A 1,087,926-nucleotide genomic window follows, 5' to 3' on the forward strand; every position below is an offset into this window, starting at 1 on the left:
TGTACATCTGGGGAAAGGCTGGGAGGACAATCCTAGTCTCTATCTAGGATGGGATCCTCTTAGTTTAATTTTCCCATTGTGTTTCCTTGTACATCTGGGGAAAGGCTGAGAGGACAATCTTAGTCTCTATCTAGGGTGGGATCCTCTTGGCTTCCTCATTATGTTCCTTTTGAAAAGAAACATTTCCCATCTGAGTTTGGCTCTGATGTTGCATCTTTGCATAACTGAAATCTCAACCAAACTTGAGATGATTTTATTTGAAGGATAATAGCCCATACGTATCTACTCTTTTTGTCCTTTGTTTTGGCTAACATTGTTGCTAGTTCTGTTTCCTTTAGGCTTAAGCACCCTGCACTTTCCGGTGACTGCCTAAGCACGTAGCATTCTTGGAATTCCTGCCAGCTCGTTAAAGAACTGACCTCTGGAATGGGACTTTTTGGGGCAGGGCCATCTCTACATCCAATTTCAGCAAGAAGAAGCTATGGAAAATGAGACCTTCACCCCTTACCCCAAGATTTTGAGCCCCAATCGTTCAAGGGGGGTGGGAATGATGATAGTGTTCTGTTTACTTATTTTGTGTTATCCTTGCTATGTTGTTTTATTGTTATGATATTATTGATCCTATGTAATGGATACAAGGATCTAGGGGTGGACATTTGAATTATTAATAATTATTTTGGGGATGATTGATTGAAGAGATTATCTTGCTGGGACCTAGGGGTGGATCACATTTGAATTGTAAACCAATGTTTAGGAATGTCACTAAATGATATGTTTTGCTTTATTATGAATGATATGTTTTAGTTTCCTTTGTAATTGGATCACAATGTATGTTCTAGGATACATGGCTGATTAGATTATGTGTCCTATAACAAGGGGTGGAGTGTGTTGGCAACCAAAAATGGGCTCCTTAGCACTTAGTCAACAAGTGCCCTTGACTAGTTTGGCTTTTTCCCCTGAACTGAATGCTGTTTGTATGTTGGACTGGAGTAAGCTTGTCGGCCCCTTCACCTTGCTTCCCTTGCTTAAGCTGATGGAAAGAACCTGTGCTTTCCTGGTCAACCCCGTCACCTTGCTTAAGCTGATTGAAAGAACCTGTGCTTTCCTGGTCAACCCCTTCACCTTGCTTAAGCAGATTGAAAGAACCTGTGCTTTCCCCGGCATACCTTACACCCCCGCAGAAGCCGGATGGTTAAAAACAGCTTCCGTTGGAGCCAGAGGCTGCTATAGCTACAGCCACAGCCAAAGCTGAAGCAGGAGCTGCCAGTAGCAGAGCTGACCTATGGGAGGAAGCTGAACAAGGACTTGAAGCAAGTGGGTAATCTTTTTACCATAGAGGGGGAAGCATGATTTTGTTTTACACCATCATGCTTCTCTGTAGCCTCCTGGTTACTCTTGTAAGGCGTACTTATTGGGCCTGGAAGCTTTTGATCAATATGTCAAAATGGGGATGCTGGTTCATGGGTTAGTTACTGTGGAGCCTAAATATATGCTTTGATTCTTCTGCCTCCTACTTTGAGAGTTTCTTATATCTGGCGGTTCCGAACCTTTCAGACATATATATGATCCTCTTTGAGATTATAAACTCTGCCCTCCTAATACATGCCCTGAAGGACAGCCCTGAGATACTACATGCTGCTTACATGAAGAGAAAAGATTAAGCATTTATTAATCACCTACGATATGCTAGGCACTGATTAATGTGCTTTTATTTTTATATAAATGTCATTTGATCCTCACAACCACTGTGGGAGGTAGGTGCTGCTATTATCCCCGTTTTGTAGTTTTAGAGATTGAACCAAACAGAGGTTAATCTAGGTGACTGGATAGTAAGTGTCTAAGGTCAAATTCGAACTCGGGTTGTCCTGAATCCAGGCCCAGCACTCTATCTGATGTGCCACCAACTGCCTATAAAGTGACCCCTCAATGGTTGATAGACCTTTGAGCTCAGGATACCATGTAAGGTGGAGAAACTTTGAAGGAGGGAAAGGAGGAGTCTGAGAGAGATGGGGGGAATAGAGGCTGAGATTGCTGTAAAGAGTTGGGGAAATCCAGCCTCCATCAGGTCTCTTGATTCCCAGTTCCTGCACCTCCCCTCCTCCCTCAGATGCTGATGAAAGTAGATTTACCAAGGGAGATAATTCTCTCTTTGATAGAGCTGAAATTTTACCTAACTCGCCTGTCTCCGAGTCCATTTGCTCTGGTCTATTCCATCATCCAGCTCTAATTTGTGTAACTTCCCTGATGTCTATTTATTGTTTCTTGGATAAATGATTTTGCTTGTCATCTGAGATTGTCTTTTGTGTGGTGGGTGGCAGCTAAATTGGTCATGAGTAAGCTGTTATTCTCCTCTTTAGAGTGACCATGAAAGTCATTTTTATCCTGAATCTCTATAAAAGCACCACACCCTTAGACTACAAATATCTGACATGTGGTAGCTAGCTATAGTTCTAGCTCAATACCCCTCTTGTACATAAAAGGGCAAAGTAAAATTTGCCCAGCTACAAGTGTCCTGGATCCTGCTTCCCTCTTCCCCAGCAGACTATTGATAGTTCAGTCATGGCGCTTCTCCTCCTCTACACAAGGAGGAAATCATAGTCTCCCTTGGAGACAGTAGGCTAGATCCCGGGTCATTTCTATCTAAGTATATCCCTGCAAGAATGACAAACTAGGGTCCCTGTGGACTAGCATTTAAACTATTACAGAAACCAATCTATTTTATACTTAAACTGTCCACTCCTAAATTATTAACTTCTTGAGGGCAGAGACTTCACCTTAATCATATTTTTATCCTCCACAATGCCTAGCACAATCCTTTCCCACCATCTGCCTCCCATTCCTCCTAGTCACATGCTGCTAAGGAAAACTCTAAACTGCTGAGTGGGCCCACTGCAAAATTATGGTACATCATCTTAACATGGCTCCCACTGCAGCAACTCAATCCTTCTCCAGTGCACTCACCACCATGGCTATTCTAAACCTCTTTGTCCCTCTTGGAACATGCCATCACACTCCCTCTCCCTACCCTTTTAGTCACGGACCCAGACTCATACTTCAACCAAAAATTGGGTTCATTTGTTCACTCTCCTTCTTCTCTTCTCATTTCACATCACTCAATCTTCCACCATTCTCTTCTTCTTGGTTCCTGTCTCTGATGAAGAGGCAGCTCCCCTCCTTGTCAAGCATACCCCTTCTCATGATCCCCTCTCCTACTGCCTTCTCCAACACTTCTCCCACTGTTGCCCTTCAGCTGCATCTGACTCTTTGTGACCCCTTTTGGGGGTTTTCTTAGCAAAGATGCTGGAGTGATTTGCCATTTCCTTCTCCAGCTCATTTTACAGGTGAGGAAACTGAAGCAATTAAATGATTTGCTTAGGGTAACTTGATGAGGCTGGATTTGAACTCAGCTTTTCCTGACTCCAGGTCCAGTGCTCCATCTACTGCACCACCTGGTTTCCTTACTATCATCCTTACTTTCTATCTAATCTTTACTCTCTCCCAAAACATTCCTCACTTCATTTGACCATCCACTCTAGAAATTCTCTGGATTTTTCCTGCCTTTCTTGACTTCCTTGAGATAACCGTCTATATTAGGCATCCTCATTTTCTCTCCTCTCCCTTCAAAGCCCTTCACCACTGTGTCCTTCCCACCTCTCCAGGTTTCTTACACTTTACTTCCCTGACCACACTCTACAATCCAGCAGTGCTTGCCTTCTTGCTATCTCTCCAATACTTCTTCACCAGGTACCTCCACATCTGGAATGCTTCACCTCCCCACATCTGCCTCTTGGCTTCCCTGGATTCCATCAAAATCCAACTCAAATCCCACCTTCCAAAAGAGACCTTTTCCAATAGCTCTGCTGCTAGTACCTTCCCTCTAGATTACCCTTCATTTATTCTGCATGTAGATGGTGCAGTGGGAAGCTAGGTGGTAAGTGCATAAAGCTCTGGCCTCGAGTCAGGAAGACTTGAGTTCAAATCCAGCCTCAGATACTTATGAGCTATATTACCCTGGGCAAGTCACTTAACTTCTGTTTGCCTCAGCTTCCTTACTTGTATCATCAGTGCTTAGTACAGTGACTAACATATTGTAAGAACTTAATAAATGCTTGTTGATTGACTGATACTAATATTTGCTGAATGCATATGTAACTCTTGGCTGAAAGGGCCGATTTGTATGGGGTTCTCTCCTGATTACTCATAAATGAATACAAAAGAATGGTTTTTCTCAAATTATTGCTCTACCTGAAAGCCATGATCAAAAAAAGAGCCTAGATATCATCTTTCAAGAAATTATCAAGGAGAACTGCCCTGATATTCTAGAGTCAGAGAGTAAAATAGAAATTGAAAGAATCCACCAACTGCCTCCTGAAAAAAATCCTAAAAAGAAAACTCCTAGGAATATTGTCGCCAAATTCCAGAGCTCCCAGATCAAGGAGAAAATACTGTAAGCAGCCAGAAAGAAACAATTTGAGTGTTGTGGAAACATAATCAGAATAATACAAGATCTAGCAGCTTCTACATTAAGGAATCGAAGTGCTTGGAATATGATATTCTGGAGGTCAATGGAGCTAGGATTAAAACCAAGAATCACCTACCCAGCAAAACTGAGTATCATGCTCCAAGGCAAAATATGGATTTTCAACAAAATAGAGGACTTTCAAGCTTTCTCAGTGAAAAGACCAGAGCTGAATAGAAAATTTGACTTTCAAACACAAGAATCAAGAGAAGTATGAAAAGGTAATCAAGAAAGAGAAATCATAAGGGACTTACTAAAGTTGAACTGTTTTGTTTACATTCCTACATGGGAAGATGATGTGTATAATTCATGAAGGTAGCTGAAGGGAATATACTTACATACATACATATATATATATATAATATATATATATACATATATATGTATATATATAGACAGAGGGCACAGGGCGAGTTGAATATGAAGGGATGATATCTAAAAAAATCAAATTAAGGGATGAGAGAGGAATATATTGAGAGAGTGAGAAAGGGAGAGGTAGAATGGGGTAAATTATCTCACATAAAAGTGGCAAGAAAAAGCAGTTCTGTTGGGAGGGAAGAGGGGGCAAGTGAGGGTGAATGAGTGAATCTTGCTCTCCTCAGATTTGACCTGAGGGGGGAATAATATACACACTCAACTGGGTATCTTATCCCACAGGAAAGAAGGAGGAAGGATAAAAAGGGGGGATGATAGAAGGGAGGGAAGATGGGGGGAGGAGGTAATCAAAAACAAACCCTTTCGAAAAGGGACAGGGTCAAGGGAGAAAATTCAATAAAGGGGGATAGTATAGGAAGGAGCAAAATATAGTTAGTCTTTCACAACATGAATATTGTGGAAGGGTTTTACATAATGATAGACATGTGGCCTATGTTGAATTGCTTGACTTCTTAGGGAGGGTGGGTGGGGAGGGAAGAGGGGAAAGAATTTGGAACTCAAAGTTTTAAAAGCAGATGTTCAAAAAAAAAGTTTTTGCATGCAACTAGGAAATAAGCTATATGGGCAATGGGGCATAAAAATTTATCTTGCCCTACAAAAAGTAAGGGAAAAGGGGATGGGGAGGAGTGGGGTGACAGAAGGGAAGGTTGACTGAGGAAAGGGGCAATCAGAATATATGTCATCTTGGAGTAGGGGGGGAGGGTAGAAATGGGGAAAAATTTTCTAATTCAAACTCCTGTGAAAATTAATGCTGAAAACAAAAAAAATATTAAAAAAATAATGATTAAAGAATGACAAAGAGCAGGGAATGAATGGGATGCCTGCTTTAAGTATTCGTGGAAGATGGATTAGACTTTTTTGAGTGACCCAGAGGGCAAAACTAGCACCATTAGGTACAAATTGGAAAGAAACAAATCTCATCTTGAGTAAGGCTAAGAAAAACTAAAAGCCAAACCCAAAAAAATCCTTCCTAAAAATTAAAACTATCAAAAAATGGAATGGATTGTTTTTGTAGAAAACGAGATCCCTATTACTGAAGGTCTGCAATCAGAAGTTGAATGAAGATTATAAGGGTTATTGTGGACAGAATTTCTGTTTAGGTCTGAGTAGAACTAAGTGATTTCTGAGATTCCTTCTAACCCTGAAGTTCTATAATTCTATGATATATTTTTCAAAGATGATAGAGTTTTTATAAAAACCTGTTTTTAAGGAAAAAAAATTCCTGTTCAATTTCTGTCTTGAACAGCAGAGAAGACAACTTAGCTGCAAAGGGTAGAACTAACAGTGAATAGGGGAATTGAAGGCTGAGATATACAAACAGATCATAGGAATGAGTTTAAATTTCTTTTTTTTTTTTTGGAGAAGGTAAGGCAAGGCAATTGGGGTTAAGTGACTTGCCCAAGGTCACACAGCTAGTAAGTGTCAAGTGTCTGAGGCCAAATTTGAACTCAGGTCTTCCTGACTCCAGGGCCAGTGCTCTATTCACTGCACTACCTAGCTGCCCCTGAGTTTAAATTTCTAAGCTCAGATTAATTACATATATTTTAGAGGACTGGAATAACTTTAAAATGTTATTATATAACCATTCTCAGTACTTGTTAAAGAATTTTGAAGAAAGGGAAAGGTCCTGAAGACGAGATGGGCAAATTTCTCAATTTTGTTTTGTTTGGAAACATTTGAAAAAAATACTGATCTCTAAGAACATCTGACAAATGTCTATTTGTTTGAATTATTCCCAATGGATGGAGAAACTTTGATGACATTGTCGTCATATTATCCACTACCTACTACAGACTACCTAGGCCAAAGGAGGAAAGAGTTGAAATGTTCAGGAAGCAGATCACAAAATCTGATTAAGAGAGCTTTAAACCCCAAAGTAAGAATAAAGGAGATAACTGCACACCCAAAACTGCCAAGTCAGATAACACAGAAAGCAGTACAGAAAGGGAATAGCAAGAGAGAGCAATTCACAGGAAAAAGGAGAAAAGAACCAGTAAGAATATTCATAGTCCCAGATGTCTACACACAAATAGAGAAAGTATGGATAATAAACAGTGAACTAGATATCCTCATATAATTCTACCACATTGAGGCTTGGTGGAATTGGACTCATGCTTAGAACATGGTTATAAAATCCTATACTTTATTCAAATAACCACACTATAACCACAGAATAATCACACTAACATTTTTTGAAGTCTAGGAATGAAAAACCTTCATCATCATCATCATCATCATCTTTATCATCTAGTTTAGATCCCCAAAATTCTTGCCCACTTTTAACAAATTAATGTTAGTGAAGCCTTTTTTTAAAAATTGTTGTCACTTCTAGGTATATGCCTCACTGCATTCCAGAAATGAACCTTCCCTTTTTGAAAAAGAAAAACAGTTAATCTGTTTTTTTCAACACTCAACAACAACTAACTTAGAGGTGAAGTCTTACAGTGTTATGCATCATTCTTCCCTTGTGGCATCCTCTGATGTGTGAAACCATTATCGGTTTTTCGATTGCTCAGAGTTGAATTACTTTTTAAAAAATAAACTTTTCTTTATATCTTTTTATATCATCTACATTTCTCATTATATCCTTGCTCCTTCCCAGAGAGCCATCCCTTTGGATTTTTTTTAAAGAGAAAGAAAGAAAATCTTTAAAAACTAACCAACATTTTAAAAAAATCTTGTTATATGTAGTATTCTACATGCTGCCTCTGCAAGAAAGAGGGGGAGATGTCTTACCTCATATGTCTTTGTTGGAGACATTTTGGTCATAAATTTATAATGATCATTTTTTATTGTTTTGTTGTTCTTTTCATTTACATTGTGGTAGCCATTGTATATTACTTTCCTAGATGTGCTTATTTCATTCTACATCCATTCATATAAACCTTCCTATGTTTTTTTCTGAATTCTTCATTCCCATAATTTCTTACCACATAGTAGTATTTGCATTTATAATGGGACAATTAGTTCAATCCTTAGAAGATAGCGATGTGCTCTGCCTAGTACCAACCCACGTGAAGGCAGGGTAACCCTTTTTTCAGACAGGAATGATCTCTTTCCTCACTTCAGAGTAAACCCAGATATCCCGTGTTTCCTGTTGTCTTATGATGTGGTGATGAAAAGACTTTTAATTGGTTGCTTTAATGGAACTGTTACAAAAGACTCAAATTAATAGAAGAATTCTTTCTTTCTTTGTGGCTTTCAAGCAAGGAAGAAAAAAAGCTATTGTGGGTCTTGGACCCTCTTACTTAGTGTTCATGTGGCTCTGAATGCATGGTAAAGTTTCTGTCTCTGCTGTATTTACTCTTTTCAGATTTTAGATGAATGAGTATCAGAGTTGTAATGAACCAAATAATTACTTTGTGAGATTAAAAAGTTGGTACAGCAACCAGAGGTCCAACAACCAGAGTCCATAGCAGAATCTGCCAGTAGTTACAGCTAAATCTAACAAAAAGTCAATCATGATGAAAGATTTGCTTCACTCAGCCCAAGTATGTATTGACTCGACAGCCAATGTACCATGTTTTGCGAACAAAGGTGCAACTCATCCTTTGGCTACTCTACAATCCAAGTGAACTTGGTTGGGGGAATCTTGGTAGTCACACTCTAAGTTTGAATCTACTCTTGCCATGGATCAAGGTGGTAGAAGAGAGTGGCACCTGATTTCAGAGTTGTCATTTCATCTTTAGTCCTTACTATATCTTCCCATAATTGATGTTAATTAGTTAATTGACAAAGCAACTGGTCAAAATGATATTGGGGCAGTAATCATTGGTAATTGATATGGAGGGAGGGAATACACAAAATGGGGGCTTATGAGTAATAGCAGTAGAAAGACACTCCACAACCCCTAAGGGATACACTTAGAACTCTGAGGGTAACAGAAGTATTAGCCATTTTCTAAGGATGCTACCTGTCAATGAAATACGGGTTAGCTATGTCTATATTTACAGATATAATTACATTAAAAGTTATTTTTGTTTTATATGCTATATGTTATTAGCAGTTTTTTTGTATGTTGAACTAGGATTGAATGTGTTGTATAAACATTGCTTGACTATGATGAATATATTTTCAAAAATACTTTGCTGTCTCTGTTAATATTTTATATAGCTCTTATTCATCAATATTAGGGGAAATTGCTTTCTTTCCTTTTAGTGTTACCTTCAATAGATATTAAAATCAACACTACATTAACTTCATAAAAAGGTACTAGATAAGTATTATATTTATTAGTATTATATAGTAACATAAAAGTATTATATTTATTAGTAATTTATGTATTGTAGATCATAGGATCATAGATTTAAAGCTAAAAAGTACCTTTACCCCTTATCTTATGAATGAAAAACGTTAAAGTAGAGAGAGGCATTTGCCTAAATAGTATCAGCTGTGGTGATTAGCCTAAATAGTAACCACTGTGGCTAGAGGGACACTTAGGTATCTACTGTTCAACACTCTGCCTCAATATAGGATGGATCTGTGATTTCACTTCTTCCATTCTTGCAGATCCCAACTGATCTATTCTGTCTTGGCTTATGCAACTCTTTCTAACAGATTCCCAGAAATCCTTCTGAGAGGGTCCACCCAACTGGGTGTGGAGGCCTTTTTCTAGATCTAAATACTATTTAGAAAAAAAATCCGTAATGGTTCTCAGAGGTCATCTGTAGGGTAGATAAGCTGGTATATAAACTGGATTGTCTTTGTAAGGCATGCTCTAAAATTGGCTATAATATATTTACTCTGGCATCATGACAAATAATGTTAAAATGATCTGATGGCTAACTGGCAAATTCCAAATGTAGCAGCGGTGTTCTCTTGATGAGAGTCCATCCTTCTGACTTCAGCACAACACAACTCATTGGGGACTACTCAAGAATTTTCTGTGTCATTCCAACAAAGTACATATTCTTCAGCAAGTGACTAAAGCTCCATGCTCCATGAAAGGTATCCCACTCCAACAAATTTGGTTGTTGGTTGTTTTTTTTTTTCTGATCACTCCTGAAATGCAAAATCAGGGTTTTATTTATGGAGAGTCTTCATTTATGGAGGTCTCTCTTGCCCCTGTCCACTTATGTATACTTTGTTGATACTCAGAAGCTACAGAAATTTAAACTCAATTCTCTGGAGGGAAAGACGATGTATCATCAGGGTCCATCCAAGAATCCATGTGAACTTAGGAAAGGAGGGAACCATTTGGTCCCAGAGATGGTTATACCTTGAAATGAGAGCAGAGTGATGAGAATTGCTCAGCCAAAGTACAAGTTTAAGAGCTGACAGCAGTGGAGTTACCCTGGCAAAGTGACGGAGGAGTTCCTGGACAAATGAAGCAATTCTGGGCTTAAATGTCTTGGATACTGGGAAGGAGTTTATGATCACTCCTGCGGCCCTGGGCCAAACCTCCTGAAGAAAGGAGTAATTATTAGAAAACTCCAAGTTTTGGGACCTAGCAAGGAAGAAACAGAGCTACAGTGTGAAGAAATAAACTAAGATATTTACCTTCAATAGTACTGAGTTAGGTGAACTATGAAGGTCTGGAGAAAGGGGCTAACTCTCTAATCGCCCCAAGTATGAGAAAAAAAATATTACCAGTCTGTAGAACTCATCTTCCTGTGTTCAAACCCAGCTGCAGGCACTTACTAGCTGTGTGACCCTGGATAAGTCACTTAGCCCTGTTTGCCTCAGTTTCTTCATCTGTAAAATGAGCTGGAGAAGGAACTGACAAACCACTTCAGTAACTTTTCCAAGAAAACCCCAAATGGGGTCACAAAGAGTCTGAAACAATTGAACAACAAAGGCTCAAATATAAGTCTTTTCTTTTTCACATTTGTGGCCAAGTTAAGTAAAGCTTGTCCTATAGCTAACATATTGTTAGCTAGAATGCTTGTGTGGCAGGTGAGGATTCCTTTACTAATTCTATAGAGAGCTAGATATGAACTACTTGCTGATAGTATCAGAAGTAATCCAGGATGGGGGAAATATGAGCCAAATTCTACTGTTCCTGAGAGAAATCAGGGGTGGTGGTCACATGGGCAGGTTTTTCGTACCCTCCCAAACTGAGCCCTGTTTGTGTAAACTGAGAGCTATGGTTTGGGGCCACAAGTCACCAAAAAAAAAATTTAAGTGTTCTTGACTGTATTTGTACGAATGTGTATGTTTACAGTCTACAGTTATCACCAGTTTGTGAACAATGGCTTCAAGATATTTGTGGAGGCTCATGGCGTTGCCCCTCTTCTAGTAGAATCCCCTTCTAGTGAGCTGGGAGAATGTAGATGAATGGTAGGCCCCAAGTGTCACATTTCACTGCTAAGCCTTGCAGTGAAAAATGGACTGAACTGAACATAACCCATCATGCAGCCTTGATCCACACCATTAGTCACAGGAAATGGATAGGAGAAGATGCCATCAGCATGAACTCAACCACACATCCTATCACGAAACAGTCTCAGGACATTGGTCAGTGTCTCAGAGAAAACAGGAGCTGACCGGATCTAGAAATGCTGAAAATCTTAAATGCACCATGAAGCAATGTAACTCTAGTGTTCAGGAAAGTTCTTATGAGGTCCAATGGGCATTAAATTTCATGTCAAGTCAAAAGTTCATGTAACCGTTGTGGGCTGCGTGTAAGTCCTTCCAATGAAAAAGAGAAATGATACTTCCTTTTGCCTAAGAACACCATAGATCTCCAGATGGGCCTGGGGCAAAGCATAAGGAATAAAATATAGTCTCCGTCCTTCTGTAGCTTCAACATTAAATTGAGGACACAGCGCCCCGTGTAGGGGGGTTAAAAGGACTCAACAAATGCATCGGAACTCATTGAATTGTTGTAACTAGGGTGTAGCAGAGTGTGTTAGCAGAGATCCCTGACTTAAGAGTCAAGACCCTGACATTGACCAATCATATGACTTTGGGCAACTCAGTTTACCTTTCTGGGTCTCACCTTTCTCTTCTGCAAAATGAGAGCATTAAACTAGCTAAAGACAAGACAATGACAAAGACAAAAGTCTCTTCTTTAATTCTGTGAAGTGAAGGGAGCAAGTATTGATGAAGCACCTCTACAATGTGCCAGGTTCTGTATTAGACACTTTACAGACATGATCTCACTTGATCCTCCCAACAACCCAGCTTCCCATAACTAGTAAGTGTCTGTGGATGGATTTGAAGTCAGGTCTTCCTGTCTCCATGCCCAGCACTTTATCCACTGCGCCACCTTTTTAAAAAATAGATTTTCAAGTGAATATTTGCTGGGTGATATAGAAGGGCTAAATCCTGATGGTCTGCTCTGAGGTGGGGGGGGGCAGGGAGGGATTGAGAGGGGATGGAGGAAAGAGAGAGATGGAATATTAATTGAACATTATGAAATGAATTAATATTGGGTCCAGCCAAAGAATGAGACTGAAAAGGCTGAGGTGTCAAAACAAAGATTGGTCAAGGGAGGTGGGAAGTTACCCCTAAAACAGTATTTAGGATTCCGGGTGTGTTGAATCCTGGGGGATGTTGCTCAGTCGTAGAGAATATAAACAAAAGAAACATCAAAAGAGCCCAGGGCTGGAGGTCCAGATTTGTCAGGAAGGAATCCATGAAGTGAATCGAGGCAGGCAGTCACAGCTTGCCAAATCGACAGCATCTGTAGGTAGGAAGGAAAACAATCTATGGGGATTTGAAGGGCATGGAGAGAATAACTGTTGAAAACATCTTTTCTTAGCTCAGAAGGCCCCATTCTTCCTAAGCAAAGGAAGAACCCAAAATAGAACCCAAAGCAAAAATGTTTTTTTGCTTCTCTTCCTAGTTAAACATTTGTAAGGACTCAAGTCAATATGGGAACTAATTATTGTTTCCTTAGTATTCAGAAGCAGCACTTCTTTGGGCCCAATGTTAATTAATTTCATAATGTTTAATTAATATTTCATCAGCTGTCTCTCCTCCTTCCTCTCCCCTGCCCCAGCCCCCACACACACCTCAGAGCAGCCCATCAGGATTTAGCCCTTTCATATCACCCCCGCAAATGTTTCACTTGAAAATCTTTCTTTAAAATGTTTCTATTCATAAAACCTTGTAGTTTTGTCTCATGGCTCAAAAAATGAGAAATGAATAATCAACTCCAGTCTCATTCATCTACCAGAGCATTACCAGGGTCAAAAACGAAAGTGTAGAAAAGAACACTTTCACAGACTAACTCTCAAACCTTTTCCATGTAGAGCTCTTATCTTCTACCACTTTCCTGAGGCTGCTCCTCTCTACTCCCTGAAACAAATACTACTCCAAGTCCTTAGAAAGAAGCTGTGAAAGAAATTAGGGTCAGCTACAGGGGAGCTCTCCCATGGAGGGAACATAGAAGATCAGAGAAAGAGGAGAAGGGACAGCAGAGCATGAAATTTAGCTTATAAAAGGATATCAGTTAATGTCAGAGACTGTTGAGAGGAGAGTAGAAGGGAGAGTGAGGGGATGGCTATTGGGGAAGCAAAATTTACTTGAGTCTTTATTGCCACCAGTTCTTTCTAATCACCCATAGTAATAGCATCCTGACTCAATTAGGTTCGGAATGTAAAATCATAGCATACCAGAGCTAGAAGGAACCTGGAAGAATCAGATAAGCCAGTCCCTTTATTTTATAGATAAACTGATGCCCAGATGCTGCAAGCATCTTTTCCCCTCTCTTGGTCTAATTTCTTCACTTAACATACCTGGATTTAAATAAAGCAGCCAACAAATCCTCCCACAGTATCTGGCACATAGTAAGTGCTTAATAAATGCATTTTACGTTTTCCTTCCTTCCTTTTTTTCCTTCCTTCCTTTCCCATGCACTTCTTTTTCTTTCTTTCTCTTTTCTTTCTTTCTTCTTTCTTTCTTTCTTTCTTCTTTCTTTCTTTCTTCTTTCTTTCTTTCTTTCTTTCTTTCTTTCTGTCTTCCTTTCTCTCTCTCTCTCTCTCTCTCTCTCTCTCTCTTTCTCTCTTCCTCCCTCCCTCCCTTCCTTCCTTCCTTCCTTCTATCCTTCCTTCCTTCCTTCCTTCCTTTCTTCCTTCCTTCCTTCCATCCTTCCTTCTTTCCTTCCTTCCTTCTTTCCTTCCTTCCTTCCTTTCTGTCTGTCTGTCTATCCTTGTGAACAAGACAAATGTGGGCTAAATGTCAGATGCTTAAGGGATTAAGGTAATCCTGGAAGGATACCTCCAGTGATTTGCCTTTGGCCGTTTGCTGTTCAATATATTAATCAATGTCTCAGATGAAGGCATAGATTTCATGCTTAAGAATTGTAAATATGACATAAAACCAATGGTATGCTGGAGCTGGCTTGTACTGGCTCACAAGTACCTTGTTAAATTTTCAATAGGAACATTTATACCTCAGAAATTGGCAAATGTTATAAATCAGGGATTGATTTATTGTTTTGCTGATTATCTAGACTTAAGAAAGTGATGGAGAAAATGTTAATAATGCATAAGAATCTTAAAAGTTTGTCATGTGTACACTCCCTTCCCCCCACCCCCACTCCCTGAGACATTTACTAGCAAATCCCTGCATAAAGCTGAGTGGAATAGTGCACAGATCCCAAAAGATCTAGACAGGCTAGAATAATAGGTCAAATCTAAAAAGATAAAATTTATTTGTTGCAAATGTAAAATTCCACATGGGTTCAAAAAGTCAGCTGCATAAATATTGGATAAAAGAACTCAACTGTATTACTTTGTGTGAAAAAGATCTGTGAGTTTGAGCAGCCTCTAACCTACTACAAGTCAACATTATAATATGGCAGACACAAATGCTAACTCAATCTTTAGGCTTCATTAAAGAGAGACAGAATCTTAAACAAGGAAGGTGACGGTCCCACTGTTCTTTAACTTGGTCAGGCCACATATGGAATATTGCATACAATTCTAGGAACCACGTTTTAGGAGGACATTAATAACCTGGAGAGAATCCTAAGCATGGTTATCAGCATAACAAAAAGCCTTAAGATCATATCACATGAGATCTGTTTAAGGAAACTAGGGGTGTTAAGTTTGGAGAAGGGAAGACTGAAGGGAGAAATGTTTGCCTTCTTAGATATTTGAAGATCTTTCTCATAGAAGAGGGAATACACTTGTATTTCTCCATCCCAGAGGACTGAACTTGAAGCAGTAGGAATTGCTGGGAAGTAATGAAAGGCCAATTTAGGCTTAATGAAAGGGAAAAAAAATCCTCACAATAAGAGCTCTCCAAAAGTGGAATGGTCTGCTTTGTAAGACAGTGGTCCGCCCCTCACTGGAAGTCTTAAAACGGAGGCTATACTTCCTGATTATATCATAGAAGACAGTCTTGTTCATTTATGGTTTGGATGCAGTAGCCTCTGAAATCCCTTTGAACTCTGGGATTCTGTGATCTCCTTAGCTTGTGTCACTGTTTTGATTATTTTCAAGACTAGGATATATACTTAATTCACTAGGTCTTCGAGAAGGGATTTTTTGTGTTTTGGTATGTGAGAAAATTCCTTCCCTCTCTACTACTAGATAAGTCTACAGAACGTATGACTGTACTGAGTGAGTTGAACTAAAAGAAATAGTTTGAGAAAAACAACAACAAAACCCAAATGAAGACAGTTTTAAAATTCAAGAAATATTAGTTTGACCTTAAGTGCAAAGGTGAAAAGGAAGAGGGCTTCCTGAAGCCAACCTCTAATGTGATTTCCTTTCTGGAGGAGACACAATTAAGATCGTATATCAAGTCAACTCCTGGATTTGCATGTGAAAGGATCTGATAATGGATGCAGCAGTCTGTTTGAAAGGCAAATTATAAGGAAATGCATCTTCCTTCTGTCATCAAGACACTACTTCAGACTTTTCAGTATTAATTTTGTAGGCTGGAAAGCCCTTGTTGCTGTTAATTATATCTGGTCAAAGCAGGAGCCAGTAGAGCTGGGTTAGTAATAAAATAGGATGTTCTGAGAAATCTTGCATAATACATCACCCGCCTGTAAGTAATGTGAAAGGGGAGATTCTTAATTATCTGTACCAGAGATTCCATTCAGTGAAGGAACAGGAGAAAATCCAGGAACAATGCTGTCTTGTAAGTCTCGAAACAGTTCAGTGTTCAAGGAATAGGGCAAACATTTAAAAGCCACATCCTTTTATCTTTTCCCCTCCTCCAGTCCCCACAGGGGGGGACTGATTCAGCCACATGTTACACTGGCTTTGCATTGCTTCTTCTGATCTCTGCAGTACCTGAGACTGACTGGATCCTGGACGTACATATTGGTCCTGGCTTTCCTTGTAGCTGTTGTATCCAATCAGACTCATTGGGACCTTTGGTGCTCTAGTGTGCATGTGTGTGTGTGTGTGCACACACGCACACAGGCACACAAATACCTGGTACAATACATTTTTTCAATAGTTTGGGAAAAGGAGAAATAGATTTGGAGCTTGTTGTGTTTGTTCTTCGTTTTCAAAGAGGACCATGGCATCAGGGAAATGATGACATGACTTGCAGCTGACTTTGATGTGAGTGAGGGAGGGCTGTGCAAGGTCACCAGCCTCACTTTCTCCTCCAGAGACATCTGGGTCTAGTGACCAGATATTCATCAAGATGACTGGAGATGACCCAGGATGGAAGGAGAGACCCTGGCCCTTTTACTTAAAGTGAGGTAATGCCCATTCAGTGAATAGGTGTCTTTAAGACCTGAGTCAAAGGATTAGAAATAGTTAGAAATAATCAGAAAAAAAGAAAAAAAATCAGGCTGGGAGGAGAAGACCCTTAGGGTTGCTGTTCCAAAGAAAAACAGTTATCATTAAGTGGAGTTTGGGCAGGGACCTATTGTGGTCCAGTCTATGAGCTTCAGAGTAAACTGGGTTTAAGGTTTTGTAAAAGAAAAAAAGAGAGAGAGAGAGAGAGAGAGAGAGAGAGAGAGAGAGAGAGAGAGAGAAGAAGAAGAAGGAAGGAAGGAAGGAAGAGAGAAAGACAGAAAGAAAGAAAGACAGAAAGAAAGAAAGACAGACAGACAGAAAGAAAGAAAGAAAGGAAGGAAGGAAGGAAGGAAGGAAAAAAGGAAGAATGAAAGGAAGGAAGGAAAGAAAGAAAGACAGAAAGAAAAGAAGAAAGGAAGAAAGAATGAAAGAAAGAGAAAGGAAGGAAGAAAGAGAGAAAAAAAGAAAGAAGGAAAGAAAAGAAGAAAGGAAGAAAGAATGAAAGAAAGAAAGAAAGGAAGGAAGGAAGAGAGAGAGAAAGACAGAAAGAAAGAAAGAAACAAAGAAAGAAAGAAGGAAAGAAAGAAAGAAAAGAATGAAAGAGAAAGGAGAAAGGAAGGAGGGAAGGAAGGAAGAATGAAAGGAAGGAAGGAAGGAAAGAAAGAAACAAAGAAAGAAGGAAAGAAAGGAAGGAAGGAAGGAAGGAAGGAAGAAAGAAAGAAAGAAAGAAAGAAAGAAAGAAAGGAAGGAAGGAAGAGAGAGAGAAAGAGAGAAAGAGAAAGAAAGAAAGAAAAAGAAAGAAAAAGAAAGGAAGAAAGAATTAAAGAAAGAGAAAGAAAGAAAGAAAGAAAGAAAGAAAGAAAGAAGGAAAGAAAGAAAAGAAATCTAGACAGTAAACCCCAAGTTAAATGGGCAGTCTCTGGCCATCAAAATTTACCTTCCTTTGGAGAGGAGAAGGAGAGGGAGAGGGAGAAATGAGCTGAGTTACAAAACTATCTGGGTCCCCATTCAGGCAGCTTGGTCTACTCACAGGTTGTATTTGTCCTTCACTTTTGAAGACGACCATGGCATCAAGGAAATGATGACATGACTTGCAGTTGACTTTGATTTGAGTGAGGGAGGGCTGTGCAAAGTCACCAGCCTCACTTTCTCCTCCAGAGCCATCTTCGTCCAGTGGCCAGATAGGAGCATGTTGATGTTGGCTAATCCAGGCTCTGTGCTCAAGATGCACCTTTTGAGGATCATCAGTCTCCTAAATGCATCTTGGCTTTCCTCTGGAAGACTCAAGTTCAGTCAGAAAACTTAAATCTCACAGCCTACCTGATCAGCCTCTTTCTGGAATGCACAGAAGTAGGGAAAATGTGTAAACCTGCTGGGCCTGCTTTAAGCCTCCAGATGCTGAATTCTGAGGTGTAAATTTAGGTTGATCTCATTTGAATTCAGCATCACTAGGTTTTCTTTCATTTAATCTAGGTAGCTAGGTGGTGCAGTGATCAGAGCACTGGACCTGGACTCAGGAAGAGCTGAGTTCAAACCCTGTCTCAGACACTTATTGAATAAGTGACCCTGGACAAGTCACAGAACCTCTGTTTGCCTCAGTTTCTTCATCTGTAACATGGAGATAATAATAGCACTTACCGCCCAGGGTTGTTGTGAGGCTCAAAGGAGTTAACATATGTAAAGTACTTTGCAAACCTTAAGTGCTATTTTATAAATTAATAATTAATTAATGCCAGCTTAGGTTTAAATTAATGTTATATATCATGGCCTTATATTGGGGTATAAGGGGTGAATGTCTAGGCAGTGTACTGGGTCAGAAGACAGAGATTAAAATCTTACCTCAAAGCTTACTACCTGTGTGACCTTGGATATACTGCTTTACTTCCCCCATCCTCAGTTTCCTTATCTTTAAAAGAAGTGTATGGGGTGTTCAGGGAGGACTAGCACTTCTAGTGTGAGGACTTATTGACCCCTTTTTGGGACTGCTCATCCACCCTTGGTGTCCACCTTTCACCCAACTCTCCCCTGTAGCTCCAACAAACTGTAGTATGCTCAGCTGCCACACTCCAGTAAAACTATCTGGGCAGGTGGGCCAAACAGTGTGGGGGTAACCAACAAGCCTCAAACCCATCATTGAGTGAGTGGGGTGTCTACCCCAAGCATGTGAAGATGTCCCCCAGAGGAATGGGCAGATAAGAACAATTTGTTCCAATGTCCATGAAGGTGGCTGAAGCAGGTACTGCAGAGCACTTAGAGCTTGGTTGGACATCAAAGAGGCCAAGGTCATCCACTGCATTCTGTGCTATCAGCAGTCATCTTTAATTTTATTGCCTCAGGATGATGACTTTGTACAACTTATTCACACACAAGTCAATACAACACCCCAAGGTGTCACTGGTCCTCTCTGAAAACAAAAAGAAGAAAGAGAAGTTAAGCAATAAGGAATAAGATAATCACTGTGGAAAGGAGTGATCCAGACCTTGCCTTCCATCAATATTATGCAGACTGTTACATCCAGAGGAAAGGATCAAGCACACCCAAGTGCTTTCTATTGGGGGGGGGGAGGGGAAGAGGGAGGAACATAAATACTCAACCTGGCCATAGAATTACACAGAAATCTGGAAAAGATGTAGGTCCAACCAGGAAGAGGAGGTATTTAGACTGTTTATGTACTTAGGGGCAAGTCTTTGCTGGTTTGTTTGTGTTTGTTTCTGTCAGGTTAAGTTGAGCTCCTTCTATATTTGAAGCATTTTTTGGCCCAAAAATTCTATTTTCCCACTAAGGGTTCTTTAGCTTTTCTATAGAGGCCTGATCATGAGCCACATCTTGATTCTTCCAGGGGAAACCCTGGGTTGGGGCATGACCCAGAGAGTGTTTGGGAGAAGTTCCTGTAGCTGAACCTGGCTTGTGTAAAGCCAGCACTTAGCGAATCTGGCCCACAGCTTGTAGCACGCCAAGGCCCAGACTCAAAGTGCTGGACATAAGATAATGTGTCCACATGGGAGGCAAAAATAACCCCCACTAAAGGAGTCAAGTGATTAGACATCATATTTGCTGATGGCTCCCCTATAGAATAGTGCTACACTAGTAAAATTCTATTGAAATTGTCCTCTCCAAAGTTACAATGATCTCTTAATTCCGTCCTAGATCCAGAGGTCCTTCTTGACCTCTAGACAGTCTACATACTAGCTGTGGGACCCTGAGAAAGTCTTTACATTCTGTTTACCTCAGTTTCCCTATCAGTAAAATGGGGATAATAATAACACCTACCTCCCAGGGTCATTGTAAGGATTAAATGAGATAGTATTTGTAAAGTGCTTAGTACAATGCCTGGTACATAGAAGGCACTTAACAAATGCTCCCTTCCTTCCTCCTCTCCTCTACTACCTTGATCTCTTTCTCCACGGATAATCTTTTCTCTAGGTTTTCATGGCATTGCTCTCTTCTGGTTCTCCTGTCTGATAGCCCCTTTCCAGTCTCCTTTGCTGGTCCTTCATCCATGTCATGCCCACTAAATGAGGCTGTTCCCCAAGGTTCTTTCTCATGTCCTCTTCTCTTCTCCCACTATATGATTTTGCTTGGTAACTTCATCAGTTCCCATGATTATTTCTATGCAGATGATTCCAAGGCCTAGTCTCCCTTCTCTCCTGTACATAGCTTGTTTGTACACAGTTGTTTTCATATTGTTTCTCCCATTAGGATGGAAGCTCCTTAAGGGCGGAGACTGTCTTTTGCTTTTCTTTGTAACCCCAGTGCTTAGCATAGTGCCAGCCACATAGTAGGTGCTTAATATTTATTAACGTTCATTGTTCATTCATTATACTGATATTCAACTCATTAATAATGTTCATTGTAGTCAATAATGTTCAATCATTATTAATGTTCATTGACTGACTTTCTGAGCTCCAAATTTGAGTACCCCAACTACCTTTTGAATATCTTGAACTGGATGTCCCAATGGCATCTCAAACTCAGCACGTTCAGAACAGAATTCATTATCTTTCCCTCCAAACCCAGCCCTCCTCCAAACTTCTGTTGAAGGCCCCACACTTCTCCCATTCACCGGCAATCTTGAAATCATCATCTTCCTCCCTCTCTCTCACTCTACATGTACAGCCTGCCACTGAAGCTTGTTTTCTACTCTTACTACATTTCTCATATGCTCCTTCTCTTCACTCAAAGTTATCACTTCTTGCCTAGACTATTGCAATAGACTTCTTTTTCTTTTGAAGGGGGGAAGGCAAGACAATTGGGGTTAAGTGACTTGCCCAAAGTCACACAGCTAAGAAGTATGTCAAGTATCTGAGGCCACATTTGAACTCAGGTTCTCCTGACTCGAGGACCAGTGCTCTATTTACTGTGCCACCTAGCTGCCCTCTAGACTTCTTTTTAAAAAAACATTTCTCTCAATTATATATAAAAGCAATTCTTACATTCATTTAAAAAAATTTTTAAGTTCCAAATTCTCTTTTCCTCTTCGACCCCTCCCTGAGATGGTAAGCAACTTGATATAAACTATACCCATGCAGTCATTGCAATAAACTTCTAACCAGTCTCCCTGCTTCAAGGTTCTCCTTACTCTAATCCAGCCTTCGGCCACCTGCTAAGTGATCTTTATACACTATAAATATAAAGCATAAAATGTCTGATCCCATTGGCCATTGAATGAATGAACCCAACAAACTCCCTGTTACATCCAGAATCAAATACAGACTCCTTTGTTTGGCATCGAAAGCATTTGATAACCCATATGCATCCTATCATTCCAGTCTTCATATACTTTACTTCACACCCTACATCGTCTCTGGTCCAGCAAGACAGGTGCATTTGCAGTTCCTCAAGCATGAAAATCTATCTTCCATCTTCATTCCTTTGCATTAACTGTCTTCTATGCCAGGATGCTCTAACCCCTCACTGTTATTTCTTCATTTTTCTGACTTCCTCTGAGATTCAACTCAAGTCCCATCTACTCTAGGAGGCCTTCCCCATTCCCTCTAGCTGCTGATGCCTTCCCCTCTCAGAGCTCCTTCCATCTACTCCATATACACTGAATGTATCTAATTAGTTGTTTTCATAGCCCTCATTAGAGAATAAGATCCTTGCGGGGTGGAGCAGCTAGGAGGCACAGTGGATAGAAATCAGGAAGAATCATCTTCATTAGTTCACATCCAGTTTCAGACACTTATTGTCTGTATGACCCTGGGCAAGTCACTTAAACCTCTTTACCTCAGTTTCCTCATCTGTAAAATGAGCTGGAGAAGGAAATGGTGAACTACTTCGGTATCTTTGCCATGAAAATCCCAAATGGGGTCACAAAGTCAGACTCGACTGAAAAGACTCAGTAAGATCCTTGTGAGAAGGGATTTTGTTTTTGCCTTTCTTTGTGTCACCTCCCTAGCAGTGACTGACACCCAATGAATACTCAATAAAAGCTTGTTGATTTGATTACACCCATCCTAGTGTTTCTCTTGAACTCCAGACCAACATTGCCAGTTGCTTATTAAACATCTTAAACTGGCTATCCTATAAGTGCCTCAAACTCATCATGTTCATAGCAGACTCATTATCTCCCACTCTTCAAACTCCCTAAACCCAGCCCTCTTCTTGACTTCTCTATATCTGTCAAAGGCATCACTAGCCTTTCAGTCCATCATGTTAAAAACCTTAATATTATCTTGGATTCCTTCCTTTCTCTCATCTCTCATATCAATATTGGTTACCAGATCTTCTCAGTTCTTTTTTTTTTCTATTTTATTTATTTATTTATCTATTTATTTATTTGCTCATTTATTTATTTTTTAATATTTTTAGTTTTCAGCATTGACTTTCACAAGACTTTGAATTACAAATTTTCTCCCCATTTCTACCCTCCCCCCACTCCAAGATGGCATATATTCTGATTGCCCTGTTCCCCAGTCAGCCCTCCCTTCTGTCACCCCACTCCCTCCCATCCCTTTTTCCCTTACTTTCTTGTAGGGCAAGATAGATTTCTATGCCCCATTGCCTGTATATTTTATTTCCTAGTTGCATACAAAAACTTATTTTTTGAACATCTGCTTTTAAAATTTGAGTTCCAAATTCTCTCCCCTCTTCCCTTCCCACCCACCCTCCCTAAGAAGGCAAGTAATTCAACATAGGTCACACATGTATCATTATGTAAAACCCTTCCACAATATTCATGTTGTGAAAGACTAACTATATTTTGCTCCTTCCTATCCTATCCCCCTTTGCTCAATTTTCTCCCTTGATACTGTCCCTTTTCAAAAGTGTTTGCTTCTGATTACCTCCTCCCCCTATCTGCCCTCCCTTCTATTGTCCCCCCTTTTTTATTCTCTTCCTCCTTCTTTCCTGTGGGGTAAGATACCCAATTCAGTGTGTATGTTATTCCCTCCTCAAGTCAAATCCGATGACAGCAAGATTCACTCATTCCCCGTCACCTGCCCCCTCTTCCCTTCCTACAGAACTGCTTTTTCTTGCCACTTTTATGTGGGATAATTTATTCCATTCTGTCTCTGCCTTTCTCCCTCTCTCAATATATTCCTCTCTCATCCTTAATTTGATTTTTTTTAGATATCATCCCTTCGTATTCAACTCACCCTATGCCATCTGTGTGTGTGAGTGTGTATGTATGTATGTATACATGTATGTATATTCCCTTCAGCTATCCCAATACTGAGGTCTCATGAATTATACACATCATCTTTCCATGTAGGAATGTAAACAAAACATTTCAACTTTAGTAAGTCCCTTATGATTTCTCTTTCTTGTTTACCTTCTCATTCTTCTCTTGATTCTTGTGTTTGAAAGTCAAATCTTCTATTCATCTCTGGTCTTTTCACTGAGAAATCTTGAAAGTCCTCTATTTTATTGAAAATCCATATTTTGTCTTGGAGCGTGATACTCAGTTTTGCTGGGTAGGTGATTCTTGGTTTTAATCCTAGCTCCATTGACCTCTGGAATATCATATTCCAAGCCCTTTGATCCCTTAATGTAGAAGTTGCTAGATCTTGTATTATTCTGATTGTGTTTCCACAATACTCAAATTGTTTCTTTCTGGCTGCTTGCAGTATTTTCTCCTTGATCTGGGAGCTCTGGAATTTGGTGACAATATTCCTGGGATTCTTTTTTTTGGGATCTTTTTCAGGAAAAAATCTGTGGATTTTTTAAATTTCTATTTTACCCTCTGGCTCTAGAATATCAGGGCAGTTCTCCTTGATAATTTCTTGAAAGATGATATCTAGGATCTTTTTTGATCATGGCTTTCAGGTAGTCCAATAATTTTTAAATTATCTCTCCTGGATCTATTTTCCAGCTCAGTGGTTTTTCCAATGATATATTTCACATTGTCTTCCATTTTTTCATTCCTTTGGTTATGTTTTATAATATCTTGATTTCTTATAAAGTCACTAGCTTCCACTTGCTCCAATCAAATTTTTAAGGTAGTATTTTCTTCAGTGGTCTTTTGGACCTCCTTTTCTATTTGGCTAATTCTGCCTTTCAAGGCATTCTTCTCCTCATTGGCTTTTTGGAGCTCTTTTGCCATTTGAGTTAGTCTATTTTTAAGGTGTTGTTTTCTTCAGTATATTTTTCAGTATTTTTTGGGTCTCCTTTAGCAAGTCATTGACTTGTTTTTCATGGTTTTCTCGCATCACTCTCATTTCTCTTCCCAATTTTTCCTCTACTTCTCTAATTTGCTTTTCCAAATCCTTTTTGAGATCTTCTATGGCCTGAGACCAGTTCATGTTTTTCTTGGAGGCTTTTGATGTAGGCTCTTTGACTTTGTTGACTTCTTCTGGCTGTATGTTTTGGTCTTCTTTGTCACCAAAGAAAGATTCCAAAGTCTGGGTCTGAATCTGAGACCGTTTTCGCTGCCTGTTCATGTTCCCAGACAACTACTTAACCCTTGAGTTTTTCGTGGGTGTTTGACTGCTTGTAGAGTAGAGAGTACTTTGTCCCAAGCTTGAGGGGCTGCACCATTGTTTTCAGAGCTTTTTCTACACAGCAAGCTCTGCCACACCCATGCTCCTCCTTCCCCAAGAACTGCCAATCTGGACAGTGGCTCAGATATAAGCAGGCTCTGCACTCCTGCTCTGATGTTCCACTTAGTTCCTCCCATCAGGTGGGCCTGGGGCTGGAAGCAACTGCAGCTGTAGTTCTGTAGCTACATCACCTCTGCAGCCCCCAGGGCAGTGGCCAAACTGCAAACTCCTTTCACTCTGTCCCCGCAGTTTTTTCCCACTAACCTTCTCTGTTGTCTTTGGTGTTTGTGGGTTGAGAAGTCTGGTAACTGCCACAGCTCACTGATTCAGGGTGCTAGGGCCTGTTCATCCCGGCTCCCAGTCTGGTTGGTCTGGGTGTGGCCCACGCTTGGCTCTGCTCTGCTCCATTCCCAGTTCCATGTGATAGACCCTTCCCAGCGACCATCCAGGCCGTCTTGGGCTGGAGCCCTGCTTCCCTTTGCTATTTCTTGGGTTCTACAGTTCAGAATTTGTTCAGAGCCATTTTTATAGGTATTTGGAGGGTCCTGGGGGAGAGCTTTAGGCACGTCCCTGCTTTCCAGCCACCATGTTGCCAGATCTTCTCAGTTCTAAGTGCACATCTTTCATATCCATCCTCTTTGCCTACATGGTCACTAGCTTATTTCAGGGCCTGAGCATCTCTCACCCAAACTCTTCCAATATCCTGTCAATTAGTCTCCCTGCCTAAAGATTTTTCTCCTCTTCAATCTACCCTCCATATAGCTGCCTAAATGGTATTTCTGAAGCACAAGTGTGACCATGTTCTACCCCTATTCATATGCTCCAATGGCTCCTAGTTGCTTCTGGGATCAAATAGAACTACCTCAATTCGGCATTTAAAGCCTTTTGTGATCTGGCCTCAACCTACATTTCCAGCCACCTTATACATACCCTTCTGCCCTCTATAGTCTACTCACACTGGCCACTTTGTTGCTCCTCATGCATGAGATTCCACTTCTAGTCTCCATGGCTTTTTAATGGCCATCTTCCACACCCAGAATGTACTTCTTCTCTTTGGTCTCCTAGAATCTTTGTTACTTTCAAAACTCAGTTCAAGAAGTACCTTCTACATGACGCCTTTCCTGATCTCTATCCCTCCCTCGGCTGTGGTTTGCTGTCTCCTGCCCCACCAAATTGCCTTCTATTGCTTGGATAAACAGGGAGGGAGGGAGGGAAGAAAAGAACAAGCCTTTATTAAACATCTGTTATGTCCCAGGTATAGTGGTTAAGGAACTTGCCCAGGGTCACAGAGCTAGTTAGTATCTGACGGAGGATTTGAATTCATCTTCCTGATCCAGTCCTGACATTCTTTCCATTGTACCATCTAACTGCCTTCAGAGTTAGGAAAACCTGTGTTCAAGTTCAAGTTCAAGACATATTGACTGTATAACCTTGGGCAAGTTATTGACTTAACATATCAGTACTCCACTCAGATCTCTAAAACTAAGATGTGGAGAAGGTACCAACCCAGAGTGGCAGGGGGAGTTTCCTCACATGGGAGTTCCCTATGCCAATGGAATCTGTGTCCAGTCCTTTCCCTGCATTTCGTCCATACTTTCACATGGATGTGTTGTCTCTCCCAACAACGTGTAAGCTTCCCCAAGGCAAGAACTGTTTCATATGTTTCTTTGCATCCCTATCAGCGAGCACACAAGCTGGAACATAATAGATTCTTAATAAGTGCCTGTTGATTGATGGATTGATATTTTTATATGACATGTTGACTGCTTGGGATTGGAATCCTTTTGTTTTGACAAGCGCAGATGTGCCTTCCACATGGGTTCGGAGTTGAAAAATGAACTTGAACTTCTCACGTAAGTATCACAAGAGGGGGAGAGGGGGGGATGTAGTGTGTTGGAGAGGACCAAACAATACACAAAGGCTTAAATGAGCCTCCTGGGCCTGGTATGCTGAGCACTAGAACAGAGCAGGGGCTTCATGCATTACCGAGCTAATGATGGGTTAATCTTAAGAACGCAATCGAAGCACAAACAAAGAGGAAATGGATAGCATAAGATTTCCTGAAATGAGGCAAGAGAGGATTAAAATGAAATATGAAGAGGAGATGGGGGTGAAATGTGGTTAGGGTTTGATGAACTCAAGGCTTGTGATGGTTTTTTTTTTTGACCCCTGAACCTGCTAGAATCTGTAGTCTGAATCCCTGTTTGAACCTGGAAGAGAGAGCTAAGAGAAATGAATGGGAGGTCACAGGGTTAAAGGATCATAGGATCATAAACTTAGGGCCTCAGAGGCCATCTAATCCAATCCTTTAATTTTACAGATGAAGAAACTGAGGCCCAGGAAGGTAAAGGCACTTGTCTAAGATCTCTCATGTAATAAGAATCAGAAGCAAATCCAAAGAAGCAAGTTCTTTGACCCTTGAGGCAATGGCACTGCTGAGAAGCAGATAATAGACTCAACAATACAGGAAAATGTCCTAGGAATGAAGTCTGTCCAAAAACAGAATGGGTCATCTTAGGAGGTAGTAAGTTCTCTATTGCTGGAGGTCATTCATGGGAGACTGAACGAGTGTTTGTTAGGGATGGTGTGGGTAGGGGGAAGTGGAGAAGACGTTCCTGTTAGGGTGTGTATTTATTCGCCAAAATGGTTTCTGAGGACACTTTCAATTTAGAAATTCTGGGATTCTAGGTATGCTACCACAGTGCTGAGAGGGAACAAACATTTCTCTATAGAGGAGAGAACTTGAAGGAATATAGCTGCTTAATTAAAGAGGGCATTTCCCTGAAGAAAGCTGCTGTTTCCTGAGAATGCCATCGCTGTGTGCAAGTGAAGGTGACTGGTATATCCTTAGATGTTCAGCTGAGTCATGTCATTTTACAAGCTGAACTGAAATGGCCAGTGACAAGTCTAGGTTGCTTACTGTTGGGAGTGGGAGGATGGCGACAAGAAGGGGGAACAAAATAAAACACAATAAAATTAAAAAAAAAACAGTAACAGAATGAAGCGGCAAGAGCCCCTGCTGTTTAATCTAAGTACCCAAATAGAATAGATGATTGGAAGGATTCTTCTTGGCATCCTATTTTGTTACATGCCTAGGTTTGTTTACTAAAATAAAGGTTCTTTTTTTAAATGACCAGCAATTCAATTCGAATCACAACATACTTACTCTTACAACCAACAAAAAACATCATATTTCTGTACTGAAGTGCCAACTGAAAGGGTAATTATCAGCTACACACATGCTGATTCTTATCACATCAAGCACAGTTAGATTTCAACAGTTTCTGTCCAGCTTGGGCTTTCTCTTGTTGTGTGTCATAGAAGAGACACAGGGGTAGGTAGCTCTGGCCTTTGAATAGCTTTCTGATTCAGAGTTGTCAGAAAGCCAGTGTCTTCATCTGGAAAACACCTGGCCTGGCCACTGCAGATTGATCTCAGCCCAATGCTACCAATTCAAACCAGTTAATTATAAGGCCATGTGCAGTAGAGTACATAGTGTTGGATCTGGAATTGGAAAAACCTGGGTTCAAATTCAGCTTCAGCAGCTTAATAGGTAAGTGATCACACACAAAACACTAAACCCCTTAGAACCCCAGCTTCTACATCTGTAAAATAGAGATAATGATACAGTTATTCCTTCCACATCAAGGGGATGAGGGACATGGCAACCCTACAATCTGGAAAATCTGAGTAAACTTTTTTGGCCCTCCATTTGTACCAGAGAAGAAGTCTGATTTTTTTCTTTTGCTTTTATGGGGTGTTTACTGTATCTTATTGTAAAATTTGGATTTAAGTATTTGGTCATAGGCTCTGTGTCCTCTACACCTTCTGCAAAACTCCCCCAAAATTCCCATTTCATTTCTTCTACTCACCAGAGATATATTGAAACCCCAATGGGGAAAGTCAAGATGTAGAAAGGATAACTATATTTGCACAACTTATTTCTCAGGGTCATTTTGACGTAAATCTTTTGTAAAACTTAAAGTTACATAAATGAGAGTTATCATCAAAATGAATTCATTAAGTGGTTTCTATGCTAAATTCTAGAGACATGAAGATGAAAGCAAATAGAAGGCAAATTCTTTGAAGGTAAGAACTTTTTTTTGATTCTGTTGTAAAGATGAGGATTTCTATTCCCCACCACCCCCCAATTAATATAATCACAGAAGGAAAGAGACATCTTTATTGAATCAATTAGTCAAAAGTAAACTAGGTGTGAATAAGTTCTTAACCAATCTGAAAGGATCATAGGAACTTTGGGCCATTGGATGAGAGCAAACGATGCTGCACATAAAATATCTTATGTTTGATTGAAAGAACTAAAAACATCTCTGGGCCTAAGTATAACAACACAAGCCAAGGTTCAGGTGATTTGCCTGCCCTAACCCCAATCAATACCTTCTGAAGAGTCTTTCTGAGACTAAAGATAAACACATCTCACATTCCAGTTCCATATGCAGGCCAGTTGAGTGGTGTTGAATCTGTAATGAAGGACTCCTGAGAGGGAATGAGAGGAGGTGCAGAAAATTTCTTTCTCCCTTTCTCTCTCTTTCTCTCTCTCTCTCTCTCTCTCTCTCTCTCTCTCTCTCTATGTCTCTGTCTGTCTGTCTTTGTCTCTGGTTTGTCTCTCTGTCTCTCCCTATTTCTGTTTCTCTGTCTCTCCCTATCTGTGTGTGTGTGTGTGTGTCTGTCTGTCTGTCTGTCTGTCTGTCTTTCTCTGTCTCTGGTTTGTCTCTCTGTATCTCTCTCCCCCATCTCTGTTTCCCTCTGTGTCTCTGTCTGTCTGTTTCTCTGTCTCTCTGTCCCTATCTCTCTCTGTGTCTCTGTCTCTCTTCCTCTCTCTCTCTGTTTGTCTGTCTGTCTCTCCCTATCTCTATCTCTATTTCTTCCTCTAGTTTGTCTCTGTTTCTCCCTCTCTCTCCCTGTCTTTCTTTCCCTATCTCTGTCTCTGTCTCTCTCTGTGTCTCTGTCTGTCTCTCTATCCCTGTCTCTCTCCATGTCTCTGTCTCTGTCTCTGCCTCTCTCTGTCTCCATCTCTCTCTATCTCTGTCTCTTTCTCTTCCCCTTCTCTCTCTCTCTCTCCCTCTCCCCTTAACTCTCCCCCCACCTCTCCCACCACTTACATACACCAGGTAATATCCTTGTGAACTTTGAGAGGTCTGGAGTTTCAGTAGCAGTGTTTCCAGAGCAACAATAGCTGGTGGCAGGGCAGTAACCACATCAAGTGATGATATATATACACACCCCAGACAAACTAGACAGACACACGGAGAAATGGCAGCTTCAGGGTCTACAAAGACTCTGACCTAAGAGCCCAGCTGAGTTATACCTAAGGTTGACATTATGAGAACTCCACAAAGGAAAGAAAAGACTTCTGGTAGCCAAAAGTTGAGACTTTACCCTTTGGCTATGCTGCTAAGTTATAAGCCCTTTCTCCTCAGGGATCTTGTGTTTTTTACGGGAGAGTAACACTCCCAATTGGGGCAGCTCCATGGCCCAGTGGATAGAGTGCCAGGCCTGGAGTCAGGAGGACCTGAGTTTGAATCTAGCCTCAGACACTTACTAGCTCTGTGACCCTGGGCAAGTCACTTAACACTTTTTTTGCCTCAGTTTCCTCATCTATAAAATGAACTGGAGAAAGAAGTGGCAAACCACTCCAGTATCTTTGCCAAGAAAACCCCAAGTGGGGTTATGAAGAGTCAGATACAACTGAACAACAACACCACACTCCCATCTCTGTAAGAACTTTTCTTGGCATGCCTACTTAATAAATACTCCTTTCTAAAAAGCTCATTAAATCTGAATGATTAATGGAGAGCACACTGTTCATGAATGACAGTACTAGTAACCCCAGCAACCTGCAGGGTTACCCCTAGAACTCTGAGTAGTGGTAGTCAGTTGCCCTTTGGGGAGGACCCAACCTGTTACTTCCAGTGGGACTTGAGGAAGTAGCCCTAGAGGCAGTGCTACCTTCCCATTAGATTACAAATCATAGATTTAGAGCTAGGAGGGACCAAAGAAGTCGTCTTGTCCAAATTTTGCATTTTATAGATGAATAAACATTGCACCAAAGAGCAAAGTAAATGTATTCAAAATTACAGAAGCATTGACATACTCAAGATATGAACCCAAATCTTCAGACTACAAAACCAGAACTCTTTCTATGGTATGTTGAACCCCCTATTACTTAGCACAAAGCTTTACACAAATTTCATTGCTCTTTGCTGTTCAGCTGTTTCAGTTATATGTCACTCTTTGCGATCCTCTTTGGGCTTTTCTTGGAAGAGATACTAGAGTGGTTTGCCATTTCCTTCTCTAGCTCACTTTACAGATGAGGAAACCAAGGCAAAGAGGTTTAAGTGACTTTCTCTCCCCTGAACTTCTCTTTTTGAGTTACCAGATTTGAGGTCAGATTTGTACTCAGGTATTCCTGACTCCAGGCCTGGGGCTCTATCCACGCGACTGCCCTTACACAAATTAGGTACGTATTAAATGTTTGTTAAATTGATAATGGATCTAGAGCTGGAAAGTACCTTAAAGTCCATTAAATCCAACTTCCATTTGGGGAAACTGAGGAACAGGGAAGTTAGATGATTTGCCCAGAGTCACACAGCTAGTAATTCTCTGAGGCAAGTTTTGAACACAGTTCCTCTTGACTCCAAGTCTAATACCCTAAGAGATATTGTCTGTCTTAATTGAATTAAATTAAAACTTCTTAATTTTCACCAACATGTGATAGTCACTGGTTCAGATTAGCGATGCTTCACATTTATTACAGTACAGGTGAAATGAGGACACGGGTCTTTGCTGCAGTAGAAGAAATGCCAGAGGCTGTTGCCAGCTTTACTCCTATTTTTCCCTTGTAGGACCCTCTTGAGGCTTATCTGAACCTCAAGGTGATTTTCACCTAGTTACTGACTAGGCATGGGTTGGGTGAGGGAGGATTGTAGGACGTGGAGATTGAAGAGGTTGGAAAGGTTATTGGAGAGGAGCGTAAAAAGTCAAAAAGACTTTGCAGAAGACACTGACCAGGCATCCCCACTATACCCTGAGGCAGAGAAGACGTTGATGCAATTCATTTACCCTAACACATCTGGGAGTGAAAGTTAGGATCAGAATTGCTTTTCAGGAAGGCAATTATAAAAATCTCAACTGCAGCCCAAGGGGGCGGAGCCAAGATGGCGGCTGGAAAGCAGGAGCTTGCTTAAGTAACCCCCCCTCCCAGTCCCTCCAAACACCTATAAAAAATGTTTATGAACAAATTCTAGAACTGCAAAACCCACGAAATAGCAGAGGGAAGCCGGGCTCCAGCCCAGGACAGCCTGGATGGTCGCTGGGTAAGGGGTAAGGTCTATCGCACTGTGCTGGAAGAGGAGTGGAGCAGAGCCCATCGTGGGCCACACCAGGACCAATCAGACCATGAGCAGGCGGAAAAGGCTTAGTGCCCTGAATCAGTGAGCTGTGGCAGTTGCCAGACTTCTCAACCCACAAACGCCAAAGACAACAGAGAAGGTTAGTGGGAAAAGCTGGGACAGAGTGAAAGGAGTTCGCAATCAGCCATCACCTCGGGGGAGGCAAACGTGGTGTAGTTCTGAGGCTGCTTCCAGAGCTAAAGCTGCAGTTGCTTCCAGCCCCAGGCCCACCTGGTAGGAGGAATTAAGCAGCAGATTAGAGCAGGAGTGCAAAGCCTACTTTGCCCTGCCTGGATCTGGGCCACAATCCTGGTTGGTGGTTCTTGGGGGAGAAGGAGCACTGGCTTGGCAGAGATTGCTGTGTAGAAGTGGCTCCGAAAACAGCAGCACATCCCCTCAAGCTTGGGACAAAGTACTCTCTACTCTACAAGCAGTCATACCCTGATGAAAAACTCAAGGGTCAAGTAGTTGGCTGGGAACATGGCCAGGCAGTGAAAACGGTCTCAGATTGAGATTCAGAATCAGACTCAGACTTTGGAATCTTTCTGTGGTGACAAAGAAGACCAAAACATACAGCTGGAAGAAGTCAACAAAGTCAAAGAGCCTACATCAAAAACCTCCAAGAAAAACATGAATTGGTTTCAGGCCATAGAAGAGCTCAAAAAGGATTTGGAAAAGCAAGTAAGAGAAGAAGAGGAAAATTTGGAAGAGAAATGAGAGTGATGCAGGAAAACCATGAAAAACAAGTCAATGACTTGCTAAAGGAGACCCAAAAAAATAACACCTTAAAAAATAGACTAACTCAAATGGCAAAAGAGCTCCAAAAAGCCAATGAGGAGAAGAATGCCTTGAAAGGCAGAATTAGCCAAATGGAAAAGGAGGTCCAGGAGACCACTGAAGAAAATATTACCTTAAAAATTAGACTGGAGCAAGTGGAAGCTACTGACTTTATGAGAAGTCAAGATATTATAAAACAGAACCAAAAGAATGAAAAAAATGGAAGACAATGTGAAATATCTCATTGGAAAAACTATCGAGCTAGAAAATAGATCCAGGAGAGATAATTTAAAAATTGTTGGACTACCTGAAAGCCATGATCAAAAAAAGATCCTAGATATCATCTTTCAAGAAATTATCAAGGAAAACTGCCCTGATATTCTAGAGCCAGAGGGTAAAATAGAAATTGAAAGAATCCACACATTGCCTCCTGAAAAAGATCCCAAAAAGAAGACTCCTAGGAATATTGTTGTCAAATTCCAGAGCTCCCAGATCAAGGGCCAGAAAGATGCAATTTGAGTATTGTGGAAACACAATCGGGATAAGACAAGATCTAGCAGCTTCTACATTAAGGGATCGAAGCGCTTGCAATATGATATTCCAGAGGTCAAAGGAGCTAGGATTAAAACCAAGAATCACCTACCAAGCAAAACTGAGCATCATGCTCCAAGGCAAAATATGGATTTTCAATAAAATAGAGGACTTCCAAACTTTGTCAATGAAAAGACCAGAGCTGAATAGAAAAATTTGGCTTTCAAACACAAGAATCAAGAGAAGCATGAAAAGGTAAACAAGAAATGGAAATCATAAGGGACTTACTAAAGTTGAACTGTTTTGTTTATATTCCTACTTTCAAAGATGATGTGTATGATTCATGAGACCTCAGTATTAGGGTAGCTGAAGGAAATATATGTGTATATATATTGAGTACACATGTGTGTGTACATATATGTATATATACATATATACACATATATGTGTGTATATATATACATATATATATATATAGGCAGAGGGCACAGGGTGAGTTGAATATGAAGGGATGATATCTAAAAAAATAAAATCAAATTAAGGGATGAGAGAGGAATATATTGAGAGAGTGAAAAAGGGAGAGATAGAATGGGGTAATTACCTCACATAAAAGTGGCAAATAAAAGTAGTTCTGTAGGAAGGGAAGAGGGGGTAGGTGACGGGGAATGAGTGAATCTTGCTGTCATCGGATTTGACTTGAGGAGGGAATAACATACACACTGAATTGGGTATCTTACCCCACAGGAAAGAAGGAGGAAGAGAATAAAAAAGGGGGGACAATAGAAGGGAGGGCAGATAGGGGGAGGAGGCAATCAAAAGCAAACACTTTCAAAAAGGGACAGGGTCAAGGGAGAAAATTGAATAAAGGGGGACTGGATAGGAGAGAGCAAATTATAGTTAGTCTTTCACAACATGAATATTGTGGAAGGGTTTTACATAATGATACATGTGTGACCTATGTTGAATTACTTGCCTTCTTAGGGAGGATGGGTGAGGAGGGAAGAGGGGAGAGAATTTGGAACTCAAAATTTTGAAAGCAGATGTTCAAAAAAAAGTTGTTTTTGTATGCAACTGGGAAATAAGATATACAGGCAATGGGGCATAGAAATTTATCTTGCCCTACAAGAAAGTAAGGAAAAAGGGGATGGTGGCAGAGTCGGGTGACAGAAGGGAGGGCTGACTGGGGAACAGGGCAATCAGAATATATGCCATCTTGGAGTGGGGGGAGGGTAGAAATGGGGAGAAAATTTGTAATTCAACTGCAGCCCACACCTTTTTGTCCAGCCAGATGGGTGGGGAGTAAGCTTGACTAACAATAAAATTCAAAATATATAGACTAGCCCCAAGGTATATTGACCCAGGAAGTCTCCTAAATAAGCAATGACATCCTCCCAAAGAAGGGGCGGCAATAGAAACAGTACACTAGCAATAGCAACAGGACAGCAGAGCTTTGAAACTTCCTCATAGCAGGTTGCGGGGAGTAGCAGTGAGGAAGAAACCCCTGGATCGCACTGAGGGATATTGGGAAAGGAGCAAGCCTGGCACTGTGAGTCCTTCAAATAGCATAAGTCCAGAAGGGAAGAGAGACCTGCTAGAGAGGAAGATTTCTCAACTCTCTGGAAGCCAAAATTCCTTCCCTGCTTGAGAAGGTGGGAGTGGGGGGTCTTTAACTCCAGGGTTGGACAACAAGTAAAGAGCCCTGTATAGGTTCCTGGAGGAAGTGATGCTCACTATAAAGGTAGGGTGTTGGGTTGTTTTGGGAGATTTTTTTTTTACTCCTTAATAATCTTGGGTTTGAGGGTTGCATTTTCTTTTTAGGTTGGGGGTACTTCAACATCAGGATGGCTCTCTAAATCTAGAGTGGTTCTCTAGGTCCCTGGGGCAGCTCTAACTCAATGGAAGAGAAAGTTTTCTTGGCTGTCTATGGGCTCAGGCATGAGTCCTTTTTGTATTTACTGATGTGTGTAACAGATTTGTTTTATTCCATTCCTTGTGAGCTTGGCACTGGCAAAAAAAGATTAAAGACACCTGCACCATTGCTAGAAAAATAAGCCAGATTATCTGTTTCCAGGGGAAATCCTGGATGGAAACATTGACAAAAAATTGTCACTTAGTAAGAAGCTTCCCAAACTGCACCCAGTTCACATGAGCACAGAATTTCAACTTGGAGCCCCAGGTAAAAAAGCAGAGATTTAAAATGATAGCCACATCTGGCAACTGAGAAATAGAAATAGATTTCTAAACTGTTACTGGAAAATATTTTACAGGCAGAATTGTCTAGTGGGTAAAAAGCCAGTTCTAAAGTCAGTAAGCAGTAGGTTTAAGCCCCACTTGTGACAAGTTGTGACCCTGGACAAATTACTTAACCTTTTTCAGCCTGCTTCCTGATCTTCAAAATGGAGATAGTAATAGACCCTATCACACAGGATGGTTGTGAGGATCCAATGAGACAACACATGAAAAGCATTTTGCAAATTCTGAAGAGCTACATTAATGATAGTGGTTATTTTAATTTTATTTAAAAGGCAAAGAAGGGGATAGTAAACATTTTGAATATTTGAATCCTCAACTATATACTTAGAAAGGTATCACGTCATGGTGGCTAGAAAGCCAAGCTTGGAGGTAACAAAATCCTCCTTTCTACACATACTGTCTTTGAGAACCCTCTGCAAATCCTCTAGGTGCCCCAGACAATTCCATGAGGCTATGCAACAGACCTGGTGGCCACCCACATTCATGGAGGGAGTTTCATTATCCAAAGTTCCCTCCACCAGTAAAATAACAGGTCTAGTCCCGAACCATTACTATTCTTTTTCATTTAATTTTATTTTTCTTCAATTAACGAGCATTTTTCTTTTCCCTTCCACCTCTTCCCTGCACCTTATTGGGGGAAAAAGAAAAAGAAAACCCTTGTAACAGAAATACACAGTCAAGCAAGAGAAATTCCCACATTGGCAAGGTCTTAAAATGAATGTCTCATTCTGCATTCTCTACATCAAGAATGGGTAGAATATTTCTTCAACAGTCCTGGGAAATCATAATTGGTCGTTGCAAAGAGATCAAAGAAAGAGAAAAAGGACCCATATTATATATTTACACATATATCTATAACAGCTCTTTTCGTGAAGGCAAAGAACTGGAAACTAAGGGATGGATGATCAGTCAAGGAATGGCTGAACAAATTATGGATATGGATATGTTTGTAATAGAATACCATTATGCTGTAAGAAATGATGAAGGGGATAGCTTCAGAAAAGTCTGGGAAGACTTATATGAACTGATTCAGAGTAAAGGGAGTCGAACCAGGAGAACAAATTATAATGTAACAACAATTTTGTAAAAATGAACTATTTAAGCCTTAGAATCTTTGATCAATGCAATAATCCATCTCCTTCAGAGAGCCTGTCTTCCTGCATGGTCAGCTCTCTGGGACATGCTCCAAATTCTCTGTCAAGGATGAAGTGGCAAATTATTGAGTTAGATCCAGTCCCATTACACTACAATATTCCACTGTCATGATTTCCATTAAAATGAATATGCTGGTTATTAAACCATTTTTGCACTTTATTGAAACAGATGATATTAGGAATAGCTCATTAAGTGTTCAGTCTTCTTTTCATCTTCAAAGCCAGGCAGAGTGGGAGACTGGAAGGAGCACTGGACTTGGGGTTTTGGGATCTTGGTCCAAAACCTGGTTTTACTACTTGCTCCCTCTATGGCCTTAGGTATGCTACTTAATCTCTTTTGACCACAGTCTCCCTATCTGTAAAATGAGGAGCTTGGATTAGATGACCTCCACAATCCCTTTCAGCTCTAAATAAACCTGTAATCCTGCCAAAAGGCCAGGTTGCAGTATTTTCATGGTCTGAAAATGAGTACACTCTTAGAAAAACACAATTCTTTGTTTTCAAGAAAGGAAAATTTTTTAGGGGAAAAATGTGGTGGCTTCTTGAATGTTAAGTAGCTTTTCTAAAACTATTTTAATGAAGAACTGAGAGGGAATCTTCAGAGGAAAATGGGGAGGGGGACTGGAAACATTCCTCTTCAAAATGTTAGATACATAAGCTTATAAGCTAAGTGGAAAACCAGCCACAAGCAAGACCTATTTGGGACTTTTACCAAACTCCCCACTTAAAAAAATTCCAAGGAATTGTGTTGAACTTTAGTTGGCCCTTAGGTTGATGAATCATTGCTACAGCAACCCCCAGATTAATGCATCTGAAATACAACAGGTTCTTCAGCTCTCCATACAAATACCAAGCAGTGCCCATATTCATTATCAGTTTCTCACATTAAATTATCACCCTGGAGATCACCATTGCAACAAAACCTTCCTTCTTTATTAGTGCCCTGACTTAGATTACTGTAACTCCCTTCACTTAGGCCATGAGTCTTCCTCATAATTAACCTTTCTTTTCATAACTTAATGGATCTCATAAGTAAGCAGAATCTTAGACATGCAGCCAAGCCAGCAATTCATCCCTAGGGCTTCCTTTCATGGATGTACCAAAGCATTTTTTAAAGGACTCTTGAAAAACAAACAAGCAAACCTTTTTTAATGATACAATAGCAGGTAGTGAGTTGCTTGGACTACTGATGGGAAAATGCCTTTATTATTTTGTTGATGGTCCCATTAGACCTGAGTTTGATTTTTTTCTTTTTAAGTAAAAGTCAAGTTCATCTTCGTTCAAGTGAATTCTGTAGATTGCAAACAGTCCTTTTTCTGCATCCCCAGGGGGAATCTGGCCTTGAGTTACTTGAAGTTGACCTATCAGCAAACAGCTCCCTCCTTGAAGATGCTGGCATTTCCTGAATGTCCTCAAACTTACCTTATTTTGTTCTTCCTAGCATGACTTTTTAAAGTATAAAGCGCTATATTTCCCTAAGTCCCTGATGTGAAAGACGAGTCTTTGAGCAAACCATAAACAGAAATGAGGAAGAAAGGGAAAGAGAGTGGTCTCATTTGAGCCATCTTAGTGACAGTGAATAAAACAGAGATCTCCTCCAAAGTCATGGGTGAACCAGTCATGGGTGAACCTACTGTACCTACCTGGACATTTCTGGAAGTTTTTCTTTTCTAGTTGGGGACTACTCATAGCCTTGTTCTCATGCTTTCCACGTGGTTTCTTTCCTCTACTCTTTCATACATCAGTGGCTTTCACTCAGTCCTTCCTTTCATCCCATGCTGTCCACCATCTTGGCCTCTAAATCTGCTGACTAAGTCAGCACTATTAAATCTTGTTCTTCCATGGATTGAATGATAATACATGGGAGAAGTAGGAAGCTAGAGCATGGGAAAAGTACCATGTGGGTGGACATGAAGAATGATTGGGATGGGTGTTAGATGCAAACAGAGAAATCCTTTCATTACAAGTAACACAGTGCTGTAGAAAACATGTTAATGTGACAGATTCGAGTTTTAAAATTGGGTTTGGGTAAAATCCCTTGGGTGCCATACTTCCACCTATACTTTCTGGAATAGGGGTGGGGTGGAAAGAGTAGCAAGCTCCTATTCATGTAGATACTTCTTTAACATAGAGCTAAAACCTTAGCATCCTACTGCTAAGAGGTGATGTGCCTAACTTTGGCTGTTCTCTTTCTGGATAGGGACCAAAAAGAAGTTGGGAGGAGCTCATCATTGAAAAGGGGAAGCCATGCAAGAATGATTTAATCAGAGTGTCTTCAACTCTAGATCCCATGTTATCTTCCTATATCCATGACCCTACACAATGGGGTATGCCCTGCCTTGAGTACCCTCGGTTGAGGTCATGGGTACTGATAATAAAGCTGTACTCACTGTAATACCCCTACTTTCTCCAGACCTTTCCTTCCAATTCATTTCAATTCAATTCAATTCATAGGATCATAGTCAAGGAACTAGAAGGGACTTTTGATTATCTAGTTTAACCATATCATTTTTTTTTCAGACGAGGAACTGAGATCCGGAGAGTTTAAGTGACTTGCCCATGTTTTACAGTTTTAAGTGAAAGATCTAGGATTTCAATTCAACAAATATTTATTAAATGCCTATTATATTTGGAGCACTACATGTCAAGGGACTTACATTCTACCTCTTTTCTATGTATGGAACCTGATGAAACCAACAAGGCCTTGAAATCTGGTTGTGAAATACACATATACACATACATGCATATAGAGTACATCATTATCACTTAGTTAAAACAGTGATAAGAAATCCCCAGATTAATCAGCTTTTAAGATATATAGGTCAGCAGCAGTTAAAAAGATGCAAATTAAAGCAATTCTGACACTCTACTTCATACCCATCAGATTAGCAAAGGATAACAACAACAAAAAGACAGATGTTGGAAGGGCTGTTGAAACAGAGGCTCATTAACGCACCTTTGGGGGACCATGCTAACTGGGTACTATGCCATCCTGTTTGTGAATGGGTATAATCATTCTGGAAAGCAACTGGAATTATACACAAAAAGTCACTAAACAGTAACCTAGAACAAAGTTAACAAACAGAGGCCGGGACTGTGATGAAATACTATTGTCCTGTAGGAAATGAGGAAATAAATGATTTAGAAAAGACAGGGAAGACTTATGTGAACTGATGCACAGTGAAAAGAGCAGAGAAAAGAACAATTTATACTGTAACATCAATATTATAAAAATGAACAACTTTAAAGACTTTCATAAAGTGATAATGAATGAAACAAGTAGAACCAAGAGAACAACATATATAATAATGACAACACCATGAAGATAGCTTTGAAAGCTGTAAGAGCTATGGTGAATACAACGATGATCCATGATTCGAAAGGACAAATAATGGAGCCTGCTACTCACCTCCTGACAGAAAGGAGATGGATTCAGCATGCAGAATGAGACATATATTTTTTGAAGAAGACCAAAGGGGGAAATTTGTTTTGCTTGACTATCCATATTTGTTACAAATAATTTTTTTTTCTTTTTTCTTTTCTCAATGAGGGGTGGAAATGGGAGGGAGAGAAAATAGATTTTTGTTAATTAAAAGAATAAAATTTTAATAAAGACATATAAGTAGTCTTCATGGAGGGTTGACTCCCCAAGGGGCATCTTACACAGAGGGAGTAGGGGCAGAAAGAGAAAAGGGGCTAGTTTACCAAATCAAAATTAAGAAACACTTTTTACAAGGAAGTTCTCCCACTTGGAGCAGCCCCCAAACCCACAAGTTGGTCAACAAAGCAATCACAGGATGGCAGCTTATAGAGATTTTCCTAATGCTTCGAAACATCTATGGAAATTACTCTGGAAGAGTGACTTCATGAGCTTTAAATGTGTTTGTAAAAGGATCAATTCCAGCCCCTACCCACCCACCTCCATGCTGTTAAAGAGCATTCATTAAAATGCAATAACAACATGTTTATACAATTGTTTGCTCCTCGGACTCTTTAGGGAGCATTGCCAACTCTTTATTGGGAATTTAAACGTGCATAGCAAGCAGAGAAAGAAGGACGAATACATCATCTCCTAGAACAAAGGTAACAAATAGAAGCTGGGAATGTGTTTCTGGTAGGATAAACACATATAAAACCTTCACTGACCCTTAGAATGCATGGAACACTCAACAGGCTGTTTATGCAAAGGGAAGTCGCTTTGAAGAATTTCAGAGAAAACCAGTAGATCTGTTTGTCAAGTCACAAATCTGAAAGGCACAGATCAAGAACATCAAAAAATATTTATCTGAGCTTCTCAAAGTGTTGGTGAAATCACTAATCTGCCAGACAGAGACATTTCCCATAGATGTGAGGGCTGTGGGTTTTTATCTGTTTCAGGGTGGTGGGTGCCATCTGATCCATTGAGTGGTTCTTCCTGTATACCAGGCAAGTACTGAAGGAATACAAACACATACCAAAGAGCAAGGAAAGAGGACTTATCCTTTATGATTTTTTTTGGTGGGGGAAAAAACAATGGAACATATCTATAATTACTTCCTGAGCACTTATAATCAATCACCACTTGAACTGAAAGCTCGTAGATGAAGCTCCCACTCCACACTTTTTTAAGTGGAAACATTAAATCTGGGGAAGCATAAAGAGAGCCAGGTAGTGCTCAGCAGAGAGCACGATTTCAATTAATTTTTTTTTCCTTTTTTGAAAGTCACTTGGCCACTGACATTTTTTTTTCAAAAAACTTTAAGAGTTTGTAGGTTTCTTTTTCTTTCTTTGGCAGACTTGAAAATTAGATTAGCAGGTCCTTGACTTGTAGTGTTGGGCTTCTTTTTACTACTGGTCCCTTCATTATCAAGCCTCCTGTATTTGAAAGAAAAGGAAGAACTGGAAGAGATCCCAGATTTTACTTACATAACACTTTTTTTCTGAGAGGCTTCAAAGAATGACCTTCCAAGGATAGTTTATATGATGCCCCTCTAAAAGCCTGGGGAATAAATGTCAGTTATCTACATGCTATAACTGGGGAAAATGAAGAACTGTCTAAGATAATATGCAACATGGCAGATAAGTATAGGACTGCAGGGCTTGGATGTATTAGATGACTCAGTGGCACCTGGAACCTCAAAATTAGAATTGTAGATGAGGATGGTCTTTAGAACTGAGACTTCTTTTTCTCACTTGTCTGTGCTGGCCCACCACAATCTTCACTCAAATTAGCAAATCAGGGGTTCCCAAGTAGGGATGACCACACTGCTGTTACTCACTTTCAGGATCTCTAGGGTCCTACCCTAGTGGGTAGAATATACTTCTACTATTTATAACTGGAACTTCTGGTCACTCATCATTATTTTAACCATTTCACAAATCATTCAGGATGATACCATTACCTGTCAACCAGGAGCATTTTAAAACAAAGCAAAGCAAGAATCATTAAAATATAACATTATACCCATAAGCCTAGGATATAATCTCCCTCCAATGGACCCAGTGTCCATGTGGGAGAGTGAATACAAACTAACAAAACTGTGGTAGGGAGATACACAAGTAGTGAACACATGCCCATGGCAAATCACAACTCAGGACTTCAGGCTTTGGTGTCCACTGTTCCTTCAGGAACATCATGGGCGACAGTTAACTAAAGGGCATAGCTGGTCCTCTCTGTCCTCTTGTTTCAGCCTTGGATCACTCCCGTCATTCTTTGCTTTCGCTCCTATGCCCATGTGGCTGAATGAAAATGGAGAAAATCACACAACCATTCTGAACTGGGTCCACTACAACTGTACGTTCTACAACCTCAACTGGGCCCTCACTGCTGCAAGGCAATCCTACTATACCTGCCCTATTCTCACTATCCCACTTTCCAGAGCAGCTCTTTCAAATCTTTTCATCTCTCCTCGAACCCCCCACTCTCTCAGCTTAGAACTTTGCCTCATATTTTACAGAACCAATTGATGTTATTCACTATGAAATCCCTCTCATGCCTTCTTCATCTCTCATCACTCAGATGATTTCTTCTACTATCTCCTCTTTCACCTCTGTCTCCAGTGATGAAATGGCCTTACCCTTTACCAAAGCTAACTCTTCCACTTGTTCAAGCAATCCTATTCCATCTTTTCCCACTTTTCCCACTTATTTTCAATTTTTCCCTGTCTGCTGGCTTATTCCCTATTACCTAAAAATATGCCCATGCCTCCCCTCACCTGAAAAAAAGCCCTCTCACTTGATCCATCCATCCCAGCTATCATCCAATATCTCTTTTGCCCTTTGTAGCTAAAGTCTTCCAAAAGGCTGTCTACAACAGGTGCCTCCATTTTCTCTCCTCTCATCCTCTTTTTAACCCCTTACAATCTGACTTCTGACCTCATCCTTCCACTAAAACTGCTCTCTCCAAAGTTACTAATGACTTCTTGGTTTCCAAATCCATCAGCCTTTTCTCACTTCTTTTTCTCCTTGATCTCCCTGCATGTAGCCTTTGATGCTGTCAATCACACTCTCTTCCTTGATGCTCTTCTTCCTAGGTTTTCAAGATATCTCTCTCTTCTGGTTTTCCTCCTACCTATCTGACTGTTCCTCCTCTGTCTCCTTTGTTATATCCTCTTCAAATATTCCTCTGGGTTTTGTCCTGGGCCCTCTTCTCTTCTCCCTCTATAGTACTTCACATGGTGATTTCATCAACTCCCAATGAATTTAATGCCCCCTCTATGCTGATTATCAAATCTATCTGTCCTTCCCCAAACTCTCTGCAAACCCTCCACTCTTGCATGTCCATCACTCTTTCAGATATCTTGAACTGGATGTCCAGTAGACATCTTAAATGCACCATCTCCCAAACAGAATTGACTCCAGGAACAAATACAAAATGCTCTGTTTAGCCTTCAAAGCCCTTCACAACCTAACCCCCTCCTAGCTGTCCAGTCTTCTTGTACCTTACTCTCCTACACATGCTCTTTGATCCAGCAGTCTCCTGGCTAGTCCATGAATAAGATGCTCTATTTCTTGGCTCTGAGCATTTTCTCTGGCTGTCCTCTATGCCCGGAATGCTCTTCCTCCTCTATTCCACCTAGTGACACCCTGCCCCCAGCTTCCTTTAAGTTCTGGCTAAAATCCCATCTTTTACTAGGAGCCTTCCTCAACACTTTTTAAGTCTAGTTCCTTTCCTCTGTTAATTATATCCTATTTACCCTCTATACAGCTTGCTTTGTATACATTTGTTTGCATCTTGTCTCCCCCATTAGACTGTAAGCTCCTTGAGGGTAGGAAATCTATTTTGCCTTGGTATTCCCAATGCTTACCATAGTGTCCAGCACATAGTTGGTGCTCAATAAATGTGTGTTTACTTATTGCTGGGCAGGGTCACTTCCTTATTGGTTTCTACATGCCATTAATATCCTGGACTGCTGGGGTACTATTAAGATCTTTTAGACAAAACAGTTTTCCTAAGCCTTGGATCTTCAGAGCTTTTCTCGGTCAGCTACTTTGCTTGGTCTAATATCTTTCATCCGAAAGCAGTTCTCATAAGCCTGGGATCCACAGAGCTCTCCCAGCAGGCTCCCTCACCTGGGTTCTGAGGGGTTTCCACTTTTCAAGCAGTAGATGGCAGTGCAGAGAAAGGTAAAGGTAGATTTGTTTTTGTCCTATCAGTTCTAACCAGCAGCAACCTCCTTCCAGGTAGCAGTGACTGAGCTGAGATTTTGCTGTCACTCAGCTCTGAGGTTACTTCTTGGACCCAGTTCTGAGGACTCTGAGGTCCGATCTTCAACAACACTGCTGTTCTAAAGGCAAGATCTCTCATAGGCTCATCTCTATCTTTTTTTTTAAATAAATTTTAATTGGTATCTTTGGTTTTTATATCACCTAAATTCCTCCTTGTATTCTTCCTCTTCCTTCTCCCAGAGAGGCATCCCAAATAATAAAGAACATTTTTAAACAAAAAGAGGAAGAAGAGGAAAAAAATAAAACATTCAGGAAAACAAGTCAATTCATCAACCAATTCTGAAAATACATGCAATGTTTCACACCTGTAGAGCACAGTGGGCAGGGCAGGGGGGGAGGTGTCAGGAAAGGAGGTATTTTTTCATATTTCTTCCTAGTATCATTTTTGTTCTTATTAATTTTGGAACATTTTGCTCTGGTGATTATTTTTTCTATTTATATTGTAGTCATTGTATAAATTGTTTTCTTGGCTCTGTTTTTTCACTCAGCATCAGCTCATGTAAATCTTTCTATACTTCTCTATATTCAAGTCAAAGCACATTTATTAAGCACCTCCTGTGTGCACTGTACTAAACATGGGGGATACAAAGAAAGGCAAAAAATAGTCCTTGCCCTCAAGGAGGGAGACAACATGTAAACAACTATATACCAACAAGGCTAAATGGGAGATAATTTCAGAGGGAAGGCACTAAAATTAAGGAGAACGGGGAAATGCTCCTTGTGAAATTTTAGACGAGACTTAAAGGAAGCCAGGAGGTAGAGTTGAAGAGAAAAAGTATGCTAGGAATAGGGAACATCCAAGAGATGAAATTTTTCAAGGATCAGCCAGGTCAGAGTTACTGGACCGAACAGTATGTGGTGGGGAGATACTTATCATCATATTAATAAATTTTAAAAGCCTAATAATATTTTATTACATTCACACACAGTTTATCTATTCCCCTATCAATGGGTATCTACTTTGTTTCCATTTCTTTTCTACTACCAAAAGTGCTGCTATAACTATTTTGACATAAGGGGATTTTCTTCATATCAATGACCACTTTGGCTATATGCCTAGTACTGGAATCTTTGGATCAAAGAGCCCAGACACTATAGTCACATTATTTTCATAATTCCAAATCAACTTCCAAAATGCTTTATTAATTAACAGCTCGACCAACAATGAACTAGTGTACCTATCTTCCCATGACCCCTTTAGCAACATTGACTATTCCCATTTTTTGGTATCTTTGCCAGTTTTCTGGGTAGGGGGTGAAAGCTCTGAGTTATTTCAACTTGCCTTTCTCTTATTATTGAGTTGGAGCATTCTTTCATATGGTTGTTAATTGTTTGCAATTATTCTTTTGAGAACTGTTTGTATCTATTGACTGCTATCTATTCAGGAATGGCCTTTGATCTTACATATTCCTACATCTGTTAGTTATCAATATATCCTGGATACTAAATTCTTATTTGAGAAATTGCCTCTGTCACTTGTGGTTAAGAACACATCTCTTACCAATAGCTGTGAAAGGTATATGATCTGCTTTTCTTCTAATTTTTTAATAGTATGATTTTAAGTCAAGTTACATATCTATTTATTGTGGAATATGGTATAAGATGTTGGTCTAAGCCTAATTTTACGCTGCTTTCCAGGTGTCCCAGTAGATCTTATCAAACTAGGAGTCCTTTCCTAAATGATGTATGTTTTGGGGTTTATCAAACTCCGTTTTTGAGTTCCACTATTTCTGATTCTCTCTTTCTAGAATATTCCATTTGTCTACTACAATTTTTAAACCAATATCAAATGGCTTTGAAAATTACTGCTGTATAATATGGTTTGAGGTCTGGAAATTCTATTCTGCCTTCATTCTTGTTCAGTCATTTTTTAGTCATGTTGTGACCACATTTGGAGTTTTCTTGGCAGAGATACTGGAGTGATCTGCCATTTCCTTCTTTAGCTCTTTTTATAGATGAAGAAAACTGAAGCAAACAGGGTTAAGTGTCTTGCCTAGGACCACATAGCTAGTAAGTGTCTGAGATCAGATTTGAACTCAGGAAGATGAATCTTCCTGACTCCAGGCCTAGCACTCTATCTGTTCCACCACCTAGCTGCCTTTTCCCCCTTCCTTCTTACTTTTTAAAATTGTCTCTCTTGAAATTCTAGTCTTTTTTGTTTTTCCAAATAAATTTTATTGAGTTCTATAAAGTATCTTTTGATAATCTGATTGAGGTGGCATCAAAGTATTCTTTGATAGTCTGATATGAAAACCATAAATTATTTTTTGGTATTATTGTCATTTTTATTGTATTGGCATGGCCAATGAGCATGGAACATTCCTCTAGTTATTTAGGTTCATTTTTTATTTCTTTTTTTATTTCTTTAAGAAGTACTTCGTAACTTTGTTTATACAAGGATTTTTTGTGCTTTTCTACAATAATCCCCAACTATTTTATTCATTTTATAGTTATTTCAAATGTGATAAGCTTTGAACCTTTCTTCTAATTTCATTATTTCTGTCAATGGAACCCAAATTTACCCAGTCTCCCCTTCCCAAAACTCTGGTATTATTTCTAACTCTTCTATAACTTATCTTACATTTACAAAATCTGTTGATTCTGCCTCGGTAACATCTTGCACATTCGTCCTTCTCCTTTTAGTCCCATCGCAACCACTTAAGCACAGACCTCTCATCCACCTCCTAGAGTCAGTCAGTCAGTCAATAAGTTTTTATTAAGCACGTATGTACTGGACTCTGTGCTAGGCACTAGAAATACAAAAAAAGGCAAAAACACTGGACTATGGGATGGGATTTTATACATATAAAATAATGTACAATAACACATATCTATAATATATAATAAATAATACATTACATAGCCTATACAGTATACTATCATATTATATATAATACCTACATAATATACAATAATATTTAACATAGTAATATATTAAATCTTATTTGATCCTTAGAATAACCTTGTGAGGTAGGTGTATATTACTACTCTCCCCATTTTTGCAGATAAAGAAACTATATCGAGATAGAGATATGTATACATCACCATATTTGTATCTATCTATAACATTTTATCTAGTCCTCACAATACAACCTCTCTCTATTTCTCCTTCTTTCTCTCTTCCCTCAATATACGTAGAGATACATATGTGTATATGTTTGTGTATATATACATACATGTATACACATACCTATGTGTGTGTATTTGTGTATATAGATGCAGATGTGGATAGATGGGTAGATGCAGAATTTTAATTCCCAATGAATTACTTAAAATTCAGGGGGCATGAGTGAGAACTACATCCCACAAAATGGGGAGTGCAGATTACACACACATGTACATATGTACAAAGAGAGGGAGCACTTTGAAAACCTTAAAGGGTTATATAAATACTAGCTCTCATTAGTATAATCTATTAATTATCTAACTAACATCTGTTCCAGGTCCCACTGACCAGACCCTTGACGTCATGATGCAGGTATATTGTACCTTGATATGTCCCAGGCAGAGTTTTCCTATCTAAGTATCCACTGTGCTATTTTCAGTAGCCACATATAGGCTGGCAGCTCTGACCCACGGATACCCAGGGAAGTAAGAGAGAGAGAGAAGGAGAGGGAGATGAAGGTCCCATATCTAATGAGCAAAGAAATTTCCGGCTGACACACTGTCTCTGTCTCTTCCTACTCCCTATTTTGTGGGATGTGGTTTTCACTCCCACCCCACCCCCACATTTTAAATACCCTATTGGGAATAAAAATTCAGCGTCTGGCCCATCACATTTCAAGCTTGAGAAAATTCTTTCAGCTGTCCCCACCTCACCATCAATTGCAGTCCTAGGAGTGCACATATCCAAGTGAAAACCAAAGAATGTGAAAGAAAATTCTCTCTAGGTGTGTTTGAAACATGAAGTGTGTGTGCGTGTATGTGTGTGTGTGTATTATTCCCCATTAGCAAATTCAGGGCAGAGAATGTGTTGTTTGTTCATTTTTGACTCCCTACTTTGCTTTTGATGGTTACCTGAAATGACAGAGTAAGTCGCTTAATAGATGTTTGTTGAATTGAATTGTGTAACCAAGACAAATAGAACATGGTCCCTCACCTCACAGCACTTCTTGTCTAGCAAGAGGGACCCTTTAGGTATTCATTCTGTCCTTCCCTGGTGTCCCAGGAGGCTGACTAGATTGCACAACATTGATGATCGAAAGCACATTCATAGCCCTTAGCCATGGAGACCCAGAAGGGAGACAGGCTAAACATGTTAATCATTCTGTGGAATTCTGTGGAAACCAGTGTTAAGAAAGGAGTATAGCTCCTTAAATCTAACAGACTATTTATTTCCATGTAAGCTGTTGTGATTTCTTTGGGTACATCTCTGAGATCAGAGGCCTGAAGTTATACCTATCAATATATAATAGTGTGCAAATAATTCAGAACAAGCAGTTTTGATATGGTTTCATTTTGTGGCAGCAACAGTCATGCATGTGTGTTTCTATTGACACTAGGCTGATTCAAGATATCTGATCTCAATCAGATGAAACCAGATTAAACTGGTTAGTTTTGTGCCAGATGAGGGCTGAATTTTGAGCCATACACACATATTGTCTCTCTCTCTCTTTCTCTCTCTCTCTCTCTCTCTCTCTCTCTCTCTCTCTCTCTCTCTCTCTCTCTCTCCTATTTTTAATTCTATGGTTTTATTATTCCAAGGAAACATATAAAAGTCATAGCTACTAATATGCACACTTTGATGACTGTTAGAGATATTTGTGGCAGCTGGTAGTGGGGAAAGTTGAGCATTTGAAGGATCATTCCAACCCTCAGTGAAATAGGATCCACTATACTAAAGCACAAAGGAAAATTCAGTTAAAAACAAAAGAAAAGATTCCAAGAACTGTCAACCAACACTGCAGATCAGCCCAATTAATCCTGAGAGAATAAGCAAAGACCTTCACAAAGACATAGCAGCTGGAGTAGTTGTAATTGATTGTTCTACAGTGTGGTATAGGCTATTTGAAGTTGAAAGGAAGGAAGGGAGGAAAGAAGGGAAGAAGGAAGTGAGGAAGGGAAGGAGGAAGGGAGGGAGGGAGGGAGGAAGGAAGGAAGGAAGAAGGAAGGAAATAAGCTTGTTTATTTCTGGCACTGTGCTACAAATATTGCATTTAATCCTTACGACAATCCTGAGAGGTAAGTGCCATTATTATCCCATTTCACATTTGAGGAAAGTAAGGCAAATAGAGGTTAAATGATTTATCTAAGGTTTCATGGCTAGTTGTATCTGAGGTAAGATTAGAACTCAGGTCATCTTCACTCCAGGCCTAGTACTCTATTCAATGCACCACATAGCTGCAGTTGTTTCTAATTTAAACAGCTGCTAACTATTGCTGTAAAGAATAAACACTTGTAAGGGCAAGACAATACAAAGACTGGAGTACTAAAGATTGTAAAAGGGTAGTTTTTATTGATAAAACTCACTTTTTCAATCAATATTATATCAAAACCATTGTCAGAAGAAATCCAGATCAGCCTGCAAGATATAGGCATCTTGATGAGACTCAAACATTCACTCCAAAAGTACTTTGGGGATTTTTTTTTACTTCAGTAGGTTTGAAAGTCTTGTCTCCATTGAAGGAAGGAGAAACTCTAATAAATATATTGTTATACCTAGAAGAAAAATTATCAAAAATTGTAGAAATTTACAAAAGGAGATAGAATATTAAAACATGCCACACCTCACAAAAGGTTAAGAAATTTCTCCCAGAGATGGAGATAATCATGTTTCAGTGGTCTAGGAGCTCAGTTGAAAACCTATAGGTTGTCATCAAGGCAAGACTTGGAAAAATTAACTCTTTATCTAAGATACACTTTTCATATACAATTTGATAAATGTTGTTTTATAACTCAGAATTAAAGAATTTGTGTCAAAAATCTTGTGAATGCAATTCCAAATCACATAAAAGAAAAGATTATAGCAAAAGGTCATATTGCATATTAAAGGTATTTTTAAGATTTTAAAAATTCTATTTATCATATGTAGTGTTAATTATTTTACTTTGTCCTAAGTAATTCTCACAACCCTGTAAACCCTTGCTGAGTATTTGCTTGTATTTAGTAGTAAAGGAATTGAGAATTTCTCTCCCGCATTGACTCAATCTCTCTGAATCTTGACTTTGCACTTGGACCAGTGGGTGCCAGGACTAAAATATGATGATATATGCTTAAATATACGATAACTAAATAATACCTACATAATAACTATGCAGCAAAAGGAAATCTTATGAGAATGAAAGGGGTACAAATTTTCAAGTAAGGGCCAAGGAAGAAGAGATCATTTCTTTTCATGGACTGATTCCCCATTCAAGTCGACCTCATCCTTCAGCAATCTGTTGAATAGAGTCAATTTAGCTGATGCTAAATTTTGGATCTCAGTTGCCCCAGCTGCTAAGAATATATGAGGTCAGGAATTGGGTCACTACCAAAGAAGCTAGAGCAGCAAACTGATCTAAAAGGAACCAGTTAAAAGATTCAAGAGTAATTTACAGGGGATTCAGAGAATCACAAAATGTCCAAGCTGGGATGGGTCTCAGAGATCCCTGCTTCTACAGATGAGGAAGTTGAGTCCAAGGTCACAAAATTCATATACTTTTTGCCATATTAACGTTGTTGTTTTTGTGCTGGCTCTTTCATGAGGTCAGTTTCTCCTTGCCAATACTGGCAGCCAGATGCCGCCCACTCCATTTTTTCTCCTGCCAGGTTCATTTTGCTGCAGGATGGCCAAGAAAGGTAGACAAGTTCCTACAAACCCCAACAAGGTGTTTTCCCACCAGGGGAGGGATATCCAAAAAGTCACATAAAGCATCAAACATTTTGTAAACCACAGCTTGAAAAAAGAGTAAAAGAGGGCTTTGAAGAAGCTTCCCAAGGAAGAATTTACATTGGTGGGGAGAGAGTCCTGTAGTTTTTAAGACTTCACAGGATTCTTCCTATATTTAATGGGCTTCAAAGGATCTCAAAGGTCATACATACAGTATACACCCTCATTTTACACACAAGGAAGTTGGGGTCCAAAGGGAAGAAATGAGTTGCCCAAAGTCATGCAGCTCTTCGTTTATTTGATAAGTATTGATTGAGTAGTTACTATGTGCATATCACTATGCTAGATTTTCCAAGACAAAAAAACAGTCTTTGCCCTATAGGAGTTTACATTTTACTGTTGTTGCTCAGTCACATCTGACTCCTGGTGACCCCATTTCGGGTTTTCTTAACAGAGGTCCTAGAATGCTTTGCCATTCCTTCTCTAGGTCATTTTACAGATGAGGAAACTGAGGCAAACAAGGTGAAGTGACTTGTCCAGGGTCACATAGCTAGTAAGCGTCTTAGGCCAGATTTGAACTCAGGTCTTCCTGATTCTGGGCCCGCAGTGCTCTATCCACTGCATCACCTAACTACTCTTTACATTTAGAACTGGAAAGAACCTCAGAGGCTCTCTAGTCCAACACTCTCATTTTAGAGCTGAGGAAACAGCTGAGGAAGACAAAGACAGTCATAAAGAGCATACACTTTTGGCCACACTCATTTTATCATTGTTATGCTGGCTCTTTCATGAAGTCATTTTCTTGTGACTTGCCAACAGGGAGTAAGGGGCAGAACAGTGATTTTGAACCCAGGTACTGACTCCAAATCTAGTACAGGCATACCTTAGAGATCTTGCAGGTTCAGTTCCAGACCACTGCAATGAGTATCTCAGTAAAGCTAGTCACACACATTTTTTTAGTTTCCCAGTACATGTAAAGTTGTATTCATACTATACTGTAGTTTATTAAGTGTACTAGTAGGATTACATCTAAAAATGCATATACCTTAATTTAAAAATACTTTATTGTAAAAAAAAATGCTAACCATCATCTGAACCTTCAGCAAGCTGCAGTCTTTTTGCTGATGGAGGGTCTTGCCTTGATGTTGATGGCTGCTGACTGATCAGGGTGGTGGTTGCTGTAGGTTGGGCTGCCCGTGGCAATTTCTTCAAATAGGACAGCAATGAAGTTTGTCACATTGATTGACTCTTCCTTTTACTTGAACACTTAGAGACCATTGCTGCTGTTCAGTCTTTTCAACTGTGTCAGACTCTTTGTAACCCCGTTTGGGGTTTATTTGGCAAAAATACTGAAGTGGTTTGCCATTTCCTTTTCCAGCTCATTTTACAGATGAGGAAACTGAGGCAAGCAGGGTTAAGTGGTCATATAGCTAGTAAGTGTCTGAGGTAGGATTTGAACTTGGGTCTTCCTGACTCCAAGGCCAGTGCTCTATTCACTGTGCCACCTAGCTGCCCCTGTAGGATTATTAATTGGCCCGATTTCAATATTGTTGTGTCTCAGTGGACGGTGGACAATAGACAAGGAGGTACAAGGAGAAGCAGCAAGAACGCACGACATTTATCAATTAAGTTTGCTGTATTATATGGGCATGGTTTGTGGTGCCCCGAAACAATAAAAATAGTAACATCAAAGATCACTGATCACTATAATAGATGTAATAATAATGAAAAAGTCTGAAATATAATGAGAGTTACCAAAATGTGACACAGAGACAAAACGCGAGCACTTGATGTTAGAAAAATAGGTAAGACTTGTTGTCCTGCACAAGGTTGCCATAAACCTTCAATTTGTTAAAAAAACAAAAAAACAAAAAAAATCCAACCCTATCACAGAAGCTCAATACGCCAGTATTCTTTTCACCGTACTTTTGATCTGCTTCACAGCACCGTAGATTTAAAGCTAGGAGAGACCTTGAGGTCATCAAGTCTAGTCTCCTCAATTAATAGACAAGGAAACCGAGGCAGAGAGCAGGTCATAGAGCTAGAAAAGTGTTGAAGTGGGATCTGGACCTAGGTGTTCCTGACTATAAGCTTAGTGCCCCGTCTGCTACATTTGGTAGTATGACACAAAGGAATGAGTACTGGCTCAGGAGTCAGAGGACCTGGGTTCAAATCATACCTCCCATGTTCAGAACTTGTGTGGCCTTGAGCAAGCCACTTAATCTCTAACTTCTTTCTCCGTCAAGTGATGGAGTTGGGCTAGGTGAGCCCTGAGGTTCCCTCCAGTTCTAATCTATGATCCTATAGTCTCTGGTACTGGTAATTAAGAGAAAGAGGATAATTTGTCTCGAATTATCTAAATTACTGCTTTGTTCTCTCTCACTGCTATAGATGGATAAGACACTCACTAAGAGCATGCAGTTGAGATTTGATGACAAAGACACTGTAGTTCCATTATAACCTATGTCTGCCTTAACTTGGAAAATAAGATATTTATTAAGCACCTATTATGTGCACCCACTACATGTAATTTTCCTATACCTAGCATAGCATATAGGAGGTGCTTAATCAATGTGTTGAACTGAATTAAATTTCAGGGCATTATGTTGGGCTCTAGAGCCTAGCAAGAGAGAATAACATGTTTTTTTTTCTTTCTTCAGGTTTCAGATCTCTCCATACTTCCTCTAAAGCTGAAAAAGTAAATAAACCCAATCCATTCTGGGCTATGATCAGGCCCACAGGCATCTGGGGCTGTGTGGTTGGGTGGCAGATTGGGTACACCTGGAATGCCCTCTAACGATCAGATTCCCTCAAGAATGTTTTTTTGTACTTGACAATCCATGCTCCAAACATTTATGTGTTTATTTTTAAAGGGTCATGGCTGCTGACAGACTACAACATTTGGGGGGGAAAGGTCTTCTTTGCCTAGAGTCAATTGACCGGAAGAGATCAAAGGCCCTATGGAATGATCTGGATCCAGCAGTTTCACTTTGTGTACAGAACTGCTGTTAACCATTAGCCTCAGCCCTCTCTTTGGTTTAACTAAAAATCATTTGGTGGTCCTTTGAAAAGGAGAGACAGAGAAGGCTTCAGGAACAGGCAGTGTCTGCTCCAAAAACAGTCTCATGTTTCTCGGTTCAAGGGAGAATTGAGTAGCGTGCATCATTAATTCCTATGCAGCAAACATTCTTCACTCCGAGTGGCAATTAGCAGTAACATTTCTATCTCATGTTGCCGTGATGAGATTTTTATGCTAATCATCACATAACAGTAAATTAATCATTTGGGCACGGTTCAAGAGGATGTATATTTCATGAGGCAGATATAGATATCAAGATCAGTTTGGTATTTACTCAAGGTAAATGGGAAGCATCACAAATTATGATGAGAGAGGCCAACAAAGAGACCACGTGAGGGAGGAAGGAACATGTGCATTGTAGATGTGCCTGTAAGAATGCTACAAGTGCTCTTGGGGTCAATTAGTGTAATCATTGGAAGGAAGGTAAATTCCCAGGGGATCCTAAACTGAAAAATCATTCACAGGCTCAGCCCTAGCCCTCAAAACCACATCTTGACAATGTCAAGGGTAAAACCAGCAATTTCCCACGTTTCCCTTTAATCATTTTCCTTTCCCCGCTACAAAATTTACCCTTGTCACATTTATATAATATTTAATTGGAATTCTCAACTTGCACTTAAGTCCACATGGCCGAATGAAACAGAAATGGGACTCGTCCCAAAAGCTAAACTAGAAAGCTTTTAAGTTCTCAGGAAATGGGACGCCCACTCAAACGCAGCTTTGCTCCCCAGCAGATAAGCAGGCTCCCATGCATCAGTTTATGGAAAACAGGATGGTGGTCGTGATATACGCACAAAGCCCTGACTTACTCCCACAATGTGCGACATGCCTGTGGAGGGTTTGGTCCTGAGTGGTCGACCAGGGAGTGGGGGCAGAGTAATTGAGGGCAGGGAAGGGCGGGGAATGATGAGGCTTGCCTTTCTTTTCTCAGACCTTTCCTTTGTTCTTTCCCAATCTTATATACTCACATCCACATAAATCTCATACTCCTACTTACTCTCCCTTCCCCACACCCACCAAAACACACTTGCGCTTCTATTACACAATGTCCTTTCTCCAGCCCCACCCTCCTCATTTCCTGTGGGACCTAGTAATGAAGCTCCAGTGACAGGCCAGGGCAGGAAATGGACCATTTCTGTCACCACCTCTTCCAACCCTCACATCATCCTTTCTTTCTCTTTTTTCAGAACTATTGCAACAGCCTCCTAATTGGTATTCTTTCATCAAGGGTCTCCCTTTTCCAAGCCATCTTCCTTACAGCTACCAAAATCATACCCTTTTTTTTGGAGGGGGGAAGGCAGGGCAATTGGGGTTAGGTGAGTTGCCCAAGGTCACACAGCTAGTAAGTAAACATGTCAAGTGTCTGAGGTAGGATTTGAATGTAGGTCCTCCTGACTTCAGAGCCGGTACTCTACTCACTGCGCCACCTAGGTTCCCCCAAAATGATACTCTTAAAGCACGATTCTGACTATGTTACTCACCTGCTCAGTAAGCTCTGATGATTCCCTATTACTTGGAAGGTCAAAGGCATACTGCTGTGTCTGGCATCTAAAACCCCATCCTGATTTCCAGGCTTATTGCACATTTGTCTCTTTCATGAGCACTATGGTCCAGCCAAATTGGACACTCGCTGTTTCATACACATGTTGTTCCATCTTCTATCTTTGTACTTTTGCAAAGGCATGATGTCCCCAAGGTCTGAAATATAGTCCCTTTTCATTTCTGCCTCTTGTAAAACTTAGTTTCCTTCAAAGCTCAGTTCAAGGGCTCCAACCTACATACGGCCTTTTCTGATTTCTCCCAGTCGTTAGCATCTTCCAAGTTTACATCTCACCAAATCTACTCAATCCAGAGTTACTAATGATCTCTTAATCGCCAAATCCAATGGCCTTTTCTAAATCCTCGTTCTCCTTGACCTTGCTAGCCTTGGGCACTTTTGATCACTCCTTCCTCATTGTTACTCCTCTCTAGGTTTTCAGGACACCAGTCTCTCCTAGTTTTCCTTTTACCTGACTGCTCCTTTTCCATCTCCTTTGCTGGATTATCCTCCAGACCACTTGTCAATCCAGAGGTATCCCTCAAGGTTCTGCCCTGGCCTTCTTCTTTTCTCCCCCTATATTACTACTTCACTTGGGGATGTCATCAGCTCCCATGGCTTTAATTACCATGTCTATGCTGACCTCCCTGCTGACCTCCAATCTCACATCACCAGCTGCCTTTCAGACATCTCTAACTGGATGTCTAGTAGATATCTTAAATTTAAAATGTCCAAATTCCTACCTTCCTTATTTCTAAAGAGGGCAACATCATCCTTCCAGTCCCTCAGACTTGAAACCTAGGGGTCAATCGGTATTCCTCACTATCTCTTACCCCCCAAATCCAAGCTGTTGTCAAAGAGTGTTAATTTCACCTCAGTAACATCTCTAAATACACCCCCTTCTCTCCTTTGACACTCCCACCTCCTTTGGTAGTACAAGACCTCATCATTTCACCCTTGGATTATTGTAATAGCCTGCTGGTAGATCTCCCCCACACCAATACATCCTCTGTTCAGCTTCTAAAATGATTTTCCTAAAGCTCAGGTCTGATAATGTCTCCCTTTACTCAATAAACTCCAGTGGCATCCTATTGCCTTCAGGATCAAATAGAAAGTACTCTTTTGGGCATTCAAAACCCTTCAGAAACTAGTATATTCCTACCTTTCCATTCTTCTTACATCTTACTCCCCACCAAATATTCTTCAATCCACTGACAGTGGCCTCCTAATTATTCTACAAACAAGACATGTAAAAGAACTTTATGCTCCAGTAATTTTCTCTAGCTGTCCCCCATGCCTGGAATGTTCTTCTTCCTCCACTCTGCCTCCTGACCTTCCTGGCTTCCTTTAAAATTTGGTTTTGACTTGGGCATTTGACACAGGCTGTATACACTTGTCTAAAGTAGCTTTTTCTTTTTTCTTTTTTCTTTCTTCCCTCTCTTTGGCAATCAGAGTTTTGCTTTAATACTTTTCTTACTTTTTATTTGGTTCTTACTCAAAGGATTTTTTGTTAATCTCATATTCTATTTCCTTTTTAAGTGACACATAATTTCCCCTATTTGGCTTCTGTTTTAGGCTGACACAGTCATACTCATCCCTACTTTGCAGTTGTTAGATAGGATTCCTTAATACTTATGTGATTGCCATCAGACTTTCTGTGAAAGTTTGGGGGCTCTGTGTGTGTGTGTGTGTGTGTGTGTGTGTGTGTGTGTGTGTATGTGTGTGTACATAGGTACTATGTGTGTCACTGAAATTGCATGGAGTGAGGATTACTTGTAATTAAATTATCTATAAAAGAAACTACTTTATCCATAGAATCCAGCTTTGGGATTGTATTTTTCTTATTTTTTAAAGTACAAAAACCATTGAGAAAGATTGCAGGCATCCCTTGGGGTCTTATGTCAGGTTCTTCTTCCTGATGTACCCCTATCCCCTAGGGCTTCCAGGGTCCAAGAAGGGGTAAATGCTCCCTTTCCTTTCTCTTCCCCTTGCCCCGATGGCTCCCTGAGGAGAAGGCTTCTACCCATGCATCATTTTCCCTTCCCCTGGCCTGCTCTTGCTTCTCTAGAATATCAAGGCCTCTGATGGAGCTTTTAGAGAAGGGGTAGAAGTTCAAGTATTGGATTATACCAGGTTTCCTTACCTCCCATTAACTCTCTTCCTTCCTTCTCCTCCTCCAAAAAAAGAAAAAAAACCCATAACAAATCCAGAGCAGCCAGCCAAATCTCCAGACAAATCTGCAGCCAGCCAGAGGAACCTTGGGTCTCCTTTGGCTTTGGGGAAACTCCTCGTTCCTTTTTCCTTCCCTCTTCTGATTACAAGGATGGGTTTGGTTTGGTTGGATTTTCCCTTCAGAAGCAAGTTTAGACTGGGGATGGGGGTTGAGTATCTGTGTGTAGTGTGTACCTAGTGTGTTTAATATTAGTCTCTTGGTGTGGTGGGAGAGGGTGTTGGCCCAAGAGTACCATGTCAGGGGTGGGGAACATGCAGCCTTAAGGCCACATGTAAGGATTTGTTTTGTAAAATTTGAATTTAGTCAAAAGGCCACACCTGAGGACCTAGAAGGACACAGATTCCCCACCTGTGTTTGAGGTCTCATTCCTTGTTCCGTCCTCGCCTGGGTCAGAGGAGCTGGCCAGCAGTGTTATGCACGTAGCAGCATTGATGTAATTAGTAAATACGAAGAGTCTTCCTATCCCATTCCCCTACCTTAACAATTTGTATGTTTGGGCTCCAAGTTAAACGTAACAGTGACAAACCTGTCATATAATCTTGTTGTTCCCTGCTCTTGTACTCATCATGTTGCAAACAACGACTGTTCTCTTGATCTGATGATTTCCTCTTTTCCTTTAAGCATTTTCTCCAATTAGCTGCCAGAAACACTTCCCTGGAATAAGAGCTGTCATCTCCCTTTTCTCCTTGAATCATCCGAGTTGATGAGGGGAGGTTGTCAAGATACTCTGTGCCCAGGGAGCTTGGAAGGTGAAGCTATTTCCTTAAAGGTCTTCATTGACTTCATGACATGACAGAAAAACCATTGGTTGTGGAATTCTCACTTTCTAACCTAGAGAAATAGGCGCTATCAACAGGGGATGAAGCAAAATGCTAGATGCTACAGATCTTTAACTGTCTTAATTTGTTTGTATCTCCTAGTATTAAACAACGGGCTGTAGATTACTTGGTTCTCAATGAACTTCAATCACTTTAAAGGAAAAAAAATGCTTGTAACAAAAAAAAGAAAAAAGAAAAAAAAGTCAAGTATGGTATTCTGTACTGACCCTCTTCTGTGATGGGTAATGCATTTGACTGTTTGGGATTTTTTGTTTTTAAAAATGTAGCTCTTGACTTTTGCCAAGAAAAAAAAAGAACAATAAAGAAAAATAAATATTATTCCAGTGCAAAAATAATTAACTAGCTTAACAACTAAAATTCTACCTTTCATAGGAAGCGTTCTCCTCTTAATTCTAGTGTATTCCCTTTGTTAATTTTTTCCTATTTATTTTGTGAATGGCTTGCTTTATGTATATATATGTATATGTATATTTGTTTGCATTTGTTCTTGTCCATTAAACTGTAAGCTCCTTGAGGGCAGCAACTGTCTTTTGCCTCTTTTTGTATCACCCAGTGCTTAGCATAGTGCTTGGCACATAGTAGGCACTTAGTAAATGTTTATTGATTGATTGTTGTTGGGGAAGGGGGTGTTGTGAGCAAGCATTAAGACAGTATGGTACCATATACAACTCATATGTCATAAGTGGGGAGACTGCCCCCTCCTTATCGTACTTCATACTGTCCCCTCAGGATACATTTGGTAGTTTGTAGCTTTTTCCCCTTTCTAGACTGTCCTTGATACTCATTGATTGAGTCAACAAATAGGCAAAGCATGATGCCTGGGTCAAAATACACTGTGCACTATCCCCTCCAAGTCTTTTACTCCCCTTAATCCGCCTAATTTTTATACAAGGACCTCCAACATCTTATAGACCAATATACTCTACACACCAAAGAAAAGACCAATAGTCTCATTTTCTACAAGTGAGGAAACTGAGATCCAGGCAGTTTGCTCAAGATGGTAAGGATCTCAGGTGAAATTTGATCCCAGGTCTTCCTGCTGCTACCTTGTAAAACATACTATTGGAGGCTACTGGTTCCTCCAAACATCGGACTTTTATCCATTTGTTGATATAATTCATGCCATGTTTGTTGCATATTCTTATTAGGGCAATGCCTATTAGTCAGCTGAGGTTATAGGCCTTGACGAACAGGAGAGTGGGGAGTCAGAGATTTGACTGGATGGGATTCCCTGATTGGTCAAGTCAAATATTTGAATGTTACAAAGACAATGGCAACAGAATGTGTGTGATAAGTACCCAACATGTTGTAAACCTGTTTATATACCTAAGATGTTTACCAACAAATCAAAAACAGAGAGCACATCAGCTAAGAGGCCAGAGCTAGGATAGTATTCTGGGGACCTGAATCTAAAATAGAGCTATTTATTTCTTGAAAACATAAACACTGAGATCAAAGAAGCAGAAAGATCCAAGTTCAGCATTAGCATTCACTAAAGGGAGTCAGATTACAGGGACAGGATGTGAAATGGCAATCATAAAATTAGATGAATTGGAATGCCAGAGCAGGCCCTTCAGCCATCACAGAAATAAGCCAAGAACCACCACCCAAAGTCCAAGCTATTCCATGAAGATCAAGTGAACACATCAGTAGTGGTGGGGTTTGGTATTGTAGAAAGTTTAGAGGGTTGCATGGGCCCCATTCTTTGCTGTTAGGAATTGTAAGAGAACCATGACTGAGTACAGGTGTACGTTTAAGGAGAAAAGAAGGTGGAATGATTTTTTAAAATTTCCTTGGTTTCTTCCTGTCTTATATGATTATAGATTTACAGCTGGAGGGTACCGTAGAGGCCGTCTTGTTCAATCAGCTCATTTTACAGATGAGAAAACTGAAGTGACTTGCCCAAGATCATAAGATGGTAAATAACACGGGTGGGATTTGGAACTCTGGCACCAAACTTAGTGTTTTCCTCTGCAGTTTTGGTATAGTTATGAAAATCAGAGCAATGATGCTTCCCTAAAAGGTGCTTCCAGGCTCTAAATGAATTCCGTGTTTGGCTACATAAGGGGAATGAGGTGGTAAAAATTATAGTTTACAAAGCAATGAAATTGGTAGTTTACAAAGCAGGAAGAAATAGCTGAAAGAGAATGAAACCCCAATGACTATAGCTGTGTTATGGGAAGGTTACAAGCTGTACCTGGCTTCCCAGTTGACTGGATTATATCATAGCTAATAATTGAGACCTTAGAGTTATGTCATCAGCTTCTCCCATTCTTGGTAATGTTCTGCTTGACAATGGAAACCTTCAAGCTATTTGAATAGGGATGAGGGCAGTAGAAGAGCCAGCCCCTAGCTACTACAAGTATAGTACTGTTCTCTGAATTGGTAATGGAATAAAGGGTGGGGTGGGGAAGGTGGGAAGGGTGAGTGAGGGGCAGGGGGGCGGGGGTGCGGTTTGATGCACAGCTTCTAACCTAGCCATAAAGTGGAATTCTCTTGATCTGGCAATTTAGTCACCTAAGTTGCCTAAGAGTCATGTGGAATGGACAGAGGACCTCTCCGGCTTCCTTTAAGTCTCAACTAAAATCCCATCTTCTACAGGAAGCCTTCCTCAAACCTTTTTAATCTCAATATCTTCTTTCTATTAATTCTTTCCTATTTATCCTGTACATAGTTTGCTTTGTATATATTTGCGTGTTATCTCCCCCATTCGATTGTAAGCTCCTTGAGGGCAAGAACTATCTTTTGCCTCCTTTTCTATCCCCAGCACTTAACATAGTTCCTGTGGCACAGTAGATGCTTAATAAATGCTTGTTTATTGATTGACTTTCACTTGACAGATTCGAACTCCCTTTGTTCCAAACTGACTCCTAGTGGATGAAGCATGCAGTGTAGATAGACATTGTCATCCTTGGAGGTGGAGCTGAGGACACACATGGGAAACAATGTGTGACTTGTTTGATGGGAAGTAGTATGCAAGGCTCCTCCTCCTCTTCCTCCTCCTCCTCCTCCTCTTCCTCCTCCTTCTACTACTCTATGACTACTACTACTACTTCTCCTTCTTCTCCTTCTCCTCTTCTTCTTCCTCCTCCTCCTCTTCCTCCTTCTTCTTCTTCTTTTACTACTACTACTACTACTATGACTACAACTTTTACTACTACTACTACTCCTTTTTCTTCTCCTTCTCCTCTTCTTCCTCCTCCTCCTTCTTCATCTCCTTCTCCTTCTTTTCCTTTTCCTCTTCCTCCTCCTCCTCCTCTTCCTCCTCCTCCTCCTCTTCCTCCTTCTTCTTCTTCTTTTACTACTACTACTACTACTATGACTACAACTTTTACTACTACTACTACTCCTTTTTCTTCTCCTTCTCCTCTTCTTCCTCCTCCTCCTTCTTCTTCATCTCCTTCTCCTTCTTTTCCTTTTCCTCTTCCTCCTCCTCCTCCTCTTCCTCCTCCTCCTCCTCTTCCTCCTCCTCCTCCTCTTCCTCCTCCTCCTCCTCTTCCTCCTCCTCCTCCTCTTCCTCCTCCTCCTCCTCTTCCTCTTCCTCCTCTTTTTTCTCCTTCTCCTCCTCCTCCCTTTTCTTCCTTCTCCAACTCCTCCTTCTTTCTTTTCTCTCTGTCTGTCTGTGTTTCTGACCCTTCTTTTCTCTTTTCTGTAGACATGCAACCAGAGGAGGTGCTTTTAAACACTACTGCTACCTCCAAACCTAACTTCTCTTCCTCAATTTGCCCTCATTTTCCTATAACACTTGTTTCACTAGACTCTCCTAGAGACTACAAATACTGTTACACCTCTTTTAGAGGCTTAATGGAATTTTGAAGAAGCAGCAACTTTAACGGTCAGTTTGGGGAGACTATTGACAGTAATGGCTAGAGAGGTGCTGGAGAAATGGTTTTCCGTCATGGCTAGAGAAGAGCTGAAGAAGAGAGAAAGATGATAGGCTTTCTTTCAGTTCTTGCTGAACCTGTTTTAACTTTTGTCTTGTGAAGAGAACGAAGAAAGTTCCGGTGAAGAGATTTGGCTATCGTGAATGTCCTAAATGGTGTGGGACTGTGTCCTCAGAAATGAAGAGGAGTCATCTGTCATTACAAAGGCTCTGAGGTGACTCTGTGATCATTCTCACAGTTAAAATGTAAATAATGATGTATCTGTTTTTGGTTTTATATTTATTAAATTTCGTTTCAGCAACTTTAAGATTTATTTAATCCTAGGAGATTAAGGGATTTAATATAGAGAGAAGTATGAGCAACTACTATGGGTAAAGGAGGATTCTCCAGCTTATTAATTAAATAATTTTTGATGATCTGGTGGGACTTCTGGCATTAGTTGAAGAATTAAGAAGTGGGAAATGTGTTTTAGTTAATGAAGAAGTATACAAACATACCTATGGGTCACCCTAGAGCACAGGATTAAACATGATTAAACATGAAACTGAGTCAAGTAGCAGGCTATACAAATATGGATGACTGAGACTATTTGCTGTGCTTCCTTTCTTCCTGGTTGGATAGCGGAGCAAAGACTTGGCCCTGATCTCCTCATGTCCTTCCCTTTTTTTCACCTTCTTGGTGCTAAGAGTTGGATAGTCCATGCTATGCATGACTAAGCAGCCCCCTGGGCTTAGGATAGTTATCAATTATTCTCTCTTATAATAGTCTCTATAAAAATAATTGTGTATATCATGTTTCCGGGATTGTTGAGGATTCTATCTTTATTATGTAGAAGTCATTACTGATAGATTTCTAAATTGTTGAGCTGACAAAAATCTTCTGATGGCCCATGCAGTTGGTAGTTCAGCCTCTACTCGATTAATATGTTCATTACTGGGCTAAGAATTCTCCCAGACTACCTCTGCTGATGAGCCAAATTAAATACTCTCTAAAGCAAAGTTAATTGATCATTTTGCAAGGTCTCTCCATAGTAGCAAGAAGGCCAAGGCCAAAAGAGCCCAGTAGTTCTGGGACCATAATAGATTCAAGGGTCCGACTAGCCAATAGCTAATGAAAGTGAGGTGGTTTCTTCCTTCTCCCCTAATTGTACTAATATTCACTAATTGTAAAGGCTGTGGTACTGGGCTGGGCTGCAGGAAGCCTGGATTCTAGCGGCTGCTTTGCCATGACCTTGCTGTCCTGACCCCCCTACCCCGCCTTATTTTCATTATCTATAGCATAGGGCTAATAGACTTAGAAATAGAAGTAACCTTTGAAGCCACCTGGTCCAAATCTCCCTATTTTATAGATGAGAAAACTAATTCCTAAAGTGGTCAAATGGCTTCCCCAGGTCATATTTCTCCAAACTAAGCAGCAGAGCTAAGATCTGAACCTAGCCCCTCTGCCTCCAAATCCCATTCTTTTCCAACTGTGATGGAGAAAGAGATGGTTTGAGCCATAAGACTTCTGAGATCTGTTTCATCTTTAACATGGAACTTTTGAGAAAGGCAGCACAGTCTATTGAGAAGTAGTATGGATCTAGAACCAGGAAGAGCTGGGTTAAAATTCCACCTCTGATTCTTCTGGCTGTGTAGCCCTGGACAAGACACTCAGCCTCTCTGGGTCTAGGTTTCCTCATCTATAAAATAGTACCTGTAGTATCTACCTCACAGGATTGTTGGGCAGATTGAATAAGATAATGTGCATTGAAATGTTTTGCCTACTTCAAAGTGGAATATAAATTATGTCAGCTCTCATCATCATTAGGATCATTATTATAATTAGACACCTTCAGAGTTGTGGTATGTTCTTTGGAATTTCCTAGTCATACCACATCTTTATCTTTTGAAAATAAACAGGATTTTTGGAAACACCCGAAAGTCATTCAGAGCAGAGTTTTGTTTTTAAGATGGGTTTTTAGGTTAGAAAATAATTTTGATTAAAAAAAGGCATGGTTATGCAATAGGGGATGGAGTGGGGAGGGGACTGGCCAGTGAGGGCCCTGTCCTTAGAGCACATACAACAACAACCACACCACTACTAGTAATAGCCAACATTTGTATAATGCTACTATGCGCCAGGCACTTTACACATGCACTAAATATCTTATAAATATTTCATTGGATCCTCACAACACTGGGAAGTAGGTGCTATTCTTATCTACATTTTGTAGTTGAAGAAACCAAGGCAAACAGAGGTTAAGTGACTTAGACAAGGTCATATAGCTAGAAAATATCCGGAGCTAGGTTTGAATTCAGGTTTTTCTGACTCCAGGTCTGGTACTCTGACTATTACACCATCTAGCTATATTATATATATGTATATATATATATATATATATACACACATATATACACATATACATATATATCTCTGTCTCTGCATATGTATATATGTCTGTATGTCTGTATGTGTGCATATGTGTGTATATATATATGTATATATATAAAGAGAGAGATAGAGATATAGTTAGCTAGCTAGCTAGATATACACACATATGTATATATATATATACATGCATATGAATATATAAGATCAGAGGAATATTTTGAAATTATACATATAAATATGTGTATATGTGTATATCTGTATGTATATAAATTTTGCAAGATTCCTCCAAGTTTCAAAATGTCAGCAGCTAGGTGGCACATTATACACACATGCATACACAGCTCTCCTTGTTGTACATCCATACGAAGGCATGGTTATTATGCTTTTGGAAAAAACTTGATGGAGGTCCCTATCCCTCCCCAATATGTGCCAATATTCTCTGATTGTTTCCTGTGCATTTAGTGTATGGGCACGAAAAGCCTTTTAATTGACTATTGAACTGAAACTGTGAATACAAAAAACTCCAACAAATGATCTCTCTCTCTGTCTCTATCTCTCTTCCTTCCCTTCTCCCTTTATCTCTCTCTCTCTTTCTCTCTGTCTCTCTCTCTCTTTCTCCCTCTTTCCCTCCCCTCTCCCTTCCTCTCTCACTGTGACTTTCTTCTTCTTTCTCTCTCCCTCTCTGACTGTCTCTTCCTTCCTCTCTCCTTTTGCATCTTCTCTCCTTTCCTCTCCTCTCTCCTCTTCTCTCTCTCCCTCTTCTTTCCTCTGCCTCCCCCACCCCACCCCCCACCCACCCTGCTTACTGTGGCAAGTGAAGCAATAACTGGGATGGGTCTCTGGATGGGGCAAAAGTCAAAAGCAAAGTAGGTATTGCTACTGTTGCCTTAATATCTCCATCTGGGGCTGTGTGGGCATGAACACATGTGGCAACTGCTCCTTTTGTTTCTTGATCTTAGATGAATGAGTATTGTAGATGGGATGATTCAGATGGTATCTTTGTGAGCTTTGAAATGTATATCAGACTGGATCTCTGTCAGTAGCCACAGCAGCCATGCCTGATGAAAAGAAAGCCCTAAAGAGTAACTCCTTTGACCTAGCCAAGCAGTGAACCAATCCAGTAACCATTTAGGGAGATGGGAGATGGTAACTGGGAAAATGATACTGGAAGGGGGAAACATACTTTGTAGGGGTTCACAAGCAATAGCATTAGAAAACCTTAAACCCTCACCATTACCCCTAAAATCCTCAGGAGGAGATAGAGAAACCACACTCTGGGAGAATTGATCTGCCATTATGAGTTGGGGTCGGAAGAATAAGCCCTGGCGTTCTGTGACGTAATGAAGCTGGTTTTTCTGTGGTGCTTTTAAGCCAGTTCTCCTAGGCATAGAGTCAGAAAAGACTAGGAGTATATCCTGCTTTAGATGCTAGTTTTGTGACCTCAGATAAATTACAGGGCATTTCTAAATTCTGGACACACAGGCAAAAATGCATATTTTCGAGAAATGAAATGAATGAAATTTTCAACAACATTTTATTTAATTGGAATATTAACAAATAACATCTTCAATATGATTTCCATCCTTTGTGATGCAAAGGTTGATGCGCTTTGCAAGATTCACGTGAACCCGATGCAATAACTCCACATTTCCTATGTGTTCAGACTTTAGGAACACCCTGTATTTATCTGATTCTGATCCTCAGTTTCCTCATCTGTAAAATGGAGATCACGTCTGTTGTATTTACTTGAGAACATCAACTGATGCCGATCAACTGAGATGATGAACTAAAACACTTTGTGAACTATAAGGCATGTAAATGTCAACCATTTTTAGTACAATTCCCAGAGAAGAATTCCAAAATATTTTGAGCAACACAGCATTACTAGAACAAATGTAGAGCCCCCCGAGCTGACAAGGCTGGGAGGAGATATTTAAAAGGATGTATGTAAAAGTCCTTGTACAACTGCTTTAAAAAACCAGTCTCTAGTATCATTTTATACAGAGCCAAATTATCCACTTTGACTCTTCTTCAAAGTCCATATAGTAGGAAATTTTACTCAAATGGGTGACAGTGATACTTTCTAATCCCCGTTTCCCCCAAATCCCTAGCTGCCTTCTTAAGCACAGGTGGTCATCTTGCTATTTTAGTGATTGAAGGATATTATCGGTTCTTTCCTTCAGCAAATTTCAGACATGGGGAAGTCCATCCTTGGCCCCCAAATTCTTCTTTTTTGTATAGTTCCCCTGTTCTCTTTTTATCCCCTTTCCTCATTCTTTCCATCCACATCCTTCAAAGCATAGTTTTTTCATACTGTCCCTTAGCTAGCTATATGCTTCTGCCGTGACCCATACAATTCAGTCCTCCCTGGGCTGTATTCCAAATTCTCTCTCTTTCCTCCTACCTCATCACAAAACTCTTCTTCTTAATGACCAACTCTCAGCTCTGAAAAGAAAGTGCTCTGAGAAGAGCTGGGCCTGGAGTCAGGAAAAGGTGTTCAAATCCAACCTCAGACACTTACTAGTTATATGAACGTGGGCAATTCTCTTGACCTGTCTGCTTCAGTTTCTTCATCTGTGAAACAGGGATAAGCAATAGTAGCTACCTCCAGGATTGTTGTGAGGATCAAATGAAATAATATTTGCAAAAAGCACTTAGCACAGTGCCTGGCACATAGTAGTCACTTAAATGTTTGTTGATTGATTGGTTGATTTTGTGAAAAGGCAGAGTGCAGTAGAGATAAAAAAAAAAGTCCATTTTGGTCAAGGAGGATGGAGTGAGCAATGGCATAGAAATGACAAAGAGAAGAAGACAGGGCATGGTGAGTAGTCCATCTCAGTTGGAATGCAGTGTGTAACAGGCAATAATGTAAGATAAGACTGGAAAAGTAGGGAGACAAGGAGCTGATGCTTTGGTTGACATTGTGGAACCACTAGAAAGGTTTTGAACAGAAGACCAAGGTGTTCTGAAGAATAATCTGGCAATAGTGTGAACGGTGGATATGTGTATGTGTGTGTGTATGGGGGGGCGGGGAAGCTGGAGGAGAAAGACCAACTGGAAAGTTATTACAGTAATCTAGGTAAGAGGTGATAAAAATAGGAAAGGAGATATAGTAGGTAAGTTAAAAAATGAGGAGATTGAGAAACATGGGGTGTTTAATGCAGTCTTTAAGCTACCGAAGCCTAAATGATTATTATTAAATTATTAATATGATTTTTGTGAATAAAATATTTAATTTTATTGATTTAGATAGGTAAATAAACTTAAGCCTTAGTAGCTTAAACTGCATTGACATTTGGAGTACCCCATATTTCAGAGGTAGAATTGATAGTAATGAGCAAGCAATTGGATATGATAAAGTGAGAAAACAGGGAAAATTAAAATGTGACTCCCAGAGGTATTTACATTTTAAAAGTAAATAATAGCTTAACCCAAAGGGACTGATGGCAAAATTTCAGATATTGGCAAGCAGGTGACGAATACAATTTTGAGGTATTTGAGCTTCCCCTAGAGCCCCTCAAATCTCAGTTTTTTGAGTATGTTTTATTCTAACCCCAGTTATTGGTAAGCCATTTGAAACCAAGTCAGATCTCCCTATTCTTCAGGATAGACAGGCACTAGTTCTATTTTTAATTTTTTTTTCAGTTTTTAACATTCACTTTTATAAGATTTTGAGTTTCAATTTTTTTCCTCCCTCCTTTCTCTCTCCCCTCGCCAAGACAGCATGCAATCTGATATAGGCTATACATGTGCAATCATATTAAACATATTTCCACATTAATCATGCTGTCAAGGAAGAATCAGAACAAATGGGAAAAACCACAAGAAAGAAAAAAAACAAACAAAAGAAGAGAAAATAGCATGCTTCTATCTGCTTCAGACTGTATAGCTCTTTCTCTGAATGTGGACAGCATTTTCCATCATGAGTCTTTTGGAATTGTCTTAGATCATTGTATTGCTCAGAAGAGCTAAGTCTATCAAAGTCAGTCATCATACCATGTTGTTGTCACTGTGTACTGTTCTCCTGGTTCTGCTTGGTTCACTCTACATCAGTTCATGTAAGTCTTTCCAGGTTTTTCTGAAGTCCAGCTGCTCATTATTTCTTAAGGCATAATAGTATATATATATAATAGGCATATATATTTTGGCAACTAGAGAAAGATCTGATAAGGGCTAGAGCTGCTGCTGGGGGTGGATATATCTATAATAACAAATGACAGAAGGAAGGCATAACTAACAAATCATTTTATTTCTCTTTTGTCTTCCAAGGAGAATAATCTTCAGATTGGGTGGAAGAACATAAGAATAGTCAACACAAAATTGAAACCGAAGATAAAGATGGCAAAGGCAAAAAAGTACCAAATTCATCAAACCTAAGGTCATGAAAGAACTTAAAGGTGTGTTTGATTAACCACTGCTCATAATCTTTGAAAAATGATGGAAAGCATAATATGTGTCTCAGGATTCAAGGGGATGAATATTGTGACAATTTTTAAAGACAATGGAAAAGGGTGAATTTTCAAAACTCTGAGACAGTGAGTCAAGCATATAAGAAGGAAGGAAACAAGCTTTTGTTGAGCCCCTACTATGTGTTTGTTGTTTCCGAGTCATTTTCAATCATGTTGGACTCTTTGGAACCCCATTTAGGGTTTTCTTGGCAAAGATACTGGAGTGACTTGCCATTTCCTTCTCTTATCCGTTTTATAGACGAGAAAACTGAGACAAATAGTTAAGTGACTTGCCCAGGGTCACAGAGCTAGTAAGCATCTGGGGCTGGATAAGTCTTCCCAATTCCAGCCCAGTGATCTATCCTCTGTACTACCTAGCTGGCCTACCATGTGCTAGGCAGTTTACAAATTTGATCTCATTTGATTTTCACAATAACCCTGTGAGATAGGTGCTATTATTATCTCCATGTTACAGTTGAGGAAACTGAGATAAACAGAGATTAAGTGACTTGCCCAGGGTCATACACCTGGTGAGTGTGCGAAGAAGGATTTGAACTCAGATCTTCCTAAATCCAGGCCCAGTCTTGTATCTACTGCATCACCTAGCCACCTTTAGAAAGGAAAATAATTACTAGGAACTAGCATGGGTTTATCAAGATCTGGCGCCATCTTTTATCAGAGGTTCTGCCTGCCAGCAACCAATTTATTGGTGCCTTCTGACCCACCTAAAATTACTTTACATTTATGTTGTACACAGACTTGGTATTTCCTACTTTGTTTCCATGTTGTAGCCCTTAGGAGAGTCAAAGCTACTGGAAGCCAAAGACTTTCATGTTTGCCTTTGAGTCCCCTGCACATAGCTGGAGCTTAATAAAAGTTTGTTGAATTGAATTGAGTTCCCTTTGGTGAATGGGTTCCTAGACTTCCTGTATTCATGACTTCCTGTATTCAGAGACTTCCTGTAAGCATGGTATGCACAGACTTCAAAAAAATATCTGAAAATGTCTTTCACTCCATTACTGTGGACAAAACAGCGTGGCGAGCGAGATGAAAGTAAGTTATGTGGATTTGGAACTGTGCTACGGTGCAGGGGAGTCTCAGTGAAAAGTGTGTGCCCATGGAGACAGAGCTTCACCCTTTATTGCTGCTCACAAGGGGAGGACAGCAGCTGCTAACTGAGACAGTCTTAGTGGGTGACCTCCATGCCCCTAGTAGGTAAGCACATGGGGGTGGAGTGGGGGAGGTTTGGTGATCCAGAGCTGCGGGAAGAAGGACAGAAGTGTCCATGCCCCAGTCAAAGGCCTAAAGTACATATACATTTATATATAGTTGACATAAAGAGCCAGTATGATACCACTGGAAACTACTCTTTTATCCATAGGACTAATAAAGTGAAAATATCCTCTAAATTACCTAATAAGGAGGGAGGAATGAGGAGCAGGGAAGTAGGACTGAGGAATAGGGAAGTAAGGAATTTAACCCTAATGGTACCATCTGAGAAAGATGCTGAAAAGGTTAACACTCATTCTCTGGGTTTGTTAGCTTTTGCATACTTGCATCCTAGGGCTGGGGAGTCACACTAATCAGACTGGTTTTTACCAGTTCCCCCATCCAAATTTATTCCCTCTAGGTCTATGTCTTTTGGCAAGCCAGGGTAGGGGTTTGGGCTCATCCTTCTACTAGGGCTAATCTTCTGCAAGAAGTGCAAGGGTGGTTGCCAGGGCTTTCTCCTAAAGTGTAGTGGGCACATACTAAAGGATCTGGGAATTCTTGAGGCACCAAGGTAACCACTCCCAGGATTGCTATTCAGGCACCTACACTCCGGTAAAGAAACACAAGGCAGAAGAGGCAGCCAGAAGCCCAGGCTGAGCCCCTGTACTGGCTGTCCCATGGGAACAGTCACCTTGATACATGGGCTGGGGAAAGGCAGCAGTCCCCTTTCCCACTCCACCAGGGAAAGGTTCAAATAATCCTCACGTGACAGAAGGCAGAAAAAGAGAGTGATACAGAGAGGAAGTCGCTTCTTTTTAAGGTCTCTCAAGTCAGTACCTCTTTCTGGTCAGTGGTCAATAAAGGGATTGCTTGGTCATCTTAAAGGTCAGACCCTTCAATGATGAGCCATGCATGTCTCAAAGGCTGTTAGGGGAGCTTTGCATACATTCCATGGGATGAAACCCCTTCTCTATACACAATTAATTTCTGGGGTGAGGGTGAGCACCTGTGCCTTCAAGATAAGCTCCTTGGAGAGGTAGAAATGATATTTAAGCTGGGCATTGAAGGAAGCTAAGGACTCTATGAAGCACAGGGAGGGAGGATTGCATTCCAGGCATTGGAGAGAGTCTCTCCAGAGTCACAGAATCACATGTACAAGGAACAGCATACAGGCCAGTTTGTTTGGAACACAGAGTGCATGAAGGAGATTAGTGTGCAATTAGCCTGGGACTGGATTGTGAAGGACTTTAAAAGCCAAATAAAGGGGAGTCTGTAATTGACCCTAGAAGCAAGAGTTTTTTGAGGAGGGGAGGGTCAAGATCAGACCCATGCTGTAGGAGTATCTCTTTGGCAGCTGTGTCCAGGGATTAGCTTTATTCTGTTTGGCCTAAGGTAGCAGAGTTAGGAACAGAGGGAAAGCTTGAGAGAGGCAGATTGAGGATTCCTATCAGGGAAGGGAATAAGCATTTATTAAGCACCTACTATGTACTTTACAAATATTATCTCATTTGATCCTTACAACAACCTCACAATTAAAACTAGCCCAAAGAAGATGGGTGCCTCCAGAGGTAAGAGGTTCCCCTTTCCTAGAAGTGGTTAAGCAAAAGCTGGATGACCCCATATTGGGGAGATTGAAGAGAAGATTTTTGTTTAAGAATAAGTTGGGCTAGATGCCATCTGAGATCCCTTAAAATTCTTGAGAGTCATAATTCTGTGACTCTTTTCAGTGTGGCTCATTGTGAGTAGGGAGTTGTGTTATTCTTTGTACTTATAATCCCAGTGCTGAGCACAGTGCCTGGTACATGATAGCTATTTAATAAAGGCTTGTTAATTAATTGATTGATTTGTTGCTACACTGAGATTCTCAGGAGTGATTTCAAACGTGGATTCTAATTTTAATTTCTTGGAAGTCAGGCAGGAAGAGTTGCCTATCACTAGATTAAATTTTATTTTTTGAAGGTGAGCGTGTCTTGAATGTGTTCTTGCAATTAAAGCATATCTGATAGCATCAGAATTGTGCAGTGCCCTCCTTCCTTCTCCACTTAATCCTAAAACACAAAACAGAATCCCGCTGAAAAAACATACAATGCACATTATTCTTGCAAATAGAACAGATTTATTCAAGTATTTACTCTCATCAAGGAAACAATTTTCTTTATAACTGTAAGAAAAAGCTACACTTGAAAAAAAAAATAAAACTCTGGCAATAAAAGATTTTAGTATCCCTACTAAAATGGGACAATTAATTAGGAAAGGGTTGAGAAACATTCTGCCAGAAGGTAAAAGTGTGCTTTGAAGTCAAGGAAGAAAAACCAAATCAACCTATTGGGCAGAAAAGAGGCCTCTTGTCATTGTAGAATACTGGATTCTGGAAAGAGTGTGCCTTCTTCCTTTTTTCTTTTGATTACCTGGGCAACATCTCCTCTAGGTCAGCAATAACATAGGAGACAACAGCCCAAACGGCTGCTGAGTAATTCATCTGCATGGGATCCAATGCTGTCATAGTATCTCCATGGGAATGATGGAAAAAGAAATACCGCCTTATGTCATCTAGTAGATTGGCACCTAGGGAGAAAATGAGAGGAATTCTTAGTAGAGTCTGATTGCATTTGCATGAAGACATGGGTAAAATTCTCTTCTTTGCACATGGAAGAGAGAATCAGCAACGTCTTCTCCTAGGCATGGGCAGAAGAGAAACTTCCTATACCTCAGCACTAGTTTGCATCACTCTTTCACTACAACTCTTCCCTAGGTCAAGGGTTCTTAATTTGTGTGTGTGTGTGTGTGTGTGTGTGTGTGTGTGTGTATGTGTGTGTGATGGACCCCTCTGGCAATCTGGTGAAGCCTATGGACTCCTTCCAGGAGGTTGGACTAGATGACTTCCTGGTTTCCTTCCTGCTTCAGATCTATGATCCGAATGGATGTCACAGGAGCTACTTTCTACCTCAATCCTGACTCACCTGTCCTTCTGGGCCTGGAATGTACCTAGAAGGTGGCTGTAGGAAGAGGTATAAACCTTCATCACCACTTTGCCAAGGGCTGGTTATTCACTTTGGAATTAGGAAAGCAAACCATGAGTAGCCTATACCCTCTAGCAACCCCTCCTTACTTCCCCCTTCCTTTGCCTCCTCTACAGCTGGAAGCACCATCAAGAATCTATTCCTCATTAGCAAGCTTTTTCCTTTCACTCATTCAGGTTCAGCTCGGAGTGCAATTATGGTGTCACACACTGTAAACCAATGAGGCAAAAAGCAGAAAAAGTTACTCAACCATGAAACACTGTCAATTAACTGTTCAGGTGCTTGTCTGCAGGCCCAGAGAACAGTGTACAGTTACCCCTTCCACATCAGGGGGGTCAGGGGCATGGTGCCCCATGATCTGGAAAATCAGCATAAAATTTTTTGGCCCTCCCTTCATACAGGAGAAAATGTCTGAACTATTATGGTATTAAAAGATAAAATATTTTGATATTATACAATGCCATACAAATATTTTATGCATTACTGAGCTTCTAAACTTCTTCTGTGTCTTTTGCTGGCATGTCATCTGCAGCTTTTGCAAAGGTCCCCAAAAATTCCCATTTCATTTCTTACGCTGACCTGCGATGGGCAAAGTCATGATGTAGAAAGGATAACTACACGTTAAGCTGACGGTACCTGTCTGAGTCCTCATTTGAGTTTAGAAGGCATTTTATTCTTTTATTTGTGAACCTGTAAATAGTGGTTTTGGTTCGGTAGCTAGGAAAGGCAGGAACAAATGCCACCCATCACTTAAGAGCACAATACTGTGAAAAGGTGGCTGGGTATGGAATCGTAGACCTGGGTCAGTAAGTCAAACCAACAAGCATTTATTAAGTGCTTACTATGTGCTAAGCATACAAAGACAGGTGAAAACAGTCCCTGCCTTCAAGAAGCTTACATTCTAACAGGGGAGACTACGTTCAGTACACATAAGACAGGTACAGTGTAAAGAGAAGGCAATCTCAGAAGGAAGGCAATTTTAGTCCCAGCTCAGGCACTATGTCACCTTCAGTAAGTGTCTTAGCCACTACGACCCTTAGGTTCTTCATCACTAAGATGGAGAAAATAACGTTTCTGCCCACCTCATGGGGTTATCGTGAAGATCAGCTGAAGCAATGTACATCATTAAGAGGGCTTTATAAGTTTAAACCCACATTTATTAGGCACCTACTGTGTGAAAATGTAGACGACAGCTTGGTATAGCGAATAGAGTACTAGCTTTGTTGGGCAGACCTGGTTTCAAGTCCCACCACCAGACATATAATGGGCGGTGTGACCCTAAATACCTCACAAGCTCATTCTCAGAGCCCCTAGCAGTTTAAGGTTATAAATTGCGGGGCAGGTGCTAATTTCTAAAAGTATGAGTTCCATACGCCAGCAAACTCACAAGTCCCAATCCAAGTCACCTTCCTAGTCCTCAGAAATGCAAGAACTATAGAAGACACTGGAAATATACCAACATTACCAAAACAGTCCCTGCCCTCAAGGACCTTAAATTTTATTGGAATAGAAGTTGCAAGATGCTCTCCAAATGTACAGCAAAATCTCTGAGGGAAAGGGCTTTCGCTTGCAGGTTCCCATCTCCAGGTCTTAGCTCAGTGTCTTGTTGATTGATTAATTGGTTCTCCTCCTCTTCCTTCTCCAATTCAAAACACATTAAGTAACTACGCTATGCTGGATATTATGCTAGGTAGAGATACCAACAGAACACAAAGTCCTTTCTCTTACTTATTATAAACGACGACGATAATATTGGGATGGGGAATAGATCAAGGTTAACAAACATCCAGAAGCTTGTGTAACTATAAGGGTGGAGGTCAATGGCCAATGAGAGGGAAGGAAGTCCTAGAGAAGAGTGTTATGGGGAAGGATTAGCCAATGGGGGTGGAGGTGGGGCAATCATTTGAGTACTGAGACCATATTAACCAATCTCCCTGTCTTCTATAATTTAACTTCAGCTTCCAATAAACAAACTTAAGTGAATCTGGTTCTGACAGAAATGAAATTTCTAACCACATGCCCTCCCTCAAAGTCATATGCAGAGAAAGAGCAATCATGTTTTCTGACAGAAAGGCAGTTTCCATGTTGAAACAGAAGGTCATCAGAAACAAAATGGTGGGGGGAACTCTGTAAATCTGACCGTATCACATTTTCTTAGAAATTACTGACAGAGTCCGGCAATGAGAGGAATCCCTGGAATGAAGGGTGTATAGTCCCCTCCTAGAGAAAGAGGGGCAGCTATCTACCCGTATTTCATCTCTTCGGTATCATCTACTGTCCGCAATTCCCCCAGCTATCACTCATTTCTCCAGGTCCTCAAATTTGTATAGCCCCTGTGCTGACCCCTTGCCCTTGCCCTCATGCTTAGTGTAATAGCAACTTGTGTACATTTCTTATCCCTCCATTATATTATAAGCACCTCAAGGGGAAAGGACTATTGTCATTTTTCATTTTTCTATCTCTAGCACCTAGTACATTGTCTTACAAACAACATCTCTTTAATTAATGTTTGCTGAATTTAATAGAACTCAGTTTCCAGTCTTGAACATTCTTCTGGAAAGGTCATGTTAATCAGCTGTCCTATAGTTCTGCATCCCATCTCTGGGATTTTTAGACCAAAATACCCATCCTTGGCTACCACTCCCCTATATACTTTTATGTTGTATCCCCTTATGAATGAAAGCTTTTGTATTTGTATCCCCAGAGATTAGAATAGAACCTGACACATAGTAAGCACTTAAAATGCTTATTCATTCATTCATTTCCTTTATCTCCCAGAATGAAAGAGGCTGACCGCCTATTGTACAGCAGTCTTGTGACTTCTTAGACCTGTGGATTATAAAAAAGATGCATACTTTTTCAATGCTTCTGAGATGTTAGAAACTGCTTATAAAACTAAATGACCGAACAAAAAAAAAAAAGCATGGCATCAGGCCTCACCAGCAAAAGCCCCAATAGCCGCAGCTGAGACTGAACTAAGATTAACTCCCTTAAAATGTTTTTCTCTAAAATTTTAAGAAGACATTTCATCCTCATTGCTTACTGTTCTCAAAGACTAGTAGAGAGGGAGAGCCAATATTTCAATTTCTTAGAGCATCTGAGATTGCAGAGGAAGGGGTTAGAGGTAATGTCAGGTACCCCAGGGGATACAAATCACACCACATTTTGACAGGGAAGTGAACTCTAAGCAGAGAACCATGAAATGTGTTTCAGAAATAGTAACATGGACAGAATGATTCTGATGTGAAGGCCTCCTCTTCTAGTAGTAACTTACAGTATCTCTATCAGAATACGCTTCTCCATCATGATTATATCTTGAGTACGTTTTATTTCTAGGTTTACTCTGAGGTTGCGGACAGCTCATTGCCTTTAGGATTTGAACCATGGGGGCAGAGGGATATTGTTTGATGTGGTGGTGGGGGTGGGGGTAGTGGGTTGTTCTGTACATCACAGGACACATGATCAGTGTTTAACAAATGCTAAACAATGCGGACAGCAGATCATAAATATGTCAGTATTTTACTATTTCAAGGAACCTTTGATTTCAGTGGTAGAAGGATTCCCTTCAATGATGCAGATTACAATCTTTCTACATTCTCTAAATTTGTTATTTATTTGTAGTCAAAGAAGTTCATCACCTGGTGGCCATACTTCTGACGGTAAGCTTCTCTGAACTTAGACAAGCTGGTCCCCATACGAGAGACATACAGTCACTAGCTGTAACAACAATGCTGCTTGCAGCTGCTGTGGGGGTGTAAGACCAATAACACCAGCACACAGGAAGGCTGTTAGCACAAGTTCTTTGATCTGCTTTTCTAAAGGAAAGCAGCTTTAAAGGGGTCAACAATCTTACTTTAATCAAACATATATATATGGCATTCACTTAGTTCAGGGGAAAAGTCAGCACCCTGATCTGCAGAGAAAATACAAACAGAAATTACATAAACAGACAAATAAAGACCAACAGACAGGGCTTCTAATTGTCTGACCATAGCAATATATACATAATTACCAGAGAGAGAGAAGCATCAACATCTGGGTTTTTCAAAGCTGGGGAGCTATCCAGAGTCTCATCTGGCTACATCACATGAACACTCTTCCCATGAGTGAGCCCCAAAGCAAAATGCTAACCTCTGAGTATATGTGTGTGTGTGTGTGTGTGTGTGTATACATATATATATATATATATTATGGATATATATATATATATATATACATATATATATATATATGTATGTATGTATACTTCTTCAGAGTCAGAGGGCATCACAACCCTCTTGACCCAGGCTCATGTGACTCAAACTCATGGGACTTAGGCTTCCATGTAACTTAAGCAGGTCACATGGGCCTATTAATGGATGGGAAAGATCCTCCCATTAAGCAAAAATACATTAACAACACACTAGCCAGCAGGGCAAGCAGCACAGATAGTCTTCAAATCAATTTTGTAATTCATGATATGAAAAGAATACAAGATGTAAGAAAAATAAATTCCCCTCCCTTCCTCTCCCCTCCTCTGAATGAAGGGAAATTAGTCAATATAGAGGCAGCAGATGTAAGAGCGCATGTGTGAAATCTCTGTTCCCTTTACATCTCAGGGCCCTGGGACAGAGCCCTAGTCTCTCCGCCATAGGTTGGGTTTCCCAGGATCTTCCAGCTTGGTGGGAGTTTGGCAGAGCTTGTATTTTCCTAGCCTAACTTTTGAAAACTTCAGATTATTTCCATGTCATGATGAAGCACTGGAGTAGAATTCTAGGGGAAGCTATAGATAGATAGATAGATAGATCTACATAGACATGTCTATCAATCCATCCATCTCTCTCTCTCTCTCTCTCTCTCTCTCTAGGCAAACAGACAGACATGTATGGAGACGGATAGATATAAATACAAACAGAACATTTGCTAAATATTTACTTGTGACAGGCATTGTTTAAGAGCTGGGGATAAAAAGCAATAAAACAAAGTGGTTTCTAATAGGGGAAAAGAATACATAAAGAAGGTGGGAGAGGGAGGAGAACCGGTGGAAGATGATTATGTTTTCACAGATAATATATTACAAGTTATTACAAATAACAAAGTTGTTATAGTGGAAAGGAAGAGTTCAGCCAGGAAGCCTATTATGTATGAGAATTCCTGGACTCTAGGTTTTGGATTTTTTTTTTCAATCAATCAACATTTACTAAAAGCCTACTATGTGCCAGTTGCAGGGGATACAAAATAAAAAATGAAACAATCTTTGCCTGCATGGAGCTTATATTCTATCGGAGGAGACAACATGTACATAACAAATATACACAAGGTAAAATTTTTGGGAAGGCACTGGAAGTTGAGGGGAAGGTGGAAATCAGGAGAAGTGCCTTCTAAATCTTCTTAAGAAGTCAAACACACACACACACACACACACACACACACACACACACACACACAAGTCTCCCCGTGCCCCTTTTCATCAGAGGCAACATTTTCTGGCAGTATAACTGAGTGATAACTGCTTAAATTATGTGATATTAAAAAAATACAATGTCCACTGCTATTGTTTCTGTTCACAAGAGATTCCAGTGAAATATTATGGCAGGGTTACTAGATTTCAGGTTAATTCCAAATATCTGCTAATTCCTGAAAAGATCAATGAGCAAATGAAGCATTGCAGAAAGAGTTGAGAGCTAGGAAGCAGGAGAGCTGGATTCCAATCTTGCCTTTGACATTAATTTGTTGTGTGGCCTTGAGCAAATTACCTGTCCTCTTCAGGCCTCAATTTGTACCTCTGTAAAATGTTAGGTTTTCAACATCTAAAATGGAGGTTAGACTACATGAACACCAAGGTCCCTTCTACCTGTAAAATTCTATGACTCTCTCTTAATCGCTCAATCCCTTTTGATGTAATTAACTTATTTCACTGTAAGCAAACAGTGATTAATTTTTATAGAAGTTTTCTGAAAAGATATTTCAAAGCTTTTGAAAGTTAAAAATACAAACCCGCTATTTTGGTGCATGCATTAACTTCTGAAAAGACAGCATTAAGATGCACTTACAGCTGTGGAAAATCCATTTCTCTTTTCTAAACAGATCTTTATCAGTCTGGGGACATAATTTAATTGCATGGAATGTATAACAGACATTCTCCTAATCATAATAATTATGGGCTTATAGAACACTGTTATGTCCTTAATTTAGTTCTCCAAAGAAAACTTACTCTTCCTAGAATTCATAAAATGCTAAAAATACATTTAAAATGTAATTAAAAATTACTGTGTCTTTCAGCAACTTTATCGAGTGAGAAAACTTTGTTGCCAAAACAATTAGCAAATCAATTGATGGAATTTGCAGATGTTTAATTTCCCTTTTCAAGGGAGGCACTTTTATGATGCCTGTGCTCTGTCTCATGAAGGCTGAGATTTAGCATCAACTAATTAATAGCTTCCCAACCAAGAACCCCCCACCTGAGAAAACAATTTGCACATGGCATTTCTGAACTCACACCAGGAAACCACTGTCCACGTAAGAAAAAAAAAAAGAAACATGGATCACAACTGTCCAAGAAAAGAATTAAGATTTGTTTCTAAAATAACATGTTTCTGATATTAATGCATGATATAGCATCCTGGCACACTGGATTTGGAGTTGGGGAACCTAGGTTCACAATTCACATCTGTTACTTACACATTGTATATGGCAGTACCCTTCCCTTAGGCAAGTCACAACCTCTTTGGGCTTTAGTTTTCTAATCCGTATGTTGCACCAACGCTGTGCTACTCAAAAGATGGCAGATGTTACCTTCAGATTCAATGGGTACTCTGTGGGTACCTATTTCTACAAATGGGAGCTCATGAGACTCTCCCCTCACAAATAAATTTACCTTTAATAGTTAGCCAATAGCATTTGTATAGTGCTTTAAGGTTTGGGAGTGAGACAGAGACAGAGAGGGAGACAGAGAGGCAGAAAGAAAGAGAGAGGGAGGGAGGGAGGGGGAGAGAGAGAGAGAAAGAGAGAGAGAGAGAGAGAGAGAGAGAGAGAGAGAGAGAGAAATAGAGACAGAGAGACAAACAGAGACAGAGACAGAGAGGTAGAAAGAAAGAGAGAGGGAGGGAGAGAGAGGGAGGGGAGAGAGAGTGGGGGGAGAGGGAGAGGCAAAGGGAGAGAGAGAGGGAGAGGGAGAGGGAGAGGGAGAGGGAGAGAGAGAGAGAGAGAGAGAGAGAGAGAGAGAGAGAGAGAGAGAGAGAGGGAGAGAGAGGAGGGGGGGAGAGGGAGAGGGAGAGAGAATTTTATTCAATCATTACAACAACCCTGGAAAGTAAGTGCTATTATTATCCTCATTTTATGAATGAAGAAATTGAAGCTAAGAGAAGGGACTTGCCCAGGGTCACACAGCTAGTTAAATATTTGAGGCAAGATTAGTACCCAGATATTCCTGACTTCATGTCCAGGTCTCTATCCACTATACCAGCTAGCTGCCTCTTTAGGGTAGGAGACAATAATTCTTCCCTTTTGCTCTTTTTCCTCCTTCTGCTTCTCCTCCCTGCCCTTATTCCCTTCTCCTTCTATCTCCATCTCTGCCTCTCACACCTCCATACATTCTGGTGACAGGCAGAAACAGAAAGCAGACAGGTCAGAAGTATTAGCTCAAAAAGTTGTAATGCTCTGGACATCTCTGACAAAGCAGAGGTAGATAAAACACCAGGACACCAGAATTACCTAATTATTTGAAAACAACTCAAAGATGAAATGGTGGAATTGTTCACCAAAATCCATTGGCTGCTGTTGAATAGCCAAGGTGCTGGAGGGCTGTGTGTACATCCATCTGTCTGGGTGGTAGATGGAAGGCTGGGCTTGCTGTCAGGAACACTTGTGTTCAAATCCAGGTAAGACTGTCTGACCCGGGGCAAGTCACTTCATCTTTCAAAAGTAGTTCCCTTCTCTATAAAATGGGACAATGATAGTTATCTACCCTAGAGGGTTCCTGTGAAGAACGAACACTTTGACAACTTTACAATGCTATATTATCATGCTTGCTGCTGCTGCGAAGGGCCCCTGAGGATGTTTTGGAAACTAATGACCAGTAAGTCTGATATTCCTATGGATGTGCTGGTGGAAATGCAGAGCTAAGGGAAGGATCACAGGGCACTGAAACAAAGGGCATTCTCTTAGGAGAAGGACAGCATGGTTTCTGTAAGCAGGCAATGTGGTACAATGGATAGAGCCCCAGATGGTTAGGGAAGGGAAGACTGAGGAGCGACCAGACAGTTGTCTTTAGAGTCACATTGGAAGTCATTGGATTCTGTTTGGAACTAGAGGGGAAGACTATATGAGCTGTTGTTGGAAGATGTGAATAGGTAAACTGACGTTTGATGTTAAGGAAAATACCCTAGTAATCAGAGCTAGCCCAAACTGGAGTGCGCTGGTTAAGGAGACAGTGATTCCTCATTTGTTGGCGTGATCCCTACTCTCAAGACGTTTAGTGAGAATATTTGTCACCATAAACATTATACAATCCTAAAATATTTGTTGTTGTTAAGTCATTTTTGGGTTGTGTCCGACTCTCCATGACCCCATTTGGGGTTTTCTTGGCAAAGATAGTGGTTTGCCATTTCTATCTCCAGCTCATTTCATAGATGAGGAAACTGAGGCAAACAGTTTTAAGTGACTTGCTCACAGTTACAGAGCTAGTAAGTGTGTGAAGTTGGATTTGAACTCAAGATGGATGTATACATCTGCAGCAAAAATGGTTATGGTACGAGAAACACATGCCATAATTTTTTTTTTTGTAAATATGTGAAATTTTTGGACAAATGGGTAGCAGATATGAGGATGTAATTTTTTGCAAATATAAACCGCGAACTGATGAAAGGCAGTACTTGTTATAATATACATATTTTGTCACCCCTGGTAGCAAAGAAAAAAAGTCTTCTCAGGGCTCCAGGCAACCCTCTGAGACTCTAAGTTACAGAGAAGGTGCTGATCTCATTGGAAGAGGGAGTTTTCTCCCATGGGAATTCCCTAGACCAATGAAATCACATTCTTAGCTTATCCTAACTCCACAGAATGGTCTGCCACACCTAAGATACAAAATGAACTCCTTTCAAAGACTTTTGGTTAAACACAGTAACAGAACTGAGAAAACTGAAGTTGCCTTCTAGCTACAAAAATCCTCCTAAATCCAGAAAATCCTTTACTATTTAGGCATTAACTTGGCTTTTCCTTCTCTTCAACAAGGTTTCTTGAATGCCAAAACTCATTAAAAATTAATTTAAAATAATGATGTGACTATTTCTCAGGGATATGATATGTTAAAGGCATTACTATGTAGTCCAAAGACTACTATTGCACAGGGAGTAAGGACCCCCACATTCTAGCTGCTGCTCAGCTAATTCTGTGTGCTCTAGGCCAAGTCACTTAATTTCTATAGAACTCAAGTTTCGCCATCTATAAAATGAAAGAGGGTGGTCTAGATGATCTCAAAGGCCCCTTTCTCATCTGAAGCTGAGTGATTCCAAGGCTATGTAAATATTTGGCTTGACAAAACACTACTTGAACTCTTTTCCAAATATGCTTCTGAGGAAGGATCCAAGATAGGGAAGGGTAGCATGACACCTATCCCAAAACCAATACGGAACCACTAAAGTCGGATGCTGAAAATGGCCAACATGATGGAGGCCTGTGGTGATATTTTCCCTAAAGCCTCCAGGTTTATTTGTAAAAAGAGCTTTTCCTTTTTACTGGTCACCTGGTGGTTCCCCATCTTGGAAGCTCAAATAAAATAGGTGATTTTAGCTGAAAAGGATACAGGTTTTAGGAACCCAAATAAAACCTACATGGGAAACTAATAAAATGTCTTAAAAATTATATTCAGCAAGGGAATCAACTTGTTAAGAATGTAAGCTCTGTGAATTCCCAAACAAAGGGAAGTAAGTCTGAAAGAACCGATTTGTGAAATGAATATGCTTTCCAGTGCTCTAAACACATTTCACTAAAAGCAAAATGTCCATTAGAGCAATATCCATTAGCTGGCTATGCCCCGTGAAAAGACTTTGGCACCCGGCAATTCATGTAAAGTGTGTATATTATATAGCAACCCATATTTAGCTTGGGATGTAGAGGTTTTGCTATAGAGACTGAATTGTGTCATGAAAAGAACAGTGGACCCAAGAGAACTGGGTTCTAGTCCTGGCTTAGCCACAAACTAAGTGGGAAACCTCAGGCAGCTCAATTAGTTGTGCACCCCAAGTCCAAAGCCATCACTTTTCTCATTTTGTGAAATGAGGGGGTTAAGTGGACAATCTCCAAGGATCTCCAATGCAGAGCTGTAATGGACCATGGAGGTCACCTCATCTAATTTCATTATTTAACAGACAAAGAAACTGAGGCTTGAACAGGATAAATGACTTGCCCAAGATTACACATAATAAGTAGCAAAGGCTGGATTTGAACTCAGATTTTGTTTTTGTTTTTGTTGTTCAGTTGTTTCAGTCATATCCAACTCTTTGTGACCCCACTTGAGGTTTTCTTGGCAAAGACGCTTGAGTCGTTCGCCATTTCCTTCTCCAGCTCATTTTATAGATGAAGAAACTGAGGCAAACAGGGGTAAGTGACTTGCCCAGGGTCACAAAACTAGTAAGTATCTGAAGCTGGAACTGAACTCAGGAAGATAAATCTTCCTGACTTGATTGCAAATCCAGCATTCTGTACCGTCCCATGCTGCTTCTAGAGCTAAGGTTCTAATACTCTACCAACGACAACACAGATTGATCTTGGTTAAAACAATCTTCAAGGCAATCTGTGTGATGACAAAACAATAATCATTTCCATTACCCCATAGAAATAAAATGCTATTCTATTTAATTCAACAGACATTTATCAAGCCCTTAGTATGTGCAAGACACTATAGAGGCATTAGGGATATGAAGACACACATGAAACAGATCCTGCTCCCCAAAAGCATATGTTCTATGGGGAGATACAAGTATATATACAAATATACACATGTATATAAGTACACATACATAATATATGTGTGTGTATATAAAAATATATATATCTCTGTTTATATACATTTACATAGATACACACATGAATGTATAGGTATGCGAAGTATACAACATACATATATAAATATAGCATATTACATATAGCATGTTTATGTGCATGTATATACACATACACACATGTATAAGTCTATTATATATATATGAATACACATATACATACATAACACACAGCCATATACACAGAAACACACACATATACATATAATACATACATATATAATAAAATGTATTTGTAGGACAAGTCCATGCAAAAATATATAGCACAATACATTGTAATTTCAAGATGGAAGGAGAACTAATACCTGGTGGCCAGGGAAAATCAGGTAACAACTCTCATAGCAGGTGACTTGAGCTATGATTTGAAGGAAGGTAGGAATTCTAGGAAGAAGAAGTGGGAGAAGGGAGTGCATTCCAGACTTTGGAAAGCACCAGATACAGGGGTGGGGAACCTGTGGCCTCCAGGGTACAGGTTTGGATTCAGTCAAAGGGCTGCACTTGAGGACCTAGAAGGACATGTGTGGCCTTGAGGCCACAGGTTCCCCACCCCTGCAACTAGAGCAAAGGCGTAAATGTAAGGAGAAGGGATATCATGTGTTGGGAAGCTTCATTGGAGGAGAGAGGGTAGGAAAGAGATCAATAGGAAATAAAATCAAAAAGGAAGATGGGAACCATAATGTAGAGGGCTTTAGATGCTTGGCCAAGGAATTTGTATTTCATCCTAGAAGAAACAGGAAAACATTGATGATTTTTCAGTGGGGTTGGTGATCATCAGATTTGTGTTTGGCAGCTGTGGGGAAGCTGGATTGTAGAAGGGAAAGACTGGAGGCAAGGGAGACCATTTAGGAAGTTCTTGTAAAATAATCCAGGTCAAAGGTGGTAAAGGCCTGAACTAGGGTAGAGGCATTGTGAGTGCAGATAAGGGGACAGATCTAAGAGATGGTATGGAGGCAGTATTGATGAGACTTGACAACTCATCAGACATGTGGGATGAAGGTGAGGGAAGAGTCGGGAATGATTCTAAGGCTGTGAACTTGGTTGAGCAGCAAGAATGACGGTGGGGTCCATAATTTAATTTTAAATTTAAATTAATTTTAAATTTAAATTAAATTTTATTTATTATTATTATTATTAAATTTAATTTAAATTTAAGCTTGATATAAAGGAAAAAATCTTAGAACAGTTCATTAGTGGAAATGGTTCTTAAGAAAAAGGACAGAAACAAGTATTTATCAATCACCTACTATGTAACATGCTCTGTTCTATGCACTTTACAAACATTATCTCACTCAATCCTCACAAAAACCCTGAGTGGTAGGTACTATTATTATTATTCGTATTTCACAGATGAAGAAACTGAGGCAGACGGTGGTTAAGTAACTTGCCCAGGGTCACACAGCTAGTAAGTGTTTGAAGCTAGATTTGAACTCAGGTCGTCTTAACTCCAGGCCCAATGCTCTGTCCTCAATACTGCCAGTTGCCTGAACTGGGACATTTCCTTTCCCCGGAAGTTTTTAATCAGAAGCTGAATGACCACTCATTGGGCAGGTTAGCACACAGATGTCTTTGGTGTATGGATCAACTGGCCGGCTGCTCAACTTTTCTAATTCTATGATTCTTGTGAGTCTTCTCTGGAGAGACAAAGTGCAATTTACCCATTTCCTCTCTGTATTCTTCAAAAACAAGGCTCTAATATTGTAGGAGTAACAAGACCATTTGCTTTCCCATCTTGTATGCCCCTTAATATTACAATTTTGGGGGGTGGGTGGGAGAGGAGAGTGGCCAAAGAATGGGGGAAGAAGCCTGCGCAAGGCCCTGCCACAGCTTCCAGAGCAGAGTTTATAAATAACACTGGATTCCTGCTGTTTTAACTCCAGAATCATTTTTTTTTTCTCACAAAGCTTTAGAATTCATGACAAAAGATAAAGGGAAGGCCTGAGGTCCTTCACTGGCTAATTAAACCATAAGAAGACCATATCATCTAGGATAGGGAATATCTAGCGTGAAGTATTTCTTGTTTAATTTCCTACATTTGAGTAATAATCTTACGGCTGCTGTAAATAGGCTAAATGACTGCTCAGAGTTATCGCAGCCACTCTGACAATATATTAACCTTTCACTCATTGCTGCAGAGCTGCTGGAGCAGCTGGGGATTTTTTTTTTCCAAACTAGACTTGCATAAAATTGTGTGAAATTGGGTCTTGGGGAAAGGAGTTCCACTCTGCAGAACAAAGGTTGGCTGGAATCGAAAATAACACATCCCCAACTGCTTCCAACTGTAGAGAAACAGATGAAGCTTAAACACTGCAGGGCCTCCAGGGCTCTCATTTCTCCAAACCACCCTGACCCCCCTGCTTTGACATGAGTGTGCGTTTGATTCTGAAGGCTAGTGCATCCTGCAGTATGATACTGGCCAGAGGAAAGGCACACAAGGTTTACCTTGGTTTATTCCAAGCCTGTCGTCTCTGGAGGATCACCTATGCAAATGCAGTTAACAGAATAGGCAGGCAACAAGAAGAGCCTCTCTAGATATAAGCTAGGGATGTCCATATGGATTGTCTCAATGTAGAGAAGTAGCTTTTGGGTGGTATGGAGAGATATGATCTGAAGTCTGGCCTGCCTCTGTAGATAGGAGAAAGACCAAAGGCCTTGACTTACTTGACAGTACTCTAGCTGGCGTGGCCCAGGAGGAGTCATGCTCTTGTTTCCAGTCTCTAAAAGGAGTACCAGGCTAGAATGATATCTGTCTGCCGCAAGTATCTGCAGTCTAGGAATATGGAGCAGTGAGGTGGCACAGTGGATAGAGTGCTGGGCCTCATCTTCCTGAGTTCAAATCTGGCCTCAGACACTTTCTAGCTATGTGACCCTGGGCAAGTCACTTAACCCTATTTGTCTTAGTTTCTTCAACTGTAAAATGAGCTGGAGAAGAAAATAGCAAACCACCCCAGTATCTCTGCCAAGAAAACCCCAAATGGAGTCACAAAGAATTAGACATGACTGAAATGACTGAACAACAACAACTTGGGGTATGAATATGAGTTCAGAAGGAAAGCTACTTCTCTGGTCAGTCTTAAGGGGTAGGGTAACCCTTAGTTTATATTCACAATTAAAATGGTTATACAGAAGACCATCACAAATAGTAAACAGTAAGTAAACTCATTTATCCAAGCAAACAGAAACAGAGAAGTAATGCAGATTAAAATATACCAGAAAATATGCAAGAGTGAATGAGCTCTTCAGTGAAAGGTGAGATAAACATCTCAGTGCCAAACAAGACAGAAAGCAAGCTTGCACCCAAGGGAAGTCTTCTCTCAAGCTCTGGAAATTCAACATGTTTGTGTCCTGGCTTCCCCTACATTTCTGTAGCTCCGAAGAGATGTTGGCGCTTTTCTCTTGCAATCATCTTCCCCAACATTCTCCAGTGGTCTCAAGACAGTCCCTTCACACCTTATGCCAAAAACGCAGCATCTCACTCAGGTCCTCCCTGCCAACTAGGAGTCCCATCTCCCTCTGCTGTGCTGCATGCAGTACATTTCTGCAAAACCATCCCAGGCTTGATTGGTAGCTCATCATATAGATAAAAGGAGGTTTGGAGCTATCTTCAGACCATAAGTTTCTTGAGGACAGGAGCCAGTGGCTTTAATATTGCAGTCGGTTCCCTTGGTAACTTGTAGAAGAGCACCCAGAACGTTGATATGAACAGGCTGAAGTGGGTAGCCCTGATTCTTCTGAATGAGAACACCTATTTTATGTGTACCATTTTGCATTTCATACAATGAGTTGTTTAATTTTACATATATGCCTGGTTTATTCCCTAAATTCAACTTGGAGCTCCCTGAGGGCAGAAGCTGGATTTTCTCTATATTGCCGTAAATCCCCTTCCTCAAAACACTGTCTGTCCTACAGTACCTTATAGTAGACTGCCTGGCATACTTCCCTGCATAGGCTGAAGAGAAGAGTTCTCATCCCTCCAAATGGAAATTTTTGTATTTTTGTATCATTTGATCATTGAATTTTTGTACCTTTTTATCTTTTCATATATCACACGATGTCTTATGTTTAACTTTATGAATGTGCCTGGCTTGTTCTATGAACTAGACTGTAAGCTTCCTGAAGGCAGAGAAATCACCTCCTTCTTCACTAACTGCCTGAAATTATGCACAGAGCAGTAGCTTGAACAGTATGTGTTCTATATAATTAAATCACACCAAAGAGTTATGCAAAAAGGCCTGGTAAAGTAAGGAATAGCCTGAATTCATTTGCCTCCTATCTTCTGTTTATTTAGAATTCGGTCTTCATTCAAGGCAAACAATGTATGCATATCCAGAAGTTATAAGTATAGTATTAATTATAGTATTGGGGTGAAAAGACAAGTCAATCAACTGCCTTCAACCAAATCTCCCCTAAATCTATCACATCTGCTCATTTCTCTATAGAGAATTTCCTTTAGATCTAGCTATTATCTTCTCCTATTTACATTTCATTTCCCTCTATCTCCCGTCCTTTTTTATGACCTCCTTGGAGGAAAAAGAGTTTCTCTCATTGCCATTCCCCTTCCCCATTGAAAAGATGACAACCTTGTGAATTTTCAAAAGTTGAAAGATCTGGAATTCTCATTGTCATTGGTAGCAGCATGCGCTTTGGGAGCTGAGATATACACCCAGAACAAACTAGATACATAGAGGAAAGGTAGCCCAAGGGAGCATATTGGATTTGGGGTGGAGACAAGTATCAGTTATAGACTCTTATAAAGGTGCTGATATCAGAGCCCAGCTGAGAGCAAAACCAACAAGGAACTTCATGGGGACTCAAAGAAAAGAGAAAAGGATTCCTAATAATCCAGAACTGGGAGTTACCCCTTGTAATAACAATGCTACTTGCCTCTACTGTGGATGTGTAAGACCAATAACACCAGCACACAGGAGGGCCGGTAGCACAGGTTCTTTGATCTGCTTTTCTAAGGAAAGAAACTTTGAGGGGTTAACAATCTTACTTTAATTAAACATACATATACTACTCAGTTCAGGGGGAAAAGTCAGCACCCTAAACTTCAGAGCAAATACAAACAGAAATTACAGAGACAATATAAACAGATCAACATTTCTGTCTAACCAAATCACAATAAATAGTTACCAGAGAAGCACCAACATCTGGGTTTTCAAAGCCAAGTTGCTGCTTCAGTGGCTTACCCAGAGTCTCATCACCAACACCCTCTCAATGAGTGTGCCCCCAAAGACAAAATGCCCACCTCAGAGCTCTTATACCCTGTTCAGGGCCCTGAGGGCTCACAGCCTACTTAGCAAAAAAGTGTGGGGCTTTGGGCCTTATACCTAGTTAGTGAAAGGGTGTGGGCCTGCCTCTAATCAGGCTTCCCTTTGTTGGACCCACCTGAGGCCTATTCAATGGGCAGGAAAGATCTTTCACTTACAGATCAGCCTTACACCCCTTTGCCACATGTGCTCACTATACGTACTCATATACCTTACTACTTCCAAATTTTCAATCTGAACCCATGTTCACTGGAGACCTTGTGTTTACAAGGTGAGAGTACACACCCAGAGTTCTTTTTTCAAACTGTCTTTGTTATACCTCCTTAGTAAATACCTTTTCTAAGAGCTATTTATTAATAGGATTATTAATTATTAACTGTTGTGGTGTTGTTGTGTTTGTCTTTCATTTTTGAAGAGGACCATGACATCGGGAAAATGATGACATGACTTGCAGTTGACTTTGACTTGAGTGAGGGAGGGCTGTGCAAGGTCACTAGCCTTACTTTCTCCTCCAGTAGTCTAGCAGTGCGGGCTTATGAATGATAGTACTAGAAAAATCTAATGATCCTTAAGGTTACTCCTAGAATCCTCAAGGAGAATCATAGTCCTTGTCCTCTGAGGATCCCACTCTCCATTGGGAGTGGGAGTGTCTTGAATGAAGACATCCATAGCCTATTTGTCAAAATTTTAGAATACACAAAAGTAGATGGGATAGGTAACCTAAGAATGACAGAATCGGGATCCAAAAGGATATGGAAAGGAAAGGCTAACATAATGGTGTGAATCAAATAACATAGAACTTTATGGAAATAAGAATCAAGTCCTGCACTGGGCGGGGGGTGGGGGGTGCAAAACATTAACCTCTAAAATCACAAAATGCAGGTGGCATGGCTAGATAGAAGTTTGTCTGAAAAGATCTGGGGCATTTAGTGGTCTCTGCTTAATATGAGTAAAGAGAGTGATGAAAGATTCCCCAAAACGAATGTGACCATAGGCAACACTGAGAGAGTCCAGAACATAAGATATATCGTGCTATTGTCCTCTTCCCCAGAATATTGTGTGCAATTCTGAGTACTACACTTTCAGAAGGACTTTGATGAGATGGAGCATCCAGAGAAGGATGACTCCAATGGTGAAGGGGCTGTGGAATATGCCATATGAAAATCAGCTGAAAGAACTAAGGATGCTTAGCCTGGAGAAGAGGAGACTTGGGGTAGGGATGGGATGGCAGGGACAGCATAACCATCTTGGAATATTTGAATGGTTGTCATGTGGAAAAGGAATTATATTTGTTCTGATCATAGAGGGATAGGAAGGATAGAATGGTGATTGCCAAGAGGTACATTTATATTTCAAATAAGGAAAAATTTCTTAACTGTTTCAGCTGTCGAAAAATGGAATAGGTTGCCCAGGAATACAACAGTTTTCCTACCACTGAGGATTTCAAAGGCTGGTTTATGTGCCAACCACTTGTTTGGGATATTGCAAAAGGGAGGCCTAGATAGCTTCTGAGGTCCCCTCCAACCCCAAGATTCTTTAATTCTTAATATTTCCTTTCCCCTCATGGTCTGGCAAAACCAGAGTCTGCTAACTGTTGGGAGAAGAAGGGAAGGGTCCCAACAGTTTAAGCAAATATTTATTATTCTATTTATATGCCCTGCAGCCTGAGTATTGGGCATACTTATGAAAATCAAATAAGGATTAATATATTTTACATAAACAAACATGGATTTGTTCTGCAAACCAACCCATGCAGCAAGACTGATTTCCTTTCTCCTTTTCTGCTGAGCAGCACTGGTACAGGTGTTGAAAGTGTACCTCCATCATTGCTATTGTATAAAAATGGCCTGCTGCCAGGCCACCCCCAGCAGGGACGTTGGACCAAGCTCCAGTTCCTGTCTGGTAAATGTTTAATGACAGCCTTTGGAGGATAAAGGGATAAAGATGCAATTAAAACCTGCACTTCTGGACAGATACTGTGATCAGATTAGACTTTTGTGCATTATTTCAGTTTTTGATGTAGTAACATTTTGTCATCTTCAGTACAGTATCCCTGATCTAAATAATCCCCCACTGATGTACATGAGGGAACTCATATCAAAGAATAATGGCATCTAAATCATCATTTCTGACTCATCTAACAATTTCTACCAGTGAATAACAAAACTTCGGCTTTAATTAGCCTTTTCCTGAGAGAAAAAAAAACACCAAAGCTTTTCTATTTATTTTCCTATTTGTCTAATCAGATTTCTCTGAGGAAAAAGGAGATAGGGATGTGGGGGTATATGCCTCTTTTACAGATGGAGAAAATGAGACTCAATGAGCTTGGAACCTTCCTACCTTCCCCCAAGACTATACAGTCACAGTGACAGAGCTGGCCCCAGTAGAATCTGTCTTGTGATGAAAAAGCCTGTGTGTTCTTTGTCTTAGATCATGGAAAGTGCTGAAATCCTTGCTTGCTGCAAAGCCAAAACAGCCTCCCCACAGACATGAGAAAAGTCAAAGAAACTCAGAGGATTTTAGAGATGAGTGGGGCCTTGGAAATCACCTAGTTCGACCCCGTTGTTTTACAGACAAGGAAACTGAGACCTAGAAAGGTAGAGTAACTTGTCCAAGGTCAAACAGCCAATTAAGTGGCAGACTTGGGACCTGAATTCAAATCCTCCTGAGTCAGAGGTCAGAGGTCAGTGCTCTTGACGGTGCCTTGGCAGAATGAAGGGGGAATGGGGGTGGAGGAGGGTGGGGGCAAGCCAAGCATGAGGCAAGGGGCAGAATGAAACAAGTGCAGGTGGAGAGGTTGGCTGGGGATCAGGGGGCAGGCACAAGTGGGGTCTAAGTCTTTCTCATCTATTTTCATGTCTTCACTGGGTCTTTATTGAATGTCTATGATACACACCCACACCCACACACACAGACACACACAGGAAAGCTTTAATGTGTGTATGTTTTTAGACAAGTCCATTTAAGCCAAAGTATTACTATTCCCCAGCAGAAATTATTAGATGAATCAGAAATCATGATTTATATGACAGTATTCATGGGTGACTGTACGAGCATTGGTCTGGGGTCGTAGATCATGCTGGTCCAGTGCCCACACCATGTATGAATTATGGAAGCTCCTTGAGGGCAGGGACTATTTCACTTTTTCCTTTGTATGCCCAGTGTCTAGCACAGAGTTGCTTAATAAGTGCTTATTAATTGGTTGGTTGATAGCCCAAGTCTATAAAATATAAGGTCATTTTTTAGGGCAAGTAGAAGGAGGGAAAGAAGGAAGGAAGGAAGGAAGGAAGAAAGGAAGGAAGGAAGGAAGGAAGGAAAGAGAGAGGAAGAAGGAAGGAAGGGACGGAGGGAGGGAGGGAGGAAGGAAGGCAGGAAGGGATGGAGGGAGGAAGGAAGGAAGGAAAGGAATGTTGATATAGTACCTTTTATGTGCCAGGCACTGTGCAAAGTGCTTTACAAATATTTTCTTATTTGATCATCACAACAACCCTGGGGGGTAGGTGCTATAATGATCTGCAAAATTCAGTTGAGGAAATTGAGGCAGAGAGAAGTTAAGTGAGTTCCCTCGGATCATACACAACCAGTAAGTGCCTAAAATCATATTTGAACTCAGGTCTTCTTCATGACTCTGAGACTAATACTGCAACCACTTTGCAACTTAGTGGCCTCTAGGTATTAGAAGCTGGGGGATGGGGGGAGGAAATCAGGAAGAGCTTCATGTAGGGGATGGTTTCAGGGGTAAACTTTAAATGAAATTGAGAATTCTAAGAGGCAGAGGTAGGAGAAAGTATATACCAGGGGCAGCCTGAGCATGAAGGGAAGTCATGTAAAATAAAGCTGGAAAGGTAGCTGGAGTCAGATTTTAAAGTGTCTAACGATGTCAGGCAAAGACATTTTTGTTGTTTTCCCTAGGTAACAGGAAGCCATTGAAGGTATGTGAGCAGGAGAGTGACATATATTTTGGCAGCTGTCTGCCAGATGGATTTGAGATGACGTAAAGTAAAGGGAGATCTTCCCAGCAATTGGTGATGAAGTCTTGAAGGAAGTTGAGGACAGGGAGTATACAAGTAGGGATAAATATAGATATAGATATATAGATATAGATATGGAGACACACAAGATGTATATATATATATGTACATATATATATACATATATACAAGTATATATAAACGTGTGTGCGTGCGTGTATACAATATGAGAGATCCTGGGAAGGTGGAATTGTTAGGAACTTGGTGAATTCAGTTTGCTACATGTTGGGTCTGAGGTGCTGGCTGATATCTGGGTGGAAATGTCCAGAGATAAAGGAGGAGATCAATCAATGAATAAAGAAACTACAAAGTTTGGAAAGGCTCATTACCAGAAGCCTGGCTACCAGGTGATCAATACTGTGGCTACAGCAGCCTATGAAGATCATTGCCTAAAGCACAGTGCAGGAAGATGGAGATGGAAGGAGGGAGGTACACTATAATCTGTACCAGTAGAGATGAATTCCAAAACTGAAGTTAGGTGGGAGATCTGAGTGTATATTATATAAAGAAGAGTATAGTTAATTCCATAGATAACAATAGGTACCTGAATGCTTACCCATGGCTGGCTCAAAATTGATAGCTTTAACTTTACTGCTAGAGATCACAAACTATTGGTCTATACAAAGATAAAGTCATAAAGAAGAAAGAGAGCTTGACTTGGAGTCAAAAGACCTAGATTCAAAACCTGGCTTTAATATTTATTAGCAGTGTGACCACGCAAAAATCACCTAATTTCTTTTGAGTATAAAGTACCTCATCTGTAAAATGGGCATAATTCTTACACTACCTTTCTTACAGGGTTGTTAGGAAGAATGCATCTTGTCAACCTTAAACCATAATACAAATGGGAATTTAACTAGAGAAGCCATGGACCAAATCAAGATCCAGAGTCAGCACTTTCTCCCTGGGTCTTCCATTCTTCCCAACCTGTCTTGACTTATCACAATGTTCCCTGCTCTCCAAACCCTCTTTTTTTTTTGAGGCAATAAGGGTCAAGTGACTTGCCTAGGGTCACACAGCTAGTAAGTGTCTGAGGCTGGATTTGAACTCATGTCCTCCTGACTCCAAGGCTCCATGTGCTCTATCAAACCCATTCCTCTTCCAAACTTCCCTATTTCTGTGGAGGGTGCCCTTCAGGTTTTTCAGTTTCACAACTTCAGCATCATCCTTGACTCCTCAGTCTTCCTCATCCCCGCATTAATTCAGTTGCCAACTCTTGTTTTATGGCCTTTCACATCCAGCTACTTCTCCCTGCTCACACACCCGCCATCCTGGTTCAGACCCTCAACACCTCTCACCTAGATGACTGCACAACTCCTACCCAGTTTCCCTGCCTCAGATTTCTCCCTCCCCAATCCATCATCCACACAGCTGCCAGCGTGATTTTTCCTAAAGCACAGGTTTGACTAGGTCCCTCCCCCATTCCAAACTCCAAATGGCTCCCTATTGCCTCTGCTTACACCCTTTTCTGCCTGACATTTAACGCTTTTCACAACACAGCTCTAACCTACATTTCCAGGTTTATTGCATATTCTTCTCTTTCATGCACTCTATATGCTAGCCAGATCTGCTAGCTTGCTGTTCTTCCCACGTACAGTCTATGTATGTCCTGTGCAGCTTCCCCATCAATGTTTGGAACAAATGTCTTCTTCATCTTTGCCTATTGAAACCCTTACCTTATGAGTACTATCTCCTACCTTCTTCAAGAGGCCTTTCCAAATTTCCTCACTAGCTCTCTGTTTCCCCCCACCCCCGCCATTTACCTCTAAATGCAGGTAAACATCTTATATTTACTCATATGTGAATATGTTGCATGTAAGTTCCTTGAGGACAAACATAATTTCACTTCTCTTTGTATCCCAAGAGCCGACACAGAAGTGGGGAACCCATGTCCTCTAGGGCACATGTGACATTCTAGGTCCCTGGGTGTGGTTTTTTGGCTGAATCCAAGTTTTACAGAACAAATCCTTTTATTAAGGGGATTTGTTCTGTGACATTTGGATTCAGACAAAGGGCCACACTTGAAGACCTAGAGGACCACATGTGGCCTTGAGGCCACAGGTTCCCCAATCCTGGTAGCACAATGCCTACCAGATAATACTCCTTTAAATTCTTACTGGTCTATGACCCAGGTTAAGGAAGTAAGGAACCTTCCAAAGGCTGAAGGAGTTAAGGAACCTTCTGGTGGATTCCAAAGGCAGGCACTACTGACTCACCCTGGCCTATGGTACATTAAAGTAAATATTGAGACTATTAAAACAGGCCAGCGGTGGAACGGTTGCTAACACAGACAGACTCAGGAATCAGAAGGGACTAAAAAACTTGGCAAGAACCACTGCAAAGAGCTTTTAGGCTTTCCCTATAGAAACCCTCATCACCATGAATCTCATTCTCATTTTTGGGTTTCAGCTGAGGATCATTTATTTAATATATTCTACTTTAAAAAAATCAGTTTAAACATGCATCAGTAGATTCTGTTTCCACTGCAAACTGGCCAGACCTAGTAATGAGTCCAACAAGCTCCTATTTCAGTATGGATTAGCATATATAGGGGACATTCCCCCACACTGTCAGATTGTCCTAAGAAACCCAGAGCCAATACATTAATTAGTCACACATCAAACTCCCCATTTCTTCCCCTTAGCCATTACTAGCCAGTAATTCTTGTTGTGTGGATAGCCTTTTTCACTTTACTTCCATAATTCTTCATATTACTTAAGCCCCTTTCAGCCAACTATTTATATTATGTTACCTGGCATCTTTCTTTCCTTCTGTTTCTTCCATGAATTATTTTCCTTCTCCCAGCATTTCTCTTCTGTGTTTTCTCTTCCCTCACCCATTTTTCTTTGCTGTCTTCCTTTTTTCTTCCTCTGGAGTGCCCTAGTCATGATCTAATTCCTCTTCAGTTTTTTCATTGTTTGTTTCTTTATTACCCAGAGTATATATTCAATACAGGCTTTTTTTAAGATAAGTTTTTTTAAAAAATTATATTCATTCCTCAATATATCCCTTCACCTGAACTCCCTACCCATGGAATTTTCCCTTATAACAAAAATTAAGAAAGAAAATGGGGAAAAATCAACCTGCACATTGACCATGTCTGATAGTATATACACCATCAAGATACTTAAAAAAAGATTATCAACAAACTACATTATTCAGAATTCTTCTTCAAGGACCCATGATCTTAGGTCACAGGACCATAGATTTAGAATAGAAGGGATAATACAAGATCATCAATTTAACCCCTTAAATTTGTTTATTTTTAATTGAATCTTTAAAAAATTATCAAGCATTTTGGGGGAGGAGCCTTGTAACAAACATTCATAGTCGAGTAAAACAAATTCTCACATTTGCCATGTCCAAAAATGTGTGCCTCATTTTGTGCAGTTACCCTGTAACCTCTCTGTCTAGAGCGACGTGGCTTTCTTCAGCACTGGTCCTCTGGAACCATGGTTGGTCACTGTGTTGATCAGAGTTGTTTAAGTCTTTCAAAATTATTCATTTTTACAATGATATTGTTACAGTATAAATTGTTCTCCTGGTTCTGCTTGCTTTACTCCACATCAGGGAATCCTTTCCTTTTAAAAAGGAGTAAACAGAAGCCCAAGCAGGTTAAGTGCTATGTGTAAGGCTGCCCATATAGCAAGCAGAGATCCGGGATTCAAAGCTGGGTCCTCTGACTCTGAATCCAATACCCTCTCCACTCTGCCACTGAGGGTTTTCCTATAGTGCAAGGGAAAAAATGGCTAGTTGGTGGCCAGCATTCCAGTGATGAGATGTGAGTAAAAATAAATTCAAAGCTAAAAAGTCAATGTCAAGGAATTTTTAAAAGCTGATTTTTAAAGTGCATTATGTTGTAGCACAGGGCAGCTAGGTGGCACAGTGGATAGAGTGCCAGGCCCAAAGTCTGGCAGACTCATCTTCCTCAAATCCAGCTCCAGACACTTACTAGATGTATGACCTTGGGCAAGTCACTTGACCCTATTTGCTTCTGTTTCCTCATCTGTAAAAAGAGCTGGAAAAGGAAATAGCAAACCCCTCCAGCATTTCTGCCAAGAAAACCCCAAATGAAGTCACAGGACTTAACAACAACAACAAAGTGTTACAGCATCAGGAAGGAATCATAAGGGAATCAGCATTTGCTTAGCAGTAATTCTCAATAACCCAGTTTTGTGCCTCTGTGTTTATGCCAGCGAGACAAGAACCATGACTGGTTCAAAGTCTGACTACATATGGGCATGCAGATAGACAGACAGACAAATAGAACACATATTACACATACACACACACACACACACACACACACAGAGTCAGTAAATCCATCCAATCAGGCCAGATGTAAACCAGAAAACTTTCCTTTCCGTTGTGCTGTGAAGCCTGCCAAAGTCAGGGACCAGCCAATGATCTGAGGAGGATAAAACCCTCAAGTTTTCTGAGAACAGTTTGTAAACCAACTGTTCCCATGGAGTTTGGTTCCAGAAGCCTGATCACCTGAGCCAGAGAGCCAGAGTCCCACTGGGTGACTGGGCTTTACGCCTAATGGGCTGAGGAATTCAAGATACAGGCTCCAGATCCCAAACCCACTGCTACCAACATACATAATACATACATATATAATACATATATGCATATATGTGTGTGCATATATATGCATACATGTATATGTAAAAAAGATGTAGAACTTTCAGGTTTGTAAAATCTTAACATGTATCATCTCATTTGACACCCATTTTGCAGAGAGGAAACTGAGGCTGGGAGAGGTTACATGACTTGTCCAGGCTATGTGACACAGTTAGTAAATGTCTGAGGCAGGATTTGAACTCAGGTCTTCCCAGCACCAAATCTAGAACTCTATTTACTGTACTGTCTAGCTGCGTGATATTAGAATGTTAGAACAGTCAGGTAAACCCACAGTCCCACTGATTCTGAGGCAAGTTGCAAACATTTACTAATCATACATTGCATGTCAGGCACTATGCTAAACACTAGGAATACAAAGAAAAGCAGTGACCCTCCCTCTTCCTCTTCTGTCCCCCTCTCCTCAGCAAAGCCAGTCCCCTCTCTCAAAGAGCTCACAGCCTAATGGAGCTGTGAGCAGGGCTCAGGACTGCTCCTGCCAATAGAATTCTAGGATTCCAAAAGGCAGAGAAGGTACCAATAATTATCTCAGTAAGAACAGATAGATTTCTGTCATGCACTGTATATTCAAGGCCATGGGCTTGCGTGGAATTAGAAAACGCACCCAGGGTGTCTTTAGAGCAGTTGGTCTCTTTTAGTGAGAATAACACTAATAGGCTCTTCTTGAAGCAATAAGAAGGCGCATTGCATCTCCTAGCCCCAACTTTCTGCCTCAGGAAATTTCACTTTGGTTGAAAACCTTAAGAGAGAAGGATAGGAAAAGGGGGGAGGAAGACATAAATGTGGTAGTGGTGGTGGGGGGAACAAACTTCTCCAGGAAGAAATCCAATTAGGAAATTGCACACTGTACTTCTCAAAATGGAAATGGTAAAGCCATTAAATGCCCATTAACCAAATCTAGAAAAAAACAAGATGGGGGAGAGGAGACAGACAGAAGGAGGAGACAAGAGGAGTCAGCTACATTTCCCAAAGACAGGATGGGGACCATTGAGAATGCAATCCAAGTTGTTGCTGTACAGCGTCATACAGATGCATAACAGCTGGTGGTGAGTCTTGACAATGAGGAAACTTCCCAGTAGTGAACCATGATGCTGGGGCTGATGCTCTGTGGTTTTATGCCCGATGTGAAATTTCACACAGGTCCACTCTTGAAGAAAAGAGCTTTGTCCTAGGCAGAACCTGGTGACACAAGGGGACCTCAAGGTGCTTACAATTTAAATGGGTGGATAATTGGAGAAAATATCTATATGCATATCTATATAACATAGATACCCATATCCACATATAGATATCAATGTACAGGGAGATAACTATCTATAAATAATAACGTAAGTGCACAAGAGAAGCTAGGCAGAGGGACTTGAGACATCCAAGAAGGCTGGGAGTGGGGGAGAGGAGGCAGAATTATAGCTAATAGCTAGCATTTTTACTATGCTTTAAGGTGTGCAAAGAAATTTACACACACTATCTCACTTGAACCTCACAACAACCCAGTGTTGGAAGTGTTACTATTAGTCTCATTTTATATATCCTGCCTAGGTTACAGGTAACTTATAGAAAGATGAGGAATCTGAGGCTGAGAGGCACAGGACTTCCCTAGGGTCAGGTAGTGAATAAGCATCTGAGCCAAGATTCGAACTCAGGGCTTTCTGACTTCAAATCCAGCACTCTATCCATCACACCAAACCACGTCCTGTGGTGATTACAGAAGGCTTCATAGCAGCAGTGGGATGTGAACTATGCCTTGAAGGAAGAAAAGATTTCAGCATATTGTCTGGGAATGGATTCTCCTTTTCTAGTACAGACACATTTATATAACGAAATCCCCAGGCCCCTTCATTAATTGACTAATCTGTTAGCATATTAATACACAGGAGGTAGAATTATGGCAGACTCAAGTTAATTCCCAAATTTGTAGCAAAGGGAAAGTAAATAGCATCCTTACTTGATTGTTTTCTAGGTCTCTTCAGCTTCAACTCTTCAGAGGTTTGTTAAGTGACTAATGTTTGCTGGACACTGTGCTAGGAACTGGTAATGAATGTATTAAATAAGACAAAGTCCCCAATAGCACTCTTTGAGACAGCAAAGAATTGGAAACAAAGTGGGTGTTCAAAGATTGGAGAACAAATGAAAAATATACAGCATGTGAATGTAATGTAATATCATCATACTATAAAGACATGATGAATCTTGGCCCTCTTCAAAAGGTCCAACTGTGATGCCTCTTCATAGAGTGGACGTGACCCTGAGTTCAGGAGTGCTATGCCAACATAATATTAGATATGGGAATTTCTACCATGCTGGAGAAGTTCTGAATATGGCTTTTCTGAAGTCTCGCCTAGTTAAGTACAGAAAGGCTCACCATCAGAAAGCCCACCAGGTGATGAATTCTTTAGTTCACAGTTCCCCATGAAACAAAGGAAAATACAAAATGCAATACAAAATGACTATCTCTCATCTATCCATCAACGTCATTCAAGATTCCTTGAAAGGTACAGTAATCAAGTCAATGCTCTGATCATATTCAGCAAGGCGAAGCATATAATGGGGAAGATACATGTTCAATAAAGGTGCTTGTCTCTGGGATGGAGAAGAACTAGAATTCAAATTGAAAAGAGATAACGCTGTGGATGGTGGGGCTCTCCACATGCTCCTGTTTGTATATAACAATGCCCTGGTTACATCAAGCTCTGGAACATTACAGAGACCCATGGAAGAGATCTGGAATTACTCAAAGACTTTGGACTTATCATCCACACAGAGAAGACCAAGTGGATGATGAACAGCTATTACCCAGATTACAACATGTATATATATGACTGGACAGACTCTCAAGCCTTGTCTATCAATATGTTTGTATGAGATGGACAGTGTACTCACTGTGTACAGTGAGATGGACACAGAATTGAACAAAAAGAGGAAGGCAAGGTGGAGTGATTCCAAGCTTCCCATAAAAACAAAGGCCTATCTTTTTAATACCAGCATTCTACAGGTATTCCTATGTATCAGTGAGAAATGGAACATAACAATGTCTGAAGAATTAAAAATGAGTGTCACAGAGAGAGAAATGGAGAGGTACAGGATAAACATGAGGAGGCTAAGACATATAACCAACTAGGAATTTTGAAGTAGACTAGGAATAAGAGATGCCATTGAAGAAATGTATGACAGAAAGAGAAGGTGGGTTGTTCATGCAGCAAGGGTGAGGGATGGTAGGTGGACAGCCAGAGTGTTCTTCTGTTACCTTCACAATGTCAGAGGAAAGTGAAGAAGGCCTCCGGCACCTTATGGGGACCGTTAGCAGTGAAATTTAGGGAAGATGAGGACAAGGTTCACACAGCAATGGAAGGAAGAGATGGGTCGTGATCTGAATCATGGGAGGGAACTTTCAAATTGACAAGATCATTGACCTATTTGAGTATCTGAGTAGGAGAAATGATGAGTTCAAAGATGGAGAGAATGTAAAATAAGCAAAACTCAGAGAATAGTGGGCACGACAATCACCACTAAAGATCACCCAAAGTAGTGCCGTCAAATTCAAATAGAAACAGAGACCAGGATATCATGTAGAAGGATCCCTTCGGGCTCCATCTTGAGTTAGAATTTGGAAGTGTTGTGGGCTGTGTATCGGACGCCTCTGTCTTAAAGGAAGCTAGACTCTGAGTAAATGGAAAACCAAGGAAAGGCCCAGAAAACAAACAATGAAACGTTTGTCCCTCTGCACGGAAGAGCGACTAGCAGGATATAATAATAATGGTAATAGTAACTAGCATTACATGGTCCTTTAAAGTCAGACTGTCACTGTTTTGGAAAGAAGGAAGGAAACATTTATTATGCATCTGCTGTGTGCTAGGGACTATGCTAGATGCTTTACCACTATTAATTAATCATTGCAACAACCCTGTAGTATAGGTACTGTTACTGTTATCCCCATTTTATGGTTGAAGAAATTCAGGCAGGCAGAGGTCAAATGACTTGACCAAGAACACATAGCTAGTATCCAAAGTCACATTCAAAGTCAGGTCTTCCTGACCACAGGGCAGCTAGGTAGTACAACTCCAGGCTGGGCCTGGAGTTAGGAAGACCTGAGTTCAAATTTGACCTCAGATGCTTACTAGCTATATGACACTGGGCAAGTCACTTAACCCTGTTTACCTCAGTTTCCTCATCCGTAAAATGAGATGGAGAAGGAAACTCTATTATCTTTGCCAAGAAAACTCCAAAAGGAATCACAAATAGTTGGACATGAATGAAAATGATTAAACAACAACAAACTTCCTGATTCTAGGCCCAGACCCTTATCTACTGAGGTCAACTGTGTGTCTTTTGTTGAATTCTTTTTTTCTTATAGGTTTAAAGGAGAGTTGCCTCTCTATTATGCTGTGGCAATGACAAAATACACCATTAAGCATTTTTTAAATGTACCTATGATCACACACACACACACACACACACACACAAGAGAAATAGGGCATGGTCCTTGCTCTTACTGAGCATATCTCATCAGATGTATAATCTTGCTGTTTCTATCACCATGTCTCTTCCATACAGCTCCCCCTCTCTAGTCAGACGGTCAGCCCCTAGTTCAGACTCTTCTTCCCGAATTTTTGCAATAACCTCCTCTTGGGTTTCTCAGACTCCAATCCCTGCTCACTCCAATCAATTCTCCACACAGCCTCAAGGCGATTTTCCTACAGCGCAGTTCTAGCCAGATCACCCCCTCTCCCTACTCAGCAAACACCAACCACCTCCTACTGTCTCTAGAATCAAAGCTCAAATCCTCTGTTTGGCATTTAAAGCTCTTCACAATCTGGACTGAAGTAAGGATCCCCCCCTTTCCCTGTTGTAATTTGCTCTAGTTACAGAAATGCAAGCAATAGCAATAAGATACATTAAAAGCACAAAGACAAAGAGGAAACAAAACTATTCCTATTGGCTTCCAACATGATGGTTGACGTATAACATCTTGGGAAACTAGTAGAGAAACTGAGATAATTATTAGTTTCACCAAAGTTTCAGGCTATAAAATAAACCTTCAAAAACATCAGTATCTCTTGTTTTACATGATTACACATGTATAACCTATATCCGATTGCTTATCGTCTCAGGAAAGGGAAAGAGAAGGGAAGGAGGGAGATTAGACATAGAATTTGGAACTCAAAACGTTAAAAAGTGTTTAAAAATTGTTTTAACGTATAATTGGGGGGAAATAACATATATATATATATTTTAAAAAATTGGTATTCCTATGTAATGAACAGAATTCAGGAACTAACAACAGAAAGGGGAGTGCCATCCGATATAAAGACAAAAAGTACAAAGTATTTTGGAGTCAGTTTAGGAAAGCATACTCACTACAGAGAAAGCTTCAGAGAGTTTGTGGCAGCCCAGTTGGGGTAGCCTTGAGTTCTGTCACATTTTCCTCTGTGCCTGTTCTGTGTGGCCCTGATTGCTGGTTCTCTGAGAAACTGGAGAGCTCAAAGACTCACAAGATAACAGAATCCCAGATTTAGAGCCAGAAGGGACCTTACCATTTTTTATTGTCAGGGACGAATGTGTTTCTTTGGGAGTCCATCTCCAATGTACATAATGGAAGACAATGTAGAAAAGAAAAAATGTTGTTCTCCACATAACTTCTTAAGAAAATAATCATTTACCAAAGGGTGCCTATGATGATGTCCTTTCTCGTGATGGAGAAGAAACATTTATGGGGTTGTTTTGTTTCCTGGGAGGGAAGGGCAAGAATAGCTGTTTTCCCCCCAGTCAAGATGTATATAGAATTTGAACAGAACAGAGAGAGGCAAATGAGTGAAGGTTCCTATATTTCATTCTCGAGGTGAAGCAGTCCTGATCTGGCTACAAAAAGCAGTGTTCTTCTACTCAGTGTCTTTTTTAAATTATCTGTTTCTAGTTTTATTTATTTTATTCCTAATTTATGGAATAAAATAAGCATTTCTATAACAGAATGATAAAAACAAAGACGATTGTACAAGAAACTACAAGTCTATTACATACAGCTTGTTATTCCTTTTAAATATATAATAAAGTTATGTAAATTTCTTTTTTCTCCCCCCCCCACTTCCCCAGATGGCTATCATTAGACACAAATATGTGTATGTGTATGTAAAATCATTCTCTATCAGTTCTTCTATTTATCAGTGCCCCTTAATAAAACCCAGATGTCTGAATGCTTTACCATGTGTTCTCAAACATGAGTTCTGGAATGACTAGTGATTAATAAAATAAGATCAGAAGGATTTTATTATTGGAAGAGGGCAGCAAGTGGTAGAGGGGTAAGGGGAGCTGTGCTAATCAGAGGTGAAATAGTTCATTGTGAGCAGGTGAGAAGACAGAGGTCTCTCCAATAGCCAGCCTAGTTGGGTATGCTGCAGGTAAAGCACATATGGAATTTTTAAAGAAGAGACTGATCATTTGGTTCAGCACTGGGAGGTCCTCTGTCACCCCAGGATCCCCTTAGTCATCTAAGTAACCTCTGGAGGCTTTACTGTTTGGTTCCACTATTCTGGAGAAGTTCAATTAGAGAAAGATTAGAGAGATTAAATTCTGATCTCTCAGTAGATCAAAATTTTCAAAGGGTGATAAAACTGGCTTGGTCTCCCAGGAACCCTTCCAAATCCCAGGAGTCAGCCTATTTGTTGAACTGAGACCCCCCTCATTCCAAGAACTGGCTTGCCCCCTGGGTGTCCAGAGTCAGCCTGGGCTCTGGGAGTGGACTACCCATTGTGAATCCTGCCAGTTCTGTGCAGAGCCCAAGTAGCTTCAGAGGCTTCTAAGCTACAGGAGAAGTTCACGTACCTGGAATAACGTGAATAAAATACCTACAGGTAAGATCAATTCTTCATTTTAGCCAGCTCCCCAAAGCTGCAAATAGCCTTTTTCTTTTCAAGTTGGAGGAGAAATCCAATAGTTTGTATCACTTGCCACAATGAATCTGATAAAAAGCCTTTCCTGAAGGCTATAACAAATGGCAATGTGAGCCTTTATGTTAACTCTGCAATATTGTAATACACAGCTGGACCATTCAGACTGTATTGATCTTGGACAGTTGCTGCCTTGTCATGTGTCTCAGCACAGCATCCCGCTAGCTTCACTGCTGCCTTTATCCCTCATTAGATGCTAGCCCTCACAGGGAGGGATCTGGAGGGGGGAGTGGGTGGTTGGGAGGCGACCTCAACTGCTGTAATGCAGGGCTAGCACTTGGCCATGATTAATATTTGAAAGTTTTATTCCTCCCAATTCAGAGAGATTCTCTCCTTCCTCAAATTTCTCACGCAACTCTGATCCCTATAATGAGCTTAACCCTAGTCTAACTCGTATGCGATTTACTCCTGTAGACAACTCTTTCCTTTTATGAGACTGTCCTGAGGGACTATGTTGTTTTTCATTTTTGTAGTAATACATGGTCATGTTTAAAATAAAAATTTAGCTCAAGTACTGCTCCTTCCACGAAGTCTTTGGGGATTTCCCCAGTTATTAGCCCCACTCTCTCTCTCTTCAAATTACTTTGCTTTGCCTCAACTGTGTACACATTGTATCTCTCAGTAGAATGTAAATTCTTTGAAGATGGTGACCTCTTCATTTTTGTTTTTGTATCCAGTGAACACTGCCTTCCATGCTGTTCTTTCCACAAGATACTCCATCTCCTGATGCTCCCCCTCCTCATCTCCATCTCCTGGTTTCCTTCAGATCTCAGTGGAAATACCACCTTCTGCAAGAAGCCTTACTCAGTCCTCTTTAATCTTAATAGTTCCCCTGTTGCTTATTTCTAATTTGCCCTGTATATATTTTGTTTGTACATAGCTGTTTGTATGTTGTTACCCACCATTAGATTATAAGCTCTTTGAGAGCAGGGACTGTTTTTGCTTTCCTTTATACTCCCAACACTTAGTATGTGTGATGCCTGGAGAATAGCAGGTACTTAATATATGCTTGCAGACTTGAATTAGCAAATATTTGTTAAAGAGGATTGCTTATTGTGCCATCTTTGACTCTTCAGTATCTGTTATCTGCTAAATCCACACGTTTGCCAAGTGTTGGCCATTCAACCTTAGCCATTACCTGTTGCATCTGGTCCTTTCCTCTGGGATAGTCACCATGCTAATTCAGACCTTCACTAGCCCCACTTGAATTGAATCATATATGAAAAGCACAGTTTCTTCTAAGAAACTTTTAAAAAGTTCGCAAATGTGTATTACTTCATTAATCCTAATAACAGCCCAATGAAAAGGGGGGAAATTGGGACATTATTTCTATGATGCTTTGTTTTTACAAACAAGAAGTAATATAAGAGAAAGAGTTCTTGTCTAGGAGTCACAGCATCGCAGAGTGATTTCAGAGTTGGAAAGGACCTTGGCAGCTATCCCACCCAACTTGTACCTGAAAAATAATTCCTTCTATAGCATAACCCCAAAGTAGGCATTCAACCTCAACTAATCAATAGGCATTTATTAAATGCCTATTACATGCCAGGCACTGTGCTGGGGACATAAAGAGTAAAACAAGTTCCTACCCTCAGAGGAGCCTGTTTAAACAGCTCTAGGGAGAGGAAACTCCATTAAATCCCCAAACAGTCCATTACAACTCTGGAAAGTTCTTTTGTTTGGAGAATTTAAACTCTTCCTGGATTAGATCTCTGACTCCGATGCTAACTTTCCAGGTCACTTTAGGCAAGTCATTTCACATGTCTAGGACTCAGTTTCCTTGTCTTTAAAATGAGTGTACTAAATGATCTCTGATTTCTTTTTCTACTCTAATAGCCTATGACCACCCTAACGGATAAAGGAATCACAGCAAAAATAAGTAATACTCTTACAGACTTTAAGGTTTGCAAAGTACCTTAATAATACTATGTCATTTGGTCCTTACAATTATGGGTGGGGGGGAGAGGTAGGTAATATTACGGGGGGGGCCGAGGGGGGAGGTATCATTATTATTCCCATGTTGTGTGGTTGTGTTTATCCTTCGTTCTCCAAGAGTACCATGACATCAGAGAGACGAGGACATGACTTGCAATTGACTTCTATCTGCATGAGGGAGGGCTGTGCAAAGTTACCAGCCTCACTTTCTCCTCCAGAGCCATCTGGATCCAGTGGTTAGATATCAGTCAGGACTGGAGACGGCCCAGGATGCAGTGGGAGACTGACTACTATGGGCCCTTTTAGGTTAAGGTCTTTCCAGGTTCTCACTTTGAGTGAGGTAATGCCCATTTAGTGAATAGGCCTCTTTAAGAAGTGAGTCAAAGGATGGCCCCTTTAATAAAAAAAAAATCAAACTAGGAAGGGAAGAATCTCTGGGTTGTTGGCCAAAAAGGTAAGGAAGCTGAGGCTGAGGGAGTTAAAATGAATTGCCTAGAGTTACAAAATCTGTAAATATTTGAGGCTGTATTTGAATTCAGACCTTTATGATTCTAAGTCAAATAGTTTATTCACTACACCACCAACTGGATTGCTCATTCTTACCTTTGACCAGGTGGCCTTAAACTTTTTGGTCCATGGCTCCTAATTTTGGGCCCCTTGACATCCACCTCTTTCCTACTTTCAGAGAGAATATCTGCTCTGTTCTTACTAGACAGATGCATGTTCTGTAAGTGGCCACAGTGTCTGGCTCAGAGACTATTTGATTGTACAAATACAAACACTCATACATATCTATTAAGGAAACAGATGAAACCTCTTGCAAAGACTCCAAACCACCCAATCTCTCTGACAATGTCATCAACTCAATTCATTGGCAGCTGTCATCGGCATTCAGAGCAGACACTCTCCAGAGCAATTGCCTTACAAAAGGTTATTATGGTGACTCTCCAATGTAATGCGGCATCCTAAAAACGAGGAAGATGAGGGCACATCGACAGCACTCATTGATGAAAAGACAGAGGCCACATAACATGATGCTTTATGCACCTGCCTCCTGGAAATCACACAGAATTACCAAACAGCTTTGCCAACTTATATGATTTGGGCAGTATGGAAGTATAGGAGATGAGACTGGCTGGAGAACACTGCGCTGCATCTGCAGTATTCAGCTGGAGATAAACTCTCAGCTCTGTCTTGGGACATAGTCAAGGACTGTCAATTCTATTTTCTTTTTCTAAGTCTGATTTTTGAAATGCGTAAACAACCTTCACCATTCATAAGATTCTAAGATTGTAGATTTAGAGTGGGGAGGGGTCGTTGCATTCGGCACTATCATTTTATAGATGATGAAACTGAAGCACAAAAGGTCTAGTGACTTGCCCACGGTCATACGTCTAGTGTAGGATGTAGGATTTGAACTAGGTCATCTTGAGTCCAAGACCAGGGCCCCATCATTACACCATGCCACCCTATTAGAATACAAAAAGTGTGCCCCCTCCAAAAAAATTGTAGCATTTAAAGATTAATTGGTCAATATTCTCTCTCTGTTCTCTGATCTGCTTTTTAGAGTCACAGGAATAGTAGCTAACTCTTTCATCAGGGCTTTAGAAAGGATTTCCAAAGGCCATTAACACCAGAAATCATTTATCACATGAAACACTAGCCCATCTGAAAGATGGGGAGGAAAGAAAAAGAATGTTGAATTAAATTTTCTATAGAGAGTAAATGTATGAAGGGATGGAAGGAAAAAGCTTAAACTCCAGAAACTTGTCTTAACTCTTCTGAATTGACATAAAATCAATCTCATAAGTTCAGAGTTAGAAGAGATCTTAGAAAATAATAGTAACAACTAGCAATTACATAGTGCTTTAAGGTTTATAAAATACTTTATAAATATCACCTTGTTTGATTCTTATAACAAATTTGGTAGAGAGATGCTATTATCATCTTCATTTTACACAGGAGGAAATTGAAGCAGATAGAATTTAAGTGACTTGCCCAGGGTCACACAGCTAATTAAGTGTATGAGGCTGGATTTGAACTCAGGTCTTCTTGACTCTGGGTCTAGCACCATATTTACTGTGCTCTCTAGCCAGCTACCCTTTTTACTTGACAGATGAGGAAATGAAGGACTTCTTGGGTTTAGCTTCTCAAACCCTCATTTCCTAAGAGATATTACTCTTAAGTAGCTAGGTGATGCAATGGATAGAGCTCTGGGCCCAAAGGTAGGAAGACCTGAGTTCAAATCCAGCTCTAGACATCTACCAGCTATAAGATCTGAGCAAACCACTTAACCTTTGTTTGTCCCTGGTATCCTCAACTATAAAATCTGGATAATACAAGCATCTACCTCCAGGTTTTTGTGAGAATCAAATGAGATAATATTTGTAAAGCATTTAGCCCAGTGCTTCCTTTCCCCTTACACTCAACATTCAAAGTTGAATGAACCATGTGCAATTGTCAGCAACCAGTTGTTTTCATAGTTAGCTTAGTGGAAAGAAAACTGAATTTGAATTCAGATAACTAGACAGAGCAGTTAGTCATTCATGGGTTCAATGTCAAGTGTGAAGAAAGTCTTTAGTGGAGGCCTACAGGGATCTGTATCTGGCCCTATGCTATTCTTATCAATGTCTTAGGGGCAGAGATAACATACCCATCACATTTGTAAAGGACACAAATCCAGGAGAGACAGCTAACACATTGAATGACAATAGGGACCCCAAAAGGTCTTGGCAGGCTAGCACTTTGGGGTGAATCCAATACTATGAGATTTGAAAAGGAGAAGCACCAAGTCTTATATTTGGGTTCAAAAACCAGACTCCAGATGTGTAAATACATGATATCAGAGGAATATCTAGTTTTATTTAGAAGATCTGGGTGTTTTATGGGTTGCAAGCTCCATTTGAGTCAACGGGGTGATATGAGAAACACAAAACGCTGTGAACTTCGGCTATATTAGGAGAGGCATAACTTCCAGTAATGAAGAAGTGATCACTGCACTGTGCTTTTCCCTGGATCATATCTGGAAGACTGTGTACTGTCCTGGGTCTCACATATCAGGAAGGTCGTTGATAAGCTGGAGACCATTTAGAAGAGAGTAACCAGGATGGTGAAAGGCCTTGAGATAAAGCCACACAAAGATCAGCTGAAGGACCTGGGGATATGTTGTCCAGAGAAAAGAATATTGGGGAGGCAGGGGAGATAGGGGAAGGGAATAAAACAGCTATGTTCATATGTGAAGAGCTGTCATGGAAAAAAGGGATCAGACTTGTCTCAGAATTAAGACCAATGGGTAGAAATTGCAAAAAAAACTGAGCATGATGTAAGTAAAAACTTCTAACAGTTAATGAGAATGCTACCCACTCCCACCCCCAAACACACACATACAGAATGGGTGGGGGCTGCCTTGGTGTGAGTCTTCCTTGTTGCAGGTCTTCAAACTAAGGCTGGATCCCTTGTCAGGCATGATAAGGAAGGGATCCTTATTAGGATGTAGATTGTACTAGATGGCCACTGGAATTCCTCCTTATTTTGTAATTAATTTATCTAGAGATCACTTCTCCGGTAGTCTTAGCCATCAGAAACTGAGCAGATATAACTATTAGCACAATGATCAATAATGGGAGGGATGGGGTCCCTGGGCAGCCCCAAATAGTTATTTTTTTTAAAATAATCAACCTGTCTTCTCTCTTTTAATGATTTCCTGTCTGTCTGCATATTGCTTACATCTTTGTTTGCTTCTTGTTTCCCCGCATGAGATTTTGAGCTCCTTGACAGCAGGGACTGGTTTTTGTCTCTTTTGTCTAGAGCTTCATACAATGCTTATTCATTGATTATGTCTGGCCTGAGGGAACTTAGGTTTCCTCTTTCTGTGTCTCCTTTTCTCATTTGTAAAATGAGGGGAACAGAATACAATTTTGTAAGGTGGCTGCTACTCCTGAGCCTTTCATTTCATTGCCAGCTTCACTATCCTCCTCATCTTCAAAATTAAGATGTTATGTAATGGGTACTCAAAAGAGGTCCCCTTCTTGGAATCCTTGATTCCCTTCAAAACTTAGCTCAAGGGTCACCTTCTACATGAAGTCTTTCCTCATCCCTCCCACCTCCCCACTGCTAGAGCCCTTCCTCCCCAAACGACCTTATATTCACTTTTCCATATAGCCTAAATATACCTAAATATGCACATGTCATCTCCCACATTAGAATGTAAGCTCCTTGAGGACAGGGACAATTTCACTCTTGTTTTTGTATCTCCAGTATTTAGCATAGGACATGGCACATACACTTAATAAATGCCAACTGGTTGGTTGGTTGACTGAAGAACACTCAGAAAACAAAATACCTAAACTTTAAAAGCAGATTCCTTAAATAATTTATATAAATAGAAATAATATTTAATTTTAATTAATAAGTTAATATTATTATATAATATTATGATCAGTAACTAATTGTTAAACATATAAATGTAAATATTAAATTATTTACTTTTATAAAATCATCCTTCTCTTTAGAAAAGTATTCACCATCAGGTTCTGTTAAATAGAATGACATTAACATACTTCAAAAATTAACTTTCAGGACATTTTCTTTACACAGTTCTATAGAGACATGTTTCATAAAGTACACAAGGCCATCTCTAGTTGTCCTGACCTACATCTGGCCACTGGACCCAAATGGCTCCAGAGGAGAAAGTGAGGCTAATGACTTTGCACAGCCCTCTCTCACTTAAATCCAATTCACTTACATGTCATGGCTTCACCTTCCTGATGTCATGTTCCTCTCCAAGAACAAAGGACAAACAACAATAAAACATAAGACAATGTGCAACTTTGACAGTTCATTAATGCTTAGTTGTTGGGAGGTTTTGTAAAGGATTATAACTTATTTCAAATGATCCTTACAACCCATCCTTAGAGATCAGTAAAGCACCTGCTATTATTTCCACTTAATGGATTAGGAAAATGAGGCTCAGACAACAGGTAAGGTAACTTAGCCAAGTTTACACAATTAGTAAGAGGAAAATCTGAGATTATAACTAAAGTCTTTTGATTCCAAGTCTGCAATATTCTTTCTTATATGCTATACTGCCTTTATCTTCTAATGAAGTCCCAATAGAAAATGGAAAGGCATTCTGTTTATTGTCAGCGCACTTTGGAAGGAAATAAAACCTCTATAGCCATGAAGTATATTGTAAGATCATAGTATAATAAACCTAGAAATGTAAAGGATGAGAGAGGCCATCTAGTCCATCTCTCTCATTTTACAAATGAGGAAAATGAGACCCAGGGAGGTTGTGGAGAGCCCAAGGTTATACAGACAGTAAGCCTCAGAGGTAGGTTTTGAATCTATGCTCTCTGACTTCAGAAATTCTTCAGAAACTCAGTTCATATTAAAATGCTACAGAATTGAGGCATGTTGGCATTTAGTGAAAAGATCCATAAACTAAAAAATCAGAAGAGGTGAGTCCAAATCCTGGTTCTGCCACTTGGTAGCTGTATGACTATAGGCAGGTAATTTAATGTTTCTGAGCTTTAGTTGCCTCCTCTGTAAAGTAGGAATGCATTCCTATCCTAAGAGTTCCTTATGTAACTCAGATTTATTGTGGGGAGAGGTCTTTTAAAACTAATTTTTAAAGTCTAACACATATGAATGTTATTATTCTTATCATTCTTTCAGTAGCAGTATGAATTTTCCTGATCTAAACTTGCTGATCACTGGAACCTTAAATTACACCACAAAATTTATTTCAGGCAATGTAAAGAACTCCAGAACCTTGTCCATATGTGGCATGAAACCCTTATTTAATCTATTTGGATAAGAAGTCAGCATGTCACATTGGGAAGAACATGGAACCTGGAGTCATGGGACTTGAGCTCAAATCCTGACTGCTACTTATTACCTACTTGACCCTGTGCAAGTCAGTTGACCTTTATGGACCCCAGTTTCTTCATCTGCAATATAAGGGGATTGGAAGAAATGACCTCTAAGGCTCTGGATCTAGGTTCTAATAATCTGATCTGAAATTTTCATTTCTTCTTTAATAATGTTTAATAAATAACTACCAAGTCTTGAATTATACTGCAAGGCAGACTTTGAGAATTTGGCTGAAAAGAAGTTTAGACCTGTTTTTGTCAAGTACTTTAAAGATGAGGAATATTATTCATGGCAGAAATCCTTAACAACAATAAATCTTTGTCTAATGTGCCTTGACAACACAGGTACCGTTGGGTATTATTCTAGGCAAGTTCCTTTACTGACTCATTGAATGGATCTTACCTCCCACATAATAACTTTGTAGAACTAAACTGCACATTTCAATTTACAGCAGTGGGACAAATTTTACTTTGAAATATCACTTCAAATATACAGTTAGAAATCCAAAATATTTTCTCACTTACTGAGTTTTGAAATTATTCACTAAACAAACACTGAATTTCTGCCTTTCCAATTGCTCCTTCCCACCCTCTGAACAGAAACACACAAAATCTCAAAAGTTGGAAGGGACTTAAGAAATCATCTACACCAACTTGTATCTTGACAGAAATTCTTTTTCACATCATTCTCAGATAAATGGTCATGCAATCTATGCTTGAAGACCTCCTGTTGCCTTCTGAAGCACCCCATCTCATTTGGGTCAGCTAGTACCCAAATTTAAGGGAGAGAAAGGTTAGTGACTTTGTGTCACTATGCTCTATTGCTGTAACACTCACTCCATAGCACATAGTTCCATTTTGGGTACCACATTTTGGGAATGATAGGGATAAGTCTGATGATAACCAGGATGGTAAAGGACCTCATGATCACACCATATGAAGTTCAGATGAAAGCATGGGGGATATTTAGCCTAGAAAAGAGGTAAAGAGTAATTAGACTTGTTCTATTTGGCTCTAGAACATAGAACTAGAAACTAACTCCTAGTTCTATATGAGTCGTAAGAACAGATGTTGCAAAGGCTTGACATCAGGTAAAGGTTCCTAATAATTAGAACTATCCAAAGGGGGAAAAGGCTTCCTCATAGGTTCTAGGAGTCTTTTCACACTCCAAGTAAAGAGTGGAGAGCCACTTGTCAGACATGTGGTAGAGGGTATTCTTGTTCAGACGGGTGCTGGACTCAATAGATTCTGAGGTTTCTCCCAACTCTGAGATCCATGACCTGAAACCTACCTCTCTGAAAAGACCAATTTTTGCATTTGGTATAGCTCAATTGCCAAGAAGAATGAGTTTGATTCCCCTTCCCTTTAAGTATCTTTAGATGCTTAAAGCCTGCTATTGTTTTTCAGGATAAAATCTTTAGGCTAAGAAGTCCCCATTTCCTCCACTGGTTCCTAATGTGGCATGATCTCTAGTTTTCTAAATATCTTGATATCCCTCTAATGGGTAAGGTTCCATTACTTAAGGTCCATTTTAAAATGGGATGCCTAGAATTTGTTGTTTGTCTTTCGTTCTTGAAGAGGACCAATGACATCAGAGGGTAATGTCTTGACTTGCAAGTGAATTGGCTTTAAGTGAGGTAGGGCTGTGCAAAGTCATCAGTCTCACTCTCTCTTCCAGAGCCATTGGAGTCTAGTACCAAGACGCTGGTTAGGCTAACTGGAGATGACCCAGGATGCAGTGGGAGACCTTGGCCTTTTTAAGCTAAGGTCGTTTCTAGGTCTCAGTTTGTCTGAGGCAATACCCATTCAGTAGTTAAAGGCTAAGTCAGAACTTAAGTTTGATAGGGAAGTACCTAAATGGGCAAGTGTAAACTAAGGGTTACCTTGAGGCTTACAAGTTCCCATAATGCCAGAAAATATTCTTCATTTTGTTTGCCTGGGAAAGACCGTGGGTTCACCACATCCTACATTCTTCTCCAGGGAGTAATTCTATCATCCATAATTCTATCATCTTTAAGGTGCCTATCAGCTCTAAATCCTGAAATCCATTTCTGGCTCCTGGCATTTTCACTGGCTGCTCCTCCTGCCTGGAACATCTTTCTCCTCTAGTTCAACTAATGACTTCCCTGACTTCCTTTAAGTCTTAACTAAAATCCCACCTTCTACAGGAAGCTTTCCCTAAATCCTCTTAATCCCAATGCTTTCCTTATTTTAATTATGTCCTTGATGTTCATTCATTTCAGTCATGTCCATTTCCTTGGGACCTTATTTGGGATTTTCTTGGCAAATATACTGGAGTGGTTTATAATTTCCTTCTCCAGATTATTTGTCAGATGAGGAAACTGAAGCAAACAAGGTCAAGTGACTTGCCCAGAGTCACACAGCTAGGAATTGTCTGAGGCCAGATTTGAACATAGGAAGATGAGTCTTCTTGACTCCAGGCTGGGCACTCTATCCACCATGTCATTTAGCTGCCCTAATTCTAGGGCTTTCCTTCTTTTATTTTCCATTTACCCTGTATTTAGCTTGCATTGAATACATATTTTTTTATGTTATCTCTCCCATTAGATTGTACGCTCCTTGAGGGCAGGGGCTGTTTTTGCCTTTTTTTTTTTTGGATCCCCAGCATTTAGCACAGTACATGGTACAGAGTAGGCACTTAATAAATGTTCACTGAATGAATGAATGAATGTTATCAGAGAATCATAAGTCTAGAGTTAGGCAGCTATGTGACATAGTGGACAAATTCAGAAAGTACTGAGATCAAATCCTGCCTCAGACACTTAGCCATATGACCTTGGGCAAGTCACTTAATACTTCTCAGCCTCAGTTTCCTCATCTACAAAATGAGGATAATAATAGCACCTACCTGTTGCTCTGAGGAAAAAATGAGATGATATATAGACAGTATTTTACAAACCTTAAAGTGCTAGATAAGTAGTAGCTATAAAATATTATAATTCCCACAATAATAATTATTATTATAAGAACAACAGCAGTCACATTTAATATTATTATTAACCTACAAGGGACCTCAGAGGCCCTTTGGGTCAATTACCACAATTGTGAATGTTACGATTGCAGTTATCGACCTAGAAGAGATTTCAGAGGCCATCTAGCCCATCCCAACGTTTTACAGGTGAAGAAACTGAGGCCCCAGAGAGGGATGTGACATGCTGAAGGTTATAGTACTATAGGATCATACATCGAGAACTGAACTGTTTACTAAAGGTCATTTATTCCAAGCACTAATTTTAGAGATGAGGAAACCTAACCTTAGAGAAGTTAAGTGATTTGTCCAAGGCCACACACCTAGTAATCATTAGGAGGCTTAAATGGATTGTAATTAGGTTTCAAGTTCCTTAAGGGCAGAGTCTATCTTCTGTCTTTTTTTTTTTGTATTCCCACATAGCAGGCACTTAATAAATGTTTACAGTGATTACAGTCTAGTGACCAGGCTACACAAGAAAATCCATTAAGATGACAGATAATCCTAGTATTCCTTGATTCCCCAGAAGAGAAGATATGTGGAAGTAGAATATGGAACTTTTAGATGTCATTCGCAAAGAAACTCTGAGAAGGTTTATGAGGAGAAATAGGTTTGCTTTGCTTAGAGAAAGGGGGGCTTCATGCACGTTCTACAATAGATGAAAACCGTCCATTTCAAAGACACATGCTAGAAAAGTCCCATTGCCCTTGAAAATAAGATTTTAAAAGAAGTTGTGAATTTTTGAGATCACTGTTTTTCATATATTTTTTTATTTTCCTTAGGGAAAACAGGGCTGAATTTTTAACAACATTTCAAGGGAGGCAAAAGGTTAGCTGAGGAGGTGCCATTTGGTCCAGCAAAGCAGATTGTGAGAAATGTGATTATGACTAAAATTAACAAGGGTGTAGTCTGAAAAGTGAAAAGAAAATTCAGCCCCTCCTAAAGTGGATGTAAAGTGATGTGGGAGGGAGGGTTAGGACAATTGCCAGAGTACAAATCTTGGGAAATCTGGCAACTTGAACTTTCTCATTTACTTTCTGTGTTAAATTAAACTTATATTTGAAGGCCTGAGGGGGATCTGATCTCACATATTGTTCTCTGATCACACACATATACACTAACATTTCAAAATTAATCTTTGTGCACAGATGAAGCCAAGGGGGCAGAGTCTAGGAGAAGAGCCGAAGTTCTAAACCCAACAGAAAAACAAAACAAACCAACAAAAACCTGAAGTTCATCAGGCAGACTTGTGAACAATGGAAACCCAGTCCTCTATACCAAAAGACTATTTGAGATTTTTATGTTATTTTAATGTTATTAATATGTTATTATTATGTTATATTATATTAATATATGTTATTATTTTTATGCTTACTAGCACTCTGGTAAAGTCTATGAACTTCTGAGAATAAAATTTTTAAACTTATCAAACAAAACACATAGGATTATCAAAGAAACTAATTACATTGAAATGCATGTATGATAAAATTGTTTTTCTAAAAGTTCATGGACCCCATTTTAAGAACCTTTGCTACAGAGGATCAAGTGTAGTATTTATTTGACACTGTTTGAATAGGTAACCTCAAAGAGCTCTAGCCAGCCCTCTACACTACTGAGAATTTAAATTACTACTGGCTATGGTTGTGGTCCTTCATTCTCAAAGAGGATCAAAATGACATCATTACATTGGGCTCAAGGTGCAGTGTGTCCAACTATGGCTGATCAGACCAACGTGAGCTCAGAAGGCTTTTCCACAGGTCAGGCACAAATAGTCCCTATGAACATTTGGAGGAGAGATGTCTCTAAATTTGCTCTTCTCACTAATAAAAAGTGAAAGAGGAGGATTGGCCACTAGGGAGTTGATTCCCATAAAGAATTTTAAGTTTCTTCCAACGAGTCCAAGTCACCAGGCCCAGACAAACTAGATCCACTGGTACTGAAAGAATTGGCAGTTACGATGGCTGAGACCCTGTCAGTAATATCTGAAAGGTCACGAAAATGGAAGAGGTGCCATAAGATTGGATTAGGGCAAACACCCCAACTTTCAAAAAAAGAGCAGAGACCAGAGCTTCTAAACTACAAACCAGGGAGCCTAAATTTGGTTCTTAGGAATATTCTAGAATGAATCATTACTGATTGATGATTACTAAGAGCCAATTGGCTTCATAAAGAAAAGGTCATGCCAAACTAACCTCATTTCCTTCACTGACATGGCTACTAAAATGGGAGATGGAGGAAAGGCTACAGATTTAATTTATCTAGAATTTTAGCAAGGCTTTCGAAAAAGTTATTTCATGTTTATCTTGCTAAAAAGCTAGACAGATGTGAACTAGGTGATAAAACAATTAAAAGGATTCAGAACTGGTTGGATGGCCAGACTCAAAGACTAACCATTAATGTTTAAATATCAACATACTTGGAGATCTTTAGTAAGAGTACATACCAGGGTTCTGAGCTTTACTCTACGCTCTAACATTTTTATCAGTGGCTTGGATAAAATCATCCAGTGTGAAGATGACCTTCAGCACAAGGGTATGGCTAATAAAATGCAGGGCAGAGTCTGGAACCAAGAAGATAATGGCAGACTGGTGCATTGAGTTCAGTCTAGCAAGATAAATGTCAATAGGGATAAATGTAAAGTTTTACACTTAGGCACACACACACACACACACACACACACACACACACACATCAACTTCACAAGTGAAAATGCTTAGACAGAAGTTTTAATGAACTGCAATGAGTCAGCAGGGTGATGTGGCAATGAGAAAATAGGCACACTGGTCCACTGCTAGGACTATAGCCCTTAGAGATGAAAGAAAGAGGAATAGGACCCATTTGTACAAATATATTTATCTCAGTTCTTTGTGGTTCAGTGAATTCACAACTCTAGTCAATACAATGCCCAACTATGATTCAAGAAGAGGTGATGAAGAATGCTACTTACCTCCTGCCAAGTAGGTGATGGACTAAACGTGCACAGATGAAATAAAAGAAAGAAAGCGTGAAAGTCTTTATATCCAGTGCAAGAAGATATTGAGAAACTCATTGAGCAGGCTATTAGGTGTTGAGAAAGGTGGATAGTTAAATAACCTGATAGGTACAATCTCTAAGTTATCCACTAATCTTCCATCTAAGGAATTTCCTTAGATCCTTCTCTTCCTGTTTCTTCCACCAGTGTGCTTTATCTTTAATGAGCTACCAGCTCTGACCCCTGTTTCCTCTGCTCAAGTTTTCAAAGTGACATGGAGGTGACTTTGGGCTTTTAAAAGCTATATCAACCAGCCTAGCACATTTTCTGGTAATCCTTTGAAGCTGAAAGGCTTTAAGCATGAGCCTGGCAATAAGTCTGTTATCCATAGGTTAGCTTAACTGATTATCAACTCAAGAAAATGGGCCAGTAGGTGACAAATTGTTTTGAATGCCATAATTTATGTGATTGTCTGCTAAGGAAGGGAAGGGCTGCAATCTGCACTGGTGAAGGAGATACTCAGGGGGCTGAAATCAGATTCATTTGATGTACTAAAGGTTAATCCTGAAGTCTTTTGTTGACTTTTCTTTGTTTGTTGATCATTAATAGTTGCATTTATTTAAATATAATATAATTGAGGGTATGTGTTTTGAGAGTTCTGAGAGCCTATGTAGCCAGCGTTAGCACGAAAAAAGCCTTTCTAGGTATGTTCAATTTCTTGGAAATTAAGCTTATATAGAAGCTGGGTCCTGTAGGAAGCATTGGGCTAGGGAAACATGACATAGCCCATGAGGATCAAATGAGACAATAATTGTAAAGCATTTAGCACAAGTGCCTGACATACAGCAAGTAGCCTGGGATCAGTGAAAGTGTTTTGTGATTTTCTAACTGCTATCCAGTCTACTCTCCTATTCAATTCTTGACCCAGTTCAAAGCTCATCTGCAGCATCTGCCCAACATACAGTCATTGTAGAATATGCTAATATGCTGCCCCATCCACGGAAATGCTTCCCTGTGACTTTTTCAATGAATCTTCCTTTCAAATTTTCTAGTTACAGTGAATCAGTTTTGAGAACTTCCTCCCCCTCCATTTATAATCCTTCTCCTGCTCTTACATGAGTTTTTGCATAATAGTGGGGCACCCACACACTGAATCATTAATGGAAATGGTTCTATGGCTATACCCTTTTTTTTAATCCAGTACATTTCAAGCTAGCTTAGCAGCTGTTTTCTATTTCCAGTGAGTCATATGTATTTTTGGTGACCTTTCAGGTTCTGAGTGTGGGAACCATAAGGATCCCAAGGACAGGGAGTGAGGGTTTTAGGAATATGGCATGGATCTTGGCATCTCAATACCTAAAAATAATTTGAGACAGGATGCGGGTGATGTTGATAGTCAGGGGGAAGGTTTTCTGAGTGCTCGGGAATAAAATGTTAAGGAAATGTTACCTTTCTTGGTGTTTTGTATCTGGGCACCAGGATATAGTGGAAAGGGCACTGGACTTGGGGCCGGAAGACCTGGGTTTAGGCCAAGACTAATAATGATGATAATCATCATTATTATTTTTATTATTGATGTAACTATTCTCATGCAGATCTTGGTTTAGTTCCACAAACGGTGCCTCATCCTTTGTCATAGCATTGTTATTAAATAAGTAGGAAGAAAAGCTGATTATCTCTATGTACATACTGGGAAACTGAGTCATAGTTACACTACATGACTTGTAAAATGTTATCCATATAATCAACAATGGAGCTGGTGACATAACCCAGGTTGAATGACTCCTAATCTGGATCACTTTCCCAGGATCAATTGGATGAAGTTATATTTCCCCTAAATTTGACTTTATTAATACCTATAAGCTATCTTTGCTCCAAAAGTGCTTTAAATCCTGACCTAGGCAACGTCAACATTAAAGAAGTGGAACTTCCAGTTTACTAGTGAAATATGATACTAATAAAATAAAATATTAATAAAAAAGCATCAGAATTAGGTGATTGTACCATGGTTAAACAAGTGATTCAATGAAAGACTGAACAATTATTAATGCATCTTTATCAGACTAGGCACTGATATTTTGATGGATTTGTCATTTCATTGGTGTGGATACTTTCTTAATGGAGGCAAATTACAGTAATGATTGTTGATATTGTTGAGTTGTTTTCTGTTGTGTCCAACTCTTCGTGACCTCATTTGGGGTTTTCTCGGCAAAGACATTGGAGTGGTTTGCCATTTCCTTCTCCAGCTCATTTTATAGATGAGAAAACTGAGGAAAATAGGGTTAAGTGACTTGCCCAGGGTCACACAGCTAGTGTCTGAAGCCAGATTTGAATTCAGGAAGATGAGTTTTCCTGACTTCAATCCCGGCACTCTATCCACTGAGTCACCTAGCGATAATGCTACTAATTATAATAAAAGCCATTTACATTTATTCAGCACTTTATGGTTTGCAAAGTGCTTTACAGACCTCATTTGGTCCTTTTAGCCATTCTCTGAAGTGGGTTCTATCTATTATTATCTCTATTAATTCAGATGAAGACATTGAGACTCAGAAACTTGGGCTGGGCCACATAGCCAGAGTGTGAGATGGGGTCTGAAATGAGGTCTTCCCAAGCTCATATTTGGTGTACCTTTTTTATTATACCACGCTGATTCCCAGATGATAACACCTCCCTTCTCTTGCTTCTTGCACCTATCCATTTATACATTCTTTTTTGTTTCATCTCTAGTTGTCTTGATGTTCTTCAGATATATTTATTTCATGCAATAACTTGAGATTTATTTTCTTAGCCATTCTCTTATTCTAATTTAATCAAATTATTACTTTGGAGGCAGCTAGGTGGTGCAGCAGATAGAGTACTGGGCTTGGAATTAGGGAGACTCATCTTCATCAGTTCAAATCTTGCCTCAGACACTTAATAGTTGTGTGACCCTGGGGAAGTCATTTAACCCTGTCTGCCTTAGTTCTTCATCTGTAGAAATGAGCTGGAGTAGGAAATAACAAATCACTCTAGTTTCTTTGCCAAGAAAATCCCAAATGGGGTCACAGAGAGTGGGACATGACTGAAAATGGATGAACAACAATACCTTTAACCCACGTGTGGACCAAACAAGTTAAACTTGACCTCAAAAAAGCTACAAACTAATCTAATAAGTTAAAATATCTATTTTACCTCCAGGTAAGCAGTTATGGAGCATAAAGAAACTGGATCCTACTTGGTGAAGTCTTTCACTGAGTAACAATGGCAATACACACAGAGTAGAAGAAAGAAAGTAACAGAGTCTCTGGGAAAGCTATTAGCCACAACAGCATTTAGATCTCAATTGCTCTAATTTTCACCATTGAAACTAATAAGGCTATTCAGCAATGGTGGCACAGTTAATCATTCTTAATGCAGCTACATACTTTAGTTCTGAAAAGGAAAAATCCAGGTGGTATTCAGTCTAATACTGGTGACAGATCCCTGAACGGTCTGCTTTGGGACTTCCATGAAATATATAGAACCAGACAGTGTGTGTTAAATGAAATCAATGAGCCTTTTAGATTTCCCCAACCAAAGGGTAACCTTGAACATAGATAATTAAATGTGTTACATAGGAAGCACATAAAAAGCAAATTCTAAAAATCAAAGAAGAAAAAAAATACCCAATATTAAGTCACTACCACATGGACAATTAGTTTAGACAATATGAACTATACCTATAGAAGGAAATCTGTATATAGTGTTCATCATCTTCATTCTTTGCTTAACTTTGTTCAATTTATTTCCTTAGCTTTATTTAATAGATGGAAAGTGCTTTATTGGGTTCTTGAGATGAATTAAATGGTTTTTATACAATCTTTTGTTTTTACATCACCTAGGTTTTCCTTTGCATCTCTTCCTCTTCCCAACTTCCCAAGAATCAACTCTTATAACAAGTTTTTTTCCTCTTTTTTTTGAGGGGGGAGGGCAGGGCAATTGGGGTTAAGTGACTTGCCCAAGGTCACACAGCTAGTAAGTGTATCACGTGTCTGAGGCCGGATTTGAAGTCAGGTCCTCCTGACTCCAGACCTGGTGCTCTACTCACTGAGCGATCTAGCTGTCCCCAACAAGTTTTTTAAGAAAGAAAAAGAGGGGGAAAAATCAGTAAAACCCATATGCACATTGAAAAACCTGACATGAAGTAGAATGATTCACACTTCTGATCCTTGACCTCTGCAAAGAAGAGGACAGACGTGTCTTCCCATATCTCTTCTCTGGAGCCAAGCTTGTTTTTTATGATTTCACAACGCTGTTTCTACCATTTTGTGGTCATTCTTTCCAACTACGTTGCTGTATTTGCATGTGTCATTTTCCTGGTTATGATTACTTCACTTGGTATCAGTTCATGTAAATATTATCTGTATTTATCGTGGTCTCCATTTCTTGCAGCAAAGCACATTACATTCCTGCACCACAGTCAGCTTAGTCATTTCCCAATCTTTGATCATCTCTTTTGTTTCTAGCTCTTTGAAATCACAAAAAAGTGCTAGTATAAATATTTTGGTAAATACTGAGCCTTTCTTTTGACCAATAACCATCTTGGGGTATACACCTAACAGTGTAATCTCTGGGTCAAAGAGTATGGACATTTTAGTCACTTTTACTCATATAATTCCTTATTGTTTTCCAGAATAGTTATGCCAATTCACAGCTTAATGAATTAATTATAAAAAAAGCACATATTTCCCCAATAGGAATTCACATTCTAAAGAAATAAGGTGATCAGACCTTTTTCTTTCTTTCTTCGAAATGACAGTTAAAATAACAATAATCATTATCATTATAATAATGATAGCTAGCATTTATATAGTGCTTTAAAGTTTGCAACCTGTTTTACAAACATTACTTCACTTTACTTTCACAACCCTGGGAGGTAGACACTATTATTATTTTCATTTTACAAGTAAGGAAACTGAGGCAAATCGGTTAAGTGATTTGCCTGTGGTCTCAAAGTTAGTAGATTTCTGAGATCAGATTTAAATTCCAAGTCCAGCACTCTATCTGCTGTACTATCTACAGAGTTGTATGCAGGAATGGTGCTAGGGTCCCAGAAGAATTATGGGGCAGTTGTATTCTGATTGTAGGGGAGGAACCCATCTCTTTTCTTTTATATCAATGCCATTAGCACCCTGATCTATCAGTAATACCTAATAGCTCAAGAAATCAACTCTAGTCCAGACAACACAACTTTTATGGGCTGGCCACGCTGTTTGAAAGGCAAACATATGCTTGCCTAAAACACTATTTTACAGAGAACTCATGCAAGGAAGTTGCTCACATGGAGGCCAGAAGAAGCAATACAAGGACACTCTCAATTTATCTCTGAAGAATTTTGGAACTGATTGCGTGACATGGGAGATGCTAGCAAAGGACTACCCAGTATGGCGGGCCTACATCAAAGAAGGTGCCGTGCCCTATGAGCAAAGCAGGATTGCAGTAGCTCAAAAGAAATGTGAGATGTACAAATTTAGAGACATCTCCACTCCAAATGTTCATATGGACTGTTTGTGCCCAATCTGTGGTAGAGCCTTTGGAACTCAGATTGGTCTGATCAGCCACAGTTGGACACCCTGTACCTCTAACATAGTGATGTCAAGAACCAAGGACAGCCACCAACCAATCTAATAAGCTAATCATAATATGATAAAATAACCACAGCCAAACTTTATAGAGTGCCTTATGAAAAGTACTTTATGTATTTTATCTCATTTGACAATTTTAATTATTATGCCATCACTAACTTTTTGACCTCATGCCAACTGATAGCCCAGTTAGACAATATTGGGAGATGCTGGATACATGATTCTTTTCCTCCCCTGCTCTGCTGATAGAACATAAGAAGAAGGGTCTAGGCAGAAGTTCGAGGGAACAGGGCAATGAGCATTAATTAAGCCTTTACTATGTGCCAACCTCCATGCTAAGCACTAGAGATACAAATACAGACAAAAAGAAGGGTAGTCTTTGCCATAATGGGACATACATAATAATGCACAAGAGGCAGATGAAAGACAGGGTGAGTTAAGAGAGGGGTTGTTGAAGTTACCCAGTGTGAGGATAGTGTGAAGTCTGGAAAGTCAGAAGCACAGCTGGTAGGGGAATGAAGGCTGGCCAGCCCTTTCTCAAAATGTAAGCACCAGGAGAAATTTCCCAGTGAAGGAAGGGGGCTCGCATGGCAGAAGATGTAAAATATTTATTGCTCCAAAACCACAATTCTCAGATTAGAGCTTAGTGTCTCTTGTGTTAATGATTAAGTAATGAGAATAGGGAGAGAAGTTCCAGCCAGGGCCTGGACATCACACATTAACAACAACAACCATAATAGCTGGTATTTATCTGGCACCTACTGTATGCCAGGCACTGTGAGAAGTGCTTAACAAATATCTCATTTGATACTCACTAAAACCCTGGGAGGTAGGCGCTATTATTACCCCCATTTTATCAGTGAGGAAACTGAGGCCAAGTGATTTGCCCAAGCTCACATGGCTAGCAAGAATCTAAGGGAGATTTGTACTCACGTCTTCCTAACTCCAGGTCCAGTGTTCTATCCATCGCACCACCTTACCTGCCTGGAAATGGGAGTTTCCCCAAATGCTTCAGAGTGGTTATGGCTCTGATGTGTAACACACAATAATCGCAATTCAAAATCATTTGACAGCAATGTTTTCAATTCAATTTAGCAAACATTCGTTGCATCCCGACTATGTGGTAGGCATCATTAGGTATGCAGAATACAAAGACAAAATGAAATAATCCCTCAGCTGAAAGAGTTTACATTTTCTTCCAAACCTCTCTTTTTAAATTTTTCTTCCAAAGGCACCAATATCTTTCCATTTCCCAGGTTCATAATTTTGGTGTTATCCCAGAGTTCTCACTCCTCCTTACTCCATATATCTAATAGCTGCCAATTCTTGCTGTTTCTATCTACACAGCATCTCTGGCATCCCACCCTTTCCATTCACTCACACAACTACCAATTGAGTTTGGGCCCTCATCACCTCTTCTAGACTACTACAGCAGCTTCCTAATTGCTCTCCCTTTCTCAAATCTCTCACCACTCCAGTCCATCCTACACACTGTTGCCAAAGTAATTTTCCTTAATTGGAGATCTGACCATGTGACCCCTTCAACATTGGTGGCTTCCTATTGCCTCTAAGATAAAATATAAACTCCTCTGTTTAGCATTTAAAGTCCTTCACAACTTGGCCCCAACCTTTCTTACTGGATATTATTCCTCCTTCCATGCTGATACAGTCAAACTAGCTTTTTCTCTGTTCCTCACACCTGATGCTTCATTCTCTGTCTCTGTCCTTTTGTACTGGCTGTTCTGCCTGCTTGGAATGAATTCTTCCTCCACCTCTACCTCAAAGAATCTCTCCCTTTAAGACACATCTCAAGTACCTGATTCCTCCAACTGCTAATGCCCTCCCTGCCAAGTCACCTTTTACTTAACTATTTTGTTTATATTTGTATTTATTTACTTTATATTAATGCTATATATATATATTTATTACATATATACATGTATACAGAACTTATATGTACATGTTTAAGTTTCTTGAGAGTAAGGATTGTTTCATTCTTTGTACTTGCATCCCTTGTGCAAGAATCTGGAACATAGTAGGCACTTAATGAATGCCTACTGATTCATTGGGAAACACTGTATATATACATGCATAGATGCCTACATATATGTATTATATAAATATTTAATTTGAGGGGCACATGGGTGGACCCATGATTTAGAGGAAACTCTGATGAAGGAACTCCTATCAATTCAGACCGGCAATTTTTTGTACCTGAGAGATTAAGAGAACCATCCAAGATCACATAGCCAGTATGGATTAGAGGCCAGTAGGTTGAGATCAAAACCAGTTCTTGATTCCAAAGTCAACACTCCATCTACTATGCTACATTACCTTTCATATAACAGATATACTAAGCAAATTTTAGATTGGGGTGAAAGCACTAAAAATGGGGGAAATAGTGGAGGACGTCCTGGAGGAGGTGGTGCCTGAGATGTGCTTGGAAGGAAAGTAGGACTCTATAATGAAGAAATGAGGAGGGAGGGCATTTCAGACATGGATAGTGAGCACAAAGGCAGGAGATGATCAGTTCCATAAGGTGAATAGCAAATAGGCCAGTCTAGCAGGAATATAGAGATGACGATGATGATGATGATGATGATGATGATGATGATGATGATGATGGTGGTGGTGGTCGTGGTCATGGTGGTGATGGTGATGGTGATGGTGATGGTGGTGATAGCCACCAGTACTTACACAGCACTTAAAGGTCTACAAAACATTTTACAAATATCTCATTTGATCCTCACAACAAATCTGGGGAGGTAGTTGCTATTTTTCCCATTTCACAGATAAGGAGATGAGGCAGAGACCAAAAGACTTGCCCAATGTCACACAGTAAGTGTCAGTTCTTCCTGACTCCAAGTCCAGTGGTCTATCCACACCTCCCAGCTGCTTGTAGTATATGAGGGAAAATACTATGAAAATAATTTGGAGACCTTCATTGGGATAAGATTGTGAATGGATTTAAATGCCAACAAAGAAGTGTGTATTTTAACATATAGGCATTAAGAAGCACTCTTGAACACTTCTGACGTGATTAGAACTGTGCTTCAGAAAAGTCAGTTTTGTAGCTGTATGGGTGATGGATTGGAGAGAGGAGAGCCTAGAAACAAGGAAATCAATCAGGAAGCTATTTCCATAATTCAGAAGGAAGGGGACAGATACAAGAGACGTTGAATCAATGACTTAGCGACTGATTAAAAATGAAGTGGGCAGGTGAGGGAGAGCAAAGTCAAGGGTGATACTGAGATACTGAACCTAAATGACTAGAAAAATAGTGCTGCTCTCTACAGAAACGGACAAGTTAGGAAGAAAGGTCTGTTTGAGACTGGGATAATGAGTTATACCTTGGACATGTTTTGTTTGCTGTATCTCTGGGACATCTAGGTGGAGAGATACAGCAGGTAGTTAAGTTATTGGTGCTCGATTATAGCTAAAGATAGAGATGAGGTCTTGATATGTAGATTTTGGAATAATCTGCAAAGAAATTGAACTACAAAAGCTTATGAGATTTCCATGAGAAAGAAAGAAAGAAAAGAACCCAAATCAGATCACTGTGGTGATCTCACCTTATATGGGGGTACAACATAGATGATAATGGTGATCCAGCAAAGAGGACTTACAAAGACTTCTCAGAAAAGTCGAAAGGTGAGTTCAGTCATGACAACTTAGAGAAAAGAGAGTTTCTAGGAAAAAGAAGAGGTAGACGGAGTCAAAAGGCACAGAGAGGTCAAAAAGGATGAGAAAGGATACTGGATTTAGTAATTATGAGATCTTTGATACCTTTAAGGAGACCAGTTTCCGATGAGTGATGGGGTTAGGAGCCATATTACAAGGGCTTGAGAAATGAATAGAAGGTGAGGGAATGGAGATAATTAATATAGACAGTTTTCCCATGGATTTGGCAGTAAAGGAAGAAGAGATATAGGTCAAGAAGTATCAAGTAAAAGTTTTGGATAAGCACGTGGGCTATCTGGGCATGTTTGTAGGTAGCAGAGCAGAAACTAATGGAAAAGTGAGAGATTGAAGATCTAATAGTTAAGTGGATAAACAGGTCAAGTTCATGGAAGAAACAAAAGGGAGTGATCAAAGGCGCAGGTAGAACACTTAGCCTCAGAAAGGCCTCAGAGGATGGAGGAACGGAGGAGAGAAGTGAGGATGCTCTTGAAAGAAACTGAGATACAGAACTAGGGAGAATGAACTCCTGAAAGGGACAGCTTCCATTTTATTGTCAAAGTGTGATGTGAGATCCCTTGCTTACAAGGAAGTAGGAGGGAGTGGTGGAGGTGGCTTGAAGAAAAAAGAGGTTTGGAACAGGTATGGTGGGATATGTGACAGGGAGTTAATGAGGAAAGGGTGAAATAATTGTGCAGAATTGAGGGCCCAGGTGACATCAGATAACAAAGAAGTGTAGTGCACCCAGTCAGCACAGCTACATGACTTTGTTTAATAGTGTTACCCCATGAGTAGGAACAGAGGAGATGGACGAGGAAATCATGTACGACTTAAGTTTGGGAAGGAAAATAGAGAGAGATTCCAGGGTAGAGGGCAGTGTAAAATTAAATTGGTTAGCAATAATGTCAAGATTTCAAAGGGAGCAAAGTAAGGACAGAGCAGAGAGTTATAGAGTGATAGGAGGCTTTAATGAAGGTGAAGAATAGGCTCAGGAAAGGTGAGGCACAAGGGAAGGAGGAGCTTCTCAGTTTTGATATAATAAATTAAACTTCAAATTATAAGGATCAAAAATGCACTGTAATTCATAAGAACTTAAATGCCACTAGGAATCTCTTAATGTATGACATGATATAAGGAATAAGTGGTTCCAAATACATCCTTTTTTTTTGCTTTAATTGGGCACTGAGAAATAGGCATCTATCTTTAATCAAGTATTGGATGCGAAGAGGAAATATCGGAGCTGGCAACAACCATTTGAGAAAAAACCTTGCAAATTAAGCTTTCAGAATTCACATGGAGAAATCCCAGCTGATGTCAGTTCTCAGATGTAATGACAGCATTTTGCATTTGTGATTCTGAGGATTAGGGTAAGGGTAATGAATGCACAAAGTTGGCTAATTTAGCTTAACTTCAGTCCCCAAAATTGATGCCACTGGATTCCTAATGGGGAAGCATTTTGATTTGAAATTCTGGTTTGGGTCTCTTCATTTACTATTCAAGAAGCAATGTCAATTAACATTTTTTAAACCCTCAAAAGATTGCTTAAAGGAAGCAAAAGAGCAGTATTATGGTTAAAGATTTTCCAAGGCAATATTGCTTGTTATTCAGAGGTGAAGAATCCACTTAAGCATCAGATACCATCAGTATGATGTGGTCTGGACACATGAGACTTGGGGACAAGTTAAGTTCCTTATTTCCATTAGGGATTCTACAGGACAATTCCTTTCCTGCTGTCCCATGTAATTTGCAGCTATTATCATAGATATTAGACATGGAAAAGACTTGGCAGGTCACCTAATTCCCTGGCCCTTTGTACAAAGCTGTCTCTGTTGAATATTTATGAGAGCATTCATTAGCAAGACTCTCTAAATATAAGTATAATGCGGTAGCCATCACTTGGTACCACAGCATCAAAAGGAATAAAACACAAGGATAAGTAGGGGAATAATCAATACCAATAGTAATAGTAATGATATAGATGGGGTAGACAGCTGGCACAGTGGATAGAGTACCAGACCTGGAGTCAGGAAGACCCATCTTCTTCAGTTCAAATCTGGCCTCAGACACTTGCTAGCTGTGTGATCCTGGGCAAGTCACTTAACCTTGTTTGCCTCAGTTTCCTCCTCTGTAAAGCGAGCCGGACAAGGAAATGGCAAACCACTCTGGTATCTTTGCCAAGAAAACCCCAAGTGGGGTCATGAATAGTCAGACACAACCGAAAAACAACGTAACCACAAGAATGCCATTGATACACGATGGAAGGAATCAAAAACCAAGTGGAAATAGGACACGGTTCACATCCTCCACGTTGTTCTGTCTGGACACAAATATTTTCAGTGAGCCTTCAGCAGATGAGCTCACATCCTACCCTTTTTTTACATCCTACCCCAACTAGAAAAGATAAATAATTTGATTCACCTGTATAACAGTCTGCAGAATACTTAATCTGGAAAAGTAATAGCAGGATACAGATTTGTTCCAGAACTGTTTTCTATCCAAAAACTTCTTTTGAAAAAGATGAGAATGAGCTGAAAATAGCTGAGATGGAGAAAGGCAGCATGGAGTAGTGACTGGAGAGCAGGTTTCATGATCAATGGCACCCAGATTCAAGTCCTGACATTCTGTCACATATAGCTGTATGATGCTGGGCAAGTCATTTAACCTATGAGCACCCCAGATAGCTTTCTAAGACCAAGTTGCAGAGTCTGGAGGTAGCTTGGTGGCACAATGGAGAGAGTGCTGGGCCCAGAGCCAGGAGCTCCTGAGTTCAAATCCAGCCTCAGACACTAACTAGCTTTGTAACCCTGAGCAAGTCACTTAATCTCTTTCTGCCTCAGTTTCCTCAACCATAAAATGGGGTTAATAACAGCACCTAACAGTACCTTTCCCCCGAGGTGGTTGTGAGGATCAAATAAAATATTTGTAAAGCACTCAACCCACTGCTTGACACCTAGAAGGCTATAAATACTTCCTTCTAGGTACCAACCTGCATTAATAGAGGGAGTTTCCTCGTTGGGAGTTCCCTTATACCAATGAGATTAGGTGTCTGTCCAAAACAACTGAACACATATTTTACATAGCATTTCAAAACTGACAAAATGTTTTCTTCACAACTTGTGCTAGGGAGTGTAAATGTTTTTCATCCACATTTTATAGCTAAGGAAACTGAAACACAAAGAAATTAAAAGGCTTGCACAAGGACACATGGTTACTAAATGGCAGTGCCAGACCTCAGACCTTGGTCTGTATGCAGACAAATCATCTTCTGGACAGGCCCAGGGATGAGCTGAAAGATGGAACAACTTTAGATTTACCATAGAAACTTGAGAATACTCTTCTGCTGTGTGTGTGGTCAGCCCCAAGGGCTCCAGAGTTTTCCTGACAATCATGTCTTCTGTTTTTAATGAAATGTCAAAGTAGCCATATGCCAGGTATAGCACGTTGATCAAAAAATCAAAACAATGAGATTTTAAAGTAGATTTAATTAATGCTGACAGCACATACTTAATGAATATTAAACAAAAATCCATGCAGCATTTCACTTGGCATCCAAGTCCATTTTACTTGGCAGCAGGGCACAGTGGAAAAGACCACCGGACTCCAGAAGGTATAGCATTCCCATAGGCATTGGTAGCAGTGCTCTAGAACCAGAAATGATTTATGTAACATCTGCATCAGGAGAAACTAGACCCCCAGAAGCAGCAGTTGCTGTTGTTGTTGTTCGTCCTTCATTCTCGAAGAAGACCAATGACATCAGAAGGGTGATGTCTTGACGTGCATGTGAATTGGATTTAAGTGAGGCAGAGCTGTGCAAAGTTATCAGCTTCATTCTCTCCTCCAGAGGCATCAGAATCCAGTGGCAAGACAAAAGTCAAGATGACCAACAATGGCCCAGCCCAGAGCAGCTGGTGGCCCAGTGGTTGGAACGCTTGGCCTCGAGTCAGAAAGATCAGAGTTCAGTTTGGTCTCAGACTCAGTAAAGCTCTGTAATTCTTGGCAAGTCATTTGCCTCAGTTTCCACATCTGTAAAATGGGGATTAATAATAGTCCCTACTTTGCAGGGTTGCTTCAAGGATCAAATAAGATGATATTTATAAAAAGTGCTTAGCAGAGCACCTTGTCCATAGGCACTATCTCAGTGCTTATTCCCTTTCTTCCCTCCTCTTCCTCAAAAAAGGCAGAAACACTGGAATCAGAAGATCTGGGTGGGAATCCTGACTTTGCTACTCACAAGCCATGGGGCAAGCTATTTAATCTCTCTGAGTCTCAGTTTCCTCATTTGTAAGGTGGTGATAATTTATTCAGAGCCTTGAGCTGTAATTTTTGCACCTCAGGCAAGTGTGAGAAGATGGGAAGGAAGCTCACTTGTGGTATGGCTGTTGGGAGGAAGACACATGCCTTAGGATACCATATACAGTTTGTCATACCTGAAGAAATGGTTGCTGCTTGGGAAACAGGATAGACTGGGCTGTGGGTGCAGGTACCGAGAAAAACAAAACATAACCCAAGATCAGGCAGTCATGATGTCATATGGGGAGGAGCTTATGTGGCAACCAGTAGGAGGAGGTTTTCTCAAGAACAGGACTGTCTACACTCTCTAAATTTCTGGGCAAATCCCCAAACTTCCCACCCTAGTTATGGATTTGATGATACTTATAAGTCCCCAACTCATAGGACTGTTGTGAAGAAAGACCATTTTACACACTCTAAAGCACCACATAAGGTGAATTATGATTATTTCTTAAAATGATAATGGAATTTAGTACATTTAAACTGTCTACAAAGCACAAAGTGAAGGGAATATCTGGCATTTTTTGAGTTTTTAGTATTTGGGGGCTAAATCTCCAACACCTGCTCACATCGGTGGGCTTGGTCCACAGCATGGGTGGGGAACCTGCAATCTCGAGGCTATATGCGGCCTTCTAGGTCCTTGGGTGTGGCTTGAGTCCAAGTTTTACAGAACAAATCCTTTTATTAAGGGGATGTGTTCTGTGAAGTTTGGATTCAGTCAAAGAGGACTTTGAGGATCTAGAGGGCCACATGTAGCCTGGAGGCCGCAGGTTCCCCACCCCTGGTCCAGAGGATAGCTGACTGCTTCTCTCTCCCAGATGATATAGAGAGGTTGAAGGTGCTAAGATCAGCAAACACTGAGTGTTGCTGGTGGTTCCTAGTGTTGTTTCCCATGAGCTCCCACTGGTGTGCTTCCCATGCTTATTAGCCAGTCTTAATTAGAAAGGCTATTTACTAAGCAAGTATAGCAAGGAAAGTTATTATAGAAACATCTCCCCAAACCATGGTCACACTCTTCCCTTGCATATACCAGGTCTCTGAGAAGAGTGGGCTCATATCCCTTGACCATTTATCAACTGAGGAATAGAAGTATGCATAGGATAATTTCACATATTTTTATACATACATATATACACACATACATACTTATATACACACACGCATATCCTATTTCTGTCTAATGGTAGCCTTCTCTAGGGAAGGAGGGAAGGAAAAAAAGAAAGGAAAAAAAAATTTACATGATAACTTTACTATATATTTAAAAGGAATAGCAAGTTGTAAATAATAGATTTGCAGTTTCATGCGCAGATTTTTTTATTATACTGTGTTATGGAAATGCTTGCTTTATTTCATAATTTAAAAATGAAACAAATAAGTGTAAAAAAATTAAAATTAAAAAAAAGAAACCAACAAAGAAGAGTGGGCTCAAATTTAGAAAGTAAATGTGTCCAAAGAGTAAAGTAACAGTTTCAGATTACTTGAAGTCTTTTTCTCCTTTCATGGGATCTTCATGAAGTTCGCAATAGGTGCAGCTGAGCACTGAGAATTAGTGCCTATGTACAGTCCTGAAGTTGTCTTTCCTCAATACATCTAATTTACTCTCTTTGTATCCCCCACTTCCTAAAGTATATGTTGCCATGACGATTGCTATGTCTACAGGAACTCCAGATCTTCTAATCTTTTGAAGCTCACACTATTATCACATGGTCAATTGGGGAGGGAGAGAAACTGGCTCCCTCTTCCCGGGGTAACCCCTCTCAGGAGTCTCTCACCAGTGTATTGAACCAAGCTGGAGTGTGTCATTCTAAACTGCCCTGTTATACAGAGGCCTAGGGTATGCCTGATTCTTTTTGCTAATCATTAGGTATTTCCAATGTGGCATTATCTGCTTTTATCTAATGACCCCAAACTTCCACAAATCTTTCAAATTGATTATGGACCTATTCATATATAGTTTACTTTTGATGGATTCAGTTGAGGTATCTAGGTCTTCTGTGATTATATCACTTGGGGAGAGGGTATTTGCAATTTATTAGATTAATTTAGATAGCTCATGAAGATGGCTTATGCCCCAAATGTTTGTGCTATGTCATTCTGGTTGAGTGTGCCATAATTGATTGTCATGACCCTAAACTCCCAATGCTTATTTTCAGTAGATAAGGATTTTTAGGGGCAAAGTCCAATTATTTTGCAAGTAAGACTGCACAGTTCTAAATGTAATCTCAACTTCAAAATCTTTCTAACGTACTAAACAGCACAGCTAGCTTTTTCAAGTGCCAAGCAATTAAAACTGCTCTGTTAGCATACTCCTTGAGTTTAATAGCTCCAAAGCTATGCAAAAATTGATGTGGGTGGGGAGGCATACTTCTGCATCTCCTTCCCTCCAGCAGGATGAGGTGAGCCCTCAGTGGCTCAGAAGACTAATAATTCAACAGCCTGCCTTTTGCTGAATTCCTAAGGTTGCTCAAGATGTTTCTTTTTAGCAAACACTGAAGAATCTGCACTTCACTTACCACACCATGGCATCAATCCATTGAAATATTCAGGATAATTAAGCATTATAGCACCTGATTCTTTAAAATGAAGCAACATCATTAACCACCAAGAATGAAACCATCATTGGCTCCAGCCTCCATTTTCATCACAGTCCTTTCCATTACCTGAAATGTAGTTCTCTCCCCCCTTCTCCCTCATTTATAATTCAGGCTGTTATTCAGAGGTCCTCACACTTGGGCATTTCCAAATATCTAGGGAGTTATGATCAGACAAACACATTATCCAGTGATCTGACTTAATGTAGATGTAGTCTCACTTTCTCCATGAATAGCTATTTCCTTAGTAAAGTGGCACATATATATAACATATATATACATATATATACACACACACATATACATATATATCTCCCCATTTAGGTCATGAAGAGTGAATGATACAGTATTCATGAAAAAGATGACACACCTTTCAGTGGTTTGAAGTACTTTGAGGGAAAAGGCGACATTCTTTCTTCAATATCTGACCCAAACTCTCCTCCAGACTGAAGTAACACCATATGGAAAACTAGTGGTTTAACACCCAGTACAGAAAACATTTAACATCACGTTGTTAAAAAATAATAATAAAACAGGCAAAACCCTAGAGAACCCAAGAAATAAGCTAATAGGAAAAGAATGAATTAAAAAAGGAAACCAGACCCATAGAAAGAAGCTTTGTGTATGGGTAAAATGCAATAGACTCTTTATTCGTTTTCTAACATAAGCTGGCTCTCCTTTGGTGCATACAAAAATTAATAAGGGTGAGAGAAGGCAAAAAAATGTTCCTTTATAAGGCATATAAACACATTCTTGGGCAAAATTAAACTCTTTGGTTCCAGGACAGTAAAAAGCACATGCTTTGTACAAAGTCCCTGAGGGTTCGTCAAACAGAGGCACAGAGAAGCATATGCCATGGAGTGATTGGCATTGACTGCTCCTCTGTAATCTTCAACAGATGTGGCATGCCAATTGATGGGGGAAAACAGCTTCTAGTTAGCAGTCATTGCTTTCTGGTGATGGATATGACCAAAGTCTTTGATAAATGTAGTACTGATGGGCAAGGCACACTGTTTAATCGTGCTAAGCTGTCTGATTCATCTTTTGATTAAGTTTATCAAGAGATCCAACAACTGAGAAACAGGAAGAAAAAAAAAAACATTTCCCCCCCTGGGGCTTCCAAGAAGAAAATGGGAAAAGGAATTGAAACAGAGAAGTATTCTAGCATGGGATAAATGTTACTATTTGCTGCATAAATTACATAACCGATGAAAGTAAGTGAAGTCCCATCAGCAGAAGAGGAAATGAAATTGGCACTAGGGTCAGAGGCGGGGAGAAAAAAGCTTATTTCTTCAACCTCAGGATATTCTAATAATCAAAACATTTCTCTTTTTAGAGATGTTGACTTGTCAGTCTTTTGAGCTACTTTATACCCAGTGCTGAACATTCCATTCCAGTGTGATAGATGTTATTTCCTGATTCTTACCTAACAGTGATCACACACATTTCTTTGTCTTTATTGTTACAAAGTGCTTTACATCTTATTGGATCTTCACACCAGTCCTATGAGATAATAGTAGGGTGGGTATTTTTATTCCCAGGTTACAGATGACAGAAACAATCTCATCGAGGTGGGATAATTTATCCAAGGTCACATATCTGGTAAGTCAAAGAGCCAGGACCACAATGCCTTCTGATGGTGCCCACTACTTTGCTCTCCCTCCCACATGTGAAGATACCACAGTCAGGCTTATTCAATTTGTAGATGACAAGGAAGTTATATTGGATCAGTTTGGAGTTAGGATTCAAAAGATCTTGAACTTCTAGAAAAATGAGGTGAATCTAATAAGATAGAATTAAATAGGAATATGTGCAAAAGTCTATAATCAAGTTCAGAAATTCAATTTTACAAATATAGGATGAGGAAGGCAAAAATGGGGGAGGAAGGGGGAAAACCATTTACTAAGCACCTACCATATGCCAGGGTAATATGAGCAGCTAGGTGGGGCAGTGGATAGGGTGCTGAACCTGGCATCAGGAAGACTCATCTTTCTAAGTTCAAATCCAGTCATAGATTTACTAGCTGTGTGACCCTGGGCAAGTCACTTGATGCTGTTTGCCTCAGTTTCCTCATCTATAAAATGAGCTGGAGGAGGAAATGGCAAAACACTACAATATCTTTGCCAAGGAAACCTCAAATGGAGTCATGAAGAGTTGGACATGACTGAAATGACTGAGCAACAACAACTATATGCCAGGCACTGTGCTAAACAATAATAATAATATAATATAATATAATAAAATATAACATAACATTATATATATATATATATATATATATATATATATATATATATATATATATATATATATATATATATATATAGCATGCTTGCTATGTGCTGGACACTATACTAAGTGCTTTAAAATTATTATTTCATTTGATTGTCATAACAACCCCAGGAGGTCAGTGTTATTATGATCTCCATTTTACAGTTTAGAAAACTGAGCCAGTCAGTTAAGAGATTTACACAAGGTTGCACAATTAGTAATTGTCTGAGGCTGGATTTGAACTCAGGTCTTCCTGACTCCAGACTCATAGCTCTATCCACTGTGCTACTCTGGAGCTTCTAAAGAGCTTCAAGTTCAATATGAATCAAAGAGCATTATACCAGCCCCCAAAACCAATTTTGTCTAGAGTATATTAAGACAAGCATAGTGTCCAGAAAAAGGTAGGGCGTCACTCCACTGGACCTTGTGCTAATCATACTACAGCCAAAACCTAGAATATGGGTCTCTTTTCTAAGTGTTACATGGAAGGGGGGGCAAGGCAATTGGGATTAAGTGATTTGCCCAGGGTCACACAGCTAATAAGTGTTGTGTCTGAGGCTGGATTTGAACGCAGGTCCTCCTGACTCCAGGGCCGGTGCTCTATCTAATGCGCCACCTAGCTGCCCCTTACATTTTAAGAAGCACACATAGAAAAGGGTGGCCAGGGTGCCAGGAAGATGGCTGACCATGCTTTAGGAAGATCCACTGAAGGAACTAGGGTTATTCCAGCGGGTAAATGCACTTCCCCCTTGCCCTGCCTCTACATCTGAGAATTCTTAGCTTCCTTCAAAGTGCAATTCAGGTGCCACTCCCCACAGAAAGCATTTTCTGACCTCTCATCTTGTTAGTTTTCTCCCCATTTCAAACTTATTTTGTCTATATTTTGTGTAAATGTTGGATTCTCCCATTATCACTCACCACCAACCTCAATGGAGAATATAATCCTCTTGAGGGCAGGAAGTGATTCATGTCTGTCTTTGTATCCCTTGCACTCCTAACACAGTACTTGACATATACTAGGTGCTTAATAAATGTTGAAATGTGTGAAAGTTGTTGTTCAGTTGTATCCAACTCTTCATGACTTCATGGACCATACTGTTCATGGGGTTTTCTTGGCAAAGATACTGGAGTGACTTGCCATTTTCTTCTCCAATGGATTAAAGCAAACAGAGGCTAAGTGACTTACCCAAGGGTTACACAGCTAGTGTCTGAGGGCAGATTTGAACTCAGTGATGTGTAGCAGCCATTCACATGCCCAGTCACCACTTAACACAGGGCTTGTCACACAGTAAGCACTTAAATGTTTATTGAAGTGAATTGAGTTGAACAAAAATTTAAAGGTACCATGATAGTTATTTACAAGTATGTGCCTGGCCATCATGAAGAAGAGGGATTAGGTTTACTCTTTTTAGCCTCGGAGAGCAGAATTAAGAACAAGGTATGGAAGCTGCAGAAAGGCCGATTTCAGTTTAATGTTAAGGAAACAGCGCCTAACAATTAGTGCTATTCTAAAGGGGAATGCACTACAAGAAAGAGTGGTTTTCCTCTCACTGGCAGTCTGTAAGCAGAGACTGTGGAATCACTTGTCAGGGATGTTACACTGGAGAGACTTAGTCAGGAACACATCGGGCTAGGTTGCCTCACTGGGCCTCTAATTCTGAGATTCTGTGATTTTGTGATGCTAATACTCTGAGAGACCTCACTAACAGCAGCCTACCCATGTTCTTTTGGGCATTCTTTTCTAGGAAATGAACTTCTCTTGGCTTGATTCTGTATTCTATATTGATGACTCTAGCTTTGGACCCTTCACCTGGTATCTGATCTTCAGTTGTGTTCAACTCAGTTCTTTTCAACTTGCTTTACCCTTCTGATTTCCAACCATGATATGTGTGCTCTAGAATAGATATTATCTGTGGTGTGATGGAAAGAGTGCTGTACTTAGGAATCAAGACCTGCATTCAAATCTTCCCTCAACTACTTCCTAGCTGCATGATTCTTGGCAAACGACTTAATCTCCTAAGGCTTCCATTTTCTCTTCTAGAAAATGAGCATAATAACACCTACGGGGTTGTTACGGAAATCAGTTGACTATTATTGTTGGTGTTATGATTCTGTAATAATTATTATTATATAATTATATGTGCCTCATGGTTCCATTCCCCATTCTGGCTGTTGGGTCTGGGTGTCTGGCAGTCAGCTTAAAGCATAGCTAGTGTAAAGGATTTCACAAGAAGATTCCAAAGCATCCCATGGTAACATCTATTCCGCAGCCCTCAATGTCTGGAGATTTTTCTTTTCCCTGGCAACTAACCTAAATCTTTCTCATGGTCACTTCTTCTGCTCTGTTATCAGAGTACAGAAAAAGGCAAGGAATGCGAAATTTGGAATTCGTAAGGAAACTGACACATTGATAAGCTTTGTGACTGTGGGCAAGCCAAATGCTTTCTCTGACCCTCAGTTTCCTCATCTATAAAATGAACATAATACCACTTGTTCTCCCTCCCTCACTGAGCTGCTGTGAGGAAGGTGATTTATGAACCTTAAAGGGTCCAAGTAATATGAGTTATAAAACATGTGATTTTATGAGGTCAAAGTAGTGAAATATATACATGATACACATCCTCCTTTTTCTTCCCCTGGTGTTTCTGTCACCAAATGTAATAGTTGACAGTGTGATTTAATAAAAAAGCATGGAAAGCACCTTTTATAAAATCAATAAACTACACTATTTTATATGAAAGAAGAATTTATTCTTGTCCTACTAATATTTGACTTATTTTTCCCCTTTCCTTTCCTGATATTGCTGCCATATGATATATACCACTAATACATTGAGCTAAAATGGGTCATTTCCCACAGAAGAAAGCAATGTACAGTAGAAAAATCACTATGGTTAGAATCAGAAGAACTAGGTTCCATTCTCACCTCCGCCACTTACTATCTGTGGGACCTTGGACAAGTCACTTAACCTCTGTTGGTCTTAGTATCCCGATTTGTAAATGAGAGAGTTGGACAGCTTCTAAGAACCTTATTTGTTCTAAATATATGAGCTGTGTTGCTTTGGGCAAGGTATTTCACATCTCTGGAGCTCAGTTTCTTCATCTGTAAAATGAGACAGTTGGACTAGATATCTCTGAAGTTTATTGTACCTTCTTTATCTATGATCCTTTCAAATGAATAAGAAACATGAGAGAATTTAGCAAATGCAAGATGCTCTTTGAATTCTTTTCAGAGAAACCCCATGATAGATAGTCTCAAGTTCAATCATTCCGCAAATATCTATAATACTGATACCATTTTTCCTCATTTCCTAGGAAATCTTACATGGGCACTTGCCCTGTCTGAGAATGATGGAGAGGAGCTAGTAAGGATGAAAAGAAACAGCATGGAATCCTGGGGAGAAGGCTAACCTTGGAACCAGAAAGACCTAACTTAGAGTCTTGCCTCTGACATATATTAGCCACATGACCATGCATAATTTATTTAACTTCTCAGGACCCCTGATGACTTTCTAAAACTATAAATTACAGTAAGCTTTTGTATCCTCACTTTGGATCAGCGAGGAGAGTTTTCACATCATCAAACCACACCTTTGAACTAAAAAAAAAGGGAGGAGCATCTTCAAAGTCTTTTCCAACTCTGAGATTGTGATTCAAAGGGATATTTGTCATCTCAAATGATTAATAGTTCAGTTGTATGTTGCTTTAAGGTTTGCAATGCACTTACTTACATTATCTTATTTGATGCTCAAAACAAGCCAGTGAGGTAGATTCTATTGTCACCCCACCTTTTGCAAAGGAGAAAGCATGTTCAGAGAGTTGGCTCAGGGTCATGCAGCTAGGAAGTGTCCGAGGTCGATTTGAACCCAGGTCTTCATTGAATCAAACTTTAACGTTCTAATCACTCTACTATTTTCCTCTTAAATATACTTTTGAGGAAGACAAATATATGTGTGAAGATTGTATTTGGATGAGCAAAGGGACTAAGTGCTTTAGATTCAAGTGACGGTCTGATCTCTTAATTACCTCTTAGACCTTACCACCTTACACCAGCAAATAATGTCTAATCAGTCCCCAGATCAGATTCAATGTCAGCCATTACATATATTAGGTCAGATTTTACTAACTAAAACAATTGTTTCAGAAGCATTTCTCTCCAAAAGGAAGCAAGTGCTTTAATAATTAGTTAAAAATACTTGCCTCAGGCTGATCCGAGCACTGAGCTGGTCTTCATTAGCAAAGCAAAATAAATAGCTTAAGTAATTTTTTTCTGGACAATTGATGTTAAAACGCAAAGTTTGGGGCAATGACCCGGGTATCTGGGACAAAAGCTTAAGGAAGTGTCTACCTCATTGGGTTGTATATAAATGTATATAAAGCATTTTATAAATCTTAAAGCACTATATAAATGTTAACTCTTATTATTTTGGAGGAAGGAACTTGGGGGGGCAGTGATGGGAAAAGGTTGAATTACCTGGAAAATTGTTTTCATGCCAAACAATCGAGCAGTTAAGACAAATAATTAAAAATCTTTCAGGTACACGAAACATGGATGTTGTAAAGACATATCTAGTAAGCTTTTCTTTTGAGAAACATTTGGATCACTAAACAATAGACAAGACTTTAAAGATCATTGTGGTCCAATCCCTTCTATTTTATAGATGATGAGACTGAGGTCCAAAGAGGTTGAATGATTTACCCAAAGCCACACAAGCAGAAAGTGGCAGAGCCAGGATTTAAACCCACATTCTTTCACTCCAAATCCAAGATTCTTTTCATGTTTCTTCAGGATGGTCCTAAGTGTAGATGGCAGCCAATGTCCCTATGTAGTTGTCAATAAATCTCTTTGCTACCAGTAGACCACCCTAGACATTCATTACAAGATGAAATAAAAAAATGTGGAAAATATTGCATAATTAGCTAATATAATACTAAAATAATATTACATGATTAACTTGTGAATTATTTTACTTCACATGAGAGTGAAGGATAGGAGAGAATGACAACAAAATGCATAATCCGGTTCTGTTAAATTCAACATGTCCACTCATACTCCAAAGACACAACAACACCATCAATAGATTTAATGAAACTCAATAATACTTGTTTTATTTCTTGTGAGAGGACAGATGGTCAAGACAGTAGAAAATCTAGTTCCAAAACAGCAGGACAGAAGATCTATTTTAGCTTTTAAATAAAACATTAAATTCTTTTAAACTTTGTAATCTCACTGAGCTTTTATAAAAATTATGATGAAGAAATTTTTCATTCACAGGACCAAAGATTCCGATGTGGTAGGTAAACAGAAAGATATGTCCCAAAGGGTATTTTGGGGGTGCTAAGGTTGAGATGAATTATCAGTACTGAGAAAACTTTCCCTGTAGAAAGCAGTCTATCCCCAATTTTCCTTTGGTAGATCCTATACTTTGCTCCTGTCACATGCTACTTTTTTAAAAATAATAATTTATTTTAGTTTTCAACATTCACTTCCATAAGATTTTGAGTTTCAAATTTGCTCTCCCTTCTTACCCTCCACCCTTCCCCAAGACAGCATGCAATCTGACATAGACTCTACTTTTGCATTCATATTAAACATATTTTCACATTAGTCTTGATGTAAAGAAGAATTAAAACTAATGGGAGGAACCATGAGAAAGAAGAAAGAAAATAAAACAACAAAAGAAAAGAAGAGCAAACAGTATGCTCCCATCTGCATTCAGATTCCGAAGTTCTTTCTCTAGATGTGGACAGCATTTCCTATTGTGAGTCTTTAGAGTTGTCTTAAATCCTTGCATTGCTGAAAAGAGCTAAGTCTATAAAAGTCAGTCATTGCACAGTGTGGTTGTTTGTTTGCTTTTGTTGTTTGTTTTTTGGCAGGGCAATTGGGGTGAAGTGACTTGCCCAAGGTCACACAGCTAGTACACATGTCAAGTGTCTGAGGCCAGATTTGAACTCAGATCCTCCTGACTCCAGGACCGGTGCTCTACTCACTGCACCACCTAGCTGCCCCTACAGTGTGGTTGTTACTGTGTACAATGTTGTGCTGGTTCTGCTCATTTCACTCAGCATCAGTTCATATAAGTCTTTCCAGGTTTGTCTGAAGTCCACTTGCTCATCATTTCTTATAGCATAATAGTATTCCATTACATTCATATACCACAACTTGTTCAGCCATTCCCCAACTGATGGACATCCCCTCAGTTTCCACTATAAATACTTTTGTACACGTGGGTCTTTTTCCTGTCTTTATGATCTCTTTGGGTTACAGACCTAGAAGTGGTATGGCTGCATCAAACGGTATGCATAGTTTTATAGCCCATTGGGCCTAGTTTCAAACTGTTCTCCAGAATGGTTGGATCAGTTCACCTCTCCACCAACAATGCATTAGTGTTCCAATTTTCCCACATCTTCTCCAGCATTTGTAATTTTCCTGTTTTTTCATGTTAGCCAATCTGATAGGTGTGATGTGTTACATGCTACTTTGATCCATACTTATTTCTTCATATTTTCTATCACCTATTAGATTGTAGACTCCTTGAGAGAAGAGACTTTGTCATTTTTTCCTATCTTTAATCTCCTAGCACAAAGAAGTTGCTTAATCATAGTTTGTTAAATTGAACTGTCCTTGTGCCTTGTTAGCATACAATCAGTCTTCATGGCAAAAAGTCATTATTCAGTACCAACTCACTCATCCCAAAATCCCTTGCTCTGTGTGATGTTTTCCATATTGCTTCCATAATTCCATAATTATTAAGTAAATCAAATTGCTAAGCATATCTTAGTAAAGTATTTAAGTGAAATTGATGAAATGTCAAAACATTCTAATGCATGTTTGAATCAAAGGAGATTCAACAAGCTGTTCTATTAAGTTCAATTAGTTCCCTCATCACTGTAAATAATCAATCAACAAGCATTTATCAAGCAACTACTATGTACCAGGCACTACGCTGGGTGCTAGAGACACAAAGGCAAAAAGGAAAAAAGTCCCTGGCCTCAACCAATTTATGTTCTATCAGAGAAAACAACATGTACACATATATGGGAAGTAGATACACAATATAGAAACAAAATAAACAAAGGGTAAATTAAAAAAAGTAGTTTGAGGGAGTGGGGAAAGACTCTAGCAACTGAGGAAATCAAGAACTCAATACTGATGCAAGGTGAAGAGGATATTCCTTACAGGGAAATGCTTCGTGGAAAGAATATAATCAAAAAAAGAAAACATGGACATGACTGACTAAAACCAGTTTGTGTGACCCATCAGGAGGAAAAGATACTGAAAAAAGAAAAATCCAGATAGACTTATTTTATATAAGTGCATGTATGTTACATACGTGTTATATACACGTACATATGTTCCCACATTAATAAAATATGTTTACACAACAAGCATTCATCTGTTGAAATAGGTTAATTCCATTAGAACCCTCCTCTAAACCACAATGCAAAGCACTGTGGGAACATCTGCAAAATGCAAATCACAAGATAAATGAGGCACAATTAGCAAAGCACAGAAAACTAAGATGTTTAGAAAGGAACTGCTAGTTCCAAACAATATTTAAGAGATGAATTATTAACAACTATGAACACACACTATTGTCCTTTATCACAAACAACTAAAATAGGGTTCAATTAATTTCAATTGGATAAACGTTTTACAAATGTCTCCTACAGGCAGAGCATCTTGCTTGGCACTAGAGATACATCAGGCACAGCATGATGACCTTCCTCCTTGGATCTCACAAAGCACTCGATCTTTCATCTTGTTAAAGCATTGATCATGGATTATGGTATGTTATTGTGACTATATATATTGTATGTGTCTTAACTCCCATACTAGGCTATAAGCTTGAGGAAGAGAGGAATTGCATTTTATCTACATTTTGCATTCCCCCATACGTAGTGTTATAAGTTCAGTGAGGGAAAGATTACTTCTAGCTGAGGGCTAGCTTCATGGAGGACTTGAGACCTAATTGGGAAATTAAAAGTAGGGAAGGATTTCAATAGGCACAAATGGTGGATGGAAATTGCATCTTGAAAGATAGTATTCTGATAGTCCAAATTGGAGGTGGAAGGGCATTTTAGGCAATGGAGGACCAAGTGAAAGACATGAACAGCAAAAGTGTAAAACATATTCATAAACATCAAGTAGTCCTGCTTAGCCAGAGAACTGTCTACACATTGTAGTCCTACCTCTGCAAAGAGAACCAGTGACATCACAGGATGATGTCTTTACTTGCATGTGAATTGGATTTAACTAAGGCAGAGTTGCACAAAGTTGTCAGCCTCACTGTCTCCTCCACAGTCATTGGAGTCCAGTGGCAAAGATAAGATGACTGGGGATGGCCTGGGATGCAGTGGATAACCTTAGCATTTTCAATGCCTGACCAAGCTCTATTTGCTCTACAACGCCTCTTTCAGCCACCTTCATGACCACTGGAACAAGTTGTTTTCATCTGCCCATTCCATTATACAGAAGTATTCACATGTTTGAGGTAGACACCCTCCTAATTCACTGACAAGTTTCAGGCCTATTGGTTACCCTCAGCCTTTTTTAGCCCGTTTGCCAAAATGGTTTACAAGGGTATGGCCACTACAACTTCTTGGAGCCACAGGTGACAGTTTATATTGAAAGAGACCATGTCTTCATCATTTCTAGGCATTCTTTGTAGCACCAATACAACGCAATGAGTTTAGTAAACATTCAGCAAACACTCATTGAATGACAGCTGCAAAATGAAAGGAGTATTATAGTATTGGCCATGTGTCTTGATCCCCAAAGTCATGGTGGTTTGTTGTTGTTCAGTCATTCAGTTGTGTCCAACCTTCATGACCCTGTGGACCCACTGTCTTGGCAAACATCCTGGAGCAGTTTGCCATTTCCTTCTCCAGTGGATCACCTTTTGTCAGAACCCTCCCCTGTGACCTGTCCGTCTTGAGTAACCAACCCTGAACAGCATAGCTCGTACTGCTATTGAGCTATGCAAGCCCATCCATCATGACAAGGTAGTGGTTACTGGGTACCTTATGCTCCTATGCATCAGTGAGCCCATCTGATCAGTGAAGGAATCCACTATGCTCCCATTTGACTCAGTCAAGCCTGTCAGATCATGGCTTCATATACAATCCCTTTCTATAGATTTTTCTCTAAACATCAAAGCAATGACATGATTGCACAGTCTATACCAACTTTGTGATATGCATATTATACGCTGGCCCCTCTACATTCTTATTGGGCTTGCATGACTGCAAGTTAAGCTCCTTTATATTGGAGTATCAAGGATGTTATGAATTACATGTAACATGATTTGACTCTGGCCCCATTCTCTGGAGGATGAGATCAGTCACATTTTAATCATGCCTTCCTCCTCAGGATTCTCCAGCACCCTGAAGGATTTGGGGAGTCTCTTTTCTCTGTCATTGGCTCAAGACCCTATTGAATGTGTTCCCCCCATTTTAGGAGTCCACTGACTAGCACCCCAGTTCCATTTAGCCAATTAATATCAGATTAGCCTTTACAAAGGGATATTTACTTCAAAAATAACAGCAAAAACACATTCCCTCAAAACTTTGGGAGCATAATTCACCCTCATCCCTACATAGCTATGACCCCAGTTGTAGGATCCCAGGTGGGAATGGAGTGGAGAGGGGGCTTAGGTACACAATTTACCTCAGTTCCTACACAGAACTGGTATAACTAAGTTCAAGTTCAAGAACTGGTATCTTCAAGTTCAAGTAACCCCACTGGGCTACTATACCCAAACCCATGATCTTCATGGGTATTACTGCTAGGTTGGCTGCAACATCCAGCCTAGACTTTTGGACTCCCAGATCCTCATGACTTATGACTCCCTGTAACTATAACATTAAAGAATGAAGAAAAAGGCTACCCTAGACCCATTCTTAGAGCTTTCTGGCTTAAGGTTGGGGTGAGGGAGGCAGGAAAGAGGCTGCCCTCATTTCATCGCAGGGTGTTACTCACTAGCAATCCTTTACCCCCAGACATTAATGTAGCCATTGGTGTCAGCACATTTTAAAGATGCCAACATTTCTGGCAAAGGAAAAAAGACTGCTCTAACCAGATGGCAGATCAACAGAATGTCTACATATGCTCTAGACTTCTAGTCTTTCAGAACAGGTCTCTGGTGTCTTCCATGTGGGCGACAGCATCTTAGGTAGACTAAGTATGTGCCAAACCCCCATTACAAATATACTCTTTATTTCAGCCATAAGCAATGAAGGTAACTGAAGATTCACAGAGGGCATAGCTCAGGTTTAAGATAATCCTTTCACACTAAGGACTCATGGAACACAATAAGACTACAGGTTAAGGATGATAACCTCAGAAGTCAAGGCATAGGACTTATCCACATGAGTGATAAGGGAAAAGACTGCCATCTTTCCTACCAGCTTCCTGAAAGGTCTGTTGGCATGGAAATTGTAGGAACATAATCAGAGTCAGCTTTTTATGCTCCAGGGTTCCCTTGCAATGCCGTTATGTTTGGCCTACAGTTATAGTATGCCTGAGGCACTATACAGAGGCACTCAGTGTAATTTGAAGTAAATTATTTTTTAACTGGAAGAAAGATATAGCAGACTTGCCTAGTAGAAAAAGATTACACCTCCCAAGATGCCTTGCCACAGAGCACGTATGTTTATTGGATGAGAACAAAGGCCCCATTTTCCCTGAGGATGTATGTGCATAGGACATTTATGGATGGTAGGTGGAATCTGAAGGAAGATGAAGAAGTAAGAGAGGTCTCTGCCAGTTTTGTCACCACAAGGAGGGAGAGATAAATGAAGGAAAGAGAGATATCAGCAATCAGGAGAATGATGAGCAAAACCAAGCAAGGAGCTTTACAGAGAACAGAATGAAAGAGATGGGTTGTAGGTACTGGCAGGAGCAATTTTTTAAACAGGAATGCCAAACCTATTTACATTGAAGGCACTAAACTCTAACTCTGTTTGAAGAAAAAAAATATGCCTTCCCCATTATAGCTATAAACCTTTGAAGGGGGTCTTTTCCCAAGCTACTCTGGGGAGAAGGAAGATGAGATTTCACTTGTTTGGAAATGTGCTGTAATATAGTTTTATGTCACCATTCATTCATTAAAATTAATTTATATCCTGATTAAGTGTTTTACTAAAGCTGTTTCCTGGATCTATTAAATAAATACATAGACCTGAATTAAATTTAGCAATTGTGAGGGGCATGAGGAAGGTATAGAAGTAAATTAGCAACGTAAACCTCAACAATTTGAACTTGAATCTGTGAGGGTCCTAAGAAGGTTGTACCATAGGCTAAACCATTTTGGATACATATAGTATATCACAGCAGTTAGCCTTGGTGGTCTCAACTCTTCCAGGTAGTTACATACCACAGAAATTGTGGTAGGTAGGGTAAGTGTAGGAAAAGAACAACAAATGTAAATGGGAACTACAGTTCTCACAAAAGGGCATGTTCTGTGTAAATGAACAGACTACATTATGACAAAACTTCATGGTGGGCATTGTAGGGTCCTGCCTAAACCAAGAGTTTGCTGCCTTCCAAGTGGTAACCTTATTATGTAGGATTGCCCGGTTTGCAGAGGAATGCTATTGCTGCAGTTATGCAGCCCTGAAAATGCTTGCTAGGTTGAGGGGCAGGGTAAGATTTAGGGGGTAAGAGACTTGCAGTATGGCAAGAAATTCTGTCACTGTAAGTGGCAAGCCATTTGTTTTGGAGCCAGACAACACTGTCAGGTCTGCCTAAGGCTGAACCAACATGTGTGAGTGATTAGGGAAACATCCAGGCAATGAAGTGTAATCTTTGCCTGGGGATAGAAGAGACTAGATCTGAACTGGAGGAAAAGAAGCATAAACCAAGAAGCCTGGTCAGGCTGGCATCAGGGAGTCTGTGCTATGCCCAAATTCAAGATGCTAAGGCATGCAAAAAAGCTAAGATATAGGACAGGATAACTAGAACTAGACCAGGAGGCAAAATGCAGACACGATCACAATGTTGATCGCTTTTCTGGTTCAGTGTGTCTACCTCAAAGCTTACTCAATTTGATAGCACCCACTGGCATTCTCCCCTCCTCCTACAAAGGGTTATGGTCCACCCTCATTCCATCTAACTTTAGCCTCATGAAATTGTCCATTTGATATCATTCATCTAAGCTTCTCCCTCACTTGCTTTTTTCAGGACAGATAGCCTCAGTTTACTTTTTACTCACAAAGTACTTTTCAACACTTCAAGTCATTCCTGTGGCTATTTTGCTATGATCCTCTTAGCTAGCTCATTGAAAAAAATAATTAGAAATTAGAGTGGTGATTCTTGTAAGAATCTGGCTAGTACTGAGTAGAATGGGATTTTTTTGAGTTTCTGCTTCTCATCGCTTAATAGTCAAATAGATCCATGATCTTATTGATACTAGAATTCCCTACAATGACGTTAACTGCAACCTATCCAGGACTGCTCATACTGTGTGACTTTTATCCGTGCCCTTCCATAAATTCCCCATAGGGGGTTCATTGCTGGTCACCTTCTTCCTTTTCTCTATACATTGAGAGGAGTGGAACATTTTGGTTTTCTGTCATCCTTTCATTCTTGCCAAGTGACCTTTTCCTCTTAAACAATTCCTTGATAACACCTGTTAGTCCTGTTCTTCAAAGCTCTTTGGTTACATACTGTGGCCAGCTCATACCCACTGGATAACTCTCTATTAGCTGCCCTCTGTGTCATGCTAATTTTTCATTCTTCAGAGGCAATAGTATTCCATCTCACTGCCACGCAGTAACTCCAGTAGATTGCAATAGTAGCAAGATGGGCCTTTGCTTTCACAGAAAGCTTGGGGTCAGTAGTTTTCCAATTTCCTTAAGGTAATTTAGTCTGTCTTCCTCCTCCTGCTTAACTCTGAGTCTAATTCATTGTCAATCTTCACTATCATATAAATATATATGCATATATATACGTGTGTGTGTATGTATTATACATGCATGTGTGTGTGTGTGATATAGAAAGAGAAGCTCACATAGAGATAAGGAATGATGAATGAGCTCTTTAGGGTGCTTCCCCAATGCATGTTGAAATGCGGACAACAGACATCCTTCATCAGTTTGGTTTTTCCAGGATGGATATATAGGACAAACTCCATTGAATAATTACACATCTCATGCCTCCCCAATGTCATCAGCAAACAGTAGCATCTGGAAGACTTCACTACCGATGAATAATCCCTATTTGACCTGACTCCACATTGGATCTCTTCTATAATGGGGTGAATGCCTTTGGCAAGCATATGTTTCCCTGTTTTATGTCTTATCTGACATTTATTATTAGAGGGTCACTGAAAGGGTTATTTCTGTTGTTATGTCTTCTAAGGAATCTTAAATAATTTTGATGTATAGATGAGAGGCACCTTGCTGTTCAAAGAGCCTGTAAGGTAGTGTTTTGTTCTAACGCATCAAGCATTTTTTTCACAATCAACCAACAATAAGCATAATGGAATCATATCTTCCACATCTTTGGATAATTGTAAAATGGCAAAGATGAGGTCTATAGTTGAATATCACATGCAAAAGCCTTCTTGTTCTTTAATAATTCTAATAACTGAATTTGCCCTTGATTTGTATAAAGATGACTTTCATAAAGATTTTGCATAGATAGGAAATTAGTCACATAGGTCAGTAGTTATTCAAATTCTCTTGGTAGCTTTTTTTGTACTAATAAAATCTAAGATTTTTTTCTATGCCCTTGGTAACTTCTTCTCCTTTACCTTGTACATTAGTGCTTCAAAGACCTTACAATTGTATTGCTGCCAGCATGGATCTCCACTATATATACATAATCCAATCCAGCTGCTTTTAGGTCTTAGGGTTTTTTTACTGCCATTTCTATACCTCAGGGATTGTGATATTCCAGTAGCCTCTCTCCCTCTGTGATCTGTGTCCTGATCTTATCACCTGACTGAATTTTTTTCTCTCTTCAAGGACACCAGTGCTAAAGCTTTTCATTTTTTTCAGTCTTCGTCTTTCTTGACCTCTCTGCAATGTTTGACTTTGCAGACCATCTATTTCTGCCTACTCTCTTCCTGGGTTTTTGTGTCAGTGATCTCTCCTGATTCTTCTCTTACCTGTCTGGTCATTCCTGTGTCCTTTGGTGGATTACCATCTATGTGTAGATGTATCCTAAGGTTCTCTTCCCTTTCCTTCTTCCTTCCCTTCCATTTTCTCTCCTCTCCTCTTCTATTTTCTCCTTTCTTTTCCTCTCTACAGTCTTTTTATTGGCGATCTCTTCAATTCCCAAGGACTGAATTACCATTTTCATGCAGATGACTCCCAAATCCATCTATCAAGCCTTTGTCTTTCTCCTTACCTCCAAGGCCTACATCTACAACTGACTTCTGAACAATTCCACTTGGATATCCTATAGACATCTCTAACTCAACATGACCAAAATAGAAATCATCTTTTCCCCAAAACACTCTTCTTGCTAACATTCCTACTTGTTTTGGAGGCAACCACCATCTTCCATGGTATTCCAGTTTTCAATCTTGGTGTTATTCTAGATTCTTCCCTCTTCCTCACTCTCCACATTGAATCAGTTGCCAAGTCTTGTCAGTCTTATCTCTACATCTCTTGCAACGGTCCTCTTCTCTCTATTCACATAGCTATTTCACTAGTTCATATTTCTGCTAACTTGGACTATTGCAAAAGAAAAAACCTCTTAATTGGTCTCTGTCTCTAATCTCTCCCTTCACCAACCTATCTTCTACCAGCTACAAAAATGACATGCCTAAAGCACAGACCTAACCATATCATTCTACTATATGATAAGCTTTAGTGGCTGTCCAGTGCCTCTAGGGTAAAAAACTCTTCAGTTTAGTAGAGATTTAAAGTCCTTTATAATTTACTTCTAATCCACCTTGCCAGACTTAGTGGATAATATTTCTAACTGTACGCTTTATGCTCCAGCCAAACTGGTCTATCTTTTTTTGTCTCTTTTATACAACGTTCCATATCCCACTTCCATGCCTCTTCATAGACTGTCTCTGATGCTTTTTGCCCTCATTTTTGACTCTTGGAACCCCTAGCTCCAGTCACAAGGCTCAGCTCAAGAGGCTATCTCCTACCTAAGGCTTTTCTCAATGACAATCGCTGCTCCCAAAATACTTTGTATATAAATTGAATATATTTTGTATTAATGTATACTTATTTATGTACTTTGCCTCTAGTAGAATGTAAGCTCCTTAATGGCAGGAACTATCTTCATTTTTGTCTTTGTAACTTAGTATCAGCACACATACCTATTTAACACATGTCTTTTGAATTGAATTGAAAAGTTCTCAGTCCACAGTTTGATAATACTTTGCTTCACTGCTGGATAGTTCCTTTGCCTTGACAAAAGACCATTCAAGGAAAGGGTCTGATTTTAAGAAAAAAAAGTTGGGTGAATAACTCTTCAAATGGCAGTTTAGTAAATATGCTTACATGGGTAATGATGCTTATATTTTAGCCATCAGAGGACATTAGGTCTCCAAGGGGAAAGAGCACCCAACTGGTACATTTTAATTTTCCATTTGAGACTAACTGCTGCTCTTCCTCTTTTTCTCAAATTTCCAGTTCTTGAAATTTTCAATGAGGAATAAGAATCACAACCAAAGCAGCTTCATCTTAACTTCTAGGAATAGTAAAAAATTGGAAATACTCGATACTAGATTCAAAAGAACTAAGGGGAAAACAGCAATCATCCAGTTCCTATCATAAGACTCACAAGGAAACTAAAGAGAATTCCAGGAAATATTTATTGCTTTAAATGAACCACTGACTACAATAGCCTTCCTCATCTAGAGAAAGAGAGGGGAATGGGAGATGAAAAAATGAGTTATTTAGAACATACTCCTTTCTTCTAGACACAAATAACTCTGGTAGAGAGATGAACTAAAATCTTCCATACCAGTGGAAATGAAGAAATGTATCCCTTAAGACACTTAAAAGTAATTTGAATAACACAAAATATGATTTCATTAGTCCAGAACCCCCAATCATACTTTCATGGGAGCAGAGGGCTTCTGGTACCCATGATGCTCCACAAATCTAAGTTTCATTAAAGTAGAAAAAAAATCAAAGTCGACAATTTAGCAAGACTAACCAACAGGTGAGCAATGGCAATCTATCACTACTGAATGGATGTGGCTTTATGCAAGCTCTATATATGAAAAAAACCCCAATGATAGGACTACATCTTAACTACCCAGCTTAGTGAGAAAGATAGAATCATGGAAATGCACATTCTGCAGATGATCTCCAAGAGCAGCAGGTACCAGCACAAACACTGAGCCATTAGATGAGGGTTCTAGCCTCAGACCAATGATTATTTCTAGGAACTTCGATTATCATTTAACTTCTCTATAAAATGAGAGGATATGATTAAATAGGATGTCCAAGTTGGCTTCCAGGTCTAAAATTCTATGAACCTAGCTAATTTTGGCCATTATTGTCACTCCTCCCCTCCCCCAACTCTCCTATATTTCACCAAAATTTTGCCCAAAGCTATAGATACCAAATGAATTGATTTGGATTTTTGCTTATGCTTAGTAAATGATTGTTCAATGATTCATCCACCTTAAGAAACTTTCAGCTAAAGAACTAGGATTTCAGAAAAATAATTCTTCAGCATAATTTAAATGGCACTGGCCTTGCCTCCAGACACTAAGTTGATGACTGACTGCTGAAGAACCAATGATAATTGATCAGAGTACCTGATAAAAATTCAGTGAAGGCAGGGATTCCATCTGACTCTTCTTCATTTCTTCTACAGCAATAAATACAACAAGAATAAAGCCTGTAATAGACCCTTCATAGATATTTACTGAATGTCACTGAAAAACAGTAATTAAAGACACTGACCATTTAACTTCCCTGATCAAGAAGTTCCCCATTCCCCCCTTCGGCCAAATATAAACTTCTTTGGCATATAATACCCCTCACAATCTGACTCTAGACTATCCTTCTAGTATGATTACCCATTACTCTCCCTCATGTATTCTAGCTTTAGCCAACCTGGCCTAATTGTTTTCCCCTATACCTGACATCTCATTTCCTACCTTCATGCCTTTGCAAAGGCCATTCACCATTGCCCAATGCCTAAAACATTCTCCTTTTTTATCTCTACATCTTTGAAACCCTGGTTCCCTTCTAGGTTCAGATCAAGCGCCAATTCCTTCAAGAGGCCTTTCCTAATTCTCCCAATTGTGTGTCCCATTTTTGAAATAACATTGTACTTATTTTGTCTATGTTCTCTATTGATTTATGCACAAAACTGTTCTATCCCTCCAGGAAAGTGTCAGGTCCTTGAGATGAGAGACCATCTCACATCTCATTTGTATCCATTGTACCTAGTAGAGTTCCTGGCATAGAGCGCCTGCCAAATAGATGCTTCTTGACTGACTCATACCCTGGGATGCTTTGAGATGTCTGCTCTAAATAATATACTTACTAGGGCTATGAACAGGACTGTTCCTTTAAGGCAATCTCTAAGTTTGGTTAACACATACATACAGAGAGAATGAAAAGAATTTGGGTCCTGTATTTTTTTAAGATAGCTTATCTATTTTTAGTTGTGAAAGATTATTTTAAGCCTTAAAGCCAAAAGTATGATTGTAATCTACAGTGTCACAAGCAGAATCTGAGCCATTAATCCCCACTTTCTCCCCTGCAAAAAAACTTAAACCCATAGTACTCTGCTGGTGAAATCTACTTTACAAATTAAAAATAGCTGGGTTGTTTGCATATGTAAAAAAGGGAGGGAGTGGTTATTTGATCTTGTAGTTATGAAATCTTTGTAATATAGAAATGTTTTTCAAAACATTGATAGAACATAAGCTCCTTTAGGGCAGGGGCTGATATGGTGAAATTTTTATCTTTGTATCTCTAAGGCCTTTCACAGTATATATAATAGGGATGGGAAGGAGAAGAGCACAAGAATTTATTAAGCACCTATCATGCACCAGCACTATGCTAAATACTTTACAGATATCATCTCATTTGATGCTCACAACAGCCCTGGGAGGTAGATGCTATTATTATCCCCCTTTAAGATTGAGGCAGACAGAGATTAAGAGACTTGTCCAGGGTCTCATAGCTAGTATATCTGAGGCAGAATTTGAACCCAGATCTTTTTTAATCCAGGCCCAGCACTCTTATCCACTGGGTCAGCTAGCTGCAGAATGTTTTCCAAAGCAACAACAGAATGTAAGCTCCTTGAGGGCAGGGGCTGCTATGCGTCCTTTTCTTTGTATCTCTCTTGCCTCTCACAGTACTGTCCATAGTCACTTAATTGAATGTTTGTAGAATTGAATTGAAACAAGATTTCAAAATCAAAAAACTATTAAAAGTAGAGCCTAAGCTTCTGGAGGGCAGGCTAGTATGAGGTTGCCTGTCCCCCTCCATCCCCTTTCCTTTAGAGACAGGACCTGGAAACAAGTTCAGTTAAGAAAAGTTGGAGAAGCTGCAGCATGAGACTCAATCTGATCTCTCAGCTGTTACCGTTACTTGATACTATGTTGTCACATGAAGGATGTGAGAATACTATAGCAACCGAGGCTGTTTGCTGAGCGAGGCAAACTTCTACGAACAACCTTCATGCCATGATGATGACACAGCGGTAGGAAAGGCATCTTCTACCCTCTCTTGCATCTTCTTGAGGGTAGAAGGGAGTTCATGTTACAGGAAGTTTTCTTCTGTACTAATCTACTTGATTTCTACATGGGCACTGGTGTAAGAAAGACAGGTGAGTGAGACCCAATGCCAAAAAGGCTCCCGGGCACCGGTCTCGATCCCTGCCTTCCAATTCTGTGGCCAAGCATTCCTTCCCAGCTTGGCCAAGGGTTTAAAGTGTAAAATCATGACCATACAATATTTCACAAATTTATCTCAATTGGCTCATGTACCCTCATTTCTCATTAAGATTCTTAACTCATACATTTAGAGCTAGTAGAGACCTTAGAGACCATTTGGTCCAACGACCCTTATTTTACAGATGATAATAAATAATAATGATGAATAATGGTAATAATTAACATTTATGTAGCACTTGCAGTGCGCCAGGTACTATTCTAAGTGCTTTACAATTATTATCTCATTTATTCCTTGCAACAATCCTGGGAGCTAGGTGCTATATTATCCCCATTTTACAGATGAGGAAACTGATACCGACAGAGATTAAATGACTTGCTCCTAGTTACAAAAACTGTAGGTCGCACAGTAGATAGAGTGCTGGATCTGGAGTCTGGAAAACCTGAGTTCAAATACCACCTCAGAGACCTTGAGCAAGTCACTTAACTTTTTGTGTCTCAGTTTCCTCATCTATAAAATGGGAATGCTGATAGCACTTACCTCCAAAGGTTGTTTCAAGGATCAAATGAGATATTTTTAAAGCTCTTAGCACAGTTCCTGGCACATGGTAAACACTATATAAAAACTATTACTAATACTAGTATTGGTGTCAGATGCCAGACTTGAACCCAGGCCTTCCTGGTAGCACTCCATCAACTATACCACTTGACTCAAAAAGAAAATAAAACAAAACTAAGAAATCCTCCAGGATCAAATGTGAAATACTCTTGTTTGGCTTGTTAAAGCTTTTTGTAACCCAGACCCTTCCTACACTTACAGTTTCCTGACATCTTACCTCCTTTCTACGTAATCTGTCATACATGACATTGAACAGCTTTCTTTTTCCGACACATGATACTTCATTACCTGACTCTGTCTTTTTACAAGCTTCCTCCCATAGCTGGAATGGTCTCCCTCCTTACTTCCACCGCTTGGCTTTCCTAGCCTCTTTTAAGTTTCAATTCAAATTCTACCTTCTGCAAGACAGTCTCAGTCACCCCACTGCCTCGAAATGCTACTGATTCTCTCTGAAAATTATATTGTATACACTAAGATTTATATTGTTACATTGAGATTTACATTTACACTGTATATATATTGTATGTTGTCTCCCCCATTAAAATGTGAGCTCATTGAAGACAGGAATCATGTTTTTCCCTTTCTTTGCATGCTTGGCTCTTCACTGAGCTCAGAAGTTTAGAACCCCAAGAGAATGGTGGGGCCATGTGGGATCTAGATTATGGAAGGTATTTTGGTTCAGCAGATTTCCCTGGATACTCCTCAAATCACAATGTTCAGGTAGCTAACTACACTATCAGTAAGTAGAGTCACCTCTGCCATTTCCATCTGGTCATACTGGAACACAACTTTAGAATTTCCAAAGTTGCGATTGTATAGTTCGCTTCATTTCACTTCAATTCAATACTCCTATTGTCCAAGTCAAACAGTCTTACCAGGTACTCCAGCTTGGATCCAGTAGTTAATGTCAGTTCCATCTCCATCCTCAAAGACTTGGGTGACATTTATGGGTTTTAGCAGGTTCATAACCTCCTTTATAATAGCCCGGGCTTTATCACTTCCAGTGAATGTTAGACCTGTGGGCATGAAATTGCCCATGTCAGACTCCATTACCAGGTCGAAGTTAGAGATGTTGACCTAAACACAAGAGGGAAAGCAGTTTAGTTCACATTCATTCACTTCTTCAATTTTCTCTTGGGAATGTGCGACAACTACACAAATTCCTTACTCATTTGTTCCCATGATGAGAAATACTTTGGCTTAGAAGGTTTAAGTATCTCAGGGTCACACAGTAAATAGAGCAGGGCAGTCTGTAGTCTGGAAACATTAGCATATGCTTACTCCACACAATTAAACATTAATGAGGTACCTATGGCAATTGGTTTTGTAGTTACGAATAACAAAAAAGAAATATCATCTTTTCTTCAAGGAGCTTTCTACTGCCCAGCTTAAAAGTCTATTTGGGGAGGGGTGGAGCCAAGATGATGGCTGGAAAGCAGGGACTAGAATAAGCTCCCCACCGAGTCCCTCCAAAAACCTATAAAAATGGCTCTGAACCAATTCTAGAACTGCAGAACCCACAAAACAGCAGAGGGAAGCAGGGCTCCAGCCCAGGACAGCCTGGATGGTCTCTGGGTGAGGTCTATCCCACACGGAGCAGGGAGCTGGGAGCTGGGAGCGGAGCGGAGCAGAGCCCAGCGTGAGCAGCGCGGACCAACCAGACTAGGAGCCGGGCAGAGCGCGCCCTAGCACCCTGAATCAGTGAGCTGCGGCAGTTACCAGACTTCTCAACTCACAAACACCAAAGACAGTGGAGAAGGTTAGTGGGGAAAGCTGAGGGGAGTGGAAGGAGTTCTCAGTTTGGCCACTGCCCCCGGGGCAGCGGAAGTGGGGCAGCTACAGATGCAGTTGCTTCCGGCCCCAGGCCCACCTGGTGGGAGGAATTAAGTGGCAGATCAGAGCAGGAGTGCACAGCCTGCTGGAGATCTAAGCCCAGTCTGGGTTGGGGGTTCTTGGGGAAGGAGGAGTGCTGGTGTGGCAGAGCTGGTGCATCCCCCCCAAATGTGGAACACAGAACTCTTTAGTCTACAAGCAGTCATACCCCGCTGAAAAACTCAAGGGCAAAGTTAGTTGGTTGGGAATATGGGCAGGCAGCGAAAACACACCCAGATTCAGTCTCAGACTTTGGATTCTTTCTTTGGTGACAAAGAAGACCAAAACATACAACCTAAAGAAGTCAACAAAGTGTAAGAGCCTACACCAAAAGCCTCCAAGAAAAACATGAACTGGTCCCAGGCCATGGAAGAGCTCAAAAAGGATTTGGAAAAGCAAGTTAGAGAAGTAGAGGAAAAATTGGGAAGAGAAATGAGAAGGATGTGAGAAAACCATGAAAAACAAGTCAATGACTTGCTAAAGGAGATCCAAAAAAATACTGAAAAATACACTGAAGAAAACAACACCTTAAAAAATAGACTAACTCAAATGGCAAAAGAGCTCCAAAAAGCCAATGAGGAGAAGAATGCCTTGAAAGGCAGAATTAGCCAAATGGAAAAGGAGGTCCAAAAGACCACTGAAGAAAATACTACCTTAAAAATTAGATTGGAGCAAATGTAAGTGACTTTATGAGAAATCAAGATATTATAAAACAGAACCAAAGGAATGAAAAAAATGGAAGACAATGTGAAATATCTCATTGGAAAAACCACTGACCTGGAAAATAGATCCAGGAGAGATAATTTAAAAATTATTGGACTACCTGAAAGCCAAGATCAAAAAAAGAGCCTAGATATCATCTTTCAAGAAATTATCAAGGAGAACTGCCCTCATATTCTAGAGCCACAGGGAAAAAGAGAAATTGAAAGAATCCATCGATCGCCTCCTCAAATAGATCCCAAAAAGAAATCTCCTAGGAATATTGTCGCCAAATTCCAGAGCTCCCAGATCAAGGAGAAAATATTGCAAGCAGCCAGAAAGAAACAATTTGAGTATTGCGGAAACACAATCAGAATAACACAAGATCTAGCAGCTTCTACATTAAGAGATCGAAGGGCTTGGAATACGATATTCCAGAGGTCAATGGAGCTAGGATTAAAACCAAGAATCACCTACCCAGCAAAACTGAGTATCATGCTCCAAGGCAAAATATGGACTTTCAATAAAATAGAAGACTTTCAAGCTTTCTCAGTGAAAAGACCAGAGCTGAATAGAAAATTTGACTTTCAAACACAAGAATCAAGAGAAGCATGAAAAGGTAATCAAGAAAAAGAACAAGAAAAAGAAATCCCAATGGATTTACTAAAGTTGAACTGTTTTGTTTACATCCCTACATGGAAAGATGACGTGTATGATTCATGAGACCTCAGTATTAGGGTAGCTGAAGGGAATATGCATATATATGTTTATGTATACATAGATATATATACATATATAAATGAATGTGTATGTGTATATATATATATATATACACATATATATATATATGTATATATATATATATATGGAGAGAGAGAGAGAGAGAGAGCGAGAGAGAGCGAGCACAGGGTGAGTTGAAGATGAAGGGAAAATATCTAAAAGAAATAAAATCAAATTATGGGATTTGAGAGGAATATATTGACAGAGGGAGATAGGGAGAGATAAAATGGGGTAGATTATCTCACATTAAGGTAGCAAGAGGAAGCAGTTCTTTGGGAGGAGGGGAGAGGGCAGGTGAGGGGGGAATGAGTGAATCTTGCTCTCACCAAATTTGGCCTGAGGAGGGAATACCATACATACTCAATTGGGTATCTTACCCCACAGGAAAGAAGAGGGAAGAAGATAAAAAAAGGGGGGGAGATGATGGAGGGGAGGGCAGATGGGGGTGGAGGTAATCAAAAACAAACTCTTTGGAAAGGGGATAGGGTCAAGGGAGAAAATTCAATAAAGGGGGATGGGTTGGGAAGGAGCAAAATATAGTTAGTCTTTCACAACATGAGTATCGTGGAAGGGTTATACATAATGATACGCATGTGGCCTATGTTGAATTGCTTGACTTCTTAGGGAAGGTGGGTGGGAAGGGAAGAGGGGAGAGAATTTGGAACTCAAAGTTTTAAAAATAGATGTTCAAAAACAAAAAAAAAAGTTTTTGCATGCAACTAGAAAATAAGATACACAGGCAATGGGGCGTAGAAATTTATCTTGCCCTACAAGAAAGTAAGGGAAAAGGGGATGGGAGGGGAGTAGGGTGACAGAAGGGAGGGCTGACTGGGGAACAGGGCAACTAGAATATATGCCATCTTGGAGTGGGGGGGGGTAGAAATGGGGAGAAAATTTGTAATTCAAACTCTTGTGAAAATCAATGCTGAAAACTAAATATGTTAAATAAATAAATTTAATGTAAAAAATAAAAAAAGTCTATTTGGGAAGATAATTAATGAAGAGCACAAAGCACTGTTTAAAAGAAAAATTGTCATGAAAATGTGTATTCTCCATGACATGTCTAACATTTAAATTGGGCTTTACTGTTTGCAAAGCACTTTTTTTATGTTCTATTTCATGTGAGCCTGACAACAATCCTATAAAGTGGGTACTACAAGTATTAGCATCCACATTTACAGATAAAAAAAGTGAAGCTGAGAGAGATAAAGTGATTTGCTTAGGGTCCTGTAGGTAATAAATGTCACACAACAACGGAAATTGAATTCTGGTTCTTCTTTACCCCAACATTCTATAAACCCACATCTTCCTGTTTCTAATTCTAGCATTCTATCAAATGAGATAATATACAATGTGTTTTTGCAAACCTTAATTATGCCACTCTATCTGGTGGAAAAAAGCACAGGCTTGGAATCAAAGGACCTAGATGCAAATCTACTACTTCATATCTCTGTGACCAGGAGCAAGTTCCTCTTCTCTGAGCCTGAGTTTTCTCATGAGCAAAATGAGAGAGGTGTACCTAGATTACAGAACGTTACCTCCCAGCTCTGAACCGTGTGACTCAAGGAACCTATTTGTTCTAAAGATCGCAGTTCTCATGCTTCCATTTCTCATGGATTGGGAAGTAAAAGATGTGTTCCATGGGATGCTTTCTTCATGGATCTGTCTAAGCTGGATATTCAGCCCCATTCAAAGCCTGGGATCTTATAAGTGTGACAGGTTGGCTTTGAGTTTCTGGTTTTGTTGTTCTCTCTGTTAGATCCCCAGAGTAGGAGGTAATAGTTCAAGGCCTCAAATGCTAGTCTCCCTGGCGTAAAGCTGCAGAGCCCCATTCCCAAGTGACTGAGCCTGAGCAGCCCATGTAGAAACTCTTTCTAAATAAAGTTAGCTGAGGAAGCACAGTGATGAGGAGGTAGCCTCTGCATTCGGTGGGAGAGCTTAAAATACAAGATACTCGCAGCAGGTTACAGAGCTCGAAGGCACCCAAGCCTTAAACTTGCTTGGCTTTTAAAATCCCACAAGTTTAAAGCCATTTCACACTGGTAAGTCCATATGTTTGGCAGAATCCATCTGCTTCTTCGTGTTATTTGCTCCGACTGCTATCATCTCAAGATACATTAAGGTCTGTAATAGTATTCTTATCTTATTATAACGATAATTATTGAGCAAATAACAAACATTAAATTAATAAGAGACAAGTAGCAATGGATTCAGGGTAAGAGAATCTGAGTTTGAATCCTGGTTCTATTTGTGTGACTTTGGCCAAGTCATTTAAACCTCTCTGGGATTCATTTTTTTCATCTTCAAAAGGAAGAAGGTAAACTAGATGACCTCCAGGCCACTTTCAATTCCAAATCTAACATTCTATGGTCCTAAATAATGCTTACTCTGAATTATATAGGTAAATGGATTTTAGGTCACTACCAAGAAGAATTTTCTTAAAATTAGAGTTATTCAATAGGAAATGGCTTCTCTGTAAGGCAGTGAGGTCCCTGTCCAAGCACAGGCTGGATGACTACTTGTCAGAGATACTGGAAAAGAAATTTTTGCAGTAAGGAGGGCATTGACCTAGTTAACTTCTCAAGCTCCTTACAACTCTGAACATCTATACCGCCTCCCTTACCCAATCATTCACTCTACAACAGGCTGAATAAACATATCTATTGAGCTACCACTCAGTTCAGAAAGAGTGGTCAACAGCACTGTACTAGAAATCAGGAGATCTGAATTCTGGTCCTGTCTATCCTACCAGGGCAGCTAGGTAGCTCAGTGGATAGAGTGCCAGGCCTGGACTCAGGAAGACCTGAGTTCAAATCCAGCTGCAGGCCCTAGTTGTGTGACCATGGGCAAGTCACTCGATCCTGTTTGCCTCAGTCTCCTCACCTGTAAAATGAGCTAAAGAAGGAAATGGCAAACTACTCCAGTATCTTTGCCAAGAAAACCCTAAAATGAGGTTACAAAGAGTCAGACATGATTGAAAAATTACTAAACAACAACTGTACCACTAATTAGCTGTGTAATATCTGTCAAGACAAAATGTCTCTCTCTAGGTCTCAGGTTACTCATCTTAAAATAAGGGAGGGAGTTAGATCAATTCATCTCCGAGGCTCCTCGAATCTTTAATTCTTGGCTATACATAAAATTTGACTTCTACAAATTTTCAAAATATTTCTGAGACTATAAAGATTTTTCTGATTGTAATTATAGAAGCTTACTTGTGCTATTAGAGAATCACGAAATCTAAGAAGGGCTTTTCAAATATAAGCAGCAAAGTACAGGAGCTTTCCTCTTCCTGGTCCACAGGGCTATTTTTGAAAAGCTTCTAGGCCCATGGGAAGAGTTAATTTGGTTAGGAAACACAAGGCTTGGGGCTGTGAAAAAGAGCATATTCAACTGTGATTTCATCCAGACTCCACCAGGTACATGATTGAGATCTACATGAAGTTGACAGGGGCAGGGAGATTACCTACTGTTGGGACAAGCAGAAAGAGTTACAAAAGAAGCAGCAACAGATAACCTGCAGAAGAGGGCTATGGGTAGCACCAGTTGAGAGTTGTGGAGAACTTCAAGGAGAATGCTATCTGGAGATAACAAAAACTCCCAACCCTCAAGGAGTTTATAGTCTATTATAGGGTGTAACATGTAAACAGAGATAATTTATGGACATAGAAAGCACTAAAGACTAGAGGATCCGATGAAGTTTCTCACATGAAGTGCCACCTAAACTTAAAGTAAGCTAAGCAGCAGAAGTGAGAAAGGAATACATTTTAGGCATGTGGGTCAAACTCTTCAAAGATCTCGAGGTCCTAAATAGCATACGGAGTTTAAAGAACAACAAATAACTAATATGGCTAGAGTCCAGAGAGTATGACAGAAAGTAAAGTTTTAAGGAGATGAGGGGAACATAGTGGGTTGTATCATATAACAGTCTTTACATATTCTAGGTAAGTCAGAGGTGTGAAAAAAATCTGCCTAGGTCTTTGTGTAATGTGGGAACTAATGACTTAAAAGGTGGGAGAAAAATTATGAGTTCCAGCTGAGACAGTAATCTGTGATGACACCCCCCCCCCCCAACATAATGATGACAAAGGGGAAGGAGACTGAAGGCAAATGACATGGCATTGCTGTGCTTTCTACCCTCTCTTGCTACCTTCCTGGTGTAGAAGGGGGTTATGTACAAGAGGCCAGTTATAAGAAGTTTTTTTTTTCCATGCTGATATATCTGCTCCCTAGTGAGCACTGGAGGAGAAAAGACTGGTGGGAGATCATCACTGATCTAGAACCCAGAACAATTATAAAGATCTTACTCATATATTTACATTAACAATGATTGAGAAGGCCAAGTTCAGTAGTGTGCAGAGCCCTTAGCCAGCCTTAGAGCACAACAGAATGGTTGCCATTACCATCATCTGGCATTTAAGGAATAGTTTTCCTTCTGAAATTTTCTTTTTTATTATTTGATTTTATTTTGTTTTCAGCCCCAAATTCCCTCCTTTCCTCTCATTCTTCCTATACCCATTAAGAAGGCAAGAAATATAACACCCATTACACATATAAAGCCATGCAAAAAATAGTTCTGCATTTGATATTCTGGGGGCGGGGCAAGAAAAAGAAAAAATATGCTTCAATCTGCACTCTGAATCCATCAGTTCTCTATGTGGAAGAGGATAGCATTTTTCATCACAAGTCTTTTAGAATTACAATGGCGGGCTGTATTGGTCAGAATAGTTAAGTCTTTCACAGTTGATTTTCTTTACCATATGGCTATTACTGTGTAGATTGTGCTCTTGGTTCTACTCACTTCAATTCTGTATCAGTTCATATAAGTTTTCCCAGGTTTTTCTAACCCCCCTCCCCGTCATCATTTTTTAGAGTACAACAGTATTCCCTCATAATCACATACTGTAACTTATTTAGCCATTCCCTAACTGATGAGCACTCTAAGAGGAGCTTTCCCCAGTGGCACTTAAAGCTATTTATAAAATCTTAGGAATCAGATGGAGGCAGTGTGATATGCCTTGTAGCCAAGAGGACTTAGATTAAGTTCTATTTCTGAGATATGATGACTATCTGACACTGGGGCAAGTTACTTAATTTCCCAATGTCCCATGCCACTGGGACTGTCAAGACTACAAGCTGTAAATATTATAGTGAGTTTACTCACTGGCAGTTCCTTACATCAAAGGAATCACAGATCTGGACCAAAAAATAGCACTCTGATATTTACGTAGTGCTTTAAAGCTTGCAAAGCACTTTGTATATATCTCATATGAACCTCACAATGACCCTGCCAAGTTGGCACTATAAATATTATCTCCATTTTACAAATGAAAAAACTGACTCACAGAGTTGAAGCAACTGCTCCAACCAGATAAGAAGAGTTGGAAGCGATCATTTGGGTAGAGCCAAGATGGTGGCTGGAAAGCAGGGACTTGCTCAAGCTCTAACCCAGGTCCCTCCAAACACCTATAAAATGGCTCTTAATAAATTCTAGAGCTGCAAAACCCACAAAATAACAGAGGAAAGCAGGGCTCCAGCCCAGGATAGCCTGGATGGTCCCTGGGTAAGGTCTATCACACGGAGCTGGGAGCAGAGGGGAGCAGAGCCCAGCATGGGGGCCACACCAGGACCAAACAGATCGGGAGCTGGTCAGAACAGGCGTAGGGCCCTGAATCATTGAGCTGTGGCAGTTACCAGACTTCTCAACCCACAAACGCCAAAGACAACAGAGCAGGTTAGTGGGAAAAGCTGCTGGGATAGAGAGAAAGGAGTTTGCAGTCAGCCACTGCCCCAGGGGAAACGGAGGTGGTGCAGCTCTGAGGCTGCTTCCAGAGCTACAGCTGCAGTTACTTCTGGCCCCAGGCCCACCTGGTGGGAGCAATTAAGTGGTGGTTTAGAGGATGAATGCAAAGCCTGCTTTGCCCTGCCTGGATCTGGACCACAACCCTGGTTGGCAGTTCTTGGGGGAGAAGGAGCACTGGTGTGCAAAGCTTGCTGTGCAGAAGTAGCTCTGAAAACAGAAGCACAGCCCCTCAAGCTTGGGACAGAGTACTCTCTACTCTACAAGCAGTCATACCCCGACAAAAAACTCAAGGGTCAAGTAGTTGGCTGGGAACATGAACAGGCAGTGAAAACGGTCTCAGATTCAGACTCAGACTTTGGAATCTTTGGTGACAAAGAAGACCAAAACATACAGCCAGAAGAAGTTAACAAAGTCAAAGAGCCTACATCAAAAGCCTCCAAGAAAAATATGAATTGGTCTCAGGCCATGGAAGAGCTCAAAACGGATTTGGAAAAGGAAGTAAGAGAAGTAGAGGAAAAATTGGGAAGAGAAATGAAAGTGATGCAAGAAAACCATAAAAACAAGTCAAAGACTTGCTAAAGGAGACCCAAAAAATACTGAAGAAAATAACACCTTAAAAATAGACTAACTCAAATGGCAAAAGAGCTCCAAAAAGCCAATGAGGAGAAGAATGCCCTGAAAGGCAGAATTAGCCAAATGGAAAAGGAGGTCCAAAAGACCACTGAAGAAAATACTACCTTAAAAATTAGACTGGAGCAAGTGGAAGCTAGCGACTTTATGAGAAATCTAGATATTATAAAACAGAACCAAAGGAATGAAAAAGTGGAAGACAATGTGAAATATCTCATTGGAAAAACCACTGACCTGGAAAATAGATCCAGGAGAGATAATTTAAAAATTACTGGACTACCTGAAAGCCATGATCAAAAAAAGGGCCTAGATATCATCTTTCAAGAAATTATCAAGGAGAACTGCCCTCATATTCTAGAGCCACAGGGCAAAATAGAAATTGAAAGAATCCACTGATCGCCTCCTGAAAAAGATCCCAAAAGAAAACTTCTAGGAATATTGTAGTCAAATTCCAGAGCTCCCAGATCAAGGAGAAAATACTGCAAGCAGCCAGAAAGAAACAATTTGAGTATTGTGGAAACCCAATCAGAATAACCCAAGACCTGGCAGCTTCTACATTAAGAGATCGAAGGGCTTGGAATACGATATTCCAGAGGTCAATGGAGCTAGGATTAAAACCAAGAATCACCTACCCAGCAAAACTGAGTATCATGCTCCAAGGCAAAATATGGATTTTCAATAAAATAGAGGACTTTCAAGCTTTCTCAGTGAAAAGACCAGAGCTGAATAGAAAATTTGACTTTCAAACACAAGAATCAAGAGAAGCATGAAAAGGTAATCAAGAAACAGAAATTGCAAGGGACTTACTAAAGTTGAACTGTTTTGTTTACATTCCTACATGGAAAGATGATGTGTATGATTCATGAGACCTCAGTATTAGGGTGGCTGAAGGGAATATGCATATACATATACATATATATATATATCTTTATGTATATATATGTATATGTGAGTGTGTATGTATGTATATATGTATGTGTGTATATATAGAGAGAGAGAGAGAGCGGGCACTGGGTGAGTTGAAGATGAAGGGAAGATATCTAAAAGAAATAAAATAAAATTAAGGGATGAGAGAGGAATATATTGAGAGAGGGAGATAGGGAGAGATAGAATGGGGTAAATTATCTCGCATAACAGTGGCAAGAAAAAGCAGTTCTGTAGGAAGAGAAGAGAAGGCAGGTGAGGGGGAATGAGTGAATCTTGCTCTCATCAAATTTGACATGAGGAGGGAATACCATACATACTCATTTGAGTATCTTACCCCACAGGAAAAAAGGAGGAAGAAGATAAAAAAGGGGGGATGATAGAAGGGAAGGCAGATGGGGGTGGAGGTAATCAAAAACAAACACTTTCAAAAGGGGACAGGTCCAAGGGAGAAAATTCAATAAAGGGTGATAGGTTAGGAAGGAGCAAAATATAGTTAGTCTTTTATTGTGGAAGGGTTATACATAATGATATGCATGTGGCCTATCTCGAATGGCTTGACTTCTTAGGGAGAGTAGGTGGGAAGAGAAGAGGGGAGAGAATTTGGAACTCAAAGTTTTAAAAACAGATGTTCAAAAACAAAAAAAAATAAGTTTTTGCATGCAACAAGAAAATAAGATACACAGGCAATGGGGTGTAGAAATTTATCTTGCCCTACAAGAAAGTAAGGGAAAAGGGGATGGGAGGGGAGTGGGGTGACAGAAGGGAGGGCTGACTAGGGAACAGGGCAACCAGAATATATGCCATCTTGGAGTGGGGGGAGGGTAGAAATGGGGAGAAAATTTGTAATTCAAACTCTTGTGAAAATCAGTGCTGAAAAGTAAATTAAAAAAAAGGAAAAAAAGAGAAGAATGAAAAGGTAAACAAGAAAGACAAATCATAAGGGACTTACTAAAGTTGAACTGTTTTGCTTACATTCCTACATGGAAAGGTGATGTATGGAATTCATGAGACCTCAGTATTAGGGTAGCTGAAGGGAATATACATACACATAGATACATACATATATACATACATATATATACATATATATATATATATATATACACACACACACACACATATATAGACAGAGAGCACAGGGTGAATTTAATATGATATGAAGGGACGATATCTAAAAAAATTAAATTAAATTAAGGGATGAGAGAGAAATGTATTGAAAGAGGGAGAAAGGGAGAGATAGAATGGGATAAATTATCTCACATAAAAGTGGCAAGAAAAAGCAGTTCTATTGGAAGGGAGAAGGGGGCAGGTGAGGGGGAATGAGTGAATCTTGCTCTCATCGGATTTGACTTGAGGAGGGAATAACATACACACTCAATTGTGTATCTTACCCCACAGGAAAGAAGGAGGAAGGGGATAAAAAAGGGGGGGATGATAGAAGGGAGGGCAGATAGGGGGAGGAGGTAATCAAAAGCAAACACTTTCAAAAAGGGACCGGGCCAAGGGAAAAAATTGAATTAAGGGGGACAGGATAGGAGAGAGCAAAATACAGTTAGTCTTTCACAACATGAGTATTGTGGAAGGGTTTTACATCACGATACACATGTGACCTATATTGAATTGCTTGCCTTCTTAGAGAGGATGGGTGGGGAGGGAAGAAAGGAGAGAATTTGGAACTCAAAGTTTTAAAAGCAGATATTAAAAAAAAAGTTGTTTTTGCATGCAACTGGAAGATAAGATATACAGGCAATGGGGCATAGAAATCTATCTTGCCCTACAAGAAAGTAAGGGAAAAGGGGATAGAGGGGAGTGGGATGACAGAAGGGAGGGCTGACTGGGGAGTGGGGCAACCAGAATAGATGCCATCTTGGAGTTGGAGGGAGGGTAGAAACGGGGAGAAAATTTGTAATTCAAAATCTTTTGGAAATCAATGCTGAGAACTAAAAATATTAAATAAATATTTTATAAAATTGAAAAAAAATGAAAAAAGAAATGAAAAAAAAAGAAGATTTGGAAGTAAGCTTTAGATTCTTGACTCTGAGTCCTGTACTCTATGCACTAGACAACACTGCCTCTATCAAATACCTATGAGACTTTTGGGGGTGATTTTCTAAGAAAGAACTTAGTGATGAAGTGGGGTTATATAACAAAATATGGCACCTCAACTTTAGCCATTTGGTACTATGGTAATGTCATTGGAGTTAATAATGTGTGAGATTTGTGTTACATTCAGACCTCACATTCAGGCCTTGTTTAACTGGCTTGTTGATGTCTGGTCAGCAAATCCTCCATGAAATTCTGCGGCTCTCATCAGCTTCTCCTCCTTTTGTTTCCCACAACACACACACACACACAGCATAAAAATAAAAACAGAAATATACTTCCATAAAGGAGGGCTTCCAACATTGATGCCAGCCTACTCTTGGGGGGAAGGAAAAACCCAACAGCCTAATTATCTACCATTTAGGTTAAAAGTATAGACTAGTATAGCAGTGAACTGTTATGCTTTGACAGCTAAGTGCTAATGAGGCAGCTGGGTTCAATGGAGAAAGTCATGGGATGACAATTTCCAAAGACCTTGTATTCTAGTTCAATAAATGACAAGTGGAGCTACCTTAGGGGAGAGTTGATCCCTCCCTCTGCCTCCCAGTTACTCAGCCTCGGCTTCTCCATCTGTAACTTGGGGATAATACCATTCTCATGAGAAAAAAATGAGTGAGCCTAAACAAGAATTTTAGCTACTTAGAAGAATAATACATATGCCATTCATTCAAGGGGCAGTAAGGTATAGTGGATAGAGAGCTGGTCACAGAGTCAGGAAGGCTTAGCCACTGCCATCTACTGGCGATCTCAGTCCTCCAAACAACTTTCCAAGACTCTAAGTCACAAAGAAGTTACCAGTCTGAACTCCTCCCTGGGAGTTCCCTATACCAAAGAAATCACAGGTCCAGTTTTTTTAAATGCCATCCATATGTCAAAATTATACAAGATTCCTTGAAAGACAAAAAAAAATGATAGCAAATAAGCTTGTTCAACCACCCTCTTAAAAGGAGGTATATGCTCATCAAAGCTGTTTGCCACTGTCGTGAAGGAGATCCAGGTTAGAGTTCAAAGGGAAGAGGAATCTCCTATAGATGGTGGGGGTCTTGCTTCTGTTTGTGGATGGCATTATGCAGATTGTATTTAACCTGGGAACACTGCAGAATTTTCTGGATTAGATCCATTACCACTTTAAAGAGTTCTGTTTAACTATCCACATGGGGAAACCAAGTGGATGAAGAATACCTATTTTCTAGTCAGATGGACAGCCTATAGACTTCATCTGTCAGCATACAGAGAGAGAGAGAGAGAGAGAGAGAGAGAGAGAGACAGACAGACAGACAGACATAAACATAGACATAGATGGCAGGCGCTGCAAATGGACTAAGAGTTGGATCCAGAATGGAAAAGGAAAAAGAGGTCAAGCTGGATTGGTTTTGGGAAACTCCAAAGTTCTTTTAATTAATTCAAATTTCACTTAGAAAACATTTTTAATACCAATATTCTCCTGGTGGTACAAGTCACAGAACTGAAACTAACAATCACAAAAGGTCAATAGAGAAGTGTAGTGGATGTGACAAGGCTCCAATACATTACAAACATGGAATTTTGAAGGAAGAGCCATATGAAAGATGCCATTAAAGAAATCTATGGGTGAAAAAGAACATAGACTGGTCATAAGGCCAGAGGGAAGGATAACAGATAGTATCCTTATACCAATGGAGTCATGGGTCCAGTTCCTCTCTAATACATTATTTTAATTGGTACATGGCAGCTAGGTGGTACAATGGATAGAGCACCTGGAGTCAGGAAGATCTGAGTTCAAATCCAGCCTCAGATATGTACTAGCTGTGTGACCCTGGGCAAGTCACTTAACTTGGTTTGCCTCAGTTTTCTCATCTGCAAAATAAGCTGGAGAAAGAAATGGCAAACCACTCCAGTATATTTGCCAAGAAAACCTCAAATGCGGTCATCAATAGTCAGACGTGACTAAACAACTATAGTACAAAGTAGTTATGTAAGCATAAGTTCTAAGTCCTCAAACCAAATACTTCAGAAATGGCTCTAATACCTTTAGGTTAACTGGGAAATAAATAAATCTCCACTGGGGATGGTGATGGGGGAAGGAGGGCTTTTTGTTGCCCTTCCACCTCCATTCCTTCCTTGCAATGTGGAAGCTGCATGGGTAGGATGGATGCCAGGCCTACGAAGTGATTTGCTTAAGCAAAGGGAATAGCAAAAAGAACAAGCCTACTTCCCCTGTTGACCAAAAATTTTCTTCTGATGAGAAATCAGGAGCCTAAAGTAATAAAAGTTGCTCTTGCTGCGAATTAGCCAGTACACACGGAGATTGATGCAGCACAGCTCTGGGACCACTAGGTAGAGAAGTGTTTGATTTTGACTCATGCTAAATTTGATAAGCTGCTGCTAAAACGATGGCAGCCTCCCATTGTTTTCTATTTATATATAAATGTTCACATATGTTTTCAATAAAAAAAAAACCTAAGAAAACAAACCACCCACAGTACACGACACTGCCTTTCCTCCTCATTTATAGAGTCACTATCTAATTGTTAGCACATGGAGAGGAGGCCAGAAAAACAAAACATCTTTGCAAAAAGAATTGGGGATGAGCAAACTGGGTCATTGAGATGTTAGGAATCGCTGCTTCTCCAGAATGTCTTCACCAACATCCTTGTCCCTTATCCTGCAATGAGTAATTGAGTAATTAAGGACACACCTCCTATGGCTTTGGATAGCAGAACACCATGGGTTCCAGCAGAGGTAGGCTGAGTTCATTCATGCAGTCCTTTTAGAATATAGACTCAAAGAATGTTTGAGGGGGAAAGGGGCCTTGGAGATCAGCTCATCCCACCTAACTCAACATTCAGGGTGTCAGACAAAAAAGTATTTCATGTAACTGAATATTTTATTTCCTCCTGGAACAGGGCTGGATTTGCCACTGCTGAATGAAACAAATTTGTTCCGGTGGGTAATTTTTGAAGAAATTAATAGGTACACAGAGCTGTAGGATGCCCTCAGCTGCTCTATGTGTCCACTTAAAATCTGCATTTTAAACCAGCATGCTAATTAAAAGTTATAGAAATTGTCATTCACTGCCCGCATCTCACCCCCGTCTGCTGGACGGTTACTGCAACAGTTAGCATTCTCTATGACATTGGTGGGAAAGCCTCCGTAAGCAAAGACAAAGAACTATGACCTGGGCTTGCCCCGGAGGCAAATCCCTTAACACTTTGTTTGTCTCTGAGGGTCAGATTACCTGCTCCCCAAAGAATTTGGTTAACTGTGGTCTAACTATATTAATAGTCTTTTTTTAAAAAAATGGAACACCATATTAAATCAATGAAGTACACTTAAAATAAGTATTGGCAGCTAGGTGGCTTAGTGGATAAAGTGGTAGACCTGGAAACAGGAAGACCTAAGTTCAAATTCTGCCATGGATATTTGCTAGTTGTACCTTTAACCTATTTCAGAGTCAGTTTTCTCATCTATAAAATGGGGATAATAATAGCACCTACCTCTCAGGATTGTGGTGAGGACCAAATGTGATAACATCACAGGTGCTTTGCAAAACTTGAAGTGCTACAGAGATGCTAATTATTATTAGTAGTGGTATTTATTAGGTTCTAGAGAACACTTGTTCTTTTATGAGATTGTAATATATCAGTCCTTAGAAGTGTAGAATTAGAATTTTCAAATAATTCTTCCCCTGGGGAGATAAAAAAACCTAGACTTTTCTTCTTTGTTTTAAAGTATTCATTTCATTGTGTGCTAGCCAGGCATCTTTGGTTCCAGCCAAACAACAAGGGGATTCCCACTGCCTTCCAATTAATCCTGCAGTTCATCTATCTAGTCATTAAGGAATGAAACATCAGGCTCAAACAGACCAACAAAGCCCATTGACTTGGCTTAAGGAACTAACATGTTACAGACATTAGTGATGTTTGGTCAGGTGCTCGCCTCCAGTTGAGTCTCCAAAGGCGTATTTTCACACGCTAAGTGTGCTGAGTCACCACACACCATCTTTTCCATCTGTAACTGTGACCCTGGAATTCCCAGTTCAAATGGGAGAGGTGGAAGGGAGGAAGAGTGAGAGAATAAGCAATCTGTACTTCTTCACAGGGGTTCACTAATGTTTCTTTGTTGTGCAAAAAGCCATCTCCCTGCCAGACAAAGCCAAGAATAGGGTTTCCCTCCATGGCTGGCTGCTGAGATACTTATACCATATGGCTTAGCATTTGACTCTCTGACAATCTCCAGTACGCAGCTTTGAACCTTGGTCTTACCTGCCTGAGGAAGAGGAAGGAAAAAAAGCATGATGGCAAAGTGAAGGACTGCAAGTTATTTTCATTTGACAGCTAACCTGGTTTCATCTTCAGGAAAATGGGCGGTCATTGTGCTGTTACATCAGGGCTGAAATAGAAGACATCTATTGAGATGTAAGTGCAGTCTTAGTGCCAGACAGGGGAGGAGAATGAGTGATTTCTTGAGGTCTCCTTCCAGTATTGGGATTCTGGGCATATATACAGAGTGATGCCTATGTGTGACAAAGTAGCAATTTTCCAAGATGCCATCTCAGGCTGCCTTGATCTCAATGAAAACACCGCTCATGCTGGTTACTGTCAAAGGATAGCTCTCTAAGCTTATTAAAGAAAAAAAAAACGCCACCAACCCACATCAACCCTTGGTGGAGATCACTATGGTAACACTGGGAAACCAAGAAGATTATGGAGAAATATGGCAAAAACATATGCTAAAAATCCCAAGTGTTTGTTTGGCAGGAAAAAAAAAAGAAGAAAGAAGACAATTACCAGGGTATTCAGCTGATGCACTTAGAAAGACTCACATAGCAATGATGTCAATCTTGGTTTCTAATTTTAGTCCAGCACAATGGAAGCAACAAGATGGCATAAATGGGAAGGAGAGAGAACAGGCTGAAAACAGATGTCAAAAAGCAGCAGAAGGAGCAGGATTCTGAATCTCACAGCTGTGGATGAAAATTTCATTCCCTTAAATACTTGGGTTCTCAGTAGCTTAGGGCAAGAGTTTAATGTCGTTAAAATATAAAACCAGGCAAATGTTTCACTACAGTATCAGAGAAGATGAATCTCCAATTGAAGCTGGGATTGCATTAGCAACGTGCCCCTGCTCTCACTGGCCCATAAAGCAGGAAGCAAATTGTCTCAGTGGGAAAGCTTTTTGGAACTTAAGGGCTTTCTATGCAGCATCTTGACACCCTAATAATAATAACAGCGGCTCATATTTATAGAAAGCTTTAGGGCTTACAAAGCACTTTCCTCACAATAATTCTGTGAGGCAGGTAGTACCAGAGTTACTTTTTTTTCATTTTACAGAAAAGGAACTGAGGTACAGAAAAGTTTGCTTGTTTTTTAGAATGATTTGCCCATAGGGTCATAGCTAGTGTCTTGTATGGGTCCAAGAATCACAGAATAATCAAGGCAGTACAAGAGATCTCAGTGGTCAACAGATCCAACCCATACCTGAACAGGAATACATTTTACAACACGGATAGAATAGCATGTTTATTTTATCAATACCCCAGACAAGTGGTCATTCAGCCTCTACCTGAATTCAACCTCGACCTTCAGTAATAGAGAATGAACCCAATAATTTGGGAAGCAACCCATCCATTCTGCTTTTGGAGGTCTTAAGTATGAGCTATCCTCCAGATTCTGAGGTGCTGTGACATATGGCAGGTTTTTCCTCTACCTTTGGAAGCGTGTTCTGTTTTCTCATCTTTACTGGTGAGGAAATGAACATAACTTTGCCTAGCCCGTATTTATTGGCATCAGAACAGACTATGCTTATGTCCCACCGATCAGTCCATCTCAGCCACCTTGCCATCTGCCCTGCCTCTCTCCACCTGGAGAAGCACCATCAGGCCCTGGAAAACATCCCTCCAGTGCCAGGAGGAATGATTCCATCTTTGGAACTCTTGCCTTGAGACTGAGCTGTGTTGATTGTTAAATAAGTGAGTGCGGACTTCCCTAGTACAATAAATCTGGCCACCACCACCCCCACCTCCAACGACTAGGTCATATTTCCCCATCATATCCAGCCACTCACTTATCCCCAAATCTCTTATTCCGCGCATAATTACTGAATCAACATGACTGCTGCTTCTGGAAAGAGCATGTACTCTAAATGCTCTATGGAAAAAACTCAACATCCCTGTGACTTCACAGACAGAAACCCTGTTCCCTGGCTACCACGCCCTTATGCACAGTCTCTTTCTTATTGGAATATAAGTTCAATACAGTGACGTTGGGTCCCTATAGTTATTTGTATCACCAGCAGTGTCTGGTACGTAGTAAGTACTCTGGAAGCTATTATTCATTCATTCATTCATTCATTCATTCATTCGACTAGAAGGGAAACTACTAGAAATTCGATTAGAAGGAAAACAAGGGATGTATGGGGAATATAGAGGTGTTTTTCTGTCTCTTTCACCTCCTCGCCCTGTTGGAATGCCAAACTGGATGCTGTGTACATGTAGCTATTAATTGTTACTAGCAGAAGCATGAGTGTATTCTGCTCTGGATAGATGCCTGGGACTCTGCGTTTATCTTCTATTTTTGCTTAAGCTGAGATCTTAAGATTTTTTTAATTTTTTTTTTTTTTTTGCTGCTAACTCCATGAGTCCTTGACAATTTGCTGTATATCAAGGGTTCTTTCACTGGATGAAGCCTGACTTTCCCACCTCTCTCTTGGGCTTTTTCCACCTTTACTTGCTCAACTGCATTTGATCTGCACTTAAAAACTTCCTGCCAACCCCTTAATGCAATGAGTAGGGGCCCACTTATGTTTGATTACTTTTCTCTTCTCTTCTTGTGGATCAGACTTCATAAATTATCTACTTAATTTATTTGAGGCCTAAGAGTCTTAACGACTCCCCTCAGCAAGGCTTTATCTGTAGCACACTTTCCTACCATTTTCTGGGCTTTTTTTCAGGAGGTGATGCCTACACAAGGGTGTACAGGAGGCTGATAGAAAGGAAGAGCCAACTGTTAAGTTTTCAGTGTGAGAATTTATATCTCAGAAATCAGCAAATTCTACAAATCAGATTTGTTTTGTGGATTGTCTAGGCTTAAGAAAGCATGCAGAAAATGTTAATAAGGCAGATTACATTTAAAAGTGTGTTGAATGTACATTCCTAAGCACTCAGGTGTTAAACATTTACCAGAACCCTACTGTAACTCAGATGAGTCTAATCTGCATTTATCAGCTTTCTAACAAGCTCCTAGAGCAAATTATCTGCTACCTTTACCTCTATCTGTGAGCAGTAGTGTATTGTACACTGTACCTCTCTTCCATAAAATAAGTTTCTGCTTTTTTCCCTGATTTCCTCCTCTAGTAGTGACCTTTCTTCTTTTTGATGTATTTTATTTCATTATTTTCTTATTACATTAAAAAATTTTACCATTAATTTTTTTTTAAATTTTGAGTCTCAAATTCTCTCCCTCTCTTCCACCAATTTCCCACCCCTTCATTGACATGAAGTCATGTAAAACATATTTCCATATTAGCCATGTTACAAAAGAAGACAAAAAAAAGTAAAAGAAAGTCTAAAAAGCATCCTTCAATTTCAGTTTATCAGTTTTATCAGTTTCCTCCTTGGAGGCAGATAACATTTTTCATCATGAGTCTTTTGGAGTTGTCTTGTATCATTATCTTGATCGGAGTGGCTAAGTCTTTCTAAGCTGATTATTGTTAGAATATTATTGTAACTGTGTACAATGTTCTCCTGCTTATGTTCACTTCTCTTTGCATCAGTTCACATAAGACTTCCCAGGTTTTTCTGAAACCACTCTGCTAGTCATTTCTTATAGCACAATAGTATTTCATCACAATTATACACCATGACTAGTTCTGCCACTCTTCAAATGATGGGCATCCTCTCAATTTCCAATTCTTTGCCACCATAAAAACAGCTGCTATAGATACTTTTGTACAAATAGGTCCTTCTCTTACCCCCACTTTTTAATCTGTCTGCGATACAGACCTCATAGTGGTATTGCTGGATCAAAGGGTATGCATAGTTTTATAGACGTTTGGGCATTGTTCCAAATTGTTTTCCGGAATGGTTAGACCCTCACAACTCCATCAACAATGCATTGGTGTCTCTAGTTTTCCACATCCCCTCCAGCATTTATCATTTTCTTTTTATGTCATATTAGCCATTCTGAGAGGTGTGAGGTAGCATCTCAGAGTTCTTTTAATTTGCATTTCTCCAGTCAATAGTTATTTAGAGCATTTTTTCCATGTGACTGTTGATTAGCTTTGATTTCTTCTGAAAACTGCCTGTTCATATTCTTCGACCATTTATTAATGGGGAAATAACTAACATTTTTATAAATTTGACTCAGTTGTTTATGTATTTGAGAAATGAGACTTTGATCAGAGAAACTTGCTGTAAATTTTCTTCCCCTGTTTCCTGTTTTCCTTCTAATTTTGGTTGCATTCATTTCATTTGTGCAAACACTTTTTAATTTCATGCTTTAAATTTCATGCCATTTAATTTCATGAATAATTTACTTATGATATCACCCTTTATGCCTAAATTGTTTATCCATCTTGATCTTATTTTGGTATACTGTGTGAGATGTTAGTCTATGCCTAGTTTCTGTCAAACTACTGTACAGTTTTCCTAGAAATTTTTGTCAAATGGAGAGGTCTTACCCCTAAAGCTTGGATCTCTGGGTTTATCAAAGGCTAGATTACTATGATCATTTGCTACTCTGTGCTGTGTACTTAATCTGTTCCATTGATCTACCACTTTATTTCTTAGTCATTAACCAGATCCTTTTGATGATTACAGCTCTGTAACACAGTTTGAGATCTGGTACAGTTAGACCACCTTCTTCCACATTTTTTCCCCACTGACTGCCTTGATTTTCTTGATTTTTTTGTCCTTCCATATCAATTTTGTTAATATTTTTCTAGCTCTATAAAATAACTTATTTGATAATTTGATTTGTATGGCCTTGAATAAGTAAACTTAGGTAAAAATGTCATTTTTATTATCTTGGCTTGGCCTACCCATGAATTTGCCCAGTTGTTTAGATCTGTCTTTATTTGAATGAAAAGTGTTTTGTAATTTGTTCATATAGTTCCTGAGTTTGTGTTGGCAGATACATTCCCAAGTAATTTATATCATCTGTAGTTATTTTAAATGGAATTTCTCTATCTGTTCCAAGTAGTGGACTTTCTTAGGATGCTTCTTCCTCACAGAATAGAATATTAAGAGAGTTGAGAGAGAAAATTAAAAAGTCTGGCTGTGGTAGCCAGAATGTAATCTTACTATTTTCCCTTGGTGGTTGAGATCTTGGTTAGAGCTCTTTGGGAGCATATATAATAAAATATTCCAGTGGTATTTCAGGTTATAATCGGGCAGAGATGCTGGGCATTTTGCAGTCTTTCACATGCAGAGATAGGATCCTTTAGGATCCTTTTGCCAACCCTACTAACCTGAATAGAGCACTTAATACTTTCGGTAGATCAAGACTTGGCAACTGTTGGATAATCCTGGCTTTTGAGAATATTGCCAAAATACCTATGAATGCCAATTCATACGCCAAAAATTCTATGAATTAGTGTAGCTGGCATCTTATCAGATTCATTTTCATCATAAAGAAAACCATAAAGAAGAGTTGCGTATTTGATTTGTGCATATCTATTTTGCCTAGCCTTGATGGCTTAAGAAGGCTTTGTAGGGACCAATTAATTCTGCCTCCAAGTTTTCCTGTTTATAACCAGATAGTTCACCATTTGACCTTGAAGTACTCCTAGTCAATCCAGTTTCAATATTGCTACATCTCTCTAAGAAAACCAGGTAAGCAAGATGGATTCCTAAAATGGAAGTTTTATGCCTTGGATTCTCCAGTCACCTGCCTTGAGGCAGCTAAGTGTCTAGTAAATAGAGTGCTATACTCAGAGTCTGGAAGACCTGAATTCAAATCCTGTCTCACACACCTACCAGCTATATGACCCTGGGCAAGTCACTTAATTGTTCTTAGTCTTAGTTTCCTTATCTGTATTAAAATGAATAAAAAGAATAATAACTAGCATTTCATGGCATTTTAAAAATTTTCTTAAATTTACTTAATATATTTAGTTTTCAGCACTGATTTTCACAAGAGTTTGAATTTCAAATTTTCTCCCCATTCCTACCCTCCCCCACACTCCAAGATGGCATATATTATGGTTGCCCCGTTCCCTAGTCAGCCCTCCCTTCTGTCACCCCACTCCCCTCAAATCCCATTTTCCCTTCCTTTCTGTAGGGCAAGATAAATTTCTATACCCCATTGCCTATGTATCTTGTTTCCTAGTTGCATGCAAAAACTTTTTTTTGTTTGTTTTTGAACATCTATTTTTAAAACTTTGAGTTCCAAATTCTCTCCCTTCTTCGCTCCCCACCCACCCTCCCTACGAAGGCAAGCAATTCAGCATAGGCCACATGTGTATCATTATGTAAAACCCTTCCACAATACTCATGTTGTGAAAGACTAACTATATTTTGCTCCTTCCTAACCTATCCCCCTTTAATGAATTTTCTCCCTTGACCCTGTCCCTTTTCAAAAGGGTTTGTTTTTGATTACCTCCTCCCCCTATCTGCCCTCCCTTCTATTGTCCTCCCTCCTTTTTATCTTCTTCCTCCTTCTTTTTTGTGGGGTAAGATACCCAATTGAGTGTGTATGGTATTCTCTCCTCAGGTCAAATCCGATTAGAGCAAGATTCACTCATTCCCCCTCATCTGCCTTCTCTTCTCTTCCTACAGAACTGCTTTTTCTTGCCACTTTTATGTGAGATAATTTATCCCATTCTATATCTCCCTTTCTCCCTCTCTCAGTATATTCCTCTCTCATCCCTTAATTTGATTTTATTTTGTTAGATATCATCCCTTCATATTCAACTCACCCTGTGCCCTCTATCTATCTATCTATCTATCTATCTATCTATCTATCTATCCACATACACATAATACATATACATATACACATGCATACACATGTATATTTTATATATATATATATATATACCCACACACACACACATATACATATATATATATATGCATATTCCCTTCAGCTACCTTAATACTGAGGTCTCATGAATCATACACATCATCTTTCCAAGTAGGAATGTAAACAAAACAGTTCAATTTTAGTAAATCCCTTGGGATTTCTCTTTCTTGTTTACCTTTTCATGCTTCTCTTGATTCTTGTGTTTGAAAGTCAAATTTTCTGTTTAGCTCTGGTCTTTTCACTGAGAAAGTTTGAAAGTCCTCTATTTTGCTGAAAATCCATATTGTGCCTTGGAGCATGATACTCAGTTTTGCTGGATAGGTGATTCTTGGTTTTAATCCTAGCTCCATTGACCATGACTATCGTATTCCAAGCCCTTTGATCTCTTAAGGTAGAAGCTGTTAGATCCTGTGTTATTCTGATTGTGTTTCCACAATACTCAAACTGTTTCTTTCTGGGTGTTTGCAGTATTTTCTCCTTGATCTGGGAGCTCTGGAATTTGGCAACAATATTCGTAGGAGTTTTCTTTTTGGGATCTTTTTGAGGAGGTGATCCATGGATTCTTTCAATTTCTATTTGACCTTCTGGCTCTAGAATATCAGGGCAGTTCTCCTTGATAATTTCTTGAAAGATGATATCTAGGCTCTTTTTTTGATCATGGTTTTCAGGTAGTCTAATAATTTTTAAATTATCTCTCCTGGATCTATTTTCCAGGTCAGTGGTTTTTCCAATGAGATATTTCACATTATCTTCCACTTTTTCATTCCTTTGGTTCTGTTTTATAATATCTTGATTTCTCATAAAGTCACTAGTTTCCACTTGCTCCAATCTCATTTTTAAGGTAGTATTTTCTTCAGTGGTCTTTTGGACCTCCTTTCCCATTTGGGTAATTCTGCCTTTCAAGGGACTCTTCTCCTCGTTGGGTTTTTGGAGCTCTTTTGCCATTTGAGTTAGTCTATTTTTAAAGTGTTGTTTTCTTCAGCGTATTTTTCAGTATTTTTTTGGATCTCCTTTAGCAAGTCATTGACTTGTTTTTCATGATTTTGTCACATCCTTCTCATTTCTCTTCCCAATTTTTCCTCTACTTCTCTAACTTGCTTTTCCAAATCCTTTTTGAGCTCTTCCATGGCCTGAGACCAGTTCACGTTTTTCTTGGAGGCTTTTGTTGTAGGCTCTTTGACTTTGTTAACTTCTGTCTGTATGTTTTGGACTTCTTTGTCACCAAAGAAAGATCCCAAAGTCTGAGACTGAATCTGGGTGCGTTTTTGCTGCCTGCCCATGTTCCCAGCCAACTTACTTGACCCTTGAGTTTTTCAGCGGGGTATGACTGCTTGTAGAGTTTAGATTACTATGTTTCAAGCTTGGGGGGATGCGCTGTTGATTTCAGAGCTATTACAGCCAGCTCTTCCACACCAGCACTCCTCCTTCCCCAAGAACCCCCGACCCAGACTGGACTTAGATCTTCAGCAGGCTCTTTACTCCTGCTCTGATCCGCCACTTAATTCCTCTCACCAGGTGGGCCTGGGGCCAGAAGCAACTACGGCTATAGTTCTATAGCTGCCCCACCTCTGCTGCCCCCGGGGTGGTGGCTGAACCTCGAACTCCTTCCATTCCCCTCAGCTTTTGCCACTAACCTTCTATGTTGTCTTTGGTGTTTGTGGGTTGAGAAGTCTGGTAACTGCTGCAGCTCACTGATTCAGGGCACTAGGGCTTGTTTCACCCGGCTCCTGGTCTGGTTGGTCCTGCCACCACCCACGCTGAGCTCTGCTCCCCTCCGCTCTCAGCTCGGTGTGCGATAGACCTCACCCAGAGACCATCCAGGTTGTCCTGGGCTGAAGCCCTGCCTCCCTCTGCTATTTTGTGGGTTCTGCAGTTCTAAAATTTGTTCAGAGCCATTTTTTATAGGTTTTTCAAGGAACCTGGTAGGGAGCTCATGCAAGTCCCTGCTTTCCGGCCACCATCATTTCATAGCATTTTGAAGCTTACAAAGCATTTTACAAATATTATCTCATTTATCCTCTCAACAATTCTGGGATACAGGTGCAATTATTGTACCCATTTTACAGAAGAGGAAACTGAGACACATTGGGCGATAACTGTATATTAGGCTTGAGCCCTTATACAAAATAGAATAATTTAGTGTAGAGTAAACATGTTTGCTAATTATTTCTTTTTACAACAATTGAACTCTTATTAAAATGTATGAGTGCGACAACATTAAGAACAATATTTTTAAAGGGGAACATTTATAAAGCATGTGTGAATTTTATATTTTTAAGTTTTAAAAAATTCTGAATTTTACACATTTTTAAAATAGTATTTCAATATACAAAGTAGAGCAGGAAAAAAGAGGATTATATGTGAAACCATTAATTTCTATTACTTATGGCTCAAAAAAGAACACATTTTTGAAGAAAAAAAATCTAGATTCAATATATGTTTCTCATTAACCTTCTGCTATTTCATTCATTGCTCTAAGTTTGGTTTCATCCCCAAACTTAAATAAAATAACTGTTTCTAATTCAAAATTGTGTCTCTATTTTGAAGTCAGAATTTCCCCCATATAGTCTTGAGCCTTGTGGCCATAATAGCATCATTCTGACAACTTGTCCTCAGCAACTGTCCTACTGTCTTTTCTCTTCCTGAGTCAGTGGCATAGTGAGTACATGCCAGGTTAATAGATCCAAATAAAGGAATGGCCATCATTTTGCCTCGAGTTGTCTTATCAGCTAGGAAAAAGGAAGGGCAACATTTTAACTGTATGTTCTCTCCTCTCTGGAGTAGAAACAGAAATATTTCATGTACAGATCTCAGCATGAGTAGTATGAATTCCCACAAATGTCTTTCCCAATAAAAATGGGGTTTTGGCTTTTTTAGATCATTTATCTCTTTTTCGGTTGTTTTAGAAGACCTTACTTCTGGCTTTTTCTCAATAGGTAGCAACCTTCCATCTACCAAAATAATTCCCCTTGGAAGCTGAGGTCTTTGTGAGTGAGCAAACCCTTTTAAAACTGTTTTGGATGTGGAATGATCTTAGAGGGAAATTTCCTGAGACCTTATTTCTAAAAAGAACTTTTATTCTTGCCAGAAAAACACAAAAATGTACAAAGGACAATTTACATAAAAATTAAAGGTTTTTTAAAAAGAGATTTAGAGTTGATTTATGATGTAGATTTGTAATTAGATAAAAAATGAAGACCTAGCTCAAAACTGGACTACAATTTGCTTTTAAGGAATTCTAGAATTCAATGAATAAAACTCATCCAATGTGATATGCAACCTACCGATTGACACAGTGGGAGATAGAAACACATTTTTTTTGTTTTTGTGAGACTGGCCATAGAACCCAGCTGGTTTTGAGCATTTATTTCCTAGGAGTGAGAGAATGATGTCTCCAGGTGAGACTCCAGCTGGCATGGGGAAACCTACATGTAGTTGTCTTAGTGATAGAAAAGTTTCATCTCCTCTGAGCCTCACCATATTTGAATTATATGTACCCTGGTGATTTACTGATCTTCAGGGAAGGAAGACTAAGAATAAAGGGGTTGAATGGCGAGTGTGTGTGTGTGTGTGTGGGATTGGTAAACACCAGTGCTACAGTTGTTATCTCAAACTGGAATTTGAACCAGTTAACACCAGGGCTATAGCTGGTGTCTCAGCTTGATTTTGCAGACCCTGGTTGGTTACATGACCTGCTCATCTTAAGTAATTGGTGGTAATAAAGTCAAGCCAGAAATTCTCTTATCACATCATGTGTCAAGCCACAGCAGGAGTATTTAAGAATGTTCAGATCTTTGTAGCAGCAATTAAAAGGTTTGGCTCCCCTTCCAAGGATACAGAAAATAACATAAAACAAAACTTAATTGTTCCCTGCAGTGCCAAATAGGGAAGGATCAAGTGGATTTATAATTTTGGTTGGAAAACTTTGGAGCAGAGAAAGGAGCCTAATATTGGGCAGAGAGGAAGATGCTCTGTAAAAATTTCTTGTTCATGCATATGGAGTTAGCTTGTTTTTATTTCCACCTCCTGGCTTTGCTCTCATCAAATCTCAGCTAAAATTTTCCCTTCTGTAGGAAACCTTTGAAAAATGCTATTCCTCTTAATTCTAGTGTCTTCCCTGTGCTAATTATCTCCAGTTTAAAGGGAATAAAGCTTGTTTGTACATAGTTGTTTGCATATTGTCTCCCTTACTAGATTGTGAACTCCTTGACAGAAGGGATGGCTTTTGCCTTTCTTTGTATCCCCAACACTTAACATAGTGCCTGGCACACAGTATATTTAATAAGGCTTATTGACTGATGACTGACCCTAAGATAAGATACAGTAAAATACACACTTAGAACAATACCTTCTAAAAAACCATAATTCTAAGAATTTTTCCGAGCCTATTTCAATATCTTTATCATCTTACTCTTTCTGGGGGGAAAGGAAGCCTTAAACATATGGTAATAAAGTATCTGCTCATTGAGAGTGATTTTATAGGATCAAAGGATCTCTGATTTTTAATAATACTACTATAGCATTTTTTATGTGCCAGACAATGTGTTAAGAACTTTACAATTATTATCTCATCTGATCCTCACAACAGCTCTGTGAGATAGGTGCTATTATTATCACCATTTTACAGATAAGGAAACTGAGGCAAACAATGGTTGAGTGACTTGCTCAGGGTCACACGGCTGTAAGTATCTGAGGCTAGATTTGAACTTGAGTCTTCCTGATGCCAAACTCAGCATGCTATCCACCGCACCATTTAGCTGCCCCAAGGATTCTATAGGATCCCTGATAGGAAGATATCCACTCTCTCCTGAGACGGTCCATTTTACTTTGCCATAACTCTTTAACAGTTAGGGAGCCAAGATCTGCCTCTCTACAACTTCATCCTTTGCTCCTTGTTCTGCCTCTGAGGCAAAGCAGAATGTTAAATCTCTTTTTCACAGGAAAGCCTTTCAGGTGCCTAAAGATATATCATGTTTTCCCCTTCCCCCACCAATTTTTTTCTTCTCCAAGCTGAACATCCCGTATCCCATCAAATGATTTTCATACCTTATTATGTGATCTGTAGTCCCTTAACCACCCTGGTTACCACTGTCTGAAGGACCTCCAGCTTGGGATCATAGATTTAGAGCAGGAGGGACTTCAGCAGCCAATGAGTTCAACTCCATTGTACAGCCGAGGAAACTGAGGCATAGAGCCATCAAGTGACTACTCAGGGTCACAAAACTTGACCTTGTGGTATCCTGTCCGTGGGAAGATTCAAACTCAGGTCTTCACAACTCCTATTCTAATGCTTTATCCATTATGCCACATAGCTCCTTAAATTATTTTTGAAATGAAATGTAGGAGTTTACATCTCTACTAAATTTCATTTTATTAGGTTTGGCCCATTATTCTAGCCTGTCAGGAGCTTTTTGGAATCTGATTCTTTCATGCTCCATGTAAACAGAAAGAATGGCAACAAAGCAATTGAAGCAGAATGCTGTGAAATTATATTGATCCAGCTTAACTCAAGTGAAGAACCAAGAGAAGGTATCTCCCTCAGTTCTCTGCAGAGGTCAGAGCCCATTGGCGAGGAACACTGTATAGAACAAGACTTCTTGGATCTATCGATTAATTTTGCTATACTTTTGGTCATTATTATAAGGGATATTGCTCTAGGAGAGAATGGGGAAAGGGAAAATTGGGAAATATAAACGATGTAAAAACAAAAAATATCAAAAAATTTTTAAATCTATTTTTGTTGAGTACTCTGTTCCTTTACATAGGTCTCCTCGGAGGTCTTGCTGCCTCAATTCTTGTTTATTGGACTTATTCTTTTTTGCCTCTTCAGAATTTTATTCTTATGAGTTTCTCATCTTTTCAGAGCTGTCATCCCCTGTAGGACCTTCCTCTGAAACTTTGAAGTCTATTCTTCCAAAAGCTAGACTCCACCTCCTCACCTCCATCCCCTCCTGGCTTCCTTAACTTTAAGACTCACCTCAAATCCCACATTCTGAAAAAAAAAAGCTTTTCCTGGTCCTAATGCTAGTGCTTTCCCTCTCAGATTGCCCATATTTACTCTGTATGTACCAGGTATATACATAGTTGTTTGCATGTTATCCCCCCCATTAGAATGTGAGCTCCTTAAAAGTAGGGACTATTTTCTGATTGTATAAATTCTCACACTGAGATAGCTTGTGAGCCTATATTAACTGGCTCAAGCATGCCCTTGAATGAGACCACTGAACAGAATATGATTCTTGAAGGGTATATTTTATTTAAGAGGAGGGAGGGGTAGAATATATACAAATGTGAGGAAATGTGACATCCAGAAGAATTAGATGAAAACCAATGGAGATAGAAACAGATGCAATATTCTTGTGAAAATATAGATTAGAGGCAATCTGTAAGAAGAAGGAATTAAAAAAGGAGTTCAGTAAATGAATGGAAAGCTTGGCACAAAGGCATCCTAAGGTAGGTGGAGAATTTTGACTAAACAGATATCTACTGAAGCTCTTTCTGCCCAAAGGAGAACAGATAATATATTTTTGGTTTGTTTTAATGAAAATTTCATCCTTCAAAAGGTGGGAGAAATGATGAGAAATGCTATGATGGACCTACTTCTCACCATCAAGGAGCAACTATTTGCTATAAGAAACAATCAAAACACTGGAAAGAGAGTAGTAACTTATCTTGAAATTCACAGCAGAGGAATGGATAGATGGGCATAGTCTGAAATAGAAGCTAGTCAACCAGTCAACAAGCATTTACCAAACACTTAATATGGCTAGGCACTGTGTAAGTGCTTAAGATTCAAAGAAAAGCAAAATAGCTCATTATCAACAAACTTTTATAGACCTAGAAAAAATAATGACAAAATTCATCTAGAGGAACAAAATGTCAAGAATATCAAGGGAATCAATAAAAAAATATGAAGAAAGGAGGCCGATCAGTACCAGATCTCAAACTGTGTTACAAAATGGCAATCATCAAACAATCTGGTACTGGCTAAGAAATACAGTGATAGATCAGGGGAATAAGTTAATTACATACTACACAGTAGTAAATGGTCATTGTAATCTAGTGTTTGATTAAATCCAAAGATCCAAGCTCTTTGGATAAGAACTCACTATTTAACAGAAATCTCTGGGAAAACTAGAAAGCAGTCAGGCAGAACTAGGCATAGACTAACATCTCACACTGTATACCAAGACAAAGACAAAAAGAATACATGATTTAGACATAAAGAGTGATATCATAAGCAAATCAGAAAAGCATGGGTAATTTTACCTGTCAGATCTATGGATAGGGAAAGAATTTATGACCAAACAAAAGACAGAGAGGACCACAGGATGTAAAATGGATAATTTTGAGTACATTAAATTAAAAAGATTTTGCCTGAGCAAAACCAATGCAGCCAAGATTAGAAGGAAAATAGGAAGCTGGAGGGAAAATTTTTACAGGAAGTTTCTCTGATAAAGGTCTCATTTCTCAAATATATAGAGAACTGAGTCAAATTTGCAAGAATATGAGTTATTCTGCAATTGAGAAATAATAAAAGGATATGATCAGAAGAAAAAAATCAAAGCTATCTATAGTCATAGGAAAAATGCTTTATATCACTATTGATTAGAAAAATGCAAATTAAAACAACTCTGAGGTATCACCTCACACCTATCAGATTGGCTAATATGACAGAAAAGGAAAATGACAATTATTGGAAGGGATATGGAAAACTAAAACACTGCTGGTGAAGTTACAAACTGATCCAACCATTTTGGAGACCAATTTGTAACTATGCCCAAAGAACTATAAAACTATGCATACGGCAGAGCCAAGATAGCGGCTGGAAAGCAGGGAGTAGTGTGAGTTCCTTGCCGAGTCCCTCCAAAAACCTATAAAAAATGGCTCTGAACCAATTCTAGAACTGCAGAACCCACAAAACAGCAGACGGAAGCAGGACTCCAGCCCAGGACAGCCTGGATGGTCTCTGGGTGAGGTCTATCCCACACGGAGATGGGAGCTGGTAGCTGGGAGCTGGGAGCGGAGCAGAGCAGAGCCCACTGTGAGCGGCACAGACCAACTAGACCAGGAGCTGGGCAGAGTGGGCCCTAGTGCCCTGAATCAGTGAGCTGCACCAGTTACCAGACTTCTCAACCCACAAACACCAAAGACAGTGGAAAAGGTTAGTGGGAAAAACTGCGGGAATGGAAGGAGTTCGCAGTTTGGCCACCGCCCCCGGGGCAGCAGAAATGGGGCAGCTACAGCTGCAGTTGCTTCTGGCCCCAGGCCCATCTGGTGGGAGGAATTAAGTGGTGGATCAGAGCAGGAGTGCACAGCCTGCTGAAGATCTAAGCCCAGTCTGGGTTGGGTATTCTTGGGGAAGGAGGAGTGCTGGTGTGGCAGAGCTGGTGCATCCCCCCCAAATGTGGAGCATAGAACTCTTTAGTCTACAAGCAGTCATACACCGCTGAAAAACTCAAGGGTTAAGTTAGTTGGTTGGGAATATGGTCAGGCAGCGAAAACGCGCCCAGATTCAGTCTCAGACTTTGGGATCTTTCTTTGGTGACAAAGAAGACCAAAACATACAGACAGAAGAAGTCAGCAAAGTCAAAGAGCCTACACCAAAAGCCTCCAAGAAAAACATGAACTGGTCCCAGGCCATGGAAGAGCTCAAAAAGGATTTGGAAAAGCAAGTTAGAGAAGTAGAGGAAAAATTGGGAAGAGAAATGAGAAGGATGCGAGAAAACCATGAAAAACAAGTCAATGTCTTGCTAAAGGAGATCCAAAAAAATACTGAAAAATACACTGAAGAAAACAACACCTTAAAAAATAGACTAACTCAAATGGTAAAAGAGCTCCAAAAAGCCAATGAGGAGAAGAATGCCCTGAAAGGCAGAATTAGCCATATGGAAAAGGAGGTCCAACAGACCACTGAAGAAAATAGTACTTTAAAAATTAGATTGGAGCAAGTGGAAGCTAGTGACTTTATGAGAAATCAAGATATTATAAAACAGAACCAAAGGAATGAAAAAGTGGAAGATAATGTGAAATATTTCATTGGAAAAACCACTGACCTGGAAAATAGATCCAGGAGAGATAATTTAAAAATTATTGGACCACCTGAAAGCCATGATCAAAAAAAGAGCCTAGATATCATCTTTCAAGAAATTATCAAGGAGAACTGCCCTCGTATTCTAGAGCCACAGGGCAAAATAGAAATTGAAAGAATCCATTGATCGCCTCCTCAAATAGATCCCAAAAAGAAAACTCCTAGGAATATTGTCGCCAAATTCCAGAGCTCCCAGATCAAGGAGAAAATACTGCAAGCAGCCAGAAAGAAACAATTTGAGTATTGTGAAAACACAATCAGGATAACCCAAAATCTGGCAGCTTCTACATTAAGAGATCGAAGGGCTTGGAATACAATATTCCAGAGGTCAATGGAGCTAGGATTAAAACCTAGAATCACCTACCCAGCAAAACCGAGTATCATGCTCCAAGGCAAAATATGGAATTTCAATAAAATAGAGGACTTTCAAGCCTTCTCAGTGAAAAGACCAGAGCTGAATATAAAATTTGACTTTCAAACACAAGAATCAAGAGAAGCATGAAAAGGTAATCAAGAAAAAGAACAAGAAAAAGAAATTGCAAGGGACTTACTAAGCATATATATAATATATATATAAGTTTATGTGTATATATATATATATATAAGTGAATGTGTAGTATGTGTATACATATATCTATATATAGATAGATAGAGAGAGAGAGAGAGAGAGAGAGAGAGAGAGAGGACACAGGGTGAGTTGAAGATGAAGGGAAGATATCTAAAAGAAATAAAATCAAATTAAGGAATGAGAGAGGAATATATTGAGAGAGGGAGACAGGGAGAGATAGAATGGGGTGGATTATCTTGCATAAAGGTGGCAAGAGGAAGCAGTTCTGTGGGAGGAGGGGAGAGGGCAGGTGAGGGGGGAATGAGTGAATCTTGCTCTCATCAGATTTGGCCTGAGGAGTGAATACCATACATACTCAATTGGGTATCTTACCCCACAGGAAAGAAGAGGGAAGAAGATAAAAAAGGGGGGGAGATGACGGAGGGGAGGGCAGATGGGGGTGGAGGTAGTCAAAAACAAACACTTTGGAAAGGGGACAGTGTCAAGGGAGAAAATTCAATAAAGGGGGATGGGTTGGGAAGGAGCAAAATATATAGTTAGTCTTTCACAACATGAGTATTGTGGAAGGGTTATACATAATGATACACATGTGGCCTATGTTGAATGGCTTGACTTCTTAGGGAGAGTGGGTGGGAAGGGATGAGGGGAGAGAATTTGGAACTCAAAGTTTTAAAAATAGATGTTCAAAAACAAAAACAAAGTTTTTGCATGCAACTAGAAAATAAGATACACAGGCAATGGGGCATAGAAATTTATCTTGCCCTACAAGAAAGGAAGGGAAAAGGGGATGGTAGGGGAGTGGGGTGACAGAACGGAGGGCTGACTGGGGAACAGGGCAACCAGAATATATGTCATCTTGGAGTGGAGAGGAGGGTAGAAATGGGGAGAAAATTTGTAATTCAAACTCTTGTGAAAATCAATGCTGAAAACTAAATATGTTAAATAAATAAATTTATTTTTTAAAAAAACTGTGCATACTCTTTGATTCAGCAATGCCACTATTAAGTCTGTATCTGAAGAGATCAAAGAAAAAAGGAACTATTTGTACAAAAGTATTTATAGCATCTCTATTTTTGATGACAAAGAACTGGAAACTGAGGAGATGCCCATCAACTGAGTGATGGCTGAACAAGTTGTGGTTTATAATTGTACAGGGTGTCCCTAAAGTCTGGACACATAGGAAATCTCATTAACATCTCATTAACCGTTTCACCAAAGACTCTGTGTTGTTCAGCGACTTGTTTTTCTGGGTTATGCTAAAGGAGAAAGTGTACTCAATGAAAATCACAGATGCAACACACTTAATTGAACACATAAACGCATAAAGAGTGAATGCGCTAAAATTGATGGCAATGTGGAGTTATTGCATCAAGGTCATGTGAATCTTGCAGAGCGCATCAACCTTTGCATTACAAATGATGGAAATCACATTGAAGATATTATTTGTTAATATTCCAATTAAATAAAATACTGTTGAAATTTTCATTCATTTCATTTCTTGAAAATATGCATATTTGCCTACCTGTCCAGACTTTAGGAATACCCTATAATGGAATACTATTGGGTTACAAGAAATGATGAGCCTGATGGTTTCAGAAAAACCTGGGAAGACTTACATGACCTGATGCAGAGTGAAGTGAACAGAACCAGGAGAACACTGTACACAGTAACAGCAATATCATGCAATGATCAGCTGTGAATGATTTAGCTACTCTGGTCAATACAATGATCCAAGATAATTTTGAATAACTTAGAATAAAAAATGGTATTAACTTCCAGAAAAAGAACTAATGAGGTCTAAATGTGGATTGAAGCATAATCTTTTCATTTTCTTTTTTTTTTTGCAACATGGCTAACATGGAAGTATATTTTGCAATGATTTCACATGTATAATCAATATCACATTTCTTACTTTCACAATAGGTGGGGGAGGAGTTGAGGGAGGGAGATAATTCGGAGCTCAAGATCTTTTTTGAAGAAATATTATTATGCCAGAAAGGCATAATATAAAAAAATAGCTTAGACATTATATTTCAAGAAATTATACAGGAAAACTGCTCCAATATCATAGAACCAAAGGATAAAATCAGAGTAAGCTTCTGATGGGAGTGAGAGAAGAGAGAGAAGAAAGAGAAAGGGAGGGAGGGAGAGAGAAAGGAGGGATGGTAGGGAGAGGTACTGTCCATGGAGATAGGTGTGAAGGCAGAGGAAAAGATTTTTCAAAAATAATTCAAGAATCTGTGACATTGTCAATGTGGGTACCATAGTTCTTGATGTAGATCATAGTCCTTTTCTTCTGTACTAAGTGGCAAGTTGCTGATGCCACCAAAATTTATCAAGTAACGACTAACCTTCTGGTGATGAGATGAGATCATAGCATAGATGAATGCTAAATCATAGTAGTTATGAATGCTAAAGCATAGGTAGGACAATAACTAATACATACTTTTCCTTCACTACTGTACTCAATGGCAGTTCTGGACTTTCCCTCTTTGCTCAACCTCCAGTGAGGATCAAAGTTAGAAACCCTTCTGGAGATGTTTGGAGCATCAGATGAAGCTAAGGGACAAATCTATTCAATCTATTCTCCCTGTTTTAGGCCCCTCTCCCCATTCCTCCACCTGGCCATCACCTATCACTGGGAACACTCTGAATTTCAAATTTATGCTTTCTCAGGAATATAAGTAAAGACAACTCTAAGCATAGGGAGCTTTTGCACATAAAGAAAGCCTGCAGAAGCTCCCTGGAGAATACTAGTTGAGTGACTGAACCAGCAGTCACATCATCAAATGCAATCTTCTAGCTGTTACTTGGGGAAAGAGCTCTGGAAGTCCCTGACAAGTAAATGTTTTGGCTGGATGAAAGATGTGTTTTTAAACCAATGTTCACTAAGAAAAGTCTGAATGTGGGGGAAGAGAAATATTCTAAATAGAGGAGACCTTGGAAAAGACCTTCCCATGTTGACACTAAGGCACAACCTTATGCTTGTCCTACTGCAATAAAAAATGTCTTTGGAATGAAGACATTCAGGGGAAACACATTAGGAAAACTCCAGGTGCCTCCTATGTCACAATAAAAGAAAAATAAAAACAGAGCCATAATCCTTTATAGTTGAAAAAAGCATAAAAATAAATATTTCATCTTCTGTTTTTAAGCAATTAAGGGACAAGATCTAAATTTAGTTCAGCTAATCAAACATAATTCATTAGTTACGGGTAAGCACTAATAGGGACATGAAAGTGAATAACACACAGGCCCTGTCCTCAAAGAGCTTATAGCTTAGAGAAGGAAGCCATGTACATAAGTAAATATAATGCTAAGCAGAATTTCAAGTAGATTAGGAAAGTGCCTAAAAGAGGCACACAGAAAATAATATGAGTATTTTAAAAAGAACAGAACCAGGGAAGATTAGCACCATAAGGGCCCTTAAAAATCAAATCTACCTTGCTGTTTCCAGGAAGGCCTGTGGCCAAAACATACAAGGACAGATGACTCTTTATCCTGTTTTCAGAGGACTCCAGTGGCAGAGATTTCATCTGTCCCAGCGTTTCTTTGCATCTTGTAAGCATAAGCTAGCTAAACACCAGTCCCCTCCAGGCCGATTTTTAAGGTGTTGTTGAGATGTCATTTATCGTACTGTTGCAGAAAATTCTTTTTAAATAGTAGCTTTGTGGATTCAAAGTTAAATTCTTAATTCCTGTCTATCTTATGAACAGGGAATAGCTCCCAAGGAAAGAAAGGTAGAAGAAGTAATAATATTTACTCAAAGAATTTAGCAGGTTACCTGTTATTTCGAAGTTGAAATAACTTGTTGAAATAAATGGATAATTTAAAAGTAGAAAGTCCAGGTTTAAAAAAGTAAACTTGAAGATGAAAAAACATTTTTGGTTTTGAAAAGCTTACAATTTCTTCCTTCTGTGATAAGCTCCTCGACACTAAGGATTGTTTCTTTCTTTTTCTTTTTTTCTTTCTTTTTTTTTTGGTCTTTGTTTCTCTAGTACCTAGCACAGAGCTTGGGACAAAGTTGCTTAACAAATATTTATTCATGATTGATTGGCATGAACCTAAATTCATGAGAAGCAGTATGAAGTAGTACATAGAGATAGTAACCTCAGGATCAGGAAGACCTGAGTTAAATACTCCTTCTGACACATACTGGGCTCGATGGCCTGAGGAAAAGAGGCAGAGTTGTGGGGAGAGAGGGGACAGGGAGAGTATTCCATGCATGGGGGAGAACTAAAGTTAGGAGGTGGGGTGTTGTGTGCATTCCTTTAGTAACTTTAACTTGGTTCTACATCTTCCAATTCAGAATTCATTTACAACATCGCTCTGGTGACTTCTTTCCTAAGCATGTTGAGTTATTCTACTGGTTCCAACTGATTGGAGAGAGGCCAGTGGTGAGGAGGGCTTCTGGATGACTCATCTACCCGAAGGCTAAAGTAACACATGGAAAGGAAAGAGAACATTCAGAAACAGAAACAATAGCAGGAGTTTGAGGCACCAGACCTACTGTTTTTGTATTTTAGTGCTTTTTTTCCCCCTTTTTTTATTCTTGGAGATGCCTTGACCTCCAGTCATTTTTAGCTTCTCATCTTTTAGGCAGTTAACACAGTATGGCAAACTGTGCTGAGGACTCTAATTTAGGCATCTTTTTTATAAATCACCAAGACAAGAATGGGACAAATGAAGAGGAAAAAAAAATACCCTCATACAAAGTGGCTACCTTCAATTCTCTAAAACTATAGTTAAGGGCTAATTATACTGACATTCCCATTGTGTGGAAATGGAGAGAATGCAAATATAATTCCTCAGACAATTATTTCATTAAATGGAAGTGACTTGTGTGAAATAGCAAATTAACATAAATGTCTTCATAGGAGCTAGCAAGTATGTGTTTTAATATGGAAATGTTTCAACTTTGAAATAAAAGGTAACCCGCTACATTCTTTGGGTGACTATAATGATGAAGTCTGAATTGGCTATAATATATACTTACGTAAGTCCCCTTTATTTGTAATTTCATCATTAAAATGGAATGAGTAAAATATGTTGGTGGAGTCTTACTAACAAAGGGACCTAAGGAATCCCCAGGTCTGCTGCTGCAACCTCAAGCATTAATTCCCCACCCTACCCCCCACCCCCAGCAAGACTTGTTTTTTTTAACTTATTTTTTTTCCTTACATTTTAAGTTCCAAACTATCTCCCTCCTTCCCTCCCCATCCTGCACTAGAGGAGGCCACCATTTGACATACATATATAGGTATAGATACAAGTAAATAAAACCATACTATGCATATTTCTATTTATCAGTTCTTTCTCTGGAAGTGGATAGAATCTTCCTTCATGGGTCCTTTGTAGTTGAAGTATTTATAATACTCAGAATAACTTAGTCATTTACAGTTACTCTTCAAACAGTATTTTTGTTGCCGTGTACAATGTTCTCCTGGTTCTGCTTATTTCATTCTTCATTATTTCATACAAATCTTTCCATATTTTTCTAAAACCAACCTGCTTATCACTTGTTAAAGCACAGTAGTATTCTATCACAATCATACACCACAACATGTTTAGCCATTCCCCAAATGATGGGCATCCCTGCAATTTCCAGTTCTTTGCCACCACAAAGAGAGCTGCTATAAATATTTTAAAACATACAGGTTCTTTTTTTTTCAGGGGGGGAAGGCAGGGCAATTGGGGTTAAGTGACTTGTCCAAAGTCACACAGCTACTAAGTGTGTCAAGTGTTTGAAGCCACATTTGAACTCAGGTCCTCCTGACTCCAGGGCCAGTGCTCTACTCACTGTGCCACCTAGCTGCCCCCATACAGGTTCTTTTCCTTTTTCCCTGATCACTTTGGGAAATAGACCTAATTATTACTAATTATTATTGGGTCAAGGGGCATACACAGTTTTATAACTCTTTGGGCACAATTCCCGATAGCTCAACAAAATGATTTATCGCTTCACAGTTCTACCAACAGTGTACACAACAGTGTATTAGTATCCCAATTTTTCCATATTCCCTCCAACATTTGTCATTTTCCCCTTCTATTATTTTGGCCAATCTGATAGGTGTGAGATGGCATGTCAAAGTTGTTTTTATTTGTGTTTCTCTAATCAATAATGATTTAGAGCATTTTTTCATATGACCATATATAACTTTGACTTCTTCATCCAAAAACTACCTGTTTAAATCCTTTGACCATTTATCAATTGGGGAATGATTCATATTCTTATACATTTGAAAAAAGTTCTCTATGTATGTCGCAACAATTCAGCTAGCAGCTCCTGTGGGGGTGAAAGACCAACACAAGCCCAACAACAAGGACGCTGCCAGCACAGGCTCTTTTCATCTGCTTTACTAAGGAAAGCAACATTAGGGGGTTAACAATCTTATGTCATTTCAACATACAAATATCATTCACTTAGTTGAGGGGAAAAAGCCAGCACCCTAAACTTCAGAGCAAATACAAACAAATTACAAACATACATTATAAACAGACCAAATACAATTCATAGTTACCAAGAAACCATCAACATCTGGATGAACTGGGAGGCTCTTAGAGCAGCTGCCCAGAGTCCCAGGCTTCCAGGAGTGACAGCCTCTGCAAATAGCTCTGTTATCTCTTTTTATACACTCTTTAGCCATCATCCTTAATGTCATCTGAGCCCCCAGAACTTAGGCTCCTACTATTGGCTCTGGTCTTAGCAACTCTCCTTAGGACCCTGAGGGTTTCACGCCCACATCAGTTTAGCACCTAGTAGATAGGGGTTTGGGCCTGGGCCTTTGTACCTAGCAAGGGTCAATCAAAGACACTTAATTTATCATTCCAAAACAGTAAAAAAAAGTCCCAACTTAATTGATATTACAATATATTTGAGATATGAAACTTTCATCTAAGAAGATATCTATAAATATCCTCCTCCAATCTTTTGCTTTCCTTCTAATCTTGCCTACATTTGGTTTTATTTGTACAAAACTTTTTTAATTTAACATAATCACAATTATTCATTTTACATCCCATAATGCTCTCTATGTCTTAAATTCTACTTCTATCTATAAGTCTGATAGGTGTTATGTTCCACGTTCTTCTAATTTACTTATGGTATCTCCCTTTATATCTAGGTTATGTCTCCATTTTGACCTTGTCTTAATAAATGGTGGAAGATATTGAACCACACCCAATTTCTGCCAGACTGCTTTCTAGTTTTCCCAATCATTTTTACCACATAAAGAATTCTTATCCCCAAAACTCAAATCTTTACATTTGTCAAGCACAAGGTTATTAACAATTATTTATAATACAATACACCATACCAATACAATACATTATTGTGTATTGTATGTCTACTCTTTTCCACTGATTCACTTATCTATTTCTTAGCCAGTACCAGATAGTTTCTGATAATTATTGCCTTGTAATACAGTTTAAGATCCGGTACTGCTAAACCTCCTTCCTGTACATTTTTTCATTAATTCCTTTGATATTCTTGACCTTTTGTTCTTGCAAATGAATTTTGTTATTATTTTTTTCTAATTTGATAAAATATTTTTTGGCAATTTAATTGATATTGCATTGAATAAGTAAGTTAGTTTAGGTAGAATTGTCATTTTATATTGGTTCTGCCCACCTATGAACAATTAATATTTCTCCAGCTATTTAAATCTGACTTTGTATAAAAATGCTTCATAATTATGTTCATGTAGTTCCTGGGTTTCTCTTGGCAGGTATACTCGCAGATATTTTATGCTGTCTATGTTTATTTAAATGGACATCTCTTACTATCTCTTCTTGCAGGGTTTTATTGGTGATAGATAGAAATATTGTCAAAATAGAAAGATAGAAATATGTCAAAAGCTTTTTCTGCATCTATTGATCTAATCATACGATTTTTGTTACTTTTTTATTGATATAATCAATTATGTTAATAGTTTTCCTTATGTTAAACCATCCCTGAATTCCTGTTATAAATCCCACTTGGTCAGAATGCACAATCTTTATAATATGTTTTGGTCTTCTAGACTATTTTATTTAGGATTTTTGTATCTATATTCATTAGTAATATTTGTCTATAATTTTCTTTCTTTGTTTTTGCTCTTCCTGGTTTTGGTATCAGCACCATATTTGTTTCATAAAAGGAGTTTGGCAGGATTCCTTCTTTGCCTGTTATTCCTAATAGCTTATTTGATATTGGAATTAGTTGATCCTAGAATGTTTGGTAGAATTCACTTGTAAATCCATCTGGTCCTGATGCATTCTTCCTAAGAAGCTTGATTATGGCCAGTTCAATTTTTTTCTCTAAAATAGGTCTATTTAGACATTCTATTTCCTCTTCTGTTAATCTAGCCAGTGTATATTTTTGTAAGCTTTCTTCTATTTCACTTAAATTGTTAAATTTATAGGCATATAATCAGGCAAAATAACTCCTTGTAATTGCTTTGATTTCATCTTCATTAGTGGCATATTCCCCTTTTTCATTTTTGACACCAGTGATTTGGTTTTCTTTTCTCCTTTTTTAAATCATCTTAACCAATGGTTTACCTTTTTATTATATTTTTCATAAAACCAACTCCTCATTTTAGCTATTAATTCAATGATTCTATTATATTCAATTTTATTAATCTCACTTTTAATTTTTAGGATTTCCAATTTTGTGTTTAATTGGGGATTTTTAAATTTGTTCTTTTTCTAGTTTTTTTTAAATTGCATACCCAATTCATTGGTTTGCTTTTCATTTTATTTATAAGCATTTAAAGATACATAATTTTCCAATTCCAGAGGAAGAAACTGAATAAGCCATTAATGAACTTCCAAAGGAAAAAAAAACTCCAGGACCAGATGGATTCACAAATGTATGCTATCAAATGGTCAAAGAACAATTAATTCTAATATTATATAAATTGTTAGCAAAAATATCAAAAGAAGAGATCATACCAAAATTCTTTCAATGACAGATATGATCTTGATACACAAACCAGGGAGAATCAAGGCAGAAAAACTATAGAAAAATATCCATAATGAATACAGATATAAAAAATTTAAACAAAATATTAGCACAGATGCTAAAACAACACAATTAAGATTATACAATATATCCATGTTGAATTTATATCAGAAATATAGGGTTGGTTTAATATTACGATATATTAGGAAAACTATAAGCTTAACTAAACATATTAATAATAAAATCAAAATCATATGATTATATCAATAGGTTCAGAAAAAGCTTTGGGACAAAATACAATATCTAGTTTTTATGTTAAAACATTAGAAATCAGAGGAATAAATGGACTTTTCCCTAAAAGTGATAAATAATATATATCTAAAATCAAGTGCTATCATTTGTAATAGAGATAAACTAAAATTCCTTCCAATAAATTCAGGGGTAAAACAAGGATGTTCTTGTCATTACTTATACTTGACAAAGTAATAGAAATGCTAACTATAGCAATAAGACCAAAAAAAGCAATTGAGGGAATAACCATAGTTAAAGAAGAGTCAAAAAAATCACTTTTTGTAGATGATATGAAGGTATACTTGTAGAACCCCAAAGAGCCAAATTCAAAAAAATAATTCAAATAATAACCTCAGCAAACCTACAGGATAAAAAATAAATCCACCTAAATTATTAGCATTTCTATATAATATCAAAGCAACACAGAAAGAAAGAATAAGTGAATTCCATTTAAAATTACTACAGAAGGAATAAAGTATTTGCTAGCCCACTTTCCAAGACATACACAAACACTATACAAATACAAACTACAAGTGGCTGTTTATATAAACAAATGACACACCTAAATAATTGGAAAAATATTAATTGCTCATGGGCAGGGTGAGTCAATATAATAAAAAATGATAATACTATCTAATTTAATTTATTATTAAATGCCAAATTAATTGATTTGATTTACAGTAACTAATGCATTATATAAATAGAAAAATAATAACAGTATTGGGGGGTGTAAAAATATCAATAGAAATAATGAAAAGAAATGGGAACAACAGGTGCCAACCAGGGCCAGATCAAACTATACTACAAAGCACTAATTGTTGAAACAATTTGATATTGGTTAAAACATAGATTGATTAGTGGAACATACAGAAGCAAATTATATAATACCTTAGTACCAATAAACACAAAGAATCTAGCTACTGAGATATGACTAATAATCTAGCCCTTCCTTCCTATACTTCCAGTCTTCTTGCTCATTACTTTTACTTTCTCTCCCTTCAATCACCCTAGCCAATGCACCATCCAGCCACAATGACCTACTTGTAGCTTCTCACACACAGCACTCCATTTTCCATCTCCATGCCTTTTCACTGACTGGCTCTCCTGTCTGAAACACTTTTCTTCCTCATCTCCTCCTCTTAGAATCCCTCCCTTTCTTCTACACTTGGCTCAAATGCCAGGTTCTGTAGTAAGCCTTTCCTGGTTCCCCCAGGTTCTAGTGGTTTCCCCTCTTTGATCACCTTCCACTAATTATGTATGTATCCTTTATAAACTTATTTATATGCATACTGTTTCTCTATTAGAATGTAAGCTCTTTGAGGGCAGAGACTGTTTTTGCATTTTCTTTGTATATAGTGCTTGGCAGAGCAAGCACCTAGATGCCTATGGATTGACTGATTTTTGCCCATGATTCACTAAACAGTTAAAATGGTTCTTTTTTTTTATTTTGCAAAAATTCAACCTAGGTACATGTTTTCTGCAAAAACACCTTTTATCCAAAGTAAGATGAATCTGAATCATCAAAAATAGCCAACTCAGAAAATTGCTCTACTCTTTATAAACTAAATGTAGTACAAACATGAGAACGAATTATAACTTTAAAATAACATGTCAAATGTTTTTTAATTGACTGATACATTCCGATTCTAAGATTCTATAAAAGCATATAATATTTCAGAAAAAATTGCATGAGAACTTGAAAATTATTTGTTATACCTTAATTGAATGTCAGGGCTAGAATGAAACATTTATAGCAGTTATTATTGTTATTTCTAAAATGGATATCCTTTATATACAGATCACAGAGTTAGAGAGGGTCTCTGATTCTTTATCAGTAAAGTGTGTTTGATTGGAGGTTGAGAATTTGAATAGTTGTATATGAGGCTGTAAGAAGCATCATTTTGATGGCAAAGGCAAGAATTTGAAATATTATTTAGAAAGTCATGGTGGAATCAATGAAAAAATTTAAAGCTGAATTCAGTATACTGGCCATTATATTTACCTATAGACTTTTGAAGAGATAGTGAATAGAGGGTAGCAGGTACATGAAAACTAGGGAAGAAAAAGGCAAAGTAGCCAAGGTCAATGGACTGCTAAGCACACATCATTCTTTAAAACATTTAATTTTTTTTAAATCCCTTCTTACTTGGAAAGGTCATCACAAAAGTATTATACTATCACCTGTCTCAATTCAGCAGCATATAGCTTTTTCTATCAGTGGTAGCTATTATAGTTCAGGATACACTGCACATACTCATTGCTTAAGAAATGCTGATCAATGAAAATGATTATAAATTAGAGATTGCCTGGTAGGTACTAATCTGGGTGTACATCTGGAGGGTTCTATTTAGTTCTGGGTGCTATATTTTTGGAGGGATATTGACAAGCTGCAGTGTATGCATAAAAGAGTAACGAGGATGGCAAGCATAAGTACTGTAAATTTGGATTCTAAGCAGGACATAAGACAAGTCATAGAAGAACAGCATGGATGACATGGTCAATAATTCATGGGGCAAAATAACTTGGAATGGGATCAAAAGCAATACTTTGGGTCTCAAATATCTAAATACCCATGTGTAGAATCAAGGTACGTAATGAAGACAGTGTAAAAATTTACCTCAAGGAAATAAATACTGACTTCGTAGAAGGCACTGAGCCTCGATGGAATGGGGTTTATGACTGGAGTAAAGCAATGGAAAGATAGCCTTGCTCAAAAGAAACAGATCTGACAGAAGAGGCAGATATGTAGTACTATATGTCAAGAAGATGGACATTTTTACAGAAATCCATGTAATTTAGTTAGATACACAGTAGAAAAAATCTGTATGAAGATGAAAGGAAATAAGGATGGGACTGGACCTTTGAATTCCCTGGTATCTAGCACGGAAACTCCCTCTTCAAATGCAGGCTTGCACCTTCTCTACAACCTACCATCTTAGGGAACTGATGAGAGCAATAAGACATTAGGTGATTTGCCCAGGGTCATAGTCATTAAGTGTCAGAAGTGGGGAATGCAGCTATCTATCCACCTTTCATGAAGATTATACAGCAAAACATAAATGATCATGGTGGGGGGCACCTAGAATGTAAGCACCCTGAGAGCACTTTTGTTTGCTTTTCCTTGTATCCCCAGCACTTAGCACAGTGCCTGGCACATACTACGTAGTTAATAAATGCTTGTTGACTGACTTACTTAGCCAAACAGAGGATATAGATGAGTTCTTGACAGTAGCATGGGGGCAGGCATAATATAGTGTTTTTTTTCTTTTATATGCTCAGTAACTAAGACATTGCTGGCACATAATAGGTACTTAATAAATGCTTACTGATTGATCGGTCATGGGGGCTTTGAGTATTGAGATATTGAAGAAGTTACAGAAATCTTATTCATTTAAAAGCAGATCATCTAACTGTCTTGCCTTGCGACAGTTTAAATTCTTAGAAGGAAGAGGAAGTAATGTTGAAGAATAGACACACTGGACTTAATTCTGGTGAACAAAAAACACTAATTGGTGAAATGAAGAAACCATGGGAGAAAAGAATCATAGTCTTAACACTTATCATAACCCAGGAAAGGAATGCTATGACTTAAGAAAAGCAGATTTTTAAAAGTCCAGAGAACATAGAGGTATGAACCCAGGAGACCTTAAGAGGGAAGATGACTTAATGGAGATAATGACACAAATTCACACATATATAGCCCGTGCCAGTTTACAAGGCACTTTTCTCACAACAATCCCATGAGACAGGCTTTCAAAAAAATGAAATTTGAATGATATAATCATGAATAATCCCAATGAGATTTTTAAAAAAGGATGGGCAGTAGAAACTCTCCAGCAAGCACAGATTTTTTTTTAAAGGACAGATAGACAAATTACAGTATTTATTAAGAGCTAACCATGTGCCAGCAACTATGCTAACATAAGTAAGCAAGACAGTCCCTGCATCCAAGAAGCTTACATTATAATAGGTAAAGACAACACATAAAGATGACTGGAAGGTAGGGGTATGCATGTGGTGGCCTGGTTTGGAAAAGGTGGAATAGAAGCCTGCTTCAGGGCAAGATATAGTGAAAGGTCACCTTTCAGAGATCAAGGTGGTGCCAGAGCAGAGTCCAAGTTCCTGTGGCCAAAAGTGTAATTGGCATGGTGTGGAGATGGTCAAATTTTGACAGGGGTAAAAGATGTAAAAAGGGGGCATATAACCAAGGAAGAATACAAAAGAGGATAATATCAAGGTCAAAGTCCAAAATGAACTGTTTTGCAAAAGAAAAAAGGTAGGAAGAAAGGAAGGAAGGACGGTAGGTAGGAAGGAAGAAAGGAAGGAAGGAAGGAAGGAAGGAGGGAAGTCTTGTCCAGGGGAAGACAGAACAATGAGGCCTCAAAATCATGTCATAGGAGGATTGGGTAAAAAACCAAAACCAAAACCAAGAGTCTTCCATTTGGAGAAGAAAAGATTTGAGAAGAACATTACTGTGGGCTTCAAATTTTCAAAGAGTTATATCAAAGAGAGATTGAGGCAGGTAGGCGGCTCAATGGATAGAATGCTGGACTTGGAGTTAGTAAACCCTAATCAAATCCAGTTTAGCTGTGTAACAGAAGGAAGGAAGGAAGGAAGGAAGGAAGGAAGGAAGGAAGGAAGGAAGGAAGGAAGGAAGGAAGGAAGGAAGGACGTAGGCAGGTACGAAAGGCAGGAATGAAGGAAGGAAAGGAAGGAAGGAAGGAAGGAAGGAAAGAAAGAGGTAAGGAAGGGAAAATAGTATTTTAAAGCTATATTTTGTGCTCCAAAAAGGGAAGAGATAGAAACTACTCCTTAGGCTTTAATTCTGTAATGTTAGATCAGACTATACAAGTCTTGTTTTGCTTGCTTTTTCACTGTCAAAAAGCATGATATTCAGACTGGAAATAAAAGAAACAATAGGAACAAACATGGTGATGAAGAGAGAAATGAAGCCTGAGGTAGGTGAAGAGATAGGAAGAGTTCACTAAGTTGTTCGAAATGCTTTTCACTATCCTATCCCAGAAGAGTTATACTGATTCTGAAATATTTTACAAATGTAGTGGTGGTGATTTTCAAGCAACTAAAGAGAACAGAAGAGGTGCTTGAAGACTAGTGATGGACAAATATCCTGATTTTCAAAAACTCTTTGAATCCTGCCTTGAAACTTCCCCTGCTGATGCCCGATTCCAAACACTGTACAGGAGATGAAAATTCCTGTGACTGAGGCCAGTGCTACCTCCCAGCACAGCTAGCCCTATGGCTCAGCTGCTTGCTGTTTCAGTGGAAAGAGCCTGGTGGTATTTACACTTCATAGGGACCAAATCTCAGTCCTGGGATTTTTCTTCTATTCTCCTCCTCTTGTTCCAGGAGGACTACTGTTCTGCCCCAACTCTTGTTTATTTTTTAACCTGCTCTATGTTCACCATGAGGTGCTATTTTGTCTTATTTGTGGGGGAAATCTGGAGAGCTTGGAATTTTCTGACCTACTCCACCATTTTCTCAGAATCCTTTCCCGGACATTCTTCATTCTAACAATGTCTCCTAGATGCCCAGCATTGAACACAGTACTCCAGAAGAGATCTGATAAGGGCAAAGTATAGTGGGACTATCACCTCCTTCTTCCTGGAGTCTATGCCTCTCTTAAAGGGAGCCCAAGATGACATTAGCTTTCTCAGTGGCTATATCATACTTCTGTGGAGTTCTCAGTCCACTAAAATCCTCAGCAATTCTTTTAGAAAAACTGTTGTCTTAGAATAAAGTTCACTTTTTGCTCTCACCTCTTCATTTCTTCTCTCTCTCATGCCTATTGGATTCTCAGTTTTTTTCTACTTCAAGTCTTCATCAATCAGCCCATAAGCATTTGCTAAGCACTTACTACATGCCAGGCACCACATGAGGTGCTGGAGATACAAAGACAGAAGCAAAAGAATTTGTTTCCCCAAGATACTTATAACAGGAGAGACAGTATGCACATATATAGTTATTTACCATAGACATACAAAACATATCTCTTTTAACTCCCACCTGAACAAAGTAGCCCTCTACAACATACCTGAAGGGTGATCATCTTGAAGGCATCTACTAAGAGAGAACCTACTACCATCTAATGAATTCTGGCATCCCCACCCTATGCCAAGAATGTATCAGTTTGCTTCAAGGGAAGAGGTGGGTATCATATTTGGAATAGCACGTTAAATTTCAGCCATAACATTGCAGGAAGTATGCTGATAAATGGAGTCATGTCCAGGGAAAGGCAGTTAGAACAATGAGGGCTCAAAATCACGTCATAGGAGGATTGGGTAAAAAACCAAAACCAAAACCAAGAGTCTTCCATTTGGGGAAGAACAGATTTGAGAAGAACATGACTGTGGGTTTCAAATTTTCTAAAAGGGGGAAGAAAGAAACAGACACTGTTAATTTTAGACTAGAAAGTCTGGTATGAATATGGAGCAAACATAGAGAACTCATTAAGAAATAGGTGGCATTTGAGCAAAGAGAAAATAAAGGGGGTGGGGTGAACATAGAAAAACATTCTGATTTGAAAGAGAAGCTGGGGTAATCAAATCTAATGCCTCTGAGGAGCATGCTACAGCCACAAATAGTCATCTAGCCTCTGACTGAAGGCTTCAGATGGCAAGGAACTCACAGCCTCCCTGGGAAACCCATCCTATTTTGATAAGGCCTCATTATTCTGAAATTCCTCCTTGTATTACACCAAAATCTGTTCCCTTGTAACTTCCACCCACTGGTCCTGGCTCTGCATGATGGGGCCACAGAGATTAATAATAACTGGCATTTATATAGCCCTTTAATGTTTGCAAAAAGCTTTGTAAATATTATGTGGTTTGATCCTCACAACAACCCTAGTGATACAGGTGCTACTATTATTCCCAACTTACAGATGAGGAAATTGAGGCAGAGAAGGCAAGAAAAAAGGGTGGAAGGGGAGAGGATAAGGGAGGGATCATTGGCGGGGTAGGTTAAGTAACAGGAGAGTAAATAAGGGGGTAGAAGTAAAGTAGAGGAATCAGGAGGGATAGCAAAGAAGAGATACACGCAAACATAAAATAAAGATCTGGAGCAGAATTTATTAGGGGAAAAAAAAAGCAGGAGTAGTAACCATGATCTCAGACAAAGTTAAAGCTAAAATAGATTCAATCAAAAGAGAAAACTAGGGAAACTATACTATGTCAGCCATATTAATCAATATTGTTTTAGACTATTTAAAATAACTAGATAGTATGAAACTGGAATATTGCTGCGATGTAAGAAATGACAAATTGGTGGATTCAGAAAAGTATGGAAAGACTTGGACATATGAAGGAAGAATTATCCACCTTCAGAGAAACAGCATGAACAAGTACAGTACAGTCTTGCATAGATGCATATGAATGTATATGTGTACATATGCTTGTGAGTATAGATGTCTGTATATATGTAAGTGTATGTCTACATATATGTCTATTTATGTTTGTGTGTATATGTGTATTTGTATATATGAATGTATATATTATATGTATGTGTGTGTATGTGTGTGTGTGCGTGTCTGTGCTTAATTGTAGCCTTCTTGGGGAGAGGAGGAGAAGGGGGAAAAAAAAACAAAGTAAAAAGGGCACAGCAGAGAACAAAACAAAACCTACAAGGAAATAAAGAAAAGATGGACAACTCTGAACCCAACATGTAGTATTTATTATATAGGCTTTCTTGGAATGCAAATTTATTGCTTTATATTTTAAATCTCCGTTATGTTCTGCTGTGCACATGGCAATGTTTTTTTTTCTTTGCTTATTTTGTATTTAAGTTTTAGTATTTAGTCTCCTTTTTTCTTATTTTCTATTTAAGATTAAAATTTTTTAAATTTCCAAAAAAAAAATATGAAGAGTGTCCAGAGAAGGTCATCAGGATGGTGAAGAGCCTTAAAGTCCAGATTAGGTGAGAATCAGTTGAAGGGATCAGGCATCTTCGTTCAAAAAAAATGAGACTTGTGGGCAGACAAGCCAACTGTCTTTAAGTATTTGAAGGATCATCATGTGGAAATTGGACTTGAGGAGTGGTCTTAAAGAGTGAGATTTGTTTTGTTTGGTCCCAGAGGGCTGGACTAGAAGCAGTGGGTGAAGGGGGCATTTAAGGCTCGCTGTCAGGCCAAACTTCCTAACAATTAGAACTGTCCAAAAATGGAATGGAATGGGCTGACTCAACAGATGGTTGACTCCCTTCCTTGGAGATCTTCAAGCAGAGATGTCTATTTGTACGATCATGGCAATTCCTTGAGTGTATGAATGAGTTAGACAGGATGGCTATTCTGTGATTCTGTGAGTTTGAATTTCTACTTGTCAGGGATATTATAGAAGGGGCTTTTTGAGGGGGAAGTTGTATGGATTGGAATAGACTATCTCTGATATATATTCCAACTCAGATTCTGATGCTAATATCAAAGGTACACTTTTGCAAAATTTGCTCATGGAAATTAGAAAGCTTTGCCTAGGAGATGACACCTGAGTGGAACCCTGAAGGATAAGAATGACCCTGACAGGAGAAGATAGCACATACAATTGTAGTTCATGTGCAGCAGTTCACGAAGTAGTTAAGTTTGATTGAAATTTAGATTTTGTGAAAGAGGACAATGGGACAGAAGGCTTAAAGGGAAGTTGGAGGATTGTCTATGTCAGGCCTTGGAATCTGTATTTTACTCTATAGGCAGTAAGGATGCACTATAGGATTTTGAGCAGGTAAGCAATATAATCTTCTTTGATCCCTCATCTGGAAATATTCTGTCCTTCCTCAAATATTCATTGAACAGTTTCTGTGGACCCCTCCTTTGTTTCTATTACACTATACTTTGTATTATTCTGATCTGTGTGTATATGGCACCTCTCTAACCCACAATGCCACAGAATAAATGTTTCTCAAGGAAAAGCACTATGTTACTTTTTACCTTTATATACACCCAGAGCCTCAAATAGGCAGGTATGCCCCCAAACTCTGGAAATTGTGATGTATCCCAGATGACTGGTTCTGTTTCCAGCTTGTTCCAGCCACAGTTGCAAACTGGCAACCTCCTCTGCAGCAGTGACCCCTACCTCCTTCAACAGCCATAGCCACGGAACACATGGAAAAGAAAATTCTTGCTTCTAAGGTCTTGGCACTTGTTCAATGGTTCCACATCAGAAAATGATATGGTTTTATGAATGGAAATGATACCTAAAAAGATGCATCATCATCTGCTTTGCTATCATACCATAAGAACCATAAGGCCTTTCCATCTGACTTGTAACTGAAACCTTTTATCTGTGATTGTTTTCCACATCAGAATATGGGCTTGAGAGCAAGGATGGTGGTGCCCTGCTTATAACCCCAGAACTCAGCACAGTGTTTGGCACATAGTAAGTGCTTAATAAATGTTTTTCATTCATTTGTGCACTCATTTACTGCCAAGCTGAGGGCTTTAGACATTGTAGGCATTGATAACCATGTTTTCAATTGAATTGTACTGAGTCTGCTGGGCTGATAAATCTCTACCTATAATCAGTGAGCATGTGATACTAGTCACAAGTCATAATAGACTACTCAGGAGGATGCAAATATATGCCTAGGATAAACATTTTTTTTAAAATAAACAAATACTATTAGAGCCCAAATAGTTCTCATGGGTACTGTGGAAATTATATGAATGTTGGAAAAATAAGAAAAACTAACAGCCTACAGAAATAAGTGAAAATCCAACAAACATTGAGCTGACTTTGACAGATTCATGCAAATATCTAATCTCCAAAAGAAAAGCCCAGGCTGCACAAAAGCCCAACTGTAATAATGGTGACAATAACCTGTAATTAGTAAACCTATACCGCACAGAACAGTGAAGAAATAAGCCAGGCTAGTTTTGGAAACAGAGTTGAGATGAAATCAGACCGAATGGCTACAGCAATCCTGTTATTTCCAGAGCAGTGTATGAAAACCATATTATTCCCACTTCAGCAATGTCACCATAACTAAGTCAGTTTTATATAAACCTAAGCAGTACAATGATGGAGCAACAAAACAAAAAAACCTAAAGAAATCCATTTATCTACATATAAATTTAATATTTCTAATGTGGTAGCATAAAAATAACATTTTATTTGAGGTCAGAAGACTGGCATTAAATCCCAGCTCTGCTATTTACTATCTGGTTAACCTTTGGCATATTAGTTTACCATTCTGGGATTCCCTTTCCTCTTCCATAGTAATAATAATAGACAGCAGTTATATGAGCTTTAAGATATGTAAAGTGCTATACAAAATGCTTTTTCATTTGATCCTCACAATAACCTTGTGAAATAGCTACTATTATTAATCCCCATTTTATGGATGGGAAAACTGAGGTTAAGTGACTTGCCCAGGGTCACACAGCTAGTAATTGTTTGAGGTTGGATTGAACTCAGTTATTCCTAACTATAAGCACTGAGCCACTAGCTACCTCTGTAAAAGTGGAAAGTTTGAATAAGACCACCTCTAAGGTCCCTTTAAGCTCCATATTTCCAGTATGTTTCTAAATTTTTGAACAAAGCTGCTGTGCATTTAGAAGCTGGCAAGAGTTGCATAATTAAAAGGAGAGTCTAATCTTGTTGCATATTTATATTCTAAGTATCCCTAACACAGGCTCTATTAAAAATTTGTTTCTGAATAGTTTTATGACAGGAAATTAAATAAAATACTACAAAGGTTCATGTGACCTTTTTTGTGTTACAGTTGGCTAGGATTAGGATAAACCTATGCATTTCAGCAGCTCATACAAATCATCCCTCGCTTAATAAAGTCCATTTAAAATACTACTCTTATTAATGATTACCACAGAACAGCAACGGTCATATTCCCCATACTTCAATTGCCAAAAATTTGTGCAATAAATCAGGAAAAGGTTAAAATATATTTTTATCCTGGAACAGAACATATCAATCTAGTTTATTTGATTACCTTGTCTAATGAGGCTTTCTAAAAGCTGAAAACTTGACTTGTTATAATTATGCCAGATCATGTTTGGCCTAAAAGAAAAAAAAGCCAGCAATCTGGTTGATATTATTCTTAGGTTGTTATTTTTTTCCACTTCTACTTTGTAAATAACCTTTCACTCAGATTCAGACTGAGTTTAGTACATAAGACATAACAGCCTCAATCTACTCTTCCCCTTTCCAGGCTAAGAAGGAAAACAAGATCTATCCCATGAAGAGCAGATTAAATAAAATGGCTTCTCAGAAACTCTCTGCTTATTTCCACATTTGAAAATACAAGGGAATCATTTATAACCTTTAATTCCACACCTAAAACCTAATCCAAGGACAAAGCTCTTCATAAAGCTCCAGACTACCATAATGCAATTGCATGAAAGGTGAGGTGTGGTTTTTTGTGTGTGTTTGCCAAGGCAAACACAATGTCCACCTCTTCGAATATGAATTCAAAACAACAAAAGGATGGTCTAATGAAGGAATGTGGGCTTTGGTGATAGAGGTCCTAGATTCAAATCTTAGCTCTGCTACTTAAGCTATGTTTCTATCACCTGGGGCTCCCTTTCACACGTGGAACTCTGGAACCCATCTACTGGAATGGATAACTCAGGCACCAGCAGCCCTTTCAGTGTTTGATTTTACCAGACGATGTGAAGACATATTAATTCTAAAGAAAAGACACTTCCCAATTGAGCACATTCCATATCCTCTTCTCTGGATTACTAGATGACCAAGGGGGGATAAATTGCCTTCATTCAGAAACACACATGACCAAGAAATACACATGGAAGGAGTACACATCAGGTTATATATGGTCAGGAAATATGAATACTCAAAGAAAACTTATGACCGGGGCACACGTTAGACACCTCAGTGGCCAACACATACATGTAAGGGGGACATACATCAGTAATCTATATGCCCAGGGATGATACATACATATATACATAGACATACACACACCCCTATATATATGTGTATATATATGTATATATATATACACCTACACATGTATATACACATACACATACATACATATATACATATACACACATCTATACACACAGATACACACATATGGATATAGATAGGTAGAGATAGAGATAGATATATAGATATAGATACACACATACATAGTGAAAAGTATAGCCAGGGCAACTCATGCCTCAGATGCTGTAGAACTCCTGATGCCTCTTGGTAATATGATTTGTTGTTCGGTCATTTCAGTTGCATCCCAGTTTGTGATCCCATTTGGGGTTTTTCTTGGCAAAAATACTGAAATAGTTTGCCATTTCCTTCTCCAGCTCATTTTACAGATGAGGAAACTGAGGCAAATAGGGTTAAGTGACTTGCCCAGGGTTACACATCTAGTAAGTGTCTGAGGCCAGATTTGAACTCAGGAGGATGAGTCTCCCTGATTTCAGAACTGGCAGTCTGTCCACTGTGCCACTTAGCTTTCCTCAACTTGGTTCTAAATTTTCCAATGAAGAATTCAGGTTATTTATAACATCTCTCTGATGACCTCTTCCCTAAGTATGTTGAGTTATGCCAACTGACTGGAGAGAGGCAACTTTAAAAGGAAACAAGGAGCCAATGAAGAACCATCCCAATAAAGACTTACCTGAACTGATACAAAGTGAAGTGAGCAGAACCAGGAGAACATATAACAACAATATTGTAACAATGATCAACAACGAAAGACTTGGCTACTCTGACCAATACAATGACCCAAGACAATTCCAAAGGACTCATGATGAAAAATGCTGTTCACTCCCAGAGAGAGAGAACTCTGAGTGCAGATTAAAACATATTGTTTTTTACTTTCTTTATTTTACTTGCTTTTTTTGCAACATGGATAATGTGGAAATGTTTTGCATGACTTCTTCATATGTATAATGGGTGTCATACTTCTTGCCTTCTCAATGGACAGGGGAGGAGCTGGAGGGAGGGAGAGGCTTCAGACCTCAAAAGTTTAAAATGTCCCTTGTCTCATGGGTTGTTCTTACTACTAACAGGCTCATAAGATCACCTATCTAGTAGAAGGAGCAATGATAGCAGAGGCCGTCTTGTCAACTGCAGATTTAAAAAAAAATAGATAAGGAACCAGAAGACAAAAGTCACTCACCCATCATCACATAGGTAGTAATCTTTTGAAGTGTGATTTGAACTCAGATCCTCTCAACTCTAGAGTCACTGTTCCTTCCACCATACCAGGATGCTTTTCCCTCTTCCTGGCTCCCCCAACCCTAATTCAGGGAAATGGAATGGAGATTTCCACTTCCGGCAGACAAGAGGGGCAGCAGCCATGAAGAAAAGAATCAAGGGGGGAAAGGGCACGGCCGTTAAACTTCTGGTATTCTCTGCACAAACCCATTCTGACACTGAACAGATGTTAGCTCCAAGAGACTTGGGATAGCTTCATTAACAGCTGATTCTAAACTCCAGGAAAACTCCATTGCTTGTTTGTTTTCTTTCTCATAGATAGCATCTCCTATTTGCTGCCTTATCACACATTTTAGTCAAAAAGTTTATTTCTCTGAAAAGTGTTATAGAGGCATTTTAGTAAAAGCTGTTTATACAAAAGACCAGCATTTTGCACACTCGACATGCTCATCCCAATAGGCTCCAAGACAGTTCAATTAAGCCCTAAGTAACAGCATTAATTGTGCTAATATTCAAGTAGAATTGTTACCTCTTTGTCATTATTGATAATTAAACTAATCTATAGTCACACATGATTTATCTATACCATTAATGGAAAGGGCACAGAGTTTATATACAGAAACAATTTAGAAAATGACAGATGAGCCTGGGTCCTGGGTTTGCCAAATAATTCAAATTTATTTTAATATCATGTTTTTCTTGGTAGAAAGACTCGCAAAACTTAAAGTGCTAGGTAAATGTCATATGTTATTATAAAGCCTGAAAAGGGCATGAAGCTAAAATTATTATTAAGTTTGGAAAAAAAATAAAAATTAATACCCCATTTAATTTAATTTTATTTTCCAATTGGATAGCCTAGGCTTAGAAAAGTTCCTTAAGAAATAGCTTTTGCAGTACTTTCACTACTAAACAAATTTTTAAATTGATGGGGGAAGTGGAGAAACCTAGATTTGTTTGTTTTTAGTGGAACATTTTTCAATACACTGGGTTCTCCATTTTAAAGTTGTGGAATTGACAATAGGAGGGGTAAAGTAACTTAGATCATAGATCTCAGAGCTGAAAAGACCCTTAGAGAACATCTAACAACACTATTTTCCGAAGGAAAAAAAACTGTGGCCCAGAGAAGAGACGTGATTTGCTGCTTATCACTCCTTCCCTCTTGAGCTGCTGAGTGTATAGTTTGTATTTTCTTACCTTTATATGAGCTGTGTGATGTAACAGCAGAATGCCCTCTCTGAGGCAGGGGCTATTTCTTTCTTATCTTTCTCTATTCCTGGCAGAGTCTAGCAGAAGCAGTGTGGTACAGTGGGAAAGAATATTGGGTAGTTCTGAAACAGCCCAATATCAGATGATAATAATAATGATGATGTTAACATCAACATCAACAAGAGGAGGAGGAGAAGGGAAGGGGGAAAAGGGGGAAGGAGAAGGGAATGTGAAGGAGGAGGAAAAGAAGAAGGAGGAGGAGGAGAGGAAAGAGAAGGAGAAGAGAAGGGGAAGGAGAAGGGGGAGGAGTAGCGAAAGAAGGAGGAGAAGGAAGGGAAGAAGACAAAGAAGAAGGAGAGGAAAGAAAAGGAGAAGGAGAAGGGAAGGGGAAGGAGAAGGAAGAGGAGGGGAAGAAGAAGGAGGAGGAGGGGAAGAAGAAGATGACGATGATGACGACAAAGAAGAAGGAGAAGAAGGTGGAGAAGAAGGAGAAGGAGAAGGAGAAGGAGAAGAAGGAGAAGGAGAAGGAGAAAGAGGAGGAGGAGGAGAAGAAGAAGGAGAAGAAGAAGAAGAAGGAGGAGACGAAGAAGAAGAAGAAGAAGAAGAAGAGGAAGAAGAAGAGGAAGAAGAAGGAGAGGAAGAAGGAGAAGGAGAAGAAGAAGAGGAGGAAGAAGAAGACGAGGAGGAGGAAGAAGAGGAAGAGGAGGAGGAGGAGGAGGAAGAAGAAGAAGAAGAAGAAATCTCATTTGATCCCTTACAACTCTGGGAAGTAGGTGCTATTGTTATCTCCATTTTACAGATAGAGTAACTGAAGCTAAGGGAGCTTAAGTGACTTGCCCAGGGTCACACAACTAATAAACACCTAAGGCATGATCCGAACTGGGGTCTTTCTGATTTCAAGTCTAGTGCTCTATGCACCATTGAACAAGTAACAAAGGAACTTACAGGGTCTGAACAGAATTAGAGGTAAAACCCATCAAACATTTAAAGAACAGCTAATACTAAACTATTATAAAAAGTTGATAAAGAAAATATTCTACAGAACTCTGTGAAACAAATATGATCCTAATACCAGGAAGAGAAAGATAAAGCAAGGAAAGAGAACTAGTGGTCGACCAATAGTCACTAAAAACATTCACTTGTACTAAAAACCTTATGAATCTTTGATACTGAAAGGCCATTTTCATGAGAGAAAAAGATACATCTAAAACCCAATGCTAACTTAATTTATCAATGACAACACCAGAAGTTTTCCCAATACATACCTAAGCAATGCCAGGCTGCCTTTGCCCCCTCCCTCCTTACCCCTTCCCCCACCATTACTGGTCAGAGTTCTAGAAATGCTACTAATAGCAGTAAGAAGTGAGATAAAGTAAAGGTATAACCATTGGCAACAAAAAGATGAAATTAGTCATACTTGTAAAATAAATAAAGCTTTATGTAGAAAATTACAGAGAATCATCAAATCAATTAATGAGACAATTAATAACCTAGCAATGTGATAAGGTGAGAAGTCACTTAATCTCTCACTAATTTATTTCCTCACCTTGGAATGGGGATAATAGGTGCAGTTTTCACTTCACAGGGTTTTTATAAAGCTCAAGTGAGATAATACATGGAAAACATTTTGTGAACTTTAAGCCACTATCTAAGTCTCAGTGGACTCTGGCTATTTTCTTGTTATCAGACATGCATCTGCACCCTCTTGACCACCAGACTTCCAGAAGAAGCAAATGAAAGTTAGTTCTTACTCTCAAAGAGCTTTCTGTAGTGAGAGAAACAATAAATATAGAGAAGAAAAGGTCAAGGGATGGAGTTTTGTTTGGGGAGTCACAGGGATTGTGAACAGAACCAGAGGGCAGTTAACTGTTTGGCCCTTTAGTATCAAAGATAGCACTGATGTTCAGTGCAAGACCGAAAAGAGGGAAAAAGAGGGCTGGGAGAGGGAAACAAGGTATGGTCAGGGAACAGGGCATACAGTAAAATGTTTGAGTAGGACTGGCTTCCTGGTGGATGACTGGGGATAGAATGTCTAATGTCCCCTGAATATATTGTGTTTGGAGAGGCTTCATTCACCCTCCTTTCCCCTAAAACTAGGACAGCTCAGGCCCAAGGTAAGCAGATCAAGTCCCCAGGGTATAGCCTCTGGAAGTCAGGCAGGAGGTTCACTCCTCTAGGTAGAGAGGGATGCAGGTGATGGAGGAAGAGAATCAGGTTGGGCTGGGATGTTGAGTTAGCACTAAGGTGCCCTTGGTGGTGGGGCTCCTGGTTTGCTCTTTTTGGGTCTTCAATTTGTATTTCTGTGTGTGTGTGTGTGTGTGTGTGTGTGTGTGTGTGTGTGTGTATTCACAGGTATCTATGGTGGTTCAATGGGGCAACTAGGTGACATAGTGGACAGAGTGCTGGGCCTGGAGTCAAGAAGACTCAATTTCCTGAGTTCAAATCCAGCTTCAGACACTTACTAGCTGTGTGACCCTGGGCAAGTCACTTAACTCTATTTGCCTCAGTTTCCTCATCTATAAAATGAGCTGGAGAAGGAAATGGCAGACCACTCCAGTATCTTTGCCAAGAAAACCCCAAAAGGGGGCCACACACAGAGTTGGCCACAACTGAAATAACTGAAAACACGCACACACACACACACACACACACACACATATAACCACACACCCCCACACACACACGGTGGTCCAAAACCATTGCTTATGCTGTTTCAGAGCCTAGAAGGGTGGGTAGTTTGGTGCAATGGATTGAATGCTGGGCTTGAAATAAGGAAGACCCTAGTTCAAATCTGACCTTGGATACTTCTAAGCTGTGTGACCCCAGGCAAATGACTACATCTCAGTTTCCTCAACTGTAAAATACGGATAATGACAGCTCCTGCCACTCAGAGTTGTTGTGAGGCTCAAATGACATAATCTTTGTAAAGAGTTTAGCACAGTGTCTAGCATATAAATACTACATAAATGCGATCATTGTCATTACTGTCATTCAGAGCATTCACCAGAATTGTCACATTAAATGAGGACGAATCCACGTTCATAAAAGCTGAAGTCTGTCTATCTGATTCAACCAGCTGAGCTCCCTCTTGGTCCCCTCTCGTTGGACAAGAAGTTTCCAGTAGCAAGTGTGATACTTTCCAATTAAGAAGCACTTTCCCCCTCATTTGATCCTCACAACAACCCTGTGAAATGAGCATTATCACCCCATTCTACAGATGAGAAAGTTAAAGTTCAGTGAGAATAAGCAACTTGCCCAAGGTTTTTGTCGTTGTTCAGTTTTTTCAGTTGTTTCCAACTCTTCATGAACCCGTTTGGGCCTTTCTTGGCAAAGATACTGGAATGGTTTGCCATTTCCTTCTCCGGCTCATTTTACATTTGAGGAAACTAAGGCAAACAAGGTTAAGTGACTTGCCCAGGACCACATAGTTACTTAGCGTCAGAGGCAGGATTTGAACTCACAAAGATGAGTCTTCCTGAGTCCAGGCCCAGCACTCCATCTACTGTGCCACCTACCTGCCTGGGATTGCACAGCTAATAAATGGAACTGTGAATTGAACCTAAGTCTTCTGACTCCAAGTGTAGTATTCATTCCTTTCAGTTCTTAGTAGGAAAATATTCACCAATGCCACGTCTTTTAGATATCAGTGCCGCAAGCACAAGACCAAAAGTCTATAGAACATCGATAAAGTCGGAGTTACAATATGGTTTCTCTGCTTCTTCTAATCGAGTCAGAGTCAGTTGCAGAGCCTTATGTAGGGAAAGAAATGGCACCTGACACTGTACCTATGTGCACACTTAGATAAGGGAGATAGTAACCAGGGACCTCTGAATTCTACCAAGCTCAGTTTTTACCTTGTGTAGCTGGTAATATTGGAGTGCACCGATGCCACCTTGCTCCTCAGCAGTCCATAGTACCAAGCGCAGGGTCCTTTTTGGCCGCAGCCCTAGGAAAAACAATTAAGCAAATGAAACACTGTGGGTGCCCAGCTCTTTTTACTTTTTGCAGATTTGCTGCCTTTTGGAGGAAGGAAGAGGCAGGAAGTAATCACCTCTTCTTTCTCCCCCCTCTACCCTTGCCCTAGCTCTGTTTGACTCTGGGTATGGCCCACAGAGCCAAGAAGCCCCATCCACACAGCTCTCCAGATAGGGTTAACAGAGAAAGCAATGGTGACAAATGCTCTCCCCAGGCCTGGGAAGTGCAGGGCCTGTAATCACACCCTTATCTGGACATCCTGCATGGCAGCACAATGGACCGCTGCAGCCTACCAAGCCAGAGGTGACTATTGCAGGTTATTAAAGCACTTTCTGAAGAATTCAATCAGGTTTAGGAGAAGGAAAGTCAAGGGAAGGGATCCAGTGACCTTACAATGGCAGTAATTGAAACCCAGCAGTAAAGTGAGGCTCTACTCAGAGCTCTAAGTATCTTATGACTTGAGAAAAGGGGGAGCGGGAGGGGGAAGAAGGGAAGAAAATGGGTTTCTCTATGCTGCTGCATCTTAACAATCAAGTAAAGCCATCCATGCTGCACCAAGGAAGGGGATGAACTATAAGGCAGAGGAATGGGTTTCTTAAGCCAGAGCCATTTTACTGGCTTTCTTGGAAATGCAACATAGTTCTTTCAGTACTGAAGACAGTGAGTTAAATGGAAAAGGCACCTAATACCTGTCTCACAGAATGCATAAAGGTTGGTGGCTACCACTAATTTGGAATTAAGAAAGTATACGAGGCCCAGCTGGAGTTTTAGCTCCCCTCAATACTTAGAGGATCTATGATTCCCTCAGTGTGGGCATTCCTTACCCCAACACGTCTCCACTCTTCTATGATTTTTTTGTCTGTCTGTTTTGGGGAGGCAGTCAGGGTTAAGTGACTCGCCTAGGGTCACATAGATGGTAAAGTGTCTGAGGCCAAATTTGAACTCAGGTCCTTCTCACTCCAGAGCCAGTGCTCTATCCACTGCACCACCTAGCTGCCCCCTTCTATTATTGTTTGTTCTGGAAGAGAACCAATGACACCATGAGGGCGATGTCTTGACTTGAGAGTGAACTGGATTTAAGGGAGGCAAGGCTGTGCAAAGTCCCCAGCCTCTCTCTCCTACAGGGTCGTCTGAGTCTAGTGGCAAAACACAGGTCAGAGCAACTGGAGATGGCCCCAATGCAGTGGGAGACCTTGGCCTTTTTAAGCTAAGCTCTTTCCCAGGTCTCCCTCCTATCACTTTTGCTGAATGCTTCTGCTATTAAGCATTAGAGGTGGGACTTAATAGCAATAGTGGCATTTACATAAATGCTTTAAGGTTTGCAAAGTACTTTACACAAGTTAGCATTTTTTATGTGAATGAAAATATTCCTCAATGGGCAGCCAAGCTGGAGATGAACCCTTCCCAAAATTATCCAGGCTGATACCTGAATAACAGATGTAAAGCAGAGTCCCAGGACAACGCTCAAAGCCTTCTCAGCTTGATAGATCTGTTAGATCTTGCCCTCTCCAGGACAGCCTTAAAAAAACCTAGAATAATCTATTCACTACATTGAGGTATGATCACTGAAACCTATCTATAAAAGGTCCGCTTCTTAATTTACTCTTCTCTAAGAGGTCTGCATGCTAAGCTAAAAATGCCTCCCTATGGTAAATGATTCTGTTGGAAGGCAGTGTGGTACAGGGGATGTAGCCGTGACTGAAGTAAAAAGATCTGGTTCAAGTGGTGGACTTGGGGGTCCCAATAGAGTGGAGGACTTGGAATAAGAAGATGTAACTTCAAATCCTGTCTCAGACACTAGCTGAGTGACGTTAGGTAAGTCAATTAACCTTTCTCAGTCTCAGTTTATTTATCTGTAAAATGAGGCTAATAATGAGCACCTCCCTCATAGTGTTGTTGTGAGGATCAAATATGACAACACATGTAAGGTACTTTGCAAACCTTAAAGCGCTGATGTGAATGCTATCACTGCTACTGCTATAGTTCAAATCCTGGCTCTGATGCTTACCACCTGTATGTCTTTTGGAAAGTCCTTTAATTTCCTTAGTCTTCATTTCTTCACCTTTAAAAGGAGAATGTTGGACGAGATGAATGCAAGTCTCTGCTCAGCCCTTGAGCTACGGCCCTATGTTCTATTTTAAGTGGACCTAAGTGATGTTCTTGAGAAACCACAAAAATAGAAAAATACAAAACTTGCCTCGAGTAGAATATATTGATTCTGTGTAAAGAGGATCCGGCCTTGGTTCTTCCTTACCAGGAGACCACAAGCAGTGATCAGCTTAGTCATGATGCATACTGGACAATTCTGAGATGGGCATGAAGAAATAGTCAGAATCCATTCTATATGAGAAGCGTCTGAACTCATTTTCTGGGCTTCTCCACTTCCACACTAACAGCCCTCCCATCCTGGTGATAACCCCAACCCTGAGGTCTGAGAGGCCCCAGCCATGCTCAGTTCACTTGGAGCTCAACTCAATCTCTGGATTTCTCTCTCTTCTAGGGGCCTTGCCCTCTCCTTCAACCCTCCGCCATCCTTCCCTAAAGCTCCCTTTTATAAGTTATCTTCCCCTATTAGAATATACAGTCCTTGAGGGTAGATACTGTCCTGTTTTCTTGTATTTGTATCTTCAGTGATTATCACAATACTTGGCATTGTAAGCTCTTCATAAAGGTAATGTTCTCTCTGTCTCTGCCCCACTCTCCCCTTCTCCCTCACCCTCACCCTCTCCCTTCCACTCCCTCTCCCTCTTTCCCTCCCTCCCTTCAATGTCTCTTTCTGTCTCTCTTTCCTCTCTCTTCTCTCTCCTCTTTATTCTCTTCCTCTATTCCTCTGTCTCCCTCCCTCTCTTCTCTCCTTCCCCCATCTCTCTCCTTCCCTCTCTCCCTCTCCCTCTCTCTGTCTCTGTCTCTTTCATCTCCCTCCCTCCCTTCTTGTACTCTCTCTCTGTCTCTCTCTCTCTCTCTCTGTCTCTCTCTCTCTCTCTCTCTCTCTCTCTCTGTCTCTCTCTCTCTCTTTCCATCTCTCTTTCCTATCTCTTCTTCCCCTGCCCCTCTCTGTGTATGTCTGTCTTTCCCTTTCTCAACTACCTATCTACATCCTAAAGCAGAGAGAACAAAGAGTTGGGAGTCAGAAAAGCTGGGTTCGCAGATCAGGTCTTTCACCTGTATGACCATAGGCAAGCCATTTCAGCATTCTAGGCCTGTTTCCCGGTCTATAAATTGAGAAGGTTGACCTGGATGACACTTTAGGGGTCCTTCTAGCTTTAAATCTGTAAAGACAGCTAGTTGGCACAGTGGATAAAGTGCTGAATCTAGAGATAAGAAAATTTGGGTTCAAATCCAGCCTCAGATACTTACTAAATGTGCGATCCTGGGCAAGTCAACCTTTCCCTCAGTTTCTTCATATGTAAAATCGGGATAACAACAGCACTTACCTCCTGAGGTTGTTGTGTACATAAGTGAGATAATATTTGTAAAGTATTTTTCAAACCATATATATATATATATATATATGTATGCATATGTGTGTATATATACACACATATGTATATACATATACACAAACACATGTATATACATATATACTAAAGATCTATATAAATATATAAAACTATATAAATATATATCTACATAAACCTATATAAATGCTAGCTATTGTTATCCCTATAATCCCATGTTCAATATGAATGTACAAGGCAGTATACTGAGCAAGAGTACTGGAGGTAAGAATTAGAGTGATTTCCAACTTTATCTTTTCCTCAAACTGATTCAAATGATTACTTCTCACCATCAGTCCTGGCATATTTCAAGAGACATTTTACAGAAACACAGAATTTTAAAGTTGGAAGAGACCTCAGCAGCCAACCAGTCCAGCCCATACGCAGAAGGAAATCCCACCATAACATGCATGACAAGCTTCGGAGACCTCCTCCCTTTGTCTCCAGTCAGTCTATTCCACTTAGAGACAACTGTAATTATGGGGAAGTTTTTCTTGCCATAAAGCTTAAGTTTGCCTCTTTGCAATGTCCACTCATGGCTCCTGGGTCTGTCCTCTGGGACCAAACAGACTAAGTCTAATCCCTCTTACGCATGACAGCCCTTCAAATACTTGACCCCAGGCATGATATCTCCCCTGAGTCTCCTCTTCTCCAGAGTTAACATTTCTAGTTCTTTCAGCTAATTCCCATGTGAAGTGGACTCAAGGCCCTTCAACATCCTGGTTTCCCTCCTGTGGACATTCTCCAGTTTATTAAGGATTTAGATCATGAGTTCACTGTGCCAGCATCATAAATATTTCTACTGTGAACAGTACTGTGAACGCCCTGACACACAACCCATTTACAACTCTATAGACAAACTAGTATACTCTGAGTGGCAGCTTAGGGGCAGCCAGGTGGGTCAGTAGTTAGAGTATTGGACATGGAGCTAGGACAAAGGTGGGGAACCTGAAGCCTGAAGGCCATGCATGGCCCCTCTACATCCTCAAATCCTTAATAAAAGGATTTTTTTCCGTAAAACTTGGACTCAGGCAAAAGGCTATACCCAAGGACCTAGAAGGCACACATAGCCTTGAGGCCACAAGTTCCCCACCTCTGAGGTAGGAAGATCTAAGTTCAAATCTTCCTTCAGACACATCCTAGCCATGTGATCCTGGGTAAGTCACTTAACTTCTCTCTACCTCAGTTTCTACTTCTGTCAAATGGGGATAACAAGAGCACCTACTTCATAGGGTTGAGGATAGAACAATATAATATATGCAAAGTGCTTTATAAATCTTAAAGTGCTATGTAAATTTTAGCTATTTTTAATCATGAGTGCTTGGAGTGAAATTTCATACACAAGCATCCTAGCGCTGGGTATAATAGAATTCTTGCATGCACAGTGCCTCGTGCAGAATAGAGTTAAATCACCTGTTCATAGGCACAGTGCTCAGGAAGCTGTTTTATAAGACAGAAATCTAATCAGAGAAGCTAAAGATTACAATCTTTGGATCTCTCTGAGAGCAAAAAGGCTTAGGGCCAACTCAATCCAAGTCACATTTTGCTTGCAATACAGACAAAAGTCAACCAAGGATAAACTACAGTTAGTTATATGCTACCTTTGCAGATACTGAACACAGATAATTAACACAATAATAATCTACAAGGGAAGGATGGTGAAAGCACCATACTTTTTTTTTTGCACATTTCTGCACCCCAAAGCAAAATTATTAAAATGGTGTTCTCTAAATAGGGATAAAATAACAGTTAATAGAGTGGAGAAAACTCATTTTTTAAAATCAAAAGCTCTGGTTATCCCTAAAGATTTACTGTTCCACTTGAAAGTCATTACAGTACAGGATTATTCTCTTTCATATTTCAAATCAGCCAGATGCCCAATGAGGTCATATTAAGATAATAAAGAAGTAACAAAGTTGTAGTGAGTAAAGTTGAAGCCACAATGTAATAGCAGTTGCTGGTCTGAAACATGAAAGGAGAGCCCCTTGCAAGCATCTTTGTGGCACAACCCCAAAGACATACATTAGCAGAGAAAGTGGCTAACTACTTAACACTCATGGCTTTGTGACGAAAAAAAATAAATTAAGGCTCAGCTAAATCATAGGTCTTAGCTGATCTCCAAGCTTCTTTAAGCTTTATAATCCTAGGATTCCAGGAATATATTTGGGAAGAGAGGGAATACTGCATAATGGATAGGCAAGCCTTGAAGTCAAAGAGGATGTGGGTTTGAGTTTTGCTTCTGACATACACTGTGTAATCAGTCATGGGCAATTCACTTAACTTCTCAGTGCTGTGCACAGGTTTCTGAGCCTCCAAGTTATGGATGAGTTGTTCATTTGCATCAGTGGTGGGTGTTTCTACAGGGGGTGTTCCCCTACCCCCGTGAAATCATAGCTCAGGACTGACTAAAAACAATTGGGAACATGCACAAAATATACACAAAACTTGGTGAACTTAGATGGAATGCTTAATCTTGAACCTAATTTGTCCTAAATAGCAAATCAATTCTTATATGCACACCTTGGCATTATTCTTTTCTATGAAAACCAATGTAATCCTAAACTTTTAAAAATTATCCTATTTCTATTGGCACCATTTTTACATCATGTTCATTTTTAATATATCCCACTCCCTTCTCCTATCCATCCTTTTAAACAAATATTTAAAAAGAGAGAGAGAAAAAAAAAAGCAGTACAGGAGAACTAACCAAAAATTGGGAGGCATTTAGTTTCTTCCTCCTAGCACCTCTCCTCATCTCTTGATGGGATGGGGAAAACATATTATTGAAGAAAGAATTATGTAACCCCTAAGTAATATAAGTACAATCAAACAAAACAAATTCCCACATTTTGGGGCACATCTAAAATGCATTTGTTACTCTTCAGATTGGTTCATCATCTCTCTGTCATGAGATGGGCTACACTCATCTCTATCAGTCCTTTGGAACTATAGTTGGTCATTTCATTGATCACAGTGTCTTTCAGGATTGTTCATTTTTACATTAATGATGTTAAAGCATAAATTGTTCTGATGGCTCTGCTCATTTCACTCTGCATCAATTCATAAAAGTCTTTATCTCTTTGCAGCTGTCTTTTTCCCTCATTTTTATAGGCCAATATTATTACATGATATTCACATGCCATATTTTGTTCATCCATTTCCCAATTGATGGGTATCCTTTAATTTCCAATATTTTTACCACCACAAAAAGAGCTGCTTTAAGCATTTTGAACATATAGAACATTTTCCACTTTCATTGAACTTTTGGGGGATGTGGGCCTAGCAGTGATACAACTGATATAGTCAAAGGGCATGTAATGCTTAGTAACTTTTGGACTATAATTTCAAATTATGGTTAGACTCATTCACAGCTCTACTAATCATGTATCAATGTGCCTGTTTTTCCACAGCACTTCCAACATTTGTCATTTTCCTTTTTCTGTCACCTTTTCTAATATACTGGGTGTGAGGTAGAACGTCAGAATCGCTTGAAATGTACATTTCTCTAATTATTACTGATTTGGAGTATCTTTTTCATATAGCTATTTGGCCTAGGTTTCTTCCTTGAGAATTGCCCATTCACATCTTTATATCATTTGTCAATTGGGGAATGGCTCTTATTCTTATAAATTTGAGTTAGTTCTTTACATATATTTGAAATGAGACTTTTCAAAGAGAAACTTACTGAAAAAGTCTTAAACCTGTCCAACTATCTCACCAATGTGGGTGAGTAGTACCAGGGGAATCAGGTCAGAATAATCAATTTAATAAATGTTGATTGAATAGCTATTATATGTAAGATATTTTGTCTATTGCCATCACTGGAAGTGTTAAAGTCAAGTCAATAAATTCAATTCACCAATTGTTTAAGTGGCTGCTATGAACCAAGTGCTGTCCAATATTTTTCTAACTCTACCACAACTGAGCTTATTCTTAAATAAAAGGCCAATGTGGACGCTCCCTCAACAAGGTAGATTATCATCTTAGTTTATTATCTTAGAGAGTTTTACGAGGCTCAGAAAAGTTGTGATTTGCCTAGGGTTACACAACTACTGACAGAGGGGAGAGATTTGAACCCACTTATTCCTGACTCCAAGTTCACTGCTCTATTATGCCATGCTCCTTCTCAAACTAAAGAAAATGAATATAGAATTAAGTGTTTTAAAATCTGACTGCTCAAATGCTTCCTTGATATGGAAATTTAATCACACCTGCTTTGTGTTTATGAGAGATAACCTAAGCTCTCTATGTTCTACATTTTCCTCCACCTCCTTCCATGTAGAGGCAAAAAAAAAATCTAAAGCCAATCGGAGCAGAATACATTACAAACTTAAGAGTTTCAAATGCTAATATTGTACTTGAAACCCAAATACATGAATTTTCTTTTCTATTACCGGCTAGTGGTTTCTTCCACCCACATGTCTCAAAAATAATAATAATATCTGCTGTGGCTTACAAGACTAGGCTACTTTGTGTTTTGAAACAGGATATTGCTTTTTTCTTTGTCATTATTTACGGCATTTTTATCTATAGAAAGAAGAGAAGAAACCCTAGTGATAGACTTGTGTCCTGATCATACATTTAGTGGATGCATTTTAGCCAAAAAAAAAGGCAATGGACAACATTACACAAACTGTACTATGCTAGGATAAATTCAGGAGAGGGTACTGCGCTCTTCTTGCATGTTTCCAATGACTAGGATTGCCCTTTAAATAATTTCTCCCCTGAGGATTGTACCTCATGGGGGAGCATGAAGTGTTTACATTTAGAGGCAGACTATTTAAAAAGCAATATGCTTCCAACAAAAATGGAAATCAGGAATTTCATTGGAACTATAACTTTTGGACTCCAAAGAGCAAGCATAAAGTATATGCTGTTAAATAATGCAATAGTCTCTTAAATAGATTTTAATGATATCTTTTGTTTTTACATCACTTATATTTTCTCCTATATCCTTTCCCTTCTGCTCTCTTAAGGAGCCAACCCTTTTAATAAAGTTTTTTTTATAATGAAGAAGAGGAAAAATCTATTAAAACCAAACAATACACCAAAAATGATGTTATATGCTATAGTCCATATCTTTGGACTCCATCCTCCACGGAGGAGTTGGGGAAAGTATCTTCTCATATCTCCTTGTTGGGGCCAGTCTTAGTGCAAAAGCCCCAGAAACAGTTAAAACAACAAAGCTGTGAGCATCAATCTAACGGAGAACAGGAAGAATGTTGCAAAGATTTGCATGGAGTGTATGACATTTACATTTCTGCCACAGCTATCTGACTCTTCCAAACGTAGGTTATTCTCTCTCTGAGAAGAAGAGATAAAGAGACTTGAGATATGCCTTTCCATACTCCTTCAAGACAAAACCACAATGGGGGGGGGGGAAGAGAGAAGTCTCAAACAAAGTATATTTTAATAGAGAAATATTTTATGGAAAAGTGAAACAATTCCACAAAAATAAAAGTGGGGTGCAATGCGGGGAGAGATCTGAAGTGATAGATGGGGCAAATACCTCACCAGCAGGTTTTAGAGAAGAAGAATGTCAGGGCTGTTGTGAAGATCAAACGAAATAAAATCTATAGAGCACTTAGCACAGTATCTGATGCATTCTAGACCCTTAATAAATGCATGCTACTTTCCCTTCCTCCTAATCAAAAGGGCTTTAAAATTAATAAAACAGAATGAAGATAAAAGTGCCCAGGTTTACCTATCAAGCTAGATAGCATAAAGAGGGTATTGATGAATAAAAAAAAATATAGCAATTGAGACATCCAAAAGTTTATAGGAAACTGAAATCCAAGAAAGAAGATATTAATATTATCCAATGTTAAATGCCTAAGATTTCTGAAGCTTAGGCAATAAATAAGAGGAACAAGACCTCCCAAAACAAGGGAATAAGTTCAATTTCACAAGTATCTATGAATTTGTCAGAAGAACCCCATTACTCAAAAATGATATCCCTTATTCAAAAGATCATACAAAAAGTCTAAGATAATGCCCCTTCCAACCCAGTTTCGGAGTTCAAATTTAAAAGAAAGGAAAAAGGCCAAAAAAGAGAGCAAAAATGACAAAAAAGAATCTAAGCATAGAAAGTTATTATGGCGACAGGGAAGACCAATACGCAAACTTAGAAGAGAACAACAAAGTCAAAATTTCTACGGGCAAAACCCCAAAGAAAAATGGGAAGTAGTCTCAAGCCCAGAAAGAACTCATGGAACAACTCAAAAAGGAGCTTACAAATCATATAAGGGAGGTAGAAGAAAAAAATGGGAAAACAAATGAGTGATGCAAGAAAATTATGAAAAGAGTCAACAGCTTGGAAAACTGCTTAAAAAGTAGAACTGGCCAAATGAAAAGGTGATAGAAAAATCCACTGAAGAAAGTAACTGCCTAAAGAGTATAATTGGCCAGATGGAAAAGAAAGTACAAAAGCTAATTGAGGAAAACAACACCTTAAAAGTTAGAATTGGGCAAGTGGAAGCTAATGACTCTATAAGACATCAAGAATCAATCAAATATATTCAGAAGAATGAAAAAAATGGAAGAAAATATAAAATACCTCATGGGAAAAACAACTAACCTGGAAAACAGATTCAGGAGGGACAATACCAAACCACTGGACTACCTGAAAGACACAATCGAAAGGAGCACTGGACAGCATCTTTCAAGAAATGATCAAGAAAAACTGATGTCCTAGAACCAGAGGCATTGAAAGAATCCCACAATCGCCTTAGGAAAGAGATCTCAAAATAAAAACTCCAAAGAACACTATAACCAAATTTCAGGATTAGCAAGTCGAGGAAAACATACTACAAGCAGCCAGAACGAAACAATTCAAATATCATGGAATCACAATCTGGATTACACAGGACCTGGCAGCTGCCACATTAAAGGCTCAGAGGTTTGTAAAGGCAATCAGTGAATGGGAAGATCTTCCCCACCCATCTGACTGGGCTTTGGGGGCGGGGCTCTCAGGGTCCTGGAGGGCATGGCTGTGGTGGGAGGAGCTTGCTGAACAGTTGGAGCAGAGCTAAGAGGCAGTTGGTGAGGCAGTTGGAGAGAGTAGTTGAGAGTTGAAGGAGAGAGGAAGTAGTCAGCTAACTGGAAAACAGCTTGGAGATTGGGCGGAAGCAGCGACCACGGTGGCAGGTGCTACAAAAAGGCAGGACTGACCCTCATGGAGACTGGAGAGTGCTGAGCAGGGGCTTGAGGCCAGTGGGTGGTCTTCTTGCCGGAGGGCCCTGGCATTGGGGGGTGGGGGGGAAGCACTAGTATGTCTTGGCTTGCTGCCATAATGTTTTTCTGTGGCCTCCTGGTCATTATTGTGAGATGGGCATACTGGTTTTGGAAGATTCTTGCCAGGATGTCGAATTGGGGACACTGGTCCGTGAGTCTGCTATTTTTGAGTTTCAATAAATGCTTTAAGTCTTCTGCCTTTCACTTAGAGAATTCCTTATATCCTGTGATTCTGGACCATTCAGGCATATTCATGGTTATCGTTGAAATCATGAATTCTGCCTTACTGATATAAGGTCATGGAACATGATTTTGTGGAAGGCAAAGGAGCTACAACCAAGAATCACTTATCCAGCAAAAATAAGCATAATGCATCAAGGGGGAAAACGGTCATTCAAAGAAAAAGAAGAGTTTCAAGCTTTCATAAAGAGAAGCCCAGAACTAAACCAAAAGTTTGACCTCCAATATCAAGACCCAAGAGAAGCATAAACAGGTAAAAAGGGAAAAGAAAACATAAGGGATTTAATAGAGCTAAACTATTTACATCCCTAAATGGGAAGATGATAGTAATTCTTAAAATTATATCACTCATAGTACAGCCTGAAGGAATACATACATATATATACACACATATTATATATATACATATATATATATATATAATATATATACACACACATATATGTACAGACAGACAATATGGGTGTAAGATGAGGAAATAATGTAAAAAAATTAGGGGCTGAGAAAGAGGAGTACAATGGGTGCAGAAGGAAAGGCGAGGTAGAATGAGGTAAATTACTTCACATGTAGAGGCACAAAAGACCTATTACAGTGGAGGGGAAGATGGGAGAGTACATTATGAGAATCACTTGAACCTTACTCTCATCAGTATTGGCTCAAAGAGGGGATCATATATACAATCAGCTGAATATAGAAATCTATCTTACCTGACAGGGAAGTAGGAGGGAGGAGATCAGGTAAAGGGTAGTGGTGGTGGTGGTGGTGGTAGAGATTGACAGAAAGGAGGACAGATCAGGGGAGGTGATAGGCAAAACACTGGTGAGGAGGGAAAGAGTGAGAGGAGAAAGGACAAACAAAAGGAAAAATAGGATGCAAGGAAATACACAGGTAGCAATCATAACTGTGAATGTGAATGGGATGAATATTCCCATAAAATGGAAGCAGATTGCAAAGTGCATAAAAATTCAGAATCCTACAAAATGTTGTTTACAAGAAACACACTTAAAACAAAGAGACATACACGGGGGCTACGTAAGGGGCTGACACAGAATCCATTGAGCTTCAGTTGAAGTAAAAAAAAAAAGCAGGGTAGCAATCCTGATCTCAGACAAAATAAAAGCAAAAATAGACCTGATTAAAAGAGATAAAGAAGGAAACTACATCTTGCTAAAAGGCACCATAGATAATGAAGCAATATCAATACTAAACATATATGCACCAACTGGTATATCCACATTCTTAAAGAAGAAATTAAGTGAATTACAGGAAGAAATAGACAACAAAACTATACTAGTGGGGGACCTCAAACGTTTCTCTCAGAACTTGATAAATCCTACCAAAAAAGAAACAAGAAAGAAAGTAAGGAGGTAACTAGTAGTTTAGAAAAGTTAGCTATGACAGACCTTTGGCATGATTTAGACATAAAGCATGATACCATGAGCAAATTAGAAGAGCAAGGAATAATCTACCTGTCAGATCTATGGGGAGGGAAAGAATTTATGACCAAACAAGAAATACAAAGCATTACAAAATGTAAGACATATAATTTTGGTTATATTAAATTTAAAAGCTTTTATATAAACAAAAAACAATGCAACCAAGATTAGAAGGAAAGTAAAAAGCTGGGAAACAATCTTTACAGCAAGTTTCTCTGATAAAGTCCTCATTTCTCAAATATATACTGAGTCAAATTTATGAAAATATAAGCCATTCCCTAATTGATAAATGGGCAAAAAAAATAGGAACAGGCAGTTTTCAGATGAAGAAATCAAAGCCATCTATAGGCATATGAAAAAGTGCTCTAAATCACTTTTGATTAGAGAAATGCACATTAAAACAACTCTAAGGTATCACTTCACACCTAACAGATTAGATAATATGACAAAAAAGGAAAATGATAAATGTTGGAGAGGATGTGGGAAAACTGGGACACTTGTTATTTGGTAGAGTTGTGAAGTGATCCAACCATTTCTGGAAAGTGATGTGGATATATGCCCAAAGGGCAACCAAACTGTGTATACCCTTTGATCCAGCAATACCACTACTAGATCTGTATCCCAATGAGATCATAAAAAAAAGAAAAAAGGGCCTACATGTGCAAAAATATTTATAGCAGCCCTTTTTGTGGTGGTGAAATAGTGGAAATTAAGAGGATGCCCTTTAATTGGGAAATGGCTGAACAAGCGGTGGTATATGAATGTAATGGAATACTATTGCACAATAAGAAATGATGAACAGGCAGATTTCAGAAAATCCCCAAAAGACTTTATAAACTGATACAAAGTGAAATGAGCAGAACCAGGAAAACACTGTAAACAGTATCAGCAACATTGTGTGATGATCAGTTATGAATGACTCAGCTCTTCTCAACAACACAATGATCCAAGACAAGTTCAAAGAACTCATGGAGGAAAGTGCTATCTGCATCCAGATAAAGAACTAATAGACTCTGAATACAGACAGAAGCATAGTTTTTTTACTCACTTTATACCTTTTTGCATTTTTTTCCTTTTGATCTGTTTCTTCTTTTACAACTGTGACTAATATGGAAATAAGTTTTACATGATAGCATATATACATATAGGGGAGGAAAGGAGGGAGAAAAAATTGGAACTCAAAATCTTATAAAAATGAATGCTAAAAATTGTAGACATGTAATTGGGAAAAAATAAAATTGTATTAAATAAAGTGGAAAAAATGACTGAGTAAATAAGTCATCTTGACTATTATAAATACCCAAATTAATATAAAGGACATATGAAGAAAGACACTATTTGCATACAGAGAAAGAACTGATAAATAGGTGTACAGAATAATTTTACATATTTATCTATTTGTGGTTTAATGGTAACCATCTTTGGGAGCAGGAAGGAAAAAAGGAAATTTACAAGATTAGTATATATTTAAAAGGAATAGCAAATTTTACATAATAGATTTGCAGTTTCACGTGCAATAGTCTTTTTTTATACTCTGTTATGGAAATGCTTGTTTTATTCCATAAATTAAAAAGAAAATAAATTTTTTAAGTTGTCCCTGCCCTCAAGGTGCTTACATTCTAATGTAAAATAATACATATAAATCAGCATCTACAGAACAGATGAAAGGCAACTTCTGAACCAAGGAAGAATACCTGAACCAATTCAGGTACTCTCTGAATTGAAGGTCAGGAGGGAGAACATTCAGAAAAAAAAAAAAAAAAAAGAAAAAAAAAAACAACCTTGCAGGACAGTGAAAGTTTAAAATACAGGGAGTGATCTGTTTTAGACCGGTAAGCTATGAGAGGGGGCTGGCAACACTTCCCTGTGTAGTACGTTTGACTATATAAATAATCATCATTGCTTTGCAGCAGGGACAGTGGCCTGACATTTCTGCAAGGGAAGCTTGGGGCCTCCCAGGAGAAGGGGAAGTGTTGTTTACCTCAAACACATTCATTATCCAATAATGGAAAGTGTGAGGCATTGTATATCCTCCAGGCAAAACTAACCTTGCAGAAGTCTCAAACTGAGTTTACAAAGAATTTCAATGCCTCAAATTCTCCTTGGCCAGGGGACAGATTATCTGACCTAATGGGAGCTTTCCTTGGCCAGGTCACTTCTGTCATCTCACCTACATAGATACTGTTAGGTAGGAGGGAAGATCCTGTATAGTCTGTTAAAAAATATTTACACCCAGGGGCCTTTTCACATTTGTCTTAAAACCCCAGAGGACTGTTCCTTTAGAAGGAGTCACTGAGTTCATCTTTTTCCAGGGCCAGGACAGAGTTTGTACTGGTGTGGTCGCAAAAGTCTGTTTTTAAAGTCCCACATCTTGAAGCTTTTGAAATGAAACCCAATCCGTGCAGAGCTATGTGATCAGTGTGGGAAGGAATGTGAGACTTCAACTCCCAAGACTTTTCCCAGGACCCCCTTTCCCCAAACCTTACCTCCAACCTTCACATTCATCTTTCCCTTGGCTTGGTACAGGCAGTTAACTATTTGAGAAGATAGCTTATCATATTTGAGCTCATTTTTTTTTCATCGACTTATCTAGCAGGGCTTACACAGCACAGTGTCGGGACCGTCTCTGTGCACACAAGCACCCACCAGGAAGAAAAATGAGATCCAACAAGAGGGCAAGTGAAATCTATCCACCAATCATCTGTTCTATATTTACAGGGTGCCTACTATCTGCGACTCAAACAGGTAAATCTGGTGGCACAGCCAGAACCTATTTGGGATCCATCAGGCTAAGAAATGAAGGGAATTTTTGGAATGCCAGTCCTACACAGGGCACTGACTTATAATTCATTTGATGCTTTATGTATTTGTACATCAAAAAATGCATTAAGACCGCCATGCCTCAGTGAAGCATTGCTACTGGATGCTTTTTAATATTCTGACCAACCCTGTACCATACAACCACCTAGCCCTCTTTGGGCCCTCTCCAAGATTTCTCTATAAAGAAGGATTTGTGAGAGCCAGAAAGTCAGCACAAAAGTATGAGATGGAAGAGACATAGCTAGACAGTGGTTCTTCTGGAAAAAAAAAAGATGATGATGATGATGATGATGATGATGATGATGAAGAAGAAGAAGAAGAAGAAGAAGAAGAAGAAGAAGAAGAAGAAGAAGAAGAAGAAGAAGAAGAAGAAAAAGAAGAAGAAGAAGAGTTAGCATTTGCAAAGCACTACAACTATGATCCCATTTGATCCACACAAAAACTCAGGCAAGTTTTTTGTTGTTGTTGTTAAATCATTTCCAGTCATGTCCGACTCTCCATGACCCCATTCTGGGGTTTTCTTGGCAGAGATATTAGAGTGGTTTGCCATTTCCTTCTTCAGCTCATTTTACAGATGAAGAAATTGGGACCAACAGGGTTAAGCAACTTGCCCAGGGTCATACAGCTAGTAAGTGTCTGAGGCCAGAACTGAACTCATGAAGAGGAGTCTTCCTGGATTCTAGGCCCAGTGCTCTATCCACTGCACCACATAGCTGTCCTCCCTTGGAAGTAGGTACTATTGTAATCCCTCTTTTTTAGGGGAGGAAACAGAGGTAGACAGCAGTTAAGTGACTCATCCAGGGTCACTCAGATAATAAATGTCTGAGGCAGAATTTGAATTCAGGTCTTGGTTACCCCAAGTCTAGCATTCTACTCCTCAGTGTGCCACTTAACTGTCTCAATGATGAAAAAGACTTGAGGATTTTAGTGGACTATAAGCTAGCATCAATTTGGCCTGCATCTAGAGAGCTAAAGCTTTGAGGAATAAGTAGGTAATGCTACTCCCACTGCACTCTGCCCTGGCTATCACACACCTGCATGATGAACAGCTGGAGCACTGTGCTCATTCCCAAGCTCCACAGTTTAGAGAGGACATTGATAAGCTAAGGAGAGTGTAGAGGAGGACAATCAGAATGGTGATGGGCTTCGAGTCCATGCCATAGGAGAGCTAGTGGAAGAATCTGAGGATGCTCACGAGAGGAGAATTTTCATGGAGAACGTGATTGTTTTGTTCAGTTATTCAATTGTGTCCAACTCTTCATGACCCCATGGACCACAGCATGCCAATGCTGTCCATGGGGTTTTCTTGGCAGAGATACTGGAGTGGTTTGCTGTTACTTCCTCCAGTAGATTAAGGCAAGTGAAGGTTAAGTGACTTGCCCAGGGTCACACAGCTAGTAAGTGTCTGAGGCCAGATTCAAACTCAGGTCTTCCTGACTCTAGGCCCAGTACTCTATAGCCACCAGCAAATATGTGAAAGGCTTTCACATGGGAAAGGAATGTAGTTTGTTCTGTCTAGCTCCAGAAGGCAAAACCAAGAACAATAGATAAAAGCTGCAAATAGTCCAACTAAGGCTTGATATTACGGATAAAAAACAAAAAACAAAAATGTCCTAATCATTAGAGTAATCCATAAGGGGAAAGGGCTGCCTTGGACTGTAGCGGGTTCATCATTTTTGGAGATCTTCAAGCAGAGTTAAAAGCTGTCTTCAGACATTTGAAGGCCTGTCATATAAAAAGGAGATGAGACTTAGTCTATTTGGCCCTAAGAGGAAGGAAAGACCAGAAATGATGGATGAAGTGGCAAAGAGACAAATTTAGGCATTGATATCAGGAAATACCTCTTAACAATGAAAGGTATCCCTAAGTGGAATTAGCTGCATTGGGAGGTTTTGGGCTCCTTCTCTTTGGATATGTCTAGGTAGAAGCTGGATGACAATATATTCTGTATATTGTATATTGGCAGCTAGGTGGCACAATGGATAGAGTCAGGAAGACCTGTGTTCAAATCCAACCTCAGACTGTTACTAGCTGTGTGTCCCTGGATAAATCACTCAACCGCTGTTTGCCTCAGTTGCTTCATCTGTAAAACAGGGATAATAACAGCACCCACCTTGCACTTAGCACAGTGGTTGGCACAAAGTAAGCACTATATGTTAGCTTTTATTTATTTATTATTATTATTAGGTTGTTTTTTTAAATATAGGTTGGATCAGACAGCCACTCAATTCCCTTATCCATTGTATCATTCTGCAGTTCTGTAAGCCTACATGTAACTTCTTGGGTCATTTAGGCTCCTGTTTACCTTACCCAATTCTGCCATTGGCTTCAAATCCAAAAGGAAGGAAGTAGCAAGTACTAGAGGCCTAAACCCAGGTTGCCTATATAGGTGATTTAAAAAAAAATAGTTAACTTTTCTTTTTACATCATCTTTATTTCCATGTATATCCCACCTTGTCCCTACCACAGGAAGCCATATTGTGTAATTAAAAAAAAAATTAAAACAAAGAGGAAGAAAGCTCGGCAAAACTAATTAAGACATTAGCCAAGTATGACAGTATATGCAGTGTTACATCCTCACAGTCTCCCCCAGCTCTGCACTAAAGGAAGAGAAGTGGGTTTCTCATCTCTACCTCAGGGCCAAGCTGGCTCATTAGAGTTGGTGTGACTGTTTTTAAGAAATGGGCAAGAAAATGAGAGAGGTGCGGAGGGGAATGGGGAAACGGAAGTCAGGGCAAAAAGAAAGAATTGCTAGGCTGGACTAGTTAGAGTTGATCTCTCAGGTGATCGGGAATTAAATGTCACAGGGTCTTGCAGTGATAAGACAGAAATGTTCAGTTTAGCAGATCATTAACTCTGACTAGAAAAGAGCAAACAGGACAGGGGAACCTTCCTGTCATTCTGAGTTGTTGTTTAATCTCCACTTGTGGTTAGGGGGCCTTAGATCCAGCAAAATGTAAGATGAACCCCCAAAATGAGCTGGCTGGAAGCTAGTTCAACAAAAAAACAAAATTCAACACCTGAAATAACTTTGTGTTTCATATGACTTAGGAAAAAAAAACAAACAAACCACTAAATAATTCTGTCAATTTTGCTGTGTTAAATAGAAAAATGTGGATAATCACTTTTATCGTCAGTAATAAATATGGGGGACAAAAAGACAGAGGGATGGTGGCAAGATGAAAGGTACAAATACAGACCACACCTTAAAATGAGATTTGTTTTAGAGGAAAAAATATATAGGCCACACTTTAAAATAACACCAATTACAAGCAGATATCAAGTTTTATAAAAGCTGGATCCAGGAAGAAAAAATGCATGTGACCTATATTTGAACTAATATGGTAATGAGTGTAAAGCCTTTGAATTCTTCTAAGGAAAAGCAATTCTGAAAACTACCACAGAATTATTATATAGTATATAGTGTTCACTACTCAACCTAACATGAATAGACTAGCAGGCTATATGTAAGTGGGGCAATGACATGCAAATGGAGGGAAGTCTGTAGCAGTCAACCCAGGAAGTCTTACTTGGTTCAAAGATAGGACAGGAGAAATTAATATTTATAATAGTGGCAACTGACCTTCCTATAGCCCTTAAAAGTTTGCAAAGCACATTGTATCCAATTTGATTCTCACAAAGGCCTTGGGAGGTATGTGCTTTTATCATCCCTATTTACAGAGAAGGAAATGGAGGTAGACTTCTAGAAGCTAAATGATTTAAAAGTAAGAGAGAAAAAAATAAAATAAAAGCCCTGGAAGAAAGATTTAGGAGAATGGGAAGGGCAGCTAGGTGGCATATGGATAGAGTTCTGGGCTTGGATTGTAGAAGACATCTTCCTGAGATCAAATCTAGCCTCAGATACTTAGCTGTGTGACCTTGGGCAAGTCACTTAACCCTGTTTGCCTCAGTTTCCTCATCTGTAAAATGAGCTGGACAAGGAAATGACAAACCACTCCAGTATCTTTGCCAAGAAAACCCCAAATGGGATCACAAAGAGTCTGGCACAACTGAACAACAAAACTTCCCAAGAAATGGATTTACCAAAGATTAGAATAGATAGCATAGATCTGAGACTGGATTTGAACTCAGATCTTTCTGACTCCAAGAAGAGAACTCTATCCACTGTGCCACCTAGCTACCCTTACCATTCTCCTAAGTCTTTCTTCCAAAGCTTTCATTTTTTTTCTTGCCTTATTTCTTCTAAGTATTCTTGCAGTCCTTGTGGAAAATATATTTTTTTCCTTTGAATCTCTTTTTTACAGTTGTCCCAGAGATACTTCTTTGTGTGTGGGAATCTCTATATCTACAATGATTTTTTTATATTGTTTTATTTACTCATCTCTCTGGGCTTTTAGTCTTGAATTTGGGCTTTGTCCTTGGGCCGGGCTCCTGCCCCCACTTCACACCATAGTGGAGTAGTTGGCCCTGTTGAGTCTCCTCTCCAATCATCTACATTCCTGAGCTGATCTCCATTTCCTGAAGTTACTGCCCCGTAGATCTTTATGGTCCACAAAGCTAGATCTTCCAAGTCTTCTCTGGCATCTCTGGAACACCTCCGGACCCCTGGACCTGAGCTGTCCTGTTCTGAAAGTTGTGGTCTGGGTCTGGGAGCTGTGGCACCACAGTGGTCTGGCCGCTGCTCACTGCCCACTGCCTCTCAGTGGAACTTTCTGATCACCTTCGAGCTTTTGGGGGGGAGCCCTCTGCAATGAGTGCTTTCCTGCTTCCCACACAGGGGTTTGCAGGCTATCTGAGTCCCTGGCCCAACTCTGGGCATGGTAGGAGGCTACTCTGTCATGGCTTTGCTAATAGAACCCCTTTCTTTTTATTCTGGGGACTGACTTCTTACGCAATTCCAAGATGGATAATGTCACTTACTGTGATTCCTCATTGTATTGATTGATAATTATCTGGTCTGGAACAAAGTTTATGGTTTTGTTGGAACAGGTATGTGAGAGATGAGCAGTCTGCCTCCCATTCAAAAAGCCATCTTGGCCAAAATTTCCTATTTTTTTAAAAAAATATATTATTCACAGATGATGAATCTGAATCTAAGAAAGTTACTTTCCATGGTCACAGAGCTAATAAATATTTGAGATGTGCCTTAAACCCAGATCTTATGATGTCAAGTTCAGTGTTCTTCACAATACACCATAATGCTAGAAATAGGTATCTGTCATCAGACTGAGAAGATGGAGGTAAAACATTATAGCTCAGGAAAAATTTAACAATTTAAGCCAAACGGTTGTTGGTCTGCAGAGCTGATAAGGGGTAGTGAACAGCTTCTATAACTTATTCTTTCTTTTTAACATTCTTTTTTTTAAAAATTTCAAGCTTTAAATTCTCTCTCTTCTATCCCTCTACCACCCATTGAGAAGGCAAGCAACACGATATAGATTATACACGTGAAGTCATTTGAAACATATTTCCATAGTAGGCACATTGCAACAATAACAACAAAAAGCAATAAAGTGAAAAAAATTTTACTTCAATTTGCACTCAGAGTTCATCAGTTCTCTCTCTAAAGAGATGAGAAATCTAGTTATCAAAGAGATTGGGTAAAATGTTTTAAAATCTCTAAGACTGGACAAGGATTGAGACTGAAAATAGAAATAATTCCCTCGCATAGACTTTATACCTTCTTCAAAGTTGAAAGAAGCATCATCACAGGTGGCATGAGGAAATGGAGGGAAAGCTGAAGGGGGCAAAGTAGCGGCCAGACCCTCATTCCAGTTTTATCTACAAGAATCTGTTACAGTTTTTAACATGTTCTGAGTAAAGACATCTAGGCAGGAAACTTGTTCTAAGGAATATGGTAAATGGCAAAGAGAATGAGAGCTTTTAAAAATATATAGGGCAGAGATCGAAAAAAGCTTGGTGAACAGAGGCCTTGGATAATGGGATGATGGATGTAAATTCCCTGTTCACAAATATCCAGGAGATATTGCAATTAAGCCCCTAGTGGGCAGGGATCAATTGTTTCTGAATCTTTCTGTTCAACATAAAGCACAACCCTCTACACACAAATAGGTATTGCCTCTGATAGAAATGGCAGCAAAGATGGTCGTAATGAGATTAGTCCTCCCAGGTTCAGAGTGCTTCAAAATGACATAAAGTACAAAGCCAAAAACAAAACAAAAAGATCTAAATTAAGGCCAACCTGAAGATCCATTCTCATAACATTAGACTGACCTAAAGTAGAAGGTGTTAAAAGACATCAGACCCCAAAGCCTCAAAGCACATGGAAACAAATTAGTACTGAGATGATGGAATCATTGATTTCAGCTTCCCAGCTTTTCTTGGCTTGACTCATTCCTTTAGTTGCTTAAATTTATTTCTGCTTAAAAACAAATCAATAGTACAAAGAGTCAAATTGTTCAGAACAGATAAGTTTCCAGTTAAAGTCTTAAAATAGCAATTTCTGCTTAAAAGGTTGAAGAAACAAAGAGGATCTAATAATTCCCTCTTCTCCAGGGGCTTCTGTCAGGGACCCCGGCAAGCAGTTGACCCATTTATTCTCATTCCCACCTGTGTCTGGGAAGCATGCATAAAGAATAGGGCTTAAACTTTGTTGAGCCTTGAACCTTTAATACCTTGGGTCAACTGACTAATCCTGAAAAAATAGTATTTCTCCTTTTATAACTCAAGTGACTATATATACATATATATGGCTAGAAGGGTCCTTATAGTCACATGGTATAAGACCCTCATTTAAAAAAAATTTATAAATGTTCATTATCTCTCCTTTTCATTGTGCCTTTGCCCCATCTCCATAGGATAATCTTTTAAAAAAATCAAAACCCTCATAATAAATATGCATAGCCCAGCAAAAGAAATCACCACCTTGGTTGTGCTGAAATACACATGCCTCATTCTGGATTTTAAGCCCGTGACTTCTCTAGTAACAGGGAGGTGGCATGATTTATCTTCAGATCTCTGGACTCATAGCTTATCACCACGTTAATCAGAGTTCTAAAGTCTTCCAAAGTTGTTTATCTTTTTAATGTTGTTGTCATTGTGTAAACTGTTCTAAATTTACTTCACTTTGCATCACATCATAGAGGTTTCCCTAGTTTCTTCTGAAACTGTCCATTTTGTTGTGTGTGTGTGAGTGTGTGTGTGTAAAAATTCCATTACATTTCTATGCCACAGTTTGTTTAGCTATTCCCATATATGCTTAGTCTCCAGTTTGGGACTATTACAAAAAGAGTGCTTACGCATAAGGATTTTTATGTTCTTTCTTTGATCTCTTTTGGAGTATAGGATATATAGTTGAAGCAAAGAACATGCAATTCAGTAACTTTTGTAACATCATTAGAGTTGCTTTCTAGAATGGCTAGAACAAATTCACAGTTCCACCAACAGTGTATCAGGGCGTGTATTTTCCTTCAATATTTGTCATAGTCTTGTTTTGTCAATCTGATGAGAGTGACGTGGAACCAACAATATGCTAGGCATTTTTTGTTTTTAGAAATCTGATACTCACAGCAAAATTGGAAGGTAAGTGCTATTATCACCCCCATTTTACAGTTGAAGAAACTGAAGCAAACAGTGGTTAAGTGACTTGTCCAAGGCCACCCAGTTAGTAAGTATCTGAGGCTGGATTTGAACTCAAGTCTTCCTGACTTCCAGTCCAGCATTTTTTCCACATGTACCACTATAATGAACTTTTGTTTTAAGAATAAAAACATCATAGGCTCAAATCAGACCTATATTCCAGCTATCTGTGTTGTTTTTTTAGAAATCATAATCCATTTGAAGAATTTGCACCCATCTTCCGTTTTTTGGTTTTTGGTTTTTTCGGGTTTTTTTTTGGCAACAGATCTTGCTTTGGCCACTTACAAGCAGTCAAAAAATCTTTCTAAAGCCCACGTCAAATAACTTCAGGCTTATGCTATGATGGTCAGCTAATCATCTTCTCTGATTACTGAGTTAGAGTTGCTGTTCATTTTTATAGAACTGTCCCCTTTTATCTATGGGGGTTGAACTATGGGCCAGGAGGCAAATAATCTACTCTCCCAGTCAGACGTATTTATTCTTTTGTCCTAAGTAGTACCTATTGTATGCTCTCCAAGTGTTCTTGTTATCATCAGATATCAGAGGGTACATGGGATGACCTTGGCATGCAGAGGTCTGACTGGAAAATACCACACTGCATCTACTCACAGAGTCCTGATGCCAAGAAATAAGCAACACAGAAAACTATTGTGTAAAAAGTCCACATGAAATGAAAGACTGCGTATGTTGTAATGAAAGCCCCCTGATTCCAGAATCAGCTACTAAGTACATTGGTATGGTTTGTTCCTGCTTAGAGATCCAGAGATCTATTTAAACAAATATATATTTGGAAAGAGGGGAAAAAAGAAGAAGAGGAGGACCGTGGATATGGAGGAAATGAGCAGGCTCATTGGGCTGGATTTCCTTTTATGCTTCTTCATAAAGACTATTTCATGCCTTTCCTGTAATTTCATAAAGTTCTTATATACTGAGAAGCTAAAATAAAAAAAAGATCTCTGACACCATGTACTCAACTTAGGTGCCATGAGATAGGGTTTCCAGGGCTGTGCATCAGGAATACAACCACTGTATTTACATTTTAATAAGTAGTTTTACTTTTATTACATTTCTTGTTTATACCCACTGTTCCCAGGAAAGGACCTGTGATAACCCACCCAGCTCATACAGAGTAGGATCAGATGCATTTAAATGAACTGCAATTTCCAACCAAGGAATCTAACTTGGAACCCTGCCCAAGTTATCCTTCAAAAAGGACAAATATTTAAAAAGTGACAGGGGTGTTCGGGAGCAAATTTATTCTTATTCTTCCACTTAAGACTATGTCCTAAGCAATTCCTGTAGTCCTATTTACTAAAAACAAAATATGCAATGGGATAACTTCTTTTCTCCATGAAATCAGGAAACCAATTACAGGCTCCTTCCCTTCCTGCATGACTAAGCAAAGCTAAATATTAAGGATATCTTTTTGGGGGGAGGGGAAGGGATAGAAATGGGATTTTAACCATGTAGAGAACTCCCGGTGTGGAACTCCTTTTACCAGTGCAGATGGACAGTTCATCTATAACCTATGATCTTAAAGATTTGCCCAGAGCAGAGGGTTCAAAGCGGGGGGGGGCGGGAAGGGGGGTAGACTGAACATGGGGAATATTTCTCAGTGAGGCTGAGTGAGCGGAGCAGAGCCAGGAGAACCTTGTACACAACCACAGATATATGGATTCCGTGAGGACCAACCCTGACATACTTCGCTCTTCTCAGCAACCTAAGGTGCAAGGACAACTCCAGGGGACTCACGATGGAGAATGCTATCTTCATCCAGAGAAAGAACTATGAAGTTTGAATACAGATTGAGGTGCACTACATGCTCGCTTTTTTTGCTTCTCTTTTGTTTTTGTTTTTGGGGGTTTTTTTGTTTTTTTCTTTTTATTTTTTGGTTGTTTCTTCTTTCTCATGAGTTATTCCATTGGTCATAATTCTTCTCCACAACTTGACTAGTGTATAAATTAATTCAATGCGAAGTTATACATGGTAGCTATATGAGATTCCAGGCCGTCTTGAGGAGGGAGGAGGTAGGGAGGGGAGAAAATCTGGAACTCAAAACTATGTAGAACCGTGTGTGGTAAACTAAAAATAAATAAATAAATTTAAAAAAAATGTAATTGGGAAAGATTTAACAATATAAATAAAAATAATTTAACAAATTAATAATATAATAACAGATAATATGATAACAAATAACAAAATAAATAAAAATAAAAATTATTTATTTTGTTAAATATTGTTTTATTGAATAATGAACATTTTATTGAAATATTGAACATAATGTCCATATGTGGTTTTCTAAGTCAGTGTGGACCCATAGAAACCCTCATATACGGCTTAGTGGCCCCATTTCTATTTGAGTTTGATACCACCAGCCTATAGGCACAGGGAAAAAAGTGATGAGCCCCTGGTCAAATTCCCAATAGATGTCAGTAGTAAGATTTACAGGTCTTCCTGATCCAACACTGTATGATCTCCTCTATGCTCTGCTGTCTCTAATTCAGGGTCTGTGTCATGGACCCCTTTATCAAAATAGTGCTATTAAAAACATAAAATAAAATACACTGCATTAAAAATTGAAATATAGTTATCAAAATGTTAAAAAAAATTCATGGATCCCAGGTTAAAACCCTTGTTCTAATTTCTAAAATAGGATCTATAATACAAATTGTATTACATGTAACAGTAAAGAAATCTATTCACATGGTAATAGTGTCTGGGGTTATTTCTTCTACCTTTTCCTTATATTCCTTGCATAAAGTCTATCAATCTTCTCTTTTCCAATCCTCTTCCTTACTTTGCCTGAAATTATTCTACTCCATGGTCTCTCACTTTCTCACTGACACGAATGAACATTTCCACTGTAATTTCAGCTCAGGGTCATCGGGTACAAGGATGTCATTGGGGAGGATAATGCCAGCTGACATCAACTTCAGGAGAAAAAAAAATCTCCTGACCAAGTGAAAAGGATTGTCAGAGTACGCTTTCACATGCCTCCATGCTTGGTTATGGTTAGTGCTTGGGTTCAGGGCTCTGTGATGAGGAGAGAGCACCAAGGATGGCTGTATTTACTGTCACACAGTTTACACTACCTCACTAAGTACAGCTCCCCTAAAGGGATGCATTTGGGGGACACATTCAACACATGTGCAGCACTGAGTACATCTATGATAAAGCTGCACTAATTAGAATTGGGGAGAGGGAGGAGGTTGGAGACCGGAAAGGAGCCCAGCAGAAATTACTCTAAAAGCTGAGTTCTAGAAGATTTTGAAAGAAATGAAGCTTCATCACTTTGAAGTGGCTGCTGTCCCAGTGTTGCCAAGGAGGGGACCTTGAGTGGATAAGAATTACTTGTAATTAGTAGCAGCCAAGTGTATACAAACAATTGATATGTTAAAGCTCTTGACAACAAGTTTGTCTTCTAAGTAAATTAAACATCCTCTTGAAACCTTGTTTACACTATGAGCTGTTAGCTCTGGAAAATCTTTCTTCAGAGGCCACACAGAGGTAAATGGAGGTTGAATGCAGAAACTCTTCCTGGGAATGTGTGTGTTTATATATGTAATGTATACACACACATATGTGTGTATATGGCTCTATACACATACACACATATAGAGAGAAGGAGGAGTCAGAGGAAAGGGAGAGGACCTTTCTTGATCTCCCCAGCTGCTAGCGACCCCCTCCCAACTACTTTGTATATATATTTGGCATTTAATTAGACACGAACACTTTGTTTCTCCTGATAGAATATAAGCTCTATGAGGAAAGAACACATTCTACTTTTATCTCTGTATTCCCAGCACTTAGCACAGAGTTACTTAATAAATGTTTACTGACTGATTTCCCACTCTCCAACGCAATTCTATAACTAATTTGTAATACTCAACTCACCTCAGTAAGCATTAGTTAAGTGCTCACCTCATGCCAACCACCCTGCAGGGTGCTAGAGAAAATAAGACAAAAAATGTTTTTAGTTACCTCCCTCAAGGAACTTACATTCTGCTGGGACTATGTCTAAAAAATATTTTCTAATGGTCTCTAAATGAGGAAAGTCAGAATGACAAAAACTTCCCATGGAATCTAAAATTCTAAATGTAATTTTCATTTTAAAATCCAAGACTCCATTTGAAGAGTTGCTTCCCTCATGCCAAAGGATTTTTCATGTTTGTAGTAGGAAAGATATGCAGACAACCAAGATGGTCTTTCTTTACCCTTATGTTTAACCCCTACACTTACTGAATGCTTTCATTCCACTGAATTTAGCAGCTTTTATATTTCACCATTTAACGATGTAGCCAAATTCCCCTTTCCTACCTTACTCGATGGAATTACCTCTGTAGGCTCAGGTTGAACTTTTCTAAGCCACTTCAATCCCCAAACATTCAGGACTAGAATCAGATACTTTAAGTCAAAGTGACAGTTATATGGGTACAGTGAGAGTTATTCTTAAACTGACCAAGCAAATCTGTAGGGCAAATATAGAGATCCTGTTGTAGTAGAAACAGCACCGGACACAGAGCCAAATAATCGGGGTTCAAGTCCCAGCTCTCCTATTTATTACCTGTGTAACTTTTCTGGACCCGAGGCTCCTCAATTGTAAAAAAAAAAAAAGAAAAAAAAAAAAAGAAAAAAAAGGAAAAAAAAACAGACTATCATCTTCAAGGTCTTGTCCATCTCTAGATCATATGAGCTTATACCTATTTCATCATTGGGGTATGATAAATTCGGTCAGATCTACAGTGCTGGGTTAGAGTATCTTAATGTCTATGCAATAAGGATTTTCCCAGCTAGGAGAAGGACTGTATTTGTAAAAGAGGAGATATACTTCCCAGCAGGGAATGTGCTATGAGAAACAAAAGAACTTTCATAACCCCTGAATTAAATCATGCATTCCTTATAGGAAGCTTCCCCTCTAAACTCAGATTTCCTCCTAACTTCCCTACTTCTAAGACACCATCATCATTTCAGTCACTTGTGTTCTAATCTCAGAGTCATCCTAAGCTCTTTACTCTCATTCACATCCCATACCCAGTTGGTTCCCAAGTCTTACACAGTCTACCCAAGCAATACCTCGTCTAGCTCTCTTCTTCACTCCCACTTTCACCACTCTAGTTTAGGCCCTTATCACCTGTCCCTTGGACTACTGCGAAACTCAGTTTTTTTTAATTAATTCTTTCTCTTCTGTTTGGAATTGAAAGCCCTTCATAATCTTCCTCCAGTCTACATCTCCAGACTAATTCTTCCATCCTATATATTCTACATTCTATCAATGTACATTTTATCTCCTCCATCCCTTACGATGCACATTCCACGTTGAACTGTGAACTACCTGAGGGCAGGAATGATTTTACTCTTATTTTTTTATTCCCAGCATCTACCTCAGTGCCTGGCATATTGTACTTATACATACATATTGTATTGTACTGTAGTGGATGGAGTGCAACACTTGGAAGCAGTAGGACCTGACCAGCTTTATCACCATGGGCAAGTCACTTAGTCTCTCTATCCACCTCAGTTTCCTCATCTAAAAAATTGAGATAATAATAGCACCTACTTCCTTGAAATTTTGTGAGGAACAAATAAGACATCGCATATAATGTTGCTGTTCAGTCATTTCAGTCATGTTTGACTCTTCATGACCCCATTTGGAGTTTTTGTGGCAGAGATACTAGAATGCCCATTCCAGCTCATTTGACAGATGATGAAACTGAGGCAAACAGGGTGAATTGACTTACCCAGGGTCACACAGCTAGTAAGTGTCTGAGGCCAGATCTGAATTCACAAAGATGAATCATTCTGACTCCAGACCCAGTGCTCTATCCACTGTGGCACCTGGCTGCCGCTTGAACATAAAGCTCTCTGCAAATCCTAAAGCACTGTGTGTTTACTATCTTTTTGTTGTTATGAGAAGTGACAACCTAATACCAGAGAAATAGACAGAAAGACTAAAAACTTGACACAAAACTACATTCCTACATAGCATGATGATAGACATTCAGAATGAACTTGTCTATAAGAGTTAACCAGGGCCTCTGAGTCACATGACCAATAAGACGGAGGACTTGACATTTTCTTGAATTCTCACAACCTCTCAAACCACTCCAAACAGAAATTATATGACAAAGATAAAGCAATTTCTACTTTCCTTATAGCATAGGATACCTAGAATCCAAAAAAAAGTTTAAAAAAATTTTTACAATGCAGCAGGCATCAACCCGCCAAGCACCCAACCTACAGGCCTGTAACAAAATGCCCTCCCTTCCCTCTTTCCAGTGGATCTAGGCTCCAGGCTGTGGAAGTTTGGAAGCCTACTAAGATGCTTTGAGATGTATCCCCCAGGGAAGTATCAGTGATAGGGAGTTGGAAAATGAGCAATAAGGGAAAATGATGGAATAAAAAAACTGAAATTATCAAAGATCACAGGAAAAAGAAAACATAGACACCTTGAACACAAGCAGATAAGACAAAAGGAAAAACATTAACAGCAGAAGGAAATATAACCTCCAGATCTACTAAACAAGTTCAGACATCTATGAATAAATAATATAAAACAAAGGAAAATGATCCAACACTTGATGAGACAGAGAATCATGTGGAATTTGGCAAGAACATGGAACTACAATATGTAGTTTCTGAGTGTTTTAATAGAGAAATATGAATTATGAAAGGCAGAATTTATGGTCTATAGAGCAAAAATAGTGGTAGAAGAGAAAAACTTGAATATATAATAGCCTCATCAAAGAAACAAAAGAAAAAATAATGGATTAGGAATATAAAAACACAGAAATTAATGACAATCTAGAAGAAGAGAAGCAAAAACCTATATAAAACAAAATACTGCTTTCTATCTAAGCAGAATGTACTTATCCCAAAGACAGGACATATAGAGACAACCTAAGAATTATAAGTCTCCCAGAAGAACATAACAGATCAAAAAACTGGAACATCATAACACAAGAAATAATACAAAACAAAACAAAACAAAACAAAACAAAACAAAAAAAACCCACAAACTCTCGGGAACTCCTGAACCCAGGAAATGAAATACCATAATGAAAGACAATTGAAGAGTCTACATAACACCTCCAGAAAAGAAAACAAGCAAATACACTCAAGGTTGAAACCCCAAAATAGAGTGGTCAAATTTAATAACTGAAATCAGAAACAAGTTCTGCAAGTGACCAGAAGAAAAATATTCAAATACAGAAGAAAAATATTCAAATATAGAGAAAAAGAAATTCAAATAACATAAGACTATTCTGTACCCACCACAAAAAGGAGGGAATGGGATAATATGTTTCTAAAAGCAATGGAGCTCAGGATGCAGCCCAGGGTGACCTACCTTGCAAATATGAGCTTAGCCATAAATGAGAAAAGATGGACATTTAATTATAACAAGGCATTTGAAACATTCTTAGAAAAAAAAATCAGATCTGAAGAGATTATTTGCGTTTTGGAAACCCCAAAAGAGAGAAGTGCAGGAAGGAAGAGCAAATGCAACAAACAAGGACAGCAATAGCAACAGAGTGACAGTAGAAAAACTATAAAGAGACTTCTTTCTAAATGTACACAAGACAGGGATGAAGGCTCAAATTAGGCAGAGACAACTTTGAAGAGTCAGGAAAGGGCCACTGCAGATAGAACCTTGCAACGCCATGCGTATAGGTGAATCAATGTTGTTGTTTTTTGGGTGTGGTTTTTTGTTGTGGAACTACATTATGAATGGGAAGATGCATGAAAGAAGGTTGAAGAAGAAGAAGAGAGTGGAGTGTGGGGTGTGCTTGGGACAAATCAAAAGCTAGCAATGAAGGGAAGATAACCTTTGTGGTGTCTTAGGAAAAGCAGAGCTTACAGGTGAGTGGGCGGGGGAAGGATTGAAAAGGGATAGATTGGAAAAGTAAACAAAACCCTATAATCTATTGCTTACAAGATATATATACATATATATATGATACATATACACACATACATATATATGCATATATATTAAATATGTACACAAAATGAAACTGAGGAGATGGAAAAATAATTTAGTATGTATCAAGTGAACCCAGAAAAGCAGGAGTTGCCATCATGCTGTCTGATAAAGCAAAAACAAACATTTAAAAAATAAAAGGGGATAAACAAGGAAACTATATTCTGCTGAAAGGAACCACTGACAACAAACATCAATAATAAACTTATGCTTTTCAAATACCTTAACATTCAAATTCATAGAGGAAACATTAACTGAACTATGTGAAGACATAGACAGTAACACAAGTAACAGGTGACTTCAATGTCCCTCTCTTAGTTTTGGATAAATCTAACAGAAGGGTAAACAAAAGGTAAAATAATCAAGTCAATAAATTGGGTGAGAAACCAGAGATAAAAGACATATGGCATCTTATAAAAGGGACTGCAAAAGAATATACATACATACATACATATATACTTACATATATGTATATTATATATAATATATCAGCACCACATGAAACTTTTACAAAAACTGAATGTAAATGAATGCAAAAAAGCAGAAATAGTAAATATATCCTTTGTAGACTATAGCACAATAAAAATTCATAAACCTTGAGCTAATATGATTAAAAATAAAGAAGAAAACAAAATCAATACACTAGCAAATGACCAAGGTAAATCACAACTAAACCAGAAGAAAATTTTTAAAAGGATCAGAATATATATGCTAACAAAACTGAGAACACTAAAGAAGTAGAGGAACATCTTCAAAAATATAAAATAACCAAGCCACAAGAACTCCAGAAAGAGAGCATATATACCCAAATCTCAAAGAAGGAAATAGACGTAGGTACAAAGAAACTACCAAAGAAAAAAACTTCCATTCAAGACGGAGTCACAGAAGAATAATTCTATCAAACTTTTGAAGAACAATTAATATCCATACTTTGCAAATTATTCTCAGAATAAAGCATCCTACCACAATCCTTTTATGAGATAAATATAGTCCTAATACTTAAACCAGGGAAAGATAAAACAGAGAAGGAAAACAACAGTCCAACATCATCAATGAATATTGATTCAAAAATTTTAAACACAGACATGTCAGACTACAGCGATTTATTCAAGAAATCATTCTTTATGACCAGGTGGAATTTATACCAGGGATGGCAAAATGGTTCAACATCAGGAAAACAATCAACATAATTAATCATATTAAAAACCAAAACAAATCAATGCTGAAAACTAAATATATTAAATAAATTAAAAAAAAAAACAAAACAACCCTGACCCCATAATTATTTGAACAGTTGCAGAAAAAGTCTTAGACAAAGTACAGCACTCATTTTTGCTAAAAACCCTACAAAATATAGGCATAAAGAGACCTTCTTAAAGTATAATAAAAAGCATCTAAAACCAAAAGTGAGAATCATGTAAAGTGAAGATACACTACAACCTTTTCTAATATATATGGGAGTGAAATAAGGATGCTCACTTTTCCAAACATTATTTGATATAGTTCTGGAAATTCTAGCAACAGCACAAAGTGAAGAGAAAGTAAAGGCATAAAGACAGGTAAAGAAGAAATAAAACTATCCCTATTTGCTGATGATAAGATAGTATATTTGAAAACAATAAGGAATGAGCAATGATGCCATATGAACTAACTAATAACTTCAGCAAAATTTAAAGCTACAAAATAAACCCCCCAAATCAACTGTAATGAAATATGATAACAAAATACAAGAAGCAAGAATAAAAGGGGAAATCCCATTCCAAATAACTATAAAATGCACAAACTATTTGGGAATTAGCCTTTCAAAGAATACAAAATACTTGTGTAATTTCAATTATAAAGAGGTCCTTAAAGAAATAAAAACAATTAATATAACTAGAGGAATATTCAGTGATAATGGCTAGGCCATATCAATGTAATAAAAAATTACAATACTGATAATGTTAATTTATACTTTCAATGCTACACCAATCAAATTACCAAGGGGACAGTTTATGGAACTTGACAAAGTAATACCAAAATTTACTTGGAAAAACAAAAGATCTAGAATATCTAAAGAAATGATGAAAAGAAGTAAGAATGATGGGGGAAAAGCACTTCCAGATGTGAAACTATATTTAAAAGCAAGAGTCATCAAAACCATTTAACACTAGTTAAAAAAATAAAGACTGAGGAACAGATTAACAATGGAGAATCAGAAACAATAGAACTAAACAATCTAGTATTTGATAAAGAGGAAAACAAAATTACCTAGGGAAAAATTCCTTAGGTGATTGTTGGGAAAACTAGAAAGCAGTCTAGCACAAATTAGGCCTAGACCAACATCTTATACCATATTCCACAACACATTCTAAATGGATATATGACCTTAATATTAAAGAACGTATTATTTTTCAAAATTAAAAGAGAAGCAGATCATATTCTTCTCACAGCTATGGGTAAGACATAAATTTTTAAACAAACAAGAGATGGAGTCCTTTATAAAGTATAAAACTGATTACACAAAACTGAAAAGCTTTTGCACAGACAAAATTAACACACTCAGGATAAGAAGGGAAGTGGTCAAGTGGGGAAAAAATCTTTCTATCAAATTTCTTTTATGTAAGAATTTGATATCCAAGACTTAACAAAACATACACACACACACACACACACACACACACACACACACACACACATCATTCCCAATAGCTCAATGATCAAAGAATATGAACAAAGTTCTGAAAAGAACTGCAAAGTATTACAACCACATGAAAAAATGCTCTGTCATTAAAAATAAGAGAATTGCAAATTAAAACAACTCTGAGGTCTCATCTCATACCCCGAAAATTGGCAAACATGACCAAAAATGGCAATTGTATAAGTTAGAGAAGCTATAGAATGATAGGCACACTAATACATTGTGGTGCTATGAAGTGGTATAATCATTTTGGAAAGCAATTTGGAATGACGCAAATAAAGTGACTAAGATGTTCATATCCTTAGAACCAGAGAATCTGTTAGTGGGCTCATATCCCAAGGAAACTATCAATAAGGGGAAAGTCCCTATATACCCCAAAATATTTCTATTAGTATTTTTTATGATAGTGAAGAATTGGAAACAAAGTAGATGTCCATCAATTGGAAAATGGCTGAACAAACTGTGGTACACAAAAGTAATGGAATATTACTTTCTTGTAACAAATGCTATATATAATGAATACAGAGAAACATGGAAAGATCTACATGAACTAATACAGAGTGAAATAAGCAGAGTTAAGAAAAAAATATATATGGAATAATTACAACAACATAAATTGAAAGAAACACACACAAGTTAATGTAAAAAATTATTAAGATAAAACATGATTTAAATGAAGAGATATGAGGAGACATCCCTATCTCTTCATGGAGGTGGGAGGTCCACAGATATTACGCATTGCACATGTTTTTAGACTTTTTCAATGTATTGATCAATTGGCATGATTTCCTCCCCTCTTCTTTTTCTTTCTTCATTTGTTTTTGTCATCTAAAAATGCTTTTTGTTATATGGGGTATCTCTCTGGGAGGGAAGTGGGAAAGATGCTGGAGAAAACTTTAATTATACAGAAAACAAGACATCCACTAAAAAAACATATAAAATCTGTTAGTAGGTGGTGCAGTAGATAGCACACTGGGCTTACAGTCAGGAAGACCTGAGTTCAAATCTGGTCTCAGACACTTTCTAACTATGTGACCCCAGGCTAATCACTTAACTTCTGATACCTTAGCTTCCTCAACTGTAAAATGGGGGTGATAATAGCATCTGCCTACCAGAGCTGTTTCAAGCATGAAATGAAATAATTGTAAAATGCTTAGCATGGTGCCTAGTGCATAGTAGGCACTTAATAAATGCTTATTGACTGACATGCAGAAACTACTGTATAATTCTTAAAAGAATTGTTCAAAATGTGCTTTTAAATATGCAGAGAAAGCTTTGATTTCTTCAAGAAATGCCCTAGATTGAACCAGGTCATAAGCAACATCTTACAGCTATGGTAGTAAATGTGTGATACTAAGCATCACCCTTTAATGCTAGCTTTGAGTTTCAACACAATTGTAAGATGGCACACAAAGGAATTTGTAAAAGCCAAGTGAAATTAATATTACTATTTATTACCCTTATTTTAAATATGATTTACCAGTGATATATTAAATAATTAAAAGCAATGTATTAAACAAAAGCAACAACATCTAGAAACTGGGAGCTTACTTGTTCACTCCACAGATAAACCTGAAGCTCCAAGGCAAAGTTAAATTAAGCTGTCCTGAAAACTGGCAGGAGCTTGATCTTGGTCAAATCAAGGGGCCAAGTCAATTACAAGGGACTGCTTCCATGTGTGAGAATATTCTTTTCCTAGTTCCCTGGTGTTTATATGAACAATCTTTGCATTTATATCTTTGGTCAGTTTTCTCATAAAACAGCAGAACAAATTCTACAAACTCTAATCTATTCAGCCCAGACAAAGTTGAGGACCTTTAACTGCTAGGGAATAAATCAGAAAAAGACTTGGGAATGCCTTTGATCCAAATCAAGGTATTACCAGAACTTTTTTTTGCCCCTCTTGAGACAAAGAAAACATCTGAATAGACTTTCCAAACAGAAGTTCCTGATAAAAGACTACTCCAGCACTACGAAACACTCATAAATCCTAACTCTTTTATGCCCTAGCAGGACTTAAGGTGAGTGATGGGAGAACAGGGACCTTTTAAAACAGGGCCAATTGCTCTTCTTATGAGAAAATTTCCAGATGTTCAAACTACCTTATAAAAGTAGGCACATACCAACTACTCTACTCTGACGAATAAGCTGACTAAAGCTCTGGGGAGATGGTCAAAACTTTGAAAAACATCATCTTATGGAAGACCTTACCCAAAGGGATACTGGGTACATGAAAGAATACAGAAGAAGACAAATCCCAGAGCTAGTACAATTGACTAGAGGAGAGGAGAAAATAACTGAATTAAAAGTTTTAGAAAGGATATGTCAGAAATATTGGTTGCTGCCTCATTCGAGTAGTAAAAAACCAAATAGTTTGCTCTATTGAATAAGCTGACTAAGACTCTGGGGAGGAATGTTGAAGACTTTGAAAAACATCCTCTGATTGCCTGTTAAGAAGATTACTCATAAACAGATAGGCTGTGTGTGGGTATATGTGTGTAGGTTAAAAAAAAAAAAAACGGTTGCTGATGTCCCCATCAGGGAAGAATAATTAGCAGATCTATGAATCATTGCTCAAATCAGACATCGAATATTGAATTACATTTGTTGGCTTAAAGCAGAACAAACAATGTCTTGATTACAGGTGTCAATAGAATGAAAATACAGAGTGAACTTGAGGCCTTGATGGTGGATGATTAAAACACCCACACACATAGATATAATCTTGATTTTTAGTAGAGTGAGAAACAATAGCTAGATGGTAGGAAATATTAAAAACCAAACAAGGGCTCAAATTTATAGCAAAAATGAATGATTGGAAAATCTATTAATGTTAAGGTCTTATTTACACTTCTGCATATCATATGTTCACTGTTTAATTTAAACTAATGCCTTCTAACTTTGTAGTAGACAGCTAAGCAATATTTGTCAATAAGACACAAAATAATAAGAAAAATAACTCACTTTGACAGAGTATTATATTATTTACAAAGCATTTCCCTACAACACTGTAAGGTACAAGTGCAAATTTTTTTTTAACTCTCTCTAAAAGGTGGGGAAATTGAGGCCCAGAGAAGTTAAATAAGCTGTCCACAATGATAAAACCAGCAAGCATTTTCCAATAGCATTGTGGGGTCAAATAGTACAAGTATTATTTTAACTATTTTATAGATGGAAAAACTGAGGTTTTGATTCTGATTTTCCAGATTCTAACACCATGAGTCAGCTTCCTTCCTCACTCTGTTCTGGCTCAGTCTTCTGTTGATGAGTTCCTTCTAAGGCTTCCATTTGAGAGATGGGCTCAGGCAGGCTATCTTTTATTCCCCTCCCAATAGTGCTTTGGTCTCTCTGGACTCAGCCATTGCACCCTCACACCTTCTCTCTCCATCCTCTCTCCTTTTAAGAGGGTGTTGCCTTTTCCCATTAGAATATAATCTCCTTGAGAACCGGGGTTCCCTTTCTTTTTTGCATATATTTGCATCTCCAGCATTTAGCACACAGTATGGCACATAATGAGTGCTTAACAAATGTGTATTGCCTGCCTGTGGGTCAGAGAGGTAAATACTGGAACACAGATGTAAATCCTGGCCTCCAAAGTACAAGTTGGATATCTTTCCTTGATTACACTTGAATTCTACAATGACTAATGAACTTCACACTCATCTGCCCTGCCTTCTATGGCCAAGGACCTAACCTCAGTATAAATTTCCATAGACTCAGAGAATCTCAATTTGGAAGGGACCACAGAGTACATCACTTGACATGGCAATTATGATACAGCACAAGGCCACAGAAACTGACACATAATAACAGTTTACTTTGATATAGAATTTTGTGGTTTATTATCATTTAATACTCAATATGGCAGAGAGGATTGGTTTTTAAGTCAATACGACCTGGATTCAAATCCTTACTCTGATGCATACCAGCTATGTGACTATGAACAAGTCATCAACTGACTTTGTAGTATCCTAGGAAAAATAAGACTCTTAGTTAAAGCCAAGTTTCATTGGTGAAAGGAGTTTCCATACTGGCATTTTCCATAGTAATGTAAACATTGTTACTGACCAAAAATGGAGAAAAAAAAGAAAGTTTTCAAAGACCATCCTCATAACAACTCTTTGAGGTCAATCACATAATTATTACACTCCCATTTTATAGATGAGACAACTAAAACTTCTAAAGTCTTAAGTAATTTGACTGAGATCACACTGCTAATAAGTGGCAAATCTCAAATTCCAATCCAGTTCTTCTGACTCTAAGCCCAGTGCTTAGTCCCCTATACCCAGCCTTTTTCAAACTAGATATGAAAGAGAACTCTGATATACAGGATTATAGAATTGCAGAGTTTGAAGAGATGTCAAACATGATCTAGTCCAACTCTTACTAAAATGTGAATAATTTCTATTGTATAAACAAATCCAGAAAAGTGGTTTTCCATCCTCAGCTTGAATACTTTCCATCATGGGAAACTCACTGTCTCTTAGAGAAACTACTATTTTATAATGGCTAATTTTTAAAAGTTCTATTTGCCTGAAATCTACCTTCTCTAAATTTCTGCTTACTTGCCACTGGTTCTACAATCTCATAAAAGAATAAATCTGATATGTCTTTCATAGGATAATCCTTTAAATACAATGACAGCCAACTCCTTCCCATTAAACACTTGTCATTTAGCCACCCTACTTTTTTCAACCAGTCCTCCAAAGCATGGTTTCATTCTGGCAAAGGTATGAATGTCCTTTCCAAAATGTGGCATCCAGAACTGAAAAGAATGTGTCAAGAGTGGAACTCCCATTCTGGATATGGCAGCCTCTAACAATACCAGGCCCTCTAATAACACTTTCAAAATAATACAGCCACAATGACTTGTTTTGGCTATTGAGTCACTTTTTTGACTCATATTGAGCTGCTGAAACCTCTAGGTCGTTTTTCACACAAATGCCCATCTAGTCACAGTTCTCCTATTCTATACTTCTGCTGTTGTGTCTTTTTTTTTTTGCAGCATTTAACATGTATCCTATTACACTTTATTCAATTTGATTTAGCTCACTGTTCCAGGGTATAGAGTCCTGAACCTGTCCTCTAACATATGAGCTATCCTTCCCAGCTTCAAATCATTTGCAAATTTCATAACCAAGTGAATGGTTTCAGTTTGCGTCAATGGCATCATCCTATTCCGATGGTGATGACTTTTCCTCACACCCCCATACATCTTTAATGAGTACCAAACCCTCTCAATTCTAATTCTCTCTCTCCAGTCTTTCACATATGTCCCCTCTTCTTCACTGACACCATTCCAATCTCTCATTTTCTTTTGTCTTTTTACCTGAGGAGGCTGACACAGAGGAAGGAAGGCTAGATTTAGAGTAAAACAGACTGGTTCAAATCCCAGCTGTGTTACTTACCACCTTTGTGATGCTGGGTAATCACTTTTCTCTGTGCCACAGTTTTTAGAATCTGTAAAATGAAGGGGTTGGGCTAGATGGCTACTAAGATTTCCTTTCTATTATCCTATGATCTGCAAAGCAGTTTCCTTCCTCCCTATGACCCAACCTTCATAAAGACAGCTATCAAAATGATGTTCTTAATGCCTGGCTATGACCACATTTTCCCTTTGATCAAAAGCCAGTAGTGAGTCTTCATTGCTTAGCAGCTAAAAATAAATTCCTTAATCTGGAACTTTAGGTTCTTTGTGATCTGACTTTGACGTACCTTTTCAAGTCTAGTTTCATTATGTTTCATCTAGTTGACATTCCAGCCCAAACGGTATTTACTAGCTGATGCTACTAGTCCTATCTTTTCCTGTCCACTCTCACCTCCATTCATTCAAAAGGAGCATTCTCTATACACATATCATGCTTCTTTTACATTGCCACCAATTGAAATCCTCCTCCTCCTTGTTTTTTTTTTTTTGAAGCAATTAGAGTTATGCAACTTGCCCAGGGTCACATAGATAGGAAGTGTCTGATGCTGCATTTGAACTCAGATCCTCCTGACTCCAGGACTGGTGCTCTGTCAACTGCACCACCTAGGTGCCCCTCTTTCTCTTCTTTCAAGGTCAAACTCAAGTGCCGCTTTTTCCACGAAGCCTTCCCTGATGCACTCAACTGAGTGATCCCTCTGCATTCATTAGATTAATAATTACAACATACCTAGTATCAGCCTCATCTATGTACATAGTTTATTCTTGTTTATTGGATTATAAACTCCCTAAGGGCAAAGGCCATGTTCACTTGTTTTTTTATCCCTGGTGCTTAGGACAGTGCTGTACACATTCTAGGCACTTAATATATGTCTCTGAGTCAAATTTCTTTGACACGTATCTTCATCAAATTCATTTATTAAAATTTTAGAATATATGCCAAGCAATCTGCTATCCATTTTACATTATTAATTTCTCATCCGAATTTAATCATGACTCAAACATTCTCACATGTGGTATAATATAAATTACTGCATAAGATCATAGCAGCTTCAACTCAGCCTATTTAAATAATCTATCAATTAAAAAAAATAGGAAATGAACACAAGACCCAAATTCCAAATAAAAGCATCTCCTAGAAAAGTTTCAGTTATACAAAACCTTTCTCAGAATAGGAAGGCTATAACTGTCTAGAGTGATTTCAGCTAGTCTGTCACAAGGGGCAAGAGAATTTACTCTAAAGAAGATCTTAGTTTGAATCCTGGTGCTGCTGCATATTCCTTTTGTGGCCATGGGCAAGTTACTTATCCCTGGGCTTCTTTTTCCATATGTAAAGAAAAAATGAGGGAATTGGATTAGATGGCATCTGGGGTCCATTCCAGCTCTACACTTGTGATCTCATGATTTATGATCTTATGATTCTTTCCAAGTAGAGAGAGATGCAGATAACAAAAATTTAGAGTACAGGCTCATCTGCATACATTTCAGAGGAGAATGATAGAAGACAATCAGTATCTCTTCACAAAATGATGAAAAGCAGTTGAATAGAAAATGAGTCTATAGTAATACGGTGTAAAACCCACCCAAGACACATCATTGTGGGATCATCATTAGTGCCTGAATCTAAGAAAGAAGGAAAGAAATAGATGGGAAATTTAACAGATTTACTTAGCATTTTACAGTGATCATTTTTCATCAGTGAATATAGTAGGATTACATTTGAACTCTCAGTATTGTATGTGAGAACATGGTAAGGATCCATAAAATGAAGTCAAGAAAAGAGCTAGAACTGGTAAAATAAAAGCATTTAAAAGTTTATTTTCAAGCTATCTTAGAGACAGTATGATTCCAAAATATTAGAAAAGGTGACAAAAAGGGAGACTAATGTAATCAATCCTTGACTAAAAGTCTATTAGCATAAGACTCTCCTCATTGGTGGAGATTGATTATTCAATGCTCCCCTCCCCCCGTATGAGGCAGAGAGTTAGCAAAAATTTGGGAAAAGAGAGATACTGGTCTTCTGGCTTCCAGCTTTAAGAAAGAAGAAACATGGTTCCAAAATTTCTTCATGTTCCTGAAGGGAGAGAAAGATTCTGGGAAGAAGCCAACATGTCAAAGAGCCAGCACCTTGATAATGTCTTCCTCTGAAAAGTCTGAAACTATATGTCTTCTTTCTTAAAGGTAGAAGCCAGAAGATCAGGATATCTCCTCTCCCAAGCCCTTGCCAACTTCACCCCTTTCAATGCAAGGAGCATTGAATGATCAATCTCTAACAATGAGGAGAGTCTTATGCAAATTGGCTTTGAGCCAAGGTTACACTAAGAAAATATTGGCATACATCAATCTATATGCTTGCTCTCTCATATTCCCAAAACCTTCATCAGAATGACCTATCCATGCATTTATAGTATCTCAATGAAAACATGAGACAAGAAGAAGCAGGATTTCACAATGTTCTGCCACATAGAGTGTCTTTATAACCACCAATTCAAAAAGATGAATAGAAAATATAGAATCCTTCTACGTATATTGTTTCTGAATTTTTAGAAAGTCTTCATTTTAGAATTTTAAAAATGTAACTTTGAAGGCTCTACTTTACAAGGTGTTTCTCAACATATACATTAAAACCATATAAGAGTCTATGACAGCAAAGTGAAGGGAGCAGAACCAAGAGAACATTGTACCCAGTAACAGCAATATTGTACAACGATCAACTGTGAATGACTTAGTTATTCTTAGCAACACAAAGACCCAAGACAATTCTGAAGGAGTTATGATGAAAAATGCCATCCACCTCCAGAGAAAGAACTGATGGAGTCTGAATGCAGAATGAAGCATACTATTTTTTACTTTCTTTCTTTTTCATGTTGCTTCTTTGTCTATGTTTTTTTTCACAACATGACTAATACCGAAATATGTTTTGCATGACTGCACATGTATAACCTACATAAAATTGCTTACCATCCTAGGGAGAAGGGAAGGGAAGGAGAGAAGAAGAGAATTTGGAACTCAATTTTTTAAATGAATGTTAAAAATTGATTTTATGTGTAATTGGAAAAAATAAAATAATAGAATGCAAAAAAGAGTCCATGACAGAAGTAAATATAGACATAACTTTGTTCACAAGTCTACTAAGCATTAACTCCAAGTAAGGTATCAAACATAGAGATAGAGGTTTACTTAAGGTATTCACTAGTGATGTGGAAGATAACCTACTTAGGTTTCAAACAAAAAGAAGACTTAGCCATTAATGGGGTTCTCCAAATAATCCTTTCTATAAATGACATTATACTAATTACACTGAGCCCTCAAATATTACAAAGTCTCTCAGTGAAATACAGAAAAGTTTAACTGTCCATACAGGAAAAACAAAGTAGATGAAAATACATACTACCTAAACTATGAAATATACTTTAAACGTAGCTCATTCAACTAGTTCATCATATATAGATAGATACATAGATACACAGACAGATAGAGATAGAGAGATATAGATATAGAGATACAAATATACACCTCTCTATATCTAGATCTAGATCTATCTCTCTACATAGAGATAGAGAGATCTAGACATAGAGATATCTTGTCTAGCTGCTACAAATAGGCAATGATAGGTTCAGACTTGAGTAGGAGGAGATCAGGCTGAATCATAACTCAGAAATTATGCAGTGCTTTCAAAGTCCTAAACTGTTGCAAAAGATCATTTCATTAAAACTAATATTTTCTGGTATGGTATGGTATGGTAAATAGTGAAAATAATGAAATACCATAAATGAGAAGGATTACTATTACAAATAATCCAAAAGGAAAAGGAAAATATGCATGGAGAGCTTGAGTAGGCTGAAGTATATTACCACTGATAACTTACATGCCAGAAGTGGCATAAAAGTTATGGTATCAAGAACATAGATGACTTAAAAAGAAGAGAAATCATTCACATTGCAAGAAGGGAAAACTATAGATGGATAGCCTGAGATCAATAGGGATGCCCTACAGATTAAAGTAATAATGAGAAGTCCTGAGTACATTTTTCCCACATTGTGTAGGGCTTGATTTCATTTCTCCTCCTCCCCCTATCCCCCAATGTGTGAGATAAGTTGATGGCTACCCTCAGCTTATATATATACCCTTTTTAGAGCCCAAGGGCTTCACAACCTTCCTGATCTAATTAGCAAAAGGGTGTGGGCCTTCCTACAAATCAGCCTCTCCTAATCAAGCTTCCCTTAACTAGCTCCACCAGAGACTTGTTAATGGGATTAATGGGAAACGAAGATCTTTAATCACATTAACACCACAGAGCTCCACTCATGGAAAGGGGTCCTCTTTTTGTGGGAAGCTTGGACAACATAATCTTCCCTATATAGATTCTTGAATTAGACTGAGTACATCTGGATAAGAAATTGATGGAGACTTTTTCCTTGTTGATCTTTAGGCTAAGGGTTTTTACAACTAAAAGCCAACCCAAAATTCCCACTTTTCATCAAGTCACACCACATAATAAACCTGGACTGTCTAGAAAGATGTGTCAGAATTCAGTAAGTTAGGATAAGGGATACCATTCCCCAGCAATGAAAAACTTGGAAACAGTTTCTGTCCATCTCGTTTGTTTTTTCCAGCATACAGCTGTTTCACTGAAGGTCACAGCCCACCAAGCTCTTGCTTGGTTCTTTCAAGGTTCATTCCCTTTGAAAATGCAGATTCATTTCCTCAGACTTGCTGAGAGCTAAGAAGAGGCCTGAGTTTTGTGTCTGACATACTTCTGCTAATTCTTGGATGGTGAATGAGACTTTGGAAGGGCAAGTAGAACTCTTCAATAAAAATGAAGCCATCAGAGGATTATCAATTTGGGGCATGTGAATGGAGTGGAACACAACAGATAAAAATATAAGGGTCTCAACAGATCCAGAACAAACCTGATGTCTTCGAGAGTTGGTTAAGATTGGTTGATTAATACAGATCAAATTAAATATTCTGAGACAAGTACCTTAGAAAGTCATGCATTTCTGACACAGAAAATCAAAATTGAGGATAATTGATTTGAATTCCAAACACGGATATAGTACAGTGCACATCAGCTTACACATGCGGCCAATGCAAAACTGCTAAGGTATTGATTAATGTAATTAATGTAATCATTATTGTAATCATTAATGTAATCTCATAAGTGAAGGAGACATCTTATAGTATTTGGTCAGTTTATATTCTTTTCAATAAACACAGGTTTTTTAAAGCATCAGGGGCTAAGAAGTAGGATGAACTCAAGCTCTCTTTTCTTATTGGTACCTCATATGGTATCAATACTAATATTACTTCCACCATCGAACCAGAAGAGATAAATCTTTCTAAATCCATGAAGGCAAGAACCAGGGTCTTGTCAAAGCTAGAAAATGACCTGTCTTGGGATGTATCTCACAGTTTCAAGCAGTAAATCACAGAAAGAGGAGTAGGGGGAGAAGGCAAGACATTTATTGAAATTAAATCATCAGCTTATAAACAGTAGAGTTTTCCCCCATTGTGAAGACACTAAAAGAAAGGGGAAAATAGGCTAGGTTTATTCATAAGTAGACCAGAAAAGAGGGTGATCAGTCTTCAGTCCCATTTTTACTTAATGATGAGTGCCTCATTGAGTAAACAGCCTGAAACGTGTAAGAGACAGGCATGTGGATGGGGAAAATCTGAACTTAATGAAGGTGATACCACTTAGGAAAGATAAAAAGATTCCATTTTTTAGAATGAGGGACAAGGAGGGGAAGAAATAGAACTGAAGTGACATACCATGACAACTAAAGATAACAAAACTATCTAGCAATCAACTGGTGAACAGCTGCCAAACTCAAGTAAAATAAAACAAAACAAGAAAATCCCCTCCCTGTGACCCAACTTATCTCACACATTGGGGGTGGGGGGAAGGAGGAAGCTAAATCAAGCCCTATACAATGTGAGATTTCAAAACAGTAAGAAAATCAATGATAGCACTTTAAGGAAGATCGCAGCAATTCACTGAGCAGAACAGGCTCTGTCATACCATTGCATTTTGTAACAGTTACACAATTTTCATAGAGCTTGATGAATTGCTAAAAATTTACTGCTCTGGCCACCAACAATCTCTCAACACTTTGGAAAAACTATTCAACGAAATCTGTTTCCTTCCATAAATGGGTATAAGTGTCACCTGAGCAGAGCATAAAGGAATCAGAAATTGCTCACCTGATATAGCCTGAGTTTGTTTTTTTTTTAAAAAAGTTAAATGAATTTATAAATCCAGTTAAAATCCAATGGTTTTTAAAGTGGGATCCAGGAGGAATGAAAAGAAAATCAAGCAGCAAAAAAAAAAAAGGCTTAAAGCTGGTGTTGAGTGTGGCGACCAGATGTCCCACTTTGGACAAGAAACTCTCTGATCTAACTTCCTGTCCCTGGAAATGTGTCTCTTAAGATGTTACTCATTGATATATTTTATCCTCTCTTGAGTCACACTCTCCTTTTTTGCTTCTGCTTGCCCTCAACGACAGACAGATTTGCTTGCCTTTTATTATATTTCTATATTCTAAGATAATTTTATAGCTGCTGCCATCTGCTTCTACTGGTTGGTCATGCTTTCTCTAATCGCATTCATTTTTTCTCTGGTTTATCCACAGTTCTTAGATTGGGGTATCCAACTGGTGCCTGATATATAGGGAGATAGAATAGGCAGCTACCTAGGTATGAAGAACCAAAATGCCAATTCCCACACTAGCTGCCCCAAAGCCCTAAAATTCCTTATAAGTTCTGCCATAGGAACTCAGAAAAAAAAAATAAGCTCATGATAGTCTACAGCCAAAAGCTGGAAGGAACAGCTGGAATCCCTTATGCTCTGGCTTTTTAGGTATTCAGATGACCAGGAAGCTAGGTCAATGGCCCAAGTCCTTAGTCCCCTGTGCTAATTAAGGCTCAAGAACAATTTCAGTACCTTTTTAAGGGAAAATTAATCTTTGGGTTTTTTTTTTGGAGGGGGGAAGGAAATTGGGGTTAAGTGACTTGTCCAAGATCAGACAGCTAGTAAGTGTATCAAGTGTCTGAGGCCACATTTGAACTCAAGTCCTCCTGACTCCAGGGCCAGTGCTCTACTCACTGCACCACCTAGCAGCCCCTAGGGAAAAATTAATCTGACTCCCATGGAATATGGTCTTATGGTCTTGTTTCCTCCACATATGCCCTTCATGTATGTGCCCAAGCCACATAAGTTCCTGAGGCATTCTTCTCTTCTCATTGATGGTATGTATGTATTACTGGGAGAATGTGTCACAGGTCGTTAGGAAGAGGAAACTGGAGAGGATGGAGAACATTCTATATCTAATTTTTCTCACTACATTGTTTCACTAAATGCCTTTACTTTGAACTAGAATCATCACTTGAGATAAGGTGAACATAACACATTGGTGGTGGTTGTGAGTTATGGCTTCACATGGATGTAGACCCACAGAGCAACTTGAAACTTGGACAATTTTTCTGGAGGGCCTTTGTGTGCATATGGTGGAGGTTTGGTGGAGGGGGGGGGGGAAGACTCCTAAGTGGTACTCCTAAGTTTGCTAAATGTTTACTTCTCTTTGTAGTTCTGTATTCCATAGAATCACCAGTACAGTTAAGTGTCATGGAAGTCACACCTACATTTCCCAGGCCTTATATTCTCAGGCAAACCTTAGCATATATGTCTTGCAAACAAGGATTCCATTTCCATGGTCCTAGGTTGAGGTGTTATTTCCAAATACACAATGAAATGGAAAGAGAATCTTACTATTAATATCGCATCCTTAAATCAGTGTGAACGCATGAAGACTTAGCATACAACTCATAAACGGTAGAAGCATTCATTTTTCCTAGCACCCCAGTGCTAGGAAAGCATACTCCTAAACACTCTTAACTGGCAAGGGCATTCCTAGTTGTCCATGGAGAAAAGAGGCTAACAAGAATAGAGATACTCTGGCTCAAAAGGTCTCATAAGGTTTTCTGCCTAGGCTTCCAATTATCCTTCAGCAGGCACTTCAGTAGCTCCTACTTTCGTGTCTTTATTGAACATTAGGACATAAGTTAACATAGATATCTTACAAATGAAAAGGGATCTCCCTACCTCTCTCTAAAGGGAGAAAAACAAGCATCCCTTCTGTGTCAAGGGAATAGAAGGACTAAATAATTTGATATGGTTGTCATCTGTGGAAGCAGAGGACATTAGCATGGAAAATAACATTAAAGATGGATATATCCAGAGGGGAATGTTGATGAAGCAAATCTGACACAGTGAGAGATAACAGAGATGAGTGTTTCTGGGTATAATCAGCCAATACATATTTACTGAGTGCCTACTATGTGTCCAATATTTTGCCCATTTAGATAAAATACTTAACATTGCCAAATCAAAGTTCCAAAAACCATTCAGCCACAATAATTCTTAGCAGGTGAAATCCAAATGACAATTTCAAGTCTCTAAAGTATCTAAAGTATCATCTCCCTTGCCCATGACAGTAGAGATGGCCAAAAAAAAAAAAACAAGCTAAAATATGAAATATATTCCCAGAAGCCTTTCATATGCAAAGAAAGGGCTGTCTACAAAAATTACCATGATATTAGTGATCATTCTGGTAATGTTGTGGTAATACTAAAAATAAAGTGTACCCTTGGGAAAGTTGTTTTATCTTCCTGAGTCTCAGGGTCCTTATCTGGCAACAGTACAGAATCAGTAGATGGGGTATCCTAGGTGAGAAATGGAGAGTAGTCCAGTGTAATTGCATCACAGAGAATATGGAGGGGAGTAAAGTTTAAGAAGATGGGAAAAGTAGGAAGAGGTCAGGTTGTGAAGGGGTTTAAATACCAAAAAGAGGATTTTATATTTTAACCCAGAAGTACGATTAAGTCATTAGTTTTTAATGAGAAGGGTAGGGTTAACATTGTCATATCTAAGAATTACTTTTTTCAGGGGGGGGGGAGGAAGAGATTTGAGTCTTCCTAGCTCAATGAGGCTGGAAGCACAGCAATTCCTCAAGGGTCAGGTCTCAATGCTGAACTGCACAAGCTTGACATGCTCTATATCTGGTGTGGACCAGCTCACCCTGTTCCTGGGGGTTCACCAGATTAGTGCCAGGCTTAGTAAAAACATTCAATTAGATTTAGTTTTTTTGCATCTCAAAACTTCTAAGCTCAAATGTTCCATCAACTTTGGCCTCTCCAACATGAGGAATTACACACGTTACTCCATGCCCAACCCAGAACTGCGTTTTAGGAAAATCACTTTGGCAGTGGAGGGAACCTTGGGGCAGGGAGTCCAACTAGAAAGCTATTACCAGGGTCCAGGCATGAAGAGCTGCATGATGGCCTATACCGGAGTGATGGCTGTGTGAGTTAAGGGTAGGGGACACACATAAGAGATGTTACGAAGGTAGAAAAAATAAGACTTGATAACAGATCAAGTCTGCACAGTACCCTATACGGAAGAGGTAAGAAGTCCTGGCTTCTCTACTCTGGGGACCAAAATGCCCCAAAAGTTCCATGCATAACCAGAACTAGACATCTGGATCTAACGAGAGAGAAAGCTGATCATGGATTTTGGACCAATGCTGCTTATCATATTTGATTTAATAGGAGAAAAGCAGCAGACAAAAAGAGAGGGTTGGATGTTGTGGTAATTGGATTTTATAAAAACCAACAACTGGGTATTGTTTTGGGGTTTTTTTGGGGGGGTAGTCCTTTGCTCTCTCTACTCTAGACTAGAATTTCACCCTGTCTATTCCCTGCCCCACCTTTTCTAGAATCTTATGCCTGGAAACTTCCATGGTATAAACTTGCATCTTCTATGCAACCTTACTAATTGGCACCTCATTTCCTGTGCCATCATCAAGCAGGTAACCCATCAGATGCACCAGATAGTGCATATCCCACCCCTACTCACTATCATACCCCTGCTTTTTCCTCCCACCCTCCTGGTATTTTCCTGAATCACTGAGCTGCCTTGTTGCCTCATCTGACAATAACTTCAGTCATTGTATCCAAAGATCCGGAAGGAGTAATAAGAGCTTGAATGTGTTAAGTTCACAAGGCAGCCTCTCACAGGATCATATTGCACTCCTTCCTCCCACCGTGACTTAATGGTCATCTCCCTCAAAGCCTGGGAGACATCCTTTGTGATATCCCTTTTCTGTTCTCCACTCTGCTTTGAAAGTATCAGCTGTTGACCTAGTTAGGAAACAGTTGTTTCCATATTATCCTTCTCTTGCTTTCTCTGCCTCTCCTTCTGTATTCCATCCCTCGGTACCATCCTAAGCCTTAAAGTCTTCCCTGGTGTGAGTTAAACATGCTCAATAAAGGTCCCTTGCTTGTAGCATCATAGGCTGGTCTAGTTCTTCTGCAAATCCCAGAGCAGCTGCAGAGGTCTGGGACAGGTGGTAGAATTTAAATGCTAATCATGGTCTTACTGATGTTTTTCTGGGAAGGGAGCTTGGAAAATGTGACTCTTCATGACCCCTGCCTTATAGTTGATAACTCAGTTCCCACTTCCCATACACTTTGAGGAATATTCCTCAAACCTAGCTATAGTTCCATTCACAGAGAGCTGTCACATGCCCACTGTATGTAAGGTGGATTTGTTTTCTTTTTAAGATATTAGTTCCTATGATCCATGGCCATAAACAATCTACTAGTTCCCTGGTTTATGGTTTGTAGACAATCTCACCATGCTTGCGCTTCATAGTATAATCCTAAAATAATGAAAGCATTTGTGCTTAAGTTATAAACACCCATTGCACACGTGCTATGATAAGTCACCATGATGTTGCCAAAGTTAAAGAGAACTTGTGAGGCGATTGCTGGCAAATTGCCTCTTTTGTGTACTGCTCTGTAAATCCAGTGAGCACTGGTCAGTAAATTGAGAATGTGCAAGCTGGAATGTTGTGCCTGTCTTGACTGGCCCCCATCAAGGCTTAAGGGAATATCCTAGGAGTTGGTGCTCCTACTACTCTCATTCTCATCCACCCCTGAGAGAAGAGTAATTAGGGAATGCTGTAGGAGTTGGTGCTCCAGCAACCACATTGAGAAGAATAAATTAAATAAACCCTTATTATGTCTCCAATACTGCCTTTCTGGTTGCCCAGATCAAGAGTGAACCTGCAGGAGGTTGGCACCCAAAAGCTGCTGTGTGCACTACCTTACATCGACATAATTGGAAATATTCCTGTGAATCATTATTGCACATTACCTGTCATTTCAAGACAATACTATCCCAGAAAAGAATATTACAAAATTGAAGGGCAGGCAGAGGAGTCTGCTCTCAATGGAGCTACAAAAATAATTATCACAAAACAATAACAACAATATTAATAATAACAATAATGTCTTACAATGGTATAGAACTTCGGAATCTACAAAATGATTTCAGTATCATTCCCTTGAATACTTCGCATGAATACTCTGCTCAAGAGCTGATATGGACCTGGGATTAGCTCTTTAAGAACCAACTCAGCCTAATGGTGGGGAGAGACAACATCCTACCATTCATCCTATTCCAATCTCTGTGTCTTTCTACTGGCTGTCTCTCATGTCTGGGATGTTCTGCTTCCCTACCTCTGCTTCCCATTTTCCCTGCTTCAAGGCTCAGCTCAAATCCCAGGAGGCCTTTCTCAGTCTAATCCTTCTCAAATCATATCCAGCCACATCCAGTGACCTCCCTCTGAGATTACCTTTCATTTATGTTGCATATATCTTGTATGTACATGTCATTCCTCCATTAGAATATAAGTTCTCTGAGGTCAGAGACAGCATGTTTGCCTGTTTTTATATCCCCGAGGCTTAACAGAGTGCCTGACACAAAGTCAGTACTTGATAAATGCAAATTATTTGACAGAAACATTTTCTGACTAACGGACGAAACAGCAGGGGCAACAGAGGTAAAAAGGGAAAACGATACACACGTATTTTTGTTGTATCAAGATTTGATTCCGGGTTCATAAAATATTCAGTCAAATTACAAAAGGTTCATTTCTGCCTAAAAGAGAAATATTGGCATTCCTCAAGTTCTAAGTATATATATATATATATATATCTCAATCTTCCTAATCACTCTGAAGCCAGTCTATCTCCTACTCTCCATCAACTGCCCTCCTCCTATATGCTTCTTCTTTTCTGGGGTTACAAAGATGAATATCCCCTGCCTTCAAAGAGTTTGAAATCCCCTAGAAGGGATAGGAAACATATACAAGTAAGCATAAAATAAGGTAGCAAGTGAGTTCTCTTCCTTTCCTAAAAGACCTTTAAATTTACTATAGAAGGAATAGGATACATATGTAATTAGGTATAAAATAAAGTGGTAAGTGATATGTGCAAAGGACAGACCCAGACAAAGTGCCTCACAAAAATTTGAGGAGGAAGATAACACTTGAAAGTGAGCAGGGTAGGCTTCATGCTGCAGGATGTAGTATCCGATTTCAGTGGGAAGAAATGAGGAGAGATGGCAGGTGAGACTTAAGGGATAGGTGAATACAAAAAATGATAAGGCAAAATCATGGAATAGTGAGAAATCAGATTGGACTGGGACACAAAGTATAGGGAGGACCAGAATTTGGAGTCTTTTAAATGACAGGCTAAGGAGTTAGGATTTTATCCTATAAGCAATAGAGAGCCACCAAAGGATTCTGAGCAACAAATAATGTGATCAGACCAGCGGATTAGAAAGATTATTTTGGCAGCTATGTAAGGGAGAGACTGAAAAGGGATTGGAGTTTTTACTTAGTAAGACACAATTTCAACAGCAAAAGGGTCCAGACTAAATTTTAAAATAGAAAATGGAAAAGACACAAACACACACGACTATTCTAATATTTTCTTATACTCTATGAACTTCAATCTCTAATGCTTGCAAGGCAATTCTAGAGTTCATCATAAATAAATTTGACAGATATTTTTGCCTTGTTTGATAATTTAATGAAGAAAAACATTCTAGCTAGTCCGGATAATTCGATGCATTCATGCATACAATTAAGTGATTCTATATATCCCTTGACCAAGACATGTGAAGAACAAAATGTTTAAGAAGAGAATGAAAAAAACAGTGATGGTTCCAAGATTTAGTCTAATCAAATTTCATCTAAGTGATATTAAAAAAAAGTGATCAGATGTATGTAGACCAGCTATGAAAGGTTTGCAATCATTTACTTAAGGGTTCATAAAATTGGAACTAAGGTGGGAGCGATGTGGAGTAGAGACAATTGGATGGATGTAAGATATTATGGAAGTGAAATGTGCAGGATGAAATGACTGATCAGATATGGGGTGGGGAAGAAAAGGGTGAGGAAAGAGCCAGTTATGACTCATGGTTTACAAACCTGGTTAATCAGGAAGATAACAGTGCTACCTACCCAGAGAAAGATGGTAATGGATGGACTAGTGAATAAGAGGAGTAGTCAGAATTTAATTAAAAGAAATAACCAGGAGAGGAGACTCTATCCAATTGGTTGACAGGAAAAAACGTTACCCAAAGAACATGGAAGATGAGGTCTTAGACTCGTCTTTATAGAAGTTTATCAGTGAAGGAAAATAGAGATACAAGATAATAGCTTATGGCTATGACAAGGTCAAGGTGAAGAATTTTTAGAAAGGAGAAGTTTGAGTATGGTATAGGCAAAGGGGAAGTTGCTAGTAAATAGTAAGAGTTTGAAAAGGAGAGGGGGAAGTGATCATTCAGTCAGTCAGACAACTAGCATTTACTAAGTATTTACTACATGCCAAACAGTGTGTAAGCACTGGTCAGTGAGGAGAGCTCCCAGGAAGACAAGAGGGAATGGGTTCAAGGGCACATGTGGAAAGGTTATCCTTGTCATGGAGGATGACTTTACCCTCTAATATTAGAGCAAAGAAAGGCAAAAGCTTTGAGAGGTTTTGAGATATAAAAAGAGAACTTAGGAGGAATGACTTCTCAGTAAAGTAGGTGAGTTCATTCACTGACACAGAAGTGGTATGTAGTTGGGGGCTTGGAGAACCTGTTGGAGAGGGCTGTTTGGAACAGCCACCGTGGGATCTCTGTCAGGGAAGAAAACGGTAAAAGCGTTATTGGGTAGAGGTGAAGGCCTGGTTGAGGTTAAATAGGATGAATTTTTAATAGATCCAGTTAGTAATTTAGTCAGTCAGTAAATATTTATTAAATACCTACTATGTGCAAGGCACCATGCTAAGTGCTATGATACAAGGCAAGGCAAGAGGCTCTTAAGAAACACAAAGTCTATGATTTTAATATGATATTGTGACTTCCTTTAGCCATGGTCAAGGATTCTGTAATAGGAATAGAAAAAGCAGATGGTGGAGGATGACCCAAGGGTTGAGAATTAGCAATATGGGAGTAATGAAAGGATGTGCGGGTAGAGGTGATAGTAAGAGACTTAAGATGAGATAACAGTCATTTATTTTTAATACATTTAAATGTATTTCATTAAATATTTCTCAATTACATGTAAAATAAAAAACCCTAAAATTGATTTTTTTTTAATTTTGAGTCCAAAATTCTCTCCTTCCTGTCCCTCCCTCACCCTCTGAGAAAGTAAGCAATATAATATCAATTATACATGTGAAGTTGGTGGGGTACAGGCTCTGGGAGCCCCCTGGAACTCTCCTTGATCTTTCCACTTGAGGTGTTTGCCTGAGGCCATAAGCCTTTCTTTATCCCTGGGTCCAAATCTCAGTTACTCTTAACCTAGCCTAGCCCTCCACAGACCAGGTATCTATACTCAAATCTGTTTACCCTTAAACTAGTCTAGCCCTCCATGGTCTCCAGGTAGCCTTCAGGTTATTTCCCACCCTTAATCCCATTCCTGGAGTCTGACCTCTAGTTACCCCAGTCCCATCAAGATCCTCCTTAGACTCCTCCTCAAGACCCTGCCTAAACCCCTCCTCCCATTGCCCCAGAACCACCCCTACATCCCTCCCACAGCCCTTCTGTCTCATCTTGCCTCCATGAAGGTGCTCAGATCCAATCTACCTCAGTAGATAGAATCTGGTCTGCTTGTCAAAATGAGCATCACGAATGGTGAGATTTCATAAGACTCTAGCCAATATGGTGAATCTTTAGTAAACTTTGTTTCTCTTTGGCTTTGAGTCAAATTCATTCGAGCAGAACCCTTCACGTTGGTATTTTGGGGTCTTGAGCACCCCTAAACCTAATCATTTTGGTTCCCTGACCTCATCAAAGTCATATAAAAATATTCCCATATTAGTTATGTTGCAAAAGCAAACGTACACACACACACACACACACACACACACATACACACACACAAAGAAAAATAAATAAAGTTTTAAAAGAATGATTCAATCTGCAGAGTTCTGCTGGAAAGCATTTTTCATCACGGGTCTTTGGAAATGTATTGGATCATTGTCTTGATAAAGTAGCTAAAGCATTCATAGTAGATTTTCCTTACAATATTACTGTTACTGTGTACAATAATCTGTTTCTGTTAACTTCACTTTGTATCAGTTCACATAAATCTTCCCAGGTTTTTCTGAAACCATCCTGCTCATTATTTTTTATAACACAATAGTATTGCATCACAATCATATACCGCAACTTCAGCTATTCCCCAATTGATGGGCATCCCCTCAGTTTCCAAATTTTGGCCCCCACAAAAAGGGCTGCTAAATATATATATACACAAACAAACATATATACATACATATATACATACACACACATATACATATATACACATATACATATATACACACATACATACATACACATGTATATGTATGTGTGTATACACGTGTGTGTGTGTGTGTGTGTGTGCGTGTGTATGTATTTTAAAAGAGGTCCTTTCCCCCTTTCTTTCCTCTCCATGAGAAAGAGACCTTGTAGTGGTATTGCTGGGTGTAGTAGCAATTTAGATTTGAAGATCCATCCCACCCATTAATAGGCCATGTGACCTGCTTATGTCACAGGAAGTCTAAGTGACATGTGGTGGGAAGAGCTTCCTGACAGGAAAAGGAAGTTATGTCACAGGAAATGCTTAGAGAGAGAGAGAGAGAGAGAGAGAGAGAAGAGAGAGCCGCACAGTTAGGGCTGCTAATGGTCACCCGTGTGATTGTTAGGACTGTTTTGGGGAAGATCGCAGCAGGGGGTCAGAGAGGTTTTGGGATGATGAGGCTCCAGGTTGTTATGTTGTGTGTGGAATGTTTTACCGCTGTAATAGACTGGATAAATGGCTTGTGGGGTATGGTTCTCTGGTGTCTGAATAAATGGTTTACTTCTTCTACCTTCTATGTGGGGAGTCTCATATACTTTGTGATACAGAGCCACATAGGCATTTTGACAATTATCACCTACATTGTTATTATTTCCTTACTGTTACACTGGGTCGAAGGGTATGCACAGTTTTATAGCTCTTTGGACTTAATTCCGAATTGCTCTCCAGAATTGCTGGACTAGACTTCTGGGAGCCAACATGGTGGAGTAAGCAGTAAATCCCCAAATGGTTGGACTAGTTCACAACTCCACCAACAGTGGATTATTGCCCCTATTATCCCACAACCACTCCAGCATTTGTCATTTTCCTTCTTTATCATGTTGTCCAGTCTGATAGGTGTGAAGTGGTATCTCAGAATTGTTTTAATTTGCATTTCTCTAATCAATAGTGATTTAGAGCATTTTTCATGTGAGTATTGATTAGCTTTGATTTCTTCTTCTGATAACTGCCTGTTCACATCATTTGACCAATCAATTTGGGAATGGCTTGTATTTTTATAAATTTGAGGATAATAATTTACTGAACTGGGTAAAGACTAAAAAGGGAGGGAAGAAAGATTATGAAGAAACAATTTTCAAAAGAGGAAATATAGGCAGCGGATAATGACTTGAAAAGTATTCAACCTCACTAACCATCAAAGCGATATCAATTAAACAAATCTGAGATACCATCTCACACAAATAATTTGGCAAAAATAATGAAAAACATAAAATCCAATGATGCAGGTGAAGGCTTGTGGATAAACTGGAATATTCATTCTTCACTGGCAAAAAAAAAACACAAATTTATGGAATCTTTTTGGAGACTGATACGGCAGTATGCAACTAAAGCTACAAAAATAATCATACTTTTGACCCACTAAGCCTATTGTTGTGTGAATACTGTGAAAACATTCTCCAAAAGAATAAAAAACTTCAGAGATTATATGTTTGTATGGGAATATATATTAAATAGATATGTATTTGCATACAACACACATATAGTGTGTATATATGCATGTCTATGTCTATAGACACACACATATATGTGTATATACATATGTACATATACATATTTGTACATATACACGCATATATATACACATGAAAAATCAGTGAATTTGGAGACAGAAGTCCTGGGTTCAATTCTATTTCTAACACTTACTACTTGTATAACCATAAACAAGTCACTTCTCTCTAAGATTCAGTTTTCTAATCTGTAAAATAATGGGGTTGTAACTGATGACCTCGAATGTCCTTTTTAGCTCTAAATCTATCATCCTATAATGTTCACAGAACAATTATACATAATTGCAAAAAAAAAATAAAGGAAGCCACCTAAATGTTTAACAATAGGAAATGGTTGACTATATTGTGGTATGCTAATCAACAAGTGACTTAATCAAAAAACACTTGTCAAGCATTCTTCCATATGCCAGGCACTGTGCATTAATGTAATACCACATCACTGAAGGTGACAAGTAAAAGGGAGGTATCACAGAGCAGCAGGCAGAATGTTCAATTTGTCGTTTAGGGATTCGGAGGTCCTTCCCAACTCTAAATCTATGGTGCTTTAAGCCTTTGACTACAAGGAAATTTTACACTTGTGAAACTGATTCTTTAAATCCAGGTTTAATACTTTACAGTTATAACTATGACATCATCTTTTTGGCACACCTTGGCAAGAATTGCTTGGGTCATCCAATGTGTTAGCTTCTGTTCAATTCAGCAAGCATTTATGCTGCACCTACTATGTGCCAGGCAAAAGTGTTAGGCACTGGGGATACACACACTCCCCACTTTCAAGAAGTTTATGTTCTACTGGAGAAAAACAAGAAGTATATGGATAAGTAAATTTAAAATATAATGAAAATCATTTCAAGGGACATGAACAATTGCAGCAATCAGAAAAGGTCTTTTGTAGTAGTTGGCACCTGAACCTTAAAAGGAACTGAGGCAGGGGGTTGGAGGTAGAGATATGTAGAGAAAGCATTCCAGGTACTGGGGATGGCCTGTGCAATAGGAAGTAGGGATGAGGTTATGAAGTATAATAATTCTAGGAATATGATGAAGAATCAGATTTATGGAGTTGTAAATACAAAGCAGAGTTTTTTATTTATTTTATCCTATAGTATATGTCTTATATCCATTTTACCTTCCTGTCACCCAGAAATTTAATAAATAGGCCAGCTATACCTTTACTTAGATCTCGGCACTTCCCTGGATGCCACTTTCTAAATTCAATTGAATTCAACTCAGTAATCATTTAGAAAGTGCCTGCTATGTATCAAGCACTGTGCTAAGCTTTGGAGATACAAAAGAGGTAAAAGACATTCCTCGTCCTGAAGGAGTTTACAATCTTAGGTCCAACCATTCAATTAGGCCTGGATCCACCTAACTTTAGGTGGGTCTAGCTTACCTCTTTTCATCCGTTCCACAATAAAAGCATTGTGCTGTGACAGCTAGGTAGCTCAGTGGATAGAGTGCTGGGCCTGGAGTCAGGAAGACCTGAGTTCAAATCCAGCCTCCGCTACTTATTAGCTGTATGACCCATGCAAATCACTTAACCCGGCTTGCCTCAGTTTCCCTGCTTGCCTCAGTTTCCTCATCTGTAAAATGAGCAGAGAAGGAAATGGCAAACCACCGCAGTATCTTTGCCCAAAAAACCCAAAATGGGGTCATGAAGAGTCAGACAAAACTGAAAAATTAATGTACAATGACAACAAGCATCATGCTGATGAAGATTACGCCAAAGAAGAAGGAGACAATATGATTCAGATTGATTTTCAGATTAAAAAATAACTCCAAACCCAGACTTTTTAAAATCAAATTAATGCTTGCTTCATAGCTTTTACCATAGACTCCACTCCAAATTATTGAAACCATACAGAATTAAATGAACACCACCATCAACTCTTCAATGTAGGTTAAAAATGCCATTCGTATGGATTGATATAAAATTCCTCAATTATAAGAAATGAAATCACCCACTTCCCTAACAGAACAGAAATAATTCCAAAATCAATAACAAACTGCTTCACTTCTAAGGGGCTGCAGCAAACTAGGAAACACAGAAGGGACTTTATAAAGCGATGCCTGGGTAGCAGTGCTGAGAACACAAATATCATCTTTGAAGCATTTCCTGGCTTGTATTTTCCCAGACACATTAATCAAGACAATAACTTAGGATAGTTTCAATTACATTTTGAAAAATATTTTTTAAAAGATGCCTTTATTATAGTGAAGGAGCAATAATACAAGCACCGTTGGCCACAATCAGCGGTCTATGCCTGAACATTTTCTGTGGTATTGCCTTAAAATCGGTGGGCTTGGAATATATTAAAAGCAGAAAGCCACCTGGGAATTGATTCACTGGAAATAAGGTAAGCACTGAATATAATGCCTCTGTTTTTTTCTATCCCATGCCCTTACCCTCCTTTTTGATCATTTGTTTAAAACAACTGACTTTTGAGTAAATGAAATGGCCCTGAGTAGCTCTTTCCTATGCCATTACTTTCTTTTTTCATAAGTATGGTAAGTTTGTGTTTATGATTATATAGAGAAGTCAGGGAATGGAGTAGGTGAGGGTTCTGTGGCCATGAAAAGATAGGCAAATAAAGTAATAGTAATAGTTAGAAGTTATATAGTGCCTACTATGTACCAGGAACTGTAAATACAAATAGTATCTCATTTGATCCTTACAACAACCCTGAGAGGTAGGTACTATTATTATCTTCTCCATTTTATAGCAGAAGAAACTGAGGGAAACAGGTTAAGTGACTAGTCCAAGGTTATGTAGCTAGATTGGATTTGAACTCAGGCTTATCTAATATGGATTGGTACAAAATTCCTCAATTATAAGAAATGAAATCACCCACTCCCCTAACAGAATAGAAATAATTGCAAAATAAATCTAAAAGGTAGCTAGGTGGTACAGTAGATAGAATGCTGGGCCTGATGTCAGGAGGACCTGAGTTCAAATCTGGCCTCAGACACTAGCTATTAGACCCTGGGCAAGTCACTTAACCCAGTTTGCCTCAGTTTTCTCATCTATAAATTGAACTGGAGAAGGGAATAGCAAATCATTCCAGTATTTTTGCCAAAACAACTAAAGAGAGAGATCACCATGGGTGGGACATGACTGAAAAATGACTAAGCAAGGACAACTTCCTGACTCTAGGCCCAATACTCTATTCACTGCACTACCTAGCTGCCTCTGAGGGTTCTGAATTATGACTAGAGCTCTCCACCAGGAAGATGGCTTCAGCTGGTTGTGCGACCCTGGGCAAGAAACCCAAACTCTCAGTGTTCTCTGGGCACAGAGGAGGTGTAAACCGACAGCAGTGGAGGGACTTTCTGCATCCTGGAAGTCACTGAACCAATGAAGTCATGTGTCTAGTCTAGTCTCTAACCCTTCTCTCTTCCTTAGGAGAGAGAACAATCACCATCCTTCCTCAACCAGGAAAAGGCTGATTGAATACAGCAATTTAGAAATGAAGCAGTCAGTGATTGTGGACAAACCCTTTTGGTCTCAGCTTCTTGTTCCCTAGGGGGAGAAGATTGGACTAGATCATCCTCGAGGTCCCTTCTTTGATCTGTTAATCAAACATAGCCTATGACTTGTTAAGTAAAGCCAGAGTCCTAAAGTATGGGAGGCCCTATTAAACAGACAATGGTAGGTGGGCCAGGGTGCTAAGGAGGATCTGGACTGAACTGACCTATTTCAATGGGCTATGGGTACATAGTCTGAGTCACTGGGAGGTGGACACTGAGGCTGGGCTCAGTCCTAGAAGAGTCACTGTCTAGTAACGAATCACATCCACAGGTTTTGACTTGTCTGATTTCCCTAGGGCTAAGGAAGGGGAACATGAAAAGGGCTCACAAAAATCTTCAGCAGGAGCTGTGTCCAATGACTTCAATCAGTAAGGCAATCAATCAATAAGCATTTAAGTGTCTAAGCTTTTAAGGATACAAAGACAGAAATGAAACAGTTTGTGCCCTGGAGGTGACTGGATTCTATTGGGGGGAGATAATAGGTAAGCCTATAAGAATATACATAGGCCAGTGGGATCAAGTATATGTGAAATAAATACAAGGTAATCTTTTAGATAAGGTGTTAGAAGCTGAAGCGAAGAGGAAAGGCTAGTGATTTAGGTCTGGGGTAGGGAACATGCTTGTAAGAAATGACATTCCACTAAACCTTTTCTCTGTCATGGACCCCCTGGCAGTCTAGCAAAGCCTATGGACCCCTTCTCAGAATAATCTTTTTAAATGCATAAAAAATATCAGATCACCAAGAAAAGCAATTGTATTGGAATACAATGATCAAAATACTGGAATAATAAGTTATCCACTCTTGATATATTGGGGGCAGCTAGGTGGCACAGTGAGTAGAGCACCAGCCCTGGAGTCAGGAGGACCCCAGTTCAAATTCAGCTTCAGACACTTGACACACTCACTAGCTATGTGACCTTGGGCAAGTCACTTCACCCCAATTGCCCTGCCTTCCCTGCTGCAAAAAGAAAATAAAAGAAAAAAAAAAAGAAATCTTGATATAGAGTAAAAGCCCTATTGTATTAAAGAACATAGAATAACAGTTGGAGGAGATCTCAGAGGCCATCTAATCCAACTCCTTCATTTTGCCAATAAGGAACTCGTTGCAAATAGGAATTGTATCATTCTTTGTCCTCATATATCCAGTGCCTAGCATGTAGTAGTTGCTTAATCAATATTTGTTGACTGACAGTCCAAACTCCCACAGGTAGTAATGATCAAAGGCATGATTTGACCCCAGGACTTTTGATTTCTGACCCAGTGCTCATCCCACCATGCTGACACCCTTTATAAAGCCCCTTTAAGTTTTCTAGCAGGTATTCTTTCTTTACTTGGTCTTTCCTCCAGCAAGAAGCACAAGGTTGTAGCGGAATCTGAGAAGGAGCCACACCCAGTAAAATTCCACTGGATTCCCAAGGACCACTTTTAAAACGAAGCTGACCACAAAAGGGACAAAATGGATGGGTGACTTCGGAGCCAAGGGGATCTAAGAATGCATCTCCTTATTGAAGCCTCCTTGTCCTGGTGCGCAGACTTCAGTTTTTAGGCTCAATGGCATGAATGCAGTAGATTTTGGACTAGTTCTGAAAGCCACCATGGACCACAGCCCCTGATGAACTCAAAGGAAGAGGCTGGGCAAAAGGGATTCCGGGAGGGAATGCACATCCTCTTCTCTGCCTCATAGAGTTCCTTCCTTATGCTGCTCAAGCTCTGAGCCTTTCCTGAGCCCCGCCTCAATTGCCAGTGTCCACCCTCCCAAAATGCGTTGTCTTTATTAGTATTTATATTTATTCACTTAATTCTGGATATACTTAGATATATATTTGTTGCCTCCCTCCAATGGAATATATGAATTTATCTTGAATAGGAACTGGTTTGATCCTTTGTACTTACATCCCCAGTACCTTGAATGCTTGCCTGGCACCTAGCAAGGTATAGCTCTGGCTCTAGATCTTTTAGCATGTTCAGGGAAAGAAGACAGCTTCACCTTCAACAACCACATGGTCCAGGGAATCTAGCCAGGAATATGGAGGCTGTAGTTCATAAAGAGCAGCCCAGCTGGGATCTCCATCCTGACTAATGCTCATGGTTCAGGCTCCCCAGAGCCTAATTATGTCATGTCTTGCTGCATCACCAAATCAGTCTGGTAGGGACTTCATGCAGTCATCTAATTCTGCTCTTCTTTCTCTAAAAGAATATTTTTTAAAAGGATCACACTGGGAACGGGTAAACAAATTGTGGTACATGAATGTAATGGAGTATTATTTTGCTGTAAGAATACAGAGAAGCATGGGAAGACTTACACGAACGGATACAAAGTAAACAGGAAAGTTACATATATATGTATATATGTGTGTGTGTATATGCACACACATATATATACAATATATTTATATATATACAATATATTTGTATATATACATTGTTGCATATATATGTTTATATACATACATATTATATACATATATATAATATGACTACAACAATATAAATGGAAAGAACAGCAACCACAAAACCATAAAAACTGAATGCTGCCAAATTATAATAACCAAACTTGGCTTCAAAAAAGAGTTGCAAGAAGATACTACCAACTTGCTCCTTTGTAGAGACCAGGGATCAAAGGAGTGAATAGTACTTTATAAAATTATATTTTTCCAATGTGTTGATTGGTTTTACTATCTTTTTTTCCTTTTTTAAAAAAAATCCTTGTTATAAGGGTTGGTTTCTGAGAAGGGAAAGAGAAGATAATGGGGAAATATAGGTGATATAAAAACAAAAGATATAAATAAAAATCAATTTTGAAAAGGGCCCCAGAAGAATGGCTAAGCAATAGCCCTTCTCACCAATGCAAGGACTTAAAACAATTCCAAAGGAGTCATGATGGAAAATGCCATCCATATCCAGAGAAAGAACTATGGAGTCGGAATGCAGATCAAAGCAGACTATTTTCTTTTCGTTTTGTTTTGTTTTGTTTTTCTTTCTCATGGTTTCCTCCTATGTGTTATAATTCTTCTATGCAACATGACTAATATAAAAATGTATTTAATAGGATGTTATATGTAGAGCCCATATCAGATTGCATGCTGTTTTGGGGAGGGAGGGCGAGAGGCAGGGGGAGAAAATTTAAAACTTATGGAAGCAAATGTTGAAAATTAAAAATAGATAATTTAAAAACAAGAATGGCTAAGAAAAATCTGACACATAAATGTAATGGAATATTATTGTGCTACAAGAAATTATGAATATGAAGAATTCAGAGAAGCCTGGGAAGACTTAGATGAACTGAGGCAGAATACATAAAAACAAGTAAACAAAACAAAGAAAACAATATACACAACAACATAAATGGAAAAAAGAAAAGAACAACAAAACTGAACATTATGTAATTATAATGACCAAGTTTGTCCCTGAAGACCTGATGAGGAAATATACCTCCTTCCTTACCTTTCCTTCACATACTGTCCGACTTGGTTCATATGTCAGTTAGTTTTGCTGAACTGCTTTTTCCCCCTCTTCTCTTTATTTTTTATCATTTTTCATAAAGGATGGGCTCTTTAGGTATGGGAAATTAAGGCAATATAAAAATAAATGATATTAATAAAAAAATTTTGATCCTTATAGGACATCTCATCACTTTCAATAACAACCTAGTATTTAATGGTCTTTGTCATCAAGACAATCTTCCTGAGAGGCAATATGGTAACAGGTAAAGTGATCTAGACCTTAAAGTACTGAAGATCATTCCTTCTTCTAACTTAACCAAAATATCTTCAGTTGGCATTTGTGCCCATTGAATCTTAACTTTGTTTATTAAAGAATACCCTTTTCCCACCTTCTAAATAACCTCTCTTCATACCATCATAAAAGCTGATCACTATTCTATATGCCCCAGGGGCAGGGTCTTTGACTCATTCTCCACATAAAAAACACTTTTTTTTTTTTGGTGAAAATTAAAATAAATAAATAGATGTATTGTAGATATATTCATTCTGTCTAAGGCAGAGGAGAGGTTTTAAAGTGGCTAAGGGAGAAAGAGGAGTTTGCTTTATCTAATCTAAAAGTTAAGCCATGGCTCACGCTCTCTCTCTCTCTCTCTCTCTCTCTCTCCAGAAATTTCCACAGTGGAAATTTCCATGTTGATAACACAAAGAGCAAAGACATTAAGTGTGTTGATGAAAGGGAGAAAACTTACATAAGTGAGTTCATAGCAAAGGAACCCAACAATTCCCAGCTGAGAAAATATGTATCTACCACAGGTCTTATGATAAACACAGAAGCTACATAACTTGCCACCAGAGGAAGTAAAATATTTTAACAAGAAATGAGCAACTCATCTCATAACCCCATGAAAAGAAGCCATGAAACAAAACAAAATATATTCCATATCCCCACCATCCTACTCTTTGGAGTTACAAACGTCTACACCAGAAGGAAAAAGTAACCGAATGAATTTCTTTCTTGGCTTTGATATTTATGATGTAGGCACCAACACAATATAAATCCAGTCAATCATGTGACAAGTCCTTTTCAGAAAAAGCAAATACAAATTTCCAAACATTAAAATTAAAACAAAGAAAGGAAATAAAAATAATAAATCTAATGTTAACAGGGAAAATATGGTGAGGATTTTAGGGGGGCTTTGCTTTAGTTAAATCCTTTTATTCCCTTGGAGAGTTTTATGAGTTGATAAACCATTTCCCAGAAGATGTTGAGAGAAGGGTAATAATTTTTAAAGAATACATTTTCCTATGACTATAGTGTTCTTACCGGTATACAGAATCCAGTAGTGAGAAGAAATGCTAAGTGTCAGAGAACAGATATTTCATAAGATCATTAATCAATTCAAGTAAAAAAAACTTCCTCCCCAATTCAGAATCATTTGGAATCATAATGGAAATTTGGCACATTGAGTTTTTTGTCTTTTTTCAAGTGTTATCAGTAAGATGCACATTCCTCAAAGTGCAGCTTCGTGGAATAGGGAAGTAATTCTTTGGGCACATTTTACATTCAAGTATGTGCTAACATACACATTTTAGGAAGTACTGACTTTAGAGTTGTCATATAGAGGTCAAAACTAGGAGCAATAGACGGAAGTGACAAAGGGGCAAATTTAGGCTTGATTTGAATCCCCTAAAAACTTCCTAACTATCAGGTATCCAAATGTGGAATGGCTGCCTTGAGTGCTGGTGGGGCTGGATGGACATTTATTGTGTATGTTAGATATATTCAAATATAATTGGACTGGATGACCACTTTTCAACTCTGAAGTTTTGTGATTGTATTTTCATTCTTTCTTCTGACTAGGGATGGCATCATTAAATATTTATACCAGACCAACACTAATCCAATCCTCATGTGTAGAAAGATGGCTTCTCAAATACCAGAATTGAAAAAAAAAAAAAACCAATCCCACAAAGTCAGTCAGATATACTTTAGATTTAAAGCTGTTTGTATCTCAGGATCCAGAATTGGTCCTAACATTCCAAGACCTATCCAAGAGGTAGGATTGTACAGAGATTCTTCCAGATAAGTATTCCCAGATAAGATATCTGGCATTTTTACTTAGACTGGTCTCAGAGCAATAGTTAATTCCAGCATTTCCCTTTGGGGCTCAGTCCCAATGTAAGGAACAACGGGAAGTTTTATTCTAAGAGTTCAGAATATCTCTCTACTCTTAATCCTACAGAATTAGTCACCTAGGACTATCCCAGGGTGGAAGAATATGCCCCACATGTGGCTTCCACTCTTCAATTAATATTCACTATTAGCAGTGATGCAAGTCCATGGGTATGAGATGAGAGTGCTCAAAGATGCACCATACAAGTAAATTATTTCATTGATATACTCTAGGTTCTTATACTAATGGCTTGCCAGACTTTTCATGATTTTCCTCCCTTCCAAGTCCAGCTTTGCAACTCTTGTTGCAATCAAAGATCAGTAACCATCAGTCTTATTCTTATGAACCTATACAGAATTGTTCCCATGAGGGAAGGGGAAGTCAGACCAGTCTTCTATTGGATTCATGCCCACTCTGTTAAGAGGAGTCTCTGTGGAGAACACACAAGGCTTTGTGTGTAAGAAAGGTCATTCCTTCACCTTCTTTCGAACATAGTAATTTCCTTTCTCCCCATTCTCCCCCAGAAACAACAAGGCTTCTTACATATCCCAAATTGCGAGGGCCCAGTTAATAATGGTAACCATTTTAACATGGCAGATACTATCTTTCATCTATTTAGAACCAAAATCTCAGTGTTCTGGCTTTGGCAGAAATAACTCAGCTGGAAAACTCTGGGGATTGGCGATGGTGTGTTTACTTTCTGAGTAACATATTAATAACTTGAAGCAAAGGATCTTTAGCCATAGGATTTGTCCACTGGCACCAAAGTATTCCTGGCAGGGATACTCAAAATAAACAGAGCTTTAAATTAAAAAAAAAAAAAACTACAAACACACACAAAAAGTACTTAGCAGAGCTGCCTGGAAAATAACCTTTTGTTTACAGTTATTCAGGGATGAGTTTGTGCACTGATAAAGCACAAATAACTTTGGAGCTGGATTGGTTGACTATTGTTCAAATTTCTGGCTGTTGGGAGTGAGGCAACAGGGGTGGGGAAAGGGAGGAGAGAGGGAAGGAGAACAGAGGGAAGTGTCTTAGAAAAACATTCCTAGTTTTTAAAAAATCTCAATTGGCCAAGACCATAAGTTATCAACACTTCATACCAACTCCACCAAGGACCTTTGACATGCATGCTACAGCATCCATGGAAAAACTACAAAGCACAACAAAATAATAAAAAAAAAAACCCTCATTTTCCTGAAAAAAAAGCTTTTTTCCCAAAGGGTTTTCCAGATTTCACCAGTTAAACATTCTTAGTTCCACGTGCTATTATATGTAATTATGAGCCCATTTCTTGCCCTCCAGTACCATATCCTGTTTCTTATTCTGCTATATCAGTTCCTTCATTAGGGATTTTTGATTCTCAGCATGTTAGGGGCTCAGCTGTTGATGTGAACACACACAGGAAAAGCAAGCTAAAGATAGAAATCCGTGACCATGATTCTTAAAAGAATAATAACAACAATAATAGAAAAGCCCACCACAGATTTCTGGAGTGGGATAACTGATCATTTTGAAAGCCCTGGCTAGCTTTAATGCAGACCTTATAAGGAAAGCCACCGTTAATCCCTAGTGCTTGAAAGTAAAGACTCAGAAACTTTCCCCAAAGATTTTTTTTTAATATCAGTTTATGTTACATTACATTTACATTACAAATGTTTAACATGGACAAAAACTGAAATGAACAACTTCTTCTACATGAAATGAGTCTACTACCATGGAAAGAATCATGGGAAAAGGACTAGCCTTGAGTTAAAATTCTGCCTCTGATGCATACTAGGAGACCCTCTGCAAGCAACTTAATCTCTCAGTGACCTGGGCAATCATAGAAGACTGTAAGTTACAAAAGAGCTGCCATTGTGCATGGGCAGAGGGAGTTTTTAGACAAGGAATTCTCTACACTGATGAAATATGACACAACGCCACATTAGTCCAATGACACAGAAAGTCCACTGAATTATCTACTCAGCACACAATTTTTGAGCATCTACTATTTGCAAAGTGGCATGGGAGACCAGTAAGATAGAATCCCTTCAAAGGATCTGAATTCAAATCACTTATTAGTTGTGTGACCCTAGGCAACTCACTGAATTTCTCTAGTGCTCAGCTTCCTCATCTATAAAATTAAAGGATTAGACTAGACTGCTCCCCAACTCTTAATCTATGATCCTATGGTCCTTTCATCAAGGATCTTAGAACATAACAGAGGGATAAAATATAACTATTAATGCAAAATACAATGTTGTAGGTACAAATAAAAGATACAGAAAAAATTCAGAGGAGGGAGAGGCCAATTCTGCTTGAAAGAATCAGGGTAGACTTCATGGTGGAGATGGCAATTGAGTCTTAAAGGCCTTAAGGGATGGGTAGGATTCGGACAGGCAGAAATAGGACTCATAACAGATTTAAGGAAGGCAAAGGCAGGAAAATACAGGATACATTCAAGGAATTTCAAGAAGAGGAGGCTATGTGAAGAGCAACAGTGAGAAAGGCACGCAAATGAGGTAGCTGTGGCCAGACTGTGGAAGGCCTTGAATGCCAGGCTGAGACTGGATTTTATTCAGTAGGAAACGAAGAACCATTGAAGGGTTTTGAGCAGAAGATAGGAAATCGTATTACCAGAGCTATGTATTGGGAATTAGTTGGGCACTGATCTGGCAGCAAGGTATAATATAAAGCAGGGAGGGGAGAAAACAAAGGCAGAGAGACCATGTAGGATAACGATATTTCAATAATTCTATTTTCATGGCTCTGTAGACTCATCAGTGTGGGGATTCTCTTCAATGATGCAATCAGAACCCATTCATGCTTCCCTTCCTATGCAGTTGCTGTCTTTGTTATCTTGGAGGTCTGCCATAGAAGACCCACCCAACCTGCTAGGGTTCTTCCTCCACATCTTTTGACAATGCAGTGTAATCTGCCGATTATCCTCAGTTATCCTATGTTCTCTCCAAATGACTGATCTGTCTTTCTTTCCAATGATACATTTCTCTAATGATATATTTTGTTTTTCTTTTGTAATGTGATCCCTCATTTGTGATTACTGTAACCATATGTGCTCATTTTTAAAAGTCACATATAGTTCAGCCTTCCTAGAATCTTTCCTATTTTTCACCCACGGACTAACCTTTTGTTCATATTATCTAGGGTTATCTGTGTTCATGCAATTAGAAGCCCAAGATCTTACACACATGCACCCCAACACACCACACCCCTTCTTTGCAAAACACAGGTATGATGCATGTGGAATTTCTTCCCATTGTGGCTATCTCCAAAACCCTACCCTTCAAAATAAAAGTAAATTTATGCAACAGAATAATTGACAGGACTATAAGTCTGCCAAGACGAGAAAAGACATTAGGTACTAAAGTATCTTAAAAATAAAAATACATAGAAGAAAAAACTTTTGTTTACACATACTACATTTTACATAGCATTATAGCACACCAATATATGATTGGTGGAACTGTGAATTGGTACAATTTTTCTGGAAAACAATTCCAAATTAAGCAAGAAAATGAACTGAACTGTTCATATCCTTTGACCCAACAATCCCACTACCGAAGGTATACCCCAGGGAGGTCAAAGACAGTGACAAAAGTCTACTATATAAAAAAAATATTCAAAGCAGCTTCTTTTTTCGTGGAAACAAAGGAGTGATGGGAAAAGTGGGTGGCCAACAAACAGTGAATGACTGAGGCAGCATAAAACAACAGAAAGATTACTGGATTTAGTGCCAGAGAACTGGGATCTGAGTCTCAACTTTGAACTTAAACACCTATGGACAAGTTACCTATTTGTGCCACAGTTTACTCATTTATAAAAATGAGAGGTTTGGATTAGATATCTAAAGGTCCTTCTAACTCTGTCTCCAAGATCCAATTATATGAATGTAATGAAATATTATTGGATGGTAAAAAATGACACATATAAGGAATTTCAAAAAACAGAAGGATTTATATGAACTGAAGCAAAGCTAAATAATCAAAGCCAGAAGAAAAATGTTCACAATAACTACAATGATATAAATGGAGACTAAAAGGAAGCCCAATTCTGAGTAACTGGAATAACTAATCTTAGTCCCAGAGAAGTGATAATGAAATATCCCACCCTTCTACATCTCACCAGAGAGACAAAAGGCTAGAGGAGTAGAACACTGTACCCATTGAATAAGTTATAGTTGCTTAATTATCTTTCTGTTTTATGAGGGGCAAGGGTTCAATTTGCAGAGGATGAGAGGGAGAGTATTATTTTAGTAAGAATAAGTTCTAATACCTTACTGATATAGTAGAGATATGTTTGTCAATTTCATATAACCAATTCCATTTTATCTTAAACTTCCATTTTAGCACTGGGTTATTTGGACTAAATTACTTTTCTATAGGTTGTTTTTCCTTTTTTTTATTTAATATATTTAGTTTTCAGCATTGATTTTCACAAGAGTTTGAATTACAAATTTTCTCCCCATTTCTACCCTCCCCCCCACTCCAAGATGGCATGTATTCTGGTTGCCCTGTTCCCCAGTCAGCCTTCCCTTCTGTCACCCTACTCCCCTCCCATCCCCTTTTCCCTTTCTTTCTTATAGGGCAAGATAAATTTCTACGCCCCATTGCCTGTGTATCTTATTTTCTAGTTGCATGCAAAAACTGTTTTTTTTTTTTTGTTTTTGAACATCTGTTTTTAAAACTTTGAGTTCCAAATTCTCTCCCCTCTTCCCTTCCCACCCACCCTCCCTAAGAAGTCAAGCAATTCAACATAGGCCACATGTGTATCATTACGTATAACCCTTCCACAGTATTCATGTTGTGAAAGACTAACTATATTTTGCTCCTTCCTAACCTATCCTCCTTTATTGAATTTTCTCCCTTGACCCTGTCCCCTTTTAAAAGTGTTTGTTTTTGATTACCTCCACCCCCATCCGCCCTCCCTTCTATCATCCCCCTTTTTTTATCTTCTTCTTCCTCCTTTTTCCTGTGGGGTAAGTTACCCAATTGAGTATGTATGGTATTCCCTCCTCAGGTCAAATCTGATGAGAGCAAGATTCACTCATTCCCCCTCACCTGACTTCTCTTCCCTTCCTACAGAACTGCTTTTTATTGCCACTTTTATGTGAGATAATTTACCCCATTCTATCTCTCCCTATCTCCCTCTCTCAATATATTCCTCTCTCATCCCTTAATTTTATTTTATTTCTTTTAGATATCTTCCCTTCATCTTCAACTCACCCTGTGCCCTCTCTCTCTCTCTCTCTCTCTCTCTCTCTCTCTCTCTCTATATATATATATATATATATATATATATATATATACACACACACATACATATATATATACATACACACTCACATATACATATATATACATATATATATACATATATACATATATATATTTATATTTATGCATATTCCCTTCAGCTACCCTAATACTGAGGTCTCATGAATCATACACATCATCTTTCCATGTAGGAATGTAAACAAAACAGTTCAACTTTGGTAAGTCCCTTGCAATTTCTTTTTCTTGCTCTTTTTCTTGATCATCTTTTCATGCTTCTCTTGATTCTTGCGTTTGAAAGTCAAATTTTCTATTCAGCTCTGGTCTTTTCACTGAGAAAGCTTGAAAGTCCTCTATTTTATTGAAAATCGATATTTTGCCTTGGAGCATGATACTCAGTTTTGCTGGGTAGGTGATTCTTGGTTTTAATCCTAGCTCCATTGACCTCTGGAATATCGTATTCCAAGCCCTTTGATCTCTCAATGTAGAAGCTGCCGGATCTTGGATTATTCTGATTGTGTTTCCATAATACTCAAATTGTTTCTTTCTGGCTGCTTGCAGTATTTTCTCCTTGATCTGGGAGCTCTGGAATTTGGCGACAATATTCCTAGGAGTTTTCTTTTTGGGATCTATTTGAGGAGGCAATTGGTGGATTCTTTCAATTTCTATTTTCCCCTGTGGCTCTAGAATATCAGGGAAGTTCTCCTCGATAATTTCTTGAAAGATGATATCTAGGCTCTTTTTTTCATCATGGCTTTCAGGTACTCCAATAATTTTTAAATTCTCTCTCCTGGATCTATTTTCCAGGTCAGTGGTTTTTCCAATGAGATATTTCACATTATCTTCCATTTTTTCATTCCTTTGGTTCTGTTTTATAATATCTTGATTTCTCATAAAGTCACTAGCTTCCACTTGCTCCAATCTAATTTTTAAGGTAGTATTTTCTTCAGTGGTCTTTTGGACCTCCTTTTTCATTTGGCTAATTCTGCCTTTCAAGGTATTGTTCTCCTCATTGGCTTTTTGGAGCTCTTCTGACATTTGAGTTAGTCTATTTTTTAAGGTGTTGTTTTCTTCAGTGTATTTTTCAGCATTTTTTGGGTCTCCTTTAGCAAGTCATTCACTTCTTTTTCATGGTTTTCTCGCATCCTTCTCATTTCTCTTCCCAATTTTTCCTCTAACTTGCTTTTCCAGATCCTTTTTGAGCTCTTCCATGGCCTAAGGCCAGTTCATGTTTTTCTTGGAGGCTTTGGATGTAGGCTCTTTGACTTTGTCTGGCAGCATGTTTTGATCTTCCTTGGCAGCATGTTTTGATCTTCCTTGTCACCAAAGTAAGATTCCAAAGTCTGAGACTGAATCTGGGTGCGTTTTCGCTGCCTGGCCATATTCCCAGCCAACTAACCTGACCCTTGAGTTTTTCAGCGGGGTATGACTGCTTGTAGACTAAAGAATTCTATGTTCCAAGCTTGGGGGGGATGCGCCAGCTCTGCCACACCAGCACTCCTCCTTCCCCAAGAACCCCCAACCTGGACTGGACTTAGATCTTCAGCAGGCTCTGCACTCCAGCTCTGATCCTCCACTTCATTCCTCCCACCAGGTGGGCCTGGAGCTGGAAGCAACTGCAGTTGTAGTTCTGTAGCTGCCCCACCTCCACCGCCCCCAGGGCGGTAGCCAAACCTCAACTCCTTCCACTCCCGCAGCTTTTCCCACTAACCTTCTCTGTTGTCTTTGGTGTTTGTGGGTTGAGAAGTCTGGTAACTGCTATAGCGCACTGATTCAGAGCGCCAGGGCACACTCCACCCGGCTCCTGGTCTGGTTGGTCCACTCCACTCCGCTCCCAGTTCCGTGCGGTATAGACCTCACCCAGAGAACATCCAGGCTGTCCTGGGCTGGAGCCCTGCTTCCCTCTTCTATTTCATGGGTTCTGCTGTTCTAGAATTGGTTCAGAGCCATTTTTATAGGTTTTTGGAGGGACTCGGCAGGGAGCTCATGCTAGTCCCTGCTTTTTAGCCGTCATCTTGGCTCTGCCCCCCTAGGTTGTTTTTCAATAGTAAGATAAGCACTTGTGTGGTATGATGTAATAAACAATATGTTTGTGTTCTTAAACAATTGATAAACATATGTGGACCCTTTGATATGACAGACCACCAATGAAAAAAATAATATAAATTATTTGGTTTAAAAAAAACCCTGACACTTAGAAACACCCATAGTTAAGACCATTAAAAACTCACTGGAGACCCCAGACTAAGATGTGACTATGGCTGGCTCCTGTGTTTCCTGAACTTGAGACTCAAGCAAGTTCATGTTTGAAGATGTTGACGGACGGACTGACTGACAGAAATTTGCCAGGTGGGCCAACTTGGAGGGAGACACACAACTTCCAGCTGGGCAGAGAAGGAACCTTGTTATGAGTACAAGTAACAAGTACAAGAAAGATGCTTGCTTCTCTTAACTTCTAAAACTCAAATTGGTAGTTTGTTCATAGGTAGTTGTGTGTGTGCTTTGATTAATAAAGTCTGATTTCACACAGTGAGAAATGTAAGAAAAGCAGTGTTTTCATCACACTTGCTAGCATATGTAATTACTGAGCTACAAGTGTGTCTCATACATTATACATATCCAGATGTGACTGTGATGTAAAAACAAGCAGTATTTTCCATTTCATTGAAGCACTGGAAAGAGGAATGGGGTTGACTTTGGAGGCCTTGGGTTGAAATCCCAGCTCTGACCCTGACTACCGATGTAACCCTGGGCAAGTCACTTAACCACTCCAGGCCTGTTTCCTTATCTGTAAAATGAAGAGGTTGGACTCTTCCAGCTCTAACTTTTTGATCGCATGATCTTCCATACAGAATGACAAAACAATTAAAACCTCAGGCAATCCCACAGAGCCAAGGTACCCAGTAGACTACTGATTCAAAGACCACAGCCAATAAAAGCTAAAAGTTTAACTCCCACTGGAGATGACTGTAGCAGTATTTCTTTAATAGAGCAGAAAGTTCTCAGTCCCAGGAGAACCAACCCTTCTGGCCCTCACAATAGAAACACCCCTGCCTTCTCCTTATAAAGGCGTTCATTACAATACAATTGTGCAATTCTTCTCCCCTCCTAACTTCCAAGTCTAGACTCAGCTAAGGTGGGTATTGTAATTTGCCTTGCCAGTTTCAGTACAGTGACTCATTGACTCCACTTGGCATTCAGCATTTGGGCTGTTCTTTGAATTCTGTGATTGAGAATACTGCTTCCATGCACAGGATTGGACTAAAACAGATAACAAAATAGAGAAACAAAGTTTTCCTACATCTGAACAGGGTCTTCCTGGTCTTAGGGGTTAAACCAATCCCCCTATTTTCTTCACAGAAATCATAGCCTCAATTAGTCCAGCAGAGGTGTCAACCACAGATAACAATTGAGATTATTTTAGCTACAGTGGCTCTTATACCATGGTGATTAGTCTATTTAGTACTTCAGTGTCTGGAATATAATTAAAGGCTTCACTCTTAAAAGGCACTTGATTAGCTCTGTTCTAGGAAACCAGTGACAGGGAAGTGCATGACCCTCTGGAGGCTCTGCAAACACAAGGGAACCAATTTTCAGCCACATGGCTTGTACCTAGAGCTTAAACAGCAATGAACAAGGACAACAACAACAAAATCCCCACCACACTTGACATGATTCCACCTCAGTTAACAACTTTATAAATATTTACCAAGATCTTTAATAAGAGAGAGGGCTTCCCATGACACAAATGCTCCACTGCCATCATCAAGGGCTCCCTGACCAACATCCCAGCTGTCCAGATGTCCACTGACCAGGACAACCTAGAAAATACAAATACAGAGACATTGATTTGCCAAATGTGAAAAGAAAAAAAAAAGTTAGGATGGCACTTACTATCTGGACTTTAATTATTCTCTTTACAAAATGTGTTAAGACAAAGCTTATGAATATACTAGACAAAAGAGAACCTACAAAGCCAATTCTCCACCTCCTGTGGTGCCTCTCCCCCAGTCCCCCTTGGTATAATGGATAGATAGCAAGAATAAGAGTCAGGAACATCTATGTTTAAATCTTTCCTCAGATATCTATTAGTCATGTGACACTGAGTAGTCACTTAAGTTCTCTGGGTCTATTTCCCTATCTTTCAAATGAAAGTTTCTCCCTCCAGTTCTGATACTTAAAGCTCCTTCCAGCTTTGAATCTATGATCCTGTGACCTCCTGCCTTCATTCAGTAATGATTTACCTAATTCTCTTGTGAGCAGGGATTTTTAAATTTACGATATTCATATTCCCAGAGCCTATTCCAGTGCCTGCCATTTATAGTAGGTGCTTAATAAATTCTTGATGATTGATTGGTATATATGGTACTCTATTGGATTCCATGATGCAGTAGATGGAACACTCTATTTAGAGTCAAGGGCCTCGGTTCTAACTCTAGATCACTCACTATTTACCTGTGTAACCATGGACAAGTTGTCTAACCTCTTTGGGCTTCATCATCCATTGCGAATGGCTGAACACATTGTAATATTTGATCGTGCTATAAGAAATGATGAGCACAATGATTTTAGAAGAAACATGGAAAGACTTGCTCAAAAGAAGAACGAAATGAGCAGAACCAAGAGAATATTGTATACAGTAACAGCAATATTGTTTTAAGAATGACTTTGAGCAAAGAAGTTATTTTGATTATTATAAATATCCAAATTAACTAAAAGGACATATAAAGAAAGATGCTATTAGATCCAGAGGAAGAACTGAGAAATAGAAGTATGTATAAAATAATACTACATATATATGTATACACACACACACATATATATCCCTATTTTTATCTAAAGGTAGCCATCTCTAGGATGAGGAGGGTAAGGGAAGAAAAAAAAGAAATTTACAGGATAATTCTGTTGTATATTTCATGAGCAATCTTCTTTTTATTGTACTATGTTATGGAAATGCTTGCTTTATTCCATAAATTAAAAATAAAAAAAATTTAAAAAAGATTTAGGGATTGGACTAAATAGTTTCCAAAGCCCCTCCTAGCTCTAAATCTATGGCCCTATGTTCCAAAAGAATTTAGAGCAGGAAAAACTTTCATAAGACATCAAGTCCAGCTCCCTCATTTTACAAATGAGAAAGACTGAGGCACTAAGAAATTAAGGATTTGCTCAGGGTCATAGCGCTAGTGTCTGGGGGAAGAAAGACAAACCAAAGAATTCCTGACTCCAGTCCATTATAATACTTAAATTTACTTTACTAATAAGTCTGGAGATTATAATATCATCCTCTTAGAGATAGAATCCCTACAGCTGTAAGATAATCATGCTTTGTGATTTAAAAAATTAGTAATTTTAGAAAATACAAAAAATTTCCATCAGAACCATTATTGGGGGGGGGATAAATTTTGAACAACTGCCAAGTGGAGTTGGGCTAATCATCTGGATAGTTATGGCTAAAGGGGGTCTTTCAGATGAACTATCTTGATTGGATTCCTTTAAGAAGGAACTGAACTCTTTTCCTCTGTTGCCTCTGTCTGCATAGACAAAACCAAAGTCCTCTTTCATTGTTGTTATATGTGGCTATTACACTGTTCCCCTAAATAGCCATGGAGCTGACCCAGAAGGAATGATTCCTTTGACCCCAGGGAAAGGATGAACACATATTGCAACAACAGGAAACTCTGATTCAAAAAATGGTGTAATCCCATTTGGGAGGATATTCTAATCAGTTGGCATTCTCATCTCTCTTACAATCCCTGAATTGACACAATTAAAAAGAACACTGGAATGGAAAAAAGTTTAACATTTTTTTGAATGAACTTCTACTTAGATCAGGATTTTTTTTTTAAAGAATAGAAAAAAAGTTAATTTTGCTTTTTTTCTGTAAACTTTCTTTGGCATAAGTTTTTATGGTTTGGTAAATGGCACTTCTCGATAATGTTTTCCAAACATTATCCCCTTTGCCTCCCCCACTCCCCAAAATCAAATCCTATACAGGATTAAATATAAAATTGGAAGTGGAAATATCAAAGATAGATGAAAGATTCATGAAACCAAGGGTTATTCTATATAGTTTAGTCTTTTGTGTTTCTGTAGCACCTTTATCCTTCACCTGAATGATGGAATAATGAAGAGAAATACTGGAAATATCAAGGCACGGAAATGGTAAAGATCATTGGGTCTGGAGTATGGTAAGACCTGGGTTTGAATCCCACCTCTGACATTTACTAGCTCTGTGTCCATGGACAAGTCCTTGAACATTTAAGTGCCTCAGTTTTGTTATCTGGAAAATCAGCACAATATTAAATATAGTTATTATTCAGAAGGGAATTGTTAAGTTCTCAAATAAGATAACTAATTGCATGGAAAAACTTAACAATTAGAGCTATTAGTAAGTGGAATAAGTCTCTCCAACTTGACTGTAAGCTCCTTGAGGGCAGGGGCCATCTTTTAACTCTTTTTGTACCTCCAGAGCTTAGCACAGTGCCTAGTAGGTGCTTTAAAAATGTTTATAGAATGAATGAAGAATGGGTTGCTTCAGGAGGTAGCGTGTTGGCCTCCCCTCACTGAGGTCTTCAAGCAAATGATGGATGATCACTTTTAGGAGATGATTTAAGGGGTATCTTGGTAATGGGTAAAACGAGATGGCCTCAAAGATCCCTTTCCAGCTTGAGATTTTGTAATGCTATGTCTGTGAAGCACTTTGTAAATATTTGAGGTTTACACTTAGGAGGAAAGAAGCCTTATGGGCCAGCTATTACTACTTTTATTAATGGTTTACTACAAACTTAATATTAGACCAATGCAATAAATGAGACTTGCATTGCAACTGCTTGCATATAGATAAATGAATTCTGACACAGGTGATGATGAGGACATTTGCAAAGGACTCCAACCTGAAAATGAGGTCAGACTCGGAGGACTAGATTAGAATTCAGAATAAATTACTAAAATGGTCAGAATCTTGTTACAGATGAGTGCATGACAGGCAACTGCTGAAGAATTTTAATTTTTTAAGGACACAATGAGCAAACAAGTGGCAACATGTGAAGACACAGAAAAGGATTTAGAGCTCACAGACTTAATATGAGCCAGCCACAAAGAAGGTAGTCATAATAATGGGACATATGAATCTAAGTTAAGCACTGGATATTCTCATTATACCTAAATCTCAACACTCTTCTTGGGATAATATAGGGCAAATATCATTAGAGTGAATTTCAAGGAATTGTTAATATGCTTTTGTTGCATGGAAATTTTAGTGTCTTGAAACACTTCTGAAAATAAGTGGGCCATTTGCTGATATATGCCAATCTTTTCCTTACACAGAGGTTTTTGTTCTAATGGGATATGACCAGAACTTTTACTTTTCTGCAGTTTTAGAGATGTGTGGAACAAATGGAAGGAGTCTAGACTGTATAAAATATTACATAGAAATTTAGACTTTTCAATAGAAATTCTAGGAAGCCCGAGTTCTAAATCACAGATCAAATATCCAATATCTTCTGTTCAAAGTCTAATTTTCCAATGATATGATGGAAAGGCAGTGAGATGCAGAATAAAATATGCTATACTACGTGGGCCATAAGATTTGAATTTTGGAGCTGCCACTGCAACTAAGCCATTTTGTAATCTGTTCTAGACCAATTCATTTTATCTCAACAGGCCTAAAGTGAGTGAGTTAAGATATTTAAGGTCCCTTCCAGTTCCAATCATAGTCAAGTTTGTTAAGAGACCTCCATTATTTTACTCAATACAAATCCTTTTTATGACTAAGTGAAGCATGAATGAGGCCACCTTCTCCAGAACCATCAAAAATTGATCAGAAGAGGTTCTATCCTTCTCTTATTTATTAGATTCCTGCCCCTAACCTCCCACCACCATTCCCATTTTTGTCTCATTTGCTCCTGGTCTGGAGCCAAGCTGTGTGTGACCCTCTCTTCTTACCAGTCTCATTTATATTTGCCCTTTATTTCCAACACACACTAGCTTAGGACCTCATGGAGTAGATTGTGGTCACCTCTGCCAAACCACATGTAACAAGAAGCCAGAATTGCTTGAAAAAAGCCTTCATAGGATTTCAGTGCTTGCGTGCTTCCTCTGTTTATATACTTATCTTTTGAATAACTGACTGATCCTGACACCTGGCTTTTAATATTCTACATCTCAAAATCTGCTACTTATACAGATTTATAACTATGACTATGATCTCTCGGACACACTATGGATAAATGGAATATTTGCTAAACAAATGTCAATCAGTCAGACAGGCAATAAACATTTATTAAGTACCTACTGTGTAACAGACACTGTGCTAAGTGCTAAGAAAGGCAAAATAGAGTCCCTGTTCTTATGTAGCTCACAATCTAATGGTGGAGACAACTATGTATAAATAAGCTACGTACAGGCTAAATAGGAAATAAGAGAGGAAAGATAGTAGATTTAAAAGAGGTTGGGAAAGGCTTCCTGGAGGAGATGGGATTTTAGCTGAGACTTGAAGGAAGCCAGGAGGAGACCATCCCATGAATGGGGGACACTCAGTGAAAATGCCTTGAGTTGGAAATGGAATATCTTGTTTGAGGAACAGCAAAGATGTCAATGTCACTGAACCACAGAATACATGCTGGCGTAGAAGGCGTAAGAAGACTAGAAGGGGTGGGGAGGAAGGGTGGGTTGTGAAGAGCTTTGAAAGTCAGAGGATTTTACATTTTATTGGAGAATATTCTCTTTTACGTACATTCTATTATGGACTAGAAATTGAGAAACCAGGTGTCCTTGATTGTTTTTCCCCCAGATTGATTACTTTGATCATATTGGATTGGATCATTTCAGGCAGTAAGAAAGGGTTATTTATACTATGAAATTCAAGTGATGACGCAGTTCCCAGACCACGGGGGAAATCCTCAAATTCCTAACAATGAAGAACAGTAAAAGGCTGAAGACTATGAAATAGAAAAGAAAAGAAAAGATGAAAGAACTCAGCTTATTGAGCCTATAGATGGAACAGGCTAAAGGATGGTCTAATAATGGTTTTTAAATTTGATGGGGTACTCTGTAGATGGTGAATAGCTAAGAATAAGAACAAAGAAAGGGAGATTAAACTACAGCAAAAAGAATTTAGGTTTCATAAGAGGAAAAATTTCCAGAGGGAGGTGGCTAATCATAGGACTGCATAACAATGGAAGGTGGCAAATTCATGTTTAGAATAGAACTCTGAAAGGAAAGAAATGACTAGGAGAATAAGGTGACCTTGCCAGGGCCCAAAGAGGCCTATAATTCCATGTCAGTTTTCATTGGATCCCACTGCTATAGGGACTATTTTAATGGGGGAGGAATTTGTTTGAAAAAAAATCTAAAGATGTCATTAAAAGGGAAAGAAGAAACAGCTACACAGAAATAGCTGTTCTTTAATAGAGAAAAGACTGAAAACAACCTCTATGTCCAACAATTAGGAAATGGCTGTATAAATTAAAGAATATAAATCTTGAGATACAGTGTGTTATAGTGGTTGGACTTTTGGGTTTAGATTCAGGAAGCCCTGGGTTCAAGTGCTGCTCTTACATATAGTAGCTGTGTGACTTCAACAAGGTCAAGCAGTTATTATTCTTCATGCCCCAGGCAACTCTCCAAGACTTTAAGTTACTGAGGAGTATCAGTTGCAGAGGGATTTTCCATTCTGGGAATTCCCTTTGTTGATGAAACCATAAGTCTGGATATAGATATACATATAATATACATACATATGTATATTTTTATATATGGTACCATAAAACAACATATATGAAGAAGGCAAGGTAATATGGTGAGACATATGAAGCGATATAAAGCAAAATCAGCAGCCTAGGCAAAACAGCACACACATTCTATAATTTAGTAATGAAGTCTTAGAGAGATTCTTCAGGCTCAGAGAGATTAAGTGACTTTCCCATGGTCATAGAGCTATTGTCAGCTAATGTCATAATATTCAAACCAAGGTCTTCCTGTCTCTGAGTCCTGAACTCTAGCCACTGAGTCATGCAGTCTCTTGTTGTCAAGGTCTCATCCTTGACTCCTCATTTTTACTCATCAGACACATCCAAACAAACAGTTGCTAAATCTTCTTGTTTCTAGTTCCACAGTACCTCTCAATCTGTCCTCTGGTTTCTACCTACAAAGAGACCGCCCAAGTTCACACTCTCATCACCTTTTGCCTGGATAATTGCAATAGCTTCCTATTTGGTCTCTGCCTCAAATCTCTCCCCATTCCAATCTATCCCACACAAAACCACCAATGTGATTTTCCTTTAAGCTCAGTTCTGATTGTGTATCTCCCCCATCCCCCACTCCCTATTCAATAAACTCCAGTGACTATAATTCAATAGGAACAGCCAGGCATAGTGGTTCACTTACTGTTCTTTATACATGATGCTTCTCTCTACCTCTGCACTGGTTATCCCTCATACCTGAAATCCATTCCCTTCTTACCTCCATCTTTTGGAATCCCTAATTTCCTTCAAAACTGAACTCATGTGCCACTTTCTATATATTGCCTTTCTTGGTCCCCCCAGATACTAGTGCCTCCTATCACCAAATGACCTTTTATGTGATTATATGTGTGTGTATATACACATATACACATAGATACATATATACACACTGCAATATATATGCATATACACAGAGATGTACATGGCTATATATATATACACACACATATGTATGTACACATACATGCATGCATGTGTACATGCTGCCTCCCTTATTAGAATTATACTCTTGGAGGGCATGGATTGCTTAGTTTTCAAAATCAGAAAACTGAGGTTCAAAGACATTCAGTGAAGATCACAGTGGTAGTAAGCATAAGAACTGGATTTTTTTTGAAAGTAGGTGTCCCTATCTCCCTTAGCTTCAATCCGCCTACAGACTGAAATGAGTGTTATGATGCATTCTATTTCCAGCCCAAGCGATTCACCCTTTCTTGGGCAGCCTACTGGTCCCAAGCTTCCTGTGGCTGACTATATTGGTGCAAGATTTAATTTAGACATCAATGATCTTTATTTAGCCATACTCCAACTCAGCAAGTAATCTACCATCCCCAGTCTCCCTAGCAGTAGGGATTATATCTGACTCACAAGTAGAATTTGAACCCTGATCATCTCACATCAAAACCAATGCTCTATCCACTGCAACACTTAAGTCTAGATGGGAACCCTGCACTTTACAAGAAACTGTTGGTGAATGTATTTTAGTTACTACTTAGCATAGACAAATGTGGTTTAGTTTAAACAAATATTTCCCTACGCAAACATTAGGAGTATGTCTGTGGAACAGAAATAGGCCTCCTGATAGAAAGTGGCGTCCAGCTCCTACATAACACTGGGACTTCCTCCTCCTATCAATTCCTTGTCTCCAGGCTTTGTGCTGTGGAGCCTTTGGGTGTTGCTAATCCTGAGGACACATATCACTTTCAAAAGGAAATGTGCCATCTGTCCAAAAGCTCACACTGACTGATGAGGTACTCCTGGGAGAAGCACTAAGTAAGGCTCGTCCAGCTTGCCCTGTCTCTCATGTGCAGGAGGGAGAGTCAGATTTGCTTCATGAAAGGAAAATCATGCCTGTTCCTGGTTGAAATCTCTTAGCGCATTATTGAACTGATAGATGAGGACAAAACATGAGGAGACCTAATTTAGCTGGGGCTCAAGAAAGCCAAGCCATTGATGGATATACAAAATGTGACTGCAAAGCATTTGGAGAGAAAAATGGCTGTAATGGATTAAAAATTGATTTGGGGATAGGGAAACAGAGAATGTCTGTGGGACAAAATCATTCTGATTAAATGAAGGCAGTGAGGTTTGGAACAGCAGTAATGACTGGCTGCAATAGGAGATGATCTCTTAAGCAAGGGAAAAGAGTACCCTGTGACCATCCAATGGGATGTACTTACCCCACATGAGAAAATAAGAGAAGCCAGAGGACCACCTTCCTTCCCACAACGGTCCTTTAGCTCCCTGAACTGAGGAAAGTAAAGGAGAGAGAAGAAAGAGAACTCTTTTCCCTTAGATCAGGGGTGGGGAACCTGTGGACTCAAGGCCACATGTAGCTCTCAAGTGCGGGTCCAAGGTACCAGGCATCTAAGGCAGGATTTGAACACAGGTCTTCCAGACTCTATGTCTCGTGTTCTCTCCACTACGCCATCAAGCTGACAATACTAACACTAGGTTTTCTCTCCTCCTTTTAGTTAAATTCTATAGAAATAGGAGATAAAACATAAGACTCTTTACGACTCAAGAAGAGCAAGAGGTAACATAGAAATCATTCATTATAGAATTTGAAGGCTTCTGGAAAGGGCACTGGGCATGGAGCCTGCATCCTAGTCCTAGCAACCATGGGACTTAGAAGTTGTGTGTGTGTGTGTATGTGTATGTGTGTGTGTGTGTGTGTCTATGCATATGTATATGTGTGTATATAGATATACAACATGCATATATATCATATCTATAATATATGTATATACATATATCATCACATATAATTGTTTATTTTTTATATATATACACATATGCACACATATATAAAAGAAAATACAGTTCAATGGAAGGATACTGTATGCATTTTTACTGAGGTTCTTTTCCAGCTCTAGATCTATGATCTTATTGTACTTAGCTATCTCAGGTACCCTAGAGATGCGGCCCCATCTCCTAGGTTAGCTAGATCACTGACTAGAGAGGATGCTGAACACAGAGTCAGCAGAACCGAATCGAACCCTTCCTCGAACATTTACTTAGCTGCATGACCCTAGGTAAGTCTCCTCACTTCTCTCAGGCTCAGTTCCTCACTGTAAAATGAAGATAGTAAGGGCATCTGCCTCCTAGAGCTGTTGTGGAGATAAAACCAGGTAACACACACAGAACTCTTTACAAACCTTAGCGTGTTCTATGAATGCTACCTGTCATCATACCTCCTATATCCATTTCGGCATCGTATATATAACCTGTATAATATGAATTGATGCCCCATGTCTCAGTTTCTTCATCTATAAAATGGACAGGAAAATAACACTTAGATCACAGAGCTGTTTTGATGAAAAAGCTTCATAATCTTAAAAGTTCTATAAAAATGTTAACTTTTTATATTAGCCCTGTTTATTTGGTTTTTTTTTTTTGAGTTCTGTTCTATTACAATCAGTCTCAGAGTTCTCCTGGACCTAGGGGAGTTTCTGAAATCCTGGAAGTCATCTGTAGCCTTGAGTAAAATTTAATATGTTTGATTAGACCAGAACATTCAATCAACCTAAAGGCATTTGTTTAATGCAAAAATGTGCTAGATACTATCTTGGGCACTGGAGGTATAGAGACAAAATTAAATAGTCTCTGACCACAAGGAGCTTATATTTCATCAGGAAAGATAACCTGTCTACAGATAAGTATATACAAAATAAATATGGGCTAATTGGGATGGGTGAGGAATGCACTGGCAGATGGTCAGGACATGTCTCATGCAAGAGGTGACATTTGAAAGAAGCTTGAAGGAAATTTGGGGTTCTAAGACGCAGACGTGAGAAGGCAGTATATTTGAGGCATGGGAGAGAGCCTGTACAAAGGAATGGAGATAGAAGATGGGACGTCATGAGAATCAGCAAGACTTTAAGTTTGGTTGGCCCATAAAGTGTGGTAAGAGCACTAACGCATGAAAAGACTGGGATGAGAGGTTGAAGCTATGTTGCAAAGGAGTTTAGATGCCCAAAAGAGGATTATATTTGATCCTACAAGTGAAAGAGGGCCATTGGAGTTTACCTAGTATGGGAGTGGCACAGTCAGACCTATGCTTTAAAAATATAACTTTGGAAGTTGGGTGAAAGCTGGGTTAGAGAAGGGATAGACTTGAAGCAGGGAAGGCAATTAGACAGCTTTGCATTCGTCCAGGTCATAGGTAACTAAGGACCCCAACTATACTCCTACTCTGTGAATGGAGAAAAGGGAAGAAAGGCAAAAAAAAAATGAAGTACAATTGACAAGCCTTGGCAACTGACTGGATATGAACAATGAGAGACAGCAAGGTGTGAAGGATGACTAAGAGGTTGTGAATCTGGATGAACGAAATGATAGTGGGACCCTCACCATAAATAAAGAACTTATAAAAATGGGTGTGTTTTGGGGGGAAAGTTCTGTTTGGGATATGTTGAGCTTGAGACGTCTTTGAGACATCCAGTTTGAAGTAGTCAATAGTTTCCTCATAAAGTGGGACCAGAGTTCAGGAGAGATAATAGGACTAGAAACGTGTGTGCATGGATATACACACACACACAGAATTCAGATGCACAGAGCTAACAATAATAACAACTAGCATTTCTATATGGCTTTAAGGTTTGCAAGGCGTTTGAAATGTATTATTTCATGTCATCTTCTTAACAACCCTGTGAAATAAGGACTGTTGATTTCCTCATTTTACAAGTGAGAAAATGGAGGCAGAGAGAATTGAAATGACTTGTCCAGGGTCACATAGCTAGTAAGCATTTAAGTCAGAATTCAAACTCAGGCCTAACTGACTCCAAGTCTGGCATTCTAACAATCAGGCCACCTGTCTGTCTCATTTGATGGTAACCGAACTTGTGGGAGATGAATGAAGTCAGCAAGATAAAAGAGAAGGAGGACAAGGAGGAGGAAACAGAACTTTAGTGCACTCTCAAAATTAGAGGGAATGATGCAACAAAAGAGACTAAGAAGGCAGATAAGAGGAGAACCAAGATTAAAAAGTGGCCTGAAGATGCAGAGATGAGAGAGCATCCAGGAAGACCGAGCAGTCAACAGTATCGAATGCAGCAGCTAGGTTAAGAAGGTTAAGAAGGACTTGAGACTGGAATATCAGATTCTACAATCAAGAGATCAATGATAACTTTGGAAGGAAAAAAAGCATCTGTTAAGTGCCCATAACGTGCCAAGCACCATGCGACACTTCACAAATAATATCCCATTTTAACCTCACAACAAACCTGGGAGCAGGGTGCTATTATTATCCCCATTTCACAGGGGAGAAAACTGAGGCAGACAGAAATCAAGTGACTTGCCCTATGTCACGCAACGAGCATACAGGTAGTAGAAGCGGGTAGAGTGCTAAGCTTGGAGACAGGAAGCCCTGAGTTCAAATCCAGCCTTGGACACTTACTAGCTTTGTGACCCTGGGCAAGTCACTTCAACTCGGTTTGCTTTGGTTTCCTCATATGTAATATGGGATAATAATTATACCTACCTCACAGGGTTATTGTGAGGATAAACAGATAGTATTTTTAAAGTACTTTAGAAATCTTAAAGCAATATATAAATACTAGCTATTATCATTAAATAATGTTATGTTTAGCAAAAACTTAATTTTATGACATGAGAACCACCCTCTCAATAGTTCTTCTAGCCCTCAGATTCTGGTACAGCAGGCCTAACAATTCAGTCAAAAGGAAACAAGGTCATCCTGAAAGGCGCAGCCAGTTTTCCAAGTGTAAGCCACCATTTTCCTTTAAAATATATGCCCCTTTAGAGCAAAGACCATGTTTGTAACTTTCTTTGTAGCTTTCATGCTTTGCCATGGCACATGGCACATGGTAAGTGCTAAATAAATGCTAACTGACCCTCATGCTTCGCACAATAATCTTTTGTTTTTCTGTGTTACTTTAAGATACTTTCTGATCATAATCTCTGTGTTTCCTCTTAGGTGAACAAGGCTAGAAACTTCTAGAGGAAACCTCCATGAACATCTCTCTCCTTCCACAAAAGAACTACAACAAATATTAAGTATTTCATTGATGCACATACTTGTCCAAAATAATACTATTTTTACATATGAAGCCTGGTCTCTTTCTCCTCCCTTATCACGTTTAAGATCACAGATCTCAGGCTGGAAGGAATTTCAGATGTTATCCAGTCCAGCTCCTTCATTTTGCAAATGGGGAAACTGAGGGCCATGGAAATTAAATGCCTTCTTCAAAATCACACAGGATGTAAATAGTTGAGATAGGATTGGCATCTAAAACATAGAATTTTAAAAAGCTGGAAGAGGTTAGCTGATTTAATCCATACCCCCAAAGTAACCCTCAATGCATCATAGTCATTCAGGGTCTACTTGAAGATTTCCAAAGGCAGAAAACTCACATCTTGAGGAAGCTCATTTCACTATTGTTGTTCAGTCATTTTTCAGTGGTGTCTGACTGTTTGTGACCCCATTTGGGGTTTTCTTGGCAGAGACACTGGAGTGGTTTGCCGTTTCCTTCTCCATTGGACAACTCCAAATGTCTGCAAGTTCTTCCTGACCTTGAGCCTGAATTCACCTCTTCATAACACTACCTTTTGTTCCTGTGTCCTTCCTTTGATGCTAAATTCAGCATTTTTCCCACGACACTATTTTAGCATAGCTATCCTAGACAAACGATGTTCATACAGGCTCTGAGAGAATCCAAGAAAATGTATACATTGTGTATACATACAGTTTAGGCATAAAATAGGAGAAGAGGGAAGTCAGCCTGTCTTCAGCACTTGGAATGCAATGTAATAAATCTTAACTTCCAAGCTCTTCATTAAATGACAGAGTTTCAGGAGGACCAGAAGTGACATTCCTAGTCTCATAAGACTCAAAAGCCATTAGCTGCTAAAACCTGATGATTAGCTTTTAAAGGTTCAGTACCTTGATTCACAAAGAGCATTCTGAAAGCTGCTGCTTCTGCAGAGTCCAAGGCTGGGCAGGGAGAATGGTCACCCCCTAACAGAGCTCTCAAATAAAACCTACCAACTACCCCTGCCCCCAACCCTGCTAAATGATGAGTGAGTGACAAGGCAAAGAAAGGAGCCTGAAAAACATGAACTGTCATAATGTGCAATGAAGGAGGAGATGCCCAAGAGAAATTAATGTAAATTAGCTGCTATTCCACCCTGAGGATTGATGAGGGACTACTATAAAAAAAGAATATGATGGAGAGACAAGGTAATTTTAGACCATTACAAAGCCCAGGAATACTTTGCCTTAGCTTCCCCCTCTCCAAACTGAAGTTAATTAAAATGATCACCATGGAAGTGGAAGCAAAGGTAGTATGGCATTAACTGGCATTTCATAGATTTGGGTTTATGAGGTCAACACTTAGGAAGCTCTTTAATTTCTCTTAAGTACTTCATCTGGTGATGGTCTACCTTAATCACAGACAAATGATGGTGCCTGGTTTATGGCCTTGGATCCTCATAGGCAGGCTGTGCCCTGATGTAGTTAAGTAGAAAGGATTAGGATGCTGTTTCATTAAATTATACATTTTAAAAAAATAGAGCTATGTGTTAAAATAACTTAACATAAAAATCAACTAGTATTAGCATGTTTTACGTTAATAAGTTCTACAAATAAAGCAAGACTTAAAGAAATAAAAACACTAAGTATGAATTCTTTCTCCAATGACCTAGCTATTCTGGCCCCTTCCTCCCTTTCTTCCTCTCTTTTTTCCCTCCCCTCCCTTCAGGAAGCTGATTGAATTCTTATTATGAGAGGAAATTTATTATTTCATGAAGCTAGCCACTTTACTTCAGGGGCTGGGTGGGGGCTTCAGTTATTTAGAAGTTCTTCCTTATGGAGCTGAAATCTACCCCACCCTCCTTTCCAACCTTCACCCAGTGGTTGAGTCAAATTTATAAAAATAAGAGTTATTCCCCAAATGATAAATGGCCAGAGGATATGAACAGGCAGTTTTCAGAAGAAGAAACCAAAGTTATGAATAGTCACATTAAAATGTTCTAAATCATTATTGACTAGAGAAATACAAATTTCATGAATTCTGAGGTACCAACCTCACACCTATCAGATTGGCTCACATGACAGAAAAGGAAAATGATAAATGCTGGAGGGGATGTGGAAAACTAGGAACACTGATGCACTTTTGGTAGAGTTGTGAACTGGTCCAACTATTCTGGAGAGCAATTTGGAACTATGTCCAAAGGACTATAAAACTGTGCATACACCCTTTAACCCAGCAATACCAGAACTAGGTCTATATCCCAAAGAGATCAAAGAAAAGGGGAAAAGACCATTTGTACAAATTTATGGCAGCTATTTTTGTGGTGGCAAAGAATTAGAAATTGAAAGGATGCCCATCTATTGGGGTATGCCTGAACAAATTGTGGTATATGACTGGGATGGAATACTCTTTTGCTATAAGAAATGACAAGTAGGACAGTTTCAGAAAAAACCTCAGGAGTCTTATATGAACCGATGTAAGGTAACATGAGCAAAACCAGGAGAAGATTATACACGGTTACAGAATATTGTTATGATAATGAACTATGAAAGACTTAGCTACTCTAATCAAGGCAAAGATTCAAAACAATTCCTAAGGACCCATGATCAAAAATGCTATCCCCCTCCAGAGAGAGATCTGATGAACTCTGCATGCAGATTGAAAACATACTTTTTTTTTTTACTGTTAAAATGTTTCTTGCTTTTTCTTGTTTTTTTGGGAAATATGGCTAACATTCAAATATATTTTTATGATTTCATATATATAATTGATATATTGCTTGCTTTCTTAATGGATGGGGGAGATACTGGAGGAAAACACAAAATTGGGAACTAAAATAAATTTTTAATGAATGTTTAAAATAAAAAAAAAATTAGAATAGAGAAAAAAAATTTATTAGTCAACAAATCAAGCCAACCAATAGAACTACCAATTAAGAATTAATTGGTTATCGTCCCCTCAGCTTCCTATATCTCTCCTTCCTTTCTCTGCCAAACTCCTAGAAAAAAACTGTCTATAATCATTGCCTCCACTTCCTCTATTCTCATTCAATTCAATCCTCAACTCTTTGCAATCTGCCTTCTGATATTATCATTCATTTGAGCTCTCTCCAAAGTCACCAGTTCTTAACTTGCAGACCAATTAATTCTTGTTCTCTAGTTCTGATGGTCTTTTTTTCAGCATTCAACTGAGTTGACCAATCTGCTAATTTTGGCATTACCTACCAAGTTCTCCCTCTAGTCATTTTCTGCTCTGAAATTTCATGACAATACTCTCTCCTGAATTTACTCCTACCTAGCCATTCCTTCTCAGTCTTCTTTGCAAGCTTACAAACTTATTTTCAAGCAAATACTTATTGATTGGTATGGGTTGGTTGATCAGGTTAATTTCTATGGGTTGATGTACTGAAAGGGTTTTTTTTTCTTCCTTTCTAAAGGCTGGGGAAGATTTGGGCATATTTAAAGGCAGTGGGGAAACCATGGATAGGTAAAGATTAGGGAGGTAGGGATGAAGGAGAGGCAGTCTGCTGGAGAAAATGAGAGCTGATGAAATCCAAGAACCATGTAGAAGGGTTGGCCTTGTCAAGAAGAGCCACATAACAAGAAACTGACGGAAAGGAGGACAGAGAGGAAGATGATAAAAAGGCATTTTGAGATGAAAAAAGGAGCAGAAAAGGAAACAGTCAAAAGCCTCAATTTTCTCAGGAGACTAAGAAGCCACATGCTCAGTTAAGAGAATGAGGGTGGGAAGGAGTGTAGGAAGCTGACCAGAGCACAGCACAATGGGACGAACACCTTCATATTCCCAGAGATGCCTTATTTAATATAGCCCAAGATTATATGATAGGTTTTTTTGTTTGTTTTGAGCGGAAGCTGCCATATCCCATTATTTATTCTTCTTGAGTTTGTCACCTACAACAGTCTATATATTTTTTCTAGTTTTTTTAAAACGCTTTCCTCTTACCTCACCTCTCCACTTTTATCATTCTCAGAAGATCTCTGTCATATTCTCTACCATCTACAAACTATATTGCATCTCCATTTCCCTAGGACTGGTATCCTGCTAATAAGCTCTGGTCTTTGGGATTAGATAAAAGACACTGCCTTCTGCTAAGACACTTGGAGTTATGAAAAAACAATCTTATACTTTTTGAGACATTTAAACACAATATTTGAAAATTTTCAAACAGATACAAAGTAGTTTATCCACATCTACCTCTGGGCCATCTTCATGGAGCCATGCTATTATCCTCCATCTACCCTCTTCAACCTAGCTCTCAAAGCTCCTACCCAGAGTCCCTGGGCTTCTGATTGTTAACTATTTACCCCATGTAACCTGGACTCATGTCAACCACTCTATTTCTCAGCCATTTCACACCATGAAGCACAGGTTCTTCCTTCCCATACCCCTTCGTAGCTTGAAGAAGAGGAATCAAATCAAAACTGCGTAAACACTGTTTCTCGGTGATACCTCCCCTAGATGTGTTGCTTTTATCTACTAGAATGTAAACTTCTTGAGGACAGAGACTATCTTTCTTGCTTGTATGGTTTCCCCAGAGCTTACAGTGGTGCCTGACACATAGGAAATGCTTAATAAAGGCTTTCCTATTCCCTTACTCAAGGACTGCTAAGTAAGAATCAGCACTAGAACTCTTTGGAAGCAAGAAGGGTGAAAATGGCGATGACCCATATTATCTTCAAGACAATCTCCTTGCAGCCTTATAAGGTTACCCTCTGACGATTCCACCTTCACTTAGATCTATTGCCTGCTGCAGCTTTGACTTGATGCCATACTGAGAAATGAGAGGCTTAGAGAAATGAGAGGAAATAGTTGTGAGTGTATGTGTAGAAAAAGATGATTAAGAAATCCTTCCAAAGAGAGGCAACAAAAACGCTGCCTTGTAGCTCTGACCCTAAGCCAGCTCTAAGGGGTCCCACTTTTTTTTGCAAAAGCTAAACTAAACCTAAATATGTTAGCTTCTTTCATTTGATTCTCTTTTAAATGTTGCCAGCTAGCTAGCTTCCCAGCCTTTAAGTGCTAATTAGAATTTAAAGTGAAAATGATGACCAGTTCAAATACATATAGTTGTGCTGGCATCACACACACACACACACACACACACACACAGTGTATTCTTTCAACTGACTGGGATTATTGTTTCTGTCTTCAACTTTGATAAACAACAGATAGATGACAAGCAAACAGGGACAACAGAAGCCATCTAATCCAATCCCATCATTTCACAATTGAGGAAAGAGAGGTAAACTAAACTGCCTGGGGTCACACAAATGGTAAGTAGGTGAGCTGGGACTGATTCCAGGTCCTCTGACTCCAAATCCATCACTCTTCCAAATGAATTATTAACAACAACAACAAAGTTCCAGGATACTTCCCTGGGAACCTAGAAATTCAGTCCAATCTGCTACACTTTTCATATCAACATTTAAAGTACTATATGGCGACAACTGATGCTCAGAATGAGGCCCTGGGGTCTTGTAAGATTCCAAATAATTAAAGAAGAATAAAATATCTTAAACATAACTGTGTTCATTGAGGTAGGAGCACAAATGAATATATTTTAGAAAGACCATCAGAAAGCAAGAATTAAAACTAAAGGTGGCTTCAAATTTTAAGCCTTAATAAGAAATTGAATTACTGGAAAAGCTTGCTTACGAACTGAGATTTTTACTGCAAGAGGGTTACCATTTCCATTTCCAACTTTGAGGCTACCTTCAACTCACAAGCCCACATAAAAGGCTTCTTATCTAGCCTTTCCTTTAAGAATGAGGCCCACTTCCACAGGATGATCATAAAGGAGTCAATGTCACCCTAGAATGAGTGTCGTAAGGCTCTGCTCTTACTTCTTCCATTAATGTTTGGGAGAAATCATTGGATTTGGAGAAATTATAGATTGAATCTAAGATGAAGCTGATGGGGAAGAGAGGTAATTAATGTAAGTTAGAATCCCACACAAAAGAACTTAGGGGCCTAGAATGATGGTCCAAATGAACAGAATGAAATTATAAGATTACAGAATTCAAATAAATCTCACATAGTTCTACCTGTCTGTACCTGAATAGGAAAAAAACCTATAAAATCCCTAAAAAGCGGTCAGTTTTTCCATCGGAAGACGTAATGGGATTTATTTCAATTCTACACACACACACACACACACACACACACACGCACACACACACACGTGTCTGTATATGTATATATTATATATATATGTATATATTATATATATACATATATATATATATATCTTCAGTGCCTATTATATGCATAGTACCCACTACTTCAAAAGAAAATTTGTTGATTACGTTGAACCAAGGGAGGGCGAATCAGAGTTGGCATTTGAAGGTAAATTATGTCCATTTTAGTGAGGTCTTCGTTTTGGAGGATTCTTTACTTTCCACACATAATCGGGCAGACATCTACCAAAGTTTGAATGCTGACTCACACGAATTCACTTTGATGAGCATTTATTAAAAATCTACTGTTTGCTGGATGCTGTGCTCACTACTGGCACTTCAGGGATCAAAATTAAGCAATCCCTCCTCATCTTTAAGGAACTGACATCTTCTGGGTGGGAGTGGGAAGGTGGTGGAGGGGACAAACATGGTCTGAGCAGATCCACTGGTATTTATGAATTATCTACCCTTTCCTTGAGGCGCTGCCCTGGGGAGGAGACATACAGAGAAGGAAAATAAAAGCTATAAGACCAAGGGTACACAAGAGATATGTAGAATGGTAATAATACCACAATAACTGCAGTGATAATAATGTAACTCCCTATCCTCAAGGATCTGGCCTTCAGATAGAGGAGATTCCACGTTCACATCTAAGTTTATTAAAACATATACCGAGTAAAAAAAAAAAAATTTGTTTTACTTTTGGATAACCCAAGCAAGGTTAGAAAGGTTAGGAAGATTTCTTTTCATGGAGCCAAAATCTACTCCTCTACAATTTCAAACCACTGCTCCTAGCTCTGCCCTCAGGTTAAGTGGAAGAATTCTTCTTTTTTGTTGCCAAATACCTTTTATTTTTCCAATAGTATTTTATTTTTTCCAATTACTGGTAAAGATAGTTTTTAACATTGACTTTTATAAGATTTGGGGCTGCAAATTTTTTTCTTCCTCCCTCTCCTTCCCTACTTCCCAAGACGACAAACAATCTGATATAAGCTATACATGTACAATCATATCAAACATATTTCCACATTAGTCATGTTGTGAAAGAAGAATCAGAACAAAAGAGGAAAACCATGAGAAAGAAAAACAAACAAACAAAAAAAGAGAAAATAGTGTGCTTCGATCTGCATTCAGACTCCATAGTTCTTTCTCTGGATGTGGATAGCATTTTCCATCATGAATCTTTGGGAATTGTCTTAGATCACTGTACTGCTCAGAAGAACTAAGTCTATCAAAGTTGATGATTGCACAATGTTGCTGTAACTGCGTACAATGTTCTCCTGGTCAAGCAGAACAATTCCAGTCCCCTTAAGGCAGTTAGGTGGTACAGTGGATAGAACTCTGGACCTGGAATCAGGATGACCTGTGTTTAAATCTGGCCTCAGACTCTTACTAGCTGTGTGATCCTGGCAAACCACTTAATTTCTCCTTGCCTCAGTTTCCTCAACTGTAAAATGGGGATAATAACAATAATAGTACCTACACTTCCCAAGGTTGTTGTGAAGATCAAATGAGATCATATTTGTAAAGCGCTTAGCACAAAGTAGGCACTAGATAAATGCTTCCCCTCCCCCACTTTCCAAATAACAGTCCTTCAGATATTTGAAGAGAACTTTCATGTCTGTCCCTCTTCTCCTGCTACAAGACTTATTTTCTCTTTGCTAAACATCCGTAGGTCTTCCAAAATATCCTAACATAGAACGGTCTCCGGTCTTTGTGCCATCTTAGTCAACTTCCTTTAGAATACAGAGAAAGGAATGAATAAGCATCTGTTAAGCTCTGTGCTTAAGGTACAGTACCTTAAGTACAGTACCTAAGTACCTTACAATTATCTCTTTTGACCCTCACAACAACTCTGCCAGGTAGGAGTTGTTATCCATCATCATCATCATCATCATCATCATCATCATCATCATCATCATCATCATCATCATCATCCCCACTTTACCTTTGAGGAAACTGAGGTAAAGAAAGGTTAAGTGACTTGCCCTGGGACACACATGGCAGTAAGTGTACAAGGGTGGATTTGAACTTAGCTTTTCCTGAATCCAGGCCCAGTGTTTTATCCACCATATCACCTAGCTGCCTCTGCAATTTGGAATGGCTCTAGATTTAAAATGCCCTTCCTGAAATGTGGTGGCCAGAATAAGCATACTCCTCCAGATACAGCCTGACCAAAACACTGTATACAGTAGAGTAATCATCTCCATATGTATGAATACTCTGCCCCTATGAATTCAGATATTTGCTTTTTAGCCTGCCACAACACACTGCGAATAGTCTCTAAGTGAATTTTTCTGTGACATGATCAGTTATTATTTGTACCTGACCAAGAATTCCCTACACAGCATATCTAGTGAGTAGACACACACCCCTTACCCCTACCCCATTCCACTTTCAGACTGTTCTAATTCTTAGAGAGTTATATCTTAAAATTGAACCCAAATCTGCCCATCTCTAGCTTCCTCCCATTTTTCTGCCTTCTGTGGCCACTCAAATGGAGGGGGTAGGACAGGAATAATTTTAATCCCTCTTTCACATGAAAATACGTCTTCCAAATACTTCAACAGAGTTATAATGGCATTGCCCTCCACTCACCCAAATTTTCTCAACACTAAACATTCCTTAAAATTTTATTATGCAATCATATTAAGACCCTACAATGCACTGGTTGCCAAATTTGTTGAATGACATTGCAACATTCTGTCTACTACAACTCCTAATCCAATTAAAAAAATGACTTGTTGTGGGGTATGAGAAATATCAGCAGAAAATTCCAGAAGAGAATAATTTTGGAATACCTACATCAGAAAAAAAATGCGAAGGGCCACAGGAACCTGAGATCAGTCAGATGGTCAATAAAAGAGCTAAGAGAAAAGATACAGAGTAGAATCAGAGAATGAAAAGCTCTAAAGGAGTTGGAACAGAAACAAGAAGTAGGAGGCACCATAAAAAGATAGAGGAAATGGAGCCCAAAACATTAAGAAATATAATCATAAATTCAGAAGCATCAAAATTGGAAGAACACAAGATGGTCCTCCTACAGGAGCCAGAGCAAAAAGCATTGGGTAGAAATGGGTAGGAAGAGGCAAATTTTGGTTCGATATCTGAAAATGTTCCTAATGATTAAAGCTAGCCAAAAGTGGAATGGGCTGCTTCAGGAAGCAGTGGGCTCTCCCTCATTGGCAAAGCCTGGAAGATCACTTACTGGGTGTGTTGTAATGGGGATTTTTGGTTTTGTTATGTATGGGTTAGAGAAGATGTCATTTGAGCTCACTTACAATTCTCAAATTCTGTGATTCTGTGAACTAGTTAAAAAATTTTTAAAAATTGAGCTGAACAAAAAGGTCTTAGAGAGATAATCTAAGGATCATTGGTCTCCCAGAAAAATATGATAAAGAAGCATCAGTAAAAACAGCAGCAGCAGCATCCACAACAACATCAACTACAACAAACCCCAAAACTTTGAATACCATATTTTGGGAAATGATGAAGGATCAGAAGTACTGGAGCCAAAGAGGTACCATACCATAGTAAGACTGAATCCATAGGATGCCACAAGCTAGAAGCCCGAGGTTCAGCTTTTTCAAAAATATGAGTGTCAATCTCCTGAGAAACTGTCAAAGATAAAATATTGCAGGTAGCAATGAAGAGATAGAACATACTTCAAGGAAATACAATCAGAATCATGCAGGACTACAATCCATGTGAAATTAATAAAAAAGTGAAATAATATAGTGACAATTTTTGAAAAATGCCTTGCTTCCAAGAATAAATTATCCAGAACAGTCAAACATAATCTAACAAGGGGAAAGTGGATTTTAAACAGCATTGATGGCTCCTAAGCATTCATTTGAAAAAAGCAGTTAGTTAAGAGTCTTTGAAATAGAAACACAGGGGATAAACTAAATTGAAGGTGAACAAGTTTGACTGGCTTGAAGGGCTAAATGATTATCCAGTGCTCATATTCTAAGAGAAGAAAGACTTGTCACTTTGCAGTGTTATCTTATTGAAGGGTCATTAAGAAAATATCCTCCATAGAATCTTCCCTGATATGTCTTGCTGAAAATATTTTCCATCTTCTCAAATTACCTTATATTTGCTTGTCTACTGTATCTCCCCAATAGAATGTAAGAACTTCAAGGGTAGGGACTACTTCATTTTGCTTTGAAATCCCCACTAGCTAGAAGAGAGTTCCTGCAGGAACAATAAGAACAATGCTAATAATCATAATAACAATCCCACATAAAACGATGGCAAACTAGTAATAAATCTCAGTGGCATAAAGAGTATCTTATTATTAATTTGGTTAATTATAGGTGAAGCTATCAAAAATGGTACCTACACATATGTATGTATGTATGTATGTGTATATATATGTGTATGTACATATGTGCATATACATCATATCATGTCATATCATATCATATCATATCATATCATAAAAAGTAGAAACTGCAATACATCACTGTAGGCTGTAAAAGTCTAGCACCTACTGATTACCTAGAAAGACATGATCTGGTGGGTAGAATTACACAACATTACCCATTGAACGAACAGCACTCAATCTTCCACAGATTGATAGATGAGAAATCCTTATACCTGGTGGCACATCTAGGGAGTACAGAGAATAAGGCACTGGGCCTGGAGTCAGAAAGACCTGAGTTCAAAGCTGGCTTCAGACACTTAATAGTTATGTGATCCTAAGCAAGTTACTGAACTTCTGTTTACCTCAGTTTTCTCAACTCAAAAAGGGGATAATTACTTCCCAGGGATGGTGTGAGGATTAAGTGAGATTAAGTGAGTTTGTAAAGTATTTAGCACAGTGCTTATCACATAACAGGTGTTTAATAAATGCTTATTTCCTTTCTCCCTACAAAAAAAAATCTTCAAAATTTCCTGGAGAACTGAATACATGAACTATATTTGAAAGAGCCCATTATCAAGTACCAAAATGTTGCCTACCATTGCCAGAACTTAGTACTGATCCTAGGGCAGCCAGGTGGCACAGTGGATAGAGTACCAGGAAGACTCATCTCCCTGAGTTCAAATCTGGCCTCAGACACTTACTGTGTGACCCTGGGCAAGTCATATAACCCTGTTTGCCTCAGTTTCCTCATGTATAAAATGAGCTGGAGAAGGAAATCTCAAACCACTCCAGTATCTTTGCCAAAAAAAAATGGGGTTAAGAAGAGTCAGACACAACTGAAAAAAAATGTCTCAACAACAAAAAGCACTAATTCATAAAAATGTAAGAACAATATTTTTGATATATGTAGCCATGCTGAATACTCATACTTACCCAACTATATGAAATGAAGTATTTCAAAATACAGAGACCTAACAGAAGAATTCAATACCATATGCAAACACTGTTAAATGCATATCATCTCTGTTACATTATCTGCAGATGCATTATCTGTTACTGAAATTGTACTGAGCATGTTTTCAATAAACCTAGAGAGGATGAGCTTATGTTTTATCTTTTTCTACTAAGAACAGTTATTTATATACCTGTGCAACAATCCATAAAATATTAAATGTATAAAAATAGCAGGATAGTGACTTATCCCAGCCCTATTTCTATCTGAACCCTAGCAATAAAGATGAGAGGAACAAGATAACAATACTTACAATAAGCTTTAAGAGTGAATCCAGAGATCAAATCAAACTAATGGCCAAAGGTAATTAATTACAAATACCTCAGTCTCCCAGAAGCAGGAAACATTGAGCACAAAGATATCAAGGAGGAAGATGTGAAATCTTAGTTCAACGAGACCATGCAAAAAAATTTAAGTCTTAATGTACACATTTAGAATCTTAAAAAATAGACCATAATGGACTTGGAAAGCATCATAACAAAACCCATGCTGTTACAAGTCCTTTCTTTTCTAAGCAGACCAATGACATCATAGAGTGATGTCTTGACTCACTGTGAATCATATTTAAGTGAGGCAGTGTTGTACAAAGCCATCAGCTTCACTCTTCCTGAGTCATCAAAATCCAGTGACAAGACAAGAGTCCAGACAAGTGGCAATGGCCGGGATATGGTGGATGACCTTGGTGTCTTTGATGTCTGAGCAAGCTCTAAGTGCTCCACAGTTCCTGCTTCAGCTGCTAGTATGATACAGCTTCTGGGAACCATAGATGAAAGTTAAGTGCCAGGTGGATAAGCAACCCTGATAAGGGCTGGGCAAGCCCTCACACCACAGGTCCTTACCTTCTTTGAATTCCTTGTACAACCCAATAAAACCCATAAAACAAATGAAACTCAAAGCCCTTCCCTCTAAGGCAGGTGTAGAAAGATAAATACCTTCTCTATCAATACTCAATCAATAAGTATTTATTAAGCATTGAATATGTTCCAGTTATTGTGTTAAATTCTGGGAATTAGAAGAAGGGCCCTGCTCTCAATGAGCTCACATTCAAATGGAGGTGAGAGGAAACAAGATGCAAATAATTACGTACATACTCTTGGAACAGATCACTTCCCAAAGCAAAAAAAAAGATGACCACAATTATACACCATTTAATTAACTGAATGTAACCAAATGTGCTTTATCTCCAGATGGAGCCTATGAAACAGCAGAGCTCCATCCAAGAATGAAATCAAAAGGTGCTCCATGGGCAACACCACATAAACTCAATCAATAATGTGTTGACAAAGAAATGTGGAACAAATGGCTGAGTCATGTGGATTTGTTTGTAGGAACAGAGGAGGTTTTTTAAAAATATATGATTTCATTTTATTTTCGATGCCAGATTTTATCCCTTCCTCTTCTTCCATCCCCATCAATTGAGCAGGCAAAGAATGCTAAACTCATTGAAACAAAAGAATTTATGATCATGATTCAGATCCAGGTCAGTGTCACCTGATATTACAGAAATACTATCCTTAAGAATCTTGGGATTGCCAAAGAAATCACACAAGCAGGAAAAGGACCCATATGTACAAAAATTTTTTATAGCGGCTCTTTTTGTGGTAGCCAAGAATTGGAAATCAAAGGGATGCCCATCAATTGGGGAATGGCTGAACAAGCTGTGGTATATGAAGGTAATGGAATACTATTGTGCCATAAGAAATGGGGATGATACGGACTTCATAACAACCTGGAAAAACCTACACAACATAATGCCGAGTGAGCGGAGCAGAGTCAGGAGAACATTGTACACAACCACAGATATATGGATTCCGTGAGGACCAACCCTGACAGACTTCACTCTTCTGAGCAACACAAGGTGCAAGGACAACTCCAAAGGACTCATGATGGAGAATGCTATCTACATCCAGAGAAAGAACTATGAAATTTGAATGCAGATTGAGGCATACTTCATGCTTGCCTTTTTTTCTTTTCTTGTGTTTTTGTTTTTGGGTTTTTTGTTGTTTTTTTTTTTAGTTCTGTTTCTTCTTTCTCATGATTCATCCCATTGGTCATAATTCTTCTCCACAACTTGACTAGTGTATAAACTAATTCAATGCGAAGTTATATGTGGTAGTTTTATGAGATTCCATGCCGTCTTGGGGAGGGAGGAGGGAAGGAGGGGAGAAAATCTGGAACTCAAAATTCTGTAGAACTGTGTGTTGTAAACTAAAAATAAATAAACAAATAAAACAATAAAAAAAATTCCATTACAAAAAAAAAAGAATCTTGGGATTGTCCATTGATGCAGATGGTGCAATGAAGTGGTGGAAACTATGTGATATATCACTACAGGTTGCAAAATGTTAGCATCTACTAGATTCCCAGAAAGTCATGATCAGGTGGCCTGAATTAAACACCAGAAATTCACTATCCTTTATCAAGTCAAAGAGAAAAAAACATACACTACATATACAAATCAGCAAATAAACCACATTTGATCTGTAGCATGATTATAGATAGAACTATTGCTCACAATTTCCAAAATATAACATGATTCACTGAAAAAAATTAAGAATAACATGTTTACTAGCTGTTGCCATATGACAGACTCATAATCTCCATACTACATTGAATGAAAAGACTTTAAAATGTAGAGACCAGCAAAAGAAATTAAAACCATGGGGAAACAGGATGAGGTACATGCCATTGACATTGTCCCGTCTGCTACTAGAGCTGTTCCAAAGATAATTTGAGTGACTCTTTAGGAGCAAACTTAAAACCAATACTCCTTTTCAATTACAAAAAGTAGTTATTTTATCCATTTGTGCAACAGCCTGAAAAATATAAAATATAAAAAGTAGAAAGATAGCAACTTGTCTTTAGGTTATTTCTGGTTGAACCCAATAAAAAATAAGAAAGATTATATGATGGTTTACTTACAAAACACTAGAGATTCAAATAAAAATTAAAGTAATTAATAACTTCTAAAGACCATGTAGGATATAAAATAAACCCACAGAAATCATCAGCATTTCTTACTATTACCAACAAAACCCAGGAGGAAGAGATAGAATGAGAAATCCCATTAAAATAACTACAGAATTTATAAGCTATACAGGAGTGCATTTGCTAAGATACTCACAGGAATTACATGAATATAGCTACAGGATAAAAGGAAAACTCAAATGATGAGAGAGATATTAACTGTTCAACTGATCCATACCAACATAATAAAAATGGCAATGGTCCCTAAATTAATTTACATATTTGGAGCCATACCAATTAACATGCCAATGGGTTATTTTATAAAACTAATCAAAACTATAACAAAATTCATGTGCAGGAACAAATAGTCAAGAATCTCAAGGGTAATGAAGAAAGTTAGAAACAAAGGGGCCCAGAATAACAAGATCTAAAGGTATAGCATAAAGCAATAACCCTCAAAACAATTTGATGCTAGTTTAAAAAATTGAAAAATGGATTGATGGATCAGATCAGATACAGCAGAGGCAAAAGCAATCAACCATAGTGGCAAAGTGGCTAATAAACTGATGGATGTCAACTACTGAGTAAAGAAAAAAGTTCCTTGAAAAGAAGGAAAGTAGTGTGGAAGAAAATGGTTCAAGACAAAAGTCTCACCACTTACACCATGATAAACTCCAAATGGACACATGACATGTATGTGTATGTGGTCGTATAGAAGAAAAGTAGCAAGTACCTTTTACAACTCTGTCTAGGCAGAGAGTTATTGGCCTAACAAGGGACAGAGATAATTATAAGAGATGAAATGTAAAACACAGAACTTTTTGTCATATAAAATTGAAAAGGTTTTGTCCAAACAAAAAGTCAATGCAGTTAGAATTAGAAGAGAAACAGTTAATTGGTAAATACATTTTTAGCAAACTTCTCTGAAAAAGATAATGATAACACACACAATGTGTATAGCCTAAAATGTGTATGAATGCACACATATCTATATGTATACGTATATATATATGTTATGTGCATATCTGGTAATATTATACATATACATGTACAGATTAGGAATTTATATAAATATATAAGAACAACACCTACTCCCCAATAGTTAAATGGTCAAAGGATATAAAAAGGCAGTTTTCAAATACAAGTTTTCAAATACAAGTTATCAACAACCATAAGGGGAAAAAAAATGTTCCAAGTCACTAATCAGAGAAATGCAAATTAAAACCACTCACATTCCAAATGACACACATGAGATTGACAAAGATAACAAATAAAGGAAAATATCAAAGGTTGAAAAAGTGGTGAGAATACAGGCAAATAAAGGCATTGTTGATGGACCTATGCATTGGACTAACCATTCTAGAAAACAGTTTGTACCTATACCCCAAAAGTATTCAACTTTACATACCCATGACCCTATACCATTACTAAAGGTCAAAGACAGAAAGAAAGGACTCATATGTATAAAAATATTTATGGTATCACTTTTTGTTGTAGCAGAGAACTACAAACAGTGAGTGCCTATTAACTGGAAAATGGTTGAACAAACTACAATATATGAATGTAATGGAAATACTGTCACATCAGAAAAGACAAAGTTTTGGATTCAAAACTTAGGAAGGCTTCTATGAAAAGATAAAGAGTGAAGTGAACAAAACTTGAAGAAGAATTTATCCAATGACTATAATAATGTAAAGGAAATATATTAGAAAGACTTAAGAACTATGCTCAGTGGAATGACCAATCATGACTCCAAACGAATGATGATAAAACAACCTTCTCACCTCTTGGCATAGAGATAATCTACTAGAGATACAGAATTGGACATAAATCTTCAGTTATAGCCAATACGTGAATTTGATTTACTTGACTTTACTTAATCGTTATAAGGCAAAGCTTGCTCTTATTTATTCATTTATGTGTATTTTTGGGGGGTGCAATATTATAGGAGAGGGGTGAATAGGTAGTAATAGAAATACTAAAAAAAGAGTGTCGATGAAACACTAAAATAATACCTAGAAGAGAGCAGAAGTTCAGAAAATAACAAAGAGGGGCAATACTGACACTATTATGTTGAACATTATTAATACTTCTAAAAATAAATCCAAGTTTTACATAATAGAGCTCCCTGGTTTTATATATAATCTTTTTTTTCTATTATGGGGATGCTTGTGTTTATTGTTTAAGGTATTAATAACAAGAAAATATTTAAAAGCAATGAAGAATCTGTTCTCAAATAAATTTAGCATTTTTGTTTTTATCTTATTAATTTTAAAGACTGGGCTTCAGCATTATTATCAGTTCTCACCAGTAAAGGTTCTTTTTGGGCACGTGGGTACAGTAAGTAGATTTCAAAAAGGTTGCTTCAATGGATGGATTCTGTTTTGGGAGCAATCATTATTGCTTGTCACTTTAAATTATGGAGAGATTCATTCTCAAGTACCCATTACTGAGAAATGTGACAAATATTCTAAAATATCTTGTTTGGAAAGCATAATTCAAACCAAGAGAACTTATTTCCTTTGAAAACATCATATACCACATGAAGGCAAGAAAAAAAATAACTGAGTTGCATCTTGATATTGAATAACTTGTTGGAAATGTGCATGCCAAGGAATAACATAATTGTGGCACTCTCAAATAGAACTTTAGATATAAGGTACAGCAATGAGGTAAAAGTAAATGAATTTGAAATGAGTGTTTCAGATAGGGACTTCTTTAACTGGGACAAAATGCACTGTATAGGCTGAGATGGCTAATATAATCTAAATTCAACACTGGCACCCAACTGCCATTTTCCATTTACTGATTTCAGCAAAGCAGAAACACAAAAGTCCTTTCCCTCAGTCTCCTGTTTGCATATAGTCCTTGAATGAAGCAGGAATTTGAAAGAAAGGGAAAGGGGAACTTCTCTTGGGAAGTGATGGTTAAGCAGGAGACAATATTACTTTCCACTCCATTTCACACAAACTATCATATAATGGCAGCTAGATGGCAAAGTGGATAGAGCAAAGGCCTTAGAGTCAAGAAGACGAGAATTTAAGTCCTGCCTTAATCACTTACTAACTGTGCAACCCTGGACAAATTTTGTAACCACTCTGAGCTTCAGTCACCTTATTTGTAAAATGGTAGAGAGCTATTGTATGTTGAGAATGCAAGGAAGTCCCATAGATTGTAAATAGTGAGAGGGCAGTCTTTAGTAGGTGCTAACATTATTATAAAGTTTAGGCATCTAAAGTTATCTCTTACCTACAGAAATCAAAAGGAAAGAACAACATAATGTAAGGCTCTTGGCTTCAGCAGTAAACAGCAAACATCAAATTACCTTCCAGATACTGGTTTTTCTTTCTTAGCCTCCTCTGTGAGCAGGGACTAACTAACTCACTTTTATATTTGATTGCCTAGAACCTGAGATGTGCAATGCCTGGCACAGAGTAGGTGGTTAATAAAGGTTGTCACCAGACTGATAGACTTCAAAATACATGGCATTCATTTACATCTGCATTTCAAAGATTTGATTGTCAAAAACAACAAATAGCTTGACTACACTAAGTGTCTCTTCTACATATCTCCTTTACATATCTTAGTAACTAGCTAATAATGGGAGTGGTTATGACTTAATGTTCAATCAAAAGCAGTGTGATTCATCCACTCCAGCAATATGTTGTTCAGTCATTGAGCATGGATCTTACACGTAAGAGTACCAAGAGTTAAATAAAAATCTGACAGCCTAAAAACTATGTGATTCTTAGCCTCAGATCCCTTTTCAATATCATGGCAAAATTAGAAAGGGGCCACATAGGACTAAGGATCATCTTTAAATTTTTATTTGTTTTATGGGTTACCATAGCTAAAAAAAAAAACAATCTTCACTTGTTGGCCAGCCTATTGGTGACATGCTTCCACAATTAGCTATGATGGTCCTAGGAGAACAGACATTAGTACACATATCTGGGACAAAACATACAGAGCTTAACAGTGAGGGTGGGTGTGGAGTTGAACAGAAAGAGAAGAGGAGGTTGGCTAGATTTCCTTTGGAAAATTGCAAAGCTCCTTTAATGACCCTCAGCTTCCCAGGAAAACACAGGCTCATCTTTTTAATACCAACATTCTACCATTGTTGTTATATGGTAGTGAGACATGGAATATAAGTCTCCACAAAAATAAAGATGACAGGGTAATGGAAAGGTACATGGTGGGTGTGATCAGGTTGCAATATATGACCCATATAGAATTTTAGAAGACAGGAGTAAAAAGATGCCAGCAAGGAATTGTACAATACAAAGATGGGCTGGTCAGGTAACAAGGGTAGGCAGCCAGAGTTCTCCAATAACACTCTTGTGAGATCAGAAGAAAGCAAGGAAGACCTTGAGCACTATGAGTGGATTCCATGCAGCAAATTTATGGGAGAACATGGATAGAAGTTGCACGGGATGAGCAGGCATACATAGGTTGTCATCTGCATTACTGGCAGGAGGCCCCCAAACCCAAGAGATCACAGATTAATTCAAATATTGGGAAGCCCTAGGCATATCTATTGTAAGCACTGAATAATTAATCAATGAACGATCTTTGGTTTCTTTGATATTAACAAATGATTTAGGAATATGTTCAATCTCTAACAGAAGGTTTAAATTACTTTCTGATCAATGTGTGATTCCTACCACAGTTACAATAATTACTTTTGCCATTTACAACTTAAGTCAAAAAACACACTAAACAAGCTTACAAGCAGCCATTTCATTATTCACTTTATTTTCTCAGAGTATAAACAATGTGCACAAGTAAAAAACAATGTGCATACAACCTTTAGTTTGCCCTTCAAAAATCAGGATCACAACAGGACCATAAGCCACACAAATTAGGACACCTTAGTCAACAAGCATTTATTAAGGGCCTACTACGTGCTAGGTACTATACTAAACATTGGGGATGCAAGAAAGGTAAAAAAATAGTCCCTGCCCCCAAGGTACCCACAGTCTAATGGGGAAGAAAGCATGCAAATAACTATGGGCGAACCAAAAATAAGTTAGAAATAATTAACAAAGGAAAGGCATTAGCCTTAAGGGAGATCAGAAGAGATGGAGGAAGATAAAAATGACTACAAAGGTAATGATGAAAATTATTTAGCCATTGAAGAACAAGATGCAGTTCAAAACTTAGTTTTGGGACAAAAATTGCTGACCATTAACTTTGGGGACAAGATTTTCAAAAATTTCCTTTAAAACAGACATTAAAATCCTAATTAAAGCAACTGACATGTCTTAGGTGTGACTACAGGAAGCAAAAATAATTGATTCTGAAATGGCTATATGCAAACTAACATTTTAAATTTAAAGGTTTTCATTTTTTTTTTTTGCTTAAAAGCATTCTGTGGTACACACTATTCTTAAGTCTCAAAAAGCTTTCTGTTGTTCTGATATGTTACAATGGAGTCTAATCTCCATCTTGCTTGCCACATTTAGCACTACCAACCTATTTAATGCTTTAATTCTTGGATTAAGTAGAAAATTATGTAATTCCATTTGACTTATTTATTAACTTCATGTATGTGGAGCAAACAATCACAGCACCATAAATTTGTATCTTGAAGGGGCCTTAGGAGGCACCTCCTTTCATGTTACAAATATGGAAACAGATTCAGAGAAGTACAACATCACACAAGTACTAAGGGGAAGGGGTGGGATTTGAACCAAGATACTTTCCCTCAATGGGCAACTAGGTGGCACAGTGGATAAAGCACTGGGCTTGGAATCAGGAAGACTCATCTTCATAAGTTCAAATCTGGCCTCAGACACTTAATAACTGGGTGACCTTGGGCAAGTCACTTGACCCAGTTTGTCTTGGTTTCCTCATCTGTAAAATGAGCTCGAGAAGGAAATGGCAAATTGCTCTGGTATCTTTGCCAAGAAAACTCTAAACAGCATCACAAAAAGTCTAACACACCTCAACAACAAAATTTTGACTCCAAATCAACCACTCTTTGCATTGTAATTCCATTGTAATAACGTATCTTCCAAGCCACATCAGGCATAGTGGAAAGAATGATGGAACTGTAATGCATAAGACTTTAGGTCAAAAGCTGCCTCAGACACTCAATAACTGTGTGGTTCTGGGCCAGTCATTTAACCTCAGTAACTCATTAGGATTTATATACAAGTCACAAATTAGGATTTATCTACAAAGTCATACATGCAGAGGTTCCTAGCAGGAAATCACAAAATTCAGGAAATTAAAAGTATGGCAAAAGTATAGTATTGCCAATAGGCAATCACAACTTCATGAAATTTATGTGAAAACCAGGCTTATTATAAAGGAAATGAACATGCATGTGGAACACAAAGAATTCTCGATCCATATAGAAGTTTGCATTTTTATAACAGCAGGACAAAGGGAGGAGGAGATACCAGAAATGTCTACCTAAAGGGACATAGTATGGGAGGTGGGAAAACCCCTTCTGAAGGGAAGGAGCAAGGCGATGGCAAAAGTCATATTCTTTTCCCTTGAGGACCACTAGACCATGAAGATAAGATGGTCTGCTTATCTATAAGGGTCCCAGCTGCACAAGCCTAGTGCAGACTGTCTAGTGCCTGTCTTGACTCCCAAGGACACAGAGAGAGTTCAGCTTAGGATCAAACAACACATTATGTCAGCTGAAGCAGGGAGTGGTTTGTCCTTGACGCATTCAGGGTCTCCTGCATACTCTGGGTCCCGCATTTATGGAAAATATGGCAGCTCAAAAAGACAAGTTCAGGGGACTCCTTACCAGTCTTTAACAGTATTTCACACAAATCTAAAAAATTATCAGTTAAACTGTGATCTTAGAGTTGTTCTTAAAATTGACAGGCAAAGCAATGTAGGAACCCAGAGGAACAATTTAATTTCCAGCAACTTATTCACATAGAATGTTGCGAATAATTCCTTTCAAGCATTGAAAAAACAGAAAGGACAACTGAATAGGGAACACTAATATGATTTTCCATACTTACTTTTCCAAACATAACCGCCATTCATATTGTACAGTACATGATGTGAAAGTAGGTAAAGTATTTAATTTTTTAAAAATACTATAGGAAAAAATCTTAAAAAAATAAAATTATTATGGAAAGATACATCCAGGATTGTTTTTAAAAGTTATATCTGTGTACCATGATATTTGGTGGAGAGAAGGCTGACCTTAAAGTCAGGAAGACCTGTGTTCAAGGAACAAAGGAAAGATTTATTCGCTGGTCACTACTATGTGCCAGGCATTGGGCTAAGCACCAGGGTACAAGGGAGTACCTGTGAAGAAAACAATGAGGTAGCTGAAAAACACAAGCAGAGAAACTGGTCTTTGGGAAAAGTCCAATGAAAGGCTGACATCACAAAAAATAGCACCTGTCTGAGCAGTCTGATTTTCTGCCAGCATCACCCAATCAACACACCTGCAGGGGCTCTGGAAGGATGAAAAGCAAGGCCACTGCTGAAGGATAGTCACCTTGCAGCTGATTTTGGGAAATTGCATTTCACAGTGTTGCCAGGTACAAGTAATAAACAAGCATAAAGCAGGTTTGTAACAACCAAAGGTGGAGGGTGTCTAACCCAGAAAACGGGGAACAAGTGAAAACTAATTAAAGAACAATCTCTATGTGAAAAATTCTGGTGAAATCATTAGGTCAGAAAATAAGAAGTTTTAGGGGGAAATTGAAAATTCTAAGGGAGATGCAGGAGGGCGATAGGGAGCAATGGAATAAGTCAAAAGTGTGGGGTACAATCTGCCATTTACTAGATGGGTGATTTCAGGCAATCTATTGAAACTCTCTGAGCCTTAATCTCTCACCTATAAAGTAGAAATACTACTACATTCTTCCCAGGGATATAGAGGGTTACGTATTTAGAGCTGGAAAGGTTTCTTAGAGAACTTCTAGTCCAACTCACTCTCCTAGGACATGACCTTTCCACTCCCCAGTCCATTTTACAAGAGAAGGACTGAGACCCAGAAAGAAAGGCAAGGTGACCGGTGTTATTCAGGTAATAAGCAACATAGTCAGGATTCAAACTCAAGTCTTCTGACTCTCAATACAGTGCTCTTTCTACTATACAATGCTATAAGGATCCTATGAAGAATGTCATGTTATGTTCTTGGTAAAACATTATATATATTTTATATACTTTATATTACATATTAATTATATATTTATATATACTTGAAATGTGCCTAGGGAAAGAGCAAGAGAAGGGAAGAAGAGCCCGGTCGTGCATGATGGATTGTAATAAAAGTTCCTTAAATGTAAACTAGAGGTCTGGCACTGGGTGTAATTCTAACTTCTCCCACTTACATTGAGCTTTAAGGTTTACAAAATTCTACATTTAGACAAACTTTATGAGATACACAAGAACCAATGAAGTACAGTAGTGACTGATTGGCAAAAGATGGAAGTGTTCAAGAATTCTTGGGTTTCTGGCCCAGGTAATTCTGAGGATGGTGGTACCATCAATAGAAACTGGGAAGTTAGGGAAAGAAGAAGGGACTTTGGTTTTGTTTTGTTTGCAGGGGGCGGGGTAGTGAGTTGGGAAGGTGATTACTTCATTTTTTTTGACATGCTGAATTTGATGTAATGAATAGTAGGTGAAGGTCAGATGTGCAGAGGAAAGTGTTAGATTTGGTGGTAGAAGACCTGGGTTCAAACCCTAGCTGTGTCACTTGGTGACCTTTGGACCTTGGGCAAATCATTTAGCCTCTCTGGTCCTCAGTTTCCTTACTGGCAAAATAAGGAAATTGGACTATATGACCTTTCTCTAAGACCTCTACCATCTTTAAATCTACAAATCAATGATCCTATGATCCAATCTATGATCCAATCCAATCCAACCATCCAACAAATATTGATTGACTGATTAAACCTAGAAATGAGAAATGTGGAACTGGAATTCTGGATATTAGGGTTGAAGATAAAGATTTTGTAGTCATCTGCAGATAGATAGGTAGATGTACAGTTGATAGATAGTAGGTAGAGACAGACAGATAAAAGAATAGATGGATGGATGGATGAATGATAGCAGGTAGAGATAGATAGTAGGGGTAGATAGGGACAGACAGATAGATAGATACATGGATAGATAGATAGACAGATGGATAGATAAAAAATAGATGGCTGGATGAATGATAGCAGGTAGAGATAGATAGTAGGAGTAGATAGAGACAGACAGACAGATAGATAGATAGTGGGGGTAGATAGAGACAGACAGATAGATGGATGGATAGACAGATAAAAGAATAGATGGATGGATGAATGATAGCAGGTAGAGATAGATAGTAAGGGTAGATAGAGACAGACAGACAGACAGAGACAGACAGACAGACAGACAGATAGACAGACAGATGGATAGATAGACAGATGGATAGATAGACAGACAGATAGACTGATGAACAGATAAATAGAGCATTTATTAAGCACTTAGTATTGCCAGGAGCTATGCTGAGTAATAAAGATATGAATACAAACAAGATAATCCTTACTTTCAAGGAGCTTACATTCTAACGGAAGGAGACAACAGATAAAGAGGAACCAGAAAGGTGAAAACGGGGAAGGAAGGGTATGTGGCCACAAGGGATCAGGTAACTGATGGAAAGAATCTAGAAATAACAGAGACAGCTGAAGTCATTATCTTGTAGGTTGTCACACTTACGGAAGAAGAAAAAATGGCAGCATATCAAGAAGAAGTGATCAGAGAGAGAGAAGAAAAACTATAATGTGACTGAGCAATGCCAGGGAAGTCAATAGAGGAAGTCATATAAAGAACAAGGACATGAATCAGAATCAGAATCTCCTATTTGGAAGAGATGAGAGAGGTCCTGTAGTCCAAGGCTTCTTAAACTTTTTCTATTTGTGGCCCCTTTCCACCTGAGAAATTTTTATGTGACCCCAGGGATATAGGTATATAAAATAAATATAAAAATCAAACATTAACTGATAATAAATCATAAAGAAATGTATTTTAAAACAATTCTTTGGTATGCATATAATTTTACCATTTATTAAAGATGAAAGCAAATTTGCAAACTAATGAGATGGATGTGCTCTTTCTTACATAAAGAATTAAATCTTGGCAGAATATTTGATGCTGCAGGATATAGAGCAACTTCAAGGTTTTTCAGAGTTGATCAATATTTTGATTTTATAATGGTCAAAGCTGTGTTCAGAACCAAGGTTGCAGTGAAGTTACTCGATTCAATACAGGCAAGCACTGCCAGAAACACCTCATTACGCATTTGATTTTGAATTCATTTTTGTTCGTTGTGCATTCAGAAACCTGTTACTATTGCCAAGTTTTTCATGACCCCACATTCAGTTACGCAACCTCATGTGGCTTGCAACTCACAGTTAAAGAAGCACTGCTCTAGTCCAAACCATACATAAATAGGACTTCCCTCTATAGCATCCACAACATGATAGGGTTCTTACTATAATTCTCAGTCTGTCCATTGCACTTATGGATAACTTTATTTGTTAGGAAGTTTTTGATCTATCAAGGTGAATTCTGCCTCTTTAAATCCCATTCTTTTCTCCTAGCTTCAGCTTCTAGAACCAAGGAAAACACATCAGCTGCTTTGTCCATGAGACAATCCTGTAAGTACTTGAAGAAAGCTATTATAATCTAAGATTGCCTTGTTTTTGTCTCTGCACCTGGCATGGTGTTTTCCATACAATATGTGCTTAATAAATAATTGTTGCTAGATTGTTTAAATTTGCTTTTGGAGCTGCCCTATGAAAATGTTGACTCATATTGCCATTATAGTCAACTAAAGTCTCGTTTTTTAACTTGAAGAATTGATCAGCCAAGATTCCCATATCTGTACAATTGAATTTTATATACCATGTAAAACTTCACGTTTATTCTATTAATTTCCTAGTCCACATGTCTCCATCTTGCCCAGAAGGATATCAAAGCATTGTCAAATACCTTGCTGAAATCTAGTTATGTCATGCCTTTGGCATTTCCCCAAATCTACCAGTCTAGTAACTGTCAAAAAACAAAAAAAAAGGAAGTTACCTGGCACTCTTGATAGGCCCTTCACAACCTGGCTCCAACCAAACTTGCTCTTGATTATCTCCCTTCACACAGTTTTCTGTCAAGCTAGACCAGCCACCTTGCTGTTCCTTACACGTAACATTGTATCCCTAAACCTTTACACAGATTGCCTCCCTCATGCCTGAAATGCAGTTTCTCCTCACCTTCTCAACTCAGAATCTGTAGTTTCCTTCAAAGTTCAGCTAAAATGCCACACCCCAGATGAAGGCTTTCCAGACACCTCACCCCACCCTACCCCTGGATATTAATGCCTCTCCACATTACCTCATAATTATTTAGTACTTCCTTATATGTGTATATGTTGTCACCTAATAGAATGTAAGCTTCTTGAGGACAACAATAGCTTCATTTTTGTTTTTGTATTCTCAGGACCCAGCATAGTACCCAGCACATAGTAGGTGCTTTTAAAATGCTCGTTGCTTGCTTGATTAATTGATGACTCAATGCTGTTTCATAACAATCATCAATTCCTTAAGTGCACAAAACCATTCCTTTATATATTATATAACAATATTCCTTAGAAAAGTGCCAGCAATCTAAGTCAAGGTCACTCACTATAGTCTGAAAAATAAACCTTCACTGTCATTTTGAAAACCAGCACCCTAATGATCAACCTCCATTCCTACAGCACATCCCCCATTATAGCAATCAAAATAATTAATATTTTCATAATGTTATACAGTTTACCAAGATCATTCCTCACAACAATCATGTTGTCATAAATAGCTAAGTACAAGGATAATTGTCTTCATTTTACAGATAAAAAGACTAAAGCTCAGAGAAGTAAACTCTCTTGCCCATAGTCATACAGCTTGTAAGTTTCTGAATTTGGACTCAAACCCATGCATCCTGATACTAAGTCCTTCATTTTTTCCACTTCCCAGCCATTTCCAAACCATGCTGCTTGTACTCTGACCATCTTTTTCTTCTCCCTCCAAGTGGGGGAATCTAGACTCTATCCACAGAACTCTTTCCTTTGGTAGGTGAACTTTCTCCTCATCATACCCAGAACCAAACCTACCTGCCACTTGCCAGGCATTTCTAAACTGTGTTGTCTCAGGTGTGCCACCACCCACCTCTACCTTGCACTGGAATCCCCTGTGCTTAGCAGAGTTCCTGGTACATAGTTATATCCCTATGGTTTTAAACTCATCAACAATTATTATTATCATTAATAACAATTATTATTATTGGCTAGCATTTAGGACAGCTAGGTGGTATGGTGGACAGAATGCCGGGTCTGGAGTCAGGAAGATCTGAGTTCAAATGTGACCTCAGACACTTATGAGCTGTATGACCCTGAGCAAGTTATTTAACCCTGTTTGCCTCCATTTCCTCATTTGTAAAATGAGCTGGAGAAGGAAATGGCAAATCATGCCAGTGCCTCTGTCAAGAAAACCCCAAATGGGGTCATGAAGAGTTGGATATGACTGAAAAAAGACTGAACAACTAAAATTATGGAACACTGCATATAATGTCAGAGTTGGTTGACATATAATATCCCAGTTGGTTGACATATCAGGACATAATATCACCAGATCATAGACTTCAGTTAGAAGGAACCGTAGAAGCCATCGAATCTAGCCCAGATAGGAGAAATTATTTACCTAGGGTCATGTGGTTAAGTGTCTGAGGTAGAATTCAAACCCATTTCCACTTGATTCTAAATCTAATGATCTATTTACTATACCATGTGGCATCTAGTTTTACGAAACTGTTTTTTTCCCCTTGTAAAAATTTCTTCTTATATTCTATGGCTCTCTGGGAGTGATATTTTAGGAAATAAAAGTGTTGTAAAAACAAGAGATGGCAATAAAAACTTTTCAAAAGAAATTTAATCTATTATAGGAGAGTGAATCAAGGCATTCCCTCATTCCCCATGTCAACCAGAAACCTGTAAAAGTTAGGAGAGGGAAAAAAAGTAAAATATGCAGAAACCATAACCTTTCAGAAGCACAACTGTTTGAAGAGTATCCATCAGCTTTCTCAAATACTCTAAAACAATAAGCAGCATGACATTTTTCAAACAAATATTTTAAAACTTGGGTCCATATGTGTGCTGAAAATTAACATCGTCTGTTCTACAAGAACAACCCTGGTTCATTTCCACTATCACACAATGGACTGTATTTGCTTATTTCATTAAATCCCCCAAAGGTTACAGCATGCTGAAATATTAAAAATTCCACACCTCCACCACTGGGAACTTTGTGTCAGGCCACACAAAATGAGAAATGTGAAGCAGGATCTTCTAGTACTCCAATGCAATTCAATAAATTCAACTAAAAATTGATGAAGCACCCACCAAAGACATTGCACTAGGCATTATGAGTGATGCAGCTATTGGGATGATCAAGAATCCTACAGTCTAGTGGAGGGGAGGGGGTAGAGAGGAAAAACGTCCCCCCTTCAAAAAAGAAAAACCACAGAGGAAAGTGTTGAGACAGAGACATAATACAAAAAACAAATTGCTATGAAAGTAAACGGAGAGAGAAATGTTGCAAAATTATGATGAAAAAAAAAAGTCAACCACATCCAGACTTACAAGGGCCAATTAAATTGAGTTGAAAGGATATTCAAGCATAGGAAGTAAAACAGAGACTTGATGCTATTTAGTCTGGAGAAGAGAAAGTTTGGGATAAAAACAGAGAATTTAACAGTACTTTTCACAGGCAAGGGACCCTAGAAGATGACAAGTAACTCATCTACTTTTCCAATGAAGACAATAAATTATAGAATGGAATTATATCCTACCCAGAGATATTTCCACTTGTCATGACCATCCTGAAAACATTATAAGCCAGCTTTTATGATATGGTATGATCTTGGGGGTATATTGAGAGGGAATGCTTCCAGGAATAAGGGTGCAGTATTCCAATGGTACTGTTGGTCTTGGCCAGATTGTATCTCAATTCTTATGTTCAGTTCTGAATACAACAAATTAGGAAGGACAATGATGAGCTGAGGAATGACTAGAGGAGATCAACCAGAATAGGTAAGCATCTTGTACTCATATCCCATGATGACTATTCAGTACTGGAGATGAGAAGACCCAGGCGGGAATGATAGGTGACTTTGAAAGATTAAAAGGCTGTCATATCAAAGTGGTATTAAACTTGATATGTTTGGAACCAAAGGGCGGAACTAGGAGCAATAAATGAGAGTTCTAGAGACCACCTTTGTTTGATGGGTTGGGAGGAATTCTCCGTAATTGCTTCAGTGTTCAGTCACTGTTCAGCCATTTTTCAGTCATGTCTGACTGTTCATGACCCCAAAGATACTGCCATTTCCTTCTCCATTTCATTTTACAAATGAGGAAACTGAGGTAAACAGAGTTGAGTGACTTGCTCAGGATAACACAGCTAGATTTGAACTCAGAAAGTCTTCCAGACTCCAGCCCCAGCACTCTACAGCACCACCTAGTTGCTTCTTCATAGTTAGATATATGCAAAAATGTAATGGGCTATCTAATGAAGAGATGGGTTTCCCCTCACTGGAGGTGCTCAAATTAAAACTGTATAATTCAAATCAAGTCAGCAAGTATTTATCAAGCACCTATTGCGTGTCAGGCACAATACTAAGTTATTGAGTATACTACAGTAGAGATTTTTGAGGGGGAAAGGGTGTGAGTTAGACTAGATGCCCTCCAAAGTCCCTTCCAACTTTGAAAGACTAATTCTGAGAGTACTTGGATTACGTTGTTGGAAGAAGCACCATACTCATCAACCTAATTTTCCCATAGGTGAAGTGAGGGTTGTGAATTATCTACACATTGGAGTTTTATCAGTCAATAAATATTTATTAAATACCTACTACGTGCCAAGCACTTTGCTAAGTGCTGGGGATTAAAAGAAAAACATTTTGTTCTCAAATTGACTAGTTTCTCCCTTGATTTTCCTATTCAAGGATCTTTGAGTGAACTGCTAGCACTACAATGGGTTATATATGTGTGTGTGTGTGTGTGTGTGTGTGTGTATACACACACATATATATGTGTATATATATATATGTGTGTATATGTGTGTGTATATGTACACACATATGTGTGCGTGCGTGTGAGAACAGGAGATTAAAAAAGGGATCACCAGAATGCTGACCATCAATCAGGTGATTAATTATTGTGGCCACAACTATTCATGAAGACTATTTAATAAGACACAGGAAGTTTGTGATTTGCACTTGGAGAATAGGTACTTAACCTGAAAAAAATCTTAATATTGAACGGCAGAACCCACAGAACAGCAGAGGGAAGCAGGGCTCCAGCCCAGGACAGCCTGGATGGTCTCTGGGTGAGGTCTATCCTGCACGGAGCTGGGAGCTGGGAACGGAGTGGAGCAGAGCCCAGCCTGAACGACTTGGACCATCCAGACCAGAAACCGGGCGGAGGGGGCCCTAGCGCCCTGATTCAGTGAGCTGCGGCAGTTACGAGACTTCTCAACCCGCAAACACCAAAGACTGCTGAGAAGGTTAGTGGGAAAAGCTGCGGGAGTGGAAGGAGTTCGTGGTTCGGCTTCCAGCCCCGGGGGCAGCGGAGGTGGGGCAGCTACGGCTGCTGCTGCTTCCGGCTCCAGGCCCACCTGGTGGGAGGAATTAAGTGGCGGATCAGAGCAGGGGTGCACAGCCTGCCGAAGATCTGAGCCCAGTTCGGGTTGGGGGTCCTTGGGGAAGGAGCAGTGCTGGTGCGGCAGAGCTGGCACCTCCCCCCCAAACGTGGAACATAGAACTCTGTAATCTACAAGCAGTCGTACCCCACTGAAAAACTCAAAGGTCAAGTTAGTTGGCTGGGATTATGGCCAGGCAGCGAAAACGCACCGAGATTCAGTCTCAGACTCTGCATTCTTTCTTTGCTGACAAAGAAGACCAAAACATACAGACAGAAGAAATTAATAAAGTCAAAGAGCCTACAACAGAAACCTCCAAGAAAAACATGAACTGGTCCCAGGCCATGGAAGAGCTCAAAAAGGATTTGGAAAAGCAAGTTAGAGAAGTAGAGGAAAAATTGGGAAGAGAAATGAGAAGGATGCGAGAAAACCATGAAAAACAAGTCAATGACTTGCTAAAGGAGACACAAAAAAATACTGAAAAATACACTGAAGAAAACAACACCTTAAAAAACAGATTAACTCAAATGGCAAAAAAGCTCCAAAAAGCCAATGAGGAGAAGAATGCCTTGAAAGGCAGAATTAGCCAAATGGAAAAAGAGGTCCAAAAGACCACTGAAGAAAATACTACTTTAAAAATTAGATTGGAGCAAGTGGAAGCTAGTGACTTTATGAGAAACCAGGATATTATAAAACAGAACCAAAGGAATGAAAAAATGGAAGACAATGTGAAATATCTCCTTGGAAAAACCACTGACCTGGAAAATAGATCCAGGAGAGATAATTTAAAAATTATTGGACTACCTGAAAGCCATGATCAAAAAAAGAGACTAGATATCATCTTTCAAGAAATTATGAAGGAGAACTGCCCTGATATTCTAGAGCCAAGGGGCAAAATAGAAATTGAAAGAATCCATCGATCGCCTCCTCAAATAGATCCAAAAAAGAAATCTCGTAGGAATATTGTCGCCAAATTCCAGAGCTCCCAGATCAAGGAGAAAATACTGCAAGCAGCCAGAAAGAAACAATTTGAGTATTGTGGAAACCCAATCAGAATAACCCAGGATCTGGCAGCTTCTACATTAAGAGATCGAAGGGCTTGGAATGCGATATTCCGGAGGTCAATGGAGCTAGGATTAAAACCTCGAATCACCTACCCAGCAAAACTGAGTATCATGCTCCAAGGCAAAATATGGATTTTCAATAAAATAGAGGACTTTCAAGCTTTCTCAGTGAAAAGACCAGAACTGAATAGAAAATTTGACTTTCAAACATAAGAATCAAGAGAGGCATGAAAAGGTAATCAAGAAACAGAAATTGCAAGGGACTTACTAAAGTTGAACTGTTTTGTTTACATTCCTACATGGAAAGAGGACATGGATGATTCATGAGACCTCAGTATTAGGGTAGCTGAAGGGAATATGCATATATATATATGTTTATGTATCTATATAAGTGAATGTGTATGTATGTATATATCTATGTGTATATATATGTGTGACACAGGGTGAGTTGAAGATGAAGGGAAGATATCTAAAAGAAATAAAATGAAATTAAGGGATGAGAGAGCATCATACTGAGAGAGGGAGATAGGGAGAGATAGAATGGGGTGGATTATCTCACATAGAGGTGGCAAGAGGAAGCAGTTCTGTGGGAGGAGGGGAGAGGGCAGGTGAGGGGGGAATGAGTGAACCTTGCGCTCATCAGATTTGGCCTGAGGAGGGAATACCATACATACTCAGTTGTGTATCTTACCCCACAGGAAAGAAGAGGGAGGAAGAAAAAAAAATAAAAGGGGGGGGATGATGGAGGGGAGGGCAGATGGGGGTGAAGGTAATCAAAAACAAACACTTTGGAAAGGGGACAGGGTCAAGGGAGAAAATTCAATAAAGTGGGATGGGTTGGGAAGGAGCAAAATGTAGTTAGTCTTTCACAACATGAGTATTATGGAAGGGTTATACATAATGATACACATGTGGCCTAGGTTAAATTGCTCGACTTCTTAGGGAGGGTGGGTGGGAAGGGAAGAGGGGAGAGAATTTGGAACTCAAAGTTTTAAAATCAGATGTTCAAAAACAAAAAAAAAAGTTTTTGCATGCAATTAAAAAATAAGATACACAGGCAATGGGGCATAGAAATTTATCTTGCCCTACAAGAAAGGAAGGGAAAAGGAGATGACAGGGGAGGGGGGTGATAGAGGGGAGGGCTGGGGAACAGGGCAACCAGAATACATGCCATCTTGGAGTGGGGGGGAGGGTAGAAATGGGGAGAAAATTTGTAATTCAAACTATTGTGAAAATCAATGCTGAAAACTAAATATGTCAAATAAATAAATTTAAATTAAAAAAAATCTTAATATTGATCCCCTCAATTCCAGTGCCTTCTCTCTGTTGATTATTTCCAACTTATCCTGTAGATAGCTTATTTGTACATAGCTGTTTACATGTTGCCTCCCCTTTTAGAATGTAAACTTCTTGAGAGCAGGGACTGTCTTTTACCTTTCTCTGTATCCTCAACACTTAGTACAGTGCCTGGCCCATTATAGGCACTTAATAAATGACAACAGAGATAAAGGCTTTGGAATATTTCTGTAGACTTTGTGTCCTGGGAACTTCTGGGCTGATTTTCCTTATTCACTGCTTCATGATAGCTAATTAACTCAGATCTTGCGTGCGCGCGCGCGCGTGTGTGTGTGTGTGTGTGTGTGTGTGTGTGTGTGTGTATGTAAAGCTTTCTTTCTTCTTTGACATTTTCTTTCAGGGCATTAGATCCCAGAGGTTCAATAATCATCTCTAGGCAAGTGACTTGCTAATCCACATATCCTGTCCCAATCTTTGTTTTGAATTTTAGCCCCTCATCTTCGAATGTCCTCTGGTCATCTCCACCCAGATGTCCTGGTAAGCAAAGTAAATCCAACATCTTCAAAAGAGAACTCATTATCTTTCCCCTGAAACCCACCTGTCCCCCAACTTCCCTATTTCTGCTGAAGGCAATACCAAACTATTAGTCATCCGGGTTCCCAGCCTTGGCCTCTTTTTTGTCTCTTTCCTCTCCCTCACCGATCATTTAATCAGATTCCAAGTCTTACCAATTCTACCAGCACATCTCTTACATCCTTCCATTTCCTCTATTCATATGCCTATTAGTGTAGTTCAGGCCGTCATCACCTCTTACCTGAACTACTGCAATAACTACCTAGCTGGCTTCCCAGCACCCAGTTTCTCTCCTCTACAATCCTCCACAAAGCTGCCAAAATAAACTTCCTTAAGCACAGGTCATATTACTCCCTTGCTCAAAATCCATGGCTCCCTGTTGTCTAAAAGACAAAACACAAAGTGCCCAGCTTGGCAATGAATACCTCACACAGACTGGTTCAAGCCTACCATTCTAAACTTTTCATGTTACATGCCCTAACTCGCTCTATGTTCTGGTCCAGTTGGCCTATTTGCTGATCCTTGAACTCAGCGCTCTGTTCCTATCTTCACATAAGCTGCCTCGATGTACCTGGAATGTGCTCCCTGCACGACTCTGCCTTTTAGAATCTGTAGCGTGCTTTAAGGCTCAGCTTGGGTGCAGTTATCGGTGCTCTTTCTCTCATAATGATCTCCTACTTCCTTATCTATTTTATATGCCTGTACCATCTAGTAGAATGCAGAGGACAGAGACAATTTTCATTTTACCTTTAGTTCCTTATTGGCCACCAAAGTGTCTTGTACATAGCAGGTTTCTCACCCTGATGCCAAGCACTCAAATAAAGTACCACCTTTTACATAAAACTGTTGCTAAACCCCCAGCTGCTAATGACTATTAGCTAATGACTTCTTCCAGCTAAAATTACTTTTATCTGTTTTGTCTCTCTCTATATATGTATATAATATATATACACACATATATATGTATACATGCATGCACACATGTATGTGTATATATACATGTGTACATATACACACGTGCACACATATATGTTGTCTCCTCTGATAGAAATGGAAGCTCCTTGAGCATAGACTGTTTCGTTTTTCTTTTTGTATCCCCAATACCCAAAACACAGTAGGCACTTAAAAATTCCTGTTGAAACGTTGATGTTGTAGAGGCTTGGATTAGATCGGATATGGAGAAGCAAGGAATAGAGAAGAGTTAAGGATGATCTAAGAATAGGACCCTAGATAATGATCAGAAGAATGGTGGCACCTTTACACAGAATTAGGAAATTTTGGAAGTCACTGGGTTTAGGGAAGAAGACAAATTAAATTCTCTTTTGGATGTTTTGATGTTGAGTGTGCCATGCTTAGGTAAGATACACTATCCCTTTAAGATAAAGGGAGCTATTAGCAATGAAAGAGACAGGAAAAAAAGAAGTTTGTGTAAAGAAATTAACATCGATTGTGAAAAGACGTAAGTATTGCCATTGTTATAGATGAAAATTTTGATGCCCAAGAGAAGTAGAAAACGCAAAAAAACACTCAAGCAGTTTCTGGTAGTCTAGATGCTCCTGAAAGAACCAATAACATCCTAGCCTCCAGTCCAGAGCCACGAGCTACCCCAAGCACATGAGTCTTCCTCCCTCATGTATTTCCCTGCCAGGTTCCTGTACGTGTGTCCCCAGTCCCTAACAAAGATACTTAATAAATTGAAGGGAAGAATGTGACATGGACTTAATGTGAGAATTGTAATACATTTTAATATTTAGGCATGTTCTTTATCATATTAGTGTTTGTAATTTCCTTTGTTTCACTGTTAAGCAAACGGATAGGTTTAAGATCCAAAAGTGTTACTATTGTGCATGACCGGTTATATAAATATTATACACTGTATGGATGGGTCGACTTGTGTTCGTGGGTGTATAGACAGAAAACCCATTGCACGGATGCTTAACAGCTAGTGGGCGACTGGGAAAGTACATTTCCTTATGACAGGGGCTACCTTTAGGACACTGAGAGAGTTTGATTGTACTCATAGGGTGGCGGTCTATCTTTTGGGCACTAGAACTGTGATGTGAGAGCGGGGAAGAGTAATCAAACTGAGCCAAAACCAGAAAGCGTGCCTAGATGAGAGTTATCAGAAGCAGCTAGGTGGCGCAGTAGATAGAGTGCTAGACCTCCAGTCAGGAGGTCCTGAGTTCAAATCCAGTCTCAGACACTTAGCAGCTGTGTGACCCTGGGCAAGATGCTTAATTTCTGTCTGCCTGTTTCCTCGACTGTAAAATGAGAATAGTAACAGCACCTACTTCCCAGGGTTGCTGTGAGGATTTAGTGAGATAATATTTGCAAGGCACATAGCACACACTGGCACATAGTAGGTGCTCAATAAAAGCTTGTTCCCTTCCCCCTTTCTTTTGCTGTACAGGGTGGGTGTTGACTAACCTCACAATAGTGACTAGACTCCCCACCTGTAGCACATATAAAGCTCATATATTGTAGGACATTTGATGAAGTGCCAAGAACACATTGGCCACCCTACACCTACAAGATATCCAGATGGAGTAGGACTTATTAAAGGTGAACATGTAAATGGGGTATGGCAAGCTATAACCCACAGAGTAACTTGAACCTGGAGTATCTGCCTTCTGGGAAACCAGCCCTTGAATTGGGCATGAGAGGGGGAGGTAGCCTACAAAGTGTCTGGTTCTATACTAATATTTTTATCAATGACTTGGATAAAGACATAGCTGGCTTGCCGATCAAATCTGCAGAAGGCACTAAGCTACAAAGGATATCCAACAATGGCGAAGACAGGGTCAGGATCCAAAAAGACCGTGAGAGGCCAGAACACTGAGTTGAATCTATTGAGGGAAAATTCCCATAGGGATAAATGTCACTTTACCTATAAGCATATAATTTAGCTTCATAAGAATGATATGGGGAAGGCATGGTTAGAAACCAGTTTGTTTAAAAAAATATTTAGGAGTCTGAGTTGACTATAAGCTCATATGTGTCAACAAAGCATTAGGAGAGGCATGGCTTCTGGAAACGAGGAGACAAGCTCCTCTGCCCTTTGTCCACCTCAGACCTCATCTGGAGCATCCTTCTCAAATCTGGGCACCGCAGTTTAAAAAGAACATTGATAATAAACTGGAGAAAATATAGGAGAGCAAGTGGGGATATGAAAGGATCTTGAGCCCAAGCCACGTTGTATGTTTGTCCTTTGTTTTTGAAGTGGACCATGGCAGCACGGAAATGATGACATGACTTGCAGTTGACTTTGATTTGAGGGAGGGAGGGCTGTGCAAGGTCACCAGCCTCACTTTCTCCTCCAGAGCCATCTCGGTTCAGTGGCCAGATACTCATCAGGATCACTGGAGATGATCCAGGATGCAATGGGAGACCCTCGCCCTTTTGGGCTAAGGCTTTTTCATGTACTCACTTAGAGTGAGGTAACGCCCATTCAGTGAATAGGCCTCTTTAAGAAATGAGTCAAAGGATGGCCCCTTTAATTAGAAAAAAAGAAAAAAAATCAATCTGGGAGGAGAAGACCCTCAGGGTTGCTGTTCCAAAGAGAAACGGTTACCACTGACATTCACTTTAAGCCATGAAGGCCCAAAATACAGCCATTAAGTGGAGCTTGGGCAGCCATGCCATGTGAGAAGTGGCTGAAGGAACACAAGATATTTAGTCTGCTGAAGACAAGATGAAGAGGTGGAGGGAAGAGGAAGAGTATCTTGGCTTCAAGTACTGGAAGGACTTTCCTGAAGAAGAGGGATTAGATTTACTCTATTCAGTCCCAGAGGGCAGAGCCAAGAACAGAGTGATGGGTGTAGATAGCAGAGACAAACGTAAACTTGACCTCAGGAAAGACTTCACAATGAGAGCTGTCCAAAAGGGAAGTGGGCAGCTTGGGGAGGAGGTGGGTTTTCCCTCCTTGGAGATTCTAGCAGGGGCTGGATGACCACTCTTCAGGTACATCATAATGGGGATTCCTTTTAAGTACAGGTTAGACTAGAAGGCCACAGAGGCTCCTCCCCACTCTCAAATTTTATGATTCCATGATTCAGTCTGATATTTGTAACCTCCCCATGGATTACTCTTTTTAGGGACTAACATTACAACTTGTCATTTCAGCAAACCATACTTCTCCCTCTAACCTCTTTTCTAACCAGACAGTTTAAAACAATGCCAGTGGTCTGTCTTTCTCTCCAGAACCAGAAAGAATCCCCAGAAGGGATTCTTTAAGCATGACCAGTGCATTCTCTCCTGATTACCCAGACTGATAACTGAAGAACTATGTAATTCCAGACAGATATACTAAATCCAAGACAGCCTTTAAATATAGTTGTGTGTGTGTGTGTGTTTGAGGGTGTGCATGTTTGTTTGTGTGTGTGTGTGCATTTTTTGATTCTGGGAAAAATTCTTGACTAGGCCAGAAACGTTATATCCATTATAGGTCAAATGTGGGGCCTTCATCGGAAGACCAGTAAACCTTTGAATAATAGTATCAATGACTATGAATGTAGAAAACTCCATTTGGAAATGAGGAATCTACAGTCATGGATGGCTACCACATTACAGTAACCTACATGGCAATGATATTTAAGACAGACCTCAATGTAGATGGAAATCAACTATGTTTTGGATACATTGCCAAATGGCAGTCTATATACAAAAAGAAATGGCAACAAATCTGACAAGGGGTCATGACTTTAATAAATATTTTGAATAAAGAAATGAATTGAATGAAATAAGAGAGTGATGTGCTTCTCGGTTTTCCTTAGGTTTGTTTGAGAAAGAAAGGGGCAAGATTGTACTGCCTACTGAAGATTTGTAAGTGCTATGGTTTTTCCCCCCAAAGATTTGTGGATTTTTCACACCTCCTAATTCACCTAAGCAGACGTTCTACTGCAACTTACTTTTGGAAAGGACCATCTCTTTTTTTACTCAAGCCCCAGGGAGACTTTCCTGAATAGAGGTTGGTATAAGCGAGGCATTGGTCTGAGTCTCCTTGCCTAGCAACTGTAATAGTAATTAAGATGGGACTTTTTGCTGTTGACCTTTAATGATTCTGGCCTTTGTTTGAATGGGGCAGATAAAGTGGGATGTTTTTGTATTTCTCAGCACTGAGACAATTGGGAGTCATTGATTGATTTGTATCTGATGTGATATTGGGGGTGGGGAACTTTTCCATGCCCAGCCTGGGTGAGGTCGGCGCCTTCAGGGCCCTGAACAGGATATGTAAGTGCAGAGGTTAGCATTCTCTCTTTCAGAGCGCTGAGCCACAGCAGGAGTGGCGTGTGACTCTGGGCCAGCCGTTGTAACAAACTCCCTGGCTGAACGCTCAGATATTGATAACTACGAATTGTATTTGGTCTGTAATTCAGGGTGCTGGTTTTTCCCCCTGAACTAAGTAAATGATATTTGTATGCTGGATTAAAGTAAGATTGTTAACCCTTTAATGTTGCTTTCCTTAATAAAGCAGATCAAAAGAACTTGGGCTTGCAGCGTTCTGTGAGCTGGTTGTTGTTGGTTTTATACCCTCATAGCGGCTGCTAGCCAGATTGTTGATACAGCAACTCATCCTGGTTTTCTGTTCTCTTGGCCTATCTAGGGCTTCTAAACGGGTAGTCCAGAATCCTGTGCATTCTATTTTTATGCTATCGAAGAATGTCTCACTAGAGGCAAACCATAAAGGGCTACACATGTGTGAGTTATTTTATTAATATTAATTATCATTGCCCATCTCTTTAATGCCAATATTCTACTGTACTAGTGCTGTATGGCTATAAATCATGTATCACTATAGGTTCTGAAGAAATGAAACAGAGGGTAACAGAGACACATGGTGGGTGTGAGGCTGGTGGTAAGACATTATGAACAAGAAATTACATTTTTGTTGTTGTTGTTGTTAAAAACTCCATCAAAACATATAAGCAACAAACATGATCTAGTCACAAGGACAGAGTGAAGGATAGTAACAATGTGGGCAGCTCAGTGACATCCTCCCAATGTCAAAAGAAGTCAAGGAACCTTAATCACTGAGTGTATCGCCCAAGGGGAAATTAAAAGAAGGCAGAGAAGTCCCACAGGGTAGGCAGATAGGGATGGATTGCTATATGCAACTCTGCAGAGAATATGTATATCAATGATGCCATAGATCCATTTGAATATCTAAGTATGACTGTTGTTATGTGTCAGTATATTTAGGCAAAGTGATCTAAAGAGACTCCTCAGCTGGTGGGGCAGTGGATAGAGTGCTTTGCCTGGAGTCAGGATGATCTGAGTTCAAATCCAGACACTGTGTGTCTCCGGACAAATTACATGACTTTTGCTTACCTTAGTTTTTTTGACTGAAAAAATGGTGATAATAATATAATCTACTCACCAGCATTGCTGTAAGGGTCAAATGATATAATATTTGTAAAACCACTTAGCACAATGTCTGGCACATAGTAGATTCTACATAAATGATTATTTCCTTCCCTCCCTTTCTCTTGACACCAATCCAAATTGGCCAAATAAAAAAGGGCTGATTCTCAAGGAATGGTGTTAAGATCCCATACAGTCCCAGAAAAAAAAGATGCCTTCCTCAGGATGTCTAGACCTCCTAGAGATGCCTGGTGGGAACAGCAACTGGGCCCTCACTCGTGGTGGACAATCTTACTATACCTCCCTTATCAACGTTCAATCCCACTCTCCACAGTGGCTCCTCCAAACCTTTTCATCCCTCCTCAAATCTTCTATGACTACCCCTGCCCCCCACTCTCTTGGCTGAAAACCTTGCCTCATGCTTTAGAGAAAAAATTAAGGCCTTTTGCCATGAACTCCCTCTGCAACCCTCTTCCTCATCTCCTAACCCTCAGATGCCTTCTGTCTCTCTCTCCTCCTTCACCCTTCACTGCCTCTCCTGACAAAGTGGCCTTACTCCTTACCAAGGCTAACCCCACTACCTATTAAAGTGATTTCATTCCATTTCATCTCCTCCAACAGATTGCTCCCTCTGTCACTCCCACTTTTTCACTTATTTTCAATCTCTGCCTCTCCACTGGCTCATTTCTTAGTGCCCACAAACATGTCCATGTCTCCTCTACCCTGAAAAAAACCCTCACTTGACCCTTCCCTCTCCACTATCACCCTATATCTCTTTGGCCCTTTGTAGTTAAACTCCTCCAGAAAGGCCACTTACAATAGACACCTCTGCTTTCTCTACTCTCACTCCCTTATAATCTGGCTTCAGACCTTATCGATCCATCAAAACTTCTCTCTCTAAAGTTACCAATGATCTCTTCCAATGGCCTTTTCTCATTCCTCATTCTCCTTGACCCCTCTGTAGCCTTTGACATCACTGATCATTATCTCCTCCTTGAAACTCTCTTCTCTCTAGATTTTCAGGACACTATTCTCTCCTTGCTCTCCTTCTACCTATCTGACCATTCCTTCTCTGTTTCCATTGCTGGATCTTCTTCCTATAACCATAAGTGTCCCTCAAGGTTCTGCCCAGAACCCTCTTCTCTTCTCCCTCTAGCCTACTTCACTTGGTGCTCTTGTGCACTCCCATGGATTTAAATACCAACTCTATGCTGAGGATTCTCATATCTACCTAGCCTGTCTTAATTCCTCTGCTAACCTCTAATCTCACATCTCCTGCTGCCTTTCAGACATCTCTAACTGGATGTGCAGCAGACATTTAACTTAACGTGTCCAAAATGAAACTCATTATCTTTCTCCCTAAACTCTCCCCCTATCCTACCTTCCTTATTACTATAGAGGGCAACATCATCCTCCCAGTCCCTCAGGTTCTGGACCTAGGAGTTAAGGCCTGTAAACTTCACTTTTGCAACATCTGTCAAATAAGTCCTTTTCTCTCCCCTGACACTATCACCATTCTGGTACAGGCCTTCATCACCTCACACCTGTATTACTACAAAAGCCTGATGGTGGGCCTGTCTATCGCAAGTCTCTTTCCACTTCAATCAATCCTCCATTCATCCAGCAAAGTGATTTTTCTAAAGTGCAGGTGTGATCATATCGCTCCACTCAATAAAGTCTAGTGGCTTCCTATTGCCTCCAGGATCAAATACAAAATCCACTGCCATTCAAAGCCCTTCATAACCTAGCCCTCTCCTACCTTTTCAGTCTTCTTACATCTCACTCCCTAACATGTATTCTTTGATCCAACGACCCCAGCCTCCTGGCTGTTCCACAAACAAGACACTCCATGTCTTGGCTCCAGGCATTTTTCTCCAGCTGTTTCCCATGCCAGGAATGCTCTCCCTCCTCTGCTCCAACTACTGACCTCTCTGGCTTCTGTTATGGGAGAAAGACCTCCTTTTTGAGTTCATGTGGTAGGTTCCTGCTACTGAAATAAATCTATCACAATGCAGAAATTATAGAGGTAAAACCTAGGTTTTATTAGTTTAAGCACAAGTTAAGGAGGCAGAAAAACAACCCTGAAAATTGGGAGTTTGGAAAAGCTTTTATAGAGAAAACTATGTCAGAAAAATAGAGAAATAAATTCTTTTACATATTTCAATCTTGCACGTTCTTTTAGGCTCTAAAAGTTTAAAAAGACAGATTACAAATCCCATGTTTCTTTGAATGTCATAAAAGTTGAACAAACTCAGTTAAACAGAATCATAATCTTATACATCCCCTAAGGAAACAAATCTGGTTAAAGAGACTCTATAGGTAAACAAAGTCAGGTTACAGATTAAATTACACCCAGAGGTTTCACAGTGGGCTGATTGAAGGGGAAGATCTGCATGATCACAGATGCTACATCAGTAGAATCCTTTCCTCAAGGCAGATCAAATTTTAGTTGAGGAGACTTGACTCCTGTTTTGGCTTCCTATCTGAGAAATGTGTGAGGCCAACTCAGTGACCTCCTAACCAGGAAACCAGCCCCAAATCCCAAATAATAAAAATTAATAAAAGGAAATCAAAGGTGAAAAATTATTATCACACTTCCTCTAAGTTCCAACTAAAATCTCCCCTTTTACAGGAAGACTTCCCCAACCCCTCTTAATTCTAGTGGCTACCCTCTATAATTATTTCCTATTTATCTGGTATTTGGCTTGCTTTGTATATATTTGTATGTTGTCTTCCCCATTAAATTGTAAGTCCCTTGAAGGCAGGGACTGCCATTGGCCTCTTTTTGTATCACCAGGGCTTAGCACACTGCCTGGTACATAGTGGGCTTTTAAAAAGTGTTTGTTGATGAGTGATTGATATTGATTGGACCCTCTTTCCCTACCTCAGGCCACCCAGACCCTATCCAGTCTGAGCAGAAACACCAATCAGCAAAGGGCTCTTTTCTCTTCTCATCCCTCACCTCTGCCAGCCCCTATGTGCCAATCAGACCCCTTTGGGAAGGACTAGCCCACCAGGAACAACCACCAGCGGGGACCCTTCTTCTCCAGCTATACGGTTAATGCTACCTTCCCCTTCCCCTCTTCCTAGTCAAACACCAACCTTGGGTGATGGAACCCAGAATCCCCATTTCACTCAGACCTCCTACCTCACTCTCAGCATTATAATGGTGGGTAGGTCAAGCCCTTCAATTTGTTTCCCAATCCCTTCCCCTAGCAGAGTATATAGTGAAAATCATCCTGGATGAGCTGGAGGTAAGGGAAATGTAATCTTTCCAATAAGACTCAGGACTACCAGCCTATCATCAATCTGACTTGCCACCTCTTATGGAAGTTCTTTGGGCTTTACCATCTGTCCTATCTCTGCAACCCCCCACCACTGACATCAGACCATAGATGCCTCCTTAGGACTTCTTAATCCTTCAGTCTGCCCTGCTGCCAAACCTTCTGATAAATATTGTTGTTCAGTCCTCTGAGTCCTGTCGAGCTCTCGGTGACCCTGTTTGGGGTTTTCTTGGCAAAGATACTGGAGTGGTTTGCTATTTCCTTCTTCAGTCCATTTTACAGATGAGAAACTGAGGCAAACAGGGTTAAGTGACTTGCCCAGGGTCACACAGCTAGTAAGTGTCTGAGGGCAAATCTTAACTCAGGAAGATGAGTCTTCCTGATTCAAGCACAGCATTCTATCTACTGTACCACCTAGCTGCCCCCTAATATGTATTATCTTCCTCAATTCAAGTGTTAGCTCCAAGAAAGCAGATATTGTCTTGCTCTTCTATTTCTATCCTCAGGTTTAGCACAGTGCTTGACATATAGTAGCGGTAGAAGTAGGAGTAGTAGTAATAGTAGTAGTAGGATGAGGAAGCGGAGGAGAAGGAGGAGGAGGAGGAGCAGCTAGCATTTATATATAGCATTTACTATGTGTCAGGCACTGTGATAAGCATTTTATAAATATTATCTTATTTGATCCTCACAATAACCCTGGGAGGTAGGTACTATTATTATCCCCATGTTACAGATGAAACAAACAGAGGTTAAGTGACTTGCCCAAGGTCACACAGGCAGTTGGTAGTGGTATCTGAATAAGACGTTTAAATGTTTTAGTAAGCACTTAAGTTGCTTTTTCGATCACTTAATATACCATTTGAGCCACCTGATTATATCTGCAAGCTGTTCCAAGGTGGACCGGGTAGGAGGGATAAGCAGAGGTGTTAATATAGTCCCTTGGCTCCTGCCATAGATCAAAGCTTTATCAGTAGCCTAGTTTTACTTTTGACAGAAAGAAGAGCCTTGGGTGGTTCTTTGATCTCTGGCTTACACTTCTCTGTCACACCAAGGTTCACTTTCATCTATCTGTCCCCTTGTTCCATTCCCTGACCCCATCTTAAACAAAAGAGGATCCAAGAATGCAAATCAAGTAAGAGGTCAAGAGTAAGGCAAGAGCCCTAGGAACTTGGCTAGCAGAATGCTTCTGTTTCAGAAGCAGCTCTCTAATAGAGAGGACAATAGCATCTGCAATTGTATCTTAGTCCAGGTTTTTTAAAGAATCAATGGTGTTTAATTTTTAAAATTTGTTAAACCTAATTAGGGATAGGGTGAGCTATACAGTAAAATGCATGAAATAATCACTCTTCATCATTTAACCAGATTTTTTTTCCTACTGAACCTGTAATTTCACCAGTACAGAAATTCCTACTAATACATCATGTCAGTACCTGGAGCACTAAGAGGTTAGGTGACATGCCCAGAGTCATACAGCCAAGATGTGTCAGAAACAAAATTTGAACTGATATTTTCCTAATTCTATACCAATGTCAGGAATACAGGAGAATTCCATATCAGGGTCTGGAAAAACCAGCATCTACCTACCTCCACCAAAATTAGGCATCAGTCTGTCTTGTTCTCAGGTATATACAGTTATCCTTTCCACATCACAGGGGTTAGGGGTACAGTGCCCCCACAATCTGGAAAATCTGTGTAAAATTTCTTGGCTCTCCCTTTATACTAGAGACGGTTCAATTTTTTCTTCTTATCTTATGGGGTGTTGATAACAACATTGTAAAATTTGGGTTGATATTACACAATACTGTACATATATTTTATGCACTTCTTAGCCTTCTAAACTTTTTCTGGGTTACCTACTGGCCTTCACCTGTGGCTTCCCAAAATTCCCATTTAATTTCTTATGCTGACCCACAATATATTGAAACCACAATGAGGAAAGTCTGATGTGGAAGAGATAGCTGTAGTCTAATGTAATACCTTTCCTTTTTCTCTAAAGAGGAGAGAGAAAGAGTTTTTGGTATAATCCTCATGGACATTCTTCTTCAAGGAATTTAACATTTCAGTCATTTTCTTAATGACTAAATATCTTGCCCTTTTATGTATTTTAGCATCGTCTACCTTTGTCTGTCCCTGTTATCTATTCACCCCAGTCTTTGACTTCTGTATTTGAAGACAGAAAAATTATTTCATTCAATCAATATTGAGAACAAGAAGACTACTGATGTATAATGTACATAAAGATGTAACAATTATGGGCAAACACAGAGTTCCAGAAGAAATAATATTTCCCATTCATTTTGCAAACTCTTATTCAAGAGAATGGTTATACCTTATATTTGCAGCTTTCATTTGTGCTCCTACTATTCCCCCAAAGAAAAGAGAATTGGAAATAAGAGAGAGAGGAAGAGACAGACAGAAACAGAGAGACAGAGAGAGAGACAAAGAGAGGAGAGGAGAGGAAAGGGGAGGGGAGAGAAGGAAGGGGAGAGGGTAGGGAAGGAGAGGAGAGGAGAGGCTAGAGGGGAGGGGAGGACAGGGGAGGAAAAGAGAGGTGAGGGGAGGGGAAGAGAGGAAAAGGGAGGAGAAGCGGAAAAGAGAGGAGAGGGGAGGGAGCTGGAGAGGCCAAGAACACTCCTTAAGACCAATAAAGGGTTGCTACTAAGGTCTTTATTGCACAACTGAAAGAGCACTGAATTTGGATCCAGAGGAGCTAGGTTCAAACCCTGAGGTCTGCCATTTATTCTCTGTATAATGACCTTGGCAAGTCATTTAACTTCTCTCCAGGCTCAGTTTCCTCATCTTTGAAGAAATGAAAAAAATAAATGAATAGAAAAGTATTCATAAGAGCTCACCAGGTGCTATGTATTAGAGATTAAAATTCAAAAGTGAGATTAGGCCATGCCTTTTAGGAGGTTACATTCTCATACACCACCATTAAAGTTAAGCGATGGATTGGACTAGATGATCTCTAAGACTCCTTTTTGCTCTAAATCTGGGGAAGCCAGGTAGCACAATACGTAGAGTTCTAGGCCTGGAGTTAGGAAGATCTGAGTTTGAATGCAACACATAATAGCTCTATGACCTTTGGCAAGTCATTTAACAGATGCCTGACTCAGTTTCCTCATCTGTGAAATGGGGATCATAACAATACCTACCTCCCAGTGTTGCTGCAAGAATAAAATGAGAAAATACTTGTGAAGTGCTCTGCAGACATCAACATGCTATATAAAATTCTCTTATTATTATTACCTTATGATCTTATGATCCTCTATTGCTCCATCAACTCAGTCCCATAAGTAACAACTTGTTATTAGTAACAAGCAATACTAATGTCCAGGATTGCAGATACACTGCCCTGATTTGGGTGTAAGCCTACAAAGTAAGCTTTCTCAGCCTCACAGAAGCACAGGCTGGTGCAGCACATAGACCACTGAAGGTCTGAAGCTGATTTATATGCATGCCAGCCAGGACAAAAATATTAAAGAAACTGGGGACCCAGAGCAAATTCAACTGATCTCCAGAATACAAATAAAGTTTACGAATGAAAAAGACATCTAGGCTGTAATGGGAGAGAGCAAGGCCAGTATAAGTCCAGCCAATTCTAGCAGCTTGTTAAAAAGGTTTCACCCCCCTCCTCCAATATATTTTCTCCCTGATCTCAAAGTAATGGAACTATACCACCAGCACATTTCATTCATTACCTACATTCTAGGTGGCTAATTACTAGGCATCAGGAATTCTCCTACTGTAGAATACTGAGAGCCATTTTCTAAGTCCCTATGTTTCCATTAATGCAGAATTTCTCAACTTTTCTAGGTCACAGAAATACTCAGTGATTATAAGCATTTACTTGCAAGGGCAACTGGCTGGGGGATGGGAAGGAAAGAGCCTGGCACATAATAAGGAGTTCCATGCCAGTTCATAGAGAATAAGCTTGAATGTAAGACTTGGAGTCGAGAAGCCCTTGGGTCAAGTTCCAGCTCTACTCTTTACTGGCTGTGGAGTCTGGGTCAAGTCATGTGACATGTGTTTCCTCATCTAGAAAATAAAGGGTGCCCCCAAATCCTTTAAGCTTCAACAGCTTAAAAGTACACTGAAAGTTTTGGGACACCTTGAACAGATAATAATTCTTACATTAAAGAGCTCACTGGTTCATCAAACACTTAAGATCATAAAAACATATGATTATAAATACAGGGCTAGAAGTAACCATAGAGGTCATCTGAGTATCTAAGTACCTTGTCTAAGGTCACAGAAATAAGTGACAGCCACTTTAACTTCAACTCACATTCTTAGACTCCAAATCCAACTTCTTTCCCTTCGACCAAATTAAATGTTGACCACCATAGTAGGTTCTGAAGAAGATATTCAATTTAGAAGATTTATTGTTCTTGCCCTCCTAAAGCTTACACACCATTGGGGAAAATAAGATACATATGTAAATAATACAATTACATCATAATACTTTGGTTTGAAAGTCATTTTCATAAAGGTGGTATAACTATATTATATGATAAGTGAAACAGAGTTTTTTTTTTAAAGTACAATTTAAAGTTGGTTTCATCCTGAAGAAGGACATTATCAACTGAGAATATCAGGGAAGACTTCACAAAAGAGTTGGTGTTTGACTTGAGCTTTAAAGGATACCTAAAAATTCAGCAGGCAAAGACAGGAAGAGAGTATATGCTAGAAAGGGAAACTGTGAGGAAAAGTATGCAGGTCGGATAGTATGTCAGGTTTGGGAGACAGAGAGTAATTCTATGTGGCTTGAGCAAAGAGCACATGGAGCGTAGTAATATGAGGCAAGTCTCAAAAGGTAGTTTGTCACCATATTGTTAAGGGCCTTGAATGACAAGCAAAGAAGGTGCTCAGTAGGCAACTGGGAATCACTGAAGATTATTGAGTGACTTCCCTAGATTTTTATACAAGTGTAGAACCTGGTCCTTTCTTTTACATTGCTGTAGTCATTGCATATATCATTTTTGTGGCTCTGCTTAAGTCACTCTTCATCAGTTCAGGTAGATCTTTCCATGGTTTTCCATATGCATCACATTCATCATTTGTTACAGTGCATTAATATTCTATTATATATATATCACAATTTGTTTAGACATTCGTCAATTGATATCTACTCTGTTTCTGAATCTTTGCTATCACAGTAAGTACCACTATAAATATTTTGGTGTTCCTGAGGACTTTTTTTCTCATTAATATCTTTCTTGTGATACAGCCAGGTATCTTTAGGCTTAGGATAAGCCCAGTAATAGAGTTCCTGGGTCAAATAATTATGGACATTTTAATTACTTTATTTGCATAATTCCAAACTGCTTTCCAGAATGGTTGTACCAAATCACAGCTCCAACCATATACTAACATGTCTATAATCCCACAACTCCTCCAACATTGACTATTGCTACTTTTTGTCATCTTTGTCAATTTCCAGGGTGTGAGGTAAAACCTAAGAGTTGTTTTCATTTGTATCTGTCTTGTTATTAGTGATGTGGAACATTCTTTTATTTGCTTGTTAATACTTTGCAATTCTTTTACGTATTATTCATAACCTTTGAATATTGGGTAATGGATACTAATTATGTACATATATGCACATGTACACATACATATGTCAATTATTTATATATCTTGGATATCAAACCTTTATCAGAGAAATATGAAAAAGATAATTTTCCCCATCTGATCACTTCCATTGTTATCCTGGATACAATAATTTGGTCTGTGCTGAAAGAAATTTTTCGATTTTACCTAATCAAAGTTATCTATTTTAATTTTTGCTATTGTCTCTATCCCTTGTTTAGTTGAGAATGCATTTCCCACCTAGAGCTGTAAGAGGTATATGTATATGTATATATATATATATATGTGTATGTATGTGATCTGTTTCTCTTTTAATTTTTTTAATAGTATAGTCTTTAAAGGCTATATGTCTATTTAGAATTTATTATGGGATAGGGTGCAAGGTGTTGGTTTAAGCCGAATTTCTACCAGATTGCTTTCTAATTTTCCCATAAGTTTTTATGAAATATAGAATTCTGTCCTACATAATTTGTGTTTTCAATTTATACTGGTTTACTGGATTTCACTGTTTCTGATTCTCCCTTGTCTGATCTGTTCCTCTATATTTTTAACCAATACCAAATGGTTTTGATGACTGCTGCTTTATATTACAATTCGAGGTTTAGAAGTGCTATCCCCTCATCATCTCTACCACTTGCCATCATTTTCCTTGATGTTCTAAATCTTTTGTTTTTCAAAAGAATTTTGTTATTATTTTATCAAGTTATGTAAAATTTCTCCTTGGTAATATGATTGATATAGCATTAAAATGTAAATTAACTTTGGTAATATTATCATTTTTATTACATGGCCACCACCCAGATCTGAGCCTGCAGTGATAATTGTTCTTTGTTTCTTAAAGGAGTACTTTATAATTGAACCTACATGGGTTTTTTGTGTGATTTGATTGGTTGAACACCAGATACTTTATGCATTTTGTAGGTAATTAGAATGGGATTTCCTTTTCTGTTATTTCTCAGTTTTTGTTATTATTACACAGAAATGCTGTTGATTTTTGAGGGTTTATTTTATAGCCTGAAACTTTGATAAAGCTATTTAATTGTTTCAATTAGTATCTTTGCTGATTCTCTAGGATTTTCCAAGCATACCATCATATCATCAGCAAATTGTTAATTTTGTCTTCTTTTTATCTATCTTTAATGTCTTTCTCTTATCTTATTGATGTTGCTAGCATTTCTAAAACTATATCAAATAAGAGTAAAGAGATGGGCATCCTTGCTTCAGTCTCATGTTTATCAGAAAACGTTCTAGCGTATCTCCCATGCATGTGATGCTTGCTTTTTTATTATATTTTTAAAAATAAAAATGTTTTATGCTTATATTTTTAGCATAAATGAGAGCTGTACTTTGTCAAAGTCTTTTTTCTATCTATATTGAAATAATCATGTGATTTTGGATGTTTTAGTTTTTAATTTGATTCATTATGTTGATTGTTTTTCTAATGTTGAACCATCATGGCATCTGTGGCGTAAATCACACTTGGTCATAATACATTATTTCTTGGATAAATTGCTGTAGTTTTCCTTCTGTGTTTTATTTTTAACTGGTATAAGTATTAGGACTGTATTCATCTCATAAAAGGATTCTGGCAGGATGCTTTCTTTTTCAATTTTGGGGAATAATTTGTTAAGTATGGGTACTAATTTTTCTTTAAAAGTTTGACAGAATTCTTTTGTGAATCCATGAGGACCAGATTATTTTCTTAGTTAGTTTCTTTACAGGTGGATCTGTTTCCTTTTCTGAGACTGGCTTATTTAAGCTCTCTCTCTCTCTCTCTCTGGACTTCCGATAGCTTGAGTATTTTATATTTTTTAAAGCAGTCTTCTCTTTCTTTTGTGTTCTCAGTTTTGTTGTAATGTAACTGCACATAATATGTTCTGATTCTTTTCATTTCTTCTGGTTTTATTGTGATTTCACCTCGGTCATTTGCTATTTTATTGATTGGATTTTCTGCTCTCTACTTTTTAATCAGATTTGCTAAAGGTTTAGAAATTTTATTAGTCTTTTCAAAGAATAACTTTTAGTTTTAATCATCATTTCCATGGGTTTTTTGTTTCCAATTCATCCATTTCTCCTTTAATTTTTAATATCTCCCCCTTTGAGCTTATTTCAGGTTTAGCTGTTGCCTTTCTAATTTTTAAAATGAATATTCATTTCATTAATCCTCTCATGTTGTATCATCATTATAATTTTCTTTCACATAATTATATTTATGATTTGTTCTTTGATCCATTCTTTTTTAGGATTTCAATATTAAATCTCCATTTGGGTCTGTGTGTTTTATTTGTGGTCCCTCAACCAATGGCTATTTTTACTGTGTTATGTCCTCAATCCTGTTACCCACTCCTCCTGTTTGTTACCTCTTTCCCTTTGGAATTTTGTTTATTATTTCCTATTTCTTTTCTGCTTTCATCTGGTTATTTAATTCTTCCCTAAACCTCTCAAGTATAAGTCAAATATAATCTCCTTTCCTCTCTTCTCCTTTAATTATTCCTGCTTATTAGATTTTTAAATTCCATTTTCACCTCTTTTCAGAGAGAATTTCCTTCTACTCTCTTTACCATCCATCCTCCTTTTCTGTCTCCTCTAGACTTGAATTCTCTCATGGCCCCTCACACTTACCTAGTTCCTTTTTATTCTCTTCATTCCTTATGGAATCAAAACTTCCAAGGTTCTCATTCTGGGTTTTTCCTTCTAAGTTGTTTTTACCACTGTAAAGCTTGCCCTCCAGTGTCCTCTTTTCATTGGGCCTCATTCCCAGAAAAAAAGAAATGCATTGGAAATCACATAAAGGAATGTGAAGAAATAAAGGAACTTTGCAAATAGTTTTGCCCCACCCCAAAGGTAGCAGACCTACTATAATTACAATCAATCCAGAAATATTCCATAAGCCCCCCTCCCATATTAACCAATGATTCCTTCTAGCTTCTTTACTTTCCCCTCTTCTTTCCAAAGCTCCTGGATTTTCTAGGATAAGAAAGTACTCACATTTAATTTTCACAAGCATGTCAAGAGTTTTGCCCCCTAAACACATGAAATTAAACCAAAGGAAACAATCTTCTCCTTCTACTCCCTTGCAAAATATATTAAATTTCTGATCTGGCTGCCTGATTTACAAATCAGGACTACAACTTGATTTCAGTTAGGCTGCAGGCCCATAAGTCAGCACTTATTTAACGGCTGAAGTCAGTTTTTTATAGCTTTGGTTGGCAGGTTTGAAACACACAGGAGAAAACGAAGAGTCCTTCTTCCCCCTTAGAGTAGATGATTTAGATTCTGACTTTACTGAGAAGACTGAGGCTATCTGATATGGGGGCATCCTCATCTCCCCTCTTCCATTCCTCAAAATACTTGGAGACAACCTCATTCTCCCCTTTGCCCCTGATTCACAGGAAAAGGTATACTGGTATATCTATGCTGTTCTCTAAGGCTAATCTTTCTACTTATAACCTTGATTCTACATCCTCCCACCTCCTTAGGATTAGTAGGGCCATATCTTAACTAAAATGTTTGTCCCCCTTATTCCTTAGTACAGTATTCTGTAAAGAGCAGGCACATTAAAAAACTGTATGTTTAACTGTACTGAGTTTAACTTAATTGCATAGGTGAAAACATTAGTAAGTAGCAGCAACTTACAATCATCTGGATGCCTGCTCATCCATAACAAACTTTCAACTTGGTTTCCTCTTACTGTCAATAGGATCAGAGTATGATCCTGGTATGATTTGAGACATGATATTATGGATTATGACATGGTATGATTTGAGAAGTACTAAAAGTCCCATCTGCACAAAGTCCTACTACAATGACCAAAACAATGACCTCCTACAATAACCAAGACCTATCTCCCACCTCCTTGCCCCCTGCATTGGAAACTGCCATATTACTCAATTTAGGGTTGGAGTATTAAAGGTCCTTGTCAAAATGCAAATGTTATTAGGGATGATTAAAACATTCATCTATTAACAAGTTAACCTAAACTAGTTCATCAGATTAGCTAGCCTCTACAGCAAGCAGATATCATGCCTTCCTGGAGGAAATACTATATTAAAATCAATGGGGCAGAGCTAAGATGGTGGCTGGAAAACAGGAACTTGCTTAAGCTCTCCCCCAAATCCCTCCAAACACTCTGAACAAATTCTAGAGCTGCAGAACCCACAAAATAGCAGAGGGAAACAGGTCTCCAGCCCAGGAGAGCCTGGATGGTCACTGGGAAGGGTCTATCACACTGTGCTGGGAGCAGAGCACAGCCCAGCGTGGGCTGCAGCAGGACAGACCAGACCAGTAGTCAACCGGCTGGAACAGGCCTTAGGAACATGAATCATTGAGCTATGACAGTTACCAGACTTCTCAACCCACAAACACCAAAGAGCAAGTTAGTGGGAAATTGCAGGATAGAGGTGAGAGTGGTCTAGCCCCATCCCTGTGGGTGGCGGAGGTGGTGCAGCATTGGTGCAGCAGTGGCGCAACAGTGGTGCAGCAGTGGCAGTGGCAGTAGCAGTTAGCTACTGAAGCTACTTCCTGAGCTCCAGCATCAGCTGCTTCCTGAGTCCTTGGCTCACACAACGGGAGGAATCTAGCAGAAGATCAGAGCGGGAGTGAAAGGAGAGCTTTGTGGGCACAAAGGCAGGTTCTCTTGCCGTGCCCTGCGTGGATCTGGAGTGTGGTCCTGGTTGGCAATTCTTGGGGGAGGAGGAGAGCTGCTGTGACAGAACCTGTGGTGATGATGGAGTAGAAGTAGCTCTGAAAACAGCAGCACTTGGACCCTAATGCTTGGGACAAAGTACTCTCTACTCTACAAGCAGTCATACCCTGACAAAAAGCTCAAGGGTCAAGTAGTTGGATGGGAACATGAACAGGCAATGAAAATGAACCCAGACTCAAACTCTAGATTCCTTTTTTGGTGACAAAGAAGTTCAAAACACACAGCCAGAAGAAGTCAACAAAGTCAAAGAGCCTACACCCAAAGCCTCCAAGAAAAATATGAATTGGTCTCAGGCCATGGAAGAGCTCAAAAAGGATTTGGAAACTCAAGTAAGAGAAGTCGAGGAAAAATTGGAAAGAGAAATGGGAGTGATGCAAGAAAACCATGAAAAACAAGTCAATGACTTACTAAAGGAGACCCAAAAAAATACTGAAGAAAATAACACCTTAAAGAATAGACTAACCCAAATGGCAAAAGAGCTCCAAAAAGCCAATGAGGAGAAGAATGCCTTGAAAGGCAGAATTAGCCAAATGGAAAAGGAGGTCCAAAAGACCACTGAAGAAAATACCACCTTAAAAATTAGATTGGAGCAAGTGGAAGCTAGTGACTTTATGAGAAATCAAGATATTATAAAACAGAACCAAAGGAATGAAAAAGTGGAAGACAATGAAATATCTCATTGGAAAAACCACTGACCTGGAAAATAGATCCAGGAGAGATCATTTAAAAATTATCGGACTACCTCAAAACCATGATCAAAAAAAAAGAGACTAGACATCATCTTTCAAGAAATTATCATGGAAAACTGCCCTGATATTCTAGAGCCAGAGGGTAAAATAGAAATTGAAAGAACCCACAGATTGCCTCTTAAAAAACATCCCAAAAAGAAAACTCCTAGGAATATTGTCACCAAATTCCAGAGTTTCCAGGTCAAGGAGAAAATACTGCAAGCAGCCAGAGAGAAACAATTTGAATGTTGTAGAAACATAATCAGGATAACACAAGATCTATCGGCTTCTACATTAAGGGATCAAAGGGCTTGGAATATGGTATTCTGGAGGTCAAAGGAGCTAGGATTAAATCAAGAATCACCTACTCAGCAAAACTGAGCATCATGCTCCAAGGAAAAATATGGATTTTCAATAAAATAGAGGATTTTCAAGGTTTCTCAATGAAAAGACCAGAGCTGAATAGAAAATTTGACTTTCAAATACAAGAATCAAGGAAAGCATGAAAAGGTAAACAAGAAAGAGAATTCATAAGGGACTTACTAAAGTTGAACTGTTTTGTTTACATTCCTACATAGAAAGATGATGTGTGGAATTCATGAGACCTTTCTCAGTATCAGGATAGTTGAAGGGAATATACACATATATAGACCGAGGGCACAGGGTGAGTTGAATATGAAGGGATGATATCTTAAAAAATTAAATTAAATTAAGGGGTGAGAGAGGAATATATGGAGAGAGGGAGAAAGGGAGATATAGAATGAGGTAAATTATCTCACATGAAAATGGCAAGAAAAAGCAGTTCTGTAGGAAGGGAAGAGGAGGCAGGTGAGGGGGAATGAGTGAATCTCGCTCTCATCAGATTTGACTTGAGGAGGGAATAACATACACCCTCAATTGGGGATCTTACTCCACAGGAAAGTAAGGGGAAGGGGATAAAAAAGGGGGGATGATAGAAGGGAGGGCAGATGGGGGAGGAGGTAATCAAAAGCAAACACTTTTGAAAAGCGACAGGGTCAAGGGAGAAAACTGATAAAAGGGAGACGGGATAGGATGGAAGGAAATATAGTTAGCCTTTCACAACATGAGTATTGTGGAAGTGTTTTACACAATGATATATGTGTGACCTATGTTGAATTGCTTGCCTTCCTAGGGAGGGTGGGTGTGAAGGGAAGAGGGGAGAGAATTTGGAACTCAAAGTTTTAAAAGTAGATGCGCAAAAAAAAAAGTTGTTTTTGCATGCAGCTGGGAAACAAGATATTTAGGGAATAGGGCATAGAAGTCTATCCTGCCCTACAAGAAAGTAAGGAGAAAACGGATGGGGGTAGGGGAGTGGGGTGAGTGGGGAACGAGGCACGCAGAATATATGCCATCTTGGAATGGGGGGGAGGGTAGAAATGGGGAGAAAATTTGTAACTCAAAATCTTGTGGAAATCAATGTTGAAAACTAAAATATTAAATAAAAATGTAAAATTCAAAAAAAATAAATTTAAAATATAACAATAAATTAAAAAATAAAATAAAATCAATGAAATTCTAATCAGTGATCAAATAAGACAATGTATGTAAAAACACTGTGTAAATCTTAAAAAGCTCTATAATAATGCCAAATGCTTTTATTTTTTGTTATATTGTTTTCATTAGAAATCAGAAGATCTCATTTCTAGTTGTGATTTGACCACTGTCTAGCTCAAGGGTTCTTGATCTATTCTATGTCATGGACTCCTTGGGCAAATTGGTAAAACCTATGGACTCCTTCTCACAATAATATTGTACATGGAAAAAAAAAAGGATTGTAAAGGAAGCTAATTACACTAAAATATAGTTATCAAATCTTTTTTATTTTTTTTATAAACAGCTCATTGACTCCAGGTTAAGGACCCTGGTCTGGTTGTATACCCCATGTAATTCTCAAACTTTTTTGGACTTTAATTTCTACATCTCGAAATGAAGAATTTGATGAGATAGACTTCTAGCTCTAAATTCCATATCTAAATATACGAAAAAGGAACTGAGAGATCTTCAAACTAAACTCCAATCTGAAGCATGAACTTCCTTCTAAAATGTTCCCCATCAGTGACTGTCTATTCTCTGCCTGAAAACACCAAGTTAGAGAGAATTCATTATCTCCTGAGGCAGGTCATTCCACTTTTGAACAACTCTAAATAGGAGGAAGTATTTCCATCTATTAAGCAAGAACCCGCTTCTCTCTAGTACTCCTACCATGGTGTAGTGGATAGGGTGCTGGACATGGAGTCAATAAGACCTAAGTTCAAGTCTAGCTTCAGACATTTAGCAGCTGTGTGACCCTGAGCAAGTCACTAACCTTCTGTCTGCTTCGGTTTCGTCAACTGTGAAATGGGTATAACAGCACCTGCCTCATGAAGAGCAAATATTTTTAAAGCACCACATAGTAAATGCATAATAAAGGCTTGTTTCCTTCCTTCCTTTAGCACCCCATTACAAAGTAGAACAAGTTTAATCCTTCTTCTGTGTGGCAGCCCTATTCCCTCTAAATGTTTTCTTCTCCAAACTAAAGACACCTAGATACTTCTACCGCCTCCTCATGTATCATGGTCTTCATTGCCTTCTCCCATCCTGGTCACAGTCCTCTGGATGCCCACAGATTGTCCAACTCCATCACAAAATGTAGTACCCAGAATTTGTACTAGCACAACATTGCCTCTCTAGTTAAGAATTAAATGCTTTTAAGGTTAACAATGCAATGAAAACTAGAAACAGGTTTATTAAAGAAAAGAGGCAAAATTTGCAACTACCCATAATTCACCATTGGCATATAACAAATCACAGTGGAAACCCAGAGTTGGAAAGAACATGAGAGATTATCTACTACACATCATACCTTCTATAACATCCCTGGCCAACAGTCACTTAGCCTTCACTTAGATGTGTTGGATAGATGGGTGTGCGGACGAATGTAGGACCCAGTACCTCATGTGTCAATCAATTCTACTTTTGTATAGCTTGAATTATAGCCAGAAATGTGTCTCTTTAAAACTGCCACCCATTCTTCCTGAAACTTCTTTCTGGGGCCAAGGAAAACAAGCCTAATTTCTCTTCTGCATGACTTCCCTCCAGGTTGACAGAGATAGATTAGTCAGCATTCTTTGGGTGTAGTCATTCAAACAATAGCAAATTCACCTAAGTACATTATGATAGTATAATATAAAGCATGCTAGATTTGGAGTCAGAGAACCTGGGCTCTCTGGGTTCAAACCCCAGTTCTGCCACCTATGTGATCTCAGATAAATGGCCTAAGCAAGGTTTCACTTTCCTCATCTGTAAAATGAGGAGCATGAACTAAATGAATTCTAAATCCTTTGTTAAATGATCTAGCCAACATGTCTTTATCTTTCCTAGATTGTGATGAATCTCCAGATTCTCCAGAAAAGAGAATATGGCTGACAACTTTGCACAACTTTGCCTCCCATAAATCCAATTCACTGCTGAGTCAAGAAATCACCCATGATGTCTTTGGTCCTCTTCAAAAACGAACAATGATCAACAACAATAAACAGATATCAGAGATATTTTACAAATGCCTTTCTGAAATCCAGGTATATGATATGATAAGCCTGTGGTACTTCCCTAACTTTATCAAATAAGTTATTTTGATATAATGAATCCATGTTGACCCTTAGCCATTTCCCCATTATAATGTGGCTATATTACTCTCAATACCATATCCCATTCTGAATGCTCAAAAACTGCCTTTTAAAAAAACATTCTAGAATTTTGCCAAGAACTAAAGTTAAATTCACCAGCCCGTGATTTAAATACTCTATCTTTTCCTTTTTAGGAAAATAAGGACAAGCTTGATTTTTTCCAATCTTATAATACCTCTCTAATTCTCTATGAATTTTCATTTAAAAAAATAACATTTGTTTTGACAAAACAGAAGAAAACAACACCAAATATGAAAACATTTATACAAAACAATAAAAAGGAGCATCTGTGACTGATAATTCATGCAACAATGTACTTTTGCAATTGATTGTTTACTTGAAGAAAGACTGTGTGCTTTAAATTTAACAAGCTAGTACATCATATTTAACCTGAATTTTGTGGCTGTATAATACTGTCCAGTGATCACCTTTTTTCCTCTCACCAGTCCCTGCAATGGTCCTTTTCTCACCATGGTGATCTCACCACTTTCTTTCTTGATGATATCACCATCTCCTACAGTTTTAATCATGTCTGTGCAAATTACTTCCAAATCTATATATTCAGCCATAATCTTTTTTTCTGAACTCCAATCTTAAATTAAAAATTGACTGCAGGACAGCAACTCTAAATATCCAGTAAGCTCCCCCATGTCAAAAACAGAACTTGCTATATCCCCTCCCCCCAAAAATCTATTCTTCCTCTAAATTTCCTTATTTCTGTTGAGGACCTCACTAGCCTTTCCAAGGAGCCACGTTTATAAGCTTGTAGTCATCCTTGATTCTTCCCTCTCCTTACAGCCCTATATCCAATCAGTTGCTAAATCTGCATTTCTCAAATCCATCTCTACTTATAAAGCTTTTACCCTAGTTTAGGGCTACATCACTACTTCCTTGGACTGTTATAATAGCCTCTTAATTTGTCTTCTGGCTTCTAGTTTCTCTAATCCATCCTCCGCATAGCTGCCAAATTGACATTCTAAAACAGAGCTCTGACTATGGCATTGACCAGTTCAAGAAGCTCCAGCGTCTTCCTCTTGCTTCTGTTTGGCTTTCGAAGGTCTTCACACGTGGTGTTAGCCCCCTTCTCCAGGCTTATTGCTCATTACTCCCCTTTATGCATTGTATAGTGAATTAAATTGACTTGTCTTCATTTACACAACTGTTAGCAATGTAAATACTGTTCTTTGGGATCTGCCTTCTTCACTCCATATGACTTCATACAAGTCTTCCCATGTTTCCTTAATTTTTCATATTTTTCATTCCAAATACTGCAATATCATTCCATTACATTTACATTCCAGTTTGTTCAGGCATTTAGTCATTGGATGCATAGGTTGATTCCAACTTTTTGCCATGACAAATGGTACTGCTACAGATATTTCAATGTAGATAAGTCTCTCCTTCCTCTCAGTAACCTTCTTGGGCATTCTGTGATTTTTCAAAGATCACCAATAGTAACCAACAGAAATCACACCTATCAATTTGTTCAGGAAGCCTATAGCACACTCTCATCATAATGCTGCTTCTGTTTCTACAGTTATCTTCATCCAAGTCCTCTCTACAATGGCTCTACTTCTCTCTTATATGGATTTCCCCACATTGGTATATTTTCTGAATATGAAAATTAGAAAAATCAATCCAGCAAACATTTGTTAAATCCAACTTACTGCCAAGAGCTGTGCTAAGCAGTTTACAAAACTTTTTAAAAAATTTATCATCCCCACTTTTAAGGAGCTTACGTTCTTCTAGAGAACCTTCTACTCAACCATCCATTTTAATCTGATTTGCTCCTTTTTGAAAAAGACATACTCTTCCACAACCACATTCTAGACATGAGTTATATCCTATAGTATCTCAGTCATAATTGTGACATTAAATTTCCCCTTTTTTCATTACAACCAATAGTCCTCCTCATTATTTATAATCTGTGCATTTGTGTGCCTATGTTGTGACCATGAGTTTTATTATAGCCCCTCTCCTTAAATACAGTTTTCTGAGAATTACTAGTTCTCTAAACCAACATTCTTCTTAGGTTGTTTCTATTAGTTTCTGTGCTAGCTAGGTTGGTAGAAACATACAGAAAAAATGTTTTCCCTCTTTCTTCTTCAATTTTCATTTTAAAGGATTCTTACTCAAGTATAATTTCCTATTTTCAAAATTTAGCTCATGCCATCTCCCCTCCAACTTTGAATTTCCTCCTTCATTCTCTATGTTGGTTTTGCCCCAACCTGTCCCTTGGCTATATCTCCGTTTTTTTTTTTTCATTTGTGCTGCCAACACCATAATTTATGGTTTCTTTCCCATCTCTTCTAATTCTTCTCCCTTCAATCCAACTAAGATACAACAGCCAGCATTCTGACTGATGGATTCTTAACCTAGACCATTATTTCATAGGAGGCCCTAGTCATGCTCACTTCATTCCTCTCTGGACTTCCTCTCCAGCTCCTCACCAGCAATTCTGCCCCACGAAGGTACTCCCTCCTCTTCTCCAGCTCCCCTTAGTGTGTTGTCTTCTATCAAAATGTAAGTTCCCTGAGGGTAGAGATTGCCTAGTTTGCTCCATTTTGTATTCCCCAGGTTTTATTTAGTACCTGGCACACAGTAAGTTCTTAGGATCAAATGAGATAACATTTGGGTAAAGCCTAGCATAGCATTTGGTACATAATAAGATAATTAATGAATACTTGTTCTCTTACCCCTTAAATATTTTATCAATCTATCCATCTCTCTACCTATATGTCTTTAAAGATTTGATCACATTTGTCCCCTTGCCTCAAAACCTTCAACAAGGGAAGGTCTCAATTTCTTAGACCAAGTCCATGTACCATCTGACCTTTGCCTCACTCCTTCTTCCCCACAGTCTCCACCCTAAGATTCAGTGTAACAGTTCATCTATGAAACCTTCTCTAATCATCATACCCGATGACCTTTGCCTTCCATCATGCTTCCTCTAGCCCTTTATTGATACCTTTTCTATATCATTTACATTCTCTGTTGTTGTGGTTTGGTCATTTCAGGCATACTGGATTCTGTGACCCCATTTGGGGTCTTCTTGGCAAAGATACTGGAGTGGTTTGCCATTTCTTTCTCCAGCTTATTTTACAGATGGCAATTTACAGATGAGGATTATTTTACAACCGAGGCAAACAGGTTAATTGACTTCCCCAGGGTGACATAGCTAGTAAGTGTCTGGGGCCTGATTTGAACTCAGGAAGATGAGTCTTCCTGACTTCAGGCTCAGAATTCTATTCACTGTGCCACCTACCTGCCCAGGTCATTTACATTCTGCCTTCTATTATATCTATGCATATCCTCAATTGTTGTACTATAAGCCTCAAGGGAAGGGAGTATTATTTGTTTTTTGGTAATCCACACACTTAACACAAGGTCAGAGTTTGGTAAATAATTATTAGATAAATGGAATAAGAGAAGCCCCGCCCCCCCAAAAAAACCACAATTGCTAATTAATTCATTGATGGACAACCACTTTTTGAAAATGTTTTGAATGACAATAGGGACTAGATTAAGCTCAACATATTTGACTAGTTAGTTGAATCCTAGCCTCAACATTTTACAGTCCCTGGACTTTTCTAGCTACTGCTTTCTAGGCAATTAGAATTTCCAAGCTGCTCCATCAGAGGCCAGGTATTTAATTTTTTTAAGCCTCCACTGTCTTCCATGATGAATAAAACCAAACATTACAAATACATGCCCCTTTCCTTTTTCTGTTACATGTAAACTAAATGCTCAACCTTATTCTCTTCATATGATGAGAAGGTGGAGACCAGAAGGAGAGGGAAGATACTAGGAGAAGGACAGGGATAAATATAAAGAGCTTTCATCCCAAGAGAAGCGATAGTAAGACCATCTTCCCTTTTACTAGGACCCCTGCAAAAAACTACTGCAGGACTGCCCAAATTTCTACTCTGGGACAGGAGATCTAAAATACTTTCTTAGTTTAGTGGCTGATTTACTCATTCATTCATTCAACACAAGTTCACTTGTTGGACACAAGTGACTCCTACACGGTAAGGCACACAGTGGGTTTAAACAGTCTTTATTTAACCTATAGCCAATGAGAAACTCTGAAGAAGATCTAGAATAAATGTTGTCCACAAGGAAACATGCAAGGAAAAAGAGTTGGCCATGGGCTGGTCATGTGGTGAGGGCCAGAGATAGCAAATGAGCTTCCCTTCAATCTTTCCAGTGTCAGCAGCAATCAAAGAAGTCCCCTAGCATGCTGAGCGATCACCCTGTGGTGATGAGATCACAAACAAGAATCACAACCTTGGGCAGGTATGGGGCTGCTGTGATCCACATCCCTGAAGGCAAGTCAAAATGGATGATATCACAGATCTATTTTCATAAGGGGCGGAGCTGGTAGAGATACAAAATTAGCAAAAATATAGTCCCTGCTCTCATCAAATTTATAATCTAATAGTTGCTCATGACACATACTCAAATGACTATGGCACAAAATAATATAGGGTTAAGGTACATGAGGGGTTTGGACAAAGTACTCTGTGAGACCCAAGGAGGGAAAGATCATTCTCAAAGTGGGGGAGGGGATGGCGAGCAGGGAAGATCTTGCAGAAGAGAAAGCATTTAAGTCATGGATTTAAGGATGAGTAAGAAGATTTCAACAGCATGATGGGTCCCAGGAAGCAACTGGCACTTAGTCCTGGTGTTCATTGACCCTGCTAGAGTCTATATCTAAACTAAATTTATTATAAAAACTAAGAGCTGCCAAAGCATAAAAATTAAACAAGCGTAACTAGTTCCAGACCTTTTCATCTTCTGGTTCCCCATGGCAACAGCTACACATGGCTCCCCCAGCATTTCCATCAAACATTTACTAGGCATTCCTAAGTTTGTGGCACCAATGAGGGCACTATGGGGGGCTACACAAAAACCCTGTCTTGGAAGGATTTATAACTGTGCTAAAAACAAGGTATGCTTTTAATCTATGGTGGCAACTCTTGAATAATTAGGTACAAAGAAACTGTTATGCCCGGAAATAATGGATGGGTTTAAGAGTTCCAGAAAACACACCCTCTTGATAAGTATTGGAATAGTAGCACCTGGTTCATCACTATAGACACCTCCCTGGTACCTCGAATCAGTGAATAAAGTCATGGAAACAGACCTTTAAACCTTTAGTCCATTTCTACCATGAAACATTAGAAAACAAAGGAATACCAAAAGTTCACCAGAAAGTATAAAGACAGATATTAAACTCATCGGAAAATCTAGTTATCAAGCACCCCTTTCTCGCTAACAAGTTCAAGGTCAGTAAAATAGAGAGGAGGTCATATGGGTTATCTGTTGGCACTCAAAAGTCCTTCTGGGCCCTAAAGATTTCCTACTTTGGACAATAGATTCTCCACAGACTTATTCCTTAAGCTTAAGTCCTGTCCCTGTTCAAATGGAAATAAGTTAATAAGTAAGAGACAAGGCATTAAACTATTAGTACTCAATAGAGCACAAGAATGTATTAGTCTTTCATATTGTCAACTCAAGTCTATCTTTCAAGCGTTACCATGAAATGAAGGTGGGCAAAGGTTCAGAAAGACTTGGACTATGAACTAGAATAAAAACAAAGCCAGCATTTATATAGCACTTTAAGGCTTACAAAGCGTTTTACATACATTACCTCATTTAATCTTCACAACAACCCTCTGAGGTAGGCGTTATTATTATTTCCATCTTATAGCTGAGGAAACTGAAGGTGAAAAATTAGGTTCCAAGCCCAGGGTCATTTAGCAAATAAAAGTCTGAAGGTAGAACTGAACCAATCAGTTGACTCATCTGAAGCCATTGTCTCCAAAGTTACCAGTCATTACTTAACTACAGAATCTCAGGGTCTTTTGTCAGTCTTCATCATTCTTGACCTCTCTAACACTACTTTCCTCCTAGATACTCTCTCTTTTATGGGTTTTCATGACACTGCTTTCTCTTGGTTCTCTTATCAATATGATCCCTCTCACTTTTGTGATATCATAGCTATATTGTGTCCCCTAACTCTGGGTATACCCCCTAAGGCTCTCCCTAGGTCCTCTTTGTTTCTCTTTTTACACTCTCTTGGTGAGGTCAACTCTCCTGGATTATGTAACTGACTCTCAGATCTATATATTTAACCCTAGCCTGTCTCTCTCCAGATTCCCACATCAGACAGCCTATTAAATATTTCAAACTCGACGGCCCATGGACATCTCGAATGTGAGCTCCTTGCTAGCAGGGATTATCTCACTTTATTATTTGTATCCCCAAGCTAAGTACAGTGCTTTGCTCAGATATAGGTTAGGCCAAGAGTGGGAAACCTGTGGCCTTGAGACTACATATGACCTTCTAGGTCCTCAAGTGCAGCCCTTTAACTAAACCCAAACTTCACAGAACAAATTCCCTTAATAAGAGGATTTGTTCTGTAAAATTTGGACTCAGTCAAAAGGCCGCACCTGAAGACCTAGAAGGCTACATGTGGTCTCAAGGCAGCAGGTTCCCCAACACTGCATTAGGTTAAATGACCTCCAAGGCTCTTTCAGTCTCTGAGATTCAATTATTCTGAAATTTTTCATCTGAAGGCTAGATTACCTTAATCTAAAAATACTCATCACCAGAAGATTCAAAATGGGAGGCAAACTTTGCTGACCTAACAGTATTGCCCAAGGCAAACCTTGACCTGCTTCAGTAGCCAGAAGGATTTCATAGCATAGAAAACTGAGTAAAGTCATATTCCCTACTGCTACTGGGACTGATCTCCAGTGTATCCCTCATGAAGGGCACATTTAAAGAGACAAGAGGACAAGCCTTTCTGTCAGTGGAACACTCCAAGAGGAAATCCAGGATCAAAGACCTATTTTCCTTTCTTGGAGATTAGAGACAGTCAAAATTTCAGAGGAAAGGAAACCAGTAGGAGTAGATTGGGGCGTGGGGGAGAGACTTTAAAGTTCTTACTCAAGTCAAAGAGGTTGGTTTAGGGCTTGGTCTATCCACTTGAGCACCACGATAAGATTTTCATCCTATGCATCCCCCTCTCTATCACCAGGGACTCTCAGAGCTCCAGAAAGTACTAGATACTTGCCTTTAGCTATTACTTATCTCTAAAACTAAGGAAATATGAAAACTAACTATGGCACCAAAAACAGTAAGACATAATTTTATTTTTCTTTCTGTTCCATGAATGCTTTTCTAGCCCTTTTTTCTGTGTTAATTCACTGAGGAAAACTCTAGCTTTTGTTCAGTGGCACAGTTGATGTTAAATGGGATTGTTCAAATGTTCTTAACCCATGAATGAATGGTGGTAATGTTCTACTTGATCAATTTAAAACTCTATTTGAAATTCAGTCCCGAAAGACTCCTGCCTGCTCCCTTCCCCATCTGACCAATCCTACCCGCACCTCACTTAAAACAGGAATTTCTATACCTTGTCCATCTCATTCCCCACTCCCTTCTGGCCTCTCTCTGGACATTTTTGTGTCACAAGCCTCCTTAGGAGCCATGGCCCCCTATTTGGAATATCTTAAATGCATAAAATAATATATATATATATTTATATTTATATATAATTACAAAGGGAACCAATGATACTGAAATAAAATTACCAAAATATTAACCGAACAAATTCATGGATCCCAGGTTAAGAAAATTTGTTCTATCTCAGTCCCGTCCTGCCTCTTACCTGTAGTGGACCAGAATGGATAACACCATCAGAAGGACTGAGACTGTTGTCAACAGTCCCAGGGCCTAAGATATCTATGGATTTAACAACATCCTTGATGACCTGAGGGTCAGGTCAACCTAAGGGATAGTTATAAGGGCTTGAAGTTGCTGCCTCTAGTTATACTGATAAGATGAAAAGGCTAAGCCTTAAGAACAGTTTGAGCTTCTTTAGAGAAAGCCAACAAAAGGTTAAGTCTGCGGATCTCATTCCAGATAAAATCACTGCTTCTCTGTAAGGCAAAGACTAGTAAGCCAGAAAAGTCTGTATGAGCCATATAAGACCCAACAGAATCAGGATTCAGGGTTATTAAATAAAATGGAATAAAAATAAAGAGAATAAAAATAGTCAGAGATGCACACTCTACAGTAAAAGTGCTATCAGAGACTCCAAGGTATGATAAATTAGAGTATTTGAAATTTAAATGCCCAGTATAGTGGATCTAGTAATGATCATAGAGGGCTTTTTCAAAGCAATCATAGCAATCATGACACTGAAGGAGGCAGCGGTAGCATGACAATATAATGCTGAGTTTTGAGTCAATCAGTCATCGAAAATCTATACTGTGCCTAGAAATTGTAGGAGAACATGCTCAGGGATTTAGTGGGGGCAGAGGGCAGGGTAAAGGCAGAGGGGGAAGTGGAGGGGGAATATTCTTACTATGCCATGTTAATAAGTGCTATTGCTAATAGCTAATTATATCTACTGGTTGACTGTAAAAGGGAAACACACTGGTAGGGGCTTGTGATCTATAGTTTTAGGAGGGCAGGCCCACAGGATACCCTAGAACATGGGAGAAGCAGCAATCTTCTGGGAACCCAACCATAGAAGCAAGAACAAGATGGGGAAGTATTCCAGAGGGAGTTCTACATAGAGATGAGTAAACTAAAACTCAAGAAGCTTAAGTGATTTATACATAGTCACACCGCTAGTAAGTGTTAGAGTTGGAACTGGAACCCAGGTCCTTTGGCATAAAAATCCAATGTTTTTCCACTAGACCACAGATGCCTTACCTAGTAGCTGGTACCTGAATAACGCAGGTAACAAAAAAGGCTATTTTGTTTTATAAATGCAATTGTACTCTTAAAGAATGAAAACAAAAACAGGGCTATTTCATTATCCCAGAAAAATGTTTCCTTCTGAAGAAAATATCTTTGGGGAGTGCCAAAAAAGGGACAAAGAAAAGCAATGTAATGCTGGGGGAAAATTTCCAATACTGCCATTTGTGCAGAAACAATGACATGAAGGAATAAGCAGGAAGAAAATTCTTTGATTTCTCCTCTGGTATCAATATATTGGCTTTCCCATGAATTAGGGACCATCTGCCAAGGAAACTTACACAAGGAAAATCTTGCAGATTCCAAAGGCTAGCATCCGTGTTTCACAGCAGGGCAAAAGCCTCCCTCCTGGTTGTGCTGATGGGCCCAAGTCCAAGGAGACAAGGATCTGTCTCACATTCCAGTAGCCCATCAAAATTCTTTTCTTATCTTGTGGCTCAGTCCCTTATGCCTCTCTCTGCTTTGCCCCTTTTTTCAGTCATGTTCAGGGCTTTTCTGTTAATAATTCTGTGAAATGAGTTAGCATAGTTTTTGGTATTCTTAAGAAACCACCAGTAAGAGAACATGAAGGACAATGGGAAGGTCTATTTCCACAGGGAGATGGAACTAATGGGCAAATTGCATTCCCAGACTTGATGCTTTAATACTGTATTGCAATCAAATTCATGTTTCAAAACAAACAAGGAAAAAAAAAAACTATGACCATAAAGAATCAACCCTCAGAACCACAGTGCTACACTTCCTGGAGGAACTTGGTCTCTGGGGTGGCTAGCCAAAAGAATCAGCCTGTGTACTGTTTTCCCAAGCTGCCATCCTATAGACTTGGTCTTGCCACAGAGACCTAACAAGTCGAGGATAACTACAACTTTGTCTCCACTGCTTTCAGCTGATGCCAAGATGAACAAAATAACATTTGAATGCTTTCCAAGAAAAAAGCTAGAAAAATAGAGCAGGATGGACAGAAAAGCAACTGATTTTCTTAACTCTTCTCTTTAATGGAAAGAGTCTCCAAGGACTTTTAGGTCACAGAAGTCTCCTGCCCCTTAAAAATGTTTCTGCCCTTCTTTGCTTGGTGGCCATCAGTCAGCAAAGGAAGTTTACTCCTTGGTTGCTGACCATATTAAGCTGAGGGGTCTTAAGGGACAGAAGGGGTACTTTATTTTCATATTTCATTTTTGTTTTCATGGAAACTGCGACAGTCTCCTTGAGAGTGTCTCTGGAAACCTGCAATCTACAAACCAGAGCACACCAAGAGGATGGTATTACTGTCCGTCCACTTAGGACAATTCCAGCTACATATATGTTAGCCCAGCTAGGAGCTTTGCTACATCTCTCACAAAGCTTTGACATAAAAGCAGGTTCTGCTCAGTTCTTCGCGCACTGGAAAAGAGTGGTCATTAAAGTATGTCAATAGTGGCAAAATGTCTCTGACACTTGGAGGTCCTCAATATATTGATTTTCTAGTTGTCCATTCTCATTTTTTTTTTAGGAAAAAGTTTGCTTTTTTGTGGAGAACAGGTATCAGCAACTGTATCATACAGGACAATATATGGTGAGAAAGTCTTAAGTACCTAAAATCTAGTAATGAGCTATGTCACCCCACTCTCAAGAAATTGCTTTGGCTCCCTATTACACTCAGGATCAAAGTTCTCTATGTTTGGTATTGAAAGCATTTCATAAGTGGGTCCCATCCTACTTTTCTGGTCCTCCAGATGCTATCATTTAGTGACACTGGCCACACAGAATAACACAACATCAACCGTTTCAAAGCTTTTGTGATGGCTATCACTCAGGACTGGAATGCCTGCCCTCCTGACTCTACCTCATGGTTTTCCCAGCTTTCTTCAAGGCTCATCCCAAACACCATGCTCTAGTCTCCCTAGGTCCTATTGCCTTCCCCATATGCATGTATGTATGTGTGTGTGTATGTATGTATACTCACATATATTTATATATGTGTATATATATTTACATCTTTCACAAGGCAGTTTAGGTCTTGATGTTTATGCCAGATAATTTTCTGTCCAAAATAGTTCAAATCACATTTAAAAACTCTCTCTTCATATTCATATTTTAAGTTTTTATTAAGCAAAAATTCTTTCCCTACACCTTTCAGCCCTCAAAACATTCATCGATAATAGAGGCAATATCTTAAATCCTTTAGCAATTAACTCTTCTACACAAAGGTATTTTTTTCTGATCTTTTCTGCATTAAATGGTTGCCTTTGAAAAGTGCCTTAAGACCCAATACCTTATAGTAGCTATTTACTTACATGCTGTCTTCCCCTTAGAATGTCAGTCAGTCACTTAATAAACAATTACTGAATGCCTATTATGTATCAGGTACTGCACTAAGTTCTGGGGACACAAAGAAAGGTAAGAGATAGTGGCTAGTCTCAAGGAGCTCACAGTCTAATGGGGGAGACAAAATGCAAATAACTAGTTAAACTGGAGATAGTGAATTGAGGGGAAAGCACTGGATGTAAGAGGGACATGGAGAAGCTTCTTGTAGAAAGTAGGCTTTTAGCTGGGACTTCAGGTCCCTAAGGGCAGGCAATATTTATATCCGTCTTTATATCCCTGACTTCTAGCACAGTGACTGGGACATAATAAGTGCTTGTTGATTAATTGATCGATTCTCTGCTATTACTTTTCGGTCTAAGGATAAGGACAGGAGTTTAAGGGGTAGTTTAAGAAGGGAGAGGGTAGGCTTGGCAGAGGTAAGAGATCTCTATTTCAAAGTACGCTTAAGGGTGTTGTAGGACTATCCAAATATTTTGCTGAAACTGAGAAAAAGCAGAAATATCTAAGCGGTCCAGCAATAGAGCTGCCTTTCCAACAGGAACTGAGGAACCTGTCTTTGGGAGATCATATGAGGAGCTGCAAAGGCTAGTAGTAGATTCTGAAGGTGTTCCCCACAGAAGGTTGTTTGCTACATCTCATAAACTGGGATAGAAGAATTACAGCTGCGACTGGACTGAATAATAACTCTTGAGAACAGTGGAATTTTATTGAAGCGAAATAAAATATCAGATATCTACCCTGCCTCCCAGCCAATAACTTCAGGTCTTTGAAACTTAGGCAATGTTCTAGGTAATCTGACAAAAATATAGTATTGTCCCAAAGAAGAAGGAGAAAGCACACCTAGTAGAACAGATAGTTGGGTGCCACAGGAGATAGAGCACTGGGTCTGGACTTCAGGGAGACTCAAGTTCAGATCCACCCTCATATACTTGCTAGATGTGCGACCTTGGGCAAGTCACTTACCCTCTGTCAGCCTCAGTTTCCTTAACTGTAAGATGGGAGGGGGGAGGTAACAATAGCCCCTACCTTACAGGATTGTTCTAAGAATCATATGAAATAATATTTGCAAAGAGCCTGCCACATAGTGGTAGGTGCTATATAAATCCTATCTATTGCTATTATCATAGACTTAGATCTGGAAAGGATCTCAGAGATTATCTAATCTAATTCCCTCATTTATATATGGGGAAATTGATGCCCAAGGAGGTTAAGTGACTACACAAGTAGCAAATGTTAGAGGGGAGACCTGAACCCAGGTACTGACTTCAGAACCAGTTATCTTTCCACTGGACCGCAACTATACCAATTATGATACCCAATCTTGGTCCCAAGGAACAGATAAGAATGAAGGACTATGTAGAACAGTAGCATGACAGAATCAGCTGAGGTGTTGGTTAGGTTATTTCCCCCCTCTTTTTAAAATCTTAGTTACAAAAGAAGGCAGGAAGGTGAAGAAAGGACATATGTGGAAATGAAAAATTATATAAAATCCAAAGACATCAGTACAAATTTTTGAATGCCAAGTCTTAGATCTAGACCCGGAAGGGACTTCAGAGGTCACCTAGTCCAACTGCCTCATAGTAACAGATGAGGGAAACTGAGTTGGTCCCAGAGATATTAATGAAATTGCCAATTGTTATATAGCTCACTGTCTGGCACATTGTAAGAACTTAATAGCTGCTTGACTAACTAGGTAGCAAGTGGCAGATGCAGAATTCCAACCAAGATCCTCTGATTTGAGTCCCAAGGGTTTTTTTTTCAAGTCGCTTCGATCTCTTTGAGTCTGTGTCTCTGTCTGTCTGTCTGTCTCTCTCTCTCTAACATCTGTGAAATAGGCTCAATAACACCTGTAGTGCCTACCTTACAGATGTTGTTAGGAAGGTGAAAGGAGCTAATGTATGTAAAGCTATATGCAAAGCTTAAAACCAACATAAATGTCAGCTACAAGTCTAGGTATCTTCTCTGCCTCAGTAGCTCATTAACAGTTAATTAGAAAGCTCTGCACAGAAATGGGGAGAAGTCCAAATGGCATCTCAGTACAAACATATGCATGCCTTAAAATAATTTACAGACCTCAAAAACTACATGGATTGGGGTGGGGTCTGTTTGTTTTGAGACCTGACGGAAAGCCTGGAGGCCCCCATACCCACAAATTAAAATCAGACCCAAATCCAAATATGTCATTTCTCCTGATCCACTCCCCTGAATGCCAGAGGGGTGTGTTCTCCTCCCCCACCTCTACAACACTGGGCCGGCTGGAAGCCCATCTTGCAAGCAGCTTTCTCGGCACAAAGCTGAGTGAGTGGCCTCTGTGATGTGGGCCAGGCTGGCAGCTCTACAAAGGCCAGGCCGAGGGGATGCAGTCTAAACAGAGAGGGCTGTTTGGTTTCGCTTCCGGAACCGCTGAAACGCTAAAGTAAAGGGGCTTTTCAGCCTTGTTTGCCGCCTCAGAATTATCCCAGGCTGGTCGGCCTTGATGAGGAGGCCGGGAGACAAGCATTTGAAAAGGGAGCCCAGGGTTAGCGGCTGGATAATATGCTGTCCCAGCAAATCACAAGGTTACCCATCTCGGGCTAAGCGCTGGCCTGGGTAACACCCCTCCCTCTCTCTGGCTCCCTCACCCACACCTCCTCCCTCTTCTAAGCAAAGGAAGGAGGAAGTTACCCTGGGCCAGGGTTTTCACATCAGGACCGATTCCTAAATCAGAAAAGCAGTCTGATGCCACCCGTTAATGTTTAACCCCTTCATCCCGAATTCCTTGGCATGTGGTTTGGGCTGCAGCCCCAAAGCGAATACCCATTTAATTTAATTGCTTTGGTTTACGTTCTTCTGACTATCACAAAGGCAGAAAGATTATTAGTGCATAAATGCCCTGGGGGCTGGAACTGGAAAAGGGTTTGTTCTTTTCCCCCTTCCTTTCTCTCTCCCTCCCCTCCTGGTGATGTTAGTTAAGTGCTACCTGGGAGTATAACCCGAGCACATTCAACCCATAAAACGAATTAAATAATTGATTGGTTGTAAAATATCATGATTAACTGGAAGTACCCAAGACTCACTGGTACCGCCCTGCATATTTTCAGGGCTTTTTTGCCTACTGAACAGCGGCACAATTAGGGCAGCGAGGAAAATGTGCTGTAAATAGGGAATGGTGCTTTTTGCTCCAAGGTACCAGTGGGGAAGAGGAGGAAAGGGTAGCGGAAGGGGAGAGATTAAGCTTCCTCCGCATTGGAAGGTGGACTTCCTCTCTACGGGAGTTGTTGTTAAACCTGTGCCAGTAAGCAGCGCTACTGCTCCTTCTCAAGGTGTCACCCTCACTCCTAGGGACCATAACCAATACCTTCCCATTTGTTTCCATCTATGGTTTAACTGTATTTTGCACCACCTCCACTGCCGGAATTTGTCCCAGTGGGAAACATGCTGTGTATGACACAGCCAGGAAAGGGGCAGGTGAAGGGGTGGAGCTTTGAGTCATTCAGGTGAGGGGAAGCAGAGGTGGAGGGAAAGGCCCGGATTTATTGGCCTTACTGGGGATTTTGAATCCTGGCTGTGGGGCTTAGCACTTATTTGACCTCAAGCAAAAATCACTGAACTCTGTGGGCTTCAGCTTCCTCGGCTGTAAAATAAGGGGCAGGTCTAGGTGACCTCTGAATTCCCTTCCAGTAGTAAATCTACATTGAAATGAGATAATATTTGTAAAGTGCTTAGCAAAGTGCCTGATACATAGTATGCACTTAATAAATGCTCATTTCCCACCCCCTTTTCCCTCTTCAGAACTAAATGCACTGGGGGCAGAGAGTAAGGACATGGCAGGAGAGAGACAGAATAGAAAAGAGAGGTTTGCCAAGGGAATAGCAGACACAAATTATCTAGATACACCTCTCAATGGAAATATTTACAGTCATGCTTCTCCTACTGAATTCTTCAGGTTTGCTTCAAAAACCACATACACAAAAGCAATCAGCAGTCATTAGGAATGGGCCCCTGGGATGCACTTCTTGTTCTGGCAGCTGCTGACTTCAGCACCTCTACTTACGTGGAGGGAACAGGACTTCAGACCCCATTGTGACCTGGCCCTCCTCAGTCCTTCCATAGGCCTCAGAGAGCCATATAAATACTGTGTAAGTGACCTAAACATTTCTTTAAACTGCTTTGGTTCCTTCCCAGAAAAATGCCCTCCATCAGGAAACTGGCATTAGAGAGCCCAGCTGGACACAACTTTTCTGCATATTTCAGCCTGCCTCTTTCTTCCTTTGTACAGAATTGTGGGTGGGGAGGAAAACAAAAGAGAATACAGAGAGAAGACAATCATCACTTACTCCAGTTTCTCCTCATCTAAGGAAACAAAATGCAAAAGAAGAAACTCTGCTAAGTCTTCTTGTTTCAACCCTCTATTTTCAGGAGGGTATCAAAGGGGGCACATTCCTGATAGATCCATGAACAAAGGAACAGGGTCCCGGGTAAAGGGAGATTCAATAGCTTTGGTCCTACAGTGATTACAATGGTTAATGGCCATCCCTCTCCAGTCTGCGTCTCTTATATTGTAGCTTATGCTCATTATGTATCTTCACCCTCTGGTAGTCTCCTATGTATGAAGGTTGCCCATAAAGTAAGGTTGAGGATAGTCAGTCAGCCATTTAACATGTATGCAGTGCCTACTACGTGCCACAATATTGGGGATACAAAGCAGAGCAAAGGACAGTCCCTGCGCTCATGGAAATCACAGTCTAATGGAGGAAACAACATACAAATGACTACGTACAAATACTGTATCTATTGATCAAGTGATATATATGCATATATTTGTATGTATGTAGGTATACATACACATGTACATTATGATAAATTGGACTAGCATTGAGGGGGGTTGGGAAAGGCTTTATCTTGAAGGGAGTGGGATTTTATTTGGGCTGGAAGGAAGTGATAGAAGCCAAAAGGCAAAGATGAGAGAAAGAGAAAGTTGCAAGCATGGGAGACAGATTGGGAAAATGCCCAAAGCTGGGAGATGGAGTATCATCTGTGGGACAACAAAGACACCAAAAAGTTTAGAAAGATCATGTTGGCAGCTGAGTGGAGCATGGACTAGAACAGGGGGAGTTTTGGAGTTGGGAACCCAACCTGTAGACTATTGCAATAGTCTAGGCACGAGGTGATGGTAGCTGTGTCAGGATGGTAGCTGTGTCAGAGGTGAGAAGGGGCTATCTATGAGAGACAATGAAGAAGGCAGAAAAGAACTTGGCAACAGATTGGATAGGAGGGGTGAAAGTGAAGAGTGAAGGATGATACCAAGATTGTGAGCCTAGGTGACTGGGAGGATGGTGATACCCTCAACAGTAATATGGAAGTTAGGAAGAGGGGAGGGATAGAGTATATCAATGATTTCAGTGGTATAAGGAACTACCAAATAAGGAAATTCCCAATACCACTTTCTCTTACTTTAATCTCAGAGCTACCTGGTGACACTGAGAAGGTTAAGTGATTTACTCAGGGTCACACAACCAGTATATGTCAGCCTGTCCATCACGCGATATGCTTACTCCAACCATGCACCATTGATTATAACATCTTTGTCATTTTTTCTTTTGGAATTGCTTTTAAAGCAAGCACAACTTGAACCTTGTAGAAAGTCACACCCCTAAATGCATGCCTTCAAGGAAGCTTTATGTTCTCAAGCCCTCCAGCTGACTTCCACCACATAAGAATCACTCAACTTCCTACCAAGCACCCTTCATGATTAATCACCCATATGAACCCAGTGAAATTCTCAGTAAAGACACTAATTACAAAGTGTCAATAAAGACAGAAAACTTTTACTCATTCCCCCACCCCCCACCCTGAATAATCTAGTGTAAATTACTGTTTCAAATGGTGTGTTTATGCATGTACTATGTTGTAGGATTCTGGGCTTTCTCACAATTTTTTTTTTATATTCCTTTAATTCAGGTCCACAAGAGGATTCATTGACTAGATTTTTTTGTTTTGTGATTCTATAGGTAAAGGGAATTCCTTTTGCCAACACAAAATGGCAATTATTCTGAAACTCAAAATCTTGGAGAGTATTCTGTGGCACTAAGAGGTTGTGATTTTGCCTAGGGTTACACAGCCAGTAAGGGTCAAAGGCAGGAATCGAACCCACATGTTCCTAACTTAGAGATACTGTAGCACACTCCCTATCACCTAGGTAACAAGCCATAAAGCTGAAAAGGACCTCAAGAGATTATCTAATCCAATCCTCTCATTTTCCAGGGCAAGAAACTAAGGGAGAGGGACAGGAGGAGGGGGAGGAAGAGGAAGGAGAGGGAGAGGGGGAGGGGGAAGGGGAGGGAGAATGGGAGAGAGAAGAACGGAGAGAGAGACAGAGAGAGAGAGAGAGAGAGAGGGAGAGAGAGAGAGAGAGAGAGAGAGAGAGAGAGAGAGGGAGGGAGAGAGAGGGAAGGAGGGAGGGAGAGAGAGGGAGGGAGGGAGGGACGGAGGAAGGGAGAGAGAGGGAGAGAGAGAGAGAGAGAAAGAGAGAGAGAGAGAGGGAGAGAGAGAAGCATTTTTAAAATAACATTTGTTGTTTATCTATTTCATGGATAGAAGTATGCAAAGCAATGTGGAGCAGATCAGTGCAAACATGACTAAGATATGATACCTGCCCGAAGAGTGCTTAAAATTTAGTACCAGAGAGAAGATGCTTACATAAATGTAACATAAGGCAGAATGTGATAAGTGCTACAGACAAGCAAAAGTTTATGAGAATCTCCCTTAACTAAGGAGGGAGCAGTTAAGAAATATTATAATTAGAATTTGAAGAATCAGCAGAATCTTGAGGGGGAGAGATTGGGAGTTAGGGGATGGCTAATCTAGGCAATATGTACAATGTTAGTAAAAAGAGGAGTTGTTAGATGAATCACCTGTTTGGGGAATATTGAGTAGTTTGGCTTTGCCAGATCATACGGAACAGGAAAGGGAAGAATAATGATTTCACTGATGTCTCTAGTCCCTCCATGCTGGGAGAAGGGGAAGGGCCTTTTTTTTTTTGGTCTCTCAACATTACATAGATACCAGTGGAGCCTCTGAGCTATCCATCAGTTATCCCTCCATATCACTATGTGGCCCTCACATCTTTTTTCCCCTAATTACACTATACAACTCTTTGATGGCATCCTTCACTCCAATTCTCCTACACAAATCTTCATTTGTAATGTATCGCAGCTAGCTCACGCCCACCATGAACAGCTCCAATGACCTTTGGGTGACTTTCAGCTGTCATTTTTAGAGACTGCTGTATTCAATGACTCACAGCCACAGAGCATTACTGAAAGAATACTGTTAGTTTCAAAGAAAATAAATTTCAGAGAGAAACTTAAGATCACTAAAAGTACTGCACAATTTCCCCCAAAGCATTCCACCCTGATCCATTTGTGGTGTCTGTTCAATATTGATGGACTGATGGACCAGCTCTATAAGATGTCCATCCAACTGCCTATCATAGCATGTATTACAGGCACTCTTTATTGACTTGGTTTTCATGATCTTTTGTGTAGCTACACTTTAATGAATAGTCTTACAGAGTTGCTTAGAACACTGAGAGGTCAATTTTCTTGTCTAGGGTCACACAGCCAGTATTTGACTTGAGATTTTCCTGGCTCCAAGGCCAGCTCTCTATCCATTATGCAAAGCTGCCTCTCTTGCTACTAAATCAAATATATTTCTATAATCACTTAACAATAAACACAGAAAAATCTTGTATTTTCTGCTCCTTTTAATCAACTGTATGACCATAAAAATAAAATCTGCTATACAGCATCACTCACAAAAGCCTGTCTGTTTCCTTCCCAAGTTTTCATGAAGGCAAATCCTTGATAGGTGTGGAGAATATTGTCATAAAAATGCTATACTGACAGGGAGGTAGATGAATGGGTTGGTATTTTTTATATATTCTCTATCATTGGGGAGGGGGCAATAATAAGGTTTGAGATTATTTTCCTCCAAGTCTTTGCTGTCATTTCTCTCCTTCAGATACTTTAAGAATCAGTCTATCAAAATGGTGTCACATGCAATATAAATTGCCTCCATGTATATTTGGTCAAGAGTCCAGTTGTTCTTCTTATCTTTGTTTTCTTCCGTGTCATTTCTACATCTTCATAAAGCACATTAGGAATGTAATATTGGAGCCCAATAATGTTGACTCCACTGTCAACTAACTGCATAGAGAGTTTGATGTAAACATCTGTACTTCCATCTCTCATCAAATTTCATCTCATTCATGTTTAAGTGCTCCCTAGATAACTTTGTTTAGACGGTTCTTTTGCCAAACTTTCATTAAGCTTGTTTCTCCCTTCCACTGGTTCTCACTGTTTTATACCACCAATAATCTTCCACCATCTTCTTTTGTAAGATTTTACCAACAACTTTATATTCTAAATCAGTGTTGTCTTTGGCTGCTATACCTCGTAGGAAAGAAATCAAGTGTTTAAAGACATGAGTGATTTTGGGGGGCCATTTTCATCTCTTTGTTATGGCAATTGATTTATTTAGTTCAACTCCTTTAAGAAGTAGCAATAGTTTATGTTGATATCTGTTCTTTTATCCATTTTCTATTTGTCAGTTTCAACAGCTGGTTTAAATTGAACAGGTAGAAGTTATATCACTTACATAACTTCTCATTTTTATTTTTTTTATTCTGGTTTGCTATTTTTATCTTTATCCTAATTAGTCAGCAATCTGCCCATACTCAACTGTTTCAGAAATGAGTCCTTTATCAGTAACTACTTGTTTCTAGACTGTTAAAATACAATAAATTTCATTTCTGTGATATTATTTGGTGCCAACAATGCCTCCAAACTCTTCTCTTAAAGAAAGTATTTATGATATATGGTTAGGACTGTCTTTGTAGTATAAACAACTCTCTCCTTTCTTATTCCTAAACCATGTTTTCCACAGTCCTGCCCTATGTATACCTTTACTGTCTGTTGTTGCTGTTGTTGTTGATCCTTTGTTTTCAAAGGTAATCAATGACATCATGGGTGATGTCTTGCCTTGCTCCTGAATCGGATTTAAGTGAGGCAGAGTTGCACAAAATTGTTTACCTCACTTTCTCTTCCTAAGTCTTCAAAGACCAGTGGCAGAACAAAAGTTAAGAAGATTGGCACTACAAGTATTAAAGCATAAGTTGATTAAATTTGAAGGACATTCAAGATCTTAATAAAATTCCTCTATCTCCATTGTCCTCTGCCACAGATATTGGCACATAAGCTATAATTATTTTCATGGTGGTCTTTTATTTAACATGAGTAGTACAACAAGATGATTAAATGGCCTATGAAATGATGGTTTGTATTCTACTTTGCTAACTACTTTATTCCCTCCCTCAAGAAGAACAAGAGAGCCATACCTTTCTTCCATTTAGCTATGACTTCCTTTTGTCTTCTGGTTTCATTTACAGAATAAAATGACAAGATTGATACAAATCAATTCCTTCAGCAGGATGTCTACTGACTGATTACTGGACAAAAAACTCGCAGTCAGAGTATCATCCACTAAGTTAATATTTATGGATACTCTAAAAATTGGAGATTGTTAGTACCCTTCCCCACCTCCCATTTGCCATTTTGAGGAAGAGTCCAGACTGACCAACCTTCATTCCTCTCCCTGCCGTGCTTTTGATTTTCTGAACTTCAATACTATGCCCCATGTGGTTACCTTCATCTCCTCTTCCACTTCATTCCCCTACCCTGCCTTGCTTTTCAGCTCCCTTTTATATGCTGTCTTTCTCCATTAGAACGTAAGCTCTTCCAGGAGAACATTATACACAACCACAGTTATATGGATTCTGTGCGGACCAACCCTGACAGACTTCGCTCTTCTCAGCAACACAAGGTACCCAGACAACTCCAAAGGACTCACAATGGAGAATGCTGTCTACCTCCAGAGAAAGAACTATGAAGTGTGAATGCTGATGGAGGCACACTTCACGCCAGCCTTTCCCCCCACCCCTTTTTTTTTTTCTTTTTCTCTCTTTGGTTTTTGTTTTTGGGTTGTTTTTTTTTTTGGTCCTGTTCCTTCTTTCTCATGATTCATTTCATTGAACACAATTCTTCTCCATAACTTGACTAGTGTGTAAATTAATTCAATGCGAAGTTATATGTGGAAGTTATATTGGATTCCATGCTGTCTTGGGGAGTGAGGGTGGAAGGGAGGGGAGAAAATCTGGAACTCAAAATTATGTGGAACCAGGTGTTGTAAACTAAAAATTTTTTTAAAAATTTAAAAAAAAGAAAAAATAAATAAATTTTAGATTGTACCTTTAGCTACAAAAAAAAAACCTGCCAGCACCACCTAGAAGTAGAAAAGGGCCCCATGTAACAAAATATCTGTTTGTCCTTTTCTGTTTCATGGACCGCCATAGCCAAAATGCATCCTCAAGTGGCCATTCTGTTTGTGATGGGCCTCTCTATACTTATTACAGCTGGTCTTCAGAAAGTAGACTCTTGCCATAGTTGGAGCTCCAACAGCCTAGAACCCAAGATCACCTCTAAGCCAAGAAGAAGTAAAAAAAAAAGGACGATATGAAAGAATCCAGAGAGCTGGTTACAATTCCCATAAGGTCCCTAAGGGATTTATTCACACCCAAAATTGGACACTGGAGAGTCACCACAGCTACATAATGTTTTTATCAATTTGGTGTACATCATATCATTCTCCACCCTCACCCCATGTCCCCCCTACCACCACCACCCTGAGCAAACTAGCCAGTAATTAATCACAATATACAGCCTGGTCTTACAAAACTCCCCCTTACTGGATGGACTGAATCAAAAATTCTCTCTCTAGCCTTCTGTATGTACTGTCTGCTTACTAAAACACCATAATTAGGGAGTGAATGGGTTATAAAGCAAACTGCATTAGCCATTAGAAGAGTTATGGTATGTGGATATAATCAGTCTTACTAAGGGGAAAAAACATTTCACAACAGTTACAAAATATTCTTTTCAAATGATAGATAATAAATCAAATGGGCATGATTAATGTCAGTATGGAGAAATGTATGGTGGTTCTTTAGGTTACAATATTTTTGTGTCTACATAAATCTTGGGTAAAGAAGTTGTAGAAATCAGGGAAGGAATACATATTCAGGAAATGAGCCATTCCAACTCTAAACATAGCACTAGATTTCTGTACATGGAATAGAGTATATACTCTACCTAGAAATTAGAAAATGGAACAGCCCACAGGCATGTCTATCTAGGACAACTCAATTGAAATAACATTTACTAAGTGCCTGCTATGGCTCAAGCACTGTGACATCATGTTAGGTACTGGGGACGTGAGTACAAAAATAAAAGTCCCTGTCCTTGAGTATCCAGTGGGTAAACAGATAAATAAGCACAAAGTCTCTCCAAAATTGTTAGGTTGTTGTTTTTTGTAGAAGGAGCCCTTATGAGGAATTTCCTCAGCCAGTGCAGACTGGAGCCTTCTCTGTACCTTGTAATCTCAGTGACTTGCCTAGAGTATTGAGAGTTTGAATGAAATATCTAGGGGAACACATGCAGCAGAGACAGGACTTTGACCAAGGTCTTTCCTCTGCTGTCGCCATCTCTCTAGCCACTACACTACTCTGCCTCTCAAACTAACATAAAGTAATGAGGATTATACAATGAGAAAAAAAGCATTTCATAACAACTGGGGATGAGAAAAGATTTGTTGAAGTATAAAGTATCATGTGAACTAAAATTTAAACGAAGTTAGGGATTCTAAGACATAGCGGGAAGGAGAGTGTGCATTGCTAAAATGGGGGACAGCCTGTGCACAGGTGGAGAAAGTGGAAGATAAAACATAATTTGGGTCATTAAATTGACCTAGCAATACCACTGGACCTACATCCTAAAGAGATCAAAAAAAAAGAGGAAAAGGACCCATGTGTAGAAAAAAATATTTATAGCAGCTCTTTTTGTGGTGGCAAAGAAATGTAAACTAAGAGAGTGCCCATCAGCTGGGAAATGGATAAATACATTATGGCTTGTGAATGGAATGGAATGTTATTATTGTGCTTTTAAGAAATGATGAGAGGCATAAACCTGGTTAGACTAGAATGAACTGATGCAGAGTAAAGTAAGTAGAACCAGAAGAACCATATACATAATAAAAACAACATTTTAAAGAAAAACAACTTTGAAATGTATGTACAGGAAAACATTAGTGGGCTATTTTGACAAGGTAAAGAGGAGATTTATGTTAGGTTCCAACTTCTGTGGTCTTTCCTAGCTTCTTCAGGAGATAGATGTCTGGAGAAGACAGAAGAGTTAATACAGATGAAGAAAATGGGTACAGCACCCTGGGATCCAACAACATAGAGGAGCTTCTGATGGCTAAGCGGGGAAGCCCAAGATCATAAGATCATACACATAGATTAGAAGGGACCTTGGACGTCCCTAAGCTGTCAAGCCCTGTCATTTCTATATTGACATTATTTCTCATGTCCCCTTCTCTCTTCTGACACTACCACCCCTCTGGCGCAGGGCCTCATCATCTCGCATTTGGACTGTTGCTATAGCATCCTAATTGGTCTCCCTACCTCACCTCTCTCCCTCTTCTGATCCATCTTCCATTCATCTGCCAAACTGATCTTCCAAAACACAGATCTGACCAAAATGCCTCCTCCCTATTCAATAAAATCCAGGGGCTCCCTATTACCATCAAGACTAAATATAAAGTCCTCTTTTGGGCATTCAAAATCCTTCATAATCTGGCTCTTCCTACCTTTCCAGTCTTCTCCTTGCAACTCCCCTCCTTCACATGCTCTGCAGTCCAATGACACTGGCATCTTTATTAGTCCTTGCACAAAACATTCTACTTCTCCACTCCAAGCATTTTCATTGGCTGTCCCCTATACCTGGAAGACTCTCCCTCCTCATCTCTGCCTCCTGGCTTCCTTCAAGTCTCTCATCTTTTGGAAGAAGACTTTCCTAAACCTGCTTAATCTTAGTGCCTTCCCTATAGGTCTATTCCCCCTCCCCAATTCATATGTGTGTGTATGTATGTATATATGTGCATATGTATGTGTATATGTATATATAAACATACATGCATACACATATACACATATACATATGTGTATGATATATACCTATACATATATGCGTGCATGTGTGTGATATATACATGCATACATGTATATATGTATGTATGCATGTATGTAGTTTGTACATAGCATACATACTGCTTCCCCCATTCTACTGGATGGCATTTACTAGCTATTTGATTTTGGCCCAATCACTGAACCCTCTTGTGCCTCAGTTTCGTCATGTGTAAATTGAAAACGCTGAGTTCATAAGGCTTCTGAGATCTCTTCTAGACCTAGTCCATGACCTCGTCATCTTAACAAATGGCATGATTTTAGATTTGTACTGTAGGAAGACCAGTTTGGCAACTTTTTGGAGGAAAAATCAAAGAGAGGACATATTACAAACACAGAGACCAATTATGTCCCAATAAGAGATGATGAGAGCCTAGCCATGGGCTGTGGTGTGAATATAGATAAAGGGATGGATCTAAGAGCCATTGAGAGGTAAAAATCTCCAAGACTTGGCAACTACAGAGGGAGTGGGGGTGATGAGGGAGGATAAAGAGTCAAAAGGACTATGAGGTTACCAATCTGGGAGTACAGTGACAAACAACACAAATATGATACTGTGTGACTTTATTAATGAAATATGCAAGTTTGGAAGAGTAACAGGTTTGAGAGAAGGGGGAGGACCTGATGAGTTCTGTTTTGGACATGGTGAATTTGATATCTCTATGGAACAGCCATGGGTAGATCTTTTCACAGACAGGCAGTAACACATGAGTAGAGATCAGAAGAAATAGAGCTAGAGATATCACCTTGGGCATCACTGGTACAAAATGACAGCTGAACCCAAGGGGCCCTGGTGAGATTTTCAAGCAAGTTTGTATATAGAGAAAAGGGAGAATCTTGGAAAGCACCCACACCAAAGATCCTCATTTCTGCCTTCTCATTTCCCTAGCTTCCTTCTTGAAGCATTCTATGGCCTTCCTTCACTTATTTATTTAATATTTATTCTGAGTATAGCTTGTTTGTATGTTTATTTTTGCTTGTTTTCTCCCCTATTAGGGGCAGGGATTGTCTTTTGCCTCTTTTTGTATCCCCAGTACTTAGCACAGTACCTTGAGAATAGTAGGCATGTAATAAATTTCTTCTACTGAAGTATGGAAAACTCTCTCATTTGAGAGAGTATAAGGATGAGGTGCTGTGAGGGTGGAGGGGAGTTTGAGGAGAGAGGAGAATGTTTTCACAACTGCTGCAGTGAGTGAGATAGGGAATTGATTAGGGAACTATAAAAGAACTGCCTTGCTGTTGTGAGGACCCAGAAGAGGTTGTATAGCAAAAATTTGTCATAGACATAGTACAGTTTAGTGATGTTCTCCAATTCTGTTCAGTAGCATAAATGTTTGTAGGTTTCAGGGAAGAGGCTAGTAATAGGGAGAGAATAAGTATGAAAGACAGCCCAATCGCTGAACCCTCTTGTGCCTCAGTTTTGTCATGTGAAAATTGAAAAGGTTGAGTTTATAAGGCTTCTGAGATCTCTTCTAGACCTAGTCCGTGACCTCATCATCTTAACAAATGATATGATTTTAGATTTGTACTGTAGGAAAACCAATGGGTAAAGATCCTGGAAGATACAGGAAAAGATGGGATTGAAGGCACCAGTAGAAATTTTCACTTAGCAACCCTACAGAAGAAGAGTCACCTCTACCCTGCATTCCCACCAATACCCTTATTTTTCAGATAAGGAAACTGAGGCCTAGAGAGATGAAGTCAGGTGAAGCTGATTTGACAGTGTTGGTTTGGCAATGTCACTGAGTTTGCTCTCAGTAAGTTTTAATCCCCAATAGACTAATCAGAATTACACCTATTTCCATTTGCTGGCAGAAACCTCCTTACTGTCCACTCATATGCAGCATTGTCTGCTTAAACTATGTAGCAGACAGGAATTTCTTTGTCATGGGAGAAGGGAAAAAGATTGAAAGGGGCAGAGGGACAAGAAAAAGACAAGTATTTGCTTAAAATTTTCTATAGAAAAAGCATTAAGTCACTAAACCAGACAAAATAGCACTTTTCAAGCCTGATGAGAAGTGGACTTAACAATTGTTACATTTATCTATTTTCTTTGTCTTTTTTTTTCTTTTTGGTATTTAAAACTGCAACCAAAGCTTATTCTATAGGATCAAGCCATTGGGAGGCAATGAATTGCCCGTCTCACATATTCTGGTCACCAGTTATGTGGCCTCCATTCACATTTGGCAGCTTAGGGTGAAAGTATAGAATGTGTGGCTGTCTATCCCCCTCCAAAAGGAAAAAAAGAGAAACAAATTAAGGGTTTAAGCCTCAATGTCTGAGGCAGTGCTGTTTCCCACTGTCCAAATCCCATGCTGCTGAACCAACAGCTTTATAGGCTGAGTCGACACAAATCATTTTGATTATTAGCCAATTTTTTTTAAAACCCTCTACTTATGTCATCTTGTAAAACAGAAGGTTAGGGAAATATTAGGCAGTGAGCCTGGTTAGGAAGAAGTGGTTGCCGTAGATACTGTTTTATAAATATAAGACCCTGGAGCCTTTCCAACTCTGACCATACTGCTGAAACATCTTTCAAGTTTGATGGCCAGAAACAATAGAGTTACACACTCTGTTCTGTTACACCAAGGACAACAAAGACTTCTGAAGAAACAGAAACTTTATTTTTAAAACCCAGGTTACTCTTACACAAAAATAACAGGGCAACTTTCCTTTTCTTGCAGTCATGTTTTTAATGTACATTGGGAAAACAAAGTCTAAAAAGAAGAGGTATAAGACCCTATTTTTTTCAACGCGGTGTTTCTCTCCTGTCTCCCCACCAATCTTAATCCCTGAGCCAAGCTCGTCACCTTGTCTACCTGACCCATTCCCCCATCCCTGCCCAGGGTGATTCGACATGTAACAATGAGTATTATAACTTACAGAACCATAGCTCTAGAGCTGGAAGGGACCTGAAAGGCCACCTTGTTCAAAAAGCTTATTTTACAGATAACATACTTTTTCCTCTTCTTCTCCTCCACCTCCTGGTTCAAGAACTGAGGACCCCAATCAGATCAGTTCGGGCATTATTCCTCAATGATGTGCATTGATCTACTCCCCTGACAACCCGACTAGTCATCCCAAGAACTTTCAGGACCAGAGTGCTCCACCCTGGCCACTACATCTTTACATGTGCTGGCAAAGGCCAGCAGATGACATAGAAAAAGTTCAGAAACTCAGAAATGCATAAAGTATATGTATGCTATTATGTAATATCAACATATTTTATCTATTGACACTGTAAACATCTGATTAAAGAAAAAGAAAAAATTCAGACTTCTTCTCTGGTACAAAGGGAATGCCAAAAAAATTTTAGGTGGATTTTCCAGATCGTGAGGGTAGGGGGACACCACGCCCCTAACCCCAGCAACATGGAAGGAATAACTGTATAAAGTTATGATTATGGCTCTGGAAAGATTACTGGATCGTAGAAACAGAGCTGGAAAGGAACTTGGAATCCTCTAATACAACCCCCTCGCTTTGAGGTAAGGCAACTGAAGCCTAGAAAGGAATGATTTGCTGAAGATCTTATAAGTAGAGGAGATGGGATTTGAACACAGGTCCTCTGACTTCCAAATCCTGGGTTTTATTCTTTTTCCCTCAGCACCAAGCTATCTTCCTTGATTTAAATCTTATTCCATAAAGTTGACTAAACACCAGTTTCAATACAAAAAAAACACATGCTGAGGAGATGGAGATAAGGCAGCAGCAGCAGGCTGCTGCCAGGTCAGCAGAATATTTGACTTAAGTGATAGAATTATGGGGGAACAACATATTGTAATTGTTGAGAAAATAAGTCCATTACCAAAACAACACATTTATTTACACCGATGGCCGCACAACATTAACAGCTCAATGGAGTAGCTAATGGACTTTGGAGCATAAGAAATGATTCCTATTGCTGCTCCTTTATTTGGATGCTGGAACAGCATCTTTCAATTTAATAGGCCTCTGTTACTCTTGAATTCATTGGAGAAAGTTCCACTGTTTCTCTAGATCACTAAGTTCTTTTAGAACTACAACAAAAACCTAAGTTTTACTGTTCTCCCAAACGTGTGTTGTTGTTTGTCAAGTAGCCCAGACTTGTGGTAATCAATCAACATACAGTTATTGAGTGCCTTTTGCATACAAGATAATGTACAGGGTGTTTATGTAATAAAATTCCTATTCCCTATGCTTTTGGGGGGTTTACACAATAACTCTTTCATTCTTCTCTGCGATCTACTCTTGACTCTCCAGTCTTCTTTCTCCATGATGTCCAGCAACCTTCTCACTCTGGAGACACCTCCTGACCATTTGTCAGCTGCCTTCTCACCCTGGAAGGACCCCCTTTCCCCACCCCCCACCTCCTACCTTGACCCTTTCCTCTGATTGGTCAGTTCTTTCCAGAACCTCCATTTTAAGGATGGCTCCAAGCCAACCATGTTAATCCTTCCATTCCTCTGCAGGTTCCACTTGGCTCCCCAGAATTTTTTTGGGTACCATGCCCTTCAGGGTACCTTCTCCCCAACCCTTTTCAGCTCCTTTTTATGTAAGGTCTTCCCCCATTAAAATGTTAGCTACTTACAGGACAAAGGCCCTTTTTGCTTTCCCAGCATTTAGTACAGTTTCTGGCACATAGTAAACAATGAATGCTTAGTGACTTGACTTGAGTTCCATTACTCAGGGTGATAATCTCTTAATCTAAAAACAAAATTATAAACTGATAGCCAAACTATACTGAAACAGAACAAGCCAGGATACAAGAAAAATAATTCTTAATAACTGAGGAGGAAGAAGAAGATGCATCTAGGAACCTGGATTTTCTATTTTTCTTTTTCTAAGTCATACTAGATTCATCCCTTCGCAGAGGGATGGTATTGAGTTGAGACTCAGAAAACCTAGATCACAGGAACCTCAGAGACCACCTAGTCCAACCTTTAAATGAGATGTAAATTCCTCCTACAATATTTCCCCCAATTGTTCATCATACTTTCATTTAAACACCACCAGGAATGGGTGACTCATTACCTATTGATTCAGACTATCATATTTCTAATTGCCAGGAAGACTTTCCTTATACATCCCAAAAGTTTTAGTGTACTAAGCCTTAGTCAACTTTAAAGCTATTAAACTTAAAACTAATATTTTTGGGACACTTTACATTTAGCCAGTATAGAACTCTCTACTTTCTATCTGCCGATCTCCTATTTCTACCCTCTGGAGCCAAGCAGAATAAGTATAATCCTTCTTTCCATATAATAACCTTTCAAACTCTATTATGTTCCATAATCATGTTCCTGTCTCTTCTCCTGGCTAAACATCTCCATTTCCTTTGGGTTGATACCTGCTTGGTTTGGGTATCCTATGTATTCACCATCTTGGGCATCCTCCTTAGGATATACTCCAGTTTATCAATGTTGTTGTTCATTCGTCCAGTTACGTCCAACTCTCTGTGACTGCATAGACCATAGCACACCAGGCCCTTCTATCCTCCACTATGTCTTCAAGTCCAGTTTATCAATGTCTACCCTAAAAAGTGGTACCTAAAAGCAGGCACAATATTTTAGATGCCGTCTAAGAAGGACAGAGTATAGCAAGACAACTATCTCATTTGGAGATGCGTCCCTCACAGAATCACAACATTTTTAGAGCTGGAAGTAAACTTAGTTCCCAAGTCTGTACCCACAATTCTATTTGAAGACCTTGAAAGAGAAAAAGCCCACCACCACCTCTCCTATTCTATTTCATGACAGTTCTAAATATTAGTTTTTTCCTTGAAATTAAGGAAAAATATTCCTCTTTGTAACTTCCATTCCTCATTCCTAGTTCTGCCTTCTGGGGTCAAATAAAAAAAATCTAATAACTTTTTCCACATGACAACCCTTCAAACCTATTCAGAAGGGGTACTGAGCAATCAGTCAATAAATGTTTATTAGACTCCAACTATGTGCAGCCACTGTGCTAAGCACTGGACAAACAAATAGGAGATATAATCTCTGCCTTCAAGATGTAATGTCTGCTTGCAATCTAATTTGAAAGATGAAATTACGCAAACTATAATACAGAAATCAAATCTCTGCACATATTCAAGTGGTGCTATATATAGAAAGAATGCTAACTATGGAGTCAGAGAAATCAAATCCCAGTTTACTACCTGTATGACCTTGGACAAGCTTCACTATTCATCTGTAAAATGGGTTGGTTGGACTAAATGTCTTTTAAAGACTTTTGTTTCTTCAAGTCTCTGATCCTATGATGTGAGAAGGATGGGACGTACACTTTTTCCCCTTCAAAATCACCCAAAGCCCATATATCCTTCTTCTCTGTGTCTCTCTGTCTCTGTCTCTCTCTGTCTCTCTGTCTCTCTCTCTCTCTCTCTCTCTCTGCCTGTCCGTGTGTGTGTGTGTGTGTGTGTGTGTGTGTCTGTCTGTCTGTCTGTCTATCTCTCTCCCTTTATTTACCATGAGAAACCAATTCAAACAATAGCTGAGATCTTCAGAGTGAGCTATGTATGAGAAAGTCCAAATGGTACAGAATTAATGAGTGTAGAACATGGCACACTTTGGGTATGTGAGTGGGTGCTATAATTTCTCTGCTTTCACAGGTCTTATTTTACAAGTGGATTTTTTTTTAATATACCATATAGCCCAATGAATGAAGAAAGAAAAAAAATATTGTTCTGCTCCAGGCAGGTTTGCTATGATTAGCCCCATGTCTAGCTTAGTTTTTAAGCATTACAGTTGCTAATTCCTAACAAAGCCATGCTGATTGAACACTCCAGAAAAGAGTGGCCACCCACATTTTAGAGGGTTCAACACTAACAAACACTTATCGATATGGAAGAGAGCTAAAAAGAGGCTAATTTGAGGCTCCAGCCTCTTCAGGACTGCACACCATTGAAATATGGGCCACCTACAGCTCTCATCCCTCATAAGGCCACACAGCAACAAGCCTCACTCCACAGCTCAGCGACAGTTGTCCTTCTCAAAGAGTACATTTCTATCTCACGTGAAAGAGGAGAAGCTACCATATAGGCTATAACAGGAAAGCCAGTGTATCATGTCATAATCCATCTTTTCCAATGACTTAAAAGATTTCTCCCTAATTATTTCATAGATGATTTCTCTGCCAAAAAGCCAGCTGCAGTAAGTCATGTTCCCTATTTCTGCCTGTAGGACATACCATAATTGGCAGAAACGCATGCCACAGAAGTTGGTCTCTAACCTACCATTAGAGCTTACATCAACAAATTCCACCAAACTGTGCAAACGTTATTCCATCTGAGTTATCCTCTCTGGCATCTCTGTTAATGACTTCTCACTCCAAAAGGGGGAGAGGGGGAGGAGATTGGTTAGAGGAAATTTACATCCAGTCTGGGTCTGTGAACTCTGTATGAAATTAACACAGTGGAATTCTGATCAGACATCTCCAACAATTTAAAAATAACATGTCAAAAAAATGCCTAAGTACAGCCAGGGAGCATGTTCTTCTCCACTGGAAACTGAACTGTTTAACAGAAGGGGAAAATATCACAACTCTGGGGGAAGGAAAAAAAAGAGTATTTTAAGTTACAAAACTTGTATTTCGGAGTGGAATCAGAAGCATTTCTTAAGTCAGTTCGGAAGACAATATGATGCAAGCCTGGCTCACAATATTGATTCCCATAATGTTTCTACCATCTATCCTTGCTGGGGGCAACACAGAGAGAATTTCTCAAGTTCCAAATGATAGACTTTTCTGTCTTTCCCCTATCTTAAAGCTTTTCTACAAACTCTTCCAAGTTGAAGTGAGGCAGGTTAACAGGCAAAATTATCTTTCCACTCTGACACTGGGCCCTATGAGCTATAGTATCTTGTATGTCTTCTCCAATTCCTTCTCAAGAATGGGGATAATTGGCATAGTTTAATAAGAAACACATGCACACAAACATCACACTCAAGGTGCGACAAGTCAGGAGATTTAGGTTCAAATCTAGTTTGCTAACTAGCTATATACCTTGGGCAAGTCACTTCACTTGGCCTTAGTTTATTCATCTTTTTTTCATCTTTTCTGTTGATATCTTTTGTTTTTATATCACCTTATATTAAAATCTATCCCCTATCCTCCCCTACCCAGCAAACCATCACTTGTAACAAAGAATAAAAAGAAAAAAGATTTCAGCAAACCTAATCAACCCATCAATTGTATTTCATGGCAAATGTAATATTTTACCTCTATAATTCTCCACTTCTACAATAAAAAATAATAATAATATTTAATATAACACATACATGTGTGTACATATGTGTGTATGTATATATAGGCATATATGCATATACGTGTGTATATGTACACATGTGTGTATAACTTATATAGTACCTTAAGGTTTACACAGAGTTTTACATATGCTATGTCATTTGATCCTTACAACAACCTTGTGGAGGTAGGGGCTATTATTTTCTTCATTTTACAGATAAGAAAACTGAGGCAGATTTGGACAAAACTAGTAAGTCTTGGAGTCAGCATTTGAACTCAAGTCTTCCTGAGTGTAACTCTTTTCTCAACCTTTCTTTGGAGCCAGGCTTGAGTATTATAATTTCACAAGATTTAGTTTCAATGTTTCTGTTCTTTCCATTTATATTAGTATCGTCATTCTATTGTCTTTCTGATTCTGCCTATTTCACTCTATACCAGGTCATGAGTCTTCCTACGTTTTCTTGAATTTTTCATGCTCATAATTTGTTATAGCACAGCAATACTCTACTACATTTGTGTGCTGCAATTTCTTTAGCTATTCTCCAGTCAATGGGCATCTCCCTTGTTTAAAATTCTTTGCTGCCACAAAAAGTGGTGCTATGATCATCTTTGTGCACATGGTTCCTTTCTTTCTGTCTTTGATATCCTTGGAATCTCTATCAAGCAATGAGACCCTGGATCAAACCAGGAAAGACAATTAAAATCACTTCAATAATATAAATGGAAAGAACAGTAACAGTAACAAAACTGAAGATATTATATGATCAATTGATATAATTAGTTGATGTCCATTAATGTAATTATATGATCTCCCCAGAAAAGAGGTGAAAAAACGCACATCTGCTCTCTTCACTATAGAGGACTACGGATATAGAATGCTGTATATATTATCAGACATAATTAATATTTTAGTTTTGAACTGCCTTTTATTCCCCTCTGTTTTTTAATCTTTGTAATAATTATGACTGACTATGGGGGAATTTTAACAGCTAAGAAAGAGTAATTTTAGAAGATAAGAAGCAGAAATTTTAGAAACGTGAGGAGTTTAAGCTCAGTTCTTAAATCACATCTTGAAGCTTAGACAGGTTTTTAGGGATAGGCAGAATGCCTGGTCTCATCAGCTATAAGCAATGTCCAAAAAATAAAAGAAAGGAAGCCATGATCAAAGCCTCCAAAATCTTCCTTTTCAACACTATGCCTCACATAGGTGCTATCGCATACCAGCAATAAGATCCTAAAAGCATCTAAGGTAATGCCAAACAGAGGAATCTCAGGATAAAAGGTCAAATTGGAAGGGATTCTAGACCTGGTCTAACACATACCTGAAAAATAATTCCAACCATAACACATCAGACAAAGGATTATCCAGCTTCTACTTGAAGACTTACAATAAAGGGTTATCTAGGACCCCCTGAGCCACCTATTCCATTTTGGCATAGCTCTAATTATTAGGATGTATTTTAAGCCTAAATCTACTTTGTTTTAACTTCTACCCATAGTTCCTAGTTCTGCTCTCTGGCACCAAACAGAACAAAAGTCTAATCCATCTTCTACAAGATAGCTATTATGTCTCCTCACCACCACTCCCCCAGAGTGTTCTCTTCTCTGGGCTCAAAATTCCCTATTCCTTCAACTGGTCCTTTTATAGTATACATCCAAAGCACTTGACCATCTCCTGAATTCTCTCCAGCTTATCAATGCTCTTAAACTGTAGTGCCATTAACCAGGCACCATACTCCAGATGCAGTTTAACTAAGACCAGGTACAGCCAAACAGACCACCTCCTTATCCCTGCCCAGAAAAGCATTTTTGATTGGCTCCATTTGTCTGAACCCCATCATTAACTCGGGAATCACTGAGAAATTCCAGAGAAATGCTGGAATGAAACCAAACTAGGGAATTCACAACTTTAGGGTAGATATAAAATTAACTATCATTTTTAGAATATTAAGAGCCAATGGTAATGTAGCAGATAAAGGCCTTGCCTTCCAACAGGATAACCTGTGTTTCAGTCCTGCTTTAGACACACAGAAGCTGCAGGACCCTCTGCAAGCCCTTAACCTTTCAATGTCCCCAGAAACTCATTAAGATTCTAAGTTGCAAATCCACATTAATAGTGGTTGCTTCCTTCCTCACTGGAAGTCTCCCCTAGAGCAGTAAAATCACAGTTTTAAAAGAAGTGCACACATACACACAAAAGCCTAGTTAATGGAAATTTTGGAAATTACATTAAAAAGCAAATTGCCACTTATAATGTTCATATTTACTGATGAACCAGTTCAACCAGAAGTTTCTGCTATTTTTTGTATCAGTGACACAGAGCTAGTGGCTAAGGACTTCGAATTCCTGCATATTTAATGCAGGTATTTAGTAGAAATGCTGGATTTTAAGTACCCTCAACTTTGCATTAGAAATTAAATGAGTTTTCCCCAGATTTACAGCACTAAAAAAAGAACCAAAAAAAAATTGGGAGGATCAAGAGAAAAAAGTTCACTTTTCTATGTGGAGGAGAGCTAAGCCAGTGAGGAAAAAGTTCAGTGTAGTCATGGTTCCTTTATTAAAACTGGATAATATTATTGTTTAAAATGTATATGTGCAGTGACTCATATCTTCCTCAGTGGAGCCCTTTAATTTCACCACAATGCTGCACATGGTGCTGAAAACAGCCCCATTTGGAGGCAAAGGGAGTTGGTAACCGAGGAAAGTATGTGGAATAACTCCATGAAGGCTGAGGTGAATTTTGTCTTTGGGGAATATTAAATGATTCTGAGCTTGGAGAAATATAAATAGGCTATTTCACTTAATGCTCCTGTGAGGTAGGTCAGGTTCCACTGTTTCCTTCAAAGAACTGGAGGAGAATTTCACATTCCTATACCCAACTGGTTAAAAAAAAACTCTAAAAATTATATATGTAGTCAAGAATTTAGCTAATAAATGCCACATTTAATACAATTATGGAAAAATGAAACTGGTATGTGTATGTGTGCCTCTGGCTCTCAAAATAGCTTTATCTTAAAACCTCTTTAACAAGCAATTTATTTCATAAAATTACTATTGCCTCACAGACACTTTGGAATTCTTCTAATGTTAAAAGGTTTAATTAAAACAAATAATATGTCCATATAGGTTTCCTGGCAACTCAGAGTACAGAGTGCATTTTCACATATATATTTGGGTTATCAAAATGAACTTATTAAAAATGCCTTCCTTCTTTCCTCATTAATGATATCGAAGCAGGAGAATGAAAATTGAAAATCAACCTGACGGGGAAAACAATTTCTTTATATCACAGGATTTTGAGTGTAAGGAATAAGATTGACAAAACTGCATATCATACCACTCTTCATTAAATACATAAAATTCATTTATTTAAAGGAATTAAAATCACTTCTTACTGGGCAGCATGATATATGCCCCACTTCTCCTATTAATTTATACTGTGTGACCCTGAGCACATCTCTGGGCTTCTATTTCCTCATCTGTGGTTAGATTAAATAATAATGAAGCTTTCCCTTATGTCAACTGAACCAGACCACCAGGCCAATTCCTGGACAGCTCCAAACTATGCTATAGACCAATGTTTTTCAAACTTTTGGGTTTCAGGATCCCTTTACACTTTTAAAAATTATTGAAGAATACCACTCCAATATATTTCATGTGGGTTATACCTATTGATATTTACCATATTAGAAATTAAAACATCTTGGTATTATACGAAAATAATTTTGACCTTGAGGACCTTCTGGAAGGGTCTTGGGAGACCCAAGGATCCTTGGACCACACTTTGGGAACCTGATCTGATCATACTCTGCCTCCAACCAGAAACTGGACTCCCTTCTTAGGACCCTGGGCTCTGATAAGGGAGATTTTACTTTATCTTTCCCAGAACCAGGATACCATAGTACCTCCTAGCTTTCCAAAACATGCTACTGCTCATATTCTCTCATCCACCCCCTACCACCTGCCCCTCATTTTACAATTCTAGATCCTTATATAGAAATTCTTCCCCCATTAGAAAGTAAGCTTTTCAAGAACAGTGTCTTATTTGCTTGCATTTATTTATTGATTTTCCTCCAAAACTTAGCACAGTTACTGGCACATAGAAGTATTTTCATTCATTAACTCAGATTTAGAATATTGCTTTAAGGCATTCATAGAATGCTTTCTTCACAACAACCCCATGAAGGAACAAGTGAAGGTTTTATCATCTCCATTATATAGCAATCAATAAGCATTTATTAAGAACCATGTTAAGTTTCTTTGTGGTGACTAAGAATTGGAAATCGAAGGGATGTCCATCAATTGGGGAATTGCTGAACAAATTGTGGTATATGAATGTAACAGAATACTACTGTGCTATAAGAAAAGACAAGCAGGATGATTTCAGAAAAACCTGGAAAGACTTACATGATCTCATACAAAGTGAATAGAACTAGGAGAACACTGTACACAGTAACAGCAATATTGTTCAATGAAGAACTGTGAATGACTTACCTATTCTAAGCAATACAATGATCCAAGACAATCCCAAAGGACTAATGATGATGAATACTATCCGTCTCCAGAGAAAGAGCTGATATTGTTTGAATACAGACTGAAGCATGCTATTTTTTCACTTTCTTTCATTCTTTTTCCTTTATTTGAGTCTTCTTGTACAAAATGGAAATGTTTTATACGATTGTACATGCATAAACTATATCTGATTGCTTACTGTCTCAGAGAGGAGAAATAGGGAGGGAGGGATAGAATTTGGGACTCAAAACTTTTTTTAAGTGTTAAAAATTGTTTTAACATGTAATTCGAGGGGAAATAAAAATATTTTTTTAAAAAAGAACTATGCTAAGCACTGGAGAATATATGTAATGAAATATAATGAATGAAACAATCCCTATTCACAAAGAACTTACCTTCAAATAGGGAGAGGAAAAAATACCTACAGAATATAAATATCTCTCTCTTATCTCCATATCTATATATCTATATCTATCTCCATATATATACATATATATGTATGTATGAGTGTATATATATATATATATATAGAGAGAGAGAGAGAGAGACAGATAGACAGACAGAAAGACAGACAGACAGACAGAAAGACAGAGTAAACAAATATCAGGATTAGGTCTATATGAGAGGAAACTCCCTCTACCATTGCAGATCATCCTCAGTAACTTTTAGTCTTATTTGTCCTTTGTTTTCAAAGAGGCCCAATGAATGACATACAGGGTAATATCTTGACTTGTGCATGAATTAGATTTAAGTGAGGCAGAGTTGCACAAAGTCATCAGCCTCACTCTCTTCCAGAATTATCCAAGCGCAGTGGAGAGTTATGTTAGATCTTTCCCAGGGCACAGTTAGTAGGTATGTGTCAGAGGCAGGACTCCTGAGGGTCTCTCAGAGAAGACTGGCTCTGAGGTCAGCTCTCTATCTATTATGTCTTGCTGACTCTCACAAATAGATACAAAATGTTTAAATACAGGGTACTTTGAGAGGGAGAGCATTAGCAGTTGAGGGAAGCAGCAAAGATCTCACATAAAAGGTGTTGTTTGAGTTGATACTGAAGGAGGAGAACAGACCTCCACTTTGCTTCTGTTGCTCTGCCTGAACAAGGTGCCCCTTTCAGGTTAAGCTCATCACTTCTAAATTCACCACCTTGCTGCTAACTGAACCCTTGACTGACTTCAGCTTCCTCTCCCATCTGACCGGAGGGTTGGATGGTTGAGTACCAAACTCCTCCCAATGCCTTTCTTTATAGAGGGCAGAAACTGGACTGTCAGCTCACTCTGCTTTGCATCTCCTGCTCTATCCAGTTTCAACACCACAGAACAAGGTTCCTCCTGGCGACCTCCCCCCACCCCTACTCCACAATCCTGCCCCTTTAGATTGTAAGCTCCTTGGCAGCAGGGACTGTTTTTCTTTTTATTAATTGTATTTATGACAATTTTTAAGAGTGTAAATGAGTCCTGAGAACAAAAGGTATAAAAACTCATTTAGATTTTAGATGATGAGGGCCTGAACCAAGAGAGAAGGGACCATATTTGAAAAATGTTTTGGAGGCAGAAATAGAAAGATTTGGCAATTGATTGGATATGTGGGGTGAGGGAGAGTAAGAAATCAAAAATAACACCAAAGTTATGAACCTGGGATACTGGGAAGTAATGTTGCCCTTTACAGAGATAGGGAAGTTTAGAAGTGGGAGAGCTGGAAATAAAGCTAAAAAGTTCTGTTTGGGACACGTTTAATTTATAAGATGTACAACAGGCAATGGTGATATAAGATTGACACTCAGCAGAGAGACTCAGATTTGCTTTACCACCTGGGAGTCATCAGCATAGAAACGATCATTAAACCTAAAGAAGCTGGTGAAAATGAGAACGAGAGACACAAAGAGAGACAGAGACAAAAAGAAACAGCTACATGGAGACACTGAGAAAGAGACAGAGAAACAGATTCAGAGTTAATAACCATTTATCAAGCACCTTCTATGTGCAATGGACTGTGCTATGTGCTAGAGATGTAGAGAAAGGTATAAGACAATCTCTGCCCTCAAGGAGCTCACAATCTAATGGAGGAAGACAAACAACAAAAGAAGCTGAAAAGGAAGGGGTGGGGTATGGGGAGGGTTATTCTGCACAGGGATAGAGGAAGTCCTGCAGCTGGGGTGGGAGATGATCTGAGGATATGAGTTTTACATTTTATTTTCTTTTTCAGGCTGATGAGTTTCTGGAGATCATGAAGTCCAGGAAAGCAGCTGGATGGGAAATGATGAGGTAAATTCCCAGAGAACCCTCTTTATAGGGTGGAGGATGAGGGAAGCAGTCTCCATTGTCCACTCTCCACCCTCCCTAATCAGAGGGATAAAAAAAACCAGAGACACAGAGACAAAGAAAGTAGTGAAAAAGAAAGTAGAAAGAGAAGAGGGAACCTAAGAAAGGGCTTCAGTGAATGCCTACAGTTAGGGGTCATGAGATAGATGATGAACTAGCAAATAAGACTAAGAAGGAATTGTTAGGCATGTAAGGGAGAACCAGGAGAGAACAGTGTCCAGGAAGGAAAGAGTATCCAGATGGAAAGAGTTGACTTCTGTACAAAAGTCAAGATAGATGAAGACCGAAAAAAGACCATCAGATCTGGAAATTTTGGCAATTTTGAAGAAAGCAATTTCAGTTGAGAGACAATGTCCAAGGTAGATTTCAATGGGTTGAGGAGTAAAAGGAGAAGTGGAGGCAATGAATGTAGATATTTATTTGTTTTCCTAGAAGTTTAGCTAATAAAGGGAAGGGAAATATAGAACAATAGTCAATGGGAACGGTAGAGTCACTCTAGTGGATATTTATTAAAGGATGGGGGAGATTTAAAGGATGGGGTGTGATTAAAGGCAGTAAAAAAGAAACCAGTAGAGAAGGAGAGGCTGAAGACTGAGGGGGGGAGATTGGTAGAGTTTTACGGCCTGCTAAAGAAGACTAGAGTAGACAGGACCAAGAAGCACATGTAGATGAGTTGGCATTGGGAAGAGGGGGAACTTCATTTTCAGAGATAGGGAGAAATGAGGAAAGAATGGGAGTATGTCAAGGGATTTTGAGATAAAAAATGAATGGATATTATGTAGAATGATATTAATTTTCTCAATAAAGCAAAAGGCAAGACCTTGGCTGAGAGAAAGAGATGTAGGAGGCCTGAAGAGAGAAGAGCTTTGGAAAACCTTTTTGGTTTTTTTTTTTTAAATAAGTATTATATTTATTTTAATCAGCCAAGACCTACCTTCTTGCCCTCCCACCCCAACATAGCTCCTTCCCCAGATTGAGAGCACAACAAAAATAAAATCCATTACACATGTTCAGTCAATCAAGACAAATTTCCACATTAGTCATGTCCAAAACTTATTTGTCTCATTTTATATTCTAGATTCTTCACTTCTCTATCAGAAGGTGGGTAGCATGTTTCATCATTGGTCCTCTGGAATCTAGCATGTTCAATGTGCTCATGAGTTCTGCACCATGGTATTCCATCATATTTATCAGCATAACTTATTCTTTGGAAAACCTTTATAAAGCACTGTATAGATAAAGAAACTAAGACACGGAGAGGTTAAAAGACTTTGCCATAAACACCAAGCTCTTGGGTCTTCTTTTTATTGCTTAGTTGGTTCAGTCATATCTCTAACTATTCATGACCCCATTTGTGGTTTTCTTGGCAAAGATACTGGAGTGCTTTGCCATTTCCTCCTCCAGTTCATTTTACAGATAACGAGGCAAACAGGGTATAGTGACTTGCCTAGGGTCCCACAGCTAGTAAGCATGTGAGGACAAATTTGAACTCAGGTCTTCCTGACTCCAAGCCTTGATGTTATAGCCACTGTGCCACCTAGCTGCTCAAAGAGTCTTCTTAGGCAAGATTTAACCTAGGTCTTCTGACTCCAAACCTAGTGTACTCTGTCAAGATAGGGGTATGTCTACTATGTGACAATGAAATAGTATAGTGGATTTCAAGAATCCTGAGCTTAGAATCACAGACTCTGAGTCTGAATCCTGGCTCTACTACTTATTACCTGTGTGACCTTTGGAAAATCAGGATTTCAGTTTCCTCGTCTGTAAAATGGGGGAGTTAGAATGGCCTCTCAGGTCCCTTCTGCATCTAGGTCCGTTATAATCTATGATGTCTAGAATTCCTTCTGTAACTTTGATATATATTCTTCCTCAATTTTTAGGACACTAATCTTAGGACATCCAACTTTGTATCATACTTCCTTATCTTATGCCCTGCTATTCAATCAAAAGCTTCCTAGGGGTAAAGACTACACAATTTTTCATTTTCATGTCCTCTGGCTTTAACATCATGTTTCATATTTAATAGGTGTTTACTAAATGTTTGTTGAAATATTTTTCGAGAAAGAAAAAATGTCACAGAAATGAAGACCTCTTCAGACTATCCAAAGTACAAATGATTAAACTGAGGTATAGAATGTTTAAGTGACTTGCCCAAGGTCATGTAGCTAGTATCAGAACCAGAATTTGAATCCAGGCCTTTTGAACCTATATACTTTCCTGTCCTGAAACTGGAAGACAAAGCAGAAAGTTCACTGACTCTTTTGCTTTTTCTTCAAGACTTTTACATGAGAAGCTAAGTCCGAATTTTATTAACCAACTTTCTACTGAGCTCCTCAGTCACAATAGATCAGTTTATTTTCAATCATCCTAGATTCACAACAAGCCATTCCTTCCAGCGGCATCCTGCTGGTTCAGGCATCACTGGAGTAAAAAGAACACCTACCTTGCCCCCCAGCTCCCTGTCGAAAAAGCCAGTTCTCAACAATAATATCCATGTGCCTTTTGGTCCTCTCTACTCTAGTCAACTCTAGCAGGCTCTAAACTCAACCAATCCTCCCACCTCAATTTTCAACCTCTCTTTCACTACTGGATTCTTTCCTATTGCCTTTAATTATGCCCCAATCTCCCCTACCCTTTAAAAAATATCCACTAAATTCTACCATTCCCATTCTACCTTCACATCACCTCTTGAATACACCCCCCTCTCTCTACTTAAGTCATCACCCTGGAGCAGGCTTCTATCACCTTATGCCTGGACTATATCAATAGCTTCCTGGTGAGTCTGCCTACCTCAAATCTCTCCCCATTCCAATCCATCTTCTATTCAGGTACCAAAATTATTTTTCTAAAGGACAGATTTAACCATGTCACCCCCTGCACTGGCTCCCTAGTACCTCCAGGACCAAATATCAAATCTTCTGGCATTTCAAGCCCTTTACAACTTGGCCCCCCTCCACATTCTCTACAGTCCAAGGACCCTGGCCTTCTTGTCAGTGTTGAATCAGTATACTCCTCTCCCAACTATCTCAGTGCCTATTCACTGACTCTTCTCCCTTTCCAGAATGCTCCCAGCTTCTTTCAAGACTCCATTCAAATCCCACCTTCTATAGGAAGCCTTTCCCTGCCTCTCCCTGCCAGGCACATACTTCTAATGCCTTCACTTGTATTTATAGAGTATGTAGCTTGAACGTAGAAATTTTTGTGTATTATCTTCACCATTAGAATGTGAGCCCCTTGAAGGCAGGGACCATTTTGCATTTCTCTCTATCCCCAGTGTTTAGTACAATGCCTAGGGTGTGTGTATGTGTGTGTGTGTGTCCACTCATGCAGAGAAAGTATACACACACTCTCTCTCTTTATATGTATATAGATAGATAGATAGAAATATAAATATAGATATCAATGTCTCACTTGATTATATATATTATATCCACAATCTGCTCTATATATGTACATTGAAATGTAAAGTGCTTGTTGACTGATAATACAGGCTGTCAATCACAAGTATAGTGGAAATTCCACAAATAATTCAAAACTCTAGTTTGATCAATATTAAAATTCCTTCACTATCCAACCCAATTTCTCTGGGCTCAGTTTCTTCATCTGTAAAGTGAGTGGGTTAGACTAGTTGACCTCCAATGCCACTTCTTTGATCCCTTTGCTAGAATCATTATACCAAAAAATAGGAAAATCAACTTCCTTGTGTTCTCTCCCTGTCATCTCCCTAATACCTCAGTGTCTGTGTTAAATATATGTGAAAAAAAATCAAAAACTAGAGTGAATGAAGGAAGAAGAATAATCAACAGGATCTGATGTATCTCCAGGTTTCTCATACATGGTATAGTGGGAAAAGTACTAAGTCAGCAGTCAGAGGACCTGGGTTCAAGTCTGGCCTCACACACTTGCTACCTATGGTGCTGACTTCGGTAAGTCTTTTCACCTCATTGGTCCACAGTTTTCTCAGATCAAAAAAGATAGGGCTAGATTAGAATGCTTTTGAAATCCCTTTCCACAAACATAAATGTTTCCCTATGGATGGGAAAGGAAGACTGTCTTCAGGTAAATGTACTAGGAATAAAGTTTTTTAAATTATAGACAACAAAACATGCCTTAAGAATGGTGCGTTAACACGCTACTACGCTTACATCTTCAGAGATTAAACAGAGAGGAAAAGGACCCATATGTAAAAGAATGCTCATAGCAAAGTAAAGAACTGGAAATGAATATGGTGCTCATCAAGTGCAGAAGGGGCTGACTAATGCTATATGTTGGTAAAATAAAGTTACTTGTAAAAAATAAATTAGAAAAAGGATGGTTTCAAGAGAAACCTTAGAAGTCTTGTCTGAACTAATGTGGAATAAAGTAAGCAGAATCCAGAGAACAAATTATATAATAAAAACAATATAGTTTAAAAAAATACCTTTGAAAGACTTAAGAAATATGTTCAACGTGATGACCAACCCTTCATTACTCCAGAGGACTGATGATTAAGCATGCTACCCACCTCCTGGCAGAGAAGTCTTGGGCTCAATATGAAGATTGAAACAAACCTTTTTACACGTGGCCAACACTGGAATTTGCTTTTGCTAGACTAGGGTTAACAGGTTGTTTTCGTTTTATCTGTTTTCCAACTGGGAAGGAAGGGAGTTAGAAAGGAGATGATAGTAATAGTTGCATTAAAAAAAATAGAGAAAAGAGTGTCTTCAATGCATTTTTTAATGTACAGAAGGAAACACAGCCAAGCAGGACAACTTTGAAAGTTACATGTTGAATTTGTTATTTACTTAAAAGAAAACATAGCTGCGTGTGATAGACATTTGGGGCTTCAAGCTCCTGTTTTGCTTTATTTTGCTTTATTTCTGCTCCATTGGCTCATTTTATTTAGTGTTTCTTAGGTTCAGAAAAAAAAATTAATGGTGTTTAAGGCCCTTGGACTACTACTTATCATGCAGGAAAGCACAGGATGGTAAGAGTGGACCAGACCCAGTCTAGTTAGAAGGCACATTCCCCCAATACTGTGAGAAACAGTTGCCTACACTATTCCCAGCTCGTCAGTCTAAAATAAATGCCAGCTCCCATCCCATCATAACAAAATGGCTGAATTTATAGAAATCTCTTCGTAGTAGCCATATCAAGGAGAGAAGGGGAAACACACACAGACACACACATACTTATGCACACACAATCACACACAACAACAGCAACAACAACAAATCACTGAGAAATGTTCTTGTCTGACCACTGCCTACAACATAAGAAAAACATTAGTGGACAGGCTGGCTTGTGTTAAGCATACAGCATCTAACTTCATTTTATTTCCAATTTAGTGATGTAATACTGAATTTCTGTTGCATTTATAATTAAGGAAGAAACAGATGGTAGTGCTTAGTATTAAGCAATAAGGAGGGGCCATTAAAACAACCAAGGTTGCCAGGACTGTATATGATATCAGGGATTTAGTTTTACCGTAACACAGTTTCATAACCATGGGAAAAGAGGAAGAGAAGTGAAGACTTTTAAAGTGTATTGCATCTTTTGCTCCCTCCCCGCTCAAATGATTCATATCATAGCTGTTCCCTTGAAGGAGGCACATTTTAGGCAGACAAATTTCTCATCCATCACACGAAAAATGACCCACATCCTGGTTTTGTCACAAACTGCTAGTGTAAATGAGAGAGCACAAAAACCCAAGATAGGACATTGACCCACTTATGGGAAGACACAAAAGCCCAGATACCATAAGTGGCAGGGGAGGAGGAAATTCTGCATCCCATGGGAATAAGGCTAGCTTTTCTGACATCAAGGGAACATGAGGACTACAAATTCCCCATATGAAACTGAAAACCAAACAACTATAGAGCAAAAAGAAAATGATGTTTAATTTGCCAAATGGAAGAAACAAGTGAGAAGTATTAATGAATAACTGAAGAGGCTGGCCTATGTCCAATGTTTCCACACACAATAAGGACTATCTATGGGAATGTCACCTTCTATGTGAGGTCTTTCCTTATCCTCCCAGTTACCAGTTATTGATACTACTGCAATCACTTTGTATTCATTTTTGTGTATTGGTCATGTTCTTCCCCTCCTCAACCCCCACAACCAGTAGAATATAAGCTCCTTGAGGACAGGAATTATTGTGTTTTGTTTTTCTTTAAAAAAAAAATTATATTCCCACTCCCTAGCATAGAACCTTATACAAAGTAAGCATTAAACAAATGTTTATTGAATGGAATTGATCCCCTTAGCAATGTGGACTTTAGAAAGCAATTACTTGTTCCTCAGAACTGCCTTTACAATGTTCTCCAAGGTGATTTAATTTCATTTCCTGGGACCACACTGTGGATTCACAGGGCTCCAATGATCACAGTGGAAAGCTTAGCCTCCAAAATGAAGAGCCAAAATCCAGCTGGCTCAAGACCTTATCAATCTGCCACTGTCCCTTTTAACGGTTTCTGTCACCTGCCAACCTTCACTCTAGACCATTAATCTTGTGAGATGCATGGCAGCGGAGTAGCTTCACCTTTAGAATGTCCCAAGGCAGCTCATTATAAGACCCTCCTGTTACGAAATATGCTCTACATCATGGAATAATGAGGAACAGAGCTTGAGGACTGTGACAGACTCTATACTGATAAAATGGCCCTTCATCCCTTCCTCTCCCTTCAACCACTCTGACAAATCAAATAAAGAGGTGGTGTAGAATGAGGAGTACATGGGGACAGGTATAGCTTAGGGAACCACTGAAGAGGGAGGATGTTGGAAATCTGTGAACTCATTTTCTGCCTGAATGGCCCTAAAGAAAACACACTTAATGTTCCAAGGCTCCGATTATGTGGAAATACTCACACTTGAGATTCATTATGTCACATCTGTAGGACAAGCAAATAGAAGGCAATTCTGCCAGGCACCTTTGCCAACAGTTTCCAATTGACAGTACATTTATTAACTCCAGTGTAGAATTCAACAAGTCTCTGTTTATAACCTGCACTGGCTCTCTAAGGGGCTGGGGAGCCCACAATTAAGGAAAAGAATATAACAGCCTGTTCACTGCACTGAAATGTTACTAGGCTTAGCCAGATGAAGCTGGGGGCTGCCTGCAAACATCAAAAGAAGAACTGATATCGCTTTATAGTGAGAAAGCCCTGGCCAATTAGAGGACTATAAAAGGAGCTATTGGAACAATTGTTACACTCCTCCCATTGAAACAAAAATGGCGGACAAAATCTATTATCAGTAAAATCCTGATAATATTTTAGTACATGCTTGCATCATCTACTGACTTCCTCTTCCCAACCAGACTAGCCACTTCTTCCTCTAATTTTGCAGCTCCTATTATAAAAAACGATTCCAGAAGCACAGATGTGATTAATAACTGTAGCACTCCTCGCCTTGGCTTAATAGAGAGATTCTGCAGGAAATTTGATTCAACTCAAATTTGATTCAAATGTTTATTGAACATTTACTGTATGGTGAGCACTGAGCTAGGTATTGTGGGGAAAGAAAAATACATGATATGGTTCTTGCCCTCACATCTACTCAGCCTATCTCATTCATGGTTAAGTTGCAGTCAAAGACTTGACATAATCCAATGTCTCTCTTTTATTTTGTCCTCAAGTGAGCTAGGGAAGCAAGGTTTAGGGAAGTGAAGATAGTTGCCCAAATGAATCTTGATTCACATAATTAATCCAGGACAAATCAAAAAGCAGAAGCCTGATCTTCTGACCAATTCACATGATTTCCCCTCTGCTTCATAAAGGACATAAACATTTCTCAAGTTAGTCCATTATTCAGCCTAGCGACTCATATCTCTACCCAAGATCATAGGGTCATGAGAATACCAGGATGCCAGGCAGAAACAAGTAAGCCCCATATTGGTTGAGCATGTATCTTCCTTTTTATCTTTTCTGGTTCATGCTGATCCCCAGCTGGATGATTCATCAGTGATTCATTCAGGAAGTCAGGGTCAGAACTCAGTTCTTCATATCTTTTCACCTTTAATCTTGCTATCTAGATCACAGCTTATGAAGGGTCTTGAAGTTACTGTGGGTAACATGGAAACTGAACCTAGGTAGCTCTAAATAGCTGTTTGGCAGTAGCCATAGAGTATTTCAATGAACTATTGGCTGAACCCCTTATCTCACTAAGGTGCTACCCTACCATTTCTTTCCTGTACAATTGTAATAGCTCCTAATTTATCTCCCTGCTTCCAGACTATCCCCTCTCCAATCCATGCTTCACAGAGCTTGCCAAATTGATATTCCTAAAACATGGATCTGATCATGTCATCCTCACACTTGAAAATATTCAGTAGCTCTCTACTGCCTTGAAGACAAACTACAAATGCCTTCACCTGGCATTTAAAGGCTCCCACAATCTGGCTACTACCTACTTTTCTGAATTGCTTTAATATTTCTCTCTTTCATACACTCTATGAGGAACTAGCTGTTCCTCATATAAAACAGTCCATATCCTGTCCCAAAGGCCTTTGCATGAGATGTTTTCCAAGTCAATGTCTTCCATGCACTATCTCTACCTCACAAAATCTCTCACTTCCTTCAAAGCACAGCTCATATACCGCTTCCTACTGGAGACTTTTCTTGATTCCAACCCCACCCCTTCTCCACCCCCAACCCCTCACAACTTGTCTTTTGCTCTCTGCCTCTGGAAATTACTTTTTATCACTTTGGATAGGGAGAGGTAGCATGACATAGTGGATAGCAAGTTGGCCTTAGAACCTGGAAGCTCTGGGTTCAATCCCTGCCTCTTACTTACCCTGGCTGTGTAACTCTGGGCAAATAAATCCCTTAACCTCTTTGTGCCCCAGGCAACTGAGACCAAGCCTGCAAGCTTCCTTATATCAACAAAAAAGAAGAAGAAGACAACAGATTTAGGTCTGAGACAGACCCTTTGCCAACTCTATTTCATGAGGAAACTGAGGCCTAGAGAAGCTGAGACTAGCCTAAGATCACAGGGAAGAAGAGGCAGAACTGAGATTAGAATCCCTGTCCTCTGTCTCCAAATCCAGCACTCTTTCCAATGCACAATGGAATCAAAGGGAATTGATAGACGTATGGGAAATTTCTATTCCTCTTAAAATTACTTTGTATTTTACTTTGCATTTTTTTATACATGCTATATCCCTCTCTACCTTCCAGTGGGGGAATAAGCATTTATTGATTGCCTACTATGTGCCAGTTACTGTACTAAGCATTTTATAAATATTACCTTATTTGATCCTCACAACAACTGTGGGAGGTAGGCGCTATAAATATCCCTATTTTATAGTATAATTATAGTATAATTTCCTTAAAAATTGAAGCAAGCAGAGCTAATACAATAAAATGACAATTTTACCTAAACTAATTTATTATTCAGTGCAATACCAATTGAACTACCAAAAATTATTTTACAGAGCTGCATAAAATAATAACAAAATTCATCTGGAAGGAAAAAAAGTCCAGAATATCAAGGGAATCAATGGAAAGAAATACTAGGGAAGGTGGCCTAGCCATACCAGATATTAAAACACTATAAAGCAGCAGTCATCAAAACTTCCTGTTACTAGCTAAGAAACAGAGCCATGGATCAGTGGAATAAGTTAGGTACACAAGATGCAGAAGTCAAAAACTACAGCAATCTACTCTTTGATAAACCCAAAGAATCCAGCTTCTGGGCTAAGAATTCACTATTTCACAAAAACTGCTGGGAAATTGGGAAATGGCATGGCAGAAATTGGGCATAGACCAGTATCTTACACCATATACCAAAATAAAGTCAAAATGGGTTCATGATTTAGAAATAAAGGCTGATACTATAAGCAATTTGGGAGAGCAGGGAATAGTTTACCTATCAGATCTACAGGAAAGGGAATTATTCATGACCCAACAAGAGATAGAGACCATTACAAAATGCAAAATGGATAATTTTGATTATATTAAACTCAAAAGTTTTTGTATAAACAAAGCCACTGCAACAAAGATTAGGAGGGAAGAAGAAAATGGGGAGAAAATCTTTACAACCAGAGTCTCTGATAAAGGCCTCATTTCTATACAGGAAACTGAGCCAAATTTATAGGAATAAAAGCCATTCCCCAATTGAGATATGGTTAAAGGATATAAACAGGCAGTTTTCAGAGGAAGAAATTAAAGATATCTGTAGGCATATGAAAAAATGCTCTAAATCATTATTTATTAGAGAAATGCAAATCAAAACAACTCAGGTACCACATCTCTCCTGTCAGATTGGCTGACAAAACAGGAAAATGATAAAGGCTGGGGAGGATGTGGGAAAATTGGAACATTAATACATTGTTGGTGGAGTTGTGAACAGATCCAGTCATTTTGGAGAGCAATTTGGAACTATGCCCAAAGGGTTATAAAAATGTACATACACTTTGACCCAGCAATACCATTCCTAGGGCTATAATCCAAAGAGATCACACAAGTGGGAAAGGGACCCAAATGTACAAAAAATATTTATAGCAGCTCTTTTTGTGGTAGCAAAGAATTGGAAATCAAGGGGATGCCCATCAATTAGGGAATGGCTGAAAAAGTTGTGGTATATAAATGTAATGGAATACTATTGTGCTATAAGAAATGGGGAAGATACGGACTTCATAATAACCTGGAAAGACCTACATGATATGATGCTGAGCAAGAGGAGCACAACCAGGAGAACATTGAATACATCACAGACATACTGATTCTGTGATGACTAACTTTGATAGACTTGCCTCTCCTCAGCAATACAAAGCTCAAAGACAGCTCCAAAGGGCTCATGATGGAGAGAGCGAGCTACATCCAGAGAAAGAACTGTGGAGTCTGAATGCAGACTGAGGCAAACTATTTGCTCTCTTTTTTTTCTCTTCTTTTTTGGTTTTGTTTCTTCTCTCTCATGATTCATTCCATTGGTCATAATTCTTCTTTGCAACTTGACTATTGTGTAAATAAGTTTAATGTGAAGGTTTATGTAGAATCTATATCAGACTGCATGCCATCTTGCGGGGAAGGGGAGAGGGGAGGGAAGGGAAGAAAATTTGAAACTTAAGAACATGTAGAACTAAATATTGTAAACTAAAAATAAAAAATCTAATTTAAAATAAATTGAGGCAAGCAGAGGTTGAAAGCCTCATCCAGGGTCACCTAGCTAGTAAGTGTCTGAGGCTAAATGTGAATTCAGGTCTTCCTGATTCTAAGACCAATATTCCAACTACTATGCAACCAGCTTCCCAGTAGAAAGGCAAGCTCCATGAGGCAAGGCCTATTTCTTTTTTCTTGTCTTTGTATCTCCAATGTCTAGCACACAGTAGGCACTTAATAAATGTTTATTATATTGAATTGAATGAGGAACAATAATGAAGAGCAAGATTTTTTTACAATTAAAAACATATAGATACAAGCTAAGTATCTTCCCTCACTAAATTTCAACTATTTTCTATCATTGATTGATCTAATCCTGGCTTTCCTCATTTTGCTTTAAGAAAAATTCTTTCTCTAAGTAAGACATGTGAAGAAACTTGTTCACAGCTCCCTGGCTGCCCACTTTCGATGTCAGCTTTCCTCTGTTGTTAGTGTTAATTGCCTTGCTGTTAGCTCTAATTGTCCTGGTGAAAGAAATAACATCACCTTTGACTGAATTCTGCCCATCCTGGAGACCCGAAGCCCTTGCCACTTTCTATGTATAAAAGAGAATGACTTTACCTATCTCCAGGCTTTTGCTTACACCAACTGCCACTCCCTGGTGCTTAGGTTTTCAACAGGAAGAAAGAAGATGGATGTGAGCCCAGAGGTTCAAATATGGATCTGGCCTGCAATGTCTATACTCTTCCAACCAGAAAAAGGTTACCCTGGTAACCATCCTTGCTTGCTTGCTCGCTTTCTCACTAAGTTACCATAGAAGTTACTTTGCACAGAATATGAAAGATTGATTATCTTTTGATTGGTCTAACAGCTTTCTGCTTCTTAAAGGGTTCCCTCCCCAGATCCCCTTCTTCCTTTCTGATCAATGAATCAGTCAGTCAATAAATATTTATTAAGCACCTACTATGTACCACAAGCCTTGAAACCAAGAGATTTTATACAATATTATGCCATAATTTCTGCCATCTCTTCACTGGAGTTAGAAACTGGTTAATCACTGTTTCTGTATTCTCTTCCTAGAAACAGAAATTTGCTACTAGAATAATCAACCACCAAGCATTTATTAAGTGCCTACTATGTACCAGACTCTGTGATAGATGCTGGGGACAAAAAGACTGAAACAGTTCACACCGACAAGGAACTTATATTTTAACAGGGGAGACAATAAATATATGCAGAAGTACATAGGGAATAAAATGCGAAGTTGTTGTTTAGTTGTTGAGTCATGGCTGACTCTTCTTGACTCCATTTTGTGTTTTCTTGACAAAGATACTGGAGTGGTTTGCCATTTCCCTCTCCAGCTCATTTTACAGATGAGGAAACTGAGGCAAATGGGGTTAAGTGACTTGCTCAAGGTCACACAGCTAAGTGTCTGATGCTAAATTTAAACTCAGGTCCTCCTGACTCCAGACCAGTGCTCTATCCACTAAGCCACCTAGTTGCCCCAAATGTAAAGTTAACAAATACAAATGAAAAACAACAGCATTAAATACAAGTTAAGTTAGAGAGTACTAGTAGTTGAGGGGATCAGAAAAAATTTGATTCAGAAAAAGGGGTTCCTAATCTGGGGTCTGTAAACTTGTTTTATTTTGAACAGTTTGACAATTCTATTTCACTATAATTGGCTGCCTTTGTAATCCTATCTACTTTATAATATGCAATTTAAAACACTATTTGGAGAAGGGGCCCACAGGCTTTATCAGACAAACAGAGGGATCCATGGCACAGAAAAGGGCTAATAACCCTTTTTAAAAACATATTTTTAGTTTGTTAAATATTTCCCAATTACATTTTTTTTATTTTAACATTCATTGTTTTATAAAAATTTGAGTTCCAAATTCTCTCCCTCCTTCTTCCCTTAACCCACACCTTGAGAAGGCAAGTGATATAATATCGATTATACATGTCAAGTCATGCAAAACATATTACCATAATGAAGGTTAAGAACGCTTAATATAAATTATGGTGTTTTAGTTTAATATTGAAAGAAGACTTCTCTGTCTGTGGGCTCAGTCCACCCCAAACACTGAGAGCAGCCCTGACCTTGGGCAGGAAAAGTCATGAGAAGTACCTGCCTTAGAAGATGGTTGGCCAGGTATTGAACAAGACACATTCCTTGATCCTCAACTTTGGTTTCCCACACCCTCTGGGCTCCTATACCCTTACCTGGGTTCTTGATTCTTTGTTCTTCAATGTCCTACCCAGGGTTTCTGACCTGTGCCTCCACTGAGTTCCTCCACTTGCCTCTCTGGAGCCACAGGATTTAAATGCTCCTCTTTGCCTTAGCTAACCTTTTGGGACTTCACTTTTGGCTCAGTTGTCCCACAGTACCATCCGGTCTCCCTCTTGTCTAGCCAAATTCCCAATCCTGGCTTTTTCTAGACTGCCTGGTGCTATCGCTGCCTAAGTGTGGGTTGACAAGCAGAAATTTTTTTTTGACAGTTTCTGTTAGACTCGACAAATGCTACCAGGCAAATCTCATCCAAGTCCCAAGGCTCAAAGCTCTCCCAAAGTAAATAAAAATGCTAATTGGCTGCCTGACTAGATCTCTCAAATCACCTGAAGAAAACACAGTGTGCTCTACCACTTGGCAGCTCAGAGATGAGCTCATTAGGAAGCTGCCAATGAAAGACTATGACTGTGGAAATGACAGAGATTATCATGACTAACAAAACCCAATCTGAGTACTTGGTAGCTCATTCACACATACACATATGGGCCAATTGTTCCCATAATGGCACTGATGCTGGAGAGAGATTTCAGAAGATGAAAGGAGCCTCTCTTTGGTTCAGAGCTACCTCTAAAGCCAACCCGGCTTAACAATATGGCCAAGAATGACAGGAATCCAAAGTTTGTGACTGGAGTTTTAAGCATAAATAGCTGAGTAAAAGGCAGCTAGGACAGTGGACAGAGCAATGGGCCTGGAGTCAGGAAGACTCCTCTCCCTGAGTTCAAATCTCACCTCAGACACTAGCTGTTTGATGCTGGGCAAGTCACTTAACCCTGTTTGCCTCAGTTTCCTCATCTGTCAAATGAGCTGGAGAAGAAAGTAGTAAATCATTCCAGCATCTTTGCCAAGAAAACCCTCAAAGGGGATACAAAGAGCTGGAAAGCCTAAAAATGACTAAGTGAAATTGTCAAGGGATTCCTGGCCAGCTGTGCTATTAAAGTACATGATATCCACTAAACTCAAGCTTTCAAGAAAGCAGTACCAGCTTGTAAGGGGTGGGTTGTTGTGTTTTGGGTTTCTGTTGTGGGTTTTTTTTTTGAGAGAGAGAGAGATTAGAATGGATTTGGGATCAGAGGCTCTAGGTTCCAATTCTAGACTTGCCCCTTTCTACTTGTGAAACCTACAGTAACCCGAGCATACAAAATTTGTATCCTAAGTTTCCTTGAGTCTGAGCAAAGGCTTCCAGCAATCTCATTTATTGTTTGCTATCCTCTTATTCCAAATCTATAACAAGTTTCACTTCTAAAGTTCACATCGGTCATTTCATTCCTGGGGACAATATCCAATGGATCAGTTACAAACATACTAGAATTTTACTATGATACTCTTCAACAAGGCATGACAGTCTATATGTATGAGTTTTTCTTGGGGCCCCTTTCCAACAGGTTAAACTCCTAAACTCCTAAAGTGATAGTGTGTTCCCATGCCTCCTAATGACAGTGTCAAAGTAAGACAACAATACATTACTACTGCATAGTCCATATGAGTATTTAAAGGGGTTTTTTTAATCAAATGTTTATCTTGTTTTGAAGATTAATATTATTTCCTTTGCATCTCAAAGACCCCGTGTTACTCTTCAATGGATAACATGGTTCCAGTAATAAATAATAATAGTAATGACAATAATTAGAAGCAGAAGAAGCAGGAGGAAGAGGAGAAAAAGAAGGAAAAGGAAAAGGAGGAGAAGGAAGAGGAGGAGAAGAACAAGAAGATGATGATGATGAAGAGAAAGAAAGAAAGAAGGAAAGAAAAAGAAGGAAGAAAGAAAGAAAGGAAGGAAGGAAGGAAGAAAGAAAGAAAGAAAGAAGGAAAGAAGGAAGAAACCTACAGAATATGGGCTTATATCATAATACTTTTATTCAATTATAAAAAAGGGGAAAAAACCAACCATTTTATCCACCTGCACAACAATCTGTTAAATATTAAGCTTTAAAAAATAATAGCAAGAGAATAACTTGTCCCAGCATCCTTTCTATCTGAAACTCAGTGTACAGAAGAGAACAAGTATGATCCTAGGATCACAGGATTATAGATTTCGAGCTGGAAGGAACCTTTGAGGTTGATCCAGTCCAACCCCCTCATTTTATAGTTGAGGAAACTGAGACCCAAAGCAGTCTACCCGTTTTGCTGTGGTACTTCAAAAACACAAGTCTCTATCTCCCCATTTTACAGATGAGAACTACTGGTTAACAGATTTGTATGAGGTCATACAGCTAGTTAGTAGCTAGCAAGGGACTTGACTCTCTATAGCAAGGTTGTCGTGAAGACACGGTACATGCAAAATGCTTTGTAAACCTGATGTGTTATGTAAATGTCTGCTGCTCTGATTAATAGGGTGTTATGTAAAGAATGCTGGATTTGGGGTAAGAGCCAAAGTTCAAATCCCAGATTTGCCAGGTATTGCCAGCTACACACAAAGGCTTGAAACACTCAATAACCTAGTTAGGTGTTCAATAGGCCAGAAAACATAAATTACTTAGGAAGGAATTCCTTATTTGATAAAAACTGCTGGGAAAACGGGAAAGCAGTCTGGTGGAAATTAGGCATAGACTAACACCTTATACCATGTAAGAATGTTTTGTGGAATATGGAGTAAGGTACTGAGCTCCATTGTTTCTGATTCTCTCTGATCTAGTCTGTCCAATTGACCTATTTTTGTAAATAGTACTTCTCTATTTTTAATCAATACCAGACAATTTTGATGACTAAAGTTTTATTATACCTGAGTTCAAATCCTTCCTCAGAAGTTTACGTATTTGGGTGATTTACAACCTCATTAGACTATAAACCCTTTGAGGGCAGGGAATATTTTTTTTCTTGTTTGTGCTTAGCACGGTGCCTGGCACATATAGTTGGTGTTTAATATATGTGTATCGAATTGACTATAGGAAGTCATTTAACACATCAGGGCTCCATTCCCTCATCCATAAAACATACCTGCAGTGCCCCTTCACAGAGCTCTTGTGAGGATCAAATGAGATCCTCATTTGCATTCCAACTTCAATGGAAATGAAGTGTTTTGTAAACTGCAAAGCACTGTGTTTTGTTGTTGTACAGTTGTTGAGTCACGTCCAGCTCTTTATGAACCATAGCATGCCAATATTATCTATGGGTTTGTTTTGGCAAAGATACTAGAGTCTTTAAAGAACTATATATAAATAGGAATAATTATTATTACTGATCTCTCCCATCTCTGCCTCCAGCACCCCTCTCTAATGAATCACCTGCATTTTCTTCTTAATTTTCCCAGAGGTAGCAAGGGCTGCCAGTTCTAGTGTTTCACACATAAACACTCGGTCTGTTTGCTGATAGCCTGTTATATTTTTTCTTTGTATTTTTTTTAAACTAACAAGCTCTTCTCCTCACCTCTCACTCCCCCAATGTGAGGTGGGGTGGGGGCGGGGGGGAACCTTTGTAACAAATATGTATATTCAAAGAAAACAAATCCATGGCCACATTAGGCAAGCTGAAAAATGTGTATTTTATTCTGCATATTGAGTTGGTCACTTTTCTGTCTAGAGCCTTCTTCAACCCTACTCCTCTGGAATCAGGCTTAGAACTGTGTCCCAGGAGTATTAAAACTGCATGGCCTTTGACACACTGAAACCCCATTGATGGAACTGGTCCAGCCATTCTAGAACATAATTTGGAATTACGCTGCTAAAGTTACCAAATTGCATTTTGATCGAGAGATATCACTTCTAGCCTATGCCCCAAAGAGATCAAAGAAAGCAGAGAAGGATCCATATGGACAAAAATATTTACAGAAGTTCTTTTCATGGTGGGAGAGAACAAGAAATGAAGGGAGTATCCATTAATTAGGGAGTGGTTATTTCATTATGACATATGAATGTACTGGAATAGTATTATGATGTAAGAAATGATGAAAACATGTTTTACACCTTTATATTCTTTCTGTCTCTCCTTCCCTGCTCCTAAATTTCTCAGCTTCTCCTTTGTCAAGCATGAATTCCTCCACTAACAGGTCTTTCTGCACCTCTTTCTCCCCTGCTCCCTTCTGAATCACTGTGGGAACAGCAACAGAATCTGCAAACAGGCCAGGGAAGCCAGGTCTTGAAATATCATCACTTATCTCCGGGAGGTACATGTGTCATCCCATAGTTCAAAATGAAGCGTAAGGATTTACAGACCGAATTATTCATGGAGCAAGAACGAAAGTTTGGTTACGAGGACCACCACAAATGCTGAAACAGGATAATTTAAGGAGGGATGATGACTTCAGATGCTGTTGGGAAATGACAAAATTCTATACCATTCTCTGATTTTTCTCCCTTAGCCCCCACATAGAAACCTCAAGGCACATTGTGTCCATTTACAAAAATCTGCATTATAAAAGCAGAACTACCAAATACACCTCTCCCTTGGAGTGTATCACAGAAGCTAGAAATAAGCAATATGAGTGGTTCATATTTACTGTTCCAAATGAACCATTTGGAGTCACTCCATCCCTTGTCACTATGCATCTGTCACCTAACATTCAAAAAACTAGACTTTCTATCTAGTGACAAAAGGTATTTTTATAAATAATCCCATAATAACCTTGTTAAGAAAAGGCATATAAACATTTCTTTCCTTTTAACTTCAGTTTCTGATTAGGTGCCAATAAAGAGCTAAGTAAAGGCCAGCTAAGTACAATGTCATTAAGAACATAAACAAGGAATTGGGGGAGGGGAGGCTGGGCTCTGGTCCCAGCTCTGCCAATGACTAGCTATGTGGCCATGGATATGAAACTTTACCTCTCTGGGACTCGGTTTCCTCATCTGTAAAATGAAGAGATTGGTCTTCATGATCTCTAGAGATCTCGAGTCCCACCTTCCTATGATTAGGAGACAGTGTGGAATAGTGAACAGGACTCTGGACTTAAAATTAGAAAGACCTGGGTTCAAATCCTGTCTCAGAAATTCACTAGCTGCATTTTATTTAACCACACTGGCCCTAAGTTTCTTAACCTGATAAATGTCATAATGAAAATGAATTAGATTTTTTTTTTCAACTGGACATAAAAGGAAGCTCTGGGAGCTATGGATAGAAGTTTCAGAGGCAGATTTCAGCTTCAGAGGCAGTTAGGTGGTGCAGTAGATAGAGTACTGGGCCTAGAATCAGGAAGACCTGAGTTCAAATTTGACTTCAGACATTTATTAGCTATAAGACCCTGGGCAAGTCACTTAGCTGCTGTTTGCCTTAGTTTCCTCATATGTAAAAAGGGGTGATAATACTGACTATATCCCAGGGGTTTTATAAGGATTAAAGAGATAATCATTGTAAAATACTTAGCCCAGTACCTGGAACATAGTAGGCGTGATATAAATACTGTTGTTTTTGTCCAGTTGTTTCAGTCATGTCTGACTCTTTGGGACCCTACTTGGGGTTTCCTTGGCAAAGATGCTAGAGGGGTTTGCCATTTCCTTCTTCAGCTAATTTTATAGATGAGGAAAATGTTAGCTATTAACTGTTATCCTATTTCAAGAATAATACAAGTAAAGTCACAGAGTTGGAAAAGTACAAATTACATATGGGGACTGGCAAGGAATCCAAGCACAAGATATATCAAATTAAAGAAATCTGTGAACTCTTCAAGATGGCAAATTCCTAGTCTGGGAACTTCACCAGTCAACACAAGTAGCAACTCATCCATGACATAGCAGGAAAATCCTAGGGACTGTTTGTTTGTTTCTTTAAGTGATTTGCTCAGGGTCACACAGTAAGTGTCAGAGGGATCATCTGTCTTTCCTCTTAACTCCAAGCCCAGTTCTCTACTTAACACTGATGTTACCTCTTTATATACATAGGGTATATGGATGAAGACTGAAAAACCAGGCTGGTCCAGGCTGGAGAGGGCCAGGGATGCTAAGTGAAGGTCATACTTTTTCCCCAGAGATTCAGTAAGCCATCAACCATTTGTCAGCAAGGAAGTGATAAAAGCAGGGTTATGGGAAAATTAACCTGGGTATAGGTTTGAAAAAGAGAATACTAGGGGAAGAAAATGAGCATGTATTAGGCACGTACTATGTGCCAGTTATTGTGCTAATTAGGCACTTTACACATATTATTTAATTTGATCCTCCCAACAAACCTGGGAGGGAAATGTTATTAATATCTGCATTTTACAGATGAGGAAACTGAGGCAGATGTGTTAAGTGACTTGCCCAGGGTCATATAGCTAATAAGAGTCTAAGGCTAGATTTGCACTCAGGTCTTCCTGAGTCTAAATGCTGTGCTCCATCTATTAGAAGCAAGTATTCCAAGATCACAGAACCTGTTGTGGTACCTGCTCCTTCCAGGGGAGGAGTGGCACCAGGCTCTCTTCTATTCTAGAATCCAGATCAGATTAACAGATTCTAGTTACTAAAAAACAAAAAGAGGTCACTATTGTAAACATAGAGGCCTCTGGATGTAAACACCCCGGAGGAAAGTAAAGAACAAGAAAGCCACTGAAACCTGGCAAACTAATTCTTGGAATAAAATATGGTAATTTTGCAAAGAGATGATGCCCAACCAAGGAAGAACACTGCATTAACTGCCCATAATTGCTGCTAAAAATTCACATGAAATAAAATTAAGTTAGTTTAACCTTAAATTACAAGTCAAGATTGTGCACTGAATAATAATATTCTTTGTTCAATCGTTCATGTTTAATTTAACTAACAGCATAACTATGATGGCCTGTAAGCTACCACAGAGCCACAATGGGCATCTCAAGCCTCTCAGAAGTTGGCTTTCATGGCAGCAAGAGGAACTGCATTAACCTCTGCCTATGCTTCCCAGCAAAGATGATTCAAGAGGACCTTGGTATCTCAGGCCAGTAAGTAAATAGTGCAATGAAACAACTTCAAAAGGCACCAGCCTCAGATCAACTCAGCTTCAAATTGGCCATGCCGTGATCTCTGCTGTAAAATTATAACGCAGCTTTCCCATCCAAAGAGGCAAGCGAGTCCACAAAAACAATGGAGCTGGAGCTAAACTGGGCGTGGAGGTTGTTTGTGACCATAACCTAAAGGTTTTGTTCACATGACATGAAATAGAAGACAATTCAAGCAATTAAGGGGGTTGGGGGAATAAAAACCAATGAAATCAGTTCACAGGATCACAGGATTAGGAGTAGAAAAGACTCTAGGGAGGCAGCATGGTACAATAAATAGAACCCTAGTTTTGGAATCAGATGATCTGGGTTCAAATCTCATTTCTGACACCACCTGTGTGACCTTGGGCAAGTTACTTAACCTCCCTGGGCTCAGTTTCCCTATCTATAAAATGAGGTTTGAATAGATATTCTTTGGCCCCTTCCAACTCTATGGCTGCCCAGGCCCATCAAAGAAAGTCATGCCATCTTCTTCCAGATGAGAACCATTAGAAGAGAACTCATTTCTTTCTTTTTCTTTTCTTTATTAATTAATTAATTTTAGTTTTCAACATTCACTTCCACAAGATTTTGAGTTCCACATTTTCTCCCCATCTCTCCCCTCCCCCCCACCCCAAGACAGTGTGCATTCTGACCACCCCTTCTCCCAATCTGCTCTCCCTTCTATCACCGCCCCCTCAGAACTCATTTCAATATTCCCTCACCACCCCAATGCTGAGATTTCCATTTGAGGCATAAAAAGAAGGCTAAAAAAGAAAGAAGACTGTATTTGGAATCAGAGGACCTGGGTTTAAATCCCAGCTCCATTACTAATATCTGTGTGACCTCTGGCAAGTCACTTTGTCTCTCTGGGCTTCACTTTCTTCATCTGTAAAGCAAGAGTGGGATTAGAGGTCTTCAGAGGTAGGGCCCAGATCTAAATCTATGTTCCTTTTAATTCAGTAGGAACAGGCCTTACACAAATTGCATCAATCTATCACTCAACAAACATTTATTAAGCACCTATTGGGTGCCCCAAACCTTGCTAGTGGGTTTGGGGGACATATATATACACAAAAAGAGAAACAATGCCCATTCTCAAGGACCTTAAAATTGGAAGGAATAAAAGAAATATACAAAATACATACAAAAGAAATGAAAAGCAAATTACGGAGGGAAGGCCCAAGCACCATGGAGACCAGGAAAGGCCTCACGCAGAATATAGCACCTGAGTCTAACAAAAGACTAGGAATTTAATCAATCAACCAACAAATACTCTTAAACACCTACAACTTCTTGGAGCCACAGGTGAGAGTTGGGTGAAAGTGGACGCCAAAGGTGGATGAGTAGCCCTGAAAAGGGCTTAGCAAGCCCTCACACCAGAGGTACTCCTTCTCCCTCCACATGCAGTGGCCATACGCTGGTAACCATCTCAGCAGATGGGCTAACCAGGTTGAGGGTAACTGACAGGACTCAGATATGCTGGTGAGTTAGGGAGATATCTACCCCAAGCATAAGAAGACTTTCCCCAGTGGAACGGGTGAATGAGATCAATCTGTCCCAACAGCCATGAAGGAAACTGAAGCAGGTGCTGTCCAGCGTTTAGAGCTTGGTCAGACATCAAAGACACCAAGGTCATCCGCTGCATCCCAGCCCATCACCAGTTGTCTCGACTTGTGTCACTTTTTGTTACTGGACTTCAATAACTCTGGAAAAAAGAATGAGGCTGATTTTGTGCAGTTCTGCCTCACTTAAATCCAATTCATGCACAAATCAAGCTATCACCTATGATGTCATGGGTTCTCTTTGAAAAATGAAGGAAAAACAACAACCTTAAGCACCTACTGTGCTCCTGGTACTGTGGTCCAAAGACAAAAGTCAAACAGTCCCTGCCCTCAAAGACTTTACAATCTAGCTGGGGGAGTTAGAATGCACATCTCCATAGATAATATAAAGAGAATGGAGCAGAGGAAGGCACTAACAGATGGGGGAATCCCGAAAAGCCTTCTACAGAAGCTAGTGCTTGAGCTGGAAACTTTCAGGATACTAGGGACTCTAGGGGACTGTAGTGAGACAGGAATAAATTCCAGGCACATGGGAACAATGTGGGCATCCTCCTCACAGGGGATAGCTACAAACCAACTGTTCGATCTGAATGTCCCCAACTCCCTTCATCTGTAAAGTGGACATGGTAATAGCACCTACCTCCCAGGGAGGATCCAATGACATAGTATATGTAAAGTGCTACATAAATTTTTGTTGTTGTTATTCAGTCATGTCCAAACCCATTTGGGTTTTCTTGGCAGAGATAATGGAATGGTTGGCCATTTCTTTCTCTGGCTCATTTTACAGATGAGGAGACTGAGGCAAACAGGGTTAAGGAATTTGCCCAGGGTCACACAGATAGTAAGTGTCTGAGGACAGATTTGAACTCAGGAATATAAGTCTTGCTGACTCCAGGTCTAGCACTCTACCTATCGTACCACCTAGCTGCCCCTATGCACATACTAGCTATTATTATGACTGTTGAGAAGACCAAGGTCATCAGGAATGAGCCTTTTCATTTTCTCTTCTCTTACCTAAGTTTATCTCAGAGAATCACAGAATCTCAAAGTTGTAAGAGACCTCATTGGACATGTGGTACAACCTACCCTTAAACAAGAGTCTCACCCATAATACCTCCAACAAATAGTCCTCCAGTCTTCTTTTGGAAACTTCTGGGAGAAGAGGGAGAGATTTATCTCCATTACCTCCAAAGGCATCTCAATTCACTTTTGAATAACTATTAAGAAGTTTTTTTTTTTTTTTTGCCAGCATTAAACCTCAATCTGCTTCTTTGCAGTTGCTCCTACTTGTCTGGGGCCAATCCAAACAAGTATAATACTTCTTTCACCTTACTGGCCTAGAAATAATTGAAGACAGTTCTCCCATCTCCAATTAAGTCTTCTTTGCTCCAGTCTAAATTTCCCTAGTTCTTCTAATCATTTTTTTAATGGCACAATCTCAAGGTTCATCACTATTCTGGTTACTTTCTCTTGTATGCTCTGACACTGTCCTTTCCATGATTTGGTGCCAAAAAATGAGCATAATATTCCAGATGTGGCCTGACCAGGACATAGGACAAAGAAACTACAACCTCTTGCGTTTTGAACATTTTGCAATCTAAGGTCACATTAGCCTCCCTTAGCTGCCACGTTGAGCCCTACTCAACTTGCAGTCCAGTAAAACCCACAGATTTTCACAAGAACTATTATATAGCCATGCTTTCCCCCATTTTGTAATTCTCAAATTGACTTTCTGAACCCAAGTAAGGACTTTATATTTAGTTCTATTAAATTTCATCCATTCCTCCTCCAATCTCTAACAGGTTTGTTTTTTATTTAGGTTTTTTAAAGATGTAGACCATTGTTCTAGAAGTATTAGAGGTTTTTGCAACCTAACTCTGACATCCAACACATTAGCTATTCCTTCAATCTTTTTGACATTGGCAAAGTGGTAATCATACCATGTATAGATTTATCCAAATCACTGATCATAGAATTAAACAATACACAGTTGAGACACCCTTCCTTCCAAGTTGACAATGAACTATTAATGGTAACCTTTTGAATTCAGTTATTCAGTCATTTTCCAAATCCACCATTCTCTACTGTTGGCAAACCTACATCCATAAAGATAACATAAAAATTTTGTCAAATTGTTTGCTAAAATCAACACAACAGGTCTCCGATAATCTCTGATCTACTAGTCTAATAACTCTGTCCCTCACAGTCCCAATGTCTAACCAACGATCTAGATTGACATTTCAAATCAAGAAGGTAGGATTAATAAGCACTACCAGGTTGACATTTTACCTGGTAACTGGCTGCCAAGAAAGCAGGCAACAGAAGAAATGAGGATAGCTTTTCTTTTCATACCATGGTCGCTATCTTAGAGGAGGACAAAATTGCATTTAAAAATAGGCTTATAAAGCTATGAGTCTTGTCCAGCTGCAAAAAGCCCCAATTAGAAAACTAAGCAAAAAATATTACCTAAAGACCATTTTGCTTTGTTCTCCATTTGAGAGACAATTGAATTAACAAAAGAATTATTGTTGTTGTTCAGTCATTTCAGTTGTGTCTGACTCTTTGTGATCCCATTTGGGGTTTTCTTGGCAAAGATACTGGAATGTTTTGTCATTTCCTTCTCGAAGCTCATTTTACAGATGATGAAACTGAGACAAACAGGGTTAAGTGACTTGCCCAGGTTCACATAGCTACTAAGTGTCTGAGGCCAGATTTGAACTCAGGACTTCCTAACTTCAGGCACTCTATCCACTAAGCCACCTCGCTGCCCCATCAGAAATGTTATAAACATAATGGAATCCCTTTGGAGATTTGTTCTGTGAAATTTGGATTCAAAGAGTCACACTTGAGGACCTAGAGGGTCACATGTGGCATTGAGGCTGTGGCTTCTCCACCCCTGGTCTACACCATGACTTCCAATCCCTTGACCCCTCTGTTTTCTCCCAGGCCATCATCCTTGGAATGGGTGCACTCATCTTTTCTTCCCAATTTAACCCCCTGGGAGTCCCCTGCTCTCTTATACTGCCAATCTTGCCCTGCCATGTCCAGGCCTTGAATCATTCCAATCATTACCAATTCATTCCTATACTCATTTTGCTGAGAGAAGGTGGAAAAAAATCATGAAACCGTGCTAAGTCTGCTACAAATTTATGTTACATAAACTCAATTGGGCTCTCACCATTGCCAGGCAATCCTTCTATACCTACCTTATAAAGGCACTATTCCACTCACTTTCACATTCTTCACAATGGCTCTTGTAAATCTTTTCATCCCTTCTTAAACTTTCAATGGCTCCCCCTGAGAACAATGGCTTCTCACCTGAGAACTTTGCTTCATATTTTAATGAAAAAATGGGCCATCTGAACCAAGGTACAATTAACTCCAGAAAGAACACTCTTTCCCCATTGTCATTTCCAGCTTATCTCTCTACTATCATCACTTTGTAACCTATCTTCCACTGAGGTTCAGACAATCCATATCAACCATCCAATCAAAATCCTGGTAGCTGATCTCTAAGATACTTCCCTTCCTTTGTCAATGAACTCAGTACCTGGCTCATAATCTTTCTCTTCTCCCCAGCTCCTCTTCTCATACCAGAAGACCTCAACATACATATAGAAACTCACTTACAACATGGCATCTTTGACCTGCTATTTTCTATGGAGGGATGTAACATGTGCACAAATAATTTCCACTAACATATATTTCAAAGGTAAAAACTATTTAAATGATTGAGAAGCTCAACAGGACAGCCACAACAGATCAGGGAACAGAGGAATAGATATGTCATGAGGGAAAAAAATATTCTCACTTTAAAAAATTCATTTTTTTTCCTAATCCAACCAGGACCTTCCGTTACAGAACCACAAAAGGATAATTTATTTGCTTTGCTTGCCTACCTAGGTGGCTAACCAATGCAAACCAGTCAACCTGGCTTTCGTTCATTCCAGTTGCTACTTTTATAGGCCCACAGGCATGTTCTGGAAAGCACACATTTTAAAAATTTGAAAAATAAACAATGAAATCACTCACCCTTGCCACACATGTATTCTTCACTCTTTTCCCCCACCCAGGTTTAGGTTGGCCAGTTTCAAGTCATAAAATGTTTAAAATAAAAAAGAATTAAATATGCCAGCTTAAATTTTTCTCCCCCCTAATTTCCAGCTCAAGGTTAAAATGTGAACAAATGAACTTTTCTAACCAATGAGTTCATGAAAAATTTAATCATTTCTTTGGTTATTAAAGTTTAAATAGCTGTTTAACTTTATGAAAAAGGCTCCCACCCAAGCAGAATAACTTGGTGTTCCCATTAAGAGGGGTTTTACAAATCTTCAAGCTACATATTCAGATGGCAGGCAAAAAAAGCTACCTTTTCTAATAGGCTTCAAAAATAATTCAATTATTCATATAATGGATATAGCCATCAGGTCCAGAGTGTCTTGTTTGCTCCCTTAACGTGAGGCTTAAGACATCAATGTTTATACATTCTTCAAAGGGACTTCTTGGTATGGAATAATATGTTTTTAAAAATCATATTATATATATTATTCTTTAAGTTGTTATGTAGTCTTGCACACATAAAATGTATGTCTTCTGCAATGTGTATTTCTATACACGATAAGTTGAGGTATCCTGGATCCAGCTGATAACTGGATTTTCAAATTTTCGGTGTGAGCATTTACACATAGGAAATCAGCAAATGCTACAAACCAGGGCTTGATTTATAGTTTTATTGATTGACTAGACTCTAGAAGGTGAGGAGAAAATGTTAATAAGGCAGGTTAAACTTAAAAGTATGTCCCAAAGTTTTGAAGGGCCAGCTGTTAAATATTTACCAGCACACTCCTGACTACAAGCTAAAAAAGAAAAAGGAGAGCAGTGAATTATAGTGGATACAGTGTTATGCTCGGAGTGGAGAAGATCTGGGTTCAAGTCATGCCTCTGACATTTACTACCTATGTGGCTCTGGGCAAGTCACTTGCTTCTCTGAACCTCTGGTAACTCCCAGGGCTTTTCTACTGATTCAGAGTAGGCTATGATTAGAGTTGGTGCAGGGAGTTCTCACATGGATAGTTCTTCACAACGACGATGAAATCATAGCTTTCTCATATATTTTTAAACAAGTCAAATTACATCCTTTGAAACATAACCACTATATGCAGTAAAATAATAACATCCTTAATTTTCTGCAAGCGTTTGGTATTCTTCCCTCTTTCAGATACCTGGAGAACGGATCCCTCAACGTCCTCCAAACTGTCACTTTCAACATATACCTCCTCCATCTCTACCTGGTCTTCTCAACGTTGCTTTCTGCAGTAATATTTTATTTTCTTCTTCATTTAGCATATGGAAGACTGTGATAGTCAAGTCCAAGTGTGGTTAATCCTACTACTACTGATGGATAAAAACTTGCTATTAAAATTGTCACAGACTTTATTTTTCATTGTTCAACTGTTTGACAAAACCCTACAGTCCCTAAGGAATTAAAATTTCAGGTCATACAAAAGTCAGTGGAAAGCAGCACAGTAGAGGCATGACTAGGCCTCAGCTGTCCCCCTACCAGATTGGTTAAAATGACTGAAGGGGAAAGCGACAGATATTAGAGGGGATGTGGAAAAATTGGGACACTAATTCATCGTTGGTGAATTGGTGATCCAAACATTTGGGAAAGCAATCTGGAATTATGTCCAAAGAGCTATTAAATTGCCCATACCCTTTGATCCAGCAATGCCACTACTAGGTCTATTTCCAGAGACGATTAGGGAAAAAGGAAAGAAGTTATCTGTTCTAAAATGTTTACAGCAGCTCTCTTTGTAGTGGCAGAGAAATGGAAATTGCAGGGATGCCCATCAACAGGGGAATGGCTGAACAAGCTATGGTATATGATCGTGATGGAATACTACAGTGCTATATGAAATGAAGAGCTCAATCTTAGAAAAACATTCATAGACTTACATGAATAATGAAGAGGAAAATGAGCAGAACCAAGATAACATCATATACAGTAACAGCAATATTGTTTTAAGAACTACTTTGAACAAATTAGTCATTTTGACTATTATAAATACCCAAATTAACTAAAAAGGACATATGAAGAAAGACGCTATCTGCATCTGGAGAAAGAACTGATAAACAGAAGTATGCATAGACTAATTACACACACATACTTACTTGTACCTAATGCTAGACATCTCTAGGGCAGGGTAGGGGGAGGGAAGAAAAAAAAAGAAATTTACATGATAACTTTGTTGTATATTTAAAAGGAATAGCAAGTTGTATAAGGTAGATTTGCAGTTTCACGTGCAATCAACTTTTTTTTATTATATTATGTTATGGAAATGCTCGTTTTATTCCATAAATTAAAAATAAAATGAATTTAAAAAAAAACATACAGGGTGTCCCAAAAGACTTAGTGCAATTTTAAACTTTCATAGCTTAAAACTTTAATAGTTTAAACTAAAATAGTTTAAAGCTTTAATAGCTGAAAACTGCATTGTCTTTTGGGACATGCTGGATTGCCAATGACAAGTTGTGCAGGAGAAACACTATAAAGCATGCCATCAGAACAAGAGATAAATGATGAATATCCTATGGGGCAGCTAGATAGCTCTGTGAATAGTGTTGGGCCTGGAGTCAGGAAGACCTGAGTTCAAATCCAGCCTTAGACGCTTGCTAGCTATGTGACCCCAAGCATGTCACTTAACCTGTGTTTGCCTTAATCTGTTGGAGAAGGAAATGACAAACCCCTCCAGTATCTTTGCCAAGAAAATCCCATGGACAGTATGATCCACAGGGTCGCCAACAGTCTGACACAACTGAATGACTGAACAACAATGTGGTATTCTTTAGCATATTAAGGGATCTAGAGAAAAGCTCCCAGCCTTCAGGCTAGAGTAAGGGAAAGAAAAAAGTGGTAAAATCAACAAGCATTTTAAAATACCCACTATGTGATGAATGTGGTGCTGGGTGGTGAGGATGCACCTCCTAAAGTAAAATAGTCCCTGCCCTCAAGTCCCTCCCCTCCAATAGGAGAGGTCACTTGTGCATAGATAAGAATATACAAAAATCTAAACAAGACATTTTAGGATGTAGGCTCTACAGCAGGGGTGGGGAACCTGAAGCCCTGAGGCCACATGTAGCCCTCCAGGTCCTCAAGTGTGCCCTTTGACTGAATCCAAACTCCACAGAAGGAAATGATGTTCTGTGAACTCTGACCTTTGAATCCAAACCTGAATCTGGACTTCACAGAACACCCTTTCATTCTGTGAAGTTTGGATTCAGTCAAAGTGCCACACTTGAGGACCTGAAGGGCTACATGTGGCCTCCAGGCTGCAGGTTCCCCATCCCTGTTCTAGAGGCTAGGTTAATCCAGAAAGGCCACATCAGGCTAACATTAGCTGAGAAGCCAGAGATAGATTTTGATCACCATTATTGGAGGAAGTTCACATAGCAATGAGATCATTGGTACAACAAAATACTGAAGAAATCTTAAGTGTTGTTCCCTGAGGCCAGTCTCAGTGCAATCCTGGGGCTCCACTAAATTTGGCCACATTTAGGCCTCCTCCAGGTAAATATGGCAAGTTCAAGCAAAAGCTATCTTTCATACCTAAATATATAACAAAATCCTATCACTTTAGAGTCAGAAAGGCTGGATGGAAGGAATCAGCTAATGCAATCCTCTCATTTTAAAGTGAGGAAGCACCTTTAAAACACAAGGAGATAAAATACAAATAATACAGAGGTAAATTTCATGAGTGCTCAAGGTCACACAGTCAGTTGGTGTTGGAGGAGGTTGTAAAAGTTCAGCTTCCCCTCTCTTGATCCATTGCTTTTTCCACTTGACTGCCCTGCTGGTTTAAAAAAAAATGTGTCAAGTGTCCTTTCCAAATTCAGATAACAATTGTATCATTTAAAAAATATTTCCCATTAGCTAGCACAGTAACTGGTTGTTTTGTAATTCTGCTGGCAAGCTAGAGCTGAAGCTATGTTAAAAAATCCCTGAAAAGAGCTGTCAACAGGGAATGAGGCTGTTTGTTTACAGGAAATTTCCCTAACCGGTGCTCTGGAAAAACAGCTTTATTGTACATAGAAAAATCAGAGGCGCCTTCCTTTTCCATAGATCCTTCTAAGCTGAATTCTTGCTACCTCTCCACCCTTTGGAAAAACTCTTTAAATATTTAAGTTTGAAAAACCCTGCATCTAATGAGAAAGTCTTCATGGGAGGGCACAGCAAGTCACTCAGGTTTAGGCAGATGGGAAAGGTCACAGTGTCAGAGAATCAGGAGGATTAGAGCTTCTGTATCTTCTATTTTCTCCTTCCAAGGTACTCCATCACTCCTCTCTCACACATGCTCCTCCAGCCTACCTTCTAACCTCCTTGTCATTGAGATTTGCTGCTCTAGGTAAAAACTATGAGATCTTCCATCATTCTCATACTCAACTCAGGGTGGTATAGTGGATGGAGTAATAGACTTGGAGTCAGGAAAATGTTAATGTTCAGTCATTTTCAGTCATTTCAGATTCTTTATGATCCCATTTGGGGTTTTCTTGGCAAAGATACTGCAGTGGTTTGTGCTTCCTTCTCCAGCTGATTTTATAGATGAGGAAACTAAGGCAAACAGGGTAAAGTGACTTGACCAGGGTCATGCAGCTAGTAAGTGTCTGAGGCCAGATTTGAACTCAGGAAGAGAAGTCTTGCTGACTCCAGGCCTGGCACTCTATCCACTGTACCTACCAGCCCCCTATTAATACTAGCATTATTATTACTATTGCGAAGACCAAGGTCATCAGGAATGAGCCTTTTTATTTTCTCTTCTCTTACTTAAGTTTATCTCAGAGAATCCCTGAATCCCAAAGTTGAAAGAGACTTCATCTAATACAACCTACACTCAAATAAGCATCTCATCTGTAATACACTCCCAAAATGGTCATCTGGCCTTCCCTTGGAAACCTCTTGGGGGAGGAAGGAGAGATTTACCTCCATTACCTCCAAAGGCTTCTCAATTCATGTCAACAGGCAGCTTCAGGCATGATGGAAAAGTCTTCAGGTCAAGGTCAGAGTGAGTCCATGATGATCCTAGGAGGACTTAATCCTAAAATGTGGCCCAACCATACACCAATCTTTTGCTGAGACTCCTGAGTCCAGTTTCACTCTATGCTTGTCAAGGCAGCTAGGCATCTCTAGAGTCAGGGCAGCTCAAGCATCTTAGAGGGAAGAGAGGGATACTATCCAGGGATGTCTGTCTGATTTCCCATCCCCTACAGACACTGGCAGAGAGCCACCAAATAATTATGAAACTGGAAGTTTCTGGTCTGATATTTCCCAAAGAAGATAGAGGTATTGGAGGAAAGAGATTATGTTAAGAAAAAGGGCACGGCAGAAGGGAAGGGGTATTAAGAACAAGGAGGGGGAAAAGGAAGCTGAGTTAGGTTAAAGACAGCTTTGTTGAACAGACAAAGACTAGGCTCCCCCAAATCAGGACTTCTGAGACCATATCAGTGCCATGTTATAAAAATTAACATATCCTGGAAAGTTTTCTTGAGTGCTCTTTCTATCTCCTTGCATTAAATGAAACTTGGCTTTCCTTAGAGGATATCAGATAGTCCTTTGCACTGAAAAAATTGCTCTCTCAAAAGTCACCAATGGCTTCCTCTTCTCTCAGTTGTCAGTGACATGCATTTCTAGTAATGACAACTCTATTTCTCCCTATCAACCATACCGGGAACCTTGGTATCATCTCTGACTTAATCTTCCCTCCGTCCTTCCCTCCACACTGGTCACATCCTCTTAGTTACCAAGTCCCGATGATTCTACTTTGTTGGTAGCCCTTCTATCGGCCTCCTTTATTCCATTCCTCTGCCACTGTCCCAGTTGGTGTCCTCATTAGCTCTTGGACAGACTATTGTGACAGTATTCCAACTTGTACCTTCCTCCTCCAATTAATTTCCTCAGTCACTGACAAACTAGTCTTCTTGAGGCATATAATCACAAGATACAACTCCTTGAAAACTTTCATTGGCCCCCATGCCTAAAAATAGGTCCCAAATCCTTTAACCTAGCATGCAAAGCCCTCTAACACTTGTCTCCAAACTACAATTCCATCCTTGCCTCAAACTCTTCCTCTTCATATACTATGACGATGATGATGATGATGATGATGATGATGATGATGGTGCAAAAGCTGACACTGATATAACATTTTAAGCACTGCAAAATGTTTTATATGGATTATCTCATTTGACCTCCCACCAATCTTGTGAGGTAAATGTTAAAAGTTTGTCCAGGTGTAGAAAAAGTTGACTCCTTACCACTCCCTGAACATGCCTCACACAACATTTCATAATGAACAGAAAGCTGAACTTGGGCTTAAATAGACCTAAGTTTAAATCCTATCTCTCACATGACTCACTTGCATGACAATGAACACCTCTCCGAGTATACCATCTGTGAAATAATCGTAAGAATAATAGCTGTAGTTTCTAGCTCTCGTGGATTTTTGAGGCTCAAATAACATCTATATGAACATTTTGCAAACGTTAAGGTACTAGAAAATGTCACCTATTATTGGTGTTATTGTTGATGCTATCATTATTATTTCTGCTTCCATGCCTTTACTCACACTTTTCCTTATGCCTTAAATGCCTTCCATTCCTATCTTACCAACTCTATCTATTAAATTTCTACCTACCATTCAAGGACTATCTCAAATAATACCTCATTCAGTGACCAGGCTGGTCAACCTTTCTTCCCCTCCTGGCTCTGCTTCTGACTGTCCTGGATTTTTGCCACCATGCCTGGGCTGTCATTTCATCCTAGAACTTCCATTAGCACCTGAGGCATCCTCACTCTGGAATATCCATCTTTACCTGTGGCCTGCTCACTCAGGAATATTCTTCTACTATGCCAACCCTCTTCTCACCTTGATGAGTTCTCCCCAGGGCCTCCCTTTTTAGGAGTGGCTCAAGTTGGCCAACCTTCATTCCCTTCCCATCTCTACTCTACTTTCTGGAGTTGGTCATCTTGCCTCAACTGCCCCTCACTCTAGAACATCCCTTTGTCATGATGGTCCCCTTCACTCAGTGGTGATTTCTTTCTGAGGTCTTCATTCTGAAGAAGAGCCCAAATTGGCCAGTTTTCATTCCCCTCCTAGCTTTGCTTCTGATCTTCTGGACTATAACACCATACCCCTCTAACATATACTTCTCAGCTCCTTTTATGTATTATCTTCCCCCATTAGAATGTATGTTCCTTAAGAACAGGGGATGTCTTTCTTTTTGTTTGTATATGAATCTTCAGTGCTCATCACAGTGCATGGTACACAATAAGTGTTTAATAAATGCTTGTTACCTTGTCTTATTGCCATGGAATCCCCCTTCCCGTGGAATCTCACAGCATATTATTTGTACCTCTCTTTTCCAATACTATTTGAAGTATCGCATTATTAGGTTTATATATGTCTTAGCTCCCCTATTAGAGTGTAAACTTTATGGGAAGAGGGAGCATATTTTATTTGTCTGTGTACCTTCCACACTACCTAGTACAATGCTTGGTATAGAGTAGCAGTTAATAAATGTATGTTGAATTGAACAAAATTAAATAAATGGTGCAGCAGGAAGCTTTAGCTTGACATTCAATAGAGTGGCAAGCATTAGAAGCTTAATAATTAGAGGCAATAAAAAAGGATTATTTAAGTTAATGTCAATTCAAACTCCTGTGGTGTGTTTAAGCTCAGGACAAAATGTGGATACAATCTAGCCTCTGTCTTGCAATCAGGGCTGGTCTTATCAGCAGCTGAGTAGGGACTCAACTATGAGAAATGAAAAGTCACCTCCTGCTTAAAAAAAATCCTTCCTAATTTTCTTCCCAGACTGGATATTGCCTGAAGTTCCCCCATTAGAAAATCATTCTTTTGAGTAAGCAAGAGTGGCATGTTTAATGCCGATGCCCACTAATTCAAAAGAGTAGCCCAGTCACTCAAGTGAGTAAAGCACATTGATGTGTGTTTCTGAATTCAGTTAAACCCTGTATTTTCAGTTATCTCAATATTCTAGACCTGTTGCTTTATAACTGGACCCTGATTTCACCTAAACCAGAGGTGGGGAACCTGCAGCCTCAAGGCCACATGTGGCGCTCCAGGTCCTCAAGTGCAGCTCTTTTGACTGAATGCAAACTTCACAAACCAAATTTTTGTTCAACAAACTTCTATGAGGTCTAAAAGGCCTCACCTGGGGACCTAGAGGGCCACATGTGGCCTCAAGGCTGCAGGTACCCTACCCCTGACCTGAACCTTTATAGGACTCTCATTTCCCACACAGTACACTAACTGATGGAAAAGTCTCCATGTATCTTTATGTGCATCTCTCCCCTTCCCTTCCTCCCCACAGGGCACTGGTTTATCACTGGCTACTCTGACCTATAGCTATTGATGAGTTTGATACCCCATCCTAGTGGCATCTTTGATAGACACCACTGGCACCACTGACAAGAACCATTGGTACCATTGACAGGAACCACTGGTAGAACTGCCAGACACCAACAGCACCACAGACAGACAGCACTGATATAACTAACAGGTACCACTGGTACTACCGACAGATACTTTCCTACCTGCCAAAGTGGAATTCCTGAAACATAAATCTTACTCTGTCACTCTTTTGCTTAAGAAACTGTTAAGGCTCTCTCTTGCCACTAAGATAAAATAAAAGCTCATCTATTTGACTTTTTGCTAACTACAACCTTCACAGTCTGACTCCAGCCTACTCTTTCATTATCATTATGGATTGCTCTCCTTCACATACCTTATATTAAAGAAATAATGTCCTACCAATGGTTACCCATACATGGCATTCTATCTCTGGCTTCTGTGACTTTGTCCAACTATCTCCCAGGCCCTCAACCCGGTAACTCCTACTATACTATTTCATTTGGAATATAGGATAAATGCAACACATCATTTTACAACTGAGGAAACTAGGGTTCAAGGAGTGGAGATGACTTCCCCAAAGTCACATAGCTAGTAAACATTAGAGACAGAACTTGAATTGCAATGCCCTGATCCCACTGTACCAGCTTATTTTAAACCATGGCAGAATCATTGGAGTAAATAAGACAATACTCACTTAGATGTATGAGTTCTACTGTGACAACATGTCAGAGAGCTGTGATTTTCATCAGTGTAGGAAATTTTTCATTGGCTAAGCTCTAACTCACAATCTTACGGGTTTCTTGAAGCTCAAATTAAGTAATTTGTCCATAGTCACATTCTGTGAAATGTCAGAGGTAGAATAGGAACCTAGATCCTCCTAACTCCAAGTCTATACTCTTTAGCTACTACTTCACACTAGCTTATGCATTCTAATAGGTTTGGTTTGTTGTTATTGTTTTAGTCAGTTGCACTAGTCATGGTTTATATAATTTTTTAAGTGTCAGAATCACCTCACTCACTTTAATAACAGTTATTGTACCTTGTCAAAGTCTCCAGGCAACTTCCAAATGGTTAAGCAGTAGTTCGTTTCCTGATCAATGGAGAAAGGACACTCATGTCTAATTTGCTAATAGTGGAGATAGTTTACCCAGGAAGGACATTGAGGCTAGGGCTGGTTCAATCCAGCTCTATTACTAGCTTAGTGACAAAGAACTCTGAAACAGGAGAGAAGGCAATACATAGATAATACCACATGTGCTTCCCCAAGGCTGAGATTTACATGGTTCCTTCAACAATAAAGGAAGAATTCTCTTCTGTAAATGTCTTTGCTTAAAGTAACATGTCCATGAATACATAATAAGATGGTAGGAAGTGAATATGTTTCTTTTCAAAAAAGTTGGTGTCATCTCTGAGAAGTGTCTATCAACAACTGTCTAACACTGCACTCTCCTCTACCCTCCCTTCATTCAATTCCCCTCAGAAAGTTCTGCCTCTGCACAAAGAGGGTAAAATTTGACATATCCAACAAAATTCTGCCTTCTTAGAAATTATTTCCATTGTAGCAAATATACTTGGTATTATTTAGCACTTTGCTCTACTATAATTTGGAGCAATTTAACAAGGATGTGTCAGGGAAAAGTAAGTCAACCCAAACTAGCTAAACTACAATTTATGTCACTGTCAACCTGGAGGTACTGATAGAAGATAAAGATGAAAGCCTTCAAAGGTCAAGCCTATGAAACCTTTTGGAGACCTCAGGGAACTTCATCCCCATTCAGACTTGAAACCAACATGGTTTTATTAATGGAAATGAAATTGAAGAAGATTCATAAACATCTGCTTTGCAGCTGCACTGTAAAGACTGTGGGGCCTTTTCCATCTGATTTGCAGCTGAAACCCCCTATATGGTCTCTTCAGTTTGAATAAGAGACGCTTGAGAGAATGGAGTGTTTTGCTTTCCTATTTGTATCCCTGGAACTTTTCACATAGGAAGCAGTTAATAAGTGTTTTTTTTTTCATTCCTTCATTCATAGTACCATAATATATACACACATATGTAGATTAAGAAGTATGGGTGGGTATATTTATAGTGTGGGTACATACTATACATACGCATACACACACTGTAAAGACTGTGGGGCCCTTTCAATCTGATTTGCAGCTGAAACATACTATATATGTGGTCCCTTCAATTAGAATATGAGATGTTTGAGAGAAGGGAGTGTTTTGTTTTTCCATTTTTATCTATATCTATATCTATATTACAGTCTTTACAGTACATATGTGCATGTGCATATATATGTATATGTGTTTGCATATGTATAGGTATGTATATACACACACACCTCCCTTTATCCTCCATGTTGGGGGCAGCTCAGTGGCACAGGTGACCAGCCCTAGAGTCAGGAAGAGCTGAGTTTAAATACACCCTCAGATACTTACTAGCCCTGTGACCCTAGGTAAGTCACTTAACCCTGTGTGCCTCACTTCCTCATCTGTAAAATGAGCTGAAGAAGGAAACAGCAAAGTACTAAAGTATCTTTGCCAAGAGAACCCCGAAAGGGGTAACAGAGAGTCAAACACGACTGAAACAACTCAACAATACCAATCACATATGTTGTCTCCTTCATTAGGACGTAAGTTTCTTAAAGGCAGGGGTTGTTTTTGCTTTTTCTCTGTATCCACAACATTTATAGTAAACACTTAATAAGCTTCTATTGCTTGCTGTTGCATTCTCTCCCTATTCAACCCCCCACCCTGAATGTACCGTTTCCACACAAAGGCGGAACAAATTTGACATACCCAATAAACCCCTGCTTTGTTTGAGATAATGAATAAATAACTTAACAAATGAATGTCATGGTATGCTTATAGAATGTAAAGATGACAAGAAGTTGGAGGACAGAGTTAATCCAGTGGATTATAGAGTTAAGATTAAAAAAAAAAGATTGTGTCAGCCAATAATTTGGAGTGGAATCTAATAAGAAGAAATTAAATGGGGATAATTGTCATGTTCTCTGTTTGAGTTCAAAGAGTTAACTGCAAAATAGCTCTGGATTTGGAGCCAAAGGACCTGGGTTTGATCTTGAGTCTGTCACTAGCAAGTAGTGAAGGTATGTCATTCTCTCCATTTTCCTAACTGGCAACAGAGAGAAAACCTTTCCAAAAAGGAGAAAGGGAACATGAATTCCATGAGCAAATCTCTTTGAATCACTGACAGTAGTGCAAAATGGAGCCCAGAAGATCTGGTTCTTCACAGAAGTCCTCTATCTCTAGTCACCTCTTCCTTTGCTAACCTTCTATCAAATGTCTGGTAGTCTTGCTCTGAGTATCATTTTCAAAAGAACAATTTTCATCTCTGCTAATGAAGTATACATGCCTGTTAAAACCTTTCAAAAGGGGCTTCATGTATAATTAACTTTTAAGTTATTAATGCTCTGGTTCTCTGGAAAAATAACATAATTCAGCATCTTAAAACAAAGTAAAGGCCCTTATACATCCACATAGTTAGCTCTTCGTTATTTAGGTTGATTTTCTGATTTATAGATTATATTCAGGTCCTGTGTGCCTCACCCCTTAAGCAATTGGCTTCTTGGTCATTTCCATTAACATTAATGCCCTCATGGGCCAAAGAAAATAAAAGGAGATGAAATAAGCTTGTAAGTTCTGCTCATTTTTTATAAGATCTGCCTAGAGGTTTGAAGGGGTAGGAACTTGTGTCTACTATCTAAAACAAGGCTTTGGAAGTAGATAGCCAGTCTGGGTTCAAATCTGATACTCACTTAGGTTCAGGACCATGGACAAGTCACTTGCCTTCTCTGTAAGCTTTAGTTTCCTTGTTGGTAAAAAGAGGACAATGAAGCCTGTAGTGTCTATTTCTCAGGGATGTTGTGAGGCTCCCATGAGATAAGGTAGATAAGGCATTCTGCTAAATTTATATTGCTTATATCAAAGTCAGCAGAATTATATTGACCTTTTCCTCCAAATTCACTAAAAAGTGACAATGACTACAAGCATCACTTCTGCATGGTATGAAGCATACATATTCTTTGTGGCAAGACACTTACCTGTTCTGGATACTTGCTCCCAGTGATCTCAGCCACAGTATTGAACGATCCTGTATCTGGGTAGTTCTTTGCTTCCATCTTTAATTGGACGACAATTTTGGTCCCCCGAGAAGCCATCCTTGCCATCATCTCTGCATCCTCCACAGTAATGCAGGCTGTTGGGATCTGAGGCACACCATCCTGGTAGGCCTGAATTCCTGTGTGAGGACTTAAAAAAACAGCCTGCATTAACCCCAAAAGACTGAATTAGATAAAAGAAAGGCATTTATAAAAATTTCACCAATATATTCCCATCTGACTCACTCTTTTTTGTTTTGTTTTACTAATGCCAGCCATATGTAAATAGGCAAAAGAGGATTATTGCTTTCTTGACAAAAGAATTATTACTGCCATGATTACAATTCTTCCATTATAATGCTGCCTTCTTGGCTTTGGAAGTGACCTTGAGTTCTTGAAGGTTCTGCTATTATCACATAAGCTTTAGCAGGTCCTACTGAGCTAGAAAGCTTTTACGTATAATCCCAGCAATGGATTTATATGAAATTGTGCTTTTCCTAAAAGGATCAATCTATAATGTTTGGAGAAACTCCACAAGAAAAGGTTGGCTACCAGATTTGAAATTTGGAGGCCACCAGAGCTCCTCAAACTGTCTACCTAAGGCTATTAAGGAGCTGCAATGTGCACTGGTGAAGGGAGAAGACATGTCAACAAAATCCTAGATCTTGTTAAGTGATGAAGAAATATGAAGAAGAACAAGAACAAGAAGAACAAGGAGGAAGAGGAGGAGAAGAAGAATGAGGAGGAAGAAGAGAAGAAGGAGGAGAAAGAGGAAGAGAAGGAGGAAGAAGAGGAGGAGGAGAGGAGGAAGAGAAGAAGAAGAAGAAGAGGAAGAGGAAGAGAAAGAAGAAGAAGGAGGAGGAGGAGGAGGAGGAGGAGGCTGCAGAGAATAAAGAACTAGCCTGAGTCAGGATTTCAGTCCCCTCTAGTCATGTTACCTATATAACCCCAAGCAAGTCACTTAACCTCTATATACCCCAGGTAACTAATACTATAAATTGCAGAACAGGTAGAGATCTGTATTGGCAGAGGGAATTTCTTCATCAGGTGTTCTCTAAATCAATAAAATCACAGATCCAGTAAATAATAACAATAACTCATGTTCATATAGTACTTTATAATTACAAAACATAGAACATATTCATTCTCAAGGGGTTCTGAGATCTGAAATAGGGGTGATATATCTCCTACCTCTTTGGCAGCCTAGTGAATCCTATGGACCCCTTTCTCAGAATAATGTTTTTAAATGCATAAAATAAAATACATAACTTTAAAAAGGAAATTATTTCTATTGAAATAGTTATTAAAATATTTTTGAAAAACAAGCTCACAGGCCCAAGGTTAAGAACCCTTCCTCTATCTCATTTGAACCTCACAACAACCCTGTGGGGCAGATAATGAAAATATTATCTCTATTCTAAAGACATGTTAATTGACACCAAAAGTGGTTAAATAATTTGTCTAAGTTGTCACAACTAATAAATGATAAAAAACCAACTCAAAAAACAGATTTTCTGACTTCAAATCTGGTGTTTTTTTCTTCAAAACCTAAAATTTAATTTTATTAACAATATTATGTTACAGCTTCTTAAGTAGGTTTTCAGGGTGTCTATTTTAGTATTTTAAATAATTCTTTAACTGATAATCCACATACTCCATTGGTACCTTCACAAGGATGTCAACAGGTCAGGACCAGCCTCTAACCTGTGGATGGCCACAGCTGAATAGAGCAGGTTGTAGTAGCAATTTATATTTGAAGATCTTTCCCACCCATTAATAGGGCATGTGACCTGCTTATATCACAGGAAGCCTAAGACACATGCGGTGGGAGGAGTTTCCTGACAGGAAAAGCAAGTTATGTCACAGGAAATGCTGAGAGAGAGAGAGAGAGAGAGAGAGAGAGAGAGAGAGAGAGAGAGAGAGAGAGAGAGAGAGAAGGAGAGAGAGAGAGAGAGAGAGAGAGAGAGACAGAGACAGAGACAGAGAGACAGAGAGAGAGAGACAGAGAGAGACAGAGAGAGAGAGAGAGAGAGAGAGAGAGAGAGAGAGAGCGCAATTATAGCTGCTAATGGCCACCCTCATGATTATTAGAACTGAACAGGCAGACTTAGCTGTGCTGTGAGTTTGTTTTGGGGAAGACCCCAGCAGGTGGTCGGAGAGGTTTTGGGATAGTGAGGCTCCATGTTGTAATACTGCATATTGAATGTTTTCCTGCTCTGATAGATGGGATAAATTGCTTGTGGGATATGGTTCTCTGGTGTCTGAATAAATGGTTTACTTCTACCTTCTATGTGGAGAGTCTTGTATACTTTGCGATCCAGAACCACATGGGCATTTTGACAATTATCATCTACATTGTTATTATTGCCTTACTGTTACACAGACTAGAGACAGGAGAGGCAGGAATCACAGAAATTTAATTTCAAAGTGAGGGAAATGGCTTGCAAGCAAGAGGCAGATTAAACACATGTGCTGGGACCCTGCCCCTAAGACCCACAATAGTGTGGCTAAACCTTAATATTTATACCAATGGCTACATGGTGAGCTGTAGTCCTGACCATGAGTGGTAACAGCAACAAAGAGACAAATTTGATTGATAGCAGGGCTTCAGGACCAGAACTTGTCCAAATTTGTCCTCACTTGTCTGAGCTTGTCGGTACTTGTCCGAGCTCAGAGAACACTTGGTGCTGGTCAAAGCAATACAATAATTATGTGGTGTTGCCAGGGGAAGAGCTCATCCAGAAGGTGAGTGCAAACGGATTGTTGTTATGCCAAGCTCAGGGCACAGCCTGCTTGCTGGGCCTTAGCTCTGGAAAACAGGATTTCTCTTAATAGTATCTTGACATGGCCAAAAGAAGGCATCCCAGTGGTGTCAAAGTAAACGGATGGATCCCTGTGATAATGACTTAGAAAACCACAAATAAACATTATCTATGTTGCACTGTAATTTTATTTATTTTGTTAAACATTTCCCAATTGTATTTTAATCCAGCTCCTTTCCAGGCTTAGACACTTATAGTTGTATGACCCAAAGCAAATCACTTAACCTAATATGCCTCAGTTTCCCCAACTGTAAAATGGGAATAATAATGGCACCTATCTCTCAGAGATGTTGTGAGAAACAATGAAATTTGTAAAGTACTTAGCACAGTGCCTGGTACATAACGGGCCCTTAATAAATACTTATTAACTTCCTCCTTCCCTTTCCCAGAACAATAGGTAGGCCCGTATGGTAAACTTATGGGACAGCCTGGACAACAGTCACAAGATGGGCAGGTGTCAGCAAGGAGGATTTTGTTATCCTTTTAGAGTATAGTTTCTCAGGATCCATAGCCATGGGAATGTCTAGTATCCAAGTGTGAGATGATAACTCCCAGAACAGTCTCAAGGATCCTACATAGTAATTCTTGGAATCATAGGACAGATGGTCCTACTGAGGCTGCACCGTGAGACATGGGAGTGACATAATTGATATTTACTACACTTGCGCAGAATGATGGTATTGCTAAAGTTAACTTGTGAGCCTAATGTTGGCAAGATGCCTGCTTAGTCTGTTGCCCTATAAAACAGGTGGGCATTGGTCAGTGAGTTGGGAAAAGCACGGGAAATATGTGTGTGCCTCAACTGGACCCCACTGAGGCTTGAGGGGATATAAGGTTGCACAAGCTGTGACTATCTCAACTGACCCCGTCAAGATATACAGGGTAGTTGCCCACAGAGTGATTAGGGAATTCTGTAGGAGTTTGTGCTTATTATCAGCAATAATGTGTTAGAGAAGACTAGACTAGAATAAAGCTTATTATTAACCCCACTGAAGCTGTTTTCCTGTCTGACCAAATGAAGAGTGAACCTGTTAGAGGCTGGAGTCCAAAACCTCCAGTGCCTCCTCTGTGTTATTAGTGAAACAGCAGGCATTGGAGTATTTAAGCAATAAAAAATGTTTTACCATACAAAGGATACTAGGGTGCCCTAATCATTTTATAACTATGGAAATTAGGAAGGCTCCTAAGGACAGAGGCAGCTCTAGTGAACAAAAAGAATGACGTGTCCTGAAGAAATGGAAGTTAGAATAGAAATCATTACAAACAGCTTCAAGTCTACTTCCCATTCATCTTGAAAGTTAAGAATGAGTGACTAGGGAATGACTAAAGAACCTGTAGTATGTGAATGTCACAAACTATTAACATGTAAAAAAAATAGATAAGAAGACTTATGTGAACTGATTCAAAGGAAAGCAGAAACAGAGAAGTTATATATTTTATATATATATATATATATATATATATATATATACATACCTATATTTATTTAGATATGTATATATCTGTGTATATATATATATAGGTATGTATGTTTGTGTGTGTGTGTTTGTATAGACGACAATTATGTAAATTGAAGGACATCAAATTAACAACAAAAAAGCTGAAACTGAATGCTTTGAAAATCGAATGATCATGTTCAGCCACAAAGAAGAGGCATCTGCCTGCCTTCTTTACAGAGGTAAGTACTATTTGCACACAACACAACAGATGTTTGACGTTTTTGATATTTTGTTTTTGTTGAATTGTTTTTTTTTTTCTCTTTTCTATATTCTTTTTCATTAGGGATGGCTCACTGAAAGGATAAATGTGGAGGGGCACACTGAGAAATGTACATGATATAAAAACAAAAATATCAATAAAGTATGTTTAAGTATGGAAAAATACAAATGTCAGAGATTTTGTCAGGATCAATGAAACACACCTGGTCAAAGTGTACCCTTCTCCTTTCTCCCTTACATCCAATCTACACAAATATAAAGAAACATTATTATTCTGTACTAGTCTTTTTTTCTCCCTTCTGGAATTTTTTTCTCCCCAAAGAATGATTTCTAATCAAAGGCTTTATTAACATATTGGTGATTCAGCATCTGGTTTCCCTAAATTGCTTTGCTCTAATCCTGCTGCTTCAATCATGTCACCATCTTTCGGGCAACCCTAGTCACAGGATGTTTGATCGAACAGTCAGGATTTCTGACAATTGCTTTCAAAGCTCTCTATCACTTAATCTCACCCATTTTCCAACATATCTGCAGTTTACCTCCTAACTTCACCCTTCTATTCCAAGTTTTTTTTTCAAGTACCCCAAGTTCATAAGACAACCTTTTTCCACATGCTTTCCAAACCACAACCTCACCCATAAACTACAAAACAACACATTGTTTATCTAAGCACCCTTCAACCCAAGTACCCTTTAAATTCTCAAAGACAGATACTGCATCTTTGCTTGAGTCTTTTCTTCTCCAGGATAAAGATTCCCAGTTCCTTCAACCAACTTTTACATGACAAGCAATCTTCAAGGCATTTTACCATTTCGTTTAGCTTCTAGGGTGTTTTCTTCAACTTAATAGCCTTCTAAAATGTAGCATCCAGGAATGAATACAATAGTTCAAATGTCACCTAACCAGAGTAATTAATTATATCATACTTTTTTTTCTGGTTATATCACATAAGAACGATTGTTTCCAGTTCAATCAGTCAGTCAGCCAACATTCATTAAGAGTTTACTATGTATGAGATACTGTGCTAAGTAAGCATTAAGAATACCGAAAAAGGCAAAAAATGTCCCTGCCCTCTAGGAGTGAATAGCCAGGAGAGTCCGTGGTCCTCCTCTCCTAAGACTGTCTCTTGGTACATTTAACTTTTAAAGTGCACCTTATCCTAGATGGAACTAGCTGCTTAAACTCTTTAGAAAGCTTGCCAACATGGCACAGTCATAAATCTACCTTCCTCATCTAGAGTAGGCTTTTTTGGTTAATTTTGAAAAATCTAGTCTTTTGCTACTGGTCAATGCTTCTTGATCCCATCACCCCACCTGATGATGTGACAATTCTCATGGCATATACATATTTTCAGGGCCCCAGTGATTCCAGGCCTTCAACCCAAGAGCATATCCCACTACTCATCTGGGCTACCACCCAGCACACTGCCCCAGGGGATGGAGGGGGAAAGGGATGCCACAAGTGCTTCCATACCTGACTGCATCTGTTTATATACTCCTATGCTGCACTGTATCAATAAACCATTCTAACCCATCCTAGTGTCCCTAAATGCCACTCACCTGAGCTCCATCCTAAATTTATGTGGCAAAAAACTTGCATTATAATGGTTCAAACAAGTTGTTTGTACAAGTTGTTGTTGTTCAGTCATTTCAGTCATGTCCAACTCTCCATGATCCCATTTGAGGCCTTCCTGGCAAAGGTTATGGAGTGGTTTGCCATTTCTTTCTCCTGCTCATTTTACAGATGAAGAAACTGAGGCAAACAGAGTTAAGTGATTTGCCCAGGGTCACACAGCTAATAAGTGTATGAGCCTGGATTTGAACTCAGGAAGATGAATCTTCCTGACTTCAGGCCCAGCACTCTAGACATTGTGCCACCTAACTGCCCTCAGTATATCCAAGATTATTTGTATATGTGTATATACGTATAGGTGTGTATATGTATATGTGTGCATGTGTATATGCATATATATATTATATACACACAAACATACATATATATATACACAGACGTGGCAAAATTGGAGGTAAGGCAGATGGGTACCATAATTTAGATGGGCCAGGGATAAGCTAGGCCACTCCTAAAAGATGCTGAACATCTTTTGTGAGGGTAATTGAAACCATGCCATTCCAGGATAAGTTGAAGGAACTGGGGATTACTTAGATTGGAGAAGACTGAGAGAGAAGCATCATAGCTTTCAAATAATTGAAGAGTTGTCATGTGGAAAAAGTATTAGATTTGTTCTGCTTGGCTCCAGAGAGGGAGAACTTCAATGGGCAGAAGCTACAGAAAATCAGATTTCATCTAGACATATGGAAGAAGGGAAAAAATTAGAAAAAATATCTCCTAATATTTAAAACTATCCAAAAGTAGAAGGTGCTACTTTAAGGTGTAGGGAGTTCCTTGTTACAGTGGATATTCAAGAGGAGGCTAGAGAAGTCCCTAGGGATACTGCAGATGGGGTTTTGTGAGTCACTTGGGGTTGGCCTAGACAGTCTCTAAAGGCTTCCCCAACTCTGAGCTTCCACAATTCTGGGATGCTATGCTTAATAACACGTGTTTTATCATTGTTATTGTTCAGTCATTTTTCAGTCATGCCCAACTCTTCCTGACCCTATTTAGGTTTTTCTTGGCAAAGATACTGATCTGGTTTGCCATTTCCTTCTCTATCTCATTTTACAGATGAGGAAGCTGAGGCAAACAGGTGACTTGGAAATGTCTGAGGCTGGATTTGAACTCGGCAAGAGGAGTCTTCTTGACTACAGGCCCGGCACTAGCCACTTCACCACCCCACTAACAGGTATATTTATTCTAGAATACCATAGCCTTGGTCAGTCACATACTCCCTACACTGTCTCTCCATTTCTTCAGATATTGTTATACAATGGTTCATTATCGATGGAGCTAATTCAATGATGAACCACAAGAAAGTATCCAGAAAAAAGAGGGCTACATTAATATTTATCATTCATATGAGATGTCTAGTATTTAGTTAACAACAATCTGTTTGTTCTCAAGCTGTCTTTCTTAACAGAAGATCAGTCTAACACTTCTTGACAGGGATGTTTTCAACACAATGTGTCTTCAAATTAATTTGCTCAAATAAACTGCAGATACAAGTTCTCATAAACTGAGACAGGTTTTCTAGCTGGGGTCCCAGATTCAAGAAACAAATCCAGGCACCAGCAATTTCTTTCTGGATGTGGAATTACACGGTAAATTTTAGTAATTAGTAGCATACCGAGTCCAGCACTTTAATGGTAGTGTGGGATGTGACCTAAAGTCAGAGCTCAGCACAAAAGCAACCTTTTCATTCTTTTAGTTAGCCTCACTTGTCCATTAGCAGTTTAGCGTGGACTTCTATGGATGCCGTCATAAGTCACAAAAGAATCTCTGGATGCCAGTGGCAATAATGGTTTCAATTTCTTGGGGAAAATACCCATATATTCTGTTATCAACATTACTCTGGGAAGAGAAAGATGGCAACTGATTGAAGTGGCTTTGAAGTTAAGGACTTAGGTTCAAATAATGCCTTTGTCTCTTCTTACCTGTATGACCTTGGGTCAGTCACTTGACCTCTTTGGACCTCTGTTTTTCATCTGTAAAATGGAGAGGAAGAGGAAGAAGATAACTAAAGGGCCTATAAGCTCTAAATCTCTGATCTAGGACTACTCTAGAAGACACAGCGGCTAGAGCCCTGGACTTGGAGTCAGACAGACCTGGATTCAAAAAAGACCTTATGTATTTACTAGCTGCATGATCACTTGAACCACTCAGCCTCAGTTTTCTCATCTATAAATTGGCAATAATAACAGCATCTACCTCTTAGAGTTGTTGCAACATTAAAATGAGAGAACACATGTAAAAAGCACGTGCAAACCTTAAAGCTCCACATAAGTGCTATTATTATTAATTATTATTACTATTACACACACACACACACACACCATTTCTTAGGGTCTATTATAGCGAATACCCCTCAATTATTGGAGGTAACTTGGATCAAAAGACAGACATATTTAATGAGGACTTAGGAAGAAACCTCTAACTTAGGGCAAACATGCAAATACATAAAAAATAAATGAAGGCTATAATTTTAAACAATGAATCCTAAAATATGACCACAATAGAACTTTTCCACTCCAAAAGAAAGTAGATTATGAATCAATCACCTCTCTAGTTCCAGCTGGACATACCTTGAAACAAGATTGCTTATCTTTTGGGACCCCCCAAAAGCAGAAGACAATAGCACTGTGCAGTTCTGTCTACCAGAGGAAAGACTGAGGAGCTAGATCTTCTAATGCAGCTTCCAGAGCAGATATTAGTAAATGTTTCCTACATTCTTTGGACTATTTCCAGTCTAGTTTCCTCTTGGTAATCCAATGATCACAGATAATTTATGAAGATTTAATTGCTTTTAGACCTTGTCCTTGGTGCTGAGACTACAAAGATGAAAATGGAACTTTCTTGGCTCTAAGGTAGTTTTCATTCTATATGGAGGGAAAATATATACATATATAAGCATATACACATTATATACAATGTCAGTGCAAGGTAATATGACAGGGAAGGGGGGAAGGAAGGCACTAGCTGCCCAGGGAATCAAGGATGAGCTATATCATTTGGTTCCTCAGTTTTACAGAGGCAAATTTCTATGAGGTGCTATTCAAAGTCCCACCTAAGGTAATGGGTTGTGCTCCCTTTTTAAAAAGGCTGGCTATATCTGGACTTAAATGATATAGGCCCAACCCTGTTAACAACAGAAATCTGCCTCCTCAGTCCAATTATTTGATGTATTGTTTTTCCCTTTTGTAAGAGCTATTATTCTGGAAGGAACTGTTGGAATGGCCCTCATTTCAAACAGCTAGATACTAATGAGATATCAATTGATAATTGATCAACGATCACAAAGTTGCCAAGGTTGGGTCCAACAGGCTCCTAGCAATTTTTACTTAACAATCACGCTTTCAAAATTAAGACAAAAACCTTGCCACACGCTAAGTCAATTACCCTTGATTTGGGGGTAAGCAATGTTCTATAGAAGAAAAGTGTTTTGGAGTACAGAAAGAAATAGATTTGAATTCCACCACCCACATGTAATAGCTTTGTAAACATGAGCAAATCACTTAACCTATCAACCTTCTTCCTTCACCTTAGCCTCTTAGAGTGCATATTTTCCTTTAAGATTTGACCCAAGGGCCCTCTTCTATATCAGTGGTTCTTAACATGAGCACCATGAACTTGAAAAACTTTTGATATATAATATATATACACATATATATATAGATATTATTGATTTCCTTTGTAATCCTATGTATTTGTGCATAAAAATTTTATGTATTTATGCATAAAAATCCTACGTATTCATGCCTTAAAAACTGATTCTGAGAAGGAATCCACAGAAGTGGGTGCCAAAATGCCAAAGCAGTCCTCAACACAAACTAGGTTAAGAGTACCTCTTCTATATGAAACTTTTCCTGATTCCCTCCCCCATCTGTTGCTGTCCTAAATCCCAGATCCGTTTTATCTGTTTTAAATATCTACATATGCATATATTATCTAATCTGATGGAATATTAAGCTCTTTGAGGGCAGGGTCTGTTTCACTTTAGTCACTGTATTTTCAGCACCTAGCACAGTGTGCCAAGCACATAGTAGGTACTTAATAAATGCTAGTTGACTTGTTGATTGCATGTGGGAATAACAATATCTGTAGCACAGAACTCATATAATTGTAATAAGTGAGATATGGTATTACTAATATATATTATTACCCTCAATAAATATAAAAATGTAGATCTTTCCAATTACTGCACTGGTGAGTCTATAATAAAACCCCCGTACGTCAGCTGAAAATGGATTCCTTGGATCTCTTTTTAAAGTTTATAACACTGCAAATATCTCCTACACTAAAAGACACATTGGGGCGACAGCTGAATTTTTCTTTTTGAGTGATCGTCAGCTCTGAATAAGACAAATGCCCTGTTTGAATAAACAAGTTGACTAGTCCCCCCCATATTATACATCAATCACCTAATGCCCCTCATGAGTTATTCCAAGAGCAGCCTCTTAGGACTAGTCCTTTGTAAAAACTATTGCAGAGCTGTTTCTTTATTTGCAAAGTTCACATCAGTCCTTGAAAGTGGGTATTGGAATATACATGATGTATCCACCAAGAGGGCAATTATGCACCCCTACTGAGAGAGATACAGGTCTTTCTGGGGTTTTTTTTGATGGGTTTTTTTTTTCCCTCAGAGTCATATAACACTTTGACCAAAATGAAAAAATATTAACATCACAATGAAGTCTTAGAATGTCTAGGGTCTGGAGGCGGGAAGGGTGGGGGAGAGGTTGCAGAAGGCTAAGGCCTTTGAAGCTGGGGCCTTTTGTTTCCACATTCTTTTTCTTAGAAACTTCTTCTCTAGTGAGGTTACAAGGGCAGACATTTATGTTGTATGTCATTTCCAGAATCTTGGTAGTGATCTGTGATTTAAAACAAAAAACCTTCCTTTAGAAAGATCAGTACTGACTCTACCCCACAGTTCTAAATGTCTAGTAACTGCCACACAAAATTCAGCTCACATATTCACATAATCATTCACAACACAAAAGCAAGGAGCTCATATTCATACCAAATGTTAGAATGAAGGTCCGTGCTAAAACACAGACGACAATTCTTCAGAAGGAGATGAGGCCATTGGAGGATCCAACAAGCTCTTTTCATATCTGATTTCTGCAATTCTGCTTGGATGACAGAAGATGGGTGGGAAAAAAATCTATTTCTAGAATTTATTCCATATTGATAGCATATTTTCTACAGACAAAATGCAAGTCACATCTAGCATGATATCTTATAGTTACTGAGCAGCACTCATTGAAGAGACTGTTAAATGTGGCGGCCTTTACAGCTGCCATAGAAATGGAGTGAATTATAACAGAGAAAAGAAGGAAGCCAACAAGACCTATTGAATTTGAATTCAGATAACATGGGTTCAAATCTTAACTCAGTCATTTTCTTCCTATGAAACCTTAGGGAAATCACATCATCTCTCTAGGACTCAATTCTCTATCTGTAAGATGCAGAACTGGCCTAGATGGGCCCTAAGGTCCCTTCCACATCTGAAGCCATGATCCAGGAATATGCTGGAAAATGTTTGACTACTGAATCACTGGAAAAAAAAAGTGTATGTATGACACAGTTTTACATTAAACTACATCATTAACATTTTCTCCTCTGCTTTTTGGAGGCTAGGCAATCAACAAAATAATAAATCAAACCCCAATTTGTAGGGTTTGCTCTTTTCTAAGGGGCAAATGCTCACAATGAAATTTAACAATCAGCTGTCAGTAGCTGGTAGGAGCATATCTCTGCATTATCTATGAATTAGTTCTCACGAGGATCTATAACAAATAAAAATAAAAATCAACATTCCCAAAATGCTTAGAACCAAACCCATGAGGTATACATATTACTTTCTAAATAGAACACTTTGGTTTCCTGTACAAAGAAACATATATGAAAAAGTAAGAAATCTTAGTTCATGTGATAAAAGACAGAAAGAGCTGGGTTTCAAGAACTCTTTGGGATGTTTGATGATGATGGTGATGATGATGATGATGATGATGATGGGTCACTTCAGAGTATCTGACTCTCCATGGCTCCATCTGGGGTTTTCTTGGCGAAGATACTGCAGCGGTTTGCCATTTCCTTCTCCAGCTCATGCGACAGATGAGGAAACTGAGGCAAACAATTAAGTGACTTGCCCAGGGTCACACAGCTAATGTCTGAGGCCACTTTTGAACTCAGTCCTTCCTGACCCCAGGCCTGGCACTCTATCCACTGTACCACCTAGCTGCCTTGGACATTATTGGGATAACACTAACAACTTATATTTATATAACAATTTTGTCAGCTTTACAAATTACATTCTACACACATATGTTAATCTTACTGTATCATAGCAACGATCCATGCATCCATGAATTATTACATGCTTTTTAAAAATGCAACACAAGCATTATTATCCTCATTTCACATGGTAAAAGTCAGAGAATGTGATGTCAAGTAGCTTGTCAAGAGTCACACAGCTAGTAAATGTCCCAGCTGAGACTGGAATCCTGGTGATCTACCTTCAGGTCCTTTCCTCATTCTGCTACTCCATACTCCTCCATCATATAGTATAACTCCTTTAGAATATGCATTAAAAAATCTGAGGCACATAAAAAAGACAACCTATCACAGCCTTCATTTTATAATTACTAAAACAAAAAAGCCAACATCAAAAATCATGTCAGCATCTTTAATGAGCTACTTTTTTTTTTACCATTCATATCTTTTACTAATTTCAAATTCCTTTTATGCCAACCTTATTAAGGCATACTCCCCTTTTTTCTTGCTTTTTCCTTTTATCTCTAACATGAGGACAAAATCATTTTTAGTGTAAAAAACAAAGTAACATCACTTCCATTTGCCAAAAAATGTTACTGATGAATGATTTTTGATAAGGATATGGGGAACACATTGAGAAGAGGCAGAATAAAGCAGTGGAAAGAATACTATAATGAGTCAGGAGGCCCAGGTTCAAATCCTGACTTCTGCTACTGACCACTGACAGAGGGGAAAGATCACTGGATCTGTAATCCAAGGGCAAGGATTTGTATCACCACTCTTCCACTTACTCCATGTGAGCCCTTACTTTATCTGGACTCCAGTTTCTCAACCTATAAATCGAAAGGATTGAACTCCAGAGCCTCTATGGCAAGGGTGGGGAAACTGCTCTATGGTTTCTTCTGGCAGTAATATTCTAGGATCCTAAATCTTCCAGCCATTCTGGGTCCCAATTTCCTCATTTGTAAAATGAGAGGGTCAGACTTCACTAGATGGTCTCTCAGGTCCCTTCAAGCTCTGACAATCTACATTTCTAGAGGAGGCAGAAGTGTCATGTGGCCTGCCTTTTCTTTCAACAGAATGAAGTCACAGTGTCAGACTGACTGCAGAATAACCCGCAGAAGAACTCTGATTACTACTTCCAAGTGCAGCTTTAGAGGAAAAAAAGACTCCTAACATAGAATCATAGGCCTGGGAGGCAACCTGAAGATTATCCAGTCCATTGCTCTCACATCTAATTTACAACCCTCCTAAGATTGGGTACTCAACTGTGGTAACCCACGTCTCCACCTCCCCATCCTGGCATTCCCAAAATTCTCCTGTTTAAGTAACTTCAGCATATAAATTATAGCATATGGTACTAAGAAAAAGACAGAAGAAAGCCTGAGACTAGCATGTCTATAATGAGGGTGTTACTGGATCCATCCCATTAGGTATGTTAATATGTATCACAGTCTTATCTGTTAAGGAAATTACTTCCTTAAAGAGTCTAAGCCTTCATTCTCTGAAACCTAGAATGGAAGTCTGGGGCCAGAAGAAATCTCAATACTTGACTAGATAGATAGATGTTGATATATACTTAGATGTGTGTATGTGCACACACACATGTGTGTATGTATATGTATGCATATGCATCTACATGTGTGTATGTACAGATATTTGCATCTATATATATACACACATATATAATTAAGGGAATTAATTCCTTCAAGAGTCTAAGCCTCCATTCTTTGAAACCTAGAATAGAAATCTGGGGCCAGAAGTAATCTCAATACTTGACTAGATAGACAGATTTACGTATGTGTATATGCATGTACATATATGTACATACACATACACGTACACGTATACATATACATATAATTAAGGGAATTAATTGCTTCAAGAGTCTAAGCCTTCGTTCTTTGAAACCTAGAATGGAAGCGTGGGGCCAAAAGTAATCTCAATACTTGACGAGGGAGAGAGAGAGAGAGAGAGAGAGATTGAGAGAGAGAGAGAGAGAGAGAGAGAGAGAGGGAGAGAGACAGACTTAGGTATGTGTACGTATGGGTATATGTATGTATATGCATATACATGTGTATGTATATATACATACATGCATATGCATATACATGTATACATACACATACGGATACAGATGCATGTGCACATACACATACATATACATATACATATACATGCATACAATTAAGGGAACTAATTCCTTCAAGAGTCTAAGCCTTCATTCTTTGAAACCTAGAATGAAAGTCTGCGGCCAGAAGCAATCTCAATACTTGACTATGTGTGTATAGCGTGTATATCACATATACATATATATGTGTGTGTGTGTATATATACATATATGTGTGTATGTATATGTATATGTGTGTATTATACACACATATACATATGCATGCTATAGATATATACATACATGTAATGTGTATACATGAACACATGTGCTATATGTGCACATATGCACATATACATATGTGTATATATAATAGACCTGAGTTCAAATTCTGCCTCAGATGTTTGCTAGCTGTATGACCCTAAACTAGTCATTTAACCACTTTCAGCCTCAACTTCCTCCTCTGTAAAATGGAGATGATAATAGCACCTACCTCCTAGGGTTGTTGTGAGGCTCAAATAAGATTACATATAGAAAGCACTCTGAAAACCCCAAAGTGTTATATAATGCTAGCTATTGCCATTGTTATTATTTTATCATCATCATCATCATCATTATAGTAAAGCTAAACAAATAAAATTTTGTGTCCGTATCTAAAAATCCACGTCTCATTCAATCTCTGGCTTTTAGGTCCTAGGGATTGAACACCTGTGATAAATTAATAGGAAAAAAATTTATGTAAATTATTCTTTGCTTCCACCACCTAATTTATGAAATACTCGCAGCTGGATCCTTTGAGTAGGACTGGTCTATCTATCTCTACCCAGTGACAAAGCTAGCATTTTCTTAATGTCAGTCATTTTCATAGTCAAAGACTCTTTCTATACATCTGCTAGGGAGTCAATCTTGTGCATAAACTTGGGGTCAGTGGCCAAAGGTACATGTATAATGTGCGTTAATTTTTTGGATAATTTGTATAGGGCATCTCTATTCTGTATAACCATGTGGATGTCTTTACCATTAATTCTGAAAAGACTCTTTTTGTTAGCATTCCTATACATAAGGAATAGGCACTTAACTGCTTCAAAAGAGGAGAATAACATATACAAACACCATCTGTGCAGCATCATTAGCATATTGGTCTCAATCATAAATTTCCATGAAATTTAAAAAAATGTATATCCCTTGATTTAAGTTCTACCTTCCCTCTGCCTTTTGTTTGGGCCTTTCATTTTGGAATCATGAAGAAACCCTCTCTAATGCAAGGAAAGGCCTGTAGTCAAACGGGGCAGCAACCAAGAACTGTGTTCAGGGCAACTACCCCAAACCAACAGCATGACAAGCAGCACAAAATGTGCCCCCAGATTTGTGAGGAAGAGTAAGATACTAGAACAACACCTTGTGGTAGGAAGGCAGAGAGCCCAGGTCACTTAAGACTACTGATGGGGAAGTTACCCTGATAGGGCCAAGGGAGCAACAGGATAGGGAACAGCAGAGTTAATCCCCACAGCATCATCTAGTAGCTTCCTTATTGAAACTAATTATTCTTATTAACCTGAGGCTAAGCCTGTTACCATTACACTACTGAAACTAAAGAACTATGTGTGCTTTCAGGGCCCTGAGGCAAAGGTCTGGTTGTCCTGTCCTAGTTACAGTTGAGATCTCATCATCTAAGAACAAGTGACACTTAGGGGAAAATCAATCATACTTCATTCTATCCAACCCCAGGAAGAGGCAAAGCCAGGTCCTAGATGTGTATATCATTGCCTGTTGGCTTCTCTAGCCTATAGTCCAGGAATCCAAGCTATTTTGGGATGACCTTTAAAGCTATACCAATCATAAACGTCTACATCTGAGGACAGCTAGGTAGGCTGACTTCTCTGGAAAGGAATTAGCCTGATTCTATTCTAGACTCTTGTTAACCCCAGCTGTATAAGACACTAAGTTCTATCCTATTTTCCATCATGGGCAGCCCACTCTGTGGATAATTCAGTAACAGCTCTGAGTGTATAGGCTGGAAATGCCCCAAGAATGTGCCAACACAGCTACTAGTCAGTTTACATATGAAATGTTTTGTGCAGCTCTCCCCTTTCAGCATCTTCCCTTCACTACTCCACCTTTTGGATTTCTATTCACAATTTTTAGCTCGTGCTACATTTCGACTCTGCAGAAACTCACATCCTTGAAATGTTCTTCACTATATAGAAAAATTCAATCCTTTAATCAGGAAATGATCATGGTAGTGATGGTGGTTATAATGATAACTAGCATTTATACAATGCATTAAAGTTTGCAAAATGCTTTTTACAGATTACCTCATTTGATCCTCATGACAATCCTGTCAGATCAGTGCTACCTCTGTCCCACTTCACAAACGAGAAGTTAAGTGACTTGCCCAAAGTCACAAAGCCTAGTAAATGTCAGAGGCAGGATTTGAGTTCAAGTCGTCCTGACTCCAGGTCCAGAATTCTTTCTACTATAATAATTCTGCCTCTCAGAAAAGGTGCCATATTAAGAGAGTTATTCACTGTTGATAAAATTAGGGGAAGGGGGCCAGGGAGGAGAGGTACCATTACGTAGTCCACATCCTTCAAGACACTGTAGCAGCCAATAAAAATTCATTCACTATCAATTATGCCCAAAGTACAGAGGTCATAGTTGCGAAGATTACAAAGAATTATAGAATGTCAAAGCCAGAAGGGGATTTAAAGATCATACAACAACCTGCTGAAATATTACTCATCCTTCAAAGACCATTCCAACTACTACCTCCTTCAGGAAGTCTTCCATATTCCCTTGATCAGATAGGATTTGCTTTTCCTCCTAACTTTCACTTACTGTATTCCAATTCTACAGAATTAGCTTTAGAACCAGTCTCAAATATTGAATTAATGTTCTTATTATTAGTGAATAAAGGTTAAGAGACGTATATCATATGTGACTTTTATGCATTTCTTCCCCTTAGGCCATAACCTTGAAGGCAGAAACGAAATCTAATTCATCTGTATGTTCCCCAGGCTATGAAGAACAGCACTTTGCACAAAATGGCAGTTATAGCTCAAATTGGACAGGATCTCAAAGTCAATTCCCTTATTTTACAAATGAGGAAACTGATGGAGTTTGATTGACTTGCCCAATAGTAAGCATTAGAAATTGGGATTTGAACTCAGGTCCCCTGACTTCAGAGCCATGCTTTTTCCACTGTAGCACTTTGTGTAAATACCTTATCACCTCTGAATTCCCATATTCTAGTCTGCAAGCAATTTTAATGTTTATCAAGGAACAAGAAAGCAACAACACTCAAAAGTAATCACAACTGTAAGTCTTCACTCCTCTCCCCACCACACACACCCTCCATGTGTGCCGAGGCAGGAAGCACAGCCAAATCACTTAAAATACCCAAAGTATGTGTACGTTGGCTGCTGAACACAGATCCTAGGGTACATTATTGCCTGTGAAATGGCTTATTAGAAGGCAAAAGAAAAAAGCAGCATGGAACCTTTGAACACTCCAATAATATGTTTATAATCCAAAGAAAACCATTCCATTCCCCAGGTTTGTTATAAGTACTGACTAGAGAGCTACAAAAATACTCATTGAAATATTACTATAAATTTCACACTAATGTTTTCTCATGTGGTGCTTAATTTTTAAAACCCTAAAAGTTCTGTTCGTTTTTTTTTAAATGAAAGTCTTTTCTTCTTCCTCTGCTCTTCCCTTCTCCCATTGCCCCTCTGGAGGTTCTTTGAAACAGATGAGCAGTGATGGGCTAAGCAGACAGAGCTTCAGTGGACTATGGCTCTTGTTGTAGTCCTAACAGGAGAAAGGGAAGAATTAGTGGGTGTTCACTTGAAGGTCACTACCCAGGTAGTCTCCCACCCATCTTGTACTATTTCATTTAACCATCTGGCTTAAGAAGTAGAAAATTAAATTTCTCCCTCAAAGAGAGAATATATTTTGAGGAATTGAGACAAGACCAGGCCAGAGGTGCAAGAGCCCCTGCCAAGAGCTAAGTATTTATTCACAAGGAAAACTACAACAAACAAAATGTGTGCCATAGAGAAAATAACTCATGATAGGAAATTAGTCTGTTTAAGGCATAGAAGAGGTAGGCGTAATATTTAGATGAGGCAAAAGACTTTCATCTGGTCCTTTGAAGTAGGCAAATGCTTCTTGCCCCAAATTTAAAGTGTAAACAGGACATTAGCAAAAAGGTACATTATAAACATCTGGGTAATATGTTTCTAAGGACTGGGACTTGATATCCAGAAATCACTGGAAAGAATTCCAAATTTATCACGGGTTAAAACACTTTTTCAAACACTAAGCTGTCTGGTAGATGCAGTGGTTTTGGGTTACAGCAGTTCATTGTGGAAACTTTAATAAATTTTATAAACTTATGTGTAGATATAGTTAAATTTTGTCTAACTTCAGTTGGAAGAAAGCAAGAAAGCTAAAACATACCCCTCCTTTCCCTGAAAAAACACACACACACACACACACACAAATCTGAATATAGAGTAACATGAACTATAAGCCCAGAAATCAAGTGGGGACCATCATTTCCAAATTTTCCATTGAAATTTCATTTCTGTGAGAGATTAATACTCCTGCCTTTTACAGGATAATAAAAAATCATTACATCACTTAGTCAATTCACCCACCAAACTGTTCCCTTCCCACATAGTCCAATAGCAATAAATGTGATCACGCTTTTATAGGTTGCCTTGTGAAACTATTATAAATCCTAAAAGGCCTCAATAGTTGATAAGTTTTTCTACCCTAACCTATTATAAAGTTTCAGTTCTGCTAATAAGAAAACCCTTCATGTAGACCCTGTCTTCGATTTTTATTTAATTCAAAGTGGCTCCAAAACATGGGATTTAATCCACTGATTATTTATTGGAGTTTGAATTTTTCCCATCACCAGGTTAATACTGGTGACCATCCATCTCTAGCTGGCAAGAGAAAATGGGCTTTGGGCAAGTCATTTTGCTCCTCTAGGTCACAGTTTCTTGTCTATAAAATGGGGGAATAGGGCACTTCTTGCCAAGATGGATGCTTGAATGGGATCTTTCACACACTTAATCCAGCAAAATCCTGAAGTTGAGGAGGAGAACATAATGGAAGGAATAGCCGTAAGGAAAAAAAAAAAAAACTTCTTGATCTGAAAGGAGGTGGAAAAGGGGGATAAAAGAAAAGACAAGAACTAGAATCAAATTTACCCCTAGGCAACTGGGGAATGGCTGAACAAATTTCGGTACAAGAATAAAATAGAATAGTATCATCTCAAAAGAAATTATGAGTCAGTTTCAGAGAATCATGGTTAGCATGAACTGATGCAGAGTGAAAAGATCAGAAGAATTAGGACAATAACTTATACATGGATTGACATTTTAAAGAAGAACACCTTTGAAAGATTTAAAAATTCTGGTGAATCCAGTGTCCAACCATGCCATAATAGGATCCATGATGAAGCAAGCACGTTACCCACTTTCTGATACAGACAGATGATGGACCCAAAGTACAGAAAGAGACATACTGGACTTGGCCACCATAGTAGATTTGTTTTCCTTGATGATGCTTATTTGTTGCAAGGTTTTCTTTTTCCTTCTTTACCTGTTGATTGGAAGGGGGGTATCAGAGAAGAAGGAAGGTCAGTAATGTTGATTTTTAAAAAGGAGGATCATTGAAACTTTTTTTTTTTAAATGCATAGAGGAGAACAGAAGTGTCAGAAGGAACTGTAGATTATAGGTCTGTTTCCAAAGACGATTAGGGAAAAGGAAAAGAACCTTATATGTGCTAAAATATTTACAGCAGCTGTGGTAGCAAAGAATTGTCAATTGGGGGGATGCCCATCAATTGGCGAATGGCTGAACAAGTTGTGGTACATGATCGTTATGGAATACTACTATGCTCTAAGAAATGATGAGCTTGATTATCTTAGAAAAACATGGATGGACATGCACAAAATAATGAAGAGATAAATGAGCAGAACCAGGTAAACACTGTATACAGTAACAGCAATATTGTTTTAAGAACTATGTGTAATTAAGTCATTTTGACTATAATAAATACTCAAATTAACTACAAAGAACCTATGGAGGAAGATGCTATCTGCATCCAGAGAAAGAACTGGTAAATAGAAATATGTATAGAATGATTTTACATATATACATCTTTAGGTCTAATAGTCCTCATCTCTAGGCCAGGGGGAGAGAAGAAAAAGGAGGGGAAAGAAAGTTATATGATAAATTTAATGAATATTTAAAAGGAATAGAAAGTTGTACATAATCTATTTGGAGTTTCATGTGCAATCATCTTTTTTGCAATGCTACTATGTTACAAAAATGCTTGTTTTGTTTCTTAAGTTCAGAATAAAATAAATTTTTAAAAAGAAAAAACTAGGAGTTTTAAAAGTAACAAGAAGTATTTCTGTTATATAATTTTATACATATATATTTTAAAAGCAAGTGGCATGAAATGGAAATTAATGGTTCCATAGAGAATCCATACCATAAATGAATATGATATTTTGGAGGTTGAGAAAAAAATTCAGAATTTTTTCTTAAGAAATAAAATGAGGGGATTGGACTAGATGGTCTGTGAGTTCCCTTCCAGCTCTAAGTCTAGGACTCTATATAGAATCCCAAAGACCAAGTCTGACATGTTAATTCAGGATAGATCCTTGATCAAGACAGAAGAGAAAAGAGTTTTGGTAGCCACAAACGAGGACTGTGTAATTATTTCTATTTCATTGTCCATCAATTAAGTAATTACTAAAAACCAGATTGCAATCTCCTAGGAAAAACTTTATCTTTTCTCATAATTTTGGAGTCAGCAGATGTGTTTTCCTACTTAAGCAACCTCAGGCAAATTGCTTAACTTCCCCAGGCTTTCCTATTCTTCTCCGTCACATGAGAAGGTGAGATAGCTTCAAAAGTACCATCCAAGCCAGAGGTATGGTCCTACCCCAGCTTGGGGTGGCTCTCAGATCCCTGGATCCACTTCCAATCATTATCATATGGAATGAGAGGCAATATGGCATAATGGATAGGGGGCCAGTCTCAGAGTCAGGATGACCTGGATTCATGTCTTGCCTCTGACACATACTGGTTTTATGACTCCGGATAAATCACTTAATTTCCTAGTGCCCCCCAGAAGACCATCTAAGCCAAGTTGCAGAACACCATCCATGCAATCTTTCCACTTATTCTCTGCTGTTTCACTGAGAAGACTGATGATGAAATAGGCTCCCACCTCTCAGCAAAGAAGTTCAGAATGAAACATCTATTTTCATACATGACAAGTATAACTATACTTATTCATTACAAGGAAGGGCACTCTATCTGGGGAGGGTGAGAGGAAGGGTTGATGGATGGTGATAATGATGGGGGAAAGTGGTAACGAATAAATTAAAAACATGCAAAAGAGAGCAGAAGGAAATTCAAAAGCGGGCACAGATAAGCAGTGCAGTATTGGTACTATCATGTTAAATTTAATGTACATGTAAAAAAAAAGAACCTAACAGAACTTCACATGTTCATATCCAGTCCTCTTTTCTATTTTTTTTTGCATATTGGAATGCTCGTGTTTTCAACTTATTTTTGTTAAGTTCGTAATAAGAAAGAAAAATTATTAAAAATGGGGCAACTAGGTGGTGCAGTGGCTAGAGTGCCAGGCCTGGAGTCAGGAAGACTCATTCTAATGAGTTCAAATCCTGCCTGAGACACTTAACTTTGTTTGCCTCCATTTCCTCATCCGTAAAATAAATTGTAGAAAGGAGTGGCAAATTATTCCAGAAACAACTGAAAAATGGCTAAAAGTACATTTGATTTAGAGTGGAATGACTTGGGGTCTAATTCTGGTTCTGGATTTTACCACTTGTGTGATCTTAGGCAAGCAATTCAAACTCTCCGACCACAAGTTCCTCCTCTATAAAATGAAGAGATTGGGCAAGATAATAATGAGGATAACTAACATTTCTACAGCACTTTAAAGTTTGCAAAGTACCTTATATATATGAAAGCCTTTTATCCTCATGACACTCACAACAATCCTGGGAGGTAAGTGCTATTATTATGCCAATTTTACAGATGAGGAAACTGAGGCAGGCTGAAGTTAAGTGATTTGCCCAGGGTCACACAGTAAGTCGGTGTCAGACCAGTCAGGCTTGAACTCAGGTTTTCATCATTCTGTCCCTTCTGACTTAAAATCTATGCTCCTATGATCCTAGAACCTCTATGGTCCCTTCCAGATCTGCACTTAACAATTTTATTTACAGTTTCTTCTCCAGTCTAGAAAGAAGAAAAGGCATATGTGTCTATGTTGGGAGAATTCACCCTATGGGACAGCTGGAGGAAGCAGCCTTTCCCTACAGCCCAACTCCACCTACCCCCACGGCAATCCTCCTCAAAATTTCAAAGCAGGAGATGGTTACTTTCTGTCCTTCCAAATCGCTTTCTATGCCCAAACTCTGACCATCTCCCACTTCCTGCAAGAATTCAGTATCTCCATGCTTGTCCCAAATGATCTTTCCCTTGCATCTTTCCAACTCCCTTAATGCTAAGGGTTAGGGAAACAAGTTGATTAAACAACAGGAAATCCCCAGAATCCATGGATTTATCATTGCATCATCTTCAAATATACAAGGTACAAGCATGCTCTTCCAAAACAGAGAGCTGCCCTTTTGTTACCCCTGATAACAACTACATTTGGGTATATATAGATACTGAAATATTCCACACTTTGTTGGTTTCTTTTTTTAATACCACACAGAAAACGTAGCCATTTTTTCACTTTGATAATTCTCATCTAGCTGCCTGCTCTAGCATTTTCTAGGATTTTGCTCCCTCAACTTCCACCCCCCAAAAGAGACTTTACTAATGAGCTTTTCTGTACTTGCTGGTTTTATTGGGGGCTTGAAGGACATCATGTGTTATGCTTGACAATGTAAACTATATAAAGTGCTATGAAAATGTGAGTTATTTTAGCTTCTAAAGAGACCTAGAGTCAAATCACTCAGTCCACACCATCTAAAGGCATGGCACCAGAAAAGGAAGTAAGGGGAAGGAAAATAAGGGGCAAAACTAGGGAGGGGCTAGGATTTACTTAGGAGGTCCCTTTGAGTATGTCAAAGGGTATGTCTTTCGGACCTCTCTGGCTTAGAAAACTTTGGTTCAAATCCCACTTCTGACTGTTACTACCTCTGTAACTTTGGGTAAGTCACTGGACTTGTCCTCTTGTCCCTTCTCCTAAAAGGTTCCTGATTCACCCAACCATTAAGGAGCTTCCTCAATTTCTCAACATTTGGAGGATAAAGAACAGCATGGGGTCAACAGTGTACTCCATCCATTATCCTTTCTTTTCTCCATGTGATTGCCCTACCTTATTCTATGGCCATACACATCTATAATGGCATCCTTTACTCAGATTATCCTTTATAGTTCCTCATCCCTTTCTGCTGCTGCCTACCCCCACATACCATTTGACTTTTCATTATAGACTATAACAATAATAATGGATAACATTTACTTAGCACCTCATTTGAGCTTCACAGTACCACTGTGAAATGTTGCTATCATCCCCATTTTACTGATGAAGAACTGAAGTTTTAGAAGCACTAAGTGACTTCCCCAACGCTCACACATCTAGTGTCAGAACTTGGGTTAGTCTTCGTGCCTTCAAGTCCAGTGCTCCACCCAGGGCTTCATGCTTCCCCATCTGAGGTGTTTTCCTGACTTTTCTCCTCCAGACTTGACTCCCTTTCTAAGTTTAAACTTTTTTTCCTCCCCAAATCTAGTTCAAGGCTGTCTTGAAGCCCTCTGGATTGTTGATCTTTGTGAGATCTGGCTTTGACCTTGGCCTAACATTCTGTTTACTAACTTGGATAAAGCTGGACCATGCCCTCAATACAAAATCCACCCTCCCCCAAATATAACCTCACCCCACCCCCACACACAATCCCCAGAAAACATGCCTTCTCTTTCCCTGCCTGTTGAGATCAGACAAATTTTGGCAGGCATGAGTCTTCAATCTCCCCCACTTCTAAGGTCACCTCTACCTCTGAGCTGACCCCAGGAGTTCTCCTATTCATCTCATAAACTGATGCCAAATGGGTTGCTAGAAAACTTTTAATGACTCTTCCTCTAGCTTTTTCCTGCACCAGACACTTTCCCTTTCCAGTGGCAAATGGACTTAGATGGAAGTCACCTGGGCAAGGCATACAAACATTCCAATTAGAAGACTTGAAGATATTTAATTCCATGAGCTTCTGCCCACTCTGTACTCCTACACACCAAGACTAACAAATACCTTCAGCTTACTTCCTAACCTCTTGCTCCTCTCCTTCCTGAGATATAGAAGCAACCACTTGCTTGAACACTTAACTCTTTAATCCAGTTTCCTCATCTGTAATTCTTCAGATCATTCTCTTTCCTCAAGACCCAACTCGAGAACCATAAAGCCATTCCTGACTCCCCCACAGAAGCAATAAGCTTGCTCCCCAATCTCTCAAAACTCTGTTTGACTTCACATCACATTCTAACGTGTATCATACTCATTTGTGAATAGAATGTGTCATCACCTTCCAGACTATAAGCTCCCTGAAAGTAGATGTTATACCATTTTCATCTGTGTCCCCAATTTTTTTAAATATTAAGTGCTTCCTACCATAGCATATTGCAAAGAAAATGATTGTAAATCTAGGGGTGGAAGGGACATCAGCAGCCAACTCTTCCAACTCTCTTATTTTACAAATGAGGAAACTGAAGTTGGTTGAGCAGTTTGTTTAAAGTCTCAGCTGTCATAAGCATCATGGGTAAGATGTGAACCCTGATTCATGGAATACAAAGCCTGTTCATTTCTCACTGTACTGTACCTCCTCCCAGGTTCGAATACTAAACTTGAGAGAAAGGAAACCTGAGTTTGGATCTAGACTGCAACAATAACTAGCTGTGTACTCTCTAAGCCTCAGGTGTATCAAATGCAAAATTTGACATAATAATCACATTGTAATTATAATATATAATAATATGCTAAATATAATATATAATTATACCATGTATACACCACAGGGTTAATGTAAGGAAAGTATTAATGACAAGCAACAGAAATGCCATAGAAATGTGAATTATTATCATCATTATCATCATCATCATTATCACTATATGTAGACAACTATATTTTAGGAACCAGGGGGATATAAGACAGAATTCCTGCCCTCACAGAAACTTAGATGCAGAGTAACCTGAACCTTCCTCAATAGGCAATAGGAAGCCACTGAAGAGATTTGAGCTGTGGTTGACATGGCCATATCTACACAGAAAGAAGATATTCTAGCAGCAATATAAAGGACGGATTGATTGGGAAAGAAAGTAGATTTTGGAATATCTATAAAGAAGGTACTACAATAGTTTAACTAGGTAGAGACTCTATTAGGGTAGTGGCAGCGGGAAAAGAGAGGAAGGGATGGAAAGGTACCACACTGAAAACGTATAACCAATAGACCTTAGTAACTGACAACATAAATCAAGTGAGAAAAAGAAGAGTAAAAAATAACACCAAGATTTTGAACACAACTAAAGCATTATCAGTGATAGAAAATGTGACACTAGAAGAAAGAAGAGGTTTAAAGAGAAATATAATAAACTTGAATATATTGTTATACATATTGTTGTGACATATTAAGTTGGGAGGTTGGACAAGCAGGGACATCTAGGAGGAAATGTCTCATAGGCAACTGAAGGTGTGGGACTAGATCTTAGAATCCAGTTTATCACATTGCATTGCACAGGCTAGGTGTTTAATAAATACTGAATTGAATTTGTTGAATTATTCCACATTATCCTCATGAAATCCAGTCATCTTTACTTCTGGAATAGCCAGTCAGAAAGTGTCTGTCCAATCAAGAATCATCCATACATGGAAAAGGTAACATGGCATAACTGACAGAGTATTGGACATTGGATCAAAACATCTGGGTTAAAATGCTACCTCAGATACTTACTAGCTCTGTGACCTGGGCAAGTCACTTAAATTATCCATAGGGATAACCATAACACCCACCTCCCATGCCTGTCTCAGTCAAATGAGAAAATGTATCCAAGACTGAGTCTATGAGTAGTAGCAGAGTGATTCTCTTTCCCAGGCTTTCATTGTTGGTCAACAGTTGTGGCTACTGGATCTCCCTCTGATCTTCTGAGAAAAGACTGACAAAAATCTAACCAGGTACTAGAAAGTTGGGAACAACTTTATTAGGTAAGATCAAAGGTAGAATAGAACACTAAACAAATCTGAGTTTTGTGTGTGTGTGTGTGTGTGTGTGTGTGTGTGTGTGTGTGTATGTGTATGTTTTTAATTAATCAAACATACAAACATACGAAACACTCTTTACTTCCCTTCCCCTGAGCAATGTGGAAATCCCCTTTCCTCCACCCCAATTCATTCACTCTCACACTCCATAACACTATTCCAAATTAGCTTGTCTTGAAGTAAGAACATAATTGTTCTCTTCTTTTAAGATTTGAGTCAGGCCTAGATTAAACATCTGGCAAAGATGGGGGATTCCATCTATTCAAAGTGCACAACCAGAGCAAGCTACTTGGCAAAAGAAAACCGGGAAGGTCCTCATTTTGATATCGTGCCTCTCTCCCTTTTACAAAGAAGACCATTTCTGACAGAGGAAATTATGCCTGGAAAGGATAAGAATTCCACAAAATTTACCTGATAAACAGAAAAAGTTAGTCACTCTAATTTCTTATCAGCACTCCTACCCCCTTCTCTAAAACTCCTTTCTTTAAGTTTAGTACTACAACATCTACTAGCAAAGGAATAAACTAGAACATCTGTGTATGTATGTGTTTGTGTGTGTGTGTATATATGTGTGTGTGTGTGTGTGTACATACACATATATTTATTTATGTATAGGCATATTCTTTTTGTCCACGCACCCCTTTGGTGGTCTGGTGAAGCCTATAGGAACATTCCCCAAATAATGTTTTTAAATGCAAAAGATTAGATAGGAAAACACAGGAAACTAGTTAGAGTATGTTGAAATATAGTTAGCTGACTTTTTTTTTTAACTTCATGAACCTGTAGACTTCTTCATACTTCCCAAATATTTTCTCAATCATATGACAAATTTGTTAATATCCTAATACTCATGGATTTGGAAGTATTACCTCTTCCTTTATCTTTCAACCAACCATGCTTTATAGAATCAAAGAATTTGGGGAAAGGGGGGGGCGGAGCCAAGATGGCAGCTGGAAAGCAGGGACTTGCATGAGCTCCCTGTCAAGTCCCTCCAAAAACCTATAAAAAATGGCTCTGAACAAATTCTAGAAGTGCAGAACCCACAAAATAGCAGAAGGAAGCAGGGATCCAGCCCAGGACAGCCTGGATGGTCGCTAGGTGAGTTCTATCGCACATGGAGCTGGGAGTGGAGGCGATCGGAGCCCAGCGTGGGTGGCAGCAGGACCAACCAGACCGGAAGCTGGGCAGAGGAGGCCGTAGCACCCTGAATCAGTGAGCTCTGGCAGTTACCAGACTTCATAACCCACAAACACCAAAGACAACAGAGAAGGTTAGTGGGAAAAGCTGCTGGGAGTGAAAGGAGTTCGCAGTTCAGCCACTGCCCCGAAGGAGAGGAGGTGATACAGTTATAAAACTACAGCTACAGTTGCTTCTGGCCCAGGGCCACCTGGTGGGAGGAATTAAGTGGCAGATCAGAGCAGGAGTGCACAGCCTGCTTAAGATCTGAGTCAGGTCCAGGCTGGTGGTTTTTGGGGAAGGAGGAGTGCTGGTGTGGCAGAGCTGGCTGTATATAAATAGCTCTGAAAACAACAGCACATCCCCTTGAGCTTGGAACAAAGTACTCTTTACAAGCAGCCATACCCCAACAAAAAAACTCAGGGGTCAAGTAAGTGGGCTGGGAACATGGCCAGGCAGTGAAAACACACTCAGATTCAGTCTCAGACTTTGGAATCTTTCTTTGGTGACAAAGAAGACCAAAACATACAGCCAGAAGAAGTCAACAAAGTCATAGAGCCTACATCAAAAGCCTCCAAGAAAAACATGAACTGGGCTCAGGCCATGGAAGAGCTCAAAAAGGATTTGGAAAAGCAAGTTAGAGAAGTAGAGGAAAAATTGGGAAGAGAAATGAGAAGGACGTGAGAAAACCATTAAAAACAAGTCAATGACTTGCTAAAGGAGACCCAAAAAATACAGAAAAAAATACTGAAGAAAACGACACCTTAAAAAATAGACTAACTCAAACGGCAAAAGAGCTCCAAAAAGCCAATGAGGAGAAGAATGCCTTGAAAGGCAGAATTAGCCAAATGGAAAAGGAGGTACAAAAAACCACTGAAGAAAATACTACCTTAAAAAATTAGATGGGAGCAAGTGGAAGCTAGTGACTTTATGAGAAATCAAGATATTATAAAACAGAACCAAAGGAATGAAAAAGTAGAAAACAATGTGAAATATCTCATTGGAAAAACCACTGACCTGGAAAATAGATCCAGGAGAGATAACTTAAAAATTATTGGACTACCTGAAAGCCATGATCAAAAAAAGAGCCTAGATATCATCTTTCAAGAAATTATCAAGGAGAACTGCCCTCATATTCTAGAGCCAGAGGGTAAAATAGAAATTGAAAGAATCCACAGATCGCCTCCTCAAATAATCCCCAGAAGAAAACTCCTAGGAATATTGTTGCCAAATTCCAGCACTCCCAGATCAAGGAGAAAATACTGCAAGCAGCCAGAAAGAAACCTTTTGAGTATTGTGGAAACACAATTAGAATAACACAAGATCTAGCAGCTTCTACATTAAAGGATCAAAGGGCTTGGAATATGATATTCCAGAGGTCAATGGAGCTAGGATTAAAACCAAGAATCACCTACCCAGCAAAATTGAGTATCATGCTCCAAGGCAAAATATGGATTTTCAATAAAATAGAGGACTTTCAAGCTTTCTCAGTGAAAAGACCAGAACTGAATAGAAAATTTGACTTTCAAACACAAGAATCAAGAGAAGCATGAAAAGGTAAACAGGAAAAAGAAATAACAAGGGACTTACTAAAGTTGAACTGTTTTGTTTACATTCCTACATGGAAAGATGATATGTATGATTCATGAGACCTCAGTATTAGGGTAGCTGAAGGGAATATGCCTATTTATATATATATATATATACATATATATATATATATATATATATGTGTGTGTGTGTGTGTGTGTGTGTGTGTATACATATATATGTGCGTGTGTATGTGTGTGTGTATGTGTATATATATATATATGTGCATGTGTATATGTATGTATGTATGTATGTGTATATGTATATAGACAGAGGGCACAGGGTGAGTTGAATATGAAGGGATGATATCTAAAAAAAATAAAATTAAATTAAGGGATGAGAGAGGAATATATTGAGAGAGGGAGACATGGAGAGATAGAATGGGGTAAATTATCTCACATAAAAGTGGCAAGAAAAAGCAGTTCTGTAGGAAGGGAAGAGGGGGCAGGTGAGGGGGAATGAGTGAATCTGGCTCTCATAGGATTTGACCTGAGGAGGGAATACCATACACACTCAATTTGGTATCTTACCCCACAGGAAAGAAGGAAGAAGAAGATAAAAAAAGGGGGGATGACAGAAGGGAGGGAAGATAGGGGGAGGAGGTAGTCAAAAACAAACACTTTCGAAAAGGGACAGGGTCAAGGGAGAGAAAATTCAATAAAGGGGGATAGGTTAGGAAGGAGCAAAATATAGTTAGTCTTTCACAACATGAGTATTGTGGAAGGGTTTTACATAGTGATATGCATGTGGCCTATGTTGAATTGCTTGCCTTCTTAGGGAGGGTGGGTGGGAAGGGAAGAGGGGAGAGAATTTGGAACTCAAAATTTTAAAAACAGATGTTCAAAAACAAAAAAAAAAGTTTTTGCATGCAGCTAGGAAATAAGATACACAGGCAATGGGGCGTAGAAATTTATCTTGCCCTACAAGAAAGGAAGGGAAAGGGGGATGGGAGGGGAGGGGGGTGACAGAAGGGAGGGCTGACAGGGGAACGGGGCAACCAGAATATATGCCATCTTGGAGTGGGCTGGAGGGTAGAAATGGGGAGAAAATTCATAATTAAAACTCTTGTGAAAATCAGTGCTGAAAACTAAATATGTTAAATAAATTAAATAAATAAATTTAAAATTAAAAAAAAAAGAAAAGAAATGATGGGGACAGTCAGGTTGTGCAGTGAGTAGAGCACTGGCCCTGGAGTCAGGAGGACCTGAGTCCAAATGTGGCCTCAGATACTTGACACTTACTAGCTGTATGACCTTGGGCAAGTCACTTAACCCCAATTGCCCTGCCTCCCTCCTCCAAAAAAATTTTTAAAAGTGAAATGATGAACAGACTCTGGAAAAACCTTGAATGACTTATATGAACTGAGGCTGAGTGAAGTGAGCAGAACCAGGAGAACACTGTATACAGTAACAGCCACAGTGTGATGACTGACTTTGATAGACTTAGCTCTTCTCAGTGACTCAAGGACCTAAAACAATTTCAAAAGACTTATGATGGAAAATGTCATCCACATCCACAAAAAGAAATATGGCATCTGAGTGCAGATAGGAGCAGACTATTTTCTTTTTTGTTTTGTTTTATGTTTTTCTTTCTCATGGTTCCTCCCATATGTTTTTCTTTCTCATGGTTCATCCCATTTGTTCTAATTCTTCTATACAACATGCCTAATGTGAAAATATGTTTAATAGGAATGTATGTATAGAGCCTATATTTGAAAACTAAAAATAAATAAACTTGTAAGAAAAAAAAAAGAATTTGGGGAAAGGACCTTGGAATGGGGGTCCAAGAAGGTAGATTTAACAATTAGTTGAATCCAGGTCTCCTATAACAACTCAAAACTAGCAGCAACAAAAAATACATAGCAAAGTAAACTAATAACTGGGCAGCTAGGTGGTGCAGTGGTTTGAGTGCCAGGCTTGGAGTAAAGAAGACTCATCTTCCTTAATTCAACTCTGGCCTCATATACTTACTATCTGTGTGACCCTGGGCAAGTCACTTAACCCTGTTTGCCTCAGTTTCCTCATCTGTGAAATGAGCTGGAGAAGCAAATGGCAAACCACTCCAGTATTTTTGCCAAGAAAACTCCAAATGGGGTCACACAGAGTTAGACATGACTAAAACAACTGGACAACAACAACAAACTGACAACTAAATAAAACAAACAAAAAACCTATGAGCTCTCACAAGGAAAATTATTTCATAACCAAAGGGGAAAAATACGGTGATATATATGAATATATACATGAAATATACAAATATGTATATAAAACACAATAAATAAATATTTGGGGTATAAAGAAGCTAAAGAACAGATAATAGAAGAGCAGATTTTAAAAAGAGTAGATAAATCACAGAATTAAATCAGGAAGTACCACAAAAACATTTCATGCTAGATTAGAAACTCACTGAGAAAAATTATGGGAGATATAGTATCTCTAGAATTAAGATAAAATTAAAATCATTGGGTTATTTGAGTCTGGAAAACTAAGTGAAAATTATTAACAAAATAATTAGATTTAATAAAGAATAAAATGGTATTACTGGAAGAAAAGTGGCAGAGAGGGTCACATAAATGATTAAGCAATCAAATAACTATTAGAGAAAGCCACAAATAAAAGTAAAAGAACTACAGTATAAAGTTCTGAAATATGGAAAAATGTTCCTTTTCCATTAAAAAAATGAAAAATAGAGTGAAAATCATATTTCAGAAAATCACGAAAGAAAAAGGTCTTGCATGAAAACAGATGATAGTGAGGCTTGACAGAATACATGGGATGACAACAAAGAGAACTCAAAATTCCACTCATGATGAAATCAAGTGTTACAGAAACAAAAAGAGGATTTTGCAAGTAGACAGTAAAATGCAAATCACATATTAAGACACAGTCATTCAAAGAATACAGTTTTTCTCATCCTGAACAAGAAATTATAGTAGGAAATGGAATATAATATATTAAAAAGTAAGATAAATTGGCCAACAGTTTAAAATTATTTATCCAGAAATATTAAGCATATAATTTCATGAGAAAATATTGTTTTAAAACTAACCTGACACTTTCCAAACATTCCTGGTTGTAGGCCAGTCTTCAATCATGTCTTTAATATACAAATTGCCCATGAAAAGTAAAGAGATAAAATAATGAATAAGTAGTGATTCAAGTCATTCATATTCTGGAGGGAGAAAAAAGCATACTGTCTCTTTGAAGTTTAGGCCTCCAAGAGTTATCAAGGAAGCAATGGCCAGGATTAAAAAGGTTCCATAGGAAGCGCTCAAAAGGAAGCAGATGACCTTGAAAATTGGGGAGGGATAAAAGGAAAGATTATTCTACATCAGTAAGAGCAATAAGGATAAAGTTTAATTAAGACATAGGAGGAATAAAGTAAAGTATGTAATTCCTAACATACTGTTTTCTAAAAATGAGGGAGGCACAATAATGCTTTGAAAAGCTTACTTCAGTAAAGCTACTGTGTGTGTGTGTGTGTGTGTGTATGCAACAAAATAAAGAGAATGATCCACACAACATATTTTTCTAAAATTAATATAGCAGGATATGTCAAATTTAACAATAATGATCCTGGATGTAAATGGATCTAATTTAGCCATAAGAAAGAAAAGGGTATCAAAATGGAATGTTTAGAAAATGGTTCCATGATATATGTGCTTACAGTAAAGACACCTAAAGCAAAAGAACATACATATTCAAAACGAGAGTCTATGTAACATTCGTTGTTCTTCAGTCAATACAAAAAAAAGTTGAAACCATAATTTCAGACCAAGTGGAATTCAACTTAAAGAGATAACAGAGATAAGAGAAACAGAAATAAACAGGTAAACTACATTATTATGAGTACAGGCTCACAGGACAATGACAGAGTACCAATATTAAATATACAAAGAAAGATATAGTATAGGTGCATAACTTAAGTTAAAGTGAAAAAATACACCCATGGAACAAAATTTGCTGTCCATAAGTCTATCACAGTAATTAGCTAGGCACTTCTGACATAAGGCCACATTCTTTGTCCTTTATCTGCAACTGTGATTTGTCCCAGATAGGTTTAGAGAAGTAGGTTCTGCAAATCTCAAATTTGCTCTTTATTTTCACTCAAGCTACTCCAGGGACATTTCTTCTTAGCTCCAGTCTAGAGTTTCTCCAAAAGAGTTGGGGGGGGGGGGTAAAACAGTTACCCAAAGTAGCATATAGATTGGCTACATGACAGGCCATTTTATTCCCACATGGAAAACAGTGATAAGCATAAACAAATCATAACAAGCATTAGCAGAAGAATTTAAAGAAGAATCAGAAATTTAACTTCATGTTATAATCTGCTGGAAATCAGATAATAAGCCTCATTAAGACATAATACCATTGCCAATTAGACACTTCACATTTCACCTCACAGTCCAACAAAACACCAAGCATGATTTTCTTTTCTGATGGCCCCACTCTCTCTTATGCCAATTTTTCTCTTGGCAACAACTTGCTTCTACGCCTAAGAACAACCACAGGTGTCTGAATGTTCACCGAAATCCATAACTTTCTATGTAGGTGGATTGCTTGGAAGATGTAACAACAGAAATAATACTGTTCAGTGACTTTCTGATAATTCATTAGTAAATGTACGTGATATGTGCCCACTGTCCACACCAAGGGCAGCTAGGTGGTAAAGTGGATAAAGCACTGGTCCTGGAGGCAGGAGGACCTGAGTTCAAATCCGACCTTGGGCACTTACTAGCTGTGTGATCCTAGGCAAGTCACTTAACCCTGTTTGCCTCAGTTTCCTCATCTGTAAAATGAGCTGGAGAAGGAAATAGCAAGCCACTCCAGTATCTCTGCTAAGAAAACCCAAATGGGGTCATGGAGAGTCAGACATGACTGAAATGATTCAACAATCCACATCAAAGATAGATTCTCTATGAATAAAAGTCCTCTAGATGTTCCTGTTTACAAACGATACTGTGCAGGTTAGATAAAGTCTCAGGACTTTGTTGAGCCGCCTGGAAGAAATCTGTAAGCAATCAAAGGATTTTTCACTCACTGAGGAAGGCCCAACTTTTCAATATTAAGACTGTGGCTAAAAAGCAAGATGTAGAGAACCATTACACACAAAGGCCTTCTGATGAGTTGATATCACCAAGAGGGTAACTGAGAGGCTCACAGCAGACATGTGCAGACATAATAGACACATAGTAGACACATAACTCTAAGGAAAAATTGAAGTAAAAGATATCAGTAAGGACTTGTATGACAGGAAGAGAATTTGGGCTGGTCACATAGGACGATAGATGGACAGCCAGAGTGCTTTATGGGTACTTATGTGATGGTGAGAGAAAAGGAAGGAGATTTCTAGAACCCTGAGTGGTTCTGATGGAGATCTTTTGGAAGAACATGTAATCACATAATAAATGTTTTCTTTTAATAATATTAATGTTTAGCATTTATGTAACATTTAAGGTTTGCACAAGATACGTAAGCAAAGATGGGTGGCAATTGGGCATCCCTGGAAGAAACCTCTGAATCAATAAGCCCACAGATCCATTTGGGTATGTATTATAAGAGATGGCTCTCTGAGAGGGGAAAAAGAGAGGAAGAAATACATTGGGAAGTGGAGGCCATGTTAAAATAAAAGATAACAATAAAAATTATTTTTAAAAAACGTATATTTTTGTACTACAACTAAAATCTTATATCCAAATACATAGGGGATTGACACAACTTCACAAGAATAAGACCTACTCTGTAAGTCTAACAGATAATTGGTCCAAGTATATGAATAGGAAATTCTGAAAAAACAGAACCACAGTCTATCACCAACTACTTCAGAAATTGCTAAATTCACATTTAGCAAAGGCATACAAATTAAAATAACTCTGAGGAACCATGTAGGAACCAACAAACTGGTAAAGGTAGTAAAAGATGATAAAATCCCCTGTTGGGTGTGGGATCTGGGCACACAGTTATAGGTAGATTTCTGAAATGGTTCCCCTGCTTTGGAAAGCAATATGAAATTATATAATAGAAGTGTCAAAATGTTCATACCTTTTGACTCAGCAATCTCTGTTTTAGGTTTATGCCCTAAGGAGGTTAATGCCAGGCAGAAAAGATCCTTCTGAACAAAAAATATTCAAAGCAGCACTATTTGTAAAAGAAAAAAAAAGCTGGAAACAAACTCTGTGCCCAATGGCTGGGGAGCAGGTAAACATATTGTTATCTGTGAATATATTATTACACTATATGGAATCACAAATAAGAATATACATAAACATGAAAGTATGTATATGAAATGATGCCAAATGACAAAATGGAACCAGGACAATAATATATTCATAGCAATCATAACTCTACATAAAGAAAGAAAGCATCAAACAGCAACACAATTCATCATAAGGAATAGCAGCTAGATGACCTGGTGGATAGAGTGCTGGGTTTGGAGTCAGGGAGACTTGAGTTCAAATATAGCCTTAGATACTTTAGTATCTGTGTGACCTTGAGCAAGTCATTTAACCTGTGCCTGCCACATTTTGCCCAACTGTAAAAATAATAGCTACCTCTCAGGGTTGTTGTGAGCATCATATGATCTATTTATAAAGCATTTAGCACAGTGCTTCATTGATAATTGTCTCTTAATAGTTCCTTCTTAAGTAAAATGGTGCTATCTTGTTAAAGTTGATGTACAGTTTTCATCTCTTTTAACAATCAGTAAATAACAGAAGGGTATAGTTTTTTTTTAAATCTTTTGCAAATTTTGTGCTGTTTTACTTGATGAGGGTTTTTTTCCTATTCAAATGAATGAAAAGTTCTCACTATTTATTTGTTTTGGTTTTTCTATGACTGATTTTATGTGGAAATTGCCTCTTAGTTTTTTGGGTTTTATTCCTACTCATGATTTTACTCCACTGTCTTTAGTTCTTTTTCATAAATTAGAATGCTTGTATCTGCTAATGGGAGTGCCCTCCTTTACTCTTTGTATTCCCAGTACTTTGTAAAAACTTAATAAATATTTCTTAATAATAATAACAACACATAGCTAGCATTTATGTAATGCTTTGAGATTTGCAAAGTGCTTTACAAGTATTATCTCATTTTGTCCACACAACAACTCTGTGAAGTAGGTGCTACTACAATCTCCATTTTACAGAAAAGGAAACTGAGGAAGGAAGTTCAGAAACTTTCTCAGAATCACTGTTAGTTTCATGTCTGAGGTCAAATTTGGAACTCAGGTATTCCTGACTCTAGGTCCAATACTCTATCTATTGTACCACCTTGTTGCCTCTCTTGATTTTCCATTCATTCATTAAAAGTTTTCACCAAACTGAATATACAGTGTAATAATATATTCATAGATAACAATATGTTTACCTGCTCCCCAGCCATTGGGCACAGAGTTTGTTTCCAGCTTTTTTTTCCTTTACAAAGAGTGCTGCTTTGAATATTTTTTGTTCAGAAGGATCTTTTCTGCCTGGCATTAACCTCCTTAGGGCATAAAACTCCAAGGCCACAAAACAGCTTTTAATTATGTGAAGCTAGCTATCATGTCCCCTATATTTTCTCTTTCCTGGGCTAAACATCTCTGGTTTCTTCCATCCATCCTCAATGGGCATAGTATTCAGTTTTCTCATTATGCTGGTAGAGTACCTCAGGATGTGAGTTGGAGTCAGGAAGATCTGAGCTCAAATCCTACTATGGACACTGGCTGAGTGACCTTGGGCAAGTGTCTCACCTCCTTCAACATCAGTTTCTTTGTCTCAAAGTTCAATGCCCTCTAGGATCCCTTCCAGATCTATATCTATAATCCTATGATACTTCCTGAAACTTCCATGGTGGCATCCATAACACTCAAGGTTCAGTCTGACCAGAGCAGCATATAGTAAGACTACCACTTCCTTTGATCTGAACACCACCTCTACAGAAGGAGCTCAGATCATGTTGGTCTTTGGAGGTTGTTAGATTACACTGTCAAACAGATATTGAGCTTAAATGCCTCTGTCCTTTTTCAAATCTTGTCTTGTCAATGGGTTCTCTTTCCAGTTATATCAGGCTCTTTCAAAACCTCTCTTTTTCTTTCCTCATCAGAATTATCTGCTAATATGTTGACCAGTTTGCATTCTTGACAGCCTCTTCCCATTCTGATGGGATTTTCCTTTGAGAATATCAGGCCATGATTTGCTATTTATCTTTGTTCTAAACATTATAAAATCTATTCATCTATTACTCTAAAACAAGAAGTATGTGACTTAATGGATAAAGAGTCAGCCTTGGGATCAGGAAGACCTGAGTTCAGTTCTTGCTTATACCAAATATCGTGTGACAAGTCACCTCATTTCTCAGTGATTCAGGCAACATTCCAAGACTATAAAGTACAGATATAAAGTCTGGATTAATAATGGATCATATTTCCAGGCTACATTGATAAAGGAAATTACCATGGCAGGAGTTTCTCACAAACTGATAAAAATTACAACTCAAACAAAAACACCTAAGACACATCAGACAATGCATGACCCTAATTTGCTTTTCTGTCTTCAGGTCTAAAATGTTATTTCTCATCAGTCAGAATCAAATTCAACGCAGCAACTCCCCTAAACACTTTCTCTATCTTTGAAAAATAAAATGCACAGAAAGGCATATTGTTTAGATGATAGCATGCGTGGAAAGAATTCTGTGAACCTTAAGGCACTAAATAAAAGTGAATTCCTAGTAATGATCATGTGAGATCTTAAAATGCATACTATTTCCTCCTGGTTGCCTTCAAAAATCATTCTGGAAAATTTTGAAAGCTCTCGAACTTGGAGCTCTAGAGTGTTAAACTTGAGATTTCTCTGTGGATTCTCTCAGTGTTTGCTTTCCTCCCTTTTACCAATATTCCCAGGCAATGTTTGCGTGTGATTTTTTTAAAATATGTTATTTGAGCCTTCATATTGATTTCCTTGACACTGGTAATCATGTGACTGTCTTATGGAGACCTTTAGCAGTCTATTGTTTGGATGTATAGAAAAACCCAGTGTTCTATTTTTTGCTATTAAAAATATTTTTCGTCTGCTCTTCATTAAAGCATTTCTACCTTTCTGTGTTCTCCCTCCACCATTTTCTTTCTCAAAGTGTCCAGGGAATTATTAAAATTTTCCTTTTTTGTTCTGAACCATTAATTCCTTCTTTTTCTCAAATCTTTCTTCAAGAGTTTCAATTTTCCTACTTATATTTTCCTTTAATTTTTAAAAATAAAGATTCTAATTGATTCTGGAAGTGCTGAACTATTACTCTATTCTCCTAGGGTTAATTTTGGGTAATGTAGTCTTTTGCTTTGTCCTGAACACGTTATTCTCATTTTTCATTTACCCAATTATATTCACTCATTGTAGTAAGACCTCTTTCTTTAGTCTCTGATGGTTTTTCTGTGACATTTTCCTTTTTGAATATTTCTTATCTTTTCAATATTTTCACTGTCTCACTACATATTCTTGTGTACATAAATAAGCAATTCAGATATACCCTGTTTTATGCAATAAATACATTCCCCAGAAGAACTAAAATGTCTTTTGAAAAGAATTGTATGCTGACAATTACACCCTCCAATTTATCTTTCCTATAAATCTAACTTTTATATTGATAACTCACTTTTAAAAAGGCACATTCATATGTACATGTGTATGCATATACACACACACAATTTCATTTCTGTGCACAATGATTATTCACACATTCATTATTCACAAGGCCTAGCCTTGCCCTACCTTTACCCAACCCCCACCAAAATTAAGAGGTTTTATTAAACAACTAGGTGGTGTAATAGACAGAATGCTGGACTTGGAGTAAGGAAGCCTTGAATACAAACAACACCTTAGACAATTACTAGGTATATGATCCTGAGCAAGGCACTTAGCTTCCCCCTCAGTTTCCTCATCTGTAAAATAGGAAATAATACTAGTACCTACCTCATAGGGTTGTTGTGAGAATCAAAGGATAAATATGTGTGTACATATATATATACACACACATATATATATAGTGTATACATACATATATGTATGTATATGTATTATAAAACACTTTGAAAATTCTTAAACTATATAAAAGCTATATAAAAGTTAACTTTTTATCAGTGCTTGCTCCCTCTTGAAATTACTTTGTAGAAATTCCTACAGTATATATTTATATTTATTTAACTGAGCTCAGGTTGCATGTACAATCCTTTAGGACAACAATATTTTTTTTTCCTTTTGTCTTTGCATCCTCCATTCATAGCACAATTCCTCGAATATAACAGATGCTTAATAAACTTTGATTTAATTGAGTTGTTGTTTTGCATTACCAAATGCTGCCAATGATTTTATGATGTTGTTGAGGTTGGAAACAATTGGGCTCTAACACTCTTAAGGTCTCTTCCAGCTCAGCCCATTAAAGAATTTTCCCCAATCTTTGACCTCTTTTTTAGTGAAAATTTCCTTTTAGATCCCTCAGCTGGGAAATGGGTGATAGATTTTGAGTACGGAGAGGAAAAACCTCAGAGGGAACATGATAGTTGTGTTCAAGTATTTGAAGGGTTGTCAAATGGAAGAAGTATTGGACCTAATCTATTTGCTCCCAACAGCCAGTGCTAGGAAAAGTGGATAGAAATTGCAAATAGGCTAATTCAATCTTGATTTCAGGAGAAACTTCCTAATAATTAGAACTATTCCAAATGAAATGGACTGCTTTCAAGAGTTTGGGGCATAGAAGTAGAATCTTCAACAAGAGGCAGTATTACCACATGTCAGATAAGTTAGAGTGGGGATTCCTGTTGGGTGTTGGTAGATACAAGTGGCAATAGGGATCCCATCCAAATCTCAGATTCTGTTATTCTAATTCCTACTCTGAACCATGTCTTGAATCTACAGACTTCTTACTCCATTCATTGTTCCTCCCATATAATCAAATTCTTCTAATTCTGATCTTTGTTGAATGTCTCATTAAGACGAACCATAGCCTGAAAAGGAGGAGCAAAAGACAGAGGAGGAGGAAGCAGATAGAGGAGAAGGAAGAGGAGGACGATAAGAAGAAGAAGCAGAAGCAGCAGCAGCAGCAGCAGCAGAAGAAGAAGAAGAAGAAGAAGAAGAAGAAGAACTTGTAGTTGGACAATTGGATCAAACAATTCACTGTACAGGCACTGCTATCTTGGAAAGTGCTTGCTTAATTAATAATAGCCAACACTTATTTAGTGCTTTAAAGTTTGTAAAACACATTTCAAACTTAGACAACAACCTGGTGAGTTACAGGCTATTATATCCCAATCTTTACGGATGAAGAAATTAAAGTGGAGAAAGGTTACATTACTTGCCCTGATTCACATAGTAAGTTGTCTGAGTCAAGATTCAAACTCAGATCTGGCTCCAAATCCAGCATTCCATACATCCTGCCACCTAGCCACCTGCTTTTCAAATTTCTTTTAAAATACTACTACTCCCCTACAACAGGTGTTCAATTTTTTGTTTGTTTGTTTTAAGTGACACAGGATGAAAGGAAGAACTTTCCATAGGACACTTGCCAGGCAAAAGGCAAAAGGGACATCTCTGATGGCATGAAGGAAGAGGGCATTTCAGGCCAAGGCTCACTCAGTAATTCCACTCCAAGGCTTCAGATCATTTCCTTCCTCCACAGACTTGGAAACTAATCAGTTTCTTAGTCCAGGAATTATATGTTCCTGAATCTTCCCAGGAGCAGGGGGTCCTGTCCTTTGCCAAAGAGGTTAATGTCTCTAGGATAAATATGGCTTCAGTTTTTACCATTGCCCTCTCCCCCCTGCCCCAGCCACAAGTCCTTACACCTTTAATTCTGCTAAGCCTATTCATTTCAAGAGAATGTGTAGCCTGTACTAAAGCTGTCTTAAACTAAGTTGCTACAAAAGGAGAAAGGAGAAAAGAGGTCTCTTTCAGAATTTCAGGTTAACTGTCTTGAGGCCTAAGACTTATTCTTACCCCCTACCTATTCGGCAAAAAGCTTAATTCCACCCTTGAGAGAAGAGTGCCATGTTGGATCGGTCTCACCCTACTTAAAAAAACACAAGCCCCAACACTGGAGGAGAGCATTCACGACACTGATTTCTTTCTAGGTTACTCCCCCAACTTGGGAATAAGCCCCAACCCTGCTCACCACATGACATCAATAAAAGACCAGGAAGAAAAAGCTACTTATTTTTTCTTTTTCTTGACAAGGGGAAAGAAAGTTGCCATAAGCATGGAACAAACACTTCCACAAGACAGCAAGGACATGGGAAAATGTCTGCTGTAAAGAAATTATAGACCCAATAGCTCTGACAAACTGAAAGAAGCAGCATCGGAATTTTCTCAGGATTTTGAAAGAGCTCATCAACCCCACTTTCAAATTCTCCTATACTGAAAATATGCTATTCTTGGTGACTAGTTATTTTCTATCAGTTATTACTTTCTCTCCAGTACCCACATCAATGCATTAAACTCCCATGAGGCCAACAGATGTCTCACAGAGGCAGCATTCATGTAGAGCAGGCTATCAACAAGGTTAGCACCCATTATGCAGCAGTAATGTACTCAGTAGCTCCCTAGTACAGAGAAGAAGAGAAAGAGAGATACATACACAGAGAGACAGAGAGAGGGACAAAGACAGAGAAAAAGAGAGAGAGTCAAAGACAAAAACAAATAGAGAAAGAAAACAGAGAGAACAAGAGAGTGACCGAGACAGAATGACACAAAGGGAGTGTGTCTCACTAAATATCTAATGAACCAAGGAATGACTACAACTCAAGTTGGGTCAACAAGCATTTATCGCCATTGTTGTTCAGTCTTTCAGTTGTATCCAGCTCTTTGCGACCCCATGGACCACAACACACCAATACTGTCTTTGGCATTTTCTTGGCAAAGATACTCAAGTGATTTGCCTTGTCCTTCTCCAGTGGACTAAGGCAAACAGAGGTTAAGAAACCTGTCCAAAGTCACACAGCCAGTAAATGCCTGAGGATGGATTTGAACTCAGGTTTTCCTGACTTAAGGCCCAGAACTCTATCTACTGCACCATCTAGCTTCCCTGTCTTGCATATGGTAAGCTCTTAATAAATATGATTGACTTTACTTGATTCTGCCTCCTTATCTCCACCTCATAGTTTCTCTGGCTTCCTTCAAAACTCAGTTCAAATTCCACCTTCCACAGAAAGCATTTCCCAGCTCCCTCATTGTAAGCACCTTTCCCTCTGAGATACCCTCCCATCTACTCTGTATTGATCACATATGTGTTTAGTTATCTATACATTGTCTCCCCCATTAGAATGTAAGCTTCTTCAGGGCAGAAACTATTTTTTATTTTTTTTAATATACCCCTAGGGCTCATCCCACTTCCTGGTACATGAGTGCTCGATAAATGCATTTTTGATCGATCAATTGACTGACTCAGTTGATCAGTCACAAGGCAAGAGGAGGCAACAAACTTTTATCAGATTATTTTTTATTTGCCACAAACTGTGGCAATTCTGGAGATTCAAATAGAAGTAAAAAGAAAGACCATCTTTGATACGGAAGATAGAGGTGGGATGGTATCTGTCCTACCGAAAGAGTAAATGAACTGAACTCAGTAGTAAGAAACAATAGAATCAATGGGAATTCAAATTAGGTAAGAAATATTTTTAAGAATAAAGTTAAGATAGGCTCACATACTATTCTCGATGCGACCTGCCACAGTGAAAAGAAAATTAATAGAAAATTTCAATTTCTCTCAGAAATGCTCAGAGAAAAGACTGGAAAGTATTTAGAGGTAATTTCAGAGAATACCCTTTAATAATAATAGTTACCATTGATATAACATGGTTCACAAATCACTTTATATCCTCACTACAACCCTGAAAGGTAAGTGCTATTATTATCCCCCTTTTAGAAATGAGAAAACTGAGGCTGAAAGATGTTAAGTGCCTTGGCAAAGGTCACCCAGCTAAAGTATCTGAGGCAGGATTTGAACTTGGGTCTTCCTGACGCCAAGCCCAATACTCTATACACTGAACTCTAGCTGCAAATATGGTATAAATTGTCAGAAGAATGCCTAATATGATAGAAGCTGGGATATCACTCATTCTTCAGTTCAACAAATATTTACTAGTGCATACATACTATTCACCTACAACTGCATCAGCCATTAAAATCAAGTTTCTCCACAGAGATATTGTAGTAATGGTCTCCTTAATATTGTGCCTCTTCTGTTTAATCACCTCCTTCTGGTTTTGCTCCCCTCTTTCTTCGGAAGGCTCTTGGAGATTACATGATCTGTGGCTGGAGGTATGGTGGGTGAGGAAGGGTGGAGAAGGGTTGGGAGTGAGAGAAAGGGCAAGTTGTGAACTCGAAAAGTTTGAGAGGTAATACAGTAGTCTGGACCTGGCAGATGTGCCATAAATATTTATTAACTGACTTGACCACATGGTTATTCTGGCTGAAGTGCTTAGTTGTGTAACTGCTGATGGAAACTGATGGGCTACCAGAGCACTTTAAGCCAACTTTGGTTAGGAATCATTTTTCATTTATCATTTCAGTAGCTGACCAACAACCCAGCAAATTGGCTTCTTCCTGATTGTTCATCCTTATCTTGGGATAAAGCAGAAAGGCTTGAGGGCAAGCTAGGTTCCTTAGAAATTTTTCTGTTTAAACCAGATGCTATGGAAGAAATTACTTCATAAGAAAAGTTTTAATATGTTCTTTAAGCAAAGGGGAAAAGCTGGTTTTCAGTTTTGGTTTTTTGTTTTGATTTGATTTTTGATAAGCAAGCGGTCACTCATTAGATCCCTTTGGGTAATGCCCCCTGCCAGCCTGAGCTCAATGGACTCAGTTTATTATCTCTCATAGCAGTCCTGACCTCCCCCCACTGCCCACCCCACCTCCCCGTGGTGATACTGAGTCACTGCTTGCTGATAAATTTGTAGCAGGGTTGTGTGTGGCTACAAGAACACATAGGTGGGCTGTCCGTGCCTATTAACAGCCAGGTTCCCAGGGAAACAGCTAAATTATGGGCCTGCCCAGGCAGTTGCTGGTGGGTGGTTTAGACATTGCTAGCCTGGGTGGAATTTAGCCAGTTCCCCTGTCTCTTCACCTGTGAGCACCTAAAAAGGCAGAAAAGGGTTTGGAAGCTGGCTTTCCTATGCAGCTGATGATTTCTTGGTTTGATTAACTGATTAAGCACCAACTATGTGCTTAACAGTGTGGGTCAGAAAGAAATACAGCAGAAAGTCATTACAACAACTAACATTTACATAGCATTTTTACATATATTACATACATATATTTTAACAAACATTATCTCATTTGATGTAAAAACTTCAATCCATCCTGCCAAGGCTCAGATCATCCTACTCTCCCTATTCAGTAAATTCTAGGGGCTCCTTATTACCTCCAGGATCAAATATAAGAGCTCCCCTCCCCCAACCAGGCTCCTTCCTACCTTTCCAATCTTCAAAGACCTCAATCCCCTCCATGATATGCTACAAAATTAGCACCGAAGCAAAGGTGCTCCACCAGCCACCACTACACCATTCATACGTGGAACCATCAGTTACAGCAAATGCAGAAGCTTTAAATGCTGTGGATAAGTTCACTTACCTTGGTAGTGTACTTTCTAGGGATGTACACATTGATAATGAGGTCAATGCATGCACTGCCAGAGCTAGCTCAGTATTTGGGAGGCTCCAAGGGAAAGTGTGGGAGAGAGGAAGTATTAGACTGACACCAAACTGAAGGTCTACAGAGCCATTGTGCTGACCTCATTGTTATGCCTGTGAAACCTGGACAATCTACCAGCATCATGCCAGGAAACTGAATTGCTTCCATTTGAATTGTCTTAGGAAGATTCTAAAGGTCAGCTAGAAGGATAAGGTACTAGACACTGAGGTCCTTACTCAAACTAAACTGCCAAGCATTCAAACTCTGCTTCAGAGAGCACAACTCCAATGGGCTGGCCATATTGTTCATATGCAAAATGTACACTTGCCAAAAAGACTTTTATGCAGAACTCACACAGTGGTCAGAGGAAGCGATACAGGGACACTCTCAAGGTCTCTCTTAAGAACTTTGGAATTGATTGTGTGACATGGGAGACATTAGCACAGGACCGCTCAGCATGGCATTCCTACATCAGAGAAGGTGCTGTGCTCTATGAGCAAAGCAGAATCGAAACAGCTTAAAGGAAAAGCAGCATGCGCAAGCAAATGTTCACATGCACTATTTGTGCCTGACCTGTGGTAGAGCATTCCGAGCTCGTACTGGCCTGATCAGCCACAGTCGGACACACTGAATCTTGACTCAAGCATAGTGAAGTCATTTTGGTCCTCTTCGAGAACAGAAAACAACCAACCAACCAATCAACCAACTGCTCCATTCGCTGCTCCTCACAAACAACCTTCCATCTTCTTGCCTTTTCGCTGGCTGTCCCCATGGCTGGAGTGTTCTTTCTCATCTCTGCCTCTTGAGATTCCTTAGCTTCCTTCAGGTCTCAGCTCAAATCTGACCTTTTGCAAGACGCTTTTCACAGCTTCCTGATCCCTATTCTTTTTGTTTTCCTTATGAAAGATTTCCTTCCATTCACACTGTAGACATCTAATATGCATAGAGTTATTTGTATATTGTCTTTCCTTGAGGGCACAGACCACGTTTTTATCTCTCTTTGTGTCCCTTACACTTTCCCTTATACTTCGCATCCCAACACTTACCATAGCACTTGGCACACAGCACTTAATAAATGCTGATTGACTTACTGACTGAAGTAATAGTATCATCAGTATTATTCCCATTTTACAGATTAGGAAATGGACACCCAGAGAAGTCAAACAACTTTCCTACAGTTACAGAGCATGGAATTTTCAGAGACAGGTATCTCCTGACTTCCGTCCCAGAGTTCCATACACTATATACTACCTCATAAATAATTGCATGGTTGCTGCCCTCATGGAGTTTATGATCTAACTGGCAAGATCAGACTGACATATGTGAAACAATGAGAGGGGTTGCAAGATAAATTGTCCAGGCTGTAAATGTCAGGTAGGCTCTAAATCATGGCTATGCAGTAGCCAGCTCACTCCACACCCTGTATACTCTTTTTAGAGAGTCCATTGTTAAACATTTAGCATCATATCCCTGAGCTCAAAGTACAAGAGGGATCAGTAAGGGCCAACATGGTCAGAGAAGGCTGCACCGAAAATCTAAAACTTGAAATGGTCCATGAAGGCTCAATAGAATTTAGAAAGGAAAGAAAGGGGGAATTTGATTCCAAATAAGGCAAACATGAGTGAAAGCCAAGAGTAAAGAATATTCATTAATTCAATTCAACAAATATTTGTTAAGTATCTAGTCTTGATGAGGCATGGATATACAAAGATAAAGACAAGACAATCCTTGCCATCCAGACATTTACATTTTACTAAGGGTATGACATATATGCAGATACATACATACAAGGGCATTTGAAAAAGGATAAAACACTAATAACTGAGGTATTAGAGAAGTTTTCACAGGAAAAATGGCTTTAAACTCAAATCTGCCTTTTGTTTGCACAACACGGAAGACACATTGTCCAAATCACAGAGGTGAATGGAAGCAGGTAGAGCTGGGGCACTAGGGAGAGCACTCTTGTTTCCATGTGGCTTTGAACACTGGCAGCAGATCAATGGATTTAAGCCAGAGGGTCTTAACCTTTTTGCAGTCATAGATTTTTTTGACAATTTGGCAACTGAATGAAGTTTACGGACCCCTTCTCAGAATAATATTTTTTCAATGGACAAAATAAAATTCATAGGATTTCAAAGGAAGCCGGTTATATTGAAATATTATCAAAATATTTTTTTAAAAGTAAGTTCATGGTCTCTAGGCAAAGGACACCTGATTTAAGCAGTTGGCAACAATGGTTGTTGCTAGAGTTCAGTCTTTAAATCAGTCTCTGTACAGTCCTGTATCTACTTTCACATTTGCCCATCTCCTTCATCATCAGGATGTGAGCTGTAATGTCTAAGTGTCAATTGGCCTGCTTTTAATAGCCTCCCATTCCCGCCCATGCCCTGCCTAGTTTGTTGCTTCTAATCTTCTGTGGGTTGGGAATTCATATAACCAAGCTCGTTAAGAATTGTATAAATCAACCAGCATTTATTACACATTTGGTGATAGGAAAAAAACAAAACCTGTGAGACAGGGTCTTTATGACAGTGATTTTAGACACTCAGCTATTTCATATTCCTGTTTAACTTATTTTGGGGACCTAGAGACTCACACTAGTCCAAGGGTTCTAAACCTTTTTTGTATCATAGACCATCTGATGAAGCCTATGGACCCTTCTCAGAATGTTGGGTTTTTTAAGCCACAATTGAAGGAAACTAAATTTCAGTTATAATTTAGTAAAAATAAAGTTCTAATTTTTCTCATACCAGTTCAGGAACCCCTAAAATGTATTCATAGATTCCTTAGGGATCGATAGACCCTAGTTTGAGAATACTTGATCTAGATGGTTAACGATATCACAGCATCATACAATAAGGAGGCAGGGGAAGCACTGGATTGTCTGACATCAGAAGATTCAAACCCAGATTCTGCCAGAAACTAGCTGTGTGATCCTGAGTTAAGTCACTTAAGCAGTCTAGGCCTCAGTTTCTTCATTTGTAAAAATGCAGAGGTTGAATGAGGATGACCTCTAAGGTCATTTCCAACTCTAAGCCTGCAGTATGAAACTGGAATGAGGCAACACAGAAAGTAATGCTTCCACCTCACTGGAGGTCTCTTCACAAAGAACAGATTGAGCACCTAGTAGAGAAGGAAAGCTTGGTTAGGTAGAGAACTGACCAAATGGCCTCTTAACTGCCTTCCAACACTGAGACTGTAATTTTGTGAAGACTGACCACTGCAGAATTTCTAGGGATAATCAAAGCACCATCTTTCCTGGGCTCTTCTGACATTCATGATAAATAATGAATAAAAAGGATTTTAAAAACCTTAAAGCAGTGTTTCTGATTACACCTACCATTATTACTGGAGTTGTTTTAACATTGATTTGTAGGATTCATATTGCCAGATCAGAGGAGTCATTGAATACACACCTGGGCAATATGAGAAATGCCCATTTCCCTGCACAAGCTGGTCTTTTATTTCTTCAGGACAAAAAAAAAAAGGCTCTGCTACTGGAGTAAGTTTCATCACAAAATTATCAACATTCCAGAACCCTCAAAAGCTTGCATGTTCAGGGCCAAAGTGTACCAAGCTGGTAAAAATAAACCTTCTCAAGTGAGCAAATATTGACATAAAAATCAATGTACAGCATTATAAACATCTGCCCTGTTGGCTTCCCTAAATCACCAACTTGTTTTGCTCTTGCAGTAGGTCTGTTGAGTGACCAGCAGCAGTTTAATTCTAAGTTTAAAAAAAAAGAGACTTGTCAGAAAACATAAACAAATAGAAAATGCCATATGAATAACTAGTGTTGAGAGGAGCTTTTTTTTTTTTTCCTTTTTCTCCTTTTGTTTGTGGTCAAGGGAGGCAATATCTCCCTTTCTGTTCCCTAGGCAGGTTAAGGAGATAATGGTCCCTAGATTACAGCCATTCATAATGGCCCACCCTTGAATTTCAAAGTTTTCTACACAGATGGAAATCATACATTCTACTGCAAAAACTATCTTCCTATGACATTTATGCTCACTAGATCCCTGCCCTGCCCAAGTGTGAGGCAAAATTAGTAAGGATGCCTGATGGGCAGCTGAGCACTAGGAAGAAGTTATAAGTTTGTGTCTGCCCATGTTCTCTTTGTTAGAAATGCCAGGGTCTAAACAGGGCTGAAGATTGTTGAAAAGGCTGGATTTTTTACAACTCAGATAGCATAACTGTTTTTTGAAACTGAGTCTAAGGCGCCTTGGGGGTAGCAGTAATGGATGAAGACTATTCTTTTGGGGAAAAATGGCAAACATAGGTAACCACCTTCTGCCCCCTTTGAGTGGGCCATGAACAAAAGCAGAAAACAAGGAAAGGGCACATGGAACATGAACTGCAACTCTGATAACAGTTTCTCCAGTCATACCATCTGTTGTATCCTGGCACTTGTCATCAAAATTGCTATTCTCTTGAACAAATTTAGTTTTCCCTAGACAGTTCAGCTTAAATGAGTTCATACTGTATATCTGACACCTGTCAGGAGGAGTGAAAGATTTCTGGAAGCATGAAACTGAGAGGGAACATGCAAGTTTTTTTCCACGGAGAGTAAGGCCTATTGTTTTTTGTTTGTTTGTTTGTTTTTTGTTTCTTTTCCTAAAAATTCCCCAACACTAAGAAAAAGGAGAGAAAGGAAAAGCATTAATTCAAATCAACTTTGCCCACAGAACTGGGGAAAGTGTACAACCAACCACTATTCCATTCCAGTGATGATCAAAAAGAAAAGGGAAAAATGTTGAGAAGGAAGGAAATAGCAGTAGACAAATCTGAGCTTCTTTTGACAGCATTGACTGAAGCTCTCTTTGCTTCCTGGCTGGAAGAGAATTGAGTAACAGGCAAGGGCAAGCAGGGCAGTGATTTCATTAACCAAGTCTTGATTCCGTGGTTTGCATATCTACAGATTTGCTTTTACTTCCCCAAGTCTAGGAAAGCAGCCAATTTGAGTGAGAAGAGTGATGATAATGGATTGAAGGTGCCAAAGGGCATATCTCTGGAAGTAAAGATAGTATAAATAACTCCTAGGAGGTCGGGCCTGCAGCATGCTAGCTGGAATATCTGAGAGAAGGAGGAAATTTAGAAAGCACCAAAGGAAGGGCTATAATGGTGTTAGCCTGGGATGGAGGAAAAGGAAGAGGATAGTGGGGGGCAATAATTAATAATAAAAACTTGAATTTGCATAGTGCTTTAAGGCTTGCAAAGTGCTTTACAAACATTATATCATTTTATGCTCACAACAGCCCTGGGAGATTAATGATACTACCACTACTTACAATTATTAATTATTATTATTATTATTTATTATTATTATTCCCATTTTATAGATGAGGAAACCAAAGCAGACAGAGGTTGTGTCACACAGCTAGGGAGTTATCTAAGGCAAGATTTGAACTCAGGTCTTCCTGACTCTAAGTCCAGTGCTTTCTCCATTTCACCACTCAGTTGCCTAGATTATAAGCTCATTGACAGCAAAGACTGTCCTTTGCCTGGCACATTGTAGATACTTAAAAAACGTCGACTGATTGACAGACAAATGACCTCAACAAAAACATCAAAAAAAGTTTTCCTGGGTCCCCCAGAAAACACTCGATAGTTCCATCGGGCCCCTTGGAAGTGAAGGAGCATTCATGGAGAGAAAAGGCTAACACTACTAATAAATCCATGAGCAGAGTCCCTGTAGTTAGCTTAAGGTGAGAGTGGTTACATTTCCATTTTTTGATATCTCAAACCACATTGCAGAATGTTGTTCTCAATTCCTAAAGCCCCCTTTGATGCAAAAGTTAGTGGGCTTAAGACCATGTAAGTATGCTGGTAAATGCTACCTTACCATCCTGAGTCCATTTGTGACCAGTGCTTTCTCCTGGGAATTGTGACATACTGTTTTGACTCCTATAGCAAACTTTACTAACCTGGTCTAACACAGGCCAAGACACTTGTCCTGCAATTCCTTTCTCATTTAATTGGATCAAATTCCCCAAATGCAAGGTTGGAAAACAAATTTCAAATCAATAAATCTGGATCAAATCAACATCTGATTCATAATGTTCTATCAAATTATCAGACATTTTAGAATTAGTTTTAGAGACAGATCATATGTGTTTATAATAGAAAAATCCAGATCCAAAATTTATCAACTGCAGTACACCAATTATAGCATATAGAAAGTATATACACATATACATGTGTATATGAGTATATATACATATATATGTGTGCATGTACGTATATATATACACATATATATGTATATATATGTATGTGTATATATGTGTGTGTGTATATATGTGTGTGTGTATATGTGTGTGTGTGTGTGTGTGTGTGTGTGTGTGTGTGTATATCTTTGAACGAAAATGTCTTGCCATTGACAGATTCAATTAAAAATGAAGCCTATATAACCTTGTAATGCTTTTTCAGGGCACTTATAAATATCCTTTGGGCTTTTACAAAAACTTATTTCAGCAAAGGAGTACTTTAAACACATCATGGTGTTTTGCACCCAGCCAGTGCTAAGCAACCTGGGGCTTGTAAGCAATGAAGATCTATTTCACAGCTTCTTTCCTTAGCTGGATGACATTTTGTCTGCCAAGCCTCTCTGGAGATTAAAATCCAAGCCCCAGAGGAATGGCCACACAGCTGACACAGGCTCTTCCCTTACTAGGGAAAGGAAAATAGAATGAAAGTATGTACAGTGTGCATTTACAAATGGTGAGTTTCCACCTCCTCTAATAGTGTATAGAATATGTACACTAGGTTATTAAAAATCCTACTGAGGGAATAAAGGACTAATTACCTTTAGTGTAAATGCTGCATGATCAATGTTAGAGTCAAATGAATAAATCTAACTTTTGAAAATCCAAATTTTGGAAAAGACAAAGAAAATGTGAAAGCATACCTCATTAATTTATATAAAGCACTAGAGGCCCCTAGTTTGCATTGATCTGCCTGACAAGCATCTTTCAAAGAGGGAAGAAAAGCAGGAGAGAAGAGATAATTTTTAAAGTAAACTTGAGTGCCAAAATAGCAAAGAGAGGTAAAGGGCATGACAAAAAAAAATGGAGAATGTGATTTGAAAAACAAAATGAAATGAAGACTCCCAGTTATAGAGATTTGTGATATATCTGTCTATAGATATATCACGATATATAGAGAGAAAGGAGAAAGAGAGAGAGAAAGGAGAGACAGTAACAGAGGTTAATGTCAGTCAGGGTTCCAAGCTTCCTAAGAGAGAGAAGGGAATGATAAGGAAGAAGATCTGGAAATAAATAGGACAATTTAATATGTGACATAGAGGATAGTGGTTTGGACATGGACTTTGAAAGAACTGTGTTCAAAATTCCACTTTTCCACTAACAAGCTGTGTGATTGTGGGCAAATAACCTAAGCCTCAAGCTCCTCCTCTATAAAATGGAGGTAATAATACTAGAGAACCTCTGTTTTAGAGCTTTCATAAAGTTTATATAAGACAATGAAGGTAAAACTTTTTAAAACTCTATGTAAAAAACATTTAAATGTAAATGTCAGTGATTATACAATTAAGATTCATCCTATTCTCTTCTTTGATGGAGTTCAGACAGAAACTGTCCTGAGACCAGTTACAATTCCATTATTATTTTATATTTAATGTTCAGCCAATTATTACATAAACAAATGAAATAAACAAGCCTCTTGTTCCAGCCATCAGGTCATGGCTTGCTAAGTATTCATAAAGTGTTAAATTCCTCCAGCATATAGGGTTATGTTGCAGAGTTTCTATGTGTCCTTACATAGCAAATACTCTGGCTTCATTCTCTTAGACCTAGGTGGACTATATTTCCCTCTCAGGGTTCTAGGGGTACCCCAAGAAGTCATAGTATCCTTCTCTAGTGTTATCAGCTCAAGTCCCCATTGCAAAATGGTCTCTCCACTATGAACAACAAGTTATTAAGGTCTCAGATTCATTTAACCAATCACTATCAATTGCCTTTTTTTACCAAGGGACATTTACTTTGAAAATATAACAAGACATCGGCAAATATTATTTGTAATAGGATAATCTAGGAGCCTTCCCAATAAGATCAGGAGTGAAAAAGGATGCCCATTATCACCAATATTATTCAATATTGTATTAGAAATGCTAGGAAGGGGGGGGGTGCAGCCAAGATGGCGGCTGGAAAGCAGGGAACAGTGTGAGCTCCCTGCCGAGTCCCTCCAAAAACCTATAAAAAATGGCTCTGAACCAGTTCTAGAACTGCAGAGCCCACAAAACAGTAGAGGGAAGCAGGGTTCCAGCCCAGGACAGCCTGGATGGTCTCTGGGTGAGGTCTATCCCACACAGAGCTGGGAGCTGGGAGATGGGAGCGGAGCAGAGAAGAGCCCAGTGTGAGCAGGGCAGATCAACCAGACCAGGAGCAGCGCGGAATGTGCCCTACCACCCAGAATCAGTGAGCTGCAACAGTTACCAGACTTCTCAACCCACAAACACCAAAGACAGTGGAGAAGGTTAGTGGGAAAAGCTGCAGGAGTGCAAGGAGCTCCTGGTTCGGCTTCCAGCCCTGGGGGCAGCAGAGGTGGGGCAGCTACAGCTGTTGTTGCTTCCAGCCCCAGGCCCACCTGGTGGGAGGAATTAAGTGGCAGACCAGAGCAGGAGTGCACAGCCTGCTGAAGATTTAAGCCCAGTCCGGCTTGGGGGTTCTTGGGGAAGGAGTAGTGCTGGTGTGACAGAGTTGGCACCTCCCCCCCAAATATGGAACATAGAACTCTTTAGTCTACAAGCAGTCACACCCAACTGAAAAACTCAAGGGTCAAGTTAGTTGGTTGGGAATATGGCCAGGCAGCAAAAACACACCGAGATTCAGTCTCAGACTTTGCATTCTTTCTTTGATGACAATAGAAGACCAAAACATACAGACAGAAGAAGTTAACAAAGTAAAAGAGCCTACAACAGAAACCTCCAAGAAAAACATGAACTGGTCCCAGGCCATGGAAGAGCTCAAAAAGGATTTGGAAAAGCAAGTTAGAGAAGGAGAGGAAAAATTGGGAAGAGAAATGAGAAGGATGCGAGAAAACCATGAAAAGCAAGTCAATGACTTGCTAAAGGAGACCCCAAAAATGCTGAAAAATACACTGAAGAAAACAACACCTTAAAAAATAGACTAACTCAAATGGCAAAAGAGCTCCAAAAAGCCAATGAGGAGAAGAATGCCCTGAAAGGCAGAATTAGCCAAATGGAAAAGGAGGTCCAAAAGACCACTGAAGAAAATACCACCTTCAAAATTAGATTGGAGCAAGTGGAAGCTAGTGACTTTATAAGAAATCAAGATATTATAAAACAGAACCAAAGGAATGAAAAAATGGTAGACAATGTGAAATATCTCCTTGGAAAAATCACTGACCTGGAAAATAGATCCAGGAGAGATAATTTAAAAATTATTGGACTACTTGAAAGCCATGATCAAAAAAAGAGCCTAGATATCATCTTTCAAGAAATTATGAAGGAGAACTGCCCTGATATTCTAGAGCCACAGGGCAAAATAGAAATTGAAAGAATCCATCGATCGTCTCCTCAAACAGATCCCAAAAAGAAATCTCCTAGGAATATTGTTGCCAAATTCCAGAGCTCCCAGATCAAGGAGAAAATACTGCAAGCAGCCAGAAAGAAACAATTTGAGTATTGTGGAAACCCAATCAGAATAACCCAAGATTTGGCAGCTTCTACATTAAGAGATCAAAGGGCTTGGAATATGATATTCCAGAGGTCAATGGAGCTAGGATTAAAACCTAGAATCACCTACCCAGCAAAACTGAGTATCATGCTCCAAGGCAAAATATAGATTTTCAATAAAATAGAGGGCTTTCAAGCTTTCTCAGTGAAAAGACCAGAACTGAATAGAAAATTTGACTTTCAAACACAAGAATCAAGAGAAGCATGAAAAGGTAATCAAGAAAAAGAACAAGAAAAAGAAATTGCAAGGGACTTACTAAAGGTGAACTGTTTTGTTGACATTCCTACATGGAAAGATGATGTGTATGATTCATGAGACCTCAGTATTAGGGTAGCTGAAGGGAATATGTATATATATACATATGCGAATGTGTATTTATGTATATATCTATATATCTATATCTATATCTATATCTATAAAAGAGAAAGAGACAGCCAACACAGGGGGAGTTGAAGATGAAGGGAAGATATCTAAAAGAAATAAAATCAAATTAAGGGATGAGAGAGCAACATACTGAGAGAGGGAGATAGGGAGAGACAGAATGGGGTGGATTATCTTGAATAAAGGTGGCAAGAGGAAGCAGTTCTGTGGGAGGAGGGGAGAGGGCAGGTGCGGGGGGAATGAGTGAACCTTGCTCTCATCAGATTTGGCCTGAGGAGGGAATACCAATTGGGTATCTTACCCCACAGGAAAGAAGAGGGAGGAAGATAAAAAAAAAGTGGGGGGGATGATGGAGGCGAGGGCAGATGGGGGTGGAGGTAATCAAAAACAAACACTTTCGAAAGAGGACAGGGTCAAGGGAGAAAATTCAGTAAAGCGGGATGGGTTGGGAAGGAGCAAAATATAGTTAGTCTTTCACAACATGAGTATTGTGGAAGGGTTATACATAACGACACACATGTGGCCTATGTTGAATTGCTTGACTTCTTAGGGAGGGTGGGAGGGAAGGGAAGAGGGGAGAGAATTTGGAACTCAAAGTTTTAAAAACAGATGTTCAAAAACAAAAAAAAAAGTTTTTGCATGCAACTAGAAAATAAGATACACAGGCAATGGGGCATAGAAATTTATCTTGCCCTACAAGAAAGGAAGGGAAAAGGGGATGGGATGGGAGTGGGGTGATAGAGGGGAGGGCCGATTGGGGAACAGGGCAACCAGAATACATGCCATCTTGGAGTGGGGGGGAGGGTAGAAATGGGGAGAAAATTTGTAATTCAAACTCTTGTGAAAATCAATGCTGAAAACTAAATATGTTAAATAAATAAATTTAAATTTAAAAAAAAAGAAATGCTAGAAAGAACAATGAGGAGAAAAAGAAATTGAAGGAATCAAAATGGGCAATGAGGTAACAAAACTATCTTTTTGCAGACAATATAATATAGTTGAAAAATCCTAGAGATTCAACTAAAAAGTTTGTTAAAACAATTAATAATTTTAGCAAAGTAGGATGTAAAATAAACCCACACAAATTGTCAGCATGTCTATATGTCACCAACAAAACCCTGCAAGAAGAGACAGTAAGAGATACCCCATTTAAAATAACTGTAGACTTTATAAAATACCTAGGAGCTTACCTGCCAAAACAAACCCAGGAACTACATGAGCATAATTATAAAATATTTTTATACAAATAAAATAAGATTTAAATAACTCAAAAACTATTGTTTATGAATGGACAAATCCAATATAATAAAAATGACAATTCTACCTAAATTAATCTACTTATTCAATGCCATCCCATCTAAATTACCAAAAAATTATTTCATTGAGCTAGAAAAAATAATAATAAAATTCATTTAAAAGAACAAAAGGTCAAGCATATAAAAGTAATTAATAAAAAAAATGCAGAGGAAGGTTTAGCAGTATCAGATCTTAAACTGTGTTATAAGGCAGTAATTATCAAAACTACCCGGCATTGGCTAAGATATAGAAAGGTGGATCAGTGGAACAAAGCAGACATACAATACACAGTAATAAATGATTATAGTAACCTTGTGTTTGACTATTGTAAAGATTTAAGCTTTGGGGACAAGAATACACTATCTAGTAGCAATTGTTGGGAAAACTGGAAAGCAGTCCGTCAGAAATTGGGTATAGACCAATATCTTATACCATTTACCAAGATAAGGTTAAAATGGATATATGACCTAGATATAAAGGGAAATATCATAATAAAACTAGAAGAACATGGAACACATTACCTATCAGACTTATGGATAGAAGACTTTAGGAATAAAAAAGAGATAGAGAGCATAGTAAGACATAAAATGGATAATTTCGATTACATTAAATTTAAAAAGGATTTATACAAACAAAACTAATGTAGCCAAGATTAGAAGGAAAGCAAAAAATCAGGGAAAAGATTTTACAGACAATTTCTCAGATAAAGGTCTCATACCCCAGATATATAGAAAACTTTGTCAAATTTATAAGATTATGAGTCATTTCCAAATGATAAATGGCCAAAGGTTATAAACAAGCATTTTATTTTGGTGAAAAAATCAAAACTATATATAGTCATATGAAAAATACTTTAAATCCTTATTGATTAGAGAAATGCAAATTAAAACAATTTTGATATATCTCATACTAATCAGATTGGCTAAAATAATAGTAGAAAATGACAAATGTTGGAGGAGATGTGGAAAAATTGGGGCATTAATATACTGTTGGTGGAACTGTGAATTGATGCAATCGTTTTGGAGAGCAATCTGGAATTATGTCCAAAGAGTTATAAAATTTCACCCAGCAATATTACTATTAGGTCTGTTTACCAAGGGTGATTGGGAAAAAGGAAAAGAACCTATATGTTCTAAAATATTTATAGGAGCTCTCTTTGTGGTGGTAAAGAACTAGAAATTGAAAGGTTGCCTATCAATTGAAAATGGCTAAACAAGTTGTGGTATGTGATTGTGATGGAACACTACTGTGCTATATGAAATGGTGAACAGGTTAATTTTAGAAAAACACTAAATGACTTTCATGAAATTATGAAAAGTGAAGTGAGCAGAATCAAGAGATCTTTGCATACAGTAACAGCAATGTTGTTCAAAGAATAATTGTGAACAACCAAGTCAAATCAAATACTCAAAAACCAAAGACTCAAATCAATTACAAGGAGCCAATGAAGGAAGATGCTATCTACCTCCAGGGAAAGAACAGATAAGTATACCTAGTATGCTTTTACATATATTAATAAATCTATGTCAAAAGGTAGGCTGCTTTAGTGCAGGATGGGGAGGTAGGGAAGGAGACAGTTCAGAACTTAAAATGGAACAAAATTAATAAATTAAATTAATTTAAAAAAAATTAGATACAGCAAGAAAAAAAAATAAACATTGCCTAACAGCTGGGATATACCACTTCAGTCTCTAGGGAGAGTAGGTTCAGAATTAATGCAGTTTCTACATAGCAGTAATTCCACCAAATTCACATCCAAATGCAATGTCGCTGCTCTATAAATTATGTCAGCTACTGCTGGGCAGTCTTGATGTTGGACCCCAGCATGACCTCTATTGCTACACTTTGGGGCGTTCACTCTCCTGACCTTTCAAAATTCATAAGGCAATCATCTCCTTCACCCAGAGGCAGAGAAAATAAAGATGAAGAGGCAAATAATCAAGAGTGGTATTCTGGGGCCACTTTTGGGCGAAAATCTGAAGCCTATCCCCTTAAAGCATTGTCTTTCTTCTCTTACTCAAATGCTCTAGACAGCAGCACTCTGTACATAAGGACTGGGCTTGTTGCCTCTAGTTACACTTATATAATCTATATTGACTACAAGTCCAGACTCCTTGAGAATTATCATCATCATCATCATCACCTCATCCTCATATATTTTAATGGTCTCAAACAAAAATCGTACCAAGACAAGTTATCCTGCTAGTATTCCCTCATATGGACCACTGCTTGGTAAAATTGCTACTTTCTGCACTCCAAACAAAGTATTAGGATATAAGCTTATCTTATGTAGGCTCCATGAAAGTACCCTTGGTCTAAATATAGTAACAAATAGGTCAAAGGATGACAGAATTTGTTTGGACATGATGGTTATAGCAGATACTAGCTTTTTTAAAATTAGTCTGTTTTTGTTACGATTGGTCTATTAATTGTTTTCAATTCATAAAATGCAAAAAGGCCCTTTTTGGAATTCTAGTCTAAGCATTCCCATCTCCTTTTCAATATCATCTGAGATATATTGTTTCTGGTTTTTTCATCCATTTTGTCATTAGGTATATTCTCTGGGGTTTGCAAGAAGTGAAGATTTTCAACAACCCTGTCTGGTTGTTCAACTTTTCCCTCTTTAGATTTTAGTAACTTCTTGATTTTATCTCTTATTCATCTACTTTACATTAGGAATAAAGTGGGAGGGTTGTTTTGTTTTTAATGATTGCCCTACATTGGTCAGCAATACACTGTGGTGTGACTTAGACATGGAGAAGGATATTATTGAGAAGCAGCAACTGGAAACCCTTGTTTGCAACTGGTGAGATCTGTTTCCAATTTTGTTATGATAGAGGGCTGGCACATAAAAAAATATTCATTTGCTCAATTCATTTCATATGGACTCATGGTTTATCTGCTTTAAGGTCAACACCATCTGCATTTGGAGTTATTTCCAGCAGGTGAGATATTGGCATTTCTTATTCATTCTGACACATCTTGCTTTTTCATGGCACCAGAACATGAAGGAACACAATCAACATTCCTCCATTTTAAGCTGATCATTGCAATAGTTTTAAGTTGGGCCAGCCTGCAACCTTATACCACTATCTGTTTTTTAGATTCATGAGAGCAGTTCTATTACACTGGCTGGGTTTTAAACAATCACTGGTATTGCCAGAACCCAACTGGCCAGTGTTTGAGGGTTTCTGCCAGGCCTTGATAGTTATTGCAGCAGTCTCAGGTCACAAAGGGTGCTTTCTTTGTATTACACCGGCTGTCATTCCATTACTTTATCATTACCCTCTCCCATCTTCATCCCCTACCAAGACAGGAATAATGAGGAGTTATTATTATTAACATCATTATCACCACCTCATTTTTCTCCTATTTTTCAATGAGGTTCAAATAGAAACAGTCCTGAGATCTAGCTAATATTTTTCTAAATTGAACGTTCTGCACGCAACTGCAAAGGTATATAAAATGACTGACTTTTGTAGTTGAATAAAAGCATTGGCTATATAATCTCATCTGCAGACTCACTGAAAGCATCCTCAATATAACTCCAACTGTAGAAGAACCAATAAGGACAATACATAATTTTGATCTCCTCTTCTGGGTCTCTGTATTTTAAAAGCTTTCATTTTATATGGCTCAGAGATTGCTATATTTGGCTTGGTGGCATCTATTAAAAATGGGCGGCTAGGTAGTGCAGTGGATAGAGTGTCGGGCCTGGAGTCAGGAAGGCTTATCTTCCTGAGTTCAAATCTGGCCTTAGACACTTACTAGCTGTGTGACCCTTGCAAGTCACTTAACCCTGTTTGTCTCAGTTTCCTTATCTGTCAAAAGAGCTGGAGAAGGAAATGGCAAACCACTTCAGTATCTTTCCCAAGAAAACCTCAAATGGGGTCATGAAGAGTTGGACATGACTGAACAACAACAACATCTGTTAAAAACATTTCTCTTAAGCTTATATGGACCAATGTAAATGTCTGGGTGGTTGTGGTCAACAATTTAGTCTCTGATAATATTCTTATTCTCCAAAATAGTTGGAACTCTATAATATATGAGGATTCAAAATATGTCAATCCATGAAAGAAAGCTTCTGATATGTACTTCTAGTCACTAGTTCAGTTCTTCTTAGGTATTCAGCAGAAGCTAAATTTTGATGTGTTACACAATTTATATTGTTTTGCAGCACAATCTGCATTAGTAACAAGTTCCAGACTCCTTGAGCGTAACACTCTGTAATTATTAGTAGTGATGACTTGATCCTGAATTTCACTTGCAAACCTCTTCATTTCTATAAACAAATCCACATGACTCAGCCAACTGTTTGAAGCTTCTTTGGCTGAGTTCATGTGGATGTTGCCCATGGAGGTGCTGTCGATTCCATTCTTGGATCTCAGTCATTTCTTAGGCTCCATCTGGAGGTAAACCATATTCAGTTACATTAATACTGCAAAGGTTTTTATAGAGTCAAAGGGGCTCGGTGGATAGAGTTCCAGCTTAAAGACAGGATCACCTAGGTTCAGGTTCTGTCACTAAAGCAGACTGGCTGTACGACCCTGGGCAAGTCACTTAACCACTCTCAGTGATCTAGACAATTGTATAAGACAAAAAGTTGCAGAGGTGGTTCCTCAACCAGCAGCTGAAATCACTATCCCTATCTTCTTGTGATAGAATATATTCCAAACATCTTACAATCCATTTTATGATTTCAAAGGTCCCCATCAATATTGATTGGTATTATGTAGGAGTCAATTGTGTGTAAACATGTTCTTCCCATTGAGCTTTGATTTCAGGATGCTGGTAAGTCTCTCAGCATATTTAGCTACAGCTTTCTCTTTGATTCCTTTATGCTTACTGTGTTTCACCTAGAGGGGTATTTGTAGCTATTGCCTTCATCTCGAAGTAACCTCCAGACTCAAGCTCAGAGCCTTCATTCTCTATCATTCATTGATTTACATTAAGAATGTTGTACTTATCAAGGTCAAATGAAATTTTGGTATAATTGGAGAAAGATTCCACAATATAAAGGAGCTATTTAATATCTATATTGGTGGAACCAAATAAGCTGTTACGTATGTCAATTAAGACATCATGATGATTTCCAAGTTTAAAAGGAAAAAAAAAAAGAGAAAAAGGAGACAATCATTTAATCATTTTTCCTAGTCCCATTCCCCCCTCCCTCTCCTCACCTCTCCTTGGCTAAACTTTGTGAAAAGAAAACATCCTTACAAGGTACCTCCACTTCCACTCTTCTCACTTATTTCACAATCTGGCTTCTGTCATTCAACTAAAACCATTCTGTCCAAAGTTACTAGTCAATCAATGAGCATTTATTCATTGACTCCTGTCTTCCAAGCACTCAGCTAAGTGCTCAAGGTACAAAGAAAGGCAATAAATAGTCCCTATTCTCAAGAAGTTCACAGTCTAAAGGAGAGAAAATATGAAACCAACTATATACAGAGAAGCCATATACGGGGTAATTGCCCAATCTAATAGCCTTTTCTTATTTTTCTTGGTCTCTCTGCAACCTTTGACACTGATGGTCACTCTCTTCTCCTGGATTCTGTCTCTTCTCTCAGCTTCTATGATACTGCTCTCTCCTAAGTCCTCCTCCTATCTAACTACTCCTTCTCAGTCTCTCGTGCTCTTCATCCAGGTCATACCCACTGATTAGGGGTGTCTCCCAAAGCTGGCGTCTGTGCACTCCTCTCTATATTACCCCTCTATACTATCTCATTTTGTGATCTTATTAGTTTCAATGGGTTTAACTGCCATCTCTATGCACCTGATTCCTGGATCTATATATCCAGCCTATTCTTCCTTCTGAGCTCCAACCCCACACCAACAACTGCCTTTTGCACATCTTAAATGGTTAGATATCTGAAAGTCTATATTCCATGGGCTTCTCACACTCAACATGGCCAAAACAGAACTCATCATCTTTCCCCAAAGATCCTACCCTCTTCCCAGTGTGTTCCCATTACCGTCAAAGACACCAACATCCTACCTGTTACCCAGACTCACAACTTCAGCAACCTCTTCAACTCCCCACTTGCACTCACTCTACATATCTAATCTCTTGTTAAATACATTATTTTTACTTTAACACTGTCTCCCATATAAGTCCTCTTATCTCCTCTACTCTTGCCACTACTGTGGTACACACGCTCAATACCTCACACTGGACCTTCTAATGGGCCTCCCTGCCTCCCTCCACTCTAATCATCTTCAACTGAACTGCCACATGATTTTCCTAAAGCACAGTTCTGACCATGTCACCCCTCTACTCATTAAATTCTAGTACTTCTCTATTAACTCCAGGATCAAATACAAAGTTCTCTGGTTGGTTTTTATAGTCTTGTATAACCTTCCTCCTTTCAACCTTTCCTGGCTTCTTACACTTTACTCCCCTTCACATACTCTATGGCCTATACTACCCTGTTTACTACTCCTACCATACACACTCCATCTCCCAAATCTGTGACTTGCACTGGATAATCTCTCATGCATGGAATGCTCTTCCTCTCTTGACATCCCTGGCTCCTAGCTTCCCTAGCTCACTCCAAGCCCCAGTACAAATCCCACCTTCTGCAAGAGTTTTTTCTTACCCACTCCTTGCTAGTTCCTCCCCTCTGAGATTATTTTTCAAATACACTGAATAGATATTGTGAGAACATAATTATTTGCATATTATTTCTCCATTGGAATGTGAGCTCTCTGAGAGTAAGGATCATGTTTTGCCTTCCTTTGTATCTTCAGCATTTAGCTCAGTGGCTGGCACACAGTTATTAAAAATGTTGACTAACTGTTGACTGACACAGATGATAGAAGCTCCAGGGATGAAATTTTCAAAATAATTTTTAAAACATTGAAGTGCTTTCAAATAAATATTTCCCCCTGAAGCTCATTTGGGCATCATGCAGTGGGAACAAGATGGCCTTGTCTCACTTAATGGTGGATCCGGAGGCACCATTAGAGGAAATATGACTCAAAATGCGTAATTTCTTTTTTCTTCCCAATGGGGTAGCAAGCAGAAGAGAGATAAAAGAGTTTGGGAGTTTGTTTTTTTAAAGAGGGGTGTTTGGGGAGTATTATAGATATAAAATGTTGTGTGCACCTTCAGGTGAACTCATTGTATTATGTTTTACTTAACCGTTTCACTTTGTTGCGAGACCTCTCATGAAGCCACAGTAATCTGTCAATGTAATGTAAAAACAAGACATACGAATAAAACTTTTAAAAATGTAATAAATACAGAAGTTTAGAACAAGTCAGAGAAACACATACACACATATATGCAATATATATGCTATACACACGTGTGTGTATATATATATTTATACATACACACAGATATATGTATGTGTGTATATATGTGTATACACACACACACACACACACACACACAAAATCACGAGGTACACATAGAAGTTCTCCCCTTCTGTCCTTTTGTTTCAGCCTTTCAGATTTGCTAGGGCAAAGAGGAGAAAACCAGAGCTTTAGACTCCAAACAACTGAACAAAGACTTGCTAAGAAATAGAAAGCACGTAAATGTGGCATGTCCTGTGGAGGTCTGTCATCTTGAAATTCAAATTTTTCCATCAGGTTTGTCCATAGATAGCTCCGTGGCAATTATAAAGGAGATCTATCATTCAGCTACATTGCATAGAATAGAGGAAGTTATAAATTTCATTCTTTTCCATCTCATCAAGAAACAGTTATCAAATATCTATTAAGTGTTATCTGACCACTTTTCAATATGATGGATTAAATTAGATATTACCCAGTTATCACTCAGTCCTCCAAAGACCCTGGGTACCCATTCTGAATTACTGATGATATAAAGAAACTGAGGAGGTGAATGGTTTTGTTTTTGTTTTGTTTTGTTTTTTAGCATTTTTTCATTCTCTCAAAGTTAAGACATGTAAGTTGACATTACATAGGAGGAACCAAAACATCTGTGACCACACTGGCAACAGGTCAATCCCCACCCTTTTATTTCCCTTGGTTATAAAAAGTGTTCTTTTAAATTAAATATGCCCAAACATCAGCAAAGAGTAGCAAAAGGATGAGAAGCAAAGACTGTACTTAGGATATTTGTTCCTTCAGGGTTGTTTTGTTTGGGTTTTTTTTTCCATTAACAGCAATTTTGTTTGTTCATTTGCATATCACTTGTATGGCATAGATGGATAATGGTAATCTCTAAAAATAACTACAGAGGTTATTACCCCAAATCTCATGCTGTTAATGAGAAAGTTCAGTGGAAATAGTATTGATTAGACTCTGCTAATGAGCCATCTTCTCTTAAGAAGTTTGACATCTTTTTTTTTAATTCATCAAAATTGCTTTTGGTGTCCCCAAAGAACTTAAGTTTAATGCAAGGTAGTCGCCAGGAAGAATTGGATTCAAGGTCCACCTCTGACCATGAGATCCTGAACAAGTCTTGTACCCTCTTAGAGCCCCAGGCAAACAGCTACAAGTCTGCATTGGTAAAGGGAGTTTCTTCATCGATCGTATCCTAGAATGAAAACACGGGTCCGTAGCTCACAAAACACACACACACACACACACACACACACACACACACACAGAGAGAGAGTTTAACTGTTCAGAAATGCCTTAGAATCTGTGATGCTCTAACAGACCTGCTCCAAATTTCATAATCCTCTGCTTTTTCATTCTCGTTATAATGAGATATCATTATCAAATAAAGACCACAGTTTACTAAGGACTGTATCATAAACTGACACATGTAAACTGTTCACTTCTGGTCCTAAAAGATCCAAATGAAAAGTATCATTTGAATCAGGTGACCAGCGATTTCCCAGGGGAGATTTATAAAAGCTTAGTGAGGGCCAGGGTTGGAGTCATCAGAAGACCAAGCAGCAAGGCATGGTCAATCACTAGGAACCAGAGAGAAAGGATCTCCTTGAGAGCAACGGCTATTTTTTGTTAGGGTTTTTTCTGTCCCCAGAGCTTAGCAGTGTACCTAGCACACAGTAGGTATTTAGCCTTTCAAACTCCATATAGCAGGCTGAAATGCTAGTTGACTGACTGACTGACTGACTGACTGTGCATAAAGTCCACATAGCAATTCCCTGGACTGGGGAGAAAAAGTAAATACAGCAAAGCTCTCTTGTGATCTGTAACCACAACTAGCCAGTTGTTGTTCCAACAGCTACCAAAGGGTCTCTGCTGCCTTTCAAATTCCAGTTAATATTAAATGGATTTAAAGACTTAATTCAGTGGATTATAAAAAAGAGGCAGTTGGTTAGTGGACTGATACAGCATGGGGCCTGGAGTCAGGAAGCCCTGAGTTCAAATCCTGCCTTAGATTCTTTACTAGCTATATGGCCCTGAGCAAGTCAGTCTCAATTTCCCCATTACAGCCCCCATCTTGAAGATTACTGAGGGGAACAAATGTATAAAGCACTACATAAACATTAGCTATTATTATTTACGTGGTTCCTAACCTTGAGTCTATGAACTTTTTAAAACATATTTTGATAACTGCACTTTCCTTTGTAATCCTATACATTTTAAATTACGCACTTAAAAGCATTATTCTAGGAAGGTGTTCACACCCTTCACCAGATTGTCCAAGGGACCAAGGAACACACAAAAACAAAGATTAAAATCCTCTGATCCCTTTGCCTCCTTCACTATGAGTACCTTATCCTAAGAACTCTGCTCTAAATACACATGGGAGCTCACAGGAGAAGTAAAACTTAGGTGGTACATGAGGTGACTTGGGGCTCACCGGCCTGATGCCTCTTCTTCATTGCCATCATCCTCTGAGGCCTTGCTCACCCAATCTCTAAAACCCTGTAAAGAAAATCATCTAACCAAAGTACCCAATGACATCCACATAATCACGCTTATCCCCCATCCTTTGATTCTGAATGGCACCATTTCTCATTCCAAATCTTCCTATCATCAGTGAGGTTAATGAAATGAAAAGGAAAAACAACCACCATATTTCATATGTTGTCAGCTTTGTTTGGTTGGATTTGTCATTGTGTTTGTTTCTTGTTTGTTTTTACACTCAGGCAACATTTATTATTAAGCATCTTTATGCGGAACATCTTGCTACAGGTGCTACAGGGAGTTACAAGGGGAAAAGATGAAGGTTTTTCCTATTCTAAACTCCTGTGATTTCATCACTCTATTGCCCTTGCCCTGAATGAAATCACATTGTCTCAGTGGACAAAGTAGGATTACAAAGAAATGAGATTGACTATTCAGGTCTCTCTTTTGAGCTCCACTTACACAACACCATATGTCTCAATGACAGTAGATTATAAGCTCTTTGAGGGCAGGGATTGCCTTTTTGTATCCCTAGTACTTAGCACTTAAATCCATAGTGCCTGGAACAGAGTTGGTGCTTGATTGATTGATCATAGGCTTCTCAAATTCAACAAGGCCTTCTGGTTGTTCCTTGTCAATCAACCAACAAACATTTATTTATTAATCACTTATGCAAAACAGGAGCCAGGCAAAGGTCAGGGGATAGAACAAAAAGACAAAAATCCAAGAATAGCTCCTGACCTCAAGAAACTTACATATAAAGAGGGAGAGAATGTGTAAATCAATGGGTTCCTCCAACGACACCTACCATCTCTCATTTTGTGCATTTGCAGACGCTGCTCTCCATGCCTAGAACTCTACTTAGAACATGCCTCAACTCTACCTCTAAGAATATCTATTTCCTTTCAAATTTCAGATCCATCGCTACCCCTTAGGTGAAACTTATGCTGACCTTCCCAGTTGCTAGGGCCTTCCCATTCCCCCCAAAAAATCACCTTGGTCTCATTACATATTTAATTTACGTATACTCATGTGTATACATGTAGTTACCTCCAAAGGCCATAAGGTCTTGCCTAGCAGGTGCCGAGTACATCACAGATGCTTGAAAGATGCCTGTTGATTGATGCTGATTAGGGTTACTATGAACAAGTCACAGCAACTGTTTGTCCTGCAATTTTTTCATCAATAAAATGAGGATAACTATACTCACTTCACCAACCTCACAGGGTCGTGGCTTTGTGATATTTATCTCATTACTTTATGCCAATCATATGTCACTAAACATCATTAAGTTTACCCACCAACACAGATATCAAATGCATGTGCCCCCCCCCCCGAAAAAAAAAGCACTCACCATGGTTAAGAAACCAGTTTGAGGTTGCTCAGACTTAATGCCAAGGCTCTTAATAGCAGGGCTGGGCTTTTGCAAAGGGCACTGAATAAGCAGACAATATTGCTATAATCCCTAAAACCTGGATTCAAAATGCATTCATCCTTTTTTACCATTAGAGATGTTCAGAGAAATACACCCCAGCACTGTAGTTCTTAAGCCTGTGCTTCTGGTCATTTGAAAAATAGAAAGCGAACATTTGTAACTTTTAAAATTACAAATGCAAAGTAGCTGCCAGGAGTGAATTCTTCTATCAAAGTTACAAGCAGATGAAAAATGGCAGCTTGTAGCAGATACTCAAACAGATCATTAATTTTAGGAGCCCTCTATAGCGCTCCCATAGCACACAGTTTGCATGCACCATACAGAAAATTTCCATAACTCAGTGGTCTCTCATTACTGAGATTCTACTTTTGATAAGTAGTAATTCAAGGGGCTCATCACTTCATTGGTATAATATAAAACTTTTGTGAATGTGAAATTGGAAATCCCTGAGCTAGTGTACTAGCCAACTAAAAAGGCCTTCCTCCTAAGGCTTTTGTATGAAGGTTTGGCTGATGCAGATAACTCCACAGAGACTATGTACTGTACAACGAGAGCCATTGGGTGGGGAACCGGTGGCCTCAAGGCCACATGCAGCCCCCAGGTCCTCAAGTAAGGCCCTTTGACCAAGTCCAAGTTTTACAGACCAAATCCTTTTATTAAGGGGATTTATTCTGTGAAGTTTGGATTCAAGGGACCATACTTGAAGTTCTAGAGGGCCACATGTGGCCTCAAGGTCTCAGGTTCCCCACCCCTGTACACAGACCTAGACCTGGAAGAGAGCCCAGACACCATCTAGACCAACCCCTCCATTTTAAAAATGAGAAAACAGATGTAGGGAAGTTAAGTGACTTGTCCAAGGTCTCATAGAAAGGAAGCATCTGAGAGATTTGAACCCAGGTCCTTTAAGCCCAGAGTGTTCTTTCCATTGTGCCCTACTGATGTTACAGTTTCTCACTTATCTAAGAAACTTCCAAATACCAATATGCTAGATGAAGCATTAATGATGCTGAACAAACAAGAGTTGTTTGCAGAATGAACCTCTTTGTCCGAAGTCCAGATGTTGGCAAAAGTCACTTCATTTAATTGCACTGGCTTGCTTTGTGCATAGAAGGCAATATGTCCCCACTACCTGAATCAGGGATGAGAATTCTCCACTTCAGAAGCATTTCAGAATTCCTTTCAAAGCGCCTCTCAACAAAGAATGTGGTACTCAGAAATGAGGGAAAAAAAAATAAAGGAAAGGGAAGAAAGGAAGGGCCAGGAAGGCAGAGAATTGTATTCTACGCCAGCCTTTCTGGTTCTCCCCCCCTTGAGAGCACAGCGGCCCAACACCTGCTTGAATGATGAGACCTGGCATTCTGCTTCATTACCATACATCTGCCACAGACCTCAGAGCAAATTAAGTAAAAGCAAAAGAGGGGAAAAAAAGGATTAGCAACCAAGGTTGGCCCAGTTGCACCACTGTGAATCACACTGGTATTTTTCATATTTTTATAATCATCAGTGGGCACACATGCTCTCAAAACTGCAATGATATTTCAGAAACAATTTAAATCAAGCTTGATAGCTAATTATCCTAAGGTCACGCTGAATAACCAAACCACCAGGACACCTAACAGAAATAAAGAGTATAACTGTGAACTATGTACCATTATTCCTTTCCCATTTTTATTCAAGCTCTCAGTTTTACTCCCCAAGAACAGCTTTCCAACTGTTCCCCAAAATACATGTCATCTATTCTAAGTGTTTTAAATTGGCCCTTAGATTACAAAAATGCCCATGTTCAGCTTCGTCACAATACTTCCTCATAAGTCGGAATGTGTTATGGATTATAATGACTTTTATAGGATCAGAGATTTAGAGATGGTAGAGAAGTTAGGTGCCATCAAATCCAACTCTATTTCTCCACTCCCCCATTTTAGAGGAGAAAAATGAGGCCCAGAGAGAATAAGTGATTTGATAAAGGTCACATAGGTAGCAAGAGTCTGAGGCAGGATTTGAACAAAGGTCTTCCCAAGTCCAGTGCGTTAATCTGATACTCCAACTCAGGGCACCTTCTGCCAATCTACTTCATATTTACCTCTATTTATTCAATATATATTTGTCTCCCCCATTGGAAGGTAAATCCTTTATGGGTAGGAATGGTTTTATTCTTTATACTAGTATCACCAGTACCTAGCAAAGTGTCTGGCATATGGTAGGCACTTAATAAATATTTGGCAAGTCAATAAATCAACAGTATTTACAAAACCAAGAGAGCAGAGTTTTTCCCATTAGTTCCTATTTCAATGAATCTTCCACCAATAAACAGCTCCAACCTTGACTTGATGGGAAAGTCTTATGTGTTCAGAGCAGATTAAAATACATAGTCAATTTTCTAAAATCTAGACTAATAGAGGTGATTGGTTATAGAAATAATTTAAAACAGAAAATAATAAAATAGAAAATAAGACTTTGGAGACAACTTGTATATGCAAAGTAATCTGTAGCCACAAAGCACTATAGAAATGTAAATCAGTATTATGACTACCCCAGTCATGTCTTCTTATCCCACACCTGTGCTCACACCATTCATTCTTCTAAAGCTTTTTCCTTTTTGGCCTCTCCATCCATCTTTGTCTTGAAAACTGTGGTAGCCATCAATAATCTCTCCTTCTTCCAGACTGGAATACATAAAGGAAGTTCCATAGAAGGAACAGTTCTCATAATATTCTCATTTAAGAGAACTTACAAAAGGCAAGACAGAATGAGAATCTGGACTAAACCAACTAAGTTCCTTAAGGTCAAGGATATTTCCTCCTTTTTCACTATATCCTAATGTCAGAGGTGCGCTGGAGCCAAGTCCTACTGGCCCCATTGTTAAATTTTCAGTGAGAGCACTTATACCTTGGAAATCAGAAAACACTACAAACCAGGGCTTGATTTATTATTTTCTTGATTGTCTAGACTTGAGGAAGTGATGGAGAAAATTATAACGATGAAGATTAAATTTTAAAGTTTTTCTTGTGTACTTTTTTTCAGTGAGCTGATTGTTAAACATTTACCAGCACACCAGCCTAATGTCCTCCATCTAGCATAGCAACATACACCCCACAGGGGCTCAATAAATACTAAGTGGATTGAACTAAAAGGAAGCTAACAGCGCACTAAATTTGGAATTAAGTATCTAGGGATCAGATTCATATCTGGAGCAAGTGTTTGAGTCGAAGAGAGAAAGGATATTGAAAGGATCCTAGCAAACAAAAATACTCACCTGGATGGATTGAAAGTTAAAGCACTGGCTCCTGATAGTGCTTATATGTAGACTGCCATGATTAAATACTTTAAAAAATCTATAGGAATGGGCAATTTCACCCCTTTCCAACAACTTCACACCAAAAATTTGACTTTATGCAATTAGATTTCCCAAAGGAAGAGAAAGCCTACAGCACATCACTAAGTTCTGACATTTCTTATATGCAGCCTTTCTGATCCACACAGCTGCTGGGGCCTGTCCTCCTCTGCCTGAAATCCCCTTATTTTTACTTTGTGAATATTTGGATCTATTGATGTGTGTAGAGCAGCTAAGAGCAGTGGATAGAGTGTCAGGTCTGGAGTCAAGATAACTCATCTTCCTGAGTTCAAATCTGGCCTCATGCATTCACTGTGTCACCTTGGGAAAGTCATTTAACCCTATTTGCCTCAGTTTCCTCATTTGTAAAACAAGCTGGAGAAGGAAATGGCAAACCATACCCCAAATGGGGCCGTGAAGACAGGACTGAAAATGACTGAACAACAAATTGGTGTGTGCAATAGAATACAGGCTCCTTGACAGCAAAGAATGATTTTATTTTTGTCTTTTTCTAGGGGCTAAATAAATGTCTATTGATTGATTGATTGACAGACTGATATTGCCTTTGCAAACTAGACATGGGGAGAAAGGCAATGGGACTGTGACAACTACTCTACCAGTCTGAAGCCGTACTTTAACTCATCCGGCTTGACAAAAAGCAATGCACTGGACCTGAATACTCAAAGAGTAAGTGATTTTTTCAAATAACCAAAGCAGATACCAATTCATCTCTTAACATTTTGGGGGTTGACTGAAGTACAGAAAGAAAGAGAAGGGACTTTGAATTCAGGTCTTCCTGACTCAAAACCCAGCGGTTTAACCATTACATCACACTGCCTCTAGTATACAAGACAAATCTTGTCACCATTGTAGAATTCCACATCACAAGTGTGTGGATTTGGGAGGTATGGCAATGGCGGAGGGAGGAGAGAGCTAGCTAGAGTGTTGCTGAAAAGAAAAAAGGTAACTGAAGTATTTTTAAGATGCATAGAAGAGAACAGAAGGGTGTTCGTAAGGAAAGACAGAAAAACAGGTCAGCTTTGAAAGTTGCATGTTGTTAAATTTATTGTGTATTTTTTTTTCATTTCCCTCTCAGTTTTGCTTCTGACTTTCTGGATTTTGCCAGTATGCCTCGGCTACTTCAGCCCCTGGCCTCCTCACTCTGGTACAGCCTGTGCCATCTTTCTCCTCTCATTGGTGATTTCCTCCCAAGGCCTCCATTTTGTGAAAACGTCCAGGCCAGCCATCCTTCATTCCCCTTCCAGACTTTGCCATCATGCCCCAAGGCAGCATTTCTACTTGCCCACTTCTCAGTCATGTGGTCTTCTGGTATTAGAATGTGGTACCTTTAGGGTAGAGGGTTTGTCTTTCTTTTTTTCTTATGTTTGTATCTAACAGCTCTTAGCACAGTGCTCTGCAGATTTTGGTTGTTGTTGAGTCATTTCAGTCATATCCAACTCTCTGTGACACCATTTGTAGGCTCCTTCCTTACAGATGAGGAACTAAGGCAAACAAGGTTAAGTGACCTGCCCAGGGTCACACAGCTAGTAAGTGTCTGAGGCCAAACTTGAACTCAGGTCCTCTTTACTCCAGTCCTAGCATTCTAACTACTGCACCACGTGGCTGCCCTACAGTTAGTGCCTGCCAGATAGTAAGCGCTTATAAATGCTCATTTCCTGACCTTTAAAAGAAGCACGTTGTAGATAATACAGATTCATAGTTTAACAGATAATTTTTTTTCTGTTCTACTCCACATATGGAAATCTTTCTTGGTGTTTATTAATTTTAGAATTTTTTAAAATAGTGTTTAATTTAAAAAAAAAAACAAGGTTGCAGAATTCTACACTGGATTCATGTTGCCATAAAGACTCTTACTCATTGGTCACTGCTCTGCAACACAGGACCTTCCCTCCAAGAGGTATCTGGTGGAACCACTAGGTGATGGAGAAGAGAGCAAGGTTGAATTTTCCCAAAGGCATTTGTGCTGCCACTGCTGCTGCTGCTGCTACTATGAATGCCCAGGTATCTGCCCCATAAGGAAGAGAGGTTAGGAGCTTGCACAGTGGAAGTAGATGCCTAAATGAGGGAGAAAGGGGTAAGTATAATTGTGTTGTGGACAAGCCCCATGATTGGCTATTGAAGGGAGGCTAGGATGCCACCTATCTTCCTGTTCTTCAGTTAATAACACACCCCTTGGGGGTTAGGTCATGGCCCTCATTTTGGAGACTGCTTCTCTAGATCTGACAACCTAAGAGTAAAGCAGAAGGCATTTCCGATTCCTATTCAGTGTGGGTGAGCATCCTGGGGATGCGATGATCATCTCTGCCAAATCCACACTGATAAAAAGAACAGCCAGTAGCTCCATCTTCAAAGTAAGGTTACTCAATAATGGTGTTTGCATCCTCTGAGGGGTGGAGGGAAATACTGGAAGACGTCTGGGTATCTATCCAATTCTGTGATCTTCTAACCATGTAAATAAATACATGGAATAGGATATACTTCCAAGGCAACAGAGCTCAAATAGCATCCATTCCCCATAAGACTAGTAATATGGTGGCCAATAGGCAGGAAAGGTTTTTGTTTTTTTTTAAATACAAAATAACTGGATCTTGGGTGTTAATTGGGTGCCTTCATATAAAAACTAAAAGGAACCATTCCCTAGACAGGAATTTCAGATCTAGACTTCTCAAAGTTACACAGAGGCAACACTGTGGGGCTACAAAAAGCCATAAACAGAGAATTGGGTAACGTAGAGTTGTGCCACTAACTTGCAATGTGACCTCAGACCTTTCTGAGTTATTTGTAAAATGAACATATAATAATACTTAACACTGACCATCTCATTAGGTAATTGTGAGATTCAAATAAAATAATGCATATAAAGCAGTTTAGACATTTTAAAGCACTGTGTAAATGTCAGTTATGACGTTTATTGTTGTTAGTATCAAGTAATAATAGCTTGGTGTTTCTATTATTTTATTTATGATAATAGAGTGCTTTAAGATAGGAAGCATAATCCATTTTACAGGTAAGGACATTTACTGCTTTTCTATCAAGCAATAAGGCATTTTTTAAATACCTTGTGTTGTTGTTCAGTCGTTTTCAGTCATGTCTGACTGTGACCCCATTTGGGATTTTCTCAGGAAAGATACTGGAGTGGTTTGCCATTTCCTTCTCCAGCTCTTTTAACAAATGAGGAAACTGAGGCAAGCAGGGTTAAGTGACTTGTCCAGGGTCACACTGCCAGTAAGTTTCTGAGGCTCGATTTAAACCCAGGTCTTCCTGACTCCAGGTGTGGTGTTTAGTATGTACTAAGTGCTTAATAGGTACTGTGTTGAATGCCAGGGATATGCCTTCAAAGAATCTACAGTCAAATAGAAAGGAGTAAGTGTAGAAGGTTTCTATTATTTGCCCATACCTTGAAGAAAAATTTGAACTCAGGCCCTGGGATTTCAGGTCCAGAATTACTTATAGTACAGTAAGCTTCCTCTTCTTATCAAATGAGATGGCACATGTGAAAACTCTTTGTGAAATGGGATGCTCTCTACCAACGTACCATCATATTATTGTAACCTCAATTGTGGAAAAAACTGATCTGACAATCCAAAGAGTTTGAAAAATGCTTGACCATAACATTACTGAAAAGATTTAATCAGGCCAGAACTAATAAGTAGGATTCCTATCTGTTACAGACCACAAGTTGTTGACTTTAAACCTCTCAAGTAGAACAGTCAAAAGATATGTAAAATGTCTTCAGTCAAATAAAATGTTTCTCATGCTTCTAGGCTGGAGGCCTGCCTCACAGATGTTTTCATTTTTTAAAAAATCAACAACTATGCCAAATAGACTCAGTATGGTGCATCAAATGATTTGGGTTCAAATCCCATCTGCAACACTTACTATCTCTATGACCACAGAAAAGTCACTTGTTTCCTCATCTTTAAAATGGGAGGTGAGGCGGGACTACAAAATTGTTAAATTTCCTTCTAGTTCTAAATCCCTGATCCTATTGTAAGGGGAGAAGGGGATTCATTGATTACCTCACCCCACTTAAAAGTAATTACCTTTGTTAAGTAAGAACACTTATTAATTGAAACAATGAACCAATACTCAGTGCAGAAAACACCTGTACACTTTTCTGAATCAATCAAAGACTTTCTAAGTATATGAAACAGGAAGTCTGTTCTGAATGGATGAGGGACTTGGTCACACCCCAGGGAGCTTGTATAAAATGAGAAAAGACATTCCAAGAATCTAACAGTGGAGAATGAGAACTGAAATCCAGAGCCAGAAAGAATTGGAGACCCCATGGAAATCAAGGAAAGGAGAAATAGAAAGTAGGACTGAACTGTGGATAAAAAGAAAAGGTTAGAGGAAGGCCTTCAGCCCTACAGGCATCTCAAAGCAGAAGGCTTGGGCTAAAACCTCCAATTACATCCACCCCATCAAGAGCCAAGTGAAGTTGCAAGAAAATTTTTGTTCTTTCTCCAATTTCCCCCTGACACTATAATAAAGGTTTATGCTTCTTTACCCAGATGTTTTTGGTAACCTGAATTTTGACTCAACCACGAAGAGGCAGAGGTTAGCTAGAGATAAACATGAATAAAGACTGAGAGTCAAACCTCTACTTAAACATTAGGAATTTTCTTAAGTGGGGGCTCAGAGCAATTGTGATTGTACTTTAACTTTTCATTTGTTATAAACTCCCCAAAGCAAGAGGGGGAACCACATGGACCTGAGGGGCCATTATACTTCCCCTAAGCTTAAAATGAACTAATTATTGTAATTGATGAACTATGAGTTTATAAACTTTGGAAAATCCTTAGCGTTAAATAACCTACATATAGTTTTAATTTCAGGATTTTTAATGCAAAAATGATATTTCCTGCCAATTATGGATTCAAAAAAAAGTCCAGATCTCTAAGTGTCTTGCCACAAGTTGTTGTTGTTGCGGTCATTCTTAATCGTCCTGCATTCTCAAAGAGGACCATGACATCAGGAAGGTGATGCCATGACCTGCAAGTGAATTAGATTTGAGTGAGTGAGGGCTGTGCAAAATCACCAAGCTCACTTTCTCCTCCAGAGCCACCTGGGTCCAATGGCAAGATATAGATTGGGATGACTAGAGATGGGCCTCCTCTCCATAGGTAAAATAATCATGAATGGGCCTTAGACTGGGAGGTAGATTAGGGGGAAGTGATAAACAGACACACCCAAAGTACATTAACTATTTCAGGCTTTCTCCTCTGAAGGCTGTGAAGTAGTAAATAGAGTGCTTGATTTGAATTGAAGGGCTGGATTTGAATTATGCCTCCATAATTTAACAGTGCAACCAGGTGCACATTGATTAAACCTCTGATCTAAGCCTCTGAGCCTCACTATCTTCATCTGAAAAATGGGGTTAATAATAACTGCAGCAGCCACCTCACCTGATTTCTATAAGGCTCAAATGATATCACGAATGCAAAGAACTTCACCAACCTTAAAGCACTATATAAACATCAGCCTTTCATAGGAATAGCATTCCTGGCATGTGCTCATAAAATCATATGATTTAGAGGGAGAGGCCTTAAGGATCATCTAATTCAATCCCTTTGTTTTACCAAGAAGGAAAGAGACTCAGAAAGAAGAAATAACTCACCCAGGGTTGCACAGGAAGGAAGCCTGAGAGTCAGGATTCAAACTCAGGTCTTTTGATTCCAAATTCAATGACTTATTCACTGAGTCATGATCAGGCACCATGATTTCATTAGCCATGAGATCATTTGGAAAATCAACAAATATTTTTTTTAAGGAATTATAGTATCACTGTCATCAGTTCTTGTTCCCATAAACCTTCCTACAGATGACTATGACACAACCCAGTCTTCCTTCCATGAATATATATATGTACATATATACATACATATGTATATATATACACACATATGTATGTTTATATGTGTGTATGTGTGTATATATATGTGTGTGTGTTTGTGTATATATAGATAGATAGATATAGATATATATACATATATATATATATATATATATATAAAGTGTGTGTTATAGTAGCGTGAGAAAGAAAAGTATTGTATTCCTTTTCTCTTCCCTTTTGGACAGCTCCCCTTAGAGGGAATTTCCCAGTTCTGACCTCACCAAGTTTTTCAGTCATTTCCTTTTGATAGGGTGTGGGATGATAACTGAGGTCAAGCAGCTGCAGCCAGCATTCATTCTACAGTAATTGTGTAGAACAAAGAGACTCCCCTTCACACCCAAAGGTCCAGATTCCATTTGGAATCTTAGCTAAACACTCTCTCCAAATGTTTTAAAGATGTTTTTCTATGTTCCTTATGTCCAAATAAAAAGGCTACAAGATGAGGGCATTAATTCCTAGATGCTATTTCTTTCTCTCCACTCTCCTCCTCCCTCCCCACTCCCACTCCTCAAAGAAATTTTGTGTTTTACCTAAGGTCTACTACAACAATCTGCCCAAAGAAAGCAAAATGCCAAGGGAAAATGTTTTGGGTCTTTTCTACTTATAGCTGCTTGACATCGAGGAATAAGGACCTCAAAGGCATGGGGATGGCAGGAGAATATCACTAGCCAAGCAGGAAATTAAGTACTGAACAATCTAAGACACCCTCAAGTTCTTAAATGTCTGAAACTTGATTTGTATTTCCGGTTTCTAACAACAATGAAAAACAGCTGAGCTTCCCAAAGTCATTAGGAATCCTTGATAAAACACAGATGTGAATTCATCTCTACTTCCAATGCAAGTACATAAAATATAAGGCACAATATTCAAATTTATTATCTCATTAGAGATAATGGAAAGCTTTTAAAAGGTAAGCACAAATGACCCTTTGAAGTTGGATAAGGATAAGTCATGCCAAAGAAATGAGCGAATGTTGGTTAAACAATTTCTGTAGATCAACATATACCTCTGTGTATGTGTGTGTGTTTTAGAAGGGGAGGATTATATTTTCTTGGAGACATTTGTTTTCTGGAAATTGACTTATGACCTAACTTAAAGTACCCAGGATTGTGAGTCAAAAGACATGGTTTCAAGTCCCGGCTCAACCATTTATTAGCTGTGTAACCTCAAGCAAATCAGTTCTTCTCTCTGAGCATCAGTTTCTTCATCAGAAAAATGAGGTGGTTTGGATGAGATCAGAGGTCCACAGGCCACCCCTCAAAAGCATCCGTGAACTTGGATGAGAAGGAAATTGCATGTGTGTATGTATATATATATATGTTTGTATGTATACATATGAGTATATGTATATATAGGCATACATACACATATTTGTGTATATTTTCGTTAAATTTCAACTAGGAATGAAAATAAAGTTGTAGGCTTTTTGCCATCCTTTTTAATCCTTTGTATTTTATTTTATGCATTGAAAACCATTATTCTAAGAAAGGATCCATCAGCTTCATTAGACTGCCAATAGGAGCCATGACATAAGAAATGGTTAAGAAACTCTGGCACAGGTAAACTCTTAGGTCCCTTCCAGGTTCTAACGTGTATCATTCTGTGAGTCTGTGATTTACTACAGAGAAGATTCAAATAAGCAACACAAACTTACCTATAGATAGAGAGAGAAGCAACAGATCTGATGAGGGAGGCTACCGCACCCACTTTCGCTGCCTCTACTGCCCCACGGACTCTGTACTGCACAGTTTCTGGATAACCTTTGAAGGGTTGGTTATAAACAACAATCTTCCCTCTTGCTTCAGAGGCCCTTCTATGCAACTCATCAAAAGAGGACACCACCAGGACTTCAGCTGTAACTCCTAGAAAGAAAAATTACAGGAACTTGACATGGTTTCCTATGATCAATTAGTTTGGCACATGGAAGAATATAGCATTGATATTCATTCAACATATATCAATGAACTACATATCCTAATGCAAAGAAGCAAATGGACCTCAGAGTATCAACTTGAGTCTTTGTGGGATCAAACCCATGAATAGAATAAGGCTCTTATTCAAAAGACACAGACCAGGTAAAAGAAGAGGGGAAGGAGTATAAGTTGCACTGTATATTAAGAATATATATTCAATAGGCACACATTTGGGACATGACCAATATGGGGATTTGTTTTTGCTTGACTATGTATATTTGTTACAAGAGTTTTGTTTTTCTTTTTTTTTTTTTTGCCCATTGGGAAGATGGAAGGGGGGATGCTTTTTAATTGAAAAAAAAATATATATATATATACAATTTTTTTTTAAATCAAGTGATGAAATCTAGGAACCTTGAGGAATTAGAATGTTGTTGTTGTTGCGGTTCAGTTGCTTCAGTTATGCCCAACTCTTGCCATTTTCTTCTCCAGCTCATTTTACTAATGAGGAAATTGAAGCAAACAGGGTTAACTGACTTGCCCAGGGTCACACAGCTAAGTGTCTGGGGCCAGATTTGCATTCACAGAGATGAGGCTTCCTCACTCCAGGCTGAATCATTATTTACTACACCACCTAGCTGCCCCAGGGAGTTAGAATGGTGGGGAGCATTTAAGCAAAAATCAATGAAAACAAAAACAGAAGCAATTTAGTAATTAGCACATGTTATTGATCATCAGGACAGAAAGAGAAAATAGATGAGGAACTTTTGACATCTATCACAAGCACAGAGTAACAACAATAGTGAGGAGGACCTCCAATTATTCCAACATCTACAGGAACTCTCTTGATGCCAAAAGCTCGACAGATGATGATTTATTGACTTGCCTTACTGATAATTTCACCTTTCAAAAGGTAAAGGATTAGGGATCTAATTTGCTTTAGTGAGGAACCAGTTGCTCGGGAGGGGAAAAAAATGGAACCTTGGGGGAAATAACTATTCCTTCTTAGCATTTGATAAAGAAAAAGTGAGAAAAACTGAACATAGTCTGACATGATGAGCCCTAAGATGGGGGACAGAAGATTTCAAAAAGGATAGTTCAGATACCATAGAATAAAATTCAACAGAGGAAGTCTGCTCAGGAAAAGGCTCTCAATAATGAAACTCAGAAGACACAAAGACAAACACTTATGAGGAAGAGGAAAAAGAGGGAGTTATCTAATGAGACTAAGGTGGATATATGGAGAACTTACTAGTCAATTTAGATTTTTTTAATGCCTAGAAAAGAAGCAAGAATGGATAACAGGATTTAGGAAAAAAGCATGGCACAGAATACTGTCAGTCATGTTAAAGATCAGAAGGAACAGGGACTGACAAGGAAAGTTTGCCATTAAAAAAGATATTTTTAGCTTTATTGGTATAATATCAACTCCAGGTTGCTTCTCCCAATTCCCATTCACACTATGTATCAAGGTCCCTAGAAGGTAGCTAAGGACTTCTCCTCTTAGGGTTCTAGAGGTAACACCAAGAAGTTGAGGTGATTCTCTAATACTTTGCTCATGACCCCCCATCTGGTGTACTCTCAATTGATTACAAGCCATCCAGGCTTAATTAGCTTTTAGAAAGGAATATTTATTAATGTGGTATAGTAAAAATAGTTGGTACCATAAGTCCCCCCAAAAGTCTGAGACATACTACCCCACAGGTATATAGAGTGGATGAGAAAATGGGCTCAATATAGATAGCACATGTAGCAAAGAGGTAACTCATAGCTCCTGCTTAGATGGAAGTCTTTCTTTTTCTCCCTTCCCGGGATCCTCCTAGTTCCCCTTAGTTCAAGAGTTTTACCCACAGGTCTGTGAATTTGATTTTGAAAAATATTTTGATAACTATTTCAATATATTTGGTTTCCTTTGTAATTCTATGTATTTTACTATATGCATTTAAAGATATTATTCTGAGAAGGGTCCACAGGTTTCACCAAAGGCCCATGACACCTCTGCCTTAGGTACATGTAGCTCACTGCTGGGTTCCAAGGGTCAGCATCCACAAGAGGCTTTGTGCTGCTGACCCATTCACTTTTAGCTTGTCTTCAGTGTCTCTCAAGAAGTTCCTGATACAAATGCTGCCACTATCCACTGCTGTTACAGAGACAACTGCTCCTTACCAACAGGAAGTCCTTCCAGTCCTTGAAGTTCACAAGGTCATCCACCCTTTGATCCAAGAATGGATGAGGAAGGAGACTCAATCTTCCCCCACCCCTTTGCTGCCCTCTGCTTACAGGTGCAAGGATGTGGCTGCTATATCTTAACTCCCTTTTCTTGCTCAACCCCCTTCTCTGATATGCAGAGGTCCATAGGTGATTCCTTTAACTAATCCCAGCACATTTTCTATGTGTCCTCATCTGATTTTATCCAGTGTCTCTTCCCAAAATGATTAAAGGCATGTTCTAACCTTTGATTCATTGATTCAATAGAAGTGTCTAGGTTTTTCATCCCTAATTTACACCTTTGATTGACTGACTCTATAATTCAAGTGGAGAGGCATTCTCAACTAATAAAATTGTCGGGAGGTCAAGCATCTTGCTAGTTATGAGAGAGCTGAAAGTTGTGAGACACCCCTTTTACACCAGGGAACAGAAGAGGGACACGAAAGCAGAGTACCATGGCTTACGATGGATGTGATGATGACAAATGACAAGAGAGAGAAGACAGAACTGCTGAATCATTATTTTACTTCCATTTTCTCTACTTTGAAGAATAACCTTTGATTTGGAAAGTTCAGAACAAAAATAGCCAATACAAAATTGATACCTAAGACAAATAGAAAAAGCAACTAGCAGCCCTTGTTGAATTCAGGCATCTTGACCCAGCTGAACTACACCCAGAGGCACTGAAAAAACCGGCAGCTATGACTGCAAAGTCAACAAAAGATCACAGAGAACAGAATCAGTACAAACAGACGGTTGTTTTTATTGTTGCTGTTGTTCAGTCATTCTCAGTCATGTCTGACTCTCCATGACCCCATCTGGGGTTTTCTTGGCAGAGATATTGGAGTGGTTTGCCATTTCTTTCTCCAGCTCATTTTACAGATGAGAACATTGGGTTAAATAGGGCTAAGTGACATGTCCAAGGTCACAGAGCTAGTAAGTGTCTGAGGCCGAATTTGAACTCAGGAAGTCAGGAAGATAAGTCTTCCTGACTCTGGGTCAGACACACTACCTACTGTACCATCCACCTGTCCACTACCATACTGAGGAAGCACCAATTCCTTAATTTTTGAGAGAGTGAAGAGTTTGCTTATTCTAGGCTAGTGCACTTGATTTCAATTCCTATTTTAAAATTTTTAGAATAAAGGAACAGGGATATTTAGTGAATATTAAGAAAAGGAGGTGTTCATCACAAGGAACCCAGTTGGCTTCATCAAAAACAGATTATGCCCATTTTCCCTTTTTTTGGACAAAGTTGTCAGACTGATAAGTCAGGACAATGAGCAGAGACACCATTGTTCAAGATTTGAGCTCAGCACATGACAGAAGATCTCACAGTATCTTTGTGAAAAAGATAGACAGATGTGAACTAGAATCAGTGGTATCAAACTGCCAGCCACATATTGACTTAGAAAACCACAAATTAACATTATACATGTCATAATGTATTTTTGTTTCTTTTCTTAAACATATCCCAATTACGATGTAATCTGTTTGGGGCCACACTCAGTTTTTGGGTCAGGGAGTCTGATACCTCTGAACTACATGACAGGAGAGTTAGGTGAACTTTAAACTGGGTGAATGGCTCCAACAAAGGGTAGTATAATGATGGTTCGATATCAGTTTGGAAGGAGATTTCCTTTGGAATGTCCTAGGGATCTGGACTTGGCCCCTTGGCTATTTAGCATTTTTATCACTGACCTGGATAATGGCAAACTTTGGCAAACTTACCAAATATTCAGAAGACACAAAGCTAGGAGTGATACATAATACACTGAAGGTGTCAACATGTTAGAACACTGGGCCCAATCTACTAAAATGAAATGTAAAAGAGACAAATTTAAAAATCTGACTCTTGGGTTAAAAAAATCAACTTCCCCAAAGAAGAAAGCACTGATATGAGATGAGAGTTGAACTAAAACGAGTCATATGTGTAGTGGACTCTAAGCTCCAAATGAGTCGGTAGGTTGATCAGGAGTACTAGAACCTCTGGTGTGATGGCTTGCCAAGCCCTTTTCAGGGCTGCTCATTCACTTTTGGTATCCACTTAATTCACCCAACTCTCACCTGCGACTCCAAAAAGTTGTAGCATGCACAGCAGCCACACCCCAGTAAAACCATCTTACCAGACAGGCTAAACCAGGTTGAGGGTAACCAACAGGCCTCAAGCCCATCAATGAGTTAGGAGGATGTCTACCCCAAGCAAGCGAAAGTCTTCACAGAATGGATGGATGAGAACAGTTTGTTCCAACTGCCACAAAGGCAGCTGAAGCAGGCACTGTGGGGCACTTAGAGATTGATGAGGCATCAAAGACACCAAGGTCATCCACTTCATCTCAGGCCATGGCTGGTCATCTTGACTTTTGTCCTGCCACTGGACTTTGATGCCTCTGGTAGAGAGTGAGGCTGACAACTTTGTTCAACTCTGCCTCACTTAAGTCTAATTGTAAGTAAGATGGATTTTAGTGTGTGCAAGATGGATTTTTGTTATTATTTGTTATCATTTAGTTCCCAGGATCCATAGCAATAACAACCTCTTGTTCTCAAAGATTAGATATGAGTTCTCACAATCACGGTTCAAAACATCTCTACCATGCTTGCACAACATTATATAATGATAAATAATATAAACATTTGTGCTTAAATTGTAGATATCCACTGCAACTGAGCAGTGAGATACAGGAAAAGAGGTAACATAAAATTGGAGGCCATTGCTGGCAATGTGCCTTCTTTGTCTGATGTCCTATAAAGCAAGTGGACACTGGTCATTGAGCAGGGAACCCTTAGGATTGAATGCAGAAGCTGAAATGCTATGTGTGCCTTGATCAGCCCCCATCAAGGCTTGGGGGGAATCTGTGTTTGCCTCAACTTGCCCCCATTGAGGCTTGAGGGTATTTAGGAGAGTACACAAGCTGGGCTTGTCTCGATTGACCCATTGAGACATAGGGGTAGTTGCCCCCCCTTCTCACCAGCCCCTGCACGATGGGTGATTAGGGAATGCTGTAGGAGTCCCATTATCAGCAACCCTCTTGTGAGAAAAGTAGACTAGAATAAAGTAATATTATTAACCCCTCCAAAGCTGTCTTCCTGTATGACCAGATCAAGAGTGAACCTGTGCTAGTGGACCTCCTGTGTGCTAGTGTTATTTGTCTTACACTTATCCATGCAGAAGTTCTTTGTTTTTGAAGAACAAATGAAAATGGCACCCAAAAAAGTTAATGCAATCTTAGGTTGCATGAGAGAGGTATGAGGCCTCTAGAAGGTATTGCTATTTTTGCCCTAGTCAGATGAAACCTAAAGGACTGTGATCAGGCTTTAATACCACATTTCACAAAACACACCAGTCTATTAGAGAGATACAGAAGAGAGCAACTGGGTTTTCTAAGGGTTTCAAATTCATGCTGTGAGGATGGGCTGAAGGTACTGAAGATAGCCTAGAGGAGATAAGACGCAAGGGGACAAGATGACCTTTTCAAGAATCTGGAAGGCTGGCATATTAAAGATGGATTAGAGTATTCTGTCCTAGGAAAGAAAAGAGTAGAAATTATAAAGAGACAAATTTATGCTTGTGTCAAGAATAATTTCCTAAAAATCAGAGTCATCTAAAAGTGGAGTGAACTGTCTTGGAAAGCAGTGAATTCCCCCTCCTTGGAGGTCTTCAAGCAAAAAACTGGATGGTCATTCTGAAGATGTGTTTTAGAAGGAGCTCTTTTTCAAGTATGAATTGGAATAAATGGCCTCCAATATCCCATCTACATCTCAGGCTCTATGATTCTGTGACCTCTTACACACCTGTTGCACTGTACACACATCACTGTGCTAGGTATGGGGGTCATACAAAATTTATACGTGAAAGAGTTCCTACCCTCATGCAACCTAGAGTCTAATAAGAAGGTAAGACATAATCCAGAGATAACAATGCTGAGAAAGACCTGGATTCAATTCCCAGCTTTGACATGCACTGGCTATGTGATCCTGGATGAGCCATTCAATCTCTAAAGTGTTCTACGTAGCACTCTAAAACCATTATTTCCAAAGAATGTGCTGACCTACACTAGTAGAGTTTCCTTACCCAGGCATTCCCTATGTCAATGAATTTACAGCTCCAGTCCCATCCCCACTCCTACTGTATGATAAGTGCATTAGAATTACCACACTCTGAGAAATAATGAATATGAAGGATCCTGAGAAATTTAGTAAGATCTGTATGAACTAAAGCAGAGCAAAAAGGAAAGTAGAACCTGAATATTTGTAGAATGACTCCTAAAGGAAAACAACACTTATTTTGAAATTTTCAGAACTCTGATCAATGCAGTGGCCAATTGTGATTCCAGACAATGCCAGGAGTAAAGCATGCCTTTTGCCTCTGAGCACACAGGGAGCAGTCTACAGGTGCCTAACACTTGTCACAGTCAAAGGGTTGATTTGTTTTGTTTAACTGTCCTAGGGAAATGACAGCATTTTTTTTAAAAAAAGGGAAGCAAAAACCTACTATTTCTAAAACCTATCTGAGATATGCACAAAAGGAATACATGGTTAATGATAAAAAGAATTCATTATAGACCAGTGGGAGTGGAGGGGTCAACAAGGGCTTTGTAGACAAGATAGCATTTGAACAGCACTTTTAAAATGGATAGGAATATAAATAGGAAGATAGGAAGGAAAGACATTCCAGGTATTGGTAACAGTGAGCAAGTACACACACTGGTGATTACATGGTAGATGGTTGTTCAGTTGTTCAGTCATATTCAACTTCATGACCCCATGGACCATAGTGCACCAATACAGTCCACAGGTTTTCTTGGCAAAGATACTACTGTGGTTTGCCATTTCCTTCTCCAGTAGATTAAGGCAAATGGAGGTTAAGTGACTTTCCCAAGGTCACACAACCAGTAAATATCTGATACCTGATTTGAACTCAGGTCTTCCTGACTCCAAGCCCAGTGCTCTATCTAAGGAGCCACCTCCATTGTCCAGGTTCAAAGAGTAATTTATTTGGATGGAATAGAAAGTGTGTATCCTGGAATAACATAAGATAAAGCTGAAAAGATATGTTTATGCCTGACTGTGGACAGTTTTAAGGGCGTAACAAAGGCATTAAACTTTAGATCAAACACATAAAGCAAACTGGGTCAAGAAGAGCACACTTTTAAAGCCATCTCCCGTGCTTATAATAGTCTCTTTGAGTCATTTGCCCAGCTAGTCCTAAATCATAAGTTGTTAGAGAGAATAGGGTGGGAATAAGGAAAACAGAGTTGAAAAGTCACACATTTAGAAGAATGACAGCAATTATTTACAAAGGCAAAATAAAAATTTTAAGTTCCCTTTGGGATTCATGAAACACATATTTATCTTATCTTGGACATATTTTGATGTGTTGCTAAACAACCCGCACTGACATCACACAAAGGGATTGACAAAGTTTGGGAACAATCCTCTTGGAAGCCAATGCATCTCATAAATCCAGCTCTTAACAAATAGTTAATGTAACCACTCCCAAAGGCCACAAAGGAGTCAGCTTGTTTTCTTTCCCCCTTTGTACAAAAGCTCTCAGGGAATGTGGAAGCTTCTCATGCTTCTCAGTTTACAGTACGTGTTCCTTGTTCATTACCAAGTAGATCACTATTCTTCAAATAAAAAATACTTTGAAGACATTGTCTGAGTCTCCTATTATACTGAAGCTCTGCTTAAGCAAACAGAAAGCATTCTGCCATCTTCCCTCCTGACCAACTTTTACTGAATTGGGAACCATGTTTAAGGCCTTCCAAAAAGTCATTCACAAGACTGCCAAAAGACCAAAGACCCAATTTAGTCAAGTGGTAACAGTGACAAGTGAAGAATGTTCAACAATAAAGGCCAGCCACTGTGGCAAGAGAGAAATATGGATACACAAGAAAGTCACAGTTGGCTGATTTTTTTTTACTTGTGGCTTTTAGGTAAACTTTGTAGTACTGAAATATGTCAGTAAAAACTGAAAGTTGTAACAAATGTTTGGCCAGCTCGCTTAATCTCATAAGCTAAGGAACTGGGTTTTGATTAAAGTTTAACATCCGCCATAAAAAAGACAAAGATCTTAAATATTACTTGGAAAATCCTTTTAAAATGAATTGCAGAACAATAATGTAAGTGCAATGAGTAATAAAATGAAACTAAACATTATTTAACTATAATGATCAAACTTGGCCCTGGCAAAGAGGTAAGTAAGTGTAAGAACAATGATTCTTGAGTCATATGACCTGAGATCAAACTCCACTTCTGATAATGAGAAACTATGGGATATTGGCCAAGCCACAACCTCCCTGTGCCTTAGTTTTTTCATTTCCAATACGAGGGACTGGACTCGAAAGCCTCTGGTCATCCTTCCAGTTTCAGATCAATGATCCTATGACTAATGTCCTTTCATTAAAGAGGGATAGACTAGGAGTATGGAATGTTGCACAGGCTGTCAGGCATCATCATCATCATCATCATCATCATCATCATAGCATTTATATAGAATGTCAAAATTCGCAAAGCCCTTTACCAAATATCTCATTTAATTCACATAAGAATCCTTGGAGGTAGCTGCTTTTATTATCTCTATTTTACAGATAAGGAAACTGAGTCAGGCAATGACTTGCCCAGGGGCACAGAGCTAATAAGTGTCTAAGGCTGGATTTGAACTCAGGTCTTCCTACCTTCAGGGACAGACTCTATCCACTGTGCCACTCAGCTGCTTTAATAGATGTAGAAAGTGAGGGAAAAGAGTCCAGATACAGGGAAAAATGACACATTTATCTCTTTGACTCTGGGCAATATGCTTCTATTATTAAAACAGGCTTAAATTGCATTAGTTTTTTTGGCTGTTATGACACACTACTGATGCATATCATCGTTATTATTATTATTAAATTGTAACAATAATGATAATAATAGCTAGAATTTATATAGAGATTTAAGTCTTTCTAATTCCAGAGCCAATGCTCTATCCACTGGGCGGGCTGGTTTTGTTTAACTCTGTGTGTTTTTTTAATCTTTATTATAAAGCAAGGCTTGCAGGCTAGAGTATATTTGAAGGAGAGGGCATATTTTGAAATGAATGTGATATAAAAACAAAAGGCACAAAAAAAATCTTTCAATAAATGAAACACAAACATTCAAGAATGCTTGATTTCAAGATAGGCACCAATCTACGGAAACCTTGGGGCCTGGCCCCTTTCTCTCCTTTTCTCTCTACTCTATCTACAGATATAAAATGCTGAATGGGTGATTTTTGAATTGTAATAACTGGCTACAGATCCACAAGCATATCTTTAAGAACAATTAAGAGTTTAACTTATCTCAAAATGTCAGCAGGCAAATACTGACCCAGAAGAACAAAGAAAAAGGAAAGGCAATCTCTCTACTTTCTTTTTTATATTAATCTAAAGTAGAAACCGTGAGAAAATTGGAACTCACTGCCTTTATCTGGGCAGATATAGAGAATCATAATTTTCTGGAATCAGGAGAACTACTTCATAATTTAACTGAGGTTATTGTTTGCATATTAAGGGAAATATGCTGATAAGTTACAGCTGTTTCTAATGAACAACAGGTTTGACCATCCACCAAAAGAATGCCCTAGTGAGAAGATAACTTTGGTGTCTGGATTAGGGCCCTGGAAACGGAGCCAAATACCTGGAAAATTTCATAGTCCACTGTGAAATTAAAGTCATATTAAGGCAGCACTCTACTATGTTCAATATTTAAATGGATTCCTACAACCAACAAGAGAGTCATTGAGTCTAGAGTAAATGAATATTTACCAGGCACTAAAACTGATGATAATTTAGGTAGATTAGAAATGTCCAGGTGTGTAAGCAATTCAGACTCCAAGGAGGAGACCAAACTCTTTTATTGTCTTGAGATTTTGTTGTATCAAGCACTGCTGGAAAAAAAAATGAGCCATGGGATCGGGATCAGGAGACATTTTCATTAAAGAGAGATGTTCCCTTTCAGCAACACCTCCCCTACCCAAAACAAAACTCAAGGGCAACCTGACCTATCTAGAACATTGCCAAAAACAAGTAGAAAGGGAGAGTGGGGTGGGAAAGTCAATAAGAAGCCAAGATGGATATTACAAAATCTAGTAAGCAAAACTCCTTCAACAGGACACAGCCACAGAATCAAGAAGTCAAAAGTCAGGGATCATCAGTTCCATTCATACCTCTACAGGAATCTCCTTTAAAACATGCCCCAGAAGTGGTCTGTGACACTTTTCTTGAATATCTAGAGTAAGAAGGAACTCACAACCTCTTAAGGCCACTCATTCCACTTTGGGATTCTAATTTTTGGACAGTATCTCCTTATCAAAAAATCAGACTTTTGTAAACTCCAACCCTAGTTCTGCCCTCCAGAATCAGAACAAATCTAATTCCTCTTCTATGTGAGATTTCTTCAAATGTTTTACTATCTGTGCCCTCTAATTCTTCATTTGGCTAAGTATGTTCAGTTCCTTACCCAGTCTTCATGTGGGATGGCCTCCAGTCCCCTAGTGGCCCTCCTCTGGATGCTCTCCAATTTACTAATGTCCTTCCTAAAATTCAGCACCTACAACTGAATTCAGGATGTTGTATGACTGGTACTGAGAGTACAATAGTACCGTCATCTCCCTAGTTCTGGGTACAATGCCTCCTCATGCAGTGTAAGTTCACATCATTTTTTTGGTTGTTGCATCTAACTAGTAGTTCAAACTGAACTTGCCATCCATCAAAGCATCCTGATCATTTTTTCTCCCAGGAACAGCTATCTAGTCAGTCTTCGCCCATCCTTAACTTATGGGGGTGATTTTTTTAATCCCAAATGGAGAACTTTGGATTTATCCCTATTAAAATATTCAGTACAACCCACTGGAACTTTTATCCTCCTGACTCTATAATTCAAGATGCTAGCTGTCCCCCTTGGCCTCCCCACTGACTTCATGCCATCTACAAACTGATTCACAAGTTAATTGAAGCCTTCATCCATGCCATTGATAAAAGTGTTAAACGGAACAGAGCCAAAGGCAGTTCTCTGTGGCACTCCAATAGGAACCTACCTCCAAAACGACATCAACTTGTTAATGATTGTTCTTTGGGTTCTGTTATCTGGACATTTCAAAATCCATATGACTGTATTATAATCTTACCCATAAGAGTAGCAAGAAAGACTTAGTCAAATGCTTTCTGAAGTTCAGGTAGATTGTCTGATGAATTTCCCAGTATAGCAATGTTTAAAAAGGAAAGGAGGTTAATCTGATATGATCTGTTTTTGATAAAGCCATACTGGCTTGTAACCACTGCTTCCTTTTCTAAAATTACAAACAGCCATCTCTTTAATAAAACTTTCTAAATTTTTTTTCCAGAAATCCAACCAAAGCATACCAGCCTAGTATTTATAGGCACCACCCTTTTCTTCTTCTTCTTCTTCTTTTAAAACTGGGATATTTTCCCTTCACCAGCTCCACACCAAATCTGTCTCTCCAGCTCTAAGTTGGTTGGTGTCCAAGCAACTACTCTTACAACTATTACAACTACCCTCTCTCTGAATTCTTTGAAATCCTCTCTTCCAGAATCCAAGGAGTATTTCAAACTATACACAGCTTAGCTACTCTATCATAAATTTTAAGATGGAGTGCTCGCTTTCCTGAAAGATAATCATAATTTTTACCTCAGAAAATAGTTTTTCCTTGCTGGTCAGATTTGTAGCCAAAATACCAGTTCTCCTAATTACTTCTTCCACCTTTTAAAGAATGAAATTATTAAAGTAGGTCAACAATTTAGTAGCTGCTTGTAGCAGAGGAAAAAAATGAGGCTCAGGGGTGGGGAAACTGCAGTCTTGAGGTTACATGTGGCCCTCTACATCCTCAAGTATAGCCTTTCGTCTGAATCCAAACTTCACAGAACATTCACATTTCTGTGAAGTTTGGATTCAGGCCAAGGGCCACACTTGAGCACCTAGAGGGCCATATGTGGCCTTGAGGCTGCAGGTTCCCCACCCTCAGTTCTGTTACTGCTACATGATAAGTCCATGACAGGTTTGTAATCTGTTTACTCAACTCATCATCCATTTCCCTCTTCAAATGAAGTGGTCTCTAGTATGCTCCATAAATAATACTTCTCCTTCTCTTTCCATTGATCATAACTCAAATGTTACTCCATGCTTCCTACTTCCAGTATATCCTCCTAAATATAGATGCTCAATGTACAATGTTACACCACAACCCCTCATATTCATTCCAGTTTTTTTAATAAAATATGCCCTTTCATAATCACATTTGGACTAATCTCATTAATTCTCAGGAATATCTATACTGTCAAATTTTTCATGGAAAAATCATTGAATCTGAGTCAGAGAATCTGGGTTTCCATCCTGTCTGATACTTCCTACCTCTGTGACGCAGGGAAAATCACTTAACTTGTCGTGGTCTCAATTTTCTCATTTGTAAAATGAAGGCACTGGACTGGATAATCTCCATATTTTCTTCCAGCTCTAAATCAAGGACCCTGTGACCTTTAGGCTAGACTGTCCAGTTCAGCTTGTTCATTATTCACTCCTTTTGTGCACGCTTGGGCATTTATGTCTGGAAGACTATCCTAGATGATTGGGGCTTTACTTCCAGCCCTTTTCTTGGATATTGTCTCCTGTGAATAACTCTTCAGAAATTCTTCTTCTGAAGTTCAGGTAGATTGCCTGATAGAACATCTGAATGGAAGATTATTCATGGGCAATTATTCCTACCAATGCCATTTTCAACTTAAAGCCCTTTGCAAAAACTCACAAAACCCCACAAAAAGATATTTCAACTAACTCTCAATAAGCACTCTTTAAAAGTGCACTGTGCCTATATTTTAAGCCATCATGAAGAAATTCAAATTCCATTCTCAGACACTGTTTTCTTAACCAGCTGTCTGTGTCCTATTGTTTCATCAAGTCTTCCTGGAGCTTCTTGGAATTTTGGTCCTTCCTATTGGCCATTCTAGGAAACTTAGTAATCTGCTTTCCAATAATAATAATGCCTCACTAATGTCTAGAACTTCACGGTTTAAAAAGTTTTTTCATATATGTGATCTCACTTAATTCTTATATAACAACCCTCTGAGGGAAGTATGATGGAAAACTTTGTTTTCTACCAATAACCCGAGTTCTCCTTTCTACTCTTCTCCTTCCATATTCTTATACAAAACCCCCAGCAGCTCAAAGACAAAGACAAAATTCACAAAGAATCCTGTTCCCTAATCATTTAAAAAAACAACCAAAAATAAACATATACTTTAAGGAACTAACATGCTTCCCTGTACCATGAAAAAGAAAATTTAAGCTCCCCCCTACACACCCTAGTGAAAGAAAAGCCATATTATCTGGTTTACTATTTCCATTTTTAACATGACCAGAATGAACGAAGTAAAGCTCTTCTTTCCATGCGTATTACTCAAAGTTGGCTTCAATTATCATTTATTTTCCATTAGACTCCACAAGATTTCTCTCATAAATCAGGAGGCCATTATCACATCAGGTCCCAACCTATTAATGGAGATGATAGGAGGGGTACTTCCTCTTAAAAACAACAGTAATCAGACCCAATGTAAATAGTGAAAAAAGACAAAGATGGTTAATCCTGAAAAGAAACCTGAATTAGAGTTAAGACAGTCAGGATATGAAACACTGTCTTAAGCCACAAGAAAATTTATTAAAATCTCAAGGTTTCTCTTCCTCCCTCTATATTATATGTTCATAGTTGACAAAAATCAAACAATTTCAGACTTGGAAAGGAAATCATGGAAACAACCAGGGAGAGGAATGGGTAATAATAGAAGATTCAACCAGAACAATCATTGGAGCCTTATGCCCAATAATCTTCAATTAGAACAAGGGGTGGTCAACTATCTCCCTTCAAGAGCCCACCCTCTGATGCAGAACACTCAGGGACTTCCAAACCTTCATCACTCCTCCTGGTCTGGGAGTAGTAGAGAAGGAAGCATAAAGGAATAGGCATTTATTAAGCACCTATTATGTGCCAGGCACTGTGCTAAGCACATTACAAATATTATATTATTTGATCCTCATAACAATATTGAGGCAGATACTAGTAAGACCCATAGGTCTTTGTCATCTTCACACAATGGCAGTTTGCTGCCAATGTCAAAAGCCATAGGTTTTTTAAGGTGAGTTCACATTCTTGCCCAGGTATGCCTGATTGGAAGAGGCAACCAGGTGGCACAGCAGATACAGCGCTGTGTCCTAAAGGCAGGAAGACCTGAGTTCAAACCCAGCTTCAAAAACTCCCCCCAAACATATATTCCCCAAAACAGAAAATGTATTAAATTAACCAATACAGCAGAAAGAATATTGGCTTTGGAGTCAGAGAACCTCAGTTCACATCTCGACTACATGGGTGACCTTGGGAAAGTCACTTAAACTCTTTGTCTCCTCATCTGTAAAATAAAGGAGTTGGACCAGTGACCATTTGAGCTCTAGATATAAAATCCTAGGTCCTCAACACCATGTTATGTTAGCTAGCTACAAGAGATCATCCTCGCTTTGCTTGAAGAGTTTCTGAGGTGGCCCCTTCTACTTTTTTTTCTACATGTTCAGTCATTCTCAGTCATGTCTGACTCTTTGTGCCTCCATTTGGGGTTTTCTTGACAAAGATTCTGGAGTGGTTTGCCATTTTCTTCCCCAGCTCATTTTACAGATGAGGAAACTGAAGCAAACAGGCTAAAGTGACATGCCTGTGGTCACACAGTGTCTGAGGTTGGATTTGAACTCAGATTTTTCTGACTCCAGGCTGGCACTTTACCCACTGTACCACCTAGCTCTCCCCCTCCACCCATTCTACTTTTAGACCATTCTAAAATTTTCCTTATATGGAGTCTAAATGGGTCTCTTCTTAACTTCCATCCACTGTGTGCGTTCTGCCCTCCATGTCCAAGAACAAGTTTAACCTCTCGTCTACAGAACAACCTGAAAGCAGCTATCATTCTCCATAAATCTTCTTTTCTGCTCTGGGCAACCCCAGCTCCTTCAATTGATCTGATGTAGCGTGATTCTGAGGCACTTTACCAACATGACTGTCCTTCCTCTGGATACTCTGCCATTTATTAATATCCATTGTAAAGAGAGTGTCCAGACTTGAACAAAATAGTCCAGATATGGTCAGATGGAGAGTTACAGAACACTAGTATTGGAAGGGACCTCAGAGATTACTTACTTTGAGAGAATGGTGTAGTGGAAAGAACACTGGATATGGAAGCAAAGGACCTGAGTTCCAATCCTGATTCAGCAACTTTCAACTTAAGTTAACCTTGGGCAAGTCATTTAAACTATCTGGGTCTCATTTCCTCCTCTGTAAAATTAGGGATTGAACTACATCAGCAGTTGTTCTTTTTTTGTGTCATGGATTCCCTTGGCAGTTTGGTGAAGCCCTCCTTCTCAAAATATCTTTTATTTAATTCAAAATTGAAGGAAATGTTAAACTTCCTTTAGAGGTCAGTGAATATAAAGATGTAATTTTCTTCCTCTTCCAAATTCCAAGGCCCCCTGAAATCTATCCAGGTGCAGCTGGGTGGCACAGTGGATACAGTGCCAGACCTGGAGTCAGGAAGACTAGTCTACCTGGGTTTAAATCTGGCCTCAAACACTTACTAGTTGTGTGATCCTGGGCAAGGGTCTGTTTACCTCAGCTTCCTCACCTGTAAAACGAGCTAGAGAAGGAAATGGCAAACCACTCCAGCATCTTTGCTAAGAAAACCCTAAACAGGGTCAAAGAGTTGGAAACAAACGAAACAATTCAACAACAACAAGAATATGGCAAAATAATACAAAATAATACATGACAAATGCAATTAGAGGCATAAAACAAAACTTATCTGGAGTTCTAGATAAGTAAAGTATGTTACTGACTAGGATATCAGAGAAACCTTCATGGAGAAGGTAGCATTTGAAGTGGGCTTTAAAAGATGGCTAGGAATTCAATCATACACAAAGATAGGTAGACAGATAAAAGCTAATGTTTATAGAATACTTTAAAGTTTACAAAGTGATTTACGACTATCTCATTTTATCACAAGAACCCTCAGAGTCAGGGGCTATTATTATCCCCATTTTAGGATGACAGAAGTGAGGCAGACAGAGGTTAAACGCCTTGCCCAGGGACACACAGCTGGTTAAATGTCTGAGGCTGGCTTGGAACTAAGGTATTCCTGACTCCAAGTCCAGCATTCTACGTACTGGGTTATGCAACTATTTCTGATAAACTACTAAACAGCTGTACATATGATAAGTTGGAAATAGCCAACAGAGGGAAGGCACTATCATTAAGGAGGATCAGGAAAGGATTCTCATAGAAGGCAGGATTTTAGCTGGGACTTGAAGGAACACAGGAGGCAGAGGTGAGGAAGGAGAAAATTCTAATGTGTATGGGGCAGCTGGTAAAAAGTACCCAGAGATGGGAGATGGGAGTGTCTTGTGCAAGGAATAGAAAGATCAGGTGCTACTGAATTATAGAGTATATGGGGATCAATAAAATAAGGCAAGAGGGAAAGAATCGAGGATAGAAAAACCACCATACCTGGACTCTAACACCACAGTCCCTGGGCTGCTCGTGAAGGAGTTAGAAATGACATTAAACATAGGCAGACAGGTTGGATCAAGTATATATAGAGAAGATCTCAACTGGAGGTGAGGTCATTGACTGAAAGGTATACAAGATACTTGAAGGAAAGGAAGATGCCAAAGGTGTAGAGGGAAAAGAAACAGATCTTGTGAATACAGAAAAAAAAGTGACTGAAAAAATACCAGTAGCAACTGTTCAATATGCCTACTCTCCCATCTATATAAAATCTTTACTAGCATCATCTATATATGAGTTGAAGACATCCTTGATGAGCAGAGAGCAAGCATATTTTTACAAGTGACATTTAACAATGGATCACGACTTCTACTATCTCAAAATTAACTGAAAGATGTAGAGACCTACTGTGCTTCTTGTTCGTTGATTACAAAAGAGCATTTGATTGTATAAAAAGAAACAAGACTTACAGGCTCTTTTACAGCAATGTTTTTCACATCCATATATCAAGATCACTCAGGATTCCTTAAAAGATGTGACGAAGGAAGTAAACCTGATCAATGACCCTCTCATTAGGTCATATGAGGAATAAGACAAGGCATATGACAAGGAGACTCAGGCTTATCCAAAGTATTCATCCCTGTGAGAGAGAAGACCCAGAAAAGAATCCAGCTCAAGAAGGGATTCCTTATGGAGAGTAAGGTCCTCTAGATGTTTCTATTTGAGGATGACGTTGTGGAGATTGCATCAGGCCCCAGGATACTGCAGAGTATTCTTAAAAAGATATGTTATCACTACTCAAAGGAGTTTGACCTGCCTATCCACACAGGACAGGTCAAATAGATGAAAAGTATCTATTGCCCAGTTTGTGATATACATTTAGATGGACACTATAGTTTGTCCAGTAGTATCTCTATATAGGACAGATACTACAGAAGGATAATGAGCTGGATCCAGAGTGGAACGGAGGAGAGCAGGCAGGAGAGCTTTCATTGCTCTTTTAGTGACCCCAAACTTCCCAGGATAATAAAGCTCCATCTTATCAATACAAATATGGCAGCAAGAGGTGGAGCATCATTTCCTCCAAAGAACCCAAAATCATTATCATACAGAAGGTAATGGAGAGGTGCATGGTAGGTGTGAGCAGGTTGCAACATCTATAACCAAGGAAAAACTCCAAAGAAGAACAGGTCTAAGGACACGGCCAAGAAATTTTATGACCAAAGAGAAAATGGACTGGTCACATGGCAAGAGCAAAGGAGGACTAGTGGACAGCCAGACTTCTCTACCAGTACCCTGGTGATGTCAGGAGCAGGCAATAAAGGCCTCCAACACTGGCGGTGGACCCCCACTCACAAACTTTGGCTAAATATGGATAAGGGTCACACAGGATGGGTAGCCACGAAGGAGTTGTGATCTTCATCATTGGAGAGACTCCCATATTGATGAGATTACAGATACATTTGATTATTTGAAGCATTTTCAGCCAATTATTCTAGCCAGTTGAGAAATGCTGGAGCTCCCAGCTCTCTTACCCTTATTAACTATTGTTCCTTACAAATTTGTAAGATTTTTTTTAAGAAACAAAACACACACACACAAAAAAACCACTTTCTCCTACCTTTAATCACTATTACTATTCCTGATAGGAACAGCAAATACTAGCTATTATAGATTTGGTTTATATATGTTTGTATATCACATATACACATGTGTATAAATATATGTATGTTTATATACATGCGTGTGTGTGCGTGTGTGCGTGTGTGTGTGTGTGTGTCTGTGTGTGTGTGTCTGTGTGTGTGTGTAGCCAGCAAATGACCACTATTTTAGATTTTGGTCTGTTTTATATTGTGGTAACACACACATATATACATATGTATATATAAACAAAAAGATGGCTGCCCCCAGAAAAACCTGATTAGAAGAAAAATCCATTTATAAGGTCTACTGAAGGATGATGGACAATTATTAACATTTTGTCTCAGAAAATTAGTGGAGAGTAACACTAGATTTGGCAAGAAATTTCGTGTTTCATATATATGTATATATGTATACTATATATATATATGTACACATACAAACAAATATATCTATAGTTACATGTAGATATTTATGTATTTGTTTTGTTTATATAAATATATATTAAAATATGTGTATACATATAGAAACAGAGACCAAGAAAGACAGAGAAAGAGATACAGAAACAGAGACAGGGAGAGAAAGAGAGCCGCATAGCTAGAAATGAGTTCCTCTGAAAAGGCCCTGAGGGTTTTAGAGGGCTGCAAATTCAATCCTAGGGAAGAATGGGCCAGGGCAACATAAAAAGCTAATAGAATCTCAGTCCATACTTAGAAAGCCACACCTTCCAGGCCAAAGTTGGTGAAGGAGCAGCTATACTTCACCCTAATCAGACCACATCTGGAGAATGTGTTCACTTCCGAGCACCACATTTTAAGAAGGGAATTGATATGCTAGGGAACCCAGAGGAGAGTCTTCTGCCTGGGAATTCCTCCTTAGGTTATGTTCTATTGCAAAAGATTAAGTCAATCTTCTATACACTCAACTGCACATCTCCCCTCATTAAACACATTTGCTTAACACCTACTATGTGCTATGTACCACGGGGAACTAAGATAACTATATTTAAGATATTCAAAGAAGCTGAGAATGTAGTCTCTGCTTCCAAAGAGCTAATAGGCAAGGTAAGACACACATACAAATGGCTAGAATAGGAGGCAGAATGTGGCAAACAACATACGAATGAATCAAACAAAATGTTACAGGAGGTTGGATAAGGGAACAAACCCTTCTGGTTTTCTGCCCACCATTTTATGCCAATCTCTCAAGATTCCTGGGTAACAAGTGAATAGGTATATTCTACCTTTTCAGTTTAAACCAAATTTCTGGATAAAGTGAAAACAGTTAAGCATGGGCTTCAGTTCAGCAAATTCGGAGCTTGTTTATCCCAAGGCCACAGTCATTCCTCAGCAGATCAAGTACCTATCAAAACCAGGTTATACCAACATCTTATAACTAAGCACTTAGTCAATCATAGCCCAGTGGCCTCTAAAAGTTAATACAGTTGCCAGAGCTGCGCAATAGTCAACCAGGGATTAACTCAAGCACTGGAACAAAATGGCTTTCTGAGTTTTGGGAAACAAATAGGGAACCTCAAATTCATTTCAGGGTGTTTTTCTGGAAACAGAATCCTCACTCAAGTAGCATGTGTATGTGAGTTGGGGGAGAAGTCAAAGATGATGTGACCTAAAGCAGAATGCCAACAGTACTCAAGATGGGTTACAAGACCTAAAAACAAACAGCAAGTTGGACAGTAGACCCAGAAGAGTCTCCTAGAGAGACTGGATGCATCCGGTTTAGACAAAGGAAAGCCTTACACATAGCCATTTAATAAAAGTTTTATGAATGAAGGGAGAGCATTAGAGGGCTGAGAATAATAGTAGCAGGAGACAAGCTGTCAATGTTCAAAGGACAAGAAGAAGGTAAAAGCAGAAAAACTTAAGTGTGCCTGGAGGCAAATAATAAAAGTTTAGCTTGGGGCAGAATGGCAACCCAATTTTAAATTTAGAATCAGGTCATTTTACAATCAAAGAGCCAGAGTAAAATAGTAGAGAGCTAGCAAGTCTCATAATCAGGAAGGCATGGATTCAAGTCCCACTGCTGATGGATACTGACAGTGAGTAACTGCTCAGTGCCCCAGGTGACTCTCTAAGACTATAAGAGGCAAAATAGTTCTAGACTTTCCTTGGTGGAGGGAGTCTCCTCTCTGGGAGTTCCCCACACCAAAAAAAAAAAAATAACAGGAATAGCCTTTAAAAAAATTCATTTCAACAAATATTTATTATTTATAGTGCAAGGTACTGTGCTTAGGTGCAGCTGATACAAAGACAAAAACAGCCCTAGGGTTATAAAAGGGACCTGAGAGGCAATCTAATCCAAAGGCAATACTTTCCAGATAAGACAACCTAGGCTAGAGAAGTTAAGTGGCTTGAGGACAGTCACAGAGGTATTAAATAGCAGGATTTGAACCCAGTCGGAGACCTTGACTTGAGGTCTAGCATGCCTTTCACTTCATTGATGTGCCTACTCTTCAAGAGCATACATTCTAGTGGATGCATCTAATGACAGAGAAGAAAGAGGGACAGAAAGATGGAGAAGGTTGGAGCACATTCCTGGAAAGGACTTGCACATAAGCCCATGGGGTGTAATCTTTGACAGGTAGGACCAAAATAGGAGATGGGCAACAAATGCTTACATGCTGCAATGGCACCCATAAAATATTTTTAAAGTCAAAGGAAGGCCTCTGATCTTCAGCGTAAACCTTCTATGGAGGGTTTATATAAAAACAAACAAAAAACAGCATGAGAACGCAGAGACGAGCTATGATCTGGGACAGATATATGCTCCTTAAAGACCAGGAGAACCATTTTTTGGTATCTCTGATGGTGAGTACAGCATGTAATACTGTGTTGTTGTTGTTGAGTCATTTTTCAGTCGTGTCTGACTCTTTGTGACCCCATTTGGTGTTCTCTTGGCAAAGATGCTGGAGTGGTTTGCCATTTCCTTCTCCAGCTCATTTGATAGATGAGGAAACTGAGGCAAACAGGGTTAAGTGACTTGCCCAGGGTCACACAGCTAGTAAGTATCTGATGCCAGATTTGAACTCACAAAGAAGAGTCTTCCTGACTCCAGGCCTGGCACTCTACCCACTGTGCCACCTAGCAGTCCATCAAATATTGTAGAAAGGCTTTTTAAAAAAATTATTATATTAGAAGCTACATTAAAGTAAGATATAAAAGGGTTGAGTTTTTGCTTTTGTTTTTGTTATGTTTTTAAACTAGATTTATGATTTCATTGGTATAGACAGCTAGGTAGAATGTTCTCCCTCCTAATCTCTGCCTCCAGGCTTCCTTGGCATTCTTCGAGTCTCAGCTTCTGCAAGAAGCCTTTCCCGTTCCCCTCAATATTAGTACTTTTCCCCCTAAGATTATCACCAATTTATTCTATATATATCTTGTCTGTCCATGGTTGCTTGAAAGTTGTCTCCTCCATTAGCATGTGTGTTCCTTGAAGGCAGGAGCTGTTTATGCTTTTCTTTTTATCCTTAGGGTTTAGTATAGTGCTTGACACATAGTAGGTGCTTAATGAATGTTTCTTGATTTGACTTGATTTGACTCGGTGGCATACTGGATTAAACACCGGACTTGGAGTCAGAAAGACTGGATGTCAAATCCCTCCTTGGACACCTGACAGCTGGGTGAAGACTGTCACTCCACATTCCAGATTGTTAAGGAAAATGAATGGTTCCTAAATAGAATAGGAACCAGGGTAACATGGTGGAGGCTGAGGGGAAAAGGGATATGAGATAGAGAGGGAAAAGAGTTGACTTTTGCCAAGATGATGAAAGATGGGAAAAAAAACAACATACAGAGGAGAACAGGAAAGAAAAAAATAGTCCCTGGAGAGGATTCTAGGAAGATTTCGGAGTAGGTCAGAAAACTTTTGGCTCTCCACATTTCCACAACAACAACAACAATGAACATTGCCTCAGAGGGAAAGTAGAGTAGTGATAATAAAGAAAAGGTAAAGCAGTTGTTTTCCTAAGACAACTTGAGAAGACCCCAGGAAAGACCCAACCTCCTGGGGCAGAGGTTTGCCCTGAATGAAGTACAAACACCTCTGGGCCAGCTCTGTGGAATCAACAAACAACTTGGGGACAACTGGGGTTGAGAGACAGGACTGAGGAGGAGAATATTGAAGGACCTTCCACTGTTGAGGGACACCAAGCACAGCTGTGCTGGACAGAGCATCCTGGGCTGCCTGTGCCGGGGAGAAGGAGCTAGGGCACACCTGGCGAGTGAAATAGCAGAGGGAGAGGGACACTTCTGGCTGTGGGCACTTGCAGGAGAGCAAAGTCCCTGGTTTTAGTTCCAGGGCAGAGAGGACAGCTGTAGTTTACAGGCACCAGAGGGACTGTAGGGAATTAGATCATTTGCAGAACAACAAGACTGTGGGCCTTTGCCATGACTTAGGGGTAGAGAGGACAGCCCAAGGTTGAGCTCCAGGATAAACCTCAGAAAATAACAGTAAGAATGACTGGAGGCTTGGGGCACCATTCCCCATACCTCAGGACTAGAATTGGATTACACTAATGGCTGCTAATAAATAAATAGATAAAAAGATAGAGATAGATAGATAGATAGATAGATAGATAGATAGATAGATAGATAAAAATGAGTAAGCAAAGGAGAAAGAACCCAACCATAGATAGCTACTATGGGGATAGAAAAGATCTGGATTCATATTCAGAGGAAGACAATGGAGCTAAAAAAGCCATTCTTTTTTCAATAAGAAATGTCAAATGGACTGAAGCACGAAAGAGTTTTTAGAAGATCTCAAAAAAGATTTTAAAAGCCAAATAAGAGAGATCAAGAAAAAAAAATAGGGTAAAAAATAAGAGCAATCCAAGAAAATCAACTTGAAATAACGAATTAAAAACTTAAAGATGAAAATAATTCCTCGAAAACTAGAATTGGGCAAAAGGGAGCTAATGGCATTCTAAGACATCAAGAAATAATAAAAACAAAATCAAAAGACTGAAAAAATAGAAGAGACTGTGAAGCATCTCATCAGAAAAATTAATCTAGAGAACAGATCAAGGAGAAATAATAGAAGAATACCAAGACTACCTGAAACTTACAATTACAAAAAAAAAAGAACCTTGATACAATATTACAAGAAATTATCAAGGAAAATTGCCTTGAAGTTCTAGAACAAGTAGACAAAGCAGAAATAGAAAAAAAAAATCCGCCAATCTCCATCTAAAAGAGACCCCAAGAAGAAAACTTACAAGGTTATCATAGCCAAGTTTCAAAGCTCCCAAGTTAAGGAGAAAATATTGGAAGCAACAAGAAAAATAATTAACATCATGGAGCTACAATAAGGATTACACAAGACCTAGAAGCTACTATGTTGAAGGACTGTAGGTCTTAGAATACTATATTTCATAGAGCAAAAGTGCTGGGGCTAAGACCAAGGGGTAACATACCCAGCAAAGTTAAGCATGATCGTGATTTTTTTTTTTAAAAAAAGGATATTTAATGAACTGAAAGACTTTCAAGTATTTGTGACTAAAAACAGCAGAACTTAAGGGGAAAATTCGACATATAACATCCAAGAGAAATGTAAGGTAAACATTAAAGACCAATTATGAGGGACTCAATAAAATCAAATTGTTTACTTCTTATATGTGTAAATATTATCAGTAGTTTTATGACTGTCATCGTTATTAGGGTAGTTTAGAAAAAGACTTGGGCTGAGCTGAGCATGATGGGGTGATTCTAAAAAAAAAACTGTGTAGGGAAAGATAAAAAGGAGTAATTATCTCATACAAATGAGGCATAAAAGGAAAAAAATTATACATAAGAAGCTAATGGGGGAGGGTAGGTACTGCTGGAACATTACTCTCATCAGGAATGGGTTAAAGAGGGAACAACGTATATAATATATATATATGTATGTATGTATGTATGTATGTATGTATAAAAGTCTTCTAAATTCAGAAAGAAATAAGAGGGCAAAGAGATAGGATTGGGGGAGAGGATAAAGGATAAGGTTAAAGGAAGAGGAGGGCAAGGGAGCAGGTAAAAGTAAAGCAGAGGAATGAGGAGGGATAGAAATATGGTAAGAAGGATAGTGAGGAAGGAGGAAAATAAACAAGTAATTATAGTTTAGAATGTGAATGGGATGAGTTTATCCAAAAAATAGAAATTGATAGCAGATTAAACATTTGGACTCTACAATGTGTTGCTTTCAGGAAATGCGAGATACACACAAAGACAAAATAGAGGTCAAGGATAGAAATTATCATGTAAAAAAAGCAGGTGTAGCAATCATGATCTCAGACAAAGTTAAAGCTAAAATACATTCAAAAGAGAAAAACAGAGAAACTACTCTATGTGTCAGGAATATTATTCAATATTGTTTTAGACCATTTAAAATGACTAGATGGTATGGCCCAGCTAGGTGGCACAGTGAGTACAGCACCAGCCCTAGAGTCAGGAGGACCTGACTTCAAATCTGGCCTCAGACACTTGATACATGTACTAGCTGTCTTACCTTGGGCAAGTCACTTAACCCCAATTGCCCTGCCAAAAAACTAAAATAAAATAAAATGACTAGATGGTATCAGAATACCTGAGAGTATACCTGCCAAAACAGACACAGGAACTATATGAACATAAACATGAAACATTTTATGCAAATAAAGTCAGATATAAATAACTGAAATAATATTTATTGTCCATGGGTAGGTAAAGCCAATAATTAAAAACTATAGTTTTACATAACTAATCTATTTATTTAATGCTATCTCAATTAAATTACTAAAACTTATCTCACTGAGTTTAAAAAAATAATAACAGCCCCTTCCTCTTTCCCCTCAGAGGAGGTGGCGGCGTGTGTGATCGGCGATCATGGCAAAAATCAAGGCCAGGGATCTTCGTGGGAAGAAGAAGGAGGAGCTCCTCAAACAGTTGGACGATTTAAAGGTGGAACTTTCCCAGTTGAGAGTGGCCAAGGTCACTGGAGGAGCTGCATCCAAGCTATCTAAGATCCGAGTTGTCCGAAAATCTATTGCCCGAGTCCTAACTGTCATCAACCAGACACAGAAAGAGAACCTCAGGAAATTCTATAAGGGCAAGAAATACAAGCCTCTGGACCTTTGGCCCAAGAAGACCCGTGCCATGCGCCGTAGGCTTAATAAGCACAAGGAAAGCCTGGAGACCAAAAAACAGCAGAGGAAGGAACGCCTGTACCCCCTTCGGAAATTTGCTGTTAAGGCATGATTTGTTAAGGTGCTCAATAAAAAGACAAATTATTATAAAAAAAATAATAATAACAGATCCCGGGATTGAGACGGACTGAGATTGCACTGGGCAGTTGATTGGGGGGAGGAAAGCTAGACGCCGAGATGGACGTGTTCCTGATGATCCGGCGCCACAAGACCACGATCTTCACAGATGCGGAGTCAAGCACAGTGTTTGAGCTGAAGCGCATCATGGAAGGCATCCTCAAGAGGCCCCCGGATGAGCAGCGGCTCTACAAGGATGACCAGCTGCTGGATGACAGTAAGACCCTGGGCAAGTGTGGCTTCACAAGTCAGACAGCCAGGCCTCAAGCACCAGCCACTGTGGGGCTGGCCTTTCGAGCCTATGATGTATTTGAAACCTTGCGCATCGAGTCTTTCTCCAGCCCTCCAGAACTGCCAGATGTCATGAAGCCTCAAGACTCTGGAAATGGCACCAATGAGCAAGCTGTGCAGTAAGGGCCTAAGGCCCCATACCCCCTATAGTGACCTAATACGATAAAAAATTTTGGCGTTAAAACAATAATAATAATAACAAAGTTCATCTGGAAGAACAAAATGTCAGGAATTTCAAAGACATGAGGGGGAAATGATGTAGAGGAAGTATATTCAGTATTATCAGACCTTAAACTATATTATAAGGTGAGAGCATTGTTGAAGTGTAAAATGGATGATTTTGATTACTTTAAATTAAAGTTTTCTTATATAAATAAAACCAATGTAGCCAAGAATAGAAGAGATATAGAAAATTGGGGAAAACTTTCATATACAATCTCATAGACAGGATGCACTTGGGTTATAATATTGCTGTGGTATAGGAAACGAGGAGCTGGTTGTTTAGAAAAATGTGGAAAGACCTGGACTTACGAAGGAAGACGCTTCACCAGCAGAGAAACAGATGACAAGTGGAAACAAGCCTAGTATGGTCTAACATAGATGTGTAGGAGTACATATGTGTATATATGTATGTGTTTATAGATATCTACATATATGTATAGGGGTGTGTGTGTGTGTGTGTGTGCGCGCACGCGCATGCGCTTAATTGTAACCTTCGGGGGGTGTTGGGAAAAAAAAGTACACAGTAGAAAACCTACAAGGAAGCCAAAAAAAAAAAAAGCTGGGCAGCTTTGTAAAGAATTTGTAAAGAAATAGGCTTTCTTGAAATGGAAATTTACTGTTTTATATTGAATCCTCTCGTGCTCTGCTACATACATCACAATTTTTTTTCCTTTTATCATGTTCTATTTAAATTTAAAATAAATTTTAAAAATTGACTAAAAAACTTTCTCCATAAAGGAAATATCTGGATCCTCTGAGGAAGAAGAATCAACTCCTCCTCCAAAGAACCCCCAGACACTATCTGGAAGAGGTCATCTAGTAAGAGGCAGAGCAAGAAGAGAAATAGCTGGTGATTTCCCCCACTCAGGAGTACCAAGGCCATTATTTGTCAACCTAATAACATCAATAGAAAGGTCTGAGGAGAGTAAGGGAACAAAAGCCTACTATGTGATGTGTACTTTACAAATATTTGATCCTCATAACAACCTTGCAAGGTTGTATTATTATTCCCACTTTTACAGATGAAGAAACTGAGGCAGAGGCTAAATGACTTGTCCAGGGTCACATAGCTAATAAGAGTCTGAGGCTAAATTTGAATTCAAGTCTTTCTGATGCTGGGTCCAGTGTTCTATCCACTACACTACCTAACTGACACAAGGAAGCATTTAAGACATAACAGAACCTCTCAAGTCTTCTCAAAACAGATGACAACTACCCACCTTCAATGATTCACATGAGCACAAATGACACTTCCAGAAAGAACCTAAAAAACTTTGCCAATGATTATAAAAGCTTTGGGCAATTAAATAAAGATCATAAGGGCATAGGTTGCATTCTTCTCCCTGCTGCCCACTGAAAGCAAGGGAGGAAGAATATTTTTTAAATGGTTACAGAGAAAAATCCACATGAGAAGCGAACAGCTGGCCAAGAAGCTGACATATAAGAACAGGATTTGGAAATCTAGATCAAGGCTTACAATATAGAGTTGATTCCTGGCCAGAAAAGGAGCACACCTAAGAAAGGCTGGTGAGAATGCATTTGCCAAGTGTCTCACATATCTAATCAAAAAAGGCTTTAACCTAAAGAAGATGGGTGAGAGAGAAGATTGCTTATGTATAACCCCAAAGGTAGACACTGTAGAATGCAACAACAAAGAAGAATATCAACTGAGACTCTTAGACTCAGAAGTTTACAAGAGACGAAGTCCAAGACAGTAGCCAATAGTAAAACTAACAGTTTTTCCCCTGGCTATCCTAGATGACTAGAATTCACTTCTTCCTTACCTCTGGCTCACAGAATCTTTCTCTGCCTTCAAGATGAAGGTCAGACACCATGTGTCTTCTGCAAGAAGTCTGTCTTGATTCCCCTCCACCTCCAACTGCTAGTGCCCTCCCTCCTAAACTACCTTGGATTTAACTTTATATATATTTGTATTTATTAATTTTATATTAGTGCTTTATATACTGTTTATGTAAGGGGCAGCTAGGTGGCACAGTGGATAGAGTGCCAGCTCTAGAAACAAAAGGACCTGAGTTCAAATCCAGTCTCAAACACTTACTAGCTATGTGATGTTGGGCAAGACACTTAACTGTTTGCCTCAGTTTCCTTATCAATAAAATAAGCTGAAGAGGAAATAGCAAATTACAGCAGCATCTTTGCCATGAAAACCTTAAATGGGTTCACAAAGAGTCAGATAGGACTGAACAATAATCATATTATAGAATCCACGAACCAGAGAGGGGAGGCATAATGATAAGTATATGACTGAAAGTCAAAGAAAGGAGAAATAGCGAGAGCAGAATTCAAAGGGTTCAGAGGAAAGGTAAGTAGGAATGTATGGGGTAAAGTATTTCCAGGCACGTGCCCCCAACAAAGAAGAAAGATGTTAAAGAATGAAATTCTAAAGACACAAAAGGAAACAATTCTGATGAAGAGGAAAAATGGAATTTGTTGGAAGAATCCATTGTGGACGTACAGGGAACTCACCAACAAACTTAGATTTTTAAAAAGAAATGGATAGGAGATGGAAGCAAGGTCAGGTAACAAAAGATACTTATATAAGGAAATAGTATGATCCTTTAAAAATAACATTAGTAGAGCTGAAGGTCAGGACGTTCCAAGCTTGGGGAAGAAAGCTCAAGTCAGCCAAAAGCGGGACTTTAGAAAATGGAGAAACAAAGAATGCCTAAGACCTTCACTTGAGGTTGATGGGACAATGATAACTGACGACAGAGAGAAGATAGAATCACTCAGTTCTTACTCGATTCCTGTCTTCTCTGCCAAGGAAAATGACATACACGACGGAAAAATCAGACTAACAAAATGACTAACAAGGAGTTGATATCCAAGAAGAGTAAAAAAGACCGTAAGAGGACGCCTAGCTGCCAATCATAACGTCAAGACGCTTGCCCCACGTGAACTATAGCTTCACGTCCTGAGAGTCCCGGCAGATGCAATCTCTGAGCCCCAGTAAAATATCATGGAAAAATAGGAGAAGAGCCACAAGATTGGAGGAGAAGGGCAAAAGTCCCAACTGGAAAAAAAAAAAGTGAAGAGAATCGAGTCTGCAAAACTACGGGTCAGTGAGTTTGTCTTTGGTTCCTGGGAAAATACGAGAAGGGATCATTAAGGAGATTGGTGGCGAATACTTAGAAAGAGAAGAACTGATTACAGGGAGTCAGCAGGGTTTCATGAAGAATGGGTCATGCCAAACTAACCTCATTCCCTTTCCCTTTTTGACAAGGCTGCTAAACCGGTGGATGAGGAGATTTTTGTGCATGTCGTTGCCCTAGATTTCAGCAAAACTTTTGATATAGCATCTCATACTATTATTGGGGAAAATAGATAAAAAAATTAGGGGGAAGGGAAGGAATAAGCATCTATATAGCACCAAGCACTGCGCTAAGTGCTCTTTTACAACCATTACCTCATCTGATCCTCACTACAGCAACCCCCGGAAGTAGGTGCAATTATTGTACCCATTTTACAGCTGAGGAAACTGAGGTAACAAAGATTAAGTGACTTGCTGAGGGTCACATAGCTAATAAGTGTCTGAGGCCAAATCTGAACTCAGGTCTTCCTGACTCTGGGCCCGGCACTGTATCCACTGTACCCTCAGCTGCCACTGATGATAATACAATCTGATGCACCACTAGAGAGATACTGATTAGAAAATAATGTAGTCAGATGAATTCAGAATTGATTGTAAGTGCTTTGCAAATTTTAAAGCAATACATAAATTCTATTGTTAACTAGTAAAATGTGTGGGGCCTACAGATAGCTCTGCTTTAGAGGGTTAATCAACTCAGTAGTGGTTGCAATAAAGAACAAATAGACTTCCAAACATATTTCATTCCAAAAAGTATTTTTTCCCTACATTCCACCACCAAAATCCAAGGGCAAGAATGATGAAGACACTGTGTTTATATTGGTATTAAGTAAAAATAATGTTATTACAGCTTTGTATGGAAGATCTAAAATAACCCAAGGAAGTTTAACATACCAAAAGGGTTATGTGTTTGTTTGTTTGTTTCCAAACCAGGGTTTGGAATTTTAACTGTCCCATCCTCTCTTTGGAGAAATAAAACATCGAAAAAATGCTACGACAAGGGAGAAGTTCTGGCCTACATGTAAGGAAAGTGCCTCACATGCCTAATTAATTCTAGATCAGTAACTGGCCACCAGGAAAAGATTCCAGAGACATGACGAGAGAATCAGACCAATGAGACAGATCAGAAAACTCAGAAACACAAGATCATTGATTTAGGGTTGGAAGACATGGTGATCACGTAGGTCAAACTCCCCATCTCACAAATGAGGAAACTAGGACATAGTGGTCAAGTAACTCTCCCAAAGTCACATGGATTGTACAAGGCAGAGCTTTGATGTAAACTCACATACTCTGACTACAACTTCAGGTCTCTTTCCATTACACCAGCATACAATCAAAAAATGTCTAAAAGTGGAATGTGTCACAGTAGTTAGTGAATTTCTTATCTCTTAGACTACGGTTTATGGAATTCATGAATTAGGTTGGGGTGGGGTTCAACAACCCTAAGGTTCTCTCCTAGCTCTTCAGATTCTATACCTAGTCTGCCAAGGAATAAAATACCTGACATCAGGACTAGAAGTACAGAGTATTCCCCTTCCACTCTACCCTATCCCATCCCTTCAACTTTCCTCAACTTTGTCATGGGAACCCACAGTTTTTAGTGAAAACTAAAGGCTGGCATTTTAGCACTGTGATACTGCCCCAAACTCCACTCCCCACATACACATACACCACCAGTACTGGAAACCAAGAATTTGGTGATCTACTAGACCTCCTATATTTCCTTTTCATGTGTATTCTTTTTGTCATTAACTTCCTTAATTTATATGCCTAGCAATGGAATATTTGAGTCAAAATGTGGACATTTTGGTCATTCTCTTAACCTAACTCCAAACTGCTTTCACAACCATATTTTAGTAACCACAGCTCAGAATGGGAAATGAACAAGATGGTCATCCTCAGAGTTGTAGTATCAAATCACATGACAGGATTTTCTAATTGTGCACTTTTGTAAAAATAAATACCCAAGAAGGACAGAGCCTGGAAACATAATTCAACCTAAAAGACTCCCTTCTAGTCAGAAAAAAAACAATCATGGAGTCTCACATTTTCAAATGTCCAGAGGAAATTAGGCTTCTCTCTTTTTCCTTTTGTTCATAGAAGAAACGGATGCAGAAACTCTAGCACTTTGAAGAGCAAGCTGCAAATTCTAAAGAGGAATCTTCCTGCTTTGTTTCTGAGGATTTTGGAAACAATCAGGTTTTACTTGAGAAAAGCTCAAGGGCTAGAAAGAAACCACCAGAAGGAGGCAGTGTGTTCCAATGGAGAGCATATTGGACCTGAAGTCAAAGGACATGGGTTCAAATGCCACCTCTGATACTTATGTGTGGGGCATGGGCAAATCCCTTAACCCCTTGGCCTTCAGTTTCTTAGTCTATAAAATGGCTTTGATATTTCCTCTAGTTCTAGTTCTATGATCCTAAGAACATTCAGAGAGTTGCCTTCAAAGACTTTTAACACAATACTGATCATATTTGAGGCATGAACACATGGTTTTAACATTTAAATTGAAAGATTCTAGGTGAATTAAAAGTTTTATTCTTAAATCTGGAGAAAACCAGGGTTAGATTAAGCCAGGGTTGCTAACCATTAGGGACTAATTCATAAAATACCTAATTGTATCTGGGAGTTTGTATTTCCTTAAATCTTGTCCTAATTACATTTCCTATTTAAATAGAATAATTAGTAACACTAGTTAAGTGTTCATACTTAGCTATGAAAGCCTGGCTATCTTTGTGGCTATATGTATATTTCATATCTATACCTCTCATTTCTCTGTTTGGGGGGGGGGTCTTTATGTATATGATTTTGTCACATTTAGTCACTGCCTCTTTTTACCCACTTTATATTTCTCCTGCCCATCTTTCTCCTTTAATCGACCGTACTATAGAACTTCAGTTAAATGTGGCTTTTATTACTTACTGTATTTATTGAATGGAGTAATTTTACGTTCTCTGTTCTTAATTTAAATGAATGGAATGTTTTATATTTCCATCTTAAAAACAAAACCAAATTGTTTTCTACTTTTAGGTCCCTCAGTAGGAAAATAGCTCATGTTCTGACTGAGATATGAGTTGGCAGAATACTACAATCGCATCAGAATGAGTATTCTTTTCTTTTTTTTAGAGGGGAGAAGGGAAGGCAATTGGAGTTAAGTGACTTGCCCAAGGTCATGCAGCTAGTACGTGAGGAACATTTTATACCATTTTATATCATTTTTGTAATTTCAGTAGGACCCAGAGCCTGAACTAATCAAACAGAGGAAGAGTCTGGACCTAACAGCTTCTTTGTTCTATGAGTAACTCAGAAAATGCCTCTTCTTATGTCAACATGCCCAGATGGAGCACTCCTTCCTCTGTCCATGGCCATTAAGGGTGAGAACCTTGACTCCAGACACTATCTTGAATTATGTGACTTTTTCTTATCTTAATATTTTATGGGCATATGATATGTTATGGAATGTTAATGGCAAATTAAACACAGAGATCCTGGGTTGTAGTTCCAATTGACACTTTGTCAACTATCCTGACTTACTGTATTTATAACCTATTTCATTAAGGAAAATCCTTGTCTTGTATCATGGTTAAACATACATGGGGATCATAAAAGTGAGGTAAGACAAACATGCTGGGTCTGTTAAAGAAAAATGTATATAAGCTTTCTCATCTCTTTGTTTGTCAGTCAGACTTTTGTCTGACTCCATGCATGCATGTCTGCTATGCTTAAGGGAATAAATAAATAATATGAATTTTTCTATCACCTAGCTCTGTTTGCCTCCTTTAACCAAACTTCTCAGGTCAACATAAATATGTCAACTATCTGAGATCGCATTTGAACTCAGGTCCTCCTGACTCAAGGGCCGGTGCTCTACTCACTATGCCACCTAGCTGCCCCCGAGTACTCTTTTCAATGTTGTAGCTCACACCCCTTCCACATCTTCTTATTATGTCTTACCATCAATCCTCTATAGAGAGTTTACCCAGAGTGTCAGAGCCTTCACCCAATTTCTTGACAATACCTGGGTATTAGTGGATCCTAATGGCTGCCCACAGACAATTCTTTACTTTTACTCTCACTACCTGACCAGTTCACCTTCTCTTCCTGACACACTGTTTCTAGTGTAAAATTCATCACTGGTAACATACTATTCAAACCCATCATTTGTCTCTCCTCTACCCTCACTTACAACATTAATTCTGTAGATATTAGTTTTCCATGAATATTGGCATTATATTCCATACTTGTATCCCTAGCGCCTAGCACAATGTTTTACACACAGCAGTTTTTGGTAGCAGATTGAGAAATTGCTTTCATCTCAAGGGATTATGGAAGGCTTCATACAGGAATTAGCATTTAAACTGGGCCTTAAAGAATGAGGAATAATTGCAAAGAAAAAGATGGAAAAGAGGATATTTCATGCAAAGAGAATATGGTGAGTCAAATTACAGAGGTAGAAAAGCATAGGTTATACTTGGAGAATGGATAATACTTCCAATGAAGGAGAGCAGAATATATAAAAGTGAAAAGAAAGATTAGGACCAATTTTTTTTAATTAAGCAACAATACAAATAATCTGTAAACATACTTTTTTTAATCTTACAAATAATATGTAAAAAATTCAAGGCAATATATGGTTAGATGACTAAAAAAACCACAATTATTTTCATTGGAGTTGAAGATCAGAATTACCATTGTGGCCTAGAGTGATCAGAAAGGCCTAACTGAGGAAGCGGGAGGGTTGAGTTGGATCTTAAACAAGAGTTACAACTGGGATAGGCAGAATGTGGGGGAAAGCATTCAAAGGAGGGGAAACGGTATAAGCAAAGGCTCAGGGCTGGGTATGAGTTGGGGTGTCCTAAGAACAACGGGAAGACTGGTTTAGACAGAGACTGCTTGATGTTGAGAGAGATGAAACAGTGGTTTGGAGTCAGATGATGAAAAAATCTGAGAAGTTTGTACTTAATCCTAGAGGCAATAGGAAGCCACTGCATATCATCATGGATTTGCTGCATAAGATTCCACCCAACATGGCACTGCAAAAGGAAAGAAGTCCTGTTTCTCTAAAATAAAGACTTAGATCTGTTCTTTAAAATTCAAATCAAAAGATCAAAAAGTAAAAGAATCAAAAGACAAAGTTAGAAGTAGGTGGATTTCAGCTCAATATAACATAGAACTTTCTAACAATTGTTATCGTTCAGTTGTTTCAGTCATATCTGACTCTTCATGACCCCATCTGGGATTTTCTTGGCAAACATACTGGAGTGGTTTGCCATTTCCTTCTCTAGCTCATTTTACAGATGAGGAAACAGAAACACAGTTAAGTGACTTGCCCAGGGTCACACAGCTGGTAAGGCCAGATTTGAACTCAACAGGATGAGTCTTCCTGACTTGAGACCCAGCACTCTATCGTCTGTAGCACCTAACTATCCCTTTCTAACAATCAGAGCTGTCCAAAAGTGGATTTGGCTGCTACCATGACATAACAATTATAATTTGACATATTCAAAGATATTTTAGAAGTGATTTGTGTACTGGGAAGGCTTTTGGTCAAATGATCTTTCATATCTTTTACAATCATAATTGAAACACAGGCTTTTTGTCAAACCACATCAATCCAAAGCTTATGAACATTTTGGCTTTCTTTGAAACTTGGATTGATTTCTTCCTTCACAAAAGGAGTCCAATGAAATCCAATGGGCATTTATTGAGACTATCATATGCAAGGTCCAGGGAATACAAAGACAAATTGAAAAACAGTGCCTGCTCTCAAAGAATTTACCTACATTCTATTGAGAGGATGCAGCATGTGTTGTGAGAGGAATATTTCCCAGAGTCCCCTACCATTTGGGCCAGATTATTTCTTTTCCTTAAAAGGCACTGAAAACATCCTGGAGATTCAATTAGTTTAGGGAACTAAGGCTTAAGCTGTTAATGTCGGTTTCTGTGTGCCTGAAAAGAAAAAGCCAAGAGAAATAACAGCTCCTCCCTGGGGCCTGACCTGTAGACCACCATGGGCAATGCAGAGGCAGGAGAACGGTGCTCAGTTCAATCAACCCAGAATCCTGTTGAATATTTTTCTTCTTCTATGGCTATATAAATCTTCATTTGTTCACTGTCACATGGACTGCAAATGTCTTGTTTTGTTCTAATCTGAAACTTAATTTATTAGGGTTCTGGCCTGATCAGTCCTGGTCATCAATCACATACAGACACATAAGTGGAGACGTGACAATCTGAGGAAGGAGACGACACTAAAGGACCGGATAAGGCTTCCACTAGAATGTGAGGCACATGAGAGGAACCTTTTGAAAGAAGCTAGACAGTCTAAAAAGTGGATGTCAGGAGAGAAGATGTTCCAGTATGCCAGACAACACATACACATAAAAATATGTTCAAAATATGTAGAAAATAATTACAAGGTAATTTCAGAGAGGGAGTGAGACAATAGCAGCTGGAGGGATTAGGAAAGATTTCACACAGGAAGTGGACTTCAAGATAAACTTTGAAGAACAGTAGAGATTTTAAGATGGAGCAAAATGCTAGATGGCACAATGGAGAGAACACTGGGCCTAGAGTCAGGAAGACCTGAGTTCAAATCTGGCCTCAATGTGACCTGGGCAAGTTACTTAACCAAGTTTGCCTCAGTTTCCTCATCTGTAAAATGAGCTGGAGAAGGAAATGGCAAACCACTCTAGTAGCTTTCCCAAGAAAATCCCAAATGGGATCACGAAGTGTAGGACACAACTGAACAACTACAAGTAGAGAATGCATTTCGGTCATGGGAGACGAAGTATACAAAGACTAGAGATGAAATTATTCTGTGTGAGGAACCACAAAAAGGCCAGCTTGAACAACAGAAGGTATGAAGGAAAGCAATATACAATACGCCTGAAAAGGTAGGCTGGAGCCAGGTTCTGAAGGGATTTAGAAGTCAATCAACAGGGTGTGCATTTAAGCCTAGGAGCCACTGGAACTTACTGACTAGGGGACTGACATCATCAGACATGGCTGTGCTTTAGGAAAAGTCCATTGACAGCTGCATGGAGGACAGACTAGAAAAAGAGAGACCTGAGGCAGGGAGACTAAGTAAGAGGCTAGTGTAATAGTTCACACAAGAGGTGATAAGTTCCTAAAATAGTGTGGGCTGTGGAATTGGAGAAAAGAGGATGAATGGGACAGGTGTTGCAGACGTATCCACACCTCACTTGGGCCAAACCTCAGCCCCTGGAGGTCCTGTCTTTTCTGAGGTCCTCTAGAGTTATCTCAGGAGGATGACTGCTTTACCCCTTTATTTCTGCCACTCTACGTTCATATCATGGTGATTTTCCAAGTTGGAAAGCCTCGAAATTTTTTACCATCTTCCCTGAATGCCCCTTAAAAGAAAATATTGACAGAACATCAGATGTGAGTTTGAGTCAAGGGGGAAAAAGTAGGAACTCAATCCAAATGTCCTAGAATGACTTTCATTTACTTGGGTTCTAGATCTCTAGAAGAACATGAATCGCCTTGTGTACTTTGCTCTGACAGAAACGGGGCTCTACAAGGCCCTGAGAATTGTATAAGACCTGGAGAAGACATAGATTCTACCCTCTAGGAGTTTATAATCTAAGAGTAATCTCAAAACAGTATTGTTACTTCTCTGCCTTGACTCTTCTTATCGGGTTTTCCATTAATTTTTCCAAATACCAAGAATAGGCTGCCTGAAGGCAAACTTACAGAGTGCTACCTCACAATCACACTAACTTTTCAATCCCTCTGGCAATATTTTACAGCAATTACCTTCAAAAAAAGAAGCTCTTTATTATACATGAGGCAAGAGACATACAGTAACCGTAGTTTTTCAACAAAAATAACCCTATAAATTAATACATGCTGTTTGGTGAATAGGCACACTGAGCTGGAGGAGCTTCTAATCCTTTTAAAATTAATGTAAATTCAAATGTAATTAAAGATGAATAGCTCAGAAACATCTTTGCTATGACAGCAGAAACCAACGTGGACTCGGGGAAGGTCTTTAAGGCAAACAAAGCCCTGGCAAGTAATAAAGCGTTTTTCATGGGGAAAGTACCTGAACAGACAGAACTAGACTGGATAAGCCTTTTTTTTTTATCTCAAGGATTGCTAAATTGCTGTGTATGTGTGCATGCGTGTGTGTGTGTGTGTGTGTGTATGTAATTTTCTTTTAAAAAAACCCAACCCACACATTTGATGAAATAAAATTATGAATTAAAATAATAAGCCATAAAGAAGAGAAATTATTGGGCTAATATGCTATCAGAGTCACTAATGCATCTTTCTAAATAAAGTCCATCAACAAAAATTTGGACTATATTAAGAGTTCCCATTTCTCCCCACTTCCTCTCTAAACATTGCCCATCATGGGAAAGTTTTATTCATATAAAGCAAATAAGCATAAAAATTGGATCCATTCCCCAAACATTTTCAGATCCTAACCCAAAACATATTTGGAGAAATATCTGTTCACAATGTTGTAGTAAAGTGATTTTATATAACAAGTTAATATGTTATTTTGAAAATAATGGTTCCAAGATTAAAAGCGCCTTTAAGTAGAAACTGACTAATTAAAAAACCATACAACATGTGTAAATTGTGTTCAAAGGCTTTTCTTTGTTTTTAATCGTAATTACTTGCTCGGAAATGTAAACGTTTCAGTGCTGTGCCAGTAAAATAATTTACTGCCAATGGAGCTTCCCTTTACCCTTTCTTTTTATACCCATGTATCTGTGGACTGTTAGAGCACATGTCTTTAATACTGCTACAAGCCAGTAATCTCATCAATGTGGATGTTCTTTCCCCTGATGGCGATGAAAACCCTCTCATTCTGTGCAACTTTTGCCTATGTCTTTCTTCTAAAAATCTTCCACTGACAGTCCACCCAATGTACTGGCGCCCTTTGTCTGCTTCACTTAATACTCAGTGGATACTTACTAATGGAGCTCAGAAATAACCCCTCTTGCCAAGGGACAAGCCAACTATTGTTTCTGGTTATTCATCTCATCTGGTCAATCAATCAATAAGCATTTATTAAGAACCCACCTTGCACCAGGCACTGTGCTAGGTACTGGGAACCCAAAGACAAAAAACAGTATAATTCCTACCCTGAAGGAACTTATATTCTATTGTGGTAGACAATAGGTACATACATAAATTATAAGAAGCAGCTTGGCATAATTGGTAGAGACCTGCTCTTGGAGTCAACAAGGCTTGAATTCAAATCCTGCTTTAGACACTTATTAGTTCTGTAACCCTCTGTTAACCTCTCAGAGCCTCAATCCTCTCAGCTCCAAAATGGAGATGATAATAATGATAATTGATATATAATAATGATAATTAATATATCATGACAATTAATAATGATAATTAATATATAACAGCTACCATTTAAGGAAATGGCAAACCACTCCAGTATTTTTGGCAAAAAAAACCCCAAATGGTGTCACAAAGAGTCGGACACAACTGAAACGACTGAACAAATGTAGCACTTACTACATGCCAGTCACTGTGTTAGGCACTTTCCAATTATTATCTCCTCTGATCCTCACAACAACTCTGGGAAGTAAGTACTGCTATTATCCACCTTTCACAGATGAGAAAACTGAGGCAGATAGGTTGTGACTTGCCCAGGATCACACAGCTACTAAGTGCCTAAAGTGTCTAAGGCCAGATTTGAATGAGAAAATTGAGGAAGATACAAGTTAGGCGACTTGCCCAAGGTCACACAGTTGTTAAGCGTCTAAGGTCACATTTGAACTCTGGACTTTTTAATTCAAGGCCCAGGGCTCTATCTACTACACCATCTAGCTGCCTCAAATTTAGTACTTAACCTCACCCACTAACAGTGAGGATCAAATGAAAGAATATGTGTAAAGTCCTGAAAGTGCTATATAAATGTTAGATATTATTATAAGTACACACAGAAAACAAAATAAATAAGAGGTAAGTTTAGGAGAGAGGGCACTAACAGCCCAGGAGACTAGGAAAGATTCTATGTAAAAAGAAGTGCTTGGGCTGAGACTTAAAGAAAACAAGAGATTCTGAGAGGCAGAAGTAAGTGGGAGAAAATATTCCAGGCATGGGATGGGGGATAAGGGCACTCAGAAGAAAGGGACAGAGACAGGAGATGGAGTGAAAAACAGGAAGATAACCCACGTGGCTGGACTGCAGAACACAGAAAGGGGAATACTGCATAGTGAGCCTGAAAGGTAGAGTGGGACCGGCTTGTGCGGGTGTTAAAAACTAATATTAGCTGACATTTATATAGTGCTCCATGGTTTGCAAAGCACTGTACATACATTCTCTCATTTGGTCCTCACATCGAAAGCCCAACATAAGAGCTTATATTTGATCCTAGAGACAACAGAAAATTTCTGGAGTTTATCGAGCAAAGGAGTGACAAGGTCAGAGCTGGGCTTAAGGAAACTCATTCCGGCAGTCAGGTGGAAGATGAAGTGGAGAGGGAAGGGATTTGAAGCAGGAAGACCAAAGAGGAGGTCACTGCCACAGTTCAGGCAAAGCTCTGAGTGAGCTAGGGCAATCACCATATGACTGGGGTGAGAATGGAGACTAATGGAGAGAATGGAACTAAATGCAGATCGTGTGGAGTCAGGAATGAGAAGATATGGCAACTGACCAGCTAAATGGGAGTGAAGAGTGAAGGCTAATTAATGCTGAGGCTACAAACCAGACTGGAAAATGGGGCTGCCATAGAATGAAGTGGAGAATTTAGAAGGGAGCTGGATTGACATCCTGCATTATGTCTTCTGAGAAAGTTTTGCTGGGTAATGGGCTGCAGCCTTCTCAAACCTGTCATGCACCTCTCCATTTTTCCTTTGGGATTATCTTCAATTTTATTTCATCTGAGACTGCAGCAATCCATTATTTGTAACCATACAAGCCTCATTAGAAGAATATTAATTTTTTTAAATGGATCTTTGTTTCAGGGAGAACCTTGAAGTCATTAAAAGCATTGCACAATTTTCCCAAAACAATCAAGACCATTCTTTTCTTTCTGTTAAATTCTGGGCCTGGTTAATTGCCTATTGTCAATCTGTCTAAAACATATGTATGCATGTACCAGTGGACAAATTCTAGGAGCTATCCATCCAATTGTAAATGACAGGCTGGACACTAAGTTTTCTTCACCTATTTTGATTTTGCTGTGTAGAAGTACGGTGTATACGTAATGCATTTTTTAATTTGGTCCAAGCCAATGACTTCTATGCGGTAAAGGCCAGGGAGGGACTCCTAGTAGGGTTATTCCTGCCAGCAAAACAGATAAGAAAATCTATCATTTATAATCTTAGAAAGTTGCCTGGCTAACTGAGAGGATAAGTGATTTATTCGTGATCATACAGCCAGTATATATCAGAGTACGACTACATCTAGGTTTTACCAACTTCAGAGTCTGGCCTCCATCCACTACAAGATGCTGTCCAGTAGAACAGTACTCTGAGGGCAGAGTCTGTTTTTGTTTTGGTTTTTTATATCTCTACCACCAATCACAGTGCCCTGCACGTAGATGTTTATTAAATGTTTATTGGACTGGATTGTCCTTTGATGCATTCTTAGTGCAAATTAAACAGGAAATTAATAAGTTTCCTTCCTTTCTATGTATCATGTAGTAGATGTGTGAGTTCGCATATACTTAGAGGATCCCCATTTCATTGATATGGATCCTTCTTTCCACCCCCTATACAAACTTACCCCTGTACCCCTTGTTGTCCTTGTATTTTTGGGACTGGAATATTTAACACCTTGTTAAGACTTCCCAAGGAAGTCAAAGAAAAAAAAAAAGAAAGGCCCTATATACAATAAAAGATGCATAGCAGCACTTTTTCGTTTATTAAAAAAATTGAAAACGAAGTAGATGCTCATTAGCTGTTGTTTGTTGTTTGGCAATTTTCAGTTGGGTCCAACTCTTGCTGACCCCATTTGGGATTTTCTTGGCAAAGATATTAGAGTTATTTACCATTTCCTTCTCCAGATAATTTTACAGATAGGGAAACTGAGGTAAACCGGCTTGAGTGACTTGCCTAGGATCACACAGCTAGTAATTGTCTGAGGCCGGATTTGAACTCACAAAAAAGTTTTCCTCACTCCAAGCCAGGTACTCTATCTACTGCACCACCAAGTTGTAATACAGAAATGTAAAGAAATACTAATGTGCCATAAGAAACAACAAACAAGGATTCAGAAAAACATTGAAAGATCTATGAATTGATACAGAGTGAAATAAACAGAAGAGATAAATACACACAATGACCCTAACAATCTAAAGAAAAACAATATTGAAATTAAGCTAAACTCTGAGTAATATAATCCTAACCAAAGAGAAAAGATAAAATAAAGTCCTCCCTTTTTAGCAGAGACTATAGGTACATAATGCTGAGTATATAGGTCGAAATTCTGATTGTTTTGCCTGCTATTCTTTGTTACAAAGGAGGGATTATGTGTGGGAGGGTGGGAAAGGTATTTGGGGATAAAAACAAAAGGCATCAACAAAGCTCATTTTAAAATAAAATAAAAACGAGTCCCCTAGTCTTCTTAAAAATATTAGAAAATTATTCTATTTAACAAAGGAAATCTTTATGGAAGGCAGGCTTAAAGGATATAGTATAGAAAATGCTTGTGCATTGATTTTTTTAACTGTATAGATTTGTATACAATGTATTTCTGATGCAATGAAATCCTATTGTCTTGGAAAGCTCAGAATGATGAGATTAGCAAGCTCCAAGGATTCAGAAAATTTTGATGAGTTTAAACTTGGAAAAGATCTAGAGGAGGCTAAGAGTTGTTTTCATAAACAAACAATAAGAGGCAGTTGGACTAGACCTTGAAATGGACTCTTCAGGGAAGAAAGTGAGCGACTTTTCTCCTGGGCTATTACAGCACGCCATATTTACTGTACTTTCTTGGTCTATCATATCAGGGGATTTCATTGCTTCCATATTCAGGTGAGAAAAGGTAGATCAGAATTCCTGGTTTCACCAGTACAGAAAGCATCCTAACAGACTGCCATAACGAAGCTGGACAAGAATAAGAAGCACATTCTGAAGACATGTCTCAACTAAACAATGGAAGGTGTAAGGAAGTTTTAAAAGGTACACTTTATTGATGGGAAGCAGGGAATTTTCATGCTTTTTATGCAATTACACAAATGATCTTTGACTTCTTTAGCATAGAGACTCTCCAGTGTGGAGTGGAAACTCCTTCCACTAACCTATAGCAATGCTTCAGAAGATCACAGCCTAACTATCATTTGGCAAATAAGTTTTGGAGGGTCGCCTGAGGCACAGAGACTGACTTGCCCAAATTTAAATATGTAGTATCAGAAGTAGGATCTGAACCCAGGTCCTCCTGGCGCCAAACCTAGCACATGATTCACAATGTCATGCTGTCTTTGCTTTATGCTTATTAGTAAAGTACCTGAGTTCCCCCTTCAAGGACTGACTCCACTGTAGGCTCCCTCAGCTTCAAGGCATGTTGTGAGTATGGATCAATATCCACTCAAAACCATTGCTCAGAAGTCTTCACTGGTATATTTACTTTTGCTAATCCAACTAGACATGTTCATTTAAAGCAAAAGACATTTAGTTAAATAGTGGACTAAGAAAAGTAACATGAAAATTTTCCCTGTGCACATATGGAGCATACCCTCCCAGAATAAATGATACTAGAGAATATGTCTGGAGGGCATACACATAAAGAATGTGCATGACCTAGGTATATAAACACATATAAGAAACACACATAACTCGGACAGCACACACTTCTAATGCTACATCATGGCCAATGTCTTTTGGTGATATTACCCTATTCTTTGCTAACAGTCATTGTGTCTCTTTCCCTTCTTAAGCATTAAGTTGTTTCTACAGTGTGTGGTGTCTCCATACTCTAGTGGGCATCAACTTGGACTCAGGGTCATGAAGTTGCTCTTTACTACCATCTGCTGGTCTTCAGTCTCTGCAAGGATATCTGTTATACTCTTCTACCACGAGCTAGGATACAGTGGCTAAGAAGCCTCTCCCTGACCAGGGAGAATTAAAGCTATTTTAATGCATAATCAATTTATCACACTCATCTGGGAAGAGACTCAAAGTTAGCAGAATTCTTTGGGATAAGATTAAGACTATTCTTTTTTAACATTTCATTCTTTGTACTAATTGAAAGTCTCTGGACCCAGTCAACTATCTTCCTTGGTATTAGAAATTTTCTTTTAACTCCTGTGAAATCCCTGATTCTCAATCTGTGTACCCAAAACCCATCTTGAGGACTCCATTATAACAAGATCTCACAGGAACTGTGTGGAGTCTGTGGCCATGAGGCTTTCCATAATGTTTCCTGATTGGCATGCAAATAAACATAGTGACAAAAATAAAAAGGCTAGGTACATATGGCCATTCCACATTCCTGTCTTTATTAAGCATATCTACAGGCAATAAAATTACCCATTTTTTGCAAGGCAATCTGGTTACCTCATGTCCTTAGATTAGATCACTTCAAAGATAGGTCACATGGATTAAATGTGTTGAATCATACTGAGATCACTATATAAAATGTACACTTGAAGTAAAATATAAAGGAGTGCACTGAATGCAATAGTGCAAGCATATCATTATTGTAATGGCTCCTATGCATTTAGCTAAGACTTTTAAGATATTTGCTGTCAGAAAATGTTAAAGCATGAAAGGACAATGGAGAGTATATAGTCCCATCCTTATTTTATAAATGAGAAAGGTAAGGACCAGAGAAATAAAGTGACTTGCAGACGGTCACACAGTGAAAGAGGCAGGATTAAACTCAGGCCAATGGTCTTTCTACTGCCTCCCCATTTGCACATATTTTATTATGTTTACATAAGTGGAAGCATTAGAAGAGAAAGGCTGTAGGCTACCAAATACAGAACAGCAAATGTACCCAGGCATTTCCCAATTTTACCTGCTAGAATATATTAATAAATTAACAATGTACTGTAAAAACACTTTGCAGTTACAAGCATACCTTATCACTCAAACCACTTAAAGCTAGCCAAAAATAACAAGTGTAGATGACTGGCATTGTTTTCTCTAGCATACTTCCTGGTACCATAGAGTACTGCACAGATGGACTTTGTGTCAAGATTTGTGTATCCTCTTAGTTTTTTAGCAATAGTGGCTCTCCTTACCCTAAGGCCACTGCTTCTGAGTTTTATCTCTAACATCCTTCAGTTCATCTTTGGAAAATTTCAGCAAGAGGATGTCATTTCTCTATCTCCAAGGAAGTCATAGGAAACAAAAAAGTCTAAGAGAAACACTAGATCTGTTTACTTAGAGCTTCAAGAAGGACAAAGATAATAAGAAAGTTCCTATATACACTAAATTATAGCAGCAATTTTCTGTAGTAGCAAAGAAGTGGAAACAAAATCCTTGCCCATCAATTGGGAAATGGATAAACAAATTGCGTTACGTGTCTATAATGGAATACTACTCAACTCTAAGAAATAATAAATATGGAAAATATGGAAGCATATTAAGATTTATATGAACTGATACAAAATGAATTTAGCAAAACCAGAAAAATAATACAAACAATAACTATAAAAGGTAAATGAGAATGAAAAAGTCAAAACAGAATACTATGCAATTATAATGATCAAATTTGAGCCCAAATAAGAAATATAGAAATATACCTCCTTACCTTCTTTGAAGAAGTGTGGGCCTCTATGGGTATGTAACACTGTCAGGCTTAGTTGCTACATTGTTTCATTTCACTAAACTGATTTTTTTCTTTTTTATTTCCTTTGTTATGAGGGATGGCTATCTGAGAGTGGGAGTGGGAGATAATATATTGGGGAAAATAAAAGATAGCAACAGAAACTTTTTTTCTTTTTAAAAGAAAGAAATAGTGGATGCCTCTATGCTAGAAGGAAAAGGGTCTTAAGCAAAACCCTGACAAAGTTCCGTGTATTGTATCGTGAGCTTCTTCAATGGAGACACTGTTTTTATTTATTTGTTTGCCTTTCTTTGTATCTCTAGCACTTAGCATGATATCTGGCACATAGCAGGTATTTAATAAATACTGGTTGATTAGCTTTCCATTCTATATGTGGTGTGCAATCTGAACAGTCTACCAGCGCCGTGCCAAGAAACTGAATCACTTCCATTTGAATTGCCTTAGGAAGATTCTAAAGATCACCTGGCAGGATAAGGTACCAGACACTGAGGTCCTTACTCAAACTAAACTGCCAAGCATTCAAACTCTGCTTCAGAGAGCACAACTCTGATGGGCTAGCCATGTTGCTCAAGTGTAAAATGTACGCTTGCCAAAAAGACTATTTTACGGAGAACTCACACAGGGCAAGCATTCACATGATGGTCAGAAGAAGCAATACAAGGACACTCTCAAGGTCTCTCTCAAGAACTCTGGAATTGATTGTGTGACATAGGAGACATTGGCACAGCACCTCTCAGCATGGCATGCCCATGCCATCAGAGAAGATGCTGTGCTCTATGAGCAAAGAAAGCGGAATTGAAACAGCTCAAAGGAAAACACAGGATGTGCAAGTTTGGAGTATCACCCCCAAATGTTCACAAGGACTATTTGTGCCTGACCTGTGGTAGAGCATTCCGAGCCTATATTGACCTGATCAGCCACAGTCAGACACATTGAATCTTGACTCAAGCATAATGTCATTTTGGTACTCTTCGAGAATGAAAAACAACCATCGGCATGCAACTGGTCAATAATCCTCTTACAAGTCCTACTTGGTGATATATCTGGATGACTGGAAACCACAGTTAAATTTTTAACATTGACCCCATTTTTATCACTTCATGAGTCTCAACATTTTTTTTTTCCTTTCACCTTAGGATGGGCTTTTAGTACTTTAGCTACTGTAATTTGCGCTGTTATTCTAAAGCAGAGGTCAGCAAACTACAGTGAGAGTCAAATCTAGACCACTGACTTTTTTGTATGGCCCACCCATGAGATAAGATTAGTTTTTGCAGTTTTGTATTTAATATGTAAAAATCATTCTTAGTCCACTAGCTGTATAAAACTGGCAGTAGGCCAGATTTGGCCCTGGGGCCATGGTTTATGGACCCTTGCTATAAATATATCCATAATGTTAAATCTGACTTACTATCCCTTAACTAAAACCACAAATTTCCCCTGAGTCAATTAAATTGCTATAACACTAATCATTTAGCTGATGTGACTGAGCTGAATCTGAATTTCTCAAAAGCTTCACTAAAGCAAAGCATTTGAACCTCATGGTCAAAGCTAAAATGCAGTTATAATTCTCTGCACAATAACTCAAAAAGGACTAAGTGACAACCATCACAAATCATGGCTTTACAGAAACATAAAGAGTGCATAGCTTTGTTTATAAATTACACTGCGCATGTTTAATAAGTTTGAGTTTGCCTTAAAAATTAAAATAACGAATTATTTTCAACGCATTAGAAAACGTTCATCTTATGGCCCTTACCATCTAGAGTTTGGATAGAAGTCTTTTTTTTGCCTATGCTTGTGCCTAGCTCTTAGGGGAAGCTGGTTTGGTGAGAAATCAATGGCATGGAAGCCTAAAGAACCATTGGTTCTAATTTTAACTGTCTAACCATGGGCAAGCCACTTAACTCCTGTTGCAAAATGAGGGGACTGGACAAAATGGTCTCTAAGATCCATTCTGTCTTTCAAATTCTCTCCTTCTATCCCAAGGCAGTGATTTTTTAAACAGTTTCGGAGAACTCCAAAGTTACAAAGTACAGACTGTTGTTGAAATAATAATATAATAGCAATGTTGCACTTTACATATTATACTTTGTAGATACTTTCTTCCCCAATAGAATGTAAGGTCTTTGAAGGAACGTATGCTTCCATTTTTTTCTTTGCATCCATAGTGACTATCACATCATAAACACTTAATAAATGCTCATCAATTGACTGACTGATACAGAACAACATTAGAGGGCTAAGTTCGTGCTATAGAGGGCTTAGATGAAAGAACAGGAGATATATAGCCTGGAGAAGAAAATAGTTGAGGAGGAGGAAGAACATGATAGCTATCTTCAAGAATCCAAACGGTTACTTACTATGTGTAAAAAGGATGACATACAGTTAATCTGCTTGACCTCAGAGGACAAAAATCTATTAGCAACATCAGAGAGTGAGCGGATTTGAGCTTGACATAAAGAAAGAGGCTCTTGACTATTAGAACTGGACAGTCTGTCTACTATACTGGGTCATTCTATTTGTTAAGAAGTTGTTCCTTGGGTTAAGTTACAACCTTCTTAGCAACCTCTTTCCGTTATTTCTAGTTCTGCCCTTAAGACCAAAAAGAATAAGACCAGTCCTTCCACATAACAACCCTTCAAACATTCAAGAGAGTTAATAGGCTGCCCTAGGAGGTAATTCTCCAATACTAATGGCCTTAAAGAAAAAGCTGGATGACCACTTGGGAATGTCTTGAAGAGTATCCATCTTCAAAGTATGGGTTGAACTAGAAGTCTTTTGAGGTAGGTCTACCTTCCTACTCAGAATTTTTTGTGATTCAGTGTGGCTTTGGGCAAGTCTATTTAATTTATATCCATTTCTGCACCGTAAGGCCCAGTTCCAAACTTGCACGAGGGTTTGAGGTTTCAAGGCATGAAAATACAATTGGATTCCAAAAGTTTCATAACTTTCCTTCTATAAAAACTTTGGCAAGAACAAGAGTTTTGAGTTGCAACATCCTCACAAAATATAAATTACAGCATGGGAGAAAAATCAGGCCTTCATTTCCTGATAAAAAAAACAGTTTCATTTCAACATGGTAAAAATTAAAGAATCAGACTGTTTTTAAAACTCAAGCACAAAAGGCCACAGCAGCAACTATGGTCTATTTTTTTCATCATTTTGGAATGAAAATAGGGTACAGTACTCAGTCAATAAATATTTGTTGAATGAATAAGAGAATAAAAGAGGGATACTGGGAATAGCTCTCTATCAGTACTGAAAGCAGGACAGTTAGCTGAATCTTTTGGCCTCAGAAACAACATTGAGAAGTTGGGCTTCTTTAGTGGGATAAACTTTATAGAAGGAAAACCAAAAAGAGGCACAGGAGTCATATGTTGTCAGGAGACAGGGCTGGAGGAATGCCACATATGTGAGGAAGTCAAGATGGAGTGGACATCTTACCTATCAGATACATTTTAAATAATTGTCATCATTAACCTAACCAAAGGCCTTGTAGTAAAGTGAGTGCTAGGCTTGGAATTGTGGCACAGTGGGAAAAGCACTGGATTAGGAATCAGAGGACAAGAACCCTAATCCTAGCTCTGCCATATACTACCTTGGCCTAAGTTTCCTCATCTGTTAATTGAGACAGTCAGGCTAGATGAATTTTAAGGTCCCTTCTAGCTCCATACCTATGATCCTAAGATCTGAGTTCATACGTCATCTCTGGCACACAGTAGGTGCTATGTAAATACTTATTTCCTTTCCTTCTCTATGAGCAAATCACTGAATCTCTGAGCCTCCATCAGGTCTGTAAGTCTATACATGATAGACCAAAAGGTCCTACAAAAAATCATAGGTCCTCAATGTAATTACTGACATCAAAAGACAAACATTATAAGTCCATATAATTCTTACCAATGGCTGATAATTACTATGGAAGCATTAACTTTTAAATAAATAATAAATAAACTTTTAAAATAAGCATACAATAGGGAAGCTAGGTGGCACATTGGATGAAACACTGGGCCTGGAATCCGGAAGACATCTTCATGAGTTCAGATCTGGCTTCAGACATTTACTAGCTATGTGACCCTGGGCAAGTCACTTCACCCTGTTTGCCTCAGTTCCTCATTCATAAAATGAGCTGGAGAAAAAAAATGACAAATCAGTACTCCAGTATCTCTAGCAAGGAAACCCCAAATGGGGTCATGAAGAGTCAGACTTAACTGAAAGGACTCAACAACCACAAACGCAATAGTTACGAGTTTTAATGGATAACACAATTGTGCAATATCCATATATGAACAATTCTAATTTAACAGTTTTTCAGCCGTGTTTACACCTCCACCAAAAAACGATTCTTTAAAAAAATACCTTTTAAATTCAATTAAATAAACATACCTAAATCATCTACTATTTACAAGGAATTGTGGTAATGTCCTTGATGCTCCCAAATTACTTTTTATTTACTTTGTATGTTTGCGTAGGTTGGAAGAAAACAAGTTCCTTAAGAGAGGGAACTGTGCCTTTTTTGTACCCCAGTTCTTAGCACAGTACCTGGCATACAGTGAGCACTTAATAAATGTTTACTGATTAGTTGATCTAATATTACATTTTCTTTCATTATATCCCCAGCACCTATAATGGTGCCTCACACATATTGCAGAGGGGCTTGCTGAATTGAATCAAGATGAGTTGGGGTTGTTTTTGAGGTGATGATGACAATGATAATGGTGAGAGCTACTATAGACAGAGTGGAAATATTCTGCTCCATGGATTGGGAAAATGAAAAAGAGAGCCAAAGGACCTTTCTTTCAGTCAAATAATTAAACATTCTCCATGTGTATTTCTCTAAATTAAATGCGGTAAATTCCTACTGTACACTCACAAGTTATGTTAGAAGGACAGCAATAATAGGATGGCCTGAATAAAGAGGCATTTTGCAAGCAATTAGTACTTCAGTTAAAAGATACGTTAGTTTTATAACCATTAGGATGATAATAGGCCAGACATGGATAGATGATCACAGAATGCCAAAGTAAGGAAGACAGCAGCATTAGTAGGTGATGAGGTCAGCAACAGCATCACTTGGGAAGGCTGTGGGGCAGGGAAGTTTTAACTCCTGTCTGGGTGATTACAAGATATCACCAGATTATGGTGCTGAGGTTTTGTTTGTTGGGTTAAGAAATGGAAAAAAATAAATAAATTAGAACCTTTGCTAGAGAACCTCTAGCAGTCACAGAACAATTCAAATAAAAATATTTTAAAGTCCCATGAAAACACCAGAAATATGACTTCATTAGTAGGGATTAAGAACACAATCAGAAGTCTACACAGTGCACTGCACACAATAGGGGTTCAATAAACCCTTATTTATAACCTCAAGAGTCAGATCCCTGAAACGTTCTGCCCAGATTCAAGCAGGGCAGACTCTTTAACAGCTAATTTGAGAGGGGGAAGAAGGAAGATAACTGCGATGCTTGTCATCATTTTATAGAATGATGGAACTTTAGAGCTGAAAAAGGACCGTAGCAATGATCTAATTCAACTTTCTCATTTTACAGATGAAGAAACCAAGGCCCAGAGAGGTGAACTACAGCCCATGGTCACAAAAATTTTTACTGGCAGACCAAGGAGAAAGAATTGAGATCTCCTCACTACAAGGACAGTGATCCTTCCATATCACATTTGGTTGCAATGGTCCCACAATGAGTAATGTTAGAAAAGTTGACATATAATCTTAGTAAAGATAAAAACACAAGAGTGCCCTCCAGGCTCTCTGTACTACAGTAGTAGTAATGTGATATTCCGAAAGCACAACTCCAACCAAGACATTCCTTTGCTCAATAAGCAGCCTATTACCTGTAGGCTCAAATGTAAACTCTTTTGGGGAGGTGGCATTTAAGGTCCTACACAACCTAACTCCAATCTACCTTTCCAGCCCTATCATATTATAACCTTTTATATATTCTTCATTCCAGACAAACTGACGTTGTTGTTCTTTACATATAATACTTCATTTCTTTCCTCTGTTCCCTTGCCCAGGCTGTCCCCTATGCCTACAATGAACTCCTACCTCACTAATGCCTCTTGGAATCCCTAACTTCCTTAAAAATATATATCTTTATAACATTCTTCACAGCATCTCATCTCCATGCTAACTCAGCCTTGGTTACTCTGAACTTTCCCACCTCCCTCAGCCTCCTTTCCCTTCTGGTTGGAGAGCTGGAGGGTGGAACACTAAACTCTTCCCAAAACTTTGCTTTATAGAGGGTAGGGATTGGATCTCCAGTTTTCTCTACTCTCCATCTGCAGTTCTGCATGGTTGTTTGTTGTTGTTGTTCAGTCATTTTTAAGTTGTATCTGACTCTTCTTGACCCTATTTGCGGTTTTCTTGGCAAAAAAAAAAAAAACTGGAGAGGTTTGCCATTTCCTTCTCCAGCTCATTTTGCAGATGAGGAAAATGAGGGAAACAGGGTTAAGTTATTTGCCCCAGGTCACACAGTTAGTAAGTGTCTGCGGCCAGATTTGAACTCAGGGAGATGAGTAAAGCACTCTATCCACTGTGCCACCTAGCTGCCCCTTCTGCTTGGTTTTAGCTCCACAAAATAAGATGCCTCTGCAGGTACCCCACTCCCATGTCATTCTCCCCACCCCTTTCCACTTTTCTTTTGTGTACTATCTTCTCCTATTATATTGTAAGCTCTTTCTTTTTCTTATTTGTATCCCTAGCACTTAGCACAGTGCCTGGCACATTGCAGACACTTGACAAATATTTACTGAATCCAATTGAATTCTTTTATCAGTGCTGGACTCTGAGCCTTGAGACTTCTGGATTTGAATTGTGCCTCTGAAAAGTACTAGCTAGATAATCATAGACAAGTCAGTCTGAGCCTAGGTTCCTTATCTATAAAATGAGAAAGATAATAGCTATAGCATTTACCTCACAGGGTCGAGGCAAGGCTCAGAGGAGAACATGTGAAATGTTTGGTCAAACTAAAAGTGCTATATAAATATTACCTATTATTAACCCAGACAGAATCCTGCTTCTTCAAGAAACACAAGTTAGCCATCTGGGAAAAGTTTCAGATCAGTGGTCCATAAAGCTCAGTATTGTGGCTCTGGTAGAAGCATCAAATGACATTTTGTAGAAACTATGTTTGTTCTTCATAGCCTTAATAAGTGTTTGTTGAATTGCTGAATAAATCTCAAAAGTTTAAAAGGTTATGCTATGAACAACCCTGGATCCTCTTAATAATCTGCTATGGATTTTACCTCCATGAACTTACTAAACCTTTCTTGAACTCATATATGTCTTTAGGCTTCTCAAAGTAAAGAGGTCTATAAGTATGCTAGCCATTGTGTAGAATAACTTTTTTTTAATTTGCTATGAGTTTACCACTTCCTCTTTTCAAGGGATGAACCATACTTCTGGCATTCAAAGATTTGGTTAAGATCATCCATTTTATCCAGATCCTTCATAATTTTAAGAACTTTCTAAAATTCTATCAGAGAAATGAGGACTAATTTTTTAAAGACATTTTGTCAGCATAGTGAACAAAGTACTTGGAATCAGTTCAAATCCTGCTTTAGACACTTGCCACTTGTGTGACACTTTCAATTTTTTAATCTGTAAAATAGGGATAATATTAGAACCTAACTCACAGACTTGTTGAGGATCAAATGAGATAATATATGGGAAAAAAGTTTTGCAAACCTTAAAGTGCTATATAAAGGTTAGCTATTATTACTATTATTAATAATAATCTATCCTATCACCTTGATAATTTCTTTTCTCTGGACTGTCTCCTTTAACCTCCATGATGACAATATACAAGCCTGAACTTCTGAATCAACCTCCAGACCCACATCTCCAAATGTCTTCAAGACATTTCTTCTTCTATGTCACATCATGACCTCGAATTCAATATAATGACCACTGCACTCATCTTCTCTCTTATGCCAACTTCATTTATCAAATTCACATTTCTGTCCTTGGAGATAACCAAGGATAGGAGGAGTTTCACTTTTGTACTTATTTTCCCCACAGTACATATTTAACTTCACCTGGAGTCATCTTTGACTCTTTCTACTCAGAAAGGCAATTTGGTGGTACAGTGGATAGAGTGCCAGACCTGAAATCATGACTCATCTTCCTGAGTTCAAATTTGGCCTCAGATTCTCACTAGCTGCATAACCCTGGGCAAGTCACTTAACCCTGTTTGCTTCAATTTCCTCATCTTTAAAATGAACTGTAGAAGGAAGTGGAAAACCACTTCAGCATCTTACACCAAGAAAATCTGAAATGGGGTCATGAAGAATAGAACATGACTGTAATGACCGAACAACAAAAACCAAGGCCAATAAGGTAATATCAGTACAAAACATATATGCACCAAATAGCATAGCATCTAAATTATCAAAGGAAAAGTGAAATGAGTTACAAGAAGAAATAAACAGTAAAACTATAGCAGTGGGGGACCTCAACTTTCCCCTTAAATATAGATATATTTAACCATAAAATAAATAAGAAAGACACTGAGAAGATGAATAGAATTTTAGAAGAGTTAGATATGACAGACCTCTGGAGAAAAGTGAATGGAAATAGAAAGGAGCATACCTTTATCTCAGCTATACATGTCACCTTCAAAAAAACTGACCATGTATCGAAGCATAAAAAACTCACAAACAAATGTATTCTTTTCAGACCATAATTCAATAAAAATTGCATTCAATAAAGAGCTGTTGAAACATAGAATAGAAATCAATTGGAAATTAAATAATCTAATCCTAAAGAATGAGTGGGTCAAAGAACAAATCATAGAAACAATAAAGAATTTCATTAAAGAGAATGACAACAATGAGAAAACATCCCAAAATTTATGAGATACAGCCAAAACAGTTCTTGGGGGAAAATTTATATCTCTAAAAGCTCACATCAATAAAAAAAAAACAACAGATCAATGAATTGGACATATAATTTTTAAAAAACTAGAAAAAACACATTAAAAATCCCCAATTGAACATCAAATTGAAAATCCTGAAAATCAAAGGAAAGATTAATAAAACTGAAAATAAGGAAACTATTGAACTAATAAACAGAACTAGGAACTGCTTTTATGAAGAACCCAACAAAATAGATAAACCATTGGTTAATTTGTTGAAAGAAGAAAACATCAGCAACAAAAATGAATTACACCATCAATGAGCATGAAATTAAAGCAATTATTAGGAGCTGCTTTGTCTGATTATATCCCAATAAGTCTGATGACCTAGAGAATCAACTTAAAAAAATGAGCTGAAACAATTAACAACTTCAGCAAAGTTGCAGGATATAAAATGAACCCATATAAATCAACAAGATTTCTATATGTGACCAACAAAGTCTAGCAGCAAGAGACAGAAAGAGAAATTTCATTTAAAATAACTGCAGGCAATAAAAAATTCTTGGGAGTCTAGCTGCCAAGACAAATTCAAGGACTATATGAATACAATTACCAAACACTTTTCACACAAATAATGGCAGATAAAAACAATTGGAGAAATATTAATTGCTCATGGAGCCACTGTAATAAAAAATGATAATTCTACTAAATTAATTTGCTTATTCAGTGCCATATGAAGCTACCAAAAATTATTTTATACAAGATAGAGAAAATAATAACAAAATTAATCTAGAATAACAAAATGTCAAGAATATCAAGGGAATCTATGAAAAAATGTGAAGGAAGGTAGACTTAGAAGTACCAGATCTCAAACTGTATTATAAAGCCATAATCATGAAAACGAGCTGGTACCGACTAAGAAATAGTGTGATGGATCAGTGGAATAGATTAGGTACGTAATACACAGAAGTAAATGACCATAGTAATCTAGTGTTTAATAAACTCAAAGATCCAAACTTTTGGGATAAGAACTCAGTATCTGACAAAAATTGACGGGAAAACTGGAAAGCAATTCGACAGAAAGTAGGGATAGACCAACATCTCACACCATAAACCAAGATAAGGTCAAAACAGGTACATGACTTACTCATAAAGGGTGATATCATAAGCAAATTAGTATAGAAAATTTAACCTGTCAGATCCATGGATAAGGGAACAATCTCTGACCAAACAAGAGAAAGAGAGGATTTACAGCAAGTAAAATGGACAATTTTGATTACATTAAATTAAAAAGACTTTGTACAAACAAAACCAATGCAGCCAAGATTAGAAGGAGAGCAGGAAATTGGAGGGAAATTTTGACAGCAAGTTTCTCTTATAAATACCTCATTTCTCAAATATATAGAGAACTACATCAAATTTTAAAAATATTAGTCATTCCCCAATTGATAAATTGTCAAAGGATATAAAAGGCAGTTTTCAAAAGAAATCAAAGCTATCTATAATCATATGAAAAAATCCTTTAAATCACTATTGATTAGAAAAACACAAATTAAAACAACTCTAAAATACCAACTCACACCTATCAGATTGGCTATTATGACAGAAAAGGAAAATGACAAATGTCAGCAGGGATGTAGAAAAATAGGGACACTGATGCACTGTTGGTGGAATTGTGAACTGGTCCAATCATTCTAGAGAATAATTTGGAACTATGACCAAAGAGCTATAAAACTGTGCATACCTTTGATCCAGCAATACCACCACTGTATCCCAAAGAGATCAAATGAAAAAGGAAAAGGATTCGTATGTAAAAAATATTTATAGCAGCTCTTTTTGTGGTGGCAAAGGACTAGAAATTGAGGGGATGCCCACCAATTGGAGGATGGTTGAACTAGATGTGGTATATGATTATACTCTAAAATACTCTAAAAATTGAATACTGAAATGCTGCGCTATGAGAAATGACAAGCAAGATGGTTTCAGAAAAACCTGGGAAGACTTACATGAAGCAATTGAAAATGAAGTGAACAGAATCAGGAGAACACTGTAAACAGTTACAGCAATATTGTAACGATGATCAACTGTGAATGACTTGGCCATTTTTAGTAATACAATAATCCAAGACATTTCCAAAGGACTGATGATGAAAAATTCTGTCAACCTCCAAAGAACTGATAGAGTCTGAATGCAGACTGAAGCATAAGTTTTGTACTTTCTTTATTTTTCTTGCCTTTTTGGGGGCAACTTAGCTAATATAGAAATATATTTTGTATAATTTCACATGTATAATTGATATCATATTTCTTGCCTTCTCAATGGGTGTGGGAGGGATGGAAGGAAGAGAATTTGGAACACATTTTTAATGAATGTTTAAAATAAATAAATAATTTTAAAGAAATAAGTATAGCCTATTTTTTCCCACTGCTCTTAGAACAGTCTAGACTGATATCCTTTCACATTAATATGAACACAATAGATTCTTAATTAGTCTCCTTATAATCAAACCTTCATACAGTCACTAAATTAATCTTTATATAACAAAACTTTCATTGTGTCATTCCCATTTATGAAACTCCACTAGCTCTCTCCATTTGCCATAATATCAAGACTGGAGTCTTCATTTCGACATTCAAAGCCTATCAAAACTTAACACCTTACTAATCCGTCTCTTCCTCTGACTTAATTTCTCATGTATATCCTCCCCTCTAGTCAAGCAAGTATTCTCAACAGCCCCTACACATGACATGTGTTTTCACATCTTCAGACTTTACTGGTGCCATTCTCCTTCATGAATTGCCACCTCTCCTCCTCCCTTTTTTGTTTGAAGGGTTCCATGATCTCACTAACATAGTTATTCCCTTCACCATTCACACCCCAACTCACAACACCTTTCTCATCCTTTGTGATTTTCCATGTCCTTTCACGAGTCCTCCACAGAGAATCTACACTCCAAAGATGAAGCATTCCTCTAAATCTTCTAACATTTACTAGTTACCAACCCATCTAGCAAGATACCAGCAAAGTGCTGCAGTGCATACAGCAGTGGGCCTAGAGTGAGGAAGACCTGAGTTCAAATCCAAACATACAGACCTACTAGCTGTGTGATTCTAGGCAAGTAACTTAATGTCAGCCTCAGTTTCCTCAACTGTAAAAAAGGGGAGGGGGGATAATAATAGCATCTATCTCCCAGGGTAGTTGTAAGGATCAAAGGAGATAATACTTATAAAGTGCTTATCAGAGTATCCAGCACGTAGTAGGTACTTAATAAATGCTCCTTTCCTTCTTGTCCTTTTGTTAAAAAAAAAATCTATTGCTCCTCCATCCCATCTCCCATTCTGAGCTTACATTTTTTCGAGACAATATCTTTTATACTGTCTCTTAAATACAGATCATCATCACCATTATTTGCTTAACTCATTTACGACCACCACAGGCCCCTTTACTCCCTGTTGGATCACATTCAACTTTCAATCTTCAGAGACCACAATGCTCCACGATTAACAGCAATGACATTCCTTGAGGCTGTTTCATTTTTGTTTTTGTCCCTAGAGCTTGGCATAGAGTAAGGTGCTTAATAAATACTGGGGTATCGACTGCTTGATTTGACCAGGAGATCAATAGGAAAATACTGGTATTCAAAAAATAAGAGTTTTTCTGTCAGGGTATAATCTCAGATGGCTAAAGAAAAGAACTGAGCAATTTTCCAAGTGCAACACAGCCAACTCAATTACTTCTATTTGATTCTGGGCCCAGTTCACTGTTGCTCCACAGTGCACGTCCAAGACATGTGAACTGGTGGATTAACTCGATAGATTTAGCATCTCATTGCACATCACAGTCTGTGCAAAAGGTATGTTTCATCCATCTGGTTTTCTTGCATAGATTGTTATGTCCTGGTTTCCCATCCTGCTGCACCTGTTTTTCACTTCTCCATCATTTCCCCAGGAACCTCATCACTAGGAAATCTCATCATCCTGTAGGATCCAATCAGCCTTGGTACTCACACTCTGTCCTTCTGAGTGGAGGGAGAAGCCATGAACTCCTCAACCTCCATTTAAGGACAGACTTCTCCTCAATTCCCACCTGGTTGTACTAATTTTGGACTTCTTTAACATCTCTTCCATGCCTCCTGACCAATACACCTTCCCCACCTCCTTTTCCTCCTCCTTTCACCTTCATTTTGTGTGTTCTCTTTTCCCATTAGATTGTAAGCTCCTTGAGGCCAAGGACTATTTTTCTTTTTCAGATATGTATTCCCAGCACCTAGCACACAGTCTAACACAAAGTAGGCACTTAATAAAAATGTATTGACTACTGATTATTTGATCCATCTCTTTGTAGGACTTGTAGATCCGACTGAGGAGGCCCAATCTACTAAGGCTGTCACTAAAATCAGCATTATGGCATCCACCAGCAGGAGCATCCAGAGAAGTTGCTAGCTATAGGAAATGCCTCTTCCACCTGAATAACTTTAGCGAATGTATATTTTTCCTGTTTTATGCCGCACAGGATAATGCTAATTAGAGGAACATTGATCAGTTACATTTGTAGTTACCCAAATTAAGAAATCTTGTCTGATCTTAACACACACGGGAGAAATCTTATAGATGAGAGCCTTTAAGGGAATATTTTGCTCTATGGAATTAAAAGATATTTTGTTTCTTAATAATCAACAAAAAATAAACACAAAGGGATTTTGTATTCTCTGTATCAGTGGTTCTCAAAGTGTGGTCCAAGAACCATTAGAGTCCCCAAGATATTTTTCAGGGTCCATGAGACCAAAACCATTTTCCTAATAATACTAAGATTTTATTGCTTATTAAATGCTCTTCTGACTTCCAATTATGTATCTATGTGATTTGCTAGATTTTTTCCACACACTCCAACCAAAACAACATATTGAAACACTGAATGCAAAAGCAGATATGAGAATCCAGGTGTCTTTTATTAAAATAGACATTAAAGAGATTAGCAAAAACATGTAAGACAACACTTCTTCTCACTAGAGTTTTTTTTGCTTTAAAATATGGATTTTGGGGGCAGCTAGGTGGCACAGTGAGTAGAGCACCAGCCGTGGAGTCAGGAGGACCTGAGTTCAAATCCAGCCTCAGACACTTGACACATGTACTAGCTGTGTGACCTTGGGCAAGTCACTTAGCCCCAATTGCCCTGCCAAAAAACCAAAAACAAAACCAAAAAAAAAAAAAAAGAAACATTAGGACATACCACACCAGATTCATTAATAAATTGCTTTAAAAAAAAGAAAATATGGATTTTGGAAGGTAAAATGTGATTTATGTTAACATGTTATAGTTTTATTATTATTTTCAGATGAATTGATGAGTATTTTAAAATTGTATCAGCTTTAATTTCTAAAGTGATATCAATTGATACAATCCATACAAACAAAAGCTATTTGCAGTCTTCAATAAAAGTATAAAACAGTCCTGAGACCAAAAAGCTTTAGAACTGCTGCTCTCCACCCTTCAGAAGCAGTGTGGCACCATGTATGGAGGCAGGGGTCAGGAAGCTCTAACTTCAAGTACTCCCTCTGATATACAGTGGCTTTGTGATCAGACCTCACACAACATCCCAGTGACCCAGAGAGCACTCTATGACAGTATGTTACAGAGGAGTTGCTGACCTCCCCAAAAGGTTCCTCACACCAATAAAATTGTGAGTTTGAATTAAAAAAAAATCTTCCAAAACCTTACTCCTTTCCAGAGGTGAACAGTCCACAAGTACTGCAAACCACATATATCTTAACAAAGACAGTATCTTTTTTGAAAGGCAGAGTACATTAAGTCCCTCGTGTTTATTTGCCCCCCTTGAAGAATTCTAGCAGATTAGCCGGGCAGGAAACCATGAAGCTTTAACATGATAGCTTATCATCATTTAAGTGATCATTGATCTTACTTTTTGTTATAGAATATACCAGTTTGTCTGAGAGAGAAGAGAAATTTACCAGTCACAATCTACGGCTAATTCATTCATCTATTAGCTGATTCAACAAATTCGACCCAACATTTTAGCCAACTGTTCCACAATTTCACCTTTGAGCTTCTTCAAAACTCCTGGGTAAGTGACATCTGACCCTAGTGATTTATTACCATCTGGCTTGTCAAGTAGGCCTAGAACACCCTGTGTACTTGAGCATTGTTTGATCTAACGCCTCTCGACTCATCTGCTTTAAAAGACAAATTGGGATCATAAATCTTCCAAATGTTTTCCTTGGCCAAAAGTTTCAATTTCACAGTACAAGTTCTACTAAGCAATTTACATGTAATTATCCAAGAGAAAGAGTACCCTGGGTGCACTAGAAGGAGTCACAAGAATACAGTGCATTCAGCTTCTCTGGAGAGGACAAGGAGCCTTTAGTGAATTGGTATTGTTAACACTATACAGAATCCCATCAAAACAACACTGAGTCTCCAGAGATCTTGAGTGTGAGCGGAAACAGTGGGAAAGGAAAGTTGGGATGGATGCAACAAATATTGCAGAGGCAGAATCTACACTATCTTGCACAGGAAATTCTGACCATGATCCACAACTGTACATTCAAAAGAAAAACTTCTACACAAGAGAACATCAAAAAACTTAATCGATAGTAATATGGTAACTAGAAATAAATTCATTTTAAGGGCCTAACCCTACTAGTTGCTATGCAACATTAACTAAAGCAGAGAAACCTACAGGATCAAGGAACCTAAGAAGACACCAGATAGGAGCAACTGGACAAATGTTAAAAAATACATAAGATAGGTTAAGTGGAGAATGTTGTGATGTATATAAAGAGATGGAGAATAGCCTAATTCCAGGTCCCACCTCTGACGTATCTTGTGTGTCCTGGGTGAACCCCTGGGCAGGTCAGTCAGTAAGGCAATAGGCATTTATTAAGCACCCACTATGTGCCAGGCACTATGCTAGGTGCTGGGGAGATAAAGAAAGGCAACAAGACAGGCCCCACTCAAGAAGCTCACAGTCTAATGAGTGAGACAATTCACAAACAACCAAGCTACAGACAGAATATATTGGAAATAACCAACAGAGGAAAGGCACTAGAATTAAGAGAGATCAGGAAAGGCTTCCTGTAGAAAGTGAGATGTTAGTTGGGACTCGAAGGAAGACAGAGAAGCCAAGAGTTAGAGGTAAGAAGGGAAAGCAGTGCTCCAACAGTAAGTTGAAGAGAAGGTGTTGGGGTGCTGGCTTGGATAGATGAAGGGAGTATGGCCATCCAGGAGTTCTGAACATCAATGAAACCACAGATATAGCCACTCTTCTAAGTCCTATCCCTCTATCTGTCTCTATTCAAAGATTAAGCATACAGTATGAGGTGGTGAGGAGAAGAAATGTGGTAGAGAGAGTAGAAGATGGTGTAGAAGTTAGGAAGACATATATTCAAGGCCTGCCTCTGATATATAGTGACCCAGGATAAGTCATCAGTTGCTGGTCTTCACTGATGGAGTGAGTTTGAGGGAAGAGAGGTAAAAGACAATGGTGATGGGGTTGAGGACAGTCACCTCTCTTCCCAGTGACATGTTTGGCATCCAATTATGGAATTATGAAGGTATCTCAACTTCCTTAAACTGTCAAAATATCAAAAGAAGCAGGAAATGGAACACAGTGGAAATGAGGAGAGGTAGAAATTCTTGCATTTTCCACAGATGGAAGAATTCAGGCTGGCCAGATTCTCACTCACTGGTCACCCATTCACCACCCATGCTCCCCAACACACAGCTCTACCTCATGAAAAAAAAATCAAGAAACAGATAGAAAGAAAGAAAACTTGGACTCACAACTGAAAGCCATTGATGAAAAATTAGAAAGAGTTGGCTTCTCAGCTACATGATATGGATCATGAAAAGGATCAAGCTTTTCTTTCATGTGTTTCATGAGAAATACCCAGACGTGATCTTCCTAGAAGGTGATGAAGATGGCTGTCAGCAGCCATCTAGGAGAACTTATACCTAGAAAAGAGGTACATATCTTATGGATGGTCACCAAACCTTTTCTGGAACGTGTTGTCCAAAGAGGGGGAAAGCAATCCATTCTACTTGCAATAGCTATCACTGTGAAGAAGTTTTCCCTTACATCGAACCTTTCCCCCTTTGAAATTTCCACCCATTGTTCTAAATTCTAGGCCAAATAGAATTAGTATAAGTACCTTTTATATATAAGAGTCTTTCATGTTCTTCAGAACACCTATTATGTCTTACTTTGAATCTTCTCTCCTCTGGGTTAGACATTCACAATTCCTTCAACCCATTTGAAGCCCATCACCATTCTGGTTGCTCTCCTTTGGATGCTTTGAGAGTCTTTCCTCATATAGACTACAAGCTCCTTGAGGGCAAGTACTGTTTCATTTTTGTCTCTGCTCCCCCTCTCCCTCTCCCTCAACCTCTCCCTCCTCTGCCCAAAGGAAGGTACATTTCAATGGCTGAAGGCTGCCTCCTTAACTTTGGGTTTACTGGCTAGATTTCTTTCCCAAAAACCAAGCTTTAAAACCAATTCATTCTGGAGCTCATAGACTGGACAATAGATCCCTGCCCTCCTAGCACAGACTGAATGGAAATACTAAATAGTAACTGTTTCTCTTTTGGCCAGGAACCCTGAGGGTCTTCCCCTTCCAGTTTGATTTCTTTTTTTTTTTTTTTTGAGTTTTGATTAAAGGGGCCATCCCTTGATTAACTTCTTAAAGAGGCCTATTCACTGAATGGGCATTACCTCACTCAAAGTGAGAACCTGAAAAGATCTCAGCATAAAAGGGCAAGGGTCTCCCAATGCATTATGGGCCATCTCCAGTCAGCCTGGTGAATATCTGGCTACTGGACTCAGATGGCTCTGGAGCAGAATGTGAGGCTGGTGACCTTGCACAGACCTCCCTCACTCAAATCAAAGTCAACTGCAAGTCATGGTATCATTTCCCTGATGTCATGGTCCTCTTAGAAAACAAAGGACAAACACAAACACAATGAATGCCTAGCACATAGTCAACAAGAATTTGCTAAGCACCTACTATGTATCAGACACTATACCAAGTGATGGGTAGACAAAAAAAGGCAAAAACAGTCCCTGCCCTCAAGGAAATTATATTCTAAAGGAGATAACATGCAAACAAGTACACATATATCATATATATGTACAAGGTAAATTGGAGGCAATCTCCATGGGAAGGCACTAGCAATAAGGGGGCACAGGTCATAGGTGTTTATTGCTTATTGGTAGAAAAGGAAAAAAAAGAAATGAGGGGAATTAAGAAGAAAAATGTGAGAGGCAAGAAGAAGAGCAGTCACATAATAACACACTGAGATCACATAGTCACATTCTAAGAACTCCTGGGGAAAGGTAGATAGAATAACAGGGAAGCATTTACCATAAAAAGTAGGTGCATTTAGTATCTGTACAGTATCTTTACAATCATGGATGAAGACAGTAACATCTGGCATTTAGGAATCTCATCTGAAGAGCAGCTCCCTCACTTCCCACCTGTAGCAGGATCCCAAAGGCAAAGTATTGTTAGAGGTGACAGACCCCATGGGCCACCTCTGTTGCCATTGCAATTAGATACTGAAAGAAGAAGAGGCTTCTTGGCAGTTAAACTCCACTAGAAAATATAAATTTAGTATTTGCCACAAGTAGAACAAAGGTGCAAATAACTAATTAAATGAAGGAAGAGACCTATAGGTAAATTAGGTAGCACCTCAGAAGGAAAAGTTTTGAAAATGCAGGCAAAGGAACTCAGTTCTATAGCTATATTGTTGTGAGAAAATAATGGACAGAATAGTTTAGCAGATTTAGAGACTAGAATGGACAGAATGTAAGAAAGTGAAATAACTGAAAGAAGGCTTTCCTTATCTGTGGAGCCCAGATTTAATAACAGGTCCATAAAATTTTTAAGTTTGATGAAGGACAACAGCTTGATTTAGCTATTATTAACTTACCTTCTATCCTTCTGTTTACCCCTCCCTCCAAAGTAAGAAATATGGTTATCTTTTAAAACTAGGGAGGGGTCTAGACATGAAAGCCTTGAGGTAGATTTAGAGAATTATCTACTACCTTCCTTTCCTCTTCCCCACCCTTACTGTCTTCTAACACAACCTATTGACTAAAATTTCTCTCTCCAAGATTACCTATAATTTAACTTCCAAATCCAATGTTTTTTTCTAAATTCTTATTCTACTTCAGTACTTTGTAGCTTCTGACACTGCCAACAATCCCCTTCTCCTGGTTCTCCTCCTACCAAACAGACAATTCTTTCTCAGTCTCTTGTTGGACCATCACTTTGCATCTGCCAGTTTATTTGGGTACCTTCCCAAAACTTTGTACTAGACTCTTATCTCTATCTACCCTCTGCCTTGTGGCAAAACAATCATGATTGATCCTATGTGTTCAATTATCATCTCTATTGAGATGACTTCCAAATCCACACGTATGGCCCTAGTTTTTCTTTAATTCCAACTTATTGCTGGACATTTCCATTAGAATGTCCCAAAGCATCTCAAACTCAACATATCCAAAAATGAAACTGACCATGTTTTTCCAAAACCTACCTCTCCAAGTTTTCTTATTCATGTTGGTGTCAAGACCATTGTTCCATTCACATAGGCTCGTTATCCCCTGGTTATTCTTGACTCAAGTCCTCTCTCACCCCTTTTACTCACTCCCATAACCACCATTCCTAGTTCACACCCCCATCGCTTCTTGCCTGGATTATTGCAATGGCCTCCTAATTACTCTCTGGACTGCCAGTCCCACATACAGCAATCACACTGTTTTGTACTGAGGAGGCATTTAATCAACATCTATTGATCTGGGAAAGGGAAAAAGCATTTGTATAGTGCCTACTATGTGCCAGGCATTGTACTAAGCCCTTTACAAATATTATCTCATTTGATCCTCACAACAACCCTGCAAAGCAGTTTTTTTACATTTGAGGAAATTGAGGAAGAGAGACGTTAAGTGACTTGCCCAGGGTCACACTACAACTAAGTGTGGGGGCTAGATTTGAACTCAGATCTTCCTGACTGCAGACCCAGAGCTCTATCTCTTGTGTCACCTAGTTGCCTCGGTACCATCTAGCTACCTGAATTGAATTGACATGACAGAGAATGTGATAAAACACAAAAAGCTACAAGTGACAGACTAAGAGCTGAGCAACAGTAAGGGCCCAGGTGAGATTATATGGCAAAAATTCATAGCAGAAGAAATCAGTGTCTATGAAATCAGAATATCCAGGGAAGATATTTCTGAATGAGAAAGCATCTTCTAAGACCTTCATTTAAATTAGATCTCTTTCTCCCACTCCAAATGAGCAGATTCTCTGCCAATATCTCATACAGGTATTCTCCCCAACTTGTCAGAGCTCTCTGGAAGTTATGAAGAAGTCCAAAAGGTAACAAAACTCCAACTGGTGTGTGTGTGTGTGTGTGTGTGTACATAGGCAAACAACTTTTTTGGCCTGAACCTTTGATTTCATTGGTGCTAAGAAACTCCAAAGAACGAACTTCTACTGATAAAGATCAGTTCGATACCTGCTCTGCAATTGATAGTATTAATACTAAATATATACACATATGTACACATGTGCATATATGTTTATGCATGTGTTAATTTACTTATTTTTGTGTAGCACATGAGAAGTGGCCTGGCATTGTGGACAGAATGCAAACATAGAGTCCGGACATATAGGCTCAAATCTCTCCTTTGTTATTTATTAGCTAAGTGATCATAGGTCAAGAAATTAACAATCCCTCAGGGCCTCAGCTTTCTTACCTGAAAAATGGGAATAAAAATGCTGGCACAACCAATCCCAAAGGGTGCTTATAAAGAAAGAATTTTGCAAATCTTAAACTGTTCTATAAATGAGGGTTGATACCAGGCCCTTAATAAACATACGCTGACTTGATGTAACATGTAACGTGAGTGATTGGCTCAAACAGATTTAAACCAAGGACATTTCAGTTGACACGAGTTCCTCAGAAACCAGAGTTCTCTATATATTAAGTATAGTCAATTGATGTGTATATGTATTCTTTCTCCAAACTGTCCTTTTAGCACTGAGTGAAGGAAAAGACCTGAAGCAGAATTCATCGTGCACAAATCACTAGGACTAGAGCAAGAATGCAAAGTAACATTCAGTTCTGTGGCAAGTCTTCAAATCAGTATGTAGTATCTCAGAGTCTTTTAAAGGCTGTTTCCAAACCTGGTTCAGTTTCATCTCCACAACCCACCTGCCCCAACCCCCCAGAGCTCTAAATTATGGACGCCTAGTGGTCAAGAGCAATTACTATTTATCTTCATATTTCCAGGACCAAGCATGCTCCCTTGCATAGAGTAGGCATTAAATGTTTATTGGACTGAATTAAATCTAGTTGCTTGCTAAATGTGGACCTATTTTCAGCCCCACAAAAACGAGAAGATGGGTCAAAGTAGTCTTAAGAAACTCGTGGGAAAGCATTCATTTTCATAGGCCCTCTATCTGAACCATATGAGACAATAAATGTTCCCAAGTCAAATGACAGCTTCTGACTAGTTTATAAGAGATTCCTAATCTTCATGTTTTACAGTATCTGCACCATATGAGAGACAATAAATGTTCCCAAGTCAAATGACAGCTTCTGATTAGTTTATAGGGGATTCCTAATCTTCATGTTTTACAGTATCATCTGCTACAAGAGTTACATGTTCCAGCCTGAAAATTCCGGAAGTTTAAGGCTTCAGGTTACATAAAGCCAATTAGTTCCTCTAATCTAACCATTTACTTTATTATGTCTATTATTAAGAAATTATGTATATCAAATTTACCTAGAATTAGTTATATCCTTCTTGATCTTCCATTAGTTATAAGTCTAAAAAGATTGTAATTGATAACTCAAAAGTTTTCATATGTCACGAACCACATTATGTATACAACCAAATGTAGGTACCTCAATAACTAAAGTCATGTCTAACTGACTATAAAGCAAAGACAAAGATAATCAATGAAACAGATTAAAATAAGAAAGAAATAAACTTCTTGTTATCAAAAGGTAACTGTGGGTACTATAAAAAGGATCAGATTTGGAGTCAAGATCTGCATTCAATTCCCATGGCTACCACTTCCACAAGTAACTTACATACTCTGTACCTCAGCTTCTTTGCCTCCAAAATGGAATAATAACACCTGTACGTCTGATCCTAATAAATGCTGGATGACTATTAATGGCATGTTGACTTTACAACATTGTTTTGAGGATCAAATGAGATCATCAATCAATAAACTAACAAGCATTTATTAACCCAATATATCAAGCAATTAACAATTATTTATTAATTGCCTACAGGGACCATGCTAAGCACTGGGGGATAAAAACACACAAGTAAAAAGAGGCCTTCCTGGAGCTGACTTCATCTGGAAGTAAGAACATCATGGAAAGAGCTTTGAAAATTGCAGTGTATTATGTAAAAGTTATCCATTAATCATTATCATCATCAATATTATCATTATTAACAAAAGCTTCATTGTGGAAAATAAATGCAGGAAGAAGATAGGAAAAAGGCAAAAACAAAAACCTAGAAATAGTTGACACAGTGGTATGATGAGGACAGCTGTCCAAGGATCTACAGTATTTCTTCAATGGAATTGGGGAATATGAAACGACTTCCTGTCGCACCTTCTCTGCTCAAGATTTTAAACAAATCTCAATATTTTTCATCATCTATTTGTTTGGGAGGCATCAGCATTTTGTTTTGTTTTTATAATAAGCCATACACAATTATTCAGGAGAGCGGGAACATACCTTCTGGAGGGGTCCCAACACTGCTCCCAAGGCCTAAAATGGACATTGAATGATTTCTGGGCTCTAGCATCACAGCAGACTCCCGCCCCCTTTCCCAGTGGGGCACTTTGACAGGTTCCAGATGAACATTCTCCAACCCATCATCTACCAGGTTTCGGTACATAATTTGGATAGCCTCTTCTAGGCTTTTGGAGCCACTCAGTCTAGGTCCAACAGTGTCAACAAAAAGTGCCAGTCTCTCATACGATCTGTTTTGGGCTTTGCCACACACAGCAAGATCTATAATGGCTTTAGCAACATCTTGGTATCCTGCTATTTCTTCCTTTATTTCTCCAAATGTCTTCAAGTGGCCAACATCCTCAAACACAGCCCTCCCAGAGCATGAAGGTAAAAGATGAAGCACACCCATGAAAAGGAAGATGAGTGGAGTCATTGTCTTTCAGATGGCTTTCTGTCCTGTGAGAACCTAAGGGAGGAAGAAAAAGTCACATGTGGGAAACAATCTCACTGTCAGTCAACCATACTACATTTCTAGAGAGAGCAGAGGAGAGTTTCCTAAGAAGGAGAAAGATCCAGTGTGGTACTGTCACATTAACAAATGCCACAAAGAACTCAGAACAAAGCCATTGGCTTCCAGACTGAAATATCAAGGTTAGGACAAAGGACACTCAAGCTATAGGGAGAAGATGGTGTTTTAGGGAATGAGGTCATTTTACTTTGGATGCACAGGTTTGCTGAAGTGGAAACCATACATGAAAGGCAAATGAGAGGGTAATTGTTCACTTTATAAAGAAATTAGCTATGGGAAGCTTTTTAGTCAATCAGTCCGTGAATAAGTATTTATTACATGCCTACAAGTGTTTATCACGTGCTCCAAACACTCCCAGAGTACATTTCCAGTATGATCTGATTTACAAAAAATACAACTGATCTCCAGCTCTTCAGAAATACCTCTACTGTATGCCTATGAAATCAGTTTAACAGCCAGCTATCAATTCTGAGGAGAGGAAAAATGGCATAGAAGATAGTCTTGAGAGTGGAGACACAAAGACCTGGGATTGAATCCTACCTCTGACACTAGCTGAGTGACCCTAGACAATGCCTTAACCTCTGTTTATTTCAGGTAACCCCTATGACTTCTGTACTAAATCACAGAAAGATTGGTGGATAAGTTTCCATACTAGTAAGTCCAAAATCAAAAGTCCTTTGAATAGTTGATTATCAGTGCAAAGGAAGATAATTTCTTCACTCATTAACAAATACATCTGCATGTCTGGAATAGTACCACAAGTAGGTAGCCTGATCTTGGCAGTACCTTTAAAAATAGGCAACAGATCAAGGTGTGCAAGACATTCAAACAAACAAGGAAGGGCTGAGGGGAGCAGCTGAACCTCACTGTCACCTGAACTGGTCAAAGGAGGGAAGAATTCACACACATATATACATATACTCTCTCTCTCTCTCTCTCTCTCTCTCTCTCTCTCTCTCTCTCTCTCTCTCCACCCCTCCACCCCAACATACACACACACACACACACACACACACACACACACACACACAGTTTGGTAAATAAATACATTTCACATGCAAATCAAAACAACTCTTAGGTACCACATCTCTCCTGTCAGATTGGCTAACATGACAAAACAGGAAAATGATAAATGCTGGAAAGGATGTGGGAAAATTGGAACATTAATACATGGTTAGTGGAGTTGTGAACAGATCCAGCCATTTTGGAGAGCAATTTGGAACTATGCCCAAAGGGCTATAAAAATGTGCATACCCTTTGACCCAGCAATACCACTCCTAGGGCTATATCCCAAAGAGATGACACAAGTGAGAAAGGGACCTGTATGTACAAAAATATTTATAGCAGCTCTTTTTGTGGTGGCAAAGAACTGGAAATCAAGGGGATGCTCATCAATTGGGGAATGGCTGAACAAGTTGTGGTATATGAATATAATGGAATACTATTGTGCTATAAGAAATGGGGAAGATACAGACTTCATAATAACCTGGAAAGACCTACATGATACGATGCTGAGTGAGAGGAGCAGAACAAGGAGAACATTGTACACAACCAGAGACATACTGATTCTGTGATGACTAACTTTGATTGACTTGACTCTCCTCAGCAATACAAGGCTCAAAGACAGCTCCAAAGGACTCACGATGGAGAGAGCTGGCTACATCCAGAGAAAGAACTGTGGAGTCTGAATGAAGACTGAGGCAAACTATTTGCTCTCTTTTTTTTCTCTTCTTTTTTGGTTTTGTTTCTTCTCTCTCATGATTCATTCCATTGGTCATAATTCTTTGCAACTTGACTATTGTATAAATAAGGGTAATGCGAAGGTTCATGTAGAATCTATATCAGAGTGCATGCTGTCTTGGGGGGGAGGGGAGGAAAGGGAAGAAAATTTGAAACTCAAGAACATGTAGAACTAAGTGTTGTAAACTAAAAATAAAAAATCTAATTAAATTAAAAAAAGAAATACATTTCATTCAAAAGGGGAAAAGGAGAAAAAGGGAAGAAGTGAGAAGGAGTAACTAGAGAGAGGGTAGATTAAGAGAGAGATTAGTTCCAAGGTGGGGGGGGGCGGGAAACCTAAGGATGTGCAAAAATATTTATAGCTCTTTCTGTGGTGGCACAGAATTGGAAACTCAACGGGTAGCCATCAATTGGGGAATGGCAAAACTAGTTTTGATATATAAATGTGATGGAATACTAATGTGCAATAAGAAATGATGAAGGGGATGGTTTCAGTGAAAACTGGGAAGAATTACATGAACTGATTCAGAGTGAAGTGAGTAGAACCAAGAGAAAAATTTATATGGCAATGTAATAAAGAAAAACAACTTAGAAAAAAATAGGAACTCCAGTTAGCATAAGGATCAACATGATTCCAGAGGCCTCATAATGAAGCATGACACCCACCTCCTGATAGAGGGGTAAAGGACTCAGAGTTCAGAATTAAAGATATATTTGGACATGGCCAATGCCATTTGTTTTGTTTGACTGTACATGTTTGTAACAGATTTTGTTTTTCCTTTCTTTCTCAATTAAGAGAATTGGGATGAAAGAGGAACAAACAGGTTTTTTGCCTCATTGAAAAAAAATTTTTTTCATTCAAAAAATAGACAACAAACTACGGGCAACACATGTTCAAGAGTTGTCCTGTTCCCTAGGCCATCAGAGCAGTAGTGCTATTGATTCTAGTGACACCCCTATAACATGAAGTGTTCATTCTTCTAGGATCCAGAGCAAAGGTACGCTGGGTCTCAGAAGGGCACAGTCCAGTAGGAAGAGCACTAGGCTCAACCTCCTACAACCAGATCTAACCATGAACTCGTCATTTGGAAATGGATAAAGCACGTAAGCTCTTGATAACTGGCAAATAATAAGTATGTAATAAGTACCTCATCATGCGTTATTTTTAGGTAAGGAGAAAAATATCTGCCTTTCCTGACTCACAGGATTGCAACGTGTTTGGTATGGAAGGGATCTTAGGGATGATCAAATCCAATATGCTGAGAAGAAGCTGAGAATCAGGACAGTTTGACTGCCTTGCTTGATATCACAAAGCTATCAAGAGGGAGGGCTACAACTTGAACCTGTCTTTTCTCCCAGGCAAACCATATCATGTTGCCTCCCCAGAAATGCTGCAAACAAGACTCATTACGAGAGCTGAATATGCTTTTTGTTAAAGCCCTCAAAGTGGTAGCTTAATAATAATTAACATTTATAGAGTTTTACAGCATATAAAAGTGCTGCTCTTTCAATGACCCTTTGCTGTAAGAGGCACAAGTATCAATATCCCCATTTCACAGATGAGGAAGTTGAGGGTCAGATTAAGTAGCTTATCATACCACAGCTACGAGAAACCAGACTCGGTCTCAGGTCTTCTGACTTCAACTCAAGGATTATTTTCACTAGACCAACTTAGTAGAATGAATGGTTCCAAGTCTTTACCATCACCTCAGTGACCCTTTTTCTTTGGGATAGTTTATAATCCAATCAAAATATATATCACCAGACAGCAATTTATCCTTGAAAACATGAGAGTGAAATGAGTTGTTACAGAACCAAAAAAAAAAAAAAAACCAACTATCCATTCATCCAAATCCCTACCACCATATCAGTATCTTCTCACTAGACAATCTCTAAGCACTCTGCAAACATTAATTAGCTTCCTTGCAACATTTTTATAAGGTGGGATTAGAGCCATATAATCAGACATTTTCCAGACAGAAGGGACCTTGTAGATTATCTCATTCATCCATCTATTTTGGAGAAAGTTAATAAAGAGATGTATACTGACTTTTATAAAGGGGAATAATGACAACAGCTGGCATTTGTACAGCATTTATGGTTAGCAAAGCATTTTACACATGTCATCTCCTCTGGTGCTCACAACAACCCTGATAGGTAAGAGCTACCGTGATCTCATTTTACAGATGAGGGAACTGAAGTTCTGTGACTTGCCTGCAGTCACCCAGCTAGTAAGTGTTGGAGGCTAGATCTGAGCCCAGGGCTTCCTGACTCTTAAGCGGCATACAGTTAAGAAACCAGTGAATAACATTCTTTTGTAAAGTGGATAAGGGGTAATAATATGACCAACTAATCAGTTTCTACGGAGGACTGTATATGGAAACTATAGATGGTAGAACTCCAAGACAACGGGGACAATGGAGGAGGACATCCAGACTCTCTTGTCTTATGCGTTATGTGTGGCTCTGACATTGTGGGCGCTGTAGAGGTATTATTGTTGTTCAGTTGTTTCAGTCATGTCCGACTCTTCTTGACTCCATTTGGGATTTTCTAGATGAAGATTCTAGTGCAGTTTGCCATTTGCTTCTCCGAAAGCTCATTTTACAAATGAGGGAACTGAGGCAAACAGGGTTAAGTAACTTGCCCAGGGTCACACAGCTAGTTAAGCATCTGAGGCAGGATTCTACCTCTGGTCATCCTGATCCAAGTCTGAAACTCTATCCACAGTACCACCTAGCTGATGGAGTTACTACCTCCAAAGGTGAAGATTACAACCTTATCATCCTGTATGATTACTGTCCATGTCTTCCACAAGATATTCAACCAATGAGCTAGGAATCATCTTCTAAGTCTTCTATATAGGAACTAACATAAAATGCATCCATCTATTTTCTTACCCATCTTTTCCCACATAAGCAGGTTCCTCTCCTTTTCTTTTTTTTTTTGTTTTGTTTTTTGTTTGGTTTTTTTTTTTTGGAGGGGGGAAGGCAGGGCAATTGGGGTTAAGTGACTTGCCCAAGGTCACACAGCTAGTAAGTGTGTCATGTGTCTGAGGCCACATTTGAACTCAGGTCCTTCTGACTCCAAGGCCAGTGTTCTACTCACTGTGCCATCTAGCTGCCCTAGTCCCTCTCTTTTTCTGGCCATGAATATCTTTACTGATACTTTTTAGACTATTTTTTGTTTTCAGTTGATAACTGATAGTTATGTTGCAGCTATAGTAGCAATTAGATTTGAAGATCTTTCCCAGTCATTAATAGGCCATGTGACCTGCTTAAATCACAGGAAGCCTAAGCTACATGTCATGAGAGGAGCTTCCTGACAAGAAAAGAAAGTTATGTCACAGCAAATGCTGAGAGAGAGAAAAGTTATGGCTGCTGCTAATGGCCACCCTCATGATTGTTAGAATTAAACAGGCTGACTTAGCTGTACTGTGAGTTTGTTTTGGGGAAGACACCCAACAGGGGGTTGGAGAGGTTTTGGGATGTTGAGGCTCCATGTTGTGATTTTCTGTATTGAATGTTTTGGGTTCCTTGCTGTTATGATGAAGTGGACTGACTGGCTATGGGAGCTGAGCATTTGGTTATGGGATACGGTTCTCTGGTGTCTGAATAAATGGTTTACTTCTTCTGCCTTCCATGTGGAGAGTCTTGTACACTTTGCGATACAGAACTACATAGGCATTTTGAAAATTATCATCTACGTTTTCATTATTGCCTTACTGATACTGCAGCTTAATATTTTTATCAAGTATCTCTCTATCACTCTATTTAGGCTAAGATTAAATAAAAATAAAATAAATATATCCTGTCCTGCTCAAAGGCCTTAAGTGGCCCCAAATGCCTTGAGGATAAAATACTATTAACCTGATATAATCTGGCTCTGAGACATAATCCATATTATCTCCCTTCATGTACTCCATGCTCCAGTCAAACTGGAACTGTAGCTAATCTCCAAATGCAACATTCTGTTCCCCACCTTCATTCAATTACACAAGTTGTCCCCTTTGCCTGGAATGTGCTATCTCCTCATCTCTATGATCTCTACCTCTTAGAAACCTCCTCTTCTTTCAAGGTTCAGTTCAGATGTGACTTCCTCAATGGAGCCTTCCCTAATGCCACTGATGCTAGTTCTTCCCTCCTAAAATGATCTTCTATTTATCTTTCTGTGTACAAGTATCTCCAAGTTGAATCAAAGTCCCCAAAGGAAGAGGTCTTATAATTCATCTTAGTAGCTCCAATGCCTAGCAGAGCATCTTAGCATCTCCCCTTCCTTCTCCTTCTCCCCCTTTCTTATCATTCTTCGCCTCTCTCTCCTTCTTCTCTTTCAACTTCTTCATGCCTCTCCTCTCCCCCTTCTTTTCCCCATTCTTTTTCCTTCTTTCTCTCCTCCCTCCCTTTTTTTCCTTCCACTTTCTCCTAATTCTTCCTCTTCTTTTCTTCCCTTTCTCTCTCGCTCCAGGTTCCCAAAAGTAAGTGCCAGAGGAGAAGGATCACAGGATCATAGATTCAAAGTTCAAAGAGTCCCTAGAAATCTTCCCTGGTGTTCAACTGTTAGCCTTGGCCAATGATCATTCCTACAACCCAGTCTGGCACAGAGAAGAGGGGATGGCAGAGGACCTTACTTATCCACACAATTCAGCTGAGTCCACTGAAGCTTAGCTTTGTTGATCTCTTTGGTTGTTAACAGTTAAAAAAATTGGAATTCTAAATACATGCATTCTTAAAGACAGGGCATGAAAGTCATTCACTTAAGCAGACACTCAAAGTTTTCATCTTTTTAAAATGTCTAATAGACAAATAATTCAATTGACATAAAAACATCTAAAATCCTTTCAAACAACTGTAGGACCATTTGATAGAAAAAGACTACAACTTATACTACATAATACATATAATGACCTCAATTCATACACAAAAGATGAAATTATTGTTCCCTTTCTTAAATTTAGGCTGTTGAATTCGTTTATTTTATATTCTTCAGAATCTTAAGCAACAATTACTTTAAAAAAAAGCCCACCTAGCCCAATCCTAAAGTAATGTGATTTAGAATTCAGGAATCCCTGTCTTCAAAGGAAACTTTAGAACACTGTTTGAAGAACAGTGGTTGGCTTTTTATTTATTGTCTTCATAATCCATGGTAACAGATTATCTTTCACACACACACACAAATAAAGATAAAGTCTTTTATCTTGTCATTTTCATTCTTTTCTGCTTAAATCAAGGAGTGAGCTGAAGCAAACTCAGCTTTTGTCCTACTGGGAATTCTAGTCTATGTATATAGAAGGTTTATGTTTTGAGGAAACAAAACAAAAGATTTTGCTTTGGCTTCTAAAATCCCCACTCCCAAAAAAAGTTTGCAAATATCTTAGGCAAAGCCATATATGCTGGAATGAATAAACTAAAAAAAGTTAGAAGGAAGATAATGAAAACTTCTTCATATCCCCATTTCTCTCTTGGGTCAGAAGAAGAAGGGGCTGGCCATGGCTCCTCTACCTGCCACCATGATCACACTCTTCCTGCCACATCCAGGATCTCCTTCCCACCATACATACATTCATCTAGATAGAAGAAACACTAGAAATCTAGTTCAACCCCCTCATTTTATAAAGGAGGAAACAGAATCAGAGAGATGAAGAGTTATGCCACATGGAAGTGACAGAGAGACAGATGTTAGAACACAAGTTTCCTGCCATCCAGTCTGATGGTATTTGCATCCACACCATAACCCTTTTCTCCCTTGCAATCTCTTTCCTCATTGGTACTTTCCCTTATTCCTATACACATGCTTAGCTCTCTCCTAGGCTAAGAAAATAAAACCTTCAGGGAACCCTGTTACCCCCTCAAGCTGCTGTTCCATTTCCTTTATCATTTTCACAGACAAGTTCCTTAAAAGGCTAATCCACATCTGCTCCTTCCCATTTATTTATTCCTCAGCTCTTTGAAAGCTGGCTTCTAACTCCCCATGTCTACTGAAATTGATCTCTAAAGTGTCATCTGCTCAATGAATCCAAGGGAATTTTTTTTCTCAAGTCTTCATCTTTCTGGACCATTCTGGAGCATTTAACACTCTGGACCATCCAGTACTAGATACTGTCTTCCTTTTGTTTCTGTAATGCTTCATATTCTTCCCCTCTCTCCTATCCTTTACCTTCTACTGGCTTATGATGCATCAATCAACAAATATTTATTAAGCATTTATCATGTGCTAGACATTGTGCTAGGAAATGGGGAGTCAAAGACAAACATGAAACAGTAATTGAACTCAGATTCCATTTCATCAAGGGAAATAAAATGCACACATCTAATATAACCATATACAAAATATACACAAAATTAATACAGGTTAATTTTTTTAAGTGGGGAAGGCACTAGTAACTGGGATAATTAGAAATGGTTTTATTTGACTTGAATTATATAGGCATTCTTCCAAATTCAGTACATGGCCCTCTAATCCTCTGTTTTTATATACTCACTTCCTCAGTAATCTCTTCAACTTTCGTGTCTTCAAATGTTGTTGTCGTTCCGTCATTTCAGTCATGTCCAATTTTTTTGTGACTCCATTTGGAGTTTTCTTTGCAAAGATACTGGAGTGCTTTGCCATCTCCTTCCCCAGTTCATTTTGCAGATGAAGAAACTGAGGTAAACAGGGTTAAGTGACTTACACAGGGTCACCAAGCTAGTAAATGTGTCGGAGGCCAGATTTGAACTCTTCTTGACTCTAGGCTCAGAGCGCTATCCACTGCATCACCTATATTACCTCTATTACATTTCAGACCTTGAATGTTACCTCACCTCTACAGGCCATAATTTCCTCATCTGTGAAAAGAAGACATTGTACTTAAATGACCTCTCATGCCTCTTCTTATGATTCTGTAATTCCCAAATATTCATCTTCAATCCTGACCTCTTACCTGAACTTCATTTCATCACGTACCTCCTGGGAAACTTGGCCTCAATGTACCAACAAAATCTCAGGCTCAAAATGTCTAAAACTTGACCCATCATTAGCCATCTAAAATATGCTCCCTTTCCCAACTTCTTTATTTCTATTAGTGACACCTCCATTCTCCTAGTCATCCATGCTCACTCCCTTGGCACTATCTTGGACTCCTCCCTCTTCCAAGCCCTCCACATATAATCAGTAACCAAAACTTGCCAATTCCCTCTCTACAATGTCTCCTTTATATATGTCTTCATTTCTCCTGCTAGCAGGAGGCTTTTCTCACTTACACTGTTGAAACAGCCTCCTAACCACTTTACTCATTTCCATTCTCTCTCCTGCTCCAAATCATCTTACAAACCAATCTCTCCCTCGTTTATCTTCCCATTCTACTGTTTTGCTCAGTCATTACACCGCTAAATAACCTTTTTGTAGATTCCCATTTTTTTTTCAAGTAAATTCCAAACTCTTTAGCCTGGAATTCCAGATTTCTCTCTAATCTCTCATTCAACCTACATTTCAGTATTATCTCTCACTAGTTTTTGTCATGTGCTCAATGGTCCAGTCAAACAGGTTTATTCACTGTCTCTTGAACACATCCCATGACTCTCTGCCTCTACTTCTACTAGTGTCTCAATTCAGTTCAACACAAGTTCCCTAGCACCTAGTGTCTGCTAAGCATTGTTGCCACAAAGATAAAGGAATGAGAAAGTGCATACTATGTGCCAAGCACTGTGCTAAGCAATGCGGATTCAAATACAAGAGCAAAGATAACCCTTAACTTCAAGGAGCTTACAGTCTAAAAAAGGAAACAATACACATTGGTCCTGAATGGTCTAGGAATGGTGAGTGGAACTATAAGTGAATAATTTGACACATCCTCTCAAAGAATAAAGGCAGAGTTGGTTTCATCATGGTTCCAGAACTGAGGGGATGGAGTGCACAACGAGAGAAGAGTGTGCCCTTGGCTACAAGACTTAAGATGGAAAAGGATGTAATTCCCACCCTCAAGGAATTTACATTCTCTTGGGATGAGATTCACACATAAATAGTTACAAGCTGAAATATGATAAATTCATAGGACCATAGAGCTTGGTGAACCTGTGTAATTCACTTAACCCTTTTTGCCTCAGTTTCTTCATCTGCAAAATGAACTGGGGAAGGAGATGGCAAACCACTCCAGTATCTTTGCAAAGAAAACTCCAAATGGGGTCACAAAAAATTGGACATGACTGAAATGATGGAACAATGACAACAACATTTGAAGACATGAAAGTTGAAGAGATTACTGAGGAAGTGAGTACATAAAGATAGAGGACTAGAGGGCCACGTACTGAGTTTGGAAGTGAACTGAAAGGCCATCTATACAATTCAACTCTCTCATTTTACAGGTGGACAGACTATGGAGTTAAAAATGATTTGTCCAAGTGGTCAAACAGAGGAGTGTGAGAAATTTAGAAAGGAGAGAATGATCTCTTACTGAGGGGATCATGAAAAGCTTCACATAGGAGAGGAGAATGGGGACTGGGCTTACATGAAAGGAAAGATGCTCAGCAGGCAAAAATATATATGGGAGTCTATTCTAGGCACAGGGGATGATACAAGCAAATACATGAGGCCAAGAGACATCAGGGCAAAAATGAAGAGAAAACTCATAACATAATTTAGTTGAAATGTCAAGTATAGGAAGGGGAACAAGGTAGAATAACAATGGAACAAGAGGTTGAAGTCATATCAGAGAAGGCCTGGAAATGCCACCGTGAGGAATCTGCATTTTATCCTACAGACAGCAGGGAAGCAATGAAGGATTCCTGAGTAGGGAAATGACATGATATAATCTGCCCACTAGGAAGATTACACTGACATAATCTGGACAATGAATTTGACAGAGGTGACAGTAGAGGCAGGGAGACCAGTAAAGAGACTATAATATCAGTCCAGGAGAGACATAATGATAGCAGTAGGGGAGGTAAAAGGACAAAGGAGAGATAGATGCTAAATATATGGGTATAACCATAGATGTTGGCAATTTATTGGACATAGGAGATGAGGAAGAGGGAAGAATCAAGGATGACTCTGTCTTCCTAAACTAGGTGGTGAGAAAGATATCAATGCCATCAACAGAAATGGTGAAGTCAGGAAAAGGAGAAAGTTTGGGGGTACAATAAGGAGTTCTTTTTTGTATATGTTGAATGTGGGTTGCTGGTGGGACACTTAAGGGGAAATTTCCCTTTAAATTGGTCTTTTGGGGGCTAAGATAAGTGTCATTTGCCTGTGAATCATAGATAACTAGGATTTCAGAAGAATCAAAATTACAAGTAACTCAAAAGGAAATTTTATGTATATATATATATATATATTTATAAATATATATATGTATACTGAGCATAATGTAAAGCAGCATGACTTGTATGCAAGAAGTGGCACAAAAATACATTATTGAGTATGCATATGACCAAAAATGGAGCTCAAGAATCATATAGTATCATATACCAACTAGCCCAAGCCACATATGAATAAGAATCCCTTCTACAACAAAACCAAAAGTTAATCATCCGACTTAATTTTAAATGACTCCAGCAAGAGGGAACATCTCACTTCCCAAGGACTCCCATTCTATCTTTGGGCAACTCCAGTGTTTAGAAATATTTTCTTCCATTAAGTCTGAGTCTGCCTCTTTACAACTTCCATTCATTGATCCTAGTTCTGTCCTCTGGAGACAAGCAAAGCAAATCTATTCCTTCCATCTCCATGACAATCAGAATCACAATTCAACAAATCCAATCAAATCACAATTCAACAAATATTTGTTAAGCATCTGCTATGGGCAGGCACTATCTTAACCAAAAAGACACAGGTCTTAGAGAAACTTACATTCTACTGGAAAATCACACAAAATAAAAAAGACATGCAAGAGTTGCCATGCCCATCAGTGGAGGAGGGGCTTATGCTGAACTATTCAATTATCAAAGTGTCCATCAGGAAGCTGAATCTCAGAGGAGGTTTGGAAGACATACGCAGAGTTATAAAAAGTTGTAGAAGTATAACGAATTGCTGCTAGAGAAAGCAGAGAGAAGAGGATCAAAAATAGAGGTTTGGAGTATGCCCACATTTCAGTAATAGGAGAAAGATAAGAAACCAACGTTCCCTATGCCCAAAATGATGCCCCCCTCCCTCAATCTCCACCTATTGAAATTCTACCCCTCCTTCAAAGGCCCACTTCAAATGCAGTCTTTTCCAAGAAGTCCTTCCCAATGCCTTTGGATGGAAGCGATTTAAACCTTCTATGAAAATCCATAGCACCATTTGTTCCTCTCTCACGCACTTAATATATTCTGGTTGGTGTTATAGTTATTTGTGTAAATTTCTTATCACCTATACAAGAACTCAAACTAAAATACAGGGACCACATCTTTGTATGTCCTCCATGACCCAGCACAGTGACTTATACACAATATGTATTTTGATTCAAACACAGGTAAAGAATCACGGATTTAGAGATGGAAGGGACCTTATTCAGCTCATTTTACACTTGAAGAAACTGAAGCCCAGATAGTTTAAGTGACTTGTCTAAGGTCACACATATTATAAGTGGCAGAGACAGGATTTAAACCCAGGTCCTCTGACTCCAAACCCAGTGTTCTTTCTATTACATCTAAAAGATACAAGAAATATGATTTTCAGGCTTGTATTGTTTCAATATAAACAATTAAATTTAATATTTTGCTTAAAGGAAAACAAATATCTTTGTCAATCTTCATTTGCTAAATATAACTTAACTTATACAACTTTAGCTCTTAATTCCTCAAATCCGCAGTCTATGTGGGTCTCAGTTCAAGATCTAAAATGGTAATATCGCCATGAAGACCAATGAAAAAATGCATTCTTTGGGTGCCTGGTGACATTCCTGTGATTATAACTAATCATTTCATCTATGAGGGAATAGAAGGAGAAGAAGAAAGGGAGAGGGATGAGGAGGAAGAGGGTAGAAGAGGAGGGGCATAGGAAGGAGGAGGAGAGAGAAGGAAAAGAAAAGGAGGAGGAGGAGAGAGGGGGAGAGAGGGGAAGAGAAAAAGAGAAAGAGACAAAGGGCCCTAAACCATGAACTTACTCCTTATTCTTCTCAGCTCCATTATATCTTGGGCTCATTCTTCTTTATTAAGCTAGGGCGCATGCACAAATCCCACCTATAAGGCTACTGTCAAACAGGCCACTTAGCCAATAACACATCTTCCACCTGTACGACACATCTTCCACCTGTACGACACATCTTCCTACCTGACAACATTGGATTTTGCCCTTTATTATCACTGCATTCTGTCTAGGATTGATCTTTTCACTATTTCACCTACATCTAAGCCTCATCTCCTTGAGGAAAGAGGGCAATTTGTTGTCTCTCTCTTTTAGAATATCCCTTTTTGCTTCAGTAGAATCCAATCCAACAAGCAATTATTAATTAAGACCCCACTTATAACAGGCAGAACACTGTGCTGGGCACATAAATCAAATTAAAAACAGGCCAGGTGCCTGCCTTTAAAGAGATTATAATCTATTGAGATGTAACATATGAACAAACACATATGCAGATGGTAATTTGAGGAGGGAGAGAATATTATTAATTAAGGGAATCATGAAAGGAGAATGTAAGCTCCCTGAGGGTAAGAACTAATTTCACATTTTGCCTTTTTATTCCTAAAGACAAATAGTCTTCAAAGTATGGTCCAAGGATGCCTAGGGATCCCTAGAGATACTTTCAGGGAGTCTAAAAGGACCAAAGTATTTTCATAATACCAAGACATATAGGATTCCATGCCATCTTGGAAAGGGAGGGGGAAGGGGGGGAAGAAAATCTGGAATTCAAAATTATGTGGAACTGAGTGTTGTAAACTAAAAATAAAACTCTTAATTATCAAATATTCCTCCCTTTTCCAATTAGACAGCTAGGTGAGACCAGATTTTCTTCATATATTTCAACCAATCAACAGATGAGTACTAAGCAGCGACTATGTGCACTATAGTAAGTGCTAGGGATACAAAAAGAGGCAAAAGACAGTCCCTGCCCTCAAGGAACTTACAGGGAAGAAAACATACATCCAAACATATACAAAGCAAACTGGATTTAAGAGGGATTGGGCAAGGCTTCAAGTAAAATATTGCAGCAGACTGAATACAACAGCAGATTAAAGAATCCAGCTATCTTCTATTAAACCAGACATTAAAGAGATTTGCAAAAATATTAAAACAATACCACTTTTCAAACTAAATTTTTTGTTTTGGAAAACATACTTATTTTATATATTAGATTAGATTAGATTATGTTATGTTATGTAATATTATATTATAGGAAAATATACTTATTATTTTAAATGAATTAATAAATACTTATTTGAAAATTTTATCAGTTTTAATTTCTAACACAGTGAATACTGATAGCTATAACTCACATAAACAAAAGGTCTTTGGGATTCTCCATAATTTTTAAGAGTGTAGCCTAGAAACACTGACCTGGCAACCATTGTTTTATTTGGGGGGGGTGGCACTTTCACTGATGTGCAGATCTGACAAGTGGTCTCCAACTTAAATTCTTAGCAGGCTGACTGGGAATACCAAGAAAATAAGTAAATTGCCCAGGGTCACCCTGCCAAAAGTGTCAAAGGCAGACCTTAAAACCAGTGCTTCCTGAGTCCCAGGCTGGCCTTCTAGCTACTCTATCATGCTGCTTGCAGAGGTGTGTTCTAGAATGGATTAGGTTAGATTACTCCCCCAAAGGACTCTGTGCCCGCAGCAAGCATCCAATGAATACTTGTTCAATTGAATTTTTGACCATAACCAGAGGACATTCAACTAGAGGACTGTGTGCCTCCGGCTCCTTTGTCTCCCCTACATCACTAACCATATAATATGAGTTCAATAAACATTCCTTCGATTTGATTTTCCTGATTACATTCTTCCACAGTGGTGAGGAGAGACAGATAGAGAGATGAGATAAAGAGGCAAGGGATACTGGGCCACAACCTACTGCCTTCATCCTACCCTAAACCAGTCATTTAAAAATGTGACTCGGGTGACAATCTTTAGAAAATTTCCACAACCCTAGAGTCTTAAAAAGTATTAATAACAGCAACAAAAAGAAATGCTCCTAATTGTATGACTTTACGTGACTCAAAGCCTCAGCTTCCTAATCTCTAGAATGGGGTGGGGGAGAGCAGGGGAGGACACAGATCTTTAAGGATGCTGGTTCTGAAATATTGTGTTCAAATCTAGCCTCAGACACTTACTAGTCATGTGACCCTAGGCAAGTAGCTTAACCTTTGTTTGCCTTAGTTTCCTTATATGTAAAATGAGCTGGAGAAGGAAATGGCAAACTGCTTCTGTACCTTTGCCAAGAAAACCCCATGGACAGTATTGGTGTGCTATGGTCCACAGGGTCACAAAAGGTCAAACACAACTGAACAGCAATTGAGGGACCATTTGGTCTAACTCTCTCATTTTACAGGTAACAAAAGTAAGGTCTTCTGGAGTGACAAAGGGACGTGGCCAAAGTTTTACTGACCAAGGGTACAAATACAATAAGTAGTACAACTGGGATTGGAACCCACACTCTTTTAGGTAGATCCAGCATTCTCACTAATACACTTAGGAATGAGAAATTATATGCATGGGTCCATTATTATCCTTAACAACTGAAGAATCTGCTATATACTATGAGGTACACTGTCTTGGGAATGAGGGTACAGATTACTTTAATTATTTTCATATGGGGGGGCGGAGCCAAGATGGCGGCTGGAAAGCAGGGACTAGCGTGACGTCCCTGCCGAGTCCCTCCAAAAACCTATAAAAAATGACTCTGAACCAATTCTAGAATGGCAGAACCCACAAAACAGCAGAGGGAAGCAGGGCTCCAGCCCAGGACACCCTTGATGGTCTCTGGGTGAGGTCTATCCCACACAGAGCTGGGAGCAGAGGGGAGCCGTGGGGAGCTGAGCCCAGCCGAGCCCAGTGTGAGCTGTGCGGACCAACCAGACCAGAAGCTGGGCGGAAAGTGCCCTAGCGCCCTGAATCACTGAGCTGCGGCAGTTACCAGACTTCTCAACCCACAAACACCAAAGACAGCAGAGAAGGTTAGTGGGAAAAGCTGTGGGAGTGGAAGGAGTTCAAGGTTCGGCTACCAGCCCCGGGGGCAGTGGAGGTGGGGCAACCACAGCTGTTGTTGCTTCTGGCCCCAGGCCCACCTGGTGGGAGGAATTAAGTGGAGGATCAGAGCAGGAGTGCACAGCCTGCTGAAGATCTAAGCCCAGTCCGGGTTGGGGGTTCTTGGGGAAGGAGCAGTGCTGGTGTGGCAGAGCTGGCACATGCCCCCCCAAATGTGGAACATAGAACTCTTTAGTCTACAAGCAGTCATACTCCGCTGAAAAACTCAACGGTCAAGTTAGTTGGTTGGGAATATGGCCAGGCAGCGAAAACACACCCAGATTCAGTCTTAGACTTTGGATTCTTTCTTTGGTGACAAAGAAGACCAAAACATACAGCCTAAAGAAGTCAACAAAGTGCAAGAGCCTACAACAAAAGCCTCCAAGAAAAACATGAACTGGTCCCAGGCCATGGAAGAGCTCAAAAAGGAGTTGTAGAAGCAAGTTACAGAAGTAGAGGAAAAATTGGGAAGAGAAATGAGAAAGATGCAAGAAAACCATGAAAAACAAGTCAATGACTTGCTAAAGGAGACCCAAAAAAATACTGAAAAATACACTGAAGAAAACAACACCTTAAAAAATAGACTAACTCAAATGTCAAAAGAGCTCCAAAAAGCCAATGAGGAGAAGAATGCCTTGAAAGGCAGAATTAGCCAAATGGAAAAGGAGGTCCAAAAGACCACTGAAGAAAATACCACCTTCAAAATTAGATTGGAGCAAGTGGAAGCTAGTGACTTTATGAGAAATCAAGATATTATAAAACAGAACCAAAGGAATGAAAAAATGGAAGACAATGTGAAATATCTCATTGGAAAAACCAGTGACCTGGAAAATAGATCCAGGAGAGATAATTTAAAAATTATTGGACAACCTGAAAGCTATGATCAAAAAAAGAACCTAGATATCATCTTTCAAGAAATTATCAAGGAGAACTGCCCTGATATTCAAGAGCCACAGGGCAAAATAGAAATTGAAAGAATCCATTGATCGCCTCCTCAAATAGATCCCAAAAAGAAATCTCCTAGGAATATTGTCACCAAATGCCAGAGCTCCCAGATCAAGGAGAAAATACTGCAAGCAGCCAGAAAGAAACAATTTGAGTATTGTGGAAACCCAATCAGAATAACCCAAGATCTGGCAGCTTCTACGTTAAGAGATCGAAGGGCTTGGAATACGATATTCCGGAGCTCAATGGAGCTAGGATTAAAACCTAGAATCACCTACCCAGCAATACTGAGTATCATGCTCCAAGGCAAAATATTGACTTTCAATAAAATAGAGGACTTTCAAGCTTTCTCAGTGAAAAGACCAGAACTGAATGGAAAATTTGACTTTCAAACACAAGAATCAAGAGAAGCATGAAAAGGTAATCAAGAAACAGAAATTGCAAGGGACTTACTAAAGTTGAACTGTTTTGTTTACATTCCTACATGGAAAGATGATGTGTATGATTCATGAGACCTCAGTATTAGGGTAGCTGAAGGGAATATGCATGTATGTATATATGTTTATGGATATATATATATATAAGTGAATGTGTATGTATGTATATATCTATGTGTGTGTGTGTATATATATACATATATATATGTATATATATACATATATACATATATATATGTATATATGGAGAGAGAGAGAGAGAGAGAGAGAGAGAGCAGATGACACAGGGTGAGTTGAAGATGAAGGGAAGATACCTAAAAGAAATAAAATCAAATTAAGGGATGAGAGAGGAACATATTGAGAGAGGGAGATAGGGAGAGACAGAATGGGGTGGATTATCTCGAATAAAGGTGGCAAGAAGAAGCAGTTTTGTGGGAGGAGGGGAGAGGGCAGGTGAGGGGGGAATGAGTGAATCTTGCTCTCATCAGATTGGGCCTGAGGAGAGAATACCATACATACCCAATTGGGTATCTTACCCCATAGGAAAGAAGAGGGAAGTAGATAAAAAAGGGGGGGATGATGGAGGGGAGGGAAGATGGGGGTGGAGGTAATCAAAAACAAACACTTTCAAAAGGGGACAGGGTCAAGGGAGAAAATTCAATAAAGGGGGATGGGTTGGGAAGGAGCAAAATATAGTTAGTCTTTCACAACATGAGTATTGTGGAAGGATTACACATAATGATACACATGTGGCCTATGTTGAATTGCTTGACTTCTTGGGGAGGGTGGGTGGGAAGGGAGGAGGGGGGAGAATTTGGAACTCAAAGTTTTTAAAAACATGTTCAAAAACAAAAAAGTTTTTGCATGCAACTAGAAAATAAGATACACAGGCAATGGGGAGTAGAAATTTAGCTTGCCCTACAAGAGGGGAAGGGAAAAGGGGATGGGAGGGGAGTGGGGTGACAGAAGGGAGGGCTGACTGGGGAACAGGGCAACCAGAATATACGCCATCTTGGAGTGGGGGGGAGGGTAGAAATGGGGAGAAAATTTGTAATTCAAACTCTTGTGAAAACCAATGCTGAAAACTAAATATGTTAAATAAATTAATTAAATTTAAAAAAATTATTTTCATATGTACACACACATCTATTTTCCTTGGTTACATCCAAATACATGTACTCAATAAAGACACATATAATTTCATGTAAAATGCGTGCTTTGCTCCCCATTCTTGCCCACCCCCCCCAAGAAAAGATCTCTTTTCAGGTCCCTAAACTCAAAGCTCCAGGATTTGAGACATCCCAAAAGAGGAAGTGGGACACAAATAGCCATCAAGTCCAAATTTTCCAGGACTTGGACCGCTCTCCCTCATTTAACATACTCTAAGAATGAGAGAAAGTACTTTTGTTATACCAGTAAGTGTATTGAAGCACTAGTCTTCAATCCAGGGATATTAAAAAGGAGTCATCAGCCAAACCAGAGTCTTCTGTCAGAGGGGAATGGAGGACAGAACATACTGTAGCAGACAAAGTGCAGAAGACTTCCAGGGATTTAGTTGCAGAAAGCAAGCTGGAGATATATAGATTTAATTACCATTCACCAATACAGCATTACAGTAGGCAGAGTGTACTAATGTGTTCTTATTACTAAACAGCATGTTCTCCCCATGCATCTTCTCTTGAACTGGTTCATAACATGCTCCAAGGCACTCTCTGGTAGAGATATTACTAATTTCCTTTGGAACTCTCTGCTCCCTTTCCTTACCAGACTCCCTGGCCCCATGAACAGAGAAGCAAAAGGCCTGACATGAACTGGGTCATAAGCACAATTCTGGTTGAAGAACAAACCAGGGAGACCCCCTGAGTCTGATGCAAGCAAAATCCAGCAGTGCTCCCTAGTAGACAGAGTAGAAGACCACATCTTGCTACACAGCTAAGATATTTCATAGGTTTCTTATTGGTAAAGATGATGTACCTTAAACTTAACTCAATGGAGATTAGATATTTAGTTTAGAAAAAAGAGCCAATGGACGTGAACAACTTCCCTAAAACCCAATGCTAGCTCTTTGCTCTAAAATCCCCATGACAGTGAGTGACATGTGGTAGATACAAGCCAAGAGCACATGTAAACTTGTTTCATGGAAAAGAACATTCTGTCCTGCAAATGGACACTGGAAATACAGCACTTCTGAAAGGGTTCACAGACAAACAGATCTGCTGATCCCCACACATCTGATCAGCCAGATACTACTCAGAGCTAGGAATAAGTTAACAATGATGAGCTAGGAATAAATTAACAATGATGGAGGAAAAACAATTATTTAAAGTATTTCATCAGTAACCATAAAACACATCAGCATGTCCTCAGTAAAATTCTACCAACGAGAAAGAATTCTCATCAAATATATTTTCCAAATAGTTATTGAAAGAATATGTGACACCAGGAAATAAAAAATATCCAAAAATGAAAAGGAGTAGGAAATGGGCTGACTCAACTGTACTAGGGAAAAGTGTGAAAGTTCCTAAAAACTCATCATACCCTTTGACCCAGTGATGCCACACTGGACATATACCCCAATGAGGAAAAGGATAGGACAGGAAAGAAAAGGAAATGAAAGGAAAGGACAGGAGAGGAGAGGAAAGCAGAAAAGGGGAGGGAAGAAGGGAGAGGAGGGGAAAGGAGGGGAGGAGAAGGGAAAAGAGGAGAGAGGAGAAGAGGGGAGAGGAGGAGAGGAGAGGAAAGGAGAGGAAAGAAAAGGAAGGAAGAGGAAAATGAAGAAAAAAGAGAAAAGGAAGGAAGGGAAGGAGGGGGCTAGATAGAAAGTAAAAAGAAAAGATGAAAGAAAGGAAGGAAGAAAAAAGAGAAGGAAGGAGGAAGGAAAGGAGGAAGGATAGGCAGAAGGAAGGAAGGAAAAAAGAAAGGAGGGAGGGAGAGAAGAAAGAAACAAAGTAATGAAGGAGAAAGGAGGAAGGAAAAGAGAAAAAAAAGAAAAAGGGAGGGACAGAAGGAAAGAAGGAAGGAATGGAGGGAGGGATGGATGGAAAGAAAGAACAAGTATCAAATTTTTCATAGTAATACTTTTTGTGGTAGTAAAAAACTGGAAGCAAAGTAGGTACCTAATGACTAGGGAATGGCTGAACAAGTTGTGGTATATAAATGGAATATTAATGTACAGGAAGAAGTGACTACAACTAGGAGGAATTCAAAGAAACATGTGAAAACTTGTTGGAAGTAATGCAGAATGAAGTAAGCATAAGTACATAGTAAGAATGTAAAAATAACATCTGATAATGAGTACCATAACCAATCAACAAACCTTTGTTAAGCATCTGGTATGCACCAGGTACGGTCCTAGGCACTGAGGAAACAAAGAATAAAACTACTCTCAGGGGCCTTACATTCTATGTCAATGTAAATGAAAAAAAAAAAAAAGCCAAATTCCAAGTAATTATTGAGAGAAAAAAAAGGCAGGTCTTGGACTTAATAATAAACACCCTCCAAGGGTGTTTCCTGGCAAAAGGTAGAGGTTGGCAGGTATAGACTATCCCATGCCCTTTCAGATGTGGTCACTGTTTTGGTTGCCTTCACTTGGTTTATCTTTGTCACAAAGGAGGTTCATTGTTGAGGAAGGGGTAGTATATTCAGTAATGACTATGATATCAAGACGAAAGGCATCATCAAAATGCATGAAAAATAATTTTTTAAAAAGAATAGAAAAACTGTGTAGAAGGTAACAAGATATAAAAGGTCAGTAAGGTGCCATGACTGATCACTGGACTTGGAAGCTGGAAGGCATAAATTCTAATTCTGCCTCAGATTCTCATTAGCTGTGTGACCCTGTGAAAGTCAGTCAACTTCTCTCAACCCCAATTTTTTCCTCTGCAAAAATGAAAAGGGTGAGGAACAGGGCTAGAAGAACGGATGAATGGCTGGATTGATGGAATAAACATTTATCAAGTGCCTACTATGTGTCAGGCACTATACTAAGTAAGCACTTTATAAATAGGATTTCCCTTGAGGTTACAGATCATTAGAGATGGCCTCTAGATCCCTTCCTGCTCTACATCTATAATCCTATGTTGAGAGGAGAATCTTTTCACTCTTTCAACCTCAGTTTTCTCAACTATAAAATGGTGATAATAAAAGCACCTACCTTACAGAATTGTTGTGAGGACCAAATGAGACAACATATGTAAAGTACTTTGCCAACGTTGAAGTGCTTCATAAATGTTAACTATATTATTTACTACTACTACTATTCTGTCACAGAACACACCAAACGGTAAAGCTCTAAGGGTTCTAAGTATAGATAGATACAAACATATGCATATATACATACACATATACAAACACACACCTCAAAGACCATGAAACAAGCTGAAACTGCACAAAGGAATGACTTTTTCAGAGATGATTTCTAAATCAGAAACCTATGGGATGGAAGTGGAAGGGAGGGGACAGCTTCACTTTCCTTTGTAATTGTGAGATGTGGTGCTTAATGGAATGATCGTAAAGAACAGAATGAGAAGAAGCCCAGCACTAGAGTATAGACAGCAAAACAGTAACAATAATTATAATGTAAAAACTGAATTGTTTACCTGTGGGAATAGCTGAGGAATGGGGAGGATAACTGGGGACAGCAAAAATCAAATACACCACAACTCTCTCTCACTCTCTCTCTCTCTCTCTGTGTGTGTGTGTGTGTGTGTGTGTGTGTGTGTGTGATTTATTTCCTAATATCTCACTTAGAAGATGAAAAGAGCAGAGCTAGGTCACCGGAGTCATGGTTATGGGAAATGAGGTGAGGAAACAGTAAGTTCAGAATAATCGCCCCTTAATTGCCAAGAGGTCTCTTAAATCTGGGAAGGATCTGCCCATTTCCCAAAGGCAGAACCTTTGATTTTCCTCCAGAGAATGCAGGAAATCGTATCCTTTGAAACAGATGAGAAATTTTGGATAACATCAGATTCTATTGGAATGCCCCAGGGTAATGAGACTATACCAGGCACACCGCATAAGAGTGTCTGATACTTTTAGTAGCAAATGAGGGGAAGTTTGTTGTGACAGCTGGGGAGGAAAAAGTTGGAAGGTTAGGTAGATTTGCAACATGAGAAGGTGATTTGGTTTGGAGGTGGGGCGAAGCTGGGGAGGAGGAAGAGCCCTCCAATGGGGGAATGTGGGGTTTGAAAGTGGAAGTTTTTATCCTTCAGAAATGGAAGCAAAAGGAAATTGAAGGAGATGGAAACTAAGGCCTATCCAGTCTATTTGGTATTCCCTGAATAGCAAGAGGCTCGAGTCCAGGCTGGGAATTCCCTGTAAATAGGATCAGTGGTGATATTTAGGGCATCAAGACCCAGACAAAAGTAGAAATATTAACATGCATCTATTACACATTCTAAGCATTTCAGAGCTAGAAGAGCCTTCAGTGGCCAGCTAGTCTCAGAAGTATCCTTGCTACATAAAACCTGCTAAGTTGTTGGCCATCTAGCCTTTGCTTGAAGACCTCTAGTGGGAGGTGGTTGGGGTAGGGGAGGGGCCTAAATTTGCATCTTTGCATCTTCTCCCAATTTTTCCTGATTCTGCTCTCTAAAGTCAAATAGAATAAGCGGAATTCCTCTTCCATACGGCAGCCTTTCAAGTATTTGAAGGCAGCCATGATGGTTCCCCTGAGCCTTCTTTTCTCTGGGCTAAAACCCCCAGTCCCTTCAGCTCATCATCACAGGACATGGACTGATTATCATCCTCCAGTCAAAGAAGATTATTTGCCATCTTAGGCATCCTGACATTAACTTGTTGCAGATAATTCTCCTCCTAGATCACATGCACACAAATACATATATGTACACACATACATATACATATATGCACATACATCCATACAAATGCACACACATACACAATTTTGTGCAGGTTTAAGCTTCATTAGCCTAAGACTTTTGGGATGCCCCACATATATAATTTAGGACCAGATTTATGATTTAAATGCAATAGGAAATTCTCAGAGAGCAGACTCCCTCCACCTTCTCTGCAACTTACAAGTGTCCTGAGGGATTCGGAGATAAAGTGACTTACTTGGGACCACATGACCAGTAAATGCCATAGGTGTGGCTTGAAAACAGCTCTTCCTGTCACTACCCACTACATCTTACTGCCTCTGTACTTTTTATGATTCTCATTATTTACCCAAGAACATTCCTGTTCTACTTCACGTATAAAACCCCTCCTTCATGGCCTCAGTCTGTCTCCAATGCAAAAGGATTTGTTTCATAATCTTCACAGCTGGAAGGAGCATTTGAGATCCATCTTATTCAGTATCCTCTACACTTGAGCACTAAGGCACATATAATATGTCTTCTTTTATATATTTTCTCCACAGATGCTGGAACATGGAAAGCTAAATGCCTCCGTCCCTCAAAAAGCTATGATCCCCACGGCATTACATTAAAAAACCAACCATATGGGTTTGCCATTCGTTTTCTATCTTCTTTCCACCTCTTGTTCAGAATGCTTGCTTCCTCACCTATGAAGTATCTTAGGTAGGTTATGCCAAAAGAGATAGTGAAGAGTTTGTATCACCTTACATGAGCCTCTCCTGGCCACCTCCAGCTGCTAATGCCCGTCCCCACAATAATTTACCTTGCATTTATTTTGCATATAATTGCTTGTGTACATGCGGTCTCATCCAATAGAATGTAAGTTCCTTGAGGGCAGGGACTTTTTATTTTTGTACCTGTATCCTCACTGCCTAATACGGCCCAAGTACATAGTAGATACTTAATAAATAATTATGAATTAAAGCAAAATAGCTCCTGTCCGACCTCTGCCACCAATTAGCTATATGATCTTGGACATATCCCATCAGTAACTTTGGGACTTGGTTCCTCACCTGCAGAAGAAAGAGTTGCTTCTGTAAGTTCCCAGCTGTAATATTCTACCTTTGTTTGTTTTTTCTGCTATGCATCATCATGAATAACATAAGAGTGAAAAGACTCTACATCTAAGTGTTTTAAGAGGGGTTAGAGTCCCTGGATAGATCTCAGATCTGTGAACTTGCATGGGAAAACAAAAAAATCACATCTTTATTTTCACGAACCTCTAACAAAATTTACCAGCTAGGTGACTCGGTGGAAAGAGCACTAAACATGCAGTCAGGAAGACCTGAGTTCAATTCTGATCTCAGACACTCCCTAGCTGTGTGACCTGAGGCAAATCACTTGGCTTCTGCTTGCCTCAGTTTCCTCATCTCTAAAATGGGGAAGATAATAATAGCACCTACCTTCCAGGGTTATTGAAAGGACAAAATGAGATAATATTTGTAAAGGATTTTGAAAACCTTAAAGTACCATATAAATTCTGGTTGTCATTATTATTATTATTCAATTATGAATGTAGTCAAAATCACAGTAGTATTAATAGTACTTGTGATTTTGTCACTAATGAAAATGACAAATATTTTCCTACCCACATCATATTTGCTACAGATAGTTCAAAATATCATTTATGCTCAGCATTATTTCAAAATTGCTGAACTTTTTAGACCTATCACTACATATGTATTTCTATACCACAAATTTGGGTTTTTTTTAATATTTTGCTAACTATTTCAGTATAACTAGTTTTCTTTGTTATTCTGTGTATTTTGTTTTAAGAATTTAAAAAATATTCTGAGTCCATCAGTTTCACCACACATCCAAAGGGGTCTACGCACACACAAAAAAGCTAACAATATTATGCTATTCTGTAGAACCAGGAGAATAATCTATATTATAACAACAATATTGTAAAAATAAACAAGTTTTAAAAGACTTAAAGACTCAGCTCAACACAATGATCAACCAAGATTCCAAAAGACCAACACTGAAAATGGCTACCTCCCTAAAGAGTGCTCCTCACATCCTGATGGAATAAATATGCAGAATGAGACACACATTTTTGGACACAGCCAATATGAGGATTTGCTTTGCTTGACTGTGTATTTGTTCCAAAGAATTTCTCTCTCTTTCTCTTTCTCTCTCTCCCTCTCTCTCTCTCTCTCTCTCTCATATAAGAGGATGTTGGAGAGACAGAAAAATAAATGATTGGTAATTGAATGAATAAATAAATAAATAATGGAATTTAATATTTTTTAAAAGAATTCCTCCTCTAAAGAAGAGAAAGCAGCTGAATTTATGTCAAATGACTAAAATACCAAAGAGCTCCTCAAAAAGACAGTTGAATCTATGGAGGCTGGTAGAGAAGTGGTAGCCACAAATTTCCTTTTAATGAATGAAATTTTAAATGTCATCTGATTCAAAAAATTAACAAGCAGAAAAATTAAAAATGGATGCCTTAAGGGGCTTAAGCATATCCTACTTCCAAGAGCCCACAGTTCTACCGGCATAGGGCTGGCTCCATTATGTGAAACATAGTTATTGATGGACTTGTAAAATAGGGTGTTTAAATGCAAGTGACTTTGTAACACTGTAGGACTTGGTATTCCCTAGATGAAAATGAATACTGTGTTGAAGGCGTTTGTAATTGGTTGTTGGGTTTTTCCCAGCTCTTTTTCCGGTTAGTAATAAGAAATATTTATAAGCCCTCTCTTTTACCCTCCAAGTCCCCCAGATACCAATTGTATACATGGAATGTCAGAGCTTCAAAATGTTTAAGAAGCTCTAGACTGGAGTGTTTGGTTTGCTTTGGTTTTTCTCCTTCTAGGGAAAAGATGGAAAAGAGAATTAAAGCATCCTCGTCCATGTCACCAGGAGCCCACCTCCATTCTTGTCAATTGGGATTTTGTAAAGGTCTTGATTTACTGATGAAGAATGCACTGTTCCAGACAATTATCCCTGGGAGTTCAGAGAGATAAAAATCTCATGAATGCCAAAATAGTCTGATCTGTACCTTTTGTAATGGTTAAAAAAAAAAACTGGAACCAAAGTGAGTACACACTGATTGAAGAAATAACTGAATGAACTGGTAGAAGGATGTGATGGAATAATATTGGGCAAGTAGAATTAATATAAAGGATTGAAACATGATAAGACTTGTATGAACCAATAAAGAAGAAAGTAAACTAAAGTTAACAGAACCAGGACAATAATTTATACAAACAATACTGTAAAGACAAACTATAGTTATCCTTTGCACATCAGAGGGTTAGGGGAGATGCCTCCACGATCAGGAAAATGGGCGTAAAATATTTTGGCCTCCATTTATACCAGAGAAGTCAATTTTTTCTTCCTTTTATAGGGTATTTACAGCACCATATTGTAAAATTTGGGTTAAGTATTTGGTCATAGGCATATTTTATACATTTCTTAGTTCCTGGCTTTTGTGTATCATTTGCAGCTTCTGCAAAACTCCTAAAAAATTCCCATTTACACTAATTTCTTTTGCCAACTCAATATATCAAAACTGTGATAAGTAAAATTGCAATGTGGAAGGGATAACTGTACTTTAAAAGGCTTGGGAATTCTAATCAACACAGTTCCAGAGAACTCATGATGTAATGTGCTACCTACCTCCAGATAAAGGGCTGATGATGGATTCAGAGTAAACACTAAGGATCTTTTATTGGGGGGGGGGGGCAGAAACATGACCAATGTATTTGTTTTGATTGATTATGCTTGTAGAAGTTTTATTTTACTTGTTTTCTCAGTTTGGTGAGAGGTGGGAGGAGTTGGGAAGGACAGAATGAAGAGAAGACCTGAAAATAAATTTGAATTTTTTTTAAGAAAAAAAAAGGAACAAAAGCAGAAGCAAGAGAGCTGTATACAAAATGATTACAATGCAAATGAAAACAAGAGTAAAAGGCAGCTGGACTTGGATTAAATACAATTCTCTGTCTTCAATGATAAAACACACATCCATCTTCCCAGTGGAGAGGTGGGGGCAGAGGCTATGTGTTCAAAGTTGCATGTACTATCAAAAGGGGGAGGGATATAAGGAAATGATTGCATTTTTTAAAATTAATAAAACTTTTTTTCTAAATTTAACAACAAAGTCTAAATAAAATTATTTTTATGGTGACACTATATTATAGCCCAGAGAGGCAGTGTGACAGCAGATAAAGGGCCATCCTCAGAGTCAGGAAGACCAAGTACTGCCTTTGACACATACTAACTATGTTACCAATGTCAGGTTGTTTAAATTTTCAGCATTCTGGGCAATTCACTAAAGTTATGTTAGAGATGAACTAGTGATCTGCATCAGTGGAGAGAGTTTACACATCGGGACTTCCTCATACCAATAAATCACAGGTCCAGACCTACAAAAAAGGTATACTCTATTTTTCACATTCTCTATTATTTTTCAGTTTAAAAATCTGTCACTTAAAAAAATGCTGATAAGCCCATGTCAGTATTACATAAAGAAATATCAAATTTATGATAGATTTATAATTTTTTTAATAAAAGGAAATTGAGTCAGTTGACAATGTGTATTTCACAGTGTGGACATTTCTTGCCAATCACTTAGATGCTGTTTGTCACTTTAATAGAATGTCTCACTAGCCCGTACACAGAACCAACACAGGGGTAGGAAGTACCCAGACAAAGTCGGACTCCAAATAGAGCTGTTTGGATCTGCTTTTCTCCACTGTTCCAATCTTCCTCAAGTACAAACTGAAATAAAGACGTATGAGATGTTCAAGTTTCCTGAAACAGACAAGACATAGCTAGGAAGCAAATTATGTACTTAAAAGTACATTCAGTCAGTAAGAATCAGATAGCTAAATGTGCTTTCAGCACAAGAGAATGGACTGGATTGTTTGGGAGAACTCATCCTTCCTCTGTCCTGAGTTTTCTGAAGACCCTTATTGGAGGTTTCTTAAAGCATTTTTGCAAAAGATCCCCAAATTTCATTAAATCCCAAAGTATTCTAATCAGCCTAAAAGTTAAGTGCTAGGCCTAGCCACCTTTTTTTTAGAGTCACAGGATAATAGTCTTAGAGCTACAAGGTCTTAGAAGTCATGTCCAAGGTCTTTATTTTACAGATGATGTAACTGAGTGACTTGCCCAAGGTCACAAAGGCAGTGAGTTGGCAGAGTTTATGATTCCAAATCCTGAGACCATTCCATTGAGCTATGCTTTCTTCATCTTATCCTTCTGTTCCTCATATCATCAGGCATGAGCACCTGCCAACCATACACGCAGGATACCCCCACAAGGATGGATAAATGTCCTTAAAAACACCATATAGAGAATTAGAAAAAGGAAGCCATCATTGGAGAATGTCCACAGGCCAAGGGGAAAGGCCTCAGCTTAAATGACAACGCAGGAGGTACTTCCTTGATATATTAAAGGCCAAACTAACATTGAAAGGTCTTTCTATAGACATATTCTTAGAAGGCCCTGATTGGTAAGAATCCCGTGTGGCCCACAACCAGTTATTATCTATCCCTGCTTCATTTCATGCCCTCTATCACCTTATCTCCTCATCTTCTCCCTCCCTACCTTGTCTCACACATGGTGTACTGTATACCAGCCCTACACCACTTTCCAGTTCTGAAATCATAATTAAATCAGCACTTTCATTGCTACTGGAAGAGCATATCAATCTATTTCCCAATTCACCATCTCTGTAACTTTCCAAGGGAAAATATCTTTCCCTATCACCATTTTTAATAATGTATTACCCTCCTCCCATTTTAGAACCCTTGGGGGGACAGAGTATCTTCACTTTTGCATTTGTATCCTAGTTATTAGCATAGTTCTTGGCACATAGTAAATGCTTTTTTTATTTATACATTCATACAGGGCTGGTAATAAAGCGTTATGTAAATGAGGAGGCCTGGACTTCCTCAGCCAGCACTCGAACCCTGTCTTCTGACTCCAAATCCAATTCTTTCAATAAAATTCAATAAGCATTTGTTACATGAATATCAATCAACAAATCAGCAAGTCTATATTAAGCTTCTCCTATGTGTCAGGGGTTGTGTTGCTCATTAGAAATATTAAGACAAAAACACAACAGTTCCTGCCTTCAAACATTTTATCAAAAGAGAAAACATAAGTGAGTATAGACAAATGCATGTACAAAAATAAAGCAAGATAAATTGGGGGGAAGGAGGGATAGACACTAGCAACCAGGGGAGCCAGTAAAGGTTTCATATGAAAGGTGGTACTTGGGCAAAATTTTAAAAGAAACAAGGAATTGTGAGAGACAGAGGTGATGAGGGAGTACAGGAGATAGCCAGTACAAAGTGTGGAAACGAGATGGAGTGTTGTGTGAGGAATAGCAAGGAGGCACCTTACTTTTGACTGCACCATAGAGTGAGGAAAGGCAATTAAGGCATTATAAGGATGGAAAGGTAGGTTTGTCCCAGGTTCTGAAGGTCTTTACATTCCAAATGGGGGAGTTTACATTTGATCCTAGAAGAAAGAGGAAGTCATTGGATTTTATTGAGTAGTGATATCCATGATTTAGTAAAAAAAAAAAAAAAAAAAAAAGGACTGAACAAACTAAATGAAATATGGGTTAGAGCGGGAATAGACCAATTAAGGGACTATTAGAAAAGCCCATGCAATAGGTGATGGTCTCAAATAAGTTGGGGGACATGAAAGTAAAGAGAAGAGATAGAAAGAGTCCTATAGAAGTAGAAATTGGAAGATTTGGCAGCTGTTTAGCCATATGGGGTAGGGAAAGGTCAGGAGTCCAGAATAGCTTCAAGGTTCTGAATCTAGGAAACTGGGAGGAGGATGCTAGACAAAATAGGCGAGACAGGTGGGTTTGGGAAAAAAGACAATGAGTCGAGTCTTGAACAGTTTGAGTTTAATTTGTAAGCAATGGTGAGGTCGGTTTGACTGTATCAAAGAGTATGAGATGAGGAATTTTAACAATGATGCTCGAAAGTTGAGATAGGGTCAGGTTGTGAAGGATTTAAAAAGCTAAACAAAAGAATTTCTATTTCATTTAAGAGGCAATAGGAAACTGTGTTTATTGAGAAGGGGAGCAAAATGGTCAGATCTCTAAATAAAATCACTTTGGCAGCAACCTTGAGGATTGATGAGAGTGGAGAGAGAGAGTTGAGGGATGGAAGCCAACTAAGAGCCTATTTAAATAATGTAGGCAAGAAGCAATAAGGTCCTAAACCAAGGTGATAGATCTGTGAGTAGAGAGAAGCATATGGTTGCAAAAGAATATTGTGGTGATGTAGATGAGATCATGGGTTACAAATACTCAACACCCACGAAATCCGTAACAAGACACTACCTGGTGGCAAGATCAGAATGTTAGAAGCTTGCTATCTTTCACAAACTGAGAGACAAGATAATCCCATACTAATTAAATCCAAACATTTTAAATACATACCCAAAACAACTCATTGTCATTCTCCCCAAATTCTCCCCCATTCTAAACTTCCCATTTGTTATCAAAAGCACCATCATCCTCCCAGCCACCCAGGTCTCCAACCTAGTTATCATCCTCAATGCCTCATTCTCTCTCTCACACACACACATATACCCCTTCATAACACTTCCTGTATACATCCCTTTCTCTCCTCTGACATTACCACCACCTTGGTGCAGGCTTTCATCACTTCACACCTAGATTATTGAAATACCCTGCTGGTTGGTCTCCCCTGCCCCCAGTTTCTCCCCACTCCAGTCCACCCTCCATTAAGCTTTCAAGTGAATCTTCCTAAAGCACAGGTATTACTATGTCATTCCCCTATTCCATAAACTGCAGTAGTTCCCTACTGTCTGGAGCTCCCATCTTCATCAGAGATCCACATGGTCAACTTCCTGCTCTTCAGACACAGGGAGAAACCTCTGTAGGCCTTCACTTTGGCATCACTGTTTATTGGACATTTGTATGGAACCAGAACCAACAGCACATCTTCATTTAATTACAGTTCAATACCCACAAGTACACCATGGCAATAAATGTCAATGGCTCCCTACCTCTTGTGGGATCAAATATAAAATCATCTGTTTGGTGTTCAAAGTCCTTCATAACCTGGTTCCCTATTACCTTAACTAATCTTCTTATACCATACTTATTCCCACATGCTCTGTGATCCTGTAATAATGACCTTCTTGCTATCCTTTGGATAAGAGACTCAATCTGTTAACTCCATGCTTTTTTTGACTGCCTGTTCCACATGCCTAGAATTATCTCCTTCACCTCCATCTTCTTGGTGTCCCTGAATTCCTTCAAGACTCAAATAAAATCCAGCCTCCTATAATAAATCTTTGCTGATCCCCTAAATGAGACTACCTTTCTTGTTCGTTATCTCTAATTTATCCTGTATGTAGCATGTTTGTACACAGTTGTTTACATGTTGTTTTCTTCATTAGACTGTGAACTCCTTGAAAGCAGCAGCTGTCTTTTATCTTCTGTGGTATCATAAGAGCTTAGCACAATACCTGGCACATAGCAGACTCTTAATAAATGTTTGCTGACTAACAACCAGTACGCAAACTTAAAAGAATAAATAAATGAGGGAGCCAAGATGGCTGTATGAAAACAGCATCTTAACAGAGCTCTCTCACAAGGTCTGTCAGATTCCTATAAAAAAGTGAATTTGAGCAGATTTGAGAGAGTTAGAAACCGCAAGCAGTCTGAGTGGAGCAAATTTCCAAGCCAGGAGAGTCTGAAAGGCCAAAGGCACGAATCTGTAGGCTTGGAGAGTGCTCGCGTGCGGAGCTGCTCCAGACCAAAGCAGAAGTGGCCGGCCAGGAGGCCCACGTAGGAGACAGGCCAGGAGAAAGCTGGGCACCCAAAACCGGTGGAGATCCCCAGGCCTCCCAACACAGGATGGCAGTCTGTGGAAGCGAGGAGAGGCAGCGTAACAACACCGGCCAGCCATGAAACACCAACTCCTGAGGCTTGCAGCCCAAACGTATGAAACGCGACTTCTTGAACTTCTGGGAGACATAATGGCCAGCTAAATGGTGTTAATCCCTCCCCCCCCCCCCCCACTCAGAGAATTCCTCGGAAAAAAAAAAAAGAAAAGAACGCTGGAACAGAGGAGAAAGAAGTGGGGCTTCAGTGGTCAAATAGTAGAAGTTCATTAGTCCCAGAGGGGCAGAGCTGGCAGGGGTCAACACCAGGAGCCCAGAAGTACTCTTGCTCCCCCAGGGGAAGTACCAGACATCAGCTCAAACAATAAAGAGCTGAGACCATTGCTGAAGAGCAACAGTGCTGGAGAGCACCCCTAGGGAAAGAGATATCAGGGAGCCAGACCCCTCCCCCATGCCTCAGGAAACTAAAGGCTATAATTTTCAAAGACAACAACTAGACACACAATCCCCAGAGTAAGAAAGGTGGGACAGAGAGCCCTGAGCCCCAAAGGCAGATATTTGTTGGAAAGCCAGGAAAAGGCTAACCAACATGAAGAAGAACACAAAAAAACCAAGGACAATAGATTCTTTTTATGGAGACAGGCAGGATCAAAATACCAATTTGGAAAAGGACAGCAATGACACTATAGATACATCTGATACCTCAAAAGGTAATGTGAACTGGTCTCCAGCCCAAAAAGCATTGCTGGAAGAGCTAAAGGAGGATTTTAAAAACCAAATTAGGGAGGTAAAAGAAAACATGGAAAAAACGGAAAAGTCCCTAAAGAATAAGACTGGCGAAATGGCCACGGAGATTCAGAATCTAAATAGAGAAAATGACACCCTGAGAGGTAAAATCAACCAATTGGAAAAGGAGACTCAAAAGCAAAATGAAAACACTAACGCATTAAAAATTAGAGATGAGCAAGTGGAAGCTAATGAATCTATGAGGCAACAAGAAGTAGTAAAACAAAATGTAAACAATGAAAAAAATAGAAAAAAAAATGTGAAATATCTGATTGGGAAAACAACTAACCTGGAAAAGAATTCCAGGAGAGACAATTTAAGAGTTATTGGTCTACCGGAAATTCACGATGAAAAAAAAGAGCCTTGACAGTATCTTCGAAGAAATTATCAAAGAAAACTGCCCAGAGGTCCTGGAACCAGAGGGCAAAATAGTCATTGAAAGAATTCACCGATCACCCCCTGAAAGAGATCCCAAACTGAAAACACCAGGAAATATTATAGCCAAATTTCAGAACTACAAACTCAAGGAGAAAATACTGCAAGCAGCCAAAAAGAAACAATTCAAATATCGTGGAACAACAGTCAGGATCATGCAGGCTCTCTCAGCTTCCACATTAAAAGACAGGAGAAATTGGAATATGATATTCCGAAGGGCAAAGGAGCTGGGACTACAACCAAGGATCAACTACCCAGCAAAACTAAGGATAATTTTTCAGACAAGGAGATGGATATTCAAAGAAATAAGGGAATTCCAGACCTTCCTGATGAAAAGGCCAGAACTCAATGGAAAATTTGATCTCCAAATACAAAACACAAGAGAGACATAAAAAGGTAAGCAGGGGGAAAAACCTCCACAAACCTTATTAACCAATAAGGGCAAATTATTTGCATCTTTATATAGGATTATATCATCTTATGTATGTTTAATATATATACATATATATGTCAGTCTTGAGAATAGTACAGCTATTACGACAATTGAAAGGGATACACATAGATTGTGAATGCTTGTATAAATTAACTGATGTAAGGATAAAAAGCATAAGTAAGAGATGTAAAGAGAGGACTATGAGAGAAGAAGTAAGGAGGTAGCAGAAAAGGGTAAATTACACCAAATGAAGAGGTACAAAAACATATTATAGTAGAGGAAAAGAAGGGAGGGAGAAGAGCAGTATTTGAGCTTTACTGTCATCTGATCTGGTTCAAGAAGGGAATAACATACCCTGATAAGTTCAGAAATCTAACTTGTCCTACAGGAAATAGGAGGGGAAGGGGGTAGAAAAGGGAGGGGGTGGTCAGAAAGGAGGGGAGAAGTAGCAAGTGGGAAATGGTAAGATAAGGAAAGGGAATAAAGAGGGAGGGTAAACTGAGGAAGGTGGTGGTCAAAAGCAAAACTTTGTTGAGGAGGGGAAGGGGAAAGGGAGAAATAAAAGCATAAACAGGGGGAAATAGGATGGAGAAAAAGACACAGATAGAAATCATAACTTTGAACGTGAATGGGATGAACTCTCCCATAAAACAGAAGCAGATAGCAGAATGGATTAAAAACCATAATCCTACAATATGCTGTTTACAAGAAACACATTTGAAACGGGGGGATACACACAGGGTAAAGGTAAAAGGCTGGAGTAAAATATATTGTGCCTCAGCTAAAGTAAACAAAGCAGGTGCAGCAATCCTAATCTCAGACAAAGCAAAAGTAAAGATAGATTTAATTAAAAGAGATAAGGAAGGACATTACATCCTACTAAAAGGCACCATAAACAATGAAGCAATATCATTGTTTAACATATATGCACCAAGTGGTATGGCATACAAATTCTTAGAGGAGAGGTTAAGGGAGTTGCAGGAAGAAATAGACAGCAAAACTATAATATTGGGAGACCTCAGCCTCCCCCTTTCTGAACCTGATAAATCTAACCTCAAAATAAATAAGAAAGAAGTTAAGGAGGTAAACAGAATTTTAGAAAAGGCAGGTATGATAGACCTCTGGAGAAAACTGAATGGGGATAAAAAGGAATATACTTTCTTCTCAGCAGCACATGGCACATACTCAAAAATTGACCATGTACTAGGGCATAAGAACCTCACAATCCAGTGCAGAAAGGCAGAAGTAGTCACAGCACACTTTTCAGATCATGATGCAATAAGAATTATTTGTAACAAAGAACATGGAAAAACAAGCTAAAAATTAATTGGAAACTAAATAATCTAATTCTAAAGAATGAGTGGGCCAAAGAACAAATCAGAGGAACAATTAATAACTTCATTCAAGAGAATGACAATAATGAAACAACATACCAAAACTTATGGGATGCAGCAAAAGCAGTTCTTAGGGGAAGTTTTATATCCCTAAATGCTTACATGAATAAAATAGGGAAAAAGGAGATCAATGATCTGGGCATACAGCTGAAAAAGCTAGAAAAAGAGCAAATTGAAAACCCCCAATTAAATACCAAATTAGAAATATTGAAAATCAAAGGAGAGATTAATGAAATTGAAACCAAGAAAACTATTGAATTAATAAATAAAACAAAGAGCTGGTTTTATAAAAAAAACAATAAAATTGATAAACCTTTGGTCAATTTGATTAAAAAAAAGAAGAAAATAAAATTGCCAGTATCAAAAACGAAAAGGGTGAGTTCACCTCTAATGAAGAGGAAATCAAAACAATAATTAGGAATTATTTTGCCCAATGGTATGCCCATAAATTTGACAACCTTAGAGATATGGATGAATATCTACAAAAACATAAACTGCCCAGGTTAACAGAAAAGGAAGTAAAATTTCTAAATAACCCCATCTCAGAAAAAGAAATTGAGCATGCCATCAATGAACTCCCTAGGAAAAAATCTCCAGGGCCAGATGGTTTTACATATGAATTCTATCAAACATTTAAAGAACAACTAATTCCTATACTTTGTAGACTATTTGGGAAAATAGGTGAAGAAGGAGTCCTACCAAATTCTTTTTATGACACAAATATGGTACTAATACCCAAACCAGGTAGAGTCAAAACAGAGAAAGAAAATTATAGACCAATTTCTCTAATGAATATTGATGCAAAAATTTTAAATAAAATATTAGCAAAAAGATTGCAGCAACTCATTACAAGAATAATACACTATGACCACGTAGGATTTATTCCAGGAATGCAAGGCCGGTTCAATATTAGGAAAACTATTAGCATAATTGACCATATCAACAACAAAACTAGCAGAAACCATATGATCATCTCAATAGATGCAGAAAAAGCTTTTGACAAAATACAACACCCATTCCTATTAAAAACACTAGAAAGCATAGGAATAAATGGAACCTTCCTTAAAATTATAAATAGCATCTACCTAAAACCATCAACAAGCATTATTTGTAATGGGGATAAACTAGATGCATTCCCAATAAGATCAGGGGTGAAACAAGGATGTTCATTATCACCCCTACTATTCAATTTGGTATTAGAAATGTTAGCTGTAGCAATAAGAGAAGAAAAAGAAATTGAAGGAATTAGAATAGGAAAAGAAGAAACTAAATTATCACTTTTTGCAGATGACATGATGATTTATTTAGAGAATACTAGAGAATTAAGTAAAAAACTACTTGAAATAATAAACAACTTTAGCAAAGTTGCATGATATAAAATAAATCCACATAAATCCTCAGCACTCCTATACATTACTAACAAAGCCCAACAGCAAGAGACAGAAAGAGAAATTCCATTCAAAGTTACTGTAGACACCATAAAATATTTGGGAGTCTATCTGCCAAGACAAACCCAGGGCCTATATGAACATAATTATGAAACACTTTTCATGCGAATAAAGTCAGATCTAAATAAATGGAAAAATATCAGTTGCTCATGGTTAGGCCAAGCTAATATAATAAAAATGACAATTTTACCTAAATTAATCTATCTATTCAGTGCCATACCAATTGAACTACCAAAAAATTATTTTACTGAGCTGGACAAAATAATAACAAAATTCATCTGGAAGAACAAGAGGTCTAGAATATCTAGGGTATTAATGAAAAGAAATGCTAGAGAAGGTGGCCTAGCCATACCAGATATTAAACTGTACTATAGAGCAGCAGTCATCAAAACTGCCTGGTACTGGCTAAGAAACAGAGGTGTAGATCAGTGGAATAGGATAGGAACACAAGATGGAGAAGTCAACAACTATAGCAATCTACTCTTTGATAAACCCAAAGAGGCCAGCTTCTGGGCTAATAATTCACTATTTCACAAAAACTGTTAGGAAAATTGGAAAACGGTAGGGCAGAAACTGGGCATAGACCAATATCTTACACCATATACCAAAATAAAATCAAAATAGGTTCATGATTTAGGAGTAAAGACTGATACTATAAGTAATTTGGAAGAGCAAGGAATAGTTTACTTATCAGATCTATGGAAAAGAAAAGAATTCATGACCCAACAAGAGATAGAGAGCATTACAAAATGCAAAATGGGTAATTTTGATTATGTTAAATTGAAATGTTTTTGTACAAAAAAAGCCAATGCAACAAAAATTAGGAGGGAAGCAGAAAATTGGGAGAAAATCTTTACAACTAGTGTCACTGATAAAGGCCTCATTTCTAAAATATACAGGGAACTGAGCCAAATATACAGGAATACAAGCCACTCCCCAATTGAGAAATGGTCAAAGGATATGAACAGGCAGTTTTCAGAGGATGAAATTAAAGATATCTATAGGCATATGAAAAAATGCTCTAAATCATTACTGATTAGAGAAATGCAAATCAAAACAACTCTTAGATACCACATCTCTCCTGTCAGATTGGCTAAAATAACAAAAGAGGAAAATGATAAATGCTGGAGAGGATGTGGGAAAATTGGAACACTGTTACATTGCTGGTGGAGTTGTGAGATGATCCAGCCATTTTGGAGAGTAATTTGGAACTACGCCCAAAGGGCTATAAAAATGTTCATACCCTTTGACCCAGCAAAACCACTTCTAGGGTTGTATCCCAAAGAAATCACACAAGCAGGAAAAGGACCCATATGTACAAAAATATTTATAGCGGCTCTTTTCGTGGTAGCTAAGAATTGGAAGTCAAAGGGATGCCCATCCCTTGGGGAATTGGGGAATGGCTGAACAAGCTGTGGTATGTGAAGGTAACAGAATACTATTGTGCCATAAGAAATGGGGATGATACGGACTTCCTAACAACCTGGAAAAAACTACACAACATAATGCTGAGTGAGCGGAGCAGAGCCAGGAGAACATTATACACAACCACAGATATATGGATTCTGTGACGACCAACCCTGACAGACTTCGCTCTTCTCAGCAACACAAGGTACAAACACAACTCCAAAGGACTCACGATGGAGAATGCTATCTACATCCAGAGAAAGAACTATGAAGTATGAATGCAGATTGAGGCATACTTCATGATAGCCTTCCCCCCCCCCCCATTTTTTTTTTCCTTTTCTCTCTTTGGTTTTTGTTTCTGGGAAGGGTTTGGTTTTTTTTGGTCCTGTTTCTTCTCTCACATGACTCATTTCATTGATCACAGTTCTTCTCCAAAAAAAAAAAAAGAATAAATAAATGAAGACTTAGTGGTAAATAATGCCAACCATACATAGCCAATCAAAGGAGGAGAGATGGGAGGGAAGAGTAAGCGGGAGGAAATAGACTCAAGATTCAGTAGCTTTTCCTAGTAGGCAAAATTTTTTGATTCCATGACAGATTTTCTTAAAAAGCCTAGCAGTAAGACAAGGGAAAGGAAGAGGTCCCAACTGCTACAAGGCTTAGAGAGATTCTACAAGAAAGATCCTCTATCCTCTTGCCCTTCTTAAAACCATCCCACCTTTACCTGAGCTTTCATCATCACTTCTTCCCCCCTAAAAATTTGGACTTTGTCCCTGAAACTAAACAAATCATTTGATTGGTGGGTGTTTGCCTTATCTTTCCTGGATCTAGGCCCTTTACCTGCACTTCCAGGCATCTCCAGATCATGCTGCCATGTATACATCCTCCTCATCTCCACTTTCCAGCAACCCTTTGTGTCTTCCCTCATTAGAACGTAAGCTCCTTGAAGACAGGCACTGTCTTACTCATATGTAACTGTATCCCCAATTGTATCCCCAATACTTATCACACTGTGTGGCACATAATATACCATCTATCTATCTATTCACTGTTCACCACTGCCAATAACACCCTCTATCTCCTACAGAAAGAGATATAATAAAGATGCTATAACGAAAAACCAACAACTCTGTTCTCATGGTTTGATTCCATAATACCTTCATCTCTTTTCAGGCTGAGAAAAACCTACAACTCCCAAAGTCTTTAACAACTTAGTTCCCCTCACAAGGCAATCAGTCCCTTGACTGATCTGAATAGCTATAGCACTACAAATACAGATTTCAAAATATCCTGCAAAATTCAACCAATAAATTATACTAGAAGCAGAACACTAGAGAAAAACCACTGTCTGTAATTGCCCCAGAAATAACACTGATCCATCAACATTCAAGAATTATGTCTCTAATAGATTTCATCATGCCAAAAACTCAGAATCTCTAAGCTATGTGGGATGAAAAGTTTTCAAAATATAGAGCGCTAATGGAAAAAATCAAAACCACATGGGAGCAGGATGAGGCACCTATATCCCCACCATCCTGCCTACTCCAAGCATTTCCAGAAGGATGCTCTCCCTCGTCTTAAAGATGAGCTTTCATCCCAATACTTGTATTCAAAAACAAAATGGAGTTATTTTACCCACCTGTGCAATAGTCTACCAAACATTAAATATGGAAAAATAATAGTGGAATGGTAATTTGTCCCAGTGGTATTTCTATCTACATACCATCAAAAGATGTGAATAAGTTTATAATCTGTAGTAGTACTAAAAGTATGATGAAGTAGCCCTAGTCCTTAACAAGATTAACCCCTCCACCTGTTCAAGCCATTCCATTCTATCCCATCTCCTCCAACAGATCGCCCCCTCTGTCATTCCCACTCTATTGCTTATTTTCAGTCTCTTTTTATCTATTGACTCATTCTCTACTGCCTACAAACAAGCGCACGTCTCCTCTTCTCCCAAAAAAACCCTCATTTGATTGTTCCATCCCCACTATCCATATCATCCTATATCTCTTCTGCCCTTCGTAGCTATCTACAATAAGCACCTATAACAGTAACCACACTGGCGCACCCAGGATGGCTGCTAGTGTAGGTTCTTTTATCTGCTTTACTGGGAAAGACAGTTGTTTCAGGGGTCAACAATCATCTTCAATTACATAAAAAACAAACAGAGAAAATACAGAGAAGAGAAATAAAGACCAACAGACAGGGCTCTACTGCCTGAATCAAAGCAATATTGCTATAAACTTTACATCCACCACTGAATCCAGAGAGCCTGTACCTCTAAGCAGTCAAGGAGCTTTGAACATGCAACCACTCAGAGTCTCAACCAGGGAATTACAAGATTCTTCGTGTAAGTGAGCCCCCAAAGCAAAAACTCACCTCTCAGAATATATACTCTTTCAGCTAATAGGCTCAGAGCCAGAACCCTTCTGACTCAGTATCTAATTAGAAATTAGCAAAAGGTATGTAAGCCTTCCTACAAGCAAGCTTCCCTTAAGGGGTGCCACATGAGGCCTATTGATGGGTGGGGAAGATCTTATTCCCCATTAACCTTACAGCACCTCCACTCACTCTCCTAACTTCTTAAAATCCAGCTTCCAACCTTATCATTCCACCAAAACTGTCCTCTCCAAAGTTAGCAATGACCTCTTGGTTGCCACATCCTATGGCTTTTTCTCAATCCTCATGCTCCTTGACCTCTCTATAGCTACTTTGATCTAATACTTCTGATCACTCTCTTCTCCTTGGTATTCTTCTCTCTACATTTTTGGGACCCACTCTCTCCTGGTTCTCCTTCTACCTATCTAAGCATTCTTTGCTAGATCCTCATCCAGATCACGCTCTCTAACTGTTGGTGTCCCTTAGGATTCTGTCCTGGGCCCTCTTCTCTTCTCTCTTTTTACTCTTTCAGTTGGTGATCTCAACAGCTCCCATAGATTAAATTACCATCTCAGTGCTAATGATTTTCAGATCTACTTATCCTGCCCCAATCTCTCCTTACCTCCAATCTCAAATCTCCAACTGCCTTTCAGAAATCTCAAACTGGATGTCCAGTAGACATCTTAACCTCAATGTGTCCAAAACTGAACTCATTATCTTTTCCCCTAAACTCTTCCTACCTTCCCTATTACTGTAAGAGTAACATCATTCTCCCAGTCCCTTAGGCTCACAACCTAGGAGTCATCCTGGATTCCTCACTATCTCTCACTGCAACCCCATATTCAAACTACTGCCAAGGCCTGTCAACTTTACCTTTGCAACATCCTCTGACACAGTTAGCACCATGGTGCAGGCCCTCATCACCTCAAGTAGTTGCTTTAAGCAACTCTTTAAAACTTATCTAGTAGGTAAAATAGTTTGCAATCTGGACTGTGAAGGGAATTTCCACACTAGGAGTCTTCCACCCTGATGAAGTGAAGGAATTTTATGTGATATGAAGTTCCTTCACATATCTCACTATATGAAAGACAATTATAGCTAATATTTAATTGGAGTGCATACACAGTATAGTGGAGAACAAAGAATAGTGAATGGCACCAGAAGACATAGGTTCTGATGCTACCACTGCTACAAGATTTTTGGGTTATCTCAGGAAAGCTATTTCACTTATCCCAGCCTCATCTATAAAATAAGCTATAAATAACCAACAGCTCTTTCTGATGCCCCTTTCATCTCCCACACTGCATAAGCTTTATACATTCTGGGAATCCAGAGAAAGAATGAAATGCAGTATCAACAAGGCGGGTGCACCAGCACACAAATACTAAAAACAGGAACCAATGTAAGAAGTAAAGGAAGGACCAGTATGCCATACAACACAGGCACAGAGCTTCAGACAGTGCCACACTCAGAGTGCGGCCACTGTAGCTCTCTTCAGCTGCCCATCCTGCTTATCTCCAGGAGGTGAAAATTTAAGAACTCCATTCACTCCTTTGCTGGTCCAAGGCATCAGAGCGAGAGCCATTAGGACCCTAGGATGAATGTGTTCTGTCCTTACATCCAGCCATTCTTCAGGGTGTTACAGTTTAGTCTACTTGGTCTCACACAAATGTGACAGTTGGTATGGCACACAAGTATTCACACCACAGAAGGCACTGAGCACAACTCAGGCTCTCAGGACAAGCACCCATTCATTCATATCTCCCATTCATTCATATCTCCCATTCATTCATATCTACAGGGACCCTTGTATTCATGTGATCTGCCATTATTTTACTTTGTACAAGACACATGGACAATGGCTGAGCATATCATCTATAGACAAGATGTTTTCTACCTATATGATAAAAGAGAAACAAAGTGTACCAAGTCAGATCCTCTGTGCCAGTCTACTGGGCTTGTATCCTCCTTGGCAGTGGGTGGCTTCAAAAGAAAAAAAAAGAAATTACTCTTCAGCAGCAACTTCTACATTTTGGCAATAAAGCTTTATGGTTTAGAAGGAGGCTTTCTACCCTGAAAGTCAGTAACGGCTGTTAATTCCCTATCAAGTTACAGACACAGTGCTCTGCTGCCCAGGCTAATCAATGTTCTTCTGGCTGAGTCTGCAGCAGCTTGAGTTCATTGGATGGAAGATCCCATCTCTCTTAGATATAACCATAAGTTCCAAATTTTTACCCTAAGGCTGATATTTAAATCATTTCCTACCATACCACGACTTCCCAACCTTTACTATATAAGGAAAGAGCATATAGCACTTAAAATTAAAAACATCATTCTCCTTAAATGTGTGGGTTTTGTTATGATGTTTATATCATCAAAGAAGGGCTGGTTTCCCATGTGCTTTACCCCAAGGACTTGTAGGATGCATGACGTAAAAGAGACTAGACAGTCTCCTTTCCATTTTGAGTTGTTCCTTTGCAATGACGACCCACTTTATGGAACCACAAGGTGTCTAAGTAATGTGGGAAACCCAGCATTCACTAGATTTACATTTGTTTCAAGTCTTTCTGTGCTTTTGATAGCTCCCATCTTCAGTTAGATAATCAGTAAGCATTCATTAAGTGCTTATTATGTGCCAGGCATTGTACTCAGCACTGGGAATAAAAAGAAAAGCAAAAACATGGTTCCTGACCTTAAAGAGCCAGCTGTGGAAGTGAGAAGGTAGAATATGGCAGGCACAGGGAGATGTCATAAGTGAAAAGATACAGAGTCTGGAGATGGAGAGTCTTGTTCAAAGATCAGTAAGAAGGCCATTGTCATGGGATCACAGGGTATATGGGAGTATACTTGGCTGAGTCAGATGTACTGAGTCAGATTCTCTCTCACTACTCACACAGCCACTAACCAGTCTATTATAGTAGCTTCCTATTTGGAGGCTCAAATCTTCCTGTGGGCATTCTCACAGCCCAGTCCACATGCCTGACCCCTCACTTCTCATGTTTGTCTCCATTTCAAAGGCTCACATGAGGTCTCACCTCTTCTGTGAAGCCTCCCTTGATGCCCCTAGGGCCTAAGTTTTCAGTGACTTTTCCTTCTACAAATTATCTTGTACTTATTTCTCTAGAAACATGTTGTTGCCCAACCACTGGAATGTAGGCACTAGTATTAAAAAGATAGGATTTTATGAAACAGGAAGTTTGGTATTATTGAAGACACCGTGCAAAAGATCAATCATCCCAATCCCTTCTATGACTCAATTTTGGGCCCAGCTTATCACCCATCACCAAGTCTGGACCTATGATTGATTTTATTGGTGTAGGGGATACTCAACAAGGAAACTCCCTCTGCCAATAAAAATCAGTTGTTATTTTGCAATTTATAGTCTTACAATTTTGCAGAGGCAGGTAGATGGTACACGGAGAGAGTACTAGGCCTAGAGTCAAGAAGACCTGGGTTCAAATTGGGCTGCAGACATTTACTAGCTGTGTGACCTTGGGCAAGTCACTTAAACCTCTGTGCATCAGTTTCCTCAATTGTAAAATAGAGATAATAATAGTACCTACCTCCCAGTGTTACTGTGAAGATCAAACTGAGATGACATTTGTAAAGTACTTAGCGAACGGCATATAATTGGCCCTTAATATATGTTTTCTTTGTTTTCTTCTTTCTTTTCCTGAGGGAAAGCTAAGTGGCATAATCCCTGGAGTCAAGAAGACTTAAATTCAAATCCAGCCTCAGACTCTTACTAGCTCTGTGATCCTGGACAAGTTCTACAAACTCTGACTGCTTCCCTTTATTCATCTATATAAATGGGGATGATAACAACATCTACTCTCCAAGGTTGTCATGAATAATGATGTCATGAATAAAATGAAATAATGTGTACTTGTAAAGCATTTTGCAAACTTTAAAGTGCTATGTAAATGCTAGCAGTTATCACTAAATGTTTGGCCCAAGAACATACAGTCAGAATGTATAAGAGGTCATCATGATTCCAGTGCCACCACTCCAGCCACAGTTCCCAAGATAAACAAGAGATAAATGGTTTTGTTTGAGAGGATGTTGTTTTTGTTTTTGCTGATGGAGGAGTACAGGAGAAGACAAGAGCACCAATCTGGATCATCTGTGCCCCTTCCTAAATAGGTAGCCAGGATTAAAACTGCTAGACAAGATGGAATATCACAATCACTTTTGTTCCCCTTAACACAAGCACTGCTAAAAGGTATGATCTTAGCACCTGGAAATAGAGTAACTGCTTTCAGTAGATGCTGGCTGAATTGAATCAAGTTGAATTCTATCTCAATAATTGATAGTTAAATCAACCCAAGTGGACTCTAATTATCTTAAGAGGACCATGTAAAGGGGAAAATAGGAGGAAAAGGCAAAAAAAATGGAACCCATCTCAGAAGAAAGGCAAAAGACTAAACAGGAATCGCAGGCTTCTTTATCACCAAAGCTTTCTTTGAGAAGCAAGTAAAAAAGTGACCAACAAAGCAAGCACAAAATGGTGGAATTGACTACATTCTAACAGATTGGAAATAGCTGGTGAATGAAGAAGGAGTAATTGCCCAATCATTTGTCTATATATAGCTAGAACAAAGGTGAAAAAATCTATTTCAAAATGGAAGGAAATTAAAATGAAAAGATATGGTATGAACTAAGGCAATTCTCAACATGGCCTGTTTCAACAACAATGATACATTTGTGCAAGGCACTTGGGATACAAGATCAAAAACAAACATGCCCCTGCCCTCAAGAAGCTTACATTCTATTAAGAAAATATAACACGTACACACATAAGTACAAAATACATACAAATTAATGCAAAATAATTTTAAGATGAAAGTATTAAAAACTGGCACGAATATAAAATGCCTTATATGTGGCATTTAACTTGCAGTGTACTTTAAAAGAAGCTAGGGATTCTCAAAAATAGAGCTAAAAAGGGAGAGTGTTCCAGGCATGGAAGACCATTTGTGTAAAAGGCATGGAGGTGAGAAAACTGGATACAAGACACTGTGAGAGATGAAGAAATGCTAGATCTGATATAGACACTGATATAATGTGATGAGGAGGGGCAAGAAGCTGGAAATGCCACAAAAAGAAAGAGTTGACATTGACTCAGACTATAACTATTTCCTAAGAAATCCAACTAGGTAAAGTTTCTGTTTGAGGGCAACCTTAGAACTGTCCTACATGATTTGGAATGATGGAAAATAAAAATTAAGCTAGCCAGAATCTAGGCTTGCCAAATGTCTTTGGAAATGGATCTGAAAGTACCTGAGAGAAAAACATCTTTTAGGCAGGGAAGAAGTAGCCAACAACTGAGCACCCAGCAACCAATAACCCTGACAAGAGACAGAGTCAAAGAATACAATGGGCAGACATTCTATGATTGGTTAGTTCAGAAGAGGTGTTCTGATTGGCTGGCAGGGGGGTCTCTTAAAGGCACTTACAGAGGTTATACAGTTAATTTATTGAATTAAGTGCCACTAAATTAAGTTTTATGTATTGCCCATCTATGTTTTTTGCCATATTGATTCTTCCATGAAAAAATTAGCTAATTTCCCAATTTTGTGTTATCTGTACACCAAATAGCTATACTTACTCTGACTTCATTCAAGTTTTCTTGACAAAAATATTGTAGAGAACAGAGCTGAAAGCAGAATCCCATGGCATATCACTACAGACCCATGCAGTATAAAAGCAGTCCATTTAAGCCTTTGGAATGTTTGTGCAATCAGTTGTCAACACAATGTAGGTCTCTTATCTTGTTGACAAGGATATCATGAGGTACTTGATCATACACCTTGGTGAAATGCAAACAAACTGGTTGTATGTCAGGAGTTCCCAAAATTTCTCAGTCCATGGCACTCCTAATGTTTCAGTAATTTTTTTCATTGAACTCCTAGGTGGTTTAAAGCACCTTAGGAAAAAAGAAATATCTATTTATTGTGATTAGGTCCAACCAACATAATAGGCGTTTATGTCATAACAATTTAGTTGCCATTTGAAATATGTGTATGTGCATATATAGTATGTATATATACATGTATGCATATATGTACATATATAATTTAAAGAAAAATAATATTTTTACTTCATTCTTAAATAATTTCACAATAACTTACTAATGTGATGTATGTATGTCCCTGTTGGGCACTGCACAGCTTCTCAATCCTTTGAATCACATTGGATACCACCACCCTAATTTCCTGTTCCCCATTGATTTTTGCTTGGTACTTTTTTTTTATCATAGCAACTGCCAAAAACCCAACTTCAAAAAAATGTCATAAACTTGAACGTTCAAGAAGTGACTGGTATAGCCAAGTATACAAATAACAAAAACCTAGCTCAAACATTTGAGAACATCATTGAAAGGAATGTTATCAATCTCATGCTAAAACTGAACTAACTTGTAGTTCAAGCAGTGCTTGACAGATGTTGAGTATCAATCATTGTGTTTTCCTCAAAAAATTTAAAATATCTGGAGACACCCTTATGAGTCCATTGTGGTCCCAGTGCTGCAGCGCACAATTTCAAAACTGTAGGTATATGATATTCCCTTGTTCTATTAATATAGAAACTATTTCAGAAACAGAAATGAGGTTACTTGGGCTTGACTTCTTAGTAAACGTATTTGGGTTCTTGGCAATCATCACTTCCTCTTCTAAGTGCTCAGAAATAGTCTGTTTACTAATCCATCGGAGAATTTTGGAAGGGTCAGTTGGTCTGGGTTCATGGAATCTATTTCTTTCATCTCTGAATGCCACCATTGTCTCAAAAAGCTTCTACTTTAGATGCTAGTTCTCATGACCTCTGTTGTCTCCTGGTTTTGGCACCAGAAAGAATAGCAGTTACTATAAAAGCAATAAATTGGTGAGAAGTAAATGTACAGACACAGCCCCTTTACTTTGGAAACCGAAATGCTTGAGGGACAAATGGCCTTTAGGTGTCCCTGGGGAAAGCTAGGCATGGAAGACTAAGTGAAGGGAATGTATGATTTCAGACCTCAGTTGGAGTGACAGGTCACAGACTGCTCAGGAATCATAAAGCCAACATTGATAATTTTGTTTCCACAGTAGTAAAAAGTCCATTTAATCTATACATGAATGAGCAACTTTTCCCTGGTTAGAGAGCGAATGGAAAAAAATCTGAATGTTGATGAGGACAGGGAATGAGGAGGAGAGATTTATGAGTTAATGGAGGTATTTCTATCCCTGGAAAGACAAAAAAGGGCTATGGTCTGATCATGCTCAGTTGCTCAAGATTGGAAATAAGAACTACTCATACATGCTCAACGGAAGTGAGTTGGAGGACCTTCATTTTGAATCATCACCTAGTGGCAAGCACAAATATTACACTCCAAACTGCTATTCTAGCAATATCCTGCAAAGGATGTATATGAACAGTATTGGTTGCCCCTGTATGATGGCACATGTATGTGGCCCGACCTTAACATCGTGGAAAGCCATTCAGGACTTTTCACCTGAATTAAGAGATTGAATTCCAAGCAATTCTAAGCATAAAATCCTTTTTTCAGGGTATTTTGGATTCTATCTAGGGTTATCTTAATTAAACTATTTACCATAGGGTACCATAAAGTAAGAATACCTGGGAGAGAGCTCAAAATTATACTACACAAGTACATTTGGGAGATTTGCCCCAGTGCTTTCTTCTTTCTCTCTCTCTCTCTCTCTCTCTCTCTCTCTCTCTCTCTCTCTCTCTCTCTCTCTCTCTCTCTTTCCCTATTATTAGCTGTTCAATTTTTTTCTCTTTCATTTTCCAATTGGAACACACTCTTCTAAGTACCAAGGCAGGCATGAGCCTAAAAAGATATGTAAAATTTTTCTGAATTTGTATAATTATATTTGTGAGATGAGTGTAAGAGCCAGGCCCACACAGATACAGAGATCCTCTAGGGAGTGTCTTCAAGGACAATCCTATAAGATCCTAGGTTGGGCAATCAAAAAGAGACCAGCTTCTAGAGCCTTCCTAGGTCCTCAGAAATCTATCCACAATTAGGGATATGGATAGTGTGTCTGAAAGCATTCCATTCTTTTTTTCTCATGAGGGTTACTGGTGATTGTGTTATCAGAGATTTATTTTGAAAGGGCTCCCATCCTTTTTTTTAAACTATTTTGCCTTTTCCAGTCTCTAGTTATAGGATCATGCCTACCATTTCTCTAAGCTTTTTGGAAATCCTTTGATTTCTCCGAAGAACTGGTTCTATCTACAACCTTTTCAATCTAGGCAACTGAATGAATCAAATATTTATAGAGCATCTATTATGATCAAGGCACTATTCTTTTGATCTAGTGATCACCAAGGAAACCTGAAAATTGGGAAAATCTGCCTCTATCCTCCACAGTGAGATTATTTATACAGGCAAGGTCAAGACATTCCCCTAACATTAGTAATTGGTGAATTAGGTATGTCTAGGAAACAGCCCATGGAATGTGGAGTGGTAATGTGCAACAAAGATTGTGGACAGGCGATCTGTGCTGTTGTCAGAAGAATCACTGATATGAGTCAGCGATAGTGATTAGAAAATGACACAATTGTGTATTAGTGTATTTTTTGTGTGTGTGAATGGCCCCTGCAGGAGATTGCCAGGATTTTGGTGACCAGGTACACAAACAAAAGCAAGCGTTCCTAACCTGGCATCTATAGATGGGGGTTTTTGGTTAAATTTGGGGGATCAGTGGATTTGAGTATTAAAAAATATTTCTATAACTATATTTTAATACAGTTGGCTTCCTTTGTAATCTTATACATTTTACTTTATATATTTAAAAAACATTATTCTAACAAGGAATCCATAGATTTCACCAGACTGCCAAATGGGTCCATGACACAAAATATTTGTGAACCCTTGTCCTACAGCAGGGGAACCTGAAGCCTCAAGGCCACATGTGACCCTCTAGGTGCTCAAGTGTGGCCCTTTGACTGAATCCAAACTTCACAGAACAAATCCCCTTAATAAAAGGATTTGTTCTGTAAAAGTTGGACTTAGTCAAAAGGCCAAACTCAAGGACCTAGAAGGCTATATGTGGCCTCAAGGCCACAGGATTACCCCTATGATGAACCTCGAGTTAATGATACTGGGTAGAGTAGAGAATGAAAGCCAAGTACTGGTGCCTCAGGAAAAAGAAAGAAATTGCATTTAAAATAACTAGATGATATAAAATACTCGGGAGTATAACTGCTAAGGTATACACAGAAACTATATGAATACAACTATAAAACACTCTTTACACAAATAAAGACTAAAAAGAATTGAAAAAAAATTAATTGCTTATAAGTAGGCCAAGCCAATAGAATAAAAATGACAATAATACCTAAATTAATTTACTTATTCAGTATCATACAAATCAAACCACCAAAAGGTTACTTTATAAAGTAAGATAACAAATCCTACAGTGTTCTCCTAGTAAACATGTTTTATTTCATTCCAGTTGTGAGTTTGAAGTGTCCTAGGCCCTGAACTTGCCTGGACTTACTCATGGACCTGAATCTGTATTCCTACTTCATGGCTAGTTGCTAAATGATGTTCGTAACATCTTGGTTCTGATTTGTGAAGGGTCTGCTCTTTAGCACCAGTTCTCATGGTTAATCTGTCCACAAGAGGATGGAGGCTCCCTTTGACCATGACTCCCCTACCTTAAATCTGCCTAGTTGGTAAGGACACAATGAGAGTTCAATTCCCACAGATAATACTGTGTATAATGCCACCTCCTTTCCTTCTTGTATCTCCTTGAATTTCCCTATTCCTTCTCAGGTTCAATATCTGTACTATGCTAACCTGTGAGGCTTTACTCCATTCAAGTTCAGCTGCCTCTATTTCATCACCCTTCTTTCTTCTCCCCTCATCCCAACCCCCTCCATTATTAGGAAAGCCCTGGTATTTGTTGACAAACCATTTCAACAATTTTCTGTTAAGTCCGAAGGGCTTTCCATTCTTGGGTCCTAATCCTCGTTGAATGAGACTTCAGTGGGAATTGCCCTAATCCGGACTTGGGACAGACACAAGTCTATTCACTTAGAAAGATAGCACTCACACTTTTCAAAGAAGCACCAGTACCCCCAAAAATGAGTGTGATTTTTGTTTTCTTTCCTGACTGCCCACGCTGTCAGTTAAATGATCTCTTTCAAACAGGTTGCATAAAGTACGACAAAGCCATCCCATTAGGTAGAGTTTCCAAGGGTAACCTAGCTTGGCTAGACTCTTCAGTCTACAAGTGCATCCAGAAGGGCAACAGACCAACTAGCAGACGCCAAGCTGTCCTATGGGGGTAAAGTGACTTGGCTAGGGAGGAATGTCATTCTGTTCTAGAGATGAGAGAAGCTGAAGAGGGCTAAACTATCTAAAGAAATATAACCCAAAGACCTTGATCTAGTTTTTAATTTAGTCAAAAGAAAACAGACAAACATACTGAGAGTATTTTTAGTGTTCTTTAGATGCAAATTGACCTCTGGGCCATATTCATATTGGGAAGGTTATTCAAAACTCTTAGAACTATGGCCTCTGATATCAAGGAAGCCCAACTACAATAACAATAACTGGCATTTATGTAGCACTTTAAGGTTTGCAAAGCACTTCATATGTTATCTTAGTTGATCTTCAAAAAAAAAAAACCCTGTGAGATAAGTACTATTATTACCCCATTTTGCAGATGAAGAAATTGAAACTAAGAGAGAGAGACTTTCCCAGAATTTTAGAACTAGACAGGACCTTAGAGATAGCCCAACCTCCTCATTTTATAGATGAGGAAACTGAGACCCAGAAAAGTTACACATAGATGCTATTAAGACTAGAAGGAGGACCCAGGGCTCCTGGATTTCTATTCAGGGCTCCTTTTTTATTTTATTTTCAATTTATAGAATAAAACAAGCACTTTCATAATATGGTACAATAAAAATGATGATTGCACATGAAACTGCAAATTTACTAATCTGTACTCCTTCTTCAAAGCCAAGTTTAGAAAGTGAGACTATTTAACAACTTGTAATGGTAATGTAAATGGGAAGATCTTTCCCATGCATTAATAGGTCCGTGTGACCTGCTTAAGTCACATGGAAGTCCAAGTTACATGAAGCCTGTGGTGGGAGGAACTTGCTGAATGGGTGGAGCAGGAAGGGTGGAGAGGAGCTGAGAACAAGTAGGACAGACCAGTCAGAGCTGGGAGAGAGACAGTGGGAGTTGCAGCTTAGAGAGAGAGAAGGTGGTCCCAGAGCAAGTTTTTAGCATGAGTGAGAGCCAGGGAGTGATTTTGCTTGAGGGTATTCATTTGTGGGAAGACCCTAACAGAGGGAAAGCTTGGGGGTGGCAGTGCCCCCTGCATTGCTAATGTGTATAGATTTCTTTGTCGCTGTGATGGATTTGGCTTTCTGGTGTTGGGATTTGGCTTTCTGGTGTTTGAATAAATGTTTTGGCTCTGCCTTCCACGTGGAGAGTCTGTTATATTTTGCAATTCAGAACTACGCTGGCATATTCACAGCCACCATAGGTGCTATGAATATCGCATTGGTGCTACACAACTGTAGCAACCAGAACCCCATTCACCTAGGAGTCTCCAGAAAGCTACCTGAGACTTTGGGAACTATTTAGGTCAGAATCCACCCCAACATGTAACTTATAAAACTCTACCGATGTGTCCATTTTTATCAAATATCTATTGAACATACTTAATTCAAAACAAAGGCATTACATGAAATAGCATCATAATAAAAATAACAGAACAGTCCATTCATAAATCTGGAGCTCATTCTCCCCAAAAGACATATATCTTCTGTGGTGCTTAGGAAGCATCCAGAGGTACATGCACCTGGGAACATGTAAGGCCATAATATCCATGTAGAAGAGCAAACATGAAAGAATCACATTTGGCTAGAGCACACATGTAGAAGGGCTTCTCATGCCACTGATACTGGATAGCTGCTAATGTAGCCTGGTGATATCATTGCATTGCTCTCTATTGGGTTTGCCCCTCACCAGGTATCATTCTATGCTCTTCATCACCCCGTATCATATCTTTTTTGGTCCCTGGAAAACTTTAGATCAACTGTTCTCTACAAGACCTCACTTTACACTGTATCTGATACTTAGTTATATACCTAATTTCGGGATCACACAATACCTCATCCAACAACATTAGAAATGCTGTGGTTAGTAAGTTTCTTTCCTGCAAGGGAGGGTCACAGCTTTGTTAAACAGCTTTTTCCAGCATCTGCAATGGAGGGATGCTGTGCCTAACAAGCCTCTCCTCAACAGCTCTCTCAGTCAATGGCTATGAAGGACTCTTTCAGTCACCAGTTATGAAACTTTTCCTCTCAGTCAGACTGCTCACAAAAGGGAGCAAATGCCCAAGTAAAGAGCACATCTGCTTCTTAAATTCTTTTCTCCTCTACTGGTGTCTTTGGTTCATTTTTCATCTAAGCTATTGTCAGAAATTCATTTCATTTGTAAGGTCTTATCACACTCCTCTAGCAAGAGGAAATATCCTCACGACTCCTTTCTCAAACTGAAAAGGAACTAAGTAAAGCTGGACCAAGAAAAAAACTTTCAAATTCTCCCCATCCTGCTCAGCTTTTCTATGCAAATCACAAGGGATGATCTGGTTAAGGAAGACTGAGAAGGTTGGTAACCATCTTCTCCCAGGAACAAAAAAGCCTGGTTTCGGTTTCGGTTTCCCTCTCTCTCTCTCTCTCTCTCTCTCTTTCTGATGTCTCTGCTCAAGCAGCTTCTAAGGAGTTTCACTGTTGTTTACTGTGCTTCTCACAAAGGTAAACCCTTTCACATGTAGCTCATTAATAGGCTATTTAAAATGCAGTGGCATTTCAGTTAGAATATTATTTGCTGCACCAAGGCAGAGGTGATTGGCCTGTTCATAGCTAAGCACACCTATCAAAATTGGGGCAGTTATGGGCCATAAAACAGATGTTACACAACAGGGGTCAAATAGTCCTTGGATAGTGTGTTAGAATGTGACATGAGTGGTAGAGTGGTCTAATGGAAACAGCCAGGGAACCTGCGTGTTCTGGAGCCAACCCTGCTATTTATCAATCAGCTGTGTGACCTTCAGCAATTAGCTGAACCTCTCTGAGATTCAGTTTTCCTCATCTGTTAAGGCAGGAATAAAAATATCTGCCCTATCAATTTCACCAGGTTGATGGGATAATCAAATTTAAAAACAGACATGAGAGTTTTGCAAAGTAAAATCCTCCACTTAAACCTCTAGCAATATCCATACAAACAAGCACAAGCATAAAATCTGACCTCATCATGTCATTCTACTACTCAAAAATCTTCAATGGCTCCCTATTACCTGTAGGATAAAATTAAAAATTCTTAGCCTTGCATTCAAAGACAAATATTCACACTCTGGCTCCTATCTATCTTTCCAGTCTTATTTCCTATTATAAGCACTTTCTACTCTAGTCAAACTGGTTTGCTATCTATTCCATGAATAAGGGATCTCACCTCCCTCTCTTTCGAAGAGTTTATACTCCATGTCCACAGTTATTTTCTTTACCTTTGTCTCTTAAAATGCTTAGGTTTTTTTTTTCACAGTACAGCTCAGGTACCCTATCCTACAGAAATTCTTTCTTGATACCTCTTGAAATTGCTTTATGAAGAAAAAAAGAGGAAAGAAAAAGAAACTATTTTGTATGTAATTGCCTGTGTGTTTTGGGTACCTCTGAGTTCTTAACTTTTTCTTTATCATGGAACCCTGTGACTATTTAGAGAAGCCTTTGGACAACTATTCTGCAAATAATGCTTTTAAAGGCATACAATAAAATAGATAATATGACAAAGGAAAAAATTACATAAAATGCAGTTTAAATATTTCTTTTAAAAAACCTAAGTCCATGGACCCCATGGCTTAGTTTAATGTAAGCTCCTTAAGGGCAGTGTCTGGCACATTTGTTGTTGTTGTTGTTTTTCTTGTGTCTTATCCAACATCCAGTCTTGGTGACTCCACTTGGGGTTTTCTTGGCAAAGACATTGGAGTGGTTTGTCATTGTCTTCTCCAGCTCAATTTACAGGTGAAGAATATGAAGCAAACAGGGCTAAGCGATTTGCTCAGGGTCACACAGCTAACAAGCGTCTGGGGCCAGATTTGAGCTTAGGTGTCCCCAACTCTAGGTCTGGCTCTATCCACTGTGCCACCCAGCTGCTCTATGCCTAGCACATAATAGGCACTTAACAAGCACTTGTAGAATTGCTGAATTGTTAAAACTACAGCTGTAACTATATGTAACTCCTAGTCAAGAAGAGAGTTTAGAGGAGCTTAAGAACTTCAGAAATGGGGGAAGAAAGGCTGTTTTCACATACACATGACCCAAGGAGGGAAAGGATAATAAGACAAAACAGAGAAGAGGGCACTGGGCAGCCAGCCTGACTACCCTGCTGAGAACTGGCATTTTTTTCTTCTTTGACAGACACTAGATCTTCGCCAGGCAGTATTGCACCAAGGACAGACCCAGTCTCCTTTGGTCCTTTGGCAAATACTCACATACCACACTTAATTTTTAAATATTGTTAATGTCTAAAATAAGGCACAAGCCTTTTCTTAATTAATGTTTTCAATACAGGGTATGGACGTTAATATTAAACTGAGGTTCTCAGCTTTTGCATTTCCTGGATTGAACGCTTAAAATTAATGAACCTTATGCTGTACCCACGTTTTTGCTCTATAAAGCACACACAAGGATTGTTTTTCTCCCATCCAAACAGGCCATGGAGGCTTTCATCAACTCATCATCAAATAGCATTTATTAATATATGGCAAATAACACTGCCATGAGCTAAAAACTGTTGAGGAAAGGACAAGTTCATTTGACAGCTGCTCTTGAAGGAGATGGGGTATTTAGAATGGCAGATATTTTTAGAGGTTCATAGGATGATACATTTCAAGTTAGAAGGAATCTTATTGGCCATTTAGCCTAATGCCTTTACTTTACAGATGAGGAAAGTAAGGTCCCAGAGAGGTGAAGGAACTTTTATGCAGTCAGTAATTCAATCATCAAAGCTAGGATTAGAACCTAGGTTTGCTGACTCCAGTGCTCATTCCTCTACATAAAGGGCTCTTAACCTTTGTTTCATTTGCCATGGACCCCTTCTAAGAACAGTGCACATTTTAGATGCACATAATAAAATACATCAGATTACAAAGGAAAATCACTAGGTTAAAACAGAGGTATCAAAATAGTTTTAAAATAATAAATTAAATAAATAAATTTTTAAAAATCAAAAGTTTAAAAACAAATTCTGCCCTGAACCAGAAGAACACTGTACACAATAACAGCAGCATTGTATGATGATCAACTATGAATGACTTAGATTTCAAAAAACAATGATCCAAGACAATTCCAAAGGCCTCACGATGGAAAATGCTATCCACATCCAGATAAAGAACTGAAGAGCTCTGAATACAGATGAAAGCCCACCATTTTCACTTTCTTTATTTTTTCATAGTTTTTTTTTCCTTTTGATCTGTTACTTCTTTCACAATATAACTGATATGGAAATGTTTTACATGATTGCACATATATAACCTATATCAAATTGCTTACCATTTTAGGGAGGGGGAAGGGAGAAAAATTTGGAACTTAATTTTTTTAAAATAATGTTAAAAATTGTCTTTACATGTAATTGGAAGAAATAAAATACTACTAAAAATAATTAATTAATTAATGGAATTAAACCCTCTGCTCTACGTTATACCAACTCATTTTGGTTCTGTAGCACTACTGGAAGTGGAGAACTGGTCCACAGAAATTTCTGGCAAACTTGACTGATTTAGCATCCTGTGTATCAGATGTGGATTCAGACATAACCTCAGGTTTCCAGAGGCAATATGATATAGTGAAAAGAGAGCTAGCCTTGGACCCATGAAGGCCTTGTTTCAAATCCTACCTCCAACATTTACTAGCTGCATGACTATGGACAAATTAACCTAAATCTTGGTCTCCTCACACATAAAATGGAGGTATTACCTCTAGTCCCTGTCACATATGGCCTCTGAATCCAAAGCCATAGCTCTTTCCCTCGGCATGAGGCTGCCTCCATATGCCATGCCATTGGATCCTTAAAACAATCCAACGAGGTAGGCAGAGGAGGTACTATTGCAAGGGTATGTGGGAGAGGAGGAGTGGAACTCAGAGTATAATTACTCCTGGAAATCTGTCAAGATTCATCACAAAGTTAACTCATAATGAAAAAACAAACCTGCCCCAACAGGTCATAAAGGGAGATGACCTAAGCATTCTTTATTCTCTATAACTGAATTGTTGGCTTTGCAAAAGAAAAAGAAAAGGTTTAGACATTTTATATTTAAAAAAGAAAGACAAACCTCATTAGATTTCATATCATCACCAGTGCTGAATTAGTGGACATGGATATTTTGAATAAAAGGTTTATTCAAAATAAATCAACAGTAAAAGTAAGTTGGGAGGAGAAAAAAGGGGGGGGGGGGCTCACCAAATTATTACAACCAAATAGCAAATAACCAAATAGTTATAGATGAACATTATCACTCAAATGTAAGTAGGACCAGCACTGCTTTGGCTAGTGGCAGTCTAACTTCAAAACATTCTAATCCATGAAAGCAGGATTTCCAATAGGATATACTTGTTATTTTCTTGTAGATTTGAGTTCCACTGCTGTTCTAACCGACCTGTATAACCTTGGGCAAACTATGTAATTTCTCTGATCCAAAATCTTCTTGTATATAAAACAGAGGTAACAATTCGCACTTGACACAGATCACAAGGGTGCCGTGGGGGTCAAATGAGATGATATTAAAGTAATATACTTCACAAACTGTAAGTGCTAGACAGATACAAGGCACTATTACATAATTATGCTAATTATAATATATAATTGAATGTAATTACACAACAATATTAAGGCCACACAAATTATCTTCTGTACCACAAAGAGTAGATGGACTAGAAGGGAGACGGATAGAACATTTGTTTTTCTCACCTAATGGAAGGAATTGAAAAACTTTGAATAAAAAAGGAGTTATTTTTAAAATAAATAATATATAAATAAGAAATTGTTACAAAGCAGCAACCTAGACTGAACTTGACTTTAGTCAAATGGACAACTGGAGACTCTTTTTGCTCTTTTTAAACTGGTGTCTTTATATGGAAAGCCCACCTCTTACTTGGTCTATGACCTAGAATGGCCTTGAAAATAGCCATCCCACTCTCACCGTTGGCACAGAAATGCCAGGTAAGAAGAATGCATTTGTAATATTACTAACCAACCCCCCCCTCAAAAAAAAACATAAATGTTTGGGGCTTTTTTAATTATAATATTAATAAAAACTTACATGTATATAGCAACTGAAAGTTTGAATACTACCTATGAGGTAGACAGCATAAGTATTATTCTCTCTTGTTTTACAGATATGGAAACTGAGGTTGTGCAGTTTAAGTGATTTGCCCATGTCCATTACAACTGCTAAGAGTCTGCAGAAAGACCTGAAGCCAAATCTCTTCATTCCCATTCCCCATTGCACCACACAAGCTCATGTGAGCTGCCATATTTTTTAGGACTTGAAAGGTAGAATTAACAACACTGTGACTTCAGGCCCTGAAATGCCAGACAAATAGCCAGGCTGGCTCTAAGAAGGGACTCCCCAAAAGTCTCTGCCTGAGCTTAATCATTTCTGGTACCATCACAATAAAACTGGTTGCTAAGCATTTTTGGCCCCACTAGCAAAAAACCCTGCAACCTCAGAGATTTATCCTGAAAGCCAGGGCAGACAGTCAGCCCAGCAACATGAATTTTGAGATACCACTCCTCAATACCTCCTCAATTCAGCAAAGAAAGAAGCATGATTGCAATTAGGCAGACAAGCATACACACATGCACCCTCCTCACTCAGATGCTGTAAGGAATGACTGATTAGGAAGAAGTGTCATCACTTTGTTCCAAAGCTAAGTAATGGGGTTTTGAATATTGACTGTATCCTCCCCAGGCTTGCTCTCAATGCAGAAAATTCAACCATCTTCTGTAACACAATTTTCTGTTATAGATAATACAGATAAGCTCCAAGCAAGCCTAGAATCTTAGAATCAAGGAATCCAAGACTTGAAAGGGATCCCCAGGTCCCATGTATTGCCTAGCCCTAGTCCAAAACATCAATGCCTCATCACCAAAAAATGCTAAAGTACAAAAATCTAACACTAGTCCACGGAACTGACAACAGGATGATGTTCAAGAAGCATATAGCCAAAGGGTCAACAAGAATTTAGTTACATGCCTGCACAAATTTTAGATGCTGGGGATAAAAAGCAAAAAAGAAATAGCCCCTGACGTCAAGGATTTTATAATCTATGGAGGGAACACAAGGCAATTTCACAGAGAAGGCATAAGCAGCTGAATAGGGTGGAGGCTCAGGAAAGACCTCATGAAGGAGCTAAAGATTCTAAGCTTTGCTTGGGAGAAGGAAGTGCATTCCAGGCACGAAGGAAAGCCTGCAATGGTACAGGGACAGAAGAGTAGTGTCCTATGTAAGGAACATTACAAAGGCCAGGTTGGCTAGACTGAAGGGTGCATGAAATAAAAGAAAGCCAAGTTAGAGCCAAAATGTAAAGGGTCTAAAATCCCACAGAATTGTGCACTTGACTATAGTCACTGGAGTTTTACTGAGTAGTAAGGTGTAATACTCAGTGCTTTTCTTTAAGGTGACAATGCTTGGTGCTTTTTTTAGGAAATGGAAGGAGGACCTATACAAAAGAGACCCAAATAGACTAAGGTCCAAAAATTTCCACCTCACTGTAGATAAACCTGTAATTTGTAATCACAACCTGAGTTTCAAATGGGCAGGATTTCAGAGTGGCCTAGGTGTTGAAATTTTATTTTTGGTAAAACCATGATTTGGGCAGCTAGGTGGTGGCACAGTGGATAGAGCCCTGAGCCTGAAGTCAGGACGACTCATCTTCATAAGTCTGAATCTGGCCTCAGACACTTACTAGCTGTGTGACCCTGGGCAAGTCACTTAACCGTGTTTGCCTCAGTTTCCTCATCTATAAAATGAGCTGGAGAAGGAAATAGCAAACCGCTCCAGTATCTTTGCCAAGAAAACCCCAAATGGGGTCATGAAGAGTCAGATATGACTGAAATGAATGAATAGCAACAAGAAGACTTTGATCTGAAGGGGCTTTGAAATTGTTCTCAACTGGAAATGTGAGAAGTAATGGAAAGAGCCCTGGATTTTCAGCGAGAGGACCTGGGTTCAAATCACAGCTCTACCTCTCACTGTGTCACCTCTTACCCCTCCAGGCCAGCTGCCTTATCCATAAAATAAGGAGACTGGGCCAGAACTAGATGGTCTTGAAGGGCCATTCTAGCTCTAAATCCTAGGATTCCCAAGGACTGACATTTGTGAGTAAAAGGGGGATTTAGTAATTTAAGGATAAGGGATAAGGGTAGGTAATCCTTAAGGGGCTAAAGAATGAAAGGCTCCACTCAAGAATCTGACCTCCCCACCCCCAACTCAAGCCCTCATATAGTCTGAAATTTTACCATTACATAATTGTTCCTTGGCATTAACATGTAGATTCTTTTAAAGTGTACATACTTCTGATTTAAGTTCTGTTTTCACTCATTCCCAACTTATTGTGAATTATTTTATTCTCCCTTTCTTTTAAGAAGCTAGCAAAAATCCAAACAGAAGGGATTCTTTAAATGGATCTGAGAGCCAGTCGATATTTAATTTTGGTGGTAACCTGATAAAGTGGAAGGAATGCTGGCTCAGAAATTATAGATCCTGAGTCCAAATCCCATCCCTGATACTGTGTAGGGGTTAGAGTAGATGGTCTCGGAGGTTCCTCCCAGCTCTAGGTCCATGATCCTAATGTCATATTCAAATGTAAGCTCCTTAAGAGCAGGGATTGTCTTGCATTTATGTTTGTATCTCCAGCACCTAATACAGTACTTTGGTGTGGTAAGTGCATAATAAATGCTTATTAATTCATTCATCCACAAGCATTGCCTGTACACGGTAGGGTGGTAGAACGCATAAGGGGAGGGGTACAAGATCGATTCTCTCTCTCTCTTGCTCGCTCACTCTCTATCTCTCCCCCTCTCCCTCTCTTCTCTCTCTCACTCTCTCTTTGTCTCTCCCCCCTTCTCTCCCTCCCCCCTTTTCTTCTCTCCTCTCCCTCCCCATTTCTCTCTGTGTCTCTACACACCCTCAGAATTAAGGCAGAAGAGGAGTATTTCAAATTTGTTTTTCTTTTAAAAACCTGAAACCAAAAAATTATAGTATATATTGATTATGACCCTGGTCATTCCAAAAGGCAAGAAAAATACTCATTATGGACTCTCACCGAGACCCCATGCACTAGTCATCAAATAGATACCAATCATCCCAAAAGACCTACCCCTGGTAGATCATAATTCAGTTGCCTGGCTCCCAAAAAGCAGAAGGTTGTGCCCCATCAGCTCAACAGAATCAGCTCTGCTCGTGATTAAGAGAGTAGAAGGAAGAAATCACATTATTTAATCAAGGTCAGGACATAAGCACTTGCGCCAACCTAACTGAAGATAAAGAGAGGACTCTACCTATGGTCATGTTTTGACTTGACTTACCCCTGAATTCTAGTGACATTAGGTTTGACCTAGATGGATTCTGGACTACTATCAACTTGTGGATAATAACCTCTCAATTATTTTAAATTTTACTGACCAGGCCATAGATCACAAAGACCCCTGGCCACTTCCTTTTCTTTCCTCCTGAATACCTTTGAGCCTTTTCACTGTCCATATGGGCAGGTGAAGAGAAGTTTATATTATTCAATTTTAGCATCTGTTTGGAATGCTAGTAAAGAAACTAGTTGTTGTTCAGTCATATCCAACTCTTCGTGATCCTATATGGGATTTTCTTAGCAAAATACTGGAGTGATTCGCCATTTCCTTTTCCAATGAATTAAGACAAATAGAGATTAAATGACTCACTCAGGGTCACATAGTGAGTTTCTGAAACCAGATTTGAACTCTGGTCTTCCTGACTTCAGGCCCAGCACTCACTTGAGCTATCCATTTGCTTCCAAGGCTGACATTCATCATTCTTTTTTGAAAAGGACCAGTGATATCACAGGATGATGTCTTAACATGTAGGTGAATTGGATTTAAGCAAGGCAGTTAAACAAAGCTGTCGACCTCATTCTCTCTTCCAGAGTCATCAAAATCCAGCGGCAGGACAAAAGTCAAGAAGACTGGCGATGGCCAGGACGCCAGTGAATGATTTTGGCATCTTCAATATCTAACCAAGCTCTAAGTGTTCCACAGTGCCTGCTTTTGCCACCTTTAGGGCTTTTGAAATAAATTGTTTTCATCTGCCCATTCACACACACACACCCCACCCTCAGCCCCAGGATGTCTTCACATGCTTGTAGTAGATATTCCCCTAACTTACTGATGGCTTTGAGGTCTGTTGGCTACCTTCAGACTCAGGTTTGGCTGCTGCACATGTTACAGCTTCTTGGAGCCACAAGTGAAAGTTGAGTGACAAGTGGATGAGCAGCCCTGAAAAAGGCTTGGCAAGTCCTCACACCAGAAATGCTAGTCCTCCCTGAACACTCCATATACCTCTCCAAGGCAAAAAGAAGTTAAATGACTTGCCCAGGATGACACAGCTAGTGTCTGGCTCCAAATTTGAACTCAAGTCTTCCTGACTCCAGGCCCAGAACTTTACCCACTGAGCCTTCTAGCTGCTTCTAAAGAGACTAGCACTATTGGTCAAAGTGAGTTTTCAGTATTTTCTGGGAATTTTACTTAAATAATAATAATTATTCTTATTGGATTTTAATCAAACACTCATTTAAAAACAGTGTTGCTTAGAGAAGGGGTGTCAAACTAAAATAGAACTGGGGGCCACTAAGCTGTGTCTGAGGTCACATTCAAATTCAGGGCTACCTGACCCCAGGCCAGGCACTCTATCAATTGGGACCACCTAGCCACCCATCACCTCAAGCGTGGACTATTGCAGTAGCCTGCTGGTTGGCTTCCTTGCCTCAAGTCTCTCTCCACTCCAGTCCATCCTTCACTCAGCTTCCAAAACTAATCTTCCTAGAGAGCATGTCTGATCAGATCACCTCCCCGCACTTCCCACCAAATTCAGTCAACTGCAGTTGCTCCCCATCACTTCCAGAATCCAATATAAAACTCTGTGGTATTCCAAACCTTTCATTACCCCACCCTCTACTCCCTTACCAGTCTTCTTTACCTTACTTTCCCCATATACTCAGAGATCCAGTGATGCAAGGCTCCTTACTGTTCTTCACACAAGATATTCCATCTCCTGACTTCAGGCACTCTTCATCTGTTTGCTCACTTCCATGGCTTCCTTCAAGTCCAGCTAAAACCCCACCTTCCACAAGAAGTCTTTCCCAATTCTCTCTAATGTTAGTGCCTTCCTTCTATTGATTATTTCCTATTTATCCTGCATATAATTAGTTGGTGGCTGTTTGCATGTTAATTTCCAAATTAGATTGAGCTCCTTATGAGCAGGGATCGTTTTGTGCCCTTCTTTGCACCCAATACTTAGCACATATGCTGAGATTAATAAATGCTTTCTGACAGACAGACTGACTCAAGAGTTGGATTATCTTTCCCTGTTCAAATCCCATCAAAATATAGAGACCACAATACAGCAAAAGAACTGCAGCTGTCAGGCATTGGGGTTTCTTTCTAAGTAGTCTATGTATCCCCAATGGCCTTGCTTTCTTCCTCTTTTTCTGTCTTTTGCTTTTCTTTAAAAAAAGTGGGGAGTGTATACACATATAAAAGGCATATAATGGGGTCACATATTGAGGTCCTGCCCCATGGCTTATCAGAGAGAAGATTCTTTGGGCCTCTTCCATAAAAGAGCCCAACCTACATGTTTACATGAGTCTGTGCTCTCCCCCAGGAAGAGTATGGGCAGGGCATGGGGTAAAACCAGTCTTGCTGCCTTATGTGCGTTCTTTACCAGTTATCTGAGGACTGTAGCATGCAGGGCAACCCAGCTGCTGCCAATCCCCAGAGCCAAGGATCTATTCAACACCAAATGCAAACCATCAAAAACTCCTTTTTGAGAAGAGCACAGCTGGGAAACATTGTCCTTTCTCATTATAAAGCCCTCAATGAGGTACAGATGCTCTAAGTAGTAAAGGGGGGGGGGAAGAGGGGGGAGGGGAGAGAGACAGAGAGAGAGACAGAGAGAGAGACAGAGAGAGAATGAGAGAGAATGAGAATATCTGCTAAACTTAAAATGAACATGTGCTGTTTCTACCTCCCAAACTTCCCATTTAAGTAGCATCTGCTGCCACTCCCATAGTCCCCCCCTTCCTTCCCTTACACTCACACCCTTTTTTTTTTGCCATTTCAGCCACTGAGGGTGGGGTAGAAGGGGAGGATCTCTTGTTTTAGAAGTAGAAAGCAAAAACTGAGCCAGGAACAATGTGGTACCTCCCCACTCACCCCAAACTATCTTCCCCCATAAAGTTCCTGAATTTTCCTCTTAGTTTTGTCACTGCCTGAAAGTCCATCAATCTGAGATTAATTTGAGTTAACAAGTGATTTCTTTTTAAAACTGAGATACTTTGGTCAAGGTAAAGAAGCAATCAATCAATACAAAAGCACTTATTAATCACCTACTATATGTATGATAGGTAACATGTAGGCACCGACAAAAGCAAAAACAGTTCTGTTCCCAAGAAACTGACATTTTATCAGAGGGAGACAGAATGTACCCAGATAAAGACACAGAAAATAAATACAAAATAAATGTGATGGGCTGGGAGTGAGGAGAGCAGTATAGCATCCGGGGTGGGGTAACAGGAAAGGCCTGGCTATAAGGAGATGCTTGAGTTCAGGAAACAAGAGATTCTAAGATGTGGAGGTGTTGAGGGGACTGCCTTCCAGGCACCCGGGCTCATCAGTACAACGGCACAAAGACAGGAGATGAAAAGTGTATGAAGTGTGGCATGAAGGCCAGTTTGTCTGAACAAGAGTGTATGAAGGAGACTAATGTATAATAAGAGTGGAAAGGTAGGTTGGCTCCAGACTGTGAATGCCTTAAACGTCTTACAGAGTTTATATTTTATTGTTAGGAAAATCATTTTGGAGTATGGATTGGAAAAGGAAAAGCCTGGAGGCCAATTAGAAGGCTATTATAATAATCTCAGGGAGAAGTGATAAGAGCTGGTACAAGAGTGGTGGCCATATTAAGTGGAGAGAAGGGGACGGATTAAGATGTTATGTAGATAGTACTAACAGGACTTTGTAATATATTGAGGGGTAAGGAAGAGTGGGAGTTGAGGACTCCAGGTTGCTAATCTGTATTACTGGAAGAAGAGCAATGCCCTCAGTAGAAATAGGAAAGTTCAGAAGAGGAACAGGGAAATGAGTTCTGTTTTTGACATGTTGAGTTTGAGGTGCCTATGGGACAACCAGTCGTGGAAGGATCATGCAAGGGATCAATCAGTCTCAAATTAGCATGAATCTCTCCCAACATCTAGCTGAGACAGCTGCATCGAAGAAAGGACGTTTTGATTAGAGAAGCAGAAGACAGGAGGTAAATAATTTTAGAGCTTGGAGCACTTTGGGGAGGTTGGAGGTAGGACAGGAAGACTTGAATGAATGCCAGGATGCATAAGTTGAATGGAAGCCAGTGTGGAGGGGAAAGCATACAGAAAGGAAAGTGAGATAATGCCCCTGTATCACCACTGCCACCCCCAAAATAAAACTTTTCATGAACTTCAGAATTGTGTTGAGGACTGACTCTAAACCCAGGAAAAAGAGAGAAAATGCTTTTTCTCTTCCTCTTTCTCACATTACTCAAAATTCAGGCTCATCCTATTAGTACTAAGGTTTAAATACATAATGGAATTAAACAGGCTCTGGGGGGTTGATCTGGGAACCTGATCAATGTTTTAACACTATTTCTAGAGAAAAATAATGCACTCAGTTCCAGTTCAACTTAGTTGAACTTTTGGAACAAACTGATTCAACAATTTGAGTGACTACTATATTGGAGACTAGCCATTCCTTAGCATGCTCAGAGCACCCAGGAGGCCTGAACACTGGTACCCTTTGACCCTCATTCTCCATATTTCCAGAGGTACTTCACATAGTAATGGAAGAGAGTTGGGGGGAAGTTCCAGAAGCATCTCCTGGCTGCCACATTGGGTATACTTAGATTCCAGAAGACCAGAGAGCCCTCAGAAAAAAAAATTGTCTTAGCCAGGAAACACTTCTAGAGCTTTGCCCTATTTTGTCCTTCCATCCCTACTGCTATTATGAAGGCATGAGGGAGGCATTGCTGTGATTCATATCGAGCAAAAGATGTTGTCAGGGATGTTATGAAGAAGCTCTCTGTTCCAGTATGTGTTGGACTCCCTGATATCTCTTCTGATTCTGTAGGCACAACCACTCTTGCTAGTATTCTCCAATTCAATTAAAATGGCATTTATTAAATGCCTACTGTGTACAGAGCACCGTGTTAGGAACTGAAGTTACAAAGACAAAAATGAGACAATGCCTACCCTCAAGAAGCTTACATTCTTCTGAGTCAATGCTGGACCCACAGCATAGATGAATATGAACCATACCATGATCACTGGAACAAATGTAAAAAAATAAAGGCATAAGCATCTGGCATTCCTATGACACCAATAATGGGACTTCAAGGAAAGCAAGAGTTTTCATGGTACTGGAATCACAGAACTTTAGTATTGGAAAGGATCTCAGTTGCTATCTGGTCCAACCCAAACCAGAATGAGAGTCCCCACAGTAACATACCCAACAATAGCCTCCCAGCAGAGAGGCAACCAGGGGGCACTTTGGATGATGGAGTACTACTGGACCTGGAATTGAGAAGACCCAAGTCCAAATCTAGCCCCAGTCACTTACCAGTTGTGTGACCTTTGGCAACTTACTTAATTTCTGTCTGTCTCAGTTTCCTCAACTGTAAAGTGGGGATGATAATAGCACCTACCTCACAAAGTTGTCATGAGAATGACATGAAATTTTGGGGTAAGTGCTCAGCTCTTAGAAGGAACTTAAAAATGATTGTTTCCTTCCTTCCTGTGCTTGGTGATCCCCAATGTTTCAGCCTTTTCTACTTTTAGATCATTTCCTCACATTTATGCATGTGCTTTCTTAATATAAATTAATGTGTAAGCTGGTATCAGACCCAACTACATCTAAGGTGTCAAAAACATCTGGCGACGTCCCGAGTGCCACACAAACCAGGTTACACTGTAATTAGGAGTTCCCTTTCGGCCCTAGATACATGATCCTATGCCCTATTCATCCTTGTAGTTTAGGATGTGCCATGGATGGAAGGGGAAGAGGGGCTGGGCTGTTCTGTCTGAAAAAAATATCAAAATATATACCTATCGTGTACCAACTGGTGTGTGTAGGAATCAAACTAGACTTTATATTCATTAGCACCATGCTCTAATGTACTACCCTTTAAAAAGGACACCAAAGAGCTAGAGAACATATATACAGGAATGCAACCAATATGGGGAAGGGTCTCAAGTCCATCTCATATAAGGATAAGTTGAAGGAACCAGAGACATGTTTGCTCTGGAAAAGAGAAGACTTGGGAGGGCGATGATGGCTCTCTTTAAGTATTTGAAAGGTTGTCATATGGAAGAGAGATTAGATTTGTTCTGTGTGGCTCCACTGGGCAGAATGGGGAATGATGGGTAGAAGTGGTAAAGATGTAGAGTTATGAGCATGATCCAAAAGTAAAATGAGCTGTCTTGGGAAGTAGTAGACTCCCCATTGCTGGAGGTCTTCAAAGCTGAAAAACCACCTGTCAAGGAGGCTGGAGAGGGAATTCTTGTAGGTTTGTGTTGGACTAAATGGTCTCAGAGGTCCCTTTCAACTCCAAGATTGATTCAGGGAGTGAGCCCGACCACAGATGCTGCTCATATAGCCTCCCCACAACACCTGATTGACCGACACACCAGCTAGTGAAACATCTGCATCTGATATGACCCCTGACCCAAGGGCACAGAAACCTTATGTGATTTATAAGGTGTTTCCTCAATAGCTAGACTTGATATTAACCATATACATCCTTAGTATGTTCCAAATAATCCTAAGTAAGGTAAAGAGTATTCTGTTTCAGGAAAGCCATGCCCCAAATGTGAAATAAAACATTTAATCCAACGCCTAGCTAATCCAAATGTGGTGAAAAATACGAATGCCACTGGGCAGGCCAAAGATGCTTCCTAAACCAGAGATCTGACTATGACTGTCATTCTGATCCACTGAACTTTCAGTTAACAGAAAGAACGAAGGTTCTGATAAAACAGTCAATGATAAGCATTTATTAAGCACCTATTATGTACCAAGCCCTGGTCTAAGCACACAACCATCTGAACAATGGCAGAGGGAGTGAGGATGAAAAAGGGAATGGTAAATTAAATGGACATTTGGAAGTCAGTGAGGTCTTACACAAAGAGCTCATATCATACTTCCATTTTCAATAGTAAAGAAAACTTTCCAAGGTTTCTCTTGCCTACCCTTGCCTCCATATATCAAGGATCCATAGGTTGCATAGGTTCTACCCTCTGCCAACACAAACTAGTATCACTCTAAACTATATTATATTTGAGAAATAGGGTGACTAAAAACTCCATCTCCCTGAAGCTAAACTGGCAATGATGGGCTATCTAAAATTGGATAGGCTGGTCATCAAATGACAGACAGACAATTCATTAATGAGCCTTTCCAGCTTGGTAGGACCAGTCACAGTTCGCCCTGTGAACAGGGCAATTAAGAAGAGGAGTTCTCAACCTAGGGTCCATGAACTTGGGTTTGTTTGGTCTTTTTTTTACTATTTCGATAAGTATATATCAATATAATTGGTTTCCTTTCTAATTCTATGTATTTTATTGTATGTATTTTACAACATTCTGAGAAAGGGTCAGTAGATTTCAACAGACTGCATTTGAAAAGGAAGTCTACTGATTTAGAGCTAGAAGGGATCTTAAAGACTGAGTCCAATCCCCTTGTTTTACAAATGAGGAAGCTGAGGCTCAGAGAGGTTAAATGATTTACCCAAAGTCAGGCATCTGGTAAATATCTGGGAGAGAATTCAAGCTTAAATTTGCTTCATTGCAACTTCCACATATTTCTCTTTGTTTGCACCCTAGGCCCAAGCAAAATGTGAATAATCGCTCTTCCACATAGCAATGTTTCAAATACTTGAAGTCAGTTATATTTTATCAAAACAGGATATCTACCAAGCATGATTGATATACTTGGGATTGGTTTTGTTTGTGCTTTTTCCCTTGTTTGTGGAAGGGGGTACAGGAAAGCAGTTACCAATTTTAGGAGAAAGAAAGAGAGAGAGAGAAACAAAGAGAAAGAAAAGAAAGAAATGGAAGGAAGGAAGGAAGGAATTTCCTGCACTATACTACCAAAAATGTAACATAATGATGCGCTTTGTAGATGTAAGGATCAAAATCATGATTCATCATGGCAAAACTTCTAGGGATAACCTTGATAAGATCCATAGTGGAGAAGTCCATATTCATATCAAGAATAGCTACCCTAGAACCAAAATTTTAGTTTGATTTATGGAAAAAATGTTTTAAAAATTAGAACTATCCAGAAGTAGAATGGGTTTCATGGGTGACCTCAGCAGAGGTCCTTAAGAGAAGAATAGATGACTACTTATGGGGTATGTACTACAGAGGATTCCTGTTCCCACATGAGTCTGACTAAATGGCCTCCAAGATCTCTTCCAAATCTGATTTTTTTCTGCAATTATGCAACTCCATTTTCCTTATATAGCATTCCCTCTGAGCTAACTCCCAAAAGGGTGGCTATCCTTACAGTTCCCACTCCAGAAAGTATAGGTCACATATACTTCTCATTAACAATTAGCCGGAACACACAATTAGCTCAAAGCACTGGCATTTACTAGGATGGCATAAGAGCAGCTACAAAGCATTACCTCTATAAACCTAGAGCACACTCTCCCACAAATTCAAGCTGTGTCCATGGGAAGAGATGTTGTTGTTGTTGTTGTTGTTGTTTTGTCCTTAGCTCTCAAAGAGGTCCATGACATCAGGAAGATGATGCCATGACTTGCAAGTGAATTGGATTTAGGTGAGGGAGGGCTGTGCAAAGTCACCAGCTTCCTTTTCTCCTCTGGAGTCATCTGGGTCCAGTGGCAAGATATAAATCAGGACAACTGGAGATGGCCTCCATGGGAAGTGTACTTAGAATACAAAGGTAGTGGGAAACAGTTGACCAAGGCAGTTCACACCTCCAGTACTTCTGAGCATCAAGATTCTTTATCTCCTCATGCTATCCTTAACTAGCAGCTCCCACTTTTTAAACTGTGGGCTGTAACCCTATGTGGGTGTGATAGCAAGTAAAGTGGGATTTTTTGCTGTTTTTTCTTTTGGAGTGCTTCTTAGCACTGAGGCAATCAAGCACCTTTGATTGAGTCTTGCCTTTGTTTGAATCGAGTCTTTTATTGAATCAAGAGTCCTTGATTAGAAACAGTATATATACTCTGAGGTTAGCATTTTGCTTTGGTGGGGGGGGGGGGCTCACTCATTGGAAGAGTGTTAGTGTGATTTGGCCAGACAAGACTCTGGGTAGCCATTAAGGAGCCCCCTAGCTTTGAAAATCCAGATGTTGATGCTTCTCTCTCTGGTAACTATGTATGTATTGCTAAGAACAGACAGAAGCCCTGTCTGCTGATTTGTGTTATTTGCTCTGTTTATATAACTTCTGCTTGTAATTTCTGTTTGTGTTTTCTCTGAAGTTCAGAGTGCTGACTTTTCCCCCTGAACTAAGTGAATGATATATGTATGTTGAAATAAAGTGAGGTTGTAAACCCCTTAAAGTTGCTTTCCTTAGAAAAGCAGTTCAAAGAACTTGTGCTAGCAGCCCTCCTCTGTGCCAGTATTGTTGGTCTTACAACTACAAAGCAGCTGCTAGCGACATTACTGTTACAATGGGGTTGTGAAAAATTTGACAATAGTAAAAGGTTTCTGAACACACAAAAACCAAATGAATTGATTAAAAATCAACTGAGTTATGAATCCAATGTGTTTCTGGCAGTGCTTGCTAGATCTGCATTACACAACTTCACTGCAGCCTTGGTTCTGAACACAAAGCACAAGCACTTTGCATTGAGCATGCCCACAGTCTATGCAATGCCAACAACCACAAGAAGAGGGAGGTCTTGAGCAGAAAAAGTTGAAGAAGCCCTGCTCTAGCTCACCTATCAACTGGCAAAGCTAATTCTCCCTTAAATCCACAATCCACTCTCTTGTCTTCTGCAAGAGGTCATGATGCTTGAAATAGCTTCCTCATTCTAGTGGCTGTCTCTCCACATCCAGCCGAAGAGTTTATGTCTGCTCCCTTCTGAATACATCTCAACTGTGTCTCAATCTCTAGAACTAACTCCAAATGAATGAATAGAGGCTGGCCCCTACTCAACATAACTGATGGGAGTAGGGGAGGAGGAAAAAAAAATCTCTCACACAGGTAAAGGGTCCACAGCTAACAAAACTGTTCCCAGCCTGGACTCTCTGGAACCAACTAAAGGACTACATGAAGTGACTGCCAGACTTAACTATTCAAAAGCCTCCAAAAGCATGGTTCATTTCCCCCACACAATGGCTGGCCTCTTCTTCCAATTCAACCAAGGGGAAAATTGTTCACACTTCCTAAGGGGACACAATCATACTGATTACTTTACAGTTAAACTAACACCTCATTAACATATTAATAAAGCATTACCTCTGTTCCCTGATCTTTGATTTCTGTGAATATGTCAGTTGAGGGGAGAAGAAGGAAGAAAACAGTTGGTTTGGGTTTGTAGAGACCAACCACACTACACACACACACACACACACACACACACACACACACACATATCCCTTTTAAGTAGTGGAGACATCATCTGAATAGACCAAATACATATACATCTAGACTTGCATAAAGATCTTTAGCTTGACTGACTATTGACTATATGCATGACAATGAGCAAGTCATTTAATATGTATGGTCCACAGTTTCCTCATCTATAAAATGAAGACACTGACAGACATGGCCTCTGAATTCCCTTCTTGTTCTTGATCTATGACTCTATGACCGGAGCTCAGAGAGGTAAACAAAGGGGAAGTGAGAGAGGAAGGTCTAGAACAAGAAACTCTGCTAATGGATTTATGCTACACAAGGCTGGGCTCCAAATCCTCAAGGAAGCCAATGAGGAGGGACACAGGCTCCTCTACTCCAGTAGCTCTTAGGAAGAGGTATCCAGAAATCAGTTATATCAATAATACCTCCACAACCACACTCTAGTCCTCATCAGGGGCATAAAAATAGGTATAATGGGGGCAAAGCCAAGACGGCAGCTGGAAAACAGGAACTCGTTTAAGCTCTCCCTCAAACCCTTCCACATACCTGTAAAAAATGATTCTAAAAAAATTCTAGAGCTACAGAACCCATGAAATAACAGAGGAAACAAGTCTGCAGCCCAAGATGGCCTGGATGGTCGCTGGGAAGGCGCCATACAGAAGCAGAGCACAGTCAAGTGTTGGCCACGCCAGGACAGAGCAGGCATGGAGTAGATCAGGCAGAGAAGGCTGCAGGGCCCTGAATCACTGAGCTGTAGCAGTTCAATCCACAAACACCAAAGACAAAGGAGCAGGTCAGTGGAAAAACTGCTAGACCTGTGTGAGAGAAGTGTGTGGTCAGGCCCAGCCCTGGGGGTGGTGGGTGGCATCAGCAGGAAGCTCCAGCAGCTGCTTCCAGAGCTACAGCAGCAGCTGTTTCCAGAGCCCCTAGCCCACATGGTGAGAGAAAGCAAGTAGCAGATCAGAGCAGGAGTAAGGGAGAACTTTGCTGGCACACAGGCAGGGCTCTCTTGATTTGCCCTTCTTGGATCTAGGTCCTGGTCCTAGTTGGTGGTTCTTGGGGGAGGAGGAGTGCTGGTGTGGCAGAGCTTCTACTGTGGAGTAGCAGTAGCTTTGAAAACTGCAGCGCAAAACCCCTGAAGCTTGGGACAAAGGATTCCACTCTGAAAGCAGTCATACCTTGACAAAAAGCTCAAAAGTTAAGTAATTGACTGGAAAGATGAGCAAGCAGCGTAAAAGGACTCAGACTATAGAATTTTTTTTTGGTAACAAAGAAAATCAAAACATACAACCAGAAGTCAACAAAGTCAAAGAGTCTCCAACAAAAGCCTCCAAGAAAAAATATGAATTGGTCTCAGGCCACTGAAGAGCTTAGAAGAGATTTGGAAAATCAAGTAAAAGAAGTAGAGGAAAAATTGGGAAGAGAAATGAGAGTGATGCAAGAAAATCATGAAAAACAAGTCAATGACATGCTAAAAGAGACCCCAAAAATACTGAAGAAAATAACACCTTAAAAAATAGACTAACCCAAATGGCAAAAGAACTCCAAAAAGCAAATGAGGAGAAGAATGCCTTAAAAGGCAGAATTAGCCAAATGGAAAAGGAGGTCCAAAAGACCACTGAAGAAAATACTGCCTTAAAAATTAGAATGGAGCAAGTGGAAGCTAGTGACTTTATGAGAAATCAAGATATTATAAAACAGAACCAAAATGATGAAAAAATGGAAGACAATGTGAAATATCTCATTGAAAAACTACTGACCTGAAGAATAGATCCAAGAGAGATAATTTAAAAATTATTGGACTACCTGAAAACTATGATCAGAAAAAGAGCCTAGTTATCATCTTTCAAGAAATTATCAAGGAAAAGTACCCTGATATTCTAGAACCAGAGGGTAAAATAGAAATTTAAAGAATCCACCTATCACCTCCTAAAAAAGATCCCCAAAAGAAAACTCCTAGGAATATTGTAGCCAAATTCCAGAGTCCCCAGGTCAAGGAGAAAATATTGCAAGCAGCCAGAAAGAAGCAATTTGAGTATTGTGGAAACACAATCAGAATAACACAAGATCTAGAAGCTTCTACATTAAGAGATTGAAGGGCTTGGAATATGATATTCTGGAGGTCAAAGGAGCTAGGATTAAAACCAAGAATCACCTACCCAGCACAACTGAGTATAATGCTCCAGCACAAAATATGGATTACCAATAAAATAGAGGACTTTCAAGCATTCTTGATGAAAAGACCAGAGCTGAATAGAAAATTTGACTTTCAAATACAAAAATCAAGAGAAGCATGAAATGGTAAACAGGAAAGAGAAATCGTAAGGGATTTACTAAAGTTGAACTATTTTGTTTACATTCCTACGTGGAAAGATGATATTTGTAACTCATGAGACCTTTCTCAGTATTAGGGTAGTCATACACACACATACACATACACACACACACACACACACACACACACACACACACATATATAGACAAAGGGCACACGGTGATTTGAATATGAAGGGATGATATATAAAAAAAATAAAATTAAGGGGTGAGAGGAATATATTGGGAGAAGGATAAAGGGAGAGATAGAATGGGGTAAATTATCTCACATAAAAGTGGCAAGAAAAAGCAGTTATAATGGAAGGGAAGAGGGAGCAGGTGAAGGGGAATAAGTGAATCTTGCTCTCATCAGATTTGACCTAAGGAGGGAATAACATACACACTCAATTGGTTATCTTATCCTACAGGAAAGTAGGGGGCAAGGGATAAGGGGGAGATGATACAAGGGAAGGCAGATTGGGGGAGGAGATAATCAAAAGCAAACACTTTTGAAAAGGGACAGGGTCAAGGGAGAAAATTGAATAAAGGGGGACAAGATAGGATGGAAGGAAATTTTTTCTTTCACAACATGACTATTATGGAAGTGTTTTGCATAATGATACATGTGTGGCCTATGTTCAATTGCTTGTCTGCTCAAAGAGGGTAGGTGTGGAGGGAAGAAGGGAGAAAATTTGGAACTTAAAGTTCTAAAAACAAATGCTCAAAAAAAATTTTACATGCAAATGGGAAATAAGATATACAGGCAATGAGGTATAGAAATTTATGTTGCCCTACAAGAAAGTAAGGGGAAAGGGGATAAGGTGGGGGGGGGGGCGGGAAGTGGGGTGACAAAAGGGAGGGCAGACTCGGGAAAGGGGTAATCAGAATATATGCCATCTTGGGGTGGGGGGGAGGGGAGAAATGAGGAGAAAATTTGTAACTTTAAATTTTGTGGAAATCAATGTTGAAAACTAAAAATATTAAATAATAAAAAATAAATTTTAAAAAATAGGTATAATGGTTTAATGGTGACCCTGATCCTAGGCTATGTGAAATCCCTCCTAATAGGATTCTTCCCTCTCATAATTAACAGTAAAATGTACAAAACGCAAATGGTGGCTGCATGATCAAACAGTGGTATATGAACCTGGATCTTCTCTGAAAATAGTGAACAAAACAGCTTTGGTGAGCATAAGTCTTATGTTTTATGTTTTAGCATGATCAGAGGGCTATCAAACCAAATCAATTTTGTTATATCTTGTAGGTAATAATATATAATGCTGACATATGTACAAGAGGTACCTTGTTGGAAGAGAACATTTAAGGTGGTAATTTGCTATACTGAATTACATGCTTTAAAAAAAAAAAAGAATCAACAAAAGAATCTCCAGTTCTCTACATCTTTCTGTCAATTTCGTGATGCTAAAGATGTCTACTGCGGAATGTGCTTGTGTAAAGTGACCTGTTCCTTCCTAATACCCTCATGAATGAAACCTTTGTTGTATAATTGAATTATTGTCATAAAATTATATATGTACCTATGTATATATATATACAATTTATACATACACATTCAGAGGAAAGAACCTACATAACGGCTTGGAGTTACAGAAGGTACTTTTTAAAGAAAGATTTAAAGAATTAAAAATTAATTAAAGAACTGAAGATTTAAAGATACTTTTAAATAAAAATAAGGTCCTGAATTTTTCTTCCTTACTTTTGGTTTCATTCCTTTTTTTAGACACCTTGAGATGTAGCCCTTCGTTATCCTAAAAACCAGGTTGCCTCCAACTCTGATCTCTTCTGTGTATTCACTTGGTCTAGTCCACTCCTTTTTTCTAATTTTTACCCCCTTCTTTGCCATTTCTACTTCTTCTATAAACACACATGTTTATATTGTATTATATTAAAATCCAAATGTGGTGGCTCCATTGTCCTTAATGAAAAGTCTATTATTTAAAAAACCCTGCAAATCTTTTCCATCTTTCATCTGTTTGTTGTCTTCTTTCTAAATGCATCCTTAAATACCCTCAGGATGACTTTGTTCAACTGGGTCCCTTGCCAAATTTTCTAATAACTGGTTTTTTCCATCCACAGGAAAGAACAGCTTCCCAGTATTTTATAATGTTATGCTGCTCATAATCTTCTGACATCCTTCTCTGTAAGATTTTACAAATGAGTTTATAATCTAAATCAGTGTTGCCCTTCCTCATCATAACTCTCCTTGGTAAATAAATCCATTATTTGCTAGGAAAGGCAGTTTTTAGGTTCTTTCCATCCCTTCAATACATTATTTATAGTTATTTATAGTAGTTTAACTATTTTTATTTATTTATAGTAGTTTAACTTCTGTATGAAATTACTTCATCATTTTCCACTTTTGACACTATTTGCTTGCTTAGATAAATCAGAATGTTAGTTTAATTGCATGATATGTCTTTTGCACATTTTTATTTTTACTTCTAGCTTTGTATTAACTTTTTTCTTGGCTCAAAAGTCAGCGGTCTACCTGTACACAGCTGATTCGGGAATAATTCCAACATCAGTAATAAACCACTTCTTCTCTCTTAAAATGTAATTAATTTCATTTTCTGTGATGTTATTCAGAACCACATCCATATTCCAATTCCTTTTTTGAAGAAGATATGTATGATGTTCATAGGTGCAAGGCTTTTGTGTAGTGTACAAGTCTCTCCAATTTCTTACTCTTGAGGCAAAATTTCCAACATATTTTTCACAGTCCTTCTCTATACCTACCTTTGAATTTAAATCACTGAGTTATCAAAGTATATGTTAATTTAATGAGATCTTCCACCAAGTGCTTCATAAAATTTCGGTATATACTCCATCCTCTGCAAAGAGAGGTCAGCAATAAGCTACAGATATTTTCTAGGTAGTCTTTTTATAAATATTTATTATGAGGAATGAGATGAGATGACCAAATGTCCCACAAAATGATATTTCCTGTTACCTTTGGACACATAATAGAACCAACTCCACTATTTCCAATTTACATTTCAAACTTCATTAGACATAACTCCATCTTCCACACACTGTGAACCAGTCAAATTGACCTTTCTTTCTATTCCTCATTTATAAAATTCTCTCTCTTCCTTCTGTACTTTTACTTTGGCTATCTCCCATTCCTGGAATGAAGTCCATGAAGTTCCACTTCATGGCGTCTCTCTCTTCCTTCAAGATGCAGTTGGAGGACCAGCTTTTTTTTAAAGCTCTGAGTTTATTTTTACATGCATTTATAATCTGACTCTCCCACCAGCATCACCTCCTTATTAAAGAAAAAGAAAAGAAATGGGGAAGGGAAGAGAAAGGGAAAAGGAAAGAGGATGGAAAAGGGGAAACTGAAGAGGGAAGGGAAGGGGGGAAAGGAAGAGAAGGGAAGACAAAAGAACCTTTATTATAAAAATACATAATCCAGCAGACCAAATTTTTTTATTGGCAATGCCTTAAAATACATATCTCTCTCTGCATTTTAAGTTTATTAGCCTCTGGCAAGGAGTGGCCAGTTTCATCTTTTGTCTTCCACACTAATGGTTCACCTTCCTCCCAGGATAGTTGTGAGAATCAAATGAGATAGTAATTGTAAAGTGTTTAACAGAGTGCTTGGCATATAATCTGTCTGTCTGTCTGTCTATCTATCTATCTCTATATATCTATACACACACATATTTATTATATGTAAATGTTAGCTTTTAATTATCATTGAATTAACCAGAGTTCTAAAGATTTTCAAATTGGTTTTCTGTCATTGTCATTGTATAAATTGTTTTCCTAATTCTCTTCACTTCACTCTCAAACTGTCCATTTCATAATTCTTACAGTACAATAATGTTCTATTACCTTCATATGCTACAATTCATTTAACCATTCCCCAATAGAATGGTGCTTTTTTCCAATTTTTAGTTACTTACTAAAGATTTGCTATATAAATATTTTTGCACGAATAGGCCAAAATATAGTAATACAGCTGAGTCCAAGGGTATACACAGTTCAGAAACTTTTGAGGCATAATTCCAAATTGCTTTCCAAAATAGCTGAACCAATACACAGCTCCACCAATAGTACTCTTATGTGCCTGTTTTCCTACAACCACTCCAACATTTCTCATTTTCTTCCTTTGTCATCTTTGTCAGTTGAGTGGGTATGAGACAGAACCTCAAAGTTGTTTAATTTGCATTTCTCTCATATTAGTGATTTAGAGTATTTTTTTCATGTAGTTGTTGATAGCTTGGACTTTTTCCTTTGAAAACTATCAGGTACCATCTTCTATATAAAAGCGTTCCTAATTCCCTTAACTACTTGAGCCCTCCCTTCCAAGCTACTTTGTGTATATGTATTTATTAAGTTTATATCTGCTCAATATATGTTTTATATATTTATGTATTTTATACAAACTTGTTCTTTCCCTCATTAGGATATAAGTTCATTGTCAGTAACAGTTACTTCATTCTTTGTACTTTTATCCCCAGCATTTAGCACAGTGTCTGGCACTGAGTAGATACTTAACAAATAATTACTGATTAATTTTTGGTTTGCCTATCCAAGGAAGACTGTGAACTATCCTCATGTTTAATCACAATTTCTTTACACTACCTAATTTCATTTATAATGAAAATGTCAAAATTGATATGAATTCACTTTTCTGGAAGCAGATCTGCTTTTTGATCATTAGAAAATGATTAAATATTTAGAATACCAACAATTAAGCTAATATTATTGACAGTCTAAAAGTTGTGTGATCTTTTGGCATCCTCTGACTACTTTTCTGCCTTTTAGCTATCACCAATGAAGAAGCAAAAAGAGGTTAAAACAGCACCAAGGCCTTTTTGAATTTTTCTTTGTTTTATAGATTGCCATGGTCACATAATTTATCACCAAATGGTCAGCATACTGTTACTTATCCTCTCTGTATTTAGCCACACTGGCCTTTTGTAATCAGGCAATCTGTTGCCAGGACCATCCTCAGAATTTTTCTAGCTTAGAAGAACCTACCAGAACTTACAGTCTGCTGGGACAATTAGCACCTTTAATCATATACTTCATTCTACTACATCATACTACATATGCGTCATACTACTACATTCCATATAGACTATATCAAAATATATCGATTAAGAAATAGACTGACAAAATACAGGACTAATTTATACTAGAAACCCTAAAAAGCATAGGCCTAGGTTTCTTTTTTAATAGTATAAAAATCATATGTCTGCAATCAAAGTTAACATTATTTGAAATGTAGAAATACTAGAAGCTTTCTCAGTGAATACAGAAATAAAGCAAGGAAGCTCCCTATTTCTACTTCATTATATCATTATACAAATGCTAGCCACAGTAATAAGACAAGAAAATTATTAAAGGCATAAATATTAATAAAGAGGCAAAATCATTCCTATTTGCCAACAAAAGGATGGTTTACTTAGAAAACAACAGAGAATCTGTAACTAAACTTATTGGGAAAACGTATAACTTCATTAAAGTAGCAGGAAGCAAACAAGACAATGGTCAGGATTTCTATGTAGCAAAACAAAAAAAGAGGAAACAATAGAAAAATTCCATTAAAAATAACTTCAAAATGCAAACATGTTAGCCAATACATTGGGACTTATTCAAGACATATAAATGCAATTACCAAATGCTCTTTACATAAAGACAAATAATTGGTGGTATATATATTGCTCTTGGTTGAAGTGCTGTGGGAAGATAAGCAGATAGTAGCAATATATTGTTGGTAGAACTGTAAATTATTCAAACCATTATGGAAAACAACGTGAAATTATGCAAGAAAAGTCACTAAACTGTTTGTGACCCTTGGCCCCGAAATACCATGACTAAACATACAACACAAAGACAATCAAAGACATAAAGGCCTTATGTGAACCAAAATATCCATAGGAGCCTTCTAATAGTAGAGAAAATAAGGGGGAGGGAGTGCTTGTCCATCTAAAGGGGAGGAAATTGTGATATGTGAATGTCATGGATTACTAATGCACCATAAGAAACAACCAATAGGAGGAATACAGAGATACATGAGAAGACGTATTAAGCAGAAACAGGAGAATATATACAATGACTAATAAAGAAGTATAATAATGTACATGGAGAGAATACAAAAACAAAACTCCAAGTAACTAAAATAACCAAGATTGGCCCAGGAGCAGAGACCAGGAAAGGTGCCTCCTTCTTTTCAAGAGAAAGGTGGATTCCCCCAACACTACAGGGGGCCCAGCATTTCTCAAGGAAAACTGTTTCTATTCTTAAAACAAGACTATCATTCTGAAGGTGGACAGAAGAGGAAAAAAGGGCACTGAGAAAATCAATCTAACATGCAGTGAATATAAGGAGGTAGGAAATAAAATGCCCATTTCCCTAACAGAAAGGACACAGGGAGGAATTCTGGATAGGGAGAAAAGAGGCACTAACTTGAAAAGTCCCAAAGCAACAGAGCCTCAGCTGGCAAAATAAGCACCGCCTCCTGCCAAGCCCTTCTGGGTCAGGGTTGCCAAGGAAGGCTCTTGTCGAGCTGAGAATATGTGATTCAGTGTGCCTTCCTAATGAAATGTGTGTGGCACTTCTGAAGTCTGGCAATGACCCCATCTCAGATTGCCTCTTCAGAACGCCATCATCTTTCTGAACTGAACACAGTGCTCTTTCTCCTTCTCATGATTTTCATAGCATTGACTTCAAGGGAGATACATCATTGAAATTTACAAATTAAGTGGAAAAGATTTTGTTAAAAAGGCACTGGGTTTCATTCTAAAACATACACACACACACACACACACATACATACATACATATATACATATATACATACATATACATATATATACATACATATACATATATTTGGAAAGTAAGAAAAATTCAGTTCAAACTAATAATGACTGCATTTAGTTTATTTAGTTATTTTTTGGAACAGATAAAAAAATCAATGATAATTTACTGAGCTCCTACTATGTGACATGGAAGCTGCGCTGAGCCCTGGGAAGACAAATACAGAAGTGAATCTGCCTTTATTATCAAGGAGCTTACATTACAATGAAGGAGAGAGAGAGAGAGAGAGAGAGAAACAGAGAGAGAGAGAAACAGAGAGAGAGGAGACAGAGAGAAACAGAGAGAAAGAGACAGAAGGGATAGAGAGCGATGAAGGAAGAGACAAAGAGATGGAGAGAGAGACAGAGACATGGAGAGAGAGACACAGAGAGAGAGAAGGAGAGAGAGAGATGTACATTCTGATGATGGAAACATATATATATATATATATATATATATATATATATGTTATATATACACACATTCCAATGAAGGAGATATATGTATGTGACATAGATATATATATAGATACACACACACACATATATTTCTCTCCCTCCTAATATCTCTTAAATGTTGTCCTTGGCCCCCTCCTCTCTACATACCCTCTCATTTGGAAAACCCATCTACTCTCATATCTTCAATGATGATATACACACAAATATATGCATGTATATATACATATATACACACATACACACACATTTTATTTTTTTATATTATGTATATACACATAAATATACAGATATATATTGTGTTATCTAAATATGCATATATGTGTGTGTAATCATGTGAAGACACAGGCCTTTCCAAATGAGAAGGTGTAGAGAAAGAAAGCGTCCCAAGGACATTTAAGAGATATGAGAAAGAAAAGTACATACATGTATACATATGTACATGTGTGTATATAACACAAGTCTATGGAATACACATATGTGCATATATTACATACATACATATACATGTCTCTTTCATTAGAATATAAGCTCTCTGATGACAAGAGCTATCTCACTTTCATGTACACATATATGTATGTATGTACGTATGTGTATGTATATAAGTAACAAATGCATCCATATATTTATTTATAAAGAATATAAGCAAAATTAATACAAGGTAGTGGTATAGAACAATTAGATGAAGGAAGCAAGAAGGGAGAGAGTTTGAACTGAATTATGAAGGACACCAGGGATTCCAAGTGGTGGTGATGAGAAGGGAGAGCCTTCAGATCTGTGATTTCATTCCCTTGAAGGAACTTCCTCCACTTATGAAGACTGGCACCTGCTTTGCAATTTTGAGTCTTACACAGCTGCCTGGGGCAGTGAAAGAGTAAATGACTTGCCCAGGGTCAAGAAGCCAGCATATTTCAGCGGCAGAACCCCAAGTTGTCCTGCCTCCAAGTGTCTGTCCTCCATGCCATGCTGCCTCTCATCATTTTTATTATTAATACCCAAAATAATAACCCATATTCATATAACACATGAAGGTTTATAACAACCATGTGAGGCAAGAAGTCCAAGTATTATTAATCAGTTAATCAAATATTTGTTAAGCTCCAACTATGTGCCAGGCACTGTACTGGGAGCTAGGGATACAAGTACAAAGAAGGAAAAAATCCCTATTGACACAAGGAGCTTACATTCAAATGGAGGAGACAAGTACATATAAAGCATATATATCATAAATCTAAATTATTTCATACACATACCCACAAAGTAGTTCAATACAAATTTGGGAGGGAGGGCACTAGCAGCTGGGAGGATCAGGAAAGGTTTCATGTAGAAGACAAAGTTTCATTATTACACCCCTCCTCCACCCCTTCCCACCATGGATGCTGGAGAGATCCAATAAACAAGTTGTAAATATGGGATTAGAGTTCTGACAAGAGGCTGAGGTGGGAGATTGAGATTTACTAGTTAGTTACCTATTCAAATGTCATCAAGGAAGACACAGGAATAGATGGGTTTGCCAAAGGGGTGAATGCAGAGAGAGAAGAGGGCTAAGGACAACATTGAAGAGATAAAAAGAGAAAGAGAAGTAAGCAAAGGAGATCATAAAAGTGATCAGAGACGTAGGAAGAGAACTGTGAAAGGCAATTAAAGAGAGTACAGTCATCATGGTCATATATTGCTGAAAGTTCTAGGAAGATGAAGGATTAAAAAAAGGCCACCAAATGTAGCTGTGAGGCTATCAATGACTTAGCAGTTTCAGTAAAGTAGTAGGGCAGTTAAGTGGCTCAGTAGATAGAGCTTGAGACCTTGGAGGCAGGAAGATGAATGTTCCTGAGTTCAAATCTAGCCTCAGACGCTTACTAGCTATGTGACCCTGGGCAAGTCACTTAACCCTGTTTACCTCAATTCCTCATCTGTAAAATGAGCTAGAAAAAGAAATGACAAAGCACTCCATTATCTTTGCGAAGAAAACCCCAAATAGGGTCATGAAGAGTTGGACATGACCAAAACAACTGAATAACATTAGGGATGAAAGTCAGAGATGGGAACTGAGAATATGGAGTCAAAGGAGACATAATGAGTGGAGACATTTTTCTAGAAGTAAAGAGAAAAAGAAAGTAAAGAACAATGGCTTTAGGGGAAAGCAGAATCGAGAGAATCTTTTTAGAATAAAGGAAAACTAAGCATGTCAATATTGTATGAATAGCTTAGCTATTCTCAGCAATACAATGATCCAAGACAATTCTGTAGGACTTATGATGAAAGGTGCTGTCCATCTCCAGAGAAAGAACTGGTAGAGACTGAATACAGATCAAAGATACTTTTTCTTTATTTTCTTTATTTGTCTTGGGGTTTTTTTGTCTGTGTTTTCTTTCACAGAATTACTGACATAGAAATGTGTTTTGCATGACTGCACATGTATAACCTATGTCAAATTGCTTGCCTTCTAAATTGGGTGGGGGGGAAGGAAGAGAGGGAGAGAATTTGGAACTCAAAGCTTGAAGAAGAAAAAAAGAATGTTAAATTGTTCTTACATGTAATTGGGGAAAAATAAAATATGAAATAAAATTGACAATAAAAACTAAGCATGTCTATAAATTAAAGGAAAGGAATCAATACAGAGGATATGACTGATAATAAGAGAGAAAAGAAACGATTGATGAAGTAAGATTATGGAAGAGATGATATTAGATTTTAATAATAATGGGCCTTCATAGAGAACTTTAAGGTTTGCAAAGGATCTCACATACACTATCTCATGTAAGTCACAGGACAATCTCGTGGGATTGTGAGCTCTATTCTACAGGTGATTAAACTAGTAATATTTATATCCAGGTCTGACTCAAAGTCCAGTGCTCTATCCACTATATCACATGTCAAAATTGGTTAGAGAAAAAAAAATAAGGCCAGAAAATAATTAATGCACGGGTAGAATGGGGAGAAACCAAAAGCTAAAAAGTCACAATGAAAGAAAAGAACAAATAGGAAGGACTAAAAGACTGGATGATTGTGAAAGGAATGAAGAATTTCAAAGTTTGAGAATGTGGCAAGGGAAGCACTTTGAATGGTGATGTAGTCCAAGGTATGACCACCCCAATGGGTGGCAGGAGTAGAGTTGAATTGAGAGTCATAGGCGGTATAAGTCAGTCAGCAAGCATTTGCTAAGTATTTATTATGTGGAAGGCATCACGATAAGCCTGAGGATGCTGGGAAAGACAAAAACAGGAACTGTGAAGAGTGTATTAGAAGGGACAGCAATTTGCATTTGAGCTTTACATATTTTTATGCACACAGTAGATGCATAAATATCATCTGGAAAAACCTTTATTGCTACTTCAAGCAATTCAAGAGCAAGTTGCTCCCCACCACCTCATCCCCATCACCATTAAACTGTGAGCTCCTTGAGAGCAAGGGCTATCTTTTGCTTGTTTACATCTCTAGCTCTTAGTACAGTGCCTGGAACGTAGTAGCTATTTAATAAATATTAATGACTTATAGTTTTATAAAAGAGGGATTAGACCTGTTCTGGTTGGTTTCAGGGGGCAGAACTAAAATCAAGGGGTGGAAGTTGCTGAGAAGCACAGGTGTGTTGCAAACAAAATGGGCTCTTAGCACTCAGTTCAACCAAGTGCCCTTGAAGAGTTTGGCCTTTGTTTCTTTGATTAGATTGAGAGTCCTTGGTGACCTCCTTGCCTCAGGGGAGGGCCTAGTTTACACATGAGTTTGAGTGACATGTTTGGGACATCAGAGGCTTTTAGATCACGTGGGTTTAAGTCACCTCTTTGTGACGATTTTAGGTAACATGGGTGAGTCACATGTGTGACTCACCCTTGACCCTGAAAAAGATATAAAACCAGGGGTTGGCTTTCTCTTTTTCGGAGCTCTTACCCACAGTCATGGTAGCATGCGTGACTCTGGGCCAGCCCTCATTATGAGCTCCCAGGCTGAACCTAGATGTTGGTAACCATGGTATTTGGTCTGTCTGTCGATGTTTGTAATTTGTTTGTATTTGCTCCAAAGTTCAGGGTGCTGGCTTTTTCCCCCTGAGCTAAATGAATGATATATGTATGTTTGATTAAAATGAGCTTGTTAACCCCTTAACATTGCTTTCCTTAGTAAAGCAGATCAAAAGAACCTATGCTGGCAGTGTTCTTATTGTTGGACTTGTGTTGGCTCTTCACCCCCACAGCAGCTGCTAGCCAGATTGTTGAAACAACAGGTACGTGAAAAGCCTGGACAGCTCATGACAGCACAGCCCAGGGATGGTGGGGCATTCTTATAGTCCTTCCCCAGAGACAAGTAAAACCCTAGGAGGTCTTCTAAGAGAGGATGAACAAGCACTTGCCATAGAGGAAGATTCTGCTCAGTACAGGTTGGACTAGATGACCATAGAGGTCCCTTCCAACTCTGAGATTCTGTGATGTCTGTCAAAGGAATAAATGAAGGAAAGCAACGATATACCAGAATTACTACTGTGAAGACTGGCAGGCAATATTGAGAGAACAGTTAACTCCAGAAACAGAATCCATTTGTAAAGGAAGAAGCAATTTTTCTGGACTTCAGGAGGCAAATTTCTAAGAAATTATAGTTTGTACCCAATGTTTGATAAACTCAATTTAATTTAATGAAAATGCATTGAGCATCAGGATATTATATATGTATAATACATATGTAAAAATATACCTCTAAAAATGTGTAAAATATGTATAAAATATAAATATATAATTATATTAAATATATTTAAATATAAAATTATGTATTTTATATCACAATATATAATATATAAAATATATTTACATAATATAAGTATATAAAATAAAAATATATATGTAAATATATGTATAATACATAAAAAAGGGATGAAAGGGAAAAAATCATAGTCCCTGATTTCAAGGTGGGAATAACATACTCAGAAATGAACATAGTACAAATAGGTGAGTTAAAAGAGGAACAAAGAAAGTGAAATGAGAGTTCAAATGACTGAAAAATGACTTCTGGCCAGGTATTAAAAAAAAAAAGAGACTTCTTGAAAGAAATGGTATTTGATCTGTGTATTGAAGAACGGGTAGGTTTTCAACAGCGGATGAGAAGAGCAGGAATTCCAAGCATTAAAAATGCCCTAAGTAAAGGCCTAGAGACAGGAAATCCTAAGTCATGTTTAGTTTGGGAAATAGCAAGTAATCCAATTTGGCTGAAGTACAGAGTTGGTGTAACAGAGTACAGTATATGAACAAGATTGGAAAAGTGGGATAGTAGGTTTAGAATGGGGAGACAGCTTTAAGATTATCTATGCCAAAGCCCCTCATTTTACAGATGAGGTAACTGGAGCCCAGAGAGGGTTGGTGATTTGTCCGTAGGCACACAACTAATTAGGGGTACGTGGGGAACCCTTTGATTCTAAACCAAGTGTCCTTTATACTATCTATCTATCTATCTACCTATCTATCTATCCTTCTGTCTATGGAAGTACATACATATAAATGTATATATGTATGTATGTATGTATGATAAATCAGGGATACTCTTAAACTGTTAAGCAAAGAACTTTATTTGGTAGACAGTAAGGATGCACTAAAGGTTTCTGAGAAGGAAAGTAATTTGAGAAAATGTTATAAGTACATATAATTACTGTAGGCATAGTTTTATGGCAAGCTTATATAATATATAGCTACGACATGTCTCTGAAGCAGGGTTCTTAATCTAGAGTGTATCAATTTCAGGGGGTTCGTAAACTTGGATGGGGAAAATAATATTTTACTAACTTTTGGCTTCCTTTGTAATCCTATATACTTCATTTTACACATTAAAAAATATTGTCGTGGCATCCATTTTAGGTATGGCCAGTGGGGGAATTTGTTTTGCAGTATTATGCATGTTTATAATGAGGGTTTTGTCTGGAGGTTCTGTTTGTTTGGGGGTTGGAAAGGCTGTTTGTTCAATGGAAAAAAGGCAGCAGAAGAGACAAATTATAAATGCATGTAAAAATACATGTTTTAATTATCTTAAAAAATAAAAGGTCACACAAAAGAGTTCTTAGGTTTCGCTAGACTGCCAAAGAATCCATGACACACAAAAGGGAAAGAAGTCCAGCTTTAGAAGCTTCCTAAACAAGCTAGGTGGGGAGAAGCTGTTTTCCATTGAATCCAGCGCCAGAGAGTGTGGAGAGCCTCAAGAGGCAGCAATTTCAGCACCCAAAAGGGGGATTGGGATTGGTACTAGCCAACAAGGAATAAGTGAATGCCACCTTCACTACTGGGTCAACATCACACTGGAGCCATCTCTGGGGTCCAGCACAAGTAAATGTACTGACCTTTGTAACCAAGATGCCCCACAACTGACCAGCCTGTGGAATCTTTAATTAACCACTTCTCGCTAACCTAGGTGGTCCACAGACAAGTAAAACAAATGAAACAAGAATCTTTTCTACTCATCCAAGATAAATCAATTTAGGAAAATGAGTTATGATGGATTTTGTTTTTAAGCCTGAGATACAGTTCCTTGTTTGAGGCCTCATTCATCTTTCCTAAGCCTCCAACCAAGGTATATAGTCTCTATTCTTCCAAAGAAGGTGACATTGAGGGCGTCATTGTTTTGTTCCAGGGACAAGATTAATCTAGCCCTTAAGGTATCAATATTTCAATCCTCAGAGTGATTATATATAACTCAAATAACTCAAAAACAATGCCAAAGATGTAGCACTGAGTCTTAAAAAAAATCTCTAAACCATTTCTGTTCTTTAAACAAATCTGTGGCAAAACATCAAAAGAGATTTCCCTCCTTTTTCGGCTAGTTTTCAAAGGCACTTAGTATTTTACCAAAAACAAAAGCCTAAGATCCCCAAAATATCTGGGGGTGGGGGTTGGGGTATTGCATGTAGCATTAAGAAGAAAAGGTTGCCTTACATGAATAAAAGATGAGACAAGTATATTTTGTTCAAATACTACTTCAACACCACTCATCTTAAAAACACCCTTGCCAAGTTCCAACACAAAAACATGGGCTTGTAACGGACATGCTGACAAACTTTTATCTAGAGATACATGAAGGTAACAGAGCTGCTTAGCAATGCAATGGTGTGTTCAAGTTCTTTTTTATATGCTCCATAATATCTGTTAAAGGATCTGCTATTGGTCAATGCATGAGCTCTGTTTAAGTGACAGAAAAGCTAACAAGTCCAGGGAAGTCTCACACCTTGTTCTAGAAACTACAAGTCCTTTTATTCTGTAATGAACTTATGGCACGAATGGCATGATTTATGAGTGTATTTATTACATACTCTCAATAAATAATAATCAATAAAAATAATTAAGTTAAACTTAAAAAGGTACCAAGTTCAGAGGGCACATTTCTTTCATCTCTACTGCTCTGGATACATTCACCTTCCATGTTGGTTCTTCTCCTAGAAGGAATCTGAATGACGACATAAGTCTTGGGTATTTCAAGTGAAGCAGGAAATTGTATATAAAGTCTAATGAAATATATCAGCTGTTGTCTATGTCATTATCCCAGCTGACTTCCCAGTGATCCATGTTTTGTTGATAAGTACACTTCCTCCACTAATCACATATTGCCAACTGCTACACAACTTGGTAGCTTCAGAGGAGCACATGACCACAGCTCCAAAGCATGAAGGAACCATAAGGGACTGTTTAGTCCAAACCTCTGATTTTACAGTTGATGAAACTGAGGCCCAGAGTAATTTAGTGACTTGTCCAAGGTCACCTGGAGAGTAAGAGGCAAAGCACTGAAGTTAGTTCCTGTGACCCTAAGCTCAGCATGTTTTCTACTCTTCTTTGATTGCTGCTATCACCCAAAAATTCATCACTCAGAGGACAGCCTATTGATTAACACCTCTGAACTTTCTTGGGCTTTCCTTAAAACAAAAAACATGCATTTCCTTCAAGGGGCCCAAACTCAAAGTCCTTCAAATTTGTGCAGCCTTTGAGAACTTCCGAGTTCATCTCCAAGTCATAATAAGACATCAAAGGGCACAATCCTATCTACAATACTTTGTAGAAATAAACCTAGGTTTGTCCTGCATATTCATTTTCTTGCCCCTCCGAATCCTAATCCTATGCCCAAGAAGTAATGGAAGGAAGAAGAAAAGAAAAACCTTCTCAATTCTTCACCTCACCCTGCTCCTTTTTATTTTCCAGTCCCAGACTCAACTTATGCATTTTTAATTGCTTCAGTAGCATCCTAGAATTTCTACGTGGCTTGTTTTGCATACAAAGCAGAGACCACAAATAAGGGAGACCGTTTTTTGCAAACCGAATACCCCATGGCACACATCGAAAATATAGAGAATATCACTTAGGAGAGTATACTTCATTATAGAAGGTTATTTATTGTTTTGCTGTTGTTGTTTAGTTGTCTACTTTTTTTCATATGGAAAGGTGGCTGTATACATCATAATGAGGCTCCATTCTCAGGGCTCACAGAAAGAGATACCATGAAATGCATCGGAATCTAGGAGGATTTCTCCTCCTCCCCAGAAGGTGGGATTTGGTTGGGTTGGTTTCTCTCACAGATTGCTAAAGACTCTCCTAATGAAGGTTCTCTCTTGCTAGGGGTTATCCTTCTTTTTGAGGTTCTCAAGGATTTCTCTCCAGTTCTTACGAATGCATAAATAGCTGTTCCCTTCAGTGGAATTCTGGGGCTACTGTCATTTGTCTGCAAAGTTTCAAACATTCTAAAATTATAACCCATAGTAAAGATTGGAGGAAGGAAAGAACTCTTTTTTCTTTCTGGCAATCTTTGGGAAACAAGTTGTGGGATCTTGGTACACAGTCACTTGAATTACTGGATGGAACATTTTTTTTAAATAGAAAGCATTATAGTTGACCACAAATTGATAGGTTCTTCAGCTCAGCTGCCAAGGCACAAGCTATGCCATTTGTTTTTCTTCTGCTTCGCATAATTCACATAGATTTGACAACACAATGCCTCTTACTGTGTTCAAGCCACAGATACAAAGAAAGGAATTCTTTTTTGGCAAGTTAAGGACTCAATAGGATTACATATGTCACTTTACTCCATATCCCTTACAACTTTCAGGAGAATATTAAGAATATGGAAATGGCAGAATGAACTCTACTCTCCCACATCTACATAGACCCATTCTCGTACCTTAGCTTCCATGTACCTACATATCAAAAAATGTCTTTTATAGCCCTGCAAATGTTAGTCCCAGTACACATCCAATGAACATCTATTAAGATGAAAAGGAAGTCACATAATGATCGTTACATCACATAATGCACATAGCACTTTAAGGTTTGCAAAGTGCTTTACACATGTTATCTCATTTGACCCTCACAAAAACCCAGTGAGGTAAGTGCTAGCATTATTTTGAAGCTGAGGAAATTGAGGTAAACAGAGGTTAAGTGACTTATCCAAGGTTGCACAGTAAGTGTTTGAGGAAGGATTCCAACTCAGGTTTTCCTTTCTGACTCCAAGTCCCACTCTCTATGATAAAAACTGTCATGACAAACATTTCTTGCCTAAATGAAAAACAAAATTTTGCAATCCTGGGCAACGATTTGAAGACCTTAGGAACATAGGTGGTATTTTCATTGTTGCACAAGGTAGGAACTTTGGAAGAAAAATACATTTGATAAAGGGAATAGAGAGCTTAAAAGATGGTTTCTGAAAATGAAGTTTGGATTTCTGCACTATAAAAAATGAGCATGGACATAGTGCATCTACCAAGGGCCCAGAAGAATATAGTTGTCTAGGTGTTTATAGATCTGACTGACATTGCAGGGCACATATGAGACAGGAAGAATATTAATATAGAACAAAGGCTTCTTAGTCTAGAATCTTTGCATTTTTTTAAAAAAGATTAGGATAATTGTATTTCAATATAATTGGTTTCTTTTGTCATCTTATCTATTTGATTTTGTGCTTTTAAAAATGTTTTTCTGAGAAGGGGTCCATTGGCTTCACCAGAATGGAAAGGGGTCTGTAACACAAAAAATGCTAAGAAGCCCTGATATAAACATGGTGGGGGGAGGGGGGAATGTACAACAGGGACAGAAATAATATTTATGAACACAATTGTCTACATACAGTTGTGTGTAATAGGGGAAATAAACAAAGTAAACTAGACATATTAACATAAGGAAACAAATTCTATCTCATAGTTACCTCTGGGACTTAACAAAATATGACTTGTGACTGGAAGGTGATGATGGAAGAATATGCCCTACTCAAAACTCACTTCAGTAGAGATCAGGAGAAAGTACTCCTGCCATCAGTGGGAAGTGACACCCATCCATGCCCCTCTCATTCTGAGAAACTCATGCCCCTGTGTTCCCACAGCCCCTTCCCAGAGGATCTACTCAACATGGAATCCTTCCTCTGGGTCTTTATACATTTTATATCAGATATACAGGAGGGAGCCAGGTAGCAAAGTGCGGGGCCTGGATACAGGAAGATTCATCTTCTTCAGTTCAATTCTGGCCTCAGACACTTACTAGCTGTGGGACCCTGGGCAAGTCACTTAACCTTGTTTGCTCAGTCTTCTCATCTGCAAAATGAGCTGGAGAAAGAAATGGCAAACCACTCTAGTATCTTTGTCAAAAAAAAAAAACAAAAAACAAATGACGTTACAAAGAGGCAGACAGGACTGAAAACAACTTGAATAACAAATCAAGTATACAGCAGCTCAGGCTGTCCTGCTATCCCTAGCTCTCACACTACATAACTGGCCCCCTTCCTTTTCTGGTCATCCATTTCCTCAATAATATCTTCAACAGATTTGATAAACAGAGTTAGTAGACTACCAAAAGGATGTCTTCCAAGGAAGAAATCTCCATACTGGAAGAAGGAAGCACAGTGGCAAGCAAGAGGGCCAATGGAAATAATACTATAAGATAAGGGTACTAAAGACCAGCAGGTCAGAAGAAGGAAATGGATGATGAGTTTTAGAAGCAGATTTCAAAACTCATTTAGAGGCATCACATATAGTGATAGGGAAATTCAATTACATAATCATAAATCGGCTGCAGTTTTTGCTTAATGAAAAAGAAAGCAAGGTAGCTGCCAAGTTCCTAACCAGTCTTAAAGATAAAACTTTTCAAAATGTAGAGGGAAAAGAACCATAATTTTGACTTTGATTCTAATTTATGAACCTACGAATTAATTGCTGAATGTCCAGGACCAGGGTTCATATCAATGGATCACTAAAAGCCCCAAGGGGTCAAACAATCTTTTTTATTAAAAACATATTCCAGTACCCCCAGATATTGCAGTGCCCAAAGTAACTGAAAAGAAAATCAGGAAGTTAAAGCAGTTAAAAAGCAGTTCAGCAAGAAGATTCCCTGGGGTCTCAGGATCTCTCCACCAAAGTCCTAAAAACCACTTTTATATTCTTCTAGCCCAAAGGCCTCAGAGTGAGTTCCCAGAAAAATCCACCCAGAGGCAAAACTAACCCAAACTGCTCCAGATCTGCACCACAACTTCCTTATTCACAACAGTCTCAGCTTGTGTTTGTGAGAGTACAGGAGAGGTTAACTCACACTTCCCCAGAATCCAGGCCCATATCCCTAAAAGGAGAAACTATAGGAACTTTGGGAGGGAGTGGCCATGCTATGTTAGAATTTTCAAAGTTTATGGTTATAGAGACTCACACTCATTTCAATTGCATTCTGAGCTCTGGATCCAACTTGTACCCTCTTTTTCCACATGGAGACTAAATGGGTTCAGAAACATGTCTTGTCACTGATATAACAGAACGGATTTAGGGCTGGAGGGATCCTCAGAGGTCATCTAGTCCAGCCTTCACATTTTAGAGATGAAGAAACTGATGCCTAAAGAAGTTAGGTGACTAGTCCAAGACCATACAGCTAAGTAAGAGGTGGCAGAGTGAGGATACAAACCCATATCATTTGAGTTCAAATCCCACACTCTTTTCCCTCTGTAGTCTCAGGGCTCAAAGTTCAGGTGAGGTGTTCCAGTCTCTGCCAGTTCTGATACTTACTCTCTCCACAAATCCATCATCACTCAAGACTCAAGCCCCATATTCTAGGCACCTACGAAAAACTAGCTCCAAGGGAAGGGACCAAGGAACACACAATGGAAAAAAGGTAAAACTTCTCAAATCTTTGTGGTTTCTGCTTTCTCTATAGGATGATGTTCAAACTGGAAAATAGAGAATGAAAATAGCTACTAGAGAATTGAAACTCTAAATCAGGGCTGTCTAACCTTAGGTTATCTTAGGTTATCACATTAAAATAAAATAATTATTCAAGGGCCACACCCAGAATAAAAATACAGTACACTAATAGAAAGTAGGGGAATACACATCATGAATATGACAGGCGAAGGTGCGAAGCATGAAAGCAAACGCAAAACAACAAAGCAACAACACAACAGTATAAAGGTAGGTGCATACTGACTAGTCTGCATCGTACAGACAGAACACATCCCACAGATCGATCGAAAATTCCATGCAATATGTACCATCCATAATACTGCTTAAAAACACCAAAGAAAATTAATATCAATGAGATTATTTATTAGTAATGGAATTAAAAATTCTAATTGTTTTAATAACCCAGCTAGCAGCTTCTGTGGGGGTGTAAGATATCCCCCACAGCCAGCACCCAGGGGGCTGCCAGCAACCAGGAGGCTGCTGGGACACCAGGAAAGCACAGGTTCTTTTTATCTGCTTAAACAAGGAAAGCATGGTGAAGCGGTTGACCAGCTTACTTTAATCCAGCATTCACTTAGCATATAGACAACATTCATTTAGTTCAGGGGTAAAACGCCAGCATTCAGTTAGCATTCAGTTAGTTCAGGGGAGCAAAGAGACAAGCATCCAGAGGCAGACCAAATACAATTTCATTCGCTTACTTCAGGGGAAAAAACCAGCACCCTGAGGTTCAGAACATTCATTTAGTTCGGGGGAAAAGAACCAGCAGCCGGAACCTCAAAACCAAAATACAAACAAATTACAAATATCAACAGACAGACCCAATACAATTCATAGTTACCAACATCTGGGCTCGGCCTGAGAGCAAGGGCTGGCCCACAGTCATGCTCCCCACCGCTGCCGCGCCAACCAGAAAAGGAAAGAGAGCTCTTCAAGCTGTCCTCTCCCCTCTTATAGAGTTTTTGACATCATCAAGTGCTGCCTGAATGACCAGGGCCGATTGGTTCTTGAGTTGGCCTCTCCGCCTAGCGTAGACTAGGTTAACACCCAATAGGGCATGACTCTGGAGTCCACACCTCCCCTCAGCCAGCCCCATGACTCATCACACAGGAAGTTCTCTTCTTCCTGGCATGGTTTCTGGGCTTCCTGCCCCGGAAGAGAAGCCCCCAGCACCCAGCGAGGCTCAATGAGGTAAGCTGAGTCACTCAAAGATAACAAAGGTCACTCTGGTTACACTAATACACATTCCATGCAAATTATTATTTTATTTTTTCGCTCATGAAAATTAAAACCCACAGGTGGGCCACATAAAATCACACTGCGGCCGCACACAGCCTGCAGGCCATATTTTGGATAGCCCTGCTCTAAATCATCAGTGCCTAGCTGCCCTCAATGAATTCACATCAATATGGATAGACAAAGTATATTTCAGAGAAATTGATGTGATTACAAAGTTGCCATCAATGATCTTTTAAATATAATTGAGAAAAGTACTTGGAGAAGGATACTTTATTTGGCAAGAAGTTCTGCGGAAAATGAAAAGTTTTGGGAAAAATAGGTTTAAAATACGGGTTCTAAGTTGTTTTTGTGTATGGGCCGTTTTGGCAGTCTGATGAAACCAATGAGCTCCCTCTCAGAATAAAGGTTTTTAAATGCCTACAATAAAATATACAGGTGACCCCAAAAAAAACAATTATATTGAAATAGTTATCAAAACAGTGAAAAAAAAATTTTGCAGACCCCTGATTAAGAAAACCTGATTAAACCAATATCTTCTATCACACAACACAATAAATTTCAAATGAATAATCAAATTAGATATAAAAGATCATATCATTATTTTTATGGCAGAAATAAATGAAGGTATCTTTCAAAACTGAGTAGGGGGAGAATTCTTAAACAAGGTATATAAGAGATCAAAATAGATAGAATTCCGTTACATGAAATAGAAAAGCGTTTGTAGAAATGAAATCAGGGCAGCAAGGATAAAAAGGGAAACTGTCAACTGGGGGAAGAAATCTGTACCAAATATCTCTTACAAGAGTCTGATATCAAAAATATATAGGAAATTGACACAAATATAGAAGACCAACAGCTACTGTCCAAACGATAGTCACAGAATATGAACAGACAATTCTCAAGTGAATTTAAAACTAGTAAACGTAGGAGAATGCTACAACTCATTATTAACAAGAAAAGTTCAAATTAAAACAACTTTAGGATATTATTTCACACCTAGCAAATTGTTCAAGATAATTTTAAAAATGGAAATATTCAATGGTAGAAATCTTGAGTGCATCCTGTATGAGTAGGGACACATATTCAGTTGGTAGAATCATGAATTGCCCTCACTAGTCTAGAAAGCAATTTGGAATTAAGCTTAAAAAAAAAAAGAATAAAGTACCCATACCCTTTGACCCAGATATCAAAAGAGGTCAAAGACATAAAGAAAGGTACCATAAGTAAAAACATTTTCACAGAAAGTCAAAGAAGGTCAGAAACAGAAAGAAATATGCCATATATACCAAAATACTCAAAATATTTTATGGCACAAAAAAAAAAAAACCTGGGAACAAAGTAGGTGGAGAACTCTGGGTGTGAAACCCTGTCCAATGCAGTCAATGTATAAGATGGTTTTGATAAATTGTTTTCCTTTTTCTTTTTTATTCCATTTTATAAAGGGAGATAAGAAATATTTGGAAATAAATGTGATACGAAAAATACAAAAAAAAATTGTATTGCATAGAAATGTAATAAGAAAGAAGAGAAGAGCTACCAGACTGGAGAATGTCAAGTGTCATCAGATTTTCAAAAGAGTAAGGTAAAGGTGGAGCCTTCAGACCATGGATTGGAAAGTCTGACTTCAATTCATGACAAAATTATGGAAAAGGTTATTAAAAGACACGTTTAGTAAGCATTTAGTGAGAACAAACAATGGTCACAAAGAAGCAAAATGAGGTCACTGACATTAATTTCACTTGCTTTTTCTGAAGGCTTACTAAATCAGTAGACTAGGGGAATACCACATACATGGTAAAGTTGTGTTTCTCAAGAAATAGGAAATTACCCAGTCATGTGAAGGCTGGATGGCCTCTGTTGGGATTGTCGAAGAGAAGGTTCCAGCTTATGGACAAATTATACTAAATGACCCCTGCAATCCCTTCTAACTATGAGAATCTGTGTAAATAGTCTGGGCAAGTTGGTGCCCCAAGGAGAACAGCCCTGGTACTTTTCCATAGAATTCAGGGTGACCCACCTCATGAAGGAGAAAACCAACTGTAGTGCTCTGGTTGGGGATTTACTCCCCTGTCCAGAATGCTGGAGGCAAGCTGAAGACTCCTAGCCCACCTCCTCATTAAATGTCCACCAATCAGGGTTGATGTCTCCAGTCAAGGGTGTTCCCTTTCAAAAAATTATTTAAGACATTCAGTATCTCTGTTAGGGGTCTTTAATTAGCAAGAGAAACCACTTACCATTAATTTATCTATTAGCTAGCTTAATTAATAAATTGATTATTAATTACCCAGAAACCCTGCCTTCTCGAGTTTTCATTCATCACAGTTGGATATGACAGTTTTTGTTTTCAGGGAGTCTGTCATCTAGCTGGAGAGCCATGAAATAATGAGAAGAGATATGAAGTAATTCAGTGTTAAATAGTGCAGTACAAACTGTAGGTGAAGCACAAGTTCAGGGAAAGGTCAAGTTTGGGGGGCTTGTACACACCCAAATGTTTGTATCATGGGATGGTACCTCAGCCCTTAACTTCCAAATGCCTGCTGGACATCTCCACTGGGATATCTTTCTAACACCTCAGACTCACTATGTCAAAACCAAACTTCTTCATCTTTCCCAAAAACCTACTGTACTTCCTGACATCTCCCATTTCTAAGAAAAGAACTACTATTCTCCTAATCACCCAAACCATTACTTCAGATGAACAAACAAGAATATAATAGATCTACACTATCCACTGTCCATCACAAATGCTTCAGGAGCATTCACCAAATATATACAATTTCCCTGGCAAATATATGCCTGATGTTAGCCTCATGAAACTGGAGTAAGTCAGAATTTTTTGAAAGGAAACTTGTCCTTGTTGGGGAAGTATGCTGATATTATATAATATCAGCGCTTTTTCAATTGTATTACATATTTGACTTTGTATTCAAATGAACAGTTGTTCTCTTCATGTATATTGTAGCATTCCTTGTACATATATTTGATCTAAACTCTGATATATGTCACTTCAAGTAGCAAGGTTAAGAGTTAATTTCTCTAGAGAAGTGACCTCATAATATGGCAAGAGAGGATTTAGCTTGTTGACACTCATCAGATGTACAGTTTAATTCTATCAAGCAAAAGAAATGTACAGGGTATCTAACAGTCAGATTTCCAGAATCCAAAGGAGTTGACTATTCTAGAATTTCTCTCCTAAGACTGGAAAGAAAGAATTCATCTATGAGTTTTGGTACATCTTGCCACCATCTTAGCGGTAATAGATACTCGGAATCAGTTAGTTTTTGTTCTTGCTGTTTTCCTCAATCCATTATTTTCCTCAAATATCACAGGGCTAAGTTACTTGATTTTGAGTTGCAAAAAAAGTTTGCATTTACACACCTATAAATTTGTGCATCTGGTTAATTTATGTTAACATTTTGTATGTTATCTTAATGTTCTCACATGACAACAGAAAACCAAAATTTGTAAGTCATCCTAAGAGTTGAGAATTGAAATGCCCACTACTTCATTACAAAAGGAAAAATAAAAATACTGCAAGTAAACTGGAGGGAAAAAAAAGAAATGAATGAAAGGAACTGTGGGTTTGGGGGAAATCACGTAGTTGTAGAAATTGAAGCTGTCACAGCAGATTACTTATCTGAAAAAAGAATATAGAGAAGGGAGCTTAGGGCCAAGGACTGAACCTTGGGAATAACAGTTAGGGGTTGGGAGGAGGAATAGCTTATAGGAAAGGAGACACAAGCAGGTGTCTTCAAGATGTTAAGGAGCCAGAAAGTTTCAGTGTCGTTAAAGGAAAAGGGAAGAAAGAATCTCCAAAATTAGGGAGTACTAAAAACCATTAAAAAGAACTGAGAAAAGTCCATTAGCAATGTCTAGACAAAGCAAGAGGGCCTCTAGCCCTCCTGTTGTCCTTGGAGGTAACATCGCTCTGGTTACTACCAATGTAGCTCAAAGAACGATTTCCTTCTGATGGACTGTCCCCTTCAGACCAAAACCTCTCAAGGTTTAAAGATAAAAAGCTGGAAAAGAGCTAGGAACAGTGTTTAATCAGTTAATAAGCCTTTCAAGAGACTGTCAAAGTAGATTACTTCCGCATCTTTCTCCTTTGCTATCTTTTCCCTTCTTTTCCCAGCTGTCAAGAATTTAAGTATTTTTAAAATACAATTTATATTTATTGAACAGTTTCTCCCTGTATCTGAATAAGCACCCATCTATCCCTTACATATTGCATTTAAATGTCAGCTATGATTATTTTCTTGCCTCTTCTTTTCTCCCCTTCGTTTATTCTCTCCCTTCCAACTTCTTCCTTTCTTTAATCCTTTCTTCCCTCTTCTCCCATTAACTTCACTCTTCCGTTCTCCCCTCCCCTCTTCTTCTCTCCTCTCTACAATAAATTAGAAGCAATAAATGTAAACTGCAAAGTGGCAAATTTAGGCTTTGTATCATAAAAAAGTTTTTGATAATTAGGGCTACCCACAAGTAGAATAAATGGATGCCTTGGAAGATCTCACTGGAGTTCTTTAAGAAGAGGTTAGATAAGCACTTGTCAATTATGTTGGTGGTGAGGGAGTCATTTTCCAGTATCAGCTGGACTAGGTGACACCTGAGATTCCATCCAAATCTGAAATTTGACTGTTAAGTAATCCAGCCCTGAGAAAGAGAACCAATGTAGTACAGTGGGAAAAGTATAGGACCAGAGTTAGACTCCTAGGTCTACTACATACCAAGGTCACCTGTGCATGATCTTATAAAAGCCATTTATCAGTTTGCTCATCTGTAAAATGAAAAGGTTGACTAGATGACCTCTAAGATCTCTTCCCCACTAGAAAGCCATGATCCTAAATGTAAGGGTGGAGGTCAAGTGAATCAATGAATAACCTCATTCCCCTGAAAAGTCATTTTAAAATACTCTAGCCCTGCTAGAGAAGACCTTTACTGTATCAATCAATCAATCAAGGACACTGGAGTAGATTGAAGACATCTTTGAAAGCTTCTGGATGAAATGGAGTGACATTCCAAAGGATGTATACTCATAATGGCTGAAGAAACTTAGCCACATTTTGAGACTTCTACAAAACAGAAAGTCAGTTTGGAACCCATGCATTTCAAGTGGCAAGTCAGAAGACAGCAGTTCTGAGACAAAGCCAGCAACGAGAGATTGAGAGAGACAGAGTCAATCATGTCAACCAGCATTTAGGACCCATAATGTACCAGGTACTGTGCTAAATACTGGGATACAAAAAAAAAGGCAAATAACAGTTTCTACTCTCATGGAACTCACAATCTAATGGGGGGAAACAACATGCAAAAAAAAAAAAACTATGCACAAACAAGATACAGATAAAGTGGACATAATCTCAGAGGCAAGACATTAGCATTAATGGGGATCAGTAAAGGCTTCTTGCAGAAGGTGGGATTTTGGCTGGGGCTTCAAAGAAGCCAGGGAAGCTTAGGGGTGGAGATAAGGAGGAGGGAGAGAATTCCAGGTATGAGAAACAGTAAGGGAAAATGCCTGAAGCCAGGAGATAGTGTCTCATGTGAGGAGTAGCTTAGGAGGCTAGGTCACTGGATTACAGAAAACATGGAGGAAAGGAAAACTAGAAATGTAGGAAGAGGCCAGATTATGGCCAAGCCAGGGGTTTTATATTTGATCATGGGGGTATTAAGGAACCACTAGAGTTTACTGAATAGGAGAGTGACATGGTTATAGCTGGAAAAAGACATATTTGAAAGAGTGAGGGCCTCAAGAACAAAATTGGAAAGAATCAGCAGTTTAGTAACAACAGAAAAAAGAAAGAAAATGTAGGACTTGGGTGTAGTAGAGAAAAGAGAGACCCAGGAGGGCTGCTGGCCATATAATCGCCTTAGCAAAAGACTCAGGCTGAAGCCACCATTTGTCCCCATCTCTTCAAAGCCTGAGGAAAGTACCAAGAAAAGATCTACTCTTTCCCCAATTGTCCCTCCCTATGCCTCTCTATAGGGCAGCTTGGTGGTACAGTGGATAGAGTATAGGGCTTAGAGTCAGAAGATTCATCTTCCTGAGTTCAAATCTGGCCTCAGACACTCACTAACTGTGTGACCCTGGGCAAGTCAATCAACCCTATTTGCCTCAGCTTCCTCATCTGTAAAATGATCTGGAGAAGGAAACGGTAAACCACTACAATATCTTTGCCAAGAAAACCCCAAATGGGGTCATGAAGATTCATACTCAACTGAAAAACAAAAGATAGCATGCTCATTTCTCTACACAAATGTTTTCGAGTAACCTGAATTTTTGCCTTAACCATAAAGGTTAGCTAGAAATAAATATAAATTTAGATTAATGCAGAGTCAGACTTGTGCCTGAATGTTAGGTATTCTCCTAACTGGGGTTCTGAGCTGTTGTGAGTGAACTCTAAACTTTTTTTTTCATATAAACTCCTAAAGCAGCCAAAGAGGGAACCACATGACCTGAAAAGCCATTGCATGACCCTTAAACTAAAAATGAACTCATTATTACAACAGGTTGATTAAATCTCTTGGAGATTTAAAAAAAATAGGGAAGAAGAGTTAACAATGACTATCAGATTATCAACTATTGACTATTGTTGGTTAAGTGTACCCTCTTCGTAGATACCTGCACCCACCTGGGCTGCACTAGGAATGAGCAGCCAAGGTTAACTCTATTGGTCACTTCTTCTGTAAGATCTAAGCAGTTTGGGGTTATGCTAAAACGTCCAAAACACGGGATATATGTTCTTGGGTTTGAAAAGTAATCCTGCCATCTAGATTTCTTTTTCAGTTAGCCTAACCCCACAGTCCTCAGGCTGGCAGCACTCTGCTGCCTTCGTGAGGAATTCTGTCTGGATAAAAGAATGAGTGAACTCTGTGAAGGACAGAAAAAAAAAAAAAAACTGAATCCACTAAGGCTGCTTCCCTAACATGAGAAAGAGAGGCCAGAGCTGAGAGTGGGTCAGCTGAGGAAACAAATATTTTTCTCCATTGGCAAATGTTTAATTGAACATTTTGAGAATCTAATTTCATATGTGCAGATGCAAATGTTTGAAGAGTTGTTTACAGGGCCGTTTGTGCCAGAAAGACCCTAGTGCCAAGACAGCACACAGTCTCCTATTATCCTGCTGGATTCTACTTCTAAAGATGTTTCAGGGTTTTCTGAGGCTTGTCAATTTTCACATTCAAAAAGTGTCATCTGTTCCCTCAAAGCAGAGGACCGCTTCCTCTCTTCTGCATGCATCTCTTCCCTCCCTGACTGGGGAGGCCTATAGAGAAGATACCGGAAGGGGAACAGAGTCCATCCTCAGAAGGAGGCAGCTTGGGATCAAAGTTTTACTAGTTTCTGAAAAACCAACACAGAAACAGTTCCAGATCCTGGGTGGTTTGTGCCATATGCTGACTCTTCACCATTTATTTCCTCTAATCAATTGTTTCTCCTACTCACTGACTTCAAGGCTCAGCTCAAAGCCCACTTTCTTCAAGTCTCTTCCAGATGCATCCACAGGCGTTTGCAGAGATTTTGGCTGAAAACAAAGATCTCTCACAACCTGCTATGGGGAGGGTGGTCTTTGATCAACTCAAGGTAGCTCAAATCCGACCTACTGCAGGAGGCCTTTCCCTGTCTCCTCCTCTGCAATTATCTCCCATCTGTTGTTATTGTTCAGTCCTGTCTTCATGACCCCATTTGGGGTTTTCTTGGCAAAGATCCTCGAGTGCTTTGCCATTTCCTTCTCTAGTTCATTTTACAAATGAAGAAACTAAGGTAAACAGAGTTAAGTGACTTGCCCAGGGACACACATCTATTAAGTGCCTGAGGTCACATTTGAACTCAGGAAGATGAGTCTTCCTGTCTCCAGGCCCTGCACTCTATCCACTGCACCACCTACCTGCCTATAATATTAGGTAATGTTTATAAGCCCCTACTATGTTCCAAGCACTATGCCAAATGACTTGATCCTTCACAATAACCCTGGAAAGTAGATGGCATTATTATCCTCATTTTACAGATAAGGAAACTGAGGTAAACAGAGGTTAAGTGGCTTGCCCAGATCACATAGCTGGTAAGTGTCTAAGGCTAGATTTGAACTCGGATCTTCCTGACTGCAAGCTCAGTACCCTATCCACTGAGCCACCTAGCTGTTATTTCTCCTGTGTATATCTTGCATGCACATACTTATTTATATGTTGTCTCCTCCGTTACAAGGTATGCTCCTTGGGGTCAGGGACTGGTTTTGCCTTTCTTGGTACGTTCAGCTTGTAGCACAGTTCCTGGAATGTAGCAAGCGCTTAATAAATGCTTGTTGGCTGACTGACTAACACAAAGTGATACTAATGGCAGGGCTAGGCCAAAATGGAATAGGGGAAGAGTGCCGGGTTTGCAGGTTGATGTTGAGTTCTTTTTCAGTCGTGTCTGACTCTTTTGTGACCCCATGTGACATTTTCCTTGCTGAGACACTGGAGCAGTTTGCCATTTCCTTCTCCAGCTCATTTGACAGATGAGGAAACTGAGGCAAAGAGGGTTAAGTGACTTGCCCAGGCTCATACAGCCAGTGGCTGAGGCAGGATTTGAATCACAAAGATGAAGTCTTCCAGACTCCAGGCCCAGCACTGTGCTACCCCCCTGCTGAGATTCGAAGAGATTTGGAGGACTTGGGTTCAAATTCCAGTTTTGTTACTTACGATCTCCCTGATCTTAGGCAAGTAGCTTAACCAAACTGGGCCTCAGGGAGTTACTTCCTGACAAATAACACACTGTTCACCATAGCTCCTAACTAATCCTTCTGGGGTCTAAAACTCTTTACCCCAACACCAGCTTCAGTCACCCACCTCTGAATTACATAATTGCAGAGTTTCTAAGGGCCTCAAACATCATCTTGTCCAACCTCAACCTGAATAAAAATCCCTTCTGCCACGTGTCAAACAAGCCCTTGCATTGAGGTCTACAGTGAGGGGCACCAGGGTGTACTGGAGCCAGCTAGGACTGGCTCAAGATAGCTAATTGTTCAATGTCCACTGTGACCATTTACACTCCAGATATCTGGAAATGCTATGAATCTGGGCTTGATTTATTGTTTTGATGATTATCTAGAGTCCAGAGGTAGGGAACCTGGGGCCTCAAGGCCACATGTAGACCTCTAGGTCTTCAAGCACAGCTCTTCATCTTTAGTCAAAGGGCCATACTTGAGGAACTAGAGGGCTACATGTGGCCTCGAGGCTGTAGGTTCCCCACCCCTGGACACTGGATGTAAGAAAGTGATTAGAAAAAATCTTTTTCTTTTTCCTTTTAAATTTATTTTTAGTTTATAACATGCAGTTCCACAAATTTTTGAGTTCCAGATTTTTCTCCTCCTCCCTCTCCTCCCCCCTTACCCACCCAAGATGGCATGTAATCTGATATATCTTCACAGTAAACGTATTTCCACAATAGTCAATTTGTAAAGAAGAATTATAATAAATGGAATGAACCACAAGAAAGAAGAAACAAAACAAAAAAGAGCAAATCATTTGCTAGAAAAAAAATCTTAATAATGCAGTTTAAACATAAAAGTGTATCCCACATACATTCCTTGCTGCCCCCCAAGCCAATCACCTCCTGTAGTTATCCAATCTATTTTGACATAACTCTTACTTTTCATACAGGGTGTTCCTAAAGTCTGGACATTTGGGAAACCTCAATAACATCTCATTAACCATTTCACCAGACCTTAGCCCCCTTAACTTCTTTTTCTGGGGTATGCTAAAAGAGAAGATGTACTTAATGAAAATGACAGATGCAACACACTTGATTGAATGCATAAAGAGTGAATGTGCTAAAATTGATGGCAATGTGGAGTTATTGCATCGAGTTCAAGTGAATCTTGCAAAGCGTATCAACCTTTGCATCACAAATGATGAAAATCATATTGAAGATGTTATTTGTTAATATTCCAGTTATATAAAATGTTGTTGAAAATTTCATTCATTTTATTTCTTGAAAATATGCATTTTTACCTATGTGTCCAGATTTTAGGAACACCCTGTATAAAGCTCATAATTGCCACTTTATACCTTTTACCATAGGGGCAGCTAGGTGGCACAGTAGATAGAGTGCCAGACCTAAAGTCAGGAAGACTCATCTTTCTGAATGCAAATCTGGCCTCAGACATTTACTTGCTGGACAAGTCATTTAACCCTGTTTGTCTCAGTTTCCTCAAATGTAAAATGATCTGGAGAAGGAAATGGCAAACCACTCCAGCATCTTTGCCAAGAAAACCCCAAATTGGGACATGAAGAGTCAGACATGAATGAAAACAACTGAACTATCTTCCATAGCTGGCCTCTCATTCACTTCTCTGGGGCCAAGCAAAACAAGTCCCTCTTCCACACACTAACCCTTCAAAAACCTGAAGACAACAATCATGCTGCCCTTGACCCCAAACCTTCTTAGCCCCAGACTTGACAACCTTGTTTAGTCCCTTCAGTCAATTGTCAAATGGCATGATCTTGAGGCCCTTTAACATCTTGGCTATCCAGAGCAGCTAGGTGGTGCAGTGAGTAGAGCACCGGCCCTGGAGTCAAGAGGACGTGAGTTCAAATCCGATCTCAGACACTTGTCACACTTACTAGCTGTGTTAACCTTGGGCAAGTCACATAACCCCAATTGCCCTGCCTTCCCCCCCCCACCAAAAAATAATCTTGGCTACCCTCTTCTAGCTATTCTTCATCTTATTGATGTCCTTCCTAAAATATGTGGCCCAGAACTGAGCGTATTTCGTATGTGCTCTCACTGGGGCAGAGTATACAGTGGGATGATCATGGGCCTATTCTTGGATATCATGCCCCCTTAATACAGCCCAAGATCTCATTAGCTTTCTTGGCTGCCACACACCACCAATTTTCCTCCTTCCTGACACCCCTAAGTATATCCAAAGAGACCTGTCATCCATTGCTACCCTTTCCATCTGCTGCTTCTGCAGTGAGAATTATGGCAGGAAGGCTGCAAACAGCAGTACCAACAGCTTTCCCCTTGAGCTCAGCAGCATCCTGGTCTCATGAAAACTATCCTCCAAACACCATCACCTGACTCCTTCCAAGGCCGCAGTTCTTAAAAGCAAGAAAGAAATACATTTGACCATGAATGACAGAATCCACATGCCTTTTACAAGGACTATTAAAGGAAGAAAAGATATTTAAAGGCTCCTCCATCAAAAGATGGAAAGAAGCTTATAGAAAGAGCTATTTCCTGTCTCCCTGGTAAGATGAGGAACAAATGATCCATCTGGTTTTCCTTAATTGGTTGATCTACTATTCAAGGACTTCATTGGTATCTGCAGTGTCTCCATTCATTTCCTATCACTCCTGTGGTACTATGCCTTTCACAAAACCCCAGATCAGCAAGGTATATGAAGATAGAACAAAAAAAATTTCAGATAAGCAGCCAGCTGTTTTGAACAATAATTCTGCAACATTATATTCGTGGCATCAGTGTATCACAAAGATACTTAGCAAAAGCAATAATTATAGCTCTGCATCCAGCATGGGCCTCAAAGATAAAATTAATTTTAATAGTCAAAAAGATTCCTCTGGATGACACTGTATTCCTTCTTGGCATTAAAGTGGGAATTGGACTGTTTGGGCAGCCTAACACCTTCCTGTAATGACAAAGCGTTTTGAAAAAAGTGAGAATAATGTTTTTGCATTGTCTTTATAATTATTTTTCTGTCATTGTCTTAGCTAACTATGAAAATAAGGGCAAGGCCAAAAACATAGGAAGAGAGATGATAAAAAGGAAAGGAGAGCTCTGAAAGTGTTTATTGTATCAGGCAGAAGGAATATCTCCATTCATTCAACAAGCACTTATTAAGTGCCTACTAGGTGCTAAGCTAGATGGACAGCTAGGCCTGGAGTCAGGAACACTTGAATTCAAATCTGGCCTCAGACACTTACTAGGTGTGTGACCCTGGGCAAGTCATTTAAACTCTGTTTGCCTTCATACAGTAGAGAAGGAAATAGCAAACCATTCCAGTATCTCTCAGGAAAACTCAATAGACAGTATGGCCCACAGGGTCACAAAGAGTCTGAAATGACTTAATGACTGAATATGATAAACGCTGAGGAAGATACAAAGATATGAGACTAGGCCCCTGCCTTCAAGGATCTAAGAAAAAATTATCCTCATCATGGTCATCATTATTATAACAGTAAAAGAGTACTTTGCTGTTACATTAGCTAATTTGATCTTTACAATGACCCCCTAAAGTTCAAAGTAGGAGCATTAAGATGTTCATCTGCAAGATATACCATATAAATTGGTACCTACCCAAAAAAGAAATGGGGGTTGAGGAGGAACCTAACAAGGAAGGTTCCTCAAAAAAAAAAACAGCATAAGGAATAAAGAAATAGGCAAGCCTCTTAAAAAATTCTATTTCATAAAAGAATGGGAGAAATCTTCAAAGGAAGAGAATAATACTGCACTAACTGTGAAGAGACTGACAAAAAAAGAGAATAGAATAGTCATAAGAGCTCCCAGAGAGGAAAGGCCTAATAAAAGAATTTAAAGAAGAAATAAGGAATAAAAATGGGGTTCTTTAAAACCTGGGGGGAAAATGAAGGTTTAGAGCCAAGGCTAGTAAATTTAACAAAGCAAAAGACACCTCCAAAAAATCATGGATGAAATGGGATTCAAAATACATATATACAACAAGAAATATGAGAGCAAAGTAAAAAGTCAGTAAAATCAGAAGAACAGATGAGGTCTCAACAAACTAACTGGGCTTCAAGATAGTGTGGCCAGATAATCTAAGAATCATTTGGTATTATAGAGAAAAGAATCCTCCCAGAAAGCTAAATGTCATACTTAAGTAAACTATATTAGAAAATTCTCCAGAAGTATTAGAACCAGAATACAAAGTTCAGCCCTATAGAATTCAGGGCATTCCATTTGAGAGAAACCGCAAGTATAACTCACCCAAAAATTTAGTCGCCCAGTTTGAAAGTTGCCAAATTAAAGAAAAACCGTATTTGCAGCCAAAGGAAGACAACTTACTGGCCAAGAAATGATGGTCCACACTTCCCGAGATTATTCATCAATGACAGTAAATTAAATGAAAAGCCAAAATACAAAGGAAAACAACTTGCACAAAAAGATAACCTTACTTTGAAAAGTGGGGCATAACTTTACACAACCCCTCACCCCCCAAAAAGAAACATAATTAATGGCTTCCAAGAATACCTGTTGAAAAATGCAAAGAAAATACAGTACTCATTTATATTAGATCTACGAAGTACAGAAATAAAAGAGCTTGTTCTTAAAATGATCAAAAGTAATATTTGTATTTTTAATATTTTAATGATAGCTAGTTTCCTTGTATCACATGTATTTCTAGTAAAAAAGACACTTCCCATAATTCACACTTCCTCCTTTTTAGATTAAACCTTCCCTTATAACAAAAATCAATAAGCAAAAATACCCTAGATAGTGACTCCACCTGCAATGTGGACAACATTCTGCACTATCCCACCTATTTGCTATGAGGAAGAAGGTATGTTTTAATATCTATTCTCTAGGAGCATTATTAATTTTTCAATTACTCAAGAGTTTAACTTCCTTTCAGTTATTATAGCAGTTATTTAATTATTATAACAGCAATCAGTTTTAAGATTTTTGGTTTCTACTTAATCAATATTTTTGTTTTTCATTTACACTGTTGTAGTCATTGTGTGCATCTTATTCTGTGGGTTATGCTTATTTAGTTCTTCATCAATTCATACAAATCTTCCAAATTTCTCTGAATTCCTCATATTTATCATTTCTTACTGTACAATTACATTCTGTGACATTCACAGACTACAGGGTTTTGTTGTTTTTTTTTTCAGCTATTCCTCAATCAATGGACACCTAATTCATTTCCAGTCTCTTGCTACCAGAAAGAGTGCAATTGTGAATACTTTGGTATATGTTGTTCCTTTGCTTCTTTCTTTCACTTTCTAGGGACATAAGTCCAGTATTGGGGTCACTGAATTAAAGGGTATGGACAACTTAATTCATTTTTCTTATATAATTCCCAACTGTGAGCCAGAACAGTTGAAACACCTTACAGTTCCATCTTCAAGTATTAGTGCAATTATGCAAATAAAGAGACTAAAATGTCCATACCCCTTGGCCCAGAAATTCTAAAGGATGGCTCTCCAGAATGGGCCAGCGGAAGGACAAAGAGGGAAATTTACATGGTATAAAAACAAAAGATATCAATAAGAATCTACTAAAAAGTAAATTGAGGTATATTTATGTAATAGAATATTGCCAAAGAAACAACCAATTGGATGAATACAAAAAAACATAGAAAGATATAGAAACTGATGCAAAGTAAAGTAGGCAGAAATAGGAAAATACAATGACTGCAACAATGTAAAGGGAAAGAACAACCATAAAACAATCAAGTCTAAAAATTGTAAAATTAAATGACCCAAGTTTTGCACCAAAGGAGCATAGGACATCTACCAACATACCTTTGCAAAGGAAGGGGACTCCATACGTAGAACCTTGTATATATTGTCAGGTATCTGTCAATGTTTTTGCTTAATTTTTTTCCTCTTCCTATTTTTTTTTCTGTTACAAAGGATGGCTCTCAGAGAAGGGAAGAGGAAAGGATACAGGGAGAAATGAGGTAAAATCAAAAGATAGGAATAAAAATCTATTTTTTGGAATGTAAATGTTTCTATAGGCCCTACTATTTGTTTCATTTTTTTTTATCTATGCCCTCTTACAAAATATGAGAAACCTCTGGGTTGTTTTAAATAGCATTTCAATCAATTGACAAGCATTTTTTAAATTTAATTTATTTTAGTTTTCAACATTCACTTCCATAAGATTCTGAGTTACAAATTTTCTCCCCATCTGTCCCCTCCCCTCACCCTAAGACACCTTGTAAATTGATATAGGCTCAACACGTACATTCATATTAAATCTATTTTCACATTAGTTATGTACAGAAGAATTAGAACCAATGGGAGAAACCATGAGAAAGAAGAAACAAAACAAAAAAGAGAGAGAGCAAATAATATGCTTCAATCTGCATTCACATTGCATAGTTCTTTTTCTGGATGTGGATAGCATTTTCCATCATGAGTCTTTTGGAGTTCTCTTAGATCCTTGCATTGCTAAGAAGATAAAAGTCTATCAAATTTAATCATCATATAATACAGCTGTTACTGTATACTATGTTCTCCTGGTTCTGCTCATTCACTCAGAATCAGTTCACATAAGTCTTTCCAGGTTTTTCTGAAATCCACCTGCTCATCATTTCTTATAGCACAATAGTATTCCATTACATTCATATACCACAATTTGTTCAGCTATTTCCCAATTGATGGGCATCCTCTCAATTTCCAATTCTTTGCCACCACAAAAAGTTGCTATAAATATTTTTGTACATGTGGGTCCTTTTCCCATTTGTATGATCTCTTTGGGATGCAGACCTAGAAGTGGTATTGCTGGGTCAATGGTTATGCAGTTTTATAGTCCTTTGTGCATAGTTCCAAATTGCTCTCCAGAATGGTTGGATCAGTTCACAACTCCACCAACAATGTTAGTTTGACAAGCATTTCTTAAGCACCTACTATGTGACAGGCCACTGTGCTCCCTATACTCAAGGAGCTTATACTATAGAATGCACAGGATCATCAGAAGAGACTTCAAAGGCATTCTCCTCCAACTGTATCATTTTAGAAATGAAAATAAGGCCCACGGAAGTTGAATGACCTTTCTAAGATGGCAGAATCACAGCTATCCACCATGCCTGGAACCCTTTACCTCCTCATCTCTACCTCCTGGCTTCCTTTAGGTCCCAACTAAAATCCCACAACCTTCTACAGGAAGCCTTTCCCAATCCCTTCCCTTTGTTGACCTTTTCCTTCTTGAGCTGCCTATAGCCTGTTGGTCCATAGTTGTTTGCAGGTTGTCTCCAATTAAATTGTGAATTTTTGCAGGGCAGAGATTATCTTTTGTATTATTCTTTGTATCCCCAGTACTTAGCACAAAGCCTGGTAAGCCTGGTAAATAGCTGAGGTTTAATAATGATCACTGACTGACTGACACAGGTAGTATTAAAGATGAAATTTGTACTTTAGTCCTCAAAATACAAAGCAAGTGCTCTTTCCACTATACCATCCTGCAGAGACAACATGCACACATTTACAGACATTACACAAAATATATAGAAAAAAAGGTAATTTGGAGGTGAGGCAAAAGGCCTTTGCAATGTGGAGATCGGGAAAGACGTCATATTATCAGACAGTCATTTGTAATTCTTTTGAAAACTTCATTTTCTCATATCTTTGACCACTAATCTATTGAGGAATGGTTCCTGTATTGTACATTAATAATTCTCTGTATATCTTCAATATCAGATTTTTATTAGTAGTATTTGAAGCAACTATCTTCCCTACTCTTTCGTATCTCTCCTCATTTTATCTTCATTGATTTTACTTCTGCAAAAGCTTTGTAATTTTTATGTACTCAAAATTGCCCATTTTGTCTTTTATGGTCTCTTCTAGCTTTGTTCTCATTATGTACCCTCCTCCTAGACAAAAGTATTTTTTTTTCTGGTTTTATTCTCTAATTATTTTTTATCCTGGTTTTGTTCTCCTCTATTCTTTTTTTTTTAATGATGTGACCTTTTTTTTCATTGATTCTAAACTGATTGTGGGGGGGGGGGGGGCAGAGCCATGATGGCAGCTGGAAAGCAGGGACTCGCATGAGCTCCCAACCAGGTCCCTCCAAAAACCTATAAAAAATGGCTCTGAAAAAATTTTAGAACTGAAGAACTCACAAAATAGGAGAGGGAAGCAGAGATCCAGCCCAGGACAACCTGGATGGTCGCTGGATGAGGTTTATCACGCACGGAGCAGAGGGGAGTGGAGCTCAGCGTGGGCATGTAGTGGGCAGTGGCATGGAGTGGGCAGTGGCAGGACCAACCATACCAGGAGCCAGGCAAAATAGGCCCTAGCGCTCTGAATCAGTGAGCTGTGGCAGTTACCAGACTTTTCAACCCACAAACACCAAAGACAACAGAGAAGGTTAGTGGGAAAAGCTGCAGGGGACAGTTAAAAGGGTTCACAGTTCGGCCACCACCCCAGGGGAAGCAGAGGTGGTGCAGCTACAGAAGTACAGCTGCAGTTACTTCCAGCCCCAGGCCCACCTGGTGGGAGGAATTAAGTGGCGGATCAGAGCAGGAGTGCACAGCCTGTTTAAGATTTGCATCTGGTCTGGGTTGGTGGTTCTTGGGGAAGGAGGAGTGCTGGTGTGGCAGAGCTGGCTGAATAGAAATAGCTCTGAAAGCAACGGCGCATCCCCTCAAGCTTGGAACAAAGTACTCTTTGCTCTACAAGCAGTCATACCCCACTGAAAAACTCAAGGGTCAAGTAAGTTGGCTGGGAACATGGCCAGGCAGTGAAAACACACTCAGATTCAGTCTCAGACTTTGGAATCTTTCTTTGGTGACAAAGAAGACCAAAACATACAGACAGAAGAAGTCAACAAAGTCAAAGAGCCTACATCAAAAGCCTCCAAGAAAAACATGAACTGGTCTCAGGCCATGGAAGAGCTCAAAAAGGAGTTGGAAAAGCAAGTTAGAGAAGTAGAGGAAAAATTGGGACAAGGAATGAGAATGATGCAAGAAAACCATGAAAAACAAGTCAATGACTTGCTAAAGGAGAACCAAAAAAATACTGAAAAAAATATTGAAGAAAACAACGCCTAAAAAAATAGACTAACTCAAATGGCAAAAGAGCTCCAAAAAGCCAATGAGGAGAAGAATGCCTTGAAAGGCAGAATTAGCCAAATGGAAAAGGAGGTCCAAAAGACCACTGAAGAAAATACTGCCTTAAAAATTAGATTGGAGCAAGTGGAAGCTAGTGACTTGATGAGAAATCAAGATATTATAAAACAGAACCAAAGGAATGAAAAAGTGGAAGACAATGTGAAATATCTCATTGGAAAAACCACTGACCTGGAAAATAGATCCAGGAGAGATAATTTAAAAATTATTGGACTACCTGAAAGCCATGATCAAAAAAAGAGCCTAGATATCATCTTTCAAGAAATTATCAAGGAGAACAGCCCTGATATTCTAGAGCCAGAGGGTAAAATAGCAATTGAAAGAATCCACAGATCGCCTCCTCAAAAAGATCCTAAAAAGAAAACTCCTAGGAATATTGTCGCCAAATTCCAGAGCTCCCAGGTCAAGGAGAAAATACTGCAAGCAGCCAGAAAGAATCAATTTGAATATTGTGGAAAAACAATCAGGATAACACAGGATCTAGCAGCTTCCACATTAAGGGATTGAAGGGCTTGGAATACGATATTCCAGAGGTCAATGGAGCAAGGATTAAGACCAAGAATCACCTACCCAGCAAAACTGAGTATCATGCTCCAAGGCAAAATATGGATTTTCAACAAAATAGAGGACTTTCAAGCTTTCTCAGTGAAAAGACCAGAGCTGAATAGAAAATTTGACTTTCAAACACAAGAATCAAGAGAAGCATGGAAAGGTAAACAAGAAAGAGAAATCATAAGGGACTTACTAAAGGTGAACTGTTTTGTTTACGTTCCTACATGGAAAGATGATGTGTATGATTCATGAGACCTCAGTATCATAGTAGCTGAAAGGAATATGCATATATATATGCATATATATATACATATATATATATGTGTGTGTGTGTGTGTCTATGTATGTATATATGTAGGTATATATATATATATAGACAGAGGGCACAAAGTGAGTTGAATATGAAGGGATGATATCTAAAAAAATAAAATCAAATTAAGGGATAAAAGAGGAATATATTGAGAGAGGGAGAAAGGGAGAGATAGAATGGGGTAAATTATCTCACATAAAACTGGCAAGAAAAAGCAGTTCTGTAGGAAGGGAAGAGGGGGCAGGTGAGGAGGAATGAGTAAATCTTGCTCTCATCAGAATTGACCTGAGGAGGGAATACCATACACACTCAATTGGGTATCTTACCCCACAGGAAAGAAGGAGGAAGAAGATAAAAAAGGGGGGGATGATAGAAGGGAGGGCAGACAAGAGGAGGAGGTAATCAAAAACAAACACTTTTGAAAAGGGACAGGGTCAAGAGAGAAAACTGAATAAAGGTGGACAGGATAGGATGGAGTGAAATATAGTTAATCTTTCACAACATGAGGATTGTGGAAGGGTTTTACATAATGATAGGCATGTGGCCTATGTTGAATTGCTTGCCTTCTTAGGGAGGGTGGGCGGGGAGGGAAGAGGGGAGAGAATTTGGAACTCAAAGTTTTAAAAACAGATGTTCAAAAGCAACAAAAAAAAAAAAGTTTTTGCATGCAACTAGGAAATACAATACACAGGCAGTGGGGCATAGAAATTTATCTTGCCCTACAAGAGAAGAACGGAAAGAGGGATAGGAGGGGAGTGAGGTGACAGATGGGAGGGCTGACTGGGGAACAGGGCAACCAGAATATATGCCATCTTGGAGTGGACAGGAGGGTAGAAACGGGGAGAAAACTTGTAATTCAAAGTCTTGTGAAAATCAATGCTGAAAACTAAATATATTAAATAAATTAAATATAAAAAAATAAATAAAAAGAAAAAGTAAAAAAAAAAAAAAGAAAAAAAACTGATTGTGGTGTATGGTATAAGCTGCTGCTCTAAACATCTTTTCCCCAGCAGTCCTCATCAAAAAAGGTAGCCCTCTCCCCACTAAGTTCTGTTATGAGGTTTACTGCTTCTGTGTCTTGCTTATCTCTTCTGTTGCACTGACCCACTCTTCTGCTTTTTAACCAGTACCTAAGAGTATCAATACATACTTGACAATACAGTTTGAAGTCTGACAAGGTTGTGGCCCTTCATTCACACTTTTTTTCCATTATTTCCCTAGGTAACTCTACACCTTTTGCTCCTCTAAATGAATTTCATTATTATTTTGTCTAGTTACATGTAAGATTCCCTTGACAATTTAAACGGTATAGCACTAAGTCTATAAATTGACTTAAGAATCATTTTTATTAAATTGGTAAGTCTCAGAAGCGCTGTCTATTTTCCCACTTAATTTGTTTTCTTTTATTTCCATAAAGATTGTGTAGTAGTGGTAGCCATATAAACATAAAGCAGTCTTTGTAATAAAGAAACATCAGACACTTCCCAGCATTATCAAATAAGAATGTCTACTGTCAGCAGCAGTAAGGCAAGAAAAAGAAATTAAGGGCCAAAGAAGTAAAAAACATATCTATTTCCCAATAACATGATGGTTTACTTGGTTAACTCTAGAGAATTTTTTAAAAACGAAGAAAATTAGTGGCTTCAATGAAATAATAGATACAAAATAAAACTATAAAAATCATCAGATATTGTGAATATTTCTAAAAATTAAGTTAAAAAATCCAAGTGGAAGGGAGAGGAATTCAGTTCAATCAAAATGATTTATTATTTATTATTAGGCACCTATTAAAAGCTATATGCTGTGCTAGGTACTATATCCAATGAAAAAAAAACGCTCCCTTCCCAAGGAGCTGACATTCTACATAATTATAATTTCTCTTGGGTTATAGAGAAGAGTTTAAAATACATACGCTGCAGTGGTATAATATGCCATCTCCAAGTGATCAGGAATTGAAGGAGATACAAAGGCTCCCTGGTGAAGAAGAGTCTGATACTTTTGTATACAGATGTTAACACATGGGCTTAAACATTTAAACTTTTGTACAGGGACTTTTATGAGGACTCTACAGGTAACGTGAGATTGCCTTTAACACGTAAATGTGCATTATGAAACCCTGAATAGAAACTCTGTCAGTGTAATCAATCAATCAATGAGCATTCATTAAGAAGGTACGATTTGAACTGAATTTTGAAGGTGTGGAGAGAATTGCACATCCAGACTCAGGGAAGCATCAAAGGAGAGACAGGAGATGATAGATGGAGTGTGGTCTATGATGAACAGCAAGAGTACCAGTTTGTCAGGACCATAGCACCCAGGAAGAGGTGAAAGGCTGCAAAGGCAGGGTGGAAGCAGGCTGTGAAGGGCTTTATATATCCAACAGTGGAGTTTGTATTTTATCCCAAACACAATAGAGAGCCGCTGGTGAACTAGAGTATCTGAATCCCAAATTACATGGAGCTTAGTTGTAGAACGTAGCTAGGAAAGGTGGTATTCTAATCCAGCCCTACGGGGAATCCAAGTAGCCCTATGCAGACAGGTATAACACAAAATTAAAGAGTTCTTTGAGATAAAAGGAAGGCATACAGGAGTGGCAGAAAAAAAAAACAACAACTAAGCTTTCCAGGATGCTTTAAACCTGAGGAAATGCACTAAGGAACAACCCAGGAATTGACCTAAAAGCATGAAAAAAGGGAAGATCAAGTATCCAGTTTATACTGAAAGAAAAATGCTAGGGACTAGGTAAAGACCAAGGACCCACCTCTGAAAGGGTCCATATGACAGAATTCTTGGGAAAAGATATTAAAAAGATGAGTAAAGATTGAAAAGGTGGGTGAAGAATGTGCTTTGGGAAGTCCAGCTTCATAAAATGGCAGTCGAAAAGTACTCATGTATACAGTCTAAGCTCTTCATTCTACAAATACAGATGGCTCAAAGAGGGTAAAAGAGAAATTCCATTTTAAATATATAATATTATATATATTATAATATTCCATTTAAAATAAAAATATATTAAATATATGGGAGTTACTCTTCAAAGACAAACACAGAAATTACATAATTACAACTACAAAATAATTTTTAAAGGAATGAAACAAGGCCGAAATAACTGAAGAGATGTCATGACTAGACTATGTCAACATAATAACAGAAAAATGTTAGACAGATTTAGTTCCATATGCCTTAAATTACTAAAGGGATACTTTTTAGAATAAGAAAAAAAGAAAAAAATTCACTTGAAGAAATAAAATTTCTCACCAGGCTGTACTCCTCTTATCTTTTCCACCATGCCTCAGAAATCTCTCAATCCTGGCAGGTCACCCTAGAATTCACACCTCTGACTTACCCTCAGCCCCAGGGCTTTTCCTCTGAGGCTTCTACAGAAATGGAATTAATGCCATTAGAATCAAAGGAAAAAAATACCAATTAGGAAAAATCTTTACATAACATTGTAGACGTAGAGCTTGAAGGATCTTTGAAGATGATCTATTCCAGAGATGTCAAACTTGTCAGTAACACTCCCTAGTGCAGCCTGAACCAGAATAAAATGCAAGTGGGAAATGTATATCAAAATAAAAATTACAATAAAACATAGGTAATGGTTAATTAGTGGTTTTCTAAGTCAATATGCAGCCTGCAGGGATTTCTTTCTATTTGAGTTCGATACTAGAAAATACTAGGAGGCCCAGAGGCATTAAGTGACTTGCCCAAAGACTCATAGGTAATATTAGAACCAAGAGTCCAAATCAAGTTCTCTGACTCCAAATCCAATGTTCTTTACACTGAACCCTGCTTTCTAGCCTGGTATTCAAAGTCTAAGAGGGACTCACACAAACCTTTAAACTGAGAGCCACCCAGCGGTCCACAGGCAAGTGGTCAAGGAATATGAACATTTCTCAAAAGGATAAATATCAACTATCAACAACCACTTGAAAAAGAGTTCAAAGTCACAAATAATTGAAGAAATACAAAATTAAAACAATCCTTGGTACCTCACACCCATCCAAGCAGCAAAGAGATAAAATGAGAAAACTCATTGTTGGAGGGGCCACAGGAAGACAGGAACTCACTGCTGGTGGAGTTGTGAGTTGGTTCAACCATACTGGGAGAGACTTTGGAATAACACAGGAAAAGTTGCCCAATTGTTTATATCCTTTGACCCAGAGATCTCACTATAGGATTTATACACTAAAGAAGTTAATGACAGTAAAAGCAATAAAAGAGGAAAAAAATATTCACGGCAGCATTACTTGTGACAGCAAAAAGCTGGAAACAAAATATATGCCAAATGACTAGGGAGTGGTTGAACTGTGATATATGATTACTGCCCTGGAAGGAATAATCGATATGAAGAATTCGGAGAAATATGGGAAGACATAAACTAAGATATGAAAAGTGATGAAAGCAGAGGAAAATCAGCAATCCAGACAGCACACACCCCTTCCCCCATTCCCACTCCCAGCTCCTCCAAAGCATTAAAGCCTGGTTCTGGCATAATCTAATCAAATTGATAATCGTGAGCCCTATCCCTAGAGACCACAGCTTCAATTATAAGGTATCTCATGAGGATGGTGGAAAGATAATTTACTTTAAATGGAAAATCAAGGTAAAATTTGAAAATACATTCATGACAAACATCCTTAAAGTCTGTAGCCCATGGCAAATCACCAATATCTCCCCGGTCATCAGATCATAAAATCAGAGCTAGAAAGGGCTTTAGGAGTCATTTGGGGACCCCTTCATCACATTTTATAGAGGAGGAACTGAGACCAAGAAAGGTTAAGTGACTTGCCCAGGATCCCACAAGGATGGAAATTGTATTTCCAGACCAGCTCAAAAGATACAACACTTTGCCTAGGGAAGCCTGAAATTCTGGAATAAAAAATGGTCCCTTGGCCACTCAAGTGCTGTGACTCCATGCCTAAAATCTGCTGAGTTCATCAGGGGAACTGTGTTCCTGCTCAAACCAATCCAATAAACACTTGTTAAAAAATGACTTTATGTGTAGGACACTGTGCTGGTTTCTGCGAATAGAAAGACAGGGAAAAACAGTCCCTGTCCTCTAGGGGCTTAACTAAGGATGCAATGCATCAAATAGATAAATATGTACATTATAATTCCAGGATGGAGGAGGCAAGAGAAGAGAAGAAGAAAGGATTCTTGAAAGATTTATAAGGGCCTGCATTATGGCGGTAACCACGGGAAGGAGAGAAAAAGGGACTGATTTGAAGAGTAGAAAGAAGACTGAAACAAGGTAGAGTAGTAGAAAGGAGACTGATGTAAAATTGCTTTTAAAGCTTAGTAACCAATTGGATATGGGGAAAGAGAGAAAGAGAAAAAAGTCCAGGATGACTGAGGTTGTGAACCTGGCTGAAAGGATGGCGATGCTCTTAATAGAAACAGGGAAGGATGGAGAGAGGAAGGAGGTCTAAAGCCTCAACAGATCCTAAGCCAGGAATCAAGGGAAGCGGTAAAACTTCCTGGCATCGGTACTTCTGTATCTTTTCCCAGTGTCTAACCTCAGAGTGAAAGGGGAATCTCAAACTTCCCCAACCATGATGTGAAGCACCTAGCCACACACACTGTTTCCTCTGCCTCCTCCTCTTTGTTTTTCTACTTGCACTCTTCTCATTCTAACCTTTGACGTTAGTTCCTAAGTTATATCATCCTGTGCTGCAGGCTTGTGTAGAATTCTTATTTTTTTTAAACTTATGGAATAAAATTAGCATTTCCATAACACAGTACAATAAAAAAGATGATTTCTTAGGGATGTGGTTCCAAAAGAACATGGTGCCTCCCACAGCTAGGACGTAACCATATATACAGATAAAAAGAGAGAGATGGATATATACACATACATATACACAGAGAGAGAGAGAGAGAGATACACATACATATATACATACATACATATATACAATGATTATAACCATGCAAATTAAGCTACGATGAAGAGCCAAAAAAACTTTGGTCCAACACAATGGACAATTACCAAAGTTATGGGACACATCATTCCCGTCAGTTATCAATCAGTAAGATTATAAAAGTCAAAAGTGGTATGTCACATTAATTACAATCTTTCAATTATCTGCTTTTGTTTTAGTGTTTTACTGGGAATGTACTTTGTGGTATCATTTGTTCAGACATACGTATCTGGCACATAGTAAGTGCTTAATAAATGTTCTATCTTCCTATTCAGCTAACTATCATCTATCTACCTATCATCGACCTATCATTTATCTATCTATCTGCCTATCCATCTATCTACCTATCTATCGATCTAGATGCCCTACCTGTCTGTTCCTTCTTATCCACTATGCAAAGGAAAAAACATTAGGCCTGACATAATAGAACCTGGGTTCTAACCCCAGCTCTGAAACTTCTTCCTTGTGTGACCTTGGAAAAGTCACTTGGCCACACTGGACCTCAGTTTCCTCATCTCTAAAATGCAGAAACTAGACTAGATGACCTCTGAGGTCCCTCTAAGTGCTAACACTATAATTCTATCTCCTATGCATTTTTTGGTGACCTAGATTGGCCTCTCATTGTTTATCATATAGACATCCTTTTCCCACCAGCTCCCCTCCAAAAAAAAGGTCCTTTAAAAAAAAAGGTTCTAAGAACTCCTCTGAATCATGAATCATTCCAAATTCAGCAGCCTTTTTGCCTTTTTCAGAAAGCGGTAATAATCAAGGTATGCTGGAGCCAGCTCCAATCTTCTGGAGAATAGATTGTTAAATTTTTCAGTGTGAGCATTTACACCTCAAAAATTGGAGTATGATACAAATCAGGACTTGATTTATTGTTTAATTGATTGTCCAGATTTAAGAAAGTAATGGAGAAAATGTTAATAATGCAAATTAAATTTAAAAGTGTGTCCTCCATACTTTTTTTGGAGAACATTGGCTGTTAAACATTTCCCAGCACACTCCTACATATATTAAACCAATTTGTGTCTTCAGACTGTCGAATCTTTAGGGCACAAACCTGTTCACATTTGACAGAGTTCATCAACCATACAGCCTTTAACCATACCTAGGCCATTATATAAATAGCAAAGAAACAAAAACTCTGGGGACACAGGATTATGTCAAGCCTACAACTTCAGTGCATTAAGTGAATAAGACCTAGAACTAAAAGCAATGAGTTTAACAGCTTGACTGGGGAGGACACATGAATGGACTGTTTGTTTTTAAAACCAAAGTGGCTTACGGGAGGGAGGGAGAGAACATTTTAAAGCTCTAGCTTGGGGGCAAGTAATAAAAATTGTTGCCTTAATGTTTTTTTTTCATAATATTGTGAGCAGTAGGAAGGTCTACTCCATCATATTACCCCTTAGGGCAGAAAGTTACAGTCTCCTGAGCTAAATCAAACTGGCACCATGCAGTAGTTTTTCAGACAGCAGCAATTGGTTTATGCTGTCCCTGGGCCTTAGCACTTGGCAGATTAAAAAAAAAAAAAGCAACACAAGACTTTAACTTATTTTATGGGTTTCTCTTTTCTTCTCTAGTTACCATCAAATTAAGAACATGGCACCTGAAACCTCCATCTTTCTTTTTTCACTTGCTCCTGAATTAGAGGACTATCTATACACAAGGAAGTAGATACAGTCTACAAGCCACCATCACCTTGAGGTCCTGCTAATAATGAAGAAGCCACCTGGAAAACCACTCTGAGAGTATGCTCACTTCAGGATCATGGATCTGGAGATAGAAGAGATGTAAGAGATCATTTTGCACAATACTCTTATAGATGAGGATGCTGAGGTTTACAAAGAGGTTTACATATATAAAAAGTTGATACACATAAGGAGTTTTATACATTTAAAGAGGGGTGTGTGTACATATATGTATGCTTGTATGTGTGTGTGCATATATATGTATGGAGAGATAGAAAGGGAGAGGTGTTTAAATGACTTGCAGAGGGGCAGCTAGGTTGTACAAGGGATAGAGCTTCTGCCTGGAGTCAGGAGAACTCATCTTTCTTAGCTAAAATCTAACCTCAAAAATTTACTAGCTGTGTGACCCTGAGCAAGTCACTCAACTTGTCTATCTCAGTTTCCTCATCTGTAAAATGAGCTAAAGAAGGAAATGGCAAACCACTCCAGTATCTTTACCAAGAAAACCCCAAATGGGGTCATAAAGAGTCAGACATGACTGAAACTACTTAACAAATGACAACCAAAAAAATGGCTTGCCCAAGGTCACACAGGAAATAAATGGCAGAACCAGGATTCGAATCCAGGTTCTATGATTCCAAATTTAGTTCTCCTTCTGCTAAATGTTTATTGAGTCACTGATTGACTACACCATGATTTTCAGGGATGTCTTGAAAAAATTTAAAACAAAAAACACAACATAAACCATTCCATGGACACTGGGTGGGAATTATTTATACAAGGCCACCAACTTTCTGCTTCCAAAATTGGCAACTCTGTAAATGTTTATATATGGCACTGCTGCCTGTCTTTCTATATGGGTCAAAGCAAAAGAATGTAGTCAAATTCTAAATGAACTACAGAAATTTCCAAGGCAATAATCTCACACTGACTCTTTATTCTCATTCAACCTTTTTTCCAGCATTCCAGACTCAACCACTACCCAAGACTAAATCCATATTCATTCCTACCATGTTACACAACCTGTACCCACATTACTATTAACCCACAATTCACACACAGCTGAACTTGTTCTGTTGTTTCAGTCATGCCCAACTCTTCATGACCCTATTTGAGGTTTTCTAGGTAAAGATCCTAGAGTGGTTTGCCATTTCCTTCTCCAGTTCATTTTACAGATGAGGAAACTGAGGCAAACAGGGTTAAGGTTTTTTTTAGAGGGAGGGGGAAGGGGGAGTAATCAGAAAACATTCATTTCAATCCACAGAAAATGTACTAGACATAAGACTTGAAGGATCCAATGGTATACATAAACCTAAAACAATGACCAAATAGCCCATTAAACTCATTATACTCCCACGCACCATTGTAAGGTAGAAACAACTTTGTGGGATTACTGAACAGATATTTCACATTCACCTTGATCCATAATGTCCAAGAAACTTACAAATTCAGATCTCCTGGACCTCTAAGAGATGGCTTTCTCTAGTAGTCCATTAGCTTTAGTATAATCCTAGCTGTCTTCTCTGAGAGGGAGGCTATTAAGGAAATCATTTCCTGATGGTCAGATGGTGCCAGACTGACTCCTTCTCCTTCTTCTGTAAGATCATTTCCTCCTCACTCTCTCTTCCCTTCCATATCCAATCTGTGGCCAAGCACTTCTGTTTCTGTCTTCATAACCTCTCTTGCATTCACCCCCTTTTCTCCTCTGATACTACCACTACCCTGGCAGAGACCTTCATCAGCTCCCACTTGCACTGCTGCATGCTGGACTATTGGCTAGTTTCATTGCCGTTAAGTCTCTCCTCACTGCAGGCCATCCTCCACTCATCTGTCAAATTGATTTTCCTAAAGTAGGAGTCTATTTCTTAAGCCCTCCCCAAACTCAAGTCTTCTGTTCTCCAGGCTAAACATTCTTTGTTCCTGCAACCAAGGTTTATGCGGAATCATAGTCAAACCCTTCATCATTCCTTCTGAAAAAAAAAGTCTGAAAATGTTTCTCTTCCTCACCTCTGTTTTTGGTAGCTGGTAGAAAAGTATATGGAGTACTGGGCCTGGAGTCTGGAAGACATGAGTTGAAATCTGGCCTCAGATACTTATTAGCTATGTGACCCTTGGACAAGTCACTGAACTTCTGTCTGCCTCAGTTTCCACCACCATTAAATGGGGATAGCAACTGCACCTACCTAGCAGGGTTATGGGGAAGACCAAACGAGAATGTTTGTGAAAGGGCTTAGCTCAGTGGCTGGCTAAGGCACTGGAGGTATTATATAAATGCTTATTCCCTTCCCCTTCCTCTTGGCTACCTAACATCTCCATTCCTCAAGGACTACCTTCTGGTTTGGTTTTTCCATTCCTAGAAGACATATGACCCTGTAATTCAGTTCTCCAAACATTTATGAAGGTCCTATTAAGTGTATGACACTGTACTAACCAATAATTCAAAGACAAACAACAAAAACATAAAATCCCTTGAAGAGCTTATAGACTAACTGGGAAGAGGGAGGGAGGGCAATTTAAGTATGATATAAGGCAAAAAAAATGAGTACAATGAGGCCAAAGGAGGGCCAGGAAAAATGCTTTGGTAAATTTGAGAAAGCAAAGGTCCTGATCAATTTGGGGGCAAGGAAATAGCAACAGAGGGAGAAGAAAGAAGGAGGAAGGGTCAGAAAAAGCTTCTGGTTTACAAAAACAGCCAGAAACATCAGATCCCCACTGAGTTTAACACACTAGACCCCATTTGCGCCAGTCTTATCCAATCCAACCATTCCCAACAGCTAAAGCAGATAGCATTGCTTTATTTTGCTTTACTTTCACTCCCTTTGGAGTTTTGGCTGTTTAGACATAATCATGCAAAATTATTTAAACATGCATGCCAAAAGATTGTTTAAAATATGAATTAAAAAAACCAACATGATCTCAAAGGTCCCTTCCAGCTCCAAAAGTCTATGCTCTGTGATCTCAAATGTATGCAAATGAATGAAAATGTGTCCCCAGACTGAATGGGGGGAAAATGCAGCAGCCTCAGTCAGGGCTTTAATTGATGCAAGTGAGTCCCCAGAAGACCATGGTATCAGAGAATGAAGCCGTGTCCTCCTCAGTCACCCCCACATCTTGTTATACCAGAAGAGAAGAGGAAAGACCGAGAGCTGGAATTCACAACTAAATTGCCAAAGAAAGGATATTCAAAAAATCACAAGCAAACTGTTTTGGCTTGGGTTAAGGAGAGTTCCTTGGAACAGTCTATAATTTCAGGAACAATAAATCATTATCCCAGATAACATTCTATATTGGTCTGACCACAGGCCACATTTTCTACCCCTAACCTTTAACCTAGCTTGCATAAAACTTGAATATATCTGATAACTGCTGTCATTATTTAGTGTATGTTGTTTTTGTTGTTTAGTTGATTTTAGTCATGTCCAAATCTATGTGACCCCATTTGGGGTTTTCTTGGCAAAGATACTGGAGTGGTCTGTCATTTCCTTTTCCAGTCCATTTTACAGATGAGGAAACTGAGGCAAACAGGGTTAAGTGACTTGCTCAGGGTCACACAGATATTAAGTTTCTAAGGGCAAGTGTGAACTCAAGTCCTCCTGACTCCAGACCCGGCATTCTATTCACTGCTCAACCAAGCTGCCCTTATTTAGTTTTACCAATATATTATTTGCTCTCACTGAGATCTTATTTTAGTGGTGTGATCAATATTCCAGGATAACTCATTCAATTCAATAAGCACTTATTAAACACCATAACAGGCACTGTACTAGTCGCTGTTAAAAGCAAATAAACAACAAAAAAAAAGTCCTTGCCTTTAATGAACCTACATTCTAACATATAACCTTGATATAAACCAATATGGAAAATCATAGAATTTTTAATTCAACAACATTCATTCACTTAGAAAGGCAGCATAGTGGATCAAAGGGAAGACTGAACCTAGAATCAACTATCTGGCTCTAACACATACTGGCTGCATGACCATAGGCAAGTCACCTAATCTGTCTGAGACACAATTTCCTCATTTGTCTGCATTTGAGTCACGGACACCTGCTAAAGAATTGATGCCCAGAGATGTTGGAGAAACTGTCCCAGGCAATTTATATAACATGGTCTGACTGCTAGAAGATGATGGGAGAAGAAAAAACAAGTGGAAAGTAAGGCAAGAATGGCTTGACCAACACCAAAAGACTCAGTTGGAAGGGATAACCCAAGTGGAAGGCACACTCTCCAGGCCCTGAGTGAGGAACGAGGTAAAGTACTACAAAACTGTCATGATTCAACCGAAAGAAGAAAACCTAGTGGTTAGGATCAAATGTTCCCACAACCATCTAGAAAGACTCTTTGTATGGAGGGTGGGGTGGTGGGACCAAGAATAAATGGGCAGAAGATTTCAATAGGTTGGAGGCAGTTAATATTTGAGAGGAGAGGTTCCTAACAATTTTTGTGTCATGGACCCCTTTGAGAGTCTGGTGAAGCCTATGGACCCCTTCACAATGTTTTTTAAGTGCATAAAAAAATGTGTAGGCTTATAAAGAAAACCAATTGAAGTTATCAAAATAATTTCTCTTTCAAGTTCACAGAACCCCTGAAATCTATGCACAGATAACTTAAGAGTCCATGGACCCAAGGTTAGAAACTTCTGTTCTAAAAGAAAGAAAGGGCTATAACACTTTTCACTTGAGGCAGCATCGCAATCCTCTCCAGATTCCAAATGTTCAAAAGCTAGCACTACTTGTTGGAACAGAGCCAAATAGCTGTGGGCTGAGAAGCAGGTCTAAATGGCAAGAAGGACCTATTATACCTACAGGCAGTTACAGTGTTAGAGCACCAAGAGGAAGGAGTTTGTCGAGGAAAGATCTGTGAGACTCAGAGAACCAAGGAGAAGCAAATTTCAGCCTTCCCCAAAATGACCTGAGGTCATGCTATATGTCACTATAAAGCAAGAGGGCAAGAGGGTAGCCTCTTGAATCTCTGTAAGGTTGAAAATGAATATTTCACATGTCCTTTTCTCTATAAATAAAACTGTTGTGTTTTGAAGCCTTGTCAACATAAGTATTTTAAGAGAGCCACTAACTACGCTTGGGGGAGTACGAGATACTGAAGTGCCCTGGCTTCCCACCAGGGCCTGAGCAAGGAGCTAGACTAGGAGAGGCCCCTGAAGGGTATCAAAGCCTCCGACTAGAGCAACATGTACAAATGATATTTGTAGTACCTGCCTCATAGGGTTGATATGAAAAACAAATGAGATAATGTTTGTCAAATACTTTATACACTTTAAAACATCATATAAATGTCAGCTAATGTGATTGCATGGCACTATGGTGATGATTTGTTAACAGTTCAAAATTAGTGGGGTAAAGAAAAAATATATGCAGATAAGTGTTATAAATCTTCCTACCTTTAAGTAAAGTGACACAGAGTGTCCCAAAAGTCTTAGTGCTGCTTGAATAGCTTGGAACAGCACCAAGACTTTTGGGACACCCCGTGTGTGGAAAAACTAAGATGGCTAAAATGGACATATTTAAATTAGGGATGATCATTCACTTTGCTAAGTCACCAAATGATTCCTTTAAATAGAAACAGAACACGGGGGGCCATCCCATTCTCATTTAAAATATAATTCAATTCACAAAAACGTTAAGTTTATACTTTTCATCTCTATCAGATAATAATAAGAGTTTACACTTAGATGCTTTAAAAGCACCTTCTTCACAGAAATACCTGTGAGGTAGGGGAGTTGTAAATAGTATAATCTCCCATTTTCTACTTGAATAAAGTAAGGCTTAGAAATTGACCCAGAGAACTAGCCAATTGCATAACTGAAACTCAAAGCAAGGGCACCTTTCTCATGTTGAGGATTCTCTCCCCAAAGCTTTCTTCCTGTGCACCAACAATGAATACAGATTTCTCTTCTGTCTGTAACTTATGTGGCATCACTAGATAATGCAGTCAGAGATTTAGAATTGTAGAGGCCCTCAGAAAGCATGTAGTCCAATGACCTTGCCTCCCACCCCACCATTTCACAGATAGGGAAACTGAACCTCAACAGAGAAAAAACGATTTATCCAGGCTGTCAACTAGTCCACTTTAGCAGTCTGATAGATAAGATGCTTCAGCTTGGCCTATGCAGCACCATAAGTAACATACTTCAACATATAAGAAATAAAATGTTAAAATCATAAAATAATAAAGCTAGAACAATAGAACCCTAGACGAAAAGCTGGAAGGGACCTCAGAGGCCATCAAGTACAACTCCCTCATTTTACAGAGGACATCAGAGACAGGATTTGAACACAAGTCCTCTGACTCTGGGCCTGAGCTCCTTCTCTTATACAAGATGAGTTCCCTGAAAAGAAGGAATCCTTCTCAGCATACTCTCATTTTAGAGATAAGGAAGCATAGGCCCAACCGATCTGCTTGCATCTAAACAGTTAATTGTGTGTCTCCAGAACACTCAGGGCTAGCCTGCCAAATCCTCAGAACTCTTGAAAGCCTAGAGTTTTTCCCCTAAAAAATTCTTCTGAGTAGGAAAACCCTTAAATATGTTCTTTCCCATGTTCTCTGTCAATAAATGTTAGATTCCTTTATTCACTAACATTTCTTGAGATCCATAGTTTCTCTTCAGTTTCCTAGGTACTAGGATGAGAGACAGAGGAGAAAAAATGGCTGAGGATGGTTGGGAGAGAGGGATGAAGAGGCAATCCAATAAATGGGGGAGCGAGGGGAAGAGGAGTAAGTGCTTCTATAGGGCCTACTACGTGCTCAGTGCTGTGCTAACCACTTTACCAATGTTTCATTTGATCCTCACAACAACCCTAAGAGGCAGGTGCTGTTAAGATCCGCACTTTACAGAGGAGGACACTGAAGCAAGTAGGTCATAATTGACCTGAGGGCTCTATCCACTGCCCCACCTAATTGATAAAGTTTTTACTCTCAACAAAGCACTCTCCTAGGCTATAGAGGCACAGCAAGGAAATAAAATATGATTTCTACCTCAAGGAGGCTACAATCTAACCAGGAAGATGATAAGTAACAATTAGAATAGAAGTATCAAAGAGATGTCTAAACACAGTGTATTCTTGAAAGAACGGATCATTTGTGGGGGGAGGAGAGACACTACCAAGTGCTTCCCCTACATCGCTCTTAGGAAATCGCTTCAATTTCCCCCCCATAGGGTCTTAGTTGTATTACTATTCTGACAATATGGTCATACTTCACATCTCTGGGGATTGGGTGGAGGGGGATTAAGTAAGATGTTTCCTAGAGGCCATGAATAATGCTTTAAGACTAGGAGTCACGAGATCTGGGCTTGCCCCTGAAGGTCAGTCACTTCAGCAGGCTGGGTCTTAGCCTCTTCGGTAAAAACCTGGAGACAGAATCTGCAAGGGCCCTTCAAGCCAATTCTGAAGTTCCAGGGTACTTTAAATATAAACGTTTCCTTCCCCCTCCCCACCCCCACATAGAACGGAAACTTCTGGAGAGCAGGGATTATTTCATTTTTTACTATCTCTAGCGTCTACCATGCACACAGTAGGTGCTTAATAAATGGAGTGCTAGTTGTTCGTCCTTCGTTTACGAAGAGGGCCAATGACATCACTAGGGATGTCTAGCTTGGAAGCACCGATGTAGAAGAGCGGTTTTTTCTTCTCGTTTTAGGGCAGTGCTACCGTCTTTTCATCCCGTGCCCACTGAGAGCCTGGCTCCTATCCTGCTCCCCAGGCTTGCGGCCTTCCTTACCACGACCCGGACTCCGCTACAAACACGCACCTTGGAGCACGCGTGCACAGAGGCTCGGCAGTGGCCGCGCGTGCACTGGCTGCAGAGGAGGCAGCAGAAGAGGCGGAGGCGATGGCAGCGGCAGCCCCGGCGTCTGCAGCTCAGGAGTGGGGGGGGCACCTAGGCCGGGTCCTTCTCTGCTTCTGGCGCTCCGCCAGGAGAAAAAAGAGAACAGCCTTATTTCTGGCAGCCCCGGGTCGCGTGACTGCGGCTGGGCCTCTGGGTGCAGCGCCTGCAGCGGCAGGAATGCGGGCCCGGCCTCTTTTGTCCACCTGCAGCTGCCTAAGAAGCCTGGGGCAGCTTGCATAACAGCCCTCCGAAAAGGCAAGCTGGGGAGACCCCAGCCCCTCCACTCACTCCACTCTTCCCGGGGCTTATCTCGCCCCCCTGCATTGGGACACTCGTGTCTGAGTTTCATGTAAAACCTTATTATGTAAATTGATCATTTAGCCCGAGTTTGTTTTTTTTTTTTTAATAAATATACCTATTTTTAATCAGAGACAATAATATGAATTTCTTTAAAAGAGATGGAGGGAGAAAGTTGGGAAAAAAACTCAGGGGAAGATAGAATGCAGTTAGTTTCAGAAGCAGCATCCTCAGGCCGAAAAAGCCTGGCCTGTGTGCAGTTTGGTGCAGGAACTACTGGAGATATAGGAGAAAATGAATCTGACATAAGGAAGTGGTTTTGGATCAGGGTCCCGCGAGTGTAGGAAAGGAACTGGTTTTTGAGGCTGAAAATGAAAACTGAAAACGGGATTCCTCTCAAATTGAGAGATTTAAGTTGTTTTGTTTTATTATTTAAAGGTTCATGATTTATTTATTCAACAGCCTAGTTACAAAAATAAAGAGAATCACTGTGGGAAATAAATGGTAAATTACAGTCTAATCCAGTCCCTCTGTCTACCTGAGCTCCAGGGAACAGCAATATTTCAAGGTAATACAGAACTTCCCATGAAAAAGTGACTCTATGTCAAGTATTTCTCATGTGAGATGAAGCTGCACCAAGTATGGTTTTGCTCCCTTACAGTAGCTAAATCTGCCCCACAAATGTAGGTTTTTATTGTGGCCTCTACCTGTGCTGCTTAAATTAATATCACTTTCTTTCTATATCTACTTACAAATCCAAGCATTTGTGGCTCCCTCCCCCCCCATTTCTCTGTCTCTGTCTCTCTCTCTTCACACACACACACACACACACACACACACACACACACACACACACACACACACACACACACTTTTGAGTGCAGGATGAAATCCAGAGCTATCTTCCTCCTAGCTCTATTATCCTCAAATGGGCCAGAGTGGAGAAAGGAGAGATTTGAGTTTTTCAAGGTTTTTTGTTTTCTTTTGTTTTGATGGTGGGGAGTACCTTTCTATAACTCACCATTTAGCGTGGTTCCCGGAACATAACTGTTTATTGACTGACTAAAGCCTGAATGATGGGGGCCCCCTCTCTGATAGCAAAGTGGCAAAAAGAAGCTTTTTGAAGTTCCTCTATTAAATAAACTCTCTGTTGAATGAATAAATGCATGAAAAAATTCATTAAGTGTTTACTAATAATATTAGCATTTATTCAGCTCTTTAGGGTTGTCAAAGTATTTTATGTATATTATCTCATTTGAGCTTTACAATAACAGGAAAGTTAGAGCGAATGGTGATTGGAGTTTTGGGGTAATTGATAGGACTTTTTGAAGAATGATAGCGTTGATTTTATTGTAGCTCTCAGAGCTGGGGAGGGACAGTTAAAAAGAGTATATGCATAATGTGGAAATATGCTTAATATGATTGTGCATGTACAGCCTATATCAGATTGCATGCTGTCGTGGAGAGGGGGAGAGGAAGGAGGGGTAAAAATTTAGAACTCAAAATCTTATCAAAGTGAATGTTGAAAACTAAAAAATAATTAATAATTTTTCTAAAGTGTATGTTCCCCATAGTTTGGCACTGAGATGTAAGGAAGTGGCTGGATCTGGGCAAGACAAGGTGAATAGCCCAGCGTCCCAGGGATGGAAGTACAAGTTTCAGGAGTTGCCCAGGGAAATAGCTTGTTGTTGGACTTGAGTTAGGGCAATATGGTAGACTGTTTTTTTAACTTGAGAGTGAACTCCGATGCCAAAGGACCTGGGTTTGAATCCTGGTTCTGCTATTTACAACTCACTCAAATCTAATGGCTTTTTCCTCAATCCTTAACCTTCTTGACATCTTTGCAGCCTTTTACACTGTCAATTACCCTCTTCTCTCCAGATTTTTATGACACTGCTGTCTCCTGGTTCTCCTCCTACCTATTTGATTATTCCTTCTCTCCCCTTAGCTAGACCTTCACTCAGGTCACACCTACTAATGGTGAGTATACCACAGATCTCTGTCTTGGTCCCTCTTCTCTTCTTCCTGGAGACCATTCACTTGGTGGTCTCAACAGCTCCCATGGATTCAATTATCATCTCTATGATAATAATTTTCATTCCTTATTCAGCCCTAACTTCCCTCCTGACCTCCAGACTCATATCTCTAACTGCCCATTGGACATCTCAAATGGGATGTTCCACAAACATCAACAAGTCCGAAAGTAAGCTCATTATCTTTTCCCCCAAAACCCTCCTTTCTTCCGAACTTTCCTTTTACTGTCCAGGATACTACCATCCTCTCAATTACCCAGGCTCCCAATCTAGGTGTCATCCTTAATTTCTCATTCTATCTCACTCTCCCATATCCAATCTGTTGTTAGGTTTTCAATTTTAGCTTCTTAACATCTCTAGTCTATATCTACACATCTACATACACGTGCATATATGTATATATACACATATACATATATGTGTATGTGATCTATATAAGATGTATGTATGTGTGTGTATATATGTGTGTATTGTGTGTGTGTATTATATACATATATAATATTTTATATATATATATATATACATATATATATATATACCCATTTCTCTCCTCTGACACTACCTAGACTATTGTAATACCCTGCTGGTTGGTTTGCCTGAAGTCTCTACCCACTCCAGTCCACCTTCCACTGAACTGTCAAACTGATTTTCCTAACGTACAGGTCTGACTCTTATTCTATAAACTCCAGTGGTTCCCTCGCACCACCAAGATCAAAGACAAAAGCCTATTTGGCACTCAAAGCCCTTTACAACATGGCGCCTTCCAATCTCCTTACACCTTATTCACTACCATGTACACTTCAACTTAATGACACTGACCTTTTGGTAGCTCCTCTCTCTAGGCCCTTCATCTCCCTGCTCTGGGCATTTTCACTGGCTATCCTTCGTACCTGGAAGTCTTTCCTTCTTCATCCCCACCTCCTGGTTTCCAAGTCCCAGGTAAGATCTCACTGTCTGTAAGAAGTCTTTCCTGATGCATCTTAATGCTAGTGCCCTCCCTCTGCTGATTGTCTCCAATTTATCATATGTGTGTGTACACACGTATCTATGTACATATCTTGTTTGTACACACATGTTAGAGATATACTTACATTGTCTAGGAATAAACAATACTTGTTGGGAAGTCAGGAGTGTTTTAATTATGTTTTACATTTATTCGGTCTGAATAAATGGGTACATCCCCTGAACAGAGTACAGGAGAGTACAAAGACTCGGGCTCTTCATTGGCCAGATGTAACCCTCTGACTGCCTATGTCACGCCTTCCTCAAATGGCTCCTTTAAGCATGCATACAAGCCTCTAACCTTAAACCGGACCAGGAGCCTGGTCTCTGCTAGATCAGAGCTCTGTTCTAATCAGTCACCTGACTTACGGGGGGAGGGGAAGGAAGAGGGATACTTTCAACGCTGTGGAAACAAAACTGCTCCCCCCCCCCATTTCTTACACAGAGGTTTACATATGGTCTCCGCATTAGCCTGGGAGCACCCTGAGAGCAGTCTGCCTTTTTGCCTCTGCCTGGTACGTAGTAAGCACCTAAATGCTTATTGACAGACGGTTTAGTGATAGAGAATATGCACATTGGTTAAAGATTTGAAAGAAGCTAGAAAACAGATTTTGACTCCCAGCGTTTAATGGTTGTATGATTGTAGTTTGAGAAGGTAAGAAGAAACACATCAGCGTGTTAACCGGAAGATGTCATGAGGTCTGTGAAGATTTCAGTAATTCAATTGAATGAAATTCAACAAGCCTTTATTAAGCACTTGCTGAGTGCCAGGCTTCTGAGCACTGAGGATACAAAGGAAAGAAGAAGAAGAAACAATCCCTGCCTTGTAGTACTGAAGAATTACAATTTATGATACATTACAGAAAAGTAACAGGGCAGCTAAGTAGCACAGTGGATACAGTGCCAGCCTAAAGTCAGGAAGACTCATCTTCCTGAGTTCAAATCTGGCCTCAGACACTAGCTGTTTGAACCTGCGCAGGTAACTTCATCCAGTTTGCCTCAGTTTCCTCATCAGTAAAATGAGCTCTTGGAGAAGGAAATGGCAAATTACTCCGGTATCTTTGCCGAGAAAACCCTAAATGGGGTCCACAGAAAGTCAGAAACCACTGAACAACAAAAACAAACCCCATGCTTCCTCTTTGGTTTTGAGTGCTAGGCAATCAGGTTTGAAGAGCTCTGAAGGCAGAGTTCCTCCTCATTGACCAAGTTGATCTAAGTCAGCCCGTAAATGGTTGATCAAATTAAGACTCAAAAGCCTAGTCAAGCATAGTAGCCTCAGCAGACCCTGGTCAGTTAGGAGTTATTGACTCAATAAACATCCCTCCTGACCTCCTATGGGGAGGGTGGTCTCTACTAAATTCCAACAGCTCAAATCCCATCCTCTACAGCAGACCTCTCCCTACTGCTAATGCTTTTCCTCTGAAATTACTTTCTATTTATATAAATCTTGAATTTACATAGTTGTTTGCATGTTGTCTCCCCCTTTGAAAGTGAGCTCCCTGAGGGCAGGAATCATGTTAGCCCAGAGCCAGACCCACTCAGTAAGCACTTAAGAAATGCTTGTTGACTGATCAGCTAAACCAGGGGTGGGGAACCTGCAGCACCAAGGCCACATGTGGCCCTCTAGGTCCTCAAGTGTGGCCCTTTGAATCCAAACTTCACAGATCAAATCTCCTTAATAACTAAACTAAGGAGTTTCTGGCCTTAGAAAATAGTTGTGAGAGTAACTAATGTAGTCTCCTCCCACTTTTCCTAAATGATATTAGGAGCTTGGAATTAATTTTTTTTTCTTGAAATGAAAAAAGTATGACCATACATAAGGAAAAGTTATTATGGGCAGATACCTTCTTGTGTTTTGCCTTTTAGCCATGGAAGATTTAGATGCTAAACATAGCATCTTCTTTTCCATTCATCAGTCACACTCACTGAGGAGCCAGAATAAAGCTTCCTTCCTTGTTGTGCTCTTTTTTGTGATTTCCTCTTGGCATAAGAAATTGAAAATATATGTCATAGCAATCAACCCTGATGTAGTGTCAGTGAGAAAGGAGCAAAGTTTTTATGGTTTCTTTGGGGTTTTTTCCAATCACATTTCTCCAGATTCAGAGACCAGGTTCCAAGCTACAATGAATATTAATTCATGTAGGAAGGGTAAATTACCAGATCCCATCACTAGCAATGCCAAGGTCTATCCCTGGAATACAGATATCAGAATACTTCCCCAACTGTCAACATATAGATCAAAGACTTACATAGCACTTTATCCCTCAGAAGAAAAACAAACCTTGTTCAAATAACAAGTACTTGGAAGGCACATAAATGAAAACTCAGATTATTTGAGATAACCAAAGTTATCCCAAACCAAGAGTGCTTTGCTGTTGAAATCCTGGGCTAGGAACCTAGAAAAGGGTCAAGCTGTTTTCAGTGATGGAAGGGTTCTAAGACAGAAGGGATGAAACAAGCATTTATGAAGCACCTACTACGTGCCAGGCACTGTGCTAAGAGAAAGAGTAGAGATTTATTATCATCTTATTTAATAGTAAGAATAGAGATGCATCATCCACCTTCCAGATCCATATCTGTTGATCAATCTGCAAGCATTTATGAAACTCCTACTAAGCTCCAAGCACTGTGATAAGTGCTAGGGATACAAAAAGAAAAAAAAAAGAAATCCCAGCTCTCAAAGAGCTTACATTCTAATGTGGGGGAGGGGGGAGGGAAACTGGGAGGAGAGAAAGGAGAATCCTTTGCATTCTCTTTACTGTGTAACTACAGACTCTGAACTTCTATTACTACTCTATTATGGAAGCTAGGTGGTCCAGTAGAGAGCTGGACCTGGAGTCTCTGCCTCTGCCTCTGACAAATAGACTATGGATGTCGTCATTCAAGAATATCACTCCCTTTTGGCTCCCTCTCCCAACTCCCACTCCCAATGGAGAGTGGGATCCTCAGAGGACAAAGACTATGACTCTCCTTGAGGATTCTAGGAGTAACCTTAGGGATCATTAGATTTTTCTAGTATTAAGCCCCCACTACTGGGTTTCTGGAGGAGAAAGTGAGGCTGGTGACCTTGCCCAGCCCTCCCTCACTCAAATCCAAGTCAACTGCAAGTCATGTCATCATCTCCATGACATCATGGTCCTCTTTGAGAACGAATGACAAACACAACAACAACAAAAGATACTTGCTTAGCCATGTGACCCTGGGCAAATCACTTAACCTCTATTTGCCTCAGTTACCTCATCTATAAGATGGGGATAATCTACCTCCCAGGATTGCTGTGAGGATCAAATGAGATAATACTTATAAAGCAACTTTGTAAACCTTAAAGTAGTAAAGAAATGTTAGTGGTTATTATTATTGTTGTTGTTGTTATCTCCTAGCAGGAATCCTTCCCATGGAATAGGACCTTGGCCTTCCCAAATTGCCAGGAAGGCCCTTGGAGGGTTGTCTACTAACCTGTCTTCTCCCTCAGCAACTGTGTGGGTGGCCATCCTTATGATGTCATAGCGATCTAGCCACAAAACCACAATGGGAAATGAGTATGTGAAAAGTGCTGAAAATGTTTACCTAGGAGTGAAAGGACAGTTACTGTGAATTCTTGGTACTGGTGAAACAGAGGTGGTCTTCACAGTGCCAGATGCCCTAGTCAAAGGAGAACAGGGGAGACAGGATCTAAAAGACAGGCAGCTTAACTGTTTCCTAATCCTTTTCCCACAGTGTTAGTACAGGCAACATGGAAAAGCAAGTGGAGGGGTGGGAGCTAGACAGAGAAGTCCAGCACTGCAAATTATGGCATATGTTAAATGTGCAAAAGCCATGTTAAAGTCGATTCTAGTACAATTGAACCCCAATGTAAAAGTGCTCTGTATTTTACTCCAAGAGCTACTAAGTCAAATCAGATCTTCTAAAGTCTGACTGGGTCAGATATTTTCTTCTTCCTCCCTCTCCTCTTCCTCCTCCTCCTCTTCCTTCTTCTTTCTCCTCCTCTTCTTCCTCCTCTTCCTTCTTTTTTCCTCTTCTTCATCTTCCTCCTCTTCTTCATCTTCCTCCTCTTCCTTCTTCTTTCCTCTTCTTCATCTTCCTCTTCTTTCCTCTTCTTCCTTCTTCTTTCCTCTTCTTCATCTTCCTCTTCTTCCTTCTTCTTTCCTCTTCTTCATCTTCCTCTTCTTCCTTCTTCTTTCCTCTTCTTCATCTTCCTCTTCTTCCTTCTTCTTTCCTCTTCTTCATCTTCCTCTTCTTCCTTCTTCTTTCCTCTTCTTCATCTTCCTCTTCTTCATCTTCCTCTTCTTCATCTTCCTCTTCTTCCTTCTTTCCTCTTCTTCATCTTCCTCTTCTTCATCTTCCTCTTCTTTCCTTCTTCCTTCTTCCTTCTTCTTCCTTCTTCCTCTTTCCTCCTTCCTCCTTCTTCTTCCTTCTTCTTCCTTCTTCCTTCTTCTTCCTCTTCCTTCTTCTTCCTCTTCCTTCTTCTTCCTCTTCTTTCTTCTTCTCCTCCTCCTTCTATTCCTTCTCTTTCTGCTCTTCCTCCTTCTCTTCTTCCTCCTTCTCCTCCTCCTCCTCCTCCTCTTACTTCTCCTTCTCCTTCTTTCTCCCCTTTGGCAGTGTGATAGAGCATATGGTCTCTTTCTAGGAATAATGTTTTTAGATACATAAAATAAAATACATAGGATTGCAAAGCTAACTAATTATACTGTAATGCAGTCATCCCGATAATTTTTAAAAATAAGTTTATGGCCCCTAGGTTAAGAATGCCTGAGCTATACAGTAATAATAAGTAATATTTACATAGTGCTTTAAAGTTCATCAAATGCCTTACATACATTGTATCACAACAACCCTGTGATGGGGATGCTATGATTATTCCCATTTTGCAGAAGTTAGTCAATAATCATTAAGTGCTTAGTATGTGCCGGACTCTTTACTAAGTATTGAATATATAAAGAAAAGCAAAAACATTGTCCCTGACATCAAGGAGCTCGTATTTTAATGGAGGAAAAAAGCATATAAATATCTGTATACATGTAAGATATATACAGTACAATGTAAATGGAAGGTAATCTCAGAGGGAAGAGAGGTGCAGGGTGGGAAGTGAGAAAGGTACCTGCAGAAGGGAGAGTAGAGGCTGAGTCTTGAAGAAAGCTAGATGAGGAAACCCAGGCATAAAGAGATTACATATCTTACACAGTGACACAAACTAACTTCAGAGGCTGGATTCAAATCCAGCTCCTCATGACTTCCCAAGTCCAACACTCTTCCACTACACCATGTAGAGCCTTATATAAACCCAGTTATAGTTACTAAATGTTAGCCTAGCCTTTCAACACCCATGTCATAACAAAGCTGCCACTATATTTTTTAAATTATTGTTGTTTTTATTTTTAATAATATTTTATTTTTCCCCAATTACATGTAAACAAGTTTTGACATTTGGGTTTTTTTAAACAAGTCTTAAGTTCCAAATTCTGTCCTTCCTTCCCTTCCCTTCCTCTTCAATGAGATGGTAAGCAATCTGATATAGATTATACATATGCAATCATGTACAACATTTCCATATTAGACATTCTGTGGAAGAAAACTGGAACAAAACCAAAAAAGAAAGAAAGTGAAAAATAGTATGCTTCGATCTGTATTCAGATGCCACCAGTTCTCTGGAGGCAGATAACATTTTTCATTATGAGTCCTCTGGGATTGTCTTAGATCATTGCATTGCTAAGAATAGCTAAGTTATTCAAGGTTGTTCATCACACAGAATTGCTTTTACTGTGTACAATGTTCTCCTGGTTCTGCTCCCTTCCCTCTGTGTCGGTTCATGCAAGTCTTTCCAAGTTTTTTTCTGAAATCATCCCGTTTGTTATTTCTCATAAAACAATACTATTCTATTACAATTATATACTACTATTTGTTCATCCGTTCCCCGATTGAGGGCATCCCCTCAATTTCCAATTCTTAGCCGCTAGACTATATTCATTTTAAAAACAGGCCATGAAACAATAATGGACATTTTTATTTTTCCTGCAAAGAAACACATTATAGCAAAATTATAAAGCTAAATCCAGTTTTCTTTAACTTATACATCTAAAGATATTATTGTACCATTGGGTCACAGGGACACTTTAGAGCAGGGGTTCTTAACCCATGTACCCCCAAAGCATCTATGGATAGATTTCAAGGGATCCTAGAACTGGGAGAACAAATTATATAATGACAACATTATAGAGAAAAACAACTGTGAAAGATGGTAGAACTCTGATCAACATAATAATAAACTATGAATCTAAGATAATGAAGATGATTCATATCCTGACTTTAAAGCCTAGAAGTTAAAATGTACATATTTTCAGATATCTGTATATAAATGCATGCAAATAATGTGGGAATTTGTTTTGCTGCACTGTTTAGAAATGTATCAAGGATTTGCTCTTTCAGGTTTGTTTTAATTTGTTCAGTGGGGGAGAGGTATAGTGGGATGGATGGATTAATTTTTTTAAAATACTCATTATCATTTCATATTGTGTGTAGTACACCCTCCAGGAGCTAACTCTCCCCAGCTCACTAACATTACTGGGTTGGGTCCCCTAGATGGCAACTACTAGCTCAGGTTCAAGGCACTCTCTGAGCCCATATTCCTAAAATTATTGTTCATGAACTCCCAATGGTTTGCTCATCTTCAGTAGTGAGCAAATAGTTAGTTCGTTGGAAAATGAATGAATGAATGAACGAATGAATATAGTGTTTATTTAAGCCCTTGCTCAGTGAAAAGCATTGTACTAAGTTCTGGGAATACAAATAGAAAAGTAAAAGAGTCCCTGCTCTAGAGGAGCTTACATTCTAATGGGAGAGACAATAGACATGGAAAGTTTCAGCTGTAAGTCAGATAGAAAGGTCCAATGGTCCTCAGCAAAGCAAATGATAATGCCTCTTCTTTTTTTTTTCACAGGGCAATTGGGGTTAAGTGACTTGCCCAAGGTCACACAGCTAGTATATGTGTCAAGTGTCTGAGGTCAAATTTGAACTCAGGTCCTCCTGACTCCAGAGCTGGTGCTCTACTCACTGTGCCACCTAGCTGCCCCCAATAATGCCTCTTCTTTAATGTCATTTCCATTGACAAAGTCATATCAGTTTCTGATGTGGAACCATTTAACAGTGGTAAGGCCTTTGGTAGCAAGAACTTTCTTACCTAAGTCGTCAGTAGCTTTGGCTGCAGTCCCTGAAGGAGCAGGTGTCACTTCCTGACATGATCATTGAGGGTTCTGACTTGGAAGCAATGCTTTTCCCAAGGGTTTAGGGTCCAAGGGGAGATGATGGTCAGTATGGTGGTGGTGGTGATTCAAAACAAAGGCATTTACTGAAGTGGCTGAGTAAGGACAGTAGCTAAAGATTTTTATACAACCTTTCATGCACTCTCCCCCAAATGCTGCACTTGTGTGAAGAATGAGAATACCAGAAGAGAAGCAACCATTTAGGGAACCCATATGATCAAGACAACTCATCTTCCAATGCTGCAGGGCCCCCCATGCCCTTTCTCTTCTCGTGGTATTCTTACACATCTCACCCACTAGATATAGCATCCCTGCTAGGCAAATCACTTAACTGTTTCTGCAATTCAATGTCTGAATACCAGGGTCACTACTCTCATAGCTGGCTCTTTTCTCTGTTTCCAGGATCACATTTTTCAAAGCTGCCTCTTGCTTCAACTTTCTATCTGCTCCCTGCTAGCTATAGTGTCTTTTCCTGGATGAGTAGATTAGATGTTAATGGGGTAGGGGAGAGAAGCATTTCCCCACACCACCCCTTCTCAATTTAGAGAGCACTTCCCTCTCAAGCGTTTGGTTCTTCTTTTAGTTGGCTCACTTCTCTGATGCCAGAGGTCACACACTCCTCAGATCTGCCTGAACTGATTCCAAAGCTATCAGGCAATCTTGGTCACGAGGGGTGTAGTCGGTCTTCAGCCAACCAATGGTATACAGCCTTCTAATTCCATCAAGGAAAACTTCTTAATACTTCATGAAGAAGCAACAAAGTTAAAGCCCATTTGGCGACTTCATTTAAGAGCTTAATATTTATTGCCTCTGTAACTTACCTTCTATGACTATATCAACTAGACTGGGGGAAATTAATTTCTCAAAGGTGAACTAATCAATCCCCCTCCTCCATGTGAAAATAAGAGAGTTGTGTTAGATGATCTCTGAGGTCCCTTCCAGTTCTAAATATGTGATCATATAATAATACCAAGTGCTAACAACTTTAAGTTTCATAAAGAGCTCCATAGTCATCATACATTTGAGTCTGTGAGGCAGATCCCATAAGTATTATTATCCCTATTTTACAGTTTAGGAAACTGAGGGTCAGAGAGGCTAAGTGAATAGTTCATCATCCCAAAAGTTAGCAAAGTAGCCCAAAGCTAGGAAATATCAGAGGCAGGATTTTAACCCAGGTTTCCCTGATTCCAGGTTCAGCCTTTTATCTAGGATGCCATTTTAAAAACTGATGCTAGCTCTCATTCTAGCTCTCGGAGATGGGCAAAGTGCTTAGAATCCATTTCCAGTGACGTTAGGACAGAAAGAGAAATGCAGGGAGAAGCAGAGAACTAGAAAGAGGCTGCACGGTTGAGGATGATGCTACTAAGTCATTGCCTGACTTTCTATCTTTCCTTCAGTTTCCTGGGCCTCGGCAATTCATCAACATGTATCTATTGAGCACTTATTATGTGAGCACTGGACCTGGAATCAAGAAGTCCTGAGTTTATATCTAGCCTCAAACACGTAATATCTGTGTAACCCTGGACAAATTATTTAACCTCTCTCTGCCTCAGTGTTTTAATTTGTAAAAGGGGACTAATAATAGCACCTACCTTCCAAGGATATTATGAGGATCAAATGAGATATTTATAAAACTCTTTGTAAACCTTAAGGTACATAGAGTGCTATGCTAGTTTTATTATCCCTCTCTATTATCATCATCATCGTCACCATCATCATCAGCATCATCATTAATAGATTCATCATCATTATATACTAGTGATAGTCTTTATATTCTATGACTCCATTAATAAGAAACAAAGGCAGGGAGACTAGCCCTTGAGTGCTGGCAATAAAAAACCAAGGTCCTCTAGAGAAAAGCCAGCAGTTGAATGGAAATTAGAACCCAATTTCTCACCAGGATGCCTGTATTCACGTGGAAGAGTCAATTATCATGTCTTGTCTGGTAACTGCAACTGTTTGTCTTTGGGAAAAGACTATTTCCCAGGAAAAAAGACTAGCCTTTTGGTAAGCATGTTTGGTGTCTCAAGATCAAGGTTTTTCCCACATTCACATCTTTTCACCACCATTTGTTGTTCTTAGCTTAAGATTAAGAGTCATATTTTGCCATCATGAGACCAGAAGAAACTCACTGTGCTTGCTAGATATCTTCTCAGGGTCCTTGGGAGCAGCTGTGTTTAGGGAACCTTCTCCATCAGGCAGATAGTGTCAGAGAATCAAAACAACTTCCTTAGTATACCCTCAATCTACAAAGGTTGAGTGAGACAAGAGCAAAGTCATACAGGTAACAAATTGCAGAAATGGAGACTCAAACCTAGTCCTTCTAACTCCAAATCCAGACTTTTTTTCACCACACCAGGATTTTTCCTTACTACCACCACGTGGTTTATATTTTCAGTACTAAATCAAGCCATTGCACTTCAGCACGAATTAGAAAAAGATTCAGGGACCCAAAACATCAACAAATTACTATTTAAACATCTTTTTTGTGAAAGTAACCTCAAGTTACTATGAACCTAGCTTCTTTTTCTTCCTTTAAAATATTGATGAACTCCATTCTTCAAGCATTCAGCATAAGAGAGTGTGATAAAGTCAGCATAGAGTGCCCTCTCTTTTGACCTGACCTCTGTAAGTGCTGGCTTGCTTTTTTGATCTGCACTTGTGATTTCATCAGTGTAGAACTACCAGTATGGAAATCCCACACTACCAATCCAAAATCATAGCTCTCTATAATATATAATCTTAAAAAGTTGGCAAGGATAGAAAAAGATTGAGTTGGCCTGGATGGCACAGCCCACATATGCCATAAGCAGGCCTTAACCCAGGTCCTCTCACTTAAAGACATCTCTCTCCTACACGAAGTGAAAGTCAGACAGTTGATGGTTTGTTAATATTCAGAGAAATTACTGGTTAGAATAAAGGTCAGAATCAAGGACAAATGAGAAGGAAGGCTAAGGATAAATACACAATGAGGCAATTACAACTGCTCCCACCCAGTCTATTTAAACAAGCTAACCATATGTGTCATAGCCAAATGAATTGAGCATTGGCAGGGATCAGTCTTCAAAATGACCAGAGTAAGTGGTTTAACTAGGATATTCTCCGTTTGTTTAGCCATGTTCAGATACAACTTGAATCAGAAGGAAACCAGTACCACTCTGAAAAGCTTTTGTAAACATTATAGAGTGTCCAGATCCAAAGCAGAAGTCTTCTAGGAACATCATATGTGTGTGTGTATGTATGTATGTATTTGTATATATGTGTGTATATATATGCACATATACACACATATATACACATACACATATATGCATGTATACATATGTATATATATACATATATATATATACACGCATACACATAACAAACTTTGCTAATATCTTTTGTTTTTACATAATCTGTATTTCCCACTGGATCTCTTTTCCCTCCACCTCCCACAGAGACATATCTTATAATAAAGAAAAAAAAGAGATAGAAAAAAATTTCATCAAAACTAATCAACATAAACAAAAAGTCTGACATTATATGCATGTCCCACAGCCTTCTCTGCAAAGAAGTTGGGGGTGGGAGTTAGACTAGGATCATCTTTCTTACAAGCAAGTAACAATCAGTCAAAGATTATCCCATAACAACAGGTTCCTGGCATACTGAAGAATATGTGTAGTCCCTGTTTGTTGTCAAAGTCTTGAAAGTTTTCTCATAGACCCATCACTCCTGGGCACCTTGAACTTCTTGCTTTTGTTCTGAAACTCTTTTATAATTTAAACTAATATGGGTAAAATCTTATGGTTGTTTTCTTGCTTTTCATGGTTGGGAATCAGGATTAATTAAATAAAAATAGTAATGGACTTTCCTTGGATATAATATTCATTAATTTGTTCAAACCAATTTTTTTTACTATATTCAGCATAACATTTGTGGGGTACATAAAGAATTATAAAACCCAGACCCTCTGCCTTCCAGATATTCTAGTGTCTGTGGGGTTTTTGGAAGTGGATGAAGGGGTATCAGGACCAGACCTCTTTAAGCACCTACTATGTGCCAGGCATTGTGCTAGGTGCTGGGGATATATAAAAGAGGCAAAAGAAGTTCCTGTACTCAAAGTAGCTGGGAGGAAACATATAAACAACTATGTACAAACAAGTTATATACAGGGTAAATAGGATATATTCAATAGACAGAAGGGATTGGTATGGACTTCCTGAAGAAGGTGGGATGTTAGCTGGGACTCGAAGGAAGCCAAAGAAGCCAGGAGGCAGAGATGAGGAGGGAGAGCTCCAGGCATGGGGGACAGCAGGAGAAAATGCAGGAACCAAGATCGACACCAGTTCTGCAGCTTTAGATTTTCGGGGGGAAAAGAGAGTTTAAGTGACTTTCCCAAGGCCAGTACCTGTCAGAGGTGAACCCAGGTCTTTCTTTATTTTTCTCCCCTTTTCTTTTTTTTATTTAGGATTTTATTTTTCCCCAGTTACCTGTAAAAACAATTTTTAACATTCATCTTTAAAACTTTGAGTTTCAAATTCCCTGCCTTCCTCCCCACCCCCCTCATCGAGAAGACAAGAAATTTGATGTAGGTTATACATGTGTAGTCATACAAAACATTTCCATAATAGTCATGTTGTGAAAGAAAACATAGACCAAAAAATGTCAAGAAAAATAAAGAAAGTAAAGAATGTGTTCTTCAATCTCTATTCAGTTCTTTCTCTGGGGAAGGATAGCATTTTTCATCATATGTCCTTCAGAGTTGTCTTGGATCATTGTATTGCTGAGAATAACTAAGTTATTCAAAGTTGATCATCTCACAACATTGCTGTTACTTTGTACATTTCACTTTGTGATGCTCATGTAAGTCCAGGTTTTTCTGAGAGCATCCTGATCATCATTTCTTATAGCACAGTAGCATTTGATCACAACCACATACCACAATTTATTCAACCATTACCCAATTGATGGGCATCCCCTCAATTTCTAATAATTCACCCCCAGAAAAGAGCTGCTGTAAATATTTTTGTATATATAGGTCCTTTTCCTTTATGTGTTTTTTGTCTCTTTTGGGATATAGACCTAGTAGTGGTATTGCTAGACCAAAGGGTATGTATAGTTTTAAAGCCCTTTGGTCACAGTTCCAAAATGCTCTAACAGAATGGTTGAATCTGTTCACAACTCCACCAATAGTGCATTAATGTCTCATTTTCCCCATGTCCCCTCCACTATCCATCATTTTCCTTTTCCTGTCCTATTAGCCAATCTATTAGGTATGAGGTAGTACCTCAGAATTGTTTTAATTTTCATTTCTCTAATCAATAGTGAGTTAGAGCATTTTTTCATATGGCTATAGATAAGTTTGATTATTTCATCTGAAAACGTCATACCTTTTAATGATTTATCAATTGGGGAGTGGCTTTTGCTTTTATAAATTTAACTCAGTTCTCTATATGTTTGAGAAATGAAACCTTTATCAGATAAACTTGCTTCAAAATTTTTTTTTCACAGTGACTGTTGCTAACTGTATTTCCCGCAATCCCATCCCCGCCATTCTATTCTCTCTCTCTCCTTTCACCCCATTCCTCCTCAAAAGTGTTTTGCTTCTGACTGCCCCCCCTCAATCTGCCCTCCCTTCTAGCATCCTCCACCTCTTTCTCTTATCCCCTTCCCTACTTACTTTCCTGTAGAATAAGATAAATTTCTATGCCCAATTGAGTGTGTATGTTATTCCTTCTTTGAACCATTTCCGATGAGAGTAACATTCATTCACTCCCCATCACCTCCTCCCTCTTTCCCTCCACTCTAAAAGCTTTTTCTTACCTCTTTTATGTGAGATAATTTACCCCATTATACCTTTCCCTTTCCCTTTCTCCTAGTACCTTCCTCTCTCGCCCCTTAATGTTATTTTTTTTTATTTTTTAGATATCATCTCTTCATATTCAACTCACACCTGTGCCCTCTGTCTATATATACTCCTTCTATCTGCCTTAATAATGAGAAAGTTCCTATGAGTTACAAGTAGTATCATCTTCCCATGTAAGAATGCAAAGAGTTTAACCTTATTAAGTCCCTTATGATTTTTCTTTCCTTTTTAACTTTGTATGCTCCTCCTAAATCTTGTATTTGAAAGTCAGATTTTCTATTCAGTTCTGGTCTTTTCATCAAGAATATTTGAAAATCTTCTATTTCATTGAATGTCCATTTTTTCCCCTGAAGGATTATACTCAGTTTTGGTGGGTAGGTGATTTTTGGTTGTACTTCTAGCTCCTTTGCCTTCTGATCCTTTAATGTAGAAGCTGCTAAATCTTGTGTCATCCTGACTGAGGCTCCACCATACTTGAATTGTTTCTTTCTGGCTGCTTGCAGTATTTTCTCCTTGACTCGGAGTTCTGGAATTTGGCTATAATATTCCTGGGAATTTTCATTTTGAGATCTCTTTCAGGAGGTGATCAATGGATTTTTTTTCCATTTCTATTTTTACCTTCTGGTTCTAGAAGTTCAAATAGGGCAAGTTTTCCTTGATAATTTCTCTAAAGATGATGTCTGGCTCTTTTTTTGATCGTGACTTTCTGATAGGCCAATAATTTTAAAATTATCTCTCTTGGATGTATTTTCCTGGTCAGATGTTTTTCCAACGAAATATTTCACATTGTCTTCTATTTTTTTCATTCTTTTGGTTTTGTTTTGCTGTTTCTTGATTTCTCATAATTTTCTTCAGTGAGCTTTCGTACTTCCTTTTTGAGCTCTCCCATGGCCTGAGACCAATTCATATTTTTCTTGGAAGCTTTGGATATAGGGGCTTTGGCTTTGTTATCTTATTCTGAGTGTGTGTTTTGATCTTCCTTGTCACCATAATAACTTTCTACAGTCAGAATTTTTTCTATTGTTTGCTCATTTTCCAAGGCTATTACTTGACTTTTAACTCTTTGCTAAAGTAGGGCTCTGCTTCCAGGATGCAGCTGTTTGCAGAGATACGTCTAGGGACCTGTAAGTTTTCAGTTTTTCCAAGGTGGTATGATTTAAGGAGAAGTGTTTACTACTCTCAGGCCTGTGCTGTGGTGTGTGAACAACCACAAGCACTCTTTTTTTGTCCTAGAACTGTGAGGAGGGCCTGCAAGCTCTGGTGTGCTAGTGCTCCTCCTCGCCATGGGACTGCCACCCAGGACAGTGACTCTGATCTGACTATGGGCAAAGCAGCAGAGTCTGACCTCAGTGCTAGAAGAGAGACCCCTGCAAATTCCTTCTGACCAGTTATTCGACCCCCTTACCCTCTATGGGCTGAGAGCTCTGGAAGCAGCTACTGCCCCTGCTGGTTTGCTGGGGCTAAGGCTGGGGCTGGGGTTGGGGCTGCACTGGTACAGCCTGTGATAGGCTGTGCTCCACTCTCACCCTAGTGCAACAGACCTTTCCTGCTGACCTTCCAAGTTGTCTTGGGCTGGAAAATTGTTTTGCTCCATCTTTTTGTGGGTTCTGCTGCTCTAGAATTTTAGAGTGATTATTTAAAGGTGTTTGGGGGAGAATTCAGACAAGTCCCTGGCTGTACTCTGACATCTTGGATCCACCTTTTGGTCTAACTTTCTAATGAGAGAGAAGAAGCAAGTGTCCCTTCAGCTTGGTGGACCTGGAGTCAGAAAGACCTGACTTGCACTAGTCTCAAATGAGACTACTTATGTGTACCTGGACAAGTCATTTTAAGTTCTAACTGCCTCAGTTTCCACAACTGTTAAATGGGGATAATAACAGTAACTCCCTCAGAAGGTTTTTATGAATATCAAATGAGACAATATTTGTAAAGCACCTAGCACAGTGGCTGGAACATGGTAGGCGCTTTATAAATGTTTATTCCCTTTCCTCCCTACTCCTCCCTTAAAAAACTTAATGTCTTCCAGCGTATTAAGGGAGTTAAATGAGAAAGCCCAAAGTAGACTGGTTTTGTTCTGAGGGAAGAGGAGAAAGATAAGGGTCACATAGCTAGTAAGTGCCTGAGGTTGATTCTGAACCTATGTCATCCTGACTCCAGGCCCAATACTCTATCTACTTTGCCAACAAGATATTTACTTATCTCTTTGATGATCTGTTTTAGATTTTTTTTCCCAGAAATTAAAGTTCACTGACCTGTAGTTTGCAACATCTGTTCTCTTCCCTTTTCTGGGAATCAGGATATTTGCCTTACTTCATTTTGCCCTGTCTTTCAAATATCATCACAGTTCAGCAATTTTAAGTTTAGCAATTTCATCTGACAGAGAAAGACAGTGTGGTATAGTGGGCAGATGAGGAAACTGAGTCAGACAGAGGATAAGTAACTTACTTGCCTAGGATCATACAGCCAGTAAGTAAGGCAGGATTTGAACTCTGAGCCTTCCAGAGCAACTCCTAGTTGAGTACTCTATCCACTCTGCCACATAGTTGTCTGTAACCTCCACTGGGCTTTGGGGAATTCCTGTTCCATAAAGGACAAACTTCTTCCATTCTGGGGCTCTTTCTCCAATATGCCTCCCATCTATTTGTATTCCCTAAAAATTGACTTTTGCTGGATGACGTTGCATCCCTGGCCATCCTCTTTAACAATGACTGTACTTTTTTTTTCTGCTTTCCCACCCCAACACACTTCTTTCCCAGTCTGGAGAATCAGAATACTCTTTGCATCCAATTGCTTTTTCTAGACTTCCATTGGCTACCACCACTCAGCAATCTCTTCTCCTTTGAAGTTCACTCTCTTAATGCCTTTATACCCTATATAGATTACATCGGCTGCTGTCCATCACTTCCTAGGTGTTCTCCTACCTTTTTTTTTTTGCTTTGAATTTTGTTTTATTTAATCAAATTTAGTAGACAATTAACGTTTTCCACCAACTAGGGGTGCAGAAACTTTGACAGGCTTCACAATTTTTTGTTTAGGTGCTGCCTTTGTAGGAGCCTTAGCAGCAGATGCAGCTGTCTTCTTTGTTGCTTGCTTAGCTTTTTTTGCTTCCTTGGCAGCCTTGATGGCTTGCTCTCATTGGGCCTTTCTAACTTCAGGTTTCTGGTTCCTCTTGGCCATTATATCAGCAAGAGAAGCCCCAGTGATGGCCCTCTGGAATTTGACAGCCCGGCGTGTCCTTTTCTTTTGAATCTCTTCCAATTGTCCCTTCTTGTGCTTTCTTCTATACAGGGCAGTCCAATTGATCTGCCGGGGGTTCCTCTTTGAAAGGAATGCAGACTCGCATTTTTGCATTCAAAAATTGGAAAACCTTCCCGTTCATGCGGGCGTAGCACCTCCCGTGACCCGGGTAGATCTTGTACCCGCTGAAGCTGCACAGCTCAACCTTCATGGCTGCAAGCCAGATGAAGATGGCGAAGAGGAGGAGCCTCCTACCTTTCTTAAAGGAGTTTAGCACCTGCATTATCTTCTCCTTCTCTAACTCCAGCCCTTTCACATTCATGGTGGTACCTCCTGAAAAACCTGAGCCTCTCAGATCCTATGAACCACTCCACCACCACACCTTAACCACACATAGGGTGGTAATGCTCTGGATCTCACTATTACCCACAAATGTTCTACTTCCTTGATTAACAACCTTGACAATCTGAGTTTTTTGTCCCTGTTATTCCATCTCTCCTATGCCTTACTCATTCCTGAAGCTATTCTTCAGCCTCGTCATAACCTTCGATCTCTTTATCTCTGAGAGGTGATACAACTTATATAAAGGTGATTAGCAAATCTTAAAGTGTTACATCAATGTAAGCTATTATCAATTTATCTGGACTCTATCAAAGCACTTTATAAAGTATGCTATCTCAGGCCATTACTACTGATCTCCACTTTCCTGCCTTCCCAATCTGGACTCTATAGTTAAGCAATATGACCCTGTGTCCTCTCAGATCCATCAGCCCTCTGACCTACCACCACCATTTATTGCTTGCCAAATACCAATCCTGGGCTACTTCTACCATCTACCCCTTCTTCTCCTACTCACTTGCTTGTGAATTGAACAGGACAAAGTCCCACAACTCTGCAACTGAGCCTTCTACAAATTTATGCTATTTTACATAACGAGGTCATCCCTGCAACAAGGCAGCCCCTCGATTTCTCTATTCCTAATTGGTTCCCTAGATCACTCCTCACAGAGGCTATTCCAAATCTTTTCTTCTCTGTCAAACCCTCCCACACCTTCCCTTTCCTCACACCTTCTCAGCTGAGGATCCTGCCTTTTACTTTATTAAGAAAATTGAGACTATTTCCCAGGGACTCCCTCTTTTGCCTTCTCTTCATCTCAAAGTAAGTTGATATCATCTTCTTTTCCTTTGCTCTGTTTGCTCTAGTCTCTGATAATGAGGTAGGCTAGGCAGTGCTGCATAAGTGAGAATAAATGCAATAGTATCCTTTATAAAATGCTTTGCTAGAATCTAGGTAAATTAGTAATTTATGTAGCACTTTCTCCTTGCTCTCTCCTACACGTCCCCTTAAACATATATACCCTTCTCTTCTCTTGCAGATTGCACCTTGAATTGTTTTCTCGTTGTCTCTGTCTTTCAATGTCTCCGTCTCTTTGCCTTTCTCTCTGTCTCTCTCTGTCTCTCTCTGTCTCTCTCTTTCTCTATGCAGTCTCTCTTCTTGTCTCTGCAATCTTTCTCTCTCTCTGCAATTTCTTCTCATCTGCTGATTCCTTTCCTTCTGACTGCCTTCAAATATGCCCAATCTTACCTATCCTAAAAGAAAAACACACACACACACACCAAAAAAACTCTTCACTAAGCCCTACCATCGCCTTAAGCTATATCCTCATCTCCCTTGGCCAGTCAAACTCCTGTGAGGGGGGAAACCGTCTATGCTCATTGAATCCAGTTCCTCTCTTCTCACTCAATCTTCAACCTTTTTCAGCTTGTCACTTCATCCCCCAACTGAGACTACTCTCCTCAAAGTTACCAATGACCTTTGAATTGCCAAATCTAAAGGCCTTTTTTTTGGTCTTCTTTCTTGACCTTTCTGCTGTGTTTTACATTGTTAATTGTCCCTCCTTTCTCCTATAAAAAAAAGTCTATGTTCTATGTCTCCTTAGGAAATAAGTATTTTCCTGATTGAACTGAAACTGAATTGAAAGAAGAGCCAAAAATTGTCCATAGCCATGGAGGCCCTTAAATTGCTAAGCCTGTCAACCCTGGAGGGAGTTGAGGAAGTTCACCAGGAGTAGTTTTGTGTTGTGTGAACCTTGTGCCCATACCAGAGGCTGGGAGGAAGAAGAGTGGGAAAAAGGATTTTTTCTCCTCCTCTCCCTACCATCAACTCTGGCATCTAAGAGTACAGTTACTCACCAATGGGAGACATGCAATCCAGCAGTTTGAGGGTTTGTCAGAGTTTGAGGTACAATTGAGATGTATCTAAGACCAATCAAAGATATATATATACTTCATAGTTAGACACAGAAACAAAGAGACAGTCACTTAAGGAAGGAAGCAGTTTCAAGGAGTATGATCCCTGGCAGCAGAGAAGAGAATCAAATTTGGATGCAAGAGAAAGTTAATCCTGGCACCTGAAAGCTAAGCTCCAAAGAGAAGTTCCCAAGAGTCCAGTTGAATGACTCTCTCAGCAGAAACGCCATGGCCCAATGAGAACTGTATGAGAACTCTTCAAAGAGAATAACAAGGCTCTATAGTATTTACTGCAGGAGTGAATTGCATTGGCCACGTTTTTTTTTTTTAATGGGTGCCTCACTACTGTTGTGTTATGAGTTTATATACAGTCTTCCCCCAGATGCTATTTATATTTATGGGAGAGTAAATTCCAGGTTTGGGGCCAAATATTTTATAGCTACTGTTGTTACATGCCATCTTAGAAAGTGCCATTGCCTTGAGCTAGAGATATTTTCTAGCCAACAATTTAGGGGAAGAGAACATTGGCGGGTGATTCCGACTTGTATTAGTAAAAGTCCAGATCCACAATCTACCCTAGAACCTGGAAGAGCTACAACCCTCTGGGGACCCAACTCATGAATACAAATGCAAGGTGGGAGAGCATCTTAAAAGGAGTGCTGTGTATAACAACCCCCTGACTGTGGATATTCCCAAAGATTCTGTCCTGGGTCCTCTTCTCTAGCTAAACCTTTCTCCATGACCTCATCAACTCCCAAGGATTTAATTAACATCTCCATACAGATGACTCAGAGCCAGTATCTTTCCAGAGCTTCAGTCCCATCTCACCAACTTCCTGTTAGACAACTTCAAACTGTCTTCTGGAGACACCTTTTTCTTTTGAAGGTGCCACCATTATTCTAGCCTCCCAAGTTTGTAACCCTGGCATTATCCTGTACTTCTTGTTTTCCTCATCCCACATATCCAAGCAGTTGCCAAATCTGGCCATTTCTACCTCCATGGCATCGTTTGCATCTGACCCCTTCTCTCTATTCACACAATCACTGTCTTAGTTCAGCACCTCACAAGCTATCACTTGTACCATTGTAATGGCCTCCCTGCCCCAAGTTTCTCCCTACTTCAACACACCCTCCACACAGCTACCAAAGTTATTTTTCTTAAGCATCGGCTTGATCATGTTACTCCATTATTCAAAAGTCTCAAGTGATTCCCTATTGTCTCTAGTATACAATATAAACTCAACTTCTTGGACTCTAAAAACCTGCATAACCTGGCCCCAAGCTATCTTTCCAGCTTCAAGTATCACTCCCCTTCTTATACTCAACACTCCAAACTGGAGTGTACACTACACTCCTACACTATTCCTACACTACAGACTGGAATTTTTTTCTTTCATTCACATAAGGCTGTCTCTATGATTTTTTTTTAATATTACATGTGCTCCTTGTCTGGAATGCATTCCCTCCTCACCTCTAACTCAAAGAATCTATCTCCCATTTCCTTTAAGATTTATTATATATTTGTATATCTCTATACATTTATACATATACATATTATCTTCCCCAATAGAATGTGAGTTCCTTGAGAGCAGGGACTAGCTGTTTCTGCTCTTCTATTTGTATCCCCAGCGTTTAGCACGGTGTTCTGCATGCAGTAGGCCCTTAATGAATACTTTTTCATTTATATATTGTAGCTATTTTCTATGGCATGTAGCTTGGTGTTTATACATAAACAGCTTTTCCCCTACCCATCCTTTTTAGTTTAAAGCCCTTTTGATTAGATTTGCAAAATCCCTGGCCAGGATGCTATCATTATTATATTTTAAGCCATGCTCATTCTCAGACAACACCTTCTTAGCATGCTTTTCACTGCCCAAATCGATTTTTCTCCTATATGCCTTCAGTGGGTGACAGTGAGGAAAACACATTCTATGCCCTCACTGGTCTTCACTTTTTCACCCAAAACTTTGTAATCTCTGGCACAACTTTTTACGCACCTTCTGGCAGTATCGTTTATGTCCACACAAAACACCAGAAATGGGTACTAGTGATCCATTTTAATAAGTGTGTGGAAGTTTTCTGTTATGCCTTGGACACACGTTCTATGGTTGCCGTCAGGTCAAGAAAGCATTGCCTCAATAGCCCTGGTCAAGGAAGCACAGCTCTCTTTTTTTCTTTCTCTGGCCTTTACTACATCTCACTCAACCATTTACGTGGCTCTATTATTTCATTCCTTGGAGGACAAGTAGCTGTTTCTTCTTCAGAGCACTCAGTTCCCTCCTCTTTAGGAAGAAGCTCAAAACAGTTCTTTCATTTTTGTTTAAAGCACTAAGTGTACAGCTATTTTTTTCTCTTTCTCCTCTATATAACATTCTTGTGCTCTCCAATATCCTAACAAAGGTCAAGTCTCCCCTTCTCTACCTCATAGGCTTTTTTCTCCTTCCCATTTAAACCCTGCTTCCGTTTTCTGTAGGAACTCTTCATTGACCCTAACAAGCCAGAGTGTAGAGAGGTGATGCTCAAGTTTCTTTACCTTCTCCTTCAGGATGGAGACTAGTCTGCAACTGGATCCCATCAGTGCCTTGGCTGTGGCCAAAATACAAATATCATACATTCAACATAAGCTCCTTGAAGGCCAGAACTTCTGCCTTTTTAACTTTGCTTCCCAAGTACTTGGTACATCATAGATATGTGTTGAATTGAACTAAATTGAATTGAAAAATGACCTGTTTCCACCAGAACCACCATCTGGCAGGAGCCAAGCCACTCAACTCTGCACTCTCTGAGACCATGGTTTCATTTCCCAACCTGCTGCTGTAGATGTATCTCCTGCTCAGCCTACCTTTTTTAACTCTACTATTTCCTCTGGAAAGGAAGGTTTAATGGACAGTTATGTTATTCAGTAACCATCTTTGTGACTTCCCAGACCATAACACCTTTACCTGACCTCCTCCCCTATGTGTTATCTTCCTGTTTAAAATATAAGTTCCTCAAAGGCAAGGACTGTCTCGATTTTAGATTTTATGCCCAGTACTTAGCACAGCACTTGGCACATAGTAAATACTTAATACATGTTATTCATTCAATCATAGTTCAGTACGCTACACATGAATGTATGAAGTTGAGAAGCTCAGCTGCAGAATGGGCACAGCCTCATTCATACCATGATAGTTTTCATCAGCGAACACAAAAATGTAAAATTCTTTGTACCTGGACACTGTGAATCACTTGGCTTAGGAACTGATTCTCAAGATGAACAGAAAACAAATTCTTTATTACCAAGAGGGCATCCAAGCTAAGTAGCACTCAGAAGTGTAATGTTACCCAACAGGCCCCCAAAATACCATATTAGCTTTCTAAGGCATTTCACAGTTGCTCCAACGGCACCAGTGGAACTGAGCCAAACAACCTTGGAAGCTAGCTTAACAACAGAGATGCACTGTCAACAGAAATTTTTTAAAAAGGGCCATAGCCTACTTTGGCATTTGGGTCCTGCAGCTGCCAAATAACATCCATTAGTTATGGCAAACTATTCCATGGGGAAAGCTTCCATGGGGAAGCACTGTGGTTCAGTGAGCTAAGAAATTAGTTGGGATTTAAGTGGCTATGGATTCAGATTCTGCTGCCATCTGCATCCTAGAATCTCAGAATCTCCAAATAGGAAGGGATAGATCTCAGAGGCTCTCTAGACCAATCTAACCCTGAGCTGGAATCTTCTCTACAACATCCCTGACCAATAATTGTAAAGACTCGTAAAGATCTTTCATGATGGGGAAGTTACTACCTCTGGGACTGCCATTTTGGAATAGCTCTCTCTCATTGATGTGGTTTTTTTTCCTCTTATATCAAGTCAAAATCTGCCTCACTGTGACTTCTACCTCACTAGTTCTGCCCTCTAGGATACGTATCCTTGAGAAATTTCCTGTAAATTTATAGGTTCACATAATAGTCCCATGAGGTTTTCTGGAAGGGACCTTAGAAACTAATGATTTATTGGTTCAACCCTTTATTTTGCAGAAGAAGGAACTAAAAGAATAAAAAGAGTTGTTACAGTGGCTAAATTGCTGGTCTTGGAAGTCAGGATGACATGGGTGAAAATCTACTTCTGACGTTTTGCTGATAGTTGTGTGATTCCAGGAAAGTCACTGTCAATGAGCTTCAGTTTCCCCATTTGTAGAGTATGTGTAATAACAACAGTGACCTCAGAATGTGATTGTTGGGGGTCAATGGGGATGATGTACGTAAAGGGCTTTGCAACCTTTTAAAATGTCATCTGTTCAATTGTGAGTGGTAATTATTAATTAGTCCTCCTCCACCTATAGCTAGTAAGCAGCAGAGCTAAAGCTGGAACCTCATTGGCTTTTCTGCCTTCAAATCTAATTCTCTTGTTGCTGTACCAAGTGTCCAGGCCTGGTTTCTTTGTCCACAAAATGGGAGCTAATCATAATGACCTTGCTGTGAGAGTGGAGTAAGGAAAAACTAATACCCCCCTCCAAAAAACCCCAAATACATTAAGTGCTATCTAAGTTATCAAAAAAAATTAGGAGTGGGAGTCAGAAATAATGTAAATAAATGCCAACAGAGAGAAGAGGACAAAAGTTGCTTCCTGTCCCATATCGGCTAAGGGAGCATCTCCTAGTCCCTTCTCTCTAAGCCTAAGGAAAATAAGGGTAGAGCTGGAATCCTTCCCAACCTAAGCCCTAGATAAACAAAGGCCATTGCGAACTCTCAACAAGAGGAGCCTGGTAACCAGAGGGCTGTCTATACTGAGTTACAACATTCCAAATGAGAGGACAAAAGAAAGCCAAGGGGGCAAGCCCAGTCTTAGAGAAGGCAGCGGAGGGCTGGTACCTGCCCATCTGCCTGCTTTCCTCCACCCCCCTCATACTGTTGCTAGAAAACAGATGGCTGCAGAAGCCTGAATTTTAAATTTATGAATGGAAATTTGCACAGATGTTAGTAATCAAGATGGTATATAAGAATTTTTTTTCATACCGTGTTTACGGCCTAGCCCTCCTTCACACAAATGGGAGAAAGGGTCATAAAAAGAGGACGGCATTTTTTTTTGATCTCCCATACAGCATGGATCCAGTGTTGAAGACTGTCAGGGACAACAAAGGAAACATTTTTAAAGAACAAAGAGGACAAAACTACTAAGGGTCTGCATAGATGGTCAGGGTTCATTTACAACTGCTGAAGTGCATCAGGAACGAAAAAAAAATATCCTTCTCTTGGAGCCCTCCAGAGTGCGTCTGCACCCCAGACTTAGGTTAGGTTTCAATTCGAACAGCCTCTGACAAATATTTGAGAACAAAGGTTTCTAAACTTGTCGTGTGGGGTGAGCTGCTCTTCTTTATGTCTATGAGGCCCCACCGTCCCTGGCTTCTTAAACAGCTTTGTGACGGTCACCTAGGAGTCCTTCAGATTTCACCAAAGAATTGAGCTTGAGACCCTACTTATAATGAGAGCAGTCACAAGAGGGGAAAAGAGCATAATCCAGGAAGGTAGTACTAGGAGAGCATGCTAGGATCCTAGATTTGAAGATAGAAGGTGCCTGAGAGGCCATTGATTCTAATTTCCTTAATTGTACAGAAGAAGAAACTGAGGCACAAAGCAATTTTTGCCCATAGTCACACAGCTGGTAAGTAATTGAGGTGGGATTAGAACCCAGGTCTTCCTTGCCTCCACATCCAGCACTCTGTTCACTATTCCTTGCTGTCTCTTCAAAGCAGTTTGAGGGCCAACGTGTAGTCTTGCTTCTCATTAAAAGAGAAGATAGAAGGCTTGCTGAGATTTCAATGTAAAGTTCTTCCCACTGGGACTATTGTTTCAGGGACAGTGGATAAGGAAGAAGAAGCCTGGTAGCTGACATCAGCCAGGGGACAGGCTCAATTTAAGTAATTCAGCCCTTCATTGAAATCATGCTGCCAGCTCTTTTTGTGGTGGCAAAGAATTTGAAATTGAGGGGAGATGCCCATCAGTTGAGGAATGGCTGAAGAGGTCATGGTACATAAATGTAATGAAATACCATTGTGTCTAAGAAATGACGAGCAGGCTGATTTCAGAAAAACCTGGAAAGACTTACGTGAACTGATGCTGAGTGAAGTGAGCAGAACTAGGAGAACGTTATAACAGTAACGGCAACATTGGGCAATGATCAACTATGACAGACTTAGCTCTTCTCAGCAATCCATTGATCCAAGACAATTCCAAAAGACTCATGATGGAAAATGCTGTCCACAGTCAGAGAAAGTACTATGGAGTCTGAATGGAGATCAAGGCACACTATTTTCACTTTTTTTTCTTTTATCTTTCTCATGGTTTTTCCCTTTTGTTCTGATTCTTCTTTCACAATGTGACCAATGTGGAAAGGTTTAACATGATTTTACGTGTATAGCCTATGATGGATTGCTTGCTGTGTGGGGGAGGGGACAGGGGAGGGAAGGAGAAAAATTTGGAACTCAAAATCTTATAATAGTGAATGCTGAAAACTATTTTTACATGCAATTGGAAAACATAAAATACTATTTATAAAGAAAAAAATGCTGCCAAAATAATGTCCCTAAGGTACAAGTCTGACCATGTTACTCCTCAGTTCCAAAACAGTGACTCTGTATTCCCTCCAGGATAAAGTACGAACTCCTTAGGTTGACATCTAAAGCTCTTCCCAATCTGGCCGGAGTCAACCTTCCCAGGTTTATTTCACATAATTCCCCCTCATGCATGCAGTTGTCCAAGCCCAAGTGTTCTGAACTTGGCATTGCGTCTTCCACCCGTGGCCATCACATGGCTTGTGTCCACAAAGCTCTCCTCCCCTCTACCTTTTAGAAGCCCTAGCTTATTTCAGGGCTAAACTCGTGGCATATACCATTTCCTGATCCACCCCACCCCCCATGGATAACACCACAGCCTGGAGTCAGGAAGATCTGAGTTCAATTCTAGCCTCAGGCATTTACTAGCCATGTGACCTTAGGCAAGTCACCTAACCTTTGTGTGCCTCAGTTTCCTCATGTGTAAAATGGGGATAAGAATAACACCTACCTCACTGGCAGTGAGGATCAAATGAGAAAATAACTGTAAAGTATTTAGCAAAGTGACTGGCACATAGTAAGCTCTCAATAAATGTTAGCTATTTTTGTTTGAAGGCAGGGAGTGACTTGCCCAAGGTCACACAGCTAGTAAGTGCATCAAGCGTCTGAGGCTGGATTTGAACTCAGGTCCTCCTGACTCCAGGGCCAGTGCTCTACTCATTGCACCACCTAGCTGCCTCCAATGTAAGCTATTTTTACTATGATATGGACCCCTTTGATGAAGCCTGTGAAGTCCTCAGAATAAGATTTGACTTTTGCTTCCTCGGCATTTACACAGTGCCATTCTGACAGATGCTTGTTGGTCTGGATTGGTGAGACAGAAGAGAGAGTGAAAATATTTATACATTCAAGAACACTCAGATTAAGGAGAATGTGTGCGGGAAGCTCAGGGCATATGTTCGGAAGCATCAGACGCATGGATGTAAGACAAGGGAGAAAAAGGAGTACCTGCAGTGCAGAATGGAATAGGCAGGGAGGAAATGAGTAGCTCTTCCAAGTGGGAAAAATCTGCTTTGTCTGCATCCTAGGTCTGGTCAATTTACATTTTTTACTCCCCTGAACTAATTTCCTTCCTTTCCCTCCATCTCCTCTGGCTAATCCCACCCAAATCAATGTATTCTATGTCTAAAAAAAAAAGAGAGACTTATATGATTAGTTTAAGCAAAATGTAAACAGGAAGGTAAGTCTTATTTTTAGAAGTCACAATACATGGCAAAGCCAAATCCTGGAGAATTATTCATATTTTACATGCAATTCTGTTCACAGCTATTATTTAATTTAGATAGTTTTTTATTCCTATACCCAATAATCTTTTTATTCTTTAAAATCAGCTAATACTGACCTGGTAGTTAGTGACCTGGTAGAATTGAAACTTTTATGTCTCTTTTATAATCTGCTTAAAAAAATGTAAATATGAATTGGTTTTAGTTTTTGTGATTTCTCTCTCTCCTCTACCAATGCCATCCACAAAGGTTTAAAATGTTTCTTGCCCAACATTTGGCCAAGGTCAGGAAGAAGCTCTCTAGCCAGTGGAGGAGTGGAGATGAAGTGCTAGCCTCGCTCTATTCTACCTTTCTAACCATAGGAAGGTTATCATTATATATCCTATGGGATGTCTTGAAAGTATTAGTCAAGTTTTAAACTGTTTTGTAAAAAAAAAAGTGTTTAAATTGCACTTTGGGTCACCCCTCCACACTCTCCTGTCCAGTCAAACTGGCCTTCTTTCTTTTTCCCACTTAGGACATTCAATTCCATCTTTTTAGGATCCTTCAGGTGATCTCCCCAGAGGCAAGGACCTTCCCACAGTGCCATTATTTTGTATTTATTTAGAAAGCACTGTTAACTGTCCATATTTCCTTCCGATAGAGCATAATCTCCTTGAGGGCAGGGACTATTTCATTTTTTGTCTTTAGATTTCCCAGTGCTGGCGCTGTAGGTCCTTAATAAAATACTTGCTTGCTCAATCAATTCATGCTTTTAACAACAGATTGATGAGTGAGGCTGCTTCACCATGGAGACAAAACTAACGAATCTTCTCACATACTTACTCTTGGGCTGGACGTCTGGACTGAGCTCCTGGATTTTCAGATAACTCACAGAAAACCATGCTGCTACCCAAGACACTGTGTGGACTTGATAAGAACAAACCCAGTTTAAGAATGTTGGTGGCAAGGGACCAGGAGTAAGGGGTGGCAGGGAGCCCTCAGAAGACCAGAAATTGCACCAATGAAATAACCTGGATCTGGGAGGGAGAAAGGAGTTTGGAATCCACTGGTATTTTGTTCACTGGGCTTGAAATCAGGCAAATTTAGTTTTAATTGCCTTACATTTACCAGCCCTGGGCCCTGGGTAAATCACTAAACTTCTTGGAAACTGTTTCCTCATCTGTAAAATGGGGATAATACTTCCTCCACAGAGGCGTCATGAGGCTCAAATGAGATAGAATATGTATTTAAGGTCTGTCACAAACCTTAAAGCCCTATATAAATGTTAGCTATTATTTCCAGCAGTGAGGATGGAGGTGTTACTGTTCCTTAAAAAAAACAAACTGCAAGGCTCACCCGAATCCTGTAGAGACATCCTAGTCTCCATTTTTATGATTATAAAATCATAGAAAGCTAATCAAAAGACACATTCTATTATTGGACCATTTTCTATGGACCATGAAGTCCAGTCCCTTATCACTGGGTCTGTAGAATTCTGAGAAGAAAAACCTCTTCAATATATCTTAAGATATCTACTTTGGGCCTCACTCTTTGTCAGCAACTTAAAACTTAAGTCACATAAAAAGGGCATTTGGAGTTATTGTTTTCAATGAAACATTTAATACATATTTTCCAGAGAAAGCCTTTGTTTTTTCCTGGTATCAATATAGGAAGATATGGGAATAATTTATTCAGGTGTGTGAATAATAGGCTCCCACATGTTACTTTGGGACCAGTGGTGTACTAAATTACTCATTTATTTTATACTGTATTAATGTCCTTAATTCAAAGTCATCATGAACAGGAGTCAAAAAGGATGGAAGGATTGCAATCTGTACTAGCATAGAGAAGATGGCCACATCACGAGAGATCGCTGTTCCACTTAGACTTCTGACGACTGAGATTATAAGATCTTAGATCAGAGTTGAAAGGGACCTCAGAGGCCAATAAGTCTAACTGGATTATTTTATAGATGAGCAAACCAGGTTCCAGGGAAATTTAATTACTTGCCCAAAGGTCACAAGGCAGTTTTATATCTAGTTTACCTAATTATTACCTGGCTCATTTATTAATCAGATTCTTTACCTTGTGGACAAAAAAAACTGTTGTTGCTGAGTCCTGTCCAACTCTCCATGACCCCATTTGAGATTTTCTTAGCAAAGATACTGGAGTGATTTGCTATTTCCTTTTCCAGCACATTTTACAGATGAGGAAACTGAGGCAAGCAGGGCTAAATGGCTTGCCCAAGTTCACACAGCTAGTAAGTGTCAGGCTGAATTTTAACTCTGGCCTCCCTGACTCCAGGTCTGGCACCCTGTGCACTCATCACCCTGATCCTTGCTGCCCCTAATTTACCTGTTCACTGGCTCATTTATTAATCGGATTCTTTCCCTTGTGGCCAAAAAGTGCTGATGTGCTGTGCCTACTTCAAGTCAAACATCTAAGTGTCTTATCTGTGCAAGGCCACGGCTGTGTTGGGCATAAAGACAAAGAAAAGACCTTACCCTTCAGTTTGCAATCCGCTGAAGAAATTCCCAGTATACCCATATCAAGCACAATCCCAGGTGTTCTGGAGTGGTTAGGAAGCACTGCCAATTGTACAGATGGAAGAGAGGAATCAAGGAAGGCATCGCAGAGGAAGTGGCCCCTGACAAGCCTTGAAGGATCAATTAAACACCAAGCATTTATTAAGAACTTATTATATGCCAGGCATTGTGAATGGAGACAACTATTAAACTACAGAGGTCTCAACCCTCAGAGACTGCATCATTTTTTTTAATTGGATCGATCAGGAAAAATTAATTCATTGGTAGAGAGTAATTTACCCTTAAGGATATGATCCACTAAGTATTTATTCAAGCCTTACCATAATTTTTTATTTGTAAGACTACAGGTCCTTTTTGGAGCTAAGCTCAGTTTTACTAGTCAAATCAAATGTTTGATCCCCAGTAATGTATTTTTCAATGGCAGATGGAATCTTTAAAAAACAAAAAAAGAACTCATCCTGTCTTCATTTATACAGAACTTGGGGAAATTTCCAAGTATCTGTTACTACATGCCCTAAACACAAGTGACACTCAAAAAGAGGAAGAAAATATTGTTTTCTTCTAGTAGTTAGTCAAACAGCAAGAATTCAAGATGCATTTTAATATTTACTTTTTAAGTTTTCCCTGACTCCAGTGACTACAGCTAATAGTATTTGTATACTGCATTTTGAAAAAAAACAAAGCAAAACAAAACAAAAATACAACCTAAGAACAAACATCATACAGTGGAAGAAAATTGGATGTCAGACTGTACAAATGAATTTTTACTTTAGGCATGACAGACTTTATTTTGGCACTTTAACAAATACTTTGCTTTACAGCAGTGACAAAATATTTGCCAGAAATTTCCCTTTCCTGGCACAGTGTTTCCAAGCAATTTTTTCTAGGATTTGAATTTCACTGCCTTCTGTACAATGAGAGGTATTTCCACTACATTCTTAACTTTTTAGTAATGGATGGACATTGAATAGCTTCAAAACATGCTGTTATTTCCTTTTCATCAGTTTTTTTTTAAAAAATGAGATTGTTTCTACACTCATGGGACATAAACTTGAGTGTTAAGGCCATTGGAGTTTAAAAAGATGGTGCTCTGGTGTCTGCTTTTTAGGGGACCTTGAAGCACTGTGAGAGTTCAAAGAAGCCCCCAGAAAAATGGATCATCCTTTATTAGTGAGTTGCATGCTGGAAAAGTCTGACTACTGATATTTTGTTCCTAAATTGGTGGGTCAGAATTAAAAAAGAGAGAAAGCTTTGGTAAAACTGAAGCAGGTGATGTCCAAAGGATAAACACAGTAGAGACACACACCATTTTCTTCCCATACTATATACATTGTTTTCCATTTGTACGAATCCTTAACAGCCAGGCCTTTCTGTCATGTAGAAAGAGGCAATTCTACCTTCTTTGGAGGGAACTAAGCTAGTCCATCTTTTATACCTCTGTTAAGCTTTCAGGAGAGAGTTAAAGCGGTTTTTAAAGGTAAATCAAATCAATGACTAAGCCTCAGATACTGAATTCAGGAAAACCCCTTTCATACCTTTGGAACCTATAGTCCTGAAAGAGTTATTTGCAAAAAGCACTCATCTACCTCATATTGCCAGCAGCTATTCTATTGAGGTTGCAAGCCTCATAATTCATTGGCAACCTTCCAAATTTCTATACCAACACACACAAGCTGATATATCCGGGTTTCCACTGATTAATTCAAAAGGGAGTCTTGCTACAAAACAGCCTCATCCATGTCTTCTTTGGTCTTGAGTTACAAATAGCACCCCCTGAAATCAAACCCACGTCATCCTTGATAATAAACAGAATCATAAGCCAATGGGAAGGGTACATTTGGTCGAAAAAATATAAAATTTATAGCAATGACATTTTCCATATTAGGCCACATGATTTATTCAGTAGTGTTTATGTTCCCAAATTACAATTTATGTCTATCCATAAGACTACAAAAGTTACCATTAGAATTGTCTGTGCTTATAAAATACCAACTTCTTTTTTTTTACTGTTATATATACTCATTAACACCAGTCTGCGACAAGTTACATAGAATCATAGGCACTTCAAAGGCTTAAAAAGACGTTTACAACTTAAATGCATGTTTTTAAAGAACAAAAACTGATTTTTTTTCTTTAAACCCCTACTCGTACCTTCAAATTGCAAGAAATTAACAAATACAGTGACCAGAGGAATCTGTAGCAACGTCTCAGAATACTGTTAAGAGTCTTTGGGTCTGCTTAGGTTTGTCAGTAACTTACACCAGCTCTTCCTGATGGAAGATCTGATTAGTAAAGATATGACTATACAGTTTTGTGATAAGAACCCAATTTTACACATTAATCTGCTGTTGCAAATCTGTCTGCAGCTACAGGTACACTGAGAAACAAAGCAAGTGTAAAATGGATATTCCAACACTCAGAAATTTATACAAAGTGGAGGTGAAGTTGACATCTCTGAAAATTACATTTACACTAAATTACCGTTATCTGAATTATCCAAAGACAAATTGCACCATGACAGCTACAAAAGGTATATTGGGCGGGGACAGGAGAGGGTGATAAGGGGGGTGGGGGAAGGGAGAAAAAGGAGCAGGGGAGAAAAACAGATAAATTAATGAAATAAGACTAACTTGTAAGACTGATCTGAGACATGCTGACAAAAATTAAACAACTTTCATCATCGAACCATAGGATAAAACAATCATATCATTGTTTTCATATTTACGCATAAAGGTTTAAAATGATTCCGTGAACATCGAGGTTTTTCTTTTTATAAAATAATATTTTGCCACTGCTATTCACAGAACACTGCAGATGTTAAGTTTTAATTTTATGTTGTTCTAAAGGAATACATGAAAAGTTTTAAATACAATGGGACTTTATCATAAAGGTGCCAGAATGGCTCTTTAATGAAAAAAAAAAACCAAAGATCTTCATTATTCTATGCAAAAGCTTTTATTTTAAAAAGTTCAGTGATCTCATAAATAGAGACACTAAATGGGAGTTTCACGCATAAAACTCCTTAGTAGGTGCCTTTTGATAAGCAGCACTGGATGGTTTCCGTTCTCCAAGGTCATAGCTGCCTTCATCCTTCTTTCTCATGCGATATACCAACAGCAAGATAAGGAAAATTGCAAAGAGAAAGCCAATAACTCCACCAGCAATGACAGCTGCAAGACAACAAAAGAAAGACTACCATCAAAAGAGATGTAAGGATGCAGAAACGAGATTTATCAGGCTGAATGCATTTGTACTTTTACAAAGGATTTCATTCTCACACTGAACCTCTATGAAACTAGCTAGATGTAATGAAGCAACTGGGTAATTATGCAAAGCTGGTGGTCTTGGGGAAGGTAGGATACTTTCTTTGATTAGTGTTAACAATATCCTCCAAAAGTCTCAACCCGAAGATAAATTTGGCCATGATTATTAAACCGCAGCAAACTCTGTACTCTGAAATACTGTAATCTTTTCAATACTACAATTTCATATCTGAATTGTCTTAATTATCCTTCTTTTAACTGATGGGTTTCTATTTACATTCATTTCATTTCCTAAGGAGGGTCATGAAAAAAGAATTTATTTTGTTCTTTCAATTACTTTTCTAGTTCCAGATTTCTTTCTGCCATTTAATTTATCAGATATTCTTAAATCCACCTAATTATCTGAGGTGAAAATCCACTTAAAATCAGAAGAAATCAGAGATTAGGTTCTTAAGAACTGTCTGTAACTATTCATGCAAAATATGAAAAAAATGGAGATCAGTCACTTTCCTAGATATAACTCTGATCTCTCTATTCTGCTCCCTAAAGTTATTAAAATAGAGTATTTGGGGGGAATCTCCTACCACCAACACATCAATTATATATATATGTATATATGTATATGTGTGTGTATATATACATACATATATATATGCGTGCATGTATGTATGTATGCAGAGAGAGAGGGAAAGAGAGAGAGCAAGCATATGATGCAACAGGGAAATATTGCCTGCTATAAATGCCAACCCAAAATTAGCTATACAGATGATGGTGTTATCACTCCAAAAATGATCATTTTTTTCGTACTAGGTAGTATCCTTTAAAGACAACTAATTTAAAACTGAAGATTTAACACCAGGCATTTTTTAAATGGGTCATTTCTCACACTAACTACAATTTTAATAAATACCACAAATCTAAAGCTCTATAACATGCAACACAGGTTGGCTTCCAAGTTTACATATTGTCATTGGGTTTTCAGTTGCTCAGGAATCCTCTGAGTCTAGCTATAAAACATATGGAGTACACAGATAGAGTGAAAAGCCTCCTCTCATGCATCTTGACTGAAATTTGTAGCCAGCTTATCAATGACCACTGGCAAATTCTTGTGGGTAGCCATTCTGAATAGCAATCTTGGGACGACAAAAAAGAAAAAAAACAGGTCTCCAGCAGAGTGATTGCTAAGTTAAATCAACAAAGCAACAAATGGCATCTTTCCCCCACATATTTGAAAGTCGGTTCAGTGCCAGTCTAGTCCAAAGAGTTCAAAATATGCTTCATAGCTAACTTAGGACTAAATTATCCCAGGGCTCTTTTGGATTAAAGATGAAATGGAGCCAGGGTGGACTTCGCAAAGCCCCTCTAAAACGATCTTTCCTCTTCTTTGGCTTCTCTTTGTTATGTCCACCAGACCCTTCCCTGAAGATTGGCTGAGCTTCTCACCATGGATGATGAGGAAAGATTTTTAGGATTGCCTGGGACAGGATGGTGAGTCCCAGCCCAGAGGTAACTCAACATTCCTTTGGTTATGGATTTCTCTACTGTGTATTTATTGACCTTTCATACCTCTGTCTCCCACCTTCTTCTCCATATGTTCTGTACTGAGGTATGGGAAGAATGGAGCTGGCTAATGGACAAAAAGCAACTCACCGGCGAGTACTTCTGTCCTCTTAAAAAGATTGTCTGAGTGCTTCTCCGTATACACGTTCGTATCCTCATCAGCTGCCTCAATCTTGGTGCCAGAGTCTGAGATGCGAACCTCCTCCTTGTCAATTTCTTCAGGGGACTGAAGTAGAGGGGAAAAAAAGGGAAAGAATTTTCAAGCCAAAAACTCACTAGATGAATTCTCGAGGCCATAGTTACATGTGCATTATAATGCTCTCTGCCATTATTTAGGAAATGATCATGGAAGGCAGTAGTCCTAATTGTCATGTCAACATAAACGGTAGAAAGGGATACAGATCAGTCTATAGATCCCAGAGCTGGGAAGGACCTCAGAGGCCACGTGTAGGCCAAATCTCTCATCTTACAAACGGGAAACAAAGGCCAAAGTGACCTGCCCAAGAGCACATAGGGAATAAAGGGCAGAAGCAGGCTTGAACCCAGGTCTTCTGACTCTGAAACCAGTGTTTTTCTTTCCTCTCTCATTCGGTACCTCTCATATACATCTACAAATGAAAAGATCACCAGGTTTGGAGGGAGAGCCCCCAAGGTTAGAATCAAGACTTTGCTACTTATAACTTGTGTGACCTCATAAAAATCTACCTGACTGTCACAAGTGAAAATCCACTTAACGATCAAATAAATCATCAGATGATAGCAGAAATCACATTTTTAAGGCCTATATGTATTATTCTGCAAAATATGAAAAAAAGTTCACCTCTCTGATGCTCAGTTGCCTCAACCGCAGATGATGTCTAAGGCCCCTCCCTGCTCTAAACTAATGATCTGCACTCTCTATCAACTTATCTGACTCCCCATTCCAACTCCCTCCCCCAACTGCTCCACTGAAACTGTTCAATAGTCACCAATTCTTCCCATGACTTTCAAGGGCACAGGACAGGAATTCAGAGGTCCAGCTTCCAGTCAATAAACATTTATTAAGCACCTACTATGTGCTAGCCTCTGCATGCTAAGCACTGAGAATTCTCTCAAGGAACTACATACAAACAATTATGTACAGGTAAACTACAAACAGGATAAAGTAGAAATAATTAAGAGGGAAGGTTAAGGGTGGTCCTTACCAGCTTCTCCAATTACTAGCTCTGTGACCCAAAGCAAGTCACTTGACCACACAATCTCAGCTTTTTTATCTGTAAAATGATGAGTCGGATAATCTCCAAGTTCCCTTTGAACTATATCATTGCCCCTTTTCTATGTTCCCCAGTTTACATCTCTAGAGTTGATCTTTCACTCAGGTTCAGTTCTATATTCCCAGATGTCTGCATTTACATATACCATGATGACAAACTGATCACTGTTGTTCAGTCATTCAGTTGCCTTCATGACCCAACTGCCCATGGATTTTTTTTTCCACCAACACACTACAGCGGTTTGCCATTTCCTTCTTTAGCTCATTTTACGGATAAGCAAGCTGAGGCAAACAAGGTAAAGTGAGCTGCACAAGGTCACACAGCTAGTAAGTGTCTGAGGCTGGATTTGAACTCAGGTCATCCTGACTCCAGGTCCAGATCTCTATCCACTAAGCCATCTAGCAGTCCTAAATTGATCATGTCTAACATTAAATTCATGATCATCACCAAGAAACCACCTTTTCTTCCAAGTTTCTGCCATTTTCCTAGCACCTCGGGACCCAAACCTTGGTGTCATCTTGGACTCCTTCCCAGTGCCATTTTTTTTCTTTCATCACCCTTTCAAATGTGTCTTCTTTTTCTATCCCAGGTCCTCATGACCCCATGCTTGAATTATTTGGGCAGTTTCCTCACTAGTCTTCCTGCTTCCTTCTTTTTTCTTGTTCCAACATGAAGCTATTAGTTACTGTCTCCTAACTGGCCCCCCACATATGACCTGTATATTCTAATTTTCTCCCCTATTCTTTTTTTTCCCCTTTCTGTTCTCTACATGTGGAATATCATCTCCCTTCATCAATTCGAATCTACCCACCTCTTCTGAGGTACATCCCTGGCTACCCAGCTCACTGTGATATGACCTCACATGGCACTTAATGTAAATTACTCAATCAAATGCTTGGTGGTGTGTTGGCTTGTAATGCCCCTGAGTTGTTTCTCCATCAACTTATCTTCCCAGATAGGAACATGTTTTCCACTTCTTTTGTATCTCCTATGTTCCTTAGCCCAGAATGAGCACAGAACCAGAGCTTAATAAAATACAAAAATGTTAAATCTGGAAAGGATATGAGAGAGCATCTAATCCAATGATAATACCCAATCACTTCTGTGTTACAGCTAAGGGTTTTTGGAGTGGGAAAGGGATTTTAAAAAAATTTTAACAGCATCCTGTTCATTTGAAATATAATTTAACACGTCAGGGTGGCCTGAATAAATGGGATTCCAAAGACACGGCTGGTGTATTTAACTAATGACATTGTTGTTATGGTTGTCATTTAGTCATGTCTGATTTGGTGGTTTCTTTGCAAAGATACTGGAGTGGTTTGCCATTTCCTTCTCCAGCTCATTTTACAGATGAAGAAACTGAGGCAAACAAGGTTAGGGTCACACGGCTAGTAAGTATCTGAAGCCAAATTTGAACGCAGGAAGATGAGTCTTTCTGACTCCAGACCCGGTGCTCTATCCACTGCATTACCTAGCTTGCCCTTAATGATAATGAGGATATAAAAATAATAATAATAATAATAACAACATGCTTTAAGGTTTGTAAAGCACTTATCTTGTTGTCTCTTTTGATTCTTACAATACCCTATAAGATAGATGCTACTACTAGACCCATTTATACAGATGAAGAAACAGGCTGGCATGAGTCAAGTGACTTGCCAAGAGTCATACAGTAAGCTTCAGAGGCAGGATTGGAACTTGGATCTTCTTGACTCTAAGTCTAGACACTCTAAGAACTATGCCACCCAGGTACCTCAAAGGTCCCTGTAGAATTTATATTATATTAACATTGAATATGAATGAGTCAAGAGTATAAAATGTCTGTCAAAATGCTAATGTAATCTCTGGCTATGTTAACTAATACAAAGTATAGTGAATAAGATGGTTGAGAATCCCACCATTTCCTGTTAAAAGCAAGCCAAAGACGGAGTATGGGGCTTAGCTATGGACACCATATTTTCAGAAGGCTATGACCAGTTGGACTGCACAAAATTAGGGGAAGGAACTAGGCATGTTTTATTCTGGAGAATATAAGGGTTTTTTTTGGCAGGGAGGAGTGAGGAGAAGGAGGAGAAGAAGGAAAGGGAACATGATTAGTGTCGTAAAATACTACCTCACAAATGAAAAGTTAGGACCAATGGCAGCATGATACAGGAAGTCATGTTCCAACTCAGTATAAGGAAGAACATCTTAATAATTAGAACCATTTAATAGTCTGATTTGTTGCTAATGGAGACAATGCTTTTCCTGTCATAAGAGACCTCCAAATAAAGTTTGGCTGACTACTTGTTGGAGATGTTTGTGAGGGGATTCATATCTCAAGTAAAGAGTTGTACTAGAGAATGGTGTCAAACTCATACAGAAACAGATCCCTGCTGGTATTTTTTATTTATTTTGTTAAACAACAACCAGTGATTTTTAATCTGGTTCAGGTCTCACTAAGGAGTTTTCAGGCCACTTGAGGTAGGTCAGGAGTTTGACACCTCTGAACTATATGATCTTTAAGGTTATAGGATTCTGATTCTAGGATTTAACAATTACTGAAGTCTCTTTTAGCTCTAAAATTCTAGTTCTGCTATACACACAAAAAGTTAATGAAATAATAAATGAACTAACTTGAAGTTTATCCAGAAGATTTTATTTTAGGAAGCATCATTCATCTGTCTTTTTTCAATTAGAAAAATCATAATGGATGAAAAGTGAATACGATAACCCACATTCTATTGTGTAACCTCTTAAAGTCACTTAACTTTTCTGGGACTGAGTTTTTTCATCTGCAAAAATGAGTTGACTCAATGGTTTCTAAGTCCCTTCCAGATCTATGAGATCCTATGAACTTATAAATAGAAATATCAAAACAATAGACTTGCCAGTTACTTTGAGTATCTGGTTTCCATATCTCCATGTGTTTGACATTTAAAGAAAATTGTTTTAGCATGGTTACATTTATAGGAATTGTATATTACTATATCTTAGTCTTTTCCATATTTCCCATCTAAATACGAGGCCTAACCATCTGGACCACCATCATCAAATCTAATTGTGAGTACAAGAGGAAGTATGGATTGTATGAAAAATAAAGTATAAATCTTTAGAGAACCTAAAGAACCTGAAATAAGTCTCGTTAAAGCCTAAAAAGCAGATAATGATGATAGGCCATGAACCCAAATGCATGGTGCTAGACATCGGTAATATAGGGCTCCTAGTTACAATAAAGTTAGAGGGGAAAACAATTTAAAGGAAAAGCAACAAATCTGATAAAGAGGTCTTGCAAAGCCACGTGTTATGATGACACATAAAACAGACGGTGAAAAGTTGGGGTGGAGATTTGGCTGGGGTCTACAAATGCCAAAGACGGATCCACAAATTTACAGAATTTGAGAGCTAGAATCTTTGACCTTCAAGGTTGGCTGCTCAATTCTTCTCATTTTACAGATGAAGAAACAGAGGTTAAGTGATTTTGTCCAAGGCCATATAGAGCTAGTCAGGTGGCAAAGTTGGGATTAAAACTAAGTCTGCAGGGTCCTGCTAGTCCGGTGCTCTTTTACATACCCCTAAAAATAATTTAAAATGGAAAAAAATAAAAGAGGAAGGCATGAATTAGTGACTAGCAGAAGTTACACCTCTCTTGTCTCTGATGAGATGGCTCTTCCCATGACCTCCATTTAAGGAAGGCAGTCTGCCTATCTCTGTCTCATTTTGCTCCAGGCTGCACCTCTACCATGCCCCCAGCTTTGCATCTTGATGCTCTCTCTGGCCCTGGAATTCAGTCATTGGAAGCACCCTCCATCTCTGCAGCTTCTCCTAAAATCTCCACTTAAGGAAGGCATCCAGGCTAGCCTTGTCTCATTTCTCTCCAGCCTGAATTCCAGTCTATCTATACTATCCCCTCTCCCTCACCTGTTTCTCAATTTCCTTATACAGGTTATCTGCTCTCTTTAGAATGTAAACTCCTTGAGGGGAAGGACTGTTTTTCTTTTCTGCTTATGTATGCATTCCCGGTGCCAGGCACACAGCAAGCACTTAATAAATACTGGTTTTGTTGACTTGACAGGTTAAGTTTATGAGCTTGTCATATGACACTACTACTAACAGCAGTTTCTCAATAAACAACTCTCTGCTACTAGAGCTATCAGAAAGTTTGATATCCTTACCTTCCAAACCTTAAGAAATTACATGCAGCCATGACTCTCAACCTGACATGAATCACAGTTAAAGGACGATGGAAAAATTATCTTCTCATTGCAACATGAGGTGCTCCCAAGAGCTTGATTAACTACATTCTAGAGTAAGTCTAGGAACAATTTAGTAGCTCACAAAGAATTCCCAGGCCTTCATATGCCAAGACAAAGTCAAAGAGAAATGGCAAATTTAATTTGCAATACATAATAGACTGAGTTCATTCCATTTCTCAAATGTCTTATGCTCAATTCTTCTTTCCAAGATATCTCAATAGAAGCCTGGATTTGACTGGCTGTCCTGCAGGCAGAGACACAGCTCAATTATTCCAGGAATAATTATCCAGTTTGTGGATTATCTAGGTCCTAAGTCCATGGATCTTTCAGTCATTTCACTGGGGAACACGGCTGAACTTAATGGCTGAAATGAAATTGGCAGATCAACTTTGAATTTAACTTTTCTATGCCATCCTTGTCCCATACTAAAGTTAATTGTATGAAATTTTCCTTGGGTTCTAACTGCCCTTAAGTCATCTATGCTGGAACACCTACCACCTCTGATTTAGCTCCATGGCCATGCAAAAGACATAATACATTTCTGTTTGCAGGAATATGGCCTGCTATGAGCAGCATCCCTGAGATTGATGATCAACCCTCAATTTCCCCCAAATCTCAAAACATTCTGAATAGCTTGTTCCCTTTAAATTTTAACAGATTGGGTATAGAGAAATGGGCGCAGGACTACAAGACTGTATCATTAAGAGAAAAATAAATCATTGTAAGATATAGAAAGTAACAATATGCTGTTTCGATGCCTTAGAAGTTCCATATGTCTGCCAAATCAAATTAAGACTAGGCAGCATAAGCAATTAAATGCAGCCAATTAAAGATTTGTCACATCCATCTCTAGTTTGAATTCCACAGAAATGAAATGGGACTAATGGATGGGCAAGCCTTTGCTTAAACAAACACCTGACTGCTTCCCAGTTGTTTATAATTTAATAAGTAGATAGACTGTCAAAACACTGACATGCAATATCCTGCATCAGTGCCACAGTGAAGCTAAGGGAAACTTTTGAATTCAAAATGTATATAGAACACAACACATCGTTCAAAATCCTGGAGGCAACATTAATTGCACCACGTAGCTACATACAGAATTTTCAATCAATGTGATTTATGGTAGGACCTCTTTCATCACATTTGGCAACCTAAGTGATGAATGGCTTAACTGTGTTTAGGTATCCTTAACTTCTGAACTTTTTGATCTGGTAACTGTTTGCATCCTTTGCCTTGATCTTATATCAATAAAGAGTTTGCAGAGTCACCAGAAAAGACCAGAATTGATTTTTCAATCAGACCGTATTATGTTCAAAATATTTCTCCCCCTTTCTGTCATAGATCTGACATCTTTATTAATAATGTGACTAACTCAACCAAGAGGGCTGGTTTTGCCTAAAACTTGCCGGTCTTGAGGTTTGATTACCAAAACCTACATGTTAAAATCCTTCACTAAAGCAAAATTAAAAGGTAGGAAATGGCAAAAACTTAGCAGCAGCAATAATCCTGGATAGACAACCAGACTGGAATTTGGTAGCTCCATAATTAATTCTTTATCATTTGTACTTTTTCTTCTTCCTCCTCTTCTCTTTTCCTTCCTCTTCCCCCACTTTGTCCCTCTCTTCCCCCTTCCCTTTTCCCTTCCTCTCTTTCTTTCTTCCCTCTACCCTCTTTTTCCTTCCTCCCTTTTCTGACTTCTTCTCCTTCCCTCCTTTCTACTCTCCTTCCTTCCCGTCCTGCTCCATCCCCTTTTCATTTTTCCAGTCCTCTATTCCACTTTTTCCCCATTCAATAAACATTTATTGAGCACTCACAAGAGACACGTTAGTAACTGCGGGGGAAAGACAAAAGTAATTAGCCAACAGTTCTTTGCCCACCTTTCCCTTCTCTGCCTCAAATCTGTCAATGGCACCAGTTTATGCTGCTATCCCAGTGGCAGCCAGAACCACAGGGCTTGCTGACTCCTGCATGACATTGAATTCTTGAGTCCAGCTTCATTCAGGTCTACAGTTCACCACTCGTACAAAGGATGCTGGTCATGAGATGCAATAGTAAACTCCCAAGAATTCTCCCAAATGGAATTAAACAAAAAGAGTAGTGACTCATACACACTCAGGCCTTAAGCAAGAAGCTATAAATGAGAGGATTCCACCCCTTTATATATATATATATATATATATATATATATATATATATAAGAAACATGGCAGTGGGTAGTGAGAGGCAGTATGGTGTAGTACAGGGGTGGGAAACCTGTGGCCTCAAGGCCACATGTGGCCCTCTAGATCCTCAAGTCTGGCCCTTTGACTGAATCCAAACTTTGTAGAACAGATCCTCTTAATAAAAGGATTTGTTCTGTAAAACTTGGACTCAGTCAAAAGGTCGGACCTAAGGACCTAGAGGGCCACATGTGGCCTCATGGCAGCAGGTTCCCCAACCCTGCAGAGGACTGGTTTTGGAGACATGAAGATCTGGGTTCATATCCCACCTCTGACACTTGCTATTTTTGTGGGACTATGAACGAGTCACTTAACCTAGAGGGAATGTTGGCTAGTACACTGGACTTGGCGTTAGGAGACCTGAACACAAATCCTTCTTCACATTAACTGTGTGATCCTGGGAAAGTCAGTTAAGCCCCTCTTAGTCTCAGTTTCCCCATATTTAAGATGAGGATAATAACATCATCTACTTCCCAGAGTTGTTGTGAGGAACAAAGGAGATAACACATAAATTACTTTGCAAACCTTACAGCATTAACCTGTGTTTCATTTTGTTGTGGTTTAGTTGTTTCAGTCATGTCTGACTCTTTGGAAACCTTTTGGGAAGATTTTCTGGGCAGAGACACTAGAGTGGTTTGCCACTTCCTCCTCCAGCTCATTTTACAAATGAGGATACTGAGGCAAACAGGGTTAAGCGACTTGCCCAGAGTAAGACAGCTATTAAGTGTCTGAGGCCGGATTTGAATTCAGGAAGATGATTCTTTGTGATTCCAAATGCAGTGCTCTAACCATTAGGCCACCAAGCCGCCTATGCTTCGGTTTCGGCATCTGTACAATGAAGGGGTTGGACTGGATGGCCTCTAAGTTCCCTTCTAGCTTTAAATCTATGATGCTAAAATCCTATAACTTGTCCTTGGACTGTTTGTATCTGAATCCCACTAGAAATAATAGAATGAGATAAGAATCACGAATGACTTGACAAAGTGTTGGAAAGGTTGTGGCAGGCTTGGGATCTCACAACAATCCCAGGAGGTAGGTACTATAGGTCTTAATTTGTCCTGTTTTACATGAAAAAACAAACTTAGGAGAGTAAGTGACTTGCCTACCACCACACAGCTAAGAGGTATTTGAACCCAAGCCTTCCTGACTCCAGTTTCAGCACTGTACTTTGTCTTGTAATTACACTGGTGTACTTCGGCATAGCCACTTTTCTAGAGAGCTACACATCACACCCCTTAATATCCAGCTCTTGAAAACACAAAGGGGACAGGAATGGAGAATGTTGATCATAGTTTCAGATAGATTACCACCAGGGGAAAGTCAACTTTAAAGACACAAAGACTACTGATGGTGAATCAGTACTATAATTAATGGGTACAAAAATTTGTTGTTGGTAACTCACTTCAGTCCAACTCTTTGTGACCTCTTTGGGATTTTCTTGGCAGAGATACTGGAGTGGTTTGCCAAGGGCCGCTAAGTGGTGCAGCTGATAGTGTGCCAGGCCTGGAGTCAGAAAGATCCGAGTTCAAATGCAGCCTCAGACACTTACTAGCTGCATGGCCTTAGGCAAGTCACTTAACGATGTTTGCCTGAGTTTCCAAAGATCTGTAATAAAACCATTTAAGAAGACTCATACTCCTCACCCATCACATACTTCATTTTTTTTTTCAGGAGAAAGGGGGTTAGACCAGTGATTTCTTTGGTATAGGGCAAAGGTGTCAAACAAAAGGTCCCCAATACCGTGGCCCAAAACAGATCAAAATATAACTGGAAAACATTTATAATAAAAATACAGTCTAAAGGGTTCCTTACCCCCAATTTCCTATTTGGGTTTGACACCACTGGAAAGGGAACAAGTGAAATGAACTTGCAAGTGTTTGCATATAAATGTACTTGGTGAAATGAAAGCTGAAAAATGAATTTCTTGGCTTTGGGGTTTAAACTCTAAATGAACTGAAAAGACTTTGTTTTGTTCTTCTCATATGTGCCGTCTACATTTTTGCTTGTAAGCCCCTAGAGGACACAGATCATTTTCTCAACATCTATGGAAAAATAGGGGCAGCTCAGAGATACACATATGTGGACAAATTGACAGGTAAAAAGAGGACTGTCATGAAGAGCAACAAGGCAGGCCCAGTACAATTAGTAATATACCTTTAAGAAATTATGTAAAGATGGGACTTTAAAAGGGGTCTCTCAAAATGGTCTATCCATGACGATTTTTAAAAACCCAAACAATGAAGACATTAGGATGATCATGAATGCACACCTTTGTCTGAGCAGGAATCTTAGTCTGAATTTTCACTGTAGTTGTCTCAACTTTTGGAACATCACTAGTGAATGATATCTTTGGAATTGTTCTGGATGTTGGCATCTGTGGACTTTCTACTTCCTCCTCAGCTCCTAAAATAACAAACAAAAATCAATATGAGAAATAGGAAACAGAGTTAGAATGTTATCTGACCCTGAGAATAGTGCTATTCTTATAAAATATTCAACTTTCATTTATCTGGCTCCAATTTTCCTTTGGGGATGAAAGAGTCTAAGAATTGGATTTTATTGGTATAGGGAACTCTCACATGAGAAATCTCCCTCTACCAATGCAGGTTGGTAGCTTCTCTAAAGCTTATTATAGTTTTTTAGAGTTGCGTAAAGCACAGAGAAGTTAAGCGATTTGCCCAGTCACATTGCCAGCATGTGTCAGAAGGGAGATTTGAACCCAGATCTTCCTGGTGCTTAAGGCTAGATCTCCATCTAATTTTTTGCATCGTCTCCTAATCTCATGATGTTAGGAGGAAAAGTGATGCAAAGGTGGGATCTGGTGCTGTAACACCAATGCTACTAGAAGCTGCTGTGGAGATGCAAGACCAACAACACCAGCACACAGGAGAACTGCTAGCACAGGATTCTTTGATCTGCTTTTCCAAGGAAAGCAACTTCAAGGGGTTTACAATTTCACTTTAATTAAACATACATATATCATTCACTTAGGTAAAGGGAAAAAGTCAGCACCCTGAACTTCAAATAAAACACAAACAGAAATTATAAGCAGAAATTATATAAATAGAGCAAATAACACAAATCAGCAGACAGGGCTTCTAACTGTCTGCACAGAGCAATACATACATAGTTACCAGAGAGAGAGAAGCACCAACATCTGGGTTTTCAAAGTTAGGGGGCTCCTTAACAGCTACTCGGAGTCTTGTCTGGTCAAATCACATGAACACTCTTCTACTGAGTACGCCCCAAAGCAAAATGCTAACCTCAGAGTATATATTACACTTCTTCAGGGTCAGAGGGCGTCACAACCATGTGACTCAAACTCCTGTGACTTAGGCTTTCTTGTGACTTAAGGAGGTAATCAAAGACTTGATTCAATCAAAGGCAAGGCTCAATCAAAGGTACTTGATTGCCTCAGTGCTGAGAAACGCTCCAAAAGAAAAAACAGTAAAAAAGTCCCACTTTGCTTGCCATTACAGGTGCTCTGAAGAGTATTTTCAATTTCTTCCATTTTCTAGTCTTCTTACCTAGAGACCACTGTCCTTCCATTTCAGAGCTACCTTCTGACTTGTATCTTTTTTTTTGAGAGGCAGTTGTGGTTAAGTGACTTGCTCATGGTCACACAGCTAATAAGTGGATTTGTATAATTCTTAAAGGTTTATGACATTCAACCTCAGTGTTCTTTTCAAGGTTAATTATTTTCTAGATACATATGAAAAGTCAACCAACATCTTCAGAATCCTTTTAATTACCTTGAATGGGTAGCCAAAGAAAACAGCAGTATTGTGAGCCTATATTGGATTAATAAAATGAGCACTTCAGAAACACCAAGACAGCCATTCCTGATATCTTTTTGTGTCTGTCCTTTGCTTTTGATTTCTACTAACCTAGTTGAGGGCCTTATCCCCTCCTTCCAGATTACTGATTGCAACAGTCTCCTAATTATTCTTTCTGCCTCTGATCTCCTGCCTTTCTGATCTCTCCTAATTCTCCCTATCATGCAACTTTGATCAAGTCACTCCCCTCTTTCACCATCTTACACTGCCCTAGTAGGAAACACCACAGAATAATCATAAAGATGTTAAGAGTTAGAAAGAATCTTAGAGATTTTAACAGTCCAACTTCCTAATTTTATAAACGAGGAAACTTAGACATTCCTTGATCTTTTCCACTCAATCTTTCTGGCTTTATCTCTCAGTACATGAAAACTACAGGAATCAGGACTGATGTACTAAAAGCAAAGCAATGGGTTTGGGGAAAGGATGTCCCTTAAGTACCCTGCAACTTCCTGACTCTGCATCTCCATCATGTCTCAGAAACCTCTTCATCCCTAAAGATCATTTCAACCCTGAAATTCATGACTAGGAAATACTCCCTGTCTCTGAAGCCCTTTCCCTCTCTCTGACTGGATGGCTCTCCCCAGAATCTCCACTCAAGGAAGGTGCCCAGGGCAGCCACTGCTTCATTTCTCACCAAGCTACAACGTGGATTTCTGCATCATGTCAGGTACCTTCCCCTGTTCATCACCCCTTCCCTTTTTAGCTTCATTTTATGTCTTCCCCCATTAGAACATAAGCTCCTTGAGGGCAGGGTCTGTCTTTCTTTTTGCTTATTTTTGTACTCCCAGCATTAATTAATTAATTACTATATGTCTGGCATCTACTAAGCACCTAATTAATGCTTGTTGACTGACATCTCTGTCCACATCATTCATTCTTTCTAGAATGTTTTCTCACCTCCTGTTGACTAATCTGAATCCTACCCTATTTCTTATTTCTCACCCTACTTCTCCATTACATTTCTCCTGATTAGTCAAACCCACAGTAATCTCTACCATCCTCTGAAATCCTATAGTCATTTCTGGATCACTCACTCGGCATTTTATGATATGCTTCCATGTGTAAAACATATTTTTTTACGTCAACATGTTTTACCCCCCCAATCAGATTAGAAAACACTTTGCATTGACCCAGTATGTCAGAAACATACTAGGTGCTAAATAAATGCTCATTGATTGAATCTTTGACTTGATCCATAGTAGGAAGATTATTATTGCTTTTGCTTCCACTCGACCCTCTGGTCATAAACTGGATTTTATTTCTTCCTCTTGCCCATTTTAACACTGTCTCATAACCTATCCATCATGTATGGTATGATTAGATTATTCTTCTAGAATTCAGGTAAATTAAGAATGTACTCAATATTACTATTTAATTTACAAAGGTGTCTCATTTTTCTATCTTAATCTTCCACCTAAATCTTTCAATGAAGAACAGTTACTGGAAAATTGTGATTTACAATAAAATGCATTTCCTATAGATTTAGCTCATGGCTTCAAATATCCCTTTGCCTATTTTACTTCTGAACATCTAAATTCTTCTCTCCGTCACCTACAAAGACTCAAAGGACATTAGGAAGACTTGTAAAGGGCAATGGAAAAATATGTGAGTGGGACAAGCAGACTCACCATGGTGACTTGCACATGAGAAGGGACACAAAAAGAAACAGAAGAAGTGACCCTTAAGACATCACGAAAACTATGAGTGACTGGAAACATAGTGGGCCATTCACGCAATGAGAGTGATGGGATAATATGCGTCAAGCCTAAGTGCTACAATGACATTAGAAGAAGCAGGGGAAGGCCTTTGGCACCTTGAAGAGATCATCTGTGAAAGATTTATGGGAAGATGTGGATAAGACAGGCACAAGAAAAGCATGGAAGTATTGCAATGCACATTAGTGAGGAGAATGTCAGCACCAATGACAACGCAGATGCATCTACATACCGAAGTATCTACTTGTTATATTTAGCATAATAATCTTGAGAGCACCTTTCTACCAGCTGGCCTGTTAATCCATCAGCAACTTAGGAACAATATATTTGACTTGTTCACAAAGTGAATGATTTAATCTTTAAAGAATTACTTGCATTTGAATAAGAACTGATGATGAAAAAATTAATAGGTTAGATTAAGAATATTTATATCCATTAGGTAATAACAAATCAAAATTCTTTTCCAAAAGCCTGCTTTATAATGGGCCTGGAGAGATATTCAATGCTTATAGTTAGGTCACTTCAATATAATAAAAATAGCAATACTATCTAAATTAATTTACCAGCTTAGTGTTAAACCACAGGAAGTACTTTACAGTGCTGGACATAATATTACCAAAATTCATGTGGAGGAACAAAATGTCTAGGATTTTAAGGAAAATAATAATAATTTAAAAGGAGGAATGAAAGAGGAATAGTAATTCTGGACCTCAAACTATGTCATAAAACAGTAACTATCAAAACTAGTTGACAATAATTAAAGAGTGGAAAAGTAGATCAGCAGAACAGACTACATAGGTCAGAGTTTGAAACAATCAAATTCAATAATTGAGTGTTTGATTAACTGGAAAACAAACTACTTGGAAAATAGTCTGGCTTAAATTAGGTTCATTCCCTACCCTTATACCTTCTGTCACAATAATATCAACATGGATAGGTGACCTGAATATAAAAAGGCCTACCATTAGACCATTAGAGGAGAGCAAGACCAAGTACCCTTCATAATCATGTGTATGGGGAGGATTTTTAGCCAGTGAGGAATAGAGGCAATCCCAAAAAATAAAATCAGTGACTTTGATTACATGAAATTGAAAAGCTTTTGAATGAACAAAATCTATACATCTAGAATAAGCAGGCAAATTGCCAACTGGGAAAATTTTTTTGCATCAAATATCTCTGATGTTTGGGTGTGATAACCCAAATATATATGTATATGTATATGTATATGTATATGTATATGTATATGTACAGATATATATACATATATATATATACATATATATGACTAATAGCCATTCTCCTATAGATAAGTGGACAAATGGTATGAACAAATGGTTCTCAAAAGAATAACAAACTATCAGTAACTATATGAAAGACTGTTCCAAATAACTAATAACATAAGTGTAAATCAAAATAACTCAACTCATAACCAGCAAATTGGAAAAATGACAAAAAGTGGAATTGGTTGGTGGTGGAGGGGATTAAAAAGGACAGGAACATTAATACATTGGTAATGGAGCTATAAATTTGTCCAACCATCCTGGAAAATACTTTGGAATTATTAAAAAAATAAAAATGACTACAACGTCCAGACCCTTAGACCAAAAAATATACAACAAGCAAGCTACAGACAGAAAGTATCCATATACAACAAAATTTTCATAACAGTCCTTTTAGTGCTAGCAAAGACTTGAAAACAATGTATATGCCTATTGTTTGGAGAAAGGCTAAAGAAATTGAAGTAAGTGAATATAATGGAATATTATTAAGCCATAATAAATGACTAATATGAAGAATTCTAAGAAGCATAGAAAGATATATAAGAGCTGATGAAGAAGTAAGTAGAACCAGGAATACAATATATACAATGACTAAAACAATGTAACTGGAAAGAGCAAAAAAAGAAAAGAAAGAAAGAAAGGAAAAGGAAACTGAATGCTGCATAACTATAAAGTCTAAGTTTGGTCTGAAAGTAGACTTGAGAAATTAAACCTCTTTCCCTTCCTTGTAAAGTTGGGAGGAGAGGGGAAAAAACAAAGGTGTCAAATATTGCACTTACTGTCTGACATGGTCAACGTACTAGCTGGTTTTGCTGAAATCATTCCCTCCCCCCCCCCACCCCGGCCTCTTTCTTTAATCTTTGTTAAAAGGGATGGTTTGGGGCCTAGGGAAGAAGGGAGGGATATTTCAAAAGGCAAGGTGATGCAATAACAAAAACCATCAATAAAAATAAAAAACAAAGTGTCCCAGATATAAAGTCCATGATGACATCAGATATCAAAGAAAAAGTGAATTCAAAGGGAAAAAAATTAAAATCTACAATAAGAACCTAAAATTTGTGAATTTCTTTAAGGGAGAAGATTACCTAAAGATAATATTTCACAAACCCAGATCCCTGATGAGTTGAAAGGTATTCATGGAATTTAATCACTATTTTCTTAAATCCAGAAAGTACAAGATAGATCATTAATAATACCACCTCACTTCTCTTCCTAAAATAGCATTTTCTTCCAGTTTACCCACTCATCCACTTTCAGTATCACAAAATGGCAGACACAGAAGAGGTCTCAGAGTTCATTTGGTCTAACCTGTAACTAGTCCAACCAAGTACCCCTTTTATAATATGCTCAACAAGTTGTCATCCAGCCTTCATTTAAAGATGCCTAGGAAGGAGGAACTCTCTCATGGAAGAAGACATTTTCTGCTTGGCCTCAGATGACAAAAAGAAAACAATGAGTGGAAGTCCTTTCAATATAAGGAAAAACTTCCTGGTAATTAGAGCGATCTAAAAATAGAATGGGCTGTTTCAGGATTTACTGGGTTCATTAGTTTTATTGGCTGCTATGGTGCAATGTTGACTCATCTATAATTTGCAAGTCAATTAAAATCCCAAATCTTTTTTTTCAGATGAATTGCTTCCTAGCTATAACTCCCTCCTTTTGTATTGGTGAAGTTGATCTTTTGAACCCAAATATAGAACTCAACATTTATCTCTATTAAATTTCATCTTCTTTAATTCAATAAATATGTGTTAAATATCCATTATATGCAAAGCACTGGGTAAGCAGACAAAAATGAAAAGAATTCTTGACTTCAAGTAGTGTATCATTTTAGTCTGTATATGCATTTTTGCATCCTGATTCTGTCATATATTGTATCAGCTATTGCTTCTAGCTTTGCATCAGCTACAGATTTGATAAGGATGCCATCTATGTCCTCATCTAAGACACTGATAAAAAACATTCAGCACAAGGCCAAGAACAAACCCTCGAGGCACTGTTCCAGAGTGTGTCCTTCCAAGTTGACATCAACCCACTAATGACAACTCTTTGGGTCCAGTTGTTAAACTTTCCCACAAAGAAAGCATGAGAAACTTTTGTCAAATGCTTCAAAAAATCTAAGAGCTTTCCTCTAATCTACCTATCTATTGACCCCATCAAAAAAGGAAATGAGGTTAGAATGGCACGACGTATTCTTGATGAAGCCACTACTAGCAGAGTGGTCACTGGGTCCTTTTCTAGGTGTCCACAAGTCATCCCTTGAATAATAATATGTTCTAGAATTTTGCTAGGAATTGAAGCTAAGCCTCCCATCTTCCCGTTTGTGAAAATTGGGCCCTTCTCTAGTTGTCTAACACCTCTGTATGAGGAGGTGAGAGACACTGGTTAGAACACTTTAAGAACCATCATCTTAAGCCAAGAGTCAGTGACTGCTATTTTGAAGAATAACATTCTCAAGGCAAAGAAAGGCAGTGATGATGGATGCTGCTCTTTTGCACACTTTTTTCTATAGCTCTGATCAAACTAATGTTACAGCCAGGAGCCAAGAGATAATGGCCACATGTTTCAGCCCCAGATCTATCCTGGTTACATCCTGTGATTTCTAGGTCTCATCTATTCCATCCACATCTTTGAAAAGAGAATTTTAACTAAGAGGAGATACAAAGTCCTCTTTCCTTAAATCTAGTAAGAGAGAGAGAGAGAGAAAAAAAAAAGTAAAAAGAAGCATCTATCTCTTGGAATAACTTGGATACTGTTATGTTCCAAGACAGCAAAATGACATGCGTGATCTCCAGAGAGCCCTTCTAAATCTTGAATTCTAAGATCTGTAGTATAGAGACAAGATTTGCACAATTAATTATATGCTGGGGTGTTCTGAACCTTATTTAAGCACAAAGTATATCTGAGGCACTAAGGAAAAAACATGTGTTATGGGTGTAAAGTATTAATAGAGTTTTAGTGAGTGACATCGGGGCTCTGCTGGGCAACACTTACCCCACTTGTTCTGCGTGTGAGATATATATCACTCCCCTAAGAATAGCAATGGCTATTTTTACACCAGGACTGCATTGTAAGCTCATACTTATTAGGTCAGCAAGCTCTTCCATCCCTTTCCCAGATTTGCTGTTTCTCCATTTAAAACACTACACCTTATATTATAGCTTGACTTCCTTCAAGAAGAAGATCAATTTGCATCTTCCTGGGTCATTCTGCATTTGAGGCCAGTCTGCCAATCAGATGGCATACGTAAATCTAAGCCCAGTGCAGCTGTAAGGACCTTTGGGGTTACAAATGAAAATTCTAATCAATAAAAATCCCAATAAAGATTTTCATGGTACCCCGCTGAACACTGTTTCCTGACTTGACCATTAATTACCTCTGTGCTCAAATCTTGTCTTAGCCACAGCTTCCACTGGGATTGTTCCGGGAGCAAGTGAAATGATTGACCACTGGACTAGAGAGTGTTTATCACAAATGTTTTTCAATTCAACTGTACATTTCCCTTCCTCCCCCCTAGAGCCCCAGAGGGAGTAAGTGAGGCCAAACTGTTTCTGATTTATCTTTTAATTTCTAATCTGTGGTAAAGAGTTTTGCCAAGTAGGTGTTCATTTAATTTCCTTACAAATGTTTTAGGTGACATTACTCTCAACGTCTTAATTGAAAATCCCACTGAAACTCAAATATACTCTCTATATAAATAAATTCTTTGAATTATTTCATGAGAACTGTTCCCCAAAAATGTTTAAAACAGAAATACCAATGGACAAAGTGAAAACATAAAGAGAAAACACAGTTGAGGTAAAGATACAATATATTAAGACTTTCAACTATCATTTTATGAGGTACCCCACTCCCAAATTAGCTTGAAAGTATGTGTGTGTGTATATATATGTGTGTGTATGTGTACATATGCGTATCCGTGCAGATGAATAAATATATAGATATATACACATTATATACATTCAGATTCTACTATGAAACAAAGGAATAAATGAATCAATAACTCAACAGACTCCTGAAAGAATTCTAGAATCTAGTTAGTTTCATAGCATCTAAGAATGAACCAATTATTATTAATGTTGAACAAAAAGACAAAGTCTTCATGTGGGAAGAAGCTGGGGGGTAATGGTGAAGAAATAAAAGTGGTTTTCCATTCTTACCTGAGCCTGATGCAGATGCGTAATCGTCATCATCGATAGGATAAACTCCCGATGCTTCTTCAATAGAGCTGTTGTCAAGGTACATGTCTTTATCAGAAGTCAGCTCTGCCCTCTAAGAAAGAAATGAGATCGAAATTTAAGAGGGCAAACTATTAAGAAGCTTGTTTTATTTATTGTATTACTCAGTTTTCTTTAGTTATTTACCTCCCCATTCACCCCCATTCTTCAAGTCCTGTGTCTAGGAATGGTTTAATACCACCTTAAATGGCCAATGAGAGGTAGGGTGGTGTAGGGGGTGAAGAGTCCACCTTGGAGCCAGGAGAACTAGAGTTTCAAGTCTCCCCTCTGACACACACTGACTGTGTGACCTTAGGCAAGTCATTTACTGTCTCTCAATGCCCTCCGTAGACAATTCTCTGTGACTAAACTGCCGAGAAAGTGCTGCCTTGCACTGATAGAGCAGACATTCCTCATCCAGGAATTCAATGTAATCTTAGTTCTAGTCCTTATTCCTATATATACAATACAAATCTAAACTGCCTGGTGCAGCACACACTGGGAGACAGTTCAGGGACTCCACTGCCTACAATTTCATTCAGTATGATCAAACAAATATTTATTAAATACCTACTGCGTGCCAAGCACTGTGCTAAGTGTAGGGTAAGATAACAAAGTGTAAATAATATGCCATCTCTATCATTTCGCTTACTGTTTTGTTTTGAGTTGGGGCATAAATGAATCTGTTTCTGCTTCTGCTTCTTCAACATTAAAACAATTAGAAGCCACTAGGGCTACTTCTCTTGCATTCACAAAGACTGTTACAAAGCTATGGCAACATTCCCTCTGAATTCACTGAAGAGAAATGTTTAGTGTACTGTGAGGCAAGAACCAGGAGTGTGCTGGTAAATGTTTAACAACCAGCTTGGGGAAAGGGCATGATGTACACGTTAGATATACTTTTAAAAGTTTAATGTGCATTAACATTTTCTCCACGTTCTTAAGTCTAGATCATCAACCAATGAATCAAGCCTTGATTTGCAGCATTTGATGATTTTTGAGGTATAAATGCTTATAATGAAAATTTAACAACTGGCATGAACAAGGTCAAGCTGGATCCAGCATAACCTGCCTATGAGACTATCCAGTAAAACAGGAAAGTGGTTGTCAGCCAACATAAATGAACAACCACCACCAGCACCACCACCATTACATGGGCAGCCTAGTATTTTGGGGTCATGATCTTGTCTGTGGCACCTCGAATGGTGAGTGATCTAAACAGTGTGTCTGCACAGATCATTTCACAATGGAAACATTCCTCTAATGACTATGGCCCCTGGTCTCTCTGACCCTGAAACTAGTGATCACTATGCCAAGAAAAACATAAACAGATTCCTTTAAAAAATGTTTGATGTTAGGTAATAGCAAACAACATGTTTGTTGTTGAGAAAAGTAGCCCTACAGAATGAGAAAGGGCCTTGGGAGCCCCTTGGACTATCAACTATAGCCTAATCTATGCTTAAACAGGAAATCCTGGCAGTGATGTCCCCAACAAGAGATTCTTCTAAAGTTCTTTTTACCAAGGAAAATGAAGACCCAAGACTTAAAATTAAGAGTTGGAAGGTGGCAGAGAAAAAAGTCTAATACAGGGTTAAGTCTGAGAACTTGGTTTTTAAAGTATTTTGATAATTGTGTTTTAATATAATTGGTTTTCTTTTGTAATCCTATATATTTTATTTTAGCTTATGGGTCAACTAGCATTTACTAGCACAATTATTTTGCTGACTCACAGCTTACTCAATAAAAGGGTTTCATTCCCAAAATCAATTTTTGATCCAGCCAGAGTCAGAATAAAAACCCACATGGAATTAGGGTAGTGGATATCTACTAAAAATGATAGCAGTAAGTTGATATTTGATCAGTCCTATAATTAAAGCATTGTCGACACGTAAACAATTCTTTTTTTAAATTTTTTTTTGGAAGGTAGAAGGGAAGGCAATTGGAGTTAAGTGACTTGCCCAAGGTCACACGGCTAGTAAGTGTGTCAAGTGTCTGAGCTCAAATTTGAACTCAGGTCCTCCTGACTCCAGGGCTGGTGCTCTACTCACTGAGCCACCTAGCTGCCCCATAAACAATTCTTATGGTCTGATGAGGGTAGAGTTTATCTGTAAAATTAGAGGCTTGATCTAATATGCCTCTCTTCTAAATTTATGATCCAATCACTACTATACTATTAAAAAAATTGAATGCTCACACCCAATAGACTTTAAAAAATTCTTTCCCCACAACATTGTTTTTCATGAGATTTTTCTCATGAAACAGAATTTTCTGTTCCAAGAGTCACTGGCTGGAAACCATCCTAGGCAGACAGGCAGGACCCCACCCTTGAAAACAGTACGACTTTATTCTATCAAGTTACAACTCCTGCTAGGAAAGGCAAACACATTTTAAACTTGATCCTACATTCTCCACTATTCCTCTATGCCAATTCATAGAAAGGTATGTGAATCCATCTTGCTTAATCTGCCCTATCGCCCAGACTCCAAGCACTGAAATCGAGGGCTCTGGTTTTCCCGTGGCCAGGCTCACAAGCTTTGAGTAACTGCATGGAGCCAAGAGTCTGAAGGAACTTTTCTCCCAGCATGGTCAGATCTCAATTTGGCACTCTGGATAAGATCCATTCTTCACTTTTCTCTCTTCCAAGGTTTTCACAATCTTTAATGTGAATTTCCACAGTTTTCTGACTCTTGCCACAGACCCTGAGGTATATTCTGTGCCCCAGTCATGCAAACAATCTTATTACCCACCAAAGGCTTCCTCCTCCACAAAAGCAATCAATCAAGAAGCACTTAATAAGCGCCTACTATGGGCCAGGCAGTGTGGGAGGTGCTGAAGATACAAGGGCAGCCGAGAAGTGACTCCTGTCCTCACAGAGTTTAAAATCTAGCTGGGGAAAACAACAATATTCATATAAATGCATATCTACATGAAATAGATAGAAGGTAATTTGGGGAGAGAAGGTATGCAAAAAGAGCTGATCATCCTTTATCAAACATACCAAATTCACTCCCACAATCCTCCCTTTGCATACATTGTTCCTCTCAAAATCGTTCCCTTTTTTCTACCTTTCCAAATCTTACCAGTTCTTCCAGGCCCACCTTAATCCAGCTTTTAGCACAGTGCCTGGAACATAATAGATGTTTACTATATGTTTACTGATTGACTGATACTGACTGAATCTACATCTGTGATAAAGTCTTCTCTGATAACTCTTTCATGGACCACTAGCATCCATCATTTTAATTCAAGTCAAGCCAATTCAATGAGCATGTATTAAGCCCTCAATGAGCACAGTACATCACGCTAGGCACTGTGAGAAATAAGCAATCTAGACAAGATTTGGTTCTTTCCCTCATGAAACTCAAAGACAGTACTTATTAGGAACACTTAGAACTTAGGGGTGGCACCAATAGTCTATTATCAAACAGTTTAGAATTTAATTAAATAGTTTCTTATTTTGGTTGAGAACTCATATGGGTCTTACTGCATTTTCATTCAATCATAAATGGAGAGCTGGACAGGAACTGAGAGGCCATTTATTCTAACTCCCTTATTTTTTGAGGACCCAAGAAGTAAAGTGAATTGTCCAAAGTCACAAAGACTCTGTGGGGCTGGGATTCAAATCCATTTCCTCAGAACCACTAGACATTCCAGTTTACCAAGTATATTCATCTTCTCTTTGCAACTCTACTAACAAACTCCTTGAGGGCAGGGATTATGTCAAATTTGCCCCTTTATCGTCATCATAATTACTTAGTATTGTTTGGAGTATATAGCAGGTGTTCAAGAAATGCTTGTTGACTTATATACCTAGAATAAATTGGTCTTTGGGTGAGAATGTATAGCTAAGATGTCACAATAGCACCAAGTCCCTACAAGTTATTATCAGATTCACGAATGGAAACTAGATCTATTTCAGGCATGGATGGTCCTCTGACCCCATGCTTTGTATAAATTTTTAAGTACTCAAGTTTCTTCTACACACAGGTTACAGCACTAGGATTTATTTTCAAAGCTAGAGAATTTAGAAGCCCTTTTTCAAAAAGGAAAAACCCCTCAGAATACTAGAAACTCTGTTTCCTTTTCTTCACAGTGAGTGATTTTAATTTCCCTCTGCCCACACCAAACTTCTGGTTTGATAGATCTAAGTACAGCTCTAAGATATTCAATCCTTACTTGTAAATTGAGTTTCCATTCATTAGATAACCCAGCTGTCTAGACCAACACATCATTCACACACTAACAGGCGGATGGAGAAAAAAAAAAAGCCTTACAGATAATTCTGTGTTACTTTAGAGACTTTACAATTCAGCTGTACCAGGTAGTCAGTCGCACACACCATTGAATTTCCCAAGATAAATGACTCTTGCAAGATTATGCCAGGCTAACACCACTCTAGGTTAAGAAAAAGGTGAGCCTGGAAGACAGTCACAGGTTGCATGTACGGTGTCCTTGTTAATTGGTTTAGCTTCCTAGATAAATGCTTTCTCTAGCACACTCAATTGAGATTCCTTGAGAATTAGAGCCAGAAGGAGAAATAGAGAACGTCAATATTGGGGTTCTTAACCCAAGTCAGGAAATTTGTTTTTAAAAATATTTTAATAATTGCATTTTAACATAATTGTCTGGTTTGGTTTTTTTTTTTTTGTAATCCTATGTATTTTATTTTTAGCTAGTCAGTCAATTAGCATTTATTCTGCCTTGCTATATGCCAGGCACTATGCTAAGCACTATTTTATGCATTTAAAAAACATTATTCTGTGAAGGGGTCCATAGGCTTCATTAGGTTACCAAAGGGGTCCAACAAGAGCTACTCAGAAAAACAAAAGAAGTCATCCATTTTGTTGTTGTAGGAAAAATAAAACACACATCTTTTCTGAGAAGAGAAAGTGGAAGAAAGCAACCTAGGGGAACTGCAATTTCCTAAGAAATAAGGCTATTCAAAAATAGGACTACTTTCCATCAATGATTTTTAAGCAAAAGCTAGATGCCTAGTTGCTGGCCATATTTCACTGGGGATTCTTTTTCAGGTTCAAGTTAGACTAGATTGCCCCTGGCATCCCTTTCTCTCTGAAGTTGTATCCATTCCTGTAATTCAGCTGTCTCGTGCCCATCTAGACCAGGCTTTTGCAAACACATTGGTTCAAGTTTCCCCACTGTGGCTGTAACCCCCAAACCTGCAACTTTTCTGAAACCAAATTCTTTTCTGCTTCTTCAAGTGTGACCTCTCAACATTGGTGGAATAGAATTGTAATGTCAAGGAAGAGAGAACCCCAGTAACAGACTTTAGGATAGTGAAACTTACTCTAATTACTCATCATCAGAATGAGAAAGAAAAGCCAGATTTTTCATGAATCAAGGGGTGAGGGGTAGGAGGAGGAGGGCGGAGAGGTTCCATAAGCCAAGCTTTAGCTATAAAAATAAAATACCAATCTAGCATTAAATTTCTGCACCACTCTATAAGAAACTAAAAACCCAGATGGAGGCTTTTGTTTCCAGATAAAGGCACTTCTAACTCCTGACTTAAAGGGGCCTTACCTGCACAGCTGAATTTACCTTTATGATTAGTGTAAAGGGATGAAGTAACTGGTGGAATGTAACCTTAGCTTGTACTTGCATTAAGTTAAACTGATATACCATGGGCTGATCTATTATGAAATAATAATTATCTCCAGACTCCTGCCACCAGTCACTTAAGGAGGATGTACCCATTCTTAAGTTTTTCCAAATGCATACCCCATAGGACTTTATAGAGCTAATTCAACTCCTTCACTCACCAGATGAAGAAAAAAATTCCCAAAGAAGTTAAGAAAGAAGATTAAGGGAGAATAAGATTTTCTTTTTTTCCTTTTGACTTTTTTTCTGTACCTTGCAGAAAACTAACTTTTTATTAGTATCAATCTGCTGCTGGGTATTAGTAGCATTCTTGGTTTATTACTGAACAGTTAAGCATACTTATTCCTCAGCCAAATTTCTATTTTTGACTCTGTATACAGTCAAGGATTTCCTTGAGCTACCTATATGAGTTTCTCTTTAGATCAAAAATTAAGTCTGTTCTCACTTCACTCAATTAAATTTTTTTTGCCCAAGAAGTAAGGAGGTGATCTAGTCTTAATCTCCTTGTTAGTGAAACAAAGGGGTTTGATGAGCTCATCTTTGAGTTCCCTTCCAAGTGTCCCTTCAAAGAGGCAGATCATAAACCCTCCTTGCCTTCTCTTGCCCAACATTTTTGTCCATGTTCTTCTACAAATCTTTCATAGGGATTCCTCCCCAGTAGGCCAGGAGCTTTACCCTGGGTTTAAAAAAAACTTAATGTTATGTGGGTACTAGTACAACAGATGGGCTGTACATCTGTTGTCCCTTCCTTTAGCTACATGATTGGCCTACCACCTGTTCTGGTCACATTATCTCTTGAATGATATCTTTTACACAACTTCTTGAGCACATTATCATTGATAAAAATGCTAGAACCTATTTATGCCTACCATATATCTTTCAACATTGGCTTCTATGAACTCAGTTATCATCTCTCTGCAAATGACTTGATGATCTGTGTATCTAGGTCTAATCTCTCTCGTGAGCTCCAGTTTCCCATCACCAACTGCCTATTGATCATTTTGAACTAGACACTCAATAGGCATCTCTGCTTCAAAACGTCCCAAATGGAACTCATTATCTTTCCTCTCAAACCTACCTCTATTCTGAACTTCCCAGTTACTGCTGAGGGTACCACCATCCTTTTAGTCAATGTTTGCCATCTTGCCACCACTCTTTTTCTCTGTGGGTAATTTAATCATTTTATTAATAAGGCCAGCATGTTATTATAAATAAAAGGATGGCCATTTGGCCTTCTCTCTTAGACCAAAGACCATCATGGCAGCAGGCTCAGGGATATGTTCTTTTGGAAGAGGAGTGGCAATCAACTCTGATTGGTCAGCACAATGTGAGGTGGCCTACATTAAAATGTGGGGCTGAGAGTGCCATTATGTCCTGGAGTGTCATTCTCCTTAACCTCACATATCCACATCTGCTGCCAAATCTTGTCATTTCAATCTCCTCTACTGCATCTCATCTGCATCTTATATATAAGTATGTGTATATATAGACAATCATATATATGTGTATGTACACATAGATATTATACATGTATATATATACACAGATATACATACATACACGTGTGTGTGTGTCCTTGAGACAGGGGTTGTTTCATTTTTGTCCTTGTGGTCTATGGATAGTAGATATTGATCAGAAGGGACTTAAGAGGTTCTCTAGTACACCAATTCTCAAAGTATGGTCCAGGGCTCTTGGCGGTGGGTCCCTGAAACCCTTTTAGGGTATCTACAAGATCCAAATAGTAATAATTTTCATAATAATCCAGTCATTTAAATTTCTAATATAAAAATATCAATGGCTATAATACAAATAAACAAAAGCTTGGAGGAGGGAGAAGAGTAGTCAATAAGATTCTGCAATCAGAGGACCAGGATTTGAATCCTTCATCTTCATGATTGCTGCCTTGTGACCTTAGCAAAGTCATGGGCCATCATGGTTCCTTTACATTTAAAACCAGGAGTGAGACTACATGCTCCCTTGACTCCCGCCATTGCCCTGTTTTAAATACATAATCCCTCATTTTACAGACAAGAAAACCAAGTCCTAGGGAGATTAAGCAACTTGCACGAGATGACATGGGTAGGAAGCATTAAAGGCAGTATTAGAGCCTAAGTCCTCTGAGTCCAGAGGCAATGCTCTTTCCATTTGTACCACACCCTCTGTGCCATCTGTATCCTCTTTAGCAGAGTGCCTGGCCCATAGCAGTCATAATAAATATATGAATAAATATTTATACATGATCAATGTTTGAGGATTAATTCCATTACCATTTGGGAGACCCATAATTTTGATTCTATGTGGAATCAAAATGCAAAATTCCATCTATTTCCATATAGTCCTTAGGTTTAAATTAAATTCATAAAATGTTAGAACTGGAAAAGACCTTTAAGATCATCTAATCCCATTCCCTATTTTCTAATCCTATTCCCTATCTATTCCCATTCTTAACCTATAGGAATAAACTAAGGCCCACAGAGGTTATATGACTTGCCCATGGACTTAACCTACCTCCTCCTAATATTCCTTTGTTCAGAAATGAGGTATTTGAGACTTAATTTAGGGGGCAGCTAGGCAATTGATAAAAGCACCAGATCTGGAGTCAGGAAGACTTGATTTTAAATATAACTTCAGACATTTACTAACTGTGTGACCCTGGGCAAATCACTTAACCCTGTTTGCCTATGTTTCTTCATCTTTAAAATGAGGGAGAAGGAAATGGCAAACCACTCCAGTATCTTTGCCAAGAAAATCTCAAATGGGGTCACAAAGAATTGGACATAACTGAACAACAACAACATACCTACATGGCAAAAAGGGGTCAAGATCAGAAATGAATGGAATTGGAAGGGCCTTCTCCATAGGTCATGAAAATCTTTGAGACAATATTCTGGAGAATACCTGCATAATTCAGGATTTCTTTCAACTTTCCTATAATATTTCTAGCCCAAACACAAAATATCAAGACATTTCTTCAATAAGTTATTACAACATATAATATAAAGAGAAAGAAAAGAGCTTAGCTTACTTATTGTGTGTATACTCAGTCACGAAAATTAAGAACATAAACCCAGTGCTTTTAAGAAGCAAAAATCAGGCTGTGGGAAAACTGAGTTAAATGGGTAATTAACTACACAGGAGGAAGGAAAAGGACTTTTTCCACAAATAATCCCCAATCACAGATAACTGAAGACATTAGAACATTTGCTAATGGAATCACAGGATCACAGAATTTCCACGTCAGAAAAGACACTGGAGATTAACTTGTCCAACTCATACCTAAAGAAGAATCCCCCTTTATAACACACCTGACAAGTTGTCATCCAGCCTCTGCCTAAAGACCTCCAATGAGGAGAAATCCATTTCCTCCTGAGGCTGCCCATTCTACTTCCACATAGCTCTGACTGTTAGGAAATCTTTTCTTCCATCAGTCCTAACTGGGCCTCTTTAGAACTTTGTTGCTTTCTATTTTTCCTGCTATGGCCAAGTAGAACAAATCTTAATCCTTCTTCCAAACAACAACTGTCAGAGTCTTGAAGCCAACTACTATGTCTTATGTTCCTTACAAGTCAGTCACTTAAAAAGTGTCAACTATGTGCTAGGCACTGTGCTAAGGCCTGGGAATACTGAGAAAGCCAAAGAATAATCCCTGTCCTCAAGGATGCACACTCATGAAATCTTTGCTAACCTAGTCAATCAATAAATCAATCAGCATTTATTAAGCACCTCCTGGGGATACAAAGAAAAAAAGAGGAACAATTCTTGCTATTAAAAAGCATTTAGCTGTTATCCTAACCTCATATGAAAGAGTCAAGAGGAAAAGAAAAGGTAGTCCAAAATCCTCATTTCCTTTCTTAAAACAAAGCCCCATTTCCTTCACAAATTATCTTACTGTGAGCTTCTAAACTAACCACCTTGTTTTCATTGGATCATAAAATGCCTTACAGAGTATCAATTATGGTTCAGAAAAAAATATTTTTCCAAGTTATTCAACAGGAACTATAATTACTAATGGGCCAACATCTTTTTTATGCTACATTTTACATACTTTCAGTAACCCAAAAGCATTTTTTAAAAAACTCTACGGTTTGATGGTCTCCTTAACTATGAAGTGTCTCCTTTTCATACAGGAAGAGCTTCTGACCTAGGCAATTAAATTCCCAATAATCGATCAGTGAATCTTAAACAAAACCTTGTAAAGGGCCTGACTGGCCTTTCAGGGTTTGTATGACTCACTGACTCTTACCAAACCATCTTTTTTACAGAACATTCTTTACTGTAAAGAGATAAACTACTTGTTTTTCTGACTTCAGTCCAATGTCAGTCTGCCTATTGATTCTAATATGAAGCAATGCCACATTTGCACCCGCAAGGTCTCTGTCAGGCTGCTCTATTTTTCTGTGATTCTCATTCAGTCCAATTGTGTCATTCCAATGCATTGACCCATTGGTCAACTATATTGGACCAAAGTCCTCTGTTAATATCTTTTTTTGTAATGTGGAGTCTAAAAATAGCCAGCAGCCCTGATCACATCCTGTCAACATTTATATTCATATCCACTAATTATTTATACCATAGGAATACAATACTACAAAATCTTGTGATCGAAAATGTTATTAGGAGCCTCATTATCACAAAAACCCTTCATGGAATAAAAGATAGTGCAACAAATCCGGATTTGCCATTCCCATTCCCAATGCATGCTAATTTTGTAACTCAGAAGTTAACCTACAAAGTTTATGAAATTAACTAATCAAAAGCAATGTTTCTTGCATGGAAATTGGTTCCTGGCAGATGCTGAATTTAAAACACTCATCCTTCATGACAGTAAAGAGAAGGATAACCTAACTAATTCTTAGTTCGGTCTAGAATCTGGACCCTCAGAGAGAAGGAATAAACTTCTATCATGAGTTCAATTTGTTGGCAGCATTTATCAAGGATCCAAAGTGGGGAGTTGATATGAAGAAATGTATATTAAAACAATGCCTGGGACTTGGAGTGGGATTGTTTTGGATATGTATGACACACAAAGGGAAAATGTTCATTACTTACAGATGTTTGCAAAGTCGTGCTTTCTTCCTTTTTTGGTATATCAAATGGAGGGAAACATGGAGTCTGTAAGTCATGTCATTACCAGTACATTGCCCCCCCCACCTACCAAAGGATATTCCAGTATTTGTTTTACAGTACAAAGGATCGCAGTTTAGACGAGAGAGAAGAGAGGGGAAGGGAAGAGAGGGAGGAGGAGGGGATGGGAGAGGAAGAGAGGGGAGAAGAGAGGAGGGGAGGGGAAAATAGACGGGAGGGGACGAGAGAAGAGAGAGAAAGTGCAAGAGGAGAGAGAGAGGAGATAGAAGAGAGCAAAAGGACAAAGAAAAGGGGAGGGTGATAGAAGAGAGCAAGAGGGGAGGGAGAGAGGGAGAGAGATTCTAACTTGAATCTCAGTTGGAATGTATTAATATATTCCCACTGCTTCTCTCCCAGATTGGTTTACAGGTGTAGTTTAGAAAAATGAAGACAGGGGTTTGTGGCTCTAAGATGCTTTATTGTTTTGTTTTGTTTCTGATTCAAAAGTGTTTCATCATTGTTATTATTGTTTGCTCTGGACCTTTGCTTTTGTCAGCAAAGGGACCAAAACAAGAAGGTAGTTTCTTCTACTAATGTTCAGTCATTTCTGACTTTGTGGGCCCCATTTGGGGTTTTCTTAGCAAAAATGTTGGAGTAGTTTGCCATTTTCTTCTCCAGCTCACTATAAAGAAGAGGAAACTGAGGCAAACAGGGTTAAGTGACTTGTCTGGGGTCACACAGTCAATCCCTGAAACAGGCAGGACTTGAATCCAGATCTTCTGGACTTCAAGGCAAGCTCTATAACCAACTGCAAAATGCTTTCTCTCTTTCAAAGGCATTTCTCAACCCCCCCAAAACACACACACACACCATAATGAGGGGACCTCAAGTTTATGAAGGAAGCAGTTTCCAACCTCAGAGTCAATGCTTTGGCCAAAGAATATTTTCAGCCAAGTGTTACCCCAAAATTTACATTTTTTGGCCTGTAAGATTTAGCTGTGCATATTTTCAGATGAAAATGATTATTTTATTTACATCAACAATGTATATTAGTGGATGGTGCTACATGAATGATGGGAGACTGGACAATGAATGCGACAGTAGATTGTAATGGATCAGACCTAAGCAGTTTCATGTCAGCTGGTGCCTAGGAACCATTTTGCCATGTTTCATACATGGGGGGGGGGGGAACCTACAATTTAGCATGTATTGCAAAGGTCTGGCTAAGTTAAACTCTACTTGAATACCAATAAATGCATGGGTCACTACAGAGTTGGCCCAATGAGAGGAATGTTATGTCGAGCACTAGTAAAGCTGATAGAAAGGCTTCTTGTCTATTTTAAAACATACCAACTATGCAGAGTGCTCAAATCCTATTAATCATAGTCCATGAGAGCTAGGGATCAGCTTCCAAGTATCAACTCTATGGGTAAAGCCTCCGAGAGGGTAGGATTTTCCACTCTGGTGATACAATCCCTTGCCTCTCAATCTCCCAGGAGCAGTTGCTATTAAGCCTGAGCTTTATCACCTGAAAAATGGCCTTTTGTGGAGGTATAGGTCAAGAGGAAAACTTGGAAGTTTTACTATCTGTTATGCCTCCTGTAGCATTCCCTCTTCCAATCCTTAATGGTGGTGCTCCCCCTTCTTTCAAGGTTTCAGATCTTGGTCATTGCCTCTCCTGGATCACTATTTCAGGATCACTCAGCCAGCAGAATGGGAAACTGAAACCCATTAAATGACTTGCTCCCAGTCACGCAGACAGTGGCCAAGATTCAAACCCAGATCTCCTAACTCCAAAATCCAGTTTTCTCTCCACTATGCCAACTCCTAAACATGTTTTCAACGTAGGTTTTCTATCAAATAAAATCCAAACTTCTAGTGTAGCATTCAGGATCCATCTCAGTTTGGCACCATCCTAACTTTCTTAGTCATATTTCCCACTACTCTGAAAATGGCCTGTGCTTCTCTATCTTTGTGGTTTTGTTCAAATAATCCCCTTTTCCTGGAATGCGCAGTTCCTATCTATCCTTTAAAACAGTTCATAGGTCATCTCTTCCAAGAAAATTCACCATGGCGTAGCAGATAGAACACTGGACTTGAAATCAGGCAGACCTGGGTATGAATCCCACCTCAGTTACTCACTAGCATTGTGAGCCTAGGGAAAGTCACAACCTATCTGAGTCTATGAGGCAGAGGTCAAAGCGCACAGAGCAGTCAAGGTACGGGAAACAACCAATACAAAGGAACAAAGATGGGAGCTACCCAAATTGGCCAGAATTCTGAAGAACTCCAAGGAGGCCAGTGTAGCTGGATCACAGAATCTGGGGGTGGGGCTGGAGGCAGAGAAAGGTGTAAGAAGGCTGGAAATGTAGGAAGGTGGGGGCCAGAATGAAAAGGGCTTTAAGCACCAGAGGATCAAATGATACAGTGTAAATAAAGCACCTCATAAAACTTAAAAGCACTACATATAGGTATCCTAGAATGGTAGATTTAGAGCTGAAAGGAAACATAAGAGGCTGAATCTGAATCCAACCCCCTCATTTAGCAGATGAGCAAACTGAGGCTTAGAGGTCAAGTGACTTGTTCTGGGAAAACAGGATTAAAACTCAGGTCTGTTTAGCTCCAAGTCCACAACTCGTATCTACTGGGCCCACTAGCTATCTCTCATTTTCTCTCAGCCAGAAGTAAGTGGCACAGTGGATAGAGTGCCAGGCTTGGAGTCTAGAAGACCAATCTTTCAGAGTTCAAATCTGGCCTCAGACACTTACAAGCTATGTGACCCTGGGCAAGTCACTTAACCCGGTTTGCCTCAGTTTCCTCATTTGTAAAATGAGCTGGAGAAGGAAATGGCAAACCACCCCAGGATCTTTGCCAAGAAAACCCCAAATGGGGTCATGAAGAGTCAGACATGACTGAATTACAAAAATAAGTACTGGGAAGAATAACTGGTGCCCTTTTTAAGCTTTCTTATTACACTTTTAGGTTACACTTAGTATTATAGTTATTTGCAAACACTCTACTTGCCAGACCATGAAAATATGGGCCATATCATATTCTTTTTCATCTACCCCCCACTGCACCTAATGGAATGCTTATATTTGATGATTACAATTGATAGAGCAAATGGTATGATCTATGAAATGTCTATGTCAGATTTCATTTAAAGACCAAAGTGTTTTCAGGAACCAGATAATTTTTTTAAAAAATATGAGCTCTTGCTTAAGTTGCATCAGTTGTGAATAAATGGGATTTTGCCGAGAGGTTTGTAATGGATCATCCCATTGGGCATTTTGTTTATTTCTCATTGACAATGCAATATTCCCCTCCCTTCCCCCCCACCCCCCCACTGCTTAAGAAAAGAACAGAGAACTGCAAGGGTATCCTCATACCGAGGATATAAAGTGCTTCATACTTGGCCAAATGCTTCAAAATAATTTTTGGTTAGAGACAGATAAGAGCTGCACTCGGGAGAATCTAATTCCACTTTATCCCTTCATCTTGGGCCATGAGGACAAGTCTAGGAAAATGGATATTTAATTGCAACATTCTGGTTTCTAAAATTCCCCAGGTCTAATTACCCATCTCATTAGCTACTTTTTGCCTCTCAGTTATTTAAAGAGAGAAGGCAACTTCCTGTGACAGTCTGAAGGACGGTCAGACCCAGAGATTGCCAGCCTCAAAGTTAACGAGCTCCTTTTTGGTCACATTCCCCACTACTACCTGTGCCCAGAACACTGTGACTCCGAAACCCTCACTGGCGTGGACTCACCAGTTCTTCAATTAAAATTAGAGTTTTGTGTTGATCTCTGGTTTTCTGTACCAATCCTATTACACTCATCTCTCCGAGGAGAGTGAAACATTGTCTTGTCGTAATAGTAACTGCTTGTTCGGCCCTTTGGAGCCAGCCTCTGGGTTTGCTGATTACAGAAAAGGCTTTGAGTTAATGACACACATTGAAGACCTGATTTAGGAGGACTTTAAAACATGATGAATGAAGATGGTATCTGCTCCCTTTCGCTACAGGAATGTGCTGATCAGCATGACCCAAGTGAGAGCAGTAACTTAAATGACTAATGGAAGGATTTTCACTAAGGTCATAGAGAGATACACATAGGACTTGGGCCGGGCACATAGTAGGTGCTTAATAAATGTTTACTAGCTGATTGACCTGTGATTTCAGTGAGACTGGGGACTCAGATGAGAAAACTCCCGACCTATTCAGGTCATACCTTTTCTGCAACTTACAATTTTATAAAATCATCCAAAGTCAACTTGACCAAGGTCACACAGCTAGTACGGGGGCACACGAGCCCCATTCTGCCTGGCTCCGGAGCCAGCTCATTATCCACTAGGCCAGGCCATTTCTCTAACCTAGGTATTAGCACTACTGATAATGACTTTGATGGACAAGTGATTTTTTTTTCCTGTAGTCATTCCCTTCATTGCTCCTAACCCTTTGTGATTTTTCTTGAGATATTGGTATAAATCCTTTACAAAGGATCCACCCAGCGGGCTGAAGGCCTTTCTTTGGTTCTTTTAAAATATCTAAAGAATATAAATATAAATAATTTCTACATTTAAGTTAAAAGTAAATTTATGAACTAAGGTCTTTTTAAAGATGATGCCAAGTCACCATGGTATCTGAAGGATACACTAAAAGGATTATTCACATTCCATATATCTACTGGAGAAGAAAGTAGAAAGCCCCAGACCCTGCCCAAAACCAATAGCCCTAGGCCCTGTGTTTCTCTTTGCAGACTGTAGTGTGGCTTGATGAAAGTTGTGTGTGTTTAAGCATGAAAAGTAAAGAAAAATAATTTAACTCAAACTACTTTCCTAATAGGGAAGCTAACAACCAGTGAAGTAAATTATGAAATCCAATCTAGACTTATACAAGCATTCATTCACTCATTTATGTGAGCATAAAACTGCACTAAAATGATAGTTACTCAAAGATGTGTGTGTACGTCAGGAGATAAAATCAAATACTGGACAAATTTAGTCATTTTAGCAGAAAGGTATAGGACGTCAGCACCAGAGATTAGAGCTTAGAGATTGTCTAAGCAAACTCATTTACTGAAATCTCACCTGCTGTGAAGAGATGGAACACATAATGATGAGAACTTTATCTGATGGGAACCAGCATTCTTTCTTCAATTCAATTCAGTTAACATTGATTATGTGATTATAACGGGGCAAAGAATTATTCTGGCACTGTGAAAATGAAGATAGGATGGGGAGCTCTGCCTTCAGGGGGCTTAGTATAAAGGGGAGGAGGAAATAGAGAGTGATAGCAAAGGAGAATGTGGTGAGGATAAATGAGACTATGGTAAGGAGAAAGAAGAGATCCTTAGAAAGTGCTATCAGAAATCTGAGTTAGGAGAAAGGTGACATTCTTTGGGTTGGGAGAATTAAGACTTCAGGAAGGCAGTGGCACCTGCGTGGAACTGTGAAGGAAGGGATAGAGGTGGGTGAGAACTGAGAGAAGAGTCCCTTCCAGAAATGGAGTACCGAATGAGTAAAAGGAAGGGGATAGGACAGAGTTAGATTTCAGTGGGAAACAGAGAACATTCCAGTTGAGTAGAAGGCAGAACTTCTGAAGAGTAACATGAGCCAAATCTGAAAGATTAGGTCGAAGGCATATGACAGAGGGCCTCAAGTGTCTGGGCTGGAAATTTATACTTTTATTCAATATGCAATGGGGACTGAGCGAAGACTTTTATGCATGGGATATTATAGAAGACGACTCAATCAGAAGTATAAAGGATTAATTTTGGAAAGATTGGTCTATTTAAATTTTTTTCTTGTTAAATTTTCATTAGAACCCCATTGGGAGACAAATGCAAATAAATCTTGCTATAAGTATGTATTATTTCATTCTCATGACATAGGGAGCAGGGAAAAAATCAGAGTAAGGGAGATATTCAAATGTCTGGGAAAACAACATGAGTAAGGCAGAATGGTCAAAGTTGTAGATCTACTTAAAAAAAAACTATTTAAAATACTCCATTGCATAAACACCATTTTCTACAACTTTCTGCATGAGAAAATAATTAAAAACTTCGTTTGTATGCATGCGTGAGCGCACACACAACCCTCATCAGTTGCTGCTATTTTTGCTCTTAACTGAAGTTGCCTTATGTTAATTTACTCATGACAATTAAAATACCTCAGATGGATATTTGGAGTATTAAGAAATGAAATTCTTGAAGAAAATACATTCAGAAGTCTCAAGAAAAATTTTTAATAAGTGAATTCAGTTAAAAGAGATTTTTTTATACTCTATCATAGCCTTGGTAGCCTGGGACACCTAAAGACAACGGTGCCCACACTCTATGGGTACTCAATAAATTTTGATAATAATGTTAACCTTCCTTTCACTTAATTCCTCCCTATCTAATATTCTCCAAATTCTTTCCAAATGTCCACTGCTTCCGTCCATGGCAACCAGGCAATGGTAAAATCCATTTAAAAAACATTACTCTGTACTCTTAAAGATTCCTTTTCACCTTTTATGTATCACTTACTCTCCTAACTGGTTGCATAATCACTTGGAGAGCCCAATCATATTGAAACTCAAACTGCTAATGGGAACCCTTATAATCACCTGTATATACATAATGTTATAGGATTTATGTTCTGGTATGACCAACAAGTCATAGAAATTTATGTTTCTCCCAACCCCCATGCTGGTATTCACCACTGGGTGTAGCACTGAGGACTTTTAGGGGCTTTATTTTGTGTGCCTGGTTTTCTTTGGGATGGGAGGATGGGGGTGGGGGTGAGGGAAGAGAAAGATGCCACTCCAGGATACTGTTTGATTTTACATTTAAACTTGAGTGAAAGATGAATCTTCCCTTTACCACTACCACCACAGACACTGTAATTCAGTACATGTTACCTCTTCTCTAGATTTCTGTAGCAGCCTTCTAACTGGGCTAGCTGCCTCCAGATTCCTCCCTCTCCAATCCATCCCTCATACTGCTGCCCAAATAATACTCCTAGTATACCACTCCTAGTATACCTTTCAATGACTCACCATTGTCTGCTTAATAAAATGGGTTAGGGTTATGGACTGGCCTTTTTATTTCATTAACTCTAGAGTAAGAAACTTCCCTCCTCCAGTGCAGGTCAGCATCTCTGAAACATATATGGCTCTAACCCAAGGGCAAGTCCTTTTTTTGTGTGTATGTCATGAACCCTCTGACAATCTGGTGAAGCTTAAGGACCTCTTCTCAAAATGTTATTAAATGCATAAAATAAATAGGGTTATAAAGGAAAATGATTATATTAAAATACACTTATCAATTATTTTTAAAAACAAGTTCAAAGATCCCAAGTTAAGAACCCCTACTTAACAGAGACTTAATTCGAACCTTCACAGACTTAGTTCAGACTACCTTCATATACTCCAAATTCCGGCTAAAATTCTAACCCCTTTTGTCCAGTTGCCCTATCACATCTGCAGGCCTTTGTCTATTCCTTGATAATGCCTGGGATGGACTCTTCTGGCCTCCATGATCACGTGCTGTTTTCCTTTTTGTCAAAGCCCAACTCAGGTACCACCTTATTTGAAGCATTGACACCATGCCCTTCTCCACGTGATTTCTCCCTCTTCAGATTTCACAATGCATTTTTCTTGTTCCTTTCTTGATACTCAAAAACATCCTCAACCTTACCCACAGCTGCTGTATTAGTTATTTGTGTAAATGTCTTTTTCCTAATCATACAGAATTAGAAAAGTCTTGAAGTGAGAAGTCTGTGTGATGATGTAACTTTATGTGATGATGTATTTTTATAGCCTCCGCACTGAGCACATACATGGTACCTTGCATACTTACCAAATATTTGCTAAATTGAATCTGGCATCCAGCTTGACAACTTCTATGGCAGAAAAAAAAACCAAACTTGTTTGGGGTTTTCTGCTTGCAAAATGCCAAATGAAGATGTGACCACTCCTCCTCAGCCCCAGGAACTATGCTGTGGGGCACAGGGAAGCACTGAAGGTCATTTTCTATTATTCTCTACTTCCAACTGGGCACACCTGCCTTTGGTTAATGCTGTGGAACGAAGAAGTGCTTCCGATCCTCTCTTCTCTCTGCTTATCTTAACTTACCCTATAGAAGAAAAAACTACTTACTCTTGTCCCTCCAGTTCTAGAGGCTGGAGATTGTAGCTGAAAGACTGAAGCTGCCCGGGTAACCTCTTTGGCATGCATGCCAATAACTCCTCACCTAATAGCCCTCCCTCTGCCTCAGTGCCCTGGCCCACTGGTGATTACGACAATCCCCTCAAGTGGTCAAATTGCAGGGCAGCCCCCATGGAAACCCATTTGGAACTGTTCAAGCTCATACCCAAGAATGATGTTTTTAATACAGATTGTTCTTTTTAAAATCCTTACAAAAGCAGCTGTAATCAATCCTAAGGTTGTGGAATTGGGGGGGGGGGGGGCACGGTTACTCTGTAAAAATCTGCCTTTGGAGAAGCCCTAATACTGATTCTCTTCACTTTCATGGTTTTTAAGAAAACAATCCCCATGGTAACAACACATAATCAATTTCCCTGTATTCTAACACTAAACAAAATCTAAATTAAAATATACATTTTTAAATTAAATAAAACCACAGCAAATATAAGAAAACCATTTGTTATGCAATTGTGCAGATAAAGGAGAGGTTTTTTTTTTTAAAGAAAAGCCACTGAACAAATTTGGTAATTATTAAACACAAATTAAACCTCAGCAACTGTTGTAAAAGTTGTTTAACAGGTGCCACAGACTTGATGAGTGAGGGGGAATCCATCTTCATTTGAGATCTGGCATTCCTAATTTGCAAGATAATGTACTATTTTTTTCTGTTCCTATTCTCAGAGAAAACTATCAATTCTATGTCGGTGCCTATAGGCAGACATGGTTGTAACTAAAGTGCTGACATCTTGCCTGAACTTTCAGATTCCAGAATATTTTAATTCTTTTCAAAGGAATATTCCAACCTTTCCATCTTTGGCCCCTATACACTAAGGACTGACACTTAGAATCATGACCCAAACATCCAACATCAAATCTGTTCTTTCACTGGGCCCCCTAAGAAATTAAGGTGTTACAAAAGGTAAAAATCAGCATTTGAGGTTAAAGACTTCAAAGGATTCTGACATTTGCATTTTAAAACATACCCTCCTCCTCATCAACAGCCAATTACAAGATAAGCATTAGGGGAGTAAAATTTGTATATATTATCTATATTTCTTTTGAGGAAAAAAAATCAAAGGTATAGATTAAGATCAACAGCAACCTAAAATACAATGATTAACCTGAATACTGTATTTGGTGGACTAGACATGTTGCATCTGCCACATAAAAGAAATGAGACCTAATAAAATTCATCCAGAGTGCTGGCAGCATTGCAAAGGACTATAAAAACTTAATGGCATTTGCTTTTCTTTCAAAGAAGAAAATTGAATTTCAAGGGGGTATAGTCACAACTTCAATTGTAAATATTTGACATTCATTCATGTCTCACATTCCCACTGTTCATCTACCAAAGCAGGAATTTGTTGATGGGAAGTGCAATTTACAAATTCGTGTCAGTTACTCTTTAGCCTTAGCCGTTTTAAAGGACCTTCTGCCGCACCCACACTAAACCCCAATCAGAAAACAGCTTTTCTTTTTACCAACTCAATGAGCAAGGCGCCTGCATTCTGGACAACTAGTCAACTCGAACTAGTGAAGGGAATGAAGCTTTTTAAAAGACAAACCCCCTGGAGCTGTTACACATTGAGGATTTCTAAGCGTTACTGACTTGGACAGTCTCAGTAAGTCATTCTAAGCCACTGCTGCAAGGAAAGATCTTTCTATGGTGATCTTCATCTATTCCATTGTAAAAGTCTCTGTGGCACAACACAGCTGAATCCAGAGAATGCTAGGTCAACTCATTTTGAGGGTCTAACCATTTTTAATACTGTTCTTATATATATTTTTTAATGTTCTACAGATCACAGAGAGTCTGTTGTTTGGAGTTTGGCTAAACATCGGTTATCTATCTCTTGAAGAGGTCATGGTGCCAAATGTTCTCCTTCAACAAAAAATGCGCATTAAAAGCAGAACTCACATGTCTAACAACATATTGCCTTCTCCATCATAACATCCTCTCATCACTTTTTGTTCCATCAGGGCTCTCCCAACTATAAATAAATACGGGTCATATGATCATCCTATCAACCCATGAAAGACTTGTACTCTCCCAAGCACAGCCTCAAATGACATTAAGTACCATTAACTAGAAAGAAGAAACTTCTGGTGTTTACAAATTATCCTTAAAAAAAGAAATCTGGGTGGTTTACTTTGACCCTAGCTAGATACTCTACAGGATTGACTTTGGACAAACTAGCATATGGGAGTTCCTCAAGGTTTATGGTCACCTGGCAACCTCATCATTACCACATCACTGTTCAAACTCAATTACATAAAAAATGAATAATAATGGAGTATGACCATGCCATAAAAAAATGAATATTAGTCATTTGGAGAAGTGTGAGAAGATGTGGGAACCGATTCAGACTCAAGCTCTCAGAACCAGGAAAACAATATATACATGGCAGAATTGAGAAAGCATACCTCTTCCACCTTTTCCCCCTTCATTGCCAAAGTGCAATTAGTGAAGAAAACTATCCGATACAATGTATTAGTTAATTTGACTGAACAGTTCTCCCCACCACTAGCCCCTACCTCCCCCCCACCCCGCCCGGCCCCTTTTAATCTTTGTTATAATAGATGGTTCGTGGGTGAGAGATTTGAGAAGGACATATTAAATCCCAAGATGACAGATTTAGATCTGGTAGGGACCTGAGAGATCATCTAGTCCATTTCATTTAGACTCCAACCTTTTCATTTCACTTACACCTAAATGAAAGGATTGGACTGGATGATCTCTAAGCTCCCTTCCAGCTCTAAAAGAAAATGAGATTTAGAGAGGTTAAGTGACACCCAGGGTCACACAGCTAATAAATGACTAAAGTAGGATCTAAATCCAGGTCTTCTTGGCTCCAAGTCTAGCACTTCATCCACTATGATGCTACTTTTAATTTTTTTTCAGTTTTTTTTTTGAGGCGGGAATGCAGGGCAATTGGGGTTAAGTGACTTGCCCAAGGTCACACAGCTAGTAAGTGTGTCAAGCGTCTGAATCAGAATTTGAACTCAGTTCCTCCTGACTCCAGGACTGGTGTTCTACTCACTGTGCCACCTAGCTGCCCCAAGATGCTACTTTTTAAAAGTGAAAAGCTTCAGTAAAAATATAATCTAAATTTTTTTCAAAAATAAATAGTAATATAGTCACAGAATTATAGAACTGTAGGGCCCACACAGTTCAACCTCCACCTGGAGAATGAATCTTGTCTACAACAATATCAGTGAGTGATCCTCTAAGTAAGGTTGAAGGATGGTACTCACCTCTTGACAGAGATGATGGACTTAATATGCTGAATAAGATATGTATTTTTGGATATGGCCAACAGGAGAATATGTTTTGCTTGATGATACATAGTTGTTACAAGGGTTTGTTTTTGTTTTTGTTAGGAGGGAGGGGTGTGAGAAGGGTAGAAAATGAATGCTTGTTCATTAATTTTTTTAAGTTAAAAAAACTGCTTAAAAATAAGTAAATGGTTCTTTTTAATGGTTCCAACAGAAGATCTTTAGTAACTAAAAACTCACTACTTCACAAGGCAACCCAATTCATTTTTTTTGATAAGTTCTAATTTAGAGAATTATTTTTTTCTTATAGAGCTGAAATATATTTCTGTGCAATTTCCATGGAATGGTTCTTGTTATGATTTCCAGGGTCAAGTAGAAAATGTCTAATCCTTCTTCCAAAAAAACCCCCCAAACTATCATTCATTTTAAGACACCTTTACATTTTCTCCCAAGGGCAGTGAGCGCTAATAAAGCTTCGTTAAATCATAGAATTGCTGAGAATTGTGTTAGATACCAGGTAAGATACAAAAATCTCACACAAGATATCATCCCTACCCCTTAGGAAGCCTATAATCTCTTCACCAGGCTAATTTGCTTCAGTCACATCACATATGACATACTGAATCCCCTTACAAATTGGGTCACCCTTTCGTGAATATACATTCTAAAGATCTGACTCCCAGAAATAGACTAGATGCAGTAGTCAGAATATGGTCCAACAAAGCAAAGAACAACGAGGTTTCTATGTCCCTTGTTTTGAATACTACTCTTCTTTAGACAGCGAGGTGGTGCTATAAATAGAGCTCTGTGCCTGGAATGGGGCTGACCTGAGTTCAAATCTAACCTCAGATAGTTACTAGCCGTGGGCACATCAGCCTCTATTTGCTTCCATTTGCCTCAGTTTCCTCCACTGCAAAATGGGGATAGTAATAGCACCTGCCTCTCAGGGTTGCTGTGATGATCAATTAAGATAAATATTCGTAAAGCACTTAGGACAGTGCCTAACACAGAGTATATAAATGGTAGCTATTATTATTACTGTCACCTAAAATCATATTTGGTTTTTTTAACTCAGTGTTAAGTCATATTAAGCTAATATAATACACTAAACTATCCAAGTTTTTTTTTTAACTTATTCTGCTTTCTAGTCATGTATCCTCTCATCCTGTACTGGTACAGTTGATTTTGTTAACCCAAATGTAGCACTATATTTATCCCTATTAAATTTCATCTTTTTTAAGTTAGCCAATAATTCCAGCCTGTCAAGCTCTTTTGGGAGCCTGATTCTGTCATCCAACTTGGTAGTTCTCCTTTTCAGCTTCATGCTATTGGCAAATTTCAAGTGGCTGCCTTCATCAAAGTCATTGATTAAAAGGTTGAACAGGACAGGGTCAAAGACAGCCATCTGCAGCACTCCACTAGAAACCACTTTTCAGCATGACACCAGCCTATTAATCAATCTATCAGCATTCTTTTGGTCTAGTGGGTCAACCAGGTCCATCTCTACCTAAATATGCATCCTCTCATCAGTCCATATCTCTCTATCCCATTCATAGGTATCATTACGACTGACTTTGTCAAACACCTTCATGAAATTCTAGTAAATTATGTAAACTTATGAGTTATTATTAATATTCTCCTGATCTGTCAGCCTTCCAGCATTCTGGATTTTCAAAATTAACAATGGCTGTTTATAGTTGTGTGTGAATGTGTATAAGTGTGTTAACAATTCTTGCCTATGTTTTTGATTTCTCCTGTGAAAGACGGTTGTTTTGTCAAGTCTAGATAAGTCATGTTCTTTGGAGAACTACTGAGATTCACATGATTCTACTGTTACCTTGAAAATCTGATTCTGAAACTAAGGAAGCGGGCATACTTTATCACTAATGAAAGTAGGCAGAAGGGCATGTTTCATACTATATGCTACATAGATGGGAAGAGATGTAAAGAACATCAAAAAAGAGTTAAATCCTCCATTTGCCTAGAAATAATAGTTTAAGGTTATATATGTTTTCATGTTTACAAAGTACTTTAGAATACATTAGCCCATTCAATACCCATGACATCCTATTATACAAATGCTAATGTCACCCCAATTTACAGATGAGCTAACTAAAGCTAGGAAAGAGAAGGGCTGATTTACCCAGGATTACATAGCTACTCAGTATCTGAAGGATAGATCTGAACCTAGGTTTTCTTGATTCCAAGTAATCATTCCACTATAATGTCATGCCCACTGAATTAACTAGGCCCCCAAGGAGACAGACAAACGCTTCCAAAAGAAGATAGGAAATTAGCAAAAGAACAAGAGAATTGTATGGCTGTCAGAAAAAGGACAACCTCTCAAAAGATGAAAAGAGATCTAAGTCTTAGGACCTGCAAAAAAGAAGACCCAGAATTTGATTAGGAGGAGGAAATCAGGCCGGTACAAGCATGGCAAATATGTCTCCAGTTAAATGGCTGGATGGCTAAACTTTACTGAATTCTTTGTTGAGACACCATATAGCCAAACCATCTACTACACTTCTCTATAACAAAGGAAGTGGGGGGAGGGGAAAGCAGGAAAAGTAAATACTTCCTACCTAGGAAACTTTAATGAAAATCAAGTATAAAGAGAAGAATGAAAAGACAATGAGAAATTGACAAATAGTCCAAGTGGCTTGTAGCTTGCATTTGTAATTTACAAAGCTCTTATCTTTTTTAACAAAAATCAAAATAAATCAAATGCTACAACTTAGAAAATAAAACCATGGCTAATTAGCTTAATAGATGGAACAGAGGAAAAGGGGGAAAGGCTACCAAACAGCTGAGCGAGAGGTCTGGAATTCTATACTTCTGAACTCTTTGCCTAACTCCAAATAGTTGGCCTGTCCCCTTTATTTGCCAAAAGGAGAATAAGGAAGCAACATCAGATATGAAACAGTTACAATGTGAAAAGATTAATGTTCATTTTAAAGAATAATGAGAGAGCAGAACTTTGTGTGTATTTAAAGAATTAAATCTGGTTCCATCTAGCCACTGTACTAGCAATAGCTAGATGTGACTTTTTTTCTTTAAATGACATAAAGAAATGAGATACATATCCAACAGCAATGGATCGGCTGATTCCATTCTATGGCTTTTAAGGCACACCTGTGTGTCTGAGAGCAAAGAAAAAAAAAGAGTATGTCAACACACACTCTAAGGTAAACATATTTACCAGGCATATCATCTCCTGGGAACAAAGCAAATCCCTGGAGATTTTTCAGAAGGATTTGGATTTCTTAGTTTGCCTGTACATCAGCAGAAAAATACTATAATGTCTTTTACATTTTTCCAGTGCAGAAAGACTCCCACATGAAGGTTAGAGAAAAACAATTCTCCTAAGAAAGAAGTTAGAGATTTGTGATAAAAACTTCAGTAGCAAAACTAGCTAAGAAACTTCAAACAGGTGTCATTCCTACCACAATAGATTAAGATTCCACACACTACATAGATAACAGACCCCCCTCCCCCTGCTTTTTATTTTTTTTTACTCTGTAACTAATGGAGGCAACCTGCACCTGGGTAACCACAGATAACCAACATTAGCCACCATTTGGGAAGGGTTGTTTTTCTCATGAAATATTTAACAGGCAGTTATCAGTTAGGCCAGGAATGGCCAAATGGCAGGCCCCTGAGGAGTTCTTGGCCTCCCAGCTGTTGCTGCACTGAAGCAACTCTTCAGATATACCTGGGGTATATTTAAACACACCTCTTTGCTTCAAGTAAGGGAGTAGTCTTTTGGCTGGCGGCCACCCCTTGTCACAGCTTCCCTCACTCAGGCAACTAAAGTTATGCTGGCCCCACTGCCATTTTAGCAGATGGTGCAAGTATCTTCAGGATCTCCAAAGGCAGGGAGGTATAACTAAGAATATGGAATTTAAACTGGACAGACTTGGCTCTATTATATCAGTTGTATGACTTTAGGCAACTCACTTTGCTTCTCTAAGACCCAATTTCCTCATCTGTTTTCAAAAAAAAAAACAGAACATTGATATCTGTAATACCTACCTGTAACATATGTGATGATTTGTATAAGTACAGGCAAAGGCCTTTGTAAACTACAAAGCCCTAGGTGGATGCTGGCTATAATGCATGTATGTATGTATGTGTGTGTATGCACACACACACACATAAAATATACAAACACATTATATATTATAAGATCCTGAAAAGGTCTGGAATTAGCAAAAAAAAAAAACCCATAGGATCTGGTCCTTAACTGCAGCAAAATATTACTATGAAAGATGAAAATCCAGTCATGAATTTTTTCCTCTTTTTGACCTCAAATTTCCTAGTGCTTTGTCAACACCCTGGATTTGTGGAAGGTGCATTCACTTTTTCACACAATGAAGGAAACACTTAATAAATTACTATCCCACATGGCCTAAATACCTTTTCCAGTGTATGTCATAATGAAAATCTAAAAATGGAGTTTAATATTATCTATCTTGACATTAACCAAAAATAAGTTGCTAAGAATCAAAAGGAGATGGGGGAAAAAGATCTTTCTTACTAAACCTAAGTTCTCCTAAAGGAGCCCACTGAAATATGAAGAGTTCATAATTTATATACTATTAAATATGTTTAATTTTTGGCCCTAACATTACCTGGATGAAAATACAGGTGTCTCTTCCCCATTCCTCACCCCACCTCACCCCGTTTCCTCCATTTAAATTGTGAGTAAAGCTTAAAACTGACCTAAAACTTTTGGTATCTCCTAGATAAGAATCTCTTGGAATAGAAGTTCCTAACCTGGTAATAGGATTTCCAAGGGTCTTGTTTGTTTTTTTTAATTATTATTTTGATAACTACTTCAATATAATTGGTTCCTTTGTAATCCTATGCATTTTATTTTATGCATTTTAAAACATTATTCTGAGAAAGGGTCCAAAGGCTTATCCAAACTTTCAGAGAGGTCCAAGAAAGAAAAAAGGGTTTAAACCCCCTCACTTAAGCAATGTTTACTCATATCAGATCACAGATTACTATTTTGTCACTCAGATTTTGATGGCTATAACCTATAAACACTTCTAACTTAATTGCTTGAAAAAAGTAACTCGGGTTAAAAGAAAAGTAAATACTGGGCAATCTAGGGATTTTATTTTTATTTTTTTGCTTTTCTTTATATACCCAACATTCAGTACGGGGCAAATGCTTACTGACCGATTGCCACATGCTAAAAAGTGCTAAGCTGTAAATCTCAGGCTAATTCAATAGGAGAATCCACCCAAACCTTAACTTTAAAATAGTTCATAAAATGGTATAATCATCCCTCTATTTACCACTAACCTGAAAAGTCAATTGTCAAAAAAAGAGATTAATCCGAATTTTAATAAAACAGATAGTACTCATGAAAGGATCCAAGTACAATATAGTAATACATTATCTTTGTACCTGGTGGGCCACAGCAAGTAGCTAAAAGACATAAGACAGCAAATGTTTTCTTGAAAGGAAAGATTTGAAATTTTAATCATCTTTCCTCTTCCAGTGAGAACATACATTTTCCACTATGGGCTCCTACAGGAAAAGAGCATTGAGAAAAAGCTGAATTGCATACTCTTCCCTATGGAGCTTAGCATGATGGGAGCAGCCTCTCATTCTCATAGACCCCCAGCAAGAAAAGCCAGAACTTTGTAATGCACAGTAAGGCAGGGAAGGCTGTACTATTAGAATATGATGGACCAATGGTCTTTTATACAAGGATAAACAAACCCTATCCTATCTTCCCTACAACCTTTTGTTGCCAAAAAAAAGGAAACTTTAATTTATTTGTCTTGATCCAAAGACTTTATGTACAGGAATACTCCACTTGAAAAGAAATAATTAATCCCTAAGCACATCTATATATTCAAGACCCTATGGTAGAACTGAAACATTGTCTCCCTTCCTTATCCCAAGTATTACCAGACTTGAGATGAAAATGATTACAGCCAAGCCACAATGTCAAAGCTCAGCTGTCAAAGTACAGCCATATAAAAACCATTTTTAAAAAAGTGGGATCAAGAACCTTAGGTTCCCATATACCTCTCTCACGTGGGCTTAGACATAATTTATTCCTAATTTTCTTGGCTATGATTAAAAAGTTTAAAAAGCATACTACTAAGAAATAATCTTATAAAGAAGACAACAGAAGAATAAATGTTGATCAGGATAAAAACTCAAATGAATAAAACTGACAATATGCTTTGCTTGGTTTGCCATAATCTTTTCATGAAAATGGTAAATTTTAGATGGAAGACAGTGCAAATAATGAACTATTCTCAAGTGGTCATATTATTAAAATTCATACTTATTTTTATTGGGCTAGAACAAATTACTGTATTTTATATAATTATAATCTAAAAGAGTGAAAATTTGCATACATGTGACCACTTTAAAGAGTTCAGTATTTGCACTAATCCAGATCTAGCTGCACAAGTTTGAGAAATGTGAATCAGTGAGTCAATCAAAATAATTTATTAAGCACTTATTATGGGCTAGATACTTGAGGATACAAATACAAAGAATTAAACTTTTCCTATTCTCAAGGAACTTATAAATAGAATGTAATATGTAACACCATGATTCTATTTTATTTTTTTCCAACCTACAAATTTGTGTCTTTCTAGGAAAAAACAATGAAATCTATTAAAAAATTCTAGTGATGAAGAATGTTTATTGTTAATACCATGTTGTGCAGTTAAATGGACAACCTATAGAATATATCCACGAATACAGAGATATTGAACAGACACTAAAAAATGAATTTGTTGGGCTCAGATTTGAATAGGAGAACAAACTGAATTGTCTTTAGGAAACTGCAAAGTTCCTTTTAATGACACCAAGCATGTCCCTGAAATAAAGACTCATCTTTTAAAATACCTACATTCTTCTGGTGATGTATGGCACTGTGTAATGGAACACAAAAGAAATGAAGTTGAGGCCTCACACAAAGAAGGCATTTAATAAATGATCACCCAAAGGTCAATGGCAAGTTTCATGGTTGATATAAGAAGCGGGCTGTAGCACATTACATTGAAGGAATTATGAAGAAGGAATTGTATAAGGCAGTGTCAAACTCACCGCAGCAAAACTCCTGAGTGAGGAAGGAAGGAAAGGAACAAGGGAGGGAAGGAAGGACTTAATAAGCATTTTATCTTCTCAACAATCACGGGAGTAGAGTGCTATGACCATTTTACATTTGAGTAAATTGAGGCAGTGATCTTTTTTAGATGACTTTCCCAAGGTCACACAGCTAGTAAATGTCTAAGGCCATATTTGAACTCATGTCTTCAGGACTCCAGGCCCAGTGCTCTATCCACTGCCCCACCCAGCTGTTTCTAGGAGAACTCCAATAATGCCATTGGCATATTTGGTGGATCTCACAGATACAGACTTAAGGGGGAACATGGACAAGATTTGTGGAAGATGGACAAGCAAAGAACAATTGTCATATAGATTAAAAAGGATACCATATTAATGATACCACACAATCATTTGAGTATGCTTACAGATCATCAAGCCTGCATCATATTTTTTCACCTAACAATAATACTCTATTAATAATTCCATGTTATACTTAAGAAAATGGACTATAACCACAAGCTACAGGAATATGCATATTTAACTGATTTGTGCTAAAAAAAAATATCACAGCTTTTGCCTTTTTATATTTAACCTACAACTTTTTGGATAACTGCAGCCTCTAAATTGGGAAAGTGACACTCATTACTTGCAAAGTAACATGAGGCCATTTGGTAGAGTGGATAGAGAGCTGGCCTTGGAGGCAGGGAGACCTAGATTCAAATCCTGCCTCTGATAGTTACTGGCTCCGTATATCTGGCCAAATCTCTTAATTTCTCAAAGCCTCAGGCAACTCTTATTATAAGCCTGCCTCCAGAACTTTCTCAAGAGGAGATTCCCTATATAATCAATAAAATTTGAGGTCTAGTCCCTATCCTATTCTTTGCAAAAGCACTATGCTTCCTAGATTAGATAAAGTATTTATTAAGGGCTTACAATGTGCCAAGCACTGTGTTAAATCTAATTTGCTAAAGTCCCAAGATGATACTGTCTTAACATTCCAAATCACAGATGTAATTCTGTCCTTTGTCTATGAAGAGGATGTTGCTAACCATCATCAACATGGAACATATTTTCTGTTGTTTCTTTGCCAATCATGATGATGGACTGGGGAAGGATTCACCCACTCTCTCATGACTAAAGGCTTACTTTGTGACTCACTGTTGCAAGATGGCTGGCTGGGACCGGATGTATAATCTTTGGCCATGGAACAGAGCAAACTAAACTGGCTCATAGCCTCAGTAGCACCACATTCTAACTAACTGATCTAATTACTTCAGTTTGTACAAACTTGCTGATACAGAAAAAGATGGCATTGCTTTTGCGAAACGGTCTCTGTTTATAGCTGGGAATCTGAGGCTCCCATCAAGATTTCCAATTCCAGAGATACCCTTGGGCAACTCATTTTAACCTTTCTAACCCAATTTCCTTATCTACTTTAAAAACATCCCACAAGCTAGCCTGGCTTGTCTACTTAATAAAGAATACAAGTTAAATAGACACTTTAATCGTTAGGTACCATTGCCTAACAAGTGAGCAATCAATATGTTTGCCAAAATGATGTTCTGTGTTTTGTGACATAAGTATGGGTCATGACATAAAGATTACACTGTGAAAAACAAACTCATTGAATTTTTTTAAAAACCAATTTTTTTTTGGCTGGCCAGTGAGTTTGTTTGTTATAGTTAACCTTTCACTCTCCATTCCCACAAAATGAATTCCTCAATCACAGGATGTGCCAAATATAAAGAATTTCAGAGGACAAAAAGAAGGGAGGGTGAAATGGGACCCACACAGATTTTGTTGCCGACATAGCCCCTAAGTGTTCTGAACATATGCTACCGATTTATTCACATGGATATTAAGGGTTCGTCCTGTTGTGTAAGTGAGGCACTCTGATGGAAACAGATTAAGTCACTAGCCCTGTCCTTATGCACTTGTAATCTACTAAGTATATATAACTGGAGAATCAGTAACGTATAAAGGAAAGAACATCAAATCTAGAGCTAGAGGTCCTAGGTTTGAATCCAAGCTTCACTATTTAATGCCTCTATGACTGGGCAAATCATTCACCCCAGGGGCTTCAGTTGTCTCATCTGTAAAACGAGGAGGATGAAATAGATGGCCTGTGAATTTCTTTCTTTTCTGCGGCTTTTGGACTTCAAAGAAGATAATATCCATAAAGTCTCTGGAAACTTCAAATCAATACAGAAATGCCAAATGTTATCCCATTATGAAACAAACATATAAACTTATGATGATTCTTTAAGTTTATTGATACTAAAACTGAGGAATGAAACAAAACTGCTGTGGCAATTTCTTGTTGTTCAGTTGTGTCCTACTATTTGTGACCACATTTGGGGGTTTTCTTTGCAGAGATAGTGAAGTGGTTTGCCATTTCCTTTTCCAGCTTATTTTACAGATGAGGAAACTGAGGCAAACAGGGTCTGTCCAGGGTCACACAGCTAATGTGTCTGAGGCCAGATTTAAACTCACAGAAGTGAGTCTTCCTGACTCCAGGCCCAGTGCTTTATCTGCTAGGCCATCTAGTAGCCCTGTGGCAACTTGGGATGCCATGATTATACCTGTTTGTGGTCCCAGGAATACCTAAAAGAAACTTGGGACTTCAGAGCCAGGCTCATGTATTGATCACTGTGGTAACTAGATTGCAAAATTACTGAGCCAACACTCTCCTAGTCATGCTAGAGATAACATCACAAAGCCTTCTGCTGAGGGATTCCCTTTAATTAAGAAAAAAAAGTAGCATACAAGGTCTTTCAAGTCATTTCAAGTCTTTGTTTTCTGGAAATCTGTCTTTAATCCAGACGATAGAATGATATATGAGATAAACTTTAGTAGCCAAAAGCTCTTACTAATAAATCATCAAATTTGTAATCTCCAGAAAATTAAGATACACACACATACACCTCCCCCCCACAATAAAATGTTTGTAATAGGATTAAAGTCTGAGCAGAGTCCCAGCTTCTCAAGTTGCAAGGAACAGAAGCACTCTTGAAAACCATGCTTGCTGTCAGGGAGAGCCAAAAATGCCACCAAAACATAGTTTTGCCATTTTTATACAGTATGTAAGTGCTTATCGGTTCTACTTCATACAAATTTAATAACTTGTTTGGTTATTCAAGTTTTTTTTTTTCCCAGAAGTTTTGTAAACGTGCCCCATTAAATCCTACCAAGATTAGTTAGCCTCTCATCATGTGCCTTGAGAATGGTGTTAATTTGGATTTTTGGAATGGAAATAGTATTCCTTATCATTTTCTCCTGTTTTCTCTAGTCTTTCCCTTTCTGAAGGTGGTTGGCTAGGTGGAACAGTGAATATCATGCTGGATTTGAGTCAAGAAGACCCGAGTTCAAATACTGTCTTAGTCACTTATTAGTGACTAGTCTCAGTTTCCTTACCTTTAACATGGCTATAATAATAGCACCTACTTCACAAGGTCACCCTGAGGAACATATGAGATAATGTATGTAAAGTGCTTCATAAACCTTAAATACTATTTAAATGCTAGTTAGAGGGTTATTGATAGTTTTATAATTTTATAGCATGGGAAATAGTAAATTACTTTAGTTTTAAAATGTTAGGCTACAAGAATATTACATGTGTATACAGTACTTATTAAACTATTAAACACTTATACAGAACATTGTCTATATTTTTATTACAGAGTCTGTCACACCTACCCAATGGACCATTGTAGTATACCATCTTCTAACTGGGCAAACACATTAGAAGAAGTATGGAAACAAGTAGTCAGCAAGGGTCCAAGGTTCACAACTTCACAATTTCTAGGTTATGGATTAGCTCCACTGGAAGAAAAAAGAAATTCTTTTTCTCTATTATTGAAAAGCAAATTTTAGGTAATCTATTCATTCCTTCAGCACTTTACTTTTATCACAAACAGAACTGTTAGATCAAAATCTTTTCTAGCACAGGTCTTTACACATAGTAGGTGCTTAATAAACGTTTGAACAAATGTAGTCAAGTGAATGGAAGGAGAAAGAAAGAAATTTCCCACCCACCATGGCTGGCTTTGGTGGTAGAGCCACAGGTAGCAACAGGCTCTCAAACCTACTTCCAAACACAACGGCTATTTTGACCTTGGTTTTTTTTTTTATATAATTCAGTCCCACCTACACACATGAATAACTAGCCCAGATGATATGGTAGATAGTTAGTATTTAATTATATGCAGAAAACTCTTCTTTAACCAGAATGCCAACAACCTGAAGGCTCAAAGTCTTAACATTAGGGACCCATGATTTCATAGCTGCATACCATCTATAACACAGTTTTAGAGAGTGGCCTGAAAGCTCAGGGAGGACAACTTATCCAGGATCAAACAGCTAGCACATTTCTAAGATGGCATTTGAAAGAAGTTTCTTTACAGAAGGCAGAAACTAGACTCAGGTCACTCTACTTTGCATCTGCTGCCCTACCTATTTTCAACTCCATGGAATAAGATGCTCCTCCCAGGAGAAGCTCATCACTTCTAAACTCTAAACTTCTAAACCATGCAAGCAAGACTACGAAGTCTTGATTGACACAATCTCCTTCAGCCTCCTCTCGTCTCTGACTGGAGAGCAAGGAGTACCAAACTCCTACCAATGCCTTCCTTTGTAGAGGGGAAAAAAACAGGACTCTCATCTCACTCCACTTTGCATCTGCTGCCCTGCCTGGTTTCAACTCTATGAAACAAGATGCCCCTTGGTGGGGTACTCTGCCCCACCCCACCCCCACTCCACCTACCCCCATTCCTGTCTTTTTGTGTGTTCTCTCTCCCTTTAGATTGTAAAGTCATTGAAGGGAGGGTCTGTCTTTCTTATTAATTGTATGCCCAGCACTTAGTATAGTGCCAGACACTATACTGTAGGTACTTAATAAATGTGGATTGGATTGGACTAAGTCTTCTGAGTTCCAATTTGGCATTCTATCTAACCAATGGGTCAGTGCCTTTAAAACCTCAGATCTCTCATGAATTATTTTCATCATCTGTGATGCTATACTGTGAAAATTCATGTCTACACAGGTAATCTCAAGGCAGTATTATGCTCAAGCATCTTTTGAAGCAAAGACTAAATCATTTGTTTTATATTTTAATGTTCAGTGTGATTTGTTACTTGAACTCTTTGAAAACTGCCAATCTATGTGAAGGCCATTTGTAAATACTCATTTAAGGGGAAAAAAGGGAAGGGACTAAGTATTTATTAGAAGCCTACTATGTACCAGGCACTGTGGCAAACACTTTACAAATATTATTTCATTTGATCTTCACAACAACCCTGTGAGTTAGGTGCTATTATGATCACCATTTTTACAACTGAGTAAACTGAGACAGAAGTGACTTGCCCAGGGTCACACTGCTAGAAAGTATCTGACACTGGGTTTGAAATCTTCTTGACTCTAGGCCAAGCCCTTTACCCACAGAGTCACCTGTTTAACCAGCTCACAATTATATAATCATTTGGGGTTGGCTCTATGAAGTATTTAGAACAAGCTAATATCTGATAAGCCAAATATGCCACTCTCTTGTAAAGGAGTTTTTTATATCTATGTGGGGTATACATTAGGATAGGGAGACACTACTAACCAAAACACTTGTAATTTCCACTTATGGTCCCATGTTTTTGATAGGAAAATAATCAAGAAGGAGGGACTTAAAAGACTATGAAGTTTGTTCATGTGTAGGCTAGTCAAGTATCCTGTGATTTCATGGTACCAAAATTTAATAGTAACTGAATAATAGAACTAAGTGACCACAAAGTCTAATTGTGCAGAAAAAGCAGTGGGCACCTACTAAAGCTGTAACTGACCTTGCCAAGCCTGGTACAAATAGTCCATAAGGAAATCTGGAATCCTGAAACAGCTCCTCTGAAAGGCCGAGGAGCTTTATTTCAGAAGAGGCAGCAAAGACCCAGTGAGTGAGGGTAGGGACAGGAAGAACAGGTCAGAAACATCTATGCCCCTGGGAGCATTCTTGAAACTTGAACAAGCAATTCCTTTCTTAGCCCCTCATCCTGCCAACACTCCCGCAAAAAGGCAGGGAGAAAGAAGGATGGTCATGAGTCTTCATGCCTGGCCCTATGAATAAGTTAAATGACAGCAGGCTGCCTGTTGGCTCTGATGTTCTGCTACATAATCTTTCCCACTTTTTTGCTCCCTTCATCTTAAAGCCTTGCACAAAAATAATGCCTAATCCCCCCCCAACCCCACCCCCCGGTGTGACACCATTCCATAGTAAACATAATGGGAAGAAGGATTCTCTGTGTTTAGATGCCTTTCTTCCAAGGCATTCCCAGTGTTCACCACTAATCACAGTTTCTGGGGAAGCAGTCACTTTTTACAATGTTACATTCAAGGCCCAGGGGTATATGCAAGCATTTCCAAAGGGAAGCACAGGTAGCTGCTAACCTCCCAAATGAGTGGACCCAGACCATGGGCACCGCACCCCCCCCATTTCAGTTCAAATGAAGAGCTCTATTGTTTTTATTCTAAAAAGTTAGGAAAACAAGGAAGCATATACTTCCAAGGAATTCACTGACAAAAAAAGAAAAGGCTCCAAATATGGCAAAAGATTTATAGTGGCACTTTTTATGACAGCAAAGAATTGGAAACAAAGTGGATGTCCATGGGGAACAGTTTAACAACTGTGGTAAATGAATGGAATGGAATGTGACTGTGCTTTTTAAAATAAATTGACTTGTATGACGAATGCAGAGAAATATGCAAAGACTTGCATGAACTGATACATAGTGAAATACACAGAGCAAGGAAAACAATATATACAATGACTGCAACAACATGAATGGAAAGAGCAACAACCACAAACTAATCAAAATTGAATGTTGCAAAAATATAAAGAACAAGCTTTGCCCAAAAGAAGAGACATAAGCAGATAGTTCCTCTCCTCCTTTGCTGAGTTTGGGTTGGGGTGAGGGTCAAGGGAATCCATGAGCAAGGAACATTGCATATAATATCAGATCTATTTTAATTGGGTCTCCTGGACTTTTTTCCCTTCTTTCTTTTAAAAAATATTTTTTATTATCGAGAGAGAGAGAGAGAGAGAGAGGAACACACAGAGAGATAGAAAGACAGAGGGACAGAGGGATGGAAAAGGAGGAAAAAAAAGGAGAACAACACAGAGGAAGCTATAATAAAACCAAAATATAACAATATTTAACTCCAAAAGGCTGAGGAAGCATGACAACAGGACAGAGGCTTGTAGTACAATGGGAACACCTGGGTTTTAAAAAAGGAGTAATTACCATGCCACAAGCAGTTATAAGCTCATGTTTGTGGCACAGTTACCCAAGAAACTCAATCTGCAATTGCTGACCTAAGCTTTGACATGACTTGGGAATGCGGGACTATGTTTTTATAATTGCTGGTAGGACTCTAGTAGGTCATTTTTGTCCATAATGATAGAGCGTATTGAAAAGTGCACAGCCACTGAGAAAGGAACTACTTTCAACCATTCCTCAAGGCTGCCAATAGAGAACATGAATCAAAGCCAGAATTTTTCTTAATTCAATGATGTTTTTAAAATCTAATGTTTTATTTCTACAATCGGAGAACGTTAATTTTAAGTCTCTATGGTCTATGACCATTGCGCCCAGGCTGGAATAACTAATTGTCTTTTTCTGAATAAGGTTCACCTCTTTTACCTCAAATCCTTTTCTGTAGAGACTTTAGTAGCTCTTCCTGAGGGCAGCCAGGTGGCACAGTGGATAAAGCACTGGTCTTGGGATCAGAAAACTCCATCTTTCTGAGTTCAAAACTGGCCTCAGCCACTTACTAGCTGTGTGACCTTGGGCAAATCACTTAACCCAGTCTGCCTCAGTTTCCTCATCTGTAAAATGAGCTGGAAAAGGAAGTATCATACCACTGAAGTACTTGCTAAGAAAACCCCCAACAGAGACCACTGAAGGTGGACCTGACTCAGTGACAACTCTCTTCATACCTACAGCTTAGATCTACCACATAGCAGGAACTTGAGGACTGCTAGCAAGCATTTCTTGATCATTTCTGGAAGTTCCTCCATCCACATCAAAACATGCCAATAATCATTTTTTCCCCTTTACTACATGAGAACTGAGGAGGACCAACCCCAGTAAAATAGTCAAGCCAATAAGCATTTATTAAGCACTTACTATATGCCAGGCATTGTGCTAAGTAAGCATGGTAAAGAAAGACATTTCTTCTGAGGCGATTCTATCCTTTCTTTCTACTCCCTCCTTTCCACCCCACATCCCTAAACAATGGGCCATTCCTTACGCCTCGGGAGTCAACTAATTCCCCTTAAAGTGATGGCTGATCAGGGCTTTAAGATATTAATTACTTCCTCTAGGGGTATCTGTGTTTTAATATAGAGCTTGAGATATAAGAGCCCTTAAAAGTCAAAGAGAAGGATGAACCTTTAACAGCAGAATTTCAGGCACTTGGGACAGGTGGTCAGTAGATATCCTTTGGTAGGCAGGCATAGGAAGAAAGAAGAAATCTGCCCAGCCTTTTCAAATCAGTTGTTTATTTTACCTTTTTCTGCACACAACGTAGTAGGTCAAAGCCAGTTAAAGTTATTAATAAATTTAAAGATATGAAAGAAAATTTCCTGAAACATGAAGAAGAGGTGGAGATTAAGTTGTGTTTCTATTTAGTCTTTGTTAAAAATACAGAAAAAGTGAAACTAAATTCATGATTAGGGAAAACTATAATGATAACAATTACCTTCTAAAAGTATTATTGATAATAAAAATAAACCCTTATGTGGTTTGGCTTCTTTAAGAACATGTGACTATTTTTCAACTTCTCACTAAATTTATGACATTGATGAGACTTAAGTTGGATGCATGCAACCAGCTCATTTGATACATATAACAATCAGAGGAGGCAAGTACTTGTTATGTTATTTTTGTAGATTAAAAAATGTGATTCGGGTTAAAAGGCTCATGGTCATATAAGTAGTAAGTACTGGAGGTAGAATTTGAACGAAAATTAATTCTGACACTCATTCTTTCTGGCCTTCTTTCCACTAAACCACAAGGTCTCTAAAAATAATCAAATGATGAAAAGGATGGATTCAAAAAAACTGAAGAGGACTTTCATGAACTGATGCAGGGTGAAGTGAGCAGAACCAGGAGAAATTAACACTGACTACAATACTGGAAAGAGAAAAAAGACTCTAATCGATGCAATAATCACTCATGACTCCAGACAAACTCTGATGAAACATGCTTCCCATTTCTTAATAGGGAGGTGATGGAGTAGAACTGAAGAATGAGATATCCATTTTAAGTAGCCAAGGTATGGATATTTTTCCCTTGACTATGATTATTGGTTATAAAAGAGGACTTTTTAAAATGTGGGGGGAGGCAGAAAAATGGAGAGGGAAAAGGGACCTACTGATGGTGATGTATATATAAACTAAAACATAAATGTTTTTAAAGTACACAGAAGAGATTCAGAGGTAAATACAAATACAAGCAGGACAAGTTGGGAACTAATATGCTGAACTAATTATGTATGTTTTAAAAAAAACCCCAACCAAGCTAAGCATAATGGAGACTTGCAGTTTCGTGTACCATGGATCCTTCTGTTCTTTATATATAAAAATGCTCATACCTGCTGGTGTTTATCAAGTTCACAGTAACAAACAATTTAAAAATACTTAAAAACAAAGCACATCAATTTTAACTTTCCCTATCAAATCCAAAATCCCTTGGATGCTAAACTGATTTGGAGAAGAAACAGAGTCATCTACAGATGTAGAGAGAGAAAAAATAAATATAATTCAATTGCCAGAACTTCAATAATACTCCAAACAAAATTGGAGAATGTTTTAGGGTTCAGTAGAAATGAGAATCAAAGATAAGACTTCTTACTCATGTATTGCATACCATACAAACACTCCATATGGGAAATTCTGATGGAATGTAACTCATCAACTAAGAAATTAATTCATTCTATTGGGTAAAATTTCTTTTATGGAATTTGGAATCTTTAAGTTGTAAATGAGGAGGAGAGTGGAAAAGAGAAAAAAAACTGAAGAATGCATTTTTTGTCACTTTAATTTTATTGAAACTAAGTCCTCTTCACAAACAGGCTTCATGTATTCAAGTTCTAACTCCCCAGTGGCCACAGCAACTAAAGAATGAAGAATAAAATAAAGTCTAGGTCCTGTAGGAGGCCTGTTCAACTACCATTTTCATTATTCTTTGGAATGCCATAACTTTGGCCCATAGTCATAATGCTAAGGATGTCTCCAAAGTCAACCAGACCAAACCATTCAAAGGGTAATTCTGAAAGCTTTTAACTTAGGTATCCTTCTCAGGCAAAATATAAACAAGGCCAAAGCTGCTCAGCCTCTTCACCGAAAAGACAGCATGGTGTCCTCTTCTACTTGCCAAGTACTCTATGGCCTAAGGCAGGACTGTCCAAAACACAGGCCCTGTGCCCTCATGCGGCCGCCCGAGTCCACCACAAGCACAGAAATTGACACAAATGCTTTAGTTAAAGCATTTGTGTCAATTTTCACGCCAATGGTAAACACAGGCGGGCCACATATAATCGCACTGCGGGCTGCACTTTGGATAGCCCTGGCCTAAGATTTCTTTTGGTTATTCTGTAAACAAAGAGGCCAGAAATCTCCTTTATCAGTTTTCTCAAAGGAGGCAAGGTTTGCTGCTTACTACCTACAGTATGACCTTGGACAAGTTACTTAGCTTCACCTGGGATTCAGTTACCTCACCTCTAAAATGAGAGGTTGGACTAGAAGCCTTCTACAATTCCTTCCAGATTTAAATCTTATGATCCTACAATCCAGGTGAACCAACGAGAGAGCTTCAGTCAAGAAAGCATTTATTAAAACACATACCATGTGCTGAACATGTGAGATACAAATACAAGCAGAAAGAAAAGCAGTCAGTCTCTTCCCTCGAGGAGCTTACATTCTAATGGAAGAAGACAAAACATAAAAGTAAACAGGAAGAGAGAAGTATGGGGGAATCATTTTGGGAGAGTCAAGACAGTTACCTGGAGAGGAAGGAAAGTTTCGCCAAGGAGATCCAATGAGTCTCAATGCCAGCTGTTGGCAACCCTATTTTGCCATAAAAGAGGCCATCGGCATGGTATCAACGAAACACTGAGGATAAAGGCTGAGGCTATCTTCCTTCCATTCTTATAAAATGACCACAGAGTCACTAATCTGATTGTTCCCTCATATCTAAGGTAAGGCTGTAACCTTTTCACAGCCTCTTGGCTTTCACCTCATTTTGTCAATCTGTCTCTAGTTTCTAAATTGTCTGAACTCTTAAGTATAATTTTATGATTGCTTGGGGCCAAACCTATTTCCACCCTAATGAGCCTCCCAGTTGGGCAGATCTCAATCACTTGGAAAGCCCTCAGAACTCACCTAGAACTTAGCTCACATGCATCATTTGTGTATGTTATATCCCCTTCCAGAGTTTAAGCTCTAAGAGGGAACATAAAGTATATTATCTAAACTTTTTCATCTCTCCCAGTGCCTGGTACACTGATCTGCATATAAAAGGTCCTTATTAAAATGGCTACCAGAATGCCAATAACTGCTAGAATGCCAGCTTTGTAAAAATGAACAACTTTTGAAGATTTATGTACTCCGATCAACTAAATGATTGAGCATAATTCCAGAACACCGATGAAGAATGCTGCCTACTTTCTGATAGGAAAGTAAACATGCAGAATGAGATGCAAATTTGGGGGAATTTGTTTTTCTTGTCTATGATTATAATTGTTACATGGAAGGTGGGGTTTTTTGCCTTTTTTTTTTTAGTTTGGAAGAGAAGGTTGAAAGAAGAAAAAAAGCTTGATCATTGAAAAGATGTAATTTTTTAAAAAAGGTTTGTTCTTTTGTTTTTTTTAAAGGAGGAAGTTGAACTTTCTGGCCCCTAAGTTTCCTTTCAGATCTAATTTATGAGCCTATGATCTGAACTTTAAATATGAAGCTTTGCCTCTTTTTTGTCACTAAGTGAAAATAAAGGTAGTAATTGGGTGTTAAGTAGCAGGTATATAATCTGGAGAATCAGTCCAAAGTCTTCCAAATTATCATGAATGATAAGGCTGTCCTAAAATTTTATTTAACTCTAGATCCTTATGAGAAGACAGCGCTTGTTTATACCAAAATCCTAAGAGGATTTAGGTTCTAGGGGACTGCAAAATGAAAGGAACACCAATCACATACTTTGTATTCTCCCCATTACTTCTCAAATCATATTGCACTTCATCTATTCTTCATAAGAAATACTATATGGGCTAATGCCAAGAGAAACTGTCTTATTTTTGTCTTTGTATACTCAGCCTAGCACAGAGGCTGGAACACAGTAGGTGCTTAATAAATGCTTACTGATTATCTAAACAGAAAGAGAATATACTTTATGTGTATCAGAATGTAATGAGAAACTAAAAAACAGAATAGTGCATAATGACATTCAAGGTTTGTGGTTGTGCTTTGTTTAACAAACATGTTATGGAGGTGCCAGCTCTGCAGAGATAACTCTATCTTCCTGAACGTGATATACTTCATTAAAACTAGGCACCAAGATACAGACATCCACTTCCATCTCTACCATTAAAAAACTCAAAATGTATGTAAGTCATAAGATCACAGTGTGGGCTGTAGAATCTGTATTCTTATATTGATAAATTTTATTACACTCTACCCTCTACCTTAAGAGTTAAGATTTGAAAATTTTTTTAATAAGCCTTCAGCTAAAAACCTCATGTGGAATAAGAAGAGTTCATATTAATTTCCCAGTCTGTAAAACATGTGCTGGTGAGGCCACATCTGGAATATTGCACTGACGTTTTAAGAGGGACAATGAGAAATGGAAGCATGTCCAGAGAAGGAAAACAAGAATGATGAATACCATTTGCTAAAAATGTCTGAAAGAACTGAAGATACTTATCCTGGAAAAGAGAAGACTGGTGGGGTGGGGGCCTGCTGGATGGGCATATTATAGTGATCTTCCAATATTTGAAGGCTTTATCAATAATGCAAGGTCTAAATATGTCTCATGTAATCTCAATGGGGAGAACTAAAAGCAATAGGCAGAAAGTTACAGGGAGGAGGATTTTGGCAAAGGAAGAATCACCTAGCATTTACAACAGTCAAAAAATGAAATGGGGTACCTTATTAGGGGATGAACTCTCCATTGCTGGAGGTATACAAGCAAAAGCTGGTTGACAACTTGTTGGGGATGCCCTAGAAGGGATTCAGTGCTTTGGGGAAGGATTAGATTCAGATGACCCAAGCTGCTTCTAATACCCATCTACCTTTCCAGTAAAACAAACAACAACAAAAACTAAACCCTACATTAACTTCCTCCTGAATATTTTGATCCAATACTTCTCTGCCTCTTTCTCAAGGCCCTTAGTAATCTAGGTTCACATCACTTTAATTCACCTTTGTTACTCACAACTTCCTAATAGGTACCCTTCATGCCAAACAAGTTGGTGGCTTTATTGTTCTATAAGCAGCCAGTCCTCCATGTTTCATCCCTGGAATATCTGAACATCTGGAATATTTTCTCTCATAACCCCCTAGTACCAATTTTTCAAGACCTAGCTCATGACCCAACTATTCCCCCTAGGCCTAACTAATGCCCTCCAAGCAATTATAGTGTATTATTCATTGCTGACTCATGTGTTAATCTTACCACCTCAATTAAAGCCTGAGCTCCTGGCTAGATGGATAGATAGAAAATAGAGAGAACATAGAGATAAAGAGGAGGATGAAGAAAGGGAGAAGGAGGAGAAGAGAGAAGTAGACATAGATTCTACACTATTTCTGTATCTCAGACAGAACTGAGTACATAGTGTGTACTAAGTAAATACTTGATTAAAAAAAAGTACAGGATTGATATTCAGTTAACCCAAAGACAGCACACTACATTTTTTAGCATTATTACATGGCTTATTTTCAGAAGAAATATACAGGTCTCTAAAAGCTGGTCCTCTCCCTGGTCATTCTCAACCTACAATAAAATAGGAATGTCTAATTCATAAGATCTTGAATGCAATTTATCCATTTTACACATAGGGAAATAAATGCCCAAAGAAATAAGGGACACGCTCAAGGTCACACAGGTCAATGGACAGCTGTCAGCATTTGAACCCAGACCCTTTGCCTCTGATTCTATTATTCTTTATGTGAGCTAAGAGGTCTAGCTCTCCATGGGTTCACTGAAATGCTTTAAGTCAGGGCTGTCCAAAACACGGGCCGTGCGCCCCCATGCGGCCCACCTGTGTCCACCACAAGCACAGAAATTGACACAAATGCTTTAGTTAAAGCATTTGTGTCAATTTCCATGCCCGTGGTAAACACCAGTGGGCTGCATAAAATCACACTGAGGGACACATGCGGCCTGTGGGCCACACTTTGGACAGTCCTGCTTCAAGTGACTGGAGATCTCATTCACCCATTCAATGTTAAATCAAAGGCTTGGGTCCTTCAGCAAACTTGTGACAGTCTCATATAGAAAGTATCCTTTCACATACCTTCTCACCTCTGAAAAGAGTAATTCCTCAAGTCAGCATCAAGTGAGGAATAAGTTATTGAAAATGACAAACTGGAACACAGCTCAGTGCCCATCAACATGTGAACCAAAGATGCCATAGTCTTTGAATGATTTCCAAAGCATTTCCCTTCCCTAATACCATTCTAGGACCTCCAACATTCTGCCTTATAAGTAGTGCCCAGATCACGATCAGAATCGCTCTCCGGGCCACACTGGACCCCAAGAATTAATACACATTCAGCTTCTCTTTTTCAGGAATAAGCTTCCTTCAATACAGAAAACACACAGCCCCTCACCAGTCACCCCTAGCCAGAACCTTGGCACACCACCTTTTTTTTTTCAAAGTTGTTGACCTAGACTTGCAGCCAAGCATCACATGACTACAACAGAACTAAACCTTTCCTAGAACAGGTCTCGTACAATTAGATTTGTTCTGATTACATATATTTCCAATTATGGGCTTTATTTGCAAAGCATAACTGAAAGCAGACACATATAACACATGCCCTGATTTGTTGACTTTTGCTTGAAAATGCCCTCAGGATCAGTTATTTTTCCTGTGTTTAAGTCTCTGAATGTCAAAAAGAAACTCTAGTCTGACACAGTAGAGTAGGGGTGCATTCCAGGGCCTTCAAACCACACAACAGGCCTATTGTGGACTTGGATTTGGGGCAAGGCAATTAACCGATAAAAAGTGTCCTGCCAATAGTTCTGTTCTCTCATACCTAAGATAGGCATTCTTAAAGAACAACTATATCTTAGCTCTAATATCAGGGATTCTTGACCTTTTTTTTGTGCTTGGAAGCTGGGCAAAGCCTATGGACCCCTTCTCAGAATAATGTTTTTAGAGGCATAAAATAAAATACATAGAATAACAAAGGAAACCAATTATGCTGACATATAGTTATTAACTTTTTTAAATCCTGAAGTCTATGCATGAATCGCTTGGGGGTCCCAGATTCCAAGTTAAGAATTCCTACTCGTGTTTTACTAGTCACATGGCAGAAAAGTATGTGATATAATAAGTATAATGCGAATTAAGGTGGGAGAAAGGGAAGGCAAGACAAGGAGATATAAAATAACTGCTATTAGTTATAATTTTGTCTTTTTTTAAGTTGCTTTCTTTTTTTTTAACCAAAAACAGCTTGAAATACACTCAGGTCTTGGTTATTTATTCAAATGGGATGAAGCAGAGGCATGAAAAATCCAAAATGGCATACCCCAATAATTTATCTGGAATTTATTTGATTTTAGGAGCAGCTGGTGGCATAGTGGATACAGTGCCAGACCTTGGAGGTGAGAAGACTCATCTTCCTGAGTTCAAATCTGGCCTCAGACACTTAGTAACTGTGACCCTGGGCAAGGCACTTAACCCTGTTTGCCTCAGTTTCCTCATCTGTAAAATGAGCTGCAGAAGAAAATGGCAAACCATTCCAGTATCTTTGCCAATAATAACACCAATGGGGTCACAAAAAATCAGACACAACTGAAGTGATTTTTAAAATTTGACTTTAAATTGTGTTTTCACATACATTTTGGACATGGGTGTGTCTGATCTTCCAGAAATTCACTCCAAGCAAAACAAAAGAAATATACTAACAGGAGACAGGTGAAGAAGAGTCAAAAATTCTGTTTTTCTCTTGTCTTTTCTTCTTTCTATATACATGCCTGTTTCCTCAATTCAATAAGCATTTATTAAATGCCCATAATGTGAAAGCTACAATATAAGGTGATAGGAATACAGAGAAAGATGAAAACAAAACTTCTGTCCTCGTGGAGCAAAGAGGAATAATACTACTATTCACTAGACATTACTCCAAGGGTGAGTGTCCTAGGAAACACAGCAAATGGCATAGGAACAAAGGATGAATAAATGAAAGAAAAAAGCACTTATGGAGAAGCAAGGTTATCTTTGCCAAGAAAACCCCCAATGGGTTCGCAAAGAAACAAACCCAACTCAAGAGACTGAACAATGTGCCAAGCACTGTGCTAAGCCCTGGGGATACAAATACAAAAGCAAAGACAATCCCCACCCTCTAGAAGTTTACATTCTAACAAGGGAGAAAACACACACACACACACACACACACACACACACACACGCGCGCGCGCACACACACACACACACACACACGAGATGGCCAGGAAGGTACACAGGGATCATGAATGGTACCATAGGGGAGAAGACTGTCAAATACATATACACAAACACACCCCATCCAGGAAATATGGCAGAGTTGACTTAGTCATGGCTCGTGGTTCTATAACTGAAGAGGTGTTTGGGGGCGGGGGGAGTCATTCAATTACTTGACTGAGGGGGGATACTAGGGTGTACAAAGAGGAAAAGAGTTGGAAATCAAGTTTTGGGGGTGATTGGAAAGCAGAGAGTGAAGACTGGAAGAAGAGAATGAAGCATGGTTGGAGATTTCCTGAAATACCATTGCAGGAGAGACAGTTGCCAAACAGTAGAGCAAAGAGCTTATTTAGAGCTACAAGAAAACTCAGTGATTGTCCTATTAAATCTCTCCTTTAACAAATGAGGAAATTGGATTAGGGAAGTTAAGTGACAGAACCAAGGCCATATACCTCAGTGGAAGAGCCAGCATGTGATGGAACCCAGGTACTCGGATTCCAAATCCAACCCTCTGGTCCAGTTGTTAAAGCCCTTTGCAAACCTTAAAGAGATATATAAATGTGAGAGGATGATGATGATGATGACGTTGACGAAGCAGCAAATATGTCACTGAAATTCCTCCAATAAATTAGAAGGTATGTGGAAGCAGAGTTCTTTTTAATTGTATAAATCATTAGAGCACTTTGATGCAATGGTCTGTAAGTACCCATTTTACAGAGTGGACAAAGCTAGGCACTCCCGGGGTAGAATATGGCAAAAGGTGATAGATCCACATAAAGCACTTTGCACATAGTAGGAGCTCAGATATCAGTTGTCTGACCCGATGGAATGAGACAAAAGAAAGGTCTGGTTTTTGTAAACAAATCAACAATTCTCTGAGATACTATCCTGAGGTTCAACAGTGACTATCTACACTAAGCTCATCCTGCAGAACTGGGGTGCTAAACTCGGAGAGAAAACACAAGTTTCCTGATAGCCAGGGCGGCATTTCTGCTTTTAAATTCCGTCTACTCATAATGCCTTGATTAGGTAAGTAAACAGATAAAAATCCTATAAAAACTATGGCAAACCAAAGCCTGCCTTATCCTACTTCCTCATCCCTTAAGGGTAATGGAAACTATTATTTATCCAGTGCTCTAAAGTTTTCAAAATGCTTTACATACCTTCTCTTATTAGACTCAGAATTAATAATAATAATAGTAATGACAACTAGCATTCATATTTTTGTAAGTCATTTCAGTCATGTTCAACTCTTTGTGACCTCACTGAGGATTTTCTTGGCAAAGATAATACTGGAGTGGTTTTCCATTTCCTTCTCCAGCTCATTTTACAGATGAGGAAACTAAGGCAAGCAGAGTAAAGTGACTTGCCCAGGGTCACACAGCTACTATGTATCCAAGGCCAAATTTGAAAACAGGTCTTCCTGACTACAAGTGCAACACTATCCAACATAACATAACAACCTTACGGTCCCACCTGCCATAAGAAATCATTCCAGCTCTCCCTCAATGCTAGTAGTGCCTTTCCTTTGTCAATTATCTCTAATTTGTCTCATATACATCTCGTTTGTACATAGTGGTGTGAGCTCCTTGAAAAGATGGCACTGTCTTTTGCCTCTTTTGTATCCCTACTGCTTAGAACAGCACCCAGAATATAATAGATGCTTAATAGATGCTAACTGATTGACCCTGGGAAATGAGTATGTCAGTTATTATCTTAATGGGATCAGGAGTGAGCGAACTATATTTTCATTATTGGTCTAGAGACCTAGGCAGTATCTACCAATACAGACTTCCAGCTTCAAGTCACGAAGTTGTTTGGAACATTGAGAACCTAAGTGATTTGCCCGGTGTTTCACTTAGTATCCGTCTGAGGCAAATCTTAAACCCCGGTATTCCTGACTCTGGGGGCCAGTTCTCTAATCACTATGCCATGTGCCTCTAACTTCATTTTACAGATAAGGAAACTGAGGAAGAGAGACATTCAGTGATTTACTCTTGGTCACATGGCCAGTATCCGTGTCCAGAACTTAAAGAAAATTTAAGCAGAGAGATAGAATAATAGTATTACTCAATGGGAATTTACCATTTCAACTTCCCTGAAGGGAATGAATTTCAGGTAGTAGAGGACCTTATTAGTATTCAGAGGTTAACTTACATTAACATACCATTCAAGTGGCTGGCAAAGGTACGTTCCATATTGCATCTATGAATTTTAATAAATAAGAATCTTGCTTTTTTAATAACTATAACTAAGAACATCTTTAAAAATGATCTCTGACACATCTACAAATAAATGAATGCCATCAATCACTTACTTCAGTATATACAGCCAAATGCCAAACCAAGCAGATAAATAGATTAAAGGCCTTATTGTATAAAACGAAACATAAGGAAGTTGAAGTAAATGGGATTCTCCTGGTTGGGAAGCAATATTCCACAGTACGGCAATAAAGCACATGGGAATGTAACAATGCCTGTGGTTCTTTAAGGTAGATAAATGGCTGTATCATCTAGTCTGTTGGTGATACCTCTACCACAACCCCACCCCAGCCCACCACCCAATAAAGCAAGAGGAAAAAAAAATAAGCTGCTTACTTTGAAAGACCGGAATTGACGTGAGTCAAGCCTATCTGTACAACTTCCTATTACTCATATCTCTTCCTAAAAGGAAGACATTAAAGTTATAACATCACTGACTGAATGGGACAACCAAACATGAACATTCATTTGGGCTTCTATTTTTTTAATGAATTCAAAATTACTAGGCATCTCTACTTGGACTAGTATAAAACCATTTTTTGGTATTGAAACGAGAGAGAGAGAGAGAGAGAGAGAGAGAGAGAGAGAGAGAGAGCCCAATTTCTCAAACACATTTCTGAATAAAATAATAATATGATCTTTTTCCTAGCAAACCTTTTTAATGGGTATGTATTTAAATGTTATCATAAATTTATACCAATGAACGTAATGTTTTGTGCAATTTGCCTTCCATTAAAACAATGTCTCTTAAAAAGAATTCCCCTCAAAATATTTAGCCCCCCTCCAATTTTTGTTTATACATTTAAAAGTCTTTCTGTAAATGCCAAGACTTTCTACTTTCAAAAGTAAAGGTGTCAAAATAGTGGAAAACACATATTGATATTTTTCTTAGTACCTACTACTTGTTGAAACTTACATTATCTATGCCCTCCCATGCCCATCTCCAATCAGCTTGCTCTATGATAAAAAAGCTATTCGGGAATTCCTGGCATACCTATAATTCCTTTTATTCAATACCAGAATACTCTTATGGGCCTAATGAATTGAAGATACATTACACTTTAACAAAGGCAGGATGCTTCAAAACACAGGAGGAATTTTCATCATTCAGGATCTTCTAACATTAAAATCCGAAGACAAAAAAAAGTCAGCTAAATTCACAGAAAGACTCCAATATACTTCTTCTAGAGAGGAAAATGATTAGGGAATGAATAAAAAAGGAATTTGTTCCTACAATTTCATACACAGTTTTAAAAGTTTAATACTGTGTGAGACTTTTAATTCCCCTTTCCTCACCATCTATCCACTTCCTTCTCTGTTGAAATATCAGTGACTATATGAAAAAGGTTTTTTTGTGGGGTTTTTTGTATATTCTTTAATGCTTGACATCTCAATGGTAGATTTTATTTTCACTGACAAAAACTTTTGTCCTTTCATTCATAAGTGTTTAGACTCAACAATATTTTGTTTACAGGTGGTTTTCAATAACTATTTGTTGAATGGGCTTACCTCAAAGCTCACATTTTATAGCACTATTTACTTTATAAATCACTCTTCTCCAAACAACTCTCTGAGGCTGAGAGTGTAATTATCATTCTCCCCATTTTATAGAAGGGTAAACTGTGCCCCAGAGAGATCATTTGTCCATAGCCACAAAGTTCATAAATAGCAGAACCAGGGTTTGAACCCATCTTCTGTGCTTTCCACGTACTAGGTACTAGGTACTTTATATAAAAAAGGGAATGCTTGAATTCCTTTCATATTTTTTAAATTTTATTTATTTTGTTCTGAACTCAAGAAATAAAACAATTATTTCTACAATAAGAATAGGAAAAAAAGATGATACTTGCTATTACTTTTAAATATATAATATTTAACTTGCTTTTTTTTCTTCCCTCTCCACCCCCACTCTAGAAATGGCTACCATTTTTTGTAACCCTTTAAGTGGAAATATTTTCTATCCTTTTAAAAGTTAGGCAATGTCTTAGTTTTAAAAACAAAAACATCCTAAATTGTGCATCTCATAGATTTTAACTCTTTTTTTAAAAATTTTAAGATCTTGTTAATTTTATGATAGTATAATTCTAAGGCAAATCTTGGTAATTATTTCATTTGTAAATTAGGTTTGGGAGAAACACAGTTTTACTAATAGTTAGAACTTTAAACAAACCCCTTTTCAGTAAGGCAGAATTCAGCTAATCCAAAGTACCAACATGGTATACTGTCCACTTCTACCTTCTATTACCAAATCTCCAAAGTAGTATTTGCCAAGAATACTAAAACAAAACAGAAGAGCAAGGCAATGACACAAAGAAAGCATAAGACCTGGGTTTGAATCCTCCCTCTATTGTTTTGCTACTTCTATGATCCTGGGCATGCTGCCGAATCAATTGATTTCTTCATCTGAAAAATAAAGACACTTCTATTATGTGATCTCCAAGATTTTTCCAAACTGTAGTTCTATGAACATTAAATAACGAAAAGTTCCCCTTCAGAGTGGCACTGTAAGGGAGAACTCCATGTTAAAACAAGTTACGGCTCTTAAATCAAAGCCTAAATTCAGTATCTCTTACTCATTTTGCCTAGAGGTGACCTAGATATAAAAGGTCACATCAAACAAATTAGAGAAAACATCACAAAAATTATTACAGCACATGAAAGGGATGGAATACAAGAAACAAATGTCATATTCAGTTATTTTCAGTCATATCTGGCTCTTCGTGACCCTATTTGGGGTTTTCTTGGCAGGAATACTAGAGTGGTTTGCCATTTACTTTTCCAATTCATTTTACAGATGAGGACACTGAGGCAACCAGGGTTAAGGGATTCACCCAGAGTCACATAGCTAATAAGCATCTAAGGCTAGATTTGAACTCAGGAAGATGTCTTCCTGACTCTTCGCTTGACACTCTATCCACTAGTCATGTCTGACTCTTTGTGACCCCATTTTGGGGTTTTCTCAGCGAGGATACTGGAGTAGTTTGTTAAAAGGATTTTCCTTCCTCTTCTTTCAATGTGAAAGGGAGAGAAAATTTTTAGAAAATGTTTTATAACATAAAAATAGCAATAAGAATCTTGTAAAATAAGAAAACATGTATATACAAATAAAAGAGGGCAATGTGGAATAATGCATGTGCTTTTAGGTTGGATCACTATATTATTAATTTTGTTTAATTGTCTTACTTTTATTACAAGAGACTTCTCAAGAAGTAAGGATAATCTGTAAATGTTTGTAATGTTTTAAAAATAACTAAGTTTTTACAAAATTAATTTAACATTTTTCAAATTAATTCAATATTAAATAGAGGAAAAACAAGAAGTTTGGGTTAAATCAAAATCATGATTACTAAAAGGTAAGTAAATTCAAGTTATAGTAATGTCTGTCCTATTAGGAAAAGCAGAATTTAATTTGTGAAATCAAGTGGTGTTATTCTCAACCAGGGTACCCTGCCCAAGTGTACATCTCATCCTCTCAATGTTAATTCCTGCTTTTTGCCCCTTGTTTGGGCCATATATCAATTGTTCCCAGAGGGAAGGAAGACAGGGAAAGTGGGAGAAAAGGGGTGGGGTAGGGAGAATAACCTAAGGAAAGAACATAGTTTTAAGGAAAGCACTGGGCATAGGCAGACTTGGCTCCTGAGCTGAAGGGGGTGGGGACATGCCCAAAGCACAAGGGCTTCCCAGGCACTACTCTCCAGTTTCTCATGACACCGTAACCTGAAAGGAAAACAAAATACTCTTTGATCTACTCTCTTGGACTCAGAATAATGCACACATTTTGTGATTTAGGAGATGATTAAAGTAGGTTGGGCAGAAAATGTCCTGAGAGCTCAAATCACCTGAAAAAAAGGCAACCCAAAATTCAATGTTAGGCATCCTGAAACTAGTGATTTTCTTTTTTTAGATGCTTGGCAACCAATAGCTGAAATTACTTCCTCAGGAGCTAGTCTGCTCTAAATTGTCCAGTTTTAAAGGATATCAGGTATAGAAGAGAAAATTTCAACCATGAATAGGTTTTCTAACAGAAGACATTTAGCATGAGATATGGCTGTCTAGCATTGTATATCTAGAATGCCAGCGACAGCAGCTTCAAACTGGAGCTGGGACTGGGGGGCTGAGAAAAGCTTTCAACCACCCCTTCTCTGATCGCTCTTGGTAACGAACTGATGTATTCTCACTGCCTAAGATGAGTACAATTGAGGCAACCTGATAACCTAGCAGATGTGGCAAAGTTAAAAAATAAGAAACACTGAAGGACAGGGTCAGTGACAACAGATAATTCCAGAGATGGGTCTTGGTGTCAACAGGCTGCTAGGCAGCTGCTTGGCATGCCTGATGTCTCCAGGGGTGTTGACTGAAAGTGCTCATTTCTGAATGGCCCGGGAGTTACTCCCAAATACTTTTATATATACCAAGCAGCGCTTATGGAGAGCTGCATACATTGTGTAAAATAATAATAATATAGTCCAGAGATTTCAAAAGACTATGAAACAGACATGGAGAGAGCAAACATAAACCAAACTGTGACGAGAGCTTTGGAATTTCTGCAAGTATAGAGAATGATGTTATTGATGAATATCACAAAGGCATCTCTACTAATCCGGTCCCTGGCCGGACAGAGGTAGTACTGAAAATGATGGAGGAATGAGTTAATGGTAGGCTACTGTATGAACCAAACGTTTTTCTCAAAGACGGTGATATTAGGGAAATTTAAGAATATTACGTTATAGTGACTTGTCTGTTTACAGTACAGCTAAGAATTGTTTTGTTCCTTTAATGAAGATTTCTTTTGATTAAACTTCTTTTTGGATGCATTGTGGCTAGCATGATTGCCACTCAATTCAACAAATACATACTAAGCACCTGCAAAGCACTATGCTAGGCTTTGAATGGGATAAAAAGCATAAAAGGGCAAGTAAGTGTCCTCCTAATTTTAAAAGGGGGAAGAAAGTGGATGTTGGAATCTATAGACCAGTAAGCCTGATATCAAATACCTCAGGAAATTTCTGTAACATCGCTTATGAGCACCCAGAAAAGGAAGCAGTGATCACTAAGGTATAGCATGGGTTAATTAAGACATACTGTGACAAACTTACATTTCCTGTTTTTGGTAGAATTGTTAGAGTGGTTAATAAAAGGAATAAGCTAAATGTTGGGGGATGCAAAGAAAGCACGTAATTAAGTGTCTTAATATTCTTGCAGACATCACAAAGAAATGTGAGTTGTATGTCAGCAGTTAGGTGGATTCATGGATGAGCGAATGACTAGACCTTCAGAGACTTGATGGATGGATCAATGCCAACCTAAATGGAAGTTTTAAATGGAGTCCCCACAGAGAGCTTTTTGTTCTTCTTTTGTTCCACATTTTTATCAATTCAAATTCAATAAACATTTATTAAGCATCTATTATTTGTAAAGTACTGTTTTGGACATTTGGAATAGAGATAAATTTAACCCTAACTCTCTTCTCAAAGGGATTACAATCTAATAATCAAGTATTTGCAAGAAGTCATAGACGGCATCCTTATCAAATCAGTAGAGGACACAAAACTTAGAAGTTAAGTCAACATCTTTTTTTCATGTAAAAATAACTTGAGGGTCTCAGTTGAGTGTAGATTCAAAATGCTTCAATAGTGTGATGTGGCTGCCCAAAAAGAGAATGCAGTCTTAGGCTGTGTTAATAAAATCTTAATATCCAGAAGAATGGAAGTCACACATCACAGTACTCTGCAATAATAAGGCATTCAGGGTACCATATTTGTTTCTGAGTGTCAAATACAACCTTTTTTGTGTCTAGGACTCCCTCTGGCAGTCTGGGGAAGTCTAGGGACTCCTCTAAATCATTTTTGTTGCTCTTACATTGATAATTGAAAGAAATGCTAAATTTCAGTTGGAGATTAGTGAAAATAAAGGTGTAGTTTTTTCTTCCTTATCCAAGTTTACAGACTCCTTGAAATCTATCCTTGGGGAGATGTCTGTGTATTCTGGATTAAGAAACCCTGATATATAGCTGTATGACCTTGGGCAAGTCACTTAACCCCAATTACCTTGCTTTTCCCCCTCAAAAAAAAGAAACCCTGATATAGGGGAAAGTGATGAGAATGGTGAGGGGATGAAACAGCACTTCACAAACAGCTGAAGGAATTAGGGACACAAAAACTATTTTTAAGTATTTGAAGAGCTGCTATGTGAAAGAAAAAATAAAAGACATTCCCTGGGGCTCCAAATGGTATAACTGCAACTATGGTAAGCAATCACAGGGAACAATTTTAGGATAACATAAGGACAACTTCCAATAACTAGACCTGTCTAAAATCAGAATGGATCCTTCAGAAAGTAGCAACTTTCTTGTGACTAAAGGAATTCAGAGGCTGGAGGACCACTTGTGGAGAGGATGATTCGTGCACTGAGTAAGACATTGGACTAGGTGATTCTGAAGAACTCTTCCAACTTCAAGATTCTTTGACTCAAAGTAGTTTTCTTCTATTAATTTCTTTAGTCACTATTCCCAGTCCACCAGAGATGGTCCTAGATAACCAGGGCTGACTTATTTTACTCCTTAAATCTGGAGCACTCCTATGCTATTACGATGACAATCAAACATACATTTATAGATTCTACACATGAGAGAACATCACAGGTGAACTAGACATTCCAAGAACCAACGTTAGGGCTCAAATTAGCGAAGTAGAGTGGGTTACTGTAATAAATTCTAAGCCTCATTACTGAGCTGTTGGCAGGGTGATGAATTTTTAAGCAACAGCAACTCTCCAACATGGTCTGGAGTTTCACTAAGGGCGTAGGAGGATGTTGATCTGTACATTAGCAGTGGGAATAGCAGCTCTAACAAAATCACAAGATTTCTGCAGTACTCAAGTCTTCTGATTCAGTCATTTTAGTGCTTCAGTCAAACAGACCCTTCATATGATTGGCATATGCACTATATAACATCTAAGGCATCTGAATTAGAATTAAGTTTCTTTGTTTTTGTTTCTGTTAAACAAAGAACTATTTCAATATTCCATGGATACTTAGACTAGTGAAGATTACAACCTGGACAGGTGGTATTTGAGAGCAGCCAGACTGGTGATGAGCCTGCATGAACTTATCTTTGTTCTTTGGAAAGCAGTCTAGTATCAGGGGCATTACTGATGCCTTTTCAGTTTGATAGAGCTTTCCTGAGCCGAGGCCCTTGCAGGCCTACTCCCTTAGGAACTCAGTCACCTCTATACTAGGATGAGGCTTTCAGAAGAGAAGGAAGAAATTCAGTGTCCATCAGAATAAAAATCAAATCGAGAGCAAATACTTATTTACTACTTACTATAGGATAACATGAGGGAAACAAGAAGTCTAAACACCATCCCTTCAATCAATTAACCAGTTAAGCATATATTTGCTAGACTCGGGTACAAAGACAAAAGTGAAATAGTTTCTGCCCTCAAGGAGCTTACATTCATTCTTTCAGGGGGATAATATGTACACTTATCAGTATATATGAAACTCACATATCAGAAACAAAGTAATCCTGGGACAGGATATGATAGGAATTTTTCAGCAGTTACTGTTTTGGAAAGTCCATTTAGGATCAGTCATATCTCAATAAGAGGTATGATTCTGATGCATGATTCTGAAAAACACCTAAACTGTACTTATTAATACAATTTCTCCAGACTCAAGTTTTTGGGTTTTTTACACAAGAAAACAGTAAAAATAAAGTGGTCAGTTGATATTTATTCTCAACTAATTTAAAAATAAATCCTGACCTTGTTAGGAATAGATGGCTCCATCTACCAGCACTATCTTAAAATCAATTTTGGTGGTATAATGATTATGACCAGGGCAATAACTAGGGCAGGTAGGCCAGAGCTTTGTCCCAGTGCAATAAAATGTAAAGGGTGTAAAAAATGTTTGACATGTATTCCTTCAGTAGCCACTAGAGTGACTAATTCTTCTTCCCATTTGACTTAATTTATTTTAATTACTTCTTATATTATTTTTGTGTTGGTAATTAAAAAGTTGATTTGAGGGTGGGTTTTGCTGGCTTGCCTTAAGGCACATTTCATGCTATTTACCCTGGACAAACAGCTAGTTATGGCTTTGATCATAACTAATAAAAGAGGGCTAATAAATGCTTTGGAATAGGACTGAGACTATTAGCTCATTTCATAGCAGACACTGATCAGTCTTCAAATGATCTAGTCGTTAAAAGATTCATCATGTATACTTACCTCATCTACCTCCCATTTTCTGTGTTAGCTACATGATATATCATCTTTGTTTTTTTCACAGCCTGGCTTTTCTAGCATCTGGTGAATAACCTTCAGTGATAAAATTGTAGCACGGGCCACTAACATGAGATTGTGACTTCTAATACAAGAGCAGAAGCAACAGATACTTTAAGAAAAGAAATATCTTTAAGAAAATGCCTCACCTTTTTTTTAAGAGGAACTAGTAGAGGTTGGAAAAACAGAATTTGTTGAGTAAGAAAAATTGTCTCTCAATGACATAGTTTTTTTTTGTTTATTTTCTTCAGATACCAGTCAGTCAAAAAGCATTTATTAAGCACCTACTATGTGCCAGACACTGTTCTAAAGACTGGGGTTAAAAGAAAGTCATTGCTCGCAAGGAGCTCACAGTCTAAGGAGAAAGACAACATCAGAACAACTGCATATATACAAACACCTGTCTTTACACTTGACCGAAACAGCTTAAACAATAGTACCTTGGTAAACATTAACCTTTTAGATTCCTATTCCCAATCAACCAGATAGCTAGAGTAATGTTAGCTGGAGGAAAATTCTTTGAAAAGGTACAGTTAAATTGAAACTAATTTTCAGTTTAAATGGTGGTTCATTTATATTTTAGAACTTAAAAAATTATATCACATAAAAATATTAAGCCCTGTATCTACTCCATTGGCACATTATTTTCTAGGATAACATTCTCACAAAATTTGGCTGTTATTCTGCAACCAAAAAAAACCATGTTTGGTATTCTGGATTGGGGAGGGGAAAGGAAAAGGGGATGAAGAATTATTGTAACCAATCCTATGAATGTCATCAAGAGAACTGAGCTTAGAATTTTTAAAAAAAGGTAGGTTTATTTACTAATTGAAAGGTTGCAAGTTCTCTGTTGTGGGGAGGGGGAGGGAAAGTCTTTTTGACTTTTTTTGTTGTTGTTACAAAACTTAGTACCAATCCAGCTCTTGATATTAAATAGGGGGTTCAAACAGAAAGAAGCTTTCACCAGCAGTTCTATTTGTTCACTATCAGTCAGTAGGCTCCAGGCTCATCCTCATTTTGGAAGATAACAAATAAAAAAGGTACTGGAGACTACAAATGGAGATGAGACTATAGAAGTAAAGCTTCTCTTCCCATGCAACTCGAAAGCAAAAGAAGATGGCAATTCTCTCTCTTATTCTAGCCCCTGAAGACTGGCAAATCTCATTTAAAGATCTAAGTCTAAAGAAGAATCTAGCAGTCAAGATTAGCAAAACACCAAGAAACGGTATCATAAAGGATTCATGACTCATAAGAATTTTCTTTCTACTTGATAAAAAATATCAAATTAATCTACTTTTGCAAATTAATCATCCCCTACAATAGCTGTATAAAAGGTAGATGAAATTAATTAGGGCACCTCACCAACAAATCATCTCTTCCACTCAGAATTTTGAGAATGTAAAAACAAATGTTACGGACATGTCAGTAGACTTTCCTCATCTAGACCTTTCAATACTATTAGGTAGCATACCAAAGCCTTTTAAAACCTTTTTTTCTTTTAAAGGCATTAGATTAGGTTCATGTCTACACTTCTCCTAACAACCCAAATGAAAGGAAAAAAATTTCACTCTTAGAAAAATTATAGAACACATCGGTAAAGAGATGGGCAGTGAATATCTATAAAAGAAATCGTGATCACCAAAAAACCAGATGGCATCATCAAGAACAGTCCATCCAGTCTAACACCATTTCCTTTTTTTTTTTTGTCAGGAAGACTAAAGTAGTATTACCAGGGAAATGTAGCTGATTTAATTTACCAATATTTTAGTAAAACCTTTAATAAAGCATTTCATGCCATTTTTATAGAAAAGTTGCAAAGATTATAATACAATTACATGGACTGAGAATTGGTTGAATGGGTGGACTCAAAAACTAGTCATTAATGGTATATAAATTTAGTTTCCAGGGGAGTGGTCTAGGGATTGTACATTTTTATCAATGACTTAAAGGCATGTGTGTCATACTTTTCAATTCTTCAGATGACAAAGTTGGTATCCAAAAATAGCTTGACAAGTTAGCCGAATCTAACAGGGAAATAAATGCCAGGTCTTATACTTGGGGTCAAAAATCAATTTTACAAATATAAGTTAGAGAAGGCTTGGGTGGACAACAATGTTTTAAAAAAAAGGAACTGGGGGTTTTAGTGGATTTCAAACTCACTTTAAGTCAACAGTATGATAAAGTAGCCAAAAAGCTTGAGCTGCATTAAGAGAATGAGGAGATGTCCAGGATGAGGAGATAGGGGAGTTTCATTATACTTTGTCCTATTCAGACAGCACAGTGGATAGAGTACCAATGCCTGAAAACAAGAAGACTCATCTTCCTGAGTTCAATCTGGCCTCCAACACTTACTAGCTGTGTGACCCTGGGCAAGTCACTTAACCCTGTTTGCCTCAGTTTCCTCATCTATAAAATGAGCTGCAGAAGGAAATGATGAACCATGCCAGTATCTTTGCCAAAAAAATAAGAAACCACAAATCAGTCACAAAGAGTAGGACACAACTGAACAACACAAATTCAGACTAAACCTGAAACATTATGTTGTACAATTTAGGAAGAACATTAATAATTTGGAAAATGTCCAAAAAAAATCAACCATGATGGTAAATGAAAGGCCTAGAGTCCAGACCACATGAAGCCTGGGACCAATTGAAGGAACTAGAGATATTATGGCCTTGAAAAGAGATGATCCATGGGAAGTAGGCAGTCTTTAAGTATCTGAATGTGAGAGTGGACTTGTTTTGCTTGGCCCCAAGAAGCAGAGTAAGGAGTAACAAGAAGAAGTTGCAAAGAGGCAAATTTAGGTTTGAGGGCAAGAAATACTTCCTAACATTGAGAGCCAATCAAAAGCAGAATAAGCAGCCAGTTTCCTCCTCACCACAGGCTACATAACCACTTGACAGACATGCTGTCGTGAGAATTCTTTTTCCACTACTCGAAGGACAAGATAACTATAAAGATCTCTTCCAGGTCTAATACTCTGTGATTTTGTGATTCCACTCTACCAACACAGGCTCAGAAAAATCCTATTGTACTCTTCTTTCATGATTATCCCAGGCTAATAATCCCATTGATTCAAGATCCATGATTACTCTTCTCATCTGAAAAAACACAGATGTTCTCACCCAACCCACAGTGTTATCTAACAATTCCTGGTGGCTTACTTCTATATATAGTGGAACTGAGGGAGGGGAGGTGGTCCCACAGGTTAATGGTGCTCTGAGTCAGGATTAAGCTTTCGAGATCCATATTTATTTACTGTGACTCACACATGAAGTTGAGCTGTGGAAGCTTTTTATAGTGGCAGCCAACACACTTAACTGTTTAATGCAGAGCCTATAGCATCCTTATGATACTAAGTTAGAACTCTAAAAAGGAAACAGATATTCCCATCACAACAACAATGCTAAAAGTTAGAATTTATATATTGCTTTAAGGTTTGCAAAGCACTTAAATATAATCTCATTTGATTCTCACAACAACCCTGAGAGGTAGGGTGCTATTATCGTTCCCAATTTCAGATAAGGAAACTGAGACAGAGGTTGACTGACTTAAGGTCACACATTTAATAAGTGTTTGAGGCCATCAAAATTTTTTCAAGTAAGATCCGAATGGCTCTTACATACTGAACAAGTTTATTTAAAAGAACATGCTTCTTTTTCCCCTTTACCTAATCATAACAGGCCAATCCAATGCAATAAAATCAACATAGCAGAATCAACATGGGTGTACATGAAATCATCTGGATTTCTTGCCCACTTTCTTTCTAGCACTATGGCTTGTTAAATTATTATTTAACCACTCAACACCAACACCCAACACCAGAGTTCACAAGCTTCATTTGGAAAGCGTGAAGTTCAGAAAAGGGGGAAGCTTTGCTCATTGTGACCGATCATCACTCAGAGAAAGGCACAGCAGAATATTTTGCTGGGTATATTAGTGAATAGACAGGAATACAGACAAGGGTTTTAGACCTCTTCTCCAAAAGCATTTTTCAAGTTCACAAAGGAAGCACAATGAAGAGAAGGCAGCCTCTTCTGTTAGGAGGCCAAAATCCCTGACCTTTTGTGAAACACGAGAAATACATTCAAACATGCCCTAGTCACACACCAGTGTTTTTCCTCTTCCCCAGACTTATCAATAATAACTAGTAATTCCCTTCCTTGCCTATATAGCCAACCCTGAGTACTCTCTTTGCACTTCAGTTATCATGGCAATTGCTTCCGTGAAAAGCACAAAAATTAGTCACACTCAGCAAAAGGTTCTTCCTTCCATTTCCTTTCAGCATGATATTAATGATACCGCAGATATTTTCTACAAAACCAATGATAAGTTACTCCTTCTGAGAAGTAAGGGCTCATCCATCAGAGGCATTGGCCTTTTTTTCTTTCTGTTCTCCTTCACTAGCAGGAGCCTATTCATTTAAGTGTTTTTAAAAAAATATAATAACAACAGGTGGACTGTCTGACATTACAATGCCATAAGTAAATGCACAGCTCCAGGAAGACTACAGGAATTTCACCCAAGGTAGCGATAGACAAAAATAAAGTGAAATCTCTACTTTCTGTCCCCTCCTCCTTCACCACCAAAAATAAGTGTACACTAAGGGAAACTAATAAAAACAATCTATGTAGTACTTGAGTACCGACAACATCACCAACGGTAATTATAAAGTAAATAATGGTGATTGAAAAAGGAAGCCTAGAATTGTACATACAGTGCTGTATTTGAACTCAGGAGGACTTGAGTTCAAATCCTGCCTATAGTTGGAGGGTGAGTGAATTCCTACACCTAGGAAATTATAGACCTTCGAGGGGCATTTACAAGTTACTGATTCATCCCCCTCTCAGCAATTAAAGACATTTCAAAAGACAAACTACTGTATTTGCCTTCTCAACCTTAGCTTTAGAGACATCAGCCCAAGAGGTATCACTAAAATTGTTTTGCAGCTGATATATAATAACTTTGTAATATGTACATGTAAATAATGTATGCCATCTGTGATAAGAACTTGCAAATAATTACATGCGATATAGAAATAAAAATTGTGTAATAATTCTTTTCCATAGAATTGTTGTCAGGAAGCAATGTAGCTCTAAAGAAATGTTTTGAAAAATGCAAAATGCAATCATATAAATGAGAGATTTCAATGTCATTCGCAACCATCTCATAGTAAGAAGGCCAGTTATTTGTCTCCATTAAAGCTCTAAGAGAAAAGGTGTACCATTTCTTGCTTTTCAGTCCCACAGCTTTCCATTCCTTGTTATCTTCTACTGCTATGCCAACAGTCTCCCGGATCCTCATTCTCTTTTCTCCTCCAATCTAATCTGCATTTCTGTACATTTTGCTAAGTCCAAATTACTTTTCCATGCATTTAGGGATTTTCCCAAACTAGCCACACCCAATCCATTCAAATGCATATCCTACTGCTCCCCAAACATAACAGCTTGGGCATATGTCTTCTTGACCCAGATGCATACCCCCATGCTCATTACCACTGTTTAATCTCTGAACATCTCTTTTTCTGATCTGTTTCTCTTACCATTTTCACCATAACCAAATCCCACTAATCTTTTAATGCCCCTCCAAACTCCAGTTTCTTCCAAAAAAGCCTTTCTTGGGAAATCCAGCAAACTCTTCCCTCTTCCCATGCCTAACCACTGGTAGCATTACTTCTCTCTAGCAAACAGCTGAACACTAGATTGTAAAGTCATTCCCAAGGTTATTGGAACCCAACATGTGAATGTCCCCTACAGAGCCTCTCCTCGAGACCCAGTGCTAAAGGTTCTCCAGCTGGTGACCAGGCTGTCCTTCCCCACTGGCACCACCTGGTGGCTAACAAAGACAGACCTCTCTTTCCTACTATTTTGCCTTTCTTCCCTCTCAGCAGGCTGATGCATGAACAATGTGTTTGCTCCTCCATTCAACATGTTTTGAAAGTAACTGAACTGATGACTGACCATATGCTACCAGTCAATGGATTCTTAGCTTGGAAAGATAGATATAAACATGATCTAAGGATACTTAGTTTTTACTGAATAATAGTAACAAGTCACATTTACATATCACTGTTTAAGGCTTACAAAAGCTGTTCTGTACATTCTCACATTTGTTCCTCAAAACAATCCTGTGAGATGAGTGCTATTATTATCCCTGTTTTACAGATGAGAATACTGAGGCTTACAAAGGTTAAGCAACTTACCTAGACACTAAGGGTCTGAGGTAACATTCAAACCCAAGTCTTTCAAATTTCAAGAGTGTGCTTACAGAGCTATTTCCAACTGTAATTATCTGTTTCTGTTTGGTAACATACTGAAAAAAGCTTATAATTAAATGATTTTAAAAGTTAGGTAAAATGTGTAACAATTAGAGTTATTCCAAAACCGAAATGGACTCCCTCAGATGGGTAATGGATTCTGACTCCTTGGAGATCTCCAAACAGAGACTGGATGGTCACTTAAAACACGTTCTCAGAGATAAATGAAATACACAGGAAAAATCTGCTCCAATGATAACAGCTGTGTAATGGCTTGGCATAACAACATATATTGACAGGGAAAGGGAATACTGTTTCCTAAGCTTCTGATATAGGTCATAATACCATTTTCAAGATGTCAATGACCTTCTTTGGGATTGGAGAAAAGGAAAATGGGAACATATTTTCTATCTATGTCAGGTAGGTACCCACCGATGATTTTCCCCAACTTTACATTTTCTCCCCTTGGAGACAGCATGGCACACTGGAAACAATGCTGAATTTATAATCAGAGGACCTGGATTCAAATTCTGACCCTATCAATTAATATCAGTGTGACTTTCAGCAGTTCAAGCCTCTCCTCTCTTGGACTGTCATTTCCTCATCTGTAAAATAAAGGATTGGATAAGATGACCTCTAAGACTCCTTCAACTCTAAATCCTTCCAGCTCTTGAGATTCAATGTAAGGGAGACAAGAGGACTGACTTGGCAAAATATTGGACACCTCAAACAAAGGGTAGCAGCCAGTCAAAATAAATGAAGACAACTCTCGGGCTATGATAGTAATACCATCCTATTGTCCATTATGATGGGGAAGATATGAACCAGAGAGTCAGAGAACCTCAGAAGCCCTCTAACAGTGAAAATGATGATGAAGAAAAATAGGGAGTTTGATCTTGGACACTTCTGATATTCTCAACCTGGAAAGCAACACCAAAATTCTCTGGGGAGTATTAAATGACCCTTAGAATAAAACCAGGTATAAATGATCTCTCATAGTTAAGAGAGTTTCCTATACTTGCTTCACAAATCCTCTGCTTGGATTGGAATATTCCCAACTTCTCAGAGGAACTAGCAGGTTTTTTTTTTGGATCTGTCCAAAAAAACAAAAAAACCTTTCCCCTACATCTCCCTTCCACCTCCTACTGCTTAGAGAGAATGCCATGAAACTTAATCAGTCTCTTGGCTGAAATGAGCCAAGATTTTTACTGGCAGAATTGCCTACTCTTCTTTCAGTGACCTACTGTGTTTAATACTCTAACATTTAGTTCCGTATTCCAATGTGCAGTACTAATACTAGCTAGCTAATAATAATAGCTAACATTTTTAAAGCGACTGCTATGTGCCAGGCATTTTACAATGATCACATTTGGTCCTTACAGGGTGCTATTATTATCCCCATTTCACAAATGAGGAAACTTAGGCAAAGAGGTTAACTGCATAACTAATAAGTATATGAGTATATTATATAATACTATATAAGTATATAGTATTGAACTCAGGTCTTCCTGACTCCAGGCCCAATGTTCTATTCACTGCACCAAAGAGTTGCTTTAATGGAGTGTAAAGTGCCTTTCTTCCCTGTGTGACCTTGAGCAAGTCCCTCACCCTTTCTGGGCCTGAGTTATCTAACAGGCAAAATGAGCAGTTTAGGTTAGACAGTCTCTGACGTCTCTTCCAGTTCTCAACCTATGAATCTATGGTCCCTTTGGCTCTAGCTTCAGTAAAGGTGACAGAGGTCAAGGCAAGCACTGCAGTCTGATAAAAATATATGCAGGCCCAAAGATTTTCAGCCCTTTCTTCTAGGATATATCATTAGAAAATCAAGGATGGTGTAAACTCCTTGAGGAAAGGAGTCTAACATAATATTGGCTTAGCACATTGCCAGGCACATAATAGGTGCTTAATAAAAGTTTACTGATTAAATAGCAGATGCACAATAAGTTTATTTGTAAAAAGATAAATAGATTCTTTCTGTTATCAGAAAACAGGAACACTGACCCTGGAACTGTTTTTTCCCCATTTTTTTTCTCTATGCTTATGACATCCAGAAGGGGAAAAGCAAAAATCCAATGAGGAAAAAAAAAGTGAAGTAACCAAGTTACTGTGTTCAAGGCTTTAAAAAATATAAATTCTAGGTAGGTGAATTAATAAGAACAAAAAAGAATATACCAAAAGATACATGAAGAAAACATTTCAACAGCTTCTAAGCCAGGTTCAAATTCATTTCATTTGTAAAAACAAAAGTGAAGGAATATTTTCTTTATGGAGTTACTGGCATCAAATGTAAACTACACACCATCCCTGGATTGCAAATTTTCTAGATCAAACATTATTATTTGGCCCTGCGTTACCATAAGACAACATCAATGCCTCCATACCAGAAGTTTTGCCTACTAATTTTTTTTGAAGGAAGATCAGAAGGTATCAGGAGCAGAGATGTACGGTGACATGGCCAAATTTTACATTTTTGCATTACTCCTGAAAACATTTGCATTACTCCTGAAAACACTACTGCTATGAATCACTTCTTAGCTCAGATATATGAGAGAGAGATATATTTGGTGATGTAACTCGAGAGACTTTAAAAGATACAAGAGGTAGAGAATATATATGAGTGAATTAGTTGGGGGTGGGGAGAGGGGAAGGAGGAGGATAGGATGACTGGATAGTTTCCTTCTAATTTTTTAGTAGCTTTAAGTGATATTCCCCACCACAACATACAGAGCTCATTCAAAAAGGTTCAAAACTAATAGAAACAACTGAGATATCCCAAACCACAAATCAAAAGAAGGCTCATTTTGAAATTTCTTGGAATCTATCTGAACACCTAAACCAATGATTTTCATCCAACCTGTTTGGAGTGGAAACAGACTGTGTTACATTTTTAAATATCCCACCTGGAACCATCAGTTCTCTTAAAAGACCTCTCCTACCTATGCTTATTTTTTTATGTCAAAGCGAACTAAAACTTACTCTGCTTTGACCATTTCTTGGAGAATTCTGTGCCACTTTTGAGATTGTTAGATCAAGAAATATATTCTTGATCAAGTGTTATCAGACAACAAGAAAACTCCTCTTGGAATTGTCTTGTTTCACTTCACTACACTAATGTCATACGGAAGGAGGAAAGCAAAGATCCAGTAAGAAAAATAAAAGTGAAATAACCAACCTTCTTCATGCAATACTTTTCCAGTTCTGCAATATTTGAGTTGGTGACTCTTGAAAGCATGGCCCATGACTTAGTTGGGCAGCTACCAAGATGGGGGACTTTTAGCCTAGACTCAAGTTATATCTGGGAAGCTAGGTGGCAGTGGATAGAGTACTGGACCTGGATTCTGGAAGACTCAACTTCCTGAGTTCAAATCTGGCCTCAGACACTTACTAGCTGTGTGACACTGTTTGCTTCAGTTTCTCATTTGTAAAATGAACTGGAGAAGGACATGGCAAACCACTCTAGTATCTCGGCTAAGAAAATCCACCATGGGGTCAGGAAGAATCACACACAACTGAAATTACTGAACAACAAAAAATTGTATCAATTCTAAGACAGATTTTCTACTCTAACTCTGTAGTCCCTTATTTCAGAATATTTTTTAAGGTGATCAAAAGAAGATAAATCTAGCCTCCATGAATACCAGATTTTGGCTTCTTTTCCATTGCCCCTTTGTAAAGAAAAAGAAGATTCTACTGAGTCACTTAAAAAATGTTTGCTTCTCTCAGAATTTGTCAAAATCAAGCAAATCTATAGGATTTACTCTGGTCTTACTATTAGTCATAATGCAACCTTAGAACGGTTAGCATAAGGTAGGGAATACAGACAATAATAGAAGTCATTATGTTGGGTCAGTATCTAGGAAGTATTTTCAGTTTCCTCAAAGGTCAGACTGTCACTGACTAGTAAATAGTCTGGTCTACCTCCTCAATCAATCAGGGAACTAGAGGAGGTTTGATCTTTCCTCTGATAAAGCAAAATAAAAATCTGTAAACACTTTATAGGCATCCAAGAGTTATGGCCAGCAGCAGATTATCTATCCTTGTCACCAGAGTAATAAAATGCACAGACTACACCTCATTAATGCAATCCAAAGTAATTTGCTTATTTTCATCAGTTTCAGTTGCTGGTGGCTTAAGGGAAACAGGATAAAGCAGGATGCCATCTCACTTAACTTCAGCAACAATCCAAACCACTGAAAAGCAAAAAGGCAGAGAACCTACATGCTGTGTGACTGGGCAAATAACTTACCTTCTCTGGTCTTTATCCTAAGTATGCTAACGATATTTGTTCTTAGCTACCTGGGCTGATCATGCAGAGACGAAGGGATACCTGGTGGATAACGTACATGCTCCATTGGAATTCACTTAGTGTCAAGAGCTAGAGGAAGGCTCCTAGCTTAATAGACAGATCCCCCGTGGAAGACTTCTCCAAGGGCAGTGGCAAGAATTGTACCGGTTGAACAGTTGTGTTATGACCTGTATCAACAGAAGGAATTTGCCTCACATGGTTAAGATGTTTAAATGAGATGATTAGGTGAAAGGGCTTTGTAGCTGTCACTTGGCCATTCTCAAAGCCCAAGTCTGACCACTTCACTCCCCTGTTTAGAAAAAGTCAACAATTCCTTCTTGCCACTAAGATAAAATGCAGACTTTTTTGTTTAACAAGGCCCTTCACAATTTGGCTCCTGCCTTCTTTCCTAGACTTATGGCCATGATCCTCCCTCACACAGAGACATTCCAGCCAAACTAGGCACCTTGTTGCTGTTCCTACCACCCAACATTGCATCTCCTGTCTCCCATGTCTAGAAAGTACTCACTATTTGCTTCCTAGAATCTCTAGCTTCCTTCAAAACTCAAGAGTTATCTCATATAGGAAGCCAATCTCAACCCCACACTGTCTTCCAGTGATCATCCCATGCTGTTTTCCATGAATACGATGTAACCTTCATAAAGATAAGGTGTTTTTCAAGGCAATCAAATAAGCATCATCTCATTCTGCCTTTACTTGAGATGTAAGTCAGTTCCCCTTCTGTTTCCCTCTCTTTTCGTATGATTCAGGAGTTATTAAACACCCATTTGCAAAGCTCATAAAATTGACTAATAAGTGAGCTTTTATGCAGTTTGTAAAGCTTTGGCCGTGAGAACTCATGTAAGTGTTCTCCAAGGCCTTCGTTCAATTCATCAATAATATTTCGAAATAACAACTCATGTGGTCAATTTATAAAGATTCCAATTGAGTTGAAATTGTCCTGTGGGTTTATGTTAATTTCCTATCTCTTGAGCCGTAATGAAGTATGCTTTGCGACCCACTCTTGCCAGAGAGGTGATTGACTAAGGGGGCAAAATGAGACATATTTTCTTTTTTAGGTCACAGCAAGTGTGGGAATTTGTTTTGCTTAACTATGCACATATTTTTTACAAGGGTTTGTTTTTCTTTTCTCAGCGTTGGGGGGAAGGAGAAAAATTTATTTTTGTTTATTGAAGATGTTTTTTCATGTTTTTAAACTTTTCTTCTCTTTTACAAAAAAAAAAGTATAAAAGAGCTTTCATTTTAGCTTAAATTGGTTAAGTGAGAACAAACAATACCAGACCCAGTATATATCAACTTTTAGACCAATGTTTTAAGAATTATGTTTTACCCACATAATTAATATTATTAAATATCAGTAAGGCTGTTTTAACAGATAATCATTGAGGGAAAATGTGTAAACTCTAAGAGGCATTTGAAAAATGTTTTTAACTAGGAATGAATCCATTTTATGAGCTAACCATCCAAATCATTTGGATACTTCAACTTTACAAAACTTCTTTTTTTAACCATTATGTATCAGAAGCTCACAGTAAGATTAAGAATAGAGTGCTGGACTCAGAATCAGGAAGAACCAAGTTTGAACTCTGCCTCTCTTGCTCAGTCACTTACTAGCTGTATAAGCCTGGGTAATGCTGTTGGCCTCAGTTTCCTTATTTGAAAAATGAGGATAATTATACCATTTCCTTCAAGGGATTGTTCTGAGAAAACATGTGAAGGGCTTTGCGAACCTTAAAGAACTAACCAATTAATATATTTCTTAAGTTTAATGACTCTTCAAAGCAGTATCAGGGTGGGCATTTCTGAAGCCAAAATTTGTTGGGATCATGGGATAAAGGTAAGAAAACATCAGACTGATAGGGGCATTTGATGGGAAAAGAAACAAAGGCTTATTGATGGAAGAGCTGGGAACAGAGCACAAGCTCAGAGATACTATGCATGTAAACATATACTGTAGGGAAACCTTAGAAGACTTGAAAATTCCTTAAATTGCTCAGTTGAGGGGGAGGGGGAGGAGGCTCAGCAAAAAAAAAAGTTGGAGAAACATTGACCCTAAGCCAGCCATCCTGCAAAGGCAAATGGTCAGAAATAACTTCACATGAGGGCAGCCATGAGGAAGTACAAACTCCCACCAACGATGTGGTTTTTTTTCAGTGGCTATGTCCTCCTGCCTGTCTAACTTTTTCTTCATCTGGTCAAAGCTCATTTGAAAGTAGAAGCTTCTCACTTACACATCCTAAATGACTATTAACTTTCTTGGGAAAACTGCTTTCCTTTAAAAATCCCTTTTCCCTCTAGATGCACATCACCATCACTCTAAGGCACAGAAACCAAATCGTATCCTTCCTCTCTCCTTCCATCTGTCCCACAAAATTTCTGGAGAGCAGTGAGCAGAGATCAAAGTCAACTAAATAAACAATACAGAACCAAACACTTCTCTCATTCATGCCAGCAGGAGGCAGGGCATCTTTGCACCCTTAGAGCACCAAAAGGCCAGGCAAGCAAAAGTTATCTCAGCAAATGCAGAGATGGGCAGTCTCTGGACTCTCTTCCTGGCATGCTGCTACATACAGGATCACAGACTTCAAGCTGGAAGGGACCTCAGAAGCCATATATAGTCCAACACCTTCATCTTACAGATAAGTATATTGATGTCCACTCAAGCTGACTTGCCCAAGGTCACACAGGTAGCGTCAAAGATAGAATTTGAACTCAGGACTTCTGACACCAACCCCAGCGTTCCTCCTGGCATACCACATTATAGATTTGCAATCATATAAGACATACCCCAACATAGTGCCTGGCACAGAGCTGGTACTTAACAAATATTTGCTTACTATTTCACTATTATTTGATTTAAGGGCAAAGAAAATTCAGGAAAGGTAGAAATGAGGACAGAGTCCATTTATTTCATGATCAATCTCAGCAAATGCACAGAGGTAAAGGTGACATGCTGGCAGACTCTCCTGTATACAAACAAGAATAATATAATGCTTCATACAAATAAATGAAATTTTATACAAACCAAATTTATGCAAACCGAGTATTTCAAATGTATTAGGGGAGCTATAAAAGAATCCTTTGGTAATAAGAATAACTACTTTCTAATTTACAATTCATAAATATTTCTATTTTGGGTTCTCTTAAAGTAGGCATAGCTGTAAGTCACTGCAGGTCCTGCCATACACATCTTTCCCCCTAACTTAAATCTCTGGGCAAGTGTGTTCTGGACAAACACCATAATGAATCCTTGAAGCAAAAAGAGATGACATCTTATACTCCTATTTTTCAAAGGCTCACGTTTTAGTGTAAGTTAGTAATCAAGTTATAATATTTTAAAAAACCACAGGACAAGTGGTTTCCTTTTGGAAATCTTGTCACTGTGCCTATAGCAGAAGTTTCCTAGTAATCAAATTACTTTACTGTGGATAGGATAAGCATATAACATGCATATTGGTATTATTTTTATTAAAATGTATATAATAAAAGTGTGTTTATCTGGTATCCTATCTACTAGAAACTCATATTAATATACTACACCAGAGTGATAACTGATGCTCAAAACCATCACCCTGAGGCAAAGAAAGATCCTAAAGAAAGATTAAATTATATTCAGCAGAATTTTCATAATGAGTATATTTGAATGTATGTTTGGAATTTGATAACCAATGAATAGCAGTATACAAGGAAGGCTGGAAGCAAATTTTGGAGGGTATTTAAATGCTAGGCTGAATATTTTATAGGGATTTTATTTATATTAACAGTCTCACCCCACCCAATCCCATAGCTTCCACATAGCTGCCAAAATAATCTAACTATGTCACTCTGATCAAGAATCATCAATTGCTCCCTATTGCCTTTGGTATCAAATATAAAACTGCTCATCCCACAGTCTGGCTGCAACTTACCTTCTTTCCAGACATTCCCTTCACATACCCCCTTCACACATTTGAGGTTCAAACCAAACTGGCTACATTGCTATTTTTTAAATTCTGCATTCCATCTTCTGTCCTTGTACCTTGGCAAAGACCATTCCTTATTCCTAGAATGCCCCCTCTCTCCTCATCTCTTCCTCTTAGAATCTAGGCATCACCCCCTAAGAGAAGCTCTTCCTGATTCCTGCCACATGCAGAAAAAGGTTGGACCTACTCTGTTTGGCTCTGGACAACAGAACAAGGAGTTGCCAAGAGACAACTCAACGATTGACATTGCGGGGGGACTTTGTACCCTGAGATGGGGGGGGGCGTCGCCCTCCTTGGAGGTCTTGGAGCTGAAGCAGCAGGATCACTTGTCTCAGGTGTGTTATAGAGAGGATTGCTTACCTTGTACAGGTTCCTTCCAGCTCTCAAATTCTGTGATGTTCCTGGTTAGTGAAAACTCCCCTCCAAAACTTGTTACTTATCTAGGTGGTGCAAGGGGGATAGAGCTCCCAGGCTTAGAATCGGGGACCTGAGTTCAAATACAGCCTCAGATACTTACTACCTCTGCAACCCTGGACAAGCAATGCCTCTGTTTGCCTCAGCTTCCTCATCTGTAAAATGGGGTGATAGCACCCCCCTCAAAGTTGTTATGAGAATCAAATGAGTAAAGCACTTACAACAGTGCCTGGCACATAGTAAGCATTATATATAAATATTATCATCATTAATCTGTGTATACATTATATCCCTCAGTAAAATATATACTTCTTGGCCAGCCCAGCTATCATAAGGCAGGGAGGGGGGAAGAAGGGGGGAAAGGGGAGGTTGTCTTTATATCCCCAGTACAAAGAGCAGTAACTTTCACACGGTAGGCACTTCACAAATGTTTATTGAACTGGCTACAATAATTAATTAACCAGACTATTTCTCCAACCATAACACGTAAAGCATTTACTGTGCTTTCCCCCAAACGCCACAACTTAAAGGAAGCATGTTTATAATTTTGAACAATGTTCAATGCCACCGAAAGTAGCTGCATCAGGAAAGTATAAGAAACAAGGCCTTAATCACTTCTGCCGTGTACAGTAATGCTTTCAACATGAGCCAAAGTAGGAGCAAAGAAATATCTGCCCTGATCAGGATCTAACTAATGGGTTAGTACTTAGGAGATGCTTCTGATGTTCTGGGTATCTCATTTCCAAAAAGATAGAAATAAACTGGAGGGAATTCAGATGGGACAAACACCAATGATTAAGGAGTTAGAGGGACTGGCACATGAGGGAAAAGTGAAAAGCAGAATTTGTATAGCTTGGCTAAGGCAAAGCATCAGAGAAACATGATAACTGTATACACAAGGGACCAAAGAGAAGGAGAAAGAAAGAAGTTATTCAGTGATTCAAGGGATCTTAAGTAAAAGAAATGAGATAGAGACTATACAATCTCAGGGGAAAGGATTCTTACAGGATAAACAATTTAAATGGGGAGAGTTTCTGACTTGACACGACACACATGGAAAGAGCATTTATAAAAGCACCCTAACCAGTGTTTCACGTCTCAATTCAGCCTTGAAAATAAGCAGCAGGCACCAAATTCAGGGATTTTAAAGAAACCAGGTTATCACATAATAAGAAATTTATACAATGCTACTTTTTTGAGGTTTTTTTATTTGTTTTATTTTCATAAGATCCTATTTTGGTAATAATGATAAAAGCTAGCATTTATACATGGCTTGAAGGCTGTACTTTACATATATTATCTCATTTAATCTTCACAATAACCCAGGGAGGCAAGTGTTCTTATTATCCCCAATTTACAGATGAGGAAACTAAGGCAGCCATTAAGTGACTTGTCCTGGATCACACAGCAACAAAGTGTTTGAGAACAGATTTGAATTTAGGTCTTCCTGGCTCCAGGTCCTTCTCTCTATCCATTTTAAAGCACCTAGCTGCCTGGTAGTGCAACTCTGAGACATTTCTACTAGAAATGGACGTTTCAGATAATCTTGGCTTAACAGCATTGAGACAGGCTAGGTTATTTAGAAGCAATTGGAAGCCACTGGAGTTTATGGAATAGGAGACTGACATGGTGAAATCTGACACAGTCAATTTAAAAGTTTCACTTTAAAAAATTTTATCTGTTGGAATGATAGGTTTTAGAGCTAAAAGGAGCAAGGAGATCATCTCATCCAACTTCTCCAATAAACAGAGAAGGATACTGGAGCCCGGAGGTTGACCTGTCCAAGATCTTACAGGTGGTGGACAGCAAAAACGGGATTCAAACCCAGATCTTCTGAGTCCAAAGCCATTCTTTTTTCCTCTTTGCTATTTACATAATAACTGTATTATTGTTATGTTTTGATTAATTATTATTATTATGTTCATGACTAGTTTCAGGGTGTAGGTATATAAAAAGTACTTTATAAATATTAGATCGTGAAAGTGTCCAGAGCAGGAACTGGTCCAAAACTTTCCATGGTTCCTCGTTTCTATAGGATAAAATACAAACTCTTTAGCCTGGCACTTAAGGTGCTCCATAATCTGGATACCACATGCCTTTCCAAACTTATCTCATACCACTCCCCTTCATCTGCTCTACATTTCTGCTAAAATGGAGTATTTGCCACTCTCTAATCTTGATACTTCCCATATATGTGTGCATTCACCAAAACCATCCAGCTCCATACCCCCATTCCTAGAACAGCCTCCCTCTTCATCTCAGAACCATCTTTGTCATCTCCCAAAGCTCACCGCAGATGCCACCTTCTCTTTGAAACTTATTCTGATACCTCTAATTATTAGGGCTGTGTTTTTCCTCCTTGTATTATATGCCTGTCTAATTGGGGAGACCGGAAGCACAGAAAACTTCATTTAAACCTGGATGGCACCTGAGAGATAACACTGTAGAGTAGAAATGATACTAGAATCAGGGGACTTGGATATGAACACCAGTTCTGATCCAGCACATTGCTCAGGAGCAAGTCACTTAACAGCCAAGCCTCAGTTTCCTCATTTGTAAAATGGGTGTAATAAAACTGCACTACCTACCTCAAAGGCTCTAGTGAGGAAAGCATTTTGTAAATGATGAATCCTAAAATAAATGTGTTACTATAAATTCTTAAAAGAACGTTAAGGGATTTAAGTACTATCCCATAGGAGGAGTCTAAACTGGCTTATTTCCCATACCAGATTTCCCCAATATGCTATGCTGCCTTCAGGGCTCTGTCTTTGTAAAGTGTTCTAAGAGGCTGTGAAAGGCTCTGTGTAGATTCTTAGCGGAAAAAATACATCCTTCTTTACTCCATCTATTGCTATTATGCCCTGTCTGGCACTGGCTTCCATTTGGTCCCTCCACACAATCTGTCCACTGTTAGCATGAGATCATTCCCCCTTTGTGGCTACTGCCATCTCCAGAACTGCCTTCCTTCCTCCAGGCTCCCCATCTCATGGCAAACAGGCTAAAAACATCTGGTCTCCCTGGCTTCTACCTTTGTAAACCACAGGAGCAGATGACAAGCAATCTCTGTAATTACAAAATAGTCAAATGAGGCCACGTGTATGTAACTGTCTAGATAATGGGAAACAAAAGTTATTCAATAAAAATTAAGCAAATATGAAAATTGATTAATTAAAAATTAAGAAATTAATTCAGTGCAACAAATGTGTTCAGTTCCTGTAGGATGCTGAGCACTATGCTAAAAATGGGGGAAATTTTAAAATGTCAGTTAAGATATAGTACCTTGCCATTATAGAGATGACCCATTAGACCTTTGGACTTGGTGTCAAGATATATGACACTGGGTAGGTCACTTAACTCAGCCTGAGTTTTCTCAGCTGCGAAATGGGAATGATAATAGCACCAACCTCCCAGGGCAGTTTTGACTGAGGTAACATATGCAAAAATCTTTGTAAACCTTAAAAGCACTTTATAAATACTAGCTATTATCCTTATTACAGGGGAGCATGAGATTTATCTAGACAAATATAATGCAGAATTAAAAGTAATGTATAATCATTAAATAGTTGAAAGAATACTGGCTTTTGCAGTCAGATGCACTGTATTCAAATCCCAGCTCTGCCCCTTCCTATGTGATTTTGGGCAAATGACTTAACCTCTCTGATTTTCAGTTTCTTCAACTGTAATATGAGAGAGTTGGACTACAGAGATGACCTCCAAGATCCCTCCCACCTCTAAAAAATCTATAAGAACAAAATGCTACATGAAGCTTGAGACACAGTGAAAGGGTCATTGGACTATCAAAGGAAGACTTCATGAAGGCATTTTAGTTGGGCTTTAAAGAGTGGGGAGGATTTTAACAGGAGAAGAAAGGAGGGGGGGCAGGGAGGGATGCCAGGTCTAAGGATCAGTGCAAGCAATGCGAGAAAAAGAAAAGCATGGTAAATATATGGGGGGGGGACACAGAAAAGTAGCCCACACCTAGGTATAGCAGAGGCTATGCTGAGGGGTATAAATAATATGAAATAAAATTGGAAAACCCAGATGGCACCAGATTGTAAAAGGCCTTAAATAAGAGACTAGAGAATTGGAACCTTCTTTGTTAGGAAATGAGGAAGCACTGAAGGGCTCTAGGGGCCAGGGAGATGATATGACCAGTTCAGTGAATAAATTTAATATGACAGTGATATAAATGGTAGATCAGACCAGAAGGGGAGTAGAAGGGAGGAAAATGAGAGGGCAAGACAAATTAGGAGGTTACTGTAATAGTCTTGGCACATGGTAACAGAAGCCTGACTACAGTGGAAACAGCAGGACTAAAGAGGACCATAGGAGTATAGATTTAAAGCTGGAAGCAACCTTAGAGGTCATATAGCCCAACCTCTTTATTTTACAAATAAAGAAACAGGCCCAGAGAAAGCAACCCACACTGAATCAAGGATGCCTGATTTTAATGCAGGTCAACAGCCCTGACCAGAAGACCTTAGAGGTACTGGCCAAAGGGATGGGGATGGTATGAGTAGGTGGCAAAGATGAGAAATGACACATACACTGGAGGGCAGGGAGATGGTCACATAAGTGAGGAATATAAGACTGAAACAACTGTGCATAACTAAAGGACAAAAATAAATTTACTGTCACTCATCTCAAATATCCAAGCAAAGAATGACAGAATCTTAGAGGTCAGAGGCTCATAAATCTAAACTCAGCCCCAACCTACCTTTCCAGTCTTATGACATATTACTCCCCTTCCTGTTCTCTACAGTCTGGCCAAATTGGAATTCTTGCTTCTCTTTATTCACATTATTCCATATCCCATCTCTCTATCGTTTCACCGACTTATCCTGATTCTTGGAATTTACCGCCTCTTGACCTCTGCCTATCTGAATCCCCAGCAGCTATGTGTTTTCCAGATAGAATGGAAGCTCCATGAGGTCAAAGACTATCTTTTGTTGTTGTTGCTTTATCTTAGAACTAAGCAGCACAGTGCCTGCAACATAGTAGGCACTTAATAAATGATTGTTGGGAAAATAAAATGAAATAAATGATTGGTGATTAATTGAAAGATTCGAAGCTAGGGAAAAAAACCTTACATTTATCTAGTCTCACTCCCTCATTTTACATATGAAGAAACAGGCACAGAAAGTGACTTGCCTAAAATCGCAAAGATCTCAGAGGATCACTGAGTCTAACTCATATAAACATGATGATACCTGGGTACTTTGTTCTAAAAAAGCAATATCACAGCAACCATTTGGTATCAAATTGCCATAATGGTAGTACTTCTTCTCTAAATATACATTATAAGCTCCTTTCTTCTGGAGGTGCTCATCATCTCATATATCTTCCTGTCATTTCTACCTTAGCTTCAAACTAACAATAATAACAGCAATAAATAGCATTTACAAAGCATTTTAAGGTTTGCAAAGCACATTACAAACATTATCTCATTTCATCCTCATAGCACTGGGAGCTAGATATCCCGTTAGGCATCCATATTTTTACAGATTCAAAACTGAGGCAGAGAGCAGCTAAGTGAGTTGCTGAGGGTCACAATATAATAAGTGCCTTAATGTGAGATGCGAACTCAAGTCTTCTTGTCTCCAGTTTCTGTACTCTAACCACTGTACCACCTAGCTGCCTATATCTGTATCCTCATCAGTAAAATCAGAAGGTTGTACTACATGGCCTCTAAGATCCTCCTTCTAGTTCTAAACCCTAAACTCTCAACTGTAATTAATAGAAGAACATCAGAGTTCCTAGCCCACAACACAGAGTTATTAATTATTGGAGACTTCCAGTTTATCATTCTATCAAGAAGAATCACAATCAATCTCTCTCTCTCCCTCTATCTCTCCCTCCATACAGGAAGATAGATAGATAGTGATATGTAGATAGATAGATACATACATATACATATTTACATATGCACATATATACATATATATGTGTGTATGTATGTGTGCGTATCTATCTGTCTGTCTATATCTATATATAGATATAGACATAGATATAGATATAGATATAGATATATACACACATGCCAGAAAGCAAAGGAAGATTATCCCAGACACCACTGCAGTGGGTAGTCCTTGAACCTTGTGAGTTGCACCCTAACAAGTTAACCTCACAAAAATAAAAGAATGAATCATCCTGAAGTGTAGATTCACTGAACAATTTCAACCAGTTCAAGAGGGAACAGAATAAGAAATACTAAAGCCCTGGGAAAATACCCAAAATGCACCTGGGGCAAGCAGCTGAGTGTGTGGAACAGTCTGGAAGGAGTTCACTCAGGATCAAGCTATAAGTGGTGACAATAATAAAATAAAATGATAAATGAATAATCATGTAATATTAAATAATAATATTATAATAAATAATAATAACTAGCATTTATACAACATTTTAAGATTTGCAAAATGCTTTATGTGTTATTTCATTGGAGACTTTTAACAACCCTGGTTGTTAAACGGGTGCTATTGTGATTCCCATTTTACAGCTGAGGAAACTGAGTAAAACAGAGGTTAACTGACTTGCCCAGGGTCACACGGCTAGTAAGTATCCAAGGGCAAATCTGAACTCGGGTCTTCCTGACTTCAGGCCCGGCACTCTACACACTCACTGCTCCCTCTATCTGCCTCTGTAACTAGAATTTACATAGCACTTTAAGATTTGCAAAGCATCTAACCAATATGCTCTCATTTTATCCTCACAACGGCCTTGGAAGGTAGATGCTCTTTGTACCCCCATTTTACAGAGGAGGAAACTGAGGCAAAGAGAGTCAGGTGACTTGCCCAGAGTCACACCAAGTGTCTGAGGCAGAATTTGAACTCAGATCATCCTGATTCCAAGTCCAGAGCTCTAACACTGAGATAAAATAGATTTTTTTTTTTGTTAAGTGAAAAAAAAATGAAATTGCATCTTAGAAAATATTGCTTAAGCATGCATATTTTGGTTTTTTAAAAAAAGCCTTTGAAGCTGAAAAACCTCACTGAATTAATCCCCTTATATAACACAGACATGTAATTTCATCAATACCGGGTTAAGGAGGGGCTAATTGAGACAGAGCCACCGAAAGACTTGCCCAAGGCCATTCGGGGATTTCCTCTGGTTCAGCCCAATGTAGAGAAATCTTCAGAAAGTCATCATTTTTCATATTCTGAGTCCTAAACTGGGATGTTCAAAATCCTGAACAAGAATATTTATCTACTACGACTCTTGCCAAGTTTTCATCACCTCTTTCCCCATCCACCCATCTGGATGCTTCAGAGACAACTGCAAACCCAAGACAAATTTAATTCTGAGTCACAGTTGAGCAGGCCCAGCAGACAGAGAGCTTGTATAAACAAAGATTCAGCCCCCCTCCCCCCTTTTTCTTCTGCTGACTTTCAATCTGAAGTCTCTAAAATGATCTATGTTAGAAAGTTAAATTTCATGAAAAGAATGTCCAATAAAGCCATTAATTTTATTTTTAGCTCATATGGCTGCAATTTCTGCCTGGAGCCTTTTCATTCCAAGAAAACTCAGAGCGGCTGAGGCACCTGGATTCACTTCAGGGTCTCTGCTCCATGAACTATGACATTCCACGCATAGTTTCCCAACACAAATACTAAACGTCTGCTCCCTAGTTCTTAGCTCACTCACTGTCTGTACATTCCCTCCCCTTTGATGTGAAAGAAAAAGATTTCACTTTACAATGTTGCCCTAGATCAGGCTTTAAGGGAAAAAAGGGGGGGAGGGGAAGGGTGGCAAATTCAACACAGTATCCTTAGGTAATAACAACTTTGGAATAGAATATTTTGATTCCACCAATACTTTGCGAGCTTAATAACCCTGCCTAAATTCTGTTCCCCTATATAAAATACTTAGGGTCAAGGAATGAGTCCCATTTCTCAGGGGAACCCCCTCTTCTTCTCCAGGCTGGGTCATTTGTTGATTCTTATGCAAAAGTTATTCCCTCTTTCCTTTTTAGTTTCCCAGTGCATTTCATTAAATGCCCAAACTCTCAGAAGCCATGTTTTTATGTTGTGCTGTTTCTCCACCCTGCTCCTACCCTCCCATCAAGATTTCTAGGGTCTTAATAGCCAGTCATACAGCTACCCCCTGCTGAATAATTATAGTTTCTGATCAATTAATCTAATCACCTTTTCACGGATTTTTATCCGCTTACAGATGTAAATCTCCCTGGAAGTTTCCCAGAGAAAGGGCAGAGTTGGGCATAACTCGAGGCCCGGTGGGCTCTCTCTGGGGCAAATATAGGCTCCTGAAAATGACTTCCATCAGCAAAGTGGACTAGTCAAATGTTACAAAAAAGGGAAAACTGAAACCATTTCTTCATCTTCTTTATGGAAAGCAACCTCGTTCCTCTTCCCTTCAAATTGTCAGTAGCTGGGGCTAATGGTGTCCTGCCAAAATCAAGTCTGAAAAGTTCAGAATGGTAAATTGTAAGGGCTAAGAGAGGGTATGCACAGCATGCAGCTCTTTGGAAATTCATTTTTATGTATATTTTGAGGGGTTGGGGAAGTAGTTGAAACTCAGGGAAAAAATTATTCGATCGTCCCAGTGAATGATTCATTTCAAACCTGACTGTAAAGTAAGTGAATTCATAAATGTCCTTGGAGGATTTTTCCTTGAGGAAGTACAAGGCTTCTGCCTTGTGCAGAATACAGGGATATGCACATCTCCATCCAAACTCAAAGTGACAAGCAATGAAAAGGAGAAATTCCAACCCCAGGCAAAAGCAGCAGGTGGGAAAAAAACTCCATTTATGTAAAACTAATCCAGGAATAGGCTCTCCCTCTGCTTAGAAGAAGCTGCCACCTGAAGAATGTGACTCCTCTCTACCACATGCTAACAGCCAAGGAGTATTTTCACTTGCAATTTAGGTAATAACTCACAATGGTCGAGTTTTGCAAAACACTGGCAGAACAGCCTTGCTGTAAAATTATCTATAGCAAGTATTAGCATTTTTCAGATGAGAAACAAAGGCTTCATGATCATATGGGATCATAAGATAGAGAGCTGGAAGGAACAGTGGAGGCCACTGAGTTAACACCTCATTTTGCAAATGAAGAAACTGAGGCCCAGATAGGATAAAGTAGTCTGAACTAAGAATGCCTATGACTTAATGGATTTGGTCAACTGTCTTGGCAAAAAGACCACTGAGGTATGAATGTGCAAGATGGTGGTTGTATTAATGAGGACATATGAGAAATTGTGTTCATATTTAACTCCTTAACAAAGCAATACAGCCACCCCAAAACTGTTTATCTAGCTATCTAAAATCTCGCTAATAATAGGAAAACTTAATAATAGCATATTTCAAATATATTCCATATGCTTTTATGTCATTTCCCCTGCCCAGCATATTATCAATACACTTAACCCAATGGTTCCCTAAAATGTACTTGACAGTAATTGCTTATTGAGTACCTGCAAATTAAAAAAAAATCATTTCTATTCAGCCCCTTGGCATAGCCTGAGTAGAGTAAAAGCTAATAGCAAGGAGCCACCTACTATATATGAATGAAGTGGAACAAAGCAGGGAAACGATTACTTTTTGAGACATCCTAAACTATTTATCAAAAGCAACCAAACTGCTCTTTCCATAAAGAGAGGGAGGGAGAAATAAGGAACTAATTTACATCTTTTTCTTTCTAACCCAATCCTTTATCTCACACGAGGACTTCATCATCATCAGGTAACCATTTTCAAAAAACTCACTAAACGGCAATCAGGACTTCAAAGGCCCGTCAATCAATAAACAACACATTAAGAAAGACCCGACAGACACAACAGACATGTCCTGAATTAGGGACACTTAAACAAAGCCCATGTTCTCCTCCCCAAAGAGGAACCTCCAACATTTCCCTGTCTCACTACTCTAGGGGTGGTTGGCAAGAGAGGTTTGGTAAACTGTCATGCCCCGTGTAAAGGTGAGTTACTTAGAGAGGAACTATGGATACTCTGAAAAATGCAGTTCAAGAAAGAAAGACAGAAGTCACTGGAAAATAATGGTGGAAAGAAGGCAAGGGAAGGCAGAGGTGCTGTGTGCTGAATCCTGATTAAATCGCAGTAGGGTATCAATAAATGTAGGCTTCTCTTCCCATTGTAAGACAGAGGTTAAGGGGAGGGGACAGGGTCACAGGCAGAAGATATATACTTTACTCACCCTTTAAAATGAAGAAAAGCTATTTAAAAAATCCCCCCACTAGACATATTTTGTAGTATGGTCGTTTTAGTCATGTCCAGCTCTTTGCTGACCCCATTTGGGATTTTCTTGGCAAAGTTACTGGAGTGGTTTGTCAATTCATTCTTCAGCTCATTTTACAGATGAGGAAACTGAGGCAAATGGGGTTAAGTGACTTCCCCAGGGTCACCTGGCTAGAAAGTGTCTGAGTCTAGATTTGAAGTCAGGAAGATACCCAAGGCACATTACAAATCCACTTAACCTGTCTTTTTCAGTGGGTAGACAAACAAGACTCACCTAGTCACTTACTTCCCACTCCTGTCTAGCCAAGAATCTCTCCCAAAAAGACAGGATCAATTTCTACTCTCTTCTATTTCAAAATAAAAACAAAACAACTAAATCCTTCTGTCCGAAGCAAGGTGGGAAAAAAAAAGGCTTTACTTCTATTCTCCATTCTGCCTCTTATTTCTGTATCGCTCCCTGCATCCTAGAAGTTAAATCTCAGTCTCAAAGAGGAAAATACTAATCTTGCTTCACTTCTCCAGCGAGGGGGGGAAAAAAAGCACAGAAATTTCCAAGTATACACACAGACAGAAATAAATAGCAACATAGAGTCTCAAAGAACTTCAGATAGTCATCTTCCCCAAAGCTTTGTTACTTTCCTAGCCTCAGGCTCAAAGGCCCCACACACACTCAGATAATGGGAGGGCCCACCTATCCTTTCCAGACTGTAGGCCATAAATCCTCAATGGTGGCAGCTCTGTTCCAGACACTGCCACAGTTCAACCTTCTGTTCCGTTTTATAAACATCCTTCCTCAGTTTTCATTGTAGCGCCTCCCCGATTCAAGTTGTCCACCCCTCCATCTCCCCTACACTCCCAGTCTGCCCTAAAGGCATATAGTTTGAACTCATTAAAATGATCCACTGGGTTTATTGCATTCTCAGACAGTAAAAACTTTTGCCCAGACTACAAGTTACTTGAAAATGACATCCTATTTGGTGTGGGAGGGTGTGAGTGGGATGAGGAGGGCTTGAACAAGTCTGATAATAAGTAACACAGGACAAAAAGTGGTTAACATACATGGAAATACATTATCTAACCTCTCGCCTTTATAAAATTTTCTATTTCAGGGCAAAATAAGCTCAAAATTACTCTTTTAAAATTAGCCTGAAGACAAATGGACTTATCAGGGAGATGGGAAGGTGAATCCTCAACTTGGAACCAGGAAAGGTGTTCCATTTGTTTTGTCACTGGCTTTCTGTATGATCCTGGGACAGTCATTTAACTAGGGGGGAGGAACCAATGAGAACCGATATGTAAAGTGCTTTGCAAAGCTTAAATAACTAGAAAAATGCTAGCTATTATTGTCTCTGTAAAATGAAGGGGTTGCCCTAAATCAGAGGTGCTTAACCAGATGTCCATGAACTTTTGGGGGGGGGAAGGGGGGGATGAGACTTTGTCACACAGCTAACATATGTGTATTTTAACTCTCATCCTCCTGACTCCAGGGCCAGTGCTGTAACCACTATGCCACCTGCAAATTTATTTTAAACTGTGCCCTGCAAACTTATTTTAAAAAATATTTTGATAAATATTCTGCCATAATTGTTTTCCTTTGTATATTATTTTTTGCATTTAAGCACATTATTCTGAGAAGGGGTCCATGAGCTTCTCCAGACTGCCAAAGAGATCCATGACCCCCAAAAGAATAAGAAACCTTGTTTTAAGATGATCTCAAAGTTCCCTTCCAGATCCAAAACTCTGTGATCACAACTTCTTTTTTAAAATTGTATTCTCTAGTTCGGTGGCACAGTGGAGAGAGTGCTGGTCCTGGAGTCAAGGGCCTAAGTTCAAATCCAGCCCCTGGCATTTACTAGCTATGTGACCCTGGGCAAGTCCCTTAACCCTGTTTACCTCAGTTTCCTCATCTGTAAAATGAGCTAGAGAAGGAAATCACAAACCACTCCAGTATCTTTGCCAAGAAAACCCCAAATGGGGTCACTAAAAGTGGGAAATGACTGAAACAACTGAAAAACAACAACTCAAATCTACCTTCTTTAGAATTCTGCCTATATTTATCTCCCCAAATTGCCTTTTGGCACCAAAATGTGCATAATCAAATTCAGATAGCAGCTGCCAAGATGGAGATAATCCTTAGAGAGTTCAAGCTTTAGATCTCCATTTACTAGTCCAGTAAAAATGCCTGCCAGCAGGCCTTACCCAGCTGTTACAAACTTATGTTCTAGGTCCACACCATAGAGTATTTTCTGTGGGTTCAACCCTAAATGGCAGCAGGACACTCAAGATCCACCTTCACAGGGAGGAGATGTGGAGAAATGGAGGCTGTCCTCCATTCATGATTTTCTTCTGCAAAACTCCTTTATCCACTTTGGACCCAAGTCACTTAAACTCAAATAAAAAAAGTTGGGTGCAGCAGAAGCATAATCTCACACCAGGTGAGAAACTGCTAAAGTATGGATTTCACACTCATTTCTAATATTAATGTACAATTTCCGTCAAGTCACAAAGACAACAAATGTTTATTGGGGGCTGACTATGCACAAGACACTGTGCCTTGGTTTGATGCCCCCATTGGTTTGCAGGGAAGTAGGATTAATTGGTCATAGTCTTCCAGCTATTCAGTGTATATACTACAGGCAAATATGTTAAAGGATTATCACTGCAGCCTTTGGGGACTGGAGTGGCAGTAACTTTTAGAAGAAAATCTGCCCCAAGGAACCTGTATTAAAAAAGTGAAGAAGCCTTGTGCATCTTGGGGAATATTTAAGTGTAACTACAGAATCTGAGAAACAGCTATTTTTCCACTACATATTACATATAATGAGTGGTGTGAACCTTAAGAAATATATCATATCATAAAAAATTATTTGTACTCCTATTACAAATAAGTTACTCAGATAGTTGAAGAATGTCAAGGGGAATATTTTCCAATACTAGATATGTAAATTTGGATTTTTTTCAAGTTTGTAAATACAAAAAAGATAGAGCTTTCTCTAATCTGATCCATTTTGGTACTCTCCTAGGATATATATTTTTTGTTAAAAATTCCCAGAATGCAACAGTGATTCGAATGGCTTTTCACAGGGCAAATATACTGGTTTTAAAGAAACTTTAAGTTACAATTTAAAATACTGGTAGTCCATGAAAATTATCCTTCTTTTGAAACATTAAAGGTAAAATGCAACAACCACCTCAATTCTAGAGGACTGATGATAAAGCTCAATATCACCCTTCTGACAGAGGTGACAGACTCAAGTTGAAGCATGGGAAATACATTTCTTGAATGTGGCCAATGAGGGGATTTGATTTGCTCAACTATTCATAATTGTTACAAAAGGTTTTTAAATTTTTTTTTCAGAGAAGGGGAAGGGGAGAGAGGGAGAAAATAAATGCTTGTTGACCGAAAAGTTAAATTAAAAAAAGCAACACTAGAGAAATGAACTCTGGGAGCATAATTTATGTAAACTTCATGATTTATAAATTACACAGCCTTATAATTTGTAATTTATTTAACTTTATAACTGAGTAACTATGTCTGGTGGTGGTGACAGTTGTTGTTGGAAGGGGATGAACTTTTTTTTTTTAAATAGCTTTATAGTTTTCCAAGGCTCACTCATTACTATCAAGAACATTGGGGTGGGGGAGTTCTTTTTCAGGAAAAAAGCAGAAGGGTTCTTTTCCTCCCCAGCAAGTAGTCAGCACCACACTCCAAGTTCAACTTCCATTCACAAAAGTCTTGGGTAAACAAGTTTCTCATAATGAGACTACTAATTGACAACTGCAGAGGACAAAATGAAAGGCTACCTACCACTTCTTAATTGCAGGCCACTCTTGTTAAGCTCCATGGTATATTTAACGTAGGCCTTCCACGTGGGTTGTTCCTGCTCAGAAGCTTTTCGGCAACAGCAGCAAAGAGGTCTGGAGGGATTTGTGGCTGTTTTGTCCTGTGATGTTAGGTTTTTAAAAAAAAAATGGGTATTTCCCCCTATTTTTGAAGGTGCAAGATATTAAGAATTCACCATAATTGTAGCAAAGTAACAAGATAAAGACAGGCTTGCATACTTCCTAAACAAGAAGTAGGTCACGATAACTTTGAATGCTTCCATTTGAAGACATTTTCAGGCTTCAGAACAAATATTTTCAGTGGATTAGAACTAACAGTTTAAGAAATTAACTTGTTTACCATTTCAAATTATAAATGATGGTGGCCATAGACCAGCATCACAGATTTTAAAGCTGGAAGGGACTTGAGAAATCATTTAGCCCAACCACTTCTTATAGGTGAGGAAACAGTGGTCTGCCCAAGGCATACAGATTATAGACTTGGGCCTTAAACCCAGACCCCCTTCCCCCACCTCCAAACCCGGTGCTCTCACTTCACGAATTGTGGATAACTATATGCTTTAAATTCCCATAGACTATTATAGAATGTAAGCATTAGTTATCATGAACAATTCACTTGTACATAGCATTTTAAGTATTACTTTTCTCATATCTCTCTGAAGCTGGTCCTACAAGTATGATATCATTACTTCTGTTTTAAAGATGAGGGAAATGGGGTTCACAAGTGACCTGCCCAAAGTTATACAGTTTGGAAGAGCTGGAGCTTAGATTCCAACCTAGGCCCCTTGAGTCCAAGCCCAACGTGCACTTCACATTGAAATGGCTCATCCTTCAGAGGAGGTTTTAAAGCACAAGTCAAAAAACCACAAACCATTTTTCCTGCTCTTTGGATGAAGCAGTTTTGTTAACTACAGAAAAAAGGCTACAATACATGTAATCATGACAGCAAAGAAGGTGGTTTTTTTTTAAGCTATGTCTTATATCAAAAAATTGTGGAAGCATAATACATAGCACAGATGTCCAAAATGCGGCCCACAGTACAATTTATGCAGCCAGTTTACAAGCATAGAAATTTACATAAATGCTTTAGTAAACAAAGCCAAGTTACCGCAGAGCTCTCACTAAAACGGCAAATCAAAATATATTGTCTATTGTTTCAATAATAACCTAAGGTTGAACAGTCCTCATATATAGTGGTGCAGTGGATAGAGCACCCAGCCCGGAGTCAGGAAGACGTGAGTTCAAATGTGGCTTCAGATACTTCCTAGCTGTGTGACCCTAGGCAAATCACTTAACCCTGTTTGCCTCAGTTTCCTCATCTGCAAAATAAGCTGGAGAAGGAAACAGCAAACCACTCTAAGCTCTTTGCCAAGAAAACTCCAAATGGGGTCACAAAAAGTTGGACACGACTGAAATGACTGAACAACAAAACAAACAGAACCTCCAGGCCAAGGCTTCCTTTACCACTAGAGTCTAAGTTACTTAGTGACAGTGAGCTGCCACAACCCTCTCCTCCTTACCATCTTTCCTCTACCCTCCCTAAATCACAAGCAGCAGCAATATATGAGAGAACTGAGAATGATTTGTCTTCATTCCTTCTGTCATGGGGACAGACAGAATAAAGGCAAGAATGATTGAACGTGCACACTTCGGAGTATTGCCTTTTCCAAGAGCTAAATCATTCATGCAAATCATAGGACTGAATGCTGGAAGCCTCAAAGGGGTTAAATGAGAGAATGTGTGTAAATGAGATCAAAGAAGATAATGTCTTTATATAGAGAACTTTGCAAACTTTAAAGGGTCATATAAATGCAAGTTATTATTACCAATCAAGAAGCATTTGGATGTAAGAGCTGCTATGCTGGGCCCTAGAGGTACGAAAACAAAAATGAAAAAAGTTCTGCCCTCCAGGAGTTTATGTTTTATTCAGAGATATGTATACATGTAAGCACACACAAAAGAAATACAACATAATGGGGGGGAGCAACAGCTGAGCAGGCTGGGGGAACATCAGGGAAAGACTTCACGTGAAAAATGATTCTTGAGCTGAGCTTTGAAAAAGCAAACTAGGGATTTAAGAGGCAGAGGTGAGAAGGGAGTGCACGCTAGCCATGGGGTACAACTTTCTTCTATTTGGACTCTGCACTGAAAAGCCATCCTACGTGATGGTGGCAAATATCTTTGACAAACATTCATCTCCCTGTTTTAGGCCTCCCTTGATATTAATAATCAGAGAATCAAATAAAATTCACTCCATTATCTCTGTCATTAGAATGTGTACTCCTTGAGGGCAGGGATTGTGTTTTTCCCTTTCTTTATATCCCCAGAGTTCAGCATTGTGCCTGGCATGTAGCAAGCAATTAATAAATGTTTGCTATTGTTATTGTCATTCCATATTTCAAGAAACCTTATATGATTTTGAAATATGCAGAGAAGAGGTGAGACTTTAAGAAGATGTTTTCTTCTACAAATTAAGTTATCTTTATAGTCAAATAATAAATACAGCAGGATTCTTCTTTTTCTTAAGTTTTTGGGCAATTAGGACATAGAATGATGACTATAATTAACCACAATTGCAATGTTATCAGCTACAGAATATTGCTTGTGAAAGGCTGCCTGGCTTATTTTGCCTTCAAGACTTCTGCCTACATATATCTCAAAGTGTGTGTAGATTATTTTCACCAATAATTCTGTAGAGATGAGAATGCTGACATTTAACTGATTTTTTTCTAGGCTGCCTTTTGTTGTGTTGATACTAAGGTATAAGATTTTTTCCACAAGCATTTGGTATACTTCCATCATTCAGATTCCTTGAGAATCAGTCCCTCAAGACCTCTGAAATTTTGTTTCCTCTAGCACAGACTTCCTCTTTGTGTATAGCTGGTCTAGCTCAATTGTTCTCCCCATATTTCCTTAGACCCATTTCTCCCAGCTACCTCATGTAGCACACTGGGGCCTGTGATGTTAAAGTACAAATAGAGTAGTAAACATTATTGAAATACAGACTTGCCATGTGTTATAGAAATGTTGAAAAGTTGAATTTTTTTAAATATTTCTGTCTGTCTTCCTTCAGTTTCATCTCTTCACATCTTAGAATCTGGCTTGCCTGGGTCTCTTACCAAGCTATGTTTGAACTTTATTTTCCATCCACTGCCTCACCCTTTGATAGGATCACACATCTACAGCTAGAAGGGACTTAGAGCTCATCTAGCCTAACCTCTTCATTTTACAGATGAGGAAACAGAGGCCCATAACATGTAAGTGATGCCTGAGGTCACATAAATATTAAGTAGCAGAGCCATTGATTTGAACCCTGGTGCAATGCTGCCTCCCCCCCACCCCAAAAACGCTCTGTCAGTATATCATAGGCCATTCTGCAGCTACCCAGAGTCTTATCACTCACAAGAAGCTGAAGAGTAGTTATTTCATAACCTCTGCCTGCAGTTCTGTAGAGCGTTACAAGGTTCTGTGAGTACAAAACCAGACGTCTAAAGCATATGTATACTCAAATTATGACATATTAAAAAAAAGAAAGAAAAAATCTGGTGGAGACTTTTACTCATAAAGCAGCAAACAGATGGCCTCCACACCCCAGTTGTTTCCTGTCTCTAACAGGTGGATGCTACTTTTTTCCTAACTGTGAGAACTTAACCTACTTCTCCAAGCTCTTCCACTCTGCCCCACCCCAAAAGAAAATCCCATGCTTCCATCTGGTGGAAACAAGAAATCTGAGATACAGTAAATGGAGAAGTAGATTGAGTGGCTGAGACATAATGGAGTTGGCACCTTAAATGAAGATTAAACACTTACAGCCATGACTTCTAATACTAAACTCTTTTAACTCTTAATAGCAACTGTAACCACTTGGTCTAGCTATTAGCAAAAACAGAGAAAGACACAGCTTGATCTGGACTTCAGTTATCTATACTCAGGTACACCAATCATGGAGGGAGGGAGGACAGAAGAGAAAGATTTCTTGAGGAGAACCTTTCATAAAATCTTAATTCTGGAAAGGAGCTTAGAGGTTTCAAGTCAAACCCTGAAACCACATTTTACAAATGAAGAAATTGCATCCCAGGGGAATGAAATGAAAAGCTAAATGCTACCACTGGGACACAAGAACCCAATTTTCCTAACTCTTAACCCAGTGCTCTTTCCATTACACTACAGTGCTATTTACCTTAAACCTAGGTTTGAGATATGAATACTGGTGCTCTTTTGGAAAAGACATAGAAAGAAAAGGAAAATCCAGACAGCCAGGCTGTCCATTTCTTCCCGTGCCCCGTCTAAGAAATACTATTGGTAGGTCCAGCAATGATGAAATGCCAAGAACATTGAATATTCAGTTCTAGGAGCATTTAAGTTCTTACCGTGTACCAGACACTGAGTTCTAGTCTAGACTTTGCCACATACAAGTCCTGTGATCTGGGGTAAACCATTTAAACTCTCTGAGTCTCAGCGTCCTCAACTATAAAAAAAAAATAGGGCAAATAACTTTGTAATGCCTACCTCACAGGGCTGTTGTAAATATTAAATGAGATAATGGATGTAAAAATGCTTTGTAAAATGTGAGAGAAAATACTCTAAAATTAATACTGTGCTATAGAATCCGTGAATGCTTCATTGATACCAGGAAAGCTTGTTTATATGCTATGGAGCTTCTGTTTTAAAATCCTATCTGATTTCTTAAGGTATGATTTAACAAGAATAGCTTTTTAAAAGGTCATGACAAAATACAATGAATGCTGAAAAAGAGGAATGGGAAATTCCTAGAGACATTTTTCAAATGCCTTTATTAATTTTATTAGACCAACAGTCGGGTTTTCAACATAATCTTATTCATTCAAAGTACAAAATTCTTGAATAAATAAATTTTGCATCTGCTAGGTTCAGATTATTTTGTGTTTCTATTCAAGGACAATTGGCACCTAGCAGTTTGGGCATGACGACTGTTTTAAATTACACACTATTTTGAGTATTAATGATGACAACAATAGTACTATGTGGTTTACAAAGCACTTCAAATAACATTACCTTATTTGATACTCACAACAATCCTGGGTGGTAGGTGCTATTATTATCCCCTTTTTACAGATGACAAAATTGAGGCAGACAAAGTTCAAGTGACCTGCCCAGTCCCATATAGCTACTGAGTGTCTAAATTTAAATTTAAGCTCAGATCTTCTTGGCTCCAGATCTAGCACTCTATCCACTGCAACAAGGGCCAGCTAGGTGGTGAAGTGGATAGAGAGACAACTTGAAGTCAGGAAGACTCATCTTTGTGAGTCCAAATCTGGTCTCAGACACTCATTAGCTATGTGACCCTGGGCAAGTCACTTACCCCTATTTGCCTCAGTTTCCTCATCTGTAAAATGAGCTGGAGAAGGCAATGGCAAACCAATCCAGTATCTTTGTCAAGAAAACCTCAAATAAGGGGCAGCTAGGTGGTGCAGTGAGTAGAGCACCAGCCCTGGAGTCAGGAGGACCTGAGTTCAAATCTGCCCTCAGACACTTGACACACTTACTAGCTGTATGACCTTGGGCAAGTCACTTAACCCCAATTGCCCTGCCTTCCCCCCTCAAAAAAAAACCAAACCAAACAAAACAAAAAAACCACAAGAAAACCTCAAGTAGAGTCATGAAGAGTTGGACACGACTGAAACAACTGAACAATATACACTACATCTCCTAGCTGCCTCTAACAAGGCTTTATTATATACACCATCTACACCATACATCATATCAGCCATACCAGCCATACCAGCCACCACTTATAAGTAGTAAACCAGGTAGATATGCCACCAGCCCACAGGCATCCAGTGATACGTACACAGTAGCTGTTTAATAAATGCTTCTTCACAGAATCACAGAATTTGAAAGTTGAAAGAGACCTCAACAACCATAAACCATTTAGTCTAACTAATTGAATTTAAAATGAAGGGGCATGCCCAGGAAAAGCCTGGAATAGAAACAGGTGATGGCAGCAAACCCAGAAACAGTAGTAGAACATAGAGGAACTCAGTACATCACGTAGATCACTCACCTGAAACTTTCCCTCAGTCTGTACTTACACACCGAGTAGCCGTGGGCAAAGAAGAAAATCACAGTCTGGGTGACTCCCCCAGGGCCAAAAACAACAGGTCAGTATGGGTTTTAAATTGGTTTTGAATTAACATTTCAATCAATTTTAAAGGTGAAAAAGAAGGCTATCTGGAGGAGTGCCTATATGGGAAAGGAGTCCTATCTACTTTGTCTTTCTCATTACAGGCTTAGGGGCTGATTTTACAAGAGGCTGGAGCTCCTTCTGGTCATAGTGCCTTACTCTTTCATCCATAAGGTGGGGGTGTTAGCAATCACAGACCCCCAGGGTCTCCACCTGGGTCCTATGCCCAACAGGCCAGAACTTCAGTCCTGCCCTCTGCCTACCTAGTGTGAATTCAGGCAAATCATTGCATCTCTCCGCTCCCCCACCCCATATATAATCTCTGACACTAGGGGATTGGACTAGCTGATCTCAAAGAATTATCCTACTCTATATATTATGTGTAACTGTACTAGGTACAAAATATCCATTGAGAACCACACTTCTATAACCTCAAACATTGAAAGATATTATACGTGGGCTTATTTATTGCACAGATCTAGTCGAAGCCTTGCTACAATAAGAAAGAATAATATCGAATACTCTAGATCCCACAGCTTCATCAGCTGTTAGCAAATTTGCTTTCCAACTTCAAAATTTCAGGCTCCAAGTTTTAAACAAGTAGTTATTTCCTAATGTTATCCGGAATAACTTTTCTTAGGTGTAGATTTTTAAATCATAATTATTTTTTTCTAGGTCAGATAGGACATTTTCTGTTACTTAATGGGCTGTAAATTGTGGTTCAGAGTCGAATACAGACAATCCTGCTCTCAAAGTAGATATGTGATCAAAGGAAACTAGAAATAGATTAGATAATAGGCTGCAAGCAAAAACTAATGATAACTCACGAAGTTTCAGTGGCCACAGTAGCCTAAAGCAATTTCCTTTTCCATGCTATAACAGGAAACCAACTACAGAATACTGCTAGTTATGTGAATTCAACAAGCCTGGGATGCTTAACATTTCCTACCCTACAAATGCAGCTTTTTAAGTGCAAGAGGAACATCCTTAAGACATATTTGTGACTTACACACAATTGATGAACTTAAACGTTTCTGAAAACAAACTTTCCAGACAAATAAACACACCATTTCTCTGTTCAAAGTATAAAGTCCATCAAAAATCTAATAAGCTGACAAAGGACACTTTACTGAAACTATACCAAGAAGACAACAATCTTTTGTTGAGCCAGAGCAAACAATCCTTTACAAAGTGGAAACGTTTTGATATTTCAAAAACTATTCCCAGATAAATGCATTTGATTCATACTTAGAGTCTTTTGTCCCAAGAACTCAAAGAACCCAAAGAACAGCAAAATACCCAAGTCGGCAGTTACAGAGAAGGGTCAAAGGGCAAGGTGCAGGAAGAGCCAAGACATAAAGACAAAGTGGGGGGAGGGGACGAATTTCAAATTCATCAGGCAGAAAAGAAGATGGTGTTCAAGCAATCACCTGAGTACATGATGATGATTGCAAACCTTAAAGTACTATATAGCTAAGAGCTTTACAAATATTAACTCATTTGATCTTCTCAACAGAGCTGGAAGTTAAGTTATATATATCCCCATTTTAAAGATTAGAAAACTGATGTAAACAGAGGTTAAGTGATTTGCCCAGGGTCAAAAGGCTAGTAAAATATCTGAGTCGTTACATTTGAACTCAGATCTTTCTAATTCTAAGCCCAGGGATCTAGCCACAGTTTCACGAAGCTGCCAACATGATCCCACTTTAATAAAACAACACTATTCTGCTTTGGGGGTGGTCACCATTAACAAGAGGTGGTACTTACCAGCTACAGGCCCATGTAAAAAGAATTCAACCACACGGGGTTGAGAAATCAGGCAAGGGGCGATAATGAGACATGTGACATACTAAAAACAGGATACTACATAGGAAAAACAGCAGGGAAAAAGTAAAAAAAAAAAGAATAGGAAAAGAAGATGGACTGATCACACATGTGAAATCTGGGGTACTTGTGTGCCCCACTGGTAGCCCTGAGATGGAAACATAAGAGGAGGAAGGCCTCCTAACAAGTTGGGTGGACCAACTATGGCACACTTGGGGAAGACAGATGAGAGTTACACAGGATGGGCAAACATGAATGGGTGGTAAGAAGCACACTAAAAGGAATAGCCACATCAGTCAATAAGCATTTATTAAGTGCCTCCTTGCGCTAGACACTGTGCTAAGTGTTGGAATCATAGTACCACTATAGTATTATAGTATGTATGTGTATGTGTGTTTATATGTAAATTCAATTTTTAAAAATTTACTTCAGGACCTACTATAGATCAAATCCTATGCAAGGGACTGAATGAAACTGAAATGAAAAGTGACACCAAATTTGAGGAGCTCTCAATCTAAGGGTGGTAGAAAATACTATATACATACATATATGTATATATTATATATATATATATATATATGTATACACACACACACATACACAATGTAAGGTAAGATGTGGTGGGAAAAGGAGAGACATAAAAAGGTCTATGGTTTTATTTATATACGTTACATCCCCCTAGAATCTAGGCTCCTTGAGGGCAGGGATTGTTTTTACCTTTCCCTGTATCCTCAGTCCTTAGCACAGAACTTGGCACATACATAGTAAGTGCTTAATAAATGCTTGTTGATTGATAGGAAAATTTGAGGAAGGAGGAATTACTTGGGAGATAGGGAAGAATGTGGGGGTAGGGTGGGGATAACAAAGACTTCATGGAAGAAGTTATACCTGAGCTAGGTCTTAAAGAAAAAGAAATATTTGCACAGAGAGAATTAAAGAAAGAATCTATTACAGGCATGGCAGTCTGGTGGGGGGGTGGGGGTGGGGAGAAGGGACATTAAACTAGATGAACGTGCAGAAATAGGAAAGTGTAGGACAAGACCAGATACTAGCAGTCCAGTTTGTCTGGAACATATAATGTATGATTGAGAGTTACTTGAAATAAGACAGGTTGGAACCAGGTAGGTGGAGGGAATTAAGTAAGTGCCAGGCTAAGGAGACAATGGAGAACCATTGAAGGTGTTTGAATGAAGGAATGACATGGTCAGATCACAGATCCTGTATGTATATGTATGTACATACATATAGTCTAATAATTTTTAATGGCAATAGAATATTGTGCTAAGAACATGTGGCAACAGTGAAAGTTACCTCTCCCTTCAGTAGTAAACTTAAAATGGTGGCTCTCTCAAGCCCAGACCATGATTTATAAACAAATTTCCAAAAATGATTGAACTTTTAAATGGATTCACAAAGTTTCTGTTGCAGAAATTAATCACCAACTTGAAGCTTTTGCAAAAAATGTTTTCATTCCTCTATAAAAACCAGCATGAAAAATTTTGGGGAAAAGGCCACATCTGAGACATTCCCTTAAAGTGGCATACCAACAAAGGCATGACTATATCTTTTAACTTATCCCAAATGTTTTAATCCCTTTGGAAGTTACATACAAAAGTACCAAGAAGTTGTTTAAATATTTGTCACAATGCCATGGAAACAGTTTGCAAAAACTTATTCTTTGAATGAACCTGATTTTATATATGTGTGCGTATGTGTATGTGTGTATATATGTAGGTGTATGTATGTGTATGTATGTGTATGTGTGTATATATGTGTATGTAAATATACATACGTATATAAACGTTGATATATGTGAATGTGTGTGTATATATGTGTATCACACATAACTGTAACTGCTAGTTTTAAAAGGCAGCTCTGGGAACAGAAGAGTAAATACAAACTTTAGTCAAGAATGAGGAAATAGAATGTAACTAATTCTTCTTTGCCAAATGTGTATAGAGCCTTAGCAGCCTCAAGGTTCTCTCCTTATAGAAACTGATGTGTTCTAAGTGTGGAATGAAGGTTTGAGTGGTAGTCTCTCCCAAAGCAAAGTTGTAGGGAAGGTGTCAACCTGTATTGGTAGCAGGAATTTCCTCATCTATGAGTTCCCTTTACCAGTGGCCCTTACAGGTCCAGTCTCTATCCCTATCCCTTTTCCCAAGAGGTAACTTGTTCTACAGGAGCAGCAAAGTTGGTTTCCAGAGAGTGAAAATATAACCTATGGTACTTTTGTATCTAGGAGACTTAACTCTTTCTGCCTTCCAATTTCTCCACTCATTCTGGATTTCTTTCTTTCTTTTTGAGGCAATAGGGGTTAAGTGACTTGCCCAGGGTCACACAGCTAGTAAGTATCTGAGGCCACATTTGAACTCAGGTCTTCCTGACTCAAGGGCCAGTACTCTACCCACTGTACCACCTATCTGCCCCTACATTCTGGATTTCTAATGTCCCTTGCTCTTCTTTTTGGCTCTTCCAAATCCTGACACTTACTGTACTTTTGTTAATTCAATTCCATAGACAAGTATTTATTAACCACCTTACTTGTGCCAAGTATTGTGGAATCAAGTACAAAAAAATGAAAAAAAATCCCTAGTCATAAACTTACACATTCTAATGGGGGAGATAACAACTATATATAAAAATATATGCAGCATCAATATGAAGTTGATGGGTGTGAATACACATACACACACAAGAGTAATTCAGTACAAGGTGGTTGGGGAGAGAGGGCACTCGCAGTTAGATGGATGGGCAAAGTCTTCATGCAGATGATGATGGTACATGAGCTGTGTCTTAAAGGACAACAGAACCTCTTCGAACCTGAGGTAAGGAAGGGAGATGGAATGCCACAGCTAAGAAGGGACACAGAGAAGGATCATTTGGCTATACTGCAGCAGGCAAGAGAAATGGTGATATATAATGAGTTGGAAAGATAAGTTGAAGTCAGGTCATGTCGGGTTTTAAAAGTCACCTATATTATGATAAATGCTTGCTATGTGCTAGGTTACTGTACCAGGCACTGGGCACACAAAGAAAAAAAATCAAACAGTCCGGGTCATCAAGGAATTTATCTGGTACTTGGGGAAAACATGTTCATGGGAAGTAAATCCTAAATGTATGCAAACTAAACCCAGAGTTATTTAGATGGGTAGAAGCCTTACAACTGAAGGGAATCAGAGGAGTGGCACCTGAACTGACCCTTGATGAGGGTTCCAAGAGGCAGAGATGAGGATGGAAAACTCTAGGCACAAGGCACAGCTTGGGAGAGCTATGGAAGGGAAAAATAAAATGTCATACAGCTAATAATAATAATAGCTAACACTTACCTAGCGTTTAATATGTGCCTGGCACTATGCTAAGCACTTCACAAATATTATCTCATTTGATCCTCACAACAACCCTGGGAGGTGGGTGCTGTTATTATCCTCATTTTACATATGAGGAAACCAAGGCAACAGAGGTTAAGTGACTTGTCCAAGGTCACATAGCTAGTAGGTGGACAAGGCTGAATTTGAACTCAGGTCTTCCTGATTCCAGCCATGGTGCTCTATCCACTGAGCCACCTAGTTGCCACATCAACAAACAACGTCAAGACTCTTAAGAGTCACTGAGGAGAAATGTGTAATCAGCTTAGAGGTAGATAAGCTGGGTTCTAACAGTAAAAGGCTTATAATGCTAAAGAGAGGATTTTGTTTTACCTTGGAGACTATAGGGAGTCCAATGCCTTGGTCAGAAGGAATATCAATTTGCTAGCTGTGTGGATTAGAGTTAGGAGAGCCTGGATAAAGAGAGAGCAAACAGGAGACCACTGCACTAGTCCAGGGCAGTGGTGATAAGGGTCTGAATTAGAGTGCTTGCAGCATTAGGAGAGAGAAGGGGACAGATGTGAGAGATGTTGTGGCAATTATCATAGATAAATCTTGGTGACTGATTAGATATGGGAGGTTAGCACTTTGCACTCTTCAACCAGGGAACTTATTGCTGAACAAAAACCATAAGATGGGGGTGGGGGTGGGGATGTGGAGGGGAAACATAGACAGCAGATGTTCTGGAAAGATCTAGTGGGGTTTCAAGCTCAATCTTGAGTCAGTAATATCTGTGGCAGACAAAAAAGTTAATGCAATCTTGGCCTCCATGAAGATGGGCGTGGCTTTCCAGAATAAGGAGTCTCAACCGTGCTCTGTCTTGGTCAGACTACAATGGGAACACTGGGTTAAACTCTGGCCACCACAGTTTGGAAAAAACATAGAGAGGACAGGATAGCAGTCTTCAAGTACTTTGAAGGGACCTCTTGTCAGATTTGTTTTGTTTGGCCTCAGATAGTGGGAACTGGAGCAGTGTAGGAAGAAGGTACCAAGAGGCAAGGGTAGGCTTGATATCAGGGAAAACTTCCTAATAATTAGAGCTGTCCAAAAGTAGAAAGTGATGGGTTCCCCCTCTGTGGAGGTCCCCAAGCAGAGCTCCTCAAGGGTTGGGACTGTCTTGCATTTCTTCGTATCCCCAGAGCTTAGCACAGTACCTGGCACACAGTCAGGACTTAATGTGTATTGAGTCCCTGACAATTATAGTGGGATTCCTTTGCATCTATGAGTTGGCCCAGGGATGGGGAGCCTGCAGCCTCAAGGCCACATGTGGCCTTCTATGTCCTTGGGTGTGGCCTTTTGACTGAGTCCAAGATTTACAGACCAAATCCTTTTATTAAAGGGAATTGTTCTGTGAAGTTTGGATTTGGTCAAAGGGCTGCATTGAGGACCTGGAGGGCCACATGTGGCCTGGAAGCTGCAGCTCCCCACCCCTGGATTGGACCAATCCAATTCTCAAATTCTGTCATTGGTAAAGAAAGCACAGCTTCTTATTGGAAACCATCTGAGATATAATTTAAACGTCACCTTAGGCTTCTCATTTTGCACATACTATGTCTTTCCTTGTAAGATGGACTCTAGCTAATAAATCTGCATGTAATATCAGCCTGATCCATTGTTTAAAAACTTGATTTATAACAGTAAGTTGAGAAAGCAGGAGATCAGAGAAAGCAAATTTATACAATTTTCTTTGGCAGCCTGTGCCATATTAAGGTAGCTTTGGGACCCAGAGTTTTAAGTTAGTGAGTTAGGATCCTTTTTAGGGATCCAAGAGCTCAAACTTATTACAGCATAATAAACTACTTGGAGGAGGCAGGTGGGTCATCCAGGTGCCCCCTTTCTTGTGCTATCATTTGGCCATTTTGTTTTTCATAAGCTTTCTTTTTTTTTCTTTCTTGTTCTTTCTTTCTTTCTGGCTAGTGGAATGTGAGAGGGAGAAAACAGCCTGAAAATCAAATCTCTCCACTTCGAGAGGAGAATCCTAATTTCTGATTCACACTCACCTTAATAAACTGCACAAACTTTTTTTTTTCCTGAAAAAGTAGTCCACCATTTTACCACTTCAGTTAATTACAAGCTTTGACTCTTCTGTTGCTTTAGCAACTTTGAGTAGATATATTTCTAGATCAAATGTTTAAGAAAAATTAGCCATGATAACAGACACTTATGTAGCACTTTAAAAGTCTGCAAAGTGCTTTGCATACTTTTAGGTTATCTGACATTCACAAGACAGATGAGGAAACTGAAGCAAGTGGAAGTGAGGGGACTTCCCCTAAGTGTCAGCTAATAAATGTAAGGAGAGAGATTTAAACCCAGATTTCCATGTCCATGTCCAGAATGCTACCTATTCAACTCAATAAACATTTATTAAGTACCTACTATGTGCGAGGCACAGTACCCACTACATCACATTGCCTTTTCACCTGATGCCTTATCCAGGTGTGAGGAACCTGTGGCCCTTAGGTCACATGTGGCCCTCTGGGTCCTTGAGTGCAGCCTTCTGACTGAGTCCAAGTTTTACAGAACGAATCCTTTTATTAAGGGGATTTGTTCAGTGAAGTTTGGATTCAGTCAAAGGGCCACACTTGAGGGCCTAGAGGCCGCAGGTTCCCTACCCCTGCCTTATACTTTAATAATCTGTGTACTTTCGAAAAATATAAGGCAAGATCATCATCGATTACCCTAAATTAAGATATTGTGGTAGTTCCCAATTTTCCAAATTCTGTTCCAAAAAGCACACGAATGGGATTCCGTAAGAAAATGTTGATGCCTGTGAATTATCTAGGAAGTAGAAGAAGAGGAAGGGACCCCACTTTCCCAAGTCTGAGGAAGGACAAGAAGAGATAGGATGGGCACCTAGGTAGATAAAGTAAAGGGTAGTTATTGTTTAATCATTTCTGAGTTCTGTTCAACTCTTTGTGATTCCTTTTGGGGCTTTCTTGGCAAAGATACTGAAGCGGTTTGCCATTTCCTTCTCTAGCTCACTTTACAGATAAGGAAACTGGGGCAAAGAGGTTGCGACTTGTCCAGGGTCACACAGCTACTAAGTGTCTAAGGCCAGAATTGTCTTCCTGACTCTAGACCCAATGTTCAATCTACTGTGCCACCTAGCCGCCTTTAAAGGGTAAATAGGATGCTCTTTTGTTTCTGGCTACAGTGATGGGGAATGGGAGGCTATGGGCTGTACCCAGACTACCTCGAAGGGCCCAACGTGAGTGGGAGCAAAGCAATAAAGTGGGTACAGGCTGCAGGGGGAGACAAAGGTCTCGGCATAAACCAAAGACATAGTTATGACTGAACAACAAAGAAAAGCCATGTGGAGAGGTGTGCCTGGATAGGAAACAGGAGACCTTGAGAATAAAACCTGATAGGAAAGGCCTAAAAAGCATTCAGGTTCTTCTTCCAGCACGATCTAATCCCAAGATCTCTGTGCAAACCTATAGCCCTTGGTGCCAAACAGATATACCTCCCTATGTTCCAGTAGCCCACAGTATTCCCCTTGTATCAAAAACAATTACATGCAGCAAATATTCAGCATGAAAATATGGTTAATTTTCATTATTTTCTTCAAAATTTCACTGATTCCTCCAATGACTAATCCCATTCTGCTAGGCATTAGGACCTACTAATGTCCCAAGTCTCCCCTACCAAATTTCCCAGGTCTCATTAGCATATCGCATACTCCAAATCCAAATTAGTTTAGAAAGAGCTTTAGTCATTGAGTGAGATCAATGTCCAAGGACTTACACACATGAAAAGTGGACAGAGAGCTATACTTGACATTAGGAAGATGTGGATTCAAATCCTGACTCAAACATTGTCATGTTAATCAAAGTCACTTAACTAGTTCAAATCAAGGTGTTGGATTAGATGTTTCCTGAGGTCTCTTTCGATCTGGATCTATGGTCCCACAACCCTTGCTAAGTCATAATGTCTCCGAGCCTCAGTTTCCTGATCTGTAAAATGGGAGAAACAACGGTACCTACCTCCAAGGGTTGCTGTGAGGATAAATTGTGAAGTTCTTATGTGACAGAAAACTAAGTCTGTACGTAAATGTCAGCTTTTATTATTTGTCTCTCCTAGCACCATGTTTTGTGTGCAGAAAGCACTCAGTAAATATTGTCAGTTGATTAACCTGACCAAACAAAAAAACTTAACATTTGATTGGTAATAACTTGAACAAAATATCCAGATCTTAAGGATCTCAATTAATCTTAAAAGCAAAAATGGAAAAGGAATCAGTAGAAATGGTAAGTTTTGAATTGGCCACGAAATCCATAGCAATACTGTTTACAAGCCAAATTTCCATCTTTGGCCTTTATTTGAATCTTTATATGTTCAATTTTTATGTTATCATTAGGAAAATAATTTTTATAAATCTGTATTTTACCTTTAGAATGTCGAGTCCTAGCTTAATTCCCAAGTTGTCTGCAATTCTATTCTCAAATTTGGTTTATTTCAAGCCAGTCATACATAGGAGTAAAAAAAATCAAACCTAATATTAAAACCTTAATACTATAAGTCTGTGAAAACTTTTGTCTCTTGGTGGCAAGGGGATGACTGAAAGTGATGACATAAAATGATCATTTCCATGAGACTGATAGATTTCGAGCTGGACAGGACCTGAAAGACCATCTGAGTGCAATCTCCATTTAACAAATTAGATCTCTTCTACCCAAAAAGAGTCTCCCCCACACCAGGAATAGTACTCATACAAAAAGAAAAAGTACAGCAAATTACCAAAAATGACTCCAATTTCTGTAATGGAAATGAGAGAGACAGATATTGTCTAAGTATATAAAAAAAAGTTACATTATAAACAGGCTCCTTGTTCTAATGAGTGAACAACACTTAAAACAAGCTACTTGATAAGAGTTGAACTTTTGAATGATATAGCACAGTAAACCTCCAAGGCAGGAGGCCTTAGTTTAAGTTTGGACTCTTCCACTGAATACCTGTCTAACCTTGGAGGCAAAAAACCAATTCCTTTGGTTCTTCCATTTCCTCATTTGTAATCTGAAGTAGTTGGGACTAAATAGCCTATGCATTCTATGAATCTATGATGGAATCTTGACAATGCCCAAATTACCCTTTAATACTATTTAACCTGGAAAGGCCCTTCAAGGCCATCTAATCCAACAACTTCATTTTACAAATGAGGAATCCTGAGGCCAAGAGCAGTTGAGTAGTTTAGATGTTTGAGAATTATATGTATAATTTAAAATCACAGCAAAAAAATTCTTTCTGAATTACACTGCCCCACATGTTTATTAACTACATGTGAATAATTCTTTTTTTTATTTTAAAATTAAGGTATCTTGTAAAAATACTAGATATCATTATAAATACAGCACTATTTAAAGAAGTAACTTCAGAAAGCACTTATGATAAATAAATGCTCAATTGTCTGGCCCTGGGCCAGAGGGCTAGATGGGTGATGGTGAGAATGATGGAGCATCGCACCAGCACATCAGTGATTCCCATAATAGTAAGAGAATCATAGGATCTGGAACTAGAAAAACCCATGGAGATTATCTAGTCCAACATCCTTATTCTTCTGAAAAAAACCTGAGACCAAAGGATGCTGAATAAATGACTTTGCCCAAGGTCACACCAGCAATTACACTAGAACCAGAATTCAAATCTAGTTAGATCTGGCTCCAACTTTGGCACTCTTTACATCAAATCACATTTAGTTAGCTTATTTAGTCTATATTTCCTAGTTAATCAAGGGAGGCAGCAGCATGGTACAGTCTCTGACGCTGGAGACAGGCAATCTGGGTTCAAATTCTATCTTTGATACTACATTTATATCCCCAGGCCTCCTGAGGATTCCTGAGAATTTAAATTTTGTTGTTGTTCATCAGTCATTTTCAGTCATGTCTGACTCCTCATGACCCCATTTGAGGTTTTCTTGGCAAAGATGCTGGAGAGGTTTGCCATTTCCTTCTCCAGCTCATTTGGCAGATGAGGAAACTGAGGTAAACAGGGTTAAGTGACTTGCCCAGGGTCACACCGGTAGGAAGCATCCGAGCCCAGATTTGAACTCAAGAATATGACACTTCCTTATTCCAGGCCCTGAACTCTAACCTCTGAGGTCCCTTCTAGCTCCATATAGGAATTGAAGTTTTCTGCATTCTCCATCATCCTTTATCTTTGTCCCCACTATTACAAGCAACTGTCCTATTCCTTTTTTTTCCTTCTTGTGTTCACTCTGTATTATCCTCGGCATTCACTCAGTTCATCCTGTGCTTTGGCATTCCAGACATTATTTTTGTATCTACCCTCAATGACCTCCCTTTGCATCTATGTTCTGTGCACGTTTTTCTAAAATCTCAATTGACAGATGAACTTCCTGCAGAATCACATCAGTCTCTTTAACTAGTTGCTCCTTTTCTTCCTCATTTGAAAAATTTGTATTTGTTGTCATCAGAATTTCATTCTTTAGAGCATTTCACCCATCTTTAGCTAAGTGAAAGTAACTTCAAAGAAGAGGTGTTACCATTTGCTTGGCCCCTGCACTCCAAGGACTATGGGGCCTTGCCATCTCACTTGGAGCAGAAACCTTCCATATGTGTTTTCTTTCCCATTAGAATATACGCTCCCTGAGAGCAGGGACTGTCTGTCTTTTTTATTTCTATCCGCAGGACTTAGTACTGTGCTTTGCACATAGTACATGTTTCATAAATGCTTCATCCATTCAACTTCCTGTCTTAGCTCATGGAAGCCTACAAATCCATTTTCTGATCACTGTGAAATCCATAGAATTACTTCTCAGAAAGGGTATGTATTGAACTATGCCTGGTATCTCCTCATCATCTAAGCTCGAACTTTAAGATAGCAGTAATTTTTACTTCAATGATTGGCTCCTCCTTATTGGTCAAAATCAAGTCCAGACCATCAACAGATGCCATTATTTCTTCATCCACCTTATGAAAGATCAAATTATCAGCAAAGCAAGTCAAAAATTTCTCAGCTGTTTTGTTTTTAGCAGAACAGAAATAAAAGACTTGATCCCTACCCTCAGAAAACTCTATAGTTCAGGAGGGAGACAAGATATACACACATATAAGTAATACAAAATATATAACAGACATGAAACATGTTATGAGAAATTGCATGCAAGCGGCTGAAGTTAAGTAGTGGCAGTGGGAAGGCATCCTCTTATGGGTGCAAATTATATTTCAGAGAAAGAGATTAAACAATAGATTTACCAATCTTATTATGGTTAAACATATGTCATAGTCACTCTCTACTACTTAAGTTTTATACCTAAACTTAAGATTATAGGAAAGACAATGACTACAAGAGTATTCTTTGAAAAGCATTGTTCTTACACCATTGTGATTTTCATGAAATATAGCTTAATAGATGCAATATTTGGGAAAGAAAACACAAATTCAGAGTTTCTCCCTGATAACTTGATACCAGGCCTGGAGTGCACATCAATAGATTTGGCCTTCACACATCACAGTGCATAATACACTGTTTCATTTTGCTGGTGAAAAACTTTAGAGCTTCCCACCCCCACGCCATGGTCCTATTCTTCGTGAGCAACTCAAAGGTTTAAGAAAATCAGACCGTTATGCTCTAGACCAGTGGTGTCCAACTAAATTAGAAATGGATCTCAGGGCTGCATATTAACTTAGAAAACCACAAATTAACATTATCTGTATTGTATTGTATTTTTATTTATTTTAGTGAATATTTCCCAATTACATTTTAGTCTGGTTTGGGCATTGACACCTCTAAGCTACACCAGGGGTTCTCAAACTTTATGGTCTCAGGAATCTTTTACAATCTTAAAAATTATTGAGGAGCCCTGCCCCAAACTTTTGTTTATGTGGGTTGTATATCATATTAAAAATTAATAAAATCTTGGCATTACTGTGAAAATATTTTTGACTATTGTGAACTCCCTGAAAGGGACCACACTTTGAGAGCCACTGCTCTAGACTAATGAAGTCCCTTCTATTTAAGGAACACATCTTTTGAACCTTGTTACAGATATAAACTTTGCCTTAGAAACTGAATTGTCAAAATTAGACCTATTTTAGTAGTACAGCCTAAAACCTCATGTGCCAAAAGGGGGAGATTTTATATATTTCTATTGCTACCTAAATAACAAAATCAAACAAACAAGATTCACCACTAATCCCCCAAGCCCTTCCCACCCCATTTCACATGCTTAGGAATGTATCACTAGAGGTCTTCATTCAAAAGTTAAAAGTCAATTTACTGGAAATCCTTTAGAGATTCTTGCTCGCATACTGGCTAGATTAGATGACCTATGGTTTCTGTTCCATATCCTATGAATCCCATTCTATTTAAGGCAAAGAACTTCCAAAAACTATAGATCCAAATCCCATGGAGGTGACACCACTAACACACATTCATGCTAACAGCCTTGGACCATGGGTATCTATATACCAATCAATTTTGAATTTGAGTATTTGGGAGAAGGGTATGGGGAATTTAGACCACATGATCACAACCTTCTGGGAGTCTCTGATCTTGCTGAGAAAAGAGGATTCACACAATTTCTCGGGTGCCTTCCTGTGTGAACTCTATGTCCTCCCATGGTGGGGTTCTCTGAGTTGGTAGGGTCCTTTGACATTCATTAAACCCAACCTCTTCATTTTACACACGAAGAACCTGACACTGAAACTAAGGAATTAACTTGTTCAAGGTCACAGGCAGGAAGAGTTGATGGCAGAGCCAGGAATATTACTAAACAACATGTATCAACTTGGTGCTAAATTGTTTAAATGCTGTACAAGTTCATAAAAGAGAGAGATTGATGATGTTGACATGATCATTGGCTCAAGAGTGGGACCTTAGAGATCTTGTAGTCCAGCCCCTCATACTGAGGATGAAGAAAATAAGGCTTAAAGGTAAGAGGGGCTTTTCAAGGTCACGCCACTGGAATGTAGCAGAGGCAAAGACCATTAATAAAACAGCAAAATGAGGTTGGTGTGTTTGTACATACCAACATAATCTGACACCTCCTAAGTGACTTTCTATGCCACAGAAGTTAGTAGATTTTAAGATGCTAAAATGTATTACAAAGAAAACATACAAATTATATCCCCCTTGGTACTATATTTGGTGAATAGAGGGAATGAGGAAAAGCCTAGAGGTGATAAAAAAATACACATACATCCATATGTGCATGTATATATAATATATACATATACACACACATCCTATATATGCTATACATACACCCTATAGATATAGATACATATAATGTACAAATATGTGATATATTGATATACTGGGGAGAATACATACACACATAGTCTTATGTATTGGTTTTCTCACAGGATAGCCTTGGCTCATTGCCAATTGATGTTTGCCCCCAAAATGCAGTGGGCTAGATACCCTTAAGACTCGCTCACCCCAGACAATCAATAGACTGGCTGGCCTGTCTCACACCCTTAATATTCACTTTGAGATTTCAGTAGGTAGAATTGCCCAAATTTCAAAACTGTTCAACAGGCTTTTTGCATCTCAGAGCCTATGTCATCAAGGGAATAGGCAAAAGGTCTAGAATTGTATTTTTCCTTCTAAAACAATCTGTTATTGTTGTGATGAGCAGTATGTTTAAGCTGTATCTTAAGATACACTTTTCTAGATCTGGGAAGGTATAAATGTAGTTCCATACCAAACCAGAGAGAGGAGTTAAATAATCTCTTGAAATCTTTTTCAACCTTCAGATGCTACAGAATGCCACACACAATCGGCACATTTCCTAGAACATGCTTGACTGTTACTGGAGAATGATGGGCACCATCAAGCCTTGATACGAAAAGGTCTTGAGAGGTTGTCAGTCAGAACTACATGATCAATTTCCTTCCATGACAAATCTATCTTTAGAGGTTTTTAACCTGGGGTAGTGAATAGATTTCAGGGCATCAATGAACTTAGATGGGGGAAAAAAGCACATCTTTTCAATATAATTGGTTTCCTTTCAATTTCTACGTATTTTATTTTATGCCTTCAAAAATATCATTCTGAGAGGGGTCCATGGACCTCACCAGATTGCCAAACGGGTCCCTGAAACAAAAAAAAAGTCAAGAATTCCTGGCTTTAGAGACCTCCTTCTTGAAGGTTGTCTGCCTGTGTCTACTATTTGTATCAAGCTCCTTACAAAAGTAATTTGTCTATTCGAGAGAATAGCCAAAAGGTTATAGGTCTCCAATTTTATTTTTCCTTCTAAAACAAACTCCTAAAATCTCTTCCTTGCAGATTAAACTGAGAAGTAAAACATGAGCTCAAACTGCTTGACAGTTTCTTTTTTGAGTACACAGACTTCTAAACATGTGTATAAATTCCTCCATTTCAAAGCAGATTTCTGCATTTTCCTAAAGTAAACATCTTTCAGCTCAAATTATATGTTTATAGCAGTCTGTAATATATTTCTTCTAAAGGCAGCCACATGGAAAGGGAGAAGCAGCAGTGTATCACGTCAGTCACATTCCATCCTCTCTTTCTCCCCATGGTGTTCCAGCAAGAAAAGCATGAATGTAGCAGGGCAAACTGGATTTCACTAGGAAAGCACTTACTGCTCCACTTCTAGTCAACCCATAAAGTGAGACACTCTATTTCCTTCTCACATTGCCTTTGAAACGTGTACAAAAGCATCCTCCCTCTACCATTTCCAGGCTGAATCTAAAATTTAACACTTCACTAACTGCCCAGATACTTTTCAAAATGAGGATATAGCTTTAAATACAGAAAAAAAAAACACCATCACTTTTAAATCTCAGGAAAACAGTTGCAGTCCAGATCAAAATGCAAAGTACCACGCAATGTCCAATGACTGTTAAAGGCTCAAAAGAAATAACCTTTCAAATCCATCATCTTCCTGGATGTTCAGTGCTTATACAAAGAGAACCACAAGACTTAAAAATAATTGAAATTGAGTATTTGGCCATTTGGGGCTTTGAAACTGAGTTTCTAAGAAACACTGACTCACCAACCAACAAAGGTTCTTTGCTAGAGTCTCTGTGTTGACATTTAAAGAATATCTAATTGCCCTTTTGGATGATATTCCAATGACTTAAAATCCTGTTTATCACAATGCAGTAGCTCATTCTAGCAACATAAAATCCTATTCAAGCAAATATGTTTATAAACGTTTAAAAACCCAAACACACACATGTGGGTTATAAGCAAGCACTTGACCAAAAACAAAAAAAAAGCCCTCTCTTAAGGAAGGCTCCCTTCTTGAAACAGGAGCCCAGAAGAGGAAAGTGATGTCCAAACGTTCAAGTTCTAGAATCCAGAGAATGGAACTTTTCCCAGCACGAGCTCATTAGCAAAAAAGGTCCCCTTGAAACATCCTTCTGTTTTGAAAGGTTCTCTCTTTGAGGCAGTTCTAATAAAGGAATGCTTGTTTCCCCTTTCCAGATACTGTATTTTAGAGAGCTAAGGCAGCTTGGAATGTTTCCCTATAGTAAACAATAGGAGCTCTCTCCTGTGTAGGCATGACAAAGTTCATAACTGGCTGCAAGATCGCGTCGCTAAAAACAGATTAAACCTTCAATCTACAAAAGGTAGAGATAAGGCTTAGAAGGCAATAGGAACGTCCAAACAACCACCTAATGCTCATATATTATAAGAAGCATATCTTTCTAATTCGGAATTATATGAAATACATTTTTCTGCTCTCCACGGAGAGAATCCCACAATGATTAATGGTGTCTAAGTTTTACCCACATTTTACTCTGTTATTCACCAACCAAAGGCATTTCTCCATGTCAAATTCCAGTACTCTCAATCTGGGAGGAGGAAAAAATTGTTTAAAAAATACTATCACACAGATCACTTACTATGTGTGTATGTGGAGAGTAACGTACAAGATGACTTAATTTTCCTTTAAAGTGACAGCTCATTTAATTAAAATGGCCAAGTTGGGGGGGGGGATTCTGGAATGGAGGTGATGGGGGAGGTGGAAGCGAGGGGTTTGGAACACACACCAACACAACAAAACCTCAGCCTGGGAAGACCTTCAACTGCTCAGGCCCCCAGGAGTTTGCTCAGCGACGAAGTCAGCTGTGATTGCTTCCATTCAGGGAGACAATGCTTCGCCGCAGCAGCACCAGGCTAGAGAAGAGGCAGTTCTCTTTAGAGGGCGCCCATTGGGTGATTTCGGGAAAACATTTACAACCCCCAGAAACAGAGCCTTAGTCAACTAGCAACCAAATTCCTCCTGCTCTGCGGAGAGGGCGGGGGAGGAGGGCGAAGTGGCGCCAACACTGTAACTACCTAGGAGAGACCCAAAACGTTCCCCACCTCAATTAAGCCCCGAGGTCTTATTCAGGCAGTTAACTCAACGCAGGAAAGGCGAGTTTGGCCAAGTAGAAGAGTCGCCCCCTAAAATGGGGGAGACACTCCAAAGCCGATCAGCGACTTCCAAAGAAACAAATCAAAGCCAGGCTTCCTTCCACTTTGCTTTCAAATCTCGTCTGGCCTCTGCGACACTCCCCTACCCCGACCCCCACCACACACATACACACCCACACACACACACTCGCTCTCTCTTCCATACACACAGGCACTCGATCTCTCTTTGGGCGCAGCCTGAGATCGCAGGCGATCCCCAGACTCTGGCCCGCCGCCTGCACCCCGCATCGGGCAGCCTTTTCCCTTAGAATCGGCTTCCTCGCCCAAGCCCTCGGACAACACAAAACAACGAAAAAAAAAAAAACTTTGGTAAACTTCTTTGTAAGTCACATTTGGGATTCTTTCGGACTGGCGAAATCTCTCCGCCACTTGCATCAGCAAAAGAGAAAATCCGAGGAAGGGAGCCTGACAGAGGGTGGGAGGAAAGACCCTGAAGTCTCCAGAGCCGCTCTCTCCTTCTAAATTAGGCCCCCAGGCTGGGCAGGGAGGAGCTGAAAAGGGAGCGGACAGAGCACAGCGTGCGCCCAGCGTGGACCTCTTGCACCTTTCGCCGGACTCCTTGCAACACCGTGTCCCCCCTCCTCTCGTCCCCAATCTTCTCCTAGCCATAAAGGAAGATGATCAACTCGAGACCAAAAAAGTTGAGAATGACTTCAGGGGCCTCTATGGCTCCAAAGGCGGTGGTTCTAGTGCTACCCATCCCCAGGGATGCCAAAAACAGAAACGCTTGGGGGGGGGGGGGGCGTGTGTGCGTGTGTGTGTGTTTCCACTTGGGTAAAAAGGCTGGGGGAGAAGGAACGAGTACATTCTCTCCGGGAACTCAAAGACAGCGGGGTTCGGCTGGATACTTTAGGAAGGGATCCCTAAGAGGATGGGGGTGAACCGGCCGAATAGCTATTGCAAGCTACTGTCGGGAAGATATCCCTTTGAGTCGGGAGTCCTCAAGGCAAGCTTTCTCCAGAAAAACAGCTAGAAAATCCAGGGACATGCATACGTACATACATACATACACACACACACGTCCTTCCACCACCAACCCCAACCTCTCCCATCCCTGCAAACTCACCGACTCTCCGGACACACAGGCCACCAAGCCAAAGGTGAGCAGTATCCACACGCGCCGCATAATTTCCAGGGGATCAGCTGTTCCCAGTCAAGCGCGAACCCGGGGCGCCTCCGCCGCTCTCAATCCGGTCGGGAAATGACAACCACCAGCCCCCCTTCTTCCCCAGTTCCCGACTACTGCCTGTCCCAAAGCCGAAGAGTGCCGGGGTAGCAGCGGCGGCAGCGAGGGCTCCTGAGGGTTCAGCTTTCTCCTTTTTCTGCTCTTTCTCCTTCTCCAGCTGCTGCTGCTGCTGCTGTTTGCTGCCGCCGCCGCTTGCCTTTGCTGCTGGGGCTTCTCACTTGTTGGTTTCAGGACTCCCAGAACAGATCCCGAATGGTTCTGGGGCTTTTTCTTTTTTCTTTTTCTGTGGTGGTTGTTTTCAGTTTCTCCAAGCAACCCCCTCCCCCCTTTGGTTTAGCTTTTTTTTCTTTTTAATCAATAAATTAATAGTTATAATAATAATAATAACGTTAGAGCCAAAGTTTTTTTGGGGGGTGGTAGAGTTAAGCAGGCGCGGAGCCTATTCAGCTGAAGCTCCTGGAGTATCTGGAGAGAAGTGCGTCCTGGTCCCTGCTTGTTGCTGCAACAGCTGTGCTCCTCCTCCTCCTCCACCTCCTTCTCCACCTCCTCTCCGTCCTTCTCCTCCTCCTCTTTTACCCCCCTCCCTCCCTCCCTCCCTCCCGGAGTCCGTCTCTCCTGGCTCCTCCGTGTGTCTGTGTGAGAGAAGTCAGCAGTGCGACTCCTAGTTAAAACCGAGGAGAAATTCCTACAGGGTTACAACGCAGATTGGCAGCTTATCCCACCAGTGGAAGCAGCAGAGTGCCAGGTTGCAGCCCTCTGGTCTTCTCTTCCACAAACCAAAGGCACTTCATTTCTCTCCCTCTTCTTCTCTTGTCTTTCTTCTCCTCCGTTCTCACTCTTAACGAACCGGGAAAAAAACCATCTACTCCCCAGCAAGGTGATGAGGAAAAGTGTTACACATATTTTGCTTTGAAATTGTGAGACTTTGACTATTATTAAAGAATGAACTTTAATTTTTTAATAAAATCCCTCCGGGTCATTTTAAAAATACATTTTTATTGATAATTTTTGCTTTTACTTCACCTCTATTTTCCAATGTAACTTGAACAAAAAGGAAAAGAAAAAAAACCACTTCGACAAAAGTGACATCAAAAAAGTCCAATTTTATCTGCCGTTTTCCATACCCATAGACCCCCACTTCTATGAGGAAGGTGCATTCTAATGTATCTTCTTTGGGGCCAAGCTTAGTCATCATCATTTAATAGCAGTGGTCAGTCTTTATTTTTTTTTATAGCTCGTGGGATTATTGTTTGGAATTTATGAAAACTGCCTTTTTAAATGAAGTGAGAAGGAAAGTCTATGATTCCAAAATGCAACACCCCCCTCTTAGAATCTCTGAATTCCTTCAAAGCATAGGTCAAGTGCCACCTTTTAACTGATCACCCCAGTAACTAGCACTCTCTACCTCTTGTAATTACTTGGTATTCATTTGTTTTAGTTTTTGTTGAGGGGGGAGGGTTGTTAGTGGTGGTGGTTTGGGAATTTTTTGTTCCAGGAATGTAATTAATCCTTAAGAGCTTTTCCTAGATCACTGAAGGTTTATTTGGCCAATATAGGTAAGAAGGAGAACTTGAACCCAGGTCTTCCTTACTCCAAGACCAGGAAGTTATTCCTCACAACACAGCTGTACCTATTTAAATATACTTTTTTATTCTTTGTAATATAGAAGGCCATAGTTTTAGAGTGGGAAGGTACATTGGAGGCCATCTATACAAATCTCTCCTTTTACAGATGAGGAATTCAGTATATACTTTTCCCCCTAGTGGTTAAACTTGTGTTATGTTTATCCCATTGAAGGCAAAAGAGTATTTTGGTTTTTTTATCTTCATGTCCCTAGCACATTTCCCAGCATTGAGCAGTTGCTTAATAAATATTTGTTTAATTGAATTGAGTAACTCAAAAGCCAATGGTCTTTATTAAAACAGAAAGTATCATGCTTCTCAAAGATCCCATGGATGACACTGTGGAATATTCTTAAATTCTGTTCTCATCTCTTCATTCTACTATGGGTCCTTACATTTGGAAGGTATAGATAGGTCAGTTTGGTAAGAAATTGACTTGCTAACTCTATTGAGTAATGGCAGGTTGGGAGAATTTTTACAAAGAAAGAAAGAAAGAATAAAGCAGTTTATATTTTGAAGAAAATATAAGCAAATCTTGTTTGAATGACAGCAACCAACATGGAGATTTTGTTATGCAGTCTATTTCTTCTCCTTCAAATTGCCGTCTAATAGACAGAGGACTAGGAAATATAGATATCCCAGTCCATTTTTACACTACTAACCTTGTGACTTGGAAGAAATTGATTATGGAATCATTCTGGTCTAAATCGTGGCAGATTCTGTAAAAGAGCAAGTCTTTTTAAAAAATGTCATCATAGGGTTATTAGTATTATAATAATGATGCCTAGCATTTATATATGACGTTAAGATTTGCAAATCACTTTACAAATATCATTCCACTTGATCTTCACAACAACCCTAGGAAGTAAGTGCTATTATTTTTTGCATTTTACAGATGAAGAAACAGGCAGAGATAAGTTAAGTGATTTGCCTAAGGTCACACAGCTAGTACATGTCTGTAGCTTACTAGACGCTAACGCTACTTTTGAACCCAGATCGTCCTGACTCCAAGTCCAGTACGCTATCCACTGTGCCATGTAGCTGCCTCTGAATTGTAGGTTTAGAGCTTGAAGGAATCTGGGAGGACATATAATCCAACCTTTTCCTTTTACAGATGAGAAAACTGAGCCCCGGGGAGGTTAAGTGGCAATCAACTATTTTTTGAGTCCAGGCTTAGAACAAGCTATAACAATATACTAGATGAGAATTGCAGCGTCCAAAGAGTCAAAAAAAAATCAATCCCTGTTATGGATCACAAAGGAAGGAATGTAGGGCGTTGAAGAATTATAGACTAAGGCAGGGGCCAGCAAACCCTTTAACCCTAAGTGTCACCACAAAACTAAACAGTGCCAAGGAGTGCCTTATGCTGAGTTTAAGGTATAAGCATGGATCAAAGAAAAATGGGAAAAATAAATGGCACAAAAGAAGATAGCTAGAAAGAAAAAAGGTGATTTGGGTGAGAAGTAGGAAATGTGCCATTAATTACTGTGGTGCAGGGGAGAAGGTGCTGGATCTGGAGTCAGGAAGACGTCAGATAGGACCTCAGATGTTCAGAGAAGTCATTTAACTTCTTTATGTCTCAGTTTCCCCTTCTATAAAATGAGAATGATTATAATAATACCTCTTTCCTATGGTTGTTGTGAGGACCAAATGACAATATTTGTAAAGTATTTTATAAACCTTAAATGCTATCTATCTGTCCAGAAAGATATATCTCTCATAATTCTAGTTCCTTCCCTCTGTTAATTATTTCCTATTTATCCTGTTTGTCCTGTATGGACAGCTAGATGGTGCAGTGGGTAGAGTGCCAGACCTGGAGTCAGAAGACTTATCTTCCTCAGTTCAAATCTGGCCTCAGACACTTACTAGCTGTGTGCCCCTGGGCAAGTCACTGTTTGCCTCAGTTTCCTCATCTGTAAAATGAGCTGGAGAAGGAAATGACAAACTACTCCAGTATCTTTGCCAAGAAAACCCCAAATGGGGTCACAAAGAGTCAGAAATGACTAAAACAACTGAACAACAACAATATCCTGTCTATGGCTTGCTTTATATATATTTATATAGATGTATATGTATGTACATACACACACATACATATGTATGTGTGTGTATATATATATATATATATATATATATATATATATATATATATATATATACGTGTGTGTATATGAAACTTCTTGAAGGCAGGGACTGTATTTTGCCTCTTTTTGTATCCGGAGAGCTTAGCACAGTGCCTAGCACATACTAGGAGCTTAATAAATGTTTACTGATCGATTCCTTTGTAATTTTATATATTTTATTTTATTTCATGCATTTAAAAACTTCCTTCTGAGGATGGATCTGTTGGCTTCAATAGAGTATCAAAGGGGTCTGTCACACAAAAAAGATTAGTAACACCTGATCTAGTGTGTTTCTCCACCTTCAGGAAGGCTTATTCCAAACCACACTTGCAGATATAAATCACCATGTTTTATAATTCTAATAAAATAGGTTGGCCTCCTTTAATCAATTATTTCCCTTTTTCTGGAAAATGGGAAGGAAAAGAGCAAAGTACAAGATCACAAGTTCTTCTGGAAAACTGCTCAGTGATTTATTGTGCTAGAGAGAATCTGAAAAAAATAAATACAGCAATTTTTTTCTATTAGGGTCATCAGAAAATGTGTCCCCAAGATACCTGGTATTGTTGTTAATAGTACATAGTGAAAGCTGGTGTTATGTAATTGATGCCATTCTGAAATTCACACCATTTCAGGGGTCTACATAACTCATATAAGAATTCAGGCCCATAGTCATGATATCATACTTAATTTCCTTAAACAAGTTCAATTGCATTAATAGGTGATGAGAAAATATTACTCCTCACTGTCAACCTTGACGGGCCCCATAAATGACATTTTATCTCACAGTTTTGTGCAGGAGGTCACTCATGCCTAGATTACTCTTCCTCTTTTCCTTCATCTGTTGAAATGTCCAGCTTCATTCATGATTCAGCTCACATGCTACTTTATAGAAGAAGACCCTTTCAATTGTTAGTGACTCTTTCCATACCCACTTCAAAATCATTTTGGACCAGTAGGTAGTATAGTGGATAGAGTGATTGGCCTGGAGTCAGGAAGACCTGAGTTCAAATCCAGATTTAGGCACTAGCTATGTAAACCTAGCGCAAGTCACTTAACTTCCATCCGTCTCAGGTTTCTCATCTATAAAATGAGGATAGCAATAGTACCCAACTCTCAGAGTTATTGTGAGGATCATATGAGATAATAATGGTAAAGCCTTAGCACAGTTCCTAGCACATAGTAAACACCATATAAATGTTAGCTATTATTATTTTAAGGTGCTGGGTGGCACCATAGTATGTAGAGTGTCTGGCCTAGAGTCAGGAAGACTCATTTTCCGGAGTTCAAATCCAGCTTCAGACACTTACGAGCTGTGTGACCCTGCACAAGTCACTTAACTCTGTGTAAGGGTAAGCAAAGTGGGACTTTTTTGCTGTTTTTACTTTTGGAGTTCTAGTTCTTCTCCGTACTAGGGCAATCAAGTGCCTTTGATTGAGTGTTGCCTTTGATTCAATCAAGAGTCTTTGATGACCTGCCTAAGTCACAAGAAAGCCTAAGTCACTTGAGTTTGAGTCACATGAGCCTAGGTCATGAGGGTTGTGATGCCCTCTGACCCTGAAGAAGTGTGTATATACCCTGAGGTTAGCATTTTGCTTTGGGGCTCACTCACTGGAAGGGTGTCGTGTGATTTGACCAGACAAGACTCTGGGTAACCGTTAAGGAGCACCCCCCCCCCGCCCCGGCTTTGAAAACCCAGATATTGGTGCTTCTCTCTTTGTAACTATGTATTTATGTAATGGTCAGTCAACTAGAAGCCCTGTCTGTTGATTTGTGTCATTTTCTCAGCATGTAATTGCTGCTTGTAATTTCTTGTTTATATTTTCTCTGAAATTCAGGTGCTGACTTTTTCCTCTGAACTAAGTAAATGATATATATGTTTAATTAAAGTAAGATTGTTAATCCTTTTAAAGTTGCTTTCCTTTAGAAAAGCAGATCAAAGAACTAGTGCTAGCAGACCTCTTGTGTGCTGGTGTTATCAGTCTTACACCTCCACAGCATCTGCAAGCAGCATTGTTGTTATACCCTGTTTGCCTCAGTTTCCTCATCTGTAAAAATGAGCTGGAGAAGGAAATGGCAAACCACTACAGTATCTTTGCCAAGAAAACCCCAAATGGGGTCACAAAGAGTCAGACATGATTCAACAACAACAAATTATAATTTTGTACACAATTTCTATTTACATATTTGTGTACTTGTCTCCTTTTCTGCAACCCAGTAGAATATACATTCCTTCAGGCAGGGACTATACTCATTTTTGTTTTCATATCCCCATGACTGAACACAGTTCCTGGCACATTGTAATCTATCAATCAATGCTTGTTGAACTGAATTAGCAATCTAAAGTAATACTTGTGGAACTAAAAATATTCTCCACATCCCTGAGCAGATGTGGGAAGTAGAGGGCATAGGACAGGTGATGTCTGCTAATTTGAGTCAGGAATATATCTGATAGCTATGGAGCTGCAGACTTTTTTCTGTGTGTGGTTGCCTAATTGGGCTTTGTTTTTACTCAAGTGGAACCATAACTCTGTTGAAATTTGTGGAGTACACTTAATAATTTCAAAATATGTTATGACTATAGCAGAATAACTCCTTGCTAACACACAGGTTATCTGACTAGTCAGAGAGGGCTCCTGCTGTAAGGAAAATTGGTATGACAGTCTTAATCAATCCCACCCTATCATCCAACAACTTTGAAAAGAAAGGATGAAAGATGAAAATTGGGGGGGCGGAGCCAAGATGGCCGCATGAAGGCAGCATCTTACCGGAGCTCTCTCACAAGGTCTGTCAGATTCCTATAAAAAAGTGAATTTCAGCAGATTTGAGAGAGTCAGAAACCGTGAGCAGTCTGCATGGGGCAAATTTCCGAGCCGGGAGAGTCTGAAAGGCCAAAGACACGAATCTGTAGGCTCAGAGAGTGCTCTGCACGGAGCTGCTCCAGACCAAAGCGGAAGCGGCAGGGAAATCCACGTGGGAGACAGGCTAGGAGGAAGCTGGGCACTGAAACCTGCAGAGATCCCCAGGCCTCCCAACACAGGATGGCAGTCTGTGGAAGCGACGAGAGGCAGTGCAACGCCACCAGCGAGGAAAACACCTACTCCTGAGGCTTGAAGCCCGAAGGAATGAAACCTGGCTTCCAGGAGACATAATGTCCAGGTAAATGGCTCTAATCCCTCCCCCCTCACCCAAAGAATTCCTTGGGGAAAAAAAAGAAAGCTGGAAAAGAGGAGAAAGAAGTGGGGCTTCAGTGGTCAAATAGTAGAAGTTCATTAGTCCCAAAGGGGCAGAGTCGGCAGGGGTCAACACCAGGAGCCCAGACGTAATCTTGCTCCCCCAGGGGAAGTGCCACAGATCAGCTCAAACAACAAACAGCTGAGACCATTGCTGAAAAGCAACAGTGCTGGACAGCACCCATAGGTAGTGAGAAGTCAGGGAGCCAGACCCCACCCCCACACCTCAGGAAACTGAAGTCTGTAATTCTAGACTCACAACCCCCAGAATAAGAAAGCTGGGACAGAGAGCCCTGAGCCCCAAAGGCAAAAATTTGTTGCAAAGCCAGGAAAAGGCAAACCAACAAACATGAAGAACAACACAAAAAAACCAAGGACAATAGATTCTTTTTATGGAGACAGGCAGGATCAAAATACCAATATGGAAGTGGATAGCAATGACACTGTAGATACATCGGATACCTCAAAAGATAATGTGAACTGGTCTCCGGCCCAAAAAGCATTGCTGGAAGAGCTAAAGGAGGATTTTAAAAACCAAATTAGGGAGGTAAAAGAAAACATGGAAAAAAATGGAAAAGTCCCTAAAGAATAAGACTGGCAAAATGGCCATGGAGATTCAGAATCTAAATAGAGAAAATGACACCCTGAGAGGTAAAATCAACCAATTGGAAGAGGAGACTCAAAAGCAAAATGAAAACACTAACTCATTAAAAATTAGAGTTGAGCAAGTGGAAACTACTGAATCTACAAGGCACCAATAAGTAGTAAAGCAAAACGTTAAGAATGAAAAAATAGAAAAAAATGTGAAATGTCTGATAGGGAAAACAACTGACCTGGAAAATAGATCCAGGAGAGACAATTTAAGAGTTATTGGTCTACCGAAAATCCACGATGAAAAAAGGAGCCTTAACAGTATCTTCGAAGAAATTATCAAAGACAACTGCCCAGAGGTCCTAGAACCAGAGGGCAAAATAGTCATTGAAAGAATTCACCGATCATCCCCTGAAAGAGATCCCAAACTGAAAACACCAAGAAATATTATAGTCAAATTTCAGAACTATAAACTCAAGGAGAAAATACTGCAAGCAGCCAAAAAGAAACAATTCACATATCGTGGAACTACAGTCAGGATCACGCAGGATCTCTCAGCTTCCACATTAAAAGACAGGAGAAATTGGAATATGATATTCCGAAGGGCAAAGGAGCTGGGACTACAACCAAGGATCAACTACCCAGCAAAACTAAGCATAATTTTTCAGGCAAGGAGATGGATATTCAATGAAATAAGGGAATTCCAGACCTTCCTGATGAAAAGGCCAGAACTCAATGGAAAATTTGATCTCCAAATACAAAACCCAAGAGAGACATAAAAAGGTAACCGGGGGGAAAACCCCACAAACCTTATTAACCAATAAGGGCAGGTTGTTTGCATCTTTATGTGGGATTATATCATCTTATGTATGTTTTATATATATATATATATATACATATATAGGTCAGTCTTGAGAATGGTACAGCTATTATGACAATTGAAAGGGATACACATAGATTGTGAATGCCTGTATAAATTAACTGATGTAAAGATAAAAAATATAAGTAAGAGATATAAAGGGAGGGCTATGAGAGAAGAGGTAAGGAGGTAGTAGAAAAGGGTAAATTACACCAAATGAAATGGCACAAAAACATATTATAGTAGAGGGAAAGAAGGGAGGGAGAAGAGCAGTATTTGAGCTTCACTGTCATCTGATCTGGTTCAAGAAGGGAATATCATACACTGATAAGTTTAGAAATCTAACTTGTCCTACGGGAAGTAGGAGGGGAAGGGGGGAAAAAAGAGGGGGGTGGTCAGAAGGGAGGGGAGAAGTAGCAAGTGGGAAACGGTAAGATAAGGAAAGGGAATAAAGAGGGAGGGTAAACTGAGGAAGGCAGTGGTCAAAAGCAAAACTTTGTTGAGGAGGAGAAGGGGAAAGGGAGAAATAAAAGCATAAACAGGGGGAAATAGGATGGAGAAAAAGACACAGATAGAAATCATAACTCTGAACGTGAATGGGATGAACACTCTCATAAAACAGAAGCAGATAGCAGAATGGATTAAAAACCATAATCCTACAATATGCTGTTTACAAGAAACACATTTGAAACAGGGGGATACACACAGGGTAAAGGTAAAAGGCTGGAGTAAAATATATTGTGCCTCAGCTAAAGTAAACAAAGCAGGTGTAGCAATCCTAATCTCAGACAAAGCAAAAGTAAAGATAGATTTAATTAAAAGAGATAAGGAAGGACATTATATCCTGCTAAAAGACACCATAAACAACAAAGCAATATCATTGCTTAATATATATGCACCAAGTGGTAAGGCATACAGATTCTTAGAGGAGAGGTTAAGGGAGTTACAGGAAGAAATAGACAGCAAAACTATAATATTGGGAGACCTCAACCTCCCCCTTTCTGAACTTGATAAATCTAACCTCAAAATAAATAAGAAAGAATTTAAGGAGGTAAACAGAATTTTAGAAAAGGCAGATATGATAGACCTCTGGAGAAAACTGAATGGGGATAAAAAAGAATATACTTTCTTCTCAGCGGTACATGGCACATACTCAAAAATTGACCATGTACTAGGGCATAAAAACCTGACAGTCCAGTGCAGAAAGGCAGAAGTAGTCACAGCACACTTTTCAGATCATGATGCAATAAGAATTATTTCTAACAGAACCATGGAAAAATAAGCTAAAAATTAATTGGAAACTAAATAATCTAATTCTAAAGAATGAGTGGGCCAAAGAACAAATCAGAGGAACAATTAATAACTTCATTCAAGAGAATGACAATAATGACACAACATACCAAAACTTATGGGATGCAGCAAAAGCAGTTCTTAGGGGAAGATTTATATCCCTAAATGCTTACATGAATAAAATAGGGAAAAAGGAGATCAATGATCTGGGCATACAGCTGAAAAAGCTAGAAAAAGAGCAAATTGAAAACCCCCAATTAAATACCAAATTAGAAATACTGAAAATCAAAGGAGAGATTAATAAAATTGAAACCAAGAAAACTATTGAATTAATAAATAAAACAAAGAGCTGGTTTTATGAAAAAACCAATAAAATTGATAAACCTTTGGTCAATTTGATTAAAAAAAAGAAAGAAGAAAATAAAATTACCAGTATCAAAAATGAAAAGAGTGAGTTCACCTCTAATGAAGAGGAAATCAAAACAATAATTAGGAATTATTTTGCCCAATTGTATGCCCAAAAATTTGATAACCTTGGAGATATGGATGAATATCTACAAAAACATAAACTGCCCAGGTTAACAGAAAAGGAAGTAAAATTTCTAAATAACCCCATCTCAGAAAAAGAAATTGAGCATGCCATCAATGAACTCCCTAGGAAAAAATCTCCAGGGCCAGATGGTTTTACATATGAATTCTATCAAACATTTAAAGAACAACTAATTCCAATACTTTGTAGACTATTTGGGAAAATAGGTGAAGAAGGAGTCCTACAAAATTCTTTTTATGACACAAATATGGTACTAATACCCAAACCAGGTAGAGTCAAAAGAGAGAAAGAAAATTATAGACCAATTTTTCTAATGAATATTGATGCAAAAATTTTAAATAAAATATTAGCAAAAAGATTGCAGCAACTCATCACCAGAATAATACCAAGACCAGGTAGGATTTATTCCAGGAATGCAAGGCTGGTTCAATATTAGGAAAACTATTAGCATAATTGACCATATCAACAACAAAACTAGCAGAAACCATATGATCATCTCAATAGATGCAGAAAAAGCCTTTGACAAAATACAACACCCATTCCTATTAAAAACACCAGAAGGCATAGGAATAAATGGAACCTTCCTTAAAATTATAAATAGCATCTACCTAAAACCATCAACAAGCATTATTTGTAATGGGGATAAGCTAGATGCATTCCCAATAAGATCAGGGGTGAAACAAGGATCTCCATTATCACCCCTACTATTCAATTTGGTACTAGAAACATTAGCTGTAGCAATAAGAGAAGAAAAAGAAATTGAAGGAATTAGAATAGACAAAGAAGAAACTAAATTATCACTTTTTGCAGATGATATGATGATTTATTTAGAGAATCCTAGTGAATCAATTAAAAAACTACTTGAAATAATAACAACTTTAGCAAAGTTGCAGGATATAAAATAAACCCACATAAATCTTCAGCATTCCTATACATTACTAAGAAAGCCCAACAGCAAGAGATGAAAGAGAAATTCCATCCAAAGTTACTGTAGACACTATAAAATATTTGGGAGTCTATTTGCCAAGACAAACCCAGGGCCTATATGATCATAGCTATGAAACACTTTTCACGTGAATAAAGTCAGATCTAAATAAATGGAAAAATATTAGTTGCTCATGGTTAGGCCGAGCTAATATAATAAAAATGACAATTTTACCTAAATTAATCTATCTATTCAGTGCCATACCAATCGAACTACCAAAAAATTATTTTACTGAGCTGGACAAAATAATAACAAAATTCATCTGGAAAAACAAGCGGTCTAGAATATCTAGGGTATTAATGAAAAGAAATGCTAGAGAAGGTGGCCTAGCCATACCAGATATTAAACTGTACTACAGAGCAGCAGTCATCAAAACTACCTGGTACTGGCTAAGAAACAGAGGTGTGGATCAGTGGAATAGGATAGGTACACAAGATGGAGAAATCAACAACTATAGCAATCTACTCTTTGATAAACCCAGAGAGGCCAGCTTCTGGGCTAATAATTCACTATTTCACAAAAACTGTTGGGAAAATTGGAAAATGGTAGGGCAGAAACTGGGCATAGACCAATATCTTACACCATATACCAGAATAAAGTCAAAATGGGTTCATGATTTAGGAGTAAAAGCTGATACTATAAGTAATTTGGGAGAGCAAGGAATAGTTTACTTATCAGATTTATGGAAAAGTAAAGAATTCATGACCCAACAAGAGATAGAGAGCATTACAAAATGCAAAATGGATAATTTTTATTATGTTAAATTGAAATGTTTTTGTACAAAAAAAAGCCAATGCAACAAAAATTAGGAGGGAAGCAGAAAATTGGGAGAAAATCTTTACAACTAGTATCTCTGATAAAGGCCTCATTTCTAAAACATACAGGGAACTGAGCCAAATATATAGGAATACAAGCCATTCCCCAATTGAGAAATGGTCAAAGGATACGAACAGGCAGTTTTCAGAGGATGAAATTAAAGATATCTATAGGCATATGAAAAAATGCTCTGGATCACTACTGATTAGAGAAATGCAAATCAAAACAACTCTTAGATACCACATCTCTCCTGTCAGATTGGCTAAAATAACAAAGCAGGAGGATGATAAATGCTGGAGAGGATGTGGGAAAATTGGAACATTGATACATTGCTGGTGGAGTTGTGAGATGATCCAGCCATTTTGGAGAGTAATTTGGAACTACGCCCAAAGGGCCATAGGAATGTTCATACCATTTGACCCAGCAATACCACTTCTAGGGTTGTATCCCGAAGAAATCACACAAGAGGGAAAGGGACCCATATGTACAAAAATATTTATAGTGGCTCTTTTTGTGGTAGCCAATAATTGGAAGCAAAGGGATGCCCATCAATTGGGGAATGGCTGAACAAGCTGTGGTATATGAAGGTAATGGAATACTACTGTGCCATAAGAAATGGGGATGATACGGACTTTGTAACAACCTGGAAAAACCTACACGACATAATGCTGAGTGAGCAGAGCAGAGCCAGGAGAACATTGTACACAACCACAGATATATGGATTCCATGAGGACCAACCTAGTCAGACTTCGCTGTTCTCAGCAACACAAGGTGCAAGGACAACTCCAAGGGACTCATGATGGAGAATGCTATCTACATCCAGAGAAAGAACTGTGAAGTTTGAATGCAGATTGAGGCACACTACAAGCTCGCCTTTTTTTCTTCTCTTTTGTTTTTGTTTTTGGGTTGGTTTTTTTTTTTGGTTCTGTTTCTTCTTTCTCATGATTCGTTCCATTGGTCATAATTCTTCTCCACAACTTGACTAGTGTATACATTAATTCAATGTGAAGTTATACATGGTAGTTATATGAGATTCCATGCCGTCTTGGGGAGGGACGGGGGAGGGAGGGGAGAAAATCTGGAACTCAAAATTATGTGGATCCGTGTGTTGTAAACTAAAAATTAAAAAAAAAATAAAAAATTAAAAAAATTAAAAAAAGAAAGATAAAATTGCAGACTCAAAGATGGAGAAAGGCTATCCACCACTGTACAGAAATATGTAAAAAGGAATGAGGAAATAGGGCAGAGTAAAGGAATAGGAATGATAGTAATTAAGAAGAGTCACATTGTGGTAATTGGGAAAGGAGGTAGAAACTACTAGAAAAAAATGAATTTTATTTATCTTGAGTGGTAATGTGCTGTAATAGAAAGAGTAATAGAGAAGGGGCGGGACCAAGATGGTAGAGAAAAGGCATGAAGTTGACTGAGCTCTCCCCAATTTACCATGAAACAACTTTAAAGCAAGCCTCAAAACAAATTCTAGCATGACAGCACCCACAAAAAGGATGGAATGAAACAGTTTTCTGGACCAAGACAACTTAGAAGGATTGTGGGAAAGGTCTGTCTCACTTGGGTAAAAGTGGAGCACAGTCCAGCACAGGTGGTGTCCAGACAAGCCAGTGGGAGGTCCCTAGCCCCAGCATGGATCAGCAACCAAGGCCCCACAGTCCCAGCTCAGCAGCCCTGTTGTGAGGCCTCCAGCCCCAGTACAGCAGGCCACCTGCCAGGACCAGATCCCTTGGTATAACTAGTGAGCCACTAGCTCGAGAGCCTCTGACACAGCAAGCCAATGACCAGACCAGTGCCTCCCCTTCCCCTCTCCCCCCAAGAAGCTTGGGACAGTCCCCCCTATATCCCAGGAGCAGAGCTCAACTTTAAAAATCCTGAAATAGAGTGGAAAATGATAAAAAAAAAAACCAACAACCAAAAATCCCTGACCATAGAAAGCTACTAGAAGGACTGGGAAGATCAAAAATTAAACTCGGAAGAGGACAACAGTGTCACCATGCAAAGCTTCAAAGACAAATATGAATTGGTCTCAGGCCCAAAAAGTTCCCCTGAAAGAGCTCAAAAAGGATTTTAAAAATCAAATAAGAGAGGTAGAAAGAAAATTGGGAAAAGAGATGAGAGTTATGCAAGGTAGTCATGCTTGGTAAATGGCTTGGTAAAGGAAGCACAAAAAATGGAAAAAGATATACAAAAATCCACTGAATAAAACAATTCCTCAAAAAATGGAATTGGCCAGATGCAAAGGGAGGTACAAAAGCTAACTGAAGAAAATAATACCTTAAAAATTAGTATCGGGCAAGTGGAAGTTAATGACTATGAGACATCAAGAATCAATCAAACAAAATCAAAAGAATGAAAAAATAGAAGAAAATGTAAAATGCCACATTGGAAAAACAACTGACCTGGAAATTAGTTCCAGGAGAGATAATTTAAGAATTATTGGACTACCTGAAAACCATGATAAAAAAGAGCCTGGACATCATCTTTCAAGAAATTATTAAGGACAACTGCCCTGATATTCTAGAACCAGGGGATGAAATAGTTATTGAAAGAATCTACAAATTACCTCCTGAAAGAAATCTTAAAATGAAAACCCCCAGGAATATTGTAGCCAAATTCTAGAACCCTCAGGTCAAGGAGAAAATACTACAAAGCAGCCAGAAATAAATAATTCAAATATCAAGGAGTCACAGGATTACACAGGACTTAGCAATTTCTACATTAAAGGATTGGAGGGCTTGGAATATGATATTCTGGGAGGCAAAAGAGCATGGATTACAAACAAGAATCAACTACCCAGCAAAACTGATCATTCAGGGGGAAATAGATATTCAATGAAATAGGGGATTTTCAAACATTCCTGATGAAAAGACCAGAATTGAACAGAAATTAAGTTTTCAAATACAAGACTCAAGAGAAGCATTAAAAAAAGACAAACAGGAAAGAGAAAAACATAAGTTATTAAATAAAGTTAAACTGTTTACATCCCTACATGGGAAGATGATACTTGTGATTCTTAAGAAGAGAATATTAGGGCAATTAAAAGGAATATACATAGACAGAAGGTGCAGGTATAAGTTGACTCTGATGGGATGATATAAAAAAATAGGGGGTGAGAAAAAGGATTACACTAGGAGAAGAGGGAAGGGAGACACATAATGGGGTAAATTCTACCACATAAAGAGACACAAAAAGCCTGTTACGGTGGAGGAAAGAAAGGGATGGGGTAAGTTGTTTGAACCTTACTCTCATCAGATTTGGCTTAAAGAGGAAATAGTATATATACTCAGTTGAGTATAGAAATATATCTTAACCTTTAGGGAAGTAGGAAGGGAGAGAGACAAGAAAAGGAGAGGGACTGATAGAAGGGAGGGTAGGTTGAGGGAGGCAGTGGTGTAGCCAGAATGGCCTTTGTTTTCTTTGAATGACTCAGCTTACCTCATTGAGCCTCTGGACACTGTGGCTTGCTCTTCCGGGGCAGGAGGCCCAAAGAGCATTCCAGGAAGCAGACAACTTCCTGTGTGATGAGTCATTGGGCTGGCTGAGGGGAGGTGTTAACGGCTACGCTAGGGGGAGGGGCCAAGTCAAGAACCAATCGGCCCTGGTCATTCGGGCGGAGCTTGATGATGTCAAAAACCCTATAAGAGGGGAGAGGACAGCTTGAAGAGCTCTCTTCTTTCCTTTTCCGGTTGGAGCCAGCGACAGTTACGACAGTTACATCGTCAGTTACAGCGACCGTTACATCGTCAGTTACAGTTGCAGCTTCAGTTGCGGACACAGACACAGCTGAGGCAGGAGCTGCCAGTAGCAGAGCTGATCTACGGGAGGAAGCTGAACAAAGACTTCAGGCCAGTGGGTAATCTTATTACCATCGAGGGGGAAACATGATTTTGCTTTACGCAATCATGTTTCTCTGTAGCCTCCTGGTTACTCTTTCAAGGCGTACTTATTGGGCCTGGAAGATTTGGATCAACATATCAAAATGGGGCTTCTGGTTCATGGGTTGGTTACTGTGGAGCCTAAATAAATGTTTTGATTCTTCTGCCTTCTACTTTGAGAGTTTCTTATATCCGGCGGTTCCGAACCTTTCAGACATGTTTATGATCCTCTTTGAGATTATAAACTCTGTCCTCCTGATACAAGTGGTCAGAAGCAAAACACTGGTAAGGAAAGAGGATGAAAGGAGAGAGAAAGAAAAGTATAAATGGGAAAAATAGGATGGAGGGAAATACTCACTTAGTAATCACAACTGTGAATGGGATGAACTCTCCCATAAAATGGAAGCAGATAGAAGAATGGATTAAAAACCAGAATCCTACAATATGTTATTTACAAGAAAAATATTGGAAGCAAAGACACACACACAAAGTAAAGGTAAAAGGCTGGAGCAGAATATGTTATGCTTCAGCTGAAGTAAAAAAAAAGCAAGGGTAGCAATCATGATCTCAGACAAAACAAAAGCAAAAATAGATTAATTAAAAGAGACAAGGAAAGAAACTACATCTTGCTAAAAAGGAACCACAGACAATGAAGTAATCTCAATACTAAACATATATGCATCAGATGGGATAGCATCCAAATTTCTAAAGAGGAAGTTAAATGAATTATAGGATAAAATAAATAGTAAAACTATATTAGTGGGGGACCTCAACTTTCCCTCTCAGAACTAAATAAATATAACCACAAAATAAATAAGAAGGAATTTAAGAAGGTGAATAGAATTTTAGAAAAGTTAGACATGCTAGAACTCTGGAGAAAGAGTAATATGATAGACGTGTAGTCAGAAGAGGTCGGTTCTTTCTTTTCTCTGACACTTACTAACTGACTTAGATCTATCAGTTATGACCTGGGAAAGGCATCAAAATTCAATGTAGATTATGCATTTGGAGCTGTCTGTACAATGTGCTACCATGACTAAAAGGGTCAAGAAGTAATAAACAAAACCAAGAAGGATAACTGAAACCAAACAAAAAATATTATTCCATATTTATACAAAAACATGTTCAGACATTTTTCAGCGGTGTCCACCTCTTTGTGATCCCATTTAGGGTTTTCTTGGCAAAGATTCTGGAGTGCTTTGCCATTTCCTTCTCCAGCTAATTTTACAGGTGAAGGAAATGAAGCAAACAGGGTTAAGTGACTTGCCCAGGGTCACATAACTAGTAAGTGTCATAGGTCTAGATTTGAATTCTTCCTGACTCCAAGTCTGGCACTCTATCTACTTTGTCACCTAACTGCCCTAACAAAAACATGAAGGGGGATGTTTATGGAAGGATAAATTCATATATTTCATTGGATCCATGACTGTATCTGAAACTCTGCCATAATGTCCAATTTATGTCAATTTCTTTCCGTATGTGTACATATGGGCACAATACCTTTAATGTGTAATTATATTTAATGTATAATGTGTAATGTGTAATTCCTTTTTCCTGACTATGTTTTCCCATAAATTTTTCCTCATTTTCACTTTTCTCCATCTTTGAATTAAAGCCACAAAATGTCTGAGTGTACACTGATTTAATTTGAAGGATCTTGTTGAACTTCTCGTAAAATTTCTCTAGGAATTCATTCTCAGCAACCAATGTTAGCGCATGAGCTACAATTGTTTTCATGTGTTCTTTCTGCAAATGTTTGTCATCAGTCCTGCAATACATGATGACCAAAGATCTCATGAAGGAAAAATGTTTTTTGTTGTCTTTGGGCATATGATAGAACTCACTCTGTCAGTTCCTTTCTTTGCATCTTTCAGGAGTGCCTGTGAGCCTTCCTTACATTCAACTACAACTTCCTTCTTTCTTCTGGTTTCATTTGTAGCAAGAATGTCAAGAGCTGTATGATTGACCCTCTCCAGCAATATGTCCACTTCTGCTCACTGTTTAACATTCTGTGGCAGGCTCAGCTCAGAAAAATCCAGTGATTCTAGTTTGGGATTAGAAGGTAATGAGGTACCCATAAGGGCAAAAATATTTAGAGTAGGTCTTTTTGTGGTGTCAAAGAATTGGAAATTGAGGGAGTGTCTGAATCAATTGGGGAGTGTCTAAGTCAATTATGGTGTATGAATATAACGGAATACTATTGTGCTGTAAGAAATTATGAAAGGGACAGTTTCAGAGAAACCTGGGAAAACTTGTATGATCAGATGTAGAGAGAAGTGAGCAGAACCAAAGGAACAATTTATACAATAAAAACATTATAAAGACACAGAACTCTGAAAAACTTGGAGAACTCTGATCAATGCAATAACTAATCATGGTTCCAGAGAACACATGAGGCATGTTATATAACCACCTCCTAACAGAGATGCAGCTAGATAGACAGTGATTAGGGATAAGAATTCATTGAGGTAGAAGTGAAGAGGGAGTAGCATTCCAGGTATGGAAGGCAGTTAGTGAAAGCCATGGAGATGTAGTAGCCACGATCAGGGTTCCCCGTCAAAGAAATTTTTGAGGCAGCGGATAGAGTGCCTGGCCTAGAGTTAGGAAGATTTATCTTCTGGAGTTCAGATCCAGCCTTAGACACTTACAGGCTATGTGACCCTGGGCAAGTCACTTAACCCTCTTTGCCTCCGTTTCCTCATCTGTAAAATGAGCTCAGAAGCAAATGGCAAACCACTCCAGTATCTTGCCAAGAAAACCCCAAAATGGATCACAGAGAGTCAGACATGACTGAAAAACAACTAAACAACAACAGAGAAATTATGTACACAGAGTACAATTTGAGACATTTTTTTGGACATGACTAATTTAGGAATTTATTTTGCTTGATTAGACATATTTGTTACAAGGGTTTTCTTTTTCTTTTCCAATGAGGGAGGAAGGTAGAAAGCAGATTTCTGTTAATTGAAAAAAACTAAATTAAAAAGAATGCAGTGAGGTACTAGTGAACAACAAAATGCAATAACAACTTTCCTTAGAGTGAGGTTTTTTAAGAGTTTTTAGAAGTATATAATTCCTAAAATTTAAAAAGATAATAGTTCAGATAAAACACTATTCCCCTTTACTTCCATATTCACCAAAGCAACCTGAAACCGCAGGACAGAAGAGTATTCCCTGTAAGCTAATGGGAATTCTGCTAAAACCTGCAATACTAATTCCCATGCGTTTTTATGACTCCGGTAGCAAGGCAGTCAAACCAATGATGATCTTGGCAACAACTTTCCCAACTCTGAAAGGAAAGGTCTAGCTATACATAAAGTTGGTACTGCTCCCACCAGTCAAGGATTTCACATTTAGAGTAGCAATAGCTAAATTGAAATTTGTTGATAAGTCTAAAAACTGTGTAATTCTTAGCACCCTCTGACACTTTTCCCATCATACTAACAATGACACTGAAGAAGGACAGAGGCTGCACAGGACTGAGGGCCATTTAGCAGTTTTTTTCTGTTTCATAAATTGCAATGGCCAAAGAAAGTCATCACCAATTGAATAGCCTACTGGTGATTTGCTTCTCTATTAGCTAAGTAGGTGCTTAGAAAACAGACTAAATCTTTTGCTGGGTAAGTATAACACAATACAGGATGTGATGAAAGCACAAGACAAAGTGATGATAAAGAAGAGAACACTTTTAGCTGGAGGAATCAGGTGAAACTTCATGTAGGAATGCTCTTTGAGCTGAAAGGCTCCTTTGAGCCTTTAAAGAAGAGAAAGAATCTGAAAGACAGAAATGAAAAGGGAGTCCATTCCAGTTATAGGGGGTGGGGTGGTCTATGTGAGTGTGCCAAAGCAGTAGATGACATGTCAGGTTTAGAGAACAGGTACAGTAGTAATTCAGTTTGGCAAATGAGATTATCCTCATCTTACAGATAAGGAAACTAAGGCCTATAACGTGCCCAGGAGCATGTAAATCCTGGGAATGATTTTCAAACCCAAGTCTTCTTTCTGACTCGAAGTCCAGGGCTCTTTCCCTTAAATGGCCCTGCTCCCTTTTGATGTGGTATCTTGGGTACAAACATTTAGCTTTTTGTGCCATATCTCAGAAAAGAAATAGTAGGGCTATACTTGGTCTGGAAAAGAGCAATTAAAATAATCAAGGGAGTGAATAGACAGTGAAGAAATGGGGCTCCCCATCCTCAAAGAAGAAATCTGACAAAGAATGCCATATAAGTTTGTAGTGTCATGAGGTTTATTAATAGAATAAACATGGACTTGCTGTTAAATCTTGGCCGTTAGAACCAGGGAACATCCCCTTGAAACTCCAAGGGTATAGTGCGAGGACAAATGAAAGAAAGTTGTTTACATTAAGCTTTTGGAACTCATTATCCAAAGGAACTGAAGATATAAATAGATTTAAGAATAGTTACATCAACTCACACATGATTTGATAATGGCTCACTAAGAGGAGCTAGGAATATTGGGTCTACATTCTTAACCTTTTGAGCTTGGCATCATAGAGGGAAAATAACATATTTTCCCAAAATAAATAAAATCTCCTACTATCACTACCAGAGATGGAGTTTTAGACGGGATGAAACTGTTGTGACCCAAGATGGCATTTTTTTTTTGTCTTCTTAGTGTTGTTGAGTGACAGTGACTTCTATTATAATGTTATCTTCATGTCTTAGCACATGGAAGAATCTTCTCAAAAAAACCTTTGAGTGATATACAAAAACTGACCGCTGATGATGGACTGAACTATCCTGGGGACACTGTCAAAGAAAAGTCTGGTGGAGGAGGTAGCTAGAATGGCCGTCTCAGGCTGGGTGGTTCTGTTTCCCTCCTCTAGACAAGGTCCAGCTTGTGAATGTCCTTCTGAAAGTGTGGCATCCAGAACTATGCATAATACTCCGGGGATGGCCTAACTTGTTTTTATTTCTCCCCAAAGGGAAGATTTAGGAGAACTGGATAAAAGGCAGATATATCCTAGAAAGGATACTTTTTGAGGCATAGTGTTGACTAGTTGCCCCTGAGTTTCCATTCAACTGGGAAATTCTGGGATCCTAGGACTTGGCTCTGGTTTGAAAATTAAGCTCTTGAGAGTATTTGAGTCTTTCTCCCAATTGTTGCAATAATAACTTCAAGTCCTACTGTCTATCCCAGACAGCCAAGAATCAAATGTTCCTGAGGATCTATGTATTGATGTAGAGGAGAGCATGGGATGAAAGAGGTCCCAACCAAAATATCTTTTCATCAGGGGTTCTGCTGGAAGAAATCTAGAAGATAGAGAATCCTGAATTATATTTCCTGCTGTGTGGTATGAGGTGAGATTCAACAGGGGAGTTATTTTTCTAGTTCCACCATCAAGTTTTTAGACCCTCAACAAACTATTTAACCTTTTTTTTTGCCTGGTAAAGGTCAAGCTGCCATTCACTTTACATAAATGATGATAGTATCATTGTGCATATGGAAACATTTATTCCATTCAGTGAAGTCAAAGAGAAGTTGTTTGCAAAGAATACAAATCTCATATCAGCCCCAGAGTGTCACAGTTCAAAGGGAACTCAGGAACAACCTAGTCAATATTGCTTAATTTACAGATTAGGAAAATGGTACCTAGTCACTTGTCCAAGGTCACACACCTGTCTCATGGTGACAAAATTGGCACTCAGACACTTGATTCCCAATTTAGTGTACTTTCAGGATATTTTAATTATGATATTGTGGAGGACTTTTCATTCTTACCTGCTAAAATATAGGAACGAAGATCCTCCAATGTCATGGAACGGAAGTTGCTTGAGGGAAGGGATAATGTTTTTTTTGTCTTTGTATAAATGCTTGTTGATATAATTGATATAATTAATGGTCAAGCTTCCTAGGAGGCTCCATCTAAGTAATTCAAGATGAAAGCTCTCTTAGACATGAGATCCTTATTCCTGCCTTCATTAATCCCTCCGGAAGTTCTTCCTGAGCCTAATCTTGAATGTACTTCGGTCTCCTCATTCTGACCTTCCCTCCCACTTGAAAACAGCTGGAGTGAGCCTTATTTGTGCATGGACCCAAATTAAGGTAAATTAGTTTTGCAGATACATATTTTTGAGTCAATGAGTCTGCAAAATATTATAGCAGTCTATAAAATATTTACCTATCCTTTTGACCATACCGGTATCTTATCAATGAAGTGCCTGATGACAGAGAGTGATGATAATAATGATATGAAGAACAAGACTGGTGTTAGGGGAGAGGAGTTACATTTTCAATTTTAAAATTCTTGTGTACATTTTGATTTAATTTGGGCTCAGACTGATTTATCTTGGGCCCTTGGCTTGGGGTTGTGGACTGAGCCAGATAAACCATTATAGGGTAAATGAATGAAAAAAAAATTGAGTGGTAAACTAGAAGATTAAATCTAATTCGTGGGTTTCTAAAATTCTTTAGATAACAAGGGCTTAATCGGGGACAAACAAGTAGGCTGCTACTGAATTTTTAAGCAATTCTCTGCTAAAAATTAAAAGGTGAGAAAACCTTCTTAAAAAACTTTTCTAAATAATCTGGAAACATGATCTCAAATTGAGGCTGTATCTGCCACTAAAAGTGTTAAATGATTTCTTCTTTGGGAAGAATTTTTTTAAAAAATTAAACTGTCTAATCCTGAGAAAAGGATAATGTAATTTATTTGTTCCCTTCCTACTGTATCCTGGTGTTTCTTTCCCCCACTGACATTTTCTTCTCTGTATTGATTTGCATTCCTTTCTCTGCTTAACATTCTCTTGGAAGATTTGTGTGGGGGTGGGGGAGAGGAGAAGTGTGTGTGTGTGTGTGTGTATGTGTGTGTGTGTGTGTGTGTGTGTGTGTGTGTGTGTGTGTGTGTGTGTGTGTATGTGTGCGTGTGTGTGTGTGTGTGTGTGTATGTGTGTGTGTGTGTGTGTAATGGGCTAAAGGATAAAATAAAAGTGAGTGTGGCTTGAATTATGGCTCTTCTATATCATTTTAGTGGTCTCTGGGTGTATATACAATAGGTGAGTCATAAAGGCACATATCAGTTTTAGGTGGAAGTTGTTGATGATGGTTTTATTGCTCATATATACAATAGGAAACTGTAATTCACATCTTTTTGAGGGGGGAAACATTTTATTGTATATAAATATTTTATCTGTTAGAGTTATGAAAATCTTTTCTCATACTGCTGTTTCTTGCTCAACAGTAAAGGAAGACAGTTATTGAAGTTGGCTGTGAATACTTTACATGTACTGTTAAAGATGTATTCACTTTTGTCTGGAAGACTGTAGGGTGCATTCTCTGGAAATGAGTGAATTGAATATAAGTCATATTTCTATTGCTATTTTCTATCTGGGGATGTGTACCTGCAACTTTTTTTATTGAACAGAAAGCTGTGTGGGCTTGTTTGGCTCAAATGAAGAAATTGTTAAATTCTTATCTTGCCTCTGATACTGTCGTGCTGGGCTTTGAACAAGTTATTTTATCTTGCCTCTATTTTTGTAATATATTAAATAAAGATATCAGCAAGCTACCTTATAGGGTTTTCATTAGAAATTAGAAAAAAAACTTTAAAACTATTTAACAAGGTATAAATCATACTCACTAGCATGATTTCCCAGTTTTCCTTGAAGACATCTGGGTTTTGGTCTGTCACCATTCTTGACTTGGATAGAGAAAGGCTTAAAAGCAAGGAATTACAATGGAGACTGTGTGAAGGTGTCTGTGTGTACAAGCTAGCATGTTTGCAAGAGTGCCCTGGAGAGGGCATGCAACATGACTGAAAAGTAGTGTTTACATTTAGGATTTTCTTTCTTTTCAAGTGTCAGATGTGGAGCTTAAGTGCCTGTTGTTCTAAGGGAGGAGAGGACCAGGAAGACACTGTAGGTCGTTTCCTAGTTTGATGGTACCGTGGATTCCAGAAAAAAAAAAAAGCTAAAACAACCACAAAAAAAACCCAAACCCCAGACTTATTCCCTGGACAAGTCATCTCACAGATAGTTATCTAAGTTAACTGCTGGTCAGACCTGGGGCTTGCTTATTACTCAACTAAGGTGACAGAGAGACAGATACGGAACTAGAAAGGGTGGCAGTTTGGGTTCAGGACAGAGAGGAGTATGGGATTAAGTGTTGGCTCTCTCCTTCTAGCTCAGCCAATTGCCAGCAGTTGAGTACTGTCTGTTGCCAATTTAATTTACTTTGGTTGCTCTTGGAGGACAAAGTGCTACAGTAGTTTATGCAAAGTATCCCCTAAGGAAATTCCCTAAGTAAGGTGCTCCCAGCTGTGAAACTGATTGATTGTTTTAAAGCTCCCAAAGAGCCTTTGCTGGCAGCCATAGATGTTATTTGAAACAAATCAAAAAAAATATTTGCACCCAGTAGCAGGATTCTGGGAGATTATAGCCAGTACTTCAAGGATCAGTGATTTGTCAAAGTAGGTCTTCCCTCTTGCCCTGCATATTGTAACCCCTCTTTGGTTTAATAAGTTGTTATGGCTGAAAAATTCACCAGCCTGTATAGGGCAACCTGGTGCAACCATCTCATGGCTGACAGGTGCACAATCCCATCACAAGGCTATGCACAAACTCTTTATATTTATAAAGTGATTAGCACAGCATCTGGCACATAATAGGTCCTTAATAAATGCTTGTTAACTTCCTTCCATTCGTTCTTCCTTCTTCCCTCTCTCCCTCCCTCTCTTTCTCCCTTTCTTCTCTCCTTTTTTCTACCTCCCTCCTTCTCCTTCCCTTCCTTCCTTTCTTCCTTCATTCCTTCCTTCCTTCTTTCCTCCCTTCCTCCCTTCCTACCTCCCTCATTTTCTTCCTTCCTTTCTTCCTCTCTCCTTCCCTTCTTTCCCTCTTTCCTTCCTTCCTCCCTTCCCCCCTCACTTCCTTCCTTTCTTTCTTTCTTCCTTCCTTCCTTCTTTCCTTCCTTCCTCCCTTCTTTCCCTGCTTGTCAGTACTTGCCAGCATTTATTTTACTACCATAGCCTTTAAGACCACAGGGTCTCCTTCATACTAAGATGAGGCATCAAAAGAAAAGAGAGATGTAGTAGCAATTTAGATTTGAAGATCTTTCCCACCCTTTAATAGGCCATGTGACCTGCTTAGTTGCAGGAAGCCTAGGGTAGTGTGGTGGGAGCAGCTTCCTGACAGGAAAAGGAAGTTGTGTTACAGGAAAAGCCAAGGTGGGGAGAGAGAGAGCGCAGTTATGGCTGCTAATGGCTGCCCTCGTGATGGTTAGAACTGAACAGGCTATGACTTAGCTGTACTGTGCGTTTGTTTTGGGGAAGACCCCAGCAGGGGGTCAGAGAGGTTTTGGGATGGTGAGGCTCCATGTTGTGATATCGTGTTTTAAGTTCCTTGCTGTTATGATAAAGTGGGCTAACTGGCTGTGGGAGCTAAACATTTTGTTATGGGATATGGTTCTCTAGTGTCTGAATAAATGTCATACTTCTTTCACCTTCTTTATGGAGAGTCTCCATACTTTGTGATACAGAACTACATAGGCAGATTCACGATTATCATTGATATTGTGTTTATTGCGTTACTGATACAAGAGGAAGAAGAGATTATGTAGGAGAAATTTTTCCTTATTTTTTCCCCTAAAAATGGAACAGGTGCTTGGGCAAGAGGGAAGTAGGATTGGGGGGCAATGGAAGGGGAATAGAAGGCAATGAAATAAATAAATACATTTTGTCTGGTCCTCCTTCAACTGAAGGTATTAGAAATCTCTATGGTCTGCAAGCAAGTGTATGTCAAAATATTATTTGGTAGGTAATTGTGAAGACATAGGTTTGATGCTGCTTAGACACTTCCTGTGTGTTCGTGGGTCCCACTTAACATTTCTGAGCTTCAACCTGGGTAGACTGGTACTGTATACAGTTATCCATTCCATGTCATGGGGCGTAGGGATGTGGTGTCCCCCCATCTGGAAAATTCAGGTAAAAATTTTTGACCCTCCCTTCATACCAGAGAAGTCTGATTTTTTTTCTTTTTCTTTTATGAGGTGTTTACAGTACCTGATTATAAAATTTTGATTGATATTATACCACACTGTACATATATTTTATCCATTTCTGAGTTTCTAAACTTTTTCTGTGTCATCTGCTGGCCTTTGCTTGTGTGTTGTCTGGGGCTTCTGCAAAACTCCCCCAATATTCCCATTTAGTTTCTTATGCTGAACCATGGTATCGAAACTGTGATAAGGAAAGTCATAATATGGAAGGCATAACTGTACATTGTTCTCTTGGTTCTTCTCACTTCAGTCTGTGTTAGTTCTGTCCTTGAAAAAAATTAGAGAGTTTAGAGGAGGATTTGGTTTAAAAAGAGAATATGACAACACTGATTTGTACATCCCAGTGGAGATGTCCAAAAGGCAGCTATCTAAAAGGTCTGTTGTGAGGATCAGATGAAATAATATATTCAAAGCATTTTGCAAACCTTAAAACATCATATAAATGTGAGCTATATTATTGTTATCACCCTCTATAAGCAGAAAATGTCAATACATAATATTCAACAAATATCATCAACTACAGGTAAGGCACTTGAGAATATTTTGAAATTCATTGTTCATCTTTACATTTTGAATTATCCATGAAAGCCTTAAAAAACTAAACTGAATGCACTAAAAAGCTCTTGGTTGGTATTCTTTTTCTTTTTTTTTTCTCTGAACCTGAGATGGACGAATATATAGATACTCTTTTTGCTCTAGCAAGGTAGTAGAAAATTACAGTGCCCATCAATTGGGTAGTGCTTGAACAAATTATGGTATATGAGTGCAATAGAGTATTATCGTGCCATAAGAAATGATGAAAGGGAAGACATATATGAAGTGATGCAAAATATTCCCCCTTTTCTCCTCTGATACTGCCACCACCCTGGTGTAGATCCTTATCATCACACCCGGATTACTGCAAAAGCTGCTGGCTATTTGTCCAGCCACTGTTTCTTCTCACTTCAGTCCATCCTCCATTTAGTTGACAAAGTGATTTTCTTAAAGAGCTGGTCCAACCATGTACCACCTCACCTCCCCATACTCAGAAATCTCCAGTGGCTCCCTATTACCTCCGAGATCAAAAGCAAAATCCTCTGTGGGATGTTTAACTCCACCCCCTGCCCCTACGCGCGCGCGCGCACACACACACACACACACACACCCCTTTCCAGCTCTGCACGTAACTTTTCCATCGAGTGACACTTGCATGCTTACTTTCTCTCGCACAAGAAACTCCATCCCTTCTCCGAGTATCCTCCATGCGTAGAATGCTCTTCCTCCTTATCTCTGGCTCATGGCTTTCCTGGCTTCCCTCAAGTCCCAACTAAAACCACACCTTCTTTCCCAATCCTTCTTAATTTTAGTGTCTTCCATCCATTATTTCCTATTTATCTTGTATATAGTTGTTTGTACATATTTATTTACTTCTTGTCTCTTCTTTTAGATTTCAATCTCCCAGAGGGCAGGGACTCTCTTTTGCTGTTCTTTGAATCCCCATCACTTAGCACAGTGCCTGACCCAGTAGGTGCTAAATAAATATTTATTGACTGACTGAAGTGAGCAGAACCAGGAGAAAAATTTATAAGATAACAACATCGTTAAGAGAAACACTTTGAAAGACTTAAGAACTGATTGATTTTATTACCAACCTGGTCTCCAGAGGATTACTACTCACCTTTGGACAGAGAAGTAGTGAAGTCAAAGAGCAGAATAAAACATACATTTTGGGTCATGGAAAATGTATGGATTTGTTATGTTTGGCTATCCTTATAAGGATTTCAGTTTCCTTTTTTATTATTTTGAAGGGTGGAGGAATATGGAAACTAGTAATAATGTTGTCCCTTCCCCCCAAAAAAATAAAAGAAAGAAAAGCGGGTCATAAGTTTTATTTTTAATGAACATGAGAGAAAAGGAGGAAATTCAGAGAGACAAGCAGAGCAGCTTTGAAAATAACATTGAATTTATTATATACTTTTTCACAAAAGTAAGATGTACATAATAGAGATTTGTGTCTGCACATATAATTAGCTTTTTCTGTTCTTTTTTGGATGTGGAAATGTTCTTTTTTGATGTTCATTAAACTTGCAATTTTGAAACAATTAAAAATGTTTTAAGAATATTTCAGAATTTGTTGTTCATCTGGACATTCATCCATGAACAGCTAAACAGATTACTAAATGTAATATACTAATAATCTCTTGGTTGTTTTACTTTTTGTTGCTGTTGTTGTTTGGTCTGAACTTGTGATTTCAATGGTCTAAGGAACTTCCAATGAGGAAAATACCTCTACCAATTTATATCATCAACTCTTCTTCAATTTACAGATTCAAAGAGCTGCCTAGGGGCACTGAGAGGTTAAGTGTCTTCCTCAGGGGTCACACCACCATTGTGTGTCAGGAGTAAGACTTGAGTCTGGGTCATAGTTTTGCCCTTGATGGAAACAGGGAATTTTAGAGGAGGAGCAGTTTAAGAAGAAAATAAGAATAGTCTGACTTTCAGATGCCAAGTGATGATGTCCAGCAAGCAGTTGGCAGGTGATTCCCACTGAATTTTTTTTCTATCTCCTGTTGCCAAATTCTTGACCAAAGGTAGTAACCCAACCAAATTTTCTTGCTAAACCAGAAGTTTTATCAATGAAAACTATGGCAGCTTTTATTCCATTTCAAATCCAATAAAGATTAACAGTATGAATAAGCCCTTCCTACTATTACCCTGACTACTATTATTTTGTTATACCACCACTTCTGCATTATAATCAAATATACTGCATTGGAGAAAGCTTTGGCCAATAATGTGAAATACTCTAGATTGTTGGTGAGCAACTATAGACTAATCTGCTTCTGCCATGTTGCTTACTATGTATGAGTAAACATTATTCTTGTGGAGTTAACTGCCCCCATAATATTGTTTCACTTAATGTTATGATTTCAAAGAATTAATTAATGACAGTAGGTGAGATATCTTTGGAAACATTTAATAGGATGAAGAATTTGGACCATGTATCTCTGTGCTTTCCTGGACTCATTAGAACAATTATTCATAATTACTCATTTATTTAATGAATTTGGGTTAAAAAGGTAAGAAAGCCAGAGAGAGGACTGAGCAAAGGATTTCATTCCATTCAATGAATTTAGCAGATGCTAATTTTTCCTCCCTAATTCTGAATACAGAGATGGCTATAGGAAATATATTTATATCTCTTGATCTCCAAGGTCTCTTTCAGCTATGTCTGTATGATCTCTGCATTTCTTAAACAAATGATTTGAATATTATAACTCATACCTTCACAGAGTTCTACTGTGATGCGTCATCTTGGCATAAAGGTGATTCTCAATTCATGAAGGCTATACTAATGGAACCCATGCTCTAGCAAGTTTTATTCTCACAAACATTTCAAGAGTATTTCTGGAAACAAATTGATTCTGTTTTCTTACAATCAACCCACTTACCAAGTACGGACCAGTTAATCAATTGGTGCCTCAAAGCCTAAGTGCCGTCTATGTGCCAAGCACTTTGTTAGGTGCTCGAAAGGCAATGAATAAAGCAATTCCTGCACTAAAGGAGCTCACATTCTAATGAAGTTACAAGAAGAACTTAGATTTATTCTATGTAATTGTAAACAGAATAAATATAAGGATAATAAATTCGAAGTAGTTAAATCCAAGGTAGTTTGAGAGAAAGGGCCCCTGAAATCAGGAAAAGCTTCATGTACAAGATGGTATTTTTGTCTTAAAGAAAGAAAAGAATTCAATAAGGTAGAAGTGAAGAAGGAGTAATATTCCAGGCATAGGGCCAGGGTGGAAAGTGGGGGAGCAGTTAATGAAAGTCATGGAGGTCTAGTCAACATAAGCAGGGTTCAGTTCCTGGTTAAGGAAGAAACTTTTGGGGCAGTAGACAGACTGTCAGGCCTGGAGTCAGGAAGACTCATCATCCTGAGTTCAAATGTGGACTCGGACATTTACTGGCTACGTGACCCTGGACAAATCACTTAACCCTGTTTGCCTCAATTTCCTCATCTGTAAAATGAGCTGGAGAAGGAAATGCTAAACCACTCCAGTATCTTTGCCAAGAAAACTCCAGGGTCATGAAGAGTCAGACATGACTGAAAAATGACTTAACAACAACACAGGGAGATTGAGAGAGATGAGTATTGTATATGAAGCAGGGAGGTCAGTTTGGTTAGATGGTAGAGTGTAGAAGGTAAGGTAATGTACAAAGAGTCTGGAAGGGTAGGTTGGGGGCAAGATTCTGAAGGGCTTTAAAAGTTAAAGAATTTATATTTGATTGAAATTGCTCTCTCCAAAGTTATCAATGGTCTCTTAATTTCTAAATCTAATTGTATTTCTCAATCCTTATCTTTCCTCCCCTGTCTACAGCCTTTAATACTGTCAGTCACCTTTTCTTCCATGATATTCTTCGCTTTAGGTTTGTGTAACACTAGTCTACCCTGGTTCTTCTTTTATCTGTCTGACCTCTTTTTCTCAGTCTCCTTTGCTGGATCATCCTCTAGGTCATGCCTGCTAATAATGGTGGGTACCACTCAGGGCTCTGCCCTGGATCCTCTTCTCCTCTCTCTTTATACTATTTCACTTGGTGATCTCAGAGGTCTCGGTGATCATTTTTGTGCTGATTCTCAGACCTACTTATTCAGCGCTAACCTGTCTCCTGAACTCCAGATTCACATTTCAGCTACTTATCTTGCATCTCAACTTTGAGTCAAGTAGACATCTTAAACTCAGCAAGTCCAAAACTGAACTTATGATTTTCCCCCTAATCCCTCCCCTTTTCCAAAATTCCATATTAATGATGGGGGTACTACCATCCTCCCAGTCACCCAGATGCACAACCTTGGTGTCATCCTTGATATCTCATTCTCTCTTGCTCCACGCCCCACCCTCAGACCATATTCAGTTTCTCCTCTGGCATTTCCATTACCCTAGTCCATGCCCCCATCACCTCATGCCTGGACTATGGCATTAGCCTGATGATTAGTCTCCCTGACTCAAGCTTTGTCCTGCTTCAGTCTATCTTCCACTCAGTTGTCAAATTAATTCTCCTAAAGAGCAGGTCTGACCATGCCACACATACCCCATCCCCCATTCAATAAAATCCAGTATTTACTTATCATCTCCAGGATCAAATATAAAACCCTCTGATAGGCACTCAAATTCCCCCATAACCTTTCCCCTTAATACCCTTCCAGTCTTCTTACACCTGACCCTCTGCTCCCTTTCCACCACTCGCGCACGTGCGCACACATGCATGCTTTGCAATTCAATGTCATTGGCCTTTTTGCTGTTCCTTGAACAAGTCCCTATGAGGTTCCTTCTCCTGGCTCTGGGCATTTTCACTGGCTGTTTCCCATGCTTGGAATTCTCTATTTTATCTCTTCCTCCAAGTCCTAGCTAAAATCTCACCTTCTACATGGAGCCTTTCCCTGTCATCCTCATAGCACCTTTCCTGTGTTATCTCCAATTTATTCTGTTTATAGCTTATTTGTACATAGCTGTTTGCATGTTGTCTCACCCATTATACTGTGAACTCCTTTAGAGCATGGACTGTCTTTTGACTTCCTTTGTAACCCCAGTACTTAGCACAGTGTCTCACATATAGTAGGCTGCTTAATAAATGCTTGCTGGCTGACTGACAGATTTGAGAGACAATAGGAAGCTGCTGGAATTTACTCAGTAGGGAAGTAAGATGGTCAGAACTATACTTAAGAAATTCACTTTGGGGGCAGCTAGGTGGCACAGTGAGTAGAGCACTGGCCCTGGAGTCAGGAATACCTGAGTTCAAATCTGGCCTCAGACACTTGACACATTTACTAGCTGCGTGACCTTGGGCAAGTCACTTAACCCCAATTGCCCTGCCTTCCCCCCTGCAAAAAAAAAGTAAAAAAAAATTCACTTTGGCAGCAGTGTGGTAGATGGACTGAAGTGGGGAGAGACTTGAGTCAAGGAAACCAATTTGGAAAGCATTGGAAAGCATTCCAATAATCTAGGTGATAAGTGCTGAGGGCCCAGGCCAAGGTGACAGCTATATGAGAAGAGAGGATGGAACAGATGAGAAAGATGTTATGGATGTAAAAATGGCTAGATTTTGCCAAATGATGTGGAGTGAAGGAGAATGAGGAGTCAAGAATAATGACAAGATTATAAACTTGTAATACTGAAAAAAATGTAGGGCCTTCGACAGAAATAGAGACGTTTTCAAGAGGGATGAGTTGCAGGTAGAAGGCAAAAGAGTTCTGTTTTGGATATATTTAATTTGAGATGCTAAGAGGTATCCAGTTTGAAATGACCAATATGTAATCGATGATATAGAGAGCCTGAGACTGGGCATATAGATCTGGGAGACGTCAGCAGAGAAATGATAATTAAATCCATAGGAGCTGATAAGGCCACAAAGAGGAAGTGTAGAGAGAGAAGAGTAGGGATCTGTGGTATGAGCTATATTCTAACGCCTTTCCCTTGTGTAAGATAGACTAGTTTTTCCTTTAAAGGCATTGAGACCTTCCTTGATACTTGGTTGGCTTAAGGGACTAAAATCTGACTAAGGGTCAGAATCTTGATGTCACTTCTTCTTTCATTGAGTACAAAGCAGCCACCAGGAGCTCTAGGGGAACTCTGATGCTTCTAGATCACAATTGGTGACCTTGGTAGATCACGATATGGGGTTCAGGCAAGGGAGCTTTGCTCAGCTGAATCAGCACTGGGTGTCAGTGCCTATCTTTATTGATGAACTAAATGAATCTGTTTTATTAACTGTTGAATGACCTACCACAATTCATTCCATTATGGAAACTAAACTGTCAGTGGACTGGCCTGAGTCAATCCCTACCCAGAACAGCATCCTAATAATACTAATTAATCCTAATCCTTGGAGAACACCCACAGTTAAGGAGTGTGATGTGGGTGATGAATCAGCAAAGGGAGAAGAAGTTATTAGACATGTAGGAGAAAAATCAGGAGAGGGTATCATTAGTCACAAAAAAGAGAGAGTGTCCAGAAGGAGCGGGTGATCAACAGAGTCAAATCCAACAGATTGATTGACGAGGGTGAGAAATGAAAAAAGACCGTTCATTTGGCAACTAACTTTGGAGAGACCTGTTTGAATGATGAGGTCAGAAGCCAGATTGCAAAGGATTAAAGAGTAAGTGAAAAGAGAAAAAGTGGATACGAGAGTGTAAAGAGCTTCTACTAGGAGTTTGTCTGAGAAGTAGAGAAGAAATATAGGATATCTTCAGGGGATAGCAAGATTTAGTGCATAGGTTCCCAAAGTAGGCAATACCACCCCATGGGGACACTGAACGATCCAGGGGGTGGTGGTAGTAGCTTTGCATGTAATTGGAGGGGGAAGACATTGAATAAAAATAAGAGGGCGGTGGAAGCATAAGAAAAGAAGATAAGAAAATCTTGAAAAACTGTTTGTACATGTTTCATCTGATGTGTAACAGAGCTAGTCATAGTGATTACATTATTTTCCAAATAAATATACAAAAGGCAAATTATAACTGATCAGTGGTCAATTCTGCAGACAGGTCTTAACAAGCAAGTATTGGCAGGTGAGCATGTCATACATTGTCAGGAAGTTCAGCATGCAGCTGCAAGGATATGTGCATGTAATGACTTATTTACAATATGATATTATATGGTTAAATGGAGCAGTATTGTGTTATCAAAATTTCAATACAGGAAAAAACCCACACAATAAATTATTAAATTTAAGATGCATCAGTTTTTAAAATTATATTTTTGAAATGATGCAAATTTTTAAAAAATCAATAAAGGGTTAAAGAAAGTAGATTTGGGGGGTAGTTTTTTTTTTTGAAAAGGGAGTGGTAGGCCAAATAAGTTTGGGAACCTCTGAAAATTTTTTAGGGAAGTGGGAGACTTGAGCATGTTTGAAGGCATCTGATAAGGAACAAGTAGATGGAGGGTTAGATTTAAGATTAGAAATCAATGGGCTAATTGAGGATGCAGTCTTCTGGAGAAGACAAGAGAGAATGAGAACAGGGGTACATGTAGGGCCCTTGGCTTTGGCAAGGAGAAATGCCTCCTCATTGTCAGAAACTGGGAGCAAAGAAGAGAGGGTGGGCTATAATGTCAAGGGATTTTGACATGAAAAGAATAGGAGAATAGGGAAGTTATGAGAAATGGCAAGATTATCAGCTCAGAGAGGGGAGAATAATGATATGGGAATCTTGAGGAGTGAAAAGAAGGTTTGGAAAAACATTTATGGAGAATAAGATAGGGAATCAATGAGGGAAGGATAAAAGAATTGCTTTGCTGCAGCCAGGGCACGGTTGAAATTGGATGACATTAATTACAATACATAAAGTTAGCAGAGTAGTGTGACTTCCTCTAGCTCCTTTTAAGCATCATATGAGTAATTATGGAAGAGGCATCAGTCCTCCAGGACAGATACTCCAGTATCTTTGCCAAGAAAACCCCAAATAGCATCACAAAGTCACATATGAATGAAAAATGACTGAATAACAACAAAGAATGACAATAAGACAAAAAGATGAGATTCAAAAGCTAAGGGCAGTGTCGTCTCTAGTTGACTAACTACAGAGTCAAAATTGCAGAGGGAGAAAAGTCAAAGAATAGGTATGGCTTGAGAAAGTACTGAGGGAGTAGAGGAATTGGAGGTCTTGATGAGAGCAAAGAATAGTTATATAAAGGAGGAGGCATAGGGAGGAATGGATAGGAGCTTGTAGTCAGATAAAGGAATGTCAGTTTTTAATTAGAGGAGTGTAGGCTGACCACTTGGCTATGGATACCCATTTTTAAAAAAAATACAAAATGATTCTCAGGCACTATGCAGCCTCCTTCTGCAGTGTTGGTATAGGGTGGAGGTATAGAAGGGGCTAAGAATAACGGTTTTTAGATTGATGGTAAACTTTAACCTAGTCATTGGGTCTATAAATGTGAGAACCTGGTCCTATGGCCAGAGTGAACATACCACTGGAGGAACCAAATCATATCAATCTTAATATTCTTACTACGAATAAAACCAGAAGAAAGAAGGTATTTCCAGCTAAATGGAGGGATCACTCACGGGGATGGTGAGAGGCAAACAAAGGAGTTAGAGGGGTTGGTCTGATTGGGATCCCAAAGGCAACAAAAATTTCATGAAATATTTGGCTTGATGAAGCAGTAAAATATGTATTGCAATCTGTAATTATAGTGCTTGTGATAACTATTCGCAAAAAAGACCATCATGAAAATAATTGCAGCTTGTGTACCAACATCTGTTCCAGAGGATGAACAGAGAAATTTTATGAAGAACTTGATAAGACCATCCAAATTAAATCAAAATATACTTTGATACTCAGCAACTTTAGCGCAAAGGTAGGAATAGGTGTTGGGAGGATGAGAAATATGTCAGAAAACATGGATTGGGAATATGGAATGAGAGAGGGCAAAGACCTGTAGGCTACACAGAAACCTTGTGACTATATATAATGGATACATTATTTGAGGAAAGTATTTAGAAGGCACTGGACATTACAAGCACTCAAAACATGGAAACTTATGACATTTAGTCAGTAAACACTTATTAAGTGCCTACTATGTGCCAGGCACTGTACTGAGCATTATGTATAAAAAAGAGGCAAAAAGACAGTCCCTGCCTTCAAGGAAGGAGCTTACAATCTAATGGACAGAAAAAGAACCTCTTCCTTTTGTGGGAATCAGCTGTTTGTGTAGAATCAAACCATTAGTTGACCTATCAGGGCAAAGTTCAGAGTGAGCACAGAACTAGAAGAAAGTTCTTAAAAATTAGAAAAAAAATGTAATGGGAAATTAAAACAATGCAATACTGGCTTATTTAAACTGTCTTTAGGCAAAAGAATGTAATATAGATGGACATAGACATTGTCTAGATTACATCTCTAGACTCTGAGCATTTTCTCTGGTTGTTCTCTTTGCCTGGAATATCCTCCTTCTTCATCTCTACCTCCTGGCTTCCCTGGCTTCCTTCAAATCAAAGCCTTTCTTGAGCCTCCTTAATGCTAGGGTTTCCCTTTGGTTGATGATCTCCAGTTCATGCTATATTTAGCATCTTAGTATATAGTTGTTTTCATGTTGCCTCCTCCATTAGACTGTGAGCTCTTTGAGGACAGGGACTGTCTTTTGTCTTTCTTTGTAACCCCAGTGCTTAACATAGTGCCTGACACATTGCAAGTGCTTAATAATACTTATTAACTGACTGCCTGCAGTGACTTCATGTAGATTTTTAACCAGTGTAAATCAGTGTATCATAATGAGGAGTCAATCAGTAAACATTTGCCTTAACTGCCAAGGAAAGATTGATGGCTGTCAAGGGGAATACTCGTTTAGAATATAAGATCATTGGCAAAGTCTTATAGAAAGGATAATAGAAGATGGTAAGCAGTATTACTTCATAAAACAGAAAGAAACAGTGGGTGGTAAAAGCCAGTTTGAAGAACATTTGATGAGAGATCCAAGACAGCAAAGCCATCCCAAGGGCTTTTAAGGAGGGAAATGGAAGTAGGATGATAGGAAGTAGAAAAAATGGTGGGAAAAAACCCTACAAATATATTTTATAACAAAGCCTTTTCACCACCAGTCCTGGAAGTGCTTGTAAAGGAGAGGTGCCACTGACAGGAATAATGACATGAAGAGCAGCTAAAGCAGACAAAGTGTACTTAGAAGAGATGTGTTCTGTAGGTGAGGCAATTGTAAGAATGTTGAAGGCTAGATTTGTAAAGCTAGCTGAAGGAGAGACAAATACCAAAAGCATGAGAAAAAAATGAACTTTGTTAACAAAAAAATTAATTAAAAGGATATCAAAACCACCTACCTACATGCCCACATTTCCATCTATGTAAATTTTTAGGAGAATAATCTACATACGCACATCAAAGGCAACCTTGATGAAGGTTTTAATACAGAGCAGGCAAGCTTTCTATGCTGATTCAATAGTAGACCACATTTTAATTGTCACACAACTTGCTGGAAAATGAAGAGAATCCCAGATCCCTTTATGGCTGTTGCTTGTTGATTATATTTCATTCCATAGGGTTCATTCCAGGTTCTTCAACTGTAAAATGGGGATAATCATAGCATTGACCTCCCAGGATTGTTGTAAGGACCAAGTGAGATAATATATGTAAAGCACTTAGCATACTGTCTGGCACATAGTAGGCACTTCATAAATGCTTACTTCCTTTCTCTCTCCTTCCCTTGGATTATTAATAGCATCTGGTAAGGCGCAAAACAAGGGGACACATACTCACTAAAAGTATTCATCGCAGTCATAGAAGAAATTTAGGGCAGAGTCCAAGTTGAAGAGGAATTAATTCCCTGTGAGTGGTAAGGGCCTTCGGAATATGCCTTTTTACAGAGGACATAATGCTGGCTGCAGCATGCCCCAGAATATTGCAGAACCTCCCAGACACAATCTATAACCACTCAAAAGAATTTAGCCTAATTATCCGCATGGGAAAAAACCAAGTGAACCAATAATATCTATTATTCAGACTGTGACATACAGATAGATGAACAACATAGAGAGCTAATCCATCTATATACATACACCTTGGACAGCATTGTAAATGAACAATGAGAAAGGGATGGAATTAAGCAGGCAGAGGAAAGAAAGCAGGATTGCCAATGGGAAATTTCAGAGCTCCTTTAAATGGCCCAAAAGTTCTCCCTGGAATGAAGCCTGATATCTTCAATACCAATATTTTACCAGGGTTGATATATGCTTGTGGATCAAGAAATATTATAGTCCTCAAAGACTTTAAACTGAATATCACTCAAGGGTGATAGAGAAGTGCTAGATGGGTGTGAACAGCCTGTAACACAGTAAATAAGGGGCTACGAAGAGCTAAATCAAAGTGTGTTACCAAAGAAAGATTGGGTTGAAAAACAAGAGGGTTGGTCAATGGCCCTAGGGAGGGATGACCACCAGGCAGCCTGTGTGCTCCATTGCTATCCTAGCACTGTTCAGAGAAATTAAGGAAGGCTCCCAGCAAATGGACCACCTTGGCCATCCCACGACCCCCTCCCCAACCCTCTCAGTGCATGGAGGGGAGGACGTGGATAAGTGTTGCAGAGGGCAGACAAACATTGGTGGACTATGGTCTATAGAATTACCATCATCACAGCCAGCATTTATATGGCACTCTGAGGTTTGCAAAGCACTTTACGTGTGTTCCCAACTCTGATCTTCATAATATTCCTGTGAGGTGGGTGCTAATTTCTACACTAATTTTACAGATAAGGAGCCTGAGGCCAGGAAAGGTTAAGCAACTCAGGCTGAATTTGAACTCAGGTTTTCCTAACTCCAAATTCAGCGCTCTATCCTCTGCACCACCTAGCTGCCACTCATTGGCATCATCGTTATCATTGTCATGGGATCTTTATTGTTGTTATTATCATCATTAGAGGAAGGAAACATGCATTTATTAATTAATTTATTAATTAATGCCTACTATGTGCCAGGAATTGTGCTAAACTTTGCAAATGTTATCTGATTTAATCTTCACAACAACCCTGGGAGGTGGAAGCTCTTATTATCCCCATTTTACAGATGAGGATACTGAGGCAAACGGAGGTTTAGGGACTTTCCAATGGTAATATAGTTAATAAGTATCTGAGGCAGGATTTGAACTCAGGTCTTTCTGACTCCAAATCCAAGACTCTGTCCACTGAGCCACCTAACTACCACATGTCATCAATATTATTATCATCGTCATGATCATAATGGCCCCATTATTGTTGTTTTAAAATAATAATTATTAATAAAATGAAATAACTATCATTTTCTATTATTATTATCTTTGGAGGGAACATCGAAATTGATGGGATCACAAATCCACTTGAGTAACTCAACAGACCAGTGAGAGAACACAGTATTTAGAGTCAGAGGACCTGGGTTCCAATCGTGACTTTGCCATTCGTTATCTATGTGAAATCAATCACTTAACCTTTAGGTCTCATGGAAAAGGGATTGGAGTAGATGATCTCTACAGTTTCTTCTAACTCCAAATTCTATGATCTCTTGTCATACAACAACACTCAGTAAGACTTTGTCTGGCGTTGACCTGGGCTTTGATCCTATCCATTCCTTTTCCCCTCTGCCCCAGTAGCTGTACAAATGAAGATTAAGGAACGGAGTGCAAAGGCAAGAATCCAGATGAACGGCCCTGTTACTCATGAGCAAGGTTGACCAAGTAGCTTCAGTCCAGACAACACCTTCTACTTGCACTGAAAAATAAATTAAGACCAACTGTGTACATCCCATACTCTCCAGGCTCATTACTTTGCCTTGGAAATTTTAAGTTCATGGTGGAGTTCACCTCACTTTCTCCTTTGATCCTGATGAGGAAATTCAACTCAAGTGATTTCTCTTGGGTTGCAGGACTAGTCGCTTTGAAAAAAAAATCACAGAATTATAAAATATCAGAGCCCGAAGGGACCATATAATCATTAGTCATTTAAGTGTAGTGGAAAAAACACTAGCTTTCCGATGAGAAGGCCAAGCTTCTACTCTGCTACCTTCTGGCTGAGTGGCCTCAAGCTAGTCACTTTAATTCTGAGTCTCAGTTTCCTTATCTTTAAAGTAGGGATAGTACTTACAATATCTATTTTTAATAGGGACCTAATGGCCTTTGCAGTCAGGAGAGGTTATTGGCAGTGACCACAAGCTTGGTCCTTTCTTCTCTGCCAATATTTCTAGTACTTTCTTGAGCATTCTCTGTAATTTGTCTAATCTGGCCCTAGTAACTAGAGTACTGCAGAAGGTGACATGGGAAGGCAGGGGACCATGAGACTCAATCAAATGAATGGGAGGAAAGGAGTGTTTTTCTCTTGCTTAAGGGGCCTCAGCGGAAGGTATTGACTATATATATGGGGAGGAGGGTACAGTGTTACAGGACTAGGTGCAACCAGCACATTGCCATTGGCAAATGGAAGCACATTCCCTCCCCATCCATAGGGAATCCTCTTTAACTTGGACTTGGTACTGGATCTCCATCACACATCTTTAACGAGCATGTATCTTGTCTTATTCTCCTTTGTTGTTGTTATTTAATCGTTTTAGTTTTGTTTGCCTCTTTGTGACTCCCTTGGGGGTTTTCTTGACAAAGATACTGCAGTGGTTTGCCATTTCCTTCTCCAAATCATTTTACAGATGAGGAAACTGAGGCAAACAGGGTTAAGGGTCACACAGCTAGTAAGTGTCTGAAGTTGGATTTGAACTTGAGAAGATCTATACACTGTGTCAATTATCTGCCCCCAGCATTATATTTATGAATGGTCACTATCTATTACATCTTTCAAGGAATCTTGAATGATTTTAATGTAGTAGATGCCTTGCTGGAAGAGAACTTTAATGCAGTATCTTGCTCTACCAAATCAAATGCTTTTTCATAATATAAAAAAACCAGGAGCAGCTAGGTGGCACAGTGAGTAGAGCACTGGCCCTGGAGTTAGGAGGACCTGAGTTCAAATCCCATCTTAGACATTTGACATTCTTACTAGCTGTGTGGCCTTGGGCAAGTCACTTAACCACAATATCCTTGCCTTCCTTCTTCCAAAAATAAAATCCAAAAACCACAGTAAGTCCAGAATGTTTTCCACGTCTTTCAGTCAACTGCAAAACAGTAGAGATGTGGTTCATTGTAGAATATTACTTGTGAAAGTCTGCTAGTTCCCTAATAATTTCCTAATTAAAAACACCATTGATTTGTGTATTGATGATTCTCATAAAGACAATAGGTAGATAGGAAAGGAAAGTAGACATAGTGGCTGAGTTATTGATGTTTCTGGAGCTGCTTTTTGGTGGACTGGTATTTAACCGATTTGACTTTGAACCAATAATAGCTGATCTTTCATTCCAGTCATTTAACCAGATCCAAATTCACCCCAACTATTCTATTGTGCAGCAGACATCTCTCTATTTTATCAATAAGGACAGCATAAAAAATTTGATCACATCCTTTGCAGAAATCTAGGCTATTGTGACCAGAGCAATGGCTTCTAGCCCTTTCAAAGATAAGGATTCTTTTTTAATGTGAAATGATCACATGGATCCCTACTTGATTTTAGTTTAACTATTAATGCGCATTGAGAAACTACATCATTATAAAAGAATTACTGTAAAGTTAATCACATTTTAAAATTAATTTGCATTTTATGAATGACAAAATACATTGGCATACATTTGACAAATATTAAGATAAACCTGGACAATATTTTATTCCTTCAACAAGTTAGATTTGCTTATTTTTTCATTTGCATGTAGATTCTCAGGCCTCCCCTTATAACTTCCTGGCTCAGGACCATCACTCTTCTCCCTTACCTCCACTCCATCCCCCCAACCCCATGAGTCTCCAACCCCCAGGGTAGGAACCTTTGTTCTACACAGCATTCTTCTAAATAGTAACAACATTAGAAGTGCAGTCTCATTAAAGTACAAAGTTTAGGATTAACCTTAATTTGCAGCCTATTTGTAGTTTCAGAGCCTAGGGCCTGTCTCTGCTGGAGGAGAGATTCTGGCTCATACTTTAGTATCCACCCTCCTCTGTAACCCTCAAATTCTACATTTTAGGTAACTTCACCTAGGAAAAGGAAATTAAAAGCAAGTTACCTAGAAACAAAGCACAAACGGACAATGTGTGAGGCTTTACAAAAACGATTTTTCTATGTTTATGTTTGTGGTCAAGCTCAAAATAGTCTAAAACCAATTCCACTCATCATAACTGAAGAATAATGGATATTACATCAAAAAAATAAAGATAAGGTTAAAATTAGGACTTCAAAATTGTGTTCATTACATGATTGCATGCTATAAAAGATTTGATTTGCCTTCCATTAAAGAAAAGAACATAATTCTGTGAGTACATAAGGAGCAATATAGCTTTTGATTCACTTTCTCAAATGGAAGGCCTATAATTTATGTCTTTTCTCTTTGAAAAATAAAAATCTTGTAGATTTAACCTTAAAATACTGAATATAATTCCAAAGACAGATTTAGATAACATGTCAGAGATATTTTCATCAACTCACCAATTAATACCAGGGGTTTTTGTGGGGCTCTTTTTTTTGGGGGGGTATATATGTAAAAGAACTCTTGCCCTCTTTTCCCTCTCTTTCTCATTAAGGCGTCTTTTCTTGGGAGGGTGGGGTTGGTGAAGGCCAGTGGGGAAGAGTATAAGGAAGGAATGAATGATATTTTCACTCAGAGGCTCAAAATCTCAGAATCATCTTTGCTTTTTCCATGTCCTTCATTTTCTATGGCCCATTATTTACTCTAAATTGGTGCATCCAAATCTTCACTATTGTCCTTGACTTAAATCTTTTTTTAATCCATTCTGTAGAAATACCACCACCAGATTATTTTTCATTAATAAAGGGTTTTTTTCCTGTCATTTTGCTATCTTTACTGAGGTCCTATTCTAATTATAGATTTAAAGCTGGAAGAGACCTCAGAGACCATACACACACACGTACACACGCACACACACTGTCTCTTGATCTGTTCTTTCCATTCTGGCCCAGTTTACCTCTGTTTAGGCAGTGTGGTGGTCCCTTATTCCTAGGGGCTTACCATATTGGTTCTAGACCTACTTTAGTCCTACCACAGCTCAGAGCTCAGGGGCTCAAATCATTCTCCAGATTCACAGATACACACACACACTGTCCCTTGATCTGTTCTTTCCATTCTGGTCCAATTTACCTCTGTTTAGGCAGTGTGGTAGTCCCTTATTCTTAGGGGCTTACCATATTGGTTCTAGACTTACTTTAGCCCTACTGCAGCTCAGAACTCAGGGGCTCAAATCATTGTCCAGCTTCACGGTAGCAGAGACCCCTTGGAGGTTGAGTGACTTGCTTAAAGTCGTACATGTAATAAGTGTCAAAGGTGGTATTTGAACCTAGGTCTTCTGCAGAACTAGTATGCTTTCCTCTGTACCACACCGCCTAGGATACCTCATTGTAGCACAGAGGTAGATGATACCTGGTGATTAAGCTAAACTGATTTCTCAAAGGCACAAGCTCAACTACCCTGAGAAAGATCAGAACAAAAACCAGGTGATGGATTGTTTGTGCTGTCCATGGATCACTTGAGGGAGGCTTGTCACCAGGTTGGCTGCAAGATTGTGAAGAGTTTGATTGTAGCAAAAGCCCATTCATGGAAGCGATATACATACTGACAATATCGCAGATCCTTGATTTATTAAAGTATGTCACTACCATACTTATATCCCTCTCAGAATTTGCCATTCATTGTTCACAGTATTAAATCAAAGCTTCTCAGTCTGACATTCAAATATGGGTGTCCTGCTCTTCCCTAATTTTATCTTCTACGACTTCATAACACAATTCAGTGTGCTAGAGCAAGCATTAACTAGGCACCTTCTGTTTGTATAGGAAACATAAAAATAACTCATAGGATTGTAGATGTAGAGCTGAAAGGGGCTTCAGGGGTCATCTGTTCCAACCCTTTCATTTTACAAATGAGGAAACTGACGGCCAGAGAAGCTAAATGTCCTGTTCAAGGTCACACAAGTATGAAGATACAGAACCAAGATTTGAACCCAGATCCTTTATATTGAGGTAGTGAAAGGGAACTTAATAAAAAAAATTGTTTTAAAATGCATTAGTTTAGAGTGAGCAGATCCTAAGCATCATTGAATATTCTAAACAGGATTCCGCTAGATAAGGAGAGACATAAGAATAGATAGGATTCTGCTAGTGTCAGGGGTTGCATTTAATGGACTCATCAGTTATTCTAGCTGTTTCTATCTACATATTCTCCCTTCCTCCCTCTAGGGAAAGGGTTTTTAACTTAGAGTTGTTAAACATTTTTGTTTGCTAATAACTATACTTCAATGTGATTAGTTTAGTTGGTAATCTTATGCATTTTATTTGTTTAAAAACATTATTGTGTTTTTGTGGGGCAGAACTAAGATGGGACATTAGGCGCTAATGTCCCAGCTAAACTCTCTGAGTATTTCCCTCCAAACAACTTTAAAATAAAGCTTCTATTCAAATTTTGGAGCATTAGCGCCAACAAAAAATAGGGGTGAGATTTTTTTCCAGCCTAAGTTAACTTAAGAGGTAGACAGGAGAAGTCTGTAACACTAGGATGGGGGTCCCACACATGGGATGAAGGCAGGGTCAGGATGGGGTAAAGGAGAAGGGCAACAGCAGCTACAGCAGTAGCCAAAGCAGCTTTGGAAGGTCTCAGACCAGAGATGGTAAGTGGGTCAGACAACTGGTCAGAAAGAGACCCTTTGCTGGCACTGGGTACAGCTGGCACTAATTGGCAACTCTATTGCCCATATAAAGTTCTGGGTCCCATTTCCAAGGTAGAGGAGCACTGGTGGTCCATCACAATGGGGCAGGGGCCCTGATTACAGTTCCAAGACAAAGGGGAGCACTTAAGACATGCAGTTGCAGAGGAACAGGGGCTCTTCCTTGGTAAAGACCACAGTGCAAACCAGGAGAACAGTGACCATACTTCCCCCTGCATCACATCACATTGGAAACACTGAAAACTTGCGGACTACCAGAACTAGCTCTGAAAAAGCCTGAAGCTTGGGACACCTCAACATGAGCAGAATTCAACTTTAGCATAAAATTCAAAGCTAAGAAATGGGCTTGGAAAATGAGCAAACAATAAAAACAACAACAAAATTTGACCATAAACAGCTACTACAGTGGCAGAGAAAACCAAGATGTAAGCTCAGAAGAAGACAACAGTGTGAAAACAGTTACAAAAAAGAAAAATGGTAACTGCATCCAAACCAAATTAGAATTCCTTGAAAAATTAGAGAAAGATAAGAGGGGTATATGAAAAAATGAGAAAAGAAATGAGAGAGATGCAAGAAAATTATGAAAGAAGAATTAATAGTTTGGTAAAAGCACAAAAATACTGAAGAAAATAACAAATCTTAAAGAACAGAATTGGCCTGATGGTTGAAAAAAAGGCACAAAAATTCACTGAAGAAATGAATCTTTATAATAGGTCAAGTAGAAAAACGTATAAAAATTCACTGAAGAAAAGAATTTCTTAAAAATTAGAATTGGGCAAGTGGAAGCTAATAGCTCCATGAGACATTAAGAAACAATAAAACAAATTCAAAAGAATGAAAAAATAGAAGAAAATGTGGGATATTTCACTGGAAAAATAACTGGCTTGGGAAAATAGATTGAGGAGTGATAACTTAAGAATTATTGGACTACCTGAAGCTATGATCAAAATATGATGTAACAGAAGCAAAGGAGCTAGGATAAGAACCAAGAATCACCTACCCAGCAAAATTGAGTGTAATTCTTTGGGGGAAAATGGATATTGAATGACATAGAGGACTTTCAAGAATTCCTGATGAAAAGACCAGAGCTGAATAGAAAATCTGACATTCAAACAGAATACTCATGAGAAGTATAAAAAGATAAACGTAAAAGAGTAATCAAAATTTTTTCACATAAAAGTAGCATGCAAAGAAGAGTTTTTACAATGGAAGGGGAAATGAAGAGATTGGTAGGCAATGCTTGAAACTCACTCTCATTGGAATTGGTTCAAAAAGAGAATAATGTATTTACACACAGTTGTGTATAGAAATGTAACTTCCCAATAGGCAAATAGGAGGGGAAGGAGATAAGAGAAAGAGGGAGGGCAGATTATGGAAGGCAGTGATTAGAAGCAAAATAGACTTTTGAGAAGGGACAGGAGAAAAAAGAGGGAGAGAAGAAGAAACAAGATAATAGGATAAAGGGAATCTTCCATCCTATTAGTTAGTAATCAGTAGTTAGTAATCATAACTGTGAATGTGAATGGGATGGGCTCACCCATGAAATGGAAACAGCAGAATGGATTAGAAACCAAAACCCAACAATATATTGTTTACAAGCAACACACAGAATTAAAATAGAAGGTGGGAGCAGAATCTAATATACTTCAATCTAGTGGGAAAAAAAAGAAGATGGTAGAGTAAAAGCAGGGACTTGCTTGAGCTCTCTCCCAAGCCCCTGCAAATACTTGTAAGAAATGACTCCAAACAAATTCTAGAGCTGCAGAATCCACAAGAAGACAGAGTGAAACAAATCTCCAGCCCAAGACAATCAGGAAGTCCAACAGGAAGGGTCTATCACATGGGGCTGGGAGCAGAGTGCAGTCCAGCGTGAGCCACACTGGAACAGACCGGGCCAGAATATGCCTCAGGGCACTGAATCCCTGGCAGCTATGGCAGTTTCCAGATTTCTCAACCCGCAAATGCCAAGGACAAAGCACACGGTCAGTGGGGAAACTCTTGGACCTGGGTGAGAGAAGAGCACAGTCCAGCCCTAGCCCCAGGTGGTAGAGGTGGTGGTGGCAGCTTCCAGAGCTCCAGGCTCACAGATCACGGAGTGATCAAACTGCTGATCAGAGGAGGATTGCAGAGAACTCTTTGCTGGCACCAAGGCAGGATTCTCTTGCTTTGTCCTGCTAATATTTGGGTCACAGTCCTGGGTGGTGGTCCTGGGGTGAGGAGGAGTGCTGGTGTGGTGGCTGTGGTGGCTGTGGAGAGGGAATCCTCCTCACAGTTCCAAGGCAGAAAAGAGTGTTTGAGGTTACTCACAGACCAGAGCACAGGCCAGGAGAGGAGTAAACACCTCTTCTTAGATCATTCCAACTTAGAAGAACTGAAAATTTACAGGTGCCTAGAATTGTCTCTGAAAACAGCTGCGCAAAACCCCTGAGGCTTGGTACAGAGCACTATCCACTCTGGAAGCAGAGTCCTACCGTGACAAAGATCTCAAAAGTCAAGTAATTGTGGGGCAGCTAGGTGGCACAATGAGTAGAGCACCAGCCCTAGAGTCAGGAGGACCTGAGTCCAAATCCAGGCTCAGACACTTGACACACTTACTGGCTGTGTGAGCTTGGGCAAGTCACTTAACCTCAATTGCCCTGTCTTCTCCCCTTCCCCCCCCCCCAAAAGTCAAGCAATTGGCTGGGAAAATGAGCAAACAGTGTAAAAAACATCAGACTATAGAATTTTACTTTGGTGACAAAGAAGATCAAAATATACAACCAGGGGCAGCTAGGTGGCACAGTGAGTAGAGCACCAGCCCTGAAGTCAAGAGGACCTGAATTCAAATCTGGCCTCAAACACTTGACACACTTACTAACTGTGTGACCTTGGGCAAGTCACTTAACCCCAATTGCCCTGCCTTCCCCCCTCAAAAAGATAAAACAAAAACATACAACCAGAAGACAACAAAGTCAAAGATCCTATATCCAAAGCCTCCAAGAAAAATATTAATTGGTCACAGGCTATGGAAGAACTCAAAAAGGATTTTGAAAATCAAGTAAGAGAAGTAGAAGAGAAATTGGGAAGAGAAATGAGAGTTATGCAAGAAAATCATGAAAAACAAGTTAACAGCTTGCTAAAGGAGACGCAAAAAAATACTGAAGAAAATAACACCTTAAAAAATAGACTAAACCAAAAGAGGTCCAAAAAGCCACTGAGGAGAAGAATGCCTTAAAAAGCAGAATTGGCCAAATGGAAAAGGAGGTCTAAAAGCTCACTAAAGAAAACAATTCCTTAAAAATTAACATGGAGCAAATGGAAGCTAATGACTTTATGAGAAATCAAGAAATTATAAAACAGAACCAAAAGAATGAAAAAAGAGAAAACAATGTGAAATATCTCATTGGAAAAACCACTGACCTGGAAAGTAGATGCAGGAGAGATAAATTAAAAATTATTGGACTACTTGAAAGCCTTGATAAAAAAAAGAGCCTAGACATCATCTTTCAAGAAATTATCAATGAAAACTGCCCTGATATTCTAGAACCAGAGGGTGAAATAGAAATTGAAAGAATCCACCAATCACCTCTTGAAAATGATCTCAAAAGTAAAACTCCTATGAATATTGTAGCCAAATTCCAGAGTTCCCAAGTCAAGGAGAAAATATTGCAAGCAGCCAGAAAGAAACAATTCAAGTATTGTGGAAACACAGTCAAGATAACACAAGATCTAGCAGCTTCTACATTAAGGGATTGAAGGGCTTGGAATATGATATTCCAGAGGTCAAAGGAGCTAGGATTAAAACCAAGAATCACCTACCCTGCAAAACTGAGTGTAATCCTTCAGGGGAGAAATAGATATTCAATGAAATAGAGGACTTTCAAGCATTCTTGATGGAAAGACCAGACCTGAATAGAAAATTTGACTTTCAAGTACAAAAATCAAGAGAAGCATGAAAAGGTAAAGAGGAAAGAGAAATCATAAGGGACTTATTAGTGTTGAACTGTTTACATTCCTATGTGGAAAGATGAGACCTTTCTCAGTATTAGCGTAGTGGAAGGGAATATATATATATGTGTGTGTGTGTGTGTGTGTGTGTGTATTTATATGTATATAATATATTATATATATATACACGTACATACATATATACACATATACATATATGTGTATACACACACACACACATATATATGCATGTATGTATGCATGTATGTATAGACTGAGGGCACAGGGTAAGTTAAATATGAAGAGAAGATATCTATAAAATGAAGGGGTAAGAGAGGAATATATTGGGAGAAGGAGAAAAAGAAAGATAGAATGGAGTAAATTATCTCACATAAAAGAGGCAAGAAAAAGCTGTTACAATGGAAGGGAAGAGAGGGGAGGTGAAAAGGAATGAGTAAACTTTACTCTCATCAAATTTGGCTTAAGGAGGGAATAACTTACACACTCAATAGGGTACCTTAACTTACAGAAAAGAAGGGGGGAAAAGGATAAGAGACGGGCTAAGAAAAGGGAGGGCTGATTGGGGGAGGTGGTAGTCAAAAGCAAATACTTTTGAAAAGGGACAGGGTCAAAGGAAAAAATAGAATAAATGTGGAGCAGAATAGGGTGGAGGTAAATATAGTTAGTCTTTCACAACATGACTATTACGGAAGTATTTTGCATAACTACATATGTATAACCTATATTGAGTTGCTTGCCTTCTCAATGAGAGTGGGTGGAGAGGGAAGAAGAGAGAGAATGTGGAACTTAGAGTTTTTAAAACAAATGTTAAAAATTGTTTTTACATACAACTAGGATATAAGATATACAGGCAATGGGGTATAGAAATCTATCTTGCCCTACAAGAAAGTAAGAGGGAAGCAGATAAGGTGGTGGGGTGATAGAAGGGAGAGTGGACTGGGGGAAGGGGTAATCAGGATGCATACCATCTTGGGGTGGGGGGGGAGAGGAGAGATGGGGAGAAAAATTGGAACTTAAAATTTTGTGGAAATGAATGTTGAAAACTAAAAATAAAGAAATTTAAAAATATAAAGCACAAAAAAGGCTGTGGTAGCATTCATGATTTCAGACAAAACAAAGCAAAAATAGATCTAATTAAAAGAGATGATCAGGGAAACTTCATTTTGCTAAAATGTACTATAAAAAATGAAGAATATAAAAAATTTTACAGCAAGTTTCCCTGATAAAAACCTCATTTCCCAAATATATACCAAGTATAGAACTGAGTCAAATTTATAAAAAAAGAGTAATTTTCCAATTGATAAATGGTCAAAGGATATGAACAGGCAGTTTTCAGATGAAGAAATCAAAGCCATCTACAGTCATATAAAAATGTTCTAAATCACTATTAATTAAAGAAATGCAAATTAAAACAGATCTGAGGTACCACTTCATACCTATCAGAAGTGACAAATGCTGGAGGGGATGAGGTAAAAATAGGTACACTAATGAACTGCTGGTGGGGTAGTGAACTGTCAAACCATTGTGGAAAACAATTTGGAACTATTCTGAAAAGTCTGTGCAGATGCTTTGACCCAGCAATACCACTACTATATCTGTATTCCAAAAGATCAAAGAAAAAGGAAAAGGACCTATAAATACAAAAATATTTATAGTAGCTCTTTTTGTGATAATAAAGAATTGGAAATAAAGGAGATGCTCATCAATTGGGAAATGGATAAACAATCATGGCATATGATTGTGATGGAATACTATTGTGTTATTAAAAAATGATGAGTTGGAACTATGCCCAAAGGGATAAAAAATGGGCATACCCTTTGACCCAGCAATACCACTTCTAGGGCTGTGTCCCAAAGAGATCACACAAGTGGGAAATGGACTAGTATGTACAAAAATATTTATAGCAGCTCTTTTTGTGGTAGCAAAGAATTGGAAATCAAGGGGATGCCCATCAATTGGGGAATGGCTAAACAAATTGTGGTATATGAATGTAATGGAATACTATTGTGCTACAAGAAATGAGGAACATATGGACTTCGTTATAACTTGGAAAGACTTATATGAATTGATGCTGAGTGAGGGGAGCAGAACCAGGAGAACATTACACACGATTACAGACACATGGTATCTGTAAGGACTAACTTTGATAGACTTCGCTCTTTGCATCAATGCAAGGTTCAAAGACAGGTCCAAAAGACTCATGATGGAAAAAGCTATGCACATCCAGAGAAAGAATTACAGAGTCTGGATGCAGGTTGAGGCAAACTATTTGCTCTCTCTCTCTTTTGTTTTCCTCCTTTTTTGCTTTCATTTCTTCTTTCTCATGATTTATTCCATTGGTTACAATTCTTCTTTACAACTGGACTATTATGTAAATAAGTTCAATGTAAAGGTATATGTAGAACCTATATGGGATTACATGCTGTCTTGGGGAGGAGGGGGGATGAGAGGAAAACTTGGAACTCAAAAACTTGTGGAACTGAGTGTTGTAAACTAAAAATAAAAAATAAATTAATAAAAAAAAGAAATGATGAAGAGGTTGGTTTCAGAAAAACATGGGAAGACCTATAAGAACTGATGCAGAGTGAAGTAAGAAGAAATGGTAGATGGTTGTGCACAGTAACAGTGATGTTGTAATGATGATCAACTGTGAAAGACTTTGCTACTCTAATCAATACAGTGATCCAAGACAACTTCAAAGGACTTATGGTGAAAAAATGTTATCCATCTCCAGAAAAAGAACTGATGAACTCTAAGTGCAAATTGGAGTGTAATTTTCTCATTCTTTATTTTTCTTGCTTTTAAAAAAATATGGATAAGATGGAAATGTTTTGCATCATTTTACAAGTATAATTTATATCATATTGTTTGCCTTCTTAGGGGGTGTGGAAGGGGTGGGTGGGAGGGAAAGAATTTGGATATCAAAATTTAAAAAGAAAAATAAATTTTTGAAAATTAAAAAAAATTATTCTGAGCCTTCATTAGACTCTCCAAGGGGTCCACATCACAAATAATCGTGCTCTCTCTGACCAAACCCTACCATTGTTGTTGCTGTTGTTCAGTCCTTTGGTCATGTCTACCTCTCCATGACTCCATGGACCATAGCATGCCAAACCCTTCTATCCTCTTCTGTCTCTCAAAGTCTGTCCAAGCTCATGTTTGTTGCTTCCATGACACTATCTATGCATCTCATCCTCTGCCATCCCCTTCTCCTTTCACCCTCAAATTTTTCCAACATCAGGGTCTTTTCCAATGAGTGCTGTCTTCTCATTATGCGGCCAAAGTATTTAAGCTTCAGTATTTATTCTTCCAAAGAATAGTCTGAATTAATTTCTTTAAGAATTGATTGATTTGATCTCCTTGCAAGGACTCTCAAAAGTCTTTAGCATCATAGTTCAAAAGCTTCAGTTCTGTGGCACTCAGCTTTCCTCATAGTCCAACATACACAGCCATACATTACTACTGGAAAAACCATAGCTTTGATTATCTGGGCCTTTGTTGACAAGGTAGATTCTTCACTTTTTAGTATGCTGTTCAGATTTGCTATCCAGATCTTACCAAGGAACAAGCGTCTTTTAATTTCATGGCTACAGTCATGGTCTGTAGTAATCCTTAAACCCAAAAGTATAAAATCGAACACTTTCCACTTCTTCTCCCTCTATTTGCCAGGAATCCATTAGATCAGTTGAAATGATCTTAGTTTTCTTGTTTTGGGGGTCTTTATTTTTGGTAAAGCAACTGCGGTTTAGTGACTTGCCCAGGGTCACACAGCTAGTTAGTACCAAGTATCTGGTCTGAGGCTGGATTTGAACTCAGGTCTTCCTGACTTCAGAGTTGATGCCCTATCCACTGTGCCACTCTCTGCTCCCACAATCTTAGTTTTTTTTAATGTTAAGCTTCAAGCCAGCTTTTACACTCTCTTCTTTCATCCTCATTAAGAGCCTTAATTCTTCACTTTTTGTAATCAGAGTGGTATCATTTGCATATCTGAGATTATTGATGTTTCTTCTGGCATACTTAATTCCAGCTTTGGATTCATCCAGCCTGGCATTTCACATGATGTATTCTGCATATAAGTTAAAGAAATAAAGTGAATATACAGCCTTGTCATACTCCTTTCCCAATCTTAAATCAATTAGTTATTCCATGTTCAGTTCTAACTGTTGCTTCTTAGCCCACATACAGGTTCCTCAGGAGACAAGTAGATGATCTGGCGCTTCTATCTCTTTAAGGACTTGCCACATTTTGTTGTGATCCACACGGTCAAAGGATTTAGTGTAATCAATGAAGCAGAAATAGATGGTTTTTTTTTCTGGAACTCCCTTGTTTTCTCCATAATCCAGTGAATGTTGGCAATTTAGTCTCTAGTTCCTCTATCTCTTTAAAAACCAGCCTGTTTTTCTGGTAATTCTCAGTTCACATATTACCGAAGCCTAGCTTGGAGAATCTTAAACATAACCTTGCTGGTATGTGAAAGGAGCGCAACTGTTCAGTAGTTCGAACATTCTTGGACATTGCCCTTCTTTAGGACTGGGATGCAAACTGATCTTTTCCAATCCAGTGGCCACTGTTGAATTTTTCGAATTTGCTAGCATATTGAGTGCAGCACTTTACCAGCATCATCTTTTAGGATTTTAAATAGCTCAGCTGGAATTCCATCACCTTTACTAGCCTTATTGTTAGCAATGCTTGCTAAGGCCTCCAGGAATGTTTGGCTCTAGATCAGTTACCACATCATCATGGCTATTGGTGATGTTAAGATCTTTCTGGTATAGTTTTTCTGTATTTTCTTGCCACCTCTTCTTAATCTCTTCTATTTCTGTTAAATCCCTGCCTTTTTTGTCCTTTATCATGCCCATTTTTGCATGAAGCATTCTCTTGACATCTCTAATTTTCTTGAAGAGATCTCATCTTTCTTATTTTATTGTTTTCTTCTATTTCTTTACATTGCTAATTTAAGAAAGCCTTCTTCTCTTTCCTTTCTCTTTTCTGGAATTCCACATTTAGTTGAGTGTAACTTTTCCTTTCTCTTTTACCTCTCATTTTCCTTCTTTCCTCAGCTATTTGTAAAGCCTCATCAGATAGCAGCCATTTTGCTTTCTTGTTTCTTCTTTTTCTTTGGAATTTTTTTTGTTGTTGCCTCCTGTACAATATTGTAAACCTCTGACCATAGTTTTTTCAGGTAGTCTGTTTACCAGATCTAATTGCTCAAATCTATTCATCACTTTCACTTCATATTTCTAAGGGATGTTATTTAGACCTATTTGGTCTGATGGTTTCTCTATTTTCTTCAATTTAAGTCTGAATTTTGCAATAATAATCTCATGATCCAAGTCACAGTCAGCTCCAGGTCTTGTGTTGCCTGTATACGGTCTGTATAGAGCTTCTCCATCTTTGGCTGCAAAGTATATAATCAATCTGATTTGTATATTGACCACCTGGTGATGTCCATGTGTAGAGCTGCCTTTCGGGTTGTTGAAAAAAGAGTGTTTGTTATGACCAGTCAGTTATCTTGACAAAACTCTATTAGTCTCTGGCCTGCTTCATTATGTACACCCAGGTCAAACTTGCCTGTTTTTCCAATTATCTTTTGATTTCTTATTTTAGCATTATAATCATCCATGACGAATGATATCTTTTGGAGGGGGTGTTATTTCTAGAAGATGTTGTGGTTCCTCATAGAACTAATCAACTTTGGCCTCTTCAGCATCAGTGGTTGGTGCATAGACTTGTATTCCTATGATGTTGAACAGTTTGCCTTGGATCTGAACAGATATCATTTGGTCATTTTTGATATTATATACTAGTACTGCTTTTCTCACCCTTTTCTTGACTGTGAGGGTTACTCCATTTCTTCTAAGAGATTCTTGCCCGTATGCAATGGTCCCTTGAATTAAATTCACCCATTCCCATCCACTTAAATTCACTGACACCCAAGATGTAAATGTTTAATCTTTCTATCTCCTGTTTGACCACATGCAGCTTACCTTGGTTCACATATCTTACATTCCAGGTTCCTATGCAGTATTGATTTTTACAGCATTGGAATTTCCTTTTGTGACCAGATACATCTACAGCTGAGCTTCTTTTCAGCTTTGGCCCAGCCACTTCATTCTTTCTGAAGTTACTTGTGGTGATCCTCCATTCTTCACCAGTAATGTATTGGACACCTTCTGACCTAAGGGGCTCATCTTCTGGTATCATATCTTTTATCACTTTAATACCGTTCATGGAATTTTCTTGGAAAGGATGCTAGAGTAGCTTGCTACTTCCTTGTCCAGTGGATTAATCTTTGTCAGAACTCTCCACTATGACCTGTCCATCTTGGGTAACCCTGCATGTTACAACTCATAGTTTCACTGAGCTGTACAAGCCCCTCTACCATGGCAAGGCATTGATCCATGAAGAGAATTCTACCATAGACTACACTAAGGGAAGGAGTATGAGATAAGGTTGTGAAATTAGATTGGATCCAGATTATGGAGGGTCTGGAATGTAAGGATTTAGGGCTTATATTTTCATTAGTAATCAATGGGGAGCCACCAAAGGTTTTAGAATAGAAGAATAACATATCCAAAGTACCTTACTTTGAGAATATGTGCTGCTCTAGCTTGGCAGATGCCACTGTCTTTCACCCTGAACACATTATACAGACTCCAAGCCTTTGTTCTTGTTGTTTCTTTCCTCTGGAACGCCCTTCCCCTCCCTCCCACCTGCCCAAATCTTCCTCACTCTGATAGGTCCAGTTCCAACTCTACTCCTTCCATAAAGGCATTATCGACCTAATTTTACCCAACACTGATATTCTCCTTTCCTGAGACCCTATGGAGAGACAGTTCTTCCAGCTTATGCCACTCCTTTGATAACAATAGTTAATATTTACATAGTGCTTTGAAGTTTGCGTATACCATCTCATTTCATCCTTATAACAGCCCTGCAGAGTAGGTACCACATGTGTCATTATCTCCATTTGGTTGATGGTGAAACTGAGGCTCAGAGGGGCTAAGAGATTTTTCTATGGTCATGCTGTTAAATTCTTGATCATTACTTAATTCTGTCTCCTCAGTCAGAGTACCAGCTCCTGGAGGGCAGGGATTCTGGCTCACATTTCTTCTGTATCTCCCTCAGTTCTATGTTGAGGCAGCTAAGTCTAAGCCTAGCAGTCAGGAAGACTTGAGTTCAAATGATGCCTCAGACACTTACTAGTTGTATGACCCTGGGCAAGTCACTTATGACTCAGGTTCCCCAAATGTAAAAAGAGGATCATAATAGCACCTACATTCCAGAGTTATCATGAAGATCCATGAAATTGTATGTGTAAAGGGCTTGTCACAGTGCCTGACACGTAGCAGGTGCTTAATAAATGCTTGTGCCCTTCCTCCCTTGTAGGTAGTAGGAGCACTCTGCTACGTGTTGAAGAAAAAAGTCTATTAAATGAACTAAAAATTAGGGTAGAAGAGAGTCATTGTCCCTCCCCCTTCAGAACAAGACTGGCAATATATGTGTGAAAGAATAATTTTTTATTCAAATATACGAGTGCTAAGGTGAGCTGAAAGGATCCTTAATCATGGCTAGTAATTATTATTTCTATAATTGCAATTACAGAAGTGGAATTGGTAATGATACTTGGCCTCCAGGATAGGCCCGTACAATTGCCCTGTGGATCTAGTGCCTTTCATACAAAATTCTCAGGGTACTTAATTGGAGAAGTACCACAAGCAAAAAGAAAAAAGTCTGTGTGTGAATGAATAATTTCACATTTAAGGCTTGTATGATAATAACCAAAGACTTTAAGCCTGCAAAACAGCTTAGTGATAAGAAAATAATTGCACAAGAAAAACGCCTTCAAAAGAATTTTAAGTCCTTGCAGAGGAAGAGAAATTACATAAATACTTGGCACACAGACTTGCCAGAAAATTCAAACTTGTGAACATGTAACCCCCTATAAATTCTTTTTGACTCTGGTTTAGGGGAATCTCATGGATGCTAGGTTTTGGGGCAATTTAATAAAATACAGATAATAATAATCAATATGTTGCTGTCTTCAACACGAGTGAATACAAGGTATCTTTTCCCTCTCACTGCTCTTTTTCCATTTCCCTTTATGTGTTGCCTTCCCCATTAGAATGTAAGCTCCTTGAGGGCCAGGACTGTCATTTTGCTTGTATTTGTATTCCTAGTATATAACAGTGCCTGGAACATGGTAAGCACTTAATAAATGCATGTTGGTTGACTGACCGAATATCCCCACAAGAACCCCCACTACAACATCCAGACCTCTGCTTGAAAACTCTAATAAGGAAAAATTTAATACCTTCCAAGGCAGCCTAATTTTCCTTTTGGATTATTCTAATCAAGGTTTTTCCTAACATGAAGTCTAAAGTGGCCTCTTTGTGGCTTCAACCTATTGCTCCTGGGTCTGTCCTCTGGGGCCAAGCAGAACAAGTCTAAGCTCCCTTTCAAATGATAGTCCTTCAAATACTTGAAGACAGCAAAGTGCCTCAGTGGATAAAACCCCAAACCTGAAGTAAGGAAGACTCCTTTTCATGAGTTCAAATGTGGGCTCAGACACTTAGAAGTTGTGTGAACCTGGGCAAGTCACTTAACTCTGTTTGCCTCAGTTTCCTCATCTCTAAAATGAGCTGGAGAAGGAAGTGGCAAATCACTCTGGTATCTTTGCCAAAAAAAACCCCCATCCTCAAAATGGGGTCACAAAAAGTTGAACATGACTGAACAACAAAAATATGTATGTGTGTGTGCACACATCCATAAATTTATATCAAAATAACTCTGATATTTCATCTCATATCCAGCAAATTAGTAATGATGGCAAAAGCAGGAAATAGCCAATATTGGAAGGCCTGTGATAATCACTTTGGAAGGCCTCATAAATGCCAAAATATTTATAGCAGTGCTTTTTATGACAGCAAAAACTGGAATCATAAGTCACCCACCAATTAGAAAATTCCTAAACAAATTGTACTATGTATATGTAATGGAACATTACTGTATCACAGGAAATGATGACTATGAAAAATTTAGATAAGCATAGGAAGACTTTATGAATTGATGATGAATGAAATAAAAAGAACCAAGCAAGTAATATACACAATGATTATAGACACTAAATTCTGTGTCATTATAATGATTGAGTTCAGGTCTATAAAATATACCTCCCATCCTTCTTTGCAGAGGTGTTGCACTATGGAAAGGGACTATTACATATACTGTCAGATCCAATTGATGTGTTGGTTTGATTTGCTGAACTCTATTTTTCTCTTAAAAATGTCTTTTTTATATGGGATGGCTTTCTGGTGGGTGAAGAAGGGATATATTTGTAAATGAAGGCTATGTAAATAGAAAAAAATCAGCAAAATTAAAAAGAGAAAAATATGTTTTATTAATGTCTTTTGTCTTCACATTTCTCACCCCCATCAGATCAAATCTTACCTTGTAGGAAAGACAAGCAAAAACATCTGAAACAAAAAGTCCATCTGATGATGTATAGCATTCATCATTTTGTCCTGGAATTGTCCAGTTTTCTGTAATGAGAGAGAAGGTATGTTTCACTACCTCTTTCTCTAAGACCTTACCTGTTTTTTCAATCACTTAAAATTCAACTACTGTTTAGTGATCTTTCCTTTGTACCTCTTGGTACTGCTTATTTGGCTCTGAATAAGTCCATGCATATCTTCCCATGTTTCTACAATTATTCGTTGTTTGCTATTACATTTATATACCCCAGGTGTGCACCCGCTCACAAGAACTGATCATTAAATTTTCATTTTGAGCTTTTACACCTCATACCTCAGTTTTTACAACACGGTTTGATTTATTGTGTTGTTGATCATCTAGACTTAAGAAAATGATGAACAAAATGGTAATAATACAGATTAACTTTTGAAGTATGTTGTGCATATATTTCCCCCACCCTAAGCATCAGTTATTAAACATTTACCAGCACACTCCTATCTCTCCATTTTTTTTACATCCCCTCCTCAATGAGCATGCATTTCTTTTCCATTTCTTTGGTTCCTATCACAAAGAGGGATGTTTTGACTATTTTGGTATATATTACATAATTGTTTCTGTCTTTGGCATCCTTGAGAGAATATACCCAGTAGTGGGTTTGATGTGCCGAAGGATACAGATAATTAAGTTACTTCTGCTGCATAATTCCAAATAGATAGCCAGAATGGCTGGACCAGTTCACAGCTTCACCAACAGCATATTGGTGTATGTTTCTTACCATACATAGCCCTTCCAAAATGAACTATTCTCATTTCTTTTCATCTTTGCAAACACATTAATTGAGGAAGATGAAGAAAAAGAAAACCTCTGAAGAATCTGATAAAACCTTCCAGATTCAATCGACATGGCCTTTATTTTTCATTTATTTCAATGTAGAGGTAGCAATAGATGAGGACAACAAAAATATAAATATGTATCGGGAAAAAGTAAGTAGTGAGACTAAATCCTTGTAGATAGCATAGAATCTTCGTGGCTTTGTATTATATTGTGGATACACTGATACAAAAAAAGGCTTGGAAGTCACTAAATATGGTGAGCACTAAATAAAATTTTTAAAAATTAAATTTAATAGATTTTAATAGACGGGAATTGACTCATTATTTATGGAGCAGTTATTTCTGAATCAGCCATGTGTGTACAATCAGACCACCGACTTGTTAGAGCAAAGATCAAAATTAGTATAAAGCTAGAAGAGATAATTAAGATTAAATAAAATGGCATGTAGTTGAAACAATTCCAACCTGAGTTATTCGAGCAAGTTATTGACAGTGAAAATTGAATAATGAAAAACATAAATCCCATTGATTGATTATAATAATTTTATAGAGATTTAATTGCTATAAAATGTAACAGCCATGTATCAATTGTCATATCAAGGAGATCAAAAGGGCCTAACAAGCATTTCAGTCAAATTCCAAAAAGATCTTGATATGTTAGAAAATTAAGCTGAATCTAATGAGATCAAATTCAATAGGCATAAATTTATAGGCTTAGAGATAGAAAGCCATATTTCAGAGGACATTAATCTAACTCCTGCATTTTACAGATGAGGAATGTGTAACCCAAAGAAGTAACTTACTCAAGGTCATACATGCCAGAAACAGAATTTGAACCAAGGTCTTCTGTCTCAAGGCAACTAGGTGGCACAGTGGCTAGAGTGCTTGAGTGGGAGTCACCAGACTTGTTCTTTTTGGTGCCAGAGGATAGAACTGGGAATGATGGATAGAAGTTGCAAAGAGTCAACTTTAGTCTTGACATCAGGAAAAATGTTCTAACAATTAAAACTACTGAAAGTAAAATGAGTGGTCTTAGGAAGCTGTGTAGTGCTTTAAGCAAAAGTTGCATGACTTTTTAAGAGTTAGTTTATGGTAGGAGTCTCTTTAGGTATGGATTAAACTTGATGGCTGTTGAGATACCTTGTAACTCCGAAATTCTGATTCTGTGAAAGACATTGAATCCATGCAATAAATAACATCATAGGATTCTATCCCCATGCCCAGTAAGAGTAAGCTCTTGGAACACTACCTGGAAGGATCCTCCAAATCATATTGTTCAGGCTGATTCTGCCTGTTTTGGGCTGGCCCTGTAATAGCACCAGCTATCAGTGGGTACAGGGTTTTCACAGCTAACAACAGAGCCACCTTCTACTCAGCTATGAAATTAAAGAGTAGATCTGACCATATCGCCGTCCTCCTCCCGTTCAATAAACTCCAGTGGCTCTCTAGCACCTCCAGGACCAAATATAGGGCATCCAAACCCCTTGACAATCTGGCCCCTTCCTCCCTTTCCAGTCTTCTGACATCCTTACTCCCCACCATGTACTTTGCAATTTAGTAACATTATCTCCTCACTGTTCCTCACATAAGACACTCCCTCTCCTGACTGAACGTTTTCACAAATGGTCTCCCATGCCTTGAACGTTGTTCCTCCTCATCACCACCTCCCAGCTTCTCTGGCTTCCATCAACTTCCAGCTAAAATCCCACCTTCTCTGAGAGGACTTTCCTGATCTCCCTTAATGCTAGTTGCTTTCCTCTCTTAATTATTTCCAGTTTATCCTGTTTGTGCCTTTTGTGCATGTTGTTTTCTTCATTAGACTGTGATGAACTCCTTGAGAGCAGGGACTGTCTTTTTCTTTTGTTTATATCTATACAGTGAGTGATTATTGACTGACTGACTGATATTCATACACAATATTTGTAAATTATTTGCTTTTTAAAGCACTTGCACATTTTCTACATGTACATATTGTCAGATTGGGTGACAATCTTTTTTTTTTTTTGAAAAATTTAAATCTAAGTGACTGATTCCTTTCTAAATGAAAGAAATCCAAGAGAGTGCACACAGAAAAGGGGTCTTCAAAGTCTTAGGTACATTCTGCTTGTTAAATACTTTAAAAAAATCCCCCCTCCGCCACCCCAGGCTTTAGCAGAAACCAGGCCTCAAGGTCTGTCAGGTGAGAGGTCAGAGGCTTGTACACATGCGCATGCTTTTTGAAAAAGCAGTCAGGGGAATTAGAGAGGCCAAACAGCTTGAACCAGTTCAAGCTTATCTAGGGTCTGGTCTTGGTTGAGAATCCAGGCCTACTGATTTGCATAATTTGCATATGTTAAAGAGGGAAAGTAGGGGAAGTAAAAGAATGTAGTTTAATCCTAAACTAAGACAAGGAAAATCTAATTAACTTCACTTTTGCTTCTGTATCCTTATTATCCTACCTATATAAACTGTATAACCTAGGAAAATTATGTAAAAAATAAAGATTGTAAAGTAACCATAACTCTAGCAGGAGTGGAGGGAATGGTTACCCCTGCTCCTGCAGCTGTATCAGTGTGAGTGTTGCAGTGAGCACTACACCCACTTTCGAGGAGCGTAATAAATACCTTCTTCTTGCTCTCCCCCAAATACTTTAAAAAAAAACCTCTTAAAAGCTGATTGAAAGGGATGCCTAGTGATGAACCACGGCATCCCAGGGTTGCTGAAGATTTCTAGACCACTAGCTCATGATGGCAAAACAACTTCGGAGTTTTATTAAAATGCTAAACTGGGGACATTCATTAAGCAGATTCTGGTGGCAATGTTTTGATAAAGCAAGAGACAGCTAGATCCTTTCAGATGGCAGAGAAAGAAATCTATGACAAGGGTAACTTTGATACTTGCTGTGCTTCGTAGAAAAAGAGCAGAAATAATAGAGGACAAAGTTGATATTGACAGGGTGCCAGAGTGTGGAATAAATTTTGAGACATTAGAAAGGTGGTAACCTGTTCTCTTCCGTCTTGAGACAATGCTCCAAATGCCATCACATAAAGAAAGCTTTATTAAAATAGTGTTAGAGCCAAGGAGAAGTTTGCTGTAGCCTGGAACTCTGTAAACCTTGAGACATCTATTTGTGATGCTTAAAATGCTTTTACATTTTTATAATAATACATTTCCAATTAGACATGCCAGTGTAACAGTGAGATTTTTAAAAACATTTTTAATAAGAAGACTCATTATCACTTTTCTCTTGCCATGAGAGCTGTCACCTGTTCTCTTAGCCAAAGTCTGTATACAGTGTTAGGAATAACATTTCAGACTAGATGTGTAACTGAGGTCCAAGTGTAATCATAAAGGCTCGATGAAGAAGCATCGCATTATAGCAAAAGGAGTATTCCCCAGGGATCTCCTATGGTGTTTTAAGCCCTTCATAACCACACTCTGGTCTAGCCTATGTTTTCAGACTGATTATATATCACTCGCCCTCATGCAATCTACACTCCTGCCCAATTGGCTTACTTGACGTATTCCATTCATACCATTCCATTTCCTGCTTCCATGACTTTGTACAAGGAAGTACCTTGTGCCTAGAGTGTTCTACTTCTTCTCCTTTCCCTCTTGGAAGTGAACTTCTTTCAAGGCTCGAATTAGGTACTTAATGATTTTCCCAGTTGTTACTATTTCTCAGCCCTAAAACTGTATCTATTTTTTTATATTTATTTATCTCTATACATGCTATACCTTGAGGACAGGGGCTGTTTTGTTTTTGTCTTGGTAGTTCCATTGCATGGAAGATAATAAGCATTCAATAAATGTGTGCTAAAGTGAAATGAATTTGATTGATTCCTTTTCAGCCCTCTTCTCTTTCCCCACTACAATATTATCTCCCTTGACAATCATATTGACTCCTAACCCTTTGATGATCGCATTTAATTGGGTCATTTTCAAATCTGGATCTTAAACTTCACCAAAGCTCCTGTTCTACTTCTGGTTCTCTAGTTCTAGTTTCTAAAGTATAGCAGACTTTTAGATAGCTCCTATCTGCATGTCCTGCCATTTCAAGATCCACTATTTCAAATTCAACAAATTAAACTTGGCACCTATTTTCCTGAGATTGCTCCTTCCCCTCTAGAATACCCAATTTTTGTCATCCAGGCCCAGAACTTTGGAGTCATCTTTGGCATGTCCTTCTCATTCATTGCCCTCCCCCGCCATCCTCCATCCAATCAGTTGCCAAGTCCTGCTAATTCTACCCCTGCAGTATTTATCACATAGATCCTCACCCCTCAACGTACTCTGGCAACACACAAATGACTTTTCACTTGAACTATTTTAGTAGCCTCTTAACGACTTTCCCTTCCTCTAGCCTTTAGTCCTTCTAATATATCCTGCACACTAATACCAAGTTAATCGTGCTAAGGAATCACTCTAATCATCTGTCTTCTCTGTTAATTTCTCCCCATGGCCTACAAAATTAAATGTGAACTCCGTAGCCTAACATTCAAAGCTCTCATGACTTGGCCCCGACAGACATTTCTAACATTATTTCCTACAATTCCTCTTTAAAAACCCTTTTCTTCAGCCAAATGGGACTCTTGGCTATTCCAAAAAAGGAACTACTGTACTCCTTTGTTTCTTCCTTTATCTTCATATATGCCTGGCTCTGGCCAAGCTTCACTTCACTCCCTGGTCACGTCACCATCCACCATGCCACCTGGGCCAGAAACCAGTCCCCAGAGAGCTAAATTCTTATGCCTGGATTCCTACTCTAGGGCCTGCCTTGCTAATCAATATTTATACCAGTCACCCAATATATCTAGAATGAATACCAGCTTCACTTTACTCCCATCTTGCTTCTGCCTCCCCTTTCCAGTGGAATAGGTTAGGTACACAATACACAATAGTCAATGACTACAGTAATCTACTGTTTGATAAACCCAATTTGATAAATCCCAGCTTCTGGGATAAGAACTCACTATTCAACAAAAGTATGGGAAAACTGGAAAACAGTATGGCAGAAAGTAGGCATGGACCAAGATATTATACCATATACCAAAATAAAGTCAAAATGGATGCACAATTTAGATAAAAAGGCTGATACTATAAGCAAACAAGGAAAGCAAGGAATAGTTTAACTGTCAGATTTATGGAGAAGGGAAGAATTTATGACCAAACAAGAGATACAGAACATTACGAAATGCAGAATGGATGATTTTGATGACATTAAATTGAAAAGTTTTTACACAAACAAAGCCAATGCAGCCATGATTGGAAGGGAAGCAGAAAGCTGGGAAAGAATTTTTACAGCTAGTGTCTCTGATAAAGGCCTCATTTCTAAAATATATAGAGAACTGAGTCAAATGCACAAAAATACAAGTCATTTTCCAATTGATAAATGATCAAAGGATATGAACAGGCAGTTTTCAGAGGAAGAAATCAAAGATTTCTATAGTCATGAAAAAATGCTCTAAATTACTATTGATTAGAGAAATGCAAATCAAAACACCTCTGAGGTACCAAATCACACCTATCAGATTGGCTAACATGACAAAACAGGAAAGTGATAAATGTTGGAGAAGGGATGGGAAAATTAGAACACTAATGCATTGTTGGTGCAGATGTGAACTGATCCAACCATTCTGGAGAGCAATTTGGAACTATGCCCAAAGGGCTATAAAAATGTGCATACCCTTTGACTCAGCATACCACTTCTAGGGCTGCATCCTAAAGAGATCATACAAATGGAAAAAGGACCCACATGTACAAAAACATTTATAGCAGCTCTTTTTGTGGTAGCAAAGAATTGCAAATTGAGGGGATGCCCATCAATTGAGGAATGGCTGAACAGATTGTGGTTATATGAATGTAATGGAATACTATTATTCTATAAGAAGCGATGAGCAGGAGGACTTCAGAAAAACCTGGAAAGATGTATATGAACTGATGCTGAGTGAAGTGAGCAGAACCGAGAGAACATTGTACACAGTAAAAGATGACTAACTTTGATAAACTTAGCTCTTTTCAGGAATGCAAGGATCTAAGATAACTCCAAAATACTCATGATGGAAAATGCTATTCACATCCAGAGAAAGAACTTTGGAGTCTGAATGCAGATGGAAGCATACTATTTACTCTTTTGTTGTTGTTTTGTTTCATTTTGTTTCTTCTTTTGCATGGTTCCTCCCGCTGGTTCTAATTGTTCTTTACAACCTGACTAATGTGAAAATATGTTTAATATGAATGTATTTGTAGAGCCTATACCAAATTATACACTGTCTTAGGGAAGGGGAGAAAATTTAAAACTCAAAATTTTATGGAAGTGAATGTTGAAAACTAAAAATAAATTAATTAAAAAATAAATGCAATCCCCGCCCCCCCAAAGAAGCTTTGGGTAAAAAACCCAGCAGATTATATAATATTATCAGTTGATAGGTACTAATAAGGGAATTTGGGGAAACAGCTGATCTTGTCTTAGCACTATCTTCGGAGTCTTTTGTTCTAAGATGTCTCTAGCACAAATGACTTATATTTCCTTTCTCTTCCACAATTAAGTCCTGCCTTTGCTCCTCAGGAATGTTGCAGGGTGCCATGTTTGCTCCAGTATTTCAAATTTAGACCCTCAAAATCTCTATCTGGTTCTGAGATATCTCCTCCCCTTTATACAAATTCCTCATAGTGTGACTAAGTCTCTCCCACAATGATTTTGATTCATTCAGGATGATGTACAGATCCATTCACATTTGGTTCTGATTGACTCAATCTAGAAGTGATCTTAACCTAACGAAGGTGATTACTTTTGAGCAGGTGGGACAATCAATGTAGCCCTACTCCTAAATTATTAACATATCAATTCATCAACAATGATCTGCTTTGGTAATAGAAGTCTATAATAATAGTTAACATTCATATAATGTTAAAGTTGGCTTTAAGCTTGGCAAAGAGCTCATCTGATCCTCACAGCAGCCCTCTAAGTTAGGTGCCATAATTATCCTTATTTTATAGGTGAAGTAGCAAGAGATTAAGTGACTTCCCCAGATAGTGAATGTCTTTGAACTCAGGTGTTCCTGACTCCAGGTCCACTGGTCTATTCACTGTACTACCTAGCTATTGACGAATGAACAACTAAACATTTTGATCATTTGATTTTGAAGAGGCATGGTGGACAGAAGATGGAAGCGTGAGTAAGTAATTAAGAATAAATACAGAAAGAGTGCCTTCATTTTATAAAAAGTGTCAAGCATACAGAGACTCAGTATAAGCTGGAAAAATGCTTATAAAAACAAAAGACCTTTTGTTAATTAAGTTGGTAGCAAAAATAAGGTCAAAGAAGGAATAGGGTCATTGTTCAGGGTGCATAGGACAATGACAAGACAACTGACAAGAGAGAGCAGAACTGCAAAATTTTAATTTTGTTTCTGTTTTTTTTCTACCAGAAAGAATGATCTTTATACTAAGAAGGATAAAACAAACAAAATTATTGGAAGTTGAGATCAGGGGTGGGGAACCTTTAGTTCTGTAAAGTTTGGATTCAGTCCAAGAGTCGAACTTGAGGACCTACAGGGCCACATGTATCCTCAAGGCCACAGGGTGTCCATCCCTGCTCTAGATAAATGACAAGATGTTAAGGGAGAGCCTACTTGCCCTTAATGAGGTCAAATCTCCTTGCCTAGATAAATTACATGCTAAGTTTAAAGAAGAATTTGTGTACACGATTGCTGAAATGTTGTCAACAATCTTGGAAAAATTATGGAAAAGGGCAAGTTGTTGCAAAACTGGTGACCAATAAATTGAGTTCTGATTTGTATTCAGGAGAAGAATGTAGATTCTTATAACTATATATGTCAGTGAAATCAACTTTGATGCTTAGCAAAGATGTATTATTAAAGGCATATAGAAAGGTGGGATTCAGCCTAGACAATGACCTACACCACTTAAAGCATTAAGATGCTATGCCCTGATACATTAACCGTGCAGTAATACTTCTCTATTGAATCAATCAAACATATGCTTTACATTAAGTGCAGAAAAAGCCCTTAATCAGTTTAGTTGTTCTTGAAAGCCATTGGATTAACTAGAGGAACTTTGAATAGGAAGTATATTTAGAGTGGTTGAGGAAACTTGGTCATTCGCTGTGGTTCATCTAGAAAATAGCAAATTAGTTTGGAACTGAGAGATTCAAGTGGCTAGTGGTGGAAAAGGAGAAAAAATTTCCAGTGGAAAAGAATAACTTGGATCGGTTGTGGGGAGAAGGCCCTAACCTTGGTCTCAGTCTCCCCTCTCCCTGCCCCATTAGCCAGAGGAGAACCTTGTGCACTTCAGAGGACGAGAAGATTTGGTCTTGATCACTGGTGTTATAACAGCAACAGTTGATGTCAGTGTCTGCCTTGTGACCTGAGGACAGAATGGATATGATGAGAAAAGATCGATTCAAGTCTCTACAGGAAGCCCAACAGAAAAGCTGCATCTTACCTAAGGGGAACTTCACGAAGACCCCAGGAAGAGGAGAAAAGGACTTCCTGGAACGATTATGTGTGAGTTACTCTTTGCCATGTGTGCTCTAAGCTTGAGCCCCTTTTCTCTTGGACCGCATATTCCATTGTGGAAGAATGTGTCACAGACTTTTGGGGGATTGTTTTATACATGTTTCTAAATGCTAATCAAGTATGGCTAGCTAACTGATATCAACTGCTAATCATTTGGGAAAACACATTAATGGGGGCTCAATTTAGCATTGGAGAAACCTCCCAACCCCCAGAGCTTTTGCGCTGGAGATGTAGCAGTAGAGCTCAAGGAATCTGGTCCACCAGCTCAAACTGGAAACAAAGTAAATGCCTATTGATTTGAGTGTCTCATCAAATTGCTGTAGGTGAGTATGATATTATTGTGTTATAATGATGAATACAAAGAATATGGAGAACCACAGGAAAACATGGAACCAGATGTGAATTAAAGTAGTGTCAGGAAAACAATAAAGCAATGAGCACAACAATGGAAACTGAAAGAGTAACAACAACAGTCAAAATTTAAAATGAATGTTGAGTAATTATCATTTCCCAAAGAAGAGATATGGAAGTATTCTTCCTCCAAGTCTTTGAAGAAGTTGGTGACTACGGGTGTGGAACACTTGATACACCTTTGAAAATGGTTGATTGTGTTTAATTATGAGATGGCAAGATAGGATATGTTAGGCTAGTTTTTCTGAACAGTTTTTTTAATCTCTTTTTAAAATGCTGTTACAAAGGATGTTTCTCTGGATGCAGTGAGTATATAAACAAATAAAGGTGATACATAAACAAAAGATAGGAATATAAATTTTTCAAAACATCTCCAAAAGCTAAAATAATAGAACAAATCTAATGAAACATTTTTTCTTTTCTTTTATTACACAATTAGTAATACAGTGATTTCAAAATACAACTGGTGCATACTTTAAATTGGATTTAATTTAATTTAAATTTAATTTTTTCAATGGATAAAGTCCTTTCATTCCCAATAATAGTAATGTCAATAGCAATCCCATACTGTTTAAACAGTGCATGTATATACTTTAAAAAACAAGATGACTGTGTATTTTCTTTTTAATAGTACTTTATTTTTTCCAATTATATGAAAAGATAATTTTTAATATTCATTCTAAAAAATTTTTTTGAGTTCCAAATTCTCTCTCTCCCTCATCTCCCCCTCCCTAAGATGGTAAGCAATTTGATATAGGTTATATATATGCAATCATGGAAAACATACTTCTGTGTTAGTCATGTTGTAAAAGAAGGAAGAAACTAAAAGAAAAAAATAAGTACAGAAATAAAGTGAAAAATAGTATGCTTCAATCTGCATTCAGAGTCCATCAGTTCTTTCTCTGGAGATGGATAGCATTTTTCATCATGAATCCTTTGGAATTGCCTTGAATCATTGTATTGCTGAGAAAAGCTAAGTCACTCACAGTTGGTCACTGTACAATATTGCTGTTACTATGTACACTGTTCTGCTGGTTTCGCTCACTTCATTTTGCATCAGTTCATGTAAGTCTTTCTAGTTTTTTCCGAAATCAGCCTGCTCATCATTTCTTATAACACAGTAGTATTCCATTACAATCATATACCACAACTTGTTTGGCCATTCCCCAAATGATGGGAATCCCCTCAATTTCTAATTCTTTGCCACCACAAAAAGAGCTCCTATAAATATTTTATATACAAATGGGTCCTTTTTAAAAAAAATCTCTTTGGGATACAGATCTAGTAGTGGTATTGCTGGATCAAAGTGTATGCACAGTTTTATAGCCCTTTGGGCATAATTCCAAATTGCTCTCCATAATGGTTGCATTAGTTTACAACTCTCCCAACAGTACATTAGTGTCCCAGTTTTTCCACATTCCCTCCAACATTTATCATTTTCCTTTTCTGTTATATTAGCCAATCTGATAGGTGTGAGGTGGTACTTCAGAGTTGTTTTTATTTGCATTTCTCTAATCAATAGTGATTTTGAGCCTAATGAAGTATTCTAATCAGATATAGGGATAAGAACAGTCTTGCATTGAGAGGTGACTGATTTCAGTAAGGTTTAATGAGAAAGATACCAAATTGTACCTGTAGCATAAATCTGTTAAAACTCTCTCTTTACGACTTTTGTCAGGTTACAGTCTTAGTCCCTAATTGTTTTCCCTTCATATTGGTTACATGCAGGTCCTAAAAGTCATACTTTTTAGAAAAGAGTCTAATTAGCTTGGACCATAACTATGATTACAATTATGACTTATAACTCTAATGTGGATTGATCTACAATTCTGATGAATAATCACCATTCCCTGTTAACTTGGCTCCTGCTGTTTTCCTATTTTCTGCTTGCTACCCAAGATAGATAGAAATTTGAACCTGATGTTACATGACTAGACATGACATGGCTGGTTGTCCACAGAAGCAAACACACGTTTAGCTACTTCATGCAGCATTTATTCAATGTAGAAGTTATAATCAAACAAACTATGTAATAACAGGAAGCAAACGTGTAATAAAACAATAAAAATCTGCCAACAGATAGTGAGCCCACCTTTTACTAAACCCAGGAAGTCAGCCCAGACAGAAGATTGATCTGGATCTGTGAGTACTAAGACATGCACAGTTGGAGTTTGTTTAGTTCTGCATGACTAGATCTCCTGTGAAAGGCATGTAAACTATACAATTTCCACACAGCGTTCAGCTCACTCTTCCAGTAGGACAATCAGAAGCAGAGATGGAAATTTTGAAGGAATTCTGGACCTTGGACTCACAGCATGAAAGTGTGGGATTCTGTCTTGGATGTCTTGTCATTAGCAGGGAACCTCTTCTGGCTGCATGAAGGCCTTCGCAGAGCAAGATAAATTGACTCATAGGCCAGCTTACACCAAGAGAACATTCTGTAGCCATTGCTGGTCCTGTACCCCTTTCTCTTTGACTTCAGATATAGTCTCTTCCTACAAAAACTGCTTTTTCACTCCACTCCTCAGCCACATGGGGATAATAGCACCTACCTCCCAGGGCTGCGGTGAGAACCGAATGAGGTGATAATTGCAAAGCACTCAGCACAGTGTAAGCTCTATATAAATGTTAGCTATTATTATTTTTGTTTCTGTTTCTGCAAAGAAGAATGACCTTTACACTGAAAACGACATAACAAAAATGACTAACAGGGAATTGATATACACGATGAGTAAGGGGATAGTAAGAAGGAGCTTAGCTGACTTTGTTGAATTTAAGTCATCTGGCCCCTATAAACTGGACGTTCTTGGGTCCTGAAAGAACTGATAGATACGATTGTGAACCACTATCAGTGATACTCAAAAAATCATGGAAAACAGGAGTAGTACCACAACACTAGGGGAGGACCAATGTCTGCATTTTCAAAAAAGGGAAGGGGAAAAGGTCCGTAAACTATAGACCAGCAAATTTGCTTCTTGTGAAAATTCTAGACTAGACCATTAAAGAGATGGTTGGTAAATTTCTGGAAAGAGAACTAGTGATTACAAAGTGTCATCATGGTTTCATCAAGAATAAGTTATGCCAGACCAATCTCATTTGATAGGGTTACTGAACTAGTAGATGAGAAGAATGCTGTAGCTGTAGCTTGCTTAGATTCTACCAAAGCTTTTGATGTTATTCTTGTTGAAGATATAGAGAAATGTGTATTGAACAATAATATAAGGACTCAAAGAATATTTAACTGATATTTAATGCCTTTATATCAACATGATAGAAGATGTCCCTGGAACATCTCAGGGATTTGTGCTTGGACCTGGGGTACTTAAAATATTTATCAGTGCCTTGGATAAATACATGGCTGGTATGCTCATTCACCTTGTAGGTGACACAAAGCTGGGAAGGAGACTAGTCTGGTAGATGACAGAGTCAGAATCAAGAAGCATTGATAGGCCAGGGCATTGAGCTGAATCTAATAAGATGAAATTCGATAGAGATAATGTGCCATCTTGTACTTACATCCAAAAAAATGAACTGTACAAATAGAAGATTGAGGAGGTAGAGGAAGAGCAAGTTAGTTCAGAAAAAGATCTGGAGGTCTTAGTGGACTGCAAGTTAATTATGTGTTAGTAATATTATATGGAAGCTAAGAAAGCTAAGGAAACCTTGGACTATATTAAGAGGGGTATAGCTCATAGAAATAGGTAGGTAATATTCCCATTGTACTTTGCTCTCATCAGATTGTATCAGTAATATTGCATTCAGCTCAAGTGTTGCCATTTTAAGAAGGATATTGATAACCTGGAGAGTGACTCAGGATAGTGAAGGAGTCCATGTCAGATAAGAATCAGTTAAAAGAACTAGGCTTGTTTAGCTTGGGAAAGAGAAGAATGGGGTGGTGGGGGGGGGAACATGATAACTATGTTCAGGTATTTGAAGGGCTGCCATATGGAGCAAGCCATTTGCCTATAGAACCAGGAGCAGTGGGTGAAAGTGTCAAAGAGGTAGATTTAGGCTCTATGTGGAGGTGGGGAGGGGAACTTCTTCTTAACAATTAGGGCCAAAATTAGAATAGGCTACCTGGAGAGATAGTGGATTCCCTGCTCTTTGGAAGTCTTCTAGCAGAAGCTGGATTACCACTTGTGGGTATGGTATAATGGGGATTCCTTTGGTGTATGGGTTGGAATAAATGGCTGATGAGGTTCTTTCCAACTCTGAAATTCAGTGATTCTGCAGAATCCTTGAAATAGTTGGGACAGACCTCTGTGGAGTATGAGAACTTATAGGACCATTCAAGTTGCAGAATCATATAGAATTTCTGTCTCAGAAAGCTCATTAAGGGGTCCAATCAAATCAAGGTGGAGGGGTGGGCAGCTAATGAAACATTACCCCATGCAGGAGTGCTTCCATTTGTCCTGGCTCTCTCTCAGGCTCTTAACTGTGATGGATCCATTAACAGTAGCTGTGGGATTGGCATGACTCCAGTAGAGCTTCCACAAAATCAATCAGTCAGTCAATCACAGTATGTATTAAGTGCCTGTTAGGCACTGTGCTTGGTGCTGGTGACATTAATACAAAGAATGAAACAGTCCCCTTGCAATGGCTTACGTTGTAATGGGAAGACAAGGACACAACAAGAATAGCTACATTTACATAGCACTTTAAGATTTGCAAAACATTTTACACACATCGATTGTCTTGTTTGGTCTTCACAACAACCCTGTAAAGTGGGTGCTATTATTATACCTATTTTGCAGATAGGGAAACTGAGGCAAACTAGTTTACACAGAAACACACCACTAGCGTCCAAAGTCCAGTACTCTAGCAAAATATATGATTATATACAGAATATGTATAAAGTGAATAAGTAAAAATTTATACAAAGAAGTTAAATACAAGGTAGTCTGAGAGGGAGGGCAGTTGGGAGGGAAAATGTAGAAAATAGTATGTGGGCATTAATCTCGAAAGAAGAAGAGAGGGAATCTTTGAAGGAAGAAGTGCATTCTGGGCATGGAAATAGCTCTTGCAAAAGCACAGAGATAGGAACTGTCTACATCCTATCAGGCTCCTCCACTCTGGAATCTGAGCATCTTGCCCTACTGTCAGCTGAAAAGAATTCAGCTAAGAATTATCTTCCTTGTAATGTACTGTTTACATTTCAGTTGTTTGAAAAGTTTCCTTTTCATAACAAGGTAAAGAAAGCACGCTCATCTCAATCCCAAACAAGCCCACAGAATAAACCTGCTCTGCTACAGAGGTCTTCTGAATGGCAGCTTGGGGTTGCAAGCACAGGTTGGGGTCTTTGGAATGCTGCATGTAAACCTCTTTAAAGTGGAATCACGTCAACTCATCTTCCTTTAGCTCCTAATATGTGCAAGGCAACGTGCGAGGGTTGTAAACATATGATGAAGTGACGATAGCCAGCATCCCAGCTGCGTTGGTTTGGGTTGGTACGTGTCCTCAGTCTTCTTAAGGCTTATTTATCATCAGCCACAAGACTGTGATGACTCTGGCAGGCAGTACACCATATCTGGAATAGTATTGTCTAATTCTTATCTTGTGAAGGCCCGGCTGCAAGACTGCTCATGTCAGCTTTTCCCTGAAGCCATTTTGCAATTCTGTTTGTAGCAACCAGACTAGGAAGATCTGGCCCAACATCTTAGTGCCTAGGCAAGGCAGAAAACAGTAATAAGTCATAAGGAGTAAACTTTCCCATTTTGTTTTTCCATTTAGAAGGAAAAAAAAATCTGAGATCTGGGGCTAGAAAGGATATTTGAGATTATCTAGTCCAGAGATGTCAAACTCAAGCAGGCCAGAACCAGATAAAAATGAAATTGGGAATTGTTTGATAAATACAAAAATCCAGTAAAACATAGGCAATGTCAATTTGTGGTTTTCTCAGTCAATATGCTGACAGCAGTTTGTTTCTATTTGAATTTGATAACACAATTTCATTTTATAAGATGAAAAAACTGAAGGCCATAGAAGTTAGGTGACCTGCCCAAGGATATGAGTTATACAGGTATCCCTAAAGTCTGAACACATAGGAAATCTTGTTAACATCTCATTAACCGTTTCACTGAAGGCTCTGTGTTGTTCAGTGACTTCTTTTCTGGGGTATGCTAAAGGAGAAGGTGTACTCAATGAAAATCACAGATGCAATACACTTGATTGAACACAAATGAATAATGAGTGAATCTGCTAAAGTTGACAGCAATGTGGAGCTATTGCATCGAGTTCATGTGAATCTTGCAAAGAGCATCCACCTTTCCATCACAAATGATGGAAATCATATTGAAGATGTTATTTGTTAATATTCCAATTAAATAAAATGTTGTTGAAAATTTCATTCATTTCATTTCTTGAAAATATGCATTTTTGCCTATGTGTCCAGACTTTAGGAACACCCTGTAGAGCCAGGATCCAGAATTATAGGATCACAGAAGTTGAAAGGGACCTTAAAGGTGGTAGTGTGCTGATAAATGTTTAACAACAGGCTTTTGAGAAGAAAAGCAAACTAAATTAAACATCTCACACTTCTAAGTTCAATCTACGCAACTAGGTGTTTCTCCACTTTAAGTCGGGACAATCAACAAAACAATATATCAAACTCTGATTTGTAGATCTGCTGATTTCCCTGGTGTAAATGCTCACACTGAAAATTTAGCAATTGGGTCCAGAGCTAGCGTAAGCAAACTAGCACACCCTTTCTTAGAGGCCATTTTGCCTGAACAAAAATACCCTCTGTAATATGGCCAATAATAAGTGGGCAGTCCATTATGCTTATAGATAGATCTAATTGTTAGGAAGTTTTTCCCTGACATCCAGCGTAAATTTCACTTCGTGGCTTCCACTCATTGTTCTTCATTGTGCTCTCTAGGGCTGACCAGATGAAGTCCAATCTCTCTTCTACATAAACAGCCCTGTGCTTTAAAGTTTGCAAAGTACTTTGTGTATGTATGTATGTATGTATGTATGTATGTATGTATGTATATATGTGTGTATGTGTATATATATTAATATATTATAATTAATATATAATATTATTAAAAATATAAAAATATATAATAATTAATATATAATAATATATATATATATATAATTTCATTTTATCCCCACAACAACTCTGTGAGGTAAGTGCTATTATTATCCCCATTTTACAGAGGAGGAAACTGAGAAGGAAAGAGGCCAAACAACTTGTCCAGATTCTCATAGCTAGTTAAGTTCTGAGACAGGATTTGAACTCAGAGCTTCCTGACTCCTGGTCTAGCACTCTATCACGAGTACAAAGAATAAAACAACCTCTGCTTATAATGGTTTTCGTTCTATTGGGGAAAACAGTAGTGACAACAATAGTAATAATTAGCATTTATATAGCCCTTCAAGGTTTGCCAAGCACCCAATAGGTGCTGCCTCGTCTGTTCCTTGCAACAATTCTGTGTCCAGGGTCACATTCCAAACCTAACACTCTACCCACTGTGCCCCTTAGATACTTCATCCTTCCTAAAATGTGATGCTTAGAACCGAACACAATACACCAGCTGCAGTCTGATCAAGGGAAACTATCATTTCCCTAGTTGTAGGCACTATATCCCACACGCATCCCAAGATAAGAACTCTACTTCTTTGATTCTAGATTCCACAGTACATCTTGGAGAGGGGGAGAAGGAAGAAAAAGAGAAAGAAAAGTGATCAGGTCTAGAAGAAAGCCTACTACACTTGAATCAGAAGAACTTGACTTCTAGGTCTTGGCTCCGATACTTAGACATGCCATTCATTATAGGTCTTCCTGATCCTGGGGCAGCTAGGTGACGCAGTGGATATGGCGCTGGGCCTGCAGTCAAGAAGACTCATCTTCCTGAGTTCAAATCCAGCCCCAGTCACTAGCTGTGTTACCCTGGGCGAATCACTTAACTCTGTTTGCCTCAGTTTCCTCATCCGTAAAATGAACTGGAGAAGGAAATGGCAAACCATTTCAGTATTTCTGTCAAGAAAACCCAAATGGGGTCACAAAGTTGTATCAGTAAGGCAAGATTCATGACCTTGAGGATGACCATGAACATGCCTATATGGTTTGGGATCGGAAAGTATGAAAAACTCTCCAGGTAGAAGGCAGTGGAAGTATAACATTTATCTAGACACCAGAGGATCAAATCCCAAGACCAATAACTCCAATTCAATACAGCAGTAATTATATTACAAAATCAGTAAGCCCACCTCAATGTAGCAACAAGGAAATTATAACACAGTATTATAGCAAGGAACCAAGTCATCCTGTAACCTTGCCCTCTGCTGGGGCCTCCCTGTAAACACTCAGGAATCCTAACTGTCTGCTTGCCTTCGTTCTCTTCTTCCCTTAGTTCTCTGGTCTCGGCAGCTCCCTGGTTTCCACTCTCCACTCTCAGCTGTCTCTGCAGCTCCGTCGACTCCGAGTTCCTCCTCCTTCTCTTTGGGCTGAATTCCAACTTCTGAATTCTTTGCAGATTCTGAGTTCTATGTCTACCTTCTGGGTAGATATATACTCTTTTTAGGGTCCCAAGGGCTTCGTAACTCTTGTGACGTAATTAGCAAAAGGGTGTGGGCCTGGGGCCTCATGCCTAGTTAGTGAAAGGGTGTAAGCCTGCCTACAATCAAGCCTTTCCTAATCAAGTTTCTCCTAACTGGCTCCACCCAAGAAACTTCCCTTAACTAGCTCCATCTGAGGCTTATTGAATGGGGGAGGCGGGGGAGGGGAAGAAAGATTTTTAATCACATTATCACCACAAAAGTCAGACATAACTGAAAAAAAATTGAACAACAGCAGCAGCTTCTGATTCCAGGCCTGGTGTTGTATCCACTGAGCCATCTAACTGCCTCCTTTTTTCTATATAGCTTGGCTTGAGTAAAACCTACAAGATAAATTCACCAAAGCCACTCTATCTCTCCTTTGGTTGAAATTTCAGATGGTCCTGAGCCTCTAACTCTGATGGTAGTAGTGTTTGACCAAAGGAAAACATCAGTTCTTCTGTCCAGTCTGATCCCCAGCACATAGGCCACGACTCTTTATTTTTTTTATTTTTACTTTGCTATGGGCCTCTTCTTTTTCCAAGGGAGAAAGCAGGCTGCAGGAAAAATCAATGTATATCTGCTTCACTCTTCTTTCCCTAAGTTAAATTCTTTCTGGGCTCCTCAGGTGGCTTCTCTCTTTACTGGGAACTGACTAAAGAGATCCTGGTTTGTCATGGCAAAAGCAGTGGACAGAGGTGGGAAGTCCTGCTTAAAATCCTTCCTCTGACCTTGACAAATTCATCTCATTTTTCTGGACCTTAAGTACCCCATCTGTGAAATGAAGGGATTGGACTAGACCACCACCAAAGCTGCTTCTAGAGCTAAAGGTTGTCTTCCTGCCGCTGTCAGGTGTTTTCCATTGTCCACTAGTAGGTCCAACAAGTGAATCCTCTCTGGGCCTCAGTTTCTTTCAAATGGCCTCCAAGGTTCCTTCCCGTTCTAGACATATAGTTCTATGATCATCCAGTTGTTTGCATTACACTTCTTGGACCATCTACAAATTCAGCCAACATTCAAAGATTTTCATTAATTAATTTTCATTAGTTTTAAAATTAATTTCATTAATTTCACATTAAAGTTTTCATGAAGTTTTAAAAATCCCACCCCCCTCCCCCATTCCCACAGGATGGCTTTGACTCAGGGGTTCTTACAGCTAGTGGGCACAAACAACACAAGCAGGAAAAAAAATAACCTCTCATGCTGGAGGATTCAACAAACCACCAACATTCAATAGGAAAGCAAAAAGGAAAAACTTTTCCCACTGTTTTGCAGCAAAGTTCCCTGATGGTAGAGATTGTGACTTGGGGGTGTGTATAGAATATTGTAGGTGTTTCATGGCTGCTTTTGAGGCTGTTAAATTCTTTCTGGGGTCCTTCTGTTACTTTTTCATCATTATTGAGCCTCATGGAGGAGGTTATATACCTTCTTATACTGAATGTTACAAAAGGATTGTCAGTCAATCAAATATTTCTTGGCAGTTTACTATGGACAGGAACTATGCTAGATGTTGGTCATATAAAGAAAGTCAAAAACACAGTCCCTGCCTTGAAGGAATTTGTGTTCTAATGGGAGAGATGGCAGGCAAATATAAGATATATGTAGTGTAAATAGAAGGTCATCTCAGAGGAGAAATTGCTACTATGGTGGAGGAGGGGTGGGAAGGTGGGGAAAAGCCTCATGCATGAGGTAGACTTTGAGTTGAATCTTGAAGGCAACTACAGAAGCTAGCACACAAAGATAAAGGTGAAGAGCACTCCAGGGATGGGGCCAGCTAGTGCAGACAACAATACCCAAGATGGAGGGTCTTGTGTGTTGAGTAGCAAGGAGCCCAGTTGCTAGATTGTGTTTGTCCTTCATTTTCAAAAAGGACCATGACATCAGGGAGATGATGACATGACTTGCAGTTGACTTTGGTTTGAGTGAGGTAGGGCTGTACAAGGTCACCAGCCTCACTCTTCTTCCAGAGCCATCTGGGTCCAGTGGTCTGATGTTCATCAGGACGACTGGAGATGGTTGTAGAGTATATGGAGTCAGTAAAATGTCAGAAGACTGGATAGGTAGGAAGGGGCCAGGTTGTATTTATTTAGCATTTTATTTTTCCCCAGTTACATGTAAAAACAATTTTTAACATTGGAAGGGACCAGGTTGTAAAAGGCTTTAAATGCCAGGCAGAGGATTGTCAAAAACACTTATTATTAAGGCAGATTGCAAGAGACCTTCCCCCATTTGATTCTCTTCAAGAAAAATGGAATCCACATAATGGATTGCTTGTCACTGCCAGCAGCGATCACCTTGTCTTCCTTTAAAGAGAGACCTTAGCAGTCTTTAGAATTGATGCTATCTTCAATAAATATCATCATCGTTTTCTTAACAGACATTTGCAGAACATGCTAGCCTCTGCAAAAGCTTTACATCCATCATCCTCTCTGAGCCTCACACTCTGTGGGAATAATAATACTACATGTATGTAGACGAGGAAACTGAGTCTCAGGGAGGTACATGATTTGCCCATGATCACAAAGCAAGCAGTTTCAGAAGCAGGATTTAAACCTTCGTCTTCCTGATGTAAATCAAAAGAAAAAGGTGAGGGGGAATGGGGCTGGGAGAGGGGAGGAGACGGGAAGGTCTTGGTTTTAAAAAGGAGGAAAAAGGTTATTTTTTGACTATAGTCCTAAGTCCTATACTACATGTTTCCACTCAAATTGTAAGTAAAACAAAAGGTCATAGAATATTCTGTCTTCCTCTCTTACACCATCAGTCAGTCAATCAAGCAGCAAGCACTTATTACGTGCTAGGTGCTGTGCCCTACATATTTTAGTGCTGATTTAGCAGGGAAAGCCCTCTGACAAAAAAAAATATCCAAGATGTAGGTCATCCAATCCACATTTTGGTGGATTTTGAATTCCAGCTGTGTGACCTTGGGCGACTCCCTTGACCTCTTTGGATCTTAGTTCTGTCATCCAAAAAAAAAAAAAATTGAAGGGGCTTGGACATGGTAAGAAAAATGAGAAACCAAGAGGACATGGACATATAACAGCACAAACTGTATTATAAAACAATATTCACCGAATCATTTTCACATTGCTTAAGAATACTACTTGTGGGAATCTTGATCACAAAGTAGATAGAACCATGGACCTGAAATCAGGAAGATCTGAGGTCAAATCAAGCTTCAGCCCTTGCTAGCTGTGTGACCCTGGGCAAGTCACTTAACCCTGTTTGCTTCAGTTTCCTCTTCTGTAAATTGGGGATAATAATAGCACCTACTGCCCAGGGTTGTTGTTGTGAGGCTCAAATGAAATGATATTTATAAAGTGCTTAGCACAGTGCCTGACACATAGTAGGTACTATGTAAATGTTAGCTATTGATATATTGATAGTAGGCACTTCATAAATGCTTATTTCCTTTCCCCTTGGTCTCTTCCTCCCCCTCCCCCACCTCCCTGAGGAGAAATGTAAATCCGTTGAAGAGACTAGATAAGCAAAACCCAGAAATGACTGAAAACAGTAACCCATAGTCTGACTAAACCCAAGTAGGTAGGATTCACTTTTTGACAAGAATTGCTGGGGAAACTGGACAGCATCTTGACAGAAATTAGTTTTAGAGCTATTTTTTACAATAGAGCAAGCTCACATATAAAACCTGAATATTTTTAAAAGGTCATATTCAAATAGTCAAATAAATCCATGATTCCACTGACATGGGTGTTTTCTTCGATGACACCAGTTGCAATCCATTTGTTTCTGCCTAACCTTGTAAAACTTGTACAACTCTTGTCCAAGTGCTCCTGTAAGTTCACCTAGGGTGGGGTTAGGAGAGGGGTTGGGGAGGCATGCCTAACATTCTTGGGGCCTTCCTTACCTTCTCTTGACATCTCACAGATATGAATGGGCATTTAAATTGTCCAACTGTCATCCCTCACTTTTACCAAATGAACCGCTAGTCTTTTTCACTAAGTATATACCCTTGGAGATATCCTTGACTCCTTTTGTCTTTGAAGTCTCTTATTTCTTAGATTGTGGCTGGATTACACTTACCTTGTTCCTACTGTTACCCCTGTGAATGATACTCATTTTTTAGTTCTTGAGAGACTAGTCGCCATATAATAACATTGGTAGAATACTGGCGTTAAAAAAAATAGGTATTAGATTGAAGCATAACGGTTGCTCTCTTTTTCTTTTTTTGTTTCTTCTTTCTTGTGGTTCCTTCCATGGGTTCTAACTCTTCTTTACAACATGACTAATGAGAAAATATGTTTAATATGAATGTATATATAGAGTTTATATCAGATTGTATGCCATCTTGGGGGAGGGGGAGAGGAGGGAGGGAGAGAAAATTTAGAACTCAAAATCTTATGGAAGTGAATGTTGAAAACTAAAAATCAATTAATAAAAATTTTTTTTAAAAGATGAGCATTTATTTCTTGGAGAAGTTTTGAGGTCATCAAAAGAGTTTAAAAATCTCTAGAAATCAACAAATCCTCTCTCATCCTCTGTTTAATTCTTCCCAACCTATACAACCCTTGTCTGTGTCCTCCCATAAGTTTACCTGGGGTGGGGTTGGGGAGGCACACTTAATGTTCTTGGAGCCTCCTTTTGCTATCTGTCAAAGATGTGTGTATGTAAGTATGCATGCATATATGTCTGTATTATGTGTGTGCTTATGTATATATTGATATACAAGCTCTGCAGCTGTTCCATCTCATAAACTGGACAATTAACAGTCTTCATCCACTTAGTCTTTCCTATGTGGATAGTTAAAAAAATAGGTCAGAAGCTTTGGAATGATTACAGAGGCTATTCCAGGAGGTATTGTAGTATTCTGGGCCTTGATATAACTGTTACAATGCACCCACAAACTGGAGTATATGGAGGACTTTATTTTATATAGGGAATATATCTTCAACTTAGTGTGATAGCTCTCTCCATCACAGTGGCAAACACCTTTGGAGATTATCATGCCTTCCCATCGTATGAGTTTCCTGATTGTTTTACTATATCTTTCAAAGAATCTTGAATAATTCTGATGCATGTATAACACCACTAGGCGTTTTTGTGGAGCCCAAGGGTCTGTGCTCTTCTAACTTCTCCTTCTTTTATAGAAATTTAGCTTCTGGGACCTGTGTGTACACTATCAGTGGTCTCATGCTCCAATGACTCATTCTTCTTGGAGAAATCTGAGTCCCAAGTTCAAATTTTAGGATCTGCTTAGAAGAGTTATAGAATACTTCATAAAAGTCAATTGTGATTCATTTAGTCCCAGGTAGGTCTTAAATTACCACCTGCAAGGTCCTAGCTTAGATAGTTTGTGAATTACAAAACCTTTCAGGACCATCTCTCCGTGTACACTCTGATCTCGAGTATATATATTCTCACAAACAATGGGGGTGTGTTTCAACAATCCAGCTAGCAGCTGTTGTGGGGGTGAAAGACCAACACAAGCCCAACAACAAGCACGCTACCAGCATGCTGCAAAAGCCCAGGTTCTTTTGATCTGCTTTATTAAGGAAAGCAAGGTTAAGGGGTTGACAAGTTTACTTTAATTCAGCATACAAATACCATTCACTTAGTTCAGGGGGAAAAGCCAGCACCCTGAACTTCAGAGCAAATGCAAACAAATTACAAACATTGACAGACAAACCAAATACAGTTCATAGTTACCAACATCTAGGTTCAGCCTGGGAGCTCATAACAAGGGCTGGCCCAGAATCATGCACTCCACCATGGCTGTGGGTAAGAGCTCCGAAAAATAGAAAGCCAACCCCTGGTTTTATATCTTTTTCAGGGTCAAGGGTGAGTCACACATGCAACTCACCCACGTGACCTAAAATCGTCACAAAGAGGCGACTTAAACCCACATGGTCTAAAAGCCTCTGATGTCCCAAACATGTCACTCAAACTCATGTGTAAACTAGGCCCTCCCCTGAGGCAAGCAGGTCACCAAGGACTCCCAATCTAATCAAGGAAACAAAGGCCAAACTTTTCAAGGGCACTTGGTTGAACTGAGTGCTAAGAGCCCATCTTGTTTACCAACACACTCTATTGGGGTATGTATGAGAATCCCCAAGAATCATTTTGGACAGATATTACCTAAACCAGGATTAGCAGCTCAAGGAGTACATGGCTGGAGTGATAGATTCTAATTATCAAAGAAAAATTGTTGTGACGCTCCAGAATTTGGGTGAAAAACCTGCACAAGTTTGTAGAAATGATAGGATAGTTCAAGTGATTATTATCCCCTGTGAAAAAATCCCTTTGTGAAAACTGACCCTCCTCCCAAAACAACCACTAGAGGAATGAAAGGGTCTGGCTCTATTGATAGAATAAAATTGGGAGCTAAGGTATGGGTAAAATGGAAGCCAGATGATATTCCTAAGGCTGCAGAAGTCATAGCCCATGGGAAGGACAACACTGTAACAGTTGTCTATTCAGGGGAAGATAATTACCAAATCATACCCCTGAACCATATATTTTACCATGAATAGGGCTATAATAATAGATTCATGGAATCCAGAAGTATGGCTGATGCTGATAAATGCCACAAGCCACTCAGAAAGAAGGTGATTTTGTGTGATTAACAGATGAAAGTTTGTATCTGGGGAAAAGGCCTGGAGGGCAATCCTAGTCTCCATCTGGGATGGGACCCTTCTGGCTTAGTTTCCTTATTGTGTTCCCTTGGAAAAGAAACATTTCCTACCTGAGTTAGGCTATGGGATTGAATTTTTGTATAATTGGAGTCTCAACCAGAATGGGGATGATTTTATTTGAAGTATAATAGTCCATACTTGCATACTCTTTTGTTCTTTGTTTTGGTTAACCTTGTTGCTAGTTCTGTCTCCTTTAGGCTTAAGTACCATACACTTTCAGATGACTGCCTAAGCACCTAGCATTCTTGGATTCCTGCCAGCTTGCTAAAGAACTGACCTCTCCAATGGGACTCTTGGGGCAGGGACAGCTCTACATCCAATTTCAGCAAGAAGAAGCTACGGAAAATGAGACCTTCGCCCCTTACCCCAAGATTTTGAGCTCCAATCATTCGAGGGAGGGGGAATGATGATACTGTTCTGTGTACTTATTTTGTATTACCCTTGCTGTATTGTTTTATTGTTACAGTATTATTGACACCCATTTCCTATGTAATGGATACAAAGATCTAGGGGCCAACAAGTGAGCCATGTGGCCACTCTGATGGTGAGATATTAAGTATTTTGCAAAATTGATGTGTTCATTTTTGGGGGAGGCATTCTATTATACAAAAAAGGTGGGGAGAAAAAGAGTTTGTACCTATTTAGATACAAGTTGCCTATGTAATGGGCGTGAAAGATCTTGGGGCCAAATGTTAAGGCAATCAGTATGTGAGAAGCTCTTTCCCACCCATTTTAATAGGCTTAAGGTGGGGCCCCAGGTGGGGCTGACTAAGGGGGGGCCCCCCCAGCCAGCTAAGAAGGTCTGATTAGATCTTTGCTCCTAAGTTTGCCCCCAAACCCTAATTACTAGGTGCTAAGCCAATGTGGGTGTGACGCTCCCAGGGTCCTAAGGGGAGGTGCTAAGAGCGAAATCATAGGAGCTTAAGTTCTGGTTGCTCAGATGAGGCTTGATGATGTCTGAAACTGTATAAAAGGAGAGACACAGCTTGGAGATTGAGACTTGTCGGAGCCAGCAGCAAAAGCCAAAGGAGCTGAAGAAGCAGGCACTGCTGGTAGCAGGGCTGACCCCAGTGCGGACCGGAGAGTGCTGAACAAGGGCTTGAGGCCAGCGGGTAGTCTTCTTACTGGAGGGGGGAAGCATGAATGTGATTTGGTTTAATGTCATCATGTTTTTCTGTAACCTTCTGGTTACTCTTGTGAGGCAGACTTATTGGGCCTGGAAGCTTTTGGCCAGGATATCGAACTGGGGACACTGGTTCGTGGGTCTGCTACTTTGGAGCTTGAATACATGCTTTAATTCTTCTACCTTCTACTTAGAGAATTCTTTATATCCTGTGGTTCTGAACCATTCAGGCATATATATGATTTTCTTTGAAATCATGAATTCTGCCTTTATAATATAGGATGAACCAATTTATTAAGAGAATCAGGTTTACAAAATGTCCCCAGATATAATGGATACCAAAATAGGATATATTGGGTTTTTTTTTCCCCAAGGCTGCCTAAACAGACAGAGGAAGAGGAGAGTGAAGAAGAAAGAAGCCCCACCCCACCCATTACCATTATACTTCTCAGGCAAACTTGATGAATATACTACCTGTTATGTCCTTCCTCCAATCAAGTCACAGCAGCCCCCTCTGACCACGGTGAAAGATCATTCTGGCCATCCCAGAGGGAGCCCAGTTGTTTTTAGCTTTCCAGTCTCTGCTGCTACTACCATTCACATAATCTACCTTTTCTACCCACTCCCCAATTCTTTTTGGATGCCACAAACTTCATGGGGCTGCCAGATCCCATCATCTTACCCAAACTTGGTTAAAAGGTAATGACTGCACCTCCCAGGATGCTATGGAATCCCTCTATGGAAGCTTGTGGGTGGAGCTACATATATGCATTGGACTCATCTTGTTGGAAGAGAATCTTTAAGGTAGCATTCTGCTCTACCAGATCCAATGCTTTTTAAAATAATCAACAAGAAATAAAAACAATACATTGCTGTATTCTTTATTTACTTTGGTCGATCTAGTAATGACAAAGATGTGGTCTGTGGAATACTGCCTGTGAAAGTCTGCCTGTTTCCCACTAATACCTTCATTGAGGATTGAGTATGGATAGTTCTCATGCTTTTTTTGCATGAATATTGAATATGAGGCAGCTAGATGGTGCAGTGGATAGAGGGCTGGGCCTGAAGTCAAGAAAATTCATCTTTCTGAATTCAAATCTGGCTTTAGACACTAGCTGTATGACCCTGGGCAAGTCACTTAACCATGGTGGCCTCAGTTTCCTCATCTGTAAAATGAGCTGGAGAAGTAAATGGCCAGTATCTCTGTCAAGAAAATCCCAAAAGGGATCCGAAGGAGTTGGACATGACTGAACAACAATAACAACAGTAGGGAAAATAGGTGTGAAAGTTGGGAATTGTGATTTTCTTGCTCACTTTTTTTTCCAGTACTAAGAAGGTCTGGGATTTTTCCCCCCAACACTTTTACCATTTTCTCCACCTTCCAACATCTTGTTAATCAAACCCTTAAAACCCTCACAATGGTTACCTCCAACATGGATTTCCTTTCTAGTTCCATTTCCAATCCCTATTTATTCCCATTGCCACTTTTTTCTCTGATTCCTTGATAAGCACATACAATTATGATGTCAGGATCCATGTGGCTGCTTTATTACTCTTGACAATGAAAAAATTGTTATAAAAAGTATTTGCAGATGTTTTCCATTTTCTTTTGTTTGCTTCTCTCCTATTTTCCTTTTTAAATGCCCTCAAGATGATTTTGCTTCCTTGGGTCTCTTGCCAAGCTTTATTTAAACCGGTTTTACCTCCTACTTTTTTCCGCTTGAGAACATTGTTCATAATCTTCTGCCATCCTGCTCTTTAAGATTTTTCAAACAAGTTTATGTTCCAAATGGGTATTGCTTTTGGCTACCATCACTCTCTGCTTAGCAAATAAGTCAAGTGTTTGCTCACTTAGGCACTGTTAGGCTCTTGTGGTCTTGTTATATCAATTAACTCACATCAACGAAACTTCTGTATTAAATTAGTATGGCCTGTAATTGTGGGGCAGCTAGGCAGTGAAGTGGATAAAGCACCAGGCCTAGAGTCAGGAAAGCCTGAGTTCAAATCCAGTTCTCAGACACTTCCTAGCTGTCTGACCTTGGGCAAATCACTTACCTTCTGTTGCCTCAGTTTCCTTATCAGTAAAATGGAAATAATAATAGAACCTACCATCCATGGTTGTTGTGAGGATCAAATGAGATGATATTTATAAAGTGCTTAGCACAGTGCCTGACGCATATTAGGCGCTATGTAAATGTTAGCTCTGATTTTCTTTTATCCATTTTTCTCTAGCAATAACTTGTTTACATTGGCCAGAGCTGAGCTGTTTTGAATGCAGGTCATTTTTTTTCTTATTTTTATTTTCATTTTCAGCTTTATACTAATTTTGATATTTGCTTTAGAAGGTCAGTGGTCCAACTACACATAGACAGTTGATTCAAGAATGAGTCCCATAGAAGTAATGAATTGTTTGCTGTCTGTTAAAACATAAGCAATTTCCTTTTTGTGTGTAATGTTATTTGATGCTCACCAGATCCATCACCCACTTAACCTTTTTCTTTTTTTTAAGGAAATTATATATGATATATGTAGGTTCTGTTTTGTCTTCAAGTCTTGAGCCTTTCTCTTTTATTATTCCTGCCTATTTTTGCCAACATATTTCTGATCATCCTCAACTATTCAGATCTTTGCACTGAGGTCAATGAATATCAAAGTATATGTTGATTTAATTTGGAGAGTCTTCTCAAATTCTTTCTCTGCCTCTTTATTCTTTGCAAGCACTTGGTACACATGCTTGAAAACTTTTTTTTGAAGGGGGTAAGGCAGGGCAATTGGGGTTAAGTGACTTGCCCAGTAAATGTATCAAGTGTCTGAGGCCGGATTTGAACTCAGGTCCTCCTGACTCCAGGGCTGGTGCTCTACTCACTGGACCACCTAGATGCCCCTGCTTAAAAACTTTGGAAAAATATTTGCATCAAATATCATCTATAAAAGCCTGATATCCAAGATACACAGGGAATTAACACAAATATATAACTATTCCTGAACAGATAAGAGAGGCAGTATTTTATAGTGGATAAAAGTTGGCCTCAGAGTCAGGTACACCTAGGTTCAAGACCTTTCTCTGACAGTTACTTGCTGTGTCATTGTTTAGTTGTTAGCTATGTCTGACTTCATGATCTCATTTGGGGTTTTCTTGGCAAAGATACTGGGTGTTCAGGGAGGACTAACACCTCCGGTGTGAGGGTTTTTTCAGGGCTGCTTATCCACCTTTGGTGTCCAGCTCCTACTCAGCTCTCACCTGTGACTCCAAGAAGCTATAACATTAGCAGTTGCCACATCCCGGTAAACCATCTTGGCAGATGGCTAAACCAGGTAGAGGGTAACCGATAGGCCTCAAACCTTTTGATGAGTTAGGGGGATGTCTACCCCAAGCGTATGAAGATTTCCCCCAGCAGAATGGGGGAATGTTCTAATGGCCATGAAGGCAGTTGAAGCAGGTGCTTTGGAGCATTTAGAGCTTGGTTGGGCATTGAAGAAGGCAAGGTCCCAGGTCATCTCCAGTCATCCTGACTATTGTCTTGCCATTGGACTTCAATGACTCGAAAAGAAAGAGAGAGCAAGGCTGATGACTTTGTGTAACTCTGCCTCACTTCAATCCAGTTCATGCACCCTGTGTTGTCATTGGTCCTCTTTGAAAACAAAAGATGAACAACAGTAATGACAACTTTCTGGGAGACCCTGGGAAGGTTGTTTTACTTTTCAGTGTTCTAGGTAACTCTCTTAGACTAGAAGGTGTCATGATGCATTGGTAGCAGACGTTCTTCACCAGTACCAATGAAAGCCCAACTTTGGTCTCGATAACTCCAGTAAATAAGTCATCAAATGCTATGAACAGGCTGTTTTCAAAAGAATAGCAAACTCAAAGTGAGCACCTGAAAACATGTTCCAAATGAGTCCAAACAACCCTGAAGGTTCATCTCAGTCTGTAAATTGACAAATATAGCAAAACCTGGGAATAATCAATGTTGGAGGGACTGTGGGAAGGTAGGTACACCGATAGACTGTGAGTGGGTCTAACTGTTCTCAGCATCAGTTTGTAATTATGCAGGAAAAAATTATTTAATTATCTATATCCTTTGACCAAGCAATACCACCATTGGCATGTACTCCAAAAGGATATAATGACAGAAATAAAGGCCAAATATGTACCAAAAGATTGATAAAAGCACTATTTGTGGCAACAAAGGGCTGGAAATACACTACATGCCCACCAATGAGGGAATGTCTTTAAAAAATTGGAATATATGAACATAATGGAATGTTACTGCATAGTAAGACAAATGTGGAATTCAGAGAAATATGGGGAAATGTGTTGGAACTGATGACAATAATTAGCATTTATATAGTGCTTTAAGGTTTGAAAGTGCTTTATAACTATTAGCTCATTTTATCCTCATGCCAATCGTGAGAAGTAGGTACTATTCTTATCCCCGTTTTATAGATGAGGAAACTGAGGCAAGTTGAAGTTCAGTGACTTGCCCAAGGTCACCAGCTAGTGGGTATCTGAGCTCAGGAAGGTCTTACTGACTCCAGGTCTAGCCCCACAGCTGCCTCTCTATCAACTGCCATTGATATATAGGGAAATAAACGGAACCAAGAGGACAATATGTCTAATGACTACAGTAACGTCAAAGGAAAGATAGCACAAAGAAGTTGGATTATGAATAACTGAAAAACCATTGAAGGCCTCAGATAGCAGATAGTGAAAGGAGTTATGTCTCCCTTCTCAGAACAGAGGCAGGGGGACTACTGGAAAGAATGTTGTATATGTTGCCAGATACAGAAATTATCTCATTCAGTTATTAACAAGGCATTAATAAGCATGGCTATACTGTAAACCAGGTGGATGCATCTCATCCTTGATGTTGAAAAGGAACAGGACTGGGTGTTTTGCTTAATTATTTTTCTTTGTCACTAGGGAGGGTTTATTCTGGAAGAGGGAAAGAAGTTTTTTTTTTACTCTAGAGATGAATGTGATTTAAAGACAAAAGTTATCAATAAAACACATTAAAAATAAAGTTCTTAATCTTTTCCTCAAACTGAGGGGGATTCTTAAAGCAGATGATTCTTTACTGATAGAGCAGACAATGTAGTTAATAACACTGTTTTGTTTATTCATCCATTAGAGTTGCAAAGTTACTGGCTTCTGATTTCTTATGCTGAGACCGTCATAGATGGGAGTTGTTTATTTGGTGTGGTTTGCTGGACTTGGAATCAAGAAGAGCAGTGTTCAAACCCTGCCTCAAATGCTTACTATCTGTGAGGCCATGGTCGAATCACTTAACTTCTTTCAGACCCAGTTTCCTCATCTGTAAAAAGGGTGATACTGATAGTATCTATACTTCAAGTTTGTGGTGAGGGACTAAATGAGATAATTTATATAAGGTGTTTTGCAAACCTCAAAGTGTTATTTGTCAACTTCTCCTCTTTCACTTGTACCCTCTTTCTAGGACCTTTTTCCCCCACTCTATAGCCTAACTCTAGCTATGTAGGTACTAAGTTTAATAAAGCTCATTCTAGCTGATGGTTTTAATGCTTTTCCAGGAAAATAAAAAAATTTTTTATATCACTTGTGTTAAAATCTGTCCTGTGCTGGAACATTTGCTCTCCAATTCTATTGTCAGAAAGGAGCTACAGCAAGGTGAATAGTTGAAGTTTGCACAAGTTTTTTCACTTCTTAGAGCTTGATGGCTTACAAACTCTACCCTCCCTTAATGGGCCTCTTGGGAAACAGTCCTATGTTTCTTAGAGATCCCAAGATGTGCACATGCGTTGTGCTGGCATGCTTCCAGTTCCTTTTCAACATCGAGGATAAGATGTGCACATCTGGTTTATAGTGTAGCCATCCTTATTAATGCCTAATTTCTTCTCCAAAATAACACCACCTGCCATCACTCAAGCTTGAGTTTCCTAAGAGCCTACATCAATGTTTCCTGGAATACTTCATAAAACAAATTCCCACTGATGACAGTCTTTCACCTCCCCTTTCCTGAGAAGCAATCATGAAAACAGAGAATTCCAGCATTTCCATAGAGGCTCGGGAATTCTTCATATCTTTCAGCTTTCATTTGTACCAGGGTTCTCATCTTAAGAAAATTAGTAAGAAAATCTTTCTTCACACCTAAAGCTTTTGTTATCTTTTAAAATAGGTGTGTGCTGATTTATAAACACCCAAATAATAAATGTTGAGTAGCTATAGTTATGCCAGATGTGGAAATGGGCTTCCCTCATCCCCATAGGCTGAGAAGGATTTCTCATGTTTTGTTATCTCCTTACGATCCACCAGGTAGTCACCACCATGCCTGAAAGGGGACACATTCCTTATGGTATCGTGTTTCCTACTTTTACATCCAGTGATCTTCCTATAGGAACAATTTAATAAATGGTGGTTTGTCCCCAGGCCAGCCCACAAAAATCTATTTAGCTCAGAATGTAGCAGAAAATACTGTTAGTAGCATATTGTAAGCTACTCAAGGGTGGGGACTGTCTCATATATCTTTGAATCTCCAGAGCAGAATGTGGGCTTCCAATACAGTGCTACCCACCTGACACAATATATCCAAGAACGCATCTTTACCAAGTTGTTTTTCTTCCTTCTCACCAGCAAAAATAGTTATCAGACATTCAACCCTCCGGTAGCTTCTTTGATCTCAGTCTCATTTTGTCCATCTGTAAAACTGAAATGATCATATTTGCTCGCACAATTCCCTCCTTCTCTCTGATATTTTCACTAAAACTCAGAATGAGAAGTGGACCATTCTGCAACATTAAATTACAGAAGTTAAATTACAAAACATTCCTTATGTTAACAAAGAAAGACAAATAATTTTCATGGTTGGGCTATGATAAAAATTATACTACCTAAATTAATTTATACACTTAATGTTATACCAATCAAAGTACCTAGGGGGAACCGAATAAGTATTTACTAAGTGCCTACCAAGTGTTGAGCACTGCGTTAAGTACTTTGCAAATATTATCTCATTCAATCCTTACAATAACCCTGGGAGGTGGGTACTATTATTATCCTAATTTTACGGTTGAGGAAACTGAGTCAGATAGAAGTTAAGTGACTTACTCAGAGTCACACAGCTAGTAGGTGTTTTGGAATGGATTTGAACACAGGTCTTCCTGATTCCAGGCTCTATCCACTGCGTCACCTAATTGGCCTTTATATAACTTGACAGAATGATAACAACCTTCTCAAGGGAAATAATTTTCATATATATATACATACATATATGTGTATATATACACACATATATGTATACATATATATACACATATGTATATATGTATGTATGTGTGTGCGAATGAAGAAAGCCTACCATTACTGGATTTCAAACTATATAATAAGGCAATAATCATCAAAATTACATGGTGCTGGTTAAAAACAAAAACAACTCCAAAAATCAGAACAGCAGAATAGACTAGAAAAGCAAGACTACAAAGCTATAGAATACAGTTATAATCCAGCTTCCAGTAAATCTGAAACTCAAACCACTGGAGAAAGAACTCCTACTTGAGAACTAGGAGGAAACTGGAAAGTAGTTGGCAAAAATTAAACTTAGAGGAGACCAAAATTTTGGAGCAAAATAGGGTCTAAATAGAGGTGACCTTAATGTAAAAAAAAAGCTATTATCATTAAAAATCATAGAACGAGAGGAGAATGAAAGAGGTACCTTTCAGATCTATGGCCTGGGGCAAAATTCACAAGAGAAAATAAACAATTTTGACAATAGGGAACTGAAAAGTTTTTTCATCGACAAAATCAGTGTAAGTAAAATAAGAAAAATTGTCAGTTCAGGAAAAAAATTATTCACTTCAAATATATGTGATGTGCAAGATATATTAGGAATTGATAAAAAAGACCAAGAACTATTCCCCAAAAGGTCAAAAGATAGAAATAAACTTTTTTGGGAGAAAAAAAAGTACATAACCAGCAGTTTTGTTTTTTAAAAAAGTTCCACATCACTAATTAAAGCAATTAAAATGAAAACAACTCTGGGGTTTCACCTTATGTCCTCCAAATTGGCGAAGATTATAAAACATGGAGACAATCAATAATCAGTGCTGGAGAGGTGGGACAAGGACAGACATACTAAGAAGCTATTGATGGAGCTTTGAACTGGTCCGACCATCTCGGAAAACTATTTGAAGTTACGTGAGAAAAGCAATTAAACTAGTCATGCCCTTTGACCTAGTGTCACCCGTACTAGGCACTTGTCCCAAGAAGATCAAAGATCAAGAGGGAAAGTTTCCACATATACAAAAATATTTATAGCCATATTTGTTTGTAGTAGCAAGAAATTGGAAATAAAGCAAGTACTCAATGATTGAGGTGATGGATAAAAAAATGGGGTATATGAATATAATGGAGCATTATTGCATTATATGAAATGATAAATATGAAGATTGCAGGGAAACTTGGGAAGATTGGCATGAACTGAGGCAAAATAAAATTAGCAATACCAACAAAACAATATCCACAGAGATCACAATCAGGCAAAGGAAAATATACTAAAATAATATTGTCAAATGAGATATTTGTAAAATACTTGGTAAAGTGCCTGGCACATAGTAGGTGTTTATTAATGTTTATTTACTCTCTTCCCCCTTATTCCCAGATGAACTCAGATCAGTGCAAACACTGATCTTGACCCCAAAGGACTGAGGAGGAAATGTGCCTTTCTTGTCTTAGAAGAGAAGTGCTGAAACAGAGGTATAGAGTAAGGTGTCTGACACGGTCAGTGTTGATTGGTTTTAACTTCTTTGTTACAAGGAAAGATTCTATGAGAGAGGAAGTGATATTGAGAAAGGACAGCAATGTTTTGCTTTGTTAAATTAAAGGGGGGTAACTAGGTGGTGTAGTAGATAGAGCATGGGCCCTGCAGTCAGGAGGACCTAGGTTCAAATCCAACATCAGACTCCTGACACCTGACATTTACTAGCTATATGACGGTGAGCAAGTCACTTAACCCCGCTTGCCTTGCAAAAAGAAAAAAGAAAAAGAAAGGGAAAATTGAGTGCTGACAAGTTCTCCTTTTCCCCAAGTCAGTGTCTGTTTGTTCTGTACCTTAAAAATGACAAGACACATTCAATTTAGAAAAGCCTCTCTTTTCAATGTGTTTGCTATTCCAAAGTAGATAAAGAAAAAGCAGTGAGGGGGAAATTATGTAAGACAAGCATTTTTTAAAAAGGCTTCTCAAAATGAGAGTGAAATATGTAAGGGGACCCATTAGGAGGAAAACATGTCAATTTTATCATATATTAAGTGGGATTTAATTGTAAAGAAAGTCACTGCAGGAATGTAAAGCCTGATTGGATGTCAGAGCTGGCTTTATTTTAGGATAAATGGGTACAGTTGCTCTGGGTCACATACCATTGCAGGAGGGGCATTATGGGTGCTCTTGGTAAGAAGCACTGTGGTACAGAAGTCCTTTGGGGGTTGTGGGGGGAAGAGAGGGAAGAGGGCAGGACTTGAAAAGGCAGCTTTGCTCATTAGAACAATCTTCTGCTTAAATTCTGGCTGCTTTGGGCCATAGTCTGCAGGGGTCAGATGTAAGTAAGTAAGTAAGTAAGTCTGCCGTTTAATTTGTTGGCCATTGTCCTTCCCAAACCATCTGCAGGCCACTAGCCCTAGCCCTTAGAAAAATATTTCAAGGCTGTTTTTAATGGTCTCCTGCGTTGCTATTACAACCATGATGGATGATTGTATTGCTTTGTGTTTTGTACAGAGGTCTTACCCTATGAGAGACAACCTGGTTATTGTAGCTGGCCTTTGCTACTTCCTTGCGGAACACACTGTGTTCACATCCAGGATTAGCTACTAGTTTTGGAAATGAAAACTAGTATATTCTATATTGTGTTGTCAATATCAAAGTCACTGTAATCATAATATTTTTTCCCTTCCATAAATTTTTTTTTGAAAAGTCAAATCACATTTTTCTTTAAAAAAAATTTATTGACACCTTTTGTTTTTAAGTCACAGTCATGTCTAGAGAAAAAAATGCCAAATGCGCAGTGAAACTTCCTTGTAAGTAAAAATATCTCATACTCTTACGGCATCTGTTAACGTATATAACATTTTGCAGTAGCAGTCCCCCACCTCTCTGCTGTGAGAATGGGGTTATATTTATCTGTTCTCTTGGGTCAAATCATGTTAAAATAAACAAACAAAAAGATTATATATTGAAAAATCAACTCCCTTATTGAAGCTTATATAAAGTCTTTTACATGCTATTAGATTATGAGCTTCTTGAGAATTGGGACAATCTTTTGCCTCTCTTTGTATCCCCAGCGCTTAGCACCATGCTTGGTATGTAATAGGCACTTAACAAATGTTTATTGATTATTGGTTGCATGCTACATATTCAAGTCAATATCAGTTCCTTGAAGGCTATTATAAGGATATCACAGCCAGCTAGAAAAATGTCATTCCTCTTAATGGGATTCTGAGATGAATGACAACTTGGGCATCAAACAGCATCCAAGTGAGGATACAGCCTTAATGGGCTCTCAAAGCTCTAACCTGGTCAGAGGGATGATGTCATATAGTTCCACCTGGCATGACTCTTTCTAGCAGAGTTAAGCAGTCCTCAGCATGTCTCCTTGGAGCAATTACTCTGTGATACCTAGAGTACATTAATTGAAGAAGGAGGACGGAGTGACACTGTTCTAGTTGACTCCACCGCAGGATTATCAGTGGGAAGGTTCAGCAGCAAACACCTCCTAGCTAAAATGAATGTGAGTTTCAAGTGCCTGGTATGGCAGGGCTTACAATTCTGGGCAGTCAGCAAGTATTTAATGAGAGCTGATGCTGAAATTTCTGAGCAGGACAAATAAAACTGCCCTCACTCTGAACCAAGTCCCTGTTTCTTGGGTAAGAGCTAGAGCACTAGCCCTGACCTTCCTTCAGTGGAATTTCCAGGTAAATAGTATCCCTCCCTGGGTGGAAGTCAGGGTCGAGGTGGAAAGCATGTTTGTTGTTTATTTTTTTCTTTTTTAGGTTTTAAAGGAATAAAGAACCAGAAAATTAGTCAACCTCCCCCAAAAGAGGCTCTAGAATCAGAGGACCTTGGTTCAAAAGCTGGCTCTGCCATTTGCTACTTCTGTGATCTCATGGGAACCACTTTAATTCTTCTGGCCTCAGTCTCTCCATCTGTAAAACAAGGAATTTGTAGTGACTGAGGATTTGTAAGGTATCAATGCTCACTCTAAAAATTTAACAATCAGCTCTCCCAAGCCAGTTTAGAGCTGGCTCTAGCCTGCCCCTCGACATAACCTACCTAAATCAAAGCTCTTTGGGAAGAGTCTGACACTTAAGCAATCAAATAAGCATTTATTAAGTGTCTATTGTGTGCTAGGCACTGTGTTAAAAACTAGAGTCTTTAGTAATTTTCAGAGTGTAAAGAGTTCCTGAGATCAAAAAATTTGAGGTCCACTTGACTAAATGATTTCTAGGTCACCTAGTTGTCTAAGGTCCTTTCAAGTCTTAATCTGTGACCTTGGTCTGATGATCTACAGCTACGTGGGCGTTAGCTTGGGCTCATTTGACCTATTCCATTTACCTACATCATAAGACCTCAGTTTCACCATCTGTGAAGGATACAGTGTCCGTTCAGTTCAACAAGTATGTATTTATTAAGTGCCTAGTTTGTGCTAGGCACCATTCTAAGTGCTGGAGATACAAAGACAAAAATGAAAGAGTTCTTGCCTTCAAGAAGCTTACAATCTACAATAAAGAGCTAGAATAGAATGATCACTAACAGATCTTCCATTTCTAAATCTAATGGTCCTATATTCTTACACTGCATTGCTTTACTAACTCCTTCAAAAATTTCCTGGAGATAACTGGCAAGAGTTCAGAAAAATCTTCCTCAAAGCCTCTTCGGTATTTCCTAAACAGTGGGAGGGGGTGAGGTATGCTCTTTAGACCCTCTCTTTAGCAAAAGGGAGATGGTGGCATGTGGAATTACAAGAGCTCTCACACTTTCCAGACAATCAAGCTACAAAATAATTCTTCAGAAACAGCCATATGGCTGGCTGAACCAAATGCACCAAGTGATGAAACCCAGAGTGACACACTGGAAATATGCGGCTCACTGAGTCATTGGTTAACCAGTTTCCAGGGCCTGAGTCAGGAGATTACAGGACTTTCACTGCTGTCTGAATCTGAATCCCAATGGGTGTGTGATGCTTTTATCCAGCTGCTCTCAGGCAATGTGATTCCTCTGTTAAAATGCCTAACGCTCCTAAATTAGACTTTGGGGGCTTAAGTTCAGGGTTGATTGACCACCTCAAAGAGGGTTGGGAAATTTTCTGTATGCCAATCCTCAGAAGCAGGAAATAATCCCCTGTTCCTCTTACAAGTTCTCTTCTGAGATCATGAAGAAATAAAAGAAAATTCATGCCATTCTCCACCTCAGTCCTCCTCAGTAGACCCTCTTCCTTCCTTTCTCCAGTACATGCCTCTTCTTTGTTCAAGACTAGACCCCAGGCTCACCCTCTTCAGCACCGGCTCACCACATCCCACTCTGGCAGCGCCTTCTAGCCGTAAACCTCAGCACCCGTGTGTATGGTCTGTACTGAATTACCTGGCACCTGTTCATTTGTTCCTGAGGAATTGTTCTCAAGCTATTCCATGCATGTACATCTCTTCTCCCCAGGGGAGATCATGAGAGACTTGAGGTCATAGAACGTGTTGTCTCCTGCTCTTTTTTTTTAATCCCCTAAAATACCCAGTCTCATGCTAGGAGCATAGTGTGTGCTTAAATATGGCTCAGTGAATGAATGAAATTGTATTTATGTATATCTTTTTATTCAGTAAACATACATGTATACACATACATACACACACACACACATTCCATCTTCCCCTAGAATGGCAACTCCTTGAAGGCAGGAATTGTTTCATTTTTTTTTGTCTTTATATCCCTAGAACCTAGTACCTAGTAGGCACTTAATAAATGCTTGTTGATTCATTGAATAATGAATGAAGAACCAGAAAATTAGTCAAGCTCTCCCAAAATAAGCTCTAGAATCAAAAGACCTTGGTTCAAAAGCTAGCTCTGCCATTCGCTACTTCTGTGATCTCATAGGAACCGCTTTAATTTTTCTGGCCTCAGTCTCTCCATCTGTAAAACAAGGAATTTGTGGTGATTGAGGATTTGTAAGGTGTCAATGCTCACTCTAAAAATTTCACAATCAGCTCTGCCAAGCCAGTTTAGAGCTGGCTGTAGCCCACCCCTCAACATAACCTACCTAAATCAAAGCCATTTAGGAAGAGTGAATGAAAATAAATGAAAAAAAAACTTAGGAATACATTGGGCAATTAGGGTCATTTGGGATCTGATTATCAATTCAAGTTTTCCTCTTAAGCAAGTCTAACTCTGCATCCATGGTCTATAGAAGCCAGGTAGCATGGTGGACCTGGAATCAAAAAGATCTGAGTTCCAATCCTGCTTCAGACATTTATTAGCTGTGTGAACTTGGACCAGTCACTTAACCTCTCTCCCTCAGTTTCTTCATCTATAAAATGGAGATAATAATAGCACCCATCTCCTCGGGTCATTATAAGGATAAAATGAGATAATATTTGTAAAATGCTCTGAAAAGCTTAAATATATATATATACATATATATATATATAATACACACACACACACACAAATATCCTTTTCAAAAAATCTTTTTCTTCTTCTACATGTTATTAGCCAATGCAATAATAACACCATGTATTTATGGAGTTTTTTTTTTACATTAAATTTATTTTATTCTGAACTTAAGAAATAAAATGATCATTTCCATAACATAGTAGAATTCTAAAAAAAAGGGTGATTACACATGAAATCGCAAACCCACCATGTACAACTTGCTATTCCTTTTAAATATATAATAAAGTTATCATGTAACTTTCTTTTTTCCCCCATAGGTGTTTTAAAAAACTTGCTATCTTATTGATACTGTATCATTCTCACTATGAGAATGCAGACTTGTGATTTCATTATGTAAGGGGGAAGATTAGGGGAGATAGAAGAAAACTTCCAGATAGAGAATCCTACCACCAACATAAACTGACAGCTCATAGATCACTTTTGATCTTAGCAAGTGGCTTAGAACACCAAGGAGTTACATAGCTTGACAGTGTTTGGCTGAGGCAGGACTTGAACTCAGATCTTTCTGTCTTCAAGGTCAGCCCTCTATCCACTAGGCCATTCTGCCACGTAGTGTTATGAAATTAGCATCTGTGGCTCATGTTTCTAGCTAGCCCATGGTGCTGAGGTTAAAGTTTAGACATTTTACATCACGTTGTTGTTGTGTTTGTGCTTCGTTCTCCAAGAGGACCATGACATCAGAGAGATGATGACATGACTTGCAATTGACTTTGATTTGAGTGAGGGAGGGATGGGCAAGGTCACCAGTCTCGCTTTCTGCTCTAGAGATATCTGGATCCAGTGGCCTGATATTCACCAAGACCACTGGAGATGGCCTAGGACGCATTGGGAGACCCTGGCCCTTTTAGGCTAAGGTCTTTTCAGGTTCTCACTTTGAGTGAGGTAACACCCATTCAGTGAATAGGCCTCTTTAAGAAGTTAATCAAGGGGTGGCCCCTTTAATCAAAACTCAAAAAAAAAATCATACTGGGAGGGGAAGACCCTCAGGGTTCCTGGCCAAAAGAGAAAGTTACTATTGGTATTCACAATCACTCCATGCTAGGAGGGCAGGGACCTATTGTGCAATCTATGAGCTCCAGAGTGAATTGGATTTAAGGCTTGGTTTTTGAGAAGGAAATCTAGCCAATACACCCGAAGTTAAGGAGACAGCCTTCAGCCATCCTCTCTGTGCTCCATTTCACATCAGTCTCACAAATGACTGTAGAGTTGGAAGGCTTAGACGTGGCAGGGAGGTGAGAGACTAAGGAGGGAACAATGCAAACCTGACATGGGCTACAAGTCAATAGCATACTCTTCCTCATTTACTAGGAACTTGATGAGAGAGGAGGTCCTTCCCGGGACTAGTCTGGTGACCTTGATCAAGGCCACTTCTCTCTGGGCTTCTGTTTCCCTGTGGATATAAGAAGGGGCAGTCTGATATAGTGGAGAGAGTATTGGGCTTGGCATTAGAAACACCTGAGCATAAAAACCACCTGTGAAATTTCGTCGCTGCATGACTCTGGACAAGTCACTTCATCACTTGTACCCCAACAACTCCCTAGGAATTATCTATGACTTTCATAAAATAGGAGGATTGGACTACATAATTACCAAAGTCCCTTCCATCTCTAAATCTTTGACTCCAACAGCACATTGAAGAATAGCAAATTAATGCGATTAGAATCAAGTCCCACTTATTCCAAACATTGAAACAAAGGCATGGGATATTTCTTCTTCCATCTATGATTTGTTAAGCCCTTTAAGTGAATGCCATTTGACCTGAAGAGCAAACACTGTTTTTGGTGTTTGGCGGTTGAAAACTCAGTCAATCAATAAGCATTTATTAAGCATCTACTGTGTATCAGATACTATGCTGATCACTGGCCATACCATACAAAGAAAAGCAAAGAGAGTCCAGGCCCTCAAGTAGCTCATGGTTCAATGGAACTACCAGCATTTATTCCTTGGGCAAAAGGCCCAAACGTTTGTAATGCAGCTAGATGAGAAAGCCTCAGGATTTTTGAGCTAAGAGAAACCTTAGAAAGTATTTTCCCATATCTAGTACAACTGCTACCTTAAAGTCACAAACCTAATTAGTAACTGAGATGGGACTAGAACTCAGGCCTCCAGATTCAAAAACATAGAGATTTTTGTTTTTAAAAACCCACATTAAATAAAGACAAGGCAATTTATTCTAGCAGTTTCTAAGCCTTACTGATTGAAATAGTTACTTCTATATTTGAGAAAAGTAAAATCTGTGACTTAAGGTCTTTTCCCATCTCTACGGAAAAAGCGAGGTACAGAATTGTTGTAGATAGTCTGATCACTGAAGGGCGGTAGACTAGGAATTCCAGCTCCTGAGGCCCTTTGCCCTCAACAGCAGGGTTCTGAGGCCCGACTTACCCAGATTTGCTATAATTGCATTAACATGCTATGCTTTGGCTGTGTATATACAGTCACCATCTAGTGTTTCAAATTCCCATCATGTATAAGATAAACGATTATAGCCTTGCATAGCTTTCACACGTCATTCACTTTGTAGAATGCACATTAGCCTTGTGTCACTTAAATACATGCACACACACACACACACACAGAAACCCAGTATAGCATCTGGCAGCAAGAAAAATATAAAGGTTAGTCTACTAATGGAATCGTTAACATGAAAATCATTCAGTAAAATGTTGGATAAATACAGAATAATTTCCATATTCCTGCCTTGCTTGCCCAAAGCAGTCTGAAACTCATTGTACATAGTGAAAGAAGGATATAAACAAGTCTCCCTTCTTCCATTTTCTCCATTGCTTCAATCCATCTCCCCTACGGATACCAGATTAACCTTCCTCATACATAGATCTGATCATGTTACTCTACTCAAAAAAATCACCTCCAATGGTTCTCTGTTGATTTGCCAAGCATTCCAACCCCTCCATCATTGGATGCCACCCTACCTTTTCAACCTCTCATTTTGCTTGCTGCACACACTAAACTCCAGGCAAATTGAACTACAAAATGCCCTATACTTTGCAGCCTCCTTGCCTTTGTTCACAATATCCTCTATTCTTTAAAGTTACAACTCTCACATGTAATTTTGGGCCTCCCTGGGCCTCAGTTTCCTCATCTGTAATATTAGAGGGTTGGACTCAATGATCCCTGGGGTCTCCTCCAACTCTGGGTCTATGATCTTACGGCTCTATGAACTTGTAGAACTGGTTTAAATATTCAATATTTCCTTGATTCATGATCTCATCAATGTCGCCACTCTGTCTAGTAGTACAGAGCACAACCTATCTAGAGTTTCTCACTTTGTGGGGAGACTCTTGTCAATCTTCTCCCATGAATCCTTCCCAACAGATTTCACCCAATAGCTTTCATTATTTGTTTGTACGTCTGTCTAAGATGTATGTGTTGAAGAAACATTTTTATAGGTTGTTTACCATTGTCTGGAAGATAGATAATCTTCATCCACTTAGGTTTCCCTGGGTTGATATGCATCTAAGTATTTATATATCTCATTAAGGGAGCTGTGTGGTCTTCTGGGGCTTGATATAATTGGCACAGTCCTCCAGGAATATCTGAAAGACCTTATCATTTTTAGGGGAGTCTCTCTTTTATTTGGACCCTGGAGTGACATATTGGAAACATGCTAGAGGTCCTGTCAAGCACTCTTGATGAACATATGCCTCCCTGTTCTTCACTTGATACTAACAAACAAAAGTTGACTGAACAAAGTTATGTGTTGTCATATCTTTTGAGGAACTTCTTATGATTTTCACAGATACATGGGAAGCATCTTGGAGAAGAAAGTCATTTGTCAACACTCAGCATAGTGCCTGGCATATAGAAAATGCTTTAAAAATGCCTGTTGACTTGACCTAGTAAAAAATGCATTTTTTAACTAGTCAACAAATAGAAAAGTATATTATTCTCCTCACTTTTAGACAATAATATGACTGTATCATTCCATAGCCTACCTGTTCCCTTGTCAAATTTTCATCAAGGATACCCTCAGTGCATGTATGGATTATCTCATCACAATGTTGTAGAGATGGGACAATAGTCATATGGGTTGGTAGTTATTGACATTCTCTTGTTTATCTATTGTTGGTAATAATAAAGTCTGTGATCTATCACCCTTTTGGCATCCTCCCATCTTAAGATGCCTTGACAACTGATACCTCATAGCGCTTAAGACTGTGTGATCTTCAGCATGGGGCTTTTTTGTTTAAACTGGGTCCAGTCTATCTGCCTTTCCCATCTTGTTTTTCCTTTTTAGTGCCACTTCTACTTCTTCATACAGAACATCAAGGCCTGGGGTGTTAGAGTGTAAAAGTAGTCCACTGTCACTGATGGTGAAAAGATTTTCTTATAAAAATCTTACAGAGCTTCTCCATTTCCAATTTGTTTGTTGCTCTCCATCTGATTTCATCTTTAAATGCCCTCAGGATGACTTTGCTTAGATGAGTCTCTTGCCAAGCTTTCTGTAAACTTGTTTTCCTCTACTCTGCTTCTTGCTGTTTTATGAGAAGATAATGTTCAATACTCTGACTGTACACAGACAGCTGATTCATAAATGGCTCCCTTATTGAGAACTAGTCATTTCCTCTCTATTAAGGTACAGGTCAATTTTATTTTTGTGACATTTTTTCATGCTCACTACATCCACCGCCCCCCCCCCAACTATCTTCTTGAAGAAATATCCCAAAAGAATATTGGCATTTAAACCATGGGTTTTGGTTCAGGTTTTATTTTGGACTTTTGTTTTCCTTTTTGTTTTCTTTTACTTCCCAGAAGTACTGTTCTGATACCTCACTGAGGTATGCAGGTGAGGTTCCATTATACTGGAAAGTTTGGAGTATAGTTCCACTGACAGACTATATCTACTGTCCAAGGGCTGGTTACTTCTTAATGAATTATTTAGCCATGAAAGAAATAAAAATTCCATATGGTCTTCAGTCCTGTGTGTCACCCCCCCCCAACCACTCCTGCAATGACAGCGGGAAAGTGGCAGAAAAGAGGGCATAGGATGTTTAGAAGCCCACTATTCTATACTATCTAGAAATATTAAGTCATTGGTGCTATAAATGTGAGGTCCTTGACAGTGACCTTTTTTAAGCCTCTAGTGAAGAAGGTGATGCAACATATTAATAGAGAAATTTATGTAATCAACCAGAAAATGAAACTAGAAAGCTTATATAAGGAATGTAGCTCACAGGGTTTCCTTTTAGTGCGAAAACAGAGTTGTTTTTATTGTGCTTCCAAAGGCAACAGGAAACATCATTTCAGGAGATATTTGGCTACGTCTTATTGCAACATTCTTGAAAAGTATAGGATATGGTATTGCCTACGTAGGTTGTGTCCACATGGGTTTTTCTAAATGCAGCTCAACGGGAAGCTTTGATAGACATCTAGCCCACCTTGATTTAAAGAAGACTTTGCTCCTCTCTAGAAGAGGGGAGTAAACGTGAGTCTACAATTCTGCTCTAATCAGAGAGGAGGTACCAGGCTATAACTGTATCTGTCTCCTCCCCAAAATGCAGATAGTCAAGGGGAAACAATTTTTTTAGGTTCAAACCAATTTCCTGGTTTCTATCCCTTAAGGAAGAAGGGGTGCCCCAAGTTTATATCTAAAAATATTACCCCTTCTCACCAAATGCTAGGTACACAAAAAGCCATCAAAACGGTGAATAATAAGTGAACTTATTTATCTGAGCAGATAGTAAATTGAGACTAGAGAATTTATACAGATTAGAATATGCTAGAAAACACAAAGAGTGAATGAATTTTCCCACTGGAAATTAGATATCTGTCTGCTCAGTAGATAGTAGATCAACCAAAAGTTCCTGATCTCACTGAAGGGGAATTTGTCCCCTGTTAAAAAAACCAAACAAACCTGTAAAAAATATGCATAGTAAAACAAATCAGTTTCCTATGTTGGCCAAGTCATATATATAAATATGTGTGTATGTGTGTATATGTATGCATATATAGTATATGTATGTGTGTATGTATGTACATGTAGGCATGTATATGTAGTATATGCATATGTATATGTGTGTATATTGTATGTAAATATTTATATGTAAAACAATTTTCTACATTGGCCAGGTCCAATATAGATGGATGTGTGTATATGTATTACACACTTAAGTGTATATATGTATTACAAGTGTACAATACTTATCTCTATTATGCATATATTATACATATAAGTACAATGAACCTATATATGTATTATGAGACATGCATATATGCATCCATATATGTGCCCAATGTAGGAAATGTTTGTATGCATACACACATACATGTATGTGTATATATTTATATATCAATCTGCACGTTGAATCCGTTACCTTTATGTCAGGAGGTCAATTGCATGCTCCATCATCATTTTTCTGGAATCATGATTGGTCATTGTGTCCATCAGAATTCCTAAGTCTTTCAGAGCTGTTTGTTTTTACAGTGTTGTTACGATTATATTAATAGCTCTCCTTGTTCCGAGCAGAAGTGTTGACACTGTGTGACCTTGGGCATATCAGTTCACCTCTCTTGGTCTCAGTTTCCCCCTTCTATGAATGAGAGGGGTTAGACCTTCAAAATGGCCTCCAAGTTCCTTTTGAGCTTTAAATCTATGATTCTGTACTATTCTGCATGACAGCCTTCCACATATTTTTGGCCAGCTGTCATAGTCTTCCTAAGTTTTTACTTCTTCAGGATAAATATTACAGTTCCTTTAGCTTTTACCATATGGAATAGTTTCACAATCCCTCAACAGCCTGGTCATGCTCATCTTTTACACAACCTAGCTCTTCATTCTTCAAAGAACTAAACATAGTATTCCAGAACTGGCCTGGTCAAAATTGTCTTTCTCTACAGTAGACTAGTGTAGTGATGTATTGTCTGATAATTAATGTTTTTTAGCCATTTTGAGGATGCATAATTCGTCTCCTCAAGTAGAATTGCTGTACTCCTAACTCTCTTCCTGGACTTCCTCTATTATGCTCCCATGCTGGTTACCTTCATATGCCCATCCATCACTGCTTTCCAGCTCCCATTTATATGTTGTTTTTCCCTGTTAAAATGTAAACCCCTTGAAGGCAGGGGCTGTCTTTCTTTCTGCTTGTATTTGTATTCCCAGTATTAGTACAATGCCTGGCACAGAGTAAGTGCTTAATAAATGCGTGTTGGCTTTTTGACTTTTAAAGTAGCTTGTGGGATTTGCATAAGGTTATTAAATGTATGGCTTTGACATTTTGATAGCTCTGTGATTTCACCTCTGGGCGTGATCATATTGATGAGGAACAGTAGACAGGCTAAACTAGGTTGAGAGTAAACAGACAGTCCTCAAACCTGTTGGTGAGTAAGGAGGATGTCTACCCCAAGCATGTGAAGACTTCCCCTGGCAGAATGGGTGGATGAGAAAAATTTGCTCCAATAGCCATGAAGGCGGCTGAGGCAGGTGCTGTGGAGTGCTTAGAGCCTGGTCAGATATCAAAGATGCCAAAGTCATCCACTGCATCCTGGAGCATCACCAGTTCTCTTGACTTTTGTCTTGCCATTCAACTTCAATGACTGGAAGAGAGAGTGAGGCTGATGACTTTGTGCAACTCTGCCTCACTTAAATCCAATTCACACACGAGACAAGGGGAGCTATCTCCAGTTGTCCTGATCTATATCTTGCCACTGCACCCAGATGGCTCTGGAGGAGAAAGTGAAGCTGTTGACCTTGCACAATCATCCCTTACTTAAATCCAATTCACTTGTAAGGCATGGCATCATCTTCCTAATGTCATGGACCTCTTTGAGAATGAAGAACAAACAACAACAACGAGACAATATATCACCTGTGATGTCATTGGTCCTCTTTGAAAACAAAGGATGAATAACTATGATAGATAATCCTATGACCACAGTTTCTCCATAGCCTTGTGAATCTCATCTATATCTTTCCATAAAAATTCCACAAAGGGATCTACCCAAGAGATAGACCAATGGACAGACAGACCAATGGGTAGATAGATTCAATAGTTAGACAGACAGACAGACAGACAGACAGACAGATAGATAGATAGATAGATGAAAGAGTATTTTAAAAGAGATTATATTTATATCCCAGGCACTGTGCTAAGCCTCTAATAGGTCAGAGGTCTTTATTTTGTAACATACCATCCATTTTTTGTCTCATTCTTACTATACAACAGGCATATCTCCCATTTTCTCCATGTTATCTTTTATGCCACTTCTTATGAGAAAATCATTGTCAGCAACACATGGTGGCCTATTCATTCTCATCATTCATCTCTCCTTAGAATTTTGGATTTGAAAACTGGATTCTTCTGATAGTGTGGAAATTTAGCTACGTCCCATCACTGAGGAAATATTTGTGTCACTGTTCTCTTACAAATTATGAAAGTTGATGTTTTTCTGTACTACCACATTTCTTGTCTCTCATCTCCAGCAGAAATACCATTGTATGTACCATTGTAATTATTAATGTGGGAGGTGGAGGAGGAGGTGGGATAGACAGGTCACATTTGATTTGGGATCCCAGAAATAGCAAATCAAAGAGCATTTGACCATGGGTATCACTGGAACAAATGAAATCCAAGGAATTGCTTCCCTGAAGCTTTGGTCTTTTGTGGCCCTATTGGCAAGAATTTCTTGACTTCTCACTCTATGTAGCACATATTAATAATGATAGTTACAGGGAAGATCCCTTTCTAAACTCAGTTTTGTTTTTATGAACAAAGATAGCATCACTCATTTAATGATGAGCATCTATTTTCAAATCTAAGAGGAAAATGCCAATAAAATGCTAATAACATAAACAAACATACTTTCAAATGCAAATGCTATAATGTGGTCATATATTCTATTTTAGTCTAATCCTTAATTGCCAAATACCTTTGCAAAGTTTAAGATCACAGTATTAGAGATGGAAGGGTCCTTTGAAGCTATATAATCCAACCCATTCATTTTGCATTTGAGGAAATTGAGGCCAAGGGTACTTAAATGACTTACCCAAGGCCTATCATGTGGTAAGTTGCAGAGTCAGGTCCTCTGATTCCCAATCCATTACACTTTCCGTTATACAATGCTATCTCCCAGGACCTTGTAGGATCTCTAGTGTGTGACCAAATTTAAAGAAATGCTTTTATTTTGGATAAATTATATTTGCTATTCATTCTTTGCTCTTCTTCATTGTCTGAGTGTGATTGAACTTAGCCTAGGTAAAGGTCAGTCAGCTCATCTTCTTTGTGGTGCATGTTCCTGGTCTATTTGTGTTGTGCCAAATGCCACATGATGACAAGTTGCTGATAGCAGAGAATGGCTTTGCCTTTGTTCCAATATCTGGCGGCCTATATTCATCACTTGCCCATGCCTTCCATTTATTCTAGCCTGAATTTGAATGTGTAGCTCATTATCTTTTGAGAATTTCAGATGTTATGGTAGTCTTTTGCCTTTTTGCCTTTCTCTTTTAATTTGCAAGTTGGAGTGGGAATTACAAGTTTGGTTCTGAGTATTCCTATTCATGAAGGTATCATGGAACCACAAATTGAAAACAAAAGAGGTAATTAACAGCATCCTAGTGTGTAGGTATTATTTGATCTGTAAAATAGACATAAATAAATTAGAAAACAAATTGAAAATCAATTCCTTGACTTGTTTCATCTGAAACAAGAGATGTTTCAGAGGCATTAAATCAATAAGCCCTTCAGAAAAATTAATATCATCATCCTAGTTTATCAATTAGGTATACATGAAAAAAAGAAAGGATGTATGATTTATATAAATGCATATTCCCTTTCTTTTCCACCATTGTAGATTGCAACTCTTTCATAACATTGTAGATAAGTTTTATGGAGTTGTCTGTGGTGCTTAAAAGTTAAGTAACTTTCACAGAGCCACAACTATTAAGTATTAGGGATAGATTTTCATCCTAGTTCTTTCTTGACCCCAAGCCTGACAATTTATCCATGATACTAAGCTTCCTATTATTAATACATTTATTAAACAAAGCCCTGTGAGAAATGATTATTTCTCTCTTGTATTAATAACCAATTGCTATTGGGTTGATCCAGGATTTTTTCCCTTCCTATTTCCTCATTCTCTACTAGGTCAAATTAGCCCCTAAAGAATAGGGCTGATAATAAGACTGGATTTAACTTTCTTCTCACTCTTGTTCAGACCCCTCCTAATTGGGGAGGCCCACAGGCTTGGTTAGGTGGTATATCCTTTGTTCAGGGCTGGGAGTGGTCTGGGAATAAGAATGATATAATTAAAGTCACATCCCCTCCCCCAGCCCTTCATTAGAATAAGACCATCTCTCATTATAATATTCATTCTTCTCATAAATTGTTAACCAATCAGAGTTGATTGCCATCTATCAGGAACACCCACTCTTCCAAGAGCATGTAAGCATCAATAGGCCACCAAGACGCATCTTTGTTTCACAAGAGGCCGCCAAATGACCATCTTTTTATTAAAAAGATGGAATGCCTGCACTCAGAGTGTCCGGTGCAGTAAAAGGGATATGACATATTGACATATGAAATTATTTAGCCTCATTTTCCTGGTTTACCAATGATATCTAAGATAGGCTGAATTGTTTTCATTTATTTAAGCAGAGTGAGTAGACAATCAAGGGAGGCAGTGTGGGGCTATGGAAACAGGACTGGATTTGGAATCAAAAGACTCAGGTTCAAATACTGGCTCTGATCCTTATAGCACAAGTCTAACTCTGTCAATCTCCCTGGTCAGTAAACTCCAGTGGCTGCCTATTATATGAAGATAAAATACAAATTCTTGTTCAAACTCTTCACAACTTGACCCTTCCTATCTTTCTAATTTTCTTACACATTACCCACCTCCATACATTTTATGGTCAATTTTATACACTGACTTCCTTGTTGTTCCTCATTATAATTGATCTCCCATCTCCATGCTTTTACACTGGCTATCCCTTATGCTGAAAATACTCTCTCTTCTAAAACTCCACCTCTTAGAATGATTGGCTTTCTTCAAAAAATTCCACCTTCTGGAGTATAAGAAGCCATCAACTCTAGCATTGCATCTACTCTGTATATAACTACTTATGTATATGTTGATTTTTCCATTAGAATATAAGCTCCTTGAAGGCAGGCACTGTTCAATTTTCCTTTGTGTAAGGAAGTTCCATGTGTTGATTTCAGCAAAACTGAAGGTCTTCTGTTGTTCAGTCACGTCTGAGTCTTTGTGACCCTATTTGGGGTTTTCTGGGGAAAGATATTGAAGTGGTTTGCCGTTTCCTTCTCCAGCTCATTTTACAGATGAAGAAACTAAGGCAAACAGGGTTAAGTGACTTGCTCAGAGTCACATAGCTAGTAAACGTCTGAGGCTGGATTTGAACTCAGATCCTCCCTGACTCCAGGCCTGGCACTCTATCCAGTGTGCCACCTTTGTCGTTGTCGTTGAGTCATTTTTCAGTCATATCTGACTCTTTGTGACCCCATTTGGGGTTTTCTTGGCAAGGGTGCTAGAGTGGTATGCCATTTCCTTTTCCAGCTCATTTTACAAATGAGGAAACAGAGAAACAGGGTTAAGTGACTTGTCCAGAGTCACACAGATAGTAAGTGTCTCAGACCAGATTTGACCTCCGGTCTTCCTGACTCCAGGCCCAGCACTCTATCCATTGTGCCACCTAGCTAAGAAGACAGTCATTAAAATGTAAAAGAAAAGGCCTTCAGAAATAAAATGAACATTCCACACCTTAGAAAGGTTTTGAGGCTTGAATAACTCAATTGCATTTGAAGCAAGGACACTGACTTCTATGGGTAGCTAGCTAGGTGGTACAGCGGATACAGTGCCAGGCCTGAAGTCAGGAAGACTCATCTTCCTCAGTTCAAATCCAGCCTCAGACTCTCACTAGCTGTGTGACCCTGGGCAAATCACTTAACCCTGTTTGCCTCAGTTTCCCCATCTATAAAATGAGATGGAGAAGGAAATGGCAAACCACTCTGGTATCTTTGCCAAGAAAATCCTAAATGGGCCCACAAAGAGTCAGACACGACTTTAATGCCTGAACAACAAACTGACTTTTATCATACATTGTCTCTATTGTAAAGACAGATCATCATAAACCAGGGAAGACTCCCTGGTTGAGAGAACTGACTCTGAACCGGGAATAATTGTCAAACAGGAGAAGCTAGACCTCTCCCACCTCTTACCTATAGGGAACAAACCTGAGTGCTAAGACTGAGTCAAAGAGGTGAGGCTTCTGCTAATCCCAGGCTAAGGTTCATTGCTGTGTCTGAAAAACACACACACACAATAGCACTCCTGCTGAAAAGAGCACTATCACACTCTAAGGGGAGCACACAGTCCTCAACCTTTGTGCATTTAACTTGCACGACTTCAAGCATTCAAGTGATTTTATTAGTAACCTCATTTTCACTTTCTTATTGGCAGTCACACACATTCCCAGCTATGAGCAGTAGAGAAAAAAATTGAGAAGCATAATGCATGCAAGTTTGTGCAGAGGCTGGTATCCTAACAAAGTGGTTCATTGCCGTTGTTCACCCTACCATTGTAAAGAGCTCCCCGTGAATTCAATGCATATTCTCTTTGTTTGTCTTTAAAACTCAAATTCTGTGTTGCAATTAAGCCTCCAAAGCACTGTGTAAGTCCTTTGGTCTCTAAGCCCATGCGTGCAAAGTCCGGGATGCAGCTTAGTGAGAAAATGAAGGTGTTAGATAAATTTAATGCTGACCGTCTGCAGGCGTCTGCAGGTGTCTTCAGGCACTGTTGCATGGAGACCCGTAAGGATCTCAAATGGAGCACAAAGTAGACATCATCCTGATCTCCAATGACAGCTACCAACTATGAAAGAAAGAGTACCTGAGGTCATGTGGAAACCTCCCCATTGTTGGTGTATTCTGACAGCAGCCAGTGACTCATGCCAACAATCTCTCCATTGCTTTTCAGAGGGCCACGAAGGTAGGGAAGTTTACAGCAGTAGAGTATACTGTATAGTGCCCTCACACTGACATCTGACACAGTGGAAGAAAAGATTCAGATTAAAAATGTTTTAGTTTTGAGAATTTTATTTGTTTTACAGTACTTACGGCACTGTGGATTTTATGTATTATGAAAAGTGAATATTCTCTGAAATCAATGTGGTTTTTTTATTGCAATGTTAACACAACAGCTCACAGAATTCTAGGGAATTACTAGAAAGAAAAAAATATTTTGCATGTTACCAACTTTGTTTTGTGTACTGCACCTTATGGGTTATTTCATGGTTAGGAAAAATACATATTATGAGAATTAATGTTTTGTTATAAACAATTGTATGCAGAAAAGTGTATTTTCAGCAATCTCTAGTGAAGGATTACAGTTTTTGGTGGTAGTGGAAAGTAAACCTCCTATTTCCTATAGGTTTAATCTATCAACATTTATTTGTTTTACTTTTGCACCATTTTCTAGGAAAGTTATCCCCAAGTAACCAGCCAACCAGCCAATCCAGTGACTGAGAAATGTGAAAGACTTCAGTTATTCACTGCATAATTGACAAAAGGAATATATCAGATTGACCCATCCAGCTGAGATGTCACTCTTTAGAGGAACCCAATAGCCAAATGATCTACCTAGCAGTCCAAATGGCAAAATGGACTGCCCAGCCCAGACCAACATCAATTATCCATGAGTCAAGTGACCTGCCTGGTCCAGGCCATCAACAGCAACCAGAGTATGTCCCAGATTTGGAGGTGAACTTTTTATAACTACTGATCTTGTTAGAACATTTCATTAAATGTCTTTGCCACAGAGCTGTCTACTGGCTTATTGTTATGAGGAAACACAATGGCAGGGGCTTATGTGTTATCATGTTACCCCATAAGGGTTACCCTTAGAGTGTCCCTCTAGGGACTCAACCTGACAGTGCCTATGTGAGCTGGGGGAGTGAGGCCAGAGGAGGTGTTCTATTTATATTCCTCATGCATAGCGCAGTGCCTGGGAAATTGTATTGCTTATTGATTGATTCATTAACCTGGAACAATTAATGTAACCTCTCTAGGTCTCAGTTTTCTCATGCAAGGTTTGAATTAAATGACCTCACAGTTGCCTTTCATTTGCAAATCTATGATCCTATGTTGTACCTAAGGCACACTGAAGGAGTCTCAGAGATCCCAGAATGCCTTGGCCATGATGGAATTTTGTGTGCATACCTAGAACAAACAAAAAGTATAATGAAACCTATACTTTCCCATACTTTCTGAGAGAGTCTTCCCTCTTCCACCCATGTGCTCTTCACTGGGTATAGAAATTGTTCCTTGGGAAGCCCTTTTACACCTAGTTAATTGTCTGAGAGGTAAAGGCTGGGGTGAGGCAGCATTTTCTAAGATACAGAAAAATATGAGGAGATCAGTCCACTTCAGGGAGGCCTGGCCAAATGCATGGATGTCCTTTATTGGGTATACACACATTTTGTGCCTTTGACCAAAATCAGAGCATCAATTTAGTATTACCTTTGCAAAATGTGGATTTCTTCCAGTGTATTTCCTGTATAACATGAGATCAAGTGTGAGTATGGAATGGTGTGATTGAAGACTGATTTGCTGAAGGGCTTTGATGAAAACATAGGCATGGGGCCACATTGACCTACTGCATCTTAGAAAGCTTCTGTGAAATGTGTCCCCAGGATTCCTGTTTTGGTCTGGTTCTAACTTCATTTTGGATTTTGCATTTAAATGTCTCCTGATTGGGTTTTGGGGTGGGATGCTACAGGGCTGGTCTGGTTTGGAGTGCTCCATCTCTGCATAGCCTTGATTAGCCTTAATAACCAGCAGTGCAGAGAAAGGCTCTGCAGAGGGAGTGGGGAGGGACATGGGAAGGAGAAAAGATAAATTTTTGTTCAATGAAAAAAGTAAAATTAAACCAATAAAAATAAATCTCCTCTTATCAGATTCTCTCCAACATTCCAGCCTTACAAGATCTTTTGGGATGCAGACTGGTATCCAACATGTTGGCCATCTTCCCCAGTTTCATTCCATAAGCATATTTAATAAGGATATTATTTATACCTTTATCTAAGACATTGAAAAAATGTTAAATGATGCAGGATCAAGCACATATCATTAAATCTTTTTACTAGAAAGTTTCAAAATTGACATTGACACCCTCCCCCCAATGAATAATCTTTGGGTCCAGCCACTTAATTAACTGCAAAACCACCTACCATTGCCAATTTTTAGTGACATCCAAAAGAATATCATGAATTGGTGAAATACTTCAATAATTTCGTATAAAGTCTTGTTTAGACTTAATGACTAGCATTGTAAAGAATAGCTTTGATCCCCCTGATCTACAAGTTTAGTAACCAGGTCAAAAAAGGAAATGAGGTTCCACTGATGTGTCCTGTTCTTGAAGACATGCTGGCTCTTTGTAGTCATTGCTTCCTTTCCTGGATGTTCACGACCCATCCCTTTCATAATATAATAAGGCATTATTAAGAGTGTTCTCTTGGGGCAGCTAGGTGGCACAGTGAGTAGAGCATCAGCCCTGGAGTCAGGAGGACCTGAGTTCAAATCTGGTCTCAGACACTTGACACATTTACTAGCTGTGTGACCTTGGGCAAGTCACTTAACCCCATTTGCCCTGTCTTCTCCCCTGAAAAAAAAAAGAGTGTCTTCTCTTTTTCTTTACTTTGGCTCTTAGCATGGCCTTTAATCCAGCAGGAACCAAGCCTAATGTGTGCCTAATACATGGCTTTCTTTTATCCAAGCAGCTCAGACTGGGGCGGGACTGCAGAAACACACGGATGAATGCAGGTAGATTTCATCAGGGCCCTGGGGACCTATAGTTTCTACTGGTCCCATGAACTACCTCCCCTGCCATCCTAGGAGTAAAATCTCAGTGATGAAATGAAGATAAACTTCTTTTATTAGTATCCAGATTTACAGTGCATTCATGTTGCCCTGACTACAAATCTGAACTCTGGAACACTGGGATACTAAGTGAAGCTCTACTTCTTTTATTCATCAGGGACATTAATTTTGTGCAGACTGCAAACCCAAAGCCTAGAATGACAGGGTGTTTAAGAGCCTTTTGTATGCCTTTGAACTCACGGGGTCATAGACTTGACTCCTTTCACAAGTCACCAAGATCCCCCAATGGTGATGCGGCAAAGGAGAAGCTGAAAATGAAAGGCCTTTAAAAAAAATATGTTTATACACACACACACACACACATGTGTATATATATATATGTAATATATATAATTTATTTGTTTTCAGTTTTCAACATTCATTTCCATAAGTTTTAAATTTTCTCCCCCTCTCATCCCCCTCCTTCCCCATAATGGCTTGCAATCCAATATGTGCTCTACACATACATTCCTATTAAACACATTTTCACATCAGTCATGTTGCATAGAAGAATTATAATGAATGTGAGAAACCATGAGAAAGAAAAGAAAACAAAACAAAAGAGAAAAGAGTCTGCTTCGCTCTGCATTCTGACTCCATAGTTCTTTCTCTGGATGTGGATGACATTTTCCATCATGAGTCCTTTGGAAAAGTTTTAGGTCTTTGCATACTAAGAAGGGCCAAGTCTATCAAAATCAGTCCTCCCACAGTGTGGCTGTTACTGTGTACAATGTTCTCCTGGTTCTTCTCACTTCACTCAGCATCAGTTCATATAAGTCTTTCCAGGTTTTCCCTAAGTTTGCCTGCTCATCATTTCTTATAGCACAATAACATTCCATTACATTCATATACCATAACTTGTTCAGCCATTCCCCAATTGATGGGCATCCCCTCGATTTCCAGTTTTTGGCCCCCACAAAAAGAGCTGTTATAAATATTTTTGTACATGTGGGACCTTTCCCATTTTTATGATCTCTTTGAGATGCAGCCCTAGTGTAATATTAATTAAAGTGGGACTTTTTTTTTTTTTACTGTTTTCTCTTTTAGAATGCTAAAGTGATTAAGTGCCTTTGATTAAGTCTCACTAGGTGCAGAGCCCCAGGCCCATACTCTTTTGCTGATTAGGTATGAAGCCTTCAGGGCTCTAAGAAGGATATATAAACTCAGAAGTTAGCATTTTGTTTGGGGCTTTCACTCACTGGAAGAGTGTTGATGTGGAGACTCTGGGTAGTGGCTGGAGCACCACCCCCTCCAGCTTTGAAGAAAGCCCAGATGTTGAGGCTTCCCTGGTAACTATGTTTGTTTGGGGTTTTTTTTGACAATTTTTTATAAGAGTTTTTCTTTTTTCTTTAAAATTGGGTGGGGAGGGGGAAAGTGACAGGGAGAGAGGTGCTGTGATTATAGTTCCCAAACAAAAAAGAGAGAACAGAAAGAAGGAGAAGCTGGATGGCTGTGAAAGTTATACATTGAATGTATTACATAATTTAAAAGAAAAATAAGCTCGATAAAAAAGAGATTCATGATTTCTCCTCCTGGTCTATAGTGGAAATTTAAATGCTCAGTTTATTTGGTATTTGTTAATTTCAGAATAAAAAAAAATTAAAGAAATTAAAAAATAAACCAGGGGTCTCATCAGCATTTTATAATTTATATAACTAAAATCCTAGAGGGAGTCTTTAATTCTGAATACGCTTTTGTATGGAAGTGGATTTTAATGGAAATGCAGATAGAAAGGTATTTTCAAAGGGAAGCTGCTTCACAGCTAAATGCTCTAAATATTAGAGAGAGCTTTTAAAACTGATTTAATGTCATAAAACAGCAAATTTCATTAAATTACACTTATTTGTTTTCTTGTGCTCAATTCAACCCATATATAGTAATATGTTACCTTTCTAATACTTAGCTACTTCACCTATTCAGAGCAAAACTGTGTAATAGGGAGCAAGCAAAGATGGTTTAGCCATAGTCAAAACAGAAACCACATCTGTACTCTACTCAAAGGTGGGTCCCTCAGGGCCTACACGCTGAGCCTGTTTATTCCTATTTTACACGTAATTCTAATAATTCTGGTGATATGATTTTCAAGTCCACAACAGATTAGGAACAGCAAATTAAGACTGGGTCTTTAGGATCTCTGGGTCAGTGCTTTAGGCAAAAAACATTGAGAGCCTAACAGGAATAGTGAAATTGACTAAAAAGAGTATAGAGCCAAAAACCAAAAGACCTGGGTTCCAGTTCCGCCTCTGCCATTAACTATCTTTGCGACGTTGGACAAATCACTGTGCCCCTAGGAACCTCAGTCTCTCTATCTGTAAAATGAGGGGAGTTAGACTAAATAATCTCTCAGATCTCTTCCAGCTTTAACATTCAATAATTCTAGCAAAGAGGGAGAAAGACAATTATCAAAAGCAGAGAAAAGAGCTTAAAAAGAACAGAAGTCTGGAGCCATTTAGTATTTGTGGTTAGGGAGGAAGAATTCTATTATACCTCAAAAGGCCCTGAGGGTACAACTATATAATCATGCTATATGATAACTGATATTCATAAAGATGCTCCTGAGTAAAGAAGAGATTAAACTGCATTCTATATACACTGCTTAAGGAAGTAGAGATGTCTCTAATACATTTGAGTGGGATTTCATCCCTGACGGTTGAATTATATTATTTTGTGTGTGCTTAAAGAATTAAATACTCAGCTATCTGAAAAACTTTACAATAAAGAATGATTCATTCTCCAAGGTTTCTACAGAGCCAAGTTTTACTATACTTTCAGTTCCCATAAATTTGTACATCCATGAGTTAGCTTTCAGTCATGTTGTAGGTTTTGGCAGCTCCTGACAGGATGGTGCCAAAAACCTAGGCTCCATCCCTACAGAGGTTTCAGATAGCTTTGCGCTATTCCATGGCCCCTATACCCCAACTCCATTCTTCAATTCCCCTATAAAAGTATATAACCTTTCTTTATTCCTCCAATCCTAAAGGACATAGAATATATATGTATATATACACATATACATATATACATGCATCCATATATATCATGTACACATATATGAATTGAGCAACAAAGTTGGGGATATATATGCCATATAAAAATATATTTGGGTGCATGTAGGTAACATATATACACATATGCATGTACTATATATATAGTGTATATGTATATATAGTATGTATATGTGTGTATAGGTATGTGTATATGTATATATGTGCATGTGTATGTCAGTAAAGAATAATTTATACCCACTGACTCCCCTTCTTTACAAAATACTCTCTTAAATATTTTTTAAGAATTAAAAAAAATTTTTTTCATTCTGAATTTAACAAACATGAATATTTCAATAAACAAATGGGAAGAGAAAAGCAGATTGTGTATGACCCAGTGAGTTTCTGCTATACACAATTTTTGAAAATATATATTAAACTGATTTTTCTTTGTTTCATGGGTTGCTGGAGGAATTGAATCATATCAGTCTTGACATTCTTGCTAGAAAGAAAATCAGAAGAAAGGAAGAAAATGCAGCTAAATGGATAGATTGCTCTCAGGTTGTTCTTAAAGAAGCAAAGAAGACATTGTGCAATGAGTTTTACCATGCTCATAGAGGAAACCAGAAACATTATTTCATGGAATATTTATCCATATAACAATAGTGATGATAAATATTTGTAAAAAGACTGCTAGAAATCGATTGCAACTTATGCACCAATATCAATTACTGAGAAAGAAATGGAAGTGAAATTCTACAAAGAACTTGATAAAACCCTTCAAATCAAATCATCATACACTCTGATGCTTAGTAGCTTCTGTGCAAAGTCAAGGAAAGGTGAAGTTGAGGGAAAAAAAATATGGGGAGGCATCATTCAGGAAGAAATTTGAAAGGACAAAGACTTGTAGATTGCATGAAAGTTCTCACCCCTCTACGTTATGAGCACTTTCTTCAAGAAAAGAATTGGTAGTTTGTGGCTATATCACAAACCAAATAACACCAAGAAGAATGAGATAGGTCACATTTAAATGTAAAGAAAAAGACTTGTCATTGATTGACTAAGCTAGCAGTCTGTACATCAGCTCATCAGAGCTAAGATCACATGTTTAGTGAAAACAAACAAACAAACAAACAAAAACCAAGAATGCCAATACTGAGAAAAAGACATAGGCTACAATTTCAATGATTTAACCTGAAGCATTTTGAACAAGCAAATTGAAAATCAAAATGAGAGCCAACAAAAAATTATATCAACACACTACAATAATTTCTTTCAGGTGCTTAACCAATGTAAATTAATTGTTATAACAAGGAAACCAAAAGAGCCCTCAAAACATCTTGTCAGTAGATCTCTGGCTTACTTACCAGAGAAAAATGGGTATAAAAGGCAACAATAGTTTAGAATGTAAAATTGTTTGTACAATCATATGAAGAATGACGAGATATTATGAGCAGTATTTTCTCATAAAACAGAGAGAAGTAATGGAGGGTAAAACCAGTTTAAAGAAAGCTTGGTAAGCTATCCAATTAAGCAAAGCCAATGAAAGGGCATTCAAGGAAAATGGATAGTAATAATAATATAACCTAACATTTATATAGTGCTTTAAGGTTTACAAAACGCTTTATAAATATTATGTCATTTTATCCTTGTAATAACCCTGGGAGTAGGTGCTATCGTTATCTCCCTTTTACAGATGGAGAAATTGAGGCCAACAGAAGTTAAATGACTCACCTAGGGTCACACAGATAGTAAGTGTCTGAGGCTGGATTTGAACTCAAGTTTTTCTGACTCCAGGTCTAGAACTCTATCCACTGAACTACCTAGTTGCCAAAAATAGGACTTCTACAAACAGAAGAAAAAAGGAAAATATTCACAAAAAACATTTTAATAAACTGATTTCTCCATTAAGGACACTTGAACCCTAACATCACTTCACATCCCTGACATGCTTATGGAGGAAGTAGAAATGATATTCTTTTAAAGAAAACAAAGACAGAAAAAACCAGCCAGATTTGACCAAGGATATAAAGAGGAAATCCATACAGGAGGCAATATAATTATAAAGGCTTTGAGGGACTAATGTAGTTTCTGAAGGAGGGAAAGATACTAAAGGAATGGAAAAATCTTGGACTTTATTAATACCAAAAAAAATGACTGATAAAACACTATTATCTTCAGACCTTTATGTCTGCTATCCTATCTATACAAAATCTTTATGAGAGTCAGCTATACCTGGATCCAGGATATCTTCAATGAGGGAATGATCAGGGGTAAAACAGGTTTTCACAAGCAATATTCAATGATGGTATACATCTTTATCATTTCATAAGGAACTGAGAGATGAAAAGAATATAAGAATCCTGTTCTCAATGTTTGTTGGTTATAACAACAATTTGTTGTTCAGCCATTTCAGTTGTTTCCAACTCGTTGTGACCCCATTTTGGGTTTTCTTGGTGAAGATATTGGAATGGTTTGCTATTTCCTTCTAGAGCTCATTTTACAGATGAGGAAACTGAGGCAAGCAGGGTTAAGTGACTTGCCCAGGGTCACATGGCTAGTAAGGGTCTGAAGCTAAATTTGAACTCAGGTCTTCCCAACTCCAGGCCTAGTGTTCTGTCCAATGTACCACCTAGCTATCCTACAACAACAATAACGGAACTTAAAACCATTTGATTTGAAAGAACAGCCTAACAAGCTCTTTAAAAACAAGATGTCTCTCCCAGTTATACAAGATCATTCCAGAATTCTTAGAAGAGAAATATCCCTGTTCAATGACCCAATACATCAGTTAAGTCATAAATCAGGAAGGAAGAAAGGAAAAATGTACTTATTAAGTGCCTACTATGTGCTAAGCACTGTGACTTACACATTTCAAATATCTTATTTCATCCTCACAACAACCCTGAGAGGTAGGTATTATTATTAACTGCATTTTACGACTGAGGAAACTGTGTATGAGAGGGGTTAAGTGACTAGCCCAGGGTCACACATATAATAAGTATCAGAGGCCATATTTGAACTCAGGTTTGCATACTTCCAGATCCAGCATTCGATGCAGTGAACTACCTAGCTGCCACTTAGTTAGGAAGGATGTATCCGAGGCAGCTAGGTGGCACAGTGAGTACAGCACCGGCCCTGGAGGACCTGAGTTCAAATCTGGCCTCAGACACGTGACGCACGTACTAGCTGTGTGACCTTGGGCAAGTCACTTAACCCCAATTGCCCTGCCAAAAAAAGCAAACAAAAAAAAAAACCAGGAAGGGGTGTATCCTTGCCAAAGGTATTTGCCACATGATAGAGGAGATATCAAAGGGACTTCTCTGAAGATGGTAAGATCCTCTAAATATTGCCGTTTGCTGTTTGACATTGTGCTGATTCCACTAAGGTGCAGGGCTTAGCAGAATCACCTGGAAGAGATCTATATTCACTCATGGAGTTTGACCTGTCCATCCACATATGAAAGACCAAGTGGATGAAAAATGTCTGTTTCAACATGCGTTCAGAAGAATACCCTATATAACTGGTATAGCAGTACATGTATCTGGGACAGATAATACAGATGAATAAAAAGTTGGACTCAGAGTTGGACAGGAGGAAGAGAATGGGCTAGAGTGTTTTTCAGAAAATTGTAATGGCTTTTTACTATCTAAGTTTCCCATGAAAGCATAGGCTCATTTTTTCAATACTCATATTTTATCGGTGAGATGTGAAAAACCATTACCTAGGTGTGAATAGGCTGCAACATAAAACCAGTGTGAAACTCCTAAGAAAGAAAGAAGTAAAGAACATTATCAAATAATTATATGGTAGGAAGAGAAGGTGGGATGGCTTAAATTGAGTGAAGTTCCTTGGCACTAACTTAAGAGGGAATAGGACAAGAGTCACATAGGATGGGCAGACATGGGTGGATTACAAAGTATATCACTAGAAGAAACTCTAGAATCAAAGACATCACAAATCCTTTGGGACATTTAAGAACTCCCACAGTCTGGCTTCTAGGCCTTTCCCTATCCCCACCCACATTTTACCCCTTCATATATTCTAATTCTAGCCAAACTACATGATTAGCTGTTCCCCAAACTCATCTTTCTCCTCCCTCCCTCTATGCAGGCTTCCCTCCATACTTACTACATATTTCCTCCTTATCTTGTTGAAATCCATCCCTTCCTTCAAGATTCTGTTCAAGTGCTGCCACTTCTATGAGGCATTTTCTAATTCCTAGCCCCCTATCTTACCCCAATGCTGTTAGTGACTTCTCTTTCCTCAAATTTCATATAGCACTTTGCCTGGATCTTTCCTTTTCCCCTGTATCACTTTATTTTTTTAATCACACTTATTTGTGCCACATTACTATAGGATTGCAAGCTCCTTGTAGGCAGGGACTATGGTTTTTCATCTTTGTATCCAAAGAACATAATCCAGTGCTTTATGCTAATTAGGCTCTCATTGAGTTGAATTGCTGTTTGAGGAGTGACTGAAAAATTGTGGAGGGACCACCGAAAACCCACCTCAGGACATGAAAACCAACATAGTATATGGTCTACTGCTTCTGAGTCAATGGAGCCATCTGCTTGGATGACAGAGTCCAGTGCACAAACTTTGATGTTGACTAAGACCGTTGTCATAACTGACCTTAAGACCATGCTAGCTCGGGTGTCATTTGTTAATATTTTCTTTGCTCTAATCTATTTGTAGTCCCACCTCCATTTTTCTTATACTCCTCACTTCTCTCATTTCTCATGACCAATTTTATTTATAATATACTTGAATTGTTAAGAATACAGTTCCCAGGAATAGGGAGGAATATATTTCCTAGGAACAGGAAATGGAAACAGATTTAGATACAGAGCAAAGCTAAGAAGGAGTCAATGTGGTATGATGGAAACAGTGCTTAACTTGGAGTAACAGGACTTGAGTTTGAAACCTGGTTCTTTCATATACTACCTATATGACCACGAGCAAATCACTTAACCTCTGTGGGCCTTAGTTGCTTCGTCTGAAAAATTAATGAGTTAGATTAGATGGTCTCTACGCTTCCTTTCAGCTCTAGATTTTGAGATCCTATGACTGAGCAATACATTCTGACCTCATAATCACAGTGCTCTAAATTCCCGATGGAACCAACCATCTGTTCAACAAATATTTATTTGAAAATTCAAAGTACTTTCTGGGTCATATCACCAATAAGATGAAGGACTGAATATTTTCCTCAGTCCTTAGGATCTCTTAAACTTCTTCAAAATAGTAATTATATACAAGAGATAAAGCAATTTCAGCTGTCTACAGAGTCTACTGAGGTGACAATCTGATTAACAACAACAAAAAAAATATAACCCCTAACTCCTAAGAAGCCACTCAGGACCCCCTCTACCATTACCCACCATGATCTGACAGGGCTGCACAAGCGAAGCATGAGCTTGCAGATGAACTCAGCTTTACCCTCGTCTTTACCTAGTGCCAAGGAAAACCAAAAGACCAACCCTTGTCCAGGGTGTATCAATAATATGGCAGTGGTCTGTGCTGTAACAGAGCTAAGCAAGAGAACTGAGGAACAGCGGGGATTAGGGAAAGCCGTGTGTGCGTGCGCGCATGTGTGTGTGTGTGTGCGCGTGTGTTTGAGTGGCACTACACTATGACTGAGCGAAAGAGCCCTGCATCTACCTAGGTCCAGTTTTGTCCCCTTAAAAGTCACTCTTCATAACAGAAGAGAATATGATCACCAGGTTGTCTAAAAGAATCCAGACATCTATGAATAAATATTATAATACAAAGGAAATGACTCGCCTCATGATGAGGACCCTGTGGATTCCCAAGAGAGTGTGGAATCACAGCAGGATGTTCTTAAATGGTTTTAAAAAAAAGAATTTTGAAAACAAAGTTTATGGCCTGTGCAGCTGAAGACATAAAGTTTATCCACAAAAAACCAAGTAACAACAGAGCCATCTTGGGTCACTGCTTAGTTTCCTAGGCATTGAAAAGGACTGAAGATGATCTTAAAATCCTCTAAGTGTTCTCAGTAGCAGCAAAGGATATTCAGCAGGACAGCAGGAGTATGGTTTGACAGTATTATACTTGGGAGGCAGTTACTGGGCCGTGGTATAATTGGATAGCTTGCATCTATTAGAAGTCTTCTATAGGCATCTGGCAAGGGAGACAAACTGTGGGTCCTGGCAATCCCACTGATAACAATTGCCCTACTGAGGGTGCCAGAGTGGCTGATGCCAAAAGACACAATCTCAGGGCAGTTTGCACAGCCACATGGGGAGGCCCAGGATCCTCCCCTGGTACAGTTGTTGGGATGGTGATTTCTGGGACCCAGGCAGGTGCTGATGTTATTAGTTGATGATAAACAACAGCACAGCATACTGGGGCCAAGTCAGAGAAAGCTCTTCCAAGCTATGTGAGGAAACATTGAACTAATCCTTCCACTCCTATGGGTTGGGGCAATTGCAGAAGTTCAGTTTGAAGCCACTTCTTAGCTCAGAGAAGGCTTTCCTCATCTTCCTCCAAAAGGAGGCCCTCTATTCCTATGAATTGTAAGGTGTGGGAGGTGAAGAAATCAGGGACCCACTGTGGGATCCACAGGCTGGGATTTTCTGGAGAGCTGTATGGCTTCTAATAGAAGGTCAAGAAGGATATACTGGGTGGGTAGGTGGTTCAAGTGCAGGTACAAAGGTGTTAGTTGGAGGTAGTCCATGGTGGTAATATTTGGGTTGCTCCAGGGGTATAGGGTATCATGATGTTGGGAGCCCTCATGTGCTCTTGCCGGCAACCAGGATCCAATGATGTTTTCTAGCCCAGGGCAGTTCTTCAGGCCAAGTCCATAGTGGAGGGATAAGACCACTCACCATGCAGTAGGGTCAATGCCTCCATTGTGGTAAAGGGGAGACATTGATGGCTGGGCAGACATTGTTCTGGTAGAGGCTAGTCTGGCAGGAATGTCTCAACATTCGTTTTTCAACTGATCAAGGCCAGTAATTGTTCTGTGATTTTTCTTACCAATTCATAACAGCTTTCCCTTCCTTGGCACTCTGCCCTTAAGTTCCTCCTGTGGCCAGCACTCATGGCATACTTTGTCATGTTTGCTTGTATCCAGCAGGCCCCAGGCAGGTGCCCAAGTGCCCCAGTCACACTCTTGCTCCCCATGAGTCAGGTCCAAAGGGGTAATTGTTGTCGTTCATCTGTTTTTGAAGAGGACCAATGACATCACAGGTGATGTTTTGACTTGTGCATGAATTGGATTTAAATGAGGCAGAATTGCACAAAGTCATCAGCTTCACTCTCTCTTTTAGTCATTGAAGTCCAGTGGCAAGACAAAAGTCAAGATGGCTGGTGATGGCCAGGGATGCAGTACGTGACCTTGTCTCTTTTATGTCTGACCAAGCTCTAAGTAGTCCATGGTACCTGCTTTAGCTACTTACATGGCCATTGGAACAAATTGTTCTCATCCTCGCATTCCTCCACCAGAAAGAAAAAGTCTTCACATGCTTAGGGTAGACATCTCCCTAACTTGCTAATGGGTTTAAGGCCTGTTGATTACCCTCAACCTGGTTTAGCCCATCTGCCAAGATGGTTTTACTGGTGTGTGACCACTGTTCATGCTAATTTCTCAGAGTCAGGTATGAGTTGGGTGAGAGGTAGACATCAAAGGTGGATGAGCAGCCCTGCACAGGGCTTGGCAAGCCCTCACAACAGAGGTGCTAGTTCTCCCTGAAAACCCCATACACACCATAAGTGGGTAATATTGCAAGGGTAAAGAACAAGACAGTGTTGTTGGAGTCCTTGTGCTTACTACCATTAGCATAGTGGCCCCCAGATTGCCTGGAGAAGTCCTGGTGGGAGAAGACATCAGTGAGGTAGTAAAAATGGTTTTGGGAAGTAAAGTCCTATTGACTGTCTGGAAGGGGTGGGGTCCCAGGGAAGGGCCCTCATCCTTGTAGTCCTCCTCATAGTCTTCCACAGCTGCTGGGATACAGGCTATTTCAAAGTCCCTAAACTGTGCCAAGGGCAGGATTGATGTTAAAAATTGTGGCTCCCAAGGATTGCTACCTAAGCATCAGATTCATCGTGAGGCAAAGGGGGCTTATCTTGACTACATCCTTCTGTCTCCTGTACTCTAGGAATCTTAGCCACATCTTCCATATGCAGGTCCTTCTAGTGTGGGAATGGGGGTAATTGTCACTAGCTTAGCAGAAGGTCTCTGGAAAGCATTGAGAGGTCCTTCTGAGGAACAGGGCTGGGCAAAGCAGTAACCATAGATGATGGCAGAGGGGAAGTTATGGGGAGAGGTTTCAGAAGGAGATCTCCACTACTACCAATGTCCTCATAGTCTGTTAGTTTGTGAGGGCTTGCCAACTGTTAGTCTGAATATACTTGTTTAATGTTGGCCCACAGTGCAGTGAGGCATAAAGGGGTAAGTCCAGAAATGTCTTTCTATCCTTTGCCACCTGGGAGATGTCTGAGTTTAAAAATAAATCATATGTTTTACATATGTTCTTTCTGGGGTTTTATCTCTTAGTGCACCCATGAAGCAGATGGATTTCCAGCTGTTACCTCCTATTTGATGGTGAGTCTTAGGAGGTTTGAGACAGGTGTGAAGGTTGGTGTTGAGTCATTATCAGGTGCATGAATAGCTAAGGCTTTCCTTTGACCGATCAAGGTTATCAGCAGCAATAAGGCCAGAGCAGTAGTCAGACTTTTCTTGTCCCACTTGCATGGTTTGGGGATGTTGAGCTGCAGGGTCTTATGGGCAAGACCCACCTGCTTGCTAATTCTCCTGTGTATGCCCTTATTTAGAAGCCAAGGCCTATGTAGTATTTCCTATGCTCCAGGGTGAGCATCTGGTCATCCATAGAATTATGTCTCAGCGGCATGCCAGAGTTTGGTGTCACTCAGGGCAGGGCTGGAGAATATTAGCTGTCCATCAGAGGAGCCAGAACATCAAGATCACCAGTATGAGAGTAAGGAAGCAATGGCAGTACAGCCATTTTTTTTCTTGAGGACCTGTAGTGAGTTAACTGGTCTATTCTGTCCTACATGAGGATGACAGGTCCCATAGGATCCTAGGGGCTATGTTCTGGGTAGGGTTTCAATTTCTCCTTTGTTGTCTATGGGTATAGGGCAGGTTCATCATTTCAACAGGGAGTTAGCATATACCAGTTGGGATCTCTCCCTTCCTTGGCACATTACCCATTAGCTGGTTCCAGGTCCTGGGACAACAGGCTTCTAACTCAATATCCATAAGAAAACTACCAGGTCCAGGTTTGTGGCATATCATTTTAGTAGGCAGTAGAAGGGACTCTTTCAAGGTTGAGGCTCATTGTATTATATTCCCTACATGGGCAAGGGGAAGCATATGCCCATCCCTTGGTCCATTGGGACTAATGAGAAGGGGTACTCATAGCCCTTCTCTTTCTCTGGGACCAATGGTAGCTGGAGGCAGCCATCCTGGTAGGAGAGCCATAGGCCATTGGGTGAATGAATGATGAACAATGGTGGTAATGGTGGTGCTTTCATAGGTACACCATTAACATATGAGGTAATAGGGTCATATGGGTGGGAGTTTAGCATAATAACCAGGGTAGTAGGTTTGGGCCATGTGGGCTTCCATGCCTAATCCTCAGTTGCAGCAAAAGGTTCCTCAGGGGGCCATTGTGATACTTGAATCAGGCCAGAGACTAGTAGGTGATAACAGATTGAATGTCCATGACCCAGTGCACTAACCCAACGTTGGGTTTCCTCAGCAGTAGAATGTGTTCCTTGGTCACTTAGAATGATGTCTAGTAGGCCAAAGGGTATGACTGGGGTGGACTACAAAACAGAACAGGTTGCAGTTGGTACTGGCATATTGCACCAGGCAGGCCACCAGGAAACCAATAAAAGTGTCTATAGTAATAAGCATATAACTGGTGCTGACACCAGTGGGCTGAGAACCTTCTAGTTGCTATGTGGATAGTCACTGTACCAAACATGGCCTTTCAGGAAATGGCACTGTGAGTAGGAATGAACACACAGAGGGCAGTAACTGAACACCTCCAGAAGGACTAAGTCTAGGGTGGCCAAACCACAGTACTTCAGCCAGTCCTAGAATTTGTTTTTGGTTAGATGGCTGGAGGTTTCATAGGTCTAGCCTAGAAGAGGTTCCCAGGCCCATTGCGGGATGATAGTAGCAGCAGAGTTGGTAAGATGATCAGTCTTGACATTAAACCTGGCCTTCAGTGAGGCTTGGTTAGTGTGGACAGACATATGATGGACAAGCGATCAAGGATTGGCAGTCTAGAGTTCTTGAGCTCAAAGTTAGTGGTCTTGGATATGTTTATCATGTTTCTGTCTTCCATTGGTCGGACCAGACAGCCAGTCCATTAGCTAGTACCCATGAGTCTCTATGTAAATGGCAGAACTTCAGGTCTAAGAATGCATCTCATTGTTGTGTACAACTAATAGAGCAGCACAAACTTCTACCCATTGTGCAGACTGGCCCATCCCTTCCAGGCACAAATAGACATTTGAATCTGAGTGTGTATTAGCAAGCACCCTAGCACACCCAGGCTGGCCTACCAGCACAGGTTCTTTGATTTGCTTTTCTAAAGGAAAGACAACTCAAAAGGGATTAACAATCCTTCTTTAATTAAAGAATGTCATTCACTAGTTCAAAGGAAAGGTCAGCACCCTGAAGGTGGAGAAAATACAAGCAGAGAAATTAGCACAAAGATCCAATAGACAGGGCTCCAACCGTCTAGTAATCTTAGTACACACTTTAGCATTTAAATATATCACCAGACCTGGGGAACACCAATATCTGAGTGGGGTGGGGGGAGGGAACTCCTTATCAAAAGGCTATCCAGAGTCCAGTCCAGGAAATCAAAAGGTCCTTCTCACAAGCAAGCCCCCAAAGCAAAATTTCACCACAGAATATACATACACTTCTGGCTAATAGGCTCAGAGCCAGAAGGTATCACAACCCTCATGACTCAGTGCCTAATTAGCTTTGTACTGAAAGGTCTAAAAGCCTTCCTGCAAGCAATCTCCCCCTAAGCAAGCTTCCTCTTAGGCAAGTTCCTCCCTCAATGGGCTCTATGTGATGTATCACAGCTGTGAGCTGGGCCAGAGCTCAAAGTAGCAAGACATCCATGATTGAAATCTGTGTACCTTTAGACCTGAGAACACAGCCCCTGTTCCAAGGAAAAAGGGGACACATAGGCCTATTAATGGATGGTGAAGATTTTACATTCCATTGACCCTACAGGGTGATATGCAGACCTGATCCACTGTCAGATTGATTCCATTCTTCTGCAAGACCCATCAGTGAAATATGTTTCAGATTGCTCAGTTCATCCGCAGGGACTCCCCAGGAATCAATGGACTTGGGAAAGGGCATCAGGTGGGGGAAATCTCTCCAACCAGGTGGAGTTGGTAAATGGAGGTGGCAGAGCAGCAAACATTTATTGTTAGTCAGCAAACATTTATTAAGCTGGGCAGGCACGGTGCTATGTCCAAGCCCTCAAGAAGCTCATCTTCTAATGGAGAACTTTAAAAACTTTATTAAGGCTTGTAAATATTTTACAGATATTATCTCATTTAATATAAGAAATTTGAAGACAGAGAAGTAGTTCCCAACTGGGGGAATCAAGAAATGCTTTATGGAGGAGCTCAATGCCCCCAGTACTTCAAACTCAACATGTCTAAAACGTCATCACCACCGGGTGGGAGAGGGGCCTTAGACCCACCCTCCTTCACTTGGAGCCAGCATGAGTTGAGTGCATAGCAGTGCTGTTTCTATTCTTTCTGGCTTTTAGATAAGGAGTTTGGAGATAGCTATGACCTTGGGAGCTTTGAAAGACCAGGAAAATGGTCCACCATAAATCCAAGAGTCTGGATTGGGATTTGCTACAAATCAGATAATGAGAAAAAGACACTTGCTCCTTGGAAGGAAAACTAGGACAAATCTGGACAGCATACTAAAAAGCAGAGACATCACTTTGCCAACAAAGGTCTGTATGGTCAAAGCTATGGTTTTTCCAACAGTAATATATGACTGTGAGAGTTGGTCTGTAAGGAAAGCTGAGATCCATGGAATCTATGCTTTTAATTGTGGTGCTGGAGAAGACTTTTGAGAGTCCCCTGGACAACAAGGGTGTCAAACCAGTCAGTACTTAAAAAAATTAATTCAGGCTATTCACTAGAAGATTAAATACTGAAGCTGAAGCTAAAATACTTTGGCCACATAATGAGAAGTCAGGACTGATTGAAAAGACCCTGATATTGGGAAAGATGGATAGCAAAAGGAAAAGAGCATGGCAGAGGATGAGACAGAGAGACAGTATCATGGAAACAATGAACTTGAGCTTGGACAGACTTTGGGAGAGAGTAGAGAATAGAAGGGCCTGGTGTGCTATGGTCCATGGGGGCATGAAGAGTTGGACATGACTGAACAAATGAACAACACAAACAAAAGTCCCAAACAACCTGCTTGGCACGGTTCATTAGTTTCAGAGATAGGAATCCATCCATCCATTGGCCATGCCGCATTTGGAAGTGAACTTGGATTGCTCTAAATGTGATCCTACTCTTTCCAGAGACAAAAAATAGTATAAAGTGGGTAGTACAGTAACTAGAGTGCTGGGCCTAGAATCAGAAAGATCCAGCTTCAAATCCAGCCTCAGACACTGATTGCCTCAGTTTCCCCAAGTAAAAATGGGAATAATAATAGCTCCTACTTCCCAGGATTTTTGTGAGGCTCAAACGAGATGATACTTGTAAAATGCTATAGAAATGTCAACTATTATTATTAGGTGATGGAGGGAAATGTTAGGAATTCTATTCTTGGTCTATTTTTGAATATGACTTTTCCTTTTGTAAAAAACTAACTGATGTTAACTGGTTAGATAAACTGCCATGCTAATCATGACCAGTGGGTAACAGTGGGGTAATACATCAGAATGGGAGCTTGAACCAATTGCATTAGAGAAAAACATTCTTGACCCTCAAGGCTATCCCATAAGCCTGAAGGGAAGATGTAGCCAGCCTAGTTCTGGAAGAATGAATGAAGAACACCCACAAGTCCTAGTCATTCCCTTAGTTCTACAGACCTGAAGTCATTGATTTTTCCTCCCCTGATATAGGCATTTCCGTGGTCGGTTCCTGCCCTCTGGAGTTGAACTTCAAAGTTTCAGAATTAAAAGCTACACCATGAACTTTGTGGACCCCCTGTGGGGCCAATTAACACATACAAAGTTTATCCAAGCATTCCCTAATGGGTCCTTAACTAATCATAGAATCATCCAGCTGGAGGGATCATCTGACTGAGTTCCCTTACCTTCAGGAACTAACATGCATTTCATTAAATTCCAAGGAGAATTTGAGTGATTTTATTATATGTTTTAAAGAGACTTATGCACTGTACAATAAGTGTTGGATGAAGGAAGGAGTATGATATTGTAAATATTATAGTAGCTAACTTTTATGTACCTTTATAAAACATTTGATATACGTCACCTCATTTGGGCTTCACAATAACCTTGTGTGAAAGGTACTACAGGGATTATTATTGCCATTTCACAGATGAAGATATTGAGGCCCAGGATTATTAATGGGTTTGTCCAAGATCACATAATTAATGAATGTGAGAACCTGGACTCAAAGCCAAATCTCCTGTCTTTAAATCCTGAATTGTTTCTACATTATTACAAGTGTCTCCCTCAAAAGTGGCTTAAGTTTATAGGTAAGCTCCTACAGGGGGTCTTGGTGATTATTTACAGCTGTTACCCTTTGTCTCAAAAGCTCTCCTTCCTCCCCTCTACTTCTTAAAATCTCTGATCTTCTTGGAGACTCATTTCAAACACCACCTTTTATGGGAGACCTTTCTTGATAACCCACCCCCAGCTTGGCCCCCACCCTTTTGCCCCCACGCTAGAGCCTTTGCCTCAGAGATTGACTTCCATTTGGTCTGCATATATCTTCTATGGACCTAATTACTTACCTGTTTCTCCCCCAATGGAATGTAAGCTTCCCGAAGGCAGGGACTATTTTTATATCCTTGTATCACCTTTATATCCTTTGTATCACCAAGTGCTTTGTACATAAGGGCTTAATAAATGCTAACTTGATTGACTGGTGTAACTAGGGTGGTGACTAAAATATTCAAGTCCCATGGAAGTCAGTGATCAGCACTAATTGACTGTGAAGAAATATAAAAGTATATACGTTACATGCTTAGGACATGCTTTGCTAGTAGAGTGAAGGTGATGGCTTGTGTAATTATTTCAGGGGCTTATCCTTTGCCTCCAGTTCATTTCCTGAGCCTTTTCCTGCACCCAAACAATGTTTATGGGGCAACACAGGGATGTACTGGTAAATGTTTAACAATGAGACTCTTCAAAATAAAAAAAAAAAGTATGCATATAGACTCTAAAGTTTTGTTATTAACCCTTTCTTAAGTTAGACCAGGGTGGTGAACTTGTATGTAACTTCAAGTTAGGATTCAGTGAAAGGGCTTCACTTGAGGACCTGGAGGGCCACATGTGGCCTCCAGGCAGCGGGTTCCCCACTCCGGGACAAGCAACAAAACAATAAATCCAGCCCTGATTTGTAGTAATTGCAGATTTATGAATGCTTGCACTGAGAATTTAACAAACTTTCCCTAGTTAGAGCTGCCTCCAGCATACTCTGGATTATATTGGAGGCCTGGTGACTCTAGGTTAAAAATAATAAATAGTAATAATGAGTGATATGGCATTTTAATGTTTGCAAAGTATTTACATCCATGATCTCATGTGAGCTTCAAAATGTCCCTGGAGAAAGGAGCCCAGAAGGGGCTTACAAAGACATACTTTACCTAGTCTACAAAACTGCCCAGAGAAAGCCTTTAACCTGAAAATATCTTGCTGTATACTTATGAGTTAATGGCTTTTACTTGCAAGGTATTGTGGAACAATTAAATATGCAAAAACAAATGATTTCGTAGGATCATAAAATCAGAACTGGAAGGGACCTTATTGTTTACGTGTATCAGACACTTTGTGACCTCGTAGACCATACTTGTCCATGGGGTTTTCTTGGCAAAGATATTGGAGTGGTTTGCTGTTTACCTCTCCAGTGGATTAAGGCAAACAGAGGTTAAGTGACCTGTCCAGGGTCACACAGGTAGTAGGTATCTGAGGCAAGGATTTGAACTCAGGTCTTCCGGACTCCAGGCCCAGTGCCGTATCTACCGAGCCACCTAGCTACCTTCAGAAAAATAACAGAAAGGAGGACTTGAGGACTAAGGCAACATTACCCACAACTCAGGATTAAAGCTTGGTAATAATAAAAAGCTGCTAAAAATAAAATAAAACAAATTAAAAATAAAATGAGTAAACAAAGGAAAAAGAACCCAATCATAGATACTTATGAAGATTTGGGTTCATATTCAGAGGAAGATGATGAGGTAAAAAACAAAACGCCATTCCTGTCCCAAAGAGGAATGTCAAATGGTCACAAGCCCAGAAAGAACTTGGAAGTTCTTCTTGGAAGAACTTAAAAAGGGATTTTAAAATCAAATAAGAAAGATCAAGGAAAAAATAGGGAAAGAAAGAAATACTATCCAAGAAATTTATAAAAGAAAATTAACCAACTAGAAAGAGAGATACAAAATCTTGAGGAAGAAAATGACTCCTTGAAAACTAGAATTGGGCAAGTGGGATTGAATGATGTTATAAGATACCAAGAAATAATAAAGCTGCCTTCTAAGCAAACAGAAGGTGTTTCTTGCCCAAGCTCACACAGCTAGTAAGTGTTTGAAGATGGATTTGAACTCAGGTCTTCCTGACTCCAGGCCTAGCATGCTAACCACTCAACCATCTAGCTGCCTCTGGAAGGTACCTTAGAGGCCATCTCATTCAACTGCTTCATTTTATAGATGAGGAAACTTAGGCCCAAAGAGGGATGAAGTGATTTGTCCAAGGTCAGGCAGGTAGGAAGGAAAGGAAGGAAATTATTAAGCGCCTACTCAGTGCCAAGCACTGTGCTAAATGCTTTACAAATCTCATCTCATATGATCCTCACAACAACCCTGGAGGTAGATGCTGTTATTATCCCCATTTTACAGATGCGAAAACTGAGACGGATAAAAGTTAAGGATTTGTTCAGGGTCACACAACTACGAAGTATCTGAGTTCTGATTTTAACTCACGTCTTCCTGACTCCAGATCCAGTGCTCTTGTCCACTCTATCACCTAGCTAGCTTGATAGTGAACAGTCAGGATTTGAACTCAGGGCTGCTAACTCCAAATCCCAGCTTCTTTCAAATGCCCCTCAGCGACTTCTGTCTATTGCTTCTATCTATTGCTCTTGCTTGTTCTTTGAGTCATGATGGAATAAATGTCATCCCTTTTCAACATCCGTTCTAGTATTTGAGCTATCTTGTTCCCTCTAAATCTCCTTTTTTCCATTTTGAACTATCTCAGAACCATTTTTGATATGAAAATTTTGAGCTTCCTCACCATCCTGGTCACTCTTTTCTGGAGGGGCTCTAGATTATCAATTTTTCTCCTAAAATGTGTCACCTAGTCCTGAACATAGTTCTCTAGACATGGTTGGATTGGCTGGAATGATAGAATGATTGTCTCCATCATTCCGGACATCATATCTCTCTTAATACAGCCTAAGAACAAATCATAGCTGGTTTTACTGACCTGTTATGCTACTGGGTCACATGGAGCTCAAAGCCACTGAAATCCAAAGTTGTTTTTTTCTTCTTTACTGAAATCCTTATAAACCCACACCTCCCCAATTCTCCACTTACGCACTGAAAACAACGACAACAACCACCTAAGTATAGATCTTTATATTGAACTCTATTAATGTTACTAAATTCATCTTATTATTCTGGTCTGGCAAGTAGTAGGAACTATGTGAATGTTAGCTGCTATTATTGTTATTAATTATTATTATTATTGAGTCTTCTGGGGCACCAAAAGGATAAGTAGCATGCCCAGGGTCAATTAACCAGAGAGTTTCAGAGGCAGGATTTGAACTCAGGTCATCCTAACTCTGAGGCCAGATTTCTAGGCACTACACCAGGCTACCTCTCCCTATATTACTTCCCTATATGTAACATGCTATTGTTATTTGCCAGACTCTAGGAACCCCTCTAAACTTAATTTCAGCCTCGAAAAAGAGCAAAAACTCTTCTCTTTAAGAAATATTTGTTCACTAACTACCTTCTCATAGAAGGAACAATGGGGGCACAGAGAATGCGCTCTAGATAAGTAATGGATAGAATAGGAATAAAGGATAAAATTCCCAGGAATTGAATCAAAAGGATTATCTAACACCTCCCCCCAGACGTCACACAGCCATTAATTCTGACGTGCTCACAGGTGGTTTGGTGACTATCTCCCTCTAATGGACTCACAGTTTGTTCTGGCAACCAGGCAACCAGGTAACGTGATTTCTTGTGGATTTAGAGTTGGAAAGGATTACAATTCCATTCCATTAAATAAATATCTATTAAGTACCTACTATGGTCAAGGCACCCTGAATTTATAGATGATGAGGACATTAATTTTGAGACACTAACTTACCCAGGAGCACACAGAACTTGGATCAGAATCAGAATTTTAGAGCAGGAAGAAAATTTCAAGATTTAGATGAACTCTAGAGGACTCCCCATCCAACCCTTTCATTTTTCAGAAGAAGAAACTGAGGCTGGAGATGAAGTGATTTGCCCAAAATCTCATAGTAAATATTAGCTCAGTTCTCCTGACTCACTCTAAGTCTGTCCCTATTTCATTGTCACCCTGTTGCCCGAATTGTCCCTTGACACTTTCTGATGAAAACAAAGATCCTAATTTATACCAAATGCCTGATTGGGGTAACCTTGACCAAATCATTTCACTTCCAGGCCCCTCAGTTTTCTCATCTGCAATTTTGTCAAACTCAAATAGAAATGCATGCCTGCCAGCCACATGTTGACTTAGAAAAAACCACAAATTAGTATTGTTATATTGGATTCTTATTTATTTTGTTAAAATGTCCCTTTGCAAATATGTTTAACTTAATAAGGCGTTTTGCAGGCCCACTGCTAAGAGTTGGATATCTCTGGACTAACAGACATATGGCGTTCCTTTTAGCTGACATTCTTCTATCTGGATTGTAATGTCCTAAGATCTAGGGCTAGATCTAGAAAAGATCTTACAGGAGATCTAGCCCAGCACTCTTATTTTACAGATAAGGAAATTGAGACCAGAGAGGGGAAATTACTTTCCTAAAATCAAATGGGTAAAAAGTGAGGTCTCTCCATAAATGTAAACAACAATAAATCCCCTGAAGTGGTCGTATTATTCAAATTCACACTGCATGTTTTCATTGGAATGGAACCAATTACCATATTTTATATAATTACAATTTCGAATGGTGTAAATTCAAAGACATATGACCACTTCAGGGGATTCATTATTTGTACTAATCCACACTGAGAATCAACAAGATCAACCATAAAGACCCTGTCCCATTAATTAGCTCATTTTAATCCTAGAGGCACTATAATAGTTCCTAGGGTCTTTATGGTTCTCTCCTTTGGAGCTTTAGGGAATTTATTTTAAATGAAAAGTAATGAGTATAATCACAGTTGTTCTGAGCTCCCAGTTAAGAAAATTCCTAATATTTAGTCAGTGGTTTGGTTTTCTGCCTTAATTAACATTTATATCTATATCTAGTTAACCCCTGTTTTCCTTGTGTTGAGGGAAACATTTGATTAACAGTGCCTGTGCATAGAGAGGAACCAGTAGGAGAATTTGGAGAAAGAGCGCACCTTTTTCTAGGAACTTCTCTTCGTTCTTAGGTAGATGGGATTGGTGTCATGTTCCCAAATCTTCACTCTGAGATGCCGGTAGGACCATTGACCCTCCTCAATGATCCTTCTCTGCCCCAGATCAGTTCTACTTTTACCTAGTTTCATTAGTTGCCCTGGGGTTTAGACCAGCAACCCTGAGGGTCTTCCCCTCCCAGTTTGATTTTTTTAATTAAAGGGGCCATCCCTTGACTCGCTTCCTAAAGAGGCTCATTCACTGAATAAGCGTTACCTCACTCAAAGTGAGAACCTGAAAAGGCCTTAGCCTAAAAGGGCCAGGTCTCCCATTGCATCTTGGGCCATCTCCAGTCCTCCTGATCAATATCTGGCCACTGTGGCCACTGTGGGAAGTCTTCGCATGTTTTGGGGTAGACATCTCCCTAACTCACCAAAGACTTTGAGGCCTGTCTCCACCTGGTTTAGCCCATCTGCCAAGACAGTTTTACTGGGCTAAGGCTGCTGCACGTGCTACGGTTTTTTGGAGACACAGGTGAGAGCTGGGTGAGAGATAGACACCAAAAGAGGATGAGCAGCCCTGAAAAGGGCTCAGCATGACCTCATGCCAGAGGTGCTAGTCTTCCCCGAATACCCCATACACCCTTGACATGAACCCCTTTGTTGTCCCACCCCCTCCCAGCACTTTAAAAAAAAATTAGCTCCTTTTGTGTGTTGTCTTCCCCCATTCGATAGTTAAAGCTCCTTAAGATCATGGACTATCTTTCTCTTATTTGTATCCCTAGTGTTTAGCACAGTGCCTGGCACATAGAAGGTACTTAACTAATGTTTATTGAATTGACTTGAAAAATAGTCCATTTAGCAGCCTCCTCCCCAATCCCCTTCTTACACAGGTGGCAAATGAAAGATCTGAGACACAAACCCAGATCTGACTCTTTGTAACTGTCTTTAAGGATCTGAAGAGTTATCATGTGGAAGATTAAGATGAGCTTTATTCTACTAGGCCCCAGAAGGCAGAATTAGGAACAATGGATAAGATTAGGAAGGATGCCTTTAGACTCCACGTAAGGAAAATAACAATTTGAACTTTCCCAAAATGGAATTGGCTGCCTGTGGAAGTAGTAGGTTCTCCCTCATTATAAGGATGACTACAGGAAAATACTGGATGACCACTTGCAGGATATGTTGTATAGGAGATTCATTTTCTGGTAGGGTTGGACTAGATGGCCTTTGAAGTCCTTTCCAACCCGGACATTCTGGGGTTCTATGATTTTACAATGATGTTATTGAAGAATCCATCATCATCCAGTCCAACTCTTGAAACAGACAGGAAGTACAATTTCAGAAGACTGGTTCATGTACCACACTGACCTCAAGGCAGCAGTCAGGCCTGTGGAGTGGATTATAAAACAAACAAACGAAAACAAAACCTAAAAATTAAGGTACAAATCAGAGAATAAGATGAAGACCCAGTTCATTCAGTCAATCAAACCGTCATTTGTTAACCAACTTTAGTTTGCCAGGCATTGTACTTTGTATTGGGAATAAAATAGTTCTTACCCTCAAAAAGTTCCCATTCTAATGGCGGAGACAACATGTAAAAAACAAACAACTTTGTGCGTAGATTATACAGAGTGGGTGAAAGACAATGTCAGAGAAGGAGGCACTAGCCATGGAGGGGCATCAGGAAAGGCCTCCTGCAGAAGATGGAATTTGAGTTGAGTCTTGAAGAAAGCCGAAGAAACTTAAGACATATGGGTGAAGGATCAGAGCATTTCAGACAGGAAGGATAGCCAGAGACCAGAGTGGGACTCTGTGTGTGTGTGTGTGTGTGGTGTGTGTGTGTGTGTGTGTGTGTGTGTGTGTGTGTAAGTATAAGACTAGAAAGGTAGGAAGAAGCCAGGTTGCATAGGGTTTAAGTGTCAAACATTTCACAGAAGGCCAACTATAAATAAGTGTCAATGGATCTTGTTAGATAGAGCCATAAAAGGGTTAAAATAGCCATTTCTCAGTCCTGAAAGTGACCCCAAGGCTCCTTTTCCAGTGCTTTGTACTTCGGTTAATGATTAACAAGCCTATTTTTCCCAGAAAGCACCAGTTTATTTTGTCCCACATTAAGTAAAGAGCAGGAATAGTAAACATTGATCTGGGACTTGAGTATGACCTAGGGGACAGTCAGATCTCTGGGATACGTAGGCAGTACCTTAGGCACAGAATTTTGTCTATTTTACAAAGTGCTGGGCCTCCAAGCCCAGATTCTTTTTCTGTCACTGATTTATATTCATCTTCCTAAAGCATAGATCTGACCATATTATCCCCATCTATTCAGTAAATGGGGCAGCTACGTGGAGCAGTGGATAGAATGCTGGGCCTGAAGTCTAGAAGACTCATCTTCCTGAGTTCAAATCTGCCCTCCGACGCTTACTAGCTGTGTGACCCTGGCCAAATCACTTAACCCTGTTTGCCTCAATTTCCTCATTTGTAAAATGAGCTAGAGGAGGAAATGGTAAATCACAACAATATCTTTGCCAAGAAACCCCCAAATGAGGTCATGAAGAGTAAGACATAATTGAAAATGACCCAAGAACAACAATCACACCTTGGTCAAACTGTTCTCTGTGTCACTGTACCCTCCCTTGGGCATGACTGTTTTTGTTCCAGGTAAAAATATACACATACATATATGCATACATACACATGTGTGCGTTATGTGAAAAACATATGTGTGTGTGTGTAGTTACAGCTCTACTTAGCAGCTAACCTTTTGACTACATCTTCTACTCAGGATGACAGACACATTACCTCTATTCTTGCTGGAGATTATCCTCCCAGGATATAGAACACAGTCAGTGTTACACCATGATTAAAGCATTCGAGGAATACTTCACTGAAAGAACACTAATATGATCCTTAATTTTTTTTTTGAAGGATGTACCTTCAGGTTTGAGAGGTGGTTGATAGAAAGATCACTGAGCTGGAAAGTAGGCATCCTGACACTACCCCTACATAGATGTTTCACTTTAGAAGCAAGTCACTTCCTCTCTAAGACTGTTTCTTCATCTGTAAAATGGGAAGAGCATTGAACCAAATTCACTCTGGGGTCCCTTTCTACATCTAAATTTCTTTTATATATTTTTAAAAATTCAAGAACCCATCACTTGGCATCAATTCCAGAACTCTTTATTTTCAACCTGAGTTTGAGGAAGTAACTTTTATTAACTTGGAAATAGGAATATTTTCATGTGTTTTTTTCCTTTCATTTTTTCATTGATGCTTGTGACAAATTTAAGGACTAGGAACCTAGATATTTGATTACATTCTAACCCAATGGAGCATTTGGGTAGTTACAAGTGAGGTGTGCATAAACTCTACTATGGTAGTCAGTTCCCTTTTTTCCCCCTATATTGCATAAAAGCTGGGCCAAATAATGAAATACTCCCTTTTCCTTTATCACTCTATGTGTTCTCTTCACATTTGGAGACTTTGCATGTGCTGTTTGGATCCCATTGGTAGTGAAAAGCATTTCCCTTTTCCTTCTATATACTTTAAAGATTTATTAACCCCTGATACAGTCAATATACTGTTTCCGACATCTCAGTCTTCAGATTCCTTATGTATCAGGCCAATTGACAGCTCCTCTGGAGGGGTTGCCAAACATGTGGGATTCTAATTCAAGAAGAATCAACCTGGAATCTCAGCAAGTGACTTTCCCACATCACTGACCTCTTCCAGTCATAAATCCTCTGTTGTTTAACTACAAGCTGAATATGCATCAACAGTATGAGATAGAAGCCAAGAAATCTAAAGGAATCTTGGACTGTGTTAAGAGAGTTATGGCACTCAGAACTACAGAGATAGTCTTGTTGTCCTCTGCCCTAGTCACACATTGGGATACTGCTTTCAGTTCTGGGAGATATAATTTAGGGAGGATGTTAAATTGGAGGGCATCCACCCACAGGAGAGAAATCAAGACAGCAACAGGCCTCAGGTTCATGGCAAACGAGGAACAATGAAAGGATCTGAGTATGTTTAGCCTAAAGAAGAGGTGCTTTAAGTGGGTGTGATAATTGTCTTCCAGTATTTGAAGGACTGGCATGTGGGAAATGGGTTAGACTTTATCTGTTTGGCCCTAGAAGTTTGAACGAAGATAATGGGTAGAAGATGCAAAAACAAACAAACACAAAACAAATTTAGACTTGATAGAAGGAAAATCTCAGTCACATTTAGAGCCTTCTGAAAGTAGAATGGGCTAGCCCAGTAGGCATTATATTCTCCCATATTGGATATCTTCAAAAAGGGGCTGGATACACTTATCGGATATGCTATACAGGGAAATAGTGTTCATTTATGGATTGGACCCCAAGGTCGCTTCCAACCTTGAGATTCTGTGAACATGCAATTATTTTGGAAGGAAGATAGTGTAGATTGTTCCTCACCCAGCCCCTTTCTGGTCAAATTTCGATGAAGAGGCACAAATAGCATGAATCATCAGTGCAGATGGTCCCTACTTGGTTTGTGAGTCAATTCTCTGAAACTTGGAACATACTTCATCATAGAAGCAAGATTATATGTCATGGTTGTGTTCCTGGGCTCCTTAACCCATGATTCAATTGAATTATTTGTGCCAGCATAGGTCCTAAGTCCTAAGCTCAGGTGGAAATATGTGACAGGAGGTTGAAGAAAGAGGATTTCCCTCTGTTTTCTTGGCACAGAAATAGTCTGAGGCAAATTTTTCCTAGTCTAATGGACAGCTTAATATAGCTAGAGGACAAGGCAAGAAACCTGGCTTTTGCTATTAAATAGTGAAAAGTCATTTTACTGCTCTGAACCTACATAAAAAGAAGGTTTTGGATTAGACAATGGAAGTAATCTTCTAGCTCTACCATGTTTTGTTACTAACCTCATTTTCTCTGGCCTCTCACTTCTTTCTCTGTGCTCCCTTTCATATCTCCTAATACCCTTCTCTTCAATCTCCCTGGAGTCCAGAGTTGTTATTTGCCCACCTATCTCCTACTATCCTCAAGACTGCCCTACTTCCAAAGAGTCACCATGTCCCACCTCACCGATGTTCCCTGTTCTCCTTTGATCAAATCACTCCTCTTGGTACAGTTAATTTTATCTGAGTTTTTAAAAGCAGCACAATGTAATTGAGTGAATCCATACAAATGTACGATTAACTAATAAACCCTAACTCTATGGTGCAAATCTGCCCAAGCCACTCTTCTGCTCAAGAAGTTTCAAAGACTTCCTTTTGCTTTGGGAATAAAATATCAACTCTTCGGCTTGGCATTTAAAGTCCTGACCAATCTGGCTCCAATCTACCTTTAGAAAATGATTTCACATTACTCCCCCACATTCCAGCCAAATTGACCTACTTCCTGTTCCCTAAATGTGGCACTCCATTTCCTCCCTTTGTATCTTGGTGCAGAGTGTCTTCCATGTTGACTATGTATTCCATCCCAGTCTCTGCTTCAGAATCCTTGACTTCCTTCAAGGCTCATCCTCTGTGGGAAGCTTTTCTTGTTGGTAAATCCTCCCTTCTTGACTTTATCTTGCATTTATTTATCTGGGATAAGTTAATAAATTAAAAAAGAAATTGCTCAAGGGTAGGGATGATTCTTTCTTTGTCTTTGCATACCCAGTGCCCAGAACAGTGCCTTGCATATAATAGATACTTCATAAATATTTGTTCAACTGAATTGAATGGAGGTGCTTGATAGCTAGAGTAGATTTCAAACTGCTGAAATTGAAGGCAGTAAAAGTGAAGAGAAATGAAAAATGAAGGCTATGAGATAGGATGAGGCAGGGAGAAAGATTGCAGGGTGTATTGTTGGTGGTGGGAGAATGGGAAGGATGCAATCCAAGCAGGCCATCCTTGCCTTGAAAGCTTCTCCTGGATTAACTCCACTAAACTCTTCCCTCCTTTTCATAGTCACATGTTTCTGAACCTCCAATTTTTTCACAGTGGCTCCTATGGCAAGAGAAGGGGCAGAGAAGTTGGTAGCCTTTCATTTACAAAGGTCTTTTGTAAGTTGGAAGCACATGAATTGGACCAGGGACGGCATAAAATGAGAAGGGGAGTATGGGAAAATAAAGGAGGATAACAGATAACAACAGAAGTGGATTTCTGTGCCCTGGGACATGAACCTGTGGAAACTTGTTTGGGGTGGCCAGAACACCTAAGCCAAATGGGCATGAGAGACATTATAGTGTTCCATAGTAGGTACAGTAGCTCCCTCATGAAGTAATAGGGATAATTTTCCTATAAAAATCTCCAATATCATTGCTGCAACCAATGGTTTCCCTTATGGATAGAAAACACCTGTGTTTTCTTTTGACCTAACAATGAGGAAAAATAGGAAGGGAAGAATATACATAAGTAATTATAGCTTACAGGGGTGGGGAAGCTATGGCCTTGAGGACTGAATCCAAACTTCACAGAACAAAGGACCTAGAGGGCCACATGTGGCCTCGAGGCTACAGGTTCCCCATCCCTGGATGTGAATGGGATGAATTTACCCATAAAATGGAAACTGATACCAGATTAAAAATTTGAATTCATCCATTTGTTGCTTTAAGGAAATGTTATAAAAATAAGAGATAAATACAAAGATAAAATAAAGGTTAGGAGTAGAATTTATTATGTTAAAAAAAACAGGGTAGTAACCATGATCTCAGAAAAAGTTAAAGCTAAGATTTAATCAAAAGAGAAAAATAGGGAAACTATACTAAGTGTCAACGATATTATTCAATATTGTTTTAGACCATTTAAAATAACTAGATTGGGGCAGCTAGGTGGTGCAGTGAGTAGAGCACCAACCCTGGAGTCAGGAGGACCTGAGTTCAAATCAGGCCTCAGACACTTGACATACTAGCTGTGTGACCTTGGACAAGTCACTTAACCTCAATTGCCTTCCCTTCTCCCCTCCAAAAAACAAAATAACTAGATAGTATAAAATACCTGCCAAAACATAAACACAAAACACTTTTTATACAAATAAAGTCAGATCTAAATAATTAATTGTTGGAGCAGCCAGGTGGTGCAGTGAGTAGAGCACCAGCCCTGGAGTCAGGAGGACCTGAGTTCAAATATGGTCTCAGACACTTGACACATTAGCTGTGTGACCTTGGGCAAGTCACTTAACCCCAATTACCCTGCCTTCCCCCCTCGGAAAAAAAAAAGAAAAAAAAAAGAAAAAAGTAAATAATTAATTGTTTATTGTTCATGGGTAGATATTGTCAACATAATTTTTAAAATGTCAATTTTACCTAACTAAGCTATTTATGTGATGCCATTCCAATTAAATTACTAAAAAAACTTTACTTAGAAAAAATAATAACAAAGTTCATTTGGAAGAACAAAAGGTCAGGAACTTCAAAGAAACCAGGAGGAAAAGATGTAAAGGAAGCAGATTCAGTAGTATCACACCTTAAATTATATTATAAGATGAGAGTGTTGTTTAAGTATAAAATGGATAATTTTGATTAGATTAGAATTTTCTTGTATAAATAAAACCAATGTAGCCAAGAACAGAAGTAATGCAGAAAACTGGGGAAAAACTTTCAAAGACAATCATTCAGATAGGATGCAATTGGGTTGGGATATTGCTGTGGTGTAGGAAATGATGAACTAGTTGATTTAGAAAAACATGGAAGGATTTGGACTTATGAAGGAAGATGCTTCAGAGAAACAGATGACAGGTGGAAATAAGCCTAGTATGGTCTTACATATGTGAGTATGAGCATATATGTGTATATATGTGTATGTTTATAGGTGTCTATCTGTATGTATATGTATACATATACATATATGTATATGTGTTTGTGTATATCTATATATCCACCCTTAATTGTAGCTTTCTTTGGGGTGAGGGGGGTAGGGAAAAGGGAAAAAAATAAAGTAAAAAGTACAAAGCAGTAAACAAAAGAAAATCTGCAAGGAAGCAAAAAAAGCTGGGCAGCTTTGAAAACAATTGTAGTATTTATTATATTGGTTTTCTTGAAATGGAAATTTATTGTTTTATATTGAATCTTCTCTTATGTTCTGCTGTGTATGTGGCAATTTTTTCCTTTTCTCATTTTGTATTTAAGTTTAAAATAAATAAAAAAATTAATTTGACTCAGATCTCTATATATTTGAGATACATAAAATGAGAGCATTGTTGAAGAATAAAATGGATAATTTTGATTACTTTAAATTAAAATTTTCTTGTATAAATAAAACCAATGTATCCAAGAATAGAAGGAATGCAGAAAATTGGGGAAAAACTTTCATAAACAATCGCTCAGATAGGATGAGATTGATTAGGTTGGAATATTGCTGTGGTGTAGGAAATGATGAGCACAGCACCTTCTCTAATGAAGGCACGCCATGGTGGGCAGTCCTGTGCCAGGACCTCCCATGTCACACAATCAATTCCAAAGGGACACTTGCGGTGAAGATTATTTCCAAGATTTCTGCTTTCCTTCTAATCTTAGTTGCATTGGTTTTGTTTGTTCAAACCCTTTTAAATGTAATATAATAAGAATTATTCATTTTATATCTCATAATGGTCTCTTTCTCTTGTTTGGTCAAAAATTCTTCTCTTCTCTATAATCTGATAGGTAATCTATTCCTTGCTCTCCTAATTTGCTTATGGTATCACCCTTTATGACTAAATCACATACCCGCTTTGACCTCATCTTGATAAACGGTATAAGATGTAGGTCTATGCTTAGTTTTTGACATACCATTATCCAGTTTCCTCAGTAGTTTTTATGAAATATAATGAGTTCTTCTTCCAGAAGCTGGAGTCTTTGGGTTTATCAAACACTAGATTACTATTGTCATTTACTACTGTGTCCTATGTACCTAATCTATTCCACTGATTCGCCACTCTATTTCTTATCCAATACTCTATAGTTTTAGTGATTGCCACTTTATAATATAGTTTGGGATCTGGTATGGCCACATTCCTTTGCATTTTTTTCACTAATTCCCTTGATATTCTTGCCCTTTTGTTCTTCCAGATGAATTTTGTTATTTTTTTCTAGCTCTATAAAACATTTTTTGGTAGTTTGATTGGTATGGCACTGAATAAGTAAATTAATTTAGGTAGAATTGTCATTTTTATAATATTGGCTCAGCCTAACCACAAGCAACTGATGTTTTCCAGTGTTTAGATCTGACTTTATTTGTGTGAAAAGTGTTTCGTAATTGTGTTCATGTAGTTCCTGGGTTTTTCTTGACAGGTAGACTCCCAAGTATTTTATATTGTCTACAATTATTCTCTTTCTATCTCTGGCTACTAGACTTTGTTGAAAATATATAGAAATGCTGATGACTTATAAGAATTTATTTATATCCTTGGTTGGTTGTTGTCCTTTGTTCTTAAGGAGCACCAAAATGACGTCACTATGCTAGAGTTAAGTTGCAATGAGTTTGACTGTGGCTGATCAGACCAATATGAGCTCAAAATGTTCTACCACAGGGTGGGCACAAATAGTCCATGTGAACATTTGGGGTAGATTTTCTAAATTTGTGCATTTCCTTTCCACTACTTCAATTCTGCTTTGCTCATAGAGCACAGCGCCTTCTTTTATGAGGGCACATCATGCTAGGCAGTCCTGTGACAGTGTCTCCCATGTCACACAATCAATTCCAGAGTTCTTAAGAAAGCCACACTGGCTATCAGGTAGGTGACCATTTTCCAGGCAAAGGAAAAGTCTATTAAGGAGGACTATGGTGAGATTCTTGCCACCATTGACTAAGAGAAAGACCCCTCTGTGATTGTCTCAGGACAATCTATATTTCCTTTACCTTTATAGAGATGAACAATGGAGGCATCTTTGAACTCCTGGGAGATAACCTCCTCTTGCCATATAACCTGGAAAATTTCAGTCAGTTTTTGTATGAGCCTACCTTGTAAATCTCAGCTGGAATAGAATCAGCACCAGGTGCTTTGCCACACTTCATTGTTGTATACCTGTGAAACCTGGACAATATACCAGTGTCATGCCATGAAACTGAATCACTTCCATTTGAATTGTCTTAGGAAGATTCTGAAGATCACCTGGCAGGATAAGGTACCAGACACTGAGGTCCTTTCTCAGACTAAACTGCCAAGCATTCAAACTCTTCTTCAGAGAGCACAACTCCAATGGGCTGGCCATGTTGTTCTAATACCAAATGTATGCTTGACAAAAAGACTATTTTGTGGAGAACTTACACAGGGTAGGGATTCACATGGTGGTCAGGAGAAGAGATACAAGGACATTCTCAAGGTCTTTCTTAAGAACTTTGGAATTGATTGTGTGATGTAGGAGACACTGGCACAACACTACTCAGCATTGTGTGCCCACATCAGAGAAGGTGCTGTGCTCTATGAGCAAAGCAGCATTGAAGTAGTTCAAAAGAAATGCGAGATGTGCAAACTTAGAGAATCCACTTCATGGATTCACATGGATTATTTGTGCCTGGCCTGTGGCAGAGCATTCTGAGCTCATATCGGTCTGATCGGCCACAGTCGGACATATTGTAACTTGACTCTGGCATAGTGATGTCATTTTGGTCCTTTTCAAGAGACAATAACCAACCAATGTTGGTATTATATAATACTATATATATGTATATGTATGTATATGTATATGTATATATGTATGTATATATGTATATATGTATGTATATATATGTATGTATATATATGTATATGTTTTATCCTTTCTGAGTTTCTGAACTTTTTCTGTGTCTGCAGCTTCCACAAAACTCCTCCAAAATTCCCATTTTAATTTCCTGTGCCAACCCACAATATAGCAAAACTACAATATGGAAGGTATAACTGTAGTCTCAGATCATTGGGTTGGTGCCAGAATTATAGCCTTTTAGGTTAGAGCAGCTGACCTGTGGGACAGTTTGGTGATGCAGTAAATAGAGTGCCAGGTTTGGAGTCGAGAAGATTTGAGTTCTAAACTGATCTCAGACGTTTACCACCTGTATGACCCTGGGCAAATCATTTCCCCCCAGACTGCCTCAGTTTCCTCTTTTGTGAAACAGAGATAATGATTGCACCTCCCTCCCAGGGTTGTTATGAGGATCAAATGACAATATTTGAACAGAGCCTGGCACGTAGTAGTAAGTGCTATATAAATGTTAACTGTAACAATTATTATTATTATTATTATTAGAGGTGAACTGGGCCTGCTTCCTGGCCCAGGCTAGACCAGAGTGGCTCCCTTTGGAGCATCCTGGGCTAGGCCCTTTAAACTCCTGCACTAAAGCAGCTATTTATGAGGATTGATTTGTGAAGTAGCTTGTTTCCATGTTTTCCCTTGCAGGCCCGATCCTGTCCCAGTTACCAGAACTGAAATCTTCATTTTCATAGTCACTAGTGGATTATACAACAAAAGCAGAGACGTTGTCTCCAGAAGGCCACAATTAAAACAGCCCCAGTTACTAGGAGCAATCCTTTCCAGTTAGCACATTAACACAAAGAAGCTAATTGTATCCTGGGCTGAAGAGTCATTTACTTCCCAGAATTCTCTTTCCTGTTGGCTTACAGTAGCCATTTAATAAATGTTCACTAGATAGGAACAGTTTTTTTATTTGTTTGTTTTGGGGTTTTCCCCCCCACATAATAGCATTTTATTTTTTCCAATTACATGTAAAGACAGTTTTCAACATTCACTTTTATAAGATTTTGAATCCCAATTTTTTTCTCCCTCTCTCCTTTCTCTCCCCCCTCCCCAAGACAGCAAGCAATCTGATATAGGCTATACAGGTACAATCATATTAAACATATTTCCACATTAGTCATGTTGTGAAAGAAGAATAAAAACAAAATAGAAAAACCACAAGAAAGAAAAAAGCCTGAGAAAATAGTATGCATCAATCAGCATTCTGACCCCATAGTTCTTTCTCTGCTTGTGGACAGCACTTTCCATTATGAGTCTTTTGGAATTGTCTTAGATCACTTCATTGCTGAGAAGAGCTAAGTCCGTCACAGTTGGTCATCACATTGTGTTGCTGTTACTATGTACAATGTTCTCCTGATTCTTCTGACTTCACTTAGCATCAGTTCATGTAAGTCTTTCCAGGTTTTTCTGAGATCTGTCTGCTCTCCATTTCTTATGGAACAATATTATTCCATTACATTCCTATACCACAACTTGTTCAGCCATTCCCTAACTGATGGGCATCCCCTCAACTTCCATTTTTTGGCCCAACAAAAAGAGCCACTATAAATATTTTTGTACACGTGGTAGACACAGAGTTTCAAAGCGGAAAGAGAATTTGAAGACCATCTAATCCAAACTCATTTTTCAGATGAGAAAATGGAGACCTGGAAAAAGTAGTGATTTGTTCAGGGTCAAAGGTGAGCAAGCTCTTGGGGAAAACCATTCTAAAAAACTTTTCTTTATAAATAAACAACAAAGATGTCCTTCTGATAGATCTTGGCCTCAGTTGTGTAGTTGATTTGTACCTGGTCTGGTTAAGGAAGACATTTTTCCAGGCTTAGGGGTGGAGCCTGCCTCCACTCCTAATAAACTCCCTTGATTCCTTTCTGCCACACGCCCCTTTGGTACCCTGGTTCCACATGATTTTGCAGTCTCCAAGGTTAATTGTATCATGCTTTATCTGTGCATGGACTAATGCAGCTGGCAGCTGGGGAAGTTTTGAACATCCCCACTATTTTAAACTGCTTTGCATTTGCCTACTCTTGGTGCAAAGGGCATCATTTTATGTTATTCTCTCCCAGCCCCCCCCCAAAAGAAAGGGTATGCTATGGAGGTTCCAGGGGGAAAAAATTAATTTTACTCTGAACTCACTTCTAGTTGCTTTAATAATGAAAACCATCATGCTGACTTTCTGAAAACCCAGACTCTTGGAAAGAAATGTCCTTCTTCAGCAACTCAATCTCAGGGTGGAGGGATTTATTAGTTCCAAAAGAAAACAGAGCTAAGCTACTGAGCAATGCTGTTTCAACCGCTTATCCTTGACTAGCTGAAGCCTTCTTTTTCTTCTCATTCTCCTTTTTTAAAAAAGCCACAGCTGAAACATTCTGACTGTCTTCTTGGATGTCATCTGAAAAGTGTTTGGAGGGGGGATGGGGGAGGGAGAACATTTTTCAAGGCATATTTCCATTAGGAATAGGCGTTTGATGATCTGTGCGTTTTCCCACACAAATGTGCTGGGCCAGTTGTATTATCCAGGCATTTCCTGTGAGCCTCGGTTTTTTGTTATTCTTCCTTCTCTCCCCACCCCCACTCCCCCTATTTCTTTTCGGTGAATTAGCCCAGATTTGTAGCAAGCAGTTTTAGCCACATCCTCTCAGCTCTTAGTCACACTACCCTTATATGGAAATCCTTATCATGATGCCACCTCCTGGGCTTCAGTGTTCTCCAGGATGTGGAGGGGATTGTGGTACTTTTCAGCTAGATAATCCTAAACATGAAATAGCAGGCAATTGCAACAGGCCTACATGGGACTGGGGAGGGAGTCGGGGCAGGAGAGAGGAGGAACCACGTAGGCTTTGGAGCTGCCCTGAACAGGTTTGACAAGTTTCAACACAAGTTTGCCCTCAGTAGCTACCAAACAGTACAATGAAGCTCAAATAGTCTTTAAAGAATCACTGATCACCCTGAGGTAACGTTGGGAGGGGTGATGAGAGATTTCTTCCATTGTGAAGGATTTCCAACATTCTCCCGCTTTTAACCTTCTCTCTTACCATGGAAATATTAGACAGATAGCCCCACTCAATTATCATTCTAGTATGGTTTAAATAAATGAATACTGAGACTACAGAAGAATTTTACCTGCCTCCAGAAGTTAAAATAGCATATATATAGAACGTACATTTTCTCTTCTCGCTGATGTCAGTTTTTCTGTCAATCAATCAAGTAAGCAACATATGCAAGGGACTGTGCTACGTGCTAGAGGTATGGAGAAAAAGGCAAAACTATCCCTGCTGTCAGGAAGCTTACAGTTTAGGAGAAGTAGACAACATGTACATATATGTAGGTGGGGACAAAATAGATTCAAGTTAATTGTAGCGGGGGAAGGAATGATAGCAGGTGAGATCAGGAAAGGCATCAAGCAGTGAGCGATGCTTGAGCTGAATGAAGCTTGAAGGAAATTAAGGAGACTGAGGAGTAGATGTGTATTTCCTTCCTCTGACATTTAGTACCTATGTGACCTTGGACAATTCATTTGATATCTTTGGGCTTCTTTTTTCTCCTCTGTATAATGAGGGGCCTCATAGATCTAGAGCTAGAAAGCACCCTAGAGGCACATTGGTACAATCCCCTCATTTTACAGAGAAGAAATGTTGTCTCCCCTAGCAGAATGGAAGCTCCTTGGGGACAAGCACTGTCTTATTTTTCTATTTGTATCTCCAAACCTCTAAAAAAGTTTTTTAAATTTATTTTATTTTTAATTTATGAAATAAAACAACCATTTCCATAACATGGTAGAAAAAAAAGATGATTGTACATGAAACTGCAAACCTATTAGGTACAACTTGCTATTGCTTTTAAGTATATAATAAAGTTATCATGTAAATTTTGTTTTCCCTTTTTTTCTTCCCCTTCCACCCCCCCACCACCACAGATGGCTACTATTAGACACAAGTATGTATATGTATGTGTGTGTGTGTGTGTGTGTGTGTGTGTAAAATCATTCTATACATACTTCTATTTATCAGTTCTCTCTCTGGATGAAGACTGCATCTTCCTTCATAAGGTGCTTTGCATATAGTAAGTACTTAGTAAATGCCTTATTCATTCATAAGGAAACCAAAGCCAGAGGAAGTTAAATGACTTGTCCAAAGTCATAGAGGTATTAATTATCAGAAGTGGGGTTTGAACCCAAGTGTCCTGTCTTCAGAACTAGGATTCTTTCCACCATGCCATAGTCGTTACTAAATTGTTGGACTCCATGAACTTTTCTCTCACATCCAACCACTTATCAAGTCTTATTAATCATAGTTCGGCCACATCTGTCCTTGCCTCTTTATTCCCGCTACTACCAACCTAGAGGGTAGCAAAGTGGCACAGTGAATAGAGTGCCCGGGCCTAGAAGTCAGGAAGCGCTGGACAAGGAAGTAGCAAACCACTCCAGTATCTTTGCCAAGAAAACTCCAAATGGGGTCACAAAAGAGTCGGACACAACTGAAATGACTGAACAACAAATAGCTATTATCTTTTCAGAAACAGATATGATCCCATAGCAAGTGTCTGCTTTTAATCTGCATTTGAATAACTTTGAACCTGGACACGACTGAAAAACAACTGGATGACAATCACACCAACCCAGTACAGAAAGTCATTACCTCTGCTCAAGTTTCCTTCCCATCCGTCCTTCATACTACTTCCAAATAATCTTTCTTATGCATAGATCTGGAAAAAACTCAGACTCCTGTATGTGGCATTCAAGGCTCTGCACAAAACACCACCACCATAATGTTCTAACTTTATTGTTTCCATCAATTCTATACTGGACAACTCTGCTCATAGAACATGGATGACAATCTCTGTCTTTTGCTTTTGACACAAAGCAGCTAGGAGGACCTGGAGCCAGGAAGACTTGGGTTCAAATCCAGTCTTAGATACTTACTAGCTCTGTGAACCTGGGCAAGTCACTACCTGCCTCAGTTCCTTCAACTGTAAAATGGGGATAATAACAGCACCTACCTTGCACAGTTGTTGTGAGGATCAAATGAGATAATATCTGTAAAGTGTTTAACACAGTGCCCAGCACATAGTAGGTGCTATATAGATGCCTATTTACTTTCTTCCTTCTCTGCATCTAGGTTTTTATCTAGATTTTATCAATCAATTAATAACAAATAATCATGCATTAAGCACTTATTATGTGCCAGGGGACACAAAAGGAGGCAAGAAATAGTCCCTGCTTTCAAGGATCTTGGCAGTTACATCTTCCATCCCTTTGCTTCAAATGGGATAATACATCTAAAGCACTCTGTAAACCTTGAACTGCTGTATAAATGTCAGCTTCTATTATCATCAATATCATCATCTACTTTATCCTTCAGAGAGACTGTGTGACATAGTAGAATGCTGGCCTTAAAGTCAAGGAGACCTGGATTTAAAGACTGCCTCAGACTCTGAAGACCTGTGCAACCCAGAGTCAGTCCCTTAACTCTCCTGACCCTCAGTTTTCTTATCTGTGAAATGGGGAGGGTTGTAATAAGGGCCAAAATAAATAATATTTGTTATGTGCTTGGTAAGCCTTAAGGCATTATATAAATGTTAGCTTTTATTATTATGTAGTTCACATTGAAACAATCCTGGGAGAAGTCAGGATTTCTACCACTGTTCTTTCTTTCATATTTAATGTGTAACAAAGTATTGTCTAGGTGGGTAGAACAACCGATTTTCTGTCATCGGATTAGACGAATGGGATACAAGTTCACCTTTAGGTTCAATGAATACATCTTCATGACTGTTATCACTATTATTACCACTTCTGTTCTCAGTGTCATTATTATTCTATTAGGAGGAAAGGAGTGGTACAATGATTAGAGTCCTGGACTTGGAGTCCAAAAGACCTGGCTTCAAATCCAGCCTCAGATACATCCTAGCTGTGTGATCCTGGGCAAGTCACTTAACTGTTCTCAGCCTCAAATTCCTCACCTGCAAAACGGGGGCAATAATAGGACCTATTTCCAAGGGTCATTGTGAGAATCAAATGAAATAATATGTGTAAAATGCTTTAGTAATCTTGAAGCATTACACAAATGGTATTATTATTATTATTATTATTATTATTATTATTATTATTATTATTATTCACCCATAGCATTTCTTACCCATTTTTAAAAATTCAACTCAAATTCTGCCTCCTCCACAAAAGTCTTCCTTTATCACTCTGGTTGCTTCCCCCTTGTACCTTCCATAGCATTTTATTTTATAAATCTCTAATTAAGCCTCCTATAGTTCTGTTTATCATATACAACTGTGTTGTTGACTTAATATCCCTACTAAACTATAAGGTCCATGAGGACAGGGACCACGTCTTATCTTGGTATGTATCCCAGCAGGGTTAAATCTCTTTTCCACATTCAAAAAAAAATGAGGGTAAAGAAAGTCAAGCAGTTTACCTACATTTACCCCTCTTCCATCATGCCATTCTCTAGCTCATTAGACGATGAGCTCCTCGAGGACAGCGACTGTCTTTTGTCTCTTTTTGCATCCCCAGTACCTAGCATTGTGCCTGGCATATAGTAGGCACTTAATTATGATTGATTGATTGATTGATTGATTGATTGACTGGCTCAGATACCTTCAAAGGTCTCCCGTTGTTTCTATGATCAAATGCCAATTTTGGAGGTAGGATATCAGACCCTTTTCCAATTCATCTATTTCTAGTCCTGTGATGCCATGATAATGACCTTCTTCCCTACCTGTCCTCCCCCATCCTCCATTCCAACCAAACTGACCTGTTTACTGTCTCCTGAATATATGTGTGAGACATACAATATGGCTTACAGTATCACTTCTACTTCAGAGTTCCACGGTGTTAGAATGGACACTCCTTCCCCACAGTATCATCCACTCTGATTTGGTAGATGTTCTTTCAGAGTTTCTGTGACCAAAACATTCATCCCATGGCCAATCTAGCCTCTTCAAAGTTAATTAGGCTTGTCCTGATGTGCTGCCATGGTTGTTATTTATCCTTCATTCTCTAAGAGGACCATGACATAACGGAGGTGATGGCATGACGTGTAGGTGAAATGGATTTAGGTGAGAGAAGGCTATGCAAAGTCACCAGCCTCACTTTCTCCTCCAGAACCATCTGGGTCCAGTGACAAAATATTGCAGCCCTTTATTGAACCCATTTCCAAAGTACTTCCAGCTTGATTATTGTTCAGTCATTTCATTCATGACCCCATTTGGGATTTTCCTCGGCAAAGATACTGGAGTGGTTTGCCATTTCCTTCTCATTTTACAGGTGAGGAAACTGAGGCAAACAGGGTTAAAGTGACTTACCCAGGGTCAGATGGCTAGTGAGATTCTGAGGCCAGATTTGAACTCAGGTCTTCCTGACTCCAGGCCTCATGGTCTATCCATTCTGCCACCTAGCTGCCCAGATTGATAGGTCTTAGCAAAGCCTTCACTCTAATGGTGTAGCTTCTGAGAACCTGGGCCTCATTCTAAGATAAGCTAATAAAGATATCATATTATCAATCTGTGTAATACTGAAATAACTTTTGTTTTTCAATCTAGATCTGTGAGTTCATCAGTGCAGGAAAATTCTCGGTGAGAAAACTCTCCCTACCAATACAGATCTCACACAACTTAGCTGCCTGGACCCTTGAGAGGTTAAATGACTTCTCTAGTGTCTCACAGCTAATATATGTCAGAGGTGAGACTCAAACTCAGGTCACCTTGATGTCAGCCCAGCTCAATATCCACTAGGCTAGACCACCCTTTTTCTTTTCCTTTCTGAATCAAAATAACTGTTTATCTTAAAATTCTGAGAAGACAAATCAGCAACAAACTGTTCCACATGGAAGGGCAGTACCTTACACTCATAATGATGATTACAATAATAATAAATTCATATTTCCACCAAGCTTACAAAACACCGTCCTCATAATAACCCTGGGAAGAAGAAACTGAAAGTATTATTCTTTTCATTTCATGGATGAAAAATATGTTTGATGGAATTAAGCTACATACCCTAGATCACACAGATGGTTAGTGGTTTAGTCAGGACTTGAATCTCAAGTCCCTGATTCCGAAGCTGTTGGTCTTTTCTTTTTTGAAAAAATATATTTTACGGGCAGAGCCAAGATGGCCATGTGAAAACAGCATCTTACTGGAGCTCTCTCACGAGTTCTGTCAGATATCTCTAAAAAAGTGAATCTGAGCAGATTTGAGAAAGTTAGAAGCCACAAATAGACTGAGTGAGGCAAATTTTCAAGCAAGAAGAGTCCGCAAGGTCGACAGGACAGATTTGGAGACTGGGAGAGTACCCGGCATGCAGAGCTGCATCAGACCACAGCAAAGTGGAAGCAGTTGTGGAAATCAGTGAGCGATCCAGTCCAGGAGAAAGCTGGGTGACGAAACTGGTGGAGATCCCCAGGCCTCCCAGCACAGGACGGGAGTCTGTCAAAGTGATAGGAGGCAGCAGCACAGTGTCTGTGGCTGTGAGACATCTACTGCTGAGGCTTTCAGCCCAAAGGTTTGAAACTCGCCTTCTTGAACTTCTGGGAGCCATAATGGCCAAGTAAATGACTCTCATCCCTCCCTCCCTTCCTGACCCAGACAATACCTTGGGAAAAACCCTGGAATAGAGGAGCCAGAAGTGGGGCTTCAGTAGCCAAACATCGGAAATTTCTGAGTCCTGGAAGGGTGGAGCTAGCAAGGGTCAACATCAGGAACCCAGATGTGCCTTTGCACAACCAAGGGAAGTGGCAGACACCAGCACAGACCATGGCAGAGCAGACCCAGGGGAAGAGGAGACTTCTGGAAGCTGGATAACCCCTCCCCAACACCTCAGGAAACCAGAGGCCATAACACATGAAGCCAGCAACTAGGCTCACAATTCCCAGAACAAGAAACCTGGGACAGAGCTCCCTGAGCCCCAAAAGCAGAAATCCACTTTAAAGCCAGGAAAAGCTAACCAACATGAAGAAGAACATGAGAAAACCGAGGACCATTGATTCTTTTTATGGAGACAGGGAAGATCAAAATACCAATTTGGAAGAGGACAGCATTGATATTATACCCACATCCAATACCTCAAAAGGGAACGTGAACTGGTCTCAAGCCCAAAAAACATTCTGGAAGAGGTAAAGGAGGATTTTAAAAACTGAATTAGGGAGGTAAAAGAAAAAACAGAAAAAAAATCTCTGATGAGAACAAATTTTTAAAAAGTAAAATCGGTGAAATGGCTAAGGAGATTCAGAATCTAATTAGAGAAAATGACACCCTGAAAGGTAAAATCAACCAATTGGAAAAGGAGACTCAAAAGCAAAATGGAGACAGCAATTCATTAAAAATTAGAATTGAGCAAGTGGAAACTAATGACTCTACGAGGCATCAAGAAGTAGTCAAACAAAATGTAAAGAATGAAAAAATAGAAGAAAATGTGAAATACCTGATCGGAAAAACAACTGACTTGGAAAATAGATCCAGGAGAGACAATTTAAGAATTATTGGTCTACCAGAAAGCCATGATGAAAAAAAGAGCCTGGACAGTATCTTCCAAGAAATCCTCAAGGAAAACTGTCCTGAGGTCCTAGAACCAGAGGATAAAATAGTCATCAAAAGAATCCACTAATCACCCCCTGAAAGAGATCCCAAACTGAAAAGTTTAAGAAATATTATAGCCAAATTTCAGTATTATCAAGTCAAAGAGAAAATACTTCAAGCAGCCAAAAAGAAACAATTCAAATATTGTGGAACTACAGTCAGGATCACGCAGGATCTTTTTCTGCTTCTACATTAAATAACAGGAGAAATTGGAATATGATATTCCAAAAGGCAAAGGAGCTTGGACTGCAACCAAGGATTAACTACCCAGCAAAACTGAGCATAATTTTTCAGGCAAGGAGATGGACATTCAATAAAATAAGGTATTTCCAGACTTTCCTGATAGAAAGGCCAGAGCTCAATGGAAAATTTGATCTTCAAATACAAAACTCAAGGGAGACATAAAAAAGTAAAAGGAGGGAAAAGAAGCCCCACGGACCTTGTTTATCAATAGGGGTGAATAGTTTACATCCTTATATAGGATTATATTGTTTTTTATATATATACATAAATCTTGAGAACAGTACAGTTATTATGACAATTGAAAGGGATACACATAGACTGTGGGTGTCAGTATAAAATAACTGATATAATGATAAAAACATAATTAAGAGATATAAGGGAGGGTTCTGGGAGAAGAGGTAAGGAGGTAGTAGAAAAGGGTAAATTACATCACATGAAGAGGCACAAAAACATATTATAGTAGAGGGAAAGAAAGGAGGGAGAAGAGTAGTATGTGAGTTTTACTCTCATTGGATTTGGTTCAAGAAGAGAATAACATACTCTGATAAGTATAGAAATCAAACTTGTGCTACAGGCAGTAGGAAAGGAAAGGGGAAAGGAAAGGCGGGGTGGTTAGAAAGGAGGGAAGAAGTAGCATGGGGAAAATGGTAAGATAAGGGAGAGGAATCAAGAGGGAGGGTAAATTGAGGAAGACAGTAGTCAAAAGCAAAACTCTTTTGAGGAGTGGAAGGGAGAAGGGACAAATAAAAGCATAAAATGGGGGTGGAGTGGGAAACAGGTAGGAGAAAAAGACACAGCTTGTTATCATAACCATGAATGTGAATGGGATGAACTCTCTAATAAAATGGAGGCGGATAGAAGAATGAATTAAAAACCATAATCCTACAATATGTTGTTTACAAGAAACACATTTGAAACAGGGAGATACACACAGAGTAAAAGTAAAAGGCTGGAGCAGAATATATTGTGCTTCAGCTAAAGTAAAAAAAGCAGGAATAGCAATCCTAATCTCAGACAAAGCAAAAGCAAAGATAGATCTAATTAAAAGAGATAAGGAAGGACACTATATCCTGCTAAAAGGCACCATAAACAATGAAGCAATATCATTATCTAACATACGTACACCAAGTGGTCTAGCATGCAGATTCTTAGAGGAGAAGTTAAGGGAGTTGCAGGAAGAAATAGACAGCAAAACCATACTAGTGGGGGACCTCATCCTCCCCCTCTCTGAACTTTATAAATCTAACCTTAAAATAAACAAGAAAGAAGTCAAGGAGGTGAATAGAATTTTAGAAAAGGCAGATATGACAGACCTCTGGAGAAAACTGAATGGAGATAAAAAGGAATATATTTTTTTCTCAGTGGTACATGGCACATACTCAAAAATTGACCATGTACTAGGTCATAAGAACCTCACAGTCCAGTGCAGAAAGTCAGAAATAGTCAATGCATCCTTCTCAGATCATGATGCAATAAAAATTATTTATAATAAAGGACCATGGAAAGATAAACAAAACTTAATTGGAAACAAAATAATCTAATCCTAAAGAATGAGTGGGCCAAAGAACAAATCATAGAAACAATTAATAACTTCATTCAAGAGAATGACAATGAGACAAAATACCAAAACTTATGGGATGCAGCAAAAGCAGTTCTTAGGGGAAGTTTTATATCCCTAAATGCTTACATGAATAAAATAGATAAAAAAGAGATCAATGAAAGGGGCATGCAACTGAAAAAGCTAGAAAAAAAAACATATTGAAAATCCCCAATTAGATACCGAATTAGAAATACTGAAAATCAAAGGAGAGATTAATAAAATTGAAATCAAGAAAACTATTGAATTAATAAATAAAACTAAGAGCTGATCTTGTGAAAAAAACCAATAAAATTGATAAACACTTAGTCAATTTGATTTAAAAAAAGAAAGAAGAAAACCAAATTACCAGTGTCAAAAATGAAAAGGGTGAATTCACCTCCAATGAAGAGTAAATTAAAACAATAATTAGGAATTATTTTGCCCAATTGTATGCCCATAAATTTGATAACCTTAGGGAAATGGATGAATATTTACAAAAATACAAATTACCCAGGTTAATAGAGGAAGAAGTAAATTACCTAAATAACCCCATCGCAGAAAAAGAAATCGAGCAAGCCATCAATGAACTCCCTAGGAAAAATCTCCAGGGCCAGATGGTTTTAATGTGAATTCTATCAAACATTTAAAGAACAATTAATTCCCATACTTTATAGACTATTTGGGAAAATAGGTGAAGGAGTCCTACTAAATTCTTTTTATGACACAAATATGGCACTAATACCTAACCCAGGAAGAGTCAAAACAGAGAAAGAAAATTATAGACCAATTTTGCTAATAAATATTGATGCAAAAATTTTAAATAAAATATTAGCAAAAAGATTGCAGCAACTTATCAGGAGAATAATACACTATGACTAGGTAGGATTTATTCCAGGAATGCAAGGCTCATTCAATATTAGGAAAACTATCAGCAAAATTGATCATATCAATAACAAAACTAGTAGAAACCATGTGATTATCTCAATAGATGCAGAAAAAGCTTTTGACGAAATACAACACTCATTCCTATTAAAAACACTAGAAAGCATAGGAATAAATGGAGTCTTCCTGAAAATTATAAATAGCATTTACCTAAAAACATCAGCAAGCATTATATGTAAAGGGGATAAGCTAGATGCATTCTCAGTGAGATCTGGGGTGAAACAAGGATGTCCATTATCACCCCATTATTCAATTTGGTCCTAGAAATGTTAGCTTTAGCATTAAGAGAAGAAAAAGAAATTGAAGGAATTAGAATAGGCAAAGAAGAAACTAAATTATCACTTTTTGCAGATGATATGATGATTTACTTAGAGAATCCTAGAGAATCAAGTAAAAAAACTACTCAAAATAATAAAAAACTTTAGTAAAGTTGTAGTATATAAAATAAACCCACATAAATCCTCGGCATTCCTATACATTACTAACAAAGCCCAACAGCAAGAGATAAAAAGAGAAATTCCATTTAAAATTACTGTAGACACTATAAAATATTTGGGAGTCTACTTGCCAAGACAAACCCAGGGCCTATACGAAACACTTCTCATGCAAATAAAGTCAAATCTAAATGAATGGAATAACATCAGTTGCTTGTGGTTAGGCCGAGCTAGTGTAATAAAAATGACAATTTTACCTAAATTAATTTACTTATTCAGTGCCATACTACCAAAACTACCAAAAATTATTTTACAGAGCTGGATAAAATAATAACAAAATTCATCTGGAAGAACAAGATCTCTAGAATATCTAGGGAACTAATGAAAAGAAATTCTATGGAAGGTGGCCTAGCCATACCAGATATCAAACTGTACTATAAAGCAGCAGTCATCAAAACTACCTGGTACTGGCTAAGAGTGGTGGATCAGTGGAATGGGTTAGGTACACAAGATGCAGAAGTCAATGACTATGGCAATCTACTCTTTGATAAACCCAAAGAGGCCAGCTTCTGGGCTAAGAATTCACTATTTCACAAAAACTGCTGGGAAAATTGGGAAATGGTAGGGCAGAAACTGGGCATAGACCAATATTTTATACCATATACCAAAATAAAGCCAAAATGGGTTCATGATTTAGAAATAAAGGCTGATACTATAAGCAATTTGGAAGAGCAGGGAATAGTTTGCCTATCAGATCTATGGGAAAGGGAAGAATTCATGACCCAACAAGAGATAGGGACCATTACAAAATGCAAAGTGGATAACTTTGATTATGTTAAACTGAAAAGTTTTTGTATAAACAAAGCCAATGCAACAAAGATTAGGAGGGAAGCAGAAAATTGTGAGAAAATCTTTACAACCAGTGTCTCTGATAAAGGCCTCATTTCTAAAATATACAGGGAATTGAGTCAAATGCACAAAAATACAAGTCATTCCCCAATTGAGAAATGGGCAAAGGACATGAATAGGCAGTTTTCAGAGGAAGAAATTAAAGATATCTATAGGCATATGAAAATATGCTCTAAATCATTATTGATTAGAGAAATGCAAATCAAAACAACTCTTAGGTACCACATCTCTCCTGTCAGATTGGCTAACATGACAAAACAGGAAAATGAGAAATGCTGGAGAGGATGTGGGAAAATTGGAACATTAGTACATTGTTGGTGGAGTTGTGAACAGATCCAGCCATTTTGGAGAGCAATTTGGAACTATGCCCAAAGAGCTATAAAAATGTGGATACCCTTTGACCCAGCAATACCACTTCTAGGACTATATCCCAAAGAGATCACACAAGTGGGAAAGGGACCTGTATGTACAAAAATATTTATAGCAGCTCTTTTTGTGGTAGCAAAGAACTGGAAATCAAGGGGATGCCCATCAATTGGGGAATGGCTGAACAAGTTGCGATATATGAATGTAATGGAATACTATTGGGCTATAAGAAATGGGGAAAACATGGACTTCACAATAACCTGGAAAGACCTACGTGATATGATGCTGAGTGAGAGGAGCAGAACCAGGAGAACATTGTACAGAACCGCAGACATATTGATTCTGTGATGACTAACTTTGATAGACTTGGCTCTCCTCAGCAATGCAAGGCTCAAAGATAGCTCCAAAGGACTCAGGATGGAAAAAGCTAGCTACATACAGAGAGAGAACTGTGGAGTATGAATGCAGATAGAGGCAAACTATTTGCTCTCTTTTTTTTCCTCTCTTCTTTTTTGGTTTTGTTTCTTCTCTCTCATGATTCATTCCATTGGTCATAATTCTTCTTTGCAACTTGACTGTTGTGTACATAAGTTTAATGTGAATGTTTATATAGAATCTATATCAGAGTGCATGCTGTCTTGGGCGGGGAGGGGAGGGAAGGGAAGAAAATTTGAAACTCAAGAACATGTAGAACTAAGTGTTGTAAAGTAAAAATAAAAAATCTATTATAATAAAAAAAGAAAACAAAAAATTAAAAAATAAAAAATCTCAAAAAAAATTTTTAAATAAAAAAATATATATATATTTTACTTTCCCCCAAGTACATGTTAAAACAATTTTTTAACATTTGGGTTTTTTTTTTAAGTTTTGAGGTCCTAATTCTATCCCTCCTTCCCTTACTCCCTCCTGCCTCCCATGGTAAGCAATCAGATATAGATTATACGTGTGCAATCATGATAGCTCCCTATACCAATGAAATCATAGGTCTACTCCCTCTCCCTACCTGGCCACAGGTGTAGCATGCTTTTTAATTTTAATTTTATTTTTATTTTTTGTTGCTATTGCATTGCTTCTCAAGGTAACTGGGAGTTGGTTGTTGCCAAGAATGGCTTGGCAGCCAGGCTCCCCAAAAGTCACCTGTTGCTATCTTTATTGCTATTGGTGCTCTAGCCACAACCAATAAAATGAGTGGTTAAATGGTCACATCAAGGCTATTGCCCTCAAGCCCCCTGAAATAGGACTGTCTCTAAGTGTTGGTCAAGTAGGAAGCCACTTATTTGGTGTGATTTGAGAGACATGGAAGATCTTGCATTCTCAAAAATGTCTCCCCTGCTAGACTGGTGTAGAGACCAAAATTTCCATCACTAGATTTAGCTTTTCAAGTTAAAGAGCAGAAGTCCCCTAATAAAAAGTTAGTATTTTCTGGGAGGAGTAACAGACTACATCATTGTCAATCATATATGTATGGTTGGGATAAGCTTATTTCAGCATTAAAGGAATGGCACACAGGACAGATTGGGTAGAATGGTGTATCAGTAAGGCAATAATAACAGTATAGATGATAATTGTCAAAATGCCTCTGTGGTTCTGTATTGCAGAGTATATAAGACTCTCCACATAGAAGGTAGAAGAAGTAAAGGATTTATTCAGACACCGGAGAACCATACCCCATAAGCCAGCTACCCAGTCCATCACAACAGCAAAGCATTCGATACATAATATCACAACATAGAGCCTCACCATCCCAAAACCTCTCTGACCCCCTGCAGGGGTCTTCCCAAAAATAAATTCACAGTACAGCTGTCACAGTCTGCTTTACCTCAGCTCTAACTATCACAATGGCTATTAACTGCCATAACAGCGCTCTCTCTCGCTTTCTCTCTCTCTCTCTCTTTCTCTCTCTCTCTCTCTCTCTCTCTCTCTCTCTCTCTCTTTTTCTCTCTCCCCCTATCCCCCCACTTTCTCTCTCAGCATTTCCTGTGACATCACTTCCTTTTCCTCTCAGGAAGTTCCTCCCACCACTCATGACATAGGCTTCCTGCAATATAAGCAGGTCACATGGCCTATTAATGAGTGGGAAAGATCTTCAAATCTAAATTGCTATTACAAGTGGCTAGAGCCCTGGTTGTAGAGTCAAGAAGACCTGAATTCAAAGCCTCAGACCCTTGCTAACTGTGTGACCCTGGGCAAGTCACTTAACCTCTGCTTGCCTCGGTTTCCTCTTCTACAAAATGGGGATAACCATAGCACCTACTTCCTGGGACTCTAGGATAAAATGACATCATCATTGTAAAGACGTCATAGTAAGGGCTATATAAATGTTAGCTATTATTATTATTAAATTTTGATAGGGAATAAAGAAAGAAAATCCATAGGTGTCTAGAACCTGAACTGGAGAAGGAAAGTTGCGGAACAGGCAGAGTGGGAAGGTAAGGCTAGAACGCTGAAGGCACGGAGCTGAATAAGGAGGTATTGCAGGGGTCTTCAAAATAAAAATGATATGGGCAGAATCAGGAGGAGAATGGGTTCTTCCTTAAAGAGCCGTAGATGATGACTCATGTTCACTGTGCCTGCTAAGGCCCTGGGTCACCTCATTCTGCTTGGTCCTCTATACCAGACTATGGTATATATATTCAGCCTCATGGTTTCCTTCCAACATGTTTGTCAGACACTCCCCACTATGACTGGCAAATGAACTGGAAATGTGTGTGGTGTTAGTAAAACATCATTGAGTAACTATGGCTCTGGTATGTAGGAGAAAGTATAGTATAAGGTCTAGAGGTAGAGGACTGGAGTTCAAATTTCACCTTTGGTGCTTGTTTTCAAAGTGACCTTCAGAGTGACTACTTTTTTTGAGACAATTGGGATTAAGTGACTTGCTCAGGGTCACGTGGCTAGCTAGGGTCTGAGGTTGGATTTGAACACAGGACCTCCTAACTCCAAGGCCCATGCTCTATCCACTTCACCACCTAGCTACCCCCAGAGTGACTACTTTCACATCCTTGGGTTTGTTTCCTCATGTACAGGTTGGACTAGATGCCTCCAAGTTTCTTTCTAGCTTATCTAAAGGAAGATTATTTTATTAGGTTTATGAATACCTTGTGCCTATAAAAGCCCATGCATATTAAAGTAACAATTCAATAACCATTTATTAAGTGCTTTCTAAGTGTCAGGCCCTGTGCTAAATGATGGGTTATAAAGAAAGATCCTGCCTTCAAAGAGCTCACATTCTAATTATGGAGACATCACACAAGCAACTATGTACATGCAAAATATATACAGGGGAAACTGGAGGTCATCTCCAAGGGAAAGAGCTAGCACTGGGGATGGGGAGAGAGAGAAGAGGGACTGAAAAAGGTTTCCTGTACGAAGTGGTATTTGAGCAGTCTTGATGGAAGCCAGGGAAGTCAGGAGGCAGAGAGAGGAGAAACAGCATTTCAGTGATGGGAGACAGACAGTGAAAAGGTAAGAGTGGAAGATGAAGTGCCCCATGAGAAGCCTAGCAAGAAGGCCAGGGTCCCTGTATTGGAAAATGTGGAGGAGAGTTAAGTATATGAGGACTGGAAAGGTAGGAGGGGGTATAGAAGCTAGTTCTACTGCTGCCTGCCATATGAAAATATATTTAAAGAAATTGAGACTTGGGGTCAAAAGGTTATAAGAAACCTCTTGGGGGGGTGGGGTTGGGGTGAGGAGGAGAGGGGAGGGTAGAGATCATTAAAATGTCATCTAGAACTCCCATGGGTTTTATTCATCAAATCTAGCACAGAAGAAAGTACTCTGCTTGTTACATTTTTATCTACATTTTTGACCTAGAATACGTATTTTCCTGTGGAATCTGGCCTCTTGAGCCTGTCTTCAAAGCCAAATCCCTGGAGGCAGTGAGGTAGTTAATATGTAATTGATTAGACACATTCCAAGCATTATGAGGCATTTCATTTTTCTTAGTCACAGATTTTTGTCATTCAAGGTTTCCTGCTCTCCTGCCCACCCCACCTCCTGGTTGCCCACAAATGTTTTGGAAACAATTGTATTTGCTTACCTAGAATGGTAGCTAAATCCACTCTCACGACACCTGTGTGGGGCACCAAGGCAGTCAGAGGACACTGTGGCACAGAGATAAATAATCTCTCAGCACATGCTTTGGGCGGCCAAGTCCTTTGGCAAGCAGCCTAGTCAGATAAATACCCTCTGTGTGAGCACCTGGTGCCAGGCTTGGGGGGTACAAACTCTTTGCTTATTGAGCTCTATAGGATCTGAGAGCTTATATAGCCATATGGAAAAAATTAAATCCTTTTATACAATACCTTGAAGGGAAACATGCAGAAGTGTTTGTATAGTTTTATTGAGTCAAGGATACAAATATACAGGGGGTTGGTTTTTTTTTAAAGGATCTGCAGGCCAAGGGAATAGGGTACTCTGCATACCAGAAGTGTTCCAGTAAATGTCAGGCCTGCTTTCTAGTTTAAGCTGTGACTTCCCAATGACAAGGCAACCAGCTGCATTAGGATGGGCCTGGTTTTCAAGAACGCGGTACTCTGCCCTGCCTTCCTCTGGTATCATTGTTCAGTTCTGGCCACCATGGTTTAAGGAAGCCGCTGGTAAACTGAAGAGTATTCAATGGAGAGCATCCAAAATGATGAAGGGCCTTGAGTCCATGTCATATGAGGATGAGTTAAAGAAAAAGGCAGATTTAGCCTGCTTCAAGTTGTGCAATACATCCCTGTGACAGTTGCCTTCCAAGCTCTTGATTCTCCTGAATAAGCATTCGACACTTTGCCATTAACTTTTTGCCTGTTTGGCTATCGGGCGTAAATTTCCAGGCACTCAGTTCATTTTGGGCTTGTTCCAGTTTGTCTTTAGTCTGTTCCAGTTCACCTTTCATTTTAGGAAAAACAAGTTGGTTGCTGGGTCCACCATCGTTGATCTCAGTTGGGCAACACTAGGCTGCTGAACTTGTTTGAGGTACTGGATTTGAGTAGAACACTCTTGCATCTCTTGTTCCTTGGTTGCCAGTCTCATCACAAGAATATTTTCTCTTCTTACATATCTTGAATATCTTTCTCTCTTGAAGGAGAGAAGACTCAGTGGGGATATGATCCCTAACTTCAGAACCAGGAACAATGAGTACAAGTTGCAGAGAGACCACTTTAGGCTCGAAGTCAGCAAAAAACTTCCTAAAAATCGGAGCTGTCCAATATAACAGGGTGAGTTACCTTGAGAAGTGGTAATTCCTCTTCTTTTGAATCATTTTGAATCATTCTCATATCATAGTGAGAATTCTCTTGTATATGGGTTGAACTAGTTGTGGCTGGGGTTCCTTCTAATTCTCAAACTCTGTAATTCTATGGGAATTCCCTACACCAATAAAATCAGGTTTGGTCCAAAATAAATTTTTTTAAGCTAATGGGCATTAATTAACAATTTCTTGCTTTGAATTTCTTAAAACAAAATAACTCTACACCTAAAAGGGACCCAAGATTTCTGTGACTTAAGCTACCAAGAATGTTGGTACCATTGATGGCCAATCAATTTTGAATATATGCTACTTGAATGCCTTCTCTTCTCTGTTTATTAAAATCTTTCAAAACTTTATTCAAGTCCCATGAAACCTTTTTATAGAACTCTGCCCAAAGCAGCCTCTTTCCATGGAACCCAGATAGGACAAATTGTCTAATTCATTCATTTTCTACTTAATTATATTATTTTGTAACTTATCTGTGTATAAATCTTTTCCCCCAACTAGATAGATTTTTAAATGAAGGGCTTCCCATTGCCAACCAAATCCGTATTTCCTAGTATTCAAGGGCTACCACCACCTATCCAAACTTGTCTCCTACTAGGCCTCAGAATATACAGCTGTCCTCATATCCTCCTCTTTACCAGGAATCATGCTGCTGATAGAGTAAGTGTTTATTAAATATCTGTTCAATAAATAAACACACTAACTAAAAGGAGGGGATTTATTGTCATAACTATTTACTGGAGAGGAGAACTAAAAATGAGAGTGGAGTCAAGTCAGGTCAATAAGCATTTATGTGCCAAATCTGTGCTAAATACTAGGGATGAAAATATAAGAAGACAGAAAGATAGTCCTTACCCTCAAGGAATTTCCATTCTGATGAAGACAGTATAGAAAAGCAAGCTGAAAGTGAGAGGGGGGAAGAGAAAAACAACTTCCTCTAGTGTTTAGAAACCAGCAGTTAGAGTGGAAAACACATCTCCTGATTCCCAGCTCAGTGGTGATGTGCCCATTGCAATTTCCAGAGAGAGAGAGCTGTCTAACAAGTTTCTATTTATCCTTTAACAAAGGTTATTCATTTCCTATAGAAAAGTAAACATTTTCCTGAAGAGCTTAACATTTCCTGGACAGTGGGGATGATGATGACATTCTTTATCCTCAATTCAGATATTCTTGCAAAGAAGAATAGGATTGTACAAGACACTGGAAGATTGGAAGGTAATGTAGGGGAACTAGTTTAAACATCCCAGAAGCAATGATCATCTTATGGTGTAGAACTAAAAGAAGTTTAATTCCCTTCAAAATTGGAGGGTTTTAACCTGGGGTACACAGACCCAGATCTGTGGGCAGATTTCAGGGAGTCCATGAACTTGGACAGGAAAAAAAATTACATTTTTCTTTCCACTAACTTCTAAGGGAAATTTAACATTTCCTTCAATTATTTAAAAACATGAATCTGAGAAGGAATCTATAGGCTTTACCAGATGGCCAAAAGTGTCCACAACAGAAAAAATAAAAAGTTTGAGAATCCCTATTTTAAACCAATACTACTACTTTGGAGATGATGAAACTGTGTTACAAAGAAGCTTATTTCTGGTTTTTTTGTTTGTTTTTTTTTTTTACTATTTGGCAGTTAATGTTTTTTGAGGGAGCCACAAGCCTTGAATTCTATAGCAAAATATTAGGTGCATAATATCTTCCTCACCTTTCTGGCTGTGTAAACATACCTGTTTTAGACGGTGCAGGCAACACACCCTGTCATTTAGTCCTAGAGTTTTGGAAATGGATGCCCAAAACTCAGTTCTTTCAGCCAAAGCAGTGTTTACAAATGTTCAAAGCATGTGACTGGTATTGAAGAGTGATTTTTCTCTTCTCTTTCTTGTCAGGGATATCTTCCCCCTTTCACTTCCTTCTCCAAGGCTGGTGATGGGGTTAAACTCATTGTATTCCTCAGGGTGACCAGGCAGTATGGCAGCACAGAGTACCTCTTTGCCGAAGGACTGCTCTGTAAGGGGAGGGAGGGAACAAGGCCTAAACCCTTGTCAAAGCTCTAATCCTCGATCCCTCACTAATCTCCCTCTCACTCTGTAGTCTTTTGCTAGGGGAAGTTTAAATATTTTATAATTTATTTATCTTTAACATTTTTTAAAAATCATGAGTTCCAAATTCTCTCCTTCCCTCTGGCCCCTTCCTCACCCATTGAGAAGGCAAGCAATGTGATATCAATTATACATGTGAAATCATGCAAAACATTTCCATATAAGCCATGTTGGAAAAAAAAGGAAGAAAAATAAAGAAAGTTTAAAAATTATACCGCACTCAGAGTTCATCAGTTCTCTCTCTGGAGGTAGATGGAATTTTTCATCATGAGTGCTTCCGAATTGTCTGGGATCACTATATTGACTGGAGTAGCTATCACTGTATACAATACTGCTATCACTGTATACAATGATTTCCTAGTTATGCTCACTTTGCTCAGTGTTAATTCATATAGGTCTTCCCATGGTTTTCTGAAACTATCCCCTAGAGAAAATTTTTAAATCCAAACTATTTTTTTTAAAAATAGGTCTCAAGCTCAATAGTGCTTAATACCATGATTTGGCAGCCAACCCCGCCCCCAAACCCAAAACAAACCTAATACAAGATTCTGTTGTAATAAAGAGAGGTATAGTGATTATAACACGGGAAGTTACAGCCCCACTGGTCTCTGTTCTGGAGAGACCATATCTAAAGTGTTATTTTCAGTTCTAGGTAGCACATTTTAGGTGGACCATTGATGATGGTGAGCTGGAGAGCCCAAAGTAGAAGGTGGCCAGGATGGTAAGGTATCCCCCTATGAGGAAAGATTGACAGAACTGAATAAGCATCGACTTAAGAAGAAAAGATTTAGGGGGGAAATATGATCAGTCTTCAAGTATCTGAAGGATTGTGGGGGAGAGGCATTAGATTTATTCTATACAATCCAGAGAGAATTAGAGGAAATGGGTCAAAACTGCTGAGAGACAAATTTAGCTTTGATATAAGTGTAATGAGGCAGGGGCCAATGGGAGCTCATTCTCAGAGCATGCTCTATGTGCTCTCTCTCTCTGCTTTCTTTTTTTTTAGTAATGATTTTTCGTGGGTTTTTTTTTTGGAGGGGGGAAGACAGGACAATTGGGGTTAAGTGACTTGCCCAAGGTCACACAGCTAGGAAGTATGTCAAGTGTCTGAGACCAGATTTGAATTCAGGTCCTCCTGACTCCAGGCCTGTGCTCTACTCACTCACTCTCTCTTCTGCTTTCAAACCATGAGAGGAGGTGTGGCTGGCTTGCTTCCTGAAGTATGTGAATAAATATGCATGCCCTCAAGTGACTTCTCATTATGTACTTCCAGAGAAAAGCTCCCCAGGCTCTTCCACCCGGGCTGGAAGCAAGCAGAGCACACAGAAAATGCTCTAAAGACAAGGCTTTCATTAGCCTGTCCTCTGTTACATAAGGAAATCCTTAGGACTCTCTCAAAGTAGAATGAGCTGTATTGGAAAAAAGTCAATGGAGCGACCATGAAATTTGGGAGATAGAAACATTTACACAATGAAAATGTATTTCTGAATCCTGTAAATACACTTCTTGTGTCTAAAGCCTGGAGCCACAAGAACCATAGCACAAAAAGGCTTTTGAAATAGAGACACTTGAAATACTGATTATTTTTTTGAACTGTGATTCAGAAGGCCAGAGATTCTAGAAACACAGTGCTGGTCCCCTGGGGAAAAGAATCAGAGCCATCTGCTGGGAGTGAAAAAGAACTATAAAAGGTGTAAACTAATAATGAAGCAAGACAGCAGAAAATGCTTGAATGGGGAGTAACAAAAGGTGACACACATTGAGAATTGCTAGAAATGTGAGCAGCATGTATAGCAATTTAGGATGGCAAAAAGGAACGTGAAGAGGAATAGCGACCAGTATCATCAGCAACTAGAGGTATGAGTTGTAGGAAGACAGAAGGACCCAGGACAAGACCACTGACATGAAAGTGATACCTCTAGGAGCCTCTTCCTGACTCTAACTCCCGCGTTCTATCCACTAGTTCTATCCCACATATCTACGCTCTCATAAAGGATAAAGAAAATTTAGCCCTTGACATTTTGGTTTTCCAGATGTAGCTATATCAACAAAGGGAAAGAAGGAAGGAAGTGACCATTTACTGAGCCTGCACATCAGGCACTGTGCTAAGCATTTTCACAAAAATTATCTCATTTGATCCTGGGAAGTATTGTTGTTCAGTTGTGTTCAACTCTTCATGACCCCATTTGGGGTTTTCTTGGCAAAGATACTAGAGTGGTTGGCCATTTCTTTCTCCAGCTCATTTTGCGGATGAGGAAACCGAGGCAAGCAGGGTGAAGTGACTTGCCCAGGGTCACACAGCTGGTAAGTGTCTGAGGCTGAATCTGAACTCAGATCTTCCTGATGCCAGCTCTATCCACTGTGCCACCTAGCTGATCCTGGGAGGTGGGTGCTATTATTATCCCCATTTTACAGTAGAGGAAACTGTGGCAGACAGAGGTTAAATGACCATCCACAATCACCTAACTAGTAAATGTCTGAGGCCACATTTGAACTCAGATCTTCCTGATACTAGACCCAGCACTCTATCCACTGCACAACCTAGCAGCTCCTCCAGCTAATGGAAACTCAGTATCCTAAGTTTATGTTCTTAACAAGTTCCTGAGTATCTGCAGCCTGCCTAAGTCATAGCTTTCCACATACTATTGAGGTACTGCCCTGAAGGAAAGGAAAACAAACATATTCTCTTAGGCATATGAGCAACCCAGACAGACTGATTCAAAAATGATAAAGCCACAAATTCACGAAATGCCTTCAAGAGTTCACTCGCTACTTTTCAGATACCAGCCGCACTTGGCACAGTTTAGAATAAATCCCAGATCAAATCCTGCTGATGTCCCAGAAGGCACAGTTCAGAGATAGTCTGGGATGCCTCACTGCTTCCCATCTGTCCTAAACCAAAAAAGATCAAAGAAACGAAAGGCCCAGGCTTATGGAAGCTGAAGGCTGTGGTTGGAATTTCTTGGAAGCAAAGTCCCGGTAACCCAGATTAGATCAAAAGTCAATAATGTGGCTGAAGGAAGCCCACAGGTTGAATTAATAGGCACTAAAGGGGAAGAAAATAAGCAATACTGGAATCTGATAGGAATAACCAACATGCGGCAAGAAATCTGTCTCGGCTTTGAAGTCTGCTCTGGCTGCATTCTTATGTTTCATTGGGGGACTTGTAGAAATGCATACAAGGTCCCTATGAATGACTTACCAAGGCAATTATAGGGCGTTCCAAAGTCACTGGCAATGAATGGCCACCTGTGGCGGCAAATGGGCTTGCTGCTTTCCACGCCTCATTTGACCTGGAACAAGCTCTTATCTTAGTTTGAGATTGATGGGGTTATTATGAAGAGCGTGGTGGCGGTAAACACATATAATCTGGGGACAAAAACATATGCACTAAGGTGCTTTGGGAGGGAAAGTGGTCATGGGATCATAAATTTAGAGTTGGGAAGGATCCAAGAGAGATTAAGTATAAGGGGCCTCATTGTACCAATGAGATCGTGAATTGTCCAAGGTCATAGAATGAGTGAGGGGCAGTAGCAGAAGGGGAACTCAAATCCAGATCTTCTGACTCAGTACTCATTCCACCATCTTCTCAGGGATCAGATTTGACAGGGTCTTAGAAATGGTGCCATTTAACTCTTTTTTTCTTTCCTTTTTGGTGAGCAGAGAAGGCTTTTGTTGAAAGGTGTAAAGAAATCTGGCTTATTTTTACTTTGGAGTTCTAGTCCTAGTTGTATACATATCTGAATCTGGCATTCATTAATCAAATACTTATTAAACATCTACACTGCATAAGATTATATGCCAGGCACTGGGGGGAGGGGGGGAGGGGGCAGTATAGAACTGAATGAGATACTATATCTGACCTTAAAAATTAGTCTAGTAGGGGATGTAAGACATTGTTTTGTTGTTCAGTCATTTCCAGTCCTGTCTGACTCCTCGTGACCCCATTTGGGGTTATCTTGGCAAAGATACTGGAGTGGTTTGTCATTTCCTTCTCCAGATCATTTTACAGATGAGGAACTGGGGCAAAAAAGGGTTAAGTGACTTGCCCAAGGTCACACAGCTAGTAAGTGCCTGCAGCTAGATTTAAACTATGGAAATGAGTCTTCTAGACTCCAGGCCTGGCATTCTATCCATTGTACCACCTAGCTGCCCACATGTATTTATTAATCACCTACTATTTGCTAGGCACTATGCTAAATGCTTTACATATATTATTTCATTTAACCTCATTTGATCCTCACAGCAGCCATGGGAGGTAGTTGCTGTTATTATCCCCATTTTACAGTTGTGGAAGCTGAGGCAAATGGTGGTTAAATGACTTTCCAGGGCCACATAGCTAGTAAGTGCCTGAGACTGACTTTGAGTAGAGACTTCCTGATTCCAGGCCCAGTGCTCTTCACTAATGCACCCTCCAAGAAAGAAGCCAGAGAGAGAAAAGAGGGTCTTTGAGCAAGGTCTCCCAGCTCGATTTGAAATGTTTTTACTCTGTATTTCTTTTGTATATCCTTATTTGTATGTCTGCTGTGTCCCACAATAGAATGTGTGTCTCTTGGGGGCTTCTTTGTGCTCAGAACCAGGTCTACCTCAGGCCAAAACAGGGATTCAGGTTCCAGTTTCAAAAGCAATGAAACACCTATGGATTGTAAAATGAAAAAAAAAATAAATGTAGTTACAATTAGATTCAAAGGACACGATTTACTAAAAATAGATGCTGTTCCCCTTTCTCTTTCACATTCACTAGGGTAGCAACTCTGGGTTAGAAGGAAGAACTTCGGGACAGGGCAGAATTCACCAAAGCTCAGGACATGGACTGGAGTCTATATAGCACATGCCACAAGGAAGCTATGCAGTAAAGAAACAAGAGGTTCATCCTTTAGTCCTCCAAACCAAACTAAAAGAAGGATGGCCTCCTTGCCCTTTTAGGGAAAGCAACCCAGGAGTTATGAAATAGATACTTCTTTGTAGCACTGACCATTCCTTCTCATCCCCACCCCTCAGAAGAGCAAATAGCAGATAGTCAGCACTTCGTAAATGCTTTAAGTACCTAGACAAGAATGCCCTCCTAAACATCCCAAGAAGTGGTTACCAATCTCTGCTTGAAGACCCAAAAATCAAAAAAATGTGCCTACTTTGGAGCTTCTTCTCCAGGAACCTCCAGAGAAGCTGATAGAACATAGGTCAAAAGCCACCATTTGAGGCCATACTTACTATGTACTGCATTTTCCCTACTTTGATGAAATAAAATTAATGCTATGAGAGTCATCAGAGGGTAGTAGAAATAGGACTAGATTTGGAGAGAGAAGACTTGGGTTTAAGTCCCAGCTCTAGCATCTGCTTAATTAAATCACTCTCCAAGTGATTCTCTTCAGATCTCAGCTTCTTCTATATGAAGGGAATACTGTAGTAATACTTGAGCTACTTAACTTGTAAGGTCATTGTAAGGATCAAATGAGATAATTTGTGCAAAACAGCCCATCTTGGAACATGTGTAGGGTTCTCTGCCTGGTCTGTGGAGACTTGGTGAGGCTTCTTTTAGAAATGTGTTTGAGAAATCTTGACTTATGTCTTGCCACTGGACTTCCATGACTTTGGAAGAGTGAGGCTGATGACTTTGCACAGCCCTGCCTCACTTAAATCCAATTCACTTGCAAGTCAAAACATCATTCTCTTGATGTCATTGGTCCTTTTTGAGACAAACGACAGTGATGGAGAGACCTTTGCCTTCCCCAGTTCAGAGAATGCACAGATATTCTTAACTTGGTGACAAAAAAGCTGAGCCAGAACTAAATTTGCATACAAAGGCTCACACAAACAAAAATCCTGGTAGCAATCAAGGCAAGAGCTGCTGTAAACCTTAGGGTGGTAGAAGTGGTAGCAATGGTAAAAGCAACAGCTACATGCCATCTGCCTTTGTCTGCCTTATCTCCCTACCTGGCTTCCATGTGTCCATGAACACATGGTACTTGCATTTCTTCTTTTTCTTTCCTGATCTAAGATCAATGGGTGTCACAGTCAAAATGGATCATGTTATAATCTTGAGAGCTTTAAAAGGTCAGAAGAGCCATCAAAGGCCCCCTGAGCCTCCAGAGCTGGTATCAGCAGGAACTGAACACTGTGAGGAGCCATCCCTGAGAAGCAACTATCTTGACCCAGCCTAGCACTGAACTGGCCCAGCACCAGAGACAATGTGTCTTGCCAGCAAGGGATCAACTTGATCATCGGCTTTGCCAAACTCAGAAGTGAACCTGGTTGGGGGAGAATGCTCTATATCAACCATCCTAAGTTTAAGTCCATTCTCCCAGGGACCAAGGGGAAGAAAGGAAAAGTACGCTTCTAGTTTGACTATGCACTTTCGGTCAATATCCCTTTGTAAAATCTAATTGAAGTTAATTGGGTTCAATTATGTTGTTGATCAGTTGTTTCAGTCATGTTTGACTCTGTGTTCCCATTTGGGGTTTTCTCGGCAAAGATACTGGAGTGGTTCATCATTTCCTTCTCCAGATCATTTTACAGATGAGGAAACTGAGGCAAGCGGGGTTATGTGACTTGCCCAGGATCACACAACTAGTGTCTGAGGCCGGATTTGAACTCTGGAAGATGAGCCTTCCTGATACCAAGCTCAGTGCTCTGCCACTGTGCCACCCAGCTGCCCCTGGATTAAATTATATTGGAGATAAATTAACAGGCAATTGGTATTGGGGAAACGCAATAGATGAGATCTCATGAGTAATAGTATTATTGGAATCCTGAGGGGCTGTAGGCAGCCACACTTTGGAGAACTAAACTGCCATGGCAAATGAGGGTTGGAAAAGTGAGCCCCGGAGCCTAGGTATCACACACACACACACACACACACACACAGAGATACTCCATACATATTATATATATTTGGATAGGAAGTGTACATAAATATGCATATATATACATATTTATGCATTTATATTTATTTGCATTTATGTATTATATATGTGTGTGTATATCCAAGGATATAATGTACATTAATGTGTATGTGCATATATATGTATATCCTCCCCGCATACTCAGTATACGTACACAATGTTTTCCCCTATATATGTATTTCTCTATATAAAGCATGCTTTAACTATGCTTTAGAGCAAGCATTTCAGAGCAAGGGAAAAGCATCTTCTAACAAATAGTTCCTTTTTGTCAAGTTTGTTTTTTCTACAGTGAAAACTCCCATTTGTCCTTTTAGGTTCAGAGAAACATGGGGGTGATAATCATTTTTTCACCATTTGTTTATCTGCTTCTTGGCAAATATCAAGCCCGAGTTTGTATATTTGTACTAAGTAGGATAAAATGATCCCAGCAGTATCCCAGTATTCGGTAAAAGGAATAAAACCCTTCCAGTTTCACGGGTAGTGCTTCCCTGACCTTAACTCATCTGGGAAGGAGAGAGCACTAAGGGGAACATCCAATGAAAGAGGCCAGGTTATTTTCTTCTTGATAGGATAAATATCAGGGATCAGCCTGCTTAGAGGATGTCATCCATCAGTTATACATGCCCTAGAGTTTGCTGTAAGAGCAAATGCATTGAAAACAGATGTAACATCCCCTCTAGACTACTTCTTCAACTTAAATCCCCACAAGGTCGCTGTTACTCTTGGGATCCATGAGTAATTCTGTTGGTCTCCACTCCTAGCACTATAACTCATGAGCTCAGACCAGTGTGCTTCCCATTAAAAATCAGCCAGTAGATTCAATTAATTCCTAGTAAAGGCATTTACTGAACCACTGCAAAAAGCCACCAGTAAGGACACCCTTTCACCCCTCCCTTCTCCTAGTTCCTGGGCCACAGAGACACCATCCCAGGTGAACAGGCAGAGAGACACAGCTGTTCACAATACTTGGATAAAATGGGAATCACCAACTGCAATCCTCCTGGTAAGATGGAGGACCACAGCCTTGCCTCTTTAGAGTCACAGCATCCTAAAGCCCTGCGGACCTTATCATTGTCCCGTTGATATTCCCCCTCTACCATCTGATTTATTTATGCACATTAAAGACACTGGAGCCTTGGCCACTGGACTTTTAATCCTCTCCCTCTGCCTTGCAATTTAACTCTCTTCTATGGGATGGGTCCCCCAATTAGAGCCTGCATGATTTATTTTTATTCTCAACTACTTAACATGTAGCAAGTGCTTCATGAAAGCCTTTTCATTCATTCATCTAAGAACAGTAGTTATAAACATCGCCTTCCCTAAAGCTGGGGAGTATTCCATGGGAGTGTGGGTACAAATGTAGAATTAATCACAATTAAGTTCTCATGTAGAGAACACATGGCGCTTCAATGTCCTCTGCTGAAGATGGCCCTGACATCCATGCTGGATGTATGGCTTAGATGAGCTTCTTCTTCACAGGGGACACTGTCTTTACCACCTTTAGTTTCAGGCTCAGCTGTAACATTCAGCTGCTTTCAGAAGGAGCAGAGACCCTTAGCCTTGGACTAAAAGATGCTTTTCCAGTTATTTCCTCAGGGTCCACCCAGGCAGGAGGTGGGAGAGCTGGAAAGCAGGATCTTAATGGCATTACCCCTTCCTTCCCAGTATGTGGCTGGGCCCGCATGGTGGGAAGACCTCAAATTAATTCATGTTGACTATACTGTACATTTCCCAAATCTTTATCTCTACATGCTAGAAATCTGGCAATGGCCATTCGCTAAATAATCAACAAATAGCTATGGAATACAGTGTCCCCTCCCTCCCTTTTAATTCTAAGGTCTCCCATAGGTCTAAGAAAGTAGTGGTGGCTAGTGATGGGGGGTGGGGAGGGTGAGAAGGTCGGGGGGAGGCAGGCGGGGGTGGGGGTTGGATGTGGGGTGGGGGGGGGAAGAAGCAATCTGTGCCCCGAGGCAAGTTCGTAATCTCTCTGGGTTGTTCAGAGGTTTTTCCCAGTCTTTTTCTATGCAAATTGAGAGAGCAGTCACCAGTCCTCCAGATCTCGACTCTGGACCCAGATGGCTCTGGAGGGGAAAGTGAGGCTGGTGACTTTACACAGCCCTCCCTCGCTTAGATCCAATTCACTTGCAAGTCAAGGCATCACCTCCCAGAGGTCATGGTTCTCTTCCAGAACTAAGGACAAACAACAGCAATGCGAATGAGCCTTTCAGAGTTTTCTCTTTTTGTATACCACATTCTGCTTAAGGTACAAATATGCATTCTATGAGGGCTATATCCTTATATCTCAATGTCTCTGTAACTTCCCCCTTAAGGTCAGGAAATGTGGGGGAGTCTGAAAGAGGTGTGCAGCCTTATTCAGGTAACAAGCATTTAAAACAAAAACAAGGGAAAGGAACAAGAATTTATTAAGTACCTACTATGTGCCAGGCACTGTACTGTGCACTCTACCAACTTTATCTCATTTTATCCTCACAACAACCCTAGGAGGTAGGTGCTATTATTATCCCCATTTTACAGATGAAGAAACAGAGGCAGAGATTGAGTGACTTGCCTAGGGTCACGCAGTTCCTAAGTGTCAAAGGCTAGATTTGAACTCACATATAGCTGACTCCAAAATCAGGGCTTTATCCACCATACTGCATAGGTACAATCTCAGTTCAACAAAGCAACGCTATTCTGTTTCTTGTAAAAGTCCGGTAAAGGATTTGGTAAGGAATAGGGGAATGGCCTATGATAATTGTCTGTCATTGTCTGTCAGATTATCCCTTCACCCTAGATTCACTAATGTAAACAAAAAACACTAATACAAAACCATAAAGGGAGAATGCACTTGGGGAAGGGAACTTCAATCCATCATCTATGTTCCTTGTCACAATGAGTTTTTGTTTGTATCCTCAATGCTTAGCCTAGTTCCTGGCCTGCGGTAACTGCTTAATAAATGCTTATGATGCCTAAAGCACAGTTTTGATCTTGTCACTTCTCGGCTCAAAAATGATCAATGGCTTCCCATTGCCTGCAGAATAAAATTTAAATTCTACAATGTGGCCCTGATTGAGCTTCCTAGCCTGATTTCACATCCCCTCCCCTTTACTCACCTTTTGCTCATCTGGATCATTTGCCGTTCCTTGGACATGTTAGTGTTTTTGTGCTCCCATGCCTTCACTCACATTCTTCTTTTGCTAGGGATGTCATGGAAATATTATGCATATTTTACAACCCAGGTCAAACATCATCTGCTCCATGAAGCTTTCCCTGATCTCAGTAGGAAAAATTTTTCCCTGCTTGGAACTACTTTGGTTTTTTTTTCCTCCAGAGAGAGAATTGATGAGCTCTGAGGGCAGATTGAAGCATACTTTTAAAAAACATATTTTGTTTTTTCCCCAATGTTAAAACAATTTCAAAACATTTTTTAAAGTTCTGAGTTCCAAATTCTATCCCTCCTTCCTTCCCTTCCCTCCCTCCTCCCTGACATAGTAAGCAATCCAATCCAATACATGTGCAATCACGTAAAACATTTCCATATTATACATTTTGTACAAGAAGACTTGAATAAAAGAAAGTGAATAAATATAATAAATATAATCAAATGAGGTAATATATGGAGAACACTCTGTAAATATTAAAGTGATACATACATTATTTTTGTTATTTGTATGCTTCAGTCACTATTCAAACAATATCAAATCTTTCCCTGGAAGCAGATAGCATGCTTCATCATGAGTCCTTTGGGATTGTCTTGGATCATTGTATTGTTGAGAATAGCCAAGTCATTCACAATTCTTCAGTTACAGTGTTGTTGCTGTGTACAATGTTCTCCTGGTTCTGCTCACTTCACTTTGCAGCAGTTCATGCAAATCTTTCCAGGTTTTTCTGAAATCATCCTGCTTGTCATTTCTTATAGCACAATAGTATTCCATTACAATCACACATCACAGCTAGTAAACCCCAGTTCTGGGTATCCCCTCTATTTCTAATTCTTAGCCACCACAAAAAGAGCTGTAGAAACATGCTTTTGAAACTTTCTTTATTTTCCTTGTTTTGTGTGTGTGTGTGTGTGTGTGTGTGTGTGTATGTATGTGTGGGGGGGGTGGTTTGCAACATGGCTAATATGGAAATATGTTTTGTAAGACTTCACGTGCATAATTGACATCATATTGCTTGTATCACATTATGTACATTTGTATGGTTTTTGTACCTATTGATGTATAAATGTAGTCCCTATTCTGATAAAATGTAAACTCTGAGAGCAAAAACTTTCAAAATTGCCTTTGTATCATCAATATCTAGCACGATATACTGGCACATAGTAGGTATTTGATACATGATTGTTGGTCATTTGGTTTTTGTAGCTTTCTTACAAACACACACACACACACACACACACACACACATGCACTCACACGTGCACGCATGAGCGCAGTTCACGTTCTAATTTCTGCATATCTTATAAGCATGTTGAGAGCTTGTCCTGACTCAGACACTTCCTAGCTGTGTGACCTCAACCTGCTTCCTCATTTGTAAAATTGGCACAATACTAGGACCTATCTCACCGGGTTTTTGTGAGTATCAAAAGAGGTAATATATGGAGAGCACTCTGTAAATATTAAAGTGATACATATGTTATTTTTGTTATTACTAAAAACATCTCAGTCACCTTAATATCCTGTTACCCTTTTTACATTGCTGTGTACATAGCCGGCATTTTAGAAGCCTTTGTTGAGTGAAATTGGTGGTAGTTCTATCAATGTAAGTGACCAAGCAATACAAAGATTTCAACAGACTGTCCAATTATTAAGTGGGCAGACACTATACTAAAATGGAAAGCCTATTTGAGTAGGAGTCAAACCTTCAGAGCACCTCCCCTGCTGCCTTCACATGAAACTTAAAACAGAGGATTTAAACAATTGCGAATTTCTTTTTCATTTGTTTTCCCCAAATCAGAATTCAGAAAGGTCTTTTCTTCCTGTTTAATTAGTCAGTAGGAAATTATTCATAGTATCATAGATTTAGAGCTGGAAGGGCCTTTACTGGAAGGGTCATCTAATGCAGAAGTTTTTAACCTGGGCTCCGGACTTCAAGAGGTTACTAACTTAGAGGAATAAAAAAAAAAATCACCTCTCTTTTGACTAAACTATAATTGAAATCTAATATTTTTAGTATGAAATTTCAAAAAATTATTCTGATTCCATAGGTTTTGCCAGACTGACAAAGGGGTCCATGACACAAAAACTGCTTAAGAATAACAACCCCAATTTAATCCAATCTCCTTATTTTACAAATGAAAAAACTGTAGTTAAATAATATGTCTAAAGTCACCCTGACACCAAGGGGCACAGTCAAGACTTGAACCAAGGTCCTTTGACTTAACCCAGCATTCTTTCAATAGTGCCAGGCTCTTTCTTTATTTTTTTTTTCACTTGAAGGAGGAGATTTTTCTTCTTCTTCAGAGTCACTGTTGATGGTTCTTGCCCTGCAGAACTATATAGAAGCAGCCACAGACAGCGGGTAAGATATAAGAAAAACTTCAAATTGACCAAGGTCCAGATGCTGTAAGCCAAGGGACCTTACGTGATGGATTCCTCTGACAGTGTGGGGAAGCCTAGAGACCCCTTGTCAGAATATTGCTTTTAAATGCATAGAGCAAAATGTACAGGATTACAAAGGAAACCAAGTCTATTGAAATTATTATCAAAATATATTTTTAAACAAGTTCATGAATCCTAGACAATTCCAAAAGACCCATGATGAAAAATATTATCCACCTCCAGAGAGAGAACTGATGAACTCTGCCAAGAGCAGACGGAAGCATTCTTTTTTTTATTCCTCTAGGATCCTCCATTTTAAGGAAGGGACCACAGGTCAGTCACATTCATTCCTTCATTCCTCTCTGCCCTCTCCAACCCCACTTCTCAGCTTCCTTTTATGCTTTGGCTTTCCCTAATTGTGACTTAAGCTCCTTAAGGGTAAGTACTCTCTTCTTTTTTGCTTCTTTTCTATCTCTGGACTGTGCCTGACACATAATAAACACTTAATGAACGCCTGTAGACTTGCTTTGACCCAAACTTTGGTGCCCAACAGGAATGAGTTCATCTTAGCCTAGGGTCACTTTTCCTCTCTTTTGTTAGCTGGGTATGATACTTTTTGATGGGGTACAGATTACAGATACCAATGGGGTATAGACTTTGGGAACCACCTTTAGCTCTCCCTGAATTCTTCCTACTTGACCTGGCTTTTCATGCCCAAATAGCCTAGCCTAGCCCTCCATTGTCTGATTACCTCCAGATTGCCTCTATCCCATCAGAATGTCTATACTCAGATCTGTTACCCTAGATCTCCTTGTCTGTCATCTCCAGGTAGACTTCAGCTATTTCCCACCCTTATTCCCATCCTTGGAGTGTGACCTCACCCCAGTCCTCCCTAGACCCTTCCTCCCATCACCCAGACTACTTGACCACCTTAGATCCCTCCCACAACCTTTCTGTATATAGGGTCCATCTTGCCTCCATGAAGGTGCTCGGATTCAATTTAGTTCTGTTCAGATTTATCTTGCCCCCTGGCATTAGCATCACAAATGCTCAGACTTTTTAGACTCTACCCAATATGGCAAATCTTTAATAAACTCTGTTTTTCTTTGGCTATAAGAAGGCTTGGGTCGAATTTATTAGAGTAGGACCTGGTGCATCAGTATTTTGGGGTCCCCTAAACCCCTAACCTCCGCACTTTGACTAAAGAGTTGATTCTTATCTGGGAGAGAGGTTCTAGGTGCCATACCCCCCATTGATGAGAACCAAGATGGCCCTGAAGAGTATTTTCCTTAGAACTAGACCTTAATAGCTTTCTGGTCCAACCACTGTATTTTCCAGAGACCTACAGTGATTTGCCAAAGGTCACATAGGTGGGATTTGAAAACAGGCCCTCTCTTTTCAGAGCCAGTGCCGTACCCAAGGTCGCACAGGCTGTAAGTAGCAACAGTAACAGCTCAGGGATTCAGGCTCAGGTCTTCTCACTCTAAATCCAGCACTTTTTTTTTTCTGCATCCCTTTTCAGGGCTGAAGTTTGGCACAGTCTCAGAAATAATACCATTTAAGTCTTCCTTTCCTTTTTGGCAAAGAAGGGAATTCTTTGTTTAAAGGTGAAAAGAGGACTAGCTTTTTGTTTTTGTTTCGTTTGTTTTTTAAACTTTGGAGCTGTGGTCTCAGTCCGTCAGATGTCTGACATAAGCCGATGTTTATTGAGCACCTACTATGGTGAAGGGAGGTCTTCCTAACAATTACCATTAGATCATGTGTGCTCCCTATGCACACCCACTCTTCTTTCTGATGATATGCGTGCTTCTGAGAGGATACCTCAGGCTTACAGGAAGAGTATTTTACTGCAGCTTTTCTTACTATTTTCTTTCATTAAATACCTTTTTAAAAAAACCCTAATTGTTTCTACCGGCTGACTAGAGAAAAAAACACACATCAACAGGCACTCATGAGTTACATGTTTTTGAGAGGGCTCAGACCCACAGAGTACCTTGTACCTAGAGAGGCTCTTCTCCAGATTTGTGAGAAAGGAGGCCCCAGGTGCTACAGTAGCTACTAGCTATGTCGAAAAGCCTCACTTTTCAGGGCCTTGGTTTCCTCATTTTTAAAATAAGAAAACTGCCAAAGAGGTCAGAGACCAAAAAAAAAAAAGGCTCCATATATACCAAATTATTCATAGCAGCACTTCCTGCGATAGAAATCCCAATCCTTACCCCCACCCTCCAAAGGAAACAAGGCAAGTAAGTGTCCATTAACTGGGGAATAGCTGGGCAAATTGTGCTAAAGGAATATAATGAACCTCTTGTGTCATAAGAAAAAATTAATATTAGGAATTCAGAAAAGCATGGAAAGATATAGGAAGTGAGAAAATGAATTAAAGAGAAGGAGAACTATATATGGGGCAATGGATACAGTACCGGACCCAGGGTCAGGAAGACTCATCTTCTTGAGTTCAAATCTGGCCTCAGACACTTACTAGTTGTGTGCCCCTAGACTACTCACCTAACCCTGTTTGCCTTAGTTTCCTCATCTGTAAAAATGAGCTGGAGAAAGAAATGACAAACCACTCCAGTATCTTTGCCAAGAAAACCCCAAATGGGGTCATGAAGAGTCGGACACAACTGAAACAACTGAACAACAACAGCAGACCTATATAGACACAAGGACTATAGTAATGTAAGCAAAAACAATGGTAAAAGAGAGCAGAAATCTGTTTAACTGCAATGATCAGCCCTGGTTAGGTGATGAAATATACCTGCCTCCTTTGGATCGAGAGGTGGTGTGTTGTGGGTGTTGATGGGTGTGTTATGTGCTGTCAGACTGTCATTGTGTCCGTGGGTTTTCTCTGTTTTTCTTTGTTACAAAGGAGAATTCACTGGTAGTAGGATAGTGTTGGGTGTTTCCTGGGAAATGATTTCGGTATAAAAACAAAAGGTACCCATAAAACAACAACAAACATGCTCACAATGAGATGGTTGAACCTACTGCCTTCTATCTCGAAATGCCTATGATCCCTGATCTTTGCTTTTTTTCTTTCTACAAAGTTGTTTTCAACACAGAACATTGCAGACAGCCCCCTTGCTCAAGTGAAATCACATATTAGCAGTCAAGAACCCCAACTTGACACATGTGCTCTACAGGCTGGGTGCCTTTGTTGGACTGCAGGCTGCTTAAATATTTTGTTCTTTATCTGCAAGACTCAATTAAAGCATTTTTCACTGAAGCTTTATTCTGCATTGAATCTAAACTCCCTGTGAATAAGTTTCCTGCCAGTTCTTTCCTGCCTGGGCCAAGGAAACAAGTCTGGCAAGGGCTCAGTTTACCGTTCCTGCTGCTCTTTGGCATTTGAACAATTTTAATAATATTCATCCTTTCTCTATTATCATATTCAAGCAGAAGGCCAGGGAAAAAATCTTACAAAAGCAAACAGAAAACCCTACACCATGCCACACTAAAATATTATATGCTGTTTATTCCATTCTATCTCTTACTCCAGCATGAAGTGTGGGGAAGGGAGGAAAACCAAACCGAAAGAGAAAACAAAAGGTCTTATTTCTGAGTCAGAAAATCTGAACAAGGTTCTTGGTCCAAGGGGCTCAGCTTGAGCATGTACCCATGTTAAATGGAAGGACATGATCTCATCCCATACCCCTTGGAGCACTCTGTTACAGCCAGCTGGACGACTCACAGGCTCATAGGATCCTGTTTTTCCTGTACTCCGTGTTGCTCTCACCTCTTTAACTCAGGCCGTCTTCCATGTCTAGAATGCGCCACCCTATCTATATCTTTGGAAATCCTTCCTTTCCTTCGAGCTCCAACCCAGATGTCTTCTTGGAGAAGTCTTCCCTAACCCTTTCTTCTCTTTGCCATTAGATTTCTGATTATCTGATTTCTGATAATCTTTTTACAAAGACTTTCCACATCTCTCAGGGGCAGCTAGGTGGTGCAGTGGAGTGAGCACTGGGCTTAGAATCATGAGCACTCATCTTCATGAGTTCAAATCCAGCCTCATTGTTAGCTTAGTAGCTGTGTGACTCTGGGTAAGTCACTTAACCCTATTTGCTTCAACTCTTCATCCAGAATATGGGCTGGAGAAAAAAATGGCAAACCATTCCAGTATTTTTGCCAAGAAAGCCCCAAAGGGCGTCACAAGGAGTCAGACACAACTAAACAACAAACTCCACACTTATTTGTGTCTATATCTTCTTTGAACCCCCTTGTCACCTATTGTTGTGAAACCTCCTAGGGAGAAAAGAATGTACCATATTTAGATGTGTAACCCATTGGTTTCAATGGACATTTGTTAAGTACTACTAGGTGCTTGACACTGTGCTAGGCACAGTGGGGAGCCAAAGATCAAAATGAAACAATTCCTTGCCCTCAAGGAACTTACATTCTACTGAGGGAAAACAACATATTCCCTCTGATTTCTTCAGTTGTTGGTGCTTTCTCTCCCTAAACCATCAAATTTCTTTGCATTTCGTTTTTATATGTTTTGTATTTACTTATCTACATGGATAGTGTCTCAGCTCAGTAGAAAGGAAGCTGTTTGTGAACAGGGATGGTTTTGTTTTTGCCTGTTTCTCTCGCCACCTAGAGACACACAGGATCATCCATTTAGATGGACATAGTAGGTGCTTAATAAATGCTTATTGAATTTAATTGAATTATAATCAAAGATCAGGTCATGATAAACCATTCCAACATCCCACCCATAAGAGCTCTCCTCTATGTAAAAGGCCACAAATACACTCCAGGAAGAGAGCTTGGTTTAGATGTGAATTGGGCTGTATACCTTTCTACACCTCAAGATTGTACACAGTCACATCCACTAGGAATGGAATGTCTTCATCATAGGCTAAATTTCTTTTAAAAACACCACCAAACACATAATCCAGTTCAGGCAGTAGGAGTCAGAAGACCCGGATTTCAATTCCTGCTCCAGTATTTGCAGGCTGTGTGACCTTGGATTTATCATTTAATTTCTCTGAGCCTTGATTTCCATAATACTAATGGCACCCCTCACCTCACAAGACTACTGAAAGGAAAGCACTTGAGAAAGGTGTGTTATTATTATTGTCATTGTGGCTGTTTTGCCACCAGTTTAATATGTGGGTTTATCTGTCTAGTAGACTGGCCTGATGGGCAAGTCTCCAGTGAAGTGATCCCTTCCAAAGCCCAGAGAAGGGAAGTCAGGAAAAGAAGCTGTACAGCAGCGTGGTATGTTTCTGTAAAACCACATGAAGGAGTTCTTTCAAAATATCTTCTGCATTCTGCCCCAGGGAAGAAAGAATATTCTAGCTTCTGCCCTAACAATGGCACTTGTCTTTAGGAGTGGGGCTTCCAACCATCTCTTTATCAAATAATAATCAAGAAGGTCCACAAGGGAAATCTGAGCATAATTAATCAACTCATTAAACTGTCCTGTCAAAACCAAGAAGCCAACATTTCACTCTCATTGCTCTGTTCTCAAGCATTCCTTTCCCTCTAAAGAAGGCCCCATTAAGTCACTTTAGCTTTTAAAGTACATGGACCCTTATCTCCCTCTAAAGCTCAGTCTCAAGATCTTTGGTGTTGATTTAGCTCAATTAACAAATATTTATTGTATCATAGCCACTGGAGAAGGAAATGGCAAACCACTCCAGTATCTTTGTCAAGAAAACCCCATTGACAATATAGTCCACAGGGTCATGAAGAGTCAAACATGACTAATAACAACAACATGCATAGCATTGTGCTAAGGCTGGGGAGAACTAGAAAGATTAAATAAACTCTAGACTCGGAATGAGGAATCCTGGGATTTAAGTCCCAGATCTACCTCTAACTAGATATATAGCCTTGGGCAGATCACTAATGGGAGACATCATGGTACAGGGGGAGAAACACAACATTAAGCATCAGAAGACCTGAGTTCAATACCTGCCTGATACTTACCTGGTATGTGATCTTAGGCAAATCATTTAATCTTCACTTTCCTCATCTGTAAAGTGTGAGGGTTGGACTAGATGACCTCTAAGAATAATTTCAGATCTAAATCCCAAGAACATATTGTAATCTAGTAAATAGATAAAATATTCACAAATAATGATAGAATAAAGTAATGCATATTAAGTCTGTAAGAGAGGTGTAAAGAGAAGTTATGTGAGGTCCAAGGTGGGGAAGCAAAGTCATTCATTGGGGAAATCATTGGAGTCTTCATTAAAAAACCAACATTCTAATTGGTCTTTAAAGGATCAGTTGCATATGAGAGGAGAGGAGTGTATTACAACCAGTGGGGACAGCATATGCAAATGCATGGAGGCAGAAAAGTTGAGAAAAGGTAATAGTCCAGTCTAGCTGGAGCACCAATTACTTGTAGACATATCAATCTGGACTACCTAATCTACCTACATGACATTTAAAAGAAAATTCCTTCTTCTTTTCTAAATTGTATGGTGCAAGCTGGTCTTAAAATAGAAAGCAGAGTTGGGAGGGCCATAGATCAGTTGGAGAAGATACCAATTCATTAGTAGTCTCTAAATAGGTGTTATGAAAATAAGTAAGTTAAAGGCATGGACTGAAATCAGTTCAATCATGATATAAAAGGACTGGCCAATGAAGGCCCAGTCCTTAGATTATATTCAGATTTGATCTTCCTGGTGTCTTATATAGAACATGCTTGGTATTCCCTGGCTTATTCCAATCTAACACATGAAGACTCGGTAGACCCACTTGAATCATAAATGATTCATGGGTCTGTATTGTATAGTGATGAAAAGTCTTCTAATTGGCTTTGAAGCTTGAGGACCGATGACTGAGGAGGCATAGATCTGGAATTGAGTCCATACACATCTCTGCCGTGTGTGTGTGCACGTGTGCGCGTGTGGTTTTCTTTGCTGGTCCCAAATGAGGCAAGAACTGCTATGAGCTGCTAGATGGGGTAAAATGTGGTGGTTTCCTTACCTCCCCACCTGGTTGCCATGTGTCCATAAAAACATGATATATGTGTTACTTTTACCTATTTTGTGAGTACTGAGAGAGCAGAGTGAGTGCCCAAACAACCACTAAGTTTGGAATCTCCATTATAACCATCAGAGAGGTCTCACTTAGCAACTGAAGGTAGTAGCAGCAGCAGCTGAGTCTGGTAAGGAACCGGTATAGTAGATTGACCTGCTTGACCCAGCCCAGCAATGAATTAACCAAGTCAGCTGAGATACCATACCCCAGAATGAGCCAGTAAGTCAGTCTAGTTGAACTAAGAGGAGATTCATCCATCACTGACACCTCATACTGAAATTGATGGGGACTCCATGAAAGGAGGAAAGGAATTCCCAGAGTCAGGAGTCAAGAGTTATCCCTTCCTCCCTTATATTCCCAACATAAATATCTTACTAATCTTATACTTCGATTTTGAGCCCAGTTTCCCTCAGGGACCTTGCATGTGTATAAAGGGAGAGTGTACCACTCCATTTAGGATTGAGAAGTGTTTTGTACCTTCTGTCATTCTATACCTTCTCAGTAAACACCCTTGTATAAAAATAAATTGATGTCAACTAGTTGATCAAAGCTGAAAGCACATCAGGTGGGGGCTTGTAAATGATAGTATTAAAATCTACAACACTTCAGGGTTATCCCTAGAATCCTAAAAGGAAGCTGCCCTCTGGGGACACAGCCTGTCAGTGAGAGTAGTGGTTGAGAGAGCTAGCCCAGAGTGGGTATATGATACAACCAGAATTTTCCTGACAAGGCTTCTTTCCTCCCACACACAATATGGGGAGGCTTTACAAAAAAAAAAGCTGCCTCTGGGACTTGATTGGTTCTGCTTTCCCTGACACAGCTTTCTGGTCATCTAAGAGCATATAAAATCCCAACCACATGGATTCTGAGCCTCTCAGTCAGTGAATTTCTGAAGACCACATGAATCCCAGTGTCCCTCACTATATCCCACACTGTAAGTTCTACTTTACCCTCATTGCATATCCTGGTTGTGTTAGGGCAAAGTAAACCTCCTTTTGTTAACTGTTCAATAACTCACTAGTTCCTCATTTTGTTTCAACATCAAACCTGAACTAAGAAAAGTGGCAGCATTAGAGTGACCTCCAACAGGGTGGTTCAGAGCTCATTTCTCTCCTCCATAGTTCATTTCAGTTCCCTTCAGACTCATGAACTCTCTTCATGGAAATATAAAGAAATTGGGAAAACTCAAACACCACCCCCATCCCCACCACCACCCCCAGGAGGTTCTTCTTCCTTTTCAGAACATCATCCTTTGGCTTTAACACAGATGCTCAGAAATGACAGGGAAAGTCTAACTAAATACTTACTTGCTGGCTGATCAGCCTCCCTGTGCCAACTGAGCCCTGGCCCTCCAGGGAGTGGGTCAATTGAATCATTGAAAGAAAGCAGAAATATGCTTTTAGTAGCACCTTAGGATAATGGACTACAGAATTCTATCTCATCCCAATTCCTAAATCCAAATCAAAGGAGAGAATTTGTCAAAAGGGCAAGAAAACAAATCTTAAGAAAAATGTGCCTGGAAGATAACATTGTCTTTCAAGAACAGATCCACAGAAATCATATGGCATGACATTCCCTCAATGTATATAGTCCCTTAGTCATCTGTTCTTCTGGGACAGCTAAGTGGTGCAGTGGATAGAATGCCAGGCCTGAAGTCAGGAAGACTCACATTCCTGAGTTAAAATCTGGCCCTAGACACTTATTAGCCATTTGATCTTCCAAGAAAGTCACTCAACCCTATTTGCCTCAGTTCGTCATCCATAAAATGAGCTGGAGAAGGAAATGACAAACTACTCCAGTATCTTTGTCAAAAAAAAAACCCCTAAATGGGGTCACAGAGAGTCAGACATGATTGAAACGACTCAACAACATTTGCTCTTCACTTTATGTAATGATTCCCTTGGAGAATCCATCTGTTCTCATGGTTTAAACGTTATACCTCTTAAATTGATAGCTCTAGACCTGATCTCTAATTGACTAGTAGACGTTTTTAATTGAATGTCTGATGTAGTGGAAAGAGGGTTGGATTTGAAATCAGAAGTCTAGATCTGAATCTTAGGTCTACTATTTACTGTATGATTTTCATGAAGAGATATCTCTTTTGGGGCAGCTAGGTGGCGCAGTGAGTAGAGCACCAGCCCTGGAGTCAGGAGGACCTGAGTTCAAATGTGACCTCAGACACCTGACACACTTATTAGCTGTGTGACCTTGGGAAGTCACTTAACCCCAATTAACCTTGCCTTCCCCCCTTGAAAAAAAAAAAGAAATATATCTTCTGTGAGTCAGTTTCTTCTTCCCTTCTCATCCCTCTTCCCCTTTCCAATTTTGGAATGATAGAATGTTGATCAAATAAATTCTGCCATTGTTCCTGGATAGGATGTGTCAATCTAATCCCCTATTTCCTCACTTACCAACCCTGTAACTTTCAGGATCAAAGTGCCATTTCCTCAGCAGCTAAATAGCCCAATGGATAGAGAACTGGGTTTAGAGTCAGAAAGATTTTAATTCAAGACTGACCTCAGATACTTATCAGGTATGTGACCCTGGGCAAGCCATTTTGCCTTTATCTAATACAATTTTCTCATCTCTAAAATGGAGACATTAATAACACCTACCTCACAGGGTTTTTGTGAGGATCAAGTGAGAAAATATGTTTAAAAGTGTTTTTGCAAACCTTAAAGCACTATATAAATGCTAGCTATCATCCTCATTATCATCACCTCATGCCTGGATTATTGCAATAGCATCTAATTGGTCTTTGTAAGTCAAATATTTCTGCTCTCTGATCCATCTTGCATGCCAGTGCCATCTTAAATATCAATTTTATACTGTCACGTCCCTGCCCAGAAACAAACATTCCTGGTTGTTTATATGATAAGGTTTATTTAACAGATATTTATCAAATGTTTACTAATTACAGTGCTAGATTCCACTTAGCCTGATATTTAAAGCCGCTTACAATATGATTCCAATCTAACTATGCATGCTTATCTCACACAATTCCTTAATAAAACTTTCCATTTGAGCCAGGTTGTTCTATCCGCTGACCCTTAGATCCTTGATATTCTCCACTCCATGACTTCATTCTTGCTGTTTCTACATAGAGAATGCCCTTGGGTTTCTTGAGCTGAGCTTTGAAGGAAACCAGGGAAATTACAGGCTATAAAATAAACTTACTCAGAATAAAAATAAGCTTGAGACATAAAATAAAATCATCAGCATTTCTGTGTATTACCAACAAAACTCGGCAGGAAAAGATAGAAAGAGAAATTCCACTTTAAAAAATTTGTGTAAAGTGCATTGCAAACCTTAAAGTGCTGTGCAAATGGTAGTTATTGTTTGTTGCTGTTGTTGTTGTAGTCAGCAGTCTCAGAGAGGATAAATGTCTAGCCCAGGGTCACAGTATTAGAGTTGAGCTTTGAACAGAGGTTGTTGGCTTAAAGTGAACCACTTAAAAAAAATTTTTTTAAAGACTGTGTCTCCTCACCTCGCTCAGGCTGGAAGCGTGGGGCTATTCTCTTCTTATTAGGAAAGGAGGTTGACATGCATTGCCAGAGCTAGTTCAGCTTTTGGGAGGCTCGGAGAGAAAGTGTGGGAGAGAAGAGGTATTAGGCTGCATACCAAACTGAAGGTCTGTAGAGCCATTGTGCTGACCTCATTGTTGTATGCCCAAGAAACCTGGACAGACTACCAGCGCAGGAAACTGAATCGCTTCCTTTTGAATTGTCTTAGTGATGGGGTACAGGTTATTGATACTGATGGGGACTCTGGGAACCCCCTTGAACTCTCCCTGAATTCTAACCACTTGATCTGGCTTTTCATGCACAAATAACCTAGCCTAGCCTTCCAGTGTCTAGTTACCTCCAGATTGCCTTCTGGCCATTTCCCACCCTTGATCCTATCAAAATATCTATTACCCCCCCCAAATATCTATACCCTAGTCTGTTACCCTAGTCCTCTATTGTCTCTCATCTCCAGGTAGCCCTCATCTGTTTCCCACCCTGGAGTCTGACCTCACCCCAATCCCCCAATCATCAAGATCCTCCCTCTGCCCCCTCCTCCCATCACTCCAGACTACCCAACCACCCTAGATCCCTCCCACAACCTTTCTGGATATAAGGTCCATCCTGCCTCCATGAAGGTGATCAGATTCAATCCAGCTCTGCTCAGATTAATCTGGCGGGCTGGCATTAGCGTCCCAAATGCTCAGGCTCCCTAAGAGTCTACCCAATATGGCAAATCTTTAATAAACTTTGTTTTTCTTTGGTTGAGAAGGCTTGAGTGGAATTCATTTGGCAGGACCCAGTGCGTCTGTATTTTGGGGTCCCCTAATCCCCTAACCTCAACATGTGGTTCCCTAAACCTCAACATTAGGAAGATTCTGAAGATCACCCGGCAAGATAAGGTACTGGACATTGAGGTCCTTTCTCAAGCTTAATGGCTAAACATTCAAACTCTGCTCCAGAGAGCTCAGCTTCAATGGGCTGGGCAACTTGTTCAAATGCCAAATGTGTTTGCCTAAAAAATTATTTTATGGAGAACTCACACAAAGCAAGCACTCACAGGAGTTCAGAAGCAGTACAAGGACCCTCTCAAGGTCTCTCTGAAGAACTTTAGTATTGATGGTAAGAGTTGGATGATGCTGGCACAGGACCACCCAGCATGACCTGTCCACATCAAAGTTGCTGTGCTCTGAGTGAAGCAGAATCACAGTAGCACAAAGGAAACATGAGATGCGAAAATCTAGAGACATCTCCAACCCTAATGTTCAAATTGATTATCTGGGTCCGACCTGTGGTGGGGCCTTCCAAGCTCATATTGGACTGATCAGCCACAGTTGAACACACTGTACCTTGACCCCAACATCATGATGTCATTCGTCCTCTTTGAGTACAAAGGACAAAGAACAATTCCTCTTTGCTCTGATTTACACCTCTTTAGGAAACCCGATGACTTGCCTGTTCCTGGAGGCTCACCATTTTTTGATGTCAAACTTTGTTCAGACTCTGAATCCATTTAAAAAATCCATTCACAGCAGCTCAGAGCTGCCAAGCTCAAAGGATCTGCCAGCCTCAGCAGGGATTCCAGGCATGGACTATCCAGCCTGGCTTAGCTCTCTTTCCACTACTCTACTGCCCTAGACTTAGACAGACCCTCATTTACTGTACTTAGCAGCATCTCCTGACAGCTGAAGAAGGAAGTCATTTGACCGTGGAAGCTCAAGTATTAGAAATCATATGTTCACATTCTTTTCAAATATAGAACCCACTCAAAATAAGTCTAACCTTTCTGGGGTTCAAGTTCATTTATTCTTTACAAACAGCAGCTCTGGCAACTCCTTTGTTTCTAAGAACAAAGTCTTGTTCAAAGAAAAGGGTCTCTGAAGGCTCCTTCCTTGGACATCACATGGCTCTTCCAAGGCCCCACTTTGATGACTTAAGTGTAAATGAGTAAGAAACATACGGATTCCATTTCCCATATAATTCCCATATAATGCATATGAATTGTGGGTGGTGGGGGATGAGAAGGCACTTTGGAAAAAATGTGGTTTAAATTTGGATTCTGCCTGTTCTCCAAAGACTGGAATAGTGAAATGCCACAAATTTGCCTTTGCCTTTTTTCTGTGTGTCTGCTCTCCTCACCTTTGGCCTTAAGCAATAACATGGCTATTATTTCTGAAAGAAAAATAACGTACATGAAAACAAAACAAAAAAGAGCAAACAAAAAGGAAACAATTCCAAATTGTGAGCTAAAAGAGCACCCATAATTAAACTAATTGTCTCTTTCCTCCAGTATGGTTTAATTTCAAAGCATCTCTGAGCCTGTTTCTATTGGCTTAAGGTGGTTCATGAAGTAGGGTACCAAGACACATGGGGCTGCAAGCCTTTATTTTGTGGAGCTGAAGTTAGTAGGAAGAGCTATCTTTTTTGGAAGAAGATAAGGCCAGTATAATTCCCACCTCTGATAGAAATTAGTTATCCATTTAAAAATAGCATTAGTTGATATTTATATATCATTTTAAGGTTTCAAAAGCACTTTAAGTTCATCATCTCACTGGATGCTCATACTAACCTGTGAAGGAGGTTGAATTTTACATTTTACAGATGAGGAAAACTGAGGTTCATTAAGAATAAGTGACTGCCCACAATCACACACAAGTTCAAATTCAGGGCTCCCCTGACCCCTTCGCCACTCACAAGTAGAGATCATTTGGGAAATTGTGTTCTTCCTCCCACCAAAGATTTAGATGAAGAATTTTACCCAGAGTTTACATTGGAGACCTGAATCACCACCATGAATTAGCAAGTTATCCATATAACATAGGGAAATTAATCTACTCTCTTTCAGAATTTCTCCGCTTCCCCCTCCCCCCTACTTGAATTGTCCTCATTGGTCAATGACGGAAAGCAAATTCTTCTATTTCATTTTATCAAGCTGTTCCTAGACCAGACCATGCTTCAGATTCAATAAAATGTAAATTCTTTGAGGCAGATACTAGTTTGTTTTTGTATTCTCAGTGCCTAGACAAAGTTACGATCTTAACAAATCTTGTTGATTGATTGACCCTATCCATTTCCACTCCAGCCCACATGCCATCTACATGCCATCCACATGCCATCTGCCTCATGTACCCTCCCCATTTTTATTTCTTGATTTTAGCATAGTAATCAAAGCAATACTACCATGTTACCTAGAAAAGGCACATCACTTGACTCCTGTTAGCATCGACTCTCCATCCCTGTGACTCCTCATACTGACTCCCTTCCCTAACCCATTCCCTTATTATGTTCTCTCCTTCTTGAAATGTAAGGTCCTTGAGGGCAGAAACTAGCTCACTTTTGTGGTTGAATGCCAACACTTAGATAGTGCCTGGCATTTAATAAGGGCTTGCTTAATAAATACTTTTTTCATTCATTCATTCATTCATTCATATTATAGATGGCTGTCTTCCATAGTAATGAGATTAACAGACTAAAGAGCAGCTGGATAATTATATTGATTCATTGAAGTGAATCCAATGAAGCAGTCTTTTGTATATCTTTTTGCTTCCTGTGGACTTCACATTAGTCTCCTTCCTGTCTCTCAGAAATTCTTCCCTTTTGGTGATAGGCTGTGAACTCCTTGAGAGCAAAGACTGTCTTTTGTCTTTCTTTGTATTTCCTAGAGCTTAGTACAGTGCCTAGTACATTTGCAGATGCTTAATAAATGTTTTTTGATTGATAACTAGGATCATAGACTTAGAGAAGGTATGGACCTTAAAATTCAACCAGTCCATTCCTCTCCTTTTATAAACAAACAAAATGAAATAGAGGTCAGATAATTCACCTAAGACCACACAGGGTTTAAATGGATAGACTTGGACACACCGCTACTGAGCAGGTCAACATTTATTGGATTCTCATTGTGTGCCAGACATCCAACTAGGCACTGTTGTTGCAGCTAAAGGAATTAGACCACATTGGCCATGCCTTTGAGGAATTTAGGAGACTAGGGAGACTGAGTTCCCTACCTCTTCTCCCTGCCACCCTCAAGCCCTACAAAATATATCATGATTGAACTAGGGAAGAACTTTACAGTGATATGAGCAGAATTCAACTTAAGTATGAAGATTATAGGTGCTTTCCAAGAAGCAAAATAACAAATAAGGTAGAATTATAGATAGAATCTTTTTTTGCCTTTTAAAGGCAAGTAGTCTTTTGGAAGGGATCTGTTAGAAGTCCAGTAGTACAATCTTTCAACCAATTCAAAAATCCCTTCTTGTAAGACACCCATGTCAGATGGTCAGCTAATCACTATTACCTTTATTATTAATCATTATTACCTTTGTCCCAAGCTTTAGGGGCTGCGCTGCTGTTTTCAGAGCTACTTCTACACAGCAAGCTCTGCCACACCAGTGTTCCTCCTTCCCCAAGAACTGCCAACCAGGACTTTGACCCAGATCCAAGCAGGCTCTGCACTCCTGCTCTGATCTGCCATTGAATTCCTCCCACCAGGCGGGCCTGGGGCTGGAAGCAACTGTAGCTGGAGCTCTGGAAGCAGCTGCAGAGCTGCACCACCTCCACTGCCCCTGGGATTGGGGCTGACCGCACACTCCTCTCACTCTGATCTAGGAGTTTTTCCAGTAACCTGCTCTGTTGTCTCTTGGTGTTTGTGGGTTGAGAAGTTTGGTAACTGCCACAGCTCACTGATTCAGGGTGCTACGGCCTGTTCCACTCGGCTCCCAGTCTGGTTGACCCTGGCATGGCCTATGCTGGGCTGTGCTCTGCTCCACTCCCAGCTCCATGCAATAGACCCTCCCCAGTGACCATCCAGGCTTTCCTGGACAGGATCCCTGCTTCCCTCTGCTATTTTGTGGGTTCTGCAGCTCTAGAATTTGTTCAGAACCATTTTTTACTGGTGTTTGGAGGGACCTGGGGGAAAGCTTAAGCAAGTCCCTGCTTTCTGGCTGCCATCTTGGCTTCGCCCACACATATAAAATGCTTTACAAACCATAAAGTACTATGTAAATGCTAACTATTACTATTGCTATTATTATCTTCTAACTCTCAAACCTATGGGAGCTAAGAAGGTAAAGGTAATAGAAAGAGCCATAGATCTGGAAACAGAAAGCTGAATTTGAGTACTGACTCAGTTAATGGATTTTTGTGACAAGATCCTCTCTTGGATCTCTCATACCAGTAGGTCCTTTCCTTCTCACTCTCTTTTGATGGCTCATTCTCTATGTCCAACTATAAAATTCTATCTATCTATCCATCCATCTACCCACCCACCTACCCACCTGTCCTCCATCCATCCATCTATCCATCCATCCATCTATCTATCTATCTATTTATCTAATACTCAACTGTGTTATATCGTATAGAGAGGTCAAGAAGGATGAGGTCTGAGAAAAAAGTCATTGTATGTTATGATTGAGAGCATTTTGAGAATATTATTTTGGAAACTGTATGGAGGATGGATTAGACACAGGAGACACTGCAAGCAGGAAGACCAATTAGGAGGCTACTGTAGATAGGCAAGAGGCTATGAAGGCCTAAAATAGAGTGATTGAAGTGTAAATAAAGAAACATGGAGTCATTTGGGTAGAGTGGTTTCAACTGAGAGGTGACATTGAAAATCAGATTTTAAGATCTACAGCTATACAAATCTATATGCATCTCTCTGTTTCTCTCTCTCTCTCTGTCATCTTTCTCTCTGTCTCTCTGTCTGTCTTTCTCTCTGTCTCTGAATCTCTACCCCTCTCTTGCCATGTTAAGGCCTATCATATTCTTATTAGGCACTTCTCATTAGATATCTTACAGGCATCATAAACACAATGAGTTCAGAAAAGAACTCACTTTTTGTTTTATACCTGCACTTCTTGTAAACTTCATTTTTGTCATGGGAACTATCATCCTTCCATATATTTAGGTTTTCAACTTTGAAGTCAGCCTTAGCTTTTCACTTTGCCTCATTCCCCTCTCCCATTTTGAATCAGTTATTAAGTCTTCTTGATTCTACCTTCACAATATCTCTTGGATCCCTTTCTATCTTCATTTATACCACAACCACCCTAGTTCACACTTTTATCACCTCTTTCCTGGATTAATTCAATAGTCTCCTATTTGTCCTTCCTTCTTCTAGTGTCTCTCTTTTCTCATCCATCCTCCACACAAATGCCAAGGAGATTTTCTTAAAACGCAGGTCTGACTATGTCACTCCCCTACTTGAGATATTTCAGTGGCTACCTACTGCTTCTAGTTTTAGTAATACTGAGATTATTTTTTATATGATTATGCCATGATTTTGTATTCATACTGTCTCCCCTCTTTGGCATTTAAAACATTTGACAATCTTGCTCCAGCCTACTATTTCAGACACTTACTTGATATGTGAACCTGGGCAAGTCACTTAACCCTTAACTTTTTGCTGCTCTTCTCTTTTGGGATGCTAAGGCTATCAAGTGCCTTTAGTGAGTCTGGCCTTTGTTTGAATGGTGTAGGTAAAGTGGGATCTTTTTGTTTTGGGGTATTTCTCAGCACTAAGACAATTGGGAGTCATTGATTTGTACATGATATGGTGCTAGTGATTGAAGAACTTGCCCACACCCTAAATGCTAAGTTGACCCCAACCCTCAGGGTCCTGAACAGGGTATAAGAGCTCCAAGGGGGCACACGCTCATTGAATGAGTGTTGGTTACAAGACTCTGGGCAAGCCATTGAAACAACACCACCCACACCTGCTTTGATAACCCAGATGTTGGTGCTTCTCTGGTAACTATGTATTGCTGTGGATAGACTGGTTTGTGTTATATACTCTGTTTATAATGTATGCTTGTAATTTCTGTTTGTATATGCCCTGAAGTTCAGGGAGCTGATCTTTCCCCCCTGAACTAAGTGAACAATACATGTATTTTTAATTAAAGTTAGATTGTTAATCCCTTAAAGTTGCTTTCTTTAGAAAAGCAGATCAAAGAACTTGTGTTGGTAGCCCTTCTGTGTGCTGGTGTTATTGGTCTTACATAGCCACAGTAGCTGCTAGCTATTATATTGTTTGCCTCAGTTTCCTCATCTGTAAAATGGTCTCAAGAAGGAAATGATGAAACCACTCCAATATCTTTGCCAGAAAAATCCTAAATGGGGTCAAGAAGAGTCAGACATGACTGAAATGACTGAACAACAACTATTCCAGACTTGTTACACATGGAAGAGTGTGCTCCCTTTAAACTTAGACGTTAGGGAAAGCTGAAGGTTGTAAGGGACAAAGACAGAGATAATGAAAAGTAAGGGAAAGGCCATTTTGGGTGTAAAAGAAGCATTCTGTATCTTAGAAGGGATGCTGAACTTTAAGTAATTCAATTGCACAAGAAGAGGCCAACAGAAATAATGAAATTGCCCCAGGTCAAATTTTTGTCTTGAGTGGCTCATTTTGAGCAAGAACTCTGCAGGAATCTGGGAAAACATAACTGGGAGTATAAAGCAGGCTGAGGTTTCTCACTGAGAGAATCCAGCTTCGACCATTTGGAAGAATTGTCAAATGGGAGAGACTATACCTTTCCTATCCTGCTACCTGGGAGGTGACAAACCTCCGAACTAAGGCCTAGAAGGAGCAAAACTAGAGAGGTCTCTGCCAATCGTAGGCTAAGACTCTCTGTCCTTTCTGAAAGAGACCAATAGCATTCCAGCTGAGAGCACAGCAGCACACAGGTGGGCTTGAGGATAGACAGGGTGGAGACCACAATTGCCAAAGAGATGCCCAAGGAATCCAGTCAATTCATATACAAAGACACCAAACAAACTCTGTGAGGAGTCTGCATAGGAGCCAAGCAGTCAGCTGGTCAACAGACATTTATTAAATACCTACTCTGTGCCAGGCGATCTTCTAAGCCCTGGAGATACAAAAAGAAGCAAAAGATAGTCCCTGCTCTTAAGCAGCTCACAGTCTAACAGGAGAGACAACAAGCAAACAAAAATTAAGAAATAAGCTATATACAGGATAAACAGGAAATAATTAACTGAGAGAAGTTGGGAAAGGCTTCCTGTAGAAGGGAGCATTTCAGTTGAGACTTGAAGGAAGCCAGGGAAGGCAGTTGGTGGAGATGAGGTGGGAAGAGCGTTCCAGGCATGGGGGAAGGGGAGAGAAAATGTCCAGAGCTGAGAGATGGAGTAGTAGAATGGCTAGAAGGCAGTATGGTTGGATGAAAGAGTACTAGGTTGGGGCAGATGTAAGATGTAAAAAGACTAGAAAGGTAGGAGGGGGCTAGATTATGAAGGGCTTTGAATGCCAGACAGAGGGTTTTGTATTTGATTCTGGAGGCAATAAGGAGCCACTGGAATTTATTGAGTGATGGGGTGGTATGTGGGGAGGGGACGTGTGTGTGACATGATTGGACCTGCGCTTTAAGAAAATCATTCTCAGTGACTAAATGAAGGATGAATTGGAGTGGGGCGAATCTTGAGGCAGGCAAACTGACCAGCATGAGGCAATGAGGGCCTACACCCAAGTGGTGGCAGTAATAGAGGAGAGAAGGGGGCATGCATGAGAGATATTGCAAAGATGAGACCAACAGGCCTTGGCAACATCTTGGATGTGGGGAGTGAGAGATAGTGAAGAATCTAGATGATGCTTAGGCTGTGAGCCTGAGGGACTGACTGGGAGGGAGGTGCTGTCCTCAACCTCTCTGGACTTTGTCATACTCATTCTAAATTTTTTTAAGTTTTTTTTTTTTGGAGGGGAGAAGGGAAGGCAGTTGGGGTTAAGTGACTTGCCCAAGGTCACACAGCTAGTAAGTGTGTCAAGTGTCTAAGGTCGAATTTGAACTCAGGACCTCCTGACTCCAGGGCCAGTGCTCTATCATTCTTTGGCTCTATGATTTTGTTTTTCCCACTTCCCTAATATACCGCTCCCTTTTCCCCCCACAACCCTCACTCTACTTCTCTGACCAGTGCAGTAGCTGTGGGGAGGTCTTTACTTGATACATTTAAACAGGTTAGGGGAGAGTCAGAAGCCACATTGTAGCAATAGCATCTGGCAACAACTTTTGTCTTTGAACTAGGAAAGGGGAAAAATGGACTATTATGTTTCATTTCCTCAGCCTTCTCTTAATATAGCCCAGTCTTGTTGCTTCAATCAACATGAAGAATTAGGAGACTATGATTACTGGATCCTAATTCCAGCAGAACTACTGGCCAGGGGAATGTTTCCCTGTGTCCAAGTCAATGATTTCTTTTTTGGCAAAGTCAACTCTACAGAACAATGAGATAAACATATTAGGCATGGCCCCTGGAAAGGAGATGCTGCACCTGAGGTAGCTTTGACAAGGAAACACATTCCCCCCTCCCCCCTGCCCCCAGCCCCAAGCAAACCAGAAGTGATTTTATTCAGGGCAGTTATGGGGTAGAGATAGGTCTGAGAAGCTTATGGTGAGCAGATGCTAGAAGAAAGACTATTATTCCCTTCCAGGACCAAATATAGTTCCCCAAACAAGAATCAAGGCAGCAAGCAGGAGGGTGAATGGGAAGAGAGAGTATTAGTTTAGTTTTAAAAGAACCACCAACCCAACCCAGTGGTCTTCTTTATCACTCAAAGAGAAACCAGGCCTCATGGGATATGCAGAAGGGATGCTTGACACAAACTTTGTTGCTCTATAAAGCACTGCCCACATCACCAGGGAGAATGAGGGAGAACCACAGAGAGCACAGCTTGTCACCATCTGAAAACCAGATGTGAATACTGATACTGACAGGAAGGAAGAGGCTTATATGGGAGCAAGCACCATTCTGACAGATATCAGAGGGCTTTTCGACATCTGGTTCTACTGAGCCAGCCCCAGACAGCTCCTTCTTGGACAGATATTATTAAACCTGCAAGCTATGCTGAAAAGACCCAGAGAATGGGTCATGGAGGTACTCAGGGCTTGTCATTTCAAAATGCAGTTTAGGGTAGGGTTTTTTTTTTTTTGGAGGGGAGGAAGGGATAGTTGGGATGGCTACTGGATATTTATGGCATTGTTCCAGGCACTAACGCAGTTGATCAAAAGGTGACATTAGCCAAAGAAAAGGGACATATGGAGATTCTTGTAAAGTAAAGCACTTTTAAACACTTGAAACACACACCAAAAAAAAAGAGACTTGTCAAGTCCTAGTGTTAGAAGGAAACTAATAGGAAGAAGGAAACATGACAGCTCCCAGAAAAGGAACAGCTAGAGTGATGGGCCCTCTGTTTCATGGTTAACAGAGCCAGATGAAGGCAGAAGCATGAAGAATGGAACTCATCTGGTGAAGGCAGGAACTTATTGGCAGAAGCAGGCCAAGGTAAACTGACCTATGACCTTTTGAATTAGACAGACCTGTGACAAGGGAACTTCAGTACAGTATTTCTGGGAAAATAATAACAATAGCTAGCTTTTACAGAGTGCTTTAAAGTTTGCAAAACACTTTACAAATGTTATCTTCTTGGATCCTTAGAATAATCCTGTGAGTTGGGTGTTATGATCACTCCTGTGCTATAGATGAGGAAACTGAGGCTGAGAGAGGTCATGAATTGCCCAGAGTCCCATAGATTTTTTAAAGTGTCTGAAGCAGGATTTGAACTTAGAATGGAGGGTCTGTAGAACAAGCAACGCAGGAGGTGTAGCCTCTAGCCCTTGGGAAGGGTCTTTCTGAAGCAACAGTTTGTGCGGGGTGAGGTGGAGGGGGCGAGCCCTTAGGGTGGTAGAGAGAGCTCTGGGTAGTACTACCTCCATCTTCTTTTTTTGGACAGAGGTAATTTCCAGCACAGTGGAGGTCCAACCAAGTGAGGGGTTTGTGGTCTTGCCCACTTCCCTCATTCTTCATGTTCTGTGCATCGTTTTCACAGGGCAGGAGAGTGAGGTTAGGAAATTATATCTTTGAAAAGATTATTTTTAAAGCTGAAATATGACCCTTCTTTCAGCCCAAGCTAACTGGCACCAGGACTTGGCATTCAAATATTTCCTTAAATCAAAAGAAACTAGTCCTGTGCAAAAAAAGAGAATGGAATTATCTTTTTTTTTTTTTAAGGTAGCTAGAGTGAGAAGGAGGAAAGACTAGGTAAGTTGAAACAAACACAGTACAATGGCATGAGTAAAGCCTGTGATTAAAAAAAATGTTTTTCGGAGGTTACTCTTATGCCAACCTTTTCTACTTATTCCATTTGCTTTGGATAACGTTGGGCAACTTCGGACAACAGTGAAGCAGTGTACAAAAAACTACATTTATGGTATTGTTCTAAAGTATTTTAAGTAATCCTATTGTTCCTGACAATGTTGTCTGGAAAAGCAGGAAGCCTAGGAATTAAATCACAGATTTACTTTCATGTTTTGGAGCATAGACTACATAAGGACTATAGCTCTTTCTGAGAAAGGAATGAAATACAACGGTTGCCTTTTCTCTCCTTCCCCTTACTCCCTGCTTTTCTTTAGGCTGGGGAGTAGGTAGTTGGGGTTGAGGCCAGACAGTTCACTTTCACAGATAACAGAGCTCAACTCACTAGCCCCCAGACAGTAGAGGTCAGGGTTTGTGGTCTGTGAATATTACCATTGAGCTAATCTTTGGGTTTCTTTGGAAATTAGCTGGAGGTACATAAACAGATGCTTATTGTAAATAGTATGAAGGGCACATAGAGATGAGAGAAAGGGCAGCTGAGATTATCTGGGCCTCTAGACATATTCACCAATCTGAATGCTTTTTGGGACCTTGAGGAATAGCCTTTTCTGCCTTCTGTATAAATTAACTGGCTAGTGAGGAGGCCAGAGTGGCATATTGAAAAGATGACTGGACCTGGAATCAGGAAACTTGGATTTGAGTTCCCCACCATTCAATGTGGGAGTATAGTCAAGCCATTTAACTTCTCAGGGCCTCAGTTTCCCAACCTGGAAAATGAAGATAATGATACTCATGCTACCAACCTCACAGGGCTACAGTGAGGAAAGCACATTTCAAACTTGAAAGCGTCACATTAATGTGAGTTATGATGCTGATTTCTGGTCTAACCCACTCTACAAAGTAGTGGCTATGCTTTCCTAGTACTTCAATGATATTCTCCTCCAATGATCCCAACAACGATGGGCCCACAACCTCTTTCTTGTGGGTTAGAAACATGGCTGTTTATACCTCATATATTTAGAAGAAATAAATAGATAATAATGATAATATAGATAATAATAACAACACTACCTAGCATTTATACATCACTTGAAAGTCTGCCAAGAGCCATGAGGAGGTGCCATCATTACCCCATTTTACCAAAGAGGAAACTAAGGCTGGGAGAAGTTGACTGATTTGCCCAAGGCCACAAAGTTAGTGAGTGTCAAAGGCAGGATTTGAACTCAGGGCTTTTCTCTAATGTGCCACCTAGGTATAATCCTTTTAGTATGTTGGAGGACAAGAGGCCTTACCATCTACCCTGCTGCTAAGGCCTCCAGAGCCCCAGGCATTGCCTTCTGACTTGCAAATGTACTCTAAGGACTCCTGGGCATTGCCATCTGCCTCTCCACTGAATCCCAAGGACTACTGGATGTCTCCAACTGCCCTCCAGATGAACCCACTTATATATATCCTTTCCCATAATTAATAAGTAGGTTCCTTGAGCACAGAATGTCTTGCTTTTTTATTTGTATCCCCAACTCTTAGTAAAGTGCTTAGCATATGATAAGTTCTTAATGTTTTTTCATTGATCGATTAATTCATTCATCAGTGCAAATTAACTCATCCAGGTATTGTCCATGTCACCGTATACATTCTCACAGGGGTCAGTCTGATTTGTAGGGGGCTTCCTTTAGATCTTTTGACATTGTGGGGCTATCACTGAACATGAGAGGTACCAATATCACCAATATGTAACTGGCTACTTTTTTTCTAGTCATATAGCTGTCTGAGGATAATCTTTATGCTGCTTCTATGTAATGCCTAATCTGTAATGTTTCAGGCTCTTCCCCCATTGTACACCTCTTTGTTGCCCTTTGGCCAAGCTTTAATTTCAGTTTTTGGAGACTATAGTATTCCATGAATTTATCATACAATATCCCTGGAAAAGTATTGATTTTGAAAACACGGGTCTTTGTTTCAGAGAGAAATTAGGGGTCATTTAAAAAAAACAATTTTTTTTGATTCCATGATTTCACAAGTTTTGAACTACACAATTTCCCAAAGGGCAAACCAGCCCATTCTCCTCCTGCTGCTTTATTCTGAGCCCAGCTCATCATCCATCAGCAGTGTCTATCCAAAATACATGTTATTGATGGAAAAGTCCTATTGTTGGTTTCTTCCTATGTGGATGGTTGGGCCAAATATGGATTTCATTTAGAAGGCTCTGTATTATTCCAAGGCATGATGTCATCAGCACAATAACATCTACAAATAGGCACATTTAGAGGACCTTATCATCTATAAGGAATTCCTTTTCAATTTCAATTCTGCACTGGGTATGCTCTATGATAGTGACAAACACCTTTGACAAGAATATGCTCCCCTGCTTTATGCTTTGCTTGAAATGACTAACTAGAGGGTTGTTGAACAAAGCTATTTTTGTGGTTACAGTTCTGGAGAAATCTTGTATGATTTTGATAAGAAAGAGGAGTTACCTTTTTGGAAAGCCTCTGTACTTCTTAAGGCTGTAAGTACTTTTGTCTAGATAAAAACAGTATGTACAATGAGGCTCTGTATTCTCTACAGCTTTTTGGCAATTGTGTAACTGTGATGTGGTCCACTTTCACAAATGATATCCAGAAGACCCTTTGTGTAGTCACCCAATTGACTAAAAGGTGTAAACAAGGCCCCACTGTACTTACTGGTTTTTTCCCCCTTCTTGTGATTTCATATGATGGCCCAGTTCACCAAGAAGTCAAGATTGGGAAGAGAGGAGATTGCAGCCAGTGCAGGTGTGATGGCCTGGGTTAATACTGAAGGATGGAGAGAGTGGAAGTCACAAGTGATTATGAAGAGCAAATTTAAGAGTAAGTCATAGGGAAAGATGTAAAGATAAAGAGATTTTGACTAGATGAAGGGAATTCAGAGTTCTTGAACATGGAACATTTGTGGGTGATGACAGGATCAAGGCCATCCCCGTGAGTAGCTCAAGTGAAGTAGAGGAATAAATCATGGGAGTAAGTTGAGTAATTGAAAAGTTAGAGGGAATAACAACATACATTCTGAAGTCTCTTAAAATGAGGAAAGGAGATATAGTAGAGAGGTAGACTGAATGAAGCACCGAACTCATTGAAAAAGGAGGGAAGAATATCCTAGGAGTCAGAAGGTAATAGCTACCAGAATCTGGACTGGGCAATAAATTTGGATTGGATGGGTCTCAAAAAAAAAGTTTTCTGATAGTGGTAAAGGGAGTTTGGAATTGGCACTGGGGAGCACCCACAATCACCAGTGAACCAAGGGATGAAGAGAGTAATGAGTAAAAGTTCAAGGGAAGCAGTGTCCTCAGAAGAGAACCAGGTCTTAGTTAAAAGATGGAGATAATAGGAAAAGAAGAGGTTTAAGATGAAAGCAAATTTGTTAAAAAGGGGTTTAAGATGAAAGCAAATTTGTTGATTATGGAGGAAGCATCCCAGAGAGCACAGTGGAAGGTTGGGGCGGGGGGGGGGGCAGATTTGGAGTGGGACATTGAAGAGGGGAAGTAGAGAATGAGAGAGTGGATGGCTGAGGCTGGGGAATGGGACTTACTCTTCAGTAGCCAAGAGTTCTGAATCACAAGGATGGAGAGTGGAGCAAGTGGAAGGATGCTACCATTGAGGAGTGAGTCTATGCAGACTAACAGTGAAGTTTACTGATAAAGGCTGGTGATGGTTTGTTCTAATCCTGAAGCCACTCTCAGAGGACTTGTCTGTCTGGAAACCTAGCAAGCTGGCTGGAGGTTTGTCCTAGTCAGAAAGCCACCTCCCTTTCCCAACTTTCAGAGCAGGACTTTGCCAAATTGTATCAAGGTAGGGGGTAGCAGTCTATCTGTATTGGAAAATGACAAAATAATAACTCTTTGAAGTATGTAATTACGAATATCATAGTTTCCATTACACTAGTATTAATCTTCTACAGAAACAGATATTGTTGCAACTGAATACTGCCTCCAAAAAAAAAAACAACCCAAAACTCAAACCCAAACTCTAAATTCTGGCAGCATAATTGCACATTGGAAACTTGGAAGCCAATTGGTATATTTTTTTATCTGTAGTTGATCATTCTGAACTAGGATAAATTGGAATGTAAATAAAATCTGAATGCTGAAGAAAGATCTGCAGAAGCATCGCTGAGAATAGTGGTGGGAAACTGACATGAGTTCTCTCATTTCTCGTTTTTTAGCACAGCAATCAGCTACCCTTGCTTGTGAAATGCAAGCCTAGAACTGGCCTACCACTGGCATGGAAATTCAAATGAGATTCTGCTTTGGCCTCAGCCAGCCTTCTGAGGCAGTAGTAACAGCAAACCTGCTTTCAGTTAGTGAGGTAGGGGCAGAATTTCAAAATTTTAGGGGGAAAAAAGAAGTGTGGCTGAAAATCTCCTTACTGTCTAATTTGATCAGGAAGCTAAAATAAAGGATTTTGTTGAATGAAAAAGACCTGGGGCTGTGTTTGGATAAAGCTGCTTGGATGCAATCCTAAACACCACTGTGTTGGGACAGGCTAGTTAACACGGGTCACCAATATTAACTATGCTCCAACATCCTTCTTTGTGTAGGATAGTGTTTCAATGTTTTAACCAATGAATCACCCCAAAAATGCTGTTTTTTATTTGGAAAACCCTGGTAACTCAGTAAGGCATTTCACTTTTATCTGTCCTTAGAAATAGTACTGGCGGCCCTGGCAGAGCAAATCCTAAGGAATTAGATCCATATGTACTCTACAATAAAAATCGGCCTTTACATTATTGCTGATCATAGGAATTCAGTGTTTATAATTTACATTCTTTCCCATACTTTTCTGTTTTTCAGAAGTGAAGAGCAGAGGTTTATGGCCTTCCCAGATCATAAATCAGATTCCTGAGGGCAGAGGGAGCTACAGGCTGCCCCCTGGTGTGAGGAATTGTCAACCAAAGCTCGAGAGCAGTTTCAGAGCAGAATCTTTACAAAAGCACTAGAAAAAGATCTCAAAACAGATACAAAAGGGAGTTGTGGAAACTGGAGTCTTGAATGACTTTTAAAATGCCACCAAAAAGAGT

General features: G+C 39.0%; 4 protein-coding genes and 1 pseudogene across 4 annotated transcripts; 2 read left to right on the forward strand and 3 right to left on the reverse strand.

Moving 5' to 3' along the window:
* Window positions 1–72,933: 72,933 nt before the first annotated feature.
* CPQ (carboxypeptidase Q) lies at window positions 72,934–715,458 on the reverse strand. Its single transcript, XM_036741920.1, has 8 exons — window positions 715,354–715,458; window positions 586,594–587,059; window positions 518,621–518,828; window positions 439,774–439,981; window positions 292,716–292,827; window positions 218,348–218,439; window positions 158,307–158,508; window positions 72,934–73,396 (listed from the first exon to the last, which is right to left on the reverse strand). Exons 2-8 carry the CDS (start codon window positions 587,024–587,026, stop codon window positions 73,236–73,238), a joined length of 1,416 nt encoding a protein of 471 aa, XP_036597815.1. The 5' UTR covers window positions 587,027–587,059; window positions 715,354–715,458; the 3' UTR covers window positions 72,934–73,235.
* Window positions 544,143–544,539, forward strand: LOC118834474 (60S ribosomal protein L35-like). Its single transcript, XM_036741921.1, has one exon. The coding sequence runs from the start codon at window positions 544,149–544,151 to the stop codon at window positions 544,518–544,520; it is 372 nt and encodes a 123-aa protein (XP_036597816.1). The 5' UTR covers window positions 544,143–544,148; the 3' UTR covers window positions 544,521–544,539.
* On the forward strand, window positions 544,638–544,999 carry LOC118834475 (elongin-B-like). The gene has a single exon (XM_036741922.1). It carries the CDS (start codon window positions 544,646–544,648, stop codon window positions 544,997–544,999), a length of 354 nt encoding a protein of 117 aa, XP_036597817.1. The 5' UTR covers window positions 544,638–544,645.
* A 19,382-nt stretch (window positions 715,459–734,840) lies between the features above and the next one.
* Window positions 734,841–735,315, reverse strand: LOC118834382 (annotated as a pseudogene).
* Window positions 735,316–748,454: 13,139 nt separating this feature from the next.
* On the reverse strand, window positions 748,455–882,192 carry SDC2 (syndecan 2). The gene is made up of 5 exons (XM_036754097.1): window positions 881,566–882,192; window positions 771,221–771,332; window positions 762,496–762,629; window positions 752,607–752,742; window positions 748,455–750,863 (listed from the first exon to the last, which is right to left on the reverse strand). Exons 1-5 carry the CDS (start codon window positions 881,623–881,625, stop codon window positions 750,700–750,702), a joined length of 606 nt encoding a protein of 201 aa, XP_036609992.1. The 5' UTR covers window positions 881,626–882,192; the 3' UTR covers window positions 748,455–750,699.
* Window positions 882,193–1,087,926: the final 205,734 nt, after the last annotated feature.

The sequence above is a fragment of the Trichosurus vulpecula genome, chromosome 1 (genome assembly GCF_011100635.1).
Source record: "Trichosurus vulpecula isolate mTriVul1 chromosome 1, mTriVul1.pri, whole genome shotgun sequence".
NCBI classification, from domain to species: domain Eukaryota; kingdom Metazoa; phylum Chordata; class Mammalia; order Diprotodontia; family Phalangeridae; genus Trichosurus; species Trichosurus vulpecula.

Bases quoted from the DNA above. Each gene is read 5' to 3' on its own strand.
- SDC2 (XM_036754097.1), bottom strand. From the start codon at position 881,625: ATGCGGCGCGTGTGGATACTGCTCACCTTTGGCTTGGTGGCCTGTGTG. The intron at 752,743-762,495 runs GTGTGCATTCAT...CCTCTACTTCAG, and splicing joins AGATTCCTGCTCAGACAAAG to TCCCCTGAAGAAATTGACAA. The intron at 750,864-752,606 runs GTGAGTTGCTTT...GTTGTCTTGCAG, and splicing joins GAGGACAGAAGTACTCGCCG to CTGTCATTGCTGGTGGAGTT.
- LOC118834475 (XM_036741922.1), top strand. From the start codon at position 544,646: ATGGACGTGTTCCTGATGATCCGGCGCCACAAGACCACGATCTTCACA.
- LOC118834474 (XM_036741921.1), top strand. From the start codon at position 544,149: ATGGCAAAAATCAAGGCCAGGGATCTTCGTGGGAAGAAGAAGGAGGAG.
- CPQ (XM_036741920.1), bottom strand. From the start codon at position 587,026: ATGACTCCACTCATCTTCCTTTTCATGGGTGTGCTTCATCTTTTACCT. The intron at 292,828-439,773 runs GTAAGTGTCTTG...TGTATTTTCTAG, and splicing joins GGAGCAAGTATCCAGAACAG to GTTGTCCTGGTCAGTGGACA. The intron at 158,509-218,347 runs GTAAAAACTGAG...TCTTGTGTTTAG, and splicing joins AATATTACCAGCTACACAAG to GTCAACATCTCTAACTTCGA.